This window comes from Perognathus longimembris, chromosome 3 (genome assembly GCF_023159225.1).
Source record: "Perognathus longimembris pacificus isolate PPM17 chromosome 3, ASM2315922v1, whole genome shotgun sequence".
NCBI classification, from domain to species: domain Eukaryota; kingdom Metazoa; phylum Chordata; class Mammalia; order Rodentia; family Heteromyidae; genus Perognathus; species Perognathus longimembris.
In genome coordinates this window covers 38506189-39659621 of record NC_063163.1, presented here as the reverse complement: position 1 = coordinate 39659621, position 1153433 = coordinate 38506189, and the positions used below count along the sequence as shown (strand labels likewise).

Genomic DNA, 1153433 nt, shown 5'->3' with positions numbered 1-1153433 from the left:
GATTAGCTTGAACCACTGTGCTCGTTTCCTTCTAGTCTATTAATTATAGTAGAAGGTCTACCTGAAAATACAGAAGATCAACATGGCAGGATATTGCTTGCTTGCTTGCTTTCCTTTTTTTATGCCAGTACTAAGATTTGAACTCAGGGCCTGGTCACTCTCCCTTCACTTTTTTCCTGAAGGCTAGCACTTTTCTATTTGAGTCATGTAACTCTACTTCCAGCTTTTTGGTGATTAATTGGAGGTTAGAGTCTCACAGACTTTACTGCCCAGGCTGGCTCCAAATCTTGGTCCTCAGGTCTCAGCATCCTGTGTAGCTAAGGTCATAGGCCCGATTCACTGGTGCCTGGCTCCTTTGTTTTTGGGTTTTTGTTTTTGTTTTTTTTTGGTCTTTCCTTTTTATCTTTGCTTCTAAATTGCCTCATATTTTCAAAAGTTGAAACAATGCATCAAATATACCCTAGACAGTGGCCACATAAAGAAAGATGTTAATGCTCAATTCAGTTTTTGGTTTATGAGTACTTGAACTCTTTGAATAAAATGGGCTAAAATACACAAGAGGATAGAGATCTTTACATAATTTCGATGAGGGGAAATATATGCAAAAGCAAGCAATTAAGGTGGAAGTAAGATGCAAGAAAAACAAGGTTTAGCTAACCTAGCAAAAAGCAAAAAAAAGGTTGAAAGCTGAGCACCCATGAGAGAAAAATCTTGCTTTGTGTAGGGGTCCTGGTCATGTTTTAATTCTGGTTCTGAAAGCTCCCTCCCCCCATACTCAATAAAACTTACTAGTTGATCATTAAACACCAATTTGTTTATTGCCAACAGAATAGTTAGCATTTAACAGTGCAATGAAGAATGCGGCTGTATAAACCCTATTCATCTTCACCCACCTCAGATACCCTTTCCTGATACCCAGACTAGGCGAGGGCCATGCCAGAGCTTGTGCAACATCTCTGTGCCTCTGTCACAATGGTCATATGGTCATAAAGCTTTGTGTTTACTCGGTTAATATCTGTCTCCCCATAAAACTGAAAAGTCCAAGAACTGCAAAGACCTGCTGGCTTGTACCTGGAGTATCTTCTCCTGAACTCTCCTACAGAAAAGTAGCACAGTGAGAGAATTCTTCAGTATCTAAATAAGTGAATGAATGAATGAACGAGCAACCAATGAGAGAAAACACACCCATTCCAGGCCATTGAACTTAGTAACACATCCCACTTTGGGAACAGCAGTAAAAGGCACATGGTTCAAATACCAGCACACTCCGCTCATCTCTCTTTTCTCTTTTTGCTTTAAAAAAAATTACTATTACACACTCATCTCTCTTACCAGTCTTTCATATTAAAATAACATCCTCAACAACAGAGAAATATATACTGAAGTTCTGCACCTTGGAGGAGGCAGTGGGGCCTCAGTAGGCTGCAGAAACTGAGCCAGGTCTTTTGCTGTGTTGCTTGAAGATTTTATGTAACAGGAACATGCCAACTGGCACCATCTAGGTCTTATTGTGCCTTCAGATTCAGACCAATTTTTCTTCATTTTTGATGATGACAAAACAAGTCAAAAGGAGCCTGAATACTTCATGCTCTGTTCAAGGCAAGAAGAATGCCTGTGGCCATACTGTTTAGAAAGAGACTCAGTAATTGCTGCACCGGAGAGCCGACATTTGCAGTACTCAGTTGTGTGGCATCCGACTAAGTTAGCAAAATAAAGACAGATGGCGATGGATTAACTCCAACACAGCCACCAGACAATGGAAGCCAATATGGAGAACTGTGGTGTGCTCTCAAAGCTTGTAGTGCCTCGATTGGACGCCACCTAGTGACCCACTAAAACATTACACCTTGCACCACCATGTTACATTTGGACTAGGACATGACCTAAGAAGACTGGGCCAAGGATTCTTTGGCTGTATTTGAAGAAGAAAAGGAAACATACTGGATCACGGAGGAGCTGGAAATTTATAGTTTGTTATAGTTGGATATTTAGTTCACTGAGAAATAATAGTTAATTTCTGTATCCTGTGTGGTAAGCAGGATACAAAATACCAGCTTTTCTTTCTCTGAATAAACGGCGCTAAGAATTCATCCTAGGACTTGTATGGGCTAAAAAAAAAAATGAGAAAAGTGAATATGAGAAGGGAGAAAATTAAATCTTGTGATCACAGGCAACCAGTTTTCATTAGGAAATAGAAATACTTGACTGGGAAGTAGATAAAAGATTTGAGATTGTTAATATTTTCTTTTTTAATTACCGGGCTCCAACTGTAAGCTCTCTGGGAGATAAAAAATTGTGAGACTGAAACCAAGCCTGAGATTCTGTGGTCATTGAAGATTGTCAGTCATGGCCGTGGAAAAAGAGAGAGGTAGGATGTATTGGACAACATGTATTGAGTATGAAATCTCCTAGTTTGTTTAATGAGTATTTAAGCAAAGAGCTCTATATTTCTTCAAGGGAGGGAGAAATATGATTTCCTCATGTTTCTCCCTACCTTGCGGATGGCACTGCTTGATTGGCAACTTGCACCCGTATCCTATGTACTTTATGACTCAGAGCCTACAGTATGTGCCAAGAACTTGGCGACAAGATTCTGACTATTCCTAGCCATAGGAGTTATTCTATAAGTGGAGATCTAGACACTCTCGGTCACTGGCCTAGAGTGCAAAGGTAAGAAGAGAATGATTGCGTCTGCCAGTACCTTCCACACCAAATTACAATTGTCCTTGTTCTCCCCTAAGCATCCCCTACTGCCTTAGTTAACTTGCCTTAGTTAATTTAAACAACTTAAAGAGGCAAAAGGTTTCTTTCATCTCAGTTTCAGTCCAAATGTTGGTTAGTCACATTACTTTGGGCCTGTAGTGAGTATATGATGGTGAAACACACACACACAAACACACACATGATGGAATAAAGCTACTCATTTCATAGGGGAAGAAGGGGAGGATGGAGAGAGAGAGAAAGACAGAGAAACGGAGAGACAGAGAGACAGGGAGGGGAATCCCTTCAAGTGTATATCACCAATAACCTAACATCCTTTCACTAGTTTCCCTTCTTAAAGGTTCTATACCCTTCCAATAGCACAAAGGCACATGACCAAGCCTTTAATACATGTACTTTAGGGAGATACTTACTGGAACTATAGTACCTCCTCAGTGTTTCTAGTTACACGGGAGTTTCTCTTCTCTTTTGACCCCACATCCTTTGGTGATCATCAAACAATACCAACTAAAGATCTGAGGATATCCAGTCTGGAGGATGTGGTAGTTATATGGTTAATGGTTCTGACTCTACCAGCAGATCCCATGTGTTAGGGTGAGAACTTGGAACTTGAGTCCTAGCTGCTCCACTTCTTTCTTCACAGCAATTCTTTTTTTTTTTTTTTTTTGATGATAAAAGGATGGATTTATTGGGGAAGTAAAAAGTGAACCGACAGGCCAGGTCGTAGCCCAGACTCCGGAGCTGAAACTGCCACCCCAAGCAGCCTTCTAGGCTGGGTTATAAAGGCAAACATCACATAATTGAACCTGCCACACGCAGGTGGCCAATGGAGTTACAGTCTGTCTCACAGTATCTGTTTGAACCAACCTATCATTCTAGTTAGAAATGGCACATGGATTTGGTGGGGCTCACATGATGCAGGTGGATACACCTACTCATGGGAGGGCACAAGTTCCCTTGAACATTCCTTGAACCTTCCATGCCTCAGGTGGTCAAGCAGTTTACACAATCTCATCACAGTGAAGGGGAACTTCTCTGGATTCTGAGCAGACAGCACACACTCCCAATCCTGAGGCTCAGGGGCAGGGGAGAGCTTAGTGAAGATGGAGTCAGCTTCCGCTCTCTTTAAGTGAGATAGAGTCAATCTGACACCCCTCAATAGCCAATGATGGCGCTGACGGGATCTGACCTCCATATTACATTCCCCCCTTTTTTTTCTTGTACATAAAAATCAAATCATTGATTTCTCTTTTGGAGAGCTTAATCTTTTCTGGACTGTAAAGTGACTCCACCCAGGCTGCTGGGAAGAGCAAGGATGAGACAAGTGCCAGTCCGATGGGACTGCTGCTCTTAAGCTTGCACCCAGAAAAAACCTGGTTATCTGTGAGGTCCGCCCCCAGGACAGCCACAAGCGTTCTCACCTGTTTAAATCTCTATTCAGTTACCTAGGTAACTGGCACACCTGGGGGCAGTTACATCCCTCCTTTCTCTGAGGTCACACCCTAATCCATCTGGACACTCTAATACACTTGGACACACCTCTCACTCCAAGCATCGCCCAGGAGTATCACAGCCATTCTTGAGAGGCGTATGTCCTTTTAGTCCCATTTATTTCAGGGCAGAAAGCTGTGCAGACACAAAGAAAACTGTTTCTGGGTTATAGCTACCTTGTTGTCCATTAATGAACTCAGTGTTTACTACCTGCAAGGTGCTGTGGGTGATGAGTCAAGACCCAAAGATCACACAGGGTTCTTGCTTCTGCAGAGGGCTCTGGTCCTCCCTGGAATGGGATGCCTCATCTTTTGAGACCCTCCCTCTCTTCTTAATTGAATGAAAATATGGAGCTAAAGTTAACCTGAATTGCTTTCAAGTTTGATGGCTTTACTAGGAGAGTACATGAGATTATGAGGCTGGTTACTTAAAGCCTGATTATTTCATAACTTCTCCATTTAGGAATATTTAGAGCACCCCAATGTATCAGAAGCTAGTCTTGTGCAGTAACTAAGACAAAAAACCCTGACCTTGCAGAACTCATAGTCTCTGGAAATAGAGAAGGAGGATGACTCACATAATACACAAAATAAACAATAAATGAAAACTAAAGAGAAGTCAGATGCTAAATACTAGGAAGACATGAAACAGAGGAAGGAGAGAGGAAGAAGATCTGCAGGATAGGAGGGGAGAGCTGCCTGAAATTTAGGACTCAGTTCCAGGCAGGCACAGCTACAGGAGGGAGGGGCCTGAGGAGAGAGTGGGATCTGCACAGTTAAGGAGTAGCAAGGAGGCCCCTTAGGTAAACAGTTCATCCATCATCATCAATGGCTGGCACAGATGAGAAGACTGGAAGGGCAGCCCCATGGCCCCTGCAGATGACAAATGTCTCTTGTAAACTAGGCCTCCTAACTAAGGTGAGGGGACAGAGTTAGGAAGGGACATGACCCATGAGGGAAAAGTTCACGTGATTATGAGCAGCTAGAGACACACGTACGAAAGACTCCTATTATGAAAGAGGTGCGAGGCCTAGGGTTGTGGCTGAAGGCCATGGGAGTTCAACAGGGAAGGTGATATTTCAGCTAGATCTTGCAGGAAAAGGAAGCCTTGGACTTCCTAAAGATGAGGTAGCAATATCTGCAAGGGCAAAGCCACATGGAACTGCCAAGTTGCAACTGAGCGCTAATGAGATCCAGGTTGGAAAGCACAAGTTAATAAGAAATCATTCAACAAAACCATGAAAGCCTTTGAGTATCCTTTGCTTTGATATGAAGCTCACTTTTGGGATCTTACCTTGCAGGTCAGTGGCCTCTAGATTCTCTTTGCTTTTTTTTTTTTAAAAAACATATTTTTATTCTTTTAAAGTAGTGGTACAGAGGAGTTGCCATTCAACAAAGCAATTTATGAATACAATGCATCTTGATCAATGTCACCCATTTCATCATTTCAAGGACTTCCTTGTGATGCTTCTTTTCTTATGGGGTCACATACCACCATTGATTTCTTTTTCATCCCCCCAATATTGAAACTCTTAAGACGTAACTAATTTTTTACCCTTCTGATCTCAGTAACTTTAAATCAGAACCATGGGAAAGCATGAGATGTCACTCATTACCTCACTAAAATAAAACTTGACACCTTCTCCAAGCTGATGCCCAGGGGGTTATAGCTAAATAGTGAAACAGGTAAATATCTGTTACCCACTATGTGTATCTTCCTTATGGCATAAATGAGCAGTTTTGCCCCCAGATTCTTAGAGTTCAGGAAGTCTCCAATTAGTACTCCTCTGGCAAAGACTGACAGGCTATCTATTACCCAGGAAGATCAGCCAGTTGCTGATGGGCTGTAGTGAGTAGACAAGAGGCAGGGAGGCCAGCAGGGAGGTGCCAGCTGCTCTAGATGACAGAGGACAAGGGCTTGGTTCAAAGCAAGCAGAGAGGGAGCCAACTGGAGATGGGTTCTGAAAGCAATCTGGGGTTAAAAATCCCTCAGTGTTGAGGACCAACTGTGAAGTGTAAAGCAGCTGGGGGTGCCCGCATTGGTACTTGGATCCTAGACTGGAGATGAGTCAGAGGCCTTCTGATGGAATGGGTATGAGTTAGAGCAGGAGGCAGGGTGGGGCAGGTGGGATTCTCTTTCATGAGGTTGCAGGTATGATACTCACTGGTCATCCTTTCCTTTCTGACCTAATAACTTGCCCAATGCCCCTCTTCCCCTTCATCTGAGAAAATACCAGATCTGAGTCATAGCCATGTGAACTCAAAAGACCCTCCTTCTCCTCCTCCTCCTCCTCCTCCTCCTCCTCCTCCTCCTCCTCCTCCTCCTCCTCCTCCTCCTCCTCCTCCCCCTTCATCTTTGGTGCTATACTGTTGGCTGGTGCTACACTGTTGGCTTGAATGCTGAGCCTCAGGCTCTGGCTTAACTTTTTCTCTTAAGGCTGGCACTCTACCACTTGAGCCACACTTCCACTTCTGGCTTTTTGCTAGGGTTAACTGGTAATAAAAGTTTCTAGAATTTGTCTGCCCAGGTTGGCTTCACACTAGGCTCCTTAGATTTCAGCCTCTTGAATAGCTAGGATTAAAGGCGTGAGCCACCCATTCTGGGTGCACTCATTTCCTTTTATAGAGTATCTTCTCCTTTTCCACTCTTCTTAGTAGTCCTTCCCATGCTGATTTGCACCAAGCATTGCAGCAATCCCCTTGATCAGTCTGGGAGGATATTTTAACCAAATGTGTTCTATCTGTGTAGTGCCTATTAAGAAATGTGACCTGTCCTATCTCCCATTAGAAAGCAACCTTATCTGTGAAGAGACCACCCTTCTAGGGAGCTGTCAACTGAGCAGAAGCCGATGCTGTCCCATTGCCTTTAGTAATCAGGGCTACATGTTCGAAGCCAACCCACTGCAGACCTCTCTCTCTCTTAGCAGGATTTGAATGATAATTTTTTTTTGAACTTTATGAAGTCAACTAAAAAGAAGTGACTTGGAAGAAGGGAAACCACACTTAGAAACAAACTTTGGTTTAGTCAAAGTCTGTTCCACTTAGTTAATATATTATGTATAACATACACTATAGCCACAGTGCAGGATCTTTACAATGAAATAAGGATATTTGGTCTAAGTAACAATGCCTTGTTCTCACCACCACAGGTGGTAGGGGCTTCAGGGGTGAGATAGGCCATTCTTTGAATTGCAGATATTATGCTGTTTAGCCCCAGGAAAGCTTTGCTATAGAGACTGCTCACCTTTGACTATTTCCCTAGATAGTTTTACTTGCTCACCTGATTGTTTCCCTATAGTTTTGCTTTGCTTTCCCCTAAATGGTCTGCTTTTGTTGGACTTGGGCCCCCACCCAACGTATGTGGGTTTTGCCTTTAAAAGCTTTGTGCTAACAGCATTCTGGCGTGCAAGTCTTTGGGATAGGAGTCCACCTGCAGTCGCTGGCTTTCTAATAAAGACTCCCAATTCGACCTCTTGAAATATGGCTTCCCTGTTTCTCACAATTCTCATATAACAATAATGCACGATAGAAAGGAACAGAGGTGGGTGTTAAGGAAAGTTTGGGATTCTGTTAGAAGTCTGTTAGATCTTCTAAGAGTTAAACTATCCCAATCTGCAAGTCAGTGACCATAGACGCAAATGGCAGTGCTGTTCTAACACTAGACCCAAGCTATGCAGGGCGCAGGCCTTGCACTATGAGACACTAAGTATACAAAAGTCAACTCCATGATTATTGTCCCATGCCCTTACTTTCGGCAGTGTATAATGCCCTAACACAAAAACGTACCTGTCTTCTTTGTTATCTAGTTCCCTTCACTTATTACCACTGTGATCTTATGTTGTTCACCAATTCAGCCATGCCTCCCCTCCAACCACAACAGTTCCTCACTTCTTAGGCCTAGTATCAATTACAAAGATGTAATCTGTTTGCTGAAACTTGGAACCTAACTATATATGGTGGTACATGCCTGTGGCCCCAGCTATTTGGGAGGTAGAGAGCGAAGGATTACAGTTCAAATCCAACTGGGGCAAAATTAGCATGAAACTACCTGAAATACAAATAGGGTTTGGAAGTGTGAGGGTTTTAGTAAGTGTGAAGTTCTGAGTTCAACCTCCAGTGTTAAGCGTGTGCGTGTGTGCGTGTGTGCGTGTGTGCGTGTGCACACACGCACACACTTACTAATGAATCTAAAAGTACAGTCTGCAGGCTTCTGTGCTCTTTTGTACATCAGGCTGAGTTGATTTTCCATTTCCTGCTCAAGGAGACTGTGAAAATACTGGTGGGAAGACTTGTTTTCAGTTTTTCCAAGGCTCCTTTGGAATACTGTCTGCTAGAAGAGGAGGAAAAGCCAGCTCCTTCTACTGGGCAAGTCTCTGCCTCTCAGCAGGAGAAGGCATGTTTTCAGCTTACAATTATCATGTTGCTCAGGGTTAAATTACCTTAGGAATCCAACTTACTATTAATTATTCATGATAGCTGCAGAAGCTAGTGTTAAAATGTGGACAATTGTTGCCTTTCCACACCTTTGCTATCAACCATTCCTTACTCATTTATAACTGGGGTGGCTAGAAGGGCAAGGCTATATGTGCTATGAGCAGTACAGAAGGGTCTATTAATGTCTTTGATATATTCAAAGCTGCTCCACAAAACCTTGCCAGGAAAAGATCTGGGGGAATATGCTGAATGAGAGAAATAAGCAAATATACCAAAAGACACATTTCTCCACTTGTGCCTGCCTGGTGTCCTGACATCTTTAGGGTCTCTTTAATTTGTCAGCTTCCTTCTATTTCTTCCTGGAAGAAATCCAGGAGATTACCAAGGTAACAAGAAGGTAGCCTAGGTGAAACACATGGAGACAGTTACATATTGAATAGTGAGGCAGTGTGGTAGAGGGTGGCTGGAATAGGAAAGAGGTATATGGTGAGGAATGAAAGGAGTAGGAAGCAGGCTTCCATGGTCTGAATTATGTCCTCCCACCACCCCATTGCTGCTTTGAAGTCTGAGTCCCCAATATCTCAGAATGTGATAGGGCTTTAAAGGCTTTGAAGAGGTGATTGAGTTAAAATGTAGTAATTAGGTAGACTCTAATCCTGTATGTCCTTATAAAACAAGGTTAGGACAATGCCACACACACTGAGAGGACCATTTAATGACACAGGATAGAGGGGATCAGGTACAAGTCCAGGAGAGAGGCCTAAGAAGAAAACCCAGGCCAACACCTTGATCACAGTTCTGACTTCCAGAATGGTGGAGGGGGAAAGTAATTCCAAATTCTGTTGCTTAAGGTAACCTGTGTAGAATATTTTGTAATGGCAGCTATGGAAAACCAGTCCACACACCTTACTGGTAGATACTCAAAATTAATAAATACTGGGAAGATGACATGTTATCTATAAAGTCTCGTGTGTTGGCATTTTACATATATTTGAAAGTGCCCTGTTCTGTTAATGAAACAGAGATTCAAGTTTAAATGCTTATGATATTGGGCTCCATTTCACCCAGAACACACTGAAGAGTCACTCTTTTGGAGAAAAGAGAGATTGCATACATAACACTTAAGCTCTTGAAGACAATTTAAGGATGAATTTTACACAATGTAATTGTATCTCCATAAACCCAATTTAAAGAAAAGTTAGGCTATTTCAGATTTCCTTCCCAGGTGAATTCACTATTGCCTCTCTTCTTTCTTACTTGCTTTTAGGAATGCCAGGAAAGAAAAGAGCTTGAATTTTGTCTATCTGATTCCATTCCCCATACCTTCAGTTATCATAGTCCTGAAAGTTTGTTATATCTTCATGGGCTTTAGTATACTTTCATCTGCGTGACCATAAACATAATCTTATCTTCTGATCAACAATCTTCAGTAAATATAGTATATGTAGTTGACCCTTGCAATCTATGATATGATGTGTCACAGATCCACCCAGTCAGCCTTACAGGAGTCAAGGACAGGTTTGTGCCCATGCAAGGCTGGTCTGGGTTTAATTTGTGCATCAGGCCTCATGTTCCTTCCTGTCGGCCAAACTTGCAACCCAGATTCCTTTCTAAGCCTATTCACCTGGTCCAGCTGTGAACATCATCCTTGCACTGCCCCAGATCCACTCTCTCTATGCGTGCCAGCTTAGCAGGTCTCCTGTTTTGGCTTCATCTAGGAAACCTGATGTGTGTCCAAGACAACATGGTGAAGAGCCAGACGGGACAGGCTGGCACTGCTGAGCCCCAGGGTGACATCTGATTCTTCTACATGTTTCCAGAGCACTGTTCCCAGTGCCTCGAAGAACAAGCATTTAGAAGAGTACAGGATCGAATGTCTGATGTACTCCCCACAGCAAGCCCCCAAACAGGAAGTAGTTACAGGCATGGGCTGGTCATGCTGTTTGCTGTTCCTCTGGCTGTCAGCATTCTCAGGGGGGATGAATGAGACTAGACCAAGTGTTCAAGGAAAAGAAAAGGAAAAGGTGATGTAGGTAGAAGCAAACATGGTAAAGGGATGCATTCTATATAGACTCAATTAGAGTACTGTCACCCTTAATAGTGGGATCAATATTTGGTCCCAAATGGTACAACCATGTCCTAATTTCTGGTAACTGAGAGTATGACTCTATCCAGAAATGATACCTTTGCAGATGTAATTAAGTTGAAGATCTTGAGGTGAGAGTATCCAGAATTTATAGTGTATCCCAGACCTAGTGATGGGAGTCCTTATAAGAACAAAGGCTGGAGAAGATTTGGGGTAGAGGCACACATAGAGAAGACAAAACCCACACACTGGAGTTATACTAGTACAAGGCAACGAGTACCTACAGTAATCAGGAGCTCCAAGATCTGAGATCTTTCAGAGGGACATTGTCATGAGGACACTTTGATTTCAGACTTCATGTCCAAAACTATGAAAAAATGCATTTCTGTTGTTTAAAGCCACCAAGCTTGTATGACTGTCATGGTAGCTCCAGAAAACCAACATACACCTTCCTTTGCTCATCTACCAGAGAAATGAGTATGTAACAGAATGTTCTGAGCCACAAAGAAGGTGTTCTTATCCTGAGGAGAAAGAAAACGAAATGACTGGCCCAGAACTACGCAGAAATAGCCCTTGCTCTTCCAAAATTGTCAGCAGAGACTAAAATATCCACAAAAAGGCTTAAGTCCACCTCAAGAAAGAATCTTCCATTAGCTAGAGAAATGAAAGTGTTAGAAATCATAAGAAAGGTGATTTAAATATCCCTTGTATAGTATGCTGTTCCAAGAGATTCCACGTATGTACAATTTCTTATCAAGAAAATCTAGGGCTGGGGATATGGCCTAGTGGCAAGAGTGCTTGTCTCGTATACATGAGGCCCTGGGTTCAATTCCCCAGCACCACATATATAGAAAATGGCCAGAAGTGGCGCTGTGGCTCAAGTGGCAGAGTGCTAGCCTTGAGCGGGAAGAAGCCAGGGACAGTGCTCAGGCCCTGAGTCCAAGCCCCAGGACTGGCCAAATAAATAAATACATAAATAAACTCTAAAAAAAAAAAAAAAAGAAAAGAAAATCTAGGCTCAGAATGATCCAGTATATCTATGTGTACTTCTTATGCTCTGTATTAATAACTTTACAATTATTATCTCATTAATCCTCATAAAGCCCTGTGGAACAGGAATTATCATCTCTACCTTACAGATGAGAAAACTAAGGCACAGACAGATTCTTTGCTATACCTAATATTACACAGCCAGGAAGTAGAGGCATTGGGATTCATGTCCAGGAAGTCTTGCCTGAAAGATTTTGCTCTTAACCTCTATACCAAAGCATCAGGTAAAAGCATAAGGCTGTGAATGTGGGTAGATCGGATCTCAAACCCCATGCTCATTTTGTAGGCTGCATGCAACTGAACTAGGAACGATTCACACTGCAAACATCAGTTCTGTTCCCATGATGGTTCCTGCCAGTCCTGGCTCCTCTGGGAGCCAGGGCTGTAAGGCTTATCTGCCAGTAGGCCTGATTCCTCCCCACTGCCTACAGAATCATGGGTATGACACACAATGTAGGGGAGGCTTAGCCTCAGCTTCGGGTGTAGACTAGTGTTGATTTTGTTGTATTGCGGGGGACTGCCATCCACCCACTTCCCTTGCCCATTCCCCATGCCATCTCACCCATGTTTACTTAGTTATGTCACTAAGGTCTTTATTATTGTCAACAAATATTTGTGAGACACCTATTGCGTACTCTTCAGTGTGCCAATTAAAAAACAGTTCCAGGCAGAAGATGTGTGTTGTTCAATTCAGAATGACAGGTGTTCTCACAGAAGAAGAATATAGTTGCTGTCTTTAGAGTGTTAGTTATGTCCCAGTCTTTATGTAATCTTCCCAACACCTGCTGCTGCTCTGGGATAAGACAGGAGTTTGTCCATGGTATCTCCCCACAAAAACTCATGTTGAAATTTGATTCCCAGTATAGCACCCTAAGAGCTGATAGGACCTTCAAGAGCTAATTATGTCATGGAGGCTCTACTTCATCAACAGATGCACATCTTCCTTGAGAGACTAAGGCAGGTCTTCTGAGAGTGGATGAGGCCCTCATCAGAAGCAAAGATCATGCTAATGTTGGGCCCAAACCCATACCAATAACCATTTTTCTCCATCGAGGGTTTTCCACAACAGTGTAATGGCCAAGTGCAAGCAGTTTGGAGACATATATCCTGGGTTTGAACATGGGTTGTATTACTAAGTCATCATTGGATGATTTCAGGCAAGTGATTTAGTTTTCTTAAGCTTCACTTTCCCCAATACTAAACTACCCTACAAGTCCAAAGTAATCATTCTATCTTCCAATACCTCTCTTACACACTCTCTCTTTCTTTTCAAATCAGTTCATATTACAGATGCATTGATGTAAGACTCTAATATTTGGCCCCTCATAAGCTTCCATCTTTGTTGCCATTGCAAGAGGTTCAACTTACTCCAAGAGACTGCTCCCTCAAGCCACTACTAATAAACTCCCAGAATGTAAATCACAGGATCTCCAACAAATATGATGATGATGTGGTGATTACACTTGTCAGTCCTTAAAGTCTGTGCTAATATTCAACTCATAGCAAATATATTAATTATTAATTGGGTTATATTTTCTGCCTGTTTTCAAATATGTATATCTCTGTTTATTTGAGGTTCCTCTTAGGAATACAACATAAAAGTCTTGAGTTTTACAAGTATGTGTCAAGTATGAAAGTGTCCTCATTCTTTAGCGAGGACTCAGCTTTTGCTTGCTTTCAGATATTGGTTATTCTTAATAAGGCATGGGGCCTGGGTCAAGCAATGCTAATTTTTTTATTTTTATTTTTGTCAGTTGTGGGGCTTGAATTCAGGGCCTGGGTACTGTCTCTGAACTCTTTTGCTCAAGGCTAACACTACTGTTTTGAACCACAGCACCACTTCTGGTTTTTCTGGTGGTTAATTGGAGTTAATTGGAGTCTCAAAGACTTTCCTGCCCAGGCTGGCTTTGAACTGTGCTCCCCAGATCTCAGCCTCCTGAGTAGCTTGGATTACAGGCATGAGCCATTAGCACCTGGATAAGAAATGCTAATATTTTTAATGTCACAACTTCAAACTGAAAAATGAATTCATGAATTCAGTAATAACTATTGTTAATTGTTTGTTCCTAAAGAACAAACCAAATATATCATAAACTCTGGTATTAAGCTTAGAATATATGATTTTTGGGGGGAACCAATATTCTGATAAATAAGAGTTATCACTTTTCTATACCTGCGTTACCATTTTTTAGTGAATCCTAAAATAGTAAAATATATTTAACATGAAAAGTCTGACACATACAACTTAAACCTATTTTTAGTGATTCCAAAGACATGTGGCACTGGAGTGATTATCTGTGCTTTATAAATATGCAGAGATAACAGTTACTAGAGAATGACAGATAAAGCCAGTTTTAATTTGGCTCTATCTATGACTATGATGTACATGAATATCCATATTTGCATACATTAATCTTAATGCATATAAATAGGAGGATTGTTATATAACTGGTAAGGAGAATATAGTTGCTCATGGGTACAGTAGGGAACCCATTAATTAGAATGGAATTAGATAGACATTCAAATGAAGATAAAACTTACATACGTTACACTAAGTGCATGATACTGAAAACTGTATAACCCGGTGTAAGTAATGTACTGTCGCATATATAGGATATTTGGAAAAGAGGGACTCTATAGGAAAGGTCTTTTCTATTTCTGCTTTCCAGGATCAAGCTCAGTTTCAGGACAGGACTCCTGGACTGCTGGAGGTAGGGGATGGGGTGTTCCTGTGGCCATTGCTTCTAGCAACCTCCCCACTGAGGTTCATTGTTCCTTTCTTCTCCAACATTTAGCTGCATCAGACTGGAGGTGATTTCTTCCTTTGTCCTAGGTACAAGGTATTTCCATCTTTTTCTTCTAGTGGTCTGTTTTTGCTTTACCAGTTAAATAATCCTTTCCCACAATCAGTTCACAAAGTGCTCCCACTAGAAGCTCTGCTTCACCTTTGGGCATCAATCTTCCCAGCACAATCCTAGATCATATGATTTCTGTTTGTAAATGGGAACCATGAAGCAAAATGAAGTTCGGTGGTTTTCTGAACAACGAGGCTGATACCAACACAATTCCATAACCCAGTTTATCTTATGGGTTTGAGGAGATTTTGTCCTCCAGTAGGAGGGAGAGTATGGTGAAGTTGCTGTAAGGTCCACTCCTGGGAAGGCTCCATGCAGATGCCCCGCACCTGTTTAAGTCTACACCCAGTACCTGAGTTACCTAGGTAACTGGCACACCTCTAGGCAGTTACCTCCTCCTTCTCTGAGGTCACATCCAATGCACCTGGCCATACCACCCCCACCTTTTCCTATATAATCCAGCGCAACACGGTCCCCACTCTCTTTTTTCTCTTACTCTCTCTTGCTCTTTTTCTTTTTCCCTTCTTCCTTCCCCTCTCTCTCCCCATGCCTCCATCTTGGGTGGGCTGGCAGTTTTCCCCCCAATAAACTCTTCGGAACCATGTGGCAGGTTTCCATTCTGGTGAATCTTACAGTTGCAAAGGTGATCTTTGCTATTCTTAAAGCTCCTCAATTGTTCTCACCTTATTGGAGAGTCCCAGTGTAGTCCAGGTGTGAGGAAGTGAAGGTGAAGAGCAAGACAGTACAGCAGGAAGGTACCTAGCAGAATTGCAAGATGCACCTCAGCTCTCAGTGATGTCTCCCAAGATTCGAAGCAGGGAAAAGAGAGCATCGGGCCAAAGGGAATCAAATGTTGTTTAAACAGTAATACTTCAGATTTCTTACAGTTTTACTTCCACAGTTTTTTGCAGTTTCTTCTAAGTTTTAGTAACTTCATAATTTAATTAAATGTAGATTGACATTTTGGGTCTACAAAGGGCCACACAGTAAATATTTTAGGCTGTGGATGTGAGTTGCTTTCTATATTAGCTCTTTAACTCTACTGTTGGTGTAAAACAGCCATAGGCAGTCAACAGATGAATGTGTTTATGTTTGAATAAAACTTTATTTACAGAAGCAGGCAGCAAGCCACCATTTGCTGATCCTTGCTCAAAGTTCATGCTTTACTTATCAGTATCTATCAATTTTTATTATGTAGGTTTTCTTCTTTCCTTTTTTTGGAGAAAGGGCAGTGCTAGGATTTGAACACAAGGGCTCATGCCTGCTAGGCAGGTGGTCTGACAATTTTGTGACATACCTACCTCTTTTTTTTTTTAACTTTTAGTTATTTTTCAGATAGGATCTCTTGCTTTGTTGCCAGGGCTAGACTTGAACTGGGATCCTCCCAATCACTGACTGATTCCTGAGCATCTGGAATAGTAGGCATGCACTACCATGCCAACTTTTACCATCTAATAGTCTTTTTAAAAGCTGGAAGTACTAGCATAATTTACCATCGCTAAAATATGGAACCAACCCAGATGCTCCTCAGTAGATGAATGGATCAAGAAAATGTGGTACATACACACAATGGAATTCTATGCTTCCATCAGAAAGAATGATATTGCCCCATTCATAAGGAAATAGAAAGACAGAAAAAATAATATTAAGTGAAGTGAGCCAGACCCAAAGAAACAGAGACTTGAAGGTTTCCCTCATTGGTAATAATTAGTACATGTCTAGGATAGTCCTAGCAGAAAATCACAATAGCTCAATGGCTATGTACATATGAACACATGAGATGATGCTAAGTGAAATGAACTCCAAGTTATGGAAGTAAGTGGTTTATCATTGTTGTTATTTTCAACATACCATGTGAAATTATGCCTTTTCCTTTTGTCTTTCTTCCCCATGGATTTACCCCTGATGTGACTGTAACTGATTTTGGTACCCTGGGTATTGTATATACATGTATCGGAACTAGGGAAGGAAAGAGAAATACCAGAATGGAGAGACAGGGGCTGGGTATATGGCCTAGTGGTAGAGTGCTATACATGAAGCCCTGGGTTTGATTCCTCAGCACCACAGATATAGAAAAAGCCAGAAGTGGTGTTGTGGCTCAAGTGATAGAGTGCTAGCTTGAACAAAAGAAGCCCAGGGACAGTGCTCAGGCCCTGAGTTCAAGCCCCAAAATTGGCAAAAAAGCAAAAAAGGAAGGAAGGAAGGAAGGAAGGAAGGGAAAGAGAGAGAGAGAGAAAGAAAGAAAGAAGGAAAGAGAGAAAGAGAGAAAGAAAGAAAGAAAGAAAGAAAGAAAGAAAGAAAGAAAGAAAGAAAGAAAGAAAGAAAGAAAGAAAGAAAAGAGGAGAGACAAAGGCAAACCATCGGTGGGGGGGAAGGAGAGGGGATTGGGGAGGGGGGGCTGGTGTGAGGAAAAATGAGGGAGGAAGTAACAAGTTTGATAAGAAATGTTCTTACTGCCTTATGTATAAAATTGTAACCCTTCTGTACATCACTTTTACAATAAATTAATTTAAAACGGCAGTACTGGAATTTGAACTCAGGATCTTTCACTCAGCTTTGTTTGCTTGCTTACAACGAGGCTCTACCACTTAAGCAATGCCTCTAGTCTTGATTCTTGCTAGCTGTTTTAAAGATGGAGTTCATGGACTGCTAGGGCTGGCTTCAAATCATGATCTTTACATCTCAGTAGCTAGGATTACAGGCATGAGCCATTTGTGCCTGGCTCTAAATCTTTCTTTAATGATACTCATTATTTTATACATCCTTATTGTTTGCTAGTTGAGTTTGGTAACCTTTCTTGTGTATTTTCTTCCTTTATATCTTAACTGCTTTGATAGGGGATATTATTAGGATCAAAGTCATGTGTTAGTTGATCCAAAAGAGAATATTAGACAAATTAGTAAATGGTAAATTTACAAATTAGTAAATTGACTCTCCCACAATCAACTAGCAGAAAACTTATGTTACCTGGGTCTAACTTCTGGGGCTCAGAAGATTTTCAGGTTACCTTGAAAGTAACTCTGAACATGTGAACATGTGTTCGGATTGGCAAGATGAAATAGTTTCAGAAGGTGAGGAAGCTGTGTGGGCCAAGCCCAACACTTTGTCTATAGGTGGAACGGGAGAAGATGGGAAGGTTGACAAAATAAGGCACTATAAACATGCTAATATGTCTCATTCTAATTTCACAATGAAACACAGCTTACTCAAAGCCCTCAATGAAAGACTATCTTAATTTCTAAGTGAAAATAGAAGTGTAAGTTGAGGGGTTGGAGGCATGGCTCAGTTGGTAGGGCACTAGCCAGTGAGCAAAAGCATCAGGTACAGAGTGCAAGTCTCAGTTTCAGACCTAACCTACCCCCACCCCCAAACCCCACCCAAAAAGTATAAGTTAACTCTTTTCTCTCCTTTAGCTTTTTGGGGGTTGCAACTATGGGCCTTATATTTAGTTGAGCCACATCCCCAGCCCTTCTTCACTTTTGTTATTAAAGAAAAAATAGTCTTGTGTTCATGTTTGGGCTCATGTGAATGGAGAGCCTCCTGTTTAGGCTTCTCATGCAGGTTGATGATCGGCCTGTATCACCATGACCAACTTTTGTTTGTTGGGTTTGTGAGGTGGAGGTCTCACAAACATTTGCCCAGGCTACTCTTGAATAGTAATCCTCCTGATCATTGCCTCTCAACTAGCTAGGATTACAGAACCACTGGTACCAAGAGGTTGACATTTTAAATCACACACACACACACACACACACACACACACACACACACACACACACACACACCATAGCAAAAGGATAACAATGCAAAAGTTATAAAGTTCATTAACTCTTCTGGGAATTCTCCCTATTTTCCTTCCACACATTGCCAAGTGAGCAGATAGGCTTTGCTGAAATAGCCACCTTTACTTATTAAGGGAAATATATAATTAGAGGTTAGAAAATTACACCAGAGTTTCCCCCCTCCCCCTTCATTTTCAACAGTAGGAGGTGTAGCCCAGTGTGCTAAACTTGGTGAAAGGAACTGTGGGGCTGGCTTTGTTCCTGCCCTCCCTCTTCAGACAGTCAGGAGACAGGGCAGTGGTAAATAGTGCCACTCTCCAGCTGTTCTCATTGGTTGGCACAGAATTCACCTCATCTCCTCAGCGTGACTGCGCTGTGGGATTTGACAGTTGCAACATCTAATCTGCCTCTCGCTTCTAGAGAGTTCCACTGTACCTCCCTTAGCTTGGTATTAACAGGTAACCACCACTTAAATTACTAGTCTACTCCAGAAAGCCAGGGAGACAGTCTCCCACACCATGACTCCTTCCACTCAGTAATGAATGAACAACCCAGCTCTTTATGGCCAATTCCCCAAACAAGTGTCAAATCCCCAGGCATGAGTAAAACACCATGTGTATCATACAACACAACCTGGGCCTGGCCCCAGTCCTTATGCAATATTCTACACTCACGGAAGGTGAGTAAAACTTTCTCTGGTACTTTCTGACTCATGAGAGTCTCTGCTTAATACCTGTAGACAATCAAGGGTTCTATTTGGCCATACTTGTGGAAGAGGCAGCATCAGGGTTGCTTAGCAGCAGAAAGTAGTTTATTACAAACAACTTTCTGTGAAGAAGGCACTCCTTGTTTTCTTAACGACTCATGTCTTCTGATTGATTGGCCTGCTAACTGAGTTACACAGTGTTATCCTTATACCTGTGGGGGGAATAAGGGTACAAAGTGACAGGAAAATACTTGGTGTTAAAGAGTGGATGAGACATCATTTTAAGCAACTGGGGGGAACATGTTTCTGCTGCCCAGAGTTCTGTGATTAGAAAATGGGAGGCTCAGCTGTGTATTCGGCTTATAGCCCTAGCTGCTTAGGTAGGAAGACCCTCTGAGATCCAGAGGGCATTCTTTTGAAGCTAGCCTAGGCAGAATGGTCTACAAGATTCTGTCTTCAAAATAATTAGCTAAAAGCAGGACTGGAATCATGGCTCAAGTGACCGAGTACCAACTAACTGTGAGCAAGCAAACTGAGCAATCACAGGGCTCTGAGTTCAAACCCAACACTGCCGAAAAGAAAAAAGAAAGGCTTTGCTGGGCTGTGTGTCATTTGTCCTTCTGTCCGGTTTCGTGATGGTCACCCAATAGGATGAGGGAGAAGCTCAGGGGAAATAGTGGGACATGTGTCAGGCTGGAGATAAGGGACAATTGATTCCAGAAGACTTGAGCTATTACTTAGTGACTCAACATATCACATTGTCAATCCTTCATCAACTACCTAAACTAACAGTTATGCCAGATAAGAAAAATAGCAAAGTGTGTGTGTGTGTGTGTGTGTGTGTGTGTGTGTATGTGTGTGTGTGTGTGTTGATACAGGGCTTGAACTCATGGCCTCATGTTCTCACTTGGTTTTTCACTCACACTTGGCACTCTCCATCTTGAACCATATCACCAGTTGAAGTTTATCTAAATTTAATTGGAAATTTTGAGTTTTTACATTGTTAGTGATATCTTTAAATTTTCTTAAATTAAACTCATTTAAGGTCAACAATTGCATTTGATGACTAAAGTCATTAAATCATTAAGTCATTAAATCATTGCTCAATGTAGCTTTTCTGCTGTTTAGCTGACCTGGGTAGTAGACCATCCTCCCCTTGGGTTTTCCCATTTGATTCATGGATTTTTTTTTTCCACTAAAGACAAATCATCTATCCATTCCAGCTTTTTTTTTTTCTTTTCCTGATCTCCAAGCTCGCATAGCCATTTGGTACTGTTTTGATCTCAGTCATGATTTGTTGTTACTTGTTTGGAAATGTCCCTGGGGAGAGGGCACAGCCAATTTGTCTCAGCCTGCTTGGAACATTTCCAAGTTCTGCACTGAAAGCTTTGTGTCCCAAGAACAAACCAAGTTTTGAGTCTGAACAAGCCAAGATGGTTGTTCCCTAAGGCCTAACACAGATAGGGTTTACCTGGCACAGGTAACATGAAAAGCCCTTCCTCATCTGGGTTGGTCATGTTGAGAAGAAAGAGGGAAGAGACCCTTGGCTTCACATGGGTAGGTATGTATGGTGGTGGGAATAGGGAAGAATTCACATCAGATTACCTCAGGGAGTAAATGTAAGGTCATGTCCTAAAAGGAAGCACAGTGGCTGGTGAGAGGACTATCCACTCAAAAGAATCCTAGTTCCCTTCCTAACACATTCCTCTGAAAACAACTTGACAATCTACGTATGAAGCTTTGTGTGAATGTAATGTCATTTCTGATGGAATGAAAATGAATACAAACAACTGTAGAGTGAAGTCTGTATGCGCGCATGTGTGTGTTTTCGTTTTAGAACTAAAAGGTAAATCCCAAAGTTATAAACTACTGAGTTAAGGCATTCTGATCCCTTGGAATGCCCATTCCTGTAACCACCCTTCTTTAATAATCACTTGCCCCCAGTCATCTACAATTTTCCTAATCCCTATTCCCTATATCCTAAATAAAATCTCTAGCTTAAGTAATACTCAAATATGGGGAAATGTGGAGGGAGGGAAGCATTCAAATACATATTAGTCAGGATTCTGTAGGCAAAGAGGACCAATTATCTATCTATTTATCTAGCTAGCTAACTACCTAGCTACCTATCTATCATCTGCCAATTTGTTGATTAAGCGCTAAATCGATTTATATACAAATATCTAGGCATATGAGGGCATTGGTTTATACAATGATGATGACTGAGAAGTCCCACAGTGTGTTTGGCTGAAAGCTGGTGAACCAAGGAAGCTGGTGATATAATTTAATCTGGAAACAAAGGCTGAGAAGCTAGGGGCAGGGGTAGGGAAGTGGTTGGTATAAACCCTAGAGTCTAGAGGCCTTAATACTTGGAGTGCTGATGTCCAGTAGAAGGTGGGAGTCCCATTTTCAGAAGGGTCAAAATTGAACTATGACTCTCAAAGGCCCACTGGAGAAGGCATGAGGCCACACTATTAGAAGAATTAAGGACAAGGAGTGAAAATTGACAAATGGACAAGCAACTAATCTTCTTCCCTCTGTGCCTCCATTTGCAAAAGGAAGGGGTGGACTAGGTAAACCCAAAGGTTCCTTGTACCTTCTCAAATTCTAGCCCTTTTTGAGGGAGAATCATTTTTAGAAATAGCATTGACAAATCTTAGAAGTGTTTATATCCAGAGCTAAGGGATTAGCTAGAAGTCTCCTTAAAAAAAATTAGGATTGTATCTAACATAAAATCACCTATAGAGCAGACATCATGAAATCTATAGAACCAGGAATGGTGAAGATTTTTGACATCTGAAGTGAAATTCTCACTGTGTACCTTTGTAATTTATAAAACATTGTCACATAGAACAATACTTTGCAGATGAAGAGACTTTTTTCTCTCCTTGGTACTGATACAATCAGGAGAGACAGAACGCAAATCTTCTTTTCTTCCTGTTTTATGGACAAGGGAACTAAGTGTTGAAACAATTAAGATCAAAGAAGTGAGTCTTGGTCTCTCCTTCTAGTTTCTCCCTGTAACCTCTCTTGGAAGGCTCTCAGCCATGCCCAAAGTGGAAGTCTTGGGTGAGGAGTATTAGGGAACCCACGGAGTACACTGCATCCTCACCGGGTTGGAGCAGAGGCCTGCAGTTGTGGATGCCCTGCTTGCCTGCTCTGGGGAAGGCCTTCTTAGCCACACCAAGGAGATATCACTACATTTGGAGGTCACTCAATCATGCTGACTCCACTGGGTTGTGTACTAAATCAAATCTCTTCCTAAAAGTTCCAACAACAGGTTTTGGTGCACTGGAGACTGTGGATAGGAATAATCAAGAAGTCTAGAAGAACATCAGGCATTTCTCTCAAGTATGGTTACATGAAACGGGATGCTATTATACTTTTGTTACTATTATTGTATTGTTGCTGCTATTCAGTGCTATTTGTCCCCTACACATTATTAATTCCAAAAATAGATCTACAATATATTCTTATACATTTGAATTTAATTAAGTACCTTTTCATTGACATAAATATAGTTTTATTGTTTCTGGCCTGTATACTCCAGACAGGGATGCTTGAAGACAGACTTTTAAATGATGCTGCAGGCCAATTTCTCAGATGTATTTAATATTGTAGCCAAAAGGATCTGGCTCTAAAATGATTCTGACATGCTGTCCCTGACCACACTGTGATCCCTAGAGAACATATGGGATTCCACAGCAGCAACTGCCTCTAGGAGTCACAATGTCTCCTCTGTCCTCATTAGGAACGTAATAGGATCCAAAACAATCACATTTGAAGTTTTCTGAGGGCCGGGTAGAATTGCTTCAACTTTCTGTGATTGTTTAATAACTGGGAGGGCTGAGGGTGGGACTGAGTCTTCTGCACCATGGTCCATTCTTGATATATCGCTCCAGTTGAACAGCTGTGGACACTATGGGCTCTACTTCTTATTGGCCCCACATAACTAAGACCAAAAGCTCATAGACTCCTTTGTCCTGTAGCATTTCTGTTTAGCAACACCTCATTATTGGAAGTGCCTAGAAAACAAGAGAAGGTTCAGGATCACTAACAGTTATCACCAACAGCATATTCATTGCCCTCTGCTTTCCACGGTGGGATTGCCAGACTAAGATTTTGGGAAGTAAGAATCTGTACTCTTGAATCTGTACTCTCGGCTGCAGATTCAGATTCACATAATCAGCCCAGATATTTTTGATGCATATCATAATTAGAAGAACGAATCTGTCTCTTTGAAGCAGGGAGCTCACTCCAGTTGAGATGACAAGTTGGGAAGCTGTATAATGGGGGATGCAGCATCCATCCATCCATCCATCCATCCATCCATCCATCCATCCATTCTTCCCTCCTAGTTCTTGAGGGCTTACTGCATGCTGTACACTAAGATGAGTACAGTCATCCAATAGTAAACATGGTCTTAAGGAGAAGAACATGCTTACTGGACTATACTTTGGAGGCAGTTATTTTGTTCTTTAAAGTTTAACAGAGCAGCTCAAGAAATTTCAGCTGTTTTGGCCCAGGTAGGTTAGTTATGTTCAAGAACCTACAGGTGTTCAAGGGTCTCACTGAAGCTTGGGGAGCTCTAGCTCCCTTCTGCTCTTTGGAGTCTGGCCTGTGATTGGTGTTAAATGAAGAGCAAGGCCCTCCAAGAGCCACATTAAGGCCTCTCCAGCTGAGCACTATGCATGGGAGGGGCCAGGGTATGGGGCCTCCTGAAGGCTGTGACATCCTTCACTCCAGACACAAGGATTTCATCATGGAAGATGAGCTGAGCTGTGAGCACGTTGCTAGGCAGTGGCTATTTATTTTTATAAATGAGCCTGATGCTTAATTTAGAATTCTGCTTTTGCTTTTTTCTTTCTTCTTTCCAACATCATCTGGCTGTCTGGCACCATCAAAGAATTACATTTTCTGACCCAACAAGAGCTGGTGGGTGGATGGGGGTGGAAAAGAGGTTGGGAGAGGATGGATGCTAGCCAGGCTGCCTTAGGGGGAGGTGAAAACAAGTGGTCATGCCATTAATGTCCTGTTTGGCTTTTATGTGAGTTTCATCTGTGACACCTACATAGCCCCTGCTTGGACCAGCAGGATAAAAAGCAGTCTGGTGCTTGTGCATCTTCTGATGAGCCACACACAGAATATAGCAGAATGGAAGGCAAAGCCACACAAAAGAGAACTTAAGTCAGGTGCCCCAAGCAGATGACATCTCCACTCTCTATTTGTTAGAGGCAGTTATTTCAATAGAGCCACTTTCCTGCAGCTACACAGACATGGAGATATTTTGATTTGGCCCCCAGACATAGCTGATAAAATTCAACTTTTAAAAATATAAGTGAAGCCAGGAGTGATGACTCACACCTATAGTCTTTTCTATTTGGGAGGCTAAAATTGGAAAGATTATGGTTGAAGGTCAGCCTGGACAGTTTATAAGATGCCTTCTCAACAAAAAGTTGAGGTACATGGTGACATGGACCTGTTAGTTATAATAAGAAGTCTAACATAGGCAGATTGTGCCTAGGTGTATACCCAGGCAGAAAGTATGTGACCCTATCTCATGATCTCAAAATAACCATCAAGGAAACAGAATTGGAAGCATGACTCAGCAAGCATAATGCTGCATTCAAATCCCAGTATCATATATGTGTGTATGTATATACATGTATATACATACACACATATATAATAGACATTTAATATCCCATCACAAGCCTCATATCTAGGCATTATTAAAAAACCAGGAAAAAGTCAAGGCTAGAAGGTCATCATTAGAAGGTAATCATTAGAATTGAGAGTAGTGAGGACTACAGGAGCTTTAGGGGGGCCTCTAAAGTAAAAAAATAAGAGGAAGTCACTCAAATTCACCAGTGAGGCAAGAGTCAGTGATGCTGGCCATAAAAGAAATGCAAATCAAAACAACATTGAGATTCCATCTCACCCCAGTAAGAATGTCCTATACCAAGAAAACTAACAATAACAAATGTTGGAGGGGATGTGGCCAAAAGGGAACCCTACTTCATTGTTGGTGGGAATGTAAACTGGTTCAGCCACTCTGGAAAGTGGTATGGAGATTCCTCAGAAGGCTAAGCATAGAGCTCCCCTGTGACCCAGCAGTCCCACTTTTGGGCATCTACCCAAAAGACCACAAACAAGAACACACTAAAGCCACCAGCACAACAATGTTCATCACAGCACAATTTGTCATAGCTAGAATCTGGAACCAACCCAGATGCCCCTCAGTAGACGAATGGATCAGGAAAATGTGGTACATATACACAATGGAATTTTATGCCTCTATCAGAAAGAATGACATTGCCCCATTCGTAAGGAAATGGAAGGACTTGGAAAAAATTATACTAAGTGAAGTGAGCCAGACCCAAAGAAACATGGACTCTATGGTCTCCCTCATAGGGAAAAATTAGCACAGGTTTAGGCAAGTCACAGCAGAGGATCACAATAGCCCAATAGCTATGCCCTTATGAATGCATAAGATGATGCTAAGTGAAATGAATTCCATGTTATGGAAACGATTGTTATATCACTGTTGTAACTACTTTCAACATGCTATGTGTAGCTTCTATTATTGATGATCTTCTTGTATCCCCTTCCTGTGGTGTACCTGCACTATCTCTGTATCTTATCTGAGTACATTGGAAATCATGTATACTGGTATTAGAACTAGGAACTGAAAGGGAATACCAAAATCTAGAGACACAGGGTAAAAAAGACAAACAACTACAAAAGCAATACTTGCAAAACTGTTTGGTGTAAATGAATTGAACAACTCATGGGGGGGAAGGGAAAAGGGGATGGGGGAGGGGGCAATGAGGGAGGAGGTAACAAACAGTACAAGAAATGTATCCAATGCCTAACGTATGAAACTGTAACCTCTCTGTACATCAGTTTGACAATAAAAATTTAATAAAAAAAGAAAAAAAGAGTCAGTGATGGAATGAGAGATTTGAAATCAGGTATACCAAATACAATATTTCCTTAGGCTCACCTGGTTTGAGTCTGCTGTATTCAAACAGCTGTATGACATTTAGGGGCAAGAAAATGAATACAGGATCCAGAACAGCTCATTTTGGCTCTCCCTTGAACCACAGTAGTGTCTGACTCATTAATGACTATATATTTTACTATAGGGCTTGTTGTGCCTCAGTTTCCTGATAAAATCCAGATGAAAAGTGTCCGCCTTTCCCTTCTCCCCACCTTTTGCTCTTCCTCCAAGTGACATGATAAAGAATGAGCCAGCAGCTCGTAAACGGCTCCGGGCCACCTGGAGAAAGGTGCTTGCGTAAGTGGTGGGTGTGATGATAGATGAGTCCCTCCATGAGTCAAGGATTTTGGAGTTGAGCAAGTGTGGCTGTCCCTGCCTGGTGACTCATGTGGATATACAGTGGTGCCCTTGGCTGGGGCTGAGGGTGTGTGTGAGGACCTTCTTCCAGCAGCATTAGAGAAGTGAGTGTTGGTTTTATGATTGCTCTAAAGTGAGACGTACTGGGGGATTAGATTGGAAATGTGGAAAGAAACCCATCACAGCATTCTGTCATCTGAGAGCCTCTCTGTACTGAGTGGCTCCAGAATGTTTGTCATGTATCCACTGAACTGCACCCCTTTGCCAGTGAAGAAACTTATCAAAATTCTGCTACCATTTCTCAAACTTGCCAACATCCCCTGGAGGCAGTTTCAATGTAATTAAAGGTAGATGGAAGAGCATATTCCCTCTACCAGATTTCACAACAATCTAATGGATGGTTCACAAGGGGAAAACTTCTGCCTTGCAAGGGAAAGCCATGCTGATTTCCATGTGGTATTCTAGCATTCGTGCAAAGAAGCAGCCGGCCTGGGACCTTAGCTTAGGGGTTAGAACCCATCCTGGGGCCACCACACAGCCTTCCATTAAGCTCTCAGAGTGTAGGCAAGGAACACATGACCCAGATTGCTTCTAACTTTGCTCATCACTATTTTAAGAACTCCAAAGTCACCATCTCTGACAATCTTTGTTTCTGCCACCCATCTCGTTCTTAGTGCCAACTACTAAGCATTAAGAACAACTCTGTTCCAGCAGAAAGATAGTGTTTGGATTGAAAGAGAGGCCCTTGTCTCAAAGAGAGGCCCCCCAGACACCTGAAGCAGCTTTTCACCCTTAGTAACCTTCAAATTTATTTGGGAATTTGCTCCAGGAACTGTTTAGCATCTTTCTGGAGCTGCCACCTACTCAGCACTTCTGTCCCAAAGAATCACTCTGCTTCAATTGTGTCTAACTGGATAATGATAGTAGCATTTTGTTCTGGGCCAGGGTAGAAGTATGCAGCAACCCTCTTCCACCGTTGCTCTCCAAAGACCTTGGCTGGGCCCATACTGGACACTGTAGTAGACGTTGTTATCACTATGATAGATAGATTTGAATGTATTCTATGATATCTCATTGTGCTGTGCCAAAAACTCAGAGTCCTCTTTCAGAATGAGTAATTTTTATTTCAACTCTTCTATGTAGAGTTCACCCCTCAGCTCTCCCGAGTCACCATCAGCACCTGTGGTTACAGTGTACTGGAGCGGTAGGGACCAGCCAGAGCTTGCTTCTCTGTTGACATCACATAGGGCTTAATGACACATAGTTGATGCCCTCAATCATCTCGATTAATATTTGGGGGACATTGCATTTCCTCACCCACCACTTTGGTTTGTGATTCAGCAATGTGTTGCTTAACAAAGAGCAAAAGAAGAGGCTAGGGGAGCAGCACACCCCAGGCAGCAAGCCAGCCAGCTCCAGTGTGACAGAGAACTTCCTATGTGCCTCTGGGGAATGGCCTTACATCTTCTGGACCAAAGGACATCCTGTGCTCTCAGAGGAGGATAATGGATGGGGCAACATCGCTTCTTTCAAATATGGCAGGGGCCAGGGAGGGTTCCAACCTGTGGTCTGAGGAAAGGAGTTTGAGAGATGACCCACAAGGCCCCAAACCGTAACAGTTAAACCAAGGCTGAGCAGGATAAGACTTTCTAAGGCACATTCTTTATGGGTGGACCTGCTTCCTGTGTATGAATTGGCTTCTTTCTACAGTAAATAGGTAGGTAAGCAGGGCAGGTGTTATGAAAATCAATGGGGAAGGTTTAGTTCCAGAAAGTTTAATTTTCTTGGCATCAGCTAAGTAACTCATTGGTGGGCCTGAGACAACAACATCAACAACAACAACAACAACAACAACAACAACAACACCCTCAGCTCTTGGCATCTGTTCCAGTGTTTTCCATTACCCTACATTACTCTTAAATGCAGCTTAAGAAAAATAGCCAGCACAAGCCCAAGCCATTCAGCTGGGTGGAGTCTGGAGCTGTACGGAGTTACAAGAGAATGGCTGGGTACTCCACTTGGCTGGGCTATTTCCACTTGCTGTGCACCAATGAAGGCAAGTTTATGTGGCTCAGTGGGGCAGAAACTGCCTGGGAGCCCATTATTTGTGAGGTCACAAATAAATGAAGGGGTTGTAGGACAGGATTTGAGTGTGTACACATATGCTTGACACAAGAAGTGGGGGGCAGGAGTTGTGATTGTCTTAATGTCTACCACAGACAGGCAGGGCAGGTCCCTTTGGAGGTCATTTACAGCTTCATAGTCATATCATGACTTCTATTGATGTGTGTGTGTGTTGGGGACTGTTTTGGCCTTTGTGGAAGAAGGGTGCCAAGAGCAAGACGCTGTCCTTCCCCCAGCCCTGGGACAATGGGGGAGGGAGCCCCTCCCACCTTTCAGCCTCAACCAGAAAAGAAGCCTCCCCGCCCCTTGGGAGGCGAACACGTGCATGCCACCATGATAGAATTGCCCAGCCCACAAAGGAAGTTCCAGGATCACTGGAGTGGCAGCACAGTCAGCCAATCAGTCAATCACCCCAAGTCCTTCCCCTTCCACCTGTATCATCCTAATAAATTTCTCTGGCCCACCCTCGGGAGCTGAGACGCATCCCACCATCGCAGCATGTCCCTGATGCCTTCTTTCTGCCCCCGCTCCTGGTAACATGTGAGGGGACTGGGAGGAAGGGAGGCTTCAGCAACCTTTCCTCAACTTAGCGCAAGTCCACGTGAGTACGCTTGGCCTTCTGCCGGCGGAAGGCAAGGCCGAGTGCTCTTTCATAGATTTTAGGGTTCAGGCATTTTCCCTGAGAGATGGGGGAGAAAGGGATCGATCAGATCCTGACGTGTGTGTGTGTGTGTGTGTGTGTGTGTGTGTGTGTGTGTGTGTGTCCTGGGGCTTGAACTCAGGATCTGGGTACTATCCCTGAGCTGTTTTTGCTCAAAGCTAGCTAGTAGTCTACCACTTGAGCCATACCTCCACTACTGGCTTTTTGGTAGTTCATTGAAGATGAGAATCTCATGGACTTTCCTGCCTGGACTGGATTTGAATGGTGATCTTTAGCTATCAGCCTCCTTAGTAAACCAGAGTTACAGACAAAAGCCAGTGGTGCCCAGCCACACCACGGCTTCTTATTTCAAACTTCTGCATTTCAGTCTAGTGATTCTCTCTGTCAACAGGGATTTGTTGAGACTCTGCAAGGGGGGAGGGAAGGAGGCAACCCAATTAAAGGGTCAGCGGCAATTCTTAACCAATGAGGGATGGAGCTCATGCAAATGATTTCATCTTTCTTGCCTATCAGGAAGACACAAGGTGCATTGGACTGAGTCTTTTAGCAGGGTCTCCAGTGGGAATGAGCTTCAATTGCTTTTAGCATCATTCCTGCTCAGCATTTCCTTCCTTGGCTTGCATCTCTTCTGTTTGCTTTTCCGAGTCTCTGACTGTGTTTCCTGGCATTGTATCCCCGCTCCCCCATATGTGTATCCAGATCCCCTTCTTAGGAATCAAAGTTCAGTCAAATGGCCCAGTTTCTGCCTCTGGAAGTACCTCTTATATGATGGGTTTTCCGTGTAGTCAGACTGACAGAATGTCTTTCCAGGTCATTGACATTGGTCAATGGTCAGGAATACAATGGGCCTGGTAGAAACAACTGTAACAGTTTCCAGGTGGTAAGAATCTCACCTCCTTCAGAGCAACCTGGGTAAGGAATAGAAGTTGAGGCTTAGCATCTTTAACAACAATGCCAAGATCGAAGCAGGCTTGGATCTTTCATGCTGGCTGTTGAGTGGGCATAGACTTGGTGACTCTTTGTCACTGATGAGCCCTGACTTTGAGAGCTCAGTTGCATCAAGCATGTCTCCAAATGTCTGTTGGTGCAGCCGCAGCACAGGACAGAGGAGACAGCACATCCTGAGGAGGGAATAAGGCTCCTGCATGCTCTGATCCTCTCAGTTCTCCTGGGTCCCAGCTCCCTGCAGATTGGACTCAACACAGGCAGACACATGAAAGCAAACGTGCGCTTCTAACATTTCATAACCCGCCTCCCACAAACCAGAAGGCACCTACCCCTCGCCTTCTTCACTGCCTTGTTCTTGACATTTTTAACGTGGTGCGTATACAGCTGACTTTGATTTTGTATTTCTGACACCTCCCACTTGAATTGGCTCTCAGTCCCTCCAGGCCTGAGATTCTCAGTCACGTGTTCCACCCAGAGAATAAGCCATTCCCTCTCCAGCCAGGCCGTACTCCTGCTTTCACATGTAGCCTGCTGTTTCTTTTTCCTCTTCCACTCCAATAAATCAACATCAGTCAGGATTCTCTGCCTGCTTGGCATGATTGGGGGAGACTGAGGATGGGTAAAAAGCCAGCTCTGCCTTTCTACTCCCAGTCCCTAGTTTTTGCCTCTGTGTGGAAGAAACCCTAGCAAGAGTTCAGCCTCCACTTCCGGGCCTCTTCTGAGACCTGCATGAAGTGGAGTGTATGATGGGTTTTCTTTGGTCAACCCAGAAAAGGTAAGGATGTCTCTCTGCAGGTTTCTTCCTTGCTCATGACTGGTTCAGCCATCTTATCCCACACAGACAGTCAACCACCTGGAGAACACAGAGGCTGGGCCAATTCTGTCTCTCCCCTGTTCTGTCACCCTCTGCTACACTCTGGATGTGGGAATTGGTCTCATCAGGGAGCAGAGAGAGGAAGCAAAACCCTCTAGAGCCAGGTGGCAGCTGTTCAGCAGTGTGTAATGTTGTGCTTGCAAAGGAGGGCAAAGCCAACAGAAAGAGGGCAAGGGGAGAGAGAAAAAAATGGAGAAGGGAAAAGGGGAAAGAAGAAAATTCATGCAGAGAGGAGAAGTTACAGAGAGAAATGGCTGAGGGCCACTTGCAACTCTTTGAGAGGCACCGACACCATTTACCACCCACCTATGAATTTGTATGCAGGGCTGGTCAGTGTATTTTATAAGATCCCGTGAAGACACGCAGCTTAGACTTTAGCACTATGCTCTTGTCCATGGTCCTCTTGAATACAAATAAGCATGACCTACTTACTCTTCCATGAGAGAACTTGACCAAAAGGTTTTTTTTTTTTTTTTTTTTTTTTTTTTTAACACTTCATAACCAAGAGGTTGTCGGGCTTAATCTCCACGTCTCCCCTGGGGAGACTTCAAGCCTTTAATTGTGGGGGACAGTCGGCTCTGCGCGCTTCTCCTGCCAGCGGGAGGACAGAGTGTGTCCCTGTTGGGCTAAGCTGAGCTGAGGTAGGGCTGCCGAAAATCCCTGCATGTCCCCAGCCTCCCTCAAGCTCAAGAGACCACACTCACACGGAGATCCTGGGGGAGCCGCCTGATGGCCTACCAGCTTCCAAAAGATTTTATTTAAGGGAGGGGTTTATATAACAGTAATGGCGGCAGGAAGAGGAGGGACTGACTGGGTATTAACGATTGGCTAGTGAACTGTCCATCACAGTGATGTCACGGAACTTCCTCTATGGGCGGAGACTACAGCCCCCCAAGGACCAGGCCTCTGGGGTCTCCGGCTGCCATGGTGGCACATGTGCTCGCCGCTGAGAGGCGGGGGCTGGCCTGGCTTCTCTTCCGGTTGAAGCTGGAAGGAGGCGGGATGGGCTAGAGCCAGCCATCCCCTCTTAAAGGCATAGCCATCCCCTACAAGAGGTCATTCATGTAAATATGAGATGGTATTTTCCTCCTGGTCACCATAAGATTCCAATACACATGACTAGCACCACCTCCAAGGGCATCTTTATGAGGCTAGTTTAGAAGATTCTTAAGGAAGGAAATTGTGGCATTTGGGTTGAACATCACAGCTGGCAAGTAGTAGGTGCTTCACAAATGTCTGAAACTGAATAAATAAATGAATATGAGATACATGTAAAGAAGAAAATTTTAGTATAAAAACACCGACAATGGCTTAGAAAATTGTGCCAGGCCAGATACTAGTTGCTCATGCCTACCTAGCTATTCAGGAGGCTGAGATCTGAGGATCATGGTTCAAAGCCTGCCTGGGAGGAAAATCTTTGAGACACTTATCGCCAATTAACTACCGGAAAACAAAGTGGTGTTGTAGCTTAAAGTGGTAGAGAGTTAGCCTTGAATTGAAGAGCTCAGGGACAGTGCCCAGGCCATAAATTCAAGCCCAAGACCCCCCCCCGCCCCCCCCCCCCCAAAAAATTTTAGGGACTTTTCTGTAACTCCGGGAAAAACCTTCCTGGTGGGATGGTTGGCTATCTGGATGGATGCATGCATGTATATGTGAATGGATGTTTAAGTGGATAGATGGATGGGCCAATAGATGTGTGGGTAGGTGGATAGACGGATGCATGGATGTTCAGAATCCTACAAAAGCCCTTGAGCTTCATTATTCTCTCCTAACAAGGTGAAATTTATTTATTTATCTTACCATTAAGTTTCCCTGTGTATCCTGTTGTATCCATCTCTCACAGATGTAGAACCCAGGAAAAATTCAGCCTGGAATGTGGGGACAATTTTGGAGTTCCCCAAGAACACAGGGAGAATGCCAATCAGCACTGTGTGGGAAGCTGGGCCATCACAGGCTCTGAGGACAGGGAGGAGTTGGTGGGGGGGGTATGGTGGAGGGATGGGGCTCTGCACACTCTCAGGCCTCACCCTGCAGCGTGTGCAGAAGCAGGCTCTAGTGCTAGATCTATGAACATTCCTACTACAGAATGCCCTGAGCTGAAAGATTTGATAAAGCTTAAACTTGAAGAGATAAAAAGCAATGTCTCCTGCGTCTTGGGTTCCTGTCACCCTGTGGCTCCCTGGGGGATGTACTTTTTTCATTTCCATGTTTTTCTCACAGAGGCTTAGAGAGAAAAACAGCCACTCAACATCTCATAAATTATCAGACAGGTCACTGCTTCTGCTGACCTCATTCTGACACTTCTCCCTTCCCCATTGAAGACAATAATTGCCCTGTAATTGTGCAGACATCTTGCTTAGGGAGCTACTGCCCCAATGAAAAGCTCTTGTGTGTCAGTGTTTGTTCAGCATGCTGATTTGAGCTGAATTGCCCCTTAGCTGTACCCATGACTCCTGTCTGCAGAGCAGGGCCCTCCCATAGTCTACCCCACAAGGAAGTAGAGCCTTTGGAGGCTGGAGAAGTGGTGTCCTTGCTTCTTTCTTGGACTGAGGGCTGCACCTGTTATTGAGGTGGGGCGGTCAATAGTTAGTCCTTCTCTGAAACAGAGCCACAGACAGGGGTCCTCATGCACTGATTTGGAGCTACCTGCCAGCAATGGATAGAGTGACTGCAGGAGGGAGGGAGTGGGTCCAAGGCTCCATCACTGTGCAGTGGATTTTCCTAGGATCTAAATCAGCCTTCACTCTAGGTGCTATTATCTGTTCTTCCAACACACAGACTTGAATGACAGGTAAGTCATTGTAGATCCTCAACATACTTGAATGGTACTTCTTGCATATAATGTATTCACTGCTTAAGTGCTAAATTCTATATGGTCTTCAAGAAGACCATATAGCATGAGGGTTGATTTGATGTGCAAGGCATATACATATGTAGTGTCATGAGGCAGTGGTGTAGGACTTACTAATGAATATAGATTTTTAGACAAGATCATATGGAGAACAAGGTAGAACAATCCTAGAGTGAGTGAGAGGCCAGGATGGATATAAAAGCCTCAACTGATTGCTTGGTTTAATTAAGTGACTGTTTATTAGACTTCCTAAATGACAAGTACCAAATCATGTAAAATAGATTCCTTTTTAAAAAAGAATAAGCCATTGTGCATGGTGTTGAAGTGGTGGTGAGAACTGAAGTGTGAACATACACCCAAATAGTGAGAATGCAATGTTCCTAGAGAGTAGTAGTATTGAGAAAATCGAGTAACAGCCTGAGGAGATAGCTAGCGCCAAGCTTGAACTGGGCCTGGAAAGGTTGGTGAACTTTGTAACATTTGTGGAGAGCCATTTAGGTCTAAAACTGGAAGGGCATTGAGCAGTTAAAAGAGTATGAAATGGTTCTATTTGATCAAAATACATGTGGAGGAAGACAAAGTAAGAGGAGATAACTGCAAAGAGGGTGGGGAAATGCTTGGGAGATGGAGTATACTCAAGCCTCCTATTTCTTGCTTCTCTCTCTTCAGTGGCATTTAATTTCTACATAGGGAAAATTTTGATTTTCTTAATTCTGGAAACCTTTCCATATGTGTTCTTTGCCTATTGGACTCTGAGTTCCATCTTCTTTCGCTCAGATATCAGGTTGCAAACCTTTTTGTTTGTTTGTTTGCTTGTTTGCTTCTGTGGTTGAAGATGAAGGATACCAAGTTAAGTCAGGTGAGTGGAAGAATCTCATTACAGGCTTCACTCAAGCCTAAGTCCCTCCTTGATTACCTAAATAATCTACTGATGCCTTCCCTCTGAAAGTTAGTAGATTCTCAGCTGATGTTAGAGTGATTTGTTTGGAGACTTGGAGCTCTCTACTTTCTTCCTCAAGGGTGTTAATAATCCAGGGGTTGAGAGTCAGCCTGCCTATAAGCCCGATTTATTAAACATCTGTATTTCCACATCATGTCATAGTCTGGGTTCGATTTAAGAGTCTAGATTCTGAGTGTCAGCACAAGTCCCTTTTTTCCCCAACAATGTTTGCTGCTGGGTGGGACAGTCTACCTACATGCTGTTGTGAAAATGAATCTCTCAAAATGCTTGTAAAGCATGACATACATCTGTCATCCGGGCTCCCAGCAACCTATGGATGGAGTCAAACAAGAGAAGGGCTTTTCTCTGGAATGTTTTTCCAGGTAATAAATCTCCAGCCACCCTGCCAAGGCAGCCTCTCCCTTGGAGATTGTAAATGAATTTGCTGCAAGCAAACATATTTACATTCCCCTAAGCCTGTTTTCCATTTCTCAAAGATAATGAAACATATTCTGGAGGGGGGGGGGGGGAAGATAGGCGGATTCAGTGCCTCCTTCAGATGTAATTTTCTGTTAAATATCATTCTGGAGACTTGATAGTCACAGAAACCAAGACTTGACCCCTGACCTTACAGAGTGTAGCTTCTACCAGGGATGCATTGAGCTGGATTTAATGCCTTGAGAAGTCCTAACCTGAGAAAATTATAGTCCTTCCCACACATACACAGACCATAGTGAAGAACATAGAAGCAATCTGTATGCAAAAGTTACAAACTTTCCAATTTCAAAATTCTGGATATGTTCATTGAATTGAAGATGAACTTTTGTCATCTTTTAGTGCCCTTGTTTTGTTGATACTTTAAGCATGGCTTCATCTATCTCCAGAAATACCAAAAAGGAGGAGAGTATACAATGAGAGTCCTGTGTTATTCAAGGTCCCTCAGAGGAACAGAATCAGGAGGAGGTATCTAGATCAGTATCTATATTTATAGATAGATTATATCTGTACCTATATTTGTATCTATATCTGCCTTCACATAGATAGATATATCCATTTTTATATTCATCTTACATAGATACATACATATACATATATAGACTGAGATTTCAAGAGTCACAGACACTAGCACAGATTTATTTTAAGAAACTGGTGTAAGTGATCGTGAATTATGGGGGTTGCTATAGATCTGAAATGAAAAGGCAGGCTGGCAGGCTGGCAACTGTCTGGCCAGAGCTGAAGTTTCACAGCTGAGGTGGAATTTCTTCTTCCTCAGAAACGTAGAATTTGTTTCTAAGGCTTTTCACTGATTGCCTGGGGTCCACCAACATTATTGAGGATAATCTTGCTTAAAGTCAAATCATCCATGAAATATCTCCACAGTAACACTTAGGTTAGTACTGGCTAAATAACCAGCCATAGCCTACACAAGTTGACACATAAAATTTACCATCCCAGCCTCTAATAAAGGTGTGGATGGTCAGAAGTAGGAATCTTAGGACAGTAATGCTAGAAAGGAATTTAAAGATCCTCAAGTTCGGCTGGGAATATGGCCTAGTGGCAAGAGTGCTTGCCTCCTACACAAGAAGCTCTCGGTTTGATTCCCCAGCACCACATATATGGAAAACGGCCAGAAGGGGCGCTGTGGCTCAGGTGGCAGAGTGCTAGCCTTGAGCGGGAAGAAGCCAGGGATGGTGCTCAGGCCCTGATTCCAAGGCCCAGGACTGGCCAAAAAAAAAAAAAAAAAAGATCCTCAAGTTCAATGTCCTCTGTCCAGTGGTCCTGCAGGTACAAAGTACAAGTATAAAGAGCAGTTTCCCCAGGCCAGTGGCTTGTTCTGTGTGAGTGATGCTAAAAGATTTTCATAATGGAAAGAGGTCTGGATGCTGTTTTGATCAAGGCTTGATGGATCAGAACTGACATAGAAGGTGTCTAAGCAATATTTTTAATTGGATCCCATGGATAGTGGTGCTCAGTCTGAGTCCTTTTCTTTGAGAACTGGGTCAAAATCTATCAGTTTACTGATTGGTACTGGGGCCTAACCTAGTCATTGCACATCACAGGGGCTCAAAACCATTGGCAGAACTCACTAGTTGGACAAATGCATGGAATTCAGGCCCAGTGGATTGGAATAATTTGGTTCTACCATATGAATATAGATATGGGAAGGAAATATCCAAAGCAGGAAATATGGAGTTTTCTGAGTTTCTTTGTCCATACAATGGAAATGACAGTATATTACCATTCTATTAGGTATAATCTAAGGCATATATGAGCAAATACACTACATACCTATTTAAAATTTAGCACAGCACTTGGCATATAGTAGGTCCTCAATGAATAGTAGCAATTGTTGCAATAAACCTGAGAGAGAATGTCATTCCATGCCCAGGGCACTGTTTAACCTGCTGTGCCACATCCCCGAGCTCTGGATGTTGAGTGCTGACAGCTCACAGCTCTCCACTCCACCAGAGATTTCGCTGAAATTAGATTGGGTTCCTAGGAGGTTGTGGCTCCTGCCTCCAAGATAGCTCACACCTATTAACTGAGCATGTGCAGAGATGCAGGGTCAACCTCATTGCCTGAAGGCTTCTGCCATGTCATGTCTCTAACCAAAAGAAGAAACTGGCTCTGAATCTGCAACTGGCACTGGACACATGGCCATCCACAACAGGGCTCTTTCATCAGAGAAGTTGGGGCTCTGAGGCTGTATTACATGTTATCTCACTCTGCCTGGCCAAGCCTATTCCACTAGTCCAACCTGTTCTCTAAAACAAATAATCACACTCTCAACTACAAATGCTGGAATGTCAGGGAAAACATTTACTCATTCGTTCATTCTTTCGTTCATCCATCCAACAGATACAGACTGCTATGCTTGCACAAGGTGCTTGGGATTTGGCTATAAAGAGCTAAGATCCTATATCACCCTGCAGAAACTCATAGTTTGGAGAGAGAAAGACATCAGTGAATAGGCAATTGCAATAGAGTTTGTGATCCATGCTGTAATGTGAGGCTGTGAGAACAAGAGCAGCTGCCTCTAAATCAAGATGGAAGTCAAAATGTCTTGTTTTTCATTGTGATTTGTCTAAACAGAAATAGAGTAGCTATACCCACCCCCCCAGCATACTGCAAACCATAGTTGTTACTTCAAAGAAGAATCAGGTGTAACAATGTACAAAGATGTGTAGGTTTAAACACAAAGATGGTTGCCTAGTGATGGGCAGAATAGGGAGATACAAATGCAAAGACTGTGCCTGCTGTGTTATTACTGCTGTAGCTTTTCTCCCACTCAAACACTTACTTCCTGGGAGCCCAAAGAAAAGAACAGTTGAATTCAGAGGTGTTGGACTCAGGACTGGCAATCAGAATCATTTTCTCTGTCTTTTTACTTCACAACATGGTGATAGCCCAGCAACAAGGTCAGGATTGCAGCAGGCTCGTTGAGCACTGTCTTATTGTTGTTTAAGCCTTCCATGCCATCCCTCTCTCCACTCCTGCAATACCTGAAGAGATTAGGCCCTAACCATAAGTATAGGAATGTTAATTGTTCTTTGTTCCTATTAGTGGAGTTGGTGCTAATGGGAAAATAATTACTACTCTGGGCCTTTATGGATATTTTCATTGCCCTGTGTGGTTATGTAGTTATTTGGCTATACACTGTAATGATTTATTACAAGGGCTATTGTTTCCATTGTACAACTGGGAGGAGTGAAAAAGGAGCAAGTGTTTGAGAGTGGCTGGAATCTACAAATCTCTCTTTCTTTATTCCTTTCTTCCTTCATTTCTTTCTCTCTTTCTCTCTCTCTCTCTTTCTTTCTTTCTTTCTTTCTTTCTTTCTTTCTTTCTTTCTTTCTTTCTTTCTTTCTTTCTTTCTTTCTTTCCCTCCCTCCCTTCCTTCTTTCTTTTTCTTTTTGTACTGATTCTGGGGCTAGAACTTAGGACCTGGACACTATCTCTCCTTAACTCTTGCTCAAGGCTGACACTCCACAACTTGAACAATTCCACTTCTGGCTTTTGGGTGGTTAAGTGGAGGTAAGAATCTCATGGACTTTTCTGCCTGAGCTGGCTTTGAACTGCACTCCTCAGATCTTAGCCACCTGAGTATCTTACAGGTATGCGCCGCCAGTGCCTGACTAATATTTCTTGAGATCTATTTTCTTTTTGCACAGGGTTATCTTGGGCTATAGAAATGTAAAATCCTAAGTAGCAGTGATCAACTGATTCAAGAAAGATAACCCATAAATCAGTTCTGTTGGCAATTGTGTGTTGGGCTCTGGAAGACAAGGCATGTTCTTGCTTTCTCCAAATGCCACATGCTACCTGCTACCTTGCTGGGGTCAATGGAGATCTCCTCACCTCCATTATTCTCCTGGGTCCACCTCCATGCACTCTTGGTACCCATCAGCCTCACCCTCTGAGCCTCTCTGAGTTCCTTCCTTTTAATCTGGTCTCTTTGGATATTATCTCCCCCTTGCATTACTGATAAGGTAATCACTGCCTTATCCTTACACCTTAAGTCTCAGACCAGCCCAGTCCCTCAATTCTATCAGTTCCTGATTCAAAATTCTCCAATGACTCTGCATTGGCTACAGAAGAAATGTAACTTCTTCTCAAGTGACTTCTCCATTGAACCCTTGCCTACCTTTTAAACTCAATCTCCTTACAAATTTCCTTCTCCTTTCCAGTAAGCTGGCCCCTGAATGCTACTAGTTACACTTCCCTAAGGACATCAGCCTTCCCCAAGGACATCAGGTTGAGGATAATAAATATCACACTGCCTTATCTGCTGCCCCACAAGACTTGAAACTCAGGGGGTTCACTCTTCAATTTCCATGACCTGGCACACAGTGTCAGGCACAGGACATTGATTTAACACGTGGTGAAAAGATGAGTGAAGTGGGTTTCCCCCTCATGTGCCAGGATCTTGTAAATTAATATGATACATCAATTACATTTCATAAGGATCATGAGCAATGGTTTTTAGTCAACACAGAGTCACTGGTGCATAATCACTCCTGCTAGAAGTCCAGTCCCCTTCTTTTCAAGGTGCTCGCATAAGATGTTCCTTCTTTTTTGGGGGATACTCTTCCCTCTTCTTCATATAATTCCAGCTTATGTGGATGTATATAATCCTTGAAGATGCTCTATGGAGTGTCTTTCATTTTTCCATTTATTTATCCCAATTATAATTAGAAAATATTTTCTAATGATATAATATATAATGTTATATATTAATGATATGTAATCAATATATCATTGGCATATTAATGATATAAAATATATATCATTAGGATATGTATGTGCACAAACACATATATATGACAAGATAACAGATAATAACTGTTTTACTAGCAAATGAAGGCAAGGGCTATGTATGTCTTAGTGATGACTGGCTTCCAGGCCTATTATAACATCTGCCTAATGTCAAGAACACAATAAATATTCAAATTCAGAGGCTGCAAAAGTCCCCAAAGCAAGACACGCTTTCAACATCTACTTAGCCACACAGATAAAAAGGTTACATAATGATATCTCTTTCAAGAGGTGGGCAGAAAGGGTGTGTGTTTTCTGGTATAAGATTTCTGGCAATACCTTGAAGCCTCATCCATTGAGATTAAGGAAGTAGGAAAGAAAGCAGAGCTTTTCAATTTGAGGTCTATTTCAAGTTCAGACTTTTAAAATTCCCAGATCCACTTAATTTAACATGTGCTGAGATACAGGCCATGCACCAGATACTGTCCTCAATCCACTAACTAAATGACATGATTTCCAACTTTGACAGGCTTGAGAAATGCTGTTTTGCAAACTTAATAAACCTATATTCACACTAAATACAAGTTGTTTCTCTAAATCATATGGTCATTTCTGCTTGGATCTGCCTGCAACTTCCTTCCTTCCTTGATCATTTAGTTAATTATTACTTAGCTTTCCCACATCAAACTGTCTCTGGCTAAGACCACACCCCTCCTTCCCTCCTCTTCTTCCCTTCATGCTCCTCTCTTTCTCTGGGTCCCTCCCTCTAAACTGCTTATTGCTCTACCTCACTCTTTTACTCCTGATCATGGGCTCCTTCAGGCTGGAAGCCATCATTGTATTCTGTATAGTCACTAGCATGGGAGATACCCAGTGATTTTTGTTGCTATTACAATAAATGAGTAAATAAATCAGTTTTTAACTGGATGCCTTGTAGGACTTTCTAATGCATTGTTTACATATGGACTATCCAGGGCTGGTGTCCTAGGCCTCAGAGATAACTTAGCTTCCTCCCATCAATAGATTAAGTTAAATACCACTCATAGATGAAGTTAAACATATCTTTCTTAATCTCAGGATTTGGTCACATTCAGCTATATGAAATTGTCATTTTTTTGTGTGTATGAAAAGTGGTTGAATGTCAGCACCTATGGTTCAATTCAATGCTCAGCAAATCTTCTATTGATGGTGATGCCAAATTCAAGTGTCCAAAGTCGAGTGTTTCAGGCTTCAAATGACAGAACTGGTTTCCTCATCTCATTCTAGATTTCTCTAGCTTATGTCTCCATAGCTTCCAAGACAATTCTACTAAGCCAGCTGCTTTTCTCATGCTTTCTACTGGGTCCATAAATACTTGAACTGCTGTGAAGAAAACATTCTTTTTAGGATCAAGTGGAAAGACTGGCATTTATGGCCAATTAGCCATAGCTATCAGTATATAGATAATAAAGACTAGAATACCAAGTAGGACCACAGCTGTAATTCATGTCATAAAAATAGTATACTGCTGGATGAATAGAGGGGCTAGTAGGATAGTAGGTGGGTAAAGTCCCATTTTTTTTTCTGCTCTCCCTGGGCCTTCAGTTTGCTGTCCTGTTCATTTCTCATGTGGCCAACATTTCAGGACCAAGCTCTTGTGAATTAACAAATCTATAACCTATGCCAGAGACTCTGCTCCATCTCCAGAGCAAAGACTATCTCTGGCTTCCAGACTTTTGTCTCACCTCCTGCCTAGTTCTGCATTTCTACTCAATCAATCTGACAATCAGGATTTCTCTACTACACCATCATCCTAGGTTTTCCTCCATATGGGGGCTGTGCTTTCTCCAGTCTCTCAGTGTATCATTTCAGGCTGTGGAAAGAGTACTTAAGAGCCCCATCACTCTATTTGTCTTTCTTTGCTTTTACCCCACCTGACCCCCACCTATCAAATTGCTAACTGGTTCAAATAGAGCAGAAAAGGGGATAGGACTGTCTTCCAAAGGCTTTTCCTTGTGCCAACAGTCATCTTCAGACATCACAAAATTCAGCCTTTATTCTGCTTAGTCCTCACAACCCAAGTCTACATAGAATGATGAAGAAATAGAAGGCAGAAAGGGAGGATCAAATTTAAGACCCTGGATATGCTTCTCAGGCAACTATAAGGACTGCTATTGGCCTAGAGAAGTCTCCACAGCTACAGACCTCCTTAGCAGGTGCACTAACCTGGCTCTCAGGACAAACTGCTTCCAACTTTCTCCACTAGGAATTACCTCTATCTTTTCCTTGAGGAAATGGATCCCATGCACATTTTACATGGCTTAGCCTTCATAGTTGGTCCTTGATCTTTTTTGTCTACCAGTTCTAACTCCCCTCTCCAACCTTTCTTTTTTCATGTTCTGTGACACCTCTTGATGTAGGCAAAAAGGGTCTGTAGCCACTGTGCTCCTTGTGACTATGAGGTAAGTGGGTATTATCTCTTTCTTGGAAAGTCTTTAAAATTATCCTGAGGAGGTGAGACATGCATCTCCTGGTAGCTGTCTGTGTGGTCAGATAAGATGACTGCTACATTCCGTTCCAGTGCTGTCATTCAATCACGGAGTACATGATTCCATGGAGCCACTGAGGGAGTGACATTCCAAAGTTCTTAGCTAAAATGGAATTCCAAACATAGCATCCACAACCTGTGCTTCTAATAACCCGTCTCTATCCAGTCTGTCTACAATTTAGGACTTTGGTTCTTCTCACTGTTTAAATCCTTCCTTCCTTCCTTCCTTCCTTCCTTCCTTCCTTCCTTCCTTCCTTCCTTCCTTCCTTCCTCCCTCCCTCCCTCCCTCCTTCCCTTCCTTCCTTCCTTTCTTTCTTTCTTTTATTTTTTGGTCCCTGTGAGTATTGGGGTTTGAACTCTGGTCCTTGTACTTGCTAGACAAGCCTTCTTACCACTCAACCCTGGCTCTAGTCACTGATCTTTTCTGGTTCCTTTTCAGATAGGGTCTTACTTCCTGCCAAAATGTGTGCCTTGGCTTGATCCACCTATGTTGGACTTCCCATGGAACTAGTATAACAGACATATACCACTGTGTTCAGCTCTTTGTTGAGGAGGAGGTCTTGTAAACGTTTTTGCCCAGTCTGGACTTGAACTGAGGTCCTGCCGTCTCAGCCCCTCAGTCAGCTAGTCAACTGACTGATTATAGGCATGAGTCATGGGTGCCTAGTTTGTGTGTGTGTGTGTGTGTGTGTGTGTGTGTGTGTGTGTGTGTGTGTGCCTCTACTGGGATTTGAATTGAGGGCCTTGTGCCCTCACTTGATTTTTTTTTTTTTTGCTTATGTTTGGTACTCTATCATTTAAACCATACCTCTAGTCTAGCACTTTGCTGGTTAATTGGAGATAGAATCTTACAAACTTTTCTGTCCAGGATGGCTTCAAATCAAACTCCTCCAAGTTTTAGTTTTCTGAGTGGCCAGAATTACAGGCATGAGCCACGAACATCTAGCCTTTCTTTTCTTTCTTTCTTTCTTTCTTTCTTTCTTTCTTTCTTTCTTTCTTTCTTTCTTTCTTTCTTTCTTCATTTCTTCCTTCCTTCCTTCCTTCCTTCCTTCCTTCCTTCCTTTCCCATTTTTGTCTATAGCCTTTGGGACTTTTTTCAAAACCAGAAGCATCTTGTAGATGGCAATACTGGCACTATTCTCAAAGAGAACTCTTACACAAGCACATTTTTTGCTATGGTATATAGCACAGATATTAATGTGTGTGGCTTTATCAGCCTAGATAGAAATATCAGCTCTGGTCTTGATTTAACTTTTCTAGGCCTCAGTTTATCCATCTGTTAAATGAGATTTACATAATAAAATGCATTCCACAGGTTGTTGTGGGGCTTAAATCACTTGCAGGTACCATAAATTATGTTTGAGGGAGGAAGGGGCAGTTAAGGGAATGCAATAAAAGAGGTGAACTTGGCCAGCGTACACTGTACACATCTATCAACTTATCCTAATGAAACCACCTGTACTACTAATGAATGCTAGTAAAAAAAAAACACCCAAAAACCTCATTTTAAAAAAATGTCAAAAGGAGTGTAATTACATCATAATTTGACACAATTGCTATCTGAATATAGGTTATTCTTAAATAGAAAATTAAAAAGGCTGACAAATGCTTGACAGAAATCTCACTATGCCCTGGATAGCAACTGTAGTGAAAACCATGCTCTTTTTTAAAAAAAATTTTATTTTTCTTTTTGCAGTGTCTTTCCTATGTGAGAACTCACCAAATCCCTTGAAGACATTCCCAGTCCCTGCAATTCTCAAGACCTCTGGGAATCACTAGTTTAGCAGAAAGTCCCTCAGCAGAGCTTGGAAGACCTGGGAATGTTCGCAGCTTTACACAGACACTATTGGCAAGAGACTACAACAGTCCGGCCCCTGAGCAGGTTCTTCTGTTCACTAATGACTTCTTCATTCAAGTTCTGCAAAGTGACTGCTATTATCTTCACCTTACAGATGAGGCAATAAGCTGAGCACGGTGAGAATGAATTAATGCTGTGGAGCAACAGCCACCAAACAAAAATGAATCTGTCTGGCGCCACTATTAAAATGCTCTTAAAATCCCAGCACGTGGTTCCATGGAGTCATTAACTTCGTTGACTCTGACTTCTCCTGCAGGTAGAACTGGCAACTTGCAGTGCTGTCCCCTTAGCAGGGTGGGCCTTAGCAAGGGGCACAGCAAGTCTGCCTGTGCGTTGTGAAAATGGACAGGTTCCAAGCGCGGGGTGAATTCCAGCCTTGTGGACTCCAGCAAAAGACTTGCAAACCTGCCTCCCAGCACCACGATGGGCGGGACAGGGGAGGGCGGGCTTTCAGCATTGGTGAATAGGACTAAGAGAGGCGGCCAGGGGCGGGCTTCCTCTGGTGTGGCTAGGCCAGAGGAGTCAAGGGAGTGGTGGCCAGAGCCTCGGGCCTGCATCTTAGTAGATCCCACTGCGCTGGTGATGAACTCTTGAGATTCCTGGCCTTGGTTCAAGCGGCCTGGCGAAATATCATTTTGCGCAGACAGCTGGCGAAGCCACGTGGTGGCAATTTCCTTGTCCCTCTTAGGGTTCAGCCAGGCCCTGGGGCTCTGGACCCAGCACTGGGACAACGATTCCCTGTGACAAACACACTGGGGACAGGGCTTTCTGCTTCCTCTGTCATTCCTGGCTATTACTGGGGCAGGGCAGGGCTAGGAGCACAGGAAGGCTGGGGAAGGAGCAGGGAAGGGTTTTCCTACAGAAAACCTGTTTGCTGGCTTCCTAGATAGAGAGAGAAATCTAGACACTGGGATTTGGGAAAGAATGACACTGCAATTCTCACATCTAGATAGGATCCTGTCACTTGTTTCATAACCATGCAATTAATTGGAGTTCCAACTCAAATCTTTCTCCCCCTCCCTTCCCCCTCCCCTTCTCCTCCCCTTCCCCTCCCCCTCCCCCTCCCTCCCTTGCCCCCTCCCCCTCTCTTTTCCCTTCCCCTCTCCCCTCGCCTTCTTAGCAATTTCATTCAAGGTTGGTGCTCTACCACTTGAACCACACCTCTACTTTCAGCTTTTTTTGCTGGTTAGCAGGAGATAATTATCTAACAGACTTTCCTGCCAGAGCTGGCTTCAAATCTTGATCCTCAGCTCTCAGCTTCTTGAGTAGTTAGGAATATAGGCATGAGCCACTGTGCCCAGTCATTCTTATCAGACCACCGAGGCAACATTCAAGTACAAGTCTAATCACACACTTAAAACAATTGTGAGATCTCATGTTACCTCAGGATAAAGCTGGAACCTGAGCTTGGCTTTCAAGTCAATGACAAGGAGGTGCTGGCCTCCTGGTTACTGTTTCATGCTTATGTTTATATATTTTATACTTGATTCCCCTAGTTCAAGCTTGTGAGATGAACAAGTCCATGAAGAAGTAATTTCTAGCATCCTATAAGTATGGCCTGAATAGAAGAAATACTCCATAACCAAAACAACAAAAAAAATCTGTTGTGCTGGGAAAATCTATTGCTCAGTCCTCTCAGTGGAAGGAGAAGATAAGTTTACCCTGGAATTCAGGGAACCTGAAGTTCAATCTTTGCTTAACCACTGATTTCACCGAGTAATCTGCCATGTGTTGCTCATATTTTGATAGGATTCTTTTGTTTCTTTATTTATAAAACAGGGACAATGAGTACCTTCCCTTCTCATAGTTTTACATTCCCTAGGTGCTTTAAAGATAATTTCACATGTTTACAAGTTCCTAGCACTTTACAAATTCAAAGCATCATTAATTTAAATTTCTTAAAGAAAGATACACATTACAAATTACATTTAAACTTATTTTTTGGGCCATGTAGAACATGCACTTCATATGCAATGTATGATACATAAGGTTAATCTCATCAGGCTTCGATTTAAATTCCTGCATGAATTACTAGACTTGGATCTGATCTACAGGGCTGTCTTACAACGCTTGTCCACTTCTCACTAGGTTTTCAAATAGAGAGCAGAAGGGGCCTCGAGACAGGTAAGAGAAGGTTAGCAGTTAAGGAGCCCAGCCTAGATAAAGTAAAGATGGCTGTGTCTTTAAGGAAGCCTTGAAAATTAATCACACAGAGGAATTTGAATGCCTTGTAAAATATTAGAATGAGAGGATGCTGTAGGTCCCTGCTCAAAACATGTGTTCCATGTTATGGTAGTCACCTCATTTTCTTTCCTAATCTGGGGTGCTTCTCTCCCTTTCTGCTCCAGCCTTTCAATGTGTTTCTGTGTGTGTGTGTGTGTGTGTGTGTGCGTGTGTGTATGTGTGTATGTGTGTGTGTGCGTGTGTGTATGTGTGTATGTGTGTGTGTGCGTGTGTGTATGTGTGTATGTGTGTGTGTGTCCCTGCCTGCATGCATACACACATACTTGTCTAACTTTTGGAAGACACAATACATAGTGAATGAATGATGGATGAATGGATACCTACCTTGGATGTGAAGCCAGATGTGTTCTTAATTATGAAATAAATAAGGCAGTCATTAATGAACCCATTTTCCAAATGATCAAACTTAGGTTTGGAAAGTTAAGGGACTTAGTTCAAGACACTGATACTGAGTATCAGATTGGACCTTTACATTTTAGAATGTTTTTTTCCTTTAGCATCATAACTTTTGAAGAGAAGAAAGACTTAATGACCAGGTTTTAGACTGAGAACAAGTCTTCTTTGAGAAAAGAACATTCACATACCTGTCTCCTTTATCTCTTCCTTCTCCAGGCAAGTGATTTCAGAGGCAAGCCAGTACTCACAGGCTAATTTTACAGACAGGTCTGGAGAGTGGTGCTTGTTAGAAAGATGTTCAAGGAGAATGAGACATGAGATTTCAGCCACTTTCATGTAGTCTTCTAATGGAACAGTCAGCACAGTTCTGTACTTATGAAAGGAGTCTGTATGGGCAGGCAAGGAACTGAATGAGGAAATTTAGAAAGAAAAGATTATAGAGCCATTTCTCAGAATCATTTCTCTAAATACATGGAACAATACAAAGGGCAAGGACAAATCAATGACCAGGAGCATGAAGGTGAGTGAGCTTTGAGAAATACGACAACTCTTTATGTCTCCTCCAAAAGACCAGATAAATGAAATTTGGGCATGCAAGAAGTTCCCTTGAGTTCTTGAGCATGACCTTTCGTGCTAGCTCTATCCCTCAATTCTCCCTATAGACAAGGAAGCTTAGACTGCCCAGATTTTCGAACCCAGGCTCTATCACTAACTGGCTCTATCATCTCTCATTTCTCCACATGGACAAGTAAGCTTAGACTGCCCAGGTTTTTGAACTCAGGCTCTATCACTCGCTAGCTCTGTGATGGTTTTTAACTGTAATATCTCCTGAAATAGGTAGAAATAATAATAACACCTTCCAGGTACATTGTGATGAAAATTAAATGAATCCTATTATTGAAACATATCTGCACCAGTGTCTAGCTGGTGATAAATGCTACAGTCATTGTGGTCACAACAGTTGCTTCTTGGCTATTGAAGTGGAGCATATATTTTTATGAGAATAACTTTCATATCAGTCTTTTAAGAAGGAAGAGAGTGACAGATCTCCTGAGGTGCCTGCATATACCCTTGCTAGATTTCTCTTCATCTCCTAGCCCGGCCTTCTAGAAATTAAGCTTCTGTAGGTTGGGAGGTAAAACATGGCGTATGCATTTTGAAAGACCAGGTCTAAAGTTCTTTCCTTCCTCCTATCCCTAATTCTAACAGATCAGAAGAACTCCAACTTTCAGTGGTTTCCCTGGAAACAAAAGGCATTTTTACTTCATGAGGATTCTCAGGGTACTCTTTCTGGGGCCACTAAGCCCTAGTAATTTTAAATTTGACTGTACAATATTGCATGCATTACTTACAATTGATTTTTTTTTAGTTCATAATATGTAGGGTCGATTATGAAGTGAAAAAAACGTAAATCATTTTGTGCTAGTACTCAGGTTTGAACTTTGGTCTGGGTGCTGTCCCTTAGCTTTTTCACTCAAAGCTGGCATTCTAACACTTGAGCCACATCCCCACTTCCTGCTTTTTGGTGGTTAATCGGAGTTAAGAGTGTCATGGTCTTTCCTGCCCAGGCTGGCTTTGAACCATGATCCTCAGGATTACAGGTGTGAGCCATTGGTGCCTGGCACAACTCATTTTTATAACTGCATATCATCCCATAATGTGCACATTCCACATTTTCTTTAAACATTTCTTATTGCTGCAAATACAGATCTTTTAAAAACAGCGGTACACTATGTTGCAATGAATATCTTTGCAAATATTTTCTTCTATGCTAGAACATTTTTTTCTTTCTTCTTAGGATAGAAACATTCAAGTTAATGGCTGGATCACAAGGTGAGCACATTGGTAATTTTAGAAAACACTGCCAAAGATGCTGCAACAATTTACCATGCCTCCTTCACCCGCTTTCCCCAGGTGTATTATGTAACTGTGGAAAGGGGACAGGCTGACCTAGAACACCTTCAAGTGGATGCATCTCGGAGTACAACAAGGCTATGATTCATAGTTTATAGTTCAGCTAAAACCTCATTAAATCACATGCTGTCTGCCCTTTTCTTCACATAACTGTCCATCATGTGGCTAAATTTACCACCCATCATTGTCCACCACCAATCCGCCTTCCATCCCTCCTCTTAGCTCTGTGTGATATCTGCTTGAGGAATAGAGGGAGTGGGTGGAAGCAGATGTTAAAACCTGCAGGGGTAGGTATAGGGAATTGTGGAGTCTGAACTAATGTAATCTGTTACCAGAGACCACAGGAGAGGTGTCCGCAGTAGGACAGGACACATTTCCTTATTTTCCCGCTGGCTCTCTCTGCTCACAGCCATTTTCGACATAATAGCTATTGACTTCCATAACACTCTCCTATAATCTGCTGCAAATCCAATGGTCTCTGTGTTGTCATGCTTCATCAACTGTGTTATAATTCCTAGTAACTGGCACACAATGGATGTCCTATCCCTGCAAAGCTGGTCCTCTCCCCTCCCCAAATGGCTTCGGAGAGCTTAATGATAAATCAGAGGCATTCTGAATGGATTATGAAAGTATTCTAAGTCGGGACAAATCCTCACTGGAATCCAATTTAGTTGCTTCATTACCACGTCTATCTCCTGCATGCAGGGAGATGATAAACAGCATTGTAAAGATGTAGATGAAACTGGCTTTTGTGACCTGGTGTCTCCACTGGAGAGAGAAGCACATTTTCAAAACAGGAAGATGCAGGCAACTCACTGGCAACAGAATATTACAAGCTTCATCTTGAACAGGAATCATTTATGGTTTTATTACCTCTGAGACAGAGCGCTGGCTGTCTCTGCACTTTATAGTGGTTTAATAAACCTTTGTGCACAGAAAATGGTGTGCCTCGCCTAGGAAATAAAAGCCATTTTAAGAAAAAGAGAAAGTCATCTGCTTTTTCTTATGGAATGGAGACCAAGATACAACATTCACCTAAGCAGAGTGGTAAAGCAGTTTCCTGGGCCTCACTCTGCAGAACCAATTCCAGCTAATGACTTTGTTTCTCTGGGGCTCAGTTTCTTCACTGAGAAAATGGGCTAGTTTAGTCGTTTGTACCCTGTATTTTAAGGTGGTAATAGTAACCAAGAAATAACTGTCAGAGGGTGTGTGAGCAAAGAGGGAATGTTTAAGAAGTGAATCTTAAGTAATCATTGAGAATTGCTGGGTTTGACTATGGTGTTAGGCTAATGAAGCTTGAAGTGAAATGCTAGAGTTGATGGTACAGTGTAATATTTCCTTTCATGTTTTTTTTTTTGAGTTAGATCTGGGTTTAATTCTTTTGTCTGTCTCTTAGTATCTGTGTACCTCGGTTTCTCCACTCATTGGAATAAAACGGAGGGCATACAGAAGTCACACAGTGTACCCAATACACCATAAAGGTGTAACATATGGCAGTTACGATTATTGCTACACTTAAACTATTGACTGCTGTCTATTGACCCCTATTTCCCATTTCTATTTTAACAAACTACCATAACTTTGATACCTTAAAAAATGTGCTAATAGTTCCAGAAGCTAGAAATTTGAATTCTAATGATCAACAGGGCCATTTCTGCTGCAGGGGCTGGGACAGTGGTCAGTTCCTTTCCTCTTCTAGCTTCTGGAAGCTACCAGAATCGTTTGGTATTTCTTGGCTTGGGGCTGCATGCCTCCAATCTTTGTCTTTGTCTTCACACTGTCTACCCTCTGTGTTTCTGTAAATCCTCTGTCCTTCTCTTATAAGGATCTTTTGCTGGTTATTTAGGGCCCAACTAATCATTTAGGATGATCTTATCTTGAAATCTTTAGTCATCTCTCTGAAAATTCTAGGGTTTTAGAACCAACTTTTCTGGGAACACCAGTCAGCCTACCACACCCTTTTATGATATGACAGATGACACCGAGGTCCTAAGGATATTTGTCTCTCTTTACTTGTTGAGGAAGGGAGAAATGGAAAGAAAAGCAAGCCTGATTTTATTACACACAAATTCTGGGTGGCATAAGGGGCATTTGGCAATAGAAGACGAAGATCTGTGTCTGTGCTGTGGTCAGGAGCAGCATCCTCCAATATGATCTTGACCAGGAGGATGAGTTGATTGACAGCTCTCTGCTGGACCAGGATCACTGAAGCTATTCCACTAATGAGTAAAGATTTATTCAGTATAAACCAAAGGGATTTTTTTCTTTAAGATGTACAGGTAAAGAAAGGCACGGATATGTTTGAAACTGCATTCTAATATGGGAACAGGAAAATGTAGTCCTAGATTTCTTTGGAAATCCCTCAGCCTTGTCTAGAGGATTTTCCCTCAGATCTAGGTCTTTCCTGGATGAAGGAGGGAGTCTGGCAGTGAGGGGGCATTGGGCCAAGACTGCAGAACCTTTCTTGTCCAGTGCATTTGGGCCTTGCTCTGCTTTCCCAGTTCTTCAGTTTTCAGGGATTGTATGGTTAGGACAGTGTTAGTTAAAAAATATGTGTGGTGCTAGGTCCCAGTGGGTCACACCTGTAATCCTAGCCATTCAACAGGTTTAGATCTGAGAATCACAGTTCGAAGTCACCCCAGGCAGGAAAGGTCTCAGTGCTATCTGGGCACCCTAGGAAAAGCTAAGGTATTCTTTTAAAAGGAACCACAGCAGGTAGAAATCCTGGCTGTGTCTCCTTTCTATTTCTTTTTGTCTCAGTCCTAATCACCTATCCCTTTAACTCCACTTCCCAAAGCCTACATCGATACTAAATTAAGAAAGTATTCACTACCTGGAATCTCTGAAAAACCCAAGGTCATGCCTACATAGCGATGGTGGAATTTTAGACACTGTGACAGGAAATAGGAAGTTCATTGTGTGAGTTGTGGGGTCAGTAAGCATCCGGGCACCTGCTCAGTGACTCAGAAGCCACACCTACCCACCCAGCCTACTCAGCTTGTGGATGGTAGAACTATGTGACCTTCAGATCAATCAGAATGGGGGGCCACTCTGCCAACCCCAGGGATGACATGTCCATGTCAATGTGGACATCATAGGTCTAATGCTTCTGAAAGAAGCCAAGGCTTCATCTAACTGGGTCATGGAGATGCAGAAAAGGGTGGGAGTGGGGGGGGGGCGATAAAACTGCTATTAGCTTCTTGATGATAATATGTGAGTAGTCACTTATTCAAGTAAGTATTCGTTCAAAAAGTCTCTCTCTCTCTCTCTCTCTCTCTCTCTCTCTCTCTCTGCGTGTATGTATGTATGTGCTCTGGCACTGGGGCTTGAACTCAAAGTGTTATGTTCTCACTAGACTTTTTTGCTTAAGCCTGGTACCCTACCACTTGGGCAGCACTTCCACTTCCAACCATGCTAAGCACTTTACTTGTATAAAGTTTGCAAGCACACTTACGAAAGCACATAGAAATAGTAAAATACAATGTGATAATGTGGGAATGGAAGATAAATAAAACTTCAGGGAGCCAAGAAGTAGGATGACTAATGATGTACATGTGCATACCTAGCATAGGAGCCATCTTGGAGTCATCAAAGCAAGATTAGATTTCAGAGCCTTGGGATAGAATTCTGGAGGTACTGTGAATTGAAATGAGAAAAGGAGGGACATCGAAGCTTTTATTAACTTCTACAGGGAAATTTTCAATTTATTTCAACTATGAGTATAGACAACAAACCACAGAAGACAGTCTCTGTGACTGTCCCCTTGGAAAAGAAAATGTTTTAAGATCACATTACACTATTACAGATATGTTCTAATATTGTGAATACTATCATAACTTTGAAGTTATGTTAATCCTTGGCCCACTTTGAGAATTGGCTATCGACTGTATCACATACTTGATTTTGTTTTCACAATTCGAATAACTATACTTTATATGCTTAATTTCTTCTGTTCTCCTTTGTATTTTGTTCAACACTTTTTTTTTTTTGCCAGTATTGGAACTTGAACACAGGTCATCTTGCTTGTGCTTGGTGTTTTTGCTCAAGGCTGGTGCTCTACCCCTTAAGCCATAGCTCCACTTCTGACTTTTTGGTGATTAACTGGATTTAAGAGTCTCCCAGACTGTCCTCTCCAGGCTGGCTCCAAACCTCAATCCTCAGATCTCAGCATCCTGAGTAGCTAGGATTAGCAGTGTGAGCCACAGGGTGCCTGGCACAGAAGACTACAAGCCGCTGGGACGGAGGCAGTTTATTCAGAGACACCCTGAAAGACTCACCTCTGAGGCTGCTCATGGTGTGATGTTTAGAGGAGAAAAGAGGGCTATCCTTTCACTAATGCTTAATTTCTTAAATAATCAGAGACAAAAAAAAAATCTTTAAGTTGCCTTCTATAAGGAGCCTTGGGAGTCACAAGAAACATGTGAAGGCTCATCTCCAAAACAACATTTCCCAGGAAGCCAGCCTGTACATGAGCCACAAACTCTGGCCAGCTCTTCCAAGTACTGTACAGACTGACTTTAAAATTCAAAGGTATTAATAGAATTCCTCCCACCTCAAGGCTGCAGTTCCTCCCACAGCCTTCCTGGTCACATGTCAGGCCTCCTGTGACACCCTGTGGGAGGCCAGTTGGAAAGAGCCTCAGCTCAGTCAGGAGGCCCTTGTGTTCCTGAGATGTGACAGCACCCACTGTCATGCGTCCCCCAAGAGAGGGTGGGGGAAGCAATTTTCCTGAACTCCCTTTTCTGGAAAAGGTGAGCCATACCATTCACCACAGTTTGAAGTCAATCATGCCAGTTTATTATATGTTATATCCTTGGAGTATCACCTTGTCATTCATTGAAAAGTTATTAAGCTGTACTAAAGGCAGAGAGTAAAATGAATCAGCTGTTTCTGGAATCACATAGACCTAAATTCTTTACCCATATGCCCATCAGTCTTGTTTACTTCTCACTGACTAGTGATTTAATATGATGTAATCAATGGCCTCTAACTGACTTATCCAGTATTTTAAGTTTTCCAAGCAAGAAAAGAACCACTTATAGTTATTTTTTTGTTTCCTACAACCATGAAAATGTATAAGTCCTTGATTTTTTACTTTTATACCTGGTGTGGCATTTGACAGAAATAGGTCTATGATAACCAAACAAGTTGTCAATTTTCATACTAGATCTCAAAGGAAAGTGATCAGAATGAAGTAAATAAATTTCCATACATTCCCATAAGGGTAAATGTATAAGGGTTTCTTGCACAGCAAAGGGAATGAATGAATGTTGATACTGGCAAGAATGAATATGTACTAAGCTCACAAATAGGAGGTTGAAAAGAAATCTGACAGGAAAAAGAACTTCCCATTGAGTGGTTCCAATTACAAAGAGTTCACCAAAGCTGTGTCTACCTGTTCATACCAGCAATGGCTGGAGGAAGACAAGAAGGAGTTCTCAGGTGCCAGCTGTGCTTCCACTTCTTGACTTGGGTACTAATTATTTGAGTGTATTTTTAATGTGAAAATTTACAGTGCTATAAACTTAGCATTGTGTACTCTTCTGTATGTATGTTATCCTTGAACAAAACTTTGGAATTAAAAGTAGAACATGAACATAGTACCAAAATGTTATGTGTGGTTTTTGTGTTTATTTTCAAACATACCCTTTTTCAGAGTACATAATGGTCTTGGGGAGCTAGTGATTTTGAAAATAATGTTAAGATATCTGAAGTGCTTAATTGGAGCTTTGGTAATATGCAAGTCACCAGAAAATAACCTATGCTATCTTCCTTCTCTTTCTGGATTATAATCCTTTTGATTGACATATTAGTTAATTTTAAATAGCAGATGTCTAAAACCAACCAGGATCTGTTCTAATGACTTGTTATAAAGTGACCTTAAATAAAAGGAGCTGTGCTGAGCCCTGCCCCTTCCCTGTTGGGAGGGCGATGTTGTAGCTTGGCTCTGACAGGGTACCCTGCCAAGCCAGCAAAGGGGTGGCGGTGGGGAGAGAAACTTCCCTTCTCAGCAACCCTACCATGCAGTCAGCTCAAGAAGGGAGGGCCTCCTAATTGGTGGTCCCAAACTGCAGGCCATTTTCTAAGCCCTGATATTTCTGTCACTTACACAGAGTCCTTCTGTTCATTCCTTCCCCTGCTGGGTCTCTGTTATAGTGGAGGGCTCTCTCTCCTCCACCATCCCTCCATGCAGTTTCTATTCCTGCCTTTATAAAGATGGCTTCGAATAGCAATCATATTTTCTTGTACTCCTTTTCTGCCCACTTCACATACCAGAGCAGAGGCTAGCCATTTGTGTTTTGGGGATAAAGGGATATTAACAAACACAAAAACAAATGGGTATTTGATTGGTTTGAGACTCTCTCTCTCTAATTTACACATACATATACATATGTATACATGCATGTAAGTATATATACGTATACACACAAATACAAGTATGCATACACATATGTATTTGTATACACATATGTACATACATGTATATGCACACATGTATGCATGCATGTATATGCATATATATACATTTACATGTGTGTACATACACACACACACACATATATGCTGGTCCTGGGGCTGGAACTCAGGGCTTCTGGTGCTGTCCCTGAGCTTTTGTGCTCAAGGCTGGTGCCATGCCACTTTATTCACACCTCTGCTCTGGCTTTGTGGTGCTTAATTGGAGATAAGGATCTCATGGACTTTCTTGCCTGGGTTGGTTTTGAATCTCGATCCTCAGATCTCAGCCTCCTGAGTAGCTAGGATTACAGATGTGAGCCACCAGCATTCAGCTACACATACTTTTTATGTGCTCTCAGCACTTAGCCACAGCCGCACAGCATGAGAGGATCTAAAGAGGCTGAATCAGAGTCAGGTCATTTAACTGACTGAAACTTTGTATATAATCTTCTATATGAGAACAGACAGCATTTTTGAAATGGCAGGTAGAGGTGATCTGGGCAAATACTACAGTTGAAGCCCGACTTTAGCACACAGCTCTGTCCACTTGCATTTGCATGCATGCCACATTACCAGGATTGGAAGGTAAACAAGGGACTCTGTGGCAACCACACGTGCCATTATGAACACATAGCACAAATTTTCTAGAACTACACGTGTAACTTATATCCTAGTTTTATTTTTGTTGTTTAAAGATGAAACTCTTGATATTGCTAATAAACTGCACTTCGATTTATAACTTGAGCCACAGAAAAGTGTGGTGATGCTATTAGTTCACCATAAGCATGCTCAAATGTGATGAGAAACAGGAAACCGCAGTCATTGGACACTCGGTTTCTATTGCAATGTCTAATGTCTAGAAGAGGCTTAATGAGTGTTCAGTGAAGGAACTACCTATCCTTGATGTTCCTTTTGGACATTTTGTATTTTTTGTCTTTCCCTTATGCTGGGAACTTTGTTTGGATCAGTAGTGTGGTATGGTGGAAAGAGAGATGTCAGAGACAACAAGCACCTATGCCTGAATCTTGCATGATATTCTTTAGTGTCTGGCAAGTTACTTAGCTTCTGTTTCAGTCTCCTCAGTTGTATAGTAGGGATAACATTTTCTTTATTGCAAGATATTATGTATGCAATATGTATGTAGCTCTGAGAACAATATTTATACATAACCTCACATATTATTTCAAGTACTTAGTCCATAAACATCCGCTTAGCTCACGAGAGATGTTCGAAACCAGGCTAACTTCAGGAACACACAAAGCAAGGTTTTCACTCAACTTTGAATACAGAATCCTGTGGGATACTTACAGTCATCAAATACAACAAAAATGGGGATAGGCACAGTAATAGAAATATATGCAGGGTATTTATCCATGTATTAATCATTTAGCTATTTAAATATCGGTTCATCTTCCTCTCTCTTCATATATATGTAGTTTTCATATTATTAATGTAAATAATACTGTATGTGTTTGTTATTAATTTAATAATATAATTATCTACATAAGAGATGTCTTCTATAAAAATATAATCATATATATTATGATGATTTCTGGGCATAGAATTTGAGACCATTTTGGTTTTTGCTTTTTGAGAGAGTCTTTTGGTAGTAAGAGGGCTTGAAATCGGGGTTACATGCTTGTTTAGCAGACCCCTTACTACTTGAACCATACTCCCAGGCCTAGGACAATTTTTAAGATTAAATTTTTAAATTAGTCTATAACTTTCAAATTCTCTAGTAGCAGATCTGATTTTTATAAGATATTAAAATACTAAGGCCAGGGGGCTGGGAATATGGTCTAGTGGTAAAGTGCTTGCCTCAAACACATGAAGCCCTAGGTTCGATTCCTCAGCACCACATATATGGAAAAAGCCAGAAGTGGCACTGTGGCTCACGTGGTAGAGTGCTAGCCTTGAGCAAAAAGAAGTCAGGGACAGTGCTCAGGCCCTGAGCTCAAGTCCCAGGACTGGCAAAATAAAATACCAAGGCCAGACAAAATGGAAAAATGTCACAAGTAGCAAAGAAATAGAGGCCTTGACTAGCTCAATAATTTTTAAAGGGATTCGAGTATAACCAATCACTTCTGTTCTAAAAACATAATCAGCCTAAATTGGTTTTCAGGTAAGTTCTGTGCAGTTCTCTAGCAACAATAACTTCCTATCTGTATTCTAAGTTATTCTAAAAGAGACAAAGAGCACTGCCAAGCTCCTTTAATGTTGCTGACACACTCAGATGAACAGTGTATTTTCAAAAAAAGAAAAGTATAACCTCCTTTCTCTTATACAAGTCAATGAAAAGAAAATCTGTTAAAATATTAGCTAATTGAATCCAACACTATGGTATAAAATAATTTAGCTTGATTAGTGAATGATTCCTCATTAGGGATTCTACCAAGAGAATTCAGAATAGTAGTAAATTCATTTTTTAAAACTTGTAATAATACCAAATGATAATTTTTTTATTTAAAAAATCTTCTTAGTAAATGAAGGAAAAAAAGATTATTTAATTCTCTTAAATGGATGATGGTTGTATTCCAGCCCCCTTGGTAAACATATTTAATGGAGAAACTTTAAATGCATTCTTGTTAAGTGGGAAATAGGGCAAGTATTCTCAGTGTTAGAAGCCACTGCAAATCACCGCCAACACTGCAGTGTTATGAATCCTAACCTACATGGAAGAAAAGAAATACAAAACAGTCAAATTTTGTAGTTGCTATACCTACCTTCTCAAAACAAAAAATTCCACAAGTAAACTATAAGGGTTTGGTTGATAGATGGTCAAATTATAAGAGCATATTGAACAGCAAACAACTTGTAAAATGTTATGAAAAGGCAAGATATCACTCATAACAGCAATAGTTCTGCCTAGGAAAAATCTAGAGACTGGTTAAATAAGGCCTTGAATGTCCTTTGAGCCCAAGAGTTCATGGAAGAATTTCAACTACACCTTGAGGGACTTATAGGTTTCCTGCCACTGCCCCTTGGGGTTTACAATATTAATTCTGAAGCACATCACACTCTCTCCAAGCACCTGGGACGATCCAAACTGTACTAGCCACATAACAGATGGGAGAAAGTGAGCCAACTTTTCCATCTGGCTCTGCTCAGGTGATCCTGTGACCCAGCAGCTATATATTAGAATGTTCTTTTTGAGATCCATTGGAAGGAGGCTGAGGAGAAAGAAATGCAAGCCATGGCAGCCATACTTTGGGCAAGACAAATAGCAGTGACACTTGTAAACTTTCTCTAAAATAGCTTGTATGTAGAATATTCTACCCACATGACAAGGGATTCCTGTTTGGGGAGGGGAGGGGGAGGATGACGTGATGACTTCTCTTCAGGTCCATTTGAAGTCTATGCATCTCTTGAGTTTTGAAGTAACTGTATAGGGAATGTTTTAGAAGGTTTTTGGAAAGAAAATTAGTCTCAGATTTACCATGAAGAAATATACTTGATTTTTACTGGGCAACAAGTACATGCTACATGCTGTATATAGGCAGCTTATTTTTATACTGAAGAAGTAGGAAGGTGAAATATTCACACTTTAGGTATGTAGCTGTGGTATTCCTTCAATACACTCTAAAGGAGGTGCCAGAGAACAGACAAGCGTGGTGTCCAATGTAGAGTCCATAGAGGCTCCTTAGTCAACCCCTTCATGTCTCTACATCTTCACTCTCCAAGGGGATGATGATCCAGATCCTCAGATTACAGGAACTAGGAAGGAACTATGCCTGGTTAATGTCTGTGGCTCTGAGTAAATTGAGGATCAATTTGTCAGCTCAATCTTTCATGCTCAGTGACTTGGGAGAATGCAGACTAACAACAGGGAGTCTGACCAACAGCAAAAGTCCAATATCACCAGACTCTGTCCCTTCGCTCTGCCTTTGCCAATTCTTACTCTCCAGACATCTTCAGAACAGCAAGGAATTCAACCCAGCCATGCACATCTCAAGTCAATGGGAAAAGAGCAGAGCTCATATGTGGGATTCTCATGCTGAAAGGAACTGAGCGTCTTCTGATAAACAACACTTGGGATTATTTTCTTTTTAATGGAGACATTAAACTGACCTTCTTTTGAAATGGGCTAGACAGAGTAAACAAGGGGAGAACTTGTTTTCCCTTCATCCTGGAAAAATAACATTTCTTTCTTTCCAGCTCAGTACAGTTGACTGAATTGGAAAGGAATCTATTTTCTCTGGAAAGATTTATTTGTCCAACAGTTGTGCGTGCATGCGTGTGTGTGTGTGTGTGTGTGTGTTGGCAGGAATGGATAGATTTTTTTTTTTTTCCAGAACAAGGGTCGTCTTGTTCACAGTTGAAGGGGCCTGAGAGTTGAAGAGGGAATTTAACATTGAGGAAGTCTTTTGCAGATCCTTTTAACATTTTGTAGAAACTGAAAGATCTCGAATTTTCCTGGGTGTTGGGACAGGGAAGTGACTCTTCTGGGACTGGGACTTTGTGGTAACACCCCACTCACCTGCAAGCAGATTGAAACATGTCTACTTTCTTTACTTTTCTGAATGCAGTCTCAGGATGTATGATACTCAGGATCTATGAGGGAAGACCTGTGTTTTGAATTTCCACATAGAGAAATTGTTTCTCCAAAAGCTAATTGTTGAATGCCCTCCACATTTCCCACCTGGAGACACAGGTTCGGTATCAAGGGAAGAGCAATGTGTACATTCCATTCTTGCTGAATTAGGGAGAAAAATAAGCCTAACCAAAACTTAAGAGAAATTCTTAGGCTTCCTGATTTCCTGCCTCATTCTCTACTCAGCTTCACACAAAGAATTGACATCCCCTTGGAAAGTTTAGAGCAAATATTCCCTACTCTATAGAGAATGCTTTTCTCTACCTCTGTTTTCTCCCATTGTGAGCCGGGCATTAATATGAAATTGACTGGTATGCCTTAGGATATTTCAGAACATTTCTTTGCAGGTAGATGACCTACTTCTTGTCAGTTCAAAAAATAAAACCAAACAAGAAAACCATACACACATCAATCTGTCTGTTCTAACTCCAGAAACAAAGCACATCTTCAACAAGGTTTCTTTCTCCCTTTTTCTGTTTCCAAGTCACTGCTTGCTAAACTGAACGGACAGCTTGGCTGGCTTTTGCACAAATGAGTTGTCACTCATCTGGCCTCGTCCTTGCCAGGCATGTCTGGCCAATGTAAAGGAAAGGTATCTTTCCTTCTAGCATGCACATTAAAACTTTTACCACATTTTCCATTGCCCAGTGTCTGTTTTCAAGGAAGCACAGACTGGCAGAAAACAGAGGAGCCTGGGATTTCTCCTTTGTAGCTGTTGGCTCTCAGCCTTTTAGTGCATTTAACTTAGCAAAAACCCCATAATTAAATGAAGGGAAAATATAATTTTTCTTTGATGGCAGACTGCTTTCCATGTCTCCTCTAAAGTGTCGCTGGAAGACTTGACAGTGTCCAGTCACCTACTTCAAGCACAGACTCTATACATTCCTGGGCCAGGCTTTACTGAGGCCCAACTGTTTCATTTTTTTGTAAATGTGTAGTTTCCTAAGGCATTGCAATCTCTCCAAATTCATGTATTTTGGTGTAACCGGAGATTTCACTAACTCTTCTTGTGTCCTGTATCCCCTCAGATGGAAGCTAGTTGGGGCTAAGTGGTGTTCACACTTGCTTTGAAGTTACCCAGTATAGCACTTCTAGGTGAACCCAGCCCTGCCAGGAAAGAGTCTCCAAGTGTTCAGTGTTCAGGCTTTTTCTTCCCAGCATATCTCTTTTGTTAGAGTATTCTGAAGATTAAATCCTGCACTTTGTGCATGATAAATATAGGCTCTGTCACTGAGCCACAACCTCAGCTCTTTCTCAGTCTATTCCAAACACCTAGCCCATCCTTGATGTTAAACAGATATCAATTGAACATTAATGTTAAACTGTTAAGAATACTGTTACTGTTAAAAATAATTTGGATTCTAGAAATTATTCATTAGAAATGTTGATCATAAGGTCAAACAATAAAGGAGAGGAGAGAAAATGGCAGCTTGTACAACAAACAGCAAAGAATCAAACAAGATGGTTCTCCAGTAGTCCTGACATATTACTTATTTTTCTTGTGCCTATCCTCAGGCTTGGACTCAGAGCCTGTGGGTCTTTGGTTGTTGTTGTTGTTTGTTTTCTTTTTACTCAAGGCTAACTCTCTGCTTGGTGGTTAATTGGAGGTAAGAGTCTTATAGACTTCCCTGCTTGGGCTGACTTAAAACTTTGATCCTCAGATCTCAACCTCCTGAATAGCTAGAATTACAGGTGTGAGCCACCAGTGATTGGCTTAAAAGGTATAGCCCAGGCTAGTCTCAAACTCACAATCCTCCTGCCTCATCTTCATTATTAATTGCCAGTATGTGTTACTATGTCTGGCCTAATTTTCAATATTAAAGTTATTTTTGAAGGACTTCCAGTGTAGCAGAGCTCCAAGTCTTTCTCTGGCACAGTCCTTTCTCTGATTCATCTCCATCAGTGCCATCTAAGTTCTGCCCATTTGTCCCTCTGTCACATTCATTCCTTCTCCACGGTGCTGAGAATCTTCCCAGGCTTCTCCTGCCTCACCACCTACCACATCTGTTAGAAAATGGCCTCAAGAATGAAGGGAAATTAAAACCACCTTACTTACTATGATGTAGGTAAGACCCGAGATAAGATAGCAGTAACACACATAAGGTAGTAAGGAGTACCTTTCTTGTCAAACTTGTTAACCTCCTCCCTCATTTTTCTCCTACCTTCCTCCCAAACCACACCCCCCTCAGTTGTACAGTTGGTTTACATATTGTCTTATAAGTATCGCTGCTATGCATGTAACTGTAACTCCTCCGTACATCACCTTGACAATAAAAAAAATAAAAAAATAGAGATTAATGAATCCTTCACACAGCTGGTGAATAAAATAAGAGATGTGAGAGGGAGAAACAAGGTAGACTGTTAGAAGTTGCTACTAGTTGTCAAGGTTGGTTGTTCACAGAGATGCATTATTTATTTGAGTTGGGGACAATATTTTTTTTTCTTGAACTCAGGACCTCACATGTGTTTGGCTTGTTGCAGTGGTATTCTACCATGTGAGGACTTGTGGACAATCTGAATGCAATATAATAGGAATAGCCTAAGTGCTTTGCTTCAGAATTTTTTCTACCTTAAAGAGCCAGCCCTGATATGAGAAGTAGATCAGGAAGGCCTTAGGAAAGGAAGGAAAACTTTGTGGAAGAAGAAGGGATGCAGGGTGTTTCAGATGGGAATGGAGGACAATTCATTTGAGACTCACAGGTTTATGTATTTATTTTTCTCTGATATCTTTAAATGAAGAGGAGATTTATGAAAGCGGTTTAAGGTGGCTGGATAATGTGATCAGTTACAATCTGATAATTATTATCTGGATAGAGACCAAACAAAAAGAAGTTTTATATTGTATTGAATTTTGCTTCTATTGAAAGAAAGCTTGCTTTAACAAAAATCTACAAATCAAAAATAGATATAAGAAATCATCCAAAATGTTGTAAACCTTAATTTGACCAAAGCCATAGAGCAAATAAGTCCAACCTCTAGGACCATCAACTTGCTCCTACTTACATCTAAGTATCCTTACGTAAGTTTCCTAACCTATTTTGTGCCTCAGTTTTCTCTTCTGTAAATGGGGATAATCAGAGTTCTAAGCTCATTAGGTCCCTGAGAAGAGCAGGTTATTGTGCAGAAAGCACTTAGGTGAGCTCTTCCATATTCAGAACCTGAATTATTGCTATGTTGTCTCCCTATAGACTGGGAAGGGGACTGTCCACTAGGAAATCTGTATACATCATCCTCCCAACAATTAATTTTAATTAGTTAATTTGTGCAAGTATTCCCACCAATTAATTTTCCTAACAGTGGGGGCATTTATTTAACCTATTTTCCTCAACCGAAGAGCAAAGAAAATAATTAAATTGCCTTGGGTCACACAACTGGCTGGAAGCAGATGCCTATGTGGGTCATTGGTTATGTAAGTTTACATAACAAAATTGTAAGTACTGGTGAGAGCTCACACAGGGATAGTGCAATGTTTTAGACAGTGCTGAAGTAGAAATGGAAAACCAAACAGGAAATAGCTCTGTGGAGTCCATTAGCTCCATCACACAGCTCGTTTTAAATGGGAAAGTGTGAGATGAAATGAAACGGTTACAGTTTGTCTCTTGAGCAGAAAGAACATTGGGAAATGGTATGGCATCGTGTACGCCAAAAATCTGCATGTCTCCATTTCCATTTTGTTACTGTTTAAATTTTCTAAAACAATTCTGAGAGTGAATCTAGTCCCTATCTCAAAGATTAAATATATTTATATTAGTTAAAAGAGAAATTATTTTTCTTCCTAAAGCTGGGTCTAAGTCCAGGGTTCTTATTGCTCCTAAGGAGTTTGGCAAGCCTGGTCTATTAGAAGTTAGCTCTTGTGGCCCCTTTACAGCTTGGAGCCTCTTATTGGTCACTGTTCTGCAGTGGGCTAGGAAGTAGGAGAGACTGATTCCTCACTGATGACCTCAATGCTTTCCATCATCCCTTCCAATACCCACATCCCACTTTCGGGGAGTGATATTCACATCTTATTTTGGAGATCAGGAAACTGGAACACAGAGAAGTTAACTAACTTGCTGATATGTTCCTCTCTGCCAACTAGGCCACCAACTTTCAACCCAGGACTGCTTGATTCCAAAGTCCATTTTTCTATTGGATAGTTGCCATGTCAGGGTGCATTGCTATAAGACTCTAATAATCACTTACTTACAGGTGTATTAAAAAAGAGGTTGAAGTTCAGGTATTTTCAAATAATTGCCAGACAGACTAACAAAAGGCTCTTGGGCCAGAACAACTAACCAGGGCCTGCAATAGAATATATATATTTTTTTATTGATTCACTTAACACACTGTGGTGATAATATTCAAAGAAATTCACAAGCCAGGCCCTTCATCTCTTAAGACAATGTTTTGCTTTGTTTTTTCTTTTCACATGTGAAATGAAAGTCCTGCTTTGTTCTAATGCATGACACACTCCCTGGGGTGTGCTCAGGGCCATGATAAATTGGCTACATCTGAAATCACTCCTGTCCCACTTAAGAAGGCCTCTCAGAATGCATGTGGGTCTGGGAGGTTATTAGAGTCATAACTTTGAATCCTTACTCATTTGTATGAACCCGTATATTATTAGCTAACTTTGACACTTGTGCTGTTATTTGTAAGAAATTATTTCCAAAATATGGGAAAGCAGCTGCTCTGATGTGTTGAAAACCTGTATGAAACAGGCAAGATGTGTATACAGTTCCATGACTTATTTTCCTTCTTTATTTTTTGGTGATCCTTCTTGTACTCCATTTGCTCTGTAGAACAAGGTCATCTTGAGTTCTCTAGGCTCGGGGTCAGTGTAGGGCTTCTCTCACAACTTCACCATTTCTCATGTTGCCTTTTGTCCATCCTTAAGCTGTCATTATTTTCCTTCTGGATGATTATCTAGTAACCTGGTCCATAAGCCAAGTCTAATAATGACTCTAGTTTCTATTATTATCATCTTTAAAGTCTCTGGTTTCTTGCCACCACCCCCCTTTACCTCTTCAAACCACGCAGACACTAAACTATCCACATCTTGCTTATTTTATAATGGAGTTACATCCCAACATGTCCACTACATGTCGTCACTGTCCAGAGAGGATTTGATTGCATATCCCTAGCCCAGGAAAAGATAAGATTCAAAATTCACACTATGATTTTGTTCTTCTGAGCGTGTATTGTTTTCACACCATCATAACATTAAAAGAAAAAAGTTAAGCCAGACCTTTATCAGCTGGAAACTAATTTCCCTGGCAGCTGGAACTGTGGATGCTCTGTAGTTCCAACATGGTCTCTTTTGTAAACTGATAATCTTTGTTAGGATGTTACTAATGATGATAATGATGATGATGATGATGATGATGATGATGATGATGATGATGATGAAGAAGGTGGAGGAGGAGGAACATGAAGAGGAGGAAAAGATAGCTAGAGAGCTTTTTGAATTTTCTAGTTATGCTAGAAAGTTTTTCTGAAATCTCCTTGGACTTCAGTTTCATAAACATTTATTAAGGGACTATTATGAATTTTATGATTTGGGGCACAAGTTATATTTACCAATCTAGATCTGAACTACATTCCCACCTTTCCCATACCATCAGCAGGAATTACTTTTGTCTTAATATCCAGAACAAAAAGGCATCCCCATCCCTTCCCACCCTTAGAAGATTATCTGTTCTTCCAGTTCTATGTTGAGGACTACTCTCCAGTATCAAGGGATACTTGAAAGTATCCCTTTCCTTCTATTTCTGTCCTGTAACTGTGGGGATAGAGTGCATGCAGGGCCATTGAAGATTTACTGAATTTATTACCCTATGCTATATAGCCCTAATAGGGTAATAAATCCAATACATTATGTAGCAAACCCAGGGGAGTTAGAGGCAGAAAGCCTTATTCTCCCATTCACATAAGGAATGTGTTAAGCCTCATGATTAAATCTTCAAACATTTGACAATTACTATCCTACTTCTGATAAATCTTCTTTAGAAAGACTTAATACTTTGGAGACAAAGGGTATATATAGAGGTGGGGGTGTTGGTTAAAGATCTTTTTTTTTTTTAAATACCAAGAGGTGGGATTAAAAGGAATATATTTAGAAGGAAGATTCATTTATTTATTTAAGATTGAGAGGATAATGTGACAGTTCATTATTACAGAGATGGGAAAAGTTCTCATGAAAGCATCTGGATTATATCAATCATTAGCTGGATTCCAGTACAAATGGTACAGAAATAGACTTACATTTGGTCTCAGAGGCTAATGATATGAATTAGACTCCATTATGGGTAGATATAATGCAGTGTATACCTTACATGGCTTGGCAAATGAACCTGAGAAACCCACCAATGTCTTCCTTTCCCTGCTGCCTTTGTCCTCATTGCCTCTCTCCTAGATCATGCATTAACTTTGTAGCCCAAATTCTTTATATATCTACATATCAGTGATGTAGCTATATCTATACAATTATGTAGTATATATATACACACATACAGATACATAGATATATATCAGTATTAGAACTTATGACATCTTCTTTAAATTTCTTCTCTACCTCCAATATAATCTTACATTTTCATGCCCAATGGCATAGTTCTTTATACCCAGTGTGTGTTTAACATATTTGGGAAATAGAATGAAGTCTAGCCTAGCTGGTACTCTAGACCTTCCATAATCATGCCTACCTCATCACTCCTTCTCCAGTAAGCTTTTCTATGGCCACTATTGTCTTGCAAAACACTATTGTCTTGTCTCACTTCAGTGACTTCCTGGTCTGTGGCTTCCACTGGAAGGCTGGTCCCTTCTATCACTTGTTGAAGTCCCATGCATTTCTCAAAAGCCCATCCAGATTCCTTCTCTATGAAGCCTGTCCACGCTCTCACTATAACTGGTTGGTCTTTCTCTGACACTCTTGATGAGATATGCATTTCACAACTTGGCTTAGTTTTTATTTCTACCATAGCCTTTGGGATGGGGTCTTACCACCTAAAAATGTGCTAAGAAAATGTTGGAGAGTGAAAAATAACACTTTACTATTGGAGGATTCTGATGACTACTGAGATCACAGTGCCATTTCCATTAGTGGGTTTTGAACCCAAGCAATTGCTAGAAAACAGAAAATAATGGGTTCTAAGTGAGTGTTGAGAGTGTCATCAAACCAAAGTCTTTTCCTCTTCTGTTTTTCTTTGAGGAACAGGTCAGGAGAGCAACATTCCTTTTTCCCCTGAGGGTAGCTGGGCCTGGCTCAGATCCTACCAAATCCCTGGGGCCAGTTGCCTCTGGCTTTTATTCAGGTATGTCTTCCACATGTGAAAAGAGGATCCTGTTATGAAAACTGTTGGGAAGCACTGCTATTAGCCAAATTGGGGGGAATGCCATAAACATGGGTACACATACACTCATGTAGGAAATGGTTCCATTTGAATCTGACAACCTGTCTATGGGTAGAGCAGGGAGAATGCAGAAACCTAGAGTCAGGATCTGTGTCCCAAACCATCCATCCCTCACATCTGTGTGACTTGGAACTAATCATCTAAACCTTCTGTGAGTTAGTTAGGCCTCATTTGGGGTAGGTGATCTGAGGTTTCCATGCCCTTCCTCCACTTAGCCTGGGGTAGCTCCCTTCGTCCTTTTTTGTACACCTGAGAGGGTATAAGCCTCTCCTGGGAGAGAACTCCACTGCTGTCCAATGTCTGGCAAACATCTGAGAGTCACTGGACCAAGTGACTTCCATGCTCTCCTTCTGAGCTCACAGCCTCCAACTCCATGGGAAACCATTTCTGGTCACTCTGTGGAAAATAAGTCAATTATTATACCTTCATCCTTTTTTTTTTTTTTTAAATAGACTGCTTCTGGCTGGGCAACTTGATCATTTGATTTTCTGAGGAAGTAGAAGTTCTGGGTAAGGTAAAATCTTTAAAGAATGTGGGTGTCATAGATCCATCCAGTGAAAAGCAAAATACAAGAGAAAACATCAGAAAAGAAACAAGAACCTCTTAAGGGACACAAAATGCCATAGACTTCATCTGCAGGTGGTTTATTTCTCCCACTCCTAATTAATATTATAGGACTGTGGATTAATTTTAGCAAAACACAATCTGTAGGGTTTGTGCTGTTCATGTTGTAAATGTGGTTACTGTGACATGATTTATTCACAAATGGCTTCCTTTAGACTTTTTATGGATGAAGTGATTTCTACTAATGACTTCTCACTCCTCCTTTCACACTGATAGGATTGGAACACCTTCTCTCTGACTACACCCAGGCCTCCCAGGGTGGCTTCCTGTAGATTCATCATAGAAGAATGACCTGGCTCTGCAAATAAAGAACCAGACCAAAACTCCTGAAAACTCTTTCTGAAGCTGGTTAAGTGGAAGGCAGTAAATGCAGAGGATGAGGCCTCAATGAATTACAAGATTCGGACTCAACCTTCCTATTGTGGTCCTCCTTTTGCCTTGGATATTCATCTTTAGGAGATTTCTGAATTCATTTTTTTCCCTCCGTCTCTGTATAAAGATGGTTGCTAACAATCTGGTTGTCTACAGGAAGGTTTTTGTCATTACTGTTGATCATCACCACTGTAGAATCCTGCTGGCTGGGTCAGAGGCCAAACCTGAGACAAGGATGGACTGAATGAAAGAAGATGCCTTGTTGGGTATAAGGAACCTGCTTTGCTATTCACGATTATGATTTATTCAATTATTTGCACACACTGCACAGAAATGCAAAGAAGGGTCATGCTCATATTATAAGGTGGTTGTAAAAGAAATCCATCCCTACAAGGCCTCCTACTTTCAATGGGAAGGACTCCAAGACATGCAGCATTTAAACACCTGCTTGCATCAGTACCTGGCAGACGTTCTCCATTTATAGCCCGTGTGTTCCCTTCCCTTATTCTGACATAGCAATGCTTCTCTCCTCACTTAAAAACCTGAATGGGTCTCTGGAATGTTTTCTCTGTTGATCTGTAGCTAGAGCATGGTAAGATCATGGGTAAATACAACTTCTTGCAAAGTCTTCATTGGCTGCCCCCATCCCACCTCCCACTCACCTCCTGTAGAAATAATTCTCCCTCCTCTTAGCATTGATAGCATTTATCCTTGGCCTCTTTCTTGGAGTTACAACTTTTTACTTTGTCATATAGAAGTTTATAGAGAGAATTTTGCAAGCCTATTATAAGACCAAAGAAAAAACCCTTCAGCAATTTGAAGTGTTCTAAAATCGAAGACATTTTGAGTTATCAGCAGTAAACAAATATATGGAAGATTTCACACACCATACAACTTTGTTTCAGAGCTGGAGATGTAGCTCCAGTGGTAGATTTCCTGACTGGGAAACACAAAGCCCTGAGTTCATACCTCAGTGCCATCAAAAAAAATTATAAGTAACCCTTTTTGTTTTATGTACAAAATTATAAAGATTGTATAAAATCACCTTTTGGCTATGTGTAGAAGGGACATATGAAACATAAATAAGTTTTGTGTTTAAAACTGGGTCCCCTCCTTAACTTAGCATGGATGTGAAATATTCAAAACTTTAGAAAAATGTGCACTCTGTCTCAAGTATTTCTGATAAGGGTCATTCAGTATGCATTACTTTAACTCCTGAATGGCAGGATCCTCCCCTCACCCAATAACAACAGGTAGGACCAGGGTCAGGCCACATATCCTAAATGTAAGAGAACCCCCAAAAGTTGAGTCAAAATAAAATAATATTTCAATGTGAAACTTTAAAATGCAAAAACTTATGAGGAAAAAAAGTAAAGATTTCAAATAAAGATAGAGACCTTTTTTTTTAATATTTTCCTTTCAATTCTTTTCCTTTTTAGTCTCAGGCTCCAATATGGCCTGGCTTGGTTCTGATATTACGTCTGTTATTAGAAATTATGACCCTATTTCATCACAGATTTTTAAAAAAACATTTCAATGTTTTACTGTTTCAATGTTGTACTGTTTAACAAACAGTACAAGAAATGTATCCAATGCCTAACATATGAAACTGTAACTGCTCTGTATATCAGTTTGACAATAAAAATTAAAAAAGAGTAAAAAAAAATTTCAATGTATTATGGTTTCTTAGCACATGATAATTGTGCAAGAATCCATCTCAGATGTTTTGCATTAATTTTGATTTCTTAAAATATTGCGTTGAGGGGTTATCCTAATCCCTCTGTGTTTTCTGTGTCTCCTGGGATGAGTTCCTTACCCTAAGCCTGGCTCCAATCACCATGGCAACCAACATAAGACTGTTCACTGATAGACACGCGATTAATTCTTCCTCAGTGGATAAATGAACAGCTGCAGAGATTTTAAGCACTTTTTTCCTTTCTTTTTTTTGCCCCCCCCCCAAAAGGAAAATGAGACCTAACAGAGAGCCCAGAAACTACCATGACATTTAGAGAAGTTTCAGTGGTCTTCACTGATGGTCCGTGGTGCCGGTTAGCACTACTTCTGCTAGCTAAAGTAAGTGGTCTTGGGTCTTGGTCACTGTCATAGACCATTGCCTCCAATCTCCAGTCTTGCATTATGTCTTAAGCAAACATTTCTCAGCAGAATCATTATTCTCTTTCTTGTAATGAATTGTAAGCCACAGATAACAAAAGCAACCTATTTGGAAGCTGTTGATGGGTTCCTACAGGGAGCCTCAGAGCTTCCAGAGGCAGAAAGATGGTAAATGGCTGGAAGAACAAGCCTGGTACCATTCACCAACAACACTACCCAGCATCAGTGACAGAGAGTGCATTTTTGTTTTTGCACATTAGCAAAGACACATAGGAGTGATTCCTATTTCTCATTGCAAAAACAAACAAAAAACAAAGAGATGTTCAATCTGAGATGTATACTGTTCCCTAAAGATTATAACTGATTCCCCAGGGTATTCATGAACATTTATCTTCCAAAGACAAAAATGGCCATTTAAAAAAGGCTCTCACAAAGCTGAGTACAATGGTACACAGCTGTAATCCCAGCATTTGGGAGACTGAGTCAGCAAGATGGTGAGTTTAAAGCTACCCTGGGCTGACAGAGAGAGACACTTTCTCCAAATAAAATAAAACCCTCTTACAAAATCCTCACCAGAAAATCAAGCCTGTAATAACAAAATTATTTCTATGCCTTGGTAAAGGGCCCATAAAAATAGTGTTTTTGATTTAGTTACAGGAATTCTATCCAGCAAATAATACTGTCAATGTCAACGTGTTTTCTCTGGGTAGGGTCCACATAATAGTCACTGTCCCAAGGGAAAGGAGATAGATTTTATTCTGTTATCACTACTATGATTTATGGGTTTTTTTTTGTCCTGCCATCAAATGATTGTTCACCTTTACCTCTTTTTTTTTTGCTCCCTTTAAATTTAAGTAGCTTAGCTTTTCAAAATTTAGCTAAGTTAAATTTAAAATACAGAAGACTCAAAACAATTTACTTTCCAAGTCTCAGATCTAGAGAAAAAGAAACAATGATTCTTAGAAACTGTCTCCTTGTGTCTCTTGACTATCTTCAAATCACTTACGTCCCAGTTAGTTGCTTTGTTGTGTTTCTGTGAAGTGACAGAATGTTTATTTCTGTTACATGACTGGAGATTTGGGGGTATGATCTAGCAGTGTGCTTGTACTAATGATTGTCTTACCAGAGTGGTCTTAAATCATCTCTCACAATGTGTCCAATCTAGATTCCACATTTGGTGAGCATGAACCATGTACTGGGCACCTGTAGCTTTCCCATGGGGTCTCCTTTAACCCTTAGATATTCGGGATGGAGAGCAATTATTGCCAGGCTCATTTTGAAGGAACATAGAGAAGACTCAAAGAGTTGTGATGTGCTCAGTGTCACACAGCTAGTTGAGGTGAAGCCAAGGCTAGCCCAGGTATCATACTGCCATTGCTGATCTCTTGTCACATTATAAAAACTGTCTGAGTGTCACCACAGCCTGCTATCATCTTAGGAAGGGAGTTCTACACTGTTCTCGTTGTGAGAGTTTCATAGGATGTGTTGCTCCAATTCATCATGTGATATGATTAATTTGCATAGCAAAATGAAATCAGTTCAAGGAGTTTTCAAGCATTACTTCATCTTACTTGAAGACAGAAGTACTGTCTGTCAAGCAATCCAAACCCTGTGTATTCCTTCCCCTCAAATTCTATATTTATTAACAACACTGTCTCCTTCTCAAAAACTCTCCTTAATTTCCAAAGAGGCTTGGTTCTAAAGCAACTTTGATACACTGATTTGATGGTTGTGTTTGAGAAAGAGAATGATTTCATCTCATGGAAAGCAAAACACACAGAAGTTCACATGTCTGAATTCAGTGTGCATAGTTGTATAGGTTAAGTTTGAGAGTATATGTGTAATGGAGATTAAATGACTCTGAGAAATACCTCCTAGTTAATCAGGACCACAAGTTTGACAAGCATGCAAATAAATATTCATGGCTAAAACTAAAATAGATATAATAACTAAAATTTGAAAACAGTACATGAAAATAAATTAGAAAGCACAGCATACTAGTTAAGCATGAGGTAGTTAAGCTTGAAGTCAGTTTACAGCCCAGTTGTGCTCATGACTAGTGAGATATTTGATAGGTTGGTCAATTTAAAGCAAGCAATTGTTTTGTGCTCGCTACTTCTATCTAGAAAGTGGATATAACAATAGTAAATATAAATAAGCATGTTGAATGATTAAATTAAAAACTAATATGAAGTGTCTGACATTTCATAAAAGTATATTATCAAAAGAAGAAAATGTCCATTTTTGAACTATTGACAATAAGCTCTTTTTCAGGTTCAAGAAGTTGGAAAAGAGTAAATTATGACTGAATTGTTACCAAGTTCAGAGATAGAGCAAATCATTTTATAGCTAGAAGTCAATATGTTTCAAACCAATCAGGAACACCGGCCTGCAAAGCATGATGAAGAGGAAATTATCATAACATTAAATTGTAATCATCATAATACTGTTGACAGCTGAGCTCTCCCAGCATCTTTTTGCCTTTAAAAATTCTTAAGTTGATGACACTGCTCACAGGCTCCAGTGAAATTAGCAAAACCCAGCTGATGCCTCTTACAGGAAATTCAAGTGAAGAAGAAAGGCTTACAAATATCTTTCCACTGTGCTCCTCACTGCAAGGTGAGAGTCCAATCGTTCTGTGAATCTTGCAGGCCAGGAGGCTGGGGTGGGAACAAGCCAGATGATGTGGGCCTCCTTAGATCCATTTGCCAAGAGAAATTGGGGCTATATCACCTGATAATAACTTCCCAAACTCACAGAGCTCTTTCAGACCAGTACAATTATGTGTTACGGATCAGATGAGGAGCTACAGATCTCAGGGTCTGTTATGATACACATATAAAATATCCACTGCAGGCTTATGTGTTCCCTGCTGAATCCCCAGTTGGTGCCAGTATTTGTGGAATGCTCTAGAAATTTTAGGAGAGAGGGCCTAGCTGGAAAGTCACTGGAAGAATGGCTTTGGAGGTTATACATGGTCCCTGGTCCCTCTTCCTATTTTTCTACTTCTTATCCACCCAGAGATAAATAGCTCCCCTCTCTCATCATGGTGACTGATCATGTGTCACCATAATGTTCTATTCAAGAGCATGGGGTCACACAAATATGGACTGAACCCTCTGAAACCAAGAACTGAAATAAATCTTTCTTCTTTTGTTTTCACTACTTATTTCATCACAGGGTGGAAAAAATATAACACAGGTTTTTATCTATAAAGTCAAAGATGACACCATCTGAATTGAAATACCTCTGTAACTGCTTTTGGCCATAGTTACTTAGTGACCAGACCCTTGGAAGTGAGAAATGAAGCCCTATCTTTTCATGTCGTCAAGTATTAACAGTAGCTCCAGTTGTTGGCACAAGGAGACAAAACCTAAAGTATACCTCAGTCTGTCATATTTTCTTCCAAATGTGGGAAACCCTGAATTTCTGTAGGTGACAAGATGGTTCTTGCCTTAGAATGGCTGCCTGGTTTCAATATACCACCTCAAACATGACATTGGGAAAATTCCTTTATTTCTTCTACCTCTCACTTTCCTATTCACACAAAAAAGGAATAATAACAGTGTCTACCTCAAAGGGTTTCTATGCCTGACATACTGTAGGTGTTAAATAATGGTTAGTTCTAATGTCCTTTCTCAGTTATTCACCTCTTTAATATAATCTAACAAAAGAATTATTTTTAAGAAGATGCCAGTTATCAACAAAATTAAAATTTCTTATTAAAAACCTGTTATACTTTACATATTACAGGGACTTTACTTGTAAATGTTGTGTCTCTTGGGTAACTACGGGATTCCTGGTTGCTTTGTAAAGAGGCAGTGTGTTATAATTTTCCCCTTAATAATCTCTTTGTTTAACTTCATTGCTTTTACCTTGTCTTTGGTAAGTACTTTTAGGGTTCATTTAAAACACACTACCAGATGATCCAGATTGAGAGAGAATGAGTGGGGTCCCCCTTTCATGGCATTCACATTCTGCAGCTACAATAGTCTGAGAAGTATGAGGATCAGAAACTCCGAGTGTCATAGAGCTCCAGAGTTTGGAGCTTATAGAGTGGGAAGGAAAGCAGCCCTCAGAAAGTAAAGTTGAAGCTGAAAATTAAAGGCTTCTGTGAGTAACCTATACTCTAGAACATGCCTCAGGGTGATAGAATCGGTTCCCAGAACTAGAAAGAAGAAAAGTCTGGAGCAGAGAGGACACAGGCAGCCCATGATGAGGTGAAGAAATGGCGGCCGTCAGTGACAAACCAGCCTTGGAGGGTGCTCCGAAGGATGATGGGAAATCACTGAAGGCTTCCAGGTTGTGGGGTAAAAGCTGCCAGGGTGACATTAGAATAGATTGTTCTGGGGTCTCTGCGAGGACCCTGGCAGGAAGCTCTGGCCTGGACACAGGCATTCATGTACTACCTCCTAATGATTTTTTTTTTTTTTTTTTTTTTTTGGCCAGTCCTGGGCCTTGGACTCAGGGCCTGAGCACTGTCCCTGGCTTCTTCCCGCTCAAGGCTAGCACTCTGCCACTTGAGCCACAGCGCCGCTTCTGGCCATTTTCTGTATATGTGGTGCTGGGGAATCGAACCTAGGGCCTCGTGTATCCGAGGCAGGCACTCTTGCCACTAGGCTATATCCCCAGCCCCCCCTCCTAATGATTTTGACCTAGCCTTGAGGGGTTTGGTGACAAGTGGATAGATTTGAGAGATCTCAAAATATTTGACTTAAAGCTAAAGGTAGCACTCCTCACTAATCTGTAATCTGCCCTTCTGCTAGCAACACTGGGTGTATATTTAGTTTGGAAAAAGAAGGGAAGTGATAGCTAAAGAGAAGTGTGGGGGTTATGTACTTATCTCAATTATCTGCGCTAATCTCCTCTCCTTTCACCCTAATTAAGTTTATCATTGCAAGGCCCTAAAGTATCCAGGAATAGCTCAACACCAGTCCCTCTAGCCAAACAATCAGCAAACTGAAGTAATTTTAGAGGTGTCCAGCCCAACTTTATGACTCTTTCATTACACCAAGGGCATTTGCCTCCATAGCCTAAAGTACTAGCCCAGGATTACTTGTTAGCTGACCTGCTCAGATTAACCTCTAATTCCTCTCTTTATTTCAGAGCAAAGGTAACTTGGGATACAAAAGTTGATAGTTGCTTCCCAGGAGAGCATCAGTACTGGCAAAGAGGGCTCTGGGCTTTAACTCGAAATGTTTCCATTGGCACAGGTTCAGGATGAATGAAGTATGCCAAGCTAGAGGTCATGGCCTGAGGATGCGAGGGAGCACAGCACATACTAAAGAGCTGAGGTCCTTAGAGCTGACCGTACCAAATCATCTTATTGGGTTGGAGGTATGGCTCAAGTGGTACAGTGCCAGCTATAAGCAAGAGCGCTGCGCAAGTGCCAGGCTCTGAGTTCAAACCCTGGTACAGGCAAGGAAAAGAAGAAGAAGAAAGAAGCAAGGGGAAGAGGAGGAGGAGGAGGAGGAGGAGGAGGAGGAGGAGGAGGAGGAGGAGGAGGAGGAGGAGGAGGAGGAGGAGGAGGAGGAGGAGGAGGAGGAGGAGGAGGAGGAGGAGGAGGAGGAGGAGGAGGAGGAGGAGGAGGAGGAGGAGGAGGAGGAGGAGGAGGAGAGAAAAGAGAAAAAGGAGAACAAGACGTCATTATTACACAATTTAGAGACTATTAATTATCATTCACATGCACTTGTGATGCACAACTTGGATAATCCTTCCTCTCTAAGAAGAAGTGATATTAAGAGCCGCAGTCACATAATATTAACATTGCTCTCATTATTAGCAAAATGTTCTAATCTGAAAGCAGTGTCCATCAGGTTAGACATTCTCTCTAGTCCCATGGCTACAACCTGTAGTATACTGTAGGACATAGAGGAAATTACATGGTGACATCCTGCTCTCCCCCACTCCCAAAGATTCTGCTTTAGTTGATCTGGGGGGGGGGGCAGGCACTGGAATTTTAAGACTTTCCTTCGAATTCATCATAGCATTCATCATGACAGTAACTTGCAAGGTAGGGAATTTTATCTTCCTTGCTTACATGAGGGAAAACAGAGCCCAGAGAGAACAAACAACTTGTGCAAGAACAAGAGCCAGGACTTTAACCTTCAGTCTGTCTGGGCACCAGTCCCTGCCCTCATAGTTGCTTCACATACTGTGTAGTGGGTTCTTGGGTAAAAGGTAAACAGAGGGAACAAAGGGAGCCTGGGACCGCAGCTCTCCACAGAAGCCTGCAACTGTGTCTGCAGGAGGTTCCAGCTCTGCCCTGGGCCAACTGTGAAGGGTGAAGGTGACCTGTGGGTGAGGGTTTGCAAAGAAGGATACCTCAAGTAGGCAAACTAACAGACTTCATCATTTGCAGCAGATCCTGGCTTCCGTCCAAGCCTTTCCATTACCTTTGCGTTGTTGTATTCCTGTGGGGAGTAGACTTGTTCCTGGTGTCTGGTCTTCTTAGCTATGTCAGCTCAGGGATGACCCAAGTTGCTCATGCTTCCCCTAGGTTATTCTCCTGAAAGACTGGGGCTAACTCAACATCACCCAGGTTACTACACCATGGAACATGAAGAAAGCATCCTCAAGTCCTTGTTTCTCCAACCATGAGCACCTCTCTTCCTCCCTCCCTCCCTCTCTCCTTTCCTTTCCTCTTTCTCTCTTTTTGTTGGTTGGGCTTGAATTCAGGGCCTGGGCACTGTCCGTTGGCTTTTTGCTCAAGGCTTAGACTCTACCACTTGAGTCATAGTTCTACTTTTGGCTTTTCTGCTGGATAATTGGAGATAAGAGTTCACAGACTTTTCTGCCTGTGCTGGCTTCAAACCATGGCCCTCAGATCTTAGCTGCCTGAGTAGTTAGAATGGCAGGCATGGGCCTTGGGGCCACCCAGCTGAGGAAGGTTTCCTAACTGAAGTGATGGTTTTCTAAAAGCAGCTTCAGCAAAGGAGCAGAGTGACTCTGTCGCTTGAGGCTACAGATGAGTGTGTGTGTGTGTGTGCGCGTGCGCATGTGTCGTAGGGGGAGCATTGTGTGACTAAAGGTCACCCTGGCTGAGTTCTAGATTTCAAAGATTTCAACTTCCTTATCCACATTTGGACTGAAGTCTTAGTGTAACTAAATGTCCTAATGCAGATTTTTTTTTTCTTCAATAGAACCATGCAATTCTGAAGGTGTGCCAGCATACAAAGAGCTTTTCCTATGAAGACAGAACCAGTAAAGGAAACTGCAGAGTAGGAGAAAGGTGTTTGAACTAGAAAACAAAAGTCAAATAAGGCTAACACTGAACAAAGTACAGCAGTGCCTAAAGGTGTCTTTTGCCCCATGGTAAGCATTATTTCATAATAGCAAATGTCATGACAGATTCTTGGTGGGAAACAGCTGGATTTCAGTCCTGGCTCTTGAGCTACTTGCTGTAGATCTCTGAGTTTCATAGATTTATACATACTTAGCATAATTAAGGGCATCCCAGAATCTACCTCAGCGTTGACAATTAGGTGAGATAATAGAGGAGCACTTAGGGCTTAGAACAGATTGGGTTTCAGCAAATTGTAGCTAAGAAGCTTTCTGGAGAGCTAATATTGAGTCTGAAGAGAGTGATATCAGCTAAGGCTCCCAAGTGGGTCAGTTAATAAATAACTGACACCCTCCCCCACCCTTTTCAGAAAGGTCTCATGCACTGCCAATACTGGGGCAACACCACAGAGAAAGTCAACATAAATCCATTACCACTACTCAAAAAAAAAAAAAAAAGGAGCTCAAATTTCACACTATACTGAGAGTAACTCAAGTAACATAATCAATTCCAAAATATGATACCAGTTGGAGATCGAGGTAATAGCATCTCTCCTTGGCAATTTCCATGACATGCAAAAATTCCCAAGAACAAAGGAAACGTTAAATACATCATCAGCACACTCCATTCTGTAGCTACTCTACTGTTTCTGGAATTTTCTGGACTATGGGGATTTTCTTACTTTCTCCCCTTGTCTTTGCATATGTATCTACAACCATGAAAATCTACCTCGTAGTCACCTACAATTCCATCTGCTCCACCTCTTAATTCTTTCACTATACCAAACCAATTTTTGAGGAGCTTTTTAAAAATAGTCTGGTCAAGGGTTCAAAGATCCCTCTCCTTCTATCAGCGAATATACTGATTGACAGGAATGGAAATCACTGAGTTTGGCCTTCCAAGGTACTGAAGACTGCAAGTCATAATCAGCTCTGTGGTCTTCTGTGTCTCTGTTCACACCTGTGTCTCTGTGGGGAAGGGTATAGCATTGGAGTGTTAGCATCCTTTGTTGTACCCACAAATTAGATGGCTTTGAAATATTTTGTCTCTTAGTTTGGGAGGCTAGAAGTCCAAAATCAAGGTGTCATCTAGGCTAGGCTCTGTCTGAAGACTCTGGGGGAGGTCACCTGCTGTCTTTTCAACTTCCATTAGTTCCTCTAAGTCTCTTGGTCTATAGATGCACAGCTCTAAGCTCTGATTCCATCTTCCTGTGACTCCTCCCTAGGTGCCCATCTGCCTGAGTTTCTTTTCACAATGACACCAGTTATTAGACTAGGATTCCTCATTGTCTAACAATATCACATCTTAATGAGATGACCTCTACTAATCAAAATATAGTCTCATATTCCACAGGAGCCTCTTGTTAAGAGTCTGAGTGTGTTATGGGGCGGGGGGATAAAACTCAAATTATCACAGGGCTCCTCCAGACAACTCTCTTCCAAAGCATCCCCTTCCAGCCCTAAAGAAATGGACAGAGAGCATGAGATCCGGATCCCCATGGCCCTCTTTACTGTCTCTGGTAAACCAGAGGAAAAGCTTGCTATCTAATCTGTTTCTAGGAAAGGAGCTTTCCAGAAACAAACCTTTTGGGAGGAGGACACTAATGGAAACTGCCCGACATTTCACTTGATCCTCCTATTTCCAGCCCTCTCACTAGCCTAGGAATCTGCTCGCTCTCATAAATGCCTGCCTTTCTCCCAAAGTAGGTGAACTTCTTTTGGATCAGTTAGACATCTTTTTTTTTTTGCCACTGTAACAAATACTTGTAAAAGGAAGACGTCTTTATTTTGGCTCATAGTTTCAGAGATTTTCAGCGGGATTCATGGCTTAGGGCCCAAGGCCAGACAGAACACCACAGTGGAGAGGGTGTGATGGAACAGAAAATCTGTAGGGAAAGAGACTAGAAGCTATGGTACAAGACTGGAGTAGCTGTTCTGGTGTGAGCTTATATGTCTTACTTCAAATGGCAGCAGTAGAAAAGAACAGAGGATTCATGTAGCCAGGAAGCTGAGAGAGATTGAGAGGAAAAGGCAGAGGACAAGACACACCCTCAGTGACTTCCAACTAGGCCCTGCCACCCACCTTTTCTGTAACTTCCAAAAATGTTATCAAATTATGAACCCATAAAAGGATCATCCATTGATGAAGTCAGAGACTCATGATCTAATCACCCTTCACAAGTCCCACTTCTGAACACTGCTGTATGGGGAACCCTCAACACAAATGAGTCTTTTGAGGAGATTCCTCATACATACATACATACGCATATATATGTACACACACACACACACACACACACACACACACACACACATAACCACAGGATCCTTTTCTGTGCCCCAAACACCCCAGCGTATCCCTCCTATAGCTCTTCAGTCAGAGGCACATGGACACATTTTTGTCTAGTTTTTCTGTAGGAAAGGTGAAAGGCCATGGCTGTTTTGTGAAGTAAAGTCAAGGGTAGCACTGTGATGATATCACTCTATATCTGTGACCTTTAATTCACCCATTTTGAACAATACGCTCAGTCAATACTAGAAAATTTGCTTTCTTCTGCCTTTCCTGAGCTTGTCTATTGCACAAGAGAAATCTCACTGGTTGTCATAGTTATACTTTTTGCTTCCTGAGCGGAACAGTACTAGTTTTTATGTTCTGTTACATTCTTTATAGCTAATTTTATTATAATCAGTGTCTCTCTTCAATAGTGATGGAAGGAGTATGAATAGGTTTTTTCAATTAAAGCCTTTACAATGACTTGAAAACACAGCTTCAGAATGAATCCCATTATTATATTCTTTTACTGTGAAATAGTTTTTTTAAATGATCATTGAGTTTAAGAAAAAACATTTGCACACGTGTGGCCTGCTGTGAAATGGTGTTGGGGAAAAATCCAGAAGAAACAGAGGTCATAGAAATATTGTAGAAGACAGAGCACGAACACAAATCCTTCTGCTTTTTTCTACTACTGCCATTTGAAGACATAATGAGCTCACACCAGAACAGCTATAACTCCAGTCTTGTGCCATAGCTGGTAACCTCTTTCCCTATAGACTGTGCTGCTCAAGTTCCTCTGTCATCAAGTGACATACCAACTCAAAGTTTCTTAATAGTTCATCACTGATGGAAGACAAATCCCATCTTCCTCCACCAGACATTCAACAGTGCCTTACTGATCGGACTCCTAACCTTCTAAACTGACTTATTCATTATCTCATTGTCCAGTGGTAATCCTGACATATCTTTACTTTGTGGCTGCCACATTCCCACGTTCAAGAACCAGACCTTTCTACCCCAATATCTGTCCAAATGTTCAGCCATGCACTCTTTCTAATGCAGATGGAAGTATAGTCTCTGCTTAGCTATGCACCTGTCTATCTATCCTGCTGAGCAATCATTTTTGCTCCATTTCTCTTTTCCTATAAGTGCACAGGGATTAATAAAGTACCCCTTGGCAAGATGATGCCTCATCCTTACATAGTCTATTACTTTCCCCTGGCAGCTCCAACATCAGCCAGCTAGCTGTTCTACTCCAGAAATCTTTTAGTTCTCTTTCTTCACAAACCTAGAACAGACGTGTTATCTCTGAGATACTGTTCCCTTTGCAATGGACCATTTTTATATAGTCTTGTCTCCCACATTGTATGCCTACCCTCCAAAACGACTTTCCTTAGCAGGCAAAGAGAACTCTGATGTTTTCTTCACATCTACTAAGAATCTTACACAGACACCCTTGGATATATTTAACTTTATAAGTTCTTCAGTTAGTGTCTGACTCACATTTTAAAAGAGGCTGAAGTTCAGAAAGCATTAATGACTTTCCCTGAGACAGTCTGCTACTAGATAAGGTGCCAACGAGAAAAAAAAATTGTGAGAGGTAGCTTGTTTCTATGGGCCTGACAGACACAGTGGCTGTGAACCAGACCTTGGCCAGGTGGGCAGTAGGACAGGGCATGGGAGCAGTGCAACATCACAAGGATTTCAGACTGAATGTGACAATGAGAGCATTTATGGCTTGTAGAGATTGCCCTTGATTTCCCTTAAGAACACAGCGATAAAGTTATTTGCCTAGTTTGATCATACAAACACCGAAATGTGCTAGACTGGTCCAAAGTTCAGGGCTAAGTAAACTATATGGCAGCAAATTAAGAACAGAATAATCACTGACTAAGATGTACAGACATTGTATTTTAACCACAGGTCAAAAAAGGACTCACTACTAGGTAGCTGAAACTGGGCAAGCACCCAATCCCAGATGGTTTCACATAGGGGATACAAGTGAATGAGCTAGTCTGGGTTCCTTGATGGTAATGAATGGACCACTGGTGTTGGGGAGGGTATGAGAGCCCTCTGTATGCTCTGCTCAGTTTTGCTATGAATCTACAACTGCTCTAAAATCTAAAGTATAATTAAAAATAAAATGAAATAAAACAAACAATTTTAAACAATGTACCCAGATATCAGTTCTGTTGACTCATTACACAAGAATTATATGTTATATAATAAATGGCCTGAGGCAGAGGAGGCTAAGCTCCTTTGCTGGGTGTTAGAACATGAACACCCTGCCCCACTAATGTGCCTCATTGTCTTTAATTTTCCAGTTCACTGTCTTATTAAATGCTTATGAGTACTGAAGACCTCAAAAAGGCATGGAATATGCAAAAATAAAAAAAGAGGAAGAGGAAATGGAAAGAAGGAACGGAGGGATAGTGTAATGGCATGCATCTTGAAAAATTAAAAGCTGGCTGTATGTACAGTTTGCAAAAACATAATGATTTGGTGTCCAGCAAGTGTTTCACAGGACATTAAGTATATGGTGTCCTTAAGAATTACTTACTTCTCTCATTTCTGTTATATATTTTCTAAAACTGGGGCAGTAATACATGTTATATAGACTTATGGTAAAGATTAGGTTACAAAATACTCAGATCAAAGGTTTGTATTCAGTCAATAAAAACGTTTATTGAGTGCTAGATGCCTAGGACACAATGGTGAACAAACCAGATCCCTGATGGCTCACATTTTACAATCTGAGAGATGAGGAAAAGAGTATAGCCTGACACCAGTGGCTCATGCCTGTTATCCTAGCTACTGAAGAGGCTCTGAGATCTGAGGATCGAGGTTCAAAGCCAGTCGGGGCAGGAAAGTTCAGTAAGACGCATATCTCCAATAAACTACTCAGGAAAAAATGTATGTGGCATTGTAGCTCAAGTGGTAGAGGGCTAGTCTTGAGCACAAAGAGGCTTAGGGACAGCATCCAAGCCCTTAGTTCAAGCCCCAGAACCAGCAACAAAAAAAAAAAAAAAAAAAAGGAAAAGAAAAGAAAGTATGAGAAAAAATATGTAATTAAGAAAAAGAAAACCCAGAGTGTTAATAGGGCCTCTGTGTAAAAAGTTAATAAGCAGTACTTATTCAAAATCAGACATGTCTTGGCAGCTATGACCAATTATTTATTTGAAATCCTCCAACAAAGACCAACTAGGGAAAACATGAGAATATATTTTTAAAAATAAATCTGGAAGAATACAATGGCTACCAGGGCAATTTTTGAAAGCAGAAGATAGCTACAAAGAGATAAGGTCAAAATGAATTTCTACTTTCTCCTTAAAGCATTTGTATTTAAAGCTTTTGAGTGGTGGAAGATAGTTTTAAACCTTCACAGGACGTTGTAATCACTAGACTAATAAGAAGAGCACTGAAAAATATCCTAGGCATTCAACTTGCACCCCTAGGGAACAACACTTTAGCATTTAAGTATACAAGGTATAGATCAGCTCTCGCAAAAACAAAAACAATGCTACTCACCTGTCTCAAGCAAACCGTTCGCATTTTCTAGGCCAGCCCAGACAAGTTGGAAAAATTACATCTCAAAAAACTGGAGTTTCACACATCTATTAGAGCAAGAAAATGGAAAGACTTGGGGGAAAAAATATTAAGTGAAGTAAGCCAGACCCAGAGAAAAAAAGGTTGCGTAGGTTTCCTCATTCGTGATACCTGGAAGGTACCTAAAAATCTATAAGTAAACATACTAGGTGTTATGCACATGATTACAAATTGATTAACTGAAGTATAATAGACTCTACGGAGAGCTCAAATAGTATAATGTTTTAAAAAGACTTGGTCAAAGCCTAATAAAATCAATACTAGAAAATGAGTACATCCAAAGGGGGGCCAGGGGAGAAGAGAAGAAGAATGCAGGGAGAAAGAGGGCAGAATGCAAATAAGAATTTACTGAATATATCATTAAATTAGGAAAAGTGAGGGAAGAGGTGGGCGGAAGGGGGTGTGGGGGGGTAAAGAATGTTGAAGGCGTGAACAGATCAAGATGCAATGTGTTCATAAGCTGCTTGGTTATACGGCACCTTCTTTGTACAACTACCTAAAGAAAAACTTTTAAAATAAATAAATAATAAAAAATAAAGACTATAATCCATGGTCTTTTCATTTTAAACAACAATAACAAATATAATAATACTGATAATAATAAAAGAAAAATACTAGGCACTAGTGGCTCACTAGTAATCTTAGCTATTCAAGAGGCTGAGATCTGAGAATCATGGTGTGAAGCCAGTTGGTGTAGAATATTCATTTGAGACTGTTGCCTCCAATTAATCAGCAAAATGCTAGAATTGAAGTTATGGCTCAAGTGATAGAGTGCTTGTCTTGAGTGAAAAAGTTAAAGGACAGTGCCTAGGCCCTGAGTTCAAGCACCAGTACTGTCACAAAACAACACAACAAATAAAGAGGGCTTGGGATGAAGTTTACCTACTATGAGAGAGGCTCTGAGCTCAATCCCTAGTACCACATCGATAAGCAAACAAACGAATACAGCTCAAATTCAGTTGAATTAAGGTGCTTATCTAGCTTAATGCCACTATGTGGCATTATCCTTTAAGAAGAAAAATAACATCACCTATAGCCTCAAATAATCTCTATTTTTTCTCATACAACAAAACCTAACATTCAGTGAAAAAAATACAGCCTACAAGAAGTGCCAAATGATCAAATATCACTTAAAATGATAGAAATGGATTTATAGAGGATACAGATAATACATAAGTAGTTGTTAAACACAGACTTTAACTACTATGTTGAAAGTATCAATCAAGGTTGATAATAAGATGAAAACGTTCAACAGAAAAGTAATATCAGTAAAAAAACAATATGAAAAATTCTAGAATCAAAATATACAAGTGAAATTTAAAATTTAATAAATGAATGAGGAACAGATTGCCAATAGTTGAAGGAAGAAATAATGAAGTAGGTCAATAAAAACAACCAAAATTTACATGAGAGAGCAAAAAATATGGAAAAATAAGAGAAAAGCAATGAAAATAAAGATGGGGAATTTGGGGATGCTACAAATGCCAGTGATTTCAATAAAATATTGAAGATGAAATCAAAGTGTTCAAATGACTTTTCATGGTACAAGAATTATAAACAGTATATAATAAATGTCACATGAGCTTGAACTAGGAGCCTGGGCACCAGTCCTGAACTCTTTTTCTCAAGGCTAGCACTCTACAACTTTGAGCCACAGGGCCATTTCCTATTTTCTGGTGGTTAGTGGAAGACAGGAGACTCACTGGGACTTCTCAGCCCAGACTGGCTTTGAACCACGATCCTCACATCTCAGCCAACTTGGATTACAGGCATAAGCCACTGGCACCTGTCTAAACCTCTCTTTGTTGATTTCTCTCAGGTTTTTTGCAACAGCAATGTGGATTATCAGAACAACCCAGCAGTTTTTGCTGATATCTAGAGATGAGAACAATGTTGATGATGAAATTTAAAGGATTCAATGGAAAGCACTGTCCCTGGCTTCTTTTTGCTCAAGGCTAGCACTCTAACACTTGACCCACAGTACCACTTGTGGCTTTTTCTGTTTATGTGGTGCTGAGGAATTGAACCTAAGGCATCATGCATGCTAGGCAAGCACTCAACTGCTAAACTACATCACCAGCCTTGATATTAAGATATTTTAAAGATATTGATTACCCTGAATGTGGAGAAGGATATGACCTAGGGAAAGGGAGTCAGCATACATATCTCTTCAGTTTCTGTATATGAGGTGAGCACTTTTCCACTAGTCCATATTCCTGGCCCCTCTTTTCAGTTTCTTATTTGTGCAAATGGGCCTAACTGTGATGCTATTCCCTGAGATTAGAAATCCATAGCAGACCTTGGAAGCAAGATCAATTTTAGGCATCTTGAATAGGAGGATTTTTTTTTTTCTGTTAGAGACTGCTCTGTAGGACATCTTTGTCAAGGGCCTGAATTGATTTTTCTTTTGTGGCATTTGGTTAGTTCAATTTGCTTTTTTTCCCCCCTTTCAATCTTAACATTTGAAAAATGCAATTGCAAACTCTGTCTGTGGCTATTTATTGTGTCACCACATCAAAATATTGATGCCTGCCTAATTTGAGCCTTCCTAGGGAGTAATGCAAACAAGAAAGAAGATGGAAAGTTTGTTCATAGCCCCAGAAGTGCTTGCAGGATGCCGGGGGCCCTGAGCCCAGTCAAAGTCTAAATGTGTCAGGAATCTTTCCTGGCACGGGTTGTCAAAGGCCATTTGAGGTGGCAGGATTTTTTTTTTTTTCTTGGAAGATGCTGAAAAGGATGGGCTGCCAAGTTCAGGAAAATTGGCCCCAAAATGTAGCCCATTTCAGAGAAGCACTAATGAATTCTCCCTTTTCTGAAAATTAAATCTGTCAAGGATGTGAATCAGGTGTTATAGGAAAATAGAGGCCATTCCACTCTTCCAAGGCAATTTCCGGTTAAAACTTCTGGAAGGGAGAGACTTTTCCCCTGCTGTAGGGTAGTTGAGTTCCAAGACAACACAGTAAGAACGATAGTCAGGGCCAGGTCACTTAATATCCAGAGAAAGAGGAACAAGTATATGTTCATGGCTCTTTCTCTGTATTGAGAGTTATTGGCCAATAACCTTATGAGAATATATGTAGCTTCCTGTTGAACACATTTCCCTCCCTCCCATTCTGTCCCACAGGCCCTTTTAGTCTTTTAGGGTTTTGACTTAAAAGAAGAAATTGGATTTCTATGTATTAAAGTCTGATAAGAAAGTTACTATGGTATCTGATTTGAATGAGGATTACATGATAACATGTGCTTTCTACTACGTGTTCTTCAAGGGAGTTGAAGTTGTTTTTTTTTCCTAAGCATTACTCAGGTTGTACTCAGGGCCTCACACTGGCTATGCAGGTACTCTGACACTTGAACCACTATGTCAGCCCTTTTGATAATGGTTACTTTTAAAAACTAGGAGCTTGTTTTATGCCCAGCCAGCCTGGACTTTGCTTTTCTGTATCCCTGGGATGACAGGCAAACACTTCTGTGTCCAGCCACTGGTCTAGATGGCGTCTCATGAACTCTCTACATTCCTTTTGTCCGGCCTATGCTTGAACCATAATTTCTCCATCCAAGTTGCTAGGATTATGAGTTTGAGAGAATTGAATCTTAAGATCTTTTCCCCAAGCATTTGCATCTACCTAAAGTTTCAACAGCTGAAGAGCCAAAGAAATCAATTTCTCTAGACACACGGCTGAGCCGAGAGGCCGGGACCACTTGCTTCTCTTCCAGTTGAGGCCGGAAGGTGGGAGTGGCTAGCTCCCACACTGACCCAGGGCTAGGGGAAGGGCAGCATCTTGAGAGCTCTGTTGCCCCTCTCCCCTTAAGGCCAAACTAAATTCCCAACAATGGGGTACTTAAGCCATCACACAGTCCCTGCTCACAGTAGTGCCAGTGGCTGGCCATCCTGACCAATGTTAGTCCTCCCACCTCATTACGTGTAAAGAAACAAAAACTCAGAGAGTGTTCTGCTAAAAGTCACAAAATTTATATCTCAGAAGTCATCTTCTTACGAGTACCCCCTCCCCCTGCAGAGGAAAAAGTCAAGACAAATGAGCAAGTCTTTACTTTAACTGAATGATTTGATGCGTTGCAAACAGAAAATCTCATGTAACAATCCTGGGAAGAACTAACTGGCCTGTATAGCTTCTTCTGCTGGTTGAGGCCTTTGGACGAGCTTTGGCCATCTTTGTATCTGTTTTGGAGTCCTATAGACCCCTGTCATTAGGAGGAAGCCATCAGGTTCTTGGTGAATTACGGTCTAGAATTATGGGAAATGAGAGGAAGGAAGCCTGTCAGAGGATTTTGAACTTCCCCCTTGCCCGGACGCCTTCCTGCTCACTGATAGCTTGGACACTGAACAATTAAGCTGATAACAAAAGTCTTGGATTTGAGCATGTTGATAAGCTTTGCTGTTTGTTTCTAGTCCTCTAGGAGAATACTGGTTTATTCTTCTGTGTGGCCCCAAAGCACACATTGACAATTATGGCCCAAGTCTTCTTTTTAAATAATTTATCATGTTGTTGCTTGTTCTAAACTTTGATGGATGGAACAAGTAGCCTAGAACTTGTGATTAATAGAACCCCATCTCCACTCTGACCCCAACTCATTAACCAATGATTTCTACCTGTGTCTCTCACACTGACACATTTGCCAGAGGCCTTAATTTAAAGCTGGTATCAACTTAATGAACTATTTCAGAATTCCAATTTCCTGGATGCCATAGGTTGATAAAACAGCTTGTTAGTTTGTCTTTTTGGTCAGTGGTAACACTGGCATTATGAAAATAGCTTTAAGCAAATTGCTAATGGCTGAGACATATGACTTAATGTATTATTATTTTTATAATGAGAATGTTTACCCACCTATCAGTGGCTGATGGCATTGAGAGTTAATTTTTGTTATTAATAATTTCTAAAAACTACAGCCCTGCAGGAAATTTCAGACAGCATTGCTGCATCACATTTTGCTTTTGGTTAATGGATGGCTATATTTCACTGTCATTTCCATGGATAGCAAGAGCGCACAGATGAACAATTTTAACAAATATAGGACAGTAGGAGACATATTCTAAGATCTGTCACTTATTATTAATTGGGTGATTAAATTTAGCCTTATTAGAGCCAAGATTTTCCTGGATACAACCAATAACCCTTCTAAATTCTGACCAATGCCTGCAGTACATCACTCCCACTCAGAAGCAAGGGCCAGGAAATATTGTATTTAGACTTTTTATATCTAATATAAAGAACTATACTTTAAAAATCCAAACTATCACTAATTTGATTTCTGTGTAATTGAGAAGAAGAAGGTCATAGTAGAAAAGTCATGGTAGCAAGCCTATACATTGATTTTGAAGCAGCTCCGATGACATAACAAGACCCTGTCTCAAAAAACTAAAAATAAATAAAGTAATTTAAAAATACCGAACCAAACCAAACAAACAATAAAAACTGCCACTGTAGAATGTCAAGCAATCAGAGAAGCATCTATTTATCTCAGTCCAACCTACTTATCAATTTATATGAAGAAGCCTTTTGATATAATAAAAAATGTCTTTTCTTCCTAGAAATTTTCTAAAAATCCATGTCTATAGAGAGTTATGTTTGACAGACCACTCTTAGAAGCAAAAAAGTCACCTGCTTCCTCATAATCTAGAATAATCAGTCAAGCTCAAGCCCAATTGTACCTACAAATACTCATTGATTATGACTGAGTTATTTCCCATTGAAAGTTGAAAATATTGTTAGTTGAAAATGTGTCTAATATACCTTCAGAATGTTGGCAGCAAAGTAGTGGTAAATACAGAGTCTACTGTTTACCTTCATTACCTTCATGGATACTTAGTTGGGATGGCTTTCTATTACTACCAAGAATTCCAAGATAATAGCCTATTGCTTATTGGTACCCCAGAAAAATATTAAAATTCCAAGTACTCTTTCTACTGTATACATATCACTTGTACACAATAACAAAGTCAAAAAATTGTAAGTTAAATCTGGGTAAGTCTAGAATTGTCTGCATATAGAAGCAAGAGTTTGCTAACCCTTCATGTTATAAATGTTGTAAATGTAAATGTCAAAGTTACAAGGCCCCATCCTACATCTGGGGCTTATAATTGCCCACCTCCTAATGTACTATCAATAGCAAAAATGTGCCCAGGGATAATTGGATCTAAAGAGCAGTAAAGGATATTAGGAGTCTTGTTCTATAGTTGATGCAAACTTCCAAATTTGGTACATTTTCAAAAGGATGAAGAATGTCAACAGTTGTTTGTGATCATGATATAATCAGTAGATATAAAAGGTAAAGAAAGGAGATTCAGTGTCATGTATAATAGTTTATGGGTAATGACTTGTATATTTTCTTTTGTTATCTCCTGAGCCCACGGAGTTTTCCTTTATACAAGCTTTTACAACAAATACTTTCATTTTTATCTAATTTCAGATGTCCATGCATTTTTTCCTAATTAGCAGGGTCCCTGGTTGTGTGGAACCAAGTCAGCAGGAACGAGGACATCAGGAGTCTTGTTCTCTTCTCTTCTGATTTTCCATGCCTGCCCTTGGTTGTGTGGTTTTAGGTAATTTGATGCCAAGAAACAGTTCTAGACATATCATATTTTCCACCCATTAATCAATTCTGAACCAGAGAAGTATTCTGTGCACTGAGACATAGACAGGAAAGGTCTTTTGCCTTCACTCACAAAACAAGCCAGTGTTTATACTTGGATTCTGTTTTAGACAAATTAAAAAAACCAAACAATACTCTCTCGAGTAGACATCATGAAAACATGGTTATAAAAACTCACATTGTTTTTCAGAGTAGTAATGGACATTGTGGTATCTGTTCTATGTACTCTTGTCTAGGGAAGTGCTATCTCAAAGGTGTTTCATGGAATAGGAGCTCCTGCAGGTACTTGAGATAGAGGATTCTGAAGTTCAACATGGTAGAGTTTTCCATACAAGATATCCAACTTGAGGTTCACAGTGAAGAAGAGCCAGCTCTGATAGCTCCAAATGCTAAAAGTCTAAATCATAGCAATAGTATTTTATTTGTATAACTCAGCCTTTTAAAAACTCATTTGATTATAGGTTTTTTTTTCTTTTACAATAACACTGTCGATATTTGCAGCACAATAAATGACTGATGAATTTGGGAGATTACATGTTTTGGTCAATAAATACAGTCTTTAGTCTGAGGTAGTATATCACAAACCACCAACACATCATCGCATCATGATATAATCCACTAGGCATTGATAGATTTTGTTTTTTAAACAAAAATAATAATACAAGTGAAAATTTGTTGTCTTTTTGATGTATGAGGCACTGTAGTAGTTGCTCCTTCCTCCTTTCTTGTGCTAGTACAGAGGATTGAACTCAAACCTTCACAATCTTGCTTATTTTAAGGCTGGCATTCTACCACTTGATCCACACCTCCACTTCTGGGTTAATTAGAAATAAGAGGTTATTGGACATTTCTGCCCAGGTTGGCTTCAAACCTTGATCCTCAACTCTCAGCTAGGATTTTAGGCAAGATCCCAGCACTTGACTTATAGAAAGTGATTTATATGGCATACGTCACTGGTTCCTTTATACTTGTGATGGTTTTTGAATGAAATCAATACATTCTCTTTACAAAAAATAAACATAAATATACACAAATAAAATCCCTTTAATTTAGGGATACCGGTATGTAGATCTTATTCTGCACATTTCTATAAGTGTGTCCTTGCCAAATTATGTTGTACATACTGTTTTATAACTAGATTTTTTCATTTAATTGTGTTTCAAAGATATTTCTATCTTAATTTGTATACATCTGACATGTGCGCTTTCATGACCACGTTACATTCTATGTTATATGTGTATCATAAAAATTTTGTTAGTATTTAGCTCCTTTTTATTTTCTTCAGCTTATTTTCAATAATTTTTACCAATAGGTATGAATTCCATATTTCTGTTTCTGGCAGTATAGTTTACAGATCATCTCAAGTGATGTCTTAATTGAAACAATCAGAATGCTGAAGAAAATACTATCAACAGGTGCACAAGGAAAGAATCCTCACTGGGCACATCCAAGGGAAAAGGCCTGCCTTTGCGTGCACTGAAGATATGGGAAGAAAGATTAGGGTTTTGCAAAAACTCAGTGCTCTATATTACAGAGTAACTAAAAGCGAAGAGGACTGGAGGCACGTCAAGCCCAGATACTGGGGGAAAAAAAAAAAAAAAAAGAAAGCCAAAACCTTAAGAAACAGGAGACTGCCATGCCTTCATTGTTTACTCTTCTGAGGTTTACTGCTGAGTCTGGGAAATTTGAGCTAATATTTGTGCAGTGCAGTCTTCAAGGAGTAAATGTTAAGTTCTACAATGAACTGCAGCCGACTAAAAATATTCAACCTGAAGCTGGCATCAAAGAGCCATGCCTTCAATATAACAGTACCAAAACGATCATCCAGAAGAGACAACAAAGGCATTGCCCCTGGCATTGCTTGGGTGCTGAGCAGGAGATGAGGATAACCTCTTCTGAGAATTCAAAACCCCAAACCTGACTTGTATTCTCAATCAGACGCATGATGATTTTGTGGGTCAAAATTATCAAATACATTGGATCAATGGATATCCAACAACATTTAGGAAGAGTGACAGAAGGGGTATGTAGGAGAGGGATGGATGAGAGTGTTGAAAGGGGCAACACTGATCAAGATATCCTGCATTCATAAACTTCTTTGTTGAATGGCAACTCCTTTGTACAACTACATAAAATAATTTAAAGATTAATAAGTATATCCAATAAAGAATATATGGCCAAATAGAGGTAGCTTAAGAATCTGTAAATATCCACTAATGATACTGAAGAAAAACAACCATCCAACAATCAAAAATCCACAGTGACAGACATCTGATTCTTCTGAGAAAGAAGCCCAAAAGCATATATTAAAGATACCTTCGTCAACATATGGTGAAGAGAAAACTGGTTAGCTACATATAAGAGCCTGAAAAAAAAAATCTGGTTATATAGATGTAAGAGACTGAAACTCAACCTATACAAATTCAGCTGAAGCTGAATCAAGGATCTAAATGTAAGACCTAAAAATTTCAAACTGCTAGGAAAACAGGGAAAACCCAGGAAGTCAGGCATAGACAATTATTAGTATTTGGTCTCCAGAACTGCCTCCTGGCTGCTTGTGTTGAGTGCTAAGTGGATCAAAGTGCTGTCACTCAAGAGAGAGCCCTGTCACTCTTCTAAATCATGTGATACCCATAGCCTCCTCCTCCACAGAAGACCTGAAAGCACAGAAGACCTGCTCCCAGGGGAACTGTTGCCCACTGTGTTTGCTCATAGACAGGACTGACCACATCAAGCCTCCACCCTATGAATTATTAAACGTCACCAGCTGCATTCTCCCCACAGGGAGGTTAGTGGCGAGGGTCTGTGAACACTGAGTCCAGCAAGCAGAGGAACTAGGGCTCTCAGTTCTCCCATAGGCAGTGAGAACCCAGTGCTGTTTGCTTTCCCACTCTATGATACACTTGGGGGTTCACCTGCATGCTTGGAGGCTTGAAGATCCTATGACACAAATGTGGGTAGGGGGAGCATATATGGGCTACAGGCTATACAGGGCCCTATAACCAATAGCAGCTCCCTTTGCACCAAGAAAGGAAGACTATAGTGAAAGCAACCCAGAAGTGTACAGCCAGCCCTTCTATAAGAGTCTTCAAAGCCAGGCCCCAGTGGGTAACACCTGTAATCCTAGCTACTCAGGAGACTCAGATCTGAGGATTGCCAGAGGAAGCCAGCTTACACAAAAAAGTTCATGAGACTCTTATCTCCAAATGAACACCAGGAAACCAGAAATGGTGCTTGACTCAAAGTGGTAGAGTGGTAACCTTGAGTGAAAAAGCTCAGGGACAGCACCCAAGCCCTGAGTTCAAGCCCCATGACAGACAAAAAGATAAAAACAAAAGAAAAAGAAAGAGTCTCCTGCTAGTTTAATTCAGTCTGATTATATGGGTAAATATTTGGTTTCAGAGAATATTTTATTATCTGAAGATAGATTGACATATAACTGTTATGACTACATCTCTTCAAATAAAGGTGATATCCATGTACCTTCCTAATTGGAATTTTCTGTTCCGGATGTAGGCTTCATTACCCAATTTAATTAAATCAAGTGCATTCAGGAAGTCATAGAGGAGCAGTAGATATTGGCCTCATGTTCAAACCCAGAAAATAGAGAACAGTTGTGTTTTAAAATAGAAACTTTTTCAATTAAACAAACCACTTCCTCTTCCATCTAACTCAAAATTTGATGGCAGCACTTCCCAACTGTAATAAATGGCTGTAAATAAATAGCCTAATCTATAATGCTGGCAACATGAAGTATAATTAAACTAGTGTAACTTTCATTATAATCTTTGTCATATCTTGTGTCTAGGTGATTAAAATGGCCATTGTTTAGAAGAGACAGAACCTAATTCCTGTTACCTTTCATTATACATTATATATTACATTTTAAAGCAATAGTCTATCTTCTTTGTAGAAAATTAAAATTTAAAAACAATTTATAATATATTACAATTCTGCAATGCTATATTATAGGATTGGGGAGTCATTGTATCTGAAGGAAGTTTAAGTAGCATGTCAGTCTAGGTTCCGCTTGTGAAATCTATTATCCATACATTGCGCAGTTTTCATAAAATCGTTTATTGCTAGAGTATTCCTGTCTTTTCAGCTGTAAAATAAGAATAGGAAAATTGAACCTCACTCATCTAAATGAAGCACATTAGGGTTAAAACAATACTATTTAGTAGTCTTGCTAATAGGAAAAAAACTTTTTTTAAAAAATGGAAACGACTAGATCCATTTGAACTGATGTTGGAAGATGGTACTCAGTTTAACAGAAAGATCAACACCAACGTTATGCTAAGATTTTTTTTTTCTTTCAGGTCAGTGTATTTCTGGAAAAATAGTTAAGTAACAAAAATATTGTTAGAAGAACAGTTGATTGAATATGGAAACCTGTATCACTGGACACCAATGCCTGTTAATGCTTTAGGGACTGAGTTTGAGAACTTCATTCTAATTCTAACCCCTAGTTAAAATCAGTGACAAATTTACAAATATAAAGACAGTGGGACTAACTGTCAAGCTCAGGTCTGTTTTTTTTAAATGCTAATTTTGATAAACATATTTAGATTTCATTTCTTTATTGAAGTTATGTTTGACATAAAATAATTGCAAGCCAGTCCAAATTACATACACCTATCTTATTATCTCACAGTTAAATATTAAGGACCATTAGAATATCAACAGAGACAAAGAGCACTCTAAGGACCTACAATATCCCCAGCATGGGGTATTCTTTCAAATATTTTGATGATTCACTTCTATCATGTGCATATTAATTTTTTTCATTATCATATATGTTTATTAAACTTAAATGACAATTAAATTGATAAAAATTATGATAGCTAATCATAACATGGCTCCTGGGAGAGAGATCCATGATCCAGGCTTGGGTTCTATGGACTTTCAGTAATGAATACTTTTCCTTAAATCTTTCTACTTGGCTTGTTTCAAAAGATAATAAAAGCTCATGAGTATGGGAAATCTGGGAAGACTCATTTGCAGAAAAGTATTCTCCCAAACAATTCTTAAAAAAAAAAAAAGCATCAACTCTAAATCTTGGATGAACGCTGTATTTAATTGCTTGTCCATCCTCTGCTAATTCCCGTTGTCTTTTTTTTTTTCTCAAATTTTTATTATCAAACTGACGTACAGAGAGGTTACAGTATCATACGTTGGGCATTGGATACAAATTGATGTTCTATTGTGTTCCAATATGATAGGTTTTGAAAGAGGAAATGTAGGGAAAATAAGTAAAAATTTAACAATGCCTATTTCCATATGCTCTCACTGTAAGCACTATTATTGAATGTATTTCTGTACAGCCTTCGCTATATAGCAAAGCACCACAAGACTTAGTGATTTAATACAACTGCCATTTACAGTTCTGTGCCTGAAACTTGGGTTGGGCTAGGCTGCAGAGCTCATATGCTGATCATTCATGTGATTACAATTAGCTGGCAACTCAGCTGGGCTGCATAGTCCAGGATGGTTTAAGATAGAAAGTGGCAACCTGGATATCTTTCTCTCTACAAAGCTAGCTTGGATGCATTTATGTGGTCTCTAGGCTACCAGCAACAAGAGACACAAGTCCAAATGTATGACCAATTAAAAGAAAGTTAACAGATTTTAATCCCTCCGTCTCTTATTAGCCTCAATTAGTTATACAAGGGGTTTCATTTTGACATGTCCACAATTACATACAATAAACAGACTCACCTCCTCCATCTGTTTCATCCCTGCTCCCTCCTTTTCAAGTTATAGAGTATATTTAGGTTTGTAGAAAAAACTGGGCAGAAAGCATAGTTTCTAATAGCTCTATTTACCCAGCTCTCTACACACAATTTTACCTAGATGAGCCCCTTGCATTAATAGAGCAGGTTTGTTATATTTCATAAGCCAAATTTAGTACATTATCATTAACAAAAGCCAATCATATCCATTGTAGTGTTCACCCCAGATTGTCCATTTGTATGGGTTTTGGCTATATTTTCACCATAATGGTATTACACACAATAGGACCACTGTCCTAAATATAACCTAGCCTACTCATTCTTCACCTACTCATTCCTTTCTCGCCCCTCCAGTATCTCAAAGAGCCACCCATCTATTTATTGTCTCTACAGGTTTGCCTTTCCCAGAATTTCATGTAGACTCATATAATCTCTAACATTTTTACATTAGTTTCTTTCACTTGCCATCCTATTCAAGGTCCTCTCATATTTTTCATCAGTAAAGCAATATTTTTCTTACAGAAAAAGAACATTCCATTGTATGATGTGCCACAGTTTGCTTACTCATTGCAATTTCACATGAAGCATGTTTTGTGGAACCATATTTTCAGCTCATTTTGATAAATAGCAACTAGAGTGATTGCTAGATCACCTGGTAAGACTGTGTTTGGTTTTGTAAGAAACTACCAAGCTATCTTTCAAAGTGACTGTACTGCTTTGTGTTCCCAGCAGTAATTGAGGAAGGTTCCTACTGCTAACATCTCACCAGCATTTGATATGGCTGTTTTGTTGGATTTTAGCATTCTAATTGGTATGTGATCGTCTCCTTACTGATTGAATTTATGTAAGAGCATTTATGCCATATTTGCTAATGATCTCTTTACCAAAGCAAGTTATATAAGTAAATTCCACATCTATTGGAAAAGAATATATCCAGCAAGAATTATGTAATAATTTTACAAACTACCTATCACAATTCTAAAGTTGTTTTGATTTTTGCATTTTATTTTGTTTATCTTGGTTTTATGCTGTAGGATGCAATGATCTCACGTTTGGGCCTATAACTGTTCAGTTGGTTTTAATGACCACTAACTAGAAGGGATAGCTTATAACAATCTATTTGGAGTTTGCTGACTGAGGTTCCATTATTTTCAGGTTTGTTCCCAATTATAGAAAACGTTTACTTTTTTTAATGAGATTTGGCAATTGAACTTCCATCTTCCCTAATATCAGTCCATTTTGTCTTACAATTTTGAAAGAGGCTGTACTTTTTTATTTTAAAAAAAACCTACTAAAACTCTAAATCTACTAAAACTATATGGAAGATTTTGAACATACTCAGACACTTTCTCCAATTTTATAATTGCACAGATTAAGAGATTTTTTTAAATAGCTTTGCTTTTTAATTTTTAAGGAGACCATTTAACAAAGGAACATTTTCAAATATCTCTTTAAAAATTCTCTTTATTATACACATTTCTTTCAAAAACAACTAATATCTCACTCATCCTTGTAAAAAATAATGTTAACGATTTAAAAATAGCAGCTGACTAAACTATTAGCCACTTGCCCTAGTAAGAAAACAATAAGGACTACTGTGTTCATATAGAAGAAACAAATTCATTTTAAAATTCAAAAGCTGTTTTAATTATCTTGCCATGACATAGCCAAGGAAACTCTGGAGAGTAAAAACAATTTTTCTGGTCACAGACACAGAAAATTGTTCAGTGACAGTGTCAGAATGTGCTAGAAAGTGCTGCTCATAACACCTCACTTTGTGAAATCTGTGGGTTACATAAACCTCTGACTCTTGGACCAAATGAGGAATCCAGTATCAATTCACATGTTAATGGTGATTTTTTAATCCCTATTTCTTATGTCAGGTAAATAAATAGAAGTTGTGCTTACTCCCTAGAATGCCTGCACTCTACTCCAGAGACTATTGTGCCAGTCGTTGATACTTTGGAAATGGACCTTCAGCAAGGGAATATGGTTACTGTCACCCAATGGTTTCTTCAGTCTCAGAGGATGTGGCACTTGGGCTGTCTTCGACATAGAATATATTTCTCCATCACATCCATATCATGGTGCTTGAGTTATTCCTTGGGTTTATTTTTAAGCTTCTGCCTTACCTACTCATCTGTAATTTAAGGTAATTAAAATAATATTGTCACATAATAAAGTAAACTTTATGGACTATCACGATCATTCTGACTGTTGCAAAGTACAACTTACACTTCTTTTTTTTTTTTCTTGGCCAGTCCTGGGCCTTGGACTCAGGGCCTGAGCACTGTCCCTGGCTTCTTCCCTGCTCAAGGCTAGCACTCTGCCACCTGAGCCACAGCACCCCTTCTGGCTGTTTTCCATATATGTGGTGCTGGGGAATCGAACCAAGAGCTTCATGTGTAGGAGGCAAGCGCTCTTGCCACTAGGCCATATTCCCAGCCCTACTTACACTTCTTTTAAGTTCTTTCTTTTGTACCACCATGAACATTGTCCAACCACCTCCTTAAAAGCCCCATCCCCTCCCCCAACCCCAGGTCCTAAATGGAGGAGAAAGGTTCCAGATAAAGCCAGCAGGAAAACCTGTTTGTTAACTGGTTGTGACAATAACTGTAGAGTTCTTTATTGTGCAGAGATGTCCTGAGCACAGTAGGATATTTATTAGTAGTAGCCCTGGCCTCAATTGCCCTCTCACTACCAGTATTCCTCCTTCCCTTAGTCATAATTTCCAGAAGTTCATGAGGGGCAAACTCAAAGAATTAAAGGGGAGAGGTCAGATTGCACCACACGAAGAGGTCTGAAATTTTAGGGATTTTCCATTAGGGTTTCTCCTCTTTCCCTTCCAATATTCCAATTCTCTCTTCCCGAAATCTTTATTCAGTATCATTACGCTCCATAGTTCTCTGGCAGTCATGTCCAATCTGACAGAGACGATCAACTCTGAAGTCCATTTATATTTATATTTACAACTTTCGTTACATAAGAGTATCAAGGCTTTTCTTCCTTCTGTTTCTCCCAGCTCAGCTAATAGGAGGAGTGAATTCAGTTTTCAGTATCTATGCACTTGCATGAGGGATGAGGCAGAGCAAAGGATCTGACTGAAGCACCCCCCTACCCCTCTTCCTCTCATGACTTTCACTTCTACTTCTTAGTTCAGCTCTGCCTTGATCCTGGGTCTCTGCAGTAGACTCCTATTGTCTCCCTGTTTCTACCTTTGCCTCCAGTTTACCAGCTCAGAGGTTCTGCTGACTCTTTCTACACACGAATCAGATCATGCCACTGCCCTGCTCAAAACCCTGAAAAGGCTCTTCATTTTGTTCAGAATCAAATCCAACCTCCTTACAATGCCTTCAGGGCTATGTGTTCTCCTGTGATCCCAGCCCCTCCCACTTGGCCCTCCTGCCTATTCTGCTTCAGCCACACAAAACTCCTTGGAGTTCCTTGACACAGCCAGTGAGCTACTTAGATCCTGGACAGTGACTTTTTCCCCCTCTACCTAGAGACCCTTAGATACACATCTGAATGGCTGCCAGTGCTCCAAAGTTAGCTTCTCAATGAAGTCTATTCTGCCCATCTTAACTGACTTCACAACTTCCCTTTCCCTACCACACCCTTCCCGGAGCCTTCACAAATAGTCTACATAGATTACCTCTCCAGTGCTACGATTTAGATGTGGCTTGTCCCCCCCAAATCTCATGGGGAAACTTAGGTCTCACTGTAGTGATGTTGAGAGTCAAGACCTTTGGGAAGTGATGCACACATAGATCAATGAATTCAGATCTCTCGTGAATGAATTAATCCATTTATAAACAGATAGACTCATGGATAAGTAGATGGCTACAGGGAGTGGCTTTGTTAAAAAAGCTCATTCTCTGTCTCTCCACGTGATGATGCAGCCCTCAGTCCCTTGCCAGATGCAAGAGTCATGATCTTGGATTTCCAGGCCACCAGACTTGTGAACTGCGTAAACTTTTTACTCTTCATAAATGACCCCATCATTTATTTCTCTTCATGTCTCACATCTAGAATTCTGCTATCAGTTTATTCTAGTTGAATGAACAAAATAATTCATACATTAAATGTCATTAATGCAATAAAGGAGTCTCCCCAAAGAACATTTTATTTGAAAAGAATCTGTTACCCCAGACTTATTATTGCCTGAATCTGAAAATAATCAAATTGTTTGTCTTTTAAAATATTCCCTAAACTCAAAGCTATTTGGAAACATCCTTAAAACATTTTCAATGTTCAAAATCTCTAGCCCAGTAATTACACTTCTGGCATTCGAGCCTGCGAATGTAGTGATAAAAATTTAATGTAGCTTAAAATAGCAAAATGTTTATGCATCTTAGAAATATCAACAGAAGGTAGTTAAGTAGCAGTGCTGGCTACTGACAAGATATTAGGTAGATATTTAAGATTATGTTTCAAAGCATTTTTAAACATGAAAAAAACTATGATGTAAAGTATATGCAAATCATTTTAAGTTACATATACAAAATCAATGCAATCAGGTCAGAACATGTATGTAGAAAAGTAATTGGGAAGTAATACCACTTGATGGTCTTTGTGGTTGTGTGGGGTGCTGTAACTACAGAATTTTTTCCTTTTTTCCCCCCCTCAATTTGTTTTATTATTTTGTATTTTTCAAGTTGTCATCTTTTCTTACCTGGACTATTACAACAGCCTCCTAACCAATCTTGACTTTTTTTTAAACCATTTTATGTTTTGTTTTGTTTTTATTACCTAAATATTAGTGTGATCATTTTAAATAAGTCGAACCATGCTTCCAGTCCTGTTTTGCTTTAGCTGCATTTTAGATGGGGTCTCATTTTTGAGACACCATTGGCCTTGGACCACAATCTTCCTAATTATACTTCCAACACAGCTTGGATTACTGTAGTTTACCACCACGTCTAACTTGCTGGTTCAGGTGATTTTTTTGCTAGCTTTTTGCCCAAGATACCCTGAAACTATGGGTGCTCTGGATCTGTCTCCTAAGTAGTGAGGTTACAAGTATTTACCACCACAGCTGGCCCTTAATCTTTCACAATAGATTGAATTCCTATTGCAAATAACTTCTCAGAGTCCTGTGGACAATGACTGGGGAGATAAACCATGCAGAAAACAGTATAGTATGATGCATGCACTGAAATTTATACTTAACCAACTTCTAGTCTGATTGTGTGCCTATCTTTCATGCGGGAAAGAAGAGGAACCACATGAAAATATCATTGACCTGATGGCTTGGTTTGGAGTCCTCTTAATACTGGGAATTGTGGTGTTTTTAAAAGGTCATTAGAACCTTTTGAGGGTATTTTATAATGGGAAAATTTGATACTGTGACATTATTACACTAGCATTTTATCGGTGTCCTTTTTTTTTTTTGGCCAGTCCTGGGGCTTGAACTCAGGCCTGAGCACTGTCCCTGGCTTCTTTGTGCTCAAGGCTAGCACTCTGCCACTTGAGCCACAGCACCACTTCTGGATTTTTCTATATATGTAGTGCTAAGGAATTGAACCTAGGGCTTCATGTGTACAAGGCAAGCACTCTTGCCACTAGGCCAAATTCCCCGCCCCAATCAGTGTCATTTTCCAGCCATAATTGAGTAGGTGGGTTGTCTTTCCTAATGTAAATGTTAAACTTCTGTGTAAATTTGAATTGACTGGGAATAAACCCTCCAAACTCTTGTTTCACAATAATCTATTTTAATGGCCTACTATAAAGGTTCTATATTTATTTGGTATACATTTAAAAAGGTATTTCTCCTTTATTCTGAAATTCATCATCTTCCTAAAACCCTTATTTATGCTTTTCAGTTTGCTGAACTTCACCCAAATCATAAACAGCGAACCCTATAGTTCATACTCACAGCTTACTTTAGTTTATCAGTTCAGTAACTTATACTAGTAGAGTGTATTTCACATTCTGCCCATATAAATATAAGAGCAAAAAAAGAGAAATCACTGAGAATGTTGGCAGAAATATCCACAGAGATAAGGGAATAAGAATGAATGAATGATTAACAGAATGAATTCATGGGAAATAGTTTTGTCCCTTATTGATTACACAGAGGGGGGAGTGTGCTTAAGCAGCAAAAAATCCAATTTGTTTACAAGAGCTGAAATCAATTGGTCCAGAGGAAACCAATTGCATTAATATTTATTTTATTGAATTCCTACCTGTGTGGTAGATCATTAATATTTGTTATCTCAATCAACTCTGGAAGTCTTGGTAGATATGTGATAAGAAAGAAAACAAAGATTGCCTAGTAGCAGTATGAAAGAAACCAGAACTTTTTGTTTAGTTCCAACTCAGTGAGTTTTCTTAGATTAGTACTATGTACAATCAAAATCATGCATGCTACATTGGTAATATAAAATTTCTAATAGATACATTTAAAAGTAGGAGGTATAAATATGAAAGAGATGAAATCAAATTTAACAAGAAGCTTTATTTACATTACTATATCTATGATATTGCTAAAAATGTGCTCTATACAAAAATTATAGAGATAGTTTGCCTTTTGGTAAACTATCTTCAAAACCCAGTGTACATTTAAACCTAGAACACATTTCCATTTTAACTAATCAGTGCTCAGGAGGAGTCTCAAAAGTTCTGGAAGCTTGTGAACAGCACAGGCCTTGATGAAATGGCTAGAAAGGAAAGGAACCAAGTATAAGAGCCTAAATTAATTTTTATTAGTTCATAAGGCAAATGATAAGACAGTTTTCTGAGATTGGATGACTTCTGTTATTGACAGGGGAGCTATGAAACACTGTGGATGGACTGCCAGACTCCAGCCAACTGAGTCAGAGTCAGCTCCGCTGAACATGGAGGAAAATTGGCCAGGTGTATTTTTGCCATCCAAACAGGTCTACAATCCGGTACAGATGAGAACACGCCGTCTCTATACTGCTTCATCAGCCATAGGGATCTTTACATATGACAACCATCAAATTTATTCTTCAAACCAGGGCCCTTTTGAGAGAGAAAGGAAGCTCTGTCAACAATTGAGTCCAGGATGGTCTCTGTGGGCAAAGCAGGATCTACGGTCACTTTGACTTTAGTCAGCGTATCTGCCTCTCAAAAGAATGTGGGTTACCACCAGGCGGGCACACGCATCCTCAGGATCTATGTCAGGCAGAGAAGAAGTTCCCATGTGAGCATGGGACAAAGCCCTCAATGTTCTCCTGTAAATTCTAGGTCTCATCCCAAAGGCCTGAATCATAATTCGTCTTTTACTCCCATGTCTAATAACATTGTTTTGATGCAATTTGCAAGCTTTCTGTTTTGCAATTTTCCACCCTGGGTTTTGTTTAAATTGGAGGTTTAATGAGAAATGGCTGTTGTCAGCTAAATGGAGCTTCTTTTTGGCAGAGTCTCCCAAGGAAACAAAGCCATGCATGTGGGTGGCTAGGAGATGCCTGGCTTTTCTTTTCTTTCTTTTTTTTTCTTTCCTTCCTTTTTCCCCCCTTTCCTTCTTTCTCCCCTCCCCACTTCTTTCTTCTCTGTCCTACCTTTCCTCCCACTTCTTTTTTCTTTCTATCCTTTTCTTTTTATGTGAAAAACAAAGCACAGCTATCAGCAGTGACAGCCTAGGGAAATGATTTTCGGAGGTAACAGATGGCTCAAAGCCACCTTGTTTCTGAGTGAGAGGGGGGAAGGCCTGTGGGCCTGGGAAATTGAAGGTTTGGAAACTAATTTTGTTTGACTCTTTAATCTTTTTCAAACATAGGCCCCCAAAATGGAAGATTAAAGGATTTCACTTTTGCTGCACAGTAAATTCAGTTCAGAAATGTAAAAGAAGGATGGCTGTAGATAAAACAAGAGGAAGTTGAACGAAACCCCCTTCATTAGCCTGAGGGGAGTTGGGCAAAGTTCTCAATTAGGATTTTTTTTTTTTATCATTTTTGGGTTTTTTTGGATGAAGAACAGAGTGTTTTAAAGAATTGGCAGACACTGGGTCATCGTGTGAAATTATATTTTATGTACACACTCCTGTCAGAATACTCAAGAAAGGCAGGAAGTAAGAGTCAGAAGTATGTTTACATTCTTCGTCATTACCCACAGATATTTGAAATACATTTTCAGAATCAGAAATTACTTTAAATGAAATTCATAAAAATGCTCAAAGATACAGATAATTTCTGGAAAGGGCGAAATGTGCATAAATATCACAAATGTTAGCTCTTATTTATCTTTATTTTACCATCATATTATTTGTTTTTAATAACACATCAATCCTCCTATTTTTCTTATTTTTTTAGAGAAATCAAGTCTTTTTACCATTTAAGTTTACCTTTCAGTATATCATTTGTCATGTTAGTAATTACTATAGATATTTATTAGTGTCCATAAGTCAGTATTTTTAAAACTTACTAGACAATACAAGGACATTATGACATTTCAACTCCATTTACTCCCAATATCTTTTTGTGAAGCCATTGACATGTATTTATATTCTATATATACTTTAAGCACCCATAAGATATGCTTTTTATGTTATTATTTTACACAGTATATTTACTCACATGATTAATCTTTTCCAAAAAGCTCATCTTCGAGCATTTCTATGAGTTCAGTTTAAGTAATATTTATCTTGTTTAATATTTATCTTATTTATTACATCTATTAATATTTATATTATCTATTATTATACATTTGGGGTGCAAACTTTTCTTTGAAAATTTCCTTGTTTGCCATTACTTTTGAAGGATATTTTTTAGCAATATGGAATTTTAGGTTAGCATTTACTTCAGCTCAGTACTCTACAGAAGGTATCCTGTTAGCTTTTGACTGCCTTTTTTATGTTTATAATTGTTACTTTGAAAACCATGAGTCTTTTTCTAGTTTTGTTTTAGATGTTTCTTTCCTAGCTTTCAGATCTTTGAACACATAGTGATTTTCTTTGTATAATCAAATCTTTGTTGAGTTTTTATAGATGCTTAAATACATTTAATCCGATTTTGGAAATTCTCATCCAATAATCTTTAATTTCCGGTCCCACCATCTCACTCTTATATTTCTACTGTCACAAATGTTAGTTGTATTTTACTTATACCTTATATTTTACTGTATTTTTTCATACTTTCCTTTTCTGTGCTTCAACTTAAGTTGTCTTTCATTTTGTGTATCTTCCAATTCACTAATTCTCTCATCTACTCTATCCTGTTGGACTCAGCTGCTGCATTATTAATCTATGATATTCTATCATTTAATTCTAAAATTTAATTTCCAGTTTCCTGATAATTTCCCTAGTTTATCATCCTTTTTCTTCTGAAGAGTACTGATTGCAGGGAAGGTAAGGTCTCTTTCTGCTAACCCTAATATCAAAGTTAGCCTTTGTCCATCATAACAAAAACAGCATGGTATTGGTATAAAAACAGATCGGAAGACCAATGGATTAGAATTGAAGACCCATAAGTAAAACCGCACTCTTACAGCCAACTGATATTCGACAAAGGAGCTAAAGACATACAATGGAATAAACATAGCATTTTCAACTACTGGTGCTGGGAGAACTGGGCAGCCATATGCAGAAAACTCAAAGTAGATCCTAGTCTATCACCATGCACCAAGATCAACTCAAAATGGATCAAGGACCTCAATATCAGACCTGAATCCTTGAAACTAATGAAGGACAGAGTAGGAAAGACACTAGAACTTATAGGCACAGGAAGGAACTTCCTGAATAGAGTCCCAGGGGCACAACAAATAGGGGAAAGACTCGACAAATGGGACTACTACAAATTAAAAAGTTTCTGCAGAGCTAAGGACATGGCCACCAAAATAGAAAGACAGCCAACGATATGGGAAAGGATATTTACCAGCACAGCAACAGACAAAGGCCTGATATCGGTCATCTACAGAGAACTCAAAAAACTAAGCCCCCCCAAGCCCAATAAACCTATTAGGAAATGGGCAAAGGAGCTAAAGAGAGACTTCACAAGAGAAGATATAAAAATGGCAAAGAAACACATGAGGAAATGCTCAACATCCCTGCTAGTAAAGGAAATGCAAATAAAAACAACCCTGAGATACCACCTCACCCCAGTTAGAATGGCCTATACTCTGAACTCAGGAAACAACAAATGCTGGAGGGGGTGCAGGGAAAGAGGAACCCTTCTCCATTGTTGGTGGGAGTGCAAATTAGTACAACCACTTTGGAGAACAGTATGGAGGTTTCTCAAATAGCTCATTATAGACCTAGTAGTATGACCCAGCCATACCACTCCTAGGCATCTATCCTAAACAGCAAACCCCAAGATATCAAAAAGACATTTGTACTTCCATGTTTATCACAGCACAATTCACAATAGCCAAAATATGGAAACAACCCAGATGCCCCTCCACAGACGAATGGATCCAAAAAATATAGTACTTATACACAATGGAATACTACATAGCGATTAGGAATGGTGAAGTATTGTTATTTGCAGGGAAATGGTCAGAATTCGAACAAATAATGTTGAGCGAGACAAGCCTAGAACACAGAAAACAAAGGGGCATGATCTCTCTGATATATGACTGTTAACAAAGGGAGACGGAGAGACAGTAGAGACCAAGTCTGTGAAACCAAAAACTGCTTGTCAAATAGTATTCCCTACAGGATTGGGGCAGCGACCCAACAGTATGTAACTAAAACCAAACAATTACTCAACATATAAAGGTCAAAAATTGACCTCTCAGGGGAATACAATAGCTCAAAAGCTAGGTATGTACGTTCATATAAGACTACTATCGACATATGGTCTAATATCGACATTACATTTAAAGCCCTAGGCAAACTTTCTTGGGCGTGGCCACGTGGCTACTGTATATGTTCTTGATACATTGTATATTGTATATATGCCTACCTGACCTAGAGAAGAGATAGAAAAACAGGACGTAAGATATCACAAGAAATGTACACAGTGCCCTACTATGTAACTGTACCCTTTTTGCACAACACCTTGTCAAAAAATTTGTGTTCAATTAATAAACAAATAAAAAAAGTTAGACTTTGTTTTTCTTATTTATTATTGTTGATCATTTTGTCCAATGTCCAGTAATTTTTAATTGAATAATGAGTAATAAGTCTTGTATGGAGGTCTGTGTATCACCAGAGTTACCACAATTTTCATAATTATGTTGACAGTTAGCCTAGGCATCTGTAACCCTGTTTTAGTGGAGGATTGGGAGAAGCCAACAGTGAGTGTTCACTTCTGTAATGGCTTATCTATACAGTTTATATTTACATTCAACAAGTTCTTTATGTGTATCAACTCAATGTAGATTACTTAACCTGGCCTCTCTTACCTGCTTGGACTTGGAACTCCAATTTATATCCCTCAGTACCTTGATATCAATAAACACATGGTAACCACTGTGTGTCTGTCTATTTTTCATCTAATCTTCCCACCTTGTACACTTCTGCAATAGCAAAATGTCACCAAGGGAAGTCAATAGAGAATGTCAACTTTCCTTAGTATGTTTCCTTTCTTGCTGGGTATATATCCCCTAACTCCTTTCTCCCTTCATTGATTTGTTTTTAATGCTACATTTGATATTTGCTCAAATTTCACTCTTGTTATAGGAGGGAAAGTTGATATGATATAATCTACTGACTCATAAACTATAAACAGTGCTTTTAAATCTTTTATTTCTAAATATAACTTTGATGAAAACTTTACTTGAATATCAAAGAATCATTATATTTATGCCAAGTAAAATATGACTCCTATTACTTGGTAATCACATTTTTAATTGATGACTACAATGCAGTCACCAAGTGACAGAAAGAAACCAAGAGATCATGTTGCCAGCAAGCTGTTAGTGGAAGTCAAAAGGAAAGGCACTGGAGAAAACTCTGTATTGCCAATGTGGGTGCGTACAGAAGGAAGAGAACCATTGAGAGATCATATATTTTTAGAAATTATCTTTGTCATTCTAAAAATATGACCACTTATCAGGTACCATTTACCATTGTGATCTTTCAGTGTCATTTGGTACAATGAGATTTTGATGGAAAGTCAAGAGATATTAGTCATCCAGGGTCTGCTAAAGTTTATTATAAAGTAGCAGAACTGAGTCACTTCTTTTCCTCAGCTAATGAAAAGTCAGAAAGGATATCTGTTATGGTGAGCAACTTGGGAATGTTTATGCAAAGTGCTAATGTGTGCCCAAACTATAATAAAGGCAGTTATATCAACTGCATGGATAGGTGAAGAAATGAACAGTCTTTGGGGAGTGAATTTGCTTTTCAACTTTCAGCAAACCACCCATCTACCTTCCAACCTGTCCTCCCCCTGTCAAGTGATGTCACAACTGGTATTACTACAGGTAATACCAGGGTGATCAGAAGAAATCTAAAGGGACGTAGAGGATGGGAAAGCATCTGAGGAGCACCATAACTAGAGTGCAAATCTCCAGCTTCTGTCACTTTTTAGCTGTGTGTTCTTTGTCATGTGGCAAGATTCTTACTTTCTCACATGAGAAGGAATAAGACCTACATTGTAAGGCTCATGGCAGATAACTAGTATTTTTGTTACTTCTTTCTCAAAATTGTCAGATCAATAATGTATGTTTGTTAAGTAATACTGTACATGGAAGAAAGACAGTATGTCTCATTTTTTAGAATGAACTTTCCATTTTTATAGTAGAAGAGTCATGTGAAACAAATGAAGAGTAAGACAATTATTTCACTTAGAGAATTTATAATAACCGTACCAAGAACTATTAGTAGTTTCTCATGGGAAACTGAAATGATTAAAAATTGTAAGAAAGAAGGAAATTAAACCAAGGGTACTCTTAGCAATTATAATTTTTATCCCATTTATTATTCAAACAATGAGCCTTCACTGGAGGCTTCATTCTTTTTCACCAGTGATTAGCAGCACAAAAATTGATTTGTTGGACAATGATCTTGATAGTATTAGGGCTTGCACTTCAGGCCTCACACTCTTGCTCCACTTTTTTTTGTTTACAGCTAGTGTTTTACTACTTGATCCATGCCTCTAGTTTCAGCATTTTTTTTCTGGTTTATTAGAGAAAAGAGTGACATGAATTTGTCTACTCAGGTTTCTAATCTCAATCCTCAGATTTCAACCTCCTTGAGTAGCTAGGATGAGAGGTTTGAGCCACTGGTACCAAGTAAGATTCTCTATTTGACTGAGCCTATTACCATGAAAAAGTGTCCACAACGTTTTTCATGTCCTCAATTACTCCTCACTGAGTTTAGAACCCACCATATATAATTTTTATGATCACTCTTCTTTTTTTTCAGTCAACTTCTTTCCTTCCTTTTCTATCATGAGGCCTAGAAGACCAACTTTCTCAACTATCATTCCATTGTTATGTTTGTAGAAATTTTATGTGTATGTCAAATTTTTATGTCTCTCTTGTCTCAAGCCTATTCTACCTTAAAGTTATTGTGCTTACAACTCTTCACTTAAATTGTGTGTGGGGGTAGGGGGGTGAGGGTGTGTGTGTTCATGTGCATGCCTAGCACTGAGGCTTGAACTCAGGGCCTGGACACTGTCCTTGAGATTTTTTGCTCAAAACTAGCACTCTACCATTTGAGCCACAGTTTCACTTCTGGCTTTTTGGTGGTTAATTGGAGGTAAGAGTCTCACAGACTTTTCTGCCTGGGCTGGCTTCAAACCATGCCTCACATCTCAGCCTCCTGAGTAGCTAGGCTTACCGATATGATGCTTGGCTTTCAATTGTTTTTGTTGTTGTTTTGTCTTTGCTATTGTTGTTCATTGGTATCCAACCCAAGGCCTTGCAGAGGCCAGGCAAACAATCTACCACTGAGCTCTATCACCAGCCCCCTTTTAAGTTGTCCACATCCAAGGCATCAAATCCAGTATTTGACTCTACATCCTTTTCTTTCTGAACAGCATTTGATGCAGGTGGTCATCCCTACCCACCGGAAAGCCTTCCTTAATTGGCTATGGGAACTCTGATTGCCTACCTTGCCTTGAATTTCACCATCTCCTCCAATGTTCTCTTCTTTTCTTGGCTTCTGAATATGAGAGTGTCCTCGGGCAAGTCCTCAGATTGTTCTAATGTGAATTTTACTCCCTTTTTGATCTCATCTAGACAGTAACATTGCATGGCCACTACCTTTCTCATCAGATCTATGAAGCTGCAGTAGGCTGAATGACAACTTCCAAAAATATTCAAGGCCAAATCTTTGGAATCTGTAAAATGTTACTATGTATTGAAAAAGACATTTGTCAACACAATTCACTTTAAGTTCTTGAGATGAGAAGATGTGTGGGAAGGTGAAAAGAGCACTAATTGCAATCAAGGATGTCCTTATAAAAGGGAGCTATGTCTTCAAGGACTAAGAGTCAGATGATGGCTGAGATAAAAGGTTGTGTGCTGCTGGCTATGAGGAAGGATCCACAAGCCAAGGACTGCCAAGAGTCGTGATGCTGGAAAAGGGTAAGGAAACAGATTCTTTCCCAGAGCCTTTGAAGGGAGGATGGCCTTAGTTTCTATCTTGTATAACAGTTTGGATGTCTGGTCTGCAGAATTAAAAGAATACAATTGTGTTGTTTAAGCTACCAAGTTTTTAGCAGTTCATTACAGCAGCTACAGGAGCTGGATAAGGTTTTCTTTTCATTCTTCATATTTTCATATCTCTGAAATCAGGATGCATGTCACAGCTCCAGCATTTTGTTTATCATTGTTGTCAGCCAAATGAAAATTATGACCTTGTTGTTTCCTGTACATGCTTGAAATCAGAGGTTATTCATGGTGGGATAACTACACAGTACATCTCCTGACGTTTTAGTAAACACAATATTGAAAGTTGATTTGAGGAGGGAACATGAGTTTGTTTTCTGAAAACCTGACGTTGTCCTTTCTAGAAAGATCCTAAAAGTATTATCTTGTAAAATGAATTCCAATGCCTTGAAACAAATCCTGGATAAAATAAGAAGCCCTTTCTAAAAAAGAAATAATGCATCAACAATGCTTTTGATGGAGGTTGCTAAGTGGGTAAATAGGCATGTGACTATGTTAAAAAGTAAATCATCAATAAGCCAGTGTTGGTGTTTTATGCTTATAATCTTAGCCACTTGGAAGGCTGAAATTGGAGGATTGTGGTTTGAGGCCATACAGGGTAAAATTTCTTTAAGTTCTGTCTCAAAAAAAAAAAAAGGAGCTGAGCATGATGGTATGAGCCATATCTAATCTATGATATGACGAATAAAATAGGTAAGTATCAGGCACAGTTGGAAAATAAAACAAGACCTATATCAAGAAAGAATTAGTGTGGGGGGGTGAGGGGGGAGGGAAGGGCTAGAGGCATGGCTCAGCAGTAGAATATCTGTCTAGCAAGCCCAAGTTTTGGCTTCAAACCCTAGTCTCTCTCTCACACACACACACACACACTCTCTCTCTCTCTCTCTCTCTCACACACACACAGTTAAATCATTCACAAGCACATTATACATTATCATGGAAATGCAAGTCAAAACCACAATGAATTATTACCTCATACTCATTAAAGATGGCCACTATTCCAAAAAAAAAAAATACTCCCATACTTGACTCATTTTCAAACCAGTCATAGTGATTCTGTAGAAGTGTGAGCAAGACTGTGTCACTTACTGCTTTAAAGCTTTCCCATGGTTTGTTGGTGTTTAGTTGTGAAACACACATAATGGTTCTGTTAAGTATATTCATAGTGACGCAGCCAATCTCCAGAGCTATTCATCTTGTAAAACTAGAACTTCACATCATATTCCTCGTTCTCTGCTCCTCAATTCCCCTGGTAACTGTCTCCTTCCTACTGTGTGGCTCTGAGTTTTCTGGGAGGGTACATCATCCAGGTGGGACAATACTACATTCAACTTTTGGCTTACGTCACTTAATATCATGTCCCTCGTTTTAGTACATGACTGAATTTCTTTCCTTTTTAGGACTGAATGTTATTCCATTATGTGTATAAACCACATTTTGTTTATTTATCTGTTGGTGGAAAATTGAGCTACTTCTCCCCTGAGTTTTCATCATGATTGGGATAAAATCTGCATACTTACCATGGCTCACAAAGGCTTCAGTGACGTAGGGCCTGTCTACCATTTTGGCCTCTTTGCTTATGGACGTCTCTCCTTATTACACGCCAACCATGTTGCCTTTCATTGTACTTGGTCTCAGTTCCTGGGACTCTAGAAACTTCTCTGGTCCACATGGTTCTTCTCTCTCTTCCTGAGGGCTGAGCTCAAATGTCCCTTTCTGACCACCCTGCCTAAAACACTTTTGCGTCAGACTCCTCTGCCACCACATTATGGTATCTCCTTTGCATCTGTACTTTTTCCTAGCTGCCATTATTTTCATCTTTATGAGCTTGTTTACTGCCCCTTTCCTAGCCAGAATGAAACTCTCAGAGGTTAGGAATATGTCTTATTCAACATCAAATCTTCAGTGCCTGAAACTGGGAATGCACATAATAAAAACTCAATGACAGTCCTAAAAATGTTGAGTGAAAAAAGAGATCAAGTTTAGTGATTAGTTTGGAATCCTGTCAAATTTTCTTAACTAACAGACTTCATGTCTTCCAGTAGTTTTTGGCTTCTTGGAAAGGTGAACAGAAAGTACAGGGAATTTTCACTCGGTGCCCCTCCTTTTCCTTACACTAGTGTGAGATATTAATTACAATGGCATATGATGTTAACTAGAGTCCACAGTTTCGGATTCACATGGTGCCACATGACATCACTACAGTCATACCCAGCATTATGGTAGCATATACCATGGTTTCCCTACCCCGAATCTCCTGTGTTCCTCCTATTTATCTAGCTTCTCTTTCTCTAACACCTGACAACACCTGGTGGATAGCCTGACGTTTCCCAGAAGAGAAAAAATAAAGCCCATGCTCTATTCTCCTACCTCTCCTAATAGATTGCCTTCATGCCCTTGATTTTCAAAGCCAATAAGGAAAAGAAGTACACTCTTTGGGATTAAAAAAAGAAGAAGAAGAAAGAATGTTTTATCTAATAATGTTCCATCTTGTACTGCTTTCAAAGAACATTGCTTGGTGCCTAATTATCACTTAGCTGTGGTCCCTCATGCTGACGTCTGAAAGCTGTGTTTAATTTGGGGGCGCACTGGGAAATTGCTTCTCCACAGATTCATTTCCTCCTTTCTAGGATTCTCCCCCTCTCCTTTTTCTTTCCTGTCTTGTCTGTATTTTCAAACTGGTTTGAGTTTTTCAGATTTTTGTGTCTGTGTTGATTCAATGCCATTTTAATTCAGAAATGCCCCAAAGCAAATTAATTTCTTTTTTCTAGTTTGTCCAGGGAGAAGGCTGCAATAGAGAATTTCCAAATGAAGATGTCTTTCTAATATTGAGTTTGTGGTGGAGGAGGGAATAGAGAGAGCTACCATAAGGAGTTGGGGGTCTTCCCGTGGGGAGAGTGCAAGGGGGACAGCCAGCTAAATGATGTATGGCCTTTACTGGTAAGGAAAACGTCTCTCTCCTAGCTACACTCATACTACCTATGAAGGTGATGGAAATGTGGCAGGAAGGGGATACCGGTTTGTGTCCTTGACCTTCCCTGCTGGGGGTTCTTTTCTCCTTTACTGATATGATCACCAGGCCTTCTATCATTTCATTACCCCTCAACATCAGGGTATCTCCTTGAGGAAATTTGCTGATTACAAAGTTACAGATTTTGCCACATGCAAAGAAACCATATATGCTAAAGAAGATTATGAACTCAAAACAGGAAATTACTTATGTCAGTTGGATAGAGTTGATAAGAATAGTTTTGCCAGGCACCAGTGGCTCTACTCAGGAGGCTGAGATCTGGGGATCGTGGTTCAAAGCCAGGCCAGGCAGAAAAGTCCCTGAGACTCTTATCTCCAATTAACTACCAGAAAACCGGAAGTGACACTGAAGCTCACATGGTAGAATGCTAGCCTTGATCTGAAGAGCTCAGGGACAGCTTCCAGAGTTCAAGCCTAACAAATGACGAGAGAGAGAGAGAGAGAGAGAGAGAGAGAGAGAGAGAGAGAGAGAGAGAGAGAGACAGCCAGACAGAGAGAGAGAGAGAGAATAGTTAGTCCCCTGAATTCTTTTTTTTTTTTTTTTTTTTTTTTTTGGCCAGTCCTGGGCCTTGGACTCAGGGCCTGAGCACTGTCCCTGGCTTCTTCCCACTCAAGGCTAGCACTCCGCCACTTGAGCCACAGCGCCGCTTCTGACCGTTTTCTGTATATGTGGTGCTGGGGAATCGAACCTAGGGCCTCGTGTATCCGAGGCAGGCACTCTTGCCACTAGGCTATATCCCTAGTCCCGTCCCTGAATTCTTTTTCATATCCCAATACACATACACATATATACTATTTCTTGCTATCTCTTGCTTCCTACTCCTCCTTCATGATTTCTCCTTTGGCCACGGAAGGCCAAAGGTCCCTCTCTGACTAATTGCCCCAGAGTTCTTCATACAGAATTTGTCTACAATGTCAATTCCACTAGTAACAAAGTCTCTCTTTCTCTCTCTCTCTCTCCCTCCCTCTCTTTGTCTCTGTCTCTCTCTCTTTCTCTCTCTCTGTGTCTCTCTCTTTCCCTCCCTTCCTCTTTCTTTCTTTCTCTTTATTTATTATTATTATTATTAATTTGGCTATGGGGCTTGTTGGTCATGAGTGCTGTTCCTGAGCTCTTTCTTGTTCAAGACTAGCACTCTACCACTTTGGCCCACAACACCACCACTTCTGGTTTTCTGGTGGCTAATTGAAGATAAGACTCTCATGGACTTTCCTGCCCTGGCTGGCTTTGAGCTGGGATCCTCAGATCTCAGCCTCCTGAGTAGCAGGAGTATAGGCATGAGCCACCTGCACCCAGCTTGACAAGTTCTTTCTTAAAGGCAAAAAGTTTATCAAGGGCTCCACCACCCATGTTTAGATGCTATGGGAATTGTTTGAGTGAATAAAGTTAGACCTTTGAGACCCAGTGTAGCTGAATTTATAGTTGGAGCGCAAGCTAGCTTGGCGCTCCAGCCAAGTGTGGTAATGTGTGGGAAGTGGGACGGTAGAACCAGCCCTCTCTAACAGGAGATTTTCATAAGGACAGAGAGTCTCCTGGGAAGTAACTAGTTCTGCAAAATTTGTTTCTGCCTCCAGGGTTCCACACATGTTCTACACATGTTTTGCCTGAAACTGCCTCTGCCTCTTTTCTGAACTAATTTCATTTAAATTTCAGAGCTGGCTTTAAATACCACTTCCTCAGGAAGCTTTCGCTAGCCACTCTGACTGTCGGCTGTCCTGTTCTTTCTTCCCTAAATCCCTTCATTTCTACCAGTCTTACACTGTGCTTAGTTGCTTGCTCAATGGGTGTCCTGACTGTAAACGTCATATAATCCAGATCATCTCTGTTATCCTAATTCTTTAATTTGGCTCATTCCTATACAGTGGAGGCTGAAAAATATTGAAATGAACAAAATAAGTATATGCAAATGCCTACCTAATGCTCCACTTCCATGACTCACAAGCATATCAATCTCAATACATTGCAATCTTATGATTTCCTCTTTGAAGTCTGAAGTCTGTTTTTCATTTTCCTGATCTTAACACATACATCATCATCCACTTAGTTACTCAAACAAAATCTTGGGAGTTGATCTTCACTCTTTCCCCTTAGCATACCTTCCTATTCCCAATGGTGAGAGTCAGTCTCTCCTCTCTCTCTCTCTCTCTCTCTCTCTCTCTCTCTCTCTCTCTCTCTCTCTCTCTCTCTCTCTCCCTCTCCTCTCTTTCTCTCCCTCTTCACTCTCCTACTTTAAAGAACTCTCACTTATTTCTCACCTGGATGAGACAGATAGCTTTCTGAATGGCTATTTTTCCCTGAGGCTTCCTCCAATCCATTTTCCATAAACAATTCAGATGATACTTGTAGAAAGCAAATACAACTGTGCCATTCATGTGCTCTTCAATAGCTTATTGATTTACAACTTATGAAAGTCAGTCATAGCCTGATTCCTCCTTGTCCTCCAGTCTTGCCTTCTACCATTCTGTATCTCCATGTGGCACTAGCTGTGTCCACTACAACTTTGTCAAATGTACCATATTTTTCCCTTCTTTAAGACTATTTCTTTTTCCTGGAAAATTCCTCTCCCAGAAATCCTTTAGGTCTCAATTTATTTATTATTTGTTACTATATAGTGCTTAGGATTGAAATCAAGACCTAATGTATGCCACACAATCTGTCATAAAACTACAATCCCATCCTTGGTCTCAATTTAAATGATAGTTCCTAAATGAGACCACCTCCTAACTACTCCATCAGCTCTTAGACCTGATCTCAGCACTTGGATCAATATAGGTCTGTGCCTTTTACCTTCATCTCCTATTACATGCTGGAATGTAAGAACCATGACGCTTCTTTTGTGCACCATGTGCCTATGTTGGCACACAACAGATGTTTAAGAAACACTTTTTGGATGAGAAGTTAACAAACCAATGATTGAACAAAGCCCAAGGACCTTGGTGTGGAGATGAAGTAGAAGGGTGGTTCTAGAGCTAGTACAGGCTCTGCCATGTCTTACTTCAGTCCTCCAGAAATCGGTTCCTTCTATTTTAGTCACGATAGCCATTGAATGGACATCTGCACCACAAGCTTCTCTGGTGGGTATGGATGCCAAGCACCACCTCAGGCTCAGAAAGTCAGCACAGTACCTGTCATCTGGGCAGGCTGGCGGTCCAATCAGACCCAAGAAGACAGTTGGTAAATACTGGGTGCACGAGGCACTGGTGGCTGTTGCCTATAACCCTAGCTACTTAGAAGGCTGAGATCTAGGCATCACAGTTCAAAGCCAGCTAGGGCAGGAAAGTCCATGGGACTCTTATCTCCAATTAACCACTAGTAAACAGGAAGTGGTGCAGTAGCTCGAGTGGTAGAGTGCTAACCTTGAGCAAAAGAGCTCAAGAACAGTGCCAAGACTCAAGTTTAAGCCCCACAACTGACTTAGAAAAAAACAACAACAAATAAAACAACTAAACCCTTTGGGTGCTATTTGGGAGAAATTTGGGCCTTGCTAGGGCCCATATTAAAAGGACCTGAGGATCTAAAGATTCTACAGAGTGAATGAGAATGGAGGCAGAAAAATACCATTTTGTAACAATTGTGGCCAAAAGAAATAAGGATTTTGATTGTCTATGTCTTTTAAACCATGTCTCTCAATTGGTAACTTTCTATGTTCAAGATGTTTAAAGGAAGCACTAATATAGTCACATCTTTACTGGTAAAAGATGAGGATGTTGGGAGTTAAAACCTCAGCCCACTGGTGGTAGTGGTTACAATTTTATGAAGTCATTTTGGAAGTACATTAAAAGGCAGATGCAAAAGACCTTTTAGCTGCATTCTAGTTCCAGCTGGCTTAGAAACCCTTCAGGTATTTATGTCAATGAGTACATTAACAGTCTTAATATGTCACAGGTGGCTGCCATCTCATTTTTTTAAAGCCTTCTCAGTAGGTGATTCCATTTAAGTATACAATTGGGCCAAATTCTCATCTTTTGTGACTCTATGGGGACAAGAATTCATTAGTGGAAAGGTGGAGAGTTATTTAAAAGGAAGAATTGCCTACTAGTTCATGATTGGACCTAAAATGTTAGGAGTTTTATATCCTATTTCCACTCTATTCATTCTCATATTGTTTCCTTCAGTGGGAGTTCATTTTCCTCAGGGCTCACGTTTTCTGTTGTCACTCTCCAAATGAATTCTGGATGAGCTCACAAAGAACCCTATCTATGCATCCTGCCTGGGACCCAGCATCGTGGGATTTGCAAGGTCTCCAGAACTAAGGCTATGTAAGCTTACTTTTTCTTTTCTTTTTTTTTTCAAGCAACTGGAAGATGTCTCACTCTCAGAATCTGCACATATCTCTGTATACCTGAAGTCCAGCACTGTTCTTGAACTTATCTTTGCACACGGGCCCTTCTGACATATACATTCTCCACCTGATGTGCTGTGCTGACAGATGGGAATCTCCTTTGATCTTTGTGGTGAATTTCTACTTTGCAAAATTTGGTGCTATCCCCGGCTCTCTTTCTGAAAACAAAGTGCTTTTCTTTTTAAACTGTATTTATTGTGGATATATATGTTTTATATGTAATATATCAATATATTATAGCATGTGTGTATACAATAACCTTGGTGAGTTTAATGCCTTTTAGGTGTACTTATTCTTAGAACACTGTGTACACTCCATGGTAGCAGTACTTTCCCATTTTAAGGCAGACCATTGGGCCTGTTTATCGCTAGACTGTGTCCATCAACCAATTCTGCATCTGTGAAGCAGGAACTCTCCAGTCCATGGCAACCCTAGGTCCTTTCTCTGGCCATTTTCATGGTCTCTTATGCAGACAGAGTCTTGCCTTGCTCCGCCCTGTCCACCTTTTGTTCTCTGGCCACAGGGACTAGTCATTATCTAGAAGTGAAGCCATACTACTTGTTTATAAAATGTTCATACTTTCCTCTTGCCTCAGCTGCTAGGTTCCACCTCACAGTCTTCACTGCTTTTCTGTACGTGCCTCACAGTTAGTCCTGTTGATGTGCCTCTGAACTTTGTACCCCAACTTTTCTCCCTACCTCCATACCTGTGACCTATTTCCAAACCTACTGTTGCAACTCTGTCTGTTAGTCAGAATTTCTTGGCAACTGTAGCCATACTTTTCTTTCTGCTCTCCCATTCAAGGTCTCCCTCAGTCCAAGTCATTGCTTTTCTGGCTCTCAAGGATGCCACTTGAGGCATGAGGAAGCCACCATTCACAGAGCCACCTGCACAGTTAGCTGGAACTGCAACCATTAGAAAAAAAGGATCTCAGTCTCTGCAGAAGGATAGAAATTCAGACTCAGAATTATGCACAGAGAGCAACAAGAATTAACAAGGCAAAGCACAGTGAAAATAGCTAACTCTATGGCAACCCAAGTTTTAGTTGGCTGGAATGACCACATAATAAATCTCATTCTAAATATAGTATTAAAAATTAATTTCAAAAGTCATGAAAACCATTTCCCGAGGCCTTTTATCCTACTGTCTGAAATATGAATCTCTTTGACAAAAACCCAATGTTCTTTGGAAACCCTACTTACAAAATCTCATTATAGCTTCATCTCGAGATTTCTGTGTTCCTGAGCAAGGCTGAACTGTTAAAATCCAAGATCCTGTGCGAAGAGATGTTCAGTCTAATGCACAGCATTGGTCTTTGCTTCTACTCATGTCTCAAGGATTGATTTCTCTGCCATTCTTATAAAAGATATTTTTAGAAATGAGTAAAATATTACTGTGGAAGTGAAAATAAACCCAATTCTTCATGTCCTTAGTGATACATAGTAAGGTATCCCTTCAAAAGAGAGATGGGGTAGAATTAGATATTTATAATAACTCTAAATTCCCAAGTGCTCTTTTTCCCAGAAAACCCTTAAAAACAGTGCAGATATTCTATGCAAAATAGCATTTGTGTCTTTTCTTTTCTTTCTTTCTTAATTTTTTTTCTCCTGTCTAGGGACTTGAAATCTGGTCCTGTATAATGTCCCTGAGCTTTTTTTTTGCTTAAGGCTAGCACTCTACCACTTGAGCCAGACACCATTTCTGGCTTTTTCTGAGTAGTTTATTGGAGATATAAGTCTCACAAAACTTTCCTGCTCCAGCTGGCTTTGAACTGTAATCCTCAGGTCTTAGCCTCCTGCGTAGCTAGGATTATAGGCATGTGCCACCAGCACCTGGCTTATTTGGGTCTTATCTAATGGTTTAAAACATCTTTCTATGTGGTCATGACTGAGGTAAAACAGAGCCAAGGCCTAGAATCTCAATGTCAGGCAGAGAAAACAATGGCAGGGAGAGGGAGATTAAAGCCAAATATCAAGTCAGAAACAGAATCAAGTAAGCTGTAGAGCCTGCTTACCAGCTCTGCAGGAATCAGAGCCCTGGAATATCTGATTAGACTTAAATCCGAAGTGGACAGTGAAACACCGGGGAACAAGTTGAAAGAAGTGAACAACTGGCTACAATTAAGACCATGCTGCTCTGAAGGTTTTCCTCAATTGTATGTAGTTGCATCCATTTGGAAGCTCATCAGGTGCCATTATTGTTTCTAGGGTGTCTGGTGTCTGCTAGCATGTGCCAAACAACAGAATAAAGGCACTTTCAAGTCACACTTAGGTGTAGAAAGGGTATCACCCTTCTATTTGGAAGACCTGGGCTCAAGTTTCACTTCCACTACTGAGAAGATGTGTATTTGGAGCAAATCATGTAGTCTCTCTGTCCCTTTCTTCCTCTAGATAATAACAACAAAAAACTGTTTATAAAGGCTTTCAAAGAGTTGAGGTACCATTGAGCACTGTAGAATATCATATAATAAACTAAATCTAGACTTTCCTATCATAAGTTTTACAGGCTTTGAAGAGAGAATTTAGCCATTTGTTCCTTAGATGTCTACTGCATAAAGAAAGCCAAGTCCAGAGAGCTTATGCTTTGCTGTACAGTTCTGTTCAAGTGTTCTGTGCTGTTTTTTCAGCTGCTAATAATGGAAGTTCTTGCCAAACGTAGATTAATAATAATGCTAATTCCAAACCTTTCCTGGCTTCCTTTTTAACATGCAGCAAGGACACAAGTTCCATGGAGCCTAACAGGATGTCTTTTTCTGGAACTTAGCCTGTATAATGCCAATTCAGTCCAGCCTAGACTCTGTTATATAGGTTTTCCTTGATCTATCTTAAACTGTTACAGAAAAAAAGAGGTAATTTTCCTTAATAAGAAAAACCCTATTTTTATAATAGTGTTAGATTTTTAAAAAATACATGTGATGTAGCTGGGAATATGGCTAGTGGCAAGAGTGTTTGCCTCATATACATGAAGCCCTAGGTTTGATTCCTCAGCACCATGTATATAGAAAAGGCCAGAAGTGGCTCTGTGGCAAAGTGATAGAGTGTTAGCCTTGAGCAAAAAGAAGCCAGGGACAGTGCTCAGGCCCTGAGTTCAAGCCCCAGGACTGGACACACACACACACACACACACACACACACACACACACACACACACACACACACAAAACAAACCCCCAAAACAAAACAAAACAAAAAAAAACCCAACCACATGTGATGTCAGTGCAGAGTTTTTATATACCCTTGACCCAATTTGCCTTGTAATTAGCATTATACATTACTATGGCACATTGGCTGAGATGAAAGAATCAATATACTATTGTTAACTAATACCTCTGTTTTATCCTGATTCCTTTACTTTTCTCTCAATGGTTATTTCCTGTTCCAACAGTTCATCCAAGACACCACAGCATAACCTGTTCTCTGTCTTCTAAGTTCCTCTTGGCTACAACTGAAGTGAGGGGGTCTAAGTAACTTCTCATAGTCATCCTGGGACCTTGCTGGGTGAAGGGGGCTTTCCACCCAGCACTAAAAAGCCTAGAGGTGAGAGAGGCGATTCATCGAATTGCAGTAGTGATGCTGTTTAGCCTCAGGAGAGCTTTGCATAGAGAATGCTCATCCTTGATTACCTCCTTAAATGATTTGATTCGCTCTCCCCTGAGTACTTCTATAGTACTCCTATATAGAAAGGTCGAGGCCTCTTCCCCCACTCCTCCAAGTGGAAAGATCTGCTGGTACCTGAACTGCTTCCTAAAATGATCTATTTTTGTTAAAGCTTGATCTCCACCCCAACCATGAGGTTTTTGTCTATAAAAGCTTTGTGCTATCTCTGTTCTGGGTGGCAGGTCTTTGAGACAGGAGTCAACCTGCAGACACTGGCTCTCCAATAAAGACTCCTGATTTGACCTCTCAAAATGTGTCTTCTCTGTATCTCACTGACTGAGTTACCTCACAACAGACTTGGGAGAATTCTTACTTTCCTTGTTTTTGATGACCTTGACCATTCTGAGGAATTGGGTAGAATGTCCACTAGTTGGAATTTGTCAAATGTTTTCCTCACAGTTTGCCTAGGATTATGGCTGGGTTTTGGAGCAAATCACACAGGCAAAGTGACATGTCTATCACATCTTAAGAAGGGTAGATGGTAAACTCCCTGTTGTGTGAATATACCATAGTTTTATTCATTCACTCTATTATGACACAAGCTGGTTGTTTCCAGTCTGGTGCTGTTATGAAAAGGTTGATACATGTAATTATAAAAATTCAGTTTTAGCATTTTTTCTATCAACTCTAAAGAGTCCCATGAACTTTCTGCCATCAGTACTTTCTTCTAGCCCTAACCCTGACAGCCAGTATATTTTGCCAGTTCTAAAATTTTATGGACTTGTAACTGTCATAGTCTTAGAGGTATGGCTTCTCTCTTTTGACATTTTTAAGGTAATCCATGCAGTGTCTTGTAGCAGTTACTTTTTCTTGCTATGTAGCAACCAAGGACCTTCTACCTATGATTTATGCACTCATCTGTTAAATGGCCATTTGGACTGTTTATTGCTTGCTTTTGATTGTTGTAAGTAATGCAGCTATCACAAATCACATACAGCTTTTGTGTAAACAATTACTTCATTTCTTTTCAATAGGCACCTAAGAATGGAATTGTTGGGCTGTGATAAACTCCTTTTATAGTTTTGATAATTGACTATGCATTGTACAGTACGGCCATACTGTATGGCCATAAGTAGGAATGCAGAAGACTGTGTTCTCTCATATTGTTGGAAGATCAGGAAGAAAATGTAAGATGAGTACTAAGAAGAAGAGTTATTTTGTTGTAGCTGTAATTGTGTGAGTGTGTGTGTGTCTGTGAATGTGTGTGGGTGACAGTTATCTATGCGTGTACAAGTAGATCTCTTGAAAGTTTCCAATCCTGTGACACTTAGCCTTAGGAGAAGTCTTCCCTTTGCATTAGTACTGATCATGTACTATTTCACAATAGTTTCCAGGAGAAGAACCGAAACTGATGATGAAATAAAGAGAGAATTAGCAAAGTTTGATGGTGATAAAGTCTTTGTGTGACTAAAGAATAATAATGAGGGCAAGAAGGAATCATTTAAATGCATATTACCTATGTATCTATCATCTATTATCTTCTGTCTGTACACATATGATGGCTTCTATATGCACAGTTATACAGTATAGCTTCTTGACTCTATGCCAAAATAGCAATCATTTCTTCAGCATGAAACATCTCCTCAGCAATGATCCCGTCTTTTGTTGCATCACCAAAGTTCAAAAGCTATTTTTCCACTGGTGTTCTGAGCCAGGAGAGAGGAACACACAAGGGCAAAATTGAACTTTAAACTCAGCAATTTTGAAGTGCTTGGGGGAATTTTGTAAATGTCATAAACTATTTTAGATATATACAGTGTTATTTCATTTTAATACTTTCCCAGAGCCATCATCCTCTTTTGAGTTTTCAAAGGATTTAATTTTGATCTTTTAGAAATGTTCTTTCTTCCGAAAAGAATGTTTGCCATGGAAACAGTAGCAAATGTAAAAAGTGTGGGCATTTACAGTTCTCTCAGCTAGCTAGAATTCTCAAATTCTGTCCTTGTTTTTTCTGATTGTGATGAGGACATTATCATCACAAGGCAGGGACAGAGATGGGGGAGTGTTCAAAACAAAAAGAGTATCTAGAAAAGAACACTGTATATTTTAAATCTCAGACTGCATTTTACTGGGTGTGTGCAAGTGGGAAAAGATTAAGAATAAGATGCAGACACTTAAGTGTATATATATGTATGTGTGTATATATATATATACATACACACATGCACATACATATACATATACATTCTTCATTTAAAAGTCTCGAAAGTTAGACTTTCAAATAGTGTCCATTCAATACTGCTATGGTTTGGGTAGGGTTTCCCCCTGTCAAAACTCTATTGAAATCTAGTTATGGGTGGTCATGGTAGGGGAGAGTGAATGGTGGTTGTAAAAGGTAAGTAATGAGAAGGCTCTGACCTGTGTGAACAGATTACTCTCTTCATTGCAGAAGTGAGTTAGACCCATCAGGACTGTATTAATTACTACTTGAGAGAATTTTTAGAAAGCAAGGGGCTACCTCTTTTCACGGGCACACGTTTTGACATACTGTGTTATGGCATTAGGTCTGAAACCGAATCCAGGGCCTGATGCTGATACCATAGTCTTGAACTTCTCTACACCAAACACAAGAGACAAAATCAACTGCTTTATGAAGCATTCGGCCTCGGTAGTTTGTTTCTGCAGTGGAAAATAGATGAATACTGAAGAAATTATACTCATTAAATGACCATAATGGTATTTTCTCTTCCCCTCCCCTCTCCCACCTTCTTGTCAGCACAACATTTTCCAGTCAACTATTTGGTTGCTGGCCATCCCGAGTGGCTCACCTGGACAGAGATGTGTGATGGGACAGAGCTAGAGTAGAGAGAAAACAGATTTTAGCTGTAAAGCAATTGCTTTCTCCTTCTAAACCTAGAGGGTGTACAGAATGTATTGGCTTTTACTCCACTTTCCCAAACCCAAATGGAAAATTTTATTATAAATGACTCCACCTATCTCAAGATACCTCCAAGGTTATCTGAGAAAGAAGTTAAAATAACCTCCCCAGGGAAACAGGGCCCACAATTCCTGTTGCAATCCCCTGAAGGATAATAAAATATTATTAGATGGAAGATCATCTAGACCAGTATCTTAATTTTGCAGATGAGGGAAGTGAACTCGAGAGTGCTTGGGAGATTCATGGTCTCAGAAATGGCCTGTGCCCAGCAGGGACATGGATTTACTTCTCTGGTATCTCAGGCCAACATTCTTTCCACTCAACCACTTGCCTCCTTAAAGGATGCTAGGATAAAAAGAAACATATTGGGGTTGGAGGTATGCTTGAATGTGCACCAGTATTGGGGTTTGAACTCAGGGCCAAACACCTCACTTGGCTTTTTCACTCAAGACTGCTGTTCCTCCATTTGAGCAACACCACCACTTCCTGCTTCTTGCAGGATTGGAGGTTAGAGTCTCATAGATCTTTCATCCTGGGTGGCTTTGAACCATAATCCTCAGGTCTCAGACTCCTGAGTATCTAGCTAGGATTATAGGCATGAGCCACCAGCACCCTGCTAGAACTTGATGTTTCCATAGTATTAAAATTATTTTTAAAATGCAAACAATTTTATGAGCTAGATAATGCACACAAATATCACTTACTATTTATTTACTTTCCAGTCATTTTAGACAAAAAACAACAACAACAACTGGGGGACCTAGTTACAATAATGCCTACAATCGCAACATAGCACACCCATGCTGTGTTTCTCACAGGACAGACAGCATACACTTACACTTTCTAATACTGTAATGGGACTCACAAGAACAGGGTGACATGATTCAGTCCCTTCCCACAGCTGGCCCAACTGTCCACTCATATCATGTACAAGGGTATAACATCCCTTTCACCATCTGATCCCCAAATCCATGAGAGGTGACCCTCCAAAGGCATTCATAGGTGATGGTGTTAAGACTGTTGGATACTAACCACATATTCACACATTCAGTCAAATAAAAAAGTACTTGGTAAGCACTAAGAGAGGATCTAACCCCCATGGCAGGCTTTGCTTTGTGTCTATCATTCACAGTTCTCTGCTTTGCTTCTGTGGTTCTTTGCTTCTGTGTTTCTTCACTTCTGGCAAGGAAACTCCTCTATCCACAAGAAGATAATGCAGCAAGGTTGCTGCTATCCATATCTCAAGCAGATTGAGATCCTTTCCATCATTCTCTTAAGATATTAGTCAGTATTGGGAGTGGATTGGGAAGTGTCATTGTAGAATCCTTGCATCCACCCTCCTTTTCTGGATCCCTTGTGAGGAGCACCTTCATCAGGAGTCAGAGCGGATCGTAATGATGAATCGGTATCTGCTTTCCTTTCAGAGAGCAGAAGGAACATTTAGGAGGGTTTTTAGGAAAGCAATTTACAGCCAGTAATTGGAAGCACTGAAGTGTTTTTGCAAGGCCTATGTCTCAGATTACAGGTTTATGATTGGCCTAAAAATAGTTTCTTCTAGACTTGGATTTAAGGATGAAGAAAAATAAAAGGCTTAGAGGATTTTGTTCAAGTTTTCCATGACATACTTTATTATATCAGGAAGGGAAGGCAAGAGAGGGGAGAGTTTGCAGTGAGAATGGGGATCCTTTGGTTCATTATTACATTTTTGTAGCCATGTTCACTGTTTCCATTTTATGACTCATGCAATTACTGTGTTTAAAATTACATTAAATTCCTCCTGCAATGCTTACGTCAAATCTACATGCTATGTATATACAGTGGGAAATTCTTCCTCACAGATCCAGAGTATGGTATGGGTTTGTATTTGTACCCTTGTTGCCATGGTAACTAAAAAATGGTTAAAGCTGGGGCCTTAGAAAATGTTGTACAAATAAAATATTGGGTGTGCTTCTTAAGTGTAGATTAAAAGACAATCTTAGAACCATTGTCTTAAAATTCAAAAATTCATTTTCTATCCCTAGCGTTTAGGTTATTACCTAAAAAATAAATTCTCCAAGAAATCTGTTTCAATTAACTCCTTTTCTCTCTAAACTGCAATGTAATGGTTATTTATCTCATAGGTCAGACTATGAAAATCCACAAGGAGTGCTTTGGTTTGTAGATATATATACTAATGAAAATGAGAATGAAGTTGTTTTCTGATGGAAACAAGCTTTTCAGAATATCCCCTCTTGGTCCATTTAGATGAGGATGATAACACATTTTGCTTTGTTTGTTTAAGAACTTGCTAAATAAACTTGAGTAACTCTTAATAATGCCAAGATGTTAAATGTTTACCAGCTGGGAGAAGTCAGACTTTTCTTTTGGTTGATTCCTTTTTCTTATTTCCGTACATACTTTAACTGATTTTTAAAAGCATGATTGCACTATTATCAAGAGTAACATCAACTGGATATAGAAAATGTCATCCTTGCAATACTGACAGCCATTATAGCAACAGATAAAGAGAACATCTATCTGTAAGACTTTCTTGTTTATACATTCGGATTTTTGTTGTGCTGGGGATAGAACCCAGGATCTCCAGCACACTAGACAACTGCTCTACTACTGAAGTACCTTCCTAGTTCTGCAATTCTAGGTTCAAAGGGAAGATGAGAGAGAAATCTTCATTAACTACTTCCTTGTCCCATTTCACAGGCATTCCAGAAAGATCATTACCATATCCTCTGTCTATAGTCCATTGCTTATCTTTGAATTTCCAACTCAGCACCTCAACCTTTCCATAGACTAGGCCATAAAATAAAAGATTAAATCACAGAACTATGTTTAAGTGTTTATTGTCTATCTTTGATATCATGCCTTATTTAACAACTGTGAGTCAAAAAAACATTTCAGAGTTTATATCCTGACCTTTCTGCCACCTGGTGGAGAGATGAAGAAGCAGTGAAATTTAGTAATGTGCCAAGGGTTTCATGGAATCCATATATGCATCCATCAATAAATGTTCATGGAGACATTGCTGTTATTCAATAAGTAGTTCTCATCTAGGTACTTGGCACCATTAAGTGTTGTACTCTGCATTAGCCAAACTCAGTGTGTTCCCAGGACTAGGGGAGGTTAAATACTTGACAGCTCCCCCACAGTGATGTTATTTTTTCCAGCAACCAGATCAGCACAAAGGGCCAGGAAAGGATTTCCTAGACTGCAGCTGCCATCTTCCACATAGCATAGTAGTAACTGCTACTTTCTAATGGTGTTCTGACCCTAAATGTTCATGCTTTCTTAAGCACTATGAGAAGAAAAAGAATGGGGAGGAAGGGAGAAAGAGCAAGGGGAAGAGACTCTGTAGGCTTAAAAATCAGCAAACGAATGAATAAATAAATGAGTGGATTTGTTTTTTGAGGGTTTTTTTTTGTTTTTGTTTTTTTTGGTTGTTGTTTGTTTTGCTACTCCTGGGGCTTAGACTCAGTGCTTGAGCACTGTCCTTGCCTTCTTTTTGCTCAAGGCTAGCAATCTACCTCTTTGAGCCACAGGGCCACTTCCAGCATTTTCTGTGTATGTGGTGCTGAGGAATCGAACCCAGGGCTTCATGCATGCTAGGCAAGCACTCTACTGCTAAGCTACATTTCCAGCTCCTAAATCAATGTTTTGAGCACATCTCTTTCTTAACCCATGTCAGAATGCCTAAAAGATATAACATGCCTATGAGTGTCTGAATTTTTATCCAATTTATTATGTGATACCAAACATTCTGATAGCCATACATTTGAGGAAAACCTTCTGATATTACCTTGAGCAAAATACATTACAATCATCTTGAGTTGCCCAGTTGCAGGCAAAATGGAATCTTACCTTTGTTCAAAACTCACAGAAAAGAGGCAGCCTTCAGTTGTATAGGAGATACATTTTACTAAATATCCTATATATGTTTGGGGAACATGGCTCTTTATGCTGATGGATTCTGGCTGAAGGCACTCAAGACCAAAGGACAAACTGTGTTGAAAGTAGCCCTTGGCCTGGTCCATTGTCATATGCTTTTTGGTTTTATTGGGGCATTGATATCTCAGGAAGGCCCTTTGTGGAGTTCTAGAATCATTTCTTACGGCCAAACTAAAGGGGGGAAAAGTGCTAATGTAACCAAAGATTCAAATTAAATGGTGCCCACAAGCTCTCATATCTACTTCCTGCCTCCTCCACTCAGCACCCTCTTAGCTGAACCTGAGATGAGCAGTCTCCCAGAAATAACCCTTAGGCTTAAAGAAGGGATGGGGGACTCCATCTTGAATGTTGCTGATTATAATAATCAATGGGCATATTCTGACTATACACTGGATATGGGGTTCTTTTCTAAACAATAGGAAGATTTTTGCAGTCCCAAAATAGGTCTTCAAATTATAGCCTTTAGGGCTTTTGTAGCTGTTTCTCTAAGCCCCCTTCTCTGCTCCCAGACATCCTGGTTTGTTGTGACAACACAAAATAGTCAATGCAGTTTCACAGTAACTCTTATAAATTGTGTCCCCTGCAAGACTGTCCACAGGGGAGCTCTTGCAGCAATCTGCTAGCAAAGTGTGGCTTTGGAACTTAAAGAGGAATACCAGTGACCACTTGGAGCCAGGATGGGTATCTTAATATTAAACAATGCCTGTCTAAACTCCTTTCTTTCACTGAATTGGTATTATAGTGTCAGTGCAATGTGTCTACATAATAGCACAACTGAAAGAAGAAGGTAGTTGAGCGCCAACTCATATGGATTAGCACACACTGGGAGGTGACACCAATAGAGGGACTTTCCAGAGGAAAGCTAAATTATTTTTTTACATTTTAATTAATATCAAGAAAAATATACTAAGCACACGTTTAGAAATCTGTCTTGAAACCATCGAACTAAGTGTGCTCTAGAAGCCAGGCCACATGCTCCTCTGATAGCTGAGTGTCAAGCATATTAAGGACAGGAAGTGGGAAGAAGCAGAAGAACTAAAAATTGGACAACAGAAATCACAGGTAAACACCATGCAGACATTTAAATTTCTTTTTTTTTTTTTTGCCAGTCCTGGGCCTCGGACTCAGGGCCTGAACACTGTCCTAGCTTCTTTTTGCTCAAGGCTAGCACTCTGCCCCTTGAGCCACAGTGCCACTTCTGGCCGTTTTCTATATATGTGGTGCTGGGGAATCGAACCCAGGGCTTCATGTATATGAGGCAAGCACTCTTGCCACTAGGCCATATTCCCAGCCCCTAAATTTAAATTTTCTTAACTCAGTATTATAAATGCTAAGAATCTAACAACACAGAAGATAAAAATATGGCTTAACAAATATTGTATGCAAAAGACATTGCAGTTCCAGGTGACCAGTATAGAATGACAATGTGGTGAAGCTGAGAGAGAGAGAGAGAGGTTGAGACAGAAAGAGAGAGAGAGAGAGAGAGAGAGAGAGAGAGAGAGAGAGAGAGAGAGAAAGAGAAAGAACAAGCCAAGACTCAAAGCATAAACTCTTCAGGGTGTATCATAAAGACATACAAATAACTTGGCAACATCTTCTATCCAACAAGATGGTTTTACTGATTTAAGAAAAAGGTGTTGTAGTCTCTCCTGGATACTGAACATTATTCAAGCCACAAACTAGTGTGTTCACAGAGACTGCTGAGGGAAGATAAGCTATGACCTAGAAACAGTTTACCTGCACGTGTTTACTGAGTGCATATTTTACTTTGGCCACTGATTTTGTTGCTGGGGATAAATGATAGATAAGACAGACAAGGTCTCTGTCATGCAGAGATGAGTGGTTAGTGAAGAAACAAAAGATATACAAATTATTGGTTGCATAACTTTGCATATCAAATGCAAAACCAAAACCCAAGTTGCACAAAACACATTGCAAGGATCTAATGATATAATCTTTAGACTGCAAAAAGAAAGATAAAATAAATATAGTAATATTTTATTAAAATACAGGATAGAAGCACATGCTTGTAACCAAGCTACTGAGGCGATCTGACAATCCAGGTTTGAAGCCATCCTGGGCAAGAAAGGCCCTGAGACGCTTATCTCCAATTAATCAGCAAAAATCCAAAATTGGAACTATGGCTCACATGGTAGAATGCTAGCCTTGAGAGCCCAGGCACAAAGGTTAAGCCCCAGGACAGACAGATGGACACACACACACACACACAGAGGATAGGATTTCATGTGGAAGAGGCTAAATATAATCTGTAAGTATGTGGTGGCTACAATTAAGGTCAATAAAAGTTATGATGAGAAAATGTACTCAACATATAATATAATTGCCCATGTGTACAGTCAGCCCAAATGAAGTTGGGGCTACTTCAGAAAAATAATATGCTTTTTGCAAATCAATTGATCAAAGCAGAAAGTGGATGGCCCCTTGTCCAAGAGCCATGGCTGATCAGTCTACCTTCTGTGTTCCTTCAGCATCTTGTTAGAGCCTCTACTGACTCCTCTCACTCAGCTTGTAGAGGGAGAACATCTCTCTCTCACTGACTGGATTGTGAACTTCAAGAGCACACAGACTGGAAGCATGGTTTTGTTCCCAGACACTCATGTTCAAGAGAAGGAATTAGAGTATCAGACAAGATGCATGACTTAAAGATCTTTGAAGATGCTGGCTACTAGATGGTTCCATAGTTCACAAATGTTTCAGAAAGTTATTCACATGAAAACTTTTGCTTACTTGAAAATGCCAACTGAATATCTCCAAATAATTAAGAGCCAAAATTTATTTCAAAAATTACTCTTCCTTTTATTCTTATATGTGGTACTTTTAAGGTGTCATCATTATCCACTTACACCAGAGCCTTGGGTGTCATTGCGGTTGAAATTTCCCACCACATCTTTGATTACATCATTGTCTTCAGTTCCTGAATTGTTTCATTAACTTTGCTGAAGCCATTCTCTCCATCCTCCACTGCCTCAAGTCAGGTTCTCATCATTTTTATTTGGTTTCTGAGTTAGAAATCAGTCACCCTTAACAAAAAGCTAACTGAAGCTTGCTCAAGCAGAAAGGAATATATTGGTGTGTATTTATATAAAACCTATTGGTATACTGGTTTCGAACACAGTTGGATCTTTAGGCTTTGGGTTGCAGGGGTAATGCGGAAACTGAGTTGTAGCCATCCCTTGCCTGGCCAGGTACTGGGGCTGTTGTTTTCCAGACATCCTGGCACCTTGCCAGGAGATGGGGGGTTCTATTCACCCAGCTCCAAGGCTAGAGGTGACACAAGCCATCCTTTGAATTACAACTCTCTGGCTCGATGGGTAGATTCAAGAGGGCCCTGCTTTGGAAAATATGTGGATACCTTGTGTTGTTTAGCCCCAGGGGAGGCCTGCTCCTTGCTATGTTTATATATAATGCTTTGCTGAGGCTTGTTCTCCACCCAACACGAGACTTTGTCTTTAAAAGCTTGGTGCAAGCTCTGTTCTAGGCTGCAGGTTTGTATAATTGGCTGGCCTGCAGTCCGCTAGCATCCCAATAAAGACTCCAAAATTCGGACTTTCAAGATGTGGTTTCTCTATTTTTCTTATGATGGGTTTTATATATGATTTAAGGTATATATTATCACACAAGACAGGCACTCAAACAACATTAATAAAGCTTGTTTCCATGTCTTTCTGTTCATCCCCCCCCCACCCCAAGTATTAGCATAATTATCAGAGAACTTTTTCTGTCTAGGAGCAAAGATTGCCTCCCTAAGCCCCACAGTGACATTCTTTCATGACATCCTTTTATCTTGAAGATGACATCTTGAATAAAAAGGAGACAGAGGAAGAAGATGAAGAGAAAGTGAAGAAGAGAAGGAGGAGGAGGAGGAAGTGGTGATGGAGGAGGCTGAGGGAAACCTATATCCAAGCATCCATATATGAAATGAAATTTTATTGGAGAAGTCTGATTGGTGCTGCTTTGGTATATATTCATCTGGATTAGTTACAGTGAACTGGGAATGGGGGATTTATGGCCTGAATCATATGTGCACTCTTGTGTGGGGGCCAGTTACCAAGAGAAGAATGACTCTCTCAAAAAAAGTACCAACAGACAAATGTTGGACATAAACTACCAGATGTTCTCCATAGTCACATTCTTTCAACTACTCCCTAATGGCTCCATGTCTCCTACTTCCTCAGTTCCCGTTCTTTATTGCTGAAAGGATAATCTTCCTGAATGGCAATTACAATTCTCTGCCTTCCTTCCTTAAAAACCCTTAAGGACCTCTTACTGGCATGAAAAACAAAATCAAAATCCATTATATTCTGACCCCTGCTTCCCTCTAGGTCCTGTTTTTCCCTGAGTAGCTCTCAGAGTCAAAGCTCCAGCCATCCCAAATAGCTGCAGGCCCACTGGTTTCCTCCCTGGAGTCTGCCCACAACCTCTAGAAAGCATTTCCTACTATCCTTCAGGTAGAATGTATCCAGAATGTATCCAGGTGTGCTCTGTACTCACAATTTCCTTAGCTCCTACATTTGTTGACATACCTGTCCCCCTTTGATAAACCCATGGCTCCTAAAGGACAGGGACTGTATTTCTGGTAAGTGCTTGCAGATAGTAAGCATCTAATAGACCCTTTTAAGGGAGAACAAAATAGAGAAAGGGAGAAATAAATAAGGGGAACGCTCGCAGTCTCTAAAGCCCATATTCCCGATAACAAACACATTCAAAAATTATGTTCTGGGTAGAAGTTTCTGCCTTTCTTGTCTAAATCAAGTCATGATTTGTTTGTGAGAATGTTGGGCTCAGTCACAGTGGAAAGAACATGGAAAGGGGGGCGGGGAGAAAGTGAACCATTTTCGGTATGGACCCAGAGTAAAGCAGCCTAATGTCCCACTCATGCAATGGGTGAGCTTGGTCAGAAGTGTGTGAGGCGCCATCTGCAGTTCTGCGGTGTGGCTGCCCATAATGGCTGCTTTCTAACCAAGGCAGTCATGTGGAGAAATGAAAGTGAACAGAGAAATGTAAAAAGGCGACCTCATTCTCTGCAGAAAGCCTTTCTAGTCCAAGTCGGAGTAGATTTTCATTATATCTGGATGCAGGAGCTCTCACTCACACATAACTGAAGTCCCGAGTGGACTGTCACCGTGGCTGTAAAGATTTGTCTGAGCTTGTGGTTATCTCAAGAGCCTGACATCACACTGATCATTAAGCAACTGTGCTGAAGAGCAGCTGGGCGTTCCCATGGCAACCTGCCTGGGTTGCTGCAGACCTTGGTAACAGAAGCATTTTATTATGGGTCATTAAGGGCAAAAGGCTTCATTTGCATTATTTCCTGTAAAATCCTATTATTTCAGGTGTTGCCCTTCCATCTCTTCCTATTCAGCTGTACTAGAAGAAATCTAGAGGTGGGTTATTTAGTTGAGGAAATGTAAAGTTATACTGAATCACGCTGCATTCTACAGACAAGGAAAGTATTCTGCCATAAGACGTGGAGTAAAGAAGTATCCAGTGTTCTCTGAAGGCAGAGAATTCTTACTCTGACATGTGAAGCTGTTCTTCTTTTTGTCTATTCCTCAGGCCTGAGTCATGCCTTTTGACTGATCCAGATAAGGACTCTTGTGCTCTGTAATCTGTTAAAGAGTTAGATAAGATTTGTTGATACTCATCTAACTCTTTCCCTAGTTTCATCAGCTGCTGTCCCAAGCGGGTTCTGTTCCAGAGCAGCAAAGAAGCGAAAAATGATAGCTTCCATCAGCATTTAGGCATGAAAGTTCTGGAAAGCCATAAGCTTCTTGTTTTAATGTTCTGGGGATTAAGAAAATCTACTAGCCAATGTCTTTCTGATAGCAGAGGCTATCAGCATCTCAAGCTGACCCAGAAGGGGCAGCAATTGCTTTTGAATGGTAACAATACTAAGTCTATTTGAGGAAGAGACCTTGGAAGTTTATTGGTTCACTCACTACTCCATCTTCTGCCTGTAATTAAGTGTATCGATTCTCCAGTGGCAATGCCATGAATGCTGAAGTATATGCCAACTTCTAACTCCATATGATCTAGCAAGAGTCAAGTTGGGTTCTTCTCCAAGTGTTCACAAACCCTCACATGACTGAGAAGTTTCTCAAGGTATTGTGCCCCTGGATGCCAGCTGAAGACTAGAGATAACTAGCCTAGGATCGAATCCTTAAAACTTGTAGTTAATTTAGTAGTGTTAGGAATATGAAAAACCGCTTCCCTGTGAACTAATTACCTAATTAAGTGAAATAATGAGCGTGTCATTGAATCAGTTCACAATTTCAGTGACACTGGTCATCTACTGTAGATGATTGAAGCAGAGCAGTGGCCAGCAAGTGGTGATTGTCAAAGCTTGACTTGTAAAGATGATGCTATGCAACTGCATGCTTAAAAAAAACAACATAAAATAATCCCTCTACCTAATATTCACCAGAGCTTGAAGAAGTAGATTAGATTTTTGTATGAAATTCAAATCTTTTAACTATAGCACGAAGGCATAGCAAGAGGCAACAGTGCCTCTTCTGTTAATGTGGAAGAGGAGACAAAAGTAATGGGAGGAATTGTGAATTAAGCTAGAGATTGTTTTTAGTTGTGTTTCTTGGTAGGACAGGAAGATAGAGCTGAATACAGCTTGGGCTTCCTTTCTATGTTAACACACAGGACCTCCAACCCTTCTTCCAGCCTAAAACATACCACATATGGAGTTTGACTCTTGCTCCAGACTAGGGGTCAGGCTAGATTTAACTGGAAAATGAGATAAGCCATAGTTACCCAAGAGTGGAGCAAACACATACAAAATAGCAGTGAGAATGGTTTTAACAGTGGCTTTATATCAGTGGCTACTTGTAGGTAAAAAGGTTGTAGCTGTGGTGCATATAACACGCCCTCTTCAAAAAGAATTCCCATTTAAAAAGTTCCCTGGTTCCAATCTTCAGCTGCCTAAATCAATGAGCACTAAGTGGAGTTAAAAGGGGAAGGCTCTGAGGACAGGGCTTTTATTGGCAACTCCCAACAGCTGGATTAAAAGATTGAATCTAATCACATCATGGAACATTATGGGCCTAAATCTCCTTTGCTCTGGTTTGTGTACAGTTGGCTCTCATAAAGGTTTTACAAATGAAGGCCTACTTTTCCTACTTAAGTGTAACTGAATAAGAATAGCATTTACTCATAAAGTAATACCTCTTAACTTTCTGTTAACCATAATGCATTGAAATAATTTTGTCTGAAAACTGTGAATAAAATGCAAACAAATTAGACTTGGGGAATGAAAATACATTAGACACAATAACAAAGCTTAAAAAGGAAATAAATAGATTTTAAATAAGATCCAAGTCAGTAAAATGCAAAGTGCTCGAAACCTTAATGGAGTTAATTAAATCTATATTTGCCCTTCTATTGTGTAATCTGGGCTCTAAATGGAAAAAGGATTATCATGCCATGTGTTACCAAAAATAACAATGGATAAATATTGTAATGGCTTCAGAAAAATGAAGTAATTTAACTTATCTATTATACTGAGTGATTAAGCATTAGAAGAATCCTGCTCTAAATTTAAGGAAGAAACTGGTATGGATGCATTCTGAAGAAGATTCCTCTCTTTCACATTACTTCTCTTGTCATTAATTCTGAAAAGAATCATTAAATTTTTCTGGATCTGTATCTCCTCAGATCCTGAACAGTGAACCTCATAGAGCTTTCAAACTGCCATTCTTGTCATTTAACATTAGACCTACAAAACCTCCCAAATCCTACTTCAAGTGAAAGATTTCATCATTTCAACCTTAGGAGAAAAGTAACTTAAATGATTGCACATCCCTTTCTTTTAAAAAAGAAGTCATGGCCATTTGTGAGAAAAAAATGTAAATGAACATAAAATCATAGTTTGACATTTCCTTTCTGTTTCCTTCAAAACTTCTGAGTCCATACCTCTTAGTAATAGATGTTACTAAAAAGATAGTAGGAGACATGATGCTTCCTGAATGTGAGAGGTCTTTTGTTCTTTGACTGGATGAAATGGTCAGAAGTGCCAAAGTAGTCCATTTAAGAGAAATCTTTACAAGCTAATTGTTCTGAAGAAACCATTTAAATCTCAGAAACCTACAGAATTGATTAACACAGAGATCTATGCTTTTTCATCAGCTATCAATGCAGAGTAACAATTTTATGTTGTTCATATGTAAGCCTGAGTCTCAGGAATCTTAAGAGATTCACAGATATAATCTAATAATGTTCTAAAGCAACTTGGTATGGTAGTAGGAGTGGCCATGGGATTTTTAAGCCCTTGGGGTGGGTACATATTAATACATTAATCTATATTCTTTAAAAATAAATTTGCCCCCTCCCTCATTTTGTTCCTCTTTCCCTTTCCTTCTTTCCCCCCTTCCTTCCTTCTTCCTTCCCTCCCTCCTTTTTCTTCTCTTTCCATCCTTTCCTTCCTTCTTTCCTTTTTTATTTTTTCAGTGTTGAGGCACAAAACCAAAGTCTTCCCTAAACTACATAAGAATTTTACTACTCAGCGACACCTCAGCCCTCTGAGTTGATCTATTCAAAGGTACACCATCAGCCTCCACTGAAGAAACTGACTGTTATGTTTGACTATTTTTTCCATTTGTCTCCAATCCCATTCCCTTCCCTGCTAGAAACGTACACATGGCATGTTTGGCCCTTCTAGGTATATCACATGTACCTGTTGTGATCCAGTAATTTGGCCCCTGGAAATATACCCCCGATAAACTCCAAGAAAGGCTTGACTCACAGGAAATACACACAGTTTACTCATCACAAAGTTATTAGGAGATTTGCAGTTATTCCACCACCCATGTTCACTGACAAGTGAACAGATAACGATTACACGTAGCAGTAGAATACTATGTGCTGATGAGCACTATTGAATTAAATTGTTATATAGAAGCACAAAATGTATAAAAATCTAGATTGCAATGTCATTTTTGTAAAACTTTCAAACTATAAACATTACACAGTGCTAAAGATTTCTCAAGATTTCATTTTTATGTAATTAATTAAGAATGAATGTGGCCAGTAATCCCAATGATGAGGATGAGGCATAGGTCCAAAGATGGTCCTGGGAAAAATAATAAAGCCAAAAAGACTAAAAGCATGGCTCAACTGACAAGAGTACTTGTCTAGCAAGCACAGGCCCACAGTTTATCCCCATTCCCATTGAAGGAAAAAAAAAAAAAGAATAAAAGTGCTAAGGAACCAGGCACCAGTGTCTCACGCCTGTAAGTCTAGCTACTTAGGAGGCTGAGATCTGAGGACTGCAGTTCAAAGCCAGCCTAGTTAGGAAAGTCCATGAGACTTATAAATCGGAAGTGGGGCTGTGGCTCAAAGTGGTAGAGCACTAGCCTTGAGAGAAAAAGCTCAGGGAGAGTGCCCAGACTGTGAGTTCAAGCCCCATGACTGACAAAAAAAAAAAAAAAAAAGTGCTAAGGGAGGAGCAGGAAGAATTATCAATGGATACAAATGGTGCAAACCTTGTACCCAAACAGTGCTAAGTGCACTCAGAATTTTAATTCAAATTTAAAATCACCTCGTTTGTTGCAGATGGTTCATGCCTATAATCCTAGCTAACAAGTAGGCCAAGATCAGGAGGATTGTGGCTTAAGGTGAGCCACAGCAAAATGGTCCTATAGATCCTTTCTCAACCCATACTGGATGCAATGGCGCACACCTGTCATCCTAGCAACAATTTCAGTAGATAATTAAAATCTATAATCACTGTGTTCTAGTGTGCCCCCCTCCCCACTTTCCTTCCTTTCTGCTTTTGGTCAGCTTGCTTACTTACTCATGTAGCTCCTCCAAGTTTTCTTACCATCATGACTTGTCCAGAAATTTTCCATCTTGGCTATGTGGTGGATTAACAGTTTAGCTTCCCTTGATCTCTACCTTTCCACCGAGCTTACTTACTCCTGCATCCATCCAGGAAGTTTTCGGTGATCAATTTGTATGCTACTGTGCCTTGCTAACAAAGTTACCTCCTTTCTCCACAGGCCCTGGAAACTGAGGCCCACCCATCTACTGTGCTTTGCTAAGAAAGATGTCTAAACATATTCTCATCTTGGCTATCTAAGTCTTAGTTATCTATAAGAAATTCTGTTTGTTTTTGTCAAAGGTTTTGTGTCCTGAGTTTTGCCTTGTATCTTGGTTGATGTTGCCTGTTTCTCTAGCATTGACCATGTATGTGGTTCTATCATGCAATGGGAAAAATGTCTTTTGCCACTGGAATTCCAGAAAAACTATGGCCACTTTTTTTTTTAAGCCTAAATGCACCTTAAATCTTTGTGGAGAAAATGGAAAATTAAGACTATCAAAGTTCACTTAAGTATTTGTTTAGGTCATGGTCTTTCAAATGAATACCTTTAACTCCAATGCTATTCTTGCTGTCTATTTCCCAAGGATGAGAACTGTCTTGGATACAAAGGCATTTTCCTGAGTTCTTCATTATAACCAAAAAGACTTGACTTACTAACAATAGTTTTGGTTAGTAACTTAAAGTGCTATATTTGGATAAAAATTATGAAAATATAACACTTTAGGATACTAATTGACTCATGAGAGCCAGCAGTTTGCTCTCCCTCCAATAAACTCTTTTCTGCCTGAACCACATGGCAGGCTCCTCTCAGTGAACCTTACAAGATAGACATGAGCAGGGATATTCCACAGAGATAATAGTAGAAATTATGGAGTTTTTAACTTTTCTACTAAATGTGTTCATTTAATAAATCAGATATTGATTTAAGTCAGACATTGATAATACATTACTCTTTCTACATGACACATCTGCACATTTGGTTAGCATGAGTGGATAGCTAAGAAACTAATAAGACTTTTCTCTTAAAATTCAATTTGGAAACTGATTTAAAAGTATTGTCTATTGATAATCTTATATCAATTCTTAAAAGCTCAAGAAAAGAAATTTGTAGTGGTGTGGGAGGGGAGATGAAATTTGTCTCAGATGAGCTTTGATATTCATGATTGTTAGGAAAATGGAAGAGAACTGAAAAGGAATTGGCTGGATTCAATCCTCAACAAGCAAGGACTGTTTATTGAGGAACGATGAGGGGCACAGACCTTCCTGCAGGATTGGCGGTTGTGCCTGGAACTGGATTTTGGGCTGGGCTTATATAGGACTTAACAAAGAAGGAGAGAACAGAAAATGGGTTATGGTCTCTTGGGGGCCCAGAGCCATGTCCTTGGCCAAGCTCACAGTGGAATGGTCTACATGGGGTGAGGGGCTACTGCCTGCTGCGGACCAAAGGTGGTATCTTTGGCTCAGCTGAGTTTGGAATAACCTCCCGCAGACAGGTATGTTGTCAAGCATGTTGTCTTGCTTACCCTTGGGAATAAGGCAGGAATCAATCCTTCATATTCCATCTCTAGATACATAGAAAGAATGGGCCTAGAAGGGAGAATCATATAGGGTAAATATAGGGTTTTTAGATACATAAAAAAATGGGCTGAGAGGAGAGCAACATGGACGTATGAGAACAAAACAGATATCCATCAATGATTTAAAAAAAGAATGGAGTAGTGATTAAAGGAGGACATTTTTAATATTTTATATGTCTCAGAAGTGTACAAGTACTTATTGTTGAAATCCTGGATTCCACTAAAAAATGAACCCAATTTAAAACATTCTATGTCTTCTCCATTTCTTTTTGTATTCCTTATATTTTGGAGTTTATGAACATCTCTAAAAATTTCATAGAAGTCACTGAAAGATTGATTCCTGCCTTATTCTGCAAGGTCAAGCAAGAACAGGCTTGGCCACATGCTTGTCTGCAGGCAGGTTACTCAATCCCGACTGGGCCAAAGATACCACCCTTGGTCCCCAGCAGACAGTAGCCCTTCCCCCCACATGGACCATTCCTCTGTGAGCCTGGCCAAGGACATTGTCCTGGGCCCCCAAAAGACCATAACCCATTTTCTATTTTCTGCTTCCTTGTTAAACCCTACATAAGTCCACACCAAAATCCAGGTCCAGGCACAACCTCCATTCTGGCTGGAGGTCTGTGCCCCTCATTGTTCCTCAATAAACAGTCCTCTCCTGTTGAGGATCGAGTTCGGCCTAATCCATTTCCATAACAGTCACAAGCTGTCTTCTTTTTTTCCCAAATGTACATTCATGCATTGTTTTTCATAGAACTTGACTGGTTCATAAATTGAACCAGGGGCCTAAATTAGAAAGATAAAATTGATCAGATTTGTGACAACTCAGTCTACATTTTCCCTGTCAATTCTTTTAATGGTTGTCCAAGAGCCATCTTGACATTTACCATATTAGATGGAGGTTCAATGTCAACATAATGAGATTCTGTTTTCTTCACTGAAACTGCCATTGAATTCTGCATAGATTATAATGACAATTTCCAGGAACTCAAAGGAAATTCTATGCCAAAGGAAACATACACAAAAATATCTGACTACCAAAGAGAAGCCTAGCAAAAAGCCTTGTGCTATGGAGGGAGACAATATTCATCAGTGACTGTAAGAAAATAATGGCAGATAACTGTGCATTCATCAACATTCCTACCTTTCTGAAAAAGGAAATCTAGAGATGCACTCAGTTAAAATGCTCTTATTCAACCCCCAAGACAGGTACATCATTAAGGTACAATGCAATCATGTCTTGGCAGTAAATAGAAATCTGATTTCCCAGGTGCACTGAATCAAATTGAGAACATTTATTAAGTGATAAGATCAGTTCTTTGTGTCTTGGGATGATCTAATGAGAAGCATTTATCCCTTAGAAAAAAGTGTTAAGATTTTAAATCTATACTAAATGTTCACCTCTGTTCATCAGATTGCCACCAAAGCAAGATTGCCACACAGAGACCTAAGATCATGTGAGATTCTGTTTCTCTAACTCAGACATAGTTAATAAAGAATGGTATTTGTATATCCATATTTTTAGGTTACCTTGTGTGGATGATACTGGATGAGTATAAGTTGACAGACAGTAAACAGGGAAGCATGAAAAACCTTTAGTAGGAGATCAGAATGACCAAGATCCATTCTTGGTTCTGTCACTTGCAGAGTCTCTCTGGGACTCAAATTCCTCACATGTAAAAAGAAGACCATATAGGCATCTTTTAAGGATGTTTTTTGAGTTTTCATAACAGTGACTCCAGTGAGGTATGCTTTTCTTTGCAACCCAAATACACTTCACATTTCATGTGCATATTCTATTTATATACTCTTGTGTGTAATGTATTGGGTGTGTGTGTGTGTGTGTGTGTGTGTGTGTGTGTGTGTGTGTGTTACTGGTGTTTCAACTCATAGTCTCATGCATGCTAGGCAGATGACCTGTCATTTAAGCCATGCTCTCAGCCTTTTTGCTGCTGGTATTTTTCAGACAATGTCTCATATTTTTTATTCCCCGAGCCAGCCTGCCCCGAGATCCTCCTATTGATGCCTCCATCTGTAGCTAAGAGAGAACCATCACACCTAGCTTGTTTTTTGTTTTTATAATTTTCTTTTTTACCAGTTGTGGGGCTTAAGCTTAGGGCCTGGGCACTATCCCTGAGCTTCTTTTGCTCAAGGCTAGCACTCTACCACTGGAGCCACAGTGCCACTTCCAGCTTTTTCTGTTTATGTGATAATGAGGAATCGAACTCAGGGCTTCATGCATGCTAGGCAAGCACTCCACTACTAAGCCACATCCCCAGCCTACACCCAGCTTATTTGTTGAGATAAAGTCTTGCTAACAAAATTTTTGTAGGCTGGCTTCAAACCATGTCTTTCTAATCTTCATCTCCCAAATAACTGGGATTATAGGTATGAGCCATGGAGAGTGGCTCAATACGTACTATTTAAAAACTCAGATATTACTATAAATTCCAGAACACTAGGAAATTATGTTTACCTCTCCAATTACTGTTCCCCAGAGACAACCATTTTCAATTATTTTACTTGTTATCTTTGTTTTCACATGATGTTTGAATCATACTTATTTCTGGATGTTTTCCCACGTTTAGGTATATTGAATTTCCAAATTGAAGATGAGAATTTATTTCTCCTATACCACCCTCCACACACACTTTCTCTTCATCCATACTCCCAACATAGTTTTTATCACAATTTCTGATTAAATAAGCACTCATATCTTTCATAACTATGGCAATGAAAGTAGTAATAACTAAGCCCTGTAATCTACTGTGATCACATTCTTTGCTTAGTTAACTTTGTCTCCTTCACAGGATGTGTTTTGGTTTCTATTTATTTATTTTGGTTTCCACTGGTTGTCGGTCTTGAACTCAGAGCCTGGGCACTGTCTCTGAGCTCTTTTGCTCAAGGCTAGTGCTCTATCACTGCCTACCACAGCTCTACTTCCAGTTTTTGAGTCTCATGGGGACTTTTCTGCCTGGGCTAGCTTCAAACCACAATCCTCAAATCTTAGCTTCTTGAGTAGCTTACAGCCATGAGCCACCAGTGCCCAGCTTTAAATTATTTTTCAAGTCTTCACCAGAACTTCAAGAGTCTTTTCAACATGATCACATGCATCAGATTGTCAGGTTCAATTTCTTTTTCTTACAACATTGCCACAGCCCTTTGTTTTCCTCTTCTAGTCATCTCTGTGCATGGACTTCTAAGAACTTGCCTTTAACAACAGGCTGACAATTCTCTTTCTTCTCTCCTCTTCCAATGAAGTTCCTGTCTTTCTTAATTTTTCATTTGTTTCTCAGTCTAGTGGATCAAACAAGAGGAGTTGCTTCCTAAAAAATACTGTGGGCAAGAGGTATATTCTTTAGACTGCTTACATCCAAATATTTCTCTTAATGGAAAATTCAGTTGAATATAGAAATTCAGGTAAGGAATTATTCTATTGCCCTCTAATTTTACTACTATATTTTAAATGAAAAACATTATTCTAATTTCTAACCTATAATATGTGTCTTACTCTTTTCTCTCGGGAGAAATATGTTTTATTACTCTCAGGAGTAAAATGTTTTATTGTTCACGAATGTCATGAAATTTCTCAATGTTAAAATATTTGTTATTTTGCTTTTCCTTTTTCTGTGTGTGCACTTGGTGAGCTCTTATATCTGAGTTGATACTCTTTCACTGTGAGACATTTTTTTCTTGCATTGTTTCTGTGATTATTTCCATATGCTTTCTGCCTTTTTGGTTTTCATTCTGATGCTCACTCTATACTCTTTAGGAGAAACTTGGCAACTACAAAACTTAATTCTTGGAAAGGAAGAACACAGTAATATTGACTTTGTAAAGTTCTTCATACAGACTAGTTGATCAGGGCCCCATCTCTGAGCAATTATTCAGGTTACAAGGATTCAGCCATTGTCTAGCAATTACATAACCGGACAAAGAGTACTCGCTTCATGCATTGTTTACTTTTTTCTTTTTTTTAAATAATAATTACTTATTTGTTGTCAAAGTGATGTACAGAGGGGTTACAGTTTCATACATTAGGTCAGGGGTACATTTCTTGTACTATTTGTTACCTTCTCTCTCATTCCCCCCTCCTGTTTACTCTTTTCTTCCCTCCTTTTTTTTTTTTCAATGTGTTTTCTTTAATTTTGACAATGAAACAGCAGAATGAATTGGTTTGTGGCTGAAACATCCTTTTTTCCCCCCACGGGGTAGATCTTCCCTCCTTTCTTTTCTCCTATTCTTCCTTTGGCCTCCTCATCTATTCTTTTTTTTTTACTGACTATCCCTATCTCAGTTCTTCTGCCTTTCATCTGGTCTCTATCTAGGCTTACCTGTCATATAATGCATGGCTAAAGGCCTAGATCCTGGAGGTTAGTGAGAATTCTATTTTACAGATGAATAGGGTCCAGAGAAGTTGGGATGGTTTGCCAATGGCAGCATCTCAACTCTAGTTTAGCTCTGTGAGCTCTAGATTAATTCCTCTTCCCATTCTACAACAGATGAAGAGATCTAAAGGGTAGGAACACAAACCCTTGAGCATGATATCTAAACCTTGTAGGGTGAAAACTCCACTGCAGAGGTATCTCAACTGGAGTTGAGTTAACCCAGTCATTAGAAAGTAGTCTGTATGTTCCAAAGGAAAAGTAACACATGTCAGAAAAAAGTTTTAGACATTGTTAGCATTCACTGAACACTTAGTATTTTCCATATGTTATCTTCTTCGAAACTTGTAACACCAATTCTATGCAATAGAAGCCTCTATTTGGATATGACACAATGTGGAAATGTAGGGAAATCAACTTCCAGGCAGACATGAATGGGACTCACAGATCTGTCTGGTTCTCAGGTCCATGATGTTTACTAATCTCCTTGGTTTCATTCTGCAAAACATTATTCAAGGCAATAATAAACTAGCTAGAAAAAATTCTAATCGTCCAAGAGCTTGTGGAATTTCAACATGGCTTTAAAGTTTTCATAATCTCTGCCAGTTTAGCAATATCTACCTCTTACACCTCTTTTCAAATCTCAAAAGAGACAGGTTCAGTTCAATTCCCTCTACATCCTGAACATTCCCACCCTCATGGGTAAATAAACTATAGGAAAAGTAGTGTTTTCCAGATTTTTAATCATTATCAGATGCAGACTTTAGTGAAAAGGCTCAAAGGCTGCTTTGTAGCAACTATATGCAGCAAGCTTCTTGAAGCTCAATTAAATGATGTGATGTTTATCAACCCTGATTCCTAATCTGCTCCCTGTTATTGTGACTGCAGTTTTGAGCTGTTAATCTAGTTTGAGGAAAAGAAAATGAAAGGTAATATGTCCTTGATTTCTCTCCAATATAACTTGACTATTATATGTTGTAGTACAAAATCTTGATTCCATCTTTGGAAATGTATTGGCCAGCTTGTCAGAATTTCAGCTGGCATTGTACGAGGGTGGGTGGAACTGCTACAATTTAAATGTAACTGCATGCTTTAAAAACTCTTTCTTTCAAGTCACTTCAACCCCCGATTCATTTTCAACTTGGAAAAAAATATCAGGTACATGATGGACTGTGAGAGCTGTATTTTGGCAAGCACAGCTTACAACTCATTATCTTTTTTTTTCCAAGGCAGTTTTTAAAAAGCTATTTCTATTATCTTTTATACTGATGTGTTCTTCTCTGGCTGCCATACTAATTTTGTTCCTTATTTTTGACATCTTTGGGGTGTGTTTTTTTCCCACCACTTTAAATCATAATAAGCCATACATCAGATATTATAACATTATTCTATCCCTTAAAGCTAGTTTTCTATTGACTGTTTCATAACAAGAAAGGAGCCCAGCAAACCTGCGTTGTGACTTGTATGGTAAGGATTAGTCCTCCATATTCACGTGGATCTCAGGGTCTGTCTGAAGCAGTTTTAATCAAGGACAAACAAGAATTTGTTGCTTTCAGCACTGTCACCACCTGGTGATACCAGATGGTAGGTTTGGGCAGAAAGAGGGTCAGCAAGGTGCCTGAGTAAACTAGGTTGAACACTGCCCTTCCTCATGCCTCCAAGTTTGTGTCCATGCAGAAGCATAGAATGTGACCCTTTTTTGGATATAAGGCCTCTGCAGACATAACTAGGATAGAATGGGGTCATATTGGACAAGAGTGGTCCCTAGACCAGATGATGGCCATCCTTTACTAGGGAAGAGACAGAGCTTGTGAGGGCAGTGACAAGAACAAAAGTAGCTCTAAGGAATACCAGAGTAACCAAAAACAAGAAGAAAAGGATTCTTCCCTAGAACCTTCGGAAGTATGACCAAGTCAACAATTATTTGGGATTTTTGTTGGTGGTGGTCTTGGGCCTTGAATTCAGGCCCTGATTACTGTCCCTGAGCTTTTTCACTCTATGCTAGTGGCTCTGCCATTTGAGTCACAGCTCACTTCTGGCTTTTTGCTGGTTAATTGAAGATAAGAGTCTCAGAGACTTTCCTGCCTTGGGCTAGTTCTTTAAAACACCAACCTTAGACCTCAGCCTCCTGAGTAGGTAGGATTGCAGGAGTGAGCCTCTGGCACCCAGCTGATTTTAAATATTTTTTTCTCTTCCAGAGTATTTGTACAGCTTCAAGCCACTCAGTTAGAGGCAGTTTGTGATAGCAGAGCTAAGAAGCTAGTAAGCTGAAGAACACCTGATGCTGTTACTGAAGAAGAGTGAGGTATTAAGCCTACCCAAACACTCTGGATTCCCTGCATAAGACCTGTGGGTAGTAGGCAGAAGACTGTCAGGGGATTAGTATACAGTGACCAGAGATGGTTCAAGAATAAGTATAGCTACTATAGCAGTGAAGAAAGGTCAAGCATGAAGAACACTGATGGACTTGGAATGCATCATTAGAGCTACAAACTAAAGAACAGTCTGCAGGGGTAAGCTGTGGTAGAAGAACCTCAGTACTGCATCAGCAGTCCTCTCAGCTACATCAGCACACATAAGCACAGGAGCTCTGAGTCCAACCTAATATTTTGCAAATAGTTCAATTTCTGTGTGAATTATAGAAAAGTATTCACTGGGGAAAATTTAATGCATTCTGCTTGAGGAACACCATTTTACATTCACATGCTGTCTCTATCACTTCCTGATTGCCTAACTGTAATATTTCAACAAAACGTTATGAGCCATGGTGTTCTTATTTCAAAATGGGTGTTTAAAAGTCCTCCTTATAAAGACTGTAAGGATCGACAGAGAAGACATACACAAAGCATCTGACACACATTAAATGCTACGAAGGTACTCATGAAACATTAGTTCTTGCTGGGGTTTTTAGCCTCCCAAGCTTTCCTGACCTGCAGGAGAGACGGGAAAATATGCCCCAGCCAGACGAGCCAAGAAGAGGAAAGGGTGGACGAACTGCCACCCCAGCCCCTCTTCTTCGGAGGACACACAGACAGCCCGGGAACCAGTCAGTGCTAAGACTCGTTTAATGGCGGCAATGAGCTGTTGTTTTAAACGGGTTGGAGGGCGGTAGAAGGTGAGGGGTACGTGCACCTATGTAGGGGCTATCTGTGGCGGCCTAGGCCGTCCATCATGAGTAGAGAGCCATGGGACCTCCCTAGGGGACGGCCTAAATCTACGTCACAGCTCACAGGACTGCTTCAGGGCTCGCCACCAGGCACCATCTTTGGCTCCATGTGGTCCCAAGGCTGGGAGGTGGGACCAGCCTAGGACTTCCTTTCCTGTTCTGTGTAATAGCCACTCATGATCCTGGGGCCGGAAGACAGGCAGGGCTTTCTAGGGCCTCCCTTCCGGGATACGGCAAAACAGCCACACGTGACCCCCAGGGCAGGAGGGAACAGGCGGTGCCAGCTGGCTGTCCTTTTCATCCTTGATAGACAGGGAATTAAATATTAATTGCTATGGTCCTCTTAAACAAAGAAAGGTATAATTTTCTAAGAAACAAGGAGGTTAAGTTTGTCATTTTTTTATAGTATAGTGAACTAGGTACCCTGTTTTTCTATATGATAGAGATAATTTCAATAGTCAAGTTTAATGTTTATTTCCAAAAGAAATGGATTTCACAGGGAAGCAAACCCAATTCCAGTTACAGTGAGGACCCATATGAAAGTATGACTGGTGGTAGGACTGCTTTGAACTCTTTATTTTAAAAGCATTAGTGCTGGCCAGTGAAAAATTGTAAGTGGATCTTCCTGTGCTCAGCTTGGTTTATCTTAGTTTAGATAGAACAAGGATGTTCAACATTAGGAAAGAAAATAAAGCTAACAAAAGTTTTTTCTAGGGGCTGGGAATATGGCCTAGTGGCAAGAGTGCCACATGAAGCCCTATGTTCAATTCCTCAGCACCACATATATAGAAAAAGCCAGAAGTGGCACTGTGGCTCAAGTTGGCAGAGTGCTAGCCTTGAGCAAAAAGAAGCCAGGGACAGTGCTCAGGCCGTGAGTTCATCTCCAGGACTGGCCAAAAATAAACAAACAAACAAACAAAAAAAAACCCCACAAACTTTTCTCTAGGCTGTGGTGTGGATCAAGTGGTAGAGTACTTGCAAACATTAGACCCTGAGTTCAAACCCAAGCACTGCCAACAAGAAATAAAGAAAAATTTCCTTCTTAAATTTCTCCTTTTTATTTCTTTTTCCTTTTGGATTTTGATTTTATTTATTTTCTCTTGGAGTAATAAATTCTATTTAGACCAATTTAAAAAATCCTAAAAGGAATACTCTCGGACAATTATTTTTCTGAACTAGATAAATTAAACTTTTAACCAACTCTGCAATTCAGTTTCTTAGAAAGACAAAGGAATTTAAGAAAGGGAAATGGAAAAAAGGAAGGAAGGTAGGACAAAAAAGAGAGGAAAACAATGTTCATCGCAGCACAATTTGTCATAGCTAGAATCTGGAACCAACCCAGATGCCCCTCAGTAGACGAATGGATCAGGAAAATGTGGTACATATACACAATGAACTTTTATGCCTCTATCAGAAAGAATGACATTGCCCCATTTGTAAGGAAATAGAAGGACTTGGAAAAAAATTATACTAAGTGAAGTGAGCCAGACCCAAAGAAACATGGACTCTATGGTCTCCCTTATAGGGAATAATTAGCACAGGTTTAGGCAAGCCACAGCAGAGGATCACAAGAGCCCAACAGCTATGCCCTTATGAACACATAAGATGATGCTAAGTGAAACGAACTACATGTTACTACTTTCAACGTGCTATGTGTAACTGTAGCTTCTATTACTGATGATCTTCTTGTATCCGCTTCCTGTGGTTGTACCTACTCTATCTCTGTATCTTATCTGAGTATATTGTAAACCGTGTATACTGGTATTAGAACTAGGAAATTAAAAGGGAATACCAAAATTGAGAGACACAGGGTAAAAAAAGACAACTACAAAAGCAATACTTGCAAAACTATTTGGTGTAAATGAACTGAACAATTCATGGGGGGGGGAGGGAGGAGAGGGGAATGAGGGACGAGGTAACAAACAGTACAAGAAATGTATCCAATGCCTAACGCATGGAACTGTAACCTCTCTGTACATCAGTTTGATAATAAATTTTTTTTTAATTTTTTAAAAGAGAGGAAAAGAGGTGAGAAAAGGAAAAAGAAAAGAAGAGAAGGCAACTATAACATAAAAGATGAAGAATGTAGATGACACATTGGGGGGTGGGGGGGTGATACTAGTTGGCTAATATTTTCCATAACAAAATACCACATACTAGACCTATTTTTCTTACGGTTCTGGAGGCATCTGCAAGCAGGATGGCTTTCCTCCGAATCTTTTCTTTGCTTACAGATATCTACCTTCCTGCTGCATTCTCATACAACTCTTTCTCTGTAATTGCACCTTCTTGGTCTCTTATAATTATAAACACATCACCACCACTGAACAGCCTCTTTAGAAACCCTTTCTCCAAATTCAGTTGACTGCTCAGGTACTTGGGTTAGGACTTTACCATACGAATTTTGGAAACACAAATCAGCCCATAATAGATTTTTATACAGTGCTCACCTTTCTTATGCTTTTCAAAGTCACTAGCTCATTTCTTGTCCACCTTTAAGTGTGAAACTGTAACCAAATACTTCTTTCTGAAGCTTAAACTTGCCCTTGTGCTTAGCTGGTTTATCCTTTTATTCCAAGAAATTATGCCCAGGAGATGAGCAAACTAACTTATCAAACACATGCTCAGTCAGACATTCTCTTCACAATGACCCCCTACTTTCCATGCATGATTGAGAAATGAGGTTTAAGGAACTTTTTAAAAAATTTGCTGACTGTCCTAAAACTGGTAGATTTAATAGAAAAATCCAACTTTAGATGTCAGATCCTGTGCCTTTAGGTGCCAAGCTAAGCTGCCTTGCTTGGAATGGGAAAGAAAAACCAGAATATTCTCTCCTGACACAATTTAACAGCAAGTGAGCTGCAGCTCCCGGGAAGTGTCGTTTGGTCATTTTATTCCTCTTTCCTTTGGTGGGATATTTCTACTCCCTAAAGATGGGAAGGGAGGAGGCCTGCATGGTTCCATTCCCTTTTCTTCTCCCCAGAGGACTGTTTTATGCACCTCTTGGAAGAAGAAACAGAACACCTGCCTCTGCCTCTGTTTGTCCTCACAGCTTATGTTCTCTTTGTTCCTGCGGGGAGCCTTGTGAAGCAGTCCATTTTCCTCAGGATGGGAGGCCATGAGGAGGTCCTGAGCTAGGAACCTAATTTAGGAACCAATTACTTGTAGATTTCTGTTCCCTGTGAAGTATGGGAAGTATGGGAAGCCTTTGAAGCCACACATCTGAAGTTACATGTTCTAGTCATTCTCACAGAAAAATGAATACTTTGGTCTCTGTCTCTTCTGTCTTATTTCTCGTTTGGGTTCAAACTCAGAAGGTGATTCAGAGGGTATTTTTAATTATCCTCCCTTAGACTCCTGAAAGAGTGACAGCCAGGCACTGGTGGCTCACACCTGTAATCCTAGCTACTGATGAAGCTGAGACCTGAGGATCTTGGTTTGTAGCCAGCTTGGGGAGACAGATATTAGACTCCTTTGTGCAATTAATGAGAAAAAAGCCAGAAATGGAAATGAGGCTCAAGTGATAACATGCTAGCTAAGCAAGAATGAAAAGCCCTGAGATCAAGCCCTAGTACTAGCACAAAAATAACAAATAAAACGAATGAGTGTTTTGAGAAGCACACAAATTTGGTTTCAAATCCAATTTCTTTGTTTACTAATTGTATGACTTTGTTTCTCTTTCTCAATTTCTCTAGGTTTCAGTTTCCTTAACTTCAAAGAAAAATAAAAAGCCATTTCACAGTTCTGTTCCAATAGTTCAATGCAATAAAATAAACAAATTATGTTTACCTCGTAAGCATTTCCTTTTTTTCTTAGAATCCAAATTTATGAATTGCTTTTATTAAAGAAATACATCTTTTCCCTTGTTTCAAACACTTACTATTTATTTATTTATTGTCAAGATGATGTACAGAGGGATGACAGGAGGTTACAGTTACATACTTAAGTTAGTGAATACATTTCTTGTCATACTTATTACCACCTTCCTTATTTTCTCTCACCTTCCCTTCCCCATCGTTGCTTTCATCATTTTTTTAACCTTCCCAATGATGGACATGGTCACCCTAGTCAACAATGCTTATGAACTCCACAAATATTAACAACAAAACAATTTCCTCCAGGTCGGGTGATATGTACATTTCTTTCTTTTTGCTTAGTATAATCTGTTCTCTCTTTTTCTCTCATTTGTTCCCCACCCCCCACTTGCCTTTGAGTTGGTTAGTTCACTTTCATCAATGTCCATTGCAGCTGTTGGGCCCCCCTCTCCTATATTTTTGTCACCCACTTTCCACTCATTCTGTGCCCTCCTCCCAGCTTCCCTGATATTCACATATATACACCATATTTGAGGTAAAGAATATAGGGTTCTCTAAATACTATAAGACTAATTAAGAAAAGGTCCTTATTTCCTTATCTTTGGAGTTCTTTTCAGTCTGTATCTTATTTTAGGTACATATGAAGGAGTGTTTGGGTTTTGCTTTTTGGTTCATTTCTGCCAAGACTGTCCTTTTTTGGTCTCACTGTATATTGGTATCTTGGGTCCTGTTTGCTTTGTTATGTCTGTTGGGCTCTGGCTATACCTTTAAGAGGCAGTCCTGAGAGGCCTGCCTCTTCTCCCACCCTGGAGCTGCGTGGCTGTTAGCCACTCCTACCTTTTCCCCAGGTCCGGAACCGGAAAGGCAGCCCAAACCAGCCCCACCTCCCATCTTGGAGGACATGGATATCATAATGGCACCAAGCAGAGCCCAAGGGGCCGGTCCTGTGGGCTGTGATCACCGCCTCTGGGGGAAGTTCCGTGACATCACTGTGATGGACAGCCCAGATCAGCCTATCCCTAGTGACTCCAGATCCCTCTCCTTCCTGCCACCATTACTGTCATATAAACCCCTCCCTTGAGTAAACCGGTGGAATTCCCAGAAGTTTTCCAAGACAGCTCACGTGTCCTGCCTCCTTATTTTTAGCGGGGGTTGGGAGGGGGGAGGTGTCTCATGGCCACACACACCAAGGCTTACACGTAGCCCTCACTACAGCTTTGCTGTCTGTGGGACGGGCGGCTTACGTTCGAGGATGAAAGGGAACTACACAGGAGGTAACAAGGCCCGACAATGTCTCTTTGCAATTTGATTCTAACACCCGCATATCAGGGAGACCCCATGCATAGTTTGTCTCTCTGTTCTTGGCTTGTCTTGTTCAACATGATTTGCTCTAGTCCTATTTCCCTGCAAATGCCATTGTTTTATAATTTCTAATATCTGTGTAGAATCCCATTGTATATAGGTACCACATTTTTTGGATCCATTCAGCTGTAGTAGGGCATCTGGGTTGTTTTCGTACCATGGCTATTGTGAACAGTGCAGCAATGAACATGGAAGTGCAGGTGTCCTTGTTGTATCCCAGATCCTGTTGCTCAGGGTAGATGCCCAGGAGCGGTACCGCTGGGTCATAGGGTATGTTGATGGCAAACACTTTTACTTTCCTAATTGAATTGAAAATAGCAATAAAACTAAATATGTGTAAATAAATAGTATCACTGGGCTGGTATCTTCTGAACATCATGGTCTGTAACCTAATTTTTTTAAATTTATTGGAACAGTGAATCTGAATACAATTTTTTTAATTCTATGATTTAATTGTAAGGATTATGCTCTTGAAGGCCATAAAATAGGAAGTTGATGTATAAAGAAAGTTAAACCTTGAAGAATTCAAAGTTAATATTTTGGCTTCAATTCAGTGTACCCTGTTATATGACATGTCAATTAGAGAAGGGGAGAAAATGATAAAATATCATTAAGTTTAAAGCAACATTGTGTCTTCCATATTTCATTATTCACATCTCTCATTTGTTCTGATATGAGAGCCCAAAGCTCAAACATCAGGGGCAAGAGGACACTGTTTTCTCAGTGGGTGAATGATCAGTGCCTTCTCATGTAGAAAGATAGCACAAGAAAACAAAGTGCTGAGAGCTGAGACGTAAACTCATCTTCCTTTTGGTAGTAAAATTGACAAACGTGTGTGACATTGCACTCAGTAATAACTAACCTCGAAGTACAGATCATGACAGCTGTATTATGCTCTATGCTCTTGTGATTTCCTGGGCCAAGGCAGGCCCAACTATTCAGATTATACTTCTTATAATACTCTCCCTGATAGGAATCCTTGAATAAGGAATTCACAAGGAATATGTCAAGTTATCAAGCTTGAGTACCCTGTACCCTGAACCAATGCTAATGAGCAGGTGGTAAGCTGCTCAACCACCACCTTGGTTTCCCAATCACTGCTTGTTAGGAAGAGACACAAGGTATAGCTTTTCCCTGTCTCTCATTGACTTTGAAGTCAGAAAAGGTAGAAATAGAACAAAAACAAGAAATGGACATGAAGCCTCAAATTTCACTCCTATGTAGTCACTTTATTTGCTTTGAAGTAGGGAGGTTGCGTCTGGCCGGAGCCATATTGGCCTCATGGTTAATGGTAAGGTCTGGCATCTTGTCTTCATAATGGGGGAAGGTGAAGTCCTGCCTCCCAGGTGATGGGTGTGCCTGAATTCCTCAAGGCAGGGGTGGGCATCTGGCTGATAGGTTACTAAACCTGTCAGTCCAGTGCCTGGGACTGGGAATTTCCTGTGACCCTGCCCCCTGTCCTGCCCCCATTTAGGCCCAAACCAGCACGGGCGTGATTACACTATGCCACATGTCTCCATGCTCGGGTCTGGTCTCCTGGCTCCTGGTCACCATAGCATCTCAATTCTGGAGTTGAATTGGTTTGTTGGTATTGTTTTTGTTCTTTCTTTCCTCTCTGGCCTTCATGGTTCTGTTTCCTGTGTTAAGTGTATTTGCTGGCTGCAGGTCTTTGTAATTGTCCGCCTGCAGACTGCTAGGGCACCAATAAAGGATCCTGTTAGCATTTCCCTAGCCTCAGGTCCTCAGCTCCTCCCACTAGCCCCCAGATCCATCCCTACCTAATGAGCCACTCCTACTCACTACCTAACTACTTCCCCTTTACCCCCAGAGAGAAGCTGCCACCTGGATAAGGTGCAGATGCCTCACAGCTCCCTCTCCCGTGGGAACTATGGCCCCACTAATAAACCTCCTTATGAACCTTCTTCTGCTGCCTGTGATTATGTCTGCATGGTCCTCTGGGATGGCCAATACCTATGCTTTCAGCTCCAACATTGGACCTCTCGAAATGTGACTTCTCTATTTTCTAATGGCTGGATTTATATCTGATTTAAGTTACACTTTAAGGGTCTCTAACACAGTGAGCACGCATGCCATGGTTCAGTTGAGTGTCCTCAATAGATCCATGGGTTAAAGACTTGGTCCCCAGATGCTGACATTATTGGGTGGTGATGGAGCCTTTGACAGGTAAGGCCTTACAGGAATAAGTTAGGTCATTAAAGAAGCACAATACAAAGGTATTGTGAGACTCAAGACACTCCTCCCCCCTCTCTCTTTTCACTTCTGGCTGCTCTGAGGGAAAAGGTTGCTCTGCCATCTGCTCTGGCCAAGATGTATTGTGTCACTACTGGCTCAAAGCAATGGAGACAGCTGGTCACTGAATGAAGCCTCTATAATCTCCTCCAAAACAATCTCCCCAAATCTTAGACTGAGATCCTCCTCCCTATGCCTGCTGCTTAGCTGGGATGGTAAGTGCCTACCACAATATCCAACTAGTGAGATGAAGAAGGTTCTCATTAACTTTTTACCTGGGCTGGCCTCAGACTGCTATCACATGGCCTCTGCCTTGAATAGCTGGGATTACAGGTGTGAGCCACCATGCTTCAAATCATTTTTTTCTTTTCAAGTCAATATATCTCAGATAATTGTAGCAACAGAGGCTGACTAGGCTATCCTCCTTATAATGGCACAAAGGGTTATATTAGCCACTTTGGACTGCTTTGGGAGATTTGAAACAAATCTGATGTACTGTTAATACAGTTTCTCTCTTTTCTTTCTGTCTTTTTAAGTGTTACAGGGCTGGGAATGTGGCTTAGCGGTAGAGTGCTTGCCAAGTATACAATAAACCCTGGGTTCGATTCCTCAGCACCACATACACAGAAAAGACTGAAAGTGGTGTGCTGTGGCTCAAAAGGTAGAGTGCTAGCGTTGAGCAAAAAGAAGCTCAGGAACAGCACTCAGGCCCGGAGTCTCAAGCCCCAGGGTTGGAAAAACAAACAAACAAACAAACCAGAAAAAAACATGTTACAATCCATGGGGATTTTCAATGTATAGTGTTTGAGATGTGGTTTAGTTTATTACATTGTGAACAAACATCAGCACCTTTAATGGGAAACAACATATGACAGTGAAAAAGTTACCCACTACCCATATAATGACTGCTTTTCAGATCTTATTGAACCAACTTGCTAACGTAAGCAATGCAATTGTAATGCTACTGAACATTGCCTGTCTGGAAAATGGCTTAGCTAACTGGAATCAGACAGTTATTTATTATAAGATGTAAATAAGTGTACAACTATTGAAGTCTTATTTCTTGTAAAGTCAATTTAGGATTTCCATAGTATAAAAACATTTCAGGATGGGAGGGAAGATGGCGCCATCACAATAGGGAGACACCCCAACTCGTTCCAACTGAATAGTGAGCTGGGAACTCCAGCACCCAACACCCCATCAAGAATCCAACAAACCCAACAACCAGAAGCAACAGAGAAAGACAGGAAATGAAAAAGAACAAAAAAAGAAGAGACTATAACCTGCATGGAGCCGGAAAATCTCCAGGGTACCCCCGCCCCACCTATCGTCCCTGGCCTGAACAGGGCCAGGCTGGGAAAGGGGACCCGGCGCCGGCAAACCAACAGCCGAAAAGTCATGCCAGGAGCGCAGAGTCCATACAGCAGGAGCTCCACAGACGGAGCGCAGACCGACCGAGTCAGATGGCGGCGGCGAGGGATCAGAGGTGCGAGACCAAACGGCCAGGATCAGATGTAAGCAGCAGGGGAAGTGGGCAGGGCAGACGGGGAGAGCTGGGACTGCCACCACCAAATGACCGATCACCACACCCCAGCACCACAGCCCCAAAAAGCCCACAGCAGCACGGGACACACACACAATCCAGGACCAGTAAGTTCCCCATTACTCCCCCCCACAACAGGAGACCAGCTCTAGCAGAGACCCAAAACCTACAAAGAAGCTAGAACTCCCTCCCTCCTCCTCCCTACCCTGAGGGAACAAATGAGCCCCATATCTTGTGGCTCTAGGACCCTACAGCCTTTGCGAGGACACGGAAACTAGCAGAGGCAGAGCAGCGCCCAACAAGGGGACCGGAAAACACCCTAGGCAGGCATCCTCCCCAAAGCCCCAGCAGAGGAGCCTGAACCTGGCCGCACTGGCCCTCTACCTCCCCAGGAGGGGCCGGGGGACTGGTAGGCATTGGAAGCACCAACTGAGGCACCTGGTCCTCGCGGACTTTTTGAACAACAGTCACAAGCTCACTGGTGTGAAACACCAGCACAGCAGGGACACCTGGGCCCGAACACACGCCCCTCACAGTGGAGGTGCAGAGAGTCTGTGGGCACCAACCCACGCCCGGACACTTGATCCTGTTGAGGCCCATGCATATTGCCCCCCACAGCAAACTTGCGAGAGGGCACAAGCACCCTCTAATAACTCGGGGCAGCACGTCCCCAAAGGAAGCACTAGAGTGCACATGCACACGCCCCCCGGAGGGCCAGTGTGGGCCAGTGTGTTACCCCTCCAGCAGGAGGATCTCTTGCCCAAACCCCCGCAGGAGCGCACAAGCGGGCAAGCTACCCCATCAGCAGCAACACCCACTCTGATAGGCACACTCTGCACAGGTGGGCAGGGTCCCCCAGCAGCAGTGCCCGCTCTGATAGATGCACCCAGCACAGGTGGGCAGAGCCCCCCAGCGACAGCACCCGCTCTGATAGGCGCATTCCGCACAGGTCAGCGGGCCGCCCTTCAACAGCAACACCTGCTCCAGCAGGAGCAATCCACACAGGTGGGCCAGCCGCCTCTCAGCGGCAAATCTCAATCTGAGAAGTGAGCTCTCTGACCAAGGTAACAAGTGGAAAAAAGAACCAAAGAAGAAATAAGCCTCTATACCACGCTGAATCAGCGATGCGCAAACCCCCACCAGGGGCACGCTAGGGTCAGCACAACACAGCGGCAGGACACTATCCTGCAGAGAAAGATACAGAACCTACCCACCCCCAAGTGCAGTGAGGGTGACCACCCCGGCAACAACTGAGATGGTCACGCTCATCCATTGGGCAGTAAGGTTCAACAGCCAAACTCAAACCCAGAGCCAGGACGCAAACAGTCTCCACTGACGGACCAGTGGGAACCAGCACAAAGCCAATCCAAGGAAACCAGCTACAGATCTCCAGATGCGCAAATCACAAAGAAATATTACAAATTTCATGAAAGGGCAAGCCAACTCGCCAGCTCCAAAAAACAGCACGACTGAAGAGGAGATGGAGAATAAAAAAACAACTGAGGCTATGATAGCAGAAATGATGGAAAGCCTCAGGAACGAATTCAGAAAACAATTCCTGGAGTTGTGAATGGAAGTCTCGAAGAAACTTCAGAAAGTCAAGAAAGAAATGGAAGCAAAAACGGATACAGTGCAAACCTCCATTAAAGAAGACCTTAACATCCTGAGAAGTGAAATGCATGAAAAAATAGATTTAAAATACAACTCTTTAAAGGAAGAAATTTCCATGATCAGAGCTGATCTGGCAACCATAAATAGCTCCCTGACATCCATAAACTCCACACTTGAATCCACAGCACAAAGAATTGACCACATTGAATCCCAATTCTCTCTCTTGGACAATGATGCAGCTGATAAGGACCAGAAAATTACCACACTCCAAGAAACGGTAAAGCTCCAGGGCAGACTAATCCAGGAGCTAGTGGACAAAGACAAGAGATATAATCTGTGCATAATTGGAATAAAAGAAGGAGCCGAATACCAGAGCAAAGGTCTTCAACATATTTTCAATAAAGTGATTGCAGAAAACTTCCCCAATCTCACAAGGGACCTCACCCAGGTAACCAAAGCCTATAGGACGCTGGCAGACCAGACCCTAGAAAATCCTCGCCCAGGCACATATTAATCAAGACTTCAGATCTCAAGAATAAACAGCAAATTTTGAATGCAGCCAAAGTGAAGACAGAGATTTATTACAATGGGAAAAGGATCCGAATAACAGCATACCTCTACACACAAACCTACCATGCACAAACAGAGTGGAAGAACACAATCCAAGTCCTACATGCCAACAATTACCAAAACAGAATTAGATATCCAACGAAACTAGAATTCACATTCGAGGGAAAAAACCAGATCTTTCCATAGCAAAGAGGATCTAAAGGAGTACGTGAATAAAAAACCAGCCCTACAGCAAATTCTAAGAGGGGAACCCCACCCAACAGAAATTGTACAGGACACACAGACAGAAACAGAAAGAAACTACAATAGCCAAAGCCCAACAGAAAGAGCAGCTCACTAAAGACAAGAAAAAAAAGTGAGGAAAAACAGCCTAACAGGAAAATGGAAGGGGAAAAAACACTCTTATCCTTGATCTCTTCAAATATAAATGCTATAAACTCTCCGATAAAGAGGAGCAGACAGGCAGAGTGGGTCTGCAAACAAAAAGTTGCCATCTGTTGTCTACAAGAGACCCATCTTACAACAAGGGATAAAAACAGGCTCTGAATGAAAGGATGGAGCAAGATCTTCCAAGCAAACGCACCTACCAAAATGGCAGGAGTAGCCATCCTGATCTCAGACAAGCTGGACTTCTCATTAAAATCAACTCAAAAAGACAAAGAAGGACACTACATATTAATACAAGGAAAAATCCAGAATCAAGACATCACGGTGATAAATGTATACTTACCTAACAAAAGAGGCCCTACATATGTCAAGCAAATTCTCACAGAATTACAGAACAAGATAGACACAAACACAATCATAGTGGGTGACCTTAATACCCCACTCTCTCCAAGAGACAGATCCAACACCCAGAGGATCAGCAAGGGAGCTGAGGACCTAAGTAACACCATATCCCAACTGGATCTGACGATCTATACAGAATCTTTCACCCTACAGAGACCCAGTACACCTTCTTCTCAGCAGCCCATGGATCATACTCCAAAATAGACCATGTCATAGCCCACACAAAGAACCTCAGCAAATACAAAAGTATTGACATCATCCCATGTATTATATGTGACCACAGTGGATTAAAGGTAACCCTCAATAACAATGGTTACCACAGAGACTACACACATTCGTGGAGGCTAAACCCCTCACTGTTATATAACACTTGGGCCACAGACAAAATTAAGGATGAAATTAACGAATTCATAAGCCACAATGACGATGAAAATACATCACAAAGAAACCTATGGGATACAGCTAAGGCAGTACTGAGGGGCAAGATCATTGCCCTCAGCACTCACATTAAAAGAATGGAAGCAAACAGGTGAATAACCTCACGATAAAACTAAAACAACTGGAGAAACAAGAAATGATCAAATCTAAAATGACTAGGAGGAGAGAGATCACAAAGATTAAAGAAGAGACAAATCTGATTGAAAATAGAAAGACCATTCAACAAATAAATAAGACTACAAGCTAGTTCTTTGAGAAAATAAATAAAATTGACAGACCCCTCGCAATACTTACAAAAAAAAGAAGAGAAGAGACTCATTTACGTAAAATCAGGGACTCCACCGGAAAAATTACAACAAATACACACGATATTCAAACAATCATAAGGAACAATTTCCAGAACTTCTACTCACTATAAAACAATAATTTTACAGAGATGGATCAATTCTTAGAGAAGTATAAACTGCCCAAACTGAACCAAGAAGAAATAAATCAACTAAATAAACCAATAACTTACAGCGAGATACAGGGGGTAATCAAGAGCCTCCCAACAAAGAAAAGCCCAGGCCCAGATGGATTCACTGCGAGCTTTTAAAACTCTCAAGGCTTGCTTCTCCTGGGACCCGGGGGGCGTCCCTGGATTCAGGAGAGGGCAGCCGATGGGAATTTTGATCCGGAGGGGGCCCCGACACCCCGCTCCGAGTGGCCCAGGGACGAACCCATGCTTGGTCCCCAGGACCCCAATCCAGACGCAGCTCCCACGGCAGCCGAGAGACACACGCTGCCTCCGGCTCGCTACCCCTCCCCCATGGGAGGCTCAGCTCGGCTCTATACATATGCAGATTTTGGCAGCCCTGAGCGGCGGCTTTACAGCCGCCACAGTCTCAGTGGCAGCACCCCGCCACCAAACACAAAAGGCCTGGCCGCTTTTGAATTCAGAGCCCTTACCCCTTCCTTGCAGGAAACTACAGGTTTCCATGAGTTCAAGAGGCCAGTGACAAGGTTCAGAAAGTATACCCCTTTAAGATCTTGGGGGCAGAGCTTAAACTCGACTCTGTGTGCCCCCTTAAGCCCCAGTTATCCTTCCAGTCATCTTATACTCTGGTGGAGATGCAAAGACTGTTAGGTGAGATTAATTGGCTAAGACCCTGGCTTCACCTGCCTACAGAGGAGCTGCTTCCGCTCCATGACTCTTTGTAGGGCAAAGCGCCCACTGATGTTATTACAATAACTCCATCACTTCAAACAGCCTTCCAGAAAATCCAATTGGCCCTAAATAAGGCACAGCTGGCACGCTACAAGCCTGAGTGCCCACTTTGCCTTTGGATCCTCCCCGGGTCTGAACTTACCTCAGCTGCAATTACCCAGTCAGGCGAGCCTCTCCAGTGGGTGCACGCCTCAGTGGGAAGAGCTCCCAGAGTTTATTCCCAGCTAGACCAGCTAGCTGACTTGGTAATTAAGGGCAGGGATACTTCCCTGAGACATTATGGGCGAGATCCCGATGTGCTAACTATTCCCTACCGGTTGTCAGATTTTGGATGGGTCAGAAGGAATAACGCACGTGTGTCCAGTACCCTGGAGGGCTTTATGGGAAAGGTAGATTGCCACTATGGCACATCGAGGTGGGTGACCTCATTTTCCAGGCTACAATGGACACCTCCTGTGCTTTTCTCTACCAAGCCTCTCGTCAAGGCTGCCAATGTGTTTACAGATGGGGGACGAGCCGGCTCTGCCATAGTGGTGTGCTCCGCCTCGCCCCCTGCCGGTGGGAAAGAAAACACCCATTACTTTGAAGCCATCACTGGCTCTGCACAATTTATTTATTTTTATTTTTTTTTTTTTGGCCAGTCGTGGGCTTTGGACTCAGGGCCTGAGCACTGTCCCTGGCTTCTTCCCGCTCAAGGCTAGCACTCACGCCACTTGAGCCACAGCGCCGCTTCTGGCCGTTTTCAGTATATGTGGTGCTGGGGAATCGAACCTAGGGCCTCGTGTATCCGAGGCAGGCGCTCTTGCCACTAGGCTATATCCCCAGCCCAGCTCTGCACAATTTAAAGAATTGTACGCAATCGCCCTGGCACTGACCCATGTCAAACAGCCAATGAACTTGTTTTCTGATAGTCTGTATGTGGTTAATTTGCTACCCAACCTGGTATGTTCATACATTAAATTAGATGAAAACCCAATCACTCCTCTGATGATCCAAGTCAGGTCTCTGTTAAAAGAGCGGGGTGAGCCTATATTTTTACAGCACCTTCATGGACACCAAGGACTGCCTGGGGACCTGGCACAAGGTAATCGTATGGCTGACCAGCTGGCCACTAATGGAACCATCATAGCTCTGGCCATTGTACAACCTCAAAACCTTCAAATGGCCAAAGGACTCCATGAGCGTACTCACTTAAATTGGAGAGGGTTACATCAGAGATTTCCTTCAATTCCTATAAAACACTTTAAAAAGATTATAAGGACTTGCAAATCGTGTATGCCTTTCGTGCAAGTCCCTCCCCTGCAATCTCCAGGGGTGAACCCAAGAGGTTTGAAACCTAACGTAATTTGGCAGACTGATGTAACCCACTACGCTCCTTTTGGAAGGCTACAATATATATTTATGTCTATTGACACATGCTCTGGCGCGTGTTAAGCCTTCCTGCATATGGGGGAAAGAGCACGGCATGCTGAAAGCCACTTCTTACAATGTTTTGCTATCCTAGGGCTGCCTTTACAGGTGAAAACAGATAATGGACTTTGCTTCACCAGTAAGCCTTTACAGGCGTTTTTCCAAATGTGGAATATTAAACATACCACTGGAATACCATACAACTCAAAGGGTCAGGCCATAATCGAGAGGCATAATAAGACCCTGAAGGATCAATTATTAAAACAAAAAGGGGGGGAAGCCCCCATGACCAGCTGAGGACAGCGATGTTTACGTTGAATATTTTAAATTTTTCAAAGGACCAACCTCTGTCGGCTTTCCAGAGACACTGGTCAAGCCAAACACCCTACTTAAAGGTGGAAGTCCATTGGAAGGACCCCCTTACAGGGGAATGGTGAGGCCCAGACCCACTTATCAGTGCGGGAAGGGGCTTTGCCTGCATTTTCCCAACTGGGGAAACAAATCCAATCTGGATACCAGCTAGAGACTTAAAATATTGTTCATCAGAATAGCCACCCAAGGGCACCTGCCCTTGAGGGATGTCTCCCCTTGTTTCCTCTTAGGGAAGCAAAGACCGTGGTGGAATTTTCTATGGAGAAACGGGAAAGCCTGCCTGTACCAGCGATGGACCCGTGTCGGCCCTGTTTCTTCCCTGGACCTTGCCTGGCGCCCTTTGGAGTAATGTTTGCTGTGGCAGCGTGGCCCACAGCCTTGCACAAGGACCAAAGGGAAATTTTGTACACTGTTGTTCCTTCCTTCGCTCCCCCCTTTGCTGCTTATCTTAGGGGTCCCCATTGGAGGGAAATAGGAGCTAAAGGACTTGGACACCTTAATGTTTTATGATAAAGGTTTACAATAAGCAAGGGATTGGCACCTTGCTGCAATGTTTACTATAAAGTGTTTACTAACCTCAGTTGTTAAGTTACCAGCACCCTGGCTGCCAAATCGCCAGGACCTGAACCTGCCTCTACCTCACCATCGAGGGAAGGAAGAGCCATCTGCGCTACCCTGAGTGACACCAGAATGGACCAGGATTCCTCTATTTCCTATGGACTGAGCCAGAGAAGAGACCCTCCATTGCTTTGTGCCTGTGTTGTAACTGCTCATGTGTTACAGTTGCTCATGTTTGCATTTGCCTTGTATTACGATTGCTTATGCTCATGTCTGCTTTATGCTCCCATTTACATTATGGTTACATTGCCCTGTGCTAGACACATGGGTCTCTTATATTGTAAGCGATAGGCCAGAGCTGTCTAGGTACCAAGTGGCCTTTGGCCTTTTAGCCATATAGGAACCCCATGATGCTCGTCACTCGACCCCTAGGACCTGCTGCTCACTGAGGTCCGCTGGCATGAGAGAAAATTATCAGGGCTTTCTTTCAAGTGCCAATTCCACTCTCCCCAAGTCCTCTCATCGGGCCCGCCAGCCCGGCAGGAAGGTCAGCCTGAAGGGCTAGGGCGTTAGCCCAAGACGGGTACGACTCCCCATGGTGGGGGGCAACCTAAGACATGGCGCGCTCTCAAGTAGGGTGCCTCCTGCTGATCAAAGAAAAAAAATAAAAAATAAATGTAAAAGGGGCAGATGTTGGGATCCATCCTTTGGACTTGACGGGGGACTAGACGCCACCCTCCCCCCAGCCCTGGGGGAATGCGGAAGCAGGCCACATTCTCTGGGTCTGGAACCAGAAGAACTGGCTTTGCAAACAGCCCCCAATTTTCTCGCCAGCCCAAGCGCCCCTAGTCTCTCCCTGGTGCGGCACTTTCGAGTGACGTTAGCTCATGAGGGGGGTCATGTGACAAGCTCGCAGCCTATCAGCGTCCTGGCCAATCGCCTTCCCTTCCTATCATTTCCCTTTACCCCTGCCTTAATAAATCAATTGAGCGAGATAAGCCTAGAACACAGAAAACAAAGGGGCATGATCTCCTTGATATATGACTGTTAAGGAGGGGGAAGGGGGAGACAGTAGAGACCAGGTCTGCAAAACCAAAAACTTCTTGTCGAATGGTATTTCCCACAGGTTTGGTTCAGCGACCCTACATTATGTAACTAAAACCAAACAACTACTCAACATATGAAGGTCAAATATAGGCCTCTCAGTGGATCACAATAGCTCAAAAGCTATGTAAGCACGTTCATATAAGACTATTGTCAACATATTGTCTACTGTCGACATTACATTTAAAGCCCTAGGTGAATTTTCTTTGGCGTAGACCACGTGGCTATTGTATATGTTCTTGGGACACTGTGTATTGTAAATATGTCTACCTGACCTAGGGAAGGGAAAGAAAAGCAGGGTGTAAAATATCACAAGAAATGTACACACTGCCCTACTATGTAACTATACCCCTTTTGTACAACACCTTGTCAAAAAAAAATTTTGTTTAATTAATAAATAAATTATAAAAACAAACAAAAAACATTTCAGTATTATATCCAACATTACAAATGCAGAAGAGAAACGATGTTTGTTTTCAACAGTAACAGAAGTCAGAACACCTTAGTAACACTTACATTTGTGTTTCTTTGTTTTAACAAGAAAGGACTTGACTCTAGGTTCCTGCAATGGATAAAAAAGAAGGAATGTGCCACCTGATGAAGCTGATTTTGTCTCTGATGAAAGAAAGATCATGTTTCCTATGAAAGAAGTTCACAGATCAGTCTTGTTAGGAAAATCAGGATTTATAATAGATCTTCTGGTGATATATACTTACATCATTTTTTTTTTCCAAAATGAAGGCAATCCATGAAAAATAACCAATTCCTAGCACCTTGACTATTTCCTGCCATCTGACAACTCTCACCAGAGAAATGATAACAACTAGAATTAATTTAAGGACCTCTCACTTGTTCTGCTAATCATTTACACTGATCATATGATCTTGTTGCCCCTTTTGCCTTTTTCCACTCTCTACCAAAAGGCATCTCTCTCTGAACACACCTATGAGGTGTTGTGATGGTTGTGTGGAGGAGATTTCAATATTATGAAATAACATGAACAGTTACTAGAAATTCAAATATGTGAAGTCTTGCCTCACTGTCAGGTGTTATGCAGTTTCTCAGTTTGCTTTGTAAAAGGAATCAAAGCCTTCCTGGGGGGAAAATCTTGGTGTGGTTGGTGGGAAGCTAAGAAGGTATTAACTGGAGAGGCACCAGGGTGTTTCCTTCCAGAGGTATTAACCCGCCCTGTCCATATACTTCCTGCTCCAGTCCCAGCCCCCAAACTGATTGCGTGACATCTTGCAAAGATGTAAAATGGTGAACTGTCCCCAGGGTGTGTGACTCAATAGGTTTGGGGTTGTATTCAAGACATACTACCTTTAACAAGTTTGTAGGTAAAGCTGGTGCTGCTGGTCTGAAGTTTCCACCCTGGGATTCCCAGTTGTTTTTGTTGGATACCTGGAGATGGAGCCAGGGTGAGTAACTTACCCTGGTTTGCCTGGGACTTTCCCAGGTTTAGGACTGAGAGTCCCACATTCCAGAAGCTCCCTCACTATGAAACCGGAACACCTGATCATCCAGTGTGAGACCGAAAGCATTTCGAAAACCAAAATAAGTACTTTTCAACCCCAGAGGTATTTATTAACACAGGAATTATGTTGTTTGCTTTCTTTTGAGATGGGGGCTCACTATGCACACCAGGTTGGCCTCAGATTCATGATCCTCTTGCCTCAGCCTCTTCAGTGTTGGGATTACAAGTGTGTACTTCCATATCCAGCCATGCTATTCTTAATATTTCTTAAATCATTTCTAAGGATGATAGATTATGGCTTTATATTTAGAGTATCAGTCTATCTTTAAAACAACTAGATTGAAAATACTCCTTGTAGCAACACCTCTATAAGTGAGTGTGGTTTTAGGGTACCCTGCAATGGCAATGAGTGTCATCCGAGTCTAAAGTACTGTGGCACTGTTAGCACTTGGACTGTAAGATATATAATCCTATAACATTATAGAACCTAGGGAATTACAGTTCCTACAGACAGGAAAAGCAAGCTCACACAGTGATTACAGATAACATAGCTGGTTATTGTGAAGCTGGGATTTCAGCCCATATCTCTCTTGCTCCCAAACTTACATTCTTCCCTCATGTTATAAAGGGGTGTCTGTTTTGCCTAGGGCTTAACAGTTGCCATTTCTTAATAGGTACAAGTATTCTTGCCTGGCACTGGTGACTCGCACCTATAACTCTAGCTACTCAGGAGGCTGAGATCTGAGATCTCAGGGTTGCAGTTTGAAGCCAATACAGGCAGGAAAATCTATGAGACTCTAATCTCCAATTAACCACCCAAAACTGGAAGTGGAGCTGTGATTCATGTAGTAGAGCACTAGCCTTCAGCATAAAAGCTCAGGACAGTGCCCAGATCCTGAGTTCTAGCCCCAGTGCTGACAAAACACACACACACACACACACACACACACACACACACACACACAATACAAGTATTCTAAGCCAGTCCCATAGAGGCTTGTTGGTTACTTTAAATGCACTTATTATGAAATTATACTATGTGTCACCGTGTAAACACGGGTGTCTACAAGTAGTTGACTAGGAAAACTGGAAGAAACAGGAAAATAGCTACATTTTTTTTCAAATAAAAAGTTCTCTATAATTTTTCTTTCTTTGTGTGCTACTAGGAATTGAACGCAGGGCCTTGTGCTAGGCAAGTACACTTAACACTTGACCCACATCTCCAGACCCTTTAGAATTTTTTTTTTGAGGTAGGGTTTCACTTTTATACCAAGGGCAGCTGAGCTGTGATCTGCCTACTTATACTCCCCTGTGCCCCTGGGGTTGACAGATGCACATCATTGCATCCGGTGCTTCCTCCATCACTAGGATAATAGTCACTTGCCCTCTCATCCATCCATTGGTTGAGATGGAGTCTCAGGAACTCCCATTTTCCACCCATAATCCTGTGATCTCCACTTCCCAAGTTGCTAGGATTACAGGTGATTTCACTTTATTTTAATTTTTTTTGTGCCACACCAGGGGCTTGAAGTCAGGGCGTGGATGGTATGCTTGAGCTTTTGTGCTCAAGGCTAATGCTCTATCCCTTGAGCCACAGCTCTGCTTCTGGCTATTTTTGGTGGTGGTGGTTAATTGAAGATGTGAGTCTCATAGACTTCCCTGCCAGGGCTGGCTTTGAACTGGGTTCCTCAGATCTCTGCCATTTGAGTAGCTAGAATTACAGGTGTGAGCCACCAGCCGCCCAATCTCAATTTCATTTTTATATTAAATCTTTTCACGTATATAAGACACAATATAACAGAATAAAGTTCGAAGGGATGTACTTAAGTGTAATATCTCTTTATCATCTTTCAATGGTTATAAGTCAATGCAGGAATATCTAGTTGAAGACAGAATTGGCCTTCACACCCCAACCCCACCTAAGTAGTTTTGAGTATCACCTGACACTTCTCATCCCTCCAGAAGCTGGGGACAAAATTAACTTCTAGTTCACATTCCTAGTGGGAATTGTTGTTACTTGCTCAGTCTCAGGAGTCTCATCTTTTGCTGAAGGAGAGCTGTTTGACTATTTTTTGGGCTATTTTTTCTCATTTTTTAACTTGAAAATGTCTAGTTTTGTTTCTAACTATGAAAAATCATGATTATGAAGGCAAAATGTCTGTAAGATTCCTAGCACTTCTGCTCCTACTCAGGAGCAAGGAACACTTGTAGACTTCATCCCCTCCCCCCCCCAAGATGGCTCACCTGACCTAGGCCTCAACACACTTATGCATAGGAGAAAATTCAAAAGGAAGGGACAAAGAATCGTTGGCCCAGGAACAGAGGTCTCCAGGTATTCCTGATCACTCATGTCATCCCTCAAAGCTGTGGTCTGCTAGGTTTCGAGCTAGGATTTTCATTGCCTTGATTTGTGTCTTGGCTTCAAGGGTGATATATGTTTCTGAGATTCACCTGGTGAGTGTATAGTAGTTCGCGATCTAAACTAGCTACTGCATAACATTCATTTCACCCCAAATTGTGGATAGGAGAAGGGTGAAACTATACACATAATCATAACCTGAAACTATAGTCACAGTACATGTTGGCAAAGAAGGTGACTAGGCAGTACAATGCGTGACAGGTAAGGCAGAAGATCCAATGAGCTAAACAAACACAAAGCAAATTCCATTGTTCCAGGCTCAACAAATAGCAACCACATTCTCTTTTCTTACGTCAACATTTAAAAGTCAAATATCATGAACCAGACACTAGGCAAAGATGAACTTGTTTTCTTTTTCTTTCTTCTTTCCCCCCAAATAGTCAAATCTGAAGAATTATAAACAGAATACACATTAAGCATACATGTCCAAATTGTAAAAAGGTTTTTACTTAATGCATGAATTAGGGACAAGTGTAAGTGTCCTATAACATTTCACTTTTCTACATAAGATAACTTGAAACTGCAAAAAACAAACAGGCCTTTAAATACAAAATGCCTTTTTTCTGTTTGCTTGGAAATCAAATTGTGTTTCTCTCTCTCTCTGTCTCTCTCCCCTAACCGCCCCACCCCCCACCGCCCTCTATTTGGCACAGGCAGTGAATGATATTGAACTGAACTGAACTAGATAAAGTTGGTGGTATTTTGTTCCTCTTTAGGGCGTAGACCAGCCAAGCCCCTGCCAGGTCTTAGGTCTTTCCAGGGTCATTTCCTGACCATGAAGCAGGCAGTGTGGAGGGACACAGGACTACTTTGATATATTTGTTTTAGCACATCAAGGCAAGGACTCTTTGAGTTTCTAGTTGGCAAGTTCCGTTCCAGGAAATATGATTATTTAGTCAATTATCTGTCTCCATGTCCTTCCAAAGGACTCTAAGGGAGAAATTAGCCAACTGAACTTACAAATTCTTCTTTCATTCATCTTCCTCAACCACAGCTCTTTCCGGAAAGAAGTAATTATTATTGGGCAAGAGTTTTTATTCCACACCTGAGAGTAGCATGCATGAACAGTAGTTGGATTAGAATACCAATTCAGCCATCTTTGTTCAATTATTAATGGACCCATGGTACATTTTTTTTTCTGGGTTGAATAGCGAGCTGAAGGTTACCTAGAAAGATAAGGAAGGGAAAGATAAGGAAATCTGTACACAGATTAGAGAATTTGACTAATGAATTGTTTGCTTTCCCAAATGTCATTTAAAATATAGGATTAGTTTATTTAGAGAATTTGACTAATTAATTGTTTACTTTCCCAAATGTCATTTAAAACATAGGATTCATTTATTTGTTCTAAGCTAAAGTTTCTTTCACTATCTGGGGAAAAAATATTTGCTATGCAAACTTAAAATATAACATTACATAATATAGTTTAATCTACTAAAAGAATAAAAAAGTAAGGTATAACTACTTTTATACTTTATTTTTATAGCTCTTAAATGAGTAATACAGTGATTTATTCAGTAGTGAAGACAGAGCCATGGGTGGCAGTGCAAACCTGCAATTTCAGGCTGGATGATCATGAGTTCAAGGTCAACTTGGGCTATATACTCTCAAAAACATATCTATGAATATATATGGCAATATTTGCATTTACACATAGTGGTTGATGTAGCTTTCTTACATAATTTCAAGAGGATGAGAATCCATTTAAAAAGAATCAAAGTAACTGCCACACATTCTTTTTTTGCTATCTTGCTTCTCAATCTAGTCTTTTAATTCTATATCTTCAAAAAAGTTGTTTTATTTAATTGCACTGATATAATTATGACTATAAGTAATCTGATTTAAAAATACTAAATCTAGCTATGAAATGACTTTATTAAGTATACTGTGTCCTTGAATCTTCAGTACTAAATCAAACTACTTTTTCTTTATATTAAATATTTTTCTCATAGTACACTGGATATTTCCTTTGGGGAGAGACAAAAGGCAAAACAGTGTTTCTCAGTCTAGGCAGTAAGACACTTCATATAAGACAAGAGGCAGGCTGGATGGGTCAGGAATTTGGCAGCAGGTAGCAGCCAAGTATTCAACAAACAGTTACCAACAGCTCAGAGTGTCTGGACGAGATAACCCCAGCTTGTGTCCACTGTCATGACTTGGGTAAGGATTTTCTTGCATCTGCCTGAACCAAGACACAAAGAAACAAATAATGGTTAAGAACAAGATAGTTGTACAATTTATTGTATAAATTGGCACACTTGTGAGAGTGAAAGAAGATACTAGTAACAATTAGGCCAAGAAAGCATAAGCCAAGTTTATTCCAAGGCAACATAAGATTTAGAGTCACCCAGTTAGGAACCAGAGGGAGCAGTACAGTTGTTCCCATAGAAAAACTTGGAGTTGAAGGGGTCGTTCACCAGCATCTTTACTTTACAGGTTAGACAGCTAAGGTGTGGAGCTGTGAAGGGAATTTTCTTAAATCCTGACAGCAAGTTACTGGCAGAGTTCAGACAAGAACAAGAATTTCCTGCTTTCAGCTCGGTGTTTTTCTAATGTGCTACATATTTGCATTCTATTTTATTGTCATCAGAGCATGATTACATATTCATTCAACCCTGAGTTTTCCTCAAGCCCTATCACTGGGGAATAGAAACTAAGGTCACAACAATAACAATCACATTTTCATGGTTCTTTCTCTACGTGTGATCTCAGACAACGTAGTTTTCCTTAAATTTAGCATATTCAGCAGTTGTCTGTATGTGAGCACCTGGGTCCTGACCCTGAGCTTTTTTGCTCAGGGATAGTGCTCTACCAGTTGAGTGACAGCTCTGCTTCTGGCATAAATTTAGTAAGTTTTATAGAAAATTCCTACTAAAATCTCAGCATCCCCTGAGGTCAGATCAAACCTGTTCCTTCCTCCTCACCTTCCTGCTAGGTCAGCAGCATCACTACAAGCTGGAGGTCCAGAGCCGGAGCAAGACTCTGTTCCTTTCCAGTTTCCTGACTGACTCTGAATGCAATATTGAACCCAGTAAGGCCTAAAATGGGACATTTTAGAATTATTTTCAAGAATGGAGACTATTAAATGAAATAACAATCAATCAATTCTTATCATGGGCAGTAGTTCGGTTCAACCAAAATGCAGAATGAGCCAATATTGACCCATCACTTCTAGGTGTCACTGAAAAGCACAAAGGAGAGAAGTCATCCTTTGATGCATATGTGTGCTCCAAGCTGATGTAGAAGAAGGCAACATTTTGCCTTCTTGTTTCAGCTCTGATGTTATAAACTGGGATCTTTGGTGTGATATATTCAGACATACTCTTTTCATTTTATGTGCTTTTTTATGGTGATTTCACTGCATAAATTAGCTTTGAGGGGGTACTGCTGAGATGTTTTCTATTTAGAAGGAAAGTATGTTTTCTATCAAGGTTGTATGCTTGCTTTCTGTTAATCTTGAGAAAATTGTTTTCCTGAAGGGTTCCTACTTTAGCCAGGTGGCTTGACCCTTGCTAATTACATGTTAGTTACATATGTCTTTGTCCTGAGCACTTTAATTAAGACATCCTGACAGAAACTCTTTGAATTTTGATTACATGCTGTTAATTAACCCACATCCTTCTGCAGATTGTGCACATGGGCTCAGCCAATGTGTGAACACAGTGGCAGGGCCTGCTGGGTTGGGATAAAAAAGGAGCGGTCTGTCTATTCTGCACTTGTTTGCCAAATTATGGGCTGATGGTGCACCCTTCTGCAGACGTAAACTTTATCTGGCAGAGTTCCTTTTGAATTGGTGTCTTTATTCCTATGTGACTCCCCAACATCGCAAGTTATTTTAACACTATTGTTTCCTAAGTACAAAAGGGCTGTACTATGCCTTACAGCAAACCATGATGTGGCTGAGAAAGCTTTCTTTAGGGACGAGTTATGGGGTTCTTTGCTCTGATTGTCAATCAACTAATAGTATATACCAAGTAAGATGTTTTACCCAGAAACACATACAAAACAAGGTACTGTTTTACAGTTGACTGGCAAATGTGTTGCAAACAGTCTCACGGGAACCTAACCTGTATTTCCTCAAGAAATGATGGGTTGAATGACCACCAGCATGCTGGAAAAGTACTGATGGGGAATGAGGGTCACAAATACATTTTAACAAATAGATCAAAAGAGAATCTGCAGGTAATGTGGATGGACCATACAACACAGGTACTGTGCTAAAATGTTAAGCGTTGTTGTGTGGCTATTGTTACCAAAAATTCCCTTGCCAAGTTCTAACCTAAGACATAAGCAGATTGTTAAGAAACTGAAGGAGAAAGGAACAGGCCAGACTGGATCTCAGCAGGCAAGGACTGTTTATTAAGGCACAGCAGCAAGGGGCAAGCAACCTTTCCAGAGGATGTAGGTAGCCGGGAGAGGTGAGGCTGGGGCTAAGGTTATATTGGGTGGGGCCAGGAGTAGTACGTGACTCCAGGGAGCAGGTAAGGACATAAGGGGCGGCTGGCTTGTTGATAACAGGACATGGTTTTTCTAAAAACCTCTAAGAAGTAGGGTCTTGATGCCTTTAGTTTCTTTTCAATGGGCTGTCTGCTTTTTCATGGGCCCTACTGACTAGCTATCTCTTTCTGGGATCATGGTCGTAATTTCTTGCATGCACAAACAGCCTGAGAGCTTAGTTTTCATACCTGCTTTCCATCTGGTTGATGGAAAGCTTGGTTTAATGACAGCTTGGCTCTTTTCTTTGTTTCGCCTGGGCCTTGATTTTTTTTTTTTTCCTCCTGACACCTAACATGGGGCCTCTTCTACAGAGAATCTGCCTTCAAGGTTCCCCAGGGTCAAACATTCCTGAAATTTTAGGCAACAGCATGTGACTTTAACATAGATACCCCTTCTACTTGTGGGCCCCACCTTTCTGCCTTTGACCCTCATGAGATGGCTTTGTTATGTATGTGAGTACATGGCACAGTAGAAGAAATTAATGACCCATTATCACACACATTCCACACATGCTTGAACACTTCCTGGTTTGTTGCTAAAAAGGTACATTTATTTGCTTTCATTCTCATTTGTTTCCCTACTTTCTCCTTTAGCACTTTCTGTAGTCTTGCATATTCACCTATTCTTGGATCATGTTTTTAAAATGGATTTCATCCTGCCTTTGACTGCCCTCAGGTTTTCTCTTTCCTTCTCCTCTTTCTGGTTTATTCCTTGTTTCAAGTTCCAATCACTCCCTCCTCCTGCAGAGCCCCTTCCTGCAGATCTTTCAGTAATTGAGCTTGTTGTTCTCCTCTGGCTGTCTTAACTTCCTTCCGAGTACGGCCTCCTCCCTTCGCCCTTTCCTCCTCTGCTGCTCTGGGACCTTGCTATTTTCTCTGGGGCGGGCCAGCCTGTCTCCTCTCCACAGTAGGGGGGTGTCTGAGTCCGGCTGTTTTCTTCCTCTGTTTTTTGTTTAGCTGCTTTCTCAGTTTCCCACTTCCCCTTCCTTTCTTATCTGCATCTGACATCTATCACCCTTGACTCTGACAACTGTAGATTTGGATTTTACAGAAATAAAATTGCCTTAAAATAAGCTGTATTTGAAAACTGTGTCACTTCCTTATGGAACAAAACATCACTATATGAAGGACCCAAGGCAAGTCACATCTTGCCCTGAACTCTGCAACTGCACACAGTCTGCCATGATTGCCTACAAGGTATGTGCTACAGATTTGTCTGGCCATACCAGCATCATTAGGACTTCTTGCAGTTACTTCTGATTCTGGGTTTAATCCCGATATTAATCCACTGTGATTTAGGCACTATGATCTTTGTTGATTCTACCTCCTCTACCCACTTTACCCAGTATTACTCTCTTGTAATTGCACTCAGAAAGTTGCAAATATTCTCTGAAGTATCCACCTAATGGTCTTCTGTAGTCCAATTCTCTTTGCTTTTCAGAGGTACTCAATAGAGTTCATTTCAGCACAGCCACTGAATGTTTTCTCTATACCCAGCACTATTCTAGTCACTTAGGTTAGTAAAACAACTTCATGAAGACAATACATGATTAGAGGATGGAAGCAGACATTAAACATAAGTGATCATTATGTAAATGAATAACAGCAAATTACTAAATAGCTGTATTCAACTTAATGCATTTCTTACTACAAATATAGATGCTGGGCTGGGAATGTGGCTTAGTAGTAGAGTGCTTACCTAGCATGCATGAAGCTGTGGGTTCAATTCCTAGTACCACATACACAGAAAAAGCCAGAGGTGGCACTGTGGCTCAAGTAGTAGAGTGCTAGCCTTGAGCAAGGCAGGGACAGTGCCCAGGCCCTGAGTTCAAGCTCCAGGACTGGCGAAAGAGAGAGAGAGAGAAAAAAAGAGAGAGAGAGAATATAGATTCCGTTAATAAATGTGCAAAAGAAGGGAAGGGGTCCCACTAGAGCAGGGAAAGGACAGGGAGGTATAAGTTGTGGGAGATTTTGGTATAGAAAGGGTGTTCAGGGAAATGTCATCAACTAAGCAGAGCTCCAAAGAAGCCAGATGGACATCTGAGGGAAGGCAGAAGAATAGTTAATGCCAAGGCCTTAAAGTAGGACATGCCTGTGGGTTCAAGGCACAGTTAGGAGACCAGAATCCTAGAGAGAGTTGAAGGAAAGGCTGTAGCAGTGGGTCAGAGCTATGGACCTCAGATTATCCAAGACCTAGTAAGCTTACACTCCTTCATCTTCACAGGATGCTCTGGACTTGTTTTGTTCATTTTTTCCCTTGTTTTCTCCCCCAGGGATGTTCACCCTTGGCCAGTCCCTTACCAAATGCTCTTTTCCATCCTTCTCTGTTCCCATTTTGGTTACATCTGCTTACTTGCATTTTACTATATACTAAAGCCCCACAGTTTTCCAAAGTTAGTATTGTCCCTTATGTATAGTTTCTCTCTAGTCATCAACATCTCCTGACAGCTCTGTCAGGGAAATGGACAATCTTGCTTCCAGAGACCAGCCATTTGGCAAACACACCCAAGGGATCTATAGAGTTTCAACATTGGGACTAAAGAGATAGAGGATGATGACAGTTCTGAGACCCTACCTGAGACAGGAAAGGGATGGAGAGGAGAGGGAGATGGAAGAGAAGGAGAGAAAGAGGGAGAGAAGAAAGTTTGAATGGAAATAGACTGGTGGGGTTTTCTCCCCTGCCTAGGCAACTGTTGGTCAATACACATAGAATCTCTGGTCCTCACAGAGACTTTTAACGGCTCACTGACCTGTGCAACCGTACATCTGTCACTAAGATCAGGAACTGTTGGTGTTATTAACATGTCTAAAGCATTTCTTAAAGTACTTAGGCTCATGGCAAAAGGCCAGCACAGGTGCATGGAACATCTAGATTGGATTGAAGATCTATAGATTAGATTTTTTTAGTAAGGTTTTGTTAGGGGCTCTGAGATTGGATTCTGATTCCACCAGTTTGCTGCATCAACTTTGAGTTAGTTCTCAGTGTTTGTTCCACACCTCCACTTGAAGTCTAAGAGTCTGCAGTAAAATGGCTGTGAATTTCCTGCTTAGTAAATCCCCTAAAGGCCACACAGTCTATACCCTGAACCTCATACATATGGATTCCACCTAGCTCTACCCAATGAACATTTTGATGTGCTCATCCTGTGCTAGCCCACTTGGGGTTCTGAACAAATTACTGGCCCATGACCTCTTGTAAACAACTGACTCAGAGAATATTTTCTCCAAATTCTATTCCTTGCTTTGGTGGGAATGAAATTCTTCCTCTAAGTTTAACAAGATCTTTCAGTGAGGTAGAGAGTTGAGAGAAGAAGCTTAGATATTGCCACAGTTTGTGTTAGGAATGTCCTCCAATTACCTATGTGTAAAATGCTCGGTCTTCAGTGTATTAATATTGGGAGATGGTGGAACCTTCTATAGAATATTGTAGAGGTGGGTCCAAATGAGAAGCCTAAGATCATTGGAGGATGTGCCCTTGAAGGAGATAGAGAGACTCCGGACCCTCCTATGTCTTTCTTCATTCTGGCATGTAGTAGCTTTCCTGCCCTGCATGATCACTATGTTATACTGCTCAAAAGCAATGATTTCACCTGACAGAAACCCCTACAATTCTAGGCCAAAATAACTTTTTTCTCCCTATAAGTTTGTTTCAGGTATTTGTTATAATAACCAAAATCTGACTAATGTATACTTAAACAGAAAACCATCTAAATACAAGGTGTACTCATTTGACGGATAACCCTTGAGAACATATAGTTTAATCATCCATCATTGGCCTGCCATGTAATAAGTACCCATTAAAATGAGAAAAAACAAAAAGACAATCTGATTATTAAATATATAAATAAATGAATTCAGTGAAAAGTATCTACTTCAAATGAGCAACACATGTGTTGAGAAGACATGAGAAACACAATGTGTTTCATTGTAGAACTATTTTTAAAAAGTTATCTGGTCAATTTGGCCAGCTTTAAAAAATTCATCATGTGTGTGGGCCTACCCTAGAAAGATATATATGGTTCTTCTTCAGTTTGTCATCTGTGCCAATGGCTATCCTGAGTTATTTAACTTGTGTCATGTTTCATTGACTAGTTAACCTTCAATTATGCCCATCTTGTGGAGAAGGAAAATGATGGGAAGGATACAAATGGGTAAGTTTCTGGAAATGGTGTAAGGCTTTGACAGTTTTCCTAAACCGTCCTTTTATTTGTTGTTGACCTGGCTAGAGGGTCAAACACACAGATGTGCTTAGAAAGCTAAGCATGCCAGATACCCCAGGGCCTTAGAGGTGGAAATGGGAGTGTACCCAACTCCCACAGGGCTGAGTCTGCACTCATTGCCCAGATGGTTGCAATAAAACCCTCTCTTCACATAAAAGGGAAAAAAATTAAAACAACCTTCCCATGCACAGTATTATCCTAGGAAATTAAGTCTGAGTCATTCATTTACATCTAAAGTACTATTTTTAGTTGACAGTGTCAGCTGTTATTTGATACTGTTCTGATGTCTGGGCTTCCTGGCCAGAGTTCCAGTCATTTGCTGATCATTAATGGAGTGGGTGAGACATGACTTATTAACAAGGTTCAGTCTGAGGCTATGGATTGGAGGAATAATGATCTTGCCCCTTCCCCCACAGACTGATCAAAGTGCAGTAGCTAAGTGCTTGTGACCAAACATGGCTCCTGCCCACATCTTCCCCATCTCCACCCTTCCAGAAATAGTCAAGAGATTATCAAAGAGCCGTCTTGTTTGATGTCACTGTACAAATATAATTTAGAAAAGGCAGCATTTTGAAAACCAAGACACTTTAAAAAGGGTCTTTTGTTAACAACATAAAATTGGAGTTCCCCTAGTAATGCCTTTATATTTATGGATCATGGCAGGTTTAGGCCATGGGACCTAAGAGTCACATTCCCAGGAAATCAGCAAGACTGTCTGAGGAGAAACTGATTTTTGAAATGCCTACTTCTGATTTTTGGGATTACATTTGTCCTTAGACTACTCAATATAATTTTAGAACCTGGAGAACAAGAAATGGCCAGAAGAGATCTGCTGTGGGACTCCACTTGTGTTAGAATATAGGGAGGTTTTTTTTTAGCCTCTGTCCTTGAGGTTAAGTTTAAAGTGCTCATTATGCATGCACAATTATTTACTTGGTAAATTAAAATGTTATTGGTTCTTATGTTTCTAAATCCCAGCACAACATGCCTGCTCCACGTTGGGATATGTTATCACCCCAGACTGACCAGTTGGAGCAGTGACCACAGTTTGGCAACCAAAGAAATACAAGTACAAGTCTGAAGCAATTCAATTTCTCTTTATATACTTTCACAGTCATTGGAAAATAAATAGTAGGCTGGCATTGCTTTGGATATTCAGAATAATGACAAAAACCAATCAAATCTGATTCTTACTCAAACATGTCAGTTGATTACTTCAGGTCTTCTATTTTCTGGTGTTTTGTAAATATATTTCATTAAAAAGACCAGAGTGTATGTTCTCTCTGTGCCTCAATATTTAAATTACCAGGAAAATAACATGGCAATGCATGGCAAAAGTCATAAAAATTGGACCACATTTGTGTTCATGGCTCCATTTCTTGACATTTAAAAATCTGCAGGAAATGACCATTGCACACAAATTTTAGGTAGCAAGATGAACAATTATTTTGAAATAGACCCAATGTCTAAAAAGAGAAGATTTTAGGATAAATAATGGTTATTTCAACAAATTCAATAGATGCCTTTATGTTTACATCTACTTGGGACTCTTAAAATACTTAACATTTAAGTTCTCTAAAATGCTTCAGTAGTCATTCTCACCTGGCTCCCCTTCTTTCACTCTTTATCTCCTGTTAACCCGAGGCCATTTCCATGGGTCTCGTGAAAAATGTTATGGTGTTCTTTTTCAAGATGTAGCTCAAAATTTGAAACTACAGTGAAGTTTTGGTTCCCACTCAAATTATGTAGAGCAGCTTGACTTCCCAAAGGGGAGTTCACATTGAAGTTAAAATGGAAAAATGAGAAAACAAGAAGAAGAATGAAGGTGGAAGATTAGTGACAGTGGTTAACTTGAGCTCACTCTGATCAAACAGAAGAACAAGGCCTCTAGCACAGAACTCCACTTCAAGAGACTGCATCAAACAAACTAGAAATAATCAGAATTTGGCATCAACCAAATTTTAAGTCTACGAGGCGGGAAACAAACACAGAGAAACTAAAGCAGGCTGAACTGCAGCCACAGGCTCTGACTAGAGAGACTTCAATTTCTTTTCCTCCCTCCTTTTTTCCCCTTACTATCCTCAACTCAACTACATTTCAACCTTAGCAGCAGACAGCAACAACATACTTGTGGTCCAGAAGATGAATCTAAGAACTGGGTATAGCAGCCACAGCAGCATGCAATAGGGATGCCATTTTCAGAGACAAAGTGATGCTATAAGGTAGTTACAAAAGTCTGGTGTTTCCTCTAACCCAGGAAACAAACTCTGCAGGTCCCTAATGCTGAAACAGAAGCTGTGGGGTCTCTAGCCTGGGTAACCATCTCAGCAGGGCATCTAACCCCAGGAATGGTCTCAGTGGGGCCCGTAACTCTGTGAACAGTCTCCATGAGACCTCGAACACTGGACCAGTCTTGGCACGTCCCCTAAGACAGACTTGGTGGGTCTCTAATGCCAGAAAGCAGACACAGGAGCCTCTAAAAGCCCACAAATACATCTATAGGTTGGACATAGCTGGTGTCCTGCTGAGGGTCTGAGACAGCCTAGCCCATCTGTGCTTCCCTGATGGGGATGCCACGAGCCAAGAAGAGTGCCACAGGTCTGCACCCAGCCAGGCCCCAAATACCATCATTGCATTTCCGGGTGGGAGTCATTGGCTGCCTGGACCCAAAGGCTGTGTGTACTCCTACTTGAGAAGCCATCTCTCACAGTGTTAAGGGTTGTCTCCAGACAGCCACAAAAGCCCTCTGGGGCATCCCTATGTAGGATACTCCCACCCATAGCACCTGGGATCTGCACCAGCCAGTCCCCAAAATCCTTCGGTGCTTTTCAACACCACAAGAGGTCTATGCCCAGCCGGCTTCTGAAGCTGGCCTGAACATCCTTGTGCACTGGCAGCTCACAGTACCATGGTTTGTGCTAACTGGGCCCAAAAATGGGAGCCATGGATTCCTGAATATAAATAACCTGTGCCAGACAGAGTGCCAAAAGCCTGCCCACACCTCTCCAGGGGACACCAACAGCACAGTGCCCACATAAAAACCACAGCCCATCACCACTGAACCTAATATCTAATCTTACTGGCCTCTACATACCCTGAAACCAGACCCATAAATCACAGTGAAAGATCACAAAACCTAACAACTCAGGGGAGGACTTTCGTGAGAGAGAAAAACAAAATCATTAAAGCAATGATGAGATAATTAGCCAGAGAGGAAAAAAAGGACAGAGCCACAAACAAATAGAAGAACACAGTAGAAATGAAGAAAATCAAGGTTCATCAACAAGACAGAAACTTTACAAATTTCAATGAAGGGAACAAAAGTGAAATTAACAAGGAGATAGACACCATGAGAATTGACATCAACAAAGAGCTTAGACACACAAAAACCTCTATCTCCCTATTGCAAAGCACAGTGGAAAGCATAGGCAATAGAACACATGAAGTAGAAAGCAGGGAATATGGACTTGAGAATAAAGCAGAGGAATTAGAGCAAAAATGGGGAAAAAAAAAAACACCACACATACCAAAGGAACATTCTTAAATTGGCAGATTTCGTTTAAAAATCAAATCTACACATATTTGGGTTAGAAGAGGATGGAGAATAATTCAAACCTAAAGGAACTTAATATCTATTTCACAAAATAGCAACAACAAATGTGCCCAACCTCAAGAGAGAGAATTTTACCCACCTGACAGAGGCATACACAGAACTCTAGCAAACAAAATCCAAGATTAAATATTTCGAGACACTTCACTGTGGAAGCTTTGAATTTAAAAAATATGGACTTATTTTTAAATGTAGTAAAATCAAAGAAAATTATTGCAACAGAAAGATTAGACTCTGAATGCAAAGAGAGCTTGGAGTGGTATAATTCAAATGTTGAACCACAATTGCCAACCTAAACTAGTGTACCCAGCAAAGCTAACATTCACAACTCATGGAGAAACTAAAACCTTCCACAACAAATAAAAATTAAAGGAATTCATGAACCAGCTACAAAAGATACTACTTCAGATATCTGAAGAAGACAATAAAAGTCAAGGAAACACAACATAGAATTAAAATCACTAGAAAACTAGTTTAGCAAAGACAAGAAGAGGAGAGAAGCAAGCTACAGGAGAACAATGGAATGTCAGAAAACATGAGATATTTCTTAATTGTAATGTTAAAGATCAACAGGCTCAACTCCCCAACTAAAAGACTTACAGCAGCAGATTGGATTTAAAAACAACAATAAACAAACAACAAAAAAACAAGATGCAACCATTTGTTGTCTCTAAGAAACCCATCTCACAGTCAAAGATAAACACAAATTCTGAGTGAAAAAAGGGAAAAAGATCTTTCATGCAAAAGTATAACATCTTGCAAGAAGGCAAGAGTATCCATACTGTTTTCTGATAAAAAAAAAAAATAGTCTTCTCATTAAAATCAGTACAAACAGGGCAGGGGATATAGCCTAGTGGCAAGAGTGCCTGCCTCAGATACACGAGGCCCTAGGTTCAATTCCCCAGCACCACATATACAGAAAACGGCCAGAAGCGGCGCTGTGGCTCAAGTGGCAGAGTGCTAGCCTTGAGCGGGAAGAAGCCAGGGACAGTGCTCAGGCCCTGAGTCCAAGGCCCAGGACTGGCCAAAAAAAAAAAAAAATCAGTACAAACAGACAAGGAAGGGCATTACATATTAATAAAGGGAATGATCCATGAAGAGGAAATCACAGTGGTTAGTATATATGCACAAATAATAGGACACCTAAATACAGCAAACAAACACTCTTACACTTACAGCATAGGACAAATCCCAACACAATAATAGTAGAGGGACACTCTCACCAAAGGAGAGGTCAACCAAACAGATGATAAACAAAGAAGCCTCTGAATTAAATGACATTATAACCCAAATGAACTTAACAGACTTCTACAGAGTATTTCATCCAACAACCACACAATTCATATTCTCAGCAGCACATGGAATATTCTCCATAGCTATAAGCAAACACATAAAACAAAAACAGCTCAAGTAAATAACCTCATGATGCAACTAAAGCTGCTAGAAAAATAGGAATAAGCGAAATCCCAAACTACAAGATGAAGAGAGTAATGTTAGAGCAAAAATCAATTAACTAGAGACTGAGATAGAGAAAAAAATGCAAGAATTTAAATGTCACAACAAAAGGCCTCAAATAGCCAAAGCAATTATAGGCAAAAAAAAACAAACAGAAAAAACCAAAACACTCTATGGTCTCCCTTATTGGGAATAATTAGTACAGGTTTAGGCAAGTCATAGCAGAGCATTACAAGAGCCCAATAGCTATACCCTTATGAACACATAAGATGATGCTAAGTGAAATGAACTCCATGTTATGGAAACAATTGTTATATCACAGTTGTAACTACTTTCAACATCCCATCTGTATCGGTAGCTTCTATTATTGATGATGTTCTTGTATCACCTTCCTGTGGTTGTACCTACACTATCTCTGCAATCTTATCTGAGTATATTGGAAACCGTGTATACTGGTATTAGAAGTAGGAAATTGAAAGGGAATACCAAAATTGAGAGACACAGGATAAAAAAAAGACAAACAACTACAAAAGCAATACTTGCAAAACTGTTTGGTGTAAGTGAACTGAACACCTCAGGGGGGGAAAGGGAAAGGGGGAGGAGGGTGGGGGGTATGAGGGACAAGGTAACAAACAGTACAAGAAATGTATCCAGTGCCTAATGTATGAAACTATAACCTCTCTGAACATCCATTTGATAATAAAAATTTGAAAAACAAACAAACAAAAAACCAATTTTGGTGGTATCACAATCCCAGATCTCAAGCTCTACTACAGAGCTATAATAACAAAAACAGCTTAGTACTTGCACAAAAATAGATGCAAAGATCAATAGAACACACTAGAAGACCCAGAAATAAAACCATATATGTACAGTTATCTAGTATTTGATAAGAGAGCCAAAGATATATGGGGGGGGGGGGGCTAAGGCCTCTTGAATTATTGGGGTTGGGAAAACTGAGCATCATACACAGAAAGCTGAAAGTGGATCCCTGTTTGTCCCCATACACCAATATCAACTCAAAGTTTCACATGCTTTCTCTCATATGCAGAAGCTACATCTAAAGTATACTAGAACATGATAAATTATACAGGACTCTAGGCATTCACACATAGTGAGATCAAAGGAGGACACTTTTAGGGGAGGAATGCAAATCCCCTTTGCCTCTGATAATATAAAATAGTATTTATCAAAATGAATTCCAGGAAATGGGAACAAGAGTTTCTTTTTTTTTCTTGTTTATCTGTCCTTGGGAAGGTAAGGTGGGGCACAGAAATGGGGAGGCAAAGAGTGAACAAACGTAGCAGTAGTACTCAGTAAGTACTATGTGGAAAATAAACTATACAACTTATGGGCAGAAGTTGGGGTGAAAACTGGGAGAGAGCAAAGGTGTGACATTATCCAAAAAGAAATGCACTCATTACCTGGCTTAGGGAACAGTAATCTTGCTGTATATCACCTCTATAATAACAATGAAAATAAAAGAAAGTAAGCAAGAAAGAGAAAAATAATTTAAAAATCATAAACATAATGGCCTTTCATTTTTAAAGGCTCTAAGGCCCTAAATTTTATATATTATTGCGATCACAGATCTTTATAAAACTTGCACATGTAATCTATTTTAATGGTGATGGGTGCCTATTATCAGTTTCTATTCTAACCATTTATCCCTCCTATTTGTACATACAGGTCTTCCCACATTGTTCTGGCTGAGAGAAACTTGGGACCCAGCTTAGGGAGAATGGAGCTACAGTTATATGTCCTGGATATATTCGCTATAAAAGAGGACAAAGTCTATCTAAAGGTAGAGGAATCCAGGCCATTGCTGAGAGTATGAAGAATATTACCCACATTTTTAACTTTTTCTAATTTCAATCTATCTCTTGAGTTTATTCTTTTGAGATTTTTTTTTTCTGAAGAACTCCAGATACACTGTCCTTAATTGAACCAAATAGCAATTCATTTCTGGATTACTGCTCCCTAATTTGCAACTTCTGGGTTTTGTGACCACAACATTATGATTAACACCTTACCCTTGACCTCCATCTTCATTCAGGTTCTTCATTTTGGAGATGGCATTCATCTATGCTTATATCTTTGTAGATTGTCATCTGAAATTTCATACTTGGTTGGCATCGTTGCTCTGTATAGCTATTACAAGAAAATTTCTTGGAAATAATTCACATTTCTCTGGTTTGAATTATATGTGAATAGTCTATGGTTCAAAAATGTTATATGAACAGTAGTCTGTGGTTCAATCTGCCATATTCCTCCTCTGATCCTATCAAGAAACTTTCAAATAAACACAGAGTTAGCATTCTTAAATCTATTCCTATGTACAACTTGACTCTATACCTTTTTGGTGTGTGTGTGTGTGTGTGTGTGTGTGTGTGTGTGTGTGTGTGTGTGTGTGAGAAAGAGAGAGAGAGACAGACAGACAGACAGAGAGAGACAGAAACAGAGACAGAGACAGAGACAGAGAGGAGAAAAATCAACCCATCCAAACAACCTAACCCAAAATTCAGAAGTCAAAGGGGAGAGCTAGATAAGCCAATTTAAGAAGTCAATGAAATTAATACAGGGCTACGATAGTGGCTCAAATGGTAGATCACTTGCTGGGCAAGTGCAAGGTCCTAAGTTCATAAGCCCAGTACCACTGAAAAAGAAAAAGAAAGGAAGAGAAGGAAGGAAGGAAAGAAAGAGAGAGAGAAAGAAATAACATAATCTAGTAAATATGAGAAAATGGACAGGGAGAAACAAGCAGAGGCAGAATTTTAATTCAAAATTCTAGAAAAAATAAAAATGAAGTTTTGGAAAATAAAGTTGTAAGTGATCTTTTAGAGAAAACTTAAAAATAAATATAGCTGGGTATCAGTGGCTCACACCTGTAATCCTAACTGCTTAGGAGGGTAAAATCCAAGGATCATGGTTTGAAGCCAGCCTGGCAGGAAAGACTGTGAGACTCTTATCTCCAACTAACCACCAAAAAAAAAAAAAAAAAGAACCCTGTAAGTGGATCTGTGGGTCAAGTGATAGAGTGGTAGTTTTGAGCTAAAAAGCTCAGAGATAGTGCCCAGGACCAGCACCAAAGAAAAAAAAAGTAAAGTAAATAAACAAATAAATTAAAAATCATGAATCATAGGACAGATACTTGAAACAGCAAAAAAAAAAAAAAAAAAAAAGAAAATTAAGTTTGTGTAGCAAGAAAGATGTTTACCTCATCTAGGAAGAAAGGGCAACTAAACCAAGAATATAACTTTTCACCCTTAGGTGTCCTTATTAGAACACAATGAAGAAGAAGAAAACCCAGTCATCAACAGCAGGTATTGCAGATATTCTTCATAGCTTGTTTAAAAAGAAAAAGAAAATCTCTAGATCTTTATGTGCTGTATTTTGAGAGCTGATATTTAAAAGAATAGGTAGGTTAAAATAGAAACACATTAGCACAAGAAATGTATAAAGTTAAAGAGGCAACAGTTAATAAATTCATTTATATGAGAATTATTTGGAGGTAGACTCAAAGTATATCCAAGCTTGAAAATAGGGGAACAATACATTTCAAAGGCAGTAATATTTGCTTCTTGCTGTGAATAAATTTGGGGTGACTCCAAGAACCAGCTATTCATAATTGTATCTTTCAAAGTCATTAATTCAAAATTAATTAACAATAATCTCAAACTGGAATTCTTTTCAGTCCCTTTGAAAAATTGCTTGTGGGTGTTCCTGAAAGGGAGCTATACCATGGTTGCGCTTTACCTTTTCAGACGGCCTGACATTCTGTCACCATCACACAAGGCAGCGAACAGGCTTTTCTACCAACATTGGTTTAATTTGTGCTCAAAGAATAGAACATTTCAGGGCAGTGTCAACCCATGAGAAAAAGAAAGGCTCAAAATCCAAACCTACATCCCCTGATCTTGGCCAAATTTAGGGACTGGCATTTCATGCACAGTAAGATTGCCTACTTGCTTTATTCAATATCCAGGACAAATACACACTTTGCGGGGGGTGGGGGTGGGGGACAAATGAAAGGTTCTCCATTGAAAAGCATGGCATTATAAGATTTCACCATTCCCAAGTCATCAGTTTTGCATCTTGGAGGGGACAAGGAACATTGTGGACACAATTACTGGTCTTTGTCTCCAGCAACCAGACAGTAACCGTGTCCACACTGTTCTTTGTCCACCTTCCCACCATTCACTATCACAACAAAGTGTCTAGGGGTTGAGAACCAGGTGTGAACCAAGTGTGAAGACCAATATTTTTGTTTTTTGTTTTGGTTTTTGTTTTTCTGCTAGTCCTGGGGCTTGAACTCAGGGTATGAGCACTGTCCCTGGCTTCTTTTTGCTCAAGGCTAGCACTCTACCACTTGAGCCACAGCGCCACTTCCAGCTTTTTCTATATATGTGGGGCTGAGGAATTGAACCCAGAGCTTCATGTATACGAGGCAAGCACTTGACCACTAGCCCATATTCCCAGCCCCAAGACCAGTATTTTTAATTCATGAAAAATGCCCCAGAGAGGACATCCCAGAATGGTAGAGAAACATCAAAAAGAATACAACAAAACAGTGCTTTTTTTCCCCCTGCTATGTCCTAGATTACAGTGGATCTCCCTCCCCTCCTCCCCACCCAAAAAAGAAAGACTTTCTAATTCCACTTTACAGCATGGTATGGTAGATGAATAAATACTATACTGTGAAGGCAGGTAAAACATTTCTGATTACGACAAACAAAAAGATAAAAAGTAAACTGTTCATCACCTTTACAATAAAATTAAAATGCAATATAAAAGATAAAAAGCAAATACATAAATAAAAACACTCCCAATTTCACCCATCCCCTGGCCTCAATCTTAAGTCTGTGTGGTACTCACAACTTTGGCAAAGTTCCCTGGCAGAGGACACATAAATTACATGGTATTGTTGTCCCAGAAAGCTACTCAAACTTATTTTTAAAAGGCAGTTGAGTTTCCTGGGGAGGAACTGAATAGCTTCACTGTTTTCTAGGGAAGAAGCTAATGTGTCCACTTTGTGCTTAATTAACCAAGCCCCCTCCCCCAGCAAAAGAAAAAAAAAAAAAAGAAAACCAAGCAAAGAAGCACCAGAAAGAGTAGCACATTGAACTGTTTGAGACAGGAATTAAAGTGCTCTAAATGAGTTCCAATCTTCATACTAGAGTGGCAAGCATCACTTGACAGACTGAAGGGAATTGTGGCCCCAAATCAAAATCTAGCTGAGTCCTGCAATTGACCATTGACCAGATCTTGACTGACTGGATCCATCTGGTTCTATACAAGTTTTTTTAACACTGGTCCCAAAGGGAATTCATAAATCTTAGAAATAGTTTCACAAAATAATTGGAGCCATATTAGTTGAGTACACCGCAAATATTTAATGAGAACTTAACTGTTTTTGATGACCTCACAAAACTATTAGTTCAACTCAATGTATCAGTGAATTTTTATTTATATAAGTGCAACTCAAGAATGACATCATCATTTTTTAAAAACATGGCCCTAATATTTGTTCTTTCACACTTTTTTGTCTCTTGTTGTATTTTTTTTTTTTTTTTTTTTTGGCCAGTCCTGGGCCTTGGACTCAGGGCCTGAGAACTGTCCCTGGCTTCTTCCCGCTCAAGGCTAGCACTCTGCCACTTGAGCCACAGCGCCGCTTCTGGCCGTTTTCTGTATATGTGGTGCTGGGGAATCGAACCTAGGGCCTCGTGTATATGAGGCAGGCACTCTTGCCACTAGGCTATATCCCCAGCCCTCTTTCACACTTTTATTGAGAGATAGGTCCATACTCCTTCTTTTTAAGCTTCGTGACTGCTTTAATTAATCAAATTCAGAGAAAGATGATGCCACTTAAAAAAAGAAACATTGAACTTTCACTTCATCCCTTGAGGTATTCCAACTTGAGATGCAGTAATCATATTGTAAGGAAGGATGAGCTATATATGAACGGACCCATGTGGAAAAGAAGCAAGGTCCTTGGCTTACATCCTCAGACTTCTCAGTTCATAACACTAATCTTCAGGGCTTCTTAGAAGCCATCATGAAATGCAACTCCGTGGGGACCAGCTGACCTTGATGAACCCATAGATGATGGAAAATAATTTGAACTGAATGCACACACCTTTTCCCCTTGATGGCCATATCTTAGAACTGCCCTTGCTGCCAACCTACTGAATCATCGCCCCTCTCCTCCACTCTGGAGAAATACTCCCAGTCATTTTGGAAAAGAGCCTGAGATCCAGGCTGTCTGACTCTGACACTCCTGGTGAACACAGATGCTGCTGAGACCTTGAAACTCCTCAGTCAAAATAACACTGCTCACCCCCCTCCCCCATTTCACTTTGCTTCTACCTGCCCCCTATTTCACTTTTTCTGCCTACTATTTAAGGAGACCCTAGTTGTAAGGGAGGTGGCACCACTTTTTCTTCAACCAGGCTGAAGGAGAATTGGTTGCCCATTGGAGGTTTTCCTCTTAAATAAAAGCTGTCAGTCTGTAAAGGTTGCCTTTTGGCTCTTTTCTTTATTCATAATCCTTACAGATTCATGGGAAAATTAATTGTTTATTTTAAATGTCTAAATTTTAGAGTGCATTATTCTGTGGTACCACATAAGCACATAATTGGACACAATGTATTTTCAGGCAATCTAATGATTAAAAGTGATTACTCCTTGCTCTAGCATCAGTTTTGAAACCTAAGAGTTTAAAGAAGCAATACTTTTCAGCAAACACAAATTTGACTTTGGTGTTTTTCAGCAGATTTAAAACCAATATCCTACAGCATTCAAATTAAAAATGATCTTAATAACAAAACCCAAGCACTAGTGACCAATTCAAATGCTAATGTTCTTACTACTGTGGGAGTTTTACTGTTGTTACCTTTGATAGGTTTTCCTTCAATTGTATCTCTCTCCATAGACTATTTTTATGTTAACGTCTGTGGAACATTAGATTTCACAGAGGGAACTGTGATTACATAATCATAAAGATGTTCAGCAAGGGACAGAAGGCATTAACACAAAGCCTCCTGAGTTAATGAAACACTAGAGGAGCTGATAAATTACTTCAGCACATCTCAAAGTCTTACAACAAAACATAAAATCATTTATTTACCTATCCATTCAACAAAAATATAATAAACTTCAACTATGCTCCAAGTATCTGCCAGTAGCGAAACATAAAGATAAAACAGAGAAGGCACAGTGGGAAATAATAAATAATAATGGCTATTTTCTTAGTCAATTTTCATCTGATATAACAGAATACCTGAGACTAGGTAATTTATAAAGAAGAGAAATGTATTTCACACAGTTCTAGAGGTTTGGAGGTCAGATCAGAACATCAGCAATCTAAACTGTTTGGTAGTAAGTATTCACAGGGGAGGAACACCTCGACCTTACACAACAAAGAGCAAGCTACCTAAATGTGAAAGAGCTCTTACCACCCAACCACTTCACAAATCCTTGTCGCCTAATACATTGGTAACACCCAATTAATGGAGGAAACCATAACTTCTGAAATAGAAAATCTTTGGTTCAACTATCTTTCATTCTTAATCTGCAAAGCATTTCTACCTTTAAAATTGGGAAACCTGTGTTCATGGACCTCAAGCCACTTCACTGCCCACAGGAAACTGTTTATGGAAGCCCCTGCATTTGTTTTGGTTGAAAGGGCTGAATGCCTTGAAAAGGGCAGTGTGTTAACTTTATCTTTTATGTATGTGTTAGCCAGTGTGATAGTTCTGTTATTGTCATCCTGCTTGAAGTTAGCCCTTTCTGTCTGGTAATAACACTTTGATTCCTCCTTGTTGGAACTACCATCAGAGTACATGTTCACTGCTGCACAAGCAAGCCAAGATAACACCTGCCATTCTGTCTTTCTTAGTCATAGCAATGGGTTTAGAGTTGGGTAGGAGACATAAGTTAGGAAATGTTGGATATTCCTTGTAGCTTCCGGGAATAAGATCCTCTGTTTCACCTGAGGTTGCAAGGGTAGAACAGATTAAGTCTGGAGCTTATAGAACAACTATGAGGGGACTGTCTGGCTGTGAGTGAATTTAACACAGAGAGCCGCAAAATAGGGATATTCACTAAGCACTGTGGGCAGAAGCAAGCCATGTGAGCTAGCACTTTCTGTCTCAGTGTAGAACCTCACTTGAATGTAGTTGTTGTCATTTGAAGCAGAACATTCCTAGAACAGCTAATTTCTCAGATAAACTTGGGGATGGGGAGAGACATGGTACTATTTGAAAAAGGAGGTTAAGAAGAGCCTAGAGTCTGCGGCTTCCTTCCTGGAGTTGTTCCAGGGAGCTTTAGATGAATAATAAAGACCCTGGGATGGGCAACAGTAGCTCACAGCTGTAATCGTAGCTATTCAGGAGGATAAGATCTGAGGATTGGAGTTTAATGCCAGCCCAAGTAGAAAATTCTTTGAGATTCTTAACTCAATTAATCACCAAAATTCCAGAAATGGGGCTGTGGTTCAAGTGGTAGAGAGCCAGCTGTGAGCAAAGCAAGCTCAGGCACAGTACCCAGACCCTGAGTTCAAACCCATCGACCAAAAGAAAACAAAAAGGTCATGAAGATTGAAGGTTGAAGATGGCCAGAGTTTGGTACCAGAGTCTGGTAAGGAAGAGTGGAAAACAAAGGCAGAGCGTGACTCAGAAGTCCCCTCCCTGGGCTGGGGATATAGCCTAGTGGCAAGAGTGCCTGCCTCAGATACACGAGGCCCTAGGTTCGATTCCCCAGCACCACATATACAGAAAACGGCCAGAAGCGGCGCTGTGGCTCAAGTGGCAGAGTGCTAGCCTTGAGCGGGAAGAAGCCAGGGACAGTGCTCAGGCCCTGAGTCCAAGGCCCAGGACTGGCCAAAAAAAAAAAAAAAAAAAAAAAAAGAAGTCCCCTCCCTTATGAATCCATATTCAATGCTTCTTAACCATGCATAAACAAAAATTAATCCTTCATGAAGATCTAAAGCAGGATTTAGGATTTCCAGTCATTATTTATACATTTATTTCAACTAATCCTTCCAACCTTTGATGTTCCATCAGATATGTAACCAAAGTCCAGAGGTTGACTGATCTGGACCTCACTTGCTTAACTTTGTTTTTAGTGTTCTCTCCATTATTCCACTCCTGTCTGAGAAAATGTGGGTGATCTTTCCTGCAATCCTACCTGTAAAATGTTTTCTTTGTGAGACAAAAAAAAAGCTCTTAAAGAAAGTCTCAAATGTCTGATTTTAAATGTTTTAGAAATTCATCTCCAGTGAAGGAACAAGAACTGAAAAACTGCCATCTCAAGATGGTAAACTGAAAATAAAAGTCTCTTATTAACTTCATTAGGATAATAAGTAATCTTTTTGAACTGTGAGCTTTTTTGCTTTTCTGAATATATGACATTTCCCTTCTTTGGGTCAGATAAGTGACAGGACCATCAGAGAAGTTAGAGGAAAATTTAAATTCTTTAAAATTCCAGTTAAGAATTCGTAGTACAATAAGCCAGAGAGGACAGCATTATTAGAGAAAGTATGTGCTACATTAACTTGGCCCCAATTAATCAAGAAGCTAGTCAGGAGGATAAAACCATGGTTTTATATAACAAAAGGTCAAGGAATAAGAACAGGAAGGAAAGGAATTCTGCCAAGTATTGTGCATGTGGGCAGAGTACAGGGCTAAGGGAGAGGAGTGGAAAGTCAGAACCTGAGATCCGTATCCTAGATATTCATGCACAGCCGCACAGGTAAGGTCCATGGACAGGCTGAGGAGTTCCTGGGCAAAGGGATTTCATTGAGATGAGGCCCAGCACATTTAGGAGAGTAGAGGCCCAGTCAAGTAAGAAAAGGGATTCCTTGTGATTTCTAAAGCTCCCTTAGTTTCTGCTTAGTATGGTAAGAGGTTGAAAAAACTATAGAGCCTGAAATAAAGAGGCCACAAACAATCTTTTCAAAGCTGTACCAGCATGGGCATGTGGCAGATCTAGGAAAACCCAAAGCAATTTAAATGTCAGGAAAACCGACGAACAAAAGAGTTGGCAGGGGAAATGGGAATGTGGCTTAGTGGTACAGTGCTTGCCTAGCATGCATGAAGCCCTAAGTTCGATTCTTCAGTACCACATGCACAAAAAAGGCTGGAAGTGGCACTATGGCTCAAGAGGTAGAGTGCTAGCCTTGAGCAAAAGAAGCCAGGGACAGTGCCCAGGCCCTCAGTTCAAGACCCAGGATTGGAAAAAATTAATTAACTGTTTAATTAATTAATCAGTTAATTAATTTTTTAAAAAGAGTTGGCAGGAGGAAGTTCTGGATCAGCACAAGAAAGAAAAATCATAACACTGTCAATCACAGACACCAATAGCAAAACAGACCCAGCTCCACCAACAGATGACAGGCCCCACAAACATCCAGTAGCAGGCCAGGGGTTCCCATTTCCCCATACCCTGAAGTTATGTTCCTCTACCACCCAGATACCCCATTAGAGAGAGTCCCAAGAAGAGAGAACAAATAGGAAGCTGAAGGCATTGATTTACCCCAAGAAGACTATTTCAATATCATACCATGTTGGATTAAAATTAGTATATGTGTGTTGGGGGTTAGGGAAGCAATGACTACTTACCAGTAAATTTACTTTCAAACGATTTTCTACACCATTACCTAGTCTCTGTGCTAAATCCCTACCCTACTGCTTCTTTATTCTTTCCACACACTGATTTGTTTTCTTTCTTTGAAACATCACTCCCAAACCTGGAGAATTTATTTAAAATACTGATTCTTACATTTCATAGACCCAACTGATCTACTAAATGAGAATCTGTGGAAGAATCGGCACTTTTCTAAGGATTCCTGTGGTTCATCTGACAAATGCTGCTCTAGATTTTCGCTGTTTCACCATGTTACATGAAATCCCAGTCAACTTCTAAATTGTGCTGCCTTGCTCGATTTATGCAACTTCCACAGGAATGTGTCATCGTGCTTCCTCAGCTGTCATTCTTCCTGGTAGTATTTCTCATTTCTTTAAGTGCTTAGGGGACCATGGGGCCATCATTTCATGACCATGCTCACACAAAGGCAAATTACATTCTGTCAGTTTGGTTAAAGATGTCAAGTAAGCCCTTTGTTTGTAAGTCATACTGGCAAATCAACATGTTGACATTGGATGTCTGCAGGTCACACATTTGGGCCTGGCTATCAACGTTGATTGGGGGCCAGAGGGCCAGTGAGAGAAAAGCTGATGGTTTATTTTCTGTGGTAAATTGAAGGGTGTCTTTTTTTCTGCCTCAGATATGAACATGGAAGGATATATGCATGTTTGCCACAATCACAATCAGTCACAATCTGTTGGGGAAAGACCCAGAGATCTATACACGTTCAACCAGTTTATACAGTTTTTCTCTCATTCTACTATACAGAGCAAGAACCTATGTGCATATAAGATATAGTCTGGATTCTGGAGAAAAGAAAGGCAGAGCAGCCAAGAATCATCATGAATTTCCAGCAAAGATAGAAAATAGCAAGGAAAAAGTGCATTGTTCCAAGCTAAATGATGAAGAACCTGCAAGAAGAGAAAAGTCCTTTCTCTTCTAGGTGCTGGGTAATCTGCGTGAGCCGGGGAGGGCATGGGGGAGACGCAGTTCCATGGAGGTAAGTCTGGACATACCAGACCCTGTAGACACGGACCCTGGAAAGGAGAGACAGAGGAGGAACACAGCACATACACCCTGTCCTCTCTCCAGAGACAACTTCTCAGCCCATGTGAGACACATGCTGTGCTTGATGCAAGGTCTGCCCTGCTACTTGCAACTCAGGGATCCGAAAACGAGATGTTACGTATTAAATGAGGCATCATGCATTTTGTTATCATCCTTTCCATATTCCTAGAGGGATTTGAAGCAATGTTGAGTTGGGATGATGCTGGTGAGGAAGAACTGTGAGGGCAGAGAAGACCTCAGGAACTAAGGCAGAGGATAAAGATGAATGAACACAAAGGAGGAGGGGAAAGGGTTGGAGCATGGCTAGTGGCAAGGACACCATCAAGAACTAATTCCACTTGTCCAGGGGAAAAAAAAATGAAGGCCTGCTCCCTAGCTGTGTCGGTGGATAGGAAAAGTACATTGTACACATAGATGTCTTAAAAGCAAAATCCTCAACAGTAGCCTCAAATGGTGGAGATAAGGAAAGAGAGAATCATTAAGGAGAACTCTGAAGTTTCTGTTTTGGTGTTAACAAGTTAGAAACGTTAGCCAGGATAGAAACTGCCAGGGAACCTTTAGAGCATCAAGGAATAAAAGCTGGGAGTCTAAGCACCAGCTTCAGCAGGGAGCAGAGCAAGGGTAATTCAGATCCCAGCATAACAGCTTCAAAATCAGATGGAAAAGGCTTGACATTCAATTCTCAATACCCTTAAGACCTAGTGACTGCTTTTCCATCACACAGGGGCACCATTTATCCTACGCTTCCTAGAGATTTGATATAGCAATTGTCTGACGTTTTTGTTTAGCAGAAAATGGTCTGAGAAATAAGACAGTACCCATAGGCAAGAAGAGAGCAATATTAGCCTGGCAGAACCCCCCTACAGAGATGGACAGGGAAGGGGCAAGGCAGCAGGAAATAGTGAACAAAGCAGCCTATGACTGTAGCAAAACCATCTGAAGGGCCATGGGTATGGGTCCAACCTGCCCAGCCCTGAGAGTTTTGCACAGGTCAAACTCCCATCCTAAAGCCAAACAGGAAAGCTTGCCTCAGCTTTCCTCCTGAGCAATCAACTGCTTCAGAGAATCACAGTAGCATTTTGTATAAGGAATTGGCATTGACAAATGTGTGAGAGAATCACTTCATGTTTGGCCTCACCAAGACCCGGGCTCTTTGAGTTTCCGGGCCCCTCTAAAGTTTGGTAATGGGTACACATAATTAAGATCTCTGAGAGGGCAAATGTTTTCTCTGTCACGAAGGCACTGGCACTGTAACTTGCCAGTACAATTTTTGAAGACAATAGTGAGACTGCCAAGCAAACTAGTGACTCTTTTTAAAGTGATTCCAGCAGGGATCTGGATGTACTTGGATATCACAAGACCAGGCTTGGTGGAGGGGACACTAAGGCAGAATGGAAACTACTGAAGCAAGACATCATCAGAAGACAGTCTCCTCTCTGGAAGAAAAGGGGCATTTGGGGGCGAGTTCCTTTCTACCTAATTCATCACTGGGTCATGGGTTGACTGACTTTGTTAATTATGCATCCATGGCACTTTAACAGAATGTGAAATGTAGAAGAAACAAGAAGGAACTCAGACAAAAGCATAAACACCATAGTAGTGGGGAATAGCTTGTTTCAATATGATACTGAAACAGGCAAGAGAGCCATTTAAAATATTTAATAAATACTGGCAATAAGAAGGTATTGGGGCATGAATTTAGGGCCTAATACAGGTTTTTCTCTTTGCAAAAAAAAAAAAAAAAAAGAATGGGATTATCTGTTTAGTTACAACAGGTGTGGGAAAGAGTTCAAGCATAGGATCCACTCTAGAGTTGTTTCAGTAGTCTGGGCAGGAAACACTAGGAGGTCAAGCTAAGAAATGACAGTAGAGGGGCTGGGGATATGGCCTAGTGGCAAGAGTGCTTGCCTCGTATGCATGAGGCGCCCTGGGTTCAATTCCCCAGTACCACATATACAGAAAATGGCCAGAAGTGGTGCTGTGGCTCAAGTGGCAGAGTGCTAGCCTTGAGCAAAAAGAAGCCAGGGACAGTGCTCAGGCCCTGAGTCCAACCCCCAGGCCTGGCCAAAAAAAAAGAAGTGACAGTAGAAATGCGGAGGACGATGTAGATATGAAGTATGATGCTATCATGAGCAGCCTGTGAATGGCTGGTTGGAAGTATAGGTAAAGTGGGGGCAGGGGAGGAGGGGAGAAGGCATCAGTGTCAAAAATTGTGGTGTGAGCTTCCTTTCTAGGGAGGATGTCAGTTCCCTTGGCAGAAATGAGTAATTCTAATTCATGGATGATATTAGCGCTCTCATGGTACAGAGCTGTTAGCTGGCACCAAACCTTCAACACATAAGCATTAAGATGAAGAAGGGTGTGTGTGTGTGTGTGCTGTATAGGGAAACAGGTAAGAAAATAGAGCATGAAAGAGCAAAAGGAAGAGATCTTTGCTTCAAGCTTTTGTCAACGTTAATAAAAACAAGTCTGCTCTAATTGGTTGCAAAACTATTTCAGGGAGAAAAAAGATATATGCTGGAGAGAAAGCACATAAAAGACATATTTGGGTGTTTTTGTCTAGATCATTCAGCCTGTGGTTATTCAAGTGCCCTGAAAGCTCTTGCTGGAAAGTGAGAGTTGCTTCTTAGTCAAGAAAGTAAAGGGGAGAACAAGTAGTGGGAAAAAGAAGTAGGATGCTAAGTGGAGATATAGTCCTGTCATTTTGTCTTCAAAATGTGGAGCAGGAATACTTATACAAAGGAATAAAATAAGAATAAATATGAGTATTACAACTTCCTATGAAAATTGGTTTCATAGTGTTTAAAGTAATTTGAATAATTTTGTGGTTTATTCTATAATGTATATGCCAAATTGCACACATTCAATAACACTATTCGGCAAAATTCTTAAACAATGGTGATAATAAAATGGAAACTGGCAGAATCTGACTGCAATCCACACTGAGATAATTCTTTGCCATCTATGGCATTTGCCTTGAAGAGACTGACTTCTGGGTAAGGATTAATTAAATTCCACAACAGGAATGAGGGGCAAAATTCCAGATGAATATAATTAAGTTCTATTATAAAACATCTTGTTATTCATGGGTTGGATTATACCTGAGTTATATTATGCCCATCATGTGCATGAGAATGTAGAATTCTAGTGCTGAGTACATAGTAACACAAGGTTTTCTGTTGTCCAGGAAAACTGATTGAATAAATGTCTCAAGAACATTCGGCTTTTCTCATTTATCCCCTGCTGCCTCTCAGCTCCTACCTCCCAGGTGATGTCTATCTAAATTCTCCACTTAATGCGGGACAGAATTTAACAAAATGACACCAGAATTGATTGTCCAGATTGAACTGTGTCTCATTTCTCCAGTCTGCCTTCAATAAAAGAACTGAACAAAATGTCCCATTTATTGCAGGAGCTACTTCAAACTTAGAGGTTAGTCGTTGCTCCTGCCTTCACTATTGGATTTCATTTTTGTTTTATTTTTGTAGACTTTATTTCAGATGTGATTCCTCTATAAATGTGTCTTAAGGTCTGCAGGACATATGTTCTTCAGGAGCTAGACTCAGAGCTCAAAGGAGGAAATGAGCAAATATCCATCAAATGATATTACTAGGGCTTTGAGCCATTATTGTTCTCTATTACATTTGAACAGGAAGCTTTAAAAAAAGAATGTAGCCTATGCAGGTAACTTTGGGCCCTCCATTTTTCCCCTCCAGCTACTCTTGGGCCTTCTTGGTTTATTTTTAAGTCTGTCCTACCAACTTGTCCATCAGATTCTGCAAACATCACCCACCATATGCAAAACATCTATCTCCAGATCACAGCGATGTTTAAGAATTTCCCTGCTCACCTGGGCACAGACACCAAGTCCAGCTGACTTGAAAGGCATAACAAGGTGCAAATGAGAAACAGAAACCACATACATCACTTGTTCAGTTTGTTTCTGAACAAACTCAAACGGAGCCAACAAAATTTGAAGAGATTTAGAGAGGGGCCTTCTGGAGAGGTGACTAGGAACCTAGGGGGCTTCAGAGGATGTTCTAAGGGTGAAAATGTAAAAGAATGAGGAGACTGGCTCAATAAGAAAACAGCAGGGGTGACAGAAGCACAAGGAGGGAAGTGCAGAATGTGCAACAATTTGCTTATAGAAGGTGTAAAGTCTAAAGGTTACACTTTATGCTCTCCAGAGAGATGCAAAGCAAATTGTGTCTTTGGGGGTGAGGTATACTGGGGAATGAATGAAAGCAACCACAGATATGACATAACAGAAGTTCATGAGTAGAAAAGGAGCTATTCAGATGTGATGCCTGAACATGAGGCCATCAACAAGAACGCAGTAGGTCAAAGAAGATTCCAATTGTAGCATCCGGTGGGCAAATGTCAGAACATTGCATACCATTACAAAACTTGAAATGATGTTTCTGAGGGTACTAGCACTGTGCAGCCCTGGCTCTGCTATCTTCACCACTAGGGCAAAAATCCACTCCTCTGGATGAGAAAGCACACAGTGACTATTCCTCTATCCTCTGGTACTGAGGGATTTGCTTCAAAAGCACAGCAGGCTCTGAAGGTCACAGTGAGGATAGGGTCAGCGAAACAACTGGAACTAGAATTTCCTCTTCTTTGACTACTTTCTACATCACTACGATCTTGCTGTTTAAGGATTTCTGAGCTAGTGGAGCAGAAAGGCCCTGATGAACCCAAGGAGCCTTCTTTTTCAGGATTCACTCCACTGAACTTCTAACCTTATCTTATTGCCAGTGGCTCAGAGGAGCTCAGGGGTTTTGCCCAAAGGCTTCCACTCAGATCTTGCTTGTTTTCTAGGGCCTAAGAAGATATTACATGTACTGTATATTCTCCTGACTTATCTTTACCAAAGCAGCAGTTAATTCACAGTTTTACTGAGCCTGTAAGTTCTTTTGAGTCCCATTCTATTCATCCATCTCTACTCTTTTCTCTGGAGTGCATGGGTGGGGAGGGCAATGGAGGCCACCCTGGGATAATACCATAGCTTCTGTGCCTCTTGCCTTAGGCTACAAGTTCATTGGCTTAAGTACATGAACATGGCCCAAACTAGAGGATGGTCAGTTTTAAGTCACAGAGATGAGACCCCTCCCCCCAAGTGCCCACAAGCAGACACTTTCTTTGCTTACTGGATGATAGCTAGGTGTGCATGTTTGTGGACACTGAAAGTACTGAGCCTTTATCCGAGAATGTAAAATATGCAAAATGGAGAAATCAGATAAGTAGAAAAACAAAGATTAGGTTCATTTGTTCTTGCCTTCCCCCACCCAAGGAGGAAATATACCACTCTCCATTTTCAGAGATCATAAATCAAAACTGAATGGATAGAAGATATGATTTCCAGTGACACTTCCAAATAAGGATAGAACTCAGATCTTGCTAGAAATTTTGATTTGCATGGATTCCTTATCTTGACCTTGAAAAAAGGTTTACTTTATCATCTAAGCCTCAGAGTAACAGAAGTTTGAGCTGTGGTCTCTGAATAATATCTGGGCCTAACTGAGAATGGTCATTAGAGTTTGGAGAACAAGAGCATAGCAGACTATGTCAAGGGACACACAATGTACCTGTGTAGAAAAGAAAAACCACCATATCTCTTTCCCCAGCACATGCATACACGTCAGTACATTTATTCTAAAAAGATAGAAATTAATCAACCTATCAGAACTTATCTCTCATGAAAACATGTTATAAATAGGTTTTGGAGTGGAGAAAGATTCCTAGAAAGCAGAAAAACATTGACAATGCAAATTAATTGTTACCACCTGCTGACTCTTTTTTTCCCCTTCTCACAGAAGCTAATTAACATGACATTAAGGGAAAGTGCTTTGATTGTACAGAAATCAGACCTAACAAGCCATCAGTTCTTCCATGTAATCCAGTGCTATTTTTCTCTCTCCTTGACTCCTCTAGGAAGCCATTCCCATTGGGTGATGCTGCACTTCTTGATGAGTCAGCCTGGCATATCTTTCATTGGGTAGATTTCTGACAGGCAGAACTGGCAGACATTTGAGACTCATTTTCACCCATCAGCCTGACAGGTGTCACAGAGCTAGATTTCAATACCTGTAACAGCACTTCCCCAAGGGCCTCAACTCACTAGCCAGGCCAACAACAAGGCAAGAACAGGAAGTAATTTACCAGGCATTGCTCTGCACCCTTAGGTGCTCATTTGCCAGATATACAGAATGCTCCAGTCCCTTATGATCTGGAAGATTCTAACCTCAGCTTTGTCCATGTTTGTGATTTATGTACATCACAACATGCACAGACAGACAGACAGACACACACACACACACACACATTGCCTATAAAACCAGTGTCTTTTACCTATTTTTCTCTTCTTTAATTTTTTAACCAGCAAAACAGGATGCTATCATCTTTAAATGGAGGATCCTGTGATACCCAGCACACTTCCTTCCACCCTGACAGCACAGAAATAAAATTTATCCTTTGGGTTCAGACTCTAACATAAAAGTTGTTACAAGTTCTGAATTGAAAGAGTACAGATCCTGCAAATGTGTGTTAACATTCCCTCTTAACTGCTAGACCCTGTAAAATTGTGTCCTCTGTCCCATTTGGAATTTAGAATTGTATTCCTACTAATGTTTTTCAGCCCAAGTGCTTGGAAGATAAAAGATAATACAGAGACGCAATTAAGTTTTCAGCAGTTTGCAGAAAGGATTGTTATTTGATAAACTTGCTTTCCTTGAAGAAAAGTTTAAACTTATTTTTCACTCCAGTTCCATGAGACAGAAACAAATATCCTACTACTTTCAGAAGGAACACACTCAGGTGACAACTTGATCTTATTCCAGGATGAGCTGTGTCCTATTTCTGACCTACAAAATAATAAGATATGAATTTATGTTACTTTAAGCCATACATATTCTGATCTAGCTGTGACATGCTATGAAATTATTTGTAAATTCTAATTATGATGATGACAGGTACCATTAATATTACTATACTTGGTTTCTTGCACTCATAGACAAGGGAAATGCCAAATTTGCACACAATGTTCATAAAAATAAAAAGGCAATTTTCAGTTTCAGGTTCATGGACGACCCAATTCTGTAGATTTCCATTAGGGATCAGACCCAAGTTAGGGATCCTCTGGTTAAGGGAGGATCCTGACTCTGATGAAGCAAATTATTTCAGGACAAGCATGCTGAATTTAAGGCAACATCCTGAGAGGATTAAACACCGGGACTGACAACCTAAGATAACCTCATAGACAGATACAAACCCAAGGAAACAAGAGAAATAGAGCTTCATTCTCCAACCCTAAATTACAACTGTGGGGATGTGCAAGCCCAGCCTGTTGGCAAAGAGGGATCCAACAGCTGTAATTACTCCCATGCAGGCTCCACCAGAAAATTTGGGGCATCTCCTAGCAGCCCCCACAGAAGGAATCCTTCTAAGCCTAGAAGAGGAGTCACTGAACATTCTTCTGTTCAAGAATCTGTGGATTGGTACCTGTGAGCAGAGCTTTCTCATCTGCTAGAATTGAGCCATGGTAGCAACAGGTTATAAACTATTAGCCTGCACGTTGTCACAATTATTTTAGATTTTAATACATCATTACAGTAAAATTTCATCTAGGGAAATGCACATACCTTAAATGCACCGAGTTTTGACAATTTCATTGTTTGAGAAGGTTTTATGATAAAAAAAAAAACAACCACTAACTTTCTCTTGTAACAAAGACAACACCACCACTATTCTAAGTTCTCATACTATGCACTCAATTTTTATGTCCTTGAACTTTATACTATTTCATATCTGGCTTCTTTCACTCAGTATAAAGTTGTTGTTGGTGGTGTTGTTGTTACTGAATTTATCAGTAATCTGTTCTTTTTTATTGCAAACTAGAATTCCACTATATGGATTTATTATAATTTATTTATATATTCTTTGTTGATGGGTATGAGTTATTTTCATGAATATTTTAGGCTGCTATGAATAAAGTTGCCGTAAAAGATACAGTTGTTCAAATCCCTTGGTGGACATATTTTTTTTCTCTTAAGTATTTGTATAGAAATAGAATTGCTTTGTCATTGGCATATAAGACACAGAACTGCCAGAGACTGTTCCAAAATATTGTTCCATTTATACTCTTAGCAGCAGTACATAAGAGCACTGGTTATTTTGCATCGTTTCCTATGTTTAGTGTTTGCATACTTTCTAATTTTGGCCACTCTGGTGGGTATGAAATGATATCTCATTGTGATTTTAATTTACATTTCTCTGATGAAAATTGATGTTGAGTACAATCCAACCTTTCTTACCACTACCTTCTTGATGTGGTCAGTTATTTGAGGTAAGAAAGTTTGTCTTTCTTGCACTTATTTCTGGTTCACCTTTAAATTAACCTCAGTCAAGGTCCTGGAATCCGATTACCTAAGAATACCAGGGCATTACATAACTTCCTCTCTGCCTGTCATTGTCTTTACTATGGCCTTCTCAGTCAAATTAAGTTTGGAAAGTGGAGGGAGACGTGTTGATCCAAGACTTCCTTAAGCCCACTGCTTTTTGCACGATCTGTAGCAAATTCTGTGTGGGAGTCTCTTTTTCTTTTGCTGTTACCATGGAAGAAAAAAGAACATTCATATTCCTTCTGTATTCTAGCTGTAAGAAAAGGTGTTTTCTTTTTCCTTTCTAGTTTTGGAATTAATTGACAATAACAAATTAGCCCAAAGAATTATGCACATTTTCAGCCTCTCTTAACTCCACTGACTCTGGTACCAATATCCAGAGATGACTGGAAGACAAAGGCTGGTCTTTTCCCCAGGTAGAAATTTTAATTTCAATTCAGTTCCCCTCCATGGTCAACACCCCACTTGTCACATTACCTCAGTTCCTGCTCCTTGCATTCAGGGCTGATGGAAAGCTTCAGATTTTATGTATCCCTGATAAGGAAAGATGTCTTACATCTTTTTTGTGCCTCTCTCTCTCTCTCTTTCTCTCTCTCTCTCCTCTCTCCTTTTAATTGATGTGATGGAAACCCAGTTCAGTGGTAGAGCTCATGTTTAGCATGCATGAGCTCTACCACTGAACTGAGTGACAACTCTAGCACCAATTAGCTTTATTAGAGAAATACATGTTGATGATCTTTGTACATTTTTTTCCAATTTATTTGGTAGCTTTGAGGTTTGAAGTCAAGGCTTCACATTTTGAAGGCAGGTGCTCCACTACTTGAGTCATGCTTCCCAACCTTCTTTTAATACTTAGTTCTTTGGGAAGAGTTTCAGGCTGACTTTAGACTGTGATCCTCCTAACTAGACCTCCCACAGAGCTAAGATTACAGCTTTGTACCGCCACTCCTGGCCTATTTGTTGAGATGGGATCCTTCTAGTATTTTGTCGAGTAGCCTGGAATGTCAATCTTCCTGATCTCTACCTCTTGAATAGCTGGGATTACAGACATGCGCCATAATGTTCAGCTCTTCTTTCCCCCTCAACTTTTTATCATGTTGAAATACTCATGTTATAAAATTTATCACATTAGCCATTTTAAGTTTACATTTCATGGTGTTGAATGCATTCACAATGTTTTACATTGGTGGTGGTGGTTACCACTCTTGTCCATCTTCTTATCTCCTTTTCATCTTTCAAAACTGAAATGTGGTATCCAATCAACACTCTCATTCTCTCAGGCTTTGGAAATCACCAGTCAACTGCTGTATGATTTTGACTGCTCTAAGTATTCCATGTAAGTGGAGTCATGCCCCCCCCCCTTTTTTTGGTGACAAGCTTATTCAGCTAACAGAATGTCCTTGGGTTCATCTGCATTGTAGCATATTGCAAAATTTTCTTCCTTTTTAAGGCTAAGTAATATTCTATTATATATATATATGTAACACTTTGTTTATCCAGTCATCTGCCAATAGATATTTGAGTTGTAACTATGTTTTAGTTATTGATGTCTGGAATATGGATGTACAAATATCTCTTCAAGGACCTGGAAAATATTGTTAGTAGTATCTAGTGAGAAGTAAGTTTCTGGGTCACATATTTTATTTTTAACCTATTGTTTTGGGAGTACTGGGGCTTGCACTCAGAGCCTTGTGGCTCTGCATATTACTCCTTTATAGACATAATTTGCAAATGCTTCCCTCATTCTGTGGGCTGACTTTTTTGTTGTTGTTGATGGCTTCTTTTGGTTCATAAAGTATTTTAGTTTCCATGAAGCCGAACTTATCTGTTTTTCTTTTGTTGCCCAAGCTTTTGGTATCACATTCAAGAAATAATTGTCAAATGCAATGCTGTAGTTTTCCCCCTCTGTTTTCTTCTCAGAACCTTTTCAGCCTTCACACTTAGGTTATGGACCTATCTTAAGGAAATTTCTGTAAGTAACCTGAGATTCTAGCAACCTCCTCCTCCTCCCCTTCTTCCTCCTCTACCTCCTTTTTGCATTTGGATATCCAGTTATCCCAGCACTGTTTTTTGAAATAGTATTCTTTTTCTATTGACTAGTTTGACCTTCTTGTAAAAGCATTGTTTGATCATGTATGTCAAGAGTTTACTTCTGACCTCTTTATCCTATTACTTTATATGTCTCTTATCCTACTATTCATTGTTTTGATTACCACATCTTTTAAAGAACCATACAGATACATAAATCTGGTTTTTCATAAAGACATCAAAAACATATGTTCGAGAAAGCACAATCTCTTTAACATATACTGGTGGGAAAGGCCCTTATCTCTCATACTATGAACACAATGTGTCTTGACTAATATCACCTCTTTCATTATTCTTCCCATCCTTCCTAACCCCACTTCTTCAAAGAGCTTAATATAAGACATGAAACTTTGGAACTACAAGATAAAAACACAGGGAAAAACACTTGAAAATATAGACATAGATAATGACTTTCTTCATAGGTCTCCAATTGCTCAAGAAATAAGAGCAAAAATTGATAAATAGAGTTGCATGAAAATAAAACAAATCTGCACAGCCAAAGGAAACAACTACTATAATCATGAGACAACTTACATAATGGGATAAAATCTTTGCCACCTATCCATTGGATAAAAGATTAATATCTAGAAAATGACAAGCTTCAAAAATTAACACCAAGAGAACAGGTAACACAAGTAATAAATGGCAAATGGACTGAACAGCCAGTGCTAAAAAAAAAAAAAAAAAGAACTAGAAATAGCCAATGCATGAAGATAGCTATAATGAAAATTGTAGATCAGAAAAACACAACTGATGATTGTCATGCTAAGTAAAATAAGCCAGATTGAGAAAAATAAATGATATATATTTTCTCTTATATGCAGAATTCAGAAAATGCCATCAATTACATGGCAGGAACCAGTGTAAAGGGAAGGCAAAAGGAGAGAGAAAAAGAAGAATGAATTTTATTGAAGTACTTTATATACATACATGAAAATAGGATAATTAAACTCACTAAAATTGTTTTTAAACTGGAGAAGAGGTAAGAAAGAGTAATAGAGGTATTGAATTTGAGTAAGGTACTATGTGTGTATGTGTGTGTGTATACAGAACTACCACAGTGAAACTTTTGTACAATTAGTATACACTAATGAAAAGGTCATAGTTATCTCTTGATTAGAATTTCCCTGCTCTGGGAGGATATAGATATTCAGGCTACATAAGCTTCCCTATTAGTCTAAAAAAATTGTCTGATGCTGGACCCGTGGCAATTAAATATATTTAACATTATGTTTGACCTTTACTTTCAATGTAACATCAGTATGTCTCTTGTGTGTTTCTCAGACTTAATTTGGAAGTCATCGCTATAGAAACCTGTTGCTGTAAAATTGCTTTCTCTTCAAATTTGTAATCTATACCCACTTTATGTAGGAAGGACCAACTTATTTGCTATATATGTATTCTCATTTGAACTTGGGGTGTTCCCAAACTATGCATTTAAATCAAGTTTGTCACATTTAAATGAGGTCAGACAGGATGAATTCTCAAAATATTCTATCAAGCTGGGCATGGATGGCTCATGCCTATAATCCTAGCTACTTAGGAGACTGAGATCTGAAGATCATCATTCAAAGCCAGCCTGGGCAGGAAAGTCTATGAGACTGTTATCTCCAAGTAAGTAACACAAATGACAGAAGTGGAGCTGTGGCTCAAATGGTAGAGTATTAGCTGTATACAAAATACTCAGGGACAGCACCCAGGCTCTGAGTTCAAGCCTCAGGACCAGCTTCTCCTTCACCAAAAAGAGTCTACCATCCAAAATAGTAGTGAGCCTCATATTGGAATGTTACCAGTAAAGTCTATCAAGAAAACAGAATTTAAAACTTATAGTTAGGACTCAAATGATATGCTTTAGACTGTACCAAAATTCATTCCTGTAGCTAAACTGTTATTTTGTATGATTGTTTTGCAACCAATCATGAGTTTCCTGAGGATAGAGACTATATTACTCACTATGTGCCCTCAGCACTTTGCCCTCTGCTAGCATATGATGGTGGTTCAATATATGTTGTGAATAGATCACGAAACTGTCATTGTCCATTTTCTGTTTCTAGAACAGAATTTCTGAGAGTGCATTTATTTAAAAGATGAAAAAGAAAAGAAGAGGTTTGTTTTGGCTCACAGTTCTGGCCACTGGGAAGTCTGGGAAGATAGCATGGGTATCTACTTGGCTGCTGCTGCAAGCTTCATGCTGCTTCAACTCAGAAGGAAGTGCAAGAGCACATGGGAGCATTTGAAAGAGGAAAGACACAGGGAACAGGCTCACTTGATCACAACTTGCTGTCACTGCAACTAAACCTGCCAGAACATACTCACTGGGAAAGATGGTAATTCATTCATTGCTGTCCCTCATTATGTCTCCCTTCCTAACACCATTGCACACAGGATGAAGCCCAACATGAATTGTGTGGCCAAACCATTGCATCATTTTTAACCCCTTAAATTCTGCTGGATGTAGGGTCAGGGAAAGAGCTCAAGATCATACACTGTGAAAGTAATAGATTAGAAGGTTACAAAACTCTGTGTGTGTGTGTGTGTGTGTGTGTGTGTGTGTGTGTGTGTGTGTGTTGCCAGTCCTGGGGCTTGAACTCAGTGCCCAGGCACTGTCCCTGAGCCTCTTTGTGCTCAAGGCTAGCACTCCACCACTTGAGCCACAATGCCACTTCATGGGTTTTTTGTTGTTGTTTGTTTGTTTGTTTTTGAGTCGTTAACTGGAGATAAGAGTCTCAGGGGACTTTTCTGCCCGCCTGGCTTCGAACTACAATCCTCAGATCTCAGCCTCCTGAGTAGCTAGCATTTCAGGTATGAGCCATACGTGTGTTTTAATGGACCTAGACTAAGTCCTATAATATATTAAGATCTGGACCCTCATGGTGGAGACAGGAGGAAGTAGAAGAAGACTCTTCTTATCTCTTTAGCTGCAAAATTCATAGCTCTTTAGGAAGTAGCCCTCCTTTGGTGAAACCCCTTGTAATGCAAGGTACACTTGGAACATAGTCACAAGCCAGCCCATGAGCAGGCAGAGTAATGCTGGGTTAATGGATTGATCAGGCCTGAGGAATTATAAGCCAGAATAGATGGCTATCTTGGTGGCCTGAGAGTAACAGAGGCTCTGGGAAATGGTCAAAGGACAAGATAAGTGTGAAGTTTTGAGAGACTCCCAATTTACCTTTCTTGTTAACACTTTATAGTATATGTGTTTTGGGTTTGTTGTGTGTGTGTGTGTGTGTGTGTGTGTGTGTGTGTGTGTGTGTGTGTGTGTGATGTTGCTTGATTGAGAAGTAAATCCAAGTCATGATGGCACATTGCTGAAGTAGTTCCTTGGTTTCCTATTCCTAAATGCTACACACCTCAACCGCGTTGGCACATTCTTGAACAATGCTGCCCATTGATGTTTTTACTACAGGGCTTGCTTTTCTTAAATAGTGTCTAACATGACAAATTAGTTTGGAATGCCATCCTTCACCTATGTTTTTAGACTACAAAGAGGAAAAAAATAAGAAAATTAAAATGAGAACTAAGAAACTTGATTTTTAAGTCTCTTAAACGTGTATTGGTTACAAGTGGATAGAAGACAGGGCTGGAAGATGAACTTTGAGCAAGTTCCTTGATGTTTTTCTCTTATGTGTCCTCTGTCGATGAGTCAGATAGGACTCTAGAAATAAGTTGTCAGATTAGGACTGGCAACTGAAAAAGGAAATTTTCTACTAGCCTTATGTTTGTAAAATTATATTTTGATTTAAGCCATAATCCAATTGGAAAGGGATTCAAGAAAACATTATTCTGAAATTCTGTAATCTAAGGAAGACAATAAAAGCAAGTAGTCTGGCCACTGACAATTTTCAGTTAGCTATGGGAAGAGAACCAGACTGTACATATCTCTGATCTTATACTGTCTCCTACATCTTCAAATCCATTCCAATCTAAGTTCAACAATGCCCTCCTTAGGGACAATCTATATTTTTCTCCTTTCAAACCTGTGAATCAGAAGGCCTCTGCCATAGTTGCAGATTGCACAGACAAGTGTTTTGTTGTTTGTTTGTTTTTTCAGATAAGCAGCCCAATCAAAGGATCCTTAAGACCGCAGCAATATAAAGCAGACTGAATATAACCACTTCTCAGCAACCACATCTCTCAGATGCTGAGACCATCACTCAGAGGAAGACATAGATAAAAAACAATTACTATTCATCATCCTCTGCCAACAGAAATTATCACATCCTGGCTAGGTTTCTGATCTTGGAGGCTGCCCTGTCCTCACAGAGGAATTACTGGGGAGGTGGGAGTTTTGCTTGTTTTCTGTGCGTCTGAATACCCTGGCAATCTAATCTCCAGAGAATTCTAGTAACCAAGCAACACAAGTCATGCTCCAATTGTGAAGTCCTCAATCCACTCTGTGATATTCGACTTCAAAACGAGACTATCAAAGGCAACAGAGGTAAAAATTAGATTTGGATTTGTATTACTACAAGCAGATAACTGGACCCTGTCCTCCTCTTATGGCCGATTAGAAATTCTGAGAAAACCTTTTAAAAAGATTAGAACGCTTTCACCTAAGAGTAAAATCAAAGACAAAGACCTGTTAGTTTGGTTTTTTTCGTGTTTGTTGCTGTTGTTGTTTGCTCGTTTGTTTATCTTTGTATTTTTGGCTTTAGGGGTTTTTTTTCCTCTTTTTTTTCCTGACAGAGAAAGGAAAACATGGAAGGAAATATCTTTTGTTTGGTAACAGTTTATTTTAGGCCTGATGCTTTCTCCATTTGTAATTTAGTCTCACTTGTGTTTTTAGAAACATTGCCAAGTCGGATGAGTTTCTTCGGCAGGGACTTAACATACAAGGTTAAACACAGCTGTTCTGAAGAGTCCACCAAAACTTGAGCTAGTAAAATAAACTCCGAAGGGCTGTCTGCACTAGTGTTTCTAGAGACAAAATAAGCTCGCAGTCCAGTCAACATGTCTCGTGGGCCAAGGTCAGAGGCAGCATAAGGACATAGACTACAGAAGAGCAGTGTCTGTAGTCCATCTGCTCTAAGGAGAAAGGACAAAGTTGAACAATCTAAGCTGTAATCATCTGCTTACCACAAGAAAAGGTGATCTTGATTAATATTGTCTGTGTCAGCACTTTGTGTAATGAATGCTTCATTTGCTAGGAAGATGGCTGTAAGGTAATGGAGGATAAAAATGACTCATAAATGCAGAATCGACAAACGCACGTGCACACACACACACACACACACACACACACACACACACTTCTATTAACTAAAACACATAGTCCTAATTATCAAGATGAAAGGAGTAATCATTTTCCAAATAGGGCTTTAACCTATACTGGTTTACCCAGCTCTTTTGTGCAGGCTGTGGCATCAACATGGTTTGTCCTCGTTACACACATGGGACAGGAAATAGGGCCATTTGTCAGTTTGGGCTCCATTAGTTTCTGTGTGGTATGACATGTAGCTCCTCCAGGTTCGTGATACTTCTCAATCTCCCTGGCTATAGCTTCTTTGGATATATGTTCTAGGTATGTTGTCTCATAAAGTTATAAGAATATAATAGAAATGTATTTTTCTTTTCCATTTTAAGTTATCTTTAAGTAGTTATACAAAGGAGTCGCCATTTAACAAAGCAGTTTAGGAATACAATACATCTTGATCTATGTCACCCTTTCACCTCTCCCCCCGCCATGCGTCTTAATTTTAATTGCTATACATTGAATTCTTGACTACATTCTCCCTAGAAGTACATTTTACTCATAGGCGTGCACGCACATGCATGCATGTACCCATACGCACACACATATATACAAACACATACACAAATGAAAACAGCATAATGAAACCTATCAAGGGAGAAAGGTATGGTCAAAAAATAATACAAATAGGGAAGATCTGATGGAAGCACATAATATGTATATTGTAAATATCACAATTGATTCCCTTTGTACAATTACTTGATGGTAATAAAAAAGAAAAGACTAACATTGTATGGATATAGGACTTTTATGCATAAATGTAGGAATATAAATAAGATAAGCATGACTTCTTGGTATTGTGTAATAAAATTTAAAATATATAACCAGTAATATAGTTACACAAATCTTCAAAGATACACAAAGGTGTTCAGTACAATGAGAAACAACCAAATTGTCCACCAATGTCAAATTATTTAAAAAATATCTTAATACAAGACAACTTATACAAAAAATCATGTAGATTTGTTGATTTAAGGAAAAGCTCCATAACAGGAATTGAGAAAACAGGAATCACAAAACAACATGCTGATATAATCTTATCTATGTGCAAATCAAATCAATCCCAGTTCCCACTATGATCTAGTCTCAAGCAGCATCATAGACACAGAAGCAGCCCAGCAATGAGAAGGCATTGCAAAGCAATTTCAGTCAGTGCTCTTAGTTTTCAGAAAACAGTAGAGGATATATATTCCTTACTCACAGCATTATATTTTCAAATACCCTTTGTCCTGCCCCTCTATGATCCTTACACTTTCCTAGCTCCTGAAGTTTCTTTCTCCAACAGCCTTTTCTACTCTCAACCCCAAACCATCATGCTAAAGAAATGGATTAGCCAATTCTCTTTTATTTCTCTTCCTTCTTCCTTTGGCTCTTTTGTCACTGATTACCACAATTTGAATAATAAGGAGAAAGAGCAATGCTGTGGGCACAGAGAGTCCTTCCCAAGGAGCAAAAGGGAATTGTGCATCTAATATAAAATCTTCCCTTGTAACAAATACATTATTTAACTGGTATCTCTATCACATAGATATATAGAACTATCTACAAGGTGGTTCACAAAATTCTAAGCAATAATAATGATGATTTTTAATCCTGTATCTTTCCTTTAAACTACATCTTTCCTTATTGCTTTTACTCAATATGTGTTGTTTGAACTAGAAATTAGAAATTAACTCATATCATGTAAAAATACCAAAGTAAGATTGCATTGATACCACAGGAAACTATGACTGTGAAAAATATATACAACTTAATCGCACATATATGGATTTTAAATAAACATAAACTGTCTCTTCCTGTTTTTCACACTAAAAAAGTCCTACTATTTTAAAATTATTTCAATACCTCCTACATGTTAGATTTAGTCAGGTATGTAACAAAAGTTCCGTATTTCCCTGTGTTGCTTAATTTATTTAACTACCAGTCAACCTGTCTTATATTGTGAGACCACTGGGGTGAGACTTGGAGTGCATCTATGAATTACAAGAAATGTTAAACATTTCCAGTATCCGTCCTTGTTATTCATTTGCTCTGGAAGCCATCACCTTTTAGGAGAGTATAATGAATTAAAGAAGTTAGTGCATGTACATTTATATCCATTTCAATCTTTTCAAGCTCATGCATTACTGTATCTCCTCTTAGTTATATAGCATTTATTTTTTTTCTTATGACAAATTTCCCTTAACGTCAAGAGGCCTGCTTGTGCAGTTCCCAACATTCTGACTCACAAATCTTCTCTTAGCTGGGGGAATTCTAAAGAGAAGTTTGCAACACATTGCCGGGGGCCCCAGTCACAGGACTTTAATAACTAGTGCCAGACAACTGTTGCTCCTGGTTCCTAAGAAAGGACAAACACCACAGTGTTTATGGCTGGAAGTTCTGCCCTGGGATTTCCAGAAAGCAAAATTTGCCATCCAAAAATTCTACTTACTCCTCAGTGTCCCTTCAGAATTGTAATGAAATAACTGAACTAGTTCCTCATCATAGACAACTTAAAGCAGGTCACTTTGCAAGGAGAAAAGAAATAACTGCTGCTTAAAATCCTGGAGGAACTTTAGAAAATAGGAAGTTGAGTGGAAACAGGGTTCAGAGGGCTTAGATACAGAACAGAATAGTGAGAAGGGGAGAATGTTCAAAGCAAGAAGAAATTCACTGGCTTTTAGGTCTCACAAATGTAGATGTTGGGAAAAGACTACACTTTAGTCACATTGTATAAATATTAAGCAGTGTTTTAATACATATCTCTAGATACCTCTCTTTGCTTTCTATATTATTTAGAGAAACTTACCTTTTTGTCCCTCAAGGAGTAGCTGTCAGTATGTGAATGGAGGGAAGTAAACCAGAGCTATGGTTTAACAAGACTTCATTTCTCATTTATTAGATTGACCTTGGGAATATTCCTTCACCTCCAACTTGCTCAGAAACTCTTCCACCCACTCCAGGAGCTTAGTGTAGTCACTATTGCACCGGGAAGGCTCCCTGTTTTCTTTTCTATATGATTCTCTTCTTGTGCAATATAATCTTGTATCTCTCCAATGTCTTATCACAGTTGTGGACTTGCATTTACATTGTGATTTTTGATTAATATCTCATTCCTGTTCTAGGCTTTAAGAAAATTATGGGAAGGGCCACAAAGACCAAGACTTACTTTGTTCACAGTGATTTTCTTAATGCTGAAACAATGTCTAACTCTAACTAGCCCACAATAAACACTACTTGTTGAAAAGATGAATGAAGGAACGAACAAATGAATTTGGTGTACCTTTTCAGGATAGGGCAAATCAAGGTCCATGAACAAAGAGGACAAAAAAATGTTCGAACCAAAACTGGGGCTAGTAGATTGCTCCTGGGTTTTAGTGAGAAATAAAGTGAATGTTTACATCTTTACTTTTCCATCAAGGCTAAGTCCTACCAGGAGCTTTCTTCTCTTCATCATCCTTGTCCAGCTCTATGAATAAGAATCAGACTGATTTTCCTCTTCAGCAACTTGGTCAAAGCCATGCTATGAGATGGAGATGGCATTAGAATGGAAAGAAGAGACTGGTTGTCTAAACTGGTTCTGTAGTTGTGGGAAGGACTTGTATGACACAGTCTAGCAGTTTTCAGTGCAAGTTATTTCCACCACAAACCAAGTAGAGATTCAAGTACTAACTAATCCAATGAGCTCAGTCTACCTCTCAACCATTTTTTTACTCTCCATCTATACTTTTCAATCTTTTCTGTTATCTTCCAAGAACATTACTAGAGATTAAACCATCTCATCGAAAATCATGTGATACCCATTATACACAGAACCAAATATAAATACCTTTTCCACTTTTTTTCATGTTCTATTAGACATCCTTGAAATTATATTATCATTGTAATTTGTGAAATCCCTTCATAAAAATTTTAAAGATAATACACATTCAAAAACTCAAAGGAGAGAAATAGTATGAAGAAAAAAAAACGCACACATTGTGTTCCCTTATTCTATATCTCTCTCCCATCCAAAATGAATCACTATTGCTTGGCATGTGACCTTTCAAACTATTTTCTACATATGAAAGTTTATATATTGGAGTTACATTATGACTTAGCAAACCAACAAATGCATGCACTAAAAATATGTAAACAGACACAGATGGATATACAAAGAAAACACACTCCATATATATTTCTCCCACTAAAATTGTGCATTTCTTGAAGAAAAAGTATGCCTCACTACTTAGTATAAACCCTAATGACCTATTACAAATACAAAGAGGAGCTCATTAAATGCTACATGAATTAGTAAAGGAATAAAAATGTTCCTAGTAAAGATAAAGCTATGTCTTTTCTTAATTTTAATGTGCATTTTATGTGTTTTTGGTATCACAGTAATGCACTAAGCATGTACTATGACATTAGTCCCATGCTGTGAATTGAGACAAGTACATAAACAATAGTGATACAGATGAAAGCTACAAAAACGTAAAAATGAATTATCACAGAGGAAGCCAAAGCACACTCCTAGAGAGTTTTTTAGCCTTAAAATCAGACAAGGGCCTGCTGGTTACCAGCAGGCAAACTCTTGGGAAAGGGTGCAGCAGACTGGATTTTTAACATACCCCAGTTTCCATGGCTGATTTCACGCTACATGCATATTCAACCATGGGCTCTCTTAAGCAAATGCGAGCCCCAGTGAATTATTGATTCACAGAATGCCAGCCAACTTTTGGAAACTCTCATTCCCCTTCTATCACCATATTTGAGCAAGTGGAAATTGTGGGGGGGGGTGGGGAATGAAGGATTGACCTCCACCCTATTGCCTCAGGCCCATATGACACCAGGCAGAACCTCAACAAGCAAACCTGCTTTGATATGCAGAAAGGACATTTCACCTAGGCCCAGCTGTAAACCACCCATTGTGAGCCAAATGGTAAAGCCTCAACCTTCTAGACCTAGTGGCTCCTTTATTAACCTCTGCCTCCTTGCTCAGACTCTTTATAAGCCTCATCCCAAATTCACCCCCTCCCACAACCTCCAATCCCTCAGGAAAGTCTATGCCCCTCTCTGTTCTTTAATAAACAGTCCTGCCTGTTGATAATTGGGGCCTATTTCTTTTCTGTTCTTCTCCTTTCTCCTAACAGGGAACACCAGAGAACAACTATTAGGCCTGATTTACCACACAGAACTCTGTCCTAGCCATATGAACATGAGTCATGCCAATCTTTCTGGCCCTTGGGGTGTTCATTCTCTTTCCAAAGCCTGTCGTTTCTCTTTACATTGTCTAAGCTGCTGAGTTCTTCACTAGTACTTCTAACCCACTTATGTTGAATAAACCAGAAAGACAAAGAAAATAAGTAGAAATTGCATAATATAAGCAGGGTTCAACTCTAACCAAGTTCCCCTGAGGTTCCAACATGTATATTTAGATATCAAATTTACAGCAAGAACATGGGTCCTGGAGTCTGAAAGATGAGTCAGAGCGTATTTTAAGAAGGACTGGACACATGTTAAGATTAGGTTTTTGTTGAAGCCAGGAAACAGAGTTCCAGCTATGCAATGAAAAGGTATCATTTCAGATCCTGTTGTGATTGCTCAAGGGAGAGCAAATATTATGCACATTTCTAAAAGTAAGACTTTACAGGAACTAGTTAATTTTACTCCAAAGTGGTTTTAGTAAGATTATTTGAATTTGAGTCCCCCTTTTTATCAAAAATAATCATGGAAAGTAAAATAAAAAGAACAAACCAAAGAGTCATAACCCACCTTTTGGGACTTAGAAATATATTTTTATAAGAACTTCAACTTACAATATTCTCATTCATCAGACTGAGACTTGCAAATCAGTGTGAGATCTAATTTTACTTTCAAAATAAACCACAAAAACTAGCATGTTGGGAGAGAGTCCGTGGAGAATTAAATAGTGCTTTTGATACTCAAAATAAAGGAAGGGTGGAAAATTATGGAGACAAAGCTTAACCTGACACCGTGAAAGCCAATGAACTATGATTTTTTGTTGTTAAAATTAAGAATGTCAACATGTGATCCCTGAAAATTGGTAGCATATTTATTTTACTTTTTCTGTGGAACATTTTCAGCCAGGGCTCATTGCTTGAACATACCACCAGCACAGTCTCAGAGCACCTGTGTACAAGGGGCCCTCCATTTTGTCTTTGAATGTGTTTTTTAAATGAAGTATAATGAGACAGTGGAACATCAGCTGGTGTTGGAGCCTCAGTTCTTTGGGAGGGCTCCTATTCTGTAAGTTCTCTGTCCTGAGGATATGCCAAACCTCCTCTTCCTGACCCACTCCAGAGGTTATTTCTGTCTTCTGACGCCAGCTGGAACCAGAGTATAGGAAGCACTGGAGGAGGACTGGTATGTCTCACACCATTTGGGGGCAGGGCTGATACTACCAGAGTGTGTTAGGGCAGTGCCTTGCATCAATTCGTCTGATGAGTGATATGTGTAGGATATACCAGTCTCCGCAGATTTCAGAGATGGTCCCAAGCAGTTTCTTTCTTTTGTTCAATCAGTAATTACTTTGAGCTGTGATCCAAAATCATCTCTCCCCATCACAAAGTCTTTAAATAGATCTTCAGAATCCTTTCCCATGTAAGGCAAGGCCATTTGCAGGATTCTAGTATGAGAGTTGGTAAATCTTTCAGAGCCACCGGTCTGCTTGTCACAAAGAGTGGTCAAAGTTTACATCTATCATGGTAGGTATAGGCCAAGGTCAGACTGATGTAGAGATGTCCTGGGAAGAAATGGCATCATTTCTGAGATATTACTGCCAATGGTGTATGAGTCTGGACATCATAGGAATTATAGAACAAACTTTATTAGAGAGATAATTATTCAAGATGAACACAGGATACAAATTTTAAAATAGGAAAGAAGTAGGAGATGGGAAACAAAGACTTATTCCAGAGAGAAGAAAATTAAAGAGACGACAACTAAATACATATAACTCTAGATTATGTTCTGGCACATTCAGAAAGGTAACAGGCACAGTTTCATCATGTTTCCAATTTAGGAAGGTTGTATAGTGGAATGTATGAAGTACCCTTGTTTAGAGGTAGTTGGTAGAAGATTTAGCAGTGATAGAGTACCACATTTCACCTTTCCCTCAAATAGCTAATGGTGGAAAAATACTAAATATAAGATTATATACACGTGCACACACATGTATATAGGGAAAGGTGGGATGAGAGAAAGGGAAGGAAAAAGGGAAAGGAAGAGAAGGGTGAGAAAGGGAAGGAAAGGAGGAAGAAAAGAAATGAAAGAAATGATAGAAAAGGGAAAGTAAGAGAAAGAAAAAGAAAGAACAAAAGGAAGGAAGGAAGAAGTAAATGTGGTAACGTGTTGACATAGGAATCTACATGGAGGGGACATAGTAGTCTTTAGGTCTAAAATTATTTCAAACTGAACTACAAAAATGATGATGAACAGGCCTTAGAACCAATAAAATGGAACTGAAGACCTAGAAATGAACCCACAGACCTAGGGCCACCTAATCTTTGATAAGGAAGCCAAAAACACCGGATGGAAGAAAGACAACCTCTTCAATAAATGGTGCTGGCAGAATAAGCTATGTACATGTAGAAAACTGAAGTTGGATCCTTATATATCACCCTGCACCAGAATAAATTCAAAAGTGGGTCAAATACCTCAATGTAAGATCAAATACCCTGAAAATATTACAGGAAGGGATAGTGGAAACATGAGGCTCCTTGGTACAGGTTGAAATTTCCTATGTAAAGTCCCAGAAACACAACAAATCAAAGAAAGGCTGTATAAATGGGATTGCATTAAACTGCAGAGTTTCTGCATAGCAAAGGACATTGCTAGCAAGACAAATAGAAAGCCTACAGATTGGGAGAAGATCTTTACTAGCTATACATCAGACAGGGCCGCATATCTAAAATATACTTAGAGCTCAAAAAAATTAACTGCCCTAAAACACAAATCCTCAAGGAAATAACAACCACATTAAAAAGTGGGCTAAAGACTTATAGAGACGTCTCTGAAGAAGAAATAAGAATGGCCAATAGACACATGAATAAATGTTCAACATCTCTGGACATAAATGAAATGCAAATCAGAACAACATTGAGGTTCCACATCACCCCTGTTGGAATGGCCATTATCAAGAAAACTAATAACAACAGATACTGGTGGAGATGTGGCCAAAAGATAACACTACTACACTGTTGTTGGGAATATAAACTTGTTCAACCACTCTGGAAAGCAGTATGGAGGTTCCTCAAAAGGCTAAACATAGAGCTCCCCTATGACCCAGCAATCCCACTTCTGGGCATTTACCCAAATGACTACAAACAAGGTCACATTAAAGTTAGCAGCACAACCATGTTCTTTGAAGCATTATTTACAATAACTAAGATATGGAATCAACCCAGATGCCCTTCAGTAGATGAATAGATCAAGAAAATGTAGCATATATACACAGTGGGGTTCTATGCTTCCATCAGAAAGAATGACATTGCCCCATTCTTAAGAAATTGTAAAGACTTGGAAAATATTATATTAAGCAAAGTAAGCCATACCCAAAGAAGTATAAGCTGGATGGTTTCTTAATAACTAAAATATGTCCAGGGTATTCTTAGCAGAGGATCAAAATAGCTCAATAGCTATGTACATATGATAATATAAAATGATGCTAATCAAAATGAACTCCAAGAAATGGAAACAAGAGGTTTTTCTAGTGTACTGTTTGCAGTTATTTTTTTCCTGTCATCTTTTCCCTTTCGTTTATTCCCTGTTGTCACTGTTTTTTATTTCTCTACCTTTTGTCTTGTATATACATTTATCTGATTTGGGGAAGGGAAGAGGAATCCCAGGAATGGTGGGACCAAGGGTGAATCAATGCAACAGTGATATTTGCTACACACTATGTTAGAAATGAACTTTACAACTTGGAGAGGAGGAAAGTCGAATCGGGAGGTGGGGGAGAAAATGAGGGAGAGGGTAACATTGTTTAAAAAAGAAATGTACTCATGTAACTGTAACCCTTTACCTTTACAATAAAATTTTAAAAATAAAATTAAAAAATGATTATGTAAATTTATGCTTATTTAAATGGAAACATATCCATGATTTCTTTATGTGTCCATGTATCTATTTACAGAAATAATATTTTCCTTAGAGATTTAGAAATAATTATTAGCATTTTCCTTATAGTTGCCTGAATTCCTGAACATTTTTAAGAACTTTAAAATTTTCCACTCAGAGGAAAAGTATTTCAATTTTGAAATCAGTCTTTTAAAAACTTCATAATTCCCATTTCTTATTTCTAAAGTTTTTGAGTTTCTTTCTTTTTTTTTTTTTTTACAAATGGCAAGCCTAAAATTATACTAAGTGTACAGATTAAGTCATGAACACAAGCTACTTATTCTTAGGAAATACAAAGAGGAATAGGCATAATATCACTAAAGTGTACATTTCCATAATTTCTAAGGTCAATGCTTATGCCTTCAGTTACATAATTAAGCACTCAAATTACATTAATAGTCTAAAATTTCATAAACCAGCAGCTCAGAAAATTAAATCAGTGGCATTCAACACTTTATAGTCAAAAGTTATTTCATTAAATCTTAAGACTCATATTATTTGGCTGGTATTCTCACCCCTAGATTCTCCTCATCAGGAGACAAAAGCTTGAAAAGACCTCCCTCACTTGATGAAACTCATGAAAGAAAATGTCTGAACCCTTTTTTAACTCCTCATTCCTCACTATGACCACTGTGCCAGGCAGTGGTTATGATTTGTGCCAGACCTGAGAATCTTCCTCAGAGAGAACAGGATGGCTCTGTTGAGTTCTATAGGCATCCATCTTTACCACCAGCTCTCATATCTTTATTCATCAATCCCCAGATAAAGAAAGAAGCCTAGCACCTACAAATGAATGTTGAAATTTAAAATCTCCTTAGGAGAGTATGACGGTTAATCTCCATTGTCTATTTGACTGCACTGAAAAGCTCCTAGGAGATTTGTAAAGCACATTTATAGTATGTCTATGAGATGATTTCCAAAGAAAGTTCATCTGTCTTGAATGTGTGGTGTCATGACACTGGCTAGAAGCCCAGGTGGATTAGAGGAGGAAAAGGAAAAGGCCAGATACTGCAAGCTCTCTCCTGCTTCCTGTCCACCATGATAAAGGGAGTTGTTCTGTTTCACTACCCTCTCTATACCATGAAGAACAGAAACCTCTCAGACCACAAAACAAATAAATCTTTCCTTTGTTAAGTTGCTTTGCTCACCTGTTCTGTTACAGGGCCGAAAAACTGACTAACACACAAAGTTAATGATTTGGGGGTATCTCCAACTCAAAACCCAGGAACAAATTATTGTCCTCTTGTGTTAAGGTTCAACTCAAAAAGAAAATGTGTGCATCTGCATCTCTCAGTGTGAAACAGAGCTGTGCAGCTGGAGTCCAGTGTTGTAGGTACTGAGACAGGAACCAGTATGGTTTGCTGAAGGGATTTTTCTCCTTTACATATCTCTTATTTTTTTCATAGTTTTCAGTAGCCCTCACTCTATGTTTCTCTGTCCACATTGTAGGAGTATTATTATTGTTGCATTTGTTATTAAATTATGATAGATCTATATCATTGCTGAGAGGGTCTAATCTTCCTATTCCTTTATAAGGGGCCTTCCAAGGGGAAGGAAAAAGGAGATACAGAATACTTGAAGGAAGAAAAAACATTGATAGGAGAAAAAGATATTTCTGGATTACATACTAAGTTAAGACCACTTAACTTGGAACAGATAGAGCTACAAAGGTACAAAGGTACTTTGTAAGAAAGGAGAAAAGACATATGTTCAGGGAGAAAGTGAATATCAAGGAAAAGTTGAGCAGGAGGCAAGTGAAATTTGGTTTTGAAAAGTGGAAGAGATGATTCCAGATGTAATAAACAAAGCTACATTTTTTGGGGGTAGAAAACCACTTTCTGCCATACCAAAGCAGTAACAAAAAGTGATGGACAATCATTTCATTTAAGTATTAGTTTGAAAGCATACTAAATCCAGTGATTTAATATATCCTCTCTGACTATGGCCAACTAGCCTGGAGGGGAGGACTATTACTAGGGTATTCTTCATTTAGGCCTTTATATGGTTCCGAATCATTGCAAAGATTCTCCTCGCGTGCTACTGCATGACCTAGAAAGGCCTGCCTACAACAGGGACAGCGTAGGGAACAGCTTTAAGAGGTAGTTGCCCCTTGTTGTCATTGGCAAAAAGATTTACCCCACTGCCACTGTCACTTCTGACTCTCAGGTTTTTTGTTGTTTCTCCAATGTGTCCACAGGTTCACAAGAATCTGCCACCATATTGAGAAATATCCTATTGTATTCTTTAAGAGGGTCTTGACAAACTTCATCGTTTTCACATATTCTTTCTTTTTTATTTTATCATCACTGTACATGTTACCAAGCACCAGAAGTCTAAGGAAACACTGCTGCTGCTTCTCAGGCTGGCATGAGATCATCCTTGGCTTCTTTACCAGTTCCTTCCTATATCCTGCCTCATAGCCCACTGCTTCCTTTGTGATGGTTCATCTTATGTGTCAACATGCATATATCCTAGTACCCAGATCACTGGGTATATCATTCCTCTATAATATTCTTAAAGTTTCTGTGAAGATGGGTTTTTAATGATATTAACATTTAAATCAATAGACTTTGAGTAAAACAGATCATCCTCCATAATATGGATGTGTCTTATCTAATCAGTAGGTGGTCTTAATGAAACAAGAGTGGACATCTTTCAGAGAAGAAGGATTGATTTAGAAGAGCAGTACTGAGGCTTTACCTCCAGGACATACACTTGTTCAGGAATGTACAACTTGACCCATTCCCTCATCTGTGGTTTTTGTATTGTTTTTGTTTTTGTTAATTTTTTTTTCAGAAAAAGTCTTGCATTTTGCCAGGCTAGTTTTAGGCTGGAAATCCTTCTGTCTATGCCTTCCGAATAGTTGGGATTACAGATGTAAACCACCATACCTTGTCTACAGAGGGTTTTCAGGGATGTTCAGTTCTTCCAGAAGTGCACTTATTTTTCTGGCCTTAGTTTCCATGACACCCTTTAGTTTCCACGGCACAATTCTGTCCTTTCAGTAAGTACACACTCCTATTGTGGTAATCCAAATTGAGCTTCTGTCATTTGTAATCAAAGTGCAAGTAAGGAATGAAAGAAAACATGACCCCGTCGAACAAGCTTCTGTTCTGTCTCATGGTAGCTTGCACTATGTTATCTCAGAAGGGCAGACTTGTCCCCTGACACAGGATGTGCCAAACCACTCTGCAGGTGCTCGGTATGATGGAGGACAGCTCTGGAGCTGAATTCTTATCCACAACTCTACTTGGAATGCAGTTTCCATATGCCACTTCCTTCAGAGGTCCCCATTGTCTTAAACACCTGTCTATTATATTGGACTTCAGAGAAAACAGTGTCCTCAACTGGTGGAAAGCAGAGGGAGGTTTCCTTTTAAAGGACATTAATCTCATTCAAAAGGGATTCACCCTCCTGATCTTATTACTTCCTAAAGGCCTACCCTCCTACTGCTTCACATCTGAGTTAATATTTCAACATACAAATTTTGAAACAACATAAACATTGGGTCTATCTGCTTCCAGTATTTGCCTTTCCTTTGTGAGAAGCTTCTGTACACATAGGACTTTCAGAGCCTAAAATGAACTGCTTAATCAGCTTCCAGTTCTAATGTTTGCTTTCTTTCCATTTGCATACTACCTAAAATGCTGTTCCGAAGAGATAAAATCAGACCGTGAAGTCCCCTGTCTAACATATTCCATTTGCTACCATAAATCAAAACCAGATTTCTCAACTGGATTCCCTAAGCTACAAGATGCTCTTACGGTTGCCCTTGCTCTTCTTGGCCTCTTGAAAACAACTAGTCCAAAAAGATTATGATCACTATTATTATTATTATTAGCAGTCCTGGTGTTTCAACTCAGGGTTTCATGCTTGCAGGCAGATGCTCTGCCAACAAAAGCATGACTACAAACCAGCAACGGCTGTTCACAGGCCAGCATCCTCCAAGGCTCAGAATATGCAGAAAGCAGACTACAGAAAGCACTGAGATGCCTGTCAGTAAAAAAAAGACCTCATCCTGGGAGACAGAGAGCTCCATGACAGCAGACAAGCATCTGTTATTCTGCTGTCAAAATATGAGAAAAGCAAATGGGCAACTGCCTGATTTTCCTTCTGCTCTGAGTGCCAGGGGATCCCCCGTCTTCACTCAAGTGAGCTATCAAGGCAGGCCCCAGGCTCCCAGCAGTAAACAAGGTCATGCTTAATCTCATGAGTTGGATTTAGACAAAACTAGGTTGCAAACCTGCCTTTCTCACTTGGTGGCTTTATTACTTAGGCAAGTCACTTCATCTTATGGAGATTCAATATTCTACACACTCTGTAACTTCAATTAGAAATGGTATGTAAAACCCTTTCTTAGAGCATGCATCCCAGTGCTGCTAGATTCTGAGCAGGCATTAAGTAGAAGGATGGTCTTGGCCTTTAGTTTTGCGCTCACAAACTCCACAGGAGCTGAAGTTGAAAAGTAGGTTAAGCCAAATGGCCACGGCTCACATCTGTCATTCAAGTACTCAGAAGGCTGAAACCTGAAGGATTGAGGTTGGAAGCCAGCCTGGGCAGAAAAGTCCTACAGACTCCATCTTCAATTATCCAGAAAAATGATGGACTGGAGGCATGGCTTAAGTAGTACAGAGCCAGATATAAATAAGAAAGCCAGAAAGCTGAACAAGGGTGCAATGCCCTCTTGAGTTGAAGCCTTAGTAACTAGCACACAAAAAAGTAGGCTGAGCAGAGAAGAACTGCCAAAGAAACACTCCACTCCATGTTGAGTGTGGTTGTATTAAACTTTGCCCACAGCCTTCACTGTACTGGGTACAAAGGTGCAGAAGAAGGTACACACCATGTGCTGGGTACACACAGGGCAATGACTCTCAGATACACTTGACATAACCCACAATCCTGAGCTCTACCCAGGAGGGCATATAACTTCTATATCATTTAAAAAGAAATTAAATTTAAAAAGAAAAAACTGTAAGCCAAACTACTGTAAATTAATAATATCTGTATTTTGTATTCACATCAAAACTTCACAGAAAAGAACTGAAAACTCAAAGGGACAGAACTGTGATTTAGAACAGTTTCCCATGGAGAAATAAGACAATACAAAGGAAAGGAGCTTGGATTCTTACGGGTGGTAGATTAGGAAAGGTGACTGGATGGGGCAAACAAATGGAAGGTGAGTTTTATTTTAGTAAGGTTTGTTCATGCAGGCTCATTTTGGTGTCAGCTTTCTGTCTCCGGTGATAAGGGCTGTTCTTAGCTTCCTGGCACAGGGGAATAGAGAAGGGCACCTTCACAAAGGAAAACTCATGTCTGCTTTTAGACAGAAAGGAAGAGGGGATAAAGAATTCCTTGCATGTCTGCAATTAGATCAAAATAACCCGTATGCCAAAGTGGCATATTTGGGAGTGGCACATGGCATACTTTGATCCTCTTCTTATGAAATAAACATTTGTGTGGAGGTTTTTATGTGGGCATGTTTTCAATTCCTGTTAGTAAATTCCTAGGAACAGCATAATCTTGGGATTTATGGAAATACTATGTTTAGATTTGCCATAGAATAATTAGTTCAACCTTCTAAAAATAAAGAAATGAGATACAGCTTAAGATAGGACATGGGACATAGTCTTTATTCTATTATTCTAATTATTCTTAGTGTTAAGGTGTCTTTTAACTAATACTTAGCATTACATCCTTCTCATGTCTCTTCTTGAAGAAACCTCTGAGTTCCTTTGTACAACTACATCAAGTAATCCTAGACAAAACAGAACCAACTGCTTTAAACAGAATCCTATTCTCCCTATCTTTTTGTTGGATGATGGAGGTTGGACATGAGGCAACTCTCATTCGAATATGAGGATTTGCCATTTTTTAATTGTCTACAATTACCTCATGTTCCAGAACCTCAGTTTCCTTCCAAAGTAAAACTGTGACAACAGCCACAGCACGATGGCATTGGAGGGCGGATCTGATGTGATGACACATGCAGGACAGGACCAGGTAGACAGGAAACACTCGACAAGAGTATATTTCCTCATTTTGTTGGGACACAAGTGGATATGTATCTCCTCTCAGGAGACCAGGAAATCTCTTCTAAGAAGACTTGCAAATGAATTCTTGACGAGTCTTGAAAGGCCTTCCAAGAAGGACTGACCTTCTGTGAATATCATAAGGAGTAAGATGAAAATTGTCCTTGACATGCTTTTGATGGCTTTACTCCTTAATATTCTTTAATGTGATACCCTCCCCTGGAGTATTTGCATTTTCAATGAGGATTCCTTAAAATAATACAAAGCAATTTGCATCTAGCTGATTTTTAAATCAATCCATGCCTTTCTGCTCCAGGATATAACAAACCTTCCTGTAACACAGCCTGTCTTTTGAGGACTGTCCATAGAATTCAAACTTCAGACTTTAGTGGAAGTGGGATCGTGTCTGCAAGGACTGAAGGTTCAAATGACAGGGACACAGTGTTGAGACTACTCGGAGCCTTGTGAAAAATGAGACTGCTGGTTTTTTATGGATGAGAGTATAAAAATAATTTTCCATGGAGATATATCTTTAGCTGTATTAGCCCTTCTTACCACAGGGAGTATCTAGTCAAAGTTAAATATCTTCCCAGTGATCCAAAGTGCTCAGCTTTGCTGATCACATCTAGGGTATGACAGGTATTTTATAGCTTGTCCTGTGTTTTCAGTTTCAAAATAAATGACTTTTCTCTTTTGTCTTCTTCGATAATTACCTGAGGATTAACAGCTGTTTAAATGACCTTCTACCAGCCATAGATAATAGTATTTTTTCCCAAGATAATTTAGCCTCTCAGTTCTCAAGGTTATATGTGCATCAAGGAGCCAGTAGAAAAAAACAGAAGACAAACCCAGAGTTTTATTTGTCTGTAAACTCCTGGCACAGACCCTTGTCTTCCCTACTGAATGTCTACAGACACTTGCTGTAGTAAAACAGGAAATTAATGATGCAATTTTTCTCTTTATAACCATTAACCCAATGGCTTAACAGTTTTCATTTTACATTGTAGTTCTATGAAAACTAAACATAGCAGATCTTATTTTTTTTCCCTGTAACAGGGCTTGAAATCAGCATCTTGTACCTGCTCAGCTAATGTTCTACTACTTGAGCAATGCCTCTAGCCTACCTTTATCTCTTATGTTGGAGATGAACTCTTCCAGACTTTTCTACCTAGACTGACTTTGAACTGAAGCCTCCCAGATCTCAGGAGCTCCTGAGTAGCGAGGAACACACCTGAGCTACTGGTACCTGGCTGAGACCTTGAAATTCTTGCAACATCTCCAAACCCCAGCTACATTATAGACACAGAATTTTTTTCTGTAAAATACAGATAACTATTTTTGTTGGTTTCTCTTAAGACTTGTAATTCCACACAGAGAGCTAGATTCATTTACATAGATAATAGCACACAAATTTTGTCAGGAAATTTATTAAAACCATTTGTGTATTGCCTTTGACCATGAATGGCCAAGATATTCATACCACTGCCACTGTTATTATGGTATTCCCATTCCATAATGTACCACAGACACGTTTTCTCCATAAAAGCATTATCTAGTTCTTATATTTCTTTTTTTTTTCTCACTTCTGTGCCAACACTATATTAGCTGGTTGGCTTTAGCTTTTTTTTTCTTCCCATTTGTCCCTTTGTTTAGTGGGGGAATATTTTCCATAAGAAATAGAGAATTTATTTTTAAAAGGTTAATGAAGGGATAGGTGAGCTGAGAACCATAAAGTCAGGCTGAGATGAAGCTGCTGAACAGCATTCAGCCCCAGTAAGTAATTCACTCTGCAAACCAGTCTCCTCTCAGTATGTAGGATTCCTAGATGTATGCCATGCCCAAATGCATGCCACTGCCACTATATTACATGGACCACTGCAGTCACTTAACAAGAATCAAAATGGAACGTGTTGGCATTCTGAATGCCTACATTCTTATAATGATATTTTGAGTTTTTAATAGACCTTTATGGGAGACAGAGGAAGACTAAGTTAGTGAGCCTTGTTGTAAGGACCTGGGTTATTTGTTTTAGGCTCTAGAACCATGATATCATTTAATATTCTCTGTCTCTCTCCATATATATACATATATATGTGTGTGTGTGTGTGTGTGTGTGTGTGTGTGTGTGTGTGTGTGTGTGTGTGTGTAGGCCAGTCCTGGGGCTTGGATTCAGAGCCTGAGCACTGTCCCTGGCTTCTTTTCACTCAAGGCTAGCACTCTATCTCTTGAGCCACAGCACCACTTCTGGCTTTTTCTGTTTATGTGGTGTTGAAGAATCAAACCTAGGGCTTTGTGCATGCAAGGCAAGCACTCTACCACTAAGACACATGTCTAACTCATGCCTTGTACACACTAAATATGTAGTCTATTGCTCAATTCTATCCCTACTCACCTCTCCTAATTACTTCATGAAGTATGTATCTTATTCTTATTTTTAGAATACTTATATATCCACATTATTGCACAACAGCCTTGGGAATTAGTTTGCCCCTCATTGGAAGAATTAGTATTTAGGGGTAGTGGTTTGGGAACAAATATTCTGGGTTGGAAAATGTGTGTGTGTGTCTGTATAACATAAACCTAGAGGCACTAGCTTGTTGCAGCAGCCACTGCAATGACAACACTGTATCTGGAGCACAAGTGCTTAAACTTTGAAAGAACACACCTTGGTAAGCACATCTTGCAATACATTCTTTCTCTGGCTTGAAGAAGGGCTTCAAGAGTTAACTAACTGGCAACCCTTTTAGGTTCACCTTTCAAATGTGATGGAAGAATAAAAAGCAACATATCCCTTTTGTTCTAATCTCAAATTATATGTTAAAGAAAACGAAAGAAAATTCTTACATCCAACTTACCTTTAAATTATGTGCATTTTGGTACTCACTGAACTCTGTACTGAAAACAAACTTTACAACTTGTGTGGGGGGATGGGAGGGAAAAACTGGGAGAGAGCAAGGAAAGGGTGACAATATCCAAAAAGAAATATACTCTTTATTTGACTTATATTCCTGTAACCCCTCTGCAAATCACCTTTATAATAGCAATAACATTTTTCAAAAGTTATGTGCAGTTGCCACTGATATGAAAAACCAGAGGAATACCATTGTGTTATCAAATGTCAAGAGAAACTGAGGTTACTTTTGATCTCTAGTTAATATTTTATATCTACAAATGTCTATCTATACATTTAAGTTAGACTATAAGTTAGGAAACCTGATAGCTGAGAGCAATAGCTTAGAGGTTAATAAAAAATCATACTCTGGGCTGGCATTAAAGGCATGACTCATGATATAAAGTAGGGTCTTGCTGACCTAAAGGCCTCACAGCCTATGAGGGGAAAAATGATAGCTTCCTTCTAATAATCCCAGGGCAGGCACTTTCCCACCCCCAAGATATGGGAGGAGTTGATAACTTAGTCTCCAGAAGTTAATGACATATTCACCCAGTTTTTCTGGACTGCCCCTGCCATGTCTAGAGACCCCAATAAAAGCTTGTGGTCCTGGGACCTTTGGTGCTGTACTCCTTCGGAAGCATCTTCCATCTACAGAGTGTACTTTTGTTTTGCATTAATAAACATACTCTTGTGCTCGCTTCGGCAGCACATATACTAAAATTGGAATGATACAGAGAAGATTAGCATGGCCCCTGCGCAAGGAAGCGTTCCATATTTTTATGACATTGCCCCTTTTGTAAGGAAATGGAAGGACTTGGAAAAAATTATACTAAATGAAGTGAGCCAGACCCAAAGAAACATGGACTCTATGGTCTCCCTTATTGGGAATAATTAGTACAGGTTTAGGCAAGTCATAGCAGAGCATCACAAGAGCCCAATAGCTATACCCTTATGAACACATAAGATGATGCTAAGTGAAATGAACTCCATGTTATGGAAACGATTGTTATATCACAGTTGTAACTACTTTCAATGTCCCATCTGTATCTGTAGCTTCTATTATTGATGAGGTTCTTGTATCACCTTCCAGTGGTTGTACCTACACTATCTCTGTAATCTTACCTGAGTATGTTGGAAACCATGTATACTGGTATTAGAAGTAGGAAATTGAAGGGGAATACCAAAATTGAGAGACACAGGGTAAAAAAAGACAAACAGGGCTGGGGATATGGCCTAGTGGCAAGAGTGCCTGCCTCATATACATGAGGCCCTGGGTTCGATTCCCCAGCACCACATATACAGAAAATGGCCAGAAGTGGCACTGTGGCTCAAGTGGCAGAGTGCTAGCCTTGAGCAAAAAGAAGCCAGGGACAGTGCTCAGGCCCCTGAGTCCAAGACCCAGGACTGGCCAAAAAGAAAAAGACAAACAACTACAAAAGCAATACTTGCACAACTGTTTGGTGAAAATGAACTGAACACCTCGGGGGGGGGGGGGGGGAAGGGAAAGTGGGAGGAGGAAGGGGGGTATGAGGGACAAGGTAACAAACAGTACAAGAAATGTATCCAATGCCTAACATATGAAACTGTAACCTCTCTGTACATCAGTTTGATAATAAAAATTTGGAAAAAAAATAAACATACTCTTGCTCAAGTCTCTGACCCAAATGTAGTGACACTTTCAAATATACACTGAAGGATGTTTCAGATGTCCATAGTTTCCAGATAATAAAGCTTGTAAAATTATATTGGAAATAACACTCTTCAAAGGCATCATCTTTTCTCTGAATTCCTAAGACCCATCTGTCTAAAATATATTTACATTTCATAGTAGCATGAGGTATATGGAAAATATAAGGAAGGCAAATCTGTGAAAGAGGGAAAAAATGCTGTGCTTAGACCCAATTGAAAATTCAAGCATTGCTATACTTTGAAATGATGTTTTGTCAGGCCGAAGTGGCCAGCCAGACTCACAAAAGACCCTAGGTTTAGTTGTTAGGTCCCTATGGATTTTCTCACCTACCCTGTGTCTTTCGCTTCTGAAGCAACCTAAATAAACATATTCTTTCTACTGACAGTGCGTCCTTTATATGAAGTGGGCACAGTAATTGGCTTCAGTGGAGAACAATGTATTGAGATTGGCTGTGGACATCCTGGTCTGCATGTTGAGCAGCAGTGTTGTTGGCTCAGGGTGAGGAGCTGGCGGCTGGGAGGAGGTAACTTCTTCTCCCACTGGATTTTAATGAGCACAATCAATAACAAAGTCAGAATGCTATAAGCTCTGACAGGTTCTGGGCCTCTTTGGAGCTGAGGGGAAACTGGGGATTTACGCCTGACACAAAAACTTGTACATGTAACATTAAAGAAACATGAAGCAACAGGGTGGCCCCTAGGGGCTGTTTCTTCTGGATCCTGCAGAATGGAAGTTATGCAGAGCAGCCTGCTCTTTTCTTCCCTGTTGTCTGATGCTACTCAAAATTGTAAGGCTATCTTCTTTCATGGAGTTATAGTAAATAATGCATGGTAGTCGCTACCAGATTAGCCAACAAATGCCACAGTTTAAAAAATGTGCAAGTGTGACGGGCTGGGGATATAGCCTAGTGGCAAGAGTGCCTGCCTCGGATACACGAGGCCCTAGGTTCGATTCCCCAGCACCACATATACAGAAAATGGCCAGAAGCGGCCCTGTGGCTCAAGTGGCAGAGTGCTAGCCTTGAGCGGGAAGAAGCCAGGGACAGTGCTCAGGCCCTGAGTCCAAGGCCCAGGACTGGCCAAAAAAAAAAAAAAAAAAATGTGCAAGTGTGAGTTGGGAATTTTTAAAAATTTTGTCCTTAAGATGATTTGCCTTCCTTGAAACTTGATCCCATGTTTTAAGATGATCATTCAGCTGTCAGTACAAATCACCCAGACATTCGGGGTGCGGGGTGGCGGGGGGGGGGGGGGGGGAGGACTAGCTTGCCTTCAGTAACCAAACCCACTAGAGCCACAGGTTCACCATAGAGCCTACCCTGCTTCTGGTCCCATCTATGGATTGGCGAGGAAAAACTGTTTAGACATGGTTACTCCTTTAATACTACTTATCTTGGGGAGTTTCTCAGTCCTTTTGAGTTATTTCACTGACAAAAAGCATGTTTTCCATCTGACTACATTGCTGGTCCAATTAGGGGCGGGGAGGAGAAAGCACAAAATAGATCCTACTCCTTGTGAATTATTAAAGCACTTGTCAACAGCTATAAATCTTGATAACAGATGACAGTCGCAGAAACAGAAGGACACGACCCAATTTGTACAGCTCAGTTTTTCAATGTAAAATCAAAGAAATTAGATTTAGGATATGGATTGTAAGAATCTCTTCAGGCTCAAACTAAGTCAAATCTAACCAAGTCCTTTAAAGATAAATACTTAAGTTTTGCAGGCAGCAGTGGCTCATGCCTGTAATCTTAGCTACTCAGAAGGCTGAGATCTAAGGATCGCTGTTCAAAGGAAGCTTAGGCTGGAAAGGCCCTGAGACTCTTATCTTCAATTACCCACCTAAAAATGGAAAACAGAGCTGTGGCTCAAAGTGGTTAGAGTGAGCAAGGAAGCTCAGGGACAGCACCCAGACTACTTCGATGAGCTTATAACTCCGTAGGCATCTGGTTATGCCTCTTTATTCTGCCTGCTCACATGTAAGACTGGTGAAAATTTAAAGTTTCTTTGACACGAGCCCCAAAGCTGAGCCATAGAAGAAACTCCTCTCTCCAACCCAATTCCAGTTAACAAGACACAGTTGCACAAAGGACAGTCCCAAGAGCTATTCCTGAATGCTGAGACTGGGCACGTTTGCTCAGTATTGGACATTTCTTTGGTTCCTGTCTTGTGCCTTGGCCTTCGCTAACTGTGACTCTTGGCTTTGGCTCCCTTTGGGCCTCTGCCTCCTGGCTTCTACCTTGTCTCAATAGCAGGACTTTCCACTCTGACCATTAGCTGTATCCTTGATCTGATTTATTCATTTGTTCTATGTATTCCCCTTAGGTTTTCTGTTGCTCTCTTACCCCACTCCTCCTTCCTCACCACCTCTGACTCCCCGACCATCTCGTCTGTGCTGATCTTCTGAGGCCATTTCAAATCCATGGTGAATACTGAACTGACAGTGTTTATTAGGAGGAAGTAAGGAGACAAGCAAGGCTGCTTTTCTAATGTTCTTTCCCTGCCATGTAAAAAAAGACTAAATAAATCTGTGTTCCTCTTCTAGACTGCATAGGTGTGTTATAAAGATTAACACCCGTGAAGTCTATGTGGATTAATGTGAAAAGCAGCCATGTAGAAGACTTCCGAGCAATTACCCTGGCAACATGTCCACATTAGGAAGAATCCTATAACACAAACTGTAATTATAAGGCAAGGAATCTGGCTTGGGTTTTAAAAACTACTTCCAAGTGCCTACTATTCCTTCAAATTAGCCATTGTGGGAAAGTGCCAGTTATTTCATTTATTTTAGTAATGAATCCTTGCCTGAGGATTTATTTGGAACGACTTTTCGGCAATTGCTTTAAAACTAATTGTACACTCCCCACTCTTTCTCCCCTTCCAAATATACTTAGTAGTAAACAGTCTTTGTCTTATTTGGATAGACCAAAATTTAAAACTACCAAATCTAAGGAGAAAGTTAGCCCATTAACCTAGGAAATATTGGACAGAAAGAAACAAAGGAGTGGAGATTACATCTATAACTCTTAGACCAGATTCTAAATAAGGCAAAAGTATGTGTATGCATGCACATCTGTGAGGACAGATTTTACAGATCAGGTGATTATGAGAGGATGAGGAAGATGAAAAGAATTCCCCAAGTATCCTGGTTATTGCTGGGAGATGAATTTATTTCTCATGGAGCAAGGAAAATAGAACTGGAAGGCTACAACTCCCACCCATCAGGAAAATCTCTGTGCTTCAGCTTTGATGGCAGACTTTGTGAAATGCAGCCGACATTGTCAGCTGGAAGGCAGGAGGTTCGATGAGACACACCACAGGAATGTCTCTCCTCTGTCCAGGATTATAGAGTCTTGTCATCGACTCCAATCTCTTCTGCTGCAGAGGTTCAGCCAACAGGGCTGAATGTAGACTTGTCAACTGTTTCTATTGAGATTTTTAAGGAAACAATTATATTACACACTGGTCAATTTACCCCTAAGCTGCAAGCCATCTCCCTCCCCATCTTAACCACTTTTTCCTTTACCTATTTCCCCTACTCTCTTTCCATTATTACTTCTCTTTGACCTCCAAGCATTTCTTTTTGGCTTCAGGTTTCCAATGCAGTGAGTCTGGGAGAAGGTAGATAGCTTCCTGGTCAGTACACTGTAGAGACCAACGGAGAGAAGAGCAGTGTTTCTAGGCATAGAAAGAAAAATCTGCAAGGCAAGTGAAACGAATGCCTTTCTTCTTCACTTAAAGAATCTATTTACTGCCTTCTTTCTTGCTTGTCTAGCAATTCCATTTTTAGGTGCCTACAAAACAGGCAGAAACATTCTTTCTTTGTGAATTCTGTATTTCTTAGTTCATATTGTATGACTCCTGGCCAACATTAACAATGAACCAAATTACTTGGACTTGAAAAATTCCCTGCATCATAGCAAGACTGGGCTGCCTGTTAGACTCATCTGAGCATGAACAGACTCATCTGAGCATGAACTGAGGCTAACTCAGGACACACAAGTTTCACCTGCATCGTTGCTCCCAATTCTTGGTGACATTCTCTACCTTCTCACGCTGTGGTCAGCATACCTTCCTTCTGTAGCCCTTAGCCAGCATTGCTAATTTGTCACATTTTGGAAACTGCTTTTTATATGCCAGTGTATACTGAGATTCATATTCATGTTTTTCTTTCTTTTTAATCTATCTTAGATCCTTTAGTAGATTACTGAAATATCTTAGAGTAAATTAGTTGGGTCTGTTTCTCTGTTGCTTAAATTCAAGTCAGATTAACAATCACTTATGAAATCCTTGCTGAAGACAAATTTAAAAGTTGCAGAGGTTACATAAAAAGTTAAGGTATAGCCCATATTCTAAATTGGATACATAAGTCAAGTACAGAAACAAACATACAGAATATAGTAAGATAGGAGTTGTGGGACACTAATATTTTGAGAGTGTAAGGTATTAGATAAAGGAAATCAAAGTTGATTAATTTTTCCAGACAAAATGAGTACTATACAGTAGTGTCTCAGGGAAAAAAAAATCTATAGTCCTAGTTTATAGATAGGGGGAGGACAGTTGTTTTTGTTTTTAAAAGAAAAGTTCAGGAACATGTGTTTCTATATGTATGTGCTAAGGTGTTGGTTTTGACCTCCAGAGTTGTATTCCTTGCTATCCTGAATATTCCTTTCCTCATTGGTAAAGAGATAAGGAGAGGGCGTGGGGACAATGAATGAAACAACAAAAATTTCTTGATTTGCCTTATAAGGGAGAGTGTAGCTGTGGAGGTGGGACAAGGAGAAAGAAAAAAATCTTTTTCATACTTGCAGAACTGAAAGCATGCTGGTCAGTACAATGAGCTAGTTATTAGGCTGAAACTACGATTGTGAGCCTATTTAGGTATCTGTTCCTGTTATGTAACTGTTCTAAGTAAGAAGCAGAAATTGTCAAATTGAATAAAATATTAAAAGAAAAAACAAATACATGCTATCTGTTAAGAACCCATTTTAATATGAAAAGGAGATAGGTTGACAACAAGATTTCAAAGGAAAGACTTCACAGGAATAAAATAAAATCATTTTAGAATGATAAAAGACATCAAGAGGCCCCTAACAACTCAAAATGTGTTTGCATCTATTAGAAGAGCTTCAAAATCATAAAGCACAAACTGATAATACTGGGAAAAAAAGAAACAGATAAATCCACTGTGAGAAGTGGAAATTTCAACACCCTTTTCTCAGCAACTTATAGTAGACAGAAAATCATTAATTATATAGAAGACTAACAGTACTGTCAACAATGCTGACTTAATTGCAGAAGGTTCCATGAAAGAACAATAGAATATACATTTGTTTGTTTGTTTGTTTTTTACAAATGTACATGGAACATTTGCCAGGATAATTAGTTTCTTAGGGCTGCCATATCAGAATAGCCCAAACAGAGTGCTATCATCATAAGTCAATTGTGCCCCTCACACATGATTGAGAGACTGGTTCCCAGAGGGACAGTACTAGGAGGTGCTGGGGAACCCTTAAGAGGTGGGGCCCTACTGAGAGGTTCCTAGGTCTTCAGTAGTGTAAAGGAGATCTTATACAACCCTTTGGTAGTCCTCATAAGAAAGTTGATACACAAGGAGCAACCTCACTTCTCTTATTTTCTGCTTCCTGGATTACCATATGATGGTCCTTTCTTCATATTTGTTTCACCAAGTCCTCTCTACCAACCATCGTAAGTCCCTCACTAGACACAGGACAAATGCCAGAGCATTCAGAACTTGAATCTTTGAAAATATGAGCAAAAAGTATCTCTTTTCTTTAAAAGTAGCATCTGTTAGGTATTGGACTCTAGTAACAGAAAGCTAACACACTGAGTGATATGAAAACAACAGCAATTCATTCTGTCACAATTTTGGGGGCTAGAAGTCTGATATAAAGGTATTGACAGGGTTAATTTCTTCTGGAAGCTCTAAAGTAAAATCGGACTAAGACTCTCTTCTAGAAACAGGTCATTGACACACCTTTTGTCATGAACATGTGCTATGTTACATAGACCTGCATGTAGCCTTGAGACTGGGTGAACATATGAGATCATGGGTGGTCATCCTGAGCCAAATGCCATTTTTGTTGAAATAAAGAGATTGATGTCAGTAACACTGTCTTGTTCTCACAGCCATTCTGGTGCCTTGCTGGGTAGAGAGGGCTTTCCATCCAGCTCTGAAAAGCCCTAAAATGAGAGAGGTCATTCTTGAATTGCAGATCTTGTGCTATTTATCCCCAGGAGAGCTTTGCTGTAGAGAAAGTTTGCCTCTGACTGCCTTCCTAAATGGTTTGAATTGCCTGCTCCTGAGTATCCCCCTATATGGAAAATTTAGCTGACCCCTGAGTTACTTCCCCAGTTGGAAAAGTTCTGCTTGTACCTGAGTATTTCCCCATAAAGGCTGCTTCTGTTGGAACTGGATCTCTACCACAAACATGTGGTTTTGTCTTTAAAAGCTTGGACCAGGCTCAATTCTGGGCTGCAGGTCATTAAGACAGGAGTCTACCTGCAGTCACCAGCTCTCCAATAAAGACTCCCAATTCAACCTCTCAAAATGTGGCTTCTCTGTTTCTCGTGACTAAATTCCTATACAACATTGTTTAAAAAGGGTATAACCAGGTACCACTGAAGGACAGAGAAAGTGTTCTATGATGCTTGATACTTCTAATGATGATTCTATGGATAGATTTGCCCTTCATCCCACCTTGCTTGGCATCTTTCTGTGGTCTGTCTGAATCAGAAGAGAACCCAAGAAGAATCTATAACACACTGACTTGTGCCTTTCAAGATTTTTCTTTAGTTGCTTTAAAATTTTTGTCTGTGTCTTCTTTGTCTTGAGATTCCCATGCTTCCTAAAACTGAATTTTGATGGTTTAATTCTGAAAAATTCTTAGTCATACTGCTAAAAGTAGAACCTCCATCATTCACTCTTTTTTTGTGTATGTGTGCAGGCCAAGGCATTGCCTCTTAGCTTTCTCTGCTAAGGCTGGCTCTCTTAAAATATCCACACCGCCATTTCTGGCTTTTTGGTGGTTAATTGGAGATAAGAGTCTCATAAATTTCCCTTCCTGGGCAGGCTTTGAACTGAGATCCTCAGATCTTAGCCTCCAGAATAGCTGGGATTATAGATGGGCATGAGCCACTGGTGCCCAGGACATCATTCACTCTTACACAATGTTAGGCTCATTTCTAGTCTACAACTACTGGACATATTTAGATCTCATCTACTTTTAGTTTTCATAGGTACTTAATTATTGTGACTTTTAAATTTAACTAGATTCCTTATATATAAACCATCAGTGCTCTGTCTCTAAATTTCATTAGTAGAATATTGAAATCAACACTTGGGAGTTAACTGCTGTATTTATGGCACTTCCTTATAATTGCTCATTACTTTCAACTCCTCCTGCTATATTTATATCACATTATTTCTTCTTCCTTAATCAAACAAATTGAAATAAACATAGTGCCTACCTCAAGCTGAGAAATCTTAGAATTTCGGAATGTGATCACATGAGCCTGAATCATGTTTATAGAAAGAAAGAGAATGAAACTGAAACAACTGTAACTATGGCCTTTGAAGAAAGGGTATTAGGACAAGCATCAGAAACTCTTAAACAGTAACATTCCCAGAGAACACTGTCTTACTGAAAGCATCAGCTTCTTCAGGAATTGAAACTTCCAACACTAACCAGTTTTGTTTTGTTTTTCATACATGATATTTGGGTTTGATGAATTTGAAAATCAGTATCTTTGCAACATTCTAATTTTCCCTTTGTGGGCCTTGACTCTGTGAATCTGACATTGGAGAGAAAAAAAGGAACTTTTTTTTCATAATGTTTTTTCTTTATTGTCAAAGTGTGATACAAAGGGGTTACAGATTCATATGAAAGGCAGTAAGTACACTTTTTGTTCTACTTGTTACCTCCTCCCTCATTTTCCCCCTCCCCCACCTCCTTCCCTTCTCCCAAAAAGGAACTTTTTATGTCCTTGCAAAATAATAGGTTCACTGCCCCCCTTCATAGCCTACAAGCATAGGATATGTCAATTACCAATTCAAATTCCAAGTTCAGTATCATAGATCTTGAGCCACAGTGCCACTCCCAGTTTTCTGGTGGTTAATTGGAGATAAGAGTCTCATAGACCTTTCCTTCCCAGGCTGGCTTAGAAGCACGGTCCTCAAATCTCAGCCTGTTGAGTAGCTAGGATACAGGCACAAGCTACTGTTGGCTGGCACTAATATTCATTTTTACAAAACAAAGCTACTGACAATGCTCTTTGATTTTCTAGATTCTGACTTTCCACTGTCATAAAGATTTTGCAAAATAAAATTTCTTCATAATAAAAACCTTCAGCTTTATAAGTTTCAAGAACATACTGTGAAACCATATGTATCTTAAATATCTATATATTTTAAATTTCCTTTGACTCAACTACTAGGAAAATGAGTGATTTCCAACTGGTTCTATCATTTCTCATTATATTTTTTTCTTTTTTCCCCTCCTTTATTGTCAAGGTGAAGTCATTATATTTTTATAACAAAATTTAGTCCCATTACCCAGAAAAAAAATGCCCCTGGAAAGTCTAGTAATTGTTGTTATGTGTCTAGCAAGCATGAACGCAAGCCGTAAAGAATTGTTCATCTGCTTTCTACCCCTATTCTAAATATTACAAAAATATTTCCCCTATACTAAATATTACAAAAATCAAATTATCTAGTTTTAAATATTTTGTGTACATGAAATGTTTTAAAAGTAGAAACCAAAACCTATTCATGGAAGGAGGGGTTAATGAATAGATACATTACATAGGGTGGAGTAATTCAATCTCTATGAGAGAGAAACATGGCAAGATTTTTAAAGAAAAATTTCCAAAAGAGAGTAGCATAAGTTACAAAGATTTTTCTGTAGGACTTATTTTAGTCATAACAAAAACATTACCTTGTAAACTCTAGGAACAGTAAAAAATGATTTAACTAGAACTAATTGTTTAGCAATTGACTTGTGAAGTAATTTCATTTTACCAAAATGAAGGGGAAAAGTGATCTTAGAGGTATTTGCCATTTGACACTTCTAATGAGAAAAGCTAAACAAGTTATCAACAGTTAGTAACTATGTGAAATTCAAATGGAGAATTATAAAACTAGTCTCATAGAAATTAAGGAACTGGTGAATTCTAGCCATACCAAGAGCAGGTTGAATCCATTATTAGCACAGAAATAGGCTGGCCCGGGCTGGGAATATGGCCTAGTGGTAGAGTATTTGCCTTGTATACATGAAGCCCTAGGTTCAATTTCTCAGCACTACATATATAGAGAGAGCCAGAAGTGGCGCTGTGGCTCAAGTGGTAGAGTGCTGTCCTTGAGCAAAAAGAAGCCAGGGACAGTGCTCAGGCCCTGGGTTTAAGCCCCAGGACTGGAAAAAAAAAAAAAAAAGAAAGAAAGAAATAGGTTGGCCCTTCCCATTAAACTCCTCCTCCTCTCTACCCTTTCCTAACTTATTTATTCCATGACTAAACTTCTTCTTATCCAAAAGAAGAGGACCAATACATGTTTCCACCCACTTTCCTCTTTAGAAATGACATACAGAAGGGAAGAAGTATCTCTATGGAGAAGAGGAAAGCATACAAACCTCATTCTACATCTGCTCCCATGGGGCCCCAGTCAGAAAGATCATGGTTTTTATGTTGCCTTAAAGATGCAAGAGTCTTAGCATCAAGTGAAGTCTTGAAGTGGAGCTTCTCTGTGCTCACTTTATGGGCAAGTTGTATGGAATGATAGGGAATATTTTAGGATTTTAATTCAAACTTTCAAAGAAGTTAAATTTCAGGCTTATCTGTTATATAATATTTAATTTAATCACTCAATCCTCCAAGTCTCAGTTTCTTACATATAAAATGAGACCAATAACATTAAGATCATTTTAAATGCTTCCATTTTATCACAACAAAATTTGTTTACAGTTCTGTCTCTAAACTTATTGACATCAAGGGCTATGTCTTATCCATTTCTATGAAGAATCACTAACAATGTGCCCAACAAATTTAAAAAAATTCACTCAATAAATGTTTGTTAAATTGTACTTAATTATTTTCACTGCTTCATCTCTTTCATACACACACACACACACACACACACACACACACACAACAATATACTGAATAGTTTTTGTTACCGTAAAAAACTTTTAACTTAGGGCCTTGTGCTTGCTAGATTGCTGTTCTACTAAGTCACATGTCCAGTCATTTTTTGTAAACATAATTTTAGTGTTATCACTAAGGAATTGTACAAAGGGGTTACAATACCATGAGTCAGGTAATGAGTACATTTATTTTTAAACAATGTCACTCCTTCCTTCACTTTCCCCAGTTTCCCCCTCCTGTCCCTATTCACAAGTTGCATAGCTCATTTTTATATAGGGTATATTGAATATCATGACCGCATTTGCTCACTCCATTTTTTTTGTATGCTAGTTATTTTTGAGTTTTGGTCTCACTTCTTTTTCAGGAATATGCCAAGACATGAGTGTCCTAATTTTCACTTTCCACCATAACTGGGGTGACAGGTACATGCATAGCTTCTAGGTATTGATTAAGAAGGGGTCTCACATGTATGTCTAACTTGATCCCAAACCATGATCCTTTTGATACCACGTCCTCAAGCAGTTAAGATTACAGGCACGAGCCACTAGCACCTGGGTCTGAATAAAATTTTTATAAAGATGAAAATACTGGTTTTGAATTTGTATAGTATGACAGATTAGACTAGATTTCACCCTTGATGTACTGTTCAATGAGAAATTCCCTAGGTGCATTCCTTTGACTAACTGGGTGTTAAAGGCTGGAAGAGAAGATATGAATTGGACTTTCATACTGGGTCTACCTTCTTGGACCCTGACGTTCACTGTCGGGAGCCGAGCTAGCAGCTAAGCTCATCCTGACCTCTGGCTGTGCCGATGTCGCCAAGATGTCGGGAGCCAAACTTGCAGCTAGGTTCATTATCACCTCTGGCTGTGCTATTATCACCAGGACGTGCTAAATGCAAAGATATTTGTCCACAGCCACTATCCGGAATTGCTTTGTTACCTTGTGTTTACTGTAATCAAATGTTGCAAACTTCTAAGCCTCTTTGTGTTCTGGAATTTTAACAACCCTATGCTATTCCCTGGTTCCAAAACTGCATATAAGCTGGGAGTTGAGAATAAACTGGGCTGCAGTCTTGAGTTTCGATCTCGAGATGCAGACCTCCCGTACCCCATCTTTGCTTCTTGTCTTTTTTCTCTTGTCTTGTATTTTTTCCTTTTCTTTAATCCTCCACCCCCCTCATTCAGGATTCCTTTTCACTGCCGGCTGGCTCGGCAGGGTTCACCATGAGAAGAATATGCCTGAAGTAGCCACTAGTCCAAGGAGGATCAGTGACAGTAGGTGCCAAATGTTCTTTTTTTTTTTTTTTTTTTTGGCCAGTCCTGGGCCTTGTGGACTCAGGGCCTGAGCACTGTCCCTGGCTTCTTCCCGCTCAAGGCTAGCACTCTGCCACTTGAGCCACAGCGCCGCTTCTGGCCGTTTTCTGTATATGTGGTGCTGGGGAATCGAACCTAGGGCCTCATGTATCCGAGGCAGGCACTCTTGCCACTAGGCTATATCCCCAGCCCGTGCCAAATGTTAGGTGGGTGCCCCTTTCCTCCCTTACTGCTCCCTCTAGAAACTGCATGCTTGGCCGAAGAGAATGAATGACCTTCCACGATAGAGGAGGTTTTCTGTTAAATCAGCAACTGTGCTCCTCTGCTAGAAATTCCAAATAAGCTCTTAATTATATAGATGCTGAATTTGTTCATTTATAAAATTAAATGACTGTAATGAGGAGTCACTACGTTTTAAAAAAATCTAGAAGTCACTAGTTTTCCATTAATAGGAATGTATCACACTGTCTTAAGTTTTATACTCACTGAGAACGTGGAAGCTTTAAGAACCACAGCTAATTTTCTGAAGTCCTGAAAATATTGTTTCTTATTTATCTTATCTAAAATTTTCATGCTGTGGAAAAAAATGAAAAATAGGTCAGGTTCTACCTCTATTTATTCCTGGGAACATGGAACTGAGGTACTATAAAGAGAAAAACAAAACAGAAAAGGTTGCGTTGTCTGTTCATAGGGTCATACTTTTCCCATTTGGGTTTTTTCCTGTGGCTTTTCTTAAGAGAACTAAGCACCATTTATTAGAAGTGCCACAGACAACAAAACGAAATGGTTATTCTTTAAATTGTATGGATCTAATTGCAAATAATGTAATAGATCACCTATTATGCATTGAGGACTAGGAATTTGTTGTTGTAGGGTTAGAAACTGTAAATAAAGCCAGGTGCCCCAGTGGCTCCCACATGCCTGTAATCCTAGCTACTCAACAGGCTGAGAGCTGAGGATCAATTTGAAGACATCTCAAGTAGAAAAGTCCATGAGATTCTTATCTCCAATTAAACTCATTAAGAAGCCAGAAAGGGGGCTGTGGCTCAATGGTAGATCACTATCCTTGAGCACTGAAATATTGAAGTTCAGGGACAGCACTCAGGCTCTGAGTTCAAGCCCTAGGACCAGCAACAAAACACACACACACACACACACACACACACACACACACACACACACAATATTTATGACAATATCACTGAACTCATTGAAAAGACCACTGATTAGAATTCTAAAAAATAATATTATAATCAGTGTAATTTAGATTATAACATTAGGAAAGCAAAATAGACCAGAAATGAAATGCATGCCTGTCAATTTGTCTTCTTTTGAAATGTCCTCTATGTCGTTGACATTTTTGCATGTGGGAACGTGGTCCATTTGCACCCTGACAGTTCCATCAGAGGAAGTGTCAGAGGTGGTTGGACAGTTCTTCAGCTCTGAATTGCTCAAATGATCTGGTCTCCTGTCTTCTTTTTTCTGGCTTTTAAGATCGCTACAAAGTGCATGTAAGAGAGAATGGCTGATGGCAATTTTTCCCATTGCAAACAATGTAGAAAAGTCTGGGTTGCCTACCCCTTTGTCCTGCTCCCAGTTAATTCATGGCTTTATCCTGCTCCTATTTAATTCAAGAGCCCAAGTGAGATGTTGGGGCGTCTCAGAAAAAGCAGCTTCCAAGTACTTACTAGTCCTAATCAATTGTTTTGTGGTGCGTGCTGTTTATTTTTTGGTTGTACTGGACTTTGAACTCAAGACCTTGCCTTTGGCCAGCCAACACTCAACCATTTGTGTTAAACCTCTAGCCCTTTTTGCTTTTAGGCTATTATTATTCTTATTAATTTATTTATTAATTTATTTATTTATTTATTTATTTATTTATTTTTACATAGGATTGCTTTTTCCCTGAGCTATCTGGAGACCACAATCCTCCTAGCAATGCTTCCCACATAGTTGGGATTACAAAACTTCATCACTGTGCCCAGCAATTGTTCTTTTGAAATATTTTAATCCTTCATCCAGAAATTGTTCTTTGTAAAATATTCTTTGTGTGTGTGTAAGTTCTGGGCCTTGAACTCAGGGAATGAGTGATATCCCTGAGTTTTTTCAAGGCTAGCTCTCTACCTCTTGAATCACTTGTCTTTTTTTGGTGCGGAGAAGGTGGTAGTTATTTGGAGATAAGAGTCTTATGTACTTTCATGTTTGAACTGCTATCCTCAGAGTTCAGCCTCTTGGATAGCTAGAATTATAGGGGTGAGCCAGCAGTACCCGGCTTAAAATACTTCCTTAATCTGGCTCTCCTACTTATCCATCTACCTCAATACTCTTTTTTTTTTTTTTTTTTGCCAGTCCTGGGGCTTGAACTCAGAGGTCTGGGCACTGTCTCTGAGCTGCTTTTGCTCACAGCTAGCACTGTACCACTTGAGCCATAGCACCACTTCTGGCTTTTTCTGTTTATGTGGTACTGAGAAATCAAACCCAGAGCTTCATGCATGCGAGGCAAGCACTCTACCACTAAGCTACATCCCCATCCCCTCCATCAATACTCTTTACCTTCTGTAGCTCTAGATGTTGGAATGCCCAAGGACTAAGTCCTTGCACAGCTCAAAGATAAGTGACATTATCTTCTAGATGATCTCCTCTGTGGCTTTGAATACCACCCTAATGCAGAAAATTCCAAAGTATCATTCTGTCCACACCTTCCCTGGCTATCTTATCTCAATCAGCACACTTGCTTGTTACTTTCTAGTCCCTTTCTTTGTTTTATGTTTCACCCTAACATTTACTTTCTATTGGCGAGTTTAGCTTATGTACCTATTCACTTTTTTGTTAACCGTGTCTTTCCCTGTCTAGAATATAAAATCCACGAAGACAGGGGTTTGGTTTAGTTAACTGCTTTATCTCTAGTACCTTAAACAGGGCCCATGTGGTATATGTCAAGTACAAATACCATTTGTCAAATGAATAATTATTGTCCAAATCCACTCCTAGAAATAATGGAACAATTCTTCCTGTTTATTTCATGTAAAAGTGTAAGGCAAGAAATAGCTTTAGTTTTCAGTAAGATTAGTGTAGTCTGCCTTAATTATTTACTGCAGTATGCCAAAAAAAAAAAAAGTGTTGCGCTGAGGGGCACCATGATGAGAGGTCAGGGGAATGGCAACAACTCTTATTGGTGTCCAAATTGGAGAATGGGAAGTCCAGTGGGCAAGTATAAGGTTGAGGAAACATTGGAATAGGTCAGGACACAGCTTTACAATTCTCAAATAGGTGGAGATTGGAGACACCAGGGTTCCAAATACCACATAATGTTATCTACTGAAATTATAGATGTTCAAGCTCATGGAGATGTACCAACCCGATGCCCACTTCTTTGATCTTTAATGCAGGACCACAGCTGCCTATAAGCAGCAGCTGTTAGGATGAAACTGGGGCAAGTACTGTGGAGAATAAAAAAGATAAATAAACACAACATCTACTTTTAATTTTACCAATCTGTAGATTTATGTGAGATGATAAGACAGACACAGCTAATAGATTATAAGAGCATTACATAACATGTAAGTGCTCAACAGAGCATGGAATCATAGCAAATTATATCTGTTCAGGAAGCTATTTATAGATACTGTTTAAATATAGTAGTCTCTTGAGTATAAGAAAGAGAACAATTTAGCAGTCACTTATTACTTCATCTGCACACTGTGGAGTTGAGACAGATTTCATTTTTAGTGTTTTTCTTTCCAGTTATAAATTGCCATGATTCTATGTAACACAAGATAGGCACACCTATAGACATAACAAAACCTCACTGATTTGATTTATAATCAGCCATCAAAGTAAGGCTTTATCAGTGACATTGGGAGCTTGTTCCAACACAGCATAAACAAAATATAAAAGGAGTGCATGCCAGCTTTAAAGAACAAACTGTTTTCAAAGCAATTGGAACTCCTATTTGTAAACAACAGAAGTGGACCCTAGCCACTTGGAAAAGACAGTGAATTTTGATGTGCTTCAGAAAGATCCTAAGCAAGGAACCCCTGAAGAGAAGGGGGGTTGATTAATCAGGTCCCTGACCCTCACTTCACCTCAAAGCACCAGGAAGCCACAGCTTGCTTTTACTGGAGAAGCTGGAGGAAATGCTCTGGAGAAGCATCATGGCCTTGCAGGTTATCCCTCAGCCTATTCCTGTAATTCTTGCCCTGGCAAGAATTGCCAGTATTTGTAGTATTTGTACAGACATATAGCAAAGATGATGAGGGCTATTATGTAACATTTACTCATTTTGAAATAGTTATTGAATTTCTGTTTGCAGGAAGCATTCTTATAAATCCTTATTGCATTATGGATTTTCAGTACCAAATATTTATTTCATCTACAACTCTTCAGGATATGTTACAGGGATATCTCATTACCATACAGTTAACTCTAATTGGCATTTTAATTACATTGTCTCAAAAGGCTGAATGTGGAGCTCACAGGCAAATACTAAGAATTTATTTAGAGCTTTTAGGAGTAAAGTCAGAAAAGTAAAAACACAAAATGAGATGCAGATTTGTAAAAAGCCAAGAAAAGAAAGGGCAAACAGAATTGGGAGGCTATACTAGAAATTTTCATTGTACCTTAGAAAAATCACCATGAAATGAATCCTAAAAAATTAGAAGCAGAGGAGCAGTAGTAGGAGCCATAGGTCTTCTTAGAGTAATTTAGTCTATTAGAGTAATTTAGTCTCTCTGTGGCTTCATCCAAAGGCCATCAAAGGTACTGAATTCTTTTTCCTGTATTAAAGTATAAATTCCTTACTTGGAGAATTCATATCTTAAACCCTTTATTTATGAAGTTACATATGAGAAAAGTCTAAAGTATAAAATCTAAATTAATTGAGCATGAATTAAATATTAACTAGTTGTTTTTTTTTAAAGAATAAAACTGTAGCAAAGTGGACATGTTTTTGGAAATTTGGAGATGTATCTCCACAATACCTAATGCATGTAATTCTTAAAAGACATAAAGGAGGCATTTAAAAAGTTTTCATTGACAAAGTGATTGTTTGAAGGATGCTAATAAGTTTTTCTTTACTAAGATCTTTCATTCTACATGTCAGTGTTTGACGCTGGTTACTGTAAATAATCATACAGTATGTCCCAAAAAACACTCAAGACATTCACCACCACAACCTCCTATAATCTTAGCTTCTGTATGTAGTCTTTCTCCTGAGACATGACACCATATCTATCTAGTGATCTAAAACACAGGCCTAGTGGTACCCAGCTATTTTTCCTTACTCCCATATCTGATTATTCAATTTCTGTTGGCCCTCTAAGATCCATCCTTGAGGGATCAGCAAAGATTTTATCTAAGTTGGTATTTAATAGTTGTACTCACCCAGGCTCTCTGATCCTTTCCCAACCTGTTTCTATGTATCTGGTCTCACCTCTGGCTAGTCCATGTCACATACAAACAGAGAGGATCCTTCTAAATGACAACCCTGTTGGTGTTATAGGCCTTTCTAAATTTTGTAATGACTCCAATGACTCCTAAAAGATAAAGTATTAACTTCTGTGCATGTCATTCAAGAGACCTCATAATGTGACCCTTGCTTGTTGTTATTATTAACATTCACCTATGATCTGAAACTCTAAGACACCTTTAGTTTCAACCCATGGATGATTTTTTTAAATTATCTAAGCAAGACTGATTCTTTATCACTACTATACCTTGTAATTGCCTATGATTATATATATATATGTATGTATATACTTGCCTATGCATATATAGCATACATTCATTTTACCTTTACTAAGGAGGTTGATAGATTCTAGTATGAGGGAAGAATACATAGTTTTGTATTTCATATATTTCCATCCACTCCATTACCATAAAAACCACTCAGTGTTTGCTAAACAGTGGTGAAGTGATGACAAAAAGAATTTCAAAGAGAAGGAATTCCAGGGAAAGGGTACATCATCAGTAAAGGATCAGAAACAGTAAACTTGAAGTAGGTTAAGAACAGTCTAAAATGCAATTTCTTCTGGATACAGCTAAATTGTGTGGTTTTTTTTTTTAATGAAAAGGATAAAGGTGAAGGAAAGAACCAGTCAGAACAAGCAATGACTCAATAAGTAAATGATGAAATTAAACAAAAACAACTCAAAATTCGGCCTGAGAAGCTAGAAGACTAGTAGTATCTCAATAAAAAAATGATAAACCTCTATTGAACATTCTGGCATGTTCTTACCATCTCAGCTTGAAACAGTACCTGAGAGAAAATACTGATACTGATACTGGTTACCTATCAATTACCTACAAATGTCCTTACCAACTTGAGGGCTTCTGCCATCTGGTGGTGGTTGACTCAATTTTTAATGTACTAAAATTTGTTTCTACTAAGAGTGGTCTCAAAATGTCTACCTGTAAACCCTAGCATAGTGTCAGCAATGAAGCAGGACATTTTGTAGAATGAATGCATGAGTGAAATGTAAAACCAAATGATGTAACAAGAGACAGCTCTGTGCTGAATAAAAAAGCACTGCTTTGAAAGTAGCAGGGGTTCAGCATCTAGTTCCCCACGGATGGTCCCCACGCCACTCTGGGGCTCAGGCTTTGGTGTATATAGAATCATTACATAGGTGGTTGCTAAGCTCATGCCCAGCTCTAATTTCCATTTGTTCCTCTGCAAAAGGTGATATGTAACAATCTCTTACATGACTTGAGTTATGAATGTATGTATATGCAAACCATGTGTTTTCTGGAAAATTATTAACCAAATTCAAAATCTCTCAGGATTAGAACAAAAGTTTAACCGGTGACCCGTAAACTCATAGCAGTTGAATTTGAACTCACAGCTGCAAGGATTGTTCTAGGGTTTTTTTTGTTTGTTTTCTTGGTTGTGGTGCTTGAACTCAGGGCCTTGGTGCTGTTTCTGAGCTCTTTTGCTTAAGGCTAGCACTCTACCACTTTGAGTCCCAGCTCCACTTCCAGTTTTTGAGTGATTAATTGGAGATAAGAGTTTCATGGGGACTTTTCTGCTAGGGTCTGGCTTCAAACCATCCTCAGATTTCAGCCTCCTGAGTAGCTAGAAGCCACCAGTGCCCAGCTTCTAGTTTGATCTGTTTTTGTCATTTCTCCTCGTCACCTAGAAGTTTCTAAAGATGGCTTTCACATATAGATGCATTCTTCCAGCCTTAACCAAGCCCTAGAGTATCCCCTGGGAGCTTAATACCACTCCCCAAATCCAGTCTATACTCATGGCTATGAAGTGAAATATGAATAAATAGTATGTGACTTTTCTTTTTAGGTGAGGCTCTTCTTCTTCAGTGAATAAATGGTAGCATGATATATAAGTCTGTGTACTTGCTCAGCTAAAATTTAAGATCTGAATAAAAGGAGACCTTCAAAAACTTATATTCCTGGTCTTCCTGAAGTGATCTGTGAAAGTGGTTTGTATTCACTGGATCCAGAAAAAACAAAACAAAACACATTGAATTATTCAAGAGGTTCATTTCTTCATGGTCATTATAAGAATACCCACAAAACTTCTTAGGCCATACCAAGAAAATGCATTTCTGAAAGGCCACCATGGATCTAAAGTCATCTTTTATAGAAGCAATGTGTGTGCCATTCCACGGTTACACTGGTGGAACTAGCCAAACAAAGGGACTAGACTGAGGGTGGTGGGTCCAAAAGAGTGCTTTATTTCTGCAGCATGTGCTTAGGAAATACCAAGCACAACACTACTAAATTTAAGGACTTAGCTAAGGATTCTCTTATCATTGGCTATATCTAGGTAAAGCATACACTCAAAAAGTACCAGGTACTTATCAATACTGTGGTCAGATTAAATCACACCTTGCCACATTGAAATGATCCTCACTGTAAAGGACCAAATGGCTCCTAAATCAGAAGAGGAGATTGAACAAAATATTTTAAAATGATATTTCTAATAGATCTTGCATGCAATTAACATACAGTACTTTCAAAAATTAATCCTTAGTGAAGAATGCATCTCTAGATTCACAGAGAATTGCAAACATAGTAGAGAGTTCCTGTAACTGTCATACCCAATTTCTCCTATTATTAACACCTTACATTAATTTAGTTCACTTGTTATAATAAATGAACCAGCACCAATATATATTATCAATAATACACTGTTAGTAAAATAACTGATGTTTTTTTTTTCCACCTAAGTTCCTAACACCACTACCATGATTCCATGGAATATTCTGTCCTTTTTCTTTTCTAGGCTCCTGCCAGGCTGCCACATTGAAGTGAATAGTGATTTTTTACACACTCTTCTTGCCTGTGGCAATTTCTCAGATATTCTTGGCTTGTCACTTTCATGGAAGCTTTAAGGAGTATCTTCAGGTATTTTGTTGCAGGGATTTCAATTGAGATTTGTCTAATGTTTCCACCATGATTAGATTGATGTTATGGATTCTGGAGAGATCACAGATATGTCTTCTCATTGCATTACACCAAGGGTATATGCTGCTCTGAGGACCTAACACTGTTGAGGTGTTTCTCAGGTTCCTTTAACATTATTCTTTCATCCCCTCATTCCATTCTCCCGTCTGTGTAGAACCCACACTTACAGAGTGGAAAACTATGCTCACCTCAGTGACAGGTGTGATATATTTGAAATTCTTCTGTATGATAATTTTTCTACTCACTTTCATTTGTTATTTATTCAACGATTTATACTAGCATGGACTCATGGATGAGTATTTTACACATTGGATTATTATTTACTATTATTTCCTTGCTCAAATTGGTTATTATAGTGTTTTCAGTGAAATTCCTATGTACCTTTAGTCTAATCTCATCATTGTTTAAGTATTTCCTTATTTTCGGACACTACAAATTCTTCTGAGACAATAGAGCTATAAATCATAATAGTCCCTGTCCCACTCTTAGAATGGAAATTTAAGGAACAAAATGGAAAAGGAACTCCATTGCCAGGCAAGAACCACAGAAATAAGAGGTAGGGGCTTAAGAACTGTAACAATAGAAAGTAGGTAAGGGGAAATGGAAAGGTCATACAGACTTCAGAAGTGAAGTATGAAAATCTAGGAAATCCTGAGGAATTAGAGGAGTATGAAAGTGATCTATTCTGCAAATGTGTGGTATGTATGTGGGGAGAGTGTTGAGAGTGACAGGACATACTCACATTAAAATCTTTGTAGACACTTCTTTGGAGGAGCTCGCATTCAGACAATACTTCATTTCTTAAGATTAGATACACTGACTATTTTCCAGATTAAACAGTTGGACATCTGAAAATTCAGTTTGTCCAAACTAATAGCAGGCATTCCTGGGCATATACTGCCACCCAGTGGCAGTACATGCATGATGCATAAATCATTTGCAATTGAAGACAGGAAGACTGAATAGGTTATGGCCCCAATGCTGGTGTATGTGTTTTGTTAACTCACTGAAGACTGGGAACCATATTGTGATTCCTAATTGAATGACAGGAATCTTTCACAATGCCAGACTAGATTTTAGCACACATTTCTAAAGTGTTCTGATAAACATCAAAGGCTTATAGCCCTAAAAGAAAAATATTACGAAATATGTGCTTATCAGATAGTAAAGCCTCATTGATTCTAAAGAAACTTGTGCCCATGAATTTCAAATAAGACAAATCAAAGGTACTTAACTTCTAACAAGACAGAAAGAAGGCTGTCAAGGCAGTCACTAGAGATTCAAATCTTGACTCTCCAGGGTGCTAAGAGACCTGACAAGAAGTCTGTGATGAATTACATTCTTGACAAAATAATTTGAATTTACCTTAATCTGAAAGTGAATAAAAATCCACAGAGAGGATATCTAAAGACAATGAATGAAAGTTGGCTCATTTAAGTGAGTACTGAGACCCTGTTTACGTAGGGATATTCTGACAGTCCTTTTCAGGGGGTAACTCCTAAGAGATTTCCAGGATTGTATTGACAAGATCAAATCTATTTGCTCTGTATTTTTTTTAAATGAAAGAACAAAATAATTTATAGAACTGGAATGACAATGAAGGTTCCAGAAAATTATCTTATTTAAGACTTAATTTTTGTTATCACTGTTTTTGAACACTGGTAGAAAATGAGAGACCTAGCTTATAGATAAAAGACATTATTATTCTTTCCCAGGATCCATTCCATATTTTGTGAATATACAATTTCATTAGTGAGGATGACTAATGGTTTGAGCATTTTTCTTAGTTTTCTAATCAGTTTAAATTTTTTTCTTTTGCTCAGTTTTTTACTTCATTTTTCTCAGTTCTCCCTGGCTATCTTGCTCAATGATTTACTGGGCAATCTTCCAGAATCCTGATCATAGTAGCAGTTTTGAATTATCACTTCAAAACTCCTTCTGGACACCAAACAAACTAACAAGATAGAAAAGAAATGACAGAAAAGGAGAAATTAAAAACCAAAAAGCCTTTTCTACAAAAGCTGGTAACATGAAATCCCTCAAAATCCAGAATATGGGTCACATACCATGAAGAGTAGGAAATAACAGAAGATGAAGGTAAGAGTTAGATTGTCAGAATGACACTGCAGAATTTTTAGAAAATAATGATAAAACACCAGAACACTTGAAACATAGCTGAAAGAACATTTATTATACTAAATGCTTTTATCAACAAAATAAATATAAGGGAAAGTAAGTGTCCAACTCAATAATAATATTAAAATATAAGAACAATAGTATTGTAGATTTTTTTTACAGATTAAAAAAAATGACCATCACAGAACATAGAATTACATAATCTGGGTGCCATAGCAAGGGCTGTTAGAAATTATTTTTCCAAGGATAGTTTTATAAGCCAGAATAGTATTTTTTGCATCACTGAAAAGGATTTTTCCCTTTATCCCATGATTTAATTCCTTTACCATCAGCTTGAAAAGCCAAGCAGAAGAATCACATTAGCACCAAGAAACCCAAAATTTACAATATGAAAGTAAAGGACAGAACATGATGTTTAACAATTATTCCAATCATATTCTTAAGCTGACAGCTTTGGAAAGGAAGTATAATGAGAGAGAAAGAGATGACTATTTAAACCTAATCATTTAATATTATCAAGGCAAAGCTTTCTTCATGTACTTTAAATAGATGTACTCATTCAAAGGCTATGAATTAAAATTTACATAAAGTAAAATAGTATGACTAACTGGTGGTGGGGGGAGAGCTGGAAGTAGATAAATCTCTTCTATCTCACCTAGAGTAGATCAGAAATCTGAAGGTGTGATTTTTTTTTCATGAAGTTACAAAATAGAACCTAACATGGATTTTTTTTCTGCCTTGCAGTTTTTTCCTAAGGGGCCAACACAGAGCAATAGCTCAATACTCTACAGAAGAACTAGACTTCAAGAGGTGAAGCCCCTAAACAACACTTGAGACCTCTAAATCATCACCTACCTACAGAAATTAAGGTCTGAAATGGGAAGAATTGGTAGGATTTTTTTTTTAATTAGCAAAATCAGTCAAACGTGGGTGACTCCGGCCTGCTATCCTAGCTACTCAGGAGGATGAGATCTAAGGATTGGGGCTCAAAGCCAGTCCCAGCAGAAAAGCCCCTGGGAGACTCTTATCTCCAAGTAACCACCCCAAACCCGGAAGTGGAGCTGTGGCTCAAAGTGGTAGAGCACTAGGGTTGAGCAAAGGCGCTCAGAGACAGCACCCAGACCCTGAGTCCACGCCCACAACCAACAACAAAATTACCTTGATATTTCCAACTTGCATATCACGTAATTTGATCAAATTCACCCCATTTACATTACTCATAACCTCTTTTTCCTCCTTTTTAATAGCTTTGTGTGGATTTCATTGTGTGATTTCATTATATACGTTTCTAATGCTCACTTTCTCCCACTTCTCCTTTTTCTCTATCCCATCCACTACTCCTGCTACAGGTCCTGTTTTACAATCACCTTATTATTTTTTAGGTCCACAAATGAGCAAAAACATTATATTTAACTTTCTTCTTGGATCATCTTGCTTATTAATATGATGATCTTCAGTTTTATTTTCTAAAAACTGATGTAATTACATTCTCATTTATGGTCAAATAATATTCCATTGTATATATGTACCATGTTTTCCTTATTGAATAATCAATCAGTTGTTGGGCACCTATGCTGATCGTATAACTTGGTTATTGAATAGTAGAAAACCTAAGTGAAAGGAATCCTGAACAAAGTATGAGTACTAATCAGTCTTTGACTGCAAACAACCTCTTTGTCTGGCATAGCTTCCTGGCATAGTCTAGGAAACAAAAATTACAGAATGGCTACCTCTATGTTATACAGTGGGGGTTGGTAGAAAGAGAAATAAGCAGAGGTGACTCACTCTCTTCAGAATGAAAGAGGTGATGGGAAAGCCAAAAAATTATCTCATGGGACGCATTATGATCAGATTTGGTTTTAAAATAAGCAATAATGGAGGTGTGAGAAGGGATTCAATAAGAAATGACTAGTTAAGAAGGCAGCCCTAGTGTCTCAAGTAAGAGAAGATGACCTGGATTTCTGTAGCACTTGTGACAGTTCGTGGGAACAGAGAAGGCAGATGGGAGGCAATAGTGTGGGAAGGGAAGTAGAGAAGGAAAGGGAGGCATTCAGAACACCCCAGTGCTTCTGGTTGAACTAGGAATAATATTTTCCTTCTCTGAGGTAGAACATCCAATGAAGTTACGTTTTTGAGGGAAAATGATGGGTTAAGTTTGAAGGATGGAATATTCAGTAGGCCATAGAACACATACAAGCTATTTTATTGCCATGTCTGACACATATTTAAAAGTAGAAAACCGGGGCTGGGGATATGGCCTAGTGGCAAGAGTCCTCGCCTCGCATACAGGAGGTCCTAGGTTCAATTCCCCAGCACCACATATACAGAAAATGGCCAGAAGTGGCGCTGTGGCTCAAGTGGCAGAGTGCTAGCTTTGAGCAAAAAGAAGCCAGGGACAGTGCTCAGGCCCTGAGTCCAAAGCCCAGGACTGGCAAAAAAAAAAAAAAAAAAAAAAAGTAGAAAACCGGAAGAATGAAGTGATCTTGTGAATACAAATATGAAAACTGGATGAGGGGATAAGGGTGTAACCTTCAGGCATATGAAGAGGGAACAGAAGGGAATGGGGAAGCATGGTAAGATGGCAACTGAAGCAAGAGTGTAAGTGTTAGGAAAATGAAGCCAAACACCAGTATTTCACTCCTTAATTCTAGTGAGATCTGAGGATCACAGTTCAAAGTCAGGCTGAGCAGACAAGACTCTTCCTTCCAGTTAACTAGCACAAACCAAAGGGTCAAGGGAAAGATTGTGAACTATGAGCCAAGTGAGAATGACATGCTGGAACTAAAATAACAGAACACAAGGATGCTAAAAATTACCACCATCAGCAAAACTATTTTCTAGAAATGTTTTTCTTGAAATGAGTGTGCTCATTTCAGGGTTTGTAGAAAAGGATGTGCTATTTTGAGTTACAGTCTGCTTTACATTTTGGTTAATATACAGAAAGCGGACACTTAAGCCTTCTGAGAATTCAATAAAACAAAGACATCTACTTTAAATGACCTAAAAGACATAGTTTACCTCAGGCATTTGTCACAAGACATGTGGAATGTGATGTTCATATTTCTTTCTCAGCAAAGAAAATACATCTGAGAGTACAAATGCTTTCAATATCACTGAAGGAATCACTGTGAGTTCATGTTAAATATGTTAACCTGAAAAAATCTGTAGTGAAATATTTTTTCCTTTACTGACCAGAGTAACCTAGCATAGAACAATGTATTGCAGATAGCTGCCTCGTCCAAGAAATCACAAGTTTAGAAGCACTGCCTATATTGGGAAGTATGTGGCCTAGATCAGTGTCCCAACAAACACTGAACATACATGCCATACTTCCCATCCTTTACTACACAATTTATTTTCAGAAATCACAGCCAGTTCTACGATTCTACTGCCCCAAGGTGCTTATATGGGTGAACTGACTTTACGAAGGGCAAAGAGACTAAACGCATTAATCACATACACATTTCTTTTCTTGCCACTGACCTTCCACAAAGAACCATACATACACAGAAGAAACAGGTAACTGAGCAAGAGTTTCTTTAAAATGCAAGACTTCAACAAGTTGACAGGATTTGCTAAGAGTTCATACAAAGGTTAAGATGAGTACAATGTACAAATAAAATTAGGACAACTAAGTGATAACAAATGTCAATCCTACTTTGACATATAAAATGACAAACCTTATTTTCCAGCTTTTGAATCTGTGGATGTTGTATTTTGTCATGTGACACAGAATGATCTTCTCTGAGTTTTCCTGTAAAAACCCTACTTATAGAAGTATTTACTAGCAATTCTACAGTAGAAGGTTTGAAGTGGCTAAAGGTCCTTTAATGCTTTTATCTACTTGTACTAAAATATGTTGTATTTAAAAAGGAATACATTCACTAATTTAAACTACTGCGCGTCTATTTTTACACAAGGAAAACAACAGATTAAAGCTGATTTAAACTTTATACCAAGAAATGTCAGAGCTATTTGTAGAAATACTGCCTCATAGTGGTATGATCATTTCATTTGCTTTATAAAGCACTGTAGTATTAGAATATTTGGTAACAATGTCATTCTTCACAATTTAAAATCGCAACTAGACAAAAGGACTAAGGCCATATTGTATATATTACTAAACTTTAGTTTGATAGCATTTCTACGAAAGTCATGCATGAACTTGATTTATAAGCATAAGCCATCTTGTTAATAGGTGGCAAGCTGTAATATGCAATACTAACTAGTAGCAGTTAGTTACAAACAAAACTTCATTTACTAGACATTATCATTGCTTTGTACCCTAAGATTCTAAGAGATCTACAAACATCTGCTTATAAACGACAAGGATCTTGTAGAGGCAGTAAGATATGATTATTTAATAACAGAATAGTTTTGATTTTGAGTTACTGAATCCATACTTCTCACTCAGTAATAACAGCAAGTAGATATCTTTTCATTATATGCTTTGGCACAAATGATCCTCAAATCACAGTTAACGAAAAGTAACTTTTGTTTGGTTTTGGAGTGTTTCAGTACATAGAATGCAATATGGGTGGCTAGTACTCTATATAAATTTACAAACGTACAAAATAATGCACAATGAAGAGTTAAGAAATTATCAGATGTTCTCAATATTAAATTTATTCCTTAGTCTTTGTTGTTGGGCACTTGAGAAAAGATGCTTTTATATGCACTTGGAATTTTTCTCTTGTCCTTTATGTCTAATGTCTTTCCTAAATCAGGAGCAATGAGGTATTTTATTTAAATTTCACATCAGATTTCAGAATGAATAGAAAAATCAAGCTAAACAAAGAGCCAACCTATGGTAACCCCATAACACACATCACAGTGCTAGTTTATGCACTATCACTTTCCACAAACTATTAAACATGTTGAGGACTATGACCTATCCTAGTACCTAAACAAAACTTGAGTGAATGCATGAATAAGTGATATGAGCCAAAATGAAAAACAAAACTTAAGAGAACTTTGATTACTGGAAAATCTCAAAGGAGATTTAAGACATAAAATATGTATTCAAACTTATATCATCATAACAAAGTATGCCATTTTGAACTCTACCTCAATGAGGCTGTTTTTATTTGAATAAAAGGGAACACTTGGCATTTTATATTTCACCATAGCTGTAAAGGTAATTTGAGATGATATATTCCCAAGGTCTTTGTAAGCTCCGAGCAAATGTACACTGCATATGCATGTAGAAAATGTGTGTATAAAAAATTTTAAGACACAATGTGACAACCGCCATTGAAAACATATGCCACTTTCTCCAAGTTATATATAGCTTAACTTTTTTTTCTCTTTAGCTTCCAGAAAATATATGAGTGGGCTGGGGATATGGCCTAGTGGCAAGAGTGCCTGCCTCATATACATGAGGCCCTGGGTTCGATTCCCCAGCACCACATATACAGAAAATGGCCAGAAGTGGCGCTGTGGCTCAAGTGGCAGAGTGCTAGCCTTGAGCAAAAAAGAAGCCAGGGACAGTGCTCAGGCCCTGAGTCCAAGCCCCAGGACTGGCAAAAAAAAAAAAAAAAAAAATATATATATATATATATATATATATATATATATATATATATGAAACTTTCATCCAAAATTTAAAAAATCACTACTTTCCATAGATAGCCCCCAGACTTTTCTCAAGAAAATACCATCAAAAAGTCAACACCTGTTCATTGTTTTCTTTGACGCTCTGAAATATGACACTGCCACCAGTGGCTATAGAAGAGGGTCAGTACAGAAGAGATTCTTCTCAATTATTTTATTCCTGAAGCTTTACTATCTGAGACATGCCTTCAGAACTTTTTGTTCTGGTTATTTTTGAGATAGGCTCTCATTTTTTTGCCTACACCAGCTTGGACCATAATCCCATTTATATTTTTGCAGTAGCTGGGATGAAGGGCACCATTATGCTTAGCTTTTTCTGCTCAGGGCGTCTTGCAAACTTTTCTGCTTGGGAAAAGTCTGGAACCGCAATCTCCCAATCTCAGCCTCCTGTAGATAAGACGACAGACAAGCACCACTGTTCTCAGGTCTTAGCTGAGATGTGCTCTCCAGATATTTTGGGCCAGGCTTGCCTTGGACTGAAATCTTCCTGATCTCTGACTCCCAAGTAGATGGGATTAGAGGTGTGAGCCACTGGCACCTTGTTTCATTTAAAAAATACTTTGACTATCTCTTACCTAAACGTTGGACTGGCACAAACTGATTCCATCCTGTTAAAGTAAAAACAAGGGGCTGGGGATATAGCCTAGTGGCAAGAGTGCCTGCCTTGGATACACGAGGCCCTAGGTTCGATTCCCCAGCACCACATATACAGAAAACGGCCAGAAGCGGCGCTGTGGCTCAAGTGGCAGAGTGCTAGCCTTGAGAGGGAAGAAGCCAGGGACAGTGCTCAGGCCCTGAGTCCAAGGCCCAGGACTGGCAAAAAAAAAAAAAAGTAAAAACAAAACCTCAAAGCCTCTCTTCTGCTGTCTACTCGTATCCAGGAAAATAAATTCCAAACTATTAGACACTTGAGATATCTGTACTAATCTTTTCCCATGTTGCTTGTCTAGTCCCCTCTCCTCCCTTTGTCCTCTCCCTAGGATACATTATGGACTTTCAGTTGCACATCCTGGTTCACAGGATTATGACTGGTTGCCATCTGTTAAACACCTTCATATTTCTATGGCACAGCTCATATGTCATGTTCTCTGTAATACCTTCTCTATCCTGCCTTCCAGGTAAAGTTAAGCCTTCACTACTCGTATTACTTTACTATTATTGAAATAAAATTTTAGTTGTGGAAAGTGGTTTTTTTTTTTCTTTCTCTTCCACTGCATTAGACTGAAAGGAAAAAATAAGTTACTCATTTGATTCACATCTGTTTAACACTGTACCTGACAAACAGGCAATAAGCACTGAATTGAATAAACCTGTTTCTGAGAGAAGGCAAAGATAGAAGGAAAAAGCTTGACGAATAATCTTCATCTGTAAAACATCATACTGACTCTTCTGTCAGTTATCATTAGAATTAAAAGAAGAGCATTTGGCATTGGATAATAGTGAAAATATACCCTTAAAGATGAAGTCTCTATGGTAATCCTCTCAGCTTTATATAAATCAGTGAAAATACTGTTTTGCAGAATTTGGAAGGAATCAGGAAGTAGTTATGCAAAACTCCAGTCAAGTACCTGAAAAAAGGAACAGAGATCAACATGAGACCCAAATTGGTGTAATTAACACATTAAGGTAAGAGCTAGGCACTGGTAGCTCAGAGCAGTAATCCTAGCTACTCAGGAGGCTGAGATCTAAGGATTAGTGTTTGAAGTGAGAATAGGCAGAAAAGTCCATAAGACTCTTACCTCCAATTAAGCACCAAAAAGCCAGAAATGGAGCTGTGGTTCAAGTGATAGAGCACTAGACTTGAGCACAAACATTCAGGGACAGCATCTAGGCCCTGAGTTCAAGTCCCAGGATTGGCACACAAAAACATATTAAGGTGAACTGTGAAATCTATTTAAAAATTTTTAATACTAACGAGCTAAAGACAATGTGAAGACTAAAAATGCTAATTCACTTAAAAGGATCTTTAGGGAAAGCTGATTATATAATAAAAGATCAGTGCTTTTGTATTACTCTAAAGAAACTATTTCCCTTCTTTTGTGAATAGTTTAATTGGAATACAGACTCACTCACTTATTTTTGTATTGTTATGTCTACTTTTGCCCTTTAATGGCAAAGTAGTGCAATTGAGACAGATACTATGTGTCCCATAAAATGTAAAACATTTACTATATGTCCTTTTAAAGAAAACAACTGGGATGTGATAGTAATCTGGTGGTGACATCTGTCAACCTAATGACTGCCAGGGTTTATTGGGATGATCTATCTAGGCAGGTGTCTCCTTCCTCCTAATTGTTCCATAGATGACTCTCCTAAATCTGCATGCTTTGTTGGATATAGCCTTCTCTGACAGAAAACCATCCTGGGTCAAGGGTAAACAAGTAGCTGTGCTCCCCTGATAGAATTTCCAAACCAGCTCTCAAGAAACAACTGGAAAGCTGCACTACAGGTAGCAGTTGGAAATCTAGGTGAAAACCAAGTCAGTCTTGGTTGTAAATTTCCTATTCTAGAATTTAGAACTTTTTTTTTTTGGCCAGTCCTGGGCCTTGGACTCAGGGCCCGAGCACCGTCCCTGGCTTCTTCCCACTCAAGGCTAGCACTCTGCCACTTGAGCCACAGCGCCCCTTCTGGCCGTTTTCTGTATATGTGGTGCTGGGGAATCGAACCTAGGGCCTCGTGTATCCGAGGCAGGCACTCTTGCCACTAGGCTATATCCCCAGCCCTAGAATTTAGAACTTTTGTTGCAAAGATTGTTCCTCTAAAGTTAAAAATATGAATGGTATAAAGATGTTATGGGGCCAAGCATAGTGATATACCCCAGTAATCTTAGCTATTTGAGAATGGGAGATAAAACGATTGTAGTTTGTGGTTAAGCTCAGGTAAAAAGTTCCTAAGACCTCCTATCTCATTCAATAAAAGCTGGGCATGGTGGTGCATGCGTATCATTCCAGCTATGTGAAAAGTATACATTTAGTCCAGGCTAGTCAGGTATAGATGTAAGACCCCATCCCAAACGTAACTAAAGGCTATGAGACTCAAATGGTACAATGCCTGCCTAGCAAGTGTTAGGCTATGACTTCACCCTCCAATATCAGGGGAAAAAAGATGTATGATAAGAAAAGTATGTCAAATAAAGGTAAGGGATATACACAGAAGATTTTAGAAGACTAAATTACTTTATGTTTATACTTTTAGTGTAAGTCTGCCTGATTATTCATCATTATATAGGAAAATCAGGAATGGATCTGTTCAGTTTATTGCTTACTGAATAGCCTGTTTGTCAGGTACTACACATTAAGCACAGATGAATCAAAATGAGTAAGATTTTTTATTCCCTTTGAGTCTAACACAGTGTAGGAGATAAACAGTTTCTACAAATAAAATTTAATTTTAATAGTAGTAGAGTACTAGAGAAAGGTTGAGTTCACCAAGTTCTAGGTCAGCCCTAAAATCCTATCTTAAAAAATCAAAAAGTAAAATAAAATAAAACGGAAAGAGGATGAAGGTGAAAGGGAGAGCAAAATAGAGAGAAAGAAAAAGACATGGATTAGAGAGAGAGGAAGACATGAATTAGAGAGAGAGTAGAAAGGGGATGACCTACTGTACCTCATTCTCTAATTGATATGAAGCCAATCTGTGTACCAAAGTTAAGGCCATCTCGGACATGGGAGAAAAACTTCTCAGGATTGCATGATGTACAAAGGCCAAGATCTTGACCCTTATCCTGAATGTTATGTGGAAGAATTCCTCCTCGTTCTAGAAGAATCCTTAGGATAAAGATTTTTCAAAGATACAAGAATTTAGTTATCAAACAGCCAAAGCATCAGGAAAAAACCTATGGACAACTACTAGTTAGTGTCAGAGTTTCAAAACAAAGAGCTACTTGGTAAAGTACAGTGTTAGTTTACACAACAGGAAGTAGTCAGGAAATAGTTGATTTATTTTCACCATTCAGCACCTAAGCTCAAATATGAACTACAATTTTCATACTTTCCAGTAGACCTGATATGGGCAAAGAAATTTATGATCAAAATGAAGTGCATATTCATAAAAAATTAAGTTATCAGAGTAGACGAGATGGACCTGGTTCATATATGCACTATGTTATTTAATCATCTAATCTTCCCATCTCCTTTTCTCCTATCTATTTCTTTCAAAGAAATCTTGTCTCTTCACAAACAGTTTGTGGTGTAATAAAAAAGATGAGATGCTGGGAATATGGCGTAGCAGTAGAGTGCTTGCCTTGCATGCATGAACCCTGGGTTCAATCCCTCAGCACCACATAAACTGAAAAAGGCAGAAGTGGTACGGTGGCTCAAGTCATAGAGTGCTAGCCTTGAGCAAAAAAGAAGCCAGGGACAGTGCTTAGGCCTAAGTCCAAGCCCCAGGACTGACCAAAAAAAGAAAAAAAAAAGTTGAATAAAAGTTAGTGATACTTATTCTACAGATCACATGTAAGAGTCAATTTTGATGCTTTATACTTATATATTAAATGATAAGGAATCTAGGCAAGGTTTTGCTGACTGAAATAAACATGATTTAAATGAGATCAATTTTCTTTGTACAAATGACCAATTTTCCATAGATAATAAAAACAAATTTCATAAATTCAAACTGTACAGTACCAAATAAAACTCGACAGTGGCTATATATTTATATTATCTAATATTTTTGCTAACATACTAGTTAGGGAATGAGAATATTTTCAAAATATCAGCTTCCATGAGGTAATGTATTTTGAAGAATTTACCAAAGGAAACTTGAAGTTTATGCTTGATATTCTGCATAAAATATATGTAGTTCTTTTTAAAGGCCAACTGTTTCTCTCTTCACTTTTAAATCAATAAGAGATACCTGACAAGAAACTATCTATTATTTGAACACAATGAGAATAGACTTCATAATCTACAATGAGTTTTATTTTGTATGTGTATTTCAGGTACTTATATTTGTTACTAATGGTTCTCTAAAGTAGTTTCTATTTCAGAAGCAAAAATGAACAAACTTACAGTTCCACAATGAAATCAAGCATACCTGGTGGCTTTACGAATGTCAATGTAGGGATTTGGTGAGTCCAATAGTTGTACACAAGCAGGATGAAGATTATGAAATGCATCTGCAGCTTTCCTGGGAAGAGTAAAACAGCAAGGTCCTACACAAGGTCCCAGTACAACGATAATGTCTTCCACCATAGAGCCATATTCTGCTCTCATGGCATTCACTGTAGCCATAGCAACACCTAACAAGGTACCTTTCCAACCTGGCAAATAGGAAGAAAAAGAGATATGAAAAATGAAAACATAACTTTCAACTGAATTTATGTCTGTGTTTAAAAGGAACAAATTCAATGCGGGCACTTTTCAAAGTCTAGAAATAATAAATGAATTACAACACTAATTATAGCGCAATACCAATACCAAATGTAGTAACTGAGATGCATTACACAATGTATCTGACATAGAATAAACATTTAATAGGTGCTCCTGTACATTTCCTTCTGAAAATATTCCATATGCTCTTTTTTCACAGGGCTTGTATCTTTTTAGTCTTCTTTTTCCCATGTAATTCCCATCTTTTTCATTTTCTTATTTCCCATACAATTAAAAAAAACACAAAATAAGTGCATAGTTTAGTATTAAACTTCATTGACATTGTTCTCCAACCAATTTTTAAAACCTTTTCATCTTGTAAATATGAAACTCTAGGCCCACTGAAGAAAAGTCCTTATTTCTCCCTTCCCCTTTTTTTTGCTTTAAAATTTTGATTACTCCAGATACCTCATATAGTAGATTCATATACTGTTTGTATTTTGTGAATGGCTTATTTAACATAATGTCCTCCAGATTCTTCTATGTTACAGAATGTGTCAATTTCCTGCCTTCCCCCTGCCACCCCCCCCCCCACCCCCGGGTTGTGGGGCTTGAACTCTGTGCCTGGTCACTGCCCCTGGGCTTTTCAGCTCAAAGCTACAGTGCTACTTCCAGTTTTCTGGTGGTTAATTGGAGATAAGACTCTCCCAGACTTTTCCTGTCCAGGCTGGCTTTGAACCACAGTGCTACTTCCAGTTTTCTGGTGGTTAATTGGAGATAAGAGTCTCCCAGACTTTTCCTGTCCAGGCTGGCTTTGAACCATGATCCTCAGATATCAGCCTCCTGAGTAGCTAGGATTACAGGCATGAGCCATTGGTAATTTCCTGTCTTTCTATACCAAATAATGTGCCACTGTACATATACTAATTCAGTTAGCTAATTCAGTTAGCTACCATTATACTTAGCTTTCAGTTCTTATTGTTAACAATGCTGCAACATATATATGTGTGTAAATATATCTCCCTGATCCCATTTTAAATTCTTTCAGATATATTTCCAGATTTAGAACTACTGGATTGTAATTCTCATATTCTTAATCCTTGTCATTTTTCAAATGCATACTCTAATGCATGTGAGATGTGATTGTGGTTTTGATTTGCATTTCCTTAATTGCGAACAATGCTGATTAACTTTCCATATGCTTGTTGGCCATTTGTATGTCACCCTTAGAAAAATGTCTATTCCCTTGTCCATTTTTTAATCTACTTGTTTTATTATAAGCTTGTAGGAATTTCTTATTCTAGATATTAACCCCTTATGGGATTTGCAAAAATTCTTTTTCATCCCATGAGCTGCCTTTTCCAGTCTACTGTATCCTTTGATTCACACAGCTTAAATTTTGATGAAATCCAAATTATCTACTTTTACATGTTTCTTGTGTCCAAATATCTTTTAAAACAAATACCCATTGTCTAGCCAACTGCTGGTGACTCATGCCTGTAATTCTAGTTACTAGGAAGCTGAGTTCTGGATGATTAAAATTTGAAGTCAGCCTAGGTAAAAGAGTCTTCAAAATAACCAGTTGGATTGGAGGCATAGCTCCAGTGGCAGAGTACTAGCTATGAGCAGGCAAACTAAGTAAGCTCCAGACCCATGAATTCAAGCCTCTTACTACACTCCCAATTACCTAACCCAAAGTTAAAGTTTTTTAATTTCATCTTTTACATTTAGATCTTCAACTTATTTTTACTTAAATTTTGAATATGATGTAAGGTAAAAAGGCCCAAGATCAATTTTCCCAGCACTATTTGTTGAAAAAATTATCCTTTCCCCTACTGAATAGTTTGGTACCCCTTACTGTGTGTGTGTGTGTGTGTGTGTGTGTGTGTGTGTGTGTGTGTGTGTGTATCAATCCTGGGGCTTGAACCTAGAACCTGGACACTATCCCAGAGCTTTTTTGCTTAAGGCTAGTACTGTACCACTTGAGCCACAGTTCTGCTTCTGGCTTTTTGCTGGTTAGCAGGAAATAAAAGTCTCATGGACTATTCTGCCTGGACTGACTTCAAGATCTCAGTCTCCTGAGTAGCTAGGATTATAGGCATGAGCCAACAGCATCTGGTGGTTTGGTACCTTTTTAAAAGCATTTGACCATACCTGAGGATTTAGGGGAAACAGGGTAGGGAGGGCTTTCTGTTCTTTTCCACTAGTTTAGATATGTGTCTTCATTACAGCATCCTATTGTTTTGGTTGCTATAGCTTCATAAGTTTTTAAATCAGAAAGTGTGAAACATCCAACTTTGTTCTTTTTCAAGACTGTTGTAACTATTCAGGGCTCCTTGAGATTACATCTATATTTTGGAATGGAGTTATTTCTGCAAAAATGTCTCTGGGGTCTCATAAAGATTACATTAAACCTGTGCATAATTTTAGGGCAATATTGACATTTTAACTTTCAAACTATGAACATAGTATTTCTCCTAATTTTTTTTTCAATTTCTTTCAGCAATGTTTTGTAATTTTTTGAAAACAACATTTCATCACTTTTTAACCTAAATTCATTTCAAATAACTAGTCCCTTCTCTGTCTCTCTTTATAACTCTTACACACACACACACACACACACACACACACACACACACACACACACACATACACCTACTTCTCTATTTCCAAGACTATCATCCCCTTGCTGGTTTTATCATTCTTCTCCTTCATTGCATCCCATGGAGTTCTAAGATAACCACACATGTCCACTTAATGCTAAGCACTTAAGTGAAGAGATTAATCTTTCCAGGGAAGAGATGATGGAAGCAATAAATTAGTTTTGCTTTATGGTGGCAACCCACTGTTTATGTGATTATGGGAAAATAAACCAAATGAAATATCAACTTTTTAAGCTGTGTCTATAACTGAATGGGACCTCAAGTAAAATTTGAAACATACATAGTAGAAAAGAATGTGAGAAAAACATATTGAGTTTTTAACATGATGATTTTGAAAGTTCAGGCAGTGATTTTCAGGGGAAAGCAACCAGACATAAGCATTTTGAACTAAGAAGATTCTATCCAGACTTTTCTACTTCTATCCAGACTTTTCTACATACACAATCACTTTTCTTTCTTGGAAATATTTAGTTATCTTCTGAGTTATAATCAATCCACTGTCTGTCTACCTAATTCTTTCCCTACAGCAATGCATATATTTATATACATATTTAGCTTAAAAGATTGTCAATACATTAGTCCCACAGAAGGATTTTATACTTGCTGATATCTGATTTTAATAAGGTATACATTGAATCTAATTGAGCTCTATTTCAAAATTGATTTATTCATGGGCTGGGAATATGGCCTAGTGGTAAAGTGCTCGTCTCGTATACATGAAGCCCTAGTTCAATTCCTCAGCACCACATATATAGAAAAAGCCAGAAGTGGCGCTGTGACTCAAGTGGTAGAGTGCTAGCCTTAAGCAAAAAGAAGCCAGGGACAGGGCTCAGGCCCTGAGTTCAAGCCCCAGGACTGGAAAAAAACAAAATAAAATTGATTTATTCATGACTTAAAAGTTAATATTTATAACTTTAGCTATTATCTTGGCTATCTTAGAACTATTTTTCAAAGCCTAAGAAGTAAAAATAGCATTTCCTTTATATATCCAGGAATATGAATTCAAGTTTTAAATTACTTTGGATAGTAAACCTGATTTATCATCCAATTCTAATATTTTAGCTAGGTCAAAATAAAAAGATACCACTTTCTGTTTTTATATATGGGCTAAAACAGGCTGAGCACTGAACACTGGTGGCTTAAGCCTGTAATTCTAGCTACTCAGGAGGCTGAGATCAGAGGATTGTGGCTCAAATCTAGTCTCACAGAGCTCAAGGTCCTGAGTTCAAACCCCATTACTGAAACAAAAAAAAAATTACAAGTAAAAGGAAATTCAAGAGATGATCTCTCATTGCACACAGAATCATAATCAGTAGATAATCTAAGTATGATTTTAATATACTTTCAGAAAACAACTTCAGTAACTTTAACCCAGTATGCCATCTAAAGATACTTTGCAATTACCCTTCAGTAAATAGAATTAAATACATTTAGATAAATATATTTTTTCAAACTTTTCTTTTTTTTTTACTTTTATTTTTATTTTTATTTTTTAAGTTTTTATTATAAAACTGATGTACATAGAGGTTACAGTTTCATACTCAAACTTTTCTTGCTTCTCTAAGCCCACAATGTTTATTTATTTGCTCTATCTGTGTGAACTCCTATGTCTAACATTCCTATTTCTTGGTGTCTGGGCCTCAAGGGCCCAGGACCGCATCCCAAGGAAATGTTTCAAAAAAGTATTAAGTATAAAATTGTTGTTTGATTATTACAATGTCTGAAGAGTGCTATTTACATTAAGAATTTGAAGGGCCAGCAGGGTGCTGGTGCTTCATACATCTCATCTTAGATACTTAGGAGGCTGAGAACAGGAGGATCATAGTTCAAGGTTATCCCATGAAGAAAAGTCCAGAAAACTCTATCTCAACGGAAAAATGTTGGGTATGGCTATACATGCCTGTCATCCTAGGTACAACAGGAAGTCCAAAATTGGTAGATCATGGTTCAGGTACAAGATCACTAGGAAATGAGACCCTACTTAGGAAATAACCAGTACAAAAAAGGGCTGGAATAGTGGCTCAGGAGCAGATGACCTGCCTGGCAAGTGTGTAGTCCTGAGTTCAAATCTCAGTGTTGCCTGCCAAAGTAGGAGAAGGGGGTTTCAAGGCCCAAATATCCTCAATCTGTATTGTATGATTATCATGCCCAAAATGTTAATAGTATCCTTACTTACAGCATTAAAACTTACATATTCCAAGTAACCTGATACTTCCTTAGATACCACCACCTTCAGGAATTCCACTATGATTGATATAATTTCACTTCAGATACATCTTCACTCTGCTCCTATCATGTGTATGTAGGCCCACCCCATCACAAAGTAATGTATCTACTTGTCATACCCACCAGAAAAAAATCAATTTTTCCTACACCAGAAAATTAGTAAAATTCTAAGTGATCAATTAAACAATACTTACCAGAATGAGCAACCCCACATGCTTTCTTCACAGGATCTGCAAAAACTATAGGTATGCAGTCCGCACCAAGAGCTGCTATTGTGATGCCTCTCTGATTTGTAGTTATTCCATCATAAGATGCAGGCTCTTTGTTTCCCATAACCCAGACTTCATTGGCATGATCAGTCTAATATCAACGTTGTGGGATAAAATGTTTTGAAAAATGAAATCTCTTATATTTAAGTTTTTTTGAAAGTACTCATTTCAGCCCCAAATATGCAACAGTATCAGGAATCATAGACCCTAATAAATATACCACTCCTATGATAATAAAGTGCCAAATGCAGTATCTTTACATATTTTTTTCAGAGGAAAAAATACTTTAAAATTCAATATATTCCATCATGAACACCTTTCACCAGAGATGGTGAATTTTTACTTGCTGCACTTTTCACAAAATATAAATTTTACTTTCTTAGGAAGAAATGTGCATTACCAAATTAATGATTGTGTTATTTTTCCCAGACTCAAATAAAATGAAAATTCTATAAAGAGAAAGACAATTTCCTCAATAACTAGCCTAGGTTTTCTCAGTGTTGAGGAACTGCCTTCCTTTACAACCATTCAGGGACTTTCTTTTTATATCAAAAAGGGCAGTGATACAACATTAGCCATATTTTTATAGTGCACATACATATATATTTAGACACACACAGGAAATTGCTCTTTAGGCAATGGTGTATAAATTGAAGAAAGACAATAATATTATCCTAAAATGTTAAGACGAAATACCAAATGCAAAAGTTAAATAGGTTAAAGTCAACAGTTACTAAAAGTCTCAAAAATATACTTTAAAACTTTCAAAGATGAAACAAAATTGTACCTTTATGTGGTAAAATTTCTCTGCATTAAATCCTGCAGCAGTTGCCAATCTACGTAGATTTTCTTGAACAACTATCTTGGGATCTCTCCGTTTGGAACTGCTGAAGAGATTGCATGAGCTAAGAGTTGGTATATAAGATATCCCACCTGTTCTTGTAGTAAATCCATGTATGAAAATATCTGTTGAAGACACATAGTAGAGATTAAACAGATGCTTTACAGAAAACTAGACAGCATTACAAAAGCCAGTCTGTCTATTAGACCTTACTCTGGTCACTTCAACATCTACTTATCTATCTGGCTTCTAATTTTCCAGCACTTTGTAACTCCATATGTCATTATATACCATTGATGGTTCTTTTTCCCTATCAGATTACTGCTCTTTAAAGGGTATCTCTTGATTATGTTTTCATTAGGTTCAAAGTACACAGCTCACAGTAAAAAACTTTTTTAACCCTAAGGCAGGCTGATGTATTTTAAATTTCACTCTTCTCTGAAAGTATCAATGACTTGAGGTTTCAGAATTTCTAAATAAAAGATATCTAGGGTCAGAAATAAATCTCCTTTTTAAGGAAGGTTGGGGAATTTGAATATTCATAGAACAAATTTGTTAATTTAGGGTCTCTCTGAAGAGGTCATCAAATTCACATATTCACACTGATCCACAAGACACTAGTGAGCAATAAGCACACAATCAACTAAAGAAAAAAAGAGTAGAAAGCAAGTGAGTAGCCTCTGAAGAAAGGCTGAATTTTCATGTATACAATAGAAGTAAAATACAGTGTTGCACATACCTGGAATCAAAGGAGTTGTGATAATAGTTATTTCTCCCTTCAGAGCAGGCAGGCTCCTCAAATATGTCTCTATTTCATTCTGTATTTCTTCAAATTCATAATCTTTGTTTCTTTCAGTGGAATGCTTCAAAAGGCCATCATCCCTCAAAGGTACCTGCAAATCTTCAAACTCAAAACTGTATACCTCAGTGAAGAGGCAATCAATGAAAGCCTTCATTAATGTTTTCCTGTGCACTGGTACAATCACCTTAATGCTGCTCAGATTCTTTTCATCAATTTTTTGTTTAATGGTATACAATGAGGCAGCTATGCTGGGATTGCTAACAGTCTCAAATTCTCTCAAGAGAACTGATAATCCGTTGCTTGTTTCCCATTCACAAGTATCATGTTCACCATCCCTTTTACAGCTGATGTCACTGCAGCACTTTACACATAGGAACCTGGCTTTGGCAGCCTGGGGGTATTGGACAGCATTTAATGTCTTCAGTAATGTCTGGTGGCAGTTTTTCTGAACATTCAGTCTCAAACAGGAGAGATCAATCAAAACTGCTTCTGTCATCCTTCAGTATTGTGCTCTTATCAAGAAGACTTTTGGGTCAAACGAATCACCTGCAAAGAAAAAATAGTGTAAGGACACGAAGTTCTATCAGTTTTCTTACAACAGAAATTTATAGCTGATCAAAGTAAATGCATTTTTTACAAGTAGGCAAAACAAATCTAGACTTCCTAGAAAAACCAGTTCAGTATTTTTCATTAGAGAAATACAATTACACCAAAGCCATTTTTTTTATTTTGTGTAAGTGTAGGTACATCTTTCCAGCAAACTAAGAGCTTATGTTTTCTTTATAACAAACTTTAAGTAGGAAAGGAATTTTTGACTTGGTTAGACCACATCCTGTGGACACCCTCAATCTCTACCCATCAACCCTCATCCCACCTTTAGCAGGCATTGAATTCAAAGTTTGGCTCTATTGCTCATTTCTCATTCTTTTCCACCAGTCTTCACTAGAAATTGAACTCTGGCCCTCTTTCACCCTATGATCAATTACTTGAGCCACTTCTCCAGCCCTTCTTTTGCTTTCATCATTTTCTCCTGCTTTTGCCTGGCTGGCCTGAACCAAGATCATCATATATCTCCAGTGACTGGGATTACAGATGAACCACCACCACACCCAGCCTCCTCATACTGTATTAATTACAGTATGTCAATCTATGTGATATGTCATTAATCCCGACACAACTGCCATGTTAAGTCACAGCTTCTCAAATAAAATACTGAGGCCTAGCATAGAGGGATTTTTTTTTTTTTTTTTTTTTTTTTGGCCAGTCCTGGGCCTTGGACTCAGGGCCTGAACACTGTCCCTGGCTTCTTCCCGCTCAAGGCTAGCACTCTGCCACTTGAGCCACAGCGCTGCTTCTGGCCGTTTTTCTGTATGTATGGTGCTGGGGAATCGAACCTAGGGCCTCGTGTATCCGAGGCAGGCACTCTTGCCACTAGGCTATATCCCCAGCCCCATTAAAAAAATATTTTTAAACTTAAAAAAATATTTTTAAGTAGTTGTACGAGGTTGCAATTCAACACGCCAATTTGGAAGTACTTCTTTTATTATTCTGTCTTAACCCTACCTATCCCCCGGTTCAACTTTCACATATATATATATATATATATATATACACACACACACACACACATATAGTCACACTATACGGCGGTACATCAACAATTATTCCTCTGCCCCACCACTTTTTGCTTCCCCCCAAAACACACGTTCCAGTTTCCAAGGACTCATTTTGTTAAACTGTAAGTTATTGTTGAAAGAACTTACAGTATTCGAATCCTCTCTTGCATATACCATACCTAAGTAAATGTCTATGTAAATATGCATATGTATATATGCATATGGACCTATATGTGTGTATACATATAGTCACAGATAACATCCACATGTGAGAGAAAACGTGTCCTCTGTCTCTCTGAATCTGACTTCACTTCACATCCTGTTCCCCCCCAAAAGTCCATCCATCTTTCCCTGCAAATGACTTACTATTGTTCTTCCTGAAGAAGGAAGAAACGTTGTTGTTTGGTTGGTTTTTTTTTCAAGCAGCTAAAAGCTGAGGTGGCAGCGATCCGCAGTAGCCGCAGCAGTTGGGATCAGGTCCTGGGGGGGGCGCAGCAGATTGGTCTTTGGCGTCCCCCTTTGTCCCGGGCCCATCTCCTCCCAGAGTTGTTTCCTTCCTCTCCTCCAAGTCTGACCACCCCACTTTCCTGAGGCTGAACTTCCACACTGAGCCTGTGTCACGAGGGGATCCAGCCCGTGGGCGACACTCCGCCCACCACTCGGGGACTCAGTGGTCGGCCGTCCACACTCACCGCCCCGTGTGGGCTGCAGAGCATGTTCGATCCTGGAAACCAGGAAGCCAGGAGAACAGTCCCTGACGCCCGTCGCCCCACCCACCTCACCGCGGGCCGCTCAAGTCCCTCACCCGCCCGCGTCAATTCGCACAGGTTCCAGGGAAACCCCGAGCGCGGACGGGAGGGCGGGGCTGCGGGGCGCGCGCCGCGAGGACGCCCTGGCGCCGTGCACGCGCAGGCGCACGCGAGCGCGGGGGAATTCCCCGCTGCCGTCGTCGCCGTTCGGCGTCCGCGTAGTTTCCCGTCCGCATCCCGTGGCCTTGTGGAGGCCCCAGGTGTCCGAGCCGGCGCCTCCCGGGCCCCTGTGGGCAGACCCCAGCTGGTCAGCGGGGCGGGAGGGGGTTGGGAAGGGGAGGGGGGGCGAGGGCGGCGGGGGCGTGTGGCGGAGCGCCGCGGGCTTGGGGGCCCCCGGGGCGGGCGGCGGCGGGGCCAGCGTCCCCCTTCCCCGCGGGCTGGACTTCAGGGCCTGTGGAGCCGCGGCTCCCGCCTTCGCTGACCCAGCGCTGCGGTCTGGCACCCCGAGCCGGTCAGCTTAGCCCTTCGCAATTTGTACACTGGGGAATTTTTTTTTTTTTTTTGGTGTTTTCTGTTTCCAGAAAAAAGTTGGTTGGTTCTCCTTTTTCCCCCCCTTCCCTTCCCTTTTGTCGAGTCTGCATTTCTTACTGACAGAATCAACACGTTTGTGCGGAGACGGATAAGACCGGGATTTGAACCGCGGAGCCTTGTGCTTGCTGGGTAGTCTCCCACTTGAGCCCAGCCTCCCGCCTTTTTTTGCACCCCCCTCCCGCCTTTGGTTCCCATGTGTCTGGAACTACAACGCTGCACACCACCAGGCCTGGCCTAGGGCCAACCAGCCCTTTTCTTTCTACAGTGGCCCCCCGACACTCCACTCCCCTCGACTTGCATTGTCAACACAGATGTTACTTAGGCCTTTTGAAAACACATGCTCTCAGACCGCAGATGCTGATTCTTGGAATCGTGTTAAAGGTACATTAGGCATGCTTCAACTGTCTTCCAAGAGGTACCATGTTCATCTGTTTAAAAACCATTGAGCAGCTGCGATAAGGTAGGGATGCCCATATATGGAAGGGGGGTTACCTGACCCTCAAAAAGTAAAATGATGCACCCCATAGACCTGGCTATGAGGTAAAGAGAGGCCTCTTTGTCTTTATTGTTGCTACATATGTAAGTTTTGAAGAAGTTTCCTGTGGAGGGAAAAATCTCAGGTGTCTGAGACCGTAGAAGAGCTTTTGTAAATGTGCACCTATTTCTACTTGGCTAAAGACCAGGAACATCATCTCAGAATAGACCTACTCTTCATTATCTCTGCCAACTTTTTTTTGGTAAAATTATGTTTTCAGTAGACATTCACTAAGAACTGTGAGTGAAACCCTCTACCCTGAGCTCGTTTTATGCTAAATGTTGATCCAGAAAAAGATCTAGTTACCAACTAGATGCAAAACTTTTATCCCCGTTACAGAAATAATGAGAGTTCTAATTCTTTCATGCAAGAGAAGTAAAAGTGAAAAACAAAAAATTTCAAAATGATGTTGGGGAAATTGTGATATTGTATTTGCATACCATTTCCTTTGCCATCTCCTCTTACACTCATTTCCTAATATTCTTACTTCACCTCTGCCCACTCCAGTGAGTCTCCATCTTGTTGCACATGTGAACTACAAGAAGGTTTTAATAGTGAATAAGAATCTCTTAAGAGTCAGGCCTAGGCATGTTTTGCTTTGGCTTCTTGTTTTAATTTTGATAAGATGATTCAAATACATAATTAGGCTTGAAAACGAAGTGCCTGTTCCCAAGCCAATCAAACACATAGTTCTTTGAGTAGGACACAGGATTACATTCTTTCCATTTGCTACTTATTCTAATAGAATGTCCTTCTTTTTATATGACCAGTTAACTGCTTCTTTTCAAGACTATTCAAACTCAAACAACCTTCATTAAAGTCCCATCCTGTCACCAAGACAAGTAGTTTCTTCTGGCATTTTGATCATATGCAAGACGCTCTCATAGGTAGTCTGTATCCCCAATCCAAGCAATAAACTGAATATTGATTAAATACTGAATTATATACTTTTTAACCTGAATGTTGCAGTATGCAAGTCACAACTAATACTTTTTAGGAAAAAAAAGAAAAAAAAAAGGTAAACCAGAGAATCATGGAAAAGCTTAGCATAATGTTTTAAGCTTTATTTTAGCCCAAAACAGTCATTGTTCATTTGGTATGTCCACTTGCCAATCAATTGAGAAAGTATAGGGCCTTTTTTTTTTTTTTGCATATGGTCTTCTGATGGGAGTTCTGCATTTTATATTTTGCCGCCATCATGCAGATAATTCATCAGCTAAGATTTCCCTAGACTTTATTCCTACAAGAGGAAAATATAAAGGGACTTTGAAAAGTGCCTAAAATTTTTAACGTGCCCGTTTAAAATTTATTCATTTACCATTTTTATACTTACATACTTTACTGAGTCCAAAATATTAAGTAGATTAAAAAAAAACTTATTTCCATGCTATTGGTTTGCATGATGCTTAGTTAAGTCATTAAGATAGTGTAACTGGCCTAAGCAGGTTTTGGAACAAATGAAAGATTGTACAATTCAATTGGTAGAACAAAACTGTCAGATCTACCTCTCTACTTATACTTTCTGCCTATGTCTTTTTCTTTCTCATCAGGACTTAAAACATTTTGAGGAACTGGCTGTGAAAGGGGAACACTAGGAAATGTTGACATTCTTATACTTTATAAGATATTTTATACATGTAAATGTTTTTTCAGATAAATCTTGTACTTTTTCCCAGGCTGACTTTAAACCAAGATCCTCTGACTCTATCTCCTGAATAGCTGAGATTACAGGTATGAACCACCATACCCAGCTTGTTTTTTGATTGGATCCTGCTAGCTTTTTGCTGAGGCTGGCCTTGAACTTTGATTCTCCTGTTGCTACCTCCCCAACATGAGTATCTATAAATACAGAGTGCATCACCATCACATTAGGCCTCCTTGGAAATCTTCTGAGAAAAGTACAATTTTCAAAAACTGAACACTTTTTAAGCCACTTACACTCAGGTTACAGTAATGTCCTTATTGAAAAGGACATTGTAAAAGATTCAGATATCCTTGTTAAAAGCTTTGTTAGGTTTTCTGAGGCTGCCAAAACAAATTACCACAAACTGGATGGTTGAAAATAAACCGTTCTCTTACTGGATGTGGAATCGAAGTGTTGTCAGGACCTCATATCCTTTGAAAATGTCCTTCTTTTGGTGGCTCCAGGTGATCCTTGGCCTAAGGCTCTATTACTTAGGTTACTCCATGTCTCCATCTTCACATGCTATTTCTTTATGTGTCTGAGTTTTAAATTCCTCGTTTCTTTTCTCATGTGAAGATACCTGAAAATCAATGAAGACCAACCAAATAAGAGTAAACATAGTTTATATATTCAGATCTTGCAAGGGAATCTCCCACCATCATTTGGGTTTAGACAGTTAAAGGCAGGCAGAGGAATGGGTATGGCTTGAGTAGAAGTGATAGCATAAGAAACTAATAACGGTAGGCCACCTAAAAATGAGGCATCCTATATAATTGGTTGCAGGTACACATGAGAAATCCTATGTAATTGGTCACAGGTTTGTATTTGGCTTTTTCTGCTTGGTCCCAAGTTGGAAGTTAGGAGAATTAGGGAAATTGTCCTAGTCACTAGGTAGGGGCCAGCCATTTGGAGCCACTTGATTTAATTATTGGCTTCTTAAATTCTTACTTGAAGTAACAATCTCACTTCCTACAAGTGTAATTTGTAAACAGAGTAATTTTCTGGACTTGTTACTCTAAATAATAGGTTGTTGTCCTGGGTTGGTGGCTGCTGGTTATGAGTCTGAGTTCTATTTTTACTTATAATCTAGCCATTGTGTGCCTATTCACTCTCACCTGCCGTTATATTGGGGCCCATCTTAAGTGCAGGATGATTTCATCTTGAAGTCCTTAACTTAATTACATCTTTAAGGACCCTTTCCCCAAATAGAGTCACATTTATAGGTTTTGGTGGTTATTACATGAACTTACCTTTGAGGGTTATCATTCAACCTACTACAAAGTTCTTCATTTGGAAATTGGTCTTACTTGGTTAGAATAAGACCAAAAGACTTTGTCTCTTACTTTCCTGATAGGGACAAGCAGGTGGTTATGATTTGATTTGAACATAAGCCTCTAATTTCTCACCCAGAGGTAAGAAACTTTGAAATAGTTGCCTGTTCATCCTTTAAAGTTCTGGCAGTCCATAATGACTAAACCTATCAGTTACATTGTGAACAAATTCACATTTAATACAAAACTAGGAACAACATAGATAATATATATGTGTTGCTTGTACTATCTTGGATAGGAAGATAGGGTACAATACACCCGATTTCTTTCTGTTTTCAATCTGCTGAAATTTTAGTCTTATTGCTGGCCAGAGAAAGAGATAACTTTTAAATCCAGCATATTCTAAGGAACTGGTATGTAATAGATACATGATAACAATATATGTGCACTATATATTACACACACATTGATTTTTAGAGGCGGCATCTCCTAGCAATGGTCAGATCTTTCTGTCTTATCCTACCAAATTCTGGGATTATAGGTGTGTACTAACATGCCCAGATCCCTAAGACAAAAATTTTTAATGATTTATTTCACTCTTTTAGATAGATCTAATAATTTTTTAACTTCTCATAAGGTCGTGGTTGAACGATTTTTCAGTATTGCCTTTAAAGTCTGTTTACATTGATTTGTGTAATTCTAATAATTCGCCAGTAGGTGGCAGTACATTATTTTTCCTCCATTTATAGAGATCCAATAAAACTGAAACATACAAATTTTCAGCATTTTTCATGAATCATACAAGAGTTCTTCAGTTTGGGATGCTTTGATTTTGGTTGAAGTAGAGATTAAGAGGTACCAGTTACTTTATTTTAAATTGTATAAATCGAATTTCTTCTTTCTTTAGTTTTTGTCATCAAATAATCTAGAAATGCAAAAATGTTTAAGACAGCGTATTTGCTTTCTTGGAGCTCATAGTATCAGATGAAAGACAGTATAAAATAATGAAAATAATAAAAATTAAAATTGGTTGAATATTCACTCTGTGGCAGGAATTTGCTTAATACTTTACTTGCATTATATCATGACATACAAAGTCCTCACAACAACACGGAGGAGGCAGATACTACTGCTGTCCTTGTCTTACAGATAAGGTCTTGAGGGTCAAATTAGAAATGATTTACCTATCAGGCTAGTAAATGGTACAGTGTGGATTCAGAATTGGTTTTGTCTTACTCTAGAGTAATGTTATGTATCATAATACAATATAGAGAAACATACTAAAAAGTGAGCAATCACATCAACATAGAAAGATTAAGATACAATCTGAGATGGAGTTGAATTGAAAGATTGGTTATATTATTGACCTGATCAGAACAGAGTTTCAGGTGTGTTATTCTGTCAGAACAGGGTGAACTAGAGACAGAATACCTTTACACTGAATACACAGAATACCTTTACCTCTGTGATGTATCAGGCACTTCTAAGTTTCTACTTTCATAGAGTTTATATTAGTTAAGGGATACAGAAAATGAACAAATGTAAAAGATGCCAGTGCCCATGACTAGTATTAAGAGAAAGAATCAAGCACTGATGGCTTCTGCCTAATCCTAGCTATTCAGGAGGCAGTGATCTGAGGATCATGGTTCAAAGCCAGAGCAGGCATAGACATAAATTTTGTGTTTGCTACTTTATACGCCTGTGGTTGGCTAAGTATTCTTTGAAGTTTTTCACAGGTTCTGTCATTAAGTTTTACTTCATTATAGACTTGACTATGTCAGACAACAAAGAAAGGAAGAGTGAAGGCATTCCTGAAGAAGGTAATGAAGCACTGTTAAGAAACAAACAATTAAAAGATAAGCAACAACAAAACAGTAGTATGAGAAGATTGATGGTGTTAAAATAGGTAACAAATTAGAAGAAAATAGCTATACTTCAGGAAGAAACATATGTATATAGTGCACTAGAAAATGCATACCAATCTGCAAATATAGGTCTATAATGAAAACTGATCAACTGTATGCATTTGTTATGGTAATCCAGAAATTATATGTGTAAATGACCTGGATTAAAAAATTAGGACAGTAAAAATATGTTGTTTCAGAAAGAGGGAGCTCTAACATAGTAAGCAACTTGTAATTGCTTATTTTTTAAAATTTTGTTTGCAGAGTCAAAAAAGGAAGATAGCTATTCTTAGTTTAATTCATTAGAAGGAAGCATCATTTTTCATGATTTCATGTAAAAATAGAGCTTTTGTAAAATACTTGCATTAATTTTTATCATGTACCTTATTTGTCTAGCTATGAGTAAACAAGACACATCTTCATTAACTGAGGCTGTAGAGCAAGTTGCAAAACAACAGCAGTCACAAATATCAGAAATAGAAAAAAACAAAAGAGTTCTATTCCATTTGCAGGTAATTTATTTCATAGTATCATTCATATTATCCTTCAAATGTTTCTTCAAATGTTATTAGTGATAGAGAAATTATTAAGAATATTTAATATTAGTATCAACATTAAATTTATATTTATTTTCTCAGTTTTTCTGTTCTCCTTAAGTGACATCTATATGAACATATCATGTTTATGGAACATGTTACACTTCCCTACATTAAAAGGATTGAACAGTATTATTGCTGCTATGGCCTAAGTGTACATAATACCATTGAATCCAAAATGACAAATTCAAGGAAGCTCAGAAAACTCTGGCTTGTGGATCACTAGTAGTCGTTAACATTTCAAGTAGCCTGCTTCTGTGCTTCTTCCTTCTCATAATACATTCATGGTTCCTTTATGAGGAACATGGGAGTCATTCTTGGTCTTTGCATGCGACATAATTAAATTCTGTGACTATGACTAGAGAAATGAAAATGAAAGCAGTATATTTACTTGTATTTTGTAAAGATCATTATTAAATATATCATGAAATGAAAAGAATAGATTCTGGAGTTAAGGTGCCTTTTTGAAAGGCCAGATTTGTGAATTTTAGCTTTATATTTGAATTTGTGTCTCTGTGTCCTCATTTGTAAAATGGACATAATAATAGAACTGACTACCTGTAAGATTTTTGTAAAGGTTCAATGAGATAGCTCTAGATTTTGTCATCGGCTTTATATGTTAATGAAGTAGCAGACATATGATAATGTTAATATTTACAAGAATAATGTTTTAGATTTCTGTGAAGACATGTTCTATAAAATTTCTCAATCTTCAGAGTGTTTCATAGGTATTATTTTATTTACATTGGGAGCCTACTCTCTATTAAAGTATTTTTCTAAATATTATCTTTAGCCTTGCATTGCTTATCACTTACTGGGGAGGGAGACAGAGTAAACAAATAATTACATGCATGGTAGTAGTGTCAACAGTAGAATCATGAATGAACTCAGCACAGATTTATCACCAAAGAAGGGATGAGCACAAAAGGAATAGTCTTTCCAGGTTGGCTTTTTAAAGAACCTCAGTAGTTCACTGGAATGCTTAGGCTCTGGATCAGGCTTACAACATCAGGGGGAAAGAAGATGATATTCCAAAGAAAATTTTCAGTGTCCTGAAATAGCATTGGCACATTCATAGCATTATAAGGCATTTGGTAATGATATAGCACAAGTATATTTTGAGAAGTTGTAGGGGATATACATCATGATAAGAACCTTAAACTTTGTTTTAGAAGTGATGGGAAAGCTTTAATGGCTTTTAAGCAAGGAGCTATTGAACTGTTTCAGAGAAATAGAATTATAGATACATAAAAGCACTTGTCAATAAGCCAACATCTGCTCATGATAAAAGAAAAAGACTCCCAGAATATTAGGAATAGAAGAGAGATTAATTCCCCCAAAAGAGCATCTATATAATACTGTAACCAACTATATACCTAATGTTTAGATTAAATGTTTCTCTCCAAAGATCATGAGCAAAGAAAGATGTCTGCTCTCATTTCTATTCATATGGTAGTTCAGCCATTAGTTCAAGCCAGTACAATCATGTTAGGAAAAGAAATAAAATGAATCCAGATGAGGAAGGAATAAGTAAATCATTTTATTTATAGATTGCATGGTTATCTTTAGAAAATCCCAAAGAATCTTTTGTTGAGCTATTAGGGACTAAACAGATTAGCTTAAATAGATTGTAGGATACATAATTAGTAAGGTAAAATCTATTTTAAAATTATAAAGTGTAAAGCAGTGCCAATTATATTAGTACCATAGCTTTATAGTGCTTTGGAGAAAATTTGACAAAAGATTTACCAAGATCTTTAGGTTGACAGGTGCCAGAAAAATTAAAGAAGATCCAAATAACAGGAGTGCTATGTCATTTTCTGAGTCAGAAAACTCTGTATTATTTATATGTTAGTTTTCCCATCTTCATATGTAGATTAAAATTAATCTTGATAAAAGTCCTGAGACTTTTTTTTGTTATAATTGTCATTGTGATTGTAAAAGCCATGTGAAAATGAAGAGATTTAGAATAACCAAAACAATTTTGAATTAGGTAAGCATTAAAAAATAAGAAATAGAATAATTCTGGCACCTTTATGAGATTATAAAATAATTTTATTACACTACTGAATGTATTATTCTATGCATTTTTTCTAGATCTGATAACTATATATTTTATGCTAAGTGACTTTCCTACGTGCATTGTGCATCAAAACAATGCATTTGCTCTCAAGCTGAATAATTCATTAATAATAATAACAATAATGTTGAAATATATTACAGAATGAACTTCATGAGCTTGAAAAACAAATAGCAGCCATCTCTCAGGAAACTAAAGAAACAGAGAGGCAAATTTATCAACAAGATGATACAATGGAGAATTCCAAACTTCAATGTGAATGCCTTGAAACTCAAATCAAGTCTGTATATAAAGAAAATATAAAGCTTAAGTTTGATATAGAAACAGCTCAAGAAGATTATGAGAAACACATGATAAGATATAATGAATATTATGCAAAAATTAATGCACATAAAGAAAGCTTGGGGGAGATAGAAAGCAAATGGTCATTTGTGACTGAACTCAATGAAAAACGAGGCCTTGTTAAACAACTAAAGATAAAGAAAGATGAACTAATGCAAGATCTCCAAAATCCAGGAGGGAGCCAGATAACACAAGTACAGGTTTGAATTCTTTTTTTTTTTATTTGCCTAGGCCTTGGACTCAGGACCTGAACACTGTCCCTGGCTTCTTTTAGCTCAAGGCTAGCACTCTACCACTTGAGCCACGGGGCCACTTCTGGCTGTTTTCTATATATGTGGTGCTAGGGAATCGAACCCAGGGCTTCATGTATACAAAGCAAGCACTCTTGCTACTAGTCGGTATTCCTGGCCCCAGGTTTGAGTTCTTAATTACCCAAATTTCTCTGTTACTTTTCTTTATAACTATATAAATAATAACTAATACTATGTATAATAAATAATAAATTTATAATGAACTCAATAAAATTTCCATTGCTGTTTTACTACTTCAGGAACCTTTTTTTTTTTCTTTTGCCAATCCTGGGGGCTTGAACTCAGGGCCGGAACACTGTCCCTGGCTTCTTTTTGCTCAAGGATAGCACTCTGCCACTTGTGCCACAGTGCCACTTCTGGTTGTTTTCTATGTATGTGGTACTGAGGAATCAAATCTAGGACTTCATGTATAGAAGGCAAGCACTCTTGCCACTAGGCCATATTCCCAGCCCCCCATTTTCACAAGTTTTAAAAACTTGAGTTAACTACAGAAGTTATGTATTAAGTAGGCAAATGTACAAATGAATAGTTACAGATCCCCTGTGGATTCATATAACATATGATCAAATAAAATCATAGTAAACAATCCATTTGTTGAAGAAAGTGTAATTCCCCCAAAAGGCTTTCTCTAGTTTCTAATGGATCCAACCCAACTAAAATCCATTTAACATGTTCTAATAATCTGAATTAATAATTATACTTTAAAATCTTTATATTTTTCTCTCTATTCTTTGAAGACCATACCATTCCATTTATGACTGGAATTATTTTTAATTTTATAAACATATAGGAGGATATTTCAAAGATAAAGAATGAAATTATAACTGTAAAAGAAGCTATCATTGAAAAAACATGTTTTCTTCTTGAAGAAAAAAAGACACATGAAAAATTAAGAAAAGACATAGAGGTAAGTCTTCATTATCTATGTTCTAATGTTTCATAAGGCTATTTCTTAGGCTAATACTAAATTCATAGTCCTATAGTTTACAACCAGTTCTCAAAACAACTAGAGAACATGAAAGAACTAAAGAATTCAGTAAACACAAATTATAAATAGAGATAAAGATGTCCACATATGCAAATATATTCAATCAAAGCAAGTACTTATGTTTAAATCTGGAGTATGCCAGGCATAGAGCCTGCCTAGAATAGTAACACCCAGTTCACTGAGGTGCAGAGCATCAAAAGTTGGAAGCTAATATCAGCTACACAGTGAAATCCTATCTCAAAAACAAAACAAAACTAATTAAGGGCTAGAAAACAAAGGCTAGATAGTGAAAACAACTGTTCCTGGACATGAAAAACTTCTCAAAATAGAATACAAGGCAACAGAAAATATTATTCGAAATAATATTATTCCAAGATTTTGTAGTGCAGTTATAAACTGTTAAGTAGAAAACAAATTGATATGCAAACCAAAAATAAGACTAAACATTTTAAAGGATTGTGGTACCATTCTGGACTTCTATATTATTATTGTTTAAATGAAGGGAGAACAGATATGGGAAAGAAAATTATATTCATTGAAAATATAGTTAATTTTATCTTTATAAGCTATCAATGTGAAAATGAAAGTGCACAGTGTAACTCGATTGTGACTAATGCAATAGAAAAGCACATGAGGATTTGAAGATTAAAACTTTCATATTTATGTTTCTCTGTAAAAAAACACCATGACCTTTGTCTTACAGTTTACTAGGAATTTAAGACAAGATATGTCTTTTATCTGCTTTACACATCAAAAAATGTTTAAATATTGTCAATGGTAAGATAGTATATAGTTAATGTAAAAACACACATTATTTATAAAACAAAAAATCTAGCAATAAATGTAAACAAAAAATGCACAAATGGTATAAACAAAGCAGGTTAAACTATGAAAATAAGAATGCTAGAATAAAATTGGATCTCTACTCATAATATTATAATAATATAGGAGAGAAACTTAACCAAAAGACAAGCCCACACAAATTCCATGATTAATTTTTTTTATTTTTGAGTATGACACAAGTTTTTAGATTATGAAAAGACATTGTAAGAATAGAGAAGACAAATTAATATTTGGAGAAATATTGATAACATTAATAAATGATAAGAAATAGACCGGAAAATGTCATACATGGGCAAGTAAAATGGAGACATTCTTTGAAACAAGAATATATGAAAGACAATGGAAAAGATGAACAGCCTTCTAATGATAAAAAATTGAGTATTAAAACTACAGTGATGGTTTACTATGGTTTTAGCCATTCAATTTTCAATATTATAGTTGGTAAAGATACATAGTAGAATGCCAGAATTTTTAGGTACTATTTGTATTAGTGTCAGTTGACACAGCATTTCAGAAGCAAATTTGAGATTGCCCAGTAATTTTCTTATATTACTATATTTTATGAAAATATTGTTACAAGAGTAAAGATACAAATTGTAAATGTTTGTCTAGGTTAATTTTGATATATAAATACACATATACAGTATAAGTACATATGTATATATTTACATAACATATATGTGTATAAAACACACACAGGTATTACTACCACTTCAAGATATAGAACTTACCCAGAATGACCAGAAAATTCTCAACAGTAATTTCATCAACTGATTTTTTTTCCAAAATAGTTTTATTGAGAAATAGCTTACATACCATAGAATTTGCTAGCACATATAACTCAATGGCTTTTAGTATACTCACAGAAATGTGAAACTTTTTTTATTCAAATTTTTATTATCAAACTGATGTACAGAGAGGTTACAGTTTCATACGTTAGGCATTGGATACATTTCTTGTACTGTTTGTTACCTCGTCCCTCATTCCCCCCTCTCTCCTCCCCCTTTCCCTTTCCCCCCATGAGGTGTTCAGTTCACTTATACCATACAGTTTTGCAAGTATTGCTTTTGTAGTTGTTTGTCTTTTTTTTTCCTGTGTCTCTTAATTTTGGTATTCCCTTTCAATTTCCTAGTTCTAATACCAGTATAGACGGTTTCCAATATACTCAGATAAGATTACAGAGATAGTGTAGATACAACCACAGGAAGGTGATACAAGAACATCATCAATAGTAGAAGCTACAGATACACATGGGACGTTGAAAGTAGTTACAACTGTGATATAACAATCGTTTCCATGCATGGAGTTCATTTCACTTAGCATCATCTTATGTGATCATAAGGGTATAGTATAGCTATTGGGCTCTTGTGATCCTCTGCTGTGACTTGACTAAACCTGTGCTAATTATTCCCAATAAGGGAGACCATAGAGTCCATGTTTCTTTGGGTCTGGCTCACTTCACTTAGTGTAATTTTTTTCCAAGTCCTTCCATTTCCTTACAAATGAGGCACTGTCATTCTTTCTGATAGAGGCATAAAATCCATTGTGTATATGTACCACATTTTCCTGATCCATTCGTCTACTGAGGGGCATTTGGGTTGGTTCCAGATTCTAGCTATGACAAATTGCGCTGTGATGAACATTGTTGTGCTGGTAGCTTTACTGTGATTTTGTTGTGGTTTTTTTGGATAGATACCCAAAAGTGGGGTTGCTGGGTCATAGGGGAGTTCTATATTTAGCCTTCTGAGGAATCTTCATACTGCTTTCCAGAGTGGCTGAACCAGTTTACATTCCCACCAACAATGAAGTAGGGCTCCCTTTTGGCCACATCCCCTCCAACAATTGTTATTGTTAGTTTTCTTGATATAGGACATTCTTACTCAGGTGAGATGGAATCTCAATGTTGTTTTGATTTGCATTTCTTTTATGGCCAGTGATGTAGAGCACTTTTTCATATGTCTCTTGGCCATTCTCATTTCCTCATCAGAGAAGTCTCTTTATAAGTCTTTAGCCCACTTGATGAGGGGGCTATTGGTTCTTTGCGGTTATGTTTTGGAGGAAGGTAAATTTTTTAGTTCTGCATATATTTTACATATGAGGCCTTAGTCCGCTGAATGGCCAGTAAAGATCTTCTCCCAGTCTGTGGGCTTTCTGTTTATCTTGCGAGCTATGTCCTTTGCCGTGCAGAAGCTCTGCAGTTTGATGCAGACCCATTTGTCCATCCTTTCTTTGATTTGTAGCCTTTCTGGGTCTTTGTTAAGGAAGTTCTGTCCTGCGCCAAGGAGCCCAAGTGTTTCTCCTACTCCTTCCTTTAGTGTTTTCAGGGTGTCTGTTTTGATTTTGAGGTCTTTAATCCATTTGGAATTGATTTTGGTGCAGGGTGATATATAAGGATCTAGTTTTAGTTTGTTGCATGTGTTGAACCAGTTTTGCCAGCACCATTTGTTAAAGAGGCTATCTTTCTTCCAAACTATTGTTTTAGCTCCTTTATCAAAGATTAAATAGGCATAGTTCTGTGGGTTCATTTCTGGGTCTTCAATTCTGTTCCATTGGTCTTCAGGCCTGTTCCGGTGCCAATTACAAGCTGTTTTTATTACTATAGCTTTATAATACAATTTGAAGTTGGGTACTATAATTCCTCCAGCACTGTTCTTTCTGCTTAGGATTGTTTTTGCTATTCTAGGTCTTTTATTGTTCCATATGAATTTCTAGATTTCTTCTACTATTTCATTAAAAAATGGTGTTGGGATATTAATGGGTATTGCACTGAATTTGTAGATAGCTTTGGCAATATTGCCATTTTGATTATGTTAATCCTCCCAATCCAGGCGCATGGGAGGTTTTTCCATTTCCTTAGTTCTGACTTAATTTCGTTTTTCAAGGTTTTAAAGTTCTCCTCAAAGAGGTCTTTCACTTCTTTGGTTAAGGTTATTCCTAGGTATTTTATGTTTTGGGGGGTATTGCAAAAGGAGATGCTTTCCTGATTTCAGCCTTGGTCTTTGGGTCATTAGCATAGAGAAAGGCCATTGATTTTTGAGGGTTTATTTTATATCCTGCAACTTTGCCAAAGTTTTGGATCAGCTCTAGTAGCTTGGGGGTAGAGTCTATGGGGTTCTTTAGGTATAGGATCATGTCATCTGCGAAGAAAGAAAGTTTAACTTCATCTTTTCCTATTTGGATCCCCTTTATATTTTCTTCTTGCCTAATTGCTTTGGCTAGGAATTCTAGTACTATGTTGAAGAGCAGGGGAGAGAGTGGACATCCCTGCCTTGTTCCTGATTTTAAAGGGAATAGCTTTAGTTTTTCACCATTTAGAGTTATGCTTGTTGTTAGTTTGTCATAAACTGCCTTGATTATATTCAGGAATGTTCCCTGGAATCCCAGTTTTTCCAGGGCTTTTAGCATAAATGGGTGCTAGATTTTATCGAACACTTTTTCCGCATCCAGAGATAAAACCATGTGATTTACCTTGCTCCGGTTGATGTGGTGGATTACATTAATTGACTTGCGTGTATTAAACCAACTTTGCATCCCTGGGATGAATCCAGTTTGATTGTGGTATATGATTTTTTTGATGACCTATTGAAGTCGATTGGCCAGAATTTTTGTTGAGAATTTTTGCGTCTATGTTCATCAGGGATATTCCTCAATACCTATTATTCTTAAATTGGGCTTCCTGATTGTGTCTTGAGTCTCCTGTAGTGATCTGTTTTGTTGATTGGACTGGATTTGTATTGATTTTTTATCTTTCTCCATAGATTCTAGGGAATCTTCAGCTCCTGAGATTCAATCCTCTGCTTCAGTTAGTCGGGACTGTAGGCTAGCTACTTGATTTCGAATCTCTTTTCCTTCTGACTGGTCTTTCTTGATGATCTCCATGTCATCTCTTAGGTCTTGCATGGACTTCTTTACTTCATTAATTTGGTTTTGAGTGCTGTCTTTCAAATCTTTTACCTGGGTAGCTATCTTTTCATTTGACTCTTGAATGTCATTTATCTTTCTATTTGTTGAGGCCATGAAATCATCTATTACTTTATGGAAGGATTGCTGTATTGATTCAAACTTTTCATTTAACATGTTCATCAGTAGACTTTGTAGAGCATTTTGAGGGTTCTCTTCTATGTCTTTGATTGACAGCTCTGTTTCCTGCTTGTTTTGAGTGGAAGACTCCATTGTTTGCCATCTTTCTTGTATTTCTTCTGCCCATTTGGATTGGGAATGCCAATCTACAAGCACCTGTGAGCACCATTTAAGACCCAAAGCAGCCCTTACCAAGCACTGTTGTGTAAATCTTATAAGTTCACAATTATATACAGATACCTTGTATACCTGTCTATAAAATTAGATTTGGTGTTCCTAAACAATACAATTTCAATATAACAACTGATCCTGGGCCCTGTGTTCAGTAGTTACTTATTTACTGTTACAACCCTATGAGCAATTCTTGTTCTTATATTAAGTTCTTTTAGGACTGGCTTTCTCTATGAACCCTTTGATTCACTCGGATTAAGCAGGGATACCCTCTATCCAATAACCAGGAGTCAATGGAACCTGGAGGTCAGGAGGGAAAGTTAGAGGTAGTAAAGAGAATAGAGTAAAATGTATTGGGGGGGGTGTGTGTGTGATGATTTTGTTTTAGTTTCAGTGATGTGGAAATGTGGAGAAGAGTAGAATCAGTAGAAAGAACAAGGTTAAAATGATAAACAATGGAGAGTTAGCAGAAAAGAATGGAGGTGTTATTCATAGGAAAGTAGTTTTTAAAGAAAGAGAACGCAAAGAGAGAAATAAAGAAAAAATACTGGAAGACAGATGCACAAAACAGAAAAATTATTTAAAAAAAATAAAATAAAAAATAAGGAAAAAAATCCAGAAAAACGAACAACCAAAAAAAAAAAATTTGATACAACAAACAGGTAAAAATGGAAAACAAGAAAACCAATGATGTTTCAGAAGTGAAAAAAAATTTTTTTTAAAGTTTAAAAAATGTTTGAAAAGAAAAATAAAATGGAGTCCTCCTTGTTTGGGTGGTCTTTCCCCCATTCTCTGGTTTCCTTGCGATGGTCTGCAGTCTGTTTTCCTGATTGGCTGGTTTGACTTGCTATCAGTTTGCAGGGGGTGGATCTGTTCTAACCCTTCTCCCCTTTTGTGTAATCCTGGGTCTCTGTGGTTTGCACAGCTTGCAGGTAGGCCATGAGCATCCTCTGTAGATGGGGACGTGAGCAGTCTCGGGAACTGTGGCTCCTCTGTCTGCTGTGGGGCCGTGGCCTTTAACGCCTGGCTTTGAATGGGCTGGGTACTCAGCAGGGTGGGGCTCCTCTGGCCTGGTTTACCCGGCTGAGAGTTGCTTGCCTGGGGGAGGTTCCTCCCTCCTGGGTGGGGCGGCCCCCTGGCGGAGGTAACTATGGAATTCAGCTCAGTTTCTGGCTGGGAATTGGGCTTCCTCTGTGACAGGACCATTTATCTGTCTCAGGAACTGTTTGTTCCCCCGTCTGGTGTTTCCGTGCCGCCGGTAGCTGCTCACCACTTTCGCTTTAAATTTAGAAATTCCAGCGAGCAGGGCGGGGCATCTCTGGCTAAGCCCAGGCCCAGGAAGAGCCTCCCACCTGGGCAGGGGGCATTCTCCTGGGCGGAGCTGGCTCTCACTGGTCGGTCCCTCTTGCCCTTTTCAAAGATGGCTCCTTTGTCCTCACTTTCCCCAGGCCCGCTTTAGTTCCAGTCTGGTCTGACCCTATGCCAGTGTCAAAGATGGCGCTTTGCACTGGTGGTGGGGAAAGGGCTACCTTCCAGAAGCTGCTCTGTGGACGCGAGTGAGAATATCTTTCGTGGGGTACTCACACTTTCTCTGCAATTTCAGCCCGTCTGTGCTCAGCCGCCGTCTGGAGGATTGCTCCCTGGTCTATGCTGTGTGCTTTAGCCACGAGGAGTGCTGGTCGCTGTGCCGGGTGCTGTGCCGGCACTGGCGTGGCGGTGGGACGCCGCCCGGTGCTCAAATCTATGTTTTCAGATGAGCAAAGTCGATTTTTCCTTCCTGGCCAGAATCCCTGTACTGTTAGAACTTACTCTGGCTGTCTTTCTAGGAGTAAAAGTTTCTATGGGGTGAGAAAACTGCGATGTCGGAGGGAGCTCAGCTAGGGCTCTGCTGCTCCTCCCCCGTCTTCCCAGAAGTTCCAAATGTGAAACTTTTATGAAAGCTAATTTTAGAATTTTTCATCACCTAAAAAGAAATCCCTACCTTTTAGCTATCATAGCTCCATCTGTCCCTGCTTTACTCAGACTTTTGCTTACCATATTTTTTCTTTCATCCTGATGTGCTAACATTCCTTCTTTTATCATTTCCTTTTTCTTTAGAAAATTTCTAAATTTATTCTGCTAGGAGAGGTCACTTGAGAATATCTTGACTTCCCTTTTATTCCTGAAGAATTTTTTTTGCTGCGTATAATTTTCTAACTTGACAGTTTTTTCCACAGTTGAAAAATATGCCACTTCCGTCTGGCCTCCATGATTTCTGATGAGAAATCATCTGTCATTTAAAGTTGTTTTTTCCTCCTTGATACCAGCGTTTCTTTCTTGCTGCCTTCACGATTTTCTGACCTTAGTTTTAACAGATTTTACTATGACATGTTTGAAGATGAATTTATTTGGATTTATCCTATTTGAGATTCTTTGGCCTTTTTGTTTCTACAGGTTTATATCTTTTGCAAATTTGAGACTTTCCAATTACTATTTATTTGAATTCCTTTTCACTTTTTCTTTCTACTCTCTGTGTATGACTCCAGTAATATGAATGTTAGACCTTTTCTTGCAGACTTATGGGTCCCTGAAGCTCTGTTCATTTCTTTATTAAATGAGCTTTCTGTTGCCCAAAGTGAGTACTCTTCTACTATTCTTCTAGTGAATACTGATTTTTTTCCCCTTCTGTTCTCTGTAGGTACTGCTAAAATCCATTGACTTACTCATTATATTGTTTCTTTCAGTTCTTCAAGTTTCATTTTAGTTTTCCTTTTTTTACACTCCCCCCCCACTTTGTCTTCCCTTTCCCCCTCCCCCAAGCTTTCTATTTTATCCAGGCATGTTTGCAACTACTTGTTGAAGCATATTATGATAACTAAAGTGCTAATCAGATAATTGTAACTTCTTTGCTATACTGATGTGAATGTAATTTGTTATTCTATTTGAGATTTTCTTGTAGTATGATAATTGATTTTTTTATTGAAATCTGGAAAGGTTGGATATAATATCTTAAGATTCTGTATCTTCATTACTTCTGGGGGTAGCTGAGGTCCAGAATGTCCTATCAGTCTCCATTGACACCCATAGAAAAGGATAAAAAAGGGAAGGACTACTGTTAGGGGCTAGGACTGGGAGTTTGGCTGTCCTCTAGAACTCTACCTATACACCCTGGTTTGGAGGGAGAGAGTTATACCTTACTGTTTAGCACATAGCCTCTACTGATACTAGGGACATGGCCTTGTTACAAGTGAATACTGTAGTGAATAGTCCTCTGACATTACTCCAACAAGGAGAGGAACTACTTCTAATTGGTGAAGGTGGAAGTCCAGGACCATGAAGTGGTCTCCACCAATATCAGGTGATGTAGTTTATTACTGTTCAAAGGAGATTAAAACTCCCCAGCCATGACCCCCTCCCCATTCCATCCCTGGTAGGAAACAGTGTTTATATGTCCAATATGGTTTAGTTCTGCTTTTTAACTTCATATATTTGGAAATATACATGAAACGTATTTTTTTTAACTCCTGAACCTAGCTAGCGCTCTCTCATACTACTCTTAGCAGTAGACTAGGGAACTTTAATATAGCTAGAAATGATGGATTACAGTTGTTCAGTGAGCCTTCACCAGTGTGAGTGGTATTATCATTGTTATTGTTAGTTTTCTAGATAATGGTCATTTTAACAGAGATGAAATGGACTCTCGATGTCATTTGATTTGTATTGCTTGCATTCTTCAAGATAACTACCAATAACAAACTGGTGAGGATATAGCAAAAGGGATGTCTAATACACTATTGGTAGGAATGTGAACTTGTTCAGCCACTCTGGAACACTTCTCTATGACCCAACAGTTCCACTCTTGGGCTATCCAGTAGAACACAAGCAAGGCCACACTAAAGCTACCAGCACAACCATGTTCATTACAGTATTGTTTATCATAGCCAACATATGGAATCAACCCAGATGCCCTTCAGTGGATGAATGGATCAAGAAAACATGGTATATATACACAGTGGAATTCTACTCATCCATCAGAGAGAATGATATTGTACCATTTGTAAAGAAATGGAAAGACTTAGAAAAATTACATTAAGTGAACTAAGCCAGACCCAGAGAAACATACACTGCATAGTTTCCCTCATTTATGGCAACTGCAATGTGCCTGGATTGTAAAAGAAAAAAAATACACTGGGACATGATATAGTATGAAGATCTCTAGGTACTGACACAGTGAGACCAAAGGAGGATATTCTTAGGAGAGGATCACATAGGTGCAGTAGCTATGTGCATCTGACTATAATATTTATTGAAATGAACTCCAGAAAATGGAAATGAGGTTTTATTTTTCTCCTTTTTTTTTTGCTGTTTTTGTTTTCATTTTCTCCAGGCTTGTTTGTTGTCTTTGGGAGAGCAAGGGAAGGCACAGAAATAGTGGGACAAAGGGTGAACAATGCAGCAGTGAAACTCACTAGACACTGTTGAAAATGAACTATACAACTTACGGGTGGAGATGGGAGGGAAAAACTGAGAGAGAGAAGGGAAGGGCTAACATTGTTCAAGAAATTGAACTCTTCTTCTGACTTATGTAACTGTAATTCCTATGTACATCACCTTTACAAAAGAATACATAGTTTTTTAAAAAGACACACTGTATTTAAAAATTGACAGTTTGAATTGAAACCCCTTTGTGAAGCTATTTAAAGATAATAAAAAATTAAGAAAAGGAAAGCATCATAAGACAAGATGCTGTATGTTTAAGTTGTCAGACTACTTAAAAATAAACGAATAAATACATTTAAAAATTATTTGTGCTTCTAGGCTATCATTTTTCCTCATTCTTTTGACTAGAGAGCGTAGATTTTTCTTGTGGCCTTTTTCTTCACTTATTGGTATTTTGAAATTGTTGTCTTCTTTAGAATCTTCTCTTATGATATTCAGAGGAAAAGGAAAATGTATCTCATTGTTTGGATCCTGAAGGGCCAGGCCAATTTGCTTTCTTCTCTCCAACTTTTCCAAGTGCTTGTGTTTGTTTTATATTTGAAGTCTAGAGGTTTTTACTTGTGCCTAACTGGAAGAATAGGTATAGGAAGTACATCTCCATTTTGCCAGTAGCAGCACTGTAAATTTATATTTTAAATGGTAAAGCATGATGTAAGTGGCCACTCAGATTTTGAAGTAAAGTCCAATTTTTAAAAATAATTTTATCATAAAACTTTGTGCTCTGAAATTTTGAATTTTGAAATTTTCATAATAGATAAGAAATTTTTTGGTAAGAATCATTGGTGTTTTCTTTTATTTTTTGAATTTTATTGTAAAGGTCATATACAGAGGGGTTACATTTATATAAGTAATGAGTACATTTCTTTTGTTTGTGATTTCTAATATTAGCTCTGTTATTTCTAATATTTTAAAGCAGTCCTCAATTTCATTAGAATATTAATCAAAAAAGAAAAGATTCTCCATAATAGATTATTGAAACAAAAGAAAAATATACTCATATCATTGTCCTGACATTTTCCCCATCAGTTGTACTTACTGCGCAATGTGAACTAATTGTTGATAAGAATAACGCCATTCTCATAATAACCAATTATTAAAGAAAATGAATTCAAATACCAGAAGACTTATATTACTTTATTCCTCCTTCTGAGGCTTTTTTCTGACCCTTTGGGTTATTTAGCCAAACCCTGGCTGCATTTCAAGGGTCATCTCTTATCTGGACTACAGCATTCTTTTGTCCTAATATTTAATGCTTTCAGATGTTTTGTGCATTGACTATTTAGTTTTTATATTTTACATTTGAATTCTGGAAAAAATTGAAAATGACTTTTGAATTTCAATTTTTGTCAAACATTTTTAGTATTTCTAGGACATATCTAAATGAAAATGGCATTTCTAAATATTTATCCCCAAATGTCTCTTTCCATTTTTATTGTCTGCTTTATATATTTAGAGGAAGGAAACTAAAGATAAGAGGGAGGAAAAAATAACGAGAAGCTGAGTCACTAATGAAAAAATTGGGAAAGCCAAATACAAAGCCTCAGATATAACAGCAACAATCAATGAATTTCAGTTCAAAGTTGTTTTTTTTTAAAGTGTTATTTGCCAAGTTCAAGAGGAGACTGGAGGAGCTAAGATGATTTTAGCAAATGATGAGTGCTGCAAGCAATATTTTGTGATAACAGACCTTGTGTAAAACATTGATGGCTTGCTCTTGCCTAAATTGTATACAATTTGATTTTAAAATGTAAAAGGATAGGAAAAATAGTGTACTTTCAGAGATATTAGCGGTCTTGAAGAAAGTAGGTTTAATCTTGGAACAAAACAACATACAACTACACAGTTGACAAATGCATTCACATATTGATGTCAGCAGCAGAAATAATTAAATAGCGTGACCCAATCCTATGAGAAAAACCCATAGAAGCAAAGGAGAGAAAGGTAAGCTGAAGGCAAGATAAGAATAATTTGTGTAGAATTATTTAAGTAGATAACACAGTAACAAATTATTCTGCTTTATAAAATATAAAAGAACAAATGTTTAATATGATTAGGTATAGTATTTTATTTGTAAAACCTGCCTCATTGTATTCATTTATTCAGTAGCTCAACACATTTGTTGAATTCCTATGGTCTGCCAATTATTCTTTTAAGTTCTGATGATAAAGTGGTGATAAAATAAATGAGTAAAATCCTTCTTCTTAAGAAATTTGCATTTTAGTTATAAATATAAACAAGGTAGACACATACAGCTTGCTAGTCAAGAGCAAAAAAATGTGAGGAAATGGATATGTAAGGTATATGGTGAGAGGGGAGAAAGGGTGAAACATTAGACCCTCACTGAGAGGGGCTGGGAATATGGCTTAGTGGTAGAATGCTGGTCTTGCATGCATGAAGCCCTGGGTTCAATTCCTTACCACCACATAAAAAGAAAAAGCCAGAATTAGCGCCGTGGCTCAAGTGGTAGAGTGCTAGCCTTGAGCAAAAAGAAGCCAAGGACAGTGCTCAGGTCCTGAGTTCAAGCCCCAAGACTGGCAAAAAAAAAAAAAAAGATAGAAAAAGAAAGATTTTCACTGAGTAGATGTCTTTTGAGAAAACACATAAAGTAGCTAGTCGTGTGTGTGTGTGTGTGTGTATACATGTATGTATATATATCCATACACACATATCTGAGGAAGCTTTCCAGGTGAAAGGCAAATCAAGCACAAAGGATCATAAAGTAGAAATATGTCTAGGCTTATAAAATAGTGGTACAAAAGAAAAAGAAAAATAGAGGTACAGCATATTGAGAAGAGATAACAAGAAAAAGTAGTAGAGAAGAGTGTTAATATATAGGGACATGTTCCCTTTTGTAGTGTGCTTTGTGGATTCCACAGCTAGGTCTCTCATTCTTATCCTTACCTATGCACAAACACTAAGAAGAGCACCTACACTTTCCTAGAGAAAAAAACAAATAAAAAAAACCCTTTCATGCTCTATAGAACTACTACATTACTAGCTGATTAATGCTGCTCAAGTTTTATTAAGATACCTATCAACGTCAGGATTTTCCCAGCAGAGGCTAATCAAATGACTGGGCTTTAAGAAATCTCTTAAGGTGGCTTTTGCCTTCATGAAGTTACCTCTAGGCCAAAAGTACCTTGCAAATTTAGAAAATAATGTGGTTAGTGTTCCAGAGTCAAATAACCATGGAGATTTTGCAAGTAACTAGTGTAAAAAACTGGAAAGCTAGTTTCATAGTCTATAATGAATAAAGAAAACGTTCAAGAAAATCAGATAACTAGTCCGATAACTGCCTTTCCCACAGAGAAACAATTGGGAGCCACATTATCACAAAGTTGGTGGGCAAGCATGAAAATAAAGTCAGTCATAACCTCTGGCTCTAGATGCCCAAGGAGACATCCTCCATGATGAACTTGTCAGATAGACAGTGTCTGCTTGAGAACTCTCAACACATGCTTTCCATCACATACCTATTTTTATACTACAGGAGACATTCCTGATGATACGTTCTTTCTTTCTTTTATATATATATATATATATATATTATCAAACTGAATTACAGAGAGGTTACAATTTCATACATTAGACATTGGATACATTTCTTGTACTGTTACCTCAGCCCTCATTTTCTTTAGACACACTAACACTAGTTGTGATGCCTAGCTGTCACCAGTAATCTGTAGTTTTACTGAGGGTATTTTGTACACATCTACTTTCACCTGTCATATCTTAGTTTCATAATTACTGAAGTATAATTTTATAATAAAACACGAATATAAGCATATAATCAGCACATAGCCATATATATGTGAATATATCTTATATCCTAGTGAAGAAATTCTGTTAACCGTTTCTGAATCAAAGCTGAGAACTTAGAGATATATCAACTTATAGCAATTTATATGAAATGTCAGTTGACAGGTACTCATTTTGTTTTTATCATAGTATTTAAAATTTTTTTTTGTTTATTGTTATTATAAAGGTGATATACAGACAGGTTACAGTTATGTAAGTTAGGTAATGAGTACATTTCTTTTTGACAAATTCACCCCTACCCTCACTGTCTCTCAGTTTTTCCTTCCTGTCCCACTCCCAAGTTCAACATAGTGTCTAGTTGTTCCACCCTCATGGTATATTTTAATGCTCTGTTCCAGTTATTCCTGCTGCTTGTGTTTCCACATGATTTGTTTTCTTTGCAATCCTGTATGTTTATGTGTTTTAAAATATGTCCTCTAAGCTGGGCACAGATAGCTCATACTGTAAGCCTAGCTTCTTTGGAGCCTGAGATCTGAGGATAGTGGTTTGAATCTAGGCCTGGCAGAAAAGTCTGTAAGACTCTTATTTCCAATTAACTACCAAAAAAGCTGGAAGGGGAGCTGTGGTCAATTGGTAGAGCACTAGCTTTGAGCGCAACAATTTAAGCTCCAGGACTGTCACAATGTGAAAGAAATACCTGATGAAGAAGTCCATAATCTTTTTCACACTGTCAGAAGATCCATGGCACAATCAAGGTTAGGAGCCACTGAGCTAAGTGAGGGAAGACCTGAGAAAGAGAAGAAAGGAGTCTGGGAAAGACTCACTGTACGAGCTGATCTCTGTCCTGGTAAGAAGGAAATTGGTGGTAATCTTCAAACTGCAGAAACTATGAGTCTTGTCTCCTTTACACCTGGCTGAGCTTATAAACATGTTTGGAAATTCAGTTATTTTGATACATTTGTTGAGTTGTAGTTTTATAACCTGATCTTTCCTTGAATTGATTTAATCTACTTTACTTACCAACTCCTAAACATATAACAGACCAGTAATTTCACAGCCATACTAATCCTATCATTGTACTAATGCATTTAAGATTATATCTTTTACTATAATGACATACCATTCATATCTGCAAGTAACCATGACAAAAAAGATGATAACAAGCATTTTTGAGGATGTGAAGGAGTTAGTAATTCCCCCTCTGGTGGGAATGTAGTGTTGCATTCACTTTGGAAAACAGCTCTGGTAGTTTTTCAAATGATTAAACACAGAGTTAACATTTGTCTTAGTCATTCTGTTCCTAGGTACATGCCCAAGAAAATGGAATAACGTATGTCCATACAAGCACACATGAATGCTCATAATTTTATAGTAGCTCAAAAAGAGAGACACCTCAAATGTCTCCTGATGGATGAACTGGATAAATAAAATGTGGTTTATCTGACAATGGCTATTATATGACAGTAAAAGTATTCACACATGCTAGATAAACTTATACACAAAAGACAACATATATAATTCTATTTATATGGAATTCCATTTATATGAAATAGAATTCTCCCCCAAAAAGAAATAGAATTCCATTTATATGAAATATCTGGAATAGGCAACTGTATATAAAGAGAAAGTAGATTAATGGTTTTGCCAGGGGGAAATGTGGAAGTAGAGGAATAGTAATTGCTAATGGGTACTGGCTTTCTGTGAGTGATAGTGAAAATATTCTAAAACAGATTGTGGTGATTATTGCACAACTCTGTGAATGTACTAAAAATCATTGAGATGAAAGGACAAATTGTCCTAGGTAAATTACATGTTAATAAAGTTGATATAAAAACAAAGGTAGGTATTTTTTATATAGCTCAAACTAGCATCTGGAATTTTGATATTTTTACTTTCTGTGTCCAGACTCCAAAACTTTGCAGTTTCTACTGTGCTTAATTGCTTATAGGCTATCATTGACTAGCTCAGCATAAACACTGATTTACTTTATGGCAGAGAAATAGACTACATTAGCTCTTAGATCTTTAAGACCTATATTTGGGTCTGTGTTTCAATAAGCCCCTGAATACAAGAAATGGAATCAATTTTTCTTCACTAGTAGTAAAAGAAAAACTTTAGATTAAATTAAATTCAACACAGTGTAATTGAGCAAAGAATGATTTATGAATTAGCAAACTCTTAGAATCAGCAGAGGTTCGGTAATAGGGGCAGGCAACATTTCAGCAGAGTAAATGAAAGTGAAGTTCAGAAGCAGCCTGGTTGGTTACAGCTCAGCATATTCTTATGTGAGCATGTTTGGATCTTCTGGCAGTCTGTGATTGAAACTTGGTTACTGTATTTTTTCCTATAAAATGTATATTGCTAAACTGGTTCTCAGTTTACACATGAATTTAGATAGCAGCTTATTATATAGAGATTCAAAGTAAGGGAGCAGCTCTGAGCCAAATTTACATTAAGATAGCATTGGCTAATAGAAGTTATTCTTTTTCACAGAAGTTTTTACTTTTTTTCACAGCTTTGACAAATAGAAGTTATTTCATCATGGATGATTCACTTGTGTTTCTAATACCAAAACACCATCACTTGCTAGCTAGGCAGCTCTGGTCAAATTATTCTTTGATTTTCAAAGAGGATAATAATGCACCATAAGAATTTAATTATATGTAGAAAACCCTTAGCACACCAAACAGGCAACAAGTGTCAAATAGTTATACAAATACTGTTTATAATTATTTTAAATGAACACTTTCTAGTAAGTATTTTCTTCTTCAAAGTAGTCATAAAATCCTTTATAGTTGTTTACTATTTATTTTCGTGAAGCCTATTAATATGTACCATTCTTTTAATAGGTACAACATAAGAGATACAATGCAATTCTTAAGCGTTTGCACTGTCAGGTGAACAAGCTTCAGTCAAATAGAAGACAATGGCAATGGAGCATTGAGCAGTTGGAAAAAACTGCAGCTGAATTAAGAAAATGCATTGGAATGAAAGAGTAACTGCCATAGAACAATGTGGACCACAGATCAGACCAATCAAAATTATGAGACTTTGGGTTTTCTTTTTCTTTTTTTCTTCTTTGGCAGTACTAGATGGAACTCCAGATGTCGTGCTTGCTTGGCAAGAGCTCTACTACTTGAGCCCAATCTCCGTCCCCTTCAGATTTGTAAGAACCACTACCCATGTTAGAGGCCTGTTTCAATGACATATATTTTCTGGTTTTCTTAATCCATTATCTGTTGATTAAAGTACTAATCTTACCCTAAACTGGATAGCGATAGGTTGACAGTGAAAAGTGTGTCAGGAGAATAGTAGAAGCTTCTATATGAATATTTGGGGTATGTAAGATAATAGTCATGAATGCCTGTTTGTAAGAATGTTGTATTCACCACACTACCATGAAAAAATTTAGAAGAAAAGTGACAATTAAATTTTCCATGATTTAAAATTGTTGAGACATTAAAAAGTGGCTGTCTTTCAAACTTTTTATTAGATCTTGCTTTTTTAAACAACTGTTTTCATAGTAGCCCATAAATACTAATATTCATGTTAATATTGTATGTCTAGTGCTTCGGATATTTCACTGTTTTTTCCTTTGTCTAGAAAACAGATATCATTTTTCCTTGTTATTAAATAACATAGAGTGTTGCAATGCATAAAATTGTTCTCTTTTCTGTCTATAAATTCTTTATTACTATTCTACTATTAAAGTTATCATGAAAAGCAAACATACAACCAAGTTCTTAAAAGAAGTGTTAACCAGCATAGACTAACAAATATTTTTATCTCACTGAAAGGCAAATGTTATGTCTCTGCCAATAAATCAAATGTTAACTTGTCCTTTTTAAGATAAAAGACTACACAGAGTCAAATACTTAGAAGTGAAACAAAACATTATTTAATACAGTTTTTAAATATGCATTTGTAGGATTAAGTGATTTCAAAGCAACAACATCAAAAAAGATATTTCAAATTCATTTTCTCAACTTTCTGTATGCCCAAGATTCAGTAAGAGTAGTTGATATAAAACCTGATATAAATAATCTCATTATGTCTGACATTAATAGTCTTAGCATGGCTTAGCATGGCTTACTTTGGTTAACACTTCAAATGGCTTATCCTATAACATAATCAGCTTTGGTTTTTGACTCAGAAACACAGCTACAAATGAAAATGGTTAAACCTGCAGATGGTGATGAGTACTTACTAGACTCAGCTGGAGGCAAGGTTTAATCAGATGCTGACTATATAAATAGGTTTTAGCATAATTTACATGTCCAAACGTTCTTAAAATTATACTTTATAATTTTAACTATAGTGTGTAACAGGAAAATTCTGCTTTCCTTCTTTCCTTTAGAGTTTATAATGGAATTAAAAATAAAATATTTGTACATGATCATTAACACCCTGAGTTACTACTTTAGAAAAAAAATTGTGAACGAGCTGTTATAGGTGGAATGTGATGAGAGAGGCAAAACAAAAGAGAGAGAGAGAGAGAGATCCAGGACTGCAAAATGAAATTTACTTGGGATCTACTAACAAACATAGTCAAGAGTGGCAGGAAGACTAGTGAATCCCCACAACTTGTATTAGAAGGAGCTTTTAAAAAGTAGCTTTATCCATGCTATTGTATAACTAGTTTTGTTTCAAGCTAACATCAAAGATATCAGGTGTTTTCCTGGTGCTCACAGTGCCAGAGCCCAGTCCTAAAGTTGCACATACCACTTAATGGTTGAGTTTTTCTCTATGACCCTGGGAAATGGTGCAAGGTAGGGTTGTGGAGGAGACCAGGGGTTCTCAGAGGCAACCATGGCAGTTAAAACAGATTGGGAAAAGAACTTTACCGGCCATACAATGGACAAAGGCCTCATATCTAAAATATATGCAGAACTAAAAAAATTACAAAACAAAACCGCAAAGAACCAATAGCCCCCTCAAAAAGTGGGCTAAAGACTTAAAAAGAGACTTCTCTGATGAGGAAATGAGAATGGCCAAGAGACATATGAAAAAGTGCTCTACATCACTGGCCATAAAAGAAATGCAAATCAAAACAACATTGAGATTCCATCTCACCCCAGTAAGAATGTCCTATATCAAGAAAACTAACAATGACAAATGTTGGAGGGGATGTGGCCAAAAGGGAACCCTACTTCATTGTTGGTGGGAATGTAAACTGGTTCAGCCACTCTGGAAAGCGGTATGGAGATTCCTCAGAAGGCTAAGCATAGAGCTCCCCTATGACCCAGCAGCCCCAGTTTTGGGCATCTACCAAAAAGACCACAAACAAGAACACACTAAAGCCACTAGCACAACAATGTTCATCGCAGCACAATTTATCAAAGCAAGAATTTGGAACCAACCCAGATGCCCCTCAGTAGACGAATGGATCAGGAAAATGTGGTACATATACACAATGGAATTTTATGCCTCTATCAGAAAGAATGGTATTGTCCCATTTGTAAGGAAATGGAAGGACTTGGGAAAAATTATACTAAGTGAAGTGAGCCAGACCCAAAGAAACATGGACTCTATGGTCTCTCTCATAGGGAATAGTTAGCACAGGTTTAGCAGAGGATCACAAGAGCCCAGTAGCTATACCCTTATGAACACAAAAGATGATGCTAAGTGAAATGAACTCCATGTTATGGAAACAACTGTTAGATCACTGTTGTAACTTTCAACATGTGATGTGAAACCGTAGCTTCTACTGTTGATGATCCTCTTGTATCCCCTTTCTGTGGTTGTACCTGCACTAGCTCTGTATCTTATCAGTACATTGGAAACCGTGTATATAGGTATTAGAACTAGGAAACTGAAAGGGAATACCAAAATCGAGAGACACAGGGTAAAAAAGACAAACGATTACAAAAGCAATACTTGCAAAACTGTTTAGTGTAAATCTACTGAACAACCCATGGGGGGAAATGGAAAGGGGAAGGGGGAGGGTGGAATGAGGAAGGAGGTAACAAACAGTACAAGAAATGTATCCAATGCCTAACATATGAAACTGTAACCGCTCTGTATATCAGTCTGACAATAAAAATTAAAAAAAAAAAACAACTAGATGACTGTAGCTGGGTCCATTTGGGTTCTTTTCCTTCCTGCTAATGAAATTTGAACTCAAAGACGTGTACTCACTTGGCTAGTCTGCTTACAGTGTACCCATACTTCCAGAAAAGTTTTTTATTGATTAACTGGAGAGGAGGTCTCCATGACTTTTTTATGCAGGCTGATTTTGAACTACAATACTCCAGATTTCAGCCTCCTGAGAAGATAGGATTACAGGCATAAGGCACTAGCTCCTGGCTTGGAAATTCATTTTTAAATTAAGTTGTAAGGCAAATAGGTTTATCTCCTTCAGATAATGTTCCGTATTTGGGAAAGTAATGTTCAGTGTCATTTAAAAAACACTGTTGATAATGATTGATGAACCTATTTGAAATTTTATGACAGTTAAATTATTTGAAAGAAAAAAGCTTTCTCCCCTTTTTTTCTAATCTCAAAACCTATTTCAGTCAATGGAGGTTTTGAGATTATCCAAGAAGAACTGAAACCTGAGATAAAAGCAAGCCTGATGATTTAGTAGATATTTCACCACAGCCATAAAAGTCCAAAGTTGGAAAATTGGACACTCATTTTTATTTCAACATAATTCATCTAGCTTAGAACAAGAGCTCTTCTGTTTAATGACTTGAAGTAGCCTTTTTTCTATTACTATAACAAAATACCTGAAGCTGGGTAATTCTGAACACATGAAGTTTATTTTGCTCCCAATTTGGGAGGCTGGATGTCCACACAGCATAGCACTAGCTTCAGCAAGGCTCTTTTTAACTATTTCATATCCTGGAAGATGATGCCTTGGTGAGAACACATGCTGGAATGACAATTCACTTCACAAGACAGAAAGTCAAAGGGCCACTGGGGATTAATTAGGTCCCAAATGAACTACTTGGTCCCTTTTGAGAGCTCTAGGTGCTGCTCTTACAGACCCCATACCACACCATACTAAGAAATCCTCAGTACATGAACCCTTAGGAGCACCCTCAAATCATATCCAAATCATGTCTATCTCACACAGGCATCTGGTTTAAAACTCTGTTTGAGGGCAACACTCCTTTCATTTTCTTTTTTTCCTGTTTTCTTCTCCTTAGAAGTGCTCTTAAGTTCCTGGGTGGCTGAAGTTGTTTTGTCACCAGTCATAGGGTTCTGGTCTGAGTGCCATTCTCCGGCCTTTGCAGAAATGTAATCCATTCTTGCTGTTCTTGAGCATCTTCTGTTGTGTTGTTCCTGCAACTGCTTTTATTTAGTCAGTGCAGTCAGTTTCTTTGTCAAATCACAAAGCCACTTTGGAACCTATTCAGTATTGAGGGTATTCTGGTCAAGACTTAGCTCTTTGAGATTTGTTATTCTACCCATGCAATCTTCCACAGTCTGATTTCTGATATAAACTGAGCCTTTTATGGTTCTCTGTTCTTTGAGACACTCAACATTTAAAAAAACTCTCCCCAAATACCAAGTCTTCAATATACTGTTTCTATCATGGACTTTAAAAATTCTCAATGAAACTCAAAAGTGACAAATTATTATATTTTAGTTTCCTGTGTTATGTGATTTTATTCCTATGAAGTATCTAGAACAGAGGAATCTAGGGTGCCAAGAATAGTTCATTGCTTGCTTAGGAAGAGGTAGAAGAAAGGGGTCTCTAAGGGTAAGGGCGTGGTAGCTAAAGTGTTCAACATCTTTGTGTGCCTATTTTGGGGCTTGAACTGAGGGCCTAGGCATTGTCCCTGAACTTATTCTGTTCAAGGCTAGCTCTTTATAGATCACTTGAGCCACAGCATTGCTTCTGGCTTTGGGGTGGTTAATTGGAGATAAGAGTCTTCCAGACTTTCCTGCCTGGGCTGGCTTTGAACTATGATCCTCACATGTCAGCCTTCTGAGTAGCTAGGATTACAGGTATGAGCCACAGACACCTGGCAACAATTCTTTTTGGGGTCCTGAAAATAACCAGTATTTATTATAATGATTGTTGCATCTATCTGTGGACATACTAAAATCCTTTATGTTATGTAATTTAAATGACTGACTTGTATGCTAATATGAACTGATCTCAACAAAGATATTTACAAATATATATACTAAAATAGAAAGCATTGTCCCTTCTTCTGAAGTCTCTTCCTAGACTTGTAACACTGTGCTTTTTATTTTCTATTTAGCATCATTCTAGTTAAAGAAAACATTTTATTTGAGTTTTAGTGTTTTCATTTGTACTATGCCAATACCCACTAGACATGCAATTACCAGTCATTTATCTCAGACCAAACCATCAAAAATAAACATCATATATATCATAGTTAATAGAAGCACACACATTGTATTCTCTGCAGAGCAGTGGCGACACTGTACTAAACTACTTGAACATTAATGTCTGTGTTGAGGTAGTTGAGCCCTACCAGCACTGTCCTCAGCTTTCTGCTATGTGAGGAAGACTGGAAAGGAAAGAAGTGTGAGCTGTTCCTCTCCCTTTCCTTCTTCCTTGGCATTCTCAGCACAAATGGCCCACAAATGCAGTGAAGCAGTCTGAGTAAGAAAGGGCAGGTTTGACGGGTTCCTTGGCCACTTGTATTTCCTAGGAGAAACATTGCTTTTTTTTCTGCATTCAAAACAAGATCTGGTTTGGACGGTAAAGTATGGCCTCTCCAGGGCGAGACTGTACAGACCCCACCTATCTGCAGACACAACACACTAATGTTGTACTTGGTTTGATTGTTGATAAATTCTTAGGCATTATATGGGTCCACATTGGAATTCTGTGTTCCTGAGGCAAATCTAAGAGAGCTATATGCAAGTTGGGTAACAAAGAATGGAAGACATTGAGAGACTGATATGGGGAGGATTATAGTTCCAAGTCAGCCTGGATAGAAAAGTTCCAAGAGACTCCATCTCAAAGGAAAGAAGCTGGGTAGGGTGGTACATGCCTCTTATCCCAATTACCACAGGAAGCCTAAAATAGGTGGACTGTGGTCCAGGGACAGGAAACACAACCCTATTTCAAAAATTAAAAAAGAAACCAATGCAAAAGGGCTAGAGATGTGGCTCAAGTGGTAGAGTGCCTGTCTAACAAACACAAGGCCCTGAATTCAGACCCTGGTTTTGAACCAGGTACTGGTGGCTCATACCTACAATCCTTGCAAATTATTTTTTAATGTCAGCAGTATCCATCCTACCTGTGGCCTTTTAGATACTGTTACTTAATGGTCAAGAAAACATAACTAATGCAAAGAAGCAGAGGGAAAGAAAAAAAACAACCAACCTATCATTAATATCTCAAAATATTAACTTACATAATCTATAGGGAAATTAGAGTTGGATAATGAAAAGAAATTCGTATCTAAGCTTTCACTCTGAAAACCATGAGTGTACATATTAAACCAGTTACACAAACTGTAATTGACACTTTCATGGCTAATATACATGATCTCTATATGTTATCTTTTAGGCTATGTCTCTTTTAGTCAATCAATCATACTATTTTACAAAACACTACAGACATAAAAGACAACACTAAACATTGAAGTCCTGAGTAAATGCTGTGCTCTGTTTGATAAATTACATGTATTATTTCAGTAAATTCTCAAAATATTAGCTTAAGTTATATATTATTATCTCTGATTTACAGATGTGTGAAATGAGGCTTCGACAAACAGGGTATATAATTTGCTTAAGATCTAATTGCCCAGCTTCTCAGGACAAAGTTGGAATTCAAAGCCCTATTGTCATTACAAAGAACTACAAGAAAGTGACTCTGGGGGTAGAATTCCACTTTACTAAAAACAAGCAATAGTTTGTTTCTATATTTGATCTATCATTTTGATAGAAAATAAGGCATTAAATGGATTTACCCAAAGAGAAATTTTATGACTAAAGTAAATTGCACTCAATTGTGCATAACACTACATGAGGGTCACTTTTCTCTTTGTGTTTGTCAGTGGTGGGGCTTGAACTCAGGACCTAGGTGCTGTCCCTAAACTCTCACTCAAGGCTAGCACTCTACCACTTGGAGCCACAGAGCTACCTCTGGTTTTCTGGTGGTTAACTGGAGGTAAGAGTCTCAGAGACTTTCCTTCCTGGGCTGGCTTGGAGTTCCTGAGTAGCTAGGATTACAGGTGTGAGCCACTGCACCCGGCAAGAAGCCACTCTTTTTTTTTTTTCAGTGCTAAGACTCATTTAATGGTGGCAATGAGCTGTTCTTTTAAAGGGGTCGGAGGGTGGCAGAAGGGGAGGGGTACGTGTTCCTACGTAGGGGCTGGGATTTGATGCCTGAGCTGTCCATCAGGGTGGAGCTCCAAGGGACCTCCCTAAGGGGTGGCCTACATCTATGTCATGGCCCACAGGACCACCTCTGGGTTCACCACCAGGCGCCATCTTGGCTACACATGGTCCCAAGGCTGGGAGGCAGGGCCAGCTAGCACTGCCTCTTAATGATGCAAGGCATCCGGGCAGGTGTGCCCCACATCTCCTCCTTTTGTTTTTTATTAATAGAGGAGGGGTACCAGGCTGGGAGAATGGGCAGAGGTTGTCTCTTCTAGAACTACTTCCTGCTGAAAAGGGGCAAAGTAGTCAGGGGTCCCTGATTCATCATTAGGCCTGGTACTGTCCAGTTTGGTTGGTAAAAGTCCTCATCATTTCCACGAGAATGATTACCAGGGCCAATGGGTGTCATGGTCTCCTCTGGCTACCTCCTGCAGCTTGGGCACATCAAGGAGTCCCTGGGGCTGGGGGGCTTCCGGGTCCAGGTCTCCACTGGGCACAGCAGTGTAGTAAGAGAATGATGGCCTTGAACTGCAAGTTCCCAGGTGGTGACCTCAGTGAGGGATGTTATCCTGTTAAAAGAGACTTTTTGAAAAGGTCAGGCAAAAGGCTGACAAGTTTACAGGACCAGTTAACATGAAACATGGGAGAACACACCCTTGGCATGAACCAGAAAAGTTTCATTTGGAACATAAACCCAATTGTGGTCCATTACAAGGAAGGAGAAATAACTGGACTGGGAGCAGGAAGGAAGTGTTTAGGGATAGTGGACTAGTTGGGAGTAACCAATCAGAGGCTAAATATATATATATATATATATATATATATATATATATATATATATATATACAAATAGGTGGGTAAACAACTATTCCTATTGATCTCCTGGCTCTGATTAGTTTTGAAAGGGTGAGACAAGGTGACTCCATTTAGGATGTGACATCATTCTCCTCTTACTCCTCTCCATGATCCTTATTCCCTGAACTGGCTGAGTCCCAAGGGTCTAGGTGCTTGTTGCTGGGATGGCATGCTCCCATTGGCATTTACGGGGTTTGAGCTCAAGGCCTGAGCACTGTCCCTGAGCACTTCTTCTCGAGGCTAGTGCTCTTCCACTTGAGCCATGGTGCCACTTTCAGCATTTCACTGGTTCTTTTGAGCCAAGCTTCCAGTCTGGCTCTTTGCTGGTTAGTTGGGAGATGGAGTTTTAGAGAGATTTTCTGCCTGGGCTGGCTTTGAACTGCAATCCTAGGAGTTTTAGCCATGAGAGCCCTTTTTATGTCCAATTAAAGCAACAAGGAGAACAATAGGAACAGCTTGTTGAGAATTGACCCACAACCACTTGTTAGAGTTTACACTAAGAGAAAGCAGACTGAATGAGATGAATGAGATCCATGTGCTATCAAATCATATCATCATTTAACCTTACTGGAGGGTGGAAGAGAACACAAATGAATAACAATCGAGAGGGAAAAGGTTCAGGATAATGTAAAAGTCTCAGCTTTAGCAGTGGCTGTGTCCTCCATCCTGGATGAGCAGGCTTCATTAGCCATGTGTGATGGAGGCAGGCAGGTAGATGGGTTGGATCTGGGCAAGGCTGTAGTAGCATCTCTCGGAATCCTCTGGATAGATTGTCACACCCCTGCAAGATTCTACACAGACTGTTTAAAGACATTTGAAATCTCCCAATATTTCCTGGTTGGTTGCTCTGAGTACTCTGGCTGCTCAAATCCTTTATCTAGAAATGTATTTTAAGCCTTTAAAGCTTTTACATCTCTGCCTCAGCCTTATTTGCATCCAAAAAAACTCTGAAACCCAGGGGGCATCTAGCCTCCTGGCTGCCTGTTTTAAAAGAACCATTTTTTTTTCTTTAGTCTCAGCTACCGCATGACCTATGAACTCAAATGACAATTTTTCCTTAATGCAAGAATTACAATTACAAAATTAGAAACAGTTATCCATTCAGCTTTCCAATAAGTGAAAAACATTAGCTTGCTTTGCCCCCCCTTTTTTCTACATGCAGAGTTAATGAGAATTTACTTTTATCCCCAACAGTTTATTATACATACTTTAAAATATTTGCCTGATTATATGCAACTTAAGATAGTTAGGAGTCTTACTTATTACATCACAGTATACACATTGAATTTAGTACCTGAATCATTAGACTGATATCCAAAACAATTGTAACAAAGTACTTTTAACAGTGTTCACCAGAATTACAAACACAAGAAATCTGGTCTCAGCATCTTTGCTTTTTTAATATATCTAAATTGCAAAAATAGCATAGGAATCCAATCACATCAGGTAAATAAACTTTTCAACCATAAAAAAAACCCTTTTTCCAATTCTTAGTATCTCTCAAGGGGCAGTTTCAGAACTTCCAGTCAAATCACTCATTGCTGTTTATTAGAACTTTTTGGAGTTTTTCTTAGACATGTTTGTTGCAGTTACAGAGAGTTACCAGGAGCTGGAATCTCCTTTCCTCCCGGGAAGCCAGTCCTCCCCCCCCCCCATCCAAAACTCTTTTCAACAAATGTTTCCCAGGCTCTTTAAGGGTGCCTCAGAAGCCATCCTCTCCCCGGTCCAAAAAGTATAGTGGGAAACCTCCGGTGGAGGAGGGGGAGGCGGGGGAAAGCCCCCCCCCCCCCCCCGTGTTAGTGCAGCGGCAGCAGCAGAGACAAAGGCAAGGTGTGGCCCCAGGCTTGCATCGGGGAGCCCCCAGCGAGGGAGGGGCATGGCGGAGGCCATCCTCCATCTTGCTCGGCAGCGCAGATGCGCTTGGCTTGGGACCTGGGGAACTTGGCCCAGGCCCCTCCCTCCCCTCCAGGGCAGCCAGAGGGCTGCTCCCTCCCAAGCAGCCAGGCTGCGGTGTGTTTCAATGCTTTCGAGACCCTCTGTTTCAATGCTTTCAAGACCCTCCTGGTCTGGAAGTTCAAGACCCTCAAACCTACATTTTGTAGCATGAAGCTCAGTGCTTTGAGTACTTGGTCATCATGCTGGGTTTGAGCATGCCCCATCTTTTCAGGGCTTCCCCCCTCGGATTTTGATTGGCCTGGCCCGCTGGAAAGTTTAACCTCATCGTGCTTCGTGCCTCGCGTTTGGGCACCAGAAATGCTGGGGATTTTTAGCCTCCCGGGCTCTCCTGTCTTGCAGGAGAGACAGGATAGCACACCCCACGAGGACAGGTCCAGGAAGAGGATAAGAGGGCTGACAGACTGCCAGCCCCCCTCTCAACGCAGGACACACAGACAGTCTGGGAGCCAGTCAGCGCTAAGATTCATTTCAAGAAGCCACTCTTTATAAAACATTTTAGTTGAGGAAAATGGAATTCCATGTATAAATTTTGCTTTGGAACTTTCTAACTTTCACACAGGAGATTGCAATCGAAACTCCAAGTTTATTATCACCCTTCACTGAATGTGGATTCATTGTTCATCCATAAAAATTAAGGGGCTACTTTAATACTATAGTAACTCTGAACTGTATGTTACTATAATACTATAGTAAATCTGGAAGTTCATAGTTCAGAAAAATGTATGGTTTGGGTTTTTAGTTACTCATTTTGATTTTCTAGTTGCTTATATTTTCACTGTTATAAATAATTTATTTTCTATTAACTAAGCTAATGATTACTAAAGTTAATGATTAGAAGCTAAAAGTTATATGCCTGTCGTAATCTATGCTATTTGAATTTTGAATGTATTGGGGAGAAAATGTTTCTTTTTTTATTCATTGACAACATAAGGAATATAAGGAATTGGAATTTTGTATCACATTAGCTACCATAAAATATTCTCTCTTGAACGTTACTGAACTATGACCAACATCAAGAAACTAAATTGAAACAGATCCTACTAGCAGAATAGATTTATTCAAAACATGCCTGAGAATGGGATGCTCTAAATTGCTTTTTCTTTTCTGTAATGTTCCATTTAAATGATGGCTGTGAGCTCTAGATCTTTAGAAAAATAAAAATAGCATATGATTTGGTAATGACAGGGTTGCTGTTTACATAATCCCGTGAAGACAGACATGAAGTAATGAGACTTCAACCTCTTAATTAATGAGATGATGTATTCCAAAAGCAAAACCAGAGTCTGTGTGATAGTTTTAAAAGACTTCTTACCCAGAAAGCTCTCTGGCATAAAAACCATATCAAAATTGGAACAAAACACTTACATGGCAGAAATTTGCCAGGTTGGCTCAATCACATAGCACAAGGAGATTCAGAGGCAGAGATAATGTAATGCAAGCTTACAAAAAAATTTCAAATATTTTCCCAGAGAAAATTAAGACATCATCCACTTCATCTGCTATTATTTATCACCCCTTCCCCATTATTTTACAAAAAAAATAGACTTGCATAACCCCTGAAAGGAAGCCTCCACAAAGTGTTTTCAAAACTCAGTCCACAGTCCTTCTCTGTGTAGGTGTTGTGAAAAAAACACAAGCTTACAACTGCAATCACTATTTTGTCTTCGTGACTTAGTATTAGCTAACTAGCTTGTGTACAAATTTAGTCAAATGTCAGCATGTCTTCTTGGCTGAAAAATATCCTGTGATTTTGTATTTTTTCAGGGAGAATCTATACAGCCACTCTCAAGAAAGTTAAGACTTCTCTGAGGTCGCTTCTCTTCCTCAAACTATTGATTTTGCTTTACTATTTTAATGCGTGACTCATAAAGATTCATATAAAACACTCACTTCTCAGAGACACCCTTTTTCTAACTTTTCATGAATCTTGATTATCTTCTAAGCCTTTCAATCAATTCAATTTCAATGAAACAGTTAGTATAGTTTAATTATGCAGTTTCTTAATAATTAGTCTAATTCCTTTGTTTCTTTTGTGCATTTGCATAAAAATGCTGTCATTTTTCATCTCCCAAACTTAATCCATTGGCCTTAAGTTAGATACCCAATATTTCTTCATTAATTTCTTCATTTATAACTGGCTCATGCAAGAGCATCTACCTACCTTTACTATGAAATATTTCACAAAGGAAATCTGTCTTTGAAGCGTTGTGTAATCGACTTAGCATTGTGTAATAGAGTTAGTGTGCTGCCCAGATTCTATCAAATCTTTTTTTAATCCTTTCTGAGCAACCCTCTCCCCATTGATGCATGCTTTCATCTCTGATTGTTCTTACTTAAGACTTTCTTTGGGAGGTGGACTAACTTTAAAAGGACTTTGGCTGATACTGCTGCCTTGCTTTGCTTCTTTTTCTTTCACCAGTCTTTTTCCCCTCATTGATTTCTCCTGAGCAGACTTCAATAACAAATCTCTTACTCAAGAGTCTTCAACTCAGATTTGACATTGGGGAATGCTAACCTAAGTACCTTCCAAAAATAATCTCACATTGAAATCTTTATTTTCAAAACAATGACTAGTGTTCTACTTCCATTTCTTCCCCACTCCAATCCATATGTAGCAGCACAACCCCCCCCCCCCCCACACACACACACACAACAACAGGAAAACAGAAACTCTTAGCTCCTTTCAAATCCAATCAGTGTCTCCAATTTGGTAGAAATTTGATATGATTTGCTTTAAATTAAAACAAAGCAAGACATGTATTTGTTGTAGGGAGCAGAGCTGACTCCATCTTGATTAGGGAAACATGGTAGGAAATGTTGGGGGGAGTAGATCAGGTCAACCTGACCCCCAAATTCTGCTTCTGTAAATGGCTTGCTTAACTTGTTTGTAGCTTTCTCTAGCCCCTGTGTCAACTTCCTACATCTGTGCCACGCTTGCTTTGTTGCATGCTCTACCCCCTGCATCAACCTCCTACATCTGTGAACTTATTGCGAGCTCTACCCCTGCGTCAAGCTCCTACAACTGTGCTACACTTTTACCTTTATAAACCCCAACTTGAGGACTGCTCAGGGTCACGGTGGCAGCTCCCGCATCTACACTGTGTCTCTGGCCAGTCAGCACGCTTTTCACTGTCATAGTGTCAGAGCCCGAGTCTGCACTGTGTTCCTGACTGGTCAGTTTGTTTTTCTGCTCCCCCAATAAATCCATCTTTTTGCTTGAGACTGTCTGTGAGTGGTGGACTCTTGGAGGGACAGGGAACCCCCTCCCTCGAACCCCGTAACATTTTTTACCCCATAACAGTATTTAGTATTAATAAAAGTATACTTTTCACTTTCAAAGTGAAATTATTTTGTATTAATATTTGGGGACACTAATATCTTTAGCAACTACTATGTTACTACAAACAATAAATTTAAGAAATAAGCCTTGACTCAAACTCCAAGATGAAAGCTTAGGATGGTTTCATTTCAACTGTGTTGAGGTAGATTTATTGTAAGACTCCTATAACCAGACAAACAAACAATACTTTGGGGAAAATATTTTGGCTGATTTCATTCAAACTAGATGACAAAGACAGGCATAGAGTACTGGGTAAATCATGTGTATACCTAGAGTTCCTGTGTTCTGGTGTTAATAATCCTGTTCTGTCAAAACATTATTTCCTCTTTTTTACCTTTTAAAATGAGCCATTCTAGCCCATAATCATTTATGATTCATTTTTCCCCCTTTTTTTCTTTTGCCAGACCTGGGGCTTAAACTCAGGGCCTGAGCACTGTCCCTGGCTTCTTTTTGCTCAAGGCTTGTACTCTACCACTTGAGCCACAGTGTCACTTCTGGCCTTTTCTATGTATGTGGTGCTGAGGAATCGAACCCAGGGCTTCATGTATACAAGGCAAACACTCTACCACTAAGCCATATTCCCAGCCCAATCACTTATGATTCCATCTATAGCTCAAGAATGCAGAAAGTTTATAGTAACTTTAAAGAGTATTTCTGGCCAATAACAAAAGATTTTCCTGGGGCTGGGGATATAGCCTAGTGGCAAGAGCGCTTGCCTCGTATATATGAAGCCCTGGGTTCGATTCCCCAGCACCACATATACAGAAAATGGCCAGAAGTGGCGCTGTGGCTCAAGTGGCAGAGTGCTAGCCTTGAGCAAAAAGAAGCCAGGGAAAGTCCTCAGGCCCTGAGTCCAAGGCCCAGGACTGGCAAAAAAAAAAAAAAAAAAAAAAAAAAGGATTTTCCTGATGCGTTTACAGTACTAAAAATGTAACATAAGTAGTAATAAATCAAAAACAAGTATTCATAGTAATATATATATTTGTAGTTGTATATATATATATACATTTTTTTTTTTGCCAGTCCTGGAGCTTAAACTCAGAGCCCGAGAATTGTCCCTGGCTTCTTTTTGCTCAAGGCTAGCACTCTACCACTTCGGCTTTTTCTACATATGTGGTGCTGAGGAATCAAACCCAGGGCTTCATGTATACAAGGCAAGCACTCTACCACTAGGCCATATTCCCAGTCCCCCCAAAATATTTTTTTTATCTTAGGCTAAAGTTAAGGTAGTTTTGCTTCTCCCTTGTTGGGAGTCCTCCACACTTACAGCTTTATATAAATCATTTTAAATGCCTGCAAAATGTCATTAAGTTACGTAAGTGAGGGACAGCAATAGGATCAAAACTTTTTAAACGTTAGTACATGATCTAACTAAAGATAACTGACTAGGGCCCCAAACAGGGAACTAAGGGTGAAGAACCTTAAGCATTTATTTGTGCTATATCTTCTCTGTAATCAACAGCTACAGTAATATATATGACATGACTCATTCCTTCTATGAGGTCAACTTTGTTGGCAACACACACACACACACAATAGACTCAAACAAAGTGTAAAATATCCTGTAACAGAAGCATAAACTCAACCCTTGCTTTATTTTGGAAACACAAACAAGGAACAATTAATTCTAATTAGGAGAGGGTGATTATAAGAAGTGGCTTTTGAAGTTTGCTTCAAAGCAAGCAGAAGTTCTAATAGATGTCTCCACGCATTAGTCTGAAAGTTGCTATTATGTTCCCTTTTTCATTTCCACCAGCTAGCAACCACCTGGCACATAATAGATATTCTGATGCTCACTGAATAAATTAGTGAATAAAATAACCCTTGACTCAATCATTCAACCATCATTCTTTTTTCATGAGTTTTTAAAATTATCTTTAAATAGTTGTATAAAGGAGCTCTCATTTAACAAAGCAGTTTGTGAATACAATAAATCTTGATTAGTGTCACCTCTTTTAACATTCTTACCTATCTGTTCCTTACCCACCCCTTCCCTCACTCTTCTTAATTTTGTGGGATATACATTGGCTTCTTGTGAAGTGCCAGACTTTGAAGTCAGGCCCCATTTTACCACGTGAACCCCACTTTACCACGTGAACCCCACTTTACCATGTGAACCTGAGATAAGCAGGCCCTGTGAGCAAACCCAGGACAAGCCCATTAGGGCCCAGTCGGTCTAGAACTCTAACCGCTGGGAATGCTTAACTCTGACCACCCCTAGAATAGAACCCTGAGCCAATCAGATTTGTACCTGTATCCTAATCTTGCTTGTTTGAACACCTGATTGTTGTAACTTTGTTCTTTGCCTTTATAAGCCCTGTGTAATCACAGCTCGAGGCTCCCTCCTAACCTCCGCTGTGTCGGTGGGTAGGACGAGGCCCGAGTTGCAGCTCACTTAAATAAAGTCTTGCCTTGCTTTTGCATTTCGGAATGTCTGAGTCTCGGTGGTCTTCTTGGTGGTGGTTTCGCGACTTGGCACAACACTTGGCTGTATTCTCCTCTTCTCTTCTTCATTGGTCCACCTCTATCCTTTTGACCTTACCCTCCTTTCAAATACCCACTTCCTAGTGTTTTATATCCCTGAACTTTGATTTTGCCTTTCTAAGGAATTACTCTATTTGATTTCTTCCTTGAATCAACTGTGTTTAAGTTAATACACTTGCATACCACCCAACATATTTATAAGTGGAAGCCAAATTTGCTTCCACATATAAGGGAAAATATGCATCGTTTTCTCTAGTCTAGACCAGACTTACTTCACTTAACATACAAACCAGGATACAGTAAAGCCAACAACACAACTGTGTTTATTGCAGCACTATTCACCATAGCCATGGTATGGAATCATCCCAGATGCCCTTAAACAGATAAATGAATCAAGAATATATGATATATATATACACAGTGGAATTTTACTCACTCGTTAGAAAGAATGATATTGTACCATTTGTAAAGAAATGGAAAGACCTGGAAAAAATTATGTTAAGAGAAGTGAGTCAGGCTCAACCATTATTCATCTCATCAAAATCTCCCAACATTCCTATCTGGAAGCTTCCACAACTCTCACTTTATTGTTATTCTATTGTTTAAGTAATCTTTGACTTAAAAAAATGTGCCTTCAAGAGATAAAAGAAATAAGAAAAAACTTTTGCATAGGAACAAATCCATTTAACAGGTTGACAGTAAACCCTTAAAATCTATCACCATTGTTTTTTCTCATTCTAACAAACTAATCCTATAACTGACCAAAAACAAAGTCTTAACTATTTTATAGGCATATGTTTTTATGTATTTTACCTATATTCCAACTTGGCCTTCACATCAAGTTCAATAATTACCACTGATATAAAGCTGATATCCATTTGGTGTGCCCCACTTACCCAGCTGTGCCATGGTATAGAAATAGTAAGAAATCTATATCATAAATTCTTACTAAGGAATACTTATGACGTAGAGAATTCATGTAGCACTTCCTTTTTAGAATGAGGTAAAATAATTTTAAGAATTTATTGGAGTTTATTATATAAATATTCTGGAACTTGACATAAGATGACACCAAATAAAATAGAATTTACTTACCATTTACAATTTAGTGGTAAAGTATTTACCGGACACTCATGAGGCCCTAACTGCAATCCTTACCTCAAGAGAAGTTATATAAGAACAGGAAAACTAGCCTTTCCTTAACTACTTGGAAAATCTGCTTTTATAATTTAAGCTAAAATATATGAACACTTAGATGATCAAATATTTCTTTCAAAGACTTTTCTGGAAAATATAATGGTACTTTCAGGTACTTCAAATGAAATCAGACAGGCTCAACAGGCTTCAAGAAGTGTGCTTTTGTGTTCTTTCATTATAAACACTTTGAACCATGCTTTTAAAAGAGTTTTACATCATGAAAAATTATGCAGAATCTTTCACCTTTTAAAGGAGAAAGTTGTCATATATAAGTCCTTTTAAGTACAGTTAACCAAATGGGACTTTGGAGAATAAAAATGGAAAAATATTAAAATGGTAATGTTTCTCTAGATATAATATAAATATACATTAATCATAAATTGATGGATATTTAGAATAATTGTTGATAGTTTCACTGTTTTTATAAGGTTAGGAATGATTGGGAATTCAGTTGCAATGGTAATAGAGCTGCTCCAAATAGCATGTCTTACACATTTTCTAATTGCATTTGTAGCAAAATAATTTTCAGAAAGTCTGCTTTTTGTGTCTATTATGTTATATTTTGTACTAATGAAAATCATTTGTCCTTCTATCACTTTCAAAATTCCTTTTCCCTTAAAATTATAGCATTCTTTTAGTAGATGGAACAAAGCCTTTCAGATCTTCTCTGAGTTTTGGTATCAGTGTGTCTCTAACCTTGCTTCTTTGGATGTAGAGATTGCTAATTTTCTTGTACAAAGGGAATCTTGAGCTTTCATTAAGATGTTTCTCAGATGCTTTAATTTTCAGATACACTTTAGTACAATTGTAGCTGCTTTAACCAAGGATATTTGAGACATAATATTCATAAACAGAAATAATAAAACAGAAGAGCAATGAATAACCACTGAGTAAACAACTATGGTAACATGTCTTAATATCCCAAATACAAAAGATAAGTATGCATTACATGATACAACTGTGTAATTGCTAATCTATACATCATAATTTATAAATAAATAAGTCCAAAGTCCTGAAATTGTATATATTCTTTGGTTCTAAATTTAAATACAGCACTATTTAGTATTTAGTGCCGTAGGAGTACAAATAAATAAGAAAGGCCAAATACAATTATATATAGAATAAAAGAATTTTTAAATAAACATATTACCAACATGTGAACTCATTGAAAGAGTTGAATTAAAAAATTATGAAAAATGTATTCTAATTATGCTTTTAAAAAGGTAACTGTGTACTGTATTTCAAAGAGTGGGAAATACTTGGGCCATAGCCAGACCAAGCACTATTTTGTTTTCGATTTTTTCATGGCATCTGTTCAAATACTTTCACTGTCCTAGGCACATCTCCTTGGATAAATCTGTTCTATCTTGACATTATCTTTTGAAAGATGCAGAATTTAAAAAAAAATGAAACAAGTATCACTTATTTATGATCAGCCATTAACAGAAGAGGCACTGTGTGTGTGTGCGTGTGTGTGTGTGTGTGTGTTTGTGTTTAGGACTCAATTTTTTATTCTCAACCTAAGTTTACAAAGGCATCGAACTGTATAGTTCACTATCAGATTATGCAGATGCGCATAGGGTTAAATGCTTTGCTAGAACATTGGAGTGATGACTTATTATCATTAATAATCTTTTCCAGCTTCTGGAAAACAGTCTTGTACTTTGTGTCTCTGTGAGTTTGACTATTTTAGGAACTCATAAACAATATCACATGATAGTTGCCCTTTGGTATCTGGCTCATTTCACTTAGGGCAATGTCTTCAAGGTTTATGCATGTACCAGAATTTCCCCCTTCTAAAGGATGACATAGCATTCTATTTATCTACTCATGTATCAATGGACATGAGATGGACTACTGTATACAATGCTGCTATGGACATGGGTGAAGTGACTATCTGTTTGTATCTCTGCTTTGGATATACATTGCTATGCTCTCTAAATCTTCTGTTGGAAAGCTAATCCCCAGTGCTGCCATGTTGAGGGTGGTGCCTAATGGGAAGTGATTAGATCATGAAAGCACTCATTCATGAATGAAAGAATGCCTTCATTAAAAAAAAAAAAAAGACTATGGATCCTGATCTGCCGTCTGGGGCAGAATTCCTCTCTTTCTCCCACTATCATCTGTCTTGTAAGGACTCAACAAAAAAGCCCCAAGTAGCCCTGGACTTTTTCTTGGACTTCCCAACCTCCAAAAATGTGAGAAAAAAAATTCTCTGCTGTGTAAATTACCTAGTCTGAGACAGTCTATCATAGCAATACAAAACAGATTATGAAACATATCTTGAGGTTTATTGCACATTAATTCTATGTGTGGTAGTTTCATTTGGTTATTTCAAGGTTGACATACTTTTTTCCATAGCAGCCATGTTATTCACATTCCCATCAGTGGAACGCAAGTAGTTTTGATTTCTTCACACCCTCACCAAGAGTTAACTCCTATTTATTTTTTAGTAACAGCCATCTTTATGAGTGTGAAGTAGAGTATCATTATAGTTTTGGCTTGTATTTCCCTAAGTAGTGTTGAAATTTTTCATGTGCTTGTTGACCATTTATAAATCTTCCTTGAAGAACTGTACATTCAGATTCTTTGCCGACATTTCTCTGAATCAGGCTGTTTTGCTGCTGTTGAGTACTAAGGGCTTTACTGTTCTCTAGACACTAATTCCTTATCAGAAATATGATTTGTAAATATACTCTGTGGTTGTCTCTCACCTTGTTGACTGTGTCCTTTGACACATGGAATTTTAAATTTTTGATGATATTCAATTTATCTTCCTTTTTGCTTCCTATGCTTTTTGGTGTTATGTCTAAGAAGTCCTTTACAATGAAGATTTCCCATATGTTTTCAATTAAGAATTTTATTGTTCTGTCACTTACTCTTAGGTCTATAATCTATTTCAAGTTAATTTTTTTTTTTTTTTTTTTTTTTTTTTTTTTGCCAGTCCTGGGCCTTGGACTCAGGGCCTGAGCACTGTCCCTGGCTTCTTTTTGCTCAAGGCTAGCACTCTGCCACTTGAGCCACAGCGCCACTTCTGGCCATTTTCTGTATATGTGGTGCTGGAGAATCGAACCCAGGGCCTCATGTATACGAGGCAAGCACTCTTGCCACTAGGCCATATCCCCAGCTCCCCAAGTTAATTTTGTATATGGTCTGAGAACTATTATTGTACATGGTCTGAGAACTAATTATTTTCAAGTAGATATGCAGCTTCCCAGTACCATTTGTAGAAAACATTGTCTTCTTCTTAAGTGATCTTGACCCTTGTCAAAAGTCATTAGACTATGTTCATGAAGGTTTATTTCTGAATATGCTATCCCATTGGTCAATGTAGTTGTCTTAGTGCCAGAATAACCTTTTTGTTTGTGGTAGAAGAAGAAAACATTCCATCCAATTTGTCATTTGTCTTTTTCTTGGTGTAAAGTACTTACTCTGTTTCAGTTTTATGCATGTAAAATTTTCAATATTTTTCCTTCCTGTATCTAGCTTATAAAGGAGCATGCCAATGTTTCCTTCAAGGATATGAATGACCTTATGCTAGTTTATCCAATAACTATTTTTATTTATTTATTTATTTATTTATTTATTTATTTATTTATTTATTTATTTATTTATTTATTGCCAGTCCTGGGGTTTGGGACTGAAGGCTTGAGCTCTGTCGCTGGCTTCTTTTTGCTCAAGTCTAGCACTCTACCACTTCAGCCACAGTGCCACTTCTGGCTTTTTCTATATATGTGGTGCTGAGGAATTGATCCCAGGGCCTCATGCATATGAGGCAGGCACTCTACCACTAGGCCATATTCCCAGCCCCTAATTATTATATTTAATTCCATTATAAAGTGTTCAGAGAAAAAGAGAGATTGCCCTCTTTTAGTAAATCTATGATACTAAGCCAAAAGAAGAGATTATGAAAAGACTACTGCCAAGTTGAAATCTTTTGTTTAAAGACTGATGATGATGATTATTATGATAGCTACTACTTAGTGAGTTGTAATCTACACAGGCCTTGTTACAAGAGCTCTGCATGTACCAGTAATAGAAAAGAAAGGAAAATGTCTTAATGTTCTAATTTAATAACTTTAACTTTGAGATAAAACAAAATTCTAATACTTTTTTTTTTTTTACTAAATTTGATTCCAAACTGTTACCTACTGGTTGTCTGGCTTTGGGAAACAACACTAGATCTTATAATCATTAAATCTCAATTTTTAAATCTTCAAAGAGAAAATAAAGCAGGATTTACTTCAGAGAGTCAGTATAAGATTAATTATGATAATGAAAATGAAGAGTTTAGTGCTTTGCACTGGAGATTCAATACATATTGCCCATTGTTGATTCCCAATTTATAGATGCAATTACTAGAGTGATGAGAAATCAAATAGAGACACATAACTAGAACATGTCAGAATTGGAACCCAAATCCAAGCTGTCATCTATTACCAATGCAAAGCTACACCCTTGTATTATATCAATAAGAACTGATTTTTTTTACATGAAAGCCAAGTTCTTGAAATGCTTAGAGCAGAGAAGATTGATGTATAAAGAGAACTCTGATAGTTACAGATGGTGGTATTTACTCAAGAAATGTAGTGTTCAAAATCAGAGAGCTTGGACTCATCCACACAAGTACATGGAAAGTTTCAAAGTTTTGGTGCTGAGAAGTCAGAGAAGTAGAGGACTGAGAAGGGGTCAATTGGGTTGGGGAATAAAGGTCTTCTGAATGGCTACTGGGGCAAAAGATGTGTGTGGTTATGTAGTAAGTGTAGAACAATAGCATCAGGGCGGGTTCAGGCTGGATCTAGGAGGCCAAAACTAGACAGGCCTGTGGAACAGAACAGGAACCAGAAGTTCCAGCAGATGGGCAGAAAATGGGTAATGGAGAACATTTATTCCCCTGGCTTCTGTTTCCATCTGAGGAAGAAAATGTCCAATCTTCTTCCCAGGAATGGGAAATTATGAGAGGAATGTTTCCAGTTTATCTTTGGCCTTTGTTTTTCTCAAATACAAGAGTGATTTATTTTGTGTGAATTTTGAACAAAGGCTTAGCTCCTAGCTCTCTCTTAAGCCAGCCTGTTAGCCAAGTGTGTTCTGTTATAGGAGAAAATTCAATACTGGGCTTTAACCAAACATCTCAAGACATGTTCCCCCATCAGTTTTATCAGTAATGAAGTTAACATTTTGATGTCGAGTAGTGCATTTGAGAAGTGAGATAGTAAATGAAAGGCTAGAAGTAGGACAATAATTTATTGAGTAGCAAGATGGGTCAAGAGAAGGATTTTCTAGAGCTTGGGATATCATAGTGACATTATCTTAAATCATTTTTCTTTCTCACAGTATAGTCGTAAACATACAAGTTGCAAAAAAATAAGGTGGAACTCTAAACATATCTGAGAAATAGCTTGTTTGCTTTACCTCTTATTTTCAAACCAAATTCAATGTCTCAGAATATAAGTAGTATGTAAATATTGATTGAACATCTAAGAAATACCAGATGTATACTAGGGAATCACACAAATATGTAACTTGATTTAATGAAGTATTCCAACTAGTAAAGCTACCACCTATGTCTCTGCAATGTAACATAATGTTCAATGGATAATCTTTTCTTTCTCTCACTTTGGCAATACTAGGGTTTGAACTTAGCCTAGCACTTGTTAGGCCAGCCTTGTGCTACTTGAACAACAACTCCACCTCTGTTTTGCTGATTATTTTGGAGATGCAATCTAGCATACTTTTCTGCCTATGCTGGCCTTGAACTACTATCTCCAAATTAGCCTCCTTGTGAGTATTTAGTAGAGCCTTTAGCCTTGTTATATCTGTGTGTCAGAAAGATATGCAGCAGATAAGACAATATAGTAACTTAGAAAGGATGAATGACGAATGGGTGAATGTACTGATGAATGGATGAATATATTGAGGTACCAATATTTGTCACAAATTTTCAGAGAATTGAAAAATCTGCCTTTGAAGTAATGGGCAGTATTTGGAAGGAAAAGATTGGATTTTTATGCCAGAGCCAGCTGTTGTGCCATAGTACTCAGTATGTGGGCCAAAGTACTATGGGGAAGCAATAAGAGAATCTCTGAATCAGAGAGTTACTGACACTTAGAGGCTGGGTGAGAATGGGAGGGAAGGGAGACATATCTCCAAGGCTACTGCACTCTATCAACAGTACTTTTTATGTGAATGCTGAGGTTTTACAATTTCTAAAGTAGCAAAGACTTGTGTGTAGAGGGGACTCTTACGATTAGAAACAATGGTATGTACATAAGAAATTTAGTTAAATTTCACAACCTTTGAGGGAAGAGGGGAGGATAGGCAGAAAGGAAAGGAAAGAAGGAAGGCTCATTGAGGATGTATAAGGAAGAAAATACTTGCAAGGACAAATGCAGTTTGAAGATAGTAGCAGAAAGATAGAATTTCCTCAGGAAGGGAGGTCCTGGGGCAGGGAGATGTCAGAGGAAGCCTTCAGGAAACATCCAGGGACACAACAAAAGCCAAGTGCAGAATACTTTCCATTGTTAACTGACTGGCAAGGAAGTGGGGTATAAAAGCACCCAAGAGCAGTCCAGGTAGGAAGCACAATGGGAAAACTACCATCCTCATTAGTGTTCAGATGGATATGTCCACCCTTCCACTCTGCAATGTTTCAGACTTCCACTTAGGTCCTTTCACTTCACCAGGAGGCTTCTAGATACAGCTCAACACAGCCACTCTCCAGTGTCTACTTGGAGGAGTGGAAAATTTCAGATCAATGGCACATTGGGGGCCTTGGGGAGACTTCCATGGAAGCAGAGATGTTCATTTGCTTCAAACAGTAAGGATGAGAAAATATGTCTGATACAGTTAATGTTTGTGGTTTTGAGAGTCATACTTTCTATATCAGTTAAATCACCTACATCAGTGTTATCTCTGAAATTGTTTAGGCCATGGCTCTGATCTTCTGTTAACCCAGGCTGAAAAGAGTTTTTCTTTTTCCTTTTCTTTTTTTTCTATTTTAAGTATCTCCCTAGAACTTCCTTGCCATAGTTGGGGGAGAGGATAGGTCGATTGCCAATGTCCTCCGTGAGGTTGAAGGAATGATTTCCTACCAACTTGTAACCTTATAAATGATCAGATCCAATGAAGAGTACCTTCTGGCCTTTCCATTCAAGATTTAAAAATAGTTTTCATTGGTAGAACAAAATAGAGAAAAAGACCCCTATCCCTTTTTTGCCTCACAGATGCTTCTCTTTTTTATTTTGTCATTGCCTCTCTGGTTGGAAATCTTCAAATCTGCTAGTCACTAATTGTCCCAAAGCTGCCTTCTGCCTGTGGTCTGCTTTCCTAGACTTTTCTTTGTCCTTACTGTGGCCACAGGGGATCATCATGTGTTGACAAGGTTGTATTCTATTGATGTTCTCCGATGATTTTCAAGATAGGAAAGAAACCCTTTGTTGTGTTGGGGGGGATCTATAACCTGAGCATGTATCTAATTTAATAACAGTTCTAAAAAATAAATTCTGCTGATGCCTGTGGTTCACACATGTAATCCTAGCTACTCTGGAGGCTGAGATCTGAGGATAAGGGTTTGAAGCCAGTCCAGGCAGAAAAAAGCTTGAAATAGTCCTGTAGCTCAAGTAGTAGAGTGCTAGCCTTGAGCAAAAGGAGCTTAGGGACAGTGCCCAGGCCCAGAGTTCAAGACCCAGGACCGGCAAAATAAGTAAGTAAATAAATAAGATTCCATGCTTAAAAGTATAGAATGCTACTGTGTCATTGTATTCTGTTCCATCTCTGAAGAGCTACTAAGTGCTGCTGGGTCAACTTTGACATGTTTAGTTAATAGGAAAAAGAGAACAAAGAAAATAAATCTACCTAATGGGTCTGCAAATTAAAAAGAAAGCAGCATGGTTGGGGGTCTCTCAAGAATCACAGTGTATTCTGACTGTCTCTCACACTGCCTTTCTTCTTTGTCAAGTCTTCTTTGATTTTTCAATTACACATCTCTGAATCCTTAGAAAGGTAACAAAACCCAAACCTAGCAAACTCTGTTAAAATTCTAAAGCAACAAAAAATCAAAGAATTTGGAAGAGAACAGAGAAATTATTGTATTAAGTTCACAGAGAATATGTTTTTGAGAAGATGAAATGGGTTCATAACAATTTTAGGATCAGAGTTCATACTGCCCTTCCAAGGCTCATCTATCCTTCAGTTAGTTACAAGTTCTTTTACAATCACTCTCAAAGTCCCCTAGACACCCTTAAAGACCTATTGGCAGATAAAAGGCTCATTCTTTACATTGTTCAAAACCACATTTTATAAACAAATTATGTGTTTCATGCCAGCTATTTTTTTCCTGATAAATTAGGTGTTAGACATGTAGATTTTATGCTCTCATTATTTCCATTGATTCCTGACAGAAATATTAGGGCTCTAGTAGTGCAGAATACAACTAAAGAGAACAATTTCAAATGGATATAGGGAGGGCACTGTCTCCTAATGTGTATAATTTTATTTTAGCTAAACTCATCGCACACGTTTATTTGTTAGCCATTCACATATCCCCCAGACCTTTTATGTGCTATGCAAAAAATAGCGATAGGCTGAGAACTGTCCCAAGCTATTGCACTAGGTGGTAATTAACAACAAAAATCCTGGAAACTGTGCAGAGTGGGCAGTAACCCAGTTCCACACAATCACTGGCAACCTCTCCTCTGGGCAGCATATGTGAGTGGGAGTTGTGCGCTGTCAATTCAGTCCAAGGCATCCTCTCCTCTCAGCAAATCACCATCTCTTGACTCCTTCATTTGTCAGGCATTAGAGTTTGGCAGCAATGCTTAGGAACAGAGCATATTGGCACAAAGGCTCAAGATCTAGTCTTATCAGAGCATCTATTTTCTACATACATACATACATATATATACATATATATGGAGATTGCACTGAGGGCCCTAAGGATACTAGACAAGTAGTCTACCACTGAGCTACACCCCCAGTCCATCACACAACATTACAACACACAAGACAACATTAGAACTAGCATCATGCAGTGGCCAGCATATATATGCTGTGCTTTTGGAGATAGAGGAGAATACCTTGGATAATGACTTAGAATGAAGTTTGGTTTGATGCTGAACGTGGCTGTAGATGAGATGATCTTGGTCCTGATTGGTTCTTGTCTTTATCTGGCTTACTGCTGTCAGGTGGAGGAGCAAGGACAAGCTTGGTTTGCTGAGGCTTCAGTGCCTTCATGGTATGCACCAATATCTGTATAGGAGACAGCTCACACAAGGCAACTGCTGCAAAGTCTCAATAAACAAACCCCTGTCCCCGGCAGTACATCCTTCAAAGTAATCTGGTCCAGTCACTCATGCCCATCCCATAACAACCTGCCCAACCTGAACTTTTACCAGGTTGTTAATTAGAGAGAGAATCTAAAGATACAGAATTGTTTACTGATATTATATAATAACGTATGACAAAATAATATTTTGTATTTCTAGACATTACAGGTAGCCAAATTAATTAAAAGCTAGTGCACTGGGAGAGATTGCTGCCAACAGTCCTGTCAAAAATGGAATCAATGAAAGGAATCAGAAAATGAGGAGTAAAAGTGAGGGAGGGGCTCATGGAAGGGAGCAGAGTGACAAGCAGAAGGAGGGAACTCACTGGGGGTCTGCTAGCACATGCTGTCTGCTTCATGATTCTCCTGAGGGCTGTCTGTAGGAGTGGAGCTGCAGAGCTGCAATCGATCAAGATTGACTGTAATCATTGTGCCCAGTGATTACAGCTACCTAATTGATCAGAATCAGTGAGATGAGACTCAGGAATTCACAGTTGTTCAAAGTGTCAAAGATGGTGCAGAGGAGCCCACACTGGTGGCTCACACCTGTAATCCTCGTTATTAAAGAGGCTGAGATCTGAGGATAGTGGTTCCAAGCCAGCCTGGGCAGGAATGTTCATGAAACTTTTATCTCCAATTAACCACTGGACATGATCCAATAGATTAGAAGGACATTCATTAGTGGAGTAAAGGAAATGGCTTATTCTAACTTGTGGTGGTTTCTCAGAAGTTTTGCTTGCTGATTCTTCTATGAAACATCATTAAAATGGCTTTAAAAATATCAAGATATGCCAGAATCTGGGGGTTCAGACAGACCTGTAATCCTAGCTACTCAGCAGGCTGAGATTTGAGAATTGCTGTTCAAAGCCAGCCTGGACAAGAATGTCCTCGAGACTCTCATTTCCAATTAAACATCAAAACACTGGAAATGGTGCTGTGTATGGTTCAAAGTGGCAGAGCGCTAGCCTTGAGCACAAAAGCCCTGAGTTCAAGCCCCAAGACTGGTACCCCTCCTCTCACACACACTCAAGATAGATTTATTTGAATGCAATTATTCTGTTTTTAATCGAATATTTCTGATACTACTAATGAAATGGTTGATAATGTATCCATAAGAAAACAAACACAGCCATCCAATGTTTTTAAATAGCTTTGAATCCTCATGATAGGTAACAAATGTGTTTCCACACCTGGATAGTCAACACACTGGGCAGTGGTTAATCATCCTCAGCTGTCTGTAACAAAGAGAAAAACTACAGTCCAGTAGATGGCACTGTTTGCTACTTTTTACAAACTAATTCAGAGAAGAAACAGTCCCTTCACCCCTACATCTATTTGTTTTAACAATTGTATAAATCCAACCTCCATTTTTTAAAAAACATTACTTACAAGGATCATTATGTCTTTCCAGGGCCCACATTGAGTGACTGTGTCACAGTTTATTAAATCGAAAAGTACTTAAGGCTTATTAATCTTCTGTGAGGGCAGAAAACATTCAGCTCGATCCCTTTCTTTCAGTGTTTTTTGAACAGCTGTTTTTCTCCTCCTCATGAACACCCCCAACCATACACTGCAGATACTATCTCATAAAAAAGAAGTTACACATCAGTTCAATCTCAAACTGCACTTGTGCTTAAATGAAATTATGTTTGTATTGAGATCTCACCTAGCTGTTCTCAGATATTATTTTTTCAAACACTATAACATATTTATAGGCAAAATTTTATAGTATCTTTTGACATGAGAGAGATTATATACAACAGGTACAGATAGGTCACTGAATCAAGAGACATAGGTACTGGCTTTGCAGTTTAGCCTGAACTCCAGTTATGTGTCCTTGAATACAGGAATTCACTTTTCCAAGCATCCATTTTATCATGAGTATAATTGTGATAATAATGTCTCCTCCCTATAGTTACTATAGAAATGAAACAAGATCCAGTATAGCACCACTACAAAGTGTTATCTATGGAAAATAGTCAGTAGTTGTTTACATTGTTATATCAAGCTTCAACTTCTATAATTAGGTGTGTCTTACACCAAAACAGTCGTTAAGAACTTCAGATAAATAAAGCTCCATGATCTCTATTAGCAATGTATGTTTAGGTCCAACTCTCCTCCAAGTGATGCTAATTTACTGTGTTTCCTCATCATTAGCAGTAAACCTATATTTTTAAGCTTCCTGGGCTTTAGAGGCACATGGAGGCAATTCAGTAAGCATCACTTACTGTTGAAGGTTAAGGCAGCTATACCCTGTAATCTCCCACTCAGCTGCCAATACTAATTTAATACAGAGAGGTGAACACATGCTTGAAATTTTTAGCACAGTATCTATTTTTCCCATCTTGGTTCAAGATTATAAAAATTATATATTGTCTACAAAAGCTAGTATTTCTAGTTAGTGATAGTTTTCCAACATCAGGGCACTAAATACATCAAAGTACTAACATAGTCTGCCATAAATTAAATTTTTATTATCTGTCAGCATTCCATTCGATTAAAAGTCAGAAGCGAAGCAGGAAAAAAAAGCAATTAACAAAATGAGCTGGAATATCCACAAGGAAATAAAAGAACAAGTAGTAAAGAGAAAATGAAAAAAAAATCATCCTAACAACAACTCAGATTTTCTATATTTATCCATGTGTGTTTGCTATGCCTGGCTGTCAATTTTAATTGGTCTGCAACATGGTGTGGTTTTAATGTATTCAGAATTTCAATTGTTATTTCTTCCATCTATTATACTATCCCCAAATGCAGTCTATGCCTTGTGAATCATAAGGGTTTCTCTCATTATAGAAGTAAACATCTTATTAAATCTACTATTGGTTTTTATACCTGATGACACAACTCTTTAAAGGTACAGAAAATGGGAAGGCATCTCCTGCACAAATCCTATTTATTTTATTGAGAAAGATTCATCAGGGTTGGCCCACAGCTAATTAAGACTTTGTAAAGGTTAAAACTAAGACAAGTATGCACCAAAATGTCAGAAGCTCACCACTGATAACATCTTTCCAACACATTTGCTTTTAAGATGTCAAGACTGTTTTTGAAAAAGAAAGAACCATACTCTGTGAGTATAAATGTGTGCAAATTCATAAATCTATATAAACCTTGATGGTTGTATAATTTGGGAGGCCACATTACACACTAAAGGAGCAGATTCTGGCATTTATTAGTTTTCTTACCTTGGGAACTTATTTAATATTTTTGCAGCAGAGCTTTGTCATCTATAAAAAATGAGAATAATAACACATGCCCTACAGGAAGTGATTGGTGTATTTTATCATAATGCCTGAAATGTGGGAGATGTTCAATAGCTGCTTATAAACTAATGTAGAGCATAGATGGACCCTTTAATGATTTAATATATGTAAGCCTGTATTTTTAACAAGAAATTTGTTATTGATAATTGTTTTTAAAGATGATTTAAACAGAAATAATAACAAAATCATTTGAAAAATATATCTATTTGTGTGCCTTTTCATCTTAAGTAAAATGAAATATACTTGTAGAATTAATAGAACACTAAAGGACAAAATATTGTCCAGCCATTCATTTTTCCACCCGTATTAATAAAATACTAACCTGAGTGAAACTTAAGAAGTATATTAAATGACACTGGCCAATATGTACATATCAATTTTGTTAGTTTAGCCAATTTTGATATATTGGTTATATTTGATATATTGGTTACAGATAATAAATATATTATGTATATTATAGATACATGATGCCTGTATACATCCATATCATGTATTTATAATATATATGATGTAATGATATAATGATGTAAAGATGCAAAAAAATTGCATAAATATATATGTAATGTATTTTTGTTATGTTTAGAAATGCTAGTCAATATGTTAATAATCAGCATATGCATATTAAAGGAAAGGATAATAAACACAAAGAACTAATGTAATGATGAGTTAGAACCCACTTTCCCCTGTTATTTTTTCTGTATGAACCATGGATCTGACTTGATGTGAAAAAGTACTTAAATTCTCAGATCTGACTTGATGTGGAAAAGTACTTAAGTTCTCAGATGACTTTATTAAAGGGATAATAAAATTGAACTACCATGTGTCACTACTGGCTGAATTAACAAATTTAGGGTTTGTATATTCCATAATGATTCAAAATGTTATTAGAACATATCATGTAGTCTGGTCTTCATTTTACTTTTAAATAAGCTTTTCTTCTGAGAGAAATAGCTTGATGGATGATTTAGTTTTTCTGGAGATTGGAAAGTGGAGCAAAAGACATAAACTCAGCTGTAATAGAACAATATGTGTGTTTGAGAAAGGCTCAGTGGAAAGAGCTGGGTGATCTTTTTAATTGTGTCTCTGAGAAGTAAATAATAAGTTTAACCACTGGTTCCTTGAACAATTGTGGAAAATGCTACTGAGAGACTAAAATTCATCTCCACAGTCACAGCATAAACAGAAAGCACACTGAGGATGTTGGTCCCTAAGTGAGTATTGCATATCAAACGTATACCCTGACATTTGTTTTGGCAGATCAAGGGTTGTAGGGCAACCCTAACAACTAAAATATGGGCATTGCCTTCGTCTAAATCTAATGTAGCTAATAAGGTTACAGATAGTTTGCTGGTCCATGTAAAGAAAGTAACCACTGAGAAAACTGCTGCTATTTTCACACCATTCCCTTCATTCCTTTCATCACATTCCTCTCATCTATGTTGTGTGCCCCATCCCCTTCAAAGCTCAGTGACTGCAAACTCTCTCATGTCACTAACAGTAGCAATGATCATGAATAGCAGACTGTTCATTGTAACATCCTGTATGTCCTGGTATCAACATCTCAGGAATTCTAGACAACTTTGAATACCTCAACAGTAAACACCTTCCATATTATCTTAATGAAATGAAAGATGAAGCCTTAACTTTTAAAGGCCCTTCCATTTATTGCATTTGCAAGGTTACAATAGGGTCTGTTGGAAAAATGACTATACACTTGATCTACTGAAAAAGAGCTACCGTGACATGATGGGTTTCAGGAAGAATGAAATGGAAGATTGACAATGAACACTTATTTTCATGGGTTCCGCAACAGAATAGATGGCAAGGATGCCAGGCCTTGCTATGCACTGAGTAATTAGTATCCAAGCCCCACTGACTAGAGGATCATCATATTATCTGATGGATTAAACAACTATTTCTTCACAACTTGCTGCTAGCCAGGGTCAAAGTTAAGTGCTGTCATCCAAAGGTCCCCAAACAGATGTGCATTTTTTGACATGTTTAAGATCCCTTGTAACTCCATGGAGTTCCTCATTAAGAGGAGCATAGGGTAGAGATGCTGAAGTTTGAGCTTCCCCCTAGCTGTGCTACTGACTTGCTTTGGGCCCTTGGACAAGGCACTTAGCCTTCTACTCTCACTTTCTTCCATGGCCCAGGGCAGATAACAGTAAAGCTGCCTGATCTAGCTTTCTCTATGTAAGTGTGATGTACAAACGAGATAATCGATATGGGAATGCTTTGAAAACTGTAAAGTACCCATTTTCTTACTATAGACAAAAATAATCATTTGCACCTATTCACCTCACATGGATGCTGTTGTTTCTTGGCATTTATTGAACAACAATGCTCTTGTCCTGATTTACAAATAGAATTAGACAGAGTTCCTGCCCTGTGATTTTAAACTAGGCAGACATGCATGATAAAAAGCTGAGAAAGCACTCAAAGTAGACAATAGAGTGGATGATCATTAATACATTTGTTTCCTAGCAAGTGCTATGTGCATTTTTCACAATCTTTAGGATATTTGCTTATTGTGGTGAAATAAGAATTAGCATGATATAGATAGAACAAGAATTGGAAACAAATACATGAAGAATGAGAAGAAATGAGATTGAGTAGAAAGGGGAATAAGTGAGAAGAGGGGGAGTAAATGAGACACGGGTTGGATCACTCCTACAAATGTGATGACTACTTAGTACTCACTTTGTATTTTAAGGAGTCTTAGCTGGGGAAACTGATGGAAGCAACTCGGTACAACTGAATAGTAACTCAGTTTACAAGCAAATTCTATTTTCCTGTATAAACTAAGTAGTTCAGCTCATGGTTGACTGTGTACTATTAGTTAACCTTGGAATTACTTAAGAATACTAATTGCTAAATTGATATCCTCAAATATATTAGCATATATGCAATGCCTTAGATCTTACAAAATGTATAAAAATAACTTAATTTTATTCTAACAATGACTTTTTGAGATAGACATCATCATTATCTCTAATTTAGAGCCAAAGGAATTGGGACAGGATTTGGAAAAGTTATTTATTCAAAGACCATAAGTGAAAGAATCATGGCTTAAGCCCAGGTTTTATTGACTATAATATTTGAGTATTTTGCATCTTCATAAAAATAAATTCACAATCTAAAACAAAATACTATCAGACTGGGCTAAGGGAAAAAAAAACTGGAAAATAAGTTTAAAAGCAAATTGAAACCTACTTCTGATGGCTCACATCTGCAGCCCTAGATTCTCAAGAGGCTGAGGTCTGAGGATTAAATTCAAAGCCAGCCTGGGTAAGAAAATTTGAGGGACCCTTACTATTGATTAACAAGCAAAAATTGAAATTGTAACTGTGGCTTAAGAAGTAGAACACTAGCCTGGAACAAAGAAAGCTGAGCTAGTACATATTTTTTTCATGGTATTGTTAGATGCTCAAAACCAGTTTGATTATTGATAATTTCCAGGTGTGTGTGTGTGTGTGTGTGTGTGTGTGTGTGTGTGTGTGTGTGTGTGTGTGTGTGTGCTGGTCTGGGGGCTTGAATTCAGAGCTTGAGTATTATACCTGAGCTTTTGTGCTCAAGGCTAGCACTCTACTACTTGAGCTATAGCTCTACTTCAAGCTTTTTGGTGATTAACTGGAGATAAGAGTCTCACAGATATTCCTGCTTAGGCAGTCTTTGAACCTCTATCCTAAGATGTCAGCCTCCTAAGAAGCTAAAACTACAGGCATGAGCCCCCATCTTCTGGCTTCTAGGTAGTTAATTTATTTTCATTTAAATATAGGTAATCAGATAGAAACTGAATGGAAGGTGGAAATGGCTTTAGGGAAAAATAAGTTAAAGTAATAATTGACATTTCAATGCCCCAAATAAGATTTTATTTAACTGTATTAATGGTGAGACAGATGAATAAAACATGCCCAAATAATTAAGTATTGTTTTTAGCCAAACTGTAATGCTTTCCTTGAATTCTAAAACTCTTCTATTCTTAGATTACTTTGCCAAAATTAGGGTGAAATCAATAATAGTTCTGATAAAACCCTTGGGTAGTATAATCTAGCATTTTCCAGGTTTTATTTGTTTTAATATTTCTTCTCTCACTATAATAAGAATAATGTCTTTAATGAACACAATGTATTTCATTACAGTCAGAATAAAAGCCTATTTCTCCTCTCTTGGAATAGTGTCTCCACTCTGAAATCTAAAATGTAGATTGTCTCACTAAAGCAGCTGCTAAAGGCTAATTTCCATTTCATTTTTTCTTCTGCAGTTGTCATGGAATAAAAGTACCAAAGTGTGTCAGAATCACATCACAGGCTAGAGTTTCTATTCTATAACATCAGAGAAATCAACTGACTAGAAGAGTTCTTGATTGATCATCAATGCCTAGCTTTAGGAAGTGCTGTACATAAATACTGGTTTTAGACCCATTTATGCAGAGATTCAGCGAAGAAAATTCTATTATTCTTACTAACACATTTGGAAGCATTTACTTCCATTATTAGGAAACTGTTCTTCATAGTGTGATCAAATCTCTCATGCACAGATTAAGAAATATAAATCTCTGCACACAGAGACATGACTCTTGAAATGCCTTAAATATAAAAAAGAACTCAAAATGATTTATTTTAAAAATTGTGTCTTTTATTGCATAAAACTCACTGATTGTTTTGGGTTGGGTTATATAAGACACAGTCTTTTAAAAGAAGAATTTCATGGGCTGGGCTTTGTATCCATTTTTATAGTTTAGTAAACAGAGGAGTGTTTAAGCCCCGAGGGATGGATTCATACTCACTGACATCACAGGAAACTGATGTGCAATGTAGGATAGCAGGTGGGGAATAGAACGGGAGGAGGAAGGGGAGATGTATATAATTTTTCCTTGGCTATAATTTTCCAGATGTTCATGTGTCCTAATAACTAAGTTTGAATATTACTTTAGTTATGTGGAATGCACTTAGACATGAGAGATAAGTAAAAAAAAAAAGGATTTGTAATGAAAAATACATGTCCTGAAATCTATGCAATGGAGTTTCCTTTTAAGCAGAAAAGCAGCTACCATCAGTTTGAGTTAGAGACAAGAAAAGAAAGCCAACATCTTTTAAGAAATAGAGAACCAGAGGCTGGGAATATGGCCCAGTGGTAAAGTGCTCGCCTCATATACATGAAGCCCTGGGTTCAATTCCTCAGCACCACATATATACACAAAGCCGGAAGTGGCACTGTGGCTCAAGTGGCAGAGTGCTAGCCTTGAGCAAAAATAAGCCAGGGACAGTGCTCAGGCCCTGAGTTCAAGCCTGAGGACTGGCAAAAAACAAAACAAGGAATAGAGAACCAAACAGACAAGTAACCTCAATGATCAATATGGTGGAAATAAGAGGGTAAACGCTATAAGTCTGGGACTCTAATTTGATTATTCAGATTAGGATGGACTGCTGAGATTGTTTTACTTGGGGGCCTGTTATCCTCTATACAATTACCACCTTGGCAAGATTATACTGCTTGTTTATTTTTCATTAATAACGACACATATCTGGAGTAAAATACTGAACACAACCACAAAAGTAGGAATTTTTGCTGTCATTGTCATTCATTGCTAAGGATTGTTTTTACGCTCTTAAAAGAAAAATAAAATAACCTTTGAAGACTTTTGCCTGCAGCATTTGAAATAAAACATTAATTGAAATAATTTACCCACCCAGGGGGCAACATTCTGCTGAAGTAGTAGTAGATGGCCACTCCAGGGAAAAAGCTGGTTACTTATTGAAATGAAGACTTTTCTGTTCCATGGGAGGATGCAGTACCCAAGCCAAGGTTAGAGCTAGGCCTCCTTTTTGGGGGTGGAGGTTAAGTAATGCAAAACATCCACAGAATGCCAGAGGCCAAGGAGCAGGGCTTGTGACTCCAGAATGCGTCATTACAAGGTGAAATTAAACTTTTAAAGGGCCAATTAAAAAAGAACTCATTGTTAGAATTAGTTAAAGTAGAGAACTAAACAGGGAGATTTCAAGGATGACCAGTTAAAATCCTGTTTCAAGTCACTTGTTGAGTAAGGAGCTCTTCTTTAAAAGGAGTGTGAATGAAAAAAAAAGTTAACCTTTGTGAAAGTGTTTAAAATGGTTTAGCTAAAATGATAGAATTCAAAGGGCTGCAGTTTGACTTAAATGACATTTAAGAACATAAATATATATGAAAAAATGTCTGGCAAACTATATATCAAAATAGGAACTGTGGCTGGTCCATGAGAGGTAGTAGTATGATGTTTGTTTGTTTCTGATTTTGTAGGCTTTTATTGCATTGCCTATTTTATTTGCCAGTGAGCACAAGTACTGCTTTTACAATTATGTGGTGTTGAGGGGGTAGGGAAGAGCAAACTACTTTTGTTGAAAGAAAGGATTTTTCAATATTAGTATTGATCTGTAAAATGAATGTTTGCATAGACAAATTAGTAGGACAAAAACATCGTTGAGGAAGCAGAATCTTTGTGACAAAGAAAAACAGACTAATTAAAAACAAATGAACACAAAAGCTTGAGCTTTGCAACAGCAGCAGAATTTATAGAATTGTAGCACCTCTAGAATTATGGAACCCGCAATTTCCTGCATATGTCCGTTTCTGCCAACTTTTGGTTACTTGTGGTTTTCTTAAAATACCTTTGGAAAGGATTCCTAGGATTCATCTACCCAGCTCAACATTACAATCTAACAAAGGTTTCCACAATTTCTATGGGGGCTTCCCATTCATGTCTTTGCTCCAATTATCTGCCACACTTTTGACTTAGAGCCAAGATACTTCAATGCTAGGGGTTCTTTGTCAGGTCACTTGGTGTAATTTTCTTAACAGATCAATGAGGCAGATGCTATTATCCACCCTTCACAAGTGTAGCAACTGAATCTCAATAAGTGAGGTTCCCAAGGTCACTTGGCAAGCCATTGGCTGGGCTGGGATTTGAACTTGGATCTTAGGACGTAGCATCTTGTGCTATTTCATGCTACACTGAGACCACTCTAGAAAAGTTTAAAAAAGAGAAAATAACTGACAGTTCTTGTTTCCCCACATAAAGCCTCTGGGACCCATAGGAAGACAGGTTATATAAAGTGCTCAATACATGGATGGTTGGGTTTTCACTGGCTCTAATTAGGTTACTGGCTTTACATCAATGCCACCTCAAAAGTGGCAAGAGAGTCCATGTAATACTGCATTTAACCACTGAACATTTTCCCTTTTCCCCTGTGGTTTATTACTTTGTCAGTCCTTCATAATTTTATCATGGATTGAGTAAATGAGTCACATTTTAAAAGTTATATTAATCAAAAATATTTGTGTTAATAAATGAAAAGAAACTTGGAAGGCAGAAATGAAGAAGTGTTAAGAAGAACAATAAATTGTTATGTTAAAATTATCCAAGAAGAGCCAGGCACTGGTGGTGTACACCTGTAATCCTAGCTGCTCAGGAGGCTGAGATGAGATCTGAGGATCACAGTTTGAAGCCAGCCCAGGCAGAAAAGTCCCCAAGAGATTCATTGCCAATTAACCACTTAAAAACTGGAAGTGGAGCTGTGGCTCAAAGAGGTAGAAGACTAGCCTAGAGCAAAAGAGCTCAAGGACAGTGCCCAGGCCCTGTCTGAGTTCAAGCCCCACAACTAACACATGCACACACAAATTATCCAAAAAGAGACAGCAGGCAGGGCTAGGCATTGTCCCTGAGCTCTTTTTGCTCAAGGCTAATGGTCTATCACTTTAAGCCACAGCTCCACTTCCAGTTTTCTGGTGGTTAATTGGAGGGAGATAAGAGTCCTGTGGACTTTCCTGTTCAGGCTGGCTTTGAACTATGATCCTCAAATCCCAGCTTCCTGAGTAGCTAGGATTATAAGCATGAGCCACAAGCACCTGGCTTTCTTCCTTGTTCAGTCTATAGCAATAGAGAAATTTTTTCCATGATATATGATAACTTCCACTATTACTTGGAGGGATTGTGAATGTGAAAATAAGCATATATATCGGCTACCGATAATTCTTACTCCAGTGGATTACTTATTTAACAAATTGCTTCATTAAACCTACTGGTCATTTAGATTGAAATTTGTTTCACCTGGTCAAGTATTAATCTTATGTATGTTCACCTCTTTTGTTCATAACAACAGCTAATCTATAGCACCTTAAAGTCGGATTGGCCACAATTTATACTTTATTGGTCATAGGGTGAAGAGCTGAACTGTGATTAAGTAGGTTCTTGATAAACACTTGTTTGATTTGTTTATACATATTCTTCCTGTTCACAATCAAATCAATCATTAGGTTAAAAATAGGAAGATTTAGCAAATTCACCAATTTTGTTTTCCTTTAGCCATAAAATACCAATGTATTAAAGGACTTTATTAAGTGTTATGATAACATTATCCAAGAAGAGCCAGGAGCTGGTGGCTTAAGTGTGTAATCTTAGCCACACTGGAGACTGAGATTTGAGGATCATGGCTCGAAGCTATCCCTGGGAGAAAAGTCCCCAATCTTATTATGAGTTCTAGCTGATGTTCCCTTAACCCTGAAATTTCTCTCTCTCTCTCTTTCTCTCACACACACACATCTATCTATCTATCTATCTATCTATCTATCTATCTATCTATCTGATCTTATAATTTGTGCTGGACCTGGGGCTTGAACTCAGGGCCTAGGAACCTTCCCTGAGCTTTTTGCTCAAGGCTAGGACTCTACCTTTTGAGCTACACCTCTGCTTCTAGCATGTTGCTGGTTATTTGGAGATAAGAGTCTCATGGACTTTCCTGCTGGGTTTGAACCTTGATCCTCAGATCTCCCTCCTGATAGCTAGGATTACAGGTGTGAGCGACCAATTTCCAGCTAAATATATTTTTAAAAATTCATCTGTTCATTCTTCTGGAAAGAAAACTCCTAGCTTTTTTTTTTTTGGGGGGGGGTCTGCCTGAAGGAAATCCCTAATACTATAAACTAGTGGCTACTTTCTATCTGTTGTTTTTTTTTGCCAGCCCTGGGCCTTGGACTCAAGGCCTGAGCACTGTCCCTGGCTTCTTTTTGCTCAAGGCTAGTACTCTGCCACTTGAGCCACAGAGCCAGTTCTGGCCATTTTCTGTATATGTGATGCTGGGGAATTGAACCCAGGGCTTTATGTATAGGAGGCAAGCACTCTTTGCCACTAGGCCATATTCCCAGCCTGGCTACTTTCTAATATAGTACCCTAATTGTCAGCAGTGAAGACTACCAAAGAAAACATATCTGTTTTTGCTTGTAATGAGATATAACTGAGTTTTTGTTTTTTTAGGGTGTGGGTCAAGTTAGTGTTATCATTTAAAACTCTAATGGACAAAGTGATCTGGGAACTAATTTTGGGAGTGATTACCTATATCTTTATGCGAGCTCACGACCACTAAAATCCACAGCAGCATTTCAGGTAACGGTTCTGCCTTCTCACTTAAAAGAATTTGGGGCAGTCTACTTCCAGCATGAGGAGTTGACTTTGGAATTCATAGTACACCTCCATGCCTAAATTTACCAGTATTCAGAAGTGAAACTGTTGTTTTTATATTTAGATGCTAAAGAAGGTTGGCCAGACCTGAGCAAATTAGCTTAAAGTGTTTCTATCATACTCTACCCCTTCATAACCCAAGGTTTTTCAAGAAGTTAATGTTTGACTAGTTTATTGTAGTATTGCAAACTGAAAAAAAAAGTAGCTATATCAAGGATGTTTTTCTTTTCTTCCTTCCTTTGTGTGTGTGTGTGTGTGTGTGTGTGTCTGTGTGTGTGTGTGTGCTAGTACTGGTGTTTGAACTCAGGGCCTCATGCTTTGCACTCTTGCTTGGCTTTTTTGCTTATGTTTTATGTTCTACTATCTGAACTAAATTTCTACTCTGGCCTTTTGCTGCTTATTTGGATGTAAGAGTCTCTCAAGCATTTGTCTGCCTGGGCAGCCTTTGAACCCCCTCCATCCTCAAATCTCAGCCTCCTGAGTAGCTAGTATTACAGGAATGAGCCACTGCTGCCTGGTAAATGTTTCTCTTTTTAAGACAAAAAAATAGGACTTTAAAAAATATGTTGTTGAATCTCAGTCCAACTGATTGTTATGTATAAAGCTGAATCTTTCAGTTATACATGTTGTTATCTAGTATTTAAGTAGCATAAGAATCTAGGGGCTGATAACATTTTACTTCTTGTTGCTCCTCCAAACTCCAATCTTCAATTGGTCCAGAAATGCTAAATATCTTGTGTTGTTATTGCATTATTTATTTTCTACGTTTCCATAATTTATCCTCTAAATTAATGTACATTAAAATTCAGTATATTTACATTCTTACTTTAAATTATGGCATCTCATAAATACGTTTTTATTTATTTTTATTTATTTATTTATTTTTGCCAGTCCTGGGGCTTGGACTCAGGGCCTGAACACTGTCCCTGGCTTCTTTTTGCTCAGGCCAACACTACCCCTTGAGCCACAGTGCCACTTCAGGCCTTTTCTGTTTCTGGAACCCAGGGCTTCATGCCTGCTAGGCAAACACTCTACTGCTAATCTACATTCCCAGCCCAATATCAGCTTTTAGAAAGACAAGATTGCTGTCTGTGGGGTCGTTGCAGGTACTTCAGCCTTTCTGCTCGCATTCTTCCTATCTAACAGGGAAGATGAGTAGTTGAGAAATTGTTGAAACTCTTAAAGCAACTTCCTGAGGGAAAGAAAACTTAAAATTGCCTTGTAAGATTTTGACACATTTCTATTTTATAATTTGGCTGTCCAGGGTCCATTTTGGGGTATCTGTTTTCTGCTTCCTCAAAAAGTTATAAAATTTTCTTTCAAGTAAGAAAACAAATTCAACATCTAAGCTTTCAACACAGGGGGAAAAAGCATAAGAATTCCAATATCCAACATATCCAACAAATGCCTTCTAGAAGATTGTAAATTGAGTGACAGTGGAAAAGTTATAAAAGGGACCCCTAGTAGAGAAAACAAAATAGATTTATTTGGCAGCACCCAAATAAATCCATTTTAATTTTCACTTATTTCAGTGACATTTCACAGCTGTGGTGTCCCTAGTAGAGGCAGAGAGAGAGAGAGAGAGAGAGAGAGAGAGAGAGAGAGAGAGAGAGAGAGAGAGAGAGAGAGAGAGAGAGAGAGAGAGAAGCAGCTCATAGAAGAGCCTGAAGTTCAAAGGAATTGAAATTTAGCATGGAATGTGAAATTGAAGACATCTGCTTCTAAGAAGATGCTTGTAGAAATAGCCTGGCTAAGGACGTGTGCTTGGTGCTTCAGCAGAATTAGCAGCCTGGACCGAGTTCTGCATGTACTAACTAGCCATTGTCCATGAAATACAGCTCTTAAGAGAAATAGTTTACCTGGCCAGCAATTAGAAGCATGCATTTGTCACAAAACTTGTTTCCTGTCCTGCGTTCTAGAAAAGACGGTGTAAATTGCTGATGAAAGACACGTTTCATGTTTTGAGACATTAAATTGCCCTCCTCTCCCGCTCCTACTCAAAAATGAAGCTGACTTTTGACCACCCAGCTATACCATACTGGAGTGCTCTTTGTGTGTATCCTGTGCACAATGGGTCAGTATACACTTTTTTTTTTCTTTGTAGGTAGGGAGGGTAGGTGGTGCCTCTGGCAGCCAGAAGACAAAAGAGTCACACAGAAAAAGACTTAAGTTTAAAAATCTAGCAATCCTAGTGGGATGGCAATGATTTTCTCCAGCATCCAAGTCTTTGTCTTGGGGGGATATGTGAAGCTAGAAAACAATGTCATTCATTCAACATTTATAGAGAACACTCACTATACCTGGTACTGTGCTAAGGACTGGAAGGCAGGAAAAAGTATGCAAAAACACCCCATCGGAGGATTCTTGTCAGAGAGCTTTTCATGTATTATCCAGATCTTAGGACACGAGAAGATATTCTTGGGTGAATAAAATCGTCATGAGAATTTGCAATAACCGTGGAAAAGTATACCCCTAGCACGATGATGCAGGATGCATTCTTTAGGAAGGAAGGTATGTAAATGCGATTTATAAATTTATTTCTAGGATCCTACAGTGTGGCTTGGATGATGAGTCCAGGAGTAGGGGAGGGGGATGTTAGACCAGCCGACCTGAAAGAGGCACTCAATGTTCGTGTCTGCACAGGTGGCAGAATCCCACCAGAGGCAGGCGCTTTCATTCGGGGAAGTGGGTAACTTTGAGGGAAAAGTAGCTCCTAACACAGGACAAAAAGGAAACATTTCACCCAGCGTGATGGCAATCCCAAATCCTGCGCTCAGACTAGACTCTGTAGGCTGAGCTGGACGGATTCTGTGGTGCAACCCCAGGCCGGCAGTCCTGGCACAAGCCGACTCCTGCCAGGAGGCTGCCACGTGCGCCCGAGTCCCCAGCTCGGCCTGTCAGCCCGCCTGGCGCCTCCGAGGTCGCCATGGCAACCGCGAGGTTCCCGATCTCAGTCCCTCCGCGCCCCAGTGGAGTAGTCCAGACGGCGGTAGTGGCAGGAACGAGTGGCCTCTGTCCCTCCCCGGAGCGGGTAGCGCGATCGTGGGCTGCAAGCGCCACTTCTGCCGCATCAGTGGCTGCGTGCCCCGCGTTGCCTCCCCGGGGCTCGGAGCCGCACTCCAAGCTGGCCGCGCTGCCTTCCTCCTCTTCTCGGGTCTCCCGGCGGGCGGGCAGCTCCTCCAGACTAGGACGGGCGTCCGTTGCTCCTTCCGCGGTTTTACGGATATCCGGGGACGAAGAATTTTACCTCGGTCCCTACTAGCTTCAATCAGCCTCCCTCTCTCTCTTTCTCTCTCTCTCTCTCCCCCTCCCCTCACGACTCCCCCACCCCGTGGGCGCGCGCGCGCGCACACACACACACATTCACACTCGCCGGCGCGCGTGCGCACGCCCGCGCGCCCCAAGCCGCGGAGTCTCCAGCGCCCCTAAGCAGATCCCATTCTCCCCGGCGCCGATACTCACACAGGCTTCCATCCGCCGCGGGGCGTCCTCTGTCTGCGGCAGCGGCAGCGACGGCGCCGGAGACGGAGGAAAAGGCGGCTGCAGCCCGGCCCCGTCTGGCAGCTCGGCTCCCCGGGACAGGAGTCCGAGTGGAGCCCGGAGAAGGAGGAGGACGCCGAAGCTAGGAGGAGCCGCGCCGCGCCCGGTGCCCGACTCCGCGCCGCGGGCTGCCTGGGTTCTCGGAACCGCGGCCCCAGGTGAGCAGCAACGCGGCCCGCAGCATCCCTGGGGCGTCCGAGCTCGGAATCGGGGCGCCCCAGTCCCGCCCCCGGCCACCGCACCGGGACTCAGCCTGGCGGGGAGTGGGCGAGGGGGGGAGGGGAGTAGAACTAGAGGTGAGGCTGGTGGGGAAGCGGGGCGTGAAAGAGTGGGAGCCCTCCCCGCTCCCACACGCGTCCTTCCCCGCCGTGCCCCAGCTCAAGCTCCCTCACTTTTACGAGTCCGGGGGTGCGCGGTGCCCCAGACACAGCTGTTCTCCCGCCAGCCCGCCCGCTCGTGTGGGCTCCGGGCTGGGCGCCGGTGAACGCGCCAAGCACCTTCTATGCACCTTGGACAGCGCACCCCGCCGCTGGCCGCCCCCGACACCGCCCCCGGGAGGCCGTCGGGATCACGCAGCCCGCCCGCTGCCCCCTTCTTTGCTTATTGTCACCCTCCCGTCCTGCACCCCCTCTTCTTCCTGCCTGGACGGACTCCGCTAGGGTGCGGGCCGGAAACTTTGCTCCGAGCCTGCCTGGTGCTAGGTACGGTTGTTGTTATTTGTGACCGTCCCCTCTCTCGGGGAACTGGACGCCCAGGACGGGTCTTCCTAGGTGGGGAGCCTGCCCTCGCCTGGCCCAGCTCGAGGCAAAGGAGGCCCCGGACAGCTGGACCTGGCAAGTGCCCGGGCGCAGAGCCCGCGCCTTGACAGCTGGACGCCCGCGGGTTCCTAGCCTCTTTGGACACGTGCGCGCCTCCCACGGACGCGGCCCCTCCCGGACCACCCCACGTCCTCCTCCTGCATGGCCACGGCCACCCCATAGGTTGCACGCCCGGGGATCACGGGTACTGATTGGCTGAAGGCATAACCCCGCCTCCTTCTTGGAGGGGGGTGGTTCCGGAGTGTTGTGGTTGTCATCCCGCTGCGAGCACATGGGGGGAAGTGGGGTCCACAGGTGGGGAAGGCCAGCTGTGTGGGATGCCCATGTCTTACTGTGTATTACCACTTGCTCGCCCCTTCCTCAAACTCACTTCTGTTTTTCTCCTTTACTTTGTCTTCCTCAGTCTGTCACTGTCACAACATTTTTTTTCCGAAAACATAGGTTATAACCCTAGTTTTATGAAAATTGTTTTGTTCAGTGGTTGTGATTTTTCAAAGCTGACCTAGGAGAATGCCGGAAACAAGTGCACGTGGACAGGTTGCTGGCAAACTGGGCTGCAGATCTGAGTCTGGTAGCTAGGAGGAAGTAATGAAGGGGGCTAATGGATCTGGAGAGGGTGGGGAGAGAGGAGAATAAATCGGGCTTTGGAGGAGAGGCAGATGAAAGCTTAAGAAGCTAAGAAGGACATGGGTCATTTATAGGGTAGTGTAAAAGAGAATCCTGGGTGGGTGCTTCAGAGAGGTGGGTGAGTTCGGCGAAAGACAGCTCTGACGGGAAGATTGGTGATTTCTACTAGGAGTTCGTTATTAATATACTTTTGCTTTGGTTTTGCAAGCTTTGCATGTTCGATAGGAGTCTTTACAGTAATATCTATCCAGGCAATGGATATTGATCATTACAATTTCTTTTAATAGATGTATTTGCAAATGGTAATTCTGCCAAATGAAAGGTTCCTTTAGAGGAATGCATTAAATAGTTAAAGTGCATTTGAAATACTCGGAGAGAAGATAGATGAGCGTTGTGTAAAGTCCAAAGACTTTTGGTATTATGTAGGGCCTTTACACAAATACATATAAATGAAACTGATTTCTTCTCATCTCCAAGAGTGATGATTGCTTCTATCATTTTCAAGCTTTAATTTCTTGAGGCAGTTTTGATGTTGTGTCTGTGCATCAGAGATTATTGTAACTCTTATCTTTAGAAGTCTTGTCAATGCAAAACAAACATCCACCCATGCAAGTTGATGTTGACAACTTTATATTGAGTACATCATGTGTTGTTTTATTTGTGAGCTAGTGAAATATTCAAGAATAACATAACATGACTGTTACTCCTGGGGATTCATAACACAACAAAGTGCGAGTCACATGGCATTATTCCAGGGAGAACAATTCAATTATTTTTAAGATCCATAAATTTTAAGAGTGTTAGATGTGAACAGCCATGCTATTTGAATTATCTTTGTACATGTTGATAGCACAGGATATTAAGTAGAACAACATAGCTAATATGTTAGATTATTCCAAAGTAGATGGTAAAGACTTTCAATGAGTTATTACCTAAGTAGACAGAATTGCGTTCCTATCTGGAGGACATTCCTATTCAGGAATAAGCTTTGATACATTTCACAAATTGAAAATCATTGCTGTTTTTAAGAAAATAAGTCTTCCTTTGTTGTCATTTATGTATTGCATGCCTTGATTTGTGCTCAGGGATTTTGAATCTGGTTGTGGGCCTACAAAATTCAGATAGATTTTTAGATAGGAAGATTATATATATATATATATACACACACACACACATATATTAGCACAGACACAGATGTGTGTGCAAACTGTATTTATATCATGTGCATACACTTATATATTTATAGGTGTAAATTTAGGATCCATTTAAAGCACACATATGTATGTTATTGTCTTCCTTAGGAATTTTGCTCATTTCTTTTTGTCCAAAAGGTGGCCCTGTTTTAAACTGTAGAAAGCATTATTACCCATCGAATTGGCCAATAGATCATGGAAACAGACAATAGTATTTTGTTGCCTGGCAACCACCTACTGTGAATGAAAAACAAAGCAGTGACAGCTGCTTCATATCCTGATACTCTCACTGTATGTAACTCAGGCACTGCAACCCTCCAAGTGAGACTCGCCTACTAAGTTTGATTTCAGTGAGGTGAAGCTATTTCTTTCTTTCTTTTGGATGTTTAAAAAAGAATATTAATTTTTTTACTGTAATAAGAATTATGTTGTTCTTGTGGATGATATGAAGCATCTAATTTCAATTGCCCTCCTGTGCCTAGTATAAACTGTAACATGCCAAATGGGAGGATTGTTGAAAGCGCTCTCATTCTTTCCTTCATGCTGATTAGACATTGTGAGTCTGTCTGCTGCCACTGTCAGGTGCTCTTAGGATTTTATGAAAACTTGAGCTATCTTTGATACCTAAATTGGATGGCAGAATTTTACTGCTAAAAGAGAGATAGAGTGGAGGCTCAAGGCTCACCCTACCTTCATTTTAAGGGACACTGAGGCACTGTGAGGTGAGGTGACTCTGTCTGGAGATAGAAGCAGTCAGGATGCCTTCTCCTGGGGAACACGGGACTACCCCAGCTTCTCCCCAAAATGACTCTTTCTTTGTTCTAAATTTACATAACAATTATAATCAAGATTACCATACAGATACTTAGAAAGTACAGTAAATATTTGCAAGTAAAACATATCAATGTAGGCACACTTAGGCTGTGGTCCTAAGAGATGCATTGTATGCAGTATATTCTGCTTTTAGTCTCCTAATGTCCTGATGACTTATTTTTTTCTTTTTTTTTTCCCCAAAACTTTAAAGCTCAATCCCTTGCACTGGTAATTGTTTATGGATTTGGATAATCTTTAATAATGCCTTACTGTGTGTTATTTTTTTCAGTGATAAGATAGAAAACTGTGTTGGTCAGTTTGCCTACCTGCTAGAGCTCAAATATTATAGTTAATCAACCATTCATTCCAGTCTCCTATCCTGCAACACAAGACATCTTGTTGGTGCCATGACTGGACCTCTTTACTGTGGGAAAGACAAACTCTGCCCTCCATCTTATGCATGAGATGACTTTATCTATGCCATCTCACCAGAGGGGCCACGTGATTGAGATACGTTAGTACAGAATGATTCATCTGCCTCTAAGAGAGGTTGTAGTGTAGATTGTTTTTTGACTCTAAAATGAGGAGGAAGGGATTATTAGCTGGCAAACTCCAATAACATATGCATGATTTCAGCATTTCTGATACATTTTTGGATTCTTTATTCTGTTGTATTTATTGATTGATTTTGAACAGTACTAGAGTTTGAACTCAGAGCCTGGTGCTTTCTAGGCAGATGCTCAACTACTTGAGCTATGCCGTTAGTCTTTTTGCCCTACTTATTTTTCAGATAGGATCTTTCATTTCATTTATTTATTTATTTATTTATTTATTTATTTATTTATTTATTGTGTGCATAGACAGATCTAATCCTTTTGTCTCTACCTCCCTAGTAGCTGGGATTACAGGCATGGACCATCATGATCCACCTTCTGTATGCTGTTTAAATTATATTTATTATGTTTATTAATGACAAAAGTAGAATTTAACTTTTTAAAACATTATTATTGTTATAAAGGTGGTGTACAGAGGGGTTACAGTTATATTACTTAGGTAATGAGTGCATTTCTTTTTGAACAGTGTCCCCTCTTCCCTCATTTTCTTCCAGTTTTTCCCTCTAGGCTCCTCTCCCCTACAAGCAGTATAGTTCATTTTCAACATAATCTAGTGAGTGACACTGCTACATTTGTTCACCCTTGTCCCACCATTTCTGTGTTCTCCTCTATCCTTACCAAGAATTTAACTTTAGTATAACATCTTCAGTAGAGAATGCAGACTAGACTGACCAGAGGAACAATAAATGGCTTTATTAAGTATCATTGAGGAGCCTTTAATTTTTAATCACAAAAGATGCTCATGGTCTATAGCAGATTCATTGGGAGGGGTGGATTAAATTGACTGACAGTGTGTTTAACCTGGTGTTAGAAGCCAGCTATTAACTTGCTCTAGCTAGAAGAATTCCCAAACAGGATAATAATTTGACAGATTTTGAGTGGATTTCACTGATTTTAACAAGTCAAGCAAGAACAAAAACACAAAACATTTCCCACTGTTTGGATATGGTTTGTACTTGTATTGGCTCTCTGGCACGAATCGTCATTTCACAGTTACTTAAAAAAATTCTGGAGCCATTTCCGAATCCATTGCATATGGTATTAAATATTTGATAGTTCATATATTTAATTTAATCCACTGGAATTTTGGAATTTAATTAACTTCCTGCTCTTGTTTTCTTGTATAAGATCATACGTATATGTAAAAGCACAAACACACATGTGATACTTCTGCCTTTCCTTTTTGCCATTTTATTTATAAATGTTTTTTTTTTTTTTTTGGCCAGTCCTGGGCCTTGGACTCAGGGCCTGAGCACTGTCCCTGGCTTCTTCCCGCTCAAGGCTAGCACTCTGCCACTTGAGCCACAGCGCCGCTTCTGGCCATTTTCTGTATATGTGGTGCTGGGGAATCGAACCTAGGGCCTCGTGTATCTGAGGCAGGCACTCTTGCCGTTAGGCTATATCCCCAGCCCTATAAATGTTTTTTAACCTAGAAATTTTATTCTTACATTTCCTTTTGAATGTCTATGAAAGCCCAATTCCTCCTAATTCATGTTGAAGGGCCAGGTGTGGTTACTCATATAAGTAATCCCAGCTGGGAGGCAGAGAACAAAAGGATTCAAGTTCAAGGCTAAGCAGGCAAAAAAAGTCAATGAGATCTCCATCTCCAAGATGTGTGTGCATCCTTTTCGCCACTTCATCCTTATAGTGGGACACTATTGGACTTGGATTGTGAGCTCTCATATTGCAAAAAGAAACTTTAAATGACCTTATGTCAGCTCTTACCATTCTAACCTGTAGACTCTTACCCAAATAGGATGACTGTTATAAAACAGGCCAACCTATGAGCCCATTTACTATCCTCCAGGCTAGTCACAAAAACCATCTTTCAAACTCCGTCTTAAGTGTTCATTTGCTTTTGTGCACACTATGTTCCTAGACATGGAGTTAAAGGTTATATCATGTCTTTATTTTAAGAATGGACAAAACATTGCTCCCTTTTAATGCTGCTATTGGGGCTTGAATTCAGGGTATTGTATTCTTGCTTGGCTTTTTCAATCAAGACTGGTGTTCTAGCATTTGAGCCACAGCTCCACTTCCAGTTTTTTGTTGGTTAATTGGAGATAAGAGCCTCAAGGGCTTTTCTGCCCCACCTGACTTTGAACCATAATCCTCGGATTCTCAGTAACTTAGGATTTTAGGCAACAGTTAGGAGTGATTGACCAAAAATAGTGCTCTTTAAGCTGTAGAATTTAAGGTAAAGGTGAACTTCTCAGATTTCCAGAAGTGCAGAAGTTGAGGAAGAAATTTGTTCCTTTTGCAAAAATGTCCATTTATGCTGACAAAATCCAATCTGTGGCATCAAGAACCAAGCTTACCACGCTCAGGACCTGTAGCAGAGCATGGAATATGATAGATGCTCAGTGTGTATTTCATTACATCAGTGTAGCTTTCTCTCTGCTTGGTGTAACAATGCACACATTTCAGCTTTCATTCTTGTGCAAAGTAAAAGCTTAGAGACTAGAGGAAAAACTGTAAATTTCTAAATATCTGTCCCTATATCCAAAATAACCAACTTCACCAGTGATATTTTGGAATATACTCCTTGCCGAGTGCAGAAAGTTATACCAGGAGTATTGATTTCTCACAAACAGCCATCCCGAGTATAGAACAGCTCTTTAATACCCCACAGCAGCACAACAAAGGTTATGGCATTGAGTCTGCTTTATTTAGTTGGTGCTGGAGGGTGACGTTTGCTAGCCCCAGTGTAATTATCCAGACTGGAATGGGGCCAAGGTGTTGTGGTTAACATCCCAAACAGTGGCAGAAAAGCCATGATGAGGTCTTTAATGACTACAAGTGGCCAGAGCCTCTGCTTTGGCTTCCTTTGCAGGAGGACACCTTGAGCAGCGGGAAAGTCTCAGAAGCTGTGGGTGCACAGAGGGGATAGAGCCCAAAGTCTCCATCTGGACCTTGGATGCACAGGTGTGGTCACTGGAAGTGGTTATAATCCCTTGTATTTTGTGCCCTGGAAGTGAAACCGTCTTTATTCTACTATGTCCTTGAAATGCTGGTGGAAATTCAGAGTGCGTCTGTAGACAGCTTGTAGGATCACAGGCAGGTTACAATGCTTCTTCCTGCGGTACTTTTCCACCATCGCCTTGGTGTTTATCTTCTTCATTCATATTTGTGTATTGGAAGATCTTTGTTAAGAATTAGGCTGATAAACAGTATACTTGTTGAGCCTCTCTAATCCCCAAATCCAAAGTCCTTAACGTGTGTGTGCTCACGTGCCAATAGCAAAGCTTAACTCAGTGCACTGAGCTTACTTGTTCACAGCTGGCACTCTACTGTTTGACTTATGCCTCCAGACCAGACTAGCATTTTTCTGATTAATTGAAAATGGACTCTTACAGACTTTTTTGCCCAGGCTGGTCTTGAAATACAGTCTTCTATGTCTCAGCCTCTTGAGTGGTTAGGATTATAGGCTTGAGCCACTGGCATTTGGCTACAATCCTTAGCTTTTTGAGAACCAAATTTATGCTATAGGTTGTAGTCAGAACATAGGTGCACTAAAAATAGTGTATAAAAGTAAAGCTACTTGTAGAAGGTATATGTGAAGCATGAATGAATTTTATGCTGAGACTTGGATCTTATCCCCAAGATATGTCATATGCATGGAAATAATCCCAAATCTGAAATTCACAACACTTTGTATAAGTGATGTACTTTACTGGAGGGATTCCTGAATGTCTTGCATACATTAATTAGGTGCTTAATATATACTTGACTTAATCTTAATGATGAAGTTGTAACTACTATTTTATTAGATAGGGAAAATTGTTTCAACTAGGAGACAGAACAATACCACTTAAGTAATATTGTAGTGTTATTTTTGGAGTTATTTCCTCAACATGCATTAACTGACCATTTTTCTATATGAATGGTACTATATTTGGCTCTGGGGTTCAGAAAAGCCCTTAGGATACAGCGCCTAGCTATTCAAGAGAACATATTACTTTTAGAAAAGTGTATAAATTCTGTGTGGTTTGACAAGTGACTGTGCATAAACTCAGTTAACTTGGAGAACAGGGCAGGAGTCAGAGCACGGAGGCTCTGGTGAGAGGCACCAAAGATTTTAAACTTAATGAGATTGGTCAGCTTTTCTGATATGAGCCTGTTCAAAGGAATCTTGTGAGGTGCTCGTCACAATACTGATTTCTAGGTCCTATTAAGCCCACCACATGGGAATCTTTCAGAATGTGTTTTGATGGATTGGGCAGGATTTTTTTTTTTGTCTTTTTTTTATAGTTTTTTTTTTTTTTTTTTCCAGAGCTGAGGATCGAACTTGGGTTCTTGCGCTCACCAGGCAGGCGCTCTTCCGCTGAGCTAAATCCCCAGCCCCAGGATTGGTTTTATATTCATAGAACCTTACATTCCATACTTCTGTACAGAATTATTCTGAAAGTATCTCCTCTTCCCCACTGGAGGGCTTTTCTCTCATGTATGGGATGAGAGTTAATGACCTCAGGATCTGAGTTCAGTTAGGGCAGAAAAGTAATGCCACAGCATCTGTGACTCTCAAGTGTGGTAACTCTGATGCCTTTCCTACATTGATCTCAGAGTCCCAACACCAATGGCATTGAGCTAGAGTAGCTCACAGGGATACTCTGTCAGACAACATGTGTGAAAGTGGCTCTATCCTTTGCTTTTGTTCCACCAGTCCTTAGGATTCTTCCCTCCCCCCCCCGCCGCAAAAAAAAAAAAAAATCTTGCACTTAAATTCTAATTTGTCTCAAGGTCTGCTTAGAGCAAATTTAAAAAAAAAATCAAACCCGCTTTTATTTATTTATTACACATGAAGCTAGTTTATGAGACCCAGTCTCAGGCAATATTGAGTCAAGGGCATTAGTTTGATTTGGAATTTAGGGAGATCACTGGCAGGTGTGTGGGGAATAAATTGATGCAGGAAGAATTGGGGGCATGGAGAGCTGCTGGAAATGACAGTGCCCACACAAACATTGGTAAGCATTTAAGCTAATGTAGTAACCACAGGGCTGGTGATGCAAGGAAGAATTCAAGATTGTATGTGATAGAGTGCTGCCTAGCAAAGTCAACCCATATGGACATCTGTGATAGGTGTTGAGTTAGTGCTCAGCCAATCCCCAGGGGAGAATTTGGTGTTTTACTCTACTGCAGCATTCCCTTGCCCTGCTCTTTAGACTTGGTAACCCCGGAAGGATTGGGAATGCTCTGTCCTGCTTGTGCTCTGAGTCAGGCTTTCCAGAGTTAAATTGTTCAATTATAGGCATAAATAAAAGAAGAAGCAAAGACGAATTGAAGAGTATAAATAATTTACCATCAGATCATTATAGGAAGAAAGTTACATTTTTCCAGGAAGGATTTGTGGAGTTGTAGAGGAGGAGAGTTGGAGAGGTATCTGTGCTGCTTGTCCATTTTGTGATGAATAATGACTCTTTCCCTTGCTCATGGCCGGGAAGTGATGTTCACAAACCGTCAGTTTCTGGAAGACCTAGCATGACTGTATGCACTTATCGCCATTGTTTTGCCTGCAGCCTGTGTTTTAGCTAAGTGAATGAGTGGTAGCTGGGGGTGGCACTGTTTTTGTTTTTTCTTTCTTTCTCTTGTTCTGTCATAACATTCAGCTTTTGTCTGCAATTTCTCCTGCCAGTTCTTAGGCCACCAGCTCCCAGGAAGATCAAGGGGTATAGAGAGTGGGGAGAAAGAAAGCAGAAATCTATGAAGAAAGCTGTTTTGAATTAAATGCTTAATTATGAAATGAGCAAGTTAAAGCTTGTTTGATGATATGAAATGAGATAAGGCAGATTTCTAATTAGTATTAGTATGACTCTTAATATTATGGCTCTGCTTGTAGTCAGGACCAGGAAAGCTGAATAATCAAACAAGAGCCATCTAACACCATCATATTTTCTTTTTCTTTTTTCTTTCTTTTTTTTTTGGTAAAAGCAGCACTGAGTTCATGATAATAATAATAAAAGACCCAATAATGAGAAGTTGTAGACTGGGTCAGCAAACAAGCCAACTGGGCTTTGATTAGACAGGGAGACTAAAATTCATGATAGCAAAAATATTGAGCATGAGAGTATGGGAGAGGTTTAGACCCTTGAGTGAGACACAATGGAAGGGGAGAGGCTTTTTCAAAGTAGGACGTTTGCGCATGTCCATGATACTTTGACCGTGCTTTTTATTTTGAGGTAATTGTGTATTTGTGTGTAGTTGTAAGAAATAGTGCAGTGATTCTGTGTGCTCCCTTTCTTAGGTTCCATAGGACCATAGGTATAGTCCACCAATGCTGTTCCCATCTTACCTGTTCTACTTGTACTCATGCATTTGAATGATACATTTGATTTTTAGCATTCAAAGCCTTTTTCATTGTAGAATTAAGTAAACATACAAACAAACATTCTCCCTGTTTGGACTAGTGCTGGCTTAATTATAACTGTAGAAGAGATAATATAAAGTCCCCATCTGCCTTCCCACATTAGGATTCTGGGGAGTTGCATTCAGAGCCACCTGGACTGGTGGTCAGGGAGCTGTCCCATGGATGGAACCCTCCACTTTGTATACTCCTTTGTGATCATCACATGGCAATAAGCTGATCTTTCAGCATATCTTCTGTTATAGAAGCATGCTAGTGCCAGCTCACTATGACTCCTTTCCCTTGCACTGCATGTCTGTCTTTTCCTCTTGTGCCCGGTGCAGAGTTCCTTGCCCTCCCTACTTCTATTGAGTATGGGAGGGGACTCTCTCATGCAGGCTGCCTTGTCAGACTTGCAAGGTGGCTTGCTATGTTCAGCCAAGGGGAGGTACTGGTGGGAAAAATCAGGGTAAAGGGCCAAGCCATTTTCTTTGCCTTTGCTTTGAGTGGAATACCAGATAGCAGAAACTCTTCCTCTGTGTAGCCAGGCTCATGTTACAGACCTTCCATTCTAGCTGCTCACTAGTGACCTTGTCCTAATACTCCAGCATCACCCACCTCCTGTTATTGTCTCTTCAGCCTAAGGGAGGTGGTAGCTTCCTGCTCTTTCTAATCTCTGGCCTATCTGGTGTGAGGCTCTCTGGACCGCCATTGCCAGGTAACCGATTCTCTATTAGATTTCCTCAGTGGAAAAGGCTTGAAGAGATTTCTGCTTCCTTAGTTAGATATTCCTCAGTGTGTCAGAGCATGGAAATGATGTAAATCTATCCAGTCTGCATTTATAATCTTCACTGCCCTTAGATGTCTTTATCTCTTTACTGATTTCTCTTCAACTCTGGTTTTTCAAGTCTCAGTTTCCTTTTATGAGTTGTATTTGGAATTTTATCAGGCTTTCCTCAATGTCTTTTTAATTCTGCTCTTTGTCCCCTCATTTGCTAACCCTCCTTGTTTTCCTTAACACCAGTAATTCTTACTAACCTCATCTGGTATGTAATGTTCTTCACATTAACATATTCATACCCGAATGTACTTGGCTTTACAGGTGATACCTGTTTCACAAGGGTTCAGTTTTGCTATTGCTGCACTTTCTGCATCAGGACATTTTTTTGGTACTGACTGGGGGCTTAAACTCAGGGTTTCTCATTCTGGCTTAGCTCTTCTGAACAAGCCTGGGCTGGTGCTCCATCACTTGAGGCATGCCTCCAGCTCTGTATTTTTACTGGTTAATTGGAGATAAGAGTCTTGTAACCCTCTTCAAATATAAAGCGAATTGTGAAGACAACTGTGAAGACAAATCAGAGAAAGCAAAGCTGAGAGGCCATACTGCCTTGAGGAAGAGGCCATAAAAGAGTCACTTGGAGCTGGTGACTCAAACCTGTAATCCTGCATACTTAGGAGGCTGAGATAAAAGAATCATGGTTAGAAGCCAGCTTCTGCAGGAAAGTCCTCGAGACTATTATCTCTAATTAACTACCAAATAGCTGAAAGTAGTGGTGTGGCTCAAGTGGTAGAGTGCCAGCCTTGAGAGAAAAAGTTAAAGGACAGTGCCTAGACCTTGAGTTCAAGACTCAATATTGGTGTGTGTGTGTGTGTGTGTGTGTGTGTGTGTGTGTGTGTGTGTGTGTGTTCACTAGTGCCTCATGTCTGTAGTCTTAGCTACTCAGGAGGCTACATCTGAGGATTCCAGTTTAAAACCAGCTAGTGAAGGAAAGACCATGAGACTCTTAATCTCCATTTAGCCACCAAAAAGCTGGAACTAGAGCTGTGCCTCAAGTGGTAGAGTACTAGCCTAGGCACAAAAGCTCGCGACAGTCCCCAGGCCCTGAGTTCAAGCCCCAGGACCAGCACACAAATGCACATACACACACAAAAGAGCCACTTTGAGTTGCCCAGGTTTTTTTCTCATGGAGAGACTTGTTGGTTGCTCCTCAACTAATCCTTGAGCCATTTCATCCTCCAACAGGGATCCACAGCCAAGCATAGAGTTGGGAGCTGCAGTTTCTCTCCAGAAAAAGATTTGCAGGTCTCTTGAATGGAGATATTAAAAAAGGCACATGAACCATCTGAGATATTCCATCTTCAAATGTTGGAAGCAGTACTGTTCGGCATTGCAGCACACAAGGGAACATTGTTAAAAATAACACTCATCCAAATTGCCACCAGCTCAATACAGACCTGGGACCCGAGAAAGCACAGAGCTTTGGCAAAAGAAGAATTTAAGTACTGAAAAATAGCCCGTGGCATGGATAATAAATGTGTTCTTCTGCCCTTGAAGTGAGAACAGGGCTGGGAATGTTTGTGGGCTGGTGCACACAGTTATGAACAGATGGATCTTTCTGGAACCTGCCTGTAAGACTACTCACTTGTCTTTGCTCTCCATAATGATAAGAAGTGGTACATGCTGGGTTGGAGAATTGTGGATTCTCCAGGTGGCTGTGGGTGAGAGGACAATGGAAAAAAAATTAAGCTCATTTTAAATGGGCATGAGCTTCAATGCAGGTAATTAAGACACACTTCAGCTTCATGGAAAAATTAGGGTTCTAGTTAATACAAGCTTAAGATTGGAAAAATAAATCGCTCACACACCTATTATCACCAAAGAACAGTTGGTTTAATCACAAAACCTCAATTATACTCGCTCTTAGGTTTCTGTCTCTCTTTTAAAAATGCCTCCAAACTGATTAAATTCAGGGTTCTTATTTATTTACTTATTTTGGATAGTGCACTATACAATTTTCTTTAAGAAAGTTTTGCCTATGTAAGATACTTTCTGAAGCCTGACCATTTATCCATTTCAGTTGCATCTTCCTGTAGAGATGAACACTTTCCTGTTCTTTTATTCAGTCATGTGCAGTGGCATGAGTAGAGTGTTTTTAAGTGGACCTTTTCTAAGCATCAGGGACCTGATTCTGGCAGGTAACACAAAGCAGGTCCTTTAGAAATTAGCAAACCTCTTTTCCTTGCCTTAGTCTAGACACTGTGTAGTGTTGAGTTGACCTTAAGCAGTTTCTGATTTTGGCCATTTAGTTATTAAAAGATGATTAAATCTCATATAACACAGGGATCTTGTTTTTAGTAGAGATTCAATATTCTTCTTCTTTCTTTCTGTCTTTTTAAGAGGAAAGCACACTATATATTTATTGCGCCAAATGAATAGGTAGCTGCTGTGCCAAGTTCACAGTAGGTGCTAGGAACACAGTGGAGAGCAAAACAATCATTATTCTGGTCCTCCTTGGAGCCCACAGCTTACTGGAGAGGACATGAAACAAATAAACATACAAATAACTATGTAATTGGGACTCATATCATAGTCTTTGGAAAAGATCAAGTTTCTCTGCAAGGGGATAGTGGGATAGTGAGGGTGCATTGGTCAGGAGAACCTTATATGGAGGAGTTATTTATAAATGAATACTTGAAGGGTGATGGGGGTTATCCAGGTGGGGAGGCCCAGGTGTGATGTCCAGGGAGAACTTGGTGTTTGGAAACTGAAAAATGGCCAGTGTTGCTCAGTAAGAGCCAGGGTATACAGCAACTAGGAATATGGCTACTGAGATTAAGGTTAGAATTGATTATGCCACACCTCTGTTCTGTGCCCTGGACTTGCAAAAAGGAGTTGTGGTTTCTTTCTTTCTTTTTCTATTTTTATTATATTGAGGTGAAATTCACCTAAAACTCTTTTGAAAGTGAACAAGTCAGTCACATTTAGTACATTCATAAGGTTGTGCAAGTACCCTCTGTGTCTATTAAAAGCATTTTCATCTTCGCATAGGAAACTCTATACCCAATAAGAGTCACTGAGGGCTTTAAGGGTAGCAGTTGTGGTCTGATCTTAGTACAGCTGACCTTTCTGAAAAGTTTCTGAAGGGATTGGAAAAGGCAAGACCAGAACCAACTTGGAAATGGTTGTCCATCCCAGGGACAGGTGTTGGGGGCTTTCTGAACAGTGAGTGTAGATATGGGGGAGAATAGAATGATCCAAGACAGAGTTTCTTGATCAAATTTAATTATCTATTAGAGACAGAAATCCTTGTCAATAGCTGTAGCTCTGTTTTCCCAAAGAGTGAGCCATATCCTATTTAGGTCTACCTAGGATGCTTGCTATTGTAACTACTTGAGCCCCCCTCAAGAAAGCTACTGACAAAGAAAGACCTACATTGCTCCCTAAGGGATTCTCAGGGCCCAGTCATTATTGTGGACATTCCCTTTCTGCTCTACTTTTAGATAAGAGGTTGTCAACAATTCCTCTAGTTCGGAGTGAATTAGACACAGAATAGACAAGTGCATAACTAGATGCATGTTCATAATTTTACATGGGAGGGGTGGTTCAGGTGACACATTTTTGTGTCTTTGATTCCCAGAGCCAAACATATAGTGGAAGCAATTTGATGAGTGGCATTGGCTTTTGATTCTTTTCTCTCTCTCTGTCTCTTTTTTTTTTTTGGAGGAGTGTGACTGTCTGAGAATTAAATAGTGAGTGACTGAGAATAATGGTATTATCAGGAAATGCAGCGTAAGTACAGTGTAGTAATTTATTGTAAAAGAAACAACGGCTGGAAATTAACTTGTAAAACAAACTATCCTGGTCTCTTTTAGTTACCTTATGCCTATAAAATTCTTTTTACTTTAAAGAGGTATTCACAGCAATCAATAGACTTTAGAAGCCAGAGTTTTTGAGACCTGTTTTGGGAGATCCTAAAAAAAAAATGGTAGTAAAAGTGACCAATAAACAAATCAAGATATTATCTCCACTTTCTGCTTCCTGTTTGCTATTAGTAGATTTTTTCCTAATGCAATGTTCTCTCTGAGATCTGCCACTTCCCATCGGGGCTTCCATCACTAAGCGGTCTCTAACCCAATGGTATTCAGAAATCTTTTAAATAATCTTTCTGTATTAAATGTGTCCAACTAAATAGTGACTTTAGAACTGAAAGAGACCATCTAGTTCACCAGTGTGTTTGAAACTATTACTTTGGGAAGGCTTGAAGGGATTAAAATAAGGCTCTGCTACTGAGGGATAGGTTAGGCCTTTGGGAAATTGGCTAAGGAAGGGGAGGCCTATGGAGCAGCAGTTGAAGCTGAGCCATCCATCTCTACCAGACTTGAAAGCACTCAAAAGTAGCCTCTCTGCAGCTTCTGAATGGCCTCAGTGGTCCCTCCCTTCTTTTCCTGAGTGCAGCTGTGGTTGTGCTTCCTGTGCCTGGACGTTGCAAACCCCTCCCCTCCCCAGGATTCTCCTTTCTCAGGAGAGAAGGGTTCAGTTTCTGTAAGGTGATATTTCATTTTGATTCCTTATTTCTACTCCTCTAGAAAGACACGTAGGAACCTCTGGCTATGTTTCTTTTGCTGCATGTATAAATTCAAATCTGAAAGTGGTTTTGTTGCTCCATCATGGAACTTTATAATGAAATAATATTTGAGTGTCTGGATGGTTTCAGTGATTCCCTCCCCCTTCCCTCTGGAACACTTAAGTGTGGAGAGAGTTTGGAGGCAAAGATGTCCATTTGTTTTATAATGAAGACAGAATCAGGAAATAGCCAAGTTTTTTTTTAATGCTTAATTTTACCATCCTCACCCTCCAAATGCTGTGTGCTGGAAAAGAGTAAATATTACATAAGAATACAAAAAGAGCCTTCCACTGGTGACCCATGCCTGCAATTCTAGCTACTTAGGAAGCTGAGCTTTGAGGGTCACTATTTAAAGCCAGCCAGGGTAGGAAAATCTGTGAGGAGACTATTATCTTCAAATAATCACAAAAAAACCACAACAAACAAACAAGCAAACAAAACTCCAAACTAGAATTGATGCTGTGTCTCAAGGCCAGACTGCTAGCCTTGAACAAAAAAGCTCAGGGACAGCATCCAAGCCCTGAGTTTAAGCTGCAGGATCAGCACAAAAAGGAAGGAAGGAAGGAAGGAAGGAAGGAAGGAAGGAAGGAAGGAAGGAAGGAAGGAAGGAAGGAAGGAAGGAAGGAAGGAAGGAAGGAAGGAAGGAAGGAAGGAAGGAAGGAAGGAAGGAAGGAAGGAAGGAAGGAAGGAAGGAAGGAAGGAAGGAAGGAAGGAAGGGATAGGAAGGAAGAAAAGAAAGGAAGGAAGAAAGAAAGTAACATTCCTCAGAAATCCCACTAGAGACAACCATTGTTGACATTTTAGTACAATTTTTACAGGTAATATCGCTGAGTCTGAGGTGTGCATGTGATGGGTATTCACATATGAACAGTATGCACAGATAACATTCTAGCAAATAGGTTTTGTTTCTTTGTACTAGGTATTGAACATACTGTGTCAGTGCTCTACTACTGAGCTGTATCTTTGGCCTCAACGAATGGGATTCTTGATGTATGTGCTATTTTGTAATTTTCAATTTTTAAAGTGATGTGTAAGTAGGCATCCTTCTACATCAGTAGTTATGTACACAAATATTTCTAATGACTGTTTTTACTAGGGTCATTTATATATTAAGAACCACAATTCTTTGGCAAACTAGCATAACAATAATAATAAATTATGGAAAAATCTGAGGAATATTCTCTAAATGTCTGTGCATTGAAAGCTGTGGTGCTCTTGGGAAATGTTGGAACTGTAGATGATGAGGTCCCATGGGTGGTAGTTAGCTCATTGGGATGTGACCCAGAAGATGTCAGACCTTGGTCCCCTCCCTCTTGTGTGCTTGATTTATGGCCTTCAAGAGCTGAGCAGCCTCCTCTGCCATTCGTCATGCTACGGTGTGCTATGATGTGCATCCTGCTAAGGTGTGCATCCCTCGTCATAGGCCTGACAGCAACAGGGCAAAGGGACTGTGGACTTAGAACCTCAAACTTTGAGTCAGAAAAGCCTTTCCTTCATGTTTGTTATGTTTCTGAATAATTTGTTACAGGAGCAAATCGCTGACTAACACAATAGCCATAAGAATGCCATTTCCTGGTTGCCTCCAATTTTGGTAGAAGTTAATCTGAACTTTGTGAACTGGAAACTCAGATTTATGTCAGAAAAGGAAATGCTTGGCTGAATAGGCAGTTGAGAGCTGTCAGAGCCTTTGCTAGGTTTAACGATAGACAGTTGTCTACAATTTTTATTCTAGAAGTCATTGCTGTATAAGCATACTTAAATCAACACTTTTATACTTGTGTGGTTATTCCATTTGGTAAATTCTTATTAGAGAAATTGCTGCGTCAAAGGGTATGCCTATTTTATAGTTTAATAGCCATAAGCTGTCTAAATTATAATACCACATTTTTGCCAATTTTGTATTGAAATCTCTCTGCCGGTTGAGAGATTTCTTTTCCTTTTAAGTCTCTGAATTTTTAAGTAGAGGTTTCAGAATTAAAGCAACATGTCAGTTGTCACAATTTCTCTGAGCAAGAGAAATGTGAAGTGACATCATTAGACATTAGCTGAAGCTTCTGTGTTCAAATATTCCTCAAGGAAGGCAGAGAGCAAAAGGAATGCATTCTACCACATGCAAGCCTTGTGTTTGGTGGGTGATAGCCTGGAGATTGACTGCTTGGGAGCTCTGAGTGTCCACCTGTGTCTGATTGTTGACACATGCTGGCTTTGCAGTCACTGTGACTGTGTACTTCATTCCAATATGTGAGGGAAAGTCAGCACGATTGGTTTTCTGGAAGCTGGTGATCATTCAAGCATTTACTCTGTGCTTTGAGGTGTAGCATTCCTGAATTCCCTGGAGCTGGATTTATTCATTGGAAATTTTAACTTAGAGATTAGTCGTGTCTAGTGTGGCAGGGTCTCGTACAGCTGCCCCATCCTTCTGAGGTGGTGGATGATACCTTCTCAGGGATGGACCAGTGTGGAGAGACTGTTGCCAGAGTTGCCTTTATTAGTGTGAATGAGAAGGGAGTGAATATGGAAACCTGGCAGAGGGTCTCTGAGTTCTGAAAGCCTTTTGACTATTTTCAAGTATGGTTGAACATGCTGTCTTATTTAACCCTCTGGGCAGTTTTTGATGTCACTGAGAGACAAACATAAGTTCAGTGAGATTGAGCAACTTGTCCATACACACACACACACACACACACACACACACACACGAACTTTCTCCTACCACATTGTGTTCCACAATGTTCTATCTCTACAAATGTACCACATTTCCCATCTCTACAAAAATAACAATTATTACTAGCAGCTTGCATTGTTTTATTTTAATTGATACAAAAGAAGGAATATAAAGTTGAGTATGGAAGTTGGGATGTTGCATGGAAGAGATTCACCTGAAAATTACAAATGATTAAAAATGACTGGAATTGTAAATGGCTCAAATGAAACTTGACCAGCACAGAACACAAGAAGGTCAGGTTTACAGTGAGAAGGCTTGTTTATAGGAAATGACTTGACAAATGACTTGTCATTAGCATGAAACATAGGGAGACAGGTCCAGTGCTATGAAGAGACAAGACAAAATAATATGGTCTATATATCTATGTAGACCTGGGGCTTGAACTCAGGCCCTGGGTGCTGTCTCTGAGTCGTTTTTTTGTTTTTTTGTTTTTGCTTAAGGCCAGTGATCTATGAATTGAGCCACAGCTACACTGTGTGTTTTTTTTTTTTGTTGTTGTTGTTGTTGTTGGTTGACTAGAGATAAGAGTCTCCTGGACTTTCCTGCTTGGGGAACAATGATACATAGATCTCATCCTTCTGAATAGCTAGGATTACAGGCATGAACTATCAGCACCAGCAGATTTCTTTTTGCCTTCCTTTCTTCCTTCCTTCCTTCTTTCCTTCCTTCCTTACTTTCTTCCTTCCTTCCTGTCCCTTCCTTCCTTCCTTCCTTCCTTCCTTCCTTCTTTCCTTCCTTCCTTCCTTCCTTCCTTCCTTCCTTCCTTCCTTCTTTCTTTCTTTCTTTCTTTCTTTCTTTCTTTCTTTCTTTCTTTCTTTCTTTCTTTCTTTCTTTCTTTCTTTCTTTTTTCTCTCTCTCTCCTTTCCCTTCCCTTCCCTTCCCTTCTCCCTTCCCTTCCCTTCCCTTCCCTTCTCCCTTCCCTTCCCTTCCCTTCCCTTCTCCCTTCCCTTCCCTTCCCTTCCCTTCCCTTCCCTTCCTTCCCTTCTTCCCTTCCCTTCCCTTCCCTTCCCTTCCCTTCCCTTCCCTTCCCTTCCCTTTCCTTCCCCTCCCTTCCCCTCCCCTCCTCTCCCTTCCCCTACATAGTTCAGGGTTGTCTTTACACTCATTGTGTCACCCACTACTATAGCCTTCCAACTCTAGATCATCTTGTCTCTACCTCTTGATTACTGAATTATAAGGGTGCACTTCCACACCCAGCCATGTTATGTTTTACAGCTATAAATACTAAATAAATCATTACTGGCATGGTGGTTCACATTGAATCCTATTTCTTGGACAGCAGAGGTACTACAATCAAATTTGAAGGCTAGCCTTGTCAAAGACCTGTGAAAGACAAACTAAAGCAAAAAGGGCTTGGATCAAGTGTCAGAATGTTTGCCTACCAAGTGTGAGGCCCTGAATTCAGTTCCCTGTACCACCCAAAATATTAGTAATGAACATTACTAATGAACATCTATCCATAACAGAATGTTTGATTACAGAATAGAGAATAGTGGAGTTTTGGATATGGCTGACCTTATCTGATATTTTATTTGGGTTTAAAATATTAGAGGGATATGGATCAATTATGCCAAACAACAACCTAATCAAAAAGGACAAAAAGAGGAAACGACAATTTATAAATCAAATATATGTTTATCAGAGTGTAAATAGATGGGCATGCAAAATAGGGCTTAGGGTTTAGAGGAGTTCGTAAAGAAAAATAGTTGCTAAAGCTCAGTGGAGTGTAGCTGTGTAACACAGGACCAGGAGTTTAATAACATACAGGAGGTTTTTGCTGGCATGGGCCAAGAGAAGGGCCTCAGATCTCTGTTTCTCTCTCCTCCCTCCCCCTCTCTAATTGCTGAATGCCAGGTGGAGCTGGAGGGTACTGACAGATTGAGTGGTCCTAGTGGGTCTTGGATTGCATCTGGTAGCAAGTGTATTGCTCTCCTCAGGCTCCTGCTGGCTGCTGTGTACAGCCTGTGTTTGTGGTATCTGCCAGTGGACAACTGATTAAGAGCCACAGGGGGAGTACAGAGCATTGGCAAGTACCCAGCTGTAATGGCAGACCCTGCTCCCTGGAAGTGCTTTGGTGGGAGTGGAGTGCATTCCTTCCCTCCGAAGCACTAATGTACCCATTATGGAGTATTTGCTGTAGTATCTCCTTACTCACCTTTATTGGGAATTGACTTCCTTTGCCAATTGCACTGATCAATGAAACTTTTAATGCAGTTATAAACTTCTCTTTCCATTGCTTCGAGCACTTGCTGCTTGCCCTATTTGGCAGTTGCTGGGAGTTGCTGTGAACACTGCTGATGTTATTGGCTGAGAAGCAAAACAGATGCTGAGTCAAGTTTGCCTTTTACATACTTCAGAGCAGAGTTTCTGGTCCCAAGGTTAAAAGCAACACAGAAATGGTAACAGTGACTGAACATGTGAATTCATCATCCACCAGTGGCCTTCAGTACCCAGTGGGGACATTTGTGGTTCAGTGTTGAACATGCTGTTGCAAACTTCAGTACTCCAGATTTGTGCCCATACCTGTTGGGGTTCTGGACACCCCCTTTCTCCCCCCACGAGGAGAATGGTAACCACAAACTCTATGAAAGAGCACCCAGCCTGGCCCTCCGCCAGCGGAAGGCCAAAGGCGTGCTCACATGGGCAAACGCTAAGTAGAGGACGGGTTGCTGAAGCTTCCCCTCCCCCCAGTTCCCCCCACATGTTACCGAGGGCGGAGGCGAAAGGAAGGCATCAGGGACACGCTGCGGTGGTGGAATGCGTCTCAAAGACTTTAATATGGAAGGGCACTTATATAGAAGTAATGGCGGGAAGGAAAGGGGGCTGGCCAAAGGGTCAGTCATAGGCTAGGGGTCACGTTCATCAAGTGACATCACGAAACTTCCCTTTGTGGGCGGGACAACCCCATCATGGTGGCACGCACGTGTTCACCTCCCAAGGGGTGGAGGTCAAAAGGTAGGAGGGGCTTCTATTGTCCCAAGGCTGGTGGAAGGGCAGTCTTTCCCAGGCCATAATAATCCCCAACAAAGTTTGCCTTTTACATACTTCAGAGCAGAGTTTCTGGTCCCAAGGTTAAAAGCAACACAGAAATGGTAACAGTGACTGAACATGTGAATTCATCATCCACCAGTGGCCTTCAGTACCCAGTGGGGACATTTGTGGTTCAGTGTTGAACATGCTGTTGCAAACTTCAGTACTCCAGATTTGTGCCCATACCTCTTTAGTCTCCAAATCTTAGCGTGAAATATTTAGTACCCCAGGAAATCTAAATTAATGGCGAGTCAGAGTAATTAAGGCAAAGTAAATAATCTCCAAGGTTCTCATTCTCCGTGAAACTAATTTCATATCTTATCCTTCATGTGTTAAAAATAGTTTTCTACTAATTCAAGATGCCTGTGCCCTGTATTGGTGAAGTGCACTTCAGTTCTATTGAATGGATGCAGATGAGAGAGTTATTTTCAATGGGGGATTTCTTTTTTTTTTTGAGAGAGACATTCATTTTGGCACCACGAGAGCAGGAATCTCTCTGGGTGAGCTGAGAGTTTTAGACAGCTGTAAATGGCCAGAGGAGAGGCCAACAAGCTTGTGTTAACAGGAAGCTGAGACTTTCTATTCATCTTGTTAGTGAGACATTCTGTTCTTCAAGATTGGTTTAATGCTTGCCAGATTTTTTTTTTTTTTGGCCAGTCCTGGGGCTTGGACTCAGGGCCTGAGCACTGTCCCTGGCTTCTTTTTTGCTCAAGGCTAGCACTCTGTCACTTGAGCCACAGCGCCACTTCTGGCCATTTTCTGTATATGTGGTGCTGGGGAATCGAACCCAGGGCCTCATGTATATGAGGCAGGCACTCTTGCCACTAGGCCATATCCCTAGCCCCGACTTGCCAGATTTTTGACTGGCCACAGCCAGTCTTTAAGTTTGCTTAGCTTACTGAACATTGTTTAGTAATCTTAAAATAATGGTGAAATATAGGTTTACTGGTCTTCCCTTATTTCTACATTTTCCAGACATCAGTGCACCAAAGTTTTTCTTTCCCCAGCTATGCAATAGCAGCACAGTGCCTCATTGTCCCACACCTGAAGATCTCAGTGGTCTTGTTTTGTTTTGTTTTTTTTTTATAATATATATGAAGTACACAGGTATGATGCTATTTTCCTTCCTGAGAGTTATCCATATAATAGACAAATAAGTGGTTTAAAAGTCTAGGAGGGGGCTGGGAATATGGCTTAGCGGCAAGGTGCTTGCCTCCTATACATGAAGCCCTGGGTTTGATTCCACAGCACCACATATATAGAAAATGGCCAGAGGTGGTGCTGTGGCTCAAGTGGCAGAGTGCTAGCCTTGAGCAAAAAGAAGCCAGGGACAGTGCTCAGGCCCTGAGTCCAAGCCCCAGGACTGGCAAAAAAATAAAAAAAAAAAAAAAGACAATATGTTGGAAATTAACTGTAGAACTTGGGACAGTGCTTAGGCCCTGAGTTCAAGGCATAGTACTGTCAAAAAATAAAAGTCTAGGAGAAATAACCCTGTCTTCATTTTACTTATTTTAACAAAGAATAAAGTGACAAAAAGAAGCAATGCTGGGATAAAGCACTTCCTTCAATAGGTGAAGTGGCATCAAAGCTTGCCACTAGTACAGTCATTGTAATCCAATGAGAATTCCACCTGTACGATAAGAGTATTGGAGTTAGAAAAAACAATTGTATTTGAAGAGAACTGTTTACCATATAATCTTCAGTTACCCAGCTGAAATACAAGATCTTTATCATTGCTGTTGTACACCTTCAGAATCTCTGTTATCTTTTTTTTTCTCCTGCTTTAAAGGGAAGTCTCAAGTCTCATGGACTCGCTCTCCCAGAGAAATGTAGTTTTGCTTTGAGAATGTGTTCAGGTAGTAGGTAACACCTGAGGCTGGCAGCTACAGAATCTCATGGAGAAACCTATCGTCATGTGTTCACAGGGCAATGTAGCCAATTAATGGGGCATATGCACAGTGACTTTAGCGAATTTCTGGTCTTTTGGATGTCTAGTATTGCTTTGCTTTTGGACAATGCTAAAGTTCCTAAAGTTTCAATTTTATTTGACAAACACTGCAGTTGAGTTGAGTGTTGGCATGTGATATGTACTGTGGGTTCTAACTTCTTCATTGTATATACAAAGGCATCAGATTGTTTATTTTTTGTTATTGCAAAATGTACGGAGAGGTCACAGTTACATGTCATGCGCACATTTATTTTTGAACAGTGCCACCCATTCCCTCACTTTCTCCCAGTGTTTCCCTCCCACCCCCTACAAGTTGTCTAGTTAATTTTTAACATAATGTCTAGTGAATATCCCTGTTACATATGTTCACCCTTTGTGTCACCATTTCTGTGCTCTTCGCTTACCCTCCCTCAAACAGATAAATGTACAAATGAGGCAAAGGCAGAGAAAACAAAAAGGACACAAAGGTGAATAAACAACCCCAAACCTCTTGTTTTCATTTCTGGGGGTTCATTTCAATAAATACCATTTTATATGATGATATACACATAGCCTTTGTGATCCTCTCCTAAGACTATCCTCCTTGGTCTCACTGTCTGAAGAAGGCATCAGACTGTTAATACTTTGATATTACATGGCCATTTACATTCTAACCATTGTGTGTGTTTATATGGTGCTTAACAATAAGAAAAGCAGCAGCTCAACTTTGTGTGTGTGTGTGTGTGTGTGTGTGTGTGTGTGTGTGTGTGTGTCCTAGGGCTTGAACTCAAGCCCAGGACTGTCTCAGCTTTTTAATTATCAAGATGGACACTCTACTACTTGAGCTATAGCTCTACTTCCAGCTATTTGCAGGTTAACTGGAGATAAGAGTCTCACAGACTCTTCTGCCCAGGATGACTTTGAACTGTAATTCTCAGATCTCAGCCTCCTGAGTAGCTAGGAAGCAACTTACCTCACTAGGATGTCAGGATGAACTAGATAATCATTCTGCTTCAAAAGTGATATGGTTGAAAGTTGGTGAAGTTAGTCATCCAGTCCTTAACTGAGTTGTTCTTCATTTGAAACCTGTTTACCCTTTGTTTCCTGACAGTAGGGTAGCTCTGAATATGCAGAGATGATATGATCCTTGCCATGGACCAAAAGGAAATGAAGAGCTATGGTAGCTGACACTGTGTGATTAGGAAGCTGACAGTGTTGGAAAGGAAAGGTGGGAGATTAACAGGAGAGTGGGGCTGTTGTTTGCAGAGAATTAAGTGTGTCGCTAGAGACCCTCTAGGGACAGATTCTTCCAAGCTTGGAGAAAGGCACTAAAGCACCTATCAGATCTGGGGAGAACAGCACGTAGTGGTTGGGCCCCAGAGGATGTGGCTAGAGTGTGAAGCTTGGAGAGGTCACAGTGGATGTTGGGAAAGCACAGAACTTTCTGCTTTTCTCTATTCGGTTCTTTGTAGTTTGTCTGTTTACAACTACAGTCGGAGTATTTTATATATAAGTTGTATTGAAACCTATGACCAGTGATTTTGCTTGATAGTGTCACACCACTTAGCCAGAGGCTTAGCATGAATTGTCATGTAGGAATCAGTGTGTTTTCCTACAGATGGATGCTCTAGGGTCTGATGAATAGAGGGAGGATGTTCTTGGCTAAGTGCTTTTTGACAGATGAGGCAAATGTCGTGTGTGTGTGTGTGTGTGTGTGTGTGCACGTGTGTGTGCACATGTGTGTGCATACCAGTGCTGGAGCTTAAACTCAGAACTTTTTTCTCTAGCTTGGCTTTTTTCACTCAAGACTGCTGGCTCTGCCACCTCTGCTTCTGGCCTTTTTTTTTTTTTTTATACTTAATTGGAGTTAAGGATCTCATAGATTTTTTTTTTTTTTTTGCCCAGGTTGGCTTTGATCCTGAGATCTCAGCCTTCTGGATAGCTTATACTACAGGTGTCAGCCACCTGGGCCTGCCAAATGTCATTTTAATGAACTACAATTAGGTATATTGTAATTGCGTGACTCCACCCTGGTTTTGAGGTCTCTGGGGTTATGTTTGTTTGGAAATGCAAACTCTTTAGTAATTAGTCTGAAGGCAATGGGGTTTTAAAGCTTTTCTGGTTAAAAATAACTCTTGATTCGAAGAGATGAGTAAGTGCTAGAAATAATTGAGAACAAGGTTAAGAATTAGGATGAAGGAGAGATGAGGCATGTCTTTGTACTGTGGCTTGAAAGCAGGCGGTTATACTGGATTTTGTGCACCTTGTATGGTGTAAAAAACAAACCTTTCCCGCTTTTTTTTTCCTGAGAGCCATGATGTTATCTCTGTAATTGAAAATAATCTTCTAAAGTTGCTCATTAACTAGATTTACACAAACCCTTTTCAAATCAGCTGTTATCTGCCTTTACATTCCACAATAAATGTTGTTGTCTACATAGCCCTGGCTAACAAGATCAGGTGTAACTCTTTTCATGATTGGATATAAAGTACTTCCATTGTAATTATTCTGGCTCTGTGTCGTGGCTGTTGTAAGTGGACTCATTTCTCAGGGGGGTGTAAAAGGCTATTTCATTGTAGAAAGTGGAGCCCTCTTCCACTAATGTCTTAGGGATTTATTTAAATTCTTTTTCTATTAAAAATGTTTGACTGTGTTTTCATAGCTATATCAAGGCTGTGGCTGGGATGAGGGTAAGACAGTTTGCCTATCTTGGGTGACACAGACAGCCACTGTATTCCCTGTTTATATCTTCCCTGACCTCTTTTTGGCAAAATTAGAATAAACACTATGCTTCTTAAGTTACAGCAGGTAGGTTTTTAATAGGTGTTTTACGATGGTGGTGAAGGAGTGAAACATTAAAATGTGCTGCCAGGGAATGTTGTGAAAAGCTATGGAATTTCCTCTGGAATTCTTCAGGTCCAAGGACCAATTCTAGTAGGTTTAAGACACAAATCCACTAGGAATCTTACATATCTGGGATAATACATACCATTCTCTCAGGATTTGCATTCATGTTTTAGCATCATTGTGTTACTTTACTTGTGTTATTAATCTAAGAAAAGACTTCTGTGAAGTGGAGCTGTGACTCAAGTAGTAGAGTGTTAACCTTGAGTCAGAAAACTAAGGAATGGCTCCCAAGCCCCAGTACTGACAACCCCCACCCCATAGTCTAAAAAAGACTTCTGCTTATTGAAGATTCAGTAAATTTTTCTTTAACTCAAACTCGATAAGTCCTCTAACCAGCAGCCATGGAAAGAGAATAGGATGTTAAATTCAAACATCAGAAGACTGAGACTATACACAAAAAGCTCCCAGTATGTTTCTGGTACTTTGGGAAGTGAATAAGGCTTGAGGCTAATCTACTGGGACTTGGGAAGGAAGATATGGAGGCAATATAGTTTTCAGACTTAAAAACAAAACAAAAACAAACCTTTAAGTACTTGTACAAAGGGTTGTCAACTCAACAACAACTCACAACAACTCAGTTCTCCCACAACCTCAAATAATGTAGCTCCATTTTTACATATATACATTGAGTGTAATGAGTACATTTACCCACTCTTCCTCTCTCCATTTTTCTTCCCCATCTTAACTTTGCTCCTTGACAAAACATGCTTCAACTTCCAAGACTTCTTTTAAATAGTATATCCAAGGCTCTATTACATGATGTCAGTTGGAATGTTTAGACCAACCCCTATCATAGAGGTTTATGTATTCCCTACTCCCCGAAGTGATGGAATTTGGAGGTGGAGCCTTTGAGAGATGTGATAGGTAAAAATGACAGAGTCCTCCTGTGAGAGATTAGTGCCCAATGAAAGAGAGTCACAAGAGACCTCGCTCTTCTTCCACCATCCAAAAAATACAGCAAGAATATGGCCATCTTGGAACTACAAAGCAGACTTCTATTAGATACCAAATCTTCACAGACTCTGGAAGGGTGAGAAATCAATTTTGGCTGTTTATTATAAGCCACTTAATTTATGGTATTCTTTTATAGCAGCCCAAATGGACTAAGACAAGACCCAGCTCTTCTGTCTAACAGCTGCTTTATTTTAAACACTGAAATCTAAATTCCCTTGAGAGAAAAACTAGAAAGCTAGACAAAAAGCAATTGCTCTGAAATGAACTTTGTTAATCCTGAAGACCCAATGTACCATGTACCTATACTAAACAGAGTAGATTCATGAGCCATATTTAAATGAACCACATTGCCATTTTAGAGTTATTGTATTGATCCAGTTCCATTAGTAAGGCTTATCACAACTTGCCTGAATCACACACCTTCCTAATGAAATTAACAAAAGTATAAAATATTCCATTAATAGTTCATAATATAATGTTCAGCCTTCATATAATGTGACACTTTTTTTTTTTTTTTTTAGTTAGAATGTGTGATGACTTTGGGTAGAATAAGCATTGTTTGGTAGCATGAGGAGTAAGAGAGAAAAATGTTGCCTAGTACCCTGATTAGCTACTATAGTGCTTCTTTGTGACTGCAGGCCTTGGGCGAGGGCTGATCAGGCAATATATTTCCTATGGTGAAAATGCACATGACTACTCACAGGGTAGGCAATAGATCCATGCTGAATTTTCACTTTTTTATTTATCAGCTTTCACTTATGTTGGGGATTATTATGGCCTTGGGAAGGCTGCCCTTCCGCCAGCTTTGGGACAATGGAAGTCCCTCCCACCTTCTGGCCTCCACCCCTTGGGAGGTGAACACGTGCGTGCCACCATGATGGGGTTGTCCCGCCCACAAAGGGAAGTTTCGTGATGTCACTTGATGAACGTGATCCCTAGCCTATGACTGGCCCTTTGGCCAGCCCCCTTTCTTTCCCGCCATTACTTCTATATAAGTGCCCTTCCATATTAAAGTCTTTGAGACGCTTCCCACCATCGCAGCGTGTCCCTGATGCCTTCCTTTTCGCCTCCGCCCTTGGTAACATGTGAGGGGACTGGGGGGAGGGGAGGCTTCAGCAACCTTTCCTCAACTTAGCGCTTGCCCATGTGAGCATGCCTTTGGCCTTCCGCTGGCGGAGGGCCAGGCTGAGTGCTCTTTCATAGAGTTTGTGGTTACCATTCTCCCCGTGGGGGGAGAAAGGGGTTGTCCAGACCCCAACACACTTAGGTATATGGAGGTAGTTTACTGTTAAAGTTTCACACATGTCCACAATATATTCCAACCACTCTCATCCACTTATCACTCTCCTTTCCAATTTTTCTTTCTGTAATGTGTAGTGACTAGTTGAGCTATTACTACTGAATGACATCTAGGACAGTCTTGGTTCAATTCAAATTTTAAAATGAGTGAGGAAGTTGATTAGAAAGAAATTCAGACTTGGTTGTTAAAGGAAGGCTTCTTTTATACTAATCCTATTTTTTTTTCCCCTCAAAAAGGGAGACCTCCCTCTCCTTCAGAGTAAATAAGAGCTCCCAAACCTACACACCTTATTCTCTTTCTTCTCAACAGTGGGTTGTGGACAGCACAGCAAGGAAGAGGAAAATCCAAAGGGGAAGTGTACGTGGAGGACCTGAAAATGACTTTATCTGTAGCTCACATATTTATTCCAGTGTTCCAAACAAAACATTCTGTAGGAGGAGAGGCTAGCTTGGTATCCAAGTTTAAATTGCCCCTGAGCTGCTTCTATTTATGAGTTTCTGAGTGAATCAAGATGTTGCCAGCTGAATTCGTCGTATTTTTTCCAATACTGAGGTATCCCTTGACCTATCTCAGCAGTCGGATCCATCTCAGCTACTCTGTGCACATTAAACATCATCCTTCTATTTGCACCAAGAAGTCCAGTTTTATTGGGCATATGGTATCGAACAAGTATAACTGGAGGATGTTCATGAATTAGCTTTGCAGGAAGATACAGCACAACCTAGACAAGGGCAGAGAGAGACAGACATAAGGATTTTCTTTTATTCTTGCTTTTTCCTCTTTTGTGGATATGACTGGACTACTTGAAATATGGCTCCCAATCCCTTTCTTTTATAAGTTGGAACTAGTTTACTAATTGAGGCTGAAAAGTGACACAGCTTTTGCTTAAAGCAGCAAAAATATTATGAACACTTTATAATGGAATATACGAAGAGTTCCAAGTGATTCAGCTCCACACACATAAGGGAGAGAAGAGAAGCTACAGAGTCTCTCGCTGTGTAGCAAGGGGAGGCAATCCTAGTTTCCTTCAAACTGAAAATATCTAATAGCATTCTCTCCTGACCTTCATTCTAAGGTCTTTTTTTCTGCTTTGACTTTTCTCTCTGAGAGTAAAATTAGGCAGTGCAATTATCCATCATATTGCCATGGTTGATCTTGATTGTCACCTTGATTTGGATTGAGAAACACCAAGGAGATTAATAAAGCATATTTCTACTAATCTATGCGTCTGTGAAGGCTTTTCCAGAAATGATTAGCTCTGACCTAATGAATGGTTAAATCCATTGACTGATTCAAAATTTAAATAGACTCTTGGAAGGTGGTGGCTGTGGAGATAGAGCCTGGAGGGAGGAAGTAGTTACTGGGTGTGTCTTTGCTTTGGCTTCTTCCTGATGATGCTCTGCTCCATTTTTTGTCCATCATCTTGTGAGCAGCTCCACTGCACCCTGCCTACCATGACAGACTGAAACCTCTGAAACAGCAAACAAATCTTTCCACCCTAAATTGTTTCTGTCTGTCAGGTATTTAGATATGATGATGGTAAAGATGACTAACACATGTGTATGTTTATCTGAAGTGTCATTCCCTGGAAAGAAAATGAGGGTAGAGAGACAGAAAGACCCCCAGGCCTCATTCTGTGACTCTGGACTGCTTAGAATCTTGGTGCTCTCAGCTTTTCTGACATATTAATATTAATTGTCATACTTGCCTTTTCCATTATTTTGCAAATGTTGGGAAAGCCAATGAGAGTAATCAGCACAAAAGTTTGAGTTCTTTCTAGAGAAAAATCCTATACATTATTAGAATAATTCATTCAATTCTCACTGTCAGACAAGTGTTATTTGTTTGAACTACATTGTGATATTTATGATCATGTAAGAAAGCCCAATACTCTAGGTCCATTGAATATATTTTCCACAAATCTGATGCATTTGAACTGTTTTAGGCTAAGTATCTCAATGTTTGCTTTAAATATGGTGGTGTTGGTTCTTAGACTCCCTTGGAAATAATTGTTTGTGTTCTAGTTTATGGAATACAAAGAGGAAAACTTGTAGCTGAAGAGAGCAGGTTAGAAGTAGGTAATCCTGGCAGAGGAGGCAGAAAATCACCATGCTAGTGGACTGAGCATCTGTAAAGGCAGCAATGCATTACTATTTCCTATAGGAGCCTCTGGTGTTCGCTGTGGGCTTCAAGGAGTGGTGGGGAGGATGTGGACAGATGGCAGGGTGTGGGATCAGAGAGAGCTCTGTTCCTTCGCATACCTCGGGAGAGTTCAGAGTCTTCTCAGCTTGACTACATGGTGCTGACATAGTGATCACCAGACACCATTGAAAAGAGTGCAAATTACAGTCATTTTTCTATTATAACAATGTAAGGCACTGTGTAATAGGACACATTTTAGAAAGATTTGATTTTTTTTAGAAGTTTTAAATGGAATTTCAGCGACGGGTGATAAACTTTACTTTTCTAAGGAAGCACACTTAGCCAGATCAAGAAATTCTTTCACAGTAGCAGATACTTCCAGATTTATGATCGTTATCTAAATGTTCACAACAATACTCAAGCCAAGTCTTCTTAATGAGAGTCACACTGTGAATAATAAACTTTGAGGAGAGCAGATGCTTCTGTATCCCATGAGGAAATCCCAGAACTCCTCTGTCACCCTCAGCACTGTACATTTTCTGTTAGCTAAGCAATTATTTGACCACCCTGATAAAATACAAGTTGGGAGAAAGCAGGGATTCCTTCTCTCTTGCTAATAGTTTCAGTTGTAAAAGCAGTGCCTAGCACATTGAAGGAAGAATTGTTGACTGAATGATGGATGGATAGATGTATCTATATAGGGTTTATCTCCATTCTCCTCTATTGTGGCTGGGTTAAGACACCATCTAAGAAGTGTCTTAAAGCTTTGCCTATTTCTACACACTGAGTAGATGTCACTGTCATTCCACAATGTCATATCTATGAAAAACATTCAGCTGTATTTCTAAGATGCTTATCTGATGATTCTGATGTGCCATGCAATGTTAGGTTTTGACTCGAAGTTCAACAGTTATATTTTGCTTCTCCATTACTTGAAGTTTAATAAAAACAAAAGATGTTGTAGAAACTGTTTCAGTTATATGAGAGGTTGAAAAGGAATAGTGCACTTCAATTCTAATGTGACTACAGGATTCTGTGGCTCATACCATCTTTTGATATATTTTAGAGATTCCTCAGATCCTACCCAGGTTTCTATTTGCTTAACTTTTTGATGCATATCTTCTTTGTTTCATTCTATGGCCTTTTCTAAAATAAGGCTTTTAAAAACCCCTCAATTTTCTGTTCGTCAGCAAACAGGGGATCTTTTTCCTTTCTCTGGGTCAGGTGTTTTACAGTCAATTCCTTGTCAACAGTATCTTCCCCTGCTTCCTCAACCTGGTGCCTCCAAGATAAAATTAATTTAGCAATTATATTATGTATATTATTTGTTAATTTTTCTAGCAGTATTATTAAATGGCAACACCATTTACTTATTAGATGGTTATGCTCTAGAACTTGCATGCCTATCATCTCTTGGCCACTTGCCCTTTCCCCAAGCTGGGATCCCGGTAATCTCCAATCTGTTCTCCATTTCTAAAATCATGTCCCACCTCAAGAATGCTATATCCATGAGAGCATGTATCCTTTGAAGGGTGGCTTTTCCCCCTTTCTCTCAGCATAAATGGTAATTTGTGTAAGTTTTTTACATATATCAATAGTTTGTTCTATTTTATTGCTCAATAGTTGAGTTTCTTTTTCTTTTATTTTTTATATGGTATTGGGAATGAACCCAAGCATGAATAGATGCTTGCAAGTGCTCTGCTAACAAGCTCTACTGAGCAATACTTCGCTCACTAGTTAATGCTTTTTTATTTTTTAACTACTGAGCTACTACCAAATGACTTCTGGGATGTTGTTTTGTTTTGAGTTGTATTAGAGTTTGAACTCAGGGACTTAGGGTTGCTAGGCAGGCACTCAACCACTTGGGCCATGACTCTAATCCTTTTTTCTCTGGTTATTTTTGAGATACAGTCTCATGTTTTCCACGGACTGGCCTCTACCACAACTCTGCTAGTTACACCTCCTGCATCGCTGGAATGATAGGCACACAGCAGGATGCATAGTTTTTTCTTTTTTTTTTTGCCAGTCTGGGTCTTGGACTCAGGACCTGAGCACTGTCCCTGGCTTCTTTTTGCTCAAGGCTAGCACTCTGCCACTTGAGCCACAGCGCCACTTCTGGCCGTTTTCTGTATATGTGGTGCTGGGGAATCAAACCCTGGGCTTCGTGTATATGAGGCAAGCACTCTTGCCACTAGGCCATATTCCCAGCCCCTAGCTTTTTCTATCAAGATGAGAATCTTGCAAACTTTTGTGCTTGGGCTATCCTTGAGCCATACCATCCCCCCCAACTCAGCCTCCCGGGAGCAAAGATTACAGAAATAAATGAGCTACCCTACCCAGTTTAGGGATTTTTTTTTTTGACAGTGAGTAAAGTTGTTATTGACATTTGTATGGAGGTTTTTGTTTATTTGTTTTGTTTATTTACTTGCCCAAGAATACTTCCAAAATGTTTTATGTTGTGTTTACATTGGTAGTTTATTTTATATATGAATGATTTTACATTGCTAATTTATGTTACATGTGGATTATTTTGTTTCTATGTGTTTTCACAAATGTTGATGTTGTCATTTTTTATTTTAGACACTGATAAGTGTGTTGTGATTTTAACTTGGATTTTCCTAAATCTTTGGTAAAGTGTCTTATATTGTGTTTATAGGATAGAGTGGCTTGGGAGTCTGGGAAGTGTTGGTTGACTGTCAGCCAGATAGTGATGGTTGATCCATACAGTCATATGTTTCCCATCATCCAGCCGTCTCTGGGAAGGGCTCTGAGTCAAAGACTAGAAGGTCACAACACTTTCGCAGACCAAGAGTTAGTTACTCAGACAATGCCGTAAGGCCAAGGCACATCCTTTATTCTTACATGATGTATTCCATGCATGTCTTTTTCTCTGGATCTCTGGCACTTCCTCATCTTATAAGGAGGGGCAGCATGACTTTGACTCTTCCATTTCTCCACCCCCATCAGTGCAGTCCACATGTATCTGTGGGCACCATTCTCAGCATGTTTTTTTTTTAATTAACAAGAGATTTTTCTGCTTAGTAGTTATTCTCCTTATTTTGGCAATAAACGATGGGCTGGATAGAGATGGTTTAAGTTTCACACCACAACTATTTTGTAGCTTTGGTTGAAGACTTCACTTTTTCTGTTAAGATTGCACCAGAGAGTAATCAGCATCTTCCCTCCACTTTACTGCTTGATGATTTAGAAAGTAATTATGGATAATTTTTAGATTTCAGTTTTGTGGAAAGTGTCTAATAGAGGAGAAAAATGTGCATGAATACCAGTATACCATTGCTAGGAGTGGTGGTCTCTGGGTGGTAGTAGCTTAATGATGATTTTAGTTTTCATGGTTGTAAATAATTGTGAGAAGAAGCAATCTTTTCTGTCAAAATAAAATGTCTCCATCTTGTAACCAGTCATTATTGTATATTTCCTGGCACTTGTATTCCTTGGAATTAGCTGCTTCTTGACTTGAATTGTAACTATCATCTGTGTTGTTTGTGACCAGCCAGTCATGTCAGGTGTATGAATCGTTGTCAGTGGCATTAGAGGATAGATCTCCTTTGAATGGGAATGGGACCTTTCCACTGATGCAACTAACATCCTCCAACTGTAACTGTTCTCAGCCCCATTCCCAGCCAGCTGTGATGAGAAGAATATGAGCTTCTGTCTCCAAAAGGATAGTCCCTTACCCTTAGTAGGAACCTTTCACTGAGGGTTAGAATGTTTTCTAACTTTCTTGTATTGCCTCATCACCCTGGTAACAATTTGTTTAAAAATAAATGAACCTGGGCTGGGGATGTGGCCTAGTGGCAAGAGTGCCTGCCTCCCATACATGAAGCCCTAGGTTCGATTCCCCAGCACCATGTATACAGAAAATGGCCAGAAGTGGCGCTGTGGCTCAAGTGGCAGAGTGCTAGCCTTGAGCAAAAAGAAGCCAGGGACAGTGCTCAGGCCCTGAGTCCAAGGCCCAGGACTGGCCAAAAAAAAATAAAATAAAATAAATGAACCTGACTATCAACAAGGAGAAGGGACAATATCATCCCTTGGGTAAGGATAAAAATTGAGCTGACCACTCTGTTTGGTGTGCCTACCTACATAGCTCTGGGGAGAGTGGCAGACCACCCTTCTGTACAAAAATAAAATGCCTCAATGAAATCTCCTATGTCTCTGGTGTGTCTATTCATTTTCTGACACTGGAGAGCAATGTGTTTTCAGAATAATTGTGTTTTCTCATACATGACAGGTACATAAGGCCCAACAGTAATGATTCATCATGAGGGCAAGCAAGGTTTTAAAGTTTCCTAAGTATGCAGATTGGCAGCACCTAACACAGTGCTGGGGGCTACCAAGCAAGGGGAAGACCTGAGAAAACAGGTGTGGAGAGTTCTGACTAGATTTCATTCTTGGATGCCAGTTCTGTATGTTTTCCCTGCGTCTGTTTCTCTTGCTGGCCTACAGCATGCCTTTTACACAGAGAGAAGATGCCTCTGACATAGAAAGTCTTCTGGAGACACGGGGGCTGCTGAAAATGCTCACCTTCACCCCAAATACTTCCAGTTAGGAGCATGCTTGGAGATTTTCTGTGTATTGAGAAATAGAGAAGTGGTTTTTGTTCTGGATTTTTCCATAGTAGTTTCCTTTCTTTCATATTCTGGGTAGATGGAAGTTCTGGTGTGAAGGACAGAGGACCATGTGACCTCTGAGTGTTCTATTGTGGAGAATTAATGCGACCAAGAGAATGCACTGCATTGTTAGGGAGGTGTCCTCTTTAGCAATGCAGAGTCAACAAGAATACCAGTAGATTCCATTACACAGACTGTCAACATAAATTAATATGCAGAGCTTCAAGTCTGTAGCAGAGGACAAATCACACAAAATGGAAGTTTGTAGAAGAACTACTCCAACTTAACTCACAGTTCTAAATTGTAAGGTCTGGATTCCTGTTCAGAAAAACCTGGATATAAGTGGATGAGCAAAATAAGCAGAAAATCAGCCTACAAGAATCAAGACCGAAATCAAGTGGGATATCCATTTTACCGGCAGTTCATCTTCTGTGGTAGGCTCATACTATTTCACATTTTAGAAACTGTTACAAGAAGGTCCATGCATGGCGAATCTTCAAAGTTTCCCTCAGCCACTTGGTCCATGGGCTTTACGGCCTATTCAGTCAATCAAAGGCATAGCCATGAAAATGCTGAGAATTTGTCTTTACTTCTCAGCTTCCCCAGTAAAAGTATTCCCATAGTGTACACTCTCTTGTGAGTAGTTGATCCTTTGTTTCCCAGTGCATGGAGACATTAATCTTAAATCTTGATTCCAGTGTCCTGTGGCTAGGGTGCAGGATACAATCTCAATATATAAGAATCAATTGTGGGGCTGGGAATATGGCCTAGTGGCAAGGCCCTGGGTTCGATTCCTCAGCACCACATATACAGAAAATGGCCATAAGTGGCGCTGTGGCTCAAGTGGCAGAGTGCTAGCCTTGAGCAAAAAAGAAGCCAGGGACAGTGCTCAGGCCCTGAGTTCACGGCCTAGGACTGGCAAAAAAAAAAAGAAGAAGGAAAAAGAATCAATTGTGTTACCATATAATAGCAATGAACAATCAAAACCTGAAATAAAAATGCCATTTACAATAGCATCAAAATATGAAATACTTGGTAATAAATCTAAAAACAGTGTGCAGCTGGGAGTAGCTCAAGAGTAGAATGCATGCTTAGAATCATAAAGCCCTGGGTTCCATCCTTAACTCGGAAGAAATACAAAAGAAAACAAAACCAAAGTCTGAACACAGAAAACTATAACTTTGGGGGGATAAAGTAAAAGAGGCCTACATAAAGTAGAAAATATACACAGTCGAAAGTCTCAATGATGACAGTTTTCCCTGAATTGATCTACAGATTCATCCAAAGTACCAGAAGGTATTGATACTAAAAGCATGAATCTAAAAAAGTCATGTAGAGCACCTAAAATAGCCAAGTGAAGAATAGGGTTAAAGAATTAAATCTGTCTGATTTGAAGCCTTGTAAAGCAACAGTCATAAAAAGAGTATGTTACTGGTGTCACAATAGACAAATAGGTCACTGGAACAGAAGGGAGAATCAGAAATAGACTAATACATGTATAGACCTGAATTTTGAGAAAGTTGCAAATGCAATTTGGTAGAGAAAAGATAATTTCTTCATCAAATGGGAAAAGAAACACTGAGCGGGGGGCATGAGGGACAAGGTAACAAACAGTACAAGAAATGTATCCAATGCCCAACGTATGAAACTGTAACCTCTCTGTACATCAGTTTGATAATAAAAATTTGAGAAAAAAAAAGAAACACTGAACTGTGGCTTATATGCAAATAAAAATGAGCACAAAATTGACCAGAGAAAGGTATGTAACACCTAAAACTATAAATTTGTAGAAGAAAACAGGAATCTTTTTTTTGTGTGACACCGTGTTGGGCAAGATTTCTTAGCCAGGATACCGAAAGTACAATCTAGGAAAAGTTGACAAGTTGGACATCTTCAAAAAAAAAATTCTGCTCTTTAGTGTTAGGAGAATGCAAAGACAGGCGACAGATTGTAAAAATGAAGTGTAAATTCATTTGCAATTGATTTGCAGTTCTGAATATATAAATTACTCTTACAATTTAATAAGAACACAACTTACCCAGATGCACAAACAAATAAAAAAAGAACTTGGGGCTGGGAATGTAGCTTAGTGGTAGAGTGCTTGCCCAGCATGCATGAAGCCCTGGGTTTGATTCCACATATACAGAAAAAGCTGGAAGTGGAGCTGTGGCTTAGGTGGGTACAGTGCCAGCTGGAGGAAAAGAAGCTTGGTGGGTACAGTGCTAGCTGGAGGAAAAGAAGCTCAGGAACAATGTTCAGGTCCTGAGTTCAAGTCCCAGGACTGGCCAAAAACAGAAACAACAACAACAACAAAAAAACTGGATGCCAAATAAGCACATGAAAAAATGATGGCATGATTGGCCAGTAGGGAAATTCAAATTCAAATCCCACTGAGATCATATATATTATAAAGGTTATTACTGAAACAAGAAATAAAACAATGTTGAAAAGGATGCAGAGGAAATGAAGCTTTCTTTCAGATACTAAATATTCCTCTCATCCGTAAGTATTTACTCAAGACAGCAGAAAGCATGCGTTTGTCTGAAACTTGCCTATGACTGTTCAGATCAATGGTCTTCATAATACCAAACTTTGAAATAATCCAAACGTCTGTCAATAAGTTAAAGCAAACTCATTTGTAGCGCATGCATACCCAAGCTGTGATTAATAAGCAACACAGTGGAATGAACCATTGGTTAGTGCAGTAATGTGCACATAAGAAAGTAAGGCAAAAGTAACTAGGCAACATCTTGCATGATTTCATATGTTTAAACATTGGAACCTGCCAATGAATCCATAGTATCTGAAAGGAAGTGAGTGGTTGCTTGGGAATGGGGAAGGAATGGAGAAGGAGGTATGGCAGAAAGCAGGGGAAAGTTTTAAAGTAGTGGATCTAGTCCTTATCTTGATTGCTGTGATGGTTTCAGATTCATGATATTGTGCACTTTGAATGTGAAGTTTATCATATTTGGATGATTTTTTTCAGTAAGCTATTAAAAACTAATGTATTCAAGTGCGATAGCAGCAGACAGAGAAAGAGCCCTATAAGGTATTGGTGGTCCTCCCTCCTCTTGACCAGAGGGGGGTTCATTTTTCCTCGGAGCTGAGGCTTGGTAGAGGTTTTCTGGCAGAGATGGCCATAGAAGAACTGGAAAAGATGTGGAAGGCCTCTCTTGAAATCTCTACAGAGACAAAATACTGTAGGTATACAGGCAATGGGAGCTGTGCTCTGCCAGTGTCTGCAGCGTCTTGGCAGCCAGGCATAAGGAAAGCAGGGAGGGGCCTACTTCTCTTATTTGTCATCTTAAAAGATTCAGATTTTAGGACATATGTGCAGAAAGCCACTATGTTGTTTAATCTGGGCCTACCAGGCCATCTTTGTGTTCAAGGAAGATTATTCTCACACCTGAAAGAGTTTTTATGATGATTAAGAATATGTACCCATGAGTTAAGAATGACTCCCGTGACACCCTTGCAACCCAGATCATTTGTCTAAACCAATCATTTTGAACCCTATAAGCTAGCCAATCACCTTCACCAGGCCCGTTCCTGCCATTGATTAGGCCAATCATTCTTAAGGATTATTTTATGATTTTCCCATGGTGTGACATGATTTGCTGTGTGATGATGTGACGCATGGAATGTTCCCCAAAACCCTATAATAACCCTGCTGAATGGAGGGTCGGGGCTCTCAATTCAGACCCGCTGCGTCGGTGACAATCGTGAGCCCAGGCTCGAGCTTGTAATAAAGACTCTCATGTGAATACAAAAAAAAAAAAAAAAGAATATGTAGGATTTTCAACTGTACAACTCATGGCGGGGAGAGGGAAAGGGGAGGGGGGAAGAGGGGGAAAATGAGGGAGGAGGTAGCAAGTTGAACAGCAAATGTACTCACTACCTTACATATGAAACTGTTACCCCTCTGTAATTCACTTTGACAATAAAGGGGGGGAAAATAAGAAGGGTTTTAATGAAATAAGAAGAGAATGTTCCATTGGTAATGGTTCCAGATAAACTTTCCCTGTAAAATTATTTTATTTGAATTGGTTCCAAAGAAACTCAGTCATGCTAAATTACACCCCAAATGCCAATACTATGTATCTTCAGATGCCTGGGTTATATTCCATTCTTGGGTCTCTTTCTTGCCCACCTACCCCCCTATTGCACTTAGAGAGTTCATTTATTAATCCAATTCCAAGGCTTCTTGAAAAAAGCTCCAGATCCGAGTCTTGACTTAATCTGAATTGGAAAAGTGCTCCTCTGCATAATCCCAACCAGAGCAGAGTTGAGAACCAATCATAGCAGCCTGGAATTTGGAAGCTATCTCAGTGTGATTGAACTCTACTAGTGGGAGTGCTGAGACCAGACTCAGCCTTCCCTAGGGCAGCCTTGTGGTGCTGAAAGCCAGCACTGCAGAGTCAGCTCTTCCTCCTGCAGCTGGAGTGCTGGCACCACCAAGGGATGCTGGGCATAATACAGATGTGACTACTGAAGAATGGACTCCTTAACTAGTCATATCTGCCTTAATTACATTAAAAAGGCTTTCACAGCCTGAGAAATCTTTGGTCACTAAATCAGACGCTACCAAATATTTTTTTCCATTTAAGAGGACAAGTTTCCTGTGGGTTTTTTTCCCCCCTCCTGGGAATGGGCTTTTAGCCATATGTTGGAAAATAAAATCTTTGTGCACTTGGGAAAAACCTAAAAACTTGTTATCCTTTACTTTTCTTTTTTATTAAATACTGGTGGTTTAGTAACCCTCTAATTATTATAATTAAAAACCTCATAGCCAGTGTTTAGTTTTTTGGTGAGTACTGGAGATGGATGGAAATGAAAAATTTGGAGTTATTGCAGTACATAGCATAAGGTGATTTTGATATTCACTGTCATACATGTTGAGAGAGTTAATATTATAGCAAAAAAATTCTTGATTTCTTAAACAATGTTAAGTATAAACAGTGAAATAAAATAATGGTGAAAATGCTTTTACTTGGTAGTTGTGCTGTGATGACTAATTGTTGAGATAGTAATTACCCAAGTACCTAAACGATGAACAGAAACGAAGTGCTGGCTGTTATTAGTTTTACTTTCAGTTCAGGAAATAACATCAGTCACATTCTCAGCAATCTGTGGTTTGCGTAGTTTTCAAATTAAGTCCAACTCTACTAATTGCCAGGTGAGGAACAGGATTAATCCCCTGCTGGGAAGCAGGTGCCTCTTTGCTCCTGTGATGCTGATATGGTCCTGGCAGTTGTCACCAAGTGTGGCATTTCCATGGTTCTTTTCTCCAAGGTAAGCTCTGGCCAGGGCATAAGAGACTCCTGTATGTCTCTGCTTGAAGATAAAGGAGTAAAGTTAAATTTAATTTCTGTAATGTGGAGATCTGTTACCATAAAAGACACACTTCTTGCACAGGTGTTGCCCTGGTTATAAAGCCATGGAATGTGGGTTTTTTTTCTAGTCACTTGGAAGTAATCACTGATGAGTTTGTTCTCTTTCTTGCCCTCATTAACATGGTGTATTTCCTGGAAACAGTTTCACTTAAATGTGGCTGACTCATCATAATCACAGGAGATAGATATTATTGTTTCCCTGATTTACAGATTGAATTGGAATCTCTGAGAAATTAAGTAATTTAGCTCAGGTCACATAGCTTAGAAGCCGGTAGAGTAAAATTCAAATTCATCAGTCTGTTGCATTCTGAAGCAATGTGTGGTGTTGATTTTTGGTAGTAGAATCTCTTAAGAAACTATTTTGGGTGAATTCAATGATGGAACCTTTAATCTCAACACTTGAGAGGTAGAAGGCCTGAGGATCTTGAGTTGGAGATCAGCCTGTGCTACAAATACCCTGTCTCAAAAACATCATCTTAAAAATTCAATATAAGCCAGGTGCCAGTGGCTTACACCTGGCAATCCTACTGACTTTGGGGGATGAGAGGAAGCCAGCAGGGATGAATCTTGAGATTCTTCTCTCCAAATAACCAGCAAATGCTGGAACTGGATACATGGCATAAGTGGTAGAGCACCAGCTATGAGTGAAAAAGGTGATTCGCCCTGTTGCCTGAGCTAAGCCCCAGTACCAACACATAAAAAAAGCTCAGCATAAATTATGACTTTAATGACACTAATAACTAAAATGGAGTAATCATATTGGTAAATTATTCACTGTGTCACTACTATGCTAAGTACTTTGCACATGCTATGTGGTGGTAAGTGTGTATCTCAATTCTTTTAATAATGCTTGAGGGAGATGTCATTCACATTTTGTAGATAAGAAAATGGGGAATTATAGGCCTTTGCTGATTCTATTACCAGTGGCATCTAACCAATGTGAGATAGGGTTTCAAAGCCAAGCCTTTGACTGAACTGCTTGTTTTTATTCCTTCTTAGGAATAAACTTCAGATTGTTTGTTGCATGCATAGACTATTTTCATATATAAGTCATGCCATTAGGTTTTAACTTCATAGTTGGTAAAAATCACTCCTACATACCAGAATAGTGTTTTTATTCACATTTTCAAATGTTACGAGGCATGGGTGAAAATGTTGAAAGGGGTAACATTGATTAAGATATATTGTATTCCTAAACTGATTTGTTAGATAGCAACTCCTTGTACAACTACTTAAAGCTAATAAAAAGAATGTTCCAGGCAGTGGGCTGGGTACCCACAGTGCTTCATTAGAAGGACAGGAGTTCTTAGTCTTGGTATGGCCACAGACATCTTTTACATCTGTTGCTGAGTATAATATGCATGAATGTGTAAAATAAGATGCCTAGAATGATAAGGAAGTAATTATATTAAATAGTTATTCAACTTATTAAAACAAATTTTGATGACAGCATTATCCATGCTTCTTCATTATCAGTCTATGTAGACATAATGACTACTGTAATTTCAAAGTGGTGATGAACATAGATAATATTTTGAGATATCTGCAATAATGGCAATGAGATATGCAAATATCTGTGGTTTCTGTTGGTGATGAGTGTACAAGTACTGCTAATGCTGCCATAGCTAGTTCTGTCTCCTAAATTCATAATGGAAGTAAATGCAGAATTTAAGTTAGGCAAATAAAGGGCTATTTTTTTCTTGAGTTGAAGTACTTCTCACTGTGCCTTGCTTTAGGATCTGAGGACAAGGATTCGCAAACTCCAGTTTAAAAAGTATTGCTCAAACTTAGATCTTTCAAGTGAAAGGTATCCAACTTGGTGTGTGGTTCACATCTAGATCTCCAAAAATATCTTACTATATTTTTGTGAAAGGGTTTGGAATTCTCATCACTGCTACCATGCAGGTGATGTACCAGAAGGTCCTTTGTAAATCTGAGGGAGGCTTACCAAGATTTCCTTCCATGGTTGCATGCTTATTTGTGTGCTCATGAATGGTGAAGACATAGTTCAGAGTTCAGCATTCTCTTCTCTCAGGAGAGAACTCAATAGTCACAGCAACAGCCTTTCATGGTCAAGGATGGGGTTGCAGTTGATGGGGCTTGCTTAAAAAGGATAAAAGCAAAGGCAGATTCAGTAACTGGGAGGCCTTGATGAAAAAAGGAAGCTATTTGACCTTGTTATTAGTGGTAAAACCCACTAGAATATCACCCTTTCTGGTGCCTTCTTTGCATGCAGTCGTAATACTATGTATACCATGACACATTGGCTCATTTATTCATTCGGAAATGTACCAAGCATCTCCTGTGTCTCAGGAATGGAGCTCTCATTGATGTGCCCCTTGAATCCCACCAATTGAACTCATGCCCACCTTTTGGACTAGGAACCTGAAGCATGTTGCAGTTATGATCTTGTTTCAAGTGGAAGAGTCAGTTGTTTGGCTCTGTGGTTGCTATTGTTTTTGAGATAAGGTCTTGTGATCTAGGCTAACTTTGAACTCATAATTTTGCTCCAGCCTCCCGAGTGCTAAGATTACAAATGTATACTACTGCGCCTTGCTCATTTGTTATTTTATGCTGAGAGCTATCTCTTAATTCTTATTACTATTTCCCAGCCTACTATACTGGCAGAGGAAGCTCAGTGCTTGAATAGGGTAGCTGCCCTAGTTCCCAGCATCTGGGACAGGGAGACACAGACTAACGTGATGTATAAAAGAAGTGTGTTTCAACTGAAATTCGCTAAACTTGTTAAGGTTAGACAAAATACATATTGAAGATGTGATTGCCATTTGGAAGCAAGAAAGTGGGTTTCAGGTTCATGGATTTGGTGTCAGATTACTCTTTGCTTGACTGACTTTTGGCATATTGGTTATGTGTTGAGTCTTTTCCTAAAATACTCTCCGTGTATGTGTGTGTGTGTGTGTGTGTGTGTGTGTGTGTGTGTGTGGTGTTTTGCTCACTATCACAGACTCTCAGACACACTCAGTTTTCCACCCACTACCCTTCATCTCTCTTCAGAACTCCCATTACTTTTTTCTCAAGACTGTGATGAATAGTACTCTTGTACCCACGAGAGAGCATCTCCTGTGCTTGTTCATGTCCCCCAGCTTACTGTGATTGGTAAACAACTACTCAGGTTAGAGCCCATTTTCTCTTTTATACTTTTACAAATGGAGTTGTAGTGATTATTTGTGTACATTGTAATTGCCCATAAGAATATAGTGTCTTTTTATTTACAGTAAGATTAAAGTAAAATTTATAGGCAAACTACAATTCTACCATGTCCATCCATTAGTTTTGGTATCTCCATCATCCCTTCCATACTTCAGCCTTTTGTGTACATGATCATATTATTTTATATTTTATACTTTGCTTTTCTCATATTATTATTGTTATCATTATTATTGATATTGGAGTTTGAACTCAGGGCTTCACATTTATTAGGCAAATGTTTTTTTTTTTTTATTGAACCACACAGTTCCATTCCTTTTTGCTTTAATTTATTTTTCAGATAGGGTCTCATACTTTTGTCCAGGCAAGTCCTAGACTTTGACTGTACTAACTCCTCCTCCTGAGTAATTGGAATTATGGACATATACTACTGTTCTTGGCCTTTTTTTGAGCCAGGGTCTTGTTAACTTTTGGTCAGTCTGGCCTCGATCCTCTGTCTTCCTATCTCTACCTTCCAAGTATCCTCCATTCAATATTATTTTGTAGAAACTTTTACATGTTGGCGAATTATCTTGCTAGCCCTAATGAAAATATCATTTTATCTTATTTTATTTGCAGTGCTAAAGATTGAACCTAGGACCTCAAACTTGTTAGGAAAGTGCTCTTTCACCAGAGCCATCCCCTCTACTCTAATTTACTTTATCCAGGGTAGCATTGACTTCCTCTTCTTTCTCCTGCTTTCACTTCCCAAGTAGCTGGAATTTCAGGCATATACTATCATACCTGGTTAAAAAAAAAGTCTTTTTTAATGGTCCTGGGGCTTGAAGTCAGCCTCCTGAGTAGCTAGGATTACAGGCGTGAGCCACCAGTGCCCAGCCTAAATGCTTTGTTTGTTTGTTTGTTTTTGAATGGTGCTAACATACTAGTTGACTTCTGGTTGCCTTTTACCATCTTTCTTGGTTTTTGGTTACCTGTCTGCATGGCACTTCCCCATTTCCAGTATTCTGTTGCACCTGTCTCTCTTCTTGGTATGCTATTCTCTGCTAACCAGCCTCTTTTCTTCTACTTTTGTGACCAGGGGCTGTTGTCACCTTGTCACTTCCTCTATGGAGCTCTGGATCCAACACCTCCCAGCACTCAATGAGTAAATGACCATCATTTGTGAGTGAATGCTAGGCAGTTACCTCCTAAGCATTTTCTTCTCATTTGCAGTGCTTCTGCAAACACAGCCTTCTGGAGAAACTGTTGGTAATCCATAATGCTAAGATGCATTGTAGATGTAATTTATATTCACAGACATTTACGCAGTGTATTATTTAGGTAGTTCAGCACCAAGGAGAGTGACTATTTGCTTTAGCTTGGGTTCAAGGTCAGTGGAGGATTTACTGTTTAGGCCTCTGTAGTGCTGTTAGCAAGATGTAATTTTTCCATAATAGATGAAAAGCCAAACCCTGTATAAACATACTTTAATAATGGTGAAAGCACTAGCCGAGCTGTACACTGAGGAAATATTAAAGTTCACACTCCTGTAGCTTAGACTTAATTGAAGCAAACAGTGTTCCGTATTTACATTTGGGTTGTTTGTTTTAATATCAGTTCTTGCAGTAGTTCATCACGTCTTCCATTCTTCTACACACAACTGCTTAACAGTCTATTCTAGTATCCCACTTGGTCTTTGTCTTGTCTCCAGGCCAGAGAACATAGTTCCTTTGTGTGCCTTAGAAATCCTTGATGTGTTATCCTAGCCTCCTTTCCTTTGTGCATTCCAAGTATTGCAAGGCACAGCTTCTTCATTAGCTGTTGGTTCTCTGAAGGAAAAAAAAATGACTGCAGGGGCTTATTAGATAGTTTTTGAACGTCTCTTCTCTTATCTGTGTATAAGAGGTTCTCAGAATGAGATCAGGGGTTGCCCCAAAAGTAGCTCTCCGCAAAGCCCTGAAGTTTCATGCTTTGCTAGAGAGGAGCATTAGTTAGTGCTGTTTCTTGTACTCATGGCCACTGGAATGGACCTAGTTTGTAGGATAGAAGCCAGTGGAAAGCTTGTAAGTACAGGGAAACAAAGACAAAAACAAAACAAAAATACCCATCTTGTTTTGTGTAGAAAGAGGCAGCCAGAGTGCTTGCTTTTCCTCCTGAGGCTCTCTGCACTGACCCCTTTTCCCTGCTTCTCTCGAGGCGGGAGGAAAATTAAATCACTTCAAGGGACACTAGAGCAGCAGTGCCATGGTCCACAGTAGTGGAATGATCCACTTCAATTATACCTTGACCAACTTCTCAAGGGGCTTTAACAGAACTTGAGAATCTATGCTGAGAACCCCCTGGGCTGGACCTATTAAAGAATCTACCACAACAGATGCCTAAAAGAATTTCTGAGTTAATAGGAAATGAGGCTCCTTGGTCTTTCACTGAATATAGTTTGGAGAAATTTGACTTGAGGGGTGTCTAAAATCCGATCTATCTTATAATATTTTCTCCACTGACCCATGGTGACATTCATAGTTACCACAACTAGTTATGTGCTTGACGTTAGTCATTTTGTCTCTGAAAAGTACTCATAAGTTTTCAAGTAATTTCCTGATGTAGGATTATCAAAGCAAGTTTTTTTATACTACTTTCTCTGTTCTTCCTTCCACATCCCCTTTACCATCTATGTTTAATACAAAGCTTGAATGAGCATGGCACTCTTCCCCAAATGCAGATTGTAGTGTGACTTTGAAATCCAAAATATTAGAATCAGAATTATGAATCTTTCCCCCTCTCCTGTAAGTCAATCTCTCGGTGGATCCTTCCTAGCTTAAGCACAAAACATCCCCCATTTTCCTTCTTCTCTCACCAATTGCCCTTCTGGTTGGACCCCCATTGTCTCCTGTCTGGTGTGATGCTAATTGTGTTGTTAACTTGAATAGTCATGTATGGCTGAGTAACTGATAAGATAATATTTTTGATGGTTTCTTTGAGGGTGGTTCCAGAAGAGATTAGCAGCAGAGTCTGTAAACTCAGTAAAAAGGTGGCTATCACTGAAGGGGATGGGTGTTACTCAATCTGTGAAGGGCTAACATAGAGAAAGAGGTGGTAAATGTGTGAGCTCTCTGCTTCATATTCCTCATGTGCTCTTGAGCATCAGTATTTCTGGTCTGGGGCCTTCAGATTATGACTAGAATATAGACTTTGTGTTTTATCTGGAACCGTTTTAAGGGCCTCCAACTTTCATATCATCAAACTTCTAGAACTCCATACTCTTGTACTAATCCTTCATATTACGTTTCCATATATCTATCTATATCCTGTTGGTTCTTTTTATCTAGAGAATTAGAAGTAATATATGTAGCTTATGCTAGTACCTACTTTTTCTTCTTCTTCTTCTTTTTTTTTTTTTTTTTTTGTCAGTCCTGGGGCTTGAACTCAGGGCTTGAACACTGTCCCTGGCTCCTTTTTGCTCAAGGCTAGCACTCTACCACTTGAGCCATAGCACCACTTCTGGCTTTTTCTATATATGTAGTGCTGAGGAATCAAACCCAGGACTTTATGTATGTGAGGCAAGCACTTTACCACTAGACCACATTCCCAGCCCACTAGTACCTTCTTTAGTCATATTTTTGCCTCTACCTTTGCCCAGTTGGTTTTAATATGGAAGCTAGAGAAATTCTGTTGAAATGTAATTTAGTTCAACAAATATATAAGATCATTCAGTAGGATAAAAAGACTATAGTGATTTTAAGAAATAGCACTTGAGAGGCTGAGGTAGGAGGATTTTGAGTTCAACAACAGCCTGAGATATATAGCAAGACTATCTCAAAAAGAAAGTAAAGGAATAGAAAATAAATAAAACAAATTAACAAATGATGCTGTTAAAACTGGATTTTGTTTTTGTTTCTTCTCTGTGAAACCTAGATTTCTATCTGCAAAAAAAAAAATTCAAACTCTTTTCTCTTATATCATATGGAAAACTTAATTTCAAATGGTGTTAAACGACCTAAATGCCAGAGTTAAAATTATACTGGCGTTAGAAGAAAACCTAGGGGGAAATCATCATGACTTTGGGGTAGTCAGGAGTTTCTTATGACACCAAGAGCAAAGCAGCAAAAGAAGAAAATAGGTAATACAGACTTAGATCGGAATTCAAAACTTTTGTGTTTCAAAGCACACCATAGGAAGCAAAAAAGCAGTGAAATGGTAGAAAATATTGCAAACCAAATATCTACCTTATAAGGGAGTTGTACATAGGCTATATAAAAGACTCCTATAATGCAATAATAAAGACATATGATTAAGGCAGGTGCTAGTGCCCAATGCCTACAGGAGGCTGAGGCCCGGAGGATTGCAGTTTGAAGTCAGCCTAGGAATTAAAGTACTCAAAACTCCATCTCCAAAATAGGTAGCAAAAAGCTGGACTGGAGGCATGGCACAAGCAAATCCAGTGAACATGAGGCCCTGATTTCAAATCCTAGTACCAGTAAAAAAAATAATTAGATGATTTGGAAAGAGCAAAGGATGTAAATAGTTATTTTTCCAAAACAGATATGTAGATAATCAATAAGTATGTGAAAATATGTTTAGTGTTACTGACTACTGTGAAATGCAAATAAAAACTACACTAGGTTATCTTTTCATTCCAGTTTATATGGCTACATTAAAAAATGTTGAGAATATAGAGACATTGGAATCCTATACTAATACAAAAACAACAATAAAGGGTTTAGCCAATTTACAGAATGATTCCAGCAGTTCTTTAAAAGTTTAAGTATGAATTTACTATCATTTAGTAATTCTATTCTTAAGTATTTATCTAAGAAAATGGAAAATATATGTTTTCACAAAACCAAATATAGAATTGTTGAAAGCAGCACTATTCATTATAGTTAAAAGTAGAAACAGTCAAGCCTGACACTGGTGGCTTGCACCTGTAATCTTAGCTACTCAGAAGGTAGAGATCTGACAATCATAATTCAAAGCCAGCCTGGGCAAACAGTTTGTGAGATTTATCTCCAATACCCACCAAAAACTACAGTAGTAGAGCTGTGGCTCACATGGTAGAGTGCTAGCCTTGAGCCAGAAAGCTCAGGGATAGCACCCAGACCCTGAGTTCAAGCCCCAAGACAGACAGATAGACTCTCTCTCTCTCTCTCTCTCTCTCTCTCTCTCTCACACACACACACACACACACACACACACACAGAAATGTGGAAGCAACCAAAATGTACATAAACTGATGAGTGGATGATGAGTGGATGAACCGTAATATACACACAGAGTGGAGTATTAATCAACATTAAAAAGAAATAAGCCAGGTGTGACAATGGATTTTGGTGTGGGATATGGAAGAGAATAAGAATCAGACTCCAGACTCCACATCATTAGGTATGTATTCTGTGGAAGGGCCTAGTGTGTGTTCAGAGTGACTGGCAAATTAGCTATCTGTGAATTTTAAATAATAAAAGTCAGGGTAGATTTAGGATATCCACAAATCATGACTTTCTGATTATGTATTCCAGACCTTTTACTCAGAGGGTTCCTTCTAGAAGGTCAACCTGGTTTCCTCCCTCATTGAGTGTGCTGTCATATATAAATATGTTAAGTATACGTTCATGTTAAATATATAACTTGTAATGATGAATGGTGTATTTGGCCAGTGATGGCAGTTCTGAGGAAGAGATCTCCTGGGAACAGTTTTGTGGAGGACGGAACCAAACTGAGGGAGGATTCCATGGACCTGGAAGCAGAGACACTTGGGAAGGAGAAGCAACCCAGAAAACTTTTCAAGCATTTTCTGAACAATCCAGCACTGCTAAAAAATCCAGACATTTTCTGGAGCTCTAGATAAGTTTCTCTAGGGGAACCTGACACTTAAGTATTTAGTTAGGTGTCCAGGTTGCCTGGTGTTTTACTGTTAGTGCTCCATGATTTAATAGCTTCTTTGTTAACGTTCAGAACCATTCAGTCTGGAAGTGGTAGATTTTCCCAGCATCGTCCTGGAATGAGCAAATGTAAAGGACTGTAGAAAGCAGCCACACAAATTGTAATTGCTATTCCAAATTTAATCCACTATTCCAGGAAGGGGAGTATTCTTGACTTTATTACACATATCATTGCCTTAATATAAGCATGATATACAATGGGAATATGTTTGCTGATCAGTATAAAAGCAAAAAACCAAGAGTAAAACCAGCTTATACTAGGTGCTGTCTGATGTGTTCTTGAGTGTTTCTAAATAGGAATGTGTGTTTGGATTCTTTTAATTTATCCAAGTCCAGATTGACTCTATTCAAGGCAACACTGAAGACTAGGCATAGCCTTCAGAGTTAATGTGAGTGGGATAGATTCCTTAGGCAATATGTATCACTTCAGTTTGTCCTAAGCTACCAGCAAAGTATCTCTATCTTGTGGAAGTTTTACCAGAAAGCTTGTGCTTATCTTACACAGCTCTATATGCTCTGGAAAAAAAAGCCACTCTAAAATGGAATGCTGTTTTCCTTCCCAAGGTAGAGTTATACCAGCAATAATATTTCTGGAAAAACATTAGAAAACCTCTTTTTACTTAGTGAATTTTTCAGGCTAATATAACTCTGACTTCAGAAAAAAATGATTACTGGTGACACAGTTGAAACCCAACCTGTTGACTTGTCTTTTTTGGAGGGAATGAGCAAGCTACAATGCTTCATTTGTTGACAATTTTTGATGATTTTCTTGCCATAACTGGGTAAAATAAAAAAAATATTTACAATGAAGCTCTTCAGCTTTTGTAGCCTACATTAATAATTAAAAGATCAATAAACACACTGTAGCAAAAGTTTCTACACAAGTATAAATGTGTACAATTGAATCAATAAAGTGCATTAAACGATATTCCCGCAACCAAGCTGACTGAAAGAGTGCAAAGTGGATTTAAAAAGAATCAATAAAAGGAGGGAAGATGGAAGGAGTTAGTCCTGGAAATGGGCTTTGATCATCATTCTCTATTGCTCACTTGACTTTCCATAATGCTGAACTTTTACAGGAAATCTGAGGAAGCAAAAATTCTTCCCACCACTGCTGTGGTCAGAATGAAATGGACAGATGTTGTTTTAAGCCTTAACCTTTAATGACCTCTGGTGTAGTTACATACGTGAGTATGTTTTAACTCTCCTTCCCATTTGGAGTTCTTGAGTTGTTTTTCTCCATGGCTTTTGTCTCACATTCCCTTTTTTAGTTCTGAATTTCCCTTCCCCTTTTGTATTTCATAATTCTCCAGGGACTTGTGTTGTTTGAAAGGAATAGTGTCATATTTTATTGTTTGCTTCAGTTTGGTAAATAAGATGCCTTATTAAGCATATTATGGTTTTATTACATAGAGAGAAGAATTATTTTATGCTTGTTTAAGAAAAAACAAGTGGAAAATGTGGTCTTTAAAGGTCTAGTTATTAGATAATTACTTCAAAGGTCAAGCTTCTTGTTATGTTTAAACACTGGGTATTTTGTTAAGTGTATAGTATATAAATATATTCTCCATTTTCCATTGTAAATTAGTAGACTTCCTTCCTGTGAAAGAACCTGGTTTTCACTGGATTATCTGAACATATTGTAAACAGACAGCATTACCCTCCTTAGAAGACTAGAAGCATATGGATTACAGTCTACTGAAAAACCAGTCTAGGAAAGGTTAGCAGTGGTGTCTCTCAGATGAATCCTGAGCATGATTTTTTTTTCATTTGTAACATTATAATATGGTAGCTAAAAATAAAACATGTTCTTAGAGTTTGTCTTCCAGAACATTCCTCTATCTATTGGCATATATCCCCCATGTCTTTGTTCCTAGCGGAGCAAACTAGAATCTTCGTTGCATCAGATTTTATTATCACCTCATCAACACCCATTCTTCCAGTTGCCTCAAGCACATGCTGTGGCTTCATTATAGGACAGAATTGTTTTCTATGCTCGTACCTACAGATGCTAAACCATGAAAGTTTAGATCTGGGTATTCTGAAACACCAATGATGCAAGTGTGAAGTTAACTTGAGAATTTGACTCATTGTCTCCTGCGGGATGGTTGCCTGGAAGAGTGAAGACAGGATGTGATCTGCAGTTTCTAAAGACCCTTTAATATTTGAGGATATTGAACTATATTAACATTTTTTGTTTCTCTTTTGGTTGTAGATAAGATTTTCTCGGGGATCTATTCAGTTAGGATAATCTGTTCAATTGGGATTCATTTTTTTCCCTCCCTTTCTCTCTACTCCCTCCCTCCTGTTTTATATTAGAAACATTTTTTTTTGAGTTTTTTTGAGACAGGTTCTCACTATTTGTAGTCCAGCCTGGCTTTGGCTCTATTTCCTTAGCCTATTTCATGTTGGGCTTACAGTTGTTGTGTTACTCTCAGGCTTAATTTTCATACTTGACGGTGAAAATATGACAATCCTTGAAATAGTTTCCTAGGGCTACTGTTAGACTACACATATAAGATAGTTTGAAACAACAACAACAACAAAAACATTTATTTTCCATGATTCTGGAGGATAGAACTAGAGCCAGGCTACTTTTGGTCCTTGCAGAGAAGAATCCTTCCTTGCTTTCTTCTTTTCTTTTCTGGTTTGCTAGAAGTCCTTGACTGTCCTTGACTCCTACCATAGCATTTCAGTCTCTGCCTCCTTCATCACAAACTATTCCATTGGTCCTTTCTCATTCCAATACTAGTCCTATTGGATTAGAGCCTATATCTTGAATGGCTGCATTTCCAAATAATGTCTGATTCACCAATGCTGGATGTTAAGACTTCAACATCCCATTTTGGGAAACAGAGTCATCCTACATGAACATTGAACATTGAAGTCATCTCTTCCTCTCTCCTTTTCTCTCTCCCTCCCTTGCTCCCTCTCTCCCTCCTTCTTTTCTTTTTTTCTTTGTTCTCTCCCCTCTTCCCTTTCTCTCTCCCACTCTACTTTCCCTTTTTTCTCTCTTCATTCCTTTCTTCTTCTATAAAAAGCAGAGTCTTGGTGAGGGGTTAAAGTGGAATTTCAGCAATCCCAACAGTATATTTGGAAAACAATTGTCTGTACAAGGAAAGTTGAGAAAGCTTTTAAAAGGACAGTGCTTTTGGTGTATTGAAAAACTGGGTCTCTGTTTTTCTTTGGCGCATTCAGACACAGTCAAGGATAAATCACCGCATCAGATGTGGCTTACTCTAATGCCTTTTGATGCTTCTGACATGTTTGTAAAGCCCAAGACTCGTTTGTGCATTGAGGTTATTATGCTTCAGTTTTTTTGTGTGTGGAAAATAACTGAGCTGATGGCTTCTTTCAAAAGCACAGTTACTTTACCTCCATATAGCAATTGCTTTTTGGTCTTTGCTCTTCTCTTGCCACAGAAGGTATATTTTTATCATTTGGTATATTTTTCAGTTATTATTGTTGTTTTACCCCCAGGTGCATTGTATAAAATTATTTGGAGTGTATGAAATCCTCATGTTTTTTTTGTTCTCCCATTTTTGTAATCCAGGTATAATGTTATTCGTCTCAGGCATGGAGGGAAGATTTCAGGGAAGGGAGCAGTTATTAGCAAGATCTATCTTGTACCTGGTCCAGCTAGCTAGGTGTGGGTCATCCTTTACTCTGTGTGTGTGGTCCTGTGCAATTAGATATAACTTGTGTCAGTGGTGTGAGCTGTATGGTGTGCAGCCTGGGTATTGCCTTTGCCACACTTATAGGAGTGTATTGAGCTGGGGCAGGACTTGCTTTGTCTTGGATCCCTTGAGCAGATAGAGAGGCCAAAGTGTGCTTGTTCAGGCCAGTGACTAAAACATCAACAGGTAGTGCTATGGTGGGAAACCATACTCTACCCTCTGAATATTTTAAGTCTGCTAGATTAATTCTAAGGATTCTAAGTTAGAAAATATATCAAAATATATTTTGATATTCTTTCACCTAATAGTATACTGCCTTTTTCTTAAGGATACTTTTTTTCCTTTCAATTTTTTTATTGTCAATTTGTGATACAGTGGGGTTACAGACTCATGTGAAAGACAGTGAGTACATTTCTTTGTCTACTTGTTACCTCCTCCCTCATTTACCCCCCTCCCCCTTTCCTTCTCCCCCCAAGAGTTGTGCAGTTGGTTTACACCAAATGGTTTCTAAGTGTTTCTTTTTGAATGGTTTGTCTTTTTGTTCTTTGTCTCTTGATTTTGGTATTCCCTTTCCCTTCCCAAGTTCTGTTACCCGTAATGGACAATATCCAGGGTACTCGGATGTAGTACAGTGGTAGCGAGGGTACAGCCATGGGAAGGGACTACAAGAGAAACAAAACTAGACAAACCACTCCATCAAACAAACTGACAAGGAAAAAGAGAAAAAAGGTAGTACGAGTTAACATGGCATGTTGAGAATAATTACAACAGTGGTATAATTCTTGTTTCCGTAACATGGAGTTCATTTCATTTGACATCTTCTTATGTGGTCATATGGGTGTAGTTATTGGGGTATTTTAGTCTTCTACCATGACTAGCCTATTCCTGTACTAGCTATTCCCTATGAGGGACACCAGAGGGTTTATGTTTCTTTGGGTCTGGGTCACTTCACTTAGTATGATTTTTTCCAATTCCTTCCATTTCCTTATGAATGGGGCAGTGTCATTCCTTCTGATGGAGGCATAGAATTCCATTGTGTACCATGTACCATATTTTCCTGATCCACTCATCTACTAGGGACATCTAGCTTGGTTCCATGTTTTAGCAATGACAAGTTGTGCTGCAATGAACCTAGTTGTGCTGGTGGCTTTAGTGTGGTCTTGCTTGTAGTCTTTGGGTAGATGCCCAAAAGTGGGGCTACTGGGTCATAGGGGAGCTCTATGTTTAGCCTTCTTAGGAACCTTCACACTGCTTTCCAGAGGGGTTGAACAAGTTTGCATCCCCACCAACAATGTGGTAGAGTTCCCTTTTGGCCACATCCTCTCCAGCATTTGTTATTATTAGATTTCCTGATAATAGACATTCTTACTGGGGTGAGGTGGTATCTCAATGTTGTTTTGATTTGCATTTCTTTTGTGGTCAGTGATTTAGAGCACTTTTTCATGTGACTCTTGGCCATTCTCATTTCCTCTTCAAAGAAGTCTCTTTTTAGGTCTTTAGCCCATTTGTTGAGAGGGCTGTTGGTTCTTTGTTTGTTTTGGAGGAATTTAACTTTTTGAGTTCTGTGTATATTTTAGATATCAGGCCTTTGTCCGTTGTATGGCTGGTGAAGATCTTTTCCCAATCTGTGGGCTTTCTATTTATTTATCTTCCTAGGAGTAACCTTAACCAAATAAGTGAAAGAACTCTATGATGAGAACTTTAAAAACCTAAAAAAGGAAATTAAGGCAGAACTAAGGAAATGGAAAAGCTCCCCTGCTCCTGGATTGGGAGGATTAACATTGTGAAAATGGTAATATTACCAAAAGCTATCTACAAATTCAATGCAATACCCATCAATATCCCAACATCATTCTTCAATGAGATAGAGGAAGCAATTCAGAAATGGATATGGAACAATAAAAACCCCCAAATAGCAAAAACAATCCTAAGTAGAAAGAACAGTGCAGGAGGAATATCAATACCAAAGTTTAAATTGTACTACAAAACTGTAGTAATAAAAACAGCTTGGTACTGCCACAAGAACAGGCCTGAGGACCAATGGAACAGAACTGAAGATCCAGAAATGGACCCACAGACCTACGGCTACCTAATCTTTGACAAAGAAGCTAAAAATATAGGTTGGAACAAAGACAGCCTCTTCAACAAATGATGCTGGAAAAACTGGGTCAACACTTGTAACAAACTAAAACTAAGCCCCTATATATCACCCTGCATCAAAATCGACTCCAAGTGGATCAAAGACCTGGAAATAAGATCAGACACCCTGAAAACTCTACAAGAAGAAATAGGAGAAACTCTAGGATTCCTTGGCACTGAAAGAAACTTCCTCAACAAAGGCCCAGAAATCCAACAAATCAAAGAAAGGCTGGACAAAAGGATACTTTTTATGGAATTGGTTCTTCAGTGTTTAAAAGCTAGTTCAACTTTAGCAGGGCACCAGTGGCTCATACCTATAGTCCTGGTTACTCAGGAAGCTGAGATCTGAAGATTATAGTTTGAAGCCAGCCCAGGCAGGAAAGTCTGTGAGACTGTTTCTCCAATTAAATACCAAAAAAAGCTGGAAGTGAAGCTGTGGCTCAAGTGGTAGGCCACTAGCCTTGAGCACAATAGCTCAGCAACAATGCCAGCCCTTGAGTTCAAGCCCTAGGACCAGCATTAAAAAAGAGAAAAAAAAAGAAAAGGAAAAAAAAATCAGTTTTGCATTTAAAAAAGAGCAGGCAATTGATTGGCTATTCTTAGTTACTCAGTTATTTTGTTTCTTCATGGTTTGGTAGAAACCAAAGCTAATTGTTTAGGGATTCAGTTATAGAGGCTTCGATTGTTTATCTATCACTTTCCAATACCAGTCTTTGGTACTAAGAATTTGAGGGCACATGCATATGAACAAGCACAGTGTGAGATTAGATAGCTGTAGGCCCTGTGCATTTTCCATCATTGCATTCTTAGTCATAAGGAATGCAGGAAGACAGAAATCTCAAAAAAAAAAAAAAAAGATTTAGTCAGAGAACAGAAGGAGATCCCTGGAATTTGTCTTATCTCTCTTGTATCTTCAGGCAGTTGTGCCCATTGGTTGTATGATGCTGCGAGGAAATCAACACCCTAAAACCTCCCATTTAAGAGTCAGCCAAGTAAACATAGAAGCAAAGGAGTATCAAGTAGGCCTGATAGTGTTACAGCTTCTGAAATTATATTCACATTATAGATGACTCCTGGAAGGTTTGAAGTGAATTCTGAAGCTGTTAATATTGATTTTAATTTTCTCTTCCCTTTCCTTCCCTGCTTGGGATAAAATGTTAATTAACTCTCACCTGTGAAACTTGTGTGACTCATATTGCTTGTTTAATTTAGATTACAAGCCCATGGGGCAAGTCTCTTTTCTTTTCTCTGCAGTGCTAAGGACACCAATGGCAGAAATGTTTATTATTATTATGCATTATAGTAATTGTGATGTTCTGCTAGGATATTATGCTGGTTGCATTTACTCAGAAGTGATCGCTCCTGTCTTTTCAATCTTGGAAATATTTTATTTTGCTTTAAGCTGGCTAGACAGTGACTTCATAAGGAAGTCTAAGCTAGATATTAAATTGAAATGTAGTTTGAATGCATTTTTGAATTATGTTGGTTATTCTCATCCAAAAGAGGTTACATCTTCCATGTAAAGTCTGTTTTAATCATTTCCAATCTCCTTTCACTCCAGAATGGCTAAGTGGATTTCCCCCCCCCTCAAATTATTCCCAAAGAAAGAAGGAAATAGGACTGGAACCAAACTCAAAACATTTTGGCTGAAGAAAGGAGTTATGATTGAGTGAAAACAGGTGGCTGAAATAATCTGCTTAGAAATACCTTCAACAGGAACTTCTAAAAAAATTAAAAACTGTCACTTATTATAGAAGACTCTACCTATAGAAAGTGACAGTGAACTGAGAAACAAATTTTAAAAATTCAATCCAGAAAACACTCTGTGAACTATCTCAACAGAGAAAAACCTCTTTAATTAATACTAACTTGGAAAGGCCAGCCAAAATTAGTGGTTTAAATTGGAGAACTCTCGAGTGTATGGCAAATTGATGTGATTACTCAGGACCATTGCTTTGCACTTGGCAGAGGTTCTCAGGAACAGAGAGGAACTCATAGAGAAGGTGAGCTTGATGGTTGATGCTTATTCTCATTAATTACTTGTTATATTCACCCAGCAGACAATTAAAGGGTGCCCCTCATAGGCACTGTGCTAGGAACTAGGCTTACAGATGAGGAAGAGATAGTCTCTACCTCAAGGTTCAACATGCTGTAAAGACAGGATTAGGAAGCAATGCTGGGGCTCAGGAACAGCTACAGTGCCCCAAAGAAGTACTGGGGGTGGGCTGGTAGACTAGTCCTGGAGGCAGAAAAGCTTCTGGAGGAGGTGAGCTCTGCAGATGATGAGAAAGGAATAGCAGGAGCAAAGCATTCACAGACATTGCAGGAATCTGCAAGTAGCTCCTGGACCACACAGGGTGAAGGGCAGTGATCATGACCTGGGAAGATTCCTATGGTAGCAGTGTGGCCTAAGTCCTGTAAGTGATGAGGTGCTACAGGGGAGTAATAAGCAAAGTTTTACAAAGGTCTGTGGGAATTGCTACCTTGACTAGAAAATAGATTTGAATGTGGAACGAAGTCGGAGATATGTATAACTGCTAGACTTTTTGAGTTACCAAGCCCTACCCCAAACAGGAAGAATTATAATGGTTTTGGAAGAACAGCAGAAATGAATTGGGTGCAGGTTCTAAGGGAAATGAGGAATGTAGACTGAAACCCAGCTCCCTTCTTTTTTGTCTGGTGAGTGCAGATGCTAGCAACTGAGATGGCAAAGTGGGGGACCACAGGCATGGATGAAGATGAGAGGAAGCTCAGTTCTCTATGCTTGTGAGACAAAGTCTTCTTGTGCAGGCTAGTCATGGAAAGACCACCTTCCTTCTAGGGAGAGGGGAGAGGCCTCATTCAGAATTGTGAAGGTCTCCCTAAAATGAGAGTGGACCATGAAGAAATCCAGTGCACAGAAGAAGGAACATTCACAATCTTTTTATTTAAATAAACGTAAAGGTTTACCTCCTGCTCTAGGATAGACATTACCATCTGTAGGCTATTGTTTTGTCAACTTAATAGATACTTTTAACATATGTATGAACTTTAAAATTTTCATATTTATTTTTAAGTAGTTGTACAAAGGGATTTTAATTCAAGTTGGTTTATGAGGGCAGTGCATCTTGACCAATGTCACTGCCTTCATCCTTCTTTTCTCCACCCCATCTGCACCCTCAATCCACATAAAACATCTTAGCTTTTAAGTGTGATTGCATTTTGAATTTGGAGGTGATAAAAAGAGATACTCTAGAGAAGATATAATGATAACTCAATGCTGCTCTTATTTACTTATTTTTAGTGTGGAGAATTGAACCTAAGGGCATATCTATATGTGAATTGAACCTAAGAAAATTGAAACATAGGGCCTCATTGGCATATAGCTAAGCATGTGCTGTGCCACTGAATTATACACATAGCCCAAGGATACTTAAATGAAGAGTAATTTTATAGCCATTTTACTTTTTCTATGTATAAATCACAGAAAATGTGACAAACCTATTTCAATGAATAGTGGAAAAGTAGATGAAAAATATGAAGTTTTGGTTGAGTACTGTTAGGATACTTCAACATTATTTTTTGGGATGTCATATTTGAGACATTTCCCATGCTAATCATGTTTATATTAGATATATCCCTTTTTCATAAATAATGCAAAAGAAATGTTAACCTAGACCTAGCTAAATTATCCAGACTGCCAAGTTTTCAGAGTAGGAATTAATAGGATTTACTATAATTTAATCAGGAAATTGATATTTTAATCTGAGTTAGATAGTTGTTCAGATTTTGTTGTTTATTTTAGCATATGTAATTATATCCACAGTACCTACTGAGTAAATGTAAACTGTTGGAAATGCTGGGTATTGTGGGATATTTTCCTCATTATTTTAGCTTTTTTTCTATAAAGTCTGTCATTTTTTTCCTCATTGAATAACTTCACATCAATCTGGTAATTTCTTTGGGTTTAATTTCTTCATGTCCTACATAGAGGGACTGAATTTAGTTGATCGATTTTGTAGTTATTATTTGTTCTTAAATTGAGGAATAACACTTGTCCATTTTATAGGGCAATTTATGGTAATCTGATACATGTATGAATGCATAATAATCAGATCAGGACAATCAGCCCTTCCATCTCTGCAAGCATTAATCATTCTTCTCTGCTGTGTCTTTTATATACTTCTAGTCATTTAAAAATGATACATTGTCTTACCCCAGGTAGAATGACTGTCAATAAAAAGACAAAAAATGACAGGTACTGGTGAGGGGGTAGAGAAAGCACTCCTGTGTGCTGTTGATAGGAGTATATGAATTAGTATAACCACTATGGAAAATAATAGGGAGATTCCTTAAAAAACTAAAATTACAAATACCATAGACCCTCTAGTTCTACTACAGGTAGTATGTTCAACATAGATGAATCATTGTACCAGATAAATACTTGCATTCCTACATTTATTGGTTCACTTCTTATGGTAGCTAAAATAGTTAATGATGAATGAATAGTGAAAATGTGGTATGTATACCCAAAGGAATACTATCAGCTATAAAGAAAAATGAAGTCCTGTCATTTGCAGCAACATAAGTGCAACCAGAGGTCATTATGATAAGCAGAATCCATCAGACAACAAACAGCACATATTCTCACTTATGTGGGAATTAAAAAGTTGATCTAGTAGCTAAGTGCTAGTGGCTCACACCTGTAATCCTAGCTATTAAAGAGGCTGAAGTCAGAGGAGTACTGTTTGAAGCCAATCCAGGCAGAAAAGTCCTCAAAACTCCATCTTCAGTTAATCAGAAGAATGGAATACTGAAGTTGTATCTCATGTGGTAGAGCTCCAGTTATGAGCAAGTAAGCTGAGTGAGAACATAAGGCCTTTAAAACTTGATATTCTGGCACTAAAATAAACAAATGGACAAAAAAAGTTGATCTCTCAAAAGAGTGGAGTGGAATGGTGGTCATAAGAGACTGGGAAGGGGGCAGCAAAAGGGATGTGATGAAGTTAAATAAAGGGCACAAAATAAAATTAGGTGGAATTATTTTTATAGCAGAGTGTGTGGGTGGGTAACTTGGTTAAAACTATCTGTAATATGCTAGTGTTCTTGATCAATATGAGAGACAAGACACGAGGAGTTTAATTGGCTAGAAAAGGCAGAAATTTTCTGTACCTTCTTTTACTAGTCACTCAGATTCTTAATACAGTACCAGATACCTCCATTTGCCATTTCAAATAATGTAAATGAAGTACCTCACAAGTATGAATAATTATATTGTCAATATGTGGTTCATTAATTTCCCCTCCAGCTGTGTTTTGTAAGACAAATGTTAATGTCCTATAACCCTGAAGGAATTAACAGTCAGATAAGTCTTAGAAAGGTCCACTTGCCATTCACTGCCTTAGAAATTCCCAAATGCATCTCATTGTCTCCAAGAGGTTTTTCTGTAAACAAATATGTCTTGGCCTTTTTTTTTTTCTTTTTTAGCACAACAGTTCCCAAATGAATTTATGAGATTCTTATTTTACTCAGAATCTATTACCATGCATAGAGCTTTTATTCTCAGTGTGCATGTCTGGAAACAATGGTCTCTTTCCCTGGGCTCTGCAGATGTTTGCTGAGGGAAGGGTGTTAAATGCCAGAGGGGTGAGTGCTAAGTGGTACATTCACATGTGTCTCCCCACCCCATGAGGGCTTGCAATCTAAAAATGCCTAGAAAACACAGATGGGAAGAAGGAAACCAAATGCTTTTTTCCTTCCTCAAAGTCTTTTTAGCTGACAAATGGTATTGTTTTGTTGAGATTGTCCTTAATTAATTCCACAGAAAGAAAGAGAATTCACCCCAATATTATGAGTGAGAGGTTTGTACTCTTGTCATTCATTTGGAAGAAAAGCATGTGCTCCAACTTGTGAAAATATACTTTATTTGACTCCGAGACCCCTTGTCCCTTTAATCCTCTTGTCCCTTCTCTTTTCTTCCGGGAAGAAGGAAAATAGGGCAGGGAAATCTGTACTAAATTTGTACAGGTACTAAATTCTAGCCATGAAAGTCATGGACTTTAGTATATGAGGCAGTTATACCTTTCCTGTAGTAATAAGTAGTGCAAAAGGAATTTTTTTGTGTGAATTGTGATTTAGTGTTTATACTCCTAGTATGTTAATAGAGTTATTTGGATTTACAACTAACCTTTAAAAATTTTTGTTGTTAAGGTGATGTACAGAGGGGTTACAGTTACATACATAAGGTAGTGAGTCCTTTTCTTGTCAAACTTGTTACCTCCTCCCTCATTTTTCTTCCACCCCTCCCTCCTCCACCCCCCCCCCCCCACTCCTGGGTTGTACAGTTGGTTTTCTACATATTGTCTTATAAGTATTGCTGTTGCATTGGTTTGCCATTTACCCTTTGGCTCACCATTTTGATGTTCCTCTTCTCTTCTCTGATTCACACAAACATATATACAATGCCCAGGCTATCAAAATCAAATACAGTGACAACAGGGGCTAAGCCATAGGGAAGATAAACAAAAGAAAAAAGATATAATTTCACACAGTGCATTAGAAATAACAACAATGATAAACTGCTTGCTTCTTTTTTTTTTTTTTGCCAGTCCTGGGGCTTGAACTCAGGGACTGAGCACTGTCCCTGGCTTCTTTTTGCTCAAGGCTAGCACTCTGCCAACTTGAGCCACAGCGCCACCTCTGGCTTTTCTACATATGTGGTGCTGAGGAATGGAACCCAGGGCTTCATATATATGAGGCAGGTACTGTACCACTAGGCCATATTCCCAGCCCCTAAACTGCTTGTTTCTGTAATTTGGAGTTCATTTTTCTTAGCCTCATCTTATAACTAACCTTTTTAAAAAACTTAATTTTTGTAAACTCAAAGATTCAACAGCAGGTAAAGGTATAGCAATAGTTTTGGCAGCCATGTCAATTAAAAAGGAAACTCGAAGTTGATGCCATTTTTTTTTTCAGACAGATTTAATTAAAGATGGGGACTAGAGGGGTGGACTAGAAGAGGAGAAGAGAAAGGCGGGTAGTCTTTTATGAGGTAGTCAGTGAATTCAAACATCCCCATCTCCACTTTTCTGCCAGCCTCCATGTCCCCAGGCATGTAAATTCAAAACTACCTTTGGCTCTACCTGTGTCCTTGGTGGCTGGCAAGAAACCCGCCGATCTCAGGGAGGCCTATACCTAAAATATGAGGCAACTTCATCATGATGATCTGGATGTATTGCTGTCAGGCACACATTCTGCACCAAGACTGAAGAATAGTACAAAGGTGGATTTCAAATGGGTGTAGACAGGGGGATAATTACTCATTACTGATGGATCTAGAGGAAGGTTTTGCTCTTTTATTTCCATCTGGTTTAACAGGTGTGATGAGGAGTTAGGTACAAAATGGTGATTAAAAAAGAGAGAGAGATGTAACTTATGTCTGCAAAAATTGATTTGGTAGGAACAATTACTTTTATTCTGCAGCTTAAGGTCACCAGAAATGCTCAGGAAAGAGCTGGAAGCTACATAATATGTGCTGACTTCCATGAAGAAGAAAGAACATATCTAGAAGCACAGGGTGCTCATTGGTGTCTAGTTTCGGATTTGAGGCAAAAGGCAGTCTCTCCTCCCTAAAAGAACTCATTTCTTCCATTTTAATCCTGGAATTTCTATCTTATACATCAAGGCTTATTTTCCATGGCTTTGATTGTTTGAAGCATGGGTACATTTATTGGGTGAGTATGGTTCTTCAAGAGTTTCTTAAAGTATACGTACATCATAGAAGACTCACTGAATGTAGTTAGGATTTTTAAAAAATCATTTTGGGTTTGAAATCAGGGCCTTGCAATTTCCAGGACAGATATTTAGCCACATAAGCCACTCTGCTGGCCTTTGCAAGGGTTGGTTATATTTTATTTAATCATTTTTTGTGCAGGTACTAGAATTTGAACTCAGGGCCTGGGCACTCTTCCTTACTTTTTCACTTCATGCTCTCTATCACTAGAGCCACAGGTTCTCTTCCATGTTTTTGGTGGTTAATTAAGGTTAAGAGTCTCATGGATTTCCCTGCCTGGCCTAGCTCCAAAGCAAGATCATCACATCTTAACCTGCTGAATAGTGAGAGTTATAGATGAGAGCTAGTGGCAACTGGCTTTGGGTTGGTTATTTTTGAGAGAAGGTCTTATTTTATTCCTGAGGGAGCCTGGGCTGCAGCCCTCTTATTTGTGCTTCCCGTGGTTGGTGGAATGATGTATATGCAACCCTGTACCCAACTCTTGTGCTTCCCCCTTAGCTTGGAATGACAGGCACATGCCTCTGTACCCCTCTACTAGTTAAGATAGAGTCATGTGAATATTTTGCCTTAGCATGGCTTCAAACTTCCATCACACAATCTCTTGTCTCCAAACTAGCTAGGAATACTGGCCTGAGTCACCATGCCTGGAAGAAATCGGGAATTTTTCCTTGTGTTTGTATACCATGCTGTGATCTAGTCTGCTGGAGCATTCTATCTATAAAATTTCTCAGTATAAACTATTTTATATTACCTGCTATAATGATCCTAAAGCCTTTTAAAAGAGTTTGTCATACTTGTCAGATTTCAAAACAATAAAATGACACCTGAAAAAAAGAAAATGGAAACACAAAAAATTATATATAACTGAAGTCAGAGTTTAAAATCTTAAGGTTTTTTTTTGTCATTTTTTTTGTGTGTATTTTTCTGTGGGTTTACACCCCCCCCCCCCACTTAACATCCATACTTGTTTTGTTCTCTTTTGTGTATCAGTATGTGGTTTACTTTAAAAAGTGGTGTTCTTACCATTTGTTTGCAGTATCAAACCTGGTTATCAAAAAAGGTTAGTACATCAGAATTGTCTGTATGTGGCTTAAGCCAGTGAAGAACAGAACAGACTGTTGAAGTGACAGCAGAGAGCAGTAGTCACTTTCCTGGCAGAAACCTCTTACTTCTAGAAGATAAATTTGTCATGAGAGACGAAGATTTGCTTTTGCTTACACAGTTCTTGCTGATCATCCAGCTCTTGTTCCAAGGAGGTGCCTGGCTTTGACTGACAGTGGTAAGCTGTGTTGAGAGCTCTTGTTTTGGACTCCTTCCATAAGAGAATACCATCAGTGCTAAGTGAGCCTGCAGTCTGGACTGTTTGGATTAGTGATTATTACACATGCCTATCTATTTGGAGCCTGATTTTTTATCACTCTAGTTCTTTACAGTCATCTAAGTGATTGACTGAAAATTCCTTCATCAGTGAGAAAGGAAGTCTATTTGGTTTCCTCAGAAAAGGCAGAGTTTAAACAAACAAACAAACACTTTCTTCTAGAAATATTAGGCAGAAAAATCTCATCTTATGCTTTACTGCCCTGGTCAAAATATTCTAGATATACAACTTAATGATCAAGGGAAGTGAGTCCTGTATACAGGCAATAACATTTGAATTTTGGATAAACTAGAGAAAAACTCAGCTTTATTGTACCAAACAAGCCTACTCCTTCTTTCTCCCAGTGGGGCTTTGCTGCCATGATGAGAATAATAGGGCAAGATAGTTTTTCTTTTATGGTTATTTTGTATATGCTGCATTTATAACAAGACAACAAGGTGAAGATGAGTAAATAACTAACATAAAAATGTATTTCTTGCATGAGTTTAAGATGTGCAAATGTGAGGGAGGTGTGGAGGATGGGGAGGAAACATTGAAAAAAATGACCTTGGTAATGACCAAAAAAAAAACAAAAAAAAACAAAACAGAAAGGGAGACAAAGCCTTCTTTTCAGGAAGGTTAAGTTAGATAAATATATCAGAAAAGTACTAATATTCTTCTCTCTCTCTCTTTTTTTTGAGATAATCTTGCTATGTAGCCCATGCTGATCTAGAATTTACCATCTTCTTAATCTGACTCGAAAATTCTGGGATTATAGGTGTGTACCACCATGCCCAGCTTATTCAGATTGTTTAAGTTCATTTTACTTTATAGTTGAATTTCTTCCAAATTCTATTGTCAGGGTTTTCATACAAAGGCAAACAGAACTTTTTTTGTTTAATCTACATTTATACATTTGGCAAATGGTGAGTTTCTACTATTGTACTTCTGAGAGGAGAAACACAAGTGAAGAAATTATTTCTATCCTCATGTTCAGAGAGATTATTTTATTTAATCAGTGTGGTAGTTGTGACCAACCAACCAGGGAGACAGGTTACACAGGTGCTCTGACAACTTCCTTCTTGTCCTTTTTGTCGGTGTGTTAGAATCATTGAGGAAACAGAGATAGCAAAATACAAAGAGAAGCAAAGTAGTATATAAACAAGGGTAGAGCATATTGGAGCAGATGATGGAACAGATCTGCCTGACCTTAGCATTCCTTGTCCTATGGAACACAGACATGCCATTCCTATTTGTGTAGAAGCATGTGTTACCTCTCATGCATGAAAAACCTTTTGTAAACATTTGATTGATTTAGTTGAAAGGAACTGATGGAGCCACTTCCACTTGGGCAGTAGCAAAACAAAACAAAACACGATGAAAAATGGCTTCCTGGAGTCTTTCCCTGGTATCTGCCACGTTATTTAAAAGACCTAATGTGGTGTCATGTATGATTTATGCTGTGTAGGTGTTTTCCTAACCATGTTTAAAGCAGATAGGTACTCAAGTGTAATATATTATGTAGTTTCAAAATAAGAACTACTGTGTTGATGGGAGAGATAAGATGTTGTACTGCTCATCAGATAGCCCAGAATAACTGTTTTCAGTGGCAGCTTCTATTTGGACATTTTTATCCTAATGAAACATTCAGGAGTCTCATTTTCTTTTGGCTTACTTACAGCTTGAGCGTTTAGTCCATGTCTTTCCTTCCTTGTGTGTGCATGTGCATGTGTGTGTGAATATTTTTTAAAGCTTTTGTACAGATGCTTTTAAGTCATCACCAATTTCAAGAGGAAGAACAGTTGGACTGAGTCTTGCATTCCATTTATAGCTCTGATATCATCTCACTTCAAATCTGAACCTCTTCAGTGACTCTATTTCTTTGTCTTGGCTTTCCAATTTTTGAAAAAGCATGTTAGACATGCATTTGTGCTTGTGGAGTACTTTGTTACCTACTTGTAATGAATATAAGAATATTAAGAGTTTAAAGTGCTTTGAGGAATAGCAGATCAAGTGGGCTGTCTTCCAATTCTTAATTTGCAGTTGAAGTTTGCGGTGATGTCATTTCAAAACAACCCAAACAGGTACCATACAGAGTACTTTGGGACTCTCAAATAATTTGTTGAGAATAGAAATATTTAAATGAGAATCACAGCTTTGCTTTTGTAGATCTTGGTTGTATTCTGGGCTTAAGTGGCAGGAAAGTGAGCAGTAGGCTATCAAGAGGTAATTTCACACCTGCTATACTTCGAAATGCCCAGATACGGCTTTCTTCCAGTGATTTTTCAATGTGTTTATGTGTAAAAAGCTTTACAGCATGTCTTTGAATGAACAAATGTGAACTCTGGAAGGTCTGGCTTTCCCTCACCCCACAACCAAGGGGCTGGTATTTGGGGGTCCTAGCCAGAGGCAGACTTTCTTCAGATGGAGAAACAGATGGACGAAGTCTGGGAACTCAAAACTTGTTCTGATGCTCTAGGAAAAGAACTCGTTTGTTTCCTTGATGTTTCTTAAGCTCTGCTCTGTAATGATGTCATTCTTCTGGACGGATATAGCGTGTTTTATTTGGTTTCCTCACGATACAGACGGATATGGCCCTGTTTGTGTGAAATTGATGATGCCGTTTTGGGAGTCTTCTACATTCAGACAAGGGATGTGTAATCCTTCTGATTACTTTGAGCATTTGGGTAATGTCCAATTTTTCTGAATCTTGTACTTAGAAATAAATTCAGTGGAAGGAGGCTGATTTTGTTGATTTGAATACATTTATTTGCCTACTTTCTTTGCCCTTAGATATAGTAATAAATGTATAAGAGATTTATTCACAACCTCTGGATTTGTTGCTGTCATTTATAAAGATAATATCTTTACAGAACTTCTCATATTGTATGGAGTTAAGGTTGGGCCAAGAAAAAAATATCTACCAGGATCATTATAATTAGTATTTTATATATAGCCTTTATCTGATGTTATTAAACACTTTATGCTCATTAAATACTCTATTCTCTCAAGAGATAGGAAATGTAATATATTCCTAGCATATCTATATTTGTCTCTTTGAAAGCTTTTCTTCATTTTGGTTTTCTATTTTACTTGTGAGAAATGTATAAACTTATACATTGCCTTACTGGTTACACTTAAACTTCTCCTACTTTCTTTGTGAAAGAATCACCTGCTAGCTGTCTTGAGTTGTGTTCCTTGTGGAGTTAGTGCTTCATAGCTTCAGGCACTAAGGTAAGACTACCTCCCCTTTAGGTTAATCTATGGACACTTTCTAGTTAGCATCATAATGACTCATGTTTATTTGGATCATGAGTATTTGCACATAGTTTCCATGTACATAAAATTTAAAATATTCTGTTATTCTAATTTTGTCAAAGAGAAACTTAACACAAAAGTCAATTCACTTCCATTTGGTCACATGATTAAAAAACACAGAACACAGAATAGTTTTCTTTGATTTTTTGAACTCAGGGTCTAGGCTCTATTCCTTAGCTGCTTTTGTTCAAGGCTAGTGCTTTACCAGTTGGGCCACACCTCCACTTTTGACTTTTTTTTTTGCCAGTCGTGGAGCTTGAACTTAGGGCCTGAGCAATGTACCTGGCTTCTTTTTTCACAAGTCTAGCACTCTACCCCTTGAGCCACAGTGCTACTTCCAGCCTTTTCTGAATAGTGGTGCTGAGAATAGAACCCAGGGCTTCATGCATGGTAGGCAGGCACTTTACCTCTAGGCCACATTCCCAGCCCCACTTTTGACTTTTTGATGGTTAATTGGAGATAAGAGTTGCACTGACTCCCTTGCTTGGACTGACTTTGAACCATGATCTTCATATCTCAGCTTCCCAAGTAGCTAGGATAATAGGCATAAGCCACTGGTACTTGGATCAAACCCAGTATCTTTCAATCTGTCCTTTTCTAAATGTGGTCCCTAGAACTAGGAATAATACACCAGATGTAGTCTGTCCACCATAGAGTAGAGAACAGAACTATTACCTTCTTGGCTTCTGAGGTCTTTATTATATCTACCAGTACCTATATTCACCAAGTGTTTCCTGAAAACTGAAACAAAATGAATCAGTAGCTTGGATGCTCCAATTTTAGAGCTATGAGCAAAGCATATCCCAGGTACTGATGTCTTCTGGTGGTGCTGGTTACATAAATTTATAAGGCCCAGTACAATTATAAATATACAAAGAGTTTTAATTCTTTTTTTTAATTTTTATTGTCAAACTGATATACAGAGCGGTTACAGTTTCATACGTTAGGCATTGGATACATTTCTTGTACTGTTTGTTACCTCCTCCCTCATTCCCCCCTCCCCCCTCCCCCTTTCCCTTCCCCCCATGAGTTGTTCAGTAGATTTACACTAAACAGTTTTGCAAGTATTGCTTTTGTAATCGTTTGTCTTTTTTACCCTGTGCCTCTCGATTTTGGTATTCCCTTTCAGTTTCCTAGTTCTAATACCTATATACACGGTTTCCAATGTACTCAGATAAGATACAGAGCTAGTGCAGGTACAAACACAGAAAGGGGATACAAGGGGATCATCAACAATAGAAGCTACGGTTTCACATCACATGTTGAAAGTAATTACAACAGTGATCTAACAGTTGTTTCCATAACATGGAGTTCATTTCATTTAGCATCATCTTTTGTGTTCATAAGGGTATGACTATTGGGCTACAAAGAGCTTTAATTCTAATTGCTATTTAACTTTGTGTGTGTGTGTGTGTGTGTGTGTGTGTGTGTGTGTGTGTGTGTGTGTATGTACTGTCACTTGAATCACAGCTTCACTTTTTGCTGGCCAATTGAAGATAAGAGTCTTGAACAGACTTTAATGTCTACTCTGCTTTGGAGCTGTGACCCTCATTTTTCAGCCTCTAGAATTATAGGTGTGAGCCAGCTTACACAGTTCACAGTTTGTTCTTAACAGAGGAAACATTCCACCAAATGAACTTAGTTGTTTTAGTTTACTTCATGATAATATACACTCTTACTCAACATGCTGACTTTACATTATTGATAAATAAGGAAGGATATCTTTCCTTTTTTCGACTTGTGATATTTAGGCTACTCTTTGAATAGAGTTGCTTCTTTCTGCAGGATCAATTTCTGGTGCAAATAGAAAGCAGGCCTTAACCCGGGCAATCAGTGCCCTGCTTGCTCATTGCTGAGTCACAGATAAATGTGTTTACTCTCTGTTTACTGTGGCTCTTGCTCAATTACCACACATTGTGGAGTTGTATCTTTATGGGCCACTGATAAATCTATATCCAAACAAGGTAGAAAGGAGTGGTAGGCATGCTGTGCCTCTGCTCCACTGCTCACCACAGGCTTAGTGGTATAGTGAGACAACACAAGTTCAGAGAGTTAAGCCAGGTGTAGGTCTTTCTTAGGGTAGGTCTGTGAGAGGCTCTTAAGTCCCTCCTCTAATGCCAACTTTGCCTAGTAGAGAAACAACTATGTCTAATATAGGTTGAGCATCTCTAAACTAAAAAAAAAAAATTCAAAATTTCAAATTCTCCCAAATAAAAGATATTTTGAGTATTGACGTGATGCCACAAATGAAAGTTCCACATCTGACTTTATGTGGCAGGCTGCCATCCAAATGTAGCTGCACTAAAATGTTGTATAAAATCACTTTCAGGCTGTGTGCATAAGCTACACAGAAAACATAAATGAATTTTATGTTTAGACTTGTGTTCCATCCCCAAGATAGCTCATTATACCTACAAGTACTATACGCAAATTGTATATATGCAAATATTCCAAAGTCTGAAAAGAATTGCAAATCTTAAATACCTTATTTCTAAAGCATTTTAATAAGGTTACTTGAGCTATTCAAGGTGATCAGAAGTGGAGGTAGATTTGAGGCAGCTCTAAGGGCTCCGGTGTCTACAAGCCTGGGGAAAGTTTCAAGGAAAGGACAGTGTTTGAGTGGCCCTTGAGGGAGGAATTGATTGAAAAAAAAAGAGAGAGAGAAATCAGAAGGGGGAGTGGCCATAGAAGGGAAATGTCCTGCTGAGACACTGAGGGATGGATATGCAAAACCTGGTAGGTACAGGGAGCAGCTGTGTCCAGAGCATCTTGAGCAAAGAGAACTTGTGTGTGTGTGTGTGTGTGTGTGCGTGTGTGTGTGTGATTTGCTTTGTGCAGCAAGAGAATATTGAATGAGCTGTGTGCTTCCTTATTCTAATATATATTGCACAGGGTCTATAAATCTGCAAACATCGTCCTGAGAGAGACATCATATTTATATATGTGATTTTTTCAATAATAATGTAAGTAATTTATATTAACTTTAGACAATTTCCTCCTAAAATGAAATGCTACTAATTCTCTGTCTTAGTGTTAACATGATTATAGTTAAGAGATATAAATCTTGATTTTTTTTTTTCAGATAGAACTGCTTGAAGAGACTATTAGATGAATGTGCCTTAGGTGCTTTTTTTTTTTTTTTTTTTTTGGTATGTGGAAATTCTAGAAAATTTGCAAATGTCACACTTATTATGTCTCAGCAATAGGGTGTGAGTTCCACATACTCTGTCAGCCTCATATCTGAAGTCAGACTTGAGTCCTCCATTTACATAGACTATGGGTGGGCAGAGGATATATTTTGGTAGATGACAAGCTCTGTGTCAAAGGATGTAGTGAGCCCTTTAGGATTCTGGCCTGCTTTTTCTTTTCTTTTCTTTTCTTTTCTTTTCTTTTCTTTTCTTTTCTTTTCTTTTCTTTTCTTCTCTTCTCTTCTCTTCTCTTTTCTTTTCCTTCTCTTCTCTTCTCTTCTCTTCTCTTCTCTTCTCTTCTCTTCTCTTCTCTTCTCTTCTCTTCTCTTCTCTTCTCTTCTCTTCTTTTTCCTGGCCCTTTAGGGTTCTCGGTGCTTGGTTATACATTCTGAGACTATACTTCATGAGCTACATTAGGATTGAGTGGTTTCTGCTTTAGATTACTTTGTCAAGGGGAAGGACTAATCAGTCCTCTCACCTATGAGTACCTCATGGCTAGGCCTTGGTCCCCTCCTTTCCCCTGAGATCTCATTTCCTCTCAGCTTTGCAGATTATGCCTTTGTTTATCAGGGTGGGAAGAATTAAGGGAGAGCTTGAATACCTAGGAATTGCACTGAGTGGCTCCAGGCAGAAAGAGAAGCAGGCTAGGACAAGGCCAAGTCACGAAACCGAAGCCCACACTGAACCTTGAAATGTGACTGCTGAGCACATGTGTGCTGTTTGTTGAGGAGGTTAAGTGTGGAGTGCTACAAGTTAAAGGGAAGTATGAGAGCATCCTTGTTGCTGCTGAACAACATCTGACTCCTAAGGGGCTTTGGAATCTTTGTGGCATTATCTTCATAAGGTCAAGGCCTTTATACTCTAATCATTTCTTGATAGGCCCCTCATCCTAATGTGGTTGCATTGAGATTAAATTCTCAGCACATGAATTAGGGGGGATACACTTAGACTATAAAAGTTCTGCTCCTGTTCCCCCCAAATTATCTCCTTTTTATATGTTACTATATCACAATGCCCCCCAAAGTTTTAACTCATTTCAGCATCAAATTTCCAGCCATCTCTGGGCCTGTGAAATTCAATGTTATATGCTTTGCAAATGCAAATGCAGTTTTGGACAAACTTAGGGTAGACATTTCTAGTCTAGTAGGGAAAAATGGGGAAATTAGGGGGAAAAAAGAGTAACATATCCTAACCCAATAGGATAAACAACTTGAAAATAATCTTTGAAGTCTGTACCTTGCTTTCCAGGCACACTGGAGTAGAGATTGAGTCCCTAAAGCCCCAGGTAGCCACTAAGTCCAGATCATGCTTCAGCTGTCACAGTGGAACCTTATCTGGGGCTTTCCTAGGTTGGCATTGTTCCTGTGTAGCTCTCTTTTGAGGTGCTGTGGCTATCCCTGCCTCCATGGCTGCAAGTTGTTGCCCTGTTAACTCCCTGTGGCAGCTCTAGCCCATGGCAGGTCTATGCTTAGACTCAGAGCCTGACTGCTACATCTTTTGTTAAGAGGAGGATTAGATTTCAAAGCCTGCACAGCACTTGCATTCTGTACATCTGAAAATTAGCTCCACATGCTTTCTGCCAAGGCTTAGCAAGCCATACCTAAGCCCATTTTAGCCACAGTTGGAGCAGATAAGGAGTGCTTTACTGAACTGTGGAGAGCAGAAACCTGAGGCAGCTCTTGGAGCAGATCTTGTTGTAGCAACAGAAATAGACAAGGTGTGGGACCTTTAACCATGGAGGTGAATGAATGGAGAGAGAGAAGCAGTTGGTGTCCTCTACCTTCTTCTTCTTCTGACATTTTGCTATCACAAAATATCTTTGTCTAGATGGCATGTAGCCACAGAAATGTATTTCCTATAGTTCTGGAAGCTGGTAAGTCTTAAAGATCAAGGCCTTGGTGGATCTGTTGTCTGGTGAGGATTTCTGCCTTGTAGATGGTGCAGAAGTAGGTAAGGAACCTTCCTCAGAATTCCATGAATCCCATCCGTAGGCCTTAGTTACCTCTCCAGACACACCTTCTGACCCTGAGAGGTGAGTTAAGGACCCGAAATTCAGTGTGCTCTGGACTTCACATCTGTTCACCAGAAGTTTCTTACTTTTGCCAATATGTAGGTTAAGGTCTTCAGAAAAGCACTAGCTGACCCTTATCAGCAGATTTAAAACTATTTTCTCCCCTCTTGGAATTGATACTTTCCTTCTCTATCTGCCTACTTCATTTACCTTCTTATTTGGTTTGGAAGTTGAGAGGGGTATTATTTATCAATTATTTAAAACTCAAGAGGATTCTATTGTTGATGTTACATTTAAAGTTCTAGGTGAATTTCCTTTGGTGTACACTACGTGGTTACTGTATATGATTTTGGTATACTGGATATTGTATATATGCCTACCTGATCTAGGGAAGGGAAAGAAAAATGAGGGTGTAAGATATCACAAGAAATGTACTCACTGCCTTATTATGTAACTGTACCCCTTTGCACAACACCTTGTCAGTAAAATTTAATTATAAAAACCAACAAAACCCTCAAATGTATTTTTGTATCATGATGTTCAAAATGATAGCAGTATTTTAAATCACTGAAAAGGGTGAAAATGAACTATGGATATATACAACCACCTGGGTTGATCTAAATGCATAGTGGAAAAAAAATGCAACCTCAAGAAGTTTTGTAGTGTTTGAGTCCATAAATCTTGAAATAACAGAATTATAGAAACAGAGAACACGTTAATGTCAGCCAAGACAGAGGGTTAGGGTGGAGGGAGTAATATAAGGGAGATCCTGGATGCAAATGGAAGAATTCTCCATCTCGATTGTAGTGGTAGTTATGTGCATCTTTATACAGGACAAAAACTATATAGAGAATTATACATATATGCATACACACAAATGCATGTACACAACAGCTCACATAATCTCTACACAAAATAGAATGTTGCACCAATATAGTTTTCAAAACCAGATGATCATATAAGATGAAATCTGGGGGGAAGCTGGACAAAGAGTACACAGATTACTCTATAGTATTTGTGGAGTGTGTGTGTGTGTGTGTGTGTGTGTGTGTGTGTGTGTGTGTATTGTTATTGCAGATTAAACTCAGAGTCTTGGGTTGCTGCTTGGTTTTATTACTCATAGTTGGTACCACACCACTTGAGTGAGGCCTCCAGCCCCGCATTTTTGCTGAGTAATTGGAGATAAAGAGTCTCAAGGATTTATCTTTCTAAGATGGCTCTGAATTGAGATTTTCATATCACAGCCTCCTGAGTAGCCAGGATTATAGACATCAGCCACCAGTGCTTGCCTCGTATACATGAAGCCCTGGGTTTGATTCCCCAGCACCATGTATATAGAAAACGGCCAGAAGTGGTGCTGTGGCTCAAGTGGCAGAGTGCTAGCCTTGAGCAAAAGAGAAGCCAGGGACAGTGCTCAGGCCCTGAGTCCAAGGCCCAGAACTGGCGAAAAAAAGAAAAAAAAAAACAAAGAGCCTTTTCGGTAATAAATTTTGTGTCAGTTTTTTTTTTTTAACTTAAGCTAAGACAAAATCATATACAAATCATAAAAATAATGAACAAATATGCAAATAATCTTAGAAGTACAAGAAAATAGCCAATCATGAATAATCTAAAATTCCAATTCTCTCTTCTTGAAGATTTTTGTTTAGTTGTTTGTTTTGATGGTACTGTGTGTTAAACTCAGGGCTTTGTGCTAGCAAGAGCTCTGCCATTTAAGCCATGCTTCCATCCCTTTTTTCATTGTTTATGTGCAAGGTAGGATTTCTGTTTATTTCTTTCTACTAATGCTCCCCAGTATTACTAGTAATGACAAACCTGCATCACTGTACTCAGACAAAAGTTGAGATAGTGTCTTGAAAACTTTTTTTTTTTTTTTTTACCTAGTCTGTCCTCTATTTCTCCCATGTAGCTAGGATTACAGGCTTGAGCCAGTGCACCCAGCTTCTGGAAGATTCCATGATTCAAAAGAAAAATGTCTCTTTCTTCACTTAGTAGATGGGTCTGTTGATTGCCTTGCTATCTTGTTTAAAATCTAAGATGTGAAACCCAAATTTATCTGTGAATGTGTAATTGTATTTTCATTTACTAACAATCCCAATAAAACCAATCTACTATTTATTTACTAGGCTGGGCAGCTCAGGCTAACATTGGACTTGCTATATGCATGATCTTCCTATTGCTTCTTCCCCCAAAGCATTAGGATTGCAGGCAAGCACTACTGGGCCAGCTTAAGATGCTTTAAAAAATAACAACAACAGCAACAACAAAAAACATGATTGTTGGGGAAGAAGTAAGGACTTTAGGAACAATTAATGTTTTTGTAATTATTGTTCTCTGTATAGGAAAGAACCAGTGTTCACTCTTTAGCAGCAATATCTACTTCAAACCCCTAAATATTCAAAACATGAACTAATTTTTCTCCATTATTGAAATCTCTATATGCAGACCTAGTAGCATTTGAAAGCTAATCTCCCCATGTGCCAGAGTAATTACAGCAAAGTAAATAATCTCCAGTGTTCGAATTCCCTATAGAAATGGTTTAATATCTTATCTTTCAAAACTGGTTTTCAGCTCATTCAAAAAGCCTGAGAAAAGTTCTTTAGCATTCAGAGAAGGAGGGGTGTTAAAAGCAGGCAGTTGCCTATCTGTCCTCTGGCAGTTGCTGTTGTACTAGGGTATTTTTCTCCAGGTGAGCAAAAGCCAGTGCTCTTTTCTGCTTTTTTTTCTCCTTTTTTAAAAGTTGGGCTGTAGGGTAGCTCTGTCTGTGCAGCCCCCCAACAGGTCTGTGAGCCCAAAGTTGCTGTGTGTGACATGGAGTGACGGAAGTGGGCTGTGGGTCGTTCCATAGGTGGCATCCTTTCCTCCAGTCATCTCTGCACTGATGTCCCAGTGTCTTTCTTGATGGAGCCACCAGCTTCTCCCTAGGATGTCAAATAAAAGGCTTGTGCATCCATACTGACTGATTGCCCTCTCTGAGTCTGTAACCTGACAGGGTTTGTGGCCTCTGTCCTAGGGTCCGTACAAGTTTCAGGAAGAAAATTGCTTACCAAGTTCTGAGCTGTTTGACACTTGGGATGAGTTCTTTGCTTCTTTATCTGAAATGCTGGATGTCAGGCCTCAAAGTGCCAAAATGATTCTTGCTTTTTAAACTGTGAAATTGTTTTTGACAAGCTTTTTGCTAGAGTATGGGCTGGGAATGATGTGGGGTTTTTTTTGTTTTTTTTTTTTTTAATCCCCCAAAGGTTAAAACTGTAAGGAGAGATTCTCAGCATATATGACTCATGTTCTTTCTAGAGCAGAATCATTGGTAGACATTATGTTTTGAATAAATATATCTTTGGTAAGGTGTGCAGAGACTTGACATGTGCTACTTGCAGTTTGCAATCTGTTAAAATTTTGTGATAAGTATAGTGGTGATCGAAATGTTCTATTTTTGGTCATGGTGTTGAGATGATTTTTGCATTGTTTTACTTTTCCGTTAATAAATGTGAGGGGCAAGTCCCCCCAACTATCCATTTTAATAAGATTTTGTTGTAAAATTTTATTATTTTAGATTTTCTGAACATGCCTTAAGAGCCTGGTATAGTAATATATACTTGCAACTGCAGAACTGGGGAGGCTGAGGCAAGAGGATCCTGTTTAAGGTTAACCTCTGCTACATAGCAAGTTCTGGACCATTCTATGATACATAGGGGGAACTGTATCTTAAAAACAACTATAATCACAACATTTCACAACAACATCAGGTTCTTTTTAGAATGTAATTCTAATTATTTAAATTTGAGTCACAATCTATTTCATAAATGTGTAGAGTGCTTACGTTTTATTACTTATGCTGTGATTTGGTATCCTGATAGTTTACCTTAAGAATTAGAGCCTTTGGAAATTTACATTTACAGTTTTGTATAATTAATGTTTTATTTATTTTAAATGAAACTTCTAGGTCTAGGTTCAATGTAATTTTCAAAAGGAGTTTATGTAGGAGTTGACATTCGCGCTATTTCCCCCAAATTTTTTTAAATGAGGGCTTTTAAAAGTCAGCTGACAAGTGCACCCCTATTTGTGACAGAGTATCAACTGCTGGATTCAGTGAAGTGGACTTCTAGGTAAACCCAGTGAGATGTTAAAGACTGCCTGGTGACTGACTACTTCTTCTGTCTTCTCCTTTAGTTTTTCCTATTTACTGCTATTGTGCTTCATGCCTGTCCTGATGCAGTGCTGTTTGATATTTTCTTTGCTCTGATTGCTTTTTTACCTTTTCCTTCTCCTGACCATAATGTGGCTGTGTTGTAAGGCTCTGACTTTGCCTCTGTGGACTCTCCTTCCTGAGTAACCCAGCATGAGTAGGCTTAGCTGAGCCAGGGTAGGAGAGTAGCAGACTCTTTCCCTCAGAAGCATGTGGGAGCCCATACCAGTCTTATTCCCCTAGGCCCTGTTCAAGGAGGGGAGAGGCAGGGAATCTTAATCCTATCCATAGCCAACTAGATCCCTGCTTGAGAGCCTACCAGGGTAGGCTCTGTCCCATCCCTGTGAACCACAGCTTTCCTGGAACACATCCCTTTGCTTCCATCAGCGCTTGCGAGTCTTAGGAAGCTGGCCATCAGCTCCTAGCTCCAAAGTCAGTGGCAGGAGATTTGCTTTGGGATGGCTCACCATTCTTACTGGAATTCCCTGCTGTTTTGTCTGACCTCCTAGATTAAATCTTCTACACATCAAACTGATTGGATTATCTTGAGTTTGTGATACCCTCTGAACATTCTAGTTGGATGGCCAACTTTCCTCTCAAGGTTCAGCTTTTTTGGTGGGGTGGGGGTGGGGGTCAGTTTCTCAAAATCCTCACGTGAGGCCCAGCCTCAAGTGGTTTCCTTTGCTTTTTAGTGGCCCAAGTGACCTGTTTAGGTGGATGTTATAAGCACTCTTTTCTCTGTAACTATTCTGAATGTCTCAACCAAGGAAATTTATTTCTTAGGCTCTCATTCTGTATTTTTCTCTGCCTAAAGGAACTCCAACTGCATATGTTTCTTGGTGTCTGTAATTCAGTATGGTGTTTGTTTAAAATTTAACTCATTGAATGGCCAATAGTCATATGAAAAAATGCTCTACATCACTGGCCATAAAGGAAATGCAAATCAAAACAACATTGAGATTCCATCTCACCCCAGCAAGAATGTCATATATCAAGAAAACTAATAATAACAATTGTTGGAGGGGATGTGGCCAAAAGGGAACCCTACTTCATTGTTGGTGGGAATGTAAACTGGTTCAGCCACTCTGGCAAGCAGTATGGAGATTCCTCAGAAAGCTCAATATAGAACTCCCCTATGACCCAGCAGCCCCACTGTTGGGTATCTATCCAAAAGCCCACAAACAAAATCACAGTAATGCCACCAGCACAACAATGTTCATCGCAGCACAATTTGTCATAGCGAGAAGCTGGAACCAACCCAGATGCCCCTCCATAGATGAATGGATCAGGAAAATGTGGTACATTTACACAATGGAATTTTATGCCTCTATCAGAAAGAATGACATTGTTCCATTTGTAAGGAAATGGAAGGACTTGGAAAAAGTTATACTAAGTGAAGTGAGCCAGACCCAAAGAAACATGGACTCTATGGCCTCCCTTATTGGGAATAATTAGTACAGGTTTAGGCAAGCCATAGCAGAGCATCACAAGGCCCAATAGCTATACCCTTAGAAACACATAAGATGATGCTAATTGAAATGAACTCCATGTTATGGAAACAAGTGATATATCACAGTTGTAACTACTTTCAACGTCCTATGTGTATGTGTAGTTTCTATTATTGATAATGTTTTGTATCACCTTCCTATGTTTGTACCTACACTATCTCTGTAATCTTATCTGAGTATATTGGAAACCGTGTTTACTGGTATTGGAAGTAGGAAATTCAAAGGGAATACCAAATTCGAGAGACACAGGGTAAAAAAAGAGAAATAACTACAAAAGCAATACTTGCAAAACTGTTTGGTGTAAGTGAACTGAACACCTGGCGGGGGAGGGAAAGGGGGGAAGGGAGGGGGGCATGAGGGACAAGGCAACAAACAGTACAAGAAATGTATCCAATGCCCAACGTATGATACTGTAACCTCTCTGTACGTCAGTTTGATAATAAAAATTTGAGAAAAAAAAATTTAGCTCGTTGATGGCAGGATCATCTATCCCATCTTCCATGTCAAAAACCTGGAGTCATCTTTCATTCCCCCAATCTTAGTTTCCATACTTAGCCACTTCCACAAGGTCAGTTCATCCTTACTTCTTTGATAATATCTTTTCTAACTCTTTGTTCTTATTTGCAGTTAGATCTGTTCAGGCATTGGTACAAATGAAGAGAGCAAAACTCAGAGAGCCTAACTGATAGTGCTCGGGCTCCTCCAGGGTGGTGGAGTTGGAGTAACAATTGTTCTTCAGAACATATGCTTATTCCACCAATCATGTGGCTTTTTTGGGAGCATAGTTAACACTTATCAGATGTATCTTTGTGAGGGGACCATTCTGCAGGCCCATATAAGACTGAACCTGGAGGAGCTCAGGATTAAGCTCCACCCATTGTCTGCCTTCTGTGGCCTTGAAGACTGCAGGTGAATGTACTTATTAGTGTTCTTCCATTCTGTTGTTCATGTGTTCTAGTCTCATTACAAAGTGTTGGCTAGCCAGGACTGTGAGAGAATTGTTTAGGGTTTGTGATTAGATAGGAATGTTTTTTTTTTTTTCTTCCCTTCTCTCATTTCTTTATTGTTAAAGTGATGTATAGAGGGGTTACAGTTACATGCACTATGGTAAAGATAAAATGCATCAGATAGTAAGGAAGAATTTTTTTTTTAAAATCAGGACAGTCTTATAGAAACCCAAGTGAATGTGTCCTGGTAAAGTGACTGCTAAGCCAGACCCACTGCAGGTGGGAAGCAGGGACTCTCAGGAGAAACTTGGGGAGGAGGGATAAAACGAGACTTCATAAGCGCCAAGGAGTTATTTTTGGACATAAGTGGTCAAATTTCCCAGATTTGGGGTTGTTAAGACTGATTTTATTCCAGCAGAGACTTTCCCCATAGCAAATTAGTCTTTTTTTCCCCCCCTAAGCCTAATTTCCATGATTTTACCATATGGAAACTCTGACTTTTAAAAAGAACTTGCTCCATTGGGCAAGCTTGGTACATTTTTCAAATGTTTCTTGACATTAACAGCTCTATTTCTCAATTAGCAAAGGGAATAAAGTTGATTATGCATATCCATGGTGTGACAATTTACATCTGATTAGCAGTTCTAAGGTAAACATTAAAAGGTCACTATAAATAACTTTTACTTCTATTGTTCTCCAAAAGACCAGGCACAAGGTCCCTGCCTCTCTCCTACTCCTTGAGGTTGATGGAATTCTGTTTTTAAAATGATGGGCTTGAGTTGCTATTAGGTAATAAAATCTGTAGAATTTAAAGCTCAATTAGTTGACACTTTGCTGGGCCCATTTTTTCAATCTCTATTCAGATACCCATCTGGTTTTGTAAGAACTATTAGCTAATGATAGACATTAAGAAAAACAAAGGAACATATGTATAGGGTTACAACATATCCTGGTAACCTATTAGGGATTTATTCTGACTGCTGAAGGGTCTTCCAATTATTTCTTTGTTTTTCTATTTTTAAAGGTAGGAAGAGAGGTTAGATAGAAGAATGGTGGAATATCTATTAGCTCTGCCTCTTCTGTTATCAAAGTGATAAATAAGAGTCATTCTTGTTTTATGCTAATGGGAGAAATCAGAATAGTAGTTGAACCTTGGTGCTGGTGACTCATGCCTGCTACTCAGTAGGCTGAGATCTGAGGATCTTGGTTAAAAGCCAGCCCTGGCAGGAAAGTCCATGGGACTTTTGTCTCCAGTTAACTACCAGGAAACTAGAAGTGGCAGTGTAGCTCAAAGTTGTAAAGTGATAACTTGAAACAAAAGAGTTCATTGTTGACGTTACATTTAAAGTTCTAGGTGAATTTCCTTTGGCGTACACTATGTGGTTACTGTATATGATTTTGGTAAACTGTGCATTGTATATATGCCTACCTGATCTAGGAAAGGGAAAGAAAAACGAGGGTGTAAGATATCATAAGAAATGTACTCACTGCCTTATTATGTAACTGTACCCCTTTTGTACAACACCTTCTCAACAAAATTTAATTAATTAAAAAAAAAAGAGTTCGGAGACGGTGCCCAGGCCCTGAAGTTCAAGCCCCAGGACTGACACTCCCCCCCTCCAGCCACCCCCCTCCCTCTCCGCACAAAAGGTGGTTGATTGTGTTGTATAAGACACAAGATAAGATAATGGGAAGTGAGTCAGCAGTTTAGGTGGTCCCTTGTATTATATTAATTGTCTTTGACAAACTTGTTCAGATTGGACTATGAGAGTGCTTTGTGGTTGGTATAATTTAATGAAAATGGCAGTTCTTTAAGTTATGGGACTCCTCTCTCAATGAATTAAAATAAACGTGTGTGTGTGTGTGAGAGAGAGAGAGCATTATTTTTAAACAACAGAAAGTATTGATAATGACTTTTAATTTTAAATATAGACATATTTTTGTTAAAGAATCAAATAATGTAAAAAGAAGAAAGAAGCAAGGTCTAAATAAGCAATTCATATTCCCTTCTCAGAGATAATGAATTACGTTTAAGAAAATATTCTACTAAACATTTTAATTTGTCTTTTTCTAGGTGTATAAACATACCTATTTTTGAAATAGAACTACATTATACATTATTTTTAACCCAAACTTAAGGAAAAATTATACTATGAGTAGCTTTCTGGGTAAATGTACTTGTTATCAATTTTGATGGGTTATAGGATAGTACTCTTAGATAACATGATAGATACAAAGTTCATAGAACTACTATAATTAAGACCTCCTCCTTGGTTAGCATTCAGGTTGGTTCCTATTATAAATTCTGGGTCATGAATTTTCATATGTACACGGTGTTAAACTATTCTCTGGAATTTTTTTGTAAGTTCAGTCTTGTAGCAGTATTTCATGAGTGTTCATTTTTCTACATCTTTACTAACTCAAAGTATTTAAAATTTTTATTCTCATAGAAAATATTTCAAATATGATTTTCTTTGATTTAGAGCCTTGACAACTTTATGTAATTTCGGAAGCAATTTATGTGCTTGTTCATGTCCTTTGTTTTGCTTGCTTTTCCTTTTCATATTGGTTTTCAAGAGTTCTTTACATATTAGGAAGAGTAGCTCTCTGCCTTGTAAAACAATTAAACCAAATTAGATGCTGGACCATGTGCTAAATATGTATCTTTCCCCATTTGATGATTGTCTTTTCTCTTGGACTAACATATTTTCCCTAAATTAAATTTTTTGTTGCTACTTATTTAGTCAAATGTATCAATCTTTGTAGCTTCTGGCCTTTAAAATCATGCTTTTGACCCCCCACCCCCAGATTATGGAAATTGTCCCTCAAATTCTTCTAATTCATGTGATTTTAAAAATACTTGAATATTTAATTATTTTAGAATTCGTTTTAGGGAGGACTTTTGGTAAGTATCATGCATGATTTTTATATATTTAAAATCATCTCAACTGTGTATTATTTCAGAATCTACATCTTTTCTACTTTTCTTGGTTACAAAGTTTCCATAGGTCTTGGGATCAAATTTATTTTCCTCTGTTCTTTCCCACACATTTACTATCTGCTAACTCAGAGATACAATAGACCATTGTATAAAGTATTATTATTCACCCACAGATTTAGCCATAGAGGGCTCTGAAAAGTGTTGAGAGTAAGCCTTAAGGATTGCAGTTAGTAATTCTGAGAAAACTTAAAAGATGTAGTAAGCATGAGTATAGGGATAAGGAAGCACAGAGGCTTGAGTGCTGAGCAAAGTCTTAGAACTAAGAACCAGCCAATATGTGTATATGGCATGAAATCAAATGAGGCACACACAATATGAGGTTGTAGCCATGGTCAGGAGCCTGATGCTGGGAGGGTTCCCTCAGCCATGTAATAAAAGCAGGGGTAGTCTTAGAGTGTGTGTATTATTAAAGTATTCTTATGCTATTTTCTTGTTCTTATATTCTAAAATGTACTTAAGAATATAGAATATATAAGAATATAAGAATATTTTCTATTCTTGTTCTTATATTCTATAGCTTTCTAAGCAGAGGCATTATGCCACCTGATCCTTCCTTCCTTCCTTCCTTCCTTCCTTCCTTCCTTCCTTCCTTCCTTCCTTCCTTCCTTCCTCCCTCCCTCCCTCCCTCCCTCCCTCCCTCCCTTCCTTCCTTCCTTCCTTTTTTCCTTTCTTAGTGGAAGATGAGTAGGATAAATTCTAGAGAAATTAGCCTATAAACAGAAGAAACCACTAGAGGTTTCTGTAGTCATTCAAGGGGTGATAAGGACCTAAACTGAGATGGGGTGAGCAGTGGAAGAGAGCAGGGGCAGAGGAGAAATTTGTTGGTGATTACTGATGAAGAATGTGGGATGATACATAATTGTAAAAAGGGGTCTGCCAGAGGAGCAGGGATCAGAGGGAGAGGGGAGAGTGAAGAGATGGGGTCATAGGAATGAATGTGACTCAACCATATGAAAATAGCCTAATAAAACTTTTATCAAAGGAAAAGGAAAAGAGTGTTGAAGTTGAGAAAAAGTAATAGGGGGCGAATTTGATCAGTGTACATTTTATGTTTGTATGGAAAATCACAATGAAATACTTCTGTGTCATTAATTTTTGTTAATAATAACTACATAGTAAAAAAATGAGTGGTGTAAATGGAGAGTGGAGTTGATGAATTACCTCAAATCTCTAGACATGGAAGAGAGGAAAGTCTTGTGAAGAATAAAAGATGCAGGGTCGTCTTCTGCACTTTAGGAGAATGACAGTGAATGAAGAAGGCTTTCACCAAACAAAACTGATGGGTTTCCAGCCCAGTTACCATCTGAAGGCATTAAATATAGTGTTCAAATAGTTGATATTACACTTAGATTTTCTTTAGAACACATCTCAGTGACTTTTCAAAGGCTAGGTATATATCGTGTGTGTGTGTGTGTGTGTGTGTGTGTGTGTGTGTGTGTATACCTTCTGCCCTTTTCTCACAACTCTCCCTGAGTCTAGCTGAACAATTCTAAAAGTTTTTAAAAGTACACATTTAACTTTATCAGTGGAAAACAAGTTGTGGTTTTCTAGTTTCATACATTATCTGTATCTGCAACTAAGTTTCTAGATGTACTTTGCAGATGAGATTTGAAGATGGCAGACTTGAATAATAATGACCCTATAAGAGTAGCCATAAAAAAGAAATCTTGGAGCTGACAGAAAATCTCATTCAGGATCCAGGACCAAATGCTGCTTGAAGATTTTTTTCTTTGCTTAGCTTATATACGATGGTTGATCTCTCCCAAACCAAAGGAAGAATTAATTTAACTAATTAGAAACCTATTCCCAGTAGTTAATTCACACTTGCTATGAGTTACTATTTGAAGATGAGTAAGAGAAAAATAAAATTTGCATGGCTGAATTGCCAACTGAGTGTCATTAAGTAAGGAATATGGGTAGTTTTGTTACTATCTTCAATTTATATTTATTGAATAACATAGAGCTAAGGTCAGGCTTAAAATAGTCACTTGGTCAGATTTAGTACACTAATGATTTATGTTGGGCAAGTAAAAGAAGTCACTAATTTTGTTCCCTGTACTATCCGTGTACCTCTTGGGCAGGTCATTTTTTTAAAAAATCTGTTTGTTTTTCTTTTTTTTTTTTTTTTAAACCTTAGTTATAAGCAAGACAGGTAGTTATTCTGCCACAAGAGATTTCCAGAAACAAAACCTTCAAAATCCCCCTTATTGCCCCAAAGACCTCACATTCTAGAGAAGAGAGTAGACGAATGGACAAGCTTTGCTAGTTGGCAGGGTGCCAACATGATCTCAAGTCCTCTTCCCAGCTGAGCCCTTCAGGGTGGAGGAGCCAAGGGAGGGTGGATGGATCAGTCTACCTGGATGTTTTATTTAGGTCATTGACTTGGGTTGTATTCTGTAATAATACAGCAGGGCTTAAAATGTCAGGGAAGCTAGCATCTTTTCTTTGGTCTTTTTACCACAAGCCAAGAGCAGCACTGGGAGGGGGAATCTTGAGGTGAAGGGAGTACGCAGAGATTGCAGAAACTGGCAGTTAGAAAAGGAAATGCATTTTGGTAATGAATTCTGTGAATGCTGGGTATGTGTGTTTAGAGACAGGTATCTGTTCATGATATTAGTATGTCTGTATATGTATAGGAGAAAAACGTATATTAAAGTACATACATTAAGGAGCCAGTTTGGCCATTTTCTATTAAATGTAATAGGACTCTTTTTTCCCTGCATATCAGTCATATGTAGTCAGTAAGACCTTGTCAGTGATGGACTCACATGCTTAATGATTAAATTTGTAGTAATTCCTACTATCTAAGGAGCCAATGTGATGTCCCAAGATTTTTTTTTCATTCTTTATATATATATATATTATCAAACTGAATTACAGAGCGGTTACAGTTTCATACATTAGGCATTGGATACATTTCTTGTACTGTTTGTTACCTCGTCCCTCATTCCCCCCTCCCCCTCCCCCTCCCCCTTTTCCTTCCCCCTCCCCCCCCATGAGTTGTTCAGTTGATGTTCCAAGTTTTATTTTTTATTTTTCATTTTATCTGTTTATTTATTTATTTAGTGATGCTAGGGTTGAACTCAGTGCTTCATGCTTCTGGAGCCATAAATCATTTACTTTTTAACTTATCTTTAACATCTCTAATCATTAATGTTCTTTGGAGTTGTGAACTTGGTTTCATGTTTTCTAGTGCCTGAATCATTTTTATTAATCCTCAAGACTTGCTGATTTTCGTGTATAGTTTTGACTCTAGTAGTAGTTGATACTGTAGCTGTCCACACAGATTGACTCAGATTTTCCCTGATCCTTGGAATACAACATGTGATGCATTCCTCAGCCTCCCATGCAGCTGGGTGTGTGTAAGAGCTTTTCATTTAAACCTCCTTCACTCCCCTCTCAGTTCTTCTCCTTTTGGTCTTACTGGAGTGGGGATGATGCAACTCCTGAGTTCTTTACTTCTGACCCTCCTCCATTTCCTGTGTCTCTTTCTTAGAAGTAGTAATGTGGCCAACCGGATGTCCTGGTCACATACTATGTAACCATGTTTTGTTGCTCTGATTTCCTTGAGCCAAATTAAACCTCTTGGTCTATTTTTCTTTACATATTTTCTAGACCCATTTTCTCACTAAAACAGAACAGTGGTGATGAAAGTCATGTGGCTGCCAAAACTTAAACATTTCTTCTCTGGTCCATTACAGAAAAATTTTGCCACTCTGTGATCTAGTCAGTGGCTGAGCTTGTTACTTCTGTGTTGAATCTATCTATTTCATCTAGTTTGCCATGTCACCCTTGCTATCCTCATTTGGAACATGGAAATAACATCTTGCCTAGTTTCTATGCATCTGATCTCACAGTCTAATAGTCCATTCTTGATATGACAGCTAAAGTAATCTTGCCAAAAGCGAAATGTTAAGGCTGGTTTGTTACTAAAGCTATCCATCCTAAAGATAAAATTCTTAAGTCCTTACATCTCTGTGTACAACCCAAGTGGCTGTCAAAAAACTCATCAAAATGTCACCACCTTGGTTAAAATCCTTGAGTAGCTTTCTGTTGCCCTTAGATGACATAGCTCAGGCCTGAGCTTCCCTCTTCACTAATTCTTACCCTTCTTGCATTTCAAAGTGTGTTTTAAAAAAATATTGTGTTTTCTCCTGTCTCTGGGTCTTTTTTCCTATATGCTTTTTCACTGGATAAGTCTCCGTTACCTTCTTCATCTTCAAATTAGGTTTGGTCTCTTTTCCATGTGTCCTATAACACACTGAGCTTCCTGTTAGTATAGTTACTATACTTTATTGGTCTTAAAACATCTCTTCTCACTGAACACAATTTAGTATAAGATTTATCATTTGTGGCAGCACTGTAGAGGTCATACAAAGTCAAATTTCCTGACCTCTTTTCTCTTTAAGAATTTAAGGTAAGGGTAGAAGAATGTCTTTTGCAATGATGATTAAGTCATGAACCAAGGTGGATTGGTGGGTGTAAGAGGGGAAGCGATGTATAGAATAAGAAACCTGGAGCAATGTGTACATGTACATACAACACTCATTCATTACATGGTAAAACAGTCTAAGTGCATAATCTTCCAAACAGCTACAATCTTTTCCCCAGTGTAACAATGACTACTATTTTCAGTCATAAGAATAGAGGGAACAGAACATTTCCTTTTGCCTTAGTTAGATACCTGAAGCCAATAGTCATTTGTTCATTGTCTCATTCAATCTTCATTTGTTTGTATAACAAATATTTGCTAAATGTGATCCCAGAGGCCTGTAATACAAATATTATGGAGGAAAGGAGTAGTTAACATTATTTGGAAGGCAGACACCTAAAATCTAATTTCAGGACAATATGGTAAACACTGTAATTTAGCAATTTGTGTAGAGTAGTGTGAGAGCACAGAGGAGGAGGCAAATTTCGTTCTCACCTGCTCCTGGCAGTGTGAAAATGTAAATGTGTCTATGTATTTTGTGAGAAGAGGACCTGCATGAAGCTCACCTCTCTTTTGCTTCAGTTTTGTGTGACTAATTTCTCGGTGCTGCCTTTCCCACTTTCCTGTGGGGCTGAGTCGGAGATGGGTGCTGTTTTCCACATGAATTTGCTTGGCAGATGGAATAATTCATTGCTGCCGGACTAGTAGTAGCTGTTCTTTGACATTTTTAGTTGAGTCATAGGGGAGAAGACAGAAGCTGTTCCCAAGAAGTCACCACTCTTCCGCAGACTCCCCAGGAGGTTGGGCAGGGAAACTCAGTTGAAACATTCACACTTGAAGAAGCTTTCTACCATGAGTGAGGACCAAGGCTGTAGAGAAATTGTTCAACAGAAGTTATTTGGCTAAGAACAAACCCAGTCTTAGGGGGAAGACATTCAGATGGTACATTTCAGAACTTTCTCCACTTTTCTTTTTCTTTGTTCTCTTATTCCTTTTACTCTTTGCTCACCTTTTCTATAATCCTTCAAAAATTTCTTGGAACTAGGCTAATCCTGATTAAAAACTTCATTGATCACTGATAAAACTTCACTGTCACTCGTAAAACTTCATTGATCACTGACAAACATAAGCAATTGATTGTATATTTGTTTATGGTGTAAGTAAACGGAGTCTTAAGAGTATCAGAATAAAGAAAGGGCAGAAGGCAAACTCAACAGACCAACAAACTTCTATTTTGGGGTAAAAAGACAGGGATGCCAGAGTTTTCCAGGCAGGCTGGAGAGACAATGGTGCTCTCTTCTTACAGTTGAGGTCTCTTTTTATTAGGCAGAAAGAATGGAGTCAGTCTGTTCAGGGTCTGGGTAGTTTGTCATGGACAAGGGCTTTTGTTTTTACTGGTCATTGGACTTGAACTCAGGACTACGGCATTGCCCTTGAGCTTCTTTTTTTGTGCAAGTCTAGTGCTCTATCACTTGAGCTACAGCACCACAAAGAACTGCAACCCTCAGATCTTAGCTTCCTGAGTAGGTGGGATTCTAGGCACGAGACTCCCGCTTTTCTTTGTGTAGAGATAGAATGTTATCTTGAGTTATTGGGAAGGTTTTTTTTTTTTTTTTTTCTTAGTAGCATTTGTTTTTAGCAGACAGGAGAACAAACAGTATGGTTCTCAACTCACAAGTTGTTTCTTCTACAGCCCTAGGGTATATTTGGAGAGGGGAAAAAGAAGGGAGATGATTCAGCTAGGTCTACAACAAGGGCAGTTCTAAGATATAGTCAGGGAAAGCTGAGGTTTTAGTTTAATTCATTTTTCCATCATACTGTCTCTGCCATATACTTAGGGAGAATTGAATGAGTTAATTAAGCACACTAAGCATTAGTTTCCTCATATTAAAAATGAGAATAGCAATACAACCTTTTATCTCATAAGACTGTTTTGAAGATGGGGAAAAAACCAACAACAGATAAAGTCCTTTTATATTCCAAGGGCTCCTTTATTATTAAGTTCCAATATCTAAGCCTTGCTATGATTTCTTTGTTTAAAAGTCTAGACATATTTCCTTTGCCACTCCAACTATTAGATACCCCAGCTATCTTACTGCTGAAAGTTCGTATCTCTCCTTCCCTCCTCTCTCTCTCTCTCTCTCTCTCTCTCTCTCTCTCTCTCTCTGTGTAAGTGTATGCACTATAGCTTAAACCCAAGATCTGGGCACTCTCCTTTAGCTTTTTCACTCAAGGCTGGTACACTGCCAGTTGAGCTGCACTTCTGCTTTTTGCTTATTATCTGGAATATTAAGGGATGGAATTTCTGGCCCAGGCATCCTCAAATCTCAGTCTCTTGAGTAGCTAGGATTTAAGCCCTAGTTAGCAGTGCCTGGCCACACAGGGTTTTAACTTTCTTGGTTGATATATAAGATATATATGTTGGCTGGGATTTCTCTTATAATTTGAGTTTTTGGTTTTTGGGTCTCTCTCTTTTTTTTTTTTTTTTTTTTTTGCTGGTCCTGGGACTTGAACTGAGGCCTGGGCACTGCCCCCAGGCTTCTTTTATTCAAGGCAAATGCTTTCTACCACTTGAGCCTTCTAGCTTTTTCTGAGTAGTTTATTGGAGATGAGTCTCATGGACTTTCTAGCCCAGGCTGGCTGATCTGATTCCCAGATCTCAGTGTCCTGAGTAGCTAGGATTACAGGTATGAACCATCAGAACCTGGCTATTATTTACTTTTTCTTTCTTTTAATGTGCTATTGAGGAATTGAACCCAGGGCCTCATGTATACCAAGCAAGCACTCTACCACTGAGCCACATTTCCAGCCCCATAATCTTAGATTTCTGAGTTTTTAAATGTGTGTGTGTTTTCTTTCTGGGTTGTCTAAAAGCCTGGGGCAAATTTCAGGACTCCTGAGCAGGACTTTTGTGAGAAGTAATGGGCTTGTCTCCCAGCAGAGGCCACAGTGAGGCATAGTGCCTCTCTTTCCTCACAATGCCTGGGAGGCAGCATTGACTGTTCCCAGTGGAGCTTACAGTCCTCTCACAGTCTAGAAAAATGAAAATAGCAGTGCACTACAGATCTCCATATTTCACTAGCCTTTATTCTACCCACTAGCAACTTAATGGAGATAAATTTGTCACTACACCATTTTATGCTTTTCTTCTAGAATTTCCTTTTGAAATAAGGTCTTCTATAGTCCAGAGTCTGACTGGGCTAGCACATGGACTCATTTTTTCATTATGTAAGCCAATAACAAGTGACTGCCTAGCTCTGGAATACCTGCTCTAGGCTATTAGCAAAGTGCCTGAATGATTCACCGTGCTGCCCTTACACTTTCCCTCATCTGAGCTCCCCAGAGAAGCCCTGCTCAGCTTCCCCACCTTAGCTCAGAGTCCAGCATAGAAGATTCATTAGCATCAAAAAGCTCCTCCTCTTTTGTGCCTTCCTGGCAGCCCTCTACCCAGAGGGAAGTCGAACGAAACTACGTAAGAGTCAGTTTGCCATTAGTGAGAAGAGAAACTTCTTGCAGAAAATGCAGATCCCCAGACTGGATGTAGAGACTCTGAAGAGACACTGTGGGAAAGTGTCACCTGGGTGAACTTGAAAGCTGAGGCAGAATCTCTGGCACCAAGTTGTGTTTAAAGCAAACACTGAGGAAAATGACCTTGGGGATCCTGGGAAATTGAGGTAGAACAACATGATTTGCACAGTGAGCCTGAAAAGAAAAGCAAATGCTTAAGGAATAGTAATTTCTAAAAACGGTCTGCTTTATAGAGTCATTCTAAATACAACTTCTTTGAAAACGATTTCAAAGCTCCAATATGTGTAGTATTTAACTATGCTCATGAATATTTTTTGTTTCAGCTAAGTACAATGTATGTGTTCCCATTTAATTATCCAGGGAAAAATATTATTCCCCCACATCCGTAAAAAGACATAGCTTGTCAGTTTGTGTGATGGACTATAGTTACTATGCATGAAGGAACATTAGCTTAATTTAGCTCTTAATCCTTCCTTCCCTCCTATGAGGGCATATCATTCAGTGTGATAAATGCAGATGTGGGAATTCATCCCTTCAGAAGATTATCTGTTCTCTGCACAACGATGGTCCTCAGAGGAGTTCCAGAGCTTCCAAAACAATGATACGAATATTTTCAGTGATTTCTATTACTTGTGTGGATTAGAGGTGCTATGGGAGGGCTGAGAATGCTATTTTTAAAGGACTTTTGGTTGCCCTTTATGATCATGCAGAAGGTCATCAGCATGTACCACATTTTAAAATTCTATATTAGAAAAAATCTTGGTAAAATAGGACATTTTTGCTCATCTTCTTGATTTCAATATCCTTTTTTTTCTGTTGGTCATCAGCTTTGGTTTGAACATGCTCTTCTTTCCTCTTGATAATTTAGTTTTAGCGTCCCATCAAGTAGAGCTGAGTGAAGTCCTCATCCTTCTGCTTTCTATATAATGGAGGGCTTTTACTCTACAGCAGAGAAATGGACATTTTCTGACATGTATTGCTCTTTAAAAGTCATTAAAATATTGTTGTTGCTTCACTTTGACAATAAAGAAAAAATTGTTGCTCAAGTAATTTAAAGGAGTCATTTTATGCCAATGACTATAATTGAAGATATTATTTCTGGGCAGCACAACTCCAGGAGTAGGTGACATTTAAGGTGGGCCTCAAAAATAGTCTGGTTTCGGCAGGTGAAGTTGTGTCCTGCACAGACAGGGATGGCTTCAGTAGTTTGGAGTTTGATATCTGGGGAGTCAGAATAAAGGAGTTCCCTACCCTAAATGTTCTTTGTAACATGTAATTCAGTGGTTGACATAGAGCCGGTATCTATCATGAGTTGGTGACTTGCTATCAAGACAAAACACGCCCCTCCTTTTTTTTTTTTAAATTTTTACCAAGAAGTGTAAGTTGAAAGGCTATGAGTAAAATATTCAATGCATGGTAGAACCTAGTAGGTCTGGAAAGGTATTTTAGAGAAGTACACGTACCAGTGGTTCATGCCTGTGATCTTAGCTGTTTATGAGGCTTCGATCTGAGGATCCCAGTTCAAAGCCAGCCTAGGAAGACAAATCCCTGAAACTCATATCTCCAATGAACCACCAAAAAGCTAGAAGTAGAGGTGTGGCTCAAGTGGGAGAGTGCTAGCCCTGAGTGAAAAAGCCAAGTGAGAGCAAGGCCCTGAGTTCAATCGCCAGTACTGGCATTTTTTTTTAAGATGCATGTTTCCTTTACTTCATATTGGGCCTCCAATCAGTTCTGGAAGTGATAGTCTATCTGGTTCACCCTGAGAAAAAGAGAAATCATCCCATAAATCCAGCTGAAGTTGGCCTATTTTTAAACTCACTGCCTTTTGCCTGGTTCTGTTGTCTTGGACACATCTGCTTTGCATCTAATTACAAAAGGTTACACTGAACTCAGAAATAGCCATCGCCTTAGTGTTGCGAGCTCTGGAGAGACCAGGGAGTCAGGGGACATGAGGGCCGCTCTTTCTACCAACAGCTGCTTCTGCCTGGAGTGTGGAGACACTGGAACCCTTTCTGGCTGTCCCCTTGGTTGCCCAACCCCCAGCATCTGCCCAGGTTTATCACAGGCCTTTGAGGAGCTTGAATGACCCCTCAAAATTCCTCCAGCCTTGCAGCACTTTCTTCCCTAAGGATGTGCTAGACAATTACAGGAACCTCAAAGTATACACAGCTGCTAGCCATCAGAGGCAGGCCTCTCAATAAGTGTCTGCCCTTGTCCCTGGCCTAATTTCCCATGTTTTGGCTGATGATTCCAAAGATAAAGGCTGAGGTACCTATAAAATTTGATGGGATGCATTCTCCCCTCCACCCTTCCTGCCTTTGAAACTGTTTGTTACTATGTAATAATTCTATTAAACCCCCAAGGTTTATTTTATTAGTGTAACAACTATAACCATTATATGAGGAGTATGCCACACACAGGCCCAAAGCAGAACATGTAAAATACCATTTCAATTGCTATTTTTGCTAATGCTTCTTTTTTCTTCTTTTACAGAATTTTGAAAGTGATTTAAGCCTAATTGGCTCCCCCAGGATCTCAAACTTCTGTTATATTTGTGGCGCTTCTTTTTTATCAAGAGGCAGCGGCTACTCCTGACTGGCATGCAAGGTAAGGATGCAGTAATTTATTGTTGTTGCTGTTGACTTCTTCCTTAGAAACTTTCAAATCTTGCTTCAACTATTCCTAAGCTTTAAATGTTTAATTTTTGTCATTCTGTATTTAAAAAATTTTGTAATGCTGGATTTTGCCTTGTGATATTGTTGACTTTCATCTGAGTAAGAGTGGTACCCATACGTGCTCCATGAAGCTGGACAGCCAGCCTGTAGCTACTGTGAAAGAAAAAAAAGGAAAACACGTCATTTGTAGTCAAGGACAGATCTGTGTAAATAATACTTACCAACACACCAGATTTATGCTCGTGAAAAGTAAACACCTATTTTGACAGTGGGATGGAGTTATTTTTAGTGGCCTAGATTCAGATATTCCTATAGTCTAAACAACCACAAGAAGAATGCCAAGACCTCTCCCTTAGTCACAGCTTGTTTATACCTTTGCGAGGTATAAACAAGGGTAAAGCAAATGAGAGAGAAGAAGCTATTCCCAAACCAGGGAAAGAGACAGGAAGAGTTTTGAAAGCAAGCACAGCTGAATATTTGTTTCCTTTTTCTTTTTTCCTTCCTTCCTTCCTTTCTTTCTTCCTTCCTTCCTTCCTTCCTTCCTTCCTTCCTTCCTTCCTTCCTTCCTTCCTTCCTTCCTTCCTTCCTTCCTTCCTTCCTTCCCCCTCCCTCCCTCCTTCTCCCTTTCCTTCCTTCCCTCTTTCCCTCCCTCCTTTCCTCCCCTCCCCCTTTCTTTCCAAAAAAAAAGTGGACTTAATGGTCTATTTTATAAATACATGATTTAAAAGTTCTAGATTCAAAACCACAGTCTTGTATGGTAGAGTTGAAGGCTAAGAGAAGGAACAATGAAAGAGTCCATGCCTCTTTAGGTGAAGCGTCAGATGTGTTAGAGGCTGGTTCTGAAGACTCATTGAATGCGCTTGATAGATGTCCTTTTGCTGTGGAGACAGTCCTAGCATAGAGAGCAATGATAAGAAACTTCTTACTCTAGAAAATCAGTGGGCTACAATCTCTATTAGGAGAGCTGCCTCTTAAATACCTAATATCTCCTTCTAACACGGACTGGAAAAGTGACAATAGGCTCAAATTTTGTTTTCAGTAAATGCCTCTGATATTGTGTGTGTGTGTGTGTGTGTGTGTGTGTGTGTGAAGAGAGAGAGAGACAGAGAGAGAGAGAGAGAGAGAGAGAGAGAGAGAGAGAGAGAGAGAGAGAGAGCCCCCAAGTGAGAATATCTATTTAATTGCAATCTGGTTGTCCAGTTATTGGTTGGCCAGGACCTGCCCAAGCATAGAAAAACCTAATTTCAGGCTTAGCAGGCAATGAAGTTAATAATCAAACATGTTTTATTGAATTAAAAACAGTAAGATTCTTGGTAATTCATTTAAAAATATTTCTCAAGATTTTCTTCCCAGGAGAAAAATTTATGTATCTGCCAAGTGAAATAAAGACCAGCCAGACTGCATCTGGGTAAATGTACTCATTTTGTGGTCCTAAGGGAGACAGCACAGCCTCTGCAAGTCCAGTTTTAATTTTGTTTGTGCCAATATAGACCTGTGCAGCCTGAGGCAAGCCTTTCTCTCACTGTCGCTTAGTTCTGTCACGTATAAAATAAGATGATGGGGCGAGGTGACATCTGAGGCCCTTTCTGTAACTAACATTCTAACTAAAATCCATGTGTGAATGGTGGGAAAAAGATCACAGAAAAAGAGAAAGATAAACATGAAGTCCAATTTTTGAGAAAGAGCATTATGGAGAGAGGAGAGGCAGGGTAGGTTGTTTGTCCTTCTTTCCTTCTAGCTCTTTCTGTGCCATTTGGAAGTCATTACTAGAGAACATCTAGTACAAGGAAGCAATGATCCTCTTCATTGCTTCTGCTTTATGTCTCTTCTCTCTCTCCTCTTCATGGCTTTCTCAATGTCTTGCTCCCACCTCTACTCACCACCATCCTTACCTCTCTCTCTCAAGAATTGATGTAGTTAGCATTTGTGAGGTACATGCAGGAGTACTGATGAACATTGGAAAAAAATGTGTACTTGTTAGATTTTTATTCTTTAATATCCCAGGATCTGCTACAGCTTTAATTTTACAAACTAAAAATGATACAAATTTTCTTAGTTTGTGAATTGTCTATTCAAAATGTTGATAATCGTGATGCTAACCTTGAATACTTCTTGTGTACTATGAATGATTTTTTTCTCAAATTTTTATTATCAAACTGATGTACAGAGAGGTTACAGTTTCATACGTTGGGCATTGGATACATTTCTTGTACTGTTTGTTACCTTGTCCCTCATGCCCTATGAATGATTTTTAATGTCTCAGGACAATAACTTAGTCAATTCTTATGACAGTACTGCATGGAGTAAAAACAATATAATCATTACTGTTATTCATATCAGGTCATGGAATCAGGATGCTTTATTTTAGTAACTTGCCCAAGTTTTATAGCTAATTGTGGCAAGTTTGGGAGTCAGTCCTGGATGGTTGTTTTCTAATGTCATTGTTCTTAGGACATGGGCTTGCTGCATTCCCTCTAAGGCAGGGATGATATGTTTGGTTTATTTAATATCATTTTCAAGTAGTTTATTGTCTGAGGGAAATAGATTATGAATTTGTATGAAAGTGAAGTAAAGACCCTCTATTCTGCATGGACAAGATAGTTATCTGTGACTTGCCTGGGTTCATAATGTACTCTCAGTGTACTTGTTGGCAAATAAAAGACCTTGGTGTTGCAAGTATTTATAGTCTTCCTGTGTGAAACTTATTACTTAACTATTTTTGCTTAGATATTTCAGTTTTTAATAAAGTCAAGTTGCCTGTCAAATTGAATTTGTACAAACACTAAAATTATAGTATTATTTAAACAAACAAACAGATGCATGAACTAATTAGTAGTTGATAAAGTAGGTAGCAACAAAGGGTCAATGATCCACTTTATTTAGTTGTTAGGACAAAAGTGTCTTTAAGGTTTCCTACCCGAATGCAGTTGACTTCTTTTGAGATATGCTAGGTTTTGAGTTTATTAGTAAGTAAATTTGATACAGACAAAAAAAATTCTCAATAGCTTTAGAATCTCAAATTCAGTATTTTTACCTTACCTACAATATTTGTGGTAAAAGATGTTTGTTGTCATGACACAATGTTAATGGCTTCTTGATGGGAGGTTTGTATCAGAGGGCATAGGGCATGTTGCTCATCATATCCTCGCTTATCTGGGGTTATATTTCCAGCAACTCTCCTCTGCTCTAGAACATACAAATATCAAATTGTAGAAAGTTCCTGTTAAAAAGGTGCTTAGAGAAAATTTAACCCAGTTGTTTACTTTGGAGATTGAGAAATACAGCAAGAAACAAATTGCAGATTATTTACTATTTCTTCATTTGGTATATACATACACATACTCACATGTATATATGTATGCATGCATACACACATGTATATATGTATATATGTACTTTCTTCTCTGTTACTGGAGATTGAATCCAAGGCCTCAGGCACACTAAGGAAGCACTCTACAAATAAGCTGCCACCCCATGCTCATATTTTTGAGAAGCCAATATATGTGAGAATTTAGAAAGAGAGTAGTCTTTATTAGTCTAGTAATCTGTATTAATCCTTAAAATTCTTTACGAAATATGTCAGGGGGGCACAAATGAGAAATACCTGAGGATGGTTACCAACATAAATGAAAGAACAGTCATTTGCCATGGATTATTTCTGCTGTCTCTTGCTTTTCTGGTGAAAGCTCCTGACCACAGGAAGAAGAAGAAAGACCACAGTGTAGAAAACTGGCAAATCTAGTGGTTTGAAAAGAATGAAAACCAATGTTTCAAGGAATTATTTTATATCAGAGTCAAGTCTAAATTCATTTGTTAATCACAAATCAACAGGAGGTTAAAGTTCTTTCTACTTTCTGTTTTAGGATAATGGTTCAATGTGTAACACATTTTTGCAAGCTTTCAAATACAAAGTTTTGGGTTCCTAAATAATGGTCTTCATTTCTCTGGGATATTTACTTTAATGTCATTACAATCTATTGAACAACTATTGTACATAACAACTTATCTATAGACCATGAAGTTTGATGTTGGTAGAGGGGAACTAAAATGTCAATGTAAAATGTAATGTCAACGTAAATCATTATTGTTTAGCCTTTAGATTTTTATATATTTTTTTTGTTTGTTGTGGGTCTTGAACTCTGGGCCTGAGCACTGTCCCAGAGGTCTGAGCTCTTTAGCTCAAGGCTAATACTTTATCACTTTGAGCCACAGCACAACTTCTGGTGTTCTGGTGGTTAATTGGACATAAGAGTCTAATGGAATTTCCTTTCTGTCCAGATTTCAAACTGCGATCCTTAGATCTCAGCCTCCTGAGTAGCTAGGATTATAGGTGTGAGCCACTGGAACTTGTCTAGCCATTAGATTTTCCAACAGACTTTTGTATATTGAGATAATATTACTAATGTGATTGTTTTATAAGGGAGTCAAGGTAAAAATAGGATAGAGAGGTAGGGGAAATGAATAACCTACATTAATTGTGTAACCTAGATGTTGTACCAAGTCTTTGACTGCATTTGATCCTAAGTTGGTAGGATTTTTTTGCTCATAATGGAAATTTGGGATGAAGAGATGGTATGATTTCTCTGTGCCCATTCATCTAGCAAACAACTAGACACAGTGAATGTGTGTCTCTGAGAATCTTAAGCCATAATTGTTCCACTGTGATTGTGACAGAGTAGCATTTTATTCTCTAGTTGACTCAGTGTTTAAGTTTTTGAACACGGATATTCATTTATTTATGCATTCAACATATATTTGCAAATCAACTTTATTTTATGATGTAATCTAGCATACAACAAGAAAGATCTGAATTAATAGAAAATGTGAATAATAAGATAATATGAGACACAATAAGGTACTTGGCAAAACCATATGGTTTTTTTTTTTGAGTTTGAGACTACAGACTTACTACTACTACACATTAAGATCATACTTTTTATATATGATTTTTAGAAACATACATTATTCATGAGAACAAAATTAAATTATTTATACATACTAAATTACTTGTACATTCTGTTTTCTTCTTGGGTTTTTGTTTTGAAGACAACATCTTACCACGTAGCCCAAGCAGGCTTCGAATTTATTACACTTGTACCTACCACTAAGTGCTTGAATGACAAGAACACACCAGCATTCCCAGCTCTAAAACTGAATATTGTTTCTAAATGTTTGTCTATGTTTTTAAAGTAGTAACTTCCCAAAGCAAGCCTCCTGGATGTGTTGAATGTGCAATGACTAGATTACTACTAGTCAGATTTCCAAGTTAAATGGAGACAATGATAGACAATGTTTTGTTACCTCATCAGTTCTGAATTAATTATGTATACCTTAGTGAAACTTGTAGTACATCCTCAACCTATGATGGGGATATCCTATAATATTTATAATAAATTGAGAATGAATTTGATACATTTAACTCACTGTACATGAGTCATACATAGCTTAGCCACATGGTGCACTGCGGAGAGTGGGTTATTCAACTCTGGTCATCATGTGACTGGCAGAAGAGCCTTACTTCTTGCTGCTGAAGTTGCAAGGGATCACTGTACCGCATATCACTAGCACAAAGAAAGAGGGAAGTCCAAAACTTGAAGCATGGCTTCTATGATATGTATCACTTTTATGACACCATAAAGTCATAAATCAAAACATTGTAAGTCAGAGATACAGTCGTCATACGTAGAGTATGTGAACCAGAAATTGAGTAGTAGTAGTAAAAAGTGCTCGTAGTTTCAGGTGAGGGTTTGATTAGAGATTAGAGATTAGAGATTAACTCGCTTGTGGATCATAACACAATGTTTGAAATAACTTTGGGTGGAACAGACCCAGTGGCTCTCACTTGTAATTCCAGCTACATAAGATCATGGTTCAAGGTCAGCCTGGGTTTTAAAAAAAAGTTAATAAGATCCTATTTCAAAGAACAAAGTTGGGCATGATACGTAGACCTATGATAGCAGACACCTGGAAGACTAGCGAAGGAGGTTGTGATCCAAGCTGGCCAAGGTTGTGATCCAAGCTGGCCCAGGATGAAAGTATGCAACTCTGTCTGAAAAACAACTAAGAACAAAGAGATTGAAGGTGTTTTCAAGTGGTCCAATCCCTAGTACCACCCAAACAAACAAACATAAATAAATATAAACAGACAAGTAAATAGGTCAATAAAGTTAGAATCAAAGTCTGGATTTATCTAACGGTACTTATAAAAGTAAATGGCACAATTGAGGTGAAAGTCTTTGCACAGAGAGTTACAGTGTGTAAATGTGTAAGGTTCATTACTGGAGCTCTGCTATGATCCATGGTGCCCTCACGGTACCAGGTGTCACACAAGGATAATAGCTCATTTGACACTGGTTCAAGCTCTGGAGGAAAGACAGAAATAGAGCTGTTGTGAGAGTAGGTTGTTTTGAGTATGCCGGGAGATTTCTAGCATTTGCCTTATTTCTAATAACTTCTTACCAGTTCCAGTAGTACATATCATTGGCCTCCTAGGGCTTTCTGCTTCTAATAACCTAAGTCATTTCTTGTGGTATTCAAGGTTCCTCTTTTTGGGTATTCTTGCCATCACTCTTTGCTGAGCTGTCTTTGAAAATCAAGTTGCCATACTACCAAAAAGCAAATAACGTTTTAATGACAGGAGACACAGTAGAAAGTTTGACATGTTCAAGCAATTAAAAAGATTCTACAAGATAAGAGTATGGAGAGCTAAGGAGTGAAGGGAGGTATTGGCTTGAGGCCCTGTGTGCATTTACAAAAGATGACCCACCTGAGTGTTTGTTTCACATCAGGGCAGGTGTGAGATCTACTTTTACAGGTGTTGGAAGCGTATTAGGTGCCTTTCTGAAAGCATTTGGCAAGACAACCGGTGATGGATAAATATAAGTCCATCTTAACACGCATAAGCACCACATGTCCAGCCCTGAAAAGTGATTATCTACATCTCTCAATTGGAGGTTAGAATGAACTGTTCCAGGTGTTTCAAACTCCTTACCTTTGTGCCCTTCTCATGGGTTTACTCAGTCTATTTCCTGCAGGCATCAGAAATGGATGGTCCTCAATGAGGTGGTATGTACAATGTATGGTCCTTGAAAATTCTTGATAGAGAAAACCCAGAGAGTAGTCTGCATATCAACAAAGAACCAACAGACATTTAGTAGAAACCAAAATGTCTGACTCACAGGGACAAACACAGAGGCAGGTACCCTCTCAGTGCTTTGTTTTTTTCCAGACTGTAAAATGTTAGAAGATGGGAGCTCTCACAGTTTCTCAACAAGCTCTGGCAGGTGAAAAATGGAAACTTGATTTTTTTCCTGTTTTTTTTTTTATTAGTTAATTAATTTATTGTCAAAGTGATGTACAGAGGGGTTCCAGTTTCATAGTAAGGCACTGTGTACATTTCTTATCAAACTTGTTACTTCCTCCCTCATTTTTCTCCCACCTTCCCCCCTCCCCTGTTCCCTCCCTCTGCCCCCCTTCAGTTGTTCAGTTGTTTTATAGCATATAGTTTTGTAAGTATTGCTGTTGAATTGGTTTGCCATTTACCCTTTTTCTCTACCTTTTGATGTTCCCCTTACCTTTCCTAGTCTCAGTAAACAATACACAGGGTCCCAAAATCAGTAACAATGACATCAGGGGTAAAACCCTGAGGAATAAAGACAAAAGTTTTAAAAATGGCATAATTTCACATGGTACATTGAACATAACAACAATGATAAACCACCTATTTCTATAAATTTCCCTTAGCATCATCTTATGTGTTCATATGTACATAGCTATTGAGCTATTGTGATCTTCTGCTAGGGCTATCCTAGATGTGTACTAATTATTAGTACACATTAGTGAGGGAAACCATAGAGTCTCTGTTTCTTTGGGTCTGGCTTACTTCACTTAGTATGGGTTTGTTTGTTTTTTTTTCCAATTCTTTCTATTTCCTTATGAATGAGTCAATGTGATTCTTTCTGATAGACCCATAGAATTCCATTGTGTATATGTACCACATTTTCTTGATCCATTCATCTACTGAGGGGTATCTGGGTTGGTTCCATAGTAATGGTAAATTGTGCTGAGATGAACATAGTTGTGCTGGTAGGTTTAATGTGGTCTTGCTTGTAATCCTTTGAGTAGATGCCCCAAACTGGGGCTGCTGGGTCATAGGGGAGCTTTATGTTTAGCCTTTTTGAGGAACCTCCACACTGCTTTCCAGAGTGGTTGAACAAGTTTACCTTCTCACCAACAGTATAGTAGGGTTCCCTTTTGGCCACATCCCTGCCAGCATCTGTTGTTATTAGTTTTCTGTATAATGGCCATTCTTACTGGGGTGAGGTGGAATCTCAATGTTGTTTTGATTTGCATTTCTTTTATGTCACTTTTTATGTACTTCTAAATGTGCGTCTTGGCCATTCTCAGGAAACTTGATTTTTTTAAGACTTGTCCAGGTAGTGTGCAAAGGAAACAGTGTGTCTGCTTTCCCTCATACTTGGGATTTTTTATTTTCATGGTAATCACTTCTAATTCAGTTTTATTCCTTTAAGTAATGTTACAAAAACCAGGCCTGTGAACTCCGTGGCTCTAGTGTTGTTGTTTTCCATTTTTCTTCAAATTTGTTTGGTGCTTACTTTTCTTTGAAAACAGTAGTTGAAGAGTTCCAGATGAGGGAGTATGCAAAGTTCCTGTGAAGCCACTGGATCCTGGGTGTGTGTGTCCTCCGTGTGTGTGTGTGAATGTGTATGTGGGTGTGAAGTGGGGGGTTAGAAGGTGGCTTCAGAGGAGGCCTAGCTGTTCATAATGAAAATCTCTTTAAAACTTCATCATATTGTATGTTAATACTTGATTTGCCTGCAGTAGGGCTGGCTTTGATGTTGCAGATTTTTACTTTTGTTGGCTGCATCTAATGGGTAATGGAAACTGATAAGAAAAAGGCAGTGGTAATGTCTCAGTACCCTTACCTCATCTGGAAATGTGTGTACTCACCCTGATAGCAGTGTCTGCAGGCATCCTGTACATTTTGGAAGCTATGGAGAGATATGTGGTATACAGTATGATCACTTGCAAGGAAGTCTGGCTCCTGGTGTTTGCTGCTTGATGACTTGCTGGATAATCTGCCATAAGAGTCTTCACCTCATTTGCTCCCAGTGAACTCCTCAAAAAGTTACTGTGATAGAAGACAACAAAAACAATCACTTCTATCTATTTTTTGAAAGAGTATTGAAATGATTTTAAAATTTAAAATTGGAGTTGGATGCCAGTGGCTCTTACCTGTAATCCTAGCTACTGAGAAAAATGAGATCTGATAATGGTGGGTTGAAGCCAGCTCAGGTAGGAAAGCCTGTGAAACTCTCATCTCCAATTAACCACCCAAAACCTGGAAGTGGAGGTGTGGCTGAAGTGGTAGTGTATTAGCCTTCAGCAATGGGAGAGCAGCCAGGCCTGAGTTTAAGCTCCCCACCCCCCCTCCCGCTGAAATTAGCTCTGAATTGCAAAATAATGTATTGCATTTACCTATATTTACATGTATGCATGTGTAAATACATATTTGTATATGTGTGCTCACACACACACATACACCTGCTGTTCACTCTGAGGCAGCGATCAGGCAAACTGAACTTGATTTCTCTTGGTAGATTAGAACTCCCATCACTACTTCCCTAGCCCTATACCAAGTCCCATATCATCCTGTGTGGTCTTTATAGCTAATCCCCAAGAAGAGTTTTCTTCATATCAGTACATGGTCTCTCCTCACACTCAGGAATCTTCTTTGATGTCATATATAAGACATAAGCCATCACCAATCCTCACAGCTCCTCTTTTAAAACATGTTAAATCCTTCCACTTCTGCCCTATTGCTGCCTCTGCGGGCCAGACCACCATCCCCACTCTCTGGGGACAGCCCCTCTGGAGTCCACTTTCTATTCAGTGGCCAGCATGACCTTTCAAAGAAGTGAAGCACATTAGAAAGGCCAGCCTACAAATTACTGCATGGCTTTTTGGTGACTTTAAATTTAGAAATGTAAGCTTATAACCATAATCCAGATATTCCACTTTCCTCCCCACTTCCAGCTTTGGGGCCTCTATGGACATGAGTTACCATCGACAATCAATGCTGGCATAGCATAGTACTTCTTTGAATTGTTTACATTAGGGGTCACTCTTGGTGTTGGACAATAGATTAACATGAATCCACCCTTTTAGCATCACAAGGAGTAGTTTCTGCCTTAAATCATCTGTGCACCACTTTTTCATCCCTTCCCTCCCCTCCCCTCTGGGGAACCATTACTGTCACTTAGTTTCCCTTTTCCTGAATGTCATGAAGTTGGAATTATAGTGTTAGCCCTTTCTGATTGGCTTCTTTTCCTTAGAACATTCAAGCTTCCTCTGTGTCTTTACATGACCTTAAGGATTTTGCTCTCACTTTTCCTCCTGCTTGTCTTTACATTTCTGCCCTATTTTACTCCGTCTTATCACATCACCTATTGTACTTTCTTCATAGTACTTAGCGCCCTCTGACATTTCCTTTTTTGTTCATTGTGTGTCTCTCCCACTAGACCTGTTGTTCCATAGGAGTGAAGGTCTGGTCTGTCTTACTTGGGGGCAGTTCTCCCTGAACCTCGAACAGTGTGTGCCTCATAGAGCAAATGTTCAAATTCTGCAAATGTTTGAAGATTTGAAAACAGATGTGGCTGGAATTTTAATTCCTTCTAGCTTTACTCTTCTACTTTATGTTCAAGGTGATAAATTCTTTCATTTACTCCATTCCAGATTTTTGTTCAGAGGATGAGACAGAAATTCATGTTAAGTCACTGAGTCTGGGAATTATTTCTTGTTCACCTTTGGCTTCTGAAGCTCAGCTGGTTGTCTGCTGAATTTAATGGTGCCCCAGTGAATGGCAGATTGGGATCCTTGATGGGAATCAGTTGCATTACAAGAGAGAACAGAGGCAGTAGAAAATGATGAAAGGAAAATAGCAGAGAGGTAGGATTTAACATTTACTGAGTCATACATTGTACTCAAAGCTGTATATAAGATATAAAGCAAATTAGGAGACAAGTCCGATGTAAAATGAGTGAGCACAGAAAAGCACACAAACACTGCAAAGACAAGGTATTTCTTTGGAAGTCTTGCTCATTTAACAAACTGTAGTCTGATAAGAAAATATAAGCTAGTTCAGCCAGTGTTAGTGGCCCAGTCAGGCCCCGTGGGGCATACAGAGAACTACAGTTTCATTATTGGTTTTAAACAAACTTTCTCTAAGGCAAATGTACTTTCTAGGAAGGCCAAGTCAAGTGAAGCTAAGTTAATGTTCTCATTAAAATGTTAAAGAGGCCTTATTCATGAGCGACTGAAGCTGTAATTGCTTTATCCTTGTAAACTATGAAAATATGTGGTGATCTCTCACAGAGGCATTCAATCCAGGCCCCACTGTCTGGAAGAGCTTTGTTTAAGGTGTGCTTGGCTGGATCTAGGGGCAGAGAAACAGATCCTCTACATTGAATCTTTCAGGTGGACCTGGTAGCAAAGGGGTATCTCCTCATCAGTCTATTTTCATTCACTAAGCCTGTTTTGCAAGAGCTATTTGACTAACTTGAGTTGCAATTTGGAAATTCATAGATACACATGCACATGAATGTCATGGAAAGAAGTGGCTTTTTATCCATTCGATAAACTGTAGCTTATTGAAATGAGAATATAGAAGAAATCCCAAGACAGTGAAATTCTGGCAAAATTGAGCAGAGAACTGATCCAGAAAAGCTATCACATAGGAGGGATGGCACCCAGAGATGGCTCTGGGAGGTGAGAGATTTCCCTTCCCTGTTCTTGGCAGTTTATCAAAAATGGAGCTGTGGAACATTAGGTAGTGTGTGCAGATAGCAAATACAACCATTTTTTTTCCTTCATAGAAGTAACCTACAATGAGGTTTGGATAAGATTGAGATTATATGCTGTGGCTCATTTATACAACTATATTGCTAGACAACCAAAAATGAAACTTAGGAGAAAAAAGGTTGAAGCATACCTTTTCTCTGATTGCTTATTATTCAGAAAGTCTGGTTTTGAATAGTAACAAACTTACGTCTCATGATATGCATATGTAGTAGTATAAATTGTATCTCAGAATTACTCCAAAATAGTATAGAAGGGGTGGCCTACTGCTAGAGTGCTTGCCTTATGTACACGAAGCCCTGGGTTCAATTCCTCAGCACCCACATATATAGAAAAAGCCTGAAGTGGCTTTGTGGCTCAAGTGGTAGAGTGCTAGCCTTCAGTAAAATGAAGCCAGGGACAGTGCTCAGGCCCTGAGTTCAAGCCTCAGGACTGGAAAAAAATAGTATAGAAAAGATCTTTTGCTTATTCTAAGTTCATAGCTTAGGTACCTCAAACAAACAACCCCAAATCCCCAGTTGTTCATTGTTAGTTAGCAATTGAAGAAAATATCCTAATTTTAGTTTTATGTGACAGAGGAGTTATACACACACACACACACACACATACATACATACATACATACATACATACATACATACATACCCAAAAGAAATGGTTAAGCTTGTGCATTTTTTTACAAAGCAAAGATTTGTTATCAAAGGATAAAATAGGAGGAAGTAGTAAAGAGAGAAAAACATTTCCAGGTCCCCAGTTAGGAAATGGGAGTTAAAGACTCCAAATTTGTGCTACTTTGATGGTAGATGTTGAAATAGTGTGAAAAAATATAACTGAATTAGAGGGTATGATTTAATAGTAATTAACTGGGGGAAGCTGACCAAGGCCTGCTATACAGATTCTTCTTGCCATCTTTCTATCTTGTCTTCTTTCTTTCACCTATCTGGAGGGCACCTTTTCACAGGAGAGTTTCATGCTATGCTTCAGAGGTGGTTAGAAAATGTTTCTTAAACTACATGACCTGGCTGAAGGGAGAAGTGTAGGGAAGATGGAAAAGACCTGCCTGCCTTTCCTGCTTCCTCAAATGCCAAAGTACCCAGTTTGACAATAGCATGTCTTGAATATTAGTAATAGTTACATTTCCTTCTTATTGGTGTGTTATAGATACTTGCACTCAGATAAGAGTTGAGTTACAGTTCATATGTTCTAGGGCTACTAAAGGGCCAACTCCTGGGCAGAGATGAATGTAGGCATTGTAGCTTGGTTCCCAGGGTGTTGCTGGTTAGCACAGGAGTCTCTCCTATAGTAAAGGTATGGATGGCTTCTGAAGTGTTCTTTTCTTCAGAGCTGACATCTTCCATCATCGAGGGATGTGAATGATGATAACCTTACAAAGCAGTTTCCGAGTTTTGAACATAAGGTCACTGAATCCAATTTCTGAAACGCTGTCGATTACCAATAAAACAGACATTGGTTATCATTAAAAGATTCAGAGCAACATATAACAAATTTCTGCTCTGGTTCTTCCTCTAACCTCTTGATTGCTTGACATGAAATGACTCAACAGCTACTGTTTGGGGAAACATCCAACCTTAACTTGGACACGTCTAGGAAAATGAAGCTTCCTAGGCTTCTACCAGATACAGTTCCACTCACTCCGTCTCTTCCTTTCCTCTAAAGTAGAATTGTGGCCCTTTGTCTGGGATGCAGAGTGAGTCCATGCTAGAAAATTTTATTTCTTGACTAAGAAATCTTCCTGGGCTGTGATCAGGTTCTTACTTTGCAGGCTGACTCAGAATTCTTTGGAGAAGTGTCTTATAATATGACTTTCAGTAGTAGTAGGGCCTAGACAAAGAAAGCTTCTTAGGAGCATATATATATATATATAAATAAATTTATTTATTTATTTGAGAACTTTTGTCTGCTTGTTAGGTTTCCTCTTTCCTCCATTTTCTAATTTGCTATTGGAAGGAACATTAGTTGCCACATTAGTTGTGTAGTGTCCTGCCCCAAAAACTCTAGTTCTAGAGGCAGGAACCTAGGTTGGCCTTGTTAGGTAACAATAACAATCTAAGAGAATATTTCAAGCCATGTCAGTGTGAAGTAAAAGTCTGTTGTTTTAATGCATACATTGATCAGTCAGTTGGTTAACTTATTATTCATCAGATATTTAGTGAACATGTACTATATGCCAGTGGCATGGACTATTGTAGGACCTGGGATTAAAAAATAAAGAAAGGAGGGGAATGCTGGGCACTGGTGCCTCACACCTGTAATCCTACCTACTCAGGAGGCTGAGATGTGAGGGTCCAAACCAACCCAGATAGGAAAGTCCAGGAGACTCTTATCTCCAATTAACCACCAGAAAATGGGAAATTATCACTGGAGTTCAAAGTTGTAGAGCGCTAGCCTTGAGCAAAAAAGCTCAGGGACAAAAATAAATATTGTTTTATGGGGATGGGAATGTGGACTAGCAGTAGATTGCTTGCCTAGCATGCACAAAGCCCTGGGTTCGATTCCTCAGTACCACATAAACAGAAAAAGCCAGAAGTGGTGCTGTGGCTCAAGTGGTAGAGTGCTAGCCTTGAGCAAGCCCCAGGACTAGCAAAAAATAAATTAAAAAATATTATTTTAAAAAAGATGATAAAAATAGAGTATCATAAAAAAGGAAACAAAAAAGGTGGGTAAACAAGATTTGTCTACAGAGTTTTGCTGATAGCTTCCAGGTTGGATATAAAAGTCTGAATTACCTAAAAAAAAAAAATCTCTTTTCTGCAGTTCAGTGAGTGTGTGTAAGATTGTCATATCACAGCCTACTATATAAGAGTTCTCCTTAGGTGTATTTGATGTGGGAAGTGTTACCAGACATTTTCTATATTACGATAATCTTCATATATTTATTAAGCTGTAACTTGTAAGGCTTCCCGATGAGACATTAAATGGGGCTTTTTGTGTGCTGCTTTGTGTCTTTGTCAAGAAATCCTCTGTTAGCACCTGCCTGTGTCATTCACCTGGTTTGTACGGACAAGAAAGCTTGTTTCAGTCATTCCAGGAGGGCTTGGGGGTCTGCACAAAGAGGGATAAGACTAACAAAAGCACTGGTTTCATGGTGGGTTGGAGGGAGTGTGCTCAGGAAAAACTAGGGGGAGAAATAAAAACCTTTGTCTAATATGTTTTACATCTTTATTCCCTTTCAGCATAGAGGCAGAATACTCCAGATTTATTCTACATTTTTAAAAAATGCAAAGAAAATGCTAGGGCACTACATTTTTTTTAAGGCCTGCCCTCCCACTCCTGCCCCATTTGCCCAGTTGTTGAGCTCGCATAGGTTAGGAGGATTTGAGAAGCCCAAGTATTACAATGGTGCAGTAGAAGAGTCTAGCAATTTCTAAGCTCTGTCGTCGGCAGGACTGGCTGCATGCTAAGAATAGAGAATTGACTCTAGGAAAGGCAGGAGAGCATAGAAGAAAGGGAAAATGTGAGGATAGTAAAGAAAAGGGACAAAGGAATGCAGCAGATGGGCAGGGGAGTGCTTGGTTCTTCTTTTCTCCTCCCCACAGAAAGAAACTGACAAGGCAGGCAGACTAGGGAGAGAAAGGAAAGAGAGAGGAGGGGACTTGGAGGGTAGTAAGAGAGCCAGTAAAATCATGCGAATAACAAGGGGGAAGGAGAACAGGATGAAAACTTTAAATAGGGATAAGGGAGTACACACTTTGGTCACACTGAGAGCCTTCAATTGCTCCCAGCAGTACATCTACCAAATAGCCAGTGTCCCTTGCTGAAGACATTTCCCTGACTTTTGTATTAACTTTAATGCGATTCTCTTTATGGTTCCTGTGTTTCTGGTTGCAGTTTCATTGACACTCTGTGTGATCAAATAGCAAACGTGGAGGCACAGTTCTGTTATCCCTGCCCCCTGGCTTCGAGCAGCAGACTTCTGAGTCAGTGCTTCTTGCATTTGATGTTTGCCTTTCCTCCTTGTCTACAGGTAGGAGAGTTAAAAGGGGGAGAAAAAAAGCATTCCTAAGGGCTGCCATGTCTACAGCTCATGCATACAAATATTCAGAACAGCTGAAAACATTCTATATGAAATCACGATCCAATATTCTTTTGATGTAAAGGTGTTGACTCTTTCATTGCTGCTCTGGTTACATGTCCTGCCTCAACACTATAAACACTGTACCACTATAACCACAGTGGGCTGTGTTTGGAGGGGTCTTTCCTTATTTCTTTTGACTCTGCTCATAGAGTCTTCCCCACATGCTAGGTCTGGGACTGGGGTTTTTCAAGTGGGGAGCCAGTCCCTTTCTCCGCCTGAGTTTTCTGTATTGATCTTTCCCTATTCAAGAGACTGTGCTATAATTTCTGTTTTCCACTTTGTGGTCTTTGCCCAATTTTGATTAGAATTCAGCACCTGTTTATATAGAATGCATAATATCTATCATCCACGTCTATGATGCTCGTCTTTTGAGTATAAAATAAATTCTTCTAGAATTTGGCTACGCCTTTAGATACCAGTTCATAACCAGCCCATGAATTCTGGAAAAAAAGAAAAGAAAAAGTATTTAGTGACTAATAACTGGCTTCAGGAGAATTTAATAGATTTCTCCTCAGTGTCACACAGTTGTAGTAAACAACTTGTGATTCCGTTAACTATAGACACCAGAGGCCGGTCTTAAACGTTGTGGGCAATCTGTTAATTGTGATCCTTACAAACATGGGTCTGATACACAATGCAGTTTAAAACCAGATGTCTCAGACTCCAGTGTGCACTGGAACCATCCAAAGGCCTTGTTAAAATGCAGATTCCAGTGAGGTAGGTCCCAGGGAGCTTCTCAGACCAGGTAGCTCAAGCCTACAGGTAGGAGAAAATTAACACAGGGGGAAAACAACATCTTTACACTATGACCATAGCTCCTGCACACACCTATTCAGAACAGCTGAAAACATTCTACAAAATCATAATCCAATATTTTTTCGGAGGGGCCAATATTGTTCTACATGGACCACACTGAGTAACAGGCTTTGAAATTGAAGCTGGGATGTATTCCATGAAAATACTTAGGTACATTGTACAGTTTGCAGACAAGAAGTTTTTGCTGCAAAGAAGGAAAAGTACCTTACAAACAACAAAAGCATTTCTACTTGAGAAATTATAAGAACCTTTTCCATTTAAAAGCATTGTGTTCCATACTGGTTTGCTCCCCCAAACTGCTTTTGGATGATGTGGCAACTTGGTGTTTTGTTTTGTATAGATTTTCTTAGGTTAGGGAAGCTTGGGCTCTAGCACTCTGCATAGTGTAGCTGATTTAGCTACAAGGAGTATTTTTAAAGCAGAAATGCCCCATGGAAGATTGACAGTTCAAAGGCTGTGTTTATGATGAGACCTTCACATTCATTGATTGTTCCCAGGTTAGCACTGTGCAGAGCCCTTCGGCAAGGGCATTTGACTGGGATGGCTGGGAATGGAAAGGGCAGTGTTCAGTTCCAGCTCTGCAAGCAAAACCTTGCATCTGCTTATATGCAGTCAATCAGCTTTCTGAAATTGATGTTTGAAATTTCTTCTAACGAGTTGGCCTTTGTTTTGCAGGTCCTTTCTAGCTGGCATGATAGCCTATTTATAACAATTAGAAGAGATTGCTCACTGGATCAAGTAAAATGGTGTGTGTGTGTGTGTGTGTGTGTGTGTGTGTGTGTGTTGTGTGACAAATGAGAAGATGAAGGAATAATGGCAGGCAGTCACTCTGTGGGAAATGATTTAGCATCATTAAACTATTGAGGTCATTCTTGTAGGAGTGTGTTACTCAGTTTTACCTGGGCTTCAGAGGACCAAGGGTAGGACCTTTCAGTGAACTAACATGCTTTTGGGGAGTAGCTACAAAATATTTACTACAAGGATTCTCTGTAACAACTGGCAAAGAAACAAGATTGCTCCCTCGAAATCTCATGCCAACTTCTACAGGGTCAATGTAGAATTATTGCCATTTTTTTTTATATTTGTTACCTTAGTAGAAGTCCTATCTTGTCAACATTTATATAAATATGTGAATGTGGAAGAAGTCTAATTAAAGCATTATCTCTCTTATTCCTTTGAAGTTGTCCTTCTAAATTTCCTTTGCATTTTCTTTTTCATTAAACGCATGTCTCACAACTTTGATTGGCCAAATAGGTCACCAAGATTAATTTTCGATTAACTTTCACTGCTCCTGTTTCTTTCTAATCATCTTTTCAGAGGATTAAGCAGTTCCCAATGGGTCAGCCTGTTCCTTTGGACAGAAACTGTATTTTTTTTCTGATGGCCTTTTTAGAACCTACATAGAGGGTGGTGTGTGGTCCTGTGATTGAATCTCTCTTCATTAATATCTGAAGATAAACCTATACCAGGAATTCTGTTGACCAAGACAATTTTGTTGGGGGCTTGTTCTTTTGTGAATCCATCTGTATGAGTTTCCTAGGCTTGTGATTACTATTACAAGTCATTATCTCACAGTTGTAATGGCCGGAACTCCTAGATCAAGATATCAGCAGGGTTGTGGGGAACAGTCTGTTCTGGGAGGATTTTTATGGTAATCCCAGGTATTCTGTGTGGACATTATCTTTCCCCCATGTCTTTACATTGTCTTCTCTTTATACATATGTTCAGTTTCCCCCCGTTTTCAAGAGTACCTTTCATTTTGGATTGGGGCCTTTTCCCATGGCCTAATCTTGGTCATCTGCAAGGCTCTATTGCCAAGTAATGTCACATTCATATGTATAGGAGTTAATATTTAAACATCTTTTAGGGGTACATAATTCAACTACAATACTATCTAATGAAAGGGGACTTAATTTTCCTTGTAGTATCCTCTAAATTTTAGCGTGGTGATTGCTGCTTAATATTTGCTGCCTGAATGATTGTTTTCTGAGTGAGTGAAAGACTACATTGGCTATGTTCAAAACTAATTAGAAAAAGCAAACTGCATGTAGCAGGGGTACACAGGCATTACGGTGACTCTTACCTCAGTGAATTTTTACTTTCAGATTGGTTCAAGTTCAATAACATCATAAATGGGATAAGACTTTTCCCTTAAGAGTGATAGTTGTTTTTTTTTCTTTTTCTTTTAATAAAGTATAGCTGTCTGCATGACCAGTCCTGCCTTCTCTGTTGGCATTGCAGGCTGAACTGTCAATTTATGTGCCTCCTCCTCTATACAGTGCATCAAGATATCTTTGCAGCTAATTCAGTGCCACTTAAATCATACTTAGCTGAGCTATTCTTCCTTCCCTGATGCATCACTTTGCACTTATTAAATTTAATGTTCTGTTCCCTGGCTTTAATCCGTAAATGCTTTCCAGAAACAGATCTGCCCCCATAGCATCTTCTCTTTGCTCTATGCTTTCTTAGCTCAAAATTATTAGAAGTTATCTTTAGAGTATTCGGATATGGGTGTTGATAAAATATTAAGCTACTAGTCTCAAGGTAGCACTTACATGATTTATTCTTTAGAGATGTTTATTATTTCCTGTTGATTCAATGCTTTTTGTATCCAGGTCTAATTTACTGTTAACTTTTCAGGATTAGCTTTTTAATACCAGGAGGATGCCTTCTGCTGAGGGGGCTCAGGAGCCAGGGGTAGATTTTCTGTCCGGAATGAGGTGGCCTGGTTGGAAGGCTTGGTCTAGATATGGAGTAGAGAGGTCAGGCCCAGGCCTCCTGGAAATCCTGCTGTGAGCAGATGAGAATCACTCACTTATAGGCATGCCTGGCCCCTAAGAGCTGTTGTGTACCTGGCTGGAATGAAAGGCTGTCCTGTGGTCAAATGATAACTCTGGCTTTTACAGCCCTGGATTTTATAAGATGATGACAAGACAGTGAAATGTGAACATGAAAATCAAAATTCACTTTAGCATTTTTCACACTGACATTAGTCCTAAGAAAACTGGTAAATCAGATGGCAAGTTATTTGTGACATGCCTGATGGGTTCAGGCACAGTTCCACTAAACACAACCTGGGGGGTTGTATAACTTCATCCTGGTGCCCCCAAAGCTTATTTTTTCTTTTCTGTTTTGTTCTAGATCTTATTAGTCAGCTAGAGGCCTTCTATAAGTTTCCTTATGTACTCTCCTGCTCTGGTATTCTTTTTAGGGGTTTCCACAGGGCTTCATTAAAATGAAAACAATTTGTTTGGGCCACATAGTCAATCAGAGTGGTAGTGAGATTTCCTCTCATTGCCTGCAGGTAGAGGTAGATGAGCCATCACCTTCTGGTAATTAAACTGTCCTAAACTAGCTAGTGAAGTACTCTGTGATGTGTACAACTGTGATGACAATGATCTAACTTGTATTTTCTTAATGATATTACTTTGCTTATACCTAGTATGTTTCCCTATTCAGGAGGAAATAATTTAGGACCGTTAGCACTAAAAAATTGGCTTAGGGTTGTTGTATAGTTTTGTTCTCTACCACTCTGTTGCATTTTTTAGTTTCACTAATCTTAGATTTCTGAGAATTCAAATGTAATATTTTCATGGAAATTTAAAAGCATGGTCCAAGTGGTAGATCACCTATGTAGCAAGTGAAAGGCCTTAAGTTTGATTCCAGTACTACTCACAAAAGAGAGACTTTTTGTGGAATTGTTAGTATGTTCATTGTTAAGCTGATTTGAAAAAGAGGGAAGTCATTTTTATATTCATTCAGATAATAACATAGTAGTTTTTAATCTCTTATAGTATACTTATGGTATTATGAAAGTTATTTTAGCTAAACAAATCAAGGTATTATCAAACTTGCCTTGAATGTTTTGCTCATGAATAAGTAAAAAAAAATGTTTACTTTTTCTAGTTTCTTTCTCTGCCTCTTTCTGAGGGTTCATTCTTTGTTTCACTTACAATCCATGAGTTTATGTTAAATGACCTTCACCCACGTAATTAGGAAGAGCAGTGGGCAGGGAGCCAGAGGCCTGGTCCTCTCCTTTACCTGTTTCTGCTTCTAATTTAGTTACCACTAAGTCCGTCTGTTTTCTGTAATACTTTCATACTTGTGTTTTCTTTTTCTTCTATGACTTCCCTTTATCAGACTTTTCTCACCTTTTCCTTTTGTTTGTTAGTCATCCTCCTTTTCCTTTCCTTTCTTTCTTTTACATATTGCCCCTTTCTTACCTATCACCCTCTGTCATGTGCCAAAGTTGCTCTGGGGACCCTGTCAAGGATATGATAGTTTAAATGGAAGATAGTCATGGAAAACATATTGTCATATACGGTGTTTGCCTTTCCTATAGGAAGTAGAGCAACTAATTGTCTCCCAAGAGTTAGGAATTTTTTTTGTGTGTGTGTGTGCCAGTCCTGGGGCTTGGACTCAGGGTCTGAACACTGTCCCTGGCTTCATTTTGCTCAAGGCAGCACTCTACCACTTGAGCCAGAGTGCCACTTTTGGCTCTTTCTGTTTATGTGGTGCTGAGGAATCCAACCCAGGGCTTCTGCGTGGAAGGCAAGCACTCTACCACTAAGCCATATTCCCAGCCCAGGAGTTAGGAAATTCTTGATAGGGATTGGAGTTCACTGGAGTTTAGAAAAAGTAGAAAAAAGATTCCCAAGTGGGAAAAGAACAAAGAGGTTAGGTTGGACTGGAAGGGAGGGGGAAGACAGTGGGTGTGTTGTGTGCTTCATCATTTTGGAAAGTCACTAGGGCATACAGTGAGTGGATGAGGCACAGTACGATGGTATAAATTAAGTATTGAAGGCCCTTTAATATAACCTTGAGTCTTCTTTTCTGTTTCCTGCTTGCACCTAGTAGTTGCCTTCAGTTCATCCTTTATATTGCAAAGAGAATAACTTCAGTTAGTTAATGTGTCCTCTCCTTTATGACTCTTAGCCTGGCTCAGTTTCCAAAGGGAGCCAGGTCTTTTCTTTTGCTTTTTAGTTATTCCATTATGCCATTTTTCTTTTTTACTTATCATATACACGTTTCTACCTTTCTGTCTTTGGTTCCATTTTCAAAATTCTCCCATCTTCTAAGATCTCCTGGGGATTTATTTGAAAACTCCATGCATTACTCATTTTACCTCTTCTGAACATGAGAGCTTTTAATGGCCTTCTCCTATCACTTTTTAAAACTATTTTTATAAGATTCTCAGTGTTATTTTTATGACACTCGGAAAGATATCCATGTGTTGAAGGGAAGGGCTGCAGACCTTTTATATAGCCCATCTATGTTGAGTGCAAAGCAGACACTGCACTGACATTTGTCAGAATTGTGGGGGAAATCAGAGTTCTTGTAATTTTTAAGGCTGACACAGAGGTGGAACTGGAGGATTGATTAATTGTCATGGGGAAGAGGCAATGGTTGATGTAATTTCCAGATGAAACTCTTGCAGGGAAGAATACTTACTAGTGAAGGTAGAAGGATTACATTAAACAAAAAGGCCATATGTAGGTACAGAAAAGACATCCACTTTCACTGAAAATTAGGTGAACTACACTAAGGTTCAGATATGGGAAGAAGACATTTAGAGAGCCATTAAGCCACATGTGATTGTCTCTGACAGTGAGTGACAAATAGTTTAACAGGTAAGAACATGTATATTGCATTAAAATGTTCTGTATCATTATATGAAATGACCTGTGCAAAACTTGATTCAATTTAAAACTTCTCAGTTGCAGATCTGGAGACAATCACAAATTCAGAAATATATTTATGAAACTGTTGCAACTGGGCTCAAGAGACTGTGTCCATATTACTTGTGTTTCTGAAAAAGGTAAACATGAATAACTGAAAGAGATATTGATTAAAGAAGTAATATGAACAGGAATAATGGAATTAAAGTAATTGAGGCAATATTGGGCTTAATAGACCTTGTTCCCTTAATGCTTTTCTTCTGCTTTTGTATTGAGTTGGCTCTAAAGTCAATTGGCTGTGTGCATTGAAAGAGAAGGACATGATGGAAGAATCAGTATTGCTGTCTATATATAAAAATCAATCTGTTGTTCTTAAGGAAGAACATCAATCAGCCTGTAAAATCAATTAGCTAGAAGTTTTTACATTTGGCTTATAAGATAATGAAATGAATGATGATCCAAGTTTATATATGTCTTGCATATAGTAGATACACAATAAATATTTCTTGATTTGAAAGCTAAAGGATATTAGGGATTTAGTTTTGAAAGTACATGAGCATAAGTCCTTTTATTAGTAAGCATTCCATCCAGTATCTCTAGTGTTACACATGTAGATTACTTACTTGCATCGATTCTTGCTCTGAACTTAGTCCTCTCACATTTCTAATGGCAGTCGGCCAGGCCTGCTGTCTGTGACCTTGTCTTAGCTGGCTTTTGTTTTGTTTTGTTTAATGCTGGTCATGGGGCTTGAACTCAGGGCCTAGGTACAGTCCCTGCGCATTTTTTGCTTGTGACTAGTACTCTACAATTTGAGCCACTTCTAGCTTTTTTGGTGCTTTATTGTCTCATGGACTATCCTGCTTGAGTTGGCTTTGAACCTTGATCCTCACATCTTGGCCTGGGTAGCTAGGATTACAAGCATGAGCCACTAGCACCTGGCCTTAACTGACTTTAGAAAAAGTTATGATCAGCTGGACACTGTAGCTTATGCCAAAAATCTAGCTACTCAAGAGGCTGAGATCTAAGCATCATGATTTGAAGCCAGCCTGGTAGGAAGTCCGTGAGACTCTCATAGCCAGTTAATTACCAAAAAGCTAGAAGTGAAGCTGTGGCTCAGTGGTAGAGTGCCTGTCTTGAGTGAAAAAGCTAAGGAACAATGCCTATACCCTGAGTTCAAGACCTAGTACTGGAAAACAAATAAAAAAATTATGATCAAACTTTCTGCCCTATATAGCATTAGATGATTATAATATTTGAAATATAACCTAGATGGTAAAATGCTTCAGAAAATTTTACTACTTCTTCTTTGTCTACAAGGTTCTAGGTTCATTGGATTTGAGAGTTCATTTCCTACAATATTGTTTGGAGGAGTTTCAGACCCTGCCACTGGTCCCATTCATTTATTATGGACCAGTCCCTACCCAGACCCTATGCAGAATATGACAGATGTGCATCTCTATTGTCTTAGTCTCCCTTGAATGTACACAGTATTTACCAGGAATCCTACATAGATCTATCCATTCAACTAAAGTTAGTTCTGCTTCAAGCAATATTAAATTTTTTTAGTCAAAAGGTGTCTTTTAAAAACAGCTATTTCAGTAGTATAAATGGTGCTGGGGACTAGAAAGATGAAGATATAAAATACCAAACTGAGTTTTACCTGTAGTTATTTCAGTAATAATCGTGTTTTCAATCTCTGGAAGAGTATAGCTGTAAAAACGGAACATCTCTGAAAAAATGCATTTCTACTCCATCTCCCTTCATAAGATTAGCGTGAACTAAAATATTTTAAAAAATGACTTCAACATCTTAATGATCTACTGTTGTGAGAATAAAGATACTTGAAGCCGCTGGGTTGTAAGCTGAAGTACTTCCCCTCCATGTCAGACTCTAATGTGTGTAAAGGAAATATTATTCCCTGATCTGATCACTGTCTAGTGAAGAAGAAAGTTCCTTAAATTTATTTTCCAAAAGCAAGCTTAAATCCTTCCATGTACCCCCATTGCATTTTTCCTTTCCACTCCCTTGCCTGGTGTTTTCCTCTGAGTATTCTATTTTAGGTCAATTGCCAATGGAAAGATCTCTTTAATAGCTAATCTTTTGCGAATTTTTAAAGCTTGTCCTGCAGTTGGGACATGTACTTATTTCCCACACTGTCTCACACACGCATACTGTTGTTTTCTGTGGCTCTGTTCACAAGAGCTAAGCTATGGAAACAGCTCAGATTTCATACAGTTGATAAATGGAAAGGAAAATGTGGCATATATACACAAAGGAGTTTTATCTTCTTATTCAATGTGGGATAGTAGTATTCACAATGGTGTAATATTCTAGTATTTAGCCATGAAGAATGAAATTATGTCACTTGCAGGAAAACCTATAGGCCTAGAGATCATCATGTTAAGTGAAGTAAACCAGGTTCAGGAGGACAAAGGTCATATGTGTTTTCTCCCAATCTCTAGGCCTAAAGATGCACATATATACAGATATATGTACACACATACACAGCTGGATTATAATTGTGAAACTGTTTGAGGGGAAAGGTGGAAGGGAAAGGGATAAAGAATGATGGAGGATGAATAATACTGGAACTCATTAAGGAAATATAGTAAGGAAACGCAATGAAATCTAGCAAATAATAGAGTAAGGGGACAGAGAAAGAGCTAAATAGAGGTGGCTGATCTGATTACAGAATAGTATGTACATATGCGAAATGCTACTGTAAAACTCCTCTGTGCAATTAATATGCCCTACACAAATGAATGGCAGGGATATAAGACAGGATCAGTCAAGGGGGTAAGTAGAGTAGGAGGGAGGAGAGCATAGTAAGAGAGTGAATTGGGGTGAGGATGGTCATGTACATATGAAACCTGTTGAAGCAGTTTTGTTGTTGGTTTTTTTCCCAGAAGATGGGAGAGATTTGGTAGAGTGATGGAGGGAGTGAAGTTGTATACATATGAAAAAAACTCCTTTTACAACTAATATATGCTAATAAAAATGTCAGTTTCACCGAAATGTCCAAATTATTATTTTCCCTATTTCCTGTTTCTCCTAAACACTGGGCCTTTTCTTGATGTTAAAGACAAAATGGAATAATCTCCATTCAGCAAACAGATGACGCTGGGCTTTAGGTTACAGGTGAGTGTATATGTTGGCTCCTGACCCTTCCAAATCTCCATTAAGATGACTTTTGAAGCATTCTTTTTAAAGCTTGACACATTTATAGATAGAAATATAAACCAATATCCATAGTGTTTTAGAAATGGGGCAATGGATGGCTGGTTTGTAACTTACTTAAAGGAGGCATAAGAAAGTGAAGTTTTAATCTTGCAGGAAGGAAAAGAGGAAGTGTTATAGATACTTGCACTCAGATAAGAGTTGAGTTACAGTTCATATGTTCTAGGGCTACTAAAGGGCCAACTCCTGGGCAGAGATGAATGTAGGCATTGTAGCTTGGTTCCCATGGTGTTGCTGGTTAGCACAGGAGTCTCTCCTATAGTAAAGGTATGGATGGCTTCTGAAGTGTTCTTTTCTTCAGAGCTGACATCTTCCATCATCGAGGGATGTGAATGATGATAACCTTACAAAGCAGTTTCCGAGTTTTGAACATAAGGTCACTGAATCCAATTTCTGAAACGCTGTCGATTACCAATAAAACAGACATTGGTTATCATTAAAAGATTCAGAGCAACATATAACAAATTTCTGCTCTGGTTCTTCCTCTAACCTCTTGATTGCTTGACATGAAATGACTCAACAGCTACTGTTTGGGGAAACATCCAACCTTAACTTGGACACGTCTAGGAACTGTGTGCAAGCACAGAAATCCTTAGAAGGGACGGTGAGAATAGGTTCAGAAGAGGACCAAACATTTTCTGTGTTTTTTAAAGAGAAGACAAAATATTAAGCTTCTGGACTGGTAGATATTATACCCCCCCCCAAAAAAAAAGCTGAAAGTGGAGGAAATATCATCTTGAAATCTGGGAGATTGTGTTGATTTACCAAATCCTAAAACAACTGCATTATCTTTTTCCTGTTCTGTAGTCTGTGAACAGCCAGAATGAAACCTTACCTGGAACAGGGGACCTCCCTGTGGATCTATCCTGAAAGTACAACTGCAGAATACTGACATCAGAGTTTCACTAAGGAAAGGCCAAGCCAGAGCAGACTTCAACCTCATATCCCATATCAGCAATTCCCCCTCCCTGAGACCTTCCTGCTGACTTTCTTTCTAGTCTCTCACTTTCAAATATTGGCAGGCAGCTGAGGATCATCAGGCATTTGAGGGAAGTTTCTCATCAGGAAAGGCAGAAGTTAACACATGCAAACAAATAATGGACCTTTTGAAAACAAAAGCTTTGTAGGAAGGAGATATGATTGTAGGAAGAAGTACATTCAAAGACTTAAGGCAAAATACTACAACAGCAGAACAGAGCAGGATCTGTAATGGCTGTGAAATAAAATCGCAGAACGTGGAATAAAAAAGAGAAGGTATAGAAAAGCAATGAAGGAAAAAAAAAAATCCTTATCCTCAACCAGCAATACCAGATAGGAAAAAAAAAAAGAAAACCATCCAAGGAATAATTCAATAGAATTTCTCACAACCACAGATAGGACAGAACAATACATAACAGTGACACTTTACAACTCTGGGATTTATTCCAATAAGTGACAGGGTAAATCAATAAAAAGAAAGACTTGGGATCCCAGAGATAAAACCCACAAGAGAGCCAGGTGAAAAGTATTTCAAGATGATGTTGACGATATCTGAAGATAGCAGTGTGTGGCAGGTCTAGCCATCACTAGGGCTGAATTGGAGTAGGAGAGGTGCTAACTAAGGAGAGACTTTGAAGATGATGTAAACTTCAAAACACCTACTTACTGTGTGTTCTGAGAGGTGATTTAGAAATCTTGGGATAATAACATGATAAGTACTTGAGAAACTAACCCAAATTTAGATATAACACCAATCAACTCCAAGGAAGACCAAAAGTATTGTAGAAAAGGGAATTTAATCATAGAGACCCAGTAGCCATCTCCCATGATGTAAAGGTGGAATTTAGAGCAACCAGAGTTGCAGCATAGTTCTATAGAGAAGGAACCTGGGCCCGTGCATATGAAAGACCGTAACTCTCTTATTCCTCATCAGAAGGTCAGTAGAAAATACCTGGGATGAGAAAACCAAGACACAGTGGCAGCTACACTTTTAAACCAATATACCTCAATTTTGGTTCCATATATGTGGTAGAAAGTGATACTAAATAATGTAGTAAGGTGGAAACATCTTGCAGGAATATTAAATACATGAGAATGTCCAAGTGACATCTTAAAATTTTTATGTGAGAAACCTGAGTTTACTTTCCTGAACATAATTTTTGAAGTATTGTTGACATGCTCAAAAGGGCCAAATACAATTGTGGATCAAGAGTTTGGTGATTCTTTCCTCAAATTCTTGTTAATCATTGCTATATTTTGGTTCTTAAATGTTCCCCAAAGGCCTCTGTGTTGCTATCTTCATCTTCAACCTGTGGAGTTATTGGGAGATAATAAGTCTTTAAGTGGTGAGGCCTAGTGGGAATATTAGTGTGTGACTCTTGTTCCTTCTCTTGTTCCTGGCCATCATGAGGTGAACACATCCCTTCTGGTGTGTATTCTCATCATGATAGACTGTGCTACAGCAGGGTCACATGATCATGGACTGAAACTTCTGATATTGTGAGCCAAAGTAGACCCTTATAGCAACAAATCTGACTAACAAAGTCAGTTTCACTGAGATTCCATACAAGTACTGATTTTTAGACATGTCATTGCTTTTAAATTGTATTTTTATTTTCTTTAAGTAGTTGTACACAGGAGCTACCATTCAACAAATCAGCATACTGAGAACCATTTTATAATATGGTAGTGCATTTATCGACCTACTAGTAGGAAAGTTGATTTCCAGATGTGAAAGCAAATTCCAAAATAAGTACATAAAAAACCAGAAGCATTTGAGACTACATTATTAATAAATTGGCTTAAATAATATTAATTAATCGTTTCAATACTAAATTAATCTTTTCAAAGTATCTCTTAGATACTCTGAGCATTTTTACCTTGTTGCGACATTAGGGAGCTGCTTCAGCTTCATTTTTGTGACATTTCAGATACAATCCATTTACACTTGTGCATATGGCTTGACTCTCAAAAGTGAAGGCCAGTTTGTAGATGATTTGTGCCTATGTTATCGTTTGTCTGAAGAAAATAAACAGGAAGAGAGAAAATTTCATTAGAAAGGAATAAAAAAGTAAAAAGAGACTGACTATAGTTGTTTATTCCCCAAGGTCCAGGTACTCAAGAGGAATAAGTTGGGAAGATCCTGGTCTGAAACAAGTCCATGGCCAAATGTTAATGAGTTTTCCTTAAGTCAGCTAGTTGATGGTGGTAGTGCATATCTGTGATCCTATCCATGCCAAAAGTAGGAGGATCACAGTTCAAGGCTATCCCAAGCAAAAGTTTGAAACTGTATCTAAAAAGTAACCCCCCAAAGGGAAATTGCTTGCATCTCAAGCTGTCCAGTGCCTTCCTAGCAAGGGCAAGCTCCTGAGGTCAAACTCCAATATTACCAAAAATAAAAATATTCAGAAAAAGGAATTTAAATGAGTAAGAAATGTAGCTAGTATTTTGGAATTTTACTTGATTAATATCCCATTGCCTTTTAAAAATACTCCAAGGAAAATTAGTAATAATGGGTAATTGATAGTCACTTTTTCACTGTTAACTGAGAAAGAAGAAAGGCTCTCGAGCATCCAGAGTGGATGCTTCCTTGGGAAGGGCCTGAGAATCCAGGTTATTGGTACTCTGTGTGGCCAAGGCTGATGTTGAAATCAGTGGCACTTGAATTTGCAGCTTAGCTAATGAGCCTGCCCATTTGCTCTTGCTTTTCAGGCTTCTCATGTGTCCTTAAGATCATCACAGGATGTCGTGCTTTTAGCCTGAGCTTTCTGTGACTCATTTCCCTTTGTTCCTCTAACACTTTCATTTGCCTACACAATGTTCCCTCTTCTGATAGCTTCAGAATAATGTATGGTGTGCACAGAATAATTTGGATAAAGCTTCTGATGTGTCTTGAGGGTATGAAACCACTCTCAGTCCCAGGAAAGAGTTCTAGCTTGAGTTAACCACAGGTGAAAGCAGGTGAACTTTAAAGTCTTCATTTGAAAACATGTACATCTTTACCAATGCTGATTGAAAAACATTGCTGATTCTTTCTGCCTATCATTACAATCTCAAATGCTTAGACAGAGCTCTGGATAGACTTGTCACTGTTCCATTGGAAGTGCAATATTATTTTACCCATTCAATGGCTATAAAATATTTAAAAAACAGTTTGCCAAAAATATACCATAACTGTATGTAATGGGCATAAATCACAATGGGAAAATAATTCTGATATGCATGCATACTTGCTTAAGTAGATTTATATTCTAAGAATATACCAGAAGGAATTTTAAATTATGAAGAGGTTTCTTAATTTGAGGCAACATTATAAGAAAAGGTGAAAATAGAGGTGCTTTTAGATGAGGTCAAGATGTGTTTTTCTGGTAGTTACTGCCTTCTTGGTCCAGGATTTATTGGGTATGTGAAAGCTGTGATCTGAAAACTAGTGAATTAGTTATTTCGAAGGTAGTATCTAGGAAGACCAGCAGCCCATGAGATTTCCCAGTGACAGGTGGACTGGTGCCGTTTTTAATCTTATGAGCTACCTGTTTGGCGAGCAGGGACATAGAAGCAGAGAAGTCATGGGAGCTAAGATTCGTCCCACTTTGTGGTGGATAGAAGGGGCTATAGCAGTCAGTGTGTGGTCCTCTCCACTGGGGAATGGCTGCTAGGATGAGAGGAGTTTAGGGGGGCAGAAATCTTTCATGGGAAACACGTGGGACATTTGGCAACAAGTGACATAATCAAAATGACATTTAGGGGTGATGATTCTTGCTGTGGACTGCCGAACAGCTTAAGGAAGATGACGACTCTGGCTCATGATAAGGAAGAGTACAGATGGGGAAGAGGGAGTTTGGGGTTGACGTGGTGACAGAAATAAGAGAGAAGACAGAAGACAAAGAGAAGTTAGTTAAGGCTAGATTGTTGCCATAGAGAACAACTCCCATCTCTAGCAGTCAATACATAAATAAAATTAACAAGAAGAAGGGGGGTGGGGAGCAAGGCAGAACACCACCTCATATCTGTTATCCCAGCTACATGTGATGCAGAGATCCAGAGGATCAAGATTCCAGTCTGCTCCAGGCAAAGTGCAACATTCTATCTAAAAAAGAACTCAGCCAAAAAGAGCCAGGGGACATAATTGCTTGCTTAACAAGCATGAAGCCATGAGTTCGTATCCTCCCAAATGAATGAATAAATGAATTAAAAGAAAAAGCCAGATTTCCAGAAGATTACCCCGTAAATATCTAGATGCCTCCTGGAGTAGCTCTCTCATTGTCTCAGCTCATGAGGTATAAACCACTGGCCGTGCAATAGTTTGCAAGAGATAGAAATGTGCTAAGTTGGTTGATCAAAATGCACCTTTTTGATGTGCTGCTACTTTCTCTTTTACACTTGCTCCCAGAAGACCATCCTGACAGCAGTAAATAAAGGAGTGAGGAAGGAATCCTGATTCTAGGGACCACCTGTGTACGAAGGTGGGCAGATAACATTTTGTCACAGGGGGTGAAAGCAGGAGCAGAGGCTTGGACAGAAAATACTGTGTGAGCTACTTTGTGGAAAGCCAAGAGCTCAAAAGACAGAATCAGTCCATATCAATCTATCTGTCTGCCTATCTACCATCTAATCTATCTATCTATCTATCTATCTATCTATCTATCTATCTATCTCCTATCTATATCATCATTCTGATTATCATGTACCTATTACAAGTTTGATCTGAAGGAACTGACTCATAAAAATATGAAAGTGAGCAAGTATAAAGTCTATAGGGCAGGTGAGCTGTCTGAAAACTGGTAGGAGTTGGTGTTGTGGCATTGAATCTGACATCTGTAAAGTGCACTGACAGACTGGAAAGGTCAGCAGGATTATCATGTTCTCATCTAGGTAGAATTCCTTCTTCATGTGAAAATGCAGGTTTTGCTTTTCAGGCCTTTGACTGCTTTCACAAACCCCATCCATACTATCAAGGATCAGCTCCTTTACTTAAAACACTGACTATGGATGTCAATTATATCTACAAATTGCCTGAACATCTAGTTGGGTGTCAGACAAACAACAGAAGACACAGCCTAGAAGGTCAACACACAAAATTTAACATTCTGAATCTCTTATTTTCTCTGTGGCAAAAGACCAGAGTCAGCACGAGTTAGATTCACTTCAGTGTTGTAATTTGTGTAACAGAGTATAGATCCTATTTGTGGTTCAGCAGTGGCCATTTTAGTGGTGGGGTTTAAAGAAGTTTTGTCCTGTCAAATCATTAAAGAATATTTTTTGAAAAGCTGGGCAATGTTAAGACCTATGTCTGTCCTACATGCTACTGAATGGCCTGGTGTGCTTTGCCTGTAGATGGGGTGGAAATGATTGATGCTGATCTTGGTAGATCTGTTACTGACTTCTCTCATTCTGCAGGGAGCTTGCTCATCTGACTGTGTGACAGTCACATGGGATATAGGGAGTTAATATTTTCTGGGAAGAATTTTAATGTTAAGAATTTACTGTCTTTTGCACATATAAATTTGAAGGCTTAATGTTATGCTCTTCTGGTTATTTGCATTTAATATGCATGCAAATTCACAATGTATACTCTATGCTCAGAACATAATTTATAAATCGGTACTTTCCCTGGTTGTTAGCAATTTTGGTCGCTTTAAAAATTAATACTTTGAAGAAATATATGTGTTAAAATTTATTTGTAGTATGGCCGGTTTCAAAAGAAAAATATGCAAGTACATTCTTTACCAGAAAGGTACACCTTGGTTATAATGTTGCTTGTGTTTAAAAAGTGATGCATAATGGTAAAGGTTAGAATGCTTTTATTTATCTTTCCTGTGAATGCGTTTCGATGAGGTGTTGCAGAGGTTTGTTTCCATTTGCATTGATGAAAAAAATATGTGTTTCTGAAAGCATGATTGCAATGTAGAGCATTCTGTACAATTGGAGATGAGTCATTTTAGTGATAAACACACTTGAAGTAACAGAGTAGCATATTACACTTGCAAGTGAAAGAAGAGCGGTTTCGAGCCTTTCAGAGACCGAGAGCATCCCGGAGAGGGCTCTGTTAGTCTCTCTGGCTGTCTTTGAGGCTTGTTGTCTTGGCAACGGAAACACAAGCATCCCTCCTTTCCCCAGGCAGGGAGCTCTAGTCATCCATGATTCCACCATGACCTTTCCTCCCTCTTCCAATCCGTTTCGAGGTTCTGCTGTGCATCTCAGGAAGCATCAGATTTTTCTCTTCCCAAGACATCTTCAGCCCATCACCAGGTGCTTTCTTTCCCTTTTGGACCTTGGGAAACTCATCACTGGCTCCTCAGTCACTCCACTTTTCCATCAGTTCAAACTTTTTTGTCCGGGATGGAAGTGAAGTCATTTTAGGGTGTAGACCCCTGCCAGGGTGCATGTACTCTGTAGGTTCCAGACATTGGTCCTGTAACTACAGCCTCCTGCTCTGACACATGCCTGCGAATCATTCATAGAACACAGAGACGCATAGACACAGTGTGTCTCTCATGACTTAAGTCACTCATCCTCCTCTACCTGTCTACCCCGGGGGCCACTTGTATCTAAATGATTTCTTCCTTCTCTTAAAATTGTCCCTCTGTAGATGATAATGAGGACTGGCTCTCAGCTGCCAATGTCTGCTGGTGGCAATGTCACCGTCACCCTTGCCATTTGTCTTATGATGAACATTTGTGGCTGAATGTGAGTCTAGTACTAGTGCTTACACCAAAAGTCAGCTGCTGTGCAAGCTCTGACTCAAAAACCTAGGCCAGGGCCTAGGAATTGTGTAGACTGGTAAGGGGCACAGTTCTGCACAAGAACCCTTCTTGGCTTCTCACCTTGGTTTGGTGGGCACAGCAGGGTCTGCCAAGGCTTAGAAAGCAACTTTACCTCTCATTTCTTTTCTGCTCAATAACGATAACCTTTAGGTAGCCACATGGTGCTAAGATATGGAGTTGAAGAGGCACAATTTTCCAATTCAATTTTGGACAGAAGGAGTATCATTTACTAATTTTTAGCTAGATACCCTGTAGGCCTCTACTGATAGGAAGTTCTTGGAAATCAAGAAAAATAAAACTGAAGTCTTACTAAGAGAGAACATCATAAGGGAGAGAAAATTATAATTTTCCTTTAGAACTAATGGATGAATGTTACAGATCTCTGCTTTTCAATTGTATGATAGTGTTTGATAGATTTCATATAAGTAACAGGTGAGAATGATTTCATTTTGTGATAATGACATCCAAACAAAATGTTCTTCAATGTTTTTCCCTTCCCTCCTTTTTTCTTGTCCACTCTCCTTATTTTCATGCATACCTCCCTCATTTTTCCTTCTTCTTCCTATTCCCTTTCTTTATTGACAACAATTATGCTGCTAATAAATGTATAAAATATTTCTGCTGGTGCAGAAGTGCATATTTAGTATCTTAAGCAACTCTAACCATAGAGGTCCCATTGTGCTGTATGCAGAGCAGCCTTCTAACTGTCATAAAGTGTGTAGGAATGTGGAAGCCACTTGTTTATTTTATATAGCTCCCAGGAGCCCCGAGTATAAGAAATTAAGCCTGACCTAATTTTGAACACCTGCTGATCTATGGCTTAGGATTCTCTAAAAAGTTATTGGGTCATGGGGAAAGTGTTGGGGTTCTGGAGAGAGAAAACCAGGGGTGTGGAGGGATCTGCTGGCAGCCAGATTAAGACACAGGCCCTTGGAAGTCCAAACCTCATTGGGTCCTGATATGTCTGCTGACTTAGCTGTCTCCCCCTCAGCTCCCCGACAAATGACATAGCCCTGCTTACGATGCATTACATGCGCTGTGGTATGATGAATCAAGGCTGAAACAAAAGGCAAAGATGTCCAAATTGTGGCCCCTGGGGAAAGCCCAGCCCTTGTTCTGTTTCTGTAAAATCTAGAGCTAAGAAATTTTTAGGTTTTTTTCTTTTAAGGTTGTTTTAAAACTGTTAAAGAATACTGTTGTGTGGTCTGCAAAGCTAAAATTTACTATTGGCTCTTTACCAATCATTTACCAACACCTACAAAGGTTTGTCCTAACTTAAGACCTACCTTGGCAGCCCTGCTTTGAATATGCAATTCCCAAAGTGGACCTGGGTTTCTTGCAGGCTAGGCCTTGAGGTTGGTGTCCTAGAGGATGTATTTGCTGGGAAATGTTGTCAGTGCTGTGGAGTGTGACTTGGGGGAAGTAGAGTGACAAGGAGAGAGTAAGGGTGCAGGAGAGGGGGGACACTCACCCACCATTCTATGGATGGAGCTGAGGGAGTTGCCACTGAATGTGTGCCTTAAGCACGGCACATCTGGGCCCGATGAGGGATACCAGGGGGCTTTCAGTTTGCACTTGTATGCTATAGTTTACAAAGTGTTTCTCATGTTATAATTGTGAGAACCATTTGAGGCGGGGAGAATGAGTGTTACTGTTGACCTCAATTTATAGAGAAAGAAAGAATTGATCCCCGGAGAGGGAAGTGTCTTCTTCAAGGTCATATAGTTATTATAGGGTGGAGTTGAAAATCAAATCCAGATATTCTGGCTCTAAGACCTCAGAGACGATGAATTCTCACTGCTCAGAGCATTAACCCCATACCCTCAACACAGAAGTCCACCAGCTCAATAGCGTTTAAGTCTGTTTGTGAGTTGTTTATGTTCACAACAGAGATGGTAGGACTCCAGAGCTGCTATCATTTAGTGTGTCTGGGCCCAGGCACCTTCTCATTCAGGAAGGCGTCTGTCAGTTGAACTCTCACCTAATGCCAGGCTCTGGGTTGTCTGAGTATGTTTGGGAATGCTGACTGGTGGTGAGGATTTACAGGTCAGCCAGTGGAAGCATGTGATCAGTTTGGGCAGGGGAAGGATAGCTTGTCTTTGGTATGGAGACAAGAGCTCTAGTAAGTCAACTGTAGTCATCCTACTCTTGTCTCTACCCACCTCCTCTGTTTTGTTAGCTATAGGGTGGTGAGGCAAGCTGATTTCTTTCTTATAGGAAGATGATATTCTTTAGTGGGTTTAGGCCTAATTGTTTGATCACAAGTATAAAAATAGGGGCTTCAAAGGGAGAAGCCAAATTTTACCTTGGACTTCCTGGAGATAGTGATAAAAACAATCAGACACAGGTGATTGTCAAGGATTGTGAAGGGTCTGAAATTTTACCCTGCCTGTTATCCAACCAAGTACACCTGCCTCACTTCTATACATGTTGGCAGAAGACACAGAACTTCTGGATGTCACCATTCTCAGCTCACAGGCAGCATGCACTTCATTCTCTTGATAGTTCCCAGTGCCCTCTGTCACAGGCAATGCAGAGTGGACCTGCATGTGCACTGCACAGCTAGAAGGTCAGTCAGAATTGAGGAACACAGAGTTTAGGAACTCACCCACCTTATAGAAGGCTACTGGAAATTTGCCCAACCTTGGCCCTGGAGGAAGGCATTATCTTTATATGTTGGCCAAGAACCAAAACTATAGACTTCTCTGGAAGGAGCAAGGATCTTTGTCCTCCTGGTCTGCCTTCCAAACATCCTTGCAAAGGTCCTTTAGGACACTTGATGTTACAGAATGAGAATTACTCCCTAATTGGAACCACTACATAATTAGCTAACTTTCTAATAAGGACCACATGAAAACAATTTTATAAATATACAAATTGTACCAGTGAATTCATACTATCTGAATACTGTTCAGATGGAAAACAAAAACAATGGAATTTTCTTCATCTAGTGAGTCCATCAGTGTATTTTGGAATCAGAATTCAATCGAACTTATTGGGAAAGTTCTCAATTTTCATGGAGTTCATAACTTCCAATGGACTTGGGAGTAAGTAGTATTTTAATGAGTTGTTTGTATCAAATGTGCAAAAGGTCATATAGTTAAGTGTTTCTGACAAACTTTTGTTACAGGAACAAATATTGCATGAATTTTGTTCTTTGATAATGAATGACACAAGCTAGTGAGTCAGAGGTCAGCTGGGGCCGTGAGACTGATGGTAGTTGATATCGACTGATGCTTATGCAAAGATTTTTAGCATAGGAAAAAATAATTTCTTCTTTGATTTCTATGATAATTTTCTAGGCAAATCCTTAACAGGAAAATTATTTGATATATTTCTCTATATATTTCATTTGCAGTTAAGCCTTAAGTTACGTTGCATTTATTTATAGTCATGATTAAAGATTATAGACTAATCATGACCTATTACAGATACTCAGAAAGTAGTTAGTGTTATGTTGAACCCAATTAATTGGGATAATTTACAAGAGATTAAAAATCTGAATATCCCTTTTTTTAGTTTTAAACTTGATACAAGATCCATGAGGTTCTGTAAATGTCAGAAAGTTCAAAAACCCACATTTCATAGTACTGTGCTTGCCAAGTATGATCACAGTACTGTGATCATTGCTTTAAATGCAACTGGATCTGGACTGGACTCTATTTCTACAAATTCTTAATTCTACAGTTCAACCAAAATATCTATGTCTTGGATTTCTCACCTATAAATTGTATATAATGATCATTACATCACACAATGGTTGTGCATTCTGCATGAAATAAATTATTTGCAGCTGATACATTCCTTTAATAATGTAAAGAGAATATTGAATTCAGTTTAGGACCTTTATTATAAGGGTTTTTTTTTTATTACTTTCAGCTTGGGTGAAGCTTTAAATTCTTAGTTAAATTCCTTCTCTAAAGTGCTCATTTATTGTCTATTATTTTTCTAGTTATCTAGGTGCATTGGGGAATTAAAATCATCATTTAAAAATCATCCCATGGATATCAAAAGCTCATAAATTGTTAGAAGCTAATGGGAAAGTCAAGAATCTGCTCCAACTTATTATTGGAGGCGTACACAGAGCTATCTAGGGAAAAGAAAGGGCTGGCTTGAATTCCCAGAATAAAAGCTTTGCAGAATGAATATGTCCCTTACTATAAAATTAATTCAATTATTTACCAGCTACATACATACTAATCAGGGCTGAAAGTATGAGAGACCACAGGGAAGAATGGACTGTTACCTTTCTATTAGGATCACTAGTGTTAGAAATAATGACAGCTCACATGTGTGAGATGCCCTCTGTTTTATAGGAAATCAGGAACTGAATATTTAAAAACTAATTACAATTAATTAAGATGACTAAAAGAGCTGTGACAGTTTGGGATTCTATTTTTATCAATTGAATCAATCTCTCCAATGAGGAGTAGGGGAGATATTTCAGGTTTGACAAGCAACTAAAAGCTTTGCAATGGAAATAGATTGAGAAAGCTCAATGGAATTCTACATTTTTTTTAAAGCAAATGGCTACTGTATTCTGTATATGAAGGCATACACGACTGGAGAGGTATGGAGAAAGGAAGAGGAAGGCTAATGTGTATAGCATATGGAATGAAAGAAGACAATGCTAAGGTGCCTGCCATCTCCTCTTATGTAGATCACTTTGTTGCTCTATGTAGAAAAATACCATTATATTATGGTGTCAGCTCTTATTATATATAATGTTTGTTTGAATTCATATATATGCACTTTATGATATCTTAACATGTTTACATATGCATACTTATATGTTTATGTGTGCATTGCACAATGTATGCACATTTGAAGGTGTCTAGGGTATCTGCGGGACACACAGTTTTAAAGGCTTTAATGAGTAGTGGCTTGGTTCAATATTTACTTCCTGCTAAATATTACCATATACCATATGCTTAAGCTTTTAATACAGTATCTATTTCAAAGGGAGAAAAGAAACTAAACAATTTGGAAGATCTGTCAAAACTAGTTCCAATGGATTATGGAAAATGCTGATGTTACTTTTATTTAGTCTATCATGGGGTAGTTGGCACTATAATAATTAAGCCTTATGATCATTAGAAGGACTTCACCATTTATCTTTCTCCACCAACAGTCAGAGTGGAGGTACTGGTGGAACATACAAACTACATGTGTCCATCATCAATCACTGAATCATTCTAAGCTTCAAACCCTTGTCCTCAAGCAATGGGATATGATGGAGAAGCTTGCACACAGGAGGGGCAGTAAATATGTGAACGAGTACCAGAACCAATTTCTGTATAATCATATTGGAAAAGTTGGAATTACAGATTATGTGTGTGTCTATATGTGCATATACACACATATAAACACACACATATATACATATACACATATACATAGCTATATTCCTCCCAGGTCCCAACTTTCTCTCCTGTTGCTGTCTAAATTTTGAGATGTTCAAAATAAGAAGCACTGCAAAGACAGATAAAACTAGTCCTCTGCATTTTTAGGGATTTGCTTATATGGGAGTTGCCAAGCAAAGATTCTTTTTAAAAAGAAATTAAAGGGTTGAGTATAATGACTCATACTTGTAATTATAGCTACTCAGGAGTCTGAGATCTGACATCGTATTTGAAACTAGGCTGGACAGGAAAGTTTATGAAACTCTTATCTCCAATTAATCATCAGAATCCATGTATGTATATGACACCTCTAAATATCTATATTCTTTAAATGTTCAGTACTTTAACATATGGCAATGTGGGAATGAATTTTAGTTCATAAAAACATATGCTATGTATATATACATATAATATACATGTATATACACATATGCACATGTATGTATGTGTATATTTTTAACAACACAATTATACTTTCTAGAATCTGAAAGTGGAAATGAATGCTTCCTTCTTTATGTTTCCTACTTGTACTTCTACTTCAGCTTCACTGTGATCACTCACATACTCCAAACCTTTTAAGAAGACACAGCTATACCATAAATGAGGGAAGTGGAATATCAGCTCAAGTCAAGGAAGTTCAAACTCTGGGCTCTGTTAGACAGGAAAATGGATATTCCAATAAACAGAGTTGTTGAGGATACAGAAGTTATCTGCACATAGCTTGCAAAGTCAGTGTTTTTGATAGTATCTGGATGAGTAGTTAATTAAGTAAAGGAATAGAATCCCAGTGGAATGCTGGGAGAAGCGAAGTCTATACTTTCTTCTAGGACACTAGGGAAAATTGATCTTTGATTCCATTGTGGCCATCTCTTGAGTAAATTTACTGCAGAATTCTGCTTTTGTCACTTTGAAAATCCTTTCTGTTGCAATGAGCTTAGTGTCAATAATGCCCACTGTCTAAATTTAATAGCCCTTTTAAAAATAACATCCCCCCAATACTTTCATTTAGAAGTAATTAAAGCAATGATAAAAATTTGAAACTTAAAAGAACTTCCCACTCTTCAAATTAGTTATTGGTGTGTTTGTTTATTGATAAATGACCAATTTAGTGTAGGAAGTATTCCTCTGATCCATCAGTTCCCAATTTTCTGTCCCGTTGCTGACTAAATTTTGAGATGTTCAAAATAAGAAGTAAAGAAGAGAGATAAAACTAGTCCCCTGCATTTTTATGTGTTTGCTTATATGGGAGTTACCATGCAAAGATCATTTTCTTTAAAAAGGAATTAGAGTTGAGTACCAGTAGCTCTTGCCTGTAATCCTAGCTACTCAGGAGGCTGAGATCTGAGGGTTATGTTTGAAATCAGCCTGGGGAGGAAAGATTATGAGACTCTCATCTCCAGTTAATCATCAAAAAGCCAGAAGTAGAGTTGTGGCTCAAGTGATAGAGTGCTAGCTTTGAGAAAAAAAAAAAAAACCCTCAGGGACTGTGCCCAGGCCTTGAGTTCAAGTTTCAGGACTGGCACACACACACACATAAACATGAATTAAAATATTCCTTGTAGGGGCTGGGGATATAGCCTAGTGGCAAGAGTGCCTGCCTCGGTATACCCGAGGCCCTAGGTTCGATTCCCCAGCACCACATATACAGAAAACGGCCAGAAGCGGCGCTGTGGCTCAAGTGGCAGAGTGCTAGCCTTGAGCGGGAAGAAGCCAGGGACAGTGCTCAGGCCCTGAGTCCAAGGCCCAGGACTGGCCAAAAAAAAAAAAAAAAAAAAAATTATTCCTTGTAGCACATTTGAAATTAGAAGCTTAATTATGTAATGATTGCTAAAACATATGTAGATTTTCATAGCTCTCTAGGCTTTTCTGTTTCTCCTTTTGTAAAATAGGATGATAATATTTTATGACCTTGCTGTGGCTGTGGATTAAATAATGAAACATACCTAACAAAGTACCTGGAATGCACTGAAGTGCTCCATTCTGACTATGATCATCGTGGCTTTTTATCTTGATTATTTATATTTTAGGGCTTGGTCAAATTAGAAAGGTTCTTTTAATTTGAAATCTCCTAAAAGGCATATGAGTTTTCTTTTGAAAAATTTCCTTGTGTTCTCACACTGTCTCTATGTCTCGAATTGCAGCAGAATTGATTTAAATTTTATAATTCTCTTAGAGACAAACAAGCCCTGAGCATGGGACTGGGTCCTATTCTTGTTTGTATCACCTTTGGGATAATACTTTATTAGGAGTAAGTACTCAATAAATTGGGACATAACTCTGGGGCATGGACTAGTGAGTCCTAGATTTAGTAATGATTTCTTATTAACTGTGAAGTTTCTCAAGTCACCTATCTGGACCCAGAATTTTTGAGGTCCTTAACATTTATAGACAGATAACACTGAGACTTGGGTTCTGGTTCTGCTGGTCTGACATATATTTTGACACTTCTACATATCTATAATCTTTAAATATTTGTTCAATACTTTAACATATGGCAACGTGTGAATGAATTTTAGTTCATCAAAATATATACTAATAGGTTTGCTAAGCCATTTGTTGTCTCTGGCCAAGGCAGGGTCAATGCCATTGTTGATTTTGCTGTGTGTATGTGATTTGAGTTTGTATGTGTTTTCTAACTGAAACAGTAATTAGGAGTCATATTGAAAGATATAATTCTTTGATAACAAAATATCTTACTTGTTTCAGTCAAAGAGCACTAGTGGTACCTATTTGATTTCACAATTTTAGCAGGCTAATTATTGAGGTGCTGTAGCTAGAGAGAGAAGATAATACCAGCAGGTTCTTTTGAGTAGATGGATGAGGGTGGGAGAGAGAAAGGCAAAGCTTCTTTCATCTTGAGAGTGCTGTGTTTACATATTGCTAGCTATATAAAGAATCACATGCTGCCACTTGAGTAACCGGCGCTCTAAAATATGTGCTCCTCAGGAAAGAGCCACTACTCTGAAGCTACTTGTGAGGGATTTTTGTGTACCAAGTATCTAGAAGAACCTGGTAAGTAGTAGGCATGCAGAAAACACTGTATTTTCTTGTCCTAAATATATCTTGGATCACAAACAATAACAGCTTTCTAGGGTGGGGGTGGGGGGTAGAATCATAGCCACATTTGATGTTGGACCTACTGTAATGTATATCTCATTTTCAAAACTGATAAAATTTAAAGAAAACCTTGCATTCGTGAATAGATATGATTATGATTGACTTCAAATTAACTTTTTTTTTCTTCGAAAGGTAACAGTTTCTATAGGACAAAAAAAAAAACTCTTTTAATATGGCAAAAAATTCCTTGGATTAAAAACAGATGCTCTTTTTAGAAAGCATATAATTAATTTTAACATAATTGTAGAAGAGGAAATATTTTAAGATTAATGTTTCTAGTTCATCAAAATATTTTAATGTAATAACATGAAGATTAATAGGTGCATATTTTTATTTACAACTACATTGAAAGATTCTAAACAAACCACTTAAACATATAAAGTATACTTGCTTTTTCTTTCTTTTTAAAAAAATTTATTGTCAAACTGATGTACAGAGAGGTTACAGTTTCATACATTAAGCATTGGATACATTTCTTGTACTGTTTGTTACCTCCTCCCTCATTCCCCCCTCCCTCTCCCCTTTTCCCTTTCCCCCTATGAGTTGTTTAGTTGATTTACACCAAACAGTTTTGCAAGTATTGCTTTTGTAGTCGTTTGTCTTTTTACCGTGTGTCTCTCGATTTTGGTATTCCCTTTCAGTTTCCTAGTTCTAATACCAGTATACACGGTTTCCAATGTACTCAGATAAGATACAGAAATAGTGCAGGTACAACCACAGGAAGGGGATACAAGAGGGGATACAAGAGGATCATCAATAATAGAAGCTACGGTTTCACATCACATGTTGAACGTAATTACAACAGTGATCTAACAGTCGTTTCCATAACATAGAGTTCATTTCACTTAGCATCATCTTATGTGTTCAGAAGGGTATAGCTATTGGGCTCTTGTGATCCTCTGCTGTGACTAGCCTAAACCTGTGCTAATTATTCCCTATGAAGGAGACCATAGAGTCCATGTTTCTTTGGGTCTGGCTCACTTCACTTAGTATAATTTTTTCCAAGTCCTTCCATTTCCTTACGAATGGGGCAATGTCATTATTTCTGATGGAAGCATAAAATTCCATTGTGTATATGTACCACATTTTCCTGATCCATTCGTCTACTGAGGGGCATCTGGGTTGGTTCCATATTCTAGCTATGACAAATTGTGCTGCGATGAACATTGTTGTGCTGGTAGCTTTAGTGTGTTCTTGTTTGTGGTCTTTTGGGTAGATGCTCAAAAGTGGGGCTGCTGGTTCATAGGGGAGTTCTATGTTTAGCCTTCTGAGGAATCTCCATACTGCTTGCCAGAGTGGCTGAACCAATTTACATTCCCACCAACAATGAAGTAGGGTTCTCTTTCGGCCACATCCCCTCCAACATTATTGTTAGTTTTCTTGATATAGGACATTCTTACTGGGGTGAGATGGAATCTCAATGTTGTTTTGATTTTATGCTTGCTTTTTCATGTGCTTTCATGTTCATATGTTTTTATTAAGCATATGAAGTATGCTCATTTCTTATCTGGTGACACCACAGAAGCCTTTGGTTGTCAATACCAAACTTGAGGTGATCATCCTATGTACTCATTGTCCTCAATTATCATTTGGTTCATTTAATTAATATGAATCAAGTACTAGTCATAGATTCATGTCACTAAGACCCATGTAAAATTACTTAAGAAAAATTTGGCTTCTTAACAGTTTTGTACAGTAGTCTGCTTATGTTATGAATTAATTTTACATGATTTATCCAAATTTTCTATAGTCACAAAGTTTGTATTTCTTTTTTTTTTCTAGTGGATGTAAAATGGTTAGGCCATATAGCTGCAGAGAACAAAATAATGCAAAAACATAAGATCTAGGCTTGTAGAAAGTTTACATTTAAGCCCAAAATGTCTATGAATTAATTACATAATGGTGCCCATTTCCCAAACCACAGGGTGCATTATTTAGATTATTGCACCTGCAAAGTATCCTTTATCATTACTTGTTTCAATACTGTGTAAATTTACATGAGTCTGTACGTCTACCCACATACAGATTGTGAAACAACCTTGGAGAATCAAATGTATAACTATAAATAAAGGCAGACCCAGTAATACTGTTGGGAGACTTATGGGTAAAAGCATAACAAAACACTATTTGGTTCTATTTCCACTTACTGTGCACTACACAAGTTAAAAACTTTTTGGTTTAGCTGGCAAGAAAGTTTTTAGGTTAGCTATCAGTTCCTTAAATTACAGTCCTTTCTAAAAGCTTAATGCATTTAAAGAAACTTTTTCTGAGTTAGGGGGTCAAATACTGCAGTTCTCTAAAAAAGGCCCTAAGATACTTGAGATGATAGTGTGAGTTAATTCTGTTTCCTGGAGTGAGGTCTCACTAAGAGAACACAATGTACCATTTTGGCTGATATGCTGTTTTCAATAAATATGGAAATTATAGCTTCCAGTGCACTGGCCCCGTAGGAAATCTCATGGGAAATAGCTTGAAACTATGTGATAAATTTCACATTAATTCCTACCCCTATCACTGAAGTTACCGACCCATATATATCAGATGCACCCATCATTCCTTAGCCATCCAGAAGGATGAAAAGTGAGGTCCTAGTTTGTGAAATGAGACTGTGGCAATAAAAATCTGGTCCATATAGTCTTCTCAGAGTGAAAGTAGGGGGAAGTAGGCTGATGTCCCATTAATCCGAGAGCAGTTGTCAATTACAGTTGCTCCCTGACCCTTGGCTCTTATGTTGTTTTGGCTTTCTGTAATAACTAAGCAGAAAATGGAGATGGGGTGCTCCCCTGCCCCCCTGTACCAGAGCTCTAGGGTGGTTTTGTAAGGATGGTTTTCTAACTAACCCTCATTCTCAAGCTTGTGAAATTTCCCTTTGAGGACAAAGGTGAATGTGCCTGTTATTTTTTCAAATGGGTTGTTCTGGAACTATTAACATTTATTCTGTTATTTTGAGGGATTAGAGTTAAGAGGGGTGGGGAGAAGTCCTAAATGAAAATGTGATTTAAATAATCAGTAGGCCTTTGCTAGAGAGTTGTGCTTAAAGGCCTTGAATTCAAATGTGGCCACTGTACACACAGGCCAGAAATACCTAACCTCTGCCTGCTGTGAATTTACCTCCTGCTACACTAGGGTCTGAGAAGAAAAAGGGCCACAGGAAGCCCATCTTTGTCCGGAAGCTGGTGGGCAGAGACTTGCAGCTCTATTGTTGATCATTCCCCCTTCTTGTACTTTACTGTTTCTGGGCATCTGCCTGCCTGTCCCATGCACTTTGTGGTAGATCACCTCCACTCTGCAAACAGTGCCAATTGAGCAAACCAAGAAAGCAAGTGTGATTTTCATTTCCAACCAAAGGGAAAGAAACTTCATAAAGATTGAACAGATTAATGAACAAGAATATTTCTGGGGACTGTGCAGCAGAGCTCTTGGGAAATTGATCGTTGAGTAAATACATGATATGTGTGTGTCACAATAGTTGGAGTTTGACCAAAGATGAGGATTGCTGAGCTGAGATTGCTTGACTGTGTGGCTCTCCCAAGTGACACTACCAGGAAGTGACACTTTTCTCCAGAAAATTAGGTCATTCTGGTAGGGGGCTCTGCTCCAGTTAACTCCCTGTGTGGGGTATTGATTTGTCTTCAGCTGCCATCTCAACAATTCCAACTTCAGAGCTCAAACAGGTATAACTTGATCAAAGTCTCCACTGGTTCTGGGGCAGGCCAAAGCCCTTGGTCAAAGCCTTTGCTTTTGATCCTATTTTCTCTCACGAGCCACATAGTGTGGATTACCTGCACCTTGCTCCTTCTCTCCTTATTTTTCTTCCTCTTTGAGTTCATTATAAGCTGAAGCTTCTATCCTTGGAGTTAATGACTGTGTCCTGCATTTCTTCAATGACTGTGTCCCCTTCTCCCTTTGGTTCCTTCCTGACTAGTAACAGTTTTGGATCTCTGCTCCCCAAGTCTTTGGTATGTGGTTTTCGTGTCCACTCTCCAAAAGACATTTGTGAAGCAAGCTGGAGGTGTTCTTAACATGTATTTTAAATGGTCATTGTCCCTTTTGGATATGCAGAATAATGAGTGTACCAGAAGGTAGGATAATTTTTTTTTTTTGGCCAGTCCTGGCCTTGGACTCAGGGCCTGAGCACTGTCCCTGGCTTCCTTTTGCTCAAGGCTAGCACTCTGCCACTTGAGCCACAGCGCCACTTCTGGCCGTTTTCTATATGTGGTGCTGGGGAATCGAACCCAGGGCCTCATGTATATGAGGCAAGCTCTCTTGCCACTAGGCCATATCCCCAGCCCAAAGGTAGGATAATTTTTAATATGAGAATACAGATTGAACATCTCCAATCAAAAATGCTCCAGACTTCCAGTTTATCAGTGTTGCTAGAAGTAGGATATTCTATGTCTGTCCTCATATGATGGGTTATAGCCAAATGTTAGGCACACTAAAATTACTGTATAAAATTACCCTCAAGCTATATATGTAATAAGGTGCACATGAAAAGCAGGCAGACTTCATGCTCAGACTTCCATCCCATTCCCAAGCTATCTCATTAAATCTATTCTAGCATTCCAAAATCTGAAGAAAAAAAAATCCGCAAACTGAAAACACTTCCTATTCTAAGAGTTTTAGATAAGGACTATCCAGCCAGTATTTGTAATAAAAAACTTTACAACAAAAATACATAAGTTTCAGGAGTCTTAAGAGAGACATTGGAGACATTGGAGACATTGAGGAAACTGAAGTCCTGGAAGCCTAAGTGATATGCTCAAAGTCAAATCTCAGGTGAACCAGGAGCCTGGGTGAAGAGTCATATGCTCTGCTGGTTTCTGCCAGAGACCTATCTTCCCATAGTTCTACAAAACAGTAACCACAGATCTTAATGCAGAAAACAAACAAATGAACAAAATTCAACCCAACTTCACCCCTGAGAAGAGTTTGTCCTTTGACATTGTATGTGACATTTATAGCAGGAGACTTTCTTCATGTGTCTTGGCTGTGTGTCACCATTAATGGTGGGACAATGGGCCTGGTACCCCATGTTTATGGTCCATTGTTAGCTTTGCCTATGTGGCATTTACTCCTTGTCTGTCTGAGTTCCCTAGGTATAGGTAACCTGAGGTGCTGCACGTTAGAAGTCACTCCTGACTCAACCACTTGGGCTGTGTTGTAGGAATGAGACGTGCTTCACCCTGGGAAGCACTCCCGCGGCTCTGGGGCTGTGCTACCCTGGTACTCCAGTCCATGGCAGGACCCTGCTGCTTCCCCATCCCAGATAGGTCATTGTGTGGCAAACACCACAGGACGCTATCCAAGAACTGCTAGCCTGTCTCTCCAGGTTACCCTGGTTCCTGGAAATTCTTGCTTTCTTCCCTTCCTCTGTATTGAGGTCAGAGTGAGCTTTGTATTTACCCACTGTAGTATGCACAAGCTCTCTCTCTCTCTCACACACACACACACACATACACACACACACACACACTCTAACCTACTCTTTGCTGCCTTATTTTACTATGTATTAGTAGCTGCCAACATCTGACAGAATCCCAAATTATGACTATTTTACTGATATGGAATAATTTTGAACAGCGGTTCTCACTTCTGTCATGTGGAAATTGCAGGAAATAGGAAAACTGCAGGAAATACACCACGTGAACATATATTTTCACATTTAAAATAAAGAATAGAAGTGTCCTTCTATCACAGCTCTTTCTGTATAAAAGACAGAAAAAATATCCTCTATTAGTTTTTGTTTAATTTATTTTCTCCTTAGTTTCTTTAAGGGAATATCACTAGATGCTGAGTTGTTAATATGTTTATAATTTTGCTTCCTATAATGGGCACTTGTTCAAACAGGAATATTTATCAGAAGTAATGATAACTGTGATAAATTGCCTCAACTTTCATGTTTACCTGTTTTCTAGTGGTGCTAAATTCCAATTTTAATCTGAACAAAACTAAGCTGAATATCTTTTCCAGCAGCGTTTACTTTTCCCACTGATTATTTGTAGATGTTTTATAAAGCTTTTCAAAAAAAACTTCATCCTTAAATTTTTTTAAATCACTTCCTGGGTATTAATCCCCTATATATGTCCTGCCATCTATCTTTATTTCTATCCAAATTTTAGACTCTTCTCGTTCCTTAATGCTTCCCTTCATTTCTTTCTCTCCCTTTGTTTCTCATCTTGGGAGCACCTGCCAAGGAAAGCTGTTCCCATTGACATGTGAGTTGAGTTCTTGGTCCTTGACAGAATTAATGCTCTAGAGGGTCCCTATGCTTGATTAGTAAGAAGTACAACCAATGTTGTGCAATGTTGTTCTGAGAATTGTCTGGGTGTTTTGGTCTCTTTCGCCCATTAGCATTATCATACCATCCTGGACTTTACTTCTAGTTACAAAAGAACATGTTTATTGTGTTTTCTGGTTGATAGCCCCTTGACTTAACTCCTCCTAACTTTCCGCTTAAACACCAATGGTGATATAAGAAAAGATAAACTCACTGTACATTGAAAAGAAGAGAGATAAGCTTCTGCAGGATTCCTAGAGGACTTTATACTAATTCAAGGCTGGGGGAGCTGAGTTGAGAATTTCCTTTGTGGGCCAGTTCTAGGTTTTTGTACCTGTCAGAAAGTCAGGCGTCCTCTCATCTCCTTTGTGTCATCTTTTTGAGATATTCAAAATATTTTTGCTTGTTGTTTGATCTATAAAATTTTTCTCTTTAATATCACCATAGTCTGTGACTGCCATAAATTGACTGTCATGGTTAGTGGGTGGTGCTGGAAGAGGAAAATCCATCTCATGTAGGTAGGTCCTTCCTCAATAGCTCATCAAAGGTGTGAACAGATAGAGGAAGAGCTCATCCAGCTTACAGTGTGGGAATCATGGCCCTCCTTGTCCTCTTGTGTTTGACAGGGGTTTTAAATAGAGAAACATACAATAATAGCAAAATAAAAATCTCAACTCACTTAGGTTAGTCTAGGATAGATGCTGAACCTCAGTGTACCGATCAATGAGCACTATCAGGAGTACCCAGAAGGAGTCCCACGTAGTCATCCTAGATGCTGCCAGCAGGAGTTCCACAACAAACCTGAACACTCTGGGTGCAAAACTCTCTTCCAGACCCAATGAATAAACCCAGACATCCCCCAGAATGGTGATCCAGGAAAAGGCAATATGAATACTGTTGATTTAAAAATGGATAGAAATGGAATGTGAACACAAGTGTATAATAGATAAATAAAACACATATGTACTGAGATTAGAAAGCTATACTCAGCCAGATACTGGTGGTTCATGCCTGTCATACATACTAGCCTCTCAGGAGGCTGAGATCTAAGCATTATGGTTCAAAGACAGCCTAGGCAGGAAAGTTCTTGAGACTCTTATTTCCAGTTAGCCAGTGAAAAGCTAGAAGTGGAGCTGTGGCTTAAGTGGTAGAGCACTAGCCTTGAGTGAAAAAAGCTCATGGATAATGCCCAGGTCCTGAGTTGAAGCCATACTATTGGTGTGTGCATGAGTGTGAGCGCACGTGCACACATACAGCTAGGATATTTCTTTTTAACTTTATAACCTTATTTGCCTCCTCAGATAGAAATATTTTAACCTTTTCAGTGTCTCCTGAATATTTCTGTATAGGTACACACTGGTCACCTACCTACTTACACCTCCCATTAATGGTTTACAAGATGCCAGTTTTACATATATTTATATCACAGTAGACACGATCCATCTTCAAATTATTTATTACATGGCAGATACTTGCACTTCATGGATTAGTGAGGCTTAATGCCTTCTTACATGTAGTATAAACATTATCTTTAAGATAATTTTTTATTTTGAAGGTTATAGATCCTAATATTTAATTAGAAGAAGAAAGTGTACACTACTTAAATTTTACAACTTATTTAAAATTTTACTTAAATTTTACAAAATAAAGGATCACATAAGAGAGAGCACTTTTTTTAACAAGGTATGTGTAAATAATCTTTAAGAATCAATAGATTCTAAAGGTAGAATTAACATAATGGTACAGTATATGAAATAGTGCAAAAAATGAAAAAGTGGTACCATATCCATTGGAGAAATGATTCACTTCTGAGGCATGGCATGTCACTATTATTAAACAGTAAACTAAAGCTATAAAAATTAAGTTCATAATAAAAGAATAAGTATGAAATTATATATTTGTATAGGATTTTGGGTAGGTCTCCTGATTGTGAATATAAAGAAACAAACATGAGAGGAAAAGACATTTTTACGTGACTTATATTTAAATATTTCTGAATGGTAAAGAAGATATCTTCCATATATAAAATTGGTACCAAAAACTGGGGGGGAAAATGACAGTTGTAGGATTATTTCATCAGTACTTAACAGTTTCCTCAAATCCTTAAGGAAAGAAGAAAAGAGTAGCAACTAACACCACAGTAGAATATTGTGCAAAGGTATGAGTATATAAAATGAAAATCCTTAGCTGCTGAGGCTGCTTCAAGAAGAGCAAATGGCTCATGGAAATTGGGTGTTTTAAAATAATAGGGGAGTGCTTCTTTTGATGCAAAGATAGTACTGTTTGTCTTGATGACAGTGGAAAGCTTTCTTATTTTAAAGATATAATTTTTGAAGGTAGTTTATGATAAGCCATATTTTTTTACAATTAAATAACTTGGAAAAGATAACAGCTTCACTAGTGTCTATTAACATCAATATGTGGTTAGAGATGGAGCAATCAGATAGTGTGATGAAACTATAATGCCTACATTTTATGGGAAAAAAAGAAAAAGAAGAAAATAAAACTATTTACATACAAGTACTGTGTTCCCAGTTTTGTTTGAAAGTTCTACATTGTTACAGCATGGGAGTACTACTTATTTGTCCTGAAATAAATTAGCAGGCAAGACTTCTTGTAACATTCGCATCACTCTGCTGCCTCAGTACTCAGTTTGGTCCTTTCTATCCCTAGAAGTGACGATTAAGCAAGACACAAACCACAAGAGGCACACTCATGTGACTCAGTTTCTCTGGTTTTCAACAGCCCTTCTAAGGAGCATGGAGGGAAATATTTCATTGTGAAAGCTGGAAGAGCCCCAGCATGCCTGGGCATACATGCTGCACTAGAAAGCAGTACTCTAAAGAGAACCCCACAGGGGCTTGCCAGCATGTGCAAAACTGCTTCCTCTATTCAAGTTGTGGCCAAGGGTGAACTTGGACATGACTGACAGCAAGGTTTTCTGCTCTGGGAGGGAGCCTTGTGCTTCCAGGAGCTGCAATCCAGTCATCTAGATTCTAGCAGTCTACCCTGAGGAAAAATAAAGTCAAAAGATTTATGTGAAACACTGGGCATTGCAGTGTTATTAAAAATGGAAACACGTAGAAACTTAAAAATCATCATATAAAATTATATTTAAGTAAATTATGGCACCTTCCTAAGATAGAATATTATTACAGCCATTAAAGACATGTTTTTAAGGCCATTTAACCAAATGGGAGAACACATTATATTAAGTGAATAAAGCAGGATTCAAAATGGCATTTATGGTATGAGCCCATCATATAAAAAGAAAAAGAAAAAGAAAAGAAGAAATTACCTCCTTCTTACAATCATTTATGTAACTAGTTGATGTAATGTAAATTTCTTTTATTCATTTCTCTTCTTTCACGAATATCCCACAGTGAACAAAGAAATTATCAGAAGCTTTTATGAATCTATGTAAATATGTTTTTATTCTAATGTCAATGTTCATGAGGATGACATTCTTTTGCTTTGCGTACATGTGTTGTTTTGTTGAGGGAAAATAGGATTTTCAAATTTTGAGAACCAAACACCTGGTAATTGTGAATTAGTGGCAGTATGCTTTCACTGAGGGAAGGTGTTTTAATTGTATTCACCTTTGAGATGGTGAGTCTCCATAGTTTTACTGCTCCTTTGTTTCTGGAATGCTTTGCTCATACTAATGTTGAAAGTAGCATTTAGGATTTATCAAACAAACTGGTGGGGAAAGTAAAGATGTATCAAAATCAAGTATGAGGACTGAATAAGTGAAAAATAGGCAGTAATGGAAAGTATATAGAGGTAAAATGGCTAAAGAATGGTCCAGATTTGGCAAGAAACATAAACTACAGGTTCAAGAAACTATCCCCAAGCTGAATATACACAAATGTATCTCAAGACATTATAATTAAATGACCAAAATGATTTTCAAGAAAATTTCTTGAAAGCTGGGAAAGAATAGTAACATTTTACCTGTGTGGTAAAACAATTAGAAAGACAATACATTATTCATACCGGATTACGAAAGCCAGCAGAAAATAGTACAGTGTATTTCAAGTGTTGGGAGAAAAAATGATCCACTCATAATCCTAAATCCCGTGGAATAACCTATCAGGAGTGAAGGAGAAAACAAGATAGTCTCATTATATGGAAAACTGAGTGCTGTAATCACTAACAGACTTTCCCTGACAGTGTAGCTTGAGGAAATTCTTTGAGCAAGAAGGAAACAATGAAAGAACACAGTTAAATATAGACATGGCTAAATAGGTTCACCTTTCTTCTTTTGAATTTCATAAAAGATGTTTGATGGTGGAGATGAAAATAATACTGGTATAGGTTATAAATTAATGTAGATGAAGTATTTAATAAAATTTTATTTTAAATGAGGAGACAGACCTTAAAGGTCATAGAGTTGTACTTCCAGTAGAGTTGGCAAAATTATGAATTAAGAGATTGTATGAGCTATGCAAAATTGAAATTCTAAAGTTTTAGCCCAATCTTCTCTCTCTCTCCTCTCTCTCTCTCTCTCTCTCTCTCTCTCTCTCTCTCTCTCTCACACACACACACACACACACACACACACACACACACACACCCCTCCAAGGACGTAGAACAAAGAGAAATAAGCTGTAGCACGTCTGTAAATACATTAAATATAGATAGTCTAAAATTGTCATGTGAAAGACAGAAATGGACATTATGTCTTTATGAACTGAATATATGTTGTCTTTCACTTCTAATAAGAGCATATGATACATCAAAGCAAAACCAAAGCCAGATATGGCACTATACGCCTATGTCCCAGGACTTTTGGGGCTGAGGTGGTAGGATTGTGAGTTGCAGGCCAGCTTTTGTTACACAGGAAGACTTTGTCTCACAAAAACAAACCAAAAGTCAAAGTCAAAGCAAAACAGCAGCAAGAGAGGAGAGGCAGAGAGAGGCAGAGAGGAGCTAGAGAGAGAAAGAGAAAACCAAGAAAATTGCTTTTTGAGGAATTTTTACATTGTGAATCCAATTTCCATAATAGGTACAGTCCTATTCAAATTGTATGTACTCTACCACATGAGCCATGTCCCGAGTCCTATTTTTATTTTATTTTTCCTTTTAGTGTCTCAGGCTTCTGCTGTGACTAGCCTCTTGGACTACAATTTTCCTACGTCCGTCTCCAAAGTTGCTGAGATTACAGACCTTCAATAACATGTCTAAGCAGGATTTCTATTTTCCTTATAATCCACTGGAATTTTGATAGGGAATGATGAATCTGTAGGTAGCTTCAGATAGTCTAGTTACTTTAACATATTAAGTTCTCCATTCAATGAACACAGGATGTCTTTTCATTGATTTTTGTCTTTAATTTCCTTCAATGTTATTTTGGAGTTTTGAATGTGTAATCCATTCACTTCATTGGTTCCAGTCTTTTTTTTTATGATGTTATACATGGATTGTTTTCTTTTCTTTCGTTCTTTTTTGTGAGTCCTGGGGCTTGAATTCAGGGCCTGAGCACTGTCCCTGGCTTCTTTCTGCTCAAGGCTAGAACTCTGCCACTTGAACCACAGTGCTACTCTGGCATTTTCTATATATGTGATGCTGAGGAATCAAACCCAGGGATTCATGTATGCAAGGCAAGCACTCTACCACTAAGCCACATTCCCAGGCCCCACATGGGTTGTTTTCTTAATTTCCTTTATGGATTATTTATTACTAGTGTATAGAAACATAAATGAATTTTGACTGTTGATCTCTGTATCCTGGAGCTTTATTTAATTCAATTAATCTAGCTTCTTTTTTTTGTAGAATCCCTAGGATTTTATAAATACATAATCTTTGTATCATCTGAGACTATAGATAATTTTACTTTTTTTCTTTCCAGTTGGGGTGTGCTTACTTTCTTTCCTAATTGCCCTAGCTGGGTAAAAAGTGGCAAGCATGGGCATACTTAGTCATTCCAGATTTTAGATTAAAAAAAAAACTTTCCATTTTTCACTCTTGAGCAGGTCCTTTTTTGTTTTAACTCGGATCTCATATTTGTTAGGTGGGACTCTGCCATGTGATCTATACCCCAGACATTTTTATTTTAATTATTTTCCAGGTAGGGTCTTGCCTGGGATCTAAGAGCCTCCCTTATAGCTGAGATTACAGGTACAGATTACCATCACCTGTTTGTTGACTAAGATGGGATTCTGCTAACTTTTTTGTCCATACTGACCTCAAACCCTGATCTTCTTGATCTTTGCCTCCAGAGAAGCTGAGACCATAGACATGAGCTGTCATGCTACCATGCCTGTCATCTTTTCATATATTGGTTTTACTGTGTTTTTCTTCTATATCTAGTTTGATGGCTTGCTTTCATTTTGTCCTGGAAGATTCGTTTTTTTAGCACACTGAATTCACATTGAATGTGAATATGTTGGATTGTCTTAGCATCCCAGGAATAAGTCCCACCTAGTGGAAGGTGTTGTTGAGTCGGATCTACTGGTATTTTGCACAGCTGTAATTTTTACGTGGGTGAGATTGGGCTGCTACCCTTTTGTTTGGAGTGTCCTCACTGGGGCTTGGGAGAGGGGTAATATGGGCCCCTCAAACCACGTTTGGAAATGCTCTATTGTCTTCAGATATATGGAAGGGTTTCAAATGTTTGGTAGAATTCATCAGTTGATGCATCCTGTCCCAGACTTCCCTTTGTTCAGAGGATTTTGATGACTGATTTAAGTTTCTAAATATTAATAGTTTCTTAACCTCTTTATCCTGTGGCATTAGATGTCATGCATTCACATTTGATTTTATATATTTGAAACTTCTCTCTCTACATCTTGATTAACTTAGCTGAAAGTGTGGCCATTTTGTTGAAACTAAAAAATAAATCACTCTTAGTGTTAATTCATTAAAAAATCTTAACAGAGATTATATACACAAAGTGGATAATCCACCAGTTTTTACACTGTGTACGTAGTTGCACAATAACTGTAAAAATCCCATTTTAGGACCATTTTCACCATCCTAAAACTAACATGGGCCCCATTTCAGACATAGTCATTTCAATTGCATAAATGAAAGACTTTTGAGGACTTTTGTTTTTCTTGGCAGTACTAAAGATTAAGTTTTGGGCCTCATGCCTGCTAGACAAGTCCTCTATGCCTTGGGCCATGCCTCCTGCCATTTTTGTCCATGCAAATGTTAGGGTTCTGCTTTATACCTGAGATGGCCTGGGTCACCATCCTGTACTTATGCTTCTTTGTGTCTCTGGATGACAAGCACATGCACCTGCACTCAGCTATTTACTTTCTTTGTAGCTAGGCAAACAGAAGCACACAATATGCTGAGACATTGAGGAAGGTGAACTTTCATAGACTTCTGTGCTCCATCTAGCTTTGAACCTTGATAACCTGATCTCTCCATCCCACATTGGTAGTATAGCAGGCACAAGCCACCATGCCTTGGCTCTGAAAAACAATTTTTGATTGTAAAAATATGATTTAACTTCAAAGATGGGTCAGCAAATTATCACATTTATAAAAGTATTCACTTGTTAGTAACCCTGTTATTATCTTGTATAAATGTTTATTGTACATCTTATTTAAATAATTTTATTTCCACCTTGAGTATTGAGGTTTGAACTCAAGGCCTCTGCTTCTAGGCAGGCATGTGCTTACTGAGCTCTGCCTCTATTCCTTTTCTGTACTGATTATTTTGGAGATAGAATCTCACTCCCTGGCTAGATAGAACCTTAGACCATAATCCATCTATTTTAGGCTTTCCCTTATACCTGGATGACAGGCCCATGCCACCTCAAGCTTCTTTCTCTTGAAATATGGCCATTCTATTGAAATGTGGACTTTTCTGCCTAGACTGGCCTAGAACCATGATCCACCCAATATCAGCCTCCCCTGTAGCTTAGGATGACCAGTGTTGCACCACTGTGCTCAGCTATGGGTTAGGAAGGGATTGTTGGTTGGACTCCTATTCTCCTGCCCAAGTAACTAGGATTACAGGTAATAGCCATGTATATCCAGCTTCTATAATTTTTATGTGAGTAGTTTTAGTTGATGAAATATGTATATATTTATCCTGACAGCATGTTTTGAAGTAGATAGGTGTTTTGGAATGTCTAAATTGAGCTAATCAACATATGTAATACTTCACAAATAATAAACTTCCTTAAAACCTTTTTACCACTCAGAAAACATCTAGTACACAATAGAAGGCACAATAGTTACTTAACTGAGTAAGTCACCTTCGTTGATGATATTAAGGAGATGAGCACAGGCCAGTGCTGAACATGATAAAACAAATGCTTCTAGTGCTGAATTCCCAGGACCCAGTCCTGTGCTGTAGGAAAGGGGCCGGACTCATTATGGCCTATTATGTAAATGACTCATTTTGGGAACCATGTCATAAAAACCTCAGTGAGAAAAACACTGAGAAGAATTTGTAAGCATTAATAGGTTAGGAGACTAAAATTTTTATACAAGTTCCCCTAGAGGAAAAAGAATTAATTTTTGAGTATATACTAAAAAAACAAACAAACCAAAAACACTTGAACAAAAACTTTGCAGGAACCATAAAATCTTCTTTCACTATACTTCTTTTGGAAAATACCCCAAATTCTATTCCTGGGCTTCTTAAAGAAAAAAAAAATTGCCTTGACATCCGATGACAGTTGAAATCTCAACAAATATGTTATTTCTATTCATTTAGATCCAGTTCCCTTTCTGATCTTTCTCAGTCAAGAAAATATCTCTCTCAGATATGGTACTCTGAGGCTAGTGTCTTATGAGAACATGTATTTAATCTCTCCAGGCAAATCTTACTTTTCATTGCTCGCGTTGTCTCTCATGTCAGCTGAACTGATTACTGTAACATCTCTGCTTGCCATTCCTGGCTATCCCAAAACCATCTTACTCCCAAAGACTCTGCCTGCTCTCTCAGACTATTTTCCCACAGTAGTTAAAATGATTTACCCCTGGCTTCCTTTCCTATGTTCATTCTTCATCAACTCTCCCCACAAAACTTTATGAAGAACTCCTTAACAACATAGTATCAGCATTCACATGTAAGAAGTGAGTTTGGACTGTGACTAGTTAGGTATGAATGACTGAAGAAAACTGAAGGCATAAAGGGAAAAAAAAAGTGCTGCAAATGTGCCACCAGACTCTTAGAGGTCACATGGGGAATCTGTTTATGAGGCCAGGGGATTAGTGGACTGCAAGGCAGTGACATTGCTGGAATTCATGAAACAGACTGAGGTACCATGCCAGAGGCAAGTCCAGGCCCCTGGGCAGAGCTCCCTGCTGCTCAGAGAGGCTGGCCTGTTAAGCAAACTGTATAAGTAATCATTAAGTTACATTCTGTAGTTGCCAGCACACTTTTACAATGAGATTCTACCAAAGAAGCTGTGCTAGAATGCCTTAGAAATAATGATTTAAGAGTGTACTTGCTCTGTTGAAATAACTTAAATTACATGGTGCAACCTAGTTTTTCCCAGGTGACTAAAAAAATCAGTGACTTAAGATATTTAAAATGTCAGAAACGTATGTTCCTAATAAGGCTTGGGAATTGGCCAGACTTTGGGGAGTGCCATAGGTCTTCATCATCATCACCCAAGTAGCCCTTGGAGAGTATGTGAGTTGTGACTTGATTTCTCTCATTATAAAATAAATCTGAGATGACTGATGCATTCAGACATCCAGACACAGTGGAACCAGATATATGGTGGGGTCTTGCTTGCAAGTTTATTCCTTCCATCCCTTCAGTGTATATCTGGCATTTATGATCTCAGCATTTACACTGAATGTTGATTCTTTGAATCAACCCCCCCCCCCATCTCTGACACATGGCAGTGTAATTGCATATGTGTGTTTGATCTGGATTGAGGAATGACACATTTCCTGGGCCTCTGGTACTAGAATATTATTGGGAGAAATAGGAATCCTGGCACTTGAGAACCCTTTGTAGCACTAAGCAATTGGCAAGCAAAATTTGTTCTAACTCCTTCAGAGGCATAAAAGAGATAATAAAAATTGGGGATGTGGCTTAGAGGTAGAGTGCTTGGCCTAGCATGCACAAAGCTCTGGGTTTGATTCCTGAGTACCACATAAGCAGAAAAAGCCAGAAGTGGCACTGTGGCTCAAGTGGTAGAGTGCTAGCCTTGAGCACAAAAGCTTGGGGATAGCACTTAGACCCTGAGTTTAAGCACCAGGGCTGGCTTGTGCTTGCGAGCACACACACACAGTTGTTAATGTACTTTCCAAGAATTTACTTGGTCTGATAATTCATGAATGGAAACCAAATTGAAAAATGCAGTCATAGAATATGAGAAAAAAGTTTAACTTGAAAGTCAAGAAGCCAAAAAACTATGAAACTGAAATCTGTTTTTGTAACACTCTAAGTGAGTTGCCTTTGCCCTCCTAAGTGTGAGTAATGCTACCTCATAGTAAGTAACCAAGGTATTAAGACACAAAAGGGGTAAGTGAGTGAAGAAGATAAAGTCATGCAGCACATGAACTAATCCTGTCAACTAGAGAGAGATGTACCTACATCTCTTAAGAGAAATACAGGTTCCAGACTCTGCCCATACATATTGAGTAGTATTTCAACAAGGTCAGTTGAATGGGTACCACACCTTTACTCTTCCAGGTCACCCTCATGAACCAAACTTTGTTTAGTAGGTTTTACATATCTCTTGTGCTCTCTCTCTCTCTCTCTCTCTCTCTCTCTCTCTCTCGTTCTTTGGCGGGGGAGAGGAAGGAGAGGAGTGGTGAGTATAAATATAAATACACACAGTTGAATATTGAGTACAAGAACAGTACTCACATTTATACAATCAGAGAGTTCCCCGTTTGGAAAAACAAGAACCCATTTATCATTTTGCAGAATGTTGTAAAAAGATTACACACATGCCAGGAGCACTTTGACTTTTACAGGATCACATTGGAGAAATATCTAGACCCTGTCCTGATGGTCAGAGCAGATGGTTGGAATAGTATGCTAAGAACAAGCATTTTGCAATTCCCAGCACTTGAAAATCTTCCATGTATCTTTGAAATAGATCAGAACGAAACAGGCTGGGTGTGGTAGAGCATGCTTGTAATACCAGCACTCAAGAAGTAGAGGCAGGAGGATTGAAAGTTCTGTGCCATATGTCACAGATAGCAAGCAAGCAAGCAAAAAAGGAAGGAAGGGAGGAATAAAGGAAGGAAGGACTTTTTTCTATGTTGAGAGGGTACAAAAATTTTAAAACTGGTGTGATTGAAATTATGTGTGTGTGTGTGTGTGTGTGTGTGTGTGTGTGTGTGTGTGTGTGTGTCCTGGAGCTTGACTCGGCCTGGGCACTGTCCCTGAGCTTCTTTAAGGCTGGCACTCAATCACTTGAGCCACATAGCTCCACTTCTGGCTTTTTGGTGGGTAATTGGAGATAAAATCTCACTGACTTTGAACTGGTAATCTTCAGATCTCAGCTTCCTGAGTAGCTAGGGTTACAGGCATCAGTCACTGGTGATTGGCCTGATAAAGATTTTTTTAATGGGTAATGTTGGAATCTAAGCCCAATTTTTATAGTTATTCTCTGGATCAACAGGTATTGGGAAAACATTCTTACAACAATGAAGTCCTTAAGCATGTAGGATAGATGTTTTTCTTATATTCATATGGTTATTTGAAATATTCATATTGACCCATTTTATAGGTTTCTTGTGCCGTAATTAACATTTAGTGCTTTTCAATGCAATTAGTTTATGTGTGTCAGCATTAATGAGAGTTTACAAGATTAAAATAAAATGATATGGTCTATGTTACACATAAGATAAAACCCTCTGTTTTCAATTGCAAGTGTGAAGTTACATGGAGAAAAATAATCATATGCTACATGTGCTGTGCGATTGCTTTGCCTTTTATATTTGAGTCTTAGGTTTTCATCGCATCTGTGGGCTTGTTAATGTCAGCATCCGTATTTGGTGGTACAGCCTCCAGACAGCTCAAGTTTTATATCCATAACACCAGAACTGAAAACCAGCATTATCTCTTACACCAAAGTGTGAACCATTTATACAGATACAGATAAGCAGAGGTTGAAGCAAATGAAAGTGATACAGTTCATCTAAATGCATTAACCACTGCTATAAACGAAGCATAGAAACATGCACCTATTAAAAGACTATGAGGTGGGGAAGGGGAGAAGAAAGGCTAACAGAGAGAGTGAATTTGATCAAGGCACTTTGCATGCATGTATGGGAAATCAAAATAAAACTCCTTTTTATGATTAATATATACCAACAAAAAAGAGAAAAGTTCAAATACAGAGAGAATTAAATTTCCCAACTCCATTTAATAATTGTTCAGTAAGGAATAATATCAGTTTGGATGGGTACCAGACCTTTAGTCTTTCTGGGCACTCACATGAGTCAAACTCAGTTTGGCAGGTTTTGTGTATGTGTGCATATGTTCATGTATGTGTGAAATACACATATACCCATACCAAAAGTAGCCAAATGGGACAACTTTGCTAAATTAGAATCATTGGGTGGAAAAAATTTATAAAAACATTAATGAACTTTCAAACTCTCAAACTATAGTTATTGAGTTAACATTAACATTATTATTAATGTTATTATTGAGTTAACATTATTGAGTATATGTAAGTATAAATCAATACCTAATATGGGCATAAAAGAAAACCTTATTCACAGCTGTGCATAAATAGAAAGCAGTGGATTGTGATTTGCTGGATTTCTGACTATAAAAAAAAAATCAGAATCTATCTGCATAAATCAACCTGATCACAAAAAGAAGCAGAGACTGGGGAAATTTCAGGTAACAGCTTGGACTGCACAGTTCAGAGAATGGGATTCTTGCATTGATCGAATACCTGCCTGTGACAGGCTCTCTGATGGGCAGTTCACACACATTGTAATTTGAGAAGAATGGAGAGGTGGATAGCAAAATAATTAACAGAGGTGAGATTAGAAGGGGATGGTGTGGAAATTCAGGTGAGTGGGGAGTTGGGTATCTGACCAGAAGTTAGACACCCAAGGGGTATTTTATTCTGTTTACTGCCAGGGGCTTAACAGAAGGCTACAGCTGCTACTACCTGTGGAGCCTCCGTGATAGCTCCCAGCACATTCATTGTAAAATAGGTCCTAGTTTGTGTATGAATCTAAAAGAATTATGAACTCATAATTTGAATTATGAAGAATTCATTTACTGAATTCATTTTTCTTTATTTTTAAGATCGTGCCCTCTACATACAGCTGAAGAAATGTCTAGAAATAGAGAGGTATGTTAGGAGTTAATAACCTACAGTTCAGTTGTGATTTGGAACAGGGTTTATGTTGTATTAGAACAATGTGAGGGGCTGGGGATATGGCCTAGTGGCAAGAGTGCTCACCTCATATACATGAATCCCTGGGTTCAATTCCCCAGCACCACATATACAGAAAAATGGCCAGAAGTGGCACTGTGGCTCAAGTGGCAGAGTACTAGCATTGAGCAAAAAGAAGCCAGGGACAGTGCTCAGGCCCTGAGTCCAAGCCCCAGGACTGGCAAAAAAAAAAAAAAAAAAAGAACAATGTGAGTTCAGTTGCTGATGGACTGATAGCTGGTGTGTCTCAGGGAGTGGTGATTAAAAAAGGATTCCAGGATTTGGGGGTTGAAGTTGGTCAGACCTGAGGCTTTGTTTTCGCTTCCCATTCCCATCTCTGTCTCTTATTGCCTGTTCATTTAACTTTGTTGCTCTTAGACAGGAAGCTCCATGAGGCCAGCCAGCGACCTGCTCTGATTCATCATATTCCTGTTTTTCTGTCATAGGGCCTGGCACATCAGGGTCTTGGTACATTCTCAGAGTGAATATACCTCTCTCCATGGAATAGTCTCTGTAAAAGATCTCTTACAGGGATATCTCTGTAAATGATAACCCCAACTTTATGGGTGGTCATGAAGAAAATACAGGGTTTTGTAGCACACTGTATATAATTGATGCACAGAAAATATTACTACAATGAAGCTATCATTACTAATTCTCACATTGCATATCTTTCAGAATGATTATATAGTTTCCAAAACTCAGAAGGGATGCTCTCTTTTCATTATGACTTTGTCCTTATCTTTGTCCATCTCTTGAGTAACTCAGAAATAGTCTGTCTAATAGCCAGAAAATCCTAACTAGTTTAACTGCATCAGTGCTAATAGATGGGATTTGTCCTACTTAAAAGGGTTAAAGAAGGATGGCTGTAAGAGAAACATCCCCAAGCAACCAACTTTCTACGCATAAAAATTACTCACTATGATGATGGTTGTGTTAAAACTGCTAAAAAAAAAAGGAAGAAGGCTTGTGGTAGTGGTAAAAGTGGGTGATCTGTGTGGGAAACTACATTTTAGTTGTCACAGAGGCCACGGGCATCTCAAGGCATCCTTTCTCTGCAGCCCAGATGTTCAATGTCTACATTAACATGCTTTGAATGGTGACTGAGCCCAGATGTGAATGGATAATGACACTTTATTTTGTCCTTAACAGTTTTGCAAATCTTTTTAAAGCTCAGAGATTGAGTTTAGCAGAGAATGACTGAGAATTTGGTTGAACATCTGTGCTTCTGAAGTTTGTATTTTTAAGCTATAGATGGAAACATGGGTATCATTCCAGATGGATGTAGACATTATGCACATTTTGCAGAGGAATTCATGCAAATCAATAAGAATATATCAGGTAATGGAGACTATAGAATTTAAAAGTTTCTATGTAAATTCTTTATTTTCTCATACTATGGCATGAGCACCTGCTTGGGCTAGTGACTGGTAAAAGCAGAATAGACACTACTTTACAAGTGGCCTCTAAAGGTAGTTGCTTTTAAGAAAAGACATTTGAGCCTGGTGCTGGTGGCTCATGTGTGTAATCCTAGTAGCTAAGGAGGCTAAAGTCTAAGGATCATGGTTTGTTAGCCAGCACAGGCAGGAAAGTTTGTGAGACTCTTTTATCTCCTACTAACTATCAGAAAAAAGGAAGTGGTGCTATGACTCAAGTGGTAGAGTGCTAGCCTTGAGCAAAAGAGCTCAGGGATAGCACTCACGCCCTGAGTTCATTCCCACAACCAACACAAAAGGAAAAGAAAAAAGAAAGACCTTTGGCTCAGTGCTATTTTGCTTTGTAAAATTGTGTAGATACTTTGTGTGAGTGTGTGTGTGTTCCTAGAAATGCCACCGAAGTCCTTACACATAGTATACAAGCATCCTGCCACTAAGCTGCATCCCCAGTCTCTGTATACACACGTTTTACAAGTGAATTTAATTTCTCCTAGTGTTTGATTTTAAAATGTAGTTGAAATACTTCTGGGGAAGGTAAGAAGTATAATTTCTCCTTGCCATGGGTACTCTTCCCCATGGGAGAATGTTCACTAAAGGTCACAATGCATGTGACAGAAGCAGCCAACTCTTCTTCAGAAAGTAACTTCACTGTTCAGCTGATGTGTATGAAGAACAATGAACAGGAAAGTCTGATACATAAAAGAAATGAAAGAGTTATTGCAGCTATATTTCTTTCTAGTGACTGGCTGATAAAAGAGAAAAGAGAATATATTAAAAATAGATAATCGAGAGAAAGAAGCAGATAGGAGAAACTCAGTAAGATGAAAATGTAAATATATTAACTCTTCTACCTGCCATTATTTCACAGAATAATTTTATTCTCCTTAGAACTTTATCTCAGTGGGATCCTATTTTTCCTTTTCCTTGGATGGCTACATAAAACCCAATATGCTAAGCCCTACTGTCACCTGTGGGTGCTGCCATCCCCTCTAGAAGCACCATGATTTTCCCTAGCTGGGAGTCTAGTCCCTGAAAAAGCAGCTGAAGTCCATGCAGCTACCTCTACTGGTTTCTGCTCCCTCTCTGATAAACCATCTGAACTCCTCACTCTGACAGCCTTCCCAGTGCTGGTGGGTTCTCTTAAGGCTCTGATTCAAAGGAAAGCATCTACACAAATCCTTTAGATTCCTATGGAGTTTATTTCCATGTGCTCCTTGAGCAAAAGCTTTAGGATATTGCCAATTAATTGAACTATAGAACTCTGCAATGGCAGGAATTGCTCTATGTCAGTGGATTGGAACAAGATGCCAGTCATTGTGTTAACAGAAATGAACCAGGGGGGCTGGGAATATGGCCTAGTGGCAAGAGTGCTTGCCTCCTACACATGAAGCTCTGGGTTTGATTCCCCAGCACCACATATATGGAAAATGGCCAGAAGGGGCGCTGTGGCTCAGGTGGCAGAGTGCTAGCCTTGAGTGGGAAGAAGCCAGGGAGGGTGCTCTAGCCCTGAGTCCAAGGCCCAGGACTGGCCAAAAAAAAAAAAAACAAAAGAAAGAAAGAAATTAACCAGGCACGGCAGGGATGGGGGTGGGGGGGGGAAGAGTGAGAACAAATATATGGAATCTAACAAAACTGATCCTGTCCAAGTAGCAAGTAGAGCCATTGGTTACAGAGGTGGGAGTTTCACAAGGGATGGGCAGTGAGTAGGTACACTGATAGCATTAAGTTCTGTGTTCTGCTATACAATAGGGTTGCTCTCTTCTCTCTTCATGTATGTATTTAACAGAAATGTGTTACATATATTTCAGCAAAGTTAGAAGATTTGGAATGTTCTCACTGGAGAGATGTTTATGATATTCTCACTACTCTGGCTTGATCATCACACAATGTGTGCATAGATTGGAGCATCACACTGTATTTCATAAATATGGATGGTTGTCATGTGTGAATTGGAAATAGAACTTAGAAATTAAGGGGTCCCTTCCTTAGTCACACTATCCCATATCAGAGTATTGAGGGACTATAGTTGGAGAGTGGATTCAGGATTGTCCCTGCTCAAGTGTCATGGGGCCACTTCTTGTACCTCATGTGCTCAGATAGAATGGGAGTGAGGAAGCTGGGCTCTAGAGTGAACTCTCTCATAGAGTAAGCCCAGCAGCTGGAAGCTGAAAGCCAATTATGTTCTTGGTAGCACAGATGTTCTTGAGGCCAGCACCTATCCAGTAACCACATGTACCGTCTCTCAATAAAAGGTGTAGCTGGGAGTGTTTGGTAGATCAGGCCTGGGTATTCATGTTGTCTCTACTCATGGTTATATGGACATGGGCTCCTTAGGCTGCTTCTTTCAATCTGTGTCTTCACTGGTAAAATGGAGATAATACCTCCTCTCCAGGGTCATTCTGAAAGTTCAGTGGGATGGTAAATGGAGGACGATACTGAGCTGTGTACATCTTAACCACTTATTACTGCACAAGCTGATGATTGGATTCTGTGGATCCCATGATAGTTTTAGTCCCCTCTCCCTACAACTCACCAAAATACTAATTAGCACTTGGAACTAAAGTACTAATTGAAAGCATGATCCAAGAGTTGTTGCTGCATTGTCTGTAGTTTTCAAGAACTCTGTTTTATACAAATGTAATTTCTCCTCATATAAAGATGCTTTTTTGAAGAAATTTGTGTGTGTGTGTGTGTGTGTATGTGTCCATGTGTGCCTGCGTGTGTACATTAATCTTCATTCACAGCATTGTATCAGGCAGGCACAGTCTAGTTAGCTTGATATATGAAAGGATATAGCTGTCCTCAGTTTGTAGAGCCAAGCCAGTTGCTGTTTTAATCACTGAAGTTCTTATTTGCTGACAATCCAGATCCTCTATTCAAAGAATTCTCCACATTCCTGAATTCTGCATTCCAGATTGTAAAGGGCGTGGAGATACTTGAATGGGCGTATTTGTGCATCTTGGAAGAATTTCTTCTGCCTTTTTTTTTTTTTTTGCCAGTCCTGGGCCTTGGACTCAGGGCCTAAGCACTGTCCCTGGCTTCTTTTTGCTCAAGGCTAGCACTCTACCACTTGAGCCACAGTGCCACTTCTGGCCATTTTCTATATATGTGGTGCTGAGGAATCGAACCCAGGGCTTCATGTATATGAGGCAAGCACTCTTGCCACGAGGCCATATTCACAGCCCTCCTCTGCCTTTTTTCGTTGCAGTTCCACACCCTTCCCCCAACTAAGCACCAGGCTTGCTGTGGATGGACTGAGTATAAGAATCACAGAGGTTGGGCACTTCTACTTTACCAAACCCCAGTGTGATCTAACGTGATGATCTAGTTTTAACCCATTGCTCCACCTAAGAGGTCATAGATTTGACAACCCTACATTTATTGAGTAGTCTTATTAGGAATTGTGTTTTAAGCACTCTAAGACCCTCCATTGAGGTAAGGCAGGTGAATTATCTCAAAAGACACATCTGTGCCTACCTACAGGGGTGGTCTTGAGGGCCACAGAACCACAAATCCAAATTGATCCTTCAGAATGCCCTTGCTTGGCTGCCCAAATCCTTTCTAGTTCTTGCTGAGTTGGGTACATTATGCTTCCTTTCATCACCAAGGTGAGTTCTGAAAAGCTGCTTTCTTTGTTTTATTTGAGGGGTTGTTTTGCAGACCAGGTAACAAAGAAAACAAAGTTGGGGACATTGCTGCTATCTCATATTGCTGGAGGGGCCCCTCTTATTGTAAGGTTCACCAGAAAGGAAAGGAAACCTGCCACATGGTTCAGGCAGAAAGCAGTTTATTAGGGGGAGAGCAAACTGCTGGCCCATACTCACAAGATGGAGGTGTGGGGAGACAAGGGAAGGAAGAAGAGAAAAAGAAAGAGAGCAAGAGAGAAAAGGAAAGAGAGCAGAGACTGTGTTGAGCCAGATTATACAGGAAAAGGTAGGAGATTTGGCCAGGTGCATTGGATGTGACCTCAGAGAAGCAGGAGGTAACTGCCTCCAGGTGTGCCAGTTACCTAGGCACTTGGGTACCGGGCACAGACTTAAACAGGTGTGGGGGGCATCTGCATGGAGCCTTCCCAGTGGTGGACCTTACACTTACTACATACTGCTAACTTTATAGGCAGATATTCACTCTCTCTGCTCATCTTCATCCCCAAACAATTTCCTTCAGGAGGTAAGGCCATGGGACTATTTCTTTCCTCAGGAAGTATGTGGGCACCAGAATGCATTTCAGGCAAAGTGGCAGAATCCCTTTAATAGTAGTGATGAAATAGTCTATAAAATTCAAAGGAGGGGACCCTGGGTCAGCCTTTGTTAGCAGACTACAGACCATTGTTCTTTGTAGTAAGAAATTTTAATCCAATTACATGAGTACATGAACAGTTCTTGGAACTAGCTGACATTTCTTCTGGTAAGCATTGCTATGATAGTTACTGAGAGTTTTTTTTTTTTGGCCAGTCCTGGGCCTTGGACTCAGGGCCTGAGCACTGTCCCTGGCTTCTTCCTGCTCAAGGCTAGCACTCTGCCACTTGAGCCACAGCACCGCTTCTGGCCGTTTTCTGTATATGTGGTGCTGGGGAATCGAACCTAGGGCCTCGTGTATCTGAGGCAGGCACTCTTGCCACTAGGCTATATCCCCAGCCCAGTTACTGAGAGTTTTGAGAACTTTAAGGATGTGGGATACAAAGTAAAACTTAAAGAATTTCTGAAAGTATTTTTGTATGGGTACCTGCAAAATCAATAATTATGAAGCAACTTCTTCTTGATCTAAATTTGACTGGAGGAGAGTTTAGACAACTGTGGGTGTTTTCAGGGACCTTCCTCTGTACCAGGATACTAAGTTGGAATATAATGCAATTATGTAAAATTAGCTTATTTAGCTAGATACTGTAGCATGTATTTAGAAAAAATTAATTCACATTTTCCCTCCCTCCGTTCCTTCCTTCCTTCCTTCCTTCCTTCCTTCTTTGTTTCCTTCCTTCCTTCCTCCTTCTCCTCTCCCTCCCTTCCTTAATGTATCCTTCCTTCTGTTCCTCTTTCCTTCCTTGCTTCCTTTCTTGCATTAAAGTTGCATTTCCAGCATAGACAGATCTATAAATATTTTCATAGTGTTGTGAAAAAACTGTTGAAAATCCATTCAAACTAATTTTGAGGAATTAACTTAAATCACATACTAATAGATATTGATATTCTATTAGTGACAAGAGTAAATCATGCTGTTAGCACGGTTGCTACTATTTTGTCCTGGAGTTCTGTTTCCATTCTGTGTTTATTCAATTTTATTTTAAAAATGTTATGATGGCATTTTAAGTTATCTATAAATAAAACCAAAGGACTATTCCCATAAGTTACTCAATCATGTATTTTTACCTGTCTCATGGTCAAGATTTTAAATTACTGTAGTACACATTAATAGATTATGCTTCCAAGGACTGAATGCTTCAGTAAATATATTGATTAGCTGACCTACAGTAACAATTCTTAAAGCAAGAAGTCCCATTTAAACTGTAACATGACTTGTATACATAGTCGGATTTCTGTCACATGTCATATCTAGTCAAAAAGATGTTTAAGTCTTTTTTTTTTTTCTGTTTTGTTTTGTTTTTTGCCAGTCCTGGGGCTTTGAACTCAGGGCCTGAGCACTGTTCCTGACTTCTTTTTTTTTTTTTTTTTTTTTGCTCAAGGCTAGCACTCTGCCAACTTGAGCCACAGTGCCACTTCTGGCCTTTTCTATATATGTGGTGCTGAGGAATCGAACCTAGGGCTTTATGTATACGAGGCAAGCACTGTTTTGTCACTAAGGCATATTCCTAGCCCCTAGGTGTTTTTTGTTTGTTTGTTTGTTTGTTTTTAGCTGAAGTGAGTGATTAGAAACTTGCTAACAGTATATAAAAACTATATTCAGAGCATTATGATGGTCAGGAGAACTTAGCCATGAAACAGAGGCTCTGGGGCCTCTGCCTCCCTGTGTACAGTAGTCTAAACGCCAGTCCCCAGCTATCTCTGTTGTGGAGTAGTATCAAGTGAGGGCTGCCTCAAAAAGGTTACACCTTACCCATAGGCAAGGCCTTGGGGATTCTTCAAAGCCACAGCAAGACTTTTGAACTCAGAAGTTCCTTGAAAAGAGTTACTTCAAACATATATTATTAAAACCATGATTATCACCATGAGTGATAAAACCATGATTATCCTTTGCATCCATGAGTGGGAACTCTAAGAGAAGCCTTCTAGGCCAAGAAGATGTGGTAGAGGGAGTTAGGACAAAGCTGGTGGAGGACTTGGTTACAAATTCCCATGCCCAGTAGTCTTTTAAGAGTTTTAATACTTTTATGGAAATACTTGACATATGGAAACAAACACATACTATGGACTTGCATCTTAAGACTAGTAAAACACTCACCTCTGTGTATACTATCCAGGGAAAGAGCAAGCTTGTTACCAACCAAGCAAAAACCTAATTTTTCCCCTGTCTACTGATTCTCCTTTCCCTTCTGTCTGCTACTAAAACACTCTTTGTGGCTATAATGTTCTGTCTTGTGGTTTTCATGTGAATATATGCATTTGTAGACAATGTTATTTTATATGTCCTTTAAAGTCTTACATGGATGGAATCGTGCCATGTTTTGCTTTTTCCTTAAACTCAACATTATTTCCCCGAGCTTTATCCATATTGATTTATGCAGTGACACTTCATTAATTTCCACTGCTGTGAAACATTCTATAGTATTATAGTCCTAAAGTTTTAAATTATCTTTTGACAGACATCATATGAGTTGTTTATAGCTGAATTCTGCTAGCATTTTATTTGTCTGTTCCACACTTCTGCTCAGACCTTGTACAAGTCTTCACTGGCCAGGCACAAGTGTTTCTCTGGAGCAGAGATTTAATTATTGAAATATTGAGTCATTGGGCGTGTTCATCTTTATATTAACTGCTGGATTCTTTGCCAATATGGCCGTTCACATTCTTAAGTTTTCACATGTTCTCAATATTCAGTGTTCTTACCAGCACATGGGGACTGCAAGTTTTTTAATTTCTTCCAAAGCTGGAAGAAATCCCTTTGATGTATATTCTCCTGATTAATATTTGAGCATCTCATCATCCGTTCATGGTGCATTTATGTTTCCTCTTCTTTGAAATTCTATTTGTGGCCAGGCACCAGTGGCTCACTCCTGTAATCCTAACCAGTCAGGAAGCTGGGAGCTGAGGATTGTGGGTTGAAGACAGCGGGGCAGAAAAGTCCTTGAGACTCATCTCCAATTAACCATCAGAAAACTGGAAGTGGAGTTGTGACTCAAAGTGGTAGAGGTGAAAAAACTCAAGGGCACTGCCTAGGCCCTAAGTTCAGGTCCCATGACTGACCAAAAAGAAAAAAAAATCTATTTCTAAAGACTACTTGTTTGTGTTTGACCTTTGTCTTCTTCTAACATACAGCCATTCTCAATATATTTCTTTCTTCTTAATTTAATTTTATTGTCAGGTGATGCACAGAGGGATTACAGTTATATAAGATAATGAGTACATTTCTTTCCCAACATTGTTACCCCTCCCTTGTTTTTCTCCCACTTTCCCTTTCCTCCATCCCCTGTTAATATATTTCGCACAAACTTCTTTGTGAATTTTACTTTTGTCTTGTCAATGGACTAACACTCCATTTTATTCTTATGTTTCTTTATAAAGTTGTTTTAGTTGTAATGTGTTTCTTTCAATATTTTAGCTCGTGCCTTATGTTCAGAGCCTTAAAAAATACAATTTCTGTTTTGTCACTCTAGGCAGGGTGGATGATTCCTTCACATATTTCTCGTGTGTAGTAGTTATTTGTGGTGGAATTCATTATTGATTTTTTATGTTCCCAAACATGTTTGTTTGTTTATATTTATTCTTAGATTACCTTCTTCATTCATTTAGACTATTTCTTTTTTTTTTTTTTCAGTTGTGGGGCTTGAACTCAGCCTGGAAGCTGTCCCTGAGCAATTCAGCTCAAGGCTAGTGTTCTACCACTTGAGCACCACTTCTGGTTTTCTGGTGGTTAACTGGAGATAAAAGTCTCATAGACTTTCCTGCCTAGGTTGGCTTTTAACCACTATCCTCAGATCTCAGCCTCCTGAATAGCTAGGATTACAGATATGAGCCACTAGTGCTTGGGTTAGAATATTTATTTAGAAAATTTTTTTAGGTATGTAACTAACTACTTTTTATTCTGTAGCAGATAATGCTAAGGTGTTTAGACACGAGGTTCTTGTGGCTTGCTGTGGGATTGGTTCTCTATCTGCATTTGGTAATACTTAATTGTGAGCCCATGGTTGATTGAAAGGAATTCATGGGAATTATGAAGCACCTGTACCGAGGATGATGTGTATTCCAGAATAAACTTGTTTATACTTCAGTGGGGCAGTACAGAGTTCTGTCTTGGGAACCTAGGAATTTTTATTTAATTATTTGGCCTAGGGATTTTCTGATTAGCCCAAAGAATACAAATTTGATCTTCTGTTGTAGATTAACAGAGAGGCACTATTATTCTCCTTATCAATATTTTTGTTTGAATGAGATCAGACAAAAGCAGGTAGGTTGTTTATTTATTTCCTGTGCAATAGGCTGTTACTGTCTAGTTTTTCCTTCACTGAGCCTGAGGATCCTTCTGGTATAAGTTAAATTTAGAAGCCTCACACCTAACGGCCCTGCTTAACTACAGGCACAGGGCTCTTTTTAATTTGTCTAATTAATATCCTAAGTTTGGAGGCTTGAGTTAGTTTAGTCATTTTCTTCAGGGAAGCCCAGCATCAGCTTTCCTACTCTGGTTTTAGTTTGTAGGTTTCATCTTTTTTTAGTCTTTTTTTTTTTCCTGAAGCATTCAGCAATGTGTTATACATAACTTAGTTGTTATTTATCAATATGTAGGTATTTTATGACAAGAAAGACTTCCTGGATATTTAGTCTACCAATGGCTGGTAGTTTAGCTCTGGTTATATGCTATTTAAATAAAACTATTTTTCAGGGCACTGGTGGCTCATTCCTGTGATCCTAGTTATTCAGGAGGCTGAGATCTTAGGATCATGATTTGAACCAGCCAGGAGGAAAGTCTCTCATACTCATCTCTTCAATCAACCAGCAAAAAGTCAGAAGTGGAACTGTGGCCCAAGTGGCAGAGCACTAGCCACTCTTGAGTATAAAAGCTTAGAGACAGTAATCAAGTCCTGAGTTCAAGCCCCAGGGAAGGAACTCTGTGTGTGTGTGTGTGTGCGCGCGCGTGCGCGAGCGCGCACGTGTGTGCTTTTTTCGCATCTCACATCTGGCAGGAGACATGGCGATGTTACCATTGGAAAGAAGCTTATCTCAGTTTTCTCTATTGTCTTTAACTGCTGTTTTGTGGCACTGAAGCTGTGTCCATGGTTAGAGAGAGGAGCTCCCTGCATCAACAGAGAAGCTCTGCTTTGGTCATTTGCTTATGGAGGTTCTGAGCAGAACTGGAAAGCAATGCAGTCAGTCTCATGTACTAAGGTGCAGGCTATATCTGGGAAGCTATTATCTGTAGGATCTTTGGGAGATGAGGCTCAAGTAATTGGCTTCAAGTCTCAACTTCATTTTTGTCTACATTAGCGTGCCAGGTCCTATTCTACAAACCCTACTGGTATACATTGAATGCTTGTGTTTTAATCTTGTTCATTGGTAGAGGGGATTTTTTTTCCAGCCATATTTACAACCGTCTAAAGAAGGCAGAATATAAACCCTACTGTAGTTTATTAAATAAAAGAAATGAAGATCCAGAGGAGTGATGTGATTTTTTTTTCTATCTCATAGGAGGTAAATAATATAGTACTATGATACAGATTTTTTTTAATTCTCCAAACACGTATTTTGTTTTAATGAGTTAACATTAACCCTATCTTTAAAGTATGTTGCATATTTAAAACATGAATTTTAATATTACCAGGTCAATGTGAGAAAATGAAATTAACTTATTTATATGATTTATTACAAGCGTACATAACCAGAGTTTAGGTCTTTTTCCCGAGTGAGGTCAAGTAGAAGTTTTTGTTTGTTTTAACTTAGTTTTCCCATTTCACTTAATTAATTGTTCACTTTTTTCCATTTCCCTAGAGGCATAATTTGGGCCTCCATTTCCATTGCTTTTTCAGAAAGGCAGATAACTTTAAAACAGTACTTTTCTACCTACTTCTGTGTCTTTCTCTTTATGGAATTAAAAAAAAAAACAAGTGAGTGCAAAGACCCCTTAAACTATGCCGATACATTCTAAATTATAATTTTGGGTGCTTATAGCTTCTGTAATAAGTAATATCTACTGAGAATTGAGGACTGAGTGTATTTGTTTTCATGTAGTATTAAATATATTATTCACACACAAATATGCAACATACTTAAAAACAAATAAGACTGCTAAAGAACTCTGATTTGAGTATAATGGAACTAATTATAGACTGGAACATTGAGTCAAGATGAGCTATGCTCTCAGTGCCTGAGATAGTGCTTTGCAGAAACATGAGGTTTTATTATGGTAAAAATCACTAATAGACTATCTTAGTCAAAGTGTGGAACTGACATGTCAGTATTCCATAGGTAAAAGGCATTCTCTGTTACTCAGGGGTGCGAGTTAGTAATATGTGAGTGTTGTCAAAGAGGTGAGCATCCTCTGGGATTGCATCAGCATCCTTATGTAGCATATGATAGCCACCAAGCAAGCCTCTCACTGTATTTGACACAATAAGGCTCATATTAGAGTCTAATTTTCACTTCCATATTAGGAACTTGGAGACAGGCCAGAGAAAAGAAGTGGAAATTATTTGAAAAGATTTAAAAAATTATGTATTCTGAGAACTGCAAGTGGAATTCTATATAACCAAGAAGGAAAATCTATGAGGTGTCATAGAGGTAGCTCTTTGAGTAGATCCCCATCTAGAGAGGAACTAGGACTGACAAGTTCCTCTTGCTATATACGTGTGTGTGTGTGTGTGTGTGTGTGTGTGTGTGTGTGTGTGTGTATGTTTGCCAGTACTGGGTCTTGGACTCAGGGCTTGGACATTGACCTTTATCTTTTCTCTCAAAGCTTGCACTCTACCAATTGAGCCACAGCTCTACTTCCTGTTTTTTATTGAATAATTGGAGATAAGAGTTTTACAGACTTTCCAGCCCAAGGGTGCTTCAACCACAATTCTCAGATCTTAGCCTCCTGAGTAGCTAGGATTACAACACTGAAATATTGGTGGCCTGTGCTATCATCAGTGTCTGGAAAATCACTTTTTCTTATTCATATATTTTTTAATCCGTGACTAGGCACTTCACTCATTTGAAGCTGCAATTATTCATCTGCAAAGTAAATAAATGGTGTTAAATTATCCCCAATATAGCTTTTGAGGTGAAAGTTTTAGCATTAGAAAGAGTTGTGATACAGGCTGACTATTCTCGCACTGCTTATCAAATCTAGCTCAGGCTCACTGAAAACAGAGAGGTAGAAAGGCATGTTGCCCAAATGTGAAAGACTGTTTTTTTGTGTTTTGTTTTTTTTTTAAGGAAAGAAATATAGTTTTCATTATCCTGCCTCAATAGCCATTTGTCTTGAGGCATTATCAGGTTTATGTCTCATGAAGAACTTCTAGGTACCTTTGTCTAGGCTGAGGTTGGAGAAAGGAGTGTCTGGAGATGATGTAGGGGAACTAGGAAGGTATCACAGGATGAAGCTTTGTCTCAGAAGGAACCCAAGAGTGTGGGGAAGATTACAGATTTAGAAGACAGAATCCATGGGTCTTGATGAGCCAGAGTCATGTGGGAAGGCGAGTAATGAGAGTGATCAGTGGATAGAATATTTTGAGATTATTTCGTGGACCATTGAAAAAGTGTTGGTTGGTAGAACAGTTCTATTACTGCTGTACTAAATCACACAAAGCAATAATTGAAAACAATATACATTTGTTATAATTATGGAGGTAAGAAGTCTGAAAAACAATTCAATGGATTGAAATCAAGATGTTTAACTGAGCTTTTCTCCCTGTACTCTGGGTATTTATCTTCCTGTTTCATCTCCTATAGGCTCTTCCCATTTGCTTGAATCCCTGTAACACTGTTTTTTTCCTGCCTCTCTCATAATGTACCTTGTGATTACATTATGCCCATTCAGATATTCAGGACAGGCCCCCCTTTTCAAGGTCTTTAACTTAATCACATTTGCCCAATTTCTTTAGCCACATTAGTTGGTATATCCAAAAGTTCTGGGGTTCAGTATACAGAGGTTTTTATTCATCGCACTATAGCTGAAATGGAGAAAGTGAACTCAGTTTGCTCATGTGATCTTGATAACAAGTTGAGACTGTTGGACCCCTGATTTCTGTCTGGAGATGGAGATTTTTGTGACAGATGACTTGTACTTAGGTTGATGAGAGAGTGTTGGAGGAATGGATCAATGATGGAAGTAGGAAATGAATAATAATTATGATTTTCCTTTACTGGCAAGGTGCTGGGTAGGTCAGTGGCTTCGTTTTACCTGCTCTTAAGCAAATGTAACTGGTATTCATAATGATCCAGAAATGTGTCATTTTATTGGCTGTCATTGTTTTTGAAGTTATTCCCAGAAAAACAGATTCGTGTTGAAAGTCCAGTTTCCCAGAACTGTGTCAACCATGGGTTGATTCATATGGCTTTTTGAAACTTTTCACCTTATGTTAATGTCCCATGAGGTGCTCCCTCTCTCTCTCTCTGTGTGTGTGTTTAATATGCTGTTCTTTGCAAACCTCCAAATGTAATTTTGATGTGACTGCTGACCCTGATGCATCGGCGAGTGATACACACATTGTGAAATATCACCCACGACTCTCCCCAGTTCATCCATCTATTTTCATTGGAATTTCAGAACACGGGTGGCTACTTGATGAAGAGGAAAAGTCTGAAAAGAGGGTGTATGTGTGTGAAGTACTTGTTTCAAGCTACCCAGTCCCACCTAACTCATCCCAACCTCCATGCCTGGAGTGGATGGGGGTAGCTGCTTTTTGACTTCTGCAGTAGCCCTTGCTGTCAGCTCCTTACAGGCTGGAGGTAATTAGAGTTTCACAGTGTGGAGCCCAAGAGTGCTTCATGCTGCGGTGATTCTGGCTTGGGGATGATAGTGGAGCCGGCCTCATAGATGCCCTGCTGATTTCCAGACTTTTTCTTTCATTCTGTGCACATGTAATAATATCATTTTAAGAAAAATTACCACACATTAGTCTTTGGTACATTTCAGGTTTTATGATCAGAATTTTTATGTGTTCATGCATGCAGCAGGTACATCAAAGGATTAAGGTTTGGGTTGATTGGAATACAAAAGCACAGAAGATACGGTCTTTACCCACAAAAACTATATCTGGCCTAGTAGAACTTTACCCTTCCTAGAGATGTCAGAAATACAGTGTTAAACGTAGCACGTTCTCTAACGGCCACACCATTCTTGGATGACTTGAGGTTTTAAATAGGTTTTCTTTTCTTTTTTCTTTCTCTTTTTTTTTTGTATGGTGGTCCTTAGACTTGAATTCATGGTCTGAGCACTACTCATGAAATTTATTGCTCAAGGCTGGCACTCTACCACTTGAGCCACAACTCCTCTTCTGGCTTTTTGATGGACTTTCCTGTCTGAGCTGATTTTGAACTGTGATCTTCAGATCTCAGCATTCTGAGTAACTGGTATTATAAGAGCATTCTGAGTAACTAGGATTATAAATTTGAGCCAACAGTGCCCACCATAAGTGGAGTTTTTATGAGATGAGAGGATCTTTACACATGGGAAGAAGTTTGTACAGATGGAGTTCTGCACACAGACATAAAAGTAGTAAAGGTTAGCCATGGAAGTAGTATGAAGAATGATAAAAAGTGAATGATATCGTCTAATTACCATTGGGATAGTGAGAGTCATTTGGAAAGGAGTAGTCAACCCTCTTTCATGGATAATTTTTCTATTTTTCATCCTGAAATAATGTCATAGTAAAGAATTTGGTGATGATAGATTTATGTCTAAATTTTTCATCTTGGTAATTTTTTTGTTTGTTTTATATTCCTGAATGAATTAAATTCCATCTAGTCATGGCACATTAATTTAATTGCTATTGGATTCTATTTGTCAATATTTTATTTGGGATTTTAGCATTGCTATTCTTAAATAAGATTGGTCTGTAATTTTGTTTTTTATACAGTGTTACAGGTCTTTTTTAAACCAGTGTTTCTATTGCTTTAAAAAAGACCTTGTAAATCAGTTTTGTGTTATTTCCCTTTTGCTCTGAAAGAGTTTAAATCATGGAATTTTCTGTTGTTTTAAAGCTTTGACACGTTGTGCTGTAAAACCATTTAGGTTTTTTGTGGGTACACATGTACACATGTGCATATGAGCATACAACACACAGCTATGGGCATAATGCTAATTAGCCCTTTTATTTGTGTGGTGATTGGTCTGACAGTAGTCTAGCTTTCATGTATCATTAAACTAACATACTAACACATACTAACATGTGTTCCAGAAAATTTATCCTTTTTATCTGGTTTTGAAATTTACTTGCACAAAGTTGACCTAAAATATCTATTGTGATTTTGAACATTCTTTGTAATTGTGGTATTTGCTTATTTTTTATTTTAATGTAATTGGATTACCCTCTTTCTTTTTCCTCATATTGATGTAGCTAATGGTTATTTATCTCCTTTGGCTAGCTAACTATAAGTATCAGCTTTTAATCTATCAAGTGTCTAGACTTCATTCCATTTCATTTATACTTTTATACACACATTCTTATTTCAGAAATCTTTGGATTTTCCTTTTACTAGAACTCTAGTCATACTGGATTTTTTGTAGTATAGTTGCTTTCTAGATACTACTTATCATTTATTTCCTTCCTTGACCCCAAAATTAGGAGGGAATCTTAAAACTGTAAAGAGATAAGACAAATTTGTTTCTATTTTTGTTAATTATTGATACTTTATTGTTGTGAGAATATTTTTTAAAATTTTCTTATTGAGGAAACATATTGTGACATAATATATTGTCAAATTGTTGTGCTTATTTAGTGGCTATTAGTAAAGAAGATATTTTCTGTCTCCAGGGAGGGGTAACATAGGTATATATCTCTAGATTGCTGTAGATATATAGATGTAGACATATGCATAACATATGTATATATACACATATGTATACAAATAACTACATACATATATTGTGATGGATCATGTAGATATGTTTTGCTACTTTAATTATATTATTCATTTATCCTATGTATTCTGAATCATTGATTTGTTTCTTGCTCCTGTAAAGATAAAGTCACTTCCCTCTTTTATTTATTTTCCATATTCTGCCCTGAGTCCCTGTGGACATCATAGGAGAGATGACTCTTTGTTCTGCATGGCCATTGTATGTCTTCCAGAGACTGGCATCCCTAGCTTCCACTCAGTAAAGACCACTACAGTCCTGCAGTTTATTTTGACCATGAAAACCACCCATTGAGATACTAGTGACAGTGCTGTTTATAATTGAGAAACATTGATGTTTGGAAAATGTGTTTTTTTTTTCAAGAACCCTTTTACTTTTATTCATACATATGGTAATTGTGTATGTGTAAGCTAAAACTTAAAATTGATTTTGATTCTGTATGAAAAATATTTTTTCCACCCTAAGGGTGGAATAAAACCAATGGAAAAATAGTGGAGAAGGTGCTATTAAGAATAACGAGAAGTATGAGGCCTTGTGTTCAAATCTCCATAGTTTCAAAGCAAAAAATAATGCAGTGCTATAATTACATAGGTCAGATTCTTGTACCCCCATTTTGCCTTGTGTTGGTGTACATGTCTTTCATAAACCTGAAATAAATTCAGATCTCACCTTTTAACACTTTTTTATTAGTTACGATTTTTATAACTATCCACTGTAATTAATTTTCCAAAGGGCATGCTGTATTACACTGACAAATTCTTGAATGTAAGTATATCTTACTAAATAACATGTATACATGTAAATTTAAAACTTCTCAAGGTTCTAAAATAAATACCTAAGTAAATTTCAGTGCATCTAGTGGGAGAAAATGCCAGGATACTGTTGAGAGAGAAAGGTAGAATCTTGACTATAAAAATAAATGCTGAAGTTCTTTGAACTCATAATGAGCTTACTAAAAATTTCATGCAAACAGTGAAGAAGGAGTATAACATTTTTGAATCAACTTTTGGCAAGCTCATCAGAATTTGAAAGGGTCCCTATCCTCCCCCCACCAAATGTATGTATAGGATTTGAAACAGCTTAACTGAGGCTAACACACATTGACATCAAAGTCCTTTATAGGGGGGGTTAGAAATGACTTTCACTGCTACAGAAAGGAGAGTACATGGTATTTTTAGGAATTCACCTGAGCATTCAAGAACTGTTCTTAGTGAAGCTATTCTGGTCAGCACTTGAAAATACCTCACAGCGAAGCTGCTCCAAATCTACTACTGGTGAGAATTCAGTCGTACTATGTCTGTAAATACTGCACAACATTACTTCTTAGTGATAAAAGCATCCATTATTGATGTTTACAGGGCTGAAAGTCAAATGACCAGGAACGCATACATTGCTAGTATTTGGAGAAGTTAGAATATGATAAAAAAAATTAGTCTAAGAACTAATGTTGGTTGCCATTTAATTCATCTCTTGTACAGTCTGTTGTTTATCTCAAGGATATTAGTTTCCCAGGTAAGTCTAGAGACTGTAGATTTCGGAAACCAATTGATTTGTTCTGAGTCTAAACCTGATGAGGTTTTCTAGGTCTTGTTTCCTTTTTGAGAGACAAGATGAGTAGCTGTATTTAGTGTACCCCCGAACTCATAGGTATAACTACCTACCTCTTCCCTCCTTGCTGGTCATATTTCTGGTCATATTTTGGTGAATATATATACCTCTCTCTCTTCCAGGGCCTATTTGGAAAGTCAGCTGATTCTAAGTTCCTAATCATACTTTCTGATACTCAGGATTTGAGCTTTGTTGAATTCCTTCCTAATTTAGAACTGTAGTGTTTTTGTTTGGCATTGAGTTGTTTTCAGCCCATTTGAAATCTCAAGGTCTTTGAAATTTTTCCCATTTCTGCCCTTCTCAGGAGCCTGTCAGTGATCCTTGTGTGTTTCTTAACCTCAGTTTTCAGTGTTAGGATGACCCATAGGAACTTTGGGTTGGAAAAATAGGAAGGATGGGTAATGCTAAAAGTTAGAAATGTCACTGACTTCCTAATATGTAAATACTTTTTCTAGTATCTCCATAAAGGTGGAAAATTAAGTCTGTGTTTGAACATTTGTGGCTACAGAGAAAACCATATGTTTTTCTTAGAGGGTAAGAAGTCTTACATTTTATTAAGCCCTTATAATTTCTCCATGACTTCAATCCATGAAGAACTTTACATTTAGTGAGTTCTTGGTAGGTCTCAGTTAATAATTTGGCTACTTTTAGAACATTAACTGGCTTATTCAAGGCTACCTGACAAGAAGAAAACAATAGAAGAACTAGAATTCTGATTCAGGAAATAGGATTTCTGTCCTATTAATTAATCCTTTTATATCCATTATGTTTAGTAAGACTTGTGGATGCAAGTTAATGTTAGAAGACCCTTTCAGTTACAAAGTTTTACAAGTCATTGTTGAAGAAGATGGGAGGTAGAATTAAGTGAGACAATAATATTTTAATTTCTTACTAATCAAAGGTTCAAGAAAGGTCCCATGTTAGGTTGACATTCATCTCTACTGCAGACAAAGCAGTGAAAAGGACATACATCTGCACTCCAAAGGCACACAGAAGAAGAAAGTGGCAGGCATGATCAGAGAGCAAAGTTACTTGATTGTACATACCACTTGAGTGATGCTACTTTTGAGTGAAAGGCTTTTTCTGAGAAGCTCCCATTTGAACTGAGAATCAGTATTTGCTACTTCATCATGGCTGAAATTAGAAATGAAAGTTTTCAAATATGCTAACAAATTTGGTAGCAAAATCCTCCTAGAGCACAAATAAAGTACATTTTCCCCAAGTGTTCTATTTTATTGAGTATTCAGTTGATGTTTGAAGCAGCTCCTAGCTGAGATAATTTTTTTTTAACCAATATTTCCAGCCAGGAGAGAGGCCAACTGGTCTTCATGTCTATCCTACAAAATGATGACCTCTTGTTCTTCCAAGTTGTGTTTAGGTCTGTGTTTCTTGCTTTTATGAGAAGGCTGATGATTTTAAGTTGGTGACTTGAGTTTATCAGAAAAAGTCCAAGTAAAATTATGTTTTTCTTCTTTTCCCTCTCAATGCATACTGAGTCTGATAGATCCAAAGTGCATTTTACATATCTTTTATTATATTGCTGACAGAATCAGTCAAGATGGTGGTTCTCAGACTTCTTCTCTATAGCTTCTCACTTTAAACAGATCTTTGTTCAGTGGGTTTCCGTGATGATGGCCTATGCAGTGGCTTTTAAGAACTACCAATTAAGAATGGGACAAAAGAGCAGATAGCTGTCAATCAAGAATGCCAAGACTTTGAAAAGTCAGATGGGGATGCTGTGAATGATATAACTTCGTTTACAATTTGTAGAATTAAAACAAAAACAAAAAACAAAACCTTATGTATTTTTTAAAGATCTGAGCATATTGCTGGTACTTCTTACTATAGTTCTAGTTACTCAGGAGACTGAATATTGAGGATTGAGGTTGGAAGCCAGCTCAGGCAGAAAAATCACAGAGACTCTTCTCTCCAGTTAACCCATAGAAAGTCAGAAGTTGAGATGGGGCTCAAATGTTAGAGCACTCTGAGTTCAAGTCTCAGTACTAGTGCAAGTGTTTGTGTGTGTGTGCGCACGCGTGCATATACGTGCACACACACACACACACAGAATTGACTTAAACCTTCAAGCCATTTCAGTTTATTGTTTCATCCTCTCATTTCTTTTCCTACACAAATCCCCTTCCCCACCCCTGGCCTTCCTTATAAGTCATCATGATTGGGTACAGCTCTGTGGCCGAAGGCCCCTAGTGCTTTATGACATGTTCTTACTTAAATATATCTCTTTGCTACATGTTTTAGTCAGGGACCATGCTGTCTTGTTTATTTTAATAACACTTTATATCCAAGTGAAATTCCAATGAATAAAGTGAACCAGTTCAAAGTGAGTAATGCAGTGACATTTAGTCAATTCACAGTGTGGTGCAACTACCACTCCTACCTAGTTCCCAAAGGAAATCCTATACTTGTTTGGTTGTTACTGTTTATTGTCCTCTATTTCCTTGTGTCTGGACACCATCTTCCAATTATATTTGTATTCTTAAGGTTCTGAATAGTAGCTGGTTCAGAGGAAAGTGTGAAATAGCAAGTGTGGAATGGTGAATGTGTTAAAATTTCCGTAGGGGGAGAACCATCTTTATATCTGTCATTGTACTTATCTATGCTGCTTTGGACTGTCCACAGGATTCAGGAAACTCTTTCTGGTGCAGGGAACAGAGCAGTGAACCCAGCAGACCTTCCTCTGCCCTCATGGAGTTTATAATCTAACCAAATGCTGGCTAAAAGAAATCTTATGTCATTCACATATGTAAAGTAAACATTTTGCTAAACATGTGCATTAGTTATCTAACAGTAATATCTAATAGTTGCAATTACTGCTACCACATAATAATAGGTTAGAATACCCTAAATGTATTTTCCCATATTACCAAATACCAGAAGGCTTGCATTGGTTTCACTAAAATCAAGGTGAACGCAGGGCACGTTGTATTCCTTACAGAGCAATGCACATTGAGTGTGACAGATCCAAAGTGCATTTTACACAAAAGCACATCTCAAATTGAACTGGGCATATTACAAGTGCTCAGTTTGTCACATTTGGCCCATTCCTTATTGGCCAGCCCAGACCTTGAGGGCTAGAGAAAAACTGAAAAAGTAATTATAAATGTGATACGTGTCAAGAAAAAAAAAAGTACAGTCTTAGAGGGCTATCCTCCAAGGACTGTAAGCTCATTGTGAGATATGGGATGCTTTCCTAGAGAAAACAGAAGCCTGTGTAACAACTTGCCTAGGTCTTAAAAATAGAAGGGGTGATCATGTGCTGCCTGCCTGACCAGACCAATGTAAAACCCTGAAATAGCTCTGGTGCCCATGGCAAAAATTCACAGTAAGGATTTGTATCATCTAAGTAGGATATGCATTTCTTACACAATGACTCCAGCTGCTGGGAAAATGCTATTTTCTTCATTCTTCACATTTATTCCTGAGTTTAGTTTGTAATTGAGGAAAATATTTTTTGGTACATTCATTTCTGTAATTTCCCAGCAGAATCACAAGATTAGTATGCTTTAATAGACTATAAAGTACAATTATTTATTTTTTTAAAGATTCATATGTATTACAAATATTTCAGCTTTGCATATACTACAACATTGCATTACACATTTTTAGATTTGTATGTCTGTAGGTTGGTGTGTGCATGCGTTTTCTTCTCTCTAAGTAGTAATGGAGGGAATGAAACCCTAGGGTTAAAGAAACCTGAGGGAAATTTTCGAATGACCAGGCAGGCATACTTATTGAGTGGGGAGAACCATGACTTGGAGTTTGCTAAATTACTGGTGAATCTGTGCTACACCTCAGGTGATTTGAGCCACTGGGATAGGCAGCAGTTTGTCTTAATCAGTACCATATGAAAGCGTCTGGTAATAGGATCCTTCAGAGAGGATATTGAGAATTGAGGGGTCAGAGGGAAGGCAGGGGTACATTGTAGGGACAGATTAGCAACACTGAATTCAAGGGGTAAGATGGTGTGAGGGCAAGCTGCTAATGAGACTATGTCTCTTGCCTCTGCCCAGAGCTTAGCTCAAATATTTTCCATGTGTCAGGGACAGTGCATAGAGGGCAGAGAGAACGGCAGGTGTGTCAGATTTACTTAGTTTAATTTCTGAAAACTTTGCCCACTCACTCCTCCCTGGTCAGCTGGTAGGGCTGCTTCCTTTATTCTTTAGTTTCTGAGGAAGACTCAGAGACTAAAAGTGAAAGATGGAATCAAAGTTCCTGATACTCTCCAGCTTGTGTGGGCCTTGGCCTCTGTCAGGGGGTCTTCATAGCAATTTGTTTTCAATGACATTCAATCTTATAGGGACAGATGATTCACTCCATACTCAACATGTGTTATCTTTTCTCTCAGGCTCTACAATGTTCTTTACTTTACGGTGCTTAAAACAGATTTTAAATTAAGTCTTGGGTGAGCTTTATAGCCCAATAAACGATTTGGAACAACAGCTAATATCTAAGATACATGCAGGCCTTGTGCTACCTCTCTGGGAATCTTCCCATCACCCTCACCCCTTGCCTATCTCTGGATAGCCAGGCTCCTGTGGGGTCCCCTGAATCTGTCTGTGTTCTGTCTTTCTGGAGTCTTATTTCTGTTTCAAACTCTACTGTGAGTAAATGTCAATGAAGGAAGGAAACAGCATACTGCTCTCACCTGGTCAACTTCCACTTCCGTCGCATTGCCATACTGTATACGCTGTCCAGAGCCTGGAGCCGGGCCGGCAGAGTGCAGGTTGCTCTCTGTCACCACCGCTGCTGCCATTCACAACCAGAAAATTCTGAAAGGCTTCAGTCAGTCTTTCTCACCCATTGTGTTCACACCTGGGGTGGAACTGGAGAATCTGTGTGCATATTCCGAATCTGTGGGCATATCCATGCTAGTGTTCCTGATGGAAAGAGCCCCTCCTGTGACCAGATGTGTTTGTTTCAAACCACAGTGGGTTTTTTTTTTTTTCTTTACAGATCAATCAAGCATAGCAGGCAGGTGTTTAAATAGCACCCATTCCCTGTCTGGGAGTAAGGTTGGAAACAAAGTATAGGTTTTAGCCAGCAGTGGGAGTTGTTTTAGAATTTTGTGTTCCATCTCTCAGACTTTCCTTTTATAATAAATTGCAAAGATTAAAAACTTTTAAAACAGGATGCATGATGCACCCACTAAATAGTTTCCATTACTGTCTTCTAAGGATTGATTTTTAATGGAAAACATTAATTTTAGTGGGAATTAACGTATTGTATCTTCAAGGTCAGTTAATGGAGTGGGTATTTTCCTGTGAATGCTCAGGCTGCAAGGAGGCTTTCAGTGAGTGGTTGGGTGGCTGACAGTGTAGTACTTTCACTAATTGGATGGGAAGAGCTGTTTTGTGGTTCACTTTCCTGACTGCCATCTTCATAACCTTTTAGAACCCCTTTCTACCTGAAAAGTCCTTCCCCCAGCCTCTTGTTTTTTTTTTTTTCCCCATTAGATTGACACATATATTATTACATTTTAAATAGCACTTAGTCTGTCATATGGAGCATTAGCCTTGAAGATTTGCAGTCCTTGTGGTAATTTTGAGGAGGAAAATTGGTTAAATGACAGGAGAAATATGGCAGTTTGCGAGCAAAATTCTTTCTGAGTTTCATTTCCTGTTCTAGTCATCCATATCTCTGTCACTAACCTCATTAGGTCAAGGGCTTCCAGGCATTTTGTACAGGGTTGGCATATGTTTTGAAGACAGTGGCATACATGCTAACATCTCAACAGTGATTTTCCTTCCTGTTTTGGGAAGCAGTCATTTTCAAATGCCTCTGATTTTTAACTTGAAAAATTAATATTGCACAATGAGTTTTGCCCCAGGAAGCCTGTAAACCCAGATACTGAAGTGTGTCTCACATTGCCCATCAGTCCAGGAACTCTTCAAATGTCCATCAACAGCTATGAAGGTCAAGCTTTTGAATTATTTCTCTGACAGGATGAGAAATTTTGGATGGTGTTCTTTGGTGTTTTTCCTTACAGTTGTCAGGTATTGAGACAAGCCATATGCTATAGGTTTGAATGTTCAAGGAATGCTTTTTTATTGGAAGAGTAATTTTTAAAAATTGTCCATGATAGAAGGATACATACAGGTACTTGGCTTGCAGTGCTGGGCTGCCAGCTCATATCTGGAATAGCTGATCCCAACTGAGCAGATGCTGGTATGAGCCAGGTCATCTGAGCAGTGAGGCCCCAGGATGACGGATTCCTTTATTCTTGTAGTGACAGCCATTACATTTTATTCATGTGACTTTTGGCAACGACACCCCTTTCAGAAATGTGGATCCACACTTGGTAGGCTTAACAACCTCTAGAGGCAAAAATTCAGGCCAACTCCACAGGTAATAAAAGATCATCTCCTTGGGCTGGGGATATGGCCTAGTGGCAAGAGTGCTTGCCTCATATACATGAGGCCCTGTGTTCAATTCCCCAGCACCACATATATAGAAAACGGCCAGAAGTGGCACTGTGGCTCAAGTGGCAGAGTGCTAGCCTTGAGCAAAAAGAAGCCAGGGACAGTGCTCAGGCCCTGAGTCCAAGCCCCAGGACTGGCCAAAAAAAAAAAAAAAAAAAAAAAAAAGATCATCTCCTTTGTAAAAACAACTCATGAGACTGAGGTGTTGAATGGGAAAGGAGGAATTGGGGTGCATGGTGTTCTAAGAGAGACATGGTTGAGTCCCTTCTTGATTGCAAGCGCCTGGAAGGATGCTAGCTCTCGCAGAAACATCAGTCCTGTAAAAGAAAGAAGTCACTGAAATAAGGAAAATGAACAGTATGACATTTGGTGAGTGCTTGTCACCAACAGTCATCAGCATGCAAGCCTGACAGTTTTCATGTTGTTTGTGATTCCCTTAACCAACCAGGAGCCTTTGGAGCAGTAGTTAGCAGTTACTATCACACAAGTTATTGTTTCTTGAGACTCTTTGTCCTCACATGCCCCTAAAAATTTAAAGAGAATCGAAGAATGCATAATTTATATCTGTCCTAGAGGTAACGGAGTGACTCAATGATATCTATGAAGGGATGATGGTTTTGCATTTCATGCCTTATGCAAGAGGTGATTTTTATGTGAAAACTGCAAGAACTGCCCTCAGGGATAACCAGATAATTATCCATCTAACAGCAGAGCTAGATTCCATGGGGATGAGAGCTGAAAGCTGTGGTGGATCAGCTATGCCCTGGTGAGTCACGGTTGCCACAACAGAACACATAGCAACCGATGCCCTGCATAGAATACACTCACTTCTCTCTCTGGAGAGTGCCACTGGAGACCTTTGTGTGTCTTGCAGGCAGGTGAGCTGAGATTTCCTGTGGAAGAATTCAGGGCAAGGCTGAGTGAGATATCTGTTTACACTAGCACCCCCTTTCTCCACTCTGTCCCCAAGGTGCTCACTGATGAATTCTGATGGAAGTTCATTAATCCTTGTGCCCTCAGCACTGGGACTTCCTGGACCACCTTTCATTTCATTGTTCCCAGAGCCTAGAACTCTCCACACCGATTCCCCCTAGTGTACAAAATGCTGGATTTGGCTTAAATCTTAGTGTTTGTAGGACCGAGTGGGTGAACTACTGTTCTACTGTCTTCAGCTTCATTAAAAGTCTGTTTTGTTCTCTAAGCTAAACAAGTTTTAGCATTGTCTTTGAAGCATTTTGGCAGTGCTCATATTTTTCTCTGGGAAAATTTATGTGCAAAGGTACACAGTCCTAATAGAGAAAGTGGGACTTATGTAAGCATAGAAAGTCTAGCAGCATTGGAGAGAACTCTCTGTCATCCTGATTCTCTGTTTTGTATCTCTCTCTCTCTCTTTCTCTGTGCATATAATATTTGTATTTATTACTGCAATCTTCATTTCCTATCAAAGATTATTTTTGATAAACCTGTGATCTCTTAATTTGTCTACATTTTACAAGAGCTTTCTGCTTACCAGACTACCACCGGCTCCTGTTGTAAATCCTGTTTCTTTTGCCTCTGAGATGGTTCTGATTCCTGGCTCCTCCTACTTGTCTGGGATGCACATGTGCACAAAGCAAACAAATGTTTCCAGATTGCTGGAAGGGACTTTACAGATTATCTACTTCAACCCCCTTCATCTCTCAAAGGAGGAATTGGAGGCTGTATATTTCTTTATCTCTTTTAAAAACAATCTTGAAAAAAATGGTTTTAAGCAATAATTATTAAGCACAGATTCTCCCTTGAGTTGAGAAGTAAATAAAGGCTCAGTCAAGTGGAGTTCACAGCTTTATCATCAATGTGGCTGAGTTAGAGAATAGCTCACATCTGTGACCACATGGCTCCTTACTGCATCCCCCTTTGAAGTAAACTGATCCTTCAGTCATAGAGGGAGCTAAACAAGCCATGCCTCCTAGCTGTGGCAGCCTGTTCAAAGCATAACCAAATACAAGGTCAAGCTTTGTCTCTTTAGAAGTTAAAGGAGAAAGCTGATGAGCTGGACAAGCTCTGCTCCTCCTCCTAGACTAATAAATCAGACAAACTGCTCCTTCTCAAGGTTAAGTGAGTTGTTTTGTGCTACTGATGTTCTCCCCACCTTACAACTTGAAGAATGGGGTTGTAGGCATTATCATCAACAGGGATTGTGGAAAATGTTCCCAAGGACTTCTTGTCCTAAATCCCAAATATGTGAAATTTTGTGGAGGAAGAGTAGAATCCTTCCTGCATTGCTCATCAGCGAATTCCTTCCACCCCACCTCTTCGTCTGTCTTCCCCTCTACTTCTCACTTGGGTGGCCAATAAAGGCTTTATGCCTTAGTGATGAGTTGGGATGAGAGATACACATTTACTCTGACTTACTACTATCTATGTTTGTATTTTCTCTCCACAAACATTGTTTTCCATGAGGTCTTGATATTTCTGAAAACCCCTCTGTATTAGTTGCAAATATTTACCATGTCAGTTTAGTTTTTATTCCATGTGTCTGTTAGGAGACACAATCTTTATTTGATCTTTTTTCCTTCTTTGTTCCAGCCATGGGGTTAGGCTTCTTTTGCTCAAATCTAGTGCTCTACCACTGGACATAAGAATCTCACAGATTCTTATTTGAAAGGTTCAATTTGAACCTTTCTATAACTTTCACTTTTTGGGGCCCTCTAGGCTGGCCATTACTGTTCTCATCTCTTCATCTCTCTGAAGTTTCTTTGCTGCTCCTTACATTTTGTATTAAATGTCAAACCACCTGGTTCTTTCCTTACCTCTTTTCTTGCTTTGTATTAGGTCCTCTTCATCCATCCCTGTCGCACTCGTGTCTATGTACTTACAATTCCAAAATGATTATCTTTAGCTCTTCCCTCTCTGCCCAGCTTTAGGCTGATATTTCTAATTTTTAAAATTTCTTCTACGGTATGTCCTTTTGGAACTTTGGAATCTGAACACCTCCAAATAAAACATTATATTTTGTAATATAGTCCGTTCTGATTTTTAGTTCTTTTATTGGTTAATGTGGTCACTCTTCTCCTTTGTCTCCCAAATGAAAAACCTCAAAGACATCCTCAGTTATAGCTAGTGTATCTTCAACTGTGCAGAATGCTAAGAAAACAGAAACAACAAAATTTTGGTGATAACTGATTCACAGATAAGAATTTAACCTAACAAGGTATAGAATTAATATAGCTATAGAAATATTTATGGGAGAGTACCAGAGAAGGTACCAGGTAATTTATGAGCTCAGTTTTCAATACCAACTTGGAGTTTGTGAAGTGGCTAGCAAAGCAAAAAATGGCAGGTAGACCAAGAAGGAATCATTGAAAGATCATGGTGTGGTCAGGCTCATTCTCAGAAAGGGAAGAGTGGTTGTGAGAAGTTCCTCCCTGTTCTCCCTCCCCTCATTTCTCCCCTCCCCTCTCCTCTCCTTTCATTTCCTCCTCTCTCCTCCCCTTCTTCTTTCCTTCCTGTCCTCTTCTCTCCTCTTCTCTCCCCTCCCTTCCCTTCTTTACTCTCCCCCCACCCCCAACCCGTTTTCTTTTTCATTTGTATTGCAGGTTGTTCTTGGTTTTCCAAATAAAAGATTTTAATAAAGGAAGAGCTATTGTCTTTATTTGCCTCTCCATATGATAATGCCAGGGGTCCCCTGGCATTTTAGAGAAAAAATCTTTTACTTAAGCTTGTGGGTTATAATGAAACCAAAGAAAATCATAGTCTGTCTGGTATAAAGAAGCATCTGCGATACAGATTCTGGGGTACAGAAAGCAGAGACTTGCTAGTAAATTGAATAATGAAGGTGATCTGGGTGACTCTCTGGGGTTTGTCTATCTCTGTAGCTACCTACCATCCATCTATTCATCATTTGCCTGTTAGCTGCCATAGGTGGTTTTTACATATCCATGTGGTGCGCTTCAAAAGAGAACCTAATGAGAACAGAGCCATGGATGGCAAGGGTGGACCAAATATGTTTCAACAGTGTGACAGAAAGGCTATTTTAACAACAATGTGTTAAGACAGAAATGGGGGAGGCTGGAGGCACAAGGAAACTCTTTAAGGGTCTATTGAAACGTTTCAGATGGAAGATAAGTGAGGATAAATAAAAGAAGGAATATATTAATTATTAACAACATGCAGCTATGTTGCTTTTTCCCTTTGTGCTACTTTTTCATACTTGAAATACCAAAAAAATCATCTGATCTCTATTGTGTAATTGAATGGTTTACTGAAACACACATATGTATTGATTACCTGCCCATGCCTTGAGGATTTGACAGGGCTGTGTCTATGGTAGCAGACATCATGGACTCACAGCATGTTCTCCTACCATACTCAAGTGAGGAATTTTCAAGTCAGACCAATCAGCCAGCACGGGTAGGTTAAAATCAGCTTTAAAAAGGCAATCTGTCTGCCTTTTATCCAGTCTCATCAGTTGAGTGAGTTGTAAAAACTTACTGATTATGAGGGAAGAAAATAATAATTATATTAATGGATAAAAATTAACATAGGAACTTGAAATTTGATAGACCAAAGCAACCTACTTTAGTGGATGAATGGTGAGTATAGAACTAGTGTTGTGTTTCTTGGGATGCATTATGTCAGGGTTTCATCCTTCTTTACGGTGATCTCCGCTCTCAACTTGTGACCTAGGTCACTCTGAAGCTCCAGTGCAATGGGCCTGTCTAAGGAAGTGTTTACAGAAGAAAGTTGAAATCTGACTTTCTCCCACTTAATGTCTTCTGAATGCACCGGGACATGGTTGTTGATGACATCCCTTCACTTTCCCAGCTAGAAACTGAAGTGGGTTGCTGTCTCTCCTAAGTGTCTGTTGCTCTCCGTGGGCAGTGTGCTCAGCTGCCCTACAAGCTAGCTGCCATTCTCCCCAGGGAAAGGGAAACTGTGTTGGGATTAGCTTTTGGAGGCCAAGCATTTTCTGACACCTTTGATCAGAACACTGTGGCTGCAGTTATATACTATCCCCTGCAACTCAAGTTTATAAATAATAGTGCCACTTGTCAAAGAACTGAGAAAAAAAGTGTTATTCTATCACAAAGAAAGATTCATCACCTAGGGATTTTTTCATATTATGTTTTGAAAGTATAATACATCAGCATTTTTATAGCAGGGGAACATTTCCTGTGGTTTTTAGAGACTCAAACATTTTTTTTTTAATGTCAGAAAGCTTTAAAACCCAAACAGGCTGTAGTCTCATTAGAGAGCAGCCTAGCTAGAATTCACAAATTGAAATATCCTACCATAAAGTTTATTGTAAATAAGAAAGCAGGAAATGGCATGTGTGATTCAATAAATATCAAGCTCTGAATTTCTAGCTTGTTAAATGCAAAGATGTTTGATGTAGCATAATCCTACCCCAACTCATGTTGTTGTGGTTTACAAAGCACTCTCTCTTGTGGGCTTTGGGGTGGAGACAGAGTGACATGGAGATTGTACACTGGTCCTACCTCTGCAAGGGACTCTTCTCTGTACCTCCATTCCCTTTAATGTATGGGTGCTTAAGATGCTCAGTCCCTTGCTTTCTAACACACATATATGAAGACTGATTAATTATTGGGCCACATCTAGAAAAAGGTAACATCAATTTTGAGAACTAGGTTAATCATTTCTGGCAATTAATTTTTTTGACAATATGCCTCCTGGGAAGCAGTTTATTTGTTAGATGTCATTTTGTTCATTTTAAACACTATTAAATATTGAAATCTAGAGAGTCAAAGTAAAAGGAGGAGGAGTAGGATCTACTGGACTGAAGATCACATTGTGTTAAAAATGATGATTGTCATACGTGAGATTTAGAAAAGGAGTGCTGATATAGGACAAAAACTCTTGATCCTGACATTACAATGGATGATTTTCCTTGGTTTAGGAGCAGAATGAGTTGTGCAGTTATGGCCTATGTGTACTTTGATTTTGTAACTTGTTATCTTTTGTTTAAAATAAGGCGCTTTCATAGCTTGTTTTAATTTGTAACAATTGGTACCAATAGAACTTCAGATATGTTTTTGTATTGTACGTGTGATACGCACACACACACACACATAGTTAAGTAGTGTTTTATTTTTAAGAGGTAAACTATTTGTTAGACAGAAAAGGAGGGTAGGTTCACAAATTTGCATTTTTATATTAAAAATAAAAAGAAGATTTGGAAAAAACACATTGTTTTACTAGCTATGCAAATTATAACAAATGTATTTTGGTGCATTCCCAAAAGCACTTGGTTACATGGTTTTAGTCTAAGTTTCCAGGCCTGTTAGGTTTTTTCTCCCTCCATCTGTCTGAGTTAAAAAAAAGGTCTTGGAGAGACCAATCAGAAATTGGCATGGAGTCACTTAGTTGAAATTATGAATAAACAAATTGATTTCTTGGATGGAACAACATTTTCCATTGGTTGTTCTTTCTCCAGAAGGGCAGATTTTCCTGTTCATTCTTACTTTAAATGGTCTGGGCCTAATCACTTTAAAAATCATAATAAGTAAGGTTTTAGACATAAGAATTGATATAATAAACAAACTCCCATGTAATAATAACTACCTGACATTTTATACTAGCTTACAGCTTACAAAGCATTTTTACATATAGGAACATTTAAACTCATGTTATTTAGAATATAACTTCAGTCTAGTACATTATTAAACTTGTTAAAGAGCTACAATGTATTGCTAGCTTTCTATCACCATAATAAAATACTTTTAATGAATGAATGTATAAAGAGAAAAGATTTATTTGACTCATGGTTTTAGAAGTTTCAGTCCATGATTGATTGCTCCTTGGCTTTGGGATCAGGGGAGGCAGCATTAGAGTACATGGCAGAGAGGGAGGAAAAGTGAATAAAAGAGGAAAAGAGGGTCCTGGGCCCCCCTACTTTAGCAGAACACCTGTGATGACCTAACAATCTCTTATTAGACCCAACCCCTTAAAGGTTCTACCATCTTCCAATAGTACCCGCTGGGACATCAAGGCTTTTAGCAAATGAACCTTTAGGGGAACAGTCAACATTCATTCTGTAATACATCTTATAATAATTCTCTCCTTCACTGTTACTCAGTGTTCTTAGCTTCTAGGCATAGCTTTTCTCTTTTTGAAAAAATACCTTATTTCCCTAATAGCTAATGTTCTGTATGTATTGCTGCAGGTACAAGTTTGTTGTTGTTTTGAGTACTAGAGTTTGAACTTAGAGCTTTGTGTTTGCTAGGCAGATGGCTCACCTACCTGAGCCATGCCTCCAGTTATATATGCCTCTGGTTATATTTGAGATAGATAACCTTCATCCTCAGCCTTCTGTGAAGCTAGGACAAGGGCATACCATTGCAACCAACTATTGATCAGATGGGGGTTTCACAAACTTTTTGCCCAGATTAGCCTGGAACTGCTATCCTCTCAATGTCTACCTCCTGTGTAGCTAAGATTACAGACAAATCAGCAAGCCTTGCTTTTTAACATCACATTCTACCACAAGACAAACATGCTTTCGACATTGAGAATGACAGTTTGTACTCCCAATGCAGAAATGATAAGGCAAGCATCCACAGAATTCATGTGATAATAAATATAGAATTCATTGGTCTATACTTTGGTGGTTTACCTTAAAACCACGATACTTAAAATCTTTAAAATACCTTGAGGGCTGGGGATATGGCCTAGTGGCAAGAGTGCTTGCCTCGTATACATGAGGCCCTGGGTTCAATTCCCCAGCACCACTTATACAGAAAATGGCCAAAAGTGGCACTGTGGCTCAAGTGGCAGAGTGCTAGCCTTGAGCAAAAAGAAGCCAGGGACAGTGCTCAGGCCCTGAGTCCAAGCCCCAGGACTGGCCAAAAAAAAAACCAAAAACCAAAAACCAAACAAACAAACAAAAATACCTAGAATTACAGAAATGTATCCAATGCCCAACGTATGATACTGTAACCTCTCTGTACGTCAGTTTGATAATAAAAATTTGAGAAAAAAAATACCTAGAATTTGTAGTCAACTGAATTTTACCCATTATAACTATGCCATAATCATCCTTTTCAATAAAGCAATATGATCCTATAGAGAAAATTTGGTCTTATTATTTTAAGAATAAAATAAAAATCTAGTGTTAAATACCAACCAGCACATTAATTCATGTGAACAAATAACAGATAGGAAAAAAATACAAACAATAACATCTCCAGAATTAGCATAAATTTATGTGAAAACATAAATTAGTGGCAAAATCATGTAGTTGAATTTTGGCTCAGAAAAATATGAATTTCTGAAATGTTCTATTCTTTTTTTTTTTTTTTTTTGGCCAGTCCTGGGCCTTGGACTCAGGGCCTGAGCACTGTCCCTGGCTTCTTCCCGCTCAAGGCTAGCACTCTGCCACTTGAGCCACAGCGCCACTTCTGGCCGTTTTCTGTATATGTGGTGCTGGGGAATCGAACCTAGGGCCTCGTGTATCCGAGGCAGGCACTCTTGCCACTAGGCTATATCCCCAGCCCCTAAAATGTTCTATTCTTAATTATCATCAGTCACAAGTTACTTTGCCATCATAAAGATTAAATAAGTCCAACAAATGAAACAATAATTTCATTAAAAATCACTTGGTAATAGGTAAGACTCATTTTCTTTCCATCAGTGATTTCTTTAAAATTTTTCCGAATGATTCTAAGGCACATTTACATTTGTGTGCCTGTTTTAAACAAATCATGAAAAGTTAGTGCTAGATACCCTAGATTCCCTAGCCCTGGTTTGCAAATGTTGACCCTTGGATTTTCTGCCATTTCCAAGTGATTTGCTTAAGGTGCCAATTTGGTAGCTCACAAATTAAGGAAAGAAAAGTCATACCAAAGTCCTCTTGAAAATGGATGGAAATTTCTCAGCCTCAGTTCCCAAAGTGCATCTCTATGGGTACCAGAGCTCCAAGTACCTAGACACTGTCCTCAGCTACAACTATCACTGCTTCCCACTCAGCTCTGGGATCCCAAGGATCCCTGGATCTCTGAAAGAGAAGGAATTTTTGTGGCTCCAACCTCATGCACTTTGTCCAAGAACTGCAGAGTTACCAGCAGCCCACAGAAAGATGGGAAACTGTGTTTTTTTGTGTTCAAAGTTGGGATTCAGAATTGCTTTTTGCCTACGATAATGTTTTCCCAGCATTCGCACTCCAGTCCAGTCCTCAGTCTTCTCTGCTGTGCTCTGAACACACCGGGCATTTCTGCCTCAACTCTGGCCCTTGCCTTCTCTCTGCCTGCCAGAGACTTCCTGCCAGTTACCTCACCATCAAACCCCATCTAAATGGCACTTCCAGAGTAGCCTTACACTTTGGACAGTGATAGCATCCACTTGGGTTTTCTTCTTAGTACTTTGCATTTGCTGGTGTAATCCCCCTCACTTGCTTTGTCTATTGTCCATGCTGCTACTTCTCCATAGAAAACTCAGGACTGTCAGAGTGGAGACCTTGCTACCGTTTGATCACTGTCCCTCTGTCAGGAGAGGACACGATGGTGGTGGGTCATTACAACAGCAAAGATGAAAAGAATGTGGCTGGTAACAGAACTGGGGCTCTGCCTTTTCAGTACATGTGATCAGGGGCTATAGAAACAAGCCTGAGAAAATCTACATCTGGTGTAGCATGTTTCTTATATGTATGAGGTATGTATATATTTATGTATGTATGTATCTGCAAGTCACTGTACAAAGGAGTTACAATTTGATGTCTATTTATATGTATAGTACATTTTGGTCAGTCACCCCTTCCATTATTCTTCTGCCCCTTCCACCAACCCCTTTCCTCATCATTCATGCCAACTTTCCTACTTCCTGTGTCATATACATGCATTGAATCTTATAAGTGCATTTGTCAGGGTTCCCCATTCCCTTTTTATTTATCTGCTCTTCCACATTCAAAACATCTTTCAGCTTCCTGATAGTTATTTTGAGTTGTAAAGTAATTGTTCAAAGAGTTTATACCATGTTCAAGTTTTACTCTTGTATATACTCTAGTAGCTTTGGTCATTATATGTGCATATGTCCCTGTTTACATGAGAAGTTATATTTTGGATCTAAGATCTATATATGAGTGACAACATGTACCCTGTGTCTTTCTGGGTCTGGCTTCATTAGTATGTTTTTTCTTTTAGATCCAATCACTTTCCCAAAAAGGACACAATTATTTATCCTAGCTAAATAAAATTGCATTTGGTATTTATGTGTATACACACATATATGTATACATATGTATGCATATGTGTTATTCTTTCTTGGTCCTTTCATCCATTGTAGTGCATCTGGGCTGTTTCCATAACTAGACTATTGTGAATAGTGCTGCAATGAACTTGAGGTTGCAGATAGGTGCCTTTATTTTATCCTGTCTTGCCATCTTCTGGTCTTTCTGCAGGACAGAGTTTTATCTTTCAAATATGTGCCTCAGAGACCAACTTTTAGAGTACAACTTTTCTTTCTTAGAGTTCAGATCTACTTCTTTGATAACAACTGATTCACTTTACTCATTGAGAGCAAAGAACAAGTAAACACTGTCTTATTTAAATAAACAGAAGGAGCTGGGGAGGTTTTGAGAGGTTAGCTCCTTGGCAATCCACACATTTAAAGTAATTCACTCCTAGCCAACACCATTCAGACCAGCTGACTCTGGGTCCCTGAGGCCATACTGGGTTTTCGTTGAGCTCCCCCCGCCCGCCATCTCCTTTGGAAGGCATACAGCACTTCTCTTTGCTTATTTTAAGCCTCCCACTTAGATCCTGTCTACTCTCCCTGTATTTCTTGACTGCTCTTTTGGGGTTCTGTGGCTGATGGTATTTATTGGTCTTTTTAAAGGCCTAGTGGACTTTATCACACTCTTTTTTTATCTCTGCCAAATTCTGCCAGACTAAAAATGTTTGTTTTTATTATTTTTATGTAGCTATACAATGGAGGTGCAATCTAACAAAACAGTTTGTGACTACAACACATCTTGATCAGTGTCACCACCCTCACCATTATCATGCCCCTTCAACCTACCACTTCTTTTACCTTGATGAATTTTGTGGTATATACAATGAATTCTCCACTGCATTCTCCACCCAATCTCCCCACTTCATGTGTTTACCCCACTTCCCTTGGCCCCAAACGGGATACCATCAAACTTAAAAAGTTTCTTCATGGCAAAAGACATAGCTAATGAGCTAAACAGAAAGATCACAGAATGGGAGAATACTTTTACTAGCTATACATCAGCTAAGGGCTTAATATCCAGAATATACTTAGAGCTCCAAAAATTAAATCCTCAAAAATTAAACCTTCAAACAAACAACCAATTAATAAATGGGCTAATGACTTAGAGAGAGACTTCTTGGAAGTATAAATGACTAATAGACACACCCACAAGTACTCAACATCTCTATTCATAAAGGAAATGCAAATCAAAACAACATGAACTCCACCTAACCCCAGTTAGAATGAACATTATCAAGTAAACAACAACAGCAAATGCTGGCAAGGATGAGGCCACAAGAAAACTATTATAATGTTGGGGGGAATATATGGTTGTTCAACCCTGGAAAGCAATATGGAGGCTCCTCAAAGAACTAAACATAGAGCTACCCTGTGACCCAACAATTCTACTCCTGGGCACTTATTCATCACACTCTTTTTTTTTTTTTTTTTTTGGCCAGTCCTGGTGCTTGAACTCAGGGCCTGAGCACTGAGTCCTGGGCTTCTTTTTGCTCAGTGCTAGCACTCTACCACTTGAGCCACAGTACCACTTCTGACTTTTTCTGTGTATGAGTTGCTGAGGAATCTAACCCAGGGCTTCATGTATGGTAGGTAAGCACTCTACCTCTAGGCCACAACTCCCAGCCCCCACCTCTTAATTTATATTGCTGTCTATAGTAACTAAACTATTATACTGACTTAGCATATTTATGTAAAACTTACCATGCACATACCAGGTGCTACTTCTTATATAACCTCTTTCACTCTGTGAATATTGCTGTTCTGTGATGTTGTTGCTTTTATTATTGTCCCTGTCTACAGCCTAGAGATGAGAACACTGAGACTCTGGGGAGAATTGATCTGATTGTAGGTAACAGTTACCAACTGGAGAGTCAGAATTTGTATCTTGCATCAGGGCTGGGATATTTCTCACCACACCACATTCTCCTTTACAACAGAGCAGGCAAGAGCCTTTGTCTGAGCTGGATCCTTGGTGTTCTTTACATCCTAGTGGGAAATATGGTCAGTGCTTTGCAGGATAAATCCCACTTGGTGATTATGACAAGATGTTCACACAAAACCCTGAAATATAAGTCCTGGTAATCACTGTGGAAAAGCAAAAAGAATCCTAGAAACTCTCTGAATTATATCAATTAAATAATAGATCTCTAGATCTCACCTCTGATTACAAACTTCCTTCCATCTCTCATTTTTTATAAAATTTGTGGTAGGGAATAAGAGAAACAAATAGTTTAGTAGAAAACAATTATCTACTGACTTTTGAGTGTCTTCTAGATATACGAAGCAAGCACTCTTGATTCAGATCCTGACTGAGAATAAGAACAGAGATTGCCTATAAAAGGACACCACTTTATAGCATGCCTCTGTGATGGCTTGAAACTTGATGGTATTTATAGTAATTAGTCTACATGACCTTGTTCCCTAAGAGAAGTGGAACATCTGATCAGAGCACGTCATTATTGGCACCAGGCAATCTGTGTCACAGTTCCTGGCTTATTGTTTATGATGCTTTTTCTTTTAGAATTCTGCTCCATCCAAAATAAGCCAAAGCTAGTTGACAAATGGAAAAAGGGAAAAATATTATATAAAAAGTAACAACCTCATGGAAGAAAGTAAGTCGAGAAGATAAATGGACTGTTAAAGGAAAGTACACTAACTAAAATGCATAGCCTTCTTAATGATGCAAACAAAATTAAGACAAGATAGTATTTTTCAATTGTTATTTGAATTACTATATAGCCAGAGCTATCCAGAGTAGTGTAGTACTATCCAGTCAAATGAAACAAGGGTGAAAGGAATGTGTGTAAGAGGCATTTCTTATGTGTGAGATTATATGAGAATATATGGGATAATTTTTGTGATAGTCAAAACTTGGACATAATTCAAAAGTGCACAGTAAGAATGTAGGTATTATAGCCTAGAAGTTCAGTAGGATATACTGTATCCATTGTATTGATCTGGCATCACTGTGACAGATACCTGAGAGAAATATTTTAAAAGAAGAAAGTAGTTATTTCCCCTTTTATTTTCAGAGGTTTCTTACCATAGTCATTTGGCCTCATCATGGTGGAGCTGTGATGAGGCAGAACATCACAGTGGAAGAGTGTGGGAAACCATAGTTGCTCACCTCATGGCAGCCGAAAGGAGGAGGGGCAGGGACAAGATACATTTGTCTAGGGCTCATCTGCCATGACCTACTTCCTCCAATGAAGCCCCATCTCCTACTTTTCACCACTTCCCAATAATACTATCAAACCTGGAATCCTAGAATGGATTCATCCATTCATTAGGTCTGAGCCCTCAAGATCTAATCACTTGCTAAAGGCCCATTAGCTGGCTGGCAATAAAGCTCTCAATATATAAGCCTTTGGGGGATGTATTCTATTCACATTATAACAGCCAATTAAATTGAACAAACTAATCTATGCCGATCATATAGAACAGTGCCACAAGAATGTTCACATAGTATGAGCACATTTGAGTGAAATAATAATTGCTTCCATGTAGTTTAAGGATGTATCAGCTAATACACTTTTGTGTGAATATGCAATGATCTGCTTATTATGCCAACATTGTACATGAAACAGTATATAGTTCTAGAAAGTGGGACTGCAGGAGAAGGAAAACTGGTATTTCTCACTTAGTGTTTTGAACTCAATGAAATTTTTAGTTCAATCACACATTACTTTTTTGAGTGTATGTTTAGAGACAGAATCTTGCTATATAATCAAGGCTGGCCTCAAACTGTGATTCTTCTCCTAAGTGCTGGGGCTGTTGGTGTGTACCATCATGTTTGGCTTAATGACATATGAGCTTAAAAGAAAACCCCTAGGGTATAATTAAAGCATTTCATTAAGGAGATTTTGTTTCATTATTTCTAAAAAGTAACTTGTCAAATTTGTTACTTTTCCTTGTGATCTGTGCTCCTGGCATGGTATAACCAGTCAGAAGTGTCTCTTGTTAGTTATATATGCTGCCATACATTCTGCTAAGCTCCTCTCTGCTACTCATTTTTTTCACTGCTCTGTCTGGCTTTTTTCTGTATATTACCACTGACAACTAACTTGAAGGAAAAACAATCTATGGCCTCCCTGCAGTTCTAATTCTCCTTTTTTCAGAGTTTTGGATAGTGATGATTTGGGATAATTTAAATATACCTCAAAGATACTAGAAGCATATTTAAATCTTTTTCAGACGTTATCTAAACTGCCTGAGAAACACGGAAGGTACACTCTACAGTTGGTAGCCCATCAGCTTGTTTCATGACCCTTTGATTTGCATATTGTCTTCCATGTCTTTACTTAAAGTTGAGCACAGAATACTGTGCACAAAAAAGAGTTTAAAAAGAGCATCAAATCCTTAGAATGGGGGGGGGAGGATCCATGTGCCAGTGACTCATGCCTGTAATCTTAGCTATTCAGAAGCCCGAGATCTGAGGATTATGGTTCAAAGCCAGCCCAGGCCAGAAAGTTTGTGAGGGTCTTATGTGCAGTTAACCAGCAAAAAGATGGAATTGGTGATGTGGCACCCATGTTAGAGTACAAGCTAGAGTGGCACCAGCATAAAGGAAAAAGAAAGGGAGGCAGGGAAAGAAATAAATTTAATAAGAGTAGCTTAGAGACATTTTGTGATCTCAGTCACTTGAATATGTGTGTGTGTCTGCAGGTGGAAATCCACCTTACTGGGTGAGCCCCTTGTGACCATCTTATGGCCCATTGTGAGTCTGATGAGACTTACAGCAAACCCAAGCATTTTTGCTAGATTTTGCTGAATGAGTAGTGTGATGAGCTGAACAAATCGCTAGTCACATGGAACATTTTGGTTATGGAACCCAAATAATTTGCAGAGAAGAGCAAGGAAGGATAAGAAATGTGAGGAAAAGGAAGTGTTCTCACGTTTGTTTCTTCCTTTTAAAGGGAAGAGCATGCAGGAGAGGATGCAAGTGGCAGAAAAGAAATACCTCCTTTATTAGAAAGGAATCTCAGTTTCTAATGGCTAACTGGTAAAGCAAGTCTCCTATCTTAAGAAACAAGCCCAATAGCTTCTTCATAAAAGTATACTACCCTCTAACCCCTCTATCTATTTCGTTGGTTTCCCATTTCAATTTGTTATAATGGTCTATTCTTCCCTTTACCCGAAAGAGTAGGAAGAGGGAAAGAAAAACAATGGATTGTCCAATTTATTTAGTGTTGAAAGGTTAGAAATGTCTCCCCGTCACAGAGGCAGAAATAAATAAATGCAAGTCTGCTAGAACCTATAAAGCAAATAAGCAACTAATTCTCTGTGATCAGGGGTAGAAGAACGGACATTTCCCAACACCAGTACAAATCCACATCTGTTGCTCAAGCATTCTGGTTTTTTTGGTCCTGCTTGATAGACTGTCCAGCCTTGCTATGCCTCAAGGAAGTGAGAAGCCAGCTAATTGTTTTCAAATTAGCTGCTGCTTGAACAAGGGCACTCAGAGGAATAGTTCAGACTACAGACTGCACAATTCTCCCAACCATCACCAACACAATAGCTAACACCCTCTCTCTGTTGAAAACCTGACTAACCATAGTCACAAAGGTACTAAGGAAAGATAGCTGTCGACTAACAAACACATTTCCTGTTCTTCCCTGAGATGCCCAAGACAGTAGATCTTGCCTTCTGGACAACTCAACATGGAGTTGGTTTCCTGGCTACCAGAACACACCTCAGGAGATGATCTGTAAGCACTGTCACTTGTGGCATAGTTCTCATAGTGGGCTCTTCTCCCCACACCTTCCAGCTCTTCTAGTGATTTTTTTTTGGTATGGGCATTGGGCCATTTGCATCAAACTCTTGAACCAGGACATGATATGGAAGGGTAGAATATTAATTCTGATACATGGTGTAGTCCCAGTGGTGGTAACGTACTAACTGGCCAATGTCATGTCTTGTTTCTCACCATTCCTGTCATGAAAGGAAACTCTGCTTTCAGCCCAACTTTTTAAAGTCACTGAAACCTGGCAGATTTGACTGTAAGCTTTACTACGTCCATCTTGCCAGGGACACGAGAGGTGGGATGGGTGATATTGCCAAGTGTGACTCTGATCCAGTCTTACAAACAGCAGATTCCATTAAGAAGATCAGAGCCCCAGTTCTTCTCTCTGCTGTCCTTACTCTTCCCAGGCAGAAAGTTCTGCCTCCCAAACTCCTTCCTCATTTCACCTCATTTCCATCCAAACAACCATCTAATGCTCCTGCCCTGAAAGACTGGCTTCTTCATGAAAGTCCCCACCCCTCCTGATTTGGGTGGCAAGTGAAACTTGCACTTGGCCTTTCCATATTTCAATCCTCTATGTGCACCTAGGCTTGAGATGGAATGTGCACTCTCCCATTTTGCCTGGCACATTTGCAGCTCAGACACCATTTCTCCTGGATGTTTGGGTAGGATGAGTCCTGATCTGCAGAGTCAACTACCATTACTTAACACTAAACTGTGTATGTTCACTGCTGCTTCAAGCTTTTTCTGCTCATTGGAATATGTGTCTTTTTTTCCCCTCATGGACTAAAATTACCTCACTTGTTCTGTATTCTTTTCCTCCTTTCTTGTCTCTTCTTCTTTCCTCTACATTTCCATCTCCTCCTCTGATTGCCCCATTTCTTTCTTTTTTTTTTTTTTTTTTTTTTGCCAGTTCTGGGCCTTGGACTCAGGGCCTGAGCACTGCCCCTGGCCTCTTTTTGCTCAAGGCTAGTACTCTGCCACTTGAGCCACAGCGCCACTTCTGGCTGTTTTCTATATATGTGGTGCTTGGTAATCGAACCTAGGGCTTCATGTATACAAGGCAAGCACTCTTGCCACTAGGCCATATTCCCAGCCGTGATTGCCCCATTTCTTTCCCTACCCTTCCCCTTCCTTTCTTTTTTTTTTTTTTGCCAGTCCTGGGCCTTGGACTCAGGGCCTGAGCACTGTCCCTGGCTTCTTCCGCTACTGGCCGTTTTCTGTATATGTGGTGCTGGGGAATCGAACCTAGGGCCTCGTGTATCCGAGGCAGGCACTCTTGCCACTAGGCCATATCCCCAGCCCTCCCCTTCCTTTCTTGACCATCCCTGTCAATAGAAATTGCCACATAGTTATGTAGACATTTGTGACTATCAACCTTTATTGTGTATTATAATTTAAATCTTTAATGTTATTTAATATTTAGATGGTATGTGCTTAGATTTCAAGATATATCTGCTTAGATTTTTCTAGCTCTTCTGTGGACTTGTTTTGATTCAATTATCATCAAGCCTAAGTACACTATGAAAGTATCTGAAAATAGTTTTTTTAGTAAAAGAGAGACTCAATTGTGAATGGATGTTTCAAGATGTTGGGGAACTTTGCTTTCTGTTGTTGCTCATTTCCCATCTGTGACCTTCCTAAACAAAATTGGAAGATATGGCATCTTAGCTCCCAGCTGAAGTTTACTATGGGGTTTGAGAGATCTATTATTCAGTTATTTGAACTCACAAGAAAAATTCTTTGAGGGACTTAAAACATGGTCTAGTGGTAGAGTGCTTGCCTCTCATACATGAAGCCCTGAGTTCCATTCCTCAGCACCATATATATAGAAAAAGCCAGAAGTGGCGTTGTGTCTCAAGTGGTAGAGTGCTAGCCTTGAGCAGAAAGAAGCCAGAGGCAGTGCTCAGGCCCTGAGTTCAAGCCGCAGGATTGGCAAAAAAAAATAAAAAATACTTTGAACTAAATATTGTTAGAAAAATACAAGTTGCGGCAGGAATCAAAACAGAATCAGTATTCAATACCCTTCAATAATGAAGGTAATACAAAGCTTTTCAGGGAACACCTACTGTTCCATGACATCATTCTGTACAAAATAATTTCTTTAGTTTTTTTTTATCTGTTACATATTTGAAAAGAAAAGTAGCTGTACAATTAAAAAGAAAACGAGACTCCTATGCCTAGTTACTTCTCTTAATTGCTTCATTATTTTCCTGGGAGCACCAAATAGAATGAGAATGATTAAATGTTCGGAAAAAATTAGTATTATTTACATCTCATGAGGCAGAGAGAGCTTACCGTGGGACGCTTTTTGCTATACATCGAGCATCCATTTTTATCAAAATGCTTTTCATTTTAGGAAGTAGTGCCCAGAAGAGGCTAATTGGAGTGGGGGAGGGGGTGTTGGGGAAGATGGAGAGCTGGTAAATGGGGGAGGAGGTTGGTTGTAACTGCTGGACCATCTTCTACTTTGATTTTTCTGCTCTGCACTATCTCTTGAAAGCAGTATGTCATCCAGAGCTGCGGTGAAGCAGATTCATACATATTTACTAGTTGCAAATTATAAATGTGAGGCCCAAAGAGGAGCAGTGCTCCTTGTCTTTCTGCTTTTCTTCCTTCACTAATGATTCAGAACTCTTCTATACACTCAGAATTTGGAGACTTGTTTTGTAGCTTGTCATCCCCTTTGTATATCTGTTAGGTCTTTGTGATTTAAATGGAGTTCTACTTGCCATTGCATTTTATTTCCCCTGCATGGAGGGCGACTGAAATTCTCTCTGTCCAGTGTCGAAGCTTTGATGTAATGATTTATTAAGGTACTAGGAGAGATATTGATCCTGCTAATAGCTTCTGCATTGCCACATAATGTTTTACATTTTACTCAGCTGAAAGACCATATTCCATCTCTCCCCATCTGATTGACCATAAATGCTTTGGCCTTTCTTCAGTAATTATCTCGCCAAAGCAGTGGGTAAAAGTCAGGTATTTATAGACTAATTAGTGAAGTCAATGTGTCAGGGTGGAGTACTTTACATAATCCCAAGAAGTGCACAGCACTGTAGAGGGGGTACAAGGCAAGAGATGAAGGGTAAGACTACACACACCCTCATGGTGGTTGCCTTTTCAATGATGATTAGGACTCAGCCAGGGTGAGGTTTTCCTGATGTACTTTTGGATCTGTAGTTTCTTTTGATACCAACCTCCTTTAACATTTTTAAAATTACTGTTTCATATTTTTAATTTATATGGTACTAAGGAATTGAACCCAGGGCTTTATGCATGCTAAGCAAACATTCTACTACTAAGCCACATTCCCAGCCCTCCTCTAACTTTTGAAATCTTTGGACTATAACTGGTTTGAGTTGTTTCAGTTTCAGGTTTTCCTTCCTTCCTTCCTTCCTTCCTTCCTTCCTTCCTTCCTTCCTTCCTTCCTTCCTTCCTTCCTTCCTTCCTCCCTCCCTTCCTCCCTCCCTCTCTCTCTCCCTCTCTTCCTACCTCCCTACCTCCTTCCCTCCTCCCTCCCTCTCTCCCTCCCTCCCTCCCTCCCTCCCTCCCTCCCTCCCTCCCTCCCTTCCTTCCTTCCTTCCTTCCTTCCTTCCTTCCTTCCTTCCTTCCTTCCTCCCTCCCTTCCTCCCTCCCTCCTCTCCCCCCTCTCTTCCTACCTCCCTACCTCCTTCCCTCCCTCCCTCCCTCCCTCCCTCCCTCCCTCCCTCCCTCCCTTCCTTCCTTCCTTCCTTCCTTCCTTCCTTCCTTCCTTCCTTCCTTCCTTCCTTCCTTCCTTCCTTCCTTCTTTCCTTCCTTCCTGAGTCCAGTGTCTCATTATATCAATGGTATTATTATTATTATTATTATTATTATTATTATTGGAGTGACATTGGAGATTGAATTTTGGGCTTCACACTTGCTATTCAATTGCTCTATCACTTTAACTACATCCTTACTCTTTTTAGCTTTATTTGTTTTTAGATAGGGACCCGTGACTTTTACCTCAGATTTTGATACCCCTGTGTAGCTGGAATTACAGATATGAGCCACTGTCCCCAGCAATAACATTTTTTGGATGGGGAAGAGGGAGGAAGTATCAGGATTTGAACTGAGGGCCTTACATTGCCTAGAAAGTGCTCTATCTGTTGACCCATGCCCTCACTCCTGTGATATCATTTAACACTAGAGCTCTTGGGTAGAAAAACATTGATAAGAATGCAAGAATTACTTTGTTCTATATGCAGTTACTTTCTATTTCTAGTATGTGTTAAGAAGCAGGCATCATGGACTTGGTTCTGAAGATAAAACAAACATTTCTAGTAAAGCAGGAATCCCATCAAGCCGAGGGTCAGAAAACCTAGTTTCTGTCCTACCTTTGTAACCAATGTTTCTGGCATGTCTCTGTTCTGGACACATGTCATTTGGGGACCAATTTTCTAATTTTGAAACTAAAGATACAAAAAAATTATAAAAATCAAAAGTGATCATGAATGCTCAATTATTTTATAAATTGTATAGTACTCAAAAGCTAAGCATTATTAGGAGGAAACTCTTAAAAAGATCATTTGCAATTATTTAAGAGCTGTGAAAAATTATTTTCAGGATAAATATAGTTAGAAATATTATTGTAGCCTAGACTGGTATTAAGTTAGTAATATTGCTCTCTAGTTTTGTCCATGATCCTTCTTATCCAAAAGGCTAAATCTTATGCCTTTGGCATCCATGCACATTTTCAGGTGGGTGAAAAATCTCTGGAATGTGACAAGGAGATCATGGAATTTCTTTGGAAATACCAGATGTGTCTTACTTCTAAGACCCATGTGTTATTATTTATATTTTCTCCAAGTAGCATTATTGAACTTTGTGCTTTTCCTTGGTATTCTAGGCTTGGAAAGCGAAACAAAACTGGTTACAAATCAGTAGTACTTGTGTATTATGTCTGCATTAAGTGAGCATTAAGTATGATGTATTCATTGTCTTGTACTTCCTTCACCTCTCTACTTTTTGTTATCTTCAGGAGCTAACAAATCACAAAGATAGAAGCCAGAGGAACACTGATCCATACAGATGACATCAAAAAAAGGAGAAGGCAGTCATATTTAGTGAGCCAATTTTGAAGAAGTGGTGAGTACTTTCACACCAATGAAATATGAACTTGTTTAGCTTTTCCAGTCTTGTCATCAGGGCAGCCAAGTGTCATGCCTAGTCTGTCTTCTGCATAGCTGTTGTTCTCTGTCTATGTCTCTCTCTCTCTCTCTTTCTCTCGTTTGCTCTCTCTCATTTGCTCTCTCTCTCTCTCTCTTTCTCTGTGATGGAAAGTGACTGATGTTCTTCAGACTACACATTGCAAGTTTCACTAATTTAGCACATAGATGTTACATCTGTAACTTCCTGCCCTGCTGATGCCCTCACCACCATGCTTAAGTGCTCATGCAACCTTTAGGTTCCTCAGACTGTCCCATCTCCTGATTTGTTCCATGATCCCTCAACTTCCTTTTTCTACCCCCTTTACTAACTCTCTCCCTACAAAATAACCCAGGCTCCAAAATTACCTTCTCTTCCTTAGTATTACTACAAACTCCCATTCTTATTATGGCTGGTTAAATTAAGACAAAATTATATTACTCAACTAATTATAACACAGTATCTATGATCAGTGAAGCTCTCCTCTTAATTCTCCGAAAAGTGTGTTTGAACTCTGTGGGAAATGAGCCTTCACATATGCTGTTTGATTGGCTAAAGTTTAATTTGTTTATTCTTCATGCAGCAGATAACTGAGAACATAGGTTGTTTTGGTATTATATATATTAAGACCTGTGAAGGGTTGTGAGGTTTGGTAGATCCCTATGGGTGAATCACTTATAAACTGTAAATTATGACACTGTCAGAACATTTTAAAAACCATTAATGCATATTAATTATTTGAATGGATCACTTATATTGTGAAATTTGCATACAAACATAGCAGGTAGTTTGATCATCTACCCCATTCTATTACTCTTTCTCATCACTCTTCTTCCTACTCTCCCTTTTTAACTTCCTTACAAGTTTTTAATGAATGGGTCTCATTAGTCCTATCTTACATACTTGAATCACTGTGTTCCCTCTTTTCTCATCTCCTATCCCCTGCTGATTTTCCCCACCCAGTAGGCTTCTTTATTACATGTTTATGTCCTTTAATGTTGCTTTTAGATCTAGATCCCACATGAAAGAAAACATCTGTATGTTTTGTCTTTCTGAGTCTGGTTTATTTTGCTTAATATGATGGGCTCCACTTCCATCCATTTTCCTGAAAACGACAACATTTTGTTAGATCCTTTATGGCTGAGTAATATTCTTTTGTGTATTCATTGGTTGATGAGCACCTACCTGATCCTATAGCTTTACCATTGTGCTGCAATATACATGAGTATGCAGGATTCTCTGTTTTATCCTGACTTACATTCCAATGGGTATAAGTCCCAGGAGTCATATCTAGGAGGATCATAAGCTACATCTATTGTAAGTTTTTTGAGGACACTGAATACTAAGTTCAACAATGGCTGTACTAATTACATTGCTACCAACAGTATATAAGGGCTTCTTCCCCCTCCCCCATCATTGCCAGCATTTGTTTGAAGACTGAAGGTCTGACTACAGTCACAATAGAATCTTAGTGCTGTTTTAATTTTCATTTCCTTTATGACTAAGGATGTTGCATATTTCTTGGATTTATTGGCCATTTGTACTTATTCTTTTGAAAACCATGGGCAGAGTTTTGTATGTCAAGCCTACCTTGGATCTACTGTTGAATTCGAGGAGAGGCCATGATCTTGCTTGCACCTACCCTGTGGGCAGCCATAATTTCCTGCTGAATGGGAGGAAGAAAAGCAGTTATAGAGATGAGAGGAAGCCAGCTGAGATACAGAGATACAAAGGGAAACAGGGGTAGGAGGTAGATAGCCAGAAGATTACCATAACTTCATAACCTTTGTGGTTTTTGCAATTCTGGGTGAGAGATAAGGAATGGAGTAAAAGGGAAAAGGAGGTGTTTCTAGGAGCATGCAGAAAAGGGCTGCATGTTTTAACGAAAAGCCTCCGGGTTAATAAATAAATTATGATGCACAGTTTGCCTCCTGGAGCAGAGGTGAACCTTTTTCTATGGCTTCTAGGAATTAGAAAAAACTCAATCTCTATGTGGCCTTCCCAGCGGGCCTCTTTCAGGACATCAGAAGATATCTCCCATGGCGAAGCTGAGCCTGTCAATGAATTCTTCAGCATTTCCTTTTTAAGCATTTGCTCTCTAAGTCAGAACCCTCTCAAGGAGGGGTTGGTAAGAGATGAAATCTCACAGAATGACAGGGCTAAAGGTCCTTCCTCCTTTCTGCAGAGGATGGAGACAGCTCAGATATTGGGCCACTGGGTAGAGACCAGGACAGACCAGAAATTCACTGAAATACTGAGAAGCTAAGAGCAAAACACAGATCATTCAGAAATGAAGGAAAGAAGAAAATAGGGAGAAATTAGTGAGTGTAACAAGAAATGTACTAAGCTAACTGCATATGCTTAAAGCAGAAACAGCCTTCTCCTGCTTCTCCATTGGCACTCAGGCACAGTGGTGTGTGCCACCCTTTCTCACTGAGCCTGGGCACAGCACTGGCATGACAGGGACAATGACAGAGGATCCCCAGAGGCTGGAGCCACTTCTTGGACAATTTTGCCATCTGGCTATTTTTTAGATTTAAATTGGTATTAAGATACTAAGTGTTCTTTTTCTTTGCAGTCATTGTGTTATCAAATGCAACCATCCCCTTTTTGCACAACACCTTGTAAAAAAATTTATGTTCAATTAAAAAAAAAAAAGAGAGACTAGGCTAGAGGTGTGGCTTACGTGGTAGGGCACAAGCCATGAGCAATAAATAAATAAATAACGCTAAGCGAGTGAATGCACACGGCTGGCACTAGCAAAGAAAACAAGCGTTTTGCACGTCTAGTGTGAGTGTGACCATTGGCGCAGTCCGCTCCGGGCGGAGGGCCGGCAGGAGCCGCCTCTGGCCACGTGTGAGGGGCTCGCTGCTGGCCAGGGTGAGGACGAGTCCCAAGTGTCAAGTGCGGCGCCCACTGAATGCACATCGCGTCACGTTATGAAATGGCGACATTCGGGGGTGGGGGGGGCGAGGCCGCATGGGGTCTGGGAGGCAGCCCCGAGGTACAGCACTCGCCCGGCAAGTGAGGGGGAAAGCCATCATGGTCGCCTGACGGCAGACTCGATGGCTTCTTCTAGTGTGTGTGTGGGGGGGGGAGTTAGTGTTTTTGTAGCGCTTCAATAAACGTCTGTGTTTCTCCTTCTTAAAAAAAAATGCAACCATCCTCTGTTGCAGCTTATTAAACCTATGACTACCAAATTTGACTAAATTGAAATGCACCTTTTATGATCAAACATGTTTTTGGTATATAAAAATTCTGCACAGCTTTGAAAGGTCAGTAGCTTCGCAAAGCACAAATAAGCCATGTAATTTTAGAAGATAAATAGTCTCCAAATTTGATCTAATTGCTCCATCTTGAAGTCTCACTGTAGACAGATATCAGTTCTGCTCTGTGTTAGGTGTATTACCCTTGGTGGAAGATTTGAGAAAGCATTTCTTGAAGAGATAATATCTGCAATTTTGATATCATTTAAAAAAACCCAGGTGAAATTAAATTTAGGATCGTTTAAAGAGTTATCTGAAGTTTCTTATTAAAGAAAAAAATCTCTTGGGTGATTTGAGTGTTTGAAGGATGGTACCAGAATATAGCACAATTACACTGGAAGCTTACTCTCTAAATGTGGTGGTTATGATTTAAAGTTTAAATAATTATGAAGCATATCTTGTGATATAAAGCTCTTGCCTTAATAGCACAAACTAGTGATTTAACTTGCTATCATAGTACCCCAAAAGGTTCATTGGACCAATTTGATTAACTCTAATTTCTTTTTTTTTTTTTCTTTTAAAGACAACACTAATTACAACTCCTTTGCTATGTACAGGTACCCTGAAAGTAGCTCTTAGGATCTATGTAAGGATAAGAATAATTGAAGTCATTTAAAAAATATTTTATAATCTTTAAGTCATCATACAAAAGAGTTGCCATTAAACAAAGCAGTTTGTGAATATAAACTATATCAGTGTCACCCCTTTCAACATTCTCACCCGATTGTAGTACTTTCCAAGTACATCATGAAAATTATTTAGCTTCTCTGACTCTGTTTTCCCATGGATAATCCAGGATAGTAATTATTTAACCCTCTCTTGAGTGTTTGTGGTGAGGGAGGCACTGAAAAACCTAGAGATGTGATGCACCCCCATGCCTAATCTCAACTACGGATTGGATGCACCTCAATTGCAATCAGGGATGAGCTGAGAAGCTGTGCAAGCAAAACTGCTCTTGAAATGTCTCAGAATTTCTCATAAAGAACAGCACATGTGGCTTTCCATCACATCTAATGAAATACTGTGCAGCCCAGTATCTCTCCAGTGTGATGTTCAGGTTGCTGCTGATGGGTGATGGAAGTGGATGCCCCACGTACATTTGGACAGCTCCACTTGCCTGCCACACAGTGGTACCTGAAACAGCTATTATTACTTTACCTTCTCCTTGATCCTAAAGGCTTGCTATTATTCTCTCCCAAAACTCTCAGACTGGAATATAGGTCTCAGTGTAGCCTCAAAGGCCTTAGTAACTAGAGATCAAGCTCATGTGGTTGGTTCTGAAAGCTGAAAAGCTAAAGGGTCCTTATTTTCATGAGAAACTGGGAGGAGACCTAAGACTATTGGGCTTAGAGCATATGTGCATTTACCAATGCAGAGGAGCACTCTCTAGAATCTATATGTAGTTGATGTATTTTAAGTAATGGTGAATTTCAGCAATGTTAAAATAGCACTATCCAAAAAGTCATGCTTTGCTATTCCATAGGCTATTTTTGCATGAAGAATCTTTGATTGTAGTGGAATGCAAAACTTCTATTTTTGTAAAGTCTGAAAAAGAACTGAAAATATAAATGAAGTTAGAGATGAATCCTGGTTCCTTTACTAGGTTTGGGGACGACAAGAGTGACCAGCACTACCTAACAAATTATTTTAACAGCAGAATATTTCACTGATTTAGTGGCTTACTGGACTAAGTAAAGATGCATTTCTCAGGTACTAAATTTTCAAATTTTCATTTACGAAATGAAGACATGGAAGCTTTGTTCCCAATGTTTATTGTTATTTCATAATAAACTCAGCATGACTGGTATTACAATGGGCTAATGGACAGATGCAAGAGAGAACTTTCTCTGTCAACAGTGACTGTTCAGTTCTGTAAATGTTCATTGTTTTGTGCCGAAGATTGTTATAGATATCAAGAGACTTTATTACATATAATACAAAATATATAAACAGAATCTCAAAATGTGTCATAGTCTGAGCACCGATGGCTCACACCTATGATCCTAGCTTCTCAGGAGGCTGGGATCTGAGAATTGTGATCTGAAGCCAGCCTGGGCAGGAAAATCTCTTAAATTCTTATCTCCCATTTGCCACCAAAAAGTTGGAAGTGGAGCTGTGATTCAAGCAGTAGAGTTCTAGCCTTGAACAAAACAAAATCTCAAGAACAGCACCCACCCAGGCTCTTAGTTTAAGCCTGCAAACCAGCACACACACACACACACACACACACACACACACACACACACACACACACACACATCATAAATGGGGAGCATCAAGGATCTACGGAAAGATCACCAAAGGAAAAGAGTCTGTGAGAGCTTTTGTTTTTAGAATTAAGTGTTTTTAATAAACGATTCTTGGGAATCTGGGGAGAGTGTTGCCAGGAGGTAATGGTTAGACTCCGAGTTAACAGATTTTGATGAAAAGAGGAGGGAACAAATGGGTGAAGGGAGGCAACAGCACGGACATCACAGTGACAGGAGACAGCTACCTGTCTTAAGACAACATTCAGGCCTTTCCTGGGAACAGTACATTGACTTTTCTTCTGGGAACCAGTCCCTTATTAAGGTCAAGGCCCCAGAGCTAGCCTGTCGGTTATCCCCAGCGTGGCTCACTCGCCCAGCACACAACAGGGATGGCCTGTGAGCCAAGGCAGACTAATAAAACCTAGCCCTAAAGTTTTATTGTTTTCTTTTTTAATGAACACTGAATTCTACATGAGAGAGACATTGTAAATATGGAGCTTCTCTAAGTCATTTTGTTTCCATTTAAAGATAAATTGCTTAAAAATGAAGCTATTGTAGAAGACAGAATTCATGGATGGAAGAAGGTCTCATAATTAAGCATCTAGTCTACCTATACTTCTACCCCTTGTTGACTGGACTCCTCCCTAAGTCTACACATGAATTTACCTCTTCACTTTAGTTACTTAGTACTAGGTTTCTGACATTTCAAATTACAGAAAGTCTACAGAGTTTTTGTGAGAGAAGTGAAAAGGTTAAGGAGTTGTTTTGCTTTTAAGAAATGATCTTATTTTTCAAAAGTAGCAATGGTAATTTTTACCTAAATATGCTTCCTCTGATAGAGAAACTCTTCACCTACTATCTTGTTTCTGAAGAGAATTTTACATCAGTTACATTCAAAAGAAAAGAAACCTTAACTAAAAGCATGGGAAGGGGGAGGGAGAAGGAAAGGGAGAGAGAGAACAGAACAAACACTTTGAAGCAAGCATAGGAAGCCCATGTTTTTTGTGAATGGTTTGTGTTGTTTTTGTGTACTCTCAGCCACTCTTGGGAAAGACAGGTTCCTGCACAGAGGCCCCCAGCACTGGGAAAGTCAAGGCTGAAAACCAAGTTAGGATCTGCACCTGCCTCATGTGACAGCTGGGATGGTCACAGCTATCTCACTTCTGGGGTTCACAGTGATGTGTCTTTAGTATCAGAGACTCCTAGTTTTTGGAGTTGCCTTAGGAGAATGAGCTCTTTTTGGCTGGAGACGTTGGAGATATATCAGTGTGTTTCAGGAGCCATGGCTGGTGAATGTTTGATCACTATTGTCAATGTAAACCAGTCATTTCAAATAGTTAAATTGGCTGAGTTCTTGGCTGGCTAGGTTTTCAAAATAAAAACATTTCTATTGGGACCTCCAGGAATAAAGCAAACCCAAATTGCACCTTTATTTATCTTATCTGGTAATTATTTAGGAAGTTTAATTTCAGATCTTTCTCTTTGATGTCTTCCTCAGTTCCCCTTTCAATCACAGATAACTTTTATGTTCACAAATCATTTAAAACTTGCTTGCCTTTTGTTCTTACCTTGTCATTTACCTGGCACTGCAGTCAGTTAGTGGGCTCTTCTAGAAATGATTTGGTTGTTTGAAACCACACTTTTGTCTCTGGTTTATTTTCACTGAAAGAAAACAAAGCAGACATAGACTTTAAAACTGGACAAAAGAAGCTGATTGTGTTGGGTAAATCTTTTTCTTTCCTGGGAACAAAATTCTGACATTGTGAAAGAGTCCAGTTGTCTGTAGATCCGGATGGAGGCTCTCAGATATAACTGTCATCCAGTTGTGGGAAAGAAGGTGAGCCAGGCTCATCTCTCCTATGATGTTAGGGTTGGCTGAGCCTGCTTAACCAACAGTGAGCTGGAGGCATTGTGGACATAGTAAGTGACAATTGGCCCAATGGGTGGTATTGACAGTTTTGATGGAATGGAGAAGTTCAGTCCTGTCTGCTTCTCCCTGTTGAGAAAGATACTCTAGGAAGGCCCTGACATGGGGAATCCGGTGTGACCAGGGGACTTGGCAAGCCAGTGCCAGAGATGCTCTGAAAGATAGTTCCCATTAATTGGCATAGTTCTATTTTCTGGTTTCTATGTTCAAGTCACTGAGAAGTATGAGAATAATATTTAGGAAACATGAGGGTGAATGGGAGACCTTATCATTTCACATTGAGTCTTCAATGGGAAATTAAGAAAAGGCAGAAATGAGGATGTGTGTCTAGTATCTGTACTGTGGAAGTCTGCAAAGGACCACAAGGCCTGGGTCCATGGAGGTAAGCTACAGACACAAAGGGAGGTGTTCTCCCTTTGCAATGAAACTGACAAAAAAATTCCTTCCCAGCCCCCATGACCCTCTGTGGGATAGGTGCTACCCCTTACCTGTGTTCTTCCACCTATGCCCTGTGTTCAGCAGCTCCAGATATACGTGTGGAACTCAACCTCCACAGGCACCACTGGGCATTCGCATCAGCTGCCTGAGCTGCTCCTCACCGAAACCAGGGCTAAGCAGTCCTTCACATTCAGCTCCAACGTGGGCCTTCTGATAAACTTGCTCTATACCTGCCTGGAGCTGCCCACTCTCTGTCCAGATCCTTCCCAGGGACCACAGTGTTACTTTCTCCACGCTACTTAGCAATGGTAATTTTTTGCTTGTCTACTTTTTCTCTTTCTGATAGAATACTTGTTCCCTCCTTGAGCCCAGGATCTGGGTCACCACTTTATTTCCAGCAGTTCAGAATTGTCTGGCCTGATGGAGGGTTCCAATTAACACTGGACTTGTGAACTATCTGCACCCGTTTGAATGCTGATCCATTTTTTTATGTATTTCACACATAAAGAAGCTGTTGTGATGCCCTTTTTTATAACAGGGAAAAGGTCAACCTATAGAAATAGTACGTCTTCCCATCCTAGAGCCTCTTAGAGTCTCTGAGGCTCAGACAAGGCAGCTGGTTTTCACTGCAGAGAGGAGCCCTTCTTGTGCTGAAGAGCAATCATCTGCCCAGGGAGCATGCACACTGCAACACAGCATGGGCGGTGATTTTAAGAAATCAACAGGTCCCTAAGTCCTTTGCCTTTTGCCACCTGTGACCTTATACTTTGCTTTGTGAACCGTGTGTTCCTGCTGCTTGGAAGAAAGGAAAGCCGAGCATTGACCTGGCTTCTCCCCATGGCCCGGCTCCAGTGGTGTCTGCGCACAAGAGTCCATTCCTTCTCTCCTGGCCCTAACATTTCCTCCACCCCTCGGGCCTCTTATTCATGTGAAAGGAAACAGGAACTTGGCAAAATGATTTTTTTGTGTGTGTGAGATAACCTAATAGCAGACAGGATAGGAAATGCCACCCTAGAGTCTGCTGGAAAGGCTAGTTGTATTTTTTAACACACAAACAAATGGCACTTTTGTTATTATTAAGAAGAGAGTTGATGAGAATACTTGTATCTTCCTCCACCTTGGGTCATTGAGAGATTACTGTAAGCTCACGGACACACTTTCTGTCTGGTTTATCTGGGCACACATTTTGTCTTAACAACACCTGAAATTTTTTTGAATGGGCCAAGTGATGCCATTGAACATTGTGTTCATCTCAAAAGGACACAGTGGCATTGCCACCAGAAAGGAGAGCTGGCAGTGAGATCAGTTAAAGAGGTGACTCCAAGTCACCTAAGAGGCAACAGCTGGAGAAGATAGGACATGGGTGAAGGTCTAGGGTTGTGAGATGGAGTTTATATTCAGATTGGAGCTGAGCAAAGGAAGGTTCACAGAAAAGAAGTGCTGGCCTCCCCACAAAATGGTTTCCCTAGGCTGGTTTCAGAGCAAAACAACTATCCTCTTATCAACACATTTTTGTCCATTTGAAGATTAACAAAAGTATCACTGCCTCCTCAGCCTCAGTGAATTGCTTGTCTTGATCAGCAACTGACCTCAAGTGTTGGTTTCTTCCCAGAACAGAGAGATGCATTAAACTGCCAGGTGAGATGAAGTTTCCTTAATGAACCTTTACTTTTGCTCCCCTGGTAGTTGCATTGTCTGGAAGTTAGCTGGTTCCTAGTGTGATTGTTTCCAGTCCAAAAAATTAATAAGCCTCTATACGTGTAATAATTAACCTGTATAGTTATTTTGGCAATAAGCATACTTTATTGCTAAGGAAACGCTATAGCACTCTTTCTTAATTCAATTTAATCAACTCTTATCAAACATCAACTGTGTTTAGACCAAATGCTGGCCCTGAAGGGAAGAAAAGTGGAGAACATGATGTTCAAGGAGGCACGAGGAAGCTGAGGAACGGTTACTTGCAGAATACTTAGGGAAAACCTAACTTTTGTTGGGTACTTTGCATGAGTATCTTCATTCCTTACATCAGTCTAGTTAGGAAGAGAACATTAACATTAATTTACAGGCAAAGACACTGAGGCTCAGAGAGAGTAACAGCCAACAGTGATGGCATGATTCTGATTTACTGTGTCCTTGTTTGTCAATTGGAAAATAATATAGGAGTGTGTTTTAAAATACAGACACTTAATATGCTCTGTGTGTGTCTGTCTGTGTCTGTCTGTGTATGTGTGTGTGTGTGTGTGTGTGTGTGTGTGTGTGTTGTGTGTGTGCCAGTACTGGTGGCCTAAATCCAAGGCCTAGGCATTGTTCCTTAGATTTTTCTTTTAAAAAATGTTATTGTAAAGGTGATGTACAGAAAAGTTACAGTTACATAGGTATAGTCATGAGTATCCCTTAGCTTTTTCACTCAAGGCTGTCACTACCAGTTGAGCTACACAGTTCCACTTCTAGTTTTTAGGTGGAAGCAAGCTTTGCTTTTTTGCTCCATTTTTGATAATAGGAATAAAAAGAAGACTCAAATGTTTTGTTCTGAGGTATAAACTACAATTGAAAAGTGAATAAAAAGTCTTTAACCTGTCAGTCTTTACAGTTGGAAGGAGGAGAGTAAGGTGCCCTACATATTATAGATGATTGACTCTTAGTATGCCATGAACCATGGTACATAAAACGTTTTATAAGACAAGTCAGTGCACACATATTCACATTTTCCTGTATAGTATACTTACATATATGTGAAACAAGTTTTATGACTTACTCCCTTTTTTGTACGACCTGCCCTGATATCTTTTATGCTAGCTATTAGAAACAAATCCTGTTCATATTTCACATATTCATAGCTCACAATATGATGTTTGAAAATTAAGTCTCTATCTAATACCCCCAATTTTTACCTCTCCTTTCTTTATGCCTCATAATCAGGGCCATTACCAGGACAGGGAATGGCAGGAGCCCCAACATCCTCTCGCTTTCTTCACCTCCTACCTCAGCCCACACGCTCCTAATAAACATATTTATGTCCTTACCCCTTTGCCACCACACATACCTGTTACTTTAAACTCAGTATTTTTGTTTTCCCCAAATTCATATGCTGACATCCTAGCCCCTAAAGTGATGCTATTCACAGATGGTGTCTCATTGAGGTGAGTAGAATGCTCATAAATGGAAAGTGTCCTTATAAAAGGGACCTAGAGAGCTCTCTCCTCCCTATGCCACAAGAGGATTCAACAGGAAGTCAGCTGTCTATGAGTCAAGGCACTACATCTGTCAGCACCTTGACCCTGACATCCCAGCTTCCATTATTTCAAATTTCTGTTGGTCCATGATATTGTGATAAAGCAGCCAGGATGCACTGAGACACCTGTGCTTTAAATTCCAAGAGCCTTGGGCTCTTCACTATTTTGTTTTTGCTGCTGAAAGGCATATGGTATTTGTCATTGGTGATCTGTACATTATAAATTCTGAACTCTTCTCTGACCCTCAATAAATGAAGATTTCTTCTTGTTCAGAAAACTCTCATTTTTTTGGGCTGGGGGGAGGGAACAAATGCTTTCTGATGTAATGTAACTGGAAAGGGAAGAAAAGATTTCATTTCTACTGAAGTCTTAATGTTCCCATTATGGATTTTATGGTTTTTATTTTGGACAGACAGCTCAAAATTGAAAACCTAAAGGAAATCTAGGCCCCATAAATAATTTGGGAGTTATCATTTCAGTGACAAACACAATTGTGTAAGAGGCATACTTCTTTTGAAAGCAGTGGTACTGGAGTTTTTGTGTAAGAGAAAAACAGATCGTCCTTCTCCAGGATTGTCTATTTTGATTTGCTTTTCTTGTGAAAAATAGGAAGTAAGAGAAGTTTTGTGTTTTACACTTTTTGGAGGCAGTGTCAACCTGATCTGAATTCGGCGAGTTTCTGAGTTTCTGACTGAGTTGTATTGTGTCTTTTGTAAGAAAAATAATATGTAGTGCAGTGTTCAATTTTATTTGAAATCATTTTAAGCACAAAATTGTAAATAAAGTAAAGATTGGAACTAGGAGCTGATTTAATAAGTTTTTAGTTTTTAAGTAAAATAGTAAGCAGCAGACACAAGTGGTCTGTAAGTGTGGGGCTTTTCTGTAGAAGTGCGTTCACTACAACACATCTCCATGGACTACTACTTGATACAAATGATGGGAATTCTTGTTGGCCCTACATCTGTCTTATTCCCTACTCCACCTCTCATTTCCAAGAAACACACTGTTTTTCAAGTCGAGGCACAACCTTATGTTGGGTAAGGGGTTTCTACGAGATTAAAATGGTTACCATATCATCCACTCCATTCCATCCTTGCTTCCTCTAGTCAATTCTCACTTTAGCTACCTAAGTAAACAAACTGGTAGGGCTGGAGTTATAGCTCAGAAGAACACTTACCTAGCATTTATGAGGCCCTAGCTTCCACCACAGCACACAAAATAAAATAATAATAAGCAAATCTGCAGAGAGGAAAGGGTTTCTCCTTCCCCTTTCTTCCCCTCCTCACTTCGGTTGACCTCACCTCCCTTTCCTCATCTCCCTTTCCCTTCCCTTCTCACGACAAATACATTCTCTTTTAAAAATAGTTTATTATCCTTAAGTAGTTGTCCAAAGAGTTGCCATTTGCCAAAGCAGTTTATGAATACAGTGCATCTTGATCGGTCACCCTGTTCATCATTCTCACCCACTCCCAGCTTGCTTCTTCCCTCACTTTTCTTTTTAGATTATGTATTGAATTGCTTCCCATTTAACAAAGCAGTTTATGTATACAATGGGTCTTGATCTGTAACATCACTTCACCTTCACCACTCCCCCTGGACCCACCCCTTCCCTTATATTCCTGTGGTGTATACAGTGGGTTCTTGCCTGCATCCTTCCTCTTTCCTGTGGGGCACACCTGGAAGTCAACTAGCTGGCTCCACCTGTTTCTCAGTCTTGTGGCCACATGTGGCTAAGATGGCGGTGCCTAACAACAACGTGCAGCTGCTACAAGTGTCTTTGGTTATAACCCAGAGGCAGTTCTGTGGGCTGTGACGCCCCGGCTCTTCAGCCCTTGATGGACAGCTCATGCCTCCCCTTCCTGCCGATCTTAGACCTGATTGACTCCTGTGCCTTATATTAGTGGCATGTACTTCCCCAATAAGCGAGATCTTGCGCCACCCAGGCTGTCAGATTGTCCTCCGGTGAGGGAGGGCTGGGTGTGGGTGGTCTGCCTACCCTTCTCCTTTCTTGGCTCTTCTGGTCTGGGAATGCTTTCCCTGTCTCTCCCGCCGGTGGGGGGAGCACAGGGGGCTAGAGACCCCGACACCCTCCCCCTTTCATTCTTCTACCCCGCTCTCCTGGGCCCTCCTCCTCCTCCTGCAAGTACCCATTTCCTGATACTTATTTTGTTAGGCTTTAACTTCATCTTTTTAAGAATTTTACTATTTGTGCTCTCCATAGAGTATCACACTTTAGTTAATTCATTTGTAACCCCTTGTTTACCACCCAGGGTGTTTACTTACAGATTTATTACCATGTTCTAGCTACCACAAGTGAGGAAAACTATCCAACCTATGTTTCTCTAGGTCTGGCTTCAGTTTTGTGTAATCCTTACAAAAACTAATACTCTCTTCTTTTCTCTTTTTTGTTACATTGGGACTTAAATTTTGGGTTTTGCCTTGCTAGCCAGGCACTCTACCACATCAGCTGTGCCATGTGAATGCAGGATGTTCATCACCTGAGAGAACACAGGTACTGATTCAAGCACAGAACTAGTAGGGAGAGCCAGGAAGCAGGATCAGACTGCCGGAAGAGGAGGCAAACTAGTCCTGAGAGGATACAGCTAGGTAATGCTGTTGTAGGTCCAGGATGCCAATCTAGAGCCCAGTGCAAGCAAGTTCACTGGGAGTCAGAGGCTAAGTACCTGGTAGGATGTCTTATCTTTCTGATTGCTTATGGGGATTCTGGCTCCTGCCTGTCCCAGGATATGAGACTTGACAGGTACTATGGATATCCCATGTATTCCTTAGGCTCAAGGCAAACAAGATAGCATTTCTTCTCTTTTTTTTCCAATCAGAAATAAGCTAGGATGTATACTTTGTGATTAACTGTCATAAAAAGATAGAGGAAACTGATTTTCTTCTGCCTAGTTTAATATTGTGTTTAGTATTAAGAGTCATTTATAATTTACTTGAGAGTTTGTCAGGAAATATTTTGATATAGTTGTCCAACTTTGTGGAAATAATACCAAATGCTAAGGAGAAAACAGAGTAGCTGTTACTGCATGTTTCTATTACTTCTGCACATTTCCTTGGTTGTCCATGCCACTTTATCCTGGAAGAAACAAATCACAACAGCAGTTATGAGACAAGATACCATCCAACTAGGGCTCTCAGATTGCTGCCTGACCAATGTGAATCTCGAGTGCATGTCCCACTTGTGTCCTGTGAGCCAGTCCTCTTGATCATTGCTAATCATCATCAACCTTATTCCCATTCCACTTGCCTCCCTGGGGGAGGTTTCCAGATGTTGCACCTCTATTGGTGCCCCTTATATCATTGGTAACTAGGAACTGTGATTTTTGATACCCATCCATGGTGACAGAGTTTCAACTCTGGGACCCATAGATGCAGTGCAGGAGTGAAATTTTGTGTCCCTAATCTGACATTTAAGTGATACCAGACAGAAGGATGATGTCTTTCTTGCCTTTCTGTTCCTTACTGAGACTCAAATAAACCCATCTAGTATCTTACTTTTTTAATCTGTTGTAAAAAAATTTTTTTTCTTTGACTCTGGCAGGCTCACCATAGCAACCTTTCAACATTTGAAGAGTAAATGGGGTATTGTTCTCAATCTTACTTCTTCTTTTCATTTAATTTTTTTTCAGTGTCATCATTGTTTCTTATCCAAGAGAAAAATTCTCTATCACTTGATTTTCCTTTGTTTTCTATCCAAAGTCTCCCAGGTCCCTCCTTTAAACTGGCTCAAAGATAAACCACTTCACATGCCAGGCCTGAGTGTGAAGGCATCGACATCATCAGCTCAGATGCAGGATGAGCAAACTCCTAGCATCGCTCCCCAAAAGGGGAGCAGTGTGGTGCTTTTCCCAGTCAGATCTTAAAAATACTCCTCAGTATATGAGGCTGCGAGTGACCACAGTCACAGCAGAATCATTACGGAAGGCGGAGGTTTGTTTTCAAGGAAGAAAGATAACACAGTCACTTCTCTATCTCCCTTATCCTTTTGGTTTGGAAGGGGTGTGTGTGTGTGTGTGTGTGTGTGTGTGTGTGTGTGTGTTTATTTCTAAAGGAAGATTGTAAAATTAAAAGGCCATGGTAAAGACTTTTAAAAAATAAGAAAATACTTCTCTTTCTAAATACTCTAAAACTACTAGTATTCTCTTGTGAGTTGAAGCCTTGTGGTAAATAAATGTACATGCAGGTAAATCAACAATACCTTTCCCTGAAACTTTTTGTGTGCAAAGGCTAGATTCCTAAAATGCAAGGCTAGCTACCTGCTTCATTAAGAAACATGAATGCAAAAGAATTTTATGAAAAAATTATGGGAAGCAATTGGCTAGAGAGTGATTATAGAGGTTAATGTGTACACTAATTGGCTTGTTTAGGATGTACCATCAAACCAGATTCACCAATCATTTCAAGTTTTAAGTAAATGATATGGCATTATGGCAATTAAGAGATGATTCATTTTTCCACGGTGTTTCTACATTAACTTCAAAAATAATCATTTGGGTTTAATCCAAATCAACAAAAAATATACAGCATCTAAATGGAACATTTACCTTTCAAAATAATTTTTTCTGCTGTGGAATTTGTAGAACAGGGCAAGACAGAAGCTCATTTCTGAACTGCAGAATGTAAAGAATATTCTCTGAAGGCATTTACTTTCCTTACACCCCTATTTATTTATGCCACAGGCCATAAGTCTCATGAATGTGACACTTGTAGTCATTCTTACAGTCACAAATTATAATGTGTATGTGCAAATTATAACTTTCTTGCACAGAGTACCTGGCAAAGCTGAGCCAGGTGATATAAGAAGGATAAGTAAAAGTCACTTGGTACAATAAGGAAAATAAATTGTGAAGATTTTTTTTAAACCAGGGGAACTCTTTCCTTGCAAGATGCTTGCTTATGCTAGATTAAGTGCTCCTAGCTCCCCAACATAAAAATGCCATGAAAAACAGGTAGCCTGATGGCAGTGTACTGACCATACGGCTCCCGTAGGCTGAAATTTTGGTCCCTGAGTGATGACCATGGTGACATTTTCAGCAGTGCCCTCATTCTGAGCTCCATGTGAAGTCATTCTGATTGGCATATTATTTTCTCTTTGTTGTAAGGGTCACATTCTCCCTTGAAATGCCTGAGGTGTCCAAATACATCTGGGGTTATGATGGAGGCAGAAGTAACAAGGAAACAGAATTTGAGAAGACTCAAATAAAAACAGCACCACTGCCAGAAACTTGAATGGTGAATGGAAAGATGCATCCTACTAAATAGTGAGATAGTTCTGGATGCACTGTCGCTTAGCTGTGTGTGCCTGTGAGCTCCTTAGTGATAGGATCCTACTATCTATTCACTCTTGGATTTTCAGGTCCAAGCATAGTCCCAAGGTCCTCATGGTTATTACATGATTGATGACAGCGACAGTGATAGTGACAGTAAATAACATTTATTCTCTAAGCACTGTGCATGGATCTCAGTGACAATGGTGTGGAGTTATTTTCATTCATAGATGAGGTGAAGTTTAAACTTCTTGCTTAAGGTCACACAACTGGGAAGTATTAGAGCTGAGTTCCATCTCTGCTAATGAGAACAGTACACAAATAAAAATAGCTGAATGAAGTATTGAGTAATGCAGTGGTTTCATTTACATCCATGCAACATAAGTCTTCCATTAGACTATGGGAGAGTTTCAACCTACTGACATTTGGACTGGATAATACTGTGATTTGGGGGCTGTCCTACACATTACATATGGTTCCCCTCCCCAGGTCCCCTTCCCCTGCTAACTTTTAACCTCTTATTATCTGCAGCAATCCCAAGACAAAAATGTCTCCTAGAGGACAACGTGGTTGCTAGCTGAAAAGTATTGGGCTGAAAAGGCTGCTTTAAGCATCTGTATGTTCAGAGCAGCAATTCCTACTATGGTCATCTGGGAATATTGTAATTTACCAAGAGATTAAAAGCATCATTCTCAACAAACCCTAGAAAACTCAGCTTAAATCAGTTCATTATTCTCAGTGTGATAGCCATGCTGTCTTCACTAAGATGCAGAGGATCATTTGAGGATAGTTTCTGCCTTTGCCTTTCTGTCAGAAAAGTAAAAGAAGGCAAAAATGCCATTCCAGGAAATTGACCAGGATATCCATCCATCCATCCATCCATCCACCCATCCATCCATCCATCCATCCATCCATCCATCCATCCATCCATCCATCCTAGCATGGAAGTCACTCTCCTAGTCTGGGATTGGTAAAAGATAAACAACTAGAAGTAGAATAAAAAACAAAGGATATTGTACTAGTGGGAAGAGTTTTTGTTCAGTTGTTGCCAGGAACATTGGGTGGATTATTCAGGACACAGGCCTAGGCTCTGATGTGGTCATTCTTGAGTGAGAACTTGAGTGAGGGTCCACTGGATTGTTGTGTTTTCCCCTTGAGACTCTGCCTGTTGAGGATCCAAACTATCTATGATTGTCACATAAAGTAGATAGGTATGTTAGATTAAGAGAGCACTATGTTTTTAACAGAGAGAGTCAATGCAGATTTTTTGGAAGATAAATTCAAACTTTTAATTGGACTGGACAGTTATTAATCAACATTTCCATACCTATTTTGCACAAAAATAGCGTATGTACATCACTCATGTTTGTAGTTGTAGATCCTCACTCACATGGCCATACTGCTGTTTAGCATATTGTGGTGTGGGTATTCTGGACTACTTTTTCTTTTTTCAATTTATTTTTATTTTTCTATTGTTATTATAAAGGTAATGCATATAGGGGTCACAGTTTCATAAGTCAGATAATAAGTACATTTCTTTCTGAACAATGTCACTTCCTTCACTCTTTCCCAGTTTTTCTCTCCCATCCCCACCCACAAGTTGTAAGGCTCATTTTAAACCTAGTGTCTCATGCTGTATTTATTCTGAACCACTTAAAATGAGAATGTCAGTGAAAGTTCCTAAGTACTCCAGAATACATTTTTGTGAGATGGTCTGGTTTAAAGTTACTTAGGAAGGCTCCACAGAGGTCATTTTAGTATAATGAGGCTACCACTGTTTATATTTATTTTTTAATGGCAATATCAATGCATGATATTATAGTATTTTAAGGATATTTTATGTCTCAAAAGTCTGGGCAGATGTTTTAAAAATTCTAATTAACAAAAAAAGTTAATTGGCATAAGTAATCTAGTTAGAGAAAAACCTAGACTAACTGGGCATTGGTAGTTACAGGCTGAAATCCTAGCTACTTTGGAGGTTAAAATGGGAGGATTTGGGCTTGGGGCTAGTCTCAGCAGAAAAGTTTGAAAGACTCCCTTATCAACTCATAGCTGGGAGTAATGGCCCGTACCTGTCATCTCTACTGTGATGTAAAACCTAAAATAGGTAAATAGAAGTCCAGACATGCTCCTAGCAGGAAGCAAGACCCCATCTTAAAAATTATTAGCAAAAAAAGGACTTATACCTGCTTATTAAGCAAGAGGCCTTGAGTTTAAACCCCAGTATGACCCCAAAGAAAAAGAGAAATTTAGATTTACAGAACAAAGCACTGTTTAGGAATTGGTGATTTAAAGATGTCTACTTCTCTGAGCCTATATGGGCCACCAGTGATTTGACCCAAAAGGCAATAAAGATGGGAGACAACAGTGACAAAACTAAGGTGCCTGAGGCTGGGTGTGGAGGTTTGTCCCTGTAATAGCAGCTACTGCTGAGGTAGGGGCAGGAGGATCATGGGTTGAGATTAGCTGAGGCAAATTTCTCTGAAGAACCTATCATGAAAACAAAATAAAAACCAAAAGATGGTGTGTGTGTGTATGTGAATGTTCAAGTGACACAGCCTTTCCCTTGTAAGTGTGAGGCATGAATCTAATTTCTAATAACACACACAGATGAACAAACAAAAAGTGTTCAAAAATCTTCATTCATTCACAAGTGAATGGAAATATATCCAAAACCCTAAGATGAACTATAAGAAAATATCATTGGACTTACTGAAATAAACTTGTGTTTCTATGTATGAACATATTTCTGACAAAACGCTGAGAAGGAAGAAAAGCAGGACCATAGACGTAATTGTGCAGAGTGAAGGAGCGCCAGTCCTGGGCACTTTTTCCACGTCTCTTCTGCTCCTGGGGAGGGCATGATGCCCCTGAAGTGTGGCTTAACTACAGCTTAGCCTATGCCATCACCTTCTACGAAGATCTTTGGGATTTTTGTAGTAAACTTTGTTTTTGAAAGGTGTATATCCTGGAGTTCAATAAATAAAGGAAGGGCCATAAAAAACAAAAAACAAAAGCAAAACAAAAAGCACTGTGTTTTCAATAAAGGTGTTCTTATCAAAGAGTACATCCTACAGTTTTTGGTTGTAAGACTTCTTTGTTTCTGAATAATTATTTATTTATTGGTGTCAGGGACACCAAAGAGCTTTTGTCTATATGATTTATATTTATCAAAATTTACTATATTAGGAATTAAAATTGTAATATGTTTAGAATTCATACATTTTAAAATTAATCATACTACCTATTAACATAAATAAGACATTAAAATTTTTTGAAATGAAAAATATTAGCAACAAGGATCTGCCGTGGTGGTTCATGCCTGTCATCCTGTCTACTCAGGAAATAGAGATCAGTGGGATCATAGTTTGAGGCCAGCCCAGAGAAAAAGTTTGTGAAGTCTCATCTCAACTAACAAAAGCTGGATATGGTGGTATGTACCTCATATTACAGCTACCCGGGGAGTATAAACAGGAGGATCACAGTTCAGGATTCCCTGGGCGTGAATGTGAGACTCTATCTGAAAAATAACTGAAGCAGAAAGGGTTAGGGTCATAGCACAAGTGATTTGCTTGCACATCGATTGCTTAATACTTTCCTAGCAAGCACCAAGCCCTGAATTCAAACCCTACTACTGGAGGGTCAGGGAGCAAGAAGATGATAGCGTTCTTTTACTTTCTTGCAAATCTCTTTCATGTCTTATTTGATGTGCTTAAGAAGATAGCAGGGTTTTCTTATGAGTGTCTCTTTTTGCTTTCATTTGGGTATATTTCAGTTAAATTATATAAAAGAAATCCAGCCTCACAAATACATGTGATTATAAAAAAGGAACAACTAAAAGCTTTTTCAGATAATTGTAGATCTTGTTATTTGATATTCACACAAACTGAAAAACTACTTTAATCCTGTTTAAGCCTACCATAGGTTTAACCTATCTTGCTTTTGCCTCGTCATTGTAAATGTCAGCACAGTGAAAAAGGCAAATAATGATTTATTTTATTATGAGAAAGGATTCAGCTTTCCAGACCCCAAAGTAGAGTTGCATAGATTATATTTTGAAGCACACAGGTATAGAAAAATATTTTAAAGCATGACAGAAGTCCACAGGATATTCCCAGGTGATAAAGACATAGTTGTTATTAATACCACATTTTAAATGTTACATATTGTAAGTTTAACTGTTCATAGTAAAGAGAAAAATTGAGTGTGCAACAAAATGTTAAAATGAATAGAAAAAATGTCCATTTTCTTCCCTTTGCGTTTAAAAATTAAATTTCTTAAAAGAAAATGCCTTATAGCAAACCTATTGTTCAGTGTTTATTATGTAAAAAATGAAACATTTTGATATAAAACTGTAGCTGTCCTGTGGAAAATGTCAGTAGGCTGTCTCCTATAATATTGTTCCTTGTACTTGTTGGGCATTTGAATTCTTATTGGTCTGTGTTTATATTTTGCATTGTGTTTCCTTGAAGTAGTGCACTTTTTTTTTCACTTATTACTTCATAAGAACTTTCCTAGGTTAAACATGGCCAGGGAGCATTTTTCTAATTATACGTAAAATGTTAAAACCTCATTGCTGGTACAAAGTTTGGCTCCTATTAAGATGAACTGGCCAATTTAAATGGTGCCCAGTGATATTAGTTACTGCATTTTTTTTCTTAAAAGAATGTAACCGTGATTTTTCATTAACTGAGTTTAAAGTAATGTAATCATCACATTAATACTCTAACAATTTTAGATCCTTAATTATGCTAATTTGATTTTAATGATCTAGCAAATTTCTGTTTGTTTTTAAAGATTTAAAAATAGCCAGAGGTACTTTCAATTTAGGCACAGTTTTGTTTAATATTATTGTTGCTGTAACTACACTCTTTTAATCATTTCCAAGCCTGGTTTATTCCACATACAACTTGGGGCTAATGTGTAAAGGTAACTATTTCCAAATTCTGGCACTGCGTTAAGTTTGTGTATGGCAAATTCATGCATGTTGGCCATTTTCTAAAGCATAAAACATTCATATCTTGACATCACCTCTGTGATGAGTTGTAGGTGAAGGAATTTTCACAGAGATATAATTTTTCGTGATTTCTCCGATATGTATTCCTATCAGACTCAATAAATTGAAAATAATTAAATAGCACACCTTTGCTTTGTGCAGATTTGGTCCTTCTGAAGAAATTTCACTCTCACAAATGATATCCCCTGAACATCTTGTCTACTGTGATTATATATTTCAGTTCTCAACAATGTCTATGTCAAGCTTATTATCGCCATAGAATCAGATGATTTATGAAAACTGATAGGCATTGTTTGAACTTCTATGAACATCTGATGCTTTGTTTAGTTACTTCCTGTCTGCCTCTTGAAGCCTATGTTCACTTACTATATGAAGTCGTAGATGGCTATTGAAAACATTCCAGGGGTTTAGTTTTGTTTTTTTGCCAGTCCTGGGGCCTGAACTCAGGGCCTGAGCACTGTCCCTGGCTTCTTTTTGCTCAAGGCTAACACTCTACCACTTGAGCCACAACACCACTTCCAGCTTTTTCTATATGTGTGGTGCTGAGGAATCGAACCCAGGGCTTCATGTATGTGAGGCGAGCACTTTACCACTAGGCCATATTCCCAGCCCTTGAAAACATTCCATACTCCAGAGAGGTTAATTACTGATACAGAAGGCTCCTGACTCAGAGGCATTGTTAGTATCTAAACTGCAATTGTTTGGTACTAGATAACTTAGTGTAGTAGCTTCATTCCTAGCTTGTCCTTTTCATAGCCAAGCAAGCAGTTATTGGCTTACAAAGTTCATTGGGCCTTTAGACAGTTGACTTGGGATCAATCTCAGTTTCTCCACCTACAGTAACCTCCTTTTGGGGAAGCTACTTAGCCTTTTCCTGTTTACATGTTTATCTGTGAAATGGGAATAACATAGTTTCTGTAAAAATTAAATGAGATAGTACATATAAAATACTTAAAAGAAGGAGATATCTCAACATTTAATAGCTACTACTATTATTACTACAATTTGTTATGTAGATGAGCATGCAATATTAATATACAGTATTAATCAGTACCACAGAAGCCCTTATTAAGCTACCTAAATGATAGAGTCAGAGAACAAGAAAGAAATATTGGAAAGCAAATATTAAATGTCCCCCTAAAAAAAAAATCAATGGGGTGGCTAAATGACACAAAAAATATGCTAAATGCACAACAAATAATCTGGGAAGTTGGGTACCCTTTCCAAAATACAAAGCAATCAGGCAGAAGACTGAAAACAAGAATAGAGTGAGGCATGGAAAATCAATCCAAGAAGTCAAGTCTTTATTGACTAGGTGTTCTAGGAGAAAAGAACAGAGGAAATAGATAAGACGATTATCAAAGTAATTCTCAGAGAAATAATAGAAGATAATTTCTCTAAATTTAAGATAGATCTTTTTTTTCTAACAGTTTTAAAAACTTAATTTAATTGTAAAGGTGATGTACACAGGTATTATGGTTACATAAGTAAGATAATGAGTACATTTCTTGTCGAACATCTCTACTCACTCCCTTGTTTTTCTCCCACTTCCCCCTGAAGATAGATCTTGTGTCTTCAGATTAAATGACCATCCGACTTCCTAGCATGATGAAGAAGATCAAGCTATACCTGAGGGCATTTGGAGAAAATTTCAGAACCCTAACAGTCAAGATAAAATCCTGACTCCTTAAAATTCGAAGGTGCTGATAAGAAAGAAAACATTCTGACAGTTGGGTAGTCCTTGATTCTGTATTATAAAAAAGCATAGGTTTTATAATTCTCATAGAAAATAAATTTGAACTTAGAATTCTCAAAAATAAAGACATTTTTAGAGTGATAAAACCTTTTATGAAAGAGTAAAGTACAGGTCTGAGAGAGAAAAATGAATAAAATAATCAAAGGCAAGATACTTTTTTAAATGGAAAATATGATATTAAAGTTCACGTTAAATATGGAATTTATGTATTAAAATAACAAGTGCCAGCTGTGTTTGTACATACCTTTAATATCAGAATTTAGGAAATTGAGTTCAAGGCCAACCTAGGTTACATAGAAAGACTCTTGACAAGAAACAGAAAAAGAAAAAAGATGACAATTTTTATCTAACAAATTGATAATATTCCATGTTGGTAAATAGAAGAAATAGACATTGTCATTCAAACACATATATTTTTGTTCTATATATGCATATATCATATATAATGCTTATGATATATGCATGTATATATTATATATTATATATAATTGGCAAGAAGGATCTCTATATATGTATATAATATGTACATATTATATAACTCTTGGTGAGATTTTTACATACATATATGTATATACATTTATAGTTATACAGAACCACGTCTGTGTGTGTGTGTGTGTGTGTGTGTGTGTGTGTGTGTGTGTGTGTGTTTGTGTGGTATTTATTGAACTCAGGGCATCATACTCTATGATTTGAGGCATGCCTTCAGTTCTTCTGCTTTTAGTTAGCTTTTCAAGGTCTCACACTAACCTTGCCCAGATGGCCTCTAACTTTGATTTTTTTTTGTGTTTACTTTCTTGAATTATAGGTGTGAACTACCACATTCAACTAGTGTAGCTTGAAAAAAATAGTTACACTATTTAAGATATACATTCCATTGGGTTCAATAATTCTAGTTGTAGGTTTCTATCATAAAATGATAGATCTATGTATATAAAGAGTATGTCTTAGGGAATCCATTGTACAAAGGGTAAGACTGGAAAAGAAACATCTCCATAGACTTCTGCAACATTAAGTAATTATTTTATGTGCCTGTCTTTAAACATAAGATGGATCCTGAAATCTGTCAGTGGTTTCAACCTAAAGAAAATTATACCTAGAGTACTTTTGCAGGAAACATACTCAGATGATCAATGGAAGAAAGGTTGAGTTGAATCATCTCCAAATTCAAATAAATCAAAACATTCAGTTTTGAGCTGAAATGAAGCTTAGAAAATTTCAACCCCAAAGGGAAACCCTTTTGGAAAATTATGACAGAGTGAAAATTGGATTATAATGGAAGTCTATGTACTCTGTAATTTTATGGTTTTCCAAACAGTATATCATCTCACTTTGTATTATGTTTACTTAATTAGATGTTTGAAATATGGAAAACAATATTTAGAAGAAGACAGAACATAGCCTTAATGATACTCAAACAGCATAAACAGAAAAGATAAATTCAGGTGTCTTTATATTTTAATCATACAAATAATTCTACTGTAGAAAGTGAGGTGGCTTTCTTGCTTTTACTGCTTTACATCATTTAGATTTTTTGTCACATACATAATATTGGGACTTGAGGGTGGGTTTTTTTTTGTTGTTGTTGTTGCTGTTGTTGGTCCTGGGGCTTGAATTCTTGGTCTGGGCTCTGTCCTTGAGCTTCTTTTGCTCAAGGCTAGTGCTCTACCACTTGAGCCATAGTGGGACTTCTGATTTTTTCTGAGTAGTTTATTGGAGATAAGAGTCTTACAGTCTATCTTCAGAGCCCACCCTCCTGAGCAGCTGGGATTATATAAATGTTAGCCATTGATGGACCCAATTCAGGTTTTCTTTTTATACAAATTAGCAGGCTAAATTTAGTAACAGCTAAAGGAATAAAAAATGTATATTAGTTTTAAATATTCTTCTCAGCTGGGGTCATGCTAGCTATATTATGGACTGCTGTTATATAGGTGGATTTGGAAACATAGCCCCCTGAATCAATGCTTTATAAGGATGTATATTGCTAGCTCTTCTTAAGTAACATAAACTAAAACTGTTTAGGTAGAGAAAATTCCCATCTTGGGTGACTGTGTTGGTGTGGGCGGGGGCGGATTATGGAGAGAAGTGTCACATGGAGTTGAGTATAGTGGTCACCAACTGACCCCAACTGCCTCTAGAGTTGAGATATGAGAATGAAAAACATAGCATGAGAACTTACACATAGTATGAGACCTTGCACATGGTACCCAACAAATTCTACATAGTCATGTTTAATTATTAACTTATTTGTCAGACTTTTACAGTGCTGGGGCTTGACATCTGGCTCTTGATGCAGTACCTTACCTTTTATTGCTCAGGGATGGTGCTCTACTACTTGAGCCACACCTTATTGTAGATATGAGTTTCACATACTTTTCTGCCTGTGCTGGCTTTGAACCATCTCAACTTCCTGAATAGCTAGGATTATAGGCTCGAGCCATTGGTGCCTGTCTACCAAACTTTCATTCATTGTCTTCTGTGTATGAAGAACAGTACTAGACATCATATGTGTCTATCTTTGGAAGAGAGTTGAGGGAGGTTTTGTCTCCCTGTCAGGTTGCCTTATGAAGAGCACACAACCATTCCAATTTAAGAAGAAAGGAGTCTACAGCCATGTAACTGAATGGCTTTCCAAGTTACAACTTTGAGTTGGTATCCCTATAGTGTAGTATCTTCTATTTAGTGTGAGTGAATGATAAAGAGAAATTATGTATTAACATAAATTTGTTTTGGAATACAAAAGAAACTTTAAATCCAAGATGGCCTGCTAAGGACTGCTTCTTTTCCTTTTGGTCTTCTAATTCAAAGAACATTAACATCTTATTTTTTCAATATTTTAGGAAATTATGCCTTTCTATTATGAGGGGATGCAGAGCTCATTTAGAAACTTTTGTGCTTTTACTGTTTCTCCTCCTGGTTTTTCAAGGCCGGAATAAAGAATGAAAATAATGGGTATGAAACAAAGGCTTTCAAGGGCAAGGTGTAGAGGTTTTAATTAAAGGATGATGAAAAAGTGACTAGCCCCCCAAATCTCTAATAAAGCTGGTTAATTCTCCCCTAACTCTGTAGGAATTATGCTCTAGTGAACTGGGACATTTTATTCATAAGCAGACAACATTATGTGCTTTTAATTAACAGTTGTACTTCAATTTGTTGGCCACTATTGAAAGAAAAGTAATACCAAATAGCTCACTGCATTGTTTGTGGTTTTCAAATACCTTTACACACCAAGTCTTCACAGAACATTATTCACTAGGTATTGCATGGGTCAATTCAACAAGTGTACTATCCAAAACAATCCCATGTGGATAGATTGAAAAGACACTAACCAATTTGAGAAATTAAAAAATATACATTTTTAGCAACCCATTGAGTGAGAGAAAATACTTCCAAATTATGTCTCAGATAAGAGGCTAATATCTCAAATATATAAGAATTCCTACAACTCAACACCAACAATAAAACAAGTGGTATGGTTTGAAAGTGGTCCCTAGGGCCTGAATACAAATTTTCTGAAGAAGCTATACAAAAGCCAGTGAGCACATTGAAATACTCTAGGCTTCAGTAATCATTACTGAAGGCAAAACCAAAAATCACAATGAGCTACTACCTCATACCTGACAGAATTGCTTTAAAAAACAAACAAATTAAAACAGAAAGTAACTGCTCAGGATGTGGAGAAATTGGAAACTTAAGTACTGTTGGTAGAAATTTAAAATGAGGCAGCTGCTGTAGAAAACCATATGGGGCTCCTCCAAAAAGTTAAAAACACCAACCAAGAAAAAACCGAACAACCCCTCAAAAACCTCAAAACACTAGAATTGCAATGTGATCCAGCAGTTCTATTTGTAGATATATGCCCTAAGGATTTCAAAGCCAAGTCTCAAGGAGGTACTTGTATAATCCATATTTATAGCAGCACTAACCAAAATGTAGAAATAACCTGTTGCTATGTTGATAGATGAAGGGTTCAACTAAGTGTATATGAGCATACAGCATGAAATGAAGTTCACGTCTAAAATTAGCAAGCGTCTATTTATATGATGTATCTAGAGTAATCAAATTCAAAGTAGAATGACAGCTGTCAGGGTCTGCAAAAAGACAAAATGGGGAGTTACTGTGTGATAGAATTTCAGTTTTACTGTGTAATAGAATTTCTGTGAATGGATGGTTATACTTGATGTACATTTAAAATGTAGTTTATATACGTGTGTGTGAGTACATGTGTTTATATATGTGTATATATGCATATATATAATTTAGCATTAAATGTGAAAGGTTATCTGCTAATATGAAGGTGTGATGATGCCAACATGTAAATTAATAATTTATAATATTTACTATTGATATAATTGTATTGATTATTATAATTATTCATGTATTTACCAAAAATTTTAGTAACGTCATCTTTCTTATAGACACTTCGGATGCTCAATCTGAAACACAGGTTTTGAGTGGACTCAGGTAATAAATGTATCAACTAGTGCACATATGATTGAATCTCAAGTGGTAATTTTGTGAAAAACAATCAAGGAGAATGAAGCTAGAGTAGTGGCAGCACTGGTATTGAATAAGGTGGCCAGAAAAGATCTCTGAGAAGAGGTAATATTCCAAAAGAAGCCTGGATGAAAGGGAGGATAAATACCTGCAGATGTCTCTGGGAAGTGTTCCTGGCAGAGGACTCTAATACGTGCATAGGCCCCATACTCTTCAGAATGCACTTGGGGCATTTGGTGAAGGCAAGCAGACCAGGTTCCCTGAGAGGGAGGGAGCTGGGCATACAGGATGGTGGCCAGGGGAGGCTATTTCATGTTTGTGGGACTGAGAGGGGCTATCTGAACAGTCATCACACCCAACATGACTATAAGAATTTGGTCTCAACACATAGTTGAGGGGTCTCAAGATTCAGGGGTAAACAACAGTTCAGGGTGGGAAAGGAGAACCTGGACTCTTATAAATAACATGAGGAAAATACACTTGTCAATGAAGTAACTAAGAACTGTAGGTGGCTGGGAGTGACAGTGCGGAGTGTCTCTGTAGAGATCATTGAGATTTCAAGCCCAATCATTCTTTTTTTTTTTTTTTTTTTTTTTTTTTTTTTTAAATTTTTTTTTTATTATCAATTGAATATAAATTTTTTTTTTTTTACAAGGTGCTGTGCAAAGAGGGTGCAGTTACATAGTAGGGCATTGTGTACATTTCTTGTGGTATCTTACAACCTGTTTTCCCATCCCTTGTCTAGGTCAGGTAGACCCATATGCAGTATACAATGTATCAAGCACATATACAGTGATCACAGACTTGGTCTCTACTGTCTCTCCATCTCCCTTTGTTAACAGTCATATATCAGGGAGATCATGCCCCTTTGTTTTCTGTGTTCTAGGCTTGTCTCACTCAACATTATTTGTTCGAGTTCTGACCATTTCCCTGCAAATAACAATATTTCACCATTCCTAATCGCTATGTAGTATTCCATTGTGTATAAGTACCATATTTTTTGGATCCATTCATCTGTGGAGGGGCATCTGGGTTGTTTCCAAATTTTGGCTATTGTGAATTGTGCTGCGATAAACATGGAAGTACAAATGTCCTTTTGATATCTTGGGTTTTGCTGTTTAGGATAGATGCCTAGGAGTGGTATGGCTGGGTCATAGGGTAGGTCTATATTGAGCTTTTTGAGAAACCTCCATACTGTTCTCCAAAGTGGCTGTACTAATTTGCACTCCCACCAACAATGGAGAAGGGTTCCTCTTTCCCCACAGCCCCTCCAGCATTTGTTGTTTCCTGAGTTCAGAGTATAGGCCATTCTAACTGGGGTGAGGTGGTATCTCAGGGTTGTTTTTATTTGCATTTCCTTTACTAGCAGGGATGTTGAGCATTTCCTCATGTGTTTCTTTGCCATTTTTATATCTTCTCTTGTGAAGTCTCTCTTTAGCTCTTTTGCCCATTTCCTAATAGGTTTATTGGGCTTGGAGTGGCTTAGTTTTTTGAGTTCTCTGTAGATGACAGATATCAGGCCTTTGTCTGTTGCTGTGCTGGTAAATATCCTTTCCCATATCGTTGGCTGTCTTTCTATTTTGGTGGCTATGACCTTAGCTGTGCAGAAACTTTTTAATTTGTAGTAGTCCCATTTGTTGAGTCTTTCCCCTATTTGTTGTGCGCCTGGGACTCTATTCAGGAAGTTCCCTCCTGTGCCTATAAGTTCTAGTGTCTTTCCTACTCTGTCCTTCAGTAGTTTCAAGGATTCAGGTCTGATGTTGAGGTCCTTGATCCATTTTGAGTTGATCTTGGTGCATGGTGATAGGCTTGGGTCTACTTTGAGTTTTCTGCATATGGCTGCCCAGTTCTCCCAGCACCAGTAGTTGAAGAGGCTATGTTTATTCCATTGTATGTCTTTAGCTCCTTTGTCGAATATCAGTTGGCTGTAAGAGTGCGGTTTTATTTCTGGGTCTTCAATTCTAATCCACTGGTCTTCCGATCTGTTTTTATACCAATACCATGCTGTTTTTGTTATGATGGCCTTGTAGTAGAGCTTGAAGTCTGGTATGGTGATACCTCCTGCACTATGTTTTTTGCCTAGAATTGCTTTGGCTATTCTAGGTTTTTTGCTGTTCCATATGAATTTATGGATTGGTTTCTCTATTTCAGTGAAGAATGTGGCTGGGATTTTGATAGGTATTGCATTGAATTTGTATAACAATTTGGGCAGTATGGCCATTTTCACTATATTGATTCTGCCTACCCATGAGCATGGGAGGTCTTTCCATCTCCTTGTGTCTTCTTTGATTTCCCTTATTAGATTTTTGTAGTTTTCATTGAATAGGTCCGTCACGTCCTTGGTTAAGTTGATCCCTAGGTACTTTATTCTTTTTTTGGCTACTGTAAATGGAATCGTTTCCATAATTTCCTTTTCTGTTTGTCTATTGCTGGTGTACAGAAAAGCTGCTGACTTTTGTGGATTGATTTTGTATCCTGCTACTTTGCCAAATTGGTTTATTAGATGTAGGAGTTTGGGTACTGAGTTTTTTGGGTCCTTGAGATATAAGATCATGTCGTCTGCGAATAGGGATAACTTGATTTCTTCCTTGCCGATGTGTATCCCTTTGATGTCCTCCTCTTGCCTTATTGCTATGGCTAGGGATTCCAGTACTATGTTGAACAGAAGTGGGGAGAGTGGGCATCCTTGTCTTGTTCCTGTGTTTAGGGGGAATGATTTAAGTTTCTCTCCATTTAATATGATATTAGCAGTTGGTCTGTTGTATATGGCTTTTATTGTTTTGAGGAATGTTCCCTCTATTCCTGTTCTCTCCAAAGCTTTTAATAGGTATGGATGTTGTATTTTGTCAAAGGCTTTTTGGGCATCGACTGAGATAACAATGTGATTCTTGATTTTAGTTCTGTTTATGTGGTGAATTACATTGATTGATTTACGGATGTTGAACCATCCTTGTGACTGAGGGATGAAGCCTACTTGGTCATGATGTATGATATTCTTGATCACTTTCTGGATCCTGTTAGCTAATATTTTATTGAGGAGCTTTGCATCTGTGTTCATTAGTGATATTGGTCTGTAGTTCTCTTTTTTTGTTGGATCTTTGCCTGGTTTGGGGATGAGTATGATATTAGCTTCGTAGAATGAGTTCGGGATTTTTCCCTCCGTTTCTATTTCGCGGAAGAGTTTGAGGAGTATTGGAATTAGCTCCTCACTAAAGGTTTTGTAGAATTCATTGGTGAATCCATCTGGGCCTGGGCTTTTCTTAGTAGGGAGGTTCTTGATTACCTCCTGTATCTCACCGTAAGTTATTGGTTTATTTAGTTGATTTATTTCTTCTTGGTTCAGTTTGGGCAGTTTGTACTTCTCTAAGAATTGATCCATTTCTGTAAAATTATTGTTTTTTGTTGAGTAGAGGTTTTGGAAATAGCTCCTTATGATTGTTTGAATATCGTGTGTATTTGTTGTAATTTTTCCTGTGGAGTCCCTGATTTTACGAATATGAGTCTCTTCTCTTCTTTTTTTTGTGAGTCTTGCAAGGGGTCTGTCAATTTTGTTTATTTTCTCAAAGAACCAGCTTTTAGTCTTATTTATTTGTTGAATGGTCTTTCTATTTTCAATCAGATTTATCTCTTCTTTAATCTTTGTAATCTCTCCCCTCCTAGTCGTTTTAGATTCTGTCATTTCTTGTTTCTCCAGTTGTTTTAGTTTCATCGTGAGGGTATTCACCTGCTCTGCTTCCATTCTTTTAATGTGGGTACTGAGTGCAATGATCTTGCCCCTCAGTACTGCCTTAGCTGTGTCCCATAGGTTTCTTTGTGATGTGTTTTCTTTGTCATTGTGGCTTATGAATTCGTTGATTTCATCTTTAATTTGATCTGTGGCCCAAGTGTTGGATAGCAGCGTGGGGTTTAGCCTCCAAGAGTGTGTATAGGCTCTGTGGTATCCTTTGTTGTTGAGGGTTACCTTTAATCCACTGTGATCAGATATAATACATGGGATGATGTCAATTCTTTTGTATTTGCTGAGGTTCTTTGTGTGGGCTATGACGTGGTCTATTTTGGAATATGATCCATGGGCTGCTGAAAAGAAGGTGTATTGGGTCTCTGTAGGGTGGAAGGTTCTATATAGGTCTGTTAGATCCATTTGGGCAATGGTGTTATTTAGGTCCTCAGCTCCCTTACTAATCCTCTGGGTGTTGGATCTGTCTCTTGGAGAGAGAGGAGTATTAAAGTCACCCACTATGATTGTGTTTGCATCTATCTTGCTCTGTAATTCTGTGAGAATTTGCTTGACATATGTCGGGCCTCTTTTGTTCGGTGAGTATACATTTATCACCGTGATGTCTTGATTCTGGATTTTTCCTTGTATCAATATGTAGTGTCCTTCTTTGTCTTTTTGAGTGGACTTTAAAGAGAAATCCAGCTTGTCTGAGATCAGGATGGCTACACCTGCCGTTTTGGTGGGTGCATTTGCTTGGTAGATCTTGCTCCATCCTTTCATTCGAAGCCTGTTTTTGTCCCTTGCTGTAAGGTGGGTCTCTTGTAGACAACAGATGTCAACTTTTTGCTTGCGGATCCATTCTGCCAGTCTGCTCCTCTTGATCGGGGAGTTTAAGCCATTTATATTTAAAGAGATCAAGGATAAGGGTGTTTTTTCTCCTTCCATTTTCTTGTTGGGCTGTTTTTTCCTGTTGTTTTTTTTTTTTTCTTCTTGTCTTTAGTGAGCTTGTGTTTCTGCTGGACTTTGGCTATTGAAGTTTCTTTCTGAATCTGTCTGTGTGTCTTTTACGATCTCTGTTGGGTGGGCTTCCCCTCTTAATATTCGCTGTAGGGCTGGTTTTTTATTCACATACTCCTTTAGCTCCTCTTTGGTGTGGAAAGATCTGGTTCTCCCTTCGAATGTGAACTCCAGTTTCGCTGGATATTTGATCCGAGGTTGTAAATTGTTATTCTGAAGTACTTGGATGGTGTTCTTCCACTCACTTCGAGCTTGGTAAGTTTGTGTGGATAAGTCGGATGTTATTCGAATCCTCTTCCCATTGAAAAAAGTTTCCTTCTTCGCTTTGGCTGAATTCAGAATTTGCTCTTTAATCTTGAGGTCTGTAGTCTTGAATATTATGTGCCTTGGGGTGGTTTTCCTGGGGTCTGGCCTGCCAGGTGTCCTATAGGCTTCGGTTACCTGGATGGGGTCCCCTGTGAGATTGGGGAAGTTTTCTGCAATAACTTTATTGAGAACATGATTAAGCCCTCTGCTCTGATATTCGGCTCCTTCTTCTATTCCAATTATGCGCAGATTATATCTCTTGTCTTTGTCCATTAGTTCCTGGAGTAATCTTCCCTGAAGCTTCACCTTTTCTTGGAGTGTGGTCATTTTCTGGTTGTTGTCAGCTGCTTCATCGTCCAGGCGAGAGATTCTGGATTCCATATGGTCCACTCTTTGTGTTATGGTTTCAATTGCGGAGTTTATGGATGTCAGAGAGCTATTCATGGTTGTCATATCAGCTCTGATCGTGGAAATTTCTTCCTTTAAAGAGTTGTATTTTAAATCTATTTTTTCATGCATTTCAATTCTCAGGGTGTGGAGATTTTCTTTAAAGGCGGCTTGCATTGTATCCATTTTTGCTTCCATTTCTTTAAACGAGGCTTGCATTGTATCCAGTTTTGCTTCCATTTCTTTCTTGGCTTCCTGGGTGTCCTTCCAGATTTCCGCTCTAAACTCCTGGAATTGTTTTCTGATTTCATTTCTGACGGTTTCGATCATTCCTGTTAACATGTCCTCATTTGCTTTTTTATTCTCCATCTCCTCTCCAGTCGTGCTGCTTTTTGGAGCTGGCGAGTTGGCTTGTCCTTTGATGAACTGAGTTATGTTTCTTTGTGATTTGCGCATCTGGAAGTCTGTGTAGATCTTCCCTCCCTTCTGTGTAGGCGTGTCTGCGTCAGCAGGTGCTGTCGCTGTGGCCCCGCCCACCAGTGCAGGGCACGCCTATCAGAGCGGGCGCTTTCGCCGGGGCCCCGCCCTCCTGTGCACTGTGAGTCCCCTACAACAGGCACTTAAGTGGGGTCTGCCTCCCAGAGCGAGCCCTGGGTTGTTGGGTTGTGCTTGCGCCCTCCCGCGAGTCCGTTGGGGGGGGGAAGCAGTATGTGTGGGGCCCAGTGGGATCGACTGTCCGGGTGTGGCTTGGCACCCTCAGACCTCGCCTCCGCTTCGAGGAGGGGGAACGAGATCAGGCTCAGGTGACCCTGCTGGGCTGGTATTGCCCACCAGCGCCTGTGATTTTAGTTGTAAGAGTCCGCAAGGTCTAGGCGCCTCGGGTGGGGCTTGCCCTGCCGGCCGTCCCTGGCCCCTGTTGGGAAGGGGACGGGGCCGGTTCTGCCAGTTCAGGAACCTTTGGGGGCTTGGGGCTGTTCCGCCCTTCCCCTGCTAGACTGGCTTCCCAGTGCCTGCTGGGAGCTTCCCGCCTGATTTGGGGAATCTTTGTTCCCACGGGAGTGGGGAGGGGGAGGGAGGGAGATATATCGTCTTTGTCGGGCTTGGGTCTCCCGTTGGGGGAAGGGATTATGGGGGACTCACTTTTGCTGCTTTGTGTGTGTGTCCCGCACCGCCGTTGGCCCTTCAGGGGTTGGCGAAGTGTCGTGGTGGCTCCCCCGTTCCCTCTTTCTGCCGCGCTGGGTTCCCTTGTCCGAATCCGGTGTGGACCCGAACTTCTCGTCGCTGCTGGGTGTGTCTTGGTCCGCACCCTGCTTTGTGTCCGTGGGGTCTCCCGCTATATGGATTCTGCGCTCCTGGCAACCTGTCTGCCGATCGCCGGGTTTCCCTTTCCCAGCCTGACCCTGTTTGGGCCAGGGCCGGCTGGTGGGGGGAGGGTGCCCCGATTAATCTCCGGCTCCGTGAAGGTTTTCGGTTCTTCTTTTTTGCTCCTTTTTGTTTTCCTGCGTTTCTCCACTGCTTCTGGATGCTGGTTTTGCTGGGTTCTTGGTGGAGTGTTGGGTGTTGGAGTTCCCAGCTCGCTATTCAGTTGGTGCGAGTCGGGGTGCCTCCCTATTGTCTCGGCGCCATCTTTCTCTCTCCCAATCATTCTTGAATACCCAGATATCATTATCCAAACAGTGACTTGGTAAGTAGACTTGAGATTAATTGAAGGAGACCAAAGGCTGAGATGATGTGAAGAAAGCAGATGGATGACCCAGATAGTTTCCTAAAGCTTGTATGATGCCCTGGAAGGTGGAGAGGGAGAATCAGATTCCATAGGTACCTTGAAGAAGGAAAGAACAGAGTACTTAGCAAGAACCTCTCTGTTAAGTAAAGAACAGAATGGACTGGAGAATGAATGTTAGGTATCGAGTCTTCTCTCTGATTAAGCTGTGGTGGGCCAGGGTACTTAGATGTCCTGTGTCTGAATCATTTGTCAAGGAGGCTCTGGAGACTGAGTGGACACCTTTTCTGTACTGGTTATAGTCTAGCCCATGGTATTGCTGGTTGATCATGGCTACGTTTGCTTTCTCAGTAGCCAGAAAGATTCCTCATCGATCAAGTACATCTTTTTATTGTAGCATAGAAGTCTCAAAGGCTTTTCAGATAGTGGAAAGAAAGGGCTGAGGCTAGAGGGGCAGATACTACTGCTAGAGAAGCTCTGTATTTGTTCAAAGATCCTGCTTCCTCTGAAGATTTATTTTCTTAGAATATTTAGCTTGAACACAGCTGTTGAGATAGAGATTAAAACACTGCAGGTTTAGTTCACACTCTTTGTGTATCAAATGAGAAAACAGACAGATGAACTTAAGTTACTGTCTTCCAAAATTTTTAAGAAATTTACTCCTTGTTAATCTTGTCCTTTGTTGTGTTCCTCAACTGCCCATATTTGTAGTTATTGCAAGTTTTCAAATGAAGTTTATTATTTTGCTCATAACATCAGCCTCTGGGATAATCAGCTACTGCAAGCCATTCTTTTAAAAATAACTCAGGTTTCTTGCTTTATAACCTAGAGGTTGGAGAAGTAGACCCCATTTCTGGAAAACTTCACAATGGATGGAGTCAAGAGTTTTTACCAGAAGTGATTCTGGTAAAATATATATGTGTGTGCATGTATGTGTTTGTATGTATGTGTGTGAATATGTGTGTGTGTGTATGTATGTATGTATGTATGTATGTATGTATGTGTCCCTTGAAGTAGGTGCAGATGGGCTAAATCCATACTTATTTATTATCAAACTGTATGAATAAAAATAGACCTAGAGATCAAAATGACTACCCAGGAAATACTGCTGGTGTGATGTGGTTAAGAGCAAATTCTGTGTTCCTGCCCCAGAACCACGGCTTCCCCAATGTTGGTGACAGAGGAGGAACTTTCCCCATTGAGGGTTTTTCTGTGATCCACAGTGAAATGAGAAAAACATGGAACAATTGTATCAGTGCCATAAGTGGTAACTCATATATTCTGAAAGTCTGTCTTTCTGAAGTTTAAATATTAGAATATCCCATCTTTTATTAAATGATAATAATTCCAAGAAGTAGCATGTATGTTAATGTACATAAGTACATACATGCATACACACACACATATCCAGCAAATCTGAGTACCAAGCACTGTCTACAGCACACTGGGGAAGCATGGAAAGAAGAAGGTATGAGTAGTGGAACTCTGCAAGGCTCACCTATCTACCCGTCCTCAAAGGAGTTCTGCAGAAAAGTGCTGGGATGGAAGGTATACCAGACCAAGAGTTGTTAGACAGTGGTTCTAATCTCATCTGCTTCATTAACTTGCTGTATGACTTTAGCAAATCACTTCATTTCTCTGAATCCATCATGTAGGCTTTTCTATGCTTAAGGATAAATTTGTATATTTTGAAACGGGGGGATCATTAAGATGGATTAGAGGTTATTTTCCTTCATTATGAGTAATTCATAAGCTCTACCATATTTGTATGAAATTATTAATACATTTTTTAAATTAAGCTCAGTGTACAAAAAAACTCATTAAGCCAATACTGGTTTACCTACAGTGGTATTTTATTCAAGGCAATTGCTATTCTTTAGTAATCTAGGTTTCTGTAGCTTATAGTAAAATATTAAATTATCTGAGTATAGTTAATATAAGACTCATTTTTTTCAATTTCCTCATTTTTACATATTTTCCTCATACTTCAGGATGTGTCTAATTGGAATTAGGCTATGAGCATCAGCCTCTCATGCCCAGAGGTGGGTTCAGAAATGGAGCCCCCCCATACTGTCTCCCATCCTGCTCTAGTAATCTTTTCTACACATAAATCATCACATAGTTAGGGATCGATTATATTCCTGATCCTATAAAACCAGTCTCGGTGGTAGATTTTAAGTAGTTAAATAGCACATCAGCTTTCAAACTCAACTTTTTACATAGCTATACTCTCCTCCCTTGCAATGTTTATTTTTTCCATGTCTTTGGAAGGCATGTGGTGAACCCATGGTGACCGCTGAGCCCTGAGCAAGGCCTCAGGGACACTGCTGAGACCTCAGGGAGCTCATGGCCCAGTAGAGAAGTTAGATTTCCAAACTAATTATAATAACACAGCATAACGTTCAGGCCTATAGTAAAGCTTTGCACTCAAGTTTCTGTTTATATCCACTCTAAGCAAGGTCCTAGGGCGAAGTGTGTTTTCTGTCTCTTTCTTTTCAGTGGGAAGGATGTGGGAGTGAGCATGAAGAGCTTTGGAAAAGGAACTGCCTTGGCCTAAAGGGCTTGTGTGCAAGTAGTGTGGGGAATAGGGAGATTTTGCTACCCTTCTCCTAAGGATGAAGGTAGCCACTGATCTCATGAGAAAGACAATGTGGATTCAACCCTGCCCTCAAGTGGAGGAAAATGCCTGTCCTTAAAATCGGCCATTTTTCAGCCATCTGGGTTGGGCCTTTAGCCTTACTTAGTCCTTGTGCAATTCTATCATTTCTAGAATCCCATAGAATCCTGCATACGATGTAGCATCAGATTGGATTCTGCTCAAGTTTTATGGTGTTTACCTCATCATTCTTTGAGAACAATGCCATGACTTGTACAATTTGTCTTTCATGAAGTACATAGGGGACAAAAAAAAGCTGTTTCTAGACAAAGTGCTCCATGTTCCTCAAGCAAATATTCTGGAAAAAAGTCGAATTGAGTTTACTCTTTCACACATCTTCATGTAAGAGAGTTGGCCAGAACCTGCTTTTCAGTGTTTTTTGGTGATATATCTACATGCATCCACATTTATGTGAAGGAAAAATGATATTTCCATCGAAGCACCCTTCTTCCTTTCCTTCCATTCATCTAAGTTTGGAGAACTCATGTTTGAATGCAACAGACAATAGCGGTTATAATGTGGTGCTACTGATACACTTCTTTGTGTGTGTGTGTGTGTGTGTGTGTGTGTATGTGTGTGTGTGAATGTGGATAGGGATAGTAACATTCGATGGTATGAACAGGCCACATTCCTCCTTTCTCTGGTCTCCTAAGGTAAAGAATTATTAGTTGTGTACTTTACTAATTTAAGTACGTACACATTGGACATTTTTATTATTTTCTGTCAGTGTTCTACCTCAGTAATATATGGACAGAAATCCTTTTTATATAAGTCTGTTTCCTCCATTAATCAGCTGAATGTTTTTCAAGTGGTTGGGATCGATGGGTAGATGACAAGGTAATGAGTGGGGTCTTCTGATGGAGACCTCCCCCTACTCCATCTGCCAAATTATCTAGATAGTTAAGTCTCTTTAGTGTGAGCTGTTTGACATCAGATCCTGTTTTTAAGTTAAACCGAGATTACAGCCCAGGGCTCATCATTGTTTTTGCTTTTTTGGACTCCAGGTATCTGTAAAAGCATCTCTGCTGAGCCTCTTTCTTCCTCTCCCGAGGCATAGGGTAAGATCACATCGCTCAGCGATAGAGCCAGGGGGAGACTCCAGGACCCAGCAGTCTCTTTATATACTGCACTCTCTCCCGTGTCATCTGCTGGTCATAGCCAGGCATTTGGCTGTCTTATGAATAATAAGCTTTTGGATTTAGATGGGAATTTGACTCCCAATTCCACTCTTATTATTTCTTTCCTTGGAAAAACTACTTCAACTGTCCATTAAAATGAAGATAAAACCTGCCTCACAGCATTGTTATGGAAATTAAATAAGATAACTAGTAGGCCTTGGTCTTCCCTTCCTCTTTCATACCTCCCGAGATTCTGTGTGACAGGACAGACTGTTCTTTATATAGTGTGACTAGGAGGCACTGTCTTTATATTGTAAGACTCTGAAGTAATATCACAAAAGATCTCCATGGAGTTTACAGAGATAATGATAAAACCACCTGCAGATAATAAAGGGAAAAAAAACATAGATTTTTTCTTTGGAGAAAGCCACTGTAGCTTAATTTTGAATGAAGTCTATGGCAGTACACTTATTTGTTCAATGTCTATGGGCAGGAGTAAGATCTACCACTACTGTGGTAGCTCTTTCTTAGCTATATCTGGTTAAACATGGCTGGCTATTAACTTTTCAGAAGTGTGAGGCTCTGCCATCATATAACTTGTGCCCTTCACCCCTTCATGTGGCCTAGTTTAGTAGCTTATCCTTTGAGGAATTGCCAAAGCAGTGACCATTGCAGCTTATCAGTGTCCACTTAGCTGCCCTACTTTTGCCAAGCCACTCCTTTTTCCTTATCCAGCACAAAGTGAGCCATGCTGGAAAACCTTTCGGTAGTGTAAATTATTTATTAGTTGTGTTATTCCATACTTTTTAAATTCTGTTGTCTGAAAAAGGATGAGACTTCATGACAAGATGGCTTCAAGGCCATCTGCATTGGTAGTCTTAGGTGACCAGGGTGATCCTGCTTCATATGCACTCTGGTACCCAAATATAGCCTGTCTCATCCCCATCCTCCCATGGAGCCTGACTCTAATCTCTTCATGCTTACCAGAAGGATTGTCTCAAAGCATTCTGGGGCCTATCTACAGCTATTGTTACTTTACTGATCCTGAAGTGCTTCCATTATATCTTTTATTTCATTAGACCTTTTTCCTTTGTCTTCTTTTCCTCAAATATCCTCTCCTCTTACAGATGGACACCTATCAAAAGCTTCTTTATCCTATATCATGTAGTTCAGTTAACAGTGATTTTGCTCACACGTGTGTCTTGTATCCCCATCTAGACAGAAAGTTCTGTGAAGAGAAAGATAATACCTTTGTTTTGTTTTGGTTTTGGTTTTGTTGCCAGTCCTGGGGCATGGACTTAGGGCCTGAGCACTGTCTCTGGCTTCTTTTTGCCCAAGGCTAGCACTCTACCACTTGAGCCACAGTGCCACTTCCAGCTTTTTTCTATGTACGTGGTGCTTACGAATCGAACCCAGGGCTTCATGTAAATGAGGCGAGCACTTTACCATAGGCCATATTCCCAGCCCAATACCTTTTTTATTTTATTACCCCGGCAGCTAGCCTGGCTTTGTGCAGACAATATTTGTTAGTAATATTAGATAATTAAAAATTATATTAAATAGATCATGAAACCAAAACCATAACTTCATTTCAACTTGAGGAAAGTTTAGTTAGAAAACTTGAACAAGATATTTTGTATTTATGCAGAGTGACTTAGGTACTTAAAGGAATAGAATGGGCAACCAGACACAATACTGTACTTATAAGAAGGTTTCAGTAAATTTTTTTTTAGAAGAAATTGAACCTTGCTTCTATTCCACTATGGAAGAATTAAGAAAATGGATATTGTGGGCTGGGAATGCGGCTTAGTGGTAGAGTGCTTGCCTAACATGCATGAAGCCCTGGGTTCGATTCCTCAGCACCACATAAACAGAAAAATCCAGGAGTGGTGCTGTGGCTCATGTGGTAGAGTGCTAGCCTTGAGCAAAAAGAAGCCAGGGACAGTGCTCAGACACTGAGTCCAAGTCCCAGGACTGGCACAAAAAAAAAAAAAAAGAAAGAAAGAAAATGGGTATCATCCAGGGTTAGGGTGATAGAATATGGATCATCAACCTGGAAAGAGTACTATAGACTTACTTATGCATGAATTTGGTAAACATTTAAAAATCATTTTCTATGAGTTAAGTTCAGGGAACACTAGGTAAATGAGGCCAGGCCCATTCTGATTGCTTATAAACCAATGAGGGTTACACATTAGGAAACTCAAAAAAACCATGTAATGATCAAGGCTGAAGGAGACTGTTAGAAGCCCAAGAGGGACATTCTACCTATTAGAAGTCCAGATCCTATTCTAAGTCAAGGGCACAGAGAGTAGAGTCAGCTTCTATAGAAGACATGGAAATGGGACTCCATCTTTACAGATGCTCATTTATGGCATGGAATATTCAGACTTTTCAGGTGTAGGAGATCACAAGGGACTAAGAGTTCCATCATTTTTCTTCTCCAGTGCTTGGTTCCTTGTCTTTCTTGTAAGTTACCTAACCTGTCTAAAGCTTGCTCTTGGGGTTTGCTGTGCAGCTTGAGGTCTCTAGATCTTTGCTCTCTCAGGCCATGTTTGGCTGCAGCCAACTGCCTCATTACACACTTTCTTCTAGGAGCTGGGAGAAATAGAGAGGAAGCTGGCACTCTCTCAGCGTTAAGTAGTGATGGAGTCTGGAGAGCTGTGGAAGGGATTTCAGTTGTGGAGAACAGCTTGAGTTGAAGTGCAAAGACAAGGGGTGTAAAAAAAACGGCCCATCTATCTGTAGAGGTAGACTGAAGTTTTGCTCTTAGACTAAAGACTTTGTTTTTGATTAGTAGGTATGTAAGGCTTGTTAGACGATTAAGTGGTAGAATTAGAGTAACTGGTGTACACTGAGGAAGGTAAAAACATATGTTTAATAACTGAATTAAATTCAGCCTCTGCAGTTGTCTCATATTAACAGATATATCTCAGTTTCCCTGATAATACGTTTGGGGGCCATTTTGGTCCAAACATTCCTAACTAAATGGAGTCACATGGTAATTTAATGTATGGAAGTAGCACCCAGGGTTTATGCTGATGTTGTCTCTATCATGTTTTCCTTAAACCCTCATACCCTTGTACTTTTATATATTTTAGAAAGGAAATATGACTTGCCATAGATACTTGACTTAGACAGGTGACAGTTTTTTCCCCTGGGCACTAGAACCATCTGTTTCAATGCTAATATACAGAAAAGTGTGAAAATACATAGAGATTATATTTAGTCAGATTTTATATCATACATTAAATTTTTCAACATAGACACTGAGAAGTATGTGTTTTACATGTAAATTAACACACATCTTGCCCAGGATAGAAAAACCAATCTCTGAGGCACTTCAGTGTGCAAATTCATTGCACACTGTGTTTTAGTATTTGCAAGATTCACAAAGTAGTTATTATAAATGTTTCAAATATATTTCTAACAGGGATGACATAAATCATTTTTCTATGGTGTTAAAATTAGTGGCATTCAAGATTACTTGATTCTGTGTTGTTGCATGCATAAGATTGATAAATCTGGCAAACCAAAATCAGGAAACATAGTCACCTTTTAACTATCACTATGAGTACCTATATGAAGACATACCTTTGCTAATCAAAGTAAGGCTGAGGACTGGAAATATGGCCTAGTGGTAAAGTGCTCATCTCCTATACATGGAGCCTTGGGTTCGATTCCTCAGCACCACATATATAGAAAAAGCCGGAAGTAGCGCTGTGGCTCAAGTGGCAGAGTGCTAGCCTTGAGCAAAAAGAAGCTAGGGACCGTGCTCAGGCCCTGAGTTCAAGCCCCAGGACTGGCAAGAACAAAAACAACAAACAAACAAAAAAATCAAAGTAAGGCTGAATGTTAAAATAGAACATGATATTTGTGTTTACTGAACTTTTGATGCAAAGTACAGTTAGGATACCAAAAATAATTCACAATAATAGTAACTATTATGTTGGAATCTGAAATGTCCCTCAGAGGTTCATATATACAGGACTTGGTCCCCAGCTGGTGTTGCTCTTTCAGTAGATTCTGGAAACGTTATGTGATGGAGTTTCCAAGCCATCACAGAATGAACTCTGTCTTTGAACTTGTTTTTGCCAGCTATTTTGGATATAGCCATGCAAAAGTAAAATGTACAACAACAAAACTCAAGAAGCATCTCATGGAAGTGTTCGCATAACTGTTTTTGTTAGATGATTGCTTGTGTGACAGATTTCATAGCAAGGGGATGGGAAAAGTACATATCCGTGTCTTTCCCACTAGAATGAACCTAATATTGATGAATAATCAAAGTAGTTTAGATCAGTGCTTGCAGCACACTTATTGAGAATAAGTGTGAAGAGAGAAAAGGAATTTCAGAAAAAGATGATGCACTAATATGATTGATGTATTCTTGGTGGGTAGTAAATTCCTTCGATTTAGTTTTGTTTGAGGGATGCTTGCCCAACTAGAATGCTGCCCCATATCTCTTTGATCATGAATCTCTGTTTCCAAACATATTGTCCCATCAGATGCACTTTGAAAGGAAATAATACTGTATTATATCCATTATCCTTTAGGCAGAGCAGGTGTCTTATGCCATTCAGGCTGATGTGTGTGTGTGTGTGTGTGTGTGTGTGTGTGTGTGTGTGTGTATTTGGTATAAACAACAGAAAATTATTTCTTATACTTTTAAAGTCTGTGAAGTCCCAAGATCAAGGTGCTATCAGATTCAGTAATGAGTGAGAGGAGAGCTTATTTTCTGGTTTGTAGGTATCACCTACTACCCATGTAGGGACAAGAGATCTCTTTTATATCTCTTACATAACAATACTAACTCCATTCTTATGATGCAATATGTCTCTGAATGGCCGTAGCTTCTAGCAATAATACCTTGGAGGTCAAGATTGCAACATGTGAGCTTTATGAAACATCCACATTCAGACCACGGCAGCAGAGGTTAGCAACTCACCTGGAGTCTGTCTTACCTATCTATGATAATCACAGTGTCACAGGGAAGTTACTCCTGTTCTTCTGGTTAGATATTAAACTAGTACTGACTTCAGAAGGGCTGGATTTCACCAAACTGAAAATTTCACATGCAATTTAGAGACCTGAAAACGTAGCATGTCTCCATAGCACCAAGTCAAACGGTTCATTAACGTATTTTGTACAATGAAAAACACTTATGAGGTGCAGTATTGTCTGCATTATATAAAGCACATTGCTTAATTGTGTGGTAAGCTGAGCTATCACTGGATTAGCATAATGGCTTTAACCTGTTTATACCCAAAAGTATTGTTGAAAAGGAAAAATTAATATGGTCTGTTTCTACTAATTATAAATGCCAGTTTATTTTTCTTTGATAAAGATTCTTTGATATAAGGGAAAAATCTCAACCACTTTTAAGGCAAGAAAAGTATCAGTGGGTCTGCTTAATGTATAAACAATCAAACAGTACAAGAAATGCATCCAATGCCTAATGTATGAAACTGTAACCTCTCTGTAATTCAGTTTGATAATAAAATATATATATATTATTATAGAATTTATTATAGAATATTATAGAATTTAGTAAACTTATGGAAAAGGAAGCTAATATTCTGTGTTTGGAGCTCCTTTGTTAGAGGATTTAATTATAACTCAGGTGGCTTCCTAGGCATGTAAGACATTATTCTTTGAAGACTATAAAAGATTTTGCAACTATTTTATCTGATTTACTAGGCCACTGAGAAAACAAACTAGATGAAACAGTAACTAGAGTTTTCCAGAAGCAGGAACAAAAGGACAAGAGTTCTGCAGCATTGTTCTTTTCTATTGTTCCATGGTTTCTCCTTGTGCAGAAAGATTTCATTTTCCTCAGATGACTTCAGTGGTCATGGCCCACCGGGGGGGGGGGGGGGGGGATATAACCCATTGCTAGTCCGGAGAGCAAAGCTCCACATTTCTTGCTTCTGCCAGCTAGAGCAGGAAGGACTGCATTCATAAGCCAGGCTTTGCTTCTCCATCTGTTCACACATTTATAGCACTGAGGGCAACATACTCTAGATGTCCACTTACCTTTGTATGCCACAGACGTGTTCTTGAAAACTTGTGTTGAATCCACATGTTGCTAGATCCCATAGAAGATTTCCTACTCACTTGCACAATAATTTCACAGATGTGGTATCTGAATTCAGATTGATCTCCAGTAGCAGTGGCTTTAATTTTCTGCCTTGCAGGTTTTCTCTCAGGAAATTAATGATATGTCAATGAACACAGGGGTTTGGAAGCATTTGGTAAATTCTATTATAGAGGAATTTCCTTACTTTATATTCAGCCATGCATGCATTCCACAAGCACAGATGAGGTTTCTACTCACTGTTAGACATATGGGACAGAAAATACATAAGGTCATTGTCTGCCAAGAGGAGAGGCGTCAGCCTCATCCCTGATGTCCAGTGATAATATCTAGGATTTTCTGGAGGGAAAGAAATAGCCTTGTGAAGAAATGGTTGTGGCCTCCAAGGATGTTCACTGGGAGGACAAGTTTCTTGGAGATAATGAGGATAGAACCGGAATGCATCCTAGAGAGCTCTAAGCTGTCCACAAAAGTTGATCCAAGGTGCATGTGAGAAGTTGTGCTCCTAGGACTTTGCAAATAACTGTGGTGACTCCTTGAAGCATATAGTGGTTGACACATGACTCTAGAAACACTGAACCTGGAGGTCACATTTGTGATTGTGTTTCAGCTTCTCTGTCTTCATTTATTTCCTAAATTCACTGTGAGAACTCAATAAGACTTACCATGTAGTTAATACTGTATGAGTATTTGGCTTATTCAGCAAAGTATGTAGTAAGTAAGCAAATTGTAGAAATGTCCTACAAAAATATTGGTGAAATATTACAAAGTTATCAGTGAAGAAAATGCTTAGAAGTTCTTCTAATTCCTCTGTCAACAAGAATCCAGATTCTTAGATTCACCTTCAGAAGATGTAATTTTTAGATCTTGGCTGGGATCCAAAAATAAGGATTTAAAAAAATGAACTATGGACTTTGGTTTTCTCCAGACAGATTCAGAATCCTTATGATTCAATGTGTGAACACTGAGGAGCCAGATGACCCATGCCTGGTCCTCCTTATGCTACATACTGGCTGTGTGATTGTGGATAATTCTATTAATGCTCCAAGCATTCATTTCTTTGTTTCAGAATAATATCGTTGTAATGAAATAATAATATCATGTAATGAAAAATAATAGCATTGTAATGAAACAAAAGGTGTATTTCAAAGATGCCATAAGGCAGCCATTGCTAAGGGGTGTTTTTACTGCAAATGTGGTACCTCAACCTGTACTCTGGCATATAGAAAGCTAAGGCATCTCTATGTTGGTGACAATTTTGTTGCAGCAACAATGCTGAGATTGAAACTGTACCTCTGGACAGCTGTTCTCTGTAGAAATCTTCTAGCTCATGTACAACAGTTGTTTGACTAATATTCAAGGCTCTACACACAAGGCTTTATTAGACAGTTCTTGTGATAATGAAGTTCTATATATTTTGCCCAAATTGTACTGTCAATATATTTTTGCCTTACTTTTAGACAACTGAATGTTTGGAGTTAATTTGAAGGCAATGGTTAGATTGGGTGTGGCCAGAATTCAGAACTTGGGTCGGGAGAGGAGGGCTGGCTGGCTGATGGGGCTGGCAGGCTAAGTATCTGCCTCCTCACTCTCTTTCAGCTATGTGAGTTCAGACTCTCATCTCAACAGATGTGGTTGGCTACAAGTGCAAGTACGCATGCCAAGGGAAAGAGGAAGCAAGAGCGGACATTAAAAAAATTCAAAAAGAAAATTTAAAAACCTGTATGAGACTTTTTATAATTTATTAAGATAAAAATGTACTTAAATCTGCATCTCAACTTGTAAAAGTGTTTCTCTTGGGGGCTGGGGATATAGCCTAGTGGCAAGAGTGCCTGCCTCGGATACACGAGGCTCTAGGTTCGATTCCCCAGCACCACATATACAGAAAACGGCCAGAAGCGGTGCTGTGGCTCAAGTGGCAGAGTGCTAGCCTTGAGCGGGAAGAAGCCAGGGACAGTGTTCAGGCCCTGAGTCCAAGGCCCAGGACTGGCCAAAAAAAAAAAAAAAAAAAAGTGTTTCTCTTGAAATGTAGAAGCTTCTGATTTGGGAATTTAGTAGCTACCAATAGAGACTTTTTATGGTAAAGCTAACTTTTTAGGACAAAAAGTAAACATAACCTTCAATTGGAAATTTAGGACATATAAAATTGGCATGAATTATATTTTATTCTACTTTAATTTTAATAGACTTCAACAAGGAAAAGAGCTGAATTTCAAAATTGCCTCTGTTTCTAAAAGTGAACAAATGTAGATATTATTGCTCTACAAATACATTTCTGACATTTAAGGGTTGTTTGTGTTGTTTTTTTTTTGCCAATGCCTTTTCTATGTAGTATGTTAGACATAGCAAGCTTAGTGCTGGCAAGGCTTTTAGTCAATTAGATGCTCATTGGCAAAGTATTCCAAAATACTTTGGTATACTTTGGAGCTCAGTGCCTCTCAGTAGCTCCTATGACATTTCCCCATCAATACACTGTATTTTCATTGCATTTGTTCACTCATCACTTGAGGGTTTCTTGCCAACTTTTATTCTCAGGATGGAGTAGCTTTGAAGTTTTGGAAAATAAATATGCAAAATAGTATGAGATCCAAACTGTGTTATGTAATTAGGAGTGCATCCTGTGGTAAGAAAGCAGGTTAGAATTAGCTTTCTGGGTTCTGAGACTCTAGCAGGACTTTCGAATAACTGTTCGTAACTTGAACAGCTCTTGTAGACCTGCTAGGGATAGAAAAGCTCAATCTGATCTTGTAAAACAATTAACTTATATGCACACAAACATGTATAGGTATATGTGTATATGTATGTATATGTGAGTACATTATATACATGCTATGTGTATAAATCATGTATACAATAATATATACATATGCAATGTGCTTACTGTAATGTATATCCCAAAGTTGCATATGTATATTGAATATTCATAAGCTATATCTACTGATTATATAGAATCTACTTCTTAGCATTGCACTTCAATTTGTCTGTTTACTTGTGGAAAAGAAATTTCTAGTGCAGGTCTTGTTTGATCCCCTAGAATGAACCTGGAAAATTATTACAGTTGGGAGCAGTAGCTTCTGGTGACTATTTTTTTTTCCCTACAAGGAGGTAAGATGATTCAGACCAGAGAGCCAACACTTCCCAAAACACTCACAGAATGAATCAGAACCAAGGAAATGACATATTGCTCTATGTCTTACTTGGAGAATTTTAGAATTTTCTGGCCAACAGTGTTTCCCAAGAACTCCTTGACCTAATTTAGCTATGTCTAATGAAAAGTCCCCCTTGACAGCAAAGAGGATGGAATACAGACATGGTGTTTCAGGCTGTGCCTTTTGAAAGTTCCTAAGACACTCAGTTCCATGTAATTTGCTTTCATTGGACTAAGCTGATATTTGGATTTCGGTACTAATGGAGCAAAAAGACAATGTAAATATAACTTCACCAATTCTGTCATGTGTACAAGAACCCATAAACTAAGCTCCTCTGAATGAAGTTATATGCAGAAACATATCAGCTACCAACTCAGAATGTTCATAAAGCAAATCGCAATAAAAATTAAAATTACTTTATGTTTAAAGAAGCTTGTTATGTTCAAAGTGCTGGAAGAAAAAAAATATTAGAACAATGTGCTTTGGAAAACAAAGAAAGAAGAGTAGCCCTGTGGCTGCCACTGTGATTAAATGCCACAGCTTATATCCTTATTTTATCCAAAACACATGCTTTATTGAACTGTAGCTCCACAAGACTCTTAAGGAATTAAATGTGGAGGAAAATAGTACATCAAGGTATATAACCTTAGAGGAATTCAGAAATATGAAACACCACTGTAAACTTCTTGACACTAGTAAAAGAAATCCACAGTGTGCCCATTACTGGTTTCCCTACTTTTTTTTTTTTTTTTTTGGCCAGTCCTGGGCCTTGGACTCAGGGCCTGAGCACTGTCCCTGGCTTCCCTTTGCTCAAGGCTAGCACTCTGCCACTTGAGCCACAGCGCCATTTCTGGCCGTTTTCTATGTATGTGGTGCTGGGGAATCGAACCCAGGGCCTCTTGCCCCAGGCAAGCTCTCTTGCCACTAGGCCATATCCCCAGCCCCCCCCCCCCTTTTTTTTATACTCATGACAGTAGCATCGGTAACAACCATATTAGCAACTGCACATGGTGCTTACTTCATAAATAAGTAATCTATTCCGTTTTCACAACAATAACTGAGTTAAGTATTACTACTGTTGCTCACTTTCCAGGTAATCGAGCACAAAGAAATTAAAGAATATTTCTCAGGGTAATACAACTGGTGAGGGGTAGCTGTGGGATCTGAGTCTGGAAAATCTAATTCCAGGGTTTCTATTCTGCAGTTCCACTGTTGTGCATCTCACCTGTGAGATGAAGGGAATGGCTCTGTCAGAGCCATGTAGAGTTGTTCCCAACAAGGACAGGATTATGTGCAATATTCATGACCTGCTTGCAAAATGTTTTGCAAGATGTAAAGCACTTTTACTTGGAATTTGCTCTTTACGGTTGGAAAAAACCCCAAAGTTGTTAGTTAAAGAAAATGGGTAGAACTGGAGGTATACCTGAAGTGGTAGAGCACCAGTTTTGTGTGAAAAAGCTGAGTGAGAGTGTGAGGCCTGAGTTCAAGCCCCACTTCCAGCACAAAAAAGGAAAAGAAAATTGAAAGACAGAGTCTTGATCTATCATCTAGGCAGACCTGGCGCATACTATCTAATCCAAATGGTAACAAATGTATGCTTTTGGAATTACAGGTATGTTGTACCACACCCCGCAAGACCGTGTGTTCAACCTCAGCACAAAAATATTTTTCAGAATTCCTACTGTATTTCACTAGTCTAGAATGTTGGATGTAATAGTGAATGGGATTATGTAAAAATTATGGTACTATCACAATCATGACTACATAAGAGGACACCAGAAATAGGAGCACAGGGCTGGCACGTTGCTAATCCTAGAAGGCCCGTGAAATAAATCACTTGGTGTGGTATGGAGGTGCTGTAAACTCTGACTTCATCCATAGCAAGACAGTGCCAAATGCCTAGAGGTGGTTTGCACTCTTGTTTTTGTGCTCTTCAAAAACAGTTTGTTATTGCTCTCTAGCGTCTTTCGTGTAGATCTGTATTTATACAGATAATGCCTTTCCATAAGGACTTTCAGAAGTAGTCTTAAGTCCATTACTTTTTGTGAAAATTTGAGTTCTTTTTTCTTCTTCTTAATGGGAGGGAGGTGGGAGAGGTAGGAATCTCCCATCCTGAGAACTTAGTCTAGAGACTTCCAACTGCTGGAAAATTCTAATTCAGGAAAGGGTGGGGTAGGAAAGCCCCAATATATATTTTTCTTTCTTTCTTTTTATGAAAAAGAATTCAGCATTCATCTTTTAAGTTCCTACAAGATGAGGAGTATTTAAAGTCTGCTACTGAATTTCAAATGTTTGCTTATATCAAATGACATTGAAAAAAACCTCTTCATTTGAAATGTTTAAACACACAGCAAAGGAAATTTGAAGATGAATATCATTCAAATACCACACAATCTTTCTTATTCTGACATTGGCCTCTTTTTAAGGTTGCCCGTTTTGCTTTTACTTTTTTCAGAATCTATATAGCAGAATAGCCATCCAATTGTCAGAGATATCTCAAATCGGAGGTGAGACAACTCTGTGGTTTCCTACTATGCTGAATGTCACTTGAGTTATGTCATCTATAATAGTGGTGGTATTAAGTCCTCAAAATGAGAATTCAGGATGTGACTCATTGGTCCTATTTCTGATGGCCAATTTACCATCTTACTCACTGGAAATCACAAGGGGAATAAATGACAGCTTTGGGAATATTTCAAAATGCTTTCAATTTAATAGTCTTCCATTCTTGTATTAATAAGGAAAGAGACTAAGCTTGCCCCTTTCCTACAGCTGTAGAAAGATTTTAGGATGGACATATATACTACCTCACATATTTTTGAGAAATACTTTAACCATTTATTTTCTTTATCTAGTATCTCTGACATGGTCTCTTTTGTCATTCAAAGTATTGCTGTGAAAGAACTTGCCACAGTCTAGACAGACATTTCTACCTGAGGCTTAAAATTGTGACATTTTAATTTTTGAATTATCAGTAGAGAAATATTTAAATGCCGAGAGCTGCATTATGAAGCATACATCTATTCTGACACATTTTAATGTTAATATATCTTTTGTAATTTTATTAATCTTTATAATAAATAATATGCATAGTACTTTTAGAAATTTAAAAAGTACAAGAGGCTTATAATGAAAAAGTCAACTCCAGATGTATGTACTCAGAAAACTTATAATTCTCGTAACTGTTTTTATGTTTATATTTTTGTTTGTTCTTTTTCTTTTGTCCATTATGAGACTTAAGCTCAGGATCTGGGTACTGTCCTTGAGTTGGTTTTTTGTTTGTTTGTTTTGCTCAAGGCTAGTGTTCTTTCACTTTGAGCTACAGATCCACTTTGGGTTTTCTGATAGTTAATTGGAGATAAGAGTCTCTTGGACTTTCCTGGCTGGGCTGGCTTCCATTGGTGATACTCAGATCTCAGTTTCCTTAGTAGCTAGGATTACAGACATGATACCAGTTTGGCTTTCATTGTTTTGTTCAATTGTTTTGTTTCTCTGTTTCTGTTACAAGACAATAATGTCATGAGAGTGGAACTCTCAAAACTTACATACTTCTAAATACCACATCATGGATTAAGTTCAACACATGAATTTTGATGGACTCATTCAGGCTATATTATTTACCCTTTTCATAACTTTTCCTTCCTTTAATACCTTTGTTTCTCTCATATATGCTTTTAATTTTACATCATGGATCTAATTGTATTTTACTTTTAAATGTATTGAGACCTCAGTGTTTTATTTGATGGTTCTAAAGACTAAAAGCCAATAAGATATTCTGAACGTATAAATATTGCTCATTGTTGAGCTAAGTAGTATAACTAAAATTGCACTGCCCTAATTTGTACAGCTTTTTCTTTTTCCTGGAATTTTAATTGCTTATGTTTTAATTGGCATAATCTATCTTTATGGCATTGTTGCATTCTTTTACTTTCTGAAGAAGTAGCATTAAATATTTAGATTCATCTTTTTTCTTTTTCTCCTGAATACTATACTCTCTCATCAGAGGTTGAAGTGACTGGTATTTAAGTATCCTACCTTGTACTGCTCTTCCATGAATCCATATGTTTCTAATTTTCAATTTTAATTTTATATACTGCTGAAACGCAAGAATCATTTAAAGAAGGAACTTTAGGAGGCAAATATGGATTTCTAGTAATCTAAAAACTATTTTGTTGGTGTTTTATCTGGATCAAAATGTAAGCTAAAATCATTTTCTCTTGGAGCCCTGGATGCACTGTTCTGTAATTTAACATCTAGTGTTGTTAATAATGTGTTATTTCTCTCTCTCTCTCCAGATTACTTTTTTCCACCCATACTTTATGGAAACTGATCTGCAAGATTTCTTTATCAAAATATAGCTATTTATAGTTATTTTGTCTATTGAGGATTTTCCCCTCTTAATGAGACTTTTATTCTAAAAATTTGTTTGCTTTAGTTGTGGGAATACATTTTAATTATTCTTTGATTATTCTTCCCCTGTGTTTTTCTCCTTTCATATATTTTTTAATATTCTTAGTTATAGTTGGTTCTTCTGTTTAAATTTTCTAGCTCTTTTGTCTTTTTCTTGTGATTTCCATTTCTCTCCATTTTTTTCCCTGAGACAGAGTCATGATCTATCTTCTAGGCAGGCCTGGAGCATACTGTGTAATCCAAATGGATGACAAACTCATGCTTTTGGGATTACAGGTGTGGTTTACCACTCTGCTACTCTGTGTGTTCCTGAAACTTAAAAAAAAGCCATCCAATACAATATCTTACCATATATCAATTTTAAACAATTTTATATTTGTGCTTTTAGTTCTTTTAGTAGTTTAATCCTGTTTCTTTTTTTTTGTAAAGTAGAATTTCTTCTTTTATAAAGTAGAATTATTGACAGATATGTGCGTCTATGCACTTATCTCTTCATAAGCATATAATCATGAGCTTATTACTTATAGTTACATTTATTATTTATTTATTTATTTAAAGAGTTAGCTCATGTGATTGCGGAGCCTGGTAAGTCCAAAGTCTTTATGAGAGGCCAATAGACTAGAGATGCAGGGAAGCGTTGATAATTACTGCTTAAGTGTGGAGACAAATAACGCCTTTTTGGAAAACTTCACTTAGATTGATTACATCAAGCTCACACATGTTATGGATGGAAACCTGTTTTGTTCAATAAATATAGATTTCAAAGCTATTTCCATTTTAAAAATACCTTTATAGAAACAAATCTAGACTACTGTTTGATAAAATACTTGGGCACCATGGCATACTAAAGTTGATACACAGTATTATGCATCAGTTAGGAATCATGGCATGGCATAGCTCTGCCACTAGAACCAGCTTTAATTAATAACAGGCTTTAATCAAGGCATTGACCAGAGACTTAGTTATCCCAACTGGAGCAACTCTGCTCAGCTGCAGCTGAATATATTGTAAGGCTCACACACTGGCTGTTGGCACAATTAAGTTCCTTACAAGCAAATGGACTAAGGGCCTCAGTTCCTTGCTGGCTGTTGGCTTAGAGTCTTTCCTCAGTTTCTATCCAAAGGGCCTGGGGGTGAGGACTGTCTTGCTCTCAGACTATAGAAAGCCTATAGAATCATTTGGTACATGATAGGACAGATATTTTTGCTTCTCTTTGGCTTCCCACAACCATCTGTCTATACTGATAATTTTGTATGGTCCATGAACAATGTTATAATATCCAAATGGCCTTTGGCAGGAATAATATTGTTTCTCCATCTACAACATGGCAGCCAACATCAACATTGCAAGATGACAAGAGAAATGTCAATTTCCATAACATTCCTCACATTCTAATTTTACACTAAAAATTAGGTCCAGCTCACACTCGATTGGTTGCACATAGGCAGGAAAGATACAGAAGTACAGAGTCTGCTAACAAGTAATACTGACTTAGACTTGTATGAAATTGTTTTATGTTTCTAGATGTAGAAGGAAAAAAGGAAAGAGGTTTTCTTTTCCCCCCACATAAAGTACAAGATATACAAAAGCTCAATGTTAAGAAAGCATATGGCTTCTGGGAGGAAATTAAATTCATATGGATGAGGATGATGTAAATATACCCTCAAAATTCTCTTGGTTTATATATGATGGTAGGATGGATTAGGGTTCAATAAAGGAAGAAATGAAGATCAGGAGTAAATATCATATTTAAGGATTTGAAAATGGGAAGTGAGGTAGCCTCTTTTGATTGGGCACTATAAAGCAAAGACAAAATAGTGATTAGGCTTTTAATGCATCCACCTACATTTAATTTTGGCTGAACATTAAATGTTTAGATGATAAAGGCAAGAAAGAAGACAATTTAAGCTTGCTTATGAGTCAGAAACCCTGAGTTTAGCTTTGGAACACAAAACAACAATTCTAGCCCCATCAATAAAGTAAGAAAGTTAAGAGAGATCATTTGGCTTTCAAATGTTGCTATTAGTGTCAGGCTAGATGGGACATTGCAAATACATATGCCATCAGAGGCCATGACACAATCTCAATGAGCATAGTTAATGGTTAATGTTAATGGTTAATGGTTAATATGGCAGGAGGAGAATGCTGACCATCCTTCAATTAATATGGCATGAGGAAATGTGGTAATAGCATTAGAAGATTATTTTTTTTTTGTCAGTTGAGAGGCTTGAACTTGGGGCCTGGGCACTATCCCTGAGCAATTGCACTCAAGGATAGTCTAATGCTCTACCACTTTGAGCCACAGTGCTACTTCCCAGATATTTTTTTTCTAATTTTAAAACGTTATCAATTAACTCAAATGTTTTTGTAACCCTGCTTAGTTGAGAAAATATATCTGACTACTGTGTATTCTAGAACCCTTGAAAATAACTAGAAGGCTCCTGTTAGGAGAAATATTTTACACACAAGAAACTAAAGAACACATGAAATATTGTGATCATAGAAAGAAGTTAATAAGATAAGCCTTTCAATGTCAGGCAGGTAGATAAACCTGAAGAAGGAGGCACGGGAGTAGTTTTCAAGAAGTGATGCTCATCTGTGAAACATTTAGAATAGAGCGTATGGTGAGACCTTTCGTCTAGAGATACTCAGTAGGTCAGATCCACTCTTACATAATGAGCAAACATTTCTATTTGACCAGGGTTTGGGTCAGAAACAATCTGTTTTGTTATTGGAGAGGGTGGTGAGAATAAAGCTTCCTGATGAGGAACTTCAGTCTGATTCTCAAGGACAAGGGAGCCCTAATATGTTCTTGAGTAGTTGATGTATATAACTAGAATCACACTTAAAATATTACTCATGTGAAAATGTATTCACTTAAAAAAATTTTTTTTAATTTTTTTCTGCAAATTTTTATTATCAAACATGTACAGAGAGGTTACAGTTTCATACGTTAGGCATTGGATACATTTCTTGTACTGTTTGTTACCTCCTCCCTCATACCCCCCTCCCTCCTCCCCCTTTCCCTTTCCCCCCCTGAGGTGTTCAGTTCACTTACACCAAACAGTTTTGCAAGTATTGCTTTTGTATTTGTTTGTCTTTTTTTACCCTGTGTCTCTCAATTTTGGTATTCCCTTTCATTTCCTAGTTCCAATACCAGTATACACGGTTTCCAATATACTCAGATAAGATTACAGAGATAGTGTAGGTACAACCACAGGAAGGTGATACAAGAACATCATCAATAATAGAAGCTACAGATACACATGGAACGTTGAAAGTAGTTACAACTGTGATATAACAATCGTTTCCATAACATGGAGTTCATTTCACAGTTCATCTTATGTGTTCATAAGGGTATAGCTATTGGGCCTTGTGATGCTCTGCAATGACTTGCCTAAACCTGTACTAATTATTCCCAATAAGGGAGACCATAGAGTCCATGTTTCTTTGGGTCTGACTCACTTCACTTATTTTTTTTATCAAGCACTTGCCCATTGTAAAATACCCTGAGAAGATGAAAAATCTTTTGGCTTTTCCAGAATGAACTACAAGAAGGAAAAGCTTCTAAAAGTTTATAGGAGTATATAAAATGTGAGGTCCTGAGTTAGACTGAAGAGAAGGAAGAATTGACAGGATTTCATAATTCAGTGAAAGGACAAAGAAGGGTGAGAAGAGAATGATCAATTCATTTTTCCTGCAGTTTCACTATCTTAGTCCATGTGTGATGTTTTTATAAATAGCGTAAACTAGGTAATGTAGGCTAAATAGGAATTTGTTGTTGCTAGTTTTGGAGAGTGAGACCAAGGTACTGGTGAGCTGAATATTCAGTGGTCAGGTTAAGTTATCAGCTTTTCTCTCCACTTCCAGAATGATCTTCTGGAGGAATGGAATGCTGATTCTTCACATGATGGAAAGGAGAGGAAGCTGCCAAAATGCTGTGTGCAGCCTCTTTTATCAGGGTCCTAATCTCCTTGATAAGGAACTTACATAGTCTGATTACTATTGACTCACATTGCAGCCTAGTCAAGCCAGGGCATTCTGCAATTCAGATTCCAAGTCTCTCACATACCAAACACATTCATTCCCTCCAAATCCTCCCAGAAGTACCCTTTCCCTTGATACATAGGGGACTTTTGATAGATTTGGAGCTCCAGAAAGAATCTGAAATGCCTTTTAGGTCATTCTGCCAAATGTTTTGACCAGAACTAGGCTTTAACCTATTCTTCCTGATTTTACCAAAATGATACTTGGTTACATCCTTCTTTATTAAACATGGTTTCCTAATTCTTAATTATTTTGAAACAGTCTCTCTTTGCAAGGCTAAGCTGACCTTGAACATAGGATTCTTCTTATTCAGCTTTTCCAGCCCTGGAGTTAGAAGTATATACCACCACACCAAGCTGACATGGCCAAGCTAGGAATTTTCCAATATTTAATTCTGTTTCTCTTTTAATTATAAATTCCATCTTTTATTTCTTTTTTGTTTTCTCATATCTAAGAGAGGCAAACAGCTTCTCAAAACCAAATGTTTTGCTGCTTAAATGATTCTGCCACCAAACATCTTATTTTGTTGCTCTTAAATTTTACTATTTCAGAAAAAAAAATAGATGTCCCTTCTGGACATTTGCAGAAGCTTGTTCCTTATCTGAGACCTCATCCTGACAGTCTTTTCTATTTATGTTTCTGCCAACATTCTCATTCCAACCACTTAAATGATCACTAAGAATTCTGCGGTGTTCCTCGCCATCTTCCAAGCCTTCATCAAAATTGTTGTCAACACCCCATTCGTGGAGATTGTCTTTCTTCTGCTGTGTAGTTCAAAGCTTCTATTCATTACTCAGTTCCAAAGCCACTTGTACATTTTCAGCTATTTGCTCCAGCACCAATTTCCATCTTAGTCCATTTGATGGGGCTGTAACGAAACACCATAGAGTACATATATTGTGAAGGATAAAATTATTTTGTCACAGTTCTGGATGCTCAGAATTCTAAGATGAAGGCACCAGCAAGTTTGGGTGTCTGGGGAAGGCTATCTTGGCCTTCCAACCTGGAAGGAATGCTGGATCTTTGTTAGCAGACATTGCAGGTTTAAGAAGTCTAGGAGGTCAATTCAGGCCAATGTGTAGTTTTTACTCTTCTGTTCAGTTTGATATTGTACAAGTCTAGCAAGGACAAAGTAGTGTGACTTGAGAAGGGATGATATTTTATATTTCTAAATGGTGGGCATCCTGCCAAGCTGCTTTTTGAATGTGAATCCTGGATATAGGAGCAATAGGAATGTTCATTACTGCTGTAAGGTAACATTTGTAAATGAAGGATAGCAAATCTCACCGAGCCTTTGTTTTCACAGCTTCTGGAGAACTACATCCACAATCATTTTGCATCTCTGTGCCTGTAACAATACAGTACATCTTCCATGATACGTTCCAGAGGAAAAGGGCGTGTGTTTTCTCTCCACAATGACAGACATGTTTTCTTGAACAATACCCAGTAAAGGTCACATTGGAGATTTGAGTCACAAGCCCTATGATTTAAATTCGAGGCTGTGTTTAAAAATGGCATGCCTAAGAGCTTGCCAAGTTCCATTAAAAGCCATGGTGTCATTGCGGATTACCATCGAATAGAATAGGAGCTTGTGGGCCATCGCCCCCTCTCTTAGTAGCAATGCAGAGATTTTCTCCTTTTTAAAAAGTCGTTCCCTGGCTATGTTGTTATGATAGATACCAACTTTTATAAATCCTAGAAAATAATGTCTCATTTCATGGACCACTTTTTTTTTTATAAAGTCGATAATTTTTGAATGATCAGAGAATTTGTAGGAGACCTCATCATTCATTATAAATGCTCCTTTCTTCACTACAGTCTGTTTGGTTCCACACATCCCAAATAAAGAGAATTTCCACCTTCTCTGAAGCCCTTGAGCACATTTTCCCACTGATGTCTGTCATACAACAGTGCCACGATTATTTGCTAGTGTTGAGTGTCTTCTCAATCTGTGCGCCTCAGTCTATCACATTCCACTACAGATGATCTGTCTTTGGTGGGGAGGCAGTGCTGGGGCTTGAATTCAGGGCCTGAGTGTAGTCACTTAGCATTTTCACTCAAGATTAGCACTCTCCCACTTGAGACAAAGCTCTAATTCTGGCTTTTGCAAGTTGGTTAATTGGAGACAAGAGTCTCATGGACTTTCCTTCCCCTGGCTGGCTTCAAACTGTGGTTCTTGGATCTCAGCCTCCTGAGTAACAGGGATTCTAGGCATGAACCATTGACAGGCAGCCGATAATATATCTTAATCCTCAAACAGCCTTTTGGAAGATAGTCCTTACAGATGAGCAAGCTGAGCTGGGAGAGTTGGAGTACCAAGGTGAAGGTTGGACGGCTAGAACTGGTAGAGTAGGATCACCATAGCCAGTATAGTTCCCAGCCCATGTTTATTAACACTACCTTATTATAGTTTTTGGCAGCCTAGTTGCATCACTGTGCAAGACAGTTGTTTGAAAAAAGAAAAACTATCTGCGTATTTCCAAGTTCCTGGAAATTTCTTCTGACTTACTGATTGAGTCATAAATATTCAACACATGAGGACTGAGTTAATGCTTGCAAATGGCTGTTGGAATTTTTTTGGCAAATAGGCATGCTAGTTTAGAATTATAGCCTGAAACTTTGTGTTGGACTAGTGTGAAGATAAAAGAATGTTAGAATAGGAGAATGTAGGAAGAGTTTCTATTTTACATTCCTATAACCTTGGTTAAAGTCTGTCCCAAAGCCTACCCACTCCATTCTTTGTTCTTCCTTTTTTCATGAAAAGCTGAGCTGGCTCTGTCACTCTCTTCCTTTTCCTCTTTCCCCGTGTAATAATCCCAGGTTTCAGTTATGCACAACTTAAAAAATACTGTCAGTCATTCCCTCCTGTTTCTTTATTCCTATCTTAAGTTTCAGTTGTCAAAAATAAAATAAAATAATTTACAGAGTGGCGTGTGACCTTCCTGGCATTATTTCTTAGCCTTTCTGAAGTCCTTCCCAAGTTGTGTGGAAATGAGTGAAAACTTCTGAGACTCAGACATAAGCCCATGGCATGAAAGGCTGGCACTTTGAGAGAGACCTGGAAGCTCTTAGCTGGTGGGCACTGGACCTAAAACATGCTCTACGTGTAGGTACAAGGAGAGCTGGGGCAGAGAAGCAGTGGGGAATCCCTGAGTTGGTGTCAGAATCATCAGAAATGTGTAGATAATTGAGTGAAAATGAGGATAGCAGTCTAGAGGGAGCCTGGCCAAGCCTTCCACTATCCTCAGATTCGTGTGGAAGCAGCCACAGGGAGACACAGTCTTATCACTCTCCAGCATCCACAGAGGACGTGGGCTCTACATCAGAGAAACAGAGCTGTGCATCCTGCAGAGGGGCCAGGGGAGGATGTGAGACGCCCAGATGTGTCCTTGGTGAAGCAGAGCACACAACCCATCGGCACCACACCAGGTGCCTCCTCGGTTTCCAGGAAACACTCTCTCTGCAGAAGGCAGAAAGTGGGAAGATAAATCTCAGTGCTTTCAGCTGGTTCTCTGCATTCCAGCGGCCTGCTGGAATAAGACCATATCTGGCATAAAAGAGAAAAAAAACTAGGAAACACAATTTCATAATGCATTAACTTAATGATGTGGCATATCTGTGGGTGTGACTGATCTCTCATTATTTCTGTCTGTGCAATGATTTTCTAAATTATGTAGGCCACAAGTTTGAAAGGAGGGAGCGCATACTCCACACTTACTGGATGTCTATCCTCATCAAAGAGACCCTGTGTGTGAAGCCCCTGCCCAGGGCCAAACACTTGAGGGCACATGGAACATAGCCTAGTTGCTCCTTCAGTCTTAGCCTGCTGTTTGTATAGTTACAAAATCCTCCTTCCCTTTAGCAGTTTCCAAATACAATGCCCAAAAGCTGTTTATAAATAAAAAGATTTGGGGTACAAAATTAATGTAAATGAAGACTGTTATGCTAGTAATTTCTACATGTGTGAATATACTACTTTCTGATCACCAGGGACTGGCAGTAAAGTTACTTTGAAGGTTCTCTAATGGCATGTTTTCTCTTGCTTTCAGAAGCTTCCAGAAGCATCCTCCCTATCTGAATTGAACTGTTCTCTATGGACCTTCTTTTGTGAGCTGCTTCTATTGAAAAGACCTTTATGAATACATTGTTTCAATCAAACCTCCAAAGAACACATTTATCTTCAGACCTGCTGGCGATATTAAGGTTTGTGGTTTTTTTCCCCATTTTCTTACGAAAGATGTCAATTTTTAAAGGATTTTTTCAAGTGCATAATAGTTATATGGCTCTCAGTACAGACGTTGCAAGTAGCTAGTGCACAAATTTTAATTTTTTTGTTTTATGGAGGGATAGATGCAATACATGTAAAGAAACGTGTCATGGTTCTTCTCGTACTCATTATTGTGTATGTGTGATGTTGCAAGCATATTGAAAATAAAGTATGCTGTACACTGACTGAAGCCAATTTTGTATCTAGGTTCACCAATTCTAACCAAATAAATTCAGTAAGTTTCTATCAAATATCAACAAGCATCAGAATTCAATACTTTTAGTCAATACATGTATGTGTGTATATGCATGTGTGTATATTCACGTGTGTGTATGTGTGTGTGTGTGTATGTGTATTTTAAGCACTGAAATTTGAACCCTGGGCTAGGGTCCAAACATTCTAGGCAAGTGTTCTTCCACTTGATCCATGCCACACAACCTTTTGTTTTGTGTTTGGGCTTTGGAATGATGTCTCCCTGACTTTACCCAGGATGCCCTTTAACTCAGAATCCTCCTGCCTCTGCCACCTGAATAGTTAGAATTATATGTGTGAACAGTACACCTGGTTGATAAAATATATTTGCAAACATGAACACTCAAAATTGTGCTTGTCACTGTCAACAAGGATCACCATAATGACATTTTTAAAAAAGTTATAAAATCTTGATGGGCAGAGTGTTTTCATTTAGTTCTATGAGTTACTCACTTTATAGTCCATAAATAACAGAATTTAGTTTGTTTAGGTGTGTATGTGTACGTGTTAGCAATTTTAAAAATGAACAACTTTGTTGTTTACACAAGGAAAATAGCTTGGTAGTAGACCAGGCTGCCATTTGGAAATGTATTTGCCTTTGAGATGAATACCAAGTAATACATTTTTATTTTGAAGATTCTTTCTGACAAAGACCTAACCAAAGGCTAGGTTCAGTTCATGCATCTTTCATAGCCAGAAAAATAAGGAGGCAATGGGGTAAGGTCCTATATACTGAGTGGACAGAAATTAAATGAAGAGCAAGTGAGAAGGAACACCATACTTTCTAGCATGGCATGTCTTTTTCCCAAAGGCATTTATTTCATTTGGTTAGACTTTTATTCTGTCTAAGGTGACAAATGTTTCTTTCCCTTAATGGACCTTTACTGTGTTTTCCTTCTTTTATTTCTACTGAGAAATCAAAGCAGATTTTTACTGCAGTACCGGGCTAAATTCCAGTTTTCTCATTGTACCCTTCATTGCTGCTCCTCATGGGTAGCTCACATTGAAGTGTGAGACAGTGGCTATTTATTGAGGGACTGGGTACATGGGAAATTTCCCCTTTGTCTTCCATCCCCAAGTCTGTCAATGTACAGTCTGTTGGACACTAATGACTGTATCTATGGAAACACAAGTGCTGGGAAGAACTTGAGAAGTTACCTAAGTGCTTGGCTTGAACTGCCTGAAGCCAGTACCATTCGATTTGTTTTTTGTTTGGCAGGAGAGATGGTGGTGTGGGGGGGGGGCAGGCAGAATTGAGACAGGGTTTCTCTGCATAGCACAGGCTGGCATCAGAAGTGACAGTCTCCTTGCTCAGCTTCCTAAGTGCTAAGACTACAGGTATGCACAGCCATATCTGATGGGTCTGTTTGCTTTGTGTTTTCTTTTAATTAAAATTGTTATTATAAAGTTGATATACAGAGGGGTTACAGTTACATAAGTCAGGTAAGGAGTACATTTCTTTCTGGACAATGTCACCCCTTCCCTCGTTCTCTCCCAGTCTTTCCCTTCCATCCCCACCCCCAATTGTATAATTTATTTTCAACATAGTATCTAGTGAGTATCACCAGGCATTTTGTTCCCTCTTTGTCCCTCAATTTCTGTTGCTTTTAAGCCTTTATACCAAACCATCTACTTTTCTTTTCTTTTACATTACAGTTAAAAGAAAACTCTATGGAATATGAAGTCTATCCCTTAACAATTTGTGTGCATGTGCGCATGTGCTAGGGCCTGAATTGAGGGGCTTGAATTCAGGGCCTGAGTGTTGTCCCTGAGCTTTTTTGATAAAGGCTACCCTCTTAAGCCTTAGCTCCACTTCAAGTTTTTTGAGTGGTTAGAGATAAGAGTACCTCAGGCTTTACTGCCTGGACTGTCTCAGGTCTTAGCTTCTTGAATAGCTAGGATTGCAGGTGTTAGTCACCATTCCCCAGCCTAACAAAAATGTATAAGTGTGTGGTTAAGTATGTAGGTATAGTCATTGTAAGTGTGTCTTTTGAGGACTTTATTGTAGTACTTTTTCATTTTTTTTGATTGACACTCTAATGGCTAAATAGCATATATCCATATTTCTCCCTGAACCTACTGGCAACTTTATTCTTCTCTGAGTTTGACTATTTTAGATTCTGCATGTAGCATGCAGTATTTGTCCTTCTGTTACTGGCTTGTTTCACTTAGCACGATGACCTCAGTTCACTCATGTGAACATATGGCAAAATTTTCACCTCTTGTTAGTCTGCATAATATTCTTTCTTAGGCATATATGTTTCCTTTATTTACCTGTTGATGGACATTTAATTTGTATATATGAATTTTGACTATTGTGAATAATGCTGTAACAAACATGATGTACAACCATCTCTATATGATCCCTTTTTCTTCAATTTTTGGACATAAATTTTTAAGTAAAATTTCTGGATCAAATGATAATTCTATTAAATTTTTTACCTTATTTCTTTTTCCATATAATAATTTTCTTATCAGAGTCCCTCTATATCACCTTTAACTCCATGAGAAATTAAAAACATAAAAACACTTTAACTCCAGGAGAAATAAACACATAAAAACACTTTAACTCCAGGAGAAATAAACACATAAAAACACTTTCTATAAAAGAATTCTAAAAGATATTCTATAAAAGATATTCTATAAACGAATTCTAAAAAGAATTTTAACTATTTCTCTCCTGCTTTTCTGTCTCTTTAATTCCTCAGATTTCACTTTAATAGTCTAAGCAAGTTAAAAGCACATTAAAAATTCCTATTGATGCTTCTCAGTTGAGGCAGTTTTGACATTTTGAGTTGGCCCATCTGGGGGGTAGAAAAACATTATATCACACCTGTCTGTGTGTTTTCATGTGTTTGGGGATCTTACTAGCCCTGGTTCTCATAAATGTAAAGCAATCAGTTCCTTCATCAGTCATGGTGATACCTGGATAGATCAAGCATCCTTCCCACACCCCAGCAGAGGAGAACTTCCATACTACAAAGACCTGGCTCATGGTTGACATTACCGAAATTGGTACAGTGCTGTGTAGGGCAGAGCTGGGTCTAGATACCCCTCTCAAACTATAGGTATCATTCTTTTACTTCATCATATTTCTTCTCTAGTCTTACATCCATTTGTCAACACTCTCGAATCCTACTAGCCTGCATATATGAGTGGCCTTTTGGAGAACTGGACGGACATTCTAGTTTGGTGTTTAAAGAAAGTTATCTTGGATTGATACAAGAACATGGATAAGGAAAAAGATACTCTTAGAACAACTAAGCTCAGTAAATGGCAGTGAGAAGGATGGGATGGAGATGATACAAGGTGGCAGGTTGGTTTCCAAGAGCAAATGGGATAGAAAAACCTGGAATCTGAAGCAAGACTGAGAAAAGAGCAGGGAATGAGGAAATATTTTCCCCTTGCTTTTTACCATGTACCCTAATTTCTGCTCTTTTCTCTGGGCCATAGGCTTCCTAAGAAATCCAAAGATCTGTTCATGGGGACAGGGGCATGGGATTACATCTGAATTGCCCCTGTCAACTGTACACCTGCTATTCACCACCCACATCTCTGTCTTGTTTTGTTTGTTTCCGGCCCCCCCTTCCCTTTGTCCTGTATGCAGACTGGGGAATTGATGTGAAGCTTGGAGCTACTTTCAAGGGATCAAGTAAAGTTACACGATTTTTTTTTTTTTTTTTTTTGGCCAGTCCTGAGCCTTGGACTCAGGGCCTGAGCACTGTCCCTGGCTTCCTTTTGCTCAAGGCTAGCACTCTGCCACTTGAGCCACAGCGCCACTTCTGGCCGTTTTCTGTATATGTGGTGCTGGGGAATCAAACCTAGGCAAGCTCTCTTGCCACTAGGCCATATCCCCAGCCCCAAGTTACACGATTTTTAAAGAGAGGAAACAAAAATACTTGACATTCAGGAATTTTCTGCTCCCACAGCTTTATGAAGGCTCTGATATCCTGAGACTATTCCATAATATTGGAACACTTCTCCAAGGAAAAACAAACTTCCATTTTCTTCTCTTTTCTTGGGGTTCCTGTAAGAAGTGGTTGTATTCCCTGGTTCAAAGATTCCTTGATGACTAAGTGAGAAAGACTGGTGACTCAGGGGTAGACAGTTCTGGGTAGGGCTGTGTTGTGATTGCACTTCTTGTCGGCCTTGGCCTCCACATAATCTGCATAGCACAGTTCTTTAGCTAGACTGCAGGAACATAGTCTTTGCTTTCTAGTAAAATGAAGCTACCATTTATAAAAGGTTATGTATATGGAGAGAGGGAAAAAAATGACATCAAGACTTCCATTATCATGTTCTTTAATTATTAAGGCTTTGTGACTTAATTCCTGAGTCAAGCTTAGAAAGGTTGTGGTTTTTCCTTTTCCTGACTGTCCTCATTTGTGCACAGGGTGCCAAGTTATATTTGGCTCTGAGTTTCTCATTTCCTGAAATGCATTACTAGCTCTATAAACATGGAAGAATAAATACTCGCTTTATGAGAACATGTTTCTCCACTTGTTGAAAAATAGCATATAATAAAAATACAAGGATATAATATTAAAAATTATAGATCAATATGCCCACTTATTATGGGCATATATCTAATCCATATGTACAGTCCGATTTTTCAGAAAAATATGTGCTGTATAATACTACTTGTGTCTGTGATAAATTTCCTCCCCCCTCATGCATGTTTAAGAACAAACTTCAAGGGGATTTGGCCACAACAGGGTTATTTTCTACTATAATTAAAAAATACTCTCTGGTTCATCACTCTTAATTCTAGGCATTACTTATGACCCAAAGTTAATAAGTTGTTTGTAGGTTTCTTTCCTGCTAGAGCTCCCCTCCTTCCAATGAATGAGCTCCTTGGGAGTTACAGGAAAATATTTACGGGTAATTTTTTAAAGGAAGGAAGTCTTTGTGAGGGACTTAAAAAATTCAGTGAGGTCTTGCAGAACTAATCAACACTTTTAAGTGTGCAAGTTATAATTCCACAATCCAGACACTAATTATACATCTGTAGAAGTAATGAATATGTGTTATCCATTAACTGTGTCCCTTAAACCTTACACTGACACTCCTATAAGGAAGAAAAGGAATCATCTACATGAATAATGTGTAAGATGAAACATTCTTTGAAAGAGAAAATGCGATATAATTAGGTTCAGGTAATTCACTTCCTTTGGGAAATAGCCATCCATTTGCCAAAAATGCCACCGACTTCTACCATCAAAGATAGTTTTTCTGCAGTGTTCATCGTTCTGAAGATGGAGAGTAACCAGTCCTGCACAGTCCTGCCTCTGAAATAAAAGGGAATTACACTTTCAGGAATGACTTCTTCTAAGTGAATTTCTACAGTATTTTTCTTTTACACAATATATTTTGAAATGTATGAATTTTTACTCTGAGGTAGCTTAAACCCACAGAAAAGAATGAAGTGTGTGGTACCCATCCCCATATTTTAAAACTTAGTCTCAACTCTCTAATATTTAATGGTTAAAAATTAAATCACCCTTTTATAGAGACATTACCCACACAGGTACTATCACTATAATAAAAGAATTCCAAATTATATGTACCCATATTTAATAAAATATTTCTCTATATACAGAATTATTCTTAAGTTTATATGGATTTTTTTTCTTTTTTTTTTTTTGTCTTTGAGTGCTTACTGGGTTTTGAATTCAGGACTGCTCACTCCCACTTGGCTTTTATGCTCAAGGCTGGTACTCTACCACTTGAGATACACCTCCACTTCGAAGGATCATAGTTCGTATCATACTGAGCACTTTGCAGCTTGTTTATTTTTCTTAACACTATTCTTTTAATAATGTTTTCCATCACTGTATGGATTACCAGCTTCGCTCAGAGTGGACAGAAGTCAGCCCTTGATTTTCCACTTTATGCCAACCTTCTTGAAACACTATTTGTCAGTATTGCTTCGATTACCTGTTTGTACTTACCTCTACTTTACCATAGAACATAGGAACTTAGAACAGAATACTGATGGATTCTACCTACCAGAGGGCAGGCACTTGGGAAATACCCATTCTCTACATTTCCCTGCAAAGCTTTTTTAAATTTCCTTCTGGCCCACAGCTTGTGCTCTGTTTTGTTTGTTTCATTGTTACTTTCAGATATGCATCTGTCATTTTCCATCATTTTTTTTCCTAATGAGTAATTCCTAATGTGGCTTTACCAGCTCCATGGCCATCAGTTTTAACTTTATCTGAAGAGTAGAAAATAACAAAGAAAACAAGAGGACAAAGTGAAAGAGGGTCAAGGATTATTTTTAGTCTTGCCCTTCTGATGCTCAGGTATTGTCCACAAAGATGCCTTTTGAAGTATATTTCCACATTTTCCTAAGCTCTGTTATCTTAATGGTCAGCTCACTTTAGAGGCTTTTTTTTTCTTCCATTAGACAAAAAAAAATTCTTTTGTTTGTTTCAAAAGAGCATTAGAAAAAATGTGCATAATTTCCATAAATTTTGGTTCCTTATTAAAGATTTCAGACATATCTCTTGTAAATGTTTGTTTAATGTCCTATATCTTTACAAAATAGGAGCTAATGAGAATCCTTGATGCTAGGCATTTATGCTTTTAGTAGCTTTTAGGGTTGTTTCATGGAGCATTTTGCATAGTATAGAATAAATCTTTTTTTTTTTTTTTTTTTTGGGCCAGTCCTGGGCCTTGGACTCAGGGCCTGAGCACCTTCCCTGGCTTCTTCCCGCTCAAGGCTAGCACTCTGCCTCCTGAGCCACAGCGCCCCTTCTGGCCGTTATCCATATATGTGGTGCTGGGGAATCGAACTGAGAGGTAGGTTCATGTGTAGGAGGCAAGCACTCTTGCCACTAGGCCATGATCCCAGCAGAATAAATCATTTTTAACAATAATATTTTAGTTATAAATATTTGATATATGGTCATTTGGCTTGGAGTATTTTAGAACTCCTGTTAATCATCTTTTAGCTACAGGAGCAACGAATTTCATCATTTACACCTCTATGATTGAAAACTAAAGTCTAAAATAAAAAGGTCAGATTTAACTGAGCCACGAATTCCTAGGAGAGTAAAATTAGTGCAGGTTTAGGGCTCCCTGTTTATTTAGACTCTGATGAAGTGCTCTCTACATTAATGTGTTAAAAGTTGTATATCTTGAAGTTCAGACTTTTCTAAAATTCTGTTTTTATTTTCATGGATTATATTTTTGTATGTGATTATGGGCTGAACCAGTTGCCATGACTGTAAAAAAAAATCAATTAAAAACATTCAACAGTAAAAATAACTACTAGAGTTGACAAAAGTGTTCCTCCTTTTAGTAATTTGTTCCATTTAAGATTCTGGGACTTGTACTGTAAATGAATTTGCCACTTGCCAAATATGCGGCATATAAAAGATAAAAATGTTGGAAATAAGACTTTATCAGATTTGGCTGCCTAGCCTAGCTTTGAACCATGTTCCTTAGATCTCAGCCTCCTGAGTAATAACTAAGATTAAAAGTGTGACCCATTGGTGTCTATCTTTTATAATATTCTCAGGTATAAAAATAGAAGTGAATAATGAGCTACCTTTTGTTCTGGTCATTCTGAAAGTCAAGTTTGTAGGGCTACTCCTCCTGCCCTCCTCCTTCCTCCCTGCTTCCACCCTCCCCACCCCCATTCATCTTTATTCCTGTTGTATTTGGTGGGATTTGTGCCAAGTTTAGTTTTCAGTCTACTTTTGTAACTGAGTATGCATTCTCAGAAAATAGAGTTTATGTCAGAAATTTTGACACCCGATCCCTTATAGCTGCTTTACTGCCTGTCACCACACTGCTTAGGCTGTGTGATGTGTAGATTCGGCAGAGAAATACTTTTCAGTCTTAGCTCTCATATGTTTATTAGTAGAATGTGTTCAGGGAGCATGCTTACATGTTTAGTATGTGATTATTAGTGCTATTTTCTTAACTGAATTTCTGGGTTTTATAAACGTCTGTCAGAATGCTAGGTCTGCTGGTGGCTTGAGAAAGCTCAGCATGCGTATGAATAAATACTGGACTCTGTCCATGCATTTTACTTCCAGTTGTTTCACCAAGATTCAACTCAAATGACCACCAGGCCTGCAGTCTTCCCTGCCTTCCACTCCCTTTTCTCTATATTCTTTTAAATTTCTCCTGCCGTGCTGTTTGAGTGGTCATGTGTTGCCTTACTTTGTGCTGAGCTTAGAAGGTCCTTCTTTCTCCAATGACCTTAAAGGATAACCTTGCCGGATGCAGAAATCTTGGAGCTGGAATGGAGGCACTGGGTTTTGATGGCAGCCCATCAAACTCTGTGAAGGAACACAGGAAATGTATCTAGTGACAGACATGCTGTCTTCCTTCCATATTTTTATTTTATTTTCCTTTTATTCAAAAAAACCACAAGATGTTTTTAAAGTGTCAATTAGACCATCAAATAGCTTAGCAGAAGAAGATGGGCCACGATCTCAGATTATAAGTTTTTCAAATAATACTTGAGAAAACAAGCATTACAATTTGGAATGGAAAAGTGAAAAGATAAGCATGGTTCTTGGAGGATGCTATCAGTAGCAATTTCATTTTGAATAAATGGAAGCCATAATCTACATTGTTTTAATTTAATGAGAAGGTACTATCTTCAATAGCATTGAGAAAACAAAATTAAATGAACAAGACAAGGCAGGAAACAAAGCAGCTAAGTGTTAGGAACTTAGAAAAATCTTAAATTTCAAGTGTACTCTTAGTACTGGAGACAGACATAAATAATTAAGGAAAAAGTCTCAAGGATGCTTGTATAAGAGACAAAATTAATATAGGGAAGCCTCCCTAATTTGGATGAAGTAGAATGAGCTCACTTGTTGAAATGAAGCAATGTTTAATTTTAAGGGCAGTTGTGCACTCTCAACTAATACAGTAAAACAAACTTGTGGTAGATGAAATTCTCCATTGCAACAACAGATGCCTTCCCCCTCCTGCCTCATCAATCCCTAATTTGCCTCTAATTGTTTTACTCATAGGAGGACCCACTCTTGGAGTAACTGCAAAAGTTTGGATTCTACCCAGAATAAGCAACAATATTAATGTTGCAAGCAATGAATTCACCTAAAGTCTGTGGTAAAATTAATGTGAATATAGGTGTCCTAAAGGACTTCTTTGAATTTATTGCCAATTAAATTGAAAAAAGGGATTGAGACTACAAGTATATTAGTGGTTTAACCCAGAAAGATGACTTGTAAATGACTTGTGATTTTATTTTTCTAACAGTAAGGTCTCTCTCAAGGGAAAGGGTAGAAAGACATCCATAAGCAGAGCACCTGAGTCACTGCAAGCATTTTCACTCAGACAAAAGTTATAGAATAGAGACAGCCAGCAACCCCAACTTCAGGAGAGAGAAAGGGAAGGGAAGAGGAGTAATTTTCATTCCACTTTCTCTTCCCTGTTCAGCCCAGAACTTGGCATGCATCCAGAATTTCTTTAATTTTATCTCTAGCTTCTGTTGATAAAGATGTGTGGCTGGAGGGAGGAGAGAGGAATCCCTTTCTAAATAGACAAAGAACTGCATAGTTGCATGAAAGTCCTTTCTCCGAATTCTTTGCTGAAATATGGACAACACTTCAACAAATATTACAAGCAAATATTTTCCAGATAACTTTTCTGAGACTGTTTCTATTTATTTTTTTCAGACACAAATACTTTTTTTCCCCTGAACAATGAAATCACTATTAGAAATCCTGCCGAGCCAGCCGGCAGCGAAAAGGGAATCCTGATTGAGGGGGGTGAGGATTAAAGAAAAAGAAAAAGACAAGACAAGAGAAAAAAGACAAGAGGCAAAGATGGGGTATGGGAGGTCTGCATCTGGAGATTGAAACTCAAGACTGTAGCCATGTTTATTCTTAAATTCCAGTTTATATACAGTTTGACAACCAGGAAATAGCATAGGATTAACTAAGATATAAGAAAACAGGAAGGCCCTGAAATTGGTAAATAACAACAGACAGTAAAACAAGATATGGTTGAATGGTTTACATAACAGACTCTTGTTGACATAATAAAACATCTCGGGATTAGTACTGTCCTTCAAGTTCAAGTAAACCATGTCCTTGCATGTCCTTGAGATAACAACATAGCCAGAGGTTAGGACGAACTTTGTTGTTGGCTCCCTAAGCCATGACCTTGCATGCCCTTGAGAGTAAGCCAGTAAGGGTGAATTTCGATGTTGGCTCCCGACAAGAAATCCCATCCTAAAATTTAACATAGAGTATAATTCTCCCATCAAAATTAAATAAAGATGAGCTTGGGGAATAGAATGCACTTTTTTTTCAAATTTTACAAGTTTCATTTGTCATTTTAAAACTATTCATGAATATCTATATATCTAAAGCCAGGTGCTAGTGGCTCATGCCTGTAATTCTGGGTATTCAGGAGGCTGACATATGTAGATCGTGGCTTAAAGCCAGCCCAGGCAGGAAGGCCATGAGACTCTTAACCCCAATTAACCACCAAAAAGACAAGCTGTGGCTCAGTGGTAGACTGCCAGCCTTGAGCAAAAATGTTAGGGCACAGCGTCCCAGCCTGAGTTTAAGCCCTAGTACTAAAACAATCTATAGGCAGGTAGGTAGGTAGGTAGGTAGATGGGACAGACAGACAGGACAACTTAAAGGATGACAATCATAGTAAAATTAAACAATTATTTTTCAATATTTTGGAGCTCAATTTTCTCACCAAAAACATTGTTAAGTTGAAAGTAATAGGTATGATTTCATGAAATTCCACTTGTATTTAAAAGTATCTTATAAAACTGGCAAAACTTGTATATCTTGTAGAAAACATAACAGCAAAATCTATATTTACTTACTATTTTTGTCTTAGTAATATGAGACATAAATCTTGTAGAAAATTTTGCTATTTTTTTTCTGTCTGAGATTTTCTGTTCTTTGTGAAAAATACTGTTGCTAAGTATATTGATTGAAGATGTTAAAATTAAAGTTCAGAAATGACTATTGGTCATGGTGATGAGATAAGCAATATTAACCTGCGTGTGTGTGCTATACTTGGAACATTTCTTTACTAAAGTTTCTTTATATAGCCTCATCACACTGAGGTACTAGAAGGCATATATACAACATGGTTAGTTACAGGCTGTTATTTAAATTATTGCTGAAGAAATCCATAAGAAAATTAAAGTTGCCTCCATGTGAATTTCCAAAAATACTGTAATGTGTATGAGCACAGTACCAGCAAGTACTCTCCTTCTCTTCTCCTTTCCTGTTTTTTTTGTTTTGTTTTGTTTTTTTGTCCCAAGGCCTACCTCTGTTGAATGCTGTGGTATTGGACAGGCTTTCTTTTCTGGGCTCTGCGTGTTCCATGCTGTGGGTTAGCATTTTCCTGGAATGAAAGTCAAGGAAGTACTATTTCTAAAAATACATCATGAGTTTTTACTATACATAAAAAATATATATTATTCCCTTTCTACTAGCTCATTCACTTAGGGATCCTAGTAAATAACATGCAGAAAAGAATTGGCAGATCTAGTTTTATCCATTCAAACAACTTAATGATTGTTTTAACAAAGTATGAAAACATTGTTCTTCTCTGTTCTGGGAAGTTTCATTTTTGTGAGGCTTTTATGCCCAAAGACAGCCTTCTTTCTAAAAACAGTGACTGAAACATTTATTTAGTGTTGTTTGTACTCACTTCCCTGTTCACATATTAACAGTTGTAATCCTTTAACAGTTACAGTTCCTAAATAGTAGATATTGCTTTTTACTTTATTTTTTTTAAAGAAGGACATATAGTCTTAGACAATTAAAAAAGATTAGTAGCTTGTATATTGAAAATGCTTTCTCTTTTCCTTCTTTCCTCCTTTACTGTGAAAGATTTGGCTCCTAAGATTTTCTTTTATTAATTTTTTGGCACTGTATTGGACATGTTTAACCGTGGAGACAAACTGAAAGAAATTTACAGTGCACACTCAACCTCACCTTTGTTCCGGCCATTCATGAGCCAAATGTCATTTTCTAAGTTGGGATGATTGAATCATACAGTAATGGAATATGTTCATTTGAGGGGAAATGGAAGAGGAGGAGTATTCAGGAATTCTATATATTTACAACTTTTCTGTAAATCTAAAATTATTCCAAAGTAGTACATTATCCAAATGGAAATAATAATAAAATGAAACAAATAAAACAACTGTCAGCAAAGGTCCTGTGGCCAGTACAGTGCCTACATACTGACTGTCCTGCTTCTCATTCATTTATCATCCCCCTCCCTGCTGGGAGCCCAGGCTTCTCTGATGTGTGTTTTGGAAACTAAAACCTTATAGGATAAATCCTTTTTTTTTTTTTTTGACATGGCTTCTGGAACTGTCACATTCTCCCTCTTTCTTGCCTTTTATCTTCATTGTTTGTTGAACTGATATTCTCCATATTTATTTTCTTTATATAACTGGAAGGCAATTTCATTGCTTCAAGCCAGCCATGACCTTCTTGTTGATTTTGCACATGATTTTCTTTCAGCTGGGATGATGATTCTCAAACTTAGGCACCCTCAAAATCTCTTCAGAAATCATCTTAGAATTCAGCTTGAACAAGCCTTCTCTTGAGAGGCTCTCATGGAAGAGGAACATCATGAAATCATTTTCCTAGTAGTTTCCAGTTGAGTCTAACTTTAATAGCTTCAAAAACAAGTCTTGGCTTTTCAGGAGTTAATAGTAGTTCAGCCAGGATGTGTATGTAAGATATGCAGAGTGGCTAGGCTTCTTCCTAAACAATAGAAGTTCTGCATGGTTTGTACTTTACAGTAAGTGAACTAGGTCCTTTGCTATTGAAGGAGTTATCAGTAAAGCTAGCAGCATGCATTTATCTTCATTAGCCATTCCAAGATGATGCTTTCTGATGCAGGTGGCCCAACGATGCTCAGGCATTTTAATTTGCCAATTATTGTACCCATGGCTAAGAACGGATAGTGATTAGGTTCACATTTTGCTCACTGGACAGCTTAATGTTCTTGTCACCTTACATTGGGTTTTAAATGTGCAAAGCACAAAGAATGTCAAACATGTTTCTCAGACTTGCAGAGGTGGGATTCAGGTGTAGTAACTTGAATTGCTTGTGCATACAGAAATTAAAGGGCTGCTGGATGATTAATAACAGAACAAGACAGTGTAGCAAAAGGGCACCCAGGAAAGGAACACAAGTCTGTGAGAGCATGGGGAAAAAGGTGTGTAAGTTTCAGATGCATCTTTTCCTTTTGTGGACTCTGAATGCTAACTTGTTGGTTTGGATTAGTGCCGTTTTAGGAAAGAGGGATTGGTATGATCTTATATATAAAGTGGCACTCAACCTTAATAATTGCCTTCCTTGAGCATTCTAAGACAACATAGGTCATGCGAAACAGAGAATGAGATGCTTTGATTCTTTTCACATAATGAATATCTGCTGAATTATGTTTTGGAAAAATTTGCTCCAGCCATTGCTCACTAATGCCTTCTTTTTAAAAATTGTCATAGAAAGTAGAAACGTTTCCACTGGAAAAATCCAAAACACATGGCAGTTTTGTCTGATGTTCTTTTACCTAATTGCCTGGGAGTGAAGTTGACTCATTTATGGGACTTAACGTAGAATCATTATTAGCAGAAAAGATTATTTATCATTTTAAGAAGGCATTGGGAAATGCCAGGCACACAGCATTCCAAACATTTACTTTATTTGCTAGCCTCCTGAAGAATTTGTTTGCGTATAATGTTGTTCATGCCACTGATAAGAGAAAATGTATTTAATAACTACTCAGAATTAATATGCCATAGTATGCATGGATGCCTAATTTAATTTATCTCTGATTAAGCCTATTATGTTTGAGATCACTTTACAGAAGAGATTTTTTTTGCTAGCTGTAAGCTTATTTGAATTGTAATATAAATTAATAATGTGTGAAATAACCAGTGGTGCCTACTTCTAAATGGTAATTTTGCCAACTGAATTCCTGAGTTGATGCTTGCCCAGATCATCCATTGGCAGGAGTTAATGTCTTACATGAAGACCATTTATTGGGAAAATATGAACATTAACAAGGAGGCAATGACAAATAGAACAGTGATGCTTTACTTCCAAATTCCAGATAAAGGCCATCACATTATAAAAGTAATTTGAAAATTAATGATTGATTACTGCTATGACATTTAAAATATCATGCACCTCTTGCATGATTTTCTTTTGCTAAATCGATTTCCTCTTCATTAAAACCTCATTGGATCAAATATAGCATGGAACTTGGGAATTTGGCTGGGGTCTACAGAGCCTCTGTCTTCGAAGGGGCTGTGATATTGCTGTTCAGTGATTGTTCTCTGTGCTGAGGAACAATGTGCCTGATCATTATGCTCGTGCTGAACTACCTGTGTATCATTGGCCAGACTAAAAGTGGTTTTGATGGTTATCACCCAACAGTGATTGACTTCAACATTTGTCCTTTGCTTAGGAGTTGCCCTTGTATACAGCTATATGCATCCCTAGATATAGTTTGCTCAGAACATGAATTTTGTGTACACACACACACACACACACACACACACACACACGATGTCAGTAGCTGGTGATGATGGCTAATCAGAATGCTGATATGACAGAAGAAATACATATAGCACTTATTTATTCACCCATGCAAATCAATATAGTTTGTGCTTCTTTGTTTTGTTTTAAACATTAAGTAGAAACTTGCATGCAGTATTTGAGATGACATGAAGTAGACTTTTGTTTGCTACATGTCTAGTTTGTTTGCTCTTCGTACAGCTATAGTTTGAACCTCAATGTATGTAAGATATTGGTTCAGTTGCTTATGTGAGCCTCAGCTAGTGCACATATGTGTTGATGTTGGGGCCTTGCCTTCAGGCCTATTAAGCCAGGGAATCACATCGTTTTTAGAAAGCTAACCAGATGATTCTAGTAAGAAGCCGGAATTGAAATCTCTTGATATGAAGGAAACTTAAAGGTCATTAAATCCATCAATCCATCTGGTGTTTGATTGCTTTCTACAGCTGTTTAGCAATGAAAGAAGAGTACTTGTACTGAGGGAATTGAAATTGCAACTCTGATGGTGGTATCCATGCCACACCCAGCCCTTTCATTCTGCCACTTGAGATGACCCACATTTTGATTTGTAAAGAAATGTCCTAACTATAATTCCACTTTGAGAGACATTCTTCAGCACTAGGCAAAACAAGACCCTTTGTTGCCCTGATGCCAACACATTTACTTGTGTAGATACTACAGAGTGGTTTTTGATCAAGTTTCTTTTGAGAAAAAGGGGAGGCCTATTCTTTTGGGTAGACATTTAAAATGAACAGATACAAATAATTAGAGAACTTTTAACACTTCTGTAGTCTTGAGATAAAAGAGACATCAGAAGGGAGGGGAGAGAAAAAGAAAACAACAACAGATTTTCAGAGTTCTTGCAGTTAAAATAGAAGAGGGGAATTTATGGCATGCAATTAAACAACATCAAAAATATACCTCTGTTTTTTTCTCTGCTGTGTGGATAAATTAAGAATGATTTTGGAATGTAAGAGGCATTAGGAAGATCCTAAATATATAAGTATAATGAATGAAGCTGTAAGTTCCTTGAGGAGAGTTGTTTGTACAAAAGAGAAAACAAAGACTCATTGGAGGTTACATAGAAGGTTTCTGACAGCTGGTGTCTGATTCCTTGATCTTTCTCTGGTAGAGTCTTTGAAACTTCATTTCTGCTACACATCCTTTTATTCTGAGCGGCATTTAACACAGTCCTTCCTTGGACATCATAGTAAATGTTGGTAAATTGACATAGCAAAAGTAAAAGTATTTAATGGAATAACTGTACTAGCTTAATGTATAATGAGAGAACTCAAGAGTACTCATCAGGGCTGTGAATATGGCCTAGTGCTTGCCTTGTATACATGAAGCCCTGGGTTCGATTCCTCAGCAGCACATATATAGAAAAGGCCAGAAAAAGGCACTGTGGCTCAAGTGGCAGAGTGCTAGCCTTGAGGAAAAAAAAAAAAAGCCAGGGACAGTGCTCAGGCCCTGAGTCCAAGCGTCAGGACTGGAAAAAAAAAAAGAAAAAAAGAAGAGTACTCATCATGAATACCTATTTTGAGTTGTATTTCATGGTCCCCAACAGCCTTGAAACCTAAGGATTAACTCACCCCACAGTTTTGTCAGTTTTTGTCACATTAATCACTGGGCAGTCAGTCTGATCACTACATGGCTGATTCATTTCATTCATTGATTGCCAAAATGGGCAGATGTGTCCCAGCAATCTGACTGTCTTCATAAGCAAATCAAATCAACTATGCACTAATTCAGCCAAAAGCTGGGTGTCCATATGTCTTAGGTATGGATAGAGACACAGAGATGAAATATTAAGTTACATTATGAAATTCCGAGTTTTGTTGAAGTAGTGATAAGTTTTATTCCCCACTCTACAGTTTATATGCTGTGATGAGAGGATGTATCACTAAATAAAACAATTTAATGTTATGTTTTCCTTTCTTCCTTAAGGGAAACACTTAGCTGAAATTGTAAAACTCACAGTAATGTGTCAGAATAGGAACACGTAGATCTACTTATACAGTCTTTTCCATAATAAATTCCATAGTACCTGAAGGGGAAAAAGGGAGGCAGCAATGTGTATAGAAAATAAGGTCACATAAAATCAGATAAAAGAAATTCAGGCAGGAGCCTTGAAGATATTAGTATGCACTGTGGAACATCAAGAATGGGAGTAGGCAGGACAGGAGACGAGAGGACACATTTTTTTTTTTTGCCAGTCCTGGGCCTTGGACTCAGGGCCTGAGCACTGTCCCTGGCTTCTTCCCGCTCAAAGCTAGCACTCTGCCACTTGAGCCACAGCGCCGCTTCTGGCCGTTTTCTGTATATGTGGTGCTGGGGAATCGAACCTAGGGCCTCGTGTATCCAAGGCAGGCACTCTTGCCGCTAGGCTATATCCCCAGCCCGAGAGGGCACATTTTTGAATGATCAGATCTTGGAACTTTTAAATGTGAATATTTGGAGGGGCCTCCTTTAATCTTCAAATTTTGCAGCTAAGCAAACTGGATTTTTTTAAAAGGCTAACCTGTAGTGAAATACGTTCTTTAATTCTGCCCTGTCTTTCTTTTCTCCCATTCTCATGTCCCTCGCTCTAATCACCTGTAAGCACTTTCCCTTCCATTGTTCAGTAGATGACAGTGGCTTCCAGAGCTCTTCCATGGATCAACAGGGCTCTGATGCCTGAACACAGAAGTGAAACAATGCTTTCATTCCTCTTTTCTTTATTGTGCCTTGAGAAATGATGTGCCATCTACCTCCAAGTGATTATTGATACAAGCTTCTGAAGCCAAGAGAGCAATGAGGCAAATCTACATGGAAGGATTTACTTTGTCTGATGCTCCCGAGAAAATCACAGAATTAAAAATTCTCCCTTGAGACTTACAGTGATACTGGCAATGCTTTCCTGGTCGTCCTTTTGAGAGAGATAATAGCTGATTTGAGGTAACACATAAAGTTCTCTAGATGATCCAGAGCAGGATGAAATATGCAGTAAGTATACAACTGCGACGTAAAATGAAGACTTCTAGTCTCCTTAGATTGAATATGTTTTTTATGTCTTCTTATTCCAGGAATCTCAGTAAAGTTATGGAAAATGAGTAAAAAACAAAAGCTATCAAGTAGAGAAACACAGAGCAGGTAGGAGAGCACAAGTAGTATATGCTTCAAAACAAGATTGGTCAGGGGCTGGGAATGTGGCCTAGTGGTAAAAGTGCTTGCCTAGCATGCATGAAGCCCTGGGTTTGATTCCTCAGCATCACATATACAGAAAAAGCTGGAAGTGACATTGTGGCTCAAGTGGTAGAGCTAACCTTGAGCAAACAGAAGCCAGAGACAGTATTCAGGCCCTGAGTTCAAACCCCAGGACTGGCAAAAAAAAAAAGAAAAAGACCGGTCAGCCAATTTGTTGATGGATGGCACAGTGACTGAAGAGGAGCTTAGGTGTTCTATAGACACCCCTGGCGACACTTAAGAGCAGTGAGACTAGAAAAGGCCCATGTAGACAAAATGGGCATTAGAATTGGTTAGTACTGAAACATGGTATGTGAATAGTTGGACCCTGTTCCCTCCTTGCCTCACACTGGTCTGTAAAGTCCCTCTCATTCCTTCTCCAGTCTTGAGCCGCATCCATCAGAGATGCTCAGGACCCAAAGAGCAAGGTCCAGGGAAGCTCCAGAGTGAGCAGATGAGACCAACTCGCACTGCTCCCAAACACAGTGCCCAAGGTGCCTGCAACCAGGGGCTGGCTCATAGGCAGGGATTTGAGAATTTGATTCCTCACTAAAAAGGCTAGATTCTCAGCCCAGCAACCACATGGGAATGCCTGCCAGGTAATAAACACACTGTGCCCTCAAGACATTCCTTGGAAAGTGGACTCACCAAATATTAATGAGTTTCTTATCTCCCATATATAATTTCATGTTTTGTAGATAGATAAGTAAATAGACAGATAGATTGATAGAATGTATAAATGTCTTTAATATAAATGAAGAGTGAAGAGTCACTAACATTTAGGATAGCTCTCCAATATAAAATATAGAGTAAAATATAAACACCAAAGGAGCAAGAGATAAGGGTGTTCAGAGGAGATAAGAAAAACTATGAAGAGACAAATAGAACAAAGACCAAAAAGTACAAGAAGAAGTTTCAAGAGAACAGTCTAGATTTCAAGGGTCCAGAAAATACCTAGAATGGTGAATAAGAAAAGTTCCTCATCGTATTTCAGTTCTCCAAACAGTTGTACTACAAAGGAAGACTCCAAACACTTTTTTTTTTGTTTTTAAATTTTTAATTTTTTTTCTTATTTATTGTCAAAGTGATGTACAGAGAGGTTACAGTTTCATATGTTAGGCATCGGATATATTTCTTGTACTGTTTGTTACCTCCTCCCTCATTCCTTTTAGAAATAAAACAAGTCAACAGTCAGGGATATTATTGGCATGTGACCTACCTGTTGTAATACTGGTAGCCAGAGGCAAGGAAGCACTGCCTAAATATTTTGGAGAGAAAATTCTGCCTTACTTAGAATTCTAATACAAGCTGAACTAGGAAAAAAGTGAGTAGAGATTATTTTTAGACACACAAAGTCTTAGCAAATGTAACTCATATGTACCTTTCCCCCGGAAGTCACAAGAGAAAATGCTATACAGAAATAGGATATAGATCAAGAAAGAAGAACTAGAAAATGGAATACCCAAAAAGAAAAAAATTCACAGGGATTTTGCCAATTGGTGTTAAAAAAAAAATAAGTAGCCATAGGCAGTAGTATGGGGAACCAAAATACCAAGCAGATCACATTGAATCTTTTTTTTTTTTCTTTTTTTTTGGCCAGTCCTGGGGCTTGGACTCAAGGCCTGAGCACTGTCCCTGGCTTCTTCTTGCTCAAGGCTAGCACTCTGCCACTTGAGCCACAGTGCCACTTCTGGCCATTTTCTGTATATGTGGTGCTGGGGAATCGAACCCAGGGCCTCATGTATATGTGGCAAGCACTCTTGCCACTAGGCCATATCCCCAGCCCCACATTGAATCTTTTTAAGGGAACAAAGATTGGACAGATTAACTTGTTGAGGTGAACATTTTGTTTTAAGATTTTAATAGAGGTTTTGTAGTTCATTTGGAGAGTTCAGAATCAATTAGTAAAAGCAGTAAGAAAGAGAAGGACATAAGCAATGATAGGAAAAACAAGAGATTGAGCAAGATAAAAAATGTTCTTTTAAGCTACTTGGTTCAATAGTGAATGTGATTATGAGACCACAGTAGTGTAAATGCAGAATATGGATTGAATCACAAATTGGTCTTTCAACCACCGGTAAAAGCAAGAAACAAAAATGACATAGATGCACAAAATTTTGCTAATTATTTTTTTAGTCTCTAAGAAATTATTACCATCTTGACGATGCTTAAATCTAGAGAAGCAAGTATAAGAGTTGAGACTATGATCTCTTCTCGGTGAGTCCAGCCTCCTTCAAGGCATGAAGGGTTGTGCCAGAGTTTACTCACTGGAAAATAAATACCTTTTATAATGAAAGCAAAAAAAGAAAGAAAAAAGATGTCATTTCCTCTGAGGCACAGGATGGGGAGTGATAGGGAGGTGATTACTGGCTATTTGGTTATAAGCTTTATGATGAAACTATGGGCATAAAATACTATGATAACTATTAAGTTGGTATTAAAAAATTAGTGGAACCTGAAATAGAAGTTATAAAACTAAAGTATACACTCCCACACACATAAAAGCCTCATGCCTGCAATCCCAGCTTCTCAGAGGATGGAGATCTGAGGGTAGAGGTTGGAAGCCAGCCTAGGCAGGAAAGTTCATGGGACTCTTTTCTCCAATTAATCACCCAAAACCCTGAAGTGAAACTATGTCTCAGGTGGTAAGAATTCTAGCCATGAGCAGAAAAGCTCAAGCATAGCACCCAGGCCCTGAGTTCAAGCATGCGCACACACACACACACACACACACACACACACACACACACACTTAAAAATTGTTCCATTTTCCTAATCTCTTTCAGAATTCATTTATCCCATGTTTAATAACAACCTAGGAATCTAGGGTCCTCTACTATTCTTAACTCCAATGATTTCTTGTCATTGACATGTACTCCTCACATTCTGTATTTAACCTATATGGAACTAATCTTATAAAGTCTGTATTTTCCATCATCTGGCCTTTACACTTACCCAGAACATAAACATATTCACATATACTCACATATGTTCCTTCCCAAAGTATCCTTTTAACACCAGTTTACATTTGACTCTCTGAAGAACAAAAGGGCCTCCAAATAATCATGTTTCTCTTCTCTTTATTCCTACTCTTTTCCTTTTGGCACTTCTTAGATGGCACTGCTTTGAATCATGATTGTTTGTCCCTGTCTTTTCTTCATGCAAAATTGGGCAACAAGGGCAGGCACTGTATGACACGGATCCTTCTTTCTCCTCCAGCACCTGGCAAAGTACTGATTTCCACGTATTGCCTTTGATATTAATTAAATGAATAAACCAATCTTCCATTAAATGTGAAATCTGTTCAGTCATATGGCCCAGTGCTAAACATCTGCATCTGCATAAATAAATATTATTAGAAACTAAAGACTCCTTTGTTTTAAGGTTGTTTGTGTATTTTCCATCTAAGAAAAGTGCTCCTGCACAGAGCCTAGAGGATAAGCTATCCCCCTGAAGTTTTGTCTTAGGCTTTCCTTGTGGGGAATATGGAAAACCTACCATCATGAAAGTTTAAGTTTTTGACAGGGTAGCCCTCACAAAAGAAAATGTGGCAGGCAAGATATCCCCTCACACTTGACCTTGGACCTGGTGGACAATACCAACAGATGTGGCAAGATAAAGGAAAGCCCTCCTCAGGCAGGAACATGAAAATAGAGAGGAAGCCCACACATTCTCAATGCTAGAGCAAGGTCACCTGGATGGGAAGTGGCACAGGTTCTCACACCTACTCTAAGTCCCTTTCTATTCAGTCAAACTATATCCTGTTAACCCCAGATATTTTCATAATCATACAAATCATCATCTGAGAAATTATATAACAGGATTACTAACATCGATTACAAAATTTACATAATGCCAATACTATGAAGGATCATGCATAAACATAAAATACCCTGGAGTCTTTTAAAAGAATCAGATAGACCCACTGGTCTGTCTAGCTATAGTTTTAAGTAAGGTTGCCTATTTAGACTTCTCAGTTGAGTTCTCACTTTCATCCTACTCCACCTCCAGTTTACTTTGCAAATTTTGGGTTCATTTGGAGTAGTGTGGAGGTGGCCAGATGTTCCAGTAATGTACGACTTACAGGCTAAAACACTATGAGAATGCTAAGCCACATCATCAGCCTACTCATACTTTTAAATAAAAGCGATCAAGGGAAACCACATATAAGGCTATATAAATCTGCTTGATGTAGTATGACTATGTTGAATGCCAGCTTTGAACACTTCAGAAGGTGCTATAACAAATAATGAAGACTTTGAAGAAAATGGAACCATTTGAATTGAAACACACCAACTTATTTACAGTATTCTAAGTTGTCAAGGAATCAAATAAAAGCCTACCATCCTTATGCATTCCCTTGTTCCTCTGTGGCTTCTTCATATGGTATACATGTTTCTGATAGAAATTACTCTTGCCAGGGATTAGCTGTAAGGTTATCAAGCAACTTCCCCCTTTTACCTCTAGTCTCTTACTGTTAGAATCTGAAAGTGAACTTATTTCTAAAGCTGAGATTAATACAAGCAAATGTTAAAAGAAAGTAAAGTAGACTTTCTCCCTGTGACTCAAAGTAAAAAGAATGAGTACCTATTTCACAAATAGTCTATGTGTGCTAACTGGGTTATTTTTCTCTTGGAAAAAGTTCTTTTTTAATTTTACTAAGAAATTAAAGTTGTATTAGCAGCTTTAGATTGGAAAATTTTCAAAAGATAAATTGCCATTTATTATTCTATGATTATCAGTTTAATTCTCCCCTCAAAAAGAAACCCCACTTTTTTGATGACCATAAATAGTCATGGGCTGCTGATAATCAGCTATTGTCCTCATCCTGGCCTCATCAGATCCAACATTACTGCCCAGTCAGTTCCAAAAATTTGACTAGTAGCCTGCATAAGTGACAAAGTCATCTGAAACCTCAGGCTCCTTTTTGGTGGGTATTTTGTTTAATCGCTCCTTGACCCTTTCTAAGAAATCTTATTTGCCCAAGGGAAATTTGGCACTGTAAAAGAGTGTTTGCATCTACTTAGGGAAATGTGCCTGAAATGGTGGCTTATTTGGAACTGAGAGGGAATGGAATGGACCAGACAGATGAGCCAGTTTAAGCAGGCAGAGAGCAACCTGAGCCTCCTAAATCTTATATAAGGAGTTGGTTCTTAGCAAAGCAATTCACTGGGTTTGGATCAAGCAAGACCCATTTCCATTCAACAAGCGTCTCAGTAAACTCTGTAAAAATTCTTTATTCAACAACTGCCTTAAGGCACGTCATATCATCTTAGAGTCCACTTAGATTTCTAAGATGGTGCGGATTTCTCGATTCAGCCCTGCAGATACCATGGTAGAAATTGCTCTCCAAGGTATGTTGCCCATTGAAACTCAGTCTTGTCCTTCAGATGGCTGCAGAATGTTTGGTGGTGGTGATGTGGCTCTGAGTTAAAGTGTTTGTTTTTTGGTTGCTAGAAGAGTTGACAAGTGAGTTGGTACATGGATTACCCAAAGAGGGGGCTTAATTCCACTTTTCTTCTCTCTCACCGAACTGAGAAGGAACTGACTTTCAAAGTGGAGCTGATATCTCATCTGCAGGAATGAAGAATGAGCAAGGCAAAGACACAGAAGTGAGGATGCACTGCATGTTATGGGGTGCTCTATTTCTTCCCTCTTTTGCCTTTTTTCTTCTTCTCAGCTTTCTACCTATGAAACTAGTCCATTTGTTTATAGTCATAACCACAAGGCTCATAACTCTGCACTGGCAAAGATGACAACTACAAGGCTTTTAAAATAAAATTTAAAATACTGAGCTATATTAATACATGTCTTGGTCTTTCTTAGCTGTTAGGAGAAAAGAGAAGGAAAGGGAAAAGGAGGGAAGGTAAAATAGAGGAGAGGAAAAAATAAGAAATTTTAGGAAATAAGGAAGAGGAAAAGAAAAGAGAGAGGAGAGGAAAGTAATGGAGAAATTTTAACCATATTGGCAGTACTGGGAATAAACTGAGTCCCATTAGGTATAGTAGCAATAAGTTCACCTTTAATAAAAAATAAAGTCTGTCTTTACACAATTAGCAATTTATTAAATGACCTTTCCTTCAAAGACTGCAAACAACTCCCTGTTCCTACTAATAAGAGAACATGTTTTACAAGGTTCATGTTGATTAATTGACAAATGCTGATAAAATCAAAGCAGAGCTAAAATGCAGTACACCAACTACAGCATAAATTACATTTGTTCAATAATGCTCCACTAGGTTATACTTTTACGGTTTACCTTTCAATAAATATTACTGCCTTAATTGAAACATCCATTGTGAAAATTTATGTCTGAGGATGACTTCTATTCCAGCCACGGCTGAAACTAACCATTTCTATATCTATATATGATTTTAACTCAATTAAAAGCAATGATTTCTGTGAATATTTTAAACAACTAGGCTTATTTTGCTAACAAAGAGCATTACATGCTTAGTCTATCGTCCTCCAGCTTGATGGCATCTGGGATGCGTTCCATGACAGGGCCTGTTGCTGCTTGTTTCATGTTCAAATGTAAATCAGACACAGTGTGGAGGGTTTCTTGCCAGACTCACATTCCTGCTTTTGTGTGTGAAAGAGTAGCTGTCTACCAGGATCTCCTGCATCCTCACCAAATTCAGAGGTCAAAACCATCCTAGCATAAAGAGAATTTAAAAAAGAGTTATGGTAAATGGGAAGATGTGTCAGGGAATAGGCTATCCTAATGGATGCCTCTCCACACTAGTCAAAATCCAGATCCCTAGACGGCTTCCCTCATTCTAGGTCTTTAGAAATACTAGCATCTGTAGGTTTAAGGGCCCAGCCGCTCCCATTGTTTTGTTTACACCAAACAAGTTTCTCAATCCTGAAATATATTATCGAATTAGAACCCTGAGCATTTGAATGTGCTCTGGCTTGTATGCCAGATCTAGATTGAGTTGAGGATTGATTAGCTAACTGAGCAGAGACCACCCTTGTGATGGGTAGAGAATGTGAAGCAAGAATATGTGGCAGTAGGATACAGGGACTTAGGGAAATGTGTGGTATGTAAGAACCAGAATGGGTTGGAGACATGATTCCCAGGGGCGAATTAACATGGTAGGTGTTAGGTTGGTGGGTGGGCTAAGGTGGGCGGTGCTGGTGAGTGGTAAAATTCCAAGTGATTGACAAGAAGGAAAGGAGCAGAGGACTAGTGTTGGAGGCCATGGAAGGCTAGCACGGGTTAACAAACTGATGAGTTGTCAGGACACTCAGCCCAGGCAGTTTGTAAGCACTTTCCAAGCAAAGCAATGAGTGGGATAGGTTCATCTGCCTGGAGACTCAGGTTGCAGGATAAAAAAGAGAATAAAAAATATCCTCAGTCAACTGAGAACTCAGGTCCCAAGTATTGGGTTAATGTGGACTCTGTTGTGGGACGGCCCTGACATCATTTGATTGTATCAAATGGCACAGAGTAGATGCTCCACAAATATTCACTGGTATGACCTGGGTTCTGGGAGAGAGGCAGGTCCTAAAGTGAGGTGAGTTTCATAAGGCAGTATAAAATTTTTTAATTAAATTTTCCCGGCACTTAGGAAAAGTGTGGCACAGCCACCGAGGCAGATGATCCTTTGTTTCAATGGGAATCTATGGTGGCCTGGAATTGACATGTGCTTCCTCCCTTGGCTTGATTCCTTCAGGGATGGCAAGAAGCAAGAAGAGGGCCAGCCCAGTATGGGACCTGGAAAGTTCTCAGCATGTGTGCATGCTTTGGGTAGGAGGCTTAGGAAAGAAAGGGGAAAGGAGAGCGTGAAGTGACTAAAACCCTGCAGAACTCCCAACTTCATGTCTGAAAATCTCAGTGAGACCAGAATTTGGCTGGAGAACTCACAACCCCCAGAGTCTATTATAATCTGCCATCAGCGCAGTGCAGCTGCAGACTGTCCTTGTCCTATGCATCCCCTCCCCTCGGGGCCAGCAGGCTCTGTATTTGTGACAAGAGCTGCAGGTAAAAATTATAGGCTCTGTCAACCCATGGATCCTTGAATAAAAGTCCTCTTGTGCTGGTGTTGGACACAACATAGATAAAAGTTGTAAAACATAGTCTTCTAAAAAATGTCCTGTTTCATTGGGTGACAGTGGCTCACACCTGTAAAATCCTAGGTACTCAGGAGGCTGAGATCTGATGATTGCTGTTTGAAGATATCCCGGTCAGGAAATCTGTGAGGTACTTATTGCAATTAAGCAAACCCCCATCCCCACCCCTACCCCCCCCCAAAAAAAATTCAGAAGTGGAGTTGTGGTTCTACTTCACAAGTCTCAGGACTGACACAAAAAAAGTCGAGTTTTTCTAAGTTGGGTCAGAGGGATGTAACATGTATGCCACCTACCATTCAGAGCCCCAGAGCAGAAGCAGCCGATGCATCACTCCTTAATTTGTTCTCCTGCACAATGTTCCCTCTTTTGACACTAGATGGGGCATTATTGTTATGACAGTAGCTCTAAAAATTTTAAATATATGCAGCCCAGGAAGAAAACATTTCTTAAAATGTAATCTTGTTCTGAAGAATTGGAGAATATCACAGCAGGAACCAGCCACAAACAGTGTGGATTTGAATTGCTTGTTTTCCCTCCTGACCTGAAATGCTGTGACCATCCCAAGTTTGGGCAGTGATAGCAGCAGACCTGGAGCTGGAATCCAGGGCCCAAATCTGAGCTTGAGTCATCCCTGAGCCTGCCTCAGTGCCTAGGCCTTATGCCCTGGGAAGAGCTACAGGGGATAGGAGGAGAAAAGAGCCATCTTCTTTTTATATGTACTTTTTTTATATGTACTTTTAATAGTACTGGAGTACTATTAGTACAGGAGTTCCTCCTAAATACATCCCTCCTATAACTTTATGCTTTTTAGGTAATGATTAAAGGAAAGTAAATAACATAATCTCTCTTAGGCACACAAACAGTTTTACAATGCCAGTATGAATGAATTAACTTCATTTGATTAACTATGAAAAGGCCAAGTACCAGTCTCTAGCTAACTTGACTTTCCCTGGGGTTTTGATTTGTATCTAGGGGTTGTGATGAAGATCCTGACTTGTCCGCTCTTAGTCTCTGCAGCTGTATACCAGCCGTCTTCACTGGGGCACTGGAGGCCGAGGGACTCATTAAACATTCCCAACCTTTAGTTAGAACCTCACAGAAGACACAGACCACACAGGAGACCTGGCTTCCTAGGTGGCAAAAAGCAGCACAATACAAACAGAATGTGCAGCCAGCATTCTTCTCCACTGGCCTTTAGTATCATTCAACAGCTGCAAGAGAAAGGGGCTGTCCCCAACCTCTCTTAGTAAGTCCCAGTGCAGAACAGAAACCATAAAAAAAAAAAAGAAAACCGATATTCTTTCTTTGAAACATAGTGTAACTTGGGTTATAAGCACACTGATATAAGGTTTCGCCATTTCAGTTTGTTGTTGTTGTTCTTCCTCCTCCTCTTCCTCATCTTCCTTCCTCCTTCTACTCCTTCTTTTGTGCCAATATGGTACCAGTGTAGAACTCAGGGTAGTGGTCAGAGCGCTGTCCCTTAGCTCTTTTGCTCAAGGTTGGCACTAAAGCAATTGAACCACAGCTCCACTTTCAGACTTTTGGTGGTTAATTTGAGGTTAGAGTCTCATAGACTCTCCTGCCCAGACTGGCCTCAAACTTTAATCCTCACATCTCAGCCTTCTGAAAACATTATGCTCTTTGGAATGCACTGATAATACCTCCTCATTGAAAGGCCACAAGCTGTTGCACCTCTGATTTCAGCCTTTACAGAACCTCACTTTTGGTGACTAAAAAGGCACTGGGAGTCCTCTCCTTACGCCATGCCCTCTTGTAAGCATTAGGACACTTAGAAGAATGGGTTACCAGAAAGAAATCATCTAGATTGAGATTTTTGTTAGATACTGCACCTTTAAACTTTTTTTTAAAGTAAAACACTTTAAGTCTAATTTGACAAAGTTGACTTGTGTCCTATTTGCTTTCCTGGCTTACAATGTCTCTCATCTGCCTCATCTAATCTCAGTTCAGTTGTCACTTTACTGATGGGCTACTACCCTTTCTGCTCCCATGCTCCTTGCAGAGTCCTCACTTTTTATCCATTGCTACCAGGGTATTGTCCATGCCACTAGAACAAGCACAAATCCCCAGTGTATTACAAAAGGATGTGGTTGGCTGTCTTAGCAGTCCTGTTGTGGACTGTAGGGACAGCAGATGATTTATGATGGATCTCACATCTACTGCACAGAACATAGTGGTAGATGTGAGAAGAGAACTCTATACATACTTATAGGACCGACTCTAATGATGTCAACACTATCCCTTTTAATATAAAGCTTCTGAATGTTCAGAAGCCTTAAATAAGAACTCCTAGTATTGGCTAGTTGTGGTGAGTCATGCCTTTAATCTTACCTATGAAGGAGGCTTAGATTGGAAGGATCATGGCTCAAGGTCAGACTGGACAAAAAGTTAGTGAGATTTCATATAAGCTAACAAAAAGGAGAACACAGTAATAGGTGCTTGTGACTCCTGATATTCAGGAAACATAAATACAAAGATTGCCATTAAGGGTCACCTTAGCCTAAAGGTGAGAGCCTGTTTAAAGAAAATAACAAAAATGAAAAGAACTGGGGATGTTGTTCACATGGTAGAGTGCCTACCTAGCAAGCACAAGGCCCTGAGTTCAAATCCCTGCACTACTCACCCCCCCCCCAAAAAAAATCCTCATAGTCTTTTGAAATTTTCTGAAGAATTAACATTTTAATATTCTTATATTTAATCTGAAAGTCTTGTGTCAAACTGGACAGGTATGTCCCTGGGGGTGGAGATGCTCGTCACTTATTTGCTCCCCGCATTTGAGTAAGACAGAACTTTCATTGCAAGTTCACTTTGCTTTATGCAAGAGAGGCAGACTAGAAAAGTTGTATACAATCCAATTTCTACAAATCATATTCTGTATTAAAATATACCAAAGGGATGAATACTGTCTAGGGGTCTTAGATCCTTTTGCTTCTCCAACAAGTAAAGAATTATGATGCATAAAAAGTAGAAGCAGAGGAAAACTTTATTTTACGTGAGAATAAGGTTCCAGGGAAAGTACAGATGACCGCTTGTCTATTGGCAGATTGGTATGAGCCCCGGACAAGGACTCTTGCCTGGGAGGACCAACTTATCTCATGTGAGGTTGTGTCCATCTGCTTCCTGGGCGAGGCAGAGGAGAGTACAGGACTATTAGTGAAAAAGAGAGGGAAGGGAACCCAAAAATCTGTAACACTTGTGGGGTCCCCCTTGTATATCCCTTCTGGGTGAGTCTCCACTGTTCCGATATTTGGTTAGATCACACTCCATGTCACTCCACAAGGATGGGGTGCCTGTCTCCTCTAGAGGTCTGCTCCAGCACTGTCAGAGGTTTGTCTGCACCCGGCGGCTGTTTCTTCCTCTCTGCCTCATTGTTTTCTTTGACTCTCCCTCAGGACTACTTAATTTTTTTGAAGTGGAGTACTTATAAAAATATAATACTTATAAAAAGAATATTTACAAGAGAATAATTTCTGACATTACCAAGGAATTTTCCTCTTGCAAAATGGCTTCCCCCTAGAATGATAAAGGCACCCCTATATTCCTGTCAAAATTTCTCCAAGCATCATGCTTTTTTTCACTATAGCATATTTAAAACACTGATCTTAGTCCTAAGATGACTTTTATGCAACAGATATTCCTGGCCTGAAGTTAATAACTCCTATCACTGTCATAAAATTGGTATGTATAATATATTATTTCTGATTCAGTTAGTAAATAAATCCTTGACATGGGCATTTACTGATTTTTATACAAACCAAATCTGAAGAGATAGCAGTATACTAGTCCCTTGATTTGCAAGAATTAAGAGCTAATGTGAATTCTTGTGAAGTCAGAAGACTGAAAAAGGTACAAATCTTAATGGCATACCTATTGTCCAAATAACCACTTGTGCTGTACCTAGTTTCATTTGCATGTTTTCATTTTCCTTCTTTCCTATTTGACCTACAGGGACTAGGAAGATGCTTGGAACAGTGTGTGGGTTGAGGATATTGTCAGAGTAAACAGGACCTGCGCCAGGCCTTGAGTGTCCCTTTTGCATTCAGAATGCCTCTTCTCTTTCCTGGTGGTTGGCACAGCGGAGGTCTTTCAATAATACATTCACCGAGTTGAGAAATATTATACTTGGCTCTGAAATTACGTATTTAACACATCCTCGGCATATGTCACGTGGGAGGCCTAGTGCTTTTAAACTGAGGTTCTGCCATGCATAAATAAAACACTCCAGCATTGACCTTTTTCAGTAAACAATACTAGGAATGTTGAGTACCTTTAAAATTCAAATGCAGCTTTTAAAAGGTGTTCTCATTCTCACAGCTGAGACCTGCCTGCTCTAATAGCCAGCTCATCTGAGGTCAGGGAAGAGCCTGAGAACCAGTCAGATTTGGTACATCTAGGCTTCTTTTAACTCCATGGCCAGAAGCTCTGGGGCCCTGTTCTGTTCAATTCTTCCCTCATATAGGCCTTTTAATTTCCCAGGAGACCTTTCTCATGTCTGAGCATTTTATATGGTAAGCATTACATGTGGACCAACATATATGGCTCACCCAATTTTAATTAAGCAGTAAACCTGATCTTTATTTATTAGAAAATGTATTTCAAACATAGCTATTCCCTCTCTGACCTCTACCTTATATATGTTTTTTATTGGCTGTGTCTCTTCTCACCCTTTAAAATATGGGAGAGGAAAACCCTCACCTCATTATAAGACACCATCCAGCTTTAATTAATGGTCCTTGGGACTACAACATGTTGAGCCACATAGCTGATTGGAGACTGCACTTAGCAAAAGGGGCCAATGACAGGCAGACCCACTGTCCTGCCTTGAAGTAGACAGGGCCTCCAGCGAGAAGAGCTATATCTGAGCCGGTTCACTGGATTAAAGAAAAAATGATGCTCAGAAGCAGACTTTCATTCTAGCCTGGAGCTTGTAGTAAATGTACTTGAAGGTTTCCCTGTCTCCATCTTGTTTGTCTCCTTTTTCTTTAATTCTCCAGACTGTCATTGTTCTGGTTTGGACAATGAAGTATCCACAATAATTCTAGTAATCTGTGCAAAAGTACCCATTTGGAAAAACATACATCTCTTTTAAGAAATTGGCGTCTGTGGGGGCTGGGAATATGGCCTAGTGGTAGAGTGTTTGCCTCGCATGCATGAAGCCCTGGGTTCAATTCCTCCGCATCCTGTATATAAAAAACCAGTGGTGGAGTGCTAGCCTTGAGCAAAAAGAAGCTAGGAATAGTGCTCAGGCCCTGAGTCCAAGCCCCAGGGCTAGCAAAAGAGAGAGAGAGAGAGAGAGAGAGAGAGAGAGAGAGAGAGAGAGAGAGAGAGAGAGAGAGAGAGAGAAGAGGGAGAGAGAGAAAGAAAAAAGAAAAGAAATTGATATCTGTAACTTTAGCTTAGTGTGTTGTAATTCTCAGTCATAATGGGAGATTATAGCTCTTAGGGGGAGGTGGCAAATAATGGATGAAAAAGCTGGCTTCATAGAATGTATTGAATACCCCCAGCGCTACATGGGATCATTCTCATTTTTAAACCTTCATTTATGTGTCCAGTAGTGTGTGCTCTCTATGGATCTGAATATATCAGAACTAGCAGAAACCAATAGTTTAGCTCTTGGGTTTCTGTGACATTTTGAGGACTACTGGTTAATTATATTGTAATATATTCAATTTGGGTTTGTCTAATGTTCTCTTGTGATTAAGTTGAGGTAATACAGTTTTAGCAAGAATACCACTGAAGTATGTAACATTTTCAGTGGACCAAAAGTTTATTATGTCATTGTGTATCATTAGTATCTCCAACATGTTTAATAATATCAATTGACACAATATTCTCTCCCTAATTATCCAAATTATATCATTATCAGAATGTGGTCTAGTAGTAGAGTGCTTGCCTAGCATCCATCAAGTCCTGGGTTTGATTCCTCAGCACCACATATACAGAAAATGCTGGAAGTGGCACTGTGGCTCAAGTGCTAGAGTGCTAGCCTTGAGCAGAAAGAAGCCAGAGATAGTACTCAGGCCCTGAGTTCAAGCCCCAGGACTGGCAAAAAAAAAAATCAGAACATCATTCTAATGCCAGGGGTTGCATTTATTATTTATATGCTTTTATAAATATAATAGGTATTTTAACCTGGGAAAATGTTACCTCAGTGATTTTTATTAGAATTAATACTGTATACTGTATTCTAATTTTAAGCATGTATAGAAAATTGTTCTGATTTTTAGTTTTCTGATCAATATAATGTTGTGAGGATTTTATATTTCTAGCTATCTGTCTCTCTCTATGTGGATATGATTACAGTCAGTGATTGCCTGGACAACTATAGATGAATTTGAAGTCTGATTTTGATCTTTCTTTGTGTGAAAAAAAACCACAACAACACAACTCATATTTAATCTCAGCACAATAAATTTTCAAAAATAAAGCTCAGGAGTTAGTTAAATATTCTAGTAAGCACTGTGGACAGTGTTTAACTTTCAAACCTTGGTAATCACAATTAAAGTGAAATTTCCAACCTTTCTGGTTTTGAAGTTAGCCACCTGTTTATGCTTCTTTAAGTGCCCCACTGTGGAGCACTTTGGATTTCATACTAATTCACATTTTTATTCAGTTAGTTGTTTGCATTAGTTCTTAGACTTGATCAGATACATGTGATAGGAGAGCCCCAAATTTCAAGTCTAAAACTACTTAGATCTAAACAAAGGGCAGCTGATATTTCTCAGGTTAAACACTCGTGCCTATTTTATCCTTAAATTATCTTGTCCTTAATTTTTTGTTTGATATTTTGATGTAAGTTATTATCTTATATGTCTTTGATATTCTGGGTTCCCCAAGGGCGATAAAAATCTCTAAACCTGTATTTCCTGATGCTGCATTTTGAAAATTATTTTTGAGCTCATATTGAAAGTGATGCAATGATGCCTAATTTTTTTATTTTAATGAGAAAAATCTGACACTGGTAGTTTACTAGGTAGATGTTAAACACAATAGTGAAAAAAGGCTGCTATATGCCAACCTCTACAAAAGAAAACACCAGTCTAGTTAGAGAGAGAAACATTGAGAAAATCTGCATTTACAAATATACAAAAAACACGAAATTAACAACCAAGCAGTTAGAAAACAACATATCCATGGAAAGTATATTGGGTCAAAGCAGTGTTCTGCCTGCAAGCTTTGCAGCCAGGAATGCCACATTATCACACAAATAAACACTTATGACTGTGAGATCTAAGCTAGGCTCTGGCCTCTCAAGCCTGTAATCCTAGCTACTTATGGTTCCAAGATAGCCAGGGCAGAATAGTTTGTGAGACAACATCTCCATAACCACAAAAAACTAATAACAAAAGATTGGGAGCTCTATAAAGGTGTGATAGTGGATGCTTGCAATCTCAGCACTTGGAAGGCAGAAGCAGGAAGAGCTGCAATTCCAGGTGAGCCTTAGTTAAGAAATCCTTTTTTTGTTAAATATTTTTTTATTTATTAATTAAATTTTGTTGACAAGGTGTTGTGCAAAAGGGGGACAGTTACATAATAGGGCAGTGAGTACATTTCTTGTGATATCTTACTCCTATCTTAAAAACCTTAAAATAATTGAAGATATTCTGAAAGATCATCTTAAATACTACCTACCCAACATTACATTGTAAGTACAGGAGGACAAGCAGCTTTTTCTTCAAAACCTTCGAGAAAAAACTTCTTTCCTTTCCTTCCTTCTTTTTAAGCAGTTTATTGAACAGTTGTAAATTAACTGTATACTATAGTAACAAGTTTTCTTACACCTCAGGATCTTCCCTGGAGTGGTTGTAAAAAATTAAAAAAAAAAATCCTTGGGTTTCATGTGAGAGCCACAAAGGCAAATCTCCAGAAGATAAAATCTAGGCCTATCTATAGTTTTCTTTTATCTTTCTGAAGGTTTTCTTTTTTCAGTTATAGGAGAATGAACTCTGGACCTCATGTTTGCTATGCAAGTGCTCTCTCTACCAATTTGAAAAACACCCCTAGTCTTTTGCTCTTGGTTTTTCATTTATTTGTTTTCAGATAGGTTCTTACCTTGACTTTGCCTAGGTGGCCTGCAATGTTCATCTTTCTGTCTTTTCTTTCTGAGTATCTGAGATTACAGATGTGTAGCATTGTGATTGGCCAAGCATATAATTTGCTATAGCCTACCTGATGTCCAAAAGTTGAGAACATTATGTACCTTTCCCACAAACCAGCACTGTGGCTATGAGGTTAACAAATAGCCACTTTGGGGACAGACATGCTCTTGTACATTATGTGAAAGCACTTGACTGCTCTGTGGAAAGCTCATGTGTTCTTCTGAACTAAACAGATCTGTTAATTTTGCTTGTACCTTGGATATCTGTGTTACCAGTCTACTGAATTTTTTTTGAATAATGCTTTATGCTATCACTCTTGTCACTCCCTCCCTCTCACATTCATGTCCCTGATATTTCATGGTGAAATTTATTCTAGCTCAGAAACAGCTCCTAAATCCATCCTCTCCCCCATCTCCACTGCCTCTACTTTATCTGCCCAGCTTTCTCGTAATCACCTCTGGACAGAGCCCTTTGCCAACATCTCTCATTGGAACTTACCATCCACTACACTGCAAGGATTGTTGTTTCAAATTACACATTTCATTCTGTCACTCCCAATTTAAAATACCCTAGCAAGTCCCTGCTGCCTCTGGAATTAAAACATTTTAGCATAGACTCCACCTCAGTGTGGTTGATATCCAAATCATCTTTTTATTCCTTTGTAACATCAACTCCCACCATCCTTCAAGAAAATCAGAAATTATTATCATGGCAGAGTCAGTTGGCTCTTTCTTTGTGTTCTTTCTATTCATTTGTGGTTAAATTCACCTAACCACTTACCTATATACCTGCCCAAATCCTGAACTACCAATCTGGGCCTCCTCCTTGGAACAACTTTCTTCTTCTTCTTCTTATTTTTTTTTTTTTGGCCAGTCCTGCCTTGGACTCAGGGCCTGAGCCACCATCCCTGGCTTCTTCCCGCTCAAGGCTAGCACTCTGCCACCTGAGCCACAGCGCCCCTTCTGGCCGTTTTCCATATATGTGGTGCTGGGGAATCTAACCGAGAGCTTCATGTGTAGGAGGTAAGCACTCTTGCCACTAGGCCATATTCCCAGCCCCGTGGAACAACTTTCTTGTTTGTGTAGATTTTAAAATGCTGCTGCCCAGAATAGATGTCCACTAGATAATCAGCTAGATGGCTAATAAGCCAGTGCCTTTCTGTAGAATGAATGGATGAGAGAAGGAATGAATGAGCTTATTCTGTTCTTTGTAGGACTACTCAGCTTGGCCTATTCCATATCCACTCTTTCATATCCACTCTTCTTCTAGAATATAAAGGTAACTATTATTTTTTTTCTCTTTTGCAGCATCTAATAAATTGTCATTCTGAAGTTGGCACTGCCTCTGGAATTCCAGTAGTGATTATAGGTCATTCTCAAAGTTGTACTAAATTCTCAAGGTCAGATGACTATCTCCTGCTGAACTTGCTACAAGTTCGGGTTGTTACTGATAGGGAAGTGGTAAATATTTGACCTACAGTCAAATCACCCCAGGATTGGGGCTTATAATGGGTTGTTCTGAGGATATCTGGTGCTCTTACCTCCATCTAGAATTGACCTACACCAAGATCCAACCCCATCCAAACTGACATTCCATACTTAGACTGTTCATCCTCCCCTTCCCAATTCAGAGATGATCACATTCATAGGAAAAGACTCTCAAAATGAGTCTTGTACAATTCTGAAATTTTTGTTGTTTGCTATTAATAGTTTTTCCCAAGGATGTTGCTGTTTTTCCTTATTCTTTCTTTCAGATAATTTTAAATATATATACTATGTGCTATATCTTTGGTTCCAAATTTGTCTCAAAATTTAAGACTCTCCAGCCGGCTTCTAAGAATTGTTCCTACACATCTGTAATTCTCTCTACTTTGTGGCTCTATTTCCAGTTACCATTTACTCCTTTAGAATCAGACTCATAAGAGTAGTTATTAGAAAAAGAGTGACTTCCATATATAGTGCCATCCTCTTTTCTTTTATGAGGATTATTACTCTCTAATCACACAATCAAATTTTTATTTTCTGAATCTCTCTAATAATGATTGGAGCTTATGTCACTTATGCTTCATAATGTATTTCTCTGAACTTTTCATATGCTTTTCACTAATCAGTGATATGGATCTGATTTGAATTTATGGCCTCTACCCTCATGATTATGAACTTGAGGCTGTACAGTAAGTTTCCTCCAAGAGTTCTGTCATCCTTGTGTTGTTATTGACTTTTTTGTAGTGAGTCAATATGAAGGCTGTTATGTATTTCCTCATTGTCACCACAGGTTGTGAACAGATTCCTGCCAGTGCTGTCCTGATTTAATTAAAACATTGTAAATCTGTTCTCATGACTTTATTTAAAGGTCTCTTAAAATATGCCATATTTTGTGGATTGTTTTGGCTAATGGATTCTGAAATTCCTTTCCATGCTATAAAAATGTGCTCTTTTTTTTTCTTTCTACTAAAATAGTCTGCTTTACACTCTGAAGAGTAAGCCCCTAGTTTTAGTATTCAATGAGTTGGTAAGTGTATATTTCTATCATCACGGCTCCCCTAATCTTTCCAGGCTATCTTATAAAGAGGCTCACTTTGGTTTTATAGTTGATAAAGCAGCTTCTTTGTGAAGGAAAACATTGTACTTAGGATGCGCAGATTTAAATCCCTTGACATTTCTCTCAAAGCAAGATTTTTAAAGAATAAAAGTACCATTGTTATTATGTGTGTATGTGTGTATATATGGGGGGAGGGATAGAGAGAGCTGTATAATCTGAGTAGATTCACTGAAATGTAAAATAGCAGAGCGACAGCTCTGTCCTCTCAACAGCCTCCAACGCTTTCTCCCAAATTTGCACATTTGTATCTCCGTCCCTGCCTGAGTTGCCTGCACACCTCTCCTCTCTCTTCCTTCTGAGAATATTTTTGTCCTCTGAGGCCCAGCCCATATTCTGCTGCTGTGGTGTCTCCCTGCTTCTCAGATAAAAGTAACATCTTCCTCCCTTTTAACCACTAACACTTCTATAGTGAAGGTTTTCTTTTATAGTGCTTGTTTAAAAAAACTAGTGACTGGTCTAGCTACTAGACTGCTCTGTCTTATGGAGAACTATCATTTTATGACTGGAAGCAAAGACTTATTAGTAGGAAGGATTTTGTTTCTTATATTCCATATTGAGAAAAGCTTTAAAAAAATCAAATACCCTGTGAATATTTTGTGTTTGGGAACAGAAATAAACTATGTAGGTGGTATGAGTACCATTATTTTATTTTTTTTTAAGCACGTGAGTCATAATTGTCTCTCTACATTTCCAAGGTCTTAAGCATGAAGGAGACTATTAAAAGAGTTTAAGTCTAGTTGCAATGTGGGCAGCAAGGACCCGTGTGGAGAAGTGACTTTCGATGGCTTCTTTCTTGCCTAATGGCGATGTTGCCCTGCAAAACTGAATGAGTTCAGGTAGTTCACCTATGTTCTGCCCAACCACCCTCACCACACTATAATGCTGTGAAATGGTGGTGGGGGTTCCTAGTCGACAGTACCATGGAGAAGGGGGGACAATTCCTGTGTTGCTCAGTGTTCCAGGCTGCACTGGCCTCCCTGTGTACTCTGTTGCATGGCCTACCAGCTTCTTATTGTAGAACGATCATGAAAGGAAACAAATGGCATTTCCTGGTGCTCAAGCCCCAGGAGCAGTGTGTGTGTACACTCACATAGATACAATCACATAAGGAATGTTCTATGAGAAAAAATGTGTATTATGCAGTTGGTGATGTAATGTGCATTATATCTTGAAGATATAATTGTTCTATAATTGTAAAGGAATAAATGCTTTCATCCTTTTAAACAAAAAAAAATAGAAACACACACCCCCCCCACCACACACAGCATGTAAGGAAAATATATAGAATTCGATGATCACTGTCTATATCTGTATTATCAAAACACTGATACATAACTCAATAAAGTACCCACTTTATTCTCATTCTATACAATAATATCAGAAAAATACTAGTCTTTCAAAATATATTTCTTCCTATCACATGTTGAACTAGATGAAACTACCAATATACAACTATTTTCAAAACCCACAGAAACATCAGTTTCTTATAGCACATAGCAGATGTACGTATTACATATTAAAACAATGATTTTAGGTTCCATGTTAAATCTGACACACCACCCTTGGGGAACTCTGGAGTTTAGGGGAGCAAGAATTGATCTAGCAAGGTACAGGAATGAAGGCCTTGATGTATGAGTCAGAAAGAAGGGAGGCATGGAGAAGACAAGGGTGAGTGGTACTCACAGAGAGCAGCGCAGGCACTGGTGGGACAGGGGCAATGCACACCACCAGAAGGAAGCCTGAAGGACCTGAGGGAGAGCACCTGTCTCCTCTGTAAATTCCCTACTCTTGTGTTCATATCTGAAGAGCATGTATTCAAGGAATGAATTCAGTTTTAAGACATCTCTGAAGCGTCCTGAGAATTGTTCTCTTATCTTACTCTAATCCCTTCAGCAAGATCAAGTATTTTTATTCAGAGTATGTAGTTGTCAACAGGGTGACTGTATGTGCAACAGTTCTGTAACAGCACTCAGCAGGCATGGCTGACTGCATGAAGACAGCTGCATGGGCTGTCAAATCTTAGGGAAGGCTCCGCTGCCAGAGGTAGTGATGTTAGGGTTGAGGCTCCTTCCAGTTCATTCAAGAAGCTCTCTTGGCCACTCCTGTGAGCATCATTATATCTTTCAGGCCTGTTCCTCTTGTGCTAAGACTAGCCTTAGGCATTTGTCCTTACCAGGTGTAAGTAATGGGTAATCACCCAGCACATTCCTCTGAGCTTACTTAAGGAGGACATTAAAGGTCATATTCCCCAGATCAGTTTCTGTGGCTGCTGTGTCCCTCTTAGGCCCGGGATCAGCCCTGCTGGAGATATATTACCACAGAAGACAGTGAAGTACCCAACCAATGGGCTATAGAACAACATGAACTATGGCTTGCGGAACAAAAGAGAACAATTATGTCATAATATATTGAAACACTCATCAAATGCTCCAACATGTGGAAATGTGGCCTCATTACTCTTAGACCTAATTTAGGAAATTATAGACAAGCTTTGTCAGGTCCTTATACTTAAAGGAAATCACTGAAGGCCAGTGGCTCCCACCTATAATCCTAGCTATTCAGGAGGCTGAGATCTGAGGCCCATGGTTCAAAGCTAGCCTCTCAGAAAAGTCTGCTAGACTCATATCGCCACATAATCACAAAAGAAGTTGGAAATGGAGCTGTGGTTCAAGTGGTAAAACACTAGCCTTGAGCAAAAGAAGCTCAGAAACAGCACCCTGACTCTGAGTTCAAGCCTTAGGACTAGCACAAAAAAAGAAAAAAAGAAAAAAGAAAAACAATCATGGTTCCATATGGGAGAGCCTAATAAAGGGAAGGCTGTTGGAGGTATGTGTTCTGGTCAGCTTGCATTTGAAGCAAGAAGCTATTTACTATCTCTAGAAACTGAGTAGCCATAACAAGACAAGTCCCTCCAGGGCCTGCAAGGCTCCAGATGTCACATCATCAGGAAGACAAAAATAAAAAGCTATGACAAATACACACACATGTCTATGCATATGCACACACACATTTATAATTATTTTTCAGTGAATTTGAATGGGGATGGAGCATTTGTGTCTATACCAAGTATTAGATATTGATTCAGCTGTTGATAATTCAGCAGGAAGAACATTTGAAAATGTTTACAAATAACCCTGCCCTCGTGGATGACTGACTTCTCAAAGAAAATACCATGTTATATAATCTCATGTGCTGAAAATTCTGTAGAGAAAAATGAAGCTCATAGAAAGACAGAGGAAGCTGAACTTGCTTGTGTTAGGTGGAGATCATCCAAGGCCCCTCTACAGGGATGACAAAGGCAGGGCAAGAAGGTGAGGAGGGATGGGGTAGTGTGCTAGTATCTAAAGGGGCCAAGGTTTGCAGTCACGGAGTGAAGATTAGGCTTAGCAGGCTCAGGGGAGAATAGCATACCCTACCATAAGAACTGAGGTTCAGAGTGACCAGCAGCCATAAGGCCTCTGAAGGGCCTCGGAGACCACCTAAGCATGACAGGAGGCTGTCTGTAGTGCCAGACACTGAGGCTTTATGGGGCAAGAGTTAAGCTTTAGCCTTGAAAGCAAATGAAGTAGCTATCACCCTACTCTGTATTTTTATGCTCTCCACTGTTACATTTTTATAGGCATTTGAGATGAGCCTTGGTTTGCAAATGGGTGAAGCTTTAATATCTTTCTCCCCAAAGGTCTACATTTAGAAGTTATTTTTACAGTTTAAAACAAATCAAACAAATAAAAACTTCTCTTGTACAGTGTGAAAGGACAGCTTTAGGTCATGACAGAAAATGGCTTTCTGCACCATTGAAAAGCTCTGGTATGTATATGGCATTTAAATAAAATGGAATGCCGTTTTAAAAAGTGCCACACTTCTGTAAATCTATGGAAAGAAAAGAAAACTATACACCATTAGCCATTTGCTTTTACTTTTTATTAAGTCCTGTTTTCTTTCTTTTTTTTTTTGCGAGGGGAGGCATTTGATATCCTTTGCTGAATATAAAGTAAAACCCACCCACACTCTACTTACTGTAAGAAAGCCCACAACAGAAACTTCATTTCAAATCTAATTGTGGATATTGTTCCTTCATTAAAAATTCAGAGGGTTTGTGAATGTGTCACGTAAGTACTGGCATCTCCATTGTTTCCCAAGCTTTTTTCTCACTTCCAATTGTGATTCAAATTTTAAAACATATATATATATATATATATATATATATATATATATATATATATATGAAGGTATCCTCTGAAGAAGAACAACAAAAGAAAAATAAGGAAGAACTTATGGATGTCAATAGAAAACCTGAGTGAGCAAATGTGCTGCAGTTTTCCCCAATTTGGTTTCAGTTTATGTAGGTAAATGGTTAGGAGCAAACAAGTTTCCATTAACTTTCCATCTTATTAGTGAACTCCCCTTGCCCCTTCAACACACAACTTGTAAATGTGCTATTCACTAGCAGTGGGTCCTGTTATCCTTGGCTGATTCTCAGCACAAATTCTCCTGCCTCTCCACCCATGTTACCCAAACCAAACGCCCAGGCCACTGTTACTGCCCTGCACTGTGACTGCTGAAGTACACAAAAGGAGCAACAACTGTGCTGTTATTTATTTATTTATTTTTTGAGTGATATAGGCTCCTGCTGAAATCCACAAGACGAGCAATGCTGTGCGGTTAGTTTCTCTGAGTAGCATGAGTTTCATGTTGAAACCCTCTTGTTTACATGTATGGACTTGCAGCAAGAATATGCAAATATGCATTCTCTTCCATATGTAGGCATTAGTTTCTTAAAAAGGCTAATTCACAGTGCAACAACATGAATAACAGGAAATAAGTACTCATAGGCGGGAGTTGGGGTCAAGTAGAGAGGATACGTAGACAAAGAGAAGAAGGGGGGGGACGAAGCAATCATAAAATTCAATTCATATCATACAAAATTAAGAAAATTGAGGGAAGGGGTAGGGTTGGAAGGGATAAGGGAGAATGATGAAGGCAGTGACGTTGTTGTCCTGTGAGAATATAGAGAAGGAACATTTTGAGAGGTCAAATTGGGACTCTTTATTAAAAGGCTGGCAACTGTGTGGTGGGATCCTGTCTCAAAGACCAACAGTCTCATAATACACACTGTCGAAACTGAGCCATAAGAGCAGGAGAGGAAAGAAAAAAGCAGGAAGACGATACCAACAAACCAGACAGCTCCATTGGAGAGCTAAAGTGGGAAGCCACAGTGACCAGAGAAGAGACAGGAGACAGGACAGAAAGAAACATGGAGACATGTGATATAGCATAATGGCACCTGAGCTGGTCTGTGCCAAAATTGGGTTAGATCAGGGGGCAGGGTCCCAGAGAGCTTGACAGTTCACAACCCATGACTGGCAGGTCCAGTAATCTATTGTCCAAGTTTCCGCCCCTGCCTCCAGGAATTCAGGCATGCCCATTAACTGGGAGTGGAACTTCCTGCCTCTACCATGAGGACAAGATGGTTCCAGTTAAACCCAATACCCAGCCATCCACCACGTGGCCAAGATAGCACCGGTTTGACTCAACATCCCTTCTTCATCATGAATCAAGATGTACTGTATTCATTAATTCATTAGATGGTAACCTCTTTTTTTTTTTTTTTTTTGCCAGTCCTGGGGCTTGCACTCAGGGCCTGAGTACCTGAGTACTGTCCCTGAATTCTTTCAGCTCAAGGCTAGCACTCTACCACTTGAAACACAGTGCCACTTCTGGTATATAGTGCTGAGGAATCAAACTCAGGGCTTCATGTATTTGAGGCAAGCACTCTACCACTATGCCGTATTCCCAGCCCATTAACCTCTTTGTACTACTTAAAGATAATAAATATATAATTAAGATAAACATATATGAAAACATATACAGGGGTATATGAATATGTACACAGAAACAAATAGACTGAAGGATGGCATATTTGGGAGAATTCCAATGGCATAACTTATTTGAACAATTAGCAAAAGCAGTCTAACAAACTGTATGTATGCTAGGAAGCTCAAACAAGTTTTGTTATGGGGGGTGGCCAGATGAATGGAGACAAGAGGGGCAGGCAAATACTGTCACTATATTCTCAATGTATATTACGTAAAAATGGAAATACATAATTTGAGGATGTGAACAGGATTGGGAGAGATGGAGGAGAATGATGGGAGAGATGACATGGATCAAGATGCATTGTACTCATCTGACTTATTGAATTGAAATCTCTTTGTACAACTACTTAAACTTAAAAAAAAAAGAATATAGTCATTCTTCACCTTTAAAACAACCATGGACCCCATATATTAAAATGGGCCTATAAAAATATAACAAAGCTGAAAAATGGTTTGCACCTAGAAACACCGTAGTCAATCTAAGGTCATAGCATACTGCTCATATTTGTGGCAATGCTGATGGAAACACACTTGAGCTGCCAGGCGTATAAAAATACAGCACATGAAGTTATGAACACTACTTAGTGTGATACTTTTTATAGTTATCTTAGAGTGTATTACTTATTTTTAAAGAAGCAGTGTTATCTCACTTTATGCTTTCTGCTCTCATCTCATGAGTCATTAGAGGGGTGATGTACAATTCCTTTTGGGGGAGCAGAAAGAAATGAAATGCTTAGCAAGCTTGGACAGTGTAAAGCAGTATGCCAGGCATACTGGCAGCAGCCCCCTGTATCTCATGCATGCTGTCTCTCGATTGCTCCAGGAGGGCCCAGTGAATAACTGACCTTTTCTGTCTGGATTTGTGCAGTCTACCCATGGTGTTCATGCACCAATGGGATGGTGTAATGATGCATCTTCTCAGAATGAAGCCTTGTAGTTAAGTAACACATGACTCTACTAGAAAACTAGTCCTGTGTGACAGTGTCTAGCAAACTGTGATCCTATGGCTTGGAGGAAATGCACTCTTCTGGACTTCATATAGAAACGGCCAATGATGGGGCTGAGAATATAGCCTAGTGTCAAGAGTGCTTGCCTCATATACATGACGCCCTGGGTTTGATTGCTCAGCACCACATAATAGAAAAGGCCAGAAGTGCCGCTGTGGCTCAAGTGGCAGAGTGCTACCCTTGAGCAAAAAGAAGCCAGAGACAGTTCTCAGGCCCTGAGTCCAAGCCCCAGGACTGGCAAAAAAAAAAAAAAAAGAGGAAGAAATGGACAATGATTTTTTTTATGATAAATATATTTTAGAAATTACCTTTTTCTTCATATAAAATCATTTTTTAAATTTAGCTCAGCAAGGGAGATTGCAGATTCAGAGACTTTTTCAGCCTAATGCAAGTCTGAGTGGAAAGATATAGCCATAACCATCATCTTAATGTCCATCACATGTTTGCTGTCGACTCCTGTTTTCTCTAATTCGTTGCCCTTTGGGAGGTGACCTCTTATCATCTCCTTGGTTAATCTAATAGAAGAGGACATATCCAAAAGGTCCCTTGCCCTGGCTGGCCATTGCTATGGATTCTGGGTGCTAGAATAAGACATTAAGATCACACTAAAGTCTTTCCCCTAGTGTGATATTTTGAGCCACATCAGTTTATAAACCAAAATGGCAATGCTACTCCCAAACCCCTGCCATACACCAGCTTCAAATTCCTCATTATTTTGCTGGCAGGTGTACCAAAAGTTAACTGAACCACTATACCAAGAGGGAAAAAAAAATGCAACCACAACAGACTGGAGTACCTGTTTTCTGTTGCTGTGCAGGCGTGCTCAGGAAGATGCCCTTACTGAAGTGTATGCTGCTGCTATGGCTGAGAATATTCCCCTGTGAGGACCATACAAAAGAAATCTGGATTTTTAACTCCCAGCTGTCTGACCATTTTTCCAATCATGTTTTATTTCATTCTGCTTCTCCAAAAGACATTTTTTTTTTTTGTTAGCCCCTCCAATGACTTGTGAGATGAGGATTGAAAGCATAAAGTGAAAAAGCTCAAAAACTGGCCCATAGGGAATCAGTGACAGGAGCCTTCCTCTGATATGCAAATTGTGCTACCAAACTCCCTCCCACATTTTAGAGGAAAGGCCTAGAGAAAGCCATGTTCCTGGATCTGTTCTCAGAGTTTGTGTTTGTCTTCACCAGGAGTGAAAAAGCAGCTGGCAGTAACTCTAATAAGCACACAGTGGGACTCTGACCCAGGCTTATCATGTGATAAGGCAGACTCACATGCTTCCCGTAGCACAGGAATTATAAGTCAGGTTTTCTATTTTATTCAGCTTGTGGCTCCATACTACCTCCCTTTCCTTGTTCACAGTTGTCCACAGTGTGGGAGGAAAGAACTGAATTCCAGGACTTGCCTCCAAGTTAATGGCTACTGTCATGTGATCACTTGTATCAGAGATACTGCATCAGCTCAAAGAAAGAAGTAGATGGACAGAGGATCTAAAGGTGTAAGGAAGAGAGGCAGAACCCTGGCTTCACTTCCTAGCCCAGGGAGCAAAGTCCTAAAAGCCCTTGATGACAATGATGCTTATATCTTTTTATACCCAACTTTTCAGCTTAACACACAGATGTACCTCAATATAAGCAATTGTGAGACAGATTAGAGGGATTCATCTCTACCTGGGGTTTTGGAGTAGGAGTTCAGTGTTGGCAGAGTAGCATTAAATTAAATCAGTGCTAATATTAATTATAAGCCTCGATTATAAGCACTCCTTTAAATAGATGTTCTTGACCTTTAAAAAAGCTTAGATGTTAAGGGCTAGCATGTTTTGAGTTTCAAACTGACAAATGTTAGACGATTCTGTAGTGCCCTAGCTACCTTGGGCAAAGTACTGTGAACCAAGCAGCCTGTCTGGCCACCATCATGTCCCCATGACTTCTTTGACCATCCAATGGACACCTTCAGGAAGCTACATGGCAACCACATCTGCTTGCCGTTAAAGCATGTCTCTCATTCCTGAAGACACTATTCCAGCTATGATTGCTTCCAAACAGTGTGTGCCTGGATTTTTGCCATCATAAGCCTCACTGAACTACAGATGGCCACATGCCCATTTTCATCCAGGCCAGAAGGTGGGCAATTCTCTTAGTGGCTCAGAAGGTGAGCAACTCTCATAGTGGTACGAAGACAGTCCTTTACATGTATGAGGGACCATTCTGTGATGGATGCAAATCTCATCCTTCATAAAGGTCAGTCCTGACAGGTGCAATCCTAGTAGTATATCAGTAAATTTATCCAGAATGTCGTTATAGGAAATTTATTTGCTTTTGCAATAGGGAGGTTCCTAGGAGTTTACAACATTATCGGAAGCTGAAGTCTGGTAGTACTTTTTTTTATTGCTCTTGTTATGTTACTGGAAAACTTCTTAAGCACAAATTCTTCCACATCATTTTCTTGGTATCAAGCATGGTACCTATATATGACAAGTGTTAAATGAAGATGTTTTGAATAAATATATACCCAAGGGATGGGACTAGCTTTTATCACAATAAGACTCACAGGCCTTTCTAGCTTGGATCTTTGTTGAAGGAAACATCAATTTCCCAGATCAGTAACAATACAGGTTAGGATAAGATGAATCTAGGACTCTCATATTCTTCTGACCTTAATGAAATGATCCAAGTGTTAACCTCTTAAACCTTCTTTTTTTTTTCTCTTCTCTTTCTTGCAGTTGAAAAATTGTGTTTCATAGGTGGCTTTGTGTGTATCATTTTTTTTCATGAGATTCAAAGATGTGAGCTGTTTATTAAAATGACATTGAACAGTAAGATGTTTCTCCAGTGAGTGCCTCTGGAGAGAGAAAGGATTGACATTCCCTTTTACTTTATGGACTTCAACTTTGTCTGAACTCATTGCATGTATTAGTTTAAAATTTAAATTTTCCTTATAAAAATGTTAGTTCAGCAGGGTGCCACTGGCTCACACCTGTAATCCTAACTACTTAGGAGGCTGAGATCTGAGGGTTATAGTTCAAGACTAGCCCAGGGAGGAAAGTCCATGAGACCCTTAGTTCCAATTAACCACCAAGAAACCAGAAGTGAAGCTGTGGCTCAAGTGGTAGAGCACCACCAGCCTTGAGAGAAAAAGCAAAACAACAGAGCCCAGGCCCTGAGTTACGCTCCAAAACCAACACACACATACACACACACACACACACACACACACACACACACACTGAGTATTAGTTCATTGATGTGTGCTGAGAGTGAAGAAAACAGTATCGTTACATTTCTGTACAATTCTTACTGCCAGAACCAAGGACTCTCAAAATAGCTGCCAGTTAAGAAAGGCAGCAAAGCTCTTCAAGTGCATATGAATGAAAACTGTGACCCCTTTTGAAGTGGGGCTTGTTGTGGAGATTATACTATGGGAAGTCTGGAAAATAATGGTTTGTGTTGTTTTATGTGAATTATTCATCTGTGGAGTTTATCCTATGTTTACCCATTTGTTAAACTCCTTCTATTGTAGAAGCTATGTGTTAAGTTGATATGTTGGATAAGTATATGAACACATCTACTTCATTGTACAAAGCAATAAAAATCATTATCTCAATTGTCATAATAGTCAAGGCTGGGTGTATATTTGGAGATAACAACCACCACCATTCCCAAATGTCACCACTTCACACATTGCACTACTTAACCACAGTTGCTGGTTATTTCTGAAGTCACCATTTTACAATAAATGTTACCTTGCAATGAACTGTAATATTTAGAATTGCTCCACAATAAAGATATCATAGAACTTGAAGAGCAGCAGATCTTTTTCATTAAGACTGGAAAGAAAAAAAATGATAATGCTAGTGAGAATTCCTTTAAAATATTTGTTTAGGTTGGGTTTAAGCCATCTAGCTGTGAAAATAATAAACTATAGTAGCAATAGCAATATACTATAATTCCCACAAAGCACATTCAGCATAATTTCTTTTTTTATAAATAATAAAGCCCTAAATAAATACGATTACTCTAAGCTAACATGAAATTACAATCAGTACAATGGACTAGAGGTTTCCCTCTCATATCTGTGTTTTCTAAATTCAGTGTTTACTAGCTCCTCTGTTGTCCTCACCCCTCCCTCCTCTTTCCCAGACATACTTAAGTCATCTGTGAGTAAATAACTGGGGATGGCATGTGACCTTGAGCTGAGCCTTGTAAGAAGGTGGGACAGAGACAAAGAGTGCCTTCAAACCGGTGTAGGCAGGGGCAGATTTATGTTTGGAGGCCCAACTGCTGTGTCAAATGTATGAAATACAGTCACATCTGACAATCAGTGTCATTCTGTCTATAGGAATCTGGGACAAGATTTTTATTTCTGAAATTTACTTGCCTGCAACTTATTTTTCATCTAAAACTGTATCTGGTTTCTGCATAATTGTGGAGACTCAGGAGTTTCCGCAAAGTGAAAAGTGCCCCCTCCGACAAATGACTTTCAACTTTCAACAACTTTTATCTGAATGCTGACTTGATCCTAATAGGAAATGTATAGGTATTTAGTTACATCATGATTTGTTTATAACAATCTACTTTCCATCATATGTTGGCACAAGACATTTTCGGATCTCTAGCATTACTGCAGGCTTCTCAAATGCCTGTTTGATAATGCAGTGGAGTTAGACTAACTGAAACATCCTGACAGGCAGATGGACGCTTTGCTTTGGAAGACTAATAGGAAATGAGATACTGTTTGAGGAGCTCCCCCTGTGCAGAAAGATTTCTGTGCAGCTCCTTAGGAACCACATGTCTCCTGTTTTCAGAGAGAACGAGAGAGTATGACTGGGGCCAGGTGGTCATGGTGGGTGTAGTATATTTACAGCTTCTCATAGAAATCCTAGACCAAGATGGAGAGGGAATGAAAAAGCTATTAATTAGACTTGGAATGACAGTGTTTGGCAGCAATGTTCAACCCTGCCTTTGGTGCTAGTGCCTGACTCTGAGCATAATTCCCTGCACAAACATCTGTACAAATCACTGACGTGCAGCCATCTTACTTCTAAAGGTTTCTGGCTATCCAACACAGAATATAAAGACCTTCATTAAAATGAAACCGAATGTTATTATTATGTATACTTATTAAGGCTAGAACTGCCTTTCTGTGCCTCCTAGCCTGCATCTAGAATACCTTGGGACCACACAGGCCTTCCTCCTCTCTAACTCCATCCATTTGGCTTTTGTTGAACATAATCAATAGTACCAGAGCTTTGAAACATTTCCTTAGAATACCCCCTGAAAACTAGAACTTTCATTTGGATTTCTAGCTGAAGTGCATTACCTCAGGCTTTTGTGTTCCTGTGGACTGTCTTAGGGCCCCACAAAGCCCATATCACCCCTATTTGGGTGGGAGAAATAAGGGATGCGCCTGCCCTTGCCTCTTCTGGTGGCAGAGCAAAACCCAGCTGTCATGAAAGCAAGGTCTATGGACCAGGGGAACTCATTGGAGGGGATGTGTCAGGTGGAGTCTTCAAGTCCTGGGGCATCATGACTGCAAGGCTAATGATGTTTATTCACTGGGTTGCAATCACATCATTAGGAGCACATTAGCTTAAAGAGTAACTAACATGTTCTTTGTAACTACTAAAGCCAACAACATTAAGCAAGATGAGCCACTGGTTCAGGCTGGTCAGGGTCAGATCTGAATTTTATTGCAGGTTGGTTTCCTTAGATTAAGGGCTGTAACCAGGGCCTTTTGGAAAACAGAGAACTCATTTACCAGAATTTGCAGCCATTTAAGGATCAGTTATTTACTCACAACAATTAAAATACTTTACTTTGGAGCTTAATAATGTTTCCCATGGTCTGATCAAAGTGGAAAATGAGTACATAATAAAAAAATTGAACAACTAAACAGAAGGAAATAAGTAATGATACATCTATTTTCCTTAATATTCTTTTTGTCCATCCTGTAGAACTTTCCAAATGTGAAAAGGAACAGAGAGTTTAAACCTAGCAGTGGAAACTGCCATACTGACTTTCATAAATTAGTCTCTGATTTACCTAGATGGTAGCTGAAACAGTAAACTTCTTCTGCAGATACTAGTCATTTTTCCCAAGGCCCTGTGTCTCTGCACAAGCAGCAGAATTTGGGTCAGAAATCAGATGTGGCTCTCTTCTCCACATAAAGCTCCAGTGGAGGGAACTTTTCCAGCTGAGGCCGAACAGTTGCCTATAAGAAACATTTCTGGAGATTTTTATAACTGAGAGAAGCAGGAATTGGTGCACTCTTAGCTGTCATTGGAATTTTGAAATCTGTGCTCTGTGAAGGTGGATATATTTGTTCTGAATCCTAGGAACTCAGAAAAGTTTGCCTCAAGTGCGACTCTTGTAGTGTTGATGGATCTAGCCTTAGGTTTACAGCCGATATTGCTTCCTTTAATAACTCACTCACTAGTATCCCTGAGTAATGATAACTTTTGGAGACAAGTACATGTTGGAAGGTAGAAGAGAACAACAACGAAGGACAATTGATTGTGAATGAGAATGATTGGCGCCCATTAATGAAAGGAGTTGAGTCATTACACAGCTTATGAGTACTCTAAAGTACAATATTGCCCTTCCCAGAAGATTTTGGAATGGTTTGAATGTGGAAAGCCCTGGATTACAAAAACAACATACCTACATCAAGAATTAAAAGTTATATACTTTCACAATGGCATCCAGGCCTGTTTTCTTTTGTAAGAGATGTAAGTTTTCCTCAAGGTCTCAAGATTGCTCTTCTGTCATTTGTTCAGTTTACAAATATAAAGTTTACCCTTTGTTAGAAGCAAAGTTTTCTTGAGAAAATTAATTTCATCTGTTATATTTCACACACATACAAGCATACACACTTATGGAATGTTATTTTTCTGTGTCAGAAAGATAATTGTCTTTATCCTTCTATTTATGTTAGTTTACTTACATGGGTAAATTTCTGGCAAATTTAGTTACTGTGTTTTCATGGTTGCATGGTTGGAAAAATACTTTGTCTTTTCCCCCTCTGTATGTTGGTGTGTCTTGTCTTTCTGTGTCCCTTGCTTTTTCATGGCAGATATGTCATAGGTAAAACTTTATCTACCCAGCAGCCATTCTCTCCCTAAAACAGAAGAAAGATGAGCTATAGTTTAGAATTGGCTTCTTAACTAAACAGTGTGTGTGAGTGTGTGTGTGTGTGTCTATGTATGTGTATGTGTTGGATACAATCACAGACCCGCAGTGAAATTTTGTGTTTTGTTTTTTTGTTTTGTTTTGTTTTGTTTTGTTTTTGGCCAGTACTGGGCCTTGGACTCAGGGCCTGAGCACCATCCCTGGCTTCTTCCCGCTCAAGGCTAGCACTCTGCCACCTGAGCCACAGCGCCCCTTCTGGCCGTTTTCCATATATGTGGTGCTGGGGAATCGAACCCTGAGCTTCATGTATAGGAGGCAAGCACTCTTGCCACTAGGCCATATTCCCAGCCCTGAAATTTTGTTTTTAACAACTGGCCAAATGCTTTTCATCTTTTGTGACACATGTCAAATTGAAACTTTCCCTTTCTTCCAGTGATTTCATTTCTTTATTACACATGCATGCCTTTGTTGCACTAATGTATTGCTTAATGGATGTTGAGATGCAGCTATTTATAGATTTGGGCTCATTCAAAGAGCAGCTGCAAGTATTCTCACAAAAGAGCATCACTGTAACCTGCTTGTGACCCTGCACTGGCTGCTGGAGGTATGGGATCTTAAATCCAAGCAAATGACTTGTTAAGTGCACCAACGCTTATTTTATAATCTCTGACAGATTTTTCTAAAGTTGTTTTCTTTGACACTTCAAGCTCATCTGCATTCAAGTTTCCAAGAGACATTTTCTTTCTTTGCAGTTTCTAACTTTCAGACATCTTAAGTGTTGGGATTGAATCCTGGAAATGAACATTTTGGTTGGTGCTATTCATATATTCCTTCTTTTTTTCCTTCTCCTCCACTTTTATTTCCTTTCTCCTTTTCATGTACAAATTCACTTGGAAAAATACTATAATATTTACATTTATGTGGAATTTGAAATACTTTATAAATATATTAATTACACAGAGAGAGAGCGAGCAAGAGAGACCTTGCTACATTCCATGTGCCATGATTGCTAGCTATAAGGACTACAAAAATAACTTATATCCTTTATTATCTAACCTTAAGTTGACTAGGGAGATGAGCAGCAAGTAAGAATATGGCCTGACCTCTTTGGGGACAGAGGAAGGCTCAGAATACTACTTATAGGAGCACAGAGGCAGGTAAGTGGAGCTCCTGAGTCTTCCTAGCACAAAGGAAAACTGAAAAGCTGCTTAGAATAGGAATTCTACTTCTCCTCAGGTGTGCTGTCAGGTGATGAATGTCAAAATGTGATGCTTTTGAAAGGAATCAGTGATTTTTATAAATACATGAATAAGGAGTTTCTATATTAAAACTCTTTCTGACTTCATAAATTTCATAGTGATATTGTAAAATACAGAATGATGTAGAGTTCTTCCCTTCCTCAATTCATTTCTTCATATATAGAACTTCTACACATGCCATTTCGAAGAGGTGACTTTTCTTATATCATGAAGGGCCTCTAAGCATTATTAGATACAATATTCCTATTCTCACTCAGAAATACCCACTTTATATGTCCTATCTTAATCTCTTTTTCCAATCATAAGTGCTATCACTTGCTGTTAATCAGCTGATCATAATTATCAATAATTAATCAACACCCTATATATCTAACAGACTTGGAAAATTTTAATCATGTAGGATCTTAAATTCGGAAAATTTTACATTTTATCATGTAGGATCTTAAATTCTCTCCATTATCAGCTACCTCTTCATTATCATCATTAAATTTCCCCAACATTCAAAGGCCTTGCTGGGCCATTGGGGCTCACAGCCATAATCCTAGTTATTAAGAAGGTTGAGATATGAGGGTTGTGGCTTGACACCAGCCTGGGTAGAAAAGTCCAACAGATTCCATTTCCAATTAAGTAGCAAAAATCCACTCAAGTGGTAGATACAGTACCAGGTGACCACACAAGCTGAGCAAGTGTGAGCCATGAGTTCAAACTCTAGTACTAGAAGAAGAAAAAATTACTCCTAAGAATTAAGGAGTACTATAAACTTGACTAACATTTCTACAGAAGGAATAGAAGGAACATTTACATTGTATACTTGCAATGAGCCCACTGAACAAGTACTTTAGTCACTTATCTTCTCTGTAGTCACGCATGTTGATGGATGATCACCAATCACATCTCTGTTTCCTTTCAAGGCAGTCTGCTTTTGTCTTTTCTTTTATCACATTCTACAGAGCAATTCTACTCTGCCCCTAACCTTGTAGATTCCTCTCAACTCATTGATTAGTAAAATGAAGTACTCAGTAGTTAACAGAACCCAGTGTCCTGAAAAGCCTACATACTAACTCTCTGCGGTAACTAGAGCAAATCCTTTGTGGACAGGTAACAGTGAAAGTTTTACCAAGCAGATGAAAGACACTAAGCTTTCTAGTTGGTTTTCTATGGGAAGATTGTCCTACACTTCTGGTTGAAAACAGAGATGTTTCCTTATTATTTTCATTGACAGTTACTTAATGCTAATACATAAGAGAGATTTTAATAGTATTTTCTACTTTTTTAATCTGTTGAACATTCTATAAGCTCCAATGACTATGCTACCAATTACATGAAGTCCAAAGTTAATATTTTCATAGTGATAGCAGAGTGAACTTTGGATGGAAAACCATCTTCCTTTTCAACATAAATATTAACCATGGAATACCCATGAAGAATTCCTACAAAACAAGGTTTCAGACATCACATAAAATAAATTTACTTTCCTATCAATTCTTTTCTGATATTAGTAACTCTATTTCTCTCATTATGATTGTTACTAAACTAGCCATAAACCTAAGGAATTAGATCCAGTAAAGTCATTTTTAATTAAACATTCAGCAGCTATCTAACAGAATCTTACGTTTCATGGACCAGAATGGGTAGGCTTTTATTATTCCAAATATATGTGTCCTTGGTACCTGTAAGAGATGAAGAGGACTAGGAGTCCTATTAGTAAAAGAGGGAGTAACCTGTGTCCTTTGAAGTGCAAGTAGTATTTTCATAGGCTTTTTGGGTAATTTAAAAAAGTATTGGCCCCATTGTTACATTCCAGTGAAATACTGGGCATAAATACATCTTGTTGAATGGTTCTGAAACATGAGATCGATTGTGTGCTTAAGTGCATCTTGAATAAAAAGAACAATGTAAGATCCACCCTTTGGGAGGGTTGCATGCAGATGCCCCCCACCTGTTTAAGTCTGTGCAGTACCTGTGTTACCTAGGTAACTGGCACACCTGGAGGCAGTTACCTCCTCCTCCTCTGAGGTCACATCCAATCCACTTAGCCATATCTCCCACCTTTTCCTATATAATCCAGCTCAACACGATCCTCACTCTATTTCTTTTTCTCTCTTGCTCTTTTCTCTCTTTTTGCCTTCTTCCTTTCCTTCTGCCTCCCCACGACTCCTTCTTGTGTGGCCAGCAGTTTGCTTTCTCCCAATAAACTCCTTTCTGCCTGGACCATGTGGCGGGTTTCCTTTCTGGCAGACCTTACAAACAGGTTAAACTGGTGCTTGTGGCTCATTTCTGTAATCCCAGTCAGGAGGCTGAGATCTGAGGATCATGGTTTCAAGCCAGTCTGGGCAGAAAAATCCCTGTGAGACTCTTATCTCCAATTAACCACTCAAAAACCAGAAGTGAAGCTGTGGCTCTAAGTGGTAGAAGTCTAGCCTTAAGAAAAAGAGGTTAGGGAAAGTACCCGGATCCTGAGTTCAAACCCCGGCACTGAGAAGAAAAAAAATACAAAAAAGTTCAGTGTTCACTAAACCATAAGCAAAACTACTTTTGTACCTGACATTTTATATATCTGACTGTTTATCATCACATATCAATAAAACCTGTAAATACAAGCTGCCAATTTCATAACTGGTCATACATCTCATAGAAAGGTGTTTTGTTTTGTTTCTTCCCAGTCCTGGGGCTTGAACTCATGGCCTGGTACTGTCCCTGAGCCTCTTTGTGCACAAGGCTAGCATTCTACCACTTGAGCCACAGAGCTACTTCCACGTTTTTCTGAGTAGTTTATTAGAAATAAGAGTCTCAGGGAAAACATGGAGTCTGTATTTCTTTAGGTCTGGCTTACTTCACTTAATATGATTTTTTCAGGTATTTCCATTTCCTTAAAATGAGGCAGTGTCATTCTTTCTGATGGAAGCATAGAATTCCATTGTGTATATATACCACATTTTCTTGATCCATTCATATACTAAGGGGCATCTGGGTTGATTCCATATCTTAGCTATGGAAAAAAATAATGCTGCAATGAACATGGTTGTGCTGATAGCTTTAGTAAGGCCTTGTTTGTGGTCATTTGGGTAAATGCCCAGAAGTTGGATTGCTGGGTGATAGGGGAGCTCTATGTTTAGTCTTTCGAGGAACCTTCATACTGCTTTCCAGAGTGGTTGGACAAGCTTACACTCCCCACAACAGTGTAGTAACGTTACCTTTTGGCCACATCTCCACCAGCATCTTGATAATGGCCATTCTAACCAGTGTAAGGTGGAATCTCAATGTTGGTTTGATTTGCATTTCTTTTATGTCCCGAGATATTGAGCATTTCTTCATGTGTCTATTGACCATTCTTATTTCCTCTTCACAGAAGTCTCTCTTTAAGTTTTTAGCCCACTTTTTAATGGGGGTGGATGTTTCTTTGAGGATTTGCTTTGGGGAATTTAATTTTTTAGGTTCCGAGTATATTTTAGATATGAAATCCTTGTCTATTATAAGGCTAGTAAAGACCTTCTCCTATTCTGTGGGCTTTCTGTTTGCTAGATATGTCCTTTGTCATGAAGAAGCTCTTCAGTTTAATGCAATCCCATTGGTCCAAATGAGGTTTTTCTTTGTTGTTGTTTTTAATGTACTGAGTGAAGTTATTTCTTTTTTTTCCCATTTTTTCCTTTTGTTTATCCTCTGTTGTCATTGTATTTGATTTTGGCACCCTGTGCCTTGTATATACATTTATCTGAATTGGGGAAGGGTAGGGGAACATAAAATGGTGAGATAAAGGACAAACCAATGCAACAGTGATACTCACAGGACAATATGTTGGAAATGAACTTTACAACTGCTGGGAGGAAAGTGGAAGAAAAATGGGGGAGGGGCTAACAATGTTTCACAAGAAATGTACACATTACCTTACATATGTCACTGTAACCCCTCTGTACATCATCTTGACAATAATTTTTTTTTTAAAAAAAACACAAGAGTCTCATGGGCTTTCCTGCCCAGGATGGCTTCAAACCATCATCTTCAGATCTCAGAAAGGTTTTTGAACTTGAATAGGAAGAAAAAAAATCTAGAGGAAAAAAAATCATGTATATTTTAAGTGACATTATTTTTTAAAGGAATTGTAGAGAAAAATATCCTGCTACAATTTAGGTGTGGCTCAGAAAACTAGGGCAACACTTACTTTTAGAAATATCAAGTGTTATTCACTGTTTTATAATTAATTACATAATTATCCACTAGAACACAAAGATCCCAGGGTACCTTAATGGAAACACTACACTTGCAAATAAAATAATAATAATTATCGCCTACCATATTCAAAGTGCTTTATTAGCTATAATTTTTAACTCCCCACATCTCTGTGTGTAAATAAACATCATTACAAAAATCTTTTCTATAGTGTAGAAATAAGAAAAAACGCAGGCAGATAAATTGATTCGAATGATAAATTAGGCATTGTAGTCTTGAATCATTTAAAGAGGCAGATATTCAATAGGAACAATAGATGTTAGTTGAGTACAAAAATAGCTCTTGCAGCTATTCATAAATTACCTGGTAGTAATTAATTATAAATCTCACCTTTCTTCCAAGTCTTGTGACAAAATTAATTTTCATTTTGTAAACAATGTCATGGCAGTCTTGAGACTATTAGAAATGATGAGGGATGTGACCCAGCTTATCTTAGAGACCCTATGCTAGGTATGTGCTGGACACATGATGTATGTCATTAAAACTTACATTGGAGATTGGAAGGGATGTAATAAGTTGCATGTCATGGAGTTCAATTAGGGGATAAATCAAGGTTTACAAACCACATTTCCCAATGGAGCAAAGTGGTTTGTTTTTTTTCCCAATGAAATAGGAACAGTTTGTTAAGGTGGCCAAGAAAAGTGTAGGAAGGAGCTATGAGTTTCCAAGACACTTGATGTCCCTGTGTAACATGACCTTAATCCAGTGAGAAGTACCACTGGAACAGTTACAGAGCCAAGGAAAGTAAATACCATCTCTAAAATACTGTGGCAAAAAGTCAAGGTGAAATGTGGCCGGAGAGGCACAAATCATAAAGCCTACAAAGTGAAGGGATGTTCTCTGATACAATGTTCCAGAACTGCAGACTCATTAGACAGAAAAAAAGAAAAAAGCAAAAAAAAAAATGTGATTGATGCACATTTGGAGAGTTCTGAGCTAGAAGGAAGCCAGCCAACTACACTTCATTTGGAAGATAAGTAAGACAAATAGTGACCTTGCAATGATCCAAGACAGCTCGACTACAGGGCCATTTAAGAAAAGAATGAGCACATGCTAGCCTGTCTCTGCCTTGGTGCTCTGCAATAGTTGGAGTAGAGAGAGAAAAGTGCTTTGAGGTTTAATCATAGAAAGAGTGCTGGCAAATGGACAGCTACAGGGCAGACATTTAGGTTAGCTCTGTTTTTCTTATGCTATTGAATTCATTTTCTGTGGTAAGAATCTCTGTCTGATTCTCCTATTGCTTGAAGTAATTGAGGCTTAATACAGAAGCACATACTGAGTTTGTTTGGGTAGTAAGAGTTTCACAGCCAGGTATGATGTATGTGTTGTGTGGACAGTTTACTTCCAAAGTTGGACCTGTTCACACTGCTGGATGATAGATGATGGGGAAAAATAAATCACAATGTTACTCTTCTCCTTTTTGGAGGCTAATGATCTGCTGAATCCATGGAAATCTGTCCTCCTGAATCACCTACTCCTGAGATACTGAGACCTAGGCTTCCATTTGAATTGAATTTATGCTCAATTGTCAAGCACCATTTCAGTATTCTAGGGATTGTTGATTCTTGGATCTAAATATCAACAAAATACAAGCACACACACCAACTTTACCAAACTTCATACAAGGTACACTTGATGAACAATCATTTAATTGTAAAAATGTCATTAACAGAAGCAAGGCTCTGAAAAAAACAAAAACGTATTTCTACCCAAATAAAGACAAATGTTTAAACTTAGCCTTATATCCTTATATCAGCTCTCCTTAAGGTCAGACTTTTCAAATCTCTTGTCTAGGTGGTGAACTGGTGCAGGTACATTTAAAAACCAGAACCTGCGCCAGGCGCCAGTGGTTTGTGCCTATAATCCTATCTACTCAGGAGGCTGAGATCTGAGGGTTGTGGTTCAAATCCAGCCTGTGAGACTCTTACATCTGATTAACCACACAAAAGCTGGAGGTGGCACTGTGACTCAAATGGCCAAATGCTAATCTTGAGCACGAAGTAGGACAGCACCCAGGCCCTGAGTTCAAGCCCCAAAACCAACAAAACCAAATAATCAAACAACAACAAAACACTGGAACATGTGAATGTTCTGGGTTTGCATTTATGAGTGGAGAGAAGGCATAGTGTTTTACAGGCAATACTGAAAGGCCTTTTATAACTCTACTTGGAATGTTATGGTTATATATATTATATATATATTAGAAAAAGACTTTAGTGAATAATAAAAATACATACATATGGATTATGTGTGTATGTGCTTAGGAGAGCTGTGAAGTTCTGAGTAAAATTCAGACCAAATATTGGCTAAAGTTGTCATTCCATACAACTGAAAAGACAAATGATTTTCCTTTTGCACCTCAGTCCTCTAGATTTCTTTTACAGACAGTATATTCTTCCATGGGGCTTTTTCTGACTATTGTAGCTCACATTCCCTCCTTTGCTGGCCTCACACTAAAAGAGTTCTTCCTCTTTTTTCCTCTGACTATTGTTCCTCTCTGAGTATATTTCACAGACAACAGTCACCCAAAATAGCATCAATTAATTTTTTAACTTAAAAGGAATCACCTTGGTCTTAGTCTGCATTCTCCATTGATTTGCAGTGTATAGGAAAACCTGTGCCAGGACTGATAAGCTATGAACACGTTCAGGAGGAGGGAATACATGTATGCACTTACAGATGGTTCTGTTTACCAAGCCAGCCGGATGTTAGGTGAGAGGATGAACAGGTTGACCCATGGCATTCCAAGAAACTGGCAGAACCACCAGACAGGAGAGGCAGGAAACAGTTTTCTTTCTATCTGCAATGGCTGGAAGTTGCTTTTCATTGTTTCTGTGTGTGTAGCATTTGATATGTGAAGTTCTGTCTGAGTTGATTTCTTAGGTTTCTCACTACTCTTCTATCCCCTTTTGTAGAATCTGATGATCTCAGAAGGGACCCTGCATTCAGCCATCACAGCGCTCCTGCCTCCCAGGATGTGTGTCATTCAATGGTAGATGCAGGACGAGTTGAGAGTATCACCCAGCGTTCCCAGGAACTTCCTCAGATGATGGCTGCAGGTAACTGACACTGGATACCACAGCACATGAAGAAGGCTTTTTGCCTTCTGGTTGGGAAAAGCTTGTCTGACTGTGGAAGTAGACATTGAATCAGAGGACACGGCCCTGAAAAACAGCCAGGCTGTGAAATTCATGATAAGCCAACAGCATTACTTCAAATCTAACATATTCTATTTTTTAAAAGCTCTATACCACTTATAGTAATTTTTATTGGTTTTTATGAAAGCCAGTGCCTACAAGAAATACTTTGGAAAAGTCACTTTTCCTTAGTGAAAAGCTTTCAAAGGAAGGAAGATGTGACAATCAGGACAGTGCTGAGCCTTGGCAACTGTTTTCCTTCTTTGTATTATTTTTCTTGTATTTAAGGAGTTGTATAAAGGGATTTCAATTCAACATAACATTTTATTATAAGTACAGTGTATTTTGATCACTAGATAGGTTAGAAGGCGTGCCTGGTCCAGAATTACTCCTGGAAACAGATGCATTTATTTTTCCTGAGTCTACTCAGGTGATTTGCTTATTATTACTAGGAGAGTACTGCTGCTTTGTCCCTTGACCTTACCACTTAACTAATGATATTTCATCCACAGAAGGAAGCAGTTCTTTTTCTTTTTTTCTTCAGAAGTATCTCCTAAATGGAATACTGATTATAATACAAACTACATGTCATAAAGTTAACTCTCAGAAAGTGTTTAGGAAAGCTTTATGTTTATGTCTGAAGGGGGAAAGGTGCTGTATAGTATATTGCTTTATTCTTATGGTTTGGGAATGTGAGAAATGTAGCCTTCTATGTCTAAAAAAAATGGAATTTTCTTTAAAGCTTTTTGCCTGTCGACCCTAAGACAGAGTTTGCTTTCTCCACAGCGGCTGATGGTTTGGGGAGCATAGCAATAGACACAACCCAGCTCAACATGTCTGTGACAGATCCAACAGCCTGGGCCACAGCCATGAACAACTTGGGCATGGTTCCCGTGGGGTTGCCTGGACAGCAGCTTGTGTCTGGTAAGTTTTCTCTTGGTTTCAGAGACCCTTGGGGTCTGCCAAAGGGTGAGGATGACAGGTGTCCGGTAATCTCCCAGCGCAGTGGGTGTTGGACATGTGCTTTGGTTTGTGATTGGGGCATGTGTGGCAGAATCTTTTAGGGATTTTTGTACTCCCAACCTTGCTCTCCTGCCTAACAGCTGTTGTCAGAGGCAGTCGGCATCTCTCTGCCATAGTCTTGTGACATCAATTGCATTTTCATATTGGTAAACAAAGTGGCTAATACTTTCCATTTGGAGAGCTCAGTCTTGTACATTCTCCCATTTTATTGCTGTTTTTGCTTGAGATAGATAACTATATGATTTTGTCACTGTTCCTGTTAATGATCCCATACTGCAAGGACAAAAATAGAAATCCACGTGTGAAGTAACTTTTCCAGCACTGAGGTGACAGATAGAAACTAAGTTCAAGTGACATGAAATGCTACATTTTCTGTCCACCACTCTCTGGAATAGTAATACAACGTAATCAATAAATAACATGTTTAGAAATATCACCGCATCAAAGGTCATTTAAAGACTGAGCCATTTCATTTGACACGTGTTCACTGAAAAGTTTATATGTGGGTTGTAAAAAGTGATTTGGAACATAGAACATATATATTTTTTTCCTGAGAAGCATGGCTATCTAAACTGGAAAAGAGCCTGATAATAAGACTAAAAAATAATGTAGATCAGGTGGTATGTAGCACAGACCAGGACAAACATGTATGGTTGTTTCCAGATTGATCACTGGGGCTCTGAGGGACAGGTTATGTCTGTGGAGATAAATCACATCTACATGTTGGCTACACAGTCATTTCTTTACTCAACATATACCTTCCTAGCTCCCCTGCCCTCAAAGCAAGGGTTAATTGGTGAACAAGCAGAAATGGTCCTTGCTTTCCCAGGACTTGCAATAGAGAAGTGACAGTGAAGTAGGTTAAGTAGGTTGAAGTCTTGGTTGCAACAGTTCCCTTTGGAACAACATGCTATATGAGAGTAGATAGTATGTATTAGGCTAGTTGCCTTTGGGATGTTATTAAGTTCTGTCCACAAACCTATGCACTTAGTACTTTCTTTCCTTTGCTTTCTTTCTCCTACGTGTGTGTGTTTGTGTGTGTGTGTGCGTGTGTGTTGTTCCAAGTATAACTAGTGAGAGATGAAAAGTTATCAATACTTAGTATGTGTATGTGATTAGTATGTATATGTGAATACATATACATACATACACACAACATTTTAAATTCCAGCCTCACACTTGTTAACTATGTAGGTACTTTAATACTTGAGCTGCATTCTCTCACCCCCATTTTTTTTTTTTTTGCTTTAGTGTTCAGCTTAGATTTTGTGTTTTGTCTTAGATCTTCATCTTCCTACTTCTGCCATTCATGTAGCTAGGCTTGCTGGAGTATATCACCGTGTCTGGCCCTATTTAAAAAATATTTTTAATAAGGCAAGAAGACAAACAATTCCAAAAGCAATACTTACAAAACTATTTGGTGTAAAGCAACTATACAACTACTAGGGAGGGAGAGGGAAAGGGGGAGGGGGAGGGGGGAAATGAGGGAGGAGTTAACAAGTTGAACAAGAAATGTACTCACTGCCTTACATATGAAACTGGAACCCCTCTGTACATCACTTTGACATTAAAGGGGGAAAAAACACAAAAAAATAAGACAAGATATGAGGGTAGGTAGGAGATAAGAAAACCAAGAACAGAAAAAAAGATAAAGTTTGAATTATAAAACATATACTTAGGATATGTATACAATTCTTCAAAATGCTCTAGTAGGCATATAATGGAAGATTGCTCTGTGGGGGCATACTAATAAATGGCATTTTCTGTAGATTACACAGGTGGTTATTACATAGGCCCTATTCTCAAAAGCATGTCTGGACAAATACTTTCTTCTGATATGCAAAAGTAAGGCTTGTATTTTTCCAGGTTTTCCCAGATGCCTAATTGAAATATTCAAATATCAGAAATTATTCTTGTCTCACCTCTCGTTTCTCTCAGAAAGTATTGTATGACTTCTACATTAAGCCAAACCTTCAATAACTCATTATTTTTTCCTTATGATTTTTAAGTCTTCTGACATTTTAACTGTGACCAATTTATGATTTTTCCCAGCAACTTACCATGAAAAGAATTACAGCCCTACTCATTATAAAAGATTTACTGTATCTACTCTGAATTACATTTTCTCTTTTCTGTATTATCCAAACTGGCTTTTGAGCCTTTCGGGATCTCTCTGGGCTCTCCTTCCTCCTTTACCCTGTCTGACAGTAGGACTTGTCTTTGCTTTGTTCTCAGGGCTACTTAGCCAGAAATGCTGGTTGAACTGGCTGCTAGTCCAGTCTTGTGTTTGTTAGTATTTATGTATTTTCTCCCACTCTTTTTTCTATGCAACCTTTTCTACCACAATGAATATAAAAATGCTATATTTTGCATTTTTATTAGCATCTTAAACTATTTTTTTCATTTGTACTTTGGTATTTAAATTTTTAAATGAGTCATCAGATAAATCATTCCCAGTTTATTTAGCCACTTGATGTTTTCGTTTATTGTTTCTCCCTTTTCACTCTCCAATATGTTACTATCATTTAAGTAGTTGTACAAAGGAGTCGTCATTTAACAAAAGAGTTTATGAATATAATGCACCTTGATCAATGTCACTCCTTTCAACATTGTCGCCCATCATTCCCCTACATACCCCTTTCCAAGCTCTTAATTTTGGAGGCTAAACATTGGATTCTTGACTACATTCTCCCTCTCATCTCCTTCTTTGTCAACTCCTTCTCCCTTGACCCCACCTCACCCTGTTCAAATACCTACTTCCTTATGTTCTGTTTTGTTAAACATTGACTTTGCCTTCTAAGGAATTACATTATTTGAGTCCTCCCTGAATGTACTGTATTTCAGTTAATAATTTGCATACACTGGCATACCACCCAACATATTTACTTATAAGTTTATAAGCTAAATCTAGCTTCTACACTGGCTCTCTGGGCCTGACTTACTTAACATAGTTTTTTCCAGGACTTTCTTTACAAATGCTACAATATCACTCTTTTTGATGGATGAGTAAAAATATGTATATATACCACTCTTACTAGCCAAGTTTCTTAGAGAAATCAATCTCTCTCAGCATATAAAAGCATTTTACTTTTTCTTTGACATAGTAATCATATTTTTATGGAATTGATATGCAACTCAAATGGGATAACTTATGAAAAATTCACAAAACCCATGTGTCTGTTGTAAACAATTACTAAATGGTAGCTCTTTCTTTTCCCAAACAAATAATATCACTGTGAACATGTTTAAGCATAAGACCTTTTTTAAGCACTTAGGATTATTTCCCTTGAGTATATCCCTACATGGAGAACTAGCAGGTCAAAAAAAGAAACATTTTAATCTTTCTTGTTATATACAATTGATTTTTCCCTAAACTAGATGTACTAACTATTTCTTCACTTGATATTCCAAAGATGACATTGTATTTTGTCTTTCATTCTTTTATGATTTGAGACCTCTATGCTAAATTCTTGGTCTAGTGAATGGTGGCACTATTGGGAAGTAGTAAACCTTAGGAGTGGTGGCTTGGCTGAAGGAAGTTAGATCATTGAAGGTTGGCCCTTGATAGGATAGGAGAGTCATTGCCCCATCCTTTCCTATCTCTTAGCTTCGTAGCTACCTCTAGGTAAAGAGCTCTAGTTCTACATGAGCTCCTAGCATGATCTTATCCCATACCACAGGCCCAAAGTGATAGAGCCAAGTGACCATGGACAGAGTCTCTCAGACCCTGAGCCCAGATCAGTATTTCTTCCTTTTCAATTGGTTATCTCTGGCTTTATGTTGCAGTGACAGACTAACATAATTTGTTCTTTTATTGTTTCCACTTTATTTCCTATTCATATTTCTTATTGGTAAGTAGGTTATTCTCATCCTGTATTTATTTATCAGAGAGAATTCTAGGTAATTTTTTTGAATGGACATATATTTGGTTATTTGTTACACATTGTAATCCTTAATTTCTATTACCTAAAAAATATTTATCTGGTCTGTTTTTTACTCCTTCGTGTTATTTCTTTTCAAATATTGTTTCCTTAATGTGTTCTTTAATTGCATTTATGAATACAAATGGTTTACCTACTCTGAAAGTTGAAATGTTTTTCTGATTTTCTATCGCTTCATTGGGTTTGCCTTCTCTTACTAGAAATTAAATTCTTACTCATTTTTTTACCTCCTTCTGAAGCATCTGTACTATTGAACTTTTTTTTTTTTGTCTCTAGCACCACCTTATTTGGTTCTGATAGTTCTACAGCATATTTGTAGGAAGCACTGTCTCTCCTTACTGCACCTGATAGGTAGTACTAGTTCTTTCTTTTCAACCTAGCCACAGAGCCAAAGGAATCTGTTCTTCTCTCAGTGTTCACACCGGCCTACTCTGGTGTTCTTCCTGTAACTGAAGAACGTTACAGACAGTCTCTAATGTTTCAGGAGGGACTTAAAGATTATTTAGTGGAACATTTCCTCCAAGAAATCCTCTCTAAAACATCTCTGACAGGATTATGGAGAGAATGGATTTTATGAGCACTTGGCTTTCTCCCAAAGTTTCTGATATTTCTAAGTGGCCAAGCACTCTTCCTATATTTGTTAAAATTAAAGTGGCACTAAATCCCATTTCTCACTGCTTCTCCAGTTTGTTGGGAGATTAAAATTATCAGCAAAGCAAGTTGTAAATTTTTCATATCCTCTGATTTTATCGAAACGATTTCCCAGGAAATCACATCACTTGTTGCATCATGCCATACCTTCCTGGTGGTTTTTATGTGCCCCCACAAATGATCTTCGTGCATCTTCCTCCCTTTCATAATCATGACTCCATCCCCACTCACATGAACTTCTATTTACCTTCTTGATGCTTGACTCATTACATTTAATGAGTTTTCTTTTGTACAAAATATACCGTTGTATTTCTTCACTTGAGGCCTACATCCTATACTTTAAACGCATAGCTTATCAGTGTTTATCTCTACCTACCTGTTTAGTGTTTGTTTTAGCCACATAATTTTAGTTTTGTGATTTTTTTTTCTTTCATGTTAAACATTTTACTATTAACATTTTGTTCATTGGTTACAGATTGATATTTTCTGTGTTGGTCTGTTGAAATCTGTGTTCCACCACTATTGTTAAATAAAGTGAATAGTGCATAAAGTAATTAGGTGGCCCAATAACCATGGCACACTGAGTTAAATACATGTAAATTACAGGTGGGTTTTTACAAAGCCTTTACTATGTGAATGTGCAATGTACAGTTTTCAAAAAGTGGGACCTAGTATGTATGATGTCTAATCTTAATTTCATCTTCAAAAACTGTCAATCTGCATTTCCTATGACACCAGTATGTAGCCATCCACAGCAGATATTACCTGTCTGCTGTGGATTTCCATCATCCATTTTTCTTTGCTATATGATCTTGTTTATGATTTTGTTTTTGTTCATGTGGAATGTTGACACTGCCTATTTTCAAGTTTCAAAGTGACTCTTTTGTGGTGGTCATGTGCTCCCTGAAGCATTTAAACTTTGTTCTTGGTTTTCATGTATGTATATGTATACATACATATGCATACACATATAGGTGATTTTTAAAATACATATTTTTACATTTATATATATTTATATATGAGATGCTGGTATTGGGGACTGAACTCAGGACCTGGTGCTGTCCCTTACCTTTTCCATTCAAGGATGGCACTCAGCCATTTGAGCCACAGTTCTACTCGACTTTTTGGTGATTGAAAATCAGTCTCATAGACTTCCCTGCCAAGGATGGCTTCAAGCCATGATCCTCCTATCTCAGCCTTCTGAGTAGCTAGGATTACAGGGTGATCTAACACTTCTCTTTGTGTTATAACCCATGTTTAGTACTGTAAGTACACTATAAGTCTAGTACTGTCAGTGACATTCACGTTTTACCAAGTGTTTCATAGCATGCTATATTTGTCATAATTCTAATACTTATTGCTAAAAGGCAAAGTGCCTTCTTGCCATGACCAGGGTACAGGTATACGTAAAGACATGCCACATTCCCACCAGGGAATAATAGTTCTAAGCTACTACTTCACACTTGCCATCTAGTCCTCAGAAACTCTTGGGTCATCCTGTTGCTTGCTTCCTGCTGCTGTAAGAATTTCACTTCACTAATGGGAGGGCCAATTGGGATATACTCTTTCCACTGTCTTTTTATTACCCTCTTTCCTTCTCTGGTGTTTTGACTCATTGTAATTCTTCTCTGCTTCCTCTGGGTTTTTTTCTTTTTAAGTTTCCTTCTTGGGTTGTTTAATCCTCCCAGGAACACCTTTATCCTCTTTAATGTGCCCAGATATGAAGAGGCACTTGTTAAATCCTTTCATCTCCTCAAGCATCACCCTTTTAACTGGGATTTACTGAGCCAGATGTTGTGCTGAATGCAAGCAATACAAAACACAGACTCTCCTGTTATGTTGTAGAGTCTAGTGGGAGAAACAGGAAAGAGTAAATAAGCAAATGCAAATCAATCCGGTCAGTGGTTATCTTACTAATAGATAAGGGTGCTACAGGATGTCCCTGCAGAATGAGAGGGTAGGAGTAAGACTAGCCTTGTCTTTCTGTGAAGGACTTCTGTGAGCTCTCAGAGTGCCTATGGTGATGTGGAAAATTGGCAACAGGAATCTCACATAGGAGACCATGGGCAGTTACCCAGATGAGAGAGAGAGTGTTGGCAGTAACTCCATGCGCAATCTAGCAGTGGAGATGGCACCATATGAAGGCACTCTGGAGACACATCATTGTAGAAACAGCAGGCATGTTAAGGAAGGTGAAGAATTACCAGGACTCCTATGGGGTCTAGCCTTGGAAACTGAGAAAATGGTGAGGTCATTTTATGAAAGGTGGGGGAAGGCAGGAAGAGAAGAAAGTGAATGAGAAGAAAGCTGATTTCCTTTTTCATGTGAGGAATCTAAAGAAGCTCTTAGAAGAAAATATGGTGAGCAGTCCACTTCAGTGACCTGGAAGTCAGAAAGGAAGGGCAGATAGGATGTGGCCCTGCCATCTAAAACACACAGCCAGGCTTGGGCACCTTGGGGACCTGTCTGCCTCAGCCACATTCCTGTTGTGAAAATAGGAAGGACCCTGGACTTTTCATCCAGGTGTCATCAAGATCTCTAGTCATGTCCCCAAATCCCTCCTTTATCTACTTCTCTTGTGATCTAGTAGACCCCTGTGCATTGCCAGGCTCCAAGGTTTGACATGCGAGCAGTGGCCAGAGATAACTAATGGAGCCTGTGAGTCCTGCTGGAACAATCTCGTCAGCACGTACATGCTTGCAGAAGCACTGGCTTGTCGACAAACTGTCAGCAAGCCAGCCCATATGCTCACTTGTACAGTGGAACTAGTACTTGTGCCAGCACCATTCCTGTCTTGAATCCCTCTAGATATTGAGGATAACATTTTCTGACCCAGGCGTTATTCAGTCAGGTAGAAAGCCTGGTGCACAGCAATGAGGCCTTCTCAAAGATGATGCCCAGACATCCCTTGGTTTCATTTCTGATCTCACTGAAAGATTTCTTACTCTCTGGTGTCAGACAACAAATAGGCCCTTGACTTAACTTTCACAGTTTAGGTATCTGATATCATGTATCTTTGACAGCTCTGTTACCCTTTACACACCTATTTACATTTTTCTCCCCAAGACATTAGAATCATACATTGTTATTTATTTTTTCACATAGTATTACCAGAAGTTCAAAAAGTATACCATATTTTATAAGGAATCAAAAAGACAAAATTTACATGAAAGATAGGTGATATTTTATAGAACTTATATATTTCTGCAGAAATAGAGTTAATCTAAATAATTCTGCAAATAATTAATCACCACAGATGATGAATCAGAACCACCTGTGTGATTTGCAAGTATTTGTGGATATTATACAGAGAGACAGGGAACCTACCTCTGCAGGGGCTATAGGGGTGGGTGGTTCAGAGAGGTTTCTCTGAAGAAGTGATAAGTTTAGGCCAAAAGATTATATTAGAGTCATCCAGATAGCCAGAGAAGAAATGGAAGAAAATGGGAACTTGAAAGGATGGAAACTATCTAAAAGCAGAAAACACACTGAACAAAGGCCAGAGGAGGCAGGAACCTGGATCTTTAGAGAAAGGGAAAGGTGGGTGTAAGTTGGCAGAGAGACGGTGTCTGGGCTGGAGGCAAGGTGGCAAGTTGATGCTTAACATGAGTCCAGAAGTTGGTTAAGGTCAGCTCATGCTTTCCAAGATAAAGATTACTGTAGATTTCATTTGAAGTGCTACTTGCTGAAGGATGTTAAGCAGGTAACTTTTTACTCATGATGTGGTTGTTGTCTGAAGTCACCTGAATGGCTTGATATGGAATCTCTTGAAGAGCCATATGGCAGGAAGTGGGCTTCTTACTTAGAAGTCGGCTGCAGGAGGAAAAGCAATCAGTGATTTTTTTTTACATCACTTATATTAACATTACATTTTCTCTCATTAAACAGTATTAAAAGCATAATATTATATCATAAAAATGAGTCATTAACTTAGTATACTCATACCCTATGGCTGGACCTGGTCATTTTTTGTTTTTCCTGTTTATACCTAGGTATTTGTGAGTCTTGTCAATCTTTCTTCATATTCATGGCTATTTTTCTTAGGAGACTAACATTTCACAGTATAGCCACTGAGTCAAAGGATATGACAGAGAATATTGATACATATTGCCAATTTGTTCCTTCTTCCAAGTAGTATAATGAAAGTGACAACACCTTTGCCTACACTGTCATGTTTTTTATTTTAGCCATTCTAAAAAATAAAAATGATGTCATTAAAAAGAAGTCTGCTGCAGGTCTCAAAAAGGATGGTTTAGACAAACAGCCTGGATATCTCCTTGCATAACTGGAATATTGAATATCTAGTATTGTGGCAATTTCCAAGGCTCCTGGGACTATTTAACTTGTAACTAGGTGCTGGTGATTCTAGTGATGTGTTTATGTTATGTGTGTCTATACTACTGCACAAGATAAGAGACTTTGTGGAGAACTGTTTCTTCAGCACACTTGCTTCTGCTGACATAGTATACTCGATAAGGTAATTGATCTTACCTACCATAGATCAAGAATTGCTCTTCACACTCCACAGCTGAAAGAAAAAAAGCCTACTTTTTTGTTGGATGGAGATGTTATGAAATGAAATTCCTTATCAAATGCTTAATATATATATTATTTTTTCTCATCCATGGAATGAAAAAGATAGCTTTACTTTCTGGGTATTAGATTGCCTTCTTCTGAATTATCTAAGTGTACAGTTTTCTATTTGTGGTACAACATGTAGCTTACTCTTTACTTTTTGTCATACTCTCATACAAACAATGTTTAGTAGTAGCATTTTGAACTATGCTAGTCATTTCTTGACCCATTAGACTTTAACTAGAGAAATTATTTTAAAAGTAATTGCATGCATATTCACACATGGATATATACATATTGTATTCAGTATACACTGTGTATACATTATAGAAGATTTGGTTTGTATAATAGCTCCAAGAGCTGAGGAAAATACTTATATATACATTAGAAAATTGTATCCTCTCTAATCTACCAGGGAAAAGAAATAAAGTTAAATAGTTAAAATTCAACATTAACATAAATTTGAATGTTCATATCCACGTATAAATGTGCGTGTATGTGTGTGTATGCATGTAAGTTAATGCATGTTGGATATTTGTGTTAGTGTGAAACCCTCTTATTTGTAAGTATTAAATAATTATACATTGACATCTTTTCTGTGTCACATTTCCTTTTACTATTCAGTAACCTCATCCTTTACTATGTGTGACTTCTATGTTCATGAATTGTAAATATATCATATTATGCACTTAAACTGCTATCCTTTGTATAGTGGGTTCTCCTGTTTCTATGGACAAGAACCATACTGTATTTTCTCTGCCATCAAATATAGATATAGGTGATTGAACTATAAATTTGAGTAAGTATACTATTTGATTTATACTCATAATGAGATAAGGAATCTATTGCTTTGAAAAGTCACTTTTATACATGGTCCTACAGTTGTATACCCTCGATGTTTGTTACAGAGGGTAACCATAACTGCTGTCATTGTTATCTGACACCCATGATATGTTTTTCTCATAGGTAAGCATTATCTTTCCAGATTACTTCTTTAAAAAAATGTCTCATTGTCTTCTTATCACACTATGCTCTCATGTGCATTCTTGTGCATGTGGCAAGCATGCTGCATCCAGGCACTTCCTAATTCTATTTTCTGTGACATTTCGGGAGCTCCTTCTCTTGATTGACTTCTGACTCTGCATTCTATTTTTCAGTTTCTTTGTATCTTTAATAATTTACTACTTTCAATATTACCTAGAAGGTTGAAAAGTGATGCATGTTTAATAAATGTTTTTATCTAATAAATGTGTTTACCAAATACTGAATTTCTGGTATTCAGAGGCTAGATGTTTTTGATTCCTTGAAATATTTTTGAGATGTGATGGCTAATGCAGTCACTTCTCTCAAGTCTTCCTACTAAACTAGGCTAAAGCCTTAAGAGTTGACATAATTTAGTCTCATTCCCTAGGTAAAAAACTTTCTCCAGCATATTGCAACGTTTCTCCTTTGGGGCTGTTGGGAATGTGATAGATTCCCACCCCTTTGTGACCTTTAGAACATATTCAACCTGCTCCTTTCCTATGGCTTTTGCCAGAGCCTTGGTACTTTCCTTATCCACAGGCACTGGTAAAAACTCGGGAGTTGGGCTCCCAGGAAGCCTCTGAAGATCTCTGGAGCTAGATCTTGGATTTCCTCCTGATTTGGTGTGTGGCCCTGCAATTTCCCTGGCTTTAGTTCTGATAGACCTCAAGCTCTGTCCAGATTAAGTCTTGTATGCTCTGTATACATTAGCCGGGGGCAATCCTAGATGTCATTTATGTTTTCCTTCTATTCAACAGTAATTTCTCCCACATCCTGTTGTCTGGTGTCTAAAAACTGGTTTTTCTTTGTATAAACATTTTGTAGTTGAGTTGGAGGGATAAAGTCTGTCCCTGTTACTTCCTAGGGGCTGGAAGCATATGTTTCCAATAAAGGTCTTTTAAGATATGTACATGTATTCTTTAGAGATATGATTAGTATAAATCTACATGTATGACATGAATGACTTTTTCAGGAACACCAAAAAAAAAGGATAGTAACAATACCTGTCAATAACTGAGCTCTTAATATTTCTGAATAGTATGAACTACTTGATTTATTTAATCCTCTGCTAGCTATGTAACACTATGTAACACTATTCTGTAGGTAAGCGAACTGAGCCTGGGTTGACCTTGACTAACTACAATACTTGTCCAGGCAGAAGGATGTAGTTCTGGAATTGATATCCAGGTCTGTCTGCCTAAATCAGTTCTATCAAGATTTAGGGGGAAAAATGACTAAAGCAAGACTCTTACATGTTTGCCTCCGGTAAGTCCTATCTTTCTAATTTAAAGGAATACTTTAGATGGAATTATATCATTAGAGTGAGTAATGAAATCATGAAGTTTTTCTGCATTGCATTACAATTTAAAAAAATTCAATTCCTTAATTTTTATGCAAATAACTTTTTATTGTCTTTGAAATGTGAAGATTTCCAAGAAACCTAAAGAATGCAGGGCAAGGGTATCAGTGATCTAGAATTTGTACTACTGTTTTACTAGGAACAACAGCAATATAAAGTAGACTTCATGAAAGGCAGGAGTCAGTCACTCATGCTTGGAATCCAGCTACCCAGGAAGCTGAGATCTAAGGAAGTTGGTTCAAAGTCAGCCAGGGCTGGAAGTTCTGTGAGACTCTTATTCCCAATTAACCACTAAAAAGTGGAAAATAGATAGTGGAGCTATAGATCAAATGGTATAGTGCTAATCTTGAGCCAAAAAGCTCAGGGACAATGCCCTTAGGACTGGTGCACCCCTCCTCCCCAAAAATTACACTCCATGAATAAGACTGCAATGGTTGTGCCCACAGCATTATGACAATAACCAAACAAATGAACAAGTGTGGTGATAGTATACACACTTCTGTCTCAAAATAGCTAGATGAAGCTCTCTCCACAAAAAAAAAGGAAAAGAAACTTGAAGCATTTTAAGATTATCACAGATAATGTGCAGCTTAAGTTGACTTAGTTGTATGGGAGAGCAGGAGGCAGAGCAAGTGGGCATGTTCCTTTGATGACAGAAGTACAAGAATATCCATCTGGTAGATTCTGTTCCTCAGAAAAGGAAAAGGTGAGATATTTTCTGAGGGTAAGGGAGCAGATAAACAAAGGGCAGTTTGAGGAGAGGAGAGTGTATTTGGAGATAGTTACTAGATCATGGTGAGGAAACTAGCCAGAGAAAGACAGTGAGGTTGCTAGCTAGGATATGAGAGCCAGGAAGGTAGGGTTCATCCAGCCTTAGGTTTCAGCAGGTGACTGGAATGAAAGGACAGAGATGCAATAAAATTATGCACATTACTAGGAGAGTAATCCAGAACCAGATCATGTACTCAATGAAGAAAGGGAAGGACTAAAGGTTGAGCAAAACTGAATGGATGGCTAGATGGAAAAAGCATATGACAGCATACGGGAAGTTGCAAAGTAGGAAAACGTGAAAGAGAGGGAGAATTATGCAATAACTGCCATAGATACCATTAGTGGCATTTATTAAAAAAATACTATTTTGCTTTAGACATTGAGGAATAGCCTCTGAAAGAAGCAGATAGTGGCTTGAGAGCAGGCGGTCTCTGATTTGAATCCAGATACTTTTATCTGTACCATGTTGGGCAACTAATTTTACTTCTCTGAATATGACTATAAAGAGGGAGATGATGGTACCAACGTCAGATAATCACTGCAGTTTCCAGGATTGGTAATATAAAGTAGGGGACACGTGGTAGGGACTGAGTCTCAGTGGAGAGCAGTATAAGGAATGGGGATAGAGAGAGTGACCTTGGAGGATTTCTTCTGAAGGCACTAAAAAGAGAACACTTGACTCTTGTGAAAAAAAAAAGTTTCCTTTTCCTGATAGCTCCTGTTCTACAAATAATGACAACCATTCTCTTCTATAAAACACCTGGAGGCAACCTCCCCTCCCCAAGCTCTGGGTACACACCCATGACCCTGACTATGGTCAACATAGTGTCAACACTGACCTGAAATGTGAGGCCCTGGAAACGGCCATTGGCAGTTTGAGACCTTGAAGTGTTTCAGTGTTGACTGATAGAGAAACACACAAGTTCCCCAGTTGGTCTAGACATGTAAATTTCCAAGTTCTTAATTACAATGCAGTTTTATACTTGGATTTTTAAAAAATGGCTGAGCTGAAAAGTACCTGAAACATAGCTGTAGTTATAAAACTAAGAATTATATGTTGAGACTCTGGGCATTCACACACAGTGAGGCCAATCGACGATATTCTTAGGGGAGGAACATAAAGGCACAATGCCTCTGAGCCTCTGATCATGGTAAATCATATTTATCAAAATGAACTCCAGGAAGTGGAAACAAGAGGGTTTTATTTCCCTTTTCCTTTGGTCTTGTTTGTTTGTATATCTCTCTTGTAGGGGAGGTAGGGGATACAGAAATGGAGGGATAAAGGGTGAACAAATGCAGCAGTGGTACTCATTAGACACTGTTGAAAATGAACTAAAAGACTTGTAAGTGGGGATGGGAAGGAAGAACTGGGAGAGGAAGAACTGTCCAAGAAGAAATGTACTTATTACTTGAGTTATTAAATGGTAACCCCTCTGTATATCATCTTTATAGTAACAATAAAGAGTGTTTAATTTTTAAAAAAAAATTATATGTTGAAGAAAAGAAGGTATGTCTTAAGTGATAGCATGGCAGCCTTAAGCAAAACAGTGCAACAAGAATGTAAGGGCCTAAGTTCAAGCCTCAGTACTGGCATACACGCACATGTGCGCGCGCGCACACACACACACACACACACACACACACACACACACACACACACAATTTTTTTAGTTAGACCCTTGCATCTTTCTGCAATCTGTATGGTGAAATCCTAACCCCCAGGTAAAGGCATTAGGAGTTGGGGGTTGGGGGTGATGATTCATCTGTGGAGCCAGAGGCTTCACTACTGAGATTAGGGCTCTTAGGAAAGAGATGCAGGAGAGTTTCCCAGCCCCTCCCATCATGTAGGGCTCCAGGGAAGAGGGCTAGGCGAGAGGCAGTGAGGTTTCACTGTCCTTGCACCTACCAGTGATCTGCCAGTGACTTGAACTTGGATTCTACTCCTTTAGGAATGTGAAAAATAATAATAAACTTCTATTGTTTATAAGGCCTGTAGCCTATATTATTTCACTATAGCAGTCCAAGAAAAGACATATTGTGTATCTCATTTAATACATTTTTATCTTGCATAAAACAGGTGTCCTAAGCGTCAAGGCACACATTGTTGAACTGTAATAAACTGTTTTTCCCCCCTCCTCAGGGACATTTTCTTGCTATTTTAAAAGACACAGTTTTGACCTTGAGGCTTTCCTTCCAAAAGTTAATGCTTGCAGAACAAAAGGACACTTTATCCTTAAGGGGAAGGAGAAATACCGCAGTCCTCAAGTTCCACTAAGTCTTTCTAACCCCCAGGGCATCTTTAAAGAAATATCCCTCACTTCACTGGATGAGACCCTTGTGACCTCCATCGGTTAATGCATCCTCGCCATTTATTCTATCTCAGCTGGAAAAATAGGCCTCAACGCCCTAATGTGAGTGACTAAAGTCTCCACAGGGGACCCCTTGCCCAGAGTGAATCATTGCTGATGAGCTTCTAACCAGAGACATTTTCATGAGCTATGCAATCACTCAAAAAATGCTCATTTTATATTTTCAAGACTTAGTGGCCTCTCTCCTGGAAACCTATGTATTTGAGAACATCTTTTTGAATTTGTTCATCCCCAGCTGTGAGAAAATACTGCCTAGTCATGGGGAGGAAAAAGGCAATTTAGAAAAATAATAGAGGAAAATGATGATTTCAACTTTCTCTGGATTGTCTGTGTCATCCTTGTTGGGACTTGGCCAGAACTAGGACAGGCCATAATGTCTGCAGGGACAGAAGGGATCCCAAGTAGAAAGTCCTTGACTGGCCAGGGAAGGCTGAGGAGGACAAAGAAATGCAGATGAAGCCATGAGTAGGAAGCTGGAAGTGGTATAGGCCCTAAAGGTCAGGCAAGACTGCTATTCTGCCTGGCCATGCCTTAACCTACTGGGTAAGTCCCAGTTTTCTAGGGCATTCCTATGCTCCCTGTCAAATGAGGAAGTTCAGTTCCCTCAAAGCTCTGACATTCGCTGACTTAGAAAAATCCTAAAAAATCAAATACACAAATAATGATGCATGTACTCAATGCTAAAATGACTACTAACATTTGGCTAATGCCATCAAGAAATAAAGCAACATAGTAACTTTCAAGGGAACACTAAGAAGAGTATCTCTATAATTAAGGCAATCTTTTTGGTAGGAATGGTGTTTTTGTTTGTGTATTTGTTCACTAATAGACCCAGAGAGCCCCTGCAGAGTTAATCACACATACAGCCCTGTGAGTGATGTGGGGGAATCTTTCTAAAGAACTCTAATCCCTCTAGGCTTTGAAGAAACAAAGTGAGAGAAATTAGAGAGGGAAGGACAGATCCCCACTAAGCTTCTAGGTGTTTGACTTAGTGGCATTTACTGAGTAACCCAATTACCACAGGACAAACTCAAAGGTGCAAAAACAGTGAGATAAAATAATTTAAATGCTTGGATTTTATGGTCTCAGTTAAGGCAATCTGAGAAAAAGAATATGGTGCTGTTCTTGTCTTACCAGTAGAAGGTTAGTATATAGACTAACTAAGACCTTGCATCAGCAGCCTTGTTTTTCTCATTGCTTTATTGCCATGTTTATATGTGTGTGTGTGTGTGTGTGTGTGTGTGTGTGTGTGTGTGTGTGTGCGTTGTTTGTGTGTGGTGCTAGAGATCAAACTCAAGGCCTCATGCATGCCAGTCAAGTGCATTACTCCTGAGCTACCCTTAATTCTGTAGCTCATTTCTCAATATATACGTTTTTGAGAAAATTAGAAATGTTGAGAAAATATAAGTACAAATACAGAGTCATTATATTCAGTGTACATTGTGTAAAAAATGAACTCTATAACTTGAGGGTAGGGATTGGAGGGGAGAATGATGGCAGGGATAGTATTGACCGAGAAGCATTATACTCATAGCATGACTTGTGGAATTATAACTTCCTTGTATAACAATTTCATAATATTATTTTTTTTTTTTTTTTGGCCAGTCCTGGGCCTTGGACTCAGGGCCTGAGCACTGTCCCTGGCTTCTTCCCGCTCAAGGCTAGCACTCTGCCACTTGAGCCACAGCGCCGCTTCTGGCCGTTTTCTGTATATGTGGTGCTGGGGAATCGAACCTAGGGCCTCGTATATCCGAGGCAGGCACTCTTGCCACTAGGCTATATCCCCAGCCCCTTCATGATATTTTTTAAAGAAAATATGAACATGAAAGAGCCAGAAATGTACTTGTTCCTGTCTTTCCCTTGTCAAAACACTTGCTTTTGTTGAGTCCATCCTCCAATGAAAGAAGGCAGTGGTGTGTGCTATAGGATGGGTTGAATGAATAAGCACTGGACTCTCAATGTCCTCCCGCTGGCTCCAATGCTTAGATGTGAATACTTGACCAGGCTGTGCTTCTCCTGTCATCTAAATGGAGCCTGAAAGCAAAATTAGGAAGTAGAATTAAATAAGAATTTGTTATAATATGATGCCTTCAGTGTGTGAATATAAGAACTTAACTCAATGGAATTATAAGGTTAGAGAGCTAGAGAGGGCGTAGTAATGGCTTGTATTAGTCTGTAGTGATTTAGCCACATTCAGGGAGAGTTGAGAGAAAGTGGTGAGCTGCTGCTCCACAGTACGGATGTGTCTTATACGTGAGCTCATGGTAGACTTTGTTAATTTGTCAGAGGGCCTTCTTTGCTATTGAAGTTTCCTATCTCAACATGGTGCCTCGAGCAGCCATCAGTAGTATATATGTAAAGAAATATTTCTGCTAACTATGACCCAGTCCTGTCATTTCTTTTCTTTTTTTAATGTTTCCTGTGCAGGGTTTATTATGTACAGGCAGGTATCCAAGGTATCCTCACTCATTCTTGGCAGCTACTTTGCTCATAGTATCCAGGATACTGACCCTGCCTCTTCCCTCATTTTGGTGAGGATGTGTTGCTGGCCCTTTTCTGGATGCATTTGTGGGCATCTTTGTCCTTAGTAGTCTTTTGATATGATAGATAAGTTGGGGCAAAGCTACACACCTCTTAGATGGCCTCCCATTCACTTAGTGGGTTTAATGAAGCACCCATGTTGGCAACTATGCCTCAGCTTCTCCGTCTTCTTGGTTACCTTGACTCCTTTGTTGAAGCCTGGAACATAGAGTAATACAGAGTCATAGCAGACAGTCTACAGTGCCTGGGCCACACCTTACCCAGGAGGCAAATGTCTGGAGACAGTGTAGGTAAGTCCTGTAGGATAGTGTTGTCTGTTTTGTGTTCTTAGAGAAATCCCTAGACATTCATGTTCTTCCCTTCTATGCTGGATGAAGAGTGCACTAGGCTTGTGTGTGCCACTGTGTTTTTCACTGAGTAAAATCGACGAGTCTTAAAAGTAATAATCCTTTATCTTGACTGTTAAGGAAAAGATTAAACCAAGAAGAATCTACATTATTTATCCATTCTTTGTAAGAAGGGATTTTTTTTCAGACATTAACATAAAGGAAAAGCCTGTTGATATTTCTGAAGGCAGCTGAGAATAGGCATCTAATTGAGGATCCATGCTATTTCTTCACATTCATAATTAGTCTTCTATACTCTCCCATTTTAATTTTAAATGTTATTACTTTCTTTGTTCTAGTTGATGGTGTTCACTTGTTCATCTTCTCTTTATATAATCCCTGCCTGTTCATTTGTATGTCCATCCAGGATGGACAGCCAACCAGCCAGGCATCCACTCTGTATATTCTGCTTAAAGGTAAACCTTGAGAGAAAGAACTAGGACTTTGTCCTGACACACAGTTCTTGTGATGGATTGATGTTATGAACACAGTCTCACATGTTAAAGTCTTGGTCTCAGCTGGTGCACTCTTTAGGAGGCTGGAGAAACTTGAGGAAATGGTGCTTTGTTGGAGGAAGTAGGTCACTGCACCATTTCTTGAAAGTGTATCTTGTCTCCTTCCTATCTTCCATGAGGTTGATTGGCCTCCTTTTCAACACATTCCTGCCACCATAATATTCCACCTTACCTGGACTCAGAGTCATGGATACTGCTGACCATGCAACTGAGACCTCTGACACTGTGAGCCCAAGTAAATCTTTCCTCCATTAAATGCTTTCTCTCAGGTATTTATCAAAGTATTGGAGAAAAGTAACCAATGTTTAATATTCAACAATGTATATTAAAGAAAATAATCCTTTAGTTATGATTTCTTATAGCTTTTGTCCCCTCTTTCTTTGCTAGAATCCTACTAATTGTTTTTTCCCCTTCCTGGTATGAAGAGAAGAAATTAGGATCTTTGGCCAGGTTTTAGGTCTGAGTTACCTGCAGCAGGTAGCTACAAAAATTTATATAGAAGTTTCTTATACCAGTTTCTGGTCCTGATAGCCAACTACATGTCAAAGGGGTGAAGTACTATTGTGATTTGGCTGCAAATGAACTTCATTGCCATAGTAATTCTAAAACATACAACACTGCTTCAGATTATTCTCCCTCATTGTCCGTGGTTCATCTTTTTTATGTGAGTTATTGATAATAGCTAGTATAAAATAACAAAAATACCTGCACAGTTCTGCCTGATTTTGCCTCAACCTTCTTGATCTGACTTATAATAGTGGTCAGGACAATGGATCCATCTTACCCTAGAGCCATATGCAGAGTATTTTGTGAGAACAGAAGAAAGAACATAGAGAAAGAATTTCTTTAAAATATTTTTAAGAACAGTCATTCATTTCATACTTTGAGAGAAAAGCAAAATTTTCAGAGTCTTGTAGCCTTTAAGGGAAAATATATTGTTTTTTAAAATGTATATAAAAATAAAGCCCAGGTCTGCAGAAAATATTGAAGCAATTTTATTCCAAAGCAAACCAATATATTTTTTAATTAATATTATTTTTTCCACACTCTAATTTTGAGAATTTATACTACTACTGAATTAACAGCTTGACAATAGCCCTATAGACCTTCCTCCCACCTCCCCTCACCATACCTCTTTGGCTCCCATATTTATTAACCACCTTTCATTGTTAAGAATTAAGGTTATTTCTGCTCTCTTGAAGTTCATACTCTGATGGTGGAAGCAGATAGTAAGCAAATAAACGAAATGTCTGTGAAGGAAATACTCCACTGTTGCAATGAACCTTTCCTGGGTCTTCAGATGGCCAGGGAAAGAAGAGTCCTGTGCAGACAGAACTTTGCTTGAGATCTAGATGAGAGAGAAGAATCTAGCACTGACCAGGGTGGAGGAAAGAGCCTTCAAGGGCCCAAAGCAGAAGAGCTTGACTTACTTAGGAAATCCTGCCAGGCCATTTTGAGAAATGAAGTGGAGATCATTAGGAAAGATGCTGATGCTGGGAAAGAGCTTTCAACCTAATTCTGAAGTTAATCAAAGATGATGTATTTTTCGTTGTCTTAAGAGAATGATTCCATGATTAAATTTAAATGTTAGAGAAGCGTTTGCGAGTAGGAGGAAGGAAGCATTGGTATCTGTTCAGGTGACTCATGTGTCCAGGAAGAGGTGAGTATGGCTCTGAGTGAGGATGACAGTGAACTGGAGAGATGAAGACAACTTTGAGATACAGTTGAGAGAAGATTTGGGACTGTGTCATGGATTTGACGAGAGGAAAGAGGAGTAAGAAGTCATTGAGAGGGGCTGGGGATATGGCCTAGTGGCAAGAGAGCTTGCCTCGTATACATGAGGCCCTGGGTTCGATTCCCCAGCACCACATATACAGAAAATGGCCAGAAGTGGCGCTGTGGCTCAAGTGGCAGAGTGCTAGCCTTGAGCAAAAGGAAGCCAGGGACAGTGCTCAGGCCCTGAGTCCAAGGCCCAAGACTGGCCAAAAAAAAAAAAAAAAGAAGTCATTGAGAAGAAAAAATCTCAAGCTTCCTGATTCGGGCCAAGCCTTTTCAGTGAAAAATGTTTCGTTGAGACAGAAAAACAATGAATCCTTGGCCTAGGATCAAATAATGAGCCACTAAGAAGAGAATATTTTAAAAACCCAAGCTGGAAAACATTATTAGCTGACACAGTCTGGAACTTGCCAAAAGTTTTATATACTTACTGACTTTCTGCAGGCATTGTCCTTGATAAATAATTGAACAAGTGTAATATGTGTCCAGTGAAGTTATTATTGGGCACAGCCATCTGGCACAGTGTCTCTTCTTTTGAACTATCTCCTCTTGTAAAGAGTAAGTTTATGTGTGTAAAGCTCATTTATGTACCATGATTTTTATATCTTTGTGTTGTAACTTATTCTAAATATTTACTTTGGTCAATTAATTGATGATGGTGAAGTCCACGGAAGTCCACAGAGCTTAAAAAAAAGATTTATTGCCTCTCCTGCTGTGAAATAATAATATCTTACCTCCATGTGTGAACATGCTCTCCAAGTATACACAATATTGTGAGCAATAGACCTCCTACTATTCCCACCTTCTGTTTAGCATTTACACTATATCCTATATTTACAAATAAATTATTTTTATGTACACTTTCACAGAAATAAGGCCAGAAGACCAAGAAATCACCCTCCTCAGCTTCTCTCTCCAAGAATAATGGAAACAGTGTTATCCTCAGATGAGAGAGTGTAGGTCAGCCATTGTTTCCATCTTCATGGATGGAATTAGATGCCTAAACACAGAGCTATTTTCATATAACCAGTGTGACTCTGCTGAGTCCCGTGAAAGTCCTGTCACCAGTTGCATTATGGAGCACCAGTGAAATATTTGACTGTTATTTATTAGGCATACGAATTTATGGCTAGAGAGGATTAAATTCTACTAGACCTTTGGGACCTTCAAATTCCCATTAGAAAATGGTTCTGCCAATAATGCTTATGCTTCTTATCCTTTCGTTCAAGGATCAATGCATCGGAAGCAATCTAATTTAAGAAAAAAAAAATCTTAGAAGATACCTTGCCATCAGTAAACTTTTTAAAAAGTATTTTTATCTTTAAGTAGTTGTTCAAAGGAGTTTCCCGTCACCAAAGCAGTTTATAAATACAGTGCATCTTAATCAATGTCACCCCTTTCAACATTCTTACTCACCCCTCCTAACCCACCCCTTCTTTCACTTTTCTTAACTTTGAGGTTGCATATTGAATTTTTTCGCCATTTAACAAAGCAGTTTATGTATACACTGCATCTTGAGCTGTCTTATCCCTTTAACATCTTTACCCCCGTTCAACCCACCCCTTTACTTATATTTCTCAATTCTGTGGTACATACAATGACTTCTTGCCTGTATTCTTTTTTTTTTAATTGTCAAAATGAAGTACAGAGGGGTTCCAGTTTCATATGTAAGGTAAGTACATTTCTTATTCAACTTGTTACCTCCTCCCTTTTTTCCCCCTCCTCATTTCCCTCCTCCCCCCATGAATTGTACAGTTGGTTTACACCAAATGGTTTTGTAAGTATTGCTTTTGCAATGGTTTATCTTTTTATCCTTTGTCTCTCAATGTTGGTATTCCCTTTCCCTTCCCTAGATCTAATACATGTATATACAGTATCCAGGATACTAAGATCAAATACAGTGATAGCAGGGGTTAAACTACAGGAAGGGAATATGAGAGAAAAAAGGATACGGTTTCACATGGCATATTGAAAATAATTACAACAATGATATAACACTTGTTTCCATGACTTGTAGTTCATTTCACTTAGCATCATCTTATGTGTTCATACGGGCATAGCTATTGGGCTATTGTGATCTTCTGCTATGACTATCCTAAACATGTACTAATTATTCCCTATGAGGGAAAGCATAGAATCCATGTTTCTTTGGGTCTGGCTCACTTTACTTAGTATGATTTTTTTTCCAAGTCCTTCCATTTCCTTATGACTGGGGCAGTGTCATTCTTTCTGTTAGAGGCATAGAATTCCATTGTATATATGTACCACATTTTCCTGATCCACTCATCTACTGAGGGGCATCTGGGTTGGTTCCACATTTTAGCAATGACAAATTGTGCTGTAATGAACAGAGTTGTGCTGGTGTTTTTAGTATGGTCTTGCTTGTAATCTTTTGGGTAGATGCCCAAAAGAGGGTCTGCTGGGTCATAGGGGAGCTCTATGTTTAGCCTTCTGAGGAACCTCCATACTGCTTTCCAGAGTTGTTAAACAAGTTTGCGTTCCCAACAATGTAGTTGGGTTCCCTTTTGGCCACACCCCTCCAGCATTTGTTATCATTGGTTTTCTTGAAAATGAACATTCTTATTGGAGTAAGGTGGAATCTCAATGTTGTTTTGATTTGCATTTCTTTTATGGCTACTGATATAGAGCACTTCTTCTTGTGTCTCTTGGCTCCTCTCATTTCCTCTTCAGAGAAATCTTTTTAGGTCCTTAGCCCATTTGATGGGGGTGAGGGGGGGGCAGTTGGTTCTTTGAGAATTTGTTTTGGAGGAATTTAACTTGTTGAGTTCTATGTATATTTTAGATATGAGGCCTTTGCCCGTTGCATGGTTGGTAAAGATCTTCTCCTTATCTGTGGGCTTGCTATTTATCTCCCAAGCTATGTCTTTTGCTATGCAGAAGCTCTGCAGTTTGGTACAGTCCCATTTCTCCAAGCTTTCTTTGATTTGTTGCATATGTAGGCCTTTTTAAGGAAGATTTGTCCTATGCCAAGGAGCCCAAGTATTTCTCCTATTCCTTCTTGTAGTGTATTCTTCTTACTTCCCCCTTTTCTCTACCCTCGCCCCTTAGCCCTCTCCCCCATCCCTTACAAGTATCTATTTCCTGCTATTTACTTATTTTGTTGGGAATCTGTTAAGGATTTTTTAAAATTTAATTTTATTGTCAAAGTGGTATACAGAGGGGTTACAGTTATGTATATAAAGTAGTGAGTACATTTCTTGTTGAACTTGTCGCCTCCTCCCTCACTTTTCCTCCCACCTTCCTCTTCCCCAATCCCTACCTCCCCAAGTTCTACAGTTAATTTCCAACATATTGTCTTTTTTTTTTTTAATTTTTTTGCCAGTCCTGGGGCTTGGACTCAGGGCCTGAGCACTGTCCCTGGCTTCTTTTTGCTCAAGGCTAGCACTCTGCCACTTGAGCCACAGCACCACTTCTGGCCATTTTCTGTATATGTGGTGCTGGGGAATTGAACCCAGGGCTTCATGTATATGAGGCAAGCACTCTTGCCACTAGGCCATATCCCCAGCCCCCCAACATCTTGTCTTATAAGTATTGCTGTTGTATTGGTTCACCTTTTATCCTTTGTGTCACTTTTAAGGATTTTGGTATTGTCAAATTGCCCTCTACAGATTTCAATTCCCTTTACACTTGCACTGATAGTCAAGATTTAATCATATTAGCCTCTGGAAGGTTTATGGGTGAATGACTACATGTCCTCTCTTTCTATTTTTGACTCCTTGAACTTTAGCCTTTGACCTTCTCCCAATTTTCAGTTGCTCTGCAGTTAGTATATTTGATCTTTTTTCCTTTGGAGGAAGGACTTTTTCCTTATGATCCTTTTCCAGGACAGCAGATGATATGGTCCTCAAATGACTTCCAAAAAGATGCTTGCATTTACACTCTCATCAGAGTTGCCAGGATGTCTTCTTTTGACATCCTTTCAATAACACTAACTATGAGTGTTACTAAGCATTTCTTTGCTAGTTTACTAAGCAGAAGATGCTGCCTTCTCTGCGCTTCCTATGAACTACTGTGTAAAGGGCTTCCCAAGGGTGCTGCTTCCAGATGGAAGCCTGACAGGGAAACCAGTGCTTTGTCCCCTGTGCTTTCACCTGCTAGTTAATAATTAGGCAGTACTTTCAGACTCACAGTTGGATCCATTCGAGCTGCTCCTGCTCAGCTGTCAGTGCTTCAGAAATTCCTCCCTGGGCCTCTCCACCTATCTGAATTCTGCCAGCACCTCCGAGAGCAGGCCCGAGTCCCACTTCACTGGAGTAGCTTTCCCCCTCAGCTCTGGCCAATTTCAGCGAGGCTCTGTCCTATGCAACCCCAGGCAATTTTGTTTTTACCATAGTGTTTGACCCTGGGTTGTAGTCAATTTGTTCCTATTATTTGCTCTGTTGATAGGATTCTCTAAAACAGATACACTCCACAGGGCCAGGTGGTGTTCCTGTTATGCCTTTTCCCTTCAGTAGGTTTTGCTCTGTATAAGCAGAGGTGCAGCATATCACATTGCTGGCCACACAAAAATAATGGGACAAAGGGGGAACCAAAGGGGCAGTAATACAGACACTACATTGGAAATGAACTTTACAACTTGGGGAAGAGGGAAGTAGGGGGATGGGTGAAAATGAGGGAGCAGGTAACACTGTTCAATAAGAAATATATTCATGACCTTACCTATGGAACTGTAACCCTTCTGCACATTATCTTTACAACAGATTTTTTAAATGCACCATTAATACTGCCAATCTCTTATCAAACAGATCTTACTGCAAAGATAATAAGAAAGGACCAGAAATACTGTTCTCTCCTCACAAGTTATTTCTGCAGCTCTGAGGAGCAAATCAAATTTATTTTTGTTTATTATGCCTGACCTTCAGATATGATTGTTTTCATATTATTCTGGTGTATTTTGTAGGTACCTTTTCATATCGTCTTTTCCTGTTTAGCCTTCTGGATTATTCCACTGAGGAAGATTAGTTTCTCTTCAAACAAAGTAGCTTCTGCACACATTGGGTTGAGTTTCTTTCTATTTAGATCAGTTCTCTTAAGTGACACCAACCCACTAAATTCTGACAGCCTTCATTGTTGTTATTGACTCTGTCTTGAATGTTAGCTTTTTCCAACTCAACTATTTTAAGAATTACCTGTTTGTTTCATTCATGTGTCTTTTATTAGTACCTTGTGGTTTTATTGACACACTGAGCTTTGCTAGCTGGGGACAAGCTTCCACCCACATATGGCTAACTTTGCCTCAACATTCTCACATACTGACTAGTCATTCACGTTCAACTTTACCTTCTTTACCGTGATCTCCAAACCACATAATATCTGGGATGCACCCTTGTCCAGTGTTCTAAAGCACCTTGATATATGTGTCTGCTTATGTATGTGTGTGTATATATATATATATATAAATATTTTCTGTATCTATGTTGATATATATGTTCATATGTAGAAATATTTCTATACGTACATGTGTTCTACATATGTGTGTGTGCCTATATACAAGCATATGTACACAGATATACATTATGGTCTAGCAATAGAATAAAATTAGAATTAAGAATAGCAATTTTCTTTCTTTTTGCTTAGATGGCTCACCAAGCAGAAAGTCGATGGATGTAAAAGGCAGTGATCATTCAGTTCAGTAGTGGGAATGAGGGTGCCCTTGGGTGTATTCAGTGAGTGTCACATGTTTCCACTGGTACTCTCAGCCTGCACGTCTTTATCCATACTGGCCTCCTTTTAGATCTGTCCTTGCTCGATCCATCTTCTCTCTTTCTCTCTCTGAAATCTCATTCTTACATCTTCCATTAGGAAGTTCTTCTATTAGGAGTTCAACTCAAGTCACATTTCCCATCCTTAACTGACCAAATAACCTTCTCTCTTCCCTACCAACCCTACATAACTTTTTATATCTCTAGAATGGGCACTTGTATTCAGACCCAAATATTATCTTTATTTCTTGTTTCTATTCTCTCTGTCCCCACGAGGAAGTGTGATTCCTGTCCTTCCTGTCCGAAGTCTGGTCTCCATCCTAAAATACAGCCCAGCTAATGGAAGGCACTGACTAATTCTTACTGGGGAAAGAAGATGTAACTCTTTTCAGGACTTTGTTCTTCTATTTCTAAATTTACTGGAGATTTTTTTTTAGCACTGCATCTTAAAAAGTGTTTCTACAACTTTTTTTTCTATAAAGTGAATGTTATCAGGTCAAGTTTTGATATTTGAACTTAATTCCTAGTAAGAGTTGGAAAGCTTATGTCAAATGCTGGAGCAAAGAATAAACAAAAATAGCATTAAAAATCAGTTCTAAACATTTCAAAAGAATGGCTAAGTAGCAATTTCTGTTTATAAAGTAACAATTCAACATTAATTCCCCAAAAGAAACCCCACACACCATGCTTTTGTGCCATTTAACTTCTAATGCTAAAAAGTAAGTTTAATTCTAATTTTTGATGGTCTAAACACAAAGCTAAACATTTCACATCTGAGTCAACAAAGAGTGTTTAAAAATGGTCCTTGGTAAACATTAGTTTTAGTTGGCTTTTCCCACCATTACAAACATGCTAAATGGGAATCTTCTGCTAAACACATCACCTGCTTGGTTTATTTATGATCACTACATATCTCTAACAATGGAAGAGTCTGCCCAAGCTGAACTAGACTTTTGTTCTGAAGTTATTTTATAAGAAGTTAAAATACACAATAGATTTATCCACCTAGTTGTTGTTGTTTTTTTATGATCAGTCATGGGACTTGAACTCAGGGCCCTGGTGCTGTCTCTGAGCTCTTTCATTCAAGGCTAGTGCTCTCCCACTTGGAGCCACAGGACCACTTCCCATTTTCTGGTGGTGAATTGGACATAAGAGTCTCACAGACTTTCCTGCCTGGGCTGAATATGAACTGAAATGCTTAAATCTCAGTCTCCTGGTTAGCTAAGATTACAGGGGTGAGCCTCCAGTCCCTGTCTTCCATCTAGTCCTAAACCTCACTGGAAAACAATAACAACATAGTTGCAAAAAAAAATTGTCCATCATCAGCACATCTTAGTAATGTCAGATACATATAGCACAAATCCTGCATCATTTCTTGTTAAAAACAGGTTTTTTTAAACTTGAGATACTTGGAATATCCAAGGCATATTTCAATAATATGTATATATTAATTTTTTTTTTGCTGGGCCTGGGGCTTGAACTTGGCCTGGGTACTGACCCTGAACCTCTCTGTGCTCAAGGCTAGTGCTCTATCACTTGATCCACAGCACCACTTCCAGCTTCTTCTGGCTAGTTTATTGGAAGTAAGAGTCTCACAGAGTTTCCTGCCCTTGGCTGGCTTCACTGTGATGCTCAATCTAAGCCTCCTGAGTCTATAGGATTACAGGCATGAGCTACTGGCACTTGGCCTGTGAAATTTTATTATAAACCGTTGGAGTACAGAAGGTATTGTTGCAATTTGAACAATCAATGTCCTTGTGTACCTTGTGTAGCTCTGTGTACCTGGATGCATTTCCTTCTAGTTGCTTTGTTAACAAATGGGGCTAAATTTTTAATGCTTTTGTTTCAGATATACAATTATATATCTATTTCTTTATCAGTGAGAAGAGCAAGGCATAGTTTTTTTATGTCAAGACATATTATTTGATATTGAAAGGGGTGACATTGATCAATATGCATTATTCATAAACTGTGCTGCTAAATGACAACTTCTTTGTACAGCTACTTAAAGATAATTTTTAAAACTGTAAAAAAAAAATAAAGAAGTATTCTTTCTATGCATGATCGATTTAACCATACAGATTGGTCCATAACCCAAATCCTCACTAAGGCTATTATACTTTTAAAATATTTTCTATTGGGATCCAACAAAAATATCTTCCTTCATTTGGGGTAGTTAGAATGTAGCTATAAATCTACAAGTAAACATAAATAAGAATGGGGATACAAATGAATTAACTAAAGGGGAGATTGTGTAATTCTTTAAAAAGACTAAGTCAAAACCCAACAAAATAAGTACCGGGAAATGGATACTTGAAAGGGGGGAGGGTGGGGCCAACAGGCAAGGATAGAAGAATGAGAGGGAAGAGTGAAGAATGCAGGCAAGAATTTGTTGTATTTACCGCAGGATTAAGAAATATAATGGAAGAGGTGGGTCAAATGAGGGTGAAAATGTTGATTGATAACACAGATCAGGATGCATCGTACACATAAACTGCTTTGTTAAATGCAAAAAAAAAATCAATACATAACCTAAAATTAAGATGAGTAAGGGAAGAGGCGGGTTTGGGAAGGGTGGGTGAGAATGTTGAAAAGGGTGATATTGATCAAGATTCACTATATTCATAAACTCCTTTGTTGAATGGCAACTCCTTTGTACGACTACTTAAAGATAATAAAATATTTTTTAAAAGAGCAAAAAGGAATTTATAAAAGCTTTCAACATTCATCTGACTATACCTTTTTCTTCTCTTGAAAACTCCCTGTTTGTTTGTTTTACTTTCTGCTGAAAAATTGTCTTTTTAGGATTGTTTGTAGGCTAGGGATATCACATTCTATGCCATGTATATTACAAATATTTTTTCAGTATACTAAATGTGCAGTACTAAAATATTGTAAATAATTGTAGTAATCAGAGGTTTGAATTTGACTTGGCCTTTTGTAATTTTTTCTACAATGGTTACATAGTTTTATGGAATTGTTACTGAATATGAAAGTTAAGTTTCTTCTCAAAATCAGTCTTGAAAATTTTCAGATAGTTATTTGTGTTGCTATTATAAGATAAAAGTTTTTCTTGCTGTTCAGTACCAGTAGCTCATAACTGTAATCTCAGCTACTCAGGAGGCTGAGATCTAGAAAATCAAAGTTCAAAGCCAGCCAGGGCAGAAATATCTTTGAGACTGCATCACCAGTGAATCAACACTGGAGTCTGGCTCTAGTGATAGTGTACCATCTGTGAGCAAGCACTGGAGAGTCTGGGTTGAATTCAGATACCAGTTATCGCCAAGAAAACAACAAAACAAAACAGGAAGCAAGTGATTTTTATTTTAAGTGTGTTACCCTGCTATATACTGATAAGCTATTGATACTGATTATTTTCTAGGTTCAGATGTTAGAAGGGAACTATGTTCTACCAAGCAGAAGAGTATCCTTTATAAATCATTTTAAACATTGTGCACTGCTGCAAATGCTGCCTCATAACAGATTTGGTTTCTACCACTTCCTTTTGTGCTGAGAAGCCATACAGTGTAGAGGAGACCTGTGGGCTGAAAGCAGGTTTTTCTGGAAGTGTTCTTACTAGCCATTAGGGTAAAGCAGATGATTCATCCTGATAGGAGATAGATCAAGATCTATCTAGATCTATCTAGAAGCTAGAGTTCTAGCATCTACTGCTTAGAATTACAGGGATTAATAAAATAATGCACATCATCATTGTAGTGTATTCAGAGGGAGTTAATACTTGTGGTGGTGGTATGTTGTTCTGTGAGAGACTGGTTCTGTGGGCTCTGAGCTACTTCTACTTAATATTCCTGCCATGCTTATGGTAAGGAGGCAGCTTAGAAAAGCGCAGGACTGGCAATAAATAAATGAATAATAAAATAATAAAATAAATATCTAAAAATATTTAGAGTATAAAATAAGATGTAAAGTTAGTTATAAAAATAAATTTAGAGTATTAGGGGTACAATTAGTAAGGAATGATATTTCTATGTGCTTTAGAGGTTTTGTTTGCTAATAAAAAGATTGTATCCTTTGAAAAAAAAAAAAAAAGAAAAGAAAAGCTGTTGTCACCCCTGCTCCACAAACACTGTCTGGCCAGCAGAGCTGCATTCACATTAAGCATTGCTTACATACACTGAGTGTGTGCCAGGCAGTTTTCCAGGCCCCTTCTAGTTATTATCCCGTCTACTCCTCACCCAATGAAACAGGCATTCCCTTTGACATGTAAGCAAGGAAGGCACAGAAAACGAAGTCATCTTTTGGAGTCACACTGCCAGTAGGCATCATAGCCAGGGCCTCAGCCTAAGGTAGATGGCCCTTCTGCCTGTTAGGGCCCTGCACTGTGGACAAGGCCTCCCTGCAGTGGCAGCTGTTACACTCTGAGATACTTAATTTTGAAAGGTGTGAAAACACCTGCTGGAAAGAAAGAAGATGGATGTTGAGAATTGAGTGTCATTAACCTGTTAGAAAGAGTCCAGAAGGAGCAAAGCCACTGCCAAACAAATTCATGCATTCTGCTTACAACACGCTAGCTTTGTATGTCTTTGGATGAAGAATCTCCAGAGTGCTAGGAGAATTCCTGTGGATGGTAATGGTGTCATTTCTTGTTTTGCCCAGGACCTTTTCTGTAATTGCAGCTCTCTGCACATAGCAGCAGGGGACCGCAAGGGAAGGCTTTGTGGATCATACCACAAGGTCTATTGCCGTGAAATAAATAAATATGCCCTATTTGTTGAGCATGTAGAATTTACTTAAAATACCAAACCTAAAGGAAGCAATAGAAGGAAACGTGAGGTTCCCATGGATCACAAACCAAACTATTAGCATTGCCATATTAACAGTTACTAAACTAGCCTTATCTTAATATTCATTTTAGCACCAGAATGATGCTGTTTTTTTAAAATTTTATTCCAACTGTATTTTATTCTCAACTGTATTTTATTCCAAAATACCAACCGTTTAAGGTTTACTTGCCTTGAATCATTATTACCGTGAGGTTACACCATCTGTGTTGTTCTCATTCTCCCCATGGCTCCAAGGAAAAGTCTTGAAATTTAACAAGTTAGGAGAAGAATTTCTGTGGAGGAAATTCAGATGCGCAGTCACTTCTAAAACACTACATGATTTTTTTGTTTTTGTTTCTTGGGAGACATTTCCGCTCTTAGATTGAGTTGAAAATGAGAATCAATCTCACCCAACCAAGTCATCTACAATTTTCAAACTCCTTTTGAGATCTGGGGCCATGTTTCATGCCAAATTTTGTTTCATTCATCTATAATCCTCAATATGCTTCTTGTTGACCGCTAAGATGGTAGAATTGGCCCATAGCACATTGTGTTTGTTTACATTGAGCTCTACTAAGAATCTTTTATTGGAAACCCAAAAGCTTTATGGACACATATCTGATGCTTTTACATTGATGCCAAGTCTGCCATTCCCTTGTATAATGTAAAGACCCTGTATCAATTTTACTTGGACCACAATGAAAGTGTTTTCTCCCCCCCCCCCCTTTTTTGCCTTCTTTTTTCCTGTCTCTCTTTGTCTCTTTGCTCTTTATCTCTTTCCCTCTTTTTAATTTTTCCTTTTTGTTCTTGTTTGATTTTTTTTTTTTTTGTTGAGATGGGATTAAAGCAGACTGGTCCAGAACTCACTAAACCAATCTGTCCTTTAACTTGCAATTTTTCTGCTTTAGCTGAGTCCTAGGATATCAGAAGTGTGCAACCATGGCCAGTTTCAGTGCCTTCAGTTTTACAGATGACCTACAGTATCTGTTAAGTATACACAGCTTCAAGCTGAGTCCAGTGGCTCACACCTGTAAACCTAGCTCCTCAGGAGGGTGAGATTTGAGGATGGCAGTTCAATGCCAGCCTAGGCAAGAAAGTCTCAGAGACTCATCTCCAATAAACTACTCAGAAAAGTCTGGAAGTGGTGCTGTGGCTCAAATAGTAGAGTTCCAGCCTCAAGAACAATGAGGCTCAGAGACAGTACCCAGGCCCTGAGTTCAAGCCCCAGGACTGGCAAAAAGATGGATAGATAGCTTTAGTAACATCTAATTAACACATAACAGTATATAGATTTCAATTTGTACATTTTGATAAGTTTTTATATATGCATACACTTGTACACAGATAAAGAACATATCAGTTACACTAAAAATGTCTTATTCCCCTAATCTTTCCCTCCTACCTAGACACCTCCTAACAATCTCACCCCCAGGAACCCACTTGTTTTCTGTTTGTCTCCATAAATTTGTGTTTTCAAATATTTTATATAAATTATGCCCAATAGTCTCAGTTCCTGGCTAATTTCATTTAGCATAATTTCTCTGAAAGTTATCTGTGTTATTTCACATATCACCTGTAGAATAGAAATAGCTAGAGTGGATAATGGAATTCTACTCATGCAGAATGACATTGTATCATTTGTAAGGAATTGTAAAGATCTGGGAAAATTTACAGTAAGTGAAATAAGCCAGACCCAGAGAAGCAACGGTCGTTTGGTTTCCCTCATATGTGGTAGCTAGAATGTGACTAAAAATCTATAAGTAAACACACAGGTGTTATACAAGTGGTTACAAATGAATTAACTGAAGTATAATAGGCTCCATGGGCAGCTCAAATAGTATGATTCTTTAGAAAGACCAAGTCAAAGTCAGACAAAATAAGTATTGGGAAATGGGTGCTTTTTTTAAGAGGGAGGGTTGGGGCCAAGGGAAAAAGTGTTTAGGAATAAAGGGAGAGTGAGACTGCAGACAAGAATTCATTGTATATACCACAGAATTCAGGAGGAAAAACGGAAGGAGTGGATCAAAGGGGGACTTAAGTGTTGAAAGGATGACACAGATCAAGATACATTGTACACATAAGCTGCTTTATTAAGTGGCCCCCCAAATTCAATACATATCCTAAAAGTTAAGAAAATGGAGGGGAGGGGTGGGTTGGGAGGGGTGAGTGAGACTGTTAAAAGGAGTGGCATTGATCAAGACACACTGTATTTATAAACTGCTTGGATGAATGGCAACTCCTTTGTACAACTACTTAAAGATATTTAAAATATTTTAAAAGCCCCCCATAAAGAATGGATAAACTTGTTGTATTTCTGATCTTAAGAGGAAACACCATTAAGTGTGTGTGTGTGTGTGTGTGTACCTTGCCTTACTTGTGTTGAGTTTTCTACAGATTTTTATTTGAGATAATGGATTTTGTCATATGTTTATTCTTTATCTATTGAAGTGACCCTTTTTTACTCTACTACTTCTGTAATTTTGAGCAATTTTTTAAATTGTTGATCTAACCATGTGCTCCCTACTTATCTGCCCTATCAACTATTAGATTCAATTTTCTAAATTCTATATTAAATTACAGTGGATATTATTTATAATTTTCTTCTGGGGGTAATTCCTGAGTAAAATCTTCCAGTATTAAAATTTCCTTGTAAAACTGTATAGGTTATTTGTCTTTCAGTGATATTTGGTAATTTGTGTATTTCAAGGATTTTGTTTTATTTAAGTTTTCAAATATATTGACATATTTTCATTTACTATACATAATATATATTACATATAAGGAAATTTTATATATGTTATGTAAATTATATGATTAATATGCTATATGTAACATATAATATTTATACATATTATATACAAAGATGTATATCTAGGTTATTTTTCTTATGCCTGCCATCAGTAAGTTTATATCTTCTTTTATTCTTCCTATGATTGGCTGGCACTAATCTTTTCAAAGAGCTAGCATTTGGTTTTAGTTTGGTTTTTCTATTTTGTATTTCACTGGTTTACTGTTCTTCTAATTACTATTTTCTTTCTCTCCTTATACTAGGTTTAATTTGCTCCTTTTTCTAGTGATCTAAGTAAGGTACACACCATGGTTAGTGAATTGTGACCTTTCCTCTTTTCTCGTGTAAGCATTTAGTGCCATAATTTCTTCTGTAACTACTTCTTTAGCTATATCTCATGAGTTTTTGTATGTTGTATTTTCATTTAGTTCAAAATGGTTTTTAATTTCCCTTTTGGTTTCTTTTTGAATTATAGGTTACTCAGAAATATGTTGTTTAGTTTCCAATTACTTGGTGGTTCTCCAGATATTTCTCTCTTAATAATTCCTAATTTAATTCCTTTATAACTCAAGAACATGTTGCTTTCTAAATTGTTATTATTAAGTAGTTGTACAAAGAGGTTACAATTTCATCATTCAGGTTATGAGTACAATGCTTCTTGGACAATGTCATCCCTTTCTTAGTTTTCTCCCATGTTCCCCTTCTGACGGTACCCATGAGCTACATAGTTCATTTCTTACATGATACACATTGAAGATTGAAGATAATGACTGCATTTGACACTTTCCCTTACCATTACTCTGCCCCACATTCCTCCATTCCCCCACCAAATTAAAAACATGTTTCCTTTTCTTAGTATCTTTAAATCTTTTTGTTATTGTTGTTGTTAGAATTTTATCTGGGTTTGGTTTATGACTAGAATATGGCCTGTTTTCATAATTGTACCATGGATATTTGACAAAAAATTTGCTTTCTGGTATTGTTGGACTAAGCATTCTATAAAGGGCAATTGCACCAAATTGGTGGAGTGTTTTATTTAAATATTCTATGGTTTTGCTAATGGTTTGGCTGTATGTTCTATCTATTACTAAGAAACAATTGTTGAAATTTCTATTGGTGTAGAATTATTGGCTTTATTTTTCCATTGTATTAACTTTTACTGCATGAATAACTTTTATTGTATATATTATTCACTACACAAATGGAATTATTTTCTGTTCTTGTGAATTTCTCTCTTTATCACTATGAAACATCTCTTTGTAATTATTAATATGTTGGGTGTGAAATTTCTTTCCCTGGAATTCTAAAAATTAATTGCCACCCCAGCGGTTTTAAAATATTAACATAGTATATTTTTTCTTTTATTTTTAGCCTATTTATGCCTTCATTTTGGAGTGGATTTCTTGTAGTCGGCGTACAGTTAAATTTTAGGTCTTGTTTAATTTTGATATTTAAACCATTTACTTTCATATGTATTTTCACTTTTTTATTTGGTTATCTCTAACTTTGCCTTTGCCTTTCTAAGGCATTACACGATTTGAGTTTGCCTTGGAATCTACCATGTTTTAGTTAATGCTTTTGTGTAAAGTTGCATACCACCCAGCTTTAGTGTATGCAAGTTTATAATTCTAGCTTCTACATATGAGGGAAGAGATGCAACCTTTGTCTAACTGGACCTGACTTCACTTAACATAATTTTTTTTCTAAGTCTTTCCATTTCTCTTCAAACAATACAATCATTCATTCTAATTGATAGGCAAAATTCCTTTGTGTATATATACTACTTTTCTGTGTTCCATTTGTCCACTTGAAAATATTTCTTATAGTGTAAATATGCTGGTGATAGATTCTATCGTCTCATGTGTGAAAATCTCTTTCTGATGCCTTCATTGTTAAAATTTAGTTTCAGTGGATATAGAAACTATATTACTAATTATCTTTTTCTCTCTTTTAGTTCTGTAATGATACTACTAGTGTCTACTAATTTGCATTTTCTCCAACCACAAATAAGCTCTCATTTCTGTGTTCCTCTGTGTGTAAACATGAGTTTTTTTCTCAAAATGCTTGTTCTTATCACTGATTTAAAAAAACTTGTTTATGGTGTTTTCATATACTTTTAAAAATTGATATTTCTTGTGTTCTATATTCTTGAGTATCTCTGATATATGGATTTAATTTCAGCTACTATTCAATTTTTTTGTCCCTACCCTCTCTTGAATTACAAAATTTAATTACAAATATACTATCTTGATTTTTTTCTCATACCTCTTTTATGATCTGTTCATTTTATTTTTACTGTTTTGCTGTTTTGTTCTGTTTTGGGGTCTATGTGCTTCATTTTGGATAATTCTTATTGTTGCTCTTCAAGTTCAGTAACTTAAAAGATGTAGTCTACATTTGATTTCATGTGGCATATCTTCTTCTCATACAGTGTACTTATCACCATAAATTCACTCTGAATCTTTTTCAAATATTTCATTTCTGTATTTCACATTTGGTCTTTCTTCCACCTTAAATCTAGTTGATCATTTTATATCCATGTCTACTGATTCTGTCATCATTCTATTGTGTTTTTTTTCTCTCTGAGCCATCTATCCTGATTCTTTGTATATCTGGTGTATCATATTTTAGCTTACTGTAACAATTAACTACAAACTTTAGTGTCTTAAAGAACACAGCTTTATTATCTTACAGTCGTGTGGGTTAGAGATGTATGCAGATTTCACTGGGCTAAATAATGGTACCATCTGGGTTGTGGTTCTCCACTTTTTCTTAGAAAGGCTGCCTACATTCTTTGCCATCCTATGATTAAAGCCAACAAAGGTGTTTAAAATCCTCCTCCTCTTCTGCTTTCACATTATTCTCTATTTCTCTTCTGCTTTCACCTCTCCTTTTAAGGACACTTGTGATCACCTGGGATCCCCTGGAATAATCCATGAGAAAGTCAAATGACTAAGGCCCTTTAAATCCTTAATTTTCTTTGATGTATAAAAGAAGTACTTTAGAGATTTGGGGATTAGCATGTCACACCTGTTGACTAGATAGTGTGAATATCCCTTGTTAAGTGCTACATATTTTTGTATGCCTAAGAATATCCTTGAGGTCCCATCTAGGACATGTTCTAGCTACTGGAAAACAATTTGTACCTTTTGAAGCTTTGCTACACAAGATCAAAGCAGCCCATGGTCAGTGCTGTCATGAGGAAGCAGTGAACTGGAACAATCATAGCTACCTTTGCTTCTTCTGCTAGAAATCATTACCTTGCATTATCTGGTGACGAATATCTGAAAATCATATTTCAGATATCTTATCTAGCTTTGTATTTATTTCAGATGGGAGAGCATATCCAGGTACAATTTACTCTCCATTGGCCAGAACTAGAAATCAAAACATTTGTTATTTGCCACATATTTTATTTTGACATGGCAACAATGATACCCAAATATTTAAAAATCGATAGGTTTTGGCCACTGACCAAACTGAACAGATGCTGGCCTGAAGCACTGATATGGCCACAGTAGAATGTGCTAGTTAAAGGTCAGTCCTGTCCTTGTTAGTGGCTAAACCCTATAATCCATCCAACGTAGGCTTTTATCATTGACATCCATGGTGACACATGCAAAGCTTTGTAATCAGACTGACCTGGATTTGAGCTGTGTTGCCATGTCTAGCTGATTCTGGCCTCAAGTGTTATTGTTCTTGCAAGCACCGTGGTCCTGATGAATAGGTGGGATAAAGTATGGAAACATGCCTTATAGCTTCCAAAGTACTAAGGACAATTGGTAAAATGAAGATCCCCTTCCCTCCCATACCTTCTTTATGCTCCATCTGGGGTCCACCAGATCAACTGCAGTAGTTTGCCATTGGCAGACGTTTTACTCACAGAGTAACTCACCCCAGAGAAAGAAAGAACTACACCCAGAAATACTACTTCTAGGGAAAACATCCAGAATGGATGAGAGAATGGAAACCTGGGCAGTGAGCTTCATATCTCTGAGCTAGTTTTCTAGACTGTCCCTTATTGGACAGTGTCCAGGAAAGTGGCATCCATCACTGTGAAAAACACCTACCCAGCAGGTATTAAGAGGAAGTAAAAAGAGTGGGGCTGGAACACAGTAGAACTTGGTAAGGGTGACTTACCCTGGATTCTTCCAACTCTGACCTGTATGCTTTTCAAGAATAAAGCAATACATTTCTGGCCTGGTTCTGGCCTGTGTCAGTAGATATAAAGGCCCATCTATGAGGAGAAACTTGCAGGACTGGATTTCTCTGACACTGTCCCTAGAGCTAGGTAGGGCCTGTCCCTCCCACATATGACTTCCTTGTCATAAGCCACTGTGACTGGATCAGTCATATAACTCTGAGTATGATGTCTGTACTTTGGTTTAATTTTAGGATGTTCTTCAATAAGTTATAATACTTTTTTATTTCTCACTTTCTTGACACATGAAGCCCAAAATGGTCGTCACCATTTTGGATTCCTAGCTTCCAATACACTTTGAACACAGGAGCTAATTGATGACAGTGAGTACTCAGTTTGTTATGGAAGTCTTTGTTTAAAACATTAGAAAATTATTTGATTTGGGGAGGGAAAGGAAAAGCACAAAAATGGTGTGGCAAAGGGCGAACCACTTCTGCAGAGATACTCACTAGACACTATGTTGGAAATGAACTTGGGAGGAGAAGAGGGTTTGGAGGAGGAAATGGGAGAAAATGAGGGGAGAGGGTGATACTGTTCAAAAAGAAGTGTATTTATTACCTGACTTACATAACTGTAACCCCTCTGTATATCACCTTTACAATAAAATTTAAGTAAAAACTTGAAAAATTTAGAATAGAAAATGAAATAAGAAGGCCTCAGGAAAAATCCTCTGACACACTTGATGCATCCTCCAATGTATTCTATCTTATTTGAGTTTAACATGGAGAAATTTAAAACTTGATACCAAACTGATTCACTCCTCTCATATCTCTGCCCCATCACTCAGGGTCAGAAAGAAGTTAAACTTTGTGATCTGTTTTTCAGATTCTTTTGACTGATTAAATGTATTTGGAAAAAGAAAAATAAAAACCCTGAAGATCTGTTTTGTTACAGTAAGGAAAAAGTGATTGAATAAGGGCATGAATGCCCAAGCTAACATTTCTTTCCTGCCTTTTCTGGCAAATGGATATTTCAGTTGCAACAAGCGATATAGATTAGGCAGTCCTTGTTCTCTGCCTTCGCAACAAATCCACCCTTTAGAACCTCCATCCTCCTCACCAAGGCTGATGTAAACACTCCCAAAGGAAGCCAATGATCCAGAATGTCCCTCTGTTGAGAGGCAGAGGAAAGGAAGTGACAATAGAGATAAAAAGAGATAAATACCAAAGCATCCAGACAATCCTGTACCCTCGAAGGAATTGAATACATGCAGCAACCATGGCTGCTTTTGAAGAGGTGGCAGGAGCACCAGGGGCAGCTGCTGTTTGACTTGGAAATGTATTTACAGAGTACTCTGTGCTTGGGATCAAGTTCATAGGTAGAGAGGTTCATGCACTGAGAAAGGCCAGGGCCCTTGTTATTCAGTGTGGCCACTGTCATCTCAGGATGATGCCTGGGACTCTGATTGCCTCCTGAAGTATGCTGCCACTTTCTCGTGTGCACAGGTGGCCTGTATCTGCCAGATGGTAGACCCGAGCACTTAGGCTAGGGATCCTTAGCACTTAGAACATTGCCTAGAAACCCTACTAGGTGACTAATAAATATTGTTAACAAGTGTCTCAAGGGAATTATGGGAAAGAGTTTTTTCTTACTGTCTAGCTTACTGTCTTACTGTCTTACTTTCTTACTGTCTAGCTAGAGACAAGTGGCTCATACCTATAATCCTAGGTATTCAGGAGGCTGAGATCTTAGGATCATGGTTCAAAGACAGAGCAGGCAGGAAAGCCCATAAGATTCTTATCTCCAGTTAAGTACAAAAAGCCAGAAGTGGAGGGGCTGGGAATATGGCGTAGTGGCAAGAGTGCTGGCCTCATATACATGAAGCTCTGGGTTCAATTCCCCAGCACCACATATATAGATAAATGGCCAGAAGTGGTGCTGTAGCTCAAGTGGCAGAGTGCTAGCCTTGAGCAAAAAGAAGCCAGGGACAGTGCTCAGACCCTGAATCCAAGGTCCAGGACTGGCCAAAAAAAAAGCCAGAAGTGGAGCTGTGGCTCAAATGGTAGAAAGTCAGCCTAAAGTGAAAAATAAAGTTAAGGAACAGTAACCGGGCCCTGAGTTCAAGTCCTTATTCCAGCACAAACACACACACACACACAGCCTCTTCCCTTCTTCCTCCTTCACTCTTGTCACCTGTCATGCTCTGTACCCTGGAAAGCACAGTAATATGTTGAGCAATATATTGAATTCTCTTTCTGCTCATGACAGGCACTTAGCAGTACCCTAATGCCCCAGAGGCCATTGAAATAGAAAAAAAAAATCCTAACTGTAATTTACATTCATGTATTGATTCCTTGTTTGTAAATTGCTGGCACATAACTATCCATCATACAGCCTGACACTCATGCAGTCACTACAATGAGCATCCTAAAGTAGATATTGTCAGAGCCCGTGTGTGCCTCTGGTTCTCTGGCCCCTGTGTGGCTGCCTCCAGCCACCCTGCAGGCAGCAGGCTAGTAGACTCTCGCTATGGTTAGGACAGAGTGGGCTGTGTTGGTAAGTGGGAATGCCTTCAGACTTCCAAAGCTCAATGTCTCTATCCATCTATGAAGGAGGGAAAACCTTAAAGGGATATAAGGAGGAGCGGTCTATTAAGTACCAAAGGATGACCATTCAAAACCTAATGCTTCTGGGAATGAGAATGAGAGGACCGCACACAAATGAAGAACAAAAACATTCTTGATGATTTAAGTGGGCAGCAAATAATTTAAGATGGAATTCTGGATGATGATTGCTGCTACTAACCTTGGAACCTCCATGGGGATGAGGTGATGTTATGGGTTTGTCTTTTGGGAAATTAGTCCTCAGAGTTTCTGATGATAAGGGATTGATGTTGGAAGGAATCATTGCCAACAGTCACTAAGGACTGTTTTCCAAAGTCCTCCACTCTCAGCCCCAAAGACAAAATTAGTCTCACCTACATTATTCTACCTTAGCTTATTTCTCTGAAAACATAGTCACATTTCACCAGAAATGACAAGCTATGGGAGAGTAGGGGTTGGCACTGGTGCCTCCTAAACTACAAGGTACATCATATACACAATAAATCTGTCTAGGCCCTCTAGAGTGTGTGTGTGTGTGTGTGTGTGTGTGTGTGTGTGTGTGTGTGTGTGTGTGTGTAGGCTGGACATATTTGTGGAAGAATAAAATGGGATTGCAAAAGGTAAATCTAACTTTATGGGAAGAACAATGTGCCAAACATAGGAATGTGCTCCCCCAAAGAGTTTAAGGTAACAGTTCATTTTCTAGCTATTTATTCCCCCTAACTTCTTCTCTATCTAGCCAGACTTTATAGCTTATTGCCTTCATCTTCATTTTTTCTTTAACTGATTGTAATATGGAATTAGAGATTCTTTGTAATGCATTTGGCTTATTCTTCCTTCACTTAAATTTTAACTGTCATCTATCTATCTATCTATCTATCTATCTATCTATCTATCTATCTATCTATCTATCTATCTATCTGTTATCTATTTCAATCCAGGGAATAAACCTAGTATCTTATGCATGCCAAGAAGGCATATTATCTATCACAAGCTACATTTGACTTATTTTGACTGGTTTGCATGTTACCTAGGCCTCTATTAGACTGAAGTGTTTCCTATGGCATGGGAAAATTTATCCTACCTTGAGTTTTTTTACAAACACTACCAAATTAACATGCAGGAAGTAACTTTGGATTTAAATGAGACTGTACTCGTCCTCCTGTTCCTCTCCCTTCCTTTAAGGTCAAGTCTGTGTTCCTGAAGCTGTGAGCTGGTGGGAAGGTGAGTGGGAGGTCTGACTGACAGGTACTTTCCAATGAGTGCATAAAGACTAGTTCTTCCACCCTCTCTCCATATGCCTTGTGGTCCCACTGCCTGCCAAAGCAGTAACAGTATCCTTTCCCAGTGGTATTACTGAGATAATGAAAAAAACAAAAACAAAAAACTCATGGCTGTTACTGTTCAGGTAATAAGGTAAACAATGCCAGATAATGCTAGCTTACAATCATATGGGAATTTATGTGGTGACCTTGTAGAGTGAATAAACAAGCATAACTTTCTCTTGTCTCTCTAATCTGAACTCTAAATTCTATAAATGTTGTCATTTCTATCCTTTATTTAACCACTAATTACAAAGTGATACTCTGTGACAAGGACCATGCTAGACCTTGAGATCACCTGGCTCTACTCACCCCTGTAGTTGAGAAGTAAAGCTAAATTAGTATGAGGTGGATCTATGATTGGGAATCCACACCTGATTTGCATTTTCCCTCTGGGCTACTCCTGATGTGTTTACCTGTAAAACAAGTTTTCTTTTCTCTCCAACTCTATAACTCTATACTGATCTTATTTAAAGAGACAAATTCCATGTTACCTCAACCATTTCTAGCAGTCCATTTAAGTTGAAATCTATATAAATTGTTTAAAATGATATGACTGGAGTGTTTTCCTTGAAGTTAAATATTGAACATGTTTTTCTTTTTCTTTTTTTTTTGCCTTTTTGTTGGCATTTCTGTTATTGTTATCTTTCTTTTTTTGAACATGTTTTTCTTTTCCTTAAATTTATGAGATGTTGAAGTTACAAGATATTGTCAGATGCTCTGTTAAACTGAACTTGATAGGTTGATAAATATAGTGAGATGTTCAGTTCTTGTCTCTTGGCAAGAGTTAGGTTTCAAAGAGAAGAGCCCTATAAAGACACTAAGATGCTGTAGAACGCCAGGCTATGCTGCCATGGCCAGCTGACTCACCATGGGCTCTAGATCACAGGGAAATTGCCACCCTGTTATCCTAACTTTAAACAGACATTGGCATGAAAAAGGAACTTACTGTATTTAGCCATTCAACATGTACATAGAGGGCCCATACCCTAGAAAGATAAATCAATGGGTAAATCAATAGGTAAAAAAAAATTAATTACTACTTAGGTGTTTGATTGAATATTCAGACATTTCTCAAGATTCAAGAAGTTTTTTGTTTGTTTGTTTGTTTTTACCATTAGTATTAGCCTACCACCATGAGCTTATCAATTTAGACAAAGTAGAAAATACCAAGAGCTGATCTGTCTTTTTACCTCCTTCTCCCCAGTCATTATGTAATGATCCAACTGTATTGTCACATAACATCATACAGAACAAAAATTAATCATAGGCTAATGACAAGTTTGAAATAAGTCATTTAGAGGCACCTGTTAGGGCCTAGTCTCCTGGGCCTCCCATGGGCTTTGCTGACTGATCCTAGATCCAGGGGTGTGAGAAGGCCCTTGTGGGAAGAGCCTGGATAAAGGAAGGACAGGAGAGGGAGGAGGGTGGGGAGAGAGACAGGGAGGAAGATAGAGAAGCTACAGATTTAGGGGACAAAAAGTCCTTCTCAGAACTCCATTTGAGAGCTAATGAGAACCTAAATTAGCCAAAGGAATGAACAAGATGATCTAGACATCTTTTCAAAGGCTGGGCTTTCTAAGTAGGTTTAGGGTGTGACTAGATGTCATCATCACTTAGAGAAATTTGAAGCTAGAAAAGGAAAGCAAGGATAGTGACCATAAAAGAAATAGGCAAGACCTTGAGTTATATAAACTGCTCAGAAGTATTTCTTAGACATGGGGAGGACAGATGCCAGGATCTCCCTGAACAGTCTGTGGTGGATGACATCAGACAACACAGAAAAAAAAGGAAACATGCCTGAAGGCTACAGAGCAGGGAAATAACGTAGTACACCTGAGATTCCAACCCAAGGAGGTGAGAATAATCCATCCGTGTGCATTCCTGAGGTTTAGCAAATGGATCTCAAAAATGGATATCAACAATGCAAGGTTGATAAAAATAAATGCTGTGGTGAACAAGGATTCCAAGTGGATTTGTATATCAATATATGTGTGTATATACATATATATATATATATATATATTTCTGCAAATGTACATACATATGGTAGGACTTTCAATCCTGGGCTTGAGGATCATGGAGCACATTTGAGACAAAGGCAAAATGAAGAATTATTATAAACAGTATCTTGGGGTGACCAGAGGATGAGAGTTGATGAGGACAAGCCCAAGCTCCAAGCACTTGCCAGAAAAAAACAAAACAAAACAGTAATCTGCTTCCCACACACCTGTGGCAATGAGAGTATCAGATACTTCTACCAACTTGTGCCAGGAACTTGCATTTGACAAAGCAAGTGTGGGGCCAGAGTTAAGGCCCCATCAAAGACCCTGTGAGCCTGGTGCTGGTTGTTGGAAAGATTAGACAGGCTTCTTTGAGCAAGCAGTTCTTCTCTGCGCCAGTTTTGGTCAGAAGTTTTGAAATTGTCTTCACTCTGTGTCATGTCGTATTTTCAAATGTGGACATAAATTTCCTTGCCTAAGTCAAGAATACTTAAACTGGCTCTTGACAGCTGCTTTCCCACTCACCAGTGCTATAACCCCAGTCAAGGAAACTCTGTGTGTTATTGATGGAACGAGGTCTTTGTTTATAAAGCATGCACAGTGCTGCTCCTGGAGCACACTCAGGATATACATCTTGAGTTTAAATGGAAAACATACCTCTCTGCCTTTGGATCTCTCTGGAAAGATCACGGAGTATTTTCAATTTCACTTTCTTAAAGATTCGGCTTGTAGGCATTCACTTATCTTATAAAGTACATTGTTATGTTAACGTGTAATCTGTGCAGCTGATTTGTTCTCAACAAATCCATAGCAGTCTTCAGGGTTTGCTGGGCTTTTTTTTTTCTTTCATTCTTTCTCAAAGGGAAACCCTAAGGGCAATTCTGCCTCCAGGGGCCTAGTTTGGAACATTTCTTCTGAGAGAATATCTTTGTACTTAGATCACACTAGGGAAATTTAAGGGCTACCTTTTGTCCCTGTCCATTGAATATCTAGAAGTCATCTTTTCTAAAGAAGAAGGTCAGCTCAAACTTTGTACTGGATCCTTTCCCTGTCCTCCCCTCTCCCCTACCCCAACCCACTGGCTTCTTAGGGCTGCCACAGCAAACCAAGTACCTTAAAATAAGAGAAACCTGTTTCTCTCGGTTCTAGTGACCAGATGTCTGAAATTGTAATGTCCGCAGGGCCATGTCCTCTCTGCTGGCTCTAGGGAAAACATCTTATGCCTTTCTCTTCTCCTGTCTGCTGCTTGTCCTTGCAGATTGTGGATTTGCAGTTGCACTTTGGTCATTACATGGCATTCTCTCTGTTTCTATCATTTGTCTCATCTGTTTCTATCATTTGTCTCATCTCTTCTTCTTATAAGGACACATATTAAGTTAGAAAGGCCCATTGGAATCCCATAGCACTTCAATTTAGCTTGATTATATTTGCAGAGACCATGTTTTCAAATGAAGTCATTACTAATGGGTACGGGAGCTTAGGCGCTCTACTATGTTTTGTGAGGGGACACATTTCATACTTTATAATACTCCTCCTCATAGCATGTACTTTAATAGCACCCCTTATTTTAATATCTCACAGTAGGTGGTATATTATATTTTCATATTCCATTAAGTTGTTTTCAGTCATTGGCCTGTCATGTCCATGAAGGTAGGACTCATATTTATATCTAGCAGAATATCTTGTCAGTGCTCCATGTTTGTGAAAACACTTCATGATCATTTCTATAATTTTGATGTGCATTCAATGTTAATGATGTATATAAGGTTACATAAACATGTCTTATAAATACATTTGTCAGTGTTTCATGCAGCTACTGCTATCTATTGAGGACTTCCTTTTGCAGGACACACTAAACTTTTTTTTTAATCCCACTTGTTTCTCACAAGAACATTAAACAAGCCCTATTCTCCATATTTTACAGTTATTACATTTAAGGCCTAGAAAAGTTAGTTCAGTGTACCAGAGCCACACATGTACAGCAGACCCTGGACAGACTCAGATCTGTCTGTCAGTGACATGGGCTCTTCACACACTGATGTGCTTTTACCAGGTGGTCTTAGAGCCTCCTGTGTAGCAGCTACCATATGCCTGGTGTCCACATTCTTGTTCACACTAAAGCCCAGAGAAGTTAAGAAACTGGCCAGCCTTTTATCATCCCTAGACTTGAAGATTACTTTTTGAAAAATGACTTTTTCTCTGCTTTTTACAAAGTGGCTTTTAAAGCATGTTTGAGCAAAGGAGAACATGGAATGAAAAGAACCATTACTTTAACAGTCCCTGCACTTCACAGCAGTATAGAAGAGCAGCCTTGTCAGTTGCAATTAGAGACTACTCTGAGAAAGTCTCTCTATCCGAAACTGCCAGCCAACAAATGCCCTCAGATATCACATGGCTTCTTTGTAGAGGAAGGTGATTACAGGTTATATTTTAAGTCAATAGTCCTGCTAGAGAAAGGACAGATGCCATTGCACATTTTTCAGGGCCTCTCTAGTCTGTCTTTCTGTCTCTCACAAGTCAAGGACCTAGCCTCTTCCTGGACATATGGTTTATCTGGCCTCAGCAGGAGCAAAACCCCTGGAGCCCCACCTTCTGGGACGCCACATCCACTTGTACTTAGTGCTCTGCCCCATGCTCATCGTCTGAAGACTGGGCTGTCTGCCACCTTCAGTGGGCTCTTGTGCTATCTGGATTCTGTCTTGCTCCTCCAGCCTGAGGCTAAGTTCTTAACCCATGACCCTGAGATGTCATTACTAACATTTATTTCCCATGGACTGAGTCAAGAAGCCTGGAGAGGGATGGCTGGGGCTCTGTGACTTGCAAAGAGGCCCTGCCCTGATGCCACCACACAGCTGGACAGTGTATTGCCTGTGACTGACCATTTGTATACTTAGCCATTTGCCAGGAACCATTTGCTCAGGATAAGCCCTGAGATGCTCCCCCATTTACCCTGATTACTCTCTCTTTCCTCTTATTATTCTCTTGGAACACTGTGTTCTGCTGTCTGGGCCAGACTTTTTCCTGGCACTGACAACCTGTCTCTTTCCCTTTAGCCCCAGTGTGGATTTCCAGTTCTCACCTGACCTACTTACATGCAGCCTTGACTGGCAAAAGATCCCACCTGCCTTTCTTTGTAGTAGGATCTGTTTTCCATCTCCAAACAAGAGACTCTTTTACCAAGACGTCCATCAGAAAGGGCAGACAGGATTAAGCCCCTGCTAAGGTAGCAAAGAGAAAGGAGAGATGGAAGGTATCAAAGGCCTTGCAGAGTCTAACTGGCAGAGCATACCACTAACCTGTACAGGCTGCCATTCCGGTGAGAAGCAGCTAGAAATGAACAGCTTGCCTGGCCAAGCTCCTTTCTGGTTTGCAAGATGTCTGCAGCCCATCAGCTCCTGGTGACCTGCCTGTCACAGGCACACCATGATAGCCATGACAAGTTATTTGGGGTTCCCCAGGCTTCTCAGAGTCTCTGAAGGCCATTTCCTCCCTGGAAGGCCATTTTTTCTTCAGCTCACCTATTTGAGGTAGAGCCCAAACTTTAGTCTCACCTCAAACCCTGTGATTTTCCAAGTGATGAATTCATGTAGTTTCCCTATAAGATTCTAGATCCTAGCAATAGCAAATGCTCAGGAAGCACTGGATGAATAAATGCACAGAAAAGCTAATTTAGCTCCCATGTCTCTAAAATCTTAAACACAAACTCTTCAAACAGCCTTCTGAAAAATGCTTCTCTCATTGGTCCAACACTGGCATATGAATCAGTAAACTGGACGTCTACAAAAGAACCAGTGCTGAATGTCACCTCTTACCTCTATGCTTGGAGCCAGCCACAGCATGAGGAGCAAGAAAAACTATAGTCTACAGCAAACAAGCCTTTCTCCCCTATGCTTTCTAAAAAGAAACTCCATTATGTACTTATTTGGATCCTTTCATGATGCCATGTACTCTGGCCTCTTTTACCCAGTGTGCAATGACAACTCCTTATCTCTGATGTTCACGAGGGCAGAGCTACCAAACAAATCAGGAGCTGACTCTTAGCATCTACATTTCCTTTCCTCAGTCTTCCTAAAGTTGTATCTTTCTCCATGTTTCGGAGTTTCTGCCTTGACTTTCATGAGTTAGTCCATAATATGTGTTGTGCTATTGGAGAAAATAATTTCCATCTGTTCCTCATTACTTAGAAAAAAGTGATGGTCTCTTATTTAAGAAAAGAGAAGATAATGAATCCCTCCCCCTGTCCTCTGCTCAAATAGTGAATCTCAGATCCTTTGAGGTCTCACATAATTTAGGTGTTAATTCCTTTGTAAGCACTTCTCAAGCTACTGCACTCACCACGCAGATTTGATCAAACCTCCTACTCTCTTCTTCTGTTGGTGTCTCAGAAAAGACGAAGGAACTCTTGCTGTATATTAAAACATTTTTTTTGGAATTGACTGTTTTTTGAGCCTGTTTAAGAATGCATGTTTATTTATTTGGCCTCCAAACAGGAAATAAGCATCTGTTAGGACTAAAGGAAATGCAAGTGGCCCTTTTCTCATCTCATATATGTGGGAAACATCTGCTTACAATAGTGTACAGGGCTCACATTTCAGGGTTTGTAGTCCTACATGGTTTCATCCTTAAATCATCCTGTGTTGGCAAAGAATAGTGAGGGACAGGCCAGCAAAGAGGCATATGAAGCCTATGTACAGAATGAGATCAAATGAAAAGCACAAGACCTACAATAGTCCCATCGCCAGAATTTCTAGTTTCTAATGTGTTCACCTTGGAAGCTAGTGTATTATTTCAAAGATCATATGTCAAAAGCCGTTCTTTTCTGGAACTTCTTTATAATTGGCATGTGGACCAATGGGATAAATTTTGGGGAAATAGTGGCATGTGTTAGGTGACTAATGGAGTTGGGTCATACAAAGTGGAAACTTTGTAATAGTCATGTTTATCCATGTTTAAATAAAGAAGCAGATACTGGGTTCTTAGTCCTGACCCTGCCATCTGTTTCTTTTGTGATGTGGGAAATTGTACTTATATTACTTTAAATGTTGTTATTTTTTGCCAGTCATGGGGCTTGAACTCAGGGTCTGGGCACTGTCCCTAAGCTTCTTTTGCTCAAGGTTAGTAATCTACAACTTGAGCCACTGCTCTACTTCAATCTTTTATGGTAGTTAATTGGAGCTAAGAGTCTCACCAACTTTTCTCCACAAGCTGACTTCAAACCACAATCCTCAGATCTCAGACTCCTGAGTAGCTTAGATTACAGGCATGAGCCACTGGCACCCAGCTGAGTTAATTTTTTAGTCATGAGAATAAAACCAGTGAAATTTTATGAAGATTAAATGAATAATGAGAGTGTGAGTCTTGTCCATGTCACTACTAAACCTTTTTTGTACATCATGTTATTGTGAGCAGAATTGGCACAGAATCTTAGAGTCCTGGCATGCTGATGCTTCCAGAGAGAATCTAATCAAGCATTCCTCTGTCCCAGATTATGTCCCTGAGAACCATGATCACCAAGGAAGTAGCTAGAAGGGGTATGAGTGACCGTTTTTTGAAAGAAAATGCTTAGTTGGCACTTAACACATTTAGGGCTATTTTTTTTTTTTTTTTGGCCAGTCCTGGGCCTTGGACTCAGGGCCTGAGCACTGTCCCTGGCTTCTTCCCACTCAAGGCTAGCACTCTGCCACTTGAGCCACAGCGCCGCTTCTGGCCGATTTCTGTATATGTGGTGCTGGGGAATCGAACCTAGGGCCTCATGTATATGAGGCAGGCACTCTTGCCACTAGGCTATAGCCCCAGCCCAGGACTATTTTTAAAACACATATATACACATTTTAAAGAAAAACAGAAACTTTTAGTGAAATCTCCTAACATGCTATCACATTAAATGGAGTTTCTGTTAACTGGGACACGTTTCCCTTGAGGTTGCAGATTGGGATCTCACTGTTTGGTCTGTTCATCCAGAGGAGGGATGGCAAAAGTAGCTAAGAGAATGTCATGTACTTTTTCCTAGAAAAGAAAAGGTTTTGTAGACCCACTTTATCATCTGAGTTTACAGTAACTGTTAGTAAGTGTTAGCTGTCATTGCTTCTGGGAGTACCCAGTCATTTAGGGCAGTATGCCTGAATAAAGAAGGCTAAGGCACAGACCACTTGAGAGAAACCCAAAGAAGAGAAGAACATGAAAAAGAGCAGGAATGATCTAATCTGAGAAGAAAGAAGATAGGAGAGTAACATCTAAGAAGGAAGTTTCCTCCTTACTCACCAGTAGAGGGTCACCATGCCCTCTGTAGGTTTACCTGGGGACATTAGCATACCATCAGAGAGAATACTGTTTTCTACCATCTGAAAACCCCTCAGGAAAAAATGTCCTATAATTGTCCAAATAATAAATGTCCAAATACAGTGTGATATTTTAACAACTCCTGCTGTTATGAAGTGTTTGCTTTTTTAGTTGACAAAGTTGTATGTATTTATCATATATAATATGATCCTTTGAAATATATATATATATACTCATTAAAGAACAATTAAATCTAGCTAATTACAAAGGCATCACCTCTTTTGGAAAGAACATCTAACATCTCTGCATTTTTTTCAAGAATATAATGCATTATCAGTAACTATAGCCACCATCCCCTGCATCTGATTTGAAATACTCACCCTAACTGTACTTATGCATCCATGGTCCCACCACACCCCTACCCACCTATCACAGCCTCCTGTAAACAGTCTACTCTCCACTTCTATTATGTCAACATCCATCTTCCCTTCCTTTCCTTCCTTCCCCTCCCTTCCCTTCCCTTCCCTCCTTCCTTCCTTCCTTCTTCCTTCCTCCCTCCCTCCCTCCCTCCCTCCCTCCCTCCCTCCCTCCCCTCCATCTATCCTTCCTTCCTTCCAGATTTCAAGAAAGCAGATTTCTGATCCATTCATCTATGGAGGGGCATCTGGGTTGGTTCCAGCTTCTCGCTATGACAAATTGTGCTGCGATGAACATTGTTGTGCTGGTGGCATTACTGTGATTTTGTTTGTGGGCTTTTGGATAGATACCCAACAGTGGGGCTGCTGGGTCATAGGGGAGTTCTATATTGAGCCTTCTGAGGAATCTCCATACTGCTTGCCAGAGTGGCTGAACCAGTTTACATTCCCACCAACAATGAAGTAGGGTTCCCTTTTGGCCACATCCCCTCCAACAATTGTTATTATTAGTTTTCTTGATATATGACATTCTTGCTGGGGTGAGATGGAATCTCAATGTTGTTTTGATTTGCATTTCCTTTATGGCCAGTGATGTAGAGCATTTTTTCATATGTCTATTGGCCATTCTCATTTCCTCATCAGAGAAGTTTCTTTGTAAGTCTTTAGCCCACTTGATGAGGGGGCTATTGGTTCTTTGCAGTTTTGTTTTGTTTCTTTTTTTTTTTTTTTGGCCAGTCCTGGGCCTTGGACTCAGGGCCTGAGCACTGTCCCTGGCTTCCTTTTGCTCAAGGCTAGCACTCTGCCACTTGAGCCACAGTGCCACTTCTGGCCGTTTTCTGTATATGTGGTGCTGGGGAATCGAACCCAGGGCCTCATGTATACGAGGCAAGCTGTCTTGCCACTAGGCCATATCCCCAGCCCCAGATTTCTCTTTCTTTACCTAGATTATTTCACTTATCATTCTATCCTCCACGCTCATCTCTATTGCCACAAGTAACGAGAGATTTCCTTCTTTTATATTGCTGAATTGTATTCCATGTTTATCAATTCCTTTTTAGATTGATTGCATTATCTGGCTGTTGTGAACAGTGCTGCCATGAACATGTCAGCACAGATGTCTCTTTGACATACTAATTTCATTTCCTTTAGCTTTATACCTAGCAGTTGAATGGCTGGGTCATAAAGTAGTTCCATTTTTAACTGTTTGGAAATATATATACTTACATTCCCACAGAGTTACTAAGCATTCTGATTCTTCTTGCCATATCCTTGCAAACATTTGTTTATCTTTTTGATAATAGAGATCTTACTAAAAGAAAAAAAATTCTCTATATCCCATTTGAAATGACTTGTTTTGTTATCACATTTAAAAAGAATTCAGTATGTTGAACATCCACCCACCCTTGCTCCCTTTTCTTAAAGAGTGCAAATGCTCCTGCAGCTTCTGGAAGTTGGTGTCACAATTACTGGGTGCACATTACACTTTGTAGCTGAAGTGTAAATGTTGGACAAGTCATTTTACAAGACACTATGCAAGGGAAGAGGACACTGCTGAAACTTTGTCTGAAAATGGTCAGAACACAGACTAGTTCCTGCAGTCCTCCAGATGGTGTCCAGTAGAACTGTACAGCTTGAAAAACATGGCAAGATCTGTTGTGTCCAAGAGGAATAATGCATCCTAATTGGGGGATTAAGGCACTTCTGTAAGAACTATGACTATTTGCTTATGGGCTTCTTATCATGGACTTAGCCCAATGAGAAAAACTGCTAATAGAAAAATGACTTCACACTTACCATTAAAAACAAACAGAAAGAATTTCATGTTCTGTATGAGAAAGCTAAACGTCTTGTTTCTTTCAATTTTTGTGTTGTTTTTCTATTCATGAAGATTTCAGAAAGGTGCAGCAATTATTTATTGATTGATAAGAAATGTGTGATGATCCAGTATAATTCATTATTATATCTAGCCCATTTTAAGTCCGCCTGTGTCTATCTCAGTCATTATAATTATAATCACTGTTAATGACATTTTCCCTACTCTAAGAGAAATAGGTTGGTAGGACCTGAGTCATGATTATAAAGTATACACATGTCAATTGAACTTTCTCAAATCTAGGTCGCCGGGGCAAGAACACCCTTTGAAAAACCAGGCTGAGTATCAGACTCACAGGCACTTCAGTATGAAATGATATTCTCCTAGCCCACATTTTGGACCACAAGCAATGTAAAAAATGCACCGATGTTAAGGAACAGACAATTACACTTTTGGTAATAACAAAGCTTCCTGGTGCATGGTTTTACACTTTAATACATTGTGCTCACTTTTGCCATGTTAATATTTTAAGTAATATGATTTCCTTTTTGTCTAGTTTTATATTCATCTCCCCTTTCCTTTTCCTTTTGTCACAGTTTTCTATAATGCTACCCTGGATGCAAGAAGAAATTCTTGGAGAATAAAATCTTTGCAATATAATTAAAAAAAAACAGCAATGAAAATGGATTTAATGTTCACCCTACAAAATATTATTTTATGTTTTTTCACAGACTCAATCTGTGTCCCAGGCTTTGATCCAGGCCTCAATATGATGACTGGAATCACCCCCATCAATCCAATGATACCAGGCCTGGGGCTGGTACCACCGCCACCACCAACAGAAGTGGCCGTTGTCAAAGAAATAATCCACTGCAAAAGTTGTACGCTTTTCCCTCAAAATCCAAGTAAGTAGCACTTCTGAGAAATACTTTGCTTGGTATTTAAAACATTTTTTATTTGAATTTGCATTGTATTTCAGATGCTATTTACACAAGCATATACGGAATGAGGTGTATTCTTCAGATGCTTTTGTCTCTAGGTTAGAGCAAATATACAGGTGTATCTTGTGTCTGCCAAGAGCTCACTCAGTATGGAACATTGAAGGGTTTATATCCAGCATTGAGAATCTTTTTGCATGCATTGGAGGCAAATATTTCCTAGAGAACAGGGTGTGAAATAGATAAGCATTTCCATCTATCTTCACAACTGTGGGAGAAGAAGTATGAAATATGCTTTGCTAGATGGAAATTTAAATTAATTTAGAAGTTAACAATTTTTGAGGAGAGGAAAACCTGTATCTCCAAATTTCTGGACCAAATTGCTTTTGCTTGAAGGACATATTATGGCTGATGAAGTAAATGGGCCAGAATTTTTTTTTTTAATTTAGCCTCAAATAACTAGGGTTATGGACTTAAATAGCTAGGATTTTTTTTTTAAATTTGTGTTAATCAGTATTGCCTTTTTTTCAGAAGATTGCTTTAGTAATCTACATGTAAACTAGGTAAAACGTTGTGACAGCGTACACTTTATCTTCTTATACAGCCTCCCCCAAATTTAATAGTTTGCTCATTTAAATGCGAATAATAACCAAGTATTTTTTCAGCCACAGCATCTTGCTTGCCAAGTAAGTATTGTGTGTGCTGTCTTGGGTCACGCATCTGTGTTCTACGATGCTGCATTTTTATCTGGCAAGAAGACAAAGCAGATAACAAGCCAAGGTTTTTATTCACATTGTCATTTCATCATGTTTTTGTACTTTGTGCAGCTTCTCCTCCCCTTTTCCTAGGCCTCTGTATTATGAAGGAAAAAAATGAAATTATGCTAACATGTGCAATACCTTTGTTCATAGACAAGCATAGACATGCTGTGCAGAAATGAACACAAAGAATGAAGGTTGGGAGGAGGCAGGGAAAGGAAAATAGAAGTTGACTATGACCCAGTCGAACACAAGTAACTGCAAAGCTTGACTTTTGCCAGATGAACCAGGAAAAAGAAAGTCAGGAAATCAAAGACAAAAAATCAAAACCAAACCCCGACTCTCTGTTTCATTGTGATATTAGATCTTCCACCTCCATCCACAAGAGAGCGACCTCCTGGGTGTAAGACTGTGTTTGTCGGAGGATTACCAGAGAATGCTACTGAAGAAATTATTCAAGAAGTCTTTGAGCAGTGTGGTGATATTACAGCTATCCGAAAGAGCAAGAAGAATTTTTGTCACATTCGCTTTGCAGAGGAATTCATGGTTGATAAAGCCATTTACCTTTCTGGTACTTCGCTTTGCATAAGGGGTTTTCTGGGCATTTTGTCATGTTTTGTGATGTTAATATGAGCTTATTCCCTTTTGCCTTAGTCCACAATAAGGTTCTGGTGGTTTGGGGCTAGAGAAGGAGGAATTCTGCCTTTCTTTTTCCCCTTAGCAGTGAGATGTTCTCTGTTACCCTTAAAAGTGTAACTCATATACCTTGCTGCAGGAAAGATTTCCTACTATCCAGTCTTTAGAACTTCTGTTGAGTTTTTAATTAATGCTCTCAAGTGTGTGTTAGATAAAAGCTAATATTTTGAGTATGGAGGACCATTATTATAATTGGATGGAATTGTCTTTCAGTCTTTTAAAAGTGAATTCCCTTTCTCCACCTTGGGGTACCAAAGAAAGATGAGTTCTTTGCAGAAAAGTACTTCGTGGGCCTGTGGTAGGCCCAGTACCATCACCCAGTGAAATCTGCCCCACTATCCTTGTTCTTTGGTGTGACATTTTATACAAGGTCTTTACAGATTTGAAATTAAGTGTAGGGCTGCCTTCCACTCATGGGTGTTGAAGTAAGTCTATGGAGTCTGTCAACAAGTCCTTTTCTAAATTTAAGAATAGTGTTGGTGTGTGTGTGGTTTTTAGAAAGGCAGACTTTTGGATGAATTTATTGCTCTTCCTTCCAAGCAACAGTTTTAGTCTCCTACTTCCTGTATACCCTTCCCTATTCCGGAGGCAAAGCTAATGGGTGAAGGTGGGAAAACAATAAGAAAAAAAACCAATGCATGAATATGACTGCCAGGGAGCTGGGGATATGGCCTAGTGGCAAGAGCACTTGCCTCGTATACATGAAGCCCTCGGTTCGATTCCCCAGCACCACATATACAGAAAATGGCCAGAAGTGGCGCTGCGGCTCAAGTGGCAGAGTGGTAGCCTTGAGCAAAAAGAAGCTAGGGACAGTGCTCAGGCCCTGAGTCCAAGGCCCAGGACTGGCAAAAAAAAAAATAAATAAATAAAAATAAAAAAATAAAAAAAAAGAATATGACTGCCAGGTTTTACTTAAATTCTGCAGTCTGCTTCTATTGCCCGGATGTTCTGTGCACACCCCAGAAGCCTTGAGGTTGTTGCAATACCTCGGAGACTTTCTTGAGTTACACAGCACTATGGAAAACTTAAAAACCTTTATTCCAGTAAGCTTACAATGTGAAAAAAAAATAGAGTCTGGAAGTATTCCCTAGTAGAAATGGGAAACAGACCTGAAGACATCTTGCAATGTAGTTGTCAGACTGTGAGGATCTGGAGAGAGCAATACTGTAGTTCGTAAGCCTGCCTGCATTATTTGCCTCCCAGCCTCTAGGTCCTCATCTGCGGAATAATTACACTCACCAATCAGGACTGTTAGGAGGGGTAGACCCAATAATCAACCATTCTACATTGTGTTCTTTCTTCACACTATCTGATCATGATGAAGAAGAATTGATTCTTGTTTCTCTGTGAACCCTGCCCTAAGGACCCGAGTTCTAGTTACTATATTAAACTAAAACTTGTCAGTACAACTTTTGCTTATTCCACCTTATTCAATGAGAGGTTTAGAACAGATCAAAGCTCCTTTCCATATGAACACAATTCAGTGTTTAGGCCCAATCAAAAAGACATTCACAAAGATGAGCAGCCCCAAGTTTGGATGCGCAAAAGGGAGTTCCTTTACTCTAGCTTCTATGCTCCTTATCTTTCGCAGATATAGGAAGGCCCAGCATAGGCCTCGCCTGCAAGCTTCCCTGTCTGAGCACAGGGAAGTCTGCAGCTCTCCCACCTCTGCCCTGCATGTCAGAGCTGAGAGGATCTGAAAGGCTGACTAATTGAAGGGGCAGGAAGGAGGCAGTCTGCCCTTCCTACATCAGACTTTTGCAAGCCCAAGCCCAAGCCCAGCTGGAAGGCCTAATTTTAGTACTGTGTTCACATCTGACGGCCAAGCTAATTTTAGTCTGAGCCTCATCAGGGTCTCTTTTAAGGCTGTAATGATGCTGTTTTGGTGAAAGAGAAGGTGCATCTGGTACAGAAATGTCAGGAAAGTGATTCTCTGGACGTGAGCAGGGGAATGTTGCTCAGCCAGTTTGGACAGCTGGCCTGTCCTAGACAGTCCTGCTGCCCAGCTGTTCTGTGCATCACTGTGGCCCGCTGACTTGTTCACTTTCCATCGGCCACAACCAAGGCACACTGTGCTCTAGCATTAGTTCTGCTCATTAGTGAGTGGCTGTTTGCATGGCTGATCAGTGTGGTTATGTCTTTTGCTTTTAAAATGCACAGTGGGAACCTGGGAGGGAGAAGGGTTCAGTGGCTTGAAGCATCAGCTGTGAGATCTGTATCTTATTTGTAAGTTTTCAAAGGTGTGAAGTGCCCTACCAGGGGAAAAGTTGGCCGTTAGAGGGGTTTGCAGCTGTGATTTAACCTAGAATGCTACAGATAGTCCATCCAAACTACCATGAGCTCCCGAACATCAGCACAGCACAACTCAGCATTTTACAGTTGTATATTTCATTTGCAAAGCCCCGACATGGCAAAAGTGCTTATTTTGCTCTCTTTTCTGGCTGCCCCTAGCAGCTGAGTTCCTGCTGGGATCTGAATTTATATTCTGAAAATCTGAGTACCCCAAAGTGAAGAGCAACCTCAAAGTCAAGTCTTCTTCATTTGAAGTTGACTGACTGGTTTCAGGCCGTAGATCAAGTTTCTGCTCATAATCTCTATTTAGTGTGGTTGCTCAAAGCAAATCCCCCAGAGTTCTTGATCGTGTGTGTGTGTGTGTGTGTGTGTGTGTGTGTGTTGCTCTAAGCTCTTCCAGAGGACTCCTGTGACCTTCAAAGTTTGGGTGGACAATTTGTGTGGCCTTGTGTGCCAGATGTGGTGCACAGGCTGAGAGTGAGGCAAGAGCCAGGGCTCTTGGTAGAAGGTAAAATATTCACCTGGGTACCCCAGAGGATATGTGGAAATGAAACAACATTGCAAAATTGCACTTGTAATTGTGGCTTTTGCAGCTGCAGAGAGAAAACTCAATAGCAGCCTTTCCTAGAAGAATGAAGCAGTACCCTGCGAGTGAGGTGTTCTAGCATTAACGTTGTAGATCCCCTTAAATATCACAGATGCTCTTTTATGTACTCATACCCCACCTCTTTCTAGAAAGAATTTAAGAGTGCTTATGCAATAGAGTTACAGTAAATTCCAAATACAAAACAAAGCCATAAAAAAGTAGAGAAACAATACATATATATGTATATACACATATACATATATGTATTGTTTCTCTACTTTTACTACTCTCTACTTTCTACAATATACATATATATGTATATGTGTATATACATATATATGTATTGATTCTCTACTTTTTTATATGTATATATATATATATATATTACATGCCAAATTTGTTTCTGAGATTCCTGAAAACCAGAGGGGGAAAAATATGGGGGCCCAATTAGTATCTTTTTTCTTGAGGTTATCTTGTGGATGACAGTAATTGGTACATGGTAAGAAATTCTCTGAGACACTTCTGGAATGATCTTTGTCCCCAAATCTGTAACAGGCCTAATTTAGCAGTATTCCATGATGGATGGGAAGAAGCCATTGGGCTTTCTACCTCTTAGGGGAAAGATGTCCTATCCTGAGCACAGAGCAATAAGTGAGTGCTTGCTTAGCATTCGGTGAAGCTTGAACCAAACGTTGTGTCCATTGTGAGCAGACTTTCTCCACTGTTTCAGGTTATCGAATGCGGTTAGGGTCAAGCACGGACAAAAAGGATTCTGGCCGCCTTCACGTCGACTTTGCCCAGGCCAGGGATGACTTCTATGAGTGGGAATGCAAACAGAGGATGCGAGCCCGCGAGGAAAGGCACCGACGCAAGCTGGAGGAGGACCGGCTCCGGCCACCCTCCCCGCCGGCCATCATGCACTACTCGGAGCACGAAGCTGCCCTTCTGGCCGAGAAGTTGAAAGGTATGGAAGCTCACGCCTAGCATTTCTTCCTCTGCCTTAGCCACTGTCCTCTGAAAGATAAACGTGGCCATCTCCAAACACCACAGCTCTGGAAATCTCTCTTGTGCATTCAACTACTGACTTCCCCAGAAAGCGCAGGGCTTCAGCAGGGCCCTGGCCTTTCTAGTACCTTCTGCTGCATGCCTCAGGAATGTGTACTGTCACTCCACAAAGCTCAGTGAATGAGGTGACAGAGGTCCATGCTGGCAGCAGCAGTGCTACACCCAGTCGCCTGTCCTCTGCTCTGGTTAGCTCTCTGAGCCAAGGAAGTATGGGAGTGGTGTGACACTTCCTAGTGTCCCCTGTGGAGTTTGCAGTCCTTACTGGGCTCTTAAGGCCTTCCTGAGGCACACTGGGCCCTATGCTAAGACCCACGGAGGATGGAGGAGAAGCCTAAAATCAGATCCCTCCCACCAGAGATAAAAGTATTAAAGCTGAAGAAGTGATTCAAGTAGTAGAGCACTGGCCTTGAGCAGAAAAAGTGAAGCAAGAACATGAGGTCCTAAGTTCACACCCCAGTACTGGCACAATCACAAGTACTGGAACATACACGCACACATGCACACATGCACAAATAGGGAGATAGAGGTGAAAAGACACTTCAAACACCTACAGGTGTAGCAACATAAGTGTGCATGCTTCCTTGCCAGAAAGGTTTGCAAAGGCCTCCTCTGACTTTGATGCTTCTGGACATAACTGCACATGGAGACCTTAGCACATATGCAGAAGAACTTCAGTAATGATGGGGGAAAAGGCAGATTTTGAAGTCAAGATGATGATGATGATGATGATGATGATGTGTGTATTGAGTTCTCTTATTGACCAAAGTGTGTGAGTTGATCAACATATAGACATTTTATAGGCAAATGACGGTCAGACCTTCCTCAGGTAATTGGGTGCTATTGGGCTAACAGAGGCCCAAATGGTCCCAGGCATCTACAGGTATACAATTAACTGGAAGCAAACAGGTATGTGTCCATGTGTTGAAAACTCAAGGCCAAGTTTTTATAGAGCAGGCAGAATTTGAACATGGCATGCTAACTAAGACTGCTTTCCCTACATAAAAGGAGGCATCAAGGTATTCTAACTTGAAGAAGGAGCCCTGAGAAACAAGGCACGTAGGAAGTAGAGAGGATTTGCCATGCACACCCTGTTGATAGAACAAGGTGAAGCTGGAAAAGTATCTGGACCAGATGGTGGGTCCTAGAAAGTTGTGTTGGCTTTGGGTTTTAGTCCATAAACAACGGGGAGGCTATTACAGATTTCTGATGGGGGAGGGGGCGCATTATGATTGGTCCTGAGAGGGTTTTACACATCTGGCTGGTGTATTTCTGTATATTTCTAATCTAAGTGGATTTAGATATTTTCACTAAAGAAAATGTGTGAAAAGCCACCTAACACTTACTTTGGAAAGATAGGAAAATGACATTCTATGCTTTAAGAAAAGAAAAACGAAAGTCCTGTGCTTCCTGATTTAAGCCCCTTGGTGGCCTTGAACTGCCCCTTTACAACAACAGTGTTTCTGTAGTTTGCTGACACTTTTCGGTGCATGATCTGCAGTTTTGAGAAGGTTTGTTAAATAGGTGTAGGTACATAGGCAATGGCTGTCTCTACAACCAAAAGCATAGACAATATAAACACAGCCATCCTGTCACCTCTCTATTCAATCTAGAAACCATACAGACTGTCCAGACTGAGAAAGAACAACATTCTCAACTAGGTCTGCTCATTGGACAAATACTTTTTTTGTTTTAACATTTGGTGTACAGTGTGGTATCACCTTATTTTATGTGAACTAAACTGTATCCTGTCAGATCCACACCTCGAAGTGACAAAACCTAGCACCCTGGCTCTGTCACCTCATGGAAGAAATTCATGAAGATTTGGCATCTACATTATGCTATTTTTCAGAAAGCAGAGCCAGAATGTCTATGCATCTATGGGGTACACAGAACTCGCCTCTTCTTTTGGACGGTAACAGATTGGGATGTCAATTTGGAAGAGTAATTTTCAAGCCCTGCCATTTCAAAATGTATATTTATATAGATGAGTATAATTTGCAAAACTCTGAAGCTGTACCGTTGCCAAGTACTGCTTGATCCCTTGAGGTGCGAGCAGATTGGAAATTTTAATAGATGACTGTTACAGTAGAATGAACTAGCTGAGGATCTATCTTAGGCAAGAGTCAGGTAATATCAAGCTTGACAATTTCAACCCAAGCACAGAGTGTGGAATATAAACAGCATTTAATTGCTGAGGAAATGGGCTTTCTCTAAGAGAAAATCCACCCCATGATCCTTATAACGCTGCAAAGCCAGCCAGGAGAAGCCAGGGAAACTGTTTCCCTGATGATTATTTCATTGATGCAAGGCTATAAAGTGCAGTCAAGCCATAATTTACAGAAACCCATGTCAGAAAGGAAGATAAAATACAGTATGAAAATACCTAATTCAGTTTGATATTTTTTGTTTCTCCTCTGAGAAATCTTCCTGTCTTAGGCTTATTATAAACAGTTCCTCCTATTTTTATGTTGTACTTATATTTATTCTTACAATTTTTTCTATTAGATCAGCTTTATTCAGCTAGACTAGCCTAGTCGTTATTATGACCCATAATCCTCTCTGTGGCCTCTCTAGTGCTAAAACTGCATACAGTAGGTGTTCAGTAAACCATTTCCATTCTCTCTTCTTCAGCTCTTTGGGCATGTTGTGTTTCTGATCTATAATGCTACTGGGCATGAGTGGAAATGAGGGTAGTGATGTGCTCACCCATCATTCCAGTCCCTGGAGAAGTATTTGCTTAGCCGTTCCCGTGTGCCTGGCATTGTGCCCAGTACTAGAAGAGAACACAGTATACCAGTCCCTGCCTCACAGGCCTTAGGTTTCTTGAGTATGGCAATAACAAATCAGCCTACACTTGCCACTTATAGTAGTAGGTTTGAAATGAGTTTATGTACATATGTACATAGAGACACACACACTATGCATTTCATGTATATGTATGTATGTGTGTATCTGTGTGCTTGAATTCGCAGTCTAGAAACTGTCCTTTAGCTTTTTCACCCAATGCTGATATTCTCCCACTTGAGTCATAGCTCCACTTCGGGATTTGGGTGGTTAATTAGAGATAAGAATCTCATGGACTTATGGCTGTACTGGCTTTGAACCATGATGCTCAGATCTCAGCTTTCTGAGTAGCTAGGCTTATAGGTATGAGCTACCTGTGCCCATCTGTGGGCATTGTTGAAAGAGGCAGTTGCAGGATGCTCTCCTTGTAGAGGTACCAACTCAGTGGATCACTATTAGGGTAAGAGAAGGGGGAAATCACTGGGGACCAGGTCACCACATTCCATTCACTCACTGCTAGGCCTTTCAAAGCCAGGGGAAACACTGAATTGTAATTTTGTAGTGTCTGAGGCACCATGTCTCCCAGCGTCTGTTTCATTAATACAAATTCTAAGAAAGAGAATGAGTAGGCACCCTGCTGATTAACTAGACATTGTTCTGAGACAATTCAACTTAATGAAGACTGACTGGGAAGTGACTGTGCATAGACCCAAAGTTTATGGGATGGCTTCGAGAAAGTGAGAAGGAGCTCGATAGCACCATAATTACACTTTATTGGAAACAGTGGCACCAGGCAGATGAGATAATGAATTCCAGTGTGTCTAATGCAGACCATCTAGCCCTGAAGGAGCCCGGGCTTTGGTCTGTGCAATGAAAAGATTGATTAGACCACGAGGAAGCATTCTGTCCTCATTCACAGGGGATTTCTCTGGGCAGGAGCACTTAAAAGTTTTTGTGTACTTTCCTCCCTTTTGGAAAGCTGCCCATAATCTCATTATGTGATGAAGAGTTTCTCTCTGTGTTAGATGGAAGTTTTGACAAAGGTCTGCAACAATGCCATTGGGATCTTGTCATGTGTCACCATGAGCCTGGTCCTCACGAGGACTAGACTTATTTCCTTAGTGTGGCTAGAGTCAGCCTGTGAGAGGGAGGTAAAGGTGGAAGTGGTAACAGCATTTTGCAGAGGTGGTTGTCAATATTTATGGTTCCATGAAAGTAAAAGATCAATAATGCTATGAGCCAAGTAGACATTCCATTAGCTAAAAGCCAGGGCTTCGTCTTCAGACAAGGGAAATATGATGCCCAGAAGTCTATCTGAGAATTACTTTCTTGGTGTTACTGACCTTCATAACCAAGATAGGCCATTTCATTTAGAAACATTTTGCTTGATCCTGAAGCACGAATCATTAGTACATTCTCAGATTGCCTTCTTGATTTTCTCATTTTTACAGATACTCAGTAGTTGGCAAGATTGTGGGGAGCATTAGATATCTCTGTAGCCTTGTGTGGTGTCTATGATTTGGTTAATTGATACATGGTTAATTGAGTGGCCAGAAAATGGAGACTTGTTTGGGGCTCATCTTCCTTTGAGCCAGTTTTAGCATCTCACTGCTTCCTTGTTAGTGAACAAGTTAAATAAAATCACTGGCACATGATATATATATATATATATATATATATATACACACACACACACACATATACACACACATATACATGTATACATGTATATGTGTGTGTATATATATGTGTGTGTATGTGTGTGTATATATATATTTATATATATATTAGTAAGAGTCATGATTTATTTGCCACAGATTTGGAGGAAGGGCATACTCCTCAGTGCAGGCCCGCACTTCAGACACATGTAAAACTTCTGGATTGGGCAGAGTGTGGTGGGTACTGGGTAAATCTTAATCCAACTGGTCCATAGTTGATGATGGGGAAGGAATCTAATTGATAACTCATTAGATTTTTCCCTCCTCTATTGTGGGCTCAGAGAAATCCGACTTTGAATTTCAGAATAGCAGGGTCAAAGCCAGGGCATGAACATAAAATCTGAAATTTCGGTGGGATATAGCACCTTTACTCACAGCTGGATCCATAAAAGAACAGGAAGGGTCCATGTTTGAATGGAAACATTTGACAACATTTTTCTTTCCAAAGAAATAGACACATACACAATGAATGGTATGTCTATATATTCATTGATCTCTGCCTTTGATAATAGATGGATATTCCTCACAGAATTTGCCTTATAGCTCAGCACCAGTAGCCAGTGCCTATAATCCTAGCTTCTTTTTTTTTTTTTTTTTGCCAGTTCTGGGCCTTGGACTCAGAGCCTGAGCACTGTCCTTGGCTTCTTTTTGCTCAAGGCTAGTACTCTGCCACTTGAGCCACAGTGCCACTTCTGACCGTTTTCTATATATGTGGTGCTGGGGAATCGAACCCTGGGCTTCATGTATACAAGGCAAGCACTCTTGCCATTAGGCCATATTCCCAGCCCCTATAATCCTAGTTTCTAAGGAGGCTAAGAGATGAGAATTGTTTGGAGTCAGTCTGGGCAGACAAATATAAGAGACTCTTGCCTCCAAATGACTAGCAAAAGGCCAGAAGTAGAGGTGTAGCTCAAATGGTAAAATGCCATCCTTGAATGAAAAAGCTGAGCAAGGCACTGCATTCACACTCCAGTACTGGGAAAATTAAATAAAATAAAAAGAATCACCTTACAAAGATTTATATTTTCTACTAAATAAATATTCATTTACATTATTTCAGAGAGAATTTTCCTAGAGTTGTAAAGTACCCTAGTCAAAGGCAAATAAAGGTTCATATTCCCTTCCCCAGTAGAATCAGATCATTGAGGCGGGGGTGGAGGTGGAGGGGCTCCTGGTGCTGACCCAGTATATTCGCAATAAGGTCTATGCCCATGTCCAGGACCTTGGATACTTTTTTTTTCTTTCCTGACAGTGACATTCTATCATTGAAAGTGGGAATTTAGGTCTTATGAACCACATTAAATCCTTACCAAATCATTTAAGTTTTAGATACTCTCTTCAGGTTCAAGCTTTCATTGTCTCCTAACTTAGATTAGCTCCTACTTTACCTGAATTTCACTAAGTCAGTTCTTCTGTGCTCCCAAATTCCAATGTGCAGGAAAAAAAATAGGGAAAAATGCAGATTCACAGTCTAGAGAGCTAAGAAAGGTCGGGTCTGCATTTCTAACAAGCTTCCCAGGGTTGTGGTCTTCAAACACCAAAGATTATCCTATGTGCAACATTTCATTGCCTACTACATGTTGTATGATGAATAAACATGGAAAAGAGAGAAAATGGGACAAAATCTGCACTAGAAATGAAGCAGGGTGAGGATTCAGGCGAAACACTGAGGGACAATAGATAATCATCAAACCACTACTCATTCCCCATGAAGTTAATAACCAAGTAATGGTAATATTCCTAGAACTAAGCATGTTTTCAAAAAAAATTGTGAATAATTGGATAATCTGATAAGTGCCTTGTTGCCAAAGGCTCTTATTACTCTGGGGGTATATGGCATCACAGAGACAATGAGCTCAGGCCTGAAGGATAAAGGGAATGGCCTGCTTGACTCCCACAGGAACATGGGTCTACTCTGGGAGAACATTCTTTTAACAGGAAACTAATATTGCTATTATTAACTGTAATGCTTTTTGACTTTTAATCACTGGTTTGCTCGTGATAATCACTACAATCCATGAGAAGTAAAGCATACTCGATGTACCTATGTACAAATGGCACCAGGAAACTTGAGGAAGGAGTAATGATGGATGATCAAGATGCATAGCACTCATGAGCTGACGTGTTGAATTGAAACCCCTTTGTACAACTACTTAAAGACAGTTTAAAAATTACATAAATAAGAAAGCAAAGTAAGAAATACAAAGGGAAATGTTAGAAGTCACTAGAAGATTAAACTATGTCTGGGAAGTTTTTCTCTTCTCAAACCTTAAAACTGGAGACAGAGGTCAACCAACAGTCACCTCACAGAAACTATATTAGAACAGTATGAGATGATGGAAACAGAGCAATGAAGCCCCTAGTTTAAACCAAGATGGCAGGAAAAGTTCTTTCATAAAATGTCACTTATGTTGAATCATGAGAAAGAAAGTCAGCTATTCCAGGGCTATGAGGGCCCATAGAAAAAATGCACAACCTGTGCAAACCCAGGGGCTACGCCATGGTATTTAACCAAGAGGATGATGACAAAGGAATGGGGTGAACTGAGGAAAGGAAAACCAGCAAGCAAATATTTCTAGTAACTCAGGTTATATGGTAACGTTTCCTAATTGCTTAGAAAAAATTTGGCATATTTTGTGTGCCAGACATGGGACTTAAACTGAAGGCCTGGGTACTGTCCCTGAGCTTTTTTGTTCAAGACTAGTGCTCTACCACTTGAGCCACAGCTCCTCTTCCAGCTTTTTGGTTGTTAATTGGAGATAAGAGTCTCATAGATTTTTCCTGCTAGGCTGGCTTGGAGCCATGATCCTCAGATCTCAGCTTCCTGAGTAGCTACAATTTTAGTTAAAAACCACTGGGTGCCTGGCTAACTATTGAGCCATTTATAATGAACAAATGGTCCATATTCCCTTTGTGATGCAACACTTTCCTCCATGCTGCCTGTGGAAAAAGTGCATCTGCACACTAGTTTCTAACTGTACCCATGTTCCGAGTTATGCTTAAGCATGTTCACAGAGAGTATTTGGAATTTTTATAAGTGCGTCTTTGATGTGATTTTTATGAGCAGTGTTAATTTCCTTCCACATGAATAGCTTTACTAATGCCACAATCTAAATCCTATTTAAATTAGTTTATATTGTCTTCTGCGTTCTCAGTGATCTTTCAACTGAATACAAAATTGAATTTACAGTTGGGTATTGAAAATGACCGCTCCCAGTATGCTTCTTAGTCATCCAGAGGGAGTTACTGGCTTGGTCTTAATTAATATAAATTAAAGTCACTTTTTACATGGTAACAAATATTGACGGGATTTACGAAGCATAGCTTGACTAATGTGTTTTGAATTTAATTTGAATGTCAGTACATCAATCATACATCAGGCCTGCCAGTTTCAAAGAGTATAGAAATGAAGTTGGGAATTTTCAAAACTCTCTGCTTCTCTTAAGCAAATAGAAGTTTGCCTACTAGTACTAGATAATATGGTACAAAAATCTCTTGGCTCCTTATTTTTTTCTTAAATAGTATATTTTCAAGTACTAATTCCTAAGGATGTTGTTTCCTCTTTCTGAAAACTGAATGAACTCCAACCTGCTGCTTATAACTTATGCTTAACTTCAGTTCTAGGCCTAGAAGAGGACAGTAAAATATGGTTTTCAGGCCATGTGTGCAAAGATGCATCTTTTAAATTTTCAGTGTGCTCCTCCTGATAGTAACTTAGTGTATTTATGAACCTAGTGACCACAAGCAACAGAAAGGAAAATGACCCACAAGCCCGGGAATGAAAGATGTTTTCTCTTCTTGCAAGCTCCCTAACTCTCAAGGGTTTTTTTCCACACCCCACCCCATTGGTGTTGTGTCTAATGGGAAGTCGGTGTTCCTTGAGGTTGTTATTTCTTAGGAGAAAAGAAAAGATTTTGTCTAAGCATTCAGTTTATTTCTGCTGTCTGTTCTGAGGTCCATTCTCCTAACGTATGTTGACAGGGAGAGAGGTGGAGTGCGAGGAGGGAGGCTAAATTTATTCCCACAGTAACGGTCGCACTGGGCCTCTCAGAAACATAATGCTAAATTATGGGCCTCTCCATGGGCTGAGGGTAATGTTAACTTGTATGATGGATTTTTATCTTATACAAGCCGCTTCGGTCCATGAAATGAGATAAGAAACCACTGCGGCTGGAGTTCACTGAGGGTTGAACTATGACGGAAAATTCCAGAGTTAACACAATTGTATGAGTCAGCTCTGATCCTAAGACATGTTCTCTTGGTGCCTGTGGGTTGAGATTTTCAAGGCAACTGGACTTTTACTTGCCTGGTTCAGTGGGCACTCCCAGACCCCTCCCCTCCTCAGGCTCCAGGGTGAGGGCAGGGGGGACAGTTTGCCCAAGCCAAGTTCTGATCCTCAAGTCCAGAAGGCAAGTGGTTCAACAGAGGAAGGATAAGTAATTGTGGCTGGTCAGCTTGCCATCCACAATGGCTGCTTTGTGCCTGGAGAGGATAGAATGCATTCCATGTGGCCTGGGTCAGGATGAGGCCCTTTCTCATGCAGTGTGTTAGCACAAGCCACATCAAGGAAACTGAGCCTGGTCTGGGAGGATGACTTTGGGGGAGAAGATCTGAAGTAGAGCATCCTATACAATTTACAAAGCACAGGCAAATGGAATGTTAGTGACCATCTAATAGTTGATGTTGTGTAATAAATGAAGCCAAAATTAAATTCTTTCATTAAACATGAATTGCATTCTGTCCATCCATCTGGAGTATGTATATATGTTTATAGACCAATGCAGGAGGATATCTGGTGGTCCTTTGTGGGCCTGACAGGACCTAGAATGTGGGAGGCACTCAGTATTTGTTAAATGAGTAAGAATCTGAATCTTGCAATGTACTTTTGCTGCTGAGTATTAGAATTACAAGTCTACTTAGTTTACTTGTAAAAAGAAAATAAGATTTTTTTCTAAATCATATTGTCCAGGGGTTGAAAAATACAAATGAAAGGCTTCTCCCCTCAAGTTTGCCTGGAAAATATGCACAGAGCCTTCAGCAGTAGCTGGATCGATTAATGTTGTAATAACTGACAGATAGCTTCCAGTTCTAATTAACTTAACCACCTTCACACCTGTTTTCTCCACCTTCAGGCCATACAACATAGGTCTGTGCCACAACTGTTCTCAGACAGGCAAGTCTATTCGTTGGCTTTGAAGTAAACTTTATCTCTGACTGACAGGTGGAAGGAACCTCATTCTCTTCTTTCTGCCTCTCCCCATACAACCCAAACCAGATTCAAATAGGCTTTCCAGCAGCTATGCAAAGCAAACACAGATAACCTTAGGGAACATGGCCTCTTTTGTGGAAAACAAGGAAATGTTCTCTTTTGCAGCCTCCTTAAACATGTTACTTTAACCCTAAAATGAACTCAGTGTTCAACTACAGCAGCAGAAGAAAGGACTTATTCCTACAAACTGCTTCGGGAATAGTATCTCACATTACCATCAGCTTGAAAGCAATTTAGTCTCTTGACACATTTTGACAATCAACTAATTCTATAAATCAGAAAACTGGCATCACATTCTATTTCTGAACGTAGTGGAGCCAAATAGGCCTTAAGAAGGTAATCAAGGTTTGGTGTGAGACCAGGACTATAACTTATTACTAAGATACCCAAAATGACTTGTCTGTAACTGAAACTTTGGACTTTGGATGTAAGAACAAGAACCTCCAGGGTGGTTCCACAAAGTCACAAATTAGAGGAGAAAAGAGAAATTAAAGACTGATGAAGCAGTGAGTCTCAGGAGAGCAAAGTTGTCTATTTGAGCAAGCATACCCATCAGAGTAGACTGAGCTGTCTTTGGAGAGGACCCAGAAATAACATTTTTTCTTGCCTTGGCATGATTTGTGCTTGCTGGTCTTCCATTTGCAGATGATAGCAAGTTTTCTGAGGCGATTACAGTGCTACTTTCCTGGATAGAACGAGGGGAAGTGAATCGCCGTTCAGCAAACCAGTTCTATTCCATGGTTCAGTCAGCCAACAGCCATGTCCGCAGGCTCATGAATGAAAAAGCCACCCATGAACAAGAGATGGAAGAGGCGAAGGAGAATTTTAAAAATGCCTTAACTGGGATCCTCACTCAATGTAAGTGAACATTTTGGGGGCCATCACTTTTGTGGTGATTTTGGTTTTTGCCTTTTCCTTCTGCATTTGTTTTATGTTTTTATTTGGGGGTAAGTAGTTCAAAAATCTCCCATTTTACTCCATATTGAATGGCAAATCTCATCACCTGTCTCATGTTCTGTGGTTCTTGGAAGAGCACGGACCCTGCCCTGAAAGCTTACTTCTCAAGGTGAGCAATGTTTCTGTAGCTTTTCCTCTGAACTCCATGCCTGGCCCCCAGGACAGGACAGCCTGTCCATACCTACCACAGTTTATCCCACATCTCAGGATGGGTCACCATTCACCTGCAGGCTGTCCCCACCGACCTGCAGGTTCTCCAGGGTCTGACAGTTGAAAGCAAAGCTTGTCCCTGGGGCTCTGTTTAGGAAGAAGGTACCATTAAAGATAACCCCCAGCTTCTCTTCAGGATCTTTTATTTGCTGAGGTGAGCTTTAGCTATTCCCCTGGGTTGCTCAGAAGCAGAGACTTTTGTCCTTTCTTCATTTGGAAAGCGAATTGCCTTAACTACTTAATGTGGTGATTTTTCATGTCTACATCCTAAATTGATGAAGGAGTGTAAATGGGGCTTTCTCATAGAACAATAGTCAAGGTAATTACCCAGGGCTCTATTCAAAAAAAAAGAGAAAGGCATCTACTTTTTCTATGAGAGTTCTGTCTGTGTCTGTAGTTAACGTCAGAGTAGCATAATGCATCTCAGCTGCCATGTTCTTTCACTTGGTAAAAGCTGTTAAATGACACCGTGACAATGCTACACTCTGTTCTGTACCAGGTGCACGGACCCACATGCCACAGTGACATACAGGATTTACATATTCATTCTGGGGATAAGTAGTGTTTACCGTGACATAATATGCCCAAATTCCTATCACTTCTTTCATCATTGTAAATCCCAGGGATGATGGGGTGCTTGGGGTTTGAAAAGCCAGAATCTTCTATATAAAAGTATTTTGTATGATTTAGTTGACAGAAGGCAGTTTCTAGAAAGGTGTCAGTGGCTCTCACCTGTAATTCTAGCTACTCAAGAGGTTGAGATCTGAAGATCATGGTTTGAAGCCAGCTTGGGCAAGAAAGTCTGTGAGACATTTATCTCCAATAAAATACTACAAAGCTGGAAATGGATCCGTGGTTCAAGTGGTAGAGCACCAGCTTTGAGCAATAAAGAGAGAAAGAAAGAAAGAAAGAAAGAAAGAAAGAAAGAAAGAAAGAAAGAAAGAAAGAAAGAAAGCCAAGCAAGAGAGTGAGGCCCTGGGTTCAAGCCCCAGTACTAGCACACACGTACAAAAAAGTCTCTGCATCATCAGAGAGTACTGTATTGCAAATTCACAAACATAAATCAGTATGTAACCAGCATGAATCCAACTGTCCTTAAAGAAATGGAATGAGGGGAAATAATTGAATTACTCAGTGTTATACAGACTAATATTAGACCATATAGCTTGCCAGCCTTAAGAACATAATGGGTTAGTGGCCAGAGGGAAAGGAAGAGCAGGGAAAGGGGAGGGGAGGGGAGGGGAGGGGAGGGGAGGGGAGAGGAGGGGAGGGGAGGGGGAGGAGGGGAGGGGAGGGGAGGGGAGGGGAGGGGAGGGGAGGGGAGGGGAGGGGAGGGGAGGGGAGGGGAGGGGAGGGGAGGGGAGGGGAGGGAAAGGTACATTGGCAGGAGAGGACAGACAGAGAAACAACTCCAGTGGTACACTCACTGAACTTAATGCAGGAAACTGCACTGAACTGTAGTTTGCATACTGCATCACCAGCCATTTTAGCAAGCTTGGCTCACTCACTTTGGTCTGGAGTAACTTTTCTCCAGGCAGTTTATAGTCCCATCTGACAAGGAAGACTCAACCCTTGGCTATCATGGGGAAGATAGGGTAACTACAGTAGATGAATATTTTCTTATATTTTGTAGTAACTATTGCAAAAGGCCTCTATGATATAGTTGAAAAATAAGAGATTCCTGCCTGTCACTATGTGTCTAATGTTTGGAACAACTGAGAGATAAGAAAGTGTAGCCTGTGCAGTCCCATATATCAGCTTTTTATTACCAATAAAAGCCCAATTGGAAAAGGAGCTTGAGATGTACAGCAATAGCAGCTTCCTAATGGGGAGCCCCAGGGTAGGGTATCCAGGCTCAGGCAGCACGGAAGACACAGGCTCACTTCCTCCATGTCTGGGCACAGGAAGAACAGATAACTATAAGCAGAACAAGGTAAGCATGCAGGAAGAGTCAGTGAACGGATGGAGCAGGCTCAGGAAAGCCCATTTGGTGGAAACCATTGCTATCCAACACTCCTCTTAGAACCTAAACTTTAAATTCCTAATAATTGAACGCTGGCTTTTAATCTTCCAATCTGTTCCTCTTCTGACTGTGAGAAGGCCAAAATCTTATAAGTATGTTTCATGACCTCCTTTTCTACCACAAAACCTTGCATGCTAGCCATCAAGAGCTACTGTTGTTTCTACTCTGAAAAGCTTCCCTCTATTTGGCTTACTTTTCTAAATTATATTTCTTGTTATCTTTTGTTACTGTTTTAAAGTAGGTGTACATAGGAGTTGCCATTTAACAAAGCAGTGTATGAATATAATGTATCTTGATCAATGTCATCTCTTTCAACAGTCTCATCCATTCCTCCCCTTTCCACTCCTTCCTTCTTAATTTTGTAGGATATATATATATATATATATATATATTTATTTATTTATTTATTTATATGATTCTTGACTGCATTCTCCCTCTCTTCTCCTCTTTATTTGTCCACCCTTTTCCCCTTGGCCCAGCCCACCCTTTCAAGTACCTGCTTCTTGGTGTTTTGTTTTGCCAAATTTTGACTTGGTCTTTCTAAGGAATTATACTCTTTGAGTTTTCCTTCAAGTCTACCATATTTCAGTTAATACATTTGTATATACTTGCATACTACCCAGTATATTTACTTGTAAGTTTATAAGCTAAATCTAGCTTCCACATAGAAGGGAAAACGTGTATCCTTTGTGTCTCTGGACCTGACTTGGCCTACTTTTCTTCATGTTGATGGCCACTGCTCTCAAGTCCAAGTTATCTGAACTACTATAATTATCTAGTATGTCAATTAGCAAGAACATACATTGAAACCAAAAAAATTCTGCCAAACTATATTTTAAACAAGCAGAGAGGAGTCTTTTCATACACTCATACACTAAAACATAGGTATGGATGTTTATTAGCACTGATTTAAGATCAAGGCTTTTATGGGCTGAGGCTTCTATGCTGCCATTAGCATTTCCTGCAGGATTGTCTAAGATAATTTGCTGCTGTTCCTGCCATCACATCTCTTTCTCTAGGCTGAAATCACATAAGAAGAAGGAAAAGAAAGAAGAAGGAGCTGTATTATAGTGAGAAAGTAAAAGTTGCCCAAAGATCCATCGCAGCCTTCAACATGACTTATTAGGCCCAATAACTACATATGGCTATACTTAACTATAAGAGAAATATAATACTTGCTTGCCTCATACATATCCAAAATCAAAGGAGTTTTCATAGTAATTAAGAAGAAGATGGTGACTTGGAAACCTTTGTAGTTCTACCATATACCATCCATCCATTCCTGCCACTTTTACCTGCTTCACATTTATATCCACCTATTACTGATTATGAAACAGAGCATGAGTCATGTCTTCTCTGCTGATCTCTTGTGTAACTTCCTATTGCACTTAAAATACTGTTCTGTCTTCCTAGCCTATCAGGCTTTCTGTGTCACTCACTCTCACAGTCACTTCCTGTGGGTCATTCCCACTAGCCTCCATCCTTATAAGCCCATAAAAGCTACCTCCAACCTCCAAGCTTCCACTTATTCTTTCTCCCTGGTGTGCTCTTTCTCCTGTCTCTTGCATGCATGAGTCTTTCTCATGGTGTAGGTCTTAAATGAAAGGCCCCCTCCTACAGAGTGGGCTTTCTAGCCCACTAGTAGATGTCCTGTTTCTTTATAAAGTTCTCTGCAGCACTTATCCAGATGTGGGATAATACCATGCTTTGCCTGATTTAAATGACTATCAGCAAGAAACATTTGAAGTTAATTGTGTATAGCATGTGCCTGAAACACAGAGACATGCAACACGTGGTAGATGAAGGGGTGAGTGCATGGGCAATGTGGACATTGGAAGGCAGGAAGCAAGGTAGCCTGAAGCTGTGTTCAGAACTTTCTGGTGAGTCCACCAAGTGGAATGGGTGCTAGCACCATCCATGGTGACATGGCTTCAACCTGCATGTGTGATAAATCAACTCCACGGGGAGCTATCTTGGTGTTAGAAACCACTGGACTTGACTAGACCATGGTTCAGAGACTAGTGACTATTAGGAGAGTTAGGGTAAAAACTGAACAGAGAAATTCATGTTACTGTCTCTCAAATGGTAACATTCCAACAACCTTCTGCCCATTACTATATATAGGAGGTCCCTCTAAGCCCTATTAATTTGATTTTGGGCAGTGTTTCAGCAGTTGGCATATATCAACAAAGTCTCTGGAGACTTCTGCTGATTTTAATGCTGTCACTGCTGGCTGAGGAGTACATGTCTCTGCAGAAGCATCCTGAGGGGCTTTGCGTGCATCCTTGATAACCAGGCTTATGTTGGAGGACTGAAGATGGGAATAACCTTAAATGTTTCCTGAGTTGGAATTAACCAGAATTAATCCTATTGGAGGATTACATATGTCACCAAGCAGTATGCTTTTTTTTATTCTCTCCCATATGCTTTTTATATCAAATCTTCCCAGATATGTAGAGAACCAGATCTTCACGTCCACCATGAAAGTATTAGCAGTTGGTTTGACTAACCTAGCTGACATATGCACTCTGCTAATGTTAGATGTATCTTATCACTGGTTTTGAGCTATCCCTTCTGTGGTGGAGTTATATGCATCTGCCTCAACTCCTTTCTGCCTTCCCAAGCTTGGCTCATTGTGGTAGAATGAATCAATACTGGGGTGGAGGTGGGGAGGCTGCCTTAATAATAGCCACTAAAGTTCAGAGTGATGGATATACTTCTAGCATATCCCAAAAGCACAAGCAGTCATACCCCCTTATCTGCATTAATAATCCTGGCAACCATCATAGGAACCACATTTGGCTTTTTCACTTCAAACAAGAGTGGAACTGTGTGGTGTCTCCTTGCCTCTCTTTCTCCTACATGGTAGGATTCTTTTGGATATTGAACAGCAGCCTAGATGCTCTCCCCCACAGAAAAGATGCCCAGTGTCTTTCTTCATAGCCTCCCACTGTGGCACATCCATTACATAGCCAAGAGTGTCAGGAAGGGAAGTTGCTCTGAGGCATCCTGGAAGTAGGTACACTGACAAATTCGCTCATTAAAGGAAGTAGAGTATCCCTGAAGTCCTCCCTGAAGGGAGGACTTACTTGGCAACTTCCAAGTTCAGGTACATTGCAGCAAAGTTCAGGCACTCAAATGGCTGACTCCTTTATAGATTGTGCTGGAAATAGGCACTTGGTTGAGTAGGACAAGACAAGCTTCTGATGTGAGTACATGAACATGGAGAAGATGTATCCATCTCCTAACCTTGCCTTGTTGCCTTTGTGTCATTTGAAAAGCAAATTCTTGAAGGATTGACCTGAAATGCCTGCCCACCACCTAGGAGAATGAAAATAGAGATGTTATTCTTGAATTTTAGCATTAAAAAATTTCTTGAGAAAGGCCAAGAGTTTTTCATCATAACAAGAAAAAGTTGTGATGTTATAGTATATATAAAGTCTATCCTTGCTGGTGTTCTGTTCTTCCGATAATTGCATAAGTTCTAACAATTTTGGGGGGTTTCCAGTCTTCTTCCTAGGTCTTGCTCTTAAATATAGTCAAATAAACATTTTTTTCACCTAACATTAGCTAAAGTGTCAAGGGTAAGCAACCAAACCAACCAGGAGTTTGGAATATAAAGCAGCCATTCAGTTCTGCTTGGAATAACTTTAAAGGTGCCATATGGTATGACATTGCCTCTCCTGGCATGGTACTGGTACTTTTTCTTTCTGTGCTACCTGCATAAATTTCACTTGCTTAGATAGGAAAAAAATGAGAAGGAAAACATGGCAGACCAAGTGAATCCTCACATTCTTGAGCCATTTTATCTTTATATCCTCCTTGTCTCACCCTTATATCATTTCTTAATCTGTCCACTTTCCAGAAACTTCCCCACGTTCTACTACTCAGAGCCTTTTGAGTTTTGATCTTCTTTGCTTTTTAAAATTTATACTTCACATAAACTCCCCATAGACCTGCCCGCATTGAGTTCTTCAGTTATGAGCCAAGCTTACCATTTCAAAGCTCAGACAGGAGCTGCTTATAAGTCCAGGAAGCATGTGCTGCTATACTCAGTTATTAATATGCATGCCAGGATGATCAGCTGTGCCTCTTATGATACATACACAGCTAATAAAAAATTCAACACCAACAGGCTTCCCAAGATGGACAGAGAGTCATACAGACAAACAGACATGAAGAGAAAGAAAAACAGGGAGAGAAAAAGACACAGAGAGAGTAAGAATGAATCAAAGCAGAGAAAAAGGCTAATGGCAAAGCAGACAGCAAGGATGGACAAGGGTCTATTCATATTAACTTAAGATGTATGTATAATGAGCATGAATAAAAAGTAGAAATTATAGCACATAAGTTAGAAAGCCCATTGCAGTCCTATTAAGCCAAACCCTCTTATTTTACAAATGAGGAAACCAAGGCTCAGGGAAGAGATATGAAATGTCTTGGTCATTTAGCAGTTTGTGAGGAAATTAGAATCAAGGTGTTTGGTTACTTGTATGGTTTGCTTTCTGACACCATATCTGTTTGGTTTTCTTTTAATAATAAATAGGAGTGGGCAGAGGAGGATCTTATGACTAAATTTGTAGTTTACAAGTGGAGCTGAAGAGGTGTGATGACATCACACTGAATATAAATGTTGCTTTCTGATTAGAAAATGCAGTACATGTTCCCAGCTCTCCTCTCTGTTCCACCTCTGCACATTGCTCTATGGGACTTACCTTGCCTGAAGTATTTCCCCTCCTCCACAGCCCCAACTGAAGCTCACTGTTGTTACACAGAACCATAAAACCTGTCCCATCTATTAGCACCCACAGCCAGATCCTTTTCTCTTGCCTTCTGTTGCAGTTCCCCCTCCCTCTGCCTGTCTCCTTTCCCTCCACCCCCTCTCTGTTGTGATACTGCAGCTTGAATTCAAGGCCTTGTACCCAGTGGTTGGTTATTTTTGAGGTAAGGTCTTACTTCCTGGCTAGGCTCATGCCTGCTTATGCTTGCTTCCCTTTATTGCTAGGGTAATAGTTATGTGCCAATACATCTAGCTCTCTTTTGAGATGGGGGTCTCACAAACTTTTCTGTCCAGGGCCCCTCAAACTATAATCATCCCAATTTCAGCCTTCCAAATAACTAGGGTTATAGGCGTTAACCACCAGCACCTGGCTATTATGTTTTCTAACTTCAACTTATCCACTCCTGGACTTGGCCTAATTTCTTGTAAGTGCACCAAGGTCCTTCATACAAATATCTGATGGCCACTCCTCAACAGAAATGAAGGTATTGTTGGAAAACTGGGCTGGAGAGTAAAAACTGTACAGTATATTTCTGAATGTTGCTCTTTTTGTATAAACCATGATCAACTGACTTAGCACTGATATGACATTTAAAATGGAACATTCAGAATGTACTTTAGTTGCTGATTTTACAGTAATAGGATTACAGTGCTGTAATTAATCTTAGTTCAGCTTGGAGATTGGAAGCGTTAGAGCTATCCTCTTCGACTTTGTTGTATATGTGTTTGTGTGAGTGTTTATAGCAAGTGACGTCAGCCTCGTTGTCAGCCTTAAAAGAGCAAATGGTAGACACCCTTTTAACTAGGGGTGAGAAGATCTTGGGCTCTAATCCCAGCTCAAACATTCCTTAGTCATCTCACTGCAGGAAAGTCTTCTGAGCTCCTCGAGTTTATGTTTTTCAAGCCTATGGTGAAAAGGTTTGCTCAGATAATCCCCTAAGGTCCTCTCAAAACCCCACATCTGTTACCCTATGAACAACCTAGCCCCCTTCATATTTCTATATATGAAACTTCATTCATGCCAGGCTCATCCTTGCTAGGTGACCCTAGCAGAGGGGATCAGATGGCCCTCCAGGCACATGTGCCATCTATGCCATCTGTGGAGGTTGCCTCATCGGGGCTGTACTGTGGATTGGAGCCAGATATTGAACCCAAGAGTGTACCTGGCTCTCTATGGATGCTGAGCCAGGTCAGAGTTATCGCATAGCCGGCTCAGCGGCTCACTGACATCCCCTCCCTGTCACAGCCTCATCTGTCTTCTCCACTGAAATCATAAAAGCCCTGGCTGTTTGAATGAATGATTAAATCCGTTCCACAAATATTTATTGGGGCCCTAGTAAGTGTCAGATCATATGCTAAGTGCTAGAGTGAAATGTGAGGGTTTCTGACCTCTGTGTGTGCCATGATCCCCCTTATAGGCAGATTGGTGTCCTGGTCCACATTTCTTCTGCCTGAAAAGCTCTCTCTGAAATCATTTATTTCTCAGGAACATCTCAGCTAAACATTTTTTATTTCCGCCCAGGGAAATTTGGTTCCTACATCCCCTGCTGTCAAAAAAAGAATTTTATGAAGTGTTAAAATGTTTCCCCATGTCTGTAGAAGTCATTGCTGTAGTTCATCCATGGGAAGGAAAAAGTCTGTAACTGCATTAGCAACCCAACGGGTTTTCTATTTCTCCTCAGAATCATGCTGATAGCTATACTTGCCAATGTACTCAATTCTGGAAACACTATTTCCATTAAAAAAAAAAAAAAACCTTTTTGGTCTCAAGGAATAAATGTCCAGAGAAAATAAGAATGTTTCCAAATGAAGGGTGAGCACAGAGTGTTCTTTCTCATGGGACAGGATACCAAGGCTGATGGGAGAGAATGCTAAATGCTTGCTCACCACAACAGAGTCAGCCCTTGGTAGAGTTTTTCCTTTCAATGTCTCCTAACATACAACTGAATTGAATAACCATACCAAAATGTGAGAGAGAAATTAAGACTTATACTCTGAAAGCACCAAAGAGTTGTGGATGGCTAAAGTTCAAGACTTAACTTAGTCCATAGTAATTCGTAAAGCACAGCAACTAACCTAACAATGAAAGTTCTGGTACTTTAATAAGAGCCCAGCAGTGGTCTGGAAAATAAGCCACAATTGAGCATAAGGAGAGGTGCACATGTGTTGGAGGAGAAGATGGTGGAAACAGTCCTTGTCTACAGTGAATAGAATCTAGACAAAATTTGTTTAAAGCCAAACGTTCAAACTGAGGACAAAGGATATGTGGTGAAGTTACTTGGAGAGAGAGGTGACGTGTTCTTGAGTCTGTGCTCATAGGAAGCATTGGTTACCAATTGAAGAAATCCATGCCCAGGGAGACTTGGGAGCACCCACATAGTGAGTGGATTCCGTTGAGGGAGACACCCGCTGAGCTATGTAGCAGGGCAGTGGCAAGATCTGCCTCGGTAACACTAATTACTGTCTACTCCTTTGCAAAGAAAGTTTATAGACCCCTGTCCCAGAGGCTCTCAGAACTAGACAGTAGGTAAGGATTATCTAATGCAGCCTCTTTTGCCTTTGAGACTCAAAAGGACAGAGTTTGTACTCAGGTCATACAGATAACATGTGATCAGTGTAGGTTTTTCTGTCTTCCCTTTCACACTGAGCCCAAGACAGGTTTGGAGTCCTAACAGTTTCCTTTCAGTTTCCCCTTCTGAGGCAATTATTCAATATGATTCTTTCCAGCAAAGGACAAAGGCTTTTGGAGGAAAGCAAGAAGGCTGAAGAATCATACTGAGAAGCTGGTGCCAGCCCAGTAGACTCAAAAATAGGGGCCTTTTTTTTTTTTCTTTAACCAGGGAGTTATATTCCTCTATACGATGGTTCAGATTCCTCAATAAACTTTTGGAGACAGGCAAGCTCGGCTTCCTACTCTATCACAACCTCAGATGTTTGGCTTCTTTGCCTTGGAAATTTCTATTTACCCACAGCCTGTGGTTCATTTAAACATTTCTGGCACTCTGCCTTGGAACCCTTGTACCTGTTCCTGTAAGGTAATTCAATTATGTCTTCCTCTGGGCTCTGAACAACTGAGGCTATAGCTCCCCCCACCCCCGCCCCATTTCTTGTGTTCTTATGATACTGGGGTTTGCACTCAGGGCTTCACATACTTGCTTGACTTTTTCCCCATTCGTGGCTGATGCTCTAGCATTTGAGCCACACCTCCAATTCTGGCTTTTTGCTGGTTAACTGAAAATAAGATTTTCTTCTCTTTTTTTTCTAGTTCCATTCCATTTTCTAAAAGAACCAAACAACTGGCCTCAACTACCCAGAAAACGCATGTTAGTCCCCCCACCCCACACCTCTGCCATACACAAAGATGATTAAATTTGGTGCCTAGCACAGATGCTCTATGGACTCTTTCTTTTGCTTGAATTTTTTGAGATAAGATCTTACTAACTTTGGTATGGCTGGCTTTGAATTCTAGACTTCTTGTGTCCCTGTCCTGAACAGCTTAGGTTATAGCCCGGCATAACACACCTGATTGAGCTGCAATTCATTCACACTATCACATTCTGTGCTTTTTTTTTTTTTTCACTGTATCTTAAGACAGAACCCCTAAATATCTTTGTTTCTATTCAACTTGAAATTCCAGCCCATGCCTCCTTCAAATATGGACCTATGCTCTATTTCCTAATCTTCCTGGCAGGCTCCTTTGCTCAGACCCTAGCATGGAGTGAATGAACAGGAGTCAGGAGTCTGCGTAGCATAGAGTGGATGAACAGGAGTCAGGAGTCTGCCTGCAGGTCTGCCATAGCACTTACTCTGCTCCATGGAACCCACTTCTCTGCAATCCCTCTCCATCTGGGTGTCACACAGAAAAGGCAAATTAGATTATTGAAATTCTTCGGAGGCCATTGTGCATCCATTCCAGCACATCGAAAAATCGTCTCTCTCTTTCCTTTGTCCCATCTCCTGATAAAGAATTCCACCCCAGCCTTTAGTATTTAAGGACAACCATAACAAGGGAGAAGTTGAGGGAGGTCAACTATCTCATTTGTTATATGCTTTTGATAATCTCTTCTGAGCTACTCTTGGAGGATTTGGAGAAATGTTATCCCTTAAAGGGGGAAAAAATTCCTCTACAGAGTTAAGGCTCTATCATGAACCCAGATAGCATTAAAAAACAAAAATTAGCCTTGCAAGATTTATTTGAGGTGCTTTATGTAGGCAAGCCATCTGCCTAAAGAATGTAATCAGTTGTTCCAGATTTGGGGCACTAAGTGGATTTAAGGCTCTTTTTACAGTGGTGCAGCCAGAACAGGGAATGTACAAGCTACTGGGACTGTATGCACATGTGCAGTGAGGGAGAAAGGGCTGTGTTTGGGTTCTCAGAAACACCTCACTCTTTCTCTTTCAGTAACTTCAATGCTTCTCTGCCTAGAGGTCAAAATTCAGAGGCCATAGGCAGCCCAGAAACCTGAGATTTGTACTCTGTGCCCTGATCTTGCCAGACTGTTTAAATGTGATCTGTTTGTGTGTGCACAGATGAACATCCCATTTTTGAGCTTCTCTTCCCTGTGAAGGCTAAAGACAAGCATTTCTCAAGTTAGGTAATAAAGTTGCTCTGTCTGGGAAGAAGGAAGACATGGCATATGCCCAGATATTTTTGGATAGGGGAAGGTACAAGAAGTGAATTGTTCTTAAGAATTTTTTGTAATGTTGAAGACTTGGTACATAAGCATGTGTATGTATGTATATTGTATGGGTGAATGTGTGTTCACAGTATACCTGCATAAGCTGGTAAGTAATCGTGAGTAGGGAATTTGCAGTCATGTTGAGTAATTGGCAAGTTTCATGGAAGCCTTGTGTGTATGATGCTCACTTAAGCCCTCTGGGCATAATAGAGACTCTAGGATGGCATCTAAGACTGAAATTTTTGCAAACTTTTGAAAAACCTATGACTTCTAATTTTTTCATTATTTTCAAACAACCTAATTGAGACACAATATGTAGAATTTTGGAGGAAAGTTTTGCAAGGATTGAAGGATCAATTTAAATTTTCTGACTAAGAGCTGTTTCTGTTGATAATAATTTTTTGAATAAATAAGAAGCAGCTGGGTGTGATGGTGCATGCCTATAATCTCAGCAGTCTAGAGGCCAAGGCAGTTGGATCACAAATTGAGTAGTAAGTCAGCCTCGTCTACATAGTAAGATTCACATAAAACCTAGACTTTTCTGAGCCATTACTGTATCTCTATCACTGGGAGTTGAAGGCACTGAGTGGGAGTTGGGGGGGTGATCTCAATTAGATCTGCCTCTAGCACAGCCTTCTGTAAGCCTGCTGTTTTGAACAAAGGCCAATGCTATCTTGTTCCCTGTTTAACTCTTTCACAGGGAAGCTGAGTTTTGGATATATCTTGTAGCCAGCAACTCCTTGTAGTTTTTTTGTGTGTGTGTGTGCATAAACCAAGTCATATTAATTATACTAGAGAACCATTCAGTGCTGGTTTAACTCCTGGGCTTCCTCTTTGGTGTTTCCTGCTGCAGACAAGACACAGTGTGAACTCTTCACCTGTGACTTCAACACTGGTCATCATGTGATCTATGACTTTTCACATGGACTTTGAATCACACTCATTAGGGCATGCTGTTTGAGGTGGTTTTCTGGAAGGATGATGAATTCATGCTGAAGGGAGGGCTCTACCAGAGTCCTTTTGTGAGACAAACAACTTTCATATTCAAGACAAATGGCTGGCTAGGGGCAGTCAGTGCAACAAAGAGAGAAGTAATTCAGCCCATCTAAATTCACTGTGAGTATTTCTCAAGCATAGGCTGAGTTGCACCATCTCTCCTTCCCCTGTATACTGGAGTTGCCATTAGGTGGGGGGAATATAAAACCTCAAAAATTGATTAAATTAAATCACATTTGCTTTTACTTTTAGTTTATTACCCAATTGAAAAGAATATAATTCCAAGAAGAGATTGACCACTAAGTTTTAAAATTCTGACTTGTTCCTGAATCCTTACCGGTGTTTTAGCTCCAGGTAGATAGCTAGGAGGCACTCTAAGGCTCAGTGAGCCTGAAAGCAAATTCTTTATCTTCCCTCTTAGACCTCTCTGTGTACTTGTGTTGTCTCTGATTTTCTTCCAAATTAGAAGCCCTTGGTCTTCCTTCTCTCTGCCTCTCACAGAGCAAGTTGGGCCCCTGGTCCTATCACCTCTCCCTATCTAAATAATCCTTAGTCACTTATACCAAACAAATCCTTCTCCTTCTGTCATCTCCTCCACCTACCACATAAATTTTCAAAATCTAGATTAGAACACACATGACTCTCCCTGATTCCTTCTCCACTGGCATTAGCCCCATCCAGATCAGCTAATTTCAAGACCTTTCACAACTCCAGCCTTTGAAGATCCTTTCTTCTCTGCCAAGAGTGATTCATCAGTGAAGGTCTTGCATGATCCCTATTCTATCTGCCTATTTAGTTCTGTCTTGCCTGCTCATTCATACATTTCTTGTACAGGATAATTATCTGCTTGCTTTTTTGCTCCCCCCAAACTGATATCTCAAAGGTTATATCTTAATGGTATGTCTCTAGCAATCAGCCAAGTACTGGTGTTTAGTAAGATCCCAGATTTTTGTTGAATGAATGAACTGAACCCATCTCTCAAATATATAATCAGGTGTTCTAAGCAATCAACATTTAGTCTTAATCAGTGTATGTCTTCAACACAAACATACATGAGATTTACCTTGACTTGTAAAGTATGCATCATAGGCCAGTGAGTCTGTCTGTCTCTTCTTTCTTCCTTGCTTTTCTTTCTTCCTATCTTTGTTTTTCCTTCCCTCCCTCCCTCCTCCCTCTCTCCTTTCCTTCCTTCCTTTTAGTACCAGGCCTAGTGTTTGAACTCAGGGACTGGGTGCTGTCCCTGAGGTTTTGTGTTCAAAGCTAGGGCTCTACCAGTTGAACCACAAGTCCATGTTCGACTTTTTGGTGCTTCTTAAGAATCTCACATACTTTCTTGCCCAGTCTGGCTTCAAACCATGATCTTCAAATCTCAGCCTTCTGAGTAGCTAGAATTACAGGCATGAACCACTGGCATCTAGCTCCACTGGGTTTGGTTATAAGTGCTTTACTCCTGTATACCTGTATGTACATCATTAGTGTCTCTCTACTCCTTCACAACAAACCCACACACACACAATTTATGAACATATGTAATTTTTTCTTTGCTGTACCTTTTTGTGCTAAGAACCTTCCCTTTATGATAATTGAATTTTCACTATTTTTACCCAAATATTCAACCTCAAACACTGATTGTCCTTTCCTTCCTCTTAAAAAGCTCTGTAATTAAAATCTGGGGATGGTCATCCCCCTGACCCATGACCTCTGAGCTGATTTCTGACTACTGCCTACTCTGTGTTGTTACTGCAAAAGACAACTGAAATCTCCAGTCACTCATCTGAAGCATGCACACCAAACAAGCAGGAAGCCGCATAGGAGAGCTAAACAAGTTTTCTACCCCACCATCAGCACTGCCCCCTGGGGGAAGGGTAGAATCAGGGGAAGGTTGGCACTTGAAGTAGCTCACTGTGACTAAGATGGCAGCACGAATTCTTCCAGAGAAGGTTAAGGAGGAACTCCACATAAACTCAGGGAAAGTGTGAACCAAGTTAATGGAAAATTGAGAGTTAAAAAATCATCACATGATGTGACAAAGTTTGCTAAAAAGGTGGTTTGCAATTGAGGGTCTTGAGAATAGCAAATAATAAACATAAAACCCTCCTGGAAAATTACCCATGAATTGCGAAGTATTCTTACTTAGTATTAGCATTATAAATACTCACCATAGTATGACTAGGAATGTATTTCTATTTCCTCACTTTTATATGTGGTTTCACAGCTGTGGCATCCAGTGCTTTTCTTCAGTGCGGATTATTTTTGTTATTTTTCTATTACTCTTCAGCACTCTTCAGACACCAACAGATCTGTAAAAGCTTTATTGTCATTTTTTAAAAAAATAATAGAGCCTGGGAATAACTTACAAATGGTTTTTGTGAGAGAGTGTTAGCATCCTTAAAAATCTAATTTTAATTGTTCCTTCCTTACTAAATATTTAAAATTTTAGGCTTACTCCTATGATTAATTCAGTGCTCTAGTTCTCTCAATCCCATCCTTACTAGACCAATACCAGCTTAAGGAAGATTGCGTCTATAGTGGGTTGGTCCCAACCCCAACACCCACTTCTAAGATCTGTATCTAGTTTTGTTCCTGCCTCCTCAACATCCCAATTACCCCTTACCATCCCAAAAGCACTGTGCCTGGAAACAACAGAAGTACTCAATGAGGTCATGGTGATAGAACCTCAAGTAGTTTAAGCGCCAAAGGGAGGGGAGCCTTATGAAAATGATCACAAGACAACAGAGAATGGGATATGATTGTGGTACACCCTAGATGTATGACAATCTGACCTGCATGCTAGGCCTGCTGACTAAGTGAACCTTCTTCATGTGCCTACAAGTGGAGGTGAGAGCTCCTGTGCCAGGGATGGGTAGGGGTGGCCTCAGTCACTGAAAAAGAAGGAGGAAAAGGAGCAAGGAAGAAAACCTGTCCTAAAGGTTGTGGGAGTTAATGGATCTATTCATTGCTCTGCCTTGGAACCTGGACACGGTAATGTCTTTAGAAGCCTGTGCTTGAGTCCTGGACAGAGTGGCTTTAGAAATTCAGCCACATGACCTTGACTTCATATTAAGCCTCTAACCAGGCCTGACTTCATATACCTTTGCTTTATATCCCAATGCCACAGTCTGTATGTCTGTAGCTCTACTAAATTACGTTTATAAACAAGACCTAAAGAAAACTTAGAAGTAGAAGCCTGTCCCCCCAGTGGAACTTAGAATTTGTTTTAACTTAAAGTTTTGGATACAGACTTGAAAGGAGACATCCCCAACCTTGCTAAAATGTAAGTACAAAAAGGCACAAATTGGACGGATATTGATGATGTTGTTTCTATTGTGACATCATCCATAGACTCCTAGTGTCTTTGCTTTGCTTCCCTATAGTGATCACAACATAAATTACTTGTCTTGTTTGACTTCCTTGTTCACCAAAGTTGAGCAGATTGTGGCCGTTTTCAACGCTTCTACCAGACAAAAAGCTTGGGACCATTTCTCGAAAGCTCAGCGCAAGAACATAGACATTTGGCGAAAGCATTCTGAGGTTGGTGATTTTATTATTACTTCTTAACCACCATCACACAGCTGGATTGGCAGAGAGTACTGTAGCTGCAGCCATTATGGTTTTTGTTATCGCAGGCAGTCTTCCTGCCACTGTGCTCTCTCATTATCCCCTCCAATTCCACCACCGACCTGTTCTTGGTCCAGAAAAGCAGCTGACTTCACACTTAGAACATGTTGTCTCCTCTGCAAATGGACAATGAAATCCTTCTCATTCATATTAGAAGAGTTCCAAACCATACCAAGAAACTTTTGCCTAAAAGTAGTTTGGAGGAAAGCATAACTTAATATAGAAAATGAGCTTTTAAGTACAGATTTTTTTCCTCCAGTGTTCTATGTGATGATGACGGTTTGCTCTTTGGACTAAAAATGGCAAGTATGCCTTCCTACTCATATTTCCTCATCATAAGCTGTACCCCCTTGTGCTAACCCTGAGATTCTGTCAGGGAGCAAGACTCTGCCCAGAGCAAGTTCTCTGTGCAGACCAAGCCTCACAAGGGGTGTGACTGTCCAGGCTAGCTGAGGCCATCTTTCAACATCAGTGCATGTGTGAAGTGTGAGTATCTACCCCAAAGACGGAGTCCAGACATGGCCTCCCCTGCCACCCAGACAGAGCAAGATGTGTCATTAGCCCTTGGTCATCCAGCTGTTATTTTTGACTCTGCAGTGTAGTGTACGCTTTGAACCTGTCATGTGAAAGTAAGTATACTGTCTTTGTTTGCTTCTTCAAAAATAAATGAGAGAATGCTTTCCATTTGGATGTCTTTTCATCTCTAGCATGTTGTTATTAAAGAACTCTAAATGATAGTCCCCTCTTTCAAATATCAGAATCTTATAGAAGGTAAGGTTTATTTCCTTAATGACTTTGGCTCACACTTGTAAAAAAAAAAAAGTGTTATATGAAGAGTTTGAGGAACCACAAAGCACTCTAGCATCAATCATTTGGGTAGCATTTTAAGTGCCCATTAACTATTGCTAAATTACAGTTGAATACCAATGGCACTAGATGGGAATACTAAATGAATTCTTTATTATCACTGCTATTAGGGTGAATACGGAATGACTTCACAAATAATAGGACACTTAAAATGCTAGTGCAGTTTATTGGTGAGAAGGGCATTTCAAATTGTGCTCACTAGTGCTTCAGAAGGTAGTTGGTGACAGATACAAGGTTGTAAGTAAGAAGGAAGTGGATTTCTTTTTAATTTTTCAGGGACCCAACAACAAAGGATACTTATCAGATAGATGATCTCCCTGACACCATCTTTAAGACCAAAGTCAATGTTTGCTTCCAGGAGGGGAAATGGAAAAACAAAAATAAAAATAAACAACCAACACCCTTTTGTAGGACGGATTGGAAGCTAGGAAAACACCAACTGGAATCCATCAACTATGACTCAGATCTGGGAATGATCAGTCTATGATTTTTTTCCTTCCATAAAAAAATGAATATGACTAAAAGAAATGTTAAGAGACTGTCATATGGCATGATACTAAGTATACCTGGACACAAAAAGACCATCATTAGTATGTGAATGTCCACAATTCTAAAATGCTGATAGAAATCATGCTTCCTTCCTTGTCAGACCCCACATGTACTTTCCTTTATCCTTACCAGCCCCCACACTGGTACTGTCCAGAGTAAGGCTTGCCACACATCCAGCATGAGACTGAGGAAGTCTGTTTGCTCTGTGTGGTCCTTAGATACAATGGCTACTTCCAGAGGATGGATGGGGTGTAATCCTCAAAGCCCTCCTGTGAATGGTCTTTGTGCCTTCCTGCCACTTCCACCCCATCTTTCTGTATACATTGGGAAATGGAACTCTAAATTACCTTTGATTTTCTCTCCTACATGTCACTTAATTGATTAAATACTGGTTGGTAATTCAACATTGTGGATGATTTCTCAGTTGCATATAAGCTTGATAATTGGCTTGATTTTTTTCCTGCATTCCCATGTACAGCATCTGTTAATTATCTGCAACACCTCTACAGATTTATTAGAATGTACTAGTGATTTACTCCTGAACCAGAGGCACCCTGTGGAAACACCCTTGTTGTTGTTGTTGTTTTTTTTTTAACTTTCTTCAATGCTTTTCCTTTGTGCTACCCCTCCCCTCAGTAACAACTGTTGCCTGACAGTTCGTCGTTAATTGTAGGACAAAACAACAGGCCCTTCCAGCCTCATTTATTCTTTCCATCTGACTTTTCCTTGTTTCATGTATTTTCAAACTACCCCTTTGGGAATTAGGCTCTTTGTCAATAGAAAAATTAGCTGTCCACCCTCTAAAAGTCTCCCCACTAATTAAGTGTGAGGTCCATCTGCAAGACCTCAAGATGTTATTTAAGGCGGGACTGAGACCTTTTTCTTCTAGGTGTCATAGTCAAAATAAAGAGATGTTATCTCACTTTATAGTGGCCTTTCAGCATGGCCTTGTAATGCCTGTTCTTGGACCTTTCCCCTGTACCTTATTGCTTTCCTGTCTTCCACAAGGGTGATTCCTAGGGTACAGAGGTGACCTTTTGGATACTGTTAGCAGTAAATCAATTCCTTTCCATCTCTGCACAGTTAAAATCTGTGCCTTAAGGGCAGGGAGAAAACTTAGGAAGCCTGTAACCTGGGGTGACAGATACACATCTATTGGATGGGCAGTGGAACTATATTTAAGGTCATGCTACTAATTAAGTGTAAAAAATTAGTTACTCCTACATGTATTATAGAATAAAGTTATTTTAATGGCTTGATTTTTTTAGAGACTTTATTTGAACGCAGAAAAAAGAATAATGGAGACTTTTCCCTACCTTAGGTCTCTTTGCAGACAGACAGACAGATGATAGCCAGACAGATAGAATGAATAAGGATTCACAGATATATAATCTGAAACAGTACAAAATAACCATATACTTATTTCATGTAGGTTGGTATAATATCTTGATACTAGGCTTAGTAGTAAGAAATATATCGTGTAATTCTTCACACTGTACAATTTGTTTGCACAAACCTAATTTATTAGTATTCCCTCTTCCAGGATGAGTAAAGGCCCTCAAATGGAATGAGATTATTGAATGAGTCAGTTTCTCCTGCTCAATGGAGAAAGCAGGAAATGGTTACAAGGATCCAAGTCTCTAATTAGTAATGCCAGAGCCACCATCATTACAGACCTTTTACAGCTTACATGATAATGTACAGTGCAAAGAGAGGAGGCCTTTATTTATTTATTTATTTTTGTCCACCAATGTTTGAAGTTGAAATTGTGGATGCCTGCATGGTGTGAGTGTAGGAGTCTGTGTTCCTCTCTCTTTCTCTTTCTCTCCTTCTGTCTCTCTCTCTCTCTTCCTCCCTCCCTCCCTTTCTCCCTTCTCTCTCTCTCTCTCTCTCTCTCTCTCTCATACATACACATATACAGGGGCATGGTGTGTGATAACATTAATCAATATTATGAAGAATATCAACAAGTCAATAATAACTCTGCAAGCCTAGTATTGAGCACAGTGGCAAGTCTTTAACATCTAATGCACTTCATCCTGAAAACCATTAGGACCAGAGTGTTCTAGTGAGCAAATTGAAGTTAAGAGATATGAAGAAGTATTCCCAAAGCTACACACTGGCTAGTGGTCAACCAGGCCTCTTGAAAATTCCAAGTTCTTACCAGTACAACACTCTCTACTATGTGCTAGCTACATCATCCTTGTAACAGCTTGGCTAGATAGATATTATTGTCTCCCTTGCCCCACTTTGTTTTAACAAATGAGGAACCTAAGACTCAAAAGACATTCAATGATTTTCCAGAGAGCCCTTAACTTGGTGAGCCAGGATTTATCTCACCTCTGAAGCCAGAGCCTTTGGCCTTTGTTCTACCCCATTTCCCTGAGAACTTCATTTAAATTAGGTGGGAGGGATGTTTGGGTGAACGCCTTAGACTCTAGACGTTGATATGTCAGCCATAATATACCCCCAAACCAGTAGGAAACGCCTTAACGACTCTGACATTCATGTATCGTGTACTTTCAGGAACTCCGGAATGCTCAAAGTGAACAGCTCATGGGCATCCGTCGTGAAGAAGAAATGGAAATGTCTGATGATGAGACTTGTGACAGCCCTACTAAAAAGATGAGAGTCGATGAATCAGGTAATGCTGATAACTGCCATGTACCAAGAGAGCTCACAATGAGCGGCCACATCTTAGATGGGGAGATGGCCATATAACTCGCTTTGATTTGTGTTGTACTAAACGTTCATCTCTGAATGACTCTACATTTTATTAACATAACTTTAAGCTCTTTCTTAGGAACATAGTGGTTTAAATTGCTCCAGTTGTTTCTCCGCAGGTAGATCTGGGGCCATTATACATTTTTTAGGGATATTTCCCTATTTCCATAAAAGTCCAGAGTATGGCAGTTAACAGATGATGCTGAAATACAGATAAAGTTTAGTTTCAGTCCATGTAGTTTTTACTTGGGGATTGTTTCATCCCTGAAGAAGCTCTCTAGTCTCTTGAGGCAAAATGCTGGAAAATTAGACTTTTTTCCTATTAAATTTTAGTTCACCTAACCTGTGGTCAGGAGGGTGGCCCCATTTGGTACCCAGTGAGTGGTGTCATTTCTTAAATTGTAGGAAGGAAAGAAGCTGAAAGAGAACTTTGCTTTGTGTAGTCTAGCTAACCTGAGATACTGATTAAAATTCTCCTTGATTATGTGAGTTCTTTGGTATTACAACAGCAGCAGCCAAGGGAAATGCTCATTCAGAGTAGAGAAACTGAGGTTGACAGCATGGCCAGGGGGAAGAGTATTGTATCTGAAAAGACCCACAATTTCCAGAAAAGAAAATTAGAGAGACGGTATAGGTTGATCAGTCTATTCATACATACCAGTGAATAAAACACAAATTTGTTTCTGAAAGATTGCATGTGACTAGACATAGAGGTTCTTGGCTAGTTTATTGATAAAGGAGAGGCTGTCCTTTGCCGTTTTACAGTTCATTGGAGCTATCTGACAGTAGACAGACTAAATCAGAGCAATGAATCACAAATATTTGATTATAACAGGGCAATCACAAAGCACAATCATTATCCAGCAGCCCAGCATCATTAAGAGTGCAACCCCCCTTTCCTTTATGGAGAGAGGATAGGGAATGCAGACAAGTTTTAAGGGAATAGTGGTGATTTTAGGAGTATTTAAGGATTTTGGAGAGAATGGAAAAACAATGGCCCAGCACACAAAGACCATTGGATCTGCAGAGCAGATTCTGACTGGAGCTAACTACTAAGGAGATTGAGATCCAGAGGATTGTAGTCTATGAGACTACATATCCAAAATATCCAGCATAAAGCTAGGCTAGAGGTATAGTTTAGGTGGTAGAATGCCAACTGAGTGAGAAAGCCAAGCAAGGGCAAAGCCTAGTTTCAAACACCAGTACCAACAACGAAAGAAAAAAAAAAGTGACTTTGTATGTTAAATGGAACCAAACTAGAAACATATGATGTATAATGAAAGTCTGTCGAGCTGTGTTGATGGATCTCTCTACCATGTGGATTTAAAAAACTTATAGTAAGGAGCCAAAGATGATTTTTGTCTTCCTTGGAGGGGTCTGGACTTTAAGCCAACAAGGCACTATCATGGCAAAGTTTCTTCTAGCATCTACTGTTCTTTGAGTTCTTGTAACTTACAAGAGTCAGCATTCCAGGAGGCCATATGTTAGGATGACTTTCCTTGGTTTTATTCAGAAGTGAAAATGGTCAGGTCATCAAAAGTGCAAAGTGGCCAGAATGAATTCCCAAAAGTTCCTAAAGGAGTTCTAATTTCCTTAAAGCAGAGCTCTCCAGAAGTGTGCTCCTGAAGCTAGTGGTATCAGTACTATCTAGGAACTTATTAGAAATGGAAATTCCCAAGCCCACACACATCTTACTGAATCAGAACCTTCTAGAAGGTGGATAAATGAACTCCAGCATCCTGTCATAAGTCCTCAGGTAGATATGTGCTCTAATTTGAGAACTACTGACTTAGAAAATTTGGCTTTCATCTGCAAATTCCATTCTTTTAAGCCTTTAAAGGTTTAGCATAGAAGTAGACACCCTGCGATTGCCTTTTGAAGCCATATATCTCTTGTGTAAAGATAACCTAGGGTTTATGTCTCTATTAAGCTGATACCATATTTCTGCAGACTATTTTAGGATAGAGTATGTCTCTATTTATTTGAAAAAACTATGTTCCTCTGATATTTCTAGCTAATTAGCCTTCCTATATCCACAGAACACAATATTAGTGTGGTATTAGTAAATTCATTTTGACATTATTTAAAAGTATGTATTGAGAAACCTTTTATCACTTTTAAGTTTTTAGACAGGGGTCAAGATTATGTACTCTGAACATCTTCATAAGGGAAGTAGAGAAGAAAACATTGAATTTGAGCTTGTCTCTTTTCTTTCTGGCGACCTTTCTTTTAAAAATCCACCTATTTCACAAGGAAGAAATGTGTACAATTTCCTAGGCTTCTCCTGCTAGGAGTAGAATACGAATGACTGAACAGTAGGCTGGGTGAGATCTTCCAAGACACGGGAAGTGTATTTGTATACCTGTAGGATTAGCAGCCATTCTCTGTGGCAGAATCCTGACCTGTTGCCCAATCAAAAACCGGAGACACTCTCTAGAGTTCTGACTGAAGAGCAGACCACTTTATTGGTGTGTTCCCCAAGCATTTTATAGCATGAAATGGAGTGCAACGTGAACTTATATTAACTTTTTCCAGGCTCATTACTTGACCAGCAGAATTAATGAACAAAACACAGTGTGTGTTGTCTCCTACGAATGAAGGGGAGAGATGAAAGAAATGGAGTTCAAATGCTGGGCCCCCAACAGTTCAAAGTCTCTTTTGTCTTGTTCAAAATGAGATGGAACAGAGGATGGGGCACATGGGTTCTGAGGAGAGCCGCAGGCTGATTAAAGGAAGGGAAAGCAGCTCACCTGTTTTATCCCACTGGGCCCTAAAGATCCTGCCCACAGGCAGGTAGTGATTTCCTTTCAGCCCTGATATTCAGAAATACAGCCTGACAGCAAGAATTCCCATCTGGTCTTTTGACCCCTGCAAAGGGCTGCTTGAAGCAAGGGACAGGGAGGTCCTGGTGCCTGAAGGAAGAATCTTCCAGTGGCATCTTGTTCGGTGACAAATCAACTCTGTTCTTAGGTACACATTTGCAAACTGCATGTCACTCACAGAAAAGCAGGCCCCTATGAGGTAGCATTCTGATGTGGAAATAGAAGTGAAATTCTCTGTCCTTCTAAGGAACCCCTTGCCTGCCTCTATGGGGCTTTGCCTCAGATGCCTGGAGGAAGCAGCTTCTTGGGAATTCTTGGCAATTGCAAAGCAGAAAATCCTTTAGGAATCTGCATGTGCAGAACGTTGTAGTGGGATGGCCTTCTCAGGGTGCTTAGGCCAGGGTGTCCTAGGGGCAGCTTTTCCACATTCTCACAAGAGCAAAAGTCTATGCCAGAGCCAGGTATGGAAATAATATCCCTGGGAGAGATGGAAAGAATTCACTTTGTATCTAGAAAAGGTATGTTTTATTACCTAAGAACACGTGTACTACTTTAAGTTTAATTTTCTTAGTAATCATAATATTTAAATCTATCGCTGGTGTTCCATTTATAAAGAATCTTCCTTTTTCTTTTTCCTTTTTATCACATTAAATATTTCACAGCATGTCTTTGGCCAGAGTTGGCAGGTACTGCAATAACTGCCCTATTATAATTACGGACCGAGTTGTTCACACATCCTCATTGGTTGATCCTAAGGAGGAAAACAAGTTTGCTGGAAAGAAAAAAAAAAAACTAAGATGATGATAAAATGCAAATGAATTCTGTTAATTAATCTGAAAGTCATGACAGATTTACCAAAGCCTTCATTCTAGAAGGCCGACATCCTGCTCTGAAGCCTGTGGAGATAATTTTGATAACAATGCAAATATGTTATTGCTCAGAGTACCTCCTTCTAGAATCTAACTTTTAATCAGACTTTTGAATGTGGATATATTCCTTTCTCCTCTCCTTCCTCTATCCTTCCCTCTCTATCTCTCTATCTACTGTCTTATCTATTCTCCCTTTCTCCTTACTGCTTTCATAGTCCACCTCTCTTCCCAGCCCAGTTCTCTAACCTCTAGATCAGCAGTGGGAGAGGGGCAAGTTACACAGGGAAGAAAAGAAGAAAGGGAAGAGGGAGGCTGTTCTAGACTGTAAGGCTTTGGTATGGCAGAGCATGGTTAACTTTCATATCCTGAGAGTTAAATCAGCCAATGTATAAAAGGTGCTATTGATTTTACAGACGTTACCAGTACAAAAACAAATACTCAGTAAACATTAATTCATTAATTATTTTCTTAGTCACCCTCCAGCACCTAAGCAAGGGCCTGTCCCTGAGTAAGTACATGCTCATTAAAAGCTTGTTGATTTTGCTGGATGTTGGTGGCTCATACCTATAGCCCCAGGTACTCAGGAGCCAGCCCAGCAGAAATGTCTGCAAGCCTGCATCTCCAGTTAACCCATCAAATGCTGGACTGGAGTAAGGCTGGAGTGGTTGAGTTCCAGGCATGAGCAGGAAAATCAAGTCATGCATGTGAGGCCCTGAGTTCAAGCCCTGGTACCTGGTAGTAGCATACATACACACACACACACACACACACACACACACACACACACACACGCATACACAGAGTTTCGTGACTTTAATGGTATATTCCTCTTTGTGTTAATGTCTTTGTGTTAATGCCTTTGGCCCAAAAGTCAAAAGGAAAATAGTAGATCTGAGAGCAATTTTCTAATTCTTAAATGGCCTACATTATGAAGCACATTGAAATATGGATGATTGCTTTCCTAAAAATTATTCAGAATTGTATACAAAACTCAGTGCCATGTGCTAAACAGATATCATCCTAGTCACCAACAAGCATTCTTAGAACTCCTTGTCTTACTTGAAGGAATCTGGAACCCAGGTCGGCAATTTCTTTACCTGCAGAGTAGTGTCCTTTTCTCCATGGTATGAGATGGCTTTCTGAAGAGAATATCTTATATTAACAGAGGTGCAATGCCTCCTGACTACTAAACGAAATGTAGTATAAACCAAAATGCACATCGCTACCTGGTATACTATTTGGTGAGTGTTCAGTGAATACAGATTTCAGAAGAGCGAAATTAAAATGTCCCTTGCTTAATCGACAACACTTAAACCCTTCCACATTAAACAAACAAATGCTCTTGGGTTTTAATTACACCTCACTTAAACTCTGAGCTCTTTGTAGGAATAAATGCTCTTTTCATCATGAAGTGTTCTCACAGTTGCCAATCCACCATAGATATTCTAAGCATAGGTTTAGAAATTTTTGTTTTAAATTTCACTTAGAAGTCAAACAAGAATTTTACAAATCTTTTGGGCAACTAATTATTCACTCAATTCAGTTCAGTTGGAATTAGCAATATTCAGTCTGGACAGTTTTCTATTAGCTGGAGGCCTTAGGTTTAAAAAGTTACTAATAAATAAGGCTGTCTCTGAGCATCCTCTGGGTTTTAAGACTGCTTTGGGTTTTCTGATGTAGTGTACAGTATGTCTTCCTGGTAGTTCTTAAACCAGAACTTCTTGAGGGTCTTCAATAAGGAGATCACAAAAGGCCAAAAGAAGGCTCATTGCCAGCCCTTCCCCAGCTGGGCACAGAAGAAAATGGTTGCTAAATGCCAGGCTAGAGTTTCACAGCCAACTGAAGGTGTCCCCAAGAATGGCTGTGCCACTGGCTTCCTTTTTGGAAACATCGACTGTGTGATTTACAGCAGCTGGCTCTGGAGTGGATCAAAATTGGCAGAGGGACCAGAAAATTCAGGCATGGAAAGTGGGAGGCTCAATATGAGGCCACATGCCGGAGTTGGAGCTTCCGACAGCAGCAGACCCAAAGTCCGGCTTCCTTGTTGAGTGCCGGGCTGGAAAGACAAGGTGTTTTCCCAGGTAATGACAGCCTGGAAAGAGAAATACAGCTGTGGCATGTGCCCATCAGGTACCACAGAATTAAAGGCAAGCCAGCTTCTTCACAAACATGAGTGAAATGTCCTCTGGGAACCTAAGTGCCAAGCAAGGAAATGTGATTAATTGCACTAATATGGCTTAACAAGGACAAGAGAACTCTTCAAATGTGGCAGAGGAGCCGCTTCTTAAACTCTTGCAAGGGGTTAAAGCCTTTCTCTGTTCTATTCTTTATCTTTTGTTGTTGTTGTTGCTGCTTTCTTTTTATTTTGATTTTTATAAATCTTGCAAACTTGCCAAAGGAATTCAAATACATGTTTACTTTGGGTCGATTTTTTTTCAGTTGCCTGAGTTTATGCATAGTTACATTTCCCTTTCCATAATGGACATACTTCTGAAAAATGTAGAAATCATTTCTTTCTGTAAATTGCTTTACCATTTAAATGTAAGGAGACAGATGCTATTAAATTGATCCTATAGCAGAGGATGCCTTTTTAATGGAAGCCCTCCTGCTACCCAGCCAGACTGTATTCATCTGTGTTGTAAATTCTCATTTCCAGGCTAAATTATCTTCAAGCTTAGATCCTTTTATTGTTGTATTCTGTGTAGCCATGACATCTCTCCTACGTGCACAGACTTTCCACAGTCACCCATGTCATGTGCATTGACTCCGGTGAAAGACATTGTAATGTGTTTAGACCAAGGCTTTTCCCTGTACCCACTTCTGCTGTATTACACCCATACTGTTGCACCTTTGCTGAGGTTCTTGAACTATATCTACACCTGCCTTCTCCTTAGCTTGGGTCAGGATGGGTTCTAATGATTTGTGATGTGACACTGCGGCAGACTTTTCCAGCTAGTTGCACTGACAGAACAGAATCCAGCTCTGTGAGGTATTGGCTTCTTTCTAGAGCTCTGAGTCCTTTGAACTTGCTGGAGGACATGGGCTGCTGGGCAGTTGGCAAGCAGACCTGGAAAACCGAAAAGTTAACAACCAATCTTCAGAAAGAGAGAACTAAGGAGGACTTGACCTAGGAAAGGTTCAGGCCAAATGACAAGGGAATAGCTCAAGGTTACTGCCTTGCATACACTCCACAATATCCTGAGGTTTCTCAACTGCCAGGAACATCATTATCTAGATTACAGTTCATTATGTTTTCTGGGCATTTCGTTCTGGTGAGGCTTGATGCAGGACCATTACATAGGAGAGTAGATTTAATCCTGTTTCCTTAGCAGGCTGTAAGGACACTGAGCACTGAGAGAATATTTATGTAATAAGATGCAAAGTTGCTATGGAAAATACTATACCAAGCTAGCATCTCCCTGAGCCAAGCAGCCACTTGTAACAGCAATCTAAATTTACATTTACTTTAGTGTCATTTTATCGACACTCTTAGTATCTCATTCTGACAGGATGTGAAAATATGTTTTCAGCTCGCATTTCAGCAGAATTAACATCGTGTTGTTGGAATTTAAGTGCGGTTTGCACGACTTCTGGAAAAAAAATTAGAATATTCTTCAAGGAGTTTAGATGATAGAATTTGGGAGTTTGTAAACTTTAATTGTTTTTTGTAGACATAGGAACAAACTCCCCCGTGGAATTAATTCTAATTTCTCTTTTTCAATTTGTGAGCAATAAATTGGAATTTCTGGCTGTGGGAAAGGGATTATCCTTTTTAACATTGCCATGTTTTGTTAAAAGCTCACTTGCGATTCTAGTACATGCTCAAAGAAGATATTTTGAATAGGTCAGTTTACTGCCTTCTCCAACAACATGTCAACATGTGCCATTTTTAATGTAAAAATTATAAAATCTCATTTAAAAAAATCTAATGGTTAAAATTTCCATAGAAAAAATAAAATTGTCATAACACTATGGAAGAAATGTTTTCACTTCTACATTTTCTTCTTAACAGAATAACTATCCAAATATTTTTCCATGCTTTTTTTTTTTTTTTTGGTCAGTCAAGGGGCTTGAACTTGGGCCTAGGTGCTGTCCCTAAGCTCTTTTTGCTGAAGCCCAGCACCCTACCACAGCTCTAGTTCCAGTATGTGAGTGGCTAATTGGAGAAAAGAGTTTCGCAGGGATTTTTTTGCCTATAGGATGGCTTCAAACTGTGACCCTCAAATCTCAGCCTCCTGAGTAGCTAGGATTACAGGTGTGAGCCGCTGGCTCTGCCTTCCATGCATTTTTTTTTTAAAGCTGATAGCAGTAACTGTACATGATTTTGAGCTCAGACAGGTCTTCTTGTGTAACAAGAAAACTATTTTTAAATAAAAAAAGTTTTGTTATATTCTGATTGAATACAAAATGCAGAGCAATGGGTATGTATTTCCTTTAGATCATGAGCTCTTTCTCACAAACCTTTAGGAAGTAGGAGGTAGTGTTCTTGGATACCTAAGGTTATTAAAAGCCAGATCACTAGACCAGCCCTAGCAGCAGTGTATTTTAGGTTTACTAAAGATGAGCATGGCTGAGAAGCTATAGATATGTAGGCCAGTGGAAAGATAGCATCCATTGATTTTCTTCTATCTCTGTCCATCTGAAATCTTGAAGTGTGACTATAAGGCTATTAAAGTGGGACATTGGCCAACAGAATCAATAGCAGACCATATTAAAACCTATGCGGTTACCAGCCTCTTAGCACCATGATGCACTATCCATGAGCACCCTTGTTCTGTTCTCCCGTGTTCGTGTGCTGCATTGCTCAGGTAAACGCAATTGGTGACATGAAGGCATTATATCTTGACCTGAGGGCATCTTGACCAGTGACCACATAAATAATAAAAAAGAAATTGAACCAAGTAATTTCTTTCTTCCTAGCATTTCTCAAAAAAAAAAGAACCCAAAACACTTGCTATTATAAGTTGCTTATCTTGTACTTAGAAGCCCCAGAAATAGAAGTTCATAGCAATATAAAAATTACCATAGTAAGTCCTCCATATTGAAATGGCTGAGAGACTCTGCCCTTGCACTTGACTGAATGCCCTTACCAGGGAGGGACTAAGTGCTCAGCAGCATTTCCCCTTAGTTTCAGGACATAATGCACAAGGTCTCAGAGGAAGTTGTTGGGAAAAGAAATTTTTACTTACACTTCCATTACTGACAGAAGTAGAGAGAAACACTTCTGGAACCAAAGTTGCAAAACAGGCTGTTGGCTGTCATGTTTGGGGGAGGTGGTTGCAAGGTCTGCTGTGATATCCCTATGCACACATCTAGAGTCATCAGGACTCAACAGCCCTGGCCCTGGCTTTCTTCTTGGGACAGGACAGACCATTGCAGGTTGAAGCAGTTACACAAATTTTCAACTCTCAGAATTACTTTAGAAACATGTAACTACTTAACAGTAGGGTATTGGTATATGCCTAAGCAAACTTGAAAAAGCCATATTTTTCCAAAGCTATGGAAGAGCAAGTGGGAAGGTTCTCAATATATTGCTAAATGATTAGATCAGTGACAAGTCAACAAGTACAAATAATACTAAAAGTGTGTATTTGTTATGCTAAGGGAAAATTTGTAAGTATGTGGGCCAAAATATTCACAAAGAGTATCTCAAAATGTTCACAGTAAATATATGTATGGTTTTAATAATACTGTAATAAGCCATCATCTTAAAACTACCTAGAGAATCCATAGTAATGTTTATATTGGTTGGGAATTATGGTACCTGGCCATTTCCAATTATTATGACAAGTTAGAAGTCTCAACAATTCTTATATATCTGATGTTAGAAGCCTATTGAATTGCCTTCTTTTCCTTTAAATTGAGGGATTTCCACATTCAGCTTACCATTACACACTTAACTTCCCAGACCATATCATCTTAGAATTTCCCATTCCAAAGACCAATCATATTTGCATAGATTTCAAATGAAAAAGCCAAGAACTAGGAAGAAATGTTGAGTCTGTACCTACCGAGAGAAGAGCAGCAACGAGTCTCTTGGTAAAGAAGAGAACTTGGATGTGGTGTGCAACAGCCTCGTCTTTTCACAAATAGAAAAATACAGTACTATGTGGAAACATTATATTATTTGCCTGAGATTATAAAATGGAAAGTCTAGAACTCCTAGCTTCTTTCTTTTTCAGGCCAATGACCTTTCTATGGTGCCTCTGAGCTTTATGGGAAAAGACTACAGAGTCACTTTCAAGTCATAAGTAAAATCAGCCAAAGATTTGAATGCCTCCTAGGTACATGGAACCATGATGCCATTTGGAGGCAAAGACAACTGGAGGACATGTATCACCTTAAAATACTCATCCAAAGTCAAATCAGGCTTATACTTTTCCCTCTTTTCTACTACCTAGAAAGAAATGGGCTTCAACATAGGCAATGTACCCAGTGAACTATTTTAAGGCTATTCCTACAGAAATGCCAACTTTAAAAAAATGCAGAAAATGGCACTATCTCCTTTCTAATTGAGTGCTAGTTATTTCCCCTGTACAGCAGAGTTTTCTGTGTTGCTTTAGGCAAGAAGAGGAAATGCTTTGAAGAAATGAGGCATATTGGCCATGTGTAGTACATAGCATGCCTTTTCTTGGATAAACCATACTTACTGTCACAGCCTGTGTTTTCTGTTTCCTAACTCTTCAGAATAATAAAGAGAAAAATAAGGGTACTTCTTGGTCGGAAATGATCTGAGCTGAAATATCAGCCCTTCTATTTCCCATCTCACCCCCTGTTTTCTCTGTACCCGCTGGGCTTGAGAAAGCCCACCTTGGGACCATCCAAGTATTGACTCACCACCTAATTTCAAGATTTATTGAAGTTTCGCTCCCCGTTTCCCTATTCCTGGGGCTTTTCTTTATGAGATGTTCCTCTCAATATATCTTCGAAATAAAAGTCTGAGGAAGAGCATCTACAGTAATATCAACCTTATTGCGATTCACAGACTCAGGGAAAGTTTGATCTGGAAGAGGTCTTAGAAATAATATATCTTCTCTTTCCCCCCAATGTTCTAAATGTAATGAGAAAAATATTGAATTTTGGTACTCCCAATAATAACCAGCTGTGTTACTGAATAAATACAAGAAGGCTATATTAGATACTTATGGGATTTTATGATTATGAGAAGTCATGCACAACTTGATATACAATATATATTTTGGAAACCTTTTGGAGATAGGATGGGAGATTTCATCCTTCTTTTAGTAATTTGCCAATGGGTTGTTGTTGAGTTATCTCCACCTGCATAGCAGACTTTTGTTGTGTACTTTATACGGTTCCTGAAGTCAACCATTCCTCTATTCCCAGCTCTTTTCCTCCAGGAACTGTTTTAAGTGGTGATAAAATTACAACAAATATTTAGTGAACTCTTACTATGTGTATAGGACTGTGTCCTTTTTCTCTCAGTGCCAGATTGAGGAAAAAACTAGCAAGTTCTTATCAGGCTAATAGAAACTCCATCCTTGACCTGAGAGTGTTGCTTATCCAACTCTACAATGTCACTGCCACCTATCATCAGCTCTGCTTTCCCTAGACCATCATGGGATCATGGGTCTATGCCGTCACTGCTTGCTATGCCATCAAAGTCACAGCCAAAAGCAGGTAAAGAACTATGAAGGCTGAGAGTATCTGAGCAATGCAAATCTGTTTATTTGAAAACCCTGTCAGCCATGGAGAAGTGTCGGTATTCATTTCTCCTAATGGGGTGAACACATGCTGAGGTGGGGGGATCTTTCACCCTCTGTGCCTAGCAGATCACTTGAGGATCCTTTTTTCTCTAAATGCCTAGCTTATTACATTGCACATCATAGGTGGCTGAGAATTTGCTAAATGAACATTAGAAATGAGAACTAGTATGAACTAATTTTTTACCTCTTAGAGGATACTGTTTGATCTTTAGAACAAGAGAAAGAGAGAGAGAAGACTATTATCTATTTAATACTCACAGTATTGTTCCCCCCCCCCCTTTTTTTCCCAGAGAAGGACCTACAGGTTTCATGGGGCTTAGTTACTTGTCCTCAGTCTCATAGCCCCTTTTCTTTACCAGACACTCTTCTATGTCCCTCCTACACATGATGCATGTCCTTTGAAGCCTGAGTTTGGCAGGAAGGGAAGTAAGTGTAGGTGGCAGAGAGCAGAGCTGGCATTCCTCTCAAGAACACTGGTTCTCAGAAACACCCAGTGGTCTCAAGACGTGTGTGTGTGTGTGTGTGTGTGTGTGTGTGTGTGTGTGTCCCCTTCCTTCTCTGTGAATTCCTGCTTCCGTAATTACCTTAGAGACCCAAGTATATATTTAGAGCAGGAAGAAGCAGATGCCCTTCCACTTCTTTAAAATCCAGAGGAATATGACAAAGTAAATAGTGATGTCAACACAAAGAAGAACTAGGTATCATTTGAAACCAGAACCAGATTGAAATTACTGCCAATGAAAAACATACCTTGTTTTTATTTTATAGTATTTCACATTTGCTAATTCTTTGGGCTTTGAAGTCAATATTAACATTTAAATTGGACTTCTTGCCCTTTCTATATAACACTTAGGCTCCTCAGGAATAGTATAATAGACACCAGATCATCGGTGCTATGTTAACAAAGCACTTTCTATAAAACCATACGCAGCACTTTCTCTCCTGTGTTCAATAAAAGCTAGTAACAGGAGTGCTGCCGCCTCAGAGGAATTCTTTTAACCTTTCAGAAACAAAATATTTCATGCTAATTCCTGCTTAATTGGAAGGAAGTCATTTTTTAAAAATCTTGGAATATGGGCTTGAAGTCTGTTCCATCCCTGACCTCTTTAATTTAATCAAGGTCACCTCATAAACTTGCCCAAACAGCTCTATTTCTCAATTAGAAAAAGAGGTAGAGCTGTTTAAAAGCATTTAGTGTGTGATTAATAGTGGCTAACTGACACTTTGGCACTTGCAGTGGTTTTGTGAGGAGTTAGGGTGAGATTAAAACATTGCTACCTGAAAAATTATACTCATCAGAAGCTCAAAACAAATCATTTTAATGAGCAAAGCAAAAACTGCTTTTTTGTGTGAGGATGTAAGAAAGGTTATCATGCTCAATATTAAGAGGATTTTAATATCTGAACAACTCTCTCCCAGGGATAAAAATATTGCTATAATTTAAACATCCAAACAGTTTGTAAAATATATGTACTTCCCCTATCCAAGGACTCAGAGAAGATGGATGCTGAGTTTGCCAAAGCAGGATTTTGTAGCCCTGAAACTCCAGGGACCAAAAGAAGTGCTGAGAAGATACGTCTAGTGGAAGAATGTAAGCCAGAGCCATCTGGATGGCTGAAGCATCTGGCATTCTGAAAATGCATCTCTGGCTTCCTTCCACATCTTCTCACCTTCTGAGCCTGACTGAGCACTGCCAAGCTTGACTTCAGATTCTTCTGATCAGTGGGTCATTTGGGTGGTAGAAGCATCTGGACAGCTGTGAGACTTCAAGAGCTGGCATGAGTGAGGACTAGTATCCCAAGCAGGAGAGTCTCTGAACAGAGTGAAGAAATGATGGAGCCAGGTAAAGTCAGAGGCCCCTGCAAGTTTCATAGTTGTTTCTGGTGCAGCTTGGAAAATGATGGCCTTTTGTCCAAGCCTTAGCTTTTGTAGCAATGACTAAAGCCCATGCTTAGAGTTTCCTTGATGAGGTTATGAGAAATAAGTAAATGAAGGGATTTCGTGGCATTTTGCAGATACCACACACTAGGGCACTGTGGAGTGTTGACGCTGCTGAGCAGTGACAGACAGGATAAATGAACGGGTCACACAGCCAGGGCTGCACATGAATCACCTAGGGAACTTTATACAAATATCCATGCCATGCCTGGGGCTTAATACCCAGGCATCTGTTAGTAAAATACTCCCCCCAGTGATCTTGATGCACAAAGGATTGGAAACTGGCCTATAACATGAGAGCTGATGATTGTCAAGAGGGAAGAAAGAACCAAAAGGATTGAGGTAAGACAATGATAGGAGAGAATGAGAGTAAAGTTAAGGAGATACAAACATGTACTGGACAGGAAGTAACTGATAGAAGGAATGATAATGGACAGATGCCAGGAAGGCAGTGCAAGTCTAGCCTCCAAGTCTGGTCCCTGTCTTCTCTGATGAAGAACAGCCACGTTGTTTTTATTCTGGCATTTGGCTAAGGAGAAAAGCCTTAGTGCCCAGTTATGGGGCTGGGGCGGAGGGGAGGGCGGCATGCACTCAGTAACAGCCTTATCTCCTGCACAAAGGGGCTGAGCCCAAGGTTCTGGCCAGGGATGGTCAAATTCAGAGGCTCAGCCTGGTCTCTCCTGGGTACAGGTCACAAACCTGCCATGACAGAAATATGGCAGGGAAGGAAAAGTAATACATGACAACACCTAGTAGATCAGAACAATGTATTTTGGAGACATAGCCTGGAGGATTTATGAAAGCATTCAGTCACAATATCATCACAGAAGAGGCAGTAAGTAGCATTCAGAGTGGAGCAGGTAGATGGATTAATGAAATGTGAGAGGACAAGGTAGAAGGCAGAGAAGCCGGCAAGACCATATTGGATGGTAAAAGCTGGGAAGAAGAAGGCCCTTTCACTAGCAGAAGTCAAGGGAAAGGAATGAAAAGGAATCAGGTGCCAAGAAAATAAAAACATCTATGACAACAAGAAAGTTATGCAGCCAGTGTTAGGAAAGGGGAGTCCATTCAGGTTGGGGCAGTCAGAAAAAGGGAGAGGCTTCTGGAAGCCAAGCCAATTATGGGAGGGCTCATTGTTGGAGTAAAACCCAGAGGACATGCTCCTTAGGAAACAGGAAGCGTGGAAGGCTGATGCACCGTGCCAGGTGGGAGGGCCATGCTTGTTTGAACATTATTATTGTTTGTATTGCATTATTATTTTTATTTTAAGTACCAGGAGTTATGTAGCAGGAGAAGGAAAATAGCACTTCTTGGGGTGGGGTGAGGAAGGATTCCCGAAGGACATTAGAAGTGATCATTTGCTGAAAAGGAAAGACATAGGTGCATAGGTGGGTTGAGAAGAAGAAGAGATGACCTTTTAATTGCAGCCTGAAAAGGAAAAAAGAGGAGCTATTTTTTTTTTCCAGGGGATTGAGTGCTGTGTAAAGCTCTGGTCTTTGGAGGGGTTACAGTGAAGTCAGCAAAGTAAAATGCACACTGTCTGTGAGAGGGAACCTGGGGTCCAAGGAGGGACCCTGCTCTAGGGAAAATGGAGTTATTTTGTGATCAGTCTTGATCTAGCTTAAAGCTGACTACCCTAAGAAAGAATTTGTAAAGCCTTCACAGGTTACAGGAATAAAAGTAGCTCTAGATCTTGGAAATTCAAATAAGGTTGAAAGTGAAAAGGACAAATGAACTGTAATCACACTAAAAGGAGGGTGGGGAAACCCCTCTTATATGCCTCAGTCTATTGGGGCTCTGTAGAAGCCAGCTGTCTTTCTTCTACTATTGTAGGAAGCTGGTCTCCCCCTGTAACCCCTGATTTTTGCCCTGCAGCCTCAGTATTTCCCCAGATTAAGTGGGTCTTGGTTAAAGTCGTTTCCACTGTGCCTCCATCCTTACCTACTTCCATTGAAGTTAAACTCCTGCCCCAGCCCAACCCCACGTGCTTCCAAAAACAGCCCCACCCCAGCCATCCCCTCGCAGCAAGAAATGCTCTTCCCTTCCTCCTCCTGTCACTACCAGTTGTGGGAAGGCCCTTCTCAAATGGTGTCCTCCAGGCTGCTTTTTCCTGGGAGCCTTAGAGGTCAGGCTGGTGCTGCCCTGCTACCTGGCCTTGGCTTGGAAAGATACTCACCTATATTTGCAAGAGTCACCTCATCTGTTTCTCTTGAGAACTTTGAAGGCATCGTCACCTGACAGAGCATCTCCAGCATTTACAATGACAGACTTGGCCTGCTGTTAGAAGACATGAGTTTGTTCTCTCCTTTGCTTCTTTTCAGCTGAGGACAATGAGTCTGGTTGGGGAAGGTCCTGGAGGATAACATTATAAGTAGAAATATGAGAGTGGGATGTGAATCTCCACAGTGTTAGGAGTGATGCAGTCACTTTCAGGCCTTGCCACCATGCAGACTTCTTCATTAGGAAGAGCTGTGTTGGAGGAAGGACAGAGGATTCTTTTCCCTGAGTCACCTGCTGCTGGTTTGTGTGTCCAGACTCCCACTTAAACCATAATAATCACAGGCTCTTGCCTACCTGTACTCTCCAAATTACCCTTATTCCATTGGCCTCACACAAAGATGAAAATAGACACTGCTTTGTGCTTCTGTTTAGCTCTCCCTAATAATAGCTAATGTGCAGACTATAATACATACTGCAAACATAAAATGTTATATCAATGCTAAGTTGTAATAATAATAATCCTGCAAAAATGTAGCAGAAGGAATTTCCACAAGCAATTTCAGGAAGATTGCTGCTTCAGTGGGGATACAGGTGTTACTGAAAGAAAAAAAGAAACAGATCAATTGTACTTTGTTGACAACCTATGAGGGAATGAAGTTGAGGATTGGCTGTTCAGCAGGTACCCCACCATGCTCTCTATGTGTGTGTCTGGCCGCTGATAGTCACAGCCACTTGAGAGTCTTCTGAGGTGGGCCTGCTCTGACCCTCATCCACCCAGTTAGAGTGGAACAGTGGGCAATTCTGCAGGAGCCTCAGGCATCAGGGTCTCTAGTACCTTTTTCCAACTGATGGCTCAGACACTTACCAAAACAGCATATAGGTGAGTTTGGATGGATGGGCAACACTCTACCTTTGTCACGGCTGTCTGTAAGGCCATCTCAGAGGAGATAGGGCAGACTAGGAAATCCCCAAGTGTGTTTCACCTCAGACCTCCACATCCCAGGAGTGTTGAGTTGAACTTCTGTGTGGATCATCCCCAGATTTATCTTGTAGAAAATATATGTGTTTATTCTAAAATAGAATCACTCCCTATAAACTAGACACAACATTAGGGTCCCGGGTTTCCTTCCTTCTCTGGCCCTTGTCCATGTCGATGGTAGCCACTATGTGAACCAAGCCTCTTTTCTTCTATGTTAGGTTCAGAGGCCCAAGCCATGCTAGCTGTAGGAAGAGAATGGAGACATTCAAACATCTTGCACACATCCCCTCCTTTGCATTCAGCAGAAGTAGTGATGAGCAGGCCCCAGGGCTCTCACCTCTCTGCACAGAGAAGTTGAAATATCTCCGCCATGGTCTAATAACCACCAGAGATCTCAGGCCCCAAACAAGAGTTTCCCATAGGGAGTCATGTGGGTCTCCCAGTCACTGGGCCACTGTAAACTATAGTTGTGTCCCCTAAGGACCAGAAGGCATGTCAGGGCAAGGAAGAAGCCTGTGAAACTGAAGGATATTGTGGCTTTGTCTTCAAGGCTTGAACCTGCCCCTGCCCTCTTATGTTCTAGACCTAACAGTACAATTACCCACCAGTGAAATACTTTGAAAAACTTTTCTTGTCTGCATGTGGGAAAGAGATCCACCACTCAGCATTCCAGAGGAGTAGCTGAGGAAGTAGAAGGAGAATGTAAAGCACAACCCTCTCCAAAGACACAAAGATGAAGAATTCTGCAAAAATAGAGATATTGCTAGCAACACTTTGTTAAAGTGTTTTGTTATTTAGTTACATCTTGCCTGAGCATGCAAAAGATATTAAACATACTGTCAGCATATTGGGATGTCACCCAAAATAACTTACATTTTTTCTATACTGCTAATTATTTTATTTTTCTTAAGCTGGCTCAGGCAAGGAAGAGAGAGATTTCAAGGCTTTCACTGGGTGACTTACGTATGGAAGTTAAGCATGTCATTATCTGTTACCATGGAAACAGCAAGTAATCCAGGAGATGGAGGAGGAGGTCACTCTGACCATAATTAATATAAAGAATAATGGCTTATATAGAATCTAGTAAAGGATACAATGAAGTTCTGTGTAATACCTCTAAACCTGTTTCTCAGCAGTGCGATTTATTCTTTGGATGAATTTTCACATAGTAGTGTCACTGTGATAGTTTTAGTATTTCAGTGCTAATTTTCAAAGTGAAAATTAATTTTGCTTAGCAAAAGTTTTATTTCACTCCTTCCCCCTTTGACTGTCTTGGTGTTTGAACTTAGGGCTAGACTAGAATAATACTGTTGAATCACGCCTCCTCCAGCCTATTGCTTTTGATTCAGCGAATTCCAAGATCCAGAGTTTTCTAAAGCATTGAACAAGTATAAATAAATGTCTGGATGTATTAGCTTTAGCTTTCTTATATATGCTCGTAGCTATGCTTTCTCAATAAATGAACTAATAGGTAATAATCCAGAGGCACCATTGGGTTTAATAGTACTTTCAAACATCACTGAAGGAAGATTTAATTATGTGACCGTAGTTTACAGGTAGCACATCTTACTGTATTCCTTTTTAAATTGAAATTTAGTAATCTACATAGGATATCTCTTAGCTAAGCATTCCATTTATTGTAACAGTACATCCTTGGAGATTCTTATTCAAAAGTGCACAAGTAACTCAGTTTTAATCCTTACATTTATTTGAGTAGTGGATTTCCTTTCCAGTCTCTTAGGAGTCGCTTCTGTCCATGGCAGCTTGATGATACATTTATTTAAAACTTTCTTCATTAGTATTCTCTCAGAAAGCACTAAAGAGAATAAAGTAAATAGGGAGAAAAAGATAAGAGTTAACCTTTAAATTTTCTGAAAAATCATATGAGGTCAGAAATTACCAAGATTTGGGTTTCTTTTAGAACTCCAAGAAATATAACAGAACCTCTTTCAGGCAGCCTTGTTTGAGTGGTAGATTCAGGACATCATCTGGATGTTTGCAAACAGGTGGCCTGAAGCTAAGTGGAGTCAATGTACAATTTCTCACTCTTTAGAAGAGAACCACTTTGCTGCCGTATAAATGAACAAGCATTTTTTGTAAATATCAAGCTTGAAATCATTTAATCAAGAGTGTAAATCACTTATGTGCCTCAATTATAGAAATGATGATGGGATTGGCTGGTATATTGATTGGGGGGTGGGAGGGAGACAGGGAGGAGGAGAATTACAGCTGTTTTCTTTTGTGTTTTTTTTTCTTTTCCTTTTGAAGTATAATGATATCACATTCCTCTTCCAGGAATGCACGCAGCATTATGCCCTGCTTGGCAGGCATACTGGTCCTTGGCTTAGCCAAAAATAAAAATTCTCAGCTGTACGATTCCATAGGATTCTCAGAGAGCCTCTAAAATAATGGACAGTACACTCCCCTGTATGTATTTATGTGCAGATAATTTACTTAAATAATGTTGCTGGCACATGCTTTATAGCTGCTTGCATTTTGCTACACAGATTCCAGCATATCTTGCAGACTATGCAATTCATTTGGAAAATGTAATTTCCATCCCTGCATACTAATCGATTCCTTCACAAACACCTGCTATCAGTTATGATAATAAAAATGCCACTCTGAATTGAAAAGGGGCCAAATAGAGCTTCCTAAGGAAATGACTTAAGTGTCTTTGAATGCTACTAAATGTAGTAATGTGCTTGTGTAGTGCCAACATTTTTTTCATCATTTGCATTTTCTGTGATTTTTGCCCTATGATACCATCCCTCATTCAAATGATGCCTCATAACCATTTGGTGGTGGATTGGTGAACTGGGTTGTTACGAGTTAGGATCCCAAGGTATGGATAAGATATGAAGTTAAGCTGCACAATGTGATAAAACACCAGCATGTGCTCCTGGGTGTGCCTGGGGCCATTTCTGATTTTATAAGTCCCTGAGAACTGTAAAATTGCCTGCTTTCTTGGCTTTGCACACACACACACACACACACACACACACACACACACACACACACACACACACCAAATAAAATTTCCTTTATTCATTTTCCTCAGCCTCCAGTTCATTCCACGCACCATTGCCAAACTAATCTTCCTAAATCGCTAATTCCATCATGTCCTCTGCTACCCCCAAACACCTTCAGTGGTTCTCAATTGGCCGCCCCATTGAGTCTAACTTTCCCCATCCTCTCTCAGCTCCTTAGGTGGTTTACCTTTCCCTCATTGCTCCCAAGCAGACACTTGACTTTTTGTTCAAGCTCCATTCCTTCCTGTCTAGGTCTCATCTCTGGGCTTTTGCTTATGATCTTGCTCTCTTGACTGAGTTGCTTTTTTTGATTCTTGGGTTTTCCATCTTTCAAAGCACACTTGTTCTCCCAGTCTGCCTTTCTCCATCTCTCCTCCAAACTCGTATTGAATGTATTTCTTTGCTGTGTGCCTTGACATGTTTCTCATTTGTTCATTCAACCTACATATATTGAGGGCCTACTATATGCCTCCATCTACCCCTCTCTCTTCCTTCAACTGCAGTCGTTTCTTTTTAAATGTGATTATGTTTTAGATTCCTTGACAGAAGCTAATCTAAGATGCCCAGTCAGATGTGGGTACATGGGAGTATGATGTAGATGCTTGTTGACTAATTGATCCCAAATGGCTTGAGGTAGGAAAGTTCTGGTTAATTGCCTGTTTTGTTTGATTAGTATTTTAGTGTCTACTATCCATGGATTATCATTTTGTGAAGTGGAATACTGTTAAACACTTAACTAAAATTATTATCATAATTTGATGCTTGATAATGGTGGAGAACATTCCCTGAGGTCTCACAACACCTGTGTAAAACTCTATGCTCTTTCTACTGCTCTGTGCAGGTGAGACATGCTGGGGGTTGACCTGGACCTTGACCTGGAAATGGGGGCTGGGGTGACACATGGAAGTGAGCATGTGTGGAGTCTGATGACACGATGGGTGCCCCACCACACACACTGTCATATAGCAGAAATTATATCAGTGACGTTCCTAGCAACAAATGTGGCAGATTTTCTTTTCTATCTTGTGTATTTTCTGCAACAGGGGAAAATAACGAAACACTAGCAGAAAGAGGAAAAGGGAGACTGATTTTATCATGACTAAAAGGAACACTCAACACATGTGGACTGTAGTACAAGGAGATAGAAGGCTAAGGCTTGAGCCATTATGTGGGCTTACAGACTGTTTCTGTGATTTTCTTTGTGTGAGCAAACAAGCAGTTTGCAGAACACCTGTACCTTGGGCTTGCTGGAGCCGGGGTGGGGTGGGGGCAGCACCAGGAACAGGGGATTGCCCTCCTCAGTCTTTGTTTTGTACCATCCAGCCTTCCTCAGTGGGTCTCAGCAGTGCCAGAAGCAATATATCTAAGACCCACAGTAAGTGCCTTGGTTCTTCCATGTGAATGAAATCTGAATCTACATATAGAGAATTTGTTTTCACCTCAAAGTAGAGGAATCACTCTGCTCTGTCAGGGGAGAAAAAAAAAAGTTTTAATCAGTTGCTGAAACAGATGGAACCGAGTTGCCATTCTGAAAGGAGTTAGAGAAAACAATTTGTGCAATTTGTCCCAGCAATAGAACAGGAAGCAATGGTGTGTATATAAATGCCTCTCTCCCCTGGGAGGCTGTCGCACACCTCAACCTGTGGAATGGCTGGCTCTTTGAAAGAACACAGTACTGCCAAGGAACTGAGCAGTCTGGTAGCATAGGAGAGGGCAAGGCTGTGGCAGATAGGATTCTTGCTGGAATTCTAAATACCCTCATCACCGTGCAGAGCAACACAGACCAGCTTCTGTGAGGATGTCTAGAATTGGAAGAGAGTTCAAGAGACAAGAATGTAGAAGGAATTAATCCTGTGCCTCCAAGAAGCACTCGTGTATAAAAAAAGGACAAATAGAATAAGTGAAAAACAATTCACAAGAAGGACTAGGGGTGTTGATCAGTGACAGAGCGCTTCTTTAGCATGTACAAGGTAATTCTCTGGCACTCTTTCTGTTTGTCCTTTAGCACTGGCTGCTCAGGCCTATGCTCTTAAAGAGGAGAACGACAGCCTCCGCTGGCAGCTGGATGCCTACAGGAATGAGGTAGAGCTATTGAAACAAGAGAAAGAACAGCTTTTCCGAACAGAAGAAACCCTCACCAAGGACCAGCAGCTACAGTTCCTGCAGCAGACCATGCAAGGCATGCAGCAGGTACTGCCCTCCTGTGTATGTGTGCGTGGTTGTGGACCCTGTAAGTGTGAATGTGCAGCCATTTGCCAGAAAGGGGAGAGGAAAAAATGACCCTCATAAATTTAAGTCCATAGGAAAAGTTCATGGCTGTTCATGGAAGGGTGGAGTCTTGAGAAAAGCCAAGATAAAGAAATATGTGGAAGAACACAGCTCTGGAGATGGGAATCCAGGGAGAGAACTTTGGAGGTTATACAGTTGTACCTGGTGGTACCTACTTATAATTACAGGAATGGGAGAGGCAGAATTTGAAGCCAGCCTCCAGGCATAGATCAAAAACAAAACAAGAGGGGCTGGGGATATAGCCTAGTGGCAAGAGTGCCTGCCTCGGATACACGAGGCCCTAGGTTCGATTCCCCAGCACCACATATACAGAAAACGGCCAGAAGCGGCGCTGTGGCTCAAGTGGCAGAGTGCTAGCCTTGAGCGGGAAGAAGCCAGGGACAGTGCTCAGGCCCTGAGTCCAAGGCCCAGGACTGGCCAAAAAAAAAAAAAAAAAAAAACAAGAGCTCAGGGCACTGGTAATCCTAGATACTCAGGAGGCTAAACTCTGAGGACTACAGTTTTAAACAATCCAGAAAGACAAAAAAAAAAGAGTCCATGAGACTCCATTTCTAGTTATTTAGCAAAAAGCCAAAAATGGAGGTATGGTAGAGCGCCTCCCTGGAGTGAAAAAGTCAAGGGAGAGCGCGAGGCTCTGAGTTCAAGCTCTGTGCCATCATCAGAAATAAAACACACACACACACACACACACACACACACACACAAGCATGTGGGCATGCCTGATATAGTAGAGTACCTGCCTAGCAAGTAAGTACAAGGCCATGAGTTCAAATCTGGTACTCTACAAAAATAAATTTGTCTGTGAAATATAGCCTTGTAGCACATGGTTAGCAAATCCTTACCAATCATAGCACAAGAGTTTTAAAATTGTAGAACTGTCAAATTTACATGATAACTGATTTTGTATTCAAAAATCAATGTAAACCTAAGCGATATTGTTTCCATTTCTGGATTCTACATAGGGTCTAGTTCAGTTTAAGGAAGGATTATTGAGGGAATGGATGGGCCCCAATGGGAGCTAGGCAACTCTAGAAACAGACCATTTGATATGTTTGCTGAAGAATGCCTGGAATTCTGAATGTAAAGCTGTGCTTTTATGATGTTTGTTCAAAAGGAGGTGTCTGTCTTGGGCTTTCAAGTAGTAAAAAGGATTGCACATGCTGAGAAATAAGAAGTTGGAGAGGAAAGCCCAAGTATAGGCAGTTGTGGGAATTGAACTACAAATTTATGACTGGGTTTGCATGTGAAAATACCAGTCAATATATGATATTCTTAAGGTATTTGGGCCTCTAAGTTATCATAGAATAATAGAGCATAAATTATCATCATCACATGTGGACATCTTTATTCATGCCACATAGTACAGAAATCCAACCAATATTTTCTGGGGGAAAATGCTTTTATTTAAACCAGAGAACTCTTTTTTTTCTCAAATTTTTATTATCAAACTGATGTACAGAGAGGTTACAGTTTCATACGTTAGGCATTGGATACATTTCTTGTACTGTTTGTTACCTTGTCCCTCATACCCCCCTCCCTCCTCCCTCTTTCCCTTTCCCCCCCCCTGAGGTGTTCAGTTCACTTACACCAAACAGTTTTGCAAGTATTGCTTTTGTAGTTGTTTGTCTTTTTTTACCCTGTGTCTCTCAATTTTGCTATTCCCTTTCAATTTCCTACTTCTAATACCAGTATACATGGTTTCCAATATACTCAGATAAGATTACAGAGATAGTGTATATACAATCACAGGAAGGTGATACAAGAACATCATCAATAATAGAAGCTACAGATACACATAGAACGTTGAAAGTAGTTACAACTGTGATATAACAGTTGTTTCCATAACATGGAGTTCATTTCACTTAACATCATCTTATGTGTTCATAAGGGTATAGCTATTGGGCTCTTGTGATGCTCTGCTATGACTTGCCTAAACCTGTACTAATTTTTCCCAATAAGGGAGACCATAGAGTCTATGTTTCTTTGGGTCTGGCTCACTTCACTTAGTATAATTTTTTCCAAGTCCTTCCATTTCCTTACAAATGGGGCAATGTCATTCTTTCTGATAGAGGCATAACATTCCATTGTGTATATGTACCACATTTTCCTGATCCATTCGTCTACTGAGGGGCATCTTGGTTGGTTCCAGATTCTAGCTATGACAGATTGTGCTGCGATGAACATTGTTGTGCTGGTGGCATTACTGTGCTTTTGTTTGTGGTCTTTTGGATAGATACCCAAAACTGGGGCTGCTGGGTCATAGGGGAGTTCTATATTTAGCCTTCTGAGGAATCTCCATACTGCTTGCCAGAGTGGCTGAACCAGTTTACATTCCCACCAACAATGAAGTAGGGTTCCCTTTTGGCCACATGCCCTCCAACAATTGTTATTGTTAGTTTTCTTGATATATGACATTCTTACTGGGGTGAGATGGAATCTCAATGTTGTTTTGATTTGCATTTCTTTTATGGCCAGTGATGTATAGCACATTTTCATATGTCTCTTGGCCATTCTCATTTCCTCATCAGAGAAATCTCTTCGTAAGTCTTTAGCCCTCTTCTTTGCGGTTTTGTTTTGGAAGAAGGTAATTTTTTTAGTTCTGCATATATTTTAGATATGAGGCCTTTGTCCGTTGAATGGCCAGTAAAGATCTTCTCCCAGTCTATGGGCTTTCTGTTTATCTTGCGAGCTATGTCCTTTGCCGTGCAGAAGCTCTGCAGTTTGATGCAGTCCCATTTGTCCAACCTTTCTTTGATTTGTAGCCTTTCTGGGTCATTGTTAAGGAATAAACCAGAGAACTCTTAAATAGAATGATGGAAAGTCAGTTTCTTTTTATTTTATTTCCCCCATCCCCATTGACTGTTCTTAAAGACCAGAAATATGAATTGCTTTAAGGGGAAAAAAAAAACACCTGTTTTAGTGATTAAGGATGATCACCACTGAAACATGATCCAGACAGGGAAAATAATTGAGAGGGAAAGGAAATTGAAAAAAAAAAAAAGAATCACGGATTGGGAAGTGAGCAAGTTAATGACCAGGTCACAGAAATTATGTCTTAAACAGCTCTTGCCATTTTAAAGCAATTTTTGAGTCTCGGCTCTGAGTCTTAACTGGTTGATGTTCACAGTGTGTGTTAGACTAATCAGTGAGATTCGGAGGTCAGAGTCAGCCTGGGAAATGTCATGCAGTCATTGCTCAGGTCCTTGCACTTGGAAATCAATGTAACAGCTGCTGTGTGAGCCTACTAGGGTTGTCCATATGCGCAACATGGGGTACGGAAGCTGGTTTGTGTGGGGAGGGCAAGGAGGGAGCGTGCTGAGAAGAGAATATGTTGATGTCCCCAAAAAACGTGACACCAGACGCAGCCTGCAAATGAGTCATTACTTCAGGTGATGAGCACTCTTTTCCTCCAGGAAAGACTTCAGTTGCTTTAAAAGGATAAAGCTGTGAAAGATTCAAATGTAAAAGTAGTGAGCAGAGATGAGGGTGTACTGCTTCGTCAGGAAGCCACACACTGGTTCTCCACTCAAGGGCACTGGGGCCACATGCCTGGTCCAACAGGGTTAGGAAGGCTCAGGCCTCTAAAGGAGGAGTTGTGTTTATGGAGCTTTACATTCACTCACAGAATCCATGGGAAATGCGCACTGATATAGTTCTTCGTTTGTATGTTTAGAGTGGTTTGGTTCCATTTTAGCAACAGAATTGTATTGTCTCATCCTTGTGAAAGCTACAAGTTCAAGATATAGCTGGGGGCAGGGCTGGTTCCCTTAGGGGCTGTCCAGAAGACAGATCTGTGCTTCTCTCCCAATTGCTGGTGAGCTGCTGGCAATTTGAGGCTGGCCTTAGTTTGTAGGCACATCTCCCTGCCCCCTGCTTCTGTTTCCATATGACATTTCCTTTTGTTGTATAGCCAACATTCTGCTTATTATAAGAACACAGCTCATATAGGATTAAGGGCCCATCCTACTCCAGGCTGACCTCATCTTTGCTAATTATATCTGCAATGACTCTTTTCCTAAATCATAGAACATTCTATGCCACAGAGGGTTAGGATTTCAATATACGGATTAAGGAGAGGGGCACAGAGCAACTTATAATAAATGATAATAATAATCAAAATGTGTTTATTGGGATTGGCACCAATGACTGATTCCTTAATCTAGCAAACACACACACACACACACACACACACACACACAGAGAGAGAGAGAGAGAGAGAGAGAGAGAGAGAGAGAGAGAGAGATTTTCAGGGAAAGAGATAATTTCTTTACTAAAATGTATATATCAAATCCTATGGAAACAGGGGCTGGGGATATAGCCTAGTGGCAAGAGTGCCTGCCTCGGATACACGAGGCCCTAGGTTCGATTCCCCAGCACCACATATACAGAAAATGGCCAGAAGCGGTGCTGTGGCTCAGGTGGCAGAGTGCTAGCCTTGAGCAGGAAGAAGCCAGGGACAGTGCTCAGGCCCTGAGTCCAAGGCCCAGGACTGGCCAAAAAAAAAAACAAAAAAAAAAACAAAAAACAAAACCTATGGAAACAATTGAGAGCATAACAGCCCCAGTTCCCCTAGCCATCTTTTCTGTTGTTGTCAGTTGTGAGGCTTGAACTCTGGGCCTGGGAGCTGTCCTTGAGCTCTTCAGCTCAAGGCTAGCACTCTACCACTTGAGCCAAGGCGCCACCTCTGGTTTTCTGGTAGTTAATTGGAGAAAAGGGTCTCATGGCCTTTCCTGCCTGGGCTGGCTTTGAACCATGATCGTCAGATCTCAGCCTCCTGAGTAGCTAGAATTACAGGCATGAGCTACCACCAGCACCCAGCACTCCTAGCCAGCTTCAAAAGGCTGTACAACACAGAATTGTGCAACCATCAAGCACAGGCAAGAACATTGCAGCATGTAAAGGGAGTGTGGCAGCTTTCCTCCTTTCTCTGGATCATTGTTCACATTTGTTTTCAAAGTTTCGTTTCCTGTTGAAATACCCACCAGTCAAATAATGGACCTACTAAGATCATTTTTCTTATATTTTCTGTTTTGATATCATCTCTCATTATCTTTGCTGAAGCTTCTGCCTGCCAATCACTTTGTTTCCAAAAGTTTACTTCATTTTCTGATGTTACCTTTCATCGAGTCTTCTTTATTTGTTTTTTGCGCTGTTTGCTTTTGGTGCTACCCAGGTCTGAACTGAAGACTTTGCTTCCTCCATGGGTGTGTGCCTGAGCTGTGATCCTCCTACACTGGGCTTCCCCTCATTGCTGGGATCACAGACATGCACCACTGCATAGAGCTACCCTTTCATGGAGATGGGAGTCTTGTGGATTTTTCTGCCCAGGCTGGCTTGGAACTAAATCCTTCAGTTCTCAGTCTTCAGTGTAATTAGGATCACAGGCATGAGCCACTAGCGCCTTGCTCATGTTATCATATTTTTTGTATGGTTGAAGTATCTTCTGAAATCTTTTTGAGAATGGTAATTAGAATTTTTATTTCTTTTGTTCCCAAATCATCTGTATTAATTCTAGAATTGCTTGATTAGTTTTCAGGATTTCAGCTTCTTTTTTATGTACAGCCTTCTTCACAAGTAGACCGGTTTAGAATGAGATGCAAAGGACGTAGCATGCTTCTGGGTAGTTTTGTTGTTTGCTGATTGCTGTATGTCAGGCCTCCAATACAGCTGGGTCTTTTATACAGTAGTTAGCTGAGGGCTCCTTTACTAGCAGGCTTCACCTCAGGAGAGCTGAGGATATCACAAATGCCAATGTCTGTCAGAGTATGAGCTGCCTGCTATTGCCCTTGTGCTCTCTCTACTCTGTAAGTTCATTCTTTGACAGGCATTTGAACTGAGTCTCTAGAGGAAGGGAACACACACACACACACACACACACACACACACACACACACACACACACACACAAAGCACCTGATGTGTTGAACAGAAACCTGTTTCTGGGCCTTTTAACTTTAGCCCTGTCCTTGAATGAATTCCTGCTCAGCATGTGGCTAGGGTGAGAGTGGGGAAAGTATGGAAAATGGTTGTGGCCATCAGAGACACAGAGGGCGGGGATGGGATGAAGAACACTAAACATGTTTTATGCATATCCAAGAAGAAGGTTTAAGGAACTTAAGAGTGGCATGTTTTGAAGATAGCTGCGCAGAATGAGGAGGCAAATGCACAAATTAAAGTAGTTTTACACAGAAAGTTAAGATGAATAGGAAAAGGTAAAAGAAGAGGCAGAAATACGCAATAAAGATAGAGAATTGACTACCCTGCCTCTGTTGTCTAGTCCTAGAAGACAGGGTTGAGGAACTGAGTAAAACCAATATACCAAAAAACTAAATCTGATGATAGTTAGAAGCCTAAGCTGTAGGGGCAGCACTGGGTGAAAGAAGGCACAGAGCTTGTCCCAGATGGCATGGCCGAGACAACATAAGATGCTGTGGGAAGAATGTAGAGCTCGTCCTCTGTTGTTACATTAAAAAAAAAAAAAAGCTCATACCTGTAATCCTAGCTACTCAAGAGGCTGACTGAGATCCGAGGGCTATGGTTTGAAGCCACCCAGGCAGGAAAATCTTTGAAATTCATACCTCCAATTAATCATCAAAAAGCCAGAAGTGGAACTGTGTCACAATGAGTAGAGCACTAGTCTTGCATGTAAAAGGTAAGGGACAAAGCCCAGACTCTGAGCTCAAGCCCCAGGACTGGCTCTCATGCATTTGTGCGTATGCGTGCGTACATGCACACACACACACACACACACACACACACACAGACACACAGACACACACACAGAGAGAGAGAGAGAGAGAGAGAGAGAGAGAGAGAGAGAGAGAGAGAGTTCCTGCCCAGAGAAAAATTCAGTACTTTTATCATGATAAATTGCATCTTAAGAGTTTTCACAAAACATCTAGAATTCTAGATGTTGGGTAGGAAAAAAACTAAGGATGAATTTCTTTGGAATTTATGTCACTATGCATTAGGAAAATCTACCTTATAAGGAGAGTTCATGAACCTCAAAACTGTCCAGTTGGAAGGAAGAAGTGGCTTTTACATGATGATCTGGTTGAAGATTTATTCAGGAAGAAGCTTTTAAACAAGATTATCATAATGCCTTTAATATATGAAACCATTATACATCCATGCAGAAAAGAATTCCAAATCACTGGACAAGGCAAAAACATCTCATTAGAGTGCAGAGGTGGGGACTTCTTTGAGATCTATATACAAGTAGTAAAGCCTTCCTCTTGAAAACATTGAGAAATGTGTGTGTGTGTATAAATAAGTAGCCACTCACACACATCAAAACTTGGGACTACACATCATACCCTGTGTTTATCCACTTTTATTTCAGCTACCCAGATAGAAACTAACATGTCCTATATTCACTAACATTCTACTAGGATCACACATACACACAAAAGATATATGCCAATCTCTTTCAGACAGCATGGCTTTAAAGGAGTACAATGATTAAACATCAGGATTTGCATGAGCCTTCACATTTTGGATCCACCATCCTCCTTTCTTCTTACATCATTAACCAAGACTTTTCCATTTTGTTTTCATCCCAATCCACCTACCTCTGTGATGCTGCATTGCAAGAGGTGAAAGATGAAATTCATTAACCCCACACCAAGCTTCCAAGGTCATTTGTAGAGTGTCTGCTGGTGTGTTTTCTGGCATTTACAGGTAGCATTCCAGGAACATCTGAAGAAGGTAGGTGTCCCTTATCCATGTGAGACTCTTGAAGAGATTATTAGCTTCATTTGGAACCAGAAATAGAAACTTATGTTCTGATTCTTGGCCCAGGGCCTTACAGAGATCCTGCCTGCGTGAAATGATCACACCTGACATCTGTTTGGGGTTTGGGAGTTTCAAAGCATTTTCCAGCTTGACTCTGCACAAGATACAGACACTGATGTGAAGATGATGCACGGGCGGGACGGGGGGTGGTGGTGGAGGGATAGGGGGCAGGGCAGGGGACAAGGATGGGTTACCAAGTGTCTTGCTGTCTTCCCTCATGAGGTAACAGAGGAGATAAGCTATCCCCATGCCATCCAGAGTGTAAATCAAAAGATGACAATTCTGATGTAGTGGAAGTCAGGGGCACTGCCACCTATTTTCTGTCCTACTTTGGGAAGACCAAGCTGCCTTTACCTGGACAGAGGGCTCTGCTAAGCTCAGTGAAGCTTTGCTGTAATAAAAGGAAACTAGGTGCATAATGTAATTAGAAGAGTTGTTGTACAAGTGCACTCTTACTACATATCTCTGGTGAAAGTATGGAGAGCTCATGACAGTTATGACTCAGAATTCCCAGAGGACCCATAGTCCTCCATGGCCTGTGTTGTTACTCCTGCAAGACCACTTTCTCCAGCTGCGTCCCAAAGGTGCCTTCAAGTTATACTCCCTTCACAACACCTCAGGAGCCTGGGCCCAGCCTTGTGGCCAAATGAGAACTGAGACTCAGTGGTGCCAAATGACTGGTACAGGGTCACCTGGCAGAGTTGGAACTCCAGCCCAGGTCTGTCTGAACCTTGTAGTCTCTTTGACCCTGAAACATGCTTGGACAGTAGCAGAAACTTATAAAGCACTAGACTCTCAGTACCTGAAGATTACACCAATATTATTTGCTGAAACCCATTGCCTATTTTCTGTGTCACAGCCCCTCATGCAGTCTTTGCATTAGTAAAGAGCCAGCCAAAGGAAAGCAACATACATGCAAGCTTGTATTTATTAAAGCTGAACTGCAAAAATTAATCTCTTCATTTCGGAGAATGGGAAGAGATGCGCTAATAAAACTTAACTATGGGAGGCTTCATCTCATCATTAGTTTTTCCTGCTCTGCCATTAATTAATCTGATCATCAAATGTATCATCATTAGTAATCATTCCTTCTAAAAATAATGAGGCCAGTAGATGAATCAAATGTAGAAGCTAGGGGCAAAAATAATGGCATAGCCTTTGCAGACCATTATAATTGTTGGGTTTCTGCCTTCGGCAGTGTTTTCTGACCTGCCATGGGAGGCCTGGAATCTGCAGTAAACTCACAGCTTCCTGGGACAGAGGAACTCTGCTTCCCCCCCATTTCTGTCCTGGCAACAGAATCTGGATGACCTTTGAGTGACCTTCCCTTTCACCACCTCTCTTGGAAATTGCCTCCTGACTTATAGGCTATATTGTACTATGAGTACCTGATTTATAGTGAAATGGATCTTTTCTTAAGTATAGTAAATCAAAATGGCCGTTGGCTGCAGACACAATCCAGCCTTCTCTCCTGTTTGACCATTGCCATCTCTCTCCCTTCAGCCACGAACAAGAAAATGAATCCTGTGGGCTGGCCTTGACTTCATTTTGTTATAGTCTGCCAATGCAAAGGGGCTGACTTACTCACACTAACACCCTGAACCTGCTGGCGCCATAGCCGTCTGCATAGAGCAGGTGTCCTGCTCCCAGCCAGACTGATGTAATTATCCACCTCATGAATTGGGCTACAGTTGGGAGGGCATGGAGCTGCAGGCTTTCTCCATGCAGCTGGTTAGGAGAGGCAACGGGAGGATTAGGAAGAGCAGCCAATTTCTGTGCTGGCTGTGCTGGGAAAGCAGGGGTAGACGTGGTGCAGCAGACGGAAAACAGCCCAGAAATGAGAAAAAGAAGACTGAGGCAGAGAAAGAATCATCTTTATCTTGGTAAAAGAGCACACCACACAAAGGAAGAAAAACATACGTGGGATGGCAGTGTTTCTGGCTTTTGGTTTCTCATTGTAGTTTGTTTTTCTTTGTACAGAAGAATATATAATCCTGATGTGGAAAAAAACAAAACCTTGAACATAAAAGAAACCTATAAAAAGATTTTTTTTTAAAAGTTCACAATAAGACTCCCCAGACAGAACTACTCTTCCACAGCTTTCTCCTTGTTTTCCTAATGCTGTAAACATATAGCATTAATCACCATTAAATATTGATCGATAGGATTGCCAACATTAGTCAGATGAAGATTCTAGTACTGTAGCAACCAAAGTGTGGAATTGGGAATTCAGTTCCAAGATGTTAGATGGTTAGTTAAAGACTATGTTTTCTCCTCTGTTTAACAAAGCACCCTAAATAGTCATCAAGGGAAACTTAAACAAATTACTGCCCAATCTGGTTCTCAATTTATAGACCACCCACTTCACTCAATTGATCAGTGAAAAGACCAGCATCACAAAGTTCTTATCTGGATGCAGTTTCTTCCATTGGGTAATTCCTTCTTCAGAATTATGCTCTTTGTCTATTCTATGTCTCTGTCTCCTCTGTCTGTCTGTATCTGTGCTCAACCTCTACACCCACACACACGAGAGGGGGTAAGGGGAAGAAGGGTGAGGAAGAGAGGGAGAGAGGGGAGACCTTTAGCAAAGAACCACAACAGTCTTACTTTTGAAAGTCCTGAAGCACAGAAAAGGAGAAAGTATATTGGAACTCTGGCCATAGATTTCCAGGAAAGAAGTGTCACAGTAGCACCTATTGGTGAAAGATAAACACAGTGACTTTTCAGTTGTATTTTCTTCTCCATTTTGTTGTCTTGCTCTTCTGTTGTTCTGCCATACTTACCAGGCCATGTCTCAGACCTTCTACCACCATCACTACTTTAATTATTATAGAGTCAGACATGGCTCAGATATTCTTTTAGGGTGATTTTCACTGGCAAGCATGGATCTATCACTACCCCTGGTTTGCGTTTTATCTGGAGAGTCCCTCCCAGTGAGTCTACTGCTACCTTGCAGCTCTGAATTGTGACTGGGACCTCAGGACCTAGGCCACAGAGCATGGATGGTGCATGTGAGTCCGTATGTATGTACCTTTCTCCTATTTAAATGCTTTAAGAGCCTTGTTGATTCCTAAGAGATGACATTTTCATTTCTGTCATGCATCACAAGGAACCAAGGCTTGGAGCATGGATAGATGATAGAAAGAAAACTGTTTGGGGCAGGGCTAAATGAGAGGATAAAGGAGGGAGAGAGCCTCTGATTGAAGTAAAAATACTGGAACCTGTTAAAAATTGTTTGAGGTGTTTGATAAGAAAAAGATAATAGGTAGGGTAAATTTGTTCAAAGTATGGTATATGCAGATGTGAAAATAGCACGTTATCAAGAAGAATATCAAGAATCCCTTTAAATGCTTCTAAAATTAGATGATGTAAACCAATTCCTGTAGGAAAAACATACCATTTCAATATTGAATTAGGAAATTGAAAACCTGACTGATCTCATTTTTAAAAATTGAGTTAGAAACTTGAATTTTATATCAAAGCAACAGATTCAAATCCCTGGTAGGATTAGTATATGCTCATACAAATTTTAAAATACCAAAAAAATTGTTTTAAAGAATGGATAGCTGGAATTCCAAACCATGCAACAGAATGCTTAAAATGTCTTCTTGCTTGTTTTTCCTAATGTTGAAAATGAAGATAGATTACAAACAGTGATTTACAAGACAATGGTGATATAGAAAAGGCAATATCATGGAGGGCATTTATTTTCAATAAATATTTATTTATTGTCAGTGGTACCTGTCTCTCTGACTCATCTACTTGGCATTTATTTTCCATATAGTCTTACTACTTGTTTGGGCTCTTGAATAAATGTTATTTTAAGTCCTTAACAAAAAGATATTAAATATAAAGAAGAGTGGAGAACATTCCAAATCCAATCTTTATGTAAAAGACCCTGGAAGATATGAGGGAATACAGACAGTTCTGTAAGTTTCTCTGCTGTTCCTCTTGCTATGACTTCCAGAATTTGTCTTAATGAAGCATTTACACAGCACACTACCACTACAAACTCAGTCTGCAGGACATATAAAGAAAACTATATCATACCTACAGTGTTTGCAAAAATTAATTCTGTCCTGGCCCTTAAAGCAAATCGCAACAACTTTCTTAGAACTGCTATCATATTTTCTGACAAGAAAGTGTGAGAGAAATTGATGGCAGAGAAAAAGGACAGCTGAAATAAATCCTATAAACCCAGACAGCTAAGGAAGCAATATTTGTAACTTAAAAATCCTGAGAAGTTGTTTCATAATTAAAGTACAAGTTATTAGACCTTATGAATGGTATCTGAGATGTAAAGAAAAAACATTAACTTGAAGCAGTCTATTTTAGGGGAAAAAAATCCCAACAATAAGCATCCAACACCTGTTAAAAAGAATAAGAGAATAAAGATGAGGATTTTCTTTTTAAAGCTACAATACAATAGAGAAGATCAACAAAGCTAAATATTGCCTATTTCAAACAATTAATAAGCAAAATATTTGATATCAATCAAGAAAAAAGTTCCAACCTAATAAACAATATTAAAAATGAAAGCAAGGTTATAGTCATCGCAATAGTTATCCCAGAGTCTAAAGAGATCTGAGAACATCAAGGATCCCTTTAAATGGCTTTAAAATTAGATGATGTAGACAAATTCCTGTAGGAGAAACCTACCGTTTCAATATTGAATTAGGAGGAAATTGAAAACCTGACTGATCTCATTTTTAAAAATTGAATTAGTACCTCAAATTTTATATCAAAGCAAGAAATTCAAAATTGTTTTATGGGGCAAGTTCTAAGAACGTTCAAGGGCAAGGTAGGCCAATCCTTTACAAATTCATTCAGAGAACACAGAAAGAGTTGGAAACACTTTCCAACTACTTAGAAAGACGGGTATGTTTGAGATGAGAAAAACTGTCTTTTCTATCAAAGTGTGTTGCTTAAAAGTCCCTGCTTTGGCCTGAGGTCCTGGCTCTAGGTAAGGAAAAGAGGAACTGCTATGGGATAAAGAAGGATTTTTTAAATGTAAGGCTTTGTCTTAAAATATTTTCTCTTCAAGATGGAATTTAGACACCTCAGATTGTTCAATAAAGAGTGCTTGGTGCAGGTATATTTTGAGATTACTGTGTACTGTTAATCTTATTCCAAAGTCACCTTGTGTAAATATCTTTTAACGTATTCAAACTAGCCAGTCATGAAGAGATTGTGAAGCAGCTATGTGGGAAGATGGTATAAGGGATCTCAAGGAAAGCTGTTGGTCAACAGAGAGAAGAGGGAGTAGGGAAAGACAAAGAGAGAGACTATTTTTATTAAAAGAAAATATACATACATCTGAAATACCATACCTCTTTATACAATTAATGCATATGAAAAAGTAAAATAAAATAAAACAGAAAACAAGCTTTTGGTGGGGGGGAGGGGACTGTATCAGTAGAGGAGGGTGAGTGATACAGAGGGTGAATGAGGATGGAAATAGTCAAAGTCCTTCACTTGCATATATGAAACTAGGAAAATGAAGCCTCTTAAGTCTTGTTTTAGAAGGATGATAGAGGAATGAAGAGTGATGGAGGGGGTGAGCTTGGTCAGGAAATGTCACAAATAAACCCCCTTTTTACTACTTATGTATGCTAATAAAAAATCTTTTCAAAAAAAGAAGAAAAGTCCTATTAATAGGCTGTATCTCATTAACAAGTGAAAACTGTGATAATATAATCACTTTAATAGCTATAGAATATTCATTTGTGATTTAAAATTAAAGCAACCAAAGAAGAAGGAAGCTTGACAGAGAACTTTCTTACCATGATAAAGTCTACCCACAGTCAACTCAGTAGCAAACCAGGAAATTTTTTTAAGCTCTCCCATATTAATCCCAAACTTATCCTTCTTAAACCCAGCATAACCACTTTGGTTAAAAGGCAGCTACTTTTTCAAACTTTTTATTAGTGTATATTAATTGTACAATTAGTATAAGGGATTTAATTGTTTCCATATATACATATAGGATTCTTTTATTACATTCACTCCTATTCTTTGTTTTCCTTTCCCTTAATCCTTTTATCTTTCTTGCCAAAATTTTAATGCATTTTGTTGTAATCTTTTCATGTTTGCAGGCAATGTACTTGGATCACATTTTTCTCTCGTATCCTCTCCCCCATCCTAGTTTCCATTGATTTCCCCCTTTATGGTGCCCTTTTATGTTCATGTTCTTGTTTTGCTGTCTTTCTTTAGATCTAGGTTCCATATATGAGAGGAAACATGTAATAGTTGTCTTTCTATGGATTTTTTTTTTTTTCCAGAGCTGAGGACCAAACTCGTGGCCTTGCACTCACCAGGCAGGCACTCTTCCGCTGAGCGAAATCCCCAGCCCCAATAGTTGTCTTTCTAAGTCTGGCTTATTTCACTTAACATGATGGTCTCCAGTTTTATCCATTTTCTCACACATGATATGATTTCATTCCTCTTGTTGGCTGAATATTACTCCTTTGTGTGTGTGTGTGTGTGTGTGTGTGTGTGCGTGCGCGCCACACACTACATTTTCTTTACCCTTCCATCTCTTGATGGACACCTAAGCTCCTTTTGCTCTGTTCTTTGTGTCATGACTCACAGTTGACATCTGGAGGCAAAAACTAATCTGATTGCTGTTACTCAGTCTGCTAACAAACGCTAAAGATGGAGCTTTCCTGTTCTTTTCATTTTGAGTCATCAGCCCTAAATTTGGTGTCATTCCTTCCCTATTTCTAGAGTGCATTCTTAAGTAGCCATATGGCCTGAACAAGCATTTTTTCTTTGTGCTATCATTGTTAGGAGCTGGCCTTTTCCAGCTTTCTGGTGATAGAAATTTTCACCTGAAAGTCATGGTAGACATCCCACATGTGAGGTGATGGTTCACACAATTTATAGGGCCTTGCTAAGGCTCGAGAAGCTCTTTATTACTGAGTAGGTTGATATCAATGGGGCCTTTGCAACTACAGCTCTACTTTCTCTTAATTTATGTACCATGGGAGCCTTTCGTGCTGTTATCAATTCATAGCCATACTGGCACCATTTATGCTAAAGCGTCTGAGTAATTCAGTTCCCTTGGTTAATGCTTCCTGTATTGAATGTTTCAGAAGCAGACAAGATTAGCTCAAGATGGTAATTTTCTGTCTGCATTTTTTTGAGATCTTTGCAAGATGGTGGTTCCATATTGCATTGTGCCAACTAAACCTCATCCCTACATATTAAAAATATGCATCATGTTTCACAGTGGTGGTGTTTGTTAGGGTTTTCTGTTGCTGCTGCTGTTACTCTAGTTTTTCCTTTAAGACTCTGGGGTTCAAGTATAGGCAAATCTGGTATATTCCAGAGGTTAAACAGCTGCAAAAGATAACTTACTTGTGGTAAAGACCTTTAGAAAAATAGAGCTTGTCTACTTCAGCCCTCACCTGATCCTGGGATAGAGGAAGAACAGGTGAAATCTGGAGCCCTCTGAAGATTTGGTTATTCTCAGACTCCTAAACTGTGGGCTTCCAGAGCAGCCTAAATATAGAATGTAACTTGGAAACATGGTGGGGAAGGATCAGACTTTCTCTGCCTCCCACTTCTCGTGGAGAAATGTAATTGTTTATTTTTGAAGCTGGATCCAGAGCCACTTTGAGTTTCTGAATGCAAAGTTCAGGGGATGTTCTTCTCTATTTCCCTTGCTCTCAGATACCTCATCCTTTAGTTAGCAGAAGGAAAGAGGAAATATTATAATCACTAGATTTTCTTCACTGAAGTCCTGCAGTTATCATGAGTAAAGTAACAGAGGAGCTTCTAGATCCATAATTTATCAAGTTTCCATCCTTAGGCATCGCTGGTTGATGTAGAGATAATACCTTCAGCTTTATTTCCTCTGTTCACTTATCTACCGAACATGCTAGGTCTTTACCACTTCCCTTTCCATTAACAATTGACTAAAAGCTCTCAAGACTCCAGCACATATATATATATATATCTTTCGTATCCATTAAGTTAAAAGCAGCTTTTTGAAAAATACAAGCACAAAGGCCAGCGATGGTGGTAATATCTGCTGCAGCTGCTTGAATGAATTATGGATTGGCTCTTTGCAGTGGCTAAACTGGATGGGCCTGACTCATTTGGGAAAAGACGTCTCCGAAGATGGCTACCAGAATTTTGGCAACAAAGTCACCCATATAGGTTTTTCTAACTGTCATATTTGATTATAACTGAGTTACATACCCTACAAAGAACAATTAAATCTCTGTTGGCCTTTAGAGTGTGTTGCAAGATCAGCTGTTCAATCAGGCTCATATTTGATTGAAGTAAATGGGTCAACCTGGCTGGAAAACATGCGCATATCCTAAATTTTTACTTAACTGTATGTGTGACCAGAGGTTGGGGTGATAACCAGCTTATATAATTGCAAAATGAAGTGATAGGAATAGATAAATCTCAGCAAATAGGATTGTCATTTGCAGGGCAATTGCCAGCAGCAGAAACAATAGCTCCAATAGCTCTTCCTACTTCAAAGAGGTATTTGACACCTTCTCTTCTGAATTGCTTGGATCACAGTCATTCAGGTTGGCTGCTCTTTGTTTCGAAATTTTCTGAAGGAGGGCAACTAGCATACCTGGGTGTGGCACTCACATTAGCTAAAATGACCTTGACCTTGCTGGGTCTCCATCTTTCCATTTTTGCAAAGAGAGTAATTACTTTAACTCAGTACCTTTGTCTATTGAAGGAACCTCGCTTAATGGTTGTTCTTTCATTTCACAGTATCCCACTGGTAAATAGTTTGTTTATCCTGTGAAAGAAGTGAAAAACAGGAAGCTCAGCTGAGTCTGCAAATGATGTTATAAACGGAAACCATCCGAGAAAGAGGCAATCGATTTTAGAGTAACCACCTATGCATCCATTTTTTCTGGGTTCAAGAAATTAATTGACATATTTCACTGCAGATGATAAATTATTCCTCATGAGACAGTTGTCAGGGGACAAAGAATAAGAAAAAGAGGAGACCAGCACAGTAAAGAAGCTTGGAGGTCGCACAGCAAATCAACAGTGGAGCTAATTCCTTTGAAATGTTTTGCTTGTCCTTGGCTATATTTCTTGTCAGAATAGAGTTGTCTTACAGGATCATGACAAGTAACTCCAGTTGGCTTCATGAAAGCCAAGAAATATCTGTGTTTCACACAAGCCTCTCCCTTGCATACACTAAGAAAGGTCTTAGAAAACCAGGTCTGATGGGATAGTTCCCTCCATCCCCCAGCCCAACAAGCCAAGGTCATGATCTCCCGCTCTCAGATGCTGTTTACAGTCATGCACTTCATACAATTTAACACTAGTTAACAATTTAACACTTGCTAAACATTGATCTCCTCTAAATGACATTACTTCCAGTGATATCATGAAATGAATAATAATAATGGCCAAAAAGTTTTCTTGTATTGAATTTTCATATGTACTTTTACTAGCATAAGCATGAGTAAAAAATTAAAATATACGCCAGATGCTGGTGTCTCGTGCCTGTAATCCTAGGTACTCAGGAGGCTGAGGTCTGAGGATCATGGTTCGAAGCCAGCCCACGCAGGACAATTTTTGAGACTTTATCTCCAATAAGTGCTAGAGCACTAGCCTTGAGCACAAAGAGGCTCAGAAACAGTGCCCAAACCCTGCATTCAAGCCCCAGGACAAAAATAAATATATACATATTAAAGTCATACATAAAATAAAAGGAAAAAATCACAATTATCTATTCAATTCCTTCTATTAATCCACCTATTTGATCTTTTATTCTCCTTTACATAATGTGGTATGTGAGTCATCGTCCCACAGGTGATAAATGGACTTTTAATAAAACCAAATACAAACGCACACTTTAGGCAACTGACAGTTATGGAATGGGTATAACATGTTCTTGATTCATCTTTTGGTGTTAAAGCAAACCATTAGCCATATAAAAAGAACACATTTCTTTTTTTTTTTTAATATTAACTTCAGTAAAACTGTTTCCCCCAGGAACTATAATTTTTACTTATTAGCCCTAGATAGCACAACTGGTAGTTCTAAGTTTTAAGCATAAAAATTAATGCAATAATCCCAGAAAAACTTGAATTGTTCAGGGGCTAATACTAGTCTTTGCAGTAGCTCTTCCATTACTATTTAGTTTGCGTCTATTGAAGAAATGTATATATAGTTCCAGAGCTAGAAGTTTTTAGAGTCCAAAACAAGCAGAAATAAATCATTTGAGTCAAATGTGTGTAGATTTGTCCTTCTGTGTGAATGACAGGGATGGGAAGGGCTTGAAAGATGAGATACAATACTTGGAACAGAAAATGCATTTATGGTTCTGAGAGGTGTAGCATAAGTGGTAGAGTGCTTGTCTGACAATCACAAGGCCCTGAGATCAATCCTCCATTATCTGTTATTAAATGTGAATAGTTTAACAGTACTGCTGGCAATTATTTAGAATTTAGATTAGTGAAAGAATTTTTGCAGAGTATTTTATCACTAATTGTCTCAAAATTGCTGATTCACCATGATAATAAATAGAAAGGCTTTTGATAAGTTTTATTATCTTTATTATCATTAACAATGAGAGCATGCAGCTCCCTATGTTCTCTGTACTTAAACCCTCACTCATGTCATCATCCCCATGGCTTTCTGAGTTTTTCCATCCTCTCTATGACTCACAAGAATCTACAAAAATCACTCCTGCTTCCCTTTGGAAATTTTGCTTGGTTGAAAGGATTATTGGATTTTTTTTTCTTTTCTCTTTTTCTCTACAGCAGGGGAAATCCTAGTTCATTATAGACTAGCCCTAGGAAGCCTAGAAATATTTCAGCTTTGAGCCCCTATTCTCTTGAGTTCTTTCCCCAACTTAATCCTGTAGACTCTAGGAGCTCTCTCAGATGTGCTTCTGTTTAGATCCTTACTTGTTGAAAAAGGAAGTGGCATTCCTACCAGCCCACTGCCCCTGGGAGGAGCAGGCAGGGTCCTTCATGTCCCCAGCAACCCCCTGAGGACCAAGAGCCATAAAAACACTTATGATTGGTTTCTCATTGGTCTCCCTTGCTGTTCCAGACACCCAGGGTACTGGTAGGCATGACCCTAAGATTCGGGGTCTTGACTTCTCAAGAAGGGGAGCTGGCTGCCCCTGGCTGTTTGGTTCTGGCTGGCATTAGGCTCTTAACAGCAGGGTCAGGGGACAAGGCCATGCTCCAAGCATCCTTCAGTGATAAATGCAACCTGATCCCATCACGAACAAGAGATTGCCTTTCTGCCTAGCAATGAGAATGGCATTTAAAATTCAATATCAGAAAAGATATTGACGAGATTAAGGGCTGGTAGGAATTGATTTATGAGGAAAGGCCCAAGAAATTAAATATGTATAGCCTGCTGTAATAGGATATTAGCCCTGAACACAATTTCATTTCTATGATCCAGCTTTCCGTCATCAGTCATCTGCTCAGCAGTAGAGCTCTCTCTGGGAGAGGTCCCTGTCCCTCCCCCAAGGGTCACCGTGCCTAAGGCAGAGAGAAAGGCATCCTGGATTGATGCCCAGGGCCACAGGTTGGGTTACCCTCATGCTTGGCATAAATCAAAGTGCGTTTTCATCCCCAGGTGTAAGCAGGTGACATTTCCAACTAAAATAGAGCTTCAGTAGTCTTACCACCCCCCTGTGATGGGAAAATTCAAGCTAGCTCAATTTCTTCTCTTTTTCCAAGGAAAAAAGTGAGCTTTATAGGTATTGTGTGGTAAATGATAATCCTTCTTTGGAGTCTGGTTTCTTTCCCTTGTCAGAAATACCTTGAGATGTGTTGGTCTTTAGGCAAAGCCTTGCTTTTATCTTAGGTTGTCTAATATGTAGTTGGTTTCTTCTTTATATATCTCAAGTGCCCCTGACAATCAGAGAGTGACCCTGGATTGTCTATTCATTGTGAAGCAGGTACCAATAGAATATACTCTTTACTTGGCCAAAGTCAGTGACCAAAACAGGATGAGATATGGAGGGCCTGGGGAGCCCAGGAGATGTATAAGGGAAAAGGACCCCACCAAGAAGGAAAGAGTTAAGGGTGGATGCTTCCATCTCAGCACTAAAGCAGGATAGGTACTGGTGGAGCTGGCCACAGCGGAAATATTCAGGTAAATCAAGTTGGAGACCAGGAATCTGGGCAGTATTAGGCTCTCAGGAACTACCAGGGAGACCTGATGTTCAAAGTGGTACATGCATTGGACTGTGCAGATGTGGGTACATCCACCGCCTCTGTGGGGGAACTCCATCTCAGAATCTCTTTCCTCATTCCTTAGGTGGCCTTAAAATCAGGTCCCATTAAGAAAGGTGTCTAATTTATAACAATTACAAGAGTAGAATAACATTGATCAAAACCAAGTCAGAAAGGCTAAAACATACAAAATATAAATTTATGACACTCCATGGATTTAAATGTCCCATCCCTCTATCAGGAATATTTAGTCAGTGGCTTATTTCCAGTAAATGGAACAAATTACATTTCACAATAGTTTACTTAAGCCCATTTCCCTTAACCTCCCATCCAATCCCCCCACACCCCCTGAATTCCTATGGGAACTATACTGGTTGTCACCAATATTGGAATATTTTGTGCTGCCTGAAACTGATTCTTTTGTATCCACTAGTGTCTTCATGACCCAGCACCGTGAAGTAGTTTTCTCAGTGTCTTCTGTATGACCTAGTCGAGTATTCTGCACATAGAAGCTCAATACTGATCAATGGAAGGAAGGAAGGAAGGAAGGAAAGAAGGAAGGAAGGAAGGAAGGAAGGAAGGAAGGAAGGAAGGAAGGAAGGAAGGAAGGAAGGAAGGAAGGAAGGAAGGAAACAAGTACTAGCAGATTGTTGTAGAACTGAGCTAGCACCAAGCACTAGGAAAGGAGAGTGTGTGTGTGTCAGTGTCACTGTCAGTATCTATACAGCTGGTGTCATAGGGTCACCAGAGTGCTTACCACCATAAATTTTAAAAGTGCCATTCACTGCCACTATACATGACACAAATTCAGGGTTCTGTTTTGGGATCTTCTTATTTTGTGCCACCCACCACCTCCATCCCACTGCCACACAACCTCCTGCCAAAGATCCATACCTACCAAAGATCCATACTATCTCTAAGTTGCCACAATCCTTGAGGGTGTCACTGTTACAATATGATGCTGGTGATGTGCTTCACATAGAGTATTTACATGTCCTCTCTGGCTTTTATGCAACCTAATTTAATCTGTGAGCTGCATTAAAAAAAAACTTTACCTTAATAGCAAAATTAGAAGATTTAAGAAACAAAAAAGAGCTGGAAAAGATGGCAACTTCTAAAGGAACCAAGCCTACACAGTAGCTTCTGTGCAGCAGCCTCGCTCATAAATGGAAATGATGAATGCCGAGGTACAAATTGTCACTAGGAGGATTTCAAGTTTGGCATGTCCTAATTTCCATTTAAAATTGACAGTGCAGTGTGATTGCCAATGTAGAAATCTCAGCTTGAAGCAGGACAATTGAATTGTGCAAGTGGTAGGTCTTCTCCCAGACAGCGTGACCTTGAATACATGGCTCAACCTCTGTGTTCCTACAATTCTCCCATCTGTAAAAATGGAGATGTGACCTCACTTATTCGGGGGCTGCAAATAACATTTGTAATGCTCTCTGAATTTGTCAGGGAAAAAAAGAAAAAGAGCCATTACACACGGAAGACTCTATTCCCATAGAGCATTACAAATGATCCTATTAAATCAGTGGCCTGGAAATATCAAGTCGTGTCAGGTACAGCATTTATTTACCTGCTTATTGTCTGCCAGTGTTTGCACTTGATTGGCATATGGATAATTGTCTAATTGGAACACACTCGGTTGTAACCACCAAAGAATGTAATAGTGCATCTGTTTAATGCCATACCCTCAAATGTTAAATTAAAATTATGCTGTAGTCAGCCAATCCAACCAGGAGACACTTCTGATTAAGTTCTCACTGCTTGTGAACTTCTGTAATTGAGACACATTGGTACTTAAAAATTCAAACTAGAAAGAATATTATACAGTCTCATAAATTTCAATGAAAAGGACCAGAAAGGCTTACTTAAATTATCTAGTTGTGAATGCTCTCACTGTTTTTATAGGGCATCTAGTCAAATGAAAAATAGCAGATTGGAATTACCACTGTTTTGAATACATAAATATTAAATTCACAGGTTTATACTTTGTAAACAAAAAAGCATTAATTTTGTAGAATACACAAAATAGTCTGTAGTGTTGATTTTAATTTTTCCTCCAGTTGTACTTCTATTCTTTGTTTAAACTGGGACATGAAGCATTAATTATATAATTATGAATTCATTGATTGGAATTATTTAACCTTTTAAGAAATATTACTTTTCAGATGAAAAAGGATATCTGGAACTGCCAGAGTAATAAATCAAAATGTCTTAAGTGGAGCTGCTATTTTCCTCTGAAAGTTTTATATATTCATATGTCTAAAACAATAAATTACCCAGCAGCAGAGCCTGAAGTGCTTTTGTTGTCATTTTGGTTCAACCCCAGTGAAATCAGAGCAATCTTTCACTTATCCTTACCTACTGCCTACTATGTGTTCCATGTACCTGACATTACCACTCTCACATTACCAATCCCACATTTGGTGGGTGTAGTCTAGCTATGAAGATAGATAGGAAATGTGTTGCTCTGTAGAAAATGCTTTGGAAGCATTGAGGTTAGATGAACTACAGTTACATGGCTGGTTCTTTATTGGAGAGGAACCCAAGGCTACTTCCCATTATTACCTATGTTTTGCCTTGGCAAATGGTAATGAAACCAAGCCTACAAGGTAAGAGGGAACAAAACCCAGGCCCTACTCTTCTCCCGAAGCCTGTGCCCTTGTAAGTGAGTGGTAGGGGTGGGGAGTATTCAGCCCTTTTGGCCTTAAATCATAGGTACATATGCTTCCTATATGCTTCTTGGTGGCTGCCTGTAGCTTCTATGCCTGTGGTGATAATTTTTTTATGGTTTGTGAATAAGGTTATAAATATCCAAATAGCCGTTGGGAGAAAAAATTTAAAAGGTTCCCTCTCCCCAAGAGGATAAGACTTTTCAATTGCAATATGGATTGGTGTCGGCTCAAAGCAACCTTTGGGTTGATGCTTAAAGACAGAGAAGCCCGATGGCTGTGGTTCAAACATGTAATCCTAACAACTCATGTGGCTGAGATCTGGTGATTGCAGTTTGAAGCTAGCATGGGCAGGAAAGTCTGTGAGCTTCTTAGATCCAATTAACTACTGAAAAAAAGACAAAAGTATAGGTGTGCCTTGAGCAAAAAAGCTCAGAGATAGCACCCTAGACCTGAGTTCAAGCCCCAGGACCAAGCAACACACACACACACACACACACACACACACACACACACACACACACACACACACACACATACACACACGAATCTGCCAAGCAGAATTCTGAGTAGTAAGCTTGTCGTAAGGTTATCATAAATCATGAGAATGCATGCATATCTGAGAAACAATAAGAAGTCATGTGATTTGGATTTCATCTATTGGGCCTAGGGAACCAAAAATATTTTTAAGCATGGCAACACTTTAATTCTTTTTTTTTTTTTTTGGCCAGTCCTGGGCCTTGAACTCAGGGCCTGAGCACTGTCCCTGGCTTCCTTTTGCTCAAGGCTAGCACTCTGCCACTTGAGCCACAGCACCACTTCTGGCCGTTTTCTGTATATGTGGTGCTGGGGAATTGAACCCAGGGCCTCATGTATACGAGGCAAGTTCTCTTGCCACTAGGCCATATCCCCAGCCCAACACTTTAATTCTTGCATAGGCAAATCTCTCAGGAGTATAGGGAGTGAATGTTGGTGTGAGTAGTCAAGATCTTAGAAGCTTTAATTGTGACAGAAAGGATAGAGTGGTGAAAAGACAGAGGAATAGGTGGCGGAGGTGGTGAGATTTGAACTCTGGACACCACAGGAGGAGGTTTGTGCAGGGTGAGGAGATGATAAGTTATTGGGCAAGCTTACAGTCAGTAAGCTTGCAAAGAACTAGGATATGATGTGTATGGCTGAAGCCATGGGTACAAATGTGATTTCTGGAGACAGCTTACAGCTGGCAGCAAAGAACCTGGCATTTGAGGTGGCAATTACAAAAACCACTGGTGACATCAGTGGAATGGACATGTAGAATGATAGGGACTGAAGTCACATAGTATGACCACAGATTAAATGAACATTAAAGGAAACAGCGACTCTCACCCCCTAGTTACACATTAGCACTATCTGAAAAAGTTTTTTAAAAAGAAAATCAATGCCTGGGTTCCACATCTAGTTATTCAGAGTTAATTGGCCTCCTGTGGAGTCCAGAAATCAGTATTTTTAAAGCTTCTCAGATGATATTAATAAATAATTTAGAACCAGTGCCCTTGACTATTCTTTTAAGAAGTATAAATAAAACTCCAAAGCTTGAAAGCATAGGATGAGATGCTTATGACCACAGAGGACCAGAGAATAGAATTTTTTTAATGAATAATCTTTATATTCTATAGTTGGCAAAGATGAAAAACCTGAATAATGCTTTCCATGACTATGTGAGGCATAGCAGCTCTTACCTACCAGTGGGGAGAGAGTAAAGAAGTAGAACCATAATTTAGGGTAGCTTTGGTACAACACCTGGCTCGGCACACCTGGGAGCCCAGAAGTTTGCCCCAGTTATGTGTGTAAGGGAAACTTTTCCATAGGCCCACAGGAAAACATGCCCTGGAATGTTCACCTCGTACAAAGTGAGTAAAATTGGAGACAGTTTGAGTATCCTTCATTGAAAGGGCATATTAGGTTAAAAAATGGGTTAAAATAGTCTACAGAATATTATGCAGCCATCAGAGGCAATAGATTAGTTATACAAAATGTTAATCTGGCTGAATCATAAAAAAAATTAATGAAAACACAGAAAACACACAAAGCAGTGACAATATGTACATTCAAATATATACATTTAAATAAGGATCTAGATACTGTAAACTATTGGAGTGATTATCTTCTCAAGAGAAGCAAAGGGAGCAAATGATTAAAGAGATATTTTATGTAAAAAGTTGATCTGTCAGCAGTGAGACTGAAGGTGCAGTATCATCCCTCCTCTTCAGACAGTAAGGCTCCCTAGTTTCTGTACTCCAGCCGTCTGATACACAGATAAACCACACAAGCTGCACTAGGAGCCAGAGCCAGATGTGGGTGGATGGTGATATGGACAGGTAGGAGAATAGAAGGGAGTGAGTGTTTTGGAAATGATAAGAACATTACTGTTTTTGCCAGGGAAACCCAAAGAGGTTCTTAAATCTGGACTTGGTGCCAAAGCAAGGAGGAACAACTGCCAATTCAAGGGAAAGAGCAGTGTGTTCAGAATGCCATCTACCCCACAAGCCCTACAAAGCCAGTAGTTTTGAAGATTGAATATGGCCCTTATAGTTAGTGAGAAAGGCAATTGCCAGTATTTCTTTAGGCTTTGATATCCTGGTTTCACCAGGCTCTGAAAAGGCAACCTGAATGTTGGAGATAGGTCACTTCCTCAGAGGAATCTACTAACTTTCCCCCTCATCAAACAGGAAAATGCTCCTTAGTCTTTTCAAACTGGCCCTTTGTCATCGAGATGTGAACAGACACGGTTGTTTCCAGAGCCTATTTTGAAGCTCATGAAGATCTTCTCCAGACTTTAACATAGAACTGTGTGGCGGAGAATCAGCAATAGCATCTTGGCAGACAGGCTCAGCCTCCCCCTGAGTTACAGGGACGGGGCAAGGAGAGCTCAAAAAAAAAAAAAAATCCCATAAGCACCCTGCTTCAAAATAGCAGTGTAGGCCATAGCTTCGTGTTTTGACAGCTTATATCAGCAGTTTTCTTGGCTGATATATGGATTGTAGTTTGGACTTCAGTTCCTGCTGATCTAATAAAACATCACCGTCATAACAGAGAAAGTAAAAAAATCCTTTGTGGCACCTGCCACATGGTGAAGTAATTCTCTAGAGTGGCCAGAAAGCTAGCTTTGTCTTCATATGCAAGTGAAGTAAAATTGGATAAAATGGATTGATTTCATTATTTGATCTCTTCAGCTATCAGGACATTGTTAATTAACATTCTGTATTTTTTAAACAAATATTCAGAGGAATGTAATGTTGCCTTCACAGACACTAAAACAGGTGTTGTATATCAGAATCACAAACAGCCTAAATGTGTATTCAAAAAGGCAGCATTCCCTACACATAAGTGGGGGAAACATGTCACTGAAGTTCAACCAGTGTCTGGAGGAAGCACTAAGATTTGTAAAAACTACTCTGGTCATCTTGAGGATGTGTTGCATATTTTATGTTCACCTGGCCTGCAGACCTACTAATGTTAAATATCCTTTTATTTCATAGCAATTACTGACCATCCAGGAGGAACTGAATAACAAAAAGTCAGAACTGGAGCAAGCCAAGGAAGAACAATCCCACACACAAGCACTATTGAAAGTCCTTCACGAACAGGTAAGCAAACAAATCAGTTTAGTAACCCCCAACACACATCCCCCAGTGACCCACACAGACATGACTGAAGGCAATCTGCAGAATAATTAGCCACTACCCTGTCAGCCCTAGCAGCTTTGCTCTGTGGAATTTATAATAACCTTTCTCAACATCTCTCTCTTTACTCCTATTCCTACCAAGGCCCACCCACATTCTATGAATGTTTCTTTGAGATAAACAAATGAATTTTGATTAAGTTGTAAGTATTGGCAATGCAGATAGATTTCAAAGTAAGCACTTAGATTCCTCTTAGGTCTAAGAATGAAGAAAACAAGTTTAGTATAATACATGATAGTCCTGCAGACATACAGGGAGAAAAGAGATAGATTCATGGCTACATTAAAAATAGCCCATCTCACTGAATCAGGGCACTTATCTGACCATGGCAAGCGCTACAAACCTTTCATATGAAGTTTGTAAATCTGATCGTTTCATCCTGGCTTTCTTTGATCCAGAAGTGTGGCCTGACATTGATAAGTGGATGGGAAAAGTATTGTCTTACAGCAGGAGAAGATGGATCACTCTGCAGGCAGGCAGCCCAGTGAAATCTAAGCCCCATTGTCTGTCCTGGAGGAGCCAGGAGAGCCCTTGAAATGCTTTCTGAGTTCTGGCCTCCCCTGCTGTCAAGAAAGTAATAGGTAGTAATTAAATAATGGGGGAAAATCACAGATAATAAACTCCATGCTGGATAACCAAGTTTAGGTTGTGCTAAGTTTTTCATTCACACATAACTATGAGAAGATTATTTATACCATTTATTCTAAAGCAAAGATCTGTGAAGTAGGCAGAGTACAGCCAAAATCATATGAGACTCAGTTACTTTATAAACAGTTTTTATTTTTCACTGTGATTTTTGGATTATGAATATAATGTATTAGTTATTTTCCCCTGAAAGTATAAGTGACTTATGAGGGAAAAGTGAAGACACTGGGTATTTATAAACTTTTAGAGCTAAAGCAAAATGTCATATAAAAGTAATGATTTTATATGACTAATATAGGTTCCATAATAGACAGAATATGTATGATTTGAGAAATGTGAGGTATAACTGAATATTTAGTGTACTAAATTCACACTGGTCAGCTGTCTGGGAGCCCCACAAAACACCAACAACCACCCCACATTGTCATGGTTACAATGCAAGGACAGTTGGTTCAAATTTCCTCTAGATCAGACACACATAGTTTTGTGCTTGTGCTGTTTTCTCCTTGCTCTCTCCCTGGCTTTTTAAAATAAAATACAGCTTTTAACTGGAGAAGGAGGGGTGGATTTTTCTCTTCTTTAAATGATTCAAATCCTTTATTTTGATTTGAAATCCAAACCTACTTATAAGAATAGACTCTTGAGTTGTGCCAAAGAAATTGATAGGATAGTGTTGTGGTATTCATTTTTAAACAGTAAAGCACTCACATGGAAGAACTCTGGTGCAAGATCACATTTGACTTTTCCATTACTAGAAAGCTGGGGAGCTGGGGAGGGTGGAATGAGAAGAGGGAGAAGAGAATGACTGAATATGGAGAGGGTCAGGACAACTACAATCATTAAAGACCTAGAAAATATAGCTGAGAAAGAAGTGGTTTTTCCATCAGCAGAACTGGTTTTTCTTTTTCAAGAGAGGAACTGAGATTATCCAAGTCTATGGTAAGAGGGAGTGATATGCAACAGCCAGGGGCCCCTGAGTACTATTTCCCCTACCCAGCTGTTGCCTGAGAGCCGCTCCCTACTGTCCCTTCTTGTCCTTGAAGAAGGACATCTGCAGAGTACACAGTTCAGACCCTCTCCTGGCAGTCACCTTACCCTCCTGCAGAAGGAAACGGAAAATCACCTCTTGCCTCCACAAACATGGCCTTCCCAGGCTTTCTTTTTGTATGTCTACTGCAATTATACATGAAAACACTGCATCCATGCACAAATAGATACTGCCTTAATAAATATATATATAGGCACATATACATAGAGAGAAATATGTATCCTTCACTTACCATTTATGGTTTTGCTATTTGAAGCAATTGTCAGTGGCTGGGCATCCTGACAAGAAAGGCTGGGTCTTGAGGGCAGACTGTTCCCCCATAGGTTTCACCCCTTCGTGGAAGTCCCTGGTGCTTGTGTGTGTGCTCTAGGCCTTCCTTGTATGTTGGGAGGCAGTGTCCCTAGGCCCCTCCACCACACCTGCCTTCCATTTCCAGGACAGTGATGGGGGCTTCCTACACCTGGAGTCGATTGACTAACAAGTCTCCTCAAACAAAATAGATGAGAGAGAGGAAAGGTTGGGAAGGGAACTAAGAGAGATTGTAAAGGCAAAGCAGTAAGGCCTGCATGGAGAAGTACCTGCAGGCTGAAGAATGAACAATACCAGTGGTCAGGAGATGGGAGGAGAATGAGTGGCATAAAGAAAGGCACTTGGATCAGGGAGGCTGAGATTTATTGAATAGGGAGAAGGAGACCAACTGACATATTTACGTGGGTGTGGAATGAATAGTCCTTTACTTCTTGAGTGATATAGTCATGAACAAATAGCCCTTTACTTCTGCTCTAGAACAGACCCTTCTTCTGAGGTAGTCATGGCAGTACTGTTTATTAGCCTAAAGGTGAGATCCACAGAGCAAAACAAATTTTAAATGCCCTAATAAGAAACTTTAAGTTAGGGAAAGACAGTTGCTTTACAAAGTCCTTTTATGCACTATGTTAATAGATAGTTTGCCATTACTGTGGTGTACATGTAATATATAATATATAAAACATAATATACATAGATATATGTGTCTATCTATCTATCTTGCCCAAACACTCCCATATGTTATACACAGAACTATCTGTGAGGCACCCTTAAAGGGGATTGGTTAATTTTTTCCCATTAATTTGGTTATTGTGATCATGAGCTAAAGAACCTTGGATCCATAGTTAGCTGCCTTTGGAGCCTCAATCTGTCCCTTATCTTTTTTGGCTTAAGGCTGGTGAATAACCACTTGAACCATGCCTCTACTTCCTGTTTTATGGTGATAAATTGGAGATAAGAGTCTATGGACTTTCTTTCCCTGGCTAACTTTGAATCTCAATCCTTAAATCTTAAGTCTCTGGAGTAGCTAGGATTACAGGAATGACCCACTGGCACCTTCTTGCTTGAGTTTAAAACTGCCCTGGAAAGCCTCAGCCAGCCAGGAAGAATCAGTGTACAGAATCAGCACACATTGATGGGATATATGATTGCTATTTTCTTTCCAATTTTAAGTACCTATTTCCCACCCTAAATCCTTCCTATGAAGCAGGAAAAGGCACAGCAGAGATGTTGCTTCCTATGTTTCAAGCAGCTGCCGGGCCAGCTCACTCACCTCCCTGCCTCTGCTCCCTGCCTCTAGAGGTCTGCTCCCAGCCAGGACAGGATCAAATGTTAATTACACCTTTCCCAAATCTCCTGGTAGCTCATTACTCTGGAGCCTTTTGAGAGAGAAGACTGTTTTCTAGGAAAAGAAACAAAGTGTCCTCTCTAATTCCATATCCCGAGACAGTGTCAATCACTCAGATGTCTTCTCTCTCAGGGAGGACATGTACTATATAGCCTTTCAGCGTGTTTGAACGTCAGGCAGGCCCATCATTCATGAGTGATCATTAACAGAACATCATTTAGCTGGTGGCAACTTGCAAACACTGCAGGGTTTAAATTAATAGCAATCCAACTAGGAAGCGAAATCGTTTATTATTCTTAAGAACCAATTTTCTGCGTTTTATGCCTATGGAACTGCTTTCTAATCGTATTATTCAAAAAATAATGACCAAGATTCTTTTTCTTTTCTTTTTTTGGCCAGCCCTCAAGCTTTTTAAAATATTGGTCTCAAACCAGTTTCAATAAGACTCATTAGAATTATGGGCTCCATCTGTTTTGCCTCGCTGGAAGTTTTATAAAATGCAACCTCAGATAAATCAGAACTAACAAGTGGATATATACTTAACAGATATACTTGCTTATTCTTTCATTGTTGTTTTCTTTAAATGTTTCAGTTGAAAGGTACAAAGGAGTTGGTGGAGACCAATGGCCACAACCACGAGGATACAAATGTAGGTACCGGGAACCTGGTGTTTGCTCTTCTCATTGGGTTTAGGGTGACCTGTGGGATATTTATGTTACAAATAAAATGCTGCTTTTCACTCGCTTAAGATTATTATATAGACTGTGGTGGAAAAAATGTAATAGATAACTCTGCTATTGTTAGCTTAGTTTACCAAATGTCAAGTTAAATGTCCTTGAGCTAATCCCCGCCTTCAAAATTTCTAGTGTCAGTGAGTGTTCTCCAGCCCTTTATATTTCCAAAGCTAGGTAAATGGATGAGACCCAGGTAATAAGTTGTATATTACATGTATATTGAAGTTTGCCTGCCAAGTAGCAGGATGCATCTTCCTTCTTGATGATGGTGAATGGATCCCAGTGAGTCCTGTGCTTCCTCTCTGTGTCTCTTAAATATTCAGTTGCCAGACAGGAAAGTATTCTCTCTGCCTGGGAAGCTTGACAGTCTTAGATGGAGTATTATTCCTTGTAGATCATTGTCTATACCTATGTCCAATGGTTTTGGTTTTGCCTTTTACTGAAATATCTCTGGGATCTCCATGTATCTGATTACCCTTACCACAAGAAATGCTTACTGAGCAGTTCTTTTTATGTAACACAGAATCAGATGTGATGACAAATGCCTGATTAAGCACAACTAGGAGAAATTATATATTTCACATTCACTCTTACTTTAATTATATATATATATATGTATATATGTATATACATATATACATATATATATATCAGACAGCCTAATAATTCAAGTGCCCAGAATATCCCTTTTTCTAGTTACCTGTGCCTACCCAAACAATATTTCACATAGGATATGTACTGAGGACCTTCCTGTGGTCATGGTGCTCCACTATGTTGTGGAAGGTAAAGGGGAGGGATTCTGGAAAAGCTGTGGGCATGTAATCTGCTCTCAAGGAACAGATACTTAAGAAAAAATTGGTGGTAGAGTGTGGTGTGTTCAAAGGGGTGGGCCAGCTGGGATAAGATATAGTTTGAAATTCAGACTGCTGCGTATACAGTGTCTGCCTGATAAGCTAACCTCTCTCTCTGTGCTTTCTTTTCTTCATATCCCTTAAAAACCTATCATGAGGGGCTAGGAATATGGCTTAGTAGTAGAATGCTTGCATAGCATGCATGAGGCCCTGGATTTGATTCCTCAGTACCACATAACAGAAAAGGCCAGAAGTGGCACTGTGGCTCAAGTTTTGCCTTGAGCAAAAGCAGCTCAAGGACAGTGCCTAGGCCTTGAGTTTAAGCCCCAGGACTGACAAAACAAAATGAAACAAAAAACTATCATGATATTGTAATAAGGCCTTGGTCTTGTTATGATAGCTTCTTTGTGCTGAAAAAGGCTTCCTGATCTGTGGTATTTGTCTGGACTTTGATGGATGTGTAGGACACGAACAGGGAGCTGGAAGAAAGCAGTCTCATTGTGCTCTTGCCATTGGCAATATTGTGACATGGACAGTTGGTTACCTTCATTCTTACTCCCAAACCTTTCTTCTGGTTCCTGTACCCCAGAGACCCAGTGCTGCCACATACTTTATCAAAACGTTCATATCCATTCCACTCAGGACCAGCCCCTCTGCAAAAGGAAGTTGCTGCCTAATTAAATAAGCCAGACAAAGAAGCCTGGGATCTCAATTTCCTACCCTCATTAAAAGGAAGTATACTGCCTTCCTTCCTTCCTTAAGTGTTCATGTGACAAGCAGATAAGATCATGGATAATGGATTGGAATTGTAAGGTTCTAGCTGAGTATGAAGTTGTTATGGTGCTGATTGCATTAAATTAGATGATGTGTGTGTAAAAATAGCCTGGTATGACATCTAGCCATTAGGCCTTTGGTTGAAAAATGTTGAAGTCATCTATTATTAAATAGAGGGGGGAAAAAAAAAAACAACCCAGCATGGAGACCTTTATTCCTTTTGGAGGAAAGATTTTATATTTTTAAGCCTTTCTAGGATCCATGAGGTAATCTTTTTTAATCAGCTCAAAGAAAGGACCAGAGATGGTCATTTTCTGCCAGGGAAGAAGAGGAAGGGGTGACACCTTGGCTGAGGGCCACTGAGAATGTTTGGAAGGTGACAGAGCCTGATGTCCCCCACCCCCACCCCCATTCACTGCTGGTGGCTACCTCCCCAGTGGGCAGAAGCTAGCCTAATTTTAAGTCTCTGACTTGTTTATCAGGGCTTTGCCAGTAGGTGGGTTATTCACTTGTCTGTCTATTTTGTTTGCAATTTTGTCTTCTTTTGTCTGTACCTTGGTGAGAGTAATGTGAAAAAGCAAAGAAAAAATGTTTTTAAAACATTGTTATTTGGGCCATGCATTAAAAGCTTTAATAAAATATTTTTGTCAAGATTTTAAAAAAACACCAAAAAACATCTGTCATGCAATCTCCATCGCTTCTGAAGTGGCCACCAGCCCAGTCATAGGTGAAAGAAACATGGCTTGAAACCAGAACGAAAGCGTTAAGTCCAATTTGATCACTGAATAGCCACATGATGGCAGTGGGGTACCTGAGCTTCTTTGCTCAAGTTTGGTGCTCTACCACTTGAACCATAGCTCCATTTTGTTTTGCTTTTTGGTGGTTAAGAGATTCATAGGCTTTCCTGCCCAAGCTGGACTCAAACTTCGGTCCTAGGAGTCAGCCTCCTGAGTAAAGATGACAGAGATCATAGGCATGAGCCACAGTGCTCAGCAGCAGGATGAATTTTAATGTGGATCAGAAGGAATAAGCCTGGGGCCCCAAGGCTATTAACTTGATAAGTCAGGATTTTTTTTCACTATAATTACACACATGATAACTTATTGATAATCATTGTATAGCAACCAGTGTTGACTTAGGTGGCTATTCTTGGGGGATGGACAGATACTTTAAAAAAATCAGTATATTAAATAAAAACTTATATTTGAAGTTTGTCCATTACAGAAAAGAATACAGAAGTGAGGAAAATAATTTAGATGACCACTATTAACATCCCAGTTTAGTTTTGTTTCTTCACTATGCACATGACCAGAGGAAATAACCCATAAGTAAATGAATAAGTATTAGTACATTGTCTCATTTCGTACCTTTTCTGCTTCTCATGATGAGTTAAATACTCTTTGGGCTACCAACAATTCCTCAAAGATAGAACATAATGACTGTATAATGTAGGTTGAATAACTGACTATATACCTATGTTTTGCTATGATAAGTAATACTATAATTAATACTCTATTAAGCCTTGGTTGCAGCTCTCATAACTGTTTCTGGGGGGTTCTGTACATTAGCAGCAGAGTCCTAAAGTCCAATGGAGAGCTTCAAACTTCTGGTAGCCTCGAGTCAGCCAGACTGGCCCACTCACAGATAGGCTGGTCTTTTGATTTTAACTTACGCCATAGTCTCCAGTCATCCCACCGACAGAATCTGGCATTCCTGTGGTCCCCAAACAGACACCTCATCCCCCATATCAGGAGATTCTTTGTTAGCTCATGCCCAGGAGAAAAGTTTTCTAAAGACTAAAACCACTAATAGCCCCAAACTGGGGCCAGCTTGGTCTCTGAGAAGACTTAGAAAATTTAATTTCACACTTGCTGATGTACTTTCATCATTATATTGGAACTGGGTATGTTAAAGACTGATGGCATGCTTCTAAGTTCAAAACTAGCCTTCATCCCAGTTCCTTTAGAGATTTAAATTATTCCAGATTTACTTTGTGTTCCCATCTCTATACTCTTTCCTAACACCTAGAACTGTCAACTAACAGAAATTTAAGAAATTGTAAATTAGAAAATAAGATGATCCAGTCTTTTATCACATCTTTTTCTTAAATAATTCTCTCCAGTAGCATTACTACCTGTGATCCCAATGGTTGTATTAGTGTTGCCTGGGGGAGGGGGTGGGGGGATGGAAGCAATGCAGGAGCAGATGAGGATGTGACACAATGTGGGAGCCGAAGCTGGCAGTGTGGAGAACAATATTTGGTCTAAGAGGTTTCCCTGTGCATATCCCTTCTCTGCCTTGTTTCACTTATAGGAAAGCTGCCCCTCATATCCTCCCCTAGTTACACAGTTAGAGCTCTCACCCCAGGGTTAAAGATGTGTGCAATCTGTAAAATGGTTTACTGGGCAATACACGGTCAAACAGAACACCCTTCTAACCAACAATAAAACAAACTCACAAAAGAGAAAAGATTTCTCCGTTTTTCATGTGGTCTCCTTAAGGAGGTAAATCCTTGGAGCTGCCTTTAAATCTGTCAGGGTAAAGACATTAGGAGTGCATGGAAGAGATGCTGTGGGAAGAACATTCTTCAAGTTTCTTGAGAAAGCTAGTGTTAGCCATATATTTTAATGAAGAAGCTCAGTCCTCTCCCCAGGTGAGGTTTGGCTTTCATCCTTCAGACAGGTAAGCATGAGCTAACAATCCCATCCTGGGTAATAAACAAGGCCAGTATGGGCAGGCAACTCCACCATACTGTGTTCGAAAAGGGGAGGAATAAATACCTCAGGCCCCATTGTGTCTTCCCATAACCACTGGAGCCCTAGTTTCAGAGGCCCCCAAATTTTGAAGTGATAGAAGAACAAACAAGACAGAGTACAGTTTTGTCTCATTCCAATCCTATCCTATGGGCTATGCCACAGTCCCAGCAAGGACCAACTGAGGCCAGCAGGCATTGTTCCATGGCACCAATACCCCGTCTTTTCTTTTCTTCTCATATCCTGCTCCCAGACATCGCATCCTGTCCCTTCTATGTGTTCCCATATAGCTTGCCTTCCCTCTTTCACCCACAAATAGTCTTTGAAGGAGGCAGCAGTGTGGAGTATTCAGAAAAGATCCAGGCACTAAGCTCTTTTAACCCTGCCTGGCTCTGCTACTTCCTGCCTGGCTCTGCTACTTCCTGTCCTGGTGCCCCGGAACAATTGACTGAACTCCTACCACTCTAAAACAAAGATACAAACCACATTACCTCCAGGAGTTATTGCTGCACGATGCTGACATGATCATAGTTATCAGGAATTATTATTGACACCAGCTTTGCACACCAGGCACTATACTAGGTTTGGGAAATCCATTTAGTAATAAAAATGTGGTCCCGGCCCCCTTGTGGAACCATCTTCCTGTTCTCACACATTTACCAAATGTGCACGTCCCACTGCATTCCATCAGGCCTCTTTGCCTTCTAGTCAATACCAAGATGGGAACGGGAGTCTCCAGGTAACTCTGAAAGCACAGCTCTCCTAGAAGGACTGGCTCCATGGGGGCTGAAGGGATCCAGTAGGAGTGAGATGTGATGAGTGGCGCACAGAGAACTCTAAGACCCCCAACTGCAATCAGTAACTACTGTGTTACTGTGGCACTCATTGCCCTTCAAGGAGAGATCAACCCGTGTCTATGGATCCCTGGGGTCACCTTTGCCCTGAAGAAGCCTGAAATTGAGAATGTAGGCATTCACAGACTAACATTCCCTTCGCCATGCATGTATGACCCATGCATGAATTTCCTCACATAGGAAATGCTCACACACATAACTGGCCTCTCCTATGTTAACCTCTGCTTTCCTCCCAAAGATGCTTGCTTCTGCCCATGAAGCTGGCTTCATCCAACTGCTTTACCATGTTTCCTGTTCTCAGTTAACCATGTATGCTACCATTTATTGAGAAATAATTCCACCTGAAAAAAAAAAGCCTCACTCACATCCCACTCCAGCTCACAGAAGAATGTTACTGTCTAAGGGAAACCTTGTTGGTTTACAGTTTGTTCTAGCACGTGTAGAACTCCAAGGATGAATAAGACAGGGGACTGCTTTTGAGGATGTGAAACCAGCTCTACTCCTGAGGGAGGGAATCCTTCAGTGCTCCAGGGACATTTCCTTCCCAGACACATCACTGTGAAATGACAATGGGTGACTACCACAGAACAGCAGGAATCTAGAGCTCAGACTGGACTTTTCTAGAAGAAGGAGAAGTTAGGGGGTACCTGCTGGGCCAAGAGTGTTCTGGAGCTTATTTTAGGATTAATACATGTTGAATGCAACTCTCAGGCTAAGTTTAAGTGAAAATACTTTTCTCCCAAGCCAGAATAGAGAAAACAAGGAAGGTAATGTGAATTCAGTTCTGTGTGACATGATCAGGCAGGCATATGGACACGTGTCTAGATAAAGCCATGATGAACAAAGCTATCCATTTTGAAGACAGAATGTACTTCCCCTAAATATTCGTGATCATTCTACCTAATATAAAAGCAGGTATAACTGTTTAGAGTGGGAAGTTGCAATTTCTCTAGAGGTAGGGCACATAAATATGTTTATCTGAAAAAAATGCTATTTTCTTTTGGGAGAAAACTTGAAAGTACAGAAAAACATTTAAAAAATCCATCTATAATCTTGCTCCTCAAAAATGAGTGTTTTCACTTCTTTATATTTCCCCATTGCTGACAATATGTATGTATATCCATTTTTATCAGATTTATAGCATATTCTGTAGACAATTTTAGCCACCCCCACACTTTTTTGGTATAAATCATGAGGGAATGGCTCATGTGGTAAAATATCTGCCCAACAAGTGTGAGGCCCTGACTTCAAACCTGGTAACACTAAAATTAGAAGTTTGGCTTATTTTTTTTAAAGAAAATAAAACTGAGACAAAATGAAACAAATTGAAAAAGTTAACTAAATAATGAACATTCTCCAGTGTTATTAAACATGTTGTCTTAGTATGATTTGAAATCATTTCCTATTATTTCATGCGATAGATAAAAATCTACTTTATTTTACCAACTCTTCTATGGGCCTTAAAATATTTGTTTTTGCTGCCACGGGTAGTGTACAATGAATGTACTCTAACAACATTTTGTTTAATTTATCTATCATTAAGCACTTTATAATTGGAGAAGTGTTATGCTTGGCTGGGATTTAGAAATGGCGGGAGCTCACTGATTCTTTGAGAAGATGAAAGCTCAGCCTCATATGAGACAGGTAGACCATAATGTCTGAATCTTGCCTTGTAGAGGGCAGGCTGAGTTCTTCCATGGGACAAGGAAATCGCTCTGAAGCACATTTTCACTTTAAAGAGAGAGGCAGAATGTATACAGTTCATAAATAATTTAGAAAAACAACACAGTTAGAAATGCTATTTGGGTCTTGTGCTATGCGCTACATGTCAATCATCTTCACAGCCTCGGGCTTGTGGCACCTTTGTTCTGTATGACTCCCAAGCAAAGCATAGTGGAATCAGGCTAACACCCCAGTGAGGCATCTCTGCTACCCCCAGAGAGTGGGATCCATTAAAGGACAAAATGAGTCTGTCTTCTCCAATAGAAAATTAAGTTTTTCTTCATGAAAGTCCTACATTATTAGCAAGAGATGCAGATATACACACATGGAGCCATGACTTGGACACAAGCAATACCATTCTAAAGCCAAAGGAAACCTAGATGGCTCCATCACAGCATTGCTGTCTCACCCGGGAGACTGCCTAGCACTGCCTGGCATCCTGAACACAAAAGAACATTCAACAGCATTTGTGGACAAAGCCAGGAGTCCAAAAGGAGCATTCCAGTGCTCTCGTGGTCTCATGAGAAAGTGGAGAAGAAGCAGGGGTCACCTTTACCTCAGTGCCTGCAATCCACACTGTGGCTGCACTAGACCCAATTGACGGTGAATAGCCAGGGGCAAGATGTAGATGCAAATTTGACGACTTCTTCGTTCTATGTGTTACTAAGGAGCTGTAGGGGATTCAAGAAGTTTGTGTTTAATTCTTACAACGTAAGATACTTAGTAGTGATTTCCATAATCCTTGGCACCTGCCAGCCAACATAAACCAGAAAATAAAAACTTGGAGATGAACCTGCCATACTGGGGCTAGCCTGTTGGGGAGGCATCATCCTGGAAGCTGGTCTATCATGAGGACTTCTGCTCAGCACTGCCCAGCTCTCCTGGATGGCTCTGTAATATCACAAGAAACAGCCATTTTCTATTTCTCAACTCACCCTTCATCCTCAGACCTCATCCATCATGTTGCCACATAACTCCCTGGATGGTGGCATCTGTTTGAAGAAATGTGTAGGAAGATGACAAAATAAATATGTAGGTGTGAAAGTAAAAAGAAAAAGGGGAGAAGAGCAGGAACGATGGGCCAGAAAGAGTCCCCTGCTCCATGACTCTCTGCTGCCTGCTTTCTAACCTCTCTAAATCAGTGTTGGCAGCCCATAAAGTTTCCACCCATCTTATGACACCCCCCTGCCAACTCTAGGAGTGAAATCTGCTTTCATCATAAATGTGCTTGGTGGCCACATGGGCATCCACACCACCTAAAAAGCTGAACCAAAAATAAAGCTCATGAATCCAAAGCAAAAAGCTCAAATGTTAGTCTAGAACTAAAAATACCAGTGAGCTTTCTGGAGGATACTACACAACTTACCCTTAGAAATAAATTCATTTAAATTACCACCAAACAAAATACATCCCATTGCTTCCAGCCTGAAAACTCTTTCCAGGTCAGACAAAGACACCCCCCCCCCGCCCACACACACACGATGCTTTAGCCAAGGTTAATGGCCACCAGCTAAAGCTTCATTGGTCCTCCTTCTTGAGATCCTTGGGGTGGGAGAGCCCACCACGGGCCAAACTAGACATTCTGGTCAAACCATTAAGAAGGTTGTAAACCACCCACCTGTGGCTCCAAACCTAAGTGGTAGGTAACCCCATACATTAGTACATTGCATTCCAGTGTGAATCTCTAGGCAGAACCAAAGTGGAATTTGGAAGGAATGTTGGTATACAAAGGAAACCCACAGACTGTTACTTGTCAAAAGCACACTATCTATAGGAACAGTAAAGAATTCCCCGAAAAATGAGTCTGCAGTACTTAGCTGTGCAGGTCCCCAGGGAGGGTAGTCCTTCCCCATCACCCTGTTTGGACAGCAGCACCTTCTCACCATGTGAGTCCCTGGGAAGCTTGTCATCACCCTCTGACTTATTTCTGAGATGGGTAACTATTCTCAAAAGCACTGAAGTTTCTCCTGAAAAGATTCATCAGCCTTGGAACACAGATTGATTCCCCCCCCACCACCAAAAAAATCTGTTTAAGTTTTTATTTCCCCCTTATCCCTGAAAAATCCTCTAGGCTTCAGCCTTCCCAGCTCTGAAATTGCCCTGGTGAGGAGATTTGTTGACTCATACGCAGCATCACATAATTTCTATTATGCTAGCTTCCCCATGAGATTACAGTGTGGCTTTCTCTGTCTGGATCATTTCCAGACTGCTCAGTGTATGCTGATGAGCTACTTATGTTTAGAGACTTGCAAAATCGAATTTGCAAAGGCAATTCCATCCCATGCCAACTTGCCAACTTTGAGAGAGGCGATGTGAAACTGTAAGAAAGGTTTACAAGTGCAAGCTGTGTGGAGCCCTAGTGTCCACAAGGTGTGATTCATCTCTCCACACACCACACACATATCATTTTTGCAAACCTAGTTCACAAGGTATAGTTCTCTGCTCTCCACATACCATACCACACATATGCATTATTCTTAACCACTTTGTATGAAAGTATTCAAATGGATCTCCTTGGTAAAAGCAGAATCACTTTTAGCTTACTACAGAAATTAAGAGATAGTCTCAGATCCTGCATAAATTAGTTTTATCCCACAGGTCAAATTCAGCTAGGTGAATCATTCATTAAAAATTCTAAGTGATTAAATTTTTTATTGATAATCCAGTTTCCTCTATCTATCATGTCATCCTTTTGCCTACAATGCAAATTTCACCTATTTTTTTTAAACCTAGCTCAATTCTCATGGCTTAGGGCCTTCCCCTGAGATTGGTCCAAATCAATGACCATTTTCCTCAGATTACCATGGTATTTGATTATCATCTTAACCATTTTGAATAGGTCAGAAATGGCAGGCTTACCCTCCACTCAAGTATAAATTGCTCAAAGCAGGGAACTATGTGTATGCCTTATAGAACCTACTCTAGTAATGAGCCTAAGTAAGTAGGTACATTATAATTCTATGGACTAATGAAGGTACTGACAGCATTCCATCAGCCTCAAACACTATTGTGAAACTATTAGGTCTGGTTAGATGAGAGAGAGAGGAAATGCTTCCTTCTGTGTATTATCTGTGGGTGATCTAAAAGAGAAACAAATCTCATCCCAGTGAGCTATAAGATATGGATAGATGCCTTATAGACTGTAAAAATTAGAATTGAGATTGTAAGAATTACCTTGTCTAGCTTTCTTATTTCTTTTCTTGTTTAATTGTTATAGGCATATGAGCTTTACATTCTCCAGAGAAATGCTTTTCAGCCCTGTAGTAAGTCACAGAATCAGAGATGCTTTCAAAGCACGGAGTTTTGGGACCTGGGAAATTGCATTTCTAGTAAGTGCCACGGTATTTAGTGTTGGCAGTCTATGAAGCACACTTCGAGTAACACTGCCACCTACCTTGCACTGAGGCCAGCCTAGGTGCCACCCTGGGCTGACAGCACCAGTGGCCCTGCCTGGTCAAAGCTTATGTCACACTGTGTTTGGACATATTCTACCTGCCTGGCCATCTTCTCAACTCTTACCATCTGAGAGCAGAATTTACTACTCTTCATCTCTCTATCTTTATCTGACACAAAACCTATCATTTATAAATAGATGTTCAATAAATATCTGATGGCAAGAGCCACAGTTTAGTAAGTTTCTATCAGATGAAACCGAACTGAGATGTCCAAATGTCTACAAAATACTTTAGGCCAAACATTGAGCTTTCCTGCTATTTACCTCCAAAAGAAAATACATACTTAGTAATTGCCAGCCATTGGTTCACTTAAAATATATCATCCAGGTGAGGTTGGGAGAGATGTGGGAGAATTATGAGATGATTGGCATTGATCAAGATACATAAACTGACATGTTGAATTATACAACTACTTCAAGATAGTTTTTTTAAATTAATCATATCCATTTGGAGAATGTGAAAAAGACTGATGGACCCATAACTTCCTCCTGTGTCCCCCACATCCACCTTTAGTCAGGGCCATTCAATCTGTGGGACTGAGAGCAGAATAGCAGGCACAGGGCTGTCCATTTCAGAGGAGCACATCGGATGGCATGTGACAGAAAAAGGAAATCATCTAATGGGACTTGGGATAATGTAAGGACCTCAGCAAGGTGAAGAAGCTATGACTGCCTCCCTGAGAGACAAGTAGACATAAGGCACCGTGCACTAATGGATCTGGAACCTGATTTCCTGGGCTCCAGCGTGGCACTACTCCTTTCCAGATGTGCAGATTTAAGGAAGCTCCCTTAGTAGCTAGTCTGGACCCCTGTTTTTCCATCTGTAAATCAGGATGCATGATAGCACCAGCACCTGTCATCTGTGATGGTGATTTGTTTTGCATGGCATTGCATTACTTTAGTCAGAGTACATGAAATTGGCCTCAGACCATGTTTGTTCATACACCATCCAGCAGCTATTCGGAACACGCCATGCTTGCAGTGTTCCCCATGAGCGACATATGCCATGAGGCAGCGAGGAGAGAGAATTCACTCTTAGAGTCTAGGGAATGGGGTGAAATTAATGTTTACTTTGATCTCACAGTATGCCAGGCAGACATGGTGAAATTTGATTTACTTTTATAATAATTAAATGGTTTTCTCTCCCATTTATCAGATTACATCCCATCTATTCTCATGACCTAATTTACCACCATAAAGGTCAAAGAAAACCTAAATTTTAATATTATCATTAGTAATGTAAACTCAGCAGGTGAAAATTATGATAGCAGTGCTTTGTAGCAGAGAAAAATAAGAAATGTCATACTGAGAAATGAACTGGGAAAATAGCATGCCAAGAGTGCCATAATACAATTAATCTTTACTAGCAATGGAGTCAGTATCATGTAAGATAAATCAAACCGACTAATTCTGGTTGCACATACATACATTTTTAAAAACTATTTCACTTTAGTTTCTTCTGTTTGCTGCTCCATTTTTATTGGTGAAAGATATTTTTCATGTCAGTGCCTTTTCAGGCTATGAAACGTGCGGGTCTGTGTAGATACAGCAGAGTGGATTACATTGTGTTCTGTATCAGAATGAACAGATACTTTTGAGATGGAGGGTTTTTTTTTTCATTTGATAATATCTACAGTCTAAAGTTGGCATATTATACAATTAAAAACAAGATGATACCCCTATAGTTTAAATTATAAAGGCATTAATGGAGTACAAAAGATTGTTCTACTGCTTTTGAGAACATTTTTATTTAACATGACTGGCACAGAACTATACCAAAAGAAAGTCATTTAATTACCAGCTTGAGACCACCATTTAAGCCTGGTGTGAACTGTGATAGCTGTAATTAAGCTCTGACCCAAGCAGCAGTAATGCTCATAGTATTTAATGAGAAACATTAAGAAATCAAAATTATTCCTTCAAAGTCTTAGTTCTTTATGTGGGATATGCTCCTTCTGGAGCCTATATGTAGAGTAATAGCACTTTTCAAATAAGAACCAAGGAAAAAAAGGATGCACACACATACATATATACGTATCAACTATACATTGGAAGAGGGTTTTATATAAAATTATAAGTTAAATATTTGAATATTAGTCTTTATATCTATGTATTGTAGTTAATTTAAATTTTCAACCTCTAATGTGTAACTTTTTATATCTATTTGTATATGTATAGAAAATACTAATATTATTATTACTAAGAAGTAAGGTAAATCAAATCAATGTCTTCTATCTTATATTTTAAAAAGGAAAAGAAAAGTTTATAAGCTTATAGTTTGGTCTCCATGGTAAAAGTTAATATATAAATTTAAGTCATTGCAAGCATTAATCATACATACAACATAAAATTTAGCTTCTTTAGTTCCTTTAGCCCACAAGAGTTTAAAGCAGTTCTGTTACTTTAAAACAACAGAACAGGTCCAAAAGGATTTAAGTTGCTCAGAACAATTGCCTTGTGATTTCCATTGTCTACTTGGTGAGTTTTATAGACCACGTCGGGCCAAGGATACTGACCAGTCTTCTGAATGCTGGTCAGTGAGCCCCATAAACTTTATCCTTTCTATGTATATAATATCACATTTATTTAGTGTAATTCAACAAATATTGCAGAGGCTCTGAGGTTTAACCTTTTCAGAAAATATTGGTTGCAGCTATGCAGAAAGCACTGTGCAAAGTACTGTGGCAACAAAAAACAAGCATGGGTTGAGTGAGCCCCCCAAGGCCCCGGTGAGGCTGTGCTGAGGGTGCTGCTATAAACAGATACTGCTTCTTCTAGGACAGCAGGTTTGTGCTGGGACCTTTCACAGGAGAGTGAGATAGAGATGGCCCTGGAAGGAACAACACTACCTGAATGCTCTCGTGATCTCATTGCTCACATCTAGCCGCCTCTTTAGGACCTCAGTCCAACATTTCTAAATGTAGAGCCATTGTCTCTGTCTGATTCTTTGCATTGTCTGATTCTAGTCTTGTAATTCTGCTAGCCTTCCAGCCTAGACTTTTTCTCTTTCTTTCTTTTTGTTTCTCTTTTTCTCCTTTTTTTTGTCTTTCTTAGTTTTTTATGCCAGCACTGGGATTTGAACTCAGGTCTTGCACTTTCAACTCAGCTTTTTCACTCCTGGCTGGTACTCTCACCATTTTAGCCATACTTCTGGTTCTGGCTTTTGTGTGGGCTCATTTGAATAAGAGCTTTAAAGGTTTTATCTACACCTTCCCTGACTCCCAATAGTGATTCTCAGATCTCAGCTTCCTGTATATCTAGGATGACAGGTCTGAGTGACAAGTACCTGGGTGACTTATGTCCATTTTAAATCATTGATGTTTGCTCTGATTCCCACATAGAATCTATCCATTCTTCCTCCACAGTGTCTTCTGCATTCCCCTTTCCTCTCTCTTCCCATTGTATGTTCTGCTATATTTCAGCATGCTTAGGATACAGCCCATTACCCATGTGGCCTGAACTTGTTCTTTCAGAGTGCAGCTTTGATTGCATGCTTCCGTTACCCACATCTTACAAACAGGGGAAACAGGTGTATTCATCTTCTTCTGCAACCTAGGCATCCTGCCTTTACAATCCCTTACTGTTTGACAGTTGTGACATTGGTCCACAGGAAGTCTATCACTGGCACATGACAATAGCTAATGGCTCCCCAGGCACTGCACTGGGCGATCTCCTGCCTCCCCCCTCTTCTACCATGACTGTGCAGCAACTACTGTTCCCTGGGCCCGCCTGGAGGTGCTACTAGCTCCTGAGTGAGCTGAGATGATAGGCCGCCTTCAAAGGGGTCTGTCCCAGGGCTCTTCAGGCATTCGCTGTTCATTCCATTGACAGTTGACAAAGATGATAATGGGCCAAGGAGGGCATTTATGAATTTCAAGTGATAACAGTTGTCTAGACTCTGGAATGGCATAGCACTTGTTCAACTACTGAGCTGTTTCATACTGGGCATGTGACATTTGGCTCACTTTCCTCATCCATAAAATGGGAATGAACAAGCCTGACCTCATAGTTGCTAATGAGGATAAGATAAATTCCAGTATATAACACTCCCTACATACACAATTAGCTCACACTAGAATTCACTAAACAAATACAATAGAGGAACAACTAAAAAGAAGCCCACCAAGAAAATGCTAAAAACCACAGTCACCATCTTGCTTGAAAGGGTCCTTTTGTAAATGACCTATAAACAGTCCTCAGCTACTTTAATCTTTGCAGTTGGCAGTCTTAGAGAACACACGTGCTGTAGTTCATGCAAGGATGTAACACATGTGCTCCGGTTCCAGCAATGGAACCACAAGGAAGTACAACATCGCGGAGTGAAATGCGGCCTCCTTGGGATGAAGTCACTGTGTCCCAGGGCTGAGGGTAGGAGCCCAAGTGACTGCTTTTAAAAGCTCTCCCTCACACTGATGCCTGTTGGGCCTCTGAGACTTGGCCTTGTGAGGGTCCTGAATAGCAAAGGGCGCTTGTCAGAGGCACACAGTGGGCAAAAGTCCACAACTCTTCAGACTGGCAGTGCCAAGATTCCAAATCTGGCTAGGTCAGCAAGATGTTGGGATTTCTAAACCCACAGAAAGTTCCAGAGGCTCTGCTCTCTCTTGGAGATAGATAAATACCTTCTTACTTTCCCTGAACCAGAAGAAATTCTGAAGTGTAGTCCTATTCTTTGTCATCAAGCCTTTTCTCATCCACTTGGTGATGCCGAGTTTTTCCTCCCCTTCCTTCCTTTTTCCTCTCTAGTCCTTTTATTTAAAAAATATTCTGTGGTCTTTAAGTAGTTGTATAAATGGGTTGCCTTTCAACAAAGCAGTTTATGAATACTGTGCATTCTCACCCAATCCTCCCTCCCAACCTGTCCCTTCCTCCACTTTTCTTAATTTTATAGGATATTTCTTGAATTCCTCTTTGCCATTTAACAAAATAGTTTATGTATACAATGCATCTTGATCTGCCTCACCTCTTCACCGCCCTCTCTTCCTTCTTCCTGACACTGGAAATACAGGATTGGTTCATATCACCTGCGCAAAGTTAGCTGTGTGGATCTTAAGAGAAGCTCCCAGTCAGGGCAAAGGGCTCAGAGTAGGCCTGGAATTTTGGAATAGGAAGATACTGCAGACTTTGTCTGTTTTGAATCTCTCTCTCTTCTCTCTCTCTTTTTTTTTTACAAAGAGAAAATGTGAACAAAGGTACAGGTCACTGGTAATTGGAAGCAAAGCCATCTGTGCCCGAGTCAATCTTTTTCGCACAATTTCAGGTCATTATTTGGGGGTCATTCCTTCATTTATCAGCTACTGGATGCCCACTTCATACTAGTCATGAGCTTACAAAGGAAAGTGTAAAGAGTCTCTCCATTTTCCTTCCTCCCCCATCCAGAGTACTAATCCTGGGGGGGGGGGGGATGGCTTATAGGTTATTGGAGACTGGCAAATCTTTTAGTGGATTACTTTTGGTACTTTAAAAAAATAGCTGGTAGGCATCTTGACTATTATATACAGGTCTCCCTGATTTCCTCATGTCTCTTGTTTGTAAATGAAGGAACTCTAACAAAAGGCACCAAGATTTGTGTATCAGCAGAAGTAAAGAGTATATGAGCAAACAGAAAAAACAAGACGAAGGAACAAGTAAGAGAGAGGGAGGGTGGGCTTTGTGGTGACCTATTGAATCAGAGTCATAGGCAGCACAGTGAATCCTTACCACATATATCTTCCTGCTTGTCCCATTCACCTTGCACAAGCAGCTCTGGAGGCCATTGGCCCTAGGAGAGCCATAAAGAAACCACATGACAACTCCCTTGGTTGGATAACACTATATAGGGATATCATGCAGTGGATTTTTTTGCAAGTCTGGGGTCTTCAACTCAGGGCCTGGGCAGTGTTCCTGCACTTCTTTTGCTCAAGGCCAGCACTCTACCACTTGAGCCACAGTGCCACTTCTGCCTTTTCCTATATATGTGGTGCTGAGGAATCAAAGCACTCTACCACAAAGCCACATTCCCAGCTCCACACAGAGTTTTATTTAATGTAATGTTCAACTTCTGGCTCCACTTACATAGAGCTCCTCCAAATGATAGCTATATACCATTGATTTCCTTCTATTCCTGTTTATATAAAGAAAAGAGTATAACACAATTGCCATCGAAAACTTAAAATAGAGAAAATACCTACTATTCAAACAGAACCAGTTATCGTTTTTGCATGCTCATTTTTCTATGATTTCAGTCAAGATCTGTCACAGGATTCTGGCATACATTCACAGCCCCAAGTATATGCATGAAATACTTATTCTGTATCCAGACAGTCCTATAAATAATAAAGGTGGACAATCAAGATACCACGATGTTTTCTAGAAATGTGTCATTTTCATATTTGGACCTCAGAGCCACCATGGAAGACAGAGAGTATCAATCATGTTTCACATAAGAAAGTTAAGGTTTAAGATGATGCTCTGCCTAAAGTTTTCCTGTGTGGATATAATGATGATAGAATTAAAAGAGAGCTTCAATCAGCCACGTGGCCTGGCTTGCTTAGTTATACATGTTAACTGGTCTGAAGGAGCAGTGGTCTTGTTGAGGGAACAAACACTGGTAGAAGTCAGATCTCCTCAATGTATAAACAATCAGTTCTCATTTCTGTGGCATAGGAAGTTTGTACAGATGGAAGAGGCCTGGATCAAGTGCTTCTAGAGGATATGGGAGTGTGCCTGAATGTAGTGTAAGAAGATTTTGTCCTGGGTGGAGCACCAGTGGCTCTTGTCTATAATCCTAGCTATTCAGGAGGCTGAGATCTGAAGATTGTGATCTGAAGCCAGGTCAGACAGGAAGGTTCATGAGATTCGTATACCCAATTAACCAGTAAAAAGCTGGAAGTGGAGCTGTGGCTCAAGAGGTAGAGTGTCAACTTTAAGCAAAAACGCTAAGGGACAGTACCTATGCTCTGAGTTCAAGTCCTGGTACTTGCACACACACACACACACACACACACACACACAGAGAGAGAGAGAGAGAGAGAGAGTTTGTATTCATTAACCTCCTTTGCTACCACCCTGTCCATGCTTATCAACTTCCATTTCTTGGAAATCTCTAGGTATAGGGAACATTGCTTACAAATATCCAGTACATACATCAGTCTTCATGACACATTATGTCTATCCCAGTAAGGAATTTTTAACGGGATAAAAAGATAAAAGGTTTTCATAATTTTATGTTTCTAATAATAAAACTTCTCCATTCTGATAAAGTCCTTTCCATTTTCTAGAGATTTGGAATGGCAATAAAGATGGTGAATTGTTTAAGCAAGGGGCAACCACGCATAATTCAATGTCTTTGCAAAATGTGTTCCCCAAATACTAAATAGATGAGTTGAAACATTCTAAGTAGAGAATATAAAATCTAATTGTTTTCTAACATCTGTGTTACAGTTTTTGATAGAAATTGTTTAACTCATCCCCCAGAGACTCTTAGTGATGGAGGGAGCATGGGTCAAGTCTCTGTCCTACCTTAAAAGTTTTTTCCATAGTTAGTGATGAGACATAAAGTATGTTCCTCTGATATCCCTGAAAATAGTGTCTGTTAGTGTTCAGTATCATAGCTACTTTGTCTCTACTGTAAGGGTTCTTCTCTGAAGCATTTTAGCAAGCATCCCACTTAAGTTTTTCATCATTTGCTATAGTCTGTCCTGGCTTCACCACAGTCATGCTCATGATTTAAGAGCTGAGCACCTCCCTGCTGAGAGACCCACAGGGAGACCTATCCGCTCAGAAACTGGATTGTGTTACATGTTACAGGGGAGAAACAGGAGCTTGGGGAATCAGTCTTGTTTATATCAAGTGCATGCAAGACTGCTCTTTGCCCAACAAAAAGGATCAAGGTTTAGTACTGCCAACACAGACCTGAGAAATGTTCCTTCAAAAGAGCTATGAAGGTCTTGCTTCTAAGTTCAAAATATGCATACAATCCTACGTTCTCCCAAATATCTTGCCAAGCTGCCAAAGTTGAAATTTTGAACCCTTAAGTTCAAACGTTCTGAAATTAAGTACACTACCTGCCCGACTTTATTTCTCTTTATCCTATTCCCCAAAATATCTACTCATTCTCTACATTTGTCTCATCCACCAGTCACCATACTTTTCAAAATATTCTACGTCACATCTTGAACCCTGAATACTGTTGGCTTGGTTTTAATGATTACTAACAAATAATAAAAATGATTAAACTGTTACAATAGGCTCCAACCTTGTCACTTTGTCTCTAAATCAATCTCCTAAAAATTTCAGAGTTCTTCATGTAACTCCTCTGCTAACCACTCTCCACTAGATAAGACTTGGTGATTTTCTTTATGGAGATTTTTGAGGCCAGTTTATTACAAAATGAAAGCATTCTTTGGGATCTGCATGGTTAGTGTCACTGGGTTTTGAACCACTTCTGAGCACAGCTCTTCTGTCTTCTAGAGGGCTCAGATAAAAAGAAAGAAAGAGAAAGGGGAGGAAGGAAGGAAAGAATAGAAGGAACAAAAGAAGGGAGAAAGGAAAAAATGAAGGGAGGGAGGGAGGGAGGGAGGGAGGAAGGGAGGGAAGAAAAAACAAAACCTAGCTTCATCTTTACCCTGTACAAAACCCATAGAAGTACTGAAAAGCTCACAGTTCCCCATCATGCCCAGGACTGCTGAACTATTATTGGGAGCCAGAGATCTCTCCATGGTGAGAGGCAGGCCCACACATACTCACTGTCAGTGACCACCAAGAAAACAACATTCGTGGTCAGAAAAGCACACAGCACAGTATCTAATAACAAGCTATGTATTTTGTAGAAAAACATTTCTACAATTCTTTCTTATTTTTCATCTTTATTGGCCCACCCCTAAACCATCATCAAAGCCAAGAGTCACTGGTAAGAAATATCTGGTCCCTTGCACACAATATTGATGGAGCAGCATTTGTTTGGGCCAGGCTCGAAGTCCCCCTTTCTTCATGACTCTAGTTTTATGACAGTTGCCTAACAGCACTCTTGGGTGGCCTCAGTCTGTTCTGCTGTTGGGATTCCCTGCTGGCCCCTGACATGTTGCCTGCCCTCTAACACTCCATTTTCCTCACTAAACCTGGCCCCGGGACACCATTTAGTCTTGGCAATTAATGTGGGCCTGTTGTCTGCTAACCTCCTCTCAGTAATTTCATTTGGCCCCACTCATCATCCAGGCTGTGAACAGATCGCCCTCTCTCAAAGATATTATTTCCACTTAGCTCTGAGCTCTCTGTTGGTATTTTTTAATGATGCAATCATCATCCTAGTTAACACTCTTCCCTATCGGTTCTTCTCAAACCTCTCCTGGGAGATCTTTATGGGGCCTCAGTCTACACTCTGCTTAGCAACCTTATCTTCCCAGGCCTAGAAGGCCAGAACACATCCTTATTTATCCTCAGGGCTTACCATGAACAAAACTCAGCAGGCTTCTTGACCCTACTAGCCCTGAGAGTTGAACTGTATGCACAGTCATTCTCTGCTCTAATTGAGACAGCCTAATCAGAAAACACCACATGTTATTTTTTTCTCATTAGAAATTCTTTTTTCCCCCATCCTGTTTCTTCTTTCTAATATATTCTAGTCCCATCTACATAAACTTTAAAAGATTTGTTTTATTTTGAAGTTCTTCATTGTGTTTCTATTGGGCTGGCTTTCAGAAGTATCCAAGAGCATCTTCATCTGTAATGAGCTATGTGTAGCTATTCCCAGGCTTACCTTAGACCATCCTGTGAACCAAGGGTGGGGTATGTCCAGCTCATGGGCTGTCTTAGTATGTGATGATACTGACAGATACGCTTCTTGTTTGCCCATTACTGCCCATGGCTACGTCTATATTGATAATTTTGTATGTTCCACAAATGAGGTTATAAACATCCAAAATGACCTTGACAGAAAAACATTTCCTCTCCTCGCTCCTTTTCCCAATCCTTGCTTTCGTGGGGAGATTTCTACTGCCAGTCTGAGGCCTCCACTCATACCCTCTTGTCAACCAAGATCTTCTCTTATTCTTTCTCCATATTACTGATTCCTTCAATTCTTCCATTGTGACTGCCTAGTCTCAATTAGTTTGTTTTCAGCAGGTAAGACTGACTTTTTAACAGAAGCTCTCAAAGTGTTTATCATGCTCTACAATTTCTCAGAGTTTCTTTCCTAACAATCTCCAACTACCCCTAATTTGCCAAGTAGTAGCTCATATGTTAAATTAAATTCTGTTTTGATTGGCTTTATTTTGATGTGCTAAGTTCAGGGTTTTTTATATTTAAATGGGGAGTATTCTCTGCTTGGTTAGTTTGTTCCTCAAAATTTCTATTTTCTCACCATTTAATGAAATGAGAATATTTATCTCTTGCTCAATATACTAATATTTCTCTAGAGTCATCTGTCTTTATGAAGATGTAATATATGTATCTCTTTATTGGGGTACATTGTGGTAACTTGATACATATATGCAACATAGAATAATCAGATCAGTGTAGTGAACCCTTCTATCTCTCCCAGTATTAATTATTTTTGTGTGTTGTGAATTTTGTACCCTTGTAGCCCAGAAATATAGCATAAGTTGTTTGACCCAATAATTATCCTACTGAGTTATAGAAAACCAGAAATAATTGCTCTTCCTCTCTGTATTTTGATGCCTTTATCTAACCTCTTTCCATTTTCCTTCCTACCTCCTACCCTTTCCGTTCTATAATATCCACTCCTTTTCCTTGAAATTGACTTTTTAGTTCCTACAAATACATGAGTACATATGGAATTTGTCTTTCTATGTCTGGCTTATTTTGTTTCATGTCATGACTCAGCACTATGTACATTGCTACAAGTGACAACACTTTATTCTAGAGCTGGATGATATTCCATTGTGCATTGGTAACATATTCCATTCATTCATCCATGGATGGGAATCTAAGTTGATTCCATATTTAAGGTACTATTAGTAATGCTGTAATAAACATGAGACTGCACATATGTTTTTAGTATCATGATTTCATTTCCTTTGTCAATACAGTCGGTAGTGAAATTACTAGATGTTGTGGCAGTTATGTATGTTTAGATTTTTTGTGGAACCATACTGTTTTCCATAATGTTTGTACTAATTTATATTCCACCGATACATTATGAGACTTTCCCTTTTTGCCAAATCCTAACCAGCATTCATTATATTTTTTTATGGTAGGCATTTTAACACGGTAAGAAGGTATCTCATTATAGTTTTGATTTTCTTGTCTCTGATAATTAGTGAGACTGGGTATTTTAAAAATACTTCTTTTTTTAAATTTACCAGTTGTCATCTTTTGGAGAAGTGTCTCTTCATTAGCTGTAACATATTTTAATTGGATTATTGGAGGGTATATAGTTTTTAGTTGGTTATATATTCTGGATATTAACATGCAAAATCAACATACAAAGTATGAAAACATTTTATATACCAAAAACACACTTGCTAGAAAAGAAATCAAGAACTCAGATGAAGAGTTTGCAAATGCTTTCTCCTATCCCAAACCTTGCCTCTGAACTCTGTTGATTACGTCCTTTGCAGAAGCTTCTTAGTTTGATATAATACCATTTGTATATTTTTCCTTTTATTTCTTCTGCCTTCAGAGTCCTGTCTGAAAGAATTCACTGCCTAAACTACTGTCTTAGATTCCCTGTGCTTTCATGTAGTGATCTCATAGTTTACATTTAAGGCTTTGATGCATTTTATATTGTGAGAGGAAGGAAACCAGGTTCATTTTTCTGTATTCATTCACATATATGCACATGTGTTCTATGAAATCCTACTCATATTCCTAAATATATGTATTCTGGATATATTTTTATGAATTGGATATATTATATTATATAATAGGTAGACACATAGATATATGAATATGTATATTCAATTTTTCTAGTACTACTTATTGAAGAAACTGTCCTTTCTCCACTGTATAACCTTGACATCTTTGTGAAAATTTTGTTGGCTTTATGGATTATTTTTCCATTGGGATATATGTCTATTTTTATACCAGTATAATATGGTTTATTTTCTCTAGCTGTGTAGTATGTTTTGAAGTGGAGTATTATAATGCCTCCAGCTTTGTTGTTGTTTTATTTTTGGTTTTGCTTGTTTTTGCTTGAGATTACTTTGGCTAGTCTTTTTTTTTTGTCATTCGACATGAATTTTTCTGTTTTCAGTTCTTCCTGATGTGACTGTTTATGTTTGTCTGATATAAATTATTGGTGTTTGGGTGGGAAAAACATTGAGTCTGTAGGGTTCTTTGGGGTAAGTGGTCATTTTAACATTAATTCTTCCAACACATGAACACAGGATATCTTGTCATTGTTGTCTTCTCTAACTTTTTCATCAGTGTTCTATTTTCTTTGGACAGATCTTTCACTTCCTTAGGTAATTTTATTCCCAACTTTTTTTTGAGACAGGTTCCCACTGAGTAGCCTAGGCTGACTTCCTGCCTCTTCCTACTGAGTGCAAATAGTATTTATAGTGTAGTTAATGGAATTATTTTCTTGATTTCTTCTTCAGAAAGTTAGTTTTTGGTAGATTAAAATGTTTTCATTTTTGTATCCTGCACCTTGCTGAATTCATTTACCAATTGAAAGAGCTTTTGATGGAGTATTAAGGTTCCTCTCTGTATCAGAATATTGTCATCTGTGAACGTGGATAAGTTAACCTTTTCCTTTTCAATTTTATTTTGTTCTCTTGCCTAATTGTTGTAGCTAAAACTTACACTGTATAAAAGTGATGAAAATAGACACCTTTTATTCCTGATCTTAGAGCAAATCCTCTCAGCATTTCCCTATTCAGTATGATTACTAGAGTTTGGAACTGAAAGATATCTCAAAGGTCATGTGTTATAAACTATTTGGAGCAGATAATGGAAACTTTCAGAAGTAGGGCCACGTTGGAGGAAGTTAGGTCATTGGAGGTGTATCCCTGAAGGGGATTTTGGATCCCTGGCCCCTTCATCTCCCTCTTTGCTTCCTAGCTGCCATTATGTAAGCATCTCTGTACAGTAACAGATATTTGAGGCTTCTAAAGCAGATAAATTACACCAGTGGCAGCTGTACCAGCTGTACAAGCTTGGTTCTGCTGAATGAGAGAGTGTGTGTGTGTGTGTGTGTGTGTGTGTGTGTGTGTGTGTCTTTTTGGAGCAGTACCTTTAAAAACCAGCAACCCTGTTAACACCCTTAGAACTGTGGGGCCTCCTCAAGTTAGAACTACCAGTCTATGATGAGGTTTGCTGGTACTTTTTACGTTTTCCTGGTGATGCAGAATTTCATCCTTGTCTTACCTCAAGCCAGGGAGCAAGGGTTGAAATTTTTGTTTCCTTTGTTTTCTCAATATTACCTTTCTAACTCTCTGTCCTCTTTAGGGTTTTCGTCATCTTTGCAGACTTTCAGAGTTCTCTCACAGTCACTCTTCTCAAAAATATAGAACGTATTCCTTTCTGTCAGAGTTGTGCATAGGGCTCCTCTACTTGGCCATCTTGGCTCTCCTTTGAGAGATGTCTTTCAGAGAGCCATTTCCCTCCATCAACACACAACTTCTTAGGGTTCCATATATGCTGGCTGTTAAGTTAATCTTACATAACTCTCCACTTTTAGTCCTAATATCAAGAGGGAAAAGGTGTAAATTAAAGCTTTATCTGACTTTAAATTAAGAAAACTATAGAAAGAACTAAAGATAGCCCAAACTCTAAAAATAGCTTTAGTTCTTCAGGTCTTATTGGCTTGTACCAGCCTTCCTTCTTAGTGGCTGAAGAAAAGAATCTCCCAACCTTTGCTTTATCAGCCTTTTCTGACTGTGTATGGGGATTCATAGCTACTCAACTTTAATACCTCTATCAACAGTTCCAGCTCAGCTTTCCAAGGGGCCCTGTTCCCTGGCTACTTACTCATCTTATTCACATGGTTTTATAAATCATTCTGGAACACACTTTATCAGAAATGGTTTCCTATTTGAAATAAAACATATTAAAGTTTCAACAGGTAAATACATCCTTCATGAACAGAGTTCAATCAAAACATAGACAAAAATCAAGATAATTTGTACAAAACTTTCTATTTGTGTGGTTACTTGGTTTGCTGGAAGCAGAGGTTAGGAAATCTAGGTTTTATAGTTTACACTTCTATTGTTGGGCAATAGATGGATTATTTATAAGATTTCTTTGTCAGTTACTAAATGGAAATGATGACTTCATTTACATAAACATATATGGCTTTTGTTTTTTAACTTATAGGAAATCAATGTGTTGACAGTTGCCTTGGTCAACCAAGACCGAGAGAACAATATTGAGAAGAGAAGCCACGGCTTAAAATCAGAGAAAGAAGCCCTGCTAATAGGTAAGGAAATTCTATTTTCAGTAATCATTACTCAATTAAATTAAGTAATAATTTAGTACTTTACCTTCACCTTGTTAACAATCCGAAGAGCTCTGCTTTCAGAGATGAGATTAATTTAATCAAGATTACATACATTTCAAATTGGTGGCATACAAACTAGTGGAGGTTTGTCTTCTGGCTTGAGACTGAGGTCAAATGAACAGATTCGTATCTCACTCAGCTTTAAAATTTGGATTTAGTGCTTATAACTGGAGGTCAGGGTTAGTTCTTATCCCAAAGTTCTAAACCAAGCCAGTTCCCAGACACTTGAAGTTTGACCATTTGATATTAACCACTAGGCCTCTTAACAGAAGAGACAACCTAAGCTTGGGCCCAAGGCGAGACTTATAATTCTGATAAAATAAGACTAGCCAAATGAATAGTGTTAGGCAACTAATGTAGACATCTATGTCCATATGTGCACCTACTGGTCCAAGATAAACAAGAATAGCTGGCTACTAAACAGAAGAAAGAAGGGAGTTATTTTTTACCTAAAACACTCAGTTGTCCCACAAAATGCATCTAGGTTGGTTTTTCTTTGTCTGAACCAGAGGCAAAGTTCCAAATACCCTCTTTTTGCAAGTCAACATCAGTGGATCCAAAAGCATCACTTACTCTGTCAGGGAAGTATTCTTGGGGGAGATGTAACTGGGATCCCACGTTAGAAACCTATGTGTCCCAAGAACCCTAAAACAGGGAGGAAATGATACCATTGTTCTCAAAAAGTAACACAGCCTTGATTCAAGCAATGGTTTGGCCCTGACTCCAGCATGGGGTTCAAGTGCAGACTAGCCTCTCTCTGGCATAGTTAACAGTGATGAATGAGGCCACTGTACATGTGTGGAAAATTATTCTCCTGTAGCTGGTTATCTGGCAGAAGTAGCACCAGGTTGCATTCTCTAAATGCTGTATAAGCTCTCAGTTCAAACTGACAGGTACACCAGGGTCTGCAGAAGCTGGCACAGGCGGAATTAAATTCAAAAGATAGTCCAAACTTCATCCATCACATATAGATTTTTCAACTACAGGGTTATTGAATATGACATCAACTTAGAGATACTCCAAGGAAAACCAATTATTTTTTTCTCTCTCTGATGATATACAGCTGTAATAACATGCCATGTGCAAATCTCAGAAGACATGCTGATGTGCTCAGTTCCAGGAACCCAAAATGAGCCCATATGTAGTTGGTAACTGGATTTTTTTCTCCTATTGGCAAACACATCCCACTCTCACAACTGTTTCATGTTCATTCAGTGACAAAAATACAACCATCAAAAGGCATAAGAAAGGGAGAACAGCTAGGCACTGGTAGTTCATTCCTAAAATCCTAGCTACTCAGGAGGCTGAGATCTGAAGATCAAGCCATCCCTGGCAGGAAACTTTGATCTTCAACTAATCACCAAAAATCGAGAAGTGGAACTATGGCTCAATTGGTAGAGCAGAGCACAAGCCTTGAGGAAAAACACTGAGGGACAGCATCTAGGTTCTGAATTCAAACCCAGAATGAAAAAATGAGGTGGCATGTCTTTATTTTCTTTCTGCTAGAGATTGTTTTTTTCTTTTATTTTATAATCTATTTGGCAGATATAACCCATTTATAACATCATCTAAAAAATCTCCATATATATCCATACTGATGGCCCCCAAATTTAAAGAACAATATCTTTAAACATTGTATATTAATAGGAGTAAATGAGGAAGTTCTATTTATAACTGCCTACCTCTGCTAAAATCTTTAGTATCAGGCCAAAATGCAATTAGTGACTCAAGTCTATTAGAAAGAAAGATATTTATATGTCAGGATCCTCAGTAAAATGTATACATAAAAACAACAACACACTAGCCTTGAGAAAAATTGCTCAGGGGCAATGCCCAGGCCCTGAGTTCAAGCCCCACAACTGACTAAATAAATAAATAGGAAAAAAAGTGGACATAAAACTCCGGGTGCTGGTGGCTTAAGACTGTAAGTCAAGCTACTCAGGAAGCTGAAATCCAGATGGTTTTGTTTAGAGACCAACCTGGGCAGAAAAGTGCACTAGACTTCATCTCCAAAAAACAGCCTGCATAAACCAGGGCTGGTGACATGACTCAAGTGGTAGAGTACTAGCTTAGCAGCTGTAGAGTCCAAAGCCCAGTGCAGTTGGAAGAGATGGAGGAGAATTGATCAAGATGCATTATACTCATAAACTTACATGTTGAATTGAAACCCCTTTGTATAACTACTTACAGATTTTTTTTCTTTTTCCAGTCCTGGGGCTTATACTCTAGGCCTGGGCTCTCTCCCTGAGCTTCTTTTGCTCAAGGCTTTACCATTGAGCAACAGTGCCATATCCAGCTTTTTCTGGGTAGTTTATTGGAGTTAAGAGTTGTATGGACTTTCCTGCTTTGTACCCTGCCAGGAAATGGGCCATTCTGCCAACTGACTTTGGCCATTTACCCTAAACACATACCTTAAGGGTGGAGCTGTAAATCCTCCCCAGGCAGCTTGTGGAATCTAACACAGACTCTGGTGGAGTCATAGCTGCTTTGGACCATCTGACGCAGCAAAGGAGGTTCCTGATACCAAGTATACCCTTTTCTAAGGAATTTTTGTGGGAAAAGTGGTTCTGGCAGTACTCTGGCCTTCTGATGCATCTAGAAGAGTTAAGAATAATACTTTTCAAATCTTCTGGAATCTTCGTTTAAGGATAATTAAACATGCAGACATGTTCTGTGCCAATCTAGAAGATCAGCAACACTGAAGAAAAACTACCAGTTTTAACTAGCAGTTTACCACATCTGAGTATCTGTAACATACAATATATTTAGGTGACTTGACTCTTTAGGAACATTAATGTTACATGGGCAATGCACATTGGCATAAATTATAATTTCCTGGGAGATAAAAGTAGTGAAAAAAATGAATTCAAATGAATTTCAAATGAATTCAAAAGAATATAGAACCTAAGGTTAAACATAAACAATAACCAATCTAGTTATTTGTGGCATATATTCTGTCCATTCTCATGACCACTTTATAAAACTGGAGACTTTATTTCAAGGACTACGTGTCGGTATGTATTTGAGAAGATCTGTGGAATTTTATTAATGAATCATTTGGAGCTTTGGCAGTCTTGGCAGTTACAAACTTTCTTCTTGACAATGAATGGGTGAAGTGTTCTGTGCTCCAATCCAACTAAAGAAGATGGGCCCTTAAAAATACTTTAGTTGACTAATGGATTATTTGCTTTGTGATCAAGCTTGTCCTGGGAAGACAGATTGACATATGATTGGACTTTGTAAGAATGAGATTTTTCTGAATGTATTGCAGAGTAGCATTTTATATCTCATACCTCTGTGGCCACCACATGTTAAGCCTGCTTGACACCACTCAGCATCTATGCCAAGACCTCCTCGCTCATTCCACATATGGCCCACGTGTTGGATTTGGCATACACTGAAGCTGTTTGGGATACAGTGAGTCAGTACTTTTGATTTGGGACCAAAGCTTTGTAGTTATGTTTGGCAAGAAACTACTGGATGTCATCATGAAGGAGAATAGATCAATTTTTTTTATTAATAAGCCAATAGCTCTGAGGATTTGTTGACAATCCAACTGTGGGTCTGTATCCCTCTATCTTTTCATGTTTTTATATACTAACCTAATAGATTTCCAATCCCAGAAGCCAAGATAGGCACGTTCATCGTCAGTGCAAATCCCATTAACATCCAAACCTTTCTAACAATTTGAACTGCTTGACACAGCAGCTTTTCTTCAAAATCTTCTCAAAGCCAGGTGCTTTCGGCTCCTAGCTATTCAGGAGGCTGATATTTGAGGATCCTAAATCCAAGCTATCCCAGAGGCAAGTCCCTGGAGACTCTTATCTCCAACTAATTACTAAAAAGCCAGAAGTGGCAATGTGGTTCAAAGTGGTAGGGCACTAGCCTTGAGTAAAAAAGTTCAGGGACATCACCTAAGCCATGAGTTCGAACCTTATTAGGATCAGGGCACACACACACACACACACACACACACACACCATAACAAAACAAAACAACAACAAAACTCCTTGGTTCCCAGAGCACCATCTACACATGCTTATTGAGCAGGCAGACTTTTGTACACAAGGTCCTGACTCCTCTGCAGATCAGGATGTCCATTAGTGTGGGTTGTCAAGGTGTTTCTTCACTCATCCCTCACAAATTCAGTGAGATTCAAACCGAGACTCAGTGACACAAACAAGCTGTGCATGGTGGCACACACTTGTAATTCTAGCTACCAAAGAGGTTAAGTTAGGAGGACCATGGTCCAAGGCTAGCCCAAGCAAAAGTTCAAGAACTTATCTGAAAAACAACAAGAATAATGTGCTGACAAAAGTAAATATAAAAGTTGATCTTTTGTTCTCAGTAAGTAATCTATATACTTTTTAAAATAAGAACTCCTAGCAAATGATGGATCAGCCCTGTGACACCCTACGAGCTGATGATCATATTCGGGATCCTGAATAATCTCGGCAGGTGGCTATTCTGATAATTAATATATTGAGGCATTGGACAAGTAACCTGGGGCAAATCATTCATCCACTGTGGACCTAAGACTTATACTGTCCAGTTAGGAGGTTTCACTGGATGGTCTTTTTTTAACTCAATACTCTGTGATGTATGAAGACTATTATTAAAGCTGTATCACCAGTTAGACAGTGATCTTGTATGTAAGTAGACTATCATCTACATCAACCTGTAAATTTGAGTTTGATGATTTGGTACCTTTAAAAGAAATGAGAAGGTGAATTGGTACACATCTGTAATCCATACACTCAGGAGGCTAAAGCAGGAAATCCTGAGTTCATGACAGCAAGAACTTGTCTTGAAAAAAAAAAACCAAAAAACAGAAGAAGCAGAAGGGCAAGAGTAAGGATGAAGATAAGAGGAAGAAGGAAAGGAGAAAGGGGAGGGAGAAGAAGAAGAAGACACAGACAAACAGGAGGAGGAAGAAGAAGAAAATCTATTTTGGTCCCTTGACCCCATTCAACAAACACCCCATATCCATGCTCCCCATTAGAACATAACGTATGCAAACACTGTCTGTACCCAGCACTTCTATTCCATTGCTGCCCTTCTGTCTTAAGCCCATTTCAGTGGGCTCATCAAACCTGTTCTTGCCCTGCTGACTCAAATACTTTCTATTGACAGCTTCTCACTTTCTCCATCAGTCAGCTGCAATTTGTATGGCTCAACTCCCACAGGAACCTTCCAGAAATGCTTTCCTCTCTTGGCTATCATGCAGCCTTCTTTCTTTTTGAACCACAAGCTCAAGGTCACTGTCTTTTCTGTTACTTGCTTTGTTTTCTTTATTCTGCTTACAATGCTCTGAGACTATTTCCTTGAGTTTTAATCTGTGTGTGTATCATCTGGGTCATTCACTAGACTAAAAGTTGCACCTGAGAAGGAATTTCTCTGCCTTATACATGCTGACCCTTAGCACTGCTGCCAAATGAGTGATTAAAGAAAAACATTTAAGGGAAATAGTGAAGAAAACAATCTAGTATCCTTTGCTTGCTTAAATGCTGCTCCATTGGTCTGAGTGAGGTTCAAAACCGAGAATAAAGCAGATGGCCTGGATAGAATGCTTTTCTGTAGCCTGTTGACATCAACCTTCTTAGATTTCTCACTGGCTTACACAGAGCTGGATTGTAGATTTTTGAGGTTCTGAGACCTGCAAAAGGCCTAGAAGTACTAACAGGTGTTTGATTCTTTCTTTGTTCTTAAACAGTTATTTACACTTGTACTTTGCAAGCCTGGGAAGCCGGTTCTGAAATATGGACTCCTCCTGCTTGTCCCTCAAATGGACAGCAGCAGTTGCTGAGTCTGTCTGGCTACAGGCAGAGCCACTGGAAGCAGCCCATGGCTCCACCCTCAGGCCCTTGAGGTCCCTCCCTGAAGACCATAAATTCATCTCCACTTGGCAGGAGAGGAGGGGAGTGCCTTGCCTTGGGACATCTCTCATTAACTACTCCTTTTCGATTCCTAGGAAAAAGAGACTTCAGTTATTTACTTAGGAAACTCTTCCCCCCCCCCCAATGAATATGATCCCTCTCCAAATAAACAAAAACAAAAAGCACTCTAACAACAACAAAACCTAGCCAAACAAACAAAAGCAAACTAGAGCATAAAAGCTGCCTTTTCTCAGAATGTCACTTAAGGATATTAAAACTAGCCATCCATGTTGCTGCACACTTATAATCCCAGCTACTTGGAAGGTAGAGAAAGAAGATCAAAAGTTAAGGATACCCTAATCTCAGGCTGGGAAGGTGGTAGTATGCTTAGCATGCATGAAGCTCTGGGTTCAATTCCTCAGAACCACATACACAGAAAAGGCTAGAAGTGGCACTGTGGCTCAAGTGGTAGAGTGCTAGCTTTGAGCACAGAGAGGCTCAGGGACAGAACTCAGGCCCTGAGTTCAAGCCCCAGGACTAGCAAAAAGAAGTTAAGGATACCTGGTCTTAAATACAAAATATGCACAAACAAAAGGTCAGAGACACAGCTCAAGTGGTAGAGTGCTTGCTAGGCAAGTATGAGGCACTGAGTTTAATCCCTAGTACAGTGTGAACACAATGTTATCACCACTATTTCCTTCTACTATACACATTACGTTCTGAAAGGAGATTTTAGCAGAAAAGGAAAAGGAACATTCAAAGAAAGTACAGCAAGCCCAGAATAAAATGGTGAGATAAATCTGAAAGTAGATTTAATTTTATAAGCAATAGTTAATTGTTTTTACCTTCTTTGTTTTACTGTAAACCTGTTACATTCCTTTATAGATCATGAAGAACTCTAGACTCTTCAGATCTCTGTTCTGTTCTGCTTTTTTGCTTTGTTTTATTTTGCTTTTTAACTTGATGTTTAAAAAACTAATTTTCTACCCTGGAACATCTCAAGCAGCACATAGGAGAGCAAGGGACAGAGAAATTACCTTGGATTAGCCCATGGCTCCCTCCCAACACAGGATGACCTACTACAAGAACCATGGGATTGCCTGCTTCTCTCCCTGATAGCATTTCATGCCATTGAGGTCTCCTTTTGCCCTTCAGCTCTCTAGCTTCACTGCTCATGAGACACAAAACAGGAGACTTAATGAATCCACAACCTGTTTAAAAGAGCACTTTCAAATTTGCCTGAGCCAGCTTCCTTTACACAAAACAGCACATGGTCTGTGAACTTGACTTCATCTCTGTTTTGGTTTTGGATATAGAAGCATGGGAGGGTAGGAAGATAATGCTTTTTACCTTGGCTCTTACACCCACAACCAGCTGTTCATTTGTCAGTACAATGCTGACAGCTGATTCTCACAAGGCGAAGGCCTTCTGATTCCTGATCACACTCCAGCCAAAGCATTCATTCACAGGCCTTTATAAATGATCTTGTCAACCACAGCAGAGAAGAACAGAGTCTGGCTCCCTTTCAGCAGCAGCCATGATTGAGGAACAGGGCACGTTAGAGGATGAACAGGTACTCCCTCCAATGGCAGCTCAGGGGGACAGGCCACAGCTGTAATTACCGGGAAAACTCTAGGCAGTGATTTCTGGCACAGCTGTCTGAGTCATTTTCATACAGCACAGTCCACTGAGAGAAAGAAAAGAGATAATTTTATCCTCTCAATAACTACAATTTTATATTGGTAAATCAAGCATAAAATTGGTAGTTGAACTGCTTCCAGGAGTCTTTGTTTAGAAATACCTTTATTCATCTATATATTATCTCCGAGTCTACCTTTACTAACCACTGTCATGGTAGGAGGGGAAGTGTTCTGTGTATGCCAGGTTACTATTACTGTTTCTAGATTGTGCTATTACTGAGAGCTCGCTCAGTGATATTAGAAATAGCATGACCAAGAGCTGGAGGCATGGCTCAAGTGATGGTGTGCCAATCTTTGAGTGATAAAGTATCAGACCCCAGGTTCAAGTCTTGTTCCTGGAAATGAGAAAAGGAAAAGAAAAAGAAATGGCATGAGTCTAACTCAGCCCAACAAAAGTCGTTGAGATTAGAGGGCATGATGTAACAGACTTTGCATTTGCTTCTACCTCATTTACAATGTCTGTCTTTTTTTCATTCAGGCATCATATCAACGTTTCTTCATGTTCATCCTTTCGGAGCCAATATTGAATACCTTTGGTCATACATGCAGCAGCTGGACTCCAAGGTAATTTTCATTACTAAAGTTTCACATGTTGCTTGCCATGTGCAAGTGGGCTCTGGGGAACTGCATTGGGATAGAACACCTTGGGGAGGGTTACTGGTGCTGGACTGGTACTAGCAGGATCAGTGGGGGTGGCGGTAGGGTGGCTCATAGTTGTTGTCTTCTCCATTGCTTTTGCCTTCTTCTGCTCCTCTTTTCTATCTCTTCCTCATTTCTTCCTCTTCCTCCTCCTTTCTCCCTCTTCTTCCTCCTATTCCTCCCCCTGCCTCTTCCTCTTTTTCTCCTTCCTTCCCTTTCTCCCTCTTCCTCCTTTTTCTTTTTTCTCCTTCCTTCTTCTCCCTCCTCCTCCCTCTGCCTCCTATTTCCCCTTCCTTCTCCTTTCTCCTCCTTCTTCCTCCTCTGCTTCCCCCCATTTTCTTCTTCTCCCCTTTCTCCTCATTCTCCTTCTCCCTCCCTCCTTCTTCCTTCTCCCTCAATCTTCATCTTTTTTTCACAGAAACTGAACCAATGGTGTATGAGTTCCTTTTATTCCACATTCTTGCCAGCATTTTTAGTTGTTTTCATTATTCATTTATTTGTTTTAATAATGAGCATTTTAACTGTAGTTTTGATTTGCATTTCTCTAATAGTTAAGGGTATTGAGCATTTTAAAATATTTCTGGGGTACTTAACAATTCTTTTATTTGTTTGTTTTTTGAGAAGTGCCTATTCAGTGAACCTGGGGACTTAGGCAAACATTTTACCACTTACTTACATCCCTAGCCCTTTGTAGAAAGAAAAGCAATGTAAAGAAACTTCATACTTACAAGACAATATGCTGTAAACCAACTGTACAACTCAGGGGAGGGTGGGGAGTGAACTGAGGAGGGGGGAAGGGGGGGAGAAAAATGAAGGAGGAGGTAAAAAGTTTGATAAGAAATGTACTCGCTGTCTTACCTATGTAATGGTAACCCCTCTGTGCATTACTTTGACAATAAAAATAAAAGAAATTTCAATTTACCAGTTTCCCTTAAAGTTCTAGAAACAGGGAGAAATCAGAATCAGGGGGGCTATTAGAACATGATCCTTAAGCCATGCTGTCACAGGATTCCATGTTAGAGATAGCACACGACAGAGGGATTGTCACTTCAAATAACATAAAAATATGACATGACATGGAAGGACACAGTATTCGGACACAGTATTTGCGACTTCTTCCACAGTATTTTCTAAGTGGAAAGAAATGACTGCAAAGTTATTCTAAGCTGTGCCCCTCAAGAGTCACACTAAGACTCAGACATCACCCCCTGACTCCCAAACTCAGCTCATCTGCAAATAGCCATATCTCTAGCCTGTTGTAGTATTGTGTGCTCAAAGAGAAGAACCAGACAAAGCTCAGCTTCTTACAGAGTTACAGTGACCACTGAGAGCCAATGTGGGTTCAGCAATTCCCTACACAGGGAGGGCTACCTAATAGAGCCCAGAAAGGGGTAAATTATGAAAACAACACAAATCAGAAAAGCTGGTGGAAGTTTCTAGCTAAAGGGAAAGTGGAAAGAAGTAAAAGCCCCTCCAAGGAGTCCAACAAAGTAAATGGGATTTGTATGGCCGCATCTACAGCCTGTAGCTTTGAGGTCTATGCAGACCTATATGCATTATTCTCCATTGTCACTAGTTAGCATGGACTAAGTTACTGATTCCAGAGTTGTTTGACTTTTCAGTGGACCTGATACTTTTTTCTTTGTGGATAAATCATCAAGAACTAAAAATATTGTGTGTTTTTTTAATACAGATTTAGACCTTTTCATGAGAGATCAAACAGGGTAAAAGGAGTTAGAAGTTAGAATTCAAAATGATTTCTTAATTTTTATTGACATACTAGTTGTACAAATTGAATAAGTTTAGTGTGATTGGTTTTTTTTTAATTCCTTTGGATATTTGCCCAAGAGTATCAGGATTATACGCTAGGTAAATTTTTTTTGAAAAAATTATATACTGATTTTCATAGTGTCTGCACTAATTTACATTTCTACCAATCATATATAAGAGAGCTTTTTACGGCACTCTTGCCAGCATTTATTATTTTTAGTTGTCTTCATGATTTGTTTCTTTTGATAATGGTCATTCTAACTGGGGTAAAGTAGTTGTAGTTCACTGTAGTTTTTATTTGCATTTCTCTAGTGGCAAAAGTTATTGAGCAATTTTTAAATATTTCTTGGATTCTTACAATTCTCTTTATGAGGTGTCTATTCAGATCATCTGGCCATTTTTGGCTTTTTTATTTTTTTTTTCATATAGGTGGTGCTGAGGAATGGGACCCAGGACTTCATGTATATGAGACAAGCACTCTACCACTAGGCCATATTCCCAGCATCTGGTCATTTTTAAAGTGTATTATTTAGTGTTTTAGGTTAAAGGGTTTCTTTTTAGCTCTTCATATATTCTGAATATTAATGCTTTGTCAGGTGAATAGCCAGTATTTTCTCCTATTAAACAGGCGTCCTATTAACGCCGTTGTGTTTGCTATTCGGGGAGCTCTTTGATTTGATGAAATCTCACCTGTTAATATTTGCTCAAGTTTCCTGGGCTTTGTGGTCCTGTCCAGGAAAGCATTGATTATCCTAATATTTTAAAGTATTCCCCTTGTGTTTTCTTCTAAAGATTTCACGTCTTACATTTAGATCATTGATCTAGTCTCAGTTGATTTATACAGAGTTGGCATGTGCACAGTCTGCAGTTTTTCCTGCATCATTTTTTGAAGAGAAATATTTAATATGTTTTTGGCACCTTTGCTGAGAGCCAGTTGTCTATACATGTATGGGTTTATTTCTGGGATCTCTATTTTGTTCTATTAGTCTATGAGTCTGTTTTTCTGTCAGTATGATGTTGTTCTCCCTTACTGTGGCTCTGTCTTGAAATGAGATATTATGATGCTTCTAGTTTTGTTCTTTTTACTTGACAATGGTTATTGCAAGTCTTTTGTGCTTCCACTTGAGTTTTAGGATTTTTCTTCCTAGTTATGTGAAAGATGTCATGGATGTTTTGATGGAAATTCCACAAGATCACTTTGTATAGTGTTAATATTATAATAATATTTGTTCTTCTAATCTATAAATATGAGAAGGCCATGTCTTTTTTAATCTTCAGTTTCCTCTCAGTGTTTTGTACTTTTCATTGTAGTTATCTTTCACTTCTCTGTTTATTCATAAAGAGATATTTTATCTTTAGCTATTGTGAGCTGCTTTCATTTCTTAGTAAATGCATTATAAGTATATGGTTTACTGACTTTTGCATGCTGCTTTTGCATCCTACTGCTTTACTAAATTTATTCATTCAAATTGTCATGTAATGGAGTCTTTATACACTCTATGTTTAGGAATGCTATATGTAGAAGTTTCTATATATAGAATAGTATCATCCACAAGCAAGGATAATTTGATTTTTTTTCTTGCCTAATTGCTTTAGCTAAAACTGATATAGTACTGCATTGGAAAAATGAGCAGTGAGAGTGAACAACCCGGTTTTGTTCCTGAGCTTAGGGCAAACTTGTTTAGCTTTCCTCCCATTCAGGATGATGCTAGCTAGCTTTTATTATGTGAGATATCATACATAGTATGTTCATGTCTTCACAGTCAAGGAATATTGAATTTTAGTGGATGCTTTTTGTGATCTATAGATGTGATCATATGATTTTTTTTACCATTATTCCATTGATCTGATACATTACATTCATTGATTTACATTCCTAAATATATAATTTGTAAACAAAGGAAGACAGTAGGCATCTTTGCATATCTTCCAGGAGACTAATTTGATCATGGTGATGATCTTTTAGATATGCTGTTGAATTTGCTCGCATTTTTGTTGAGGATTTTTCCATCGGTAGTCATCAAGGTTTCTTTTTTTGTTGTGATTTTTGTTATTATGTCCTTATTATGTGTCATCACAGCAATGTTGGCCTCATGGAATGAGTTTGGAAGCATTCTTTCCATTCCATTGGCATTAGTTCTTTCAAAGTTTGGTAAAATTCAGCTGTCAAGCCATCTGGTCCTAGCATCTTCTTTGGTAGGAGATATTTTATTACCCATTTAATATCATTACTTGTTTTTTTTAATTATTTACTTAACTTGTTATAAAGGTGATGTACCGAGGGATAATTATATGAGTACATTTCCTTTCTTACAGCGTTTTCCCTTCCCTAATTCTCTCTCAGTCCCTCCCTCTAATCTCCACCCATGAGTTGTATAGTTCACTTTCATCTGGGTCCAGTGAGCTCCACTGCTGCACTCCTTCACCCTTTGTTCCTTGAGTTCGGTACTCTCCCCCCACCTTCCAGAAGATAGACACATTACTTGATTTTCATATCCCCTATATCAATTCTGGCAAGTTGGTTTTTTCTTATCATCTTCCTAATTTCTTAGTCTCCCCCCACCCTCCAGAAGATACACATATTACATGATTTTTATGTCCCCTATATCAATTCTGGCAAGTTGGTTTTTGCTTATCATCTTCCTAATTTCTTAAGTCTTTGTGTTTATTCGCTTGGATCTGATTAGCTTTTTAATAATCAGTTGCCTGAGTTAGTTGTCAAGCATTTCATTCGTTTGATATGTTTTGGAATTTGTTGCTAGAGAGTTATGGTCTTTTGGAAGTGGTTTTTTTTTTCATATTTCTTTAGTTCCAACATTGAAATCTGTGTACCTGTTGGGCCAGCCATCACTACTGCCTTTATAGGGAGGCCTTCATCACAAGCAGCTGTCTCCTAAGGATGTGTCATAGGATTGCCAGTTGGTTTTGCAGTGTTGGTTTTAATGATATGTGCACATTGTGCAATATTGTGTCTCTGAAGCTTCTTTGGTTGTGGTCAGAGAATGTGGACAGTATGTACCATGGAGAATTCAGAAAGACTCACTAGTCTCTGTTGGCCACACAACAGTGGTTCAGGCAAGTGAAGTGTGTGTGTGTGTGTGTGTGTGTGTGTGTGTGTGTGTGTGTAGGTAGCAGTGTTATGGGGTATTGACTTGGGTGGCACCATCTACCATGGCAGTGTTCCCCCATTGGGTGACAGGAGTGTCGTCAGCCACTTCAGCTCAGGTGCAGTCTCACATGCTGCCCAGGTAGAGGCAGTGGCATGAACAGCAGCACCCCTTCAGTGGGTCTCATACCCAGTCCTGACAACAGTATCAGAAAAGGGGTGGCAGCAGCCACCAGCAGGAAGCATGCACTTGAGCAGGCAGCAGAAACTATGGTGTCCCTCTGCTGGGAGCAGCCACTAGTTGAGGGAACCTCAGAATTTCTGCCTCTATGTGCCTGTTGCCTGGGCAGTGGCTGGAATATTTCTCTCAACTTCTGCAGCTGAAATGCCCATCCAGGTACATCTCCAAACCTGCTTTGTCCTTGTCTGCCCAAGGTGAAGGTGACAGCCAAGTTAGAGCTGCAGTGCTGTTCATGGCCACTTCAGACAGACCAGACCCCTGTAGTCTGTCTTGCCTTGCCTTGTCAGGGAAAGAGCTTGGGAACCATGTGGGCCTCTGCTGTCAGTGCCAGCAGGGTACTGACCCGTATGGGCCTTCTTAGCAAATGCATTGTAAGTCTATAGGTTACTGACTTTTGTATACTGCTTTTGCATCCTACTACTTTACTAAATTTATCATCCAAAATGTCTCAGAAGACAAACTCCCTGATCCCCAAGGGCAGCATACCCCACTCTCCTCTGTGTAGCAACCCTTGCTCTGTACAGTGCAGTGCACCCGGAGGGTATGGAGGCAGTCTGTCTAATGGACCAAGTTGGGTTCTTAAGGCAGCTACTCACTGAGCTGCCTTAAGAGCAGCAGGATGTCTGAGGTTCTAAGACTGGATTATGCTGGGGTTTCCAACCCCTGATGCTTCCCACCTTCACATGGCCACTGGTCTACAATGCCCTGGGTCTTCTTTGGGAAGTGATGTTATAACATGCTTGAAGTTCAGAGTCACATTATTGTTTCTCTGTCGCCTTCCCTCAAATAGATAGAAAGATAACAGACTTATGTTGACAAAAAGGCTGTGCTACTTTGCTGTGTTAAAGCCTAGGTTTCTTTGGTGAGGTTTTGTTGTTGCTGTTCTTTCTTATGTTTTTCCTTTCACCAATCTCACACTTCTTTACTGTCACTGCTCTCTGTGTGGGATGGAACTGTGCTATTCCGGAGTGCTGGTATAGAATAAGTCCTCCAGACAAGATTCCTGTTGTTGTTATTATCCTTCCCTGAACTGGAGACATGACTTTCCTCCTTCTTCTGGCATTCGCTAGTGGAAAGCCTTGTTGAGGAGACACTTGTTTTCATGTGAACTGAGATGGCTGCAGAATCCACTGGAGTATGTTTATGTGAGGATTGCAAAGGTCTTCTCCACTTAGTGATCTATGCATGCATAGTGTGTGTGTGTGCTGTGTGTGTGTGTGTGTGTGTGTGTGTGTGTGTGTGTGTGTAAAATCATCTGGGAAGTGGGAGGGGTTGATAACATAGCTAGATGGAATGAAAGCTCCTGCTCTTACTCCAAGACAGAGTTAGGTAAGATTTGTGTTGTCTCCTTTGTGAGAGTCTTTGAGGAGAGAGTTTACATGCCAGGCCCCTGGCAATTAGATAGCAGGCCTTTCCAGAAGAGATTGAATGGGCTGAAACTCTACCTCTTAAGAAGATGAAGAAAGTTCATCCCTCACAACAGCAATACACAAAGTCTCCCCTGACTTCTTCCCTTTCTCCCCTGCCAGATAGCTCTCTATCTTCTCAGTGAAATGCCCCAATAGTGCTGTTAAGGAGTTGTTGTGTTTTTTTTCCATCAGAAAAAGAGCTCTAAGTAAAACTGCTGGGTGCCAGGGATTAGCCCACATACCATTTCTATCCCAGTGAGGTTGAGAGGATATTTAGACTTTTTAATCCGTAGCACAAATTATTACTGTAGACTGGAATGCCATCTCCTCAGGGCATTAAGCAGAAAGCAAAATAATGAGAGGTCTGCCCTCTAAGTATCCACCAGGGCCTTGTCTTCACATCAGCTGCCAAAAGACTCATAATGCTACAGCCTCTGGCAGCCTGTGAATGCTGAGGGTCTGGGTACAGCAGCCTGGCCCACCTGCCTCTGGTTAATCAGAATGAACTGCAGGTCATAGTCCCCACCCCCCACCAAGAGCAGAGGTTAATGTTGCATTAAGGTGACATAGGTCTGACCTAGCACCATAGCCCAGGAAGTTGACTGCCTTTCATAAAATAGCTTTGTGAAGACTACTTAGAACAACTCATTTTCCCAGTTACCACAATTGCTGTAAGATAACATTTAGATTTTGCTTACCCTGGTACTGATGAGAACAAGAAAAGCAGGCCCAGCCCAGCCTCAGAATGTAGCTCTTATTATCCTTTCCCCACAATCCACATATGGATTGGAGAGTGATTGGAAATAGGAGAGACCGGAAGTAATTTAAATTATGCTGAGCATGTAAATTACACATGGCTCCCTAAAATCATGTAGCCCAGTAATGGGCCATTTTCCAGTTAGATATTATTCTGCTCCTGATGATGATATCTGCATATTTTTCTTTTTTCCTCAATTACCCATTCTCATACACCCAGCTCTCTTCGATGGGAAAAAATGTGTAAAGAAATGGATTGCAATTCATTCAGAGAACAGGCCAAGAGAATGACTTGCACTTGGGCACAGGCAGCATGCTCTTCAGAACAGACCACACTAGTTTGACCAAGGTTTCCAGGACTGCATAGAATCCCATGTGTGGGCCCAGCAAGGCTAGAATCCTGCTAAGTATAAGCTGCATAGAGGAACCACTGAAGTTGAGCTCTAGCAATTGCATGTTTCCTGCCTTACAGAGGGCTTCCTCTGCTCTTCCCCAGTTTATGTAGTCTTAAGGGATTGTGATTCATTCCCCAGGTAAGCCTGGCTTCCTTCTATATAAATCCTCTGGTAAGTCTCATAGAGCAGAAGATTTGATTCTGAAACCCTATACAATGTACCACCAGTGCTAGGCAATGTAAGAAGATGCACCATTCTTGCATGACACTGCTATGTGTGACCAGCATGGGGGCTCCTAGACATGTGTGCATTTCCCACCAGCAGAGCAGTCATTTGCTTTTCTAGAAACACAAAATGTAAACCACTTGAATTCTGGGAGATTTAAGTCCTGCTTCAATTTTAGAGCATATTCTTTCCCAGACCATTGCTGAGTGGTGAGAGTAGGTGAATATTTTCAGTGGTGTTTGTAAAAATTGCTCCCTCCATAAATCTTTAGTATTACGTGTGTATCCTGGTGTTCTTCTTAGCAGCCCCTGCCACAGTCTGTTAATGACTGATTGCTTAGTTTACTATAATGAATGTGCATTTTAGGTATTGTGGTACATCCAGAATGCATGTGGCAGTCAAGGTAGCAGCATTCTCCACTCAAATACGTGCCAAGAGGGATGTGCTCACCCACTGTGAGAGAAGTTGAAAAGGTTTCCAGGGTCCCAATGAGTCCTGAAATAACTTACAACTTGTCATGTGCCCATCCCTGTCTAAGAAATCAGAGAAGAACAGAGGAAGGCCAGGGCCCAGAAAAAAAATCAGGATGTATTACATACATGTGTCTGTAGAAATGTCAGAATGAAATGCATCTTGTACAACTAATGTATGTGTATAATGTACAAAAGAGAAAGAAAATGAATCTAAGCTATAACTCTTCTCTCAACAAACTTGTAGTCTAGTTGAGAAAAATGGCACAGTACTGAAGTATTGAGAATCAGGTGTGAACTAATAGAGTGCACAAATGGGCAAGGCAAATATGTAGGATTCAGAGACAGGTCCAGTGTGTTAGCAGTAGCATGAGTGGCATGGAATCCTGGAGTCCAGATCATTCCACTGATTTCCTTCTTGGATACATTAGCCAGCATACATTGCCTTCCTCTTGTGTTTCTTCCTTGACTTCTCTTTCCACCCTTCTTTTCTTTCTCCATCATTTTTCTTCTAGATCTTTTTCTCCCTTGAATATTTCCTTTTCTTCCTCTTTGCTTTCTTTTTTCCTTCCTGTTCCCCCACTTCATGACACACCTGTACTGTTTGTCAACACTTATTGCAGGGTGTGTATGTGTGCTGGCACCATGATTTGCCTAGGGACAGGGAGAATGAACAAAATGTACATGTACATTAATGGCCAGATGTTAGCTTATCCTGTAGAAAGAAATCTGGATTTGAATGCAGCTTCTAGGTTCTCCAGCCTTGACACAATCTCTACTACTGTCCTTTAAGTTCCCAAACATGAGCCCCTCCTTCCCTCTTATCCAGTGTAGCTTGCCTGGCAATGCAGGATTCAGAGGTGACCATGACAATAACACTGATGCCTATCTGCTTGTGACACTGTGTATAAGTGCTGAGAGGTCTGGCCAGGAGGAAGCACGCTTGGGCTAGAGTAAACAGAGCAGAAAATAAATCAAGCAGTTTTTTTTAAAAGTCACCTTGTGGTGTTAACAACACACAACTGCCTTCTCTCCTTCCTAAAAGAAGTGTGAAAGCAAGGAACATAGGATCATAGGAAAGGATGTTGAGAAAGCAAGATGACATGAGGTGGCAATAAAGAAGAGAAAGAACCAGAATTGAAGTAAAATTTCTATGGCCGTGGTTGGAAATGAAAAACAAAGTTGAAAATCCTCAAAGTAAAATGTCATAAAGGTGTGTTCCCGGGCTAGGATAAAAAGTCTAGAAAACACCAACTAACCAGAAGGCAGTTTCTCCTGGGTACCACCCCTGCCATGCAATATGAATATTTTTAAGGAAATTTTCTAGAATAGAGCTGAGAGCCTCATTAACTGAATACTGTGGAAGGATTGCTTTCAAGTGGTCTGTTCCATGATTATGACATCTCTGTCCATAATATTTACAATTTTTCTGGCAGGATCAGGCTGTTATCTTACATTCACAACAGAAATGTAGCTAACTACATCTGAAGAGACTAGTTTCCCTTATGTTAATTTCTGGCTCTGTCAAAATGTAAGATAGGACTTATTGCTATCTAAATCTAGCATCATAAACATTTCAGATCTCAGTTCCACTGTTTGTTAACTTACGTAACATCTTGGTATCTCAATATTACCATCTATAGAATGTACTTAATGAGTTGAGATGGGAAAAGCATTCTGAGCAGCATTAGAGACATCTTACTGTCACTTACTACTTACCTGTTGGCTGTTATTTGTTTAATGCTTAAAACTATCCCTACACAAATGACTTGTCACCCTATCCTGTTTTGAGATCTTTGCCGCACCCTGCACAGGTGCATTTTAAATGGCTTACTCTAAGACTAAGACCGGTGCTCATGCATGAGGGGCTAGCCCTCACACCAAGTTCTCAGAGCATTCTAGGTTTTCTTTCTATTTCCCTGTCTTAGAAGTGATAATAAAACAGGTCCAAAAGGGTTAACTGACTGATGGGTTAACTTTAAGGTAGCTAATAGTCTTTCCCTTTTGCATCTTCATTTCTTTAATCTAGCAAGTATGGGGTATGTTTGTTTGTTGATAAACTGAGGAGATAACACACTTTACCTATGCTTGGGTACAGGGAGGACTCAGGAGGTTGGCAATCATCTCCTAATGTAAGCTACATTCTGCTTTTTGAAAAAAAGAAAACTTTACTGTTATTGTAGAGGTCATGTACAGAGGGGTTACAGTTACGTTAGTCAGGTAATGAGTACATTTCTTTTTGGACCATGTTACCCCTGCCCTCGCTGTCTTCCAGTTTTCCTCCTGTCCCCACCCACAAATTGAATAGTACATTTTCCATATAGTGTCTAATGAAAACCACTGCTGTTATCTGTTCACCCATTGTCCCCCCTTTCTTGTGTCCTCCTTGGCCCTCCCAAAGACAAGCTAACAAGACAAAAAGAAAAGACAACAAAACCAGCAGCAGCAACAACAAATATCTTGCTTCAATTTCTTGGAGCAATTTTGTAAAATAATATTTTACATGATCATATATAGCTTTTGTGAGTCCCCTCCTATGAATATCTGCCTTTGGTCTCACTGTGTTACTGTCTAGAAACATGCTTAATTTATCACGTCTCAGTATATTTTGCTTTTACAATCCAGTGTGTTTACTTGTAGATTAATAGGCATATTCTAGTTAGCACAAATGAAGGAAACCATGCAACCTATGTTTCTCTTAGTCTGTCTTACTTTGCTTAATAATTTTTTACTTACAAATAGGGCGATGTCATTCTTTCTGATGGAAGCATAGCATTCCATTGTATATACATACTACATTTTTTTTAATCCATTCATCAAGAGAGGGGCATCTGGTCTAATTCCATGTCTTTATTATGGTAAACAGTGCTCCAATAGACATAGTTGTGTTGGTCACCTTTTGAGGAATCTCCATACTGCTTTCCAGCATGATTGACCAAGTCTACATTCCCACCAACAGTGTAGCAGTATTCTCTTGTGGCCACCACATCCCCGCCAGCATCTGTTGTTATTAGTTTGCTTGATAATGGCCATTCTAACTGGGGTGGTGGATGAGGTGGAATTTCATTGTTGTTTTGATTTGTATTTCTTTTATGGCCAGAGATGTTGAACATTTCTTTTGTATCTATTAGCCATTCTTCTTCCTCTAAGAAGTCTCTCTTTAAGTCTTTAGCCTATTTATTAATTGGGTTGCTTTTTTACATTCTGCTTTTTTTTTCTTTACAGTCTGCTGTATAGGTAAAAAAGAATCATGGGAAACAAACCACAACATTTCAGTCCATGTTAGTGCCCACCACCCATCTTCACTTCTCTTTGAGTGACTAGCTCATGTGGGCCTGCTTTAGCATCAGCACGCAAGTGTGTAGGTCTTTTCTGGTTCTCGCTGTCATTGCGGTGGAATTCTCAATTCAGTAACCATGGCTACCTGTCCATAGGTGCTTCCTTGTGCTTCTCACTCACTGGCATTTGCCTGGGAGCTCAAAGGTGTGACCAAGATTTTTTTCTATTCCTCACCACACAGCTCTGCCTTCACAGAGGCTGGCATCCATGGTTAGGACAGGCTACCCCAGCCACACTGCCTAGACCGAGCCTCTGGACTTGATGCCTGTGTTGCCCTGCACAAATCCCTTGACCTTGTCAAGGTCTCTCCAAGCCTCAGTTTCTACATTTGGAAATGATCCCCTATGTCATGAGAGTTCAGTAAGAATTTATGAAAGTGTTTCCAAAACAGTCTAATTAGAAGTGGAGTCAAGAGCTCTGAGCACAAGTCCCAGGGATCATATAATTTTTCCCAGACTCCTGCTTTTCTCAGAGTGAACTGCTGGGTGGGATCTGAGACCTGCAGGCACACCACCAGTGTCCTGCTGTTCTCCACTTACATGTGCAAAACTCAAGTCTCTTTTGCTCTCCCTACTATCTACTGCATTCAGGGAATAACTGTGGTCTCAGATGCTGGCTGCCCCTGGTACACAAACTGGGGTGCCTGTGCTCCAAGTGAGAACTGGACTGGCTACAAACTACAGAGCTCTGTGACTCCAACAGCACCTTCCAGTACACAAAGAAGGGAAGCTTCTAAGGTGAAAGCAGTGAAGAAATGGACAACTGACCTTAATCAGGCCTAACCTCAAACCACATATAGCTCCAATCCATACAGTAGGAATTACAAAATACTCAGCTACTTTCCCTCAATAAGAATGGGACTTGGCAGACCAAACCAAATGAGAGAAAAACCAGACTCAAACTAATAAAATTAGAGATTAAAAATGGAATATCAGGAAAAAAATCAATGAAACTAGTGTCATTAGTGATACTTTAAAAATTTACTGTCTGTTGAACTAAAGAGTCTAGAAGAAATGAATACATTTCGAGATGCACATGACCTACCTTAAACCACTTAAACAGATCTATAATGAGAAATGAGTTTGAAGCAGTAATAGTCTCTCAACAAAGAAGAATACAAAACTAGATGGATCCACTGCCAATTTCTGTCAGAAAATGAAGGAAGCTCTAACACCAGTGCACCCCAGACTATTCCGAAAAATAGGAAAGGAAGAAATAAAATTCTACCTAATTCATTATAGGATGCCAGTATGAGTTTGACAAGCAAAGTCAGATGAAGATATAATTTTTTTTCTCAAATTTTTATTATCAAACTGACGTACAGAGAGGTTACAGTATCATACGTTGGGCATTGGATACATTTCTTGTACTGTTTGTTGCCTTGTCCCTCATGCCCCCCTCCCTCCCCCCCTTTCCCTCCTCCCCCCTGGTGTTCAGTTCACTTACACCAAACAGTTTTGCAAGTATTGCTTTTGTAGTTATTTCTCTTTTTTTACCCTGTGTCTCTCGAATTTGGTATTCCCTTTGAATTTCCTACTTCCAATACCAGTAAACACGGTTTCCAATATACTCAGATAAGATTACAGAGATAGTGTAGGTACAAACATAGGAAAGTGATACAAAACATTTTCTATAATAGAAACTACACATACACATAGGACGTTGAAAGTGGTTACAACTGTGATATAACACTTGTTTCCATAACATGGAGTTCATTTCAATTAGCATCATCTTATGTGTTTCTAAGGGTATATCTATTGGGCCTTGTGATGCTCTGCTATGGCTTGCCTAAACCTGTACTATTTATTCCCAATAAGGGAGGCCATAGAGTCCATGTTTCTTTGGGTCTGGCTCACTTCACTTAGTATAACTTTTTCCAAGTCCTTCCATTTCCTTACAAATGGAACAATGTCATTCTTTCTGATAGAGGCATAAAATTCCATTGTGTAAATGTACCACATTTTCCTGATCCATTCATCTATGGAGGGGCATCTGGGTTGGTTCCAGCTTCTCGCTATGACAAATTGTGCTGCGATGAACATTGTTGTGCTGGTGGCATTACTGTGATTTTGTTTGTGGGCTTTTGGATAGATACCCAACAGTGGGGCTGCTGGGTCATAGGGGAGTTCTATATTGAGCCTTCTGAGGAATCTCCATACTGCTTGCCAGAGTGGCTGAACCAGTTTACATTCCCACCAACAATGAAGTAGGGTTCCCTTTTGGCCACATCCCCTCCAACAATTGTTATTATTAGTTTTCTTGATATATGACATTCTTGCTGGGGTGAGATGGAATCTCAATGTTGTTTTGATTTGCATTTCCTTTATGGCCAGTGATGTAGAGCATTTTTTCATATGTCTATTGGCCATTCTCATTTCCTCATCAGAGAAGTTTCTTTGTAAGTCTTTAGCCCACTTGATGAGGGGGCTATTGGTTCTTTGCAGTTTTGTTTTGGAAGAAGGTAATTTTTTTAATTCTGCATATATTTTAGAGATGAGGCCTTTGTCTGTTGAATGTCCGGTAAAGATCTTCTCCCAGTCTGTGGGCTTTCTGTTTATCTTGAGAGCTATGTCCTTTGCGGTGCAGAAGCTCTGGAGTTTGATGCAGTCCCATTTGTCCAACCTTTCTTTGATTTGTAGCCTTTCAGGGTCTTTGTTAAAGGAAGTTCTGTCCTGTGCCAAGGAGCCCAAGTGTTTCTCCTACTCCTTCCTTTAGTGTCTTCAGGGTGCCTGTTTTGATTTCAAGGTCTTTAATCCATTTGGAATTGATTTTGGTGCAGGGTGATATATAAGGATCTAGTTTTAGTTTGTTGCATGTGTTGAGCCAGTTTTGCCAGCACCACTTGTTAAAGAGGCTATCTTTCTTCCATACTATTGTTTTAGCTCCTTTATCAAAGATTAAGTAGGCATAGTTCTGTGGGTTTAATTCTGGGTCTTCAATTCTGTTCCATTGGTCTTCAGGCCTGTTCCGGTGCCAATACCAAGCTGTTTTTATTACTATAGCTTTATAATACAGCTTGAAGTTGGGTATTGTAATTCCTCCAGCACTGTTCTTTCTGCTTAGGAGTGTTTTTGCTATTCTAGGTCTTTTATTGTTCCATATGAATTTCTGGATTGCTTCCTCTATTTCATTAAAGAATGGTGTTGGGATATTAATGGGTATTGCATTGAATTTGTAGATAGCCTTTGGCAATACTGCCATTTTGATTACATTAATCCTCCCAATCCAGGAGCATGGGAGGTTTTTCCATTTTCTTAGTTCTGACTTAATTTCATTTTTCAAGCTTTTAAAGTTCTCTTCAAAGAGGTCTTTCACTTCTTTGGTTAAGGTTATTCCTAGGTATTTTATGTTTTTGGGGGCTCTTGCAAAAGGAGTTGCTTTCCTGATTTCAGCCTCGGTCTTCGGGTTGTTAGCATAGAGAAAGGCCGTTGATTTTTGAAGGTTTATTTTATATCCTGCAACTTTGCCAAAGTTTTGTATCAGCTCTAGTAGCTTGGGGGTAGAGTCTATGGGATTCTTTAGGTATAGGATCATGTCATCTGCGAAGAGAGAAAGTTTAACTTCATCTTTTCCTATTTGGATCCCCTTTATATTCTCTTCTTGCCTAATTGCTCTGGCTAGGAATTCTAGTACTATGTTGAAGAGCAGGGGAGAGAGTGGACATCCCTGCCTTGTTCCTGATTTTAAAGGGAATGGCTTTAGTTTTTCACCATTTAGAGTTATGCTTGCTGTTGGTTTGTCATAAACTGCCTTGACTATATTCAGGAATGTTCCCTGGAATCCCAGTTTTTCCAGGACTTTTAGCATAAATGGGTGCTGGATTTTATCGAACGCTTTTTCCGCATCCAGCGATAAAACCATGTGGTTCTTTACCTTGCTCCGGTTGATGTGGTGGATTACATTAATTGACTTGCGTATATTAAACCAGCTTTGCATCCCTGGGATGAGTCCAGTTTGATCGTGGTGTATGATTTTTTTGATGACCTGTTGAAGTCGATTGGCCAGAATTTTGTTGAGAATTTTTGCATCTATGTTCATCAGGGAGATTGGTCTGTAGTCCTCTTTCCGTGATGAGTCTCTGCCTGGTTTTGGGATGAGGGTTATACTGGCTTCATAAAATGAGTCTGGCAGTGAACGTTCTCTTTCAATTTCATTGAAGAGTTTGAGAAATATTGGAGTGAGTTCTGTTTTGAAGGCCTTGTAGAATTCTGCGGTGAATCCATCTGGACCTGGGCTTTTCTTGGATGGGAGATCATTTATTGCTGTTTCTATTTCAATACTGGATATGGGTCTGTTTAGAAGGTTTAAGTCTTTATAGTTGAGTTTGGGGGTATCAATTTTTTCTAGGAAATCATCCATTTCTTCCAAGTTCTCGAATTTGTTGGCATAAAGGTTTGCAAAATAGTCCCTTATTATTTTCTGAATTTCGGTTATTTCTGTGGTGATGCTACCTGTTTCATCTCTTATCTTGTTTATTTGAGTGTGCTGCCTTCGTTCTTTGGTCAGCTTTGCCAGGGGTCTGTCTATATTGTTGATTTTTTCAAAGAACCAACTCTTTGTTTTGTTGATTCTTTCGATGGTTTTTTTCGTCTCTAATTGATTTAATTCTGATTTGATTTTAATTATTTGCTTCCGTCTATTGACTTGGGGTTTGGCTTGCTGTTCTCTCTCCAGAAAATTAAGGTGCTTCCTTAAATTACTGAGTTGCTGTTTCTCCAGTTTGTTGATGTATGTACTCAGAGATATAAATTTTCCTCTGAGTACTGCCTTTGCTGTGTCCCAAAGGAGCTGGTACTTTGTGCCCTCAACTTGGTTGAAGTCCATAAACATTTGAATTTCTGTTTTAATTTCTTCAATGATCCACTGATGGTTCAGCAGTGTGTTCTTTAGTCTCCATGAATTGTGGGATTTTCTGTGGTGGCTGAATGAGTTGAGCTCTAATTTTATTCCATTGTGGTCTGAAAGAATGCAGGGAATGATTTTGATACTTCTGAATTTGTACAGATTTTCTTTGTGCCCTAAGATGTGATCTATTTTGGAGAATATTCCGTGTGCTGCCGAAAAGAATGTGTATTCTGTCCTTGCTGGGTGGAATATTCTGTAGATGTCGATTAAGTCTAGTTGGTCTATGCAATTGTTTAGTTCTGTGGTTTCTTTGTTCAGTTTTTGGCGTGTTGATCTGTCCAGAGGTGATAGTGGAGTGTTAAAGTTCCCCACTATCATTGTGTTTGGGTCTATGAATGTTTTTAGAGCCAGTAGTGTTTGTTTGATGAAGTTGGGTGCTCCTGCATTTGGCGTGTAGATATTTAGGATGGTTATTTCTTCCTGTTGGAGAGATCCTTTTACTAGTATGTAGTAACCTTCTTTGTCTCTTCTTACCTTTTTTAATTTGAAGTCAATTTTGTCTGATACTAGGATTGCAACTCCAGCCTGCTTATGGGGGCCATTTGCTTGATAGATTTGTTTCCAGCCTTTCACTTTTAGAAGATATTTACTTTTGCTGGATAGATGTGTCTCTTGGAGGCAGCAGAAAGATGGATCTTGATTTTTCATCCAAGTTATGAGCCTATGTCGTTTGATTGGAGAATTAAGTCCATTAATGTTGACAGTTAGGATTGAGAGGTGATCGTTTGTTCCTTTCATTATCACTGTCTTGTTTAAAGCTGTGTCTTCCCATTTCTTGATCTAGTGTTTACTAATTAGGGTTCATTTCTCTGTCTGTGTTGGGATCTTGATTATTTTCCCTGTATAGTACATCTTTAAGGATTTTGTGTAAAGCTGGTTTGGTGGAGATATATTGTTTCAGTTTTTCCTTATTGTGGAAGACTTTTATTTGACCTTCGGCTATGAAGGAGAGTTTGGCGGGGTACAGAATTCTTGGTTGGTAGTTGTTTTTATTTAGAGTTTGGTATACTTCATTCCAGGCTCTCCTTGCTTTCATGGTCTCTGCTGAGAAGTCTGGGGTAATTCTGATTGCTTTTCCTTTATATGTGATTGTTTTCTTTGCCCTAACAGCTTTGAGTATTTTTTCCTTGCACTCTGCTGAAGCTGTTTTGATCACAATGTGTCGGTGGGAAGTCCTATTCTGGTCTGGTCGATTTGGGGTTCTAAATGCTTCTTGTATCTGTATAGGCCTTTCCTTCTGGATGTTTGGGAAGTTCTCAGCTAATATTCTGTTAAATAGGTTGCCTATCCCATTAACCTCTTTCTCCAAGTTTTCCTCAATACCTATTATCCTTAAATTGGGCTTCCTGATTGTGTCTTGAATCTCCTGTAGCGATCTGTTTTGTTGCTTGGACTGGATTTGTATTGATTTTTGATCTTTCTCCATAGAATCTAAGGAATCTTCAGCTCCTGAGATTCGATCCTCTGCTTCAGTTAGTCGGGACTGTAGGCTAGCTACTTGATTTCGAATCTCTTTTCCTTCTGACTGGTCTTTCCTGATGATTTCCATGTCATTTCTTAGGTCCTGTATGGACTTCTTTACTTCATTAACTTCATTACTTTGGTTTTGAGTGTTGTCTCTCAAATCTTTAAGTTGGGTAGCTATCTTTTCATTTGACTCTTGAAGCTCACTTATCTTTCTATTTGTGGATGCCATGAAATTCTCCATTAATTTTTGCTTTGCCTCCTCACGCTCTAACATAATTGACTGAAGAGATTCAAACTTTTCATTTATCATGTTTATCAGTAAACTTTGTAGAGCATTTTGGGGGTTTTCTTCTATGTTTTTGATTGACTGCTCTGCTTCCTGCTTGTTTTGGGTGGGGGATAAGACTTCATTATTTGCCATCTTTCTTGTGTTTCTTCTGCCCATTTGGATTGGGAATGCCAGTCTACCAGCACCTGTGAGCACTTCTCCCCTGTTGGTGCAATCGTGGGTCTCTGAGGTTCGCACAGCTTGCAGGCAGGCCTTGGGCGTCCTCTGTCGATGGGGACGTAGGCAGTCACAGGAACTGTGGCTCCTCTGTCTGCTGTGGGGCCGCTGCCATTGATGCCTGGACTTGACTAGACTGTGAACTCAGCAGAGCGTGGCGCCTCTGGCCTGTTTTGCTCCACTAAGAGTTGCTTGCCTGAGGGAGGCGGCCTCTTTGGCATAGGTAGCTATGGAATGCAGCTCTGTTTTGGGCTGGGAATTAGTTTCCTCTGTGACGGGACCGTTTAGCTGTCCCCGGAACTGTTTGTTCCTCCTTCTGTTATTTCCGTGCCCCCAGATGAAGATATAATTTTAAACAAAGAGAGAAAGAGAGAAAAACAGAGACCAATTTCCTTGACGAATATACATGCAAATTTTTTCAATAAAATGTTTGTAAACTGAATTCAACAAACATTAAATCATAAACGGTGGCAAAGTTGGTTTCTTTCAAGGATGCTCTGATTGTTGACATACAGAAATCAATATATGCTATATAAGCAGAGTAAAGAACAGAATTATGTAACTATCTCAACAGAGGGAGAGAAAGTCTTTTGACAAAATCCAATATCTCTTCATGATGAAAACTAGCAAGTGCTAGGCATGACAGACTTATAGTCAACTTTGTACTAAGTGGGGAAAAACTGAAACCAGTTTCTAAACATTCAGGAACAACACAAAAATGTCAGCTCTCTCCATTTTGCCTCTCTCTCCATTCAGTATACTGCTTGAATTTCTAACCAGCGCAATAAAGCAAGAAAGTAAAAGAAAAAATAGAAAAGAATTCAAATTATCCCTATCTGCAAACGATATGGTCTTATACATAAATAGCTTCAAGACACCATAAAAAAGGAGGAGACTTATAGATCTGATAGACACTTTTAGCAAAGTAGACACAAATTCATCAAACAAAATTCAGTAGCCTTTCTGACACATAGTAAACAGACTGAGAAATAAATCAAGAAAAATAGCCTTATAAAATAAAGTATCTATAGATTAAACTTAACTAAGGAAATAAAGAACTTCAGAATACCTCAAATGATCTTGAGCAAATATAGCAATACTGGAGGTATGATAGCACCTGACTTTGAATTACACTGCAGAGCCATCTTAACAAAGCAGCATAGTAGTGGCACAAATGTAGACATGTAGACCAATGGGATAAACATCCCAGAAATAAGCCACAGCTTACAGCCACTTATTTTTTTTTGGGGGGGGGGGTGCAGTCCTGGGGCTTGAACTCAGGGCCTGGGTGCTGTCCCTCAGCTTTTTGCTCAAGGCTAGTGTTCTACTACTTGAACCACAGTTTCAGTTCTAGATTTTTGGTGATTACTTGGAGCTAAGAGTCTCATGGACTTTCTTGCTCAAGTTGGCTTTGAAGCTCAGTCCTTATATCTCAGCCTCCTGAGTAGCTAGGATAACAGGTGTGAACCAGCAGCACACAGCTTGATTTTTTTTGATAAAGAAGACAAAACATACTTTGCAGAAAAGGTACCTACCTCTTCAATAAATGATGTTGGATAAAACTGGATATTGACATATCAAGGAAACAAAAAATGTTGACAAGAATGCAGGAGAAAAGAGAATTCTTATTCCAAGTTGGTGGGTAGGTAATTTGGTTCAGACACTATTGAAATGTGTGGAGGTTCCTCAGCAAGCTAAAAGTGGAACTCCATAGGATATTGTAGTGCCACTCTTGGCAAGATATTAGAAGGAATTTATGCCAACATGCAATAGAGACATCTATACACCCATGTTTATTTCAACAATATTCATAATAACCATACTATGGAATCAACCTAGGTACTGAAAAACTGGTGAATAGATAAAGAAAAATGTCCATATACACACTGGAGTATTACCCAGCAACAGAGAGGAATTAAATTGTGTCATTTTTCAGGAAAATAGATGGAACTGGAGTTGATGACATTAAGCAAGCAAACCAATCCCAGAGACATAAATATGTGTTATTACTCATGTCCTGGATCTACAACCTAAAAATAATAGGAAATTATTTTAAAAGGGAGTACTTTATAGCATGTGGAACCAGCCAGATGGAGAGAGTAAAAGAGAGGATGATAGTGGTTAAGTATAAACAAGTATATTAAAGAAAGTAACAGAGAAGCTGATTTTGATCAAAGTACAATGAACCCCCTTTGTACAATTAATTTTTATGCTAATAAAAATGTCTGAGTAGGAAGTAATACAGGAAGAATGGGTGGGCCTGCCTGCCCAGACCACAATCCCCACCCCAGTCATTCACAGAGATGGTGTCTTTAAATATTCTTAGCCTGGAGAATTAGCTGTTTCTCTCCATCCTGAAGAATAGCCCAAGGCTTCTTCCCACTGAAGCTAGTGACATTTATGCTGGCAGCTGGAGGCCAGCCTCTGCTGGACAAGCTGACTTTGGGCTGCCCACATTGCCATGGTCACCTGGGAGTACCTGACCTCAACTATGGATGACTGGTGCTCTCTTCTTGCAAAGGAGAAAGCCCAAAGACAATGGCCTTGTGGCATAAACCCAGTCAAAAAGTATATAATATGGGAGGGGATAGATACATTTAACCATGATATAGGTATTTAAAGGATTTAAATAGGATTTACACATGATATAGGTATACATGTAGAAAAATATGGAACCTCGCCCTGTAAACATTTGCAGTCTTTATGTTTTTATATGTCAAGTGAAAATAAGCCTAACTCAATAAGAAAAAAGAAACTGCCTTGTGGAGCAACAAACAGTGTCACCACACATTTCCAGAGCTCCATCAGACTACCAAACAGGCTTGCTTTCTATCAGCAGCTTATAGAGAGACAAAGATACTATTTGTGCCAAGCACTGTGATAGCTGATATATAGAGATATATAGAGAGATTGATATATACTGACATATATCTCTCACAATTAAGAGTGAGAGATATGATTTGTATCACAAACACACACACACACACACAGAAAATAAGAAAGTTACTGAACATTACAAGTATTAAGTGATCAGCCCAAAGTTTCATAGCTAGAAGCCTATCCCAGAGACAAATCCAAGCCTGTCAGATTTAAACCCCTATTCTTAACCCAAATGTGCCTGAATGTAAGAATTACCTGAGGTGGTGGTTAAAAATGGATTATATGGGCTATCTCACATGGTTTCTAGGGAAGCAGTTCTTTTAACAAGTGCCTCAGGTGCCTAATGTTTAAGATGAGCATCCTTCACCCTTGGCTGTCTACCACCACTGCAGACCAAGCATGTAAGGTAGACTAGTGCCCAGACACCACAGCCCATATCCATATGCTGGCTCATTTCCCCAGCACTGTGTAATAAGAGCTCTCTGAGCATCTCAGTATCAACCCATGTGTCTCCCAGGACTGTGAGACCGAACCCAGAGTGTGGTTATAGTATTTTGTTCAGCACCTGTGGGCACATCACTCTGAGCCTCTCAGCAATCTGTTTATCAGACATTTGTGGGTCCATTTGGGAACCTTAATTCTTTCCACAGGTTTTGTGGGGGAAATACATATAAGTTATTTCACCTTCTGGGACTGCCTCTATTTAACTGAGTGTTATTTCATAGGCTCAGGAATATTGGATATATGTGGAATGCCTTCCATGTGGTTGATTTGATTTTGCTTGCTGTGTCTTTTGAGTGACTCCTAATAGTGCTAAATGAAAAGTGTAGCCTCTAAAATGATCTCTCTTTAGTGCTACTGCCATGAAAAGTCACAATAGCTTTGAGCCAGTGAGCATTGATTTCTATGTGCCCAAATCTGTGCTGAGCCAGTAGCTCTCACACCATCCTTATTAAATGCTATTCCCATTTGCTAAGGCCTAAGGAGACTAATTATCTTTGTAAGGTTCATTTAGCCCATAACAATAGTAGATAGAGGGTTCAAACAGAATATCAGACCTCAAATTAGCCACCTTGCTGTGAGATCTCCAGGCACACACAGGGATAGGAGGCAAACACGGGAAAGAGAGCATGGTTAGGACAGAGAATTAAGGCTCATTTGTTCTGTATTTAAAGCCAAATGAATGACTGCTACAAAAGAAAATTAAAGAACTCCTGTTAAAAATGTTGGGAGAAAAAAAACTTGAGAAGAAAAAAATTAAACTAAAAACATATGGCTAGATTTTATGACTGGGTGTCAAGATTTTTATTGCTCTGGGGGTGGAAATTTTGTTTTCATTCCTAAACATTCACGGTCTCTGGTTCCTGTGAAAATTAAATGAAGAAAAAGAGGTGTGAGCAGCAAGAAATCCATTCCAAGGCTCTGTTGCTCACCCTGAGAGAGCATTTCTGTGTTGGATAGGCGAGGATGAAGGCTGCATGGGTGAGAACTCTGTTGTGAGTGAGGTTTTTCAAGGGAAGGCTGTCCAGGCTGGGCTGTCCTGGGTGGTAGCTGTCCACATGAAGCTGAACCCAGCACTGTTTGTCCCTTCATTTTAGGCCATCCCTGACAGTCCAGTGTGATTATCCAAGGGATTTCCTGGCAGCCAAGTAGAACACAAATACATAGAAAATACAATACAGTGGTAGAAAATGTCTGCTTTCCCATGCTCACTTTGCCCACAACTGACTTCCCTTCCTCTCTGATAGATATCAGCCAGCGAGATCGAGATGCTTCTGATGCGGCTACCTCGCATGTTCAAACAGGAGTTCACCGGTGTGGGTGCGACGCTGGAAAAGAGATGGAAACTGTGTGCCTTCGAAGGAATTAAAACTACCTAGCTATGGAAGGGGGCAGATCTCTGACAGTGAACAGAGCCTGAAGGCAGCCAGGGGTGGGATCGACCATTGAGGGACTGAGGAGGAGCAAACATGGCCTGACTTAGGTTACATCTATGGCAGTTCTCTTGTGAGTGGAAATGTAATTGTGTACCAATCCCTTAGACTAAGCAAAAGCTTCATACTGTGACAGATGTTTCCTACAAAAACCAGTGATTCCACACTTATCACGTTGGCAAAAATTCTTAAAAATAGGCTGCATTTGAGAATAGCTCACCTAGAGAAATATTAAAGTTAGTGAGGGAGTAGCCATGGTGGTTGCTAGGCTACGGATTTGTAAATGTAATGTATAGCCGACATCATTAAATGACATTTTCCTGACAGTCTTTCTGTTTTAGTTAAAAAATAAAAATAAAAACAACAAAAATAATAATTTTGCAGTGATGAAAAATCATACCAAAAGAAAACTTGAATATGTGTCTGAAAAGTTATTGTATTTTATAAATTAAGTTATATGCTGTTTCCAGGGACTTTTGCCTTATTGAAGAGGCAGAAACAATGATTGGACAACTTGAGAACGCTTTACCAAGAATATTATTTTTCTAACGTAACAATTCTCCATCCTAAGTTCTTTTAACATGGACTGAGTAACAGTTTTCATAAAATGTAAATAAAGGGAAAACTTGTGCTGCTGTCTTGTACGTGATATGTGATATTCAGGTTTCTGCATCAAAATAAACATTCAGTAAATATTCCTGTTACAAATTTTATAGGAAAGACATTAATTTTTTTCAATAAATATGACTTCTACCACATTGGTTTTGCTAATATTCTTTGATTCTTCCTTAAGAAATTGTTTTCTCATTTTCACGTCTACTTCATAGCTTACCATTTTAAAATTGTTAAAATTGAGTGGCAGTAAGAGGCAAAACAGTATTTCAAAGAGGAATGTATAACAACATGATATACCCTCAGAAGAATTCGACAGCATTCCTGTGAAAGCCTTCCTAAATACTACATGACCTTATTTGAAGTCATGAGAGGATCTTGAACAACTCAAGTTTATGAAAATTCTATAAAATTAACCAGGACTCTTCAATAAAGTCAAGGCCATGAAAGACAAAGACTGAGGAATTGTCATGGAATAGAGAATTGGATTAAATCCTGAAAAGGACAGAAAAGGACATTGATAGAAAAAAGTTTTCCATGAGTGTATCATGAAGCCAGGTGCCAGTAGCTCAGCCTATAATCCTAGCTTCTCAAGAGGCTTATGGTCTGCAGATCCTGATTTGAAGCCAGCCTGCGAGACTCTTATCTCCAGATATCTCCAGTTAATTGGAGATTTTTTTTAAGCTGGAAGGAGGATGGTTCAAGTGGAAGAACACCAGCCTTTAGCAAAAGTCAAGTAAGAAAGAGAGACCCTGAATTCAAGCCCCAGTACTGTCAAAAAACAAAAACAAAACAAAACAACAACAAACAGTATGAAACTACCAACATAGGAGATTGTGTACCAATAGAATAAATTTATAGCATTCAAATATAATCAACTGAAGTTTTACCTTTGCTCCTGACCTCATGAGGAGTTACTATGTTAGATAATTGATCTTATTGTGATTTTTTTTCCTATGTATTTCCTGGGAACGTTAGAAAAAAAAATGAAGGAATTTACACTGGGAATTTGAGCTTCCTCTTCAGTTTTACAACATCTCTACTACTTGCTTTCTTATATTAAAAGACAAGTATTCGAAGTATTGATTAAGTTAAATGAAACATTTTTAAGACAAAGAATGTTCTTTGTAATTATGAAAAGATATTCAAAGTTTCCCAATGGACATTATTGTCCTTGAGGTCCTTTTTTTTTGAGCCCTAAAAAATTAAGGCAGTTATCCATAAACCCCTGAAGTATGCACACATGTGTTTTATTGGGGCTCAGTGCCAATACGGTGAACAGGGAGAGAAATAAGAAGAGACTATCTCAGCCAGATGCTGTTGGCTTTTGCCTGTATCCTAATTACATGGGAGTTGGAGATTAGAAAGACCAGGATTCAAGGTCAATCTAGCCTCCCCCACTAAAAACTCATGAGACCACATTTCATCCAACAGCATGGCACATGCCTGTCATCCTAGATATGTGGGAACTGAGATCAAGAAGACCATGACTCCTGGCTTTAAGGCTGGTTTCTATTTGTTTCTGTTTTTCTGAAATTCTTTTTCTAAAAATGGGTGCTGGGCTATTTGTTGCACCTGATAAAAGGTCATTTATCCCCAAAGCATAAGAGATCTTTCATAACTCAGTTACCTCTCTGAATTGAGGAAAAAAAGAGGCAGCAGATCCTTAAAAATCTTACAATTTGGCTTTTAAACCAACACCTATCAAAGGAATGAACTAAATGACTGAAGGAAGAGCTTGCATAGAAGCTTCTGAAGTAGTTGAATCTGAATCCATTCAGGCTTTGGGTCCAGTAAGAGAGTCCAGAAATTTCTGTCCTTCAGAAATTCTTCTTTGTTGTTATTGTTTAAGGTAAGTAACGAGGAAACAATGAGTGTATGACTCAGTGACGTCAGACACAGTTGCAATGCTGTGTAATTAATCACTATACACAAAACTTCCCAATTCTCCTGAAACGCTGTATCTGTTAAACAATAATTCTGTCTACCCACCCTCAGGCCCTGTTCCTCTACTTTGCATCTGCATGAATTTGCCTACTCTAGGTAGTTCATATAAGTGGAGTTTTCAGCATTTGTTCCTCTGTGTCTGTCTTCTTTCACTCAGCACAGTGCCTAAAAAGTCCATCCTCTCTGTGGTATGTATTAGAACTTTACTCCTTTCTTATGACTGAATAATATTCCAGTATCTTGTAAATTTTGTTGACTTAAGTAGCATTGACCTATAACAATAAAGCCATTTGATCCGTTTTCAAAAATGTTTACCTGCCACATGCTAAACAGCATCCTGTAGTATGTAGATGCTTGTTTCTATCTGCTTTAACTTCCTAGCTCATCAAGGATCATAAAAATGACAAGACTGCAGTAGGAAAAGTGGGCAGGCCTATAATCCTAGCTACTCAGGAGGCTGAAATCTGAAGATCACGGTTCAAAGCCAGCCCACACAGGAAAGTCCATGAGACTCTTATCTCCAGTTAACTACCAGAACACTGGAAGTGGTGCTGTGGCTCAAGTGGTAGAGCACCAACCTTGATCTGAAGAGTTCAGACAGCACCCAAGCCCAGAGTTCAATCCCCAAGACCAATCCAAAAAAAGAATAAGTGGGCAGCAGTTGTGTAGAAAGTGAGACATTATCAAAGAAGCCATGAGGGTCCTGTGCACCAAATATGTGGGACAAGTTGTATATTCTTAGTAAGGTTTGAGGCTGTTTTACTTTAAGGCTGCTTTCTATTTGTTTCTATTTTTCTGAAATCCTTTTGCTAAAATGGTTGCTGGGCTATTTGTTATACCCAATAAAAGGTCATGCATCCCCAAAACATAAAAGATCTTTCATAACTCATAGTTTCGTCTCCTAAACTGAGGAAATAAAGAGGCATCAGATTCTTAAAAATCTTACAGTTTGGCTGGTTTTATCTCAAAATGCTTAAACGCTCACATGTATATTTAATCCTTCTGTTAGTAGTGGAATAAACATTTCTGTGGGTAGCTCAGCAATGAACACTTCAGAGTTAAAACAAGCTCTCCTGATGTGTTTATATTACATTCTTTCAGATCACTAGACATACTGCATTTTTGTTTTTACTATATCCAAATTCCCTCTTCTGTATTCGAGTTAAATGTTTGTCATTCTCCCCCCTCCCCGGCCTCTCATTTCTCTGCTGTGTGGGACAGCATTCAGCTACTGTTTACACCAGGTCTTCTCCCCCCAACTCCCCCCAACACATGGTGGCCCTATAACTGTGGCACAGTACTTAACCACTGGTCCTGGATTCATAATGCAGGAATGTTAATTTCTACTTTAGAGGGTTTCTACGGCATGCCACAAATGCCTAACAGAGACCCAGACACAATGTAGACATTTGTTCCTTCAAAAAATACTATTTTACAGCCAGGTGGTATAGCTCAATGATAGAAGAACTTTTGTAGAATGCATAAGGCCTTGGGTTCAAACCCCAGCCCAGTAAGATAATAATAATGCTGTAATCACACTGTCCCTAGCAAGGCAGGTAAGCCCTTCCTTCTCCTTCTGTCAATCCTGTCATGATCATGCATAAGCTGACAAGAAAATGTGTCTAGCTAGGCATCACTGCCTCACACCTGCAATCCTAGCTTCTTAGCAGTTTGAGATCTGGGAGCATGGTTCAAAGCCAGCCCAGGCAGACAAATCTGAGAGACACCTAACTCCAATTAACCAGCACACAAAAACTGGAAGTAGAAGTGTAGTTCGAGTAGCAGTATACCAGTGATGAGCGAAAAAGCGAAACCAAGAGCAGAAGGCCCTTGAGCTCAAGTCACAGTACCGACACAAATAATAATATAATCTGATGTGGTAAGTCTGAGACTAAACATGTCTAAGACAAACATAAGCCCCACAAGCAGTCCCTTAAAGACGTAACAAGATGACTGAGATTCTCTAGCATATAAAGATTTTGACAACTCTTATGGGCAAATGAGTCATCATCCTCATCCTCCCACTTTCCTAAGGAGCCTCGTCATGCAGCCTGCATTCTTCGTTGCAGCACCCTTTTGACTGATTTGATATGTTTCCAATAAAAAGTAATTAGGATCAAATACATTCAACTGTGAAAAAACTATATGGGTCTGGGCAACTGCCATTTTGAATGATGGTCAACTAAGTATAGAGTCCACAAAGATTAAATAAAGCATTAATTATGGCTTTTTTTAAAACCCAGCAGAAACGTTGCTGGGAAAAATTATAGTTGTAGCAAGTGCATGCAGCAGTGGTATTTTGGAGAACATACACATTTATTATGATTGCTGAGAGGATCAATGTAGAGGACTCCAGTAAATCTAATAATTATAGGCTGGTTTTGTTAATAAAATTAGCTGGTCTGGTCCAAGATTCTTAGCTGTTGCCTACACCATACAGATACCCAAACAGTGACGCTCAGATGTCTGCACTGCACAACTCACCTCTTAAATAATGTATATTTATTGATATCAGGCTGGGTAATGGGGTGTTCTTATTTCATGGGAAAAACAGACTCATAAAAATAAATTGCAGACATTTTAAAGTAGAAAATGACACTTTACTATACAAAGCAAAAAAAATAGTTAATGCACAATAGCAAGTGCATTTCATGTAATGAAATGTATTTTTTGATCTGGCAACTATATTTATTGTGTGTTGAAAATTGTAATATCTTGCCCTGCACAAAGAAATTTCTTTTATAAAGCTCATTTGCTATTGTGGGGAGTGCAACTCTTTTCCTTGCTTACTAAAGTAGTCTATCTTAATATCAGCCCACAACACTTGTCAAGTTCACTTAAGAAGAGCTATGGGTAGATAAGAAGAGGACCGGATCAAAAACCAGAGCATGCTACTTCATCTGCTTTTCATATCTCAGCAAGTGCTATGGAAATTTGCTCCATCTGGTAGTAATCTCATTTTGGATAGCATTCTTTTTCTTTCAGGAGAAAAAAGCTAATAAAAAAAAAGGTCAATCTGGGGTTCTCATAAATAAATAAATCTTTTGCCTTTGAATATGTGTATGTATAAGTGAGGAATTGTTTTTCTAGGATTTTTGAGATAGGATGTGAAGTATGAACTGGGAAGTCAAGCCTCATCAGAGAGAGAGAGAGAGAGAGAGAGAGAGAGAGAGAGAAAATGTATGGAACTCATTGCAGGTCATTTATTAAGCAGACATTGATTGTTACATCAAATCATCCTAACATGCATCATTTTTATGACTTACAATCACCATAAATCAAGTTTCAAGTATGGAGTGATATGAATTCTTGGTGAGAATAATTGTCACTTCCTAAAGCTGAGCAGCAGCTGGGTAAAATTTTACATTTTATCTGTTCCTTGAGTAGATAAAGCTTTGGCTTAATGCATTCCAAAGAAAAAGCTTTGGAAGCTGGGGTTCACGTGCCATCACACTGAGTAACGGGAAAGGATGGACAGCAAACTCTAGACAGAGCCAGTCTACACTCAAATATTTCATACTGATGCTCCAGGGCTGGAGGCTCTAGCAAATGAAACACAGTCTTTTGATATGGAAAGGGTAAATCACAAAGGCAGTGTATTGAAGTGTTCCAGAACATTCTTCTGGCACCATTCCCAACCAAGTGACAATGGGCATGTGATCTAATCTCTTTGAAACCGAATTCCCCAAAAAGGCATGACATTAGCACTTATCTCACAAACTCATTCTGTAATTTTATCTGTGGACTGGTTCTTAGGAAGTCATCTGAGAATATAGAGCTCTTTAAGTAAAGCTTGTCAATCTCCTGGGCTCTCGTAGTCCCCTGCCAATTCTCGGAGGTCACCAGGAATACATGGAGTGGAGTCAGCTTCCTGATTGGTTTTTGGTTTTTTTTGAACAACAAATGCTTAATTTCAACATAACAGGAAACCTCTCAGCCATCCCAAGAGCTTTGTGGACTGTGTGGAGCTGGAATGAGGATGTCCAGAGAGTTCCAGAACCTAGTGCCTTGCTAGGAGAATGTAGAGAAATAAATGAATACCAGTGAAAAGTTCCAACTCCAGCCTGGCCTCTGTGAAGAGAGTCTAGACAAAGACAAATAGGATCTTTTTTTTAAAAACTATCAAGTATTTTGAAGTTTACATGTATTATAGAATGAGTTCTCACTCTGCGATGAACAAGAGACCAAAAACCTTCTCTTGAGCCCTCCTATCTCCAGTAAAGGTAAGGACATATTGGTGAGAAAAAGTGATAAAAATCCATTGTGTGCTTCTCAGTTTTATGTGACCATATGGAAAGAAAATTGACACTAGCAGGTGCCAATACACATGCATGCTAATAAAATCATGTACATACATGCACCGATATACATGTAACATGTAATGCAAGTGTACACACATATGGTCAATGTTGGTCATCAATTTGTGTTCAGAAACATCTAGTAAAGTACACTTCCAGATGTGCCTTTGAGTACATTTCTGGAAAGGATTAATTCCACAGAGGTGTCACTCACACTTGTAAGTAATAAATACAGGGAATTTATCATGAAAAGATTGTTCTGGCAGGAAACATAGGTGGATTGAAAATATTCCAAGCAAATTAATGAAAACCATAGAAAGGGCAAAGAAAGCTAATCTCCAATGGCACTTGCGCACCCTGTTCCAGAGAGGCACTGAAGCAAGGCTCTTACCCAAGAATTCTCATGTTTCCATGGAAACAGTTCCTATGGTAGTTGAGAGTTAATACTCTCCCTAAATGCCCCAACCATAGCCACACATGTTGTTCTGTAACTTTCTCATCTTGCTCCACCTCAGTGCTGGGCTTTGGTTATTTATCCTGCTTTGGCCAATAAAAGAACTGGTGCATCATTACACCCCACCACATGGAGGTCAGATGCAGCTGAACCAGCCAAGTTCTCTCTACCTGAGGACCCATAGATGCCTCCACACAACACACTGGAGACAAAGAAAACAATTCATCCTTAATAGCTCATCTGCCAACTTGTAAGCTAAATAAATGGCTGCCTAGGTCACTGAATTTGGGAGTGACTTTTTGATGCAAAGTTATTTGTAATAGCAGGTAACTGACATAAAGATTGTGCTGTAATAATAACAACAACAAAATATGGAACTGATCTTTGGATCAAAAGGTGAGCAGAAGCTAGAAAAGTGACAAAGAAACCTAGATAGAAAATGGTAAGACCAGTTATACATTGGCCAAAAAAATCCATGTGGTAACTCAGAAATTAATAAATATATCATATGAATACTGCAATCTGAGCAATAATATTTCCAGGAAGAATAATGAAGCCATCAGTGATTTTTACTAGTAGCTTGTTGAAAAGATTCTAATGAAAGATTCTCAAAATGAAAAAGGTTGGAAAAGTGACTGACCAGAGTGTGAGCAAACTTAGAGACTATAGAGGGGCTGAGATTGCTAGGTTGGAAAAGTAAATGATTTCTCTAGTCTCTCCAGACAGCAAATGATTCATAAGTGAAATATAGCCTGGGGTAAGAATCCAATCAAATATTAGATTTTTTCTTAAGACCTCTGGAAAAAAAGGAAGCAGAACCTACAAAATCTCTAAGCTAGACAACAAAACCAATAAGAGCTTGACATAAGGACATTATCCCCACAATACCGGATTTATCCAAACAACAGTGGTTAGCTCCTGAGAGAGCTCTACCTCTGAAAGAAGAGTGAATGCTGCTTTTGGCTCACCTGATTTATAAGACACAGAAGTTTGTAGGGTACCGTATTGACAAAGGAAACTCAAGTTTATATTAAAGGACACAGACTGTTCTGTGCAAACTTCAAAGTCCCAAATTTCCAAGACAGACACATGCTGAGAAAGTTGTTAAAAATACAGAAGTGACTAGGAAGATAGAAAAGTGAGGATACCTCAGGTGGTAGAGCAGGGAGACACAGACCAAGGGCCAGAGAGCAGAACAAAGACTAATCAAGGGCTCTTCCTCTCCTTTAAATACAGGTCCTGGCAACATTTTCATAAGGGAATTTCTGAACTGTGTGTATGTATTTTCTATTGCTATATATTTACTATTCTTCCTCTCTTTGGGATAGTCTACTACCATCAGCCTTTCCTGTATTACTCTATTGTTTATGTTTGTGGAGGGAGGGATCAAATAGGTTATGTTTTTCATTCATAGGTTTTCAACTGATCGGAACTATAATTAGGATGCCATATTAGGACCTGTTTTAGATTTTGATATCCTAGCTCTTGTACCTAAATGTAATGGTTAGCTGAGCCCTTTAAGGATCCTGGCAGGCAGGGCAGTGGATTTTTCACCATTTTAGCTGGAGCTAGAAGCTAGAATGTAGACATTCCACTTTTGTATCCACATCTACCCCAAGTTCTCTATCTGTTTTCTATTGGAACATACATCACTGCATAACCTAGGCTACTTAAACCCTAGTAGCTTAAAATAACTATCATTTACATGGTTCATAGATTCATCAATATATAATTTGACTTGGAGATTTCTCCTGATCTTGGTTGGACTCATTTGCATGTTTTCTGACTCAATTAGTCTATTGGTTTAATCAATCTATCACAGCTCCCTTGCTCCTAAACTATGTTCTATGCAAACAAATATCCCATAGGAACATTGGTAGATGTTCCATTAAAAAAAGGTTTTGTGATCATATAAATGTGTGAGATATTGCTTATAATATCTTCCTGGTGAGCCATAGTACAAATTAACCTGTTAAAAGCTCTACACAGTCCTATATTTGTTTACCTTGGTTTAATTGGTGTCTCCTATACTTATTTAGCCATGAAGCACGTTAATTATAGAAAATTATGAACATGTCATGAGAACAAGTGTTCCCTAAATCATAGTCTGAGACACACCAGTCTAAATCATGAAAATGTGTAATAATTACATTACAAGAAGACACTTTCATGGCACAGATAAATAAGTCATTAGGAATAATTATTTTTTTCTGGTATCAAATGAGAAAACCAAGAGTCAGACTAGTTAAACAAGCCACAAAGAATGGGAGCACCAAGCTAGGTATGATGGCATATGCCTGTAATCCCAGCTACTTACATGGTAGGCATCTGGAGGGCTGTGGTTCAAATCGAGCCCTGGCAAAAACTTAGAAATACTCCATCTCAACAGTAAAGCTGGATGTCATGTATATCTGTCATCTCAGCCAGAAGGGAGAATGTAGATAGAAGGAGTGGGGTCTGAATCTTATCCTGGGCAAATCTTGTGAGATCCTAGCTGAAAAAAAATGACTAAAGCAAAAAAGGGCTGGAGATATGGCTCAAGTGGTAGAGCACCTGTCTAGTAAGTATGAAGCCTTGAGATCAAACCCCAGCTTCCCCAGGAAAGAAAAAAAAGACAGGAAAGCCAAGACTCACTTCCAAAGCTGCCTGATTCCAAACACCTGCCACCTTTGTACCCATGACAGACACCATGACAAATAGTAGTAGAGCAATGCAGATTATAGTCTGGTAGGTGGGCAGCTGTTTGAGGTCCAGACTTAGCCACAACTAAGGGATATTGAACAAGTCACACCACCAGAGAATAGACTGCACCATCACCCAAGTTCCAATGCAGCTCATAGACACCAGGGAGGAGGTTTGCAAACAGCTCTTTAAAAACAAGAAATCCCTTGAGGCTTCCTGCCTACACAATAAAAAATAACCTAAAACTTATGAATCTGATGCTGAACAAAAAATCCATTTTCAATCTGTATATATAAATCACTTAAGATATTTCATTTAAGGTATTTCAGACTGGGCCTCTTGTCCTTTCTGATTTCTAGTGAAATCTCAGTGGTGTATCCCAGTAAGGGCATATTAACATTCTGAGGAGATACAATACCTGCACTGTACAGACTAATTTTAGAACACTCATCATAGAGATGAGCTGCGGCTCCCTGGCCTACTTTTATCCAGGTTGTCAGCCTGTTGGAGTGCATTAAGCTAGGTGCTGACTTTCCCCTGCGAAACATTTCTTTCTTGAGGACCTGTCCTTTGTTCAGGGTGGATGGCCTTGGAAAGAGAATCTACCACCCTTAGCTCCTCTGAACTTGCACTTGAACTAAGGAGATAAAACACAGCAATAGAGGCCACCGAAGAAAGCAGCAGCTGGGAAACAGGGACAAAGTCACTTTGGTGGGGTTTTTTTTCTGTTTTAGTTTTGTATTGAACAAATACAACACAATTCTAGTTTCTAAAAATAAATAAATAAATAAGCTAAGCACCGATGGCTCATGCATGTAATCCTAGCTACTCAGGAGGCTAACTGAGGATCAAAGTTCAAAGACCATCTGGGCAGAAAAGTTTGTGAGATTCTTATACGCAAGTAACCACCAAAAGGCCAAAAACTAGAGACATAGCTCAAGTGATAGAGTGCCAGCCTTGAGTGAAAAAGCTAAGAGAGAGCATCTAGGACCTGAGTTCAAGCCCCAATTCCAGTGAGCACGCGCACATGTGCATACACACACACACACACACACACACACACACACACTCACATCCTTATCAAGATAATTAATGGGAAAATTGCCTATGTGTTGCAAAGAAAACGCATTGTAAGATATTGTATACTAAAATCTGGCTAGGATCCCAGTGACAACCTCTACTTATGACTCAGTTCAGAGCTGGCTCCTGTTCTTTCTGCTATGTTCAGACTGTAAAACAAATTCCCATGTGTAGAGATTCATTTGAAAAGTTTACATGGTCTCAGAAAGATAAAGAGAGGTAACTGTTGCTCACAAGAGAGAGAGCATAGCACCAAGATTCCTTCCCAGTCCCCTCCTCCCCTCTCTCTAGACTTGAGTACTTGCTCTGTGCCTCAGTTTGCCCATCAGTAATACCTAAATGGTAATAACACTTTTCTGCCCTCTTCCTACCTAATAAGTCATAAATCATGATACAGGACCACTCTGCAATCTCAAAGTATATAAATCAGCTCAAGCAAAATACAGAAACCATCAATATCATCACCTAAGGTCAAAACAAGATTTAAATTCGCAGCTCCGTGCTGACAGGCTGGTGGGTGGAAAAGCTGTCGACTGGCCCATAGCTCTTGTCTCCATGTTTAACACATTTGCCATCAGATCAAGGAGTCCTTAGTGAAAGACAACCTCCCAATCCAACAGCACAGATCTAATAGCAGATTGACAAAAATGGAGACAGATGGCGTCTCAGCAGCAGGTTTTTCCAATGAATTTACTGTTTATGAAATGTGCTAGATTGATGACAACAGTGACTGGGTCTACCACTTCCAGGGAGAGACTGAGAGGGACAAGGACAGTGACCTGGACAGGCCCCCCCCTCCTCCCCCTACCCCTGCCCAACTCCAGGCCGGAGGCTCAGGCCACCTGACAAGTCCCCAGAAGCAAAAAAAAAAAAAAAAAACAGTACCTGAACTCATGGTGGCCCTCAGTGTGGAAGAAGAGAACAGACACCTTGACTGTTCAGCACATTTGGCAGAGAAAATGCCAGCCAGTGCCAGCCATGTGAGGACAGAGGAAAGATTGGGGCTTTCCTTCTAGTGAATAGCCTTGTGAATAGCTTGGGGTGGAGAATGTGTCCCCCAACTGAGAGCACCCAGTGATTGAGTGATGTACATGGTCATTATGGCACAGTCCTTAAAGAGAGTCCTCCTCAGTTCCCCTCCCCCCAAAGTTGGACAGGCTCCAATCATTATTTCTCCAGTTTTATGTAATTATCGGTCAGTGCTCCTAAGCTATAGTGAATTTTATGATTTTCTTCTTTCAGAACATCAAAGGATTTCTGCCAATTCCTAATAGTCTAATTCTGTTTTTTAAAAACATTTTCTTGAAGGCGACTTCAACTTTGATAAACCACTTCAGTACAATGCTCTCCCTGCCCCCTCCATTTTCTTTTCTACAGTACTGGAAACCTGAGCAGGTGCTCTACCACTGCTAGGTCCTCAATGACCTGGAGCTGCTCTGGAACTTGCCATCCTTCTGCTTCTGTCTCCTGAGGAGCTGGGATTACAGGAAGGTATTGCCACAGCTGGACTTTCCCTGGAACTTTTGAGGCATCTGTTGCACTTTTACGCAGATTCTGTTTAAGGCAGTGACATAGAGATCACAGCTATACATATTGTTGCCATAAGTCAACAAAAGCTGGATCTCTGACCTGAGGACCCATTGGCTGAGAGCTGCAATGGTGCACCCCCTACTGGCCTACTTGTTCCATTGTCCTTTTACTGTCATAATGGATTTCTGTGTATCATAAAATGTTCTCTAGACAATCAGCACTAAATAGGTTGGTGCTGAATGAGGTATAATTGTAACCTTAACTATGATTCTGGTTTGACATTCAAGAATAACAAAGAACAACTTTATGAATTATTTAGACCATGAACTCTGGTTCCATGTAGAAAATTTCAAATGTCTGTCTCCTTTGGTCCCTATCTGAGGGGTTACCATAGAGAGGACACTGTCCCCAAAATACAGCTGGGACTAAGGCCTTGCACCACTTCAGTGGCATCTTTGCTAGATCTGGCCACTAAACCCATCTTGAGAGCCTCTAGAAGAGACACCCTAAGATCTGACACCATATTGGAGGTATGAGTTCGGTGGACGGCAAGATGCCAGTCAACAGAAAGAACAGAGATAGACAAATATCGCTGTCACCATGATGGCAGAGCAATACGTCAAGGGACAGTTCCTCCTGCTCTCCTGATCTACATGGGCTTGCTCTGTGTTATTTAGTTGGTTTCTAGACTCCCTGGCTTTCCCCATGTGCTTTATGGTTTTTAGTTTGGTTGACCTTAGCATCGTCCTGCATCTCACAAGAGCCCAATGCAAGTATCCCCTACCTGTTACCTGGCTCAGCTGAACATAAAGGCCAGCACTTGCCTTGAAGGGGATTTACAATGGCTGCTTTTAGCACAAAGGTGAGTCATCTAGGCAGCCTTGTGGTTAGAAGGAACATTATTGATTTGTCTCCTCCATAAGCTATGCAACAGTCTTTGTGAATGCCTATGATATTCCAAACAACGTGACAGACAATACAAATACAAAGGAACATCAGAAATGGACCTGGATCTCAAGGACATTTTCCAGAACTCGAACTTTTCAGTGCACAATTCTGATTACCAGGGAGTTGGCAGATGCAACAATAATGCATTCTCAATATTTCCAGTCAGAGACAGAGGAACAAACATCACTGTTAAACAAACACTATATTGCCAGTGGATCAACAAGAGCTTAGGAGGGTTTAGTTATAGAGACAATGGAGAAGAAACAATCGGACTTAAATATCTAAGAGAAAAGATTGAAAGTAAACTTCTACCCAAAAGAGTCTCAACAAAAACAAATGATCAACAGAAAAGAGATGAAAAGGTATCAGAATAGTTCACTGAGTGACCTTTCTTTTCATGGTATATTTCTGGTACAAGTCCAATTCTAACCTTCATGTTTTTGGTCAACAGGCAACAGAGGTTCCAGCTGAGGCTCAGAGGAAGCATGGGTCAAGAGAAGCAGAGATGACTGCTTGTCCTGAGACTATTCTAGAGAAAAAAGGGACCGCTGTTAACTTGAAAATACATTTCGTATAAATAAGAAAAAAAAATGCCTCCTCTGGGAAGACAAAAACCCCATACAAGCATGCATGCCTCACAGTGTAGACTGGATTTCTGCCCTCATTCCTCTTCTTGTCAAGGTGTCCTGTGCCTAACCTGCATAGAGAAAGGAGGAAGAGAGAAGAGAAATGGAAATAAAATAAGAAACTACTCAGAGAGAAACAAGATCCCAAAAGAAAGTAGAAGGAAGAAGAGAATGGAAGATGAGAGAGGGGGAAGGCTGGGCACAGGTGGTGTGCATCTGTATACCTCCTTAGCTATTCAGGTGGCTGAGATCTGAGAGTGTTCTGAAGCCAGCCTAGGCAGGAAAGTCCATGAGACTCTTATCTCCAACTAGCCACCAAAAAGCTGGAAGTGCAACTGTGGCTCAACTATGAAAGTGCCAGCCTTGCAGGAGTGGCACACAAAAAAGGAGAGAGGGAGAGAGAGAGAGAGAGAGAGAGAGAGAGAGAGAGAGAGAGAGAGAGAGAAACTTATTTTAAAAAACAAACCAAATGAGGGGCTGGGAATATGGCCTAGTGGTAGAGTGCTTGCCTCACATACAATGAAGCCCTGAGTTCAATTCCTCAGCACTACATCTATAGAAAAATGCTAGAAGTGGCACTGTGACTCAAGTGGTAGAGTGCTAGCCTTGAGCAAAATGTAGCCAGGGATAGTACTCAGGCCCTGAGTTCAAGCCCCAGGACTGGCAAAAAAAGAAATAAAATTGAAGAAAAGGGCCAGATGCATTGGATTTGTTTCTCTATGACCCATCAATGCTGGGCCATGAGGGCAAGGCCAGGCAAGATGGTAACGCTAACCATCCAACTGAATTTAAATCCCTACATCTGTCTTCTAATGCACTGTGGATAATTTTGGCACAGATATAGGGGATGGGTTTCCTGCCCTTAGTGTCCCACTTTCTGGTGGGGAGAACACAGAATGAAATGAAATAATTTGCTAGCCACACTGGTATTCCACTGAGGAATACCAAAGTACACATGATTCATTCTCACCAGAAAAATTCATATTAGGCCAGGGGATAGAGGAGGTCTTATGGGTTTTTTAAGTATTTAGAAGTCCAGGCTTGAACAAAAGAAGCCAACTAGCCCACTACCCTATCCATCCATCACCCCACTGAGCAATGTTCTTGGCCTTCAAGATACATATTATTGAAGAATGTATTTGCTGGAGCTTAATAAAAATGCCAGCTATCTCACAGACATTTTCAATCATCACCTGGTAAAAACAAACCAAAAAAAAAAAAAAAAAAAAGCAAAAAACCGCTGATCTGATCCACTGTATACACTATGACTACCATCAAAAATTTCGTTCCAACTACCTTCATCTTCTATATGCTCGGATTTTTGGCAATCCCTTTAACAGTCTCAGGGAGAAAAATCTCATTTTAGCTCATAGCATTTCCTAGATCGGCATGTTGGTTACTAATTTAGAATTTTATGAGCAACTGGAACTTAGAAACACCTCTATTATTTGAAAATAACTGAAAACATCCCTGGTTATTGTTAACTTAGTTCCTTAAATGAGGAAATACCAAACAGCCAACTTGGAGCTAACACCCTGTGTACCTAACCCAGAGTGCCTAGATGTTGGCAGGAAGAGAAACAATATAACAGTATAAATAATATAACAAATATACTAAATAATATAACAATATATTACAATATAACAATATACTAAAAGACTTACCATATGCTTTACTGTAGCCAATGCTCACTCTAAGGCTAGGCCCTACCTTTCTGTTTCTTTCAGTCATTTGTCTGCTATACATTTGTTGAGCATTAGATTCTGAGTCTGGCCTTGCAGATATAGCAGTGAACAGGGAGGAGGGGGAAGTCCCTGCATTCCAGGATCCTGAGTCTCCATTGTAATAAGGGAACTATACAATTTACTAACTTAAACTAGTGGAAATGATGAGAAGTTATAATCCATTGCTGAGAGGTTGAAGGATCTCTTGGGAGGTGGAGCAGCAAATTTCTTTGGCACTGGAAATATAGAGAAGGGGCCACTGGAGTTTAATACAGTCATAGAATTGAAAGGAAAACATTAACTTCTTTACATTGGGGTTTTTAGGTTGGACCCATCTATAGCCACCTAACACTAAAGGTTAGGTGCTTGACATAAGCACCACCATTTAGCCACCATCTTATAAGAAGCTTGCTTACTCAGCTCCCTTTCCATAGCATACCCTTGTGCAGAAGTCACCTTTGCCTTGCTGAATTACTTTCGACTTGATCTCCTTTTTACATGACACCTTAATGTCCTGGGACATTTCCAACCATTCAGTGGCTCTTCTGGGGTCTTTCACATCATCGGAGGGAGTCATGGGAACCCATCAAAAGAAGATCCTTCCTGCTGCCCTACTGTAGCAGCCTCCTGGCGGGGAGGGGCAAACATGCTCCTCCCTACTGATAATGGACCTGAAATTGAGCGTTAAGGAAAGGAGCCTACCTAGGTGCCCTAATAACCAGGTAACCTTATGCATGGGCCAACACCAGAGAAATCAGGCTGTAAGTACTGCCTTGATGGTTTTCATGCATCAAGTTAGGTGTGACTGCAACATATCTTAGACACAGAGCAAGAGCAGAGTCCTGGTCTCCCTGTAGAGAAGAAGCATTGGAGATGGAAGCAACAGTGCCTGGCTATGTGAGAAATCTCCACTATGGGGTGAGGGTGGGGGACAAGAAACTTCTAGTACCAAGACTGAATGCACCAGAAAACAGTCAGAACCCTACTGGAAATAGAGAAATAAGAATTCACAGCACCTAGGGAAACCAGGAAAAGCAGAGCTAAGAGGATTCCTTTAGACAATCCCCTGATGGTCTGTTAGGGGGAATGTTGAAGGAAAAAGGTTTGAGAGCACTCCAATTAATAACAGCCAATTTTTCATTTTCTTTTCTTTTTTTTTTTTTCTGCTGGTCCTGGGCTTGAACTCTGGGCCTGGGCACTGTCCCTAAGCTTCTTTTACTCACAGCTAGCACTCTAGCACTTGCACCAGAGCACCACTTCTGGTCCTTTTCTGAGTAGTTTGTTGGAGATAAGTCTCACAGACTTTCTTGCTTAGTCTGGCTTCGAAACATGATCCTAGGTCCTAGGTCTCAGCTTCCTGAGTAGCTAGGATTACGGGCATGAGCCATGGGCACCCGGCTTCAATTTTCCTTTTTAGTGTATGCTGTACATATCTAAACTAAAAGTCATTCTCTGTGTGTGTGTGTGTGTGTGTGAGAGAGAGAGAGAGAGAGAGAGAGAGAGAGAGAGAGATGGTCTGTTTTTTTGGTTGTTTTTTTTTTTTTGTCCAAAACTAGGACTCAAACTTGGTACCTGACATTCTGCTCATTGGCAGGTGTTCTACCAACTGAACCACACCTCCAATCCCTAAAGTCTGTTTTTAATATGTTTGTATCACTTTTGAAATGATGGTTGTCTTATCTCAATCAGGTCTAACTACGTATAAGCAATCAGGAATGAACTGTTGCTTCTGCTGAAGAAACAAAAAGGTGGTTTTAACCTTTGAGTAGCAAGAAGGTTTTAAATTTGGTTGTTGATAGTGTGTGGTTCTTAACAAGTGTGTTTAGTTGCTATAGATTAGAAGAAGTTTAGGATTGCTTTCTTCCTGGGTACTGAATTTTATTTATTTATTTATTTATTTTACTTTATTTTATTTTATTTTTTTTGGCCAGTCCTGGGCCTTGGACTCAGGGCCTGAGCACTGTCCCTGGCTTCTTCCCGCTCAAGGCTAGCACTCTGCCACTTGAGCCACAGCGCCGCTTCTGGCCGTTTTCTGTATATGTGGTGCTGGGGAATCGAACCTAGGGCCTCGTGTATCCAAGGCAGGCACTCTTGCCACTAGGCTATATCCCCAGCCCCCTGAATTTTATTTTTAATCTCTGTTCCAAGGCTTTATAAAAGTTATTCCAAAACACAAATTTTATGGGGCTGGGGGAATCAGCCAGTAGAGACCTATAGGAAGTATGAGGCCATGGTGTTGTAGTTAAGTAACAAGCTAGTCAAGATTGTTTCTGACAGCCCAGGAGGGGAGGGAGAAAGAAAACAGGAAAAGGAATGATCTAATACTAAGGATGACTGCCTAAACCTAGCTACATTCTTAATAGGATAAGAAGGCAATTGCCAAATCCTATCAAGCATGACTGCCTGAACTGGATAGAATGTTATACCAAGGTCAAAGTAAACTTATGAGAAACCCCCTCTAAGATAGGTAAAAAGACTAGAAAAAAACTTTTCTTTTTTGAATGGCTCTTCCCAGACACTTAAGGAAAAACACAACTGGTTATGTGAAAATATATGGGATCTACCCACTGTGGTGGAGTCAGGTAGACTCAAAAGTGTCAAGGCTGCTGGGTGTAGTGGCTCCTGCCTGTAATCCTAGCTACTCAGGAGGCCGAGATCTGAGGATCATGGTTCAAAGCCAGCCCTGGCAGGAAAGTCTATGAGACTTTCTTACCTCCAATTAACCCCCAGAAAACCAAAAGTGGTGCTGTGGCTCAAGGTGGTGGAATACTAGCTTTGAGCACAAAAGCTCAAGGACAGCATCCAGGCCCAAAGACTGACAGGAAAACAAAACAAAAAAAAGTGTTGAGCTTGCACACAGGCTTCACGTGTGGTGACTTCTTAACCTAATTAGTCAGCTCCTTCAGACTATTAACAAGCAAGGTATGCTCAATAGCAAAGGGTAAGATATTGTCCACAATGAATCATTGACTGGAAAGCATGGAGGACTATGTGCTGAGTCTCTCTTCTCCTTAGCTTTCTCTCAGACTGCAAGACTTTGGGGCTCAAACTCCCCTCCCTAACCTGGGGACATAGTCCTGATAAAAGCCTGGGAGGAAGATAAGCACCATCTCACCTGGAAGGGATGCCAGGCCCAGCTCCTGCCGGACAACTGTAACAGCAGAAGAATGAGGTTGGACTCATTACACCTGAGTCCAAACTGGGCCAGCTTCCTATAGGTAGGAAGAATGGACTCCAGTCACATACCCCAACCCTAAAGTCTTCTGAGGGGTGAGGGGAGGAATGCGGCTAAGCACCACTCAGTCTCATAATGACTAGATGATAGCGCTTGCTTCACTTCAAGATCTGGACAGAGGCTCTAGTTAGTATGGGACTGGAGTCTAGCTTTGGAGCCAGGCAGTCAGCCCTGAGAAGACTCAAATTTTAGGTCATAAACCTCCCACCTTAATGGATCCTTTTATGAATGCAGATCCTCCCCTCCCCCAGATGAGAGGAAAAATGTAAACTTTATGCCGGGCTAGATTTACCTCCCCCAGTGCGGGGATGCTAAGCTTACTCCCTTATCAGTGCTCCCCTTTCCACCCTCTCCCCTGGGCACCCGACCAGCAGGTGGCCAAGGTGGAGTAAGGGACACGGGCTAGCCTAAGGTGCACATGGCCGAACGAGATCCCCTTTTACTCCCTCCTTACCCACCAAGGAAGCCAGGCGCAGACGGATCTCGGAGACGCTTCGGAGAGCAATCTGGTTTATTCAGGAGGGGCTCACAGTAATATAGTGATGATGACGAGGATTGAGCAGGAGCTGGCGATAGGCTGGCGAGCTTGTCCGTCCAAGAGCAGCGCCCAAGGACCTCCCTCATGGGCTAATGTCACTTCCCATAGTACCACCCTGTGGGCAAAGTCCGCGCGAAAAGGGAGCACATGTGTTCGCTGGCGCAAGGTGGGGGATGGTCTCAAAGCTACCCCTTCTGGTTCCAGACCCAGAAGGAAATAGGTGTGGCTCACTTCCACACTGCCCCAGGGCTGGGGGAAGGGCAGCGTCTCGGGAGCGCTCTCCTCGCCCTTCCCCCGTTAAGGCCAAGATGAATCCCCAACAATCCCAGTGGTAAGTGGGGACGATGAACTGACTTGCATATCATAAAGTAGAACTTCTTTAAACCTCAGAGGAAGATGCATTATGTCCTTTAAAAAAATATTTTTCTTCTTCTCCTTTCGGTGCTAGAGATTGAACCCAGGTCCTTGTTGCCAAGCCAGTGTTCTACCACTTAGCTGCCCTTTAACCCCTGCAACTCCTACTTGCTCCCTCTTTAAATCCCATTTTCCTAGGGAGTAAGTACTATGTATGAAGTCTCTCCTAGGAAAACTCTATGGACATCATGTTGCAATGATGGAGAAGAATTGGGCTTTTTTGTAAATTTTATTTTTATTTTTGCCAGTCCTGGGGCTTGCACTCAGGGCCTGTGCACTGTCCCCGAGCTTCCTTTGCTCAGGGCTAGCACTCTACCACTTGAGCCACAGTGCCACTTTCAGCTTTTTTTGTTTATGTTTACTGAGGAATCGAACCCAGGGCTTCATGCATGCTGGACAAGCACTAAGCCATATTCCCAGGCCAAGAATTCAGCTTTCAAATATCATCTGTATAGAAGCAAATCCTCTGGGCTGTTGGAAGGACTTAGTCTACTTTCAGATGTGAAGAATAATCTTGTATTTATAATTAAAGCATCACACTTGATCTGGACCCTTCCACAGTCAACTTCTTGACACTTTATCCTCTTTTCTGTTCTTCAGGGTAAGTGTGTGTGTGTGTGTGTGTGTGTGTGTGTGTGTGTGTGTGTGTACACATGCATGCACTCATCCTGAAGCTTGAACTTAGGGCCTGGGTGCTGTCGCTGACATCAAGACTCAAAACACTCTACCACTTGAGCCACAGCTCCACTTCTGGATTTTTGGTGGTTGTATGGCAATCAAGCACCAGACTGGCTTTGAACTGCCATCTTCAGATCTCAGTTTCTGGAGTAGCTAGGATTCCAAGCAGGCGCCACTGGCATTCTGCAGAGCAACCTTTTTATAGTAGAAGAGATGGCCTTGCTGTTATCTTCTCATGGGAACAAAGGCTCAGAAAGTGTGGTGACTGGCTCAGCCTGGCAGTAGTGTCCCTCCCCTGGTCCCAGGGTCCCATCCACTGCAGTCCACAGCCTCCCAGACCCTCTGTGCCCTGTTAACACTAGGACTCCATAAAATCCCGAACATCTCATACCAAACATGTCCAGGAGCATTTGCATGGCTTTGTCACATTCCAGGTCTCTTATAAATCTCCAGGAATGGGTCACATGTGCTGCCACCAACTCCAGGCAGAGGAGCAGGTCGGGAGATCTCGGCACATTTGTTTCTCAGTCCCTAGCACTGAACCTTCCAGCCCCACAGCAAGCACTCAAAGCAGAAATCCTGGGCACAGGAGGAGTTCTCCGAGGGTTCTGTGGGATAAATTACTCCAACAAGTGGGTTTCTACAAAAGCAGGGAAAGTTAATTCCTGCTGTGATGGCGGGATAAACAAAGTGAAATCTGCAGTATTGTCCTAGCTCATCCAGATTTGGGCTTCTTTTTTCTATGTGAATAATCAGGGCGGGGGAAGGGGTGGATTTTATGGAGAACATCAGGAGCATTATCTTATTTCAATTCAATTTTAACCAAGAGGAGGAAGATCGCCTAGCAAAGGCAGGTGTGTGGTGACTGTGAATGCGGGCCAGCTTCAAGGTGAAGTTGTGTCCCGTGCAATCACAAATGCAAATGCCGAAAGCTACTCAAACATTCTCCCCTTGCAGCTGCCCGTTTTATCTCTTGCAAAACTAGTAATGATACAAGCAGTTGATTATGGTTTACAATAGCAATAAACCTCTCAAAATTGGTTGTTTCCAAAATAAATAGCCATTCTGTTAAATGTTAAATAACAAGTCATAAACTGCTGAAAACAACCAATTTCTTGTGGATTATTGCCTGAATAAATTTCAGCCCGAAATGGTAGATCATTAAACTGTGAGCACCACAGATCAAAACCATTGGACTTTTTTTTGTTTTAATCAATCAACTAATCCATCAAGAGAACTCCTGTTATACAAACGAAATCACACACTTCATATTTTAATGTATTCCATAGAGCTTTTCCTTTACTGGTCAGGGTTAGCTCTATCCTGACTACAATCATTTTATACTTTTTTTTTCTTTAGATATTGAAGATGACTCATCCTGAGTTAAATTGGCCCCTTCTAAGCCCATTCAAAAGAAAGCCCAGCTGCCTTTCTTAGGTACCATATTTCAAGTTCTTAGTATTCCAATTGATAAAACACAGACCTGTCCACTGAGTTAAACATTTGAGTCAAAGCTCAGTGGCAAATATATTCCAACTGCAGCTCTAATAGAGGCAGTTCCTGAAAGAGGAGCCAACTTTATCAGGATGATTGACAGAAGATTCCTCACCATAGCAACCAGGGTTATCTCTCTGGAATAACAACATTAACCTCCTTCATAACCAGTTTTTCATCCTTAAGTATAAAAGGCAGCTGCGTGCATCTTGTAGCGTCTTTTATTTTTTATTTTTGAATGAACAGTTAGCACTTACAGAAAAATGGGACACCATTCTGGGAAAGCAAATTAATTTTGAATTCCTCCTGAAAAATAGCCCAACAATGGATCTTGGTCAGCAAACAATTAAAGGGCAAGAAAAGTCTGTGTCTCCTCTGAGCACTGTGTGATGGCTGAGAGATTTCTGTTCATCTGCTGTCCCTGAAAATAACCTGCTTTGTGTGTGTGTGTGTGTGTGTGTGTGTGTGTGTGTGTGTGTGTGTTAAGAGTGATAGCCAATCTTTCTTTTTCTTTTTTTTTTCAGACTTTATTCCTGCTTCCATTTTGTGTGTGTGTTGGGGGGGGGGGGGGGGAATGTATTAGAATGTCAGGACTCCATGCTTGCCAGCTAGGTACTCTACTGTCTGATCCATAACTCAAGCCCTTTCTGTTCTGGTTATTATTTTAAGATAAGATCTCACTATTTGCCTGGGTTGGCCTGGATCACTGGAGCTAGATCCTATTTATGTTTGCCACCATAGTTGTGGTGACAGGTACATGCTACCATGACCAGATTTTTGGTTGTTGTTGTTGAGATGTAATCTCTCAAATACTTTTCTCTGGGCTGGCCTTAAACTGTGATTCTCCTGATCTCAGCCTCCTGTGTAGCTGGTGTGAAAAATGCAATACACCTAGCTATTAGTTGAGATGGGAGTCTCATTAACTTTTCGCTTGGGCTGATTGAACTTCAATCCTAATTGCCTCATTTTGGTGGGTTCCCCCCCCCCATTACAATTCCTAATAGATATAAACACATATCCCTTAGCAGTAGTCCAGTACAAAGCAATATGCTCTGTGAGAAAATGCATGTTTTTGTTGGAAAATGCACATGTTTATTTCTATCACTTAAAAAAATAGTACTAAGGTTTAACTCAGGGCCTTCCTTGTGCTAGCTACCTTGTGTTTTTAGGCACTGGAGTGCTAGGTTGGCACTAGACTGATTGAGCCATCCACCAGCTCTTCTTCTGTCACCTTTTTGAAATAAGATGGGTCCCAACTAACCTCCTCTATCATACATCGAGTGTTTTGTAGACTTAGTGACTCGATATACCACCGAGATATCTCACCAGCCCCTTGGGGAAGTCAAGACTATGTACCTGATTTAGAGTGCTGCTCTTTACTGAAAACCAATTTGTAACCAGTTCAACACAGTGAAAAGTATGGCACTCAGAGACCCCAAGAACCAAGACAGAAGCAAGGAAATCTGTCCTGGGAATCTGGCTGGATCCTTGCCAGCCCAGCCCTATTTGTCTCCTTCCTTCACAATACCTGTGACTTTCACACAAGGAGCAATCTTTCCTGAGACTTCTAGGTGACTCAGGGTCACAGTCTCAGGAACTGTGGCTCAAGTTCTATGAGGAGGAATGAGGGTGGACAAGAAAGAAAAGGAAAATCACCTGGGTTAGAGATAGAGGCCCCTGGGAATAAGGCATTTGAAGAGAACAAGCTACCAGGGCACAACCAGCAGATCTGCCTTGTGGGCGTCTCTGACCTGATTGCATTTAAGCAAACCTGCTAGTGAAAAGGCAAAGCCTCTGGGTTTCAAGAACTTTGGTCTAAGAAGCAATTTTGTTCTAAGTGTGTAAGTATGAAGAATCTTTGACAAGCTCTTTGCTTTGGACTCAGTTTGAAGCCCTCAAGCCATCTCTTTCCCTGCCATCTTTAATTCCAAAGATGCTGCTTGCCCCTCTCATCCCTCCCACCCACCAACCACACTCCTGCCTTTGCCAGGCTCTGGAGCGGCCCCAGATCCAAGTGTTGACCTTGAGCCACACCCCAGCATTGAACACCCTCATTCCAAACAGCCCTTATTACTTCAGGGTTAAAATCAAATGCCACAGTGACCAGCAAGAATCTTGACTTCCTGAGTAGCTCGGAAGGGACCCAATGACATGCAGAAGGTCTCTAGGTGTGAACTGGGACCCAGGTAACTGGAAGTAGAGAGCTGGGGTGTGGTTTCTAACAGCAAACCTGTAGATGCCTGGAGCTGGAGGGTAGAGCTTTGCAGCTTTCATTCTTCATTCTTGAGCCGCTACTACAGGGTGTCCTCTTTCAAAAGAGTAATGCACCATTATCTTAGCCTTAGGCTCTGTATGCAAGATGAACAGTGAAAACTAAGGAGATTAGGACTCTTATCGATTACAGAACAGGCTCCTCTAATGTGTGCTGAGGGAAAGTTCTGCATATAGCTGCCAATTTTTTTTGGTAGCTTTTTAGGAAAAGCCTAGGTGCAAGAAAGCATGGCTGTTAAGTAATCCAAGGACTCTCTTCTTCACTGCTACATGATCTCTGATTTTTATGTTCACTTGTTGGAGCTGCAAGTTTCATAGTGTCTGGGGTTGATGAAGGATTAATTTCTGTGTGTGTGTATGTGTGTGTGTGTGAGAGAGAGAGAGAGAGAGAGAGGGAGGGAGGGAGAGAAGAGAGAGAGAGAGAGAGAGAGAGAGAGAGAGAGAGAGAGCCTGTCCAGGGGCAGCTTGAAATCTGGGCCTGGGTAATGGGCTTCTTTTTCTTTTCTCTTTCTTTTTTGCTCAAAGCTAGTGTTCTAGCACTTAAGCCACACTTTCACTTCCAGATTTTTAATGGTTAATGTGAGATAAGAATAAGAAATGTACTCACTGCCCTGCGTATGAAACTGTAACCCCTCTGTACATCACTTTAACAATAAATAAACAAATTTTTAAGAAATTAAAAAGAAACAAGACCCTAAAAAAAAGAATCTGACAGACTTCTAACTGGGGTGGCTTTGAACCTCAATCTTCAGATCTCAGCCTCTACAGTAACTAGGACTATAAGTGTGGGCCACCAGTGCTCAGCAAGGAATTTGCTTTTAACTAGTGGTGAGGTAGGCCATTTCTTGACTGGAAAACAACTAGAATTGATTTAAAAACAAATGAAAGCTGCCTAGAACCCAAGGTATTTGTGCTTAGTTCTCTTGGAAAGAAAAGAAACGTTTCTGAATAGCCTAAAGAATACCATAACACCATCCCAGGTCATAAACTGCCTGCATTGTCAGACTTGGGAAACCAATGCCTACCTAAACAACAACAAACCCCAAAGCCGGTGGAGGTGGCATTGCCCAGCCTGGCACAGAGGAAAGCAAGCAATGCTCTTCCTTTCCACTTAGTGCCCTCCTCACGGTCTTGCTAAACCCTCTACTTGTGTAAATAATTTATTGTTTGCAGGTGTGTTGATTTATTCACGCACCTGGCCCAGCCATCTCTGTTTGTGTGAAGTCTGGGTATCACTGGTTGGATGCAGCTGGTACTAATAAGCCAAATTCTGGGCTCAGTCCTCGCGAGAGTCTGTTAACTTCACTCTGCTTCACAACCAGAGGCAGTGCCCACAGCTCTGATGGGAACTTGTGTTGGGCACCCCCAGGTGAAGGGCTCTGGAGGGGGAAGCAGGCCATACTTTAGGCTCAACACATGGACTCTCACCTCTGCTGGACAAATACTGAAGGGGAAAAGACCCAGGCTGCTGCTAGAGCTCTCCAAGAGTCTTTTTCTGATTCTCTCTAAGGTATGTATGATTTTCAGATTTTCCTTTTGCATTCAATCTGGGAGTATTTACCAAGCACCTACAGGCCTATTGCACAATTTTGCCTAGAATCCTTCTGCCTTCCTTGTTTATTCACTAGGACCAATTGTCTCTTGGGGAGAAGCCTTCGGTAGGAAACCAACTAGGATTTACAGGGTTTCATATAATATTTTATGAAAATATGTAAGAACAATAAAACATTCATTATTCATTGAAGAGAGATTTATTGAAACTGCCTACTCCATCTTGAACACTGGAGACACTCTAGTGAATGAAGCAGATTTAAAAATCCCTGCTCTGTGAAACTTAGACTCCATTGGGCAGAGGTAGCCTGGTATGCAATTTATTAGAAAAGTTAGAAACCAAAAAAAAAAAAGTGCAGGTTACATGATAAGGAAAAGGAAGGGGAGGAAGCAGGACAAATGTTTGTAGCAAGGAATCCGTGATGACAATGGTGTTTAGCTAAAAGAGACACTGGCTGGAAGGGAAGATTTCCTGAGCCATGTGGGCAGCATAGGAAAGGATGTTCTAGGCAGGAGCAACAGCCCAGGGGACAGCCCTGAGGAGAGTGTGCCTGGTGCTAAGTGTATGTACCTGGAAGGTAAGTAAGCTAGCAGGTCATGTGACTGAGGTGTAGGAGAACAATGGCAGGCACAGCCAAGAGCAGAGAGAGCAAGGAATGTCTATAAGCCCTATAAGACTTTGGCTTCTTCCTGAAGAAATAAGGAAGGGCTTCATGGAAGGTGTGGCTTTGGGGCTAGGTGTGTGGCTCACGTAGTAGAGAGCCAGCCTAGCAAGAGTAAGGTTCTGAATTCAAACCCAGAACTGTCTGCCAAGAACTAAAACACGTTGCTTTGGGGTAGAAAAGGCTGACTTGTGTGTTCGGTCACTTGCACGAAAGCAGGTACAGGTCATGCCGGAGATAAGAGTCCTAGCCATACACACAAGTGCAAATTCAGGCAATGACTGACATGGCTGTGCTCACCAGCTACAGGCAGTGGGGTACTCAGAGGAGGGGCAGAAAAAAATAAAGAAATATATCATTTCTTGCACCAGAAAGTTAGTTCATGCTTGCCAAAGAAATAGGGAAATTACCTGGCAAGGTCATCAGAGGGCAAGGAATCCAGGGAGAACAAGCATCCTAAGTTCACCCCAGTCATGGTGACGGGGGGAGGCCTGGAAGTGGGTCTGTGACTAGGAGTGAGAGCGAGGTAAGTCCATGTCTTTGCACATGTTGAGAGGTCAGGAAGATGGTAATCCAGGCTATGATGGAAAGACTGAGATGAGAAAGAACAGAAAACAGGCCAGAAGGGGAGCCGTGTATGGAAGTCCTGGTTTTGCTGGAAGGCAAGGCTGGGAATTGTGTGGACCTTGGCTCTGGGTGGTAGGTAGGAGCAGACAGAGCTATGCCTGTTACACACACACACACACACACACACACGTACACGCACACGCACACACACGCACACACGGGATTGTGGTAGTCTTGCCAGAGAGAAAATGTAGATGACCTGTTAAATCTGAGTTTCAGGTAAACAACAGGTTGTTTGTTATTCATATAAGAATAGCTGGGGAACTATGTGAGGCATAAATACAAAGTTGTTGCCTAAATTTGAATATGAGTTAAAGAATAATAGTATAAAGTTGAGTGTGTGTGGCCCATACCTGTAATTCTTGCACTCTGACTTACAGCAGGGGGAAATCACAAGTTCAAGATCAGCCTGGGCGACATTGTGAGACTTTGTCTTAAAAAAGAACACAAATAGGGCTGGGAATATGGCCTAGTGGCAAGAGCGCTTGCCTCCTACACATGAAGCTCTTGGTTCGGATTCCCCAGCACCACATATATGGAAAATGGCCAGAAGGGGCGCTGTGGCTCAGGTGGCAGAGTGCTACCCTTGAGCAGGAAGAAGCCAGGGAAGGTGCTCAGGCCCTGAGTCCAAGGCCCAGGACTGGCGAAAAAAAAAAAAAAAAACACACACACACACACAAATAAATAAACAGATAGCACACACACACAGAGATAATTATGTCCCATGCAATATTTGCGACATCCAGAGTATTGTATATGTAGAAATCATATTTAACTATACATCTTTTTTTTTTTTTTTTTGGCCAGTCCTGGGCCTTGGGCTCAGGGCCTGAGCACTGTCCCTGGCTTCTTCTCGCTCAAGGCTAGCACTCTGCCACTTGAGCCACAGCGCCGCTTTTGGCCGTTTTCTGTATATGTGGTGCTGGGGAATCAAACCTAGGGCCTCGTGTATCCGAGGCAGGCACTCTTGCCACTAGGCTATATCCCCAGCCCCCATCTTTTATTTTTGTTTGCTAAATCTTGCAATTGTATTAAGTCTGAACACATAGAGTTCACTTATGAAAGTTGTGAATTCCAGTGCACAGCATCCCCCCCTTACATCATGAACTGGCTTTGGCAGCTCTTTAAGCTGCCATCTCACTTCCTGGCTACCTGTGGGTCACAGTTTACTTAGGACAACAGCCAGGCCTTCCGCTACCTCCCTATGGGTCAGCCCCATTTCTCCAAGTCTGCCTGAAACAGAAATCGTGACTGTTGCCAGAAGAGCAGCAGCAGTGCTGAAAATCAGCCTTCTGACATGAGGGGTGGGCTGGCATTGAACCCAATATAAAAGACAACTGTGTGGCTTGTGCAGGTGCTGTCCAAGCCAGGCAAGGAGGCTGAAATGAGAGGGGATGGCCTTTCCTCTCCTGCACATGACACCTCAGGTCCCCCCTCAAAGTCTAAGGGCACCGAGGGGAAACCAGTCTGGAAACCCTGTACAGCGTTTTTTTGTTAGAACCAAGTTTGGAGGCACCGGACAGTCCTCCCTCTGTTGGGACACTCTCATTCATCATGACCTATGGCCCAGCAGAGAACCAAACACAAAATCTAAAAATCCATAGGAGTCATGTTCTACTGAATGTTTAAAATGAATGTTATTATGAGCATTGCATGTCATGTGTTTTATTCTTATAGGAGGCCTGTGACATAGTATTACAGTCCTCATATTCAGATGCTGAGCTCAGAACACCACTGTCCCTATGATGAGCCAAACACATTCGATATGTAGCTGGTTGCTGTCCTACCTTGTCTTTCAAAATTCCCAAGGGCTGAACATCCTCTGAGCAGTGCCTGGTTGTTTGTTCTGCTGAAAACCTTTCAGATATCTCTGTGTCGATGCTGTCCTTTCCAGCCATGCTATAGAACTCTCCTTTTGGACTGAAATGACACAAACACCTTTCTAGTTTTCCTTTGCCCACAGGTTCCCAAGAGTAGTGTTAAAGCCCTTTTCTAAGCATGGGTACCCGTTCTCTGCTACAGTGCCTAGAATACTGCTCAGTACACAGTAACCTTAGTAAATACCTACTTACTGGTACCACAGCTTGAGTAATCCTGATTGGAAATGGTTGAGACCAAGAGAGTTTCCGATATTTTTTTTTCCAGATTTTGGAACATTTATATAGACATAATGAGATCCCTTGAGGATGAGACTCAAGCCAACACTTGAAATTTATGAATACTTCACAAATAACTTAGATGCATAGCTTGAAGACATATACTATTTCAGTGTCACTCCCACCCCTGCTTTTGGTGCCAGTCTTGGGGCTTGAACTCAGGGCCTGGGCATAGTCCCTTAGTGCTTTTTGCTTAAGGATACCACTCTACTATTTCAACCACTTCTGCTTTTCTGTTGGTTAATTGGAGATTAGAGTCTCATCTACTTTCCTGCCCTGGCTGATTTCAAACCACAGTCCTCAGATCTTCACCTGAGTGGCTTCAATTCCCAGGCCCCCAGCAGCGCTCTCCATTTTGACTGTGTGACTTGGTACAAGGTCAGATGGAACTTGCTGCTTACAACTTTAAGTTCATGTTCCACGTTTTAGATTTCAGATCTTAAGATTAAGGATCTTCAACCTACACTATTTCTTATTCTCATTTCCCATGGAATTTCAACAAGAGAAAGAAGATACTAACAACAACAACAAAAAAAAAGAGAGTGAGAAATGGCAGAACAGTCTTGATCCTACCTTCTCTGAATAGCTTTTTGGAAAAGTCAGTCTAGCCAGTTGTGGTAGGTAGTTCATGCCAAAATCCCAGCTATACAGGAGGCATAGTTTGGAGGGCTTGAAGTCTGAGGTAGTCCCCAGGCCTATCTTTGTCTGAAACTCTATCCACCTTAAAAATCTACAGCAAGGGCTATGTGTGTCAGGGACATAGCTCAAGTGGTAGAGCTCACTTGCTTCAGGGTAGAGCTTATCTGCCTAGAAAGTGTGAGGTCTTGAACTCAAATCTCAGTATCACCAAAGAAATAGGCGGTGAGGAAGGGGGTAATTTTTGAGGTGAGTACATTCCTAGGAAAGCCTTCCAGTAAGGAGCTAGGCAAATGTCCCAGTATCACACTTCCAGGAAGAAGTATGCTCGCATGGCTCCTTTGGCTTCTGGAGGCTGACCAGGTGCAGAAGCTAATGACTGATGCCTGGTACAGGAATGACCGAGGGGCCTGGCTAGATTCCAGGCTATATATGTGTGCTCAAGCACTAAGGAAATCTTGAAATGGAGATTACAGCATTTAAACAATTTCCATCTTGCAGCTCTAAGGGCCTTGGAGGGGTTTATGACTAACAGTGATTACCATGTCACGTGAATTCTTCTCACATAGGCCATTTTTCTTCCTCATCCTATCTGGAGCAGATAGGAAGGTGACAGGAACCAGGGCTTGCTCTTGCTGACAGAGTGCAATTTGGTCTGCATTCCCTCTAAGCAGGAAGAAAGCCTGGATGTCCCTGACCAACTTTCTGAGGACATCGTGAGAGCTGTGTGTCTCTGATCCATCCTTGTTTTTGTTACAGTACACAGCTCAGAGATGCCAGGAGTTATTAAGGCTCTACTCAGCTGGGGGGGGGGGAGGGGAGATGAAGCTGAAGAAATGGTTGTTGTACTTGGGGAAGGTGGGGCAGTATTATGCATAGACATCTAGATGCTTATTGATCTGATAGAATGAGAAACCAACTGGAATTTTCTAGCTGTGAGCAATTGAACCCTTGACTACCTGAAGCCATATGTCTGCCTTTTCTGTCATAAGAAGCATATTCTTTACCTGGGAGGAACTTACTATGACAACGAGTGTAGTTCTTGTACTTGAACTGCAGTTGGGACTAGAAGAAATGACCTTGTTATGTCCAAGTATCTGTTTTGTTGGGAGCTGTTTTGAGAACAAGAGTGTGGCTGCTGAGTGAGGTTGTCATGAGCACCTTGTGTGTGAACAACCATGAGTTGTTGGGCTGTGTTTTGCTTCATGTCCCTAATCTGGGCCACTCGTGCGTTGACTTGACAGTATATGTTACTATGGAAGAGGCCTAGTACAAATTTTTAAAATGAAGTATGTGGGAAGAAAATGTACAACAGTGCTCAATTCCCACCTGGAAAACATGATCATGACTGGAAAGCAAAAACTCAACAAAATTAGATATGTTATATGCGTGTGTATATGTTACATAATAATGACAGATGATAGATAGATATTGGCAGAAGTCAAGTTGAACTCAGGGCCTCCTCCTTTCCAAGCAGGCACTCTACCATTAGAGCTACTTCCTAAATATTTTTACATTTTACCTATTGGTAAGCGTGAGGTTTTTGCCTAGGGCCAGTCTTAAACTGTGATCCCCCTACCTATGTGTCCTAAATAGCTAGAATCACAGATATCCACCACCATACCTGTTTTATTGGCTGACATAAGGGGTCTTGCCAATCTTTTGCCAGGTCTGGTCTTAGATAGCAATCTTCCCAAGTAGCTAAGATAACAGCACTACTCTGCCTAGAGAAAGATCTGTATTGTATGTGTATTGGAGACTGTTTTGTCTTCTAAAGGCTTTGTTTCACTTTTTAAACCAACCAGGATTAACTAAACACATTCTCTTAGCAATGTTGAAGAAAGTTCCAATCAAGATTTTTCAGTCTCTGGTGCACTTAGAGCATATGGTACATACCCTATTGCTTCTAGAGCCTGTGCCTGTAGGGCAGCTGACCACATGACATTTGATTACCTGGCTGAAGAATGGCGTTCAAAAGCAGTTGTGAAGTCATACAGGTCCTGGCCAGGGACTTGATTTCAAAGTCTACCCTAGCACGTACCTTGCCAAGGATGGATGAGAGAGTATGACTGCAAAAACCTTAGAAATTAACTTAAAAATTGCATACGCATACATCATTAGTCAGATTTTGAGAAACTGCCAAGGGACAATGTAGAGAGGAAAGAGTAATTTGAATCCTTAGGCTCACAGGAAGCATATGGCATGTAGGAAGTGGGACACAGGCTGGCATTTCCCTCCTACCATCAATTTTATAAGCAAGAGTATGTGCTGAAACCAGATGTCTGTACCTTTCTGACTTCTACCCATGAGAGAGAAGTGTTTCTCAAATGCTAATGGCCTATGCAAAGCATCATGGGAGAACGATGTAGGTAGGATTCAATAGGTTTGGGTGGAGCTAAGACTCCTCTTTCCTATCAAGTGAATATTACTTCTTTTTATGTGTTGTTGTTTTTTTTTTTTTTTTTTTTTTGGTGGTAAGGGTTTGAACTCAGGCCTCACACTTTCTAGACAGGTATTCTAATATGGAGCCTTAACTTCAGCCCTGTTTTTATTGACCTGTGTCTGGACCATGAGCCACCTATTTCAGGCTACCTGTAGTTGCTGGAATGATAGGCATGCACTGCTGTGTCCAGCTTGCCTCCACCAGGATGGAGTCTCAGGAATTTTTCTGCCTAGGATGTGATTGGACTCAGATCCTTCAAATCTTAGCCTGTCAAATAATTTAAGATGACATGTATGAGCCACTGGCATCCAGCTGGGCATCACATTTTAAAGACTTTTTGGTTATGGAATGAACTGTATCTTGCCTAAGCAAAGGTAGGCTGAAGCCCTAATACCAATACCTCAGATGTGACTTTACTTCAAAATAGGGTCAGGGCAGATATGATCAATTATGATGAGGTCTTACTGGAGCAGGGAGAGCATCTAATTTAATATGACTAATGTTCTCATAAGAAGGTCAGGGACAGGAGACACACTAGGAGAATGTCATGTGTTGGTGAAGATTAAGTCAAAGGAAGGCTGACAACAATCAGAAAGTAGGGAGAGAGAAGAAAGAATCATTCCTTAAGTCCTTTTAGGGAACATGGTACAGTCAACACTTTGATTTCAGACTTCTGGCCGTTAGAATGGTAAGAGAATAGATTTCTGTTGTTTTAAACCACGTGGTTCAGTGGCTCTTTGTTAACTGAGCTCTATGAAGTGAATCCGCTGTCTTATAGCCCCTCTAGCAGAATTATAATTGCATTTGTGTATTGTAATTGTGAGCATATCTGATCTTATTCAATACACTGCCAGTGCTGAATATTCCCTAGAGCCTACTGCCTAGCACAGAACACAGGGCATGCCAATAAATTTTGGTTGAATGGACAAATTTTAGGACTTCAGATCTTAATTGTGTATTAAATGCAAACAAAATATAAGAATTAACAAGGGAGAAATGCCTGCTTAGATTGGTGCATGTATTTCATTCATAGCAACACAATATAAGCTTGTTTTTGATTTGCATAAATGACCTATTACACCATCATCTGAAATTCTGATCAGTGGCATCTCTCTGCAGTGTGAATGAAGCAAAGCAGAAGTCCTCATCTCCTCTCTGCGTGTTAGAGATGATTGTTGTGCCAGTCAAAGGATGGGCTCTGGGCTTTCCCATCTCCTCACTGCTCATCATCTTTGCTGACTTTTTACTGGGACTGGGAATGGCTGCAGTGGGACTCTTCCTACCTCTGAGTTTTACATTATCTGAGATTTAAAGCAAACACAATTTCAAAACTAGAAATAACTTCAATATTAGGCCGTAGGTAGTGCCTCAAGGCAGACTCTCAGGTCCTCAGTTTAACCTGGTTCTTGTTGGTTGGAAAATGGCTGGCCAATAGATCATAGCTGTACACCTAAAAGACTCCCACAGAGAGGCCTTGGAGATTTGTGATCATAAGTTTATTGGATCCTTATTTCTTCCTGGATTGTATTCTAGATAACAATTTAGCATATGCTCTGTTGAGAGGACAAGTGTACATGCCATGTGCATGTGTGTTCATGCATAACTCAGGACCAACAGAGGCAAAGGGTACAGAGGACCCACACTGCAATTGAAGGAGGATGTTATAAGACAGGAGATAACAGAAACATCAAGGGTCTTTCTGTAATGATTTTGTCCTTTTGCAATCCTTCATTCCTTATCATTCTGGTTCCATTTATTGACTTTTCATTTATTTCTCATCCAAATGAGATGACAGTGGTATTTTGGGAGAATTATTTTGTATCTTGACCTAGCCCCATGAGCTGCTGCCTCATTTAGTAATTCCCAGTAGCATGTTCTATGCTTGCTACTTTTAATTCTGTCCAATAAATGTGTGTTTCCTACCTATGCCAGGAAGTAGGTGTGAGAGTTAGAGGCAAAGATGAATATGGCACAGTTCCAGCTGTGAAGAGCTTAAGATCGAACAGGGGATTAAAGGCATGAACAAGTGTGTCAAGGTCCCTGTGTTTTGTCCCTTAGGGTCTTCTTTACCAAATCCTTGGAGGGTAATCAAGAGATTAAGCCTCTGCGTCTTTGTTAGCATTTCTAGGGATTTCCTATACTCCTGATTCCATAGGGACTTCAAAAGGGCAAGACAAAGCCCATTTCTCCTCAGGCTACCCTGGATTCAGATCCTGCCACATTTAACACTTCAAACTACAATGTAGATACATGGAAGTCTTTACTCGATAGTTATTGGCTTGGAGGTTCTCTTTGGTTTCTAATGGATTGAGTGACAGAATGAACTTCCACACTGGGGAACCAAAGATGTGAGTTCAGCAAGTATCCAGAGATAATGGAAGAAAGGGAGCACAGGCAGCATTGTAGGTTACCTGGAACTGGACATATTTTATTTGCCGCAGAACTGAAGTCCAAGGCCAGGCAGACAGACATTCTCACTGAGTCAGAAGGAAGGAGAACCAACAGAGCAGATAGGGCCTCCTATCACATGCTTGTGTCGTTTGTGACCCACCATGGAGTCTGGGAATATAAAGGACCGATTTGCCTGAACACAAATGGGCCAAAAAAGGAACTGAGCTTGTGCCCCACTTTTATGGCCAAGCAGCCTCATGCAATAGTACGTGCGATAGGTATTTTCTGCTTCTTTTGCATCATGAGGAAGGCAAATTTCTCTCCCTCTGGGGGTAGGGGAAGAGGATGTAATGAAGAAGACCAAAATAATCTTCTAATCTTTCTGATACTGGAGTAGACATTCTCCTTTCTTCTGCAAATATGCATATGTGCACTGGGTAGGCAAAGCAACTGAGAGTTTTCCTGGTAATGAGGAAGACAAGCAATGATGAGATCATTGGGGAAGATTTATCACTGACTTGATATCTAGACATCTCCATCTCCCTCACTGTCCAGGTTTGGACCATGCAAAGAGATTGTCTCCCTCGACCTCTCTGTAAATTCCAAACTTGATTATTTTCACCGTGGTTACTCACCCTGCAATCACCTTCCCTGGCAGGCCTCTCAGTGCAGGGACCCCATCTCCATGTTAAGCAAATGCTGTGCCTTCCCTTTCTCTCATGAATCTGTAACCTGCAAGATCTTTGTCATGCACAATGACATTGTGTGCTCAGCCTGATAGGCAGCTAGACAAGGGCTGGCTGAGGGCTCCAGACTTAAGGAGAGAGATAGGTGGGTTCCTCATCCTAGTAGGTTACTCAGTGGCCCAGAAACCATAGGATTGGACCCTGTGGTCTTAAGTGGAGAAATGGGAAGCTTCCCAATTTTCCTACTTTGGGTCTTGCCTTTTAGGAAAGTCTCCTTCCAGGGCAGGGAAGTGATGCCTACTGCCCGCCCCCCTCTTAGGACTGGCAGCCTGTGAGGCCAATAGGAGTGGGTTCTTTTTATAGAGAGAGACACATACACATTCAGAAGCTGCCTCAGATTAAATTGTTAATATCTGGATCTCAACAATAAAAGCAGGTTAGAAAAAGGGTCTCTAAACTACCCCCCCCCCCCCCAAGAAAGACACATAAATAAGCTTACTCAGAGAAGAGAAGGACAAGGTTTGGAAGAGTTTTTAAAGACTGAAAAGTCAAACCTAACAGGCACCAGAGGAAGCAGTGGGAGCTGAGAGGCCTGGGGGCGAGAAAGCAGACATAGCCCGAGCTTGTGTTCAGGAAGACGCCGAGTTGGCAGTTGGTGGCATTGTGAGAAATGAGTAAAGGGAAGAGCAGACTGAAAAAGGAGAAGGGCTGAGAGCCAGGCTAAATGGTTCACACAGCTTACTTACATCAGAGGGAATCCTGTAGTTACTGGAGTGTTCAAGGACAGTGAGCACTTTGGAAAGACTAATTCCATCATGGTGTGTGGGAGGTGAGAAGAGGGGGAGCCAGTCAGTTACAAAGATGAGGATAACAGATGAAGAAGTTGATGAAGATCATGAAGAAGATAGTGAAGAAGATGAGGGTGGCAACTGACATTTAATGTTTATTAGTGGTATTCACAGTGCAAAGCACTTCATGCTTTCCTTACCTCTGAGATATGAGAGGTATCTTTGTCACTTGTTGATGCTGTGGCAAATGCCTGAGAAAACCAATCTAAAGGAGAAAAGGTTGTCTCTGGCTCATAATTTCATAGGTTTTGGTCTGTGTCAGCTAGTGTTATTGCTATAATGTGTGCACGAAAGCAGAATAGCATGGCAGAGGAAGCAGAGATTGAGCAGAAGGAGCCATGACAAGATATACTCTTCATAGGCATGCCCTATGATGACCTATTCTCCCAACTAGGCCTCACTGCTTAGTTTCTACCACCATCCAAAAGAGCCTTCAAATTGTGTCTCCATCTATAGATTACAGCATGGTTTTGGTCAGAGTGCTCATGATGCACGACCTCTCCATGATAGAATATACCAGCTCAGGACTAAGCCTTTGACTTGTGTTTTAAAGGGATACTCCATATTCAAATCATATATCAGTGAGACTACTCTTCTTAGTATTTTATAGACAGTGCAATCAAAGGACAGAGGAGTGAAGTACTTCCCCAGAGTCACCCAGAAAATCAGGGAGATTAATTTATTCAGCCAAGCCAAATGCAAAGGCAATGAGGACATGAGCAAAATGAGAATTAATGGTCATTGACTGGCAGAAATGAGTTAGAATCTCATAAGTTTGAAGACCACGTGATCACATATAATGGCAATAGAGAATAAATATTGGAAAAGTATCATTTACACTTTTGCCTTAGGTTGCTGAGGCACTAGCAATACTGTCCTTTGAAATAGGACTATCAAGAAGAAAAGCTGGTTTTTGCAACAAGATGATGTGTTGGTGTGAGCCACCAGCATTGCTCTGCGTTGTGACAACGCTGCCTCCTAGCTTTTTCTTTGGCCCTTACAATTCATTCTTTATAGGCCAGTATGTATATAACATAAAAAGCATGTTAATCCCTGCTAAAGTCCTTTAGTGTCTTCACAGCTGACACATCTCAAATCTAGATTCCTTGTGTAGCCAATAAATCATACGTGAGGCACTCCAGCCTGTCATCCAGTAGCCTTGACCTTGCTCTGCCTGGCTTCAGGCTCCCTGACTTTGTTCCTCACACCCACCGAGCCCTCCCTGCCCACCTGTGAACCATGGGTGTTTCCACTATCCTCTTTACATGGATCTTGTTCTCCTAGTGTTCTCTGAAGTGCTCACCCAAACACAAGCCTGTCTCGCTGAGCTGTGCTCTGCAAAATGTCCCCGTCAGCTACCATGTCATTTTCCCAATTTTATCAAAGACCACAAGTGGAACCATTTTTGTGTGTGTATATCCATTTGCTGTAACAAATGTCCACAAACTTGATAGTTTAAAACAAGAATGGTTTAGTCTCTCACACACTGTAAGTCAGAAGTCCAAGATCAGCATCTCTAGGCTGAAATCACAGGGCAAGCAGGCCTCATTACCCCTGCAGGTTGTATTGAATAATCTTTCCCTCGCCTCTTCCTCCTTCTGGTGGCTGTCAGCATTCCTTGGTTTGAGTACACAGCCTCAAGTCTTTCTCAACTCCATCTTCACATCCCCTGCACTTCTAAATGTTAGTTAAAATCTCTCGGCCTCCTTCTTAGAAAAACACATGTAGTAGGACAATGATGGCTTGTGCCTGCAATCCTAGCTACTCAGGAGGCTGAATCTGAGGATCATAGTTAGAAACCAGCCAGGGAAGGAAAGTCTGCACGACTCTTATCTCCAGTTAACCACCAAAAGCCAGAAGTGGAGTTGTGGCTCAAGCATAAGGGTGCCAGTCTTGAGTAAAAAAGCTAAGGGACAGTAAGACACTATCCAAGCCCTGAGTTTTACACAACCTTTTTTTTTTTTGTCAGTCTTGGGGCTGGAATTCTGGGCCTGGGCACTGTCCCTGGGCTCTTCAGCTCAAGCAGCTCAAGGCTAGAGTTGTACCACTTGAGCCACAGCACCAGTTCCAGTTTTCTGGTGGTTAGAGGTAAGTGTCTCATGGACTTTCTTGCCCAGGCTGGCTTTGAGCCGATCCTCAGATCTGAGCCTCCTGAGTATCTAGGACTACAGGGGCTAGCCACTGGTGCCTGGTTCTGGTTCTCACACAAACATTTTTAAAAAGAAACAAAGAAAAGAAAAGAAAAAGCTGGGCCCAGGTGGTTCACGCCTGTAAAAGCTAGCCCAGGCAGGAAGTCTGTGAGACTCTTATCTCCAATTAACAACCAGAAAACTGGAAGTGGAATTGTGGCTCAAAGTAGCAGAGTGCTAGCCTTGAGCCAAAAAGCTCAGGGACAGCACTTCGGCCTTGAGGTTAAGTCCCACAACTGACAAAAACAAAAACATGACTTCATGAAGGACCCACTTTGATAGGCCAGAATTTTTTTTCCCATGTGAAGACCCTCAATGTAACCATATCAGCAAAGTCCGCTTTCCTGTATAAAGTGACATATTTTGGCTTTCAGATTAGGACCTTTTGAGGGTCATTACTCAACCTCCTACAATTTCTACCTCTTATCCATTTACTGTGTAGAGGATCTGTTGCACCCAGGTGGTAGAATCATTCCTAGCCTATGGAAGATGCTCAATTATTGTTTATGAAATGACTAAATAAATTAGTATAGCTAAGTATATTTTACTTTAAAAGTATTTTCCCTAATATGTTCATAATTTAATAACAATACACTATACTCCTGTACATAGCTTCCCGATGACAGTCATCTTACATAAATGAAAACATGATTTAATGAAATGGTATTTTATGAGCTTTAGGCAAATCAGACATTTGAATTATCTTGTTTAAATAAAATAGCTCTTTTGTGTTCTGTAGTAAGCATCACTAAGTATGTCTATCTTGCTAATACAGCAGCATCATTATATTTTAAATTATACAATAATTGCACATAACTTGGAATTCAAAATGAAGTGTTACTGAGTACAAGTATGACCTTTCAAGTGCTTATGGATATTTTTCCAAATGTTGTGAGGCAAAAAAATTTGGTAGTATCCTGTTTTGCGTGGTAGCATAGAACCTTAGCCAACAAACATGGTTTTAACCCTTACTGTGCCAATTAGTAGCTACAATACACAACTCTGGGCCTTCATGGACCCTGGTCCACAAACCTAAATTCTTGGAAAGAAGAGACTAAGTTGGACCTCATGGTTGTTAGTCAATATTAGGTTCTCTTCCTCCTCCCTTTCCCACAAACATGTTAAGATGCTACCTACTTTACAGCTGATAATTCCCCAACTCCTCACATACTATACATAGCATCTTGGACGAAAGCATATCATATACAGCACAGCTTGGGGCATTAGTTCCTCCAGTAGGGGCAATGACTGTGTTCTCTTCCATTGCATTGGATTGACAGCATGCCTGATGGGCATCCTTGCATTGTATGCTATGCTGGAGTGATGAAGGCAGAGGAAAGAGAGAGAGAGTTAGGCTGAGTCTTACACTGGAGAAGATGCTCTCTCCTTTGAGCATCTGGTTAAATGAGACCTGCTCTCTGCAGCTCAGACCATGTGTGGCAGAGGGAATGGGGAAGTCATTGCAGGAACATTCCAAAGGGACAGATATTGGCACATGGTGAGGGCCAGATTTTCTGCCTGGAGAAGTAAGTTACATATAGGTGGAACATGGCAAAAGAGCCAGTCTACCAGTCTACCCATCTGAGGGTGAGCAGGCAATGAGCTGCGAGTCAGAGAATGTGTCAACAGAGGGGACTGTTTTCCTTCATGCTGTGTTTTTCTTTGCTGATTCCTTTTACTGCAGCACATTATTTCATAGAATCTGAGATTTACCCAGCCTCCTTCTCCATATAGAAGTCTGCTTTATAGCATTCACAATAGAAGGCTATCCTGTGGCACTACCTGTATTATAATTTAGTTTCTTTAGAAATCAATACCAACAGGCTAAATGTAATTAAACTACATATAGTTTATTCAAAAATAGAACACCAATGTATTTGTTTCCATTTTTAAAGTTCTTTAAAACACCTTTCCCCTGTGTGTGCATGTATCCCATCTCAGACTAGACTCCCAGACTTTCTACCCATGATGGTTCCAGCTATGAGTGGGTCAGAAAAGAGGAAAGGATAACTTCTTAGGAAAGACTTGTGGACAAGATTCAGTGTCAGAGAATGAGAAAGGAGTGATTAGAAGCAATTCACTGGTAGGCAAAAAAAGTTCTGATCTTCATTGTTATTTTAGCACACTGCTGCCAAGATTTTCTCTTTGTAAGCCATAGGCACAGAGCAATTTGCCAATACCTCTAAAGCCCTTGCACACAAAAAAATATCTGAGTCCCAGGACTACACTGGTTTCTTTTCTGCTCTCTATTCTAATCTTTCCACTTTGTAGTAGCCGCATCTCCTTCCACAATGCAGTTTCAGGTTTACACACCACATTCTGCAGTATAGCCATGGATTATTTAACCAGCTCCTTCCAGTCTCCTCTCACCTCTTGCCTCCTCCTGCTGCCCAGGGAAGCTTCCCCTGGCATAAGCACTTCTTAATCTGTCTTGACTTCCATCCAGCACATAACCACTTGTCCCGATGCATTTGGATGGGATGATACAATTACAGTGTGTTTCCTCAGAATAATCACAGTGGGGCTGCAGTGTCCGTCTTTGGGCTTTGTATGGATGATGTGTTAATTACACTCTGTCAAGCCACAAACTTCTACTCCCCAAGCCTTTCTCAGTAAGCCTGAGGATTTGTATATCATGCTGCAAGTGAGAATACATCTAAATGGCCCCTTTGCATCTGCCTCAGCAGTCAACTTTAGTACTATTGACTTCCTAGGTAAGGCCAGAGACTTGTATTGGACCAGAATGGACCATACAAAGCTACCAGCATCACATCCTATGAGAAGTGGTCTAGGCCCAAGGGTGGAGCAAGGGTTTCCACTGGAGGTCAGGGAACCCTGATTCCTACTTGTACATCATCTCCAAACCAGTGGCTCTCTGCTGGCCCCTGCTCAACTAGTGCATTGTGCCCTACTATTCTTGCCCATAAAAATGGCAACAGGTTTTAGAGGTGGAAGACAAACACTTGCAGTGGATTCTACAACCTGATGCATCTAAAAAGACAGGAAGAATCAGGGATTTTAACATTGACTAAACTTGAGTCTTTCTTTTCATCCACTTTGTATGGCGTGCTCTTTCTGAAACTGTCTCTGTCTCTCTGTTTCTCTCTCTCATACACACACACACACACACACACACACACACACACACACACACACACACAATCAATCAATCGCTCGATCAACCCATCGCCCAATCCTTTAAAAGAAATTCGGAGTCAATTAAACTTTATCTGCTAGTTTGGACTGTGAATCCCCAACTCACATCTCTTTTGGTCCTGACAACTCTGGATCTTTAGTTTAATCTTAGTGCTTTTCCTCACTGACTCTAATCATTGTCACCTCCTCTCTGTGTACATCTATACCCTGGGAATTGTTATCACTTTCCTCATCTTGCTTCCTCCCACATCCTTTACTAGATATAGCCACTCATTTCATGGAAATTGTTTGGGTGTACTATTAGGAGTCTTCACACAGAGAGCCCTTCTCCTCTTATTGCTTCAATAATGCTTGTAATCTGTATCTCATAATGGCAGCAAGGAGGCTTTGCTTCATGACATTGGACATGACATTGGACATGCCTTGGACATGTGAGCAACCATGGGCCAGAGAAAAAAAGGAAGACCAAGAAGGATGTGTGTGTGGTGACCTGTAGTCTCTATTGATTTTCACCTCTCTTGTAGTAGTGGACCTTATCTCCAAGGCTACCGAGATACGTTAGCTATTTCCTTCGATATAGTCATCAGCTAAAGATGAGGTTAAAACCTACACAGGGTTGAGGATGAAGCTGCCCTGGAAATTATTTGTAGATGTCAGCAGAGAAGCTTCCAGTTGATTTGTGAAGCCTGATGGAGGAAGATCCAAGAGTCCAAAGCCAGCCTGGGCTCCATAGTAAGATCTTGATTTGAAAAACCTGCTAAGAGTAGAGTAGCATAGCTATATCTATCACGTTCCATGTGGTGAGGAGAGTAAACAAAGCTCAACCATGGAGAGTAAAGAGCCAGAAGTAAAGAACTGGAAGACAAGTGTTATGGGAGCTCCAACCACTAGCATGGCCAGTAAGCCATGGTCCTCTGCACTACTACTCTGATTACATGAAGGTCCTCAGCATTTTTCTCAACAATAGAAACTATAGATTCTGCTGTCTTTCACCACCTAGTTTTTCATGGGTTCTGACATGCATGGCCCAAAGGGCTCTAATGTGCTTTCTGATGCCAGCAGGTACCAGGTTGATTTGCGAATACACAGGAGCTGGGGATATAGGGAGTTTAGGAAATAAATAACACAAGGACACTTTAAGGAAGACATGTCCTTCAGGCAAGCAGAGGAGGTTTCTTGTCATTATAATTTGCATTATGAAAAGGAAGTATGACGTTGTATAGTTGTAGGCTAATGAAGCCAGACTCTCACAAATTCCTATCAGTCTCTTGCCCCAAATGGCTCCGGTCTGGACCACTTGGCAGCCATCCCAGATCCAGGACATCAGATCTGCTCCAATTCTTACCTAGACATGGAGATCACTTAAGCTGGATGCCTCCATACCTCATTCAACATACTTTAGAGGAACTTGTCAGGAGTCAAGTGCTTGGTGAAACCATTAAGCAAGACAAAGAATTATTAAAGCTAGGCATACCTGTGATCTCAGGCTCAGAGGTTTGATGGAGAAGGATCAAGTCCAAGACCTGCCTAGACTACATAGGAAGATTTTGACTTGGAAAAAAAATAAAAAAATAAAAGACCTAGGAATAGAATAAGTATACAGGGGATGTTATTTCACATACATGGAAGTATGTCTGCACTGGGACTCTGTGATCCTTCCATATTTGGAGGTGCTTAGAATCATTTAGAACTGGGGAAGAGCTCCAGGCCAGTATTTAAGAACTTCCGGGGTGGGGGAGGGAATGGGCATGGCCCTGTGAGTACAATTGAAACCACAGGGTTAAATAATCTTCTTGAAGAAAGATTTAGAATCCTAGGCCTGCTCTAGCAAATGATCATGAACAAGAGAAAGTTATTGTTTCATAGTTCAGAAGGCCAGAGGTACACACTGAAGACCCATGCTCCCTCTAAAAGCGTGAAGTCTCCTTCTTTGTTTTTCCCAGCATCTGGTGGTTGGTGGCCAACTCTAACTTTGCTTGGTTTTCAATTACATCCCTCATTTTCTCTCCTTACAAGAGCACTGATTCATCTTGGATTTAGAGCCAGGCCTTATCCAATATGACCTTAACAAATTACATCTGCCCAAATTCTAATTCCAAATATAGTCAGGTTGAGAGGTTCTGAATGGACATGAATTGGGGTGGGTAAAATGGGGGAGAATGAAAAGAGCCCACATGTATCAAAATGGGAGTGCTGATATTCTGATTGTTAGAGGAGAAGTGAGAAGAGATCTAGAAGAAATTACCAATAAAGAGATGGGAAGGGGGAGAGAGACACATAGAGATTGACTGACTAAATGGGGGTGGGGGTGGGTGCAGAACAGAAGTAATGCCCCCCCCCATCTGCTGAAAGATCAGAACCCCAGACAAGTCACTGAATGTATCTATTAGACAGTCCTGGGAACCACTGCAGGGTCACCAAACATGGAAGTCTATGCATTACAAGAGGGGCAGTTCAGTGTGGAGGGCTTTCAGAGCTACACCTGGGGCATAGTGAAACAACTTCTGGCCTTCCCCTTAGCACCCACAGTTCTATTCCAACTGAGGGTAGAGGAGAGGGCAGAGCTGAAGCTTAATGGGTTGGGGAGTGAGTCAAAATTATAAAAGCATAATTGCCTGGGGTGTACTTGTGGCGCCCATTGTGGTTGTGTTGGAGGGTGTTGTTTATTCCTTTTGTTTCTGACAATTTGACAACATCTGGAATGTTCTTGCTTGGTCCATCGCCTAAGCAAGAACATTCCAAAGTAAGATCAGCTCAATCAGCCATCTAACATCATGGAACAACCAAATACAGGAGATGAAAATGTCCTTTAAGCGCTATGAAGGCCCCTCTAGCCCTCCTTGTCTGCCAGGGCACACAGGGACACGGTATTTAAATAAAACCAAGTGTCACAGTTCACCTATCTCTACTGAATAGGATAGCTATCTTCCTCTGGCTTCAGAGCACTTATCTTCAAAGCATTCAGCATGAGGCAAAAGCCTTGATTTTTTCCCCCCCCTCAAAAAGAAATCAGGAGGATGTCTGACTCCATCCAGACCTTTGGATGTGTGATTTCATTATTCATGGTTGGCACTCCTCTTCTGACTTTTGATCTGTAGTTTACAGAATATGTGCATAAGGAGGCTCTTTTCCATAAACGGATCTCTTTACCCTCTCAGCCTGGAATAAGTTTCCATTTATTTCTCTGATAAAGCAAGGAGGCTGAGAGCCAGCATATATTAAATATATCATGCTACAAACAACACTGGACTTAATCCAGCCTGGATCTGCAACCTGATTCCTGGCAGTATTCCTCAGGTATGTGCCGATGGTGAATGGCACAGGACCTGTGGAGTTTTCTACAAACACCAAATCTGAAGAACAAGTTGCAGAGTCTGTCAGTACTTTTCCACTCTTTGATTAGAATCCCAAGGTAGTTACATAAATAACCTCAGCCTTGACTCACGAATAAGAACTTTTAAATACACACCAGAGAAACCACTCAATTAACATTCTGCAGTGGCTTTCCACCTCTCTTCTGGTATAAAACCAATACCATGAAGTTGGCTGTTGAAGATTCTGCCTACCTCTCCAGCTTTGCTTTGGTCCAGTCTCCCCTTTTCCTTCTGCTTCAGTTCCCCAGTAAGGGGGAACTTCCTGTGAGCTCTCCCATTACCTGATTGGCTCTACTCATCTTTCTCTTGAAGTCTTTCTTCACCTATCCCATGTTCTACCCATCCACCTGCCTGTGATCCCCAGGCCAGATCAGAGTCCTCCCTTGCTTACATAGGATCTGGATTGTTATGGCTTGGATATAAAATGACTCTACTCATGTGTTAAAGGCTTGGCCCCTATCTCATGGTGTTATGGAGAGGGTGATTGATTAGATCATAAGGGAACTATAGCTCAATGAGTTATGAGGTAGGGCCTAATTGAAGCAAAAGTGTGATTTTTGAGAGTATGTGTTGTTCCTAGCTCCTCTTACTTTTGCTCTCTTTGCTTCCCACCCTTGTTCTAGTAGTGCTTATCACTAGATCTTCCATTTCTTCAGGCCATAGTCCCAGACTCGTATAACCATAGACTGAATCCCATGAAACTATGAGCCAAAATAAACCATAAATCTTTCCTCCTTTAATTTTCTCAGGTATTTTGTCACAGTAATGGAAAGCTGATCAGCACATCTACCGGAATCTCGGAATGAATAAATGCAGATCCACTGAGCCAAGATCTTAGTTCAGCCCAGGCTGGCTTCAAACTGTGGTCCTCAGTTTTCAGCCTCCTGAGTAGCAAGAATTACAGGTATAATCCACTGGGCAGGAAATTCCGTGAGACTCTAATCTTCGATTAACCACCAACAAAAAGCCAAAAATAGAGTTGTGGCTCAAGTGGTAGAGTGCGAGCCTTGAGCAGAATAGGTCAGGGACTACATCTAGGCCCTGAGTTTAATTCCCAGGATCAGCCAAGAAAGGAAGGAAGGAAGGAAGGAAGGAAAAAAGGAAGGAAGGAAGGAAGGAAGGAAGGAAGGAAGGAAGGAAGGAAGGAAGGAAGGAAGGAAGGAAGGAAGGAAGGGAGAAAGGAAGGAAGGAAGATGTAATTGCAAAGACATTTGTCAGATGCTTTTGATCCTAAGATTCATTATCATTCACTTCAATCTAGCTAATATTAATTGCCTGTGATGTCATGAGCTCTAGTTTAGCAACCAGAAACTTCATTTCAGTGAAATAACTTGGGATATAAAAATCTTTCAAAAGGTTTACAGTTGTTTGGATGCATGTCTACAGAAAATAAACCTGCAACAGGAGACAATACTGCTTGTTTCAGAGAAGTTTGAGAACAGATAATGCAGTGCACATTCAGTTGCAGGTAACTAGCAATGACTGAAATTGACTTGTTTCCCAGCACCATGTCTACACGAGTTTATTTCAGGTGCTGGGGCCTGCAGCACAGCAGACCTCTCCTGAGTACCTCTCTCCTTTTATAGAATGGCAAACACCTTCCTAGAGAGCTTACCAGCTGACTTCCCTTTTGTCTCAGCAGCAAAGAAGATCAACAAAGAAATGTCTGCTGGTGCTTTCCTCTTACTGTCGAAGGAATAAGAGTGAAAGAAAGTTGGGCATGCCTACAGATGGTCTTCCAAAGTATTTACTGGAATACTTCTACATGCCAATTCATTTCTTTTCCATGCAGCAGTCGGTAACTGAAATGTAGTGTTGCAGAAGGAAGAAGATACATTTAAAACAATTCCATTTGGAAAAGTAAGGGGAGACATATTAGAGTTAGTCACTGTTTTTTTTTGTTGTTTGTTTGTTTTTGTTTGGCTTATATCTAGTCTTGTTAATCTAGAATGGTGAGAATAAGAGAAAGGTTAGGTTAAGCTTCTTAATCTATCTAGACATCTCTAATTCTGTTCTTTGGGAAAATATTCAGTACTTACTGTCTCCTATATCACACCTAGACTCTGAGAAAGATACTACAGTTAGAAATTACACAGTCTTTCCTGCTTATTTCAATATGGATTACTTTTGAGCGATATTGATATTGCTTTTAAATTTTTTATGAATGATATTAATTATAAAGGGGGTTTCATTGTGATACTTCCATACATATACATCTAATATATCTTGACCATATTCACTCCTCTAGTACTCTTAAGCTCAAAGAATGTGACTAGCTATGAGTTACAGAGACTTATGCTGTATGTGTTTTTATTTGCTCCACAAGGAACCTAGAAATAGGTGGTTTCAGGATAAGCTCAATATTTCCATGACATCAAAGCACAGGATTGTTATCCCAGTCAGATTTGGCCCTTTCTTCATGGTTATAAGAGGGCTGTCACAACTCTAGGCCCTTCATCTCACTTAACCATTTCTAAAGACGGAAAGGAACTCCATGTAGGAGTGTCCTCTTTATGTGTCTCCTTCTTTGATCAGGTAGGATAAATCCTTTCTAGAGCCACCACAGTTCTGTTACCCCACATTCACTTGTGGGAGAACAGGAGGCTCTAGCATTTCCTCTCTTCATGGTAGGAGGAGGAGGATTTGGAGCCCAGCCAGGCAGCGATGTTTGCCATGGGATCATACCTATTGATCTTAGTCCTTCACCTCCAACTTGGAAATAGATAAACCATCTGTTTTCTCTTCCTGGGGAGAAGCAGGTTATGAATAAATTATGCTGCCAGAGCCCAGAGAGTCCTTAAAACCAAGTACTGTCAATCCAAGGCCTTCATTTCATTAAACCCATAATGGTTTCTATTGCTAATTTGATTGCACTCAATTGTTCCCCAGTTTGAGAAGTACTGGCAGAATGGGAGAAAGAGATGAGCTTTCCCCCTCAAACCTACCTTAGCATCTCTCCCTCTCTCTAGTTCTGAATAATCATGGGACTCCCTAGTTCTCCAGTAATTTCTGGAGAAACCAGGCAGCTGAGTGAACAAGACCAGGAGAGAGGGTGTGGTGATAAATTCCAAACAACTCTAGGCTGTATCCTGGAGAAAGCCAATGGAGAGAGAAGATACATTATTGATGGAATCATTTTAGCTAGCAGTGAGGTGGTGGTAATACGGCTGGGGCTTGAACTCAGGGTGGTATGCAGCTTAGGCAAGTGCTGTATATTTGAGTCATACCATCAGCCAACATTTGTGTGGGGACTGCTTTCTCTGCTCCGGCTCAAATGCTTATTTTCTCTCTTATTACCCTCGCATCGTCTTCTCCCCCCACCCTCGGCCTGCAGGTCTGTCGGGGTGAGACGTGGGGGTGTCTCCGTCCTGGCTGCGCGCGACCCGCGTGGCAATGTGACCGCTATCCTACTCTGGGAGCCACGGACATAGACCACGGGTCAGCTTCTGAGAGCGAACTAACTTTATTGAGAAAGGGACAAGGGTAGATGATCCGGGGGAAGGGGGTTGGCCAGGATTCCCATAGGCCAAAAGGCTGTCACTTGACCTCCAAGGGGCTGGTCACTTGACCTCCAAGGGGCTACGTCACTCTGAGTGCGCCAAACCAGGGCGGGGCTGGTAGGCGCCAGGCTGGCTGCCAGCTAAGTCGGGGGTCTCTTATCGGACCGGTTTCTCCGGATTCCAATGTATAGAGGATGGAAAGGCCGCATTCCCCAGCTGGGGGAGGTGCATCAGGCCCCTTCCATCTAGGGGGGAAGATGGACCCCAACAAACATTCCTTTTGTTTTTCCTATTCCTTTCTGAAATTATTTTTAAGCACTTGCATAAAGGGGTTTCAGTTCAACACATCCATTCTTAATATTCTTATAAGAATTAGCTGTTATTTCCTTCCATCTTTCCCTTCCTAGCCTCCCTCCTCTCGCGAATCCTATCTATTTCTTTGTTCTGATATACTAGGAGTGAAACTACATTTAAGGTATACCTCCAGACCTTAATCTCAGGTTTCAGTAGTTTCTTTTTGTTGTTGCTGTTAATGTTTTGTTTGAAATTTCCTTTAATTTCCCAAAGACTCTTCCTCTGGAAGCTGGAAGTAGCCTGTAGATAGCCAATTGTGACCTAAATCAGAAAGCTAATCAGGTTGATATTGTCTGGGAGTCTTGGGTCCTTTCTCTTCATCAAATAATTACCAGGCACTAGAATTGGGAGCAGAGGAATAGTTTGACAGTGAGGATAAGGATCCAGCTATTGGTGAGTGGGTAAAAACCCACAACCAGGACTCCCCCCTCCCCCCCTCCCCCCCAGGAGGGCCATCTTGTGACATATGGGTCTTGTCCTCCTGCTTCCTGGGCAAAGAGGAGGAAAAGAAGGAGAGCTGAGAGTATAGAGTTGTTGGTATAAAAGAACAAGAAATGGAGCCTAGTAATTAGTAGCCTGAGGAAGGCTTGTGGGGTCACTCTTTTACAGCCCCCTGTGTGAGTCTCAACACTTCTGGTATTAGGTTGAGTCACTGTCCCTCTCACCCCAAAGGAAGGCCACTTGTCCCTTGTGAGTGTCTACTCTAGGCTGATCAAAACCTTGCTTTTGTCAAGAACCATTCCTTTGGCTTCCCAGGGCTTCACTGGGCTGATGGCTGTTTTCCAGGGTCTTCAGGAAGAAGAGGGATGTTATGTCCACTGGACCATGGTCTCTGTTTCTCTTTGCCTCATCTTCCCCCTTTTGCTTCTCCCTCAAGCCTTCTCTGACAAATCAAACGCAGCCATGTGATCATGGTGAACATTTTGGGCCTGGGAGTCCTTTCCATTGACTTTGCCCTCCTATGCAAAGGCTGGGAGAGAAGTGCCCACAGCAGCATCTCTGCCTCTCCCTGGGCTTCTCGCTCACAATTTGTTTTCGTCTTCCCTATTCAGATTGTCATGGCCTTGTCCCCCTGGCTCCATTATGCCTCTCTTGAACACTTCTAAAGCTTGTTCCTTGGTATTTGGGGACTACACAGAGGACCCCACTGGCCACCATAGACTCTTATTGACCCAAATTCCTTAAGTTCAGTATTCTAAGACCAGAAAGATCTTGAACGGTGTAAACTTTCTGAGCTTTTGACGGAAGTCTGAACGTGAATCAGATTCCTCGGGAGTTTTTAGATCTGGCTTCAGCTTTCCTGGAGCAGGGTCAGCACCTCTGCTTCTCCTCAGACTTGTGTTATCTAGATGGTGCTGCTCTGGATCTTAGAGAAGTGTTGGTGCACAGCCTCCATGCAAGGCCTCCACAAAGGGCCCTTGGCTCCATGCACTGCCAAGATTCCTGCCCATAACAAAGACCTACTATCCTGCTTCAAAGGCATCATCACAGTACCAGGGAAAACTCAATTCAGCTTTTTTCCATTAGTTTGCAAAATGCCAATCACAAAAATATTTGTCCCAGGTGCAGCTGGGACCCTTCTGGCTTTCAGATCCAAATGGCACTGGTTTCCAGACAAAACTATGAATCCTGAAGTCCACCTTCACAGCTTTTACATCCGGAAAATAACAATGTCATTAAGCAGCATACAGGCTGAAATGTCGATTGGCCTAGTGGGAAGACAAACTAGGATTATGTTGTCAAGTCATAAAATAGATTGCACTTTTGGCAATAGCTGCCTACTGGCTGTGAGTCCCATGTTCAAGCCTGTTCAAGGCTTGAACAGAATCTGTGGTTGTTTCTTAGAATATTGTCTGCTTAGGTAACATGGCAGCATCTCACTTCCCTGCCTTCCAGGTCTTTGTCTTGACTGTTGTGGAAGTTGCTGGATATGTACAACCTGAATCAATCAAGGATTTTTCAAACTGCCTCTGAGTAACTATTGAAATGGAACCCAAACAAGTGTGTTCTCAAGACTCTGCCATTGGCCATGGCTTTTAGCACACTGAATTGTCATACTATGTGTGAGTGTGCTTCTTTTTGATGCTGGGGACCAAACTCCAGGTCTTGTGCATGCTCTACCACTAAGATACTCCCAGCTTCTTTTCTTACAGGGGAGAAAATTACCTTTTTTCTTTTCTTTCCCACCTGGGTTTACAGTTGAGGCCTTATAACAAAAGACAAACTGAGCTAGGAATGTTGGCACACTTCTGTAATCTCCAAAATTTGGGAGGCAGAGGCAGGAGGACTATGAGTTTCAGGTCAGCCTGTACTATATAGAGAGACCTTTCCTTAAACAAAACAAATGGATACAGACACCTTCCTACAGGTCTCCATTAAAACCGAAACCAATGGTTAAACCTGACTCTTTTAGAAAGTAGGTGTGATGAAGAGTTGAGTGTTCAGGAGAAATATAAGTGAGAGGCTTAATGGTAATGAACTATGTGAAATTAGTAAAGCCATTTGTCTACATTCTTCTTTGAGTCCCTTTGTCCTCAGGGATAAAGAATGTTCCTCTTCTCTATGTATTGGAGGTGGAGGGGGGGGGGATGACTTGCCCAAGCAATTCTCATGACCTGCTTCAGACAATGATCCTTCTCCCCAAGTTTTATGAAAAAGGATATGAGGAGAGTGGCAGCAACTTACCTCTTCAATAATTTCCTTAAATTCCATTACTACTTTGAAAATGGCATGCCCTGAACCTATCAGATTAATGACTTGGCAGACTTCATCATTATGTCACAGAAGATATCTCCATGGAGACAGTGATTGTAATCTATTTAGATCGCATACCCAGCATTGATATAGTCCCTAGCAGATAATAACTTACCAATAGGTTTGTTGATTGAATACACAAATATCCCTAGCTAAGCAAGGCATAGGAATTCTTTTTTTCCCCTCCCTAAGCTGAAGAGTTCCTTTTTGACAATGTTTATCGCCTCTTGATTTCTTTTGAATCACTTTTTGTCCCTTGCAATGGATGTAGGTAATGAATGTTGAAAACATACTTTATTTAGCTATTTTCTCCCTAAACAGACATGACAATTAATAATTCCATCACCAAAATCAAGCAAAACACAAAAAGCAAGTATTTTTTTCTGAGAGCATGGAAGAAAGCATATCTAAACGTGTCTTTAGGCTGGGCTTAATAAAGTGTATATTACTGTATTCAGCTGAGACTGGGTATTAGTCATCTCCAAGGGTGATTTGAAGGGTGGCTCTGTTATAATGATTAGAGAAAACTCTTAGTGAGTGGGGCTTAGGGCTGCTAAACATTCTGAATCTCTTGAGCACAATCCATAGGGTGAAAAATTTTCTGCTCAAATGTCATTATGTCACCTTTGGTATAGTAGGTCACTATAATGTCTGGCTATGTTCTTTCTTTCCTTCTTCCACTTCTATTTCTTTCTTTCCTTACATTCTATCCTTCCTCCTTTACTTGTGTCCTTTCTTCTTCTTTTTCCCATCCAATCTTTACTGAATATCCACAGCACAAAATGTATACTGGGATTTCTGAAGATGAATCAGACATGGACTTGGCTTCAGGGATTAAAGTTGGGCAGAGAAAATGTGGCCTGTGCTTAAAACTCAAGAAGAACTGGGCAGAAAGTAAATGAAAGAGAAGTAAAGGTGAAATGTTTAGATCAGAGGAGGATTCTTTCCATTAAATATATCTTACATATATCTTATGCATCAATACCTAATTGGGTTTAATAGGGCTCTCTAGTTTACAAAGGCCTTTCCTTTTAATTTTTCTGGATATTAATACCCTTTTGAGTAGTCTTTTCCTAGTGTTAATTTTGTTGAACTTGGACTCTGCCTTTCTAAGGCAGAGTTCTCTCTTGAATCTGCCGTACTTCAGTTAATACATTTGTACATACTTGCACATTATCCAACATATTTACTGTAAGTTTATAAGCTCATTCTACCTTCCATGTATGAGGAGAAAGTCCAACTTTTGGCTCTCTGGGCCTGACTTACTTCATTTAACATAATTTTTTTCCAAGACTTTTTACTTATTTACAAATGATAGCACACTATTCTTTCTATGGGATGAGTAAAATCGTATTGTATATATATATATATATATACCATATTTTCTTGATCCACTCATACACTGTTGGACTGATTCCATACCTTAGCTATGGCAAATAGTACTGCAGTGAACATGATTGTGCTGGCAGCTTTACTATATGTCAGTTTGTAATCTTTGGATAATTGGAACCGCTGGATCATAGGGTTGTACTAGGTTTTGTTTTTTCAGGAACCTCCTCAAACTCTGCTTTCCAAAATTCTTGAATAAGTTAAATTGCCACTGACAGTGTATTAGCATTCCTTTTTGGACACATCCTCACCAGCACCTGTTATTGTGGAACCACAAAAGGCTCCAAATTGCAAAAGTAATCCTGAGCAGAAAGTACAACCCAAACTTCCAACTCTACTACAGAGTTATAGGAAAACAGCTTGATACTTGCACAAAAACAGGCCTGATTACCAATGAAACAGAATAAAAGACCAAAAAAAATTCCCAAACCTACAGCCATCTAATATTCAATAAAGGAGCCAAAAATATAACCTGGAAGAAAAGACAGTCTCTCCAATATATGGTGCTTGGAAAATGGAATATCCATATGCAGAAAAAACTGGAGCACTATCTATAATCTTGCACCATCATCAATTCATAATGGGTCAAACACCTCAATGTAAGACATGAAACTATTACATGAATGAGTAAGAGAAACCTTAGGACTCCTTGGCACAAATAGGAACTTTCTGAGTAAAAATCCAGAAGCACAGAAAATCAAATGGAATTGCATCAAACTAAATGTAAATGGAATTGTATCAAACTAAAAAGTTTCTGCATGGCAAAGGACATAGCTAACAAGCTAAAAAGGCAGCCTATGGAGTGGGAGAAGCTGACAGCTGTATACTACACAATTATGTAATATCCAGAATACAGTGAGACCTTACTTAATTGAAACCTCAAAGAATCAAGAACCCAATTAACAAATGGGCTAATGAGCTAAAGAGACACTGCTCAGAAGAAGTGAAAATAGCCAATAGCTGCATGAAGACATGCTCAACATCTCTGGCCATAAGGAAATGTAAATCAAAACAACATTGAGATTCCACCTTGCCCCAGTTAGGATGGCCATGAACAAGAATTCACTTCTTTAAGCAGCAAGTAGCTGCTTCTCTGGGGCTCCACTTTCTGCCAGGCAGACCTGTGCCTGGACTCTGGGAACTTTTTGTCTTCCAGTTCCTTTCCTGATGGAGGACAATGCAACTTCCTACTGTATAATGTCTGATTTACCTCACCATCCTCTTTTGACCCTTAAAGCCTCTGTCACCTGAGTAAGCAGTCCTTTGCATTAAATTTTCTGAGATGCAATTATGTGAAGGAGATTTTATTTTTCTACTTACATCTTAAGCAGAAGGACAGCATAATTCTTGGCACTGTAGAGATAACCAGAATTAAATGACTTTGCCAAGGTCAATCAACAGTAAAAGGCAGAACCCAGGACTGTCTCCTGACTCCAAACCCAGGGCTTTATTCATGGACAGCCATTGCTGTCTTCTATAGAGAAAAGCAATGAAAAATAAATAAATAAAAATCAGTATGCTTGTGTGTCTCCTAAGGATGTTTTGGTCAACATGGTACCACATCCACAGTTGGGGGCCCAGAGAGTATGATGGAGATGGGAAATTCCTATCACATTGTGATGTAATAGTGTCATGCAGATGTTGGTGAGACCAGCCTACTGTGCTGCCAGCCATGCACATACAATTATGTATGGTACATAATGCTTGATAATGATAAACTGCTGTTTGTTTTTGTATTTACTATATTTACTAATTATACTTATGAAACTTTAGAGTGTCCTCCTTCTACTTATTAAATTCTTTGATAAAAACCAATATATGATTCTATGTCAGCAGCAGCCTCCACATCTTATGTTCACTGGGTCTCTGAGTGCATAATTTTCTCTTGAGGTTAATGTAATCTTATGCTATTTTGTTCAACCTGGCTCTAAGAGTACTAAGCTATGTAAAGTGTGTGTGTATGTGTGTGTGTATGTGTACTTAACAATGTATAGGTCACCTAAAAGTGTCACCTGTGTGTTATATGTAATATTTCATGCATGTCATGCAGGTTATGTGTGATATGCAAATAGATAGCATATTTTTTTCTTTGCTGGTCCTGGGGCTTAAACCCAGAACCTGGGCTTTGGCCCTGAGCTGCTTTTTCTTCAAAGCTAGTGCTCTATCACCACATCTCTACTTCAGGCTTTGGGGTTTCTGATTATTTATTTAGGTAGTTTAGTAGAGTTTCACAGACTTTCTTGCCTGGGCTGGTTTTGAACTGTGAGCCTCAGATCTCAGCCTCCTAAGTAGCTAGGATTATAGGCATGAACCACTGGTACTCAGCTCAGCATATACATATTTATGCCATATCCACACTGTATACATATATATATATATACATAAATATATACACACATATATATGTTACATTTAAGTACACTGTATGATGTTTGCAAAATAATGAAATCATCTAATGTATTCATTTGGTGATGCACAAATATATACAGGCTTTTTATGATCATATGAAAGCTTTATCTGGATGAGTTTGGTTCTTTTTTCTTGTGTTTCTCTAAATTTGAAGAAGCTGTAAGTTTTTCTGATATGGCTTTTATTCTGATCGTTCTTGGAAAAAGTTAATATATGAATGAGATTAGGAGAATATCACCTTTGTGACAAAGTGATATTTTACAAAGTTTCTGGAGATGGCGTGAAGGGTGACACAGGTTGGTACAGCCATGTGAATTAGTGAATGACTGCAGTGGGATGCAGAGCAATCATCACAATACTTTGTGCTGTCGGATTACATCATATTTCCACGCTCATCAGGATGATCTCACCTAGGATGGAGGAAAAGTCAAAGCCCTATTGAAAAAATGAGAAAAGTTCTTATAAATACATGAGTCAGAGGTAACATTTGTCCAGGTTATCAAACCTTGGCTACAAGGTTTAATTCCTAAATGTTACTTAAAAAAACTACTAAACATACTGAGAGAGAGGAAGGGAAGGGTTGACTTTGTCCAAACAGAGATGTATTCATTACCTGACTTACATAACTATAATATCAAACTTATAATAATAAATAATTAAAAACAAAATTCTATGAAAATCACCCAATCAATTGATTTAATATAATAACCAAGTCTTGTGGAAGGGCCTTGTGGATCTGGGTGAGTGAGAATTTTGCCTGGGAAAGGGGCTGTGGAAAAGCATTGGTTTGCAGGACTACTTGTTCAGCAGCTCATTCTTACCAACATACAGTGGACTAGGAGATGTTTGTTCAAATGAAGCTATAACTTTTGTTATCTCTCAAAGAACAAGCTACTAAAATAAAAATGGGAGCAGTGTTGGGCACTGGTGGCTCCTGCTTGTAATCCTAACTATTTAGGAGGCTGAGGATGGAGGTTGAAAGCCAGAAAGGGAAGAGAACTCAGTGAGACTCTTTTATCTCCAACTAACCACCTAAAAGCCAGAAATGGTGCTGTGGTTTAAATGGTAGAATGGTAGCCTTGAGTAAAAAAGCACAGGGACAGTGCCCAGGTGCTGAGTTCAAGCCATAGGACAAGTGTACACACACACATACAACTGGGAACAGAGAAGCATCATGTCATAGCCCACCAGTCAAATTGTTCTACCTTGAGAGTACAGGAGGGAAAGAGGAGGAAGGACCTTCCATGTTGTTATTTTCTTCTGTGTGCAACACCAAATACATATCCTCACTTCTTTTCTAAAGGGAGTAGTATAAATCTTTGGAGAGTTAGATTTAGATGCGTTTCCACATAAATTCCAGTGATTCTCAATTGTGGGTCCTAGGCATCACTTGGGAAATGTTGGGGTGATTTTTCTTAGGCACAATGACCTCGGGTCATTTAGAACATGTTTATTAGGGTAGTTTCATGCAAGAAAAAATATCCCCTACTCATAGATGGGATATATGTTATACTTGTTAACCACATTCTGTGTTCAGGGCCTGGGCAGGAGTCTTCCCCAAAACATAAATAAAAGATCTTTCTAGATATTGATTTTCTAGAAAAGAGACAATTTATTAGGCAAAAAGTTCCATAGTGTTTTGGCATGCAATATCCAATGATGTTGTTTCTGTTTGGTGTGAATTTAGGACTACCAGGAAGGGAAGGTCAACATGAGATGTTTTATCTCAGGTTCTTGTATTAGTCTTTAAGTGTTTTTTCATGCAAACTCATTGTCTTTAAAATGTTCATGAGCTAATGTTCTCCTAGCCCACTGTATCACCATTTATTTTACTTTCTTCCCAAGTTGGTTTTATGAACACTTTAACCTTATTTTGTGTGTTGCTTTGGAGACAGGTGGTTTGGGAACTTCTCAAAGTTTTTTGAATCTTCATTTTAGTACACACTTCTCTGGCTATTCCCCAGAACCCCAAATTCTACTGTAATTCAGTGAAATAGTCTGCTTTGATATTTAAACTTTCACCTGCAAAAGTAAGCCTTCTTAATACAGCGAGGGGGTTCACTACTCAGAAATGTCATTCAAAAGCATATTTCAATTTTATTTGAAAGCCTTTTTTATGTGTATTCCCTCCAAAGCACCTTAGCTGAAAATCAAATTTTGTTTTAGAGCTTTATACAGACCAATGTCTCTTTTCTTGCTTCCTATACACCAATAAAATTGTGTATTTCAATTTAACCTCAATCTGCCTGAGTTTAAAATATAAAACTAAGGTTAAAGGTTTTTACTGCTTCCAACCCTACCTGGACATCTCAATTTCTAGATAAAACCTTTTACAGAGAACCTTTTATTGGCCCTACAGCTCAAACTTGCCATATGTGCCAGTTTATCCTATTAATCTGTGCTGCAAAAATATCAGATTCATTTATGAGCTAGAATTTGCTTTAGATTTTTTATTTTCTGAGTCTTTGTGCTATTACTTGGATCTGTTTAGTTTTGGGGGCTCCTTTGTCCCAGTATCTCTGAATGATGGAGGGAAGAGTTTCAAAATTGTGGTCACCAAGAACCTTTGGAACCAGGAACGTGGTGTAGCTGGCTCTTTCCTCCTGGGCCTTCAACTGTCCATATGTTCAGAGGACAAAGAATGTGAGTGAGGCCTGGCCAGAAGTAAGGCCTGACTGGGCTCTCTCTAATTGATTGGTCTTCACATTCAGAAGGTCTCCAATCTAAATGGAGAAGAGTAACCTGGGCAGCTTGCTGCTGCTAGGTTGTGGTCTGATTTTGGGTGGCCTATTCTTGGGTGGGGACACAAAATGCCTCATCTGTTTCCTTTTGTGTTGTTCTTCAATTCTTGGGTCCCACACCAACTTTCTTGCCTCTTTCCACTTTTTGCTTTCTTTCTGTGCCCTGTCCCCATTCCAGGGTTTATCATAAGCTTAGTGGCTTATGCCACCTTGTCCAGACTGGCTGTTTTTTAAACTGTAAATTATAAAAGGTTTCTTTTATTCAGGATTCCCTTTTTATTTACAAGATGGTACCCTACATTCAGAAACCATATGTAATTTTCATGCTAGAAGGATCCCAGAATTTTTTCTCTGCTCATGTAGAAAAGCAATGATTGTAACGCTGCAGAACACAGAATACTGTCGGGACTTGCTCTTCAGCTAATGTGTAGGCTCTCTTACAACTCCATTACAGGCTTCCTGCTTATGCTCAGATTTCAATATGCCACTCAGACAAGCTGGCCAAAGATATATGAGTCCATTGGAACTTGTAAACCAAGGTCTTGATTCACATCTGTCAGAGCTAGGGAGTCTAGGGATCAAGACTGTGTTTCTTTCTGCCCTTTAAACAAGAAGAGATACTGAGTCAGGGACTTTTATTGCTTGATTTTTGCCCTTTGGGGCTCTTGTCATCTTCAAGAACATAGCTGTGTGCAGAACTTGATTCATCAGTTAAGAAGTCAGGTAAGCCTGCACATCATAGTGGAGCTTCAGCAATATCAGAAGGCTACTAGAGAACCAAACCAGCAGCCAGATCTACCTTCTGAGAAGAACTTGAATCATGTCCCCTGTGGAATCCAGACAGAGGCAGGTGTCTGGATTTTTCTCTTTCCTGTACATTCTGCATTTCAGCCACCCACAAATCTTACCAACAGCATCCTCAAATATATCCAGAATCCATCAGCTTCTCATTGCTTCCACATCACTTCCACAGCAAACCCCTCACCAGTTCTTAATGGACAGCAGCAATGGTCCACTCCGTGGTCTAACCTCTTCCAGTTTCTCTGCCATAGAAATGCACGTCTGATAATAAAATGCTTCTGTCTAAATCCCTCCGGTGTTTCTCATCTCCTTCAGAGTCAGTTTCAAAGTCCTTCAGCAACTTACAGAGCCCCATGTGATCAGCGCCTGACACTTCACAGACTACTGAATGTTAACATGTCACCTGTAGGTTGCTCTTAATCCCCTTGCCCTGCCCTGTATTTCTTCATAGGACTAGTATCGTCTAAACTAGATATGTATCTGTCTCTTTACTTCTTACGTGAATGAAAGCTCCATGAGAAAAGGAGCCTTGAAGTGTTTTTTCAGTGTGGCCAGAATATATCTACAGCAGAGCATGGTGTGTGATAAGCATCCACTGCTTAGTGAATAAATAGGAGTAAATGAGCATCAGTAACTCCACAAATCACAATGATTCCTTTGAGAATAACTTACCATTAAGAGTTTTGTAAGAGTTTTAATCAGAAAATCACAAGGATAATTTTAAAGACAGAGTAAAGATTATCTTTAGATCTAAGCCCATTGGACACATGTCTGTTCTTTAGCAAACAGGGACATTATAAACAAAATCAGAATGACCCTTTGCCTGACTGTACGACATAGGTGCTCTGGGCTGTTGGACAGAGGGGAAAGGATCTCTTCCCTTTGCCCTGAATTATTTTTCTATTTTATCTGGCGCACAATTCTGGAACTTAGCAACTCAAAACCACACCCATCACCTCACAGATCTGTAGTCAGAAGTCAGGCAGGGCTGGATTGTCTGCTGAATGTCTTTCACAGCTAAAGTTAAGGTATCCCTTGGGTGACACTCCTAATCCAGAACGCTGGGCCAGAACGTCCATCCATACTTATCCAAGTTGTTGGCACAATCCTGTTCTTTGCAATTGTCAGGCTAAGGTCTAACTGTTTTTTTTTCTCTGCAGGGAGCCACTTCAACTCCTAGAAGATACCTGTACTTCTTCTTACCTTGTTCCTTCTTCTTTAAGCCAGCAACAGTGCCACAAATCATTCTGGTGCTCTAAATCTCTCTGGCTTCTATCTCTTCCACAAATTGGCCAAAAAAACACAAAAAACAAAAAACCACAAAAAACCTCTCCTTTTAAAGAACTTCTTAGGCTCGTTAGACCTGCCCAACTGATATCCCTTTTGCAAATGATATCACATACTTAAAAGGCTCTACTCACATTCAGAAGACCAAGGGTCAGTGTGGGACATTCTTGCAACTGCCTAACACAGCTCAGCCTGGCACTGTGTGGGTTGTTGTCAGAGCTGTACCTGAGGAAGCAACAGCGCTTCCCAATGTCCCCAGTGTCCCTGTGGGAACATAGTGGGACTGATGTGGTCATTCTGGCCTGGGCAGTATTGAAGGGAAAGGGGACATCCCTCAGTGTGTCAGACCCCCTTAGACTTGATGAGCCAATGGAGCTTGTAGGAATAGATGTAATGAATCTATGAATGGATCCCTGTAGAGATCTATAAAAGGCTGGGAGAAAGGACACATTTCTGAAAGACTGATGATCCAGTGGTAGCACTTGGAGCCTACAAACAAATCAGCAGCAAGCTCTTACTGTTCATGTGCACAGAGCAGCAAGGATTGGGAAAGTTTCTCCCTGGTCAGAACAGAAGATACAACCTTAAACAAATGACATCCTGAAGATCTTTCCCACCACTCTCCTATCACCTCGTTGCTTTCAATTTCAAGATGATAGAACTGCTAAGTAGCAAAGCCAGAACTTACCTACAAGTTGAGAAGTCCATCGCTTCTTTTAGATAGCCTACTAAGGATAGGGATGAGAAGCACGTGGCACTCTTGCTGCCACTGACCGTACCTCTGCCCACAACTGACTGGCCAGAGGCCTCCATCCTGCTTAGACTCGAGCATTCCAAAAATGGCCATCCATCATCCTTTGACCACTTAGCCAATTAAATAGACTTAAAACCCAGGCCACAGCTCTTTTTGATCCTTGTTTCAAATTGTAGCAATCCCAGAAACAGTAAGGCTTCTACCTATTTCTTATGCTAGCTGTAAAACTATGTACTGAAAATGTCAGAGGAACACCTTGGCTCCTTCTATTGTGTCATCAGTTTGAATGTAACTCAGGGAAGGAAACTGAAAAGGATTGAAATCTTTTATACTTTTTAGGGCTATTCTTCCAACTTAGAATAATTCTGGGATTCTCTTCTTGCATGCTTTTTTTTTTTTTTTTGGCTCTAGAGGTTTCATTGATGAAATGAATAGGAAAGGAATTAGCATGGCTAAATGGCGGGCATATAGAAGTGAAGAGGATGTGGTAAAGCCATTTGTGCTAGTTAGCCTTCTTAGAAGGAATCTGTGGTAGTAATACTTGGAAAAGTATTCTGTTCCCACAGAGAATCAGGTGAGCTGACAGGGAGCTGTTTTAGTTAAGACATATCTTGTTATAAGCATTTTTTCCCCTAGGGACTAGGGTACAAGTAGTAGAGTATCATCTGAGTAAGAATTGTTTTTCGGAGTTCTGCTCTTAATAGATGTCCTGGTTTTGAACTTTCAACCCCTTTCAAACTAGCCAGCCACGCACGATTGTGAGTCTAAGTTCTGACCAATCAGAACAAAGGGGCAGTGGCAACTTAGAAATAAGTGGCCTACCCTCATAATGTGTTGCTTACTTGAACTTTCTGCAGAGGTAAACTTTGCCTTGCTAATTTCAAATCAGTGTCCTTATTAATCCTGAGACATTTTCAACACTTCTCATCCCTGATCTGATGTTTTCAAGTGTTGACTATTCTGGGCCAATCCATCAGGCTGTGAAGATCTACCAGGTCTTTCCCAGTTCTAGCTCAGGCTCCAGACATCCATTTGTCACTGAAGCACCTCCTGTCCATTTCACTGGATGCCTCTTCCGCATCCCTGAATACAGCATGGCAGGTGACAAATGCTCTGAAAAGTAAGGAGGGACTTAGACTGTGATTGTGTCGGGGTGAATGACTACCTTGAGTATGCTTAATAAATGATTCAGAGCCCAATTTCAACTGGAAGTAAAGTTTCAAGAACTTAGACTAAAATGCTTAAGGGCAGGGGTGGTGGTTGACATTGGTAACCCCTGCTACTTGGTGGTGCAAGTCCACACAGGCAGTTAGGAAGACTCTATCAAAAATACTAAAGAAAAACAAAAGGCCAAGCGCATTGTTCACACAGTAAAGTGCCTGCCTAATGTGTGAGACTCTGAGTCCAAGGGGAAAAAGATCTTAAAGGTAAGCTTGGTACTCCCAGAAAATCCTACCCAGAAAACAGCAGAAACAGACTTAAACAGAAGTTAAACAACCTGGAAATAGACCCCACCCTCCTGCTCCTGATTATGTATTTCTGTCAAGGTATTGGGTCATTAGGATTGAAGAGATAAAGTAGCTATGCCTTAGTGGCTCCCACCGATAATCTCTGCTAGTCACTAGGCTGAGATCTACCTTGCAAGTTTAAAAACCAGGCCAGCAGTAAAGTCCTTGAGACTCTTGTCTATCTAACTACCAAACAGCTGGAAGCCGAGGTGTGGCTCAAGTGGTTGTGTGCTAGCCTTGAGTGAAAAACTAAGGGACAACCTCCAGGCCCTGAGTTCAAGCCCCAGTATCTGCACAAAAACCAAAATGAGATAGAGTGCTATTAACCTCAAGCACTCAGTCTTCAGCTGAGAATATCATCTCACCTTGCTGTTATAAACTGGACCAAAGGACTTTAATTGGCCAGTACTTGGGTTTGAACTTAAGGCCTTACATTTGTTAGGCAGGCAGTTTACCACTTGACCAGCACCTCCTGCCCTGTTTATTTTTGAGAGAGCATCTTGCATTCTTCCTGAGCTGAGCTGGACTACAATCTGCCTATGTGTCCTTTACAGCGAAGATGACAGGGACCTACTACCACACCCAGACTTTTCTGTTGAGATGGGGTTCTTGAACTTTTTTGCCCCAGCTGGTCTAGAACTTCACTCCCAATCTCAATTTCTTACACAACAAGGATGACAAATGTGAATCACTTTGCCCAGCAGTTGGAGAGTCTTGACAACTTCTTTGTCTGAGCTGGCTTCAAACTGTGATCTTTCTGAAGTGGCTAGGATTATAGGTATGAACAGTACCAAGACCCCACCCCTCCCACCACCACATACCTTTTTCTTTAAATGCTCTTGAATGTATATTCTCAGGCATCAATACTGGTAATTAGTTAATAAAGACATTTTTTTTTATTTCAAGGTCATTGTAACATACTATATCATCTTCAGATCTAGAGATCTGCATAATTGTTCCAGGCATTTCTTAGACAAATTCCTGAGGCTTTATATAAAGATATACTGAAAGGGGTCCCAGAAAAAAGAAAATGATTGAAACAGGCATGCTGGAATCATTGTCATCTAGTCTTTTAAAAATTCACTTGCTATAATAGTATATAGTAGTAGTTGAGAAAAAAAAACAACAGTGGAAAACAAAAGATAGGCAATAAAAAGAAACACTTTGGGAAAAGCTGTGGTGTATAGGCACCAAGAAAGTGCATCTGCTTACATTCCCCAAACACCCCTCTGGGTGTGCTGAGCTACGACTGCCAAAGATAGTGTCCAAATCTTCCACAAGGTCTCCATGCTGAGAGAGTGAATCAGGGATTTAAACCAAGGACCATATGACCCAGAAAAGTTTACTCCTTCTATAGATGATCTAATGAGAGCATCTAAGCAAGGCTCAGAGAAGGCTGTGTCCTGCCCAAAGTCACATAGTGTATCAGCTGTAGTCAGGAGGCTAGAAACTGGAGCTTTCAGTCCTCAACATTATAGGAACTCAGGCGTGCTGTCAGAGAAAAATCTTTATGTTCTTTAATAAATAAACTCCCAGATACTAAAACCAATCTTTGTTGGGTAATTTAGGTGAGAACAATTTTATCAGAAAGTGCCTACACAGCAACAGAGATCTGTTGTGCCTCTCCCTTAACAAAGCACTTTGGATGGGTGGATAGTTTTCTAAAAGTCATCAGCATAAATATTAGCATTATAGCACAAACATACCTCCCTCCTCTAGAAGAGGATCAGATGGGAAGCTGGTTATGAGCACTTCTATCAAATGGAGTGGGGACTGAACAAAACCAAGCATGACTGTGTCAAGTGAAAAACATCTTCATATCAAACATGTGTGCAGATCCCACTAGAGCGACCCAAGTCATTTGCAGATGTTACCTGTTAGCTTTGCACCTGGCTCAGAAGGAAAAAAAAATACTAATTGGATTCCAGGTACAGTCAGCCACTGGATTGCTAAGCCATCAGCATGGAAGGTTTACAGCATGGAGTCAACACAGAGCATCTCACAACCCTGGCGTTCGTTCGTGTTTCTTCTTGATGAACGTGCATACACAGCTCTAAATAGAAAGTCTATGTGATACAGTGTATTTCCCAGGGAAGATTTAAACAAGCAGAAGATTTCTTCACAGCCCCCTGCAAAGTGGATAAATATTTGAGCTTGGAAGGTGAAATGGGAAAATCAAAACAGAAATAACCTAAGTTAGAATTATGTATTGGAAGTAGGAAAGAGAAGGGTTTAAGCTGGGTTTTGTGGTGGTATGCCTGTGATACAGAACTCCGGAGGTAAGGGCAGGAAGACTTCGAGTTCAAGGATAAACTAGGTTACATAGTGAAGACACTGTCTCAAAAAGAAAAGGAAAGGAGAAAAAGGAATGAAACAGCATCACGGAACCTCTGTCCTTGAGGAATGGAGACATGGCCATGCATAGTCCCTCACCATCCCTCTGCCCTTCTCACTAGTCTGGCTGGCTCACTGGGAAAGCAGATGAGTGGGAGTCCAGTTCAGAGAGAGTATACAGGGAAGGTAGGAAACCAGACCTAGGGCAGACCTAGTGCTGGAGCACCTGTGGGTCACAGGACAAATAGCCTAATACCCTGACAAAGGCCACCAGTGGCTGGTGGATGGACTCAGATGTAACTAGAATGGATGGGATAAAAGGTCAAACATAGGCAAGGAGAAAGTAGATAGGCTTTTTAGGAGAAAGGTTTCACTGCCATGTGGGTTTATAACATCCAGACTGGCAAGACCAAAAGCTCTGCCTGGGGCTGCGCTGCTTCCATAACAAGAAATGGTCAATGCTAGAGGATCGGGGGACACAAAACTTAAAGCCAAGAGTCAACTGCCAAACCTTCCATCATTTACTTCAGAGAGGCAGAACCCTTGTCACTAACCCAAATGCTAAAAATCTTTAAGTTGATCCGTTCCCACTAGCCCTGATGAATGAGGCACCGAACGACTACGGTTGCCCTACCGTTGACCCCCACTAACTAGGTGTCCATGTTGAAGCTGGGAACAGATCTGTCAGCCAGCCTTGCCCTTTCCTCAGGAGTACTGTCAGCCAGGCTGTGAGGAAAACCCCGACTCCCATGATCTTATTACATACAAGCGACCTCCTGCCCTGCAGACAACCAGAGACGCCACTCAGAGAGCTAAGGGATGACATGAAACCTGCATCGGGCATTTTCTAGTGTCACATGAGGCCTGAGAACCTGCCCTCTGGGCACTCACTCATGCTCTATTTAAAAAATTAGTCCAAAAAGGAAATGGTAACACATTAGAATCACCTCCTTGAGTGTATGCACATATATTCTGTGCAAGATCCCAATTTCATCAACTGTATCTGTTTTCAGGTTTTCTGATTTTCCCTTTCATTAAATTTCGTACAGTGTAACATCTCACACACCATATATATTATTGCATGGTTTCCTATCATGGTAATATGTACAGAAAATTAATGTTCTATACACAAACCCCATCAGAGTCCAATACTATATGCTCACCGTGTGCTTCTGTGTTTTGTTATTAATTCACCAGACTGCTCTGAAAAATGCATACCTCCTCTGACAGAACAAATTCAAGTTCCCATTTTATGGTAGACAGACCCTTAATGCTACACTAGCCCAGTGCTGCCAGTGCTCCTTCTGCTGTAGATTTGAACACATAATAAGTTGGCAGCCATAACAACCTGTGACCCTTCCTGGGCAGGGAGGGCAGTTCCTCTTATTCTGTGCCAACTCAATGTCTTCAGTGGTGTGTGTATATACCATTAAAGTATTAACACTAGGAAGTGGAGATGTGGTTTAAGGGGTAGAACACCAGCCTTGAGCAAAAAAGCTTAAGGGATAGAATCCAGGTCCTGAATTCAAGCCCCAGTAAAGGCATTCATACACACTTGCACACACATATACAAACACATAGGCTATTAGGTATGGTAGTGCATGCCTGTAATCCCAGCACTCAGGATGGTGAGGCAGGAGGATTTTGAGTTTGAGGCCAGCCTGGACGACATGAGACCTGACTCAGCCAATCAAAACAAAGCCAAGAAAAAAAAAGCATTGAAAAACAACAACAATAACAAAAGCCAAGATGGGTATACATGTATCTTCCTGTGTGTGTGACTCATACATGACAAATGGACTCCTACATAAGACCTGAGGAGAGATTGAAAGGGTAGAGTGGAGAAACATAGGATATCTCTGTCTGGATTCTCCTCCTCTTGGAAGCTGAACATTCTGCTGGCCTTTCTCATTTTCTCTTCAGTGTGGGCTCCAGTGTAGGATTCACTTGTGTAGCTATTATTTTTTATTTTTTATTTTTTGGCCAGTCCTAGGCCGTGAACTCAGGGCCTGAGCACTGTCCCTGGCTTCTTTTTTGCTCAAGGCTAGCACTCTGCCACTTGAGCCACAGCGCCACTTCTGGCCATTTTCTGTATATGTGGTGCTGAGGAATCAAACCCAGGGCCTCATGTATAGGAGGCAAGCACTCTTGCCACTAGGCCATATTCCCAGCCCTTGTGTAGCTATTCTTAATAATATATTCTGGGGTGACAGTTGTATGCACTCACTCCCATTACAAAGGCCCATGTGTGAAATTCTTTTAGGTCAACAATTCATAAGAGATATCTGAGCCCAGAAATAAGGGAACAAACCAAAGAATCAGATACTTCTCTGGTATTTGCATTACAAGATAGGTACAAAAGTCAATTTGAAGGGTATTGTTGGGCTGATTTCTAGGTCTTTCCTCTCCCAACCCCCACTTATCTTACTATGAAAGGTGAACGTTTAGATTTGGAAAAAGGCAACATCTGTGAATTTGGTTTTCTGTAGTTGCCTCTAGGAACAAGCCAGTCAATATCTTGTCTTGAGGGATAAACAAGGCATAAGAGTATCTCATGAAATACTGGGAGGTGTAAAACAGAGAAAAGACTCATATTGTCTTTCAATAAAGAGCTCACAATGTAGATGAAATTATCTAATACATAAGCTATTCTTCAAGAATCTTACGAGAGAAATTGAGTATAAATTCAATTTTGGCAAGTCAGATTTTATTTTAACTGTACTGGGAAAACTACAGATTTTTATCTAGCTTACAGTTTATGATTTTTAAATCGAAGCAAACATACCAGCAATTCATTTATTTACACTGTAGCCACACTTCCATTTGTTGGCATAAAGAGAAAATAGAATGCCTATTTATAAGGTAGAAGCTTAAACAGGAATAGAACATATAGGTAAGTTCAAAGTGAAATACAGTAGAAGGTAAACAGAATATCTAACTACCAAAGAGCCCAAGAATAATGCATAATTCAGATCCAAGTGGGGTGCATCAGGGAAGGCTGCATCTGTATGTACATGCTGCCCTTTATGTAACTTGATACCCCAAAACCACCCAGGGCAGCAGAGGCAGGGAGACTAAGCCATGCAAACCTCCCTTCTCATCAGAGGAAAAATATCACCAGATCTCATCCCACTCCAGAGGCAAAGAAACCACCAGGTAAAGGATTCCTACTCCCACGACAGGGTAGAAGCAGTAACAGTCCAGGAGTGGAGAAATGAAAACATCACCAGCTGGTCTGGAATGCACTTCTTTTTGACTACAGGTGTATCTGATTTTCACAGAGCTCACAAGTGTGTTATGAATATTAGTCTTGGGGAGTTGGAAACATTCTCTTTTTCTTCCTATACCAGTTTTATCTATTTTGTTATTATAAAGGTGATGTACAGAAGGGTTACCGTTACATAAGTCAGGTAATGTGTACATTTCTTTTTGGATAGTCACCCCTTCCCTCATGCTCTCCCTACATTTTTTCTCCTGTCCCCACACAGAAGTTGTATAGTTCATTTAGAACATAGTGAGTACTGAGTACCTCTGCTGCAATATGTTCCAACTTTGTGGCCTCCCTTACCCTCCCAAAGAAAGATGAACAAACAAGACAAAAAACAAAAACAGCAACAAAGAAAGCCTCACTTTTACACCAGTTTTATTAAAATACAAATAGGCATTTCTCTTTCTGTAATGGCAAATGGTTCAAGTAATGCTGACTATGTAATGCAATGGCTTTACAAATAGAACTGAAAATTAACTTTTCAAAAAGTCAAAGAATAAGATTATATACAAACAGCACTTAGAACCTGTACGCTTGTTCCAAAACGGAAATGCACTTGTGAAATCTGCAGTGAAACAAACGCATTCCACCTCTGCTCTGGAGAAGGGCTATCGGACAACATTCAGTTGGCTGAAGGACTGGCGAGGCTGTACATGTATTTCAAGTCATTTTTGCTTGTGCAGAATCATCCAGGTCTTGCCAAGACTGATGGAGTAGTCCTGCAGCTTTCATCTTTTCCATATTCTTAACAAGACTACAGTGAAGTTCACCTCTCCATTAGCCACTTAAAATAGCAGCACCTTAGGAGCCGACACAACAGGCGGACATTCTCTTTTGTGGCTACCACTTTAAAAGTTCCGTCCATTCCACTAGACAATCATGGAATTGTACAAATATAATTTTGAGTTTGGCATGGACAAATTTTGAGTTTGGCATGGACAAATAATCCAGTCTACAACTGGTAATAATGCAAAGCGATTTTTGATCTTTTGTATGTGTGGTATTGGGAATTGCAAGCTCACACCTTGTACAGTCTAGGCAGGGCCTCTACTACTCAACTACATCCACAGCTAGAAATTAATTTTAAGTTCTTCTATGGCTACGGGCTGGTGGCTCATACTTTTAATCCCAGATGCTCAAGAGGTCTGGAGGACCCAAGTTCAATGCCAGCCCAGGCAGAAATTTGCTAGATTTCATCTTCAAAACAAGAAGCAAAAAGTCAGGTTGGAGATGTGGATCAAGTGGTAGTGCCCCAGCCTAGCAAGTACCAGGCTCTGCATTCAAACCCCAGTACTGTTAAAAATTCCTTTAAAATACTTTTCAATTGTTGAAGGTATATCTTGTTTCAGTTGTACTTTTTCCCCCCCAGTCCTGGGGCTTGAACTTAGGACCTGGGCACTATCCCTGAGTTTCTTTTGCTCAAGGCTAGCTACTCTACCACTTGAGTCACAGTACAGCTTCTGGCTTTTTGTTTTTGTGATACTAAGGAATCGATCCCAGGGCTTCATGCATGCTAGGCAAGCACTAAACTGCATTCCCAGCCCCCAGTCGTATTCTTTAGCCATAGTTTCGTTCACTAGCTGTATGGTATTTCAAGTGTCTTGTTTTCACTGTTAATATACTGAATGATTTCTTTGTTTCTTTCTCAGTCTGTGGCTACCCTATTATGAGTTGTCTTCTGAGCCCTGATCTAGATATTCTCCTTGAATGCACTAACTGTGAATATTTCTAATAAAGTCTCCCTAGAGATCCCTCTAGCCAAGTCACAGTGATCTACACTACCAAACTTTATGGCCGGACATACACGTTTATGGCTATGTACACCTAGAGGAATGTCACAGACTTTCAGGCCAGAATCAGACATTAGTTACCCTTTATTATGATGCACATGACACTGGATCCTTCCATAAGGCTATATATTCTCAGTTATGACCGAAGGTCAGAAGCATCATAGAATGAGCCAGAAGCTATTAAAGCCCCTTCCACTGACTGCCTTCTATACAACAGATTAGTGCAAAAAATTGGAAAAGAATATACAAATCAAATACTGTGGATCCTGTTCACACCACTCCAAAACTTGTAATCTTAGAAAAGTTCCTAAACTCTGAACTTCTGTATTTTTACAAAGGCACCTATATTTAAAGTAAGTATATGTAAAATAGTGTAGTTATCAAGTTAGCTATGAAAATTAAGAGATAATGTACATAGAAAGTTTGGTCTAGCCATTCAATAAAAATGAGCTATTATTCAAGTATTTAGTTTGTGAAAATTAACTGTGTGGTGTCTTGGCATTTAGAATATAATTCAGTGAATATTAATAATCAGTATTTCAACCTGTTGATTTAATTTTCCCAGAGGCATTTTTCCCTTATAAGGTGAGGTACTCATTTGAAATATAGGACCAAAATGTAGCCTGAATGATTGTATTCTGCCCATTTGAAATTAAACTCCATGTTAATATTGCATATCTATATTTCTATATCTATAAAATGATCTGTTCAGACTCAAGATGTTAGCTGGTGATGCCAGACATTGTTGAATATAGCAGAGGAAGGGTTATTATGGCAAGAACAGAAATGAACACTACATAATGAACTTGCATTTCAATTGAGCAGGGTTTTTAATTTAAAAAAGAGCTTTTTATAAATTCTTTTGCTCAGCAACAATAAAAAGAGGAAAGAAGCACTCAGCTGGGAACAATAGCTACTCAGCTCATAAAAATCATTAGAGGGAACATTTTCTTTGTCTACCATGCCTAGCAATTTTGCTGGTGGGCAGTGATCCAGATCACTTAGATTCCACCTATAAAAAAAATGAGTCCAGAGAACCTTCCCCACTTTTTGAGCTAATAAATTATGCTAACAAAATTTTTAATTTCCTAATGTATATAAAATTCTACTATAGATAAAAATTCGGCTCATAACTCACAAAAGGATTTTGACAAGAAGATGATACTAATCTTGTGTTAATAGGATTTGCTCTCTGGGTTGCTTTTCCATCAGAAGGAAGGAGGATGTGGCTGAGTTTCCTTGCTCTCCTCTGGCCCTCCAGTAGCTGGAAGCTCCAACAGAGCAGCAGCAGGAAAAGGGATTGTGTGCCTGGGGACATGTGTAGTTTTCACTGTGTGAGATGAGGGAGCTGACCTGGATATTTCACTTCTCAGGAACTGCTGTCTCTGTAGCTTACTGTAAGTTGGCTTGGTCAGAGGAACATCATATTTTTTCACATTAAAGTCCTGGTTGATTCATTTGCTCCCACGAATGTCATCAAATTCTCTTAAGCTAATTGCAAAATGTGTTTAAAGTCACAAAAAGTTTTTCTGTGTTCAAGGTTCCCCATGACAAGCAAAAAAATTTCTGCACACAGAGTATGTCATTTCTAATGGCTCTGATGGGCAAACAAGTAAGAAACCTTTTTATCTCTGTGTGTGGCAAGTCCTGGGGCTTGAACTCAGGGCCTAGATGCTGTCTCTGAGCTTATTTTGTTCAAGCACTAGCTCTACTTCTGTGTTGTTGTTTTTTTTTAATTTAGTGGAGATAAGAGTCACATAGACTTTCCCTCCCAGGCTGTCTTTGAACTGCAATTATCCTTAGATCTTAGCTTTCCTAGTAGCTAGGATTACAAGCACGAGACACCGGCACCTAGCTCTTATATTTTCACTGTAAAGTCGTTGTTTCTAAGAGGCCTTTCCTGTACCTTCAGACTAAGATGTGAGAATACACAGAAGCTGCAATTTCAACAGAGCTAATTAAGCAGAATATGCAAGGATGGCAAATATGTAAAAGCAGTATTTCCTGAGGACAGGTAACCATTCAAATAAGCTTTTTATAGGTAATAAGAAGGGTGGATATTTGGTCAGAATCCAATTTTATAACTATACTGCCATTTACAGAATTACTAAATTAATATCTGCCCAAAATAGTCATGTCATCTGAAACTTTCTGAACTTAAACTTCAAGTACTTGTAGTTAAATTATACTTGACTTATTTTTGTAATACTGAAGATTGAACCCAGGGAACTGTATGTGCTAAGTGAGCATTTTCTCACTGAGATAAATCCCTAGTTCTTTTGAAGGTTAAATTTGAGGCAAGGTCTTGCTAAATTTCCTGGCTAGCCTAAGCCTCCCATGAAGGATTACAGATGTGGACCCTATGCCTACCTTGATTGATACATTTTTTAAAAATTTAGAATCATAAGTGATTTGATTAGGAAGGAAAGAAAAGACTTCCCTGCCTCACTACACTTCTTCTTTGGCAATCCTTTCCCTTTGTTAAGTAGGCAGGCTCTATAACTCAAAAGTAATGTCCTAATAACTTCTAGACCTACATAAACTTCCTATTTCTTGGATAGCTATTTCCTGTAACAGTGGTTGCTCTAGCAGCCCCATGGAGAAGCCTGTGAAGACAGAAGCTGAGGCTTCCAGACAACAACCAGCTGCACCTTGAAGACACATGTGCTTTCCCCAGTTTCAATGGGTGCTGAGGAGATTAAGGTTGAGATATCCTCTCTATGTTCTACTCAAACTGCAGATGAAAAGTACAATAAATATACCCTGAGCCTTAATCCAAGGTTATCTAAAGGATCAAAACATTAAATAGGACTGCGAAAGAATACTTTCTGAACATCTGCTATATAACTAAATGGTTTGTATATTCTATTTTTTATAACACCTTATGAGGTAGGACTATTTTCTTTGTAAATGAGGGTTATAGACTTGCAAATTAAGTAACTGCCCAAGATCATATAATAGGAAGATAATATTCTTTGTTTTTCATGTTTATGTGTACTTCTGGGTTTTTCACTTAGGACTTTGTGCTTGACAGGCTCTTACTAATTTTAAAAGCCCAGCATTATGTCATTTGTTCCATGAACCCACTCTGATGAGCTGCGCTTTACAATGCTCTTTACTTCTTTTGAACTTGAATATATCATCTGAGCCTACCTAACAGTATTTATCATTATATGATTTATCCTTTCTCTCTCTCTCTAAATTCCTCTGGGTCAGGATTCATGACTAGCTCATACTTGTAACTCTCTGAGGACCCACTGTAGTGCCTTACACATCATATGTGGTCAATAAATATTTGCAGAATGAATAATTTAATAAATATAAATTACAGGAAGACTATTATTAAATATATGCTCCTCAGATTTCTCCCAGCTCTTTTCAGTCTTTCCTCAAAGGGCTCATTTGGTAAATCTTTAATCATTTTAGTGGCTCTCTTAAGTTCTCATGCTTTAGCTATATGGTCTCAGGGAGAGCAGAATTCTTTAACAAGTCCTAATCATTACTTTACAAATCACCACTTAGTAAATTATATTTCAAATCTTTTCCCATGAGGTGGCAGCCACTGTTTGCTTTCAAAAAATCTAAAGCACCTAAATAGACAGAACCTCAAATACTTTAACAAGAGACAACTAGGGCACAAATATAAGCAATAAGAAAATGTCTGTTCATCACTCATAAATCCTAGTTGCACTCATGGTGGTCATACTGAGTGTGTGTCTATGTGTAGAGGGGAACAGTGGGGAATTTGAGTACTAATATTATCAAGAAATCTTAAAAGTATTAATATCACACAGAAAATAAGAAAAAATATCAGCTATAAAAGATACGTGTTTCTTTAAAATTTAAAAGCATGGCTATTAATCTTTTATTGCTACTTATCTTAAAGATGGAGGAAGATTATAGTCAATATGTGGTTGGAAATTAACACCAGAGTTTAGAAGTCCCACATTTTTCTCCCTTTGGTGTAATCAATCAATGTTTGGAGGTTGCTTCTAGCAAGTCTTTGGCTTCATTTATTTTGGTTGCTAAGTATGGAGATCCACCTAAGAGGACAAAGAAAAATAAATGGATTAAAACACACTTCATTACTAACATCTTAAGAAGTGCTCAGTAGAGGAAAAAAACAATTATAATTCTGGGTGTTCTACACATTTATCCTCTGACAAATTAGTCTATATACTTATTAGGAATCAAAACACATGTTTGCTTAACTGGATATTTCAGATATCCAGCAATCCAAACTGGGAAATCCAAACAATCCAACTAGGAAAAACAACAAGAAATTTGACCAGAAATAATTTGAAAACCACTCAAACATTTCACTGGTAAAACATTTGGCATTCAGACTATTTCTTTTCTTTTTTTAAAATACATGATCTCCAGCACAGGCTGGCCTCAGATTCATAATCCTCCTGTCTCTATCTCCCAAACGCTGGGATTACAGATATCTACCACCAAGTCTGGGGCTCCGAAACAAACATTTTACCACAGAGTTTCTTGATAGTAAGTGGATAGTTAGGTAATCAAAGTAACAAGTTTTGTTTTGTTTTTTGTTCATGAATTTTTTAAAGAACAAGGTATAATCATTATCTTTAAGTAGAAGGAGGTAAATCAATGCAAGGGGTCTTTTAAAGGCTTAAAAGTCTTGCGATTTCACAAAAATAGATGGATGTGTTTAAAAAGGTAATTATACAATATCACCTGATATGGATGAGTTAATGAATATTAATAAATGAGAAATAGCAAAATTATCAGGGGAAATTCTCCCTGTTCTCTGAAATGACCTTATAAGAATATTTAGAGTGTCATCTTCGATTTACAGTGTTCTAAAGGAAAATTAAGTCAGTTCTTTGCAATGAATTCTAATGAAAACAGTAAGAGGAAAATTGAGGTGAATTTCAAATGTAGGATCATTATAAATCACAACTAGTACCTACTCCACATACAAAAATACTAGCCTCAAAACTGTCATATTAAAGCTATTTAAACATATTCCTTCTGTCTTTTACCCCTAAATACTGTCATTGCTTGATGCTTGAGCTAACAATCATATTACAGTTCACCGGTCTCTTTGTGTTTTGTTTTTAGTTTATATTCTCTCTTTAAGTGAAAACCATCTATAGATATTGAAAATATCTATAGGCCTCAGTAACAGACCAAAAAAAATTGAGCTAGTATATATATAAACTGTCCAAACTTTACTCAGGTCTTTTATTGGTAATGTACAACCCATCTTACAAAGGAAGAGGAAAGCAGGGAAAACATGAACAAACAGGAATTGTAGAAGAGCGAGCAGTGCTGGAGGAAGCTATATTTAGCTCTTTGCCCTTGAGGAAAACATTTGACATTTTCATTCAAGATCTGAATTATTATAAGCACTTAAGGGCTATATCAGTGGCCCAGAATACAAGATAAGAATTACAAAGAAAGTTCATAACCCACATGGTTATAAAGTAAGTTAATTTCACGATTACCTCTTAAAATGACCTTGGAATTGATCATGTTTATCTTGGCATGCTGTTCACATTTTTAGACTTATCAAGAAGATGTTGGGTATTATTTTGTTGAACAAAATAATAAAATACTAACTGTACTCAAACGTAATCTTAAAATGATTAATATGCATTCTGGGTATTTAAGTCTATAAGGCTAATATCTTAGTATCACATACCAGTTGGAGAAAAATCAAAGGCATGGAAGGTTGAGTCTTATTAAGCATATTTATTGATGCAATATTAGAGGAAAAAAAGACAAATTTATTCAGAATACTGTTGAATTTTCTACCACCTATTCTCATTACATCAAAGGGGTACTACATTTTCAATTTATGCACATGGTAGGAAGTTTGGATTGGCTGTCATAATTTCCAATCAACCTCCCAAGACTTGGAAAAGTTTCTGAGACAAAAACTTAATTCCTATATTCTCTTCACTTATTTCTTGATTCAGTTAGAAGCACTCTTTTGAGACTTAGGCTGAAGTGAGGAAAATGCTTTCTTCTTGATTATTGCTGCTAGAATGTAAAAAGCACAGTACAATGGTGTCATATGTGTGCTTCTCATACACTTGCAGTGCTGGTCTATGAGGCAGAAGCTTTCCTGAACACGCAGTTCTGTAACTGCATTGCCATTCGTGCAGAACTTACTCCTTCAAGCCTTCCAACCGTTTACAACCTCTACTAAATGTGCCTTGCTAAAAGTTCTAGTTTGTGGTGATAAATCCTGATGATACAACATAGGATGAATATCCTATACTTAATGGAAAAAATATGGTCTTGTTTTCTGGAGGCAAACACTGAATTACATTTAATTTGAATACTCAACTTTGGTCTTAGTCTTTTTGTACATTTGTGCTTCTACTATACATTTCCAGAATTCTATTTCTAGCTCTCTTTAACTGTCAATTATAGTACAAACCTTTCTATTGATAACCATGAGAATAAAGTACCAACAACCGCATAAAGGAATAGCTAACAAGTTAGTCACATTTCAAGCCAAGCTCCTGGAGATAAGGGAAGTACATGTGTGAACCCAATATTCTGAGCTGCATTTTCTCCTATGGAAACTAGATGCCAAATAGTATACATTATACAAGTCCATTTCCATGAAACTGTAGAAAAGACACATTTAATCTGTGGTGATACAAAGCACAACAGTGACTGGGAGAACTGTGAAAAGGGATCTTCAGTGGGAAGCACCACCAAAGAACCTTTTGGGAATGGATGGAAATGGTTATAGCTTACATTAGTGGCCACATGGATGCACATATTCATCAAAATTCATCTAAGTCTATGCTTAAATGGATGTATTTTAGTCAACGTAAATTATCACAATAGTTTATTCATAAAAATCAATAAATGACATGTTGATTAAAGACTTTTTAAATAATGAAAAATATACATAAATTTTAAAAATATGGCATTGCTATTCTAATTATAAGATGAGAAACTGTTTAGGAAAGTGCAAATAGTAAATATTTCACGGTGCTTCAGTCAGTCTACTGGTAAGATAAAGCAATTATAAATTTGAATATACCTAATAACTTAGCCTCAAAACATATGAAGAAAACATATACCTTCTTTTAAACTGCATATAGAATACTTACTTAAATTGACCATGTTGTGGGGCACCTGGTAAACATGTACAAAGCTCCCCTAATACAACTGAACAAAATAAAACCATTTTATTTTATTTTTCCAGGCCTGGGGGCATGAACTCAGAGCCTGAGCACTGTCCTTGGCTTATTTTTGCTCAAAGCAAGCACTCTACCTCTTGAACCACAGCACCACTTGCAGCTTTTTCTGTTTATGTGGTGCTGAGGAATCAACCCAGGGCTTCATGCATGCTAGGCAAGCACTCTACCGCTAAGCCACATTCCTAGCCCCTAAAATCATTTTATTTTATATTCATATACGTGGACATATACAAACCGAGAACTCTTTTAAAATAAATAATGCTATTTTTTTTCTTCAGAGCGATTCAAAGATCCTTCTTTCCTTCCCTTTCTTCCTCTTCCCTTTCTTTCCTTTTCTTTTTTTCTTCTTTCAAAAGAATGGTGTACACATTTTGCTAACACCTCCCTTGGCTCATATTTTTAAATATTCAAGAGAATGTACCTGAAAACAGCATACATTACCTGAAGTATAAGGAAGAAATACAGATTACAGATTCAATGAGAACTAGTCTCTAAAACAAGAATTTGCCTAAAGTGGCTCATTCTGAGCTTTGGGGAGCTTTTAGTAGCTGTGAGACATACAGTCGTAGGGGCAGGAATTAAAGTAACTATCCCTGAAATTGGGCAGCTGAGGCTCACACCTGTAGCTACCTGGTAGGATTCTAGTTTTCCTAGGCTAGAAGCAAGGCATTATCCCAAATATAACCAGTTTAAAAAAATAAAAACACATGAACACAAAAAAATAATAAAATAAAATAATTACAAGAGCTATCTTCCTGATAAAAGTCAAATGTTTTGTGGCGATTATTTTTTTAGCAGAAACCATTCTTGCCTTCACAAAGGCACAGAGGGTTTTCATATCCACATCATGCTACAATCTGAATATCTCATGGTGCACAGATCAAGTTCCTCAATATAACATGTTTTCTTTTTCTTTAACCAGTGCTCTAGCCAAAACTCTGGGTTATCTTTCTTCACCTTTTCTCTCCCAGCTTTTTTGGCTTTCCCTTCCAAGTATGTTCTAAATTAGACCATTTCTTACTTCCTTTACTGTAAACAACCCTAGTCTAAACCAGTATCATTCTCTCTTGGATTACTACAATTTTCTCTGCTAAATCCTTGCTTCTACTCTTGACTCCGTTTTCTCCATAGCTGCCAAAGTAGCCTTCCAATATCATAAATCAAGTAGTATCATTCCCTTAATGTTTAAAAATAAAGCCCTGAGGGCTGGGAATATGGCCTAGTGGCAAGAGTGCTTGCCTTATTATCTATGAAGCCCTGGGTTCCAGTCCCCAGCACCACAAATACAGAAAATGGTCAGAAGTGGCGCTTTGGCTCAAGTAGCAGAGTGCTAGTCTTGAGCAAAAAGAAGCCAGGGACAGTGTTCATCCTTGAGTCCAAGCCCCAGGACTGGCAAAAAAAAAAAAAAAAAAAAAAAAAAGCCCTGAGGTCCTAGTATGGCTTGCAAACCACCCCATCACGTGGGTCCCAACTTCCCTTCCAGTTATATTTTCTTCCACTTTCCCCATTGCTTTGCTGCGCTCCGGCTGGCCTTCTTCTCATTCCGGAAGCATACAGTGTGTTCTCATTTCAGGACCTACACAGTGGGTGTTTCTTCTCCTTGATCTACTCTTTCTCCACTTCTGCACAATATACTCTGCTCAGGTTTCCAACACTCTATGTAGTAATTCTAAGAGGGAGGTAAGTGAAACCACAACTGCCCTCCTTCCAGTGGTTCTGCTTATTTTTTTATTTTATATTTTGGTGAACTAGTTATTCCTGCAGCATCATAGGACCTTTTGTGCATCTGTATTTTCTGCAAAAGAAGCCATCTCTAAATAGTGGGAAAAGTAACAACTAAAAAAAAAGTCTCACTATTCTGTAGATTAGCTGGGTGGTGATTCTAAACTGTATGGTCTCACTAGGATCTTAGCTCTCCTTTGTCAGGGCTCTGTCTCACTCTTTTATTTTTTTTCCCTTCAAGAGCCTGGTGTTCTTCAAATGGTAGCTTTGCTGAGTCTACAATGCTTCTTGAGGCTTAGGCTCAAAACTCATACAATAAAAAAACAAGACAAAACCCCTCTTGCTTCCATGTCTTGAAGTTCATTTCAATAAGCATCATTTTGTATGATCATATACATACAGTGCTATTGAGCCATTGTGATCTTCTGCTAAGAATATCCTAGACATATTCTAGTTATAACATATGAGAGAAACCATGCAGCTTATGTTTCTTTGGGTCTGGCTTACATGGTTTAATACAATTTTTTCAGGTCTTTCCATTCCCTTATGAAAGGGACAATATAAAATGATGCTTATCAAAATGAACTCCAAGAAATGAAAACAAGAGGTTTTTGGTTGTTTTTTTTTAAAATTGTACTGTTTTTATTTACTCTCCTCTCCCCCACACAGAGAGTGCCCTTTGATTTATTCCTTGGTTGTCACTGTGTTTGCTTTCTTTACTCTTTGTCTTGTATATAAGTTTATCTGATTTGGAGAAGGGAAGGGGAATCAAAGAAAGGGTAGGACAAAGGGTGAACCAATTCAACAGTGATACTCACTAGACACTACATTGGAAATTAACTTAACAACTTGGGAGGGAAAAGAAAGTGGGAGAAAATGAGGGAGGGGGTAACACTATTCAATGTACTCATTACCTTAGTTATATAACTGTAACCCTTCTGTACATCACCTTTATGATTAAAATTTAAAAATAAGTAAGCCCATACAATGTGGTAGCCCAATCAATCAGGCCTGGGCAAAACTGCAGGATACCCTACCACATCCTGAAAAACAACTAAAGCAATAAGGGCTGAGGGTGTGGCTCAAATGGTAAATAGCCTGCCTTAGCAAGCATTAGGTCTTGAGTTCAAAGCCCAGTCCTTCCAGCCTTGATTTAGGATCCAGCACTGATTATATCAGTGTTTCTCAAATTATAGTGAAGAAGTATTTTTTTTTTATTGTAAGGGTGATATACAGAGAGGATTACAGCTACATAAGTAAGGAAATTAGAACATTTTTTTCTAGTAGTGTTAGCCCCCTCCCTCCTTTTGTACTGCTTTTCCTCCCCCCTCTTCCTCCCACCCAAGTGGTAAAGTTAATTTGAAACAGTGTCTTGTGAGTATTTCTGTTGTATTGGTTCACCCTTTGTCCTTTGTCTCACCATTTCTGTGATTCTCCTTCCCATCCCCAATTCAGACAAACTTATATACAAGACAAAGGGTACTGGAATAAAAAATTTAAAAAAACACCAAAAACAGTGACCATGGGGTAAAGCAAAGGGAAAAAAAATGAAAGAAAAAAGAAGTAATGACTAAACAACAACAAAAAACCCCACCTCTTTGTAGGTTTGCTGGAAAGGAAACCTGCCACAGGGTTCAGAAGAAAGGAGTTTATTGTGGGGAGAGCAAATTGCCAGCCTACAGAAGATGGAGGTGCTGGGAGACAGAGGGGAAGGAAGAGGAGAAAAAGAGAGAAAAGGAAAGAGAAAGAGAGAAAGGGAGTAAGAAAAAAGGAAGGAGAGCCGGGGACTAGAGTTGAGCCAGATTATATAGAGAAAGGCGTTAGTATGGCCAGGCGGGTTGGATGTGACCTCCGGAGGATAGTGGTAACTGCCTCCAGGTGTGCCAGTTACCTACATAATGCAGGTACTGGGCTCATACTGGGGGGCCAATCTGCATGGAGCCCTCCTGGGGGTGGACCTTATGCTCTTGTGTTCATATCTTGTAGTTCATATAGATTAGCACCATTTCATAAGGTCATATGTACATAGCTATTGAGCTATTGTGATCCTCTGCTAGAACTATCCTAGACATAAATCGTATTTTGTTTAATTCCCAATCTGCAGTGGATTCATGCTTTCCCTCTTTCCCTCCCTTTTCATTCCCTTTTGTGTTGTTAGTGATTGAACATATACCTTCATTAATGCTAATTAGCAAGTACTATGTCACTAAGCTTTATCCTCTTGAGTCTAGGAACATTACATTCATATAATACAAAATGAACATATATTTGGACATCACAGTAATGTTAAATTGTTATAGGATTCTATTTGCTGGGTGTGGTAGCACACACCTGCCATCTTAGTTACACTGGAGACATTAACAAGAGAATATAGTCTAGGCTGGTTCTGGCAAAAATATGAGACTATCTAAAAGAATAGCTAAAACAAAAAAGGTCTAGGGACATGGCTCAAATGGTACTGCATCTGCCTAGCAAGTGGAAGGCCCTAAGCTCAAGTCCCAAACAGCCCCTTCTCAAACTTTCTGCCTGGGGCTTGAACTCAGGGCCTGGGTGCTGTCCCTGAGCCTTTTTGTGCTCAAGGCTAGCACTCTACCACCTGAACCACAGCTCCACTTCTGGTTTTTGAGTGGATAATTGGAGATAAGAGATTCATGGGGACTTTTCTGTCCAGACGGGCTTCGAACCATAATCCTCAGATCTCAGACTCCTGAGTAGTTACGATTATAGGCATGAGCCACCAGCACCCAACTTTGTTTTTAACTTGTTGCACATAGGTCTGTTTCACTTTAAGAAGTACCAAGTTACATAGCCTGTAAGAAATTCTAAAGTTCTACATTTTTTCAAATTTAGCCGGTCCTTCCCCATTTCTGTTTTCACTGGACATTCATATCAAACCAACTGCTTTTTTTCAGCAACTTACCAAAAGTGGCAATCTATATTAGTCTGAAACCATTAAATCAGGAATGTGAGATTTTTACTGCATTAATCTTTTACTAAATTAAAATGGCAAAATTCACTTTTTACCAAAACATATCTGAATGCTCACTTATGACTAGTTGCAAAAAATTATTTTCAGTCAGCTTTCACACTTAATTTTCTGGTGTCACTTTCTTTGCACAACCTGATAATGAAATGTGTAACAAATTATAGTTGATCACACATGAAGTTCCAAATTTATCCTACCAGCTGGTAACAAAACCAACAGAAAAGTTACTTTGGAGTAAGGTAAGAAAACAGGCACTGATAGAAGATTAAAGTATTTGCAACTGCCTGAACATCCAGTAATAACCTAGTCTGAACAAAAATGGTGAAGAAATTATAAAGGGTGGCGAAAGGGCAAAATTAAGTTTCACAGTCCCAAACACTCTTGGCTTCCACTCTGTAAGGCCAAAGAGGCATTTTGGTTTAAAAATGTGTTATTTTCTTCCCATTGAAATAAAACAAGCTTTCTTCACAAGAGAAACTTTTCGGATATTTGAACTATTATAATTCCAACTGGATCACATACAGTGGCTCTATTGTATTCCTTATTTCACTACACTTCTACTGTGCAAGAATCCTTGCCTGGGAGTATATGGATGGGTTTTAAGAAGTTCAAAAATTCTTTGAAACTCAAAATGTTTTTAATTTGGATGAATGACAAAATTCCCATTTGGGGATGAAAAAAAATGTCCTTAGTGTCCCCTCTCTCCCTCCCTCCTTTCCCTCCCTCCCTCCCTCCCATGGTGCTGGTACTGAGGCTTGGTCTCAGGGCTGGGTGTTCTTACTAGGCTTTTTTTCACTGAAAGTTGCCACTCTTAACATCGAGTAACAGCTTGACTTCCAGCTTTTCACTGGTTACTTGGTGATAAGAGTCTTATGGACTTTTCTGTCCTGGCTGGTTTTGAACCACCGTGATCAGATTTCAGCCTCCTAAGTGGTTAGAATTACCAGTGTGAGACACTTGGTGCCTAGTTTCAATATATTCTCTTTAAAAAACATATAATTTTGTTGTTACTATTAAGGTATTGTACCAAGGGGTTACCATTTTAAAAGTAAGGTAATGAGTACAATTCTTTTAATGAGTACAATGTCATCCCTTCCTTTGCTTTTCCCCAGTCTTCAATACACCTTCCTGTACAAAAATCTGAAAAGTTAAAAGAGTATCTTTCTTAAAGTTAAAAATGTGATCTGTCTAGGGTAGATTTGTGAAAAATTAAATGCAATTAAGATTAATTGAAAAACAAAAAAGATGATTATATTAAGTCCCATAAACAAAACTGGCCTTAGAAATAAATCTTTTTATTTTATAGATGATAGAGCTGACATTTGGAAAGGTTAAGAAAATGTTCCCCCAGCTACTCACACAGGGCCAAATCTGATCAATGTAGTATCCTCAGATTAAATCAAATCACTCTTTAGAGACTACTAATTTGTAAATATAAAAATGTTTTCTTATTTATGAAAGGCATGTAAACTACATATTCTCATGGATATGTTTTAGAACTTGCTCCCTTGTCAGCAGACAAAAACCAACAACTTGTCAATCATCTGAAAGAAATGAGTGCTTGATCCTACTTCAATCAATCAGAGCCAAGGACATTCACTTGACCTGAAGGCACCCAAAGAATGTTTAAGAGACAGAGTGCCACAAGGAGACACTTAAAAACATTTTGTCCTCAGCCAATTACTTTGAAAGCACACAATAAAAAGTAAATTAGTTGAGTACATCTTTCAGTAACTATTGAAGCTGTTTAGAAATCTGAGGCAAAACCTCTTTTCAAAGTTTATTCTCTTGTTTATTCACACTAAAGAACAGCAAGTGCAAAATCCAACCAACAGAGATGATGTTCAGTGAAAAGAATTTTTATAGTAAGTAATTAAGTTGCAAAAGCTGGGAAATAATGCCTTATTTTGGTGTAAGGATGAATAGGAATCCAAATTTTGTTTTTAATTTTTCTCAAAATAATTATAAAACTCAAAGCCTGAAAATAAATATCTATGAAACCCTTCACTTTCCTCCCTCCTTTGACTTCTGAAATAGAGTGCAACTTTTGCCATCTGCTATTTTAAAGCAGAAACAGTAATGAACATATGGGCTTTCTCTATCAAGCAGCTGTAGTGTAGTTAAAGTTATAATAATTGTCTTTCTGTAAGATAAATTTACATTAAAAACCTGGCCAGTTAAAAACAAGTGCCTCAGTCTCAGCACCTTCCAGAGTGAAACCGAAAAATTTGGAATAACCTATGACATATTACATTCAGAGATGTAGAGGAAATCCTTTATATCTCGTATTTTTGTGTGAAAAATTAGATAGATAAAACTCATGATGCCCAAATCAGTTTATTTCACCAAAAAGTCCACAAATCATGCTTTTTGTGTAGATCAACATGGTGGGTGCATCAGATTGGTTCAGGTACTTACCTATTACAGCCAGTAATTGAGTACCTGAGAGTAGTATGACTCTACTTCTCTGAGTCCTTGAACTCCAAACTAATGGCCTATATATGAGGAAATTTTAAACCCATGTGACACACCAACTTCTATTCCACTATATGCTGTTTATAATGAGTTGAATGGAAAAAAATTCACAGAGTATTCTGATCCACAAAATATGAGAAATGGAAATTCTCCTTACCTTTATCTGGGTGATTCAAAATCATGATTCTCCTGTGAGCTGCTCTAATCTTAGCCTTGTCAGCAGATGGGCTGTAAAAAGAAATTAATAAACAGTGCCAAATACAGATTATAAATTAATGATTTATATGGGTTTCAAGAAATTAAAAACTAATGAGAATTTCACCATCTTGTGGACACATATAAAATTACAGCTTTTCCTTAATTCTATTAACTATCAAAATGAAACGATTAAATGCTGTATTGAGTATGTGTGTGTGTGTACACGTGTGCATGTATGTGTGTTTCAGTCTTTGTAATGTCAACCCTAATTCTTCATTAAGAAAATAAAACACAGGAGCTGGGTGTTAAGTTACTTATGCTTGTAATCCTACTCAGGAGGCTAAGATTTGTGTATTGCAGTTCATATTTAGCCCAGGCAAAAGAAGTCCATGAGAATCTTATCTCCAATTCATCAACAAAAAGCCAGAAGTAGCAATGTGGTTCAAGTGGTAGAGTACTAGCCATGAATGAAAAGCTGAGAGAGTGTGAGGCCTCGAGTTCAAGTCCCTGGTACAGGCACCATAATAGAATAAAATAAACATATACTTTCAGACTGTAAATTTGAAAACTTACACTTGTAAGTTATTTTGAAGGAAGAAAGCTTATATTGTGTAACAGATAAACATTTGGATTCCAGAGGTAGACTGTTGTATTTTATTTTTATTTTTAAATATATTGTTGTAGTAGAGGTGATACGCAGAGGAGTTACAGTTACATGAATCAGGTAATGAGTACAATTCATTTTGAACCATGCTGTCCTTTCCCTTGCTCTCTCCCAGTTTGTCCCTCCCATATCTACCAGGAAGATGTATAGTTCATTTTCCAGTGTCTATTGAGTACCCCTTTTGTATTTGTTTACCCTTTGTTCCACCTCTTCTGTGCCCCTCTCCCAAAGACAAATAAACTAGCAAACAAGACAAAAGGAAAAACAACAAAAACAGCAAAAACAAAAATCTCTACTGTTTACCATAGCCAAGATATGGAATCAACCAGATGCCCCTCAGGGCACTGATGGATTTTAAACCCCAGTATTGCTATTTAGTATTGGATAACCTTGGTCAAATCTTTTGCCTCTTTGTGTTCAGTTTCTTTATTGTGAAACAGGCTAGTAACAATATTCCTCATGCAACAACGTTAGGATGGGGCCTGCCATGCAGCATGATCCATAACAGCTCACTTTTATTGCTTCTCAACAGGGAATCTCAAAATTCTTTAGATCTCAGTTTATTTAGCTTTGTGAGAAACCTGTGGGGACAACAATGGCTATTACACTGTAAACAAAACTTATGGGAGAAAGTAAAATAAACCTAAAATGATTATGGAAAAATCTACTTTCTCTAAGATGGGAAACATTTCTCATTAGTACATTTTCTGAATATGTAAAAAAAATTAGAATTAACAAAACCCTGTATTGCTCCTAAGCCAGGCCTTAAGTATGGATAACAGTAGCTGACTTGAAGTACACGTTGTCATTGTGAAGCTCAATATAATTTCATTTCTATGCACAAACCACACTGTAGTGGCTAAGAGTATGTACATTTAGTTGTTTAGATACAGGTTTAAAATCTTAATTCTTCAGTTATAAAACTTGTTTTTGCTTGTTTCATAACACTAATATATATCATGTTCCCAAATGTAAAATGTAATAAAGCCTATTTCCCAGGATCATTTTAAATAATTAGATGATATAGTTAAAATATTAGTATGATCTAGCATATAACAAGTGCTCATATAGTTGTGTTATGGATATGATGGATACTTATGAAAACTTTATATGTCATGTGTTTAGGAATTGAGTGTAAGAAGCATGATGATTACTATAATCTCAATGTAAAGACACTTGCCCTTGACACATAGCCTAGAATGCTATGTTTGAGACCTTCTGTCTGTTTTGGATAGGGCCTCCCTGCTTCTATAAGTTGTTAGTACTTGATTTTGGTAGTGTTCTAGTCTCTAGCTGTTTCTTGCTAGTTACATGCCACCTCTAAGTATCTATAATAAATAATAGATCACCAAGAGTGTTAAAATGCAGTGTAGAAGGACTAGCAGAGTGATGCTTGACTGTAATCCCAGCATTTAGGAGAGTAAAGCTATCAGATCTTGAGTTCAAGGCCAACTTGTTCTGTTGGAGCAAGACTCTGCTCAAAAAAAAAAAAATTTAAAAAACGGGGTTGTGCAGTTAGTGATGCATTATTCGGTAAATATTAATTTATTAATTGTATATTATGGGGTTTCAACATACATATGCATATAGTAGTTTATCATGTTCACCTCTTTTATCTATCCCAAAATGCACTGTTAATGCACTACTAAGCACATCAAATATTATTCCATGAATAAACTGAACAATTCTTCATATACAGACTTTAAAATATTCCTTTTGGCTGTTTATTAACATCTTGTGGGGATCATTTCAAGCTTTCTTTTTGTCATGAAGGAGCTCCCAGATAAGAAACTGATAACAGACTATTGAATTTTGATAAAATATTAGATATTGTGCAATGACTATGAATGCTATATTGTTCATTAAGAATTCAAAGCACATTAAATTGAAATTTTCCAGTATAATTTAGTTGATAGTTACAATTGTCTTTAGGGTGCTCTCTAGCACTTTCTTTTACAAATTATGTCTCCTAATTGCTGTACATATCTGACAAATTTCTTTACGTAGAAAGCAAAATTATAAACTGCATCTTACAATAGTATCTAGGGTTGTATATGTAATGGGTATTTAAAGTATTTTCTAACACTCTTCAAAGGAAAATGACTTACAAGAATAAAGTTCTTGAAAGAATACAGGCACTATCTGAGTAAAGACTAACATCAAACAAGTTTACTGTATTATAAGAAAAATTATGAGGGCTGGGGATATGGCCTAGTGGCAAGAGTGCCTGCCTCATACACATGAGGCCCTGGGTTCAATTCCCCAGCACCACATATACAGAAAATGGCCAGAAGTGGCGCTGTGGCTCAAGTGGCACAGTGCTAGCCTTGAGCAAAAAGAAGCCAGGGACAGTGCTCAGGCCCTGAGGACTGGCAAAAAAAAAAAAAAAATTATGAAGTTAAAAAAAGGAGTATGTTAAAAACCTTACTTTGTAATAGCTCATCACTAGATGATGAAGATATAAATTCAGGAAAATACAAATTTCTTTGGTGCACTTTTCTGAAGATATTTAGAATATTGCTTCTTATTTTGGATATTAAGTTTTAACATAAAAGAAAATCTGAAAATCACTTGTTAAAATTATCCTTGATAATCAATTACACTGTCTATAAAAGAAAAACAGTACATATGGCTTATTATATAAAACTCTATAAAATATTAGGTACACTGAAGTCTGTCAGCCACCAAACAAGATTATAAAGTTATAAACAAACACTGAGAAGGAAAATACTTGTTGCAAAAGTATTGTAGTTCTCTACATTCTGACTTTGCCAGGAGTAGCAGACTCAGCTTTGCGGATAAAGGGAAGTATTGCCTGCAGAGTTTATTACCACTTTGTAACTACCTGCTATATTTATAAGTCTCTGAAGTGTTACTACTTTTTAATACATTTGTTTGCTGTTGTAAAGTTTAAAGGGGGAGAGGCTAAGCTTTTAAACTTATTGTAAGAATTAAATGTATCTGTGATGTATGTCCAATATACAATTTTACCATCAAGTTCAAAAAGTAACTTTGGAGGTCATGTTACCTAATTAAGGATTTCAAACTGTGAAACTGTGATCTGATAAATACATTTGGCAGGCAAGTGGGGAGTGGAGTGTGGGCGACTGGGTTGCACACTCCAACCCCATAGCTAATGGAGCAGTTTTGTTTATGTGTGCGTGTGTGTGCATGTGTTTTAAACCTTTTTCTAAACCACGAGATTTTGCACAATGCTTGGTTTAGAATGAGTAGCATGGAGAATTTTACTTAAAGAGTATAAACAAGGCTTAGCTCCATTTTGCCTTCTCTTACTTGTTACAGTCTGCATAGTTTCTAGTGAATGATAACAGAGAATAAGACCATACAACTTATTCACATCTTGAAGTACCTTGACATAATCAGCACTGCCTGATCAAGAGAAAAAGGCTACAGTAAAGCAGGTAAATTTAATATGCTAAGAGCAAATATTTAGTTCTGCATTTATGGTAGAGATAAGAACAGAAAAACCAGTATTTGTTTCAGTTTTATTGTAAAGGTGATTGATGTACAGAGGGGTTACAGTTACATAGGTTAGGTAATGAGTACATTTTCTTTTGAACAGTGTCATATCTTCCCTTCTTTTCTCCTAACTTTTTCCCTCTCGAATCCCCTCCCCTAGTTCATTTTCAACATACTACGTAGTATCACTGCTGAATCAGTTCACCCTTTATCCCACTATTTCTGCGCTTCCCCTTACCTTCCCAAAGCAGATCTACTTTCATACAAGACAAAAAGCACAGAAATCAATAACAGTGACAAAAGGGCAAAAAGAAAACAAAGATCACAGAAGTAAAATAAAAAAAAACCATTGTTTTCCATTTCTTGGAGTCATCTTTGATAAACAATGTATATGATCATTTGCACACAGCTATTGAGCCTTTTATGATCCTAAGACTATCCTCTTTTGATCTTACTGTGTGAATGTTTACAGTCCTGTTTGTCATGTCTATGTATAATTTTTGTCTTTTAATATCCGTTGTGTTTACTTGTACATTTATAGGCAGAGTCTACTTACTACAAATGAGGGAAAACCTGCACCCTATGTTTCTTTGGGTCAGGCTAATTTAATACAAATTTTTCCAAGTGAAAAACAAATATTTAGCATCTGTTAAATTGGTAGGCATGTATATAAAAAAGGTATCATTATAACATTCTTTTAAATTTTTATCAGTTTAAAAAATTGTTTTAACTCAGGACCTTGTGCTTGGTTGTATGGCACTCTACTGCCTGAGCCATGCTTCCACCCTAGCTTTTTCCCACTATTTTGGAGATGGAGTCTCATGAACCTTTTTGACATGGCTGGCTTCAAACCACAATCCTCTACACTTCAGCCTCTTGTGTAGCTAGGATTACAGGCATAAGCCATTGGTACATAGCTCAATGTATCATTCTTATAGTCTTTTTACAGGACAAAATATTAATTTAAATTCAAAGTGATGAAAATGAAATTGTGCAGAAAAGCTAAAATTAACTTGATTAATATCATCCATTCCAGCAGATGATTTTAAGTAGTGATTCTAAATAGCAGAATGTAGGTAAGGATTTATTTTACTAAATTGACTGTTACAGAGTAATTACTAAGTGCTATATTGTTCAGTGTTTTATATGTATGTACAATCTTCATAGCAACTTTATTCAGGAATAACTAATATTATCTCCTACTTAGAAAATATGAAACAGGGATCATGAATTTAGTTATTTTTCACAGACACAAGAACCCTCTCTTTCTCTGTCTTTTTTTGTTGTTAGTCAATAAACTTTTATTTAATCATTTTCACATGTTGTGATTCCTTTACTGCCCATCAAGGTGAAGTTCAAGATTTCTCTTTAAAATCTGAGAGTCCTTTTTGTAAGAAACACTCAAACCACACCACTGCTCAGGATGCTGAGATCTGAGGATCAATTAATATGTTGAACTAACCAACAGAAAAAATGGAACTCAAGTGGCAAAGTTCCAGGTTCCAAGTTCAATCTCTAGTACCAGCACACCCAAAGACAGAAATGATCGGCTCTACTACAAATCTTTTATTAGGGCTTCTTTTATCACCATTATAGAAATAGGTGACAGCTTCAAAGTTTCACATCTAAAATCTTTGCAATGTCATTCCTCAAGCAAATTATTTGTGGGATCCTAAAAGATGAATTATAGAAAGTTCTTGTAATGAATAGAATCTAAAATTTTATTCCTTCCGATTAATACTGATTGAACACATTTCTCTCATTGTATCTCTTGTATTTCTCATTGTTACCACTGCAATGCATTTACGGTGGTGGAAGCACAACCTGTGTCTCAATTTAGCCTCAGTGACAATTCTGGACCCTGATCAGTAGTGCCCATTATTATCTGGAATGGGTTTTTTTTGTTTTTGTTTTTGTTTTAAAAAACAACAAAGAAAAAACCCTTCTTATTTCCATTTCCTAAAGTTCATTTCAATAAATATTATTTTATATGGTCAGATGCACATAGGCATTGGGCCTTTGTGCAGGACACTTTCTTTTTTTAACTTTTTATTATTATTAAGGTGATGTACAAAGGGATTACAATTACACAAGTCAAGTAAAGAGTACATTTCTTTTTGGACAATGTTACCCCTCCCCTTGCTCCAGAACCTTTTCTCTTAAGCACTCAATTTTCCTTGTGAATTCTGTGCAGTTTTCAGTTCAACGGGACAGAAACTATAATCATTTATTTTAAGAAAACTCAAAAATATAACCAACTCCTATCCTAACAACAGCCTTGGGTATATTAAATGATTATCCTTAAAAGCCTTTATTTCTGGCTTTATAACATGTTTCATACACACATAAATGTGAGAGTGGATGACATATGACTATAATGCCTACACTGTAGAGGCAAAGACAAGAGGATAGTGAGTTTGAAGCCATTCTAGGCTACACAGAAACTCATGCCTAGCTCATGTTATACAGAGAGAACTTATCTCAAAAAACTAAGGCTAGAGATGAAGTGCAGAGGTAGAGTGCTTGCCTAGTATGCACAAGGTCCTGTGTTCAATTCCTAGCACTGTAAAGAAAAACTTGAAAAGTAAGGGAATATAGGAAAACAGATGAATACAGTTGATGATAAATGTATGGTAGGGAAAAACATCCTGAACATTTTAGCACTAAATGTTAATCACAAATATCATTAATTTTTTTCTTACAGTCTCCAAAAGTAGACTAAAATGGATACTAAAGTAAAATATGCTCAATGTCAGACTGCAAAAGTAAAAAAAAACTGAGATTAAAAAAGCACTGTAATTTTAAATTATGATACATATCAAATTACAAAACTGGTCTAGAGGGAATTCAGGGTTAAAGTGAATGATATGTTACTCAATCAACTTGAAACTTACACAATAGCATCTTGTTATTTTTTATTTTTGTTTTTTTGGCCAGTCCTGGGGCTTGGACTCAGGGCCTGAGCACTGTCCCTGGCTTCTTTTTGCTCAAAGCTAGCACTCTACCACTTAAGCCACAGCGCCACTTCTGGCCGTTTTCTGTATATGTGGTGCTGGGGAATCGAACCCAGGGCCTCATGTATACGAGGCAGGCACTCTTGCCTCTAGGCCATATTCCCCAGCCCAATAGCATCTTGTTAAAGACCAAAGAGCATGATAACTTTCATTAAGTCTGCAGTTTCAAAATGTAAAGATCTTGTACCTTCGTTTGGATTCTACCTGTAATTTTAAATATAAGTACAATCTATAAGAAAGTATTTTTTTCCCTTTTTAAAACAAGCTTGGCCACAAACAAAAATACTTATGTAGCATACCTACCTTACACCTAAAATAAGACTAGCTTCTCGCCTACTCATTTTCTGTTCAAATCCTCCTCTATAGTAGGATGAAATGCTCTGCACAAGAAAGAGCAAGAAATAATTAGTTCCATGCTCGAGGTGGCATGACCTCAATCCCATTCCATAGCTGCAGTGACAGTAATACATTTTACTAGATGTCTTGAAACTGTAGGAGGAAAAACACCCAGCAACGATCCTTTTGAAGAAACCCAACAAAGATGAATATTTCAAAAGTTAAGATATTTTTTCACTTTAAAATGCATTAATTTTTCTATACTGAGATACAATTGAAGGAACAAAAATTAGTAGAAGCAAAATACCCCAATGTTTTCTAAGCTCTTCAGTATCTTTCTCATTGGCTAACCTTGACCAAGCCATTTATGTTGATATGGCAGTAATCACTATACCTACTAGATTGTGCAGTAGAGAAAAAAGGGGATTGGGTCATGATATAGCAGTGAGGCAAGCCAAGAAATGCGGGGAACTGGACTGGTGTTATGAGCAAGTAAACAACTATACTTGTTTCTCCCTTCCCAATAATAAGCTATTAGTGAAAGCCTCTTTCAAGCTTGACAGTATTGCATTATTTAAAGAGGTAAGAAACTGCTGTGGTGGGCCATAAGAAATATTTCCATTTGTAAAAATGGGATTATTGTAAGAAACAAACTGTATCACTGAACAGGTGAAGTAGATGGCTACATTTTCCAATAGCTTTTCCCAAGAGGAAAACCATTGGAATTTTACTAGTTTTATGATGCAGCCTGAATGCAACCATACTCTCTATAAATTACAAGTTATTATTGTGTATTACTCCATATACAAAGCACACAAAACCAAAAGAATTATGATTCATTTCTTTCTAAAAAATTAACACTAAAGGAGAAGTGCTATATTTTATTCAAAGAAGAGATAAAACAACTCAAATTAAATCAATCTTCATTAGCTGATTCTGTAGCTGAAACACAAGTTCTCCCAACAACCATACAGAAACTGCATCATTGCATGTCTGAAGAAATGTGTTTATAATAAACTATATTATTATTTGTAATCATCTATTTGAATTATAGAGCAACAGAAAGATGACTGGAATTTATATTTTCCTATGATTTCCACTTGATCATAAAAAAGTATAAAAGTATAAAATGTATATAAATATCAGGACAAATTCAAAGTCAAAACTTAAAAGCCTAAAATATGCAGTTCTATATATGTAAACTTATGACTCTCCTATGAATAGGCAGTTTTTAAAGCATAGTAGATGACATTACACTTTTACTTGACATTTGTTATTTTGTATGACTGCAATTTCTACTTTCTCTAACCTATGTTACTATCATAGTTTAAAACATTTGACAAGGAAAATCATGTGTAGGAAAAGTTTCCAGAGATACTCTGTCATTTTTGTTACTTAGGAAAATACTGGTATCATATTAAGTCTTATTAAAACTTACTTGCCATGTGAGTATTTATAAATGGCCCCAAATGGTTAAAGTTAGATTTTTAGTGATTGTAATAAAGATTTTTGGTAGTTCTGATTAACAAAGAAAAATGAATTGAAGACCTTAAAGACAAATGGCTTTAACCCCCCACCTACTAAAAGATTAGGAACATAAATGCAGGACAATATATATTAATATATTGAAAACCAAGAGAAAGGTCACTAGTTAAAATGCTAGTATGAAATAAAAGTCTTTTGTTTTCCAAAAGTCTTCATTTGAAATTGTGAAATGCTTTCAATAAACAAAGGCCATTATGGCTTAAAAAGCGAGAAATGTGGTAGGCATGCCGCATGTACCTATAATCACAGCACCCAGAAAGCTTAACTAAGAGGATTCGGAGTTTGAGGAAAGACTGGGCTATGTAAGGGGTTCAAATCCTTCTTTGGTTACATAGTGAGATACTGTCTAAAAAAACAAAAAGGAGGAGTAGCAAACCAAGAAGTTTAAATAAATAGCAGAAGACTGAAAAACAGGTTAAGATTGGTAAGAAAAATCACAGCAGTCCCAAACAGTAGGAAAGAAAAAATGCTTCTCAAGAAACTAAGAAGAAAACACTAATCCAAAGTTTAAAAATGTCAAAAATAAGAAAAAGATATTAGGTTTATTAGTAAACAAAACCAGAGGTGACAGGCCTACTAATAGAATAAATACATAAGGCCCTGGCAACCGTCCCTCCAACCTTCCCCCTCAGGCTCAAAAAGAGAATTGCACGAATGGGAGATCCCAAAAGGAGCAAAGAGGAATATCAACATATCCCAGTGCAGAACCCAGCAGAAGGTCAGGCAAGGAGAAAAACATACATAGTGTTTAACACCTCTTCTGGACACTGAAGTTCCGAAGCCTACATCTGCTCTGATTACTTTTGCAAGGATACGAGGCACTGTTTAGATTTCTAAAAACATGATTACTATTACAATGTTTAAATAATACAGTTACTTCACAGAGATTGAGAGTTTTGTATTTATAGTGTGTCTATGACAAACCTACCTATGTTCCCAGCTCACTATCAACCCTCCTCTTCAATTAAACTGCAGAAATAATCCTGCCAAACTGTTGAAGAAAACCAGGGGTGCTACTTATATTAGTCTATTTAGTACTCACAAGTCTTGAACTAACAACTAAGATCATCAGATATTTTACAAAAACCTAGTATAAATGGAGAAAAATAAAATCAGAAGGAATACATGAAAATTACCTTTGGAAGGAAAAAAACACCTAGTTAAACAGAAGAGAATTTGACAAAAGTCTAATTAGTGTCTTTAGAGATATTTGAAAAGATGATCGCAGCCATTAAAATGAGTTGCTAAATAAAAGAAGGAAGGAAGAATTCTTAGAAATTTTAAAAAATTACTCTAGTATAAAATTCAGGTGGACTGAATAATGAAACGACTATCGCTAAAGGCCAACCAAATGATGTGGAAAATAAGCTGTGGTAAAAAACCCGTAGAATGTACAGCAAAAAAAGTCAGAGCCATAGGAGTCGGGAGAATACATTAAGAGACTCAGAGGTCATAACCTTTCTAGTAACAGAGAAGGGAATTAATGAAGCTAAGGCTAAGAAAGAATTTTTGAAATTTCAGAACATGGATTACAAAGAGAAAATCCTAAAATCTTTCAGAGCTAAAAAAAAAACAAAAACCAAACAAATACCAACAAAAACCTGACTCCCCTACCCCCCCAAAAAACAACAATGGAAGACTATAGAAACAATAGGTTGTCTGCAATGAAATGATAAGAAGGCCAGCAGAAATCTGTCCGAGTGGGCAATACAGACACTAAGCACTGAAACGTAGTCTCAGCACACAATTCTGTACATCTTCTCAATCCATTTCAGAAAACTAGTCGTGAAAATTAACAAAAGGAAACAAAATGCACAACAGAAGGAAATTAAAACATTTATCATCCAGGCAAACCATGAGAACTAATTATTCTAGGAAATACTCAAGCAAAATAAAAAATAAGAGGAAGATTCAACAAGAAGATGATAAAGCTTAGAGGAAGCAAACAAAGTGTAAATAATAATGAAATAAAACCCGCTAGAAATTGAGACTTCATCATTCTCTTGTGAATGAGAAATTTAGTGATACATGATTACAGTTCCTATTTTTTAAGAAACCCTATTTAGTTCAGAAATTAAGTTATGGAATCAAGGCACTGTAAATGCTGTTTATGAGAGTAGATTTCTGGGATTCATTAGCATGGAAAGAAAATATACATGTATTTCATTTCTTCATTTCTCTGGAGTGATTGATATTTAAAGAATTATTTAAAAATTTGTATCGTTACTAAAATATTCCTATAGCAATGATGAAGAGGGAAAAGGAGGGGGAGGGGGAGGGGGAGGGGGAGGGGGAGAGGGAGAGGGAGAGGGAGGGGGGGAAGGGGGAGGAGGAGGAGGAGGAGGAGGAGGAGGAGGAGGAGGAGGAGGAGGAATTCTAAGCTGCTCCATTGCAAACTGTAAGAGTAGTACTTTGTAGGGGGGAGAAAAAACAGAGGCAGAATCTATGTTTTTTACCCTGAGGCCCCAAAAAGAAGGAAAGAGGTAGAATATAATTTCTTGCTCCTTAAGAAAGGCAGATCCATGCTCTTTGAGCCTTATCTGTAAGCCTGCTTGGAGCAGTGGAAATTTTCTCTTTTTCTTTCTTTACAATGCTTAATAATACTGTTGTTCCATGAATCTTAGGAGTTTTTACCTTCAGTATACATATATTTACTAAATACACCATAATGTAAGAAGGCTAATTTCCAAAATGGCATTTATTACTGATAAACAACATTCTTTTAAAGAATGATGCCACCATTTCTATTACTGTTACAATCTGGCTTGTACACCATCATCTATCACTAATCCTTCTGAATTGGTTTCACAGCTCCTATTCTGTCTCACTCTAGTCTACACTTTAAGCAGCTGGGAGAATGATAACTTAAAATGTGCTCACATTGCCCCTGGCTCAAAATATTCCAATGGCTTTCTATCATGGTCTATTAGGCTCTAAGTGTATCGACCCAAGCTAGTACTGTCATCTTCATAAACTCTATTGGAGTTACCCTTGCTGCTAAGCTCATTCCACCTCAGGACCTCTGCAGTGTCCCTGCCACCTGGAGGGTTCTTTCTGCAAATGCTCACATGGCCTGCTTCCTCATCTTCTAGAGAGCCCTTGCCTGGTCCGTCCAATACAATGACTTCTCTTTGCTCTAATTATTTAACCCCTTGCATTTAACAGTTCTAGGTATATCTTACGTCACTTGTTTATTTTTTTATCTCCACTAAAACAAAATATAAGCTCGTGGAGGAAAATGTCTTTGTCTGGCATGTGAGAATATCTTGCTGCCTACAATGTCTGGCATATAGTAGGCCAATGACTATATACTGAATGAATGCTGACCATCAATACTTGAAACAGATAATATGTAAGTCATAAAACAGTAAAGAAACCTACACTACCTCTAATCACAGACCTGAAAACATAGTTTATAAAGTCTTTTGCAGCTCCTTTGAACCTGGGTTGAATTATTTGTCATTATGGGCTGTGACTGTTCTTGAATAGCTAAGCACCACAAGCTTGTAATGCCTTTGCTAAAACAAGCCATTCATTCTCAAATTGCTGCACTGATTATCTACAATGCTAGTAGATGAATCTATAAGCCTTAAAAGATTTCATGGCTGAAATTTTAAATTTTGTGCTTCAGATGCTATATGTCAATGTACAAGGGGACAAGTATATAGTACAGGGGGCTGGTTTAATTTCAAGATGAAATAAACTCTTGAGTAAGCTCCATCAAGGCAGGGACTGAGTCTGTTTTATTCATTAACTATTTTTCAGCTTCTGGCCTACAGAAACTGGTAGCTGGTGGGTATCCACTAAATGTTTATTGAATTAAGTGCAGAGGGATAGTGCACATTTTTAATCCTCATGTAAGAAGATTCCCAAAAGATGCTTTTGCATCTTTTAACTAAACACTGAATTTGGGCCCTTTGATCTGATCTATTCTCTGTTGGAGTCACTTTAGCAACCAACCACCTGGGACTCCAGGAAAGATAAGATTAACCAATACACATCTTGTGTGGAAGACAAACTACCCTCAGACAGTCAATAGTCAATGTCCTTATTGCATCACTAAAGGAAAAAGCCCACAACTTGGGGGATCTCTCCTGCCAGGCAATGTTTTCCTGTTCTGTGCAGTGGTAAAGTGGTAACTCTCCAGAACTACTCTAGAGACAAAGACTGAGCTAATGATCAACATGTTTGTGGGGAAAGGCAATGGGGGAAAGGGATGGGAGTAAGGAAGGGTGAGAAAATGCAATCATATTCAATGTACATTATGAAAAAAATTAACAAAATTTGAGAGTAAGGATGGAAGAGGTGGCACTGATCAAGAAGTACTGTACTCCTAACTTGACTTATTGGGATTGTAACTTTCAACTACTTAATAATAAAACTGAAAAATGAAAGTTACCTAAATGTGATCTAATTCTACTGACTATTATTAAACATTCATTATCAAAATCAGGAACAATGTTTATATATGATCAAGAAAGCATAAAACTAAATCAATAATTTAGACAAACTCACAAATGATTTAATAAAGGAATTAAAGTTCTACAAATGTTAGAAAATCCAAGACATTTTCTGACATTTTCCAATATGACATATGAATTTTCTAATTATAGACACATTTAACTTACAGGAGATGAAAGCTTCGTTGCAGTTTCTGAGATTACTTGTTGTAAAGGTTTCCATATCTGAAATGCATAACGACCTAAACAGAAGGAATAAATGCAAATAAGCTTTCTACAAGCAATCTGTCAAAGTGCTTGCCATATTGTTTATTGATAGTATACTTTTATATGCCACTTCAAATAAATATTTCAAACTGAACCAAGCAGATAGTCAAGTTTACTGAAGGGACAGAATTTCATTTTAATGTCATGATGATAGCCAATAAATATATCAAGTTCCAGTTTAAGATAATAAGGTTTATGCTACACTTTTATATATCTTACACTTTTATATCTTACACTTACAGAATGTTATAGATTACAAAAAACAATATCTTAATACTTGATCTATAATGATATATATAGAAAAGGTTCCTTTATGTATAAAAGAACTGGTATTAAAGTAACCATTGTTTTTATAATAAAAACATTGAAACATATAGAAAACAAATGTTGTTTATGACCTATGTGCTAAGCAGTGATTTAATAGTTATCATAATGTGAAAATATAAATTATGCATGAATTATCTGCCATTTACGTGAACTATAAGTTTTTGCCATTGAAGACAACTATTCTAAAAAGATTATTTTAGGTTTGTCTTTTTTTTTTTGCCAGTCCTGGGCTTTGGACTCAGGGCCTGAGCACTGTCCCTGGCTTCTTTTTGCTCAAGGCTAGTACTCTGCCACTTGAGCCACAGCGCCACTTCTGGCCATTTTCTATATATGTGGTGCTGGGGAATCAAACCCAGGGCTTCAAGTAAATGAGGCAAGCACTCTTTCCACTAGGCCATATTCCCAGCTCAGGTTTATCTTTTGAAGAATGCCAATATCTAAATTTCCTTAAGTCTTAACACCTAATTATTTATAGGAAAATTGGTCCTAAAATGTTCTGAGGGTATCAGACAAGGATAAAATCCTATCTGACAAATTTGTCCTTTCCACTGTAATCAAAATGTGTGCCTGCTAAAAAAAAAACCTGTATGACACTATGTCCTTATATTCAAATTCTAACCATAAGCTTATGTGCAAATCAAGAGTCCTGCTAGGAAAACTCAATTACATCTTCCTAAAGACCTTACTTATTATTTGATTCCACAATAGCAATGTGTGTGTACGTGCATATACATCCATATAGATCTATCTATCGATGCACACAAACATACAACACACATACACACACACACACACACACACACACACAAACACCTTGAAAATTACCTAAAAACTCTTCATAACCACAGTCAGACACAGCAACTGAATTCCTAACTCAGTGTTAGCAGAGAAAGGCTTCAAGAAATGGTATCTGAAGCTTAACTTTAATCACAAGCAAAAAGATCTGGTTACAACAAGCGTACGTAGTATTTTCCTTCCCAAATTCTATTACTTAGTTTTATTTGGCTCTAGCAGAGATTTTCTACTCTAATTAGTAACACTGACTTGGCAGTAGTACGGTCTTTTCAGAACATACATTTTTGGAAGAAGACCTGGAAAAGTATGCTTCTAACTAATTTAAAATAAAAACCTAACATCTGAATGTGTAATTTCTTGACCTATTCTACTATAAAAATTAATATAAAAAATGGTTTTATGTTCATGAAGAAGGCTGTCAGAAATTCTTTGGAGATATGATCATCTTCTCATGAAACTTCAGAATTAGTTAACTATAGTGATATAATTGTCATGAGGTCCTGATGGCCAAAAGATCAAGGTGATCTGAGCCTCTGGTTTTATTTTATAGTTCCTCTTGTTAAAGTATTTTCAGTGAAATATGTGAAATTAAAATAATGTAAAAGGAAGTATGCGAACTATGTGAAATTTTATTTTATAGTTCCTTTCGTTAAAGCATTTTCAGTGCAATATGTGAACTACTTGAAGTTAAAATCATGTGAAAGAAAATAAAACTGTCATTTTTATTAGAACTTAAGTTTGTAAAACCACAGTGGAAGGAAGTTTCACCTAAAACATCCAATTAACAGGACCAAATTCACAGAATTTAGAAACAAAAAAAAAAAAAAAAAAAAAAACCACTCTCAAATTAACATTTAACCAAGGAATGACTATGCAATTTAAAACTAGGACTTAGAAATTTTACTTTTAATACTTATGACTTTTTTTTCTATCAAACAATTTTATCAGTGGAAAAAATTCTCCTGGATTAATTAAAGAATTATACCAGTATATTAAAAGACAAAGTAACAAATTAGGGAATAACTATGTTTCTTAGGAAGAATTGACAGTGTAAACTCATCTGCAAGAAAAAAGGTAAGTGAGAGCATAAAGGAAGGCCTTGTTACTTGGATTTTGTGTTAAACATTCCTTGTTATCACACATTGTAAAAAATGCACAAAACATCAATGATTATTGCACCTTGTTTTCTTAGCACAGTGATCATTTTATTTACTAAAATTTATCCAGATTTTGTTCCACTAACTCATTCAGCAACTATAAATACTGCAAAGAATAAGAATATATAGTGCCTGAAAACCAAAACCCTTAGAAGACAAAAGGCCTGCTTATGAATCACTATAGCAGCTATTTGGAAAATTTTCTCCTGTAACATGTGTTGATATTTATTCTTTATTTGCCTTACCTGCAAATGCAAGAGTTGCAACACCCAGTCCTACAGCTATCACTCTTCTTGCCTGGGGAGGAAAGAAAAAAAGTATTACTTATATTGTTAAATATTAAGGCTTGATAATGACTCTTTTTGTTGTCGTTGTTGTTCAGTACTAGGAATCTGATTCAGGACCAAGGAAGGATTCCACCTCTTAAGCCATGACCCCAGGTCTTTTAGTTTGCATTTTAGATAGGGTCTCTGTAAACTTTGGTAGGTTCTGCTTCAAAGAATAATTCTCCCACCTCTAAAAGATGTGGTCTCAAGTGGCTAGAAGCACAGATGAGATCTACCAAACACAATCCTTGTAAGTAAAAAGTAATTTTGTAGTACTAAGGATAATTACATTAAATACTTCAAATTCTGTGGTGAAGAACAGAACTTAAAATCTTCAGTGTCTAGAGATTATATCTCCTACTCATTTTTAAGCTAAATTTCAGAACTAAAATAATGCTGGATTTTTACTTAATTTCCATATGCTGGAATTCATTTTGTCTAATATTACCTATTGCTAAAATGTTTTCTGCAGACTATTTTCAATGGTGGGCTTAATATATTTATCTTCTAGAAAGATAAAAGGGACATATTTGGCAGTCCTGGGGACTGAACTCAAATTCCTTGCTTCTAGGCAAACACTCTACAACTTGAGTCCTGTCCTCAGTTCAATATTTGCTGCACTTGGAATTTTAGATTTTAATGAAACCTCAGCTGCATCTTTAAGAAAGAAGACCAACTTGGAAAATAAATAAAAATGACAATTTAAAAATTAACTCTATCCTTTTAGACCAGGTAAAAATAATTTTAATAAAAGCAAAGGATTTACAATGTTATCAACCTAAAGTTATAAGCTAATTCTAATAAAAATCTATTTAAAATTCAGGCTGGATATATAGCTCAGTAGATGACTTGTTTCACACACAAAGCCCTGGGTTTGATTTTTTATAGTCATGCTATCCTAATTTATTTTCTGTAAACATCTCAGGAAATATATTTTAATAAGAGAGAAAGGTTTATGGTAGAGATCTGCTGTTCCCTATTATCCATTTTCCTTTTCTTTGATAGAATCAGGATTTCTATTAGCCAGACATATATTGCAAGCCTCCCTTACATTGTTGGTAGGTATGTTAACTAAGTGAGGGCCAATAGAACATACATAGAGTGAGGTGTGAAACTCTTTTTAAGTCAGTAGGAAGGGTAGGAAGGTGGGAAAGAGCTTTTCCCTTATCCTTTCCAGCTGGCTGGAAGCACTCATTACAACTGGATTGGCCTTCTGGACAAAAGAGATAGAACAGAAAATTATCAAGAGATGATATTTCTCTCATTCTTCAAACAGCTAGCCCAGACTACCTCTATTTACAAAGACTGTGATATACAAGTTTTTTATCTTCCTGGGCTGCTATTGTCTGGGCAATTGTGGCCCCAAAACAAAAATTTTAATAGACATAGAATTAAGTAGAATCACAGAAATGTTTTTGTCTGATCTATAAGATAAGTAAATCCATAGGACTCAGTGAAGATTTTTTTTTAAGCTACAATACTCTCACTAGAGACTGAATGTATATATTTCCCATTGGTGCAGACATTGTTGAAAAGGAAGCTGAAGCTCAAGAGGTATTAAAACCATAAAGCCCTTCAGCTCTCAGTGTTCACGTCCCATAAGGAAAGATGCACTGCATGTTAGTAAATCAAAGCCCCAATAGTCCAGGGCTACACTACAAAGAGAAACACCAGGTTGGAAAGGGCACCTGCACAAAGGTGCTCTCACATTAAAGTCCATGCAGAAATAGAGAGCTCCACACACACTGAAGAATCAAGTTCCTCTAGGCCACTCCCTTCCCAGGGAGACAAGCCATTTCACCAGGCCATGACACTAGGACAGAAGCTTTGAGTTACTCTTTTGATTATTTCTTATTTGGTCCCTCAAGTCCACTCTATAATTCTCTGCTTAGTTTTATATTTGTTTCCCTTTATTGCTAAAGACTATATTATCTAGTACTAACATGCTCACTGGCTTGGGTTTTACCAGCCGGAGAAAGCATGGTCAGAGAACAAAAAGTAAGAGAGAGAACTAATCATGCAATTTGTACTCCTGTTTCTTCCCTTATTTCCTCTTTGACTTTGCTATTGTATGCCTTCTCCCCTGTGCTTACAATTCTCACTGAGTTCTGGAACACAATTTGCAGCTTTGCTGCTTTACCTGAGAATATAACCGTTCCCAAATCTTGCTAGTCCCTAAGTGATTTATTGTCCTTTTGTTGTTTTTTGGTTTGTAGTGGAGTTTGAACCCAGGGCCTCTGGTTTGCTCAGCTTGCTTGCTTGGCTGATGCTGTACCACTTGAGTCACACCTCTAGCCTGGTCTAGCTGGTTATTCTGGAAAGGAAATTTTGTGGGTTTTTCTGCCTGGGTTGGCCTCAATCCTCAAACCTCAGTCCTCTGGAGTTTAGCTATCTAAGTAGCTAGGATTACAGGTATAGCTCTGCAAATATTATTCACACTTGTACAAATATTCCCTTTATTAAACAATTTTCAACAAAAATCATCTACTATTACTACCAGGACCTTCAGTTCTATGTCACTATATACCTGTTAGGGTGTTGTAAAAGGTACTCAAACTACTTTTTGCTGAATAGCACTGGCTGTTACTTGGGCCCCCAAAATTAACTAAAAGCAGGCCAAAAGCTAGGGGTCTTTGCTTCTAGTTTGTCCAATCTATGGTCACCTTAGGAATCCAGAAAAAACAGAAATTATGAATAAACATCTTGTGAAAACAGGGAAGCTGTTGAGCAGACAGAAAATGCCTTCTTCTCATCTTGGGACCATAGGCCACAGTGCCCAAAAGGAAGAGAAGAGCCAGAAAGCTCAAAACAGAAGTAACAGTGACTTGTTCTCTCCCCACAAGTGATGACAACAACAACAAGTTCTAACTTTCCCATGACCCTCCTCTCTCTACAAACTGAGTTCTCCAATGCAGGAGAATGAACACAAGGTCTTGCATATGCTAACCCAGGGCTTTACCATTGAGCACATACATCCTTGACCTTGGTTTCTTTGATACAAGCAAAATCTTCTTTGGTCAAAATGCAAGCATGAAGATGTACTTCAATTTTTATTTTGAACGTTTTTAAAACAATTGGTGTTTTAAAACTAAATTGCCAGTGACAGAATGAGAAAAATGATATTGAAAAAAGACAATATAAAAGCTAAATGGTGAATCAGGCACAGTGTTAGTACCGTAAGTACAGTCATTTTCTATCAACTATGCAATAACCAGGTTAAATGTCTAAATTGTTCATTCGATCAGATACATATCACAGTACATTAAAGAATTTAGCAGAAATAGAGAAATGTTATTTGGTTATTTGACTCAAGAAAATCAAGATATGTGCTGAAAAATTAAAAAAAATTAGGTGATGTGATTTAAAAGAAAGGTGGATGTATTCCTGCACTCTGGTATAGGTATCATGCATGTACATGTAGTGATGGTGAGTAGTAAATCTGGATGTTATGGGAAGCTTGCATCTTTATCCTCAGTACCCACAGGCTGCCTTCAGCAATGGTGTCTATGTTCTGTTGCTAATAACACTACCACTGACTGGTTAAGTTATAAAAATAAGAAATTATTCTTAGTTCTGATTCAAAAGACAGGGGCCACAGCTGGTGATGGCCTTCTTGGGCAGAGTCCTTAGATGAGAAATGTGCAGTTACTACTGTGTCCTGCTCCCCCACTTTATTTTATTTATTTAATCTAATCTAATCTAATCTAATCTAATTCTATTCTATTCTATTTATTTATTTTATGCCAGTCCTGGCCTTGGACTCAGGGCCTGAGCACCATCCCTGGCTTCTTCCCACTCAAGGCTAGCACCTGCCACCTGAGCCACAGCACCCCTTCTGGCCGTTTTCCATATATGTGGTGCTGGGGAATCGAACCAGAGCTTCATGTGTAGGAGGCAAGTGCTCTTGCCACTAGGCCATATTCCCAGCCCCCCCCCCCTTTTATTTAAACTCAGGGGCTTCTTGCATTCTTGTGCTTGCTTACCAAGCAGGTGTTCTGCTACTTGAATCTCCACCAGCATCTCCTCAGTTCTCTATCTTCTCTGTCTTCATTCATCCAGGTTCCACCCAAATGACTATGTTTCTAATCCTAGCCACCTTTCAATGGCCCTGTCCTTAAGCACTACAGTTAGAGGGGCAAACCACAGCAGGAAAATTTAGTTCTGAAACATTTCCTTTGAAGATTCAGATGTATATGGCTCAGAAGTGTGGCTAATGTTTTTAGGTTGCAGATCTAAATAAATTTTAGGGGATGGGAGCAGAGTTCAGTGGTATCGTGCTTGGCATGATAAATAAAATAGGCTGGGTGCCAGTGGCTCACATCTATAATCCTAGCTACTCAGGAGGCTGAGATCTGAGGATCATAGTTTGAAACTGGCTCAGGCAGGAAAGCCTGTGAGATTCTTATCGCCAATTAACTACCAAATTTAAAAAAAAAAAAAAAAAAAAGGCCAAAAGTAGTGCTAGAGCTTTGGCTCAAGTGGCAGAGTGCTAGCCTTAAGCAAAAATCAACCAAAGAAACAAAAAACAAAAAACCCTTCAAAGAGAGTGCCCAGGCCCCAAGTTCAAGCCCCAGGAGTGACAGAAAAAAATAAATAAAATCTAGAATATGTTTGGTTGATGTTGCTATACAAAATTCAGTTGGGATATAGTTACATCTGTATAAAAAAACTGATTTTTCTATGCATACATACATATATACACACACATACACACATATGCACACATATAATAAATCCATGACAAAGTCCATCAAAATGTTCGTCTTTGTTGCACACCAGTGGATCATGCTTGAGATCATAGCTACTGAGGAGGGTGAGATCTGAGGGTTATTGTTCAAAGCCAGCTTGGGCAGGAAAGTCTGTGTGAGACTTTTATCTTAAAGAGTTATCTCTTAGCCAGCAGAAAACTGGAAGTGGCATTGCAGCTCAGAGTGGTAGACCAGTAGTTTTGTGCCGGAAAAAGCTCAGGGACAGTGCCTAGGCTCTGAGTTTAAGACCCAGACTGAGGGAAAAAAAAGTTCTTTTACAACTTGGTTAGACTGGTGTTTGCGAACAATAATGTACTAGGCAGAAACAGAGCAATCTAACCTTTCCCTTTTTACAAATTTAGAAATTCAGATTTTAACAATTTTGTCATGGTCACCATGGAAAGGAAAAAATGTTGTATATTCCAAACTAAATGGTATGAATAGTGGGCTGGGAATGTGGCCTAGTGGCAAGAGTGCTTCAATTCCCCAGCACCACATATACAGAAAACGGCCAGAAGTGACACTGTGGCTCAAGTGGCAGAGTGCTAGCTTTGAGCAAAAAGAAGTCAGGGACAGTGCTCAGGCCTTGAATCCAAGCCCCTGGACTGGCAAAACAACAACAACAAAATAAACAAACAAACAAAAAAACACAAATGGTATGAGTGGGCATTGATTTTTAAGTTCATAAAATTCATGTCTTTCTATTTGTCAAAAATGCTGAGAAGCAGTTCCCATTGTATTCTGTCTGACCTTATACGATGCATGAACATTTTTAATTGAAAACTTCACAGTCCAATGTTGTAGAAACAACAGATGGTAAATTCTCAGTCAGAGAATTTATTGGTTTCAAAATAGTAGGACAGGTATCACACAGTATCCTTTTCCTAGAATGCTAAGCCTGGCTGGAGAAAAGTCTTGGTTCATACAGAATAGCATCATTATACAATTAATGGTTTTGATGGTAGTTAATCCTTGAACCTTACTAAGTATCATCTTTTTCATTCTAATTAATATTCCTTATCATTCCTTGTGGCATTTTAAATTAAAAACTTTCAGAGGTCTCACACGTTCTTTGAATTTTTCTTTCATGCACCAAGTATGAATCACCTTACCCTTCAACACTTATATCCTTAAATATGTGGGGAGTATGCTATGGAAAGTCAATGGGCTTCAAAGTCAATCAGTCCTGAGACCCAGTTCCAACTCAACATTTACCAGTTCTGTGACCCTAAGCTATTCTGTGTGGATTCAGTTTTTCATCTACAAAATGGGCTATGAATACTTACAATGCACACAATGAGCGAAACAAAGTTATAAAAAATAACTGATACTGTGAATATGGTAGACACTGGTATATTTTTCTTCACTTACATCTTTGTTCTTACTCTTTCTGTTTCTGTGTCCCTATTCCTAGAAATTCTTATTCTGCAAAAACAACTTCAATGTCATCCCAGTGAAGTTTTCCTTGCTTCCCTCTAAAACTCTTTAGTGTTCTCATATTCAGTAGGTCTTTCTACTATAGTAGTTACTACAGCCCATTAGTCAGCAGTGGCTTATCTGCCTATTTTGAACCACTTTCAGTGTGCAAGCTTCTGGAAATAGGGACTGTGATATCTCTTTGAATTTCTAAAATCTACGAAAAAGGACCTGACCCATCATATATTTTTTAAAGTTTTGTGAAACAGAATGAAAAGGACCTGAAGGAGCTTATTCACCATCAGATGCATCTTGTAGCTTGTATTATTTGTTTACTATATTAGTGACTGAAATTATGTTTTGAAATGGGAAAATATAATGGACACTGTTAACCAAGTTAAATTAAAAAACTAACATGTAACCATGCCTCTGTATATCCTGGACTAAGTAAATGTATCCCAAAGTTTCATGGAACACAAAGGAAATGGGAAGCCTTATGTCTAGTAAAGTTTCCTTACAAAAGTGAAAAGATAACCTATAGCTCATGAAGGAAAACAGGAAGAAATAATTACTAAATAAGCATAAAAAGTAAGAAATTCTCAATAAAAAGGGTAGGTGCTGGTGGCTTTTGTGTGTAATCCTTGCAAAGGCTAAAATCCATAGGATTGTAATTCAAAGCCAACCCCAGCAAAAAGTCCAAGAGACTCCCATCTCTAAAATAATCAGCAGCCAAAGGCTAAACAGAGGCATGGCTCAAGTGGTAGAGGACTTGCTGAAGAAACAAGCTGAAGGCCCTAAGTTCAAGCCCTAGTAACAAAAACAATTTATTAAAGTAGTCACTCATCTTAACTGTTCAACTGATCAATTAATTCAAAAGCTACTAGAGAGAAACGTGTGGTTCAAATATTAAAGTGCCAGCCTTAAGTGGAAAAAGCCAAATGAAAATGAAAGACCCTGAGTTTAAGCCCCAGTATCAACACACACACACACACACACACACACACACACACACACACACACACACACACACACACCCCATAAAGACAAAAAATACTAGAGAATGTCCTATAGATCTAAAGACAAAGTCGCCCTCCTTGTAAAGCCACATTTTAGCACAAGAAACAATAATTGAAAAAAGGATACCAACAACGGTTTACACAGTGGTATGCCCTGTGGAGAAAAATACAGCAGGTAAATGGAAAAGCGTGTGTTTGTATAGAAGTAAAAAATTCAAACAGAACAGTAAAAATGCTTTACTGAGAAAGCGACTTTTGAAAAATAAAAACATGAAGAAGCCACATTAACCTCTCAGGAGGCTCACTACAGGCAAGGGGGAAAATGCAAAAGGGAAGAGGATGCCTGGCAAACCTGAAGAGCAGAAAGTGATAGAAAAGTTGGAGGAATGAGGTCAGAGAGGTCACATGGAGAACAGATGATGTAGGCCTGGCAGGTTAACATAAGGACTTCAGCTTTCCTCTGAATGATATGAGACATCATTGTTTTGAGAAGATGCCAAAGATTATCTTACCTAGAATTCTAAGGATCATTCTAGTTGTCGTGTTGAAAAACTGCAGCAGTTCAAAAGCAGAGGCATGGAAACTATTTAAACGATCCATGAAAAGGATGATGGTAACTTGGACCATAGTGATTAGTGCTTTAAATGGAACACAAATTCTGGTCCTATGTATTTTGAAAATAAAACCAGTAGTATTTTTTCAAAAAAGGAGAATAATATAGTATGTCAAGATTACTGTCTTCAATAACTGGAATAATGAAATTGCCTTATACTGACAGGAAAGACTAAAAAGCTCTAGAGTAGAAGAAAGGAATGTCATGAGCTTTCTTTTGGATCTATTTTTCTAAAACCATGCCATTGATGAATATAATAAAGAAACTAGGCAAAACTGAACAAGAATTTGTAACACCTGGTGTGGTGGGGGTCAGGGGAGGAGGGTTACCTACTAATGCAAATAAGGAATAGGCAGGATAACTCAAAAACATTATTTCCTTGTTATTTGGCAGTGACTCAATTCTCAATGGTTAATCACAAGCAAATCACTTTTTGCTGAACTCAGTGTTTTATGCTGCCTTATTATTTGATTCAATTTCCACAAAGAAAGCTCTTTGAATTTAAACAACAAGTGAAAGGGAGAAAAAAGAGAGTGAACAAGAAATATAACTACCAAATCAGCAGAATTTGCGAGAGAGGGGGGGGGGGAATATATGTACAGATCAAAATTAGAAGCAATGTGCTAGGAAAGTAGAGCTCAGTGGTACAGTGTTTGCCTGGAATGTGTCAGGCCCTGGGCTCCATCCACAGCACAATAAATAAGCAAGCAAATGATTACAGGGAGAGAGAGACATACAGACAGACAGAGACAGAGAAGAGACACAGAGAGACAGACAGACACAGAAGAGACAGAGAGGAGAGAAAAGAGGAGAGGGGAAGGGAGGGGAGGGGAAGGGAGGGGAGGGGAGGGGAGGAGAGAAGGGGAGGCAGGTCTAGTGACTCACTCCTATAATCTTACCTACTCAGGAAGCTTGAGATCAGAGCATGAGAGTTCAAAGCCAGCCCAGGAAGAAAAGACCCAAAGACCTCATGTCTAATTAATTACAAAATGTCAGGTTGAGGAATAGCTTAAATGGTAGAATGCTAGTCAAACAAGCAAGCTGATCTGAGTTCAAGCCACTGTTTTGGCACAAAATAAAGAGAGGAAGAAGGGGAACTTTGGTTTAAGAAAAACTGTCATCATGAAATAGCATTAGAAAGATAAATTTTTACAATTATTCTATCCCAAACTCTTCAACCTCGCATGAATTGGAAACCAAATGGGCAAAGACTGCAACTCAACAAAGATTCAACTCCTGTATGAAAGTTTTCAGCCTATGGGTCTACCCTGTAAAGTTTAGACTTACCTGCCACACAGATAAAGCCAATATCTTGAAACACATACATACCTACATACATACATATACTTGGTATGATCTAAGAAACCTTCACTGATACAGATTTCTGTTGTTTCTGGTACAGAAATACCTCTGCCCCTAGAGAATCAAATCCAGAGCCTCACACATGCTAGGCAAATGCTCTATGATCAAACGAACACTCAAGCTTCAGAAAAGGTCTTTCAGGCATATGTTGATCCATTCACGACTCACAAATTGATTCTATATGTAAACATTTAATCTTGGTACCTACTATGGATTATGCACAACATTTGGCACAGAGACAGGTCAACAAAATGAACTTATAAAAGTACAACTTTGGCTAGGGATGTGGCTAAAGTGGTAAAATTCCTAGCAAGTACAAGGCCCTAAGTTCAAACCCCAGTGGTGTCAAAACAAAAAGTTAAAAGTTGCTTGGCACCAATGGCTGATGTCTATTATTCTAGCTCCCAAGAGGCTAAGATAAGATTGGAGGATCTCAGCTCACAGCCAACCAGGACAGACAAATCTGGAGAAACCACCTCCAGTTGACTAAAAAAAGCCAAAAGGAGGGGCCTGGCTCAAGTAGCAGAGCACTAGTCCTGAGCAGAAAAAGCCCAGTAAGAACTTGAGGCACACACACACGTTACAGATGGATTCTCAACCTCAAAACACATAACCTCAAAAATACACTAGTTTGCTTTTAGTATCTCATTGGTCCATAAATACATTTATTTCTTCTTATTCTTATATTGTTAGTAATAATGTTTAGGATAATAAAGGGTGGGTATTCCTCTGTACATCATCTTGACAATAAAATAAAATTTAAAAATAAATCAATGATTCTCAAAAGTTTATCTCTCTAACATTTCCTTTCTTAGGCCTGTATCTTAAGTTGAATTATGGACCAAAATACAAATTTACAGGGTTGAGATGTAACTCAGTGGCAAAGCACTTGTCCAGCAACATCTTGGGTTCAAACCCCAATACCAAAAAGAAAAAGAATAATATATATATATATATATATATATATATGTATATATATATATCTCCAAACAGATTTTTCTTGTTCAAGGGCAGGATGGGGAACATCTAATCTGAAGGCTATAAAGCCCTCACAATCATTTGCTATATAATAGGACATACATATATAGTTCCTGTATTCTTGTTGGCTCCTCTGCTATGAGCCTATATTGACAATTTTGAATGGCCCTCAACTTTCTTGGCACCAACAAATCTCTACATGGCATATCCTGAAATAATAGAGGTAATGATCAACCATACCTTGTCCTGACCACCACAGAAACGTTCAATCCTTGGCTTAGTTTCCCTTCCTACATAACTCCAAGACTGCTGAAGCACTCTGAAGAGAAATTTTTGTTCATTTGTCATCTGTCCTTCCCCAGGTAGTCACACTGAGGCTACAGCTCTTGTCCTGCTCTATTTCATTGCTCATCTCTTTGATTAGCTTTCTGGGAAAGTGGTCAAGACCTAGTGTATTGTGATTCCTTGGAGGTGAGGCATTTGCCTTAACTCAGTAACAGTAGCAGGATCAAGTAAATATTTAAATATGAAAGAAGTCAACATCATTGTCATATATCCAATTCTCAGCTAATTCTTTCCCTTTACTGCTCCATTATGAGTCCAAATTTTACTTCAAAATTTGTTTCCATCACTACCACATGAGTTTACAGTGGGTGCAAAGCGGGTTTTATGTATTTTTGTATTCATAGTATATAATATGAGCTTAATAAAAGCTAGTAGTTAACTAACTGGATAGATGAAGTGATGTGTAGATAGACAGTTAGACAGACAACTGGCCTGAGTATTCTTCTTCTGAATTATAAAAGTAAAGCTTTAAATGAAGGATGAGGTAGGTCCAGGTTTTGTCAAGGAGGGAAGAGGGCACAAGGAGAGAACAAATATTTTAAGTTGGGAAACTGTATTCTGACTCAGATTCTGCCTTCAAATCATTATGCTGTTAGGTTATTGGCTATTTAGCGTGTGTGTGTGTGTGTGTGTGTGTGTATATGTGTGTGTGTGTGTGTAGATAGGAGGCAAGACCATATAGAAAATACCTATTGATTATAGAGTATGTGAAAAACATCTAATTACCTATGTAATATATTGGGCACAGATTAGAACAGATAACTTGTAAAATATAAAATGGATTTACCTCTATCTAACATTATGGAATCATCTCAAGATAATAATCGCAAGCAGACAAGCTGAAGAGACATACTTAGAGCCAATTTCTAATGAGAAAATTAAGCCAGAGTAATAATAATATTACGTCAGTGTTTCAACAAGAGTTACTAGGAAGAAAGAATAATAGTAGGCTCTGTGTCTTTGCTCTATGGCTCTAGATGGCTAGGTCCTATTGTAAACTCCTTAACACAACGTTTCTGAGATTTGTTCTTTGGCCTGAAGCTTCAGATGTGGCCATATTCTCAAAACCTCAGCTTTCCCACCTTGAGTATCACTTAGTTATAGGAGTTACTTGTTCGATACTACCATTCAGTGCACTGGTCCCAAATTTAACTCTTTCAACTTTAAAGAATGTCTTCAGTGCTGCTTTCTAACATTTGAAGAAAGGAGCTTTCTCATTCACCCAATAACCTTTGTCATTTTATTATTATACTCACCTTTACTAATTTTTTTTTGTCCACCAACTTCCTGCATTAAGAGTTCGAAATTATGTCCACATAGTTTACATCTACAATCCCAAGACTTAGAAGTGTGAGGGAGGTATATCAAAAGTTCAAGGCCTGCCTGAATTATATGGTGAAAGCTTATTTCAAGAAAACCAAGGGAAAAAGTTAGAAACTATTTTTGAGTGAAGTTTTAAACTATTTCCCTACGCTCAAATCAGCCTTTTCCTTTCCACTCACTATTCCCATAACACTCCATCCCTTACACTAAATCATATACTTCTGTTGCTAACCTTATTTGTTTTCCCTTTCTGGTTATTTTGTTTCCATTTTGAAAGATGTAGCCAGAAATGCATGCAGAATTCTAGGTAAAAAGCATAACTTTACACAACAGTGGTATGGTTCAGTCTCATTTTCAATAGCTTTCAAAGGATGTTTAATGCATTGCTGATATTTCTGACTACAGTAATATATTAAGCAGATGTTACAGAATCTTAGAGTTGATAAAGAGAGAAGTCTGCCCCAAACCCACATTTTAGAGAAGACACTGAAGGCCTGAAAAGTGAAAGGCTTTCTGTAAGCTGCAACAGTCTGTGTCAACAATGAAAGCTAGAGGTTAGATACCTCAATCCAGATCAGATTCCCTGCCTTTAAGCAGCAATTTGAAGTCACTCTCACACTCTTTCAATGGTTATTTATTCAACCCATAATTTTTCAGTGAACACTCACAATGAAACAGCTGATCTCATTTTAGCCCATTTACAAAAAAACCTTAAAGAGTCTAGTACAACTTAGTATTATTAGGTCATTTCTTAAACTACCTAGAGAATGTAGTGTCTTCTAATTATCTACAGACTAGAGACTAACATTGTCCCCCACTATACAGAATCTTCTCTCTTGCATAAAATTTTACCTTCTTCTCTCTCCCTTACTCAAGTTGTTTTTCAATACTCATGTTTAATATAAAGTTCAAACACTCCAATAGACACAGAAGTAGACTATCTGGTCCCTTTTAACTTTTCTTCTGGATGGCATCATGTGGAAAATCTTCATTTCTCTAGTATAGAACTTGTTAATAATGAGAGGAATATGTTTTAACAACAATTCAAAATCTGAGAAATTGTTAAGACATTAGTTCAAGAAACCATCTCCTGGAAATCCAAAATTGAACAATGTATCTTGAGAATACTGTAATCATATGAATCAACAACCTTAAACACATTCATATCCTAAAGTTCAGAAAACCTATCCTAAGAAAGTAATCCAGAAAAGAGAATAAAACATACATAAGAATACATGTATAAGAGAAAGAAAAATTATTTTAAGTGTTGCACTACCATGAATCAAAAGTTTCTGAGCTCCCCCCACCCGCCGACCCTGGCTCGAATAGGGCCAGGCTGGGAAAGGGGACCCAGCACTGGCAAGCGGGGCCACAGACCTTCAACCACCAGAGAAGCCACAGCCGAAAAGTCACGCCAGGAGCTCCACGGACCCCAGACGGGGCACAGACCGACTGAGACAGACGGCGGTGCGGGACCGAGCGGCCAGGACCAAACTGCCGGGAACCGGGCAATGCAGACTGGGAGTGCTGGGACCGCCACCACCAAATGACTGATCGCCACACCCTGGCACCCAGCCCCGAAAAGCCCACAGCAACGCGGGACACACACACAATCCAGGACCAGTAAGTTCCCCATTGGCCCCCACCAAACGGGAGACCAGCCCTAGCAGAGACCCAAAACCTACAAAGAAGCTAGAGTTCCCTCCCTCCCGCGAGGGAACAAAGGAGCTGTGCCAAGGCAATCCCCCCAAACCCCCAGTAGAGGAGCCAGAACCAGGCCTCACTGGCCACGCCCCCTCCCCAGCAGGGGCCCAGGGTCTGGTAGGCATTGGAAGCCCCACCTGAGGCGCCTGGTCCTCGTGGTCTTTTTGAACAACAACCACAGACTCGCGGGTGTACAATACCAGCCCAGCAGGGACATCTGGGTCCAATCACACGCCCCCCTCACAGCAGAGGTGCAGAGTCTGTGGGCACCAACCGGCGCCCGGACACTTGATCCTACCGGGACCCACCCATACCACCCCCAACAGCAAACTCGCAAGAGGGCATAAGCACTCTCCAACAATTTGGGTCAACACGCCCCCAAAGGAAGCACTAGAGTGGACACTTACGTGCCCCCCCGGAGGGCCAGCGTGGGCCAGTGTGCTAGTCCTCCAGCAGGAGGATCATCTGCCCAACCCCCTGCGGGAGCACACAAGCAGACAAGGTGCAACACCTGCCACACAGGCGGGCAGAGCCCCCCAGCGGCAGCGCCCGCGGTAGGCACACTTCGCACAGTGGGGCAAGCCGCCTCTCAGCGGCTATTCTCAATCTGAGAGGTGAGCTCCTCTGACCAAGGTACCCAGTGGAAAAAAGAACCGAAGAAGAGAAAAGCCTCCACACCACGCTGAATCAGCGACCAGCAAACCCCCACCAGGGGCACGCTTGGGTCAGCACAACACAGCGGCAGGACACTATCCCACAGAGAAAGACACAGAACCTACCCATCCCCAAGTGCAGTGAGGGTGACCACCTTGGCAACAACTGAGATGGGCACGCTCACCCACTGGGCAGTAAGGTTCAACAGCCAAACTCAAACCCAGAGCCAGGACACAAACAGGTCTACCACTGATGGACCAGCGGGACCCAGCACAAAGCCAAATCAGGGAAGCCACCCTCAGATCTCCAGATGCGAAAAAAACAAAGAAATATAACAAATTTCATCAAAGGGCAAGCCAACTCGCCAGCTCCAAAAAGCAGCATGGCTGAAGAGATGGCGAATAAAAAAAACAACTGAGGCTATGCTAACAGAAATGATGGAAAGCCTCAGAAACGAAATCAGAAAACAATTCCAGGAGTTCAGAGTAGAAGTCTCAAAGGACATCCAGGAAGCCAAGAAAGAAATGGAAGCAAAAATGGATACAGTGCAAACCTCCGTCAAAGAAGACCTTAACATCCTGAGAAGTGAAATGCATGAAAAAAATAGATTTAAAATACAACTCCTTAAAGGAAGAAATTTCCACGATCAGAGCTGACCGGGCAACTATAAATAGCTCTCTGACATCTATAAACTCCGCATTTGAATCCACAGCACAAAGAATTGACCCTATGGAAGCCAGAATTTCTCTCTTGGATGATGATGCAGCTGATAAGAACCAGAAAATTACCACACTCCAAGAAACAGTGAAGCTCCAGGGCAGACTGATCCAGGAGCTAGTGGACAAAGACAAGAGATATAATCTGCGCATCATTGGAATAGAAGAAGGAGCCGAATACCAGAGCAGAGGGCTTCAAAATATTCTCAATAAAGTGATTGCAGAAAACTTCCCCAATCTCACAAGGGACCTCATCCAGGTAACCAAAGCCTATATGACACCTGGCAGACCAGATCCTAAAAAAGCCACGCCAGGGCACATAATATTCAAGACTTCAGATCTCAAGAATAAAGAGCAAATTTTGAATGCAGCCAAAGTGAAGAAAGAAATTTATTAATATGGGAAAAAGATCCAAATAACAGCAGACCTCTCCACACAAATTACGATGCGCGAAGAGAATGGAAGAACACCATCCAGGTCCTACAAGCCAACAATTGCCAACCTAAAATAAAATATCCAGCGAAGCTGGAGTTCATATTCAAGGGGAAAACCAGATCTTTCCATAGCAAAGAGGATCTAAAAGAGTATGTGAATAAAAAACCAGCCCTACAGCGAATTCTAAGAGGGGACTCCCACCCAACAGAAACCATACAGGACACACAGACAGAAACAGAAAGAAACTAGAATAGCCAGAGCCCAACAGAAAGAGCAGCTCAATAAAGACAAGAAAAAAAAAAGAGGAAGAACAGCCCAACAAGAAAATGGAAGGAGAAAAAACACTCTTATCCTTGATCTCTTTGAATACAAACGGTATAAATTCTCGGCAGAATGGATCCGCAAACAAAAAGTTGTCATCTGTTGTCTACAAGAGACCCACCTTACAGCAATGGATAAAAACAGGCTCTGAATGAAAGGATGGATCAAGATCTCCCAAGCAAATGCACCTACCAAAACGGCAGGAGTAGCCATCCTGATCGCAGACAAGCTGGACTCCTCATTAAAATCAACTCAAAAAGACAAAGAAGGACACTACATTTTAATACAAGGAAAAATCCAGAATCAAGACATCACGGTGATAAATGTATACTCACCGAACAAAAGAGGCCCTACATATGTCAAGCAAATTCTCACAGAATTACAGAACAAGACAGACCCAAACACAATCATAGTGGGTGACTTTAATACCCCACTCACTCTAAGAGACAGATCCAACACCCAGAGGATTAGCAGGGGAGCTGAGGACCTAAGTAACACCATATCCCAAATGGATCTGACAGATCTATACAGAATCTTCCACCCTACAGAGACCCAATACACCTTCTTCTCAGCAGCCCATGGAGCATACTCCAAAATAGACCATGTCATAGCCCACACAAAGAACCTCAGCAAATACAAAAGTATTGACATAATCCCATGTATTATATCTGACCACAGTGGATTAAAGGTAACCCTCAATAACAACAGCTACCACAGAAGCTATACACATTCTTGGAGGCTAAACCCCACACTGTTATCCAACACTTGGGCCACAGACCAAATTAAAGATGAAATTAACGAATTCATAAGCCACAGTGACAATGAAAATAAATCACAAAGAAACCTATGGGACACAGCTAAGGCAGTACTGAGGGGCAAGATCATCGCCCTCAGCACTCACATTAAAAGAATGGAAACAGAGCAGGAGAATAACCTCACGATGAAACTAAAACAACTGGAGAAACAAGAAATGATCAAATCTAAAATGACTAGGAGGGGAGAGATCACAAAGATTAAAGAAGAGATAAATCTGATTGAAAATAGAAAGACCATTCAACAAATAAACAAGACTAAAAGCTGGTTCTTTGAGAAAATAAATAAAATTGACAGACCCCTCACAAGGCTTACCAAAAAAAGAATAGAAGAGACTCATATACGTAAAATCAGGGACTTCACCGGAAAAATTACAACAAGTACACATGATATTCAAACAATCATAAGGAACTATTTCCAGAACCTCTACTCACTAAAAAACAATAATTTTACAGAAATGGATCAATTCTTAGAGAAGTATAAACTGCCCAAACTGAACCAAGAAGAAATAAATCAACTAAATAAACCAATAACTTACAGCGAGATACAGGGGATAATCAAGAACCTCCCAACAAAGAAAAGCCCTGACCCAGATGGATTCACCAACGAATTCTATAAAACCTTTAGTGAGGAGCTAATACCTATACTCCTCAAACTCTTCTGCGAAATAGAAACAGAGGGAGAAATCCCAAACTAATTCTATGAAGCTAATATCATACTCATTCCCAAACCAGGCAAAGACCCAACAAAAAAAGAGAACTACAGACCAATATCACTAATGAACACAGATGCAAAGCTCCTCAATAAAATATTAGCTAACCGGATCCAGAAACTGAACAAGAAAATTATACATCATGACCAAGTAGGCTTCATCCCACAGTCACAAGGATGGTCCAACATCCATAAATCAATCAACGTAATTCACCACATAAACAGATCTAAAATTAAGAATTACATTGTTATCTCAGTCGATGCCCAAAAAGCCTTTGACAAAATACAACATCCATACCTATTAAAAGCTCTGGAAAGAACAGGAATAGATGGAACATTCCTCAAAACAATAAAAGCCATATACAACAGACCAACTGCTAACATCATATTAAATGGAGAGAAACTTAAATCATTCCCCCTAAACTCAGGAACAAGACAAGGATGCCCACTCTCCCCACTTCTTTTCAACATAGTGCTGGAATCCCTAGCCATAGCAATAAGGCAAGAGGAGGACATCAAAGGGATCCACATTGGCAAGGAAGAAATCAAGCTATCCCTATTCGCAGACGACATGATTTTATATCTGAAGGACCCAAAAAACGCAGTCCCCAAACTCCTACACCTAATAAACTATTTTGGCAAAGTAGCAGGATATAAAAATCAATCCACAAAAGTCAGCAGCTTTTCTGTACACCAGCAATGTACAAGCAGAAAAGGAAATTATGGAAACAATTCCATTTACAGTAGCCAAAAATAAATAAATAAATAAAGTACCTAGGGATCACCCTAACCAAGGACGTGACGGACCTATTTAATGAGAACTATAAAAAATCTAATAAGGGAAATCAAAGAAGACACAAGGAGATGGAAAGACCTCCTATGCTCATGGGTAGGCAGAATCAATATAGTGAAAATGGCCATATTGCCCAAATTGTTATACAAATTCAATGCAATCCCTATCAAAATCCCAGTTACATTCTTCACTGAAATAGAAAAAGCAATCCATAAATTCATATGGAACAGCAAAAGACCTAGAAGAGCCAAAGCAATTCTAGGCAAAAAAAGCAGTGCAGGAGGTATCACAATACCAGACTTCAAGCTCTACTACAGAGCCAGCATAACAAAAACAGCCTGGTATTGGTATAAAAACAGACCGGAAGACCAATGGATTAGAATTGAAGATCCAGAAATAAAACCGCACTCTTACAGTCAGCTGATATTCGACAAAGGAGCTAAAGACATACAATGGAATAAACATAGGCTCTTCAACTATTGGTGCTGGGAGAACTGGGCAGCCATATGCAGAAAACTCAAAGTAGACCCAAGCCTATCACCATGCACCAAGATCAACTCAAAATGGATCAAGGACCTCAATATCAGACCTGAATTCTTGAAACTACTGAAGGACAGAGTAGGAAAGATGCTAGAACTTATAGGCACAGGAAGGAACTTCCTGAATAGAGTCCCAGGGGCACAACAAATAGGGGAGAGACTCGACAAATAGGACTACTACAAAATAAAAAGTTTCTGCCCAGCTAAGGACATAGCCACCAAAATAGAATAACAGCCAACCATATGGGAAAGGATCGTTACCAGCACAGCAACAGACAAAGGCCTAATATCTGTCATCTACAGAGAACTAAAAAAACTAAGCCCCCCCAAGCCCAGTAAACCAATTAGGAAATGGGCAAAGGAGCTAAAGAGAGACTTCATAAGAGATAAAAATGGCAAAGAAACATATGAGGAAATGTTCAACATCCCTGGTAGTAAAGGAAATGCAAATAAAAACAACCCTGAGATACCACCTCACTCCAGTTAGAATGGCCTATACTCTGAACTCAGGCAACAACAAATGCTGGAGGGGGTGCAGGGAAAGAGGAACCCTTCTCCATTGTTGGTGGGAGTGCAAATTAGTACAACCACTTTGGAGAACAGTATGGAGGTTTCTCAAAAAGCTCAATATAGACCTACCCTATGACCCAGCCATTCCACTTCTAGGCTTCTATCCTAACAGCAGGTCCCAAGATATCAAAAAGACATTTGCACTTCCATGTTTATCATGGCACAATTCACAATAGCCAAAATATGGAAACAACCCAGAAGCCCCTCCACAGATGAATGGATCCAAAAAATATGGTACCTATACACAATGGAATACTACATAGCGATTAGGAATGGTGAAATATTGTTATTCGCAGGGAAATGGTCAGAATTTGAACAAATAATGTTGAGCGAGACAAGCCTAGAACACAGAAAACAAAGGGGCATGATCTCCCTGATATATGACTGTTAAGATGGGGTGACGGGGAGACAGTAGAGACCAGGTCTGTGAAACCAAAAACCTCTTGTCAAATGGTATTTCCCACAGGTTTGGGTCAGAGACCCTACATTATGTAACTAAAACCAAACAACTACTCAACATATAAAGGTCAAAAATTGACCTCTTAGTGGATCACAACAGCTCAAAAGCTATGTATGTACATTCATATAAGACTATTGTCGACATACTGTCTATTTTAGAAATTACATTTAAAGACCTAGGCAAATTTTCTTTGGTGTAGGCCACGTGGCTACTGTATATGTTCTTGGTACATTGTGTATTGTATATATGTCTACCTGACCTAGGGAAGGGAAAGAAAAACACGGTGTAAGATAACACAAGAAATGTACATACTGCGCTACTATGTAACTGTACCCCTTTTGCACAACACCTTGTCAAAAAAATTTTGTTTAATAAATAAATAAATTTTTAAAAAAAAGTTTCTGAGGTCAGCGACCCTACATTATGTAACTAAAACCAAACAATTACTCAACATATAAAGGTTAAAAATAGACCTCTCAGTGTATCACAATAGCTCAAAAGCTATGTATGTACATTCATATAAGACAAGGATAAGCAAACCCTATTGTCGACATTACATTTAAAGCCCTAGGCGAATTTCCTTTGACATAGGCTACGCGGCTACTGTATATGTTTTTGGTACACTGTGTACTGTATATATGTCTACCTGACCTAGGGAAGGGAAAGAGAAACAGGGTGTAAGATATCACAAGAAATGTACACACTGTCCTACTATGTAACTATACCCCTTTTGCATAACACCTTGTCAAAAAAGTTTGTTTAATTAATAAATAAATTATTTTAAAAAGTTTCTGAAAACTGGGAACATAGCCCACTCATAGCTGCTACTGATGAAAAGAAAAAAAAAGTTAAAGGCATGACAATTTAAAAAATTCCCTATGGCATTTTATTTTCCCAGAACAATATAAACAATAAATAATCTAGCAGATATAAATGCCTGAAAGTGTTATAAAATGTTAAAAAGACTATCTCGAGACTGTAGCATTTGAATTCAAGTTGTACCAGAGGGAAATTGAGAAAGGAAATAGTATTCTTTCTCGTCAAAGCAAAAGTGGTAGTTGCAGTGGAGAGAAGAAAAGTGGAGATTATTCACTCATTCAACAAATATTGGGCATTTGTCATAAAAACCTGCAGGCCTTGTACTAGTTCTCAGAAAAGAGTCATGAGCAAGACAGATACAGATGCTTATTTTTATTCTTTCTTAGAGGTTAACATGTAAGAGGAATACACAGGAAAATACATGTATCAATATAATAACAGAATCAAAGATACCATATTCAAACATCCACACTTATTTACTAATAAACTCCACAGTAACAAAAAGTTGTATAAATAATTAAGTGAATACTATGCCCAGTTATAATGTCAATCACAGAAGTATATAAAAGCTTTTGCTTGGGGTCTTCAAATTCTAAGTACTTACCCAAAACATGGATATAAATAACCTGTAATAAGTACTATAATAAAAGCATGCATAACTTTCAAGGAAATATACAAGATGAAACAACTTTCTTCTACTAACATAGAACTACGGCAGAGAAGGCTTTGAATCATATAAGCCGAATATTCAAAAAGGACTAGGGGTTTGCTTCACAAAGAATATCAGTCAAAACAGAGAGCTGCCACAAAGCCATAGAAGTGTGAGGTTTCAAGAGAGACATGGAGAAGTCAAGGTAACTATAGCATAGGTTACTGAGTACTGAATGGCTAGGAGATGGGAAATGGGGAGGTACTGCATTCAAAGGTCAGTACATGAAGAATCCTATATACAACCCTGAAAAAGGGTTGGACCTTGGTAACTTTACAAACAGGTACCCTTCATGGTGCCATTTTGAACTTTATAACAGTACTATTTTTTAAATTAAATCTGTACTGCAGAAAATTAATGAGTGGGATGGGAATATGGCCTAGTGGCGGCAAGAGTGCTTGCCTCCTAACACATGAAGCTCTTGGTTCAATTCCCCAGCACCACATATATGGAAAATGGCCAGAAGGGGCACAGCTGTGGCTCAGGTGGCAGAGTGCTAGCCTTGACTGGGAAGAAGCCAGGGATGGTGCTCAGGCCCTGAGTCCAAGGCCCAGGACTGGCAAAAAAAAAAAAAAAAAAAAAAAAGAAAAGAAAATTAATGAGTGACAATGGGATGTTTGGAATACCAGAAGCAAAGAGAATTGTTTTTAAAGGCTCACCATATATCAGAGCCAATATGAATACTAGAAATACATACCAGAGCCAAAGAAATACATACAGAATACTGCTGCCCATAGAACTTATATTCTAGCCTCCTAGTATAATGAATGAAGAGAATTAACAGTAAAATATGAACATACTATATGTAGTCCACATGACTGCCAAAAGAAGAAACAAAGTTGTTAAAACATGTTTTAGGGAAGCTGATGGAAAACAGAAATGTTCTACTACTTTTAATAATGGATAAATGCATAATAGGTTTGACAGGTTTAAACATTCATGAATTAGGTTTGCTTATAATAAAACATGTATGTGGCCAATTTTCTTACGTGGTACATTATAATACCAGAAGTTACATTAATCAAGAAAACTCTGGACACTAATGGCTAATATACCCTTTTAAATATACCCTTTTAATATACCCTTTTAAAATAATTTTTTCTACTTTTCCATAAGAACTAGCTCTGCTAGAACCAAATTTGACTATGACTTCTGATGATTAAATAGTTAATTGTGGCCAACCAACTATATAGGGATTTTACCTACATTTAAAAATCCTTGTAGTTTTCTAAACAGCTAGTTATTTTTTCTTCTGCTGCTGCTAGTACTAGGCATTGAACTCAAGACCTCACACTTAATCAGCTTGCTTTTTGGGGCGATATTCTTTTACTTGAGCCATACCTGTAGCTCTACTTTTTTGATGGTTATTTTGGAGATGGAATCTCAAGGACTTAGCTTCCTGACCTGACTTTAAACCTCGATCCTCCAACTCAACTTCCTGAGTATGTAGGAGTATAGGTTTAGTTAGCCACCATGCTTGAATATTCACGCACCTTAGGCACCCTGCTTGAATATTCTTACTCTCTATAGGCAAACTTACTCAAGAAGAAAGTTATTGACAAATACAGCAATATAAATTATTTATTATGTTAAATTCCATTAAAATTATATGAATATTTTAACCCTATATAATTTTTTTTACTATTTCAAGGTCATTTATCTTTCCTTTTCCTAACACCCATTTATTTGTCAGCCTATCATGATTTCAGTATTTTCAAGTTCCCTAAAGCTGTTAATAACTATCCTATCCTTTAATAGCTCACTGGTCACTGGTTGGATCAATAGATGCAGAAGGTCCCTAGGAGTATTATGAGAATCTATAAGGCCCTCCTTAGTTGTGTAAGAATTTAGATAAGAGATAGGGTACTTGGAAATGGGGTACCACTCATCTTATACATTCTACATGTATAAAACAACCCAATAAAATAAAGAACTGTCTACATGTCTCAATAAAGTCGTTAAGTGGGTGAACAGCCTGTTTATGATAGTCTTAGTCCTGAAAAAAAAAATACAAGCATACATCCATACTATTTTAGTGTAGACTAAATTTTCCATAAATGCAGCTATCATGTAAATTAAGGGAAAATTTAATTTTTGCAAGATTTGAACCTTGCATTAACAGTTGGGAAATACCAATTTGTTAATTACAACAGTGTTATAGTATCTGAAATATCAAAACCTGAGAGAGCTGAGTATGATGTATAATTGTAATTCTGACACTAGAGAGATGAGACAGGAGAATCATGAGTTTGAAGCCAGCCTGGGCCACATAACAAGTTCAATGCCAGCCTGGGCTACACAATGAGACTCTGGCTTAAAATAATAATAATAATACAGTGTCTCACACTATAATCCTAGCTACTCAGGAGGGTGAGATCTCAGGATTGAGGTGTGAAGTTGGCCTAGGCAGACAAATCTTTGAGACATTTATCTCCAATGAACCACCAAAGAGCCAGAACTGGAAGTATGGCTCATGGAGCATGCCAGTCATGAGTGGAAAAAGCCAAGCAAGAGCAAAAATCCCTGAGTTCAAGCCCCAGTCTCTGTGTGTGTGTGTGTGTGTGTGTGTGTGTGTATACACATACAGAGATAATATATGGTAGTTTTTATTTATAGCTAAATAGTGATTCTTTGAACTGTTGCAATACACCAGCAACTATCTTTTGATTAGAGTTTATTCTGATCTTTAAATTTTTATATTTAATCTTATTTCAGATTTTCAGGGTATTACAGGAGATTTTACAAAGTACTTGTTATGAAAGGGTTATCAACAAAAGGCCTGTTGAGTCACTGGAACATTAATTAGCCTCCATGTGGCTATACTACTAAAAAGGTATCCTGCTATCTTCAATTCTATACACTCTCCTCTTCCAAGTAAAATACATACAGATGTAAAACTTACCAGTATTAGTTTTATCTACAAAATACCAGCGCTCCCAACTACCTTGCAAATCATCCTAATACTGAGATTTTTACAATGCTTCATAAAGCGATTCCCTCTACCTAATCTTACAGTTATATCATAGACTGAACTTATCCAAAATTCCTTATTTCTCAGAAGTCAGCAAGTCCTGGTGGGACTTAGAATCCTAGGTGTGCCATTTATGAAGGGAATAACCCTGGGTAAATTAAAACTTCCTGAGTCTCCCTTTTCTCATTTCCTGTGAGGATTATAAAAGGCCTTCACAGGGTAAGGAATTAATCAGAGATGTATATACATCCACATATGTGTGTGTTTGTGTGGGTGTGTGTGTATCAGATCTAAGAGTTTGCTACATCAAATTTTTACCTGTTTGTTCACTCAGAATGGTACTCACAGTAGAGCTCAAGAAATGTTTGTTGACTGAAAACATACTTGCTCTCAGAAATCTACTTAGGCAATCACACTTGACTACTCCAGGAATGTTATGGTTGAGTGCTCCCAAACTGAGAGTTTACTAGAAGTGAACACCAATCCATTAGAAAACTTCAAAGAGTGCTAGAAAGTTTCAAGTCAACATAAGAGATGACTGGCCACTTGCAAACCACTGGTATGGGCAATAAGTGCCATACATTCAGATAGATCAGTGTGAAAGATTACAATAGATATGGTGTATATGTGGTACATATATATGAAAGGAAGGTTGTGAATAGGTTGATCTATGGGTACCAAGTGACAGAAGTAAGATGTCTGGTGTGCTACACAGTAAAGTGATTATAGATAACATTTTTTAAAAGCTAAAAATAGTTGACGTTTTCATAGTAAGAAAACAAATGCTCGAGTGAGTACTTACATACTTTTAAACATCATACAACGTATGTACTTATCAAAACATCACATGATGTCCCATAAACTATATACAATTTTTGTTTATGCTATCAGTTTAAAGATAAATTTAAAATATGGCCACAACCAGCACCATGGCCCATGCTTGTAATCCTAATTACTCAGGAGGCTGAGACTTGAGGATCATGGTTCCAAGCCAGCCCAGCAGAAAAGTCTGAAAGTCCTTAAGTCTCTTCTCTCCAGTTAAACACCAAAAGCAACCTGAAGTTGAGCTGTGGCTCAAGCAGAGTGCTAGCCTTGGACAAAAAAAATAAAAAATAAAAAAATCTCACACAGTGCCCAGGTTCTGAGTTCAAACCTCAGGACCTGCACCACCACCACCAACAACAAAAAATACCCGCGTGACTTATTTTAGCTTTCTATTATTGGACATTTCTCGAGCTCTACATTTTAGCCCGGATTTTAAAAAATTTAAAAAAAATTCATAGATCCTGATTGGACTCAGCTTTTTTTTTTTTTTTTTAATCTGAGACGGTGGACAAACTAGGTGGGACCCTTGCTTCTCATTCTTCACCCTGTATCACTTTTTGGGTGTGTTCCCCTCCCCGCACACCCCCTCCCTTGGCCACACTGTGTACACACTGTAGCTCCCACCACCCTCCCCCTCCGGCCCTCATCCCCCTCTCCCTTCTCTTCCTCTCCCTTCTCCCCACTTCCCCGCCCGCTGCCCTTCCCCGGAGGACGGGACCGCCCGCCCCAGCGCGCCCCAGCCGGCCATAGCCTTTCCCCGGGACCGCGTCGGACGCGACTGGAAGCTCGCGGCGGCAGCCGAGGGGGTGGGAAACGCTGTCGTCCAGGCCGGGACGTCGAGGCCGGGCCGGCAGCGGCCTCCCGCGGAACCCCGGCGGGCCTGGATGACGAGAGGTGACCGAAGACGGCAGTGGGGGCCCGAGGGCGCCCCGGGGAGCGGGGGGCGAGGCGCCGGGCACCACGAGGGCCCCGACGGCCGGTCGCCGCCGGGGAAGGGAAGGAAGGGACCGCCGGCTCGGACTCACCAGATCGTGGTCGATGTCGGCGTCAGGCCTTTTAGCGGTGGGCGGCGGGTACTCAGCGTAGCGTAGCCCCTCACCCGGGGATGCGACGCCCCCACGGGCAGCCATGGCGACGCCGCCCGGAGACGCGCACGGGCGGCGGCGGCTACGGGGCGGCCGCGGGGACACACTAGCGCGGGCGCGGAGGGCCCGGCGCGGCGGCGGAGCCCAGGGTGCTGGGCCGCTTGGGGAAGGCCGACCTGTAGATGCGGTTCCCGCCCCCACGTGGCTCTCTGTGTCCCTTCCCGTCGCTGGGCATCAGACTCGAGTCTCCGGTACCGGGGCTTGGCAGTGTTTTCATTTCGTTTTTTATTGATTCGCAAACCAAATCTTGAGCACACTGGTCTGTGCCAGGGTGGGTGCACACCCCCTCCCCCCGCCCCTGCACCAGGTACCCCAGGGTCTGGGCTTAGTCCCTGATGGGAGAGACCCAGGCTGGTGAGTCTTCTTTACTAACCATCCCCACCAAACCTTCTCTGTTGGTACCTGATAAGAGTGATCGACCCAACTGAGAACAACTTTACACCTTGGCTGTTCTGAGGCTTCCTGTCCAGTTCTTGTTGCCCCATCCCATCCCCCACCCCCGCACCAAACACACACTTCTATTTAATTCTCCCGCCTAGGAAGAAGCAGTTTGCTTATGCTACCCACACAGAATGGTTATTTTTAAAATACAGTAATTACAGAGAAGAAACATTAAGCAAGTAAAGTTTTAGGTCAAACTTTTTGGAGGAAAAATTAACCCACAAGTGAAGCTAGTCTTTTCCAGTTCCTGTACCAACGGTGGTAGCTGAGGGAGGGAATGTGAGAGAATGAGGGAACAGATGAAGCTAAGTGAAAGGAAATGTACTTATTACCTGATGTATATAAAGGTAACCTCATCATATGTCACCTCTAAAACAACAATAAAGTAAATCAGAAAAAAAAGAAAAGAAGTTAGAGCCTGGAGCAATTTACAGACTAGTGGGGAAGATAACAAAAATATGATAAGATATAGGCTTAAGCCAGTATCTTTCCTTCTTGGGAGGCTGAGAATGGGAGGGTCACAGTTCAAGGCCAACCTGGCAGAAAAGTTTAAGAGAATCCTTCTCATCCCGTCACTGGAAACTGGATACATGCCTGTCTTTCCTGGAGGCTAAGATTCTAGGCCAGCCCCAGGCAGAGTCCTACTAGGTCCTCTCTCAATGGAGAAGCTGGATACAGTGGTGCTTACTTGTCACCCTAGCTGTGAAGAAAGAAATCTAAAATAGGTGGACCACTGTCCAGATACACTTGAGCAGGCAGTGAAACTTCATCTCATAAATAACCAACAAATAAAGGGCTAGAGACTGGCTCCCCAGTGGAGTGTCTACCAAGCACAAGACCCTGAGGGGAAACCCCAGTACAAAAAAGTAATAATAATACATATGAGCAATGTGGACTGGAAGTGTAAAGAGACCTGGAGAGGAAGGAAGGAAGAGGATTGACTTCTAGTGTGTGTCAAGGCTTCGTTTTCTGAAAATGTCCATTAGCTTCTCCAAATATCTTCTTTATCTATAGAATCAGAGTAATGCTTGTCTAACATTCTGATGCAGGGACATTGTAAGTGTTGTAGGGAGCACAGCTGACTCCATCTTGATTAGGGAAACATGGTAGGAAATGTTGGGGGGACTAGAGCTGACTCCATCTTGATTATTAGGTCAACCTGACCCCAATTCTGCTTCTTTAAATGGCTTGCTTAACTTGTTTGTTATTTGCTCCACCCCGTGTCAACTACATCTGTGCCACACTTGCTTTGTTATGTGCTCTACTCCCTGTGTCAACCTCCTACATCTGTGAATTTATTGTGTACTCTACCCCCCTACATCTCATGTCAAGCCCCTACATCTGTGCTACAATTTTACCTTTATAAACCCCAATTTGAGAACTGCTCGGGGTCACGGTGGTAGCTCCCAAGTCTGCACCTGGCAGGTCTGTCACTTTTCATTGTTGCAGTTTCATTTCCCGAGTCTGTGCTACGTCCCTAGCTGGTTAGTTCGCTTTATGCTTCCCCAGGAAATTCATCTTTTTGCTTGAGACTGTCTCTGAGTGGTGGACTCTTGGAGGGGCGGAGAATTTCCTCCCTCGAACCCCATAACAGTAAGGATTACATGAAAAGAAAAAGAACTCAGAAACAGCCATGGTGTAAAGTTCACAGTTGGGTCAATCACTTTTATCAGGGACCAACAGAGAAGGGTAGGTGGAGATAGTTAGTAAAGAATGGGAAGGACTATTTTTTTTAGATGAAGGAGGAAAGGGACCAGATATGTCAATGGGAAATAAATACACAGAACTAAAAACATCAGACTGTACATAGGACTTTGCTAAAAATAGTCTTAAAACTTCTCAGAATCATCTTCCTTCAGAAATTAGTATTCATTAAGTTGACCCACAGTTCTGTAGGGTACTTGTGCACAAAGCAAGTGAATTGGAATGGGATCTAAAGGTCATTCAATCACCTATTTGTTCACTTAGTAGTTATTGGGTATTGGTTGGGTACAATACTGAGCATAGTGCCTTTACCATGAAGTGAACAAGTAAGTTTATGGTCTTAGGAGTATAAGAAGTGTACTCTAGCAGCAAATGAACAATTAGAACAAGACCCAGGTGAGCCAGCACTTTTTGTTTGTTTGCTTTTTAAGGACAGATGCACCAGTTCAGGAACAAGAGAGCTTTTGGAGCAGAATCCAGGAGTAAGGGAGAGCCAGAGGAGGAAGATAGCAAAGGGGTGTGAAGTCAGTTCAGACTTCAACATACTAAGAGCAGATTGCTGGCTTCTTAAGGACTTGACTGAACTCTTTTCCGCTGAAGCCTCAGATGTCTATTACTACAGAAGCAGCTGGTTTTAAAGAAGAATCATATCCACAAAGACTCCTCAGCTCTCAGGCTTTAGTTTTTTGATTGGCTCACCTTCAACAGCAAAGAAAAGATGAAAACCAGAGTAGTGAAATATTTTTCTCTCCCCACAAAGATCTCTGATTTAGATAAACTCACTTTTCTGATTTCCTTGAAAGAACAGAGACTTTACATTTTCATTGGCTTACTTTTATTAGTTGTATCATTCCAAACACACTTTGTATTTTGTTCAACAGGTTTTATAAAAGAAAGGTGGACATTAATAATACTTTGGAAGCATCTCAGTAAAAACTAAGTATTTTGTTTGAAAGGACTTACAGTTTAAACACAAGAACCAAAAGGTTGACTTTGGTACCTTAGCTGCTTCATCAGTAAGATAGGTAACAGTAACACCTCTCTCTTAAGAGTGAGTTGACTTTGTAAAACAGTTCCTATTATGGGTCGGCTAGGAAGTGTCCCAATAACAGACTCATGTATTAAAGGCTTGGTCTCCAGCTATTGTATTCAGTCATTGAGAGGTCATTGGATCATGAGTTTTGACCTAATCTATACACTAATCCACTGGATTAGTTGGATTCATAATTAGATGGTATTATTGGCAGATGGTAGAAATGTTTGGAGATAAAGCCTGCTTGAAAGAAGTAGGTCACTGTGGGAGCGGAGGGGGTTCTTGGAGGTTATATCTTGTCTGAGGCCCCTGTCTGTCTACATCTTTGCTTCCTTGCTGATAGAGGTGAGTAGCTTCCTGTGCCATAAGCTCTCACCACAACACTGTTGTGCCGCTCCACAGGACTGTAGCAGTGGAGCTAGCTGACCATGGATGAGATCTCTAAAACTGTAACTCAAAATAAAATCTTTCCTTTTAAATAGTTTCTCTTGGGTATTTGTCACAGTGACGAACACTGCTTGATACTTAGTAAGTTCTTCACAAGTGTTAGTTACACTGGGCATGGAAGCTTGCTTATAATCCCAGCACAGGATCTGAAGTTCAGAACTAGACTGCGTAATGTGGTAAGCTCCTATCTCTAAAAATAAATAAGTTTTTTAGGGTTTCTATTAAAGATGTTTTATATGTATGTATGTATGTATGTATATGTTACTATTTTCTCTGCTGAGTATATATGTATATTGCTGTTTTCTCTATATTACCTGTTTTACCTATTTGTTTCCTTGAGTGTTTTCTTCTTAACAATTGTATTGTAAAAATTTGATTAAACATAAGCAATAAAGTATACATACAATGGAGGGGTTAAGAAAGTGAAATTAAATGTCTTGGAAAGTACTTGATAAAATCAAGTTGTATTTGGGCATGGGAAAAGAATTGCAAAACTTGAATGTGACTGTACACTCAGTTTGTCCTTAAAATGGTTCCAAATGGTTATCCCTTTGTACCACTATTTAAATATAATAAAGAATATTTTTAAAAAGAAAGTAAAAAATCAATGAAAAGGAAAAAGAAAAGTTTTGTTTCTCTGTCATTTCAGTCAAAAGCAAATTAAGAATGCTAGAGGATGGATTATCACTGCAGAAAAAATTTGAGGCTGAAGGGGGTGGGGCACGACAGGGAAGGAGGAGAAAAGAAAGAGGAAGGAAAGGAAGGAATTAATTTCAGGTAGAACTGAAGCAAAAGACCCATATCCACACAAATGGCTTTGGCCCTCTAGAAATATAGAGAGCACATGAGTAAATAGACAGTGTGTCTGTTGTTATATTAAATTTCAGCAGGATAATGTGACAGCTATTAGAAAAAAAGTCTATAAAAGCTCCTTGCAGGTGATAGAGAAATAAAGTGGTGAGGCTGATCTACAGCTGATATTAAAAATAAGGTGTAAACTATGTATCATTAGTATTACGATCCCAGCTCTAATTGATTTTTCAACTAACCCACCAACTATTATCCTTGTCTGGTCAGAAAAGAGACTACATTATAGGACCAAGTGCAGTGGGCACAAAGGAGAAGGGATGTCCAAGGAGGGAGTGAGGAAAAGTAGCTCCAAAGCTTACAATGGAGATTACGATTTTGCTGCATTGGTATGGATGAGGCAGGCTTGAGGGAAAAAGACAGGAAAAAAAAGTACTATGAGTCATTCAATTTTGTGAAAGCTTCAATTGTAATGAAGAGAATAAAAATGGATGAAGGTGGACAAATAGCCAGAGGCCAGATATTGAACAGCATCCATAATTTATTTTGTAGGTGAATGCAAGACCACAAAATGGTAAATTCAGTATTGACACACTGTGTTAGTTAGGTTTCATCACTGTGGAAAAAAAAAATTCTTGAGAAAAACAAGTTAAGGGAGGAAAGGATTCATTTTGGCTTGCAGATTCCTTTGCTTCTCTTCCTGGGCTGTGGTGAGGTAAGAACATCAGGACAGGAAGTGTGTGGAAGAGCAGAGCCACTCATATTATGGTGGTCAGGAAGTAGAGACAGAAAAGAAGGCTCCAGAAACCCAGGTGCTGGTGGCTCATGTCTGTAGTTCTAGCTATGCTAGAGGCTAAGAATTTAGGATTGTGATTCAAGGACAACCCAGGTAGAAAAGGCCTCAAAATTCTTATCTTCAATTAATCACCAAAAAGCTGAAAATGGAGCTGTGGCTCAAGTGGTACGGAGCTAGCCTTGCGCAAAAACAAACAACTCAGTGACTGCGCGTAGGCCCTGAATTCAAACCCTATGACTGGTACAAAACAAAACACTCCCCTTAGGGTCAACCAAACCTTGAACACATGAACACATCCAAACACCATAACACATGTTGCTAGGAAAAGCATTCTGGTAACAATCTAGCACAAAATTAAGAAAAGAGATCAACAAGAAAATTATTATAATCTGAGTAAGAGATATTGTAGCCTAAATCCTGGAAATATGGCAGGGCATTCAAACGAGAAATATGCTAACCTTTATTGGTTTCTTCCCTACATTCACTCTCCTTTGCCCCCTCCTGACATGGAAATCAGCATTAACTCCATCCTTAACACTCAGAGTTGCCCTGATTGACTTAAACCAACCAATGAATCCAATCACTCTTACCATAGTCATTTCATAGGTGGGTCCTTTTCCCTCCTAGAACCAGGGAAGGCTTCCTGGGTGTTTCTGGGCAAGCAGCTCTCTTCCGTTGGAAATGGACAAAGAAGCAGGAAGTCCTAATTGTGGATGATATCTGTTTAACAACCATGAACTAAGGTGACAGATTAATTTATCATCAAAAGCAAGGTCACATTTGGAAGGAAATATAGTGCTATAAATAATTCTTTTAGGGGGCTGGGGATATGGCCTAGTGGCAAGAGTGCTTGCCTCCTATACATGAGGCCCTGGGTTCGATTCCCCAGCACCACATATACAGAAAACGGCCAGAAGTGGCGCTGTGGCTCAAGTGGCAGAGTACTAGCCTTGAGCAAAAAGAAGCCAGGGACAGTGCTCAGGCCCTGAGTTCAAGCCCCAGGACTGGCCAAAATAAATAAATAAATAAATAATTCTTTTAGGATAGTAACTAGAACTGTGGTAAACTGAGCTATATAGTCTCCCTCCATTAGAAGACATGGTCTAAGATGGAACAAAGATTATTAAAAGCCATGAGGAAATTCAAAAGAAACTGGATTCTTGATGCTGTTGTTTACTGCTATATGAAATTTTACTTGATGTTAACCCTATCTTTGAACTTTTTAATTATGAGTGTCAAAAACTCCCTTTAATTTTTTCCTTAATTCTGTACTTCAAAGCTTTAAGTATTTGAACTGTAGGATAAGTAGCACAAATCCTCATGTCCTCAAAACCTAGATCCAACAACTGTAGGGAATGGCTATTCCTTTAAGACCTGGGGCGGCTGCTAGCTGGCCCGTCCCACCTCCTTCCCGGTTCTGCCAGAAGAGAAGCCAAACCAGCCCCCGTCTCTCAGTGGCGAGCACGTGTGTCATGATGGCACCGGCTGACCCAGGAGGCCGAGCCAAGAGGTCTCTGCTTCTATGGGAAGTTCCATGACATCACCGTGCTGGACACGCTCATTAGCCTATCGTTAGCACCTGGCCAGTCCCTCTCCTTCGCGTGTCATTACTGGTATAAGACTGTTAGCCCCTCCCTTGAATAAACCAGAACACACTGAAGCTTCTCCGGGAGCCTATGCGTGCCTTGCTTCCTCGGGAAGGAGGAGGGCTTCCCGAAACCACACGCTGACCGAGGCTACTCGTGGACCTCACCCCCGCAGTCAATTCCTACTGGCCAGAGGATATGCGTGAGGGCGATAGGGGACCACCCGGAGTGGCAGACAGGCCCAGGACCTCTACGTGGACGGGGGTAGAGCTTAGCCCGGCAAACAACTGTCAAGTGTCTATCACAATTTTTCTATTTCCATTTCTCTGATTAACTATTTGAGATCAAATCAAGGGTTAGGGGTATGAATCAAGTAGCAGAGCACCTGCCCACCACTTGAACAAATGGTAGGCAAGCGTCAGGTGCTGACTTCAAATTCAGGTACTACTAAAATAAGGTAAAAACACATTTAACCCTGAATATTTTGATGTGTGTTCTTGTTGAATATGCAAGTATTCTCACATATTCATACTATTGTGATGCCTAATAAAACAAAAATCAACAAGTTTCAATGTCTTCTACTATCCAGTTCATATTCACATATCCTTGATTGCTACAGAAAACTTTTTAATAGAAAGTCTATGTCAGGCTCTAAACAAAGTCCAGACTATAACCGTAGTGATTGGTTATGTCAGGTGTCTCATTTAAACAAGAAAACCCCTCTCCTACCTTTTTTTTTTTTTTTTTTTTTTTTTGGCCAGTCCTGGGCCTTGGACTCAGGGGCCTGAGCTCCATCCCTGGCTTCTTCCTGCTCAAGGCTAGCACTCCGCCACTTGAGCCACAGCGCCGCTTCTGGCCGTTTTCCGTATATATGTGGTGCTGGGGAATCGAACCTAGGGCCTCGTGTATCCGAGGCAGGCACTCTTGCCACTAGGCTATATCCCCAGCCCTCTCCTACCTTTTTGAATGCCAAGAATGTATTGAGAAAACTGTTACCTTATTTTATTTTTTTTTAATTTTTTATTATAAAACAGATGTACAGAGGGGTTACAGTTTCATACGTTAGGCATTGGATACATTTCTTGTACTGTTTGTTACCTTGTCCCTCATACCCCCCTCCCCCTCCCTCTTTCCCCCCCTGAGGTGTTCAGTTCACTTACACCAAACAGTTTTGCAAGCATTGCTTTTGTTGTTGTTTCTCTTAATTTACCCTTTGTCTCTCAATTTTGGTATTCCCTCTCAATTTCCTAATTCTAATACCAGTATACACGTTTCCAATATACTCAGATAAGATTACAGAGATAGTGTAGATACAATCCAAGAAGGTGATACAAGAACATCATCAACAGTATAAACTACAGATACACATGGGATGTTGAAAGTAGTTACAACTGTGATATAACAATCATTTCCATAAAATGGAGTTCATTTCACTTAGCATCATCTTATGTGATCATAAGGGTATTGCTATTGGGCTCTTGTGATCCTCTGCTGTGGCTTGCCTAATCCTGTGCTAATTATTCCCAATAAGGGAGACCATAGAGTCCATGTTTCTTTGGATCTGGCTCACTTCACTTAGTATAATTTTTTCCAAGTCCTTCCATTTCCTTACAAATGGGGCAATGTCATTCTTTCTGATAGAGGCATAAAATTCCATTGTGTATATGTACTACATTTTCCTGATCCTTTCGTCTACAGAGGGGCATCTGGGTTGGTTCCAGATTCTCGCTATGACAAATTGCGCTGCAATGAACATTGTTGTGCTGGTGGCTTTACTGTGATTTTGTTTGTGGTTTTTTGGATAAATACCCAAAAGTGGGGTTGCTGGGTCATAGGGGAGTTCTATATTTAGCCTTCTGAGGAATCTCCATACTGCTTGCCAGAGTGGCTGAACCAGTTTACATTCCCACCAACAATGAAGTAGGGTTCCCTTTTGGCCACATCCCCTCCAACAACTGTTATTGTTAGTTTTCTTGATACATGACATTCTTACTGGGGTGAGATGGAATCTCAATGTTGTTTTGATTTGCATTTCCTTTATGGCCAGTGATGTAGAGCACTTTTTCATATGTCTCTTCTGTTACCTTATTTTAAAGCCAGATTTCACTTGGGTTTTCTATATTTATAATCAAAGTATTCTGAGTCATGCATGTAGATGAACTAGCTGGTATCCACCCTTAATCTCAGCACTGAAGGGACTAAGGCAGGCTCAGGAGGAGCTAGACACAGATGAGACTCACACCTCATGCCACCCCCAACCCTCCCCAGGGAAATGTAAGACTAACCAAAGAGGAGGTTAAAGAGAAAGGGAGAATCAAAAGTGACTGCTGGATTTCTCTTATTGTTAACTCTATTATTAACTAGAAAAACCATATTGAGAGGGAGGATAACTCTGTGGGCATCAAGACGAATGAATGTTAAGGGCAGTGAAGGAAGGAGAATGGGATGACAGAAACTACAAATAAGGAGCCAAGAAGCCATGAGAAAATAGGGTTATAGAAAGCAAGTAAGTTTAAAAAAGAATGCAATAATGAATGCCAAGTGCCCACAGATAACTCAAGGATAAAATCTCTATATTTAGATGGCGTAAGCAAGAACACTTTTTCTCATTCTAGCGAGATTGTGATCTCCATGTATCATCCATTTTTAGCTTCTAGAAAGTCTTTTGTTTTTTATATAGTACAAGTAGAATAATATGTAATTTTTTTGCCTGTGTATTAAAGTCATGCAGTTTAACAATTTGATGGTTAAATTGGATTTTTTGGTATGCTAGTATTGGGACTTGAACTTGGCCTTGTACTCTTGCTTGATCCCTCCTCCCTTCCCTCTGTAGGCTGGCACACCCTCACTTGAGTCACACCTCCACTTCCAACCTGTTGCTGGATAATTGAAGATAAAGAGTCTCAGATTTTCCTGCCTGGGTTGGCCTCAAATGGAGATCTTCAGATCTTAGCCTCCTAAGTAGCTAGGAATACAGGCGTGAGCCACTAACTGTTGGCTAGACTTTGAAAATGAATATGTCTTCCCTTGTAATTGCTTGAGTATTTGCTAAAATATATATCTCTTGGAACATTATTGGTACCACTCTTTAATATGGCATTTATCTGCTTATAGGAAAATACAGCTAAGGGGCTGTATTTCTAATCTTATAGACAATTTTAAAAAGAAATGAACCTAAAGAAAATAACCAAGGGATAAACCAAGCAAAAATGCTTGTTCATTTAAAAAAAAATTCAAAATTTTTTTTTAGTTGACAGACAGCCAATAGTAAGCTCATTTTGGCCTCCATCAAAGGCCATAAATAAATGTCTTTCATGGATATATACACTGTCTAATGGAAGAAAATGGTGATCTACCTCATGTAGCTTTGTCTGATGGTCACCCAGAGCAGCATCTGCTGCTCAGGTGCCAGCTAGAGATAATCCCTTGAAAGAAGAGCTGGCACCCACACAAGTAGGTTGTTTTCTGGAGCCAATTTGCATTTTGTGCTTTTGTCAATCTGAGCCAAAACAGCATAAACAATGCCAAACCTGGTTTTCTGATTATTTTCAGGCTGATTGAATCTGGCGCATGACATAGTTTTATCTAATTAACCCACATGTGGTACAAAACAAAACAAATTTGAAATAAAAAGCTCTTTCTGTCTTCATTGAAAGAAGGAGGTGAATATATAATTATTTTGTCCTTGACTCTCAGCCAGGTTTATAGTTGATGGGAGGAAGTCTTTCTACTAGATAACAAAACAAGTTCTGTTTGTTACTAATTCATTATAATTGAAATTTATTTTGTTTTACATGTTCCCAAATCCAGTCCTTTCCTTTTCTCTGTTGGTCCTAAAACAAATGTATAGGTGTATTCCTAATTAAACACAAGGGTTGTAGAAAGAAAAGCTACCTCTCTCTGCACACATACTTTTGACAGTATATGCATGTTTTTTTTCCTAACCAACCAATTCTCCAATCCTCTGGATACTCAACTGTGTTCTGTAATTCAATTTTGACACTGATTATTCTAGAATTAGTATAATCAGTACAGACCCACGGGTTAAGATCTTAGTCCCACAAGACTGTCCTTACTTCAGGGAGGGCAAGATGGCAAATTAGAAGCATCCTTGGTTTTGATTATGAATGAGAACTGTCAGATAACACAGAACCATATTCTGAAGAGAAAAAGGAGGAAATGCATGGAAAACTACAAAAGAGGCAGCAGAACAACATAAATAAGGAGAAGTAAAAGCATCAAAGATAAACAGCAAATAAACAGTAGACAAATCTTTGCAGGGCCAGGCTCCTAGGTTCATGCTTGTAATCCTAACTGCTCAGGAAGCTGAGATTAGGAGGATCACATCTGAGGCCAACCTAAGCAATAGTTGAATGCACTCATCAGTGGGAAGTGGGAAGTAAGATGATCATGGTCCATACTGACTCAAGTGAAAAATAAGAACTTACCTCAAAAACAATCAGAGAAGAAAATGAATGGGAGAATGAATAAAGAAGAGAACTTCAGTTCTATTTCTATATGATATTTTTGGGAAGAAAGCTGAGATTTTCCCATCACTTCTTTATTTACATATCCAGTTGTTAACTTTGTTACCTCTATAGGCCATCTTTTATCTGAAAAGAAGTAAAAGAGAAATTTATGCCAACAGGTGTGAAATTCACAACAAAGCAATACAACCAATAGGAAAAAAACAAGGCAATATCATGTCTCCAAAACCACACAACTGAATAATGTATCCAAAGACAATAAATAGGCAGAAATGTCAGAGAAAGAATGCAAATTTCTACTTTTAAAAATGGTTAATGACCTCAAAGAATATTCAAATAAATAGATACATGAAGTTAGGAAATTAATTCAGGGCCTAGAAAAGAAAATAAGTAGCGGGGAGGGGGGGAATTCAGCCAGGAAATAAAAATTGTGGGGGGAAAAAACACCCAGAAATGTTAGATATGAAAAGCACAATAAATCAAGTAAAAACAAAAATGGATAGAATTAACAGTAGACCAGGTCAAACAGAAGAAAGAATATCAGAGATGGAGGAAATACTGTACTTAAAAAGTAAGAAAGAATAATTTGCTTGATTTCTCTGGCCATCAAACTCCATTCCCTAAGAGCACCTAAGTTAGCATAAACTCTGGTATAGTTGTATCTTCTTATGATTAACAAATGACTCTACTTCTAGCATTCAGCAAATTCCAAGTTCCATTCTATTATGTCAATATCTACCATATTTGGTTTCTATTGATGCTGCATTTTAGTGGCTTAAAACAGTATTTATTAGCCCATAGTTCTATAGGTCAGAAATCTGAAAGGGTTCAGCTGGGTTCTACACAGAGTATATCAAGGTCAAAGCCAATGTATTAGCAGGATGATAAGACTCCAGTCTCTGGGAAAGAATCTGCCCCAAGATCACTCAGGTTGTTGGTAAATTTCAGTTCCTGTGGTTGTAGGACTGAGATTTGTGTTTTCTTTTTGGCTTTCAGTTGGGATCATTTAAACCTCTGGTGACCTATGCACCTACCAATTTTCAAGCCCTTACCAGTCAGATCTCTTCTTTGTCAATTCTCTATGACATTACTTTAGCTCCCAGCTGGTGAAAACTCTGTCCAGGCTTACCTGAATAATTTTAAGGTCAAATAACTTCAGAGTTTAACTCTGTATTTTCAAAATCCATCTGAAGTAGTTACTACATTAATGTTTGGTTGAACAACAACAAGGAAAGCAGCATCTTCAGAAAGCTATCTTTAGAATTCTGGCATGTTTTCTTTTTACCTATGTGTATCAGTACACAACTGTATGGATAGATAAGTATAGCTATAGAGACCTATGTATGATTACCGGTATATGTGCACTTTTTTTCCTGCATATCTCTTCTAAAATGGGTTACAGAGGTAATGAAAATCTAGCAAAAAAAAAAAAAATGGGTACATTTTGCACCCAGACCTTGTTTTCTAATTACTGTTCTTCACTAAAAGAGAACAGGAATTTTTAGGGAAAGAGGTAATTCCATGTCTGAGAAAAGGAAAGATAAATCGGGAATATTTTGTACTAGAAAGTAAGGAAGTACTTAAAGAATAATAAGGATACATCAGAAGGATACAGGGCAGCATAATGATAGGGATTACCAGATTGCCCCCACTCCCAAGAAAAACAAACAAGTGGGGACTTTTTTCCCTTCTCAGAATTATACTTCCAATAACAAGACTAAGCAGCAATTGAGCAGCAAAGGAGACTTTTCATTCTTGGCAAAGAATAGAAAAAGTAGAAGATTCACAACTCCCCAGGCCTTTGGGTTTGGAGGCTATAGGTATAAAGCAAAACAAGGGAGAGAGGAAGGCTAATTGACAGAGGTTAGTGAAGGAGAGAAATATTCATATATTCTCCTGGAATGGGCAGATATTCCCCCACCCACAGTATTTGATGCTACCTCTTTTTACTTCTTTTATCATTCTGTCTTGTCTTTACCATGGCAATTGTTCATTGACACGGCCCTAGAGGGTGTGTCATTTACCATGTGGATGGGTTTATGAAGAATTTAACAACTATTTCTTTCTGGGTCACTGTGACAGGAATATTATATCCAACTAGTTCAGGCTAGCCTATCTAAGGAGAAACTTTTGCCTTCAGCCATGCTGTCCTCAAAGACAAAGAAGATGAGGGTACTCAGAATGACAAAGGGACTCTCACTGGTTAAATGTAGCAATCAAAATAAATAGTAGTTGTGATGGATCATAACCCATTGAGCAAAATAAATATATCCATTGTTCATTATTTGTACACATGAATGCAAAGTAGAGTAGAGAATGCTCTTCCTAGGAGCCAGTAATAAGTGTAGAAGACATGATGAAGTCAGAAATGACTACTTACACTCCTGAATAATTTAGACAGAAACCATCCATGGATGCTAAAACTAATGGGTAAAAGTGTGGTGCAGAATTAGATATTCACATAGCCTCAAAGTATCTTTCCACAAATTGCATACCAACTGCTTGTTAATTATTCAATAGCCACACAGTGGAGAAACCCAGCATGTACCATCTTAACCAAGTGATAATAGTCAACATTGCCAGTAATGGGACAAACTGGCATCGTGTTTCTCCCAGTGTGAGAGAAACAGCATCTCTTCCATGATAATCCTGCCAAAATGCACAGCTTCATTTGAATCTTGAGGAAACATCAGACAAATTCACATGAAAGGATATTGCAAAATTACTGACCTGTACTCTTCAAAGCACATCAGAATCATTAGAGGCAAGAAGAAACTGAGCTCTTCCAGCTTGAAAGGGGTCAGAGATTCAAGTAAATAGATTCTGGAGGTAAACAGAAAAAAAGAGAAGAAATTCTCCCCCCACTACCCCCCTCTCTCTTTCTCTCTCTTGTGTGTGTGTGTTCAAGACACATCTGTTTAGCCCAGAATGTCCTCCACTCACAATCTTCCTGACTAAGCTTCTCAAAGGGCTGTGATTACAGATGTGTGCCACCGTGCCCAGCTGCTCTTGATTTGTTGTGAAAGATTTATTGAGACATCTGAAAAATTTTGCATTGAGCCTATAGTAATATGTATCAATGCTAATGTCTTCATTTTTATAAATATGTTATGGTTATACAGGAGGACTTCTTGATTTCTAAGAAGTCCACTCTGAAGTTATTTAGAAGTAGTGGGGACAAGATGTCTGTAATGTATGCTTAAATGTTTTTTCTATTTGAACTTAATGTTAAAAAAGTTTTTAAAGTCATTTGTGAGTTAAATTCTGCCTCTTTAAAAGACTAGTTGAAGAATTGACCTTGGTGCCTGTGAAGGGACCTTGAAGGTTAATAACCAAGTTGGACTGAAGTTATATTGGTTCAGAGTGGACTCAAAATTCAATGGCCTGGGCTTCTAAAAGAAGAAGAGCCTTGAAGATAGACAGACCATGGAAGCTGGATGGACATGTGCTAATAGAAACAGGCTGCAGTGATATGGTGGCAAACCAAGGAATGACAAACGAATGTTGGCAAACATCAGGATCTAGAACTCCAGGAAGAACTCACCCGACTTAGCACCTTGACTTTGAACTTTTAGTTTCCAGAACTGTGAGAGAGTAAATTTCTGTCATCTCAAGCTATCCAATTTGTGGCACTTGGCTGTGGTAGCCCTACAAAATGAATGCAAACCCTACATTTGACTTAGCTTTATAAGAATGTATTGACATGTACATGTAAGAACTTTTTTTTTTTTTTTTTCCAGTCCTGGGGCTTGGACTCAGGGCCTGAGCAAATGTCCCTGGCTTCTCTTTGCTCAAAGCTAGCACTCTGCCACTTGGGCCACAGCACCACTTCTGGCCATTTTCTGTATATGTGGTGCTGGGGAATCGAACCCAGGGCTTCATGTATGGGAGGCGAGCACTCTTGCCACTGGGCCATATTCCCAGCCCCGAGAACTTTTTAATCTCTTTTCTGTGCACCTATCTTTCATCTACATGCCCATGGTAGTCTTGTATACATTACTACATGTGTCAATCCTTACTTTCTCAAAAAATGACTAATATGATAAAAACATGGATAGTAGAGAGGGCAATAGAGTTAGTAAATTAGATCTGAAACCTGCTTTTGGAGCTAACACATGGTAAAAATGTCTAATGATGTCCCAGAGAGTAGCCCAGTAAATATGTATTTAAATACATAATGCATATCAATTGTTGCAAAACAATTCTGAGCTTCTTTTCATCCTCATTAAAATTGAGACACTAACATTCTTTACAAGTTATATAAAGATAAATCAAATAATGATAAACAAAAATTTCTTTTTAATGTGAATTTTCTTCTTAATGTGAATTTCTTTTTAACCTCAAAACCCTCCTAATGAGAACATATGCATTATCTATAAAAATGTTCTCATCTTATGAATGCAGGCTGTCATACTATTTGCACACACAGATTATCAAGCATGCCATTGTTAGCTTTTTGAATAGTAACTGTAAAAGGCATCTTTTAATACTCCAAGTGGAATTATCACATTTGGCCTGAAATTGTGTAGAAGTAAATGGATAGAAGAGGTTTTTATCGGGAAGGAAACTGATTTTAGAAGAGAAAATATGGAAGATTTCTCTTAAATTCCCCCAAATACTGATGCCTCCATTTTTTAAAACACAATTTAGCATTCTGGCCTGATGAAGCACAGAGCACACGAATGATGTTTTTTTAATTTAAATTTTATTGTAAAGGTTATGTACAGAGGGGTTACAGTTAGAGAAGTACGGTAATACATACATTTCTTTTTTAATGGTGTTACTCCCTCCCTCATTTTCACCCACCTCCCTACTCCACCCCTGTCCCTTCCCTCTCAAGTTGAAAAGTTCATTTCCAACATAGTGTCTAATGAGTGTCACTGTTGAACTGGTTCACCCTTAAATGAGTCTTAAGACCTACTCCACCTATCATTGTTTGTAACAGGATTCATTAGGTTGCTCCATTTGTTTCCCCAAGGGTTTAAAAGTCCACCTTGGTATTCCAAAACCCAGAAGTATGTTTTTCTTTGATTAAGTATGACCTAATGATGAATAGCTACATGATAAGCCCTGTTTTTGTTTTGTTTTAGGTTTGGTTTGGGGGTTTTTGCCTCAGGGGAAAAAACCCATCATTTATCAACACCACTAAGAAATGTAAAATGTTTTTATTTGGATCTCAATTCTGTTTCTAAAGTCAGATTCTGAGGGTATATGTGAAACCAAAGTCTGCTGGATTGTATTAAAGTAAACACCCAAACTCCTACTCAATGGTGACATCATACAATCCCTACCACTTTCCAAATATTTTTCTTGGTCTCCCAACACAGTCACCATTTTAGTTTGAGACAAAGGGGACTTAGGGTGTTGTGGGTCTGCCATCAACAGACTTTTATTTTTCACATTACTGGGTCACGTAGCCCATCTCATCAAAGTGATGCCCCTGTATTTATAGCACAAGAACCACATGGCCTTTGTTGGGTCAGTGATGGGGTTCAAATGGAACTACATGCTGCACTAATATCAGAAACAAGTTTGGGTGGATTTCTAAAAGCACTAAACAACTTTCTTACATCAATAAGTATTACTTTAAAAAAATCTTTATATTTGCCACATTTTTGTGAACAAAAAAGTCAGATATTAGATTCACTGTGACAGTATGCTCTGTAACATATATCATTATCTTCCGTAGAATAGCTGACAGTACTTCCACTATATAAATTTGTCCAATTCAAATCACAAAACTCACAAAAGCAAAAGATGTGATGTGCCTGTACACATCTTTGTGCTCTTTGTTTATGTTTTTAGAACTGTCCACAGAATCCACCAGCATTCTTGCGCTTTTTTTCTGCCACTGAACGGAAATTACAGTCAGAGCCTTAACTGGGTTCTGACCTAGCCAGCTCGTTGGTTTTCTTGGCACACTTGAACCCAAGCCAGAGCCTTGAATATTCTCAGGTGCTGATAAAGATATTTAGGTTGTTGCCCCAAACACTAGAACTATTTCCTTCCATGAGCTAAATGCTTTAAACTCTCATCAGACTCTTCCCTCTCCCTGTGGACATATACATAGAACATTCATTTTCTCTCATATTCTGTCCACTGAAACATTCTGTGTATCATGCTTTGGCCTGATCTCTCTGGCCTTCCCATGGTTCTCCCTTTGGAATTCCAGATGGATCCATCTCTATTTGGGTGGTTCAGTGCACTGCCTTGGGGAAACTTCCCTGCTGCTACTTTGGGAGTGAGTCCAGCCTTGGGTTTGGTTGGTCAACACAATGGTATACACTAGAAACAATGTAAATAGATGTTCAACACTTCTTCTTATACTTTTCTATTTTTCAGCCTTCTGAACTGTCTTCTCACAGCATAGTAACTTTAATATCTTTCTGAATACCATAATATCATTTCAACCTTGGCTGAGCACCAGAGAATCCCTGGGTAGTAATTTGGATTCCAAGAGTCCAGGCTATGTTGAAGAGCAATTTAATCAGAATCCTGGAGTGGGTTCCAAGTTTTAGTAATTCTAAAAATCTCCCCAGTGGATTCCAAGGTGCAGCCAATGTTATAAACCATGGAACTGGAAGGAAAAGAACTGGATTTCCAGCTGTGAGTCAACAGCATTTCTACTATGGCCATGGCAATGTTAAACTTAAGATTTAGAGGGGCTGGAAATGTGGCTTCGTGGTAGAGTGCTTTCCTAGCATGCATGAAGCCTTGGGTTCCACATAAACAGAAAAGGCCAGAAGTGGCATTGTGGTTCAAGTGGTAGAGTGCTAGCCTTGAGTAAAAGAAGCTCAGGGACAGTGCCATGGCCCTGAGTTCAAGCCTCTGGACCAACAAAATAAAAGATCCCCAGAACCAGGCCCTGATGGCTCATGCCTATAATGTTAGATGCTTCCGAGGCTGAGATCTAAGAACCATGGTTCAAAGCCTGCCTGGTGAGGAAAGCCTGTGAGACTATCTCCAATTAACCAACAAAAATCCGGAAATGAAGCTGTGGCTCAAGTGGCAGAGCATTAACCTTGAGCTAAAAATGTCAGGGACAGTGGCCAGGTCCTGAGTTTAAGTCCCATAACTGGCATGCATATACATATTTTTGCCTGTCTGTCTGTCTCTCTCTCTCTCTCTTCAGCTCAAGAATTTTTCCAGTACACTACTCAAAGCCTCTATTGCTATCATATTGGCCCAGCTTGCCACCATTTCTAGTCTGGTTATTCTGACAGGCTTCTTTCCTGTCTCCATCCTTGCTTGAGTCTTAGCTTTTGCTATCATAACAAATACCACAGATGACATGACTGTTCAAATTCATTTTCTCCCACTTCTGGAGACTTGAAGATTCACATCAAGTTGTAAGGGGGAGGATGGCTGTCCTTAGCTTTCAGATTGTTGCTTTTTTAAAATTCTGTTTTCACTTGAATCACCCATTATCCCTCTAATAAAGCCAATAATCCGATGATGATGCCTCATCTTCATGATATGATAACTTCGTAAAGATACTATAGTAGTGAAAGACCATCACACTGAGCCAACAACTGACTTCACTAACATGTAAATTTGGGATAGACACAAACATTCCACTTATTGCACTTTACTTTTAAAAACATGTTACAACATGCTGTTCCTCCTCACAAAATCCTCCAAACACTTTCCATTTCAGGTGAAGTAAAAATTAAGGCATCATGATAACTAAAGGAAAATATACCACCTGCCCCCACATTATACTTTTGTCTTTGTTTCCACCTACTCACACCTCATTTCCATCAGCCTTCTGTTATATATCAATACAACTCCTCTCTCACCTGAAGAATTGCTCCTGCTTTGGTGAATAAGCTAAGAGCTACTCACTTTCTTCAGACTTCAAGTAACTTCATGATTCTAATTATTTTCATCTCCTTTCCATTGCCAAAATTGTCTTATTTGGTGGCTCAAGGAAAGGAACTATATGGGTGATAGGCTGCTATGGCCCATGCAGAAGTTGAATTCTATGACTGTGGGAAATCCCAGTCCAAAACTACAGTCCTAGAAACATTCGGAGTCTGTGGGAATTCCTAAGTTGACTACTTCTCTAAGTCAAGGCAAAGTGAAGAGCTACGGGTATGATCGTTAGCAATGGAACTTTCATCAGCTTCCAGAACTTGTTAGAATAGCCTCATATCACAAATGTTAATGAAGTGCTCAGTGTCTTCCAGTCATGACACCAGGGTTCTAGCTTTACTAGAAATTGCATTTCTATGCTACACATTCTTTCTGCTTAAATAAATTTAGTTTTTTTTCTTATCTTGAAATAACAGTACAAAGGTGTTTCAATGGAACCTGTCAATTTATGAATACAATGCATCTTGCACAGTGCATCCCTCCATCCATCATCCCTGAAACTTTCCCAACCCCAACTTTCCCCTCAAGTTTCCCAGTTTCATTTTCACATAGATACATAGAGCATTCTGACTATATTTGCCCATCAGTCCTTTCTTCATTGGTCCTCTCATTATATAGCCCATAGCCTCAGCTTCCTGGATGCTGGGAGTACAGCAGAATAGTTTGTCAAGCTTTTCCATATTGGTAGGTAAAACTATAAGTACTGCTTTATTTCTATTCTCAAAGGGATTTTAACATAAAACACACTGTGGATATAGCTCTGTAACATTTTAGAAATGGAAAGTCAAAAGCCACAGGAACTTAGTGGAAGCACTCTTTGAGGACAAATGTAAATATTAATAGTTAAAGCTCTCCAGAGGATAACTTCAAAACAGAAATGTTCATTTACATTGTATCAGGCTGCAATTTCACACAAGTCATCTCAGCAGGTCCTCACAATTCCCTGAAAGGAGATAGGACATGCAGGAGATTATGATTAATATTTGCATCCTACAAATGAAGACACCAGAGTCCAGAGGGCTCCATGGTTGTCAGAGGTCAACCATGAAGCTGACTTTGAAGGTTCCGAGTTCTGGTCTTCCATCTTTGTGCCCACTGCATTTCCCCTGTGACCCCTGTTTTCCTACCCACTTGGTGATTCTTACAATGATGTTTACCAATCTGTTGGCTTGACATCAAAATATCAGGACTGAGATGAATTCCCTAAAATGGGGGTATTTTTGGAAAGGGTAAAACCTGGGCAATGTTTCTGTTTGATTGATTTATTTCAGTGTATAAAGCCCATTAGGGAATTTCCTTGCCAAAGTGACTGACAAAGTCTACCAGAACTTTCCTCAGAGTTAAGGGGAACTCCTTCCATCTACAGCCAGTGGAGAACTTGGGAGAGCCACTATTCTGCGTAAGAACCCAGGCATGGCAGCTGTCACCTATTCCTAAGGTAGGTGACACACACCCATTGACAAACAAGGAGATTCAGCCACTACAGATCACTAAAACTACATTTCTACATTCCTCATGTTCTCAAGTGACACTATCCATTGTCATCTGAAAAGCAGAGACCACCAATATATCTTTCCATTTTTAAGTGGAATTCTTTATGCTGTACTACAAAGTTTGACATTTTAACTGTTAAAGGAAAGATATTTCAACACAAATTTAGTATGCTTACTACTTAGGAAATTTTGACAAGTTATACATAATATTGTCATTTGGAAATCATTCAATCGTGTATTATATGGATGTACGTTAGAGTAGTAGGTTGGGTTTTTTGTTTTGTGATTTATTTTTCAGTACTGGGTCTCATGCTTGCTAGATAAGCATTCTACCACTTGAGCCACTCTACCTACCAGCCCTATTTGTGTTGATTATTGCTTTATGCCTAGGTTAGTCTGTAGTGTGATCCTCCTATTTGTGCTTAATGGTGTTTCTGAAATGACAGGCACTGGACAGAGCCATTAGTCAAGATGGAGTTTCCTGAACTATTCTTTGGTTCAGGCTGGTGTTGAGCCACAATCTTCTGATCTCTGCTTCTCAAGGATGGTAGGATTAAGCCACCTTGCTTTGGATAAAGTTCTTATTAGTTTTGCTATTTGATATGTTTGGAAACTATTGAAATAAATGTTTTAGTTTAGGGATATAATACATAGCTAATCACTGGGAAATTTATGATAAGTGAAAAACATTTCAAATTGTGAATTTTGTCAAAAAAATGTTTTGTCTAAATTGTCTTCCAAAATGTCAACAATGAGATTTGTAAAACCTAAATTCAAGTTTTTTCCTCTGTCACTAATTTGTGCACAGCCTGAAAAGTCACTTAGCTTCTCCTAGTTTCTGCTTCCTCATTTCTAAAATGAAGTAGTAACCCCAGCACTTGTGAGGCTGAGATGGGAAGATCATAGTTGTGCAGGCCTGACTGTGTTACAATAGTTCCAGGGTCTGATGTAGCAAGTAGTACATATTTTTTGCATGAAATTATAGTAAATTCTAACTCTGGCATTTTATATGTTATGGTAGACAAGTTTTTTAAAAGATGAAATAATCATGAGGCAAATAAGCGCGCGCGCACACACACACACACACACACACACACACACACACACACCATGCTCACAGAGATACTAAGAATTAAGTAGAAATTATACCCCTTCTAAGAAGGTAGTTAAAAACTGTTAGAGTAAATACTGCTCTAACATCACAGTGAAAAGCCAAGCTTAAGGAAACATAACTTTTTTTTTTTTTTTTTTTTTTAGAATTTTCAGAAACTAAGATTTTTTCACTGAGACACTATGGCAAAAAAAAAAAAAGAATTTGTTCCTGCATCTTCTATTTTTACATATCCATGCACCCTAAGGAAGGAGCTATCCAAGGGAAACAATTTAAGAATCAGATATGTATTTTCATGTTTTTCTTGGAAGGTATAGACATGTTAGCAGCAGAACAAATTGATGAGGGCTTTTTTGGTTTGATGTTATCTCTCAGTGCTCATTAGACTGGCTAAAATCACTCATTTTATTCCTAAATTTCCACCCTCCAATAATGCTTCATTTTGTAGCCTTTTCTTTTGCATAATTTTTGAATTCTCCTTTTCACTCAGCTTCTCATTTCTTGAATCAAAAAAGTCTTTTATTCAGATTAAACTCGTTTACCTAAAGGAATGATTAAATGATTATTTCCCAGAAAGTAGTGATATTTTAAAAGAAAATCGTTTCCTAAATGAATGTCTAATTGGCCAGATCAGGCAATATAACAAGCCCACTAGATTTTAGGTGTGTCTCTGATCCCTTAAATCATTCTCCTAGGTAATTATCTAATATAGTGAATCCCAAATCCTAAAAGAGACAGAATTCTTGCATGAAAGAAAATTTAGGCAGCAGTCTAATGTGTAGAATATATAAGGAGTGAAGAAGGTTCTTTGTTGAAATGGGGATGAGGCTTCTGAATCTACTCCCCTTGACCTTGCTTCTTTCTATCAACCATCTCTATAGAACAACTCTGATAAAAAGCTAGTGCATGTTTTTACACAATGCACACATGTAAGGTGAGAAAATGGTTGGTATACAGCCTATTCTTGAGGACCCTTAAGCTTTTAGCTATCTACCATAATAATAAATCACAGTCACATTTTATTTATTGTTTGGAGACTGTGGCCAATCAAGGAGTGAGCTGTGTAAAAAAATTGTTTTGGCCTATTGTTCTCTAGTTTTCATGTACATTTAGAACTTTGATATGGGATATGGGACAGATTTTATGATAACTATGGGTCAACTAGATGTATTCTTTTGGAGAACTGGGTTTCCCCCAGCTCTTGGATTTTCCCTTATGCAAATGTTAGATGTAAACCAACCATCAAAACAATTGCTTCCTCCTTTGTATCAAGGGTTCCAGTATGATTTTTCCAGCAGAAATGATTTTGATGCTGATCTTCAGAAAGATCATGTTGGTTCTCTTTTTGTTGGACTCCATCCTGTGTTTCTCATGCCACAGGCACCTCAAACCAAATAGTCCCTAAAGATACTGTTACTTTTCCTTCACATTTGTTGTTCCTCCTGTTAAATGGTTCTGCCATCTGTCCAGCCATAAAGCAAAAACCATAAAGTAACCATTAAAACTGTACTGTTAAATTAGTGAGACTCTAAGAGGGGCATAACATTGATCAGAGCTTTTTAACCTCATTACTCTGGATGGTCAGGGTTGGGTCACTGGCCTCTCTCCACTATGTGGCAGTAGGGCCCCCCCCCCCGGCATCTAGGTTGCACAATTAAAAAAAAACTGTCTAGGCATTGCCTAATATCTGTGGAAGCAAAATCAATTCCATATGAGAATCACTGATGTGACTATCTATCTCCCTGTCCCTCACAATTCCCACTGAGTAAGTATTGCAACTTCAGGTCATATTGTGCCAATGAGAAAATGGATCCTCTGAGAAATTAAGAGACCTTTCAGTTATGTGGCCATTACATAGCTGAACAGGTCTCAAAGTACTTCCCAGGCTGTCTTCTCTTCTGCTAGAAAGCCTCTGATGCTCAGTCCTTCCTTACATCACACATTTTATCTATATTAACCTTTGGGACCTCTGGCCCACTCACTAGAGCTCTAACACTTTCAGGTGGTATAGGAAGCCTGATTCCTTGCCACTACTTTCTCCCCTCTGCCTCACACTTGTCCCCCTCCAATTTCATTCTTTTTTTTTTTTTTTTTGCCAGTCCTTGGCTTGGACCCAGGCAGGGCCTGAGCACTGTCCCTGGCTTCTTTTTGCTCAAGGCTAGCACTCTGCCACTTGAGCTACAGTGCCACTTCTGGTGATTTTCTATATAAGTGGTGCTGGGGAATCGAACCCAGGGCTTCATGTATACGAGGCGAGCACTCTTGCCACTAGGCCATATTCCCAGCCCTCCAATTTCATTCTTTCATTAGCAATCAAACATGTAGTTGTCTTTGTTTCTAAGCATCAGTCATAAAGGAAGACAATCCAGCTCCTAGGTTGGCTGGGTTCCTACCACACCATAGCATCTGAAGTCAGGTTTATAGCGATCATTTTAAGCCATAGGTGTCTGCCCCAATGTCTCCTTTCTGATGAGCTCTCATGTCTTTTGTGGCTCATTCGTGTGTGTGTGTGCACATGCATGCACACGTATGTGTGCCAATACTGGGAGTTGAACTCAGGACATTTTGCTCTTGCCTGGCCTTTTCTACCTCATCGGGGTGGTTCATTTTTAAATATCTCTTTTCTTGAATTAAGAGTTGTAAGGCTGTATCCACTAGCTTTACATTCTGCCTGCCACTTTATGTATGACATGTCAGCATTAGCATTTGTTTAATTTCCTCTTTGAATAGAAGAAGCTCCCCACATACACAGCCAGCCATACACATCAGAATTACCTAGCAACATTTTTAAAATGTGGTGCCACACATCACCCCCAGACTCTCACTGTTTTGCAAATCCATATTGTTAAAAACCACCATCCTGTAGTTAAAGAAATGTTTGATCTATTACTCAGCAAGCAAGAATCAACTGCACTGAGCCTTCGGCTTGCTTTGAGCCCTCTGCTTGCTTTTGCAAAAAATTCACAAAAGTGAATTTTCTTTTTCATTTGATTTCACTTTCCATTTCCTGCATGGTAACAGTCAAACTTCAGCCATTACTAGTAAGCTGTGATGGTTTCTTCCATTGAACTGAGTTCTAGGCCTAATGTCTGGCACCTCAGAGAATCATTCTTCACATCCTTAAATAACCAACAGTCACCTCAAATTAGAGATCCTTGTTAACACGTTCTTGGTTTTTTCCAGATTTTAGTTATTTTGTGGGCTGCCCCCAAGTTGTCTGTGGCTGATTCTATTTCTCCCAGGTGGTTGTGAGGACTCAAGCCAATTCACCAGTCTTTGGAGGAATCCTTCATCTTCCTTTAGCATCCCAGCTGGGGATGCCCCCAGTGGCTGTTACTCCTCAGTGGGGTCAGAGGGCACTGGGTGGAATGAATGGGGAAGTTCTCAGGGGCGGGGCTCCCTGAGGCTGGTTAGGAGAAATCGAAACTCATCTGTTAAAACCGCTGCCCCTGCCCTGTAGAATCTCAGGAGTTGGAGCGTCCTGTCCTGCATCCATCCTTCCTGCCTTCCTCCTGCAGCGGCCACCACCTGGGACCCACGGGTCGGCACCATGTACACCCGCAGCAGAGTGGTAGGCACCAGGCCCCGCACTTCTTCCACCCCCAGAGTTTCCAGTGAGCAGTGTGGGGGGCCGGGCTCACTGCAAAGCCAGAGACAAGGTTTACAGAGGTTCTCCCAAGGTCCTGCGCTGAAGAGCCCAGGGCAGGCTGGCCAGCAGAGGTAAGTGTGGGATGGCTTTTCTGGGGGTGGTGTGAGCCCTGTCCTTAAACATTCTCTGGCTTTCTATTTTTTATTTTTCATTTTGGAGTTTGAAACCATAAGGGTGGATCATAGGGTTATGGAAAAAGAAATGTTATTTGCCTAAATAAACTCATTCATGATTTCCCTTATTACACCTTGAATCTGCCAGGTTTCAGTTCTTGACTGAATATGTAAGTCCTCACTTCTTCTTTCCAAAACACTACTTGTAATTTTTCTCAGTGGCTACAGGATTGAAAGCATTAGTTGTGTTGAGCCTATGTAGGTGTCTTGCTAACTTTCAGGTATTTTCAGAATTTATACCCTAACAAATTATGCAAATAGGTTCTCTGTTGTGCATGTGTATGTGCATGTGTGCCAAGGCTTGAACTCAGAACCTGGGCACTATCCCTGAGTTATTTTTGTTCAAGGCTTGCAATTTACCACTTGAGTCACTGTTCCACCTTGGGCTTTTTTTTAGCAGTTAATTGGAGATACAGCCCTACAGCTGTTCCTGCCCCAGCTTGCTTCAAACCATGATCTTCAGATATCAATTTCCGAGTAGCTAGGGTTGAAGGATTTGAGCTATGGGTGCCTGACTGTCCATCTGTGTTGTTGTAGTTGTCTTCATCATATTAGTTCATTCTTTCTTCTCCTCTTCCTCCTCTTCCTCTTCTTATTCTTCTTGTTCTCCTCCTCCTCTTTCCTCCTGTTTCTCCTCTTCCTCCCCCTTTTCCTTCTCCTCCTCCTCCTGTTCATCCTCTTCCTCCTCCTTCTTCTTTCTTTTCTTCTTTCTGCTCTCTAGAGTTTGAACTCAGTGCCTGGGCACCATCCCTGAGCCTTGTGCTCACAGCTAAGTGCTCTACTACTTGAGCCACATCGTTACTTCAAGCTTTGATAATTCCTTGGAGATAAGAGTCGCTGAGGTCTTTACTGCTCAAGCTACCTTGGAACCGAAGTCCTCAGATCCCAGCCTTCTGAGTAGCTAGGATTACAGGTGTGAGCCATTTAGCCTGGCTGTTTTTGTTTTTGCTGTTTTTTCATTTTATTAAGCAATTGTACACAGGTTACAATTCCTTAAGTCGGGTTATGAGTAGTAAAATGTATCTTCATCTATATCACCCCTTTTGTATGCCCCATTATTCCTCATCCCATCTCTACCCTTTTTTCACTAGCCAGCAGCCAGCCAAGAAGGATGAGACACAAAGGATTGACAGGCTCCAGCCCAATCCAATTCCAGGTCTACTAAAGCCTCTGGGGATCGGGTAGAGTGGGGTTGAGAGAGGGAGATGTTGAGAAGAGAGGAATGGAGATGGATGCTCAGCAGAAACGGATAGGTGGGGTTTGTTCTTGGTCTTTGGTTCAGAGACTGCTTTGAGTATCCTGGAAAGATGCATGACATATAAGGTCACAAGATCCTTTTTCCTCCCAGTGGCATGTGCTGCTTTTACTTAACACTACTGTTTCTAGAGACACAGATGTCTTTGAAGGGAAGCCTTAATAAATTGGAACTGGCCAAATGATTTTAATTTTCCTTTCCCCTGTCCAGCTATGATTTCTTTGTCACAGGAAAGACAAACACTAGTTGCTAAGGAACAGCTATATTACCTTGTAGCCAGTAAACAGAGTAGCTCTCATCCTTCAACTTTCATTTATGCTTTTTGGGGGCAATATTGGGGTTTGAACTCATGGCTTTGAGCTTGGTAGACAGTTAGTTGAGCCATGACCCTAGTCTTCATTCCTCAACTTTTGGAAATATCACACCATTAATATTATTCAGGGTAGGGTTACCTTTGATGAGTGATGGTCTGGAAATCAATTCGAAATTGCAGAATTTCTCTAAGAGTAATTGGCTTCTGGCCACAACAGAAGCTCATTAGCTCCAAGTAACCTACATGTCTATAAGCCGAAGCATTTAATAGCAACAGAGGTCACAGACAGATGGCCTCGTGTCCATGAGTGGTTAATGATAAAAAAAAATCATTTACATGACTTTTTCTATTAGAAAGCATCTCTTATCCCAAGTATGGTGGCTCACACTTGTGATTCCAGCACTCAAGGCTGAAGCAGAAGGATCACGAGTGTGAAGCTACCTTGAGAGCTACACAGGAAGACCTCATTAAAAAAAAACAAAACTGTTTAGATGTAGCCAGCTTCTTGTATGTTCTTACCTTCTTGTATGCATTAGTGGTTATATCCATCTATCTTCTTATTGGATGGTAATTACTTCAGCCTCCAGCTGGACCAGATTGCTCAGAAAGGTGTGGTTTTCTCATAATCACCCAGGCTTCAATATCCTGAAGACCTCAGTGCACACTATTTTGTGATTCCTAAGAAGATTTGCAAGTGGAGAAATTCCTAGAGGAATTCAGTTACCTCTCGTAAAATGCTTCCTTTCCTCCTCATGTGAATCATTTGCAGTAAACATAGTATTAAAAGATACATTCCTTTTTAAGTGTTTAACATCTAAAATTCTGATGGGATCACTGTGAATGCTTACATTTCCATTATGTGTGTCTGCTTCCTTGTCTCCTTCAATGGAAATAGGAGCTCAAGGACAGTGGTTGAGTGACAAATATCTCAGTGAAAACAACAGCAGAGTTAGAAATGTTTTATTTTGGAGAGAGAAATCAGGAGCATTTTCTGATAGGAAATTTAGAGAATAGGGAGGATAAGAACTTAAAAGTGAGATTTCTTTTGAGCTTCCGTATAGGGAAAAGCTGGAATTTATCTTATTTGTGAGCAACCTGTTGACTCATTTGGGCACTGAACCCAGTGTGGGGTTAGGGACATGAGCTCTGATGCTAGGAATGACTTAGGTTCGAGTTCTATGCTGTCACTTGCTCTCTGAATAAGAAGTTTTGCATATATTATACCTCAGTTTCCTTACTGTTAAAATGCTATTGTGATAGCCTTGAAGAGAAAATTCAGTAAACATGGGGAGCTAATTGCCTTGAGTTCATTTGACAAAGTTATTGATAAGTACTATCTTGTTTCCCAAAAACTGATACTTGTACCTTGAAAAAATACTTATTTCTAATACCTGCCTGCTTATAAACAAAATACATTAGTAAAAGTATAGAACAGTCTCTTAAATCAGTGATTCCTGAGGACCTCTGATGCATTATCAAGCAAAGCTTAGTACTTGATGGCATTTGGATTTCAGTAATCATGAGTATTTACTAATTCATATAGACTTTTCCAGCTATTTTTACCCAGAAATTTTTACCTAGTCTTTAAATACTATGAACTATCATCACAAATTTAAAGAAAAATAAAATCTTATTTAGAGTTGTAATCCAAAGAGATCTTTTATCCTATTTTCCATTTCTGCTTGTTTTTTGTAAGAATCTTTCACTTATATAATAATTAGATAGAAGCAAAGGCATGGGTTTGTAACTAGGTTAAAAACTATTATTAAAAACTATTGCCCAATTGTGGGCAGTAGGCGTTTGCCTGTGCTAGTGATAAAAGGTTCACTTCATCCAGATACTTAGCTATCATCATTCCACAATGTGGTCCTTTAGCTGGATTGTGTTGAAGGAAATAAAAAACAAATTCTGAAAATTAACCCATAATGTAGAATCTTACTGTACTGTTTACTTTGTAATGTACTGTTTACTTTGTAATTTAATCTGTATACACATTCTTTTACCTTAACACTCGTGGCTTCCTTTTTGAGTACTCTAGGTCCTTAATGATGATCAATAATAATAGCAGGTACTCATATAATGTTTCCTGTGTAATTGTGTGTTACATCCGCTAACTCAATCCTCATAACAACTATATAACAGATGAACTCTAAGCTTTGGATAAGTATTTTAACAAATAAAAAACAACCTTACAAAGCTTACAATCCAAGTGATGTGGTAGACATTTATCACGTAATTATATATGTGGACTCAAAGCTGGTATCTGACACTTTTGCTCTTGGGCAACAACATCACTTTCCCACGTGAGCCATGCCTCCAACCTACACATGGAACTTTGTGTACTATAAAAGAAACTTGGGGTCAGAGCTAGTCTTGATTACAGGAAAAATATTTCCTAAGAAGTGATATCTGACCTTTGACCTATAGGATGAGAAAGTATGGGGTGGGGTCACTGTTTTGAGATAGGGTTTTGCAGTGTCACAAAGGCGAGTCTCATATTCAGAATCCACTTGCCTCTGTCTCCCAAGTATTAAGATTTCAGGTGTGAGCTATCATGTTTGATTGACACTTGTTTTCCAACATCAAATCCAAATAAGTCTTTTTAACACCAATTAACTGTATGACACCAACTGTATTCCCCACAACTCAATTCTGATACTACCCAAAGTCAATACAGATCCCCCCAAATTAAATGCTCAATCCTATAACACTGCTCCCTTTGAGACTTCAGAGACCAATTGCAATTGTAATCTCCAACCTACCTGTACTTCTACTCATCAAAACTATTACATTTGTAGGGACAGTGGGTTTCTGTGTTTCGCTGCTCACTCTTTTGAGCAGCCTTCACTTCCTCTTTATTATACAAAAATCTACAAATTTGGAAGTTCCTAAAAACTTTCCTCTCCCCCTCAGGCCTTTTAATTCACCAAAATGAATTGCAGAACTCAACAGAAGCCACTCAGAATTCTAGTTTATTATAAAAGATCCAACTTAGGAACAGCCAAGTGCACGACATACACAGGATGATGTACTGGGGCAAAGGTGAAGGGCTGTGTGCAGATAGTTTGTGTGCTGTCTGGTTGTCTCACTCTCCTATATGTTATGTGTTCACAGTTCTGAATCTGGAAGCTCACGAGACATGCAGGCCCTTCATAGAGGCTTCCTGTGCAGGCATATTGGTTAAATCCTTGCCCACTGGTAATTTAATTCCATCTCCTGACCTCGTTTTCTGCTCAGAGTTGGAGTGGGGCTGAACATTCCATTTAATTATAAAGTAGATTTTTCTAGCTGCCAGATCTCATCTTCAAACTACTTAGGGATCCTTAGCATCATGAGGAGATATTTACTCTAGAAATTCTAAATGTTTGGGGAATTTGGTGCTAGGCCAGGGGTAGTGACTGAATACTATTTATGTTTGTTCATTTATATAATACTGGGGTTTGAACTCTGGGCCTTGTATTTGCTAGATCATATCTCCAGCTTTTTTTTCTGATTTCCTTTTCTTCTGATTTTTTTTTTTTTTTTTGCATGGGTGGCCATGGACTTCATGGACTTCTACTTTTCTCCCAAGTAGCCGGGATTACAAGAATAGTTGGGACCATAGATGTGAACTTCCATGCCTAGGTTGTTTTATGGGATGAGATCTCACTAATCTTCTGCCCTGGCTGATCTATAAGATCTACTCTCTCATCTTCTGCCTCCATGTAGCTAGGATTACAGGTGTGAACCATCACATCTGGCTTTAGATATTTATTACTTGAATAGTAGTTGAATTGGTTTCTGTGGCAGCTAGAGAAATTTGTTTTGCAGAGATGGTGCTTCAAAAGAACTTGCTGTGGGGATCATACCCATTTGCATCTCTTCTTCCCTTTCTTCCCACTCTTCTACTGCCCTCTTCCCAGCCAGGGCCCAGGCACAAGGAGCCCCAAGTGACAGTTTGTTCTAGCCTCATGCTAACCTGTTGGACTCCTCAGCCAAAACCTGTTCACTACCCTGTCCATGTTATCCTGAGCACTGTAGCAGTTTGAGGCTCTTCCTGCTCAGTCTTCCACCCTTTCTTAGGTGCTAGATCCACTCATGTTTTCTTGTCTACTTACTCATCCCTCCTCTTTTGTTTTTTAACAAGCTACCCCCCCCACACCAGCACAAACCTAGGGTATCTCTTATACATACACCCCATCTTGGCTTCTGCTTCTTGTATATTTCCTTTATATTTTATGTTTTTTGAAATAAGGTCTTGCTGCATAGGACATTCTGGCGTCTGACTCATTGTAATATGCAGCCCAGGCTGGCCTCACACTTAAGATCTTGCCTCAGCCATCTGAGTGCTGGAATTAAAAGCATGTGGCACCATACCTGGCTCTAAGGGACACAAGCTTTACAATATACTATATCCTGACCACAACAGTGAAGATACTTTAACCTCCTGTCCAACACTCACATACAGATCTATGCAAATTGGGTATATGCACTGTTTTTTCTCTTATATTTCCATTGTAGTCCAAGAGTATTTTCTAGTTCTGTTCATTCAACTTCAGTGTTTCTCATCAGCTCATTTAGCTTTGGAGAAGGAAATAACACAATTTGCTATGGACACTTCTTTCTTTCCAAACTCTCAAGAGAGGTAAAGAAAATAAAGAACAAGCTTTGTAAGAGCACTTATTAAAAGCCAATCCCTGTTGTGTTACATTTTATAAATCATGTTAGATAAGATAGGATATAAAGTGGGCTAGATGATAATTTAGTCGTTAAGTTTTAATATTAATTCAATGTTTATAAATACCCTTATTTAATGCATGCCAAAACCCCAAAGTATAGTTTCTTATGGCTAAGCCAGAACTTGACTCAACTTTGTTACATCAAAACTAGCCATATAAAATAGTCTTAAATTAGCTGCCAGGTTTTACAAAGTCATTAGCACCTGTGAGAACTACACTCACTGTTTCTTCCTCACTGCAACAGTCCGGATTTTAATTTATTTTCTCCACATGATTATGAGAAAATAAGCTTCTCCCCATAGATTCTAAATGGTATGAAAGCATCAGGCTTATTTCTCTTTCTGGGAACGGCAGAAATTCCTTTTAGCGTTCTGAAATGATAGTACATTGGAAGAGAAAATTGATGACTGCTTCTGGTTAGTAATTTTTCTGATGGATCAATATTGGTAGCTATTCATTAAGGGGTTATTTAACTCAATCCCTAAGCTCAAAAGCCTTCAGAAAGCTTGTAAAGGTAATTGTCAATAGTTAACTCTTCATGATAATAGTACCATTTAATGAGCTGGGTTGGTATCTCAACCATTACTATTATCAAACTATTCTAAATAGTTTAATCATACCCTAGAATAAAACTAATTGGTAGGAATTTGCTTTTTTATATTTGAAACAAGAAATATGGTGAACCACAGCAAAATTCTTATAGCACAAAGTAAGTTAGATGTGATTGAAAACTCCTGGAAAAAAAAATCTCAGAATAACATCCAGTTTTTCATTTATCCTCTCCTTGCCATGTTGGGGATTGAATTCAGAGCCTTGTGGCATGGTAGGCAAGCATTCTACCACTGTGCTGCATATTACCAGGACATCACCATTTCATGTATCTGTAGTAATTAACCACGCAGGTAGACCTTGTACTAAACATGTCATATACATTATTGATTCTGTCTTCAAAATAAAAACTTTGCTACTTTACAGGTAAATGATTTTCCACGTTCTTATTGCTCTTTTTAATCATAAGACCAGTGCTCAAGCATGAGTCTGTTAGCAAAGCCTGGGTCCTGATGGAGCTCAGCAAGTGAAGGAGGATGTGAATTGCAGCTAGCAAATGCCCAGTCTGTGGTTTTCAGTCCAGACCAGGAGAAGAGAAATGTCATAGGCTAAAGAGACTGTAAAGTAGAAACACATATGTGGTTTATTTACATATGCAAATGAGAACTGTATCTTTTCCCTACGCTCATGGCTGGGGCCTTATATGAAAAGAGATGAAGAAGACAAAAGCATGCAAATTTATTTGATGTAATTTTATGTGAAATGAGAAGTTTGGGTCATCAGAAATGAAGACCTACACAGAAAACATTATTATCATTTTGTATTATTAGTACTTTGAGATGGGGTTCAGGCTGGCTCTGAACGCTATCAGGTCAGCTACCAAGTACTGGGATTAGGAACATGTACCACCATGGTTGTCAAGAACTTTTCTTTTTATACTTAGGTTTGATGAAGGGTAGACAGTTTCATGGCAGTTATGACTAGTTCAACAGTAGTAAGATTTAATGCTAATAAATTATACACACCTGGAAATGCCTATTTTTTCAGATTCTTCATGTTTCTGGATCTTCATTTCCTTTGGGTTTAGGGAGTATTTTTCTGAAATGAGGTTCTGAAGGCTTTCTTTGGAGAAAGTGCAAACAATTCTATGCCTACTTGCCTACTTAGAAGAGTAGGAAAGATCAGAGAGATCTTGCTTCTGCTGTTTTCTCAAATGCCAAAGCACTTTATTTAGGGGCAGTCTATCTTGCACCCATCACAGCTTTAACAGTGATTTAGCTTAAAAAGGTTTGCAAGAATCAAGTTTCTAAGAGGATTGTATATTCTTTGTGGCTTTTCACAAAAGGCAGTTTGGTGGTCTCCTGGCTAGACCAGTCTTCTCACTGTTGCCATACACAATGACTTCCTGTAAAAAAAAAAAAATTCAGGTCTTAGAATAAGCCTACAGTGAACAATTAATTTGTCTGAGATCATGACCCTGTACACTTATGGATACAGAAGGTGTGTGTGTGTGTGTGTGTGTGTATGTGTGTATGTATACTATATATATCTGTGTATATATAAGTATACATATGCACATAAAGGAATTTCACAAAACAATTCTCACCCTTTTTACATGTGATACTCTGACATTATTATTTCTTAAAAATAGATTCATTGAATTGATTTCATAACCCACAAGTAGTGGGTTACCACCTATAGTTTGAAAAGTAGTTCTATGCATGGCAGAAGAGTTGTTAGAAAGGCTTGAAAGAAAAGAGATTTCAGTTTGATTAAATCAAATGTTCCTTTCTGTTTGTGGAGGAGGGTAGAAATTAGGGTCTTACTTCCACCTTTTAGGGTGTTGCATTCTGTTCCTTGATATGGTATGCATTTGTAATATGCCAAGTCTTGGGGAGCAATCATTTTTCTTTTGAATACTGTATCATCAAAAATGAATGGATATTTTTCATAAAGTCTTTGACAGCTAAACCAGTGAAACAATAAATCAACAGGATGATGAAAGCTCGAAAACACATAATACCTATAATAATCAGCTGAAGTATAGCTGAAATGAGAAAAAATGAAATTTAGCTCAATTACACAGTAAGGTTACTTACTTCAAAGTCAGTAGAGGGCTGAAAGGTGATACATATTGTTAAGGTTAATTGCATCTATTCAGAATGCATTTGAATCTGAAACAAAAGCTTAAGACAAAAAAATATAATAACCAAAGGGAAAAGATTGCCTTTGAAGGATCTGCTCTATATCAGAAAATCAGTTGATGAGGGTTCCTTTGTTCTATAATGTTTATAATTCTACCTCCTCCTCAACCCTTCAAAACGGAAGCCTTAGAAGGCAATCCATTAAAGTCCTGTAGAAAAGCTGAAGACATTTAGCTGGTAGTCAAATTCAAAGGCTAGGGTACGACATGGTGGTCCACGCCTATGATCCCAACATCCACCACTCTGGAGGTTGAGACAGAAGGATCCTGAGTTTGAGTTCATCTTGGGCTACAGACTGTCTCAAACAAAACAAAACACAAGACAAAAGAAACCAAAAACAACTAACCAACAAATAAAACATCTTATAGCCATTATGCCCTTTGATCTGTCAAGGGGGAGGGATGGTTGGCTAGACGGTATACTCTGTCTCATCTGTATTTTAAAATGTGATTGCTGGGCACAACACAGGCGGGTACTGGTTTGTACATTCTTTCATCATGGAAACAACAACCCTTGTCTTCCCTATCGACTCTTGGATAATAACCTCCTGGGTAGTGCTCTTTCTAAAAAAAAAACTTAACCTAATCCTTAAATCACCCTGTGGTAGGTACATTCTGGCAGACAGTCCACCTGAATGCTACAACAATAAGAGTTGTCGAGAAAGATAAAAGTCAAAGAACTTGTCCTAGAAAAAGAGTGGAGCTCGTGATTGGAACCAGGATGAGGTAGAGTGCAAGGAATATTTAGAGTAAAATAACTTGGAAATTTGAATATAATCAGACAGTGTTGTGTTAATAAATTCCTTGGGATGTGATAATGTTATTACTGTGTACATAAGAGAATGTCTTTGTTCTTTGGAGATACTTGTGAAAGTAGGGGTTATGTGTTGTGATCCTGAAGTTAGCTTTCCCAATAGAAGGGAAGAAAGGGGAGAGGAAGGTAGGATAGGTAGAGGAGGGGGTTGAGGGGAGGGAAGACTCACGTGCAAAGTATTAACATGAGGTAAATACAGGCAGATAGTATTTAGGTATTCATTTTACTAATGTTTTAATTTTTTTTCTTGTTAGGCTTTTGGAATCTAGAAGTAGTTTGTCACAAATTTGTATATTTAATATTTGTTTATATGTAGAAAATATTTTGGCAGTACTGCAAGGTTGGTGATCTACAATTTGAACTACACCCCCAGCCCTGATTTTTTGCTGGCTATTTTTTATTTTATTTTATTTCAAATTTTTATTATCAAACTGATGTACAGAGAAGTTACAGTTTCATACGTTAGGCATTGGATACATTTCTTGTACTGTTTGTTACCTTGTCCCTCATACCCCCCTCCTGCCTCCCCCTTTCCCTCCCCCCCCCACAGGTGTTCAGTTCACTTACACCAAACAGTTTTGCAAATATTGCTTTTGTAGTTGTTTGTCTTTTTTTACCCTGTGTCTCTCAATTTTGGTATTCCCTTTCAATTTCCTAGTTCTAATACCAGTATACACAGTTTCCAATATACTCAGATAAGATTACAGAGACAGTGTAGGTACAACCACAGGAAGGTGATACAAGAACATCATCAATAATAGAAGCTACAGATACACATGGGACATTGAAAGTAGTTACCATTCTGATATAACAATCGTTTCCATAACATGGAGCTCATTTCACTTAGCATCATCTTATGTGATCATAAGGGCATAGCTATTGAGCTCTTGTGATGCTCTGCTATGACTTGCCTAAACCTGTACTAATTATTCCCAATCAGGGAGACCATAGAGTCCATGTTTCTTTGGGTCTGGCTCACTTCACTTAGTATAATTTTTTCCAAGTCCTTCCATTTCCTTACAAATGGGGCGATGTCATTCTTTCTGATAGAGGCATAAAATTCCATTGTGTATATGTACCACATTTTCCTGATCCATTCGTCTACTGAGGGGCATCTGGGTTGGTTTTGCTGGCTATTTTTTAGAAAAAGACAGCCTGGGCAGAAAAGTCAGAGAGACCATAACTGCCTTCACACTAAGATTCTTCTTCTTTTTTTTTTTTTTTGGCCAGTCCTGGGGCTTGGACTCAGGGCCTGAGCACTGTCCCTGGCTTCTTTTTGCTCAAGGCTAGCACTCTGCCACTTGAGCCACAGCGCCACTTCTGGCCATTTTCTGTATATGTGGTGCTGGGGAATCGAACCCAGGGCCTCATGTATATGAGGCAGGCACTCTTGCCACTAGGCCATATTCCCAGCCCCTAAGATTCTTCTTTTGCAGCCTCCCATGTAGCTAGAATTACAGGCCTGCGCTACTGTCAACCTTGCCATTGCCACAAGCTATATCACATTTTAATAAGCCAAGGAATAAAGTCTGGGCTTAGAATTGTGCTAATATTTGCAGGAGATGTGCGTGCATGTGCGCGTGCTTATGTGTGTGTGTCTATTAGTGTCAGTCCTGGGGCTTGAACTCAGGGCCTGGGTGCTGCCCCTTGAGCTTCTCTAGTACTCTACAACTTTAGCCACAACTCTACTTCTGTCTTTCTTTGTGGTTAATTGGAGATAAGGTTCTCATGGAATTTCCTACCTGGACTGGCTTTGAACTTTGTTCTCATAACTCTGCCTCCTGGATGACAGGCATGAGCCACTGTTGCCTGGTTTATTAATTTCTTTTTTCTTTTTCTTTTTTGCCAGTCCTGGGACTTGAACTCAGGGCCTGAGCACTGTCCCTGGCTTCCTTTTGCTCAAGGCTAGCACTCTACCACTTGAGCCACAGTGCCACTTCTGGCTTTTCCTGTATATGTGGTGCTGAGGAATCAAACCCAGGGCTTCATGTATACGAGGCAAGCACTCTACCACTAAGCCACATTCCCAGCCCCTATTCATTTCATTTTAAAGATCCAAAGAAAAGAATCAGGAATGAGGATATAGATGTAGAGGGAAAAGTCAGTCAGAATCAAATGTAAAAAAATATTTAGAAAAACTAAATTACACACACACACATATACACACACACTCTCTTGCAAAAAGATGCAGCATAAGGATTAAATCACAGCATAAGAGAAGTTGTAGTAGTGGCTCAGGATGAGTCTCTAAACATTTGTTATATATAGTTATAATTAGATAACATCAGGTCCTCTAGAGGTATCCTGAGCAAGACTTTGTTTATTTTTCTCCTGTGAAGTATGAAGGCCCCTGGTCCAGGGCTGATACAGTACAAGTCATAGGCATTTACAATAGGATATTTGCGTGTACAGGTATAATTCTAAGCATTTTTAATTGATGAAGTATATAATGGCTTGTTGCCATTTTCATCTATGAAACAGAAGAAAAAATAGAACAGTTAAGCCACTGGTCAGTAGGAATGAACAGAATTCAGGTGTGAAGCCAGAAAGGCTCTAGATTAGCATCCACGTGTTGTTTCAGTCAGAGGTAGCAGACTATTTCTGACTTTCCTTGTTGCCAGTCCTAAGGCACAACGTATATTAAACTTCCCTCATTGAGCAAGATAGGTGCTTGAGCCCTAGGTCCCCCTAGGTTCTCCAGGAAAGGAGAAAGCAGCAAAAAGCATTTCTTGTCTATATAACTCCATTTCAAACTGCTTTTCTGGATGTTTATCTCAGTTGCTTTCACTTATATCTGACTATCCCACATTTAATTTCAAGACTATGTTTATCTATAAAGACTGGGACCTGCTCTATGGGCACATTGTTAACTTGAATAGATAAGGGTATATATTCATCAAGAGACAGTGTGAAGGAAAACTGGGATGGTCCAGTGACTCTTATAGTTTAAGAATTGAGAACTATCTATGGGACTCAGAAATGAAAATGAGAGATCTAAGGGAGAGAAATTGAAATGTAGTTCACATTTCTGCCCAGAGAATTGACTTCAGAGAATTGTTAAAATGTCTTCCAAAAAACAAACAAAAAAAACGCTCAGTGAAAAGCTTTATGCTTCATACAGACTAGGCTTTTTCTAATAGTGACTACCTGAAACAAATGAAGCCATGACACACCTGCAGAATGTTTTGCAGCCATTTAGTACTAAACATGCTATATGTATCACTGAACTGGGAAAACTATTTACAAAGTCATAAAATTATACTTAAAATGGGATTACAAGATGGATTATGATGTGGAGAGAGCATAAATTGGAAATTTACCCAAAGCAAACTAATTGGACTCCTCAAGGGTTGGGATTATGAGTGACTTTAAAAATATTTTTAAAGTATTTTTTCTGACTTTTTATGAGTATGTTCCTTTCTAAAGAAAGAATAAAAAGGATTTTGGTTTTCCATAGTCACATAGATTTAAATATACTCCATGCCACATCTTGAGTTTTTATTAAGTTATACATAATGGGGAATTAGTCAGCTTTACTAAATAGGCATTTAATAAATAAATAGATTTGATGATATTGTCCGTTTTTAATTAAGCTATTCTTTAAAAGAACATTCCTCGGCCCTATTCTTTTAGTGGAAGTGACAGTCCTCTGAAGGCTTTTTGAACTTAAGTGTTTTGTTGGATGTCAAGACTTTGACTCTTTAACCTGGGCTGTTTTTTTCTTCTTCAATTTTTTGTTGTTTATTTGTTTTCTTTTCAGACAAGGTCATGCTACGTGGTTCAGGCTCATCTCAAAACTATTGGGCTCAAGTAATCTTCTGAGTAGCTGGGACTATAGGCGTTGACCACCAAACCTGGATGGGTTTTTAGGGTTGGTTATTCTGGGCAAATGAGAGATGGGGTATAAGCTTGCCCAGCTAAGGTACTCATTCAGAGCTGAAATATTTACCTAACCATAAACCCTGGGTGGGGGTTACCTCCACCTGAAAACCAGAGTACATTTTTCTAATTTATATAAACTTGCCATGTCTCACTGACATGGGGATCTTGGAACGTGTGTACATACACCTATGCACATATATCTTCCTGATCTCCATCAAGCTGTCAGACCAACAAAGGCTCTGGTGATCTGCTGCTAGCAAATTTTCACCTTCTGGCTATCAATTTTAGCCTCTCATAGAACCTAGAAGTTGTATGCATTAGTGAACTAAGCAATTACAAGTATGTATGAGCTTCTTAGGTGGTAAATATTGTAGATTCTACAAGTTCTGAAACCAAAGAGGAACTGTAAGGCCATTCACACCCAAAGGGTGGAATGCTGGGTCAGGGCTTGGGTAGCAGCCATGGGGCAAGGTGAGGGTGTCAAGGGTGATTTACTCAGCCCCATCTTGTTATTTTTCTTGTTTTGCTTGGAAATTTAATCTGTTTAAAAAATGAACTCCTGGAAACCTAAGTTTTGACTACTGGATTTTTGTTCGTTTGTTTTGCCAGTCCTGGGCTTGGACTTAGGGCCTGAGCATTGTCACTGGCTTCTTTTTGTTCAAGGCTAGCACTCTACCACTTAAGCCACAGTGCCACTTCTGGCCGTTCTCTATATATGTGGTGCTGGGGAATCGAACTCAGGGCTTCATGTATACGAGGCAAGCACTCTTGCCACTAGGCCATATTCCCAGCCACTACTGTGGATTAAAAACAGCAAAGCTTCTGATTCCTACATTGAAGATCCCATATAATAAAAGCAAAACAGAATCCTTGTATCTAGGAAAACATCCAATGCCTTTCATTACCTCCTAATCTTCCCCCCACCCCAATCATGCCCAAAGACAAAATTTTCTTGAAAATATCAAGCCAGTTTTGTTTTTATTTAATGGGACACTAGACTTTCCATATCTACTACTGGATTTGAAGTTATCTATAACTTCCTTGACTACCTCCTTCTGAATTTCTATTCTTGACTATATTTCTTTTTCAATCAGACCAGTACTGTTCCTAATTAGAAATTTAAATTACATCTGGTGCAGTTTGCACACTCCAGGGGATATATTTATGTAATACCTTTAGCCAGCCAAGATATTTTTCATAACTTCAACATAACAGTTTTTCATAGAGTGCTTAGGGATGAAATTTTATAAAAACAGCACAAGAATGTACATGTGAGAGGCTGTTGTGTAACCTAGAGACTTCACAGGGACAATGGGTTTTTCATCTTTTTTTTTCCCCTTCCTTTTTCTTTCCTTTGTTGTGCAGAAAGACATTTCTCTTTGTCTGTAGTTACTCTTTCCAAATGTTCTTTAGTCTGTCTCAGCACTGTTGGGAAGTGAAAATAATCATACCAGTTGAGACAATGCGTTAAATTTCAATGAGATAATTAAGGAAACTCATTAAAAAAACATATATTTGTTTCAGTAGCTTGAATGTTGCTTAATAGTAAATGACCAGAATGCTAAAACTAGGTAGCGTGGGCTTGTCCAGAAAAACAGCTTTGGGTAGAGTCAGCCTATTGAAGGGAAAGCTGGAAAGGCTAGAATGGCAAAGGCTTTTGCTGTGGGTAGAAACTAATTGGTTGATATCATTAATAAATGATGTTTCCTATTCATGTCAAGAAAAAGCTAAGAGCAAAGGGGTGAATATTTTTTATCTCTCAGGGCATTATACTCTGACACATGATATTTGTTTTAAAAAGCATCATATTCTAACATTTAGTCTCCTTTTCTTACTGCAAATGAGAGCAATGAAAGCTAAGTTATTTGGCAATGCTTTCTTACGAATTTCATAAGATGTTTTAGATTTGACATTATTAGCCAATAAAATATTGCTAAGGAGGTTGCCAATGTATTCCCTAACACAGAATATGATTTTTTTCAAATTTAATTTTATTGTTAAGATGATATACAGAGGGGTTACAGTTAAATACATAAGGTAGTGAGTACCTTTCTTGTCAAATTTGTTACCCACTTCCTCATTTTTCTCCCACTTTCCTTCCCTTATCCCCCCCACTCCTGCCAAATTGTACAGTTTATTTCCAACATATTGTCTTGTGAGCATTACTGTTGTATTAGTTCACCCTTTGTCCTTTGTCTCACCATTTTTATTTTGATATTTCCCTTCCCTAATTCAGATAAACAATACTCAGGGTACCAAAATCAAATACAGTGACAAGGACCATTAGTAAAAATATGGTTGATCAAAAACTCTTTCCAGGCCTAGGTAATTCATTTCATTACTCTTCTTTTCTTTGGGTACGCACACTGGCCAGAGACTGTATGAAGTCCTATACTTAAGATTGTCCCCATAAAATCTGAGACCCAATAGAAGAGAGGAAAATAAGCCAATGATCATGCTGTTGGCTGTGCAGTACACTCCTTGTCTCCAACCCAGGATTCTTGTGTCTTCTACAGAGACAATCTAGTATCAGACTTGATTGCAGGTTTTTTTTTTTCTTTTCAAACTTTTCCAAAATTTCCATAAAACCCAGTGGGCTTGCAAAATTCTCTGTGAAGGATTGTTTGCAAACACTTGGCCAAGAAACACATTTTGCTGTTCCAGAGTCCTCTGCTAGCTTTAGCCTGCTCTTGTTCTTCTCTGAAGTTTTCTTTTTCATATATATATATATATATATATATATATACATATATATCTTTAATATATAATCTTTAAGTAGTTTTACCAAAGGGTTTCAATTCAGCATGTCAGTTGATGAGTGTCATGCATCTTGACGGATGTCATTCCTTTCCTGAAGTTTCCCATTCCTTTGGGTCTTTTGCAGTCTTCTCTCCCATAATTTGACTCCTTACATCTTTTCATCATAATACTTTTTGGACAGCTTTGTGGTCTGGTCTGATTTTTTTAAATTGTTCCTTGCTAAAGTGTAAGTTTTGCTACACAGGTAGATGTGTGTATTTTGGTACCTCTCCATAGCCTTTGGCGTAATAAGTCCTTAACAGGTGTTGAGATAAATGGTTGCATTCCTTGGAATCTATTAAGGGGCTAAATTTAAAGGGTCATCGTATTTTATGTTGAATTGCAAAGCTAACTGCAGCCAGTTTACTTGTCTGTGTCAAATGTCCTGGGTTTAGCTGGGAAGCTGGCTTAGTGGTAGAGTGCTGAGTTCAATTCCTCAGCACCACATAAACAGAAAAAGGCAGAAATGGTGCTGTGGCTCAAGTGGTAGCGTGCTAGCCTTAAGCCAAAGAAGCTCAAGCCCCAGGGCTGGTGCAAAAAAAAAAGTCCTGGGTTTGACTCTCAGCCTGATTGTTTAATTACTCTAGAGATCTTTAGCATTTATTTGTCTTCATCAGTGATTTTTAACTTGATATATATATATATATATATACTTAATTCCTAACATATCTTTGTAATACATAATATATTCACATATAATTTAATATAAACATATTAAAATTACTCTTAAAATACATCAATATATAACATTCTATATCATTATATATAATGGCATTAATTAATATATAATATATTACATCTTAGTCCCTAAGTTCCCTTTTGGCTAAAGTGTTTTATTTATACTTTTATGCTACCATAATGGAATACCTGATTCTGGCTAATGTTTAAGTATAGAGGTTTGTTTAGCTCACAATTCTGGTGGCTAGAGAGTTCAAATAGCATGGTGCTAAAATCTCACGAGGGCCTATGGCTCTATGTCATCATGGCAGAGGAGCAGAAAGGGATATAGACGCATGCAGAAGACCATGCATATGATGGCTCCATTTTATAGCAAGAGTCTCAGCTCATCCAGTCCAGTGAGTCTTAATCCATGTCATATATGGGCATTAATTCTTTCTAGGAGTGAACTCCCCCATGGCTCACCTGCTTCTCAACTGAGGGCCAGCCCCTCCCCATGAGTTTTGATGAGGACCAGTCTTTTTTTATTTTTTTTTTCAAATTTTTATTATCAAACTGATGTACAGAGAGGTTACACTTTCATACGTTAGGCATTGGATACATTTCTTGTACTGTTTGTTACCCTGTCCCTCATATCCCCCTTCCTCCTCCCCCTTTCCCTCCCCACCCCCGGAGGTGTTCAGTTCACTTACACCAAACAGTTTTGCAAGTATTGCTTTTGTAGTTGTTTGTCTTTTTTTACCCTGTGTCTCTCAAATTTGGTATTCCCTTTCAATTTCCTAGTTCCAATACCAGTATACACGGTTTCCAATATACTCAGATCTAAGATTACAGAGATAGTGTAGGTACAACCACAGGAACGTGATACAAGAACATCATCAATAATAGAAGCTACAGATACACATAGGACATTGAAAGTAGTTACAACTGTGATATAACCATTGTTTCCATAACATGGAGTTCATTTCATTGTCCCATTTGTAAGGAAATGGAAGGACTTGGAAAAAATTATACTAAGCGAAGTGAGCCAGACCCAAAGAAACATGGACTCTATGGTCTCCCTTATTGGGACTAATTAGTACAGGTTTAGGCAAGTCATAGCAGAGCATCACAAGGCCCAATAGCTATACCCTTATGAACACATAAGATGATGCTAAGTGAAATGAACTTCATGTTATGAGGACCAGTCTTACTTGAACCATCACAGTGTGCTTGATCCATTGTAGTTGGCTTTCCAACTGTGGTAGTGCCTAGGCCAAGAATGTCAGCATTGGCTTGTTAAAACTTGCTTAAAAATTGCATGCTCTCGAAATTTACCACAATGCTACAGAATCAGAAACTCTGCTCAACTAAAGTATGCCTGCCAGAAAGTCCTCTGGATGAGTCTATATGTGTTAAATATTGAAAACTGTGGACCTGCAAGATAGGCAAATCCCTGCTATAGCAGTTGACATTGAAGATGGTGCAGCAATTTCATGGTTAATCCTCTATCTGGCATCCCATGTTTAAGGCTCTGTAGAATGGCTCTCCACTGATCTTATTCAAGTCTCCAGGTTTGATCCACAGCAGCATTGCAGTTCCCAAGCTCCTATAAAGAACTGGCTACTGAGGAGTGAAAAATCTTTCTTCCTGTGAACAAAGGATGTGAAATGGATAAGGGATTAATTTTCAGTGGCAGTCTTCTAATTCTGTATTCATTACAGTGCATGCATGCTAGGCTACCCATGCAACTTCTGCTGATATACATTAAGTAATTGGGCACCCAGCAGCCCCATTTGCATGCAAAGGTGGTTGCTCACCTCACATGTACATGGCTAAAATGAAAGCCCGGTTTGAATCTGGCTGAAGGCTATATGCTAGGAAAATCATGAAATAAGGAAGAAATGGCTTCTGTTAATCAGCACTTTGGGCTTCCACTGCCCTGCCGCTGCTAATTTGCCCTATGAAATGGTACATTCCAGGTTGAAGAGAGACTTCAAAGACCATCTAGCTGTGTTCATCTGTAGCATTTCCTCTAAAACTGTACCCACATGTATACTACAGTCTGTGGCTGTGCTGTATTTCTGCTTTATGAAGTATTCGTGTGCTAGTGGGACCACACCGCATCAACCAACCCCGGTCCAGTCTCACAGACGGCATCTGCAGCATCATTTTATTTCATTCCTGCCCACATTTTATCATGTAGGCATTTCATGCTAGGCACTGTGCCACAGAGCTGGCACATCCATCAATCCAGTCTTACCTTCTGCCCTCAAAAGCTCACAGTCTTTTAAGTGTTTTAGTGCTCCTACTATCATATTACATGAAATCTCTCCATCTGTGTCCAGGCTTGTAAATCTCCAAGCCTAAAAGCACGAGACTGTGGCCAGTTGGTGACCCAGATGGATCTAGATCTTCAAGAGGGAGCAGCCACATGAGTGTGGCTGGTAATCTTAGTTTATGAGAACAAAGGAAGCACCAGGATTTAGTGTTCTCCCAATAGAGAAGAGATCATTATTTAAAGGGCTTTAATTACGAGTGCCACCTGGAGGAGCAATGGAGTCCTCAATGGGCAGTCTACCAAGAATTAAGGGGAAGCAATGTTCCCAAGAACTTGTCCATCCAACTACTGCTTTATAGTTCCATACCTGACAGTGTGCGTTTGCCTGACTTTAACAACTAGAGTATGAACTGTTCCCAGAGAGCAGGCCTGGATCTTAAGATTACTTTCTACTTCTTCCTCAGTGCCTACCTAATGATGATCAGACTAAATCCAGTGTATTTGGAGGAAGAGGGTGGCTTAGAGATTTTAGTGGATTTTCATGACAATAACCTTTTTCCCCCCTCTTCGTTCCAGCACAGAAGCATATACCTTGATAGCACCAAGTGAAAACAGAAGACAACAGATACAAAGGAGTATGTATACTTACTCACCTGCCACTTAGAATGCTTCTTGTGTTCTTTACAGTTGGTTTTTATTTTTGTTTTCTCATTTTCATATACTTGCCAGATCTCATCCATGTTATCGGTTTTAATTCTACCTTTAAAGTTGTTCTGTTTTTAGACCTTCTAAATTTATATTAGTAATGGAACTCATGGTGTGATTATAAACCTTGTTTTTCTGCTGGGCCTAAGTACAGACATCTTACTGCGGAAACATTGAGCTAACTGCCGATATTTTTATGGCACTTGTGAATACATTTTTTCTCCCTGAGGTGGATTTTGCTACATAGCCCAAACTACTTTGTTCTCCCAAGTGCTGAGATTACAGGTTTGAGCCACCTTGTCCAGCCTTTTAGTTCTTTTGATTTGTGTAATTTATCTCTTCCTTGGATTGCACCTTCTCTGGGTGCAAGGCAGGGACCAAGTTTTACTCATTTTCCATGTTCCTTATATTTAGTGTTTTATTGAAATACAGCAAATATACATGCTACCTTCTGTCATAGTTTTATCTTTTTGAGTATTGCCAGGAGAGCTGAAGTTCTCTTAGTGTACAGGAAACTTTGAGACTTGTTCACATCAAGCTACAGTGCCAGTACTGAAATTTTATGCTCTCATTGGTAGGAAGTTTAATTTTGTCGCTGATGGTAGGCCAAAGGACACAACAGGAAAGTCAGTATCAAAAGAATTCTCACCAGACAATAGCCCTCTGGATGGTACAGTGAATCAGCACTGAATCATAGCTTCTCAGTGGGAACTGCAGGTGTTTGCAACAGAGCCCCAAGATTCTGGCATCTTAAAGGCCTTTGCCTTAGATACTTAATGGAAGTTTACATCTCACCATGGTCTGAAGTTTGATATATTTCAGAATTTTCTATTTCTAGTTAAAAAGTTTCATAAATTGACCTTTAAAGAATTCGTCTAATGGGTTGATGATGAGGGCCTAAGCTGGAAGAACAGAACTAATATCTCCCTGGCGCCCCCTGCTGTCACAAAAAATAAGTTCTTGCCAATGAGCTCAGCTCCCCAGAAAGCAAATGCTTGACTAATGGTCCAGAATGCCAGGACCCAGAGCAGAGGAAGAGCCCTCACTCCCCTGGAGTTGTAGTAAGTTTGAAGAATATTTAAAATGCATTGAAATGCATCAAATATAGGCATAGGAAATCTCTAGAGATACATATTTCCCCATGTGTGAAAAGTTCTCATATGCTGACATATGAATATTCTAGTTTTTCACACATTTGCTGTAAGAAACATTTAAAATTAACTTGCTGTTGGACTTTCACAATTGGAGGAAAAACTGTCCTCTTGTTTTAGTAGGACTTGAGGATGTTTCTCAAGTGTGTGCCCGCTGCACAGGCACTTGGGAAATTTCACGGGGGTGAGTGACTCCCAAGAGGGTAGGGCTAGAAAGTGATTTTCTTTTCCTGGATATCTTATCCATTTATGGATTGTTATCTGATGGCCGTTTCTTATGCTTAGAAATGACTTGGTTTTTTTCCTAATCCTAATAATAATAATAATAATCCTAATAATCTGATATTTCTTACCTGGCTTAGTTGCTGAGCAAGAGCTGGCGAACCTGGAGAAATGGAAGCAGCAGAACAGACCTAAAGCAGTTCACATAGTGCCAAGACGGCTGGGTAAGCAGTAAAGCAGGTGCCTGTCGGGGAGCTAGGGCCACCTACAGATCCTGAGGGCACCTGCGCATGTCTGCCTTTGTACCTTAGAGAGGGTGGTTTGGGTAGTCCTGCTGTTTGGGATGGGAATACATTTGACTTTGAAACATTTCAGTGTGTACGCATATTGTGTCTAGTCTCCTGCAAGTAGCAAATGACGAGGCCACACTTTTATGAGAATAAACTGATGGCTTAATTGCTAAATAATTTAGAGCCTCTTTTCGATGATCAGCTCTGAAGAAAGCTTACCTGGGGCACTGCATATGCCCTGTCATAGCACCAGTCTGAATCAGAGGAAAAGCTCTCACAGCATATTAATCATGGCACTTAAATGCTAATGTGAAGAAAATGAAGGGAGAGTCAATTCCAAGAGCAAGAGGAGAGTGAACTGGGGACACAGTGGTTGGTATAAAGATAAATGTGACTTGGGTGTTCATTGTAAGGACAGAAAGAGACCTTTGGGCTCTGTGAGCAGGTACTGCCAGCGTGATGAATTGTCTGAGCCACCTCTGCAGGGTCGGAGTCATTCAAGGGAAAGATACCTAATAGGGGGTCTCATTCGCTTCCTTTTCTTTTCTCTACCACCAGCCGCTGAGAACCTAAAAGGCTGGATACACATTTCATCGATCAAATTCATACAAACTTCTTGAGGTCATGACTATTTATTATCCTAGAAGTTTTTTTTTTTTTTTTTTTTTTTTTTTTTTGGCCAGTCCTGGGCCTTGGACTCAGGGCCTGAGCACTGTCCCTGGCTTCTTCCCGCTCAAGGCTAGCACTCTGCCACTTGAGCCACAGCGCCGCTTCTGGCCGTTTTCTGTATATGTGGTGCTGGGGAATCGAACCTAGGGCCTCTTGTATCCGAGGCAGGCACTCTTGCCACTAGGCTATATCCCCAGCCCCCCTAGAAGTTTTAAAGAAGAATTATTTTTCTAGGATCTTGGGAAAAGAAGCTAATTTGAAATTACTTAATGAGGGAAAGGAATAGTATTATCACTGACATCCCATTGTATTTCATGAAAAATGTGAAGGTCAAATGTCACCTTCCTTCCTTGTCCCACCTCTCTTTGGCTTCTCTTATAGAAAGGATACCACCTCTTTCTGGCAGCTCTAAGGCAGGCTCTTTGCTCTCTAGATGGTGCTCATAGTTGTATTTCTCTTAAGATGGCTTTAGATCTGCACACTCTCTCGTGAAATCCACATGAAATTATATCTTTCTTCCCACCAACTGTAGGAAGGCAGACTGTTGACAATGCAGCCACTTTTTGAGCATCAACTGAGTATCCATCTGACAACCATCTTGTACCTTTCTAGCTTTGTCTTTTCTCTATCATACTCTGAGGGATGCTGGGCTCCAGCTGATTCCTTGCTTATTTTTGTCTAAATAATTTTCTTTCTCCAAACATAAACACAGGGAAGATGGAAGGCAGAGAGACAAAAGTCCTCAAGTTTCTACACTCCCTTGACCCCTTTTATAGGTTGAAGGCAGTTGTCAATGAAGATTCTCCAAACCATACTTTAGTTCCTTTTGCAGATCTTTCATTGTTTTGAGGGTCTGGTGCCTCATTTTGGAATTTGGAGCAGTTGGCACCTATTTTCTTTTAGCCTTGGCAGATAATGAGTAAAATTCTCATTTTAAAATTTCTGTTAATAAAGTATTTAGATGTGGGCAGGGATGGAACTGAAGGAGTAGAATAAATTCGTTGAAGTTGGAGATGAGTTTTGAACAAAACTTGAAAATGTTTAGACACTTCTCTCTACTTCTCTCAAAACAGGATAGTGCAGAAAATATTGAGAATCACTAATTGATAGAGGCTTCAATATTCCTGATCTCCCACAAAAGTGACTGAAGAGCCCAATGAAATAGGATTTGTTATAGCTTAGAGGACTCAGAAGAAAACCACTGTGCCTTTATCATCAGTTAAATGATAAAACCTAGATTGAAGGCAAATGGTTTTGAAGGCATCCTCTGTGCCAGTGACTCTGAGATCTGACACTTGTCATGACCAAAGCCCCAGAAAGTGATTTTAGAGGTGTCTTTCTAATATCAATGCCAAGCGTGTATAAACACGGACAAATCCCTACGTGATCATTCTTAGGATATGGGCAATCTGTGAGGACTTCTGGCCCCAAGGTATTTTAGTTTAAGAAAGAATAAGCAAATATCTTTCTTTCCTTGTTGTCTTCTAGAATACCTGATGAAAGAACAATAAATAGTATGGGTTGATAATAAATTGTATGGAATAGAAGTTACTAGCTGGCATATTCCCATTATATTTTGGAAGACTGGGATATGAAGAGCAAATACATGTGTAGTAACAGGAGCCTAGAGCGTTCTCGAGATTCACTGCATAAACACAGGACAGTAGAGGCTGAAGAATTAAAAAGACACACAAAACTGAAGCATTCTTGCTAACTATGTTAAGATAAGGAATGGCCATATTTAAGCAGAATTTCTAAGACTGGAAATACTTATTACTCTTTAGGATGATGCTTTAATTATGATTTCAATCTAAGAAAAGCTTTAAATGAACTAATGGCTGAAAATCTTTGGCATTATTATCTTTTTAAAACATGACCTTACCATTTTTGTCTAGCTCTGTTTCTCTGTTAAGCAATTTTCATTCTTTCAGCTCTTAAGTAAGATAACCGGTTGCTGTCTTATTTTCAGTGGTATGGTATTGTTAGGGGAGCTCATGTATAGACTTAACTTGAACTTATCTTTAATGATCTACATCCATGTTTTGCCTTCATGGCTTCCCCCCTCCTCCCCTCAATTAGGTGGAAACCAATCAGAGTCTGAAGTGAGGAAGAAGCAACAACTTCAACTGATGCAATCTAAATATCAGCAAAAGGTCAGAACTCATCACTTTTAGTTTAACTTTGGCAAAGGATTTGAGTACTATAATTTAACAAACAACCACAAAATAGCATTATCACTTTACCAACCTTTTTCACTCAAGGCTGGTTTTCTACCACTTAAGCCACAGCTCCACTCCCAGCTTTTTGCTGGTTAACTGGAAGTAAAGACTCTCAGGTTTTGTCATCTGCTTGGGTTGGCTTCAAACTCTAACCTTAAAATCTCAGGTTCCTGAGTAGCTAGGTTCACAGGAGCCACCAGTGCCCAGAAAAAACATAAAATCCTTAAACCAGTGTGCAATACAACTTTAAAAATGGGAGTCAGAAAGTAAGAAGCAAAGAGAAATGTCTAGAGTTTTTTTTAAAAAATCATGTATCAGCATGACCTTTGATTAAGGTTAATTTTCCCCAAATATGAGTATATATCAACTGTACTATATTTTAAATTTTTTTGGTTCCAAGGATTGATTGGATTTACCTTAGCCAAATCATGCAAGTATTACATAAGAAAAAAATTAAAAATACCCGGTGATCTTTATAGTGAACACAATGAAGGTTTTGTTGTTGTTGGTTGTGGTGGTAGTGTGGAGGTGGTGGTGGTGGTGGGGTGTGTGTGTGCGCACTTGCACGCACACATTCACACACACACATGTATGTGCTGGTCTTGTAGCTTGAACTTAGGGACTGGGTGCTGTCCTTGAGCTTTTTTTTTGCGTAAGGCTAGTGCTCTACCATTTAAGCCACAGCTTTACTTTTGTCTTTTTGGTGGGTATTTGGAGATAAAGTCTCATGGACTTTCTTTCCTGCCTAGGTTGGCTTCAAACAACAATCCTCAGATCTCAGCCTCTTGAGTAGCTTAGATTACAGGCATGAGCCACCAGCAACCAGCCACTATGAGTTGTATAATCAGGAAATATTATCTGTTCTTTCCCCTTCCAGAGAGAGACAGTGACAGACAGAGACAGAGGCAAAGGCAGAGACAAAGAGACAAGAGAGACACAGAAACACAGAGAAACCAAGGTACAGAGGAAAATAGAAGCAGAAAGACAGAGACAAAAAGACATGGAGAGACAAAGAAAGGCAAAGACACACAGAGACAGAGACACAGAGGAAAAGAGAGACTGAAGAGGGCTGGGGATATAGCCTAGTGGCAAGAGTGCCTGCCTCGGATACACGAGGCCCTAGGTTCGATTCCCCAGCACCACATATACAGAAAACGGCCAGAAGCGGCGCTGTGGCTCAAGTGGCAGAGTGCTAGCCTTGAGCGGGAAGAAGCCAGGGACAGTGCTCAGGCCCTGAGTCCAAGGCCCAGGACTGTCCAAAAAAAAAAAAGAGAGAGAGACTGAAGAGAGAGAACAGAGAAATGGACACACACACACACACACACACACACACACACACACACTAAAGAAACACAGACATTTCATAGGCAGGAGATGTAGCATGGCTATTCACTACCATCTAAGTAGCTTGAAGCAACAACCTATAATCATGGTGAGGTATAGCACAAACAATACTGTAATTTGCCTTTCATCATAATTTTGTGTTCCAGAAGTTCAAACTGAAAAATGGTAACTGCTTTTTGTCCTCTGTAATTTCAATACAATTTAGCTAAAGAGAGAAGAATCTTTAAGAATCAAGAAGGAAGTCGAAGAAGCTGAGCTCCAAAAAATGAAGGCCATTCAGAGAGAGAAGGTAAGAAGGTGGAGAGTATGGTTAGGTGCCATTTACCCAGGAATATGTGCCATATTCCCTTCTGGACACTGTCCATGCATCGACTCATTTAATCCTTGCTGTAATATGGGGAAGTAGATATTACCAATTCTGCAAAGGAGTACACAGAGCAACAGCCCAGATCAAGTAAAAGGATGAAAACTGACGTTCTTGCAGAGCCGTATGGCCTCAGAGCTTGATTTCTGAGTCAGTAAAGTCTCACCCATTACATGAGTGATCAAATTATTAATTGTATATTTTGTCAGAAGACAAAGTGAGGCTTTATGACTAGTTAGTAATGGCAGTCAGTGATACACTGTCATAGTCATATCCACATATTGGATTTTCCAGGGCGATTGTGGCATAGGTAACCATGCCTCTTACTGACAGGAGGAAAAGCTTGCATGAAATGTCAGTATTCATAATAAGACTGTCCTCATTTCTTACTCTTCCTCTCTCTCTTCTTTCTATTTCTCCTTGGACAGAATGTAGCCCAGATTGGTCTTCAACTCATAATCCTCCTGTTTTCCAATTGCTGGAGTTCCAGCCACTATACCCACATTGAGAGGGTCTATTCTAAACCTCAAAGCAATGTTTTTGGTTTTGACATAATTTTCATTTTTTTTATAAAATGCTCATTTGCTAGAAAAGAAGGAAGAATGTACAGGTATTTCACTCCCGTTCGCTACAAAGTCATCAGCAGAAATAGATTTTAAGTGTTAAAGAGATTTGGGGACAGGGATGGGGACTCATGATGCTAAACACTACTGCGTAACACCTGCTTCCGGTGTATTAGAGAAATACAATCCCTTTTCCTGATTGCCTTTCTTCCTATTTTTTCTTTTAAAAATTAAATCTCAGCCCCAAATGGTCAAATGATGGACATTTTTACAAATTAGTGAAGCAAACACTGATGGCTAAGGAACACAAGAAATGCATAGGCAGCTTGCTCTTGCCTGAAGACTCCTGATGGCTGGGAACTGTCTAGTCTTCCTTGAAAGTTGTCTGTTGTACTATGTGACCTGGGGCAGGTACCTAATCTTCTCTGAACTATTCCTGGAAAATTAGTCTATAAGCCTACCTCATCAAGTCCATCAAAAGCTTGCTATTACTGTAGAGATGTAGGTACTGTGGGTGCAGGTAAGACTGGGTTTGCACAGGAAGAACAGTAACAAAATGCTGGAGTTACATAAACAGAGTATAGGAGAGCTCAAGTGGTTGAGCGCCTCACCAGCAAATGTGAGGCTCTGAGTTCAAGCTCCTGTACTGCTAAAATTTTTAAAAATTATAGAAACTACATTTCTACATTTTGTTGCAGTCATCAATTTTGGCTATTATACCTTATTTGTACAAGTTTTTGTAGCAATCTTGTTTCTATTCATCTCTTTCTCTTTCTTTGTATTTTTCCCCCCTTGTCCCAACTGTTCTGTTCTTCAGCTGTCTTTTCCCCCTCCCACTTGCTCCTTCGAAGCCTCTGGTCTGTGATTGGGGTGGGAGGGCATTCTCCCTTTATGGAGTCTGCCTGCTTTTCAAGTGGGACCAAGAAAACCATCACCAGGAATTGAACAAAAAGGTTTGCAGACCCAACGAATTACTGTGTTATACACTCTTGTCCTAAAAGTCATTTATTGGTTGTCATTTAACCCCTATAATTGGTCACTTGTGGGTTGTTGATAGTTTAGTTCTTTGTGGGTCAATAACATACGTTACTTAAATGTTAGTGGCTGAAAGTCTGTTAACATTTAGTAAAAGCAGTATTTTGCTCCTTCTAAGTCCTACTACAACACAAGACCTGCAGTGATCATTAAATATGGAAACACTAATTGGCTTGGCTTTTCTAAAATGATAACTATAATGATGATTGTCCTATGTTTGCTTGAGAGTAAGGGATGTGGAGAGAGATTTATTTATTTTATTTCGACTTATTTATTTATTTTGTTTGGCAGTGCTGGAATTTGAACCCCGGGGGGAATTGTACTTACTAGGCAAGTGTTCTCCAGTCACTTCTAGATCCCAGGGAGAGAATTGAACTTTAGCTCCTCCCCATTCAAAATGAGGCCCGGGGATGAGCAGCCTAGATTTTGCTGAAGTACAGAAACTTGAGCCCTTCCTAAATGAGAATCTGCATCGTGCCAAACACTCTGATTCCTATGTACATGAGATTTTGAGGTATAATCATTTAAATGATGTTACAAAAGAAAAAGCCGCTTGTCTCATCCTTCTACAGACTTGATTTCTGTGGCTGGTTGGCCTGCCCTGCCTCTGTGACCAAGCCCTTCCTATTGTATATAAACACATGGCTTTCCATACTAAATATAAGCCTATTTAGTAGCTCATGTCAGAGAGCAAAGTGGACATTAGCCATCTAGAAGTGACATATTTTACATCGCTAGTGTGATAATGGCCAAGGGGAAGTGATAATGATGGAGCTTATGGAGCACTTATTCTTTACAATGCACAGCAAATACACACACAGACACCAGCCTGTAAACCACTCACCTCTTCCCCAGACAGTGGATGCTGCCAGGGAAGGCTGAGCCAAGCCAAGCAGAAACCAAGCAGCTACCCATGAGCTGGTCCTGACTTTCTTTCCCCGCCAACCTTGTCTTTAGGTTTCCCTCCCCCAGGAGAGATCATAGGGGAACCTGGGTCTCATTCTGCTGTGTCATTAACTGTATATGTGACATTGAGTAAAGGGAGACTAAACATAATCTTTCTCTAAGTCTCTGTCTATCTCTCTCCCTCTCTCCCTCCCTCTCTCTCTCTCTCTCTCTCTCTCTCTCTCTCTGTGTGTGTGTGTGTGTGTGTGTGTGTGTGTGTGTGTGTGTGGTGGGCTTGAACTCAGGGCCTAATCCACTGTCCCTTAGCTTTTTCACTAAAGGCTTGTGTTCTCCCACTTGAACCACAGTTGACTTTTGATAGTTAATTAGAGATGAGAGTCTCACAGGCTTCTATGCCCAAGCTGACTTTGAACTGTAATACTCTGGCTTAGCCTTCTGAGTAGCTAGGATTACAGGCATGAGCCTCCAGTACCTGGTTTGTTGTTTGATTTTTTTTTTTTTGCCAGTCCTGGGGTTTGAACTCAGGCCTGGGTACTGTCCCTGAGCCTCTTTGTGCTCCTGGCTAGTGCTCTACCACTTGAGCCACAGCATCATTTCTGTGTTGTTGTTGTTTTTTTTCTGAGTAATTTATTAGATAAAGAGTCTCATGGTCTTTTCTGCCCAGGCTGGCTTTGAACTGTAATCCTCAGATCTCAGCCTCCTTGTAACTAGTGTTACAGGTATGAAACTATAGTGCCTGGCTTTCCATGTTTCATAAACAAGGAAGTTTAAAAGGTAGCCAACTCTTTAGCACCTCTTCTCACTAATGGAGCACAGAGTATGTCAACACTACAGATTGAAAGTGGATGTCTGCAGGAGGTGCTGGGATGTTTGATCAAATCTACATTCCCTAAGCTAGAAGATGGTAATATTAAGTACTACCAGTGCTATCCTAGAGCAGCCTCAGATGGTGTGGGAGAACAGATTGTTAAATTTTCAGAGATGTTGTGAGTTATTTAATATGTGTTGGTAGTCTGCAACTGAGTGTTGTGGGAATATTTCCACTGCAGGAATTGGCAAAAGCCACAAATCAACTTCTCCTCCTCCTTTCTGCTAGAATGGGTCATTATGTGTCTGGCAGCACTAGCTGCTTAGTGCTAAAATGAAAGGAGTACTTGCTTACCCAAAGTCAGGCCTTAGAAGGCTAAGAGGGGCAAAGATTTTATGAAGTACCTGGCATATTGTCCTTATTGATTTAAAAATAAGTTATAATTCATGGTAGGCCAAACAATTCTTCATTTTCCCTCAAGGTATTCAAATTCTTGTTTTTAGAATATAGAAATATATTACATGGCAAAGGTGATTTAGTAGACAAATAAAATTAGGGTTGATAATCAATTGGCTCTAAAGTATGGCAAAGGTTCTTTAATAGCTTGGTGACTCAGGACAGTGTCTCCAAAATTGGAAAAGGCAGGTAAAAGAGAAGGAAGGTGACAGGAGAAAGATTCAGCCTGCTCGTTGATGGCTATGAAGATGGAAGGTGTCAAGGATTGTCAGAATGCTCTCAGAGAGCTGCAGAGGTCGGAGAAAATAAGGAAACAGATTTACCCGGCAGCAACCAGTACAAGTAATTTTAGCCCAATAAGGCTTGTTTTGATGCACAGTGAGATTTTGCTAATTTTTAATCTCATGATTTTGAAGTGCAAGTGTGAGTTCTGGAATGCAGGTGTGGCACTCTTCATGCTTCCCTTTCATTGTGAAATAAGTATGACAGAATTTAGATTAGACAGACTAGAGCAACTACTGTCTGCGTTGGAATTATCCTTGCAATAGCCACATGAGACAACTGGAGAAATACAATGTATTAAATGACATGCTTAAGAACATTATATATTGAATTCTCCTGGTGGTGAGCACTTAGGACAGATGTGTTGATGTTATACATATAAAGAAGTCTTTAACCACCATATCTCTTCACTCTAGTGTATCAACTCCATGTAAGGAAGGCATAAAGACATTCGTATTTAACATGTGGATTTGATGAGCTTAATCATTTTATCTCTATTAAACCACACAAATGAGGTTGTTGGAGGAAAAATACATAGGGCTATTCTTGTTTGCACTAGATTTCTAGCATTCCATCATAGCTATGTCTGTAACAATGCCTGATGCCCAGCATTTTTGCTCTGTGTTGTAGACCCAGCCCCCAAACCAAGGTCTTTCCTCATTTCATGTCCTCTTTATCTTCTTTCATTTTCAGCACATGACATCGTGTTCTACTTTCTAGGAAATAAAGGCCACCAGGCCTCAAATGCCTTTATTTTTTTCTGTTTCTTTACCTTTTGCTATCTCTATTCCTCTCTCCTCTTAAGAGGAGTAAGAAGGTACATTTCTGGGTTACTCTGATGGGTTCTTTTACCTGTCTGCATTCACCATCTTGTCTTTCTTAGCATCTCAGGGGTTTGCTTCTTTAAAAGTTAAGCCCCCCCCCCCACCCCTCTGCCTTTTTTTACTCACTTTTTTGTATCTTTTCCCTCTCTCAGTAGATAATCATCAGAGTGAAGTCTCTTGGATTAACAAAACACATCTCAGTGTTCTGGTTTTGTTGTTGTTCTTTGTTTTGGCCAGTCCTGGGCCTTGAACTCAGGGCCTGAGCATTGTCCCTGGCTTCTTTTGGTTCAAGGCTAGCACTCTACCACTTGAGCCACAGTACCACTTCTGGCCATTTTCTATATATGTGTTGCTGAGGAATCAAACCCAGGGCTTCATGTATATGAGGTTAGCATTCTTGCCACTAGGCCATATGCACAGCCCCTTGGTGTTCTTCTGTTCTAAGCATCATGGGACTTTTAGGAACCTTTGGTTTCTAAGTGTCAGTCTATGCACTGACTCTTCCACCATCTCTTAAACCAAAGATTAGAGTGCTCACCAGTTTTCAGCTAGCTTAGGAAATCACTTTTTCAAGCCTCTCTCCTTTCCTTGTTCCTTGGTAGGCTGAGTTGGGCTTCTTTCTCAATACTTCTCTAGTACCGATCTAACAAAGTTCTGATGGTGTTCTTCAGTAGAGACTCTTCTAATTCTCAGATTATTATTAAATACCCTATTCCTTAAATTTATATGGGTGAGTCCCTCCAGATTTCTATGGCTCCTCTCCCTCCATTTGTTTTTATTTATTTATTTATTTTTACCATTACTGATGTTCTAATAGGTCTATCCATTGGTCTCTTCTGACATGTCTGTATCTAAGTCCCCATCGTTGGTTAAACTCCCACATTTAAAGCCTTAGCTGAAACCTATGCTACTGTTTTCTGAAGTCTACATCTTCTAATCAGACCATATTTCTGAACCCAGAGCCATATATACGTATTATTCTATATGCTTGATCTTTTTCTTTTCTGCTCTACATGTACACTTTGAATATGAGTTCAAAATTGGCCTCTATTCACATTGATACTGTAAATGATAGTTTCCCTTTTTGTACTTATCCTACCTAGGCCAAACAGTCTTATCTGTTGTTCTATCAACTAAATTTTTGTAAAGCCTATTTTTTTCTTTACCCATTCTTGTTTAATTTTGGAACTCTCACAATTTATGGCCTGGATTACTATGAAAATTATGATTCCATGTTACTATCAGAGTAAGTTGTCTACCATACTTGCTTAAAATAATCTAATGGCTTATTATTGCCTTTGGTGAGGTTCAGATTCCTTTATGTAACAGCTATATTTCTTCATTATTTCCACTTCATACTTTTCCAGCCTTATTTTCCACTCATGTCTTCACAAACATCCTTCACTTTATCCATGAGTTGCTCATGATTTAATGAACTGGCAAACTCCATAATGTTTCTCTTTTGAAGATATTGTAATTTCTGAGACAGGCCTTTTCCCATCTGGGGCCATTATTGACCCATCATTGCCTTTGTGCAAATTAGAAAACAGTTCTTTGGCCCAGAGTCAGTTCTGTTAAGAATATAAGAATATAATAGACCATCCCATGTCATATATTATTTTTCAGTCATACATCTATGTCAGGTAATGATACAAATAAAATGTATTTCTCTGGGTCACAGTCAATAAAGCTTATAAGCAACTAGAATAAAAAAAACCCTCAAAAAGTCAATTCTGTGTTTGCTCCAATTGGTGATAAATTGCATCTTTGTGAGAAGCAAAAGAATACAAACCAAAACAACAACAACAAAAAAAAACCCTTCTCTGTGCCAAAGCAACCCCATGCTGTGTGCAAAGCTAGAGGTGCAGAATACTGTCTTTATTTCTGCCTTTCTGCTGGAACCCCCTTCATAGTGAACCCCTGTACAATGTTGTGCAGCATCTCTGTTCTCATTCCTTCCAACTCTTACTGGAAAGCTGTTATTTGAGACTGGTTTCTATCTACAATTTCTCTCATTGCACCCATGCTTTTTTCTTCCTTAATCTTTTAAGTTCATCAGTACCTTGGAAAATATGAAGAATGCTCCAATCTCATTCTCCACAAAAGCCTGGTACTCTTTACAGCTCACCCATGAACCTGGGATGTAGAAAACATATTCAGGATGATTTTTTAGGTTCTTGACTCTGCCGAGGATAAGGAGAATGACACTTCATAGCTATTGAGTGAACATTTTTGGCACTACTGTGAGAATTTCCTGACAATCTTCTTTGTTTCTACCCTATGTTCACATGACCTCACTTTCAAACTATGTCCCCTAACATATTTAACATACTGCACCTCATTGCGTTCCTTCTATACCACTCACTGACTGAAAAATTTCAGGGTAGGAACTAGTACTAGCTATTATTGCCAGCATGGAACAGAATCAAACATACTGTAGATGGGATGTTTGTTAAATAAATGAGATTAGTGATAGTGATGGAAATCTTTGTTAGTGACATTGGGCTGGAGATGAACCCATATTCTTTTTCTGGATTGCATGTTTTCGTATGTGACGTTCTATATTTGTATTAACTGTTTCTAAATCAAAATAAATACAATTCAATCATTTGTTTCCATTTTGTTAAATGGAAAGAAAACAATCATACTAAGTAGAAGCATTTGAATTAGTATATTAAACTTGCTGCCTACAATTTCTTCAAATACCCTTAATATTTTGAAAAAGACTTCTCTCTTGGCTTTGTTGAAAGATAAGAAAAAAATACAGTGTGAAATTCAGCTATTGTAGCAGTGATTTTGAAAGTTGGAAGGTATTCATGAGGAGATTCAAAGTGATTTTTCTCTATTCTGACCTTGCTAAAGGAACCCAGCCCTTGTCTCTAAATGCTTATGTGACCTTGGCATTGCTCATCAAAGACCATTTCTAACATTAATTTCATCAAACTACTTCTTTTTTCCTATCTCTAACAGTTTTCATCCTCTCCATCCCCCACCCTCACAATTGAGCACCTTTAGAGTCAATGATTCATGACTTTGTCTACAGTGGAATCATGTTTACTGGTTTTTATTGTTCTTATTGGTTTTATAATGTTCTCTTTTTCTGTTTTGCTGACAATCCAGTTGCTTACTTTATAATTGATTCCCTTCGACTCTAGAAAACTTCCTATAGCTTACTTTTTAAAGCTGAAATCATCATCCATTTTGCCTGTCAAAGTGGGAAAATATGTGAAAGGAGATTTTCATGAAAATAAACAATATGAAGAGTTATTTTCCTCTCCTTGAAAGATGAAGCCAAGTTTAAAAGTGATGACTTCCATTATTCTTTTTCACAGGACCTTTTCTGGGCAAATCCAATTTTTTTTTTTTTTTTATTAAACCCAGCTGCTTGCTTCCTCTCTAAGATTCATTTAAAATTTAAATTTGCCTATGTTGTAGAACTTGTTTCAGCTCCCCACTAAATTTGTTATCTAAGAGTTTTGCTTATTTTTCTTAAGCAAGTTAAATAAAAAAACGCTGTGTCATGGTGAGCAAAGCAAATCTTCTTACTTGCTTTAATTAAAATTGAATTAAAATATGGCAGAGCCATGGTGACAGTGAAATCAAATATGAAATTCTTTTTTTCTCTAGGCTACAAATAGCTAATTTTTTAAATGTAGCTTTTCTATTCAAGTAGATGGCTTTTTTTTTTAGACATACAGTAATCTCTCAACAGCTTTTAAGTATCTGATTGTAAGTCAGAAAGGGATTTGAGTTGGGTTATTGAAATTCTTTTTCTGAATGCTTGAGTAGAGTGGTGTGTGTGTGTGTGTGTGTGTGTGTGTGTGTGTGTGTGTGTGTGTTTCATACAAACTATTTAATCATCCATTATAAATTTTTTTTTTTTTTTTTTTTTTTGCCAGTCCTGGGCCTTGGACTCAGGGCCTGAGCACTGTCCCTGGCTTCTTCCCGCTCAAGGCTAGCACTCTGCCACTTGAGCCACAGCGCCGCTTCTGGCCGTTTTTCTGTATATGTGGTGCTGGGGAATCGAACCTAGGGCCTCGTGTATCCGAGGCAGGCACTCTTGCCGCTAGGCTATATCCCCAGCCCCATTATAAATTTAATTTAATATACTTGGTATGGACATTTCTTGTTTCCAGTTGGAACATCTTGGAAATACTGCTTTAAATGTTGCTATCATTTGAACTAAAATAAAAATGTGAAATGATTTCAACTAGTCTAGTTGGAAGAAAGGACTAGGAAAAGAATGTAAAGCTCTTGCAACCCATGGGATTTATGGGTTCTGAGAGGGGAGACTGTCTTGAAAGCTGCTAGAACCCAAGAATTTTAGACCTTAGATTACTTAAACATCATAATTTTACCTAAAGATTCCTTAAAACAGCATAGTTTGATATTCCTAATTTCAGAGCAATAAACTAGAGGAGAAAAAGCGACTTCAAGAAAACCTCAGAAGAGAACAACTTAGAGACCACCATCAATAGTAAGTTTCTTTTCAGAACTTTGTAAATTTATGGGCATGTTGTACATTCGAATTTGTGTGTGTGTGTGTGTGTGTGTGTGTGTGTGTGTGTGTGTGCTAGTCCTGGGGCTTGAACGCAGGGCCTTGATGCTGTCCCTGAGGGGTTTTCTTTTTTGATCAGGCTAGTGCTCTACCACTTGATCGAAAACTCCACTTCCAGTTTTTTTTGTGTGTGTTTAAGTGGAGTAAGAATCTCATGAACTTTCTTGCCCAGGATGACTTTGAACTGTGATCCTCAGAGCTTGTGCTCTTGAGCAGCTGGATTACAGGTGTGGGTATACTCAATTTTTGAGTATCAGATGATGGTAACTTTTCAAATACCTGGTAATTAGATTATTGGCCATTATGTCATATGTGAAAATATAAAAGTTTGAGATTTCTATAATGATCAAAGTATTCTTTAGTGGTGAACTGATTAGCAATAATACTACTAAATTTGAGGGGTTTATCATCACAAATAACTTGGAGCAATTGATTCTTTGGTGATCCACGTACTTCTGATTATGTTTATGTCTAACATATTGACATAAGGAAGAGGGCACTGATGAGGGTCTTACCTAATAAATTATTTTGTTCTTTATAGTCTGAGGTATCATTTATAAGTTTATTGTCAAAATCATCACTTGGTGATCATATGCTGAGATAATTTCTACAGTTTGATTTGCAAATAGCAGTGGTTAATATATTAGAGTGATTATAATCTGTCTTCTGGCGCTTCGTCATGTAGCCCTCAAGGATAAGTTCATGTTGTAACTCTTAGTAACTAGGTTACCTAAATATAGATTTAAAGAAGACAAAACCAAAGGACCATACTGCTGGCCCTATGTAAATTCTTTTTTACAGGTATGAAATTTTTATTGATATTTTCTTTGACTATTCAGGGCTGTACACATATTTTTCAGTCCATGTGTTTATGTATTTACAGCATTTGTATGCTAATTCTAAGTGTGGTAGAATTAGAACCAAGCAGATATGGGTTGACATATGGCAGGAGGGAAAATAGATTAATAGTATATTAAAAGTATATGTATTATTGCATCCCCCTTCATGAGTAGGGAGAGCACAAGAATTTATTTTTGTCTTCGGGTCACAGTTGTAATTATCCTTTCAAATAATCATTGGACATTGGAAAAGAGAAGACCAAATTGTTGAAGAGGAGGGGTCTTAAAGACAGGGCTGGGAGTTGAAGGAAGTTCTTGCTTTGGAAAGTTTGAAACATGGCAAGGTGGGAGGTGGAAGGTGGGAAGAATCGAAGGGTTTTCAAAAGCGGGAGGCCGAGCTGCCTTTCCTAGTCTGCTAGCTCCTTGAGTTTACTCAGTTTTTACTGAATACTAAAGATCAATCAGTTCTCTTCTGTATAGAAGAAGGCTTTGCCCCCAGCCACCTTGTGCACTATCCGTGCAGTTAGTTGAATTCAATTACATGCAAATTTCACTCATTCTCTTTCTTCTTGCTTATCGGGCAAGTCCCAGTTAGCTAGGAAAAAGGAGAAGTTGGCTAAAGTTGAGAAGTATCTCAAATTGATTTTTAAAGCCTATTGAAACACAAGAAGAGGTATAAATGTGTATGCTGTTTTTTCTCTTAAGAAATAGACAAAAAAAAAGAACATTGTTTTGAATTTCTTTTGAAATCAGAAGACCAATGGCTCCTGAATTAACTGACCATAAGGTGCCCAAATTATGAAAGGGGCTTCTTAGAAAAGTTGTACCTTTGATATCACTAGTCTTTATCATGCTTTCTTAGAACTAGCTTAGGGTGGGGGTAAAATGTCTAGGAAAGAAGTTAACATTCTAACAGCACAAAGAGTTCATCAGCTAGTCTATCTGCCTCCTACTCCCTAAATTAGATTCTCCAGTAGCTATCAAGTGAAGGTACACAAAATAGAAACCCAAATAAGTTCTCACAAATGAGTCAATCTATTGCTGGTTTCCGCATGCTGTGATGTTTGGTTCACACAGAAGACTAGCAGCAGCAGCTTTTTCCTGTAAAGAAGGTCAGCTGTGGACTTGAGTAGACTGTAAATCCAAGTTACCAGAGAAAAGGCCCATGATGGCCACCTGGGGTACCACAGGCGCATTCTAATGCGCTCTTCTTCACACCTTGCTCCTGACTCTGTTCATTTGCTTCGGATTATTTTTAGTGTTGTCAATTATTTAGCTAACAGGCAGAAAACTAGGCTTTTATTGACATCCAAAGGGACTCTCCTGAGTGTAATAATGAAGGCAGTTTATCGAATGCCTGTGAGGTTGCTTTCTAATTGTACGCATTAATCTGCCCATGCAAGCTGGCTGAAAATACACAAGCAGATTGTACATGCAGATGGAGCACACAGGATAGTTTTTATGAAAAGACCTCTGGAATGTACTTCTGCAGCACTGTCTTTTCCTTAAAAATTGAATGGCTGTGACTATTGCAGTTGGAGGCTGAGAGCAGACCAGATTAATGATGCATTAAGTCTGCCACTCTGGCTGGGATGGTCTCTAGTTTCCCAATTCAGAACTAGTTCTAGGATTCTTGAGCCTGAAAGTAGAGAGGAGAAATAGACCTTTAAACATGGCATAGTTTTTGCCATTATTTTTGGCTTCCATAACTATTTACAATTTATTAAAATTTTAATGTGATGTCAGTTGGGATGGCCTTTTCTTTTTTTTTTTTTTTTGGCCAGTCGTGGGCCTTGGACTCAGGGCCTGAGCACTGTCCCTGGCTTCTTCCCGCTCAAGGCTAGCACTCTGCCACTTGAGCCACAGCGCCGCTTCTGGCCGTTTTCTGTATATGTGGTGCTGGGGAATCGAACCTAGGGCCTCGTGTATCCGAGGCAGGCACTCTTGCCACTAGGCTATATCCCCAGCCCTGCGATGGCCTTTTCTGTGAGTCAATATTTACTGATCGACAGCAAGATCTAAAATAACACTCAAAACTCCTTTTTTAAATACCCAAGAGGGGATAGTGTGATGTAGATTGTTTACAGCATTGGATGAAATGAATCTCAGCATTTTAAATGGTGATTTATGAGGAGGAGGTAGTAGAGTCATCTTTCTAATTGTTTCTGGATGAATGTTGAGATGAGTTTGGATTCTGAGACTGTTTAGTGTTGGAGTGAGGGAAGGGTGTGTAGAGGCAATATAAATGTAATTTGTGTGCAGGTGTTAAGAAAAATGACACTATAAGGATTTGCAGGATCCATGAAAATTTGGTATGTTATCCACATTTAAAATGCTAATTCACACCTAATAACCATCTAACACAAGAGATTACACACATATGTAGTTTAAGAAAGGAAAAGAGCTTGCTCTTAAAAAAAAGACAGCAAAATAATGAGAAAATTCCATGTAGTAGAGAAACTGTGGAATGTCCAGCTTAATATTGAACATATTACCTAGACCTTTTTCCATCTAATTTTCAAATCAATATTACTTGGGATTTCTCATCTCCATTTTACAGATGGAAGCTTGGGTAAGGAAAAAAATTACAAAGCGAGGCTAGGTATGATGAAGCTTGCTTGTAATCTCAGCACTTGGGAAGGAAGCTGAGGCAGGAGGACAGAGTTTGAAGCCAGCCTGGGCTAAGTAAGGAGACCCTAGCTCAAAAACAATATTTGCAAAACTCACAGAGATAGTAAGTGATGCCTCCAAATTCTGTTCTTCAACTCACTTGTGGAGATCATGGGTAATTAGGGAGCATCACAGGGTGTGTTGGAAGCCAGGAACCTCTGCACAGTGGGCAGTACTGTGGGTAGAACTAGTGGAGAGGGCAAGTCAGCTCAGAGACAGACTGGGCCATAGTTGATTTCTTCCTACCAACACCTAAATTTTGCCTAGAGTACACAAAAGAAGCCTGGAGTTAAAAATCTGTTTTCCCTCATATCATCACATCGAATTGATTTCATCTTTCCAGCCCATCCTTGGGTTAGTGTCCTAACTAATCTCAATAGAGGGGAGGTGGGTTTTTGGGACCTTAACCTGTATCTTCTCTGAGGCAGTTTCCAACATTGTTTCAAAAGGGAGGAGCATTCATTTCTTACACACCTCAATTGGAGCCCGGTGCTGGTGGCTCATGCCTGTAATCCTCACTACTCAAAGCCAGAATGGACAGGAAAGTCTATGAGACTCTTATCTCCAATAAACTACTCACAAAAAGGTGGAAGTGGTGTTGTGGCTCAAGTGGTAGAGCACTAGCCTTGAGCACAAAGAGGCTAAGGGTCAGGGCCCAAGGCCTGAGTTCAAGCTCCAAGACAGGCACAGAAAAGAAAAGAAAAGAAAAGTAAAGAAAAAAACTCAGCTGGAAAAGCTCTTGGAATCAAGCCCACCCATGAATAAGAACCTGCAGCTCAACCCATCAATTGTAATTCTGGGAAGTTTTCTTCATTCCTGCTGTTGGGACCCATAGTCTCTTACACTTCCAGTTGAGTAATAGCATGCTTAGTTCCTTGGAGGCACATCTCCATCTCTTTTAGTTCCCGAGTGTTGAGAACCTGGGCAGGTCTGCTGAATATGCACACTTTGGCCCCAAGTTTGCCTTCTGATGTGCTCACAAAACTTCTAATGCCCTTCATGGGAACTTCTGAAAGACACTTAAGGGCTGCATTGCTCCCTCAGCCATATGCTAGGCTTCAATCCAACCTTGAATTTTATAATTTAGGTAAGATGAATATAAAAGCAACCTATTCGTAACTTTCTAGCATATGTTAATGAAGCAAACTCATAGATACACAAAATCCTCCTATTGAAAGATGGTGGCTCACATCTGTGATCCTAACTAAAGAGAGATCTTAAAATCTGAGATCGTGGTTCAAAGTCAGCCCAAGCAGGAAAGTCTGTGAGACTGTTATCTCCAATTAACCACTAAAAAGCCAGAAGTAGAGCTATGGCTCACATGGTAGAGTGCTAGCCTTGAGGGGAAAAAAAGGTGGTTAATAGGGCCCAGGCCTTGAGTTCAATCCCCTACCCCCTAAAAAAATAAAAAATGCATACACGTACAAAATCCTCTATTTCATAACAACAGCATACAGATTATTATGAAAAATCTGTTCTGAGGAAATCTCTTGAGTGCTGACTCTTAAATACAGTCATTAAAACCAGAACAAATTTTCTACCCACTACCCATTATCTAGTCTTCCCACACATACCCTGTTGTATTTAATGTATGTTAACTGTGTGTGTGTGTGTGTACCACTTCTGGAGGTTTTGTACTAGTACTCAGGGACTCACACTCTCACTTGACATTTTTATTCAGGCTGAATCTCTACTGCTTGAGCTACACCTCACTTCTCGTGTGTGTGTGTGTGTGTGTGTGTGTGTGTGTGTGTGTGTGTGTGTGTGTGTAATTGCTCATAAGAATCTTAACAGACTTTTCTGCCTGGGCTAGCTTTGAACTGCGATCCTCAGATCTCAGAGTCTTCAGTAGTTAGAATTATAGGGATGACCCACTAACACCTGGCCTGTTAACTCATTTTATTCTCCCTGACACTGATCTTGTGTTGGCATTTGTCACATGTCCCTTAAATTAGTGTATGTCCTCTGGGCCCCATAGTCACTCCCTGGTAATGACTTCACTACTCTCTTTGCCATCAATTTCTTTTCTTGGATCACGTGTTTCACCAGGCTTAGTTTTTCTAAAAACATAGCATTGGTCATATCTCACCTCCATTTAAAAAGACTTAGGGCCTGTTCCTGTAGCTTTTGCATTGAATTTCAAAGTCTTTTGGGGAATCCTGATGTGGCACGTCTTACTCGTTTCAGAAGGAACTAGAGGATTTGGGCCTATGTTGGGTGATTTGGAAGAGAGTTTAAGAGCTTTGTCTTGCACAGAAAAAATGGACTAAATGGTGAACAGTAGTACTCACTAGACACTATGGCAAAAATGAACTCTACATCTTGTGGGTTGGGATGGGAGGGAAAACCTGAGAGAAAGTGAGGCGATACTGTTCAAAAAGAATTGTACACATTACTTGACTCATGTAACTGTAACCATTCTCTATATCACCTCTGTATATCACCTCTACAATAACATTTTTTTGAAAGAGCTTTGTCTTGGATTACATATCATGAAGTAAGAGTCATTATATAATTGTGTGTGTGTGTGTGTGTGTGTGTGTGTTTGTGTGTGTTTCATGGTCAACACCAAAGTATGTGTGCTGTTTTTAATCCCCTAGTTGAAAAAAAAATGTCATATACAGAGAAAATATGTATCAAGCACTGTGGCCATATGGTTGATATTTTACTTCTAATTTTTAAAAAGAAAATTTACAAAAGAAATCAACAACAGACTGTTTAAGTGTTGTCCTTAAACTCTCATTCCTTTCTCTTGTCTTTTCCTACCAGTAACCACTGTCCTGGTATAAAACATATGTCAAAACTACCAAGGTCACACCTATAGTGAATAAAGAAGTTCAAGTTAATCATTGCAGCAGTGGAAAATGAGTATACCATAGAGACAGGTAGAGCATCTCAGTACGGCAGTGTTAGACAGAGCCTATTACAGGATTTGTTTGATCTTTGGCTGGATAGTTCTGGAAAGGTCTAAAGAATAAAGGAAGTGCCTTGGATTATGTGCCACCAACTTTAGCAATACAGGAACATTCTTGAGTGTGTGTGTGTGTGTGTGTGTGTGTGAATGTGCATGCTGGTACTAGGGCTTGAACTCAGGGCCTCAGTCCTGCAAGTGATGATCTGCCACTTGAGCTACGCTTTCAATTCTGGCATTTTTTTGCAGATTAATTGGAGTTGATTCCTAGAATTTTCTGCTCCAGCAGGCTTTGAACTTCAATCCTCAGATCTCAGCCTCCTGAGGAGAGAAGATGGTCAGCATGAGTCACCAGTCCTCAGCTACGACTGGGTATCTTGAGAAATCTTACCTACAGGGAGGACAGACTACACTGAGAATGTAGCTGTGATTTGTAAGGCAGAGCAATCATTTAGTGTGAGGGATGGAAGTTCAGTACTGTGTGAATTGCATAATGCCTTGAGAACACAGATATAGATTTATTTACAACAGTACTACAGGTCGTAACTCTGTAGGTTGGATCAGTAATCTCAATAACATTGTGGTAGAGATATGGATATCAGATTTTTATTACTTCAATACATTTATTCATTCAACCGATAATGCATCGCATAACTCATCTGTAGTATACTACAGGGCATTGATCATATGTATATATGTCAGTAAAAAATTAGTTACTATTCAGCACTAACAGATAAGTATCATTTTTACTGTTTTTTGGTAGGACTGAGGTTTGAACATAGGGGCTCATACCTACTAGGAAGGTGCTGTGCCACTTGAGCCATGCTCCCAACTCCAGGTCACAGATAACAAACTTTGCCACAAAATTTTATGACAACTTGACAATAGACTGACCATTTCCCTCTGTTTTTTTTTTTATGACACTCTACCAAAAGTTTAAACCTCTGCTAATTTGAAAAGAATTTTCACCTGGTGTGGCTATAAGATGATCTAGAGAAATCCTTATAGGGTTATCCCTCTGTTCACAGGAAGCTCTGAGCTACATTGTCTTCTTTTGGAGCTTCTTCAAGATCAATTCTTGAATAGGAGTTGTTCTCCTTCTCTCTTACCCTGCAAGTTTTTTTTTTTTACTACATACATAGCAATTTACAAACTGCTGGGAATTGGAAAATATCAATGGCCTCATTTTTGTAAGTTGAAACTTACCCATATTCATTCATGATGAGAATTCCCACCTTCCCTTTATTTTACTTCTCCCTACATTTTCTAGTTTCCTTCTGTGTCTCTGGAACTCTTATAAATAGTTTGGGATTACATGTCCTTTCTCAAATCTCCTTATTGACCTATGCCAGAGTTTCTCCAATGTAAATACCTAAACACAGCACCAGTAATGCCATTACTTTTTGAAGTGAGGAGAGCAATTTGTTTTCCCACAAGTAATTCTCAAGAGGAAAGAGGACAAGTCCTGCCAGATGTCTGCCCTGTCCTAAACTATGACAGGATTTTTATATATTTTTCTTTTTTCTTTCCTGGCAGGTGTGTAATGGCATATTGCTTCTATTTTTGTATTCCCAATAACTAGAGATTAAAGATAATTTTCCATGGGGATTGCTCAGAAGAAAGTAGTCAAGCGTTAAAGCTACAAATATGGCTTCTGGGACCAGGTTGCCTGGGTCTGGGTTCAGGTTTGGGCATTTCTTGGTTGTATGACACTGATCAACTTCCTTCTATCAATTGGAGATGATAATGGAGCCTTTGCAAGGTAGTCGCAAGGCTGATATGTGCTTTCAACGGAGCTTGACACATAATGGACACTTGAAAAAACCCCAAGTTGGAATCACTCTTTTTATTATTGCTGGGGTTTTTTTTGGAAAGCAATTTATTCATACATAGTCACTGAACCCTGCTTTTAGCAATCCAATCTAAAAGGTAAAACAAACCTCACAATTGAAGAGTCTTTATTATTGCTGTTAACTGCATTTATTTGTATATGAAGTAGGTATTTCTAGCTTCTGTCCTTTTTTTGTTGAGTTCTTTGTCTTTTTAAACTTAATTTGCCAGTGGTCATTATATATTTTGGACCTTGATCTTCATAAACATCATTTGGGATTCATCTGTTCAACTTGTGTAGCATTAGTGTTTTGTTTTCTGTGTTGTGTGCACCTGTGCATGCACCCATAGTGGGGCTTGAACTTGAGGCCTGAGTCCTGTCCCTTTTTTGTTCAAGGTTGTCTCTCTACCACTTGAGCCACAACACTACTTCCAGTTTTTTGGTGATTAATTGGGTAGTAGTTTTATGGACTTCTTTGCCCAAGCTGGCTTCAAACTGTGATCCTCAGATTGCAGCCTCCCGAGTTAGCTAAGATTATAGGTGTTTTCAGTGTTTTGTCTTTCACATATTACAGAGTTAAAAGCAGTAAATAAAATGATGCACCTTGGTGTTTGGTATAAATATAAAATATGGCATATGGTAGTACTTCTGGATAGACATAAAGCAGCCTCGTGGCCAGTTCTCAGATTCTTCTTTGCTATCAGAATCCAATCTTGCTCATCTTTCTGGTTTTCTTTTTGTCTGTTGTGGGGCTTGAACTCTAGGCCTAGGTGTTGTCTGAGCTCTTCAGCTCAAGTCTAGTGCTCTACCACTTGAGCCACAGCACCATTTCTGGTTTTCTGTTGGTTAACTGGAGATAAGAGTCTCACAGGCTTTCCTGCCCAGGCTGGCTTTGAACCCCAATCCTCAGATCTCAGCCTCCTGAGTAGATAGGATGACAGGCATGAGCCACCAGCACCTGGCAACTTTCCAGTTCCAGTTTTAAATACACAAATGTCTAGAACATATAGTTAAACACACAATTCATAGCACAAACAGAAGCATGCAGAAACAAATCGGTTGTTCATAGTTAGAAGGCCTCTGGGTCCCATTTTGGCAGAAATTTTTGTTTTTGACCCCATACAATGTAGGCCTTTAGTATTTTTTAAAATTTTACATTAGTTGCCAAGTTGTTTAAAATGAATATTTTCAGCATTTTGATTCTAGCAGTAAAAACGGGGACATCTGGCAATCCTGGCCTGTGTCTCCATGGACACCAGTGGTATGGAACTAAGTAGCAGCTGACCCTTGATATGGAAGATCACTGTGTACTGTGTCTAAATCCCCAATGCTGTCTCTGATCTCTCTATTCTTGACGCACGTGACTGGTGCTATTTATCACAGGGTTTGAGTTCCTATTTTGCTGACTCATACACAAATGTTTTTGACCCTTTCCTTACTTGAGTTTATACATTAGCTAACAGAAGATGAGAGGTTAACTACCCTGTAGATGCTGAGAAACATGCAAAGTACTAAGAAAGATATTTGTAATGATTATTTACCAATGATGATACCTGCCTAATTATGACTGCTTACAATCATCTGTTTAACATTGTGATTAGAGTTTCCTTAGATAAAGATGTTTAAGGCTCTGTAGGATGGTATGATAAGTGGCAGCATCCTGACTCATAAACTTCTACAATTCCATGTTAATTTTGGTATATTTACAGATTTTTCTTTTAAATTAAAAAATTACATTTTTTAACCTTTTTTTCAATTGCTTGGGTTTGAACTCAGAATCTCGTATTTACTAGCAAGTACTCTAGTGAGTGTGTTCCTAATGCTTGATTGAAGTCAGGGCCTATGTACTACCCCTAAGCTATTTTAGTGCTCAAGACTAGTGCTCTACCACTCAAGCCACAGCTCCACTTTGGGTTTTTTGGTATGAGTCCCATGGACTTTCCTTCCTAGGCTAGCTTTGAACCAGTAATCTTCAGATTTTAGCCTCCTGAGCAGCTAGGATTATAGGTGTGAGCCACTGGTGCCTGGCTTGCTTCCAGCCCTTTTTGCTTCCAGTTATTTTACAGATAGGGTCCTGAGCTTTCTGTCTGTGTGCCACCATACCTACCTTGTTTTTTGAGATAAGCTCTAACAATTTTGCCAGTGTTGTCCTTGACCCCATAAAACTGCTATCTCTAAGTAGCTGAGATTAGGGGAATGAACCATTTATTGTACCTGGCTAGAACCCTAATTTTCTAACTAATCAACCTTATGGGAGTTGTCTTTTGCAAATCTGGGCTATTCACGTAGATAGGAAGATTAAAATTTCTCTCTGTGGATTTTCCTACTTTTTTTCTTTTATGAAGGTCACATTTTATTGGTGAATCTCTATCAATGTATTTTAAATATTCTCCTATATATATTACAATATAGCAAGGCATTTTTCTTTTCAGTTTTCTCACAAATATCCTAATAATTTTAGTGTAATTTAGTGCTAATTTTTGTATTCTGTTTTCTGGGTCTAGAATTTTCTAGACCTCACAAAAAGACATCTCAAAGATACATTTTCCCCCTTTTCTACTTTGTCCTTCCCCTCTCAAATTTCTGAGATGACTAAGAGCCAAATGGATCCTTGAGGATTCTTATTTTAAAATATAATTTTATTTATATTATGAAAGTGTTGCACAAAGAGGTAGCTATTTCAAGTCAGATAATGAGTATATTCTTTTTTGGACAATATCATCCCTTCCTGCACTTTCCCTGTTTCCCTCTCCTGGACCTTTCCACAAATTACATAGTTCACTTTCCTCATTGTTCATCTTTCCTCTTTGTCTGTTCCCATCTTTTGCCCCACCTAAAAACATTTTTTTTTAAATCCCCAAAGCAAAAAACAAACACCACTACCAACAACAAGAAAATCATGTTTCCAGTTCTGGAATTCATTTCAGTAAATAGTATTTTAAACGTTTGGAGGAATTACACTTTTGGATTCCTCTCTTAAAAGTATCTTCCTTTAGTTTGACAATTTGGATGTAAATGCGTAGTCCTAGATGCTGTCATGTCCAGTTATATTTTAGATATAGCTTCCATATATGAGAAAAAATATGTGCCATTTGTCTCTCTGAGCTTGGCTTACCTCACTTAACATGATTTATTCTAGGCCAATCTATTTCTCTGAAAATAGCATAATATTATTCTTTCTAATGAATAAGTAAAATTTTATTGTGTATAGGTATCACATTTATTTGATACACTCATCATCTCTTGTGGGACATCTGGGCTGTTTCCATAACTTGGCTATTGTAAATAGTGCTGCAATGAACATGGATGTGAAAGTATCTTTACCATATCCTGACTTGTAATATTTTGGATATGGATATGAGATGGAATCTCAAAGTTGTTTTGATTTTAATTTCCTTTTAGCCACATTTCCTGTGTATTTATTTGTCATTCTTTTTTATCTGAGAAGTCTCTTGTGCTCCGTTGTCCATTGATCAATTTATTTATTAGTTTTTGAAGGGGTTAATTTTTTGAACTCCTTATATATTTTTGATATTAGGTCTTTGCTGGATGTATTGTCAGTAAAGAAGTTCTCCCAGGTTGTTGGCTGTCTATGCAGTTTTTGTATCTGTGCACTTTGTTATGCAGAAACTTTTTATTTTGATGTAATTCCATTTTTCAGTCTCTCCCCTGTTTCCTATCCCTCTGCAACTCCTTTCAAAATGTTCCTGCCTATGCCTGTAAGTTCTAATATTTCTCCTCCATCTTGCAATAGTTTCAAAGTTTCGGGTCTTCCATTGAGGTCTTGATCCATTTTGAGTGCATGGTAACAAACAGGGATCCAATTTTTGTTTTTTATATGGCTGTTCAGTTTTCCCAACATCAGTAATTGAAGAGGTTATCTTTTTTTCCGTCATATATGTTGGGATCCCTTGTCAAATGTCAGATAACTGTAAGTATTCGGTTTTATTTCTTAGTCTTCTAATCTGTTCCATTAGTCTTCTCACCTGTGTTGGTGCCAATACCAACCTATGTTATAATAGTTCTGTAGTAGAGCTTGAAGTCTGGTTTTGTTATACCACCAGTATTTTTTGTTTGCTTTTGCATTGCTTTTATTTTTGCCTAAAATTGCTTTGGCTATTCAAGGCCTTTTGTTGTTTCATATGAAGTTTTGGATTATTCTCAGTAAAGAATATCATTGGAATTTAATGGGGAGTGCTTTAAATTTGTAGATAATTTTTATCAGTATGGCTGTTTTCATGATATAAATTCTACATATCCATGAACATAAGAGGTCTTTCCATTTCTTGATATCATATTCAATTCCTTTCTTCAGATTTTTATAGTTTTTCACTATAGAGGTCTTTGCTTCCTCGGTTAGGTGGTTTATTCCTCTTTTTCTAGCTTTCCTCAAATATTATTGACCTTTTAAAATATACTTTTGGAATTGACCTAAGTAGAGAAGTTTCTCTTTATAGATTATGTTATGTTGTATGCAAATTGTTGAAGTAAGGAAGCCCTAAATGTATAATGGCTTGATTACTATATGTTTTTTTCTTTTTTGTCCTATACTTTCATTTAAGATGTCAATGAATAAGTTTTATAGGAAGCCTTTAAATTAGGTATTTAGGGAACAGAATGAATAGTGTTTCTACCACCTTCAGTATGGAGCTTTCTTTCCAGATTGTTGTGCTCAAGCCAATCAGCAGGGAGGAAATATATGGAGACACAAGCATGGGAAGTTTATGATGAGTTAATCCTAAGAGTGGTGTCCATCACTTCCTCTCAGTCCATTGATCAGAATTCAATCATATTGCAACACTTAGCTGTAAGAGAGACTAGGGAATGAAGACAAGTTACATGAACTGATTAAGGATTTTGACTGGGAGCCAGTGACTCATGCCATAATCCTAACTACTCAGGAGGCTGAGATCTGAGGATTGCAGTCAATGCCAGTGAAGGCAGGAAAGTACATGAGAATATTATCTCTAATTAATCACCACAAAAGCTACAAATGGAGCTTTGGCTCACATGGTAGAGTGCTAACCTTGAGCAAAAAGCTAAGAGACAGCACCCAGGTTCCACTTCTGCTTTCTGAATCACAAAGGATTTTTGATTGATAGATAGGAAAGAGCTCCTGGAGTATCCCCATATATCCTGGGTACAGCCAAACCCCCAAGGGAGATAGACCCATGATGAGTAGAGAACCAGATGAAAACCCAGTGTGAAATGAGATGTTGTAGAAGAATAATAGTTATAACTCTATACTGAAGTCTGGTGTCAAACTTTAAACTTTTACAAAGAAATTATGCCACAGACTGTAGAGTCTGAGAGAGGGTTTACCTTCCAAATCAGTAACATGATGTGGAAAAATGAGGTGACAGGTCACACTTCACAAATCTTGTTTTATATTTTTCAAAATAGTATTCATGAATCCAAGCTTGCAAAAGCATTTTTTCCCATGCCTGTTCCTGACCTAACTTTTTTATATTGTAATTTTTTATTATTATTGTAGAGTTGATGTACACAGGGGTTACAGTTATATGAACCAGGCAATGAGTAATGCATACAATTCTTTTGGGGCTGTATTTTCCCTTACTTCACTCTCTCCCAGCTTTTTGTTTCCCATCCCCACCTACAAGATGCATAGTTCATTTTCCACGTAGTATCTAGTAAGTACCACAGTTGTTTTGTTTACCCTTGTTCCACCTTTTCTGTGCCCCTCTTACCCCCCTAATTATAAACAAACAAAAGGAAGGAAAAACAAAAACAGCACAATGGCACCTAAAGTGTCTCTTGTTTCCTTTTCCTGGAATTCATTTCATAAAAATATTATTTTATGCGATCACATACACATAGCTATTGAGTAACAAATTCTGGCAAGGATGTGGCCAAAAGAGAACTCTATTACACTGTGGCGGGGGAGAGGGGAATGTAAACTTGTTCAACTACTCTGGAAAGCAGTGTTGAGGTTCCTTAAAAGACACAGAGCTTCCCTATGTCCCAGCAATCCATCTCCTGGGCATTTATCCAATAGAACACAAACCAAGCCACACTAAAGCTACCAACACAACCATATTTATTGCAACATTGTTTACCATAGCCAAGATAATAGAATCAACCCAGATGTCCCTCAGATCAAGAAAATTGCTATGTACACAATGGAATTCTACTCATCCATTCATAAGGAAATGGAAGGACTTGGGAGGAAAAGTATATTAAGCAAAGTAAGCCAGAGCCAAAGAAACATAGGCTACATGTTTTCCCACATTTGTGCCTATAAATCTACAAGAAAACACACTGAATGGTTAAACTCTCTCTCCTCTCTCTCTCTCTCAACACACACACACACACACACACACACACACACGGACATGATACGCTATATAGGACTCTAGACATTCATACACTGAGGCCAAAGGAAAATATACATGGTAGTGGATTGCAAAGGCTCAATAGTTATGTGCATAATGACCAACCTAACTTTCTTAGGACATTTTAAGTCATTAACCCATTAAGGACTAGGCCAGTATCCAAGGCACAGTAAGAATGGTATTTCATTTTATGAAAGCATTGATGTCTTTTTTTTTTTTTTATCCTTGATAGCAAAACTGCTGAGTTCTTGAGCAGGCTAGACACAGAATTGCCAAACAGAAGGACCTGTCAAACTACTTTCCGTGACCTGCAATCCTCAACATGGGTAAGTGCAACATCATACAAGCTGCCATCTGGCAACTTTCAAAGAGCTGTTTTGAGACTGAAGATTGAGGGCACAAAATGACTGGCATAGCAACAAATGCTAGAACTAAAGGTTGATGGGATGACCTAAAATTTAGGCTTCATCTCCTTCCTGAACTATATTTAGATAGATGTAAAATGATGGTTGTATTTGTTAGCTACATTATGAATATCTGAATGTCCTTGGTCTCACCCAGTTATCCGTTCATCCCGCCATCATAGCCTTAATGTGTACATAAAATCTACTACATGTATATGGCTTCTTCTCTGAAGGACTGCAGTAGAGTGATGGAGAAAAACAAAATGCAGAGTGTAGAGCATATTGTAACTACAAATCAGCATTGCTGTATTAGGAAGAAACATCTGAACCAAACTCTCTCTCTCTGTGTGTGTGTGTGTGTGTGTGTGTGTGTGTGTGTGTGTGTGTGTGTGTATGCTTCCTACTAAAGGTGGCACATGGGCTAAAATGTAAAAGATGAGCATCATTGGCTCATACCTGTAATTCTTGCTACTCAGAAGGTTAAGATCTGAGGATCATGGCTCAAAGCTAGCCCAGGAAGAAAAGTCTGAGAGACTTTTTTTCTCCAGTAAACTACCAAAAAGAGCTGGAAGTGGAGTTTTGGCTCAAGTAGTACAGCACTAGCCTTGAGCTTAAAAGAAGCTCAGGGACAGCTTAGGCCCCGAGTTGAAGCCCTCTGACTTGTATACACACACCCATACAAACACACCCATCCCCATACACAGATCAGTTACTAGAGTCATTCCACATGTCAGAATTTGCTGAGACACAGAAGAAAAAAATAAGGCATAAAGGCAGCAAAACAGCATGGCCTATGTTGGGGAAAAAGGTTTAAGTAGTAGTTGCAGTGGGGAAAAGTAAACTAGAAGGCTGGGGAACTAAGTAGGAGCCGTAAGAAGCTTTCCCCAATAGTGGTTCCTCTGAGAGTTGGTAGAAGACAGTTTACTGCACAGGTTGCCATGGGTACTGTGGAATGTCTAGTGTCCCTAGGCTCTAGGAACAAAAGTGCTAGTTGCATATTCCACACATGGAAATTGGAGTATTCCTGGCAGAAACAACTGTAGACATTTCTGTGCCACATTGAGGAACTCAAGTTCCTTATTCTGTAAGGGTCAAGTTCATATTTTCACTGAATCACACTGTTAACCATTTCAAGGATGAATCTAAAGAAATAGAGGCTTATAAGGTCTAGGTGAGGAGTGAAGACATCATCAATATGGCAGATGAGAGGATGGAGATGAAGCTCTAGGTAGAAAATTGCTTATATGGAGAAGTCAGCAGAGCATGATTATTGACTAGGGACAACGAAGTAACATAATTAAGTATTCGTTTGGGTAAGGCTTGTGGATGAAAGAAAATCTCGGCTTAAGTTTTAAAAAGTCCTAAGCTTTTCCAGGGTTCAGATGGGTTAAAGCTAAGTTGTTTAGAGAAATTTGGTCTTCATTCCTCCCCAATGCCTTTCGCCATAGGGACTATGTTTTAAAATGTCAAGAAACATTATGATACCCTTAGAAAAGGTCATTATACTCCTACCCACAAGCCTTTAGGTTTTCCTCTTTTCTTTGCTTATAAAATCATGTTTCAGAGTCTAAATTTTTCAGTGTATACTCCACAAATCCACCATCCCTCTTTTCTTATTTCAGGGTTCTGGGAGAAAGACTTGGGAAGCTTTCAATAGTGAAGTTAAATCATGTGTAAATGCCAATGCTAAATATCTGGGGGATATCCTTGTGTCTGGGGTAGGGTTGGGGAATTGGGTAGCTTACTGACTGGATTTTTGCCTGCCAGGATTTCTTCCTTTCTTTTTGAGGGCTTCTGAAACCTATGATTTGAAACACCTGGCAGAATTGTGTATGCTTGCTCTATTGATTTTTGCTCATTTCTTCAATTTTGCAAGATCACCCTGAATTTTAATATTGTCCTCCAAAGCATTAGCAGTCTCTCCCAGAGCTATGTAGTTTGTGGATTGATGAGTGCATTTGTTATACGATTCTCAGAACTATCAATAGAAAATATGGAGCACGATTGGCCCTGGGATGGTTCCTTATGAACTGCATGCAACTGCTTCTCTCATTTCAACACCAAACTATTAGTACGTTTCTGGCATTCAATATATTTAGCTGACTTTTTACCCATATTATGCTCTTCTCATTCTATCTAATCCATATGCATGGAATTCTTCTGAGAATGCTTTGTGAAGGCATTCCTGATGGAATAGGAAAAAATCAAATATGTATATTGCACTTCTGTGAAGAATATGTCTTCTCTGTTCAAAGAGGGCAGTTGGCTTTTGTCTTAGTGATGGTCAGTATACAGAATTTTCAAAATGTGTGACTCCTATTGATATGGGGTTTAAAGAATTGAGACTGTTTCAGCTATTTCTCCCCCCCCCACACCCATTTTAATCATGCTACCTAAAGCAGATTTCCTGGAATAAATTTTTCTTCTGTACTTCTCACTTGAACGTGGATTTGCCATCAGAAGATCCCCATCTTCTGTAATTTTGTCAAAAAGGACTAAAATAAAATTCCCTTAAATTGTTACATGAAAGCTTTAGGTTTAAGAATCCAAAACATGTATTTATAGAGTTCACTTGCATATGGATTTAAGTAGTTCTCTCCTGTAAATATGTGGTAGAGCCCAAAGTGCTACCCTCCTCTGCTTTAGCATCATGGACTTCCAGGTACATATTAGAAGCTTCCAGCCCTTGGTTTCCTTCCCCTTCTTCTACAGAGAGTAGTAGTATTTAAATGTCATTACTGCTCAAAGTCATTTTTGACTCTCTATATCTTTGTGTACATTGGGGGATGTGTGGTCATAGAGCTTTGAACTCAGGGCCTGGGTGATATCCTTGAGCTTTTTCACTCTAGAGCTAAAGTAGAGCTCTAGCCACTTTTAGCCATAGCACCACTTGGTTTCCTGGTGGCTCATTGGAGATGAATCTCATAGAGTTTTCTTTCCCAGGCTGACTTTGAATCACAATTCTCAGATCTCAGCCTCCAGATTAGCTAGGATTACAGGCATGAGCTACCAGAGCCCAGCTTGGCTAAGCTATCTAAGGCTAAGTTAAAAATGCCCTAGATTAAGCATAATACTCCTTCTAGCCTGGCCTCTGCCTGTCTACCCTCCTCTTTCTCTGTTATTTTCTTCTCCTCTTCTTTCTCCTCTTGACTCAGTCTCTCTCTTTAGTCTTTCTTTGTCCTTCAAGGTATAGAGGACTAGCCTTGAGTCTAGATCTTTTCTACAGCCAGGGTGGTCCATGTGTTGGCAGCATCAACATCACCTGAGAGCTCATGGCAATGAAGACAGATCTCAGGGACTACTATAAGCCTGCATCGAAACGCCATCTGTGAGTGACTTGGGTGTCCAGTAACACTACAGGGAAACTGCTCATAGCTCATGTCACCCTGGACATATACTCACACATTGCTCTGCACAGTCAATGAGATTTTTCTTTTCATTTTTAATCTATGCTTTATCACATTTTCATTGGGTTTTTATAAATTATTTTTAAGTAGTTGTGCAAAGGGGTTTCAATTCAACATATCAGTTTGGGGGATACAATGCATCTTGATCAGTGTCACCATTTCCATCATTCTTCCTCATCTCTGATATTCATTTTTTTAAATGTCAAATGATATGAAAATGTCCCAGTCACATGTACTCCTTCAATCCTACTCTTTTAAATTCCTGTATTATTGCTGTAACAAATTGCCAAAAATTTAACAACTTCATACAAGACAAGATTATTCGTTTCAATTTCTGGGTCTAGAAATTCAAAACTAAGGATATATCTTAAAGTGATAGAACTGGTGTATCTTCGGATGAATTCCTTCTGGAAAGTGTCTGGGAGCAGGGACCATCTATCTATTCTTGGCCTCTCTCAGCTTCTCTCTACCACTGGCATTCCTTGGCTCTTAGCCACATCTCACTAATCTCTGCTTTTCCTTCCCATCTTCTTTTTGCCCTTCTGACCCCCTTGTCTTCCTCTAAGAAGGACCCTTACATTTGTATTGGGCCTACCTGAAAAATCTAGGCCAGTCTCCCCATCTCAAGATTTTCAATTCTTGCTAAATCTCTTTTGCTACATGAAGTACTGTTAACAGACTGCAGGCTTTAGGATGGGAACATCTTCGTGAGACCATTATTCAGCATACCACTTGCCTCCATAGTTTTGCTATTTGACTCTTAGTACCATTAGCATATATATTGCTATCTCTTGTTCATTTCTAAACCTTACTAACCCATTGCTGCTGCTTCTTCTCTTAGTGTAATGAGATTCAGTACTTCAAGCTTTCCTTTATTCCAATTACATGAGCATTTTCTCACAACCTAGGCAGTTAGTATACTCTAGTTCCATTTTCCTTCTACTTATATAACTTTCACAACATTTTATTTTTGCATTTTCCCAGTCAAATGCCCAAAGGAAACTGTCTTCCCGTTTTGGTGACTGTTCTTGAAACTACCTCTGGATACAAATCTCCATACACTTTTCCATTTTGTGCCTGTGAGGTAGCCTGTTCATTTTGACTACTCCATCCCATCCTAAATCCACCTGCTGGAAACCACACTGACTATGCTTCAGTTCTGCCATCCAGCCATTGTTTTGGGACTCACCTTTATCACAAAGGTTCATGGTCTTCTCTGTTTTGTAATCTGACCTGGGGAGCTTTAAAAGTGGGCTGGGGATATGGCCTAGTGGCAAGAGTGCTTGCCTCGTATACATGAGGCCCTGGGTTCAATTCCCCAGCACCACATATACAGAAAACGAACAGAAGTGGCGCTGTGGCTCAAGTGGCAGAGTGCTAGCCTTGAGCAAAAAGAAGCCAGGGACAGTGCTCAGGCCCTGAGTCCAAGCCCCAGGCTGGCCAAAAAAAAAAAAAAAAAAAAAAAAGTGGCTGGTAGCTTAGGTCACACCCCTGGAGATCCTGCTATACCATGGCCTAGGGGCTTCAGTGCTTTTAAAGCTCCCAAGGTATTTCTAAAGTGCAGCCAAGGTTGAGAATCACTTCTTTGAAGTCAGCTTGGGAATTGCTTTTATAGCTTCCCGATCTTGTTTATTTGATCTCCTTGTCTTTATTTTTTATTTCTTTTGGTATGGCATATTATTTAGCTATTTCTCATGAAAAGATGATCAAATCCTTCCTGGTCTGAAACAATCTTTATTCAGCCCTCATATTTTGCTTGGAATTTAACTAGTCACTGTTCCAAATTGGTAATCATTTTCCTTGATAACTTTGAGTGCATGGTGCGTCTACTTTTAAGGACTGCCTCCTGAGAGATACAAAGCAATTTGAATTTCAGTTCTTATATAATGGATTTTTTCCTTCTTCCATTGGAAATATTTTAATATATTTTCTTTTTCTGATATTTTGTAAAGATGTGGCTTAGTGTAAGGATCTTTTTAAAAAATATTTCTGAATATGGAAACTCATTTCTAGTTCTAAATGATTTTCTTGCATAATTCCTTTGATTTATTTCTCTTCATTTTCTCTTTATGAAATTCCTACTACTCAGATTCTAGGCCACCTGGATTTACCTTCTAACTTTTTCCTTTTAAATATTTTTCCTTTCTAGTCAGACATGTATTTCTGACTTCTAATCATTTACTGATTTGGTTGTTTTACTTTTTTTCTTTTTCTGTTACTTAAAAGAAACAGCACAGGAAACAAAGGAAAACTTCCCAGAGGGGATTGATATACAAGATTTTATTCCATTCTTTCCTGCTCAGTCTGGAATTTTACAGCTACTGTTTCCTGGACTTGGTATCAAAGGTCTCATTTTCCCAGAGAACAGTTCGGACTTCCTGTTAGGGCTGTGGGGATAAACAGTTTGTACTGAGGCTTCCTAATAATTCCTTTCTTTCATCTTCCTGTCAGCTCCATTGCTTCCCCAGGAACTGGTGCATCCATTTCTTGGGCCTCATGATGCTCTGTGGAATACAAAAAAAAAAAAAAAAAAAGAAAGAAAGAAAGAAAGAAAGAAAGAAAGAAAAAGGCTTCCCCTGGGTGTTTTCTGTCCCTTTCCAGCAAGTCTCCAAGTTCATCCTTTTGCTAAGTCTTTTATTTTATTTTTTTAATTTAAGTTTATTGCCAAGGAGATATACAAAGGGGTTACAGTTACATATGTAAGGTAGTAAGTACAATACTTGTCAAACTTGTTACCTCCTCCCACATTTTTCTCCCACCTTCCCTCCTCCCCTCCCAAGTTGTACAGTTAGTTTACAACTTATTATCTTATTGCATTGGTTTACCCTTTGTCCTTTGGCTCATGATTTTGATATTCCCCTTTCCTTCCCTAATTCAGATAAACATATATACAATACCTAGGGTACCAAATCAAATACAGTGACAATAGGGGCGATACCATAGGGGAAGATAAACAAAAGAAAAAAAAATTATTTCACAAGGTACATTAAAAATAATAACTAAAACCCACTTGTTTCCATATCTTGGAGTTCATTTCACTTAGAATCATTTTATATGATCATATGTACTTAGTCATTGAGCTCTTGTGATCCTCTTCTAGGACTATCCTAGATATATGCTAAATGTATTACCAATGAGGGAAAACGAAGTCTATGTCTCTTTAGGTCTGGCTCACTTCACTTAGTATGATTTTTTCCAAATCTTTTTCTTATGAATGGAGCAATCCCATTCTTTGTGATAGAAGAATAGAATTACATACTGTATATGTACCACATTTTCTTGATCCATTCATCTACTGAGGGGCATCTGGGTTGGTTCCATATTTAGCTATGGTAAATAATTTCTGCAATGAACATGGTTGTGCTAGTAGCTTTAGTATGGTCTTATTTGTGATCCTTTGGGTAAATGCCCAGAAATGGGGTTGCTGGGTCATAGTGTAGCTCTATGTTGAGCCTTTTGAGGAACCTCCAAACTGCTTTCCATAGTTAACCAGTTCATCATCTATTTCATCTTCATAGATTTTTTTTTTCATCAAGAGGTACCTGTATTGTATTTGTATTCAGATACCTCTCAGCACTGTGGCTTACCTCTCAGCACTGTGGCTTGAACTCAGGACTTTTTGCTCTTGCTCAGCTTTTTGACTCAGTGGCTGGTACCCTACCAATTAGGCCTCATCTTCACGTCTACATTTTTGCTGGTTATTTGGAGATTGAGCCTAGCTCCCAATGACAATTCTCAGATCTCAGCCTTTTGAGTAGTTAGGATTATAGGCATGAACCCTCAAACCTGACTATTCATTGGTTTCTAAAGACAAGAGTTTACATTAGTTATGTCCTCTTGTAGGGGTAAATTTGAAATCTTAGAAGAAAGATCTGTTTGCCACCATTTGGAAATCAGATATATTACATATCATGGGCCAAATTTTTGGTCTCTTGTTCAAATTTATATGTTGAACCCCAACTTGCACTCTCTCAGAATGTAATCCTGTATGAAGATAGGATTTTTACAGGAGCAATCAAATGAAAATGAAGCTCATATTCAATATCAAAAGGGAATGTGGGACATAGAGAAACGTAAAAGGAAGAGACAGGTGAGGATGGTTGTCTTCAAGCCAAAGAGAGAGACTTCAAACAGAAATCTTTCTCTCACAGTGTTTAGAAACAGCCAACACTGAGGAGATTTGGATTTTTACTGTTTGTCCCCGAGACAGGAAATTTCTGTCCTGTAAGCTGCGAGAATGTGCTTCTTTGCTGTTCTTATCTAAAAAGTTTACAGTGCTATTTGTTGCTTGTTCATAGGATGCCCATCCTCCCTTCTAGTGATTTCTTTCACTATTTGATGTACAACTTTGTGTCATCCACTCAGAGAGGTATCCTAGACTCAATTTAATGGCATGTCCTCTTTGGTGGCTTCTATGATGACAGTTACCACATTATGTCACTGGAATCATCAATCATCTTGTCTGAGTTCTGTATGAAGTGACAGGTACCCAAGATCTAGGCACAGTGCTTGTTCCTACTGAGTTTATATATGAGTTATTGTTATGACTGAATAGATCAATCTATATCAGACTATAGCTTTGAGAGAGAACTAGGTAAAAATGTTCTTTAGTTGAACAACAAAATCTTAGCATCAATATTATATATATTATATTTAATAAACATTTAATGCTTGGAAAATTATGTGACCATGGTGACTTTAGCTATGTCTTATATTAGGAACTAAGGAAAATAGAGATAAGAAATATTTACCCTCCTGTTAATGTTTTTTAAACAGAAACTTCCAGTCCTGCCTAGAGATTTCAACTGGGTATGTATGCATTAATATTGCAAGTAACTTCAAACTCTTTTTAGCTAAGGTATTGTGTAACTTCCTAGTTTCTGAAGCCTTTTATATGGGTACTTTATACATGTCTAATAACCATTTTATTTCCCAGTCACAAGCTAGGATCCATATTCTGATAAAAGAACAAAGCAGTTAAACATAAAATGAAAGTATTCAAATAGAATTTAGGTTTCTTGCTCAAATCATAGCATTTGCTTTATCTGCATATTTTACTCTACCTTGGAACTTCTCAAATAGAAACCATTTATTCTCCTTCTCTTCTTTCTTTTTTTTTCTTGCTACCTGGGTCTTATGTGGAATATATGTGAAAAAGATTATCCTCTCCTGTAAAAAGTAGGGATAATCAGAAGACTAGAACCTCATCTATGATTTACTATGGTCCTCTTGGGTTAGGGGAAAAGAGAAACCGTAGAGGTTTACCTATTTGGTGTAGCAGGCTTTAGATATATGAGGGTTTTCTGTATACATGGCTTTCTTCTATTCTCATTGGAACTGCTGTAAATGATGTAATTCCAAAGTTTCTCTCCCTCTCTGCAAAGTGGGTCTTACTGTTTGATAGCCTATGGATTTTCATCATGACAAGAATGGAGCAATGAGCTAAGAAGTGCTTGAGAAAAATTATACTGTGGGAAAAGGAGGAACCAGCCTACATAAGCTTTATGGATTATTAGTCCAGAGAACAAGGCCTGAAATATGGAACTTGCTGCTGCAATGCTGCTGGGAGTTTTATGAGATCAGTGGAATTTCCTAAGCATTAGAAGCTCAGACTGGCCTCTCTGCCTTACAGAGGCTGACGCTACAAGTCCATGTGAGGTCAAAAGACAAATGAACAGAATACAGATGCTTTTCAGCTCAGGATGGAGTTCCTTCCCAATAAAGCCATCATAAGCTGAAAATATCGCAGGTGGAAAATCCATTCCATACATCTCACCCACCAAGCATCTTAGCCCAGCAACACAGTACACTGTGGCTGCCCTTTGTTTATCCTCATAATTGCAGAGCTGATGGAAGTGTGGCTTCCCGTGGTGCTTCTCAGCACCTAGGAATCATATTTTATTGCATATCTCTAGCCTGGGAAAAGATCAAAATTCAAAACATAATTTATATTGAATGTGTGGCTCTGTGGCAAAGTTGAGAAATCTTAAAGTGAAACCATCCTAGGTCAGGACCAATCTGTGCTTGAAATCTCATACATTTCAGACTACTCAGTTGGCACATCACCCTGATGGGATGGGTCAGGAAGACTGAAGGGCTTTCCACAGCAGGGGCTGGCTCTTCCAAGGCTCTTGTGTGCCTGGACAGGCTTTGTTTCCTCTCACAATGTATATTAGGTACAGATTAGGAATGGAAAAACTTAAAAAGCTACCCATCTTTGGAATTGCATGGTATCAATCATCAATTGGCAAGTATAATAGGATGCCACTGATGAAGGGTAGACATGTCATTACTCCATTCCAGTGGCTGCTATTGCTTGTCTTTAATAGGGACTGATCAGCCAGTTGGAATATTCTTGAAACTATCTTTAGCTTTCTACCATAGGGAATAAATTATGTTGGTTATCTCTGAGGGGAAATTTTTAAAGCTTAATTAAACAAACATTTAAATCATCCTTTACAATGTGCTAGATGTTGTGCTTACACTAGCCTTCTTTTTATATATCCCAAGGGATGTCTTCAGACATGCATAAATCACTCAGTAAGCAAGTGTGGAGAGGGAGCTTAGTGTATGCTCCAAACAGAGGTTGAATTATTAACTCCAGTCCCATGGCAGACAGAGTTTTTTACTGTGGTAAGACTTTTCCATGGACTTCTCCATTGTACTTTTACAGACCAGTAAGCCAGGATTTAGGATTCTCAAAGGGAGTAAGACACATCGAATTTTGCAAGAGCTGAAGGCTGTACAGTATCAGAAGGTAATTATAAGATGCCCCAAGTTAATGCAATACTTAGATGTGGATAAACATCTTCCAAAAAGTACCCACTAACATTGGAAATAAAAGATGAGTTCTGGGTGTGTTTGTGTATAGGGTAATAGTTTGTTCTGGTCAAAATCTGGTAAGATAGCCCTGCAGTGGGACCGTTTGTGTTGGCATCAGCTGGTGCTGGAATCTCATTGAGCACATGTGAACTTGTGATCTGCCACACAAAACATGACCAGCATCACATTGAAACCTAAGGTATGTGAAATTTCAGATGGAGGCCCGAGCATCCTATGATGGACAACAAGGCAGGTGTACAAAGTTACAAATCTAATACTAAACATATTTATATACAGGTGTGGTGTATCTTAATATACATCGGCACACCAATGTGTTGCATTCCAAATATTTTGAGCAATGGAACTCATTGAAATAAACTCACAGCTTCCTGAATTCTTAAGTGTGAATCCTCATGCCTGTATGAAATTGGTTATTACATGATGGCTGTATAACCATGCCTTTGATAAATAGTCTCAAGAGATCCGCAGCATGAAGTGAGAGTTAGGAAGACCAATGATTCAATTCAAGGTTCCACTTCTTTCCACATCCGTCCAATGAGCAAAATATCAATCTCCCAAGTAGCTGGGTAACTTACTGCCCTTATTTTTCTAGCTTTTCTTTTTGCCATATTGGTGGCTGATAAGTGCTGTAAGTATTCCTTACAGAAAAAATCTCTCAAGCTCCTTTCTTCAATGGCACAGTTAGTTGGAATTCTAACTCCCCCTTGGATTTCTTTGATGTTATTTTTTTGCATATCTTTGGAAAACAGATACTTGTTATAGAAATCATGTATAGAAAGTTTCATTGTAAACTGGAGTTTCTATACCTATTGAAGCTGCCCTGGTTTGATTTTTTTTTTTTATTATCAAACTGAATTACAGGGAGGTTGCAGTTTCATACCTTAGGCATTGGATACATTTCTTGTACTGTTTGTTACCTCGTCCCTCGTTCCCCGTCCCCTCTCCCCCTTTCCCTCCCCCCCATGAGTTGTTCAGTTCATTTACACCAAACAGTTTTGCAAGTATTGCTTTTGTTGTTGTTTCTCTTATTTTACCCTTTGTCTCTCAATTTTGGTATTTCCTTTCAATTTCCTAATTCTAATACCAGTATACACGGATTCAAATATCCTCAGATAAGATGCAGAGATAGTGTAGGTACAACCACAGGAAGCAGATACAAGAAGATAATCAGTAATAGAAGCTACAGATACATATGGGACGTTGAAAGTAGTTACAACTGTGATATAACAATCGTTTCCATAACATGGAGTTCATTTCACTTAGCATCATCTTATGTGTTCATAAGGGTATAACTATTGGGCTCTTGTGATCCTCTGCTGTGACTTGCCTAAACCTGTGCTAATAATTCCCTATAAGGGAGACCATAGAGTCCATGTTTCTTTGGGTCTGGCTCACTTCACTTAGTATAATTTTTTCCAAGTCCTTCCATTTCCTTACAAATGGGGCAATGTCATTCTTTCTGATAGAGGCATAAAATTCCATTGTGTATATATACCACATTTTCCTGATCCATTCGTCTACTGAGGGGCATCTGGGTTGGTTCCAGATTCTAGCAATGACAAATTGTGCTGCGATGAACATTGTTGTGCTGGTGGCTTTAGTGTGATTTTGTTTGTGGTCTTTTGGATAGATACCCAAAAGTGGGGCTGCTGGGTCATAGGACAGCTCTATGTTTAGCCTTCTGAAGAATCTCCATACTGCTTGCCAGAGTGGCTGAACCAGTTTAAATTCCCACCAGCAATGAAGTAGGGTTCCCTTTTGGCCACATCCCCTCCAACAATTGTTATTGTTAGTTTTCTTGATATAGGACATTCGTACTGGGGTGAGATGGAATCTCAATGTTGTTTTGATTTGCATTTCTTTTATGGTCAGTGACATAAAGCACTTTTTCATATGTCTCTTGGCCATCCTCATTTCCTCATCAGAGAAATCTCTTTTTAAGTCTTTAGCCCACTTGATGAGGAGGCTATTGGTTCTTTGCGGTTTTGTTTTGGAGGAAGGTAGTTTTTTCAATTCTGCATATATTTTAGATATGAGGCCTTTGTCCATTGAATGGCCGGTAAAGATCTTCTCCCAATCTGTGGGCTTTCTGTTTATCTTGCGTGCAATGTCCTTTGCCCTGCAGAAGCTCTGCAGTTTGATGTCGTCCCATTTGTCCAACCTTTCTTTGATTTGTAGCCTTTCTGGGTCTTTGTTAAGGAAGTTCTGTCCTGTCTCAATGAGCCCAAGTGTTTCTCCTACTCCTTCCTTTAGTGTTTTCAGGGTGTCTGATTTGATTTCGAGGTCTTTGATCCATTTGGAATTGATTTTGGTGCAGGGTGATATATAAGGATCTAGTTTTAGTTTGTTGCATGTGTTGAACCAGTTTTGCCAGTACCATTTGTTAAAGTGGCTGTCTTTCTTCCAAACTATTGTTTTAGCTCCTTTATCAAAGATTAAGTAGGCATAGTTCTGTGGGTTCATTTCTGGGTCTTCAATTCTGTTCCATTGGTCTTCAGGCCTGTTCCGGTGCCAATACCAAGCTGTTTTTATTACTATAGCTTTAAAATACAGCTTGAAGTTGGGTATTGTAATTCCTCCTGCACTGTTCTTTCTCCTTAGGATTGTTTTTGCTATTCTGGGACTTTTATTATTCCATATGAATTCTGGATTGCTTCCTCTATTTCATTAAAAAATGGTGTTGGGATATTAATGGGTATTGTATTGAATTTGTAGATAGCCTTTGGCAGTATTGCTATTTTGATTATATTAATCCTCCCAATCCAGAAGCATGGGATGTTTTTCCATTTCTTTAGTTCTGCCTTAATTTCGGTTTTCATGTTTTTAAAGTTCTCATCATAGAGGTCTTTCACTTCTTTTGTTAAGGTTATTCCTAGGTATTTTATGTTTTTTGACGCTATTGCAAAAGGAATTACTTTCCTGATTTCAGCCTCTGTCTTCGGGTCGTTAGCATAGAGAAAGGCCATTGATTTTTGAGGGTTTATTTTATATCCTGCAACTTTGCCAAAGTTTTGGATCAGCTCTAGTAGCTTGGGGGTAGAGTCTATGGGGTTCTTTAGGTATAGGATCATGTCATCTGCGAAGAGAGAAAGTCTAACTTCATCTTTTCCTATTTGGATCCCCTTTATATTTTCTTCTTGCCTAATTGCTCTGGCTAGGAATTCTAGTACTATGTTGAAGAGCAGGGGAGAGAGTGGACATCTCTGTCTTGTTCCTGTTTTGAAAGGGAATGGCTTTAGGTTTTCACCATTTAGAGTTATGCTTGCTGTTGGTTTGTCATAAACTGCCTTGATTATATTCAGGAATGTTCCCTGGAATCCCAGTTTTTCCAGGGCTTTTAGCATAAATGGGTGTTGGATTTTATCGAACGCTTTTTCCGCATGAAGTAATATAACCATGTGGTTCTTTACTTTGTTTCGGTTGATGTGGTAGATTACATTAATTGACTTGCATATATTAAGCCAAGTTTGCATCCCTGGGATGAATCCAGTTTGATCGTGGTGTATGATTTTTTTTGATGACCTGTTGAAGTCGATTGGCCAGAATTTGTTGAGAATTTTTGCGTCTATGTTCATCAGGGAAATTGGTCTATAGTCCTCTTTCTGTCATGAGTCCCTGCCTGGTTTTGGGATGAGGGTTATAGTGGCTTCATAGAATGTGTCCGGTAGTGAACATTCTCTTTCAATTTTATTGAAGAGTTTGAGAAATATTGGTGTGAGTTCTGTTTTGAAGGCCTTGTAGAATTCTGCTGTGAATCTGTCTAGACCTGGGCTTTTCTTGGCTGGGAGATCACTTATTGCCTTTTCTATTTCAATACTGGATATGGGTCTGTTTAGAAGGTTTAAATCTTCGTGGTTGAGTTTGGGGATATGAACTTTTTCTAGGAAATCATTTCTTCCAGGTTCTCGAATTTGTTGGCATAAGGTTTGCAAAATAGTCCCCTATTATAGTCTGAATTTTGGTTGCTTCTGTGGTGATGTTACCTGTTTCATCTCTTATCTTGTTTGAGTTTGCTGCCTTCGTTTTTGGTCAGGTGTTCTAGGGGTCTGTCTATCTTGTTGATTTTTTCAAAGAAACAACTCTTTGTTTTGTTGATTCTTTCGATGGGTTTTTTTTCATCTCTAATTGATTTAATTCTGATTTGATTTTAATTATTTGCTTCTGTCTATTGACTTGGGGTTTGACTTGTTGTTCCCTTTCAAGGAAATTAAGGTGCTTTCTTAAGTGATTGACTTGCTGTTTCTCCAGTTTGTTGGTGTATGCACTCAGAGGTATGAATTTTTCTCTGAGTACTGCCTTTGCTGTGTCCCAAAGGAGCTGGTACTTTGTGTCCTCATCTTGGTTGAATTCCATAAACATTTGAATTTCTGTTTTAATTTCTTCAATGACCTACTGATGGTTCAGCAGTGTGTTGTTTAGTCTCCATGAACAGTAGGATTTTCTGTGGTGGTTGTTTGAGTTGAGCTCTAATTTTATTCCATTGTGGTCTGAGAGAATGCAGGGAATAGTTTTGATACTTCTGAATTTGTACAGATTTTCTTTGTGCCCTAAGATGTGATCTATTTTGGAGAAGGTTCCATGTTCCATGTGTATTCTGTTGTTGCTGGGTGGAACATTCTGTAGATGTCGATTAAGTCTAGTTGGTCTATGCAATTGTTTAGTTCTGTGGTTTCTTTGTTCAGTTTTTGACATGTTGATCTGTCCAGAGGTGATAGTGGAATGTTAAAGTCCCCAACTATCAATGTGTTTGGGTCTATGAGTGTTTTTAGAGTCAGTAGTGTTTGTTTGATGAAGTTGGGTGCTCCCGTATTTGGTGTGTAGATATTTAGGATGGTTATATCTTCCTGTAGGAGAGATCCCTTTACTAGTATGTAGTAACCTTCTTTGTGTCTTCTTGCCTTTTTTAACTTGAAGTCAATTTTGTCTGATACTAGGATTGCAACTCCAGCCTGCTTATGGGGGCCATTTGCTTGATAGATTTGATTCCAGCCTTTCACTTTTGCTGGTTAGATGTGTCTCTTGTATTCAGCAGAAAGATGGATCTTGATTTTTGATCCAACTTATAAGCCTATGTCGTTTGATTGGCAAATTAAGTCCATTAATGTTGAGAGTTAAGATTGAGAGCTGATCATTTGTTCCTTTCATTATCCTTATCTTGTTAAAGACTGAGTCTTCCCATTTGTTTATCTGATATTCTGGTTTACTATTTAGGGTTCCTTTCTCTGTCTACATTTGGATCTTGATTATTTTCCCTGTATAGTACATCTTTGAGGATTTTTTGTAAAGCTGGTTTGGTGGAGATATATTGTTTCAGTTTTTCCTTACTGTGGAAAACCTTTATTTGACCTTCGGCTACAAATGAGATTTTAGCTGGGTACACTATTCTTGGTTGGTAGTTATTTTTATTTAGTGTTTGGCATACCTCATTCCAGGCTCTCCTTGCTTTCATGGTCTCTGCTGAGAAGTCTGGGGGTAATTCTGATTTCTTTTCTTTATAGGTGATTGTTTCCCTCTCCCTAACAGCTTTAAGGATTCTTTCCTTGGACTCTACTGATTCTGTTTTGATCACAATGGGATGTCCTATTCTGTTCTGGTCGGGTTGGGGTTCTAAATGCTTCTTGTATCTGTATAGGCCTATCCTTCTGGATATTTGGGAAGTTCTCAGCTAATAGTCTGTTAAATAGTTTGCCTATTCCGTAAACTTCCTTCTCCAGGTTTTCCTCAATACCTATTATCCTTAAATTGGGCTTCCTGATTGTTTCTTGAATCTCCTGGAGCGATCTGTTTTGTCAATTGGATTGGTTTTGTATTGATTTTTGATCTTTCCCCATAGATTCTAGGGAATCTTCAGCTGCTGCGATTCTATCTTCTGCTTCAGTTAGTCGGGACTGTAGGCTAGCTACTTGATTCTGAATCTCTTTTCCTTCTGATTCGACTTTCCTGATGATCTCCATGTCCTTGCTCTAGTTATCTGCTAGGTCCTACATGGACTTCTTTACTTCATTTACTTCATTGATTTGGTTTTGAGTGTTATCTCTCAAATCTTTTAGCTGGGTAGCTATCTTTTCATTTGACTCTTGAAGTTCAATTATCTTTCTATTTGTGAAGGCCATGAAATTCTCCATTAATTTTTGGTTTGCCTCCTCATGCGGTAGAATAGTTGACTGAAGAGATTCAAACTTTTCATTTAACATTGTTATCAGTAGACTTTGTAGAGCATTTTGAAGGTTCTCTTCTATGTCTTTGGTTGACTGTTCTGCTTCCTGCTTGTTTTGAGTGGGAGATGAGCCTTCATTGTTTGCCATCTTTCTTGTGTTTCTTCTGCCCATTTGGATTGGGAATACCAATCTACAAGCACTCGTGAGCATCGTTGAAGACCCAAAGCAGACCTTAGCAAGCACTGTTGTGCAAATCTTAGAAGTTCACAATTATATACAGATACCTTGTATACCTGTATATAAAGTTAGATTTGGTGTTCCTAAAGAATACAATTTTGATATAACAACCACTCCTGAGCTCTGTATTCAGTAGGTGTTTATTTACTGTTACACCCCTATGGGCAACTTTTGTTCTTATATTAAGTTCTTTTTGGACTGTATGGCTTTGTATTTGAACCCCTTTGATTCACTCTGTTTGAGCAGAGATTCCCTCTATCCAATAACCAGGGGTCAGTGGAATCTGGAGGTCCTAGAAGTAAGTCAGGAGGGTAAGTTAGAGATAGTAAAGAGAATAGAGTAAAGTCTATGGGGGGGGTGATGATTTGGTTTAGTTTCAATGACGTGGAAATGTGGAGAAGAGTAGAATCAGTAGAAAGAACAAGGTTACAATGATAGTCAATGAAGTGTTAGCAGAAAAGAGTAGAGGAGTCATTCATAGGAAAGGAAATTTTTAAAGAAAAAGAATGAGAAGGGAGAAATAAAGAAAAAATACTGGAAGACAAGTTCACAAAACAGATAAAAGTTATTTTAAAAAGGAGAGAATACAAAAAATGGTAAAATGAACACACACACACACAAACAAAAACTTGATAAAACAATCAGGTATAAATGGAGAACCAAAAAACCAATGATGTCTCAGAAATGAGAAGGAAAAAAAAAAAAGAAACAAAGCTTAAAAAATGTTTTGAAAAAAAAAAAAGGAGTCTTTCTTGTTTTGGAGGGCTTTCTCACAGTCTCTGGTGTCCTTGCCATGATCTGCAGTCTATTTTTCCACTTGGCTGGTTTGACTTGCTTTCAGTTTGCAGGAGGTGGATCTGTTTTGACCCTCCTCCCCTTTTAGTGAAATTCTGGGTCTCTGTGGTCCCCACAGCTTGCAGGTAGGGCTTGGGAGTCCTCTGTAGATGGGGTCGTGAACAGACTTGGGAACTGTCGCTTCTCTGTCTGCCGTTGGGCTGCTGCCTTTAAAGCCTGGCTATGAACAGGCTGTGGACTCAGCAGGGTGGGGGCGCCTCTGGCCTTGTTTACCTGGCTGAGAGACACTTGCCTGGAGGAGGTTTCTCCCTCCTGGGCCAGGCAGCCGCCTGGGCAGAGCTGGCTATTGAATTCAACTCCGTTTCAGGCTGGGAGTTGGGCTTCCCCTATGACAGGATGGATTATCTGTCTCGGGAACTGTTTTTTCTCCCATCTGGCTGTTCTGTGCCATTGGTAGCTGCTCGAAGCTTTGGGTTTTAATTTAGAAATTCTGGGGGGGGGTGGGCGAGGGGACGGCAATTCTGAGTGTGTGAGTCACATCCCAGAACAAGCCTCCCACCAGGGCAGGGGGCGTTCTCCTGGGTGGAGCTGGCTCTCACTGATTGGTCCCTCTTGCCCTTTTCAAAGATGGCCGCTTTGTCCTCGCTTTCCCCAGGTCCGCTTTAGTTCCAGTCTGGTCTGGCCCTATGCCATTGTCAAAGATGGCACTTTGCTCTGGTGGTGGGGGAAGGAACTGCACTGTGGGCTCGAGTGAAAATATCTTTTGTGTGGGTACTCATGCTTTCTCTGCAATTTCGGCCTGTCCATGCTCAACCTGCTATCTGTCTGTACGCCGCCATCTGGAGGATTTCTTCCTGGTCTCCATTGAGTGCTTTAGCTGCGGGGAGTGTGGGGCGCTGTGCTGGCGCCGGCACTGGCGTGGTGGCGGGACACTGCCCGTAGCTCAAATCTGTGTTTTCAGCCCAGCAATGTCGATTTTTCCTTCCTGGCCAGAATCCCTGTACTGTTATAACTAACTTTTGCTGTCTTTCTATGGGTAAAAGTTTCTCTCGGATGGTATGGGTAAAAGTTTCTCTGGGATGGGAAAACTGCCATGTTGGAGGGAGCTCAGCTAGGGCTCTGCTGCTCCTCTGCCATCTTCCCCTGTCTCTGGTTTGATCTTTTTGAGTGCTCAGTCCTTCTAACAAGGGCCAACGCTTTCCTGGATCATGGTTCATCAAATGCACAGGGTACATGGCCGTGTCACTATGTCACCTTTGTGCTTTGTGGTCAGTAAGTTGTTGAAAAAAATAATTTGAGTTAATTTAGTGGTTAAATCCATAATGCAAGCAATAAAGTAACAGGAAACATTTTATCCCTTAGTGATTTTCTCAAAAGAATTTTTTGTGTTGACAAGTCTTTACCTGGAAATCCACAATTAAACAAGCAATGCTATAGTTAAACTCTAGTGATTAATAAATAAAAGCTAAATCTAGTATATGTTCATATTGTATTTCTAATCATGTTTCTCAAATAAGGTGAAAGTATTTATCTGCTATGTGAGCTTCTAATTTAAAATCAAGTCCAGACATACTTGGCTACTAAGAAGAATGTTGTCCCATCAGTTGTAGACTGATACCTTTTGAAAGAACTCCTACTGAATTTTAAATAATGTGTTATAAAGCTTGATGTATATATTTGGATCAGGGAAGCCATTAAAAGTAAAACATTTCACAAACAGAATGCTCAGCAGATTAGAAAAACATTTAATTTTCAGGTTGAGTTGTAAAATAGTTGAAAATGCTTCCTTTCCCCCCCTCCCTTCCTCTATGCCTCCCTTCATTCTTCTCATTCTCCCTTCTCCTTTCCTTCTTTTACGTATTTATTTATTTGAGGTTTATCAGGACTTCAGTACAAGCAAGAGACATAATGTGTAGCAATGCAAAGAAGCATAGTGCTCCTGTTGCTGATACCTATTTATTTCTTATTAAACAATGCTTACTTCTTGTTTTTATTTTATAGCTAAACCAATATTGATGGGTACATATTTTTGGTTATTGAACATGCTTTTATTACATATCCTTTTGCATAACTGAGTTTCTTTTATTACTGTAGCTGTGACTGAAATGAATAGCTGTGTTCATCACAGCTTAGTGTTCAGATTGTTCTATCTGTTGGGACTTCTTTCTAACAGTGGAATAACACATCATGATTTTTACCCATCTGTTCACTCTACCTTATTTTTGGTTCTCTTCCTCTTTGCTCAATCTGTTGTTGGGAAATGTCCACTGAAGGCATTCCCTGGTGGGGAGAATCTGTCATTTCTGATCACTTCCATGATTTACCTTAACAAGAGGATTGTATAAATGGTAAGATGATACAGAAAACAACAAATTGAGATCACTGCAGCTATTTGTGTGTTTGCTAATTCTATTCATTCGCTAGACATGCAGTGAATGCTCATGGTGGCATAATTCATAGGTGGTATAAATTCATAGTAAGTTAAATTGAAGTGATAACACAATTATTTTGTTCTAGGCATCTATTACTTTCACATTCTTTCCCCCCCCCCCAAGATTATCCTTTTATGGTGGGCTTTGAGGACAATCTTTCTTTAATGTTAACCATTCAGTACCTTATTTTTTATTTGGTTCCATCCTTTTTTACAAATGCATTTACCTTGTATAATTCCCCTTTCACCTCAGTATATTATTTTTTCATTGGTTACTTCCTCTTTCTCAATAATATGCTCACTTGGTAGTATTCTAAAAGAAATGAGGCATGGCACAAGTGCTAGAGACCCTGCCTTGGGAGCACAAGGCCCTGAGTTCAACCCCTAGTACCGTCAGTATAACTAAACTAAACTAAAAGGGGCCAACTAACTCTTTTCTTAATACTTCTATCTCCAGAGAAACCACATCTCCTGCTTTTATCTAATTTAATGAACAACAAAGGTAATCTTACTGTAACCATTTTCTTATCATCCACTTCATCCTTAATTCCTTATGATCTGCTTTATTTTCACAAGTGGCTTTTATGAAATTGTTCCCTAAAGGTAAAATAGCTTTGCAATACACAACTCAGCAAGTTTTGTCCACTTTTTGACAACATGTATCTTCCTATATTATCGCACTATGTAAGACCATTTAAATTTTTCTGGTTTTTTGAAGCTATAATTCTCTAGTTGGTCTATATGCCAGCATTTATTCATTCACTCACTCATTTTATTGACATTGATGTATTTGGTTTCTATCATGAACTGAGCATTAATCGAGACTGTGAAACTACAATTACAAACAAGGTAAGCAGGAGAAAGGGTAGGAAAGCGGGACAAATGTTAATTATTGGTTACTTAAGTTATAGAGGAGTAAGAAGTTCTACTGAGTTCTTACACAATAAACAGATTCTAGATAAGCATAATAGAGGGTTTACCTCAAGTCTGTGCTAATAGCTCATGCCTGTAATCCTAACTACTGAGGAAGTTGAGGTGTAGAGTATCAAAATTTGAAACCAGCCTAAGCAGAAAAGTCTGTGAGACTCATCTCTACTTAAGCAGCAAAGATGCTAGATTGGAAGTGTGGCTCAGGTGGTAAGAGCATCAGCTATGTGTAAGACAGCTGAACAAGAGGGCTAAGGCTTTGAGTTTAAGCCATGGCACTTGCACACACAAAGAATTATATTTCAAGAAGCTAGAGGAAAGAATTTTGAATGTTTTAGCATAAATAAATGATAAGTATTGAAGAAGTTAGTTAAGTTTGCCCCTACCTAAACATTACACAAAGTATAAATGTCCCAGGATATCATATGGTACCACATTAATATGTATAATTACTAAAGAATAAACTTCTTCCATTTACTAAATTACATCAGCAAAATAAAATAATAATTTTAAACGAGCAAGATAGTCCAAGTCCTGACCTTCCCAGTGTTTACATTTTAATAAAGAATGCAGACAATTTACAAGGAGGCAAATAAAATATTCAACACTTTATTTCATAGTGATTGACCACTTTGTAGTAATTAGTCATGAAAGAAATAAATTATGTGCTACCATAACTTTGGGGTTGTTAGTGTGTCAAACATTTGGAAATGCCTTCATTTCTTCAACAACCCTGAATTCCCACTCTAAAGGTAGACCCTCCCCCAGTAGCAAGAATTCAGACCTGATTGGCCTTATTGTTTATGGTAGCTCCCTTCTCCATGATTGTAATTGATTCTACTGTGGATATGTGCTGTGGTTTCAACCAAGAGAGTGAAGGAAAGCCTTCCTGTCAGTAGGGGGTTTCATTAATATGAATTATTTTACTTTATCTCATGCTTTTCTGATTGATTCTCTTTTCTCTTCAGATTTGGTCTGATTCCAGTATTTCTTATACTTCATTTTTGTTGTTTGGGTGGTGGTTGTTATAATTTTTTTGTATTTTCTGTTTCTACCACTTGATTTTTGGGATAGGGGAATCAAAGAATCTTTCTCATGAATGGTCAATGTTAAAAATATGAAACACATGGAAGATGTCATTTGCAAACTCTAACTGAAGAGATGTAAAAACTGGTTTATTGCTTTAAAGAAGTACAGATTTTCATCCTGGGTCAGATGTTTTGGGATTTCCTTTTTCAAAAACAAAGAAACCAAAATCAACAAGGTTGGGAGGGAAGGAGATTACTGGTTGAAATACTCTTAATGTTGAACTGTATTGAAATACTTTTATTTTTAATCATTATTGCTAAACACCTATCAGTTGATTTTTTAAAACATCTCTGTCACTTAAAACCAAATTCTCTCGCTGGGTTTAAGGTAAAATTCTGTCTGCTTCCCTCTCTCCTATCCCTCCCCCTTTTTCCTCTTCCTTGACCTCTCCCCTCCCCCTTCTTTTGCTCTTTCTCCATTTCTTTCTGGAAAAAGCCTTTAGCTAAATCTTCTACTTTATTAGATTATTTCAAAACTTCCCTTTATGCTTATTTGGCTCATATATTGAATTTATTCCTGAGGTCTTTTTCCCCCATAGCCATGTTATGAGTGCAACACTCTTTCTCATCTTCCCATTGATGTTAACTCTACAAACATTAAACTTTCCTATCTCAAATGCTAACTAAAATTTCCCTTTTTCTTTTAAAATTATATCTCCCATTCATTTTTCCCCAAATGTTTGGTAGTCCTTGCTTATTATCATCTTCTGTTTATTTGGACATAAGTGAAACCTTCAGGAGCTTGTCCTCCTAGTGTGGAGGACTCTTACCCTAAGCTCAGTCGGTTTTATGAATATTATTCTGTATGCCCAGAATGCCATACCTCTTTGTGTGAAGTACAAAAGGGACAGAGCCCAGCACTAAGCTGTTGCCAGTGCTGCTGTCGAGCTGATTTTCTCAGTGGCTGTTTCAGTGTTCCATCCTGGGCTCCTTGTATGCACTGTTACCCCTAGCCTCCAGGTATCTTGACCTGTATTCTCCCGAGGAGACTTAGCTATTTCCTTTCTACCTTTCAGCAATATTTTGAAATCTCTGATACGCTGATGGTGCTTACTGATTTTCACAGAATAATTATTTTAGTCAAAGTACAATACCAATAAAAAAGCAGGAAATGTCTTAATTATTTGACAACAAATAAAATTATTCTAAGAAAACATAACAATTCTAAAGAGAAGGTTTTATAGGAAGCATGCAAAGCTTGTATTCAGAGGAAGAAAACTATGATTTTTAATCTACTTAATACTCAGAAAAAAATGAATGAATTTTAAATCCAATCCAAGAATTTAGAGGAAGCAACAAGAAATGAATCTGTAAGAAATAATTAAGATAAGAACAGAAATTAATAATGAAACTTCAAGAAACAGCTGTTCTAAAAATCCAGCCACTTACACTCTTTGATAATGTCAACAAATCTACAGCAGGTCTAATCAAGAAGAGATTAGGAAAATCTTAAATACACAACATTAAAAATGAGGGTCTAGAGCCACAGATGTTGTAAAGACTAAATTTATTTTATTTTTAAGACTTTAAATCTTTTTAAAATTATCTTTTAAGTAGCTATACAAAGAAGTTTCAATTTACCATGTCAGTTTATGAGTACAACACATATTGATCAATTTCACCACTTCCATCCTTCTCTACCCATTCATCTCAACCCCATCCTTCCCTTCAAGTTACCTGGCTCCATTTTCACATGTGTACAGATGAATGGAGGGAGGAGTGGTGGGCTAATCTAGTCATAACATTCACTGTACATATGTGAAAAAAGATTACACTTGTATTGCTACAGATAATATTATGCTAATAAATTGAACATCTGAAGTAAGTGAATTTTCTAGGAAAATATAACTCTAAAATAGCCTGAAGACTTAAAATACATACAGATTAATGAAAATACAGATGGTTAGGAAGGTTTCCTGTAAATTATTTTCTCAGAATTACAGGTGAAACTTGGGTTAATGTCAGAAGCAAGGTCTTCTAAATTTTCAAGGACCAGATTTCCCCCCCCCCCCCCCCGGGCTTTGTAAATTGTTTCACAGCAAGAGAAAACACAAAACATTTTAGAATTTTATTTGACTATCATCCCCATCACATAGCAATCTGGTAAAAGAAATATGTACCTATGTACACACACACACACACACACACACACACACACACACACACACACACACCTCCTAGAGACCAGTCACATAAAGAGAAAATTTGACTAAGGGGTTTTTCCCCTCAAATAGTAATTTACAAAGACAAATTAGGGTTTACTCTTAGAGCACAAAGATGATCAAGTTTACATTCTAACTTGTTCTATCTTATCATTAGGAGAGAATATGTTGTGAAAGGAAAACTATTCAGCTATCTCTTCAGTTATACAAAAAGTATTGGCAAACTTTAGTTTCTGTCAATTAAAAAAAAGCCCAAAAAAGCTTTGAAGTAGGCACTGCTGGCTCATGCCTATAATCCTAGATACACAGGAAGCAGAGATTTATAGGATCATGGTTTGAAGCCAGCCTGGGCACAAAAGTCTGGGAGACTCCACTTCCAAAATAACCAGAAAAAGCTAAGATTGAAGCATGGCTTAAATGCAATGATAGAGATTCAGATGAGCAAGAAAGCCATACAAGCTCGAGGGTCTGAGTTCAAGCTTTGATACTGACAAAAACAAAATAATAACTACTTTAAGATACTCAGGGAAAAAAGACATTGTGAATGCACAAAGCCTTTCAATCCAATAGCCATAGCATCTTCTGTGGTAAAATACTCAAAGAGTAAACAACATGGATGCTTGCCACCTTTTAACCAGTTTTCTTATGGCAATTCCAATACATCTCAAAGTTACATGATAGAAAACTGAAAAGTAAATACTGCTAATATTGTATGAAACAAGATTTGGAAACTGGTAAAGATGAGAAATAAAAAGGAGCTTTTCCAATTACTGGAAATGATTATTTTATTATTCTAATGTATTTTAAGTGGATGGAAGCCACTTTCTAGTACATCCTAAGAGAATTAACTGAAACATTATTAGGAAACATGGAGGCCAATGAAAGGGTAGGTTAAAAAAATAGATATATGTATATAAAAATCAGCTCTCTCAAATATCAACAAAATTTAATTAGAAAATATAATGGAATTTTAAAGGCCCCATGAAAAAGCAGCTATAAAAAAAATAAAACAGAAGGCACAAAAAAACTCTTCCACAATTTATAAAAAGTCAATTTGAACAAAGCAGAGATGACTAATATTGTTGGCTAAGAAAGCTCAATATTGCAACGACTACCATCCTCACCAGAGTAATTTGTGAGTTCTGTGCAGTACCAATAAAAATTCAATGAAGTTTGAGATCACAAAGGCCGGTTCTGCCCAACAACAAGATAGATGCAATCATGCCCTCTAATGTGAGTGTCTCCTATTGGCCTTGCCTTTAAGCCACAATGAATCCAAGTTTGAAATAAGGCAACTTTGAAAGATATTACTAAGGCAACTAAAATCAGTAGAAAATGTCCTGAAAATGACAAGGCTAGAAAATGGTATCTCCAGTACCCACGCTGGATTAATGAAAATTAATTTCCATCCTCAGATAAAGACAAAGGTAGAAAGAAGGAAAACTTGCATTGTTTTAGCTTGTTGCTATCTTTGCCCGAAGAAACTTGGTCCCTTGACTTAGCATAGATAGCAAGATGCTCATAAATTATTTTGCAATAAAGAATTTACAATTAAAAAGTATAATGATAGTATTGGTTTTAGGTGGAAAATACAACTCTGTAAAATTCAATGATTTCTTTTGTAGCTGGAGTTTATGTTCATATTAAAAGGCTATAGTTAATGATAGCTAATAAAAGAAGTATTTGCACTTTTTGGTGCCACTTTTTCCTAACTTCTCTACTCAGGAGTATTTATTTTCTTTGATTTGCTTGATCTCTTAATTTTCCAAGGCTATTTCTACCTTTTCCCCATTTCTGGTAGTCAGCACCATCTGCCTCCTCCTAGGCAAAGGCATCACAGCTCTGACCTGCAGATCCAGGCCTCCTTCAGTCTTTCTCCCTAAGAAGATCTTCTGTAGTCGGTATTCAACCAGGAGTCCTTTATTCTGCATGGCCTCAGCCCTCCTGCTTCCACTATCGTGTTCCTCGCAAGTTGAGAGGAACATCCTCTCTCCTGGGAGAAGTGTGTGCTGCTGGCGATGGCCCTTTCATGTTTACATGAAGCAGCCAGGCTGAACCATGTCATCATACATCCCAGTGGGCTTCAGACATGATTTTAAAATGGCCCTATATTTGTCTCCAATTACTACACTAAAGCATTGCTGTGGAACCTGACTTTTACCTCTAGCCTCATTTACCATATAATGCTTGGCCAGTGATTACAACACGTCCTGTTCTTGGCATCTCCAAGATGCTCTATCTTGTGCCCCCCCACCCTGCTCTAGTGCAGGGAGTTGTGTAGCACATGAGAAGATCACTCCCTCCCCAACCTTCTGTCTCATTGGAGGGCTTTGTGGATGGACTTAAAATCAGGAACATCTGATTTCACGTGTACCTCTCTTCTTTTGTAGATGTACCTTGCTTGAGTTTGCATTCAGTAATACCTTTGTTTTTTGCTTTGTATTATAGTTGTTGCTGGTCCTATTTATAGTGTGCTGGCCTTCTGGGAAGAGCTCAGTTGACCTGCATCTCTTACCTTCTGCACGAATCCAGTAGTCTGGAAATTGGTTGGTGTTAACAAATAGGTGTTGAGTTCAACAGGACTCCACAGGACTCGTACTTATGGCATTTTAATTCTCTTAATGTCCCAAGCTGGCTCCTTCAAACCAGAGAAGCTTCCTTTGTAATTGTCAGTGAGATATTGTGTTCCCTCAAATAAAACTAGGGAATGAACCAAGAATATACTTATAAGACCTTTTCAGTGGCTGTCAGTTCAACAGACCAAAAAAAGTATTGAAATGATCCTTTTTGGTACTAAAAAACAAATTATCCTCTTCCTAGTAAATGCCCTTTGCTAGTGACAGGACAATGTGGCCTCAGGTGTAATGGCAGCATCTCCCGTCTATCATCTGGAACAATGTTCTTGTGTGGTGGTGCTTTATTAGCTGCCAGGTCTTCATCTCCTTTCCCCATAAGTGTCTCTGTAATAGGATGATGTACATTACCCTCTTCACGTCCTCTCTAGCAGTTCTCAGCTTCATGATACAGTACCTTCCTCTTTTTCTTTTCTTTTTTTTTTTTTTTGGCCAGTCCTGGGGCTTGGACTCAGGGCCTGAATACTGTCCCTGGCTTCTTTTTGCTCAAGGCTAGCACACTGCCACTTGAGCCACAGCGCCACTTCTGGCCATTTTCTGTATATGTGGTGCTGGGGAATCAAACCCAGGTCCTCATGTATACGAGGCAGGCACTCTTGCCACTAGGCCATATCCCCAGCCCAGTACCTTCCTCTTTTTCATATCTCCAAAATGTTTAGAAGTTTATACTTATTGGAAAATTTTCTTTATCTTTTTTTCTGGAGTTCTCAGGTTTGAACTCAGGGCCTCCTTCTTGCTAAGCAGGGCCTCTACTGCTAAACCACACCTCCAGTCTTTTCTTATACTGGTTATATTTGAGATAAAATCTAGCTCTACTGCCCAGGCATGCATTTGGACCACATCTGCATATTTTAGACTTCCTTTGCTAACTGGGATGATAGGTGTATGTCACCATGCCCAACTTCCTGGAATTTTTAAGTAAAGGAAAATGTAAAGAAACAAAAATGACCTTCAACTTGGCTAGCAAATCCTTGCTAATGTTTCTAGGAAGTAATATATACACTTGTTCAAAGACTAAAAACCACAAACTATATCTAACATCAAAGCTTTCTTTCTCTGTCAATCCAGCCTTCAAGTTTCTCTACTGTGCAGAAATTATAGTTAATGTTTTTTCTCATTTAGGGATGTATTTATATATTTATTGACTCATTTATTTTATGCTGGTACTGTGGCTTGAACTCAAGGCCTGGGTAGTGTCCCTTAGCTTTTTTTGCTCAAAGCTGGTGCTCTACCACATGAGACATACCTCCAATGCTGCCTTTTGCTGGTTAACTGCAGATAAGTTCCTCAGGGACTTACCTACCTGGGCTAGATCTTGATCCTTAGATCTCAGCCTTTTGAGTAGCTAAGATAATAAGCATGAGCCACTCAGGCCCTGCTTTATCATGTATCTTTCAGTAAACCATTTTAAATATGATATGTACCAGGAAATAAAAATTGCAATGGATATATATATATTTTCTATTTATATGGATCTATTTTATAAGGGTCCCAGAAAGACTACTCTAGATTGATCATTTCCCATATTTTAACAATCTCTTTATAGGCCCACTCTCTCCCAGAAAAAAATATATCTTATTCTTTTTCCATTTTTTCATTATAAAATTTTATGTTTTAATTATCTTTACATAGTTGTAACAAGAGGTTGCCTTATTGTTCTTAACTGTTTCATAATAATCTGTTGTATGAGTAGTCTAACTTATTGTTTCTTATTGATAAGCATTGCTCCTTACAATTATAATTATTAATTGTAATTACAATTATAACTATTAACAATCTTATCCACATGCCTTTGAGGGATTCTGCTAGAGATGCTTACATACATGGATAGAATGTACTTTTGCCAAATTTACCTGTCTGTATTTCTCTTATCAACCCCTTATTTTTAAGCAATAATGTATTTTTTAAATATTACCTTCATATATACGTATAATGTACTTCATTCAAAGTCACCCCACAGTTCCTTTTCCTCTCCACCCATAGCTAGTTCCCATTTCAACAGTCACCTTTTCTTATAGTCAGCTCATCCTCCTCTTTCTTCTTTTCTCTCACCATTCTTCCCCCTCCTCTTGTTCCTCTTCCTTCTCCTATTATTATTAGGTTTATTTTGTAAATGAATAAACATATAAACCATGTTCGTCTTTCTCAGCTTCTCATCCAAGTTTATTTTTCCCTTTCTTGGTTTCTGGATCTTCCCTCCTACACGTTTATAAATTTACCCCATTGCCTCCTTTGAAAATACCCATCTTTTAGCTTCAAATCTTAGTCTACCACTGTTCACCAAGCTTTCTCCTGCTTTGGCTCCAACACAACAACCTCATGATAAGCCACATTTCCATATGCATCAGGTCTCTTCCTAGATTCAGATTGTTTTAATGATACGTTTCATAATACATTTTCATGTTTAGGATTTGGTTATTGCTAACTTTTCTTTTTCATACTTTTTTCATGGCTATGATTGTATATTTGGTATTTTTCCCTAGGTAAATTTTATAATCACTTTTCTAAGATCTTAAAACATTACACTAAAAATTATTTTAAGCTGGCCACTGGTGGTGTATGCCTATAATTTTAGCTACTCAGGTTGAGATCTGAGGCTCTCAATTCTAAGCGAGCCAAGGCACGAATGTCGGTGAGACTCTCATCTCTAGTAAATTACTCAGAAAAGGCTGGAAATGGCACTGTGGTTCAAGTGGTAGAGAGCTAGCCTTGAGCAAAAAGAAGCTGAGGAACAGCACCTAGGCCCTGAGTTCAAGCTTAGGACTGACACCAAAAACAAAAAACAACAACAACAAAACAACAACAACAACAAAAAAAACCTTTAAAGCAGAAACAACTGTTAGGTAAGTACCAAGAAATAGTATTGTGTGATACTGATCTTCTTAAAAGAACTAATTTGGTTTGCTTTTCTTTGTAAGACATAGGTGAGTTTGAGTTATATTTTTCTGTATATCTTCTACTTCTTGGTCTAACTTCTTGACCATGAACATTGGCTTTTAAATCTGGATCTAATCTGTTTGACTAAGCCATGATTAGTTTTGCTACTTACTTATATAGTAAAATAATTTCACATCCAAATAGTACTTAAGTAAAAACTTCAAAAGTGAAATATTGTGCCAGCTAAGGTTAAATGTGTAATTGATTTGAGTGTCTTCTGTACAACCGTGTTAATTGAAAACCATATTTTAAAACTTTTATTGTTCCTAGAATAAATTACTGGAACCCAAACGACTGCAGCAAGAGGAAGAAAGAGCCAAAATCCATCAAACTGAGCACAGGAGGTATAACTGGCTAATAAAATAAGCATCCTTGGTAAAATCAATTACTTATAAAGTTTTGCAGTATTTTAGAGACACACTACATTAGTGGTGTTTAAAAAAGATTTTGAAGTCTTTATCACCTTTAAATCTTTGTTTTTGGGTTATAGTGTATGTATGAGGTATACATACTATATATCTGCACCCGAATACACATGCATACATATGTATATGCACATATAATATCCTGTTTTCATGATTAGGTGGTATTATAACATAGTTTATCATTCTACATGGGTTTTTAGTTACATTTTATTTAACTTATGTGGAACAAAGCATCATGGACATCTTCTGTCTGAGACCTCTGTTTTCAGAGTACCATCAGATGACACTCTACTATTTGTAGAATAATTGGATTAGCATAGTTCTTCAGGTACAAAACTTGGGTCTAAGAGTTCAGAGATAAACTTACTAATGTTAGTTTATGTTGACTAATATATCAATAGATTAGATAGAGCCAGTGAGCAATTTTAATAGTGTAAATAAACCCTGTCTTATTAATAATATCAGACGAAATTACTTGAGAGGACCCAGTAAATACTATGTTAACATTAATAACCACCATATCATCAGTCATTGTTTTACTAGGGTTTTCCTGGGAGGTACTTGGAGTAAGTTCTTTAGAGGTATGCTTGAGTGTCTGAGGAGGAGAATTTAATGTAAGGGCCTTTGCATTTAACCAAGCAAATCATTCTTTGAAAGTGAGTGGCTTCTCTTCTGTATCTAACCTTCCTTCATCGCTAAAACATATTTTTGAGTTGCGGTGATGTCATTTTGTAAAAGAGGCTAAAACATGTCAATAGAAGCTCCCAGTTTCAAAGACACCACTAACTGTGGGTATTCAGGCTGAGCATTGTGCATGTTTATAATTCCAACATTAAGGAGCCAGAATCAGGAAGATCCATACTTTCACGTCATTGTGAGTCACAGAGCAAGATTTTGTGGGAGAAGCAACAACCAAAAGAAGTTTTAAATGTCATATGTAGTTTTATGTTTTTCATTTGTTCATGGGAACATTAAGACTTTGAGATATTGAGTAGCCTATTTTGTTGGGTAACCTGGTTTAGGAACTCTTATGGCAACATATTTATTATAAAGTACCCATAAGTTATTTAACTCTTTTTTCTTAGTTTTGCTTATTTTTATCTTTATATATTTATCTTGTAATCATATAACATTGGCTGCTAGGAGTAACCAAGTCTCTGACATTCTGAAGATTAATTGGATTGGGAAGCTTTAAACATCTCAAAGATACTACTATAGCATATTAATAGGTCCCATTGCTAATAAGCTCATCTTTGATGGTGACCTAGTAAAAATATGTTATTTGATTAGACATGGAAGGGATACCATTCTTATTATAGAAGTTTGACCCTTGATTTTTTTCTATACCAATACTGCGGAATAATTAAATATTGGTAGAGTTGTTCATTTTTTTCTCCCTTATTTTCTCTTTTGTTGATTTTTGTTAAATGAAGATCCAAAATTAATCCATGAGGAGGTTTTTCTAAATTAGAAACTCAGTAATCAGTTTTAAAATAATTGATCAAGACGTTTAAACACTAAACACCTGTTCTTAATTTTTATAAAAAGCTGACATTTGTATTTCCCTTAAAGTTCACATAGAATTTTCTTTCCCACTGTCTTATGGATACTTCTTCAATAAGCTCTCTCTCTCTCTCTCTCTCTCTCTCTCTCTCTCTCTCTTTCTCTCTCTCTCTCTCTCTGTGTGTGTGTGTGTGTGTGTGTGTGTGTGTGTGTTAATTTTAATGATAAAAGGGGCACAGGAAGTAAAAACCTGATATTTCACTGGTATTGCATAACAAGCTAAGCAAACTGGACATGGAGGATAAATTATAAAACAAATCATTAGACTTACTGTTTCTATGACTTTTCTTTAATCAGATTTCGGTCTTCCAAATAAGGCTGATGTATAGTACACTGGCAAAAATAATAGGAGGCACATAAGAATAGTGCCAAACTAACAGATACCCAAAACCAAAAACTATGTCAATAGAATTTTCTTTCCCACTGTCTTATGGATACTCCTTCAATAAGCTTTTAATGAACAAAATACTGGTGTCTATTTTTAAAACAATAGCATAAACTGTTTAGTATGTGCATAGGGAACATAAGCTAGTTGTTCTCCAGGGGCATAAATTTATTAGGCTTGAGAAAAGCAACACGTTCTCTCCTGTTTAGAATTTACTGGCAGAACACTGAACCTTGAATTCATAATAGAAAGCTTGGGGGAGTCCTCACAAGGGTTTCAATGAGTCCTGTAATGAGCTTGAGCCTGAATCTGCCCCTGAGCCTGACCTAGTGTAACTCTATGAGCAAGAGAAGACAAGTAGAAACTCCAGAGAGAACAGACAGAGCATGGGGTCGAGGATTTGAAAGGACTTGGGTCAGGAGGTGAACATCAGAAAGAACCAAAATGATTGATTGAAACGGGAACCATCTCTGAAACATACTTTTTCTTCTGAATTAATACTCAGAGGGAAATCCAGAAGCACAAGTTTGACAGCCATAGAATGTATGTCCTGTCTTAAGCTAGTAAACAAAATACAAGCAGGAACTTTTCTTGCCTGTTTGGGTTCTTGTTAGGAATTGAGATAAATAGTCTCTTTCATGATCATCTCTGGTTGATCCGTATCATGGATGGAAGGCTAGTTGAATACTAAAGCATCAGAAAACCTCAACCTCTCTTGTCTCTCGGTAATTGATAGCCATTTGTGAATTGCATCACCTTGCTTCAAGAGAAGCCATGAGAAACATATTTTACAAACACCACCAATGTGTGTGTGTGTGTGTGTGTGTGTGTGTGTGTGTGTGTGTGTGTTTAAACAATGCTGCTGCCATCATAGCAGTGGCAGGGTAGGGTCATTTGCCTGGAAGATAGATTCAAATAGTAAATATATTATCAGGGTACATCTGCCATGGCTTTTTCTAGATATCAAGAATGTGGTTCACAAGGAAGAAAAGGTCCCTGGCCACATAGAAATTACATTCTGGGAGCAAGAAACAGTAGTCAACAATTAAACAAGATATTTTTTCAGATGGTGCTAAGTATTCTGAGTACTATATCACAGAGCACCCAAGGAGAAGGTGATCAGTGACTAAAGATCTCCTGGGGGAGCTGACATTGAAGGACAAGAAAAAGCAAGCCAGACTGAGGGCAAAGACATGTAGTCCCATGTTATTAGGAAGACAAATGCCAGAGCTCTACATAGCAAAACAGCTGGATTTTGAGTAAAAAATGGTTGGTCTATAGTGGATGAGGTCCAAAAAGTAGTCTGGAGGGGAGGCAGTATGAGATTGGATAGATTAGTGCAGTCATGGGAGGATCTCAGGTAAAAGGAAGGCATGATCTCTTTTATAAGCTTGGGAGGTTGCTGTGTAGATAATGAATTACAGAGGGTGGGAGGAGGCAGTACACAGGAAAGGTGATGGTGATTAGATCTGAAATGATGTCCCATGAACAGAAGCAGGTGAAGTCAGAATGTGTTGAGTAGATAAAGGAGACAACACCTTTAGTGGTTGAAAAGTGTAGGGTAAGGGTAAAGACACTGAGGGAATGCCCCTCTTTGATACTAACATAAAGATCACTTAAGGACAGCCACAGGGAAATAGGCAGCTGCAGAAACACTATTGGTGTGTGGCTTGTGGTAGAGTGTATAGGAAGTTAGGACCAGCTTTCTTTTTCTTACTGAAGCTCTGTAAGCTTCTGTAACTTGTTTTCTGGGAGATTAAGAAAAGGCAACTTACACATCGAGTTCTGCAATAAGACCAGTATATAATACTTGGTGAGAGAGGAAAAAGTTGTATCAAAACCGAAATGGAATCCACTGTTGGATGAAGTTGGTAGAAAAATAGAAAATCAATAATTCAGAGAGCAAGAGGAGTCAAAACACAATGGATACTCTGAGTCCAGCCTTTTTTGACTATGTCATCCAGCCATTATTTCTGCGAAGTATCTCAAATCCCTGAGAGTCAATAACTGGTAGCACCTACCATGACCATATTCTGCTATTCTTCATGAGTACAAGAGAAGATAACCTGACTGGTGGTTCCCTTTGTCCTTCTTCCCATACATGTGCATTGAGTGGCTGATCTGTGCTAGGCACTTTTTCTATCTCCAAAATTCTTACAGTTTCATTTGCCAAGTTCCTAAAGAATCCACTGGTGTTTCTCTAGCTTCCAAGTACAGGTGCATAACTCTACACAGAAGATGAGGTCAAAAGCCCATACAATGAATATTTAGAACAATGATTAACTAGAAAGTGAACCTTCAGGTAGTCAAGAGAATACAGGCAACTTTCTATATCTGTGAGTCTGCGCCCATGGGTACAACCAACTATGAATTGAAAACATTTGGAAAAAATATTGCATAGGTACTTTATAGGCCTGGACCTTTTTTTCCCTGGCCTTATGCCCTAAAATACTGTGGTATAACCCTCTACATATCACTTTCACTGTATTATAAGTAATCTACAGATGATTTAAAAGATGGTTTCTATTGGAGGCTACATGTACGATATATGCAAATATTAATTAGAACATGTCATATCAGGAACTTTAGCATATAGATTTTGGTATTCACTGGGGGTCCTGAACCAATTTCCCATGGATACTGAGGGGCAGTTGTGTGCTTATAACTATACTGGGTAGCATTTATCCTAACCTTGCAGATAGTAACTTTCATATTAAGTCAGAATTTAACTTCTGAATTGCTGCAAAAATGACAGAACTCTAGGATAAGATATGCATTCCTTTTTTTTTTTTGAAAGCTTGAGCTTCTTTCTCTTCAGATATTAGCTTTCTCCATACTCTCTTCCATTTTTCCTTCTACTCTCTACTCAGGGGGTTTATTTTAGCAAGACTGTCAGTAGCACGACTACACAGCATACAGGGGTGTATCAAGTCTGTCTTGCAACAGTAGTGCCATTGAGCTGGCTTGGCTCTTTTATTCTGTTTTGGTTTTTGCCGAAGTTTCTGTCATCCTCATCCTGAAAGTTTCATGACCCCTGAGGGATACAGTTACTTAGGTGACTAAGGCTCTTGCTGAACTAGTGGAAGATGGACAACTGAAACTATAGAGTTAGGAATTCCAGTCCCCTTTTGATTGTGCCCAAGGCTGGCACCAGCCCATGCAAAGGATGGTGAATGTGAAGAGAGATTTCTGCTAAGTAGAAAGGGAGGAAGCAATCCCCACCGCCATTTCACACAGCACATTAGGGTCTCAAAAATCTCTTAGCCCTGTAGCAGGCTTTCTACTCACACATATTTTTCATTGTTTTAAAGGGTAAATAATGCTTTTCTGGACCGACTCCAAGGCACAAGTCAACCAGGTGGCCTCGGGCAGTCTGGAGGCTATTGCAATATGAATAGTGCTAACAGCTGGGTGAGTTTTTTCTTTTCTCTTAAAAAAAATCATCCTCCCAAGTTGAAGAATAAAAACAATGAGAATTTCTTTAAAAAATATATTGTGGCCTTCTCTTAGATATTTCTTTTCAGGGGAGGGGAATGCTGTTGAGCTTTGTGGTGGGCAGTCAGCCATGGTGATTACTGTAAATTCCACACCAGCTTCTGAGAGTCTTGATTTTTAGCTTTGGCCAATCACTATATATATATATATATATATATATATATATATATATATATATATATATATATATATAAATGACACCTGCCCTTTGTTCTTAGCTTGTTTGCCTAGACTCAAAGGCCTTTTATCAACCTTTGTTCAGACCTACAACAAAAATAAATGAACATTTTTCCAAGAATTTAAAAAGCAAAATATGGTTATAAATAGTAAGCATTTTCTCTAGTAATATGTTCCTTTCAGTGAAACTAACACATCCAAGAAACTAATATTTAATTTTTCACTCAAGATGCTTTAAAGAAACACCTTGAAGCAAAAAGCATTTTTTGAAAATGAAATGTCCTTACTTATTCCTGTGAAGAAAACCTTGAAAATATATTGTAATACACATTTAATATATTTTGTGTGCATTTACTGTTCAGCTAGCACCAAAACTTCTGACTATGTGATTGTGAAGATCACAATGTGTTCAGAGCCAAGACTAATTACAGCATTAATTGAAGCCCAAATATGCATATTTATGTATGTATATATATTCTATATGTACTTCTATACATACATACATATATGTATGTGTGACAGAGATCAGAAAGAAATCTTTAAATTAGCCAGTCCAACAAATAATCCAGTGTTTGCAAACTTGGAAACTGAAAAAAATTCCCCTATGTTAAGTAATTGACAGGCAAAAGACAGTTTTTGATTATTCCATTTTGTTAGACATCTGATATGCATGCTTCCTGGAAATAGATCTAGTTGCTAAAATAGATAGATGGGTGTTATACAGGTATACATATGTAAGATAATATGACAAAGGAAAATTTGCAGAGAATTTATGCTTACATGCCTATTTTTCCCATAATGTATTTTTATTTGTTTTACTATGGCATTTAGAATAGGGATGACATGGAAAAGAGAGAGTAATCAAAAACACTACCTTTGTGTTGTATGAAACACTATACCCAGAACTGGCTTGTTCATGAGAATATGCAAGTCAGAGTCATGTGGAAAATGGGGTGTTGTGAGTTGAAGACATCATCCAAGTTCATTAGCTGTGAGATGTGATTGGAATACAGATTTGGGTCAAACTCATTGTTGACTATTTAACTCTCCACTGCTTGAACAATTGCTCAAATTTAGAAAGTACCTTGGAAAAATATCTCCAGTTGAAGGGAAGGTGATGGGAGCATATATACACACCATGTGGGATATGGCTAAGAATATAGGGACTTGGAAACAGTGGAGACCTGATAGAATGCTTTGGAAAATAAATCCTCTGTCTTCAAGGGCAGTTAAGCATTTGCCATGACTGATGATACAAGTTGAGATGAGATTCTCAGAGTGTTAGACAATATAACAATTGCCTATATTCCACATATAGCTTGACCCTATCTTGTGGAAGACTCCAGGGAGATTGCTTGACCTTATCAACATGGTGGGAGTGGGACTTATTAGTCTCTCTCGTTACCCCAAGGATCCCTTAGAGGCTGTTTTCCTTCTGCATAATGCAGTGCAGTCCTACTCAATACATTTCCATTTAAAATACTCGGCTCCACCATGTGTGCATCCTGTCCTTGCTGTCATTGTGAGGGGTGGGTGATATCATTCATGAATTTTATTATTTGTGACCTATGTTAGTTAGCCTATCTGTAAGAGCACAGCCAATAAGATGCTATTGGTCAAGCCATTCCATTGTTCAGAGCGGCTATTGTGGATCAAATGCAGTATGCCAAAAATTAAACCATTTCACTCATATTTTAGATAATTAAGAAATGGCCATGTTATAGCAGAGCATCACAAGGCCCAATAGCTATACCCTTATGAACACATAAGATGATGCTAAGTGAAATGAACTCCATGTTATGGAAACAATTGTTATATCACAGTTGTAACTACTTTCAACGTCCCATGTGTATCTGTAGCTTCTATTATTGATGATGTTCTTGTATCACCTTCCTGTGGTTGTACCTACACTATCTCTGTAATCTTATCTGAGTATATTGGAAACCGTGTATACTGGTATTGGAACTAGGAAATTGAAAGGGAATACCAAAATTGAGAGACACAGGGTAAAAAAGACAAACAACTACAAAAGCAATACTTGCAAAACTGTTTGGTGTAAGTGAACTGAACACCTCAGGGGGGGAAAGGGAAATGGGGAGGAGGGAGGGAGGTATGAGGGACAGGGTAACAAACAGTACAAGAAATGTATCCAATGCCTAACGTATGAAACTGTAACCTCTCTGTACATCAGTTTGATAATAAAAATTTGAAAAAAAAAAAAAAAGAAATGGCCTTGTTAGCCTGCCATGTTTATTTGAAGGATTTTCTTTTGGAGTGCAAAGGCACTGCATTTTCTTTTGCTTCTTGTGGTAATTAGTGTTTTCTTTTGCTTCTAGGATATATGAGTAAATCTCACTTCCATCTAGCAGTGGAGTCTGACCTTGACAAACCTCATGAAATGCCTTGCCTTACTCTGATTTTGTTCAACTTCACACTTTTTGCTTTAACATCACCTGCCCACCCTCTCCCCTGATAGAGATTACCAACTTTCCCTGCCATCAGTTATGCATGCCTGCAAGAGCTGATTGCTAAACCCACATTTAATCTATTACTAGCAAAAACACACATTGCTTTGCTAATTGGTTTGACCTCTGATGAGAAGAATAATTACAACAATGTTATTATGACAGAAAAAGAGAAAATCACTTGGTACTTTTAGGTTAGAGATATGGGTGCTCTAAATCTCGTGTCTCACTAAGCAACTAATTCTTGCTAATTCTCAGATCAAGTTTGGGGAAGCTTTGGAATTTTTAAAAGATTTTAATCTCTATTCTCTTAATCTAGGATACAAATGTGACCAAAAGTAAAAATTTCTCCTATTTCTTATAGACAAATTGATAAATAAAGTTTGAATTGCTTTGACATAAATGGATCATTTCTATTTTTATTGAAAAGCACTTGGGTTTTTAAGAAATCTTATTTTAATATTTTTATTTATAGCTTATGTGGATCAAATGCATTTCCTGAAAGACTTATTATATTTCTGTACAAATCAATTTCACACAAATGTAGAGGGAGACCTTATATGTGGTTATCTTTTTTTTGTTATATTGGATGCTTACCTTCTTTGTTCTATGCCACTTAGTCTGCTTGCTAATTCGGTAGACTTTCCTTTTCAATTTTTTGTGACCTTGACCCAGTTCATAAATCCCAGAGTACAAGAGTATTGATTTCCCATGGTGTGTCATTCTGTTCCTCACCTCTCCTCCCATCCCTCATGTGACACAGGGAAAACATTCATTTAATCTTAGAATAAGGGCTTCATCTATCTATGTGTATATATATGTATATATGTATATGTATATGCATATACATATATATCTGTATATGTTTATGTACATATGCATATATATATATATATATATATATATCCTTAAGAAATCATCTGTGTTACCAATTGATCTGTTGGAATTAACTTTCCAATCTCTTTGTTTTGGGGAACACGGATATTGGAAGTTCTTGGGCCAAGACACACGACTAGGGCTCAGGTTTCCTGGAGAAAGGGCCATGCTGGGTAGGATAAAGGTGACTGAGAGCAGATGGTGTTCAGGCAGTTTCTCTAGAATAAAGAATGCAGATGTTCTTGCTTTTTCTGTCCTCTGCCAGCTGACACTGTATTCATGCTATTGACACTAATATAAAATGTTTGGTCCATTTGAAATCTTTGTTGTTTCCTTACATGGGGAAAATAAATCCCGCAGCCAGTCTTGGAAATGTCGCCAAACTGATTGTAAATGTTTGGCTGTTAGCAGGCATTTTGTTGCCGTGGCAAGCAGCCATTTCAGCCCCACACCTGCTAGTTTGGCTACCTTACAGTCGTGTTTTGCTTTTTGTGTCTTGTCTTTTTTTTTTTTTTCCATTTACTGTGGTTTTTCAGTGTGTAACCAGAAATAGAGGGAAAGGATGATTTCTTACTTTGGGACCCTTGGGGAAGTTGGTACCAATACATCTTTCACTGCATGGAGTAGTCTGTATTTCCAAAGACATTTTATTCAGGTATTTGGTTCCAGTTGTGACCGTGTGACTGAAATTCTCTAATGCATGCATATATGGGTTTTAAACATCTTTTTGAACAATTTCTATGTAAGCAGAAGGAATCTGCCTACAGTAATTTGCAATTTTAATTTTCACATTTAATCATCTCTTTAAAATTAATGGGAATGACATTTGACATATAGGTAACACTGCATTGTAAATCCCAAGGTTCCAGTCACCAGTTCTGTGCTTTTAGAGTGATTTCATTTTTCTGGAAAAGAAAACAAAAACAACCTGTTCTAAAAGCAACATCAGCATTATAGCAACCTTAGATAATAAAGATGAGTAATTTAAAAGGTAAATATTTCAGGTTTTACTCATAGATAATCATAGTTACTAGTTTGATATGCAGCCTTCCAGGTACTTTTCTATCTACATGAATATAAAAATCTTTGTAGTCACTTGTCTAATAATTAGATGAGAACAGTCCCTTAGAATTAGAACTGATGGGGGCTGGGAATATGGCCTAGTGGCAAGAGTGCTTGCCTCCTATACATGAAGCTCTGGGTTCAATTCCTCAGCACCACATATATGGAAAATGGCCAGAAGGGGCACTGTGGCTCAGGTGGCAGAGTGCTAGCCTTGAGCGCGAAGAAGCCAGGGACACTGCTCAGGCCCTGAGTCCAAGGCCCAGGACTGGCCAGAAAAAAAAAAAAAAAAAAAAAAAAGAATTAGAACTGATGGTTAAAAGGGGTATAAATTGTTCTGGTATCTTTGCCTATTCAGGCTTCTGTAATTCCTTGGGCTAGGTAGTTGATAAATAAATTTATTTCTCACATTTGTGGAGCCCATGTTCAAGGAGACTGCAAATGCACTATCTTGTGAGAGTCCATTTTCTTGCCATGCCCTTAAATGGTGGAAAGGCTAGAATCTGTCTTGGGCCTCTTTTATGATGACACTACTCCCATTTCTGAGCATTCTTTCCTCCCCATGTGACCTCATCACCTTTTAAAGGCTCTGTTTTTGGATAGCAACACCTTATTTCAACACAGAATTTGGGTGTGTAACTGGGAGAACACAAACATTTAAACCATAGTATAGGTGCTTTGATAGGTAGTCAAAACATCAAAATACTAATTACTATCAGAAACATACAATAATGTCTTTGTTCCTATTCTCACTCCAATGTTATTCATGATTTAAAAAGGTTTGCCTGTATGGTAAGTTAAAAATGTTATTGGATAGCCATGCACTGGTGCCTCATGCCTGTAATCCTAGCTCCTTAGGAGGCTGAGATCTGAGGATTACAGTTCAGAGCCAGCCTGGATACAAAAGTCTGAGAGAGACTTACCTCCAATTAATGACCAGAAAACTGGAAGTGGAGTTGTGGCTCAAAGTGGTAGAGAGCATTGAGCAGAAAAGCTACAATACAGTGTCCAGGCCCTGAGTTCAAGCCCCATGAGACGCAAAAAAGATAAAAATAAAAATAAAAAAAGTTATTGGAGAGGTTAACCTTCTTTGTTTCCATGTGTTTACTAGCCATTTCCTTTTCTTTAGTGGCTAAATTGTGTGTGTGTGTGTGTGTGTGTGTGTGTGTGTGTGTGTGTTCTTGTTGATTTGTGAAAGATCTCTCTTTGTCATGGTGTGACGTTGCCAATATTTTTCTGATTTTTTTGTGTATCTTTTAGCATTTAATTTGGTATAGAAATTTTAAATATGTTATTTTATATTATTTATATTTTTCCTGTGGTCTCTTCTTGGTTATCAGGTTGATAACTTTTTGAATAAGCAAAACAACAACTTGCCTAGTGGTGATCCTAACAAAACAAAATATCCTACCCTCCTGGGCCACATTATAGAGGGCACAAAGAAGATATTCCTGCAATGCATAGCCCTAAGTGTGGTTTTGGGAGTGTGTTCAGACTATAGTCCTACTTTGTACAATCCCCAGATAATCAGTTCAGGCTGAAAGAAGCACTGGATTGTTTTGTTGGATTGCTTTTGGTATTTTTTTAAAATAAGAATACAGGGCTGGGAAGGTGGCTTAGTGGTATGAGCTTGCCTAGCATGCATGAAGTCCTAGGTTTGATTCCTCAGTACCACATACACAGGAAAAGCCAGGAGTGGTGCTGTGGCTTAAGTGGTAGAGTGCTAGCTTTGAGCAAAAAGAAGCTCAGGGGTTGTTCCCAGGCCCTGAGTTCAAGCCGGAGGAGGAGGAGGAGAAGGAGGAGGGGGAGGGGGAGGAGAAGGGGGAGGGGGAGGGGGAGGAGGAGGAGGAGGAGGAGGAGGAGGGGGAGGGGGAGGAGAAGGGGGAGGGGGAGGGGGAGGAGGAGGAGGAGGAGGAGGAGGAGGAGGAGGAGGAGGAGGAGGAGGAGGAGGAAGAGGAGGAGGAGGAGGAGGAGGAGATACTTATTTTAACTCTCAAGATTTGATTCTTTCAGAATGTATCTTGAGGACATTTACATTATAGCTATAGTAAATGATAACGTATTTCCTCTGCCCCACCAATAAAACATTTGACATTTCTAGATATGAAAACTTTAAGTTAAAATTCAAAGTTCTATGATAATTCTTGCTAAAAACTGACTAACTGGTTTATAAAGCCTATAACCACAGAAGTAGTACCTATATGCTGAATTTAAATATCAAGGTATTAAGCTGATGGATAAGCTAGACCTATTTATTCCTAGCAAAAGATATGTTTGAAAGTGTGCCCAGTAAAGAAATCTGCTGTTAGCAAATGAGATAAAAAGGAAGAAGGTAGTGGGCTGTTTTTAACATGAATGGATCTGGGCTGATGTGCACGAAGTAATACAGATATGATATGTAATAAATATACATTAGTTTAAAAATATGCCCTTCAAGTGCCCAACAGGGTTACAGAGAATAAACACATTAGTATTTCTACAGGTTCTACTCTTAAAAAAAAGATTCTTTCCTTTTTACAAATACTTCATTGTTTTACAATGGAGTTTGAAAAGGAGAGAGAGAGAGAATCTTCTTTGTTTTTGTTTTTCCTTCTCTCAGATTATAAGTTCAAAGGTGAAGGATGTTTTTATAAAGACACAATGGCAAATGGACGGACACTTTCATTACTTTTATTGTCATGTTATTGTGCCATCTACCGGGGCAGAAGATGTAGGAAGACCCATCTGCAGCACGCACAGCTGCTGGTCAGCTAATGTATTTCCTCTCCTTGGCTTTGCTGCTCCACCACAGGGCATACGAAGGGCTCTGCTTTTCTCTGTCCCTGAGGAACACTGACTGCAGCTGTGCTGTAGGGAATGCTCCATCAGTTGTTAGAAGGTGACAAATAATCAACACTCCATTCCGAATTGGTTAGAATTTTTAATTTTTATACACTGAACTTACAGTTGAGCTAAAAATAGATAGAAATGATAGTTCTTTTTTTTTTTTTAAATGATAGTTCTTTACTGAATGAGCAGGAACAGGAGAAGGATGTCTGAAGCTGGACGTGGTGAATTGTGTTTTGAATATGGCACTTGACAGACACAATGGTAAGTGGTGTGGTCCTGTTCTCATACACTTCAGCCCTCAGGACAAACTACTGACATGTGACTACAATAAACGATCTCGGCATCTCCATGTAGCCTTCATATATTATCTCTTGCTCATGCAATACTTCCAGCAGAGTTGGAGCCTCTTTTCCAGTCAGGGACACAGGCTGGTGAAGATCAAGTATCCTGCAGCAAGAGTCAAAGATGAAGTCTCTGGAAGTAAGGCTATTAGACTAGGCTGCCCTGTGATTAATAACCTCAGGTCTGCAAAGAGCAGTTGCTGGCACAACTAATCCTTTGTACCACAAATGTACCACAAGAACTAGCCTTGCCAATTTGTGGCACACAGAATGCTTCCATACCCCATAGCTTTCCTAGGGATATAGCATTCCTATGGATAGCTATCTGTGCCCTGAGAAGTAATACTTTAGAAGAGAAGAATCACTGGCCTGCTAGATGTTCAGTTCCAGTCCTGCCATTCACTAGTGTTAAATCCTTAGTGTTAAATCTCCAATTTCCATGTCTGTCTTGGAGGAAAATTCTTGCACAAACAAGGTAAACAGGAGGATAATGCAGAAGAAAGGCCTTAACTCTCTGTCCTCTTCCTCATCCCTGAATAATTGATTGGCGTGATTCCCACTTCCAGAGCATCTCTAGCTACTACCTTCCCCTCCCCCACACCCAGTTCTAGGCCATTTACCCCATTTGGTAGCTCTGAATGTTCTAAAGAAACTATTGTCAGAAAGAAATGCCTGTATGTCTATCTCTCCTGTCTCTTGCTTCTCACATCTATGTCATAAAAGAAGAGAGGGGGAAGAGGGGATCTAATGAGGAAATGAACTCATCATCCTCGTTTTAGGATCTGTGTCAGCCAGGAAGAGAAGGCTACCACAGGTACTCCATAATTGGAGAAAGTAGATTCTAATGAATTCAAGGAAAGCTCACTACTGTTCTGAGAAGGGGACTCAAGGGAATTGGTAAGCTTTCAATGCTGTAATTCTGTCTTCACCATCACAGATGTTATTCAGGCTGAACATCAGAGAGCAGGGTGGCTGCACACCCTCACCAGGCGTCTCAGGACCTGTGCCTAAAATTGGAAAGACAAGCAAGGATACTAAAGATGTGTAAGAGACACAAGGACCAGTAACAGCTCAGGCACAAAGGACAGGGTGAACTGAAGTGTATGAAGAGACAGTATGGGGCAGGGGGAAATGGAGGGCTTTTACGTTTAGAGCAGGAAGAAAGAGGCCTTCTGCTTGAGGCCAACCGTATGATGTTGATGGATGTCGTGAGAAAAACAGAACTCCTTTTCTCCCATCTGCTCCTGTCTTCTCTGTCAGAGAGAGTGATCTTTGGACAAAATAGGGTGGAATGAACATTGTTAAAAGAAGATTGAAGCCCATGATGGGTGAAGAGATTATGCAAGAGCATGCATCTGCTGTAAATGAGCACAAGTTTCTGGTTCTGAATGAATCACAGAGCAGGGCTCAGAGGAAAAATTCTGAATGAGTTTAACCACCTAAATCAGGAAAGCTTTGATGACTGGAGGAGGGGAGAAAAGCAGGTGGACTTGAGATAAGCAAGTGCTATAACCTGGGAATTAGTACACTCAAAACCCCTCAATCTATATTTTCTCTTTCAGAATTTGTTTTTCTGTTTTTTTCTTTTTTGCCTTTTAAAATTATTTTTGTTATATTTAAGTAGTTGTAAAAAGGGGATTAAATTTAGCATGTCAGTTTATGATTGCAATGCGTCTTGGTCAATGTCACCCCTTCCACCGTTCTCCTACTTCTCTCCCAACTGTTTCTCTCTTCTTTCTCATATATGTAAGATGTTTTAATGGCTAAGCTTCCTGTCAGCCTCACAATTAGGAGTGTTTCCTCCATGATCTGAGAACCATCTCTTTGAAATGAATTGCCAAGGAAGACAAGACTCTTACCCTTTTTGTTTGTTTGGTTTTGGTTGGTGGTGGGGCTTGAACTCTGTCCCTGAGCTCTTCAGCTCAACACTAGCACTCTACTACTAGAGCCCCAGCACCACATCCTTGTTTTCTGGTGGTTAATTGGAGATAAGAGTCTCATGGACTTTTCTGCCCCTGCTGGCTTTGAACTGCGATCCTCAGATCTCAGCCCCCTGAGTTAGCTATGATTACAGATGTGAACCACCGGTGGCTGGCTAAGACATATCTTCAAGTGTACAAATCCCTAAACTTATCGATGCAATGGGCTCTGCACTTAGCTATAGGAGAACTTGCTTTATCTTTATGGTTTCCATGGCAGGTATTCTTTCTTTCTTTCCATTTGATATTTTTTTGCTGTAAAACTTTTGAATTAGCATCAATTAGCTATAATGGTGTATTTCATTGTAACATGTTCATTTATGGATACAATGCATCTTGATCAAAGTCACCCCTTGAAAGCCCTCAAAAGTCCTGTGATTTTGGAGCTGCCACTTGCTGGCATGTAGGCCGAGACACCTGTGGGGTATTGAGTTATTGTTTAAAGGGACCATGGTCCAGGTGACTTGGCAATGGCAGATGATGAAGGCCTCTCACATGAGCTCCTGCAGCAGAGATTGCCTCTCATGGGCAAAGTGGTGAAACCTTATCTAACCTCCCTCTGACGCCACACAAGGCCTTCCTCACTCACTGGGATGTCATATGCTTCTAGTGGTTGTCTCACTAGTGAACATTCTGCCTTTTGCCTACTGGCATCATGGGGCAGATTTTCTGTAATGTACATCCGCTACTTTCATTTATTCAATATTCAAATACTTTTCTGTCTCTTTTACATTTCTAGGTGGGATATTTTGTTTTTAATTAAAATTCTTTGAGTCCCTAGTATGTAGCAGGCATTCTTCCAAGTACTAAGGATAAGCCATTAACTCTACTACACTGTTAGTGGGAATGTAAACTTGCTCAACCACTTGGGAAAGCAGTAGGGTGGTTTCTCACAAGACTAAACAGAGAACTTCCCTCTGACCCAGTAACTCCACTCCTGGGCATTTATCCAATAGAACACAAACAATGTCACATGGAAGCTACCAGCACAACCATGTTCATTACAGCATTGTTTACCATATCCAAGTAATGGAATCAACCTTGATGCCCCTCAGTGGAGGAATGGATCAAGAAAATATGGCATATACACACAATGGAATTCTACTCTTCCATCAGAAGGAATGGTACTGTACCATTAATAAGGAAATGGAAAGACTTGGAAAAAACTAAGAAACATAGGTTTCATATTTTCCCTCTTTTGTGGTTACTAGAATGTGCCTATAAATATACAAGTAAACAAACTGGATGGTAAAAATCCATTGAGAAATGATAAATTATATAGATATCTAGACATTTACATAGTGAGACCAAAGGATATGCATAGGAGCAGGTCACAAAGGCTCAATAACTATGTGCATGTGTTCATATAAAATGATATTTATTAAAATGAACTCCAAGAAATGGAAATGAGATTTTTGTGTTGCTGCTGGTGGTTTTGTTGCCTTTTCTTTTTGTCTTGTTTGCTAGCTTATTTGTCTTTTGTAGGGCAAGGGGCAGGGCACAGCAAAAGTGGGACAAAGGATGAACAAATGCAGCACCCATTAAACACTATGTGGAACATGAACTATACAATTTGTGGGTAGGATGGGAAGGAGGGAGGGAAGGGCAGACATGTTTCAAAAAGAAACATATTCATTTCCTGACTTATGTAACTGCAATCCTTCTGTGCATCATCACCTCTACAATAGCAGTAAAATATATATTTAAAACCTTTTTCATTATACTTTAGGAAGATGGATCCCTAGCAATAGTAATATCTAAGTATGTTTACTACATAGTGTATTAGAAGGTAGAGGTGAAGGAAGTCAGCTAGAAAAAAAATTTTTTTGTCAGTCCTGGGGCTTGGACTCAGGGCCTGAGCACTGTCCCTGGCTTTCTTTTTGCTCAAGGCTAGCACTCTGCTACTTGAGCCACAGCGCCACTTCTGGCCATTTTCTGTATATGTGGTGCTGGGAAATTGAACTCAGGGCTTCACGTATATGAGGCAAGCACTCTTTGCCACTAGGCCATATCCCCAGCCCTAGAAATTTTTTTTGCATGGAATAAGATGTAGACTTTCTATGGACAGTGGGTATCCAAAGGAGAGAGAGGTAAATGTCTTTATCTTTCCAAGAGATTTAAAGAGTTGCTGTTTGAGCTAAATCTTGAAAGAGAATTGGCTTTGAAAAATGGTTGCTTGTGGGGAGTGGTGAAGCAGGTATTCATAAAAGTGAAAGGTATTTGATCAAACAAGTGGTACTATTTGGCAATAGGAGAATTCTGAGCAGCTGATTGATAGGAAACTTTTCTCTTTTTCCTCTCAACTTCCTCTTCCTCCTCCTCCTTCTCCTCCTTTCCACTCTTCTTGTTGGCTCATGGAGTTTACCATCATCCCTAAGCTTTAACCTTTTCTACACACATTGCTGGTGAGAAATAGCACTCTAAATTTCATTTGTTGAAATACAGTCGTGTGTGTGTGTGTGTGTGTGTGTGTGTGTGTGTGTGTGTGATGGCATGTTGTGTTGTGTTGTATTTAGAAGAAATAAAGTCATAGTAGTAGTTAGACTGGAGAAAAGGAAACTCTGGAAAAAAGTGACCAATTTTTCCCCTATTTGAAGTTGTGTCATGGAAAAGAGGACCTTTTTCCACCCACTGTAGCTACTAGTACTAGTTACTATATACTGGATGTAGATGTCTATGTCCAGAAATTTAGAGATTGACCATGTACATTTCTCATCTCTTGAGGATAGAGGGAGTCTTGGTAAAAAACAAAAATAATAAAAATACAGATTCCTGGGCCCCAATCTGGATTTATATCACAAATTTTATTATCCAGATCAGAAATTTACAACATAGTAAGCTTCCAAAGAAACCCTTATATGTGCTGGAATTTGAACCTTTAGAGAGATTAGTGTCCCATCTTATGAGAACCCTTTTAACCCTGGGAGATTTACATCTTTCTGGGATCCTAGAAAAGTGAATCAGAAAACATTTCATTTTGGAATGTGAGACATCTGATGACCCCATAACTAGATGATTAAAAAATCTATATCCTTCAAACTAGGATATTTGCTTCTGAGGATGAAAGAACTTACTAAGCCAGATTTAGTGGCACACCTGTAATCCCAGTACCTCAGAGGTGCAGGCAGGAAGATCATGAGTTGAAAGCCAGCTTGTCTTAAGAGAATAAAAAGAAATACTACAAGTGGCGCTGTGGCTCAAGTGGTAGAGTGCTAGCCTTGACCAAAAATTAGCTCAGGGACAGTGCCCAGGCCCTGAATTCAAGCCCCAGGACTGGCAAAAAAAACAAGCAAACAAAAGAAATACTACAAATAAGTGTATATGTTGAAAATGTGTGTTAAGGGGCAAATCAATTTCATTACATTGATGGTCTTACAAGATCATTGATATTTTTCTGACAAAGTTGAAAAACATACTTGTGTATCACAGTAAATTTATAAAACTTCCTTATAAAAACTTTCTTTATAAAAAGTAAAGATAAAAAACGAAAAGTCAGAATAGTTACCCCTTAAATTAGGTTTATAAGTCACATTTGTCTATAGTGTCATGACACTGAATATTTTTTCTAAAGAGTTGTTTCTTCTTCTAATATGATTTTTCTATGTCAAATCTGAATTTTCTTCCAAGTTATATTTCATGGATAAAATTTATTAAATAAACCTTCAATTGACATTCTCTGTGAACCATCTCATGTTTCAGAATGTATTCTTGATACTGTACTTAATAGGATCAGAACAATTCTGCTAAGAGCATGACATTTTCAATTCTAATATATCTTCAAGGGCATTTTCTTTTTGCTACTATTCAGTATCTTTCTTCAAAAAGTATTTCCTAAAGCAAAGATTACCAAATTAATTTTGCCTATTCATTATTCTTTACCTAATTTATATTAATTCTTCTTGGCTTTACCTTAATCTCAAATATTTTAAAATAAGAACTTATACAAAAATTCAGTCTATAAATTGAGGCACTCCAAAGATCAAAATTAAATCTTGTACATCATTACAAGTGTGAACATTTAATCATGTCCTATGTATTTACCTATGTAAGTTTACATATATAATAACAAACATATATACAATTATGTGTGATAAATTACATATTTGTATATTAGTTATATGTGTAAATATATGTGTTTAACATATATTAGATATACAACCATATATATGTCTGCATCTGGCTTCTGCAAATTAATGAAAACATGCAGTATGTGGATTTTGTGATATTTAATAGCATTTAAAAATATTCTAATCTAATGATAAATTGGTTGAAGCTGATTTTTATTTTTTATTTTTTATTAATTGGACATAAATTTTTTTTTTATTAATTGGACATAAATTTTTTTACAAGGTGTTGTGCAAAGAGGGTGCAGTTACATAGTAGGGCAGTGTGTACATTTCTTGTGATATCTTACGACCTGTTTTTCTATCCCTTGTCTAGGTCAGGTTGACATATATGCAATATATAATGTATCAAGAACATATACAGTATTCACAGACTTGGTCTCTACTGTCTCTCCGTCTCCCTTTGTTAACAGTCATATATCAGGGAGATCATGCCCTGAAGCTGATTTTTAATTAAAATTATTTTATTATCATTAGTTGTACAGGTTGGTTTCATTTAACAAAGAAATATATGAATACAAAACATCTTAATCTGTGTCACCCCTTTCACCAATGTCATCCTCCTTTGACCCACTATTCCCTTACATTTCTCAATTTTGAGGTATGGACAATGTATTCTTGACAAAGTTCTCCTCATCCCTTCACTGTCCATTCTTCACCCCTTGCCCCTACCCCTGTAAGCACACATTACTTGGTGCTTATTTTATTGGGCTTTGACTTAGTCTTTAAAAAATGAACTATTTGAGATCCCCATAGCATCTATTAAAATTCTATTACTTCAGTTGGAATTGCTTGCATACCATCCAATGTGTTTACTTACAGATTTATAGACACATTCTACCACTACTGAGAGAAACCATGCAACCTTTGTTTCTCCGGGTCTGACTTACTTCACTTAACATAATTATTTCCAAGTCTTTCCATTTCCTTACAAATGGTACTATATCATTCTTTCTAATGGATAAGTAAAATTCCATTGTGTCTGTACGCTACATTTTCTTAATCCATTCATCCATTGACCTGGAAGAGACATGGACTGTCCTTCAGTGGAGCCATTCTGCCTTTGTGGCCAACCCTGAAGAAGCTGTTAGTTTGAGGCTGTCTGTTCATCATACTTGTTCACTATACTGTTCACTATACTTGCTTGGCCACAAATCCTTCCTTGGAGAAAATCTATGCATCACACTGCATTTAGATAGGATTGTGAAAGATGGGATAGGTTGTCTCTGGCTCTCATCTAATCTAACCAAAATGCAAACTCAGTCCATTGAACACATGTCATAAAGTCATAGATTAGCAAAAGCACCATATGGTGATTGTTAGAAACAGTTATTGCTGTGCAAAGGGATTGTATAAGAGAGTGCTGAGGATTATCAATTCTGGAAGGGGAAAGTGGGGTAAAAGATGGGATAGGAAAAGCTTGCCTGTGGTTCAACCTCAACAGACACCAAGCTCCTGGTGAGTTGGATAACCTTACATAAATCTGCATTTGACATGGATGTTCAGGGAAAAGTATGTGGCAATGATTGGATGGCTTTCCTCATTGAAAGTCATTCTAATGAGGGCTGATGGCTGGGGCTTTCTGCCCCAAAGGATAGTTCTCCAGTCCTGAAGATGGTGCTAAGAGGCACATCAGAGCACTCAGTCCTGAAGTCTACTGAGCTTATTAACAACACAACCTCTGTTCCCCCTGTCTCTCTCTGTCCCTCTCCCTGTCCTTCACCCTTTCCCCTTGCCTTCTCTCTCTCTCTCTCTTTACTCAAGGCTGGCACTTTACCACTTGAGCCACATCTCCATTTCCAACACAAGGATTAATACCACTCTCCTTATTAGTAACTCTGCTTCTCATCATCCTGGACAAATGCTGAAAGCCATAAAATGCTGATAGAACATAGATAAGGTGAAACGGTCCCTAAACAAGTCAAGAAAACATCACTTTCTCTATAGGGGAAGTTCAAGGCTAGAATTCTATGGAGAAAACAGTTAAACAGCCTTGAAAGTAAGTGGCTAATCTAGAAATATTTTGAGCTGATTTTCTTGGCGTCAGTCAAATGCAAAAAGATTGAAGTTAATTCTCTCTGCGCTGTGTATAATGTAGTATTCAGTGCTTTCGTATTTTCAGTGTTGCCTTTCATTCTCAGCCACCCCTCCTCTCCATTTATAATCACTGTGTCTGCTGCCCAGTTCTGAACACTCAGCAGACCCCTCTTCTGTCCAGGGCGGTCTGGAGGCAGGTTCCAGCATGCCCCGTGCATGATTATTTGGCCTCATTCTCCCTTAGGCTATGAGCAGAGAATTTTTCACAGCAATTGTAAAACATAAAAACTCATCCTCACCAATCTCTTCAAAGAGCCCAGGGAGCCCACGCTGTTCCAGATGAAATCCTTCTGCCAAAGCAACAGGGCAAGAGACTCTGGCTACCAGAGGGAGGCTGGTGCATCCTGTTTCATTATCAGCTCCAACCAGGGTTGAGAGAAGGTTAAAATACCTTTAGTTAGCTCTCAATCATTGTCAAGCCCAGTACGTATGCAATGCTGTAGAATTAGAAAGGAGGAAGACACGGCAGAAGTTTTGAATGAGAGTCCTTCATTCAAACCCCTTGAAGAAGCTGAGGTTCTGATTCTAGAGATCTGATTTTATTCATTAGATGGTAACCATTGCTGAGGAATGAAAAAAGTGGCATGGATCAAGAACTAGGAAACTACAGAAATTCTTCGTTCCCTGCAACACATCCTCCATCTTCTCCAACTTCTCCAACTTCTGCCAGCATGACCCATGGTAAAAGACCCTTTTCTTGACTTTGTACCTTGCAAGCCATTTTAATAACCCAATGAACAGATTAAGTATTCAACATCATATACCCACCCTAAGGGAAGGTTTTATTTAGATGTATTTGGACCTGTGTTCCACCTTGGACCAAATCTTAGGTTCAGGAGAATAATATTGTATGAATCCTCCTAAAACTATAAAATATGATCAATACTGCTTTTCCCCTGCTGTCTGCTTCTTGCTGATCTATGGATAAATCTTAAGTCTTTCCTTCTATTCATGTTTCTTAATCCCTCTTGCATAGTTCATATTTCTTCATATATTATTGTTCTATATTTGGTGTTATTTCCTCAAATATATCTTATAGTTGACTAATTTCTTCCTGATCTGGTTCTCATCTGCTATTTAACTCACTTGTTCAGTTTTTAAATTTTAATGATTTAAGTTTTAATATTTAAAAGTGATATGGATATTGCTTTTGTTCTTCATTTTTTGCCTTTCCTTCTGTCATAATTCCCAGAGTTTTCATTTTTATTTCCATTCTTATTTTATGATCTCCTTCAGATTGCTTTACCAACCCTTCTAGAATTTGTGGAGCTACATCTCCTGATTATCATGTGTGATTCCCTATAGGTGATTTTATGTGTGGTGTGGGTTGTAATTTCTATTGTAAATTGCAGCCAAAATGGGGTCACTTTTCTGTATAACTTATACACTCCTCTGTGACTCAATTCTGCACTTACTTTTGGTGAGGCTTTTGGGGTTCAATAGTACTAAAGCAGTTTTATAATTTCTTTTGGTTTGAATTTATTGTACTACTTAGACATTGTAACTTTCGAATACCATATCCACTGTGGGCTGCAATCTCAGAGACGTTTTTCCCCATTCATATGCCCCACAATTCCTAGCTTTTCTTTTGTTCTTCTCTAAATAATTAGATGCTGCTTTTCTAGTTTCCTTTTTTTCATCAGGATTGTTCTTTGACGAGCTTCACTTGATAGATGCTAGAGTCTTGTTTCCAGCATTCTGTCTCACACTGCCTAGGGCCTTGGCTCCCTTTCTCAAGTAAAGACTCTGCCCTTGCCACTCAGGGAAGATATACTAGCTTTACATTTTGGGTTTCTCTTCCATTTGTCAAGATTCACAGCCTGTTTTTGAGGGCTTTTATGTTTGTTCCATCCTAGTTTTTCAAGGCTTTCCTCCATTTTATCCTCTCTCTTTCTTTCTCATTCTCTCTTTTTCTACCTTCTCTTCACTGCTTGCTTTTTTAAAGATCTCTATTTTTTCCAGCACTCTTACTTGTTTGCAATATAATCAATAGTGTCTGGGAAAGCTGAGCATAATTATGCATACCTGTAATCCCAACTATGAGGGAAGAAACGGTGGTCCAAGTTTAGCCCTTCTAAAAGAGCAAGACATTATTTGAAAATTAAACTAATATCAAAAGGGCCAGGAGTCTGGCTCAAGGAGTAAACCACTTGCTTAGCAAGCTCAAAAAACACACCAAGGTGTTTCCCTCTGATGCAAATCAATTTCCTGCAGGTGGTCCAAGCCTCTACAGTGAATGAAATAGCTCATGCTGCTGTTCAATTTAAGATCACCAATGGAATATTCTATTACACTAAAATGAATAAACTCTAGACTCCTTATTTTGGCCCCTTCCATTCCTTACATGAGTTGGCCCCTATCTCCCCGCTTAGCCAGAGCTCATGCCATAGTCCTTTCTTTCAATCTGCCTTTCGTCACCCTTCATCTGTACAGTGTGCCTGAAACTGTGGGTCCCTTGGCCTTTGAGAGGCTTCTGCCACCCTGATATCCAGACAGTAGGACAGAGCCTTTTTATTTTCATTCAGTAATATTTATTGACTCACTATTTTGTAAGGCTTAGACAATCAACTATGAACATAAACTCTGATTACTGTTGGTGCTCTTATGCAAATAAAATACCATACAGGCAAAACAAAACAAAAAAAATCACAAAATTACCCCATTCTGCAATATCATCTAACAGAGAGTTTAAAAAAAGCAAACAAACAGAAAAAGATAAAGAGTGACAGAAAGAACCAGGCACTTAGAAAACATATCTAAAGGATGTTTAAACTGAGCCTCCTACACTATTTCGCTTTAGGTAATATATCCTTGGTGTTAGTATTGTATCCTAAATTAGATATACATAAGTCCAGTCACAAGAAAACAGAGAAGCCTCATTTTGAGAGGTTGAATTTTGGAGTCTTTATTAGAGCACTAGCAGTCTGCAGGCAGCCAATTATAAAGACCTGTAGCCAGCAAATACACTTAACACAGTTAGGAAACCAAACCATGAAGGCCAGAGAGGAAAGAACAAAAATAATACCACAGACCAATTCAGCTCCAACAGAGAGCTGAATTGGAATGGCATGGTGACCAGAGAAGAGCCAGGAGCCAGGACCTGAACATGGAGAGACAAATGGCATGGCATAATGAGGCCTGGTCCAGGCCTATGTAGGGTCAGGTCAGGGGGCAGGGTCACCAGAAGCAACCAGTCGCAGGCACTGGACTGACAGGTTCAGTAACCTATAGGCCAAGTTCTCACCCCTATCTCCAGGAATTACTGTCACTGATACGTTTTTGAAATGTATTTCCTGATTCCTAAGATTTCGAAGAAACAGAGGCAGGAGGATGGAGAGTTCTAGACCTACTGGTCTATGTTGCCAGATTCTGCTTTTACAACAAAACAAAACAAAACAGGCACTGTGGCTCATATCTGTAATCCCAACTATGTAGAAGGTAAAGATTAAAATGAGCATAGTTTGAGGCCAGTCTGGTCAAGAAAAGATCTGGTGGTTCATGTTATTATCCCAGCTATGTTTCAGGGCCTGTAGTTCAGGATAGAAGGGATAGGCCCCTAGGAAAAGACCTCAAGTAAAGATTAACAAACAGAGCCTTGAATTATTCTACTATGTGGGACAACATGGATAAACCTTGGGGACAGGTACATACTAAGAGTGCAAGAAGCCAGTTTCAGAGAGACAAATACTATATGATTCTACTTACCAAAGACTTCGGAATCTACACTAATTTCCCCTCAGGCAAAACAAAGTTCAAATCTCTGCTCCAAGGCTACAGACTTTATTTATACTTGAAACATACTTTCTCGAGACCAAGGTCACTCAAAGAACTTTCCTTCACAGTGGGACTTTTTCTTTTCATCCCTTAACTCATCCAGATTGGGCCAATCAGTCACCTAGTGAGTTAACTCTAGATCACATCATCTCCAATGCTGGCTTTTATGTTGACATCAGTAATTCTTGCAATGGGCTCCAAGGATTAAACACTACCACTCAGCTTCCCGCTGTGTTCTGAGAATCATTCCATAAGTGAAAGAGAATAAAAGCTCAAAAGCTAGTGACTTCTGAATCACAGATCCCCTGTTATGGGATGGGGATGTGAGGTTTGTGTGATTGATGGAGAAATCCTGCCTCGTCTGAATGCTCAAAGCTCAGGAATCTTCAGATAGTGGACCCAGGGACCCAGAAATCTCAGCCTCATCAAAGTCCAGAGGGTTCTGGGTTTTGACCACCCCCTTTTCTACCCAAAGCTGGGCACCACCATGGGGACTGTGGGTGGGATTCGAAACAATGCTCTCTTCTCCATAGGCTTCAGAGGTGGGATTGCCTGCAACATAATCCCAAATTGCATTGTGCTTTAGTTAGGGCATTGTCCTCTGCCTCGGACAGCCACCAGTGGATTTGCCAAGGCTGCTGTCATTGGATTCAATGCTGCTTTGGGCCTGAGTGCAAAGGCTGCCTCAGATGCAGGTCTTGGGTATATAGGAATCTAGAAATGCCCGCTGAACCTCTCTATCATAGCGTTGTAACAGATAGTTCAAACAGCTTTTGCTGAAAAGTGTTGATTGTTTTAAATGTGAATCAACACATTGACTGCAAACAGGAGAAAAGCTTACATCTTGTTTCCATTCCTGTCTTTTCTCTGCATTATGCTCTTTGGAGTTAATTTGTGATGGGGTGATAACATCCTGATAACAAGAGACTGAATCTACCCGTAAGGAAAGGCAGTAACTGTAGGGCTGAGACTTCCCTCCAAAATGAAGAAAATAATCTATGACAATGAGGTCACATTCTGGAGCAGGAGTAATCATGGTATCAAGTTGCTGTCCTCAAGTTAATAGTAATGGCCACCTCTCTGGAACCCTCTAAGAAGGAGTGAAAGAATGGCCAACCAGGACCCACCAGACCAATGCCAAAGATAGTGAGTTACCAGATTATCAGTCACCATTTCTGACTACCAGAACACAACACAACTGTGATTGGAATTGCTTAATAATTATGCATCCTTTTCTCCCCTGGCTTTAGTTGTCTTTTTAAATAAGAAGATCATGTATACCAAATATAGTTGAAGTTTAGTTGAAGTGATTTCTGTGCCTCATCCTGTGGCTCTCTCTGTCATATAGCCAGACTCTTTTCTCTGCTCATCATGCTGCTGTCTTTTCTTCCAGCATTCAGGAATGAGTGACCAGCTCTGACATGAAGAGTATTAAGACTTAGATGTGTAACCAAAAACTGTGGTTTCAGTGTTAGAGTAGTCCTCTACTCAAATGAATCAGAAGTTTAGTCTTTGGAGTGTTCTGTGCAGTGCCTACAACTGCAAAATAAAGAGTAAGAAATACAAAAGTGTCCTAATCATTCTGTCAAGAGTACAGTCTCTTTTCCTTTCACAACACTCTATGACACGCCTTACTGAGTGAATTAATACCATTAATCTATGTTTGCATCTGTGTATTTTGGACAGGGATTACTGAGGGGGAAAGGAAAGAAATAATGAAGGCTCTAGTTTAGGTCTGAGGCTTCAGTAGACACCTGAGATAGAAATAGGGAAAGGGTGGGAATTAGGAGATCTGTTTTCAAGATGCTTATGATTGAGCTTTCTCTTCTTAATCCCAGTGGATAAATCAAGTGGAAAGTTGGAAATAAAAGGCTGGAACTCAAACAGCAGTCACGGATAGAGATATTGGCTTGGGTGTCATTGAATACAGGTAATATTTAAAGCCCCATCACTAGATGGTGGTACCCAGGGGAAGAGCCAAATGTTGTTGGAAAAGAGAAAGTAATACATCTTGTGATACAGTGAGAGCTACTAGGAAATGCCATCCAGTGAATACATGCACAATGGCGGGAGGGCTTCATATGAAGATAAAGCAGAATTACCAAGAATATATTAGCTTAACTCCTTGTTCATGACAAAGATTTAAAGGATGGATCCTGCAGTGATGGCGGCTGTGGAATAGCTTTAGCTTTGCCCTCTCCAGACCGATTTCTTTCATAAATATTGATTCCTTCCTCTATGCCCACCGAGGTGGCAGAATGGGTTCTGAAGCAGGTGACTTTGAGTTGTGGTCCCATAAAAACATTTGGGGCATAAATCCATTAGAAGGTTTATCTTCTTGGTTAGCCACAAAGGCTACTGAGAACGGACCTGAGGGAATTTCCTCTTTTCTTCATTTTGAGGATAAAATTGTGCAACTGATTTTATAGTTCAGAAGAGCAGGGAAATATGGCTAAAATTTTTCAGTAATTTAGTCCAAGATGAGACTTATGCTGTTACATTTGTAGATAGGTGATACAGTTGAGCATCGTCAACAGTAGTTCTGGTAATAGAATGCTCTGACTCTCGCTCTACTCAACTTTCCTTCATTTCTTAAAAAGCTAACTTACTCTTCTCATTGTCTTCCATACTTATTTAGGCTAGAAAAGATTTTCCCAGCAGTACAAATTGTTTATGCAGACTGCATGGCTGAATCCATGCAATATATATATATCCATGTCCTTGCTTTATGATTCCAGTCGAGACAAAATTAAAGGCTCATAATCACCTTAGTTTCAGGAAGCAATGAAGAGTATTTTTAAATTCGCATTTTCATTGATCTTTTGTCATGAAAAGGACAAAGGTTTCAAATGAGATGCATTTTCTCTAATGGATGTGCTGTCCCATCCTGAAACAGCTATTGTCTTTGTCATTCTGATTTTCTGGGCAGACAGTTGGAAATTAAACAATAAAGAACAAGTTTTAGTACATGACATTTCATTTTTTGTATAACCAGCAACTAAAACTCCTACACATTGGGATTAGTATATTCATCTCCACAGGAACCTAGAAATGAAATGACATGTCACCTAACGCAGTACACACTCTTCATTCCATTACACCCCAGCTCTTCCTCCAGTAAAACATTTTGTTAAAATTAAGTGAAAAACCAAAACCTCTGCCATGTTTGTTTAATGGCACTGATGGGCTTTAGACTGGAATGCATCCTGCTACTTTCTCCATGGACATTTTGCTGTGCACAGGATATTTGCTCAAAGAATGTTCTACTATGCTAGGCTTCCCTCATCTTTTTTTGACTGTGTGTTGAATCAATATCAATTGTAAGGTCTAAATGGCTGCTCAAAATTCCTCAGGAAATTGCTCATGTTTCTATTTATAGGTAGCTACAGTATATGGTTCTTGGAAGTGTCTTCCCTCTTCCTGGAGGATCACTCTTTTCTTGCTCATCATCTGCTGTTCATTAACAAATATTTATTTATCTCTCTGCCATGTTACAGTTTTTCTTCTCAGAATGACAATTGTAAGGAAGATAATCAGTCTCTAGGCCCTTATGGAATCTGTACATTAGCCAAGTAGACTGGTAACAACAAAACCAACAATGACCAACAACAGCTTCTCATCCTTATTAAGTGTTTACGGTTTGCCAAATACTGTTCTAAGTGAGCTTATGCATTAAACACTTAATCATTACAATAAGATATACTTAGTCATTGCATAAGCTGTGGGAAGATTCTTGAGGTAAGTTTTGTTATTTTCTCTAAGGAGTAGGAAAAGAAATGGAGGCAGAAGGAAATTTTAAGTAATTTGACCAAAGTCCCACTGACAGGGAGGGGTAGTAATATTACAGAGCAATGGATACTATGCTAATGCTACAGGAAGTTTAGGATATTGTGCAAACATGAGGTAGACTCCTTATCTGGTATCTTAGTTTGCTCAGGTTGCTATGGCAGATTATCATTGTATATACATTATCATATGTATAGAGACCTACAGGTACTATGTACATATGCAAATACATATATACATACATATGAGAGACAGAGAGAGATGAAGAGACTAACAGAGATAGAGACAGAGAGAGGATAGACAGGGAGACAGAGTGATACAGAGACAGGAGAGAGACAGGAGAGAGAAATATATAGCGGAAGCTCTTTTTTTTTTTTTTTTTTTTTTTTTTTTGCCGGTCCTGGGCATTGGACTCAGGGCCTGAGTACTGGGCTTCTTTTTGCTTCTATATATATGGTGCTGGAGTATCGAACCCAGGGCTTCACGTATAGGAGGCAAGCACTCTTGCCACTAGGCCATATTCCCAGCCCCAGAAATAGATAGATATAGGAGCAAGAGACATAAACAGAGAAAGATACAGAAAGACAGAGATAGTATGATCTTTCTTCTAATAAAGGCACCAATCTCACCATGTAATTCCCAGTCTCATGATTACCTTCCAAAGGCTACAACTCCAGATGTCATCACCTGGGAACTAGGCTTTCAACCCATGAGTTTGATAGATGTAATTCAGTCCAGAGCATTTGGCTTTGTTCATTTCCTAGGCCAAATTTACTAGCCCTACTCCAGGTTAGCAATAACATGTAACAACTATAAAAGAGAATATTTTCAAATATAGCCCTCTGCTAGATTCCAACATCATCATTACTTATCTATATATAACAGTCTAATATATATTCAGTACAGATATAACCTTTTAAAAAATATTTCAATCAACAGTTGGTTGAATATGCCAAAGTAGACCTACAAATATGGAGAGCCAACTGCAAACAGCATTATTTTTATATGTGAAGGGCATATATATATGTATATATATAATGTGAGTGTATATATTAACAATGAGAAACATGTATATGTAGGAACATATCATGTATGTGTATGGGAAGGGCAGTCATTTTCTGATATTTTCACATGTGTCATACTTTCTTAGTTAACTCTTTGCAATGTTAATGTATGTGATCCTACTTGGTCATCACAGATGAGATGTTATTTATATCTTGTGTAGAAATTGAGGTCAAGCTTCTTTTCCAAGGTCATGCATTTGGTTGGCAGTTGAGCTGAAGTAGGGTAGATACTATAGCCTCTGACTCCTGGGTCAAAACTTGTCCTCCATTCCAAGTCTGCTGAATACCTGAGCTCTGAAAGAGATATTGCTGCTCTGTGCTATGCTCAGCTGACAATTCACTTTGTTTCTCTGCTACACACACACACACACACACACACACACACACACACACACACACACACACACACACACAGAGTGGTGAGCATCACAGTGTGTATTTGAAGTATTGATTTCCAGTCAGTCCCTAACCCCAAATCCCTACCACACACCCAAGTCTATTTGCCTCACTGCAGCTGCTTCTGGAAACTCCTGGCTTGTTTTCTCTCCTCCTGGGGGTAGACTGACAGAAGTTTACTGGGGCCACCACAGTGCTGTGGCTGGGATCCCAGCTGAGGTTGGGCATGTGTAGATCTTGCAAGTTCCTTGAAAGCAATCTTCTTTTTGTATATAGAGACATACATTCGTGATTCTGTGATTCACCTAAATCCATATGTGGGATTGTATCACATAATACCTTTGAAAAATGAAATCTTGTTTTTGTTCGCCCTATCTGTTCTTTCCACCATACCACCCTCTACCTCTGTATATACATTGAGGCATGTGTCCTTTCAATTAATTCTCATTGCCCATAAGTCATATGCAAATGTGTGTGTGTGTGTAAAACACCTAAAATATGTGTGTGTGTGTGTGTGTGTGTGTGTGTATTTCAGGAAACCAGATGTTTGCTTTGCAAAAGGATTTTATTTTATAATTTCATTCCATCTTGCTTTTACCCAGAAAGGAGTTATGGAGAGTTCTCCAGTGTAATTGATAGAACTTCATTCTTTTTTTTTCTTTTTTTTTGTGGTCTGAGCCTGAACACTGTCCCTGAGCTCTTCAGCTCAAGGTCAGCACTCTACCATTTGAGCCACAGAGCCACTTCCAGCTTTCTGGTGGTTTATTGGAAATAAGAGTCTCGCAGACTTTCCTGCCTGGGCTGGCTTTGAACTGCTATCCTCAGATCTCAGTCTCCTGAGTAGCTAGGATTATAGACATGAGCCATCAGTGCCCAGATACTTCATTCTTTTTAATTAGAAAAATGGAGACCAGTATATTGATTGGGGAAATGATATAGCAGATATCCATGTTCTATTATACCTGGTTTCAAAAAATATTGACAGTTTATTATTTTACCTATTCCACCTGGCTTTTTTTTCTGGAATATTTTAAAGCAAATGCCATACTTTATGTTTTGATTTCCCACACTTAAATACTTTAAATACTTAAATCATCAAACAGATGAAGTTTTCTTATAAACAATTATAGAATACCATTATCACTTACAATTCATAATAATTATTTTAAATTATTCAATAATCAGGTCATATTCACATTTCTCTGATTTCTTCAGAATTGTCTTCTTATGGTTGGTTTTGTTTGAATGATGATTAAAACACAAAACAGTATTGGCCTGATATTTGTCTTACCAGTAACTTTTTTTAACTTGTAAGTAAGCTTTTTATTGAGGTACAACATGCAATATAAGAAAGCGCAGGGATTGCATGTGTGTCTCAGTGGTGTTATACATATGTAGCATGTCAGAGGTGTTAGGTTCAATCCTATGAAAGCCATCGAAATTGACAAGAGTTTTCCCACTCCCTTCAAATTTTAAACCTTTAATTGTTGAAGAAATCAGGTTGTCTTCTACAATTGTCCAATACTCTTATGGCGCTATCCTTGCTTTCTTTCCTTACCGTGTTGACTATACTGACTGGCTAAATTCACATGTAACTGGGGCTATGTACCTTCCTCACGCATCAGCAGAAGTATAACACAATATAGTTCAGCTCACTTTGAGTGATGTTGAAATTGCCATCTGGCTTCCCAAATGGTCAGGTTCATCCCTGCAATATAAACTTACCATTCAACCTTCACCTACTGGTGAAGTTGTAAACATTGCTTACCTCCATTATTTCACTCAGAGTTGAAAAAAATGGCGACATTCTATGTTTATTTATTCCTTTGTATTTATTAGCAGAAATTCTATTATGAAGAAAGAATTCTCCTGATCAATCACTGGTAAGATTGAAGAACAGCTTGTATAAAAGGCAGAATAAAAGCTTGATTCTTCCTTGAGAACATTTTGCTAATGTTCTCAACAGAGAATTGGTGCTTTGGAGACTTCCAATGGTGATTAACAACATTTTTGCAGAGGTAAGTTGTTAAAAACAAATAGTAGATGTGTTTATTGCAGTTATTATTGTATTCGGTCCCCCAATAGTCCCATTCCTTGTCCAGGGGAAACCCTTCAGATTTACTCCTTTGGTTCTTTGACAAGACTTTAACCATTTCTGCTGGTTTTGTTACTTTCTGGCAGAGGAAGGGGGCCTAGACTTACCTAGGACATTTTCTACACTAGAATGAAGTCATTTCTCCAAGGAAGATTGGTCACTCCCAGTAGAAAATGGCACTGTGCATAATCTTGGTTCTAAAAGGCAATTTATTGTATTGTAATAACACTATTATGTTCCAGGACATCTATTTAACCTCTCCTATTGCAGACATTCACTTTGATTCCAGTTTTTCCAGATCCTGTCTTTGAATTGCAAAGTCAACACAGACCATGCAACAAAATGATCCAAGAATCTTACTACAGCTCCTACATGACTAGCAGAAAATTTAAAGTTGAAAACATTTAGAATGCTTAATAGAAACTGTAATAGCTCAAGTTCTTAGACAACGTGGGAGAACTACAAGGAAATAATATCTGGGGAGGGAAATTCTCCTTTGCTTCCTGGAGTTTATCTTTAACAAGCTGAGAAATGACACTTGGCCCTCTGTTCCTTTCTTGGTTTGGAGAAAAGTTTTCTTTTCTTCCCTCAGGGACTTTAGTAGAGCATATTTTCTGTTTCTCTTCCTAACTGTGCCTCTGGCAAGGGAATGATGCTAGCTCTCCAAGTCATATAGCAGCTTGGGCCTCTCATAAGCTCCATACAGTTTTGGATGGAGATGCAGCTGTGCGCCATATTGGCAGTACATTTTATTCTCACAGAGGGCATACTGGTCTTCTTGATTCTGGATTTTATTTCCTTGCCAATCATCGGACAGTGTGCAATGGAGGAAACAAAATTTATTGAGAGCTTTGGGCTCTGTAGTTTGCAATAACAATTCCTGGCTGCCTACAAAGTTCCCCAGATGCACCCTGCTATATAACCCTAATTTTCTAGATCATTGTAAATTCACAACAGTGCATTGACTATGCCAACTGTCCCTCATTTTAGTATCTACATTTTTAGAAAGTAAAAACTCCTGATAACACTCTTAAAACATTTAACAATGCTCATGGACCTTACCAAAAAAAATTTTTTTTTGTTGAAGTGGCATATATGTGTATTCATAGGGAGAGAGAAAGAGAGAGAGTAAATGCAAGGGTTTAGCTTGATGAATTTCCACAGGTGAAACACATTCACAGAACTTGTGCTTGCATAAGTAAATAACCCATTATAAGCACCCCAGAAGCCTCTTTATGCTCCCTTCAGTAAGTATGCCCTTCTGCTTCCAGTAATGACCATTATCCTCATTCCTAAAGCACAGATTAATTTTGCCCAATTTTATGTGGGTAACTAAATGCAAATACATACTATATACTCTTGCATCTGGCTTCTGTATTTGGAAGGTTCTACTCTACTAATATGTGTTCATTATAGACTGTTCCTTCTGTTGGGTAGTATTCTAACTGTATCTCCATTCTAATGTATATTCATTCTCTGTCTATGAACCTTCATGTAGTTTCCAGTTCAGAGCATTGTAAATAATGCTGCTGTTGAGATGATAGGATATACCTTTGCTGAATGCATATATGCATTTCTATTGGGTATATACCTCAAAGGGGGGACAGTATATGGCCATAGTATATACAATATATTCTGCCTCATAAAAATAACACCAAACAGTTTTCTAAAATAGTTTACCAAGTCTAACTCCCTCTAGCATCATGTGAAATATATACTTTGATATCATCCTCACGAACACTTGAGACATTTCCTAGTTTTCATTTATATGTATATATTTCTGAGTTGAAAAGGATTTCCAGATTATAGGAGCCTCTCTAATACAAGCATCCAAGTTCTGCTGAAGTGAAGCAATGTAATGTATGTGGGGCAAACTAAACTCAGCCTCTGACAATATCCTGATTTATTTCATCAGTGGTAGGAAAATGGGTCGAGTGGCTAAATACAGCTCCATATGTTCTCAAGAAGTCTGTAGGGGATAAAAGACAAAAAAATGACATAATTTCACATGGTACATTGAACATAACAACAACAACAAAACACTTATTTCCATAACTTGGAGTTAATTTCACTTATCATCATCTTATATGTTCATATGTACATAGCTATTGAGCTATTGTGATCTTCTGCTAGGACTATCCTAGACGTATACTAATTGTTCCCAATGAGGAATACCATAGAGTCTATGTTTCTTTGGGTCTGGCTCCTTTACTTAGTATGATTTTTTTCTAAGTCTTTCCATTTCCTTATAAATGGATCAATGTCATTCTTTCTGACAGATGCTTTATCATAGAACCTAATAATCAGACATTAAGACAGTAGTGGTCATCGCTTCTCGGCCTTTTGGCTAAAATCAAGTGTAAGACAGTAGTGGTAATTTTGTATTGTATTTCAAACAATAGACACGTCCCCCCTGTTCTCTCTTTACTTTGATGTCTACCTTTCTGAAGTCAAATAGCCACCACTCCCATCTGTATATTAATATAATAGTATCAGTAGTCTTAAAATATTGTCTGTGTACCCTGGACGGTCCCTGAGAACCTTCCACAGAGTCTCTAAGGCCAATGTATTTTTATTTTTTATTTTCTTCACTGCATTGACATTTATAATGGTAATATAAAAAAACCATGGTAGGTCAAACTTTATATACCTTAGGACCAAGAAAGGCAGTACTACAATCACATTAGCAAGCATTTAAGTCTTCATCCTTATGCCCAGCAGAAGGAAAAGACAAAAGGACTTCTACTTATGACCTTGATGAGGCAGCAAAATGATTAATTTGACTAGCTTGATTCTTGAATGCACACCTTAAAAATATTCTCTATGAGCTGGGTGCCAGTGGCTTGTAATCTTAGCTGCTGAGGAGGCTGAAATCTGAGGATTGTGGCTCAAAGCCAGGCCAGGCAGGAAAGTCTGTGAAACTCTTATCTACAATTAATCACCAAAAAGCTGGAAGTAGAACTATGGCTCAAGTGGTAGAGCACCAGCTGAAGTAAAAAAAAAATAGTGAGGGAACAACACCTATCTCTTAAGTTCCTATAGTGGCATGCACACACAAAAACTCCATGTGATGTTATGAGTAGTGGGCTCTAAGTACTTCTGTTAGGTATAAAAGTGTAATAACAGCACTGTGTTGCCGGGCTAGATTTACCTCTCTTGGTGCGGGCATGCTAAGCTTACTCCCTTATCAGTGCTCCCCTTTTCACCCTCTCCCCTGGGCACCTGAACAGCAGGTGGCCAAAGTGGAGCGAGGGACACGGGCTAGTCTAAGGTGCACATGGCTGAACGAGATCCCCTTTTCCTCCCTCCTTACCCACCAAGGAAACCAGGCGCAGACGGATCTCGGAGACGCTTCGGAGAGCAATCCAATTTAATTGGGAGGGACTCACAGTAATATAGTAGTGATGACGAGGATTGAGCATAAGCTGGCGCTAGGCTGGCGAGCTTGTCCATCCAAGAGCAGCTCCCAAGGACCTCCCTCATGAGCTAACGTCACTTCCCATAGTACCGCCCTCTGGGCAAAGTGCGTGAAAAGGGGAGCACACGTGCTCACTGGTGCAAGGTGGGGGATGGTCTCAAAGCTACCCCTTCTGGTTCCAGACCCAGAAGGAGATAGGTGTGGCTCACTTCCACACTGCCCCAGGGCTGGGGGAAGGGCAGCGTCTTGGGAGCGCTCTCCTCGCCCTTCCCCCCTTAAGGCCCAACACTGTGTGACTCTCATAAACACCATTTTTACTTGACAAACTCAGATTATCCACGTTAATTTGACTTGGAAATTTGGCAAACATGCTTCTCCATGCGTGGGATTTTTTTTTTTTTAATATGAAGTCTCCCAACCTAGAGACTTTGGTTTTTGTTTTGTTTTTACTAAGAATAAAAAAGCTTAAGCAAGGGAAACTCATGGAGTCAGGGTTCTCCATATAAAATAATATACACAGACTTAGCAACCAGGAGCCCTGATTTTTCCACCCCACTACTTTTCCCATTCCACTCCAAGAGACAGGTGGCATTCCATATTTCACACATCCCTTCCTTGAGAGAGAGAGCCAATGCTCTAAAAGAAAGAAATGCCAGGTAGAAAACCTGACATGTCAGATATTACACAGCCACTTAATTTTTATTTTGTAATTTTCCCAATCTGAGCAACCAAGTAGAATACATAAAGAAGACACTAAAACATAGTGTGATAAAATGCATTTAACCAGGAATACAGGTGTCCATGTTTCTGTCTCGGTTTCAGCTTTGTTCCATTTTTAATCTCAACTGTTTTCTGGGTCCCAGCATCACTTGACAAAAACTGAATTGAGTTGCAAATTGAGACATGGTGCATAACATCTATGATTAAGAGATTCAGAATCTATCTGACACAAAGCCTAGAGGGCAGAAAGAAAGGCTGAGGGGAAAACATCTAAACATAGCCATGTACAGATGACTGCCTGAAATAAATAGGAACTGTTATTTCTGCAGACTCTCCTACTGTTCTATAGACCTCATTTCCCCTATTTTTGAATCTGCAATGCATTCTCACAACATTATGGGATTCCGCTCATGAAGAGTCTTCTCAGCATGGGCTGGGTCAGTGTTTGTAACTCAGCTGGCCGGTGCCAGAGTGGAGAGCTCCTCTGATTTGATTCCACCCCAGGCACTGAAGGATTTTCAAGATTTTCCTCTTAATATTTGGCTTTACTTGATAATCCTAGAGCATGCTGGGAAATCACAGCAAGAAGAAAAATTTAGTAACCACCGGGAGGCAGACTCAGAGGGCAGTGGGTAAGTATGAAAGCTTATGAGTGTGACTGCTAATGACTCTTAAATGTTGTCATTGCCCCTACGTTTTCCTTCAGTACGAAGTACCAAACTTGTGGGGACAGAAGGCTTTTGGAACATTTAGTTATTCTCAGAAATACTAATGATTGAGTCATTTCCCAAGACAAAAGCCACTAGTTAGGAAGGCATGTGGAACCAAATGGCCCACCTTGCAATTGGGAATCTGAAAAGCGGGCATGGGCTGCATGCAGCATTTCACTCATGATTTTATCTTTTACTTCCTTCTTCTGCCAATGCTGCTCTCACCCTTTAGCATATGCAGTGCAGAAGGTGTGCTTTCCGTCTCTGATCAGTGCTAAAGAAAGTGCCCAATTCAGAAGCAGGCTTTTGAACAAAAAAGGTGACAGAATTCCAAAGGACTCCATTTTCTTTCTGCTAACTAATGCCTTACATGTTTTGGTTTTGACTCTGTGTTTTCCACTCTTGTTTTGGTGTGCCGATTTTGTGATCGCTGTGACTCTTGGTCTTAGAGATGCTTAGCAACAGATTGAATTCTCATTGGGTCTTTGCAATGTGCTGGCTAGATGATGATGTTCTGAGACAGTCCATGTGTTGGACAGACTAGCTTTGCTGGGCATGCAGCAGGTGTGGGAGACATCTGATCTTGAACTTGAAGGTGTCCAGCAAGAGGGTGCTCATAGTATGTACTTCTATAAGCACAAGAGGCCTTGTCTCATTGATCTTGTCCCTGTAGAACCTCACACACAACAGTTAGGATAGTTCTATTGTGTCCTGTATACGGGAAATAACCCCAACTTACTTTAATGGAATCTGTTTCCCATTTACTGGGTTCCTACTAAGAAAACTGCAAGGAGCTTGTGTATGATTCTTATGATTTAAGTTGTTCTTGTTTTACCACAGAGGAAACTGAGGATGAAAGAAAGTTCATATCCAAGTTCACATGACTAGATCTTTGTGTCACATATTTTCATTTCAACGAGGGATGACTTTCCTTCTGAGACAAAGGTAAAATCACATCAGGAGCAGTTGGATAGCCTATGAGTTCTGTCTATTCTAGGATTTTCTTTCTTATTTGATTCTAGATATAGGGCAGCATTGGGAAAGATATGTATATGTGCATGAAGGTGTCTATGTGTAGAAGAGAATGGCAGTTGACTTTTTAGCACAATTAAGGTAGAAGTCAAAGAGGATTATCATTGTTCCAGAGCAGAGTGTATGAAACTGTAATTAGGGTCTACATTGGGTCATTCATGATACTGTCTTTGAAGTCTCTACCTACTGTTCATCTTTTCTCTTTGAGCTTCCCAGTGACAAAATCCTATATTTGTTTTTGCCAAATACTTGTGTAAAATTCCCAAGGTTGATATATCTTCCTTTGTTCATAGACCGATGGAGATAAGTCATTTAAAAAATTTTTTTTCACTTAAGGCAGCTCAAGTCTCTGTTTCAACAGAGGGATAATGTCTTTATTTTTCATCATCTCAATTCTTCATGATGCCTACATACACAGTTTCACAGAATAAACACAGACAGACTATGTCCCTTTCACTTTACAACGCTGGCTGTGACAGACATGGTAGACCGCTTATTTGACATCTGTACCAATCTCATTCCCATCTGTTGTTCTGAACTGTATTTGCCAGGCATTCTGGCTGGAAAAGAGTGGGATAAGGCTCGTGTTCTACCAGTCAGATGGGAACTATAGTGGCCATGGTGCTGAGACAGCACTCAAAGTGGCTTCCGAGCCCCATAGCCTTTCACTTTAGCAGCTTCCCCTTCCTAGACTGTACACAGGGCAGATACCCTGCTGTATCCTTGACCTGGCTTGCTGATTCCCTAAGGGTTTAGTCAGGGGGATGGACAAAAATAGAGATGAAGCACTGGTAATGTCAAGGAGCTGGCTACTGTGGTGGCAAAGGACTGGCTGGTAAGCAAATCTTTTCTAGGGCGGAGCAATAAGCTGGAGACTCAGAAAGGAGATGCCGGGGGTTTGAAATAGGCACGCTGGCAAGAGGGACACTCATCAGGATTTACATGTTGCACTGCTAAAGTACAGTTGTTTATTCTCTAGAAAACTTTAGTTCTTGTTGCCACCAAACTCATTATATGTATATTTCAATAAAATTAGCAAAAAGTAGCTAAATGGACTTTTCCGAGAATATTTTTGTGGGTTTTTGGGGTGGTTTTTATTTTTTGCCAGTCCTGGAGCTTGAACTCAGGGCCTGAGCACTGTCCCTGGATTCTTTTGGTTCAAGGCTAGCAATCTACCACTTGAGCCACAACACCACTTCTGGCTTTTTCTATATATATGGTGTTGAGGAATCGAACCCAGAGCTTCATGTATACGAGGCGAGCACTCTACCACTAGGCCATATTCCCAGCCCTCCAAGAATATTTTTAAACTATGAAAAAAAGTCCAAAATAGCCTAATATCTACTCTCCCCTCCCCCTAAAAAACAATAACCCCACATGGTAGTACTGGCCACTGGTGGCTCATTTCTATAATCCTAGCTGTTCAGGAGGCTGATATCTGAGAATTGTAGTTTGGTTCAAAGGCAGCCCAGGCAGAAAAGCCTATGAGACAGCTATCTCCAATTAACCACCCAAAAGTCAAAAGTGGAGTTGAGGCTCCAATGGTAGAGAACTTACTTGCCTATCATACATGAGGTCCTGTGAACTGAAGGTGACAGGACTAAAGGAGGAAAGCCAGCCTTGGGAGGAAGCAGAAAGGCATACTGGCATTGGACCCTTTATTATCTTTAAATTTTGGCTGAACACAATTTTGAAACTGAACCACATGGTATTTGTTCTGCTCATCACAAGGTGATATAACGTTTACTGTAACATGCATGGCATTTATTTAATTTATTTTAAAATTATATTGTTATTATCTTTGAGTAGTTGTGTAAAAGAGTTACTCTTCAACAAACTAGTTCATAAGTATTTTGCTTGCTATAAATGACATTTAGATGCAGTCATATTTTATGATCATGGTAGTTCATCCATGAGCAAACAAGAGTCTCATAAAACCATAATTTGGAATGTGAGTACAATTTTGTCAATTTTCTTGGTAAGTAGGGAGATAGGAAGAATATGGTTTAAAAGTCTGAGAATGAGAAGCCATAAGGACCAAGTTCATTTCAATTATTCACAAAAGAGCTGCAAGTGCAGAATTTCTCGTCAAATATTCAGTTTTATTGTTCAATAATTCACTTGGGGAAGAATTTGTTGCGACTTTCCTCAGAGTCAACGAGACTGGTTTTAGTAATTAACTTAGGATTTGAGGGGAAACAATACTTTGATTAAATGAAGTTTTGGTCATTAATTATCCAATTTTGTGTGATTTCAGGGCAGATTGCTACTTGGGCTTGAAGATCTGCATATATTGATTTTGCTTACAGAATTTCTGCCATTTCAAGATAGTCATTTACCCCCTTATACACAGTCATAGCTTTCAAGACCCAAGGTCTGTTAAGAGCTCTAAGTAGCTTGGACATTGCTGGGAGAACCCTATTGATGTTAGCTTCAGAATCCTCACTTTGTAGGTCCAGATGATTATTCTTAATACAGAAAATGAAAAATTCTGTTTCCAAGTAGAACATAGCTCATTTTAGAGGGAAAATTTGAAAGAAAACCTTTCAAATTGTCAAAATCCCCAATCCCAGCACTTAGATGAGCTTTGACTACATTTAAAATAAGCCCAATTTTACTTTGATTTGCAAGTAACTAAAGTTACAAAAACAGGATCCCAATGGTTGTCACTCCTCTTTGTGTTAGTGTAGGATGGAATGCACTAGGAGATGGACGCCAAGGTAAACACTGCTGCGACGACGTCTTTTAACTGGTCTCCCTCCAACCTCTTATCTATTGTTCCTTTTTTTTTTTTGGCCAGTTCTGGGGCTTAGACTCGGGGCCTGAGCACTGTCCCTGGCTTCTTCTTGCTCAAGGCTAGCACTCTGCCACTTCTGGCCGTTTTCTGTGTATGTGGTGCTGGGGAATCAAACCCAGGGCCTCATGTATACGAGGCAAGCACTCTTGCCACTAGGCCATATCCCCAGCCCCCCTCTATTGTTCCTTAAGCTAATTAGAAGGATTTTCTTAAGTTAGTTGAATCATGTGGATAAAGTGCCAGCTCTACAGCTTGATTTAAAGACTATTTTTTGCCCAGTCCCAACCTGCTATCTGGTTTCAACTCTTATTTGTCTGCACTATCCCAAACATACACACAACATTCTTCTCACTTTCCTTTTCTTTGCAGGTTTCTTTCACTGCCCAGGGTAATTCAGATCCAGTGTTACTTCCTCGTTTAAGCTGCTCTGGGTTTGTCTTTCAAAGCTCCTCCCTCTTCTGTGCTCCCTTTATCAATTCATCATTTTATGGAACTTATCCAATCATATTCCAGTAAATCCATGAACTCGAAGACATCACAGTACAGTGACGACTCACCAAGCGTAGCCTTACAGTAACTAACTTTCCTCATCTAGTTTACTCTATTTGATTTTCTCATGTCACACTTTTCTGTTAATTAGCTCTGGGGATTTAAAAATAGAATTGCTGGGCTGAGGCTATAGCTTGCTGAAGCTCTTGCCTAGCATGCACAGGCTCTGGTTTCAATTCCCAGCAAGACCATATACGTTATACGTTTACACACATCATATATGTACATACACACACGTGTGTGTGTGTATAATTCCTGGGAATGATTCTTAGAAAATAATGCAGCAGATAAAGAGGAACAGTGATAATAAATGGCAGTCAGGAAAACAGGGTGACACCAAGCTGTCCAGTCTGGGCCTGCATTTCTCACATGGTCATGTGCATCTAGAGAGGTACAGAGAATGTAAAGATACAAATAATTACATGTATGAAGGACATATTTGGCCTAAGTTTAGCAAAAACTGGGATGAAATCAAGCACTTGAAGGAATGGGAATATAACTCAGAAGCAGAGCATTTGTCTAAGATATGCAAGGTCCTACGTTTAATATAAAATAATATAAAATGCAAAAAATAGAGTATATGATTAGTGGGAGCTTTATAGAAATATCAATACTTTGGTAAAATTATTTTTCAAGTGCTGTTTTTGTTTAAATACTGAGGATTGAACCCAGGGCCAAATGCTCTACCACTAGAGCCAGCTTTCCCCAGCTCCCTCTTTCTTTTCTTTTCTTTTCTTTTCTTTTGTAGTTTCTTTCTTTGTCATTATTATTATTATTATTATTATTATTTCTTTTTTCTTTTGATCTGAGCTATGGATTCTTACTACCTTTCCTGAGGCTAGTCTCAAGCTTGTGATTTTCCTGCCTCTGCCTTCAGAGTAGCTGGGATTTGGGTGTGTACCAACCTGCCTGGCTCATTTTTTGTTGGTGGTAGTGGAGGTTGTGAGACCCGGGTGTTGTCCTTCAGTTTTTTTGCTCAAGGCTAGTGCTCTATCACTTTGAGCCACAGAACTACTTCGGGTTTTCTGGAAGTGATTTAGAGATAAGAATCTCACAGACTTTCCTGCCCAGGCTGGCTTGAAACCACTAGATCTCAGCTCCTGAGTAGCTAGAATTACAGGTGTGTAACACCAGCATCCAGGTCTATTTTCAGGTAACAGAAAAAGGTAGATGTTCGTGTTATTTTATATAAACAAAACAGTTCAGTCTTTTAGTTAGTTATAGTTTGGAAAAAACAGTGATTTATTCATCACAAATTTAGAGAGAGAAGCTATAAAGAAATAAAAATAGTAACAGCTGCCATATATGTACAACTCTCCCAAGGGCTATGAAGGGTGCCTCGCCTATATTTTATTAATCCACAAAAGCTTTTAAGTAGGTGCAATTATTCCCAAAGTATTAAATATATACCAATACCTCAAGAGATGGAAAGTTTTGCTCAATGCTACCCAGTGCACACATGGAGTTACAATGGGAATTGTCTTTCTACCCCCAAGGCACATGTTCTTCCAAGGATACAGGGTTGCCTCTTGAAGTTGCTTCTGAGGAACAGTATGGAGAAATGAAGAGCTTCTAGCAAGGTGGAGTTGTAAACTAACACCTGTAACTCAGCAGCAATCAATTCTACTAGTGAAGAAGAATGAAGCGAAGGAGTGGATCTGGCATCCCTCAGTACACACCTACCACACTCAATGACTACACCAATCACCTGCAATAAATGGCGGGATGTAGTTGTCTCTTGAGGGTCATCCATCACTGTCCAACCCAATATGGAATCTCCTGGGGTTAGGCCAAAGGAAACAAGTAAAAACAGCAACCCAGGACACCTGCAAGGCCACAGCTCGTTCCGTATCTCATTCTTTTCTCTGGTCTTCTTGACTTCCTCTTTATTTCTCCTGGGGCTGGTCATACCCTTCTATCCTCACTTTACTCCCTTACCTGGCCATCTACTTCTTATGGGATCAGCTTCCATGGACATGTCCCTTGACAGTGATCTGGTGGTGATCTGCCATCTGCCAACGGAGAGACACTGGCAGGGCAGAACTGGGTGGCCTTGACAGACAGCCTTACAAATGTGTTCATCTAAAAATGATTTGAATGACCACATCCATCAAGATGACATGAGGTACAGCTGCTTAGGAGGCAAAGATAGGAAGAGCATTGTCTAAGGCCCAGGCAAAAGTATAAAAATCAAAACCTGAAAACAGAGAGAGAGGAGGGAGGGACAGAGAGGGGGATAGATAGATAGATAGATAGATAGATAGATAGATAGATAGATAGATAGATCGATAGATAGATGACAGATAGATAGATGATAAACAGACAAAGGAACAATTTTTTTTAAAGCTAAAGCCAAAGGACTGAGGCCATGGCTCAAGTATAAGGGCACAATCCCTAATAACACCAGAAAAAAGAAAAAAAAGATTACATGGAGTCTTGTGAAATTCCCGAGTCGGCAGAATCAGTACTTTTGAAGACCACGGCCCTTTAATACGCTTTCTAGCTCACGCTAATGTGGCCAATGTTTTGTAAGTCTGCCAAGATGGTTTAAAATGAGCCCCAGCACCCCCATCCTTGACACCTTTCTCTGCAATGCCCTCCTCTCCCAGAGGACACCCTGGCCTGACCTAAACACACCATGGCTCTGTTCCAATGAACAGAGCTCATTGCTTGGGCAGGTTCTATTACTTAGACCTTTCTAGAAAATCATATGCTGAGAGTGACTGTCTGCCCTTGACAACCATAAATGAAATTTTCCCTTTCTTCCACAAATATTCTACATTCCCCCAAAACCTTATCTGTTTGTAGATACATTTCATGCCTATGGTCCTCAATGATGCATACCTATACCTGCATGATACTGCACCTTAATTTCCAGTGAACCCCTCTCTGTGAGAAACCCTCAGAGAACTTTCTGCCTTGCTTTGCTGGGCCTGCTGCTGCCTGATGGGTATTACGTTTGGAGTCTTCTGGGCTGGACCAATGGCCTTCTTGAAGATGCTGATATCTATGTCACCATCCAATAGAGCTGCCCTCTGTCTCTCTTCCAGCCCCTCTTCCCAGACACAAATTCCTGTGGAAGAGGAAAACATATTCCTGGGCATTTTGGTACACATACAGCCATCATGTGTTGGCATAGAAGATGAGAGGACTCTGCTTCTCTGACTCTGTGGTGTGTATTCTTCCACAAAAGCAATGCTTTGACTCCGCCAGCCTTCCAATGTCCCTTGTGGGACCATTTCATTCAACTTCGGCAGGAAGCTCCTCTCTCCAGCACCCCAGAGAAACTTCACATCCAGCCTAGTCACTTACCTGGATATCCATGAATAAGCAGTATGCTCCATCCAGCTCCTGGTGGCTCATGCCTGTAATCCTAGCTACTCAAGAGGCTGAGATCTGAGGATTACAGTTGGAAGTCAGCCCAGGCAGGAAAGTTATCTACAGATAAGCACCAAAATCCAGAAGTGAAGCTGTGGCTCAAGTGGTAGAGCACTAGCCTTGAGCAAAAAAACATGCTAAGGGATAGCATCCAGAATCCAACAAAACCTGCATACTCTAAACAAAACCATTGTCCAAAACCTTATCTTTTTCAGAAAAGCAGACACTTCTTTATTTAAAAAGAAAAAAATCTTATTCTTGCAGACCTTTTCATCATACATATCAGAGCCATGCAGAAATTCATCTCTTTTTCGACCCAATAGTTTGAATTCAGTGCCTTATACTGTTGACCAAGCACTCTACCACTACATGTATTCCTTCTGCCCTTTTTTGCTTTTATTTTTCAGATTGAGTTTCGCATTTGTCCCTGAGGCTAGTCTTGGACCCTTGTCTTTTTACCTATGTCACTCAGTAGTTGGGATCATAAGCATTTATCATCATGTTCAGCTTATTGGTTAAGATGGAGTTTTCCTAACTTTTTGCTGGGGCTGGCACCAAACCATGACCCTCCCATTAGTGCTTCCCTAGTACCTGGGATTATAGATGTGCAACAATGTGCCTGGCCTTGAAACTCATTTTTAATCACAGTCTGGGATCTCTAAACACACACGTGCATTAAGTTTCTGAATCCAGTGGTTTAAGAGTCATTAATGCCTTAGGGTGAGCTTTGAATAAATTTTAGAGGCGGTAGGCTGTCAGAGAGAGAGAGAGGCGAGCATGATTGGTATCTTACACGTCCCTCAAAGGTCTAGGTGATAAAGTCTTGGTTCCTAGTATTGTCTGCACTTTTGAGAAGTAAGGGAAGCTATAAGAGATAAGGACTAGTGGATGTTTGAAGTTACTGGGGACTTCTCTTGAAGGGGATTTCAAAACCCTCTCTCTCTGTCTGTCTCCTATCTCTCTGTCTCCCTGTCTCTGTCTCTGTCTCTGTCTCTCTCTTTCTTTCTCTCTCTCTCTTTTCTCCCTAGCCATGATGTGAGTGATTTTGATCTCACCATGTGCTCCCACCAAGATGTACCACCTTATCTCAGGCCTAACAAGATTCAGCATGATCATGGGCTAGTAGAGCCACTGATCCTCTGAAACTAAAAGGCAAAAAACAAAAACAAACGCTTTTCTCTTTGTAAATGAGTTATCTCATGTATTTTGTAATAGTACCAGAAAACAAACCCAGGGCCCAAATTGTGCTAATCTTGAAAATTTACTATTTCTTCGCTTTCAAAGAAAGCACTTGCTATTCGAGTTGCTGACTGGGAAAGGATAAAGAGAAGCAGACAATTGCACCCCATATAGGATTTAGCATTTGAAATGGAACCCATTCTCCCCTACCTTCCTCCTCCTTTACCAAGAGGTGCCAGCTGTCACTGAAAGCTGTTTCCAAACCAATTACCATCCCTTTATCAGAAAAGAGGATAAAATCTCAACAGAAGCACAGATGATCCAATGCCATTGGTTCCTCCGACTCTGGAACTGCTTTAGAAAGGAAGTTGCATCTTTGCAGAATTATGATTCTCAATCAACTGTTATTGCTTCAGCTTTCTTTATTGCATTCTAACACACAAAGTAATGAAAACATATAATAAAGAGAATAAAACACGTAATGCATCACTGTGCAGATATTGCAATCATAGCAAATTCAATGTAAATGCCCTACAGGGAATACTTGAGTCCTCAATACATTGCTAACAGTTTGCATGATACTGCATTACTGTTATTTATCTACTAAAGCTGTCATGCTCTGCTAAATATCATGCCAGCATCAACCCCACATAGCATTGCTTCCTCCCATCCTCCAAAGGGGCGAAATATTTCTTTGTTGTCATTGGTTTTAATGTTTGCAAAGAGGAGCTCCAGCTCCTGAATAATTAATGCATAACGATTACTAAGCTTTGGGTAGTTTACTATTTTCGCCCCTCTGGTCTTTGCAATGTTGCTTGCTTTAATATGTGCTTTGAATTAGAACCAAGAAGTAGTAAAAGCTATTAAGAAGGCCTAGAGCTCAGTCAATAATGATTTAGAATTTGGATGCATCTTTGAGGCTTTCATTCTTGGCTCTCAAGCCCCATCTGCTGCCCATGCTCTGTCCTGGTCTTGCAAATGCTTCCAGATCTTTAGCATTTTTGCTCTGTTTTTACTTATTTAAAAGAGTCCACCCCAACAAAAGTTCAAATAAAATCCTTACTTCCTCTGTGGTCTTTCTAGCTGTAGAACACCAGCAATGATTAAATACTGTTGGGATATTTCTGCCAGCTATACACATGTCAAGCTACTTGATGACCTCATACCATAAGTATTTCATATGGATAATTACAAGGTGACTCCAGGAGCTGTAGGAGGGACTTTAGTCCAACTGAGAGTGCTTTGAAAGAAGATGGGAAAGTTTCTCAAAGTAAGTTGGGCAGAGGAGCAATGTAAAACCTGGCTCTGCTGTGTGCCACTGTGGTTTTTGCTCAGTGAAAATCGCAGAATGTCATGATTCCCAGGTGTTGGAAATGGAGGCCTGACAAAGGCTGGAGATGAGTCATTTTACTGACCCTGGCTATAGGGCTAAAATGTTCTGATGGTACAGAAATAACTTACAAGAAGGATCTACATGGCAGGGCAAATTCCTTTTGATTGAGCATCAAAAAGGGACTACATTTTTCTATAAGGCCAGTGAGCCAAACCAATTTCCCTTGAGACTTTCTATGGGGGGGATGAACCCACAATATGAAATATTAAATTGGTCAACATATTTGTGGGGTGCTGTTAAATGAAAGACTATATTATATCATTTTAACCAAAGACAGCACTACTGAGAGCCTCCTTGTTCAATAATGTCATCAATCTCATATACTTCTTTTTCTTCAGAGTCTCCAATTGTCCTCAATAAATGGGATGTTTAAAATACTTTATATACATGCTTTGAGCCTGGTTCTGTAGAAAGACTAGTTTGCTTATGATCAGAGACGCTGTTCATTTTTTGAGGTGGTTCAGAAAAAAGGTCTTTGACTAAGTGGATCCTGGTGACCTACACGTTAGCATAAGTCTAAAAGGTCAAACTTGCTATTTCTTCCTCACCCCAGCAGCCCAAGCCTTATGTATTGTAATTGGTGCTTTGCCCTTTCCGGCTCTTAAATTGTTGCTAGGCCTGGCTCTGGGTTAAATGGGTGGAACCTGTGTTGCTGGTGGAACAAATGGCAGTGAGGCTCAAGTGTGTGGGGCTCTACCACTGCAGTTGGTTTGTTAATGAATCATTTGTCAGCAAAGAATGGGGTGTGAGAGAAAGACCTGCAGGATGGCCCCAAGCCCTCCTCCTGACAGTGGTGGATGATGAAATTACAAAGTGAACATCAGCATCCCTGAATAGTTTGGAAACCTTTGAAGACCTAGACAGCAAATTTGGGTCCCTCTTCATGTCAGATTCTCCACAGGGGCCCCAGGCTGTGTAATGCTACTTTACCTCCAAAAGGTAGTGAGGCTATTGGTTGCATTGCTGTGTTGTGTTGGTGGTTGATTTCCAGACTGGATGCAGGGAGTCCAGGGAGCCCATGGAATGGTTCTGTTCCATCCTAGGGCCTCTCCTCCACAGCATTGGCTTACTCCTCCCCATGACAAGATGCCAGTGTCCTTTCCAGTTGTTTGAGGTTCCTTGTAGGCCTAACTGAAGTCACTGAGGCATATGGGAGAACCAAAGTTTCTACTTTTTCAGATTTGTATCAGCTTGAACCTGCACTTGAGCTTGTGAGATATACCTAACTTCTCTGTGTCACCTCTTCCTTCTGGTGTAATATTTCCCAGGCATTGATGGCACATGGCTCCCTTGGGACATTTGGTGAGACACATGGGTAAAATTCAAGGGGAAAAGCAGATGTGGGAGAGAGCTTGAACACTGCTAAACCTTTAACATGATTATCCAACCACGTTTGCTTTTAGGAATTCTACCAACTAACTAAAGCCTGTGTACCCTCAGGTAAGAAATTCAATCTCCCTGTACCATTTTTTAAAATCTGTAATGCGCATAATATTAGTGCCCAAGGCCTGAAGTACTAAAATATATTGTTGTGCCAAGTCGCAAGACCACCACCAAAAAGACCACAGAGACTCAGACATTCCCGAAATGCAAAAGCAAGGCAAGGCTTTATTTAAGCGAGCTGCAACTCGGGCCTCGTCCTACCCACCGACACAGCGGAGGTTAGGAGGAAGCCCCGAGCTGCGATTACACAGGGCTTATAAAGGCAAAGAACAAGGTTACAACAATCAGATATTCAAACAAGCAAGATTAGGACACAGGTACAAATCGGTACAAATCTGATTGGCTCAGGGTTCGATTCTAAAATGGGGTTCACGTGGTAAAATGGGGCCTGACTTAAAAGTCTGGCACCTCATATAAAGCATAGAAAAAGTTTCATATAAAAAATTCTCACAAAACATTTGCTAGATGTTAAGGAGTGAAATGTGTAAGAGTTAAACACTATCCACTCCAGAAGATGGAAAAACTAGTTGATCTTTTAAAAGCTTTAAGCCATGTTCTGAGCATCTCTGACTTTCTGAACAAGGAAACATGTCTGCAATTTAAAATCAAAGGACTTGGGGCTGGGAACATGGCCTAGTGGCAAGAGTGCTTGCCTCGTATACATGAAGCCCAGAGTTTGATTCCCCAGCACCACATATAGAGAAAATGGCCAGAAATGGCTCTGTGGCTCAAGTGGTAGAGTGCTAGCCTTGAGCAAAAAAAGAAGCCAGGGACAGTGCTCAGGCCCTGAGTTCAAGGCCCAGGACTAGCAAAAAAAAAATCAAAGGACTTGGGTTTAAATTATGTGTTTAGTTATCCAATGTGTTAGTTTCCTGCAGCTCCTGTGACACAAGCTCTGAGGCTTAAAATAACAAAGATATTCTTCACAGTTTTGCCAGCTAGTGTCCTAAATCACTTTCACTGGGCTGAAATGAAAATGGTAACCAGAAACATCTTCCATCTCTACATCCTTAATTTAGTCATGTTAGCTAAGACCCTTCTCCATGTAGGAGTCCATTTTTTTTTTTTTTGCCAGTCCTGGGGCTTGAACTCAGGGCCTGGGCACAATGGCTGAGCTTCTTTTGCTCAAGGCTAACACTATCACCTGAGGCACAGCGCCACTTCTGGCTTTTTCTGTGTATGGGGTACTGAGGAATTGAACCTAGGGCTTCATGCATGCTAGGCAAGCACTCTACCACTAAGCCTCATTCCCAGTCCAAGAGTCCATTTTTGAGTTTTAGGATTTAGGACCTGATTTCTTTAGAAGGCTCTTATTCTACCTACTATATCCTACCTCTTTTGGTCTCAGTTAATTACGTTAGCTGCACTTTGGCAAAAGTAATATATGTAACTTGAATTTTAGTGTGAAGATTTATCCCACCACACAGGAGACTGCACCTCATTAGTATGCAAAGTGTTACCCGCAGAATTATTAAAAAGCATCCTTACCAAAAAGATCCATTAAGGACTCAGAGATAGAACACTTAGCTCAGTGATAGAACACTTACTTAGAATGTACTAGGTCTTGAGTTGGGTGCCCATTACATAAAAAAAAAAAAAGTTAATTGAGACAGAAGTCTCAATTAAATACCATATAGCAGTACCGTATGGTTTTTTACCAAAGTGCAGCACGCAGCCTACATTTCCTGAAATAGTGTTAGGATAACCTAAAATTGAGACTCACAAGAAACTGTGAGGTTACTTTAAACATAGCACACATCCTTTTGGCTAGATACTCTTCTGAGGATCCAAATTGCAAGGATAAAAAGAAATCCTACCCATGGTTGGGGGCTCAGGTGACTCTTGCTTGTCATCACAGCTACTCAAGAACCTGAGATCTGAGGATCACAGTTCAAAGCCAGCCCACACAGCAAAATCCATGAGACTTTTATCTCTGACAAACCACCAGAAAATCAAAAGTAGAGCAGAGGGACAAAGCTCAGGCTCTGAGTTTAAGCCCTAATCCAGGCACATACAAAATTACTGATCTTGGGTAAATTTTATTTAATTTAAGGTGAGCAAACACGTGAGATTAGAGTACACTGTAGTGGTTTGCGTGGTAGAATGTCACCAAAGGTGATGTGGTATAGAGTGAGTAGGGCTTGGTCCAATGAAGAGGCTGCAGAGTGTTTCTCTTGTTTGCAAGGGGAAACGTAAGTTGTCTGAAATTGCACTCCTTTTGGTTGCTTTGAATTATAAGTCAAGCATATCCTATCTCTTCCCTTTTATTTGAATTTGGGGGTTATGGAATGTAATGAAGACATGATGCTTGACCTTGCCCCAAGGTCTGAAGGCCACAGAGAATTGTGTCAGAAAGGCACTTTTCAATTGAACACAGAGTCACGGAAGACCTTTGAATCAATCCTTTCTCCCATTTCCAAATTTATACATGCCTGAATTTTTAATAATTAAACCAAATAAATTATGGGGGGAAAAAATCACCTCAGTGACAGCTGGTAGGTGTGATGGAGCTAGCTAGTCCTGGAAATAGATTTGTAGTTCTGTCATGTTGATATGAAAGAAGATGTTGATCGCTGTGTTCCTGATTCATTGTCATGCTAGCAAGGACCCTGCCTGGTGATTTCTAGTCAGGTTCCTGTTCAGCTTGCAATGGCGGTAGATGGGGGAATGTGTCATTCATACCCACTGGGAGCAAACGTTGCTTTCTTTGCAAATGCATTGCTTCAGCCCTCTAAGTAATTATTCTATGAGAGCTAACAATTGTAGTTCCAGTTTCACAGGAGCTGATAAATAATGGGGATTCTACTTGGAGAGACAAGGCCTATTTATCAAGAGAGAGCAATTTCCAGTAGCAAATGACTGGCTCAGGCAAAAATCTTTAAAGGCATTTGGCAGAGAGTGTTGTTTGGGAAAGACCAAGTGTTAGAGGTGGAGGTGGGCCCAGAGCTGAGCTGCCAGACAGGTACTGGGAAGGTTTTTCAAATACCAGCAAGGAGAGTGGTATCAGTAAGAGGCAGAGGCAGAAATAAGTTCATTGCTGTGGAAAAGGAGTTCTATCCATGTTGATAAGGTACTACAATAAAGTCATAGGATTGTAAAATAAAAGCCAGAATAGAGAAGTTTAGTCCAGATTCATTCATTCTTTTCCTAGTTACTTATTAAGAGTACACTATGATTTTTGTCTTGATCCTGAAATGAAAGTATTTGTATTTTGTAATACTGGCAATGATAAACTAAGTAGAGTTTTGAGCATTGAGATAAAGTGTGGGAATGATGACCATGTAGAAATTGTCACTAAGGTGCTTTGTATGTAAGAGTGAATTACAGCGGAGAAGAGAGAACAAGTCAGTGAGGATGTAAATTGAGATATTATAACAGATTACCATCATGGGAAAATATTGTATGTCTCTTAATTTATTCAAGATTTCTTTTCTATTGTTTGGCTAAGTTTTATCTTTGTTAATATAATTTTATGCAGTTTTTATACCATTCATTTTTTAATATTTTACAGTGTATTCTTTTAGTTATGTATGTGATATTTTCCATTATATTTTCTAAGTAGTTCCTGTATCTATAAGGGGAATCTATTGATTTCATAAACTACATTGATATTTTTAAAAAATAACATGTAACATGTGCTCCAGATGAATTATAATCATGAGGAAAAAATAAGACCATTTATTTAATCCAAGGTAATAATCAAACATACATTTATGATGTAGAAGCAGTAGAAGATTTCCTAAAACAACAAAAGCAAAACAAAACAGAATCAAGAAAAACACAATGAGTCAATTGCATCACAAAAATTAAGGGCTTAAGGGTTTCAGTTCAAGGAAGCAGATAGATAAAAATGATAGATTGAAAGAAAAGTCTAGTAGTATGTAAAGCAACAAAAGATGAATATCTAGCATATATATAAGGAACGCTATAAATCAACATGAAAAACGAGAAAAGAAATAGCATCAGCTCTTTACCTGTGCCTACGAATATATGAAAATATATCCACATTTATTTGAAGTCTAACACATGCAGATTGAAACACTAAGTCATCACTGTTTATGCGGTACAAACAGTGGGCAATCTGTCTAAGACCGATGAAGAGGAGAAATGCTAGCCAACTGTTTGCAGGAGGGCAGTGGATGCATCATGATGGCTCTGCCTACTGAGCTCATAAGGTAGACCTGGCTACATGGATTGGATGACCTGCATTTCCACTTTGGAATATGGGGTGCATTCCATCCAAAGAGCTCATCACACAGCTTAACCAAAGTGACCAATGAAGAATTCCATCACAGGACTCTGATGACAGTGTGGAGGAAATCTGTCACCGGGGTATGACAGATGCGCACCATTCTCTTATGCAGACATGAGAAGTCACAGATAACACTGTTTCCAATGAAAAAGGGGGAAGGCAAACACTGCAACACAAAGTAGATTCATGTGAATTTAAAAGATAGCCACATAAAAGAGTACATGAATGGGTAGGCTTTGCGTTGTTATTCAGTGAGGGAGGAAATGGAGTGGTAGTGAGGACTGAGCCTGAAAGAAGATGAATTAGTAAATGAATTTGATAAAATGTTCGGAAAAATTTCACAAACATAACTGAACTGCCCCCCCCCAACAACCGCATCACTCTTGTACATGACTCGATTGACGTAGTCTTTACCAAGCATTGGATATACTTCTACAAAGCTGACCGAACGCCTGCAGATATTGAATTATCAAGAGTCTCCTCCTTAATAATTGCAGTGATCAAAGAATTATTGCTTTGTTGTTTTGCTAATTCCATAGTAGGTGTAGCCAAATGATGAATAACAGACAGCAAAAGAAAGAAAAGTAAAAATTGTAAAGATCAATGTGAGTTCACTCTCTGTATAAGAATATGTTTGCATTCATTTTTATGCCCTGAAAATTTTGAAATATTGGGAACATTCTCTATAATCCCATATGGCATCTTTCTGTATAAAAAAGAATTTTCCTATTCTTTGCTTCCTTTTCCTTCCTCAAAAAGTGATCCATTTTGAAAAGTTAAAATTATGGGCATATGCCACCAGTGCCTAGCTTCTTATTCATTTTTGATTAAAAATCTTTTCTTGGTTTTCCATCTCTAATCACATAAGTGATCAGCTAATATTGCTAGTCGTTTTTCCTTATTTCTGGCTATTGATTTCCTTAAGTATGTTTTTCCTTAAAATAATCCCTAAAAAAATATGTTGGGCACCAGTGGTTCATGCCTGTGTCCTAGCTTCTCAGAAGGCTGATATCTGAGGATGGCAGTTTGAAACCAGCCCGGGGAGAAAAGTCCCCGTGAGACTCTTATCTCTAATTAACCACTCAAACACTGAAAGTGGGGTTGTGGCTCAAGTGGTAGAGTGCTAGCCTTGAGCAAAAAAAATCTCAGAGACAGCACCTAGGCCCTGAGTTCAAGCCCCAGAACTGACAGAAAAAAGAAGAAGAAGAAAAAAAGAATCTCACATTCTATTCACTGAGCTAACAAGCAGCCATGACTATCAGTAAATTGAACAAAATCAATTACCCTCTATGGAAGCTCAGAGATACTTGCTTAATTTTAGATCTCTGCTGATATTATAAAGATTGGGAAGCAGACAATCTACCTATAAAAATCTCCTTTCCAGCTTCATTGCGATTGCAAAGATCCACATCAGTGAGCAACTGGACTATGCATTTCTCCAAGAGGATTCACACACAGGCCTTCCCTCACTAAGCAAATCACGAATCCGTGAAATCACAGATGAAAGAGAATTAGGCCTCTGACTCCACACTTAGCTCCTTAGCTTGCACTGGTCTCACAGAGAAGAGTTTAACAGTGGCTTCTTTCCCTGGGCTTCCTGCAAGAATCCTCAGCCTCAGAGGTACCCTCTGGCCGCCCAGTCCTTCTGCCCTGGCTACTGCAGAGACCTCGATCTGCAGTCTCTTCCTTCTCAGTCCCTGTCTTCCCTATGAATGGACTCTGCTGACTCCAGCTCTTCGTTTCTCATACGAAGAGCGCAAGCCTCGCTTCTATTGGCAGCATAGGCGGGTGCTGACAGCGTTATCTGAGCGCATACTACACGCCAGGCACAGCGCGAGTTGCTTTCCTACCCTGCTTGTCTGACCCCTGTGAGACACAGAAGGCAGGGATCAATTGTGTTGATGCGTAGTTTCAGAACAAGAAGGTTGTGCTAGAGAAGAGCTCCCATCCTGGCAGCCCGGAGTCAGAGATGGAGAATACCCACACTAGCTGCCTTGTTCCTTCTCTCTTTTCCCATCAGTGACCTCAGCCTCTGGGAAGATGTAGCCCAAGTTCAGGGTGGGTTCCCCCCCACAAGACTTCCAAATGAAAATGAGGTACATATGTTCTGATTAAGAATTTTTATTTACTTTGTACTGTATTATTGTGTTTAGATAACCACTTGAACATTCAAAGTCCAGAATGTAAAGATAGTCTTGAGAATTTGGCATCCGTTGCTGTAAGAGTTTCAGTTTCTATTTTTCTGCCAAGTAGCTAAAGAAAATTTAGAAAATTAAATATTTCTCTCGGTCTTCATTTCTCAATTGTGTAATGAAAGTATTGGCTGAGACTGTCCCTAAGGCTCCGTGCAAAATGAAAGCAGTATATCAAAAAGATACCTACACTCCTGCGTTTATTGCAGTACTATTCACAATAGCTAAGACAGGAAATCAACTGAGAAGTATATTGACAGATGAATAAAGCAAAGAATAGATACAGCGTGGAATATTATACAACCATGAAAAAGAATGAAATACTGTTACTTGTGAATAAACTGGAGTTATGTGAAATATACCAGATTCAAAAAGACAAACATTGCATGTTCTCACTGATATGTGAAGGAGAAAAAAGTGGATTTAATGAAACTACATGGAGTAGGGGCTAGAGGGAGGGTGTGTAGTGGGTCTTAACACACATCTAAATAAGAAGAATACATTTAATATTCCACAACACGGTAGTACATCATAACAATGTAATTGCATAGCTTATAAAGACCTAGAAGAAAAGAGTTTGAAAGTTGCCAATGCATAGAAATGATATGTTTGAAAGGAAACAAATGCTAATGGCTCAGATCTGATCAGGACACATTGCATATATGTATCAAATTATTTATCAACCACTAGCCCATATATATGCAATATTATTATGATTATTATATTTAATTTTTATTTAAATACTACAATTCAAATGAGTGAATAAATAAACATTTAAAATTTGAGGATAAAAAGGATTCCTTGGGGTACATGTTTGGCATTCCCCCCCCCCCATTTTATTAGCATCAATTAGATGTATTAGCTTTCTTTTGACATGTGCATATATGCATACTATGTAGCTGGATCAGGCTCATGCCCTTTGTCACTCCCCCCATCCCTCTTCTCAATTACCAAACCATTTCAACAAGTTTCATTGTTCCATTTCTATATATTTTGAACATATACCCCTTTCTTCCACTCCCTTCCCCTCCTCTTCCCTCTCTTCTTCCCTCCTTCCTGGCTGCTACACAGTGAGTGGCTTTCCTCTGTCCTGCTCTTCTGCCATGATGTTTCTCCCTTGCCAGGAAATCAGCTGATTATGCATGGACTGAAACCTCTGAAAGCAGGAGCCAAAAGAACCTTAGATTGTTTCCCTCAGGCATTTTGTCACAGTGATGGAAAGATGACTAACACAGTTGCCTTATCTAGCCATTATTCTATTTATTCCATTTGTAGCATTCATAGAAACCACCCTATTGAAGCATGGCAGTGTGGCCAGCTAAAAATTAGCATCAGCACCACACATCTCAAGAGATATGCAAACACGTGACAGAGTAACTGACACATGAAATACAAAGTGGTCATTGCAGGAAAGTCCACTCCTGGTTTTCACCTCTCCTTCCTCTCCCTTCTTCCTACCCAGAATGCCAACAGCAGAACTCTTGCAAACAAGTAGACAAAAGCTAGAGGTACTTGAGCAAAAAGAAAGAAGGGCAAGCTGGCACTGTTCAAAGCCTGGATAGTCTGCTTCCATATGTTTTTTTGGTCAAGATTGAAAAACCTGCCAAATTCTAAGGTATCAGAAGTAGGGTTTTTCATGCCAAATGTATACATAACAGATTTAGTGGATATTGATTTTGGTCTATAATAGTAAAGAGAGATATAAAACACATTCTTGTTTTGTTCTCAATCACATTCATTTTCTCAGTGCTTATGTGTCTGCTTGCTGGGAAACTCCATCCTAAATCATTTCCATGGGTGTTTCTTTTTTTCCTCAACAAATCCAGACTTATGGTGTACTTAAAAATACAAAACTCTGGGGCTGGGAATCTAGCCTAGTGGCAAGAGTGCTTGCCTCGTATACATGAAGTCCTGGGTTCGATTCCTCAGCACCACATACATAGAAAACGGCCAGAAATGGTGCTGTGGCTCAAGTAGCAGAGTACTAGCCCTGAGCAAAAAGAAGGGACAGTGCTCAGGCCCTGAGTCCAAGGCCCAGGACTGGCAAAAAAACAAAAACAAAAACAAAAAAACTCAACAAACAAACAAAAAAGGGCAAGTGCTAAACGCTGGATTCCCAGCAGTTGTGTGCATAGAACATGTATTTCACCTGTGTGCCAGGTGTCTATGATTTGGGAGTAGAAATGGAAACACTTCTTACATGCGTTGGCCAAGCCTTGTCTCCAGGCTACAGACAATTCGGTGATACCTTTATGGCCCTCCGTTGTAGCGACTACATACTTGCCCGTGGAATTCTCAGCCTGTGCAAGTCTCCTGACCAGGGCAGAGTCTCAGAATGTAGAGGAATAATGAAGTTGCCTACCTATATCTACCTACCTACTTAGGAATAACAAAGTCTCCCATCTGAGCACATTTCATCTCTCCCAATTGAAGAAACATGTAAACCCCCTTGCCTGTGTTTGTGGTTCTTTCTTTTCCTTTCTTTTCTTTAGTTTATTCCATTTGTCATTGCTTTTGATTTCTGTACCCTTTGTCTTGTCTTCAGATTTATCTGATTTGGGGAGGGGAACCAGAGGCACAGAAATGATAAGACAAAGGGTGAACCAATTCAGCAGTGATATTCACTAGATACTAGTTGGAAGTACACTATACAACTTTGGAGGAGGGGAAAGTCAGGAAGGGGGGAAACGGAGAAAATGAGGCAAGGAGACACTGTTCAGAAGGAGATGTACTCATCACCAAACTTATGTAGCTGTAACCCCTCTATACATCATCTTTACAATAAAACTTAAATAAATAAGTAAAAGACTTTCATTATTTAAAAGAAACAAAAGACAACAACAACTAAAAAACAACAACAACAAAACACCAAACATCGCTTGCCTGCTGCTGCTTTTAGGATATTTCACTTTCCCTATCTTCTTTAAGTAAAGCCTGCAACTCTTGACCCTACAGAGGGATCTACTTATTTCTCAAGATAATTGGTCATGTTTTCCTGGGTTTCTGTTTGTACAGATGAGAAAACAGAAGCTTAGAGGGCAAGGCTGAAGTCACTCAGCAACCGAGGAAGAGATGGTTGACACAGCCTGGCTTTCCTTCCCACTTCTACTCACTCTATTTTGCTGCTGTCTGTAACAACAAAAGCTGTGGGATGTAGATTAACCTACCCCATGTCATCCCAACTGGAGAAATATAGTGCTAACCTCTTTTCGGGTGAAATGGAGAAGGAAGTGTTAACTTCCAGTTAGTATTTTCATTTC

General features: G+C 39.3%; 6 protein-coding genes, 1 long non-coding RNA gene and 2 other non-coding genes across 20 annotated transcripts; 5 read left to right on the top strand and 4 right to left on the bottom strand.

Annotated features, from left to right (window-relative positions):
- Positions 1 to 24099: 24099 nt before the first annotated feature.
- On the top strand, positions 24100 to 24415 carry Smim2 (small integral membrane protein 2). Its single transcript, XM_048340588.1, is given in 3 exon segments — positions 24100 to 24229; positions 24232 to 24261; positions 24264 to 24415. Coding segments are annotated over 3 exon segments (312 nt in total).
- Positions 24416 to 228331: 203916 nt separating this feature from the next.
- On the top strand, positions 228332 to 228438 carry LOC125349746. The gene has a single exon (XR_007210564.1). It is a non-coding gene; the product is annotated as a U6 spliceosomal RNA (small nuclear RNA).
- Positions 228439 to 257808: 29370 nt separating this feature from the next.
- On the bottom strand, positions 257809 to 340833 carry Lacc1 (laccase domain containing 1). Of its 4 annotated transcripts, none has more exons than XM_048341320.1 (7): positions 340776 to 340833; positions 269022 to 269630; positions 268229 to 268407; positions 267367 to 267532; positions 262009 to 262234; positions 260581 to 260741; positions 257809 to 258542 (listed from the first exon to the last, which is right to left on the bottom strand). In XM_048341320.1, exons 2-6 carry the CDS (start codon positions 269578 to 269580, stop codon positions 260582 to 260584), a joined length of 1290 nt encoding a protein of 429 aa, XP_048197277.1. In that variant the 5' UTR covers positions 269581 to 269630; positions 340776 to 340833; the 3' UTR covers positions 257809 to 258542; position 260581. The 4 variants fall into 4 exon arrangements, with proteins under 4 accessions (XP_048197277.1, XP_048197274.1, XP_048197276.1 ...); XM_048341317.1 differs by lacking the exon at positions 340776 to 340833 and adding an exon at positions 271393 to 271553; XM_048341319.1 differs by lacking the exon at positions 340776 to 340833 and adding an exon at positions 271478 to 271525.
- Ccdc122 (coiled-coil domain containing 122) lies at positions 271645 to 298720 on the top strand. 5 transcript variants are annotated; one of them, XM_048341323.1, is made up of 7 exons: positions 271645 to 271756; positions 274252 to 274306; positions 277267 to 277350; positions 277831 to 277946; positions 280254 to 280652; positions 281554 to 281670; positions 297933 to 298720. In XM_048341323.1, exons 3-7 carry the CDS (start codon positions 277305 to 277307, stop codon positions 298080 to 298082), a joined length of 828 nt encoding a protein of 275 aa, XP_048197280.1. In that variant the 5' UTR covers positions 271645 to 271756; positions 274252 to 274306; positions 277267 to 277304; the 3' UTR covers positions 298083 to 298720. The 5 variants fall into 5 exon arrangements, with proteins under 5 accessions (XP_048197280.1, XP_048197278.1, XP_048197279.1 ...); XM_048341321.1 differs by having other exon boundaries at positions 272306 to 274306; XM_048341322.1 differs by lacking the exon at positions 271645 to 271756 and adding an exon at positions 271840 to 271983.
- A 63-nt stretch (positions 340834 to 340896) lies between the features above and the next one.
- On the top strand, positions 340897 to 861770 carry Enox1 (ecto-NOX disulfide-thiol exchanger 1). Of its 4 annotated transcripts, XM_048341315.1 has the most exons (18): positions 340897 to 341011; positions 434309 to 434422; positions 541693 to 541799; positions 602215 to 602358; positions 661675 to 661818; positions 662683 to 662820; positions 715431 to 715604; positions 716760 to 716966; positions 720700 to 720933; positions 731451 to 731663; positions 747875 to 747981; positions 752011 to 752128; positions 773801 to 773985; positions 800266 to 800373; positions 804409 to 804465; positions 829212 to 829314; positions 837450 to 837535; positions 860827 to 861770. In XM_048341315.1, the coding sequence occupies exons 5-18, from the start codon at positions 661749 to 661751 to the stop codon at positions 860956 to 860958; spliced, it is 1932 nt and encodes a 643-aa protein (XP_048197272.1). In that variant the 5' UTR covers positions 340897 to 341011; positions 434309 to 434422; positions 541693 to 541799; positions 602215 to 602358; positions 661675 to 661748; the 3' UTR covers positions 860959 to 861770. The 4 variants fall into 4 exon arrangements, with proteins under 4 accessions (XP_048197272.1, XP_048197273.1, XP_048197271.1 ...); XM_048341316.1 differs by lacking the exon at positions 434309 to 434422 and having other exon boundaries at positions 340952 to 341011; XM_048341313.1 differs by lacking the exons at positions 340897 to 341011; positions 434309 to 434422; positions 541693 to 541799; positions 602215 to 602358 and adding an exon at positions 624448 to 625820.
- On the bottom strand, positions 732509 to 756661 carry LOC125348247. Its single transcript, XR_007210336.1, has 3 exons — positions 756347 to 756661; positions 735265 to 735277; positions 732509 to 732520 (listed from the first exon to the last, which is right to left on the bottom strand). It is a non-coding gene; the product is annotated as an uncharacterized LOC125348247 (long non-coding RNA).
- Positions 861771 to 934134: 72364 nt separating the features above from the next.
- On the bottom strand, positions 934135 to 988113 carry Dnajc15 (DnaJ heat shock protein family (Hsp40) member C15). The gene is made up of 6 exons (XM_048341312.1): positions 987963 to 988113; positions 962016 to 962067; positions 959393 to 959466; positions 953187 to 953263; positions 945685 to 945755; positions 934135 to 935194 (listed from the first exon to the last, which is right to left on the bottom strand). Exons 1-6 carry the CDS (start codon positions 988065 to 988067, stop codon positions 935124 to 935126), a joined length of 450 nt encoding a protein of 149 aa, XP_048197269.1. The 5' UTR covers positions 988068 to 988113; the 3' UTR covers positions 934135 to 935123.
- On the bottom strand, positions 951636 to 951767 carry LOC125349782. The gene has a single exon (XR_007210594.1). It is a non-coding gene; the product is annotated as a small nucleolar RNA SNORA1 (small nucleolar RNA).
- Positions 988114 to 1013324: 25211 nt separating the features above from the next.
- Positions 1013325 to 1103060, top strand: Epsti1 (epithelial stromal interaction 1). Of its 2 annotated transcripts, XM_048341309.1 has the most exons (11): positions 1013325 to 1013582; positions 1033732 to 1033790; positions 1035374 to 1035457; positions 1038272 to 1038345; positions 1039961 to 1040044; positions 1049397 to 1049470; positions 1064388 to 1064481; positions 1072743 to 1072775; positions 1094448 to 1094521; positions 1099862 to 1099961; positions 1102559 to 1103060. In XM_048341309.1, exons 1-11 carry the CDS (start codon positions 1013413 to 1013415, stop codon positions 1102565 to 1102567), a joined length of 855 nt encoding a protein of 284 aa, XP_048197266.1. In that variant the 5' UTR covers positions 1013325 to 1013412; the 3' UTR covers positions 1102568 to 1103060. The 2 variants fall into 2 exon arrangements, with proteins under 2 accessions (XP_048197266.1, XP_048197267.1); XM_048341310.1 differs by lacking the exon at positions 1072743 to 1072775.
- Positions 1103061 to 1153433: the final 50373 nt, after the last annotated feature.

Bases quoted from the DNA above. Each gene is read 5' to 3' on its own strand.
- Lacc1 (XM_048341320.1), bottom strand. From the start codon at position 269,580: ATGACAGAAGCAGTTTTGATTGATCTCTCCTGTTTGAGACTGAATGTT. The intron at 268,408-269,021 runs GTATGTGCAACA...TGTCTTCAACAG, and splicing joins CACAACTCCTTTGATTCCAG to ATATTTTCATACATGGATTT. The intron at 267,533-268,228 runs GTACAATTTTGT...CGTTGATATTAG, and splicing joins AGAAATTTTACCACATAAAG to ACTGATCATGCCAATGAAGT.
- Ccdc122 (XM_048341323.1), top strand. From the start codon at position 277,305: ATGTCAGACAACAAAGAAAGGAAGAGTGAAGGCATTCCTGAAGAAG. The intron at 277,351-277,830 runs GTAATGAAGCAC...TTATTTGTCTAG, and splicing joins TGAAGGCATTCCTGAAGAAG to CTATGAGTAAACAAGACACA. The intron at 277,947-280,253 runs GTAATTTATTTC...AATATATTACAG, and splicing joins GAGTTCTATTCCATTTGCAG to AATGAACTTCATGAGCTTGA.
- Enox1 (XM_048341313.1), top strand. From the start codon at position 625,763: ATGGTGCGGATTTCTCGATTCAGCCCTGCAGATACCATGGTAGAAATT. The intron at 625,821-661,674 runs GTATGTTGCCCA...CCCCTTTTGTAG, and splicing joins GGTAGAAATTGCTCTCCAAG to AATCTGATGATCTCAGAAGG. The intron at 662,821-715,430 runs GTAAGTTTTCTC...GTTTTTTCACAG, and splicing joins TGGACAGCAGCTTGTGTCTG to ACTCAATCTGTGTCCCAGGC.
- Dnajc15 (XM_048341312.1), bottom strand. From the start codon at position 988,067: ATGGCTGCCCGTGGGGGCGTCGCATCCCCGGGTGAGGGGCTACGCTAC. The intron at 953,264-959,392 runs GTAAGTTAAATG...TTTCTTGTGCAG, and splicing joins CAACGAAGCTTTCATCTCCT to AGCATTTCATCCTACTATAG. The intron at 945,756-953,186 runs GTAGGTATGCTA...TTCTTTTTACAG, and splicing joins AGTCTTATTTTAGGTGTAAG to CCCATCTGCTGACAAGGCTA.
- Epsti1 (XM_048341309.1), top strand. From the start codon at position 1,013,413: ATGTACACCCGCAGCAGAGTGGTAGGCACCAGGCCCCGCACTTCTTCC. The intron at 1,033,791-1,035,373 runs GTATGTATACTT...TACCTGGCTTAG, and splicing joins AAGACAACAGATACAAAGGA to TTGCTGAGCAAGAGCTGGCG. The intron at 1,035,458-1,038,271 runs GTAAGCAGTAAA...CCCCTCAATTAG, and splicing joins CATAGTGCCAAGACGGCTGG to GTGGAAACCAATCAGAGTCT.